Source organism: Macaca thibetana, chromosome 14 (assembly GCF_024542745.1).
Source record: "Macaca thibetana thibetana isolate TM-01 chromosome 14, ASM2454274v1, whole genome shotgun sequence".
Classification (NCBI taxonomy): Eukaryota; Metazoa; Chordata; class Mammalia; order Primates; family Cercopithecidae; genus Macaca; species Macaca thibetana.
This window is the reverse complement of record NC_065591.1, coordinates 120699471-121852903: the sequence shown is the minus strand read 5'-3', so window position 1 is coordinate 121852903 and position 1153433 is coordinate 120699471. Positions and strand designations below refer to the sequence as shown.

Sequence of the window (1153433 nt, the reverse complement as noted above, 5' to 3'; positions counted from 1 at the left end):
GCATTCGGCCTATATGCCTGAGCTGCCAACGGAGCAATAGGAGTCTCAAAGCATTAGCTCATTCCCCTCCTGAGAAGCCAGGGGCCATGCTTTGCCGTCTCAGAAGGACCTGCCAAAATATCTGTGCTCTGGGGACCTGGGGCACTTGAGGCCCCTCCTGCTGGAAAAGCCTCATCCCCTGCAGCTCCAGGGGTCCCTGGAGACACCACACCCCACCTCGGGCCCCTCTGGGCCTTCCCCTCCCTGACAGCAACAGGCTGTGAAAATGGCCAAGGAAAGGAAGTGCAGCCTCATACCCTGGATGGCACTCAGCCTGTCAGCCTTAGGAAAAACTGAGGTTGCCTGCACGCACTGTGCCTCAGGGGCCTCGGCCAGCACTTCCCTCCACAGAGCAAACACCAAACCCAGGTGCTAAGGATGGGGGGATTGGAAGGGCAGAAACACAGGGCAGGTATTTTCCTGAAATTCCTGGAAAGCAGAGGCAGCTGGACAGGGGAAGCTCATCTGCTTTTCTCCCCATTCTGGCTCCAGGTCTTGATGCTGCGCCTTGTGGCCCCTGGTGTGATAGAGGTGGGTGCTAGGAGGTGGGGTAGTTGAGGGAATCCCAGCCCTGCTTCCTCTGTATTCAGCTCACTCACCCTCTTCATCTACCCACAAGTGCATGCTCAATATTTTGCTGAAAGGCCAGTTGCTGAGGGAAATTTGTCATCCAAACTGGCAAACTCTGAGAGTGCAAGGAGGCATTGTTAATAATTATGCTGTGATGACAGATGTAAATTGAAACTGGGGCAAACTGGGGCAATCTAGGGCATTTGATCCTCCTGGTTATAGGGCTCAGGGCAAAGCCTTTGAAGGGCAAGTCATGAAGACTTTGCCTTTTAAGGAAAAATCATTCAATTTGGTTTAAAGTAGAGAAGTTCTACTTCCAGAGATATATATATATATATATATATATATATATATATATATATATATATATATATATATATAAAATTTCCTCTCTTTCTCCTCTCTAGTGTAAGACTTTGAACCCAGTGAAACTAAGTAGGAGGGAATTAAAGACACAGTCTACTGACCTCGAAAATCAAAAATATACTGTGGCAATTGTTCTATCGACAGCTTGGCTGCAAGCTATTTCTGTTTCCCAGAACCCCCCTCCCTGCATGGTTCCAGAGTAGAGTTGGCCAGAAGTGGGATTTGCAGTGGCTTTGGAGGAGAAATGGGGCAGAGACCATTGCTCCATCTGTTGAGGTTGGATGCAGTGACAGGCAATTGTGTCAAGTTGATAGCTTGGCCAAGTTGATAGCTTTTGTCCAGCCTTAGGCAATTGTGGAGGTACAGTCTTACTCTCCTCCACTCTCTGTCCAGCTCCTCTCTAACCCTGACCCCGCCTTCCCACGGGGGCTCCAGGCCATCATCAGATACTCAGCTTCCTGTCAACTCTCCACCAGCTCCCCCTGCCTGGAGCCACTTCAGCAAGTCAGCTTTCCAAACTGGCCACTCCCTGCACTGGCCCAGCTCATCCCACACTGTGTGAGGACTTGTTCCTAGAAGAAATCTCTGGCAGGGTGTGGGAGCTCACACCTGTAATACCAGCACTTTGGGAGGCTGAGGCAGGACGATCACTTGAGCCCAAGAGTTTAAGGCTGCAGTGAGCTATGACAGTGCCACTGCACTCAGTCTGGGTGAGAGACGAGACCCTGTTGAAAGAAAGAAAAAAGGAAGGAAGGAAAGAAGGAAGGAAGCGAGGGAGGGAGGGAGGGAGGGAGGGAGGGAGGGAGGAAGGAAGGAAGGAAGGAAGGAAGGAAGGAAGGAAGGAAGGAAGGAAGGAAGGAAGGAAACCTCTTATCCCATAACTTCTAGTGGCTCTGCTTCCCTGATTACACCTGGACGAGCACATTTGTAGACTTAACATCCTCACAGGTATAACTTGCATGCAAAGGCAAAATAGCCCTCCTGCTATCCCAGTGTGGAATGGAGACTCTAAAGACAGCCCAGATGAGGTAGAACAAATGGAATCCAGGCTCCAGAGCCATGGGTTTCTGGAATAAAATCCCAGTTCTGCCTACTCATAGCTACCTTGGCCAAGTTGATAGCTTTTGTCCAGCCTTCATTTTCTCCTCTGTTATTTCTCTTGCTCTGCAACACCCAGCTATACCACAAAGCAAACACAGAACGAACTTTGACTGCTCCCCTTCTCCCCACTCTCACCTTCATGAATCTCCACATTGGCCACAAACTTCACATCCAAGGGGTGGCAGCTGGAGAAGGGAGAATTACCAAAGCGTAACCAACAAGGGAGGAGCAAGGAAGGAGGGCAGAGGGAGCTTCTGCAGGAAGAGGCTGTCCTCACATGGCCTCCCCAGGCTGCCTGGCCAGGAAGCTTTCAAGGATGGATTTCAGAGCAGGGTGTCACTTTTCAAGATGTCCATCTCTGTGCTGGTCCACAGCCCAAGCCCGACCTGCCCTGCTCCTTCAGCTCTGCTGAAAGATGAGTAGCCATGTTGGCTCAGATGTCACGTCCTCCCCCTAGCCCAAGCCTGTGCTTCAAATCACTGCATCACTTTTTTCAGCCTCAGCGTGAACTGCTCCCAGCACTATGCTAAACAGGGACAGAGGCCACATCTGCCTCCTAAGATTTCGTGATGGAAATGAGACCCACGGGTAGCTGACTCAGCCACCTTGTCAAGCCATTGGGCCCCCTGTTCAGGAGCTGGCAGATTGGATTCAGAGCAGATGCTTTGAACCTGGTCCTTCACTGCAGGTGGTGATGAGGATGCAGCACCTCCATTCATTCTGAGGAGTGGGGGTGGCAGGTGGAGATGAGGAGAAGGTGTCCAAAGGCAGAAAGCCCCCCTGGAGTAGAGTTGGGGAGCCAATATTGGAGTCCCTTGGTCTGTCTAGTAGACAGTCCTTCTATCTGATGACCCAACATCTGCAATGTGGACTCTCCCCATGGGTTCACTGGGCAGGTCATATGCACTCACAGAACCCAGATTGCAAGAGCATACGACCATCTGCCCACAAACCAGGCTTTGTGAGCTCTCTGCCCAGATTCTGTTATTTGGGTTCTGAGACTGATCTGGAGCCGACTCTCACGTAAATCAATATGTGCAATTTTCTTCCAGCCCACTCTGAATCCTAAGAGATCTATACTCCAGAACAACTTGGTATCTGGCAATCTGAGTCTTTGAATCTCTGCTTAGAACTCAGCATCTCAGAGCTTTCTCACCCATATCTATCTTTCATCTGCCTAGCCTGGAGCCAATCAGCCCTCCACTTCAGCCCTGGTGGCCTTCCCAGAGAGGTTCCCAGTTCCAGGCTTGGTCAAGATCAGTGGTTCCCAAAGTGTGACTCCCAGACCTATTAATGGCATCAGCATCACCTGGGAATTTGTTAGAAATGCAAAATATTGGGCCAGGCACAGTGGCTCATGTCTGTAATTCCAGCACTTTGGGAGGCCGAGGCGGGTGGATCATAAGGTCAAGAGATGGAGACCATCCTGGCCAACATGGTGAAACCCGTCTCTATTAAAAATACAAAAATTAGCTGGGCATGGTGGTGCACGCCTGTAGTCCCAGCTACTTGGGAGACCGAGGGAGGAGAATCACTTGAACCTGGGAGGCAGAAGTTGCAGTGAGATGAGATCGTGCCACTGCACTCCAGCCTGGCGACAGAGCAAGACTCCATCTCAAAAAAAGAAATGCAAAATATTGGCCTCTAGACCCGAGACCTACTGCATCAGAAATTCTTAAGATAGGGCCCAACACTCTGTGTTTTCCCAAGCTCCCCAGGTTTAAGAACCACAGATCTGGACTCCCTCCCTCCCTCCATGAGAACTGGAATAGGATGGCAGGTGCTGGGGGTGAGAGGGCCAAGCACAGAGAGCCCCAGGAACCTGCACACAGTAGGGCAATGGCTGAAGGGAAGGAGAAGGTCTGCTTGCCCTCTGCTGAGTTACTAGGGAGCCTGGCTTTCCCCAGGCAGCAAAAGTCCAGGTATCTGTCCCTTTATGAGCCTAATCTGTCCCCAGAAGAGCCTGACCATATGTCCCTGCAAACAACATAGCTTGCTCTACCGCAGAGCAGATGTTCCTGAGAGCTGAGCCCTTTTAATAGTCAATGGGCAGCCATAAATCATCAGCTGGAGCCATGCAGAGGCTGCAGGGGAAGTGAGGCCACTTGGCCTGAGCCCCGGCATGAGAACTAGGTGTGAGCTCTGTTTGAGCCAGCACACAGGCATCAACCCAGATGGGGAAGGATGGGCAGGGCTCCTCCCAAGGCCAGCTCAGAGCTCAGACTGCAGCCAACTTTCAAGACCAGACATCCTGAGCTGGGGGCCATGGGAACCAGACAGGATCCCATTCACCTGCTTCTGTGGGCAGTCTGGAAAAAGAGCTCCATGCCCAACTCCTTCCTACCCACCTGCCCTCTTCTCCCCTCACAGCCCACACTGAGGTTCTTCCCCAGGCACAAGGTGGGGACAGAAAATTCGCCCAAAAACTCCAGGTCACTTGGGGAAGCCCAGGAAGCCAGCTGTCTGGAGAAGAACCTTCTCCAATGTCACCCCCTCTGATCTCCCAAGTGCAGCCTTCCCCATTTCCGACCTGGACCAGACACCGGATATCTAGCCATCCTCTGTGTGGAGGTTCTGGCGACGTCCTCTCTAAACTGAGTGTCCACCTGTGACACCCCCTGCTGAGTCTGGAGTTCAGCACAGAGAACTCCACAAACCCCAGAATCCTTTGGGGCCAGTTCTCCGAAGTTTTAGGAAACAAGGTAAGCGTCAGAGAGGGGCTATGGGGTAACCACACCCTGGCCATTTGTCAGAAGGGCAAAGAGGGAAGAAATCAACGAGGACTTGACAGGGAGGGGGAATGTAACTAAAATTTTAAGAGAATTTAAATGCTGGGCCTATTAAATGTATAAAAAGATACCAAAATAAAAGTTTCAGCAGAAGAGCCTACAAAATAAAAGTTGGGACCACTGTGAGCATGAGACCAGTCCCAATGTGCGGACCTCAAACAGGAGTGTTCCAGAATAAACTGCACCACCCCGGAACCTTTGGGCAGATTAGTAACACAGGAAGGTAAGAGTGTTGTGGGGAAGGGTTCAGGACTTCTGTGGAGAGAGCTGTAGATGAGCTGTGATCTCACCACTCTCCCATGTGGGGTTACCTACTTACCCCAAGTCTGGTGAGAAGGGGCTGCCGGGCATTTCTCAGAAGACTGCGCTGTGGCTCTTGCCTGAAGCCAATTGGGAAGACAGGAACCCAGTGCATAAGTCACTCTCAAGAAAATAGAGATGCACGTGGCCTGGTGGAGGTGGCTGCATGGAAATCAGGCAAGGGGCGCATCGTGTCTCCCAGGGACCAAGATATTAGCCCTGGAGAGAGAGGCACAGTGGGGATGACTTGCAAATGCTGTCCAAGGAGTTTGCCTAAGGAGCTGAGAGGGCCCACCCACAAGAGGACAGGGGTGATACAGGACCACCAAGGACTGTGCAAGGAGCTGCAAGCAGCCACGTACAGGGCCTGAGTCTGTGGACACAGGCAGAGATATGACAGATATTGCCTTGCCATCCACAACATGCTCAGTGGCACTGCATGGTAATTTCCACGTGCTGCCCCTCATGTGCAGTGCACAGGCCAGGGTGCCACGCAAAATGTCAGTGAGGGTGCTTTGTTAACACAGTGTTCCCATTTCCGTTCATCCCCTGATGCTGATGCTTTGCCTTGGATTATTCGTGCTTTTGATTTTAACTGAAGAAACCAGCACTTTGACCATACCCAGAACAAAGTACTCAGAAGGATTAGATGATTTTTTAAAAAAGGAATTAAGATGGCCTGGGCCGGCCGGGCACAGTGGCTCACGCCTGTAATCCCAGCACTTTGGGAGGCCAAGGCAGGTAGATCATGAGGCCAGGAGATCCTGGCTAACACGGTGAAACCCCGTCTCTACTAAAAATACAAAAAATGAGCCGGGTGCGGTGGCGGGCACCTGTAGTCCCAGTTACTCGGGAGACTGAGGCAGAAGAATGGCGTGAACCCGGGAGGCAGAGCTTGCAATGCGCCGAGATCATGCCACTGCACTCTAGCCTGGGCGACAAGGCGAAACTCTGTCTCAAAAAAAAAAAAAAAAAGATTGCCTGGGCCTAGGTTTCCTTTCCATGGTCCCTGTGCACTAAAAACAGCCTCTGGGTCAAGGGATCTGCAGAAGGGAGCATGCTGGGAATCTCTGAAGAACTCACAGTGCCTGAGAGAAGAGAGTGCCCTGCACACCCAGAGGGCAGAAAGTCACTTGGGACCTTTCCCAATTCCTCTTCTCCTCCCTTCTTCTCATCCCTCCCCCCGCCTCCCTCCCACTGCCAGCTCAGGGCCATCTCACCTAAGGCTCACCTGAACCAAGGGAGGAGAGGAGACTGAACATTAAACCTAGTTCCAAATGTTTATTAATACCTTGCACTGGACATTGCCATTTCTGAACTGAGATGAGGGACTTAAAGTGTTGGCAGGATGTACCTCATGTTTCCTTCTAGGGTGGGCAGGCAATAGTGCACCCACTGAATAATTTTAAAGGGACAATGAGACACAAGAGGTATAAAATTGCATTTTGATCATGCCATGAGTTGTATGCACTCAAAGTTATCTAGTATAGAGGCTGTGGTGATTAATGTTATGTGTCACCATGACTGGGCTAAGGAATACCCAGATAGCTGGTGAAACATTATTTCTGGATGCGTCTGTGAGGGTGTTTCTGAAAGAAATTAGCAGTTGAAGCAGTAGACTGGGTAAATAGGATACGCCCTCACCAATGTGGGCAGGTGGCATTCCACTGTAGAACCAAAAAGAACAAAAAGGCCTGAGGAAGGCCAACTTTTCTCTCTCTGTTCTTGAGTTCGGTTATCCCACTTCTCCTGTCTTTGAGCATAATCTCCCCTGGTTCTCAGGCCTTCCAATTCAGACAGAATTACACACCTGCATCTCTGGGTCTCCAGCTTGCATATATAGACACAAATATAGAAATCGATATCTATAGATATAGCTATAGATAGATAGATGGATAGATAGATAGATAGGATATCTATTTATCTATAGATATAACTATGGCTAGATAGATCTGTAATATATTATGGCTATAGCTGTCTATCTATCTATAGATATAGCTGTCTTAGCTATTGTAGCTATATTTGCAGACAGATAGCAATAGATAGATAGATAGACAGATAGATATTTTTCATGGATAGATAGATATATAGGATAGGTATATATATACATAGGATATAGATCTATAGATAGATATATAGGATATGGATAGATAGATATCTCCTATATTTATCTATAGATAGATATCCTATATATATACATCTATTCATGAATAGCTGTATCTGTAGATATCTATGAATAGCAATCTCCTGTGGGTTCTGTTTTTCTGGAGAACCCTGACTAACACAGAGGCTGCGTACTGAGCACTCATTATGTACCAAGCGTTTCCACTGAGGTCAATTATTGTTATCCTCACTTCACAGCTGAGGAAGCTGAAAAGGTTAAAGAACCCTCCAGGTGACCCAAAATTACAACTGGAGAGGCTGAGGTTGAACTAGCACGTCTCTAATCCAAAGTCCTTGTTCTTCATCTCCTCAAGTTCAACACAATTCTTTCTGCCCGTAGGTTCATCCCAGAATTCTAGAACACGGGGGTGGGAATCAGGGAGCACTCCCGTATTTGTTCACAAACAGCTAAATTTCCTAGGGACTTATAAAATCTACATGTCATGTCTGCAGCACTAGTACAAGCCCCAGGTGTGGCCCAAGGAGAACAATCGGGCCCTGGACTCCCCCCAGCCCAAGCCGCTTGCCCAGCAGGAGTAGACTTCACAGAGGCAACAGCATGCAAGGGGGCATCAGCCCCAGCAGCCACAGAGATGTGAAGTAGGAAGGGTTCTCCTTTTCCGTCTTTACCGCATGCTTTGCAGTCACGACTGCACTTTAAAGTCAGTATCAGACTGGTGGAGCTGGTCAAGGTCCAAGACAAATGTGTGATGTTTGTTTTTAAACCAGGCCTCCTGAGCTGAAAACCTTGCAAGGGAAACACCTCCTTTTAGAGGCATTCAAGGGCACAGCCAGAGAGCTCCACTACATGAAGGAAGATTTTTCTTTTCTAGAAACTTTTCAGAGACTCAGGGATACAAACTAAGTCAAGTACAAGTTTGAGTGGCCTGGTCAAAACAAGTCTAATTTCCTGTGAGGCAGGCAAATAGGACAGACCTCATCCACAGCAAATGACTCGCATTGGTTTGGAGACCGGAAACAGGGTACAGATGGCCCTCAGATCCTGGGCACAACCTGATGCCCTAAGAATCGTGTCCAAGTATCTTCCTGGGACAGTGGCATCCTGACAGGTGCCAAAGATCACAGCAAGGAAGATTCTGGCCAAACCGTGTAACTACTTCAATCAACAACCCATCAGTGAGCCAGCGGCCAGCCAGGCCTCCCCCACAGAAAACACAGGGATGAGAATCTTGGACTTTGAATCAGGTGCAGGTTCAGCGCCCAGCCCTGTCCTCACCAATCATGGGACCCTTGGTAACCCTCTTTCCAAGACTCAGTTTCCTGATGTGTAAATTCAGGGAAACAGCAATGCCCAAGAGGCTGATTGTGAGGATGCAATAAGACGACATTGGTAAAGCAGCCTGCACAGTTCCTGGCTATTAAATCTGAATATTAAGTGTTAAATACATGTGTACTTAATAAAGTATAAAAATCATTATGCTGTTTTATGATAGTCTTGGGGAAAAAATTAAATTAAAAATATTATAAAGCTTCCCTTCCCCCAGGATTCCAAGCCCTAATTTAGATCATTGTGATAACTTTTGTGAAGATTCAAAAGCAGTGCTGAATTTCCACTTTATGGAAGATATAGTAGTCATACTTTTTCCTATGCCTCCCACTAAGTACAACTAAAAGCCCTGTATACTCTACATAAAACAAACATAAGAGAACTCTGAAAGCTGGAGAGAAAAAAGCAGATCAGCTAGGAAATCTTGGGACTCGAGGACAACAGTGGTGAGCAACCTGGGCTTTCTTTTGCCCTCAACTATACCACAGTTGGACCTGAAGAATACAGCCAACAGAAAAGAGGACAGGCAAGCCCCCCACAAAGGCCTGCTCTCTGTAGCCCAAGGAAAGGAGCAGCCTACCAAGACCAAACTCTTCTAGAAAATAACTCCTCTACTCCAGCCAAACATCACAGAAAAAAAACTGTGACCCCACTCACACCCACACCAGCAAAGGCCAGAGGGGAGCTACTCTTCACCATCCTCACCAGGCTGAACTCAGGCACCACCAAGACTCCCCAGAGGGTGCAGTCACAGAAAGCCAAGAAAGAATCTGGGACTTTTATTCTCATTGGATGGTTAGAAGACAACCTCCCTCAGAGTGTAGGTGGAGACCAAAAAGGGACCTAGAATTCGCATGCATGTAGCAATAATGAGACACCCCTCCCCTAGTGTGCAGATTTTATGTCACAGCAGGCAACATGGAAAGCAGCAACAAGGCATTCCTACCCCTCCCAGATAAAAGGTATCAGTGGAGGCCTAGTGAGGAGCTGGAAATCCCACCCCTTCTCAGCCATAATGAGGATCCCTCTGGATTAGTCCATTCTCACACTGCTATGAGGAAATATCTGAGACTGGATAATTGATAAAGGAGAGAGGTTTAATTCACTCACAGTTCCGCATTGCTGGGGAGGTCCCAGGAAACTTCCAATCATGGCAGAAGGCAAAGCAGCAGGCACCTTCTTCACAGGGTGGCAGGACAGAGGGTGTGCAAGCAGGGGAAATTCCAGGTGCTTATAAAACCATCAGATCTCATGAGAATCACTCACTATCATAAGAAAAGCTTGGGGGAACCTGCCTCCATGATCCATTTACCTCCATTTGGTTCTGCCTGTGACACGTGAGGATTATGAGGATTACAATTCAAGATGAGATTTTTGGGTGGGGACACAGCCAAACCGTATCTCCCTTTCTCAGGTGTCCTGAGAGGTCAAGTGGGCAGCCGAGGCTTCTGCTTCCACATGGCAATAACTAAGTGCCCTTCTTCTGCTGGAATGGTGTTTAAGAAGTGTATTAGCGGAATAGGAACAGCTCCAGGCTACAGCTTCCAGCGTGAGTGACACAGAAGACGGGTGATTTCTGCATTTCCAACTGAGGTACTGGGTTCATCTCACTGGGGCGTGTCAGACAGTGGGTGCAGCCCACCGAGCGAGAGCCGAAGCAGGGCGAGGCATCACCTCACCTGGGAAGTGCAAGGGGTAAGGGAATTCCCTTTCCTAGCCAAGGGAAACTGTGACACACAGCACCTGGAAAATCGGGTCATTCCCAACCTAATACTGCGCTTTTCCAAGGGTCTTAGCAAATGGCACTCCAGGAGATTATAACGATTATATCCCATGCCTGGCTCGGATGGTCCCACACCCATGGGGCCTCCCTCATTCCTAGCACAGCAGTCTGAGATCTAACTGCAAGGTGGCAGCAAGGCTGGGGGAGGGGTACCCACCATTGCTGAGGCTTGAGTAGGTAAACAAAGCAGCCGGGAAGCTCGAATTTGGTGGAGCCCACCTTAGCTCAAGGAGGCCTGCCTGCCTCTGTAGACTCCACTTCTGGGGACAGGGCATAGCCAAACAAAAGGCAGAAACCTCTGCAGATTCGGTATTGATGGAATGTATCTCAAAATCATAAGAGCTATTTATGACAAACCCACAGCCAATATCATACTGAATGGGCAAAAACTGGAAGCATTCCCTTTGAAAACTGGCACAAGACAGGGATGCCCTCTCTCACCACTCCTATTCAACATAGTGTTGGAAGTTCTGGCCAGGGTTATCAGTCAGAAGAAGGAAATAAAGGGTATTCAACTAGGAAAACAGGAAGTCAAATTGTCCCTGTTTGCAGATGACATGATTGTATATTTAGAAAACCCTATCGTCTCAGCCCAAAATCTCCTTAAGCTGGTAATCAACTTCAGTAAAGTCTCAGGATACAAAATCAATGTGCAAAAATCACAAGCATTCTTACACACCAATAACAGACAAACAGAGAGCCAAAACCATGAGTGAACTCCCATTCACAATTGCTTCAAATAGAATAAAATACCTAGGAATCCAACTTACAAGGGATGTGAAGGACCTCTTCAAGGAGAACTACAAACTACTGCTCAACAAAATAGAAGAGGACACAAACAAATGGAAGAACACTCCATGCTCATGGACAGGAAGAATCAATATCGTGAAAATGGCCATACTGCCCAAGGTAATTTATAGATTCAATGCCATCCCCATCAAGCTACCAATGACTTTCTTCACAGAATTGGAAAAAACTACTTTAAAGTTCATATGCAACCAAAAAAGATCCCACATTGCCTAGACAATCCTAAGCAAAAAGAACAAAACTGGAGGCATCACGCTACCCGACTTCAAACTGTACTACAAGGCTACAGTAACCAAAACAGCATGGTACTGGTACCAAAACAGAGATATAGACCAATGGAACAGAACAGAGCCCTCAGAAATAATACCACACATCTACAACCATCTGATCTTTGACAAACCTGACAAAAACAAGAAATGGGGAAAGGATTCCCTATTTAATAAATGGTTTTGGGAAAACTGGCTAGCCATATGTAGAAAGCTGAAATTGGATCCCTTCCTTACACCTTATACAAAAATTAATTCAAGATGGATTAGAGACTTAAATTTTAGACCTAAAACCATAAAAACCCTAGAAGAAAATCTAGGCAATACCATTCAGGACACAGGCATGGTCAATGACTTCATGTCTAAAACACCAAAAGCAATGGCAATAAAAGCCAAAACTGACAAATGGGATCTAATTAAACTAAAGAGCTTCTGCACAGCAAAAGAAACTACCATCAGAGTGAACAGGCAACCTACAGAATGGGAGAAAATTTTTGCAATCTACTCATCTGACAAAGGGCTAATATCCAGAACCTATGAAGAACTCAAACAAATTTACAAGAAAAAAGCAAACAACTCCATCAAAAAGTGGGCAAAGGATATGAACAGACACTTCTCAAGAGAAGACATTTATGTAGCCAACAGACACATGAAAAAATGCTCATCATCACTGGCCATCAGAGAAATGCAAATCAAAACCACAATGAGATACCATCTCACACCCGTTAGAATGGCAATCATTAAAAAGTCAAGAAACAACAGGTTCTGGAGAGGATGTGGAGAAATAGGAACACTGTTACACTGTTCGTGGGACTGAAACTAGTTCAACTATTGTGGAAGACAGTGTGGCAATTCCTCAAGGATCTAGAACTGGAAATACCATTTGATCCAGCCATCCCATTACTGGGTATATACCCAAAGGATTATAAATCATGCTGCTATAAAGTCACATGCACACGTATGTTTATTGCAGCACTATTCACAATAGCAAAGACTTGGAATCAACCCAAATGTCTATCAGTGACAGACTGGATTAAGAAAATGTGGCACATATATACCATGCAATACTATGCAGCCATAAAAAAGGATGAGTTCATGTCCTTTGTAGGGACATGGATGCAGCTGGAAACCATCTTTCTCAGGAAACTATCACAAGAACAGAAAACCAAACACTGCACGTTCTCACTCATAGGTGGGAATTGAACAGTGAGAACAGTTGGACACAGGAAGGGGAACATCACACACCGGGGCCTGTCGTGGAATGGGAGGAGGGAGGAGGAATAGAATTAGGAGATATACCTAATGTAAATGATGAGCTAATGGGTGCAGCACACCAACATGGCACAGGTATACATATGTAACAAACCTGCACATTGTGCACATGTACCCTAGAACTTAGAGTATAATAATTTTAAAAATTAATAAATAAATAAATTTAATACTATTATTTTTTTTAAAAAAAGAAGTGTATTAGTTCTCACACTGCTATAGAGAACTACCTGAGACTAGGTAATTTATGAAGAGGTTTCATTGACTCACATTTCCACAGGCTGTACAGTAGGCATAGCTGGATAGGCCTTGGGAAACTTGTGATCATGGCAGAAGGGCAAAGGGGAAGCAAGCATGTCTTCTCATGGTGGCATGAGAAACAATGAAAATGGAAGTGCTACACACTTTCAAACAACCAGATCACATGAGAACTCACTCACTATCATGAGAACAGCAAGGGGGAAACAGCCCTCATGAACCAATCACCTCCTCCTCCCCGGCCCCTCCCCCAACATTGAGGATTACAGTTCAACATGAAATTTGGGTGGGGACACACAGCCAAATCATATCATTCCACCCCAGCCCCTCCCAAATCTCACATCCTTCTCACATTTCAAAACACAATCATGCCTTCCCAATAATCCCCCAAGTCTTAGCTCATTTCAGCATTAACTCAAAAGTCCAAGTCCAAAGTCTTATCTGAGACAAGGCAAGTCCCTTCCACCTATGAGCCTGTAAAATCAAAAACAAATTAGCTAGTTCCAAGATACAAAGGGTGTACAGGCATTGGGTAAATGCTCCCATTCCAAAAGGGAGAAATTGGCCAAAACAAAGGGGCTACAGGCTCCATGCAAGTCCAAAACCCAGTGGGGCAGTCAATAAATCTTTTTTTTTTTTCCAGTCATTAAATCTTGAATCTTGAAGCTCCAAAATAATCTCCTTTGACTCCATGTCTCACATCCAGGCCACACTGACACAAGGGGTGGGCTCCCAAGGACTTGGGCAGCTCTGCACCTCTGGTTCTGTAGGGTACAGCTCCCATGGCTGTTTTCATGGGCTGGCATTGAGTGCCTGAAGCTTTTCCAGGCGCACAGTGCAAGCTGTCAGTGGATCTACCATTCTAGGGTCTGGAAGACAGTGGCCCTTTTCTCACAGCTCCACTATGCAGTGCCCCAGTGGGTACTCTGTGTGGGGGCTCCAACCCTACATTTCCCCTCTGCACTGCCCTAGTAAAGGTTCTTCATGAGGGCTCCAATCCTGCAGCAGACTTCTGCCTAGACATCCAGGCATTTCCATACATCCTCTGAAATCTAGCAGAGGCTCCCAAACCTCAACTCTTGCCTTCTGTGCACCTGCAGGCCCAACACCACATGGAAGCTGCTAAGGCATAGGGCTTGCACCCTCTGAAGCAATGGCCTGAACTGTTCCTTGGCCCCTATTAGCCACAGCTAGAGCTGGAGCAGCTGGGACACAGGATGTCATGACCTGAGGCAGCACAGAGCAGTGGAGCCCTGGGCCTGGCCCACAAAACCATGTTTCCCTCTTAGGCCTTCAGGCCTGTGATGAGAGGGGCTGCTGTGGAGGCCTCTGAAATGCCCTGGAGGCATTTTCCTCATTGTCTTGGCTGTTAATATTCAGCTCTTCTTTACTTATACAAATTTCTGTAACCTTGAATTCCTCCCAGAAAAAAATGGGTTTTTCTTTTCCACTACATGGTCAGGCTGCAAATTTTCCAAACTTTTATGCTCTTTTTCCCTTTGAAATGTAAGTTCTCTTTGCTTATGCAAATTAGCATAGGCTTTTAGAAGAATCCAGGCCACATCACGAATGCTTTGCTGCTTAGAAATTTCTACTACCAGATACCCTAATTCATTTCTCTCAAGTTCAAAGTTCCACATATCTCTAGAGCAGGGGCAGAATGCCACCAGTCTCTTTGCTAAAGCATAGAAAGAGTGACTGTTGCTCCAGTTCCCAGTAAGTTCCTCATCTCCACCGAAGACCACCTCAGCCTGGCCTTCATTGTCCATACCACTATCAGCATTTTGGTCAAAACCATTCAACAAGTCTCTAGGAAGTTCCAAACTTTCCCTCATATTCCTGTCTTCTTCTGAGCCCTCCAAACTATTCCAGCTTCTGCCTGTTACCCAGTTCCAAAGTCACCTCCACATTTTCAAGTATCTTTATAGCAATGGCCTACTTCTCTGGTACCAATTTTCTGTATTAGTCCATTCTCACACTGTTATAAAGAACTACCTGAGACTGGATAATTTATGAAGAAAAGAGGTTTAATTGACTCACAGTTCCACAGGCTATACAAGAGGCATAGCAGGAGAGGCCTCAAGAAACTTACAATTATGGCAGAAGGGTGAAAGGGAAGCAAGCATGTCTTCACATAGTGGCAGAATAGAAAGAAAGTGAAGGTGGAAGTGCTACCCACTTTCAAACAACCAGGTCTCATGAGAACTCACTCACTATTAGAACAGCAAAGGGGAAACAGCCTCCATGAACCAATCGCCTCACATCAGGCCCCTCCCCCAACACTGAGGATTACAATTCTACATGAGATTTGGGTGGGGACACACAGCCAAACCATATCAAGGGAGAAAAGCTGAAATAGAAGATTTAAATAACATTCAGAGTCTCCAAATATAATATTCAAAATGTACAAGTTTCAATTAAAAATCACTCATCCTGCAAGAAATTGGAAAACAAGTTGAATGAAAATGACAATCTGTAGACCAATACCAACATAATAAAGACGTTAGAATTGTCTGACAAAGGTTTTAAAACAGCCATCATAAAAGTACTTTAATGAACAATTCATGAGCAGGCTTCAGACAAATGAAAAAAAAAAGGAAAGTGTAAGTAAAGAAATAGAAAGTTAAAGGAAAGAAATGGAATACATTTCTATATATTTCTAGAAGATATAGAGCCAAATGGAAGTTTCTAGAAGATAAAGAGCCAAATGGAAATTTTAGAACAGAAAAATACAATAACTCACTTGATGGATTCAACAGCGTAATAGAGGGGACAGAGAAAAGAATCAGTGAACCTTAAGATAGAACAATATAAAATATTCAATATTAACAACAGAGAGAAAATAGACTGAAAAAAATGGACAGGGGCTTAAGGACATGTAGATTTGTAACATACACCAAAAAAAGTCTAACATTCATATCATCAGAGTCCTGAACGGAGAAGAGAAAGAGGGCAGGACTGAAAAAAAACTTGAAGAAATAGTGGCTAAAAACGTTCAAATTTAGCAAAAGACAGCAACATGCAGACTCAAGAACCTGAGGAAACTCAAAAAGGATAAACACAAAGCAATCTACACCAAACACATTAGAAAAATACTTCAGAAAACTAAAACAAAGAAAATAACCCATGAGAGAAAAATTACACTTTTCGTAGAGAAGAAAAACAATTTGAATGATGGTGTATTTCTCACCAGATACCAAGGAGGCCATGAGGAAATGGCATAACATTTTTCAAGTGCTGAAAGAAAAGAATTGTCAAACAAAAATCTATATCCAACAAAAATATCCTTCTGAAATGAGGGGGAAAAGAATACATCTCAGATGAAAACTAACATGCCTTGTCACCAACAGGCCTACTATAAAAGAGTGGCTAAAGGAAGTTCTCCAGGCAGAAAGGAAATGACAAAAGAAGGAATCTTGTAACATCAACATGGAAAAACAATGAAAAGAATAAAAATAGGGGTAAATACAATATATTTCTCCATATATAAATAATGTTTGACAGATGAAGCAAAAATTCTAACACTGTCTGATATGATTCTAAATGTATGTAGACAAAATATTTAATACAAATATAATATAAATGAGGAGCTAACAAATATAAAAGGAGATTTCTACATGCCACTTAGACTGATAAAATGATGACATCATCAGACTCTTATAAGTTATTTATATATTATTATATATTATATTATATTATATTATACTGTGTGTATATGCACACAATATAATACCCCGAGTGACCACTAAGAATGCTATATAAAGAATCATATTCAAAATACTGTAGATATATCAAAATGGAATTCTAGACAAAAATGTTCGGGTAACCCACAAGAAGGCAGACAAAAGAAAACAGAGAGACTAAAAACTGAGGGAACAAAACAAAAAATAAAATGGCTGAGTTAAGCCTGAATATATCAATAATTACATTAAATGTAAATGGCCTAAATATACCAATTAAAAGACACATTGGGAGAATGGATTTAAAACATGACTCAACTATATGTTGTTTACAACGTACTTCAAGTATAACAATATAGGCAGATTTAAAGTAGAAAAATGAAAAACATGTATCATGCAAACAATAATCAAAGAAAGCATAGCTGGCTATATTGATATCAAATAAAGTCAACTTCAGAGCAAAGAAAATTACCTGAGACAGAGAGGGACATTATATAATAATAAAAGAGTTAATTACCTAATAGACATAGTAGTTCTAAATGTGTATGCAGGCCAGGTGTGGTGGCTCACACCTGTAATCCCAACACTATAGGAGTCTGAGGCTGGAAGACGGCTCAAACTCAGGAATTCAAGACCAGCCTGGGCAACATACCAAGATCTTGTCTCTATGGAAAGTTTAAGAATTAGCTGAGCATGGTGGCACACACCTGTAGTCCCAGCCACCCAAGAGGCTGAGGTGGGAAGACCGCTTGAGCCCAGGAGTTCAAGGCTGCAGTGAGCTATGATTGCACCACTGTACTCCAGGGTGGGCAAAAGAGTGAGACCAGAGTGTCTCTAGAAATAAATAAATGAATAAATGTGCATGCACCAAACAACAGAGCTGCAAAATATATGAAGAAAAAGCTGATAGAACTGAAGGAAGAAATAAACAAATTCACAATTACAGTTGGGGACTTTAACACCCTCTCTCAACAACTAACAGAAAAACTAGACAGAAAGTCAGCAAAAATATAGAAGAATTCAACACCACCATAACAAATGGTACCTAATTGTCATTTATTTATAAGACGCTCCACCCAACAAAAGCAGAATGTACATTATTTTCAAGTGCTTACAGAATATACTTCAAGATAAATCATATCCTGGGAAAACAAATCTTGATAAATTGTTTTTAATTTAAATCATACAGACTCTATTCTCCACCTACAGTAAAAATCAAACTAGAAACCAATACCAGAAAAATAATAGGAGAATAAACAACTCATTTCTAAATAATCTAGAGGTCAAAAAGGAAGTCTCAGGAAATAGTTTAAAAGACATTGAACTGAATGAGAATGCAACATATCAAAATTTGGGGGACACAAAGCAGTGCTTTAAGGAAAATTTATAGAACTAAATGATACACTAGAAAAAAAAAAGTATTGAATCAATAATCTAAGCTCCCACCTCAAAAAAAGCCTAGTGAAAAAAAGAGCAAAAAAAACCCAAAGCAAGTGGAAGGAAGGAAATAATAAAGGGAAGAGCAGAAATTAATGAAAAAAAAGCAAAAAAAGATTAAGAATTAATAAAACCAAAAAAGAGCTTATTTGAAAAGATCAATGAAATTGACAAATCTTTAAGAACACTGAAAAAGAAAAAGGAAAGAAAATACAAATTAATAATACAAGGAATGAAACACAGGACATCATTAACGGCTCACAGATATCAAGAGAATAATGCAGGAATACTACAATCAACTCTCCTTACATAATTTTTTTTCTTTTTTTTTGAGATGTAGTCTCGCTCTGTTGCCCAGGCTGGAGTACAATGGCATGATCTTGGCTTACTGCAATCTGTGGCTCCCAGTTTCAAGAGATTCTCCTGCCCCAGTCTCCCAAGTAGCTGGGATTACAGGTGCTCGCCACCATGCCTGGCTAATTTTTGTATTTTTAGTAGAGACAGGGTTTTACCAGGTTGGTCAGGCTGGTCTCAAACTCCCAACCTCGTGATCTGCCCGCATCAGCCTCCCAAAGTGCTGGGATTACCGGCATGAGCCCTGCACCCAGCCATAAATTTAACTTAGAAGAAATAAATCAATTTTTTGAAAGACACGAACTTATAACTCACCCAGTATGAAATACGTAATTTGAATAGTCCTACAACTATTAACAAAATTAAATTTGAAACTTTAAAATTCCAAAAAAGAAATCTCCAGGCCCAGATGGTTTCACTAGAGCATTCTACTGAACATGTAAAGAAAAATTAACACCAATTCTATACTATCTCTTACAAACAACATAAAAGTAGAAAACACTTCCCAATTCATTTAAAGAAGTTAGAATTACACTGATACCAAAACCCGGTAAAGATGGTACAGAAAAAAAGAAAACTACACACCAATATTCTTCATGAATATAAATGCCAATATCCTTAACCAAATATAATCAAACAGAATTCAGCCATACATAAAAGAACTAAACACATGACCAAGTAGGGTTTATTCCAGATATGCAAGGCTGATTCAATTCACAGTCAATGTCATCCACCATATTAACAGGCCAAAGAAAAAAGTATTCATAATCATAATATTAGCCAACAAGGAAAAAGCATTTGACAAAATTCAACACTAGAAATATAGGTAATCTTCCTCAATCTGTTAACAAGTATCTACAAAAAGCCTACAGCTAACATTATACTTAATGGTGAAGAATTAATGCTATCTACCCTCCCCTCGTCAAGTTCAGGAACAAGATAAGAATTGCCTACTCTCACTGAGCACTCGATACAGTCCTGAAGGTTCTAGCCAGTGTGAAGGAAAGGAAAAGAAATAAAAGGCATATAGATCCAAATGAAACTGTCTCTATTTGTAGATGACATTACATATGTTGAAAATTCCAACTAACCTATTTTTTCAAAAAAAAAAAAATTCTAGAATTAATGAATGAGTTCAGCAAGCTTGTGGAACAGAAGACTTTTTTTTTTTTTTTTTTTTTGAGACAGGGTCTCACTCTGTCACCCAGGTTGAAGCACAGTGGTGTAATCATGGCTGACTGCAGCCTCAAATTCCCGAGCTCAAGTGATGCTCACACCTCAGCCTCCCAAGCATCTGGGAATACAGGTGCAGACCACCATACCCAGCCAATTTTTAAATTTTTTTTGTAGAAACAGAGCCTCATCATCTTGCTCAGGTTGGTCTCTCTCCAACTCCTGGGTTCAAGTAATCCTCCCACCTTGTCCTCCCAAAGTGCTGGGATTACAGGCATTAGCCACTACACCCAGCCAAGACAAATATTTTAAGAGTTAATTATATTTCTATATATGAGCAATGAACATATAGACACTAAAAATAAAAATATAATATTGCTTACAATAGCTAAAAAAGAATTAAATACTTGGGTATAAATTTAACACGTATAGAGCTTCTATGCTAAAATTTACAAAATGCTGATCTAAGAAAACAAATATCTAGATAAATGGCAATAAATACCTTGCTATGGATTAGAAGATTCTCCTCAAATTTATATACAGATTTAACACATTCTTATTAAAATGCTATCAAGGATTTTTGTAGATATAGAGAAAATCATTTTAAAATTTATATGAAAAGCCAAAGGACTAAAATAGCTAAAGAAATTTTTTAACAGAAGAATAATTAAGACGAAATCATCTACCCAATTTTAAGACTTATTATGTAGCTTATTATAAGTTAATTATGTAGCATTAACTTATTATGTTAATAAGTACTGTGTGGTATTGGCAGAGGGAAAAATACACAAATCGATGAAACATAACAGAAAATCCCGAAACGAACCTACATAAATATGCCAAACTGATTATTAATAAAAGAGTAAAAGCAATTTATGAAGGATAGATAGCCTTTTCAACAAATGGCACTGGAACTGTTGGATACTCAGAGGTAATAAAATGGACCTCAATCCAAATCTCACATCTTATAAAAAGAAAAAATTCACTCAAAAGGGATCATGGATGTAAACATAAAGCGTAAAACTATAAAACTTTTTTTAAACGAGAAAATCTTTATGATCCAGAACTAGGCAAAGAGTTCCTGGATGATACCAAAATCACAGTCCCAAAAGGGACAAATGGTAAGTGGGACTTCTTCAAAATCAAAAACTTCTGCTCTGCAGAAAACTCTATCAAGAGGTCTACAGACTAGGAGAAAGTATTTGCACATTTCCAACAAAGGACTAGCCTCTAGAATCTATAAAGAATGCTCAAAACAAAAATAAGTCGGCCGGGCGCGGTGGCTCAAGCCTGTAATCCCAGCACTTTGGGAGGCCGAGACGGGCGGATCACGAGGTCAGGAGATCGAAACCATCCTGGCTAACACGGTGAAACCCCGTCTCTATTAAGAAATACAAAAAAAAAACTAGCCGGGCGAGGTGGCGGGCGCCTGTAGTCCCACCTACTCGGGAGGCTGAGGCCGGAGAATGGCGTGAACCCGGGAGGCGGAGCTTGCAGTGAGCTGAGATCCGGCCACTGCACTCCAGCCTGGGAGACAGAGCGAGACTCCGTCTCAAAAAAAATAAAAATAAAAATAAAAATAAGTCAACAACCCAATTAGAGAGTGGGCAAACGGCATGGAGACATTTTATCCAAGAAGATATAAAATAAAAAATAAGCACATGGAAAGATGTTCACATCATTAACCATTAGAGAAATGCAAAGTAAAACCACAAGATATCCCTATGCACGTATCAATACGGCTAAAATGTAAAATAACAACAATACTAACTGCTGGCAAGAATGTGGAGAAACAAGGTCACTCATTGTTGGTAAGAATATAAAATGGTATAACCACTCTGGAGAAGTTCAGCAGTATCTTATAAAACTTAACATGCAACTCCTAAACATTTTTATACAAAAACCTATAAATGAATATTTATTTCACCTTTTTTTTAAATTAAAGCCAAAAACGTGAAACATCCTTCAGTGGGTGAATGGTTTAAAAAATGTGGCACATCTATACTATAGAATACTACTCAGAAATGGAAAGAAACAAACTATTGATACACACAACAATCTAGATGAATCACCAGAGAATTGCGCTGATGGCAAAAGCCAAGCCAACTTCTAATTTCCAGTCCAGCATGTAAGGAGCTTAGAAATCACTATTCTGTCTAACAAGTTTTAAAAGCTGAACAAAAAAACAAAAACAACAACAAAAAACAACAACAACAAAAAAACCCTGAAAATTCACAACTCTTCTTAGATCCATCAGAGAAGTAAGGTCACAGGGCAAACTACCATCCCCAAAAAGGCAGGTTAACACAGAGAATCACAACTTACCAGAGCAGAAACCCACAATCAGAAACCTTTGTGGAAGGTATTGGAGTAGGAAAACCTAAACTGTAATTAACAAATTGCCAGAGGCTCAGTGTGGGCATGTCTCAGGGTTAAAAACTTCAGGGGCACCCAGTCGTGGGGGGAACCATGCACACACACTTTTGTGAGTTTTGCCTCCACGTTCTCACAGTGAATATTAATTTAAAAGTGTGGGCCAGGAGCAGTGGCTCATGCCTGTAATCCCAGCACTTTGACAGGACAAGGGAGGAGAACTGCTTGAGCCCACAGGTTCAAGTCTAGTCTGGGCAACATAGCAAGACCAAATCTCTAAAAAAAATAAATAAATAAAATTAGATGGGCATGGTAGCATGCACCTGTGGTCCCAACTACTTAGGAGGCTGAGGGGAGGATTGCTTAAGCCCAGGAGTTTGAGATCAGCCTAGGCAACATAGTGAGACCCTGTCTGTACTGTGCACCTGCAGTCCCAGTCACTCAGGAGGCTGAGGTGGGAAGATTTCTTGAACCTGGGAAATCAAGGCTGCAGTGAGCCATGATCGTGCCATTGCACTCCAACCTGTGTGACACAGTAAGACCCTGTTTCAAAAAACAAATCAAAAAAATCCCCTTCTGCTTCCAGGAGAGGAAGGGAGAAACTAAACATTTTGAAATTTGTAGCTAAAGCAGGTGGGTAGATATAATACCCAATGGTGGGCAGAGGTCCCAGCCTTGATTAAGGTCACTAGGGGAGCTCTCTGTTCTCCTCAGCAAGGCCTTCCTTCAAAAGCAAACTATTTTATCAGAATCTAAATTATGAATGTTTTTCCTTAGTCTAACTGACCTGGGCAAAGCAAGTACCCAGTTCCAGACACTCCTACCCATCATGTACAACCTAAGGGGGTTGGAAAAAAAAGACTGAGAAGCATTGGTGAAGTTCGTGGTCCAATGTTAATAGACTGAGACCTAATCACAGCACTATAGGACACTCCCCTTGTCCCTCCCACAACTTACCACCACATTACTACAGGCCTCTTTACTGCACTTTCTTTCACCCAGTACCTCATGTCTGACTATCCAGAAAAAATTACAAGGCATACCAAAAGACAATAAAAATAGTTTGAAGAGACAGAGGAAGCATCAGAATAGATTTAGATTATGGCAAGGATGATGGAATTATCAGACCAGGAATATGAAGGGGCTTCCAAAAGCTCATTAAGGCTGGGCATGGTGGATTATGCCTGTAATCCCAGGACTTTGAGAGGCTGAGGTGGGTGGATCACTTGAGCCAGGAGTTTGAGACCAGCCTAGGCAACATGGTGAAACCCTATCTCTACAAAAAACAAATACAAGAAAATTAGCTGGGCGTGGTGGCATGCACCTGCAGTCCCAGCTACTCAGGGGTGGAGAGCTGAGGTGGGAGAATCAATTGAGCCCAGGGGGCAGAGGTTGCAGTAAGCCAAGATCGTGCCACTGAACTCCAACCTGGGCAACAGAGTGAGACCTCGTTAAAAAAAAAAAAAAAAAAAAATTCATGAAAAATACACATTAAGAAAAAATCATGAATTAATTTCAAATTTGTCTGCACCAAAATAAATCTGTACTAACTTGTAATAACAAGTCTGAACAGGACCTAGTTTGAGGCACTAAAAAGGATAAGACGTTAGTTTGAAAACAGCCCCTATCACAGCAACACGAATTCTACTAAAATTGAAGCAAGGACAAACATCACATTACAGTGGAGTTTAGGTGAAAACATGATGAAATCATTGAGCCTTTATAAAAAGTTTGTAGGGACAACTCCTCAAATAAATCGGCAGTTTACAAATGGATAACCTGATGAAGAATGAGATTATGTTGAAGATGAAGCCCACAGCAGCAGAGCATTTGCATCATTGGTGAGGAAAAAAATGTATCTTGTTTGTGCCCTAACTGAAGAGGACTGACAATTCAGTACAAATAATAGCCAACACCACAGGCATCTCAATTGATTTAGCCTACACAATTCTGACTGAAAAATTAAGGTTGAGCAAGCGTTCTACTCAACAGGTGACAAAACCATTGCACCCAGATCAGCTGCAGACAAGAGCAGAACTTTCAATGGAATTTTTAAACAAATGGGATTAAGATCCCAGGGCCAGGCATGGTGGCTCATACCTGTAATCCCAACACTTTGAGAGGCCAAGAAGGGTGGATCACCTGAAGTCAGGAGTTCAAGACCAGCTGGCCAACATGGTGAAACCCCATCGCTACTAAAAATATACAATTAGCTGGGTGTGGTGATGCATGCCTGTAATCCCATCTACTCGGGAGGCTGAGGCAGGAGAATTGCTTGAACCGGGGAGGTGGAGGTGGTAATGAGCCAAGATGGCACCACTGCATTCCAGTCTAGGCAACAAGAGTGAAACTCTGTCTCAAAAACAAACAAACAAAAAGATCCCAAAACATTTCTTCAAACAATTGTAACAGGATGTGTAGCATGGCTTTACCAGTATGATCCTGAAGACAAAACACAATCAAACCAATGGCTACCAAGAGGTGGAAATGCTCCAGTCAAAGCAAAAGCAGACCAGTTAAGGGCAAAAGTCATGGCAACCATTTTTGGGGATGCTGAAGGCATTTTTCTTGTTGACTTTCTTTTTGGCCAAAGAACAATAAGATCTGCTTATGATGAGAGTATTTTGAGTTAGGCAAAGCTTTAAGCTGAAAAAGGCGCAGGAAAGCTTCAGCAGAGAGTCATTCTCCACCACAGCAAAGCTCCTGCTCATTCCTCTCATCAGACAAGGAAAACTTTGTGAGAGTTTCAGTGGAAAATTATTAGGTACCCATCTTACTGTTCTGAACTTGGTTCCTTCTGACTTCTTTTTGTTTTCTAAACTTAAAAAGTCTTTAGGCCAGGTGCGGTGGCTCATGCCTGTAATCCCAGCACTTTCGGAGGCCGAGGCGGGCGGATCACGAGGTCAGGAGATCGAGACCATCCTGGCTAACACAGTGAAACCCCGTGTCTACTAAAAATACAAAAAAATTAGCCAGACATAGTGACGGACACCTGTAGTCTCGAGAAGCTACTCGAGAAGCTGAGGCAGGAGAATGGCATGAACCTGGGAGGCGGCACTTGTAGTGAGCCAAGATCTTGCCACTGCACTCCAGTCCGGGCGACAGACCAAGACTCCATCTCAACAAAAAACATAAAACAAACAAAAAAAAGCCTTTAAAAGGCACCCATTTTTCTTCAGTTAATGTAAAAAAGACTGCATTGATCTGGTTAAATACTCAAGATGCTCAGTTCTTTAGGGATGGACTAAATGGCTAGTATCATTAGTTACAAAAGTGTCTTGAACTTGATCAATATTGAGAAATAAAGTCTATATTTTTATTTTTGTCTTTTAATTCCATTTTCCACAAACTTTTAAAAGTCTCCTCATACACTAAAGACTCTCATGGATAAAGTAAATAGTATGTCAGAACAGATGGGTAGTACAAGCAGAGAGACAGAAATTCTAAGAAAGAATCAAAAATGCTAAAAATCAAAAATGCCATAACAGAAGGGAAGAATACCTTTGATGAGCTCATTAGTCGACTAGACACAGTGAAGAAAGAATCTCTGAGCTTGAGGATATCTCAATACAAATTTCCAAAACAGAAAAACAAACAGAAAAAAGACTGAAAAGCAAAACACTACAGAATATCCAAGAAGTGTGGGACTACAAAAGGCATAGCATATGTGGGGTAGAACGCCAGAAGGAGAATGAAGAAAGGAAAGAATAGATGAAATATTTGAAGTGATAATGACTTAGAATTACCCCCAAGTTAATGACACCAAAACCCAGGTCTAGGAAGCTCAGAGAATACCATCAGGATAAATGACAAAAACTACGCCTAGCATATCATATCCAAACTGCAGAAAATCAAAGATAAGGACAAAATCTTGAAAGAAACCAGAGAGAAAAACACCTTACCTATGTAGAGAAGCAAAGGTAACTCCTCAGAATAGAATGTACTGAAATATTTAAAGTGTTGAGAGAAAAAAAAACAAACACCAACCTAGAATTCTGTACTCTGTGAAATTATCCTTCAATAGTGAAGGAAAAATATAGACTTTCTCAAACAAACAAAAATTGAAAGAATTTGTTGTCAGTAGACCTCCCCTGCAAAAAAAAAAAAATGTTTTAAAATTTTTTTCAGAAAGAAGGAAAATTATATAGGTCAGAAACTCAGATTTACATAAAGAAAGGAAAATCATCACAGGACAAATAGGTGAAGGTAAAGTAAAAACTTTCATTTTTCTTATTCTTATTGGTCTTACAGATAACAGTTTGTTCCAAATGATAATAGCAATAATATATTTGATTATGTATGCTTACGTGTGTACATTTTAATATATATTATATGTTACATTTATAATACATGTTTATTTATAAGTGAAATGAATGACAGGAATGATACAACAAATAAGAGGAAAGAATTTTTCTTATTACAAGGTACTTGTCCTACCTGTGAAGTAGTATAGTGTTATTTTAAAGTGAACTTGGATTCGTTGTAGATGTATATTACAAACTCTAGGGTCATCACTAAAAAAACATTTAAGCGTAACCTTATGCTAAGAATTGAGAGTAGGTGGAATTATATGAAATGCTCAATTAAAACCACATAAGACAGAGTGGAAGGCAAAAATAGGATCAAAGTACAAGGGCAATAAATAGAAAATAGTTGCAAATAGGGCAGGTATTAACCCAAGTACATCAATAATTACTTAAAACATAAATGGCCTAAATGTACCAATTAAAAGGCAGAGATTGGAGATTGTCAAAGTGGATGAAGAAACAAAACATAACTATATTTTTTGTTGTCTATATAAAGTTGTCTACAAGAGACCTGCTTTAAATATAAAGACATATACATTAAAAGTAAAAGGATTGAGAAAGATGTATCATATTAACACTAATCAAAATAAAGCAAGAGTGGCTATATTAATTTCAAGCAGAGCAGACTTCAGAGTAAGGAAATTCATGGGGGCTAGAGGCACACTACATGATAAAGGGATCAATTCTCCAAGAAGACATAACAATCTTTAATGTGTGTGTATGTAACAACAGAGTATCAAAATACATGAAGCAAAATCTGAGAGACCACAAGAAGAAACAGACAAATCCACCATTATAGTTGGAGACCTCAACACCCTTGTATCAGAAATGGACACATCCAGGAGACAAAATCAGTAAGTCTAAGGCTATAGTTGAACTCAACAGTACCATCAATCAACTGGACATCTATGACATTTATTGACGTCTATGGACTACTTCATTACACAACAGCAAAATACACACTCTTCTCAAACTAAGAAGAGCATTCACCAAGATAGATCAAATTCTGGGCTGTAAACAAAGTTTAACAAATTTAAAAATGAAATCAGACACTGCATGCTTTCAGTCTGCAATGAAATTAAACTAAAAATCAGTAACAAAATGATAGCTGAAAAATCCCAAAATACTTGGAGGTTAAACAACACATTTCTTTGTTGTTGTTGTTGTTGCCCAGGCTGGAGTGCAATGGTACCATCTCAGCTCACTGCAACCTCCACCTCCCAGGTTCAAGTGATTCTCCTGCCTCAGCCTCCCTAGTAGTTGGGATTACAGGTGTGTGCCACCATGTCCAGCTAATTTTTGTATTTATAGTAGAGATGGGGCTTCACCATGTTGGCCAGGCTGGTCTTGAACTCCTGACCTCAGGTGATCCATCCACCTCAGTCTCCCAAAATGCTGGGATTACAGGCTTGAGCCACCGCGCCTAGCCTACAACACACTTCTTATCAAAATTTGTGGAATGCAGTGAAAATAGTGCTTAGATGAAAGTTTATGGCATTGAATGCGTATATTTAAAAAGAAAAAATATAAAAATAAATTATCTAAGATATCACCTTAGGAAACTGGGAAAGGAAGACCAAATTAAATCCAAAGTAAGCAGAAGAAAATAAATAATAAAACATTAGAGTAGAAATATATGGAATTGAAAGCATAAAATCAATTTTTAAAAATCAACAAAACCAAAACCTGGTTTTTTGAAAAGATCAATAAAATAAATAAGCCACTAGTCAGAAAAGAAAAGAGAGAGGACACAAGTTACTAATATAAAAAATGAGAAAGGGAATAGCACTACAGATAACATGGACATTAAAAGGATAATAAAGAAATGCTATGAACAACTTTATGCCCACAAGTTTGCTAACCTAGATGAAATGGACCAATATCTTTAAAAACTGCAATCTGCCAAAACCTTCACCAGAAGAAATAAACATTTTGAATAGACATATTTATTAAAGGAATTGAATTAATAATAAATATCCTTGCAAAACAGAAAGAACCAGGTCCACCTGGGTTTGCTGTTGAATTCGCCTAAACGTTTAAGGAAAAAAAAATATCAGTTCTCTGCAATTTCTTCCAGAAGATAGAAGCAGAGGGAATAATTCATTCCTAATTCATTCTATGAGGCCATCACTACACTAACACACAAAAAAAGAAAAAGGTATTAAAAGAAAAGAAAACTACAGCCCAACATCTCTTATAAACACAAATACAAAAATTCTCAACAAAATACTAGCAAATCAAATCCAACAATGCATAAAAAGAAATATACACCAGGTGGGATTCATCCCAAGTAGGCAAGGGTGTTTCAATATCTGAAACTCAATTAACATAATCTGTCACATTGACAAGATAAAAATGAAAAATCATGTAATCACATCAATAGATGCAGAAAACGGATTTTACAAAATCCAACACTGATTTGTGATAAAGACTCTCAGCAAACTAGAAATAGAGGGGAACTTCCTCAGCTTGATTTTTTTTAAAATGCCAGTGAAAAAACTACAGATAACAACATACTTAATGAGGAGAAACTCGAAACTTTTCCACTAAGATCAGGAACAAGGCAAGCATGTCCCTTCTCCCCACTCCTTTTCAACATTGTACTGGAAGACGGAGCTAATCCAATGAGACAAAAAAAGGAAACAAAATGTACACTGATTAGGAAGGAAGAAATAAAACTTTGTTCGCAGGTAACATGATTGTCTATGTAGAAAATCCAAAAGAGTTGACCAGAAAAACCCACCTAAGTGATTAAGCAAGATTGTAGGATATGAGGTTAATATACAAAAGTCAATCACTTTTCTATATACTAGCAATGAAAAAGAGGAATTTGAAATTTAAAACACAATGCCATTTACATTGGCACCCAAAATAATGAAATACTTAGGTATAAACCTAACAAAATATGTGCAAGAGCCATGTGAAAATAAAGACCTACAAAGCTCTAATGAGGGAAGTCAAAGAAGAACTAAACAGATACAGAGATATTCCACATTCATGGATAGGAAGATCCAATATTGTCAAGACATCAATTCTTCCTAACTTGATCTATAGATCCAGTGCAATCCCAATCAAAACCCCAGCATGTTATTTTGTGAATATCAACAGGCTGATTCTAAAGTTTATATGGAGAAGCAAGAGACCAGCATAGTCAACACAACATTGAAAGAGAATAAAGTCAGAGGACTGACACTACCCAATTCCGAAGCTTGCTACAAAGCTTCAGTAATCAGAATACTGTGATATTGATGGCAAACAGACAAATAAATTAATGAAATGGGACACAGAGCCCAGAAATGGAGCTTCATAAAAATGGTCAACTGATCTTTGACAAAGGAGGACAGGCAGTAGAATGGAGCCAACACATTCCTTTTAACAAATAAAGTTGGAACAACTGGACATCCACATGAAAAGAAAAAGGAATCTAGATACAGACTTTAAACTCTTCACAAAAATTCACTCAAAATGGATCTTAGACTTAAATGTAAAATGCAAAATCACAAATTTCCTAGAATTATATAAAAGAAAATCTAAATGACCTTGGGTATGGTAGCGCCTTTTTAGATATTATATCAAGGGCATGATCCATGAAAGAAATAATTGATAAGCTAGACTTCATTAAAATTCAAAACTGCTCCACAAAATACACCCTTGAGAGAAAGAGAAGAGAAGCCACGGATGGGGAAAAATATCTGCAGAAGATACATCTGATAAAGGACTATCATGTAAAATATGTGAAGAACTCTTAAAACTCAACAATTTAAAAAATGAACAACTCAATTAAAAATGGGTCAAAGACCTGAAAGAACATCTCAGCACCAAAATTATACAGATAGAAAATGAGATATGAAATTATACATCTAGAAAATGACATATGCCTCACGTCATATGTCATCAGAGAAATGTAAATTAAAACAACAATGAGATACCACTACACACCTACTAGAAAGACCAAAATTCAGAACGCTGATAACACCAAATGCTGGCAAGCCTCAGTTGGCTCTTCAACCCTGCCTTAAATTATCTGAGGTACTTCAGAGGCCTCCATGAATTTCCTCCATTTTACCCTAAGTTAGCTCAAGACAATTATTGTCCCTTGCAAGTAAAAAAGTACTGCCCCAAATACCAAGACGTGGACTCTGTCAGTTTAGATACCATTAAGTACAGTCATGAGTTGCTTAATGACAAAGATACATTCTGAGAAGTACGTTATTATTCATCATTGTGCAAACATCCTAGAGTGTACTTACACAAACCTACACGCCTAGACTATAGGGTAAAGCCTATTGCTTCTAGGCTATAAACCTGTACAGCATGGTGCTGTGCTGAGTACTGTAGGCAACTGTAACATACCGGTAAGTATTTACATATCTAAACATATCTAAACATGGAAAAAGTACAGTAAAAATACAGTATAAAAGATGTTTTTAATGGTATACCTGCATAGTACACTTCATGGTACACTTACCATGAATGAAGCTTGCAGGACTGGAAGTTACTCTGGGTGAGTCAGTGAGTGAGTAAATGTGAAAGCCGAGAATATTGCTGTATATACTGTAGGCTTTATAAACACTGTACACTTGGACTACACTGGATTTACTTTTAAATTTTTCTTTCTTCAACAAAAAATTTAACTTGGCTTATTATAATGTTTTTACTTTATAAACTTTTTTATTTTTATTAACTTTCCCGTTCTGTTGTAATAACACTTAGCTTAAAACACAAAAACATTGTTCAGCTGTACCAAAATGTTTTTCCTTTATATCCTTATTCTATAAGCTATTTGTATTAATTACTTTTTTACTTTTTAAATTTTTTTGTTAAAAATTAAGACAAGAACACACAATAGCCTAGGCCTATACAGGGTCGGGATCATCATTATCACTGTCTTCCACTCCTACAGCTCATCCTGCAGCACGTCTTCAGGGACAGTAACAGGCATGGAGCTGTCGTCTCCTATGACAGCAATGTCTTCTTCTGGATACCTCCTGAAGGACCTGCTTGCCTGACACTGATTTACAGTAAACTCTTTTTTATAAGTAGAAGGAGTACACTCTAACGATAAAAAGTATAGTATAGTAAATTTGTAAGCCAGCAACATAGTCGTTTCTCATGATTACTAATCACTGTTTACTGTACTGTATTGTATGTGCTAGATTTTTACACCACTGGCAGTGCAGTAGATTTGTTTACACAAACATCATCACAAACACGAGTAGTGCTTTGCGCTGCAACGTTCAGAGGGCTACGTTACAAGACAATAGGAATTTGTCAGCTCCTTTACAATCTTATGGGACCACCATTGAACATGTGGACTGTCATTCACTGAAAACTTGTTATGCGGTGCAGGACTATAGTTGTCACCTAAAAACAAATATACTCCAGCCTTCGTTTGTCCTAAAGCCTTTGATGGTGGGGGGAGGCAGAAGGGATGATTAAAACAGTAAAAATGTCCAACTGGGTAAATAGAGAAAGTCTTCCTCACTCTGTCTTGATTTCATCCTCTGTAAAGCGGAGACAATAGTAAGAATAAAAGATCTCTATGTCTATTATTCCCTCTCCTAGAATCAGTGTAAATGTCAACCATCTTCACAATCTGTCCTCGTTCCTTATCTTCAAATAACTCCTTCCTCTCCTCAACTTCAATAAATTTTATCTAAGACATTCCCATACTTTTTATCTTGTGTTTTAATTAGATGAGCACTCTGATATTCCCTGTTAAACTGTAAATTCCATAAAGGCAAAAGTGTGTGTTTTATCTTTATTGGTCCGTAGTGCCTAGTATATTACAAATAAAGTAAGAAGTGAGTATTTGTTGAAAGAATAAATCAAGAATAAATTAAGATGAGATATGAGGAAGCCCTTTTAAAAGCATGGATTATAAAGCGTCCACGCACTGCATATATGTAAGGTTTGATTCTCATCACTGATGGTGTGATCTTGGAGTACTTTAACCCCTTTGGGTTTCTCATGAACAAGGCTCTACGGACACGGATGACAGGGAAGGTGCAGTTGCAGTCTATTTGCTTTTGCTTTTAATTTCCCACTCTTAAGCTTAAAGAAATGAAAGTGAAGGGTGGGTACAATAAAACCTCCATGCCCATAAAGATAACAGGGAGAAATTAGAAATTATAAAGGAAATGGGGGAGATAAGTTAACCGAAATCACAGGTGAAACAGTCACTTAGTTGAGCCCTAAATTCAGCACTAAGCTTCCTGGTAGCCAAGGCAAAAAGCAAAACACAATCGTGTTCATAGTTCTTATTGTTAGAAAAAGAGATTATACCAGTTATCAAAAAACACACATCCTACCCCGGAGCTGCCTTCCAGAAGGCATTATGGTGTCATTCCTGCAGAAAAGCCAGTGAATGTCCCTTTGGGCAACATCCCCTGCTGCACCATCGCAGAATCAGCGAGGCTTGAAGAGTTTCTCCTTTAGGGGAGCCCTGCTTCTGGCAGAGGGTCCGAGAGGACTTGCAGTAAAGAGCCAGGCCCCAGCCAACACCTGGCACAGAGCAGCTGCAGAAACTGGCCAGTCACATCATTATTTAATGTTGGCTGATTAGATGTAGGAACATGCCTGCCTAAAACAACGACTTTCAATCTGGCATGAAGTGGGGCTGTTCTGCGAAGACTTTGCCATTGGACTGAGGTCTTTCCTAAAACAGATCACGACTCCTGAGGGCAAAGCATAGGCCATGATAAAACGTAACAGCCTAGGTTTACTGTTTACTGTGGCAGAGGGGCATGTGACACATTCACCTAAAAGGTCATCGACTGTCTGCAAGTTAAAAAAGGAGAGCATTACGCAGGGAAGGGGGCATGATGTTGAGGAAACAGCAACAGCAACAGCAGTAAGTGGGATGATGAGTGTCTGGGCCTTGGTTGTTCAGTTCTCTCCGTTTTGCATCTTTGAGTGTCATCGTAAAAATGTTTTAAAACATTTCTCCTGCAGGCTTCTGAGGAAAGTGATTTCGGTCCTGTGAAGCATGAGCCAGGGGTTACTGACTGCTCATGGCTGCCAGTGAGACTCCATGAGGCCCCACATGGCTTTCCTGAGTTCACACATAGGCCTTGTCCTCCAGTCCTGGCTGAGGGCACCCGTCGTTCCCATTCCAGTGGCCGGGCTTAGCTCCCTCCATGCCTGCAACAAGAAACCTTGACCCTCAGTGGAGGTGGGAGTTAGAGGGAGGTCAGGGGCTCTGGCCCTCCCTGGAGTTGGGGAGGGAGAATGGGGTGCTGGCCCTAGGGACTGGTGGGTCTGGAATGGGAAGAAGGAAAGAGAAGGAGCAGGAACAGGAGGAAAGGAGGAAACCAGAGGCCTAGGGAAGCCAAGGCCTCTCGCCTGCAGAAGGCAAGTCAGCTTTGCAGAGGGAGCTGTGGACTCTGTGGCATGAAGAGGAAGCCCAGCCAGAAGGAGCCTGAGCTGGAGAGTCTGGGGTGGAGAAGGGGTTTCAGCGTGCTGGAGATGAAGGGTTGTGACCTGGGAGTGAGGGAGTCATGGGGCGGGCCGGGGGTGAACTCTCCCCCAAGATGCTGCCGGCTGCAGAGCCCTGAACTTGAGTATGCTTAATTCCATAGAGACTGGCCCAAGAAAGGGGTACGCCGGGATCAGAGGCTAAAGAGAGAGCGCAGACCTGACCCTGAGCTAGGCAGCCCCTGCCCCGGGGCAGCAGCCGGCTTTGCTCTTTCCTGCCTTGGAAGAAAGCAGAAAGAGAACATGCTTTGATTGTCCTCAAACAAACACTGTGTTGAGTAAAGAGATAAGCCCAGCGTGGGTTGGCTCAGGCGTCCCCAGGCAAGGGAAGTCACACTTCATATTTCCAACATGAAAGTCCCAGATGGGCCGGGCCTCCAACCTGGCAGAAGCTGAGAGGCTGGGGCCTGTGCCCTGCAGGGAGAGGCCCAGCACGCGAGGGGTGATCTGCTGTGACCCGTGACAGCTGCAACTGAGGCCCTTTTCTCTGCCAGCTGGGCCTGCAGGTCCAGAGCATATAAGATCCAACCCAGAAAGAGCCAGGTACCCTCCGAAGGGACATTGGTGGCTGATGCTCAAGGAGGTGCCACCTCCCTAGCCAGGGGCATTGGAAAAGTGACCTTGCTGGAAGGAACATTGTCCTCTAAGAAGCTGCCTGAGTAACACAAGACATGAGAGGCAGGAAGGGAGAAGGCTTGGGAAGCACAGGAGGACCTCCTTTCCCATGCCCACACGCCCTGTCTGCTGCTGCCCTCACCTGCACTGCACGCCTGGGTGACAAGGACACCGGGAACTTGGTGCTCTGCACATCCTCCGCAAGCCTGCCAGCCAGGTACTGCTATTACCTCCCTTTGCAGATAAGGAGGCCAAAGCACCAGCAGGAGTGACTGTCAGTGGAGGTCACGCATAGTTCACAGAGCCTGGAACTGGGGTTTGGACCCGGATCCTTGAGCTGATTCTCTGCACCTCAAACTCTCTTCCCAGATGCCCACCACCCCCCGACCACACACCCCTGCAAGTGGGACGCTGCCCTCGAGGCTCTCCCTGCGCTTGTTTCCCCCAGTGGTGGGGTCCACCCCAGACCCGGGAGCCCCTCTCTCAGTCCCTACTCCTCGTGGCCCTTCTTGTAACCCTTTCCCCAGACTCCTCCCACCTCCCCACCTCTGGCACAAAGCCTGCAAGTATATATTCCTCTCTCCTCATCTCTCTCACTGAGAAAGTCAATCCCACAAGATATCCCCCAAAGGAAAGAATGAAAAGAAGAAATAAAATAGTCCCTCACGTCTAGCCCAAATATTCTTTTTAATTTTTTGTCAAGTTGGGCTTGCCAAGTCAGTTTCTTTCGATGAAGCAGAGGACTCGGGTGCAGCCACGGCCCACACAGGCTCTGAGGTGCAAGCCGCAAGCAGATGCCATCAGGGTGGACATGCACCATGGACACACAGACAGGGACCTGGCCCAGGCATGAGACCAAGAGTACAGAGCCCAGAACAGGCCAGCACTGTCACTACTCATGTAGTGGCCACAGTGTCACTGACCAAGTGTCAACGTGGGTTACCAGGGACCCACAAAGAAAACTGTATTGCAAGACCCAGGGAAAAGGGACAAGAATCTACAGGTGCCTTTCAAAAATAATCCATGCCACAGGGAAGCAAGTGCCAAAAAGAAGCCAATCTCTTGGGTGGGGACAATAACCTAAGAAGCTGTCACTTGTCTCTGTGGCGAAGCTATAAAGAAGCTCTTGGTCACCAAAAGGGAATAGTGAGGACGAAACCTGTCAGATTCCCACCTGGTGTTGCAGACAACACCCAGCCATGACAGGCATTCCTGCCTGCTTCTAGAGACGTCTAGAATGAGCCAGTCTCTGCATGACTTGATGACACTTCCGTTAAGTAATTCTTCCTATATCTGTAGTTCCTGAGCTGCCTTCCAAATTTAATTTTCCAGGTAGGTTCTATTACAAAAGAGAGGCGAATATAACAACAAAACATTGCTGTGTGTTGAATTCTTACCAATATCTGCTTTACAGACATTTCTTCAATAAGCAGTCGCAACAGCCCTCTGAGTTAGGGTTATTTTATAGACGAAGCTGTATCTGCCTATTGTTAAGTTATTTACAAGTAAATGTTGGTCTAACTACTTTTATTCCTCATTCCTCTCTGCACGTTTCAGTGCAGTGCCTTGCATAAACGGTAGACTCTCAATTATTCGTTCAATTAAATTGATCAAGATCTAACAATACACTCTAGGATTAAGAACACCATACTTCTTAACATAAATTGCATATAAGAGCTTTTTTCCTTTTCTATTACCTTTCCATGGTAATAAAAATAGCTAATATTCATCGGTCTTACTAGGTGCCAAGCACTGTGCCAGTGAATGCATTCCATTCATTTTCTGATCTATCATAAAAATCTTATTATTTTCTCCATTATGAATGCAGAAACAGAGATCTAGAGAAGCTGTTACAAAGCAGCAAAGTCAGGATCTGAGCCTGTGCTCAAATTTAGAGTCAAACAATCTGACTCTAGGTGTGTGCTCTTCATCACTAAGCTAATACCAAAAACAAAGCATAAAACAAAAGAAATTCATACAATAAAGAAATGGAGGGAAATCACCAGAGTTCATTCCCATACCGCCACATCCCTATCACCAGCATGGCCCCCACTTTCTCAAAATTTTCCCTGTTAAACATTCAGCATACAGCTTTCCACATGTTTTTTGGTATACCTATATACATATAGGTTACATATATACTCTTTGTTTTCAAAATGGTATCATACTTATTATACTGATCTGCAATTTATTTATCTCTAAAAATTCTAGGCATCTTTCCACATGAGTATATTTAGCTTGTTATGAGCTTAATTGTGATCTCCCCAAAATTCATATGTTGAAGTTCTAACCCCCAACACCTTAGAATGTAACTGTATTGAGAGACAGGCTTTAAAGAGTTAATTAAGTTAAAATGAGATCATTACGGCGGACCCTAATCCAATATGACTGGTGTCCTTATAAGAAAAAGTGACTAAGACACAGACACACACAGAGGGAAGACCATGTGAAAACACAGGGGAATACAGCCATCTACAAGCTAAGGAGAGGCCTCAAGAGAAACCAACCCTGACGACACCTTGATCTTAGACTTCCAGCCTGCGGAATTGAGAAAATCCATTTCTGCTATGTGAGACCTCCAGTCTGTGACACTTGTTATGGCAGTCCTGGCCAACTAGTACATAGCTCTGCCACGTTTCTTTTTAACTGCCGCAGAGAATTCTATTTTATAAATGTACTATAACTGATTTAAATAGCTCTCCTTTTGGTAGCTTCCTAAATCCTTTCTCTCGTTCCTTCTCTCTTCCTTTCTTTCTACCTTCCTCTTTTCCTTCCTCCCTTTAGTTTTTCTTTCTTCTCTCATCCTTTTCCATTAGAAACCATGCTGGGCTGAACATTCCTATAGGTTTAATCTTGCATATTTATGAATGAGTGTTTTCAGAGGTTAGATTCATCATAGAGCTCTCATGTCAAATATGAAGCGTATCTTCTAAGTCAGTGTAAGTCATGTTGCCTGGGAGCTTTGAGTTTTCCAAGCTACAGTTTGTTAAATAATTCATCATGGTTCTTTCCCTGTACTAAACTGGCTTCCTGCTCTCCCTTCTATGTTTCCTGTTTTGTTTTTTTTTTTTTTATTATTGAAGTTGACCTTTTTCATAGCAAAAAAAAAGAAGAAGAAGAAGAAAGAGTCATTCACATAGTTGACTCTAGAAAATGACATAACTCTCAACTCCAGAGAAGTCAAGGATCGTGTTTTGTCTCTACTTTCAGTTTAGGACTCATTATCTCTTGAGTTCCCTGATTCCTTAAACTTGTAGAGACCAACCTAGGAAGTCACATGGCTGTCGTTGCTCCATATGTCATTGTTGTCATTGCTAAATCCCTCTAAGAATATTTCTGGGTGGAGACGGGCAGTGGCATGGCAGTGTTGCAGAGTTCACCATAGTTAGCTTCAAAGAGCTCAACCCATTAATGCAGAGACGTGTTTCTGGCACTCGCGTATAAATCTATATTCCTCTCTCCTCTCCTCATTTCTCTTACCTAAAAAACTCAATACCACAGAATTTCAGAATACTATTCCCTTGTTTAGAAACCAAACTCTCCATTGCCAAGGCTTAACATGAAGCCCCAACTTTCTGGGCAGAACTCAAGCTCCCTCACCAGTCTGGTTCCACACCCTCTCCCCCACCACACCTCTCAGGCACAGTGCCGCTGCTCCAAGCCGGCTTCTTCCTCCCCTGCAGAGAGGCTTCAGTTGTCCCTGCCAAGTGCCTTTGTTCAGATCAGCCGTACCATGTCAACATGAGACTGTGACCTCTCAGAGTGCACATCCTTTGTCTCGTATTCCATTATTTCTGGAATATACTGAGAAAATAATAATAAAATATCAAAAAGAAAGAAGGAAGAGAAAAAGAACAGGGAAAGACAGCCTTGCATCAAGGGGAGGCCTCCCCTGAGTTTCTCTGTACCATCTCATGGCTCTCTTCTCCAGCCTCCAACTCTGACCTGTGCTTTCCTTGCCTGTGTCAACTCCTCATCTTTCATAACTCCTCCTCTTTTTGGACTACTCCATACTCTTTATTTACCTCCCAAGTGCATGCACAGTCCCCTGACCTGGACTATAGGCCCTTCGAGGATATGGCCAATGCTTTGGGTTTCTTTCTTAGTACTCCAAGCACACACTGCAATCAGTAATTATTGGACCAAACTGAAAATACCATCCACCACCCAACCCGCTCTTCTCTGACAGTTGAGATAGAAACTTGGCTATTGAGAATCTCTGTGAGATCAGAGGCCCAGGAGTAACCATTCTTACCGTTTCTAGCACTAAACCTATCAAGCCACTTGTCAAGTACCAACTTCTATAAACATCAGTTTTCTAATCTGCAAAATAGGGATAATAATAGAACGTACTTCATCAAGTTCCTTTGAGGACACATAACTTATGTAAACACTTACAACCTATAAACACATATGACATACACAACATACCATCCCTTAAGAGTGCCTGACTATTGAGAACTCTCCCTTGGCAACAGCCAGCCTTCTTTTTATCCCACCTTCCACTAGGAACTAAGGTCTCTTTCCCTAAGACCGAGTACAAAGAAAATGCAGTGAATAGAGCTACCCACTGGGCAGCAGTGCAGAGTTCAAAACGGATTTTATTTGCTAGGTATGGGCATGACAAGTACAGGGAAGAAATAGAAATATTTAAGTATAAGTGTCCTGGTCGCTGACATCTAAAACTACTTTAAAAGTCAAGAGGAGCTAAGGAAACTTCAGAAGCTAATCTATATACTGAGATTTTGCAAACGTTTATTCCCGTTTGGAGGGCTCCCTACCAAGGGAAGAGCAGGTAGACACGCCCTGGGTGAGCAACTTCCAAATATGAGGGGAGAAGCATGGAAATGTTTGAAGTATACAGCCAAAAGATACCTCTCCTTTTGCTTCACATGAAGTGGCAGACAAATTTTTTTTAATCCCCTTGGAGCTGAGGTTTTCAATTTATGGAATCGATGTGTCTTATAGCTTGAAAGGGAATGTGTAATTTACAATCAAGTTCAATGCCTCATCTAACAAACAGGGAAATGAACACCCAGAGGATGACCTTGTGCAAATGGCCCAGTGCTAGCAGAGTCTAGACAGATGCTTGGTTCTCCTGTCTCCCCGGGCTGTGGTTGTCCAGGGCACCAGGGCCATGTCTCAATAGGTGACTTTTCAAGAAATAAGACTAAAGTGAACTTACCAAGACATAGTGCCCTGGACTTAATGGGAACTAGGAAAAACTTTCCCATCCAGCAGTTAGGTATTTATCTAATCATCTCAAAGGCAATCTATATGTGCAAACTTGCCTAGGATGTTAGGGAAAAAAATAGCAGTGGCCTAAACCATTCCAATCTCCATTTCTGATAGAGATTAGGCAACAAGGAGATTTAGCCAGATTGCTTCAGGAAGGTTTTTTTGCCCAGATATAATACGTAAAATAAACCTCTCATTCAGAAGATCTTCAATTTTTGTCAACCTAAGTCCAATCCACTTGCCAATCCAGTCCACAGTGTGTTACACGTTAAAGCCACAGGCTTCCTTATGGGTAACATATGTTGCTGAGACATGTGGAGCCATAATATCTCGTAACCCAGTGATACTGTCCCTAGAGTTAATATAACTCCACTAACATATGTTTCTGCTATTCCCATCCTGAGATACCAGTATTGAAATATATTATGCACAATGTACAGTTAATTGAAAGATACAGGGGGTATATTAAAAAATAAATCTGTTTCTACGACCTCTGCTAAAGTACATTTGAAATACCATATCGTTACTTTCACACTAGTGTATGTGAACTATCTCTGTTGTTTCTTCTGGTCTCTATTTTTTCCTTTCACTCGCCCATGTCTTCTTGGTGCCATGCTAACCACACAACACTAAGGCCAGAGGTTGGGGGATGTGATGCCAGGAACTAAGGCAGTGAGTAAGGAGGCGTGGTTGGAAGTGAGAGCAACAGGAGAACTCATCTGTCATCTCATCCCTCTGAATCCTGGCAGTACCATATTTTAGAAATTTAATTCCAAGAGGAAGTCAAGTATATCCGTCTTTCCCCTGCCCTTGTTGCATAGTCATATCCATGTGTCAAGGAATGGCCTAATTGTATACTCCTTTTGTAAAGCAGTAAGTCGTTGAGATGAAAAACATTAATCTGCATTTCCTCTGACACTTCTTTTATTGTCATACCCTGCACACAGTTAGCGCTTAAGACCAGCTCATACTTCTCCTAGATATTTCTAGAATTTATGTCATCCTCTCCAATCCACTTACACTGCTAGGCTTTCATGGTCTTAAATCTGGATTATTGCAGGAGCCTCTTACTTGGTCTTCCTGCCAACAGTCTTTTCCTATCCCAGTCCATACTTACTACCAGCTCACTGGAGTGGTGAGCTAATTACAGTCTGATTTAAAATATTTCCATGGCTCTCTGCTGCCTGTCAAACAAAGCAAAAACTCCCTAATGCAACATAGAAGGCCCTCCACGATCAGACCCCAGCCCAGTCCAGGCTTCAACTCACCACTCTCTCCCATGCATTCTACAGTCCAGCCATACCAAGTTGTTTTCATTCCTGACCTCCGTGCCATTGTACGTGCTGGCCACACTTCCAAGAATCTCCTTATCTGCCCAACAAATTCTCTTCATTCCTCAAAACCCAGCTCAAGAGCATCATTTCCTCTGACTCCTTCCCAGGTCCACTCAAAGTGATTCCTGCAATTGCTTCTTGTATAATTCCCATAGATGTATAAGCATACTTCTGTCAGAGCACTTCTCATGCTCCATCATAATCATTTTCTCACGTCCATCTCCCCCCAAAAACATGTGTCTCGAGGAGTAGACTAAGTGGTTCATTCTGCAACTTATTCAGTAAATACAGGGCTCAGAATCCTGATGCCGCCATTTACAAGTTGGAGGAAACATCTAAAGGTCCCTAACATCTTTGATCCTCAGCTTCCTGATACACAAGGAGGGTCAGTGATAGAATATAATTCATAATGTTGTTATGAACAATAAATACAGTAAGAGAAGTAAAGCCCTTAACATAATGCTCATATATATGCTGGGTGATGGCTATTATCATTATATGATTACTGTGTGCCAAGCACTTAGTGCAAAGACAATTAAAGTCCGCCTTTGAGGTCTTTAGGGTATAGGTAAAGAGACAGACAAGCAATAAGCTCAATGTCAGAAGATGCAGAGGGTGCCATGAGAGCTCAAGATGGGGCACCTGTTGTCGCTAAATGTCACACCTGCTGGAAAGATTGAAAGCAGAAGAATCTGAAACAAAGGAAAACAGGTGCAGACTATGGACACACTCCAGTGAGACATGATGCTGGCCTGCACTACAGCAGCAGCAGTGGGCAGGAAGAAAGGAACCGAGTTTGAAGATATCCTGGAGGCGGATCCAGTCATGTGACTGGATGAATAATGAGACATTTGGGGTGGTCCGTGTGGGGTGGGTGGGGAGTCTGGGTGAACACAGGTGGGTGGGAGGGTTATGTATGCAGACACAGGATCCATTGATGTGTTGGTTTTAACCGAGCAGTGAGAGAGCATGTGATCCCCAAGGAAAGCGTATGAAATGCACGAGCCGAGCAGAGGGCTGCAAGGTGCAGCAGCACTCGGGAGGTGGTGAGGATCCAACAGGACCGTGTACACAGACAGACGGTGCCCGCACTGAGAAGTGTCCCCATAGTTCCACCAAAGACAGGGTCCTTCATCCCTCTTGGTTTGGTGCATGTTCCCAAGGAAGCCTCTGCGTCACAAATACTCATTGACCACTGACCGTGTCGTCCCAAGCCCTGGGCTCTAGGTGCTGTGTGTAACTGCAGCTACGGAACCAGGTTCCCACGCACTGCAGACTCAGCCCAGGGAGGGTTCTTAGAGAGGTCATGTCATCCTCCTAAACACATTTCCAGAGCACTCGCAAAGGCTCTTTTCTCAAAATCCTCAACGACAACGAAACCACGTCAGGAGTATCTGTTCAATTCCCCAGGGCAGAGGCCGGGGGTGCTCCCTGCTGAGGCCAGAATCCCAGTCCCCTGAGGTCATCTGAACTGCTGGTCAGAAGTCTGGGACAGCAGTGGCTTAAGCCCCCGGACACTGTCTGGGACTGTGGCCAGGTACAGGAACAGGGAATGATATGAAGGCGATTGCTTCTAACAGCCTAGGGGTGCAGCTAAAATCTCATCAAATTCCAGCCATTCCCCACGACAATATTTTCACCCTTTTCCCAAATCCAGTTTTTCAAGAGGAGATTTCCTCCTCTCTCCATCTCCCTCTATCCTACCCTTTCTGCCAAAATTGTTCTCCTTTGGAAACAAACAGTTCTGTTTCTTCTTTGGAATGCCTCGGGAGGTCGGGAACTCTTATCTCCTCCTTCACAACATTCTGGTCACTGCTTGGAATGTGACTTACGTTACTGACCACAGCTCAGGAGAGCAAAACAAAGGCAGGGCTGCCCAGCTGAGCACGAACGGGTAGGCCTGGAGGGAGGGGAAGGTGAGGGCTGAGTTTCTGGCTGCCCAGTTTCCTGCTTTGGAGCAGCAAACATTTCATTGTAGCCTTCTCACAGCGGCCAGGGGCTGAGGGTGACACCGTGGCGGTGATGTCTGAAGAGCCTGAAGGGGGATGTTCTGCTTCTCTGGGATTTGTTGCTGGGATTGCAGGCTTCAGCGCTGACTCACCCACGAGGGCTGGACACAAGCCAAGGAGCAAAGGAACGACGCTTGGGTCACACGCGCTGCCCTTGGCCACGCCAGCTCAGCCTGCTGGGGGCTGGCCAGGGTTCACTGGGCAGGCTGAGCACGACCCAGGGGTCGACACCTTTTTGCAATTATCAAGGTTTATTTCTCACTGGGGCAAGAACACATTCCTCTGCAGAGGATGGATTACAAAGCAAATCGTTCCTGCCTCTCTTCAAGGGCCAGCATAGGAAACTGCTCCTTCCTTCTCCAGAAACTTTAAAATGCAGGCAGCTTTGTTGCCCTCCACACACCCCATTGCCTTACCTGGAGCTCTCCTGAACCTCCAGACCCCGCTGTAGTTGGGACCCAGCCTCCTCTGCTTCCTCTTTCATTGGCTGATCCCCAAAGCAGCCCAGAGGACCTTTTCCTTAGAAAGGTTTTACTGGCAATTGCTTCAATGGAAAACAAAAAGGATTACAAAAATAACCCCAGGAATATGACATTTTGAGCAATTTTAGAAAGGTCTTACAATTGCTGACTTCCAGCTGAGACATTAACCCAGACCCCTGCGGGTCCCTTCTGGGCTTTCTGCTAGCTCCTAGACTGATGCAGGACCTTCTGGCTAGTTCTTCCTTCTTCCAGAAACTTCTATCAAGTGCTGAAACTTTGTCCAACCTCCCCACAACCCTCACCCACATGCCTGAAGGGGCAGCTCTCCCAGTTCATGAGGAAGTCATTCCCTATGGCCTTGCCCTGCTGGAAAGTCAACAGGAGAAACTCCTTCATCTCTGAACCCCAAACTGAACACAAACCATCAGCTAGCAAAATCTGAACCATAACCGGCCTATACGCCCAGACTGCTAAAGCTGGAAGTGCCCTCACAGAACACTGGATCTACCCTTCTCACTTTGCAGGTAGGAAATGAGGATTCCAAGAGAGGATCTCAGACCTGCGACCAACACGAGCTTCTAGATGTTCTTTACGGTGCGTCACACCTCTCCCATGCCTGCGTATTTGCCAGCATTTCCAGACCAAAACAAAAGTAGGAAGAGAGACACATTCTCCAAAGAGAAAGAACCTTTCCCTCAGGACACTCGGGGTTTCCTCCTGAGGCAGGAGACTGGAAGCCCACAGGACGGGGCCCCTCTGGCCTCTCCCGTGCCTTGCGCCTCACCCACGCGCAGCCCCAGAGCTTCTCTCAAGCCCTCCTCACACCCTGCCCCAGCGGCCCCCAGAACTGGGCCTTCTGCTTGTCTGCTACAAGGCCCCTGTCCCCTTTTAACAGGGCTGCTGTCTCATCCTTCAATCTTGTTTCATTGTCCCTTCCTCTTAGGGGCTTTCCCTGATCACTCTCCCACACCCACGCTCTTTTTTCTTCCTTTCTTGATTTGGCTTCTTCTCTCTGAAAAAAGGTCAAATCCAATTAAACACCCACACCCAAGCTCCCACTCTCAGCATCAGTTGGTGTCTCCTTCACTTGTAGGATGATCTGTCACAACTCTGTGCTTGCTGACTTGAGCTCTGCCTCCTCAGCGAACCTGGGAGCTGCGCAGGACCAGGACTATGCCTGTCAAGGTTACTGCTGTCTCCATAGCTCCTAGCACCGTGGCTGGGCGTTCCATGGATGTGAGGAATGCACACATGAACGAGAAGCAATCACAGAGGCAGGACACAGGTTTTAAATACTTACAGCTTTATTAGGAGAAGGCTGTGGTCACCTCAGCAGCCAGCTCCCCTGTATACACAGTATACACAGCCCAGCCAGCACCCAGGTCCTTCCATCCTTCTGCAGTACATGGAATGCAAAAGAACCAAACAGAATGGCGGGGAGGGAGGGTCTACCAGTGAGTGTCAGTGTCTAGTGCTTCCGGGAGGCAACTGCCAGGCCAGGGACACTCAAGTCCCTCAAACTGTCATCAGCTCCTGCCAGACCCCACTCCAGCATGACGAGGTCCATATGAGAGTGTTTGGGCCAGACTCCTCCAATCAGTGCATGCAATGGGCAGAGGAGGCTAGGGAATCCTGGGCCCAAAGCCATACTGGTCCACCCCCCTGAAGAAGTTGTTGGAGCTTTCAGAACGTTCCTCTTCTTGTGTAGACATGAGATGCCGCTGTAACTTTACTCCATCACCAGAAACCTGTGCCTTGAGTCTAGTCTCCGCTCAGCCCTCGAGGGCATGGTTGGATTAAGGAAATAGTCAAAGGCAAGCAAGACAAACTCCCTAGGTTGTCTTGGTCATGCGTCTTTTAAAAGGAGAAAGAAGAAAAAAGAAAAAAACACCACAACAGATAAAAGCACTGAGGCCTGGCTTGTGTCAGGAGCCAGAGTGGTTGTCCTTCCTTGAAATGGTTTGTAAAGTACTGATGACAAAAGCTGCTCTGCCCTACCAGAGGCCAGCCTCCTACCGATGGCACCTCTCTTCCCACCCACCCACTCCCCCTGCCATCCCGCACAGCCCCCATGCCACCCTCTCCTCCTCAAGGAGGGAGTGCACCAAGCACAGGGCGCAGTGCTGTCGTCAGCTAGCGAGGATCTGCTTCTGCCTGGTACCTTGGTCCCTTTTGTCCCTGTAGCCCACAGTGGCCACTGGCACAGAGGGGTTCCTCTTCACTTAGTCCTTCAGTCCCTGTAGCCCACAGTGGCCACTGGCACAGAGGGGTTCCTCTTCACTTAGTCCTTCAGGGGTGACTGCAGCCCTGCCTCAGAGACTGGCACCCCCTCTGCCCCTGCATGAACTCCGTCCAAGGGCTCCAGTCCAGCGCTAGACCTGGCTGAGAACATCATCGCAGAGGCTTGGCTGGGAGTTGGCTTGTGGATTCTGACTATTAGGGAAACCCACAGAAAAGAACTGAACTCTTCCAGGAAGACACATGCTTTGATCTTAGCTCAATACAATATTCCACCGAGGCCCTGGATTCATCACCTACACTCAGAAGCAGAACATCCCGTGTGCACAGGCGCATCCGAACCTTCAAGAGACACCCTGCTTAGCCAAAGAAGCTCTAACCCCAAAATAGCTCCCCACTTGGAGCCATAGAAAATGCCTGTTTCTATTTTCCTGACCTGTCTAGAAGACAGACAGGTCTCCAGCAGTTCATACTAGTGGCTGCCAGGCCCCCTGGGTCCGTCATCAATTCTTGGTGCCTCCTGAAACCTACTCCCAAGGAGTCTGAAGAAGAGGTCTTTGGCTTTGGAGCCCAGCAGGGGGCTGGGCTGTGGGGAGCAGGAAGCCACACACCACACCCTCATTTCTGTGGCTGGAAGCTCAGTCTCCAAAGACTGAGCGTGGTGGAAGGACCAGGTCACCACTGTCCTGGGGGGGGGATACGGCTGGGTTCCTAGAGGGCATAATCTGAGGTAGCAAACAGTGGAGAAGCTTAGGCCTGGGATACAACGTGACGTACCCAGGGCAGACAGCAGTAGCTGTTGGAATGAAGACGAGTTTATAGGCACACAGATGTTCAGCACCTAGCCCTCACAGGCACGCCCCACCCCCTCACAATGGGTGCAGGCCTGTGGCCACTGTCAGGGCTGTCTGAGGTGACACAGACCCTCCGACGTCAGCCTGCATATATGTGCCTCTCTGGAGGAGGAAGCCATCAGAACTGCAGCCTCCTCCTCCCTATCCCAGGGTGACATCCCCCAAAGCCAGGCCCAGAGCTCAGCACCAACCCCAGTCCAGTGACAGCAGAACCCTCCAGAACTTTCCGAAAACTCCCTGCATCAGCCACAGACTCCATCGCCCCTCGCTAATGTCAACGTCTTTCTGAAATGGCCGGCTCCATCTTGAAGAAGACAGCAGGCTCCCTACTGACTTCCCCCTCCCTGCAGAGCCTCGGAGAACGCTCCGGTGGCAGCCCCCCCACCAGCCCTACACCCTGCACACCAGAGGAAGGAGAGGCCTGCTTCTTTAAGGGAGGGCCCAGAGTGCAGGACGAGAAACCTCAGGACTCCCTGTTTACATCCACGTTTACATTCCACGGTGAAGTGCCAGACTCCAGGGACCCTAATCTCATTCTCCCCGTGGCTTCTGCCCAGCCCCAGCCAGCTTTTATTGCTTAGTCCATGTCAGTTCAAAAAAGAAGGTGGGCTAAAAGCACCGTGAAAACCCTGCCCCATTCAGACACGGCTCAGAGCCCATGGGGCCACCTGAGGGTGCCAAGCTGCTGAGACATGGCTCTTCCAGCAGCCTGTGGCCTCCCTTCCGGGGGCCGGGGTCCCTGAAGTTCTGCCTGGAAGGTGCCCATCCTCCAGGTCCCTTGGAAACTGGGCCTCAGCACCTTCTGCCCTGCACCTCAAAGCCTCTTCCCGCAACCGGCCCGAGGAGCGGGGCCTGAGGTAGACTGTGCGGGAGTTTCTGGGCTTCCCTCTGCCCAGTCCAGGGAGGAGGAGGGAACCTCTCGCCCCAGCCCATGGTCCTTGTCCCTGGATGTGGGTGACATCGTGGCGTGAGCCCCTGGCCACCATCCTCTGCCCACTACTCCAGCTGGCAGAATGCTGGCACATCAGTGGGGTGGAGAGTGAGGGGGAGAAAGGGATGACCCCACTCAGCACGGCCTCAAGACACAGAAGTCCAGCTCCTGGGGCTTGCGGCGCAGGTTGCACTGGTCCCGGGCCAGCAGCCGGCCTCCGTGGCCCACGCACTTGAGCGGGCGCCTCTTAAATCCCCGGCCGCAGCTCTTGGAGCAGGGTGACCAGGCGCTGAGCTCCCAGGTGGGGCAGGGCTCCCCACAGGCTTGTGTCTCCACGGGCCGATGGGCTGCATCACAGGCAGGGACCGTGCGCTGCCCCGGGGAGCCCCGGCAGTCCACCGCCCGCTTCTGCAGGCCGCTGCCGCAGCTCACAGAGCACGGCCCCCAGCTGCCTGCCACCCAGCGTGCAGGGGGCCTGTCGTCTGGCTGCTCCACCTGGTTGGAGAGGCTGAGGACGCTGTTGTGCAGGACAGAAGGGCCCCGGGGGTCCTTGGGATGGGAGGACTTGTCCTCCCGAGGCTCTTTGGGCAGATAGAAGGAGTAGCGGACCCGGGGCGGTGTCATCTTCCCCACGGAGAGGACCTCCACGGTCAGCGGCTCCAGGATGGGCCGGGAGGCCTGCAGGCTCTCCACCGCTGTGCCAGTGCCGCTGTACCGCAACAGGCTGCCCTTCACCACCAGGTCCCGCTCCACTGCGGACACCACGAAGTGCCCGTTGAGCAGGTACTTGCCTTGGCTGTTCTTCAGAGCCAGGTAGTTGTCATCCCCAATCAGCCCCTTGTAGCCGCGCTGGCGGATGTCGATGCTTGAGGCGCCTGCGGGGATGGCCACCACGAAATTGTAGCCATGCCTGGGGTGGGAAAGGGGGGTTGTGCATTAGACAGAAGCCTGGGCCTGAGGACCTCACCGCTCCAGGATCTGTTTCCTCAGTAAACCTAGCTTTTGGTGAATTCTGGCATGGGAGGGAAAGCACAGGTTTGGGAGTCAGAGAGGTCCCTGCCCCTTGGCGATTGGTGCTGGGTAAGGTGCTGAGCTTCTCCAAGCCTCCATGTCCTCACCTGTAAAGTGGAGCTCAGAATTCCACACACCTCATTTAACTGCAGGGAGGACTGAGTCCACCAAAGCACATAAAGCATGTAGCATGGTGCCTGGCACACAGCAAGCATGTGTAGACATCTGCCGTGAGGACGAGGACGAGGAGGATTACCAGGGGTGAGGCGGAGGGATAAGTCCACCATCCTGGAGCCTGAGGCTAGGAGCTCAACGCGGTGAGAGGACACTGGCCCTGGAGGCAGGGACGCAGATCCAGCCTGGCTCACATGCCAACTCCTGGCAATTTTAAGCAAGCCAGTGTCTCTGGGTTCTGGTGTTCTCATCTGCATAATGAGTGGGTTAAGCTAAATGATTTCTAAGGCTCCTTCCAGCTCCAACAGGCTGTGAAAAGAACATCTGCCATTTAACCAGTGAGGCGAGCCTGGGGTATGTACCTCCTACTCCCCATGTGGCCTCCCCACCACAGGTCCCTGCGAAGCACAGCCTGGAATGCCATCTGTCCCTGGTGCTGAGCTCCCAGAGACGGGGTTGGGCATCCTCCCTGCGCATCACCACCCAAGGGCTCAGGAGAGGGTGTTGTGTCCAGGAGCACAGTCAAGGCTCCAGGACAGCCATCTAGGCCTTTCCATCACCAGCACCTGGACTCCCAAATTTTCCGGGCCAACCATAGCCCCCACTCCCAGCTGGGACCTCAGGTGCCCTGCCACCCCCTCTTCCTCCAGCACGTGGATCAGGGCTTTCCAAGGAGCATGTGTTTGACCTCAGGAAGCTCAAGCTGGAGGCCCAGACTCTGCAGCTAGGACTAGATGCCCAGGGATTGTCCAAGACATGAGGCCTCCTTCAGTCCCAGCCACTCACTCGCTGTCTCTTGGCAGTTTATTGCCATTCTCACCTCAGTCTGATCCCCAAGGTCAGGGCCTCAAGTCCAGGGAGAGCCTGGCAGCTGTCACGTTCAGCCTCATCAAGGTGAAGGAGTATTGGGCATTTATTATGTACCAGGTATGATGCTAACTATGTTACTTGGAATAACTCCCTTATTCCTCACACATGAAATATATTAGTATTATACCCACTTTACAAGTAGGGACATCTAGAGACCTGGAGATTAAGTTCCTTTGCCCAGGTCATCCAGAAAATGGGTAACTGTGATCTGAATCAGGTCGGTCTTACTCTAGAACATTATACAGACCCTAACAACTCTGCCCACCTTCCTGAAGTGGGTCTTCCCCTTTTAAGTGGGTCTTCCCCAGCATTCGTCTTTGTTTGTTGAAAGAATGAACGAATGAGTGAGTGAAGGACGAGCAGCCCTAGATGGGGGGCCTCTGCAGCAAGGGTACTGGCTGGATCTGACATTTACCCCAATCTAACCCAAGCTTCCAATGCCCTGGGAAATTCCACCTCCCTCCCTTTGCTCCCTGGCAGCACCTTCCAGGACCCCAACTCACATGGGCTTGGTGAAGAGTCCTGTCACCTTCTTGCAGCTCTTATTGTCTCCCCCACACACCCCACACTTGTCGAACCTCTTCTTGGAGCCCAGGTTCCCATCACAGCCAGCCTTGATGCACTTGCCTTGGACACAGACGGAGGTGGAGTCGGGAGAGCACAGCGTGCCGTCCACCACCTGCAGTGCCCCAGAAGGGGAAAAAGAAGGAAGAGCAGCGCAGCTCAGCCAATGCTCCTCCAAAGACCTGGTCCCTGCTTTGTTCTCAGGCCCCAGGTTCACTCACCTTGGGTGCCAGCACATAGAAGTAGCCAGTGCCATTGGCTCGGCAGATGAGCTTGCACTTGTCCCGAGGAGACACGCCTGAGTACTTGGGCACCCATGCCACGGCCAGAGTGAGCCGGTTGGTGCTGTGGTTGTAGCCATTGAAAGCCTCACACTGCTCCTCCCGGAAGCTCTTTCCAGAGGCTAGGGAGGGAGAAGCATAAGAAAGAAGTTGAAGGGAAGGGCTGAGGCCAGTGCAAAGGACAAGCCTCTCGCCCAGCCTGTCATGGCTCTCTTAGCCCTTCCCACCCTTGTCACCAAAGCTGCAACCTCCTCTACATCTCACAGCACTAAAGCAAGCTGGGCCCAAAAGGACCCAGGATGCAGATGAAAACACATCCCCTGAGCTATGCACCACCTTCTCCAGTAACCCAGCCTCAAACTCCCTCTAGGTTGCAAACTATTTTCAGAGTAACGTAACTCAGTGCATAAAGTAAATTACACAGATTAACGACAACACCAGTTACATCTGCTACACAACTATCAATATATTTTGAAACAAGTCTGTGATATATGTGCTTTTTTGTTAATGCATTAAATATGATTCAGGGCCGAGCACAGTGGCTCATGCCTGTAATCCCAGCACTTTGGGAGGCCGAGGCGGGCAGATCTCCAGAGGTCAGGGGTTCAAGACCAGCCTCACGAACATGGTGGAACCCCATCTGTACTAAAAATACAAAAATTAGCCAAGCATGTTGGCAGGCGCCTGCAATCCCAGCTGCTCAAGAGGCTGAGGTGGGAGAATTGCTTGAACCTGGGAGGTGGAGGTTGCAGTGAGCCGAGATCACGCCACTGCACTCCAGCCTGGGCAACAGAGTGAGTGAGACTCTGTCTCAAAAAAGTAAATATACATATATATGATTCAGTAATGAACCTGATAACTACTATAATTTTGAAGTAAGGATGAGCTTAAACAGCATTTTGAAAATTCTGCAACAACCAAAATGTCATGTCATCAAATATCCATGATTCCTATTGATGACAAAGTCACAGGTACTTCTACTACTATTGTAGTTTTGTTGTCTAACTGAAAGAAAGACTAAATTTCAGATAGAAAGGTAGTTTAAAAAAATACTAATTTCTCTCTGAAAGAAATACTAAATGTTAGATTGAGACATTAATAAAAATATAGATGTAATTTTTTTCCCCACCAAGTTATTGGGCTCTGGACTCCTGCTTACAAAGATGGGCTGGGCAGGCCTCAGCTAAGAGGACTTCTAGTGTCTCATTCCCATGATCCATTTAGTCTCCCAGGCTAAGCATCCAGAAGGAAACACCCTTGCCAAAGGTGAGTGGAAAGAGGAATGATCCCAAGAAGAATCTGCACCTCTCCACTTCCAGGCTTTGTCCTGAAGGTTAGAATCTTGACTGCAGTCCCTTCGTCATCAATAGGAATCCATGATAGAAATACCAGCCTACCTGAATTACCTGTATACCCAATTACCTGGAGGCCTTGCATTACATGGAGTAGGGGTGGGGTAGGGGCGACCTCCAGCCTTGCCTCCCCTGGGCCCAGGCCACCGCTGCTCTCCCTGCCTCACCTGAGCTGGGGCAGGGTTCCAGGTTGCAGGATCGGTATTTCACCCTCACTCCCTCGCAGTACTTGCCCCCGTTGGCAGGAGTGGGGTTGGTGCACTGCCTCCTGGCCAGCTGCACGCCCCCGCCACATGTGCGCGAGCAGGGGCCATAGGGCTCCCATTTGGCCCAGGAACCGTCCACCTGTGAGGAAGAGCCTGTTATACTCCTTGGCGGACCCAAGTGCCACACCCAGACCCTTAGCCCACAGAAAAGCTGCACTGTACAGCCTTCAAGTTCTCATCCCACCTTCCCGGAATAAAATTCATGTTGTATAATGAAGAAAAAAACAATAAGCAAATGGCCAGTGTACACCGAGCCCACCCAACGTTCCAACCAACTAACTAGCAAACAGCAACTGCTCCCAGATGCAAAGGAGGCCGTGCAAAAGAGAGGCCTCACTGGGCGGTGGAGTGATACAGACGTGTTTCTTTTTTTTTTTTTTTTTTTTTTTTTTTGAGGTGGAGTCTCCCTCTTTTGCCGAGGCTGGAGTGCAATGGTGCAATATTGGCTCACTGCAACCTCCACCTCCCAGGTTCAAGTGATTCTCCAGCCTCAGCCTCCCAAGTAGCTGGGATTACAGCTGCCTGCTACCATGCCCGGCTAATTATTCTGTATTTTTAATAGAGACGGGGTTTCCCCATGTTGGCCAGGCTGGTCTCAAACTCCTGACCTCAAGTGATTCGCCCATCTCAGCCTCCCAAAGTGCTGGGATGACAGGCGTGAGCTACCGCGCCCAGCCAGACGTGTTTTCAATGGACTCCGCCCATACCACACCACCCTAGTGGGCTTGAGCAATGGCAAATCCTCCTTAGCCTTCCAGGGCTTCACTTGCAAAAATGGGGTGGATAATACTAATAATACTCGGGCCTGATATCAGGTGGATGATAGAAGTGGCCTAACGGTCATGAAAATTCCCAGTACCCCGCTGGCCCCAGCAGAAGTTCAGAGATTCCTCGAATCCCACAGCTTGCCGGGAATAAAAGAAAACACAAAAGACGTTCCCTTTATTTGTTGTCAGTGCATTCACAGGCATCTCTAAGGCATGGCCAGCCCCCAGCCTTGCGGATAAAAAATGTCACCATAGATATGTGAATGTTTTTATTCCTTAGTGTTCGATAATTCAGACTCGACGCCAGACCAAACTGATCTTAACCTCGATCGGGGGCTGTATTTGAGAAAGTTTCACCATGAACCATTCTAATGTTTCTTTTAAGAAGAGATAAAGATAAGACACTATTAAGCAATCCTAAAACTCTATTTGGCTTCGGGGTGAATTGTGCAGTGTTTTGGAGGGCTTTTTTTTTTTTCTAGTTTTTTTTTTAACAGGGTAGAAAGAGAATAAAATTTACGGTATCACTGATGTTTTCCTTAGAATGACAGTGAAACGAGTGTGGATCCTCTGAACACACATCAATTGAGCAACAGAGGAAGCAGCCCAGCTGCTGTACTCGCCTGGAATTACAACTCTGCCACCGACCGTCCACACAGTGCCTAACTCACATGGAACTAAGCAGGAACTGGCTGCATGTCATAGAAACACTTTAACCTGTGTACATATCCAGCATATTTATTCAATCTACCCTTTTGTCAGATAGTTCTTGTTTCGTTGCGTCAACATCTGTTTGATCCTATAAAAAACAACCACCAGCACCCTCCTTCAACCCTGCTTTGGCCTCAAACTACTCAAACTAGTGCCTCACCTCATTCCATCCTTTCACTCCCTGAGAGCGTCACCCACATTGGCTCTTTCCTCATACTCACTCCCCAGAGCCTGGCACTGTGGGTTTTGTCCCCATCACACCCTGGAAGCTGCCCTCTCAAAAGCCACAACGGCCATGTGAAGACTAAAAGAGTGTGCCTAGGCCTCGTGATCTCCAATTCTTCTTCAGCGTGTAGCACTGTTCCTGCAGCTTCTGAGACAAGGCTACCTGGTTTTTATTTGGTATCACTGCTTACCATTCGTACAAAAAACATTCACTCTGCTCCCGCCCTATGCCATTCACTCATTCCTTCACCAAACAGTGCAAGTCCCTGCCCTCAGGGCAATTACTCCCTAGTGGGGAGACAGACAATAAAAATGAATCTGTGAGCACAGAGTGGAGGCTGGGCTTCCAAGCAGGGGGGAGGGAGGAGTTGGGAAGGGCTGCTCTGGATTACGGGGAACTCTCTTGTGCCTGAAGGATGTACAGGTGGCATAAGCCATGCAGACATCAGAGAAAGGGCATTCCAAGCAGAGGGAGCAAGTGCACCGGCCCTGAGGGGCGGGGGATGAGCCTGAAGTGCGCCACTGTCACTAGGGCCAACAAGGCAGCGAGAAATGGGATCGCTCATTCTGAGCCATGGCAAAGCCCCTAAAGGGTGCGGAGCAGAGAAGCGGCATAACCTAAGGTGCATTTCAACAGAGCTGCCACGGCGGGAATCATCTGTAAGGAGTAAGAGCAGAAGCAGGGAGACCAGTTAGAGGTAACTGCATTAAGCCAGGGGACGGGGGGTGGTGGCTGGGGCCAGGGTGAGAGCAGATGAAGTGCTGAGAAATGATCCTGGATCTGCCTTGAAGATAGCCCCACAGGGACGTGGAGATACAGGCTGTGAAGCATATGAGAGAAACAGAGTTTCAGCTTGAGCAACCGGAACGTGGAGTTGCCAGCGCAGCTTCAGGGGGGATGACCAGGAGCTCAGTCTCACCGACACATGCATAAGATACTAAGCAGGTGTCCAATGGACACGTCCAGATTCCCTTACAGATGCAAGTCTGCAGGTCAGGAGCGAGGCCTGGGCTGAAGATGCAAATTTGGGAGTCTTCAAGCTCTAGATGGTATTGAAAGCCATGGTCTAGATGAATCAGCGAAGAGACTGAGTGTGGATGGTGAAGAGGGAAAGGACTGAGTGCCGAAGCACTCCACACTTTAGAAAATGAGAGTACAGGCCGGGCGCGGTGGCTCACGCCTGTAATCTGAACATTTGGGGAGGCTGAGGCGGGCAGGTCACCTGAGGTCAGGAGTTCGAGACCAGCCTGACCAACATGGTGAAACTCCGTCTCTACTAAAAATACAAAAATTAGCCTGGCATGGTGGCAGCCACCTGTAATCCTACCTACTCAGGCGGCTGAGGCAGGAGAATCGCTTGAACCCGGTAAGTAGAGGTTGCAGTAAGCCGAGATCAAGCCACCGTACTCCAGCCTAGGCAACAAGAGCGGAACTCCATCTCAAAAAAAGAAAAGAAAAGAAAATGAGAGCATAAGGAAGAAGCAGTAAAGGTAATGAGAAGGGGAGGAGGGCAACCGAGAAGCAGTAGAGACCCCGTTCCAGGGGCCAGAGCTCTGGCTTGCCACAAATGCTGCTGGCCTGCTGGGCGATGGGAGGAAAGGGAACAGTCACTGACCTTCGTGGTGTGCAGGCCATTTGGTAGCCTTAATAAGAGTTGTTTTGGAGAAATGGTGGTAGTCCAAGCCTATCTGGAATGGGCAGCAGAGAAAAGTGGGGAGATGGAATTGGAGACAGCAAGCTTGTACAACTCCTTCCAGGAACTTGCTGTGAAGGGAGTCAGAGAAACAGACCACCAAGGAAGTGGGATCGTAAGAAGTTTTGCTTCAGATGGGAGAAATGACAACAGATTTGTATTCTAAAAGGCATGATTCAGCTCAAGATTGGGAAATACTGGCACAGCAGGAGACAGAGAATTGATCAGCAATGTCCTTAACAAGCGAGAGGGGATGGGGTTCCTGTGCAAAGCACACAGCGCGGCCTCAGATCAGAGCAGGGACAATTCAGCCACGGTAAAGGGGACAGTGGAGAACACGCGCAGAAGCAGGTCGGGGGTGGGTGGAAGTTCCCTTCTGATTACTTGATTTTTTTTTTCCCTTTGGGAAATGAGAAGAAAGGTCATCGGTGAAAGTTGAAAAGGAGGAAGAAAGAGTTGGTAATGGGAGGAAAGAGGTGATGGTGGGTGTGAACTAATGGTTCAGGAGGTTGGGAGAGTAACCAACTGGGGAAATGAAATAATGTGACTCCTGGACAGCATTATGGGCCCACCTAAACTTCCGGGTCATCAATTTATTTTACTTTTTTCTTACTTTTTCTCTTTCTTTTTTCTTTTTTCTTTTTTTTTCCTTGAGATGGGATCTCACTCTGTCACCCAGGTTGGAGTGCAGTGGCATGATCATGGCTCAGTGCAACCTCTGCCTCCCATGTTCATGTGATCCTTCTGCCTCAGCCTCCTGAGTAGCTGCAAGGACAAGCATCTGCCACTACGTCCCACTAATTTTTGTATTTTTTGTAGAGAGGGGGTTTTGCCATGTTGCCCAGGCTAGTCTCAAATTCCAGGGCTCAAGGGATCCTCCTGCCTCAGCCTCCCAAAGTGCTGAGATTACAAGTGTGAGCCACTGTGCCCAGCTCAGATCACAAATTTAAACTGAGACCAGTGAGCACAATTGCATGTTTTTCTCGAACCATAGTCACCTGTGTAAGCACAATTGAATGGGTGAGTGAGTTGGAGTCACCCCAGATGGTGGCTTATCCAAGTGAGTTCGATGCAAACAGACAGGGGCAAGGGAGTCAAGAGTGTATGCGAGGCAGTGATTTCAAAAAAGGACTGTGGAATTTCAGCTCACGAAGGAGGAGGTGAGGGCACAAGAAGGGTGAGGCATGATGGAAAGGTTGTAGCAATAGATTGTAGGCCCAGATGGGACTGAGGAATTGTTGGAATCCAAATCCCAGAGGGAGTAATCTGGGAAGACAGGGCCTTGGTGGTCAGAATGGGATTCCTGAAACAGATCTGCGTGAGCTGCAGTGATTTGTAAGACATACTTTACGATCTGACCTCGACCAATGAGGGCAGTGACTTCCATGAAGGTTTCCTGGAAAGTTTCAGTTAAAACAGGGTGACCAAGGGATTTTAAGAGGTGGAGGAGGTAGATCTTGCCTAATCATAGACTGAGAATTCCAGGAAGTGTGGAAAGATGGTACTTCTCAGACCGCATTTTCTCTATCCAATATTATCTCAACTTGTCTCTGCATCCTCCAGCCTCATCTTCCCAGGAGGAGGTACTGACCACATACTGCCTGTCCTCAGGACCTTCTAGCGCCTGGCAATCAAGATGGCTGCCGTCTGGCCCCAAACAACCTTCCCGAAGGCAGTTCCCACAGAGCCTTCATCTACGCAGCCCTGCAGCTCACTCCGACTCGCCCAGGACCTCCCTGCCTTGCTCTGTTTCTGCCTACAGATATCCTACTTATCCCTCAGGCTCTCTTCAAATCTAACCTCCTCCTCCAAGTTTTCTCAGTCCCCTCTCATCATCATTAATCTCTTGACCCCTGTTCTCCTGTGACATATTTTCATTCTTCTGTCCTTCTGCATAACACGTGCCTCTCTGCATCTTGTATCACAGCCACATTTCGAGCTTCCCCACTTGACTATGAGCTCTCTGAGGCATGGCCTGTGTTTTATTTCTTTTTCTGACCACCACAGTATCTTACCTAGTTCCCTGAACACAGTGGGTTGTTGCCTAGCAAACGGTTAAGGTTTAATTAGATATGTATCCCCAGAACACAGAAAAATATTTTAAATAATTCTGTGCCATACTCAACTCAGGGCAATTGATAATGTGCTTGGTGGATGCTTTTTTGTGACGTTGACTCTGTGCCCAGAGGCAAGTCCTCCCCAAGCTGAGAACAGGGATGGGAAGGGACAGTCAGCTCCAGGATCCAGGAGAACAACAGACCTCTTCTTCCTGCCCAGAAAAGTACAAATTCCTCTCCTACCCCCAAAACGAGACCTGAAGAAGATAGAGTTATTACATTCAGAGAATATTTGGGATTCTGGACGTGTTCGTGTTTGGCTGCTATTTCTGTTTATCAGGAGGGAAAACAAGTATTGTTCAACTATGTTTCTGCTACAGAAAAACAGCAATTGCAACAGAAATGGACGCTTGGTTCAGAATGCAGCCAGTTCCTGAAGCTCGCCCAGGGCTTTGCTTCCCTGCAGTTCTAAGGCCTGTTCCTGCGCATGGTCCCCAGCTCCCTGGGTGTGCAACACGCTGGGAAAGAGTGGATGTGGGAAGGAAGGGAGGAGCCAGCGAGTGAGCCGCTTCTAACACTAGGTGTTCAGCTTTGAGCCCAGAGCTCCTCCCCAGGTAGGACGAGGCCTGGAGCTCAGGGCTGAGACCCCACCTCCCGTTGAAGGCTTTTCTCCATGTGTCTGTGGCCTCTCCAAGTCCTCTGACCTGCCACAGCTTCTCTCTCCAGTCTTAGAGTCAAGAAGGGGACAGGACCATATAGAGGGCAGTGAAGGCACAGCTCAGCAATGCAACAGTGATGGTCCCGTGGCCAATCTGTGCTAGGCAGCTTCCTGGTGAAGACCAAGGGCAGGGGAGGCCCCCAGGTCTCCGTCCCTCCTCCCAGCAGTCCCGAGCACAGCTCCAGAATTCACTCACCCTGTGCTTGTTGAGGTTGTGTCTCTCCACGCAGGCCCCTTTGAGGCAGAACTTGCCCTCGCCACAGCTGGTGCCATCGGCCCAGGGGAAGTGGCGGGTCTGGCACACCATCTGTCCCTTGGCCTTCCCAGTGCACCACAGCTTGGTGCAGTACTGCATGTAAGGACAGGGCTTGGAGCCCACGCCAAAGGCCAGCTCGCACTGCTGGCTCAGGGTGTAGCTGGCACCGGGCAGATCCTCGGGCAGGGAGATGGGCTTGCTGGGTTGGTCCAGGAGGCAGTCACCTGCAGAGAGCCGAGGGCGTTCGTTAGGATGAGCTGGGAAGATGAGGTTTGGCTAGCCCAGGGCAACAGGAATGCACTCATGTCAGAGCCCAGCTCCGAGGGGGCACACACACCTAAGGTACAGAGGACGGAGAAGTGGGCACCTCCACCAGGGGCAGCAGCAAAGCCTCCTCCGAGGCGGCCTCACTGCCCTCCCGCCGTCCCGGCTTACCGTGCCCACTGTCCAGGAAGTCAGTGATGATGGCAGCACTGCAGGCTGACCAGGGGTTGGCGCGGTCGATCTGGATGAGGGTCGGGGACATCATGTGGTTGGCTCGGAGCTTCCCAAACACCTCCTCACAGACTTTCACATTGTCATGGGGCATGTTGAACACGTGGCCTGTCGGGTGAGGCAAGAGGACTGAGAGGGCAGGAGGAAGGACATGGGGGTTGGAGGGAGGAATGGGGCAGGGGAACTAGAAAGCATATGTCAGCGGTTTTCAGGCTGGTCATTGCCACCTATCAATAGACTGCTTTCAAATGTCCTCAAGATCATGTTCTTGTGTTTTCTGTCCCCTGCATCAGGCTGTGGGCTCCCTGACAACAGAATGTACCTCCGTGTCGTTAATATGGTGTCCCCACAATGCCTAAGTGCTGAGACACTCTACTGAGGGGCTCAAACCACATCACCGGCCAGTGGGGCTGCAGCAATTGGAAAAAGTACAACAAAGCTGCTGCTAAGGCTCACTGTGCCCTGAGAAGGGGTCCTGAGGCTTCAGAACACGAGGGGCAAAGACACGTGTCTCCCACCCTCCAGGGCGTCCCAGGCAAACCCAGAAGACCCCAAGAGGAGCTTATCCAGCCTTACCCAGCTCGTGGGCAGTGGTGAAGGCGGATGGAAGCCCATCGTCCTCAATGACAGAGCAGCTTCTCTTGGGGTCACACATGGTGCCCACATCGGCCATGCCCAGGGTGTCACAGGTGGTGGCTCCACACAGGTCCTGCCGGGTGGGGGAGAAGCAGAAGCCAGCCCAAAGTTAGAGACAATGACAGAAAGGACCTGAAGGGAAGAAAGGGCATCCTATGGGACATTCCAGCTCGTCTCATTCCAACCTCACCAGGCCCAGCACCTTCCAGCCGGGCCCTTCTTCCTAGGAGGTTGTGGGGCTGTTCACAGAACGAACCCAGGCTGAGGGAGGAAACTTAGGAAGGGCTCTGTGGCTCACCAAAAGACTTTGCCTAAACCCTATGCAGGGAGGTCCTCTGGGAGGAAGTTGGGAGGCACCAAATCAAACGACAAGGGCCACTGCTTTAGGGAGAGACAGCCTCCAGACCAGAAAAGCAGTGACTGCCATAGCCAGGGGAGGCTCGCTGAGGCAACAGGGAGGAAGCCAGTCCCATTCCCACCCACAGGCAGCTTCGAGCAGCCTCGGTCTTTGCTGGGCTGCCTTTTGGCCAACCATGAATTAAGTCCAGATTCTCAGCCAGAGGGCTGCCGGCCAAGGACCCACCCATGCCAACAATTTGGCTGCCGTAGACTGGGAGGAAGCAGTGAGGTGAACCCAAGTCCCCATCCAGACACAGTTTCATTGGCTACAGAAGCACAAGGGGACACAGGCTCAGTGGCTGCTAGGAAGAAAGATACATGAAATAGAGGGATGGCCACCTAAGCAGGAAGGTCCCTCGTTTTGTACTGAAGCTTAACTTGGCTGCAGAACCTAGGGCCTCCAGCAGCAAACCCTGACAGGACGTATTCCCAGGGGACACAGAAAGGCAGGATAGGGCTTCCGGGGTGGATATCTCAAAGAACTTACTGAGTGTCGTTGGCCAGAAACACTGCCAGGTACCTTAAAAGCCCAAGAGTTGGAAATAGGATGAGACCCTTGTGTACATTCTGCTCCTCTTAAGAAGACGTGTGTTGGGTCAGGCACAGTGGCCCACACCTGTAACCCCAGCACTTTGGGAGGCCGAGGCAGGTGAATCACCTGAAGTCAGGAGTTCGAGACCAGCCTGGCCAACATGGCGAAACCCTGTCTCTACTAAAAATACAAAAATTAGCCAAGCATGGTGACGGGTGCCTGTAATACCAGCTACTAGGGAGTCTGGGGCAGGAGAATCGCTTGAACCTGGAAGGCAGAGGTTGCAGTGTGCCAAGATCGCACCATTGCACTCCAGCCTGGGCGACAAGAGCAAAACTCCAACTCAAATAAAAAAAAGAAGACGACGACGACGTGTGTTGAATCAGTGATGCTGGTTCTCTCTTCATTACATCGCTGCCTTCAATGCATAAGGCATTCTGCATTTCACAGGAAGCTACTACCTGCGTCACCCCATTTAATCCTCACAATAGGCTTATGATGCAGATATATTATTATATCTATTTGTCAGAGGTGGGAACTAGGTGCATGCCCATAGTTCATCATGGCCATGATGTATTAAATGCTGACACTGTGCATGCACTTTGCACAAATGGCCCTATTTAATCCTCACAACATCCCACTGAAATAACGACTATTACTACCACCTTCCACAGGCAAAGAAGCACATGTCCGCATGCATGGGCACGTATATGTGAGGCCGCATGTACATCTGTGTACATGCTGGCAAGGGGCGAAGGTGGGCAGCAGCACAGCACAGGGAGCCAGGAGCCATGGGGCATGGGAGGAAAAGCGGTCAGAGTACAGAAAATCAGCAAAATTTAATCCAAAGCACTCAGAGGTTTACCATCTGAGCAGTCAAACTTGGCTTCCCACGGTCAGGTGATAGTCACACCTCCTAATGAGTGAACAGTTATTTCGAGGGTGACCAGCCTGAACCCGGGTGCACCAGAGGCAATGACGTGTGCCCTGCACACCCAGCCAGGTCTGCCGCCTGTGCTTGCTGGAAGCATTTCTTCCACTTCTAGGAGCCTCATGGAGGACTTCAAATGCCCTTCTCTTCCCATATTCTTTCATCTTCAAAGACTCACTCTCCCAGAAAGTTTTCCTTCCCAAGAGCTCTGAAACCTAGAAAACAACCACTGTCAAAACTTGGGAGGGGCCTGGGCACAGTGGCTCACGCCTGTAATCCCAGCACTTTGGGAGGCCAAGGAGGCAGATCGCTTGAGTCCAGGAGTTCAAGCCCAGCCTGGGAAACATAGTGAGACTCCATCTCTACAAAATACAAACAAAATTAGCCAGGCATGATGGTGCATACCTGTAATCCCAGCTACTCAGGAGGCTGACGTGGGAGGATCACTTGAGCCTGGGAGGGTAATGCTACAGTGACCCGTGATCACGCCACTGCATTCCAATCTGGGTGACAGAGCAAGACTCTGTCTCAAAAAACAAAGAACAAAACAAAATAAAACTTGGGAAGGGACCTTCACCTGACCAGCAGTTTAGAGAATGTGACAGCTGAGGAACATGGATCAGCGTGTAAACTATGGGGAAAGGAGCCAAGATGAGGGCAGGGATGAAGGCTCTTGCAAGGGCATAGTGAAGGATGTAGGTGTAGGATTGGTGTAGTGTAAGACCCAGCAAGGCTGGGGCTCTGGACATTCTAGCCCAGCAGTTGCAGCCTGTGGGGGTGCCTCTGGGCTGCCCTGCACGCTCACTGCTCCCTGTGTAAGAGGGAGAGGGTGCGGAAATAAGAATCAGGAAGTCTAGATTCTGGTCCTGGCCCCATCACTAAGTACATGTGTGACTTTATCCAAGTCCTCTCTCTCTTTGGGGCCTTGGTTTCCTGCTCCGGGGAAGGGCCAACTTTCAACTAGGGCCTGAATCAATCAGTGCTTTCAGCCTCTGCTCCTTCCCCGGTCCCAGAGCATGCAGCCCCTTCTGGCCCTGTAGGTTATGAAAGGAACCCACAGAATGACATGTTTTCAGAACCCCAAGGAACATCTTGTCTACTGACCCAAGTCATGTAGTTGACAGCACTCACTCTCAGAAGAGTGGAAGTCACCCACGCAGAGATTCAGAGTCCTGTTCCCCAGCCCCGCTCTTCACAAATGCCTAGACCGGGCAGGACACAGTGGCTCGGGCCTGTAATCCTAGCACTTTGGGAGGCCAAGGCGGGAGGATGACTTGAGGCCAGGAGGTCAAGACCAGCCTGGGCAGCATAACAAGACCCCATCTCTACAAAAATTAAAACGTTAACAAGAAATAAAGAAACTGCTAGACCAGATTGAATGCTCAGACTGGGATCTAGAGGGCGTCTGGAACTCAGCCACCCTGCAGCCGCCTCTGTGGCTGGGAAGTCCTTACGGCCAAAAGCCTCCTTCCTCCTAGGGAGGGTGGATTTTCTCTGGAGCAAAGACATGCAGCTGCAGCCCCTGCTTGGCCAGGAGCAACCTGTTCTTTCCATCAAGAAGTCCCGGTTTCCCTGGATCAAACAAGAGGAACAAGGAAAGAGCCGGCAAATTTCCTGAGGGTGAGAGTGGCTCTGGAAGCAGCCGTCTTGCAGTAACCAGCGTCTTCACTGTGGGAAGACACAGCTGTGTGGGGTCAGAAGCTCTGCCTGTCCTCCTGCCACCCCTGCAGGGACTCAGTGAGGAACCGCTGGGCCTTTGCACTTTGAACGCCTACAAGTGCTTATACAGGGGCCCAGCAGTGCCTCATCTGTGGCATCAAAAATCTCCACCCTTCTGGAATGAACTCAGAGGCATTAAAACTGCCTTAACCTCTTCAGCTCAAGTGCTTGCCTCCAAAAAACAGAAGCTGTTCTACCTTCTTCCTCCTAGAAGGTGTAAGTATTCCTAACCCAGACCCTACCTGACTTACGATTCCCAGCAATTGGCCATTTCTCTTTGTAGCTGCAGCTGCTTTTCCAGATGATCCTGGAATCATCTTGGCCAGGAACCTAATCCTCCTGGACTGTTATTTTCTAACTGTCCCTTCTTATAAAATAATTTAGGATTGGAGCCACAACTTAAAAAAATAAACAAGGATAACACCTGGCAGTGGCTTGTTTACCAATGTCACTCCATACACGCCTCCAGCACGATTCCCACCAGCTGCCCTCCCTGAGAACCTCCTTCCTACCTCCTCTCATTTCCCAGGCATGTACCAAGATGCTCAATGTTTTCCAGCAATACAAAGAGAGAGGGATACACAAAAATCAAGCACATTAACATTTTTTTTTGAGACTGGGTCTCGCTCTATTGCCCAGGCTGGAGTACAGTCGTGTGATCTCGACTCACTGCAACCTCCGCCTCCTGGGTTCAAGCATCTCGTGCCTCAGCCTCCCAAGCAGCTGGGATTACAGGCATGCACCACCACACCTGGCTAATTTTTGCATTTTTAGTAGAGACTGGGTTTCACCATGTTGGCCAGGCTGGTCTCGAACTCCTGGTCTCAAGTGATCCACCTGCCCCAGCCTCCCAAAGTGCTGGGATTACAGGTGTGAGCTACTGCACCTGGCCGCACATTAACATTTTTAATGTGGCAGAAGACTTATGCATTCTCATGTAGCCAACTTCCTACTTCCATTGAAGTTCTAGGCAGGAGAGCCAGAGCTCATCTTCATGGCTGCATCACAGCATCCAAGTATTACACTCACAGGACTTTAGGGCTGTCCTCTCATGTTGCAGATGAGGAAGCTGAGGCTCAGTGACTTGAGATTACGCACCCCAGTCCCTGTGGCTATTGAGCGAAGAATGAGATCCCAAATCCAAAGCTAAGTTCTTTGGTCTAAATCATGCGGCACTGCTTAGGAGACCATAATTACTGGTGAAAAGCACCCTGCGCTAGTATTACTACTGTGCCTTTAACTTGTTTCCCATCTGAATCTCTGCCATGCGTCACTGTATTTCCTTGTCCAGCCCAAAATCCATGTCTGTTTGTAATCCCCAAGGATGGGAGGGCCTTGCTTTGCTAGAAGAAATAAAATCTAGCAATTCAGTGCCTTGGCAATGTGATGAAGAATGTTAGTTACTTCTACTGGCAGATTCTATTTCACTGGCATATAAATCCCTCCAGATGTACAAAATGGTGTTATTGCAAGAGAGTGAGGTAACCAAAACAACAATAATTACCTCAATGAAGAAGAGGAACCCCAAGCTTGCAAGAAGACTAAATCTTCTATTTAAAAAAAAATCACCCCTGCAAGAGAGGGTGCCCACAAATACAGTGATAATAGCTAACATTTACTGATTGGCTGCTGTGTGCCAGACTGTCGCGAGAGCTTTACCTGCCTTCATTCATTCAATCCTCACAGCTTTAGGAAGAAGACGCCATTTTCAGCCTCCATCGCACAGAAGAGAACCAGAGAAGGTAAGTACCTAGCCCAGGGTCACACAGTAAGCCCGAGGTTAGACAGAGAGGAAGGCGGCAGAGTGAGGATTGAAGTCCAGGCAGTGCAGCAGCAGGGTTGAGCTCTCACCATGACTTCCTGCTGCCTCTGGTGCATATCACCCCAAGAATGGAAGGCCCCACCCTGTATCTCAAGCAAGTGCTGATTGACACTGAGTGGGAAGAGTTGTGGGGAGAGGGAGAGGCAGGATTAAGTGCTAAGAGTTCTCTGAGAGCACTGTCTGCACCACCTCGCTGGCTGAGCAAGCCCCTGGCTCCTTGCCCCACACCTGCATTGACACACTGACCCCATCCCTGCCCTGTCATGCACCCTGTCTGCTGACTCCAAGGTGGATTAAACACACACCTCGCTGGAGCCCCTCCTTTCTTCAGGGCAAAACCTCATGGCAAAGAGCCAAGGTGAAATGCCAGAAGAATCGAAGACTCCCTCTCCCAACCCTGCAGCCTGACAGCCTCAAAAGCTGGATGAATGACCCCAGGAAGGGAGGTGAGCGACCTACGCACCCAGAACTACAGGCAGCCCCTGCACTTCCGTCTGCACCTTCCTTCCAAAATCACCTACTGAACAGCCGACTTGCAGGGATCCAGGGATCCACGCAGGGGCCTATAAAGACTAAAGAGGTTCCTGCCTAAAAGGAGTTTACAGATCAGTGAGATTAGCAGATGCTGATGTCCGTAGCTTCCATACAAAAACAGGAACAAGTGTTAAGCATACTCGCAAGGGCAATGGGGCAGAATGCTTTAAATCAGGGCTATCCCAAACTTGAGTCTGGCAAGGGATCCACAGCTAGTTATTCAACAAGGAGCATGTACTAAGTGACTACTAAGGTAGTGATGATAATAACTACCATAACTGGGGGCCTATTCTGGACCACTCAGTAACACTCATCTTTGCAACAGCCCCGTAAGTGAGGTATCATGTCATCATCATTATCCTCATTCTAAGAATGAGGAAAGCAAAGTGCACATAGCTGACTCATGCAATGTCCATTGCTAGAGAGTTCAAGCCCCCTGATTCATACTCAGCTCTGCCTGACTCCAAACCTGTATTCTTTCCATCATGCCACGTGATCAAGTCAAGGTGTCAAGGAAAGGTTGGGGGGAAATTCCAGGGGTAAGAGGGGACGCAAACAACTACAGAGAAGTTCAAAGACAGAAGGAGAGTGAGACCTAAAGAAAGAGAAAAACTCACTTGCCTTTCTGACTAGACCAGCAGTTAAAAATAAAAGAAAAAGATTCCCTCCAACCTTCCTCCCCCATCTGCTGACATTAATATCAGGCGAACTCATTTGATGTAACTAAAGAGAGAGAGCACTCATCCTGCAAGACAGGGAACCAACATATTCCACTCCTCCCTCTCTCTTCCCACTCCTTCCCTCCTCCCTCCCAGAAGGCATGGTGTTGCGTTTCCAGTTAGTGGCCAAGAATAACAAATTATTAAATACTAAATCTACCAATGACCTCTGTCTCCTAGTATCTTCCAAAGTCCAACTTCAAGAAAGATCCTAATGAAATCATGATCCTTTTCTATTGTATAGGGAGATATGTGTAACATACGTATTATCACTTCATTATTAACTATTTTTATCTGAACAGTAAATATCACTGCCCTATGACAAGTGCTTTATCACCAAAAGAACTGGCGTCTGTTTCACATGAGGTTCTAGAATGCTGTTCCGCTCTGCGCAGTGTAGGGTATCCCCAGTGAAACACAGTACTGCTCAAGGTCAAAACAAGAAGATAGCACCAAGCTCGGGGTTGTGAGCGGGGAAAAGTCAGAGTACAAATGAAGAGAATAAGGGGGAAGAGAAAGACTGTAAAGATCCTGCCTGGATAGTCCCAAAAGAGGAAGGTAAGAGCATGGAAGAAGAGCCAGAGGAGAGGGAACAGAGGTGGCGTCAAATGATACGAAGAAGCAACAGGAAAAAAACAAACAAAATAGACCAGGCGCAGTGGCTCAGGCCTGTAATCTCAGCACTTTGGGAGGCCAAGGCGAGCAAATTGCTTGAGCCCAGGAGTTTGAGACCAGCCCGGGCAACATAGCAAGACCTCGTCTCCAAAAAAGACGTTTTTTTAATTTAGTCAGGCATAGTGGCACATGCCTGTAGTCCCAGCTACAGGCTGGGTGAGACTGAGAGACTGAGGTGGGAAACATAGTAGACAATATTATAAGCAACTCTTTGTCAATGAATTCACAACTCAAATGATATGGAAAAATTTCTTGAAAAATATAAATGACCAAAGTTCACTCAAGAAAAACAACTTGAATATATATGTTTTAAAAATGAAATTTGGCCGGGCGCGGTGGCTCAAGCCTGTAATCCCAGCACTTTGGGAGGCCGAGAGGGGCGGATCACGAGGTCAGGAGATCGAGACCATCCTGGCTAACACAATGAAACCCCGTCTCCACTAAAAATACAAAAAAATTAGCCGGGCGTGGTGGCGGCGCCTGTAGTCCCAGCTACTCGGGAGGCTGAGGCAGGAGAATGGCGGGAACCCGGGAGGCGGAGCCTGCAGTGAGCCGAGATCGCGCCACTGCACTCCAGCCTGGGCAACAGAGCGAGACTCTGCCTCAAAAAAAAATAAAAATAAAAATAAAAATAAAAATAAAAATAAAAATGAAATTTGTAGTTAAAAGTCTTCTCACAAAGAATATTACAGAGCCCAGACATGATGGCTCACACCTGTAATCCTAAAACATTGGGAGGCTGAGGCAAGAGGATCTCTTGAGGCCAGGAGTTCAGGATCAGCCTGGTTAACATAGTGAGACCCTGTCTCTACAAAAATAAATTAGCTGGTCACGGCAGTGCAGGCCCGTAGTCCAGCTACTCAGGAAGCTGAGGTGGGAGGATTGCTTGAGCCCAGGAGTTAAAGGCTGCAGTGAGTTGACGGCACCACTGCACCCCAGCCTGGGTGACATGAGACCCTGTCTCTAAAAAATAAAGAAGTAAATGAAGAAGCAGACAGAATAACCATAAAATACAAGTCCTAAAAAAAAGAGAAATAAATGAAGAAGCAGACAGAATAACCATAAAATACAAGTCCTTAAAAAAAAAGAAAGAAATCAAGAAACAGACAGTAAAACCATAAACTACAAGTCCTTAAAAAAAAAAAAAAAAATCAGTCCAGAAGAGAAAAGGTCACAGATAGCAAAGCAGGCAGTGGAATGGAGGAGAGGGCATCTGATGACACAGAAAACAAGCTCCCCTACCCAGCCCCCACTCCGCAGCCAGTACCCTTTCTGCTCCCATCCCTTGGAGCGCTTCCTTAGCTCCAGCATTCAGGAGAACGCCCCTCCTCCCCAGCGGGGCTGGTCTGGCACTTAGCACATCCTGTTGAAATTAGCTCTTGTCTTGTAAGCTCCTCATCACATTGTGAATTCCTGGGGACCTGAGACCACTTTTTTTTTTTTTTTTTTTTGGCACAGAGCGTCACTCTGTCGCCAGGCTGGAGTGCAGTGGCACAATCTCGGCTCACTGCAACCTCTGCCTCCCGGGTTCAAGTGATTCTCCTGCCTCAGCCTCCTGAGTAGCTGGGACTATAGGCGCCCGCCACCACGCCCGGCTAATTTTTGTATATTTAGTAGAGGTGGGGTTTCACCATGTTTGCCAGGATGGTCTCGATCTCTTGACCTCATGATCCGCCCGTCTTGGCCTCCCAAGAGGTGAGCCACCGCGCCCGGCCAAGACCACATTTTATTACTATTTGTAGCTCCACAGCCCAGGGTAATACCTAGAAATAATAATAAATAATGCTCAACAAGTATTAAAAGAGTGTATGAATAAATGAATGAAAGCCATTCTACCACAAAGGGTTACCCAAACGGCAGCGTTATTGGACCTAAAGACAGAGAAGTCTCAGGGAATAAGGGCCTACAAAGTCTCAGCATTAAATACCTGGCTCCTGCCGCCCAGTGCAACAGGAAGCCAAAGAAACTTCTCTCCTCACAGAAATAAATGAGCAACACTCTGGCTCTGGTTCTTCGCAGATCCTGGTTCCAGTCCTGTGCTGACCTCACCCTGCTGTTATGAGCCTGGAGACCGATCACTTTGCAAAATCAAATGTGCACTTTTCTCCATGAACTGACTCTGAATCTTTAAGTAAACTCCTCAAATTGTCAAAATACTTGTTGTACAACCACTATATTCTCGTTTCCGGGCGATGAAGGTTCCTGGAGACCGCGTCTGCCTTAATCTTAGAAAGGGCAGCTACTCGCTCCTGTTCTCACTGAAGACTGTACCTTCCCCCGGAGAGATCAGCAGTGAGAAGATCCTGAGACTCTCAGAATGCAGAAGGCCCTGAAGTCCGAGCTGGTGAGGAGGTGGGGGAGAGGTGCTTACTCTGAAGCATAAATGTACATACCTTGATGGCAGCCCTGACAACACAGAAGCCCGACTCCCTGGCTTTGCTCTCTAGGCACCTAAGGGGAAGGCAGCTTCTAAAAGTCACATCCTGCACGTCACTGCTTCTGAGCCAGTGGTCATGCATCTTGTACCCATTATGCATGGACAACACAGCCCCCGGGGGGTTGAACACACACTACTGAGAAATGGAAGCTGTCATGCTGTTTGATTGCTTCTTCTTCAAAAGGCGGCCTCCTTCTGACGACAGGGTCCTATGCCCAGCAGGAGTTCTCTTCCTAGGGCTGACTCCAGAAGCCAGCCTTCACCACCAGGCTGCAGAGGCTGAGGGCTTTTATTTTGGAGCCAGTGAGTGACCTTCAATGGGGCAGCCCAGGTAGTAAATGGGGCAACAGCTGCTTTGCCCATTAAGATATCCTGTTCTTGGCCTTTGCTTTTTTTCAAGCCCCAGCAATCTAACTGCCAAGCTGGTCTGTGTGCAGAGGTCAAAGCCACCTCCTTTACAGCTTCCCCATGACTCAGGCAGTGCTTGCAGAGGCTGGGCAGTGGCAGCTCAACAGACCTCAGTTGGAAGAATGAGCACAAGGAAACAGACTCAGGCCAAAGACCTCCCTAGAGAAACCAGGTGGTGGGAGGAGAAGAAGGCTGGAAAGGAGGAAGTTCGACTCTAGGAAGGGACTAGCTGTGCCAAATGGGTTACTGTGGAAGACTCCAGCTCCAGCCTGGTGTGCTCCAGTCCAACTTTGAGTGACCATTTGGAAACAGTGGAGAGTTAGAGCCCCAGAGGTAACCAAGGATTCCATGCCCTCCCCAGAATGCTGTAGTTATGATAATAACAAAAATAGAGCATGGCACAGATTCAAGTCACCGTCCCCCAAATCGGAAGCAGGAGCTCACTTGGATGGCTCTTTTCCTCCCAGCCTCCTGTATCTGAGAAATTTCAAGAATCCAAATACTCCACAGTGCCCAATCACTCCAACACCTGTGAATCTAAATGTTCACAGATTCATAGCTTCTTTGACATAGAATATCAGGTAAGGCCTTGCAAAAGGCAGGGCTGCCTCCTGGGCTGGGTCCATCTTTCTAATCCCAATACTCAGTTTCCTTCTAACTCTACGGCTGGAATCTCCAAATACTCTTGACTAAGCTCACACCACTTCAACCCCAGCAAGGGCAGAAGCTAGAGCCCTGAAGTCAAGTGTAGTCATAGGAATTATAGTGACTTGGGAGCAGGAGCAAGCGTGCCAGCTCTGCTCTGTAGTATACATCTGGGCAAACGGGTCACCCTCTGACAGCAAGGATACAGGAAAATTGGAAAAGATTTTCCCAACTCAGCTCCAAGTGAAACTCCACTTGACACTCCAAGTGAAACAGTCTCAGCTCCAAACAGGTGCCCTAACTACACTGCCTGCTCAGAATGGTCTAGAAGCCCCTTGGACCATGCCCAGCAGAGGCTGTAGGAGAAGCGGCGGTGAAGGAGGGATGCTCGCAGTACTTGAGTCTGGCCTGTCACTGCAAACTCACAAAATCTCTCAATGGTTCCCTCCACCCAAATCCAGGCTTTCCAGGCCCAGTACAGAGAGGGGACAACATGTTACCCGAGAGAAATGTAGCAGGCGCTGACCTTGGATCACCTTCAGTTCTACAACCCTCGAAAGGAGACCTCAGGAGGTGTCCGAGAAGTCTCAGCCGCCCATACAATAGGGGCGGGCCGTTCCCGCCCAATCCAACACCATCCTCATAGCGTCTCCTATCGGTCTTGGACACAAACTGCGGCTCCGGGGCGGCAACTTCCTGGGTTCCGGCCCCTCGGCGCCCGATCCAGGAGGCGCTGATTGGCCGCGCCAGGCCAACACCTTCGGAAAGCGCAGGCTCTCCTCCAATGGCCCAGATGCACGTGAGCCGCCGCTCCTCCGAGCCTAGGAGAGCGCTCTCCGGCAAACTACAGTTGGAGTCGGAAGAAGTTAACGAAGTTTAAACTCGGAGGCATTGCACGATACAAAGGGGATTTGGAGCGCTAGGGGAGGTGACCCTAAAGAACGGGGCTCTATGGGTGCAAAATGACAGCAGATCAACTCACCTGCCTGGTGAAGAGGATGGCGGTGTCCCAGTACTCGGGGTGCTTGTCACTCACTTTGTTCAGCTTCTTCTGCCAGGCACAGAAGTTGCGCAGGGTCAGGGCCGCGTTGCCGGTGACCTTGGGCCCGGAGTCACGATCTCTAAGAAGCAGCACCTTGACCACAACGATGTTGATGGGGTTGAGGATGCTGGGATGGCGGTAGAGTCGCGCCGCCGTTGCCAGCAACGTCAGCAGATAATGCTCCAGGTCCGCGCCGTGGAACTTGACCATTGACTCGTCCGCGACCACCAGCGTCTCCACGTACCGCGGGATAGACACGAAACGCTTGGCGCGCCCAGACCTGCGCCGGCTGCGACTCTCCCCCAAGCCCGCCCGCCGCGGCCTGTAAGGGTCCAGGGCCCGCAGGATGGCGGGGTTCCAGCCCGAGGCCACCCCGCAGCGAGAGGTGGGGTCTCCGGAAGGCCCGCCCGGCACACCCCGGCGCTGGAGAAGGTGTGCGCCCTGGCTGTTGCGCTGCGCGGCCGGCGCGCTGGCGTTGGGCAACGGGCTAATGACGTACTCGGCGCCTCGATAGCCAAAGGCTCCGCGGAGCCCCCCGCACAAGCTCACAGCCGCGAACGAGTCCGGCTCGGCGTTCACGTCCCCAGAGTAGAAGCAGCGTCGCAGGTCTGAAGAGCTGCCGGTGAACCCCTGGAGGGGGACGCCCAGATGCTCAGTGGCGAAGGCGGGCGCCAAGAACTGAGCATCCGGCGTCAGGTGTAGGTAAAAGTCTTCCTGAAATGCTGTGATCTGAAAAATGAGTCCCTGATCCCCGGAGTCCTCGGGACCCCGCCAGTAGTAGCGGCGGCCGTTGATGTCCGGGTCCAGTCGGATGGGAACGACCACCTCCCGCTCTGGCTCAGAGCCTCCAGCGGTTCGCCCGGCGAAAGCCAGGGTTAAGATGCCCAGCAGAAGCATGGCGCCCGGCAGGCACCGCCGCGCTCTGGGAAGGCGCTGGGCCGGGCTCTCCGGCCGCGGACGCGGTCTCCGTGCAGCCCGCACTCTGGTACCGCCAACGCTCCGGGACAGCCGGCAGCTCCCAGAAAGGAGAGCCAAGGGAGGGAGACTCCTCCCAGAGCAGCGAGCGTGCACCCGGCAGCCGGCGCTTCCTACCTGTGCCTTTCCAAGCAAAGCGCGCCCTGGGAGCTTAAGTACAATCGCTGTCAAGTGCGAGGACGAAGATTTGCAGCCGAGAACTAGCGGAAGGTGCCGGGCGGCTTCTCGCAACCGCAGCCACTCGCAGCGCAGCAAGCCGGGCGCTGGGCGAGCCTATTAAAGGCCCCCTCCTCTTTGGACTGCCCAGTCAGCGCCCCTCCCCTCACTCCGCTCCCAGCCTCCCAGAGCTCGCAGCCCGAGCCTCCAGGGGCCACCGGAGAACTCGGTCCCGCCTCCAGAGCAGAGAGCCACTTGGCGGGGAGGGAGTGGCGTTGGGCTGAGGCGGGAGGCGTGGGCTGGCCCGAGAAACCGGCGCTGAAGTCTCGGTTCACGTTTTGCTCTCGGTTATGCCCCACTGTCCCGACGCCTCAGTCGCTTCTGCCCCTGTGGACATCGTCCAGTCTCTGGGTCTTAGCCTTTATCTCAAGGCAGACCAGGTCAGCAGCTGGGAATGAAGGCCCTTCACTGACCCCTCCTCAGGCCCACCTCATCCCTGCTGTTGCAACATCTCTGCTGTTTCTTAATCACAGAGTCCCCTAAAAGACCCAGAATCAAGATCTCCCCCCTGTAAATGTCCTGTTGCCAGAAGAGCAGTAGGACAGCGGCATGGGAGCCCTCTGGAGCCCAGGACCGCCTAGCCCCAAGGTCTGCCCTGGGCCCATGGTGTGCTGGATGGGCTGGGGCAAAACTCTTCAGTACTCAGGAATCTTGCCAGCCAGCTGTTAATCACAGACATTATTAAAAATTAAACTAAACACACTTGCAATTAAACAAATTGTGTGTATATATATATTTTTTTTTCCTTTTTTTTTTGAAACGGAGTTTTGCTCTTGTTGTCCAGGCTGGAGTGCAATGGCGCAATCTCGGCTCACTGCAACCTCCGCCTTCCAGGTTCAAGCCATTCTCCTGCCTCAGCCTCCCAAGTGCTGGAATTACAGGCATGCACCACCACGCCTGGCTAATTTTGTATTTTTAGTAAAGACAGGGTTTCTCCATGTTGGTCAGGCTGGTCTCGAACTGCCGACCTCAGGTGATCCTCCTACCTGGGTCTCCTACCTCCAACCTTAGTCCCCTGAGAAACTGCGACCACAGACACATGACACCACGCCAGGACAATTTTGTGTGTGTGTGTGTGTGTATTTTTGGTAGAGACTGGCTTGCGCCATGTTGCCCAGGCTGGTCTTGAACTCCTGAGCTCAAGCAATCTACCCACCTCACCCTCCCTGTGCTGGGACTACAGGCGTGAGCCACCATGCCTAGCCACAAAGTACATTTTTAAAAGGTAATAAATACTCAAAACCCATCGCTTCCTAAGTATTTGATAATTACCTATGGTCTTGAGCCACCAGAACCACCAACCCTCTGAGACAGCCAGCAATTCCCAGAAAAGAGAGCAGAGTGGGGTGGAAATGTGAGGGAAATATTAAATGGCATGCTGCCCTGCGTCTCCCCAGTCAGGGGAAATCACAATGGCTCAAAATAGGTCCTGGGTCCTGGTAGAAGTATTTACATCACCTGAATAAGCAAATCAGAGCTGGGGTTGGGGGCAGGGAGATGAGCCCTTGTTACACAGCTACCTGCCTGGCGCGGATGTGGAGATCAGGTGCTGGGGCTGCAGGTACAAGAGGAAGAGGCTGTACTTCCAGCAGACAGTAGAAAACTTGGGCCAGGCTTCCTCCATGAAATTATCTCATTTGACCCTTGACCAAACCCTGGACCGGGGACAGGCATAGGAGGCCGAGTCAGTATCAGGTGGAGAAGATACAATCACACCTTATGTTACCATCTAGTTTGGAGAACAGCCCCAGGAGCCTTTCAGGCTCTAGACCTCAAGATCCTTCTTACCTCTCCGCAGAATCGACTTCTTTCTCTGACAAGGAAGAAAGGCAAGGGGGAGGAGGGAGGCTTTGCTAGTCTCTCCTGATACCTAGAAAATCTTTCTGGAGCCAAAGGGCTCTGAGTTGAGTTTGCAAGAGGGGAGGACAAAGAAGGGAGTGTGTGATGATTTCAAGCATAAAGGGGATGATGTGGGAGAATTTTGGAATTTTTTTAGGGAAGTGGCTGTTCAAGTAAACAACTCTATTGTCCAAGGAGAGAAAAGGCCGGGACTAGTCCATGAGTGAAGAGCACTTTTTGCCCATTATCTTCTGCCCATAAAGGATCCGCTCTTGGAAGCGCCCCCTGGGGCCTTGGAACATGAAGATGGCTCAGATGCCCATAATTCTAGTGAGGCCTCTCCTTGATTGGGATGCAAGGAGCTGAAATTCATTATGTGAATGAGTGAGAGATGGGTGTTTATACTCTGTAAATGAAAGGGAGTGTATGTGTATGGGAGAAATGTGTGTGAGAGAGGGAGTTCAAGTTTACAAAGGCCCTGTGTGTTTGAGCGTTCAAAGAGAGCCTATAATTAAAGAGAAACGCAGACAACCAACAGCAAGGATAAGTCATTTATTTGGGGCAAGCAATTGTTTTACTACACCCAGCAGTTTTAATGGTGGATTGCAAGGTTTCCAACGACATTTTACTTTCATTCTGACCCATGGATTTTGGCAAGGGCTGCAGCATGTCAGTCAAGATGGCAGGCCTGGAGAGAGGAAGCCCCTCCCCACCTATTGCTCCCCCTGTCCCAATCATAGCCCGGCTGTTTTCACCCCTGAGCACAGAAACTGGCCATGTGGATTTGTTCAAAGGGATGAGCATGTATTGCAGGCTTAGTATGTGCTAAACATTGCATCAAGAGTTATATGTGCATTCTCGTATTTAATGCTTGACTGTCCCCTCTTGGAAGTCTGTGGTTCCATCCAGTCACTTTTGCCAGGGAATTGAGGATCTAGGGATATGTTGAGCACTTGAGTAGAGGTGAGACTCAGGATTGGCACTCCACTTCTACCACTGATCTGATTCTCTGACTCGTCTGTCAAAAGAGAAGGGGTTATCCTAGCTCAGAGGTCTTCAGCCAGAGGACTGCATCCGAAATCTGTGGTCTAGATAATACCTAAGATAACAACCCGGTCAAATATTACATGACTGATTGAGGCCTGTGGAAGGGAACATAGCACAGTGATTAAGAGCCCATGGTCAGAGGGCCTTGTGTGCGTGCCTCCACCAGATCTTAGCTGTGCAATCTTGGGTAAATTGCTGTACCTCCCTAAGCCTCACTTTTCTCATTATTAAAATGGGGATATGAATTCTACCCACCTCCTGGACCAAATGAGTTAATATTATACTTCCAAAGTGTTTGGCAATGCTTGGTATATTTTAAAAGTGCCTTAAATATTATCTAATAGTACTGCTAATATTCTTATGTGCTATTATTATTACTACTCCTAGCGCTACCAGTCTCTACTAGGCCCTCCAAGCTGATTGCTGTCATCATCTTCTGAAGTTTTCTGGGGCATGTCCTCTCCCGGTTCTGCTCGGGAATTTCCACATTGGCTCCAAGTCCCACTTCCATAGTAGGACTCCACAACTGCCATGGAGTTCTCACTTCTCCTGCCCTCCGTGATCTTAAGATCCTCGGGAAATAAAAAAGCAACTGCCTGTCAAGGTATGAAAACGAAAAGAAAAAAAAAAAAGCAGCTCTTCCCCCAGAGAACGACTGGGGGCCTGGCCCGTCTGTCAGATCTAAGACCCCCAACTTGGCCTTTCTGTCCGTCACCAACTAGGCTGGCCTCTTCACAGCCTCCAGATCTCAGCCCAAGTACAGCCCCCTTCTTCATCTGAAAGCCTTCATCTGAAAGCCTGGCCCTAGCTAAATTCATTAGCTTGAGTGCTCCTGATCAGAAGCTGTTCTTCCAGCATGCATATTTATGTGAGCCTTTCCTCCCTACAGAATGCCCTCTCAGCCTTATCCATGCCTGTCTATATAACCCTCACCTCCAATAGGAAGCCCCTTGATTTAACTCACACAGCTCTGGTTGCTCTTTTGTTGTTAGTTCCTCTGGCATATATGCATTCCATTTCCAGCACAGGCAGAGTCCATTGCTTGCCCTTTGCTAATCGTGTGTTCATCCCTTTTCCCGAGACTGGGCTGCAGCCACACTTGCCTGGAAACTCATCAAAAGCAGGGCTTCCTTTCCTATTATACCAGTCTCCACGACAGTCCCCAGAGGAGGTGTTAACTTCCTGGTCGAGCCAGCTGGATGCAGCAGGTTCCAGGCAGAAGATCAGCCCAAAAAGGTAACTCACTGAGGCCAGAAGGAGGCAGCTACAAGGATTAGGTTTGGATTTCACTTCTTTTTTTTTTTTTTTTTTTTTTGAGATGGAGTCTTGCTCTGTCACCCAGGCTAGAGTGCAGTGGCATGATCTCGGCTCACTGCAACCTCCGCCTCCCAGGTTCAAGCGATTCTTCTGCCTCAGCCTCTCACGTAGCTGGGATTACAGGTGCCCATCACCACGCCCAGCTAATTTTTGTATTTTTAGTAGAGACGGGGTTTTACCATCTTGGCCAGGCAGGTCTCGAACTCCTAACCTTGTGATCCACCCACCTTGGCCTCCCAAAGTGCTGGGATTACAGGCGTGAGCCATCACGCCCAGCGGATTTCACTTCTTCCAGATCCTGATTATCCACCATCATCTGGACCAAGGATCACTTCTGCCTACCTGTGAAATTGGGCATCCTGGAGGATCTCTTCAAAACAGGTGAAAATTAAGGAGAAAAACGGGGTGGAGGGACAAGCACTATGATCTGGGCAAGATTTTACTGGGCAGGGAAATGACTTAGCAGAGTCTCCCAATTCCCCAGATTAGCTATGCTAAATCATTGGCCTGCCATGTTAGGACCTAAATCGGGTTTTACACAGCAGCATGAAAACAGATGTACAAATTTATCATGTTTTGAGCTTTAGGACTTAATCATTCTTTACTAAAGATCCCTAAAAATCCCAGATGTGTTTAATCTGCTCCTCTTGGAATCTGTGCCACAGAGGTGGGCAAAGCAGCAAAGTATAGAAAGGCACAGGCTTCAAGAAGCCCCCTGGAAGGCCCAGTGAGTGTTAAATGACTGAGTTGCCATCATCCACTGGCTTCCACAACTGCTGGAGCTCTTGGCTGGTCTTATCCCAGATGCAGAGACAGCTGAAGCAGCTGGAGATTCATCTAAGGCCCCATGAATTATAGCCCTGGCCTGGGTTCATTCTTCATTACTCAGAGGAAATATTTAACTCTGTTCTTTCCCTCTCAGCCACCCACTCTGTTTTTGACTCTGGGGCTAAGCGTTTAAGTAGAAGTCTCTCCGGTGCTAACTCCTGTATTTGTTCTCTTGGATGCCAGGAAATTAGAGCAAAGGGTCTTGATTTGGCTTGGACAAACTCAACAAACAATAGTTCCAGGCTGCCTCCTTTCACCCTGAATCCCCCTTAGGCAGTCTTAAGTAACAGCCACCGCCCCCGCTCAAATCTCAGGCTCCCTGATTCAATCATTTATTGTATCGATTTACACACACGCCCCAGTGCAAATTACTCGGGAACTCTTGGCTATTCTGTGCATAGCTGTACCTTTAGCCTTTAGGCTGGTTGAAGGAGAATGCCTAAAATGGAGATGAGATGGATGCTAAATCCTCAACTCCTGTCTAGGGATTTAGAAAGCAATTCGTTTTTCCTGCCAAAAAACTTCTATCTCCTCTACTCTTCCTAGTGTGCCCCTTTTCCCACCACCATCAACAAAGAGTAGCTTCAAGATTGAGCCTGACCTTGAGCCTCAGGCCCCCGCCCCATCTCTAGCAAAGGACCACTCCAGGCTCCTGCATGCCAGATGAGGTCCCAATACGAAATTCATTGCTCTCCCAGGTAGCATGGTTTCTTCCATTAGCTCATCCTCGCTCCTAATAAAAATACTTGACATATACAAAATACCATATGATTGGTAAATAAGTTGATATATATTATTCCATCCTTACAAAAATACTTGGGGAGGGGAGCGATGGGACAGGAGTTCTTAACATCTCCTTTTTGAGTAAGAAGAACTAAGACTCAGAGTTTGAGTGACTCGACAAAGATCGCCTCATCACTGGGCAGCAGATGTGTGACTGAGACACTCCTCCCCTGTTCAATTCCAGCCCTGGTGACTCCTCTGACCTCAGCCGCCTTTCTTCTGGTAAGACCATCCTTTTTCCATTTTCATTTTCCCATTCTGACTCATACCATGGGTGCACCCCAGTATCATACACTTCCAGCCACACTCAGCTCTTCCCCATTTTCCTCCCATACACATACTCCTCACACTCCTCGAACACATGCTCACAAGCTAGTTGAAATAGAATTCATGAGAATCCAATGAGTTGCCTTTAAGCTGAGCCTACTCTGGGTCAACAATTAGCTTAATGACCCTAAAGTGGCTTGGCCCACTGTCTTTGGCGCATCAACAAGAAGCCACAGAAAACACCAATGGAGCATTTTTCCCACTGCATTCATTTTTGCTTTGCTGCCTGTGCACCACGGCATGGATATGGTTTGGATCTGTGTCCCCACCCAAATCTCACATCAAATTGTAATTCCCAATGTTACAGGAGGGGCCTAGCAGGAGGTGATTGAACCATGCGGGCGGATTTCCCACGTGATGCTGATCTTGTGATAGTGAGTGAGTTCCTGTGAGATCTGGTTGTTTAAAAGTGCCTGGCACCTCCCTCTTCTCTCTCTCTTGCTCCTGCTCTGGCCACATGATGTATGTGCTTCCCTTTCACATTCCACCATGAGTGTAAGTTTTCTGAGGCCTCCCCAGAAGTGAAGCAGATGCCAGCATCATACTTCCTGTATGTTCTGTGGAGCCATGAGCCAATTAAACTTCTTTTTCTTTATAAATTACCCAGTCTCAGGTATTTCTTTATAGCAATGAGAGAACAGACTAATACAGACACTAAAGGAACTCAACTCACTGGATATCAACATAGATCACATGGGCTCTAATGCAGCAATCCTTAACCATCTGGGTCCTTGGAGAATGCCATAAACATTGTGAAACCTCATCCCTGAAAAACACCTAGGCACATGTACATATGAAATTCTGCCCACAATTTTGGGAGATTTGCAGCCTCTCAGAATTTTGTTCTTTAACTCCTAGAGGCTTAGAAAGACCTGCCCATCAACAAAAGCCAAAGTTGACAAATGGGATCTAATTAAACTAAAGAGCTTCTGCACAGCAAAAGAAACTACCATCAGAGTGAACAGGCAACCTACAGAATGGGAGAAAATTTTTGCAATCTACTCATATGACAAAGGGCTAATATCCAGAACCTACAAAGAACTCAAACAAATTTACGAGAAAAAAACAAACAACCCCGTCAAAAAGTGGGCAAAGGATATGAACAGACATTTCTCAAAAGAAGACATGCATACATGAAAAACAGACACATGAAAAAATGCTCATCATCACTGGCCATCAGAGAAATGCAAATCAAAACCACAATGAGATACCATCTCACACCAGTTAGAATGGCAATCATTAAAAAGTCAGGAAACAACAGGTGCTGGAGAGGATGTGGAGAAACAGGAACACTTTTACACTGTTGGTGGGATTGTAAACTGGTTCAACCGTTGTGGAAAACAGTATGGCGATTCCTCAAGGATCTAGAACTAGAAATACCATATGACCCAGCCATCCCATTACTGGGTATATACCCAAAGAATTATAAATCATGCTGCTATAAAGACACATGCACACGTATGTTTATTGCAGCACTATTCACAATAGCAAAGACTTGGAATCAACCCAAATGTCCATCAGTGACAGGCTGGATTAAGAAAATGTGGCACATATACACCATGGAATACTATGCAGCCATAAAAAAGGATGAGTTCGTGTCCTTTGTAGGGACATGGATGAAGCTGGAAACCATCATTCTCAGCAAACTATCGCAAGAACAGAAAACCAAACACCACATGTTCTCACTCATAGGTGGGAACTGAACAATGAGATCACGTGGACTCTGGAAGGGGAACATCACACACCGGGTCCTATTATGGGGGGGGGGGAGGGATGGCATTGGGAGTTATACCTGATGTAAATGACAAGTCGATGGGTGCTGACGAGTTGATGGGTGCAGCACACCAACATGGCACAAGTATACGTATGTAACAAATCTGCACGTTGTGCACATGTACCCTACAACTTAAAGTATGATATAAAAAAAAAAAAGAAAGACATGCCCATGCCCAAAGAGGAGGAAAAGTTTCTTCTCCCACTAGAAGTAAGTTGTGAAAATACCTGAAAATCAAAAAGACCATGCCAGGACCTGAGCGTAACACACCAGCCCTTATATGACAGAGAGGTCAAGAGCAAGGATCAGTCTAACTCACTGCCAGAATTGCAGGTCAGCAAGCCAAGGCCCAGTCCCAGCCCTATTTGAGGTTGCTTTATTTTGGGGTGCTAGTTAAATGCTTCCTGGAGTTTTGAATCCCCTACTTACAGAAGAGAAAGAATAGTCTCATTATCATTAGTAATGACACATCGAGCCCACAGAGTGAATAACATTATTTAGGACTCTTGTAATCAGAAAGTATGATACAGTTCCCATTGCAGGAGCCTGCAATTTATTTGATTTGTTCTGCCAAGAAAAACTGAGGGGAGCTGCAGGCTCTTACTTTCTTCATCTAGGTGATTTAGGGGGTAGGCAAGTAGCCCATGGAAACCCAGAGGTAGCAGCCCCTTGTGGTTTACACCCTACTGTCAATTCTCTCCCCCAGCACGCCCCTCTCCCCTGTACCCTCTCCAGTCCCTGTCTGGCCTCCCTGATGCCATGCTTTCTGATGCGCTCTCTAATTCTTCTCACGCATCCTCACTCCCGTCTCTCAAAATTTGCTACCAGTGTCTTCATTTATCCTAAGGTGAAAAAAGCTGATAAAAAGTGCATGCCCAGCAACGGATTTCATGCACTCACCCTGCTCTCATCCACCAGTCTTCTTTCTGAGACCAACAGAGCCAGCATGGGAGGACTTCCATTTAGCAAGTTCTCAACCTCAAATTTTTCATCTGGCATCTCATTTAGAAATGTTGTGTGGGGCCGGGCGCGGTGGCTCACGCCTGTAATCCCAATACTTTGGGAGGCTGAGGCAGCCGGATCACAAGGTCAGGAGATCGAGACCACCCTGGCTAACACGGTGAAACCCCATGTCTACTAAAAATACAAAAAACTAGCCGGGCGAGGTGGCGGGCACCTGTAGTCCCAGCTACTCAGGAGGCTGAGGCAGGAAAATGGCGTGAACCCGGGAGGCGGAGCTTGCAGTGAGCTGAGATCCGGCCACTGCATTCCAGCCTGGGCGACAGAGGGAGACTCCGTCTCAAAAAAAAAAAAAAAAAAAAAAAAAAAACGTCGTGTGGAATGCTTAGCTCATCCGGCCCTCTCTTTTGCTAATGGTCAATGCACATCATCTCACTTCAGATGGAATGTGTTTCACTCTAGAAGTGGGAGGTGAGCAGGCAATGGGAATGAGCATCGTGGACAGTCAATGAGACAGCATGGGCCCAAGAGGCAGGTACGATTTACAGCTGAGCCTCCAGGAACCTGATATGCACGAGGCTTATAGATGTGAGTTTTCTCTGATCCTCAAGGACCTTGGAAATTAAAGGGCAGACAACTCTGGTATTTAACTAAAGAAGAACATAAAACTAGTGTTTGAGCCTGGCCAGTCATAGAAGAAAAGCTGCTTCCGGCTGCCCTGGCTCAGGCCCACCTCCCACCTGCACACAGTTCCCAGAGCAGAGCCTGAGGCGCCCAGCAGACCCTACTGTTCTCCCACCATGGGTTCCCCAATGCTCTACTGAGGAAACAGAAGTCGTCTCCTCCATAAAGGCCTTCCACGTCATGCTTCCCCTCACTCTGTCCTCTCTGCACCTCTGTGCAGCCTCTCTTGTCATCGTTGGGAGCCAAGAGGTGATAGGATCCAGTAATGTCACTTCTTAGCCAAGCTGGCAAGAGCGGCCCAGCAACTTGCCCAATGCTTTCAAGCTGTGGTTGGTGAGACTCCAAAAGTCAAGTCACTCCAAGTGAAGATTCCACCCTCCCTCTCCTTTTCCTCCCTGAACCAGCCAGGAACCTCCTCCTTCACATCGGTACCTCCCACCGTGACATTTTGAATCAGCCAACAGGCCAACTGGAAGACACTTGACCACGGAACCCAACTGGGTAAAAGTCACTGCAATCAGCAAAGGAAAACCAGGAGTGCTTCCTGCTTCTGGGAAGGCCCCAGCTGTGGAGGGAGAGGAGACAGCAAGAAGGGTAACTGACAGGCAGATGTCACCTGTGCTCTAGGAAATGCGGAAAAGAAGAGAAATGGAGGAATGGGGAAAACTTCTGTTTCAGGCTAGGTAAGGACCCTCTGGATATCAAGGTGGCAATGAATGCGTGTGATGAAGCTCAGGCAGTGATGGGGGCCGGAAAGGCAGATTTGGGAGTCAAGTGTGGACATGTGCAGTTGAAGTGGAAGTGAAAGCACATTGCTCGGCCGGATGTGGTGACTCACCCCTATATCCCAGCACTTTGGGAGGCCAAGGCAGGTGGATCACTTGAGGTCAGGGGTCCAAGACCAGCCTGGCCAACATGCTGAAACCCTGTAGCTACTAAAAATACAAAATTTTGCCGGGCGTGGTGGCACAGGCCTGTAGTCCCAGTTACTCAGGAAGCTGAGGCAGGAGAATCGCTTGAACCCGGGAGGCAGAGGTTGCGGTGAGTCAAGATCATGCCACTGCACTTCAGCCTGGCGACGCAGCGAGACTCTGTCAAAAAAAAAAAAGAAAGAAAAGGAAGGAAGGGAGGGAGGGAGGGAGGAAGGGAAGGGAGGGAGGGAGGGAAGGAAGGAAGGAAGGAAGGAAGGAAGGAAGGAAGGGAAGGAAGGAAGGAAGGAAGGAAGGAAGGAAGGAAGGAAGGAAGGAAGGAAGGAAGGAAGGAAGGAAGGAAAGAAAGGGGAAGGGAAGGGAGGAAAGAAAGAGGGGAAGGGAAGGGAGGAAGAAAAGAAGGGAAAGAAAGAAAGAGAGAAAGAGAGAGAGAGGAAGGAAGGAAGGAAGGAAGGAAGGAAGGAAGGAAAGAGAAGAAAGAAAGAAAAGAAAGAAAGAAAAAGAAGAAAGAAAGAAGGAAGGAAAGAAAGAAAGAAAAAGAAAGAAAGAAAGAAAGAAAGAAAGAAAGAAAGAAAGAAAGAAAGAAAGAAAGAAAGAAAGAAAGAAAGAAAGAAAGAAAGAAAGAAAGAAAGAAAGAGAGAGAAAGGAAGAAAGAAAGGCGGGCACATAGCTGTATGAATATTTGTGAAATTTGGGGTTGTCTTTGTTTTCCTCTTTCAAAATTGTACCCAGACTTCTTCCTCCCCCACGCACACACCCAAAGCAATGCACATGTCCACCTACACCTCTTCCCTGCTGTTTTCCCAACTAGGCCAATGGCATCTCTCTTCACCTCAGGCCTCCACTAGGCAGCCTCATCTCTCTCTCCGTGGCCCCCGCGATCCTCCCTGCTGCCACTTCTTAACTCAGGCTCCCGCCACTCCTGAAGTCATGTCCTGACAGGTCTCCATTATCCAATCTCTCCACTAATGCAATCCTGATTCTACATAATTGCTAGAGCTGTCTTTCCAAAGACAAATACGGTCATGTCACTCCCCTGAGTACGAGGCTTCAATGAATCTGCATTGCCCTCTGGGAGAAAGCCCAAGGTCCCCAAGGTGATGAATACACCGCTTCACACACCGGCCCTGCTGACTGTTCCAGCTCCAAGTCCTGCCATGCCTCAGCGGCCCCTTACACCGCAGACTCAGGGAGCTCCTCACTTTCTCAAACATGGCAGACTCTTTAATGTCTTCGTGTGTGTGTGTGTGTGTCTGTGTGTGGGTGTGTCTGTGTGTGTGTGTGTGTGGATTTTCTCCCTCCAATGCCTGGTGAACTCCTACTCATTCATTAAAGTCCAACAAAAATGTCACTCAAATGGAATCCTTCCCAACCTGCTGCCTGCCCCTCAAAACACAACTATCACTACTTTCTCTGGGTTTTCATAATGTATTACTTCCAACAATAGATGTCTACTGAACTACTACTTGTGTACCACGTTTTGTGGCTATAGCTTTATTCTTGTGCTTGCAGCATTACATTATATTTATTTGGCTATTTAACTTTTTCTTTCGCCAGACAGGGAGCTGTCTTGATGAAAGAGGTGATCAGAACACGGGAACTACCTTTTGCATTTCTTTGCCTCTGGTGTGTAGCACCATTTGTGGCATAGAGTAGGTTAATGGAATTACTTACTGAAAGTGAAGATACAGGGAATGGGGAGCTGAGGAAGAAAAGGAGGAAAGAAGAAAATCTGGTAAAGTTCAAGGAGAAGAGAGAAGAGTAGGGTGGGAGCCCAGAGATGGGAGCAAAAGAGGAAAAATGAGAAAGAGGAGAAACAGAAAGGTGTACCACTTCTCCCAGCACCACCAAAATACGTGTGTGTGCACGTGTGTGTAGGTGGGTGGGCAGGTTTGGATGTGAGTTGGTGTCCATACATACACACAAGGCAAGCTGTGAAAAAAAAGCTTTCAACATTTGAAGCTTCAATGCTAATTAAAATGCTTTCCATGTAAGTGCACAAGGCAACATCTATCCCCACCCTCTCCCTCTTTCTCTCCCACCACGTGGCTGCTCTAAACCTCACTCTCTTCCTAAGCCCTCAGGCCTTCTTACTTTCAGCATCATCTTTTGAGGGAATCAGAGGACACCTTCACATGCTTAAAGAGTTTTACACAGGGTAAAACACTCCTTTGTAAGTCACTAAATATGGCTAAATTATAGACATTTTGAATTCCTCCATAATAGAAGGCTGTTTTCGTGAAGAAAAAAAACAAACATCCCAAAAGAAAGCAGTCTGAATGAAGATAACATGGTCCACTGGGTTAGGGAGGATGCTGAACTGTATCAGCACGTCCCACCCCACTCCATGGACCCAGACTGAACTGTCAGCCCTGCCTCCAGACAACCCCGGGACTTGGTCATGTCATGCCCAGATCCTGCTCTTCAGGAGACAGTGGCATTCGATGTGACATAAAGAGAACAGTGGATGAGAACCTACATTCTGGCCCTGAATCTCCTGCCAACCAGCTGTGTGACTTTGGTCAAATGACATTTGACCAAATAGGTCTCAGTTTCCCCATCAGAAAAGCAAGAGGTTAGAGACAGGGATCTCCTAGGTTCCATTCCCCTCTACTGTCTATGTCTCTCTTTAAAGTTCTCTAATGCCAATGAGCATGAGGAGACTCCAGACAGAGCGGCCTGCCAGAGAGAATGTTCTGACAAAAAGAAAGAAATCCTATAACCTCAGGAAGCGGGATCAACAGACAGCTGCACAATTTGCACTGGGAGTAGATATCTAAAAGTCAAAACAAAAACAAAACTCTGTGTTTCTTATCCAGAATCCAAATAATCCTCCATTGCTCAAGACTATTTGAAAATTAGGCCCAGCAAGGTGGCATGTGCCTGCAGTCCCAGCTACTCCCCGTGTCTGTAGGCCGAGGCAGGAGGATCACTTGAGCCCAGGAAGTCAAGACCAGCCAGAGCAACACAGCAAGACCTTTTCTTTAAATCAAGAAAAAATTTTAATATTTTTTTAAATTTTAAAGAATATTTTTAAATTAGAAGGGATGGGTCCTTCAAGGTCCTCTAATCTCCTGCCCAGTCCAGGAATTCTCTTTTATCACCCTGCAGGTGCTCGTGTCGTTGCTTAAACACTTCCAGGAATGGGAACTACCTCTGTGTGCAAAGTTCTGCAGCGATGCGAGCAGGGACGGGTAGCATAGTTACTTAGGGGCCCCAGCATGTGTCACTGGCCCCCAGATTGCTCCCTCATGCTAGAGCCACAGTGTCTGAAATTCTACTATTAGTCGTTTATTTATTTTGTTTCCCTTTCCTCAGGTCTCTTAAAATTCAAACTTTTCTAGTAGTATTTGCTATCAAAACAAAGTGTTCATGACTTATTGGCTTCCCCCCTGTTCATGAGAACAGAAGGTCAGAGGAGAGCCCTAGGTGATTTTAAAAGGAGAGACCCTGAGGATGAGGGGAAAGGTGACAAGATACATTTTAAATATTTTACCACTATTCCACCAGACCAGATGGGAATATATATGATAAGGATAGGATGATGATGACAGAAAAAAAATAAACATGCCTACTGCCTGCCAAGTAGGCTTCTCAGCACTTCAGCTCTGACGCATTGTAAGCACATTTATAAGAACTGGGTAGTTTTTACAAGTCCCTCGTAAAAGGGACTTGTTACAATGGGACTTATATTGGGACTTGTTACAATGACTTACAATAAGCAGCTTATCTGCTCGGAGAAATCACCCCAGATCCTGAAGATCCTGGCTCCTTTCCTGCATTTCTCTTTTCTTTCCTTCTGAAACAAAGATAAATGGGTGTAGTTTTGCAAGTTTGCATAATACATTTACACATATTACATATATATATATACACATACATACACTAAGTAGCTAGTGAGATCCATTGTTCAGGGAGTTTTCAGACCCTCTTCTTATAGGACCTATAAAAGGTAAATATGCCAAGACTCCCACCTGGTGGTTAGAATCAATAGTGAAGATTTGGGAGAAATGTACGTTTGCATTAATTAACTGGGGTGTACAGAAACCAAGCAGTCCTTATAATTAAGGTGGTCCCCGGCCCTGGAGACATCTCAGCTTTGTCAGCTCTCCCAGCCTGTGAAATAATTAGAGACACTGGTGTCATGAAGAGCAGAAATCAAAGTGAAGAAAGAAGAATAGGAAGGAAAGACGCATGACTCACGGTAAACAAAGGAACAGGACAGCGTCTCCTTCAACTGGCTCCGGTGATTGGCTATAAGGAATTGCTGTGTGCTTAGATTTTTTGAACAATGTTGAAGGACTGTTGTTTTAGACTGGCATGACACGGTAGTGATGCCTAATTTTTTAGAAAATTGCGAGACAGAGAGCCAGCGAGCGAGCAAGAGACAGCAAGTTCCAACAGTGCCACCTTCTGGTGGCACATTATGATGTGGTGAGACAGGCATGACCTATGTGTCGGTTCTCACGGTGGCAATTGTTACTGCATATAATACTAAAATGTGCAAGTAACTCTTACTGGCCGGGTACTATAGTAACCACAGATTGTAATCATGGACGCATCACACATGGAATTTGGGCAACCTTTTACAAGTGTCTTGCTAGACTCCTCCACAAGACTGTATCTTGGAGAACAGGGACCGTCTCTTCTGCAACTTTGGGAAACCAGTACTTGGCAGTTAGTCACTAAAAATACAAATGGCAGGAACAGAAAGGGTTGTTTCTGAATTTGTTTCTCGGTGTATTAAAATCAATTAAAATCTTATTAGCAAGCAAGACAATGTCGATATTGCAGTAGAGTTTCTGCTAGATCTGGTTTTCCCTGATATAGATCACAGAATCCGGAGCATGTCCATTGAGGCTGTGAACACCAGATGATGGCAGGAAAAATAATCAGAGTAGCTAGCACTTTACAGGAGATTGAACTTAAAGTGGCCTCAGGGATATGATTTAATGATTTCCAGCCAGGCATGGTGGCTGACTCACATCTGTAATTCTAGCACTTTGGGAGGCCGAGGGCAGGAGTTCAAGACCAGCCTGGTCAACATGGTGAAACCCCATCTCAACCAAAATTACAAAAATTAGCCAGGCATAGTGGTGGGCGCCTATAATCCCAGCTACTCAGGAGGCTGAGGCAGGAGAATTGCTTGAACCTGGGAGGCGGAGATTGCAGTGAGCCAAGACCATGCCACTGCACTCCAGCCTTGGTGACAGAGTAAGACTCTGTCTCAAAAAAAAAAATATATATATATATATATATAAATACTGAAAAACTTTAAAGTTTCCAAAAAGAGAGACTATCTAGGACTAAGAAAGAATTAAGCGCACAGAAATGCTTCCATACATGCAGGTGGCAATCACAGAAACCTGAATGCCAAAGGGAATACAAGGCAACTGTCAGCACAAAAGTGATGCCAAAAATCAGACATTGCCTGCCTGGGATGTGTGCTCAGTGATATGATAGATGAGGACAAGAAAATCCTTTATTACAGGCAATGTGGAGTCACAGCCATTGCACAATAGCCAAACTTACAGAAAATTGACATGAATTGTAGCAAAAATGGTATTACTTTATTTAGAAAGAAAGAACTCTGTTTTTATTTAAGTGCTAGCACAGGCTTTTGAGAGAGGCTGTTTATTCCCTTCTTTGAGATTTTTAAAGCAGTGCCATTCTCCCAAGATCTCCAACAACAGGCCCAGTGAACACCTGGAGTCTCTTCCAGCTTTGTAATGCAATGATTCAATCCTTGGTTCTACTCAAAGGAACACTAATTCAGTGTACCGCAATCTCATCAGAAAACTGTTATATTGAATTCCCAGTTTATGAATTCCACGTTGGTTAAGAATCCTGTCTCTGCTGCTTCTTAGCATAAGCAAGTTCTCTAACCTCTCAAACCTATTTCTTTACCTGTCTGTAAGATGTCTTTTTCAGAGGATTGGCATGATGATTAAATGAGCTGCTCAGCACAGTGCCTAGTGCACGGCAAGCACTCAAAAGATGGAAGCTATTATTACTGAGGATTGAACGAAAAGTAAATTAAATTAAAATAAGTGCGGCCAGGTGCGGTGGCTCACGCCTGTAACCCCAGCACTTTGGGAGGCCGAGGTGGGCAGATCACAAGGTCAAGAGATCGAGACCATCCTGGCCAATATGGTGAAACCCCGTCTTTACTAAAAATACAAAAATTAGCTGGCCGTGGTGATGCATGCCTGTAGTCCCAGCTACTCGGGAGGCTGAGGCAGGAGAATCACTTGAACCCGGGAGGAGGCAGAGGTGGCAGTGAACCAAGATCGCACCATTGCACTCCAGCCTGGCAACAGAGGGAGACTCCGTCTCAAAAAAAAAAAAAAAAAAAAAAAAAAAAAATCCTCAGAACAATGCCCAGGCCCATAGTAAACACTAAACTTTAATGAAAATGTACAAATTGCAAATGAAGTTCTAAAGCAAAACAATTTTTTTTACCTTCATGTAGGAGATACGAGAGTAATTTGGAAAAAGCAATTCATCACTAGCTATGTTATTTTGGGTAAGTCACTGACACTTCTGAATTTCTGTTTCTTCTCTGCAAAATGTGAGTGGCAGTGGATTAGATGATCACCAATGTTTCTTCCCATTTTAAGCAGTCTGAAATTCTAAAGAATACTGGAACTTACATACACTAAAAATGTATCATATATACCATATAAAACTCTAGTTATAAACTAAGAAATAACCAGTCACTAATAATGTGAGTTGATTAAAAACGTAAAAATCACAATAGGCCTGCAGTATAAGACTCCGTGAACATAAAAGTATTTTAATTATTTAAGGATGAATTAAATAACAAGTAACTACTAGATACAGAATTAAAAACAAAACAAAGATGCTTTCATTTTTTATATAATTTCCTTTTCACATCCAGAGCAAGAAATTATTTTGAGCTTCTTATTCCGTAAGAATGGTATATAGTGAGCTTAAGTAATCCCAGATTCCAAATTCGAGGAATCCAAATTGATGCTATTTTACATTCAGGAGTCAGCAAACTTTTCTGCAAAGAGCCAGATAGTAAATATTTTAGGCTTACTCAACCCTTCCCTCACAGCTCAAGAGCAAAGAATGCGTACATGAATGGCTGTGGCTGCATTCCAATAAACTTTATGGACACAAATTTGAATCTCATACCATTTTCAAGTGTTAAGAAATTTTAATATTCTTTCTAATTTTTTAAATTTACCACTTAAAAATATAAAAACTATTCTTAGCTTGTAGAGTGGAAAAAAAACAAGCAGTGTGCAGCAATTAGCCCACGGGCCGTAGTTTGGCAACCCTGCTGTAATTATATATTTTGGGAAATAAAGTAGTAATGTAAGAAATCCGGAATTGGCAGAATGCCGTTGTGGGATTTTCACGGGTTGATTTGTGGATGTTTGTTTTGCTGTCCTGTTTTCATCTGCCATTCCTCTAAGAGCTTCCACTACCAACTACCCACCCTTTCTCTCTCCCTGCGGCAAGGGGCCTGGGTTTAACATAGCCAAGGTAAGCCTGACACCTTGTGGTTGCATTGCGAACGGCAGGAGCTACCTGGGAAGTTAGCAGCACTGCACATCTGGGGAAGGGGAAATTCAGGAGGGAGAGGGGGCTGCCCAGCCAGTCAAGCAGCCAGTCAGCAGGTGGTGGTGGTGGCGGTGGCGGCGCCGGCGGCGGCGGTGGGTGGTGGTGGTGGTGGTGATGTCGTTGTTGTTAAAATGAGGAAGGATAAAGTCCAGAACTCACTGATTTCTCTCTCCAAAGAGAACTTCCAAAATGCTACCCATGGGGGCACTTCATCCTATTTAAAAAAATGAAGCAGCAGTGGCTGGGCTCGGTGGCTGACGCCTGTAATCCCAGTACTTTGGGAGGCCGAGGCGGGCAAATCACTTGAGGTCAGGAGTTCAAGACCAGCCTGGCCAACATGGTGAAACCCCGTCTCTACCAAAAAAAAACAAACATTAGCAAGGCATGGTGGTGGGAGCCTGTAATCCCAGCTACTTGGGAGGCTGAGGCAAGAGAATCACTTGAACCCGGGAGGCGGAGGTTCCAGTGAGCCAAGATCTCGCCATGGCACTCCAGCCTGGGCAACAAGAGTGAAACGCCATCTCAAAAAAATTTAAAAATAAAATAAAAATTAAGCAGCAACTTCCAGAGCCTTCACAACTGAAGGCTCCATGGACACTCAGGACTTCCCTTGGTCCAGTTAAATCTCCCACTTCTGGCCCTTAGCATCCAGGCAGGAGAAAGGGAAACGGGGCATGCTCCTCAATCTCACTCCTCCCAGATGCTTACACTCGAGAAAGAAGGAAAACCTACAGGACCTAACTGCTACTGAAAATCAGGAGTTAGCTGGCACAGCAGCTCACACCTATAATCCCAGCACTTTGGGAGGCTGAGGCGGGCAGATCACCTGAGGTCAGGAGTTGGAGACCAGCCTGTCCAAAATGGCGAAACCCCGTCTCTACTGATAATACAAAAGTTAGCCAGGTGTGGTGGTGCCCGCCTGTAGTCTCAGCTACTTGGGAGGCTGAGGCAGGATAATCTCTTGAACCTGAGAGGCAGAAGTTGCTGTGAGCCAAGATCGCGCCATTGCACTCCAGCCTGGGCAACAAAGTGAGAGTCAAAAAAAAGAAAATCAGGAGTTGTACTCTGGGAAACAGCAAATAAGGGGCTTCAAGGAGGTAAAAACCAGTCATTGAACTGTTACAACAGCCCTGAGGCAACACAGAATTGTATTCATTGCTTGCCCAGGTCAGACTGTCCCAAGCACTGTACAGGATGTCCCGAGCACTGTACACTGTGCTGGGATGAAGTGTTTTGCTTGTTTTGAGAAAAGGGTTGAAGAGACCATTGTTTCCATTCTCCTGTCCCTAGAAGTGTTTCCCCAAAACATTCTAGACTCAAGTTCCTCCTATCCTATACATCATGCAGGAAAGGAGCTTCTGCACATGTTAGGGTGGGAAGTTCATCCTTTCATCTAATTCACAGCTGTCCCTCTGTGTTTCTGAGAAAGCAAAGAGAGGGGGGATACTTAGAGGGAATTTGGCAGCACTTTCCCCTGGGCAAGAGCCTTCTCTTTGGAGGTAACAAGCCCTGAGAGTCTCGGGTGCATGCTGAACCCCCACAGCTGCGGAAAGGGGTCAGATGGACTGAACACAACCAGCAATGACCTCGACTGTGTCAACATCCCCAGCATAAGCACAGAGCTGGGCACCTGGGGGCAGGTGAATTGGCAAAGGATTTAAAGACCCTGATCCCAGCGGTTCCTAATGCATCACCCACATTGACAACTCAGACAGTTGGTGGGTGAGTCTAGAGTTTATGGGTAGAGAACAGGACCCTCCACCCAATCCAGACCTGTGTCATTGAGACTGGGGTGGGATGGAGTTTTGTGGTCTTGAGACCAGGTCATCCCTCTCTTCCTGAGTACTACCCCCTTCCCCAGGGGGCAGCGGTGACATGGGACAGAATGAATTCACCTCTTACACATTTGCACCTGGGGCTGTGGGCAATGCAGTGAAAGGATCTTACATGAAGTCCCGGGCAACTAGCAGTATCCAGTAGAGAAGACCCTTCTCAGGGACTGGAGGTCTGTTTCCCTCCTGGGGAAATGCTGACTTCCCAGCCTCACTGCTGGTAACTTACCACTGTGCTGGCCTCTGCCCCACTTGCCCTCTAACATGGCAGTGAGAGTCCCTCTTAGGGTTAACCAGGTGGGTTGTTTTTGCTTTGTGTTTGTTTTCCCGATCTTCAGTTTGGAGTAAAAGTTAGGCAGGCTGTGCAGTAGTGATGAGAGGAGGGCATGATTTCAGCATGACCTTTTTCCCTCTCTCTGTTGTGCTTTACAATGAAAAGCTCTGGAACCTTCTCCCCACACAGTCGGATCTCCGGAGGGACTTCAGGGATCCGAACAGTGTGGGGCTCTGCAGTCGGACTCTGCAGGGATCCGAACAGGGTCGCTGAGACCAGTGCACGAGCCTCTTCCGAGGATGCATCCTGGACTCTTGGCCGCAGAGGAGGAAGCGGCTGGGGTCTCCCATGGACTCTTTCTAAAGGGTCAGTCCAGCATGGTAGGGGTTAACGTGGGTCCGCGCGTAAAGGGAAGGAACGAAGTTGGAGTTGACAGTTCGGGGGGGAGGGTGGCGGACGGGTCTCGCTGCCTGATTGGTTTTGCATTTCATCCCAATTTTTTTTTCTCCGCTCTCTCCCTCTTTTCAGTTTCTCTCTCTGATCCCAGGGGAGGGGAAACGGGAATAGTGAGAGATCAAAAATAAACCTCTTATGTCAAGCCGGGAAGGAAGTATAAATAAGAAGGGCTCGGCAGCCCACTCGGTGCTTCCCGGGGCGGGGAGGAGGCAGGAGGCGGCTGCGCGGGGCTGGCGCGGGCAGGGGCGGAGGACGGGCGCACGCGGGCCGGGGCCAGCTGCTCGCGCTCGGCTCGGGGGCGGCGGCTCGGGAGGAGCGGGCTGCGCCAGCCAGAGGGGCCGCCGGGGGAGCGCTCCCGCCGCCGGGCCCTGCGGGCCGAGTCGGCCTTGCATCCGATTGATTCCGCTTTTCCTGGAGAGAGCGGCCGGGCCGCGCTCGGCCAGCCAGCACCTGCCCGCGCCGGGCGGGCTTCTTCCCTCTCCCGCGCGCAGTCACCGCCGCAGCCCCCATGCTCCCCGCCCCCGCCGCCCTCCGGTGGCCTCCGCTCCTGCTGCTGCTGCTGCTGCTGCTGCCGCTGGCCCGCGGCGCCCCGGCCCGGCCCGCAGCTGGGGGGCAGGCCTCGGAGCTGGTGGTGCCCACGCGGTTGCCCGGCAGCGCGGGCGAGCTCGCGCTCCACCTGTCCGCCTTCGGCAAGGGCTTCGTGCTGCGCCTGGCGCCCGACGACAGCTTCCTGGCGCCCGAGTTCAAGATCGAGCGCCTCGGGGGCTCGGGCCGCTCTACCGGGGGCGAGCGGGGGCTGCGCGGCTGCTTCTTCTCCGGCACCGTGAATGGGGAGCCCGAGTCGCTGGCGGCGGTCAGCCTGTGCCGCGGGCTGAGCGGCTCCTTCCTGCTGGACGGCGAGGAGTTCACCATCCAGCCGCAGGGCGCGGGGCGCTCCCTGGGTCAGCCGCACCGCCTGCAGCGCTGGGGGCCCGCCGGAGCCCGCCCCCTCCCGCGAGGACCCGAGTGGGAGGTGGAGACGGGAGAGGGTCAGAGGCAGGAGAGAGGAGACAACGAGGAGGACAGCGAGGAGGAGAGCCAAGAAGAGGAGGCAGAAGGCGCTAGCGAGCTGCCACCGCCCCTGGGGGCCACGAGTAGGACCAAGCGGTTTGTGTCTGAGGCGCGCTTCGTGGAGACGCTGCTGGTGGCCGATGCGTCCATGGCTGCCTTCTACGGGGCCGACCTGCAGGTAGGACTGAGAGCCTCCTCCAGCCACAGTGCCCGGAGGCCCCCCAGATGCCTCCCAGCGTCTCTAAAATCTCCCCTTCCAATCCCTCTGAGAAAAAAAAAAAAAACCCTTCCCGCTCATCTTTTCCAGCCTGACCCCAAACGAGATTCTCTCCTTTCTGAGAAAGAGCAATAACTCTTTTCTGAACTTCTGCCACCCTAGCTCCCTGCGCCCCCACCCCCAGGTCCTTTCCAGTTTCGAGTGGGCTGCAGACGCCCATCCCTCTCACCCGAATCTCCCGCGGCACGTGGCACACTGCCCCGAAAGTGGGTATCAACGCACTCCCCTGCACCTGCCTCTCCCAGCAGAGACAAAAATTGAGCATTTAGGAATAGCTCCCACTCCCACCCCTCAGCCCTCTACTGCCTCAGATCTGAGAGGCTCCCAGGGAAAGGCAGATGGGATGGAAAGAGATGGCTGTCCGGATTCCCTTGGGTATGGAGGTCGCCATAAGCAAAAGACATTGTTTGAAAGGAGCTGAACCTGGAGAGGGGCTGCCCAACTTCTGTGCAGCCAGCTGGTTGTGATCAATGGGGCATGAACTACCTTGCCAACCTGGCACTCAGCCTCGGCAGAACTTGGCAGTGCCAGCAGCCAGCACAAGAGGGAGGGGCAGAGAACTCCTGCCCAGGGGCTCAGCCCAGGAACTGAAGCTTTGGTGGAAACGCGAGGGTAGCAGGGGCTGGGAGGAGCTCGTTGGGTGAGTGTCTCTGGTAAAGCCAGACCCACACCCAGCTGCCCTTAGCCCAGACACAGCTCTTACCTAAACGGGAGAAAAACAGAGTCCAGGGAACGGATACCTAACCAGACCGTTTCTAACTAGATGAAAGATGGTGCTGACTCAGCAGGAGGCGTCTGTGTTGCCCTAAACCCCAATTTCTCCCCTAAAGACCAAGTGAAGGCTTTTCCAGGAGGAAAGGAGGGTAAGGTTTCCAGGAGAGGGTGCTCTTTGCCCCCAGGGAGCACAAAACCAGAGATGTGCCAGGGAAGGAAGAACTGACCTGCCTCGGTCATAGTTCCCTGAAACAGGGATCCTGGCAATGCGGCAGCTAAGCTGACACTTTGTGGTGATGACTTTCTTGGCCCGGACCCCATACTAAGCTCAGCCTGTGCCCGACTGCTGGGGGCCCCAAGGGCATAGGCATCGCCTGTGCAGAATACTCCAGACAAGGAGGCCTTCTGTTTCTCACCCCCATCTTTCCCACCCTCTATCACTGGGAAAGGCAGGGTAGGAAAGACGCAGGGAGAAACAGATGCATAGGATGGGAAGGGCTGTGGGTGAGAGTCCACATGGCTGCTCCTCTGGCTACTGCAGGTGCTGATTACACCCCAGGCAGGCACCCATGCAAGCCCGTGTGGTGTTTGCTTCCCCCAAAGCACGGCAGAGTAGCTCCGGCCCGCCACAGCAGCCTGCCTCATGAGCTTTGGGTCACACTGATCTAATATCTGTTTCCCTGCCTGCCCTGAGAGCAGGGAGCACCAGCCCTCTCCTCTGACTCCTTTCTTTAAGCAAGTACTAGAGAGTGTGGCAGGAGAGGGGTGAGAAGAGGGCTTCTTCCATCTCTTTAGGACCCCCACACCTGACTCCTAGGGGGCTCCACCAGAAAGAAGCTAAGATGCACCCATTGCAAACCCAGAGCAGGGTGCTGTGCCCCTCTATTTCCACACACGGAACAGATTCTGACATTTGCCTGAGAACCAAAACATAGGAAAGCCAACAAGAACTCTGCCAGCAGAGAAAGTCCGTTTTTCAGCCTTCAGGGCCAGACTGTCTCACTCTCTCAGCTGATCACCTGGATGCTGGAGATAACTGAGTATTTGCCTCAGGGACATACTCGCATCTCCAGACATTCTAGCTATCTAGAGGCAGACACGGTCTGAGGCCCGGCCCCAGGATGCCCCGGCTGCTGAAGCAGGAGACTCTGCTGGGGTTTGCACCCGGTTTTGTTCCCTTCATCTAAAGTCCAGGTTTGCTGCCCCAGACAACTCGGCTTCCTGTGTCGGAGACACCCAGGCATTGCCATCCTCATGAGACTCCTGAGCGGGCGATCTGGCTCCTGCTCGACCCGCTCCCCATCCCCCACAAACATGCATTTCTGGACCTTTCCCAGCTGCACATTGACACCTGCACACCCAGCCAGCCCACCTGGACCAGGACAGCATAGCAAAACAGGCATCGGGCACCTCTGAAGACCGAATTCCTCTCCGTAGAGGGTTGGCTTCTGAGTCTCACCTGGAAGGAAAGTCTTCCCTCAGGGAGACCAGCCCCGCCACCTCCACCTTGGGTCTCATGTCCGAGCCCACCTGCACTCCTGCTGCCCCCGTGGCGGGTTGGGGAGGGACTGAGGTACAGCTGTGTCCAGGACCACCTTCGGGCCCCTCTGCTGTGATGAGCTGACCAGCCTCGGAGATGCTGCAGGACAGGCGTGCCTGTCTCAGCTCAGTCCCCTGGGCTTCCGAAAACAGGTCCATGAGCCCAGCTGAGAGAAAGAATGAAAATCAAGTTCCCGTGCCTCAGGACCTTGCCTGCCCACACCCACCTACTGCAAATGGAAGCCAGTCCTTTACGTAGAGACCTCATTTACACAGAGGGAAGGCACTCTGGGGTGTCTTGGTAATCAGGGGTGTGTGAGGATGAGAAGAGCCTTTACCCCTCTAGGACTTAGCGTTCCTCATCTGTGAAGCAAGACACCTGGACGAGGTGGCCACTCCCGGTCTCAGCACCTATGTGGCTGCTTCATGTGAGCCGGTCTTCTGGAAGGTTTAGCCACTCTCTGAGCATGTTCAATTCACAGCGTGATTGCACACACGTCACCTCCATGAAAATACCTGTGACCGGGGCAGAGGGAGACTGCACAGCCCACAGGGGACACGTGGCTTCCTCAGGATCAGACAGCACTGATCAGGATCAGGAGGTGGCAGGGCTGGGCCTGCAGCCCAAGTCTCCCAAAGCTGATTCCTGAGCACTGTTATCCCACCAGGCAGCCTCTTTCTCAGGATGAGGGTCTGTGGCTCTGTCGACCTTCCGATACTTGCTTATGTTGTGGGAGTGGGTCCTTAAATCCAGCAGTTCATAGCCGTCCAGGCCCACTGTGAGGCCCTGTCCCGCGGAGAAACCACCGTGGATGCTGAGAGAAAGAACGCGCCATTGCCGAGGCTGCTCTCACTGTTAAGCGACAATGACGTTTTCCAGAACTCTGTCAATTGAGTTCACTTAATCCCATGACAGAAGGGGCCCCGGCCTCCCACCTTCTTATCTGGTTTCAGAGTCAAGGAGCTCAGACGGAGGGGCCTTTCTGAAAGGAGGGACCACCTGGGAAGACTCCATTAGCTCAGTCTACATCCGGCTGCTGCTCACTGCCCCCTGTGTGAACCCGGGGTGGGATGGAGTGAGGGGCAGCGTGGCAGTACCCACTCTCTCCAGCCTGGAACGACCGTCCCGCCAGTGCTTCTGCCGTGAGCAGAGTTTCTGAGCCCTCTTCTTAGCAGAGAGGCTCTGAAAAGTGGCGCTCATCTTCCCAAAGGCCCAGCAGAACACTCGCAGGTCAGATTCTGGGAACTGACTTCAGGGTCCCCAGAATGTCACAGCCATCTCCATGCCCCCTTATCTGCGTGCTCTGGGGAAAATGTCTTCCACAAGACACTAGATACTAAAGTGGGCACGGAGTCTAGGTTGTCCAGCAGCGTCCCGGTTTCTACCTGTTCTGGCATAATTATTAATACTACCGTCTTTCGCTCTCAAGGGTATCCTGCTTTGGATGACAACAGAAACAGATTCATGTGCCCACACCCTCCGCTCTGTAGCTACCAGGGAGAAAGACAAGCGTTATATGTGCGTGAATGATGTGTTTCCCCTTGGCAAAAAAATGCATCTTTTCCATCCCTTATGTCTGCTGTAGTCAGAATGATCAAAGATATGGAGTATTTCCCAAAGAAAATGTTTCAGTGTTCAAAGATCGCCCCTTCCCCATCCCCCAAGAGGTGGGGTGTGCATAGGCAATGACAGGCGGACTTGCTGCTTGCAAGCCTTGGGTTTGCTTTGGCTAGGCTGTAGTTTTCCTTACAGCAGCAAAGATGGGTGGCAGTCAGTGCAGAGACTAAGAACATAGACTTTGGAACGGAATAGAAATAACGTAGAGTCCTTGAGCAAGTCACCTATTTCTCTGTACCTCGATTATTTCAGGTAGGAGCAGTTATACCAACATCCTAGCCTTGTCTTGGGGATGAAACAAAATATGGAATGCACCTGACCTGGTGCCTGGTTTAGAGGAGATACTCAGCAAGGTGTGGCTATGGCTAGAGTTGCCTTCAGTGATGGAAACCGTTTGTTAAAGTGGGGAGGATGGGCTAGCCCATGACATCAGAGTGCCGGCCACCACTGTTTCAGCTTTGCTGTTCCACACGGCAGAGGAATCTTCTCTTTCAGTTTGCCCAGGCTCAGCGGTGAAGGCTGACTTGTAGTTCAGCATGTGTGCTTTGAAGAGGCGACATTGCCCTTTGCTGTTTGGAGAACAAGAGGAGATGAAGGATATGGTGCAGGTCATTCTTTTCTCCTCTCACTTCTTTCCTCTCCCTCTGCTTCTCCATCTCCACACCCCCAGCTCAGTCTCAGGCCCTAGAGATGTCAGGAAGGAAGAGGCATTGCACCAGATGCTGAAGCAAGGGCTCCCCAGGGCCACTTTTCCTCTCCTGGCCTCCCACTAGGTGTGCCACAAGGGAAAGCAGTGGAGCTGCAGGTGAAGCGCAAACCGGCTTGGTGTAATGACGACATCGGGGCGGGAGGAGGCCGGCCCATCCCCATCACCCACCGCAGCTGGCTTCCACTACCATGGGAGCTCTGAGGAAGGAATCTCCTTGTTCGTATCTCAAATAACCAAAAGGTGCTCCGGCCCACCCAACAGGCCAGGGTGTTATTACTATTAATTTTTTTTAATCCATTATTATTTTTTTTAACAGAGACAGGATCTCACTATGTTTCCCAGGCTGGTCTCAAGTGATTCTCCCACCTTGGCCTTCCAAAGTAGTGGGGTTACAGACATGAGCCACCCTGACTGGCCTGATGTTCATCTCTATTCCAGGCCCTGGGGTCACTCATGCAGGAGCAGACTCTCTAAAAAATGCCGCCTCTCCCTAACAAAAGTTAAGAGTATGGGATCCCCAAGTCATTTAAGAGCAGATCATTTGACACCCCAGCCGGGCTGACTATGGGCTCCCACCTACCTGTCATGGCTTTGGGGCATTGTATGATGTGCTGAAGCCTCTCCTCCTCAGGGGGGCCAGGACCCTGTTCACAGTTTTCACACGCAGCCTGCACTGGTGCAGGGAGCAGGGAGGTGTAAAGCGGCACCAGGAGGTGGAGCAAGCCATCTGACTTCCTCCTTGACCAGCCGCAGGCCTGATCCCCATGGGACTCTAAGTCAGGCCTGTCCTTTGAGCCTAAGGGATTGGGGCAGAACCAAAGGCTCACAGCCCTGAGGTCACCCACCTCACCCAGGCTCAGTGGTCCTTCTCCCTAGCGAACTGTGAGATGCACCGCATACGTGAGGCATTCCTGTGGTCATTTGTCAGAAGAGCGGACTGGGAGGGGAAAATCAAAAACTCGGTAGAACAAGAGACAAGGAGAGGTCAGTGGGATCGGGAGCTGGGATTTGGAAGGGAACCCTGGGTCACGGAATCCTCCTAGCCTTCTTGAAAATGAAAAGTATCTTCTGAGACAACGGCCAGAAGGACCTTCAGATGTCCTCAAGTCCAGCCCACCCCTTGAAGCTAAATGGCTCTGAAGCCGGCCCTGCCTGACAGCTACGCACTGTCTGGAGAAGACAATGATATGAGCAACCTGAGCTGCAGAGAAGGAGCTCTCTGGGAACCTGAGGGCCAGGAAGCTCCTTGTGCTGTCTTGCCCTGATCTTCAAGCAGTGGTTTATCCTGCAGGAAGATCAGGGGTTAACCCTCGACTTCCTCCGGTCTTCACTGAGGACATGAGCACTGCCTCGTCTCTCACTCAGCCTCCCTCCAATCTGCTCAACGTGGGCACACAGACTTGCCCCAACCTCCTGTCTTTGGCTCCTGGTACTGAGCTGTCTCAGCCCCAAAGCTTAGCAGCTGGTGTTCCTTAGCTTCACACCTTCGTTGTACGACCTCATCTCCCCCAATTTGAGATTGTGAAACTGGACTCAATGGGAAGAAATCTTGTGATGACGGTCGCAGTTTGCCTCAGAAGAAATTCCAGGGGTTGGTCCCTGGCCCATCAGACCCTGGTCCTTCTTAGAGAGATCAGGATACTGTTGGCCTCCTGGAAGCAGCAAAGACCCAGCCAGGGTTTGTCTCGGCAAGCCACCACTCCTCAGTGCTCACCCCCAGTTGCATAATGATGTGATTGCTTTGTTTCCCTCCAGAATCCAACTCCAGGGGCAAGTGCCAAGCTTCAGCCCTGTTGATAAGATGTTTCCATCAGCCGAAACACTGCCGGAGTGCTTGACACGCCAAGTAACCTGCCAACCCCTGCTTGTAGGGCTAACAAAATACCTGGCTCATTGCCTGCGAGGTGAAGGGACAGATCCCATTCACAAATAATGGGATTCATCTGGAACGCCCACACATGGCCTCACCCAATGGAATGTCCCTCTCTACCCTTTCCTTTCTCCTCCTTCCACTCCCACCGTCCAGACCACAGGAGAAGCAGAAGAGGGGCTCCCGAGAGGTGGTGATCTAGGGATCGGAGAGGCAGGGCAAGCAGGTGCTGCCCAGCTGACCACACTCCAGGCTCAAGGAGCACCCACGTCTGCCCCTGTGTCTCCCCTTCCACAAAATGCTCAAAGAGGGCCACTTCAAGGGGTCGCCGAGGCAGGAGAGCGAGTTCCCATCTGGCCTCCTCTCCAAGCCTTGGAATCCAGTGGGGGAGCAGCTGGCAGCCCAGGGACAAGACAGAGGCCAAGCAGTGACGTACGTTCTGTTGGCCAGCCTGGGTGGAAGGGAGAGCAGGTGAGATCCTAAGCACGTGGGTCCGCTTAGGCCCACGGGAGCCTCTCAAGCCCCAGTCAGGAGGGAATGAACCCTTCAGGGCTGTCCAGGCAGACACCAGGAAGCCAAGCCCTGGAGAACCTAATGAGAGCACGGCGGACCTCAGAGACAGGCACACCCGGGCTGGCCTCCTGGTTTCAATAGCTGTGCGACCTTCGACGAGCTCATTTGCATGACCTTCCTCATTCAGGAAATGGAATTGCAGCACCTTCTTCATAAAGTTACTGTGAGAATTCTTTGAGGTAATGTGGCAGAGTAACTGTTGTTAGGAGTGATTATCACAGCAAAGTTTTCAGCGTTAACAATTCCCACCCTGAAGAGTAGAGTTACCCCAACAGGCAGCAGGAAAATGCTCAGCTGGATTCTAAGAGGGAACTCTACTAAGCTTGAGCGCTCAGAACTTTGTTTCTGGGCCGAGGCCAGGGATGAGTGGGGGTGGTTGGCAGGGAGACAGTGTCAGAATGAAGGCAGAATAAGCCATGCCGTCCAGTAGAACTTTCTATCTGTACATTCCAGTACAGTAGCCACGAGCCATATATGACTATTGACGCACTTGAAATGCACTATAAATTTAGGGTGTTGGGTTTTAATGAATTTGGATGTAGGTCATCCCATGAAGCTGGTCTGAATGTTAGACGCACAGGTTCGGAGCAAGGCAGGTCTGGTTTCAAAGGCCGCTGTTCATGCATCAGCTTTGTGACCCTCGGCAGGTTCTTGAGCCTGTTTTCTCACATGCAAAATGAAGGGAGTAACACGGAGGCCTTGGGGGTATCGTGAGGCTTTGGTAAGAATCCGATGCTCAGCCCCATAAAAAGAGGTGATGGCAGCGGACAGGCCAGGCAAACGGCCCCGAGACTTAACCCTTCACTCTGCCTCTTGTCTCCTCCTTCCTGACAGAACCACATCCTCACATTAATGTCTGTGGCAGCCCGAATCTACAAGCACCCCAGCATCAAGAATTCCATCAACCTGATGGTGGTAAAAGTGCTGATTGTAGAAGATGAAAAATGGGGCCCAGAGGTGTCCGACAACGGGGGGCTTACACTGCGCAACTTCTGCAACTGGCAGCGGCGTTTCAACCAGCCCAGCGACCGCCACCCGGAACACTACGACACGGCCATCCTGCTCACCAGACAGGTCCGTGCCTGGCTCCGGAAGCCCTGGGGAGGAAGGGAGACGGGATGGGCAGATCAAAGGGAGGACCACGAGGCCTGCCCAAACATGGGAAACGTCTCCCTGCTGGCCCCAGCTGGACGCCAGAGCCTCATGCCCGGAATGACGAGGAGGAGGTCATGAGGACAAGTGTGAGGTATTTGCAAGGGAAGGAGAAGAATCTTGTAAGGGCTGTCTTCCAAAAGTTTGTGACCAGCTGTCTCCTGAGGTCACACATAACAAGAAGAAATGGGCTCGAGCTGCCGAGTGAGAGATCTGGGCTTGGAATGAAGAGAGTAGTTCTAGCTGCAGTGGTTGTAAAACATGGGGCAGGTAGCCAGGGGGTCCCCTCAAGATTTGCCCACAGTGGGAGGGTTGCCCACCTACACGGCGTGATTTAAACAGACAGCTTCCTGAAAGCAAGAGAGTGATCATGTGTGCCAGGCCCTGTCTGCTCCTTCAGTCTCATAACGGCCCCAGCGGGCAGGTCCTGGTGTTATCCCCATTTTGTAACAGAGGAAACTGAGGCGCAGAGTGGCCGCACAGCTCTCTTGCCACATAGTGGCAGTGCCCATAGACCAGCCAAGACAGTGCTGCTGTAGGGTCATGTTCTGAACAACCATGCTGTCCTGTCCCCCACAAAAAGCCTCTGAAGTCCCAGCCAGCCTCAGGATGCAGCCAGCCTGGAACATAGAACAGGCTCCCTCACATGAGTGGCTGATGTGAAGACAGACGGAGATTTCCTGATCTTGTCACTCAGAAATCCATCTTGATAGCCTATGTATTTTATATTCTTTTTTGTTTTTAATTTTGTTTTGTTTTGTTTGAGACAAGGTCTCGCTCTGTCACCCAGGCTGGAGTGCAGTGGCACAATCACAGCTCACTGCAGCCTCTGCCTGCTAGGTCCAAATGATCCTTCCACCTCAGCCTCCTGAGTAGCTGGGACCACAAGCACAAGCCACCTCACCGGCTAATTTTTTTTTTTTTTACTTTTTGTAGAGACAGGTTCTCATTATATTGCCCAGGCTTGTCTCCAACTCCTGGACTCAAGCAATCCACCTGCCTTGGCCTCTCAAAATGCAAAGATTATAAGCTTTAACAAAACAAAATTTCACAGGTTACTCTCCAATTTAGAAAGATGGGGGGTGGTTGGGTGAACTGTCTTGACCATAAACACAAAAAGAACCAATAAAGCAAGGCCACTAGGTGGGATATCCAGACACGTTGAACCTGCTGTTGCTTCCCCCTCCTTAAAAAAGTTCAGCCGGGCACATGGCAAGCACCTGTAGTCCCAGCTACTTGGGAGGCTGAGGTGAGAGAATCGCTGGTGCCCAGGAGTTTGAGGCTAAGTGAGCTACAATCACTCCTGTGAATAGCCACTGCATTCCAGCCTGGACAACATAGCCAGACCTCGTCTCTAAAATTTAATTTAGGCTGGGCGTGGTGGCTCACGCCTGTAATCCCCGCACTTTGGGAGGCCAAAGAGGCCAGATGGCCTGAGGTCAGGAATTTGAGACCAGCCTGGACAACATGGTAAAACCCCATCACTACTAAAAATACAAACATTAGCCAGGTGTGATGGTGCACACTTGTAGTCCCAGCTACTCGGGAGGCTAAGGTAAGAGAATAGCCTCAACCCTGGAAGCAGAGGTTGCAGTGAGCTGAGATCATGCCACTGCACTTCAGCCTAGGCAACAGAGCAAGACTGCATCTCAAAAAATAATAATAATAATTTCATTTAATTTAAAAGCTCAATAAACACAGGTGATGCATAGGCCAGCAAGCACGTTATGGGATGCTCCGTGGTCCACTCCCACGTGCACACTGGCCACCCCTGGCCCCGGAGGCCTGCAGCACAGCACACACACACACACACACACACACACACTGATGCACTCTCTTGCTCTCTCCCCACCAAGCAGAACTTCTGTGGGCAGGAGGGGCTGTGTGACACCCTGGGTGTGGCAGACATTGGGACCATTTGTGACCCCAACAAAAGCTGCTCCGTGATCGAGGATGAGGGGCTCCAGGCGGCCCACACCCTGGCCCATGAACTAGGTAAGATTTGCCTTGCCAAAGCCCACTTCACCACATCAGCAGGAACTGCTCTTCCGGATCCAAGGTTGCGTAGATCCTAAGGAACATGCAGCTATGCCTCGCTTAGGAATAGCTCCTCATGGTTTTGACAGGGTGGCTGTATACAAACAGATACCGCGCTTGACGGAGCTGAACACAACTCCACTCCCACCCCGAGCACAAGGCCAAATACCTGATGATCACAGGTCACCCGATGAATGCCAGGACACCAGACGGGTGCTGGGGTGGAGGGTGGCGCTGTGCACAAGCTAAGCCGTAGGATCTGGGGGAAGAACATTGGTCCAGGGACTGTCATGTAAGAGAGCAAATAATAGAGCTAGATCCAAATTTAGGACGGGCTGAGGCAGAAAATAAAGGGGTATCCGTGTTTCTCAGTCATCTGAGAACACGTCCGGGAAGAGCAAAGCGCAGGGGAAAGCCCAAGGCAGAAATCTTGCGAGGGTGAGGGGTGGCTGCTCCCCTGAGGAGCTCCATCTCTGGCCCTAGCTGGGCCGGGTGGGGCGCCCTCGGGCAGGACAGGGCAGAGTGGACCAGGCCTCTCTTCCCAGGGCACGTCCTCAGCATGCCGCACGACGACTCCAAGCCCTGCACGCGGCTCTTCGGGCCCATGGGCAAGCACCACATGATGGCGCCGCTGTTCGTCCACCTGAACCAGACGCTGCCCTGGTCCCCCTGCAGCGCCATGTACCTCACGGAGCTCCTGGACGGCGGGCACGGTAGGCACCGGCGACCCCGCCCTGCTTGTCCCCGTGGGCCTCCTTCCACTGCTGCTGACACAGGGACCCCCTCCAGCAGTGCCTCCTCACAGGGCCCTTGGAGCTGAGTCCCGGCCAGCCTCCCATGCTGGGGCATTCACACCACCCCCGAAGTCTGCTCTTCCCGGCCCCAGCTTCCAGCAGCAGTTCTGGGCTAATTTAGATGAGTCACAAAGCAGGGGGAAATCATCTGAGAAGGTTGTCTGAAGGAGGAGGGTTGGAGCAGCGCTTGAAGGAATAGAAGCACACAGCAGAGGAGAGACGAACCTACAACAGCTCAGGCATGGCAGAGGCAGTGACTGCGTCCTGTGAGAGCAAGAGGGCGGGGGACTGGTTCAAAGGACTGGAGCCAGGCGTGGGGCGTGCGCTTGTGGTCCCAGATACTCGGGAGGCTGAGGCAGGAGGATCACTTGAGCCTAGGAGATCAAGGCTGCCAGTAAGCCGTGATCACGCCACTGACCCCAGCCTGGGTGACCGAAAGAGACACCATCTCTTGAATGAAAGAAAGAAAGAGAGAGAGAGAGAGAGAGAAGGAGAGAAGGAAGGAAGGAAGGAAGGAAGGAAGGAAGGAAGGAAGGAAGGAAGGAAGGAAGGAAGGAAGGAAGGAAGGAAGGAAGGAAAGGAGGGAAGGAGGGAAGAAGGGAAGGAAAGGAGGGAGGGAGGGGAAAGAAAGAAGGAAGGAAGGAGGGAGGGAGGGAGGGAAGGAAGGAAGGAAGGAAGGAAGGAAGGAAGGAAGGAAGGAAGGAAGGAAGGAAGGAAGGAAGGAGGCCGGGTGCAGTGGCTCACGCCTGTAATCCCAGCACTTTGGGAGGCTGAGGCAGGTGGATCACAAGGTCAGGAGTTCAAGACCAGCCTGCCCAACATGGTGAAACCCCGTCTCTACCAAAAATACAAAAAATTAGCCAGGCATGGTGGCACACGCCTGTAGTCTCAGCTACTCAGAAGGCTGAGGCAGAAGACTCGCTTGAACCCAGGAGGTGGAGGTTGCAGTGAGCCAAGATCGAGCCACTGCACTCCAGCCTGGGCAACAGAGCTAGACTTCGTCTCCAAAAAAAAAAATTGCTTCTCAGAAGAGAGGATTAAAGATAAAACAATTTTAACTGGTTGGAGTTGTTGGTAAAGCAATGAAATATTCTAAATTCTTCTCACTGAGGGAGACAGGGACACGTATGATGCAAAAATAAGATTATCCAGACAGCATTAGTTGGTCTTCATTTGCATATTGTGACTTTGAGGAGCACAGTTAGATTGTGATGTGGATGAATATTGCGTTAGCTGGCATTCACTGGTTGTACACTGACTGTCAGGGGCAATGCTTCCTACATGTTCAGGACAGCAAAGGAAAGTCGGTCCTGAAAAGCCTTTGCAATCGATAGTCAAAAATTAGGCATGCTCTCACGAGATCATCGAGTGGTGACAGCTTTTAGTTGCAGGTCAAGAAGTCGTGACGCCTAGACCTTCAGTGCCATCCATCGCAGGCCATCAAGAGCTGAGAGGGTGGCACCCCTGCGCGCGTTCTTACACCCCTGCTTCCTCTTTTCCCAGGAGACTGTCTCCTGGACGCCCCTGCCGCGGCCCTGCCCCTCCCCACAGGCCTCCCGGGCCGCATGGCCCTGTACCAGCTGGACCAGCAGTGCAGGCAGATCTTTGGGCCGGATTTCCACCACTGCCCCAACACTTCTGCTCAGGACGTCTGCGCCCAGCTTTGGTGCCACACTGATGGGGCCGAGCCCCTGTGCCACACGAAGAATGGCAGCCTGCCCTGGGCTGACGGCACGCCGTGCGGGCCTGGGCATCTCTGCTCAGAAGGCAGCTGTCTACCTGAGGAGGAAGTGGAGAGGCCCAAGGTGAGGGACAGCCCCTGAGGATAGTGGGAAGGAGAAAAGAGAAACAAAAGGAAATGGGGAGGACTGAGGGCTGTTCTCAAGGGGGCACCACACCTGAGAGTCACAAACCGAGAGACAGCCAGGCAGAGCGGCTCACACCAGAATCCCAGCACTTTGGGAAGTTGAGGCAGAAGGATCACTTGAACCGAGACCAGCCTGGGCAACATAGTGAGATCCTGTCTCTACAAAAAAATAAAAAATAAGCCGGGCTTGGTGACTCACACTTGTAGTCCCAGCTACTCAGGAGGCTGAGGCAGGTGATCACTTGATCTCAGGAGTTTGAGGCTGCAGTGAGCCATGATCATGCCACTGCACTCTAGCCTGGGTGGCAGAGGGAGACCCTGTCTCCAAAAAAAAAAAAAAGAAAGAAAACAAACTTTGGGCCAGGCTGCAACACAGGACTTCTAGGTAAAATCACTCATCTTTTAACAAACAAACCAAAGTATATTTATCCTCACAGTGGGGAGCCCGTGGCGGCTCACCCTCACTCAGTGGGTTGGCGCTGCCATGGCTCCAGACATTAGGGAGCTGCTTTGGGACTGACTCAGGGCTGGTGCAGATGCAGTTTGGTGAGAGGTGTGGAGACAGGCAGGTGAGCACACAACAGACTGGAGCCACTGTCAATTCCATCATGAACACAGAGAGACACATGGAATAAATTCCATCAAGAATTGAGTGAAAAGTATTCATAGCCTGCCCGTGCTTGAACTGAATGCATAATTAGAGGTTGGGAGAACGAGAGCAGTTGTGGGAATTCCGTACTCAAAGAGGAGGAGAGGAGAGAGAATCAGAGCTGCCTCTGGCCAGGCAGAAAAAAAACTTGGCCCAGGAGAGAGTAAACTCACAAGAAAAACCAAGGCAGTGCCAGTGAGGGTTTTTAAATGATTCACTTCTTTGCCCTGCTCTTAATACATCCAAACCGTGAGGCTGATCACATTTCTCTTACGGTGAGTCATGGAGCCATCACTATGAAACAGCATCCACTGGGTTTCACAGCCCGGTCCCCGCCAGCACTGAATTGCCAGGGTAGCCTAAGCACTCCTCAGTACATGTCTTTTCCACTGAGCCTTCTGAGCCTTCTGAGCCTGCCTGCACCAGGTAAGCTCCATACTCTTGTCCTAAGCCTCAGCTGGCACAGGATTCATGGATTGATCCTCAGCCACGTCCCATTCACCCTGTTCATTCTCATCACATGTTATTGAGGAGAGGGATCTGCCACTGATCCCCAGAGGCAGAGCCGAACTAAGTACAGGGAGAGGTTGATGTGAAATGATCATGGAATGATGTGTGGCCTCTTTTTAAGAACAGTCAGATCAGAAAATAGATGTTTATAGAATCAGGCCGGGCACAGTGGCTCATGCCTGTAATCCCAGCACTTTGGGAGGCTGAGATGGGTCAATCACCTGAGGTCAGGAGTTCGAGACCAGCCTCACCAACATGGTGAAACCCTGTCTCTACTGAAAGTACAAAAATTAGCCAGGTGTGGTGGCGGGCGCCTGTAATCCCAGCTACTCAGAAGGCTGAGGCAGGAGAATCACTTGAACCCGGGAGACAGCAGTTGCAGTGAGCCAAGATCACACCACTGTACTCTGGCCTAGGCGACAGAGCAAGACTGTCAAGAAAGAAAGAAAGTGAGAAAGAAAGAGAGAAAGAAAGAATATTTATAGAATCATATCTTTTGTAAAATAAAAGCATCGCATCTTTATGAGGATATATTCAGAGCAAAAGTATGAAAAATATTGGTGAAAATCATGTTAATGATTTAATCTGGGTAGTGGTGTTTTAAAGAAGTGTTGATTTCTTTTTTACAATTTTCTGCATTTTTTTATTTGTCATATGAGCAACTATTACTTTTGTAATTTTTAAAAAATTATTTTCATTCTGAATGCACTATGAACCTTTGGGCATACAGCATTCAAAAGGGCAAAGCTTTGTTCTCATAGGTCAGTTATAAAATGGGAAGCAGGGCCGGGCATGGTGGCTCACACCTGTAATCCCAGTACTTTGGGAGGCGGAGGCGGGTGGATCACTTGAAGTCAGGAGTTCCAGACCAGCATGGCCAACATGGTGAAACCCCGTCTCTACTAAAAATACAAAAATTACCCAGGCATGGTGGTGTGTGCCTGTAATCCCAGCTATTCAAGAGGCCGAGGCACAAGAATCGCTTGAACCCAGGAGGCAGAGGTTGCACTGAGCCGAATTCACGCCATTGCACTCCAGCCTGGGCGACAGAGCAAAACTCTGTCTCAAAAAACCAAACGAAAAAAAGCAATTCTGTTTCTTTCCCAGGCATTATCTTATCACTGGAACCAGTGGCTGGTAGACTATGGCAACACTCCCAGGGCTGCTTCCTTTAGACCAGAGTTCCTCTACCTTGGCACTAGGGACACTTGGGTCAGGATAATTGTTACTGTGGGGCCTGTGCTTTGCTGGATGTTGAGCAGCATCCCTGGCCTCTACCCACTAAATACGGTAACATACACCTTCCCCAGCTGTAGCCACCGGAATATCTCCAGACATTGCCAAATGTCCTCTGGAGGGCAAAATTCTCCCCCGTAGAGAACCACTGCATTAAATGCAACCTTATTCCCATAAAAGAGTGTCATTCATTCATTCAGCAGACAGTCTACTGAGCACCTTACTGAGCATAAGACACTGTTTTAGACACTGGCGAGTCAGCAGTGAATGAGTCCAGCCTGGTCTCTGTGCTCACAAAGCCATGAAGGCCACACAGTCCTTAAACAAATGATTGAGGCAGTTTACGGTGCTCCATACACCAACATGAGAATGACTAGATGAGGAAGCCAGGGCTTTGGCCACCCGGTGGCACAGACACTGAAGCCTCCTGGCCTTTGCTCCTCATTCAGTGTGCCATTGTGTGTTGCAGCCCGTGGTAGATGGAGGCTGGGCACCGTGGGGACCCTGGGGAGAATGTTCTCGGACCTGTGGAGGAGGAGTACAGTTTTCACACCGTGAGTGCAAGGACCCCGAGCCTCAGAATGGAGGAAGATACTGCCTGGGTCGGAGAGCCAAGTACCAGTCATGCCACACGGAGGAATGCCCCCCTGACGGTAATTGCCACTCAGGGCCGCCCCTGCCAGAGCAGCTACTATCATCGCTGTGACACATCCCCAGAGGATGTGTAAAGTGGGAGTAAAGTGGGTGTCCTGGGATATAGAGTTTTGCCTGTGATCTGCACCTAAATGGGCTCTGCAAGGCTCCAAGCCCAGGGGCAGCTCTCAGGGACCCGGGACAGCTCTCATAGTGTTTAGAGAGCCTGGCAAAGTCAACGAGAGAAATTACCCTCATCTTCCAAGATGTGGAGAGGAGGACATCACTCCCAACCAAACTTATTGGGGAGGAGCCTCTGGAGAGGGGCCGGTGTCTAGGAAACTAATCCTCCTGGAGGCATCAGAACGCTCATCTGTGTGCAGAATGGAAGCATTTTCCAAAGCAAGTGTCAGAGCCAAACCTCCAAGGTCTTTCTAGCCAAAATTCAGCCCAGGGAAGAGGGAGGATTTCTGAATCTGATTCCTGCTCACATTCCATCTTCCCTTGGGGCCATAGCAACTGTTTGACAGAATCTCCCCAGGAAGCAATACTACCTCTCCCTCCCCTTGGCATATTCCTATCCCCAGTACCTGCTGGAAACCTCACACATTAACTTAGAGGCAGTAAAGGGGCAGCAGCAAACTCATGAGAGGGAAATCATGACAAGGTTTTTCCCCACCATCCCATCCAACTGCCCAGTGTGCAGCTCCAGGAAGGATTGGCAGGCATGAAAAATCAGGCAGAGCCTTAGGAGAGATTCAACCACGGGAAAAGACGCTGGCACTGGCTTGATGTTTCAGAGGAGAATCTGTAGGCTTCGCAGTTTCACAAGACAAGAAGGATCCACAATGGTTTGAGGCTCTAGAAACTTTGTGCTGGAATTGTGTGAGAGTTTGCCTGGCATACGGGTGAGACGTTGCCGGGAAAGGGGGAGGACAGGAATGAATATAGGGTGCAAGGTAGGCATGGACGAAAAAGGACGTCATGATTTCAGACCCACCAAAGTCTGCCATTACTGTCGAGTATTTTTTAGTACTTTTTGTGTGTCTAGGACTATAAAAATGTATGAAAATGTAAAAGGCATGGTCTCTGTCCTTAAGGAGCTTGCAATCCAATTAGAGACCCAAATCCCTTTAACACAGCCATTAAGTTTCAATGGATGAGTCACAGACCCTAGATTGGTGAGAGGCTCAGAGAAAGGAAAGGCTGGGTGAGCAGAAGCTTTGAAGGGAGTTAGGACTGAGCAGAGTCTGGAGGACTGAGACGGGGTGAGGTGTGAGGGGACCTGCCAGGATGGGGAAAGGTGTGAGAAGGGCCCTCATTCGCTTAGATGGAATCAAGCAAAGCACACCACTATGTCAAGGCCAGACCACAGAGGTCCTTGAAGGCTGATACAGTATCTGGGGGTTATCTGTGCCACCTGTCCCATCAAGTCACCTGGAAGCTCCTGCAGACACAGCCCAGACCCCCTCAGCTGTACTGACTCAGAGTCTCAGGCGTGGAGTGTGGCATCTGCCTTGGCAAAGTCTCCCCAGGCATTCAGATGCACAGTTTGGGCGGGGAACCTTGGCAGGAAAAACAGCTTTAATTTTAGGATTTGGGGGTGGAAAGCAACCCACGTCTAACTTCAGATGGATTGGTCTGGCAGCGGCACACGGCAGGACGGAGAGGAGGCAGGCACAGGTCCCCATGAAGCCAGCAGCCCTGGGCTTGCAGTCGTGAGGGTGGGATGCCATCGTCTGAAATCACAGACTGTCCTGAATATAGTGTAGGTCTCTGTGACCGTTTGGAAATAGCAAATAGAGATGCTCACATGTTCGGGAGATACCGGGATGCCAGTCTCAGACTTGAGCGTGGTAAGACCAGCAACTCAAATGTTCGGGAGATACCAGGATGCCAGTCTCAGACTTGAGCGTGGTGAGACCAGCAAATGAAAGTCAAACAGTTCGTGGAAGGACCCTCGGGAGCTTGGCCATGCTGAGTTGGAGGTAATCATAGTATATACAAACGGAGCTCCCCAGAGATACCCAGCATTACTGAATGTGGGTATAGGGGCAAGATCGGAGCTAAACGTGTAGATTTAGTAGTCTTTGGAGTCGTGTCCAGTGTCACTGAGGAAATCGACACTGCACAATTAGCAGTGTCCTGAGAATAAAGCTCCACGTGCCATTCTCTGCCTTCCAGGCTTACTGACTTGTTCCCTGTTGCTCCCTGAGTTCATTCATCTGTAAAGTACAATGAATCTCTTTCCCTAATGGAAAGAGCATTTATCCTAGAAAGCCCAGCATGAGGCTGGAGGGCTCCTTTCCTTGCCCTTTTGAGAAAGGGTCACACATGGGTCTACGAATGTTGTGCCCAGAAGACACTGGCCCTGCCTGGGTCCCTGGGTTGAGTCCAAAACCAAAAGAAGAAAATGCTGTAAATTCGGGATTTCTCCACCGGGACCTCCTGCTTGCGCATGGGTGTCACCTCCATGCCGTTTCTTCCTCTTTCTAGGGAAAAGCTTCAGGGAACAGCAGTGTGAGAAGTATAATGCCTACAATTACACTGATATGGATGGGAATCTCCTGCAGTGGGTCCCCAAGTACGCCGGGGTGTCCCCCCGGGACCGCTGCAAGTTGTTCTGCCGAGCCCGGGGGAGGAGTGAGTTCAAAGTGTTCGAGGCCAAGGTGAGAATCACCCTGGGACTCAGATCCAGAGATGGGGAGGAAGGTCGCCTGTCCCCACCCCTCCCACAGGCTGCTTCTGTGCTCAACACGCCCTCCCTCCCGCACCTTCCCTTTCCCTGTTGCAGGTGATTGATGGCACCCTGTGTGGGCCGGAGACGCTGGCCATCTGTGTCCGTGGCCAGTGTGTCAAGGCCGGCTGTGACCATGTGGTGGACTCGCCTCGGAAGCTGGACAAATGCGGGGTGTGTGGGGGCAAAGGCAACTCCTGCAGGAAGGTCTCCGGGTCCCTCACCCCCACCAGGTGAGTCTCCCCAGGAGTTCTGTACCTTGCTTGCTAGAAGAGCATGATGGGCTTTGCGCTCTGATAGGCCCAAATTTGAATTGTGGCTGCTACTTAATAGCTATGAGGGTTGGGCAAGTTATTCAAACTCTCCGAGCTTCAGTTTCTTTATAAAATGTCAGCAGTATCTCTAGCTCAGAGTCATCGTAAGGATTTCCTGAGATGGGATGTGCACTTGGCAGTGTCAAGCTCATAGAAAAGACAGAACACAGGACAGCCGTGACTTTTACGAGGGCTGGAGGCCATGTGGATAGGGAGCTGTCATCTCTGAGTCAGTCGAGCCACACTGAGTAACCTGGACCTCTGCCAGAAAGCGGCTCTCCCAGGCCTGTTTTGGGAAGGACGTCTCACCCTAAGCCTGGCAAGCCCTGCCCTTTCTGCAGATGGATCTCCAGAGAAGGGGGTTACCAAAAAGGGGCCCTGGCAGCCCCAGGGCTTTCATGAATCTGAGAACTCCAGACACTTTGTTCATATCCTAATGTCCCACATGCATAAAACTCCAAGGATTTTCCAAAGCGCTTTCATTTCTATGGTCTCGTTTGATTTGTAAAATAAGTCCATGAGGTGAGCAAGGCCAATACTATTCTTCATTTTGCGGAGGAAGAAATTAAGACACAAAAAGATTAAATGACTTTTTAAGGTCACATTGATAGTTAATGACAGCCAGAAGAGAACGTAGTTTTCCTAAGTCCTGGATGACTTTTGTCTCCCATTCCATGTACTTCCTGGAGAGTAAGGGCAAGGTCAGGTGTTTTATATGGGCCACACTCTGCCTCTCTGCCTCCAGTACATCAATGTATCCTTCTAGGGGATACCTGAGCATCCATCTGTCCAACCACTTGCCCCACTCACGGTCTCAGAGTTTTTGAGACGTGTTCACTGTATTGTATTCTGCTTAGTGAAGCTCGCAAACCCTGTCCCATTATGTGTGTGTGTGTGTATCTATCGCTATATCTCTCATCTCATCAGTCTGAGAGAACAGAATCAGCCTATAGCAGGCAACTTGGGACTGTTTTCATTTTTTTAAATTTATTTTTATTTTTTTGAGACAGAGTCTCACTCTGTTGCCCAGGCTGGAGTGCAGTGGCACGATCTTGGCTCACCTGCAACCTCTGCTTCCCAGGTTCAAGCAATTCTCCTGCCTCAGCTTCCCAAGTATCTGGAATTACAGGCGTGCACCACCACACCCAGCTAATTTTTGTATTTTTAGTAGAGACAGGCTTTCATCATGTTGGCCAGGCTGGTCTTGAAATCCTGGCCTCAAGTGATCCGCCCGCCTTGGCCTCCCAAAGTGCTGTGATTATGGGTATGAGCCACTGCGCCCTGCCCTGGAACTCTTTTTACATTTAAGCTCAAAGGACGTAGGAAAAAAGCAGCAGACGCTATTCAGATACTGGGGCCCTTGGCCACTTTCCCTCAGGCTTTAGACAGATGGGCCTGTGGATACTCTCAGAGTCTGAGACTAAGCAGCTAGCCCCACTGGACATATGGCAAGGAGAGCAAAGAGCCCGCCTGACCATTTGCCTCACTTTCTCCCCAGCCTGTGGAACCCAGATTTCCAGAAAAGAACAAACAACTAATCTTTCTTCATCCTACCTAAAGCCCTAAGCCTATAACGGACTGGAAACAGTTTCCCAAAACAGCATTCTGTCATTCCAGAAGCACAGAGCTCATGGTGCCTGGGCACTCCCAGAAGGTGGCTTCAAAGAAGCAGGCTTGAACCCCCAACTCCCAACCCCACCCTGATCCCACCCTAGGGCCATATTCATCAAATACTAGGAGCCGACTGACTCAAAGAGGTGGCGTGAAATGTCCTCCTGTTCACGTTCTGGAAGGGGTGTGCAGAACAGTTTTTTCCATGTGGGTTTCAGCTCTGAGTATGGAGGTGGCCAAGCAAAGTTGTATACCAGTGCAAGGAACTAGAGGTATTCGAGATCTCATCTGACAGGTGCCAGGTTTGGCTACACCAGTGCAGCTTTCCAAATCCTTCTGGGTTCTCCTCCTCTCTATGCTGTTCTCAAGACCCACATACCTCAACTCCCCAACCACGCATTTGAAATAGAGTTGCCAGATGAAGCAAAAACCCTTGAAAACTCCCAATGTACAAGACATTTCTGTCTGCCTAGACAGCTAATTTATTGAGAACGTTAGGGCAACTTGCTTCATTACTTGCTTTGGTTTTTCTTGTCTGCCACCTGGGGTGCCCACTTCAGTCTCCAAGGCATCATCGCGACCCAGGGCTGGGCAGCCACTGGTCTGAGGGTGTCTTTCTGTTTCTATCATAGTTATGGCTACAATGACATTGTCACCATCCCAGCTGGTGCCACTAATATTGACGTGAAGCAGCGGAGCCACCCAGGTGTGCAGAACGATGGGAACTACCTGGCGCTGAAGACAGCTGACGGGCAGTACCTGCTCAACGGCAACCTGGCCATCTCTGCCATAGAGCAGGACATCTTGGTGAAGGGGACCATCCTGAAGTACAGCGGCTCCATCGCCACCCTGGAGCGCCTGCAGAGCTTCCGGCCCTTGCCAGAGCCTCTGACGGTGCAGCTCCTGACAGTCCCTGGCGAGGTCTTCCCCCCGAAAGTCAAATACACCTTCTTTGTTCCTAATGACGTGGACTTCGGCATGCAGAGCAGCAGAGAGAGAGCAACCACCAACATCATCCAGCCACTGCTCCACGCACAGTGGGTGCTGGGGGACTGGTCTGAGTGCTCCAGCACCTGCGGGCCCGGCTGGCAGCGGCGAACTGTAGAGTGCAGGGACCCCTCCGGCCAGGCCTCTGCCACCTGCAACAAGGCTCTGAAACCCGAGGATGCCAAGCCCTGTGAAAGCCAGCTGTGCCCCCTGTGATTCAGGGGGAAGGGGTCAGTCTCATGCTCCTGGACGTGGGGTACTGAGGTGCAGACAAGGGTCTCCACTGTGATGACTCTATATATCAAGGCAGCATGGCCCACCCAGGCCTCCCATTGCCGCAACCCCTCCAGTACTGCACGAATTCCTAAGGGGGAAGAGGAGAGGGGATGGGGCGACAGATCCTATCATCAACTGTCCAGTGGACTGGACCTTGCTCGGGTTCAAGTAGAGGGCATAGGTTAAAAGGTAAAAGTGCACTTATTGACTCAGACAGGACACTCAGCGTCAGTCTGTTTGCAAAGGACTAGCAAAGTTAAATGAAAAAAAAATTCTATCTGGTTTCCCCGATAAATAATCTACCTCAGAGGGGAAAACATTAGTACAAGAGAGGCGTGGGGCAGGGAGTCAATGGTGAATGTCAAAGCAGGCTCCAAAGCTGCACCCCAAGCTGTCGTCAAGAATGACCACGACTGTCTTCAGTGTTAAAATCCATCACCTAAAGGGCCGCAGCGTCACAGGGTTGTGGAGAGCCACATGTTCTCAGGCTGCCACCTGCAGGGGTGGATCCATTTCAAGTATTTATGCAAATGTGTCTCTGAACTAAAGTGTGATCTTATGCCAAAGCAGTGGTCTGGTCTGGTTCATTGTTTCTTTGGAAAGGGCAGGGACCTAGAACCCAGGGATGGAGGCTGAAACCAGGTCAGCTTATCTTGAACTCGTGCTGGGCAGCTGGCTCCCTGCCTGCTCTGGGTCCTCACAGGCCTGCAGAATCCAACTCATTCAGGCAACTTTCATTTGCACGATCTAGACCAGTGGTTCTCAAGCTTTCATTAGGATCATCTAGGGGGCTGGTAAAAACAGATTGTGAGGCCGGGCACAGTGGCTCACATCTGTCATCCCAGCACTTTGGGAGGCCAAGGCAGTAGGATTGCTTGAGCCCAGGAGTTCAAGACCAGCCGCGACAACATGGCAAGACCCTGTTTCTACAAAAAATTTAAAAATAGAATCAGTCGGACATGGTAGTGCAGGCCTGTAGTCCCAGCTACTCAGGAGGCTGAGGTGGGAGGGTCACTTGAGCCCAGGAGGTTGAGGCTGCAGTGGGCCATTTTTGTGCCACTGCACTCCAGCCTGGATGACAGAGTGAGACCCGGTCAAAAAAAAGAAAGAGAGAGAGAGAAAGAAAGAAAGAAAAAGAAAGGAAAGAAAAGAAAGGAAGAAAGGAAGGAAGGCAGGAAGGCAGGAAGGAAGGAAGGAAGGAAGGAAAGAAGGAAGGAAGAGAGAGAGAGAAAGAAAGAAAGACAAGACAGATTGTGGGGCCCCATCCCTAGAGTTTCTGATCTCATGGTTGGGATGGCCTGAGAATCTGCATTTCTAACAAGTTCCCAGTGACTGACATGGAGGCTGCTGGCTTGGGAACCGCACTGTGGACACCTGTGCTAGAGGAAACTTCCAGCTGGGAGATCACAATTGTTATGCAATGCCTTTGGGCTTGTCATTCTTGAGAAAGAATATCCCCTTCCTCTCTGAGCTACCCCATCATCCTCTTACACGCTGCCTGCCCCCTTTTAGTTTAGCTGGGGCACCGGATTCTCTTAGGTTCACAAGAATTCTAAACCTGCATCTAAGTACCATCGTCCCAATGACCTCAGCACCTGTCTCCACCCCCACCCACACCAAATCTCATCCGCATCTCACAATTCCTTTGGCCGGAACAACTTGCAACTGTCCCGGTGAACCCTTTTATCCACAGTATCATTCCCGCCAAGCATCTGAAATCACCTGAGAGCTGCCAAAAGCCCCTACTCCACTCCATAGCCCATCATCTCTCCCGTGGCTCAGAGGAACTCTGGCTCGGTCTTCCACCTGGTCTGGTGCAGAGGGAACTTAGTCCCTGATCACGAATGGGTGACAAGAAATGGACATCAAGAAATGACATTCTAGCAAAAGAAGGAAAATACCCAAATGTGCATCTTGGTTTTTTTCACCACCTGTGCCCCCTTTGTCCTCCCATTCAGATATCTGGCACCATGGGCAGAGAGGATGCTGTAGTGGCACTAGGCGAGGCCATGGGATTCCAGCCCCCCTGTTCTCCTTAGCTGCTCTCTACATGATGACGGCTGACACAGAGTTGGTCACTCCTTCCTGTCTGCCTACTCTTTTCAGCGAGTGGGAGGCTGGGCTTACCTAAGCATAAACAGGCACACACACAGGCATGTTGTTGACGACTAGCAAAACCAGATTGTTTCCCTGCTGTGCACCAGTTTTGTGGAGGCTGATGTATGTTTCCACATCTCTTCATGGCCTTCCATTTCTCGCTCTCCCCCAAATAAGGCCAAGTGTGTCCCCCTAATGGCCTAGGCCAGGCCAGCTGTGCCATCCCTGCTGCCTGCATCATTACCAGGCACAGCTTTTGCCCTGGAGTTCAGCTGGCAGCAGAGCTGCTGATGTACAAAGCAGAATGGAATCCAGCTTGGCTCTCCCGGCTGTGTGGGCTCGGCGAGGCTCTCAGAATGCATACTTGTTTGTGTCTGGAAATTCAACAGCTGCAGCCCAGGGACTCAGAAAACAGATCCGCAGAGGAAGACCACACCATTATCTGCCCCAGCCAACCACGACCACTCCGTTAACCCAGAGAAGGAAAGAAGACCGTATGTCCTCTGCTGAAAGACTGTATTCTCCGGCTAGTGCTCCTAATGGAAACTGGTACTCCCTTCTAATGGGAGGCCCTGACTCGGCAGGTAATTTGGTGATTAATCTGAATCCTCCAGGCACCTGCCAGAAATACTTCGAAGGTGGTACAGTAGCATAAAGTTAATTTCCAACCTTTCATTTTTAAGATAAGTGAATCTTTGTCTGGGGTTTATTCTCTGCCCTTTATTCCTCTGTTGCTGACCAGAGGGTTTTGTGAATTTACAAAAGTATACAATGTTGCCATTCCCAGCCCACTGTAGCGGACCAGCCCCTCTGCCAGGAACATATTCCAGGGGTGGTGGGACCCATCTCGCTAGATCTGCATCTTGTTCTCTGATTATATCCACCTGGTTCTATATCCTCTGTGCTTGAACTTTTTAACCAAGTGACCCTCTTCATGAGGACCCTTCCTCTTTTCAGGTGTCCACACATGTCACCCCTCCTGCTTTCCTCTGGAGTGCACTTCGGAGCTGTTTCAAACCACCATCCCTCCCCACACCCCCAAAAACACAAAACGACACATGACAAGAACAATTGGAAAGTTCTTAAGGGATATTGGCTTTTGCTTTGTCTTCATCTTTTCCACTTGTGGTCCAGGGCAGATAAAGAGGGAGGCCTTGTCAGCCCTGCACTGTGGAGTCTGCAGTGGTGAGCAGCTGCGTGTACTGGGCTTTCCCGCATGGTGCAGACTCCCCTGCCCAGGTGCCCCTGGTCCCGGGAGGGGAGGCCCGTGAACCCCGCAGCAATCTCGACTCCGTGTGCTCTGCCCCGGATCACCAGGTCCCTCCAGGAACCTGCAGCATTTCCTTTGCTGTTTGGGAATTCAAAATGGTTTCTCGAAAAGTGTGAACAGGAAGGCAGAATTTACCAAAGAGGACTAGATGTAGCATGACCCTTGGATTCCCAGATTTCTGCTGCCACAGACTCATCACTTCTTTTTGCCCCTGTGATGAGTTGAAAATACATTTCGGAATACATGGCCCCAAAAAACAGGAGACAGGGTGAACGTCATGAGGACAGTGATGACGTCTTCTGTAAGCCTAGGTTACTGGCCCTGAGACATGTCCTCTGCCCTCCTCCACTCCCACTCTGCCCTGTGCAACATGGGAGGGAATTCCCCGGGGGAAGACAGGCTCGTCCCTGCCCAGAATTTCCCATCCGTAGCTGCACTGTGGGTTAGATACCCAGCTTCCCCAGGCCCCACGTGTGCACCATCAGTAGGTACTGGAGCAGGAAGCAGAGGAAGGGAAGGATGCAGCCGCATTCAGTCCTGGAGAACAGCAGGCCCGGGTTGCTCCTCTTTGGTGGCCGGGGCTGAAGGACGGTCTGTCTTATGGGGAAACTCTCCTCCCGCATAGCATGTTTCTCTGGGGGCCTCCGCTGAGCTCACCGTCTTGGGAGAGCTGCATGTGGAATGTGGGAAAGAAGTCACCCATCTAAGCCGACGTCTTCATTGGCTCAATGTCGGTGATCACTAATGCAACAATACTGTGGTTGTATTGACTGTATGTATGACAACGTTCTCAACAATACAGGATAACACAACGAGCAACAGTAAAAGCTGGAGTGTCCCGCGAACGGAGTGGGTGGGCTGTGACTCCCACACTTTCCCTGCCCCTCGCCAGCCCCTCCTAAGCCCCTGTGTGCTCTCCAGGGCAACACGTCAGAATGACCTGGCCAGACGTAGCCAATAGGTGTGGTCCTAAACAGCCGGTACCACACCTCCCTGGCTCGTTCTTCTTCAGGTAGGGAGCTTCTCTGACCTTCCACTTTGGAAAGAGCAGGCCTTGCTTAAAACTGAGTGCCGGCCAGCCCACATCCCCTGAAATAGATCAAGGGACTCGTCACAGCCACTGCTCAAGTATTGGGAAGAGACATGACACCAGTGCACAAGTGCATTCTGAACCATAATGACAAGCAGGGAGCAACAAAGCCACCTGTCTCTTTAGAACATACTTTCCCTCAGGCCTAGGGCTCAGTGGAAAGAGACAGGAAGGTTCCGGCTATCCTTCCAGCCCCTAGAGCTGCCCAGCCCAGCCTGGCAGATGCGAATCGCCCCAGGAAAGGAGAGAGGAAAGAAGCTTTCCCCAGACCTCACCGTTCCTCATTCCAAACATCTTGTAAGTCCCAGGGGCCTTGAAATAGTTTGTCTGTAGCCAAACACAACTTCCTGTTTCTAAGAAAGGGAAGAAAAAAAAAAATAGTTGAAAGCGTTTTTGGACACTGGAGATTTCAAGTTTCTGTAAACGAGAATGAATCAGACACATGTGGAATGAATTTCTCCGGAAGTAAGAAAAGATGCTGTGAGTTCCTCTTGCTGGACCAGAAAATAGGAAAAGGGTAGCTAGGAGGGGAGGTGCCTCAGAGGCTGCCAGGAGAGAGGCCGTGTGGACACGGGATGGAAGAGAGGGTCCCACTGGTGACAAGGCTCAACGAGGTTGCCCTGAGGCCACATCCTGAAGCTGCTCATTACTCAGAACTGCTCCACCTCTGAAGTCCTACATCAAATCTCCTCTTCCCCAACCACAACCTCCCATCTGCCCAGATCTTTCCCATAAGTGCATCCTTCCCCATGCCCTGACCACCCCCACACATGTCCTTCCCCCATCTGTCTTTCCTGCTCCTCTGTCTCCAGCTCTTTCCCTGAGCTGCTTGGACTCCACGTTCAGCACCTCCACCTCAATCTTGCCAGTGTTCTCAGTGCCCTTGCCCCACTGACTCTCTGTGCTGCTCAGCAGGCAGAGCCTCACATGGCACCCATTCCCCTCTCCACACCTCTCATGTCATCCTGCTAGCAAGCAGATCCACACCCCAGGGGAATCCCAGCCCTGAGCACACTGGTGCCACCATAAAGTTACAGCGCTTGATGGAAACTGTCCAGCAACCCAAGCAGACTCCCCTCTCAGCTTTACCACTGGTCATCCACAGAACTATTCTGTGCTTCCCATGCTCCTCCAGGTCATCGCCCTGCTACGCTTCACTGTGAGTAAACAAATTCACCTCCACTGCTAAGTGGCGCCCAGTACCGTATCTCTTATCATGGAAGGGAGAGGGGACGCCAGCTCACCGTTAACAGGCCACGTATAGACACGAATCTAGAGGAATATTATAACTCTCCCTTATTTTGGATTCAACAGGCATGTTCCAATCTCTGCCAAATCCATAGGGGAATGAAGACTCAGAAGATAACTCCTCCCCCTGATTAAATTAATCCTCCAGCTCTCTGAAGGGCACAGCACATCATCAGGTTTAAACACCTAGGTCTAAAAAAAAAAAAAAATGCCAGGCGCAGTGACTCATGCCTGGAATCTCAGCATTTGGGGAGGCTGAGGCTGGACAACATGGTGAGACCTCGTTTCTACAAAAAATATAAAAAACTTAGCCAGAGCTGTTCCAGCTACCCAGGAGGCTGAGGTGGGAGGATCACCTGAGGCTGGGGAGGCCGAGGCTGCAGTGAGCCGTGATCCTACCACTGCACTTCAGCCTGGGCTACAGAGCCAGACCCCTTCTCAAAAGTAAATAAATAAATAAATACGCGCCCAGGCTCCCTCGTGGCCTGGCTTCTCTACCTCATCCTCCTTGTTGGTTCCTCAGTTTCCACCACTGCTCAGAGTCCTGCGCATGGCCCTGACATGGTCTGTCACTCCCTCAGTTCTTTCTAGCTCCACTGTTAGATGGAGATGGCTCTTCAGATCCCAAAGGTGGGTGAGGGGAAGGGGGAAAGCCCTCACAAGGACAGGACCAAGGACAGCATACCTAAGAGAGTAGGCTTTGCGCAGTGCTAACTGTGGCCTCCTGCTAGCCTGTCTCTGGTGTGTAAGGATGTGAAAGCATGTCTCCCTCTTCTCCATCTGGAGCTACATTACCAAAAGCCTAGCCTACAAATGTGCCAGATCTCAGGAAGCAGGACAGGGTGAGGAAAAAAAAAAAAACCACAAGAAAATGAAATCATCATTTAAAAAACCCTGTTCATTTCTTATCACCAATCCTGAAGTCTTGCTTGTAGCTACAGATGCGCCTTAATTTGTGCGGAGTTACATCCCTGATAAACCCATCGTATGTCGAAAATATCATAAGACTAAAATGCATTTAATATCCCAATAATCCATTGTAAAGTCAAAAATGTGTAAGTTGAACCGTCCTAAGCCCAGACGCTCCTCCACTTACAATCAGGTTACACTGGGATAAACCCATCAAACAGTCAAACAATTGATTGTAAGCTGAACCATCATAAATTGAGAACCATCTGTATATCCATCCTTTTTAAAATCTATCCTTTCTCCTTCTGTTTCTGTTACATGATGAGGTATTTTCCCACTGTCAAAACTAATCCCTTCTCAATACTGCAGCCCTCCACCCTCTCAAGGCACTCAGCCCCTCCACAATCCCTCCCTTCCCAAAGACTCAGCCCCGCCCTGTCTGCTGGCAGCTCCCCGTCAGTGTTCACAGGTGCTGCGTCTTCTCACTCCCGCATTTCACAGTCATGTCTCTCCGCTCTCCCCTCGCTCCCTGAGCTCCTGCTGCTCTTCCAAAGCACACAGCTTCTCTCTGCAAACATCACATATACTCTTTCCTCTTCCGGAAATGTCCCTTTTCCTCTTTCTTCTCTCCCCACTTTAACACACTCCTACTTATTCTTCAGGTCACAGATTAAAGGTCATGCCCTCAAAGAAACCCCCAGGTTAGGTTAGGCACCCTCATGTTGCTGTGCACTTAGCTTTTTTTTTTTTTTTTTTTTTTGACAGAGTCTGGTTTTGTTGCCCAGGCTGAAGTGCAGTGGCACGATCTCAGCTCACTGCAACCTCCGCCTCCTGGGTTGAAGTGATCCTCCTGCCTCAGCCTCCTGAGTAGCTGGGATTACAAGCTCCTACCACCATACCCGGCTAATTTTTGTATTTTTAGTAGAGATGAGGTTTTACCATGTTGGCCAGGCTGGTCTCGAACTCCTGACCTCAAGTGATCCTCCCGCCTCGGCCTCCCAAAGTCCTGGGATTATAGGCATGAGCCAGCATGCCCTGCCTGCACTTCACTTTTCAAATACTCAGCACCCTGGGCTCCTTCTGTCTTTGCTGCTGGACCATACACTGTGAGTCCCAGGCCACATCTCGTCTTCATTTGCACCACACGTGTCTAGCTGAGAGCCTGCCATAAGGCATGAAGAGAAAAAAAATGATCATGTTCCCTTTCCCCTTTAAAAAATGTTTCCAGGCCGGGCGCGGTGGCTCAAGCCTGTAATCCCAGCACTTTGGGAGGCCGAGACTGGCGGATCACGAGGTCAGGAGATCGAGACCATCCTGGCTAACACGGTGAAACCCCGTCTCTACTAAAAAATACAAAAAACTAGCCGGGCGAGGTGGCAGGCGCCTGTAGTCCCAGCTACTCGGGAGGCTGAGGCAGGAGAATGGCGTGAACCCGGGAGGCGGAGCTTGCAGTGAGCTGAGATCTGGCCACTGCACTCCAGCCTGGGCGACAGAGCGACACTCTGTCTCAAAAAAAAAAAAAAAAAAAAAAAAAAAAGTTTCCACTTCCCCATATTTCTCTCTGATACCTCTGTGCACCTTCCACAGTCATACTTGAGAGAACCGCTCCCTTCTTCATGCCCTAACAAGTCAGCTCCCCACACCACCGCCTACGGGACTGTGTTGCCAAGGTCATCGATGACCTTGTGCTAAGTCCGACAGACCTGCCTCAATCCTGTGCCTGCATCCCGGCCTCCTCTGCATGCCCTCTCCCTCTGCTTATCCCTAAGTTGTTGAGTTCCTCTGGGTTCTGTTCACTCTTCCTGGCTGATCCCATCCACCCCCATGGTTTCCATTTTTTCCTATCTGCTGATTACTCCCAAATTTAAATCCGGAGGCTGTGTGTCAGGGGCCCCCATGCCCACCTCATGTTTGGAGGTTCTCTGGAAGGGCTCCTGGGACTCAGCACACAGCTGGGCTCATGGTGAGGCTTTATCCTTTTGTTGTGGTGAGGACACACGGCTGGATCATAAGGGGTCAAGGCACAGGGAGGGTCTAGAGGAACCCATGCGAGACTTCCTCATGCTCTTTCCGTCCCACCAGGGTCCCACAGAGCCCACTGTCCCTCCACAAAAATGCAGCAACACACGTGTGACATTTCTGTGCGGGGAAGCCCGGTAGAGACTTAGTGCCCAAAGGTCTTAACTGGGGGCTGGTCACATTGACACTCTCTTCTAGCAAAATTCTAGACTCTCAGATGGAAAGTAGGTGTTTGGCATAAATTGTGTTGTCTGCACAGACAGTCTAGCCATGGGGAATCACCTTATCAGTTAACGGTTAACTAGGGATGCTCTGAGAGCCAAGTTCCCAGACACCAGCCAAGGGCCAACCTTGCAGACAGGTGTTTCTATGAACAGCAGTGTCAGGCCTGCTGTGATAACTCCTTTCTGCACAGGCTCAGTATGTTTCCAACTGCCCACCTGACTCAATTTGCTCAAAGTCAAACTCACTCTCTTCCTCCCAGCTGTTACACCTATAACCTATCTTTTTTTTTTTTTTTTTTTTTTTTAGAGACAGAGTCTTTGCTCTGTCACCTAGGCCGAAGTGTGGTGGTGCAATCATACCTCACTGCAACTCCTAGGCTCAAGTGATGCTCCTGCCTCAGCCTTCCAAAGTGCTAGGATTTCAGGCATGAGCCACTGTGCCTGGCCAGGACCTATCTTCTGTTTCCCCCTCTTCTCCACCCCTCCTATCCACTGGCACTCAAATGCAAACTCCTCTCTCCATCTCCATTGCTGCTGTTTTCATGGGGGCTCTCCATCCCCTCACCCAGCATGGCTTCAACGGCCCTCTCCCATTTCACTTCACATTCCCTCTAATCCCATCCTCACATTACTCAGTGATCTTTTAAACATGAAATTCCTTGGGACCAGGCGTGGTGGCTCACACATGTAATCCCAGCACTTTGGGAGGCCGAGGCAGGCAGATTACCTGAGGTCGGGAGTTTGAGACCAGACTGGCCAACATGGTAAAACCCCCTCTCTACTAAAAATACAAAAATTAGCCAGGAATGGTGGCGCATGCCTATAATCACAGCTACTTGGGAGGCTGAGGCAGGAGAATTGCGTGAGCCAGGGAGGCGGAGGTTGCAGTGAGCTGGGATCATGCCGCTGCACTCCAGCCTGGCTGACAGAGTGAGACTCTGTCTCAAAAAAAAAAAGAAAAGAAAAGAAAATTGGATCATTTCACTTCTCCATTGAAAACGCTTTGAAACCCTTTAATGGTTTCCAAATGCACTAAGAATTTTTTTTAAAAATCCAAACCTCTTAACAAGTCCTACAAGTTCCTCTGTGGACTGCCACCTACTAGCTCCCAGTCATTTTACGCCACTCTGTCCCTCTGGTGACACTTTCTTTTGTCACTTGCTCACCAAGCCCTTTCTCACTTAGCAGATTCCCACATGCCAGTCCCAAGCCTACGATGCTCTCTCCCCAGCTTCCCCCGGCTTTCCCAACTCGTCCTTAGGGTCTCAAGTTGACGGTCTCAGCCTAAGAAAGTCCTCTCCTATCTCCTCCAGTCTAAATGAGGTCCCTTTAACTCTCATAATTAACAATTCTGTGTATCTCATGTCAACTGTTCTGTTTGTTTGTTTTGAGATAGAGTTTTGTTCTTGTTGCCCAGGCTAGAGTGCAATGATGCAGCCTTGGGTCACTGCAACCTGTGTCTCCCAGGTTCAAGTGATTCCTCCTGCCTCAGCCTCTCATGTAGCTGGGATTACAGGCACGTGCCAGCACCCCTGGCTAATTTTTGTATTTTTAGTAGGGACAGGGTTTCACCATGTTGGCCAAGCTGGTCTCAAACTCCTGACCTCAGGTGATGCACCCGCCTCATCCTCCCAGAGTGTTGGGATTACTACTGTTCATTTAATGCTTCCCCCTGCACCCCACTAGACTGCTAGCTCCATGAGGGCAAAGACTCTTTGTTCACTGCTGGATATTTGGAGCCAACCTAGTGTTGGCCATGTGGTAATGCATTGTCTCTGTTAGCTTGGGCTGCTGTAACAAAATGCCACCGACTGCATGGCCTAAACAACAGAAATGTATTTTCACAGTTCTGGGGGCTGAAAGTTTGAGCTTAGGGAGTCTGTATGGCTGAGTTGTGGTGAGCGCTCTCTTCCTGGACTGCAGATGGCCACCTTCTCACTGTGTGCTCACACGGCCTTTCCTCCATGCATGTGTGTGGACAAGAGATAGGGAGCTCTCTGTAGTTTCTTCTTAGAAGGGCACTAATCCCATCCCAAGGGCCCCACCCTCAGGACCTCATTAAACCTAATTATCTCCCAAAGGCCCCAGCTGCAAATACTGTCACATTGGGAGTCAGGGCTTCAACATATGAATTTTGGGGAGACACAAATCAGTCCATAGCTAATGATCTCAGTGTTCCAAGAAAAAATGAGTGAATCACTGACAGAGAAGTGTTTCTAAAATGTATGTCTAATCTTGTCACTTCTTTCCTCAAGGGTTTTCAATAATTCCCTTGCCTATAGAAGAAGTTCTAAAGTCCTCAGCTCAGCATCTGGGCCTGTGATAACCCAGCCCCGGGATACCCTGGGGTTACTCAGCAATGCCCCCGGAAAGTATGGTTTTCTCTTTCAGGAGCATGCCCAGAGTTCACGCCTGTTCAATAGCCCCTGCCTCCCAGGGGTCTGCTCTGCTGTCTGCAGCACTGGCACCGCTGAACCTCGTCCACAGCTCCCTCGAAGCATGCTCTCTGCAGCCTGAGTAGTACATCCAAGCATCAGAGTGAACAGATGCAGAAAACTGCCAGAAACATGTGCTCCCAGAGCTGAGAAGCTGCTGAAAAGAAACCTCGTTCTGACAAAGGGCAGAGCCACACACACACGGAGCTGGACCTGAGCCTCTGGAGAGAAGAGGCTGCTCTGAGATGAGCCCAGAACCTATCTCTCAGCACTGGGCATCACCACTTATGAAGCCCCTTGCCCACCCTTGAGAATGTCCCCCATCTGCTGGGCAGAGCAGCACAAGACCTGGTGTGAACCGGCACAGCCTTGGCCTATCTCTGTGAGTGTCCTTCCCAAGTTCTGGGAGTGATTAATGGGTCAGCACGGCCCATAGTGGACTCTGTAAATGTGCATTCCTTTCCCCTCTCCCTGTTGCCCGGCTTGTAAACCTATGCCTTGGCCTCCACATCAAGCATGTGCTTTTGGGTCAGAGGCTTCCAGTCCTGGCCCTCCTCTCCAGCACACTTTCTCCTGCTCCCTGGACAACTGGCATTGCCCTGATTAGGTTGTGCACTATCCCAGTGGCTCACTATGGATATATTGGTCCATAATTCCCAAGAGCCTCACTCTGTCTGGTGATGAAAATAAAATCTGGAGGGGAATTTGCTAGAACTTCAGCCTCCCACCATATTGCAAATTGAGAGCTGACTTTGATGCCATATGTGTGCTAAAGGGTCAGCACATATTAGAAGAGCAGCAGGCAGAGAGTTAGATGGACTAATTTTGAGTTTTGTCTTTGCCATTCACCAATTTGGTGACCTTGGGCAAATCAGTTCCTCTGAGCCTCAGTTTCTTCATCTAGAAGATGTCCTACCAACCTCAAAAATGTGTGCAAAAATCAAGTGAAAAAATGCTATGTGATGGTGGTTTGCAAATTACAACACACTACATGAATGTAGGAAATTCAATACCTTATATCCTTAGGAGATTAGGGGCATCACTTGCTGGAATATCATTTTGCTTACCACCAGATCCCCGGGTTGGAAGAGAGTCTAGGCAGAGAAAGATAAAGAAAAGCATAAAATTACCTAATTTAGTGAACACCAAAATTGGTAGCATAAATTCTGTGTATGCTGGCAAGTTGGAGGGAATTAAGGGGAACAAAAAAGCAGACCTGGATGTGTTTGGCTCAGTGGTGTGGAACTTCAAATCCAGTGCCAGGCTTGGCAGAGATGTGAAGTGTAGACCACACTCTTCTCTCCTCTGAGTCCTGAGCCTTTGGGAAATAAACACAAGATGTGCGGATCAAAATGTCAGCTTTATTTTTTATAATAGCAAAAGATTGGAAACAACCTGATGCCCATCTGTACGGGACTAGTTAGATAAATTAGGGAAATTCACTCAACAAAAAAAATACTATGCAGCCATGGCCGGGCGCAGTGGCTCACGCCTGTAATCCCAGCACTTTGGGAGGCCAAGGTGAGTGGATCATCTGAGGTCAGGAGTTCAAGACCAGCCAGGCCAACATGGTGAAACCCCAACTCTACTAAAACTACAAAAAAAATTAGCTGGGCATGGTGGCATGCACCTGTAATCCCAGCTACTGGGAAGGCTGAGGCAGGAGAATCTCTTGATTTTCCTGAACCCGGAGGCGGAGGTTGCAGTGAGCCAAGATTGTGCCATTGCACTTCAACCTGGGCAACAAGAGCAAAACTCCATCTCAAAAAAAGAAAAAAAATACTATGCAGCCATTTTTAAAAGTGCAAAACAGCAAGGTGTTGAACCATAGCTATGGTATGCTACCGATTGTGGAAGAAATATGTGAGTGTAAGTACATATTTGTGTGAATGTGTATAAAACACGCCCAGAAGAAGAGATGCTTAAACACAGGTGACTCTGCTGAGGAGAACTAGGAAGCTAGGGAAAAACAAAGGGGAGACCATTCACTCTCTGCCTCTTTGCACCTTTTGAATTTTGAACTGTGTGACCATAAGACTGTGTTGCTGTGTGCATGCATGTGCCTGTGCATGTGTGCGTGAATCCACTTTACTGAACTCCATAAACATCTTGGACTTAAAACCAGTGGGCTCCCTGCTTCCTGATACTCAGGTATCCACTGGAAGCTCAGACTGTGTGACCTGCTCGTGGGGAAGTTAAATCCAGACAGCAAGATGAAGGGCCAGAGTAACAGAACGCGTGCTGCCAGCCCCTGCAAAAGAGAACCAAGGGGCCGTGACAGCAGCATCCTTCTCCCACTCCTTACAGTGGAAGAGAGGAACTGGCAGTTTCTCTAACTGGACCTCCTTGCCCTGCTGCGGCAGTGTAAAGAGAGGGAGGATGGGGACCCTCCAGAACAGTACAGGAAATGTTAGCATCAAGTGGACAAGGGAAAGATGGGGCAGGCGTGGAACAGTGCGGCTGGGGAGGGGGATGCGGAGAAGGAAACTGACAAGAGACTGCGAGGAGGCGCTGATGGATAATGAGAAGGAAGAGAGGTGTCAGGGCCTCGAGGATCATACACTTTCATGACCAGGAAATGGGTGCAACCCAAATATTGTGTTCATTAGTGAGACTGGAGAGTGAAAGGATGCAACCTTTGATCTTGCACAATGAGTGAGGATGCGGACATGATGGGGCCGTGACAGACTTTCACCAGGGCATAATTCAGCCCGATTCTAAGGAGGTCCCTCCCTTTCCTGATCCCTCACTGTCCTCTGCCCATTCCCAGCCCCCACATTTAGCAAAACCACTCCGCTTGGCGTTCCAATGTTCTGTTTTACATTTGGCTTTGTTCAGCAGCAGCCTCTGTTTAGCCAGTTTCTGCTTGGGAGCCAAAGCGCCAAGAAACTACACAAGAAGAGCAGAGCCTGGACAGGATCAGAAAATGCCAGAGATTTTGCCACCAAGCCTGCTCCACCGAGACTGCCAGGAGAGTTTTGCAAATGGAATCAATCTGAACGTAACTGATGAGAAACATCTGAATGGAGGAAGCCAGAAATCACTGTTTCCCACTGCAGTGGGCTGGAGTGGCTTCCCCAAGGCTTCTACTTGTGTGCATTTACCTTTCTATCACAAAGAGGACTCATGCTGCTTCTTGGAAACCTATCCAGTTCACAATGACGGACCCTGACCTCACGAACTCCGCTTTCCCTCCAGTCCCCAAGCCCTTCCACGCCCCAGTCTGCAGGTGGTTCTTTGGCTTTGTTGCTGTGGTTGATACATTTTGATAGCAGACGGGTCAGAGGTAGATTCTGGTCACAGTATGGTGGCTCCTTCTCCCCGGAATTTAAACACGTCAGGAAACCTCACCCACCGCCCAGGTGTCTCCTTACCACCCCCAATTAAAAGCCCAAGATACCTCCCAAATGTAGTCAAGGAATTTGGGGTGTGCTCCTGCAGTTTCCTCAGGGACACATCCCCGAGGCCAAGCAAGTGGTGGCATCATTCATTGTAACATGTCTCAGATGATGTTATAATAATGGAGTGTGCTTGGCTGCCTAGAGCTGAGAGGGAAAAGAGTTCAATCCTAAAACCGGGACAGTGGTTATCTAGCACATTTCGAGGGAAAGAACACTCCAATTCTGACTTACACATGCTTTTGGATCCTAGACCACTTTGTCTTCAGAGTGGAAAATCAGAATACTCTCACGAGATACTAACTTTAGGCCAGGTGCAGTGGCTCATGCACTTTGGGAGGCCGAGGTGGGAGGATGGCTTGAGCCCAGGAATTCGAGACCAGCCTGGGCAACATGGCAAAACCACATCTCCACAAAAATTCAAAAACTTAGCTAGATGTGGTGGCGTGCACCTGTAGGCCCAGCTACTCGAGAGGCTGAGGCAAGAGGATTGCTTGAGCCCAGGAGATGGAGGCTGCAGTGGCACAATCCTGGGTGAAAGAGTAAGACCCTGTCTCAAAAATTATAAAAAAGAGAGATATCAACCAATAGATAAATACTGATTCAGCAGTGTCCAGCTTCCTTCCCCTGTCTGCATATCCACCACACAGCCTTCTCAATGTTAACACAGAGCAGCTGGCCAGCTGCAATCACCTGAGCAGACAGTGGCATTCAACACATGGACATGGTGCTTTATCAGCCAGACACTCGACGTTTAGCTGGCACAAATCTGGATAAATGCCAAACCAAGATCTGGCATCTGCAAAGCTTTGGCCCAGGCCTGGGACTGAAGGTGACTGATGGTTCTGTGATTGGATAGTTAGGAACCCCTGAGTTTAGGAACACGAGTGACGCGTCCAGAAACAATTAAACCATTGGTCAGGGAGTTGCCCTGCTTCTTGCGTTCTTTGAAGAATAACTTAGCTATGTGTAACTCTAAGCATAAACATTATGCTGACCTTGATCCAGGAATTTAAACAGTGTCATGTAGTGTAAACACTACAAATACCTTCTTGCTGAAATGGTCTGTTTTCAGGATGGGTTAGGGTTTCTTCCCTACAAAAGTACTTTGGGGCATTGGATTTTAAATTCACAGTCAGATCCGCATTTTTCTCGCGTTTACATTGCGTGGCCTTCAAGCATTCTCACCAGCTTCTAAGGTTGAGGGAGCCCTCTACTGATGGCATGGCTGTAATTTCATAGTGCATAGCAAGGAAAACTGGGTGAAGTCTAAAGAACTCCTGGATCTGAGAACTGTAACCGGTCTCGAAACCTAGAGCCGACAGAGCTCTGTTTCTAGAGCCTATGAAAAACCAGGCGCTAGAAACATCCTTGATTTCCTCAAACTATCCACATTATTTCAGGTTTTATACTTTCAGGCAATAGAAGAAAAAAAGATCTGAAAGGAAAGTCGTGTTCTATGCATTGAAAGCTTACATATTTTTGTGTGCGCATGCACACGCATGCCCTTGTACACATGCGCACGCACACGCACACATACACGTATGCATGTACTTCTGTTTTTACAAATATACATACACCTACACCTACACATACATATACATACTTTGCAATTGCAGCATCATGGCCCACTACAGGAAGGCTTTGCTCTGTGTGTGCGTGTCCTGGAGGAAAGGCGTGGGAGGTACATAGTATACATAGAATTCCAGAATCGTGGGACTGGATGGAACATTCACCCTTTGTGGCATGTTCAGAGGACAACTCTGACGAGGCCACAGCTTGAGAAAGGAATTCTCCCCAGCGACTGTGGCCTTGATGCTGGAGGTTAACAGCTTAACACCAGGATGTGGTGCCCAATTCTGAACTCAGGAAATTAATGACGATAAGGGTGGGCTGCCTGCCAAGGCCCGTGGTGTGAATCCCAAGAGACCTCCTCCGACCACGGTGAGCTGTCCTCTGCTCCGATGCACATCCCACCTCTCTGTCTATGTGCTGCTTTCTTCAACTCTGTTATTCCTAAACTTTCCTGGGTTTCCAACCCATGGACAGTGAGAGTAACTTATTCCCTCGCCCATTGATTCATCAAAAAGAATAATCATGTGGTATTAGGAATCAAATACCTGACACAGATGTCAATAGGAAGATATCAATGGCGTAACTCTTCCCTTGCCAAGAACATCAAAGGGAAGAGAGGGGAAATGGCAAACAGACGATCAAACTACGACTGGACAAAAGGGGATAAAAGCACAATAAGGTTCTTTTCCTTGAGAGGGCTCCCCTGGAAAGGAAAAATAAAAGCACGGTCTTGCACCACATAATATGGCCGACGCTGCCAAATGACCACACACACCAAAGGGGCCACCCCTGGAAAATCAAAAGACCAAAAGACGCCACTCCTCTGCTCAAAAAAACCTTCAGTGACTACCATTGCCCATAGAAAATCTACAGTCTTAAGAGGGCATTCAAGGTTCTTTGCTTCTCCTGCCACAGTTCCTACCCACCCCAACACGTGTAGCTCACTCTCAGGCTAGGCCGTAGACCGCTGTCACCTCATGGCTTTCCTGCCTTTCTTCTCTGTTTGTCTGGGGCCTACTCCCCATCCTTCAAGAGTTAGCTCAGATGTTACATTCTGTATGAAGTATTCTCCAGCTCTTCCAGACAGAATTTATTTCTCTCTCTCCTGTGTATCCAGAGGATTTTGTTTATGCCTTCCTCCCCCACCATTATAACACTTATGGACAGCCTGCATAGTTGGGTCTCCTCCACAGTTTATACATTGAGGTCAAGCCCACATCTTACTCATGTTTGCATCTCTCTTGAGCTCCCACCACCACCATGTCACTCCATGCCTACCCCGGATCCTTCTCATTCCCCATCCTCATTCCTCCTGCCAGGGGCCTACCATAGCAACTCCCATACAATCGATTCTTAATACTGTACGTTGCTTGTTCCGTGAAACTAAATTAACATCTAAGATTAGGGGAAAATATAGTTCACTCTAAAGGCAGAAAGAAGGCAAGTGAGATATTGTGTCAGATCCTAAGTAATACAAAGTCTCCAGCCTGGGCAACATAGGGAGATCCCATCTCTACAAAATAAAAACATTTTTTTAAAACCTAGCCAGGTGTGATAGTGAGCACCTGTGGTTCCAGCTACTCAGGAGGCTGAGGTAGGAGGATTGCTTTAGCCCCAGGAGATTGAGGTTGCAGTGAGCTGTGATGGTGCCACTGTGCTCTAGCCTAGGTAACAGTGGGAGACCCTGTCTTAAAAACAAAAAAACAGAAAAGACCGAGTGAGGTGGCTCACGCCTGTAACCCCAGCACTTTGGGAGGCCAAGGCAGGTGGATCACGAGGTCAGGAGTTCGAGACCAGCCTGGCCAACATAGTGAAACCCCGTCTCTACTAAAAATACAAAGAAATTAGCCAGGCATGGTGGCAGGCGCCTGTAATCCCAGCTACTTGGGAGGCTGAGGCAGGAGAATCACGTGAACACGGGAGGCAGAGGTTGCAGTGAGCGGAGATCGCACAGCTGCGCTCCAGCCCAAGCAACAGAGAGAGACTCCATCTCAAGAGAAGAAAAAGAAAAAAGAACTCTCATTTGTCAGTTCCTTGGCTCACATGGCTCATCTAAAAGCTTCTCAAGGCTGGGTAAGGTAGCTCATGCCTCTAATCCCAGCACTTTGGGAAGCTGGGGTGGATGGATCACCTGAGGTCAGAAGTTCATGACCAGCCTGACCAACATGGTGAAACCCCGTCTCTACTAAAAATACTAAAATTAGCCAGGCGTGGTGGCGCACCTGTAGTCCCAGCTACTGGGGAGGCTGAGGCAGGAGAATCACTTGAACCCAGGAGGCAAAATTTGCAGTGAGCCGAGATCGTGCCACTCCACTCCAGCCTGGGCCACAGAGCGAGACTCCATCTCAGAAAAATAAATAAATAAAATAAAAGCTCCTCAAGGTTTTGAATCCCTCCAGTTTCAGGGCTCTGCCTTCTACATGTGACCATGGCACACTGAGACCAACCTTCAACTTTTGAGCAACTGTGAATTAAAGACTTCCCCGTCCTCAAGACACTTTACAGTCATCTGCTAGAAATTTGTCATAAAAACTATCCAAATATGCTATGAGCAGGAGATGAGTGACACCTCCTGGGGTCGTACAATGAACAGCCCTAACTGGCCTTAACGATAGTAAGTTGAACACAACCAGTTGGTGTTTGTCTTTCAAGATGGGCGTCACAGTGGTGCATGGACCTTGGAGTGTGAGAAATCTGAGTTCACATCTTGGATAACCATCCTAACCATTAGCTTCCAGGCCTCTAAAATGTAGCTCGTCAAAAAACCTCTTCACAGAGTTACTTTTAGGATTACATGAGATTTTAAATATCGAGTGCTTAAAGACTCACAACAAATGTTCAGTCAGTGAAAGCCACTATTATTACAGTAACGCTTCTAAAATTCAATACATTTCTGAAAGCTATCTTTTGAAATTACCATCAAACCCTTTTATAAGCCACATGCAAAAATCATGAGTTTTGTGTGTGTACATGAGTTTCTTGCTTTTTTTTAAGACAGAGTGTCACTCTGTCACCTAGGCTGGAGTACAGTGGCACCATCTCGGCTCACTGCAAAATCAGCCTCCCAGGTTCCAGAGATTCTCCCATCTCAGCCTTCAGAGTGGCTGGGATTACAGGCACGCGCCACCACATCTGGCTAATTTTGTATTTTTAGTAGAGATGGGGTTTCACCATGTTGATCAGGCTGGTCTCGAACTCCTGACCTCAAGTGATCTGCCCGCCTCACCCTCCCAAAGTGCTGGGGTTACAGGCGTGAGCCGCTGCACCTGGCCTGTTTCTTGCTTTTGCTAAAATGATATTATTGTATCTGAATCTCAATTTTATTAATCAGATATAGCTAAAATGATATTTAGATGTCTATAAAAGTCAAATTTGTTGTTGCTTTTTTTTTAAAAAAAAAAGGTTTGCAGCCACTGACTATATGTTCCAGTTACTTAGAGAATTCCAAAGGCATTGTTCAAAACCAAAATTTTGTATAAAAAGCATTTACATCTTATACAAATATCCCAGGTATGCCAGGCATGGTGGCTCATACCTGTAATCCCAACACTTTGGGTGGCCAAATGGGGTGGATTGCTTGAGCCCAGGAGTTCAAGACCAGCCTGGGCAACACAGCAAAACCTGGTCTCTGCAAAAAACACAAAAAAATAGCCAGGCGTGGTGGCAAATGCCTGTAGTCCCAGCTACATGGCAGGCTTAGGTGGGAGGATCTCTTGAGCATGGGAGGTCAAGGCTGCAGTGAGCTGAGATCACACCACTATACTCCAGCCTGGGTGACAGAGTAAGACTCTGTTTAAAAGAAAATTTAAAAATCCCAGGCATTCTCCACAATATCTAGCAGAAAGTTGGACACAGTTGTTCCTTCCTTAATACAAATTATCAACTACTTATTGAGGGATTATAATTGTAAAAATCAGGTTTTCTAAGTCCGTAGCATAGAATCCCAAGAAACCTAAAGTTTTGAAAGTAACCCAACCTGTAAGATCAGTTAAACTGACATTTTGGATGGCTCCAGGGGATGTCAGGAGATTAATATTCTCTGGATTCCCTTCTAGACCTGAGAAGTTTAATTACTACTTCACAGTCAGTTTTCCAGTGCTTAGTCAGAGAATGTCCTTGAAAGGGCACTTGTTTCACTAATAAATACTGCCAACTCTGCTTTTTCAAGAGTGGATTATGATTAGTTCAATCAGCAAGCACTTTCCAACCCCTCTCATGTGTAGAACATAACACTTGACACTATAGGAGTTACCAAGCGCATAGCACATGCATGACCCCTGATTTCATGGGGTTTCCAATCTAGAGAAGACTAGAATCTAGAATTCCGATCTAAAATCTTTCAGTTGTAGTCAGCATACACAACAATAAAGTATGGATTATGATACAATTACTTGTTGACTGAGTAGTAGAAATAATGCGTGCTATAGAAAGACACCTGTGGATGAGGGTCGTTATGGAGGCCCTAGAATCAAACTCAGCCCTAATAGACAGAAAGGCTTTCACTAGGCAAAGAGAATGGGAGCGAGTCTAGAGGAAGAGACCATTACAATAATGACAAATAGTACAAGGGGCATTGGAAAACGGAAAGTAGGCCAATCCACTTACATAGAAGTTGAAGTAGGGGTATAGTGGTTATAAGATCGAAAAGACAGTCTGGAGGCTGGGCGTGGTGGCTCTCGTCTGTCACTCCAACACTTTGGGAGGTCAAGGTGGGTGGATGCCTTGAGCCTAAGAGTTTGAGAACACCCTGGGCAACATGGTGAAACCCCATCTCTACAAAAAAATACAAAAGTAGCTGGGTGTGATGGCGTGCACCTGTAGTCCCAGCTACTTGAAAGGCTGAGGTGGGAGGATCACCTGAGCCTGGGGAGGTGGAGGCTGCCTTAAGCCATGATTGCACCATTGCACTCCAGCCTGAGCAACAGAGCAAGACCCTGTCTCAAAAAAAAAAGAAAAAGAAAGGTAGTTTGGGATTACAGTGTGACAAATCTGAATAGCAGAAGCAGGAATTCATACTTTATCTTATATAGACTAGGAAGTGACACTCTCACATGGCACATTGTAGGAAGCTGGGCAAAGATACAGAAATGCTGAACAACTGATTGTTTTTTGTTTGTTTGTTTGTCTGTTTTTAATCGAGTCTTGCTCTGTTGCCCTGGCTGGAGTGCAGTGGTCTGATCATAGCTCACTGCAGCTTCAACTAACCAGGCTCAAGTGATCCTAAGGCCTCAGCCTCCAGTGTAGCTGGGACTGCAGGTGCATGCCACCACGCCCAGCTAATTTTTGTACTTTTTGTAGAGGTGGAGTTTTACCATGTTGTACAGGATGGTCTCAAAGTCCTGGGCTCAAGCAATCCGCCTGCCTTGGCCTCCCAAAATGCTGGGAGTACAGACATGAGCCACCGAGCCTGGCTGAAATGCTGAACTTTTAATGGCCCTTCTTGGTTCATGGCCAAAAACACAAAAAAAAAAAAAAAAAAAAAAAAAAAGAAAAAAAAAATCAACCAGCTCTTCTGACATCAGCTCTGTAGTCAAAAGTATTCACAGGGGAATGAATCTAAATCTTCTGGCTTTAAAAAAAAAAAAAAGACTACAACTTGGGGATTAGCTGTCCACTTCAGTCTTCCATGTTCACTCTGGCCTGTCTGACCCAGAGTCATCAGCAATGAGCAGCTGAAGCAGGAAAAGCAGCAGAAACTCAGAGCTGCTGGTGGCTGGAAAGAAATTGTTCCTGGCAATGAAATCTGCTCCATCTATGCCTGGGATCAAGCAGTGGGATTAGGTGGTTTGCTGGGCCCCACAGCATGGTCTCTGGTGCTGTCAGCAGCCTTTAATCAAAACATGACTGTGTAGCACGCAGTGGTGGCTGGTTTATGTTCTAGATATTAAATGCAGGCTTACGCATCCCTCTATTTATACACGCACCCAAACCTGCTGGATAACTGCCATTCCATTCAAGGGAGGTGAAATAAAACCCTCCTGTGTAGCACACTGAGACGCACACCACACATTCCTGGAAGCAGCAGCCAAGAAAGGGTTTGACCTCCAACCACGAAAAGGAATCCCATAGGGGAAACCGCACAGTGGCCTAACAGACCACAGAGAGAAATCTATTCCAGAGTGTGGAAAGCTGGTCTTGATGAAGTAGTAGGAGGGATTTTGAACAAGTCACACCAAGTTAGAAGCACAGGAAGGCAACACAAAGGGCACAGGGGGCACCACCTGTCTGCCTTTGCATCAACTTCATTGTCAAACTTCAGTCTTGTCAAAATCCTGCCCTTGGGAGACCACCTAGGTCTAACTTCATTCCCTGACTCATCGAGCTCATCTGCCAACAGTCCTTCCCCAGAAACTGATGGTTTCTACCCAAGTAGAAAAGCAGACTGCAGAGGCCAACAAGGTGGGTTGTGTGGGAACTTGCTAAACTGAGTTTGGCAGCCCCTACCAAGACAACTGGCTGGCAGCTTATGCTGACAAAATTCACTGCTACTGAGACCTTTAGTTCCAAACCACCCACCTCCTGTTGCTTTCTGGTTCCCTACCTGTAAGCATCTATAGATAGACCATATTTTATTTTCTTGGTCACCTCTTTCCTAATGCTTTCCCAGATTACTGGAACTGAATGTTTTCTTTTTTTTTTTTTAATTTTTTTTTTTTTTTTTTTTTTTTTGAGATGGAGTCTCGCTCTGTCGCCCAGGCTGGAGTGCAGTGGCCGGATCTCAGCTCACTGCAAGCTCCGCCTCCTGGGTTCACGCCATTCTCCGGCCTCAGCCTCCCGAGTAGCTGGGACTACAGGCGCCTGCCACCTCGCCCGGCTAGTTTTTTGTATTTCTTAATAGAGACGGGGTTTCACCGTGTTAGCCAGGATGGTTTCGATCTCCTGACCTCGTGATCCGCCCGTCTCGGCCTCCCAAAGTGCTGGGATTACAGGCTTGAGCCACCGCGCCCGGCCTGGAACTGAATGTTTTCTTTCTTTCTTTCTTTTTTTTTTTTGAGGCAGGGTCTCACTCTATTTCTCAAGCTGGAGTGCAGCAGCGCCATCTTGGCTCACTGCAACCTTGACCTCCCATGCTCAAGGAATCCTCCCACCTCAGCCTCCTGAACAGCAGAGACTACAGGTGTGTGACACCATGGCCAGCTAATTTTTGTATTTTTTGTGCCAATCAGAAAATCTTTGAATCCACCTATGATCTGTAAGCCCCACCCCACTTCAAGTTGTCCTGCTTTTCCAGACCAAACCAATATATACCTCACATGTATTGATTGATGTCTCATGTCTCCCTAAAATGTATAAAACCAAGCTGTGCCCAACCACCTTGGGCACATGTTCTCAGGACCTCTTGAAACTGTGTCTCAGGGCCCAGTCACTTATAGTTGGCTCAGAATAAATCTCTTCAAATATTTTACAGAGTTGGGCTCTTTTCACAGAAAATGCAATATGCCCTCAATGAAAACTTGTTGAGTGAACGAATGTACAAATCAATGAGTACATAAAGCAATAGTGAAGGAGTGAATGGATGGTTAGAGTGTCAGTATTGCCCAGATTTAAAGAAAAGGAAAGTCACTCCAGATGTTGATCAGGTTGAACCTCTTGCCTTTACTTCGGTTAGTCATTATTTAGTCTTATTTTACAGAGGAGCCAACCAAGGCCAATGTGGACAAACACCTTGAAAAGGCCACAGTGCTCATCTCCTAATGTAGAGCTCTTTATTCTATACCATTCTGCACGATGCTGATATCTGGTTTCGTTGGTTTCAGTATCTGGTACACATATCATGGGATTACCTTCAAGAATACCAGGAAAAATACCCTACTTTGTTTTATCCTCTTCTTATTAACCCCTTCTTAATTTCTTGTCTTTATAGAGAGTAGAGATGAACGTATACTTATAATAGGAAGATGCCGTACTCTGTTGTTGTTTGTTGTTGTTGTTGTTGCTGTTGCTGTTGCTGTTGCTGTTGAGGTGGAGTCTCACTCTGTCGCCCAGGCTAGAGTGCCATGAGTGGCTGGATCCCGGTTCACTGCAACCTTTGCTTCCTGGGTTCAAGCAATTCTCCTGCCTCAGCCTCCCAAGTAGCTGGGATTACAGGCGCCCACCACCAGCCTGGCTAATTTTCATATTTTTAGTAGAGACAGGGTTTCATCATGTTGGCCAGGCTGGTCTCAAACTCCTGACCTCACGTGATCCGTCCACCTCGGCCTCCCACAGTGCTGGGAGTTTGGCACGTGAGCCACTGCGCCAAACCAGAAGATGCCCCACTCTCTAAACAAGGCAGACGTGGTCTAGACAAGTCCAAAATGCAAAAGTCTTTCAACATCAAACATAATTCCCAGATTTGAGTCCATGCACATGGCGAGGAGGAAACTTTTATCAAAAGAAATTGCCAAATCGTGGGAATGTGAGAAACGAATCCATCACAGGTGCTTCGTCAGTTCAGCTGGCAGGGCCAGGACAGTAGCTGCCTGCAAGTATACCTGCCTCCTCTGGCCAAACCACCACCAGAATTTCCATGGCAAGTAGCTCCCTGGCCTTGATTCAGAGCCTACAAACGGAAATTCTCAGGGCAAGCCTAGCCTTCTTGCCGCTGGCAAAGTGCCACAGAAACGTTGCCACCCCCTCCTCTCCTGGGCTCCATCGGGGACATGGGCATCAAATGGAAACAGCGGAGCTTCTAAGGACAGAATGGACTCAGGCTTGGTAGTGGCCACAGGCCTCAAGCAATGCAATCGCCACCACTAAACATGCCCGTTCTGATGCTGCAGGAAGAGTGAAGCCTGGGCTCCAGGGAAATTCCTGGCAAATGTTCTCACAGTTTGATTTGTGAGAACAGCAGTTCCTGATAAACGCTTCAGAAAGAAGATAGTAGCTATTAACACCTCTTGGACCGAACCCTGCAAGTCCTTTGACAGTTTTTCAGCATGTTAGACAAAGGTGTGTAGAAAGTCAGAAATATTTACTGGATGGTGGGGGTGAGAGAGCAGCCTGGAGGCAGGAGATAGTTCTCGCCCATCTTTTGGAAGAGGTCAAAAGCTAAATGGTTTTCTGCCTTTATTTCCCTAACTGTAAAATAGGGGTGATGCAGGGTTTGGATTGTTGTGCTTGTATGTAAAATGCCTAATCTACACTCTGTGAGTGTAGGCCAGATGTCCTCAAGCCCCATCAGCCTGGGGTGGTGACCCTGACAGAAGAGTCCCAGGGCTCAGCCCCCATCAGTAGAAGCCTTCCTCATACCCTGCCTTTCTGGTTCCAGGAGCCCCTGGCCACCCCACGGGCGCTCTGGAAGGTTGCTGGAGCCTGTCTCCAAGGGTCCCCAGGACACTGCCCTTCGCACGGCTGCACCCATTGGTGCCCTCCTCTAAGCCCTACAAACACTGGGGTTTTCCAGTGCGCTGCCCCAGTGCTCTGCCCCAGTGCTCCGCCCCAGTGCGTTGCCCCAGTGCTCCGCCCCAGTGTGCTGCCCCAGTGCGCTGCTCCAGTGCGCTGCCCCAGTGCGCTGCCCCAGTGCTCCGCCCCAGTGTGCTGCCCCAGTGCGCTGCCCCAGTGCTCCGCCCCAGTGCGCTGCCCCAGTGCGCTGCCCAGTGCTCCGCCCCAGTGCGCTGCTCCAGTGCGCTGCCCCAGTGTGCTGCCCCAGTGCTCCGCCCCAGTGCGCTGCCCCAGTGTGCTGCCCCAGTGCTCCGCCCCAGTGCGCTGCCCCAGTGCACTGCCCCAGTGCGCTGCCCCAGTGCGCTGCCCCAGTGCTCCGCCCCAGTGCTCCGCCCCAGTGCGCTGCCCCAGTGCGCTGCCCCAGTGCTCCGCCCCAGTGCTCCGCCCCAGTGCGCTGCCCCAGTGCGCTGCCCAGTGCTCCGCCCCAGTGCGCTGCCCCAGTGCGCTGCCCCAGTGCTCCGCCCCAGTGCTCCGCCCCAGTGCGCTGCTCCAGTGCGCTGCCCCAGTGCTCCGCCCCAGTGCGCTGCCCCAGTGCGCTGCCCAGTGCTCCGCCCCAGTGCACTGCTCCAGTGGGCTGCCCCAGTGCGCCGCCCCAGTGCTCCGCCCCAGTGCGCCGCCCCAGTGCGCTGCCCCAGTGCTCCGCCCCAGTGCGCTGCTCCAGTGCGCTGCCCCAGTGTGCTGCCCCAGTGCTCCGCCCCAGTGCGCTGCCCCAGTGTGCTGCCCCAGTGCTCCGCCCCAGTGCTCTGCCCCAGTGCACTGCCCCGTTGCTCCGCCCCAGTGCGCTGCTCCAGTGCTCCGCCCCAGTGCTCCGCCCCAGTGCGCTGCTCCAGTGCGCTGCCCCAGTGCTCCGCCCCAGTGCTCCACCCCAGTGCGCTGCCCCAGTGCGCTGCCCCAGTGCCCATCTCACTGAAAGTAGGGAATCTGCTCCTCCTAGTTTGTATTACATTCTTAGGCTGTGGCGCCCAGTAGGACCAACTGAGATGCTCATATTATAGATCCTTGAGTGAAGCATCTGGCCAGTTTATGTAGTTCATGAAAACTGAAGAATGGTAAGGTTCATAAACTTGGGGAAGGAGAGCTTCATTTCTCATAAAAGGTTGTGCTCTGCAGGGTGACCATTCGAACAGGCCGGGAAGCACAGCCTCCATCCAGAAGCCAGAAACAGGCACTGTGCTGGGCATGGTGGCTCACACCTGTAATCCCAGCACTTTGGGAGGCCAAGGTGGGCGAATCACTTGAGGTCAAGAGTTTGAGATCAGCCTGGCCAACATGATGAAACCCAGTTTCTACTAAAAATACAAAACATTGGCTGGGCATGGTGGTGGGCACCTGTAATCCCTGCTACTTGGGAGGCTGAAGTGGAAGAATCGCTGGAACCTGGGAGACAGAGGTTGCAGTGAGCCGAGACAGTGCCGCTGCACTGCAGCCTGGGAGACAGAGCAAGACTCCGTCTCAAAAAAGAAACAGGAACTTCAAGGGTCAGAAATACAAAATACGGATTTATACTGAACGGGGTGGCCACATATACATATTCAATAAGCTATAGGAATATTCATGAAAGGAGAAATATGCACATGCACAATTGAGCTTCATGCCTCTCCACAGGACCCATGTTCAAAAAATGGTGGCATTACCATGATCCACTGATGGAGTATTCAGCCTTCTGATCAAAAGGTGAAGCAGAGGACACGAAGACCCTCACTGTACATCCTCCACAGACCAGCCAGAACCGCTCTGTGGTTGCTGGTCTCTGACAGTAAGGAAGGTCGGGCAGTTGTTGTATTGAAACTGCAAAAGGGAGGGTCAGAAGTTAGTGGTTGGTGGAAATCAGCAGTGTTCTTCTGAAAGGGCGGGTTTCTGTTTAGCCCTTAGGGAAGAAAGCCTAATGGTGGTTAGCGAGGGATGGGATACAATGAGGCATTTCTGAGCTTCCATCCTATCATGGTCAGGAACTTAGCTTCCAAGGTCTCTCTGGGGTCCCTTTGGCCAAGAGGGGGTCCGTTCAGTCAGTTGGGGAGCTTATATTTTCATTTTCACTTCTCATTCTTTAAGGATCCCTGAAGGGTTGGGGTAAAAGACCATTTGAAAGGCATTTCGCCATGCATGTTGCAGATACCCCTGACAGCATTAACTTCACTGAAGCATGACTTGTGAATGACTCTGTGGTCTAAGAAGAATGTGTGTTCAGAGTGCCAAGCTAAGGAATCCAGGAGTAGCCAACCAAGAGATCCATTCCTAATCTACGAAGGACATCTGAACCTTTGGCCCATCACTTGGAACACAGGTAATACAGGGGATCAAGTCCCTTTTGGGGAATTAAATGGAGGTTGGTAGGTGAAGGTTGCTAGGTGGAGTATGCTATGTGAAAATGCTATATAAACTGCATGCTTTTTTACCAATAGTAGCGGTTCTCCTGTCCCGCCCACTGCAACTAAGCCATCCCTGTATGTAAGTTCCCCCAAATAAACCCTGTGTCTCATTCGCTGTTGCTAGGTCTTTTCTTTGGTCTCTTGAACATGGTGCCATCTCTGTTGGAGTCAATAGGGGTCTAGTATGACATTAGGTTACTGCAGTGAAGTTCAAACTTTCCCATGATGGTTCAAGTTTAAGTCTGTTGAAATGAATTGATAATACACAGACTGGCCAGGTGCAGTGGCTCATGCCTGTAATACCAGCACTTTGGGAAGCCAAGGCAAGTGGATCACCTGAGGTCGGGAGTTCAAGACCAGCCTGACTGATATGGCAAAGCCCCACCTCTACAAAAAATAAAAAATTACCCGGGCTTGGTGGCGGGTGCCTGTAATCCCAGCTACTCAGGAGGCTGAGGTGGGAGAATTGCTTGATCCCGGGAGGCAGAGGTTACAATGAGAGCAGAGATCGCGCTATTGCACTCCAACCTGGGTGACAGAGCGAGACTCCATCTAAAAATAAATAAATAAATACACAGATTAACAGAGGAAAAAAAGGCATATAATTTTTTTTGTTATTTTGATTTGCTTCTGTAAGGCATACAATTTTATTAACATGCATAAACACTGGGGGATTGCAGGAGAATGGTTACACAATAACCCAGTGAGGTACAGACGCTTCTGCACCCTTCTTCATAGGTGGAGGGAGATGCAGAATTCAGGCCATGCATCTGAGGGGTAGTAAACAATGGTTAGGGAGAACGAATGGACCCCAGAGACAGAGATTAACTTGTAAATGATTCTTTTTGGAATTCAAATGAGCCACAGAGGCAGACATTATCTTGTGAAAAAGTCAACCAGGTGTGGTTGCATTCCTCAGTCTTCTTTTCTGCCATAGATGAGATTTCAATGAGGGGATGAGAGGCAATTGTGCTTTCTTTGGATGGTCAAGTCCTTTTTCTTTTTCCACTTTTTAATATATGTAGAAATGCGGTCTTACTATGTTGCCTAGGTTAGTGTCAAACACCTGACCTCAGTGATCCTCCCACCTCAGCCTCCCAAAGGGCTGGGATTTCAGGCGTGAGCCACTGAACCTGGCCAAGGGTCCAATCTTAAAGTAGATAAGAGAATATCAGAGCATAACATCTTTCAGTATCTGCTTACTTTCAAGGACCTCTAATTTAAAATAATCAGCATGCAAGAGTGCCATGTTTGGAGGCAAAATTTCCTAGGCTCTTCATTACACTCTAATGTATCCTTATATAGATGATAAGGACATTTTTTAAATGTAATCACTATACTTTCATCATACTTAACAAAAATAATAATTCCTTAATGTTTTCTAATACCAATCCATACACAGATTTCCTTGATTTTCTCAAATTGTCTTTTTATTGTTGATTTTTTCAAACTGGGATGCAAAAAAGGGTGTCATGTTGCATTCGTTATCTCTTCTCAGTCTATTTGATCCCAAAAATCCACCGTCCCTTTTTTTCTAATGCCATCTTGGTTGGAGAATAATGCATAATTACTGGAGAAAAACTGGGTCATCTTTCCAGTGGAATGTCCCACCTTTTTGATTTAGCTAACTGTATTCTTGTCATTTAAGTCATTCTTCTGTCCCTAATATTTCCTGCAAAGTAGTAGCAAATTCTAAAGATGGTACAATCAGGTTCAATTGTTTAGGCAAGAAAGTATAAATGATGCTTCCTGTTGCATTACACCATGAGGCACATAGTGTTTGAGCTGCCGTACTCGTAGGGAGGCTAAAATTGATCCTAGATTGATCATAGGGTGTAGGTGAAGTCAGCCTGGCCCTTCCATTATAATGTTCCCCACCAATACTCCAGCCAATAGTTTTAGCCTCATTAATGAATGTTGCCTTGTTGCCTAGATCAAGTCTTTCTTTTTTTTGAGATAGGTCTGACTCTGTTGCCCAGGCTGAAGTGCAATGGCAAAATCTTGGTCCACTGCAACCTCCACCTCTCAGGCTCAAACCATCCTCCCATCTCAGCCTCCCTACTAAGGACTTCAGGCATGTGCAACCATACCCCACTAATGTTCATATTTTGCATAGAGACGAGGTTTTGCCATGTTGCTCAGGCTGGTCTTAAACTCCTGACCTCAAGCGATCCTCCCTTCTCGGCCTCCCAAAGTGCTAGGATTACAGGCATGAGCTACTGCATCCAGCCCTAGATCAATTATTTCATTGGAGGTAATTTTTTAAAAATCTATAATTTCTCCTGCATTGATAAGTTGGAATTATACATAGGCAGGAACTACTTTTATCAACTACTTAGTTATCCTAAAATATAGTTGGCATAGGAAAGGTAAAATAAATGCTTTCTCATTATGTATTCATTTTTCAGAATAATAAACTATTACCCTAACCTCCAAAGACAAGCCATCGGGTTGCTTGAGTTTATTATCATTTTTAGGCATCATTGTGAACTCATAATTTTTATGTATTTGATAGGTTTTAATCCATTGTATTACTACTATCCTTTTTGATGCACACATTGCCCCACTTCAGCCAGTGGGAACCCGTTCAAAGTGGTTCCTCTGCTGTTTTGACACTATCCCAAGTAGTCTTGGAGTGCTTCTTCACTTCCTGGCGAAACACATTCTCCAATGCTCATCATGTGCATATCTTGCCCCAAACCTGGAACCAGCCATTTCACCGAGGGAAATGGTATTTAGAGATCTAGCTCAGGATTTTTGTTTTTCTAATTAAGCATTGCAAACATAATTGAGACTTCCTGTGCAGACATCTCCCAGATTTTACTGCCCTCCCTTTTTCTTTTTATTTCTTTTATTTTTTGAGATGGAGTCTCAGTCCTTTACCCAGGCTAGAGTGCAATGGTGCCATCTCAGCTCACTACAACCTCCACCTCCTGGGTTCAAGCGATTCTCCTGCCTCAGCCTCCCGAGTAGCTGGGATTACAGGTGCCCATCACCATGCCTGGCAAATTCTTTTGTATTTTTAGTAGAGATGCGGTTTTACCATCTTGGCCAGGCTGGTCTTGAACTCCTGACCTCGTGTTCCACCAGCCTCAGCCTTCCAAAGTGCTGGGATTACAAGCATGAGCCACCATGCCTGGCCAATTTTTAATTCTATCTTTATTATATAGTGAGTCCAGATATGTGTGAGGATGTTCTGGGCTCCTATCCTATTCCACTGACTTATTTTCCAATTCTTGCACCATCCCACTATGTTCTTATTTCTATAGTTTAAAAAAGTCTTATGACATCATAGAACAAGTCCCACCATCTTCTTTTTAAAAATGAAATTTAGTCTTCTCGGCCTCTTGCTCTTCCTCAGAGTCTCCCAGAGCATGAAGGACAGAGAAAACAGCATCTAACATCTGAGAACTCTAAAGGATGGGGGACTGGCTGGTGGTCGCTCTGAGGGCAGAGCAAAGAGAGGCACTGGGGAAATTCCACATTCCCAGAGTTTATCTGAGCAAAGTATGAAGACATCTTCCATGGGCCAGTTGTGAGCCATAAGAGAGTGTTTGCCATTGTAAAGTTTCCTTGATTCAGTTAAGAGGACCAGCTTCTAGAAAACTAGAGCTATGCTGAGGCAGGAGGATCGCTTGAGGCCAGGAGTTTGAGATCAGCCTGGGCAACATGGCGAAACCTCGTCTCTACCCCAAATACAAAAATTAGTCAGGTATGGTGGCATGTGCCTGAAGGCCCTACTAGGGAGGCTGAGATAGGAGGATAGTTTAAGCCTAGGAGGTGGAGGTTGCAGTAAACCAAGATTGTGCCATTGCACTTCAGCCTGGGCAAGACAGCCAGACCCTATCTCAAAAAAAAAAAAAAAAAAAAAAATATATATATATATATATACACACTGGAACTAGAACCAGAGCTAAACACTGAGCTGCTAAGGGAAGACTTAAAAAGAATACATTCTCCTGCAAGAATGAAATGACAGGTGACAGATTCCCAAAAAGGGAGGGGCCAGGTGGTGGGTGGAGGAACACGATCTCGAAAAAAGTTCACAAAGTGCTCCATGCTACAAAAAGTTAACTTTAAACTTCTATCCACCTCAGGGAGTTCTAATGCTAGCTCATGTCAGTGCTGTGCAAGTAGGACCTTCCCTGTTGCCCCCTTTCCCTTCCCTCCTTCCGTTTCTTTTCTTTCTTTCTTTCTTTTTTTTTAGACAGAATCTCCCTCTGTCGCCCAAGCTGGAGTGCAGTGGCATGATTTCAGCTCCCTGAAACCTCCGCCTCCTGGTTAAAGCGATTCTCCTGCCTCAGCCTCCCAAGTAGCTGGGACTACAGGCACGTGCCACCACGCCCGGCTAATTTTTTGTATTTTTAGTAGAGACAGGGTTTCACCGTGTTAGCCAGGATGGTCTCGATCTCCTGACCTCGTGATCCACCCGCCTCAGCCTCCCAAAGTGCTGGGATTACTGGCGTGACCCTGTTTCAACCTACAGGAGTCAGAGGCCACCTAAAGAGTCCATGGGTAGGAGGAGAAAACACCACTGAGGAAGACAGATGAGACACGTACCACACCCTCCATTCCCACTGCGGGCTCTCCACCCACTGCAGGCTCAGGTGGGGGCCAAGATAACTTATGCTTTGTGGTGTTGGAAGTTTTGACTACTACCTGGGACATACATCTTTTTTTTTTTTTTTGAGATGAAATCTTGCTCTGTCGCCCAGGTTAGAGTGCAATGGCGCCATCTCAGCTCACTGCAACCTCCGCCTCCCAGGTTCAATCGATTCTCCTGCCTCAGCCTCCCAAGTAGCTGGGATTACAGGTGTGCACCACCACGCCCAGCTAATTTTTGTATTTTTAGTAGAGACAGGGTTTCACCATGTTGGCCAGGCTGGTCTTAAACTCCTGACCTCAAGTAATCCACCCACCTCAGCCTCCCAAAGTGCTGGGATTACAGGCGTGAGCCACTGTGCCTGGCCTAGATATCTTAATCCATGAACTGAGACTGGTTTTCATGGTTAAGGGACTTTTTATTTGGAGTGGCCAGAAAAATCAGTGACACCTGGCAGAGATTTCATTCAGAGACAAGAAAGAACTCGCCCACATTCAGTTTACAAGTACAGCAGGCATGGTGGTTCACGCCTGTAATTCCAGCACTTTGGGAGGCTGAGGTGGGCAGATTGCCTGAGGTCAGGAGTTTGAGACCAGCCTGGCCAACCTGGTGAAACCCCATTTCTACTAAAAATACAAAAATTAGTCGTGGCCTGTAGTCCCAGCAACTCAGGAGGCTGAGGCATGACAATTGCTTGAACCTGGGAAGCAGAGGTTGTAGCAAGCCGAGACGGCGCCACTGCACTCCAGGCTGAGCGACAGAGCAAGACTCTATCTGAAAACAAAAAACAAAAAAACCCCAAGTGCAATCACAGGAGAAAAATAATACTATCTCATGATTATACCCCATAAATCCTATTTATTTATGTAAAGTACTGGCTACCCACTAAGGGAGGAGACCACCCCTCATATTGTCTTATGCCCAATTTCTGCCTCCAAAGAAAGAAGAAGTAAAAACTAAAAGGCAAAAATGAAAACCACAGGCAGACAGCCCAGTGCCACACTCTGGGCCCTGTAGTTAAAGATCGACCCCTGACCTAATCGGTCGTGCTATCTACAGATTACAGACATTGTATGGAAAAGCACTGTGAAAATCCTTGTCCCGTTCTGTTCCATTCTAATTACCGGTGCCTGCAGCCCCCAGTCACGTACCTCCTGCTTGCTCAATCGATCACGACCCTCTCACGTGCACCCCCTTAGAGTTGTGAGCCCTTAAGAGGGACAGGAATTGCTCACTCGGGGAGCTCGGTTTTTGAGATGTGAGTATTGCCGGTGCTTCCAGCCGAATAAAGCCCTTCCTTCTTTAACTCCGTGTCTGAGGGGTTTTGTCTGCTGCTGGTCCTGCTACACCACTGTTTTTAATACACTGCTTAATTAAATTTGCTAATATTTTATTTAGGATTTTTGCAGCTACATTCTTAAGTGTGATTAATAGATTATTTTCTTGTTCTTGTCAGCTTTAGAATCAGTTACACTAATTTCGTAAAAAGATCTGGGTAGGTTTTCCCCTTTTCTATGCTCTGAAACAGTTTGTATAATATAAGGACTGTATGTTTGCTGATGATTTTGTGAAACGTGTCTCTGAAACCATACTTGTCTCTATGACTGGCAACTTCAGGGGACAGGAGAGTGGATAAATAATCTGTAATTTCATTTCAATACAGATAAATTATCAATTGCTTGGAAGCTAGCAAATAAGTAGGAGCACCATTATCCCCTGTATTGTGGGATTCTCTTCTCTTAGGACACCTCAGGCACCATATATAGCCCTGGGCTCATGGTTGAGTAAGAACACTAGTGTTGGCCGGGGCGGTGACTCACACCAGTAATCCTAGCACTTTGGGAGGCCGAGGCGAGTGGATCATGAAGTCAAGAGATCGAGACCATCCTGGCTAAAAAAATTAGCCGCGCATGGTGGTGCGCACCTGTAGTCCCAGCTACTCGGGAGGCTGAGACAAGAGAATTGTTTGAACCCAGGAGGCGGAGGTTGCAGTGAGCCAAGATTGCACAACTGCACTCCAGCCTGAGTGAGAAAGCAAGACTCCATCTCAAAAAAAAAGAATACTAGTGTTAGTTTGGATATTAAAATTTTTGTAAAAGTAAAAGCTGAATTTTTCTTTCTTTTAGGGTAAAAATTAAATAGAAATTGACAAAAAAGAAACATTGCCTCCCATACACTGGTTGGACCTCTTATGCACCCCATCTTTGCAGAGCACTGCTCTAGAGAGTGGAGTGAACATGATGGGCAGCTGTAGCAATGCCAGCAATCCTCTCAGGCCTTTGTGGGGAAAGGAAGAGCAGAGAAAGGGGGATAGGTTTGTGCAATGGCCGTGTCAGGTATTTTTTAACCTGTGGGAGGCAGCATATTATGCATTTTCAACCTTGTCTAATTATAAGGATTACTGAGCACACCTGTTAAAAGAGATTCCCAGACTTCTGACCAGACTTTCTGAATCAGAATCTCCCAGGAGGAGTGTCTGAGACCCTGCGTTTTTCACAAACACCCCCGAGAGAGTCTTGTGAATAGGCAAGTTTGGGAAATACACAAAAGGAGAATAAACACGGGCTTTGCAGTCAGACCAGGGTTAAATAACGACTCAGGCTTTAGCAGTTGTGTGGCTTCAAGCATGCCATTTAATCTCCTTATGCCTCCTTCCCTTATTTAGAAAAGGGAGCCCATCATAGGGCAGGGCAGGTGTAAGGATTAAATGAAAGGATGTACCACACTGGGCACAGGGCCCGGCACTCAGTAGATGGTGCTCTTTATTCTGGACAGGGTTCTGGGAGAAGACATTAACTTACATTACCAACGTACAACTTCAGTCCTGATGCTGAGATGAAGGGACAGCACCTCTGTTTTTCTTGCTTATTCAGCATCTGTTACCCATTTTTCTGGTAACAGCCCATGGATTTTCCTGGAGAACCACCACCACCTCTCTTTTCAGTTTTCATGGCTTGGGTGGATGGATTTAACCCCTTCCACGTCTAGGGGCAGGAGTGACTTAGGTCTGGCCAATTTTCAGGCTCCATTCCCCGTGGGCAATGTGATTGGTTCAGAATGAGAACCATGACCCAAACTAGTCCAATGAGACTCAATCTTGGGACTTTTACTAGAGCTCAGAGCCTGCTGCTGACCTGCCGGCCACAATCTTGCCACAAGATGGGCAAGAAGGAGAATAAAGCTCCCCTGACCAGAGGTTTATGCAGCAACAGAAGAACAAACATGTGGCAAGGATGGGACCAAGTCTTGAAGATATTTTCAAGCCCTGAATCTAGATAGACTGAAGCAGTACTATCCCGGGTCTTTTCAGTTATATGAGTGAATAAAAATTTTCACCTAAGACAATTTGCTTTAGATTTTTCTGTTACTTGCATTGAATCGGGTCTCGACAACGATTTTTAAGGCATTTCTTCTATTTTAGTCTCCAGCTTACTGTGAGGTCATGGGAGCCCTTTTCTTGTATGATACATTTCCTAACTTTACCAGAAGAAGCAATCCCATAGCTAGCATTTAGACTTGATGGGTACTGGAAATCGCTGAAGCATTGTCAGTCTCTGGGAATGAGAAAACCCAAATCTTTTCCATCTAAATGGATTCTTTTTTTTTCTCAGAGTGGGAAGGAGCTGATATTTAGGTAGGACTCTGTTTTTGCTCTCCAAACTCCGAGAAAGGTTGTCATGAAAGGGCAACACAACAATTAAAAGCTGTTGGGTATGAGAATGACAAGTTTGGCTGGCATGCAACACAGTGCAGCTGAGATGAGTATTCTCGATTAATGGGCAAACATGACACAATTGTCTCTTTCAAGCCCAGAGTGCTAATATATAATACACAATCAGAGGGCATTGTACATTGGAACAGAACTCATTAGCCAGTGCCAGTTCTTTGCCCCCAAGAAATAAAGTAGTATGTTGTCTATAAAAGCCATAATTTGAGTCTTTTCAATTTGCAGCTACAGACCAGGTGAGGGATTTCAATTTGGGAAGAATCCAAATGGAACCAGGAATGGGAATTCCTGTTGGAATTCATCAAGGCAAAACCAGTGGTTGGTAGAATGAGGAATTGGTGGGGGGCGGGGGGGAAGCGAATAGGATGGGAAAGTGGAACGAGTTTGACCTCCCATGCCTCCCACCAGGAGTCCCAGTCAAAGAACTTAGGCAAATCTGGCTGAGGCAGTATCTGGCCTTTGTGAGGGACATCCTAGAATGGACATGTCCCTGTGTGACTGCCCAGTGAATACCAAATGCGTTGGGTCATTTTATTCAAACCTGGAGGACTTGGCTGCCCAAGCACATGCTCTGTGGATGAACTCACTTTTGCTTTAGTCCATATGGCTGCTGAAGTCTGAGCAGCTCAGACAGCAAGGGACAGGAGAGAGGAGAACACAGGGCGGGTGATCAGAGAAATCCAAGGAAAGGATTGAATTACTGTCAGATGAGAGGGTGTGGGAGCTTCTGGGACAGATTGATGGGACAGTCTAACTGGCTGGCAGGGAGCTGTGAACTGTCACAGTCCACTGTGGTGAGCCAGCTGCCTTGTGTATGGCATGCATGCAGAGTGCAGGCTAAGTAGGCAGGAGGAATCTTCACATTTACCAAAAACACCCAGCAGTACACCAGCCCACCCAACCGGAAAACAAAGCTTGCCCTTTAGACTCCAATTCCCCCAAACCAAAGAAATATTTACAATGTTATCCAGTTTCTTGTTTCATAGGGTATTTCTCTATCAGTCTTTCACAAACACTTATTAAGAGCCCTCTCAACGTCAGGCACTGTGTGGGGTACCGGAGACATGGAGGAAATATGTACAGTACTTCCCTCTAAGGAGTTCACCATCTAGTAAGCAATTACAAAAAAGGAAAAAATACAGTAAGAACTGGCATGAAAGAGAGTACAAGAGTGGACAAAACAGACAAAAATTCAGGCAAGTTACTTTCTAGTGGTGGTCAGGGAAAGGCTTTCTGAGAAGATGGTATATGAGCGCAGACATGAAAGATGTGAGCAAATGTGCTTTGTCAATTTCTGGGATTATGCTTGTAGGTTTCATCATTGTTTCTGCTGCCCTCAAGGAGATTGCAAAACATTACACATGCACACACAAGTGCACCCACACAGACACATATTTACTTTTATTTATGAATATAATACCTCTGCCAAACTGTCTAAAAGTTGTGTTCCACTGATGACATTCCTGGTAATGATAATAGGTTTGAAGGGAGCAAACCATCTATGATCTCCTGCTCTGACCTCCAGTGATCAAGGACATGCCGACATCTGCTAAGCCTCTGGCTCAGATTGATGGGTAAATCTCTGGTCATGGGAGCTTTACTCTCATTCCAAATGAAGCTAAATGGTCCATAAAATTAAAGTCCTGACCTTTTCATATCATATTCTACCAACCAGATGGAACAACATGCTCAAAAAAAGAAAGACAATCAAGATGTAAAAATATACACACAAAATGTACGCAGAAAAGACAAACATTAAGTTATTACTAGATCTGAATGGCCATGGGGGATATTGTTACCATGGTGAGGTCATGGATAAGAGACTGGATGGGATGGGAGGAAACTATTGGATGGGCATAATGGAATCTGTGGCATTCAAAGGGTGGTTTCTGTGATTAAAGACACAAACTCTTGAGCTGCATGTAGATCACAACTTGCATAATCTGGTGCCTATCTTCTGGGCACAGTTCCTGGAACAGCGCCTGCCACATGGTAGATGCTCAATAACTGTGTAGTGAGTGACTAGTGAACTGAACAATCAAATGGTCGCTAATGAAGTTTCTTTTATTTCAATTAATTTTATAAAAAGATAATATGTTGACACAGCTCAACATTTGAGTCCAAAAGGATGTTGCCAAGTCTTGATCTTATCTCATTACCTACACATCCAGTTCCCACATCGTACACATCAGACTCCTCCCTTAACCATTGTCATTAGTAGTTTCTTGTTTATCCTTCCAGATTTTGTTATGCAAATCAAATACAAATATATTTTTATTTTGTTATGCAAAAGATAACACAACACTTTGATATCAACCTTGCTTTTTCACTTAATAATGTCACTTAGAAATTTTTCCACCCTCAACTTGGAGAGTGCCTTCCATTATTTTATTTTATTTTATTTTATTTATTTATTTATTTTGAGATGGAGTTTCGCTCTTGTTGCCCAGGCTGGAATGCAATGGAGCGATCTCAGCTCACTGCAACCTCCGCCTCCAAGGTACAAGTTATTTTCCTGCCTCAGCCTCCTGAGTAGCTGGGCTTACAGGCATGCGCCACCATGCCCAGATAATTTTGTATTTTTAGTAGAGATGGGGTTTCTCCATGTGGGTCAGGCTGGTCTCGAACTCCTGACCTCAGGTGATCTGCCCACCCTGGCCTCCCAAAGTGCTGGGATTACAGGTGTAGGCCACCGCGCCCAGCTGTCTGGCATTATTTTTACAGTTCTCATTATTTCCATTTGCATGGGCATTCCAAAATTTATTAAACCAGCCAATATGGATGGACATCTGTGCTGTTTCCAATTCTATCAAAAAAACAAAGGTCTAGGCTGGCCACAGTAGCTCACGCCTGTAACCCCAGAAATTTGGGAGTCCGAGGTGGGTGGATCACTTGAGGTCAGGAGTTCAAGACCAGCCTGACCAACACGGTGAAACACCGTCTCTACTAAAAATACAAAAATTAGCCGGGCATGGTGGCAGGCACCTGTAATCCCAGCTACTAGGGAGGCTGAGGCAGGAGAATCGCTTGAATCCAGGAGGCAGAGGTTGCAGTGAAGCCAAGATCATGCCACTGCACTCCAGCCTGGGCAACAGAGTAAGACTACGTCTCAAATAGAAAAAAAAAAGAAAAAAATAGATAGCATAAGTTCTCAAAAACAGAATTGCTGGGTCAAAGAGTCCACGGACTGGTAATTTTGGTTTATTATTATTATTATTATTATGAGAGACTGGGTCTCACGCTGTCACCCAGGCTGGAGAGCAGTGTTATGATCATAGCTCATTGTAACTTCAAATTCCTGGGCTCAAGTGATCCTTCTGCCTCAGCCTCCCAAGTAGTTGGGACTACAGGCACATGCCACCACCTGGCTAATTTTTTATGTTTTTTCTAGAGACACCCAGGCTGGTCTCGAGGTCCTGGCCTCATGCGCTCCCCCTGCCTCAGGCTCCCAAAGCACTGGGATTATAGGCATGAGTCACTGTGCCTGCAGGTAATTTTACTTACATATACAAACATATAACCAAATTGCTTCTAAAGGGGTTTAACTAATCTATACACTCAGCAGCAAGGTAAAAGAATCCCTGTTTCCCCACAGCCTCGCCAATAGTTTTATCAAACTTAAATTTTTGCCAATCATAGGTTAAAAATCAAATCTCAGTAGGGTTCTGCTTTGTGTTTCTCTTGCTGTGAGGCAGAACACCTTTTTATTTCTAGGAAGGGACTATTCATACCTTTCTTATGTTTATATTATGTTAGCAGTCTTTTGATACTTGGCTTATAGGAGCACATTGTATATACAGAGATTAGCCTTTTCTTTGTCGTGCATGTTGCAAGCACTTTTTTCCGGTGGTGTGTTGGTAAATAACAATGGCTCTCTGGTAAAAATGAACTCAGGTTTATAGCATTTGCCAGTTTCCATGGTGTAAATAGCCCCATGATGGACAATTTCAAGCTACCAACGTTATGTCACTAAATGTGGAGTTCAGAAGAAATGTGCAGCAGCACACAATTATATACACAATACAATACAAACACACATCTGCATTCGTACAACACAAACATAACAATAGATGTGACGAGGCACGGTGGTTTACAACTATAATCCCAGCACCATCGGAGGCCGAGGCAGGTAGATTACATGAGGTCAGGAGTTCGAGGCCAGCCTGGCCAACACGGTAAAACCCTGTCTACTAAATACACAAAAATTAGCCAGGTGTGGGGCACACACCTGTAATCCAGCTACTTGGGAGGCTGACGCAGGAGAATCGCTTGAACCCAGGAGGCAGAAAACGCATTGAGCCGAGGTCACCCCACTGTACACCAGCCTGGGCGACAGAGTGAGACTCCATCTCAAAAAAAAAAAAAAAAAGAAAAGAAAAACCCCCAAAACAATAAACCTCAAGCATTAATGATAGCAAAATGTAGTTAAATAATTAGGAAGTGATGAGTTTTTCAGTATTTATTACTTTTGATTCTAACATACTTTATTTAATTATGTTTCTATAATTTAATTTTTAATAATAACTGTGTTTGACAACCAGCTTGCAAAATTCCTGAAAACATAACAATCAGTTCATATGAGCCAGTGCAGGCCAACTCCAAAGCACCTTTTTTTCCCAGTTTGTTGATTGTCTTTTGACTTTCTTTCTTGTTTGTTTGGTTTTTTAACTTTCTTTCTAAAGACGTTTTTCACCATACAAAAGCTTTAATTTTGATGCAGTTGCATTTATCAATCATATATTTTATGGACTCAAAATTTTGTCTGTTTTTGTTTTTGTTTTTCAGGCAGGATCTCATTCTCTTGCCCAGGTTGGAGTTCCGTGGCTCAATTATGGCACACTGCACCCTTGATCTCCTGGGTTCAAGCAGTCCTCCCACCTCAGTCTCCTGAGTAGCTGGGACCACAGGCACTCGCTACCATGCCCAGCTAATTTTTTAATTTTGTTGTAGAGATGGAGTTCCACTATGTTCTCCAGGCATGGGCAATCTAAAAACAAATAAACAAAAACAAAAAATAAAATGAGACAGGGACGGGAAGCTCTTTATAAACTACAAGAATAATTCTAATGTATCTCTCCAATAATGATAAATACTTTGGCCATTAATTTTTTTTAAGCTGCATCATTTAAAGATGGCTTTACAAATCAGTGGGAAAAGGTGGACTGTTCAACAAATGTTGTAAGGAAACTGGATAGGCCTCTGGAAAAAATGAAAGTAGGAGCCCCAACTCCCACCATACACAAGGATACGATCCAACTGGAAAAAAGATCTAAATGTAAAAATGAAACCATGAAAGTATTAGAAGAAAACATGGGAGGATTCTTATAATCTTGGAATGGGGAAGGTCTTCCTAATCATTATTCAAAATTCTGAAAGGCTAGGTGTGGTGGCTCATGCCTGTAATCCCAACACTTTGGGAGGCCGAGGTGGGAGGACTACTTGAGGCTAGGAGTTCGAGACCAGCCTGGGCAATAGAGCAAGACTACATCTCTATTAAAGAAAAAGGGTTCTAACTGTCTTCAGTAGATAGTGTTGTTCCCACACTACAGATGAAGGAACAGAGGCTGGGAAAAGTTAAATCAATCATGGTGATATGTATTTCCCACTCTTAGCTCTTATTGCTCTTATTTTCTGGTACCCATTCTTCTAGCATTGGCACCTCCCCACTTGGTACACTGTTTCCCAAAGAAGATTTTCTGATAATGAGTAGGAAGAAAGACCATATAAACATATGGAGGCTGCTTATTATCCTCTAAATAGCCAAGATCCTAAATTAGATCCGTTCTACTCCTGCTCATCAGCCTTTCTTTTTCTGTAGCAAGGTGAGAATCCCCCTGGCCTAACTTCTCAATATGGCAAGGTCTTGGTTTTATCCCTGGTGTCTTTGGCCAGAAAGGTGTAAAAGGTCATTATCCAACGATGTCACAGCTCAAATCAGCCCCAGATCTTCTTTTCCTATTGGGAGGAAAATGTTGGTTTTCTAAAGTTCTTTTTTGATTTAGAATTTCCTCATCTTGACCTTTTGGATTAGATTGTACCCGGAAAACAGAAAAAATATTCTGAGTTGGGACCAGGTCCTCTAAAAAGTCTCTTTCCTATGAAACAGCTAACACATGGAGTTTCATAATTAGAATTTTTTGTTCTTTTTTCTTGAAATGTAAGCTTCTGTTAAAATGCAAGTAGCCCCTGGGAAAGTTTATACTCAAGTTTTATTGACTATGTCCACCTTAGTGTGAATTCATTTATGAGATTATTTGTTGTTGTTGTTGTTGTTGTTTTTTTTTTTTTTTTTGAGACGGAGTCTCGCTCTGTCTCCCAGGCTGGAGTGCAGTGGCGTGATCTCGGCTCACTGCAAGCTCCGCCTCCCGGGTTCACGCCATTCTCCCGCCTCAGCCTCCCAAGTAGCTGAGACTACAGGCGCCGCCACCTCGCCCGGCTAGTTTTTTGTATTTTTAGTAGAGACGGGGTTTCACCGTGTTAGCCAGGATAGTCTCGATCTCCTGACCTCGTGATCCACCCGCCTCGGCCTCCCAAAGTGCTGGGATTACAGGCTTGAGCCACCGCGCCCGGCGAGATTATTTATTTGGAGTATATTTCCTCAGAGGAAGTAGGAGGCAAAGGAGGATAAGTAGTAGAAGGAGAAAACTAAGAGGAGAAGCAGGGGATACTACTGATGGGGAAAAGAGTGCAGTAATGGAGAAATGGAGACAATTACCAGAGGTTTACCTCCCCCAGTCACTTCTGAGATACGACTGGGAAGCACAGGCAGGGTGAAACAAGCTGATATGAAAGGTGCCATAAGGGATGAAGTAAATTAGACAGGTTCTCTGAACCCTGAGGGGAGGCTCTAGTTTAACACCAGAACCAGTCATCTCATTCTTTTCACATATTCTTCTACTTGGTCACTTTTGGCACTGCTCAGGACCCTTCATAAGCTAGAATTAATTTGTGACCAGAAATCAGACCCAACCATTCATAGCATGTAATTGCAGCTGTCCCCTACTGTCAGCAAGCACAAGCTCCCCGAGCAATTTACTACCTGGACAAAACTGCATTTTATAAGCTTCTCTGCTCTCAACTGTCATTCAATATCCTCCTAGATTCCTCGTCTATAAAATCCTAAATCTCCAAGTTAGGATTCCAAGTTTCTTTACAGTGGCCAAGAGTGTCTCTGTTCCCACCATTATATTGTTATTGCACACACCTTCATTTAGGTTACATGCCGAGTCCTCTGCTGCCCTTTGGTGAAAGTCCAAGTAAAGGCAAAACTATGTTGAAAAGGATATCAGCAAAATGGCAGGCTAGGAAGGGTGAAGCTTTTATTTCCCCACAGACACATATGAGGGGAAAACAAGCAGAAACTGTTTGAACCAACTTTATCAGAACTCTGGAAAACAAAGTTGACAGCCACTAAGCAAATGTCCAATCAAGAAAAAGCCATCTTCAAAATGGTAGGAAAGTTTTGTGACATTATTTATTACTCACTCTTACCCCACCCTTCTCCATTATGTGGTTTTGGTCTTGAACTGGCAACAGCCTAATTCCCAGTACCCTTTCTTGAACCAGAAGGAGCATAACAGACCTTGTTCACAAATTATTATGTATGTCTGTTGTGGCAGATACTTGAAAAACTGAAACAAAGAGATAGTCTCTGTTTTGCCTAACTTAGAACTCAGTTGAAGAAAGTGGTAGGCACTACTCATAAAACCAGCAAGGCGACTGCAGATCCACAGACTCCTGGGACAAAAAATTACGGGTGAAGATACATAACAGACCATCTAAACCCCAGAGGAGAAGTTGTAGTACGACTAAGTAATTCAGATGCTCAAAAGCAGCCATATATATGAGAGAATTTAGGAAGCCATGTGCATGTCCATGCAAGATGCATGCTCAGAAAAGACCTGAGAAGACCTTAAGCTTCCACCTTGAGCTGATCCCTAGGCACAAAACAAGCTCGGCTAAGTGTTAAAAGAATGCCCTAGGACCAGCCGGGCATGGTGGCTCACGCCTGTAATCCCAGCACTTTGGGAAGCTGAGGTGGGCAGATCACAAGTTCAGGAGATCAAGAACATCCTGGCTAACATGGTGAAACCCTGTCTCTACTAAAAATACAAAAAATTAGTCGGGCATGGTAGTATGTGCCTGTGATCCCAGCTACTTGGGAGGCTGAGGCAGAAGAATTGCTTGAACCTGGGAGGCGGAGGTTGCAGTGAACCAAGGTGGCACCACTGCACTCCAGCCTGGGCAACAGAGTGAGACTCTGTCTCAAATTAAAAAAAAAAAAAAAAAAAAAAAAAAGAATGCCCTTGGATAAGGCCAATCTACAAACACTGACAAAATTGCTGGCATTTAAACAACATCGTTGTTTAATCTTTGTTAAAGCATTAACTAAACATGAGCTAATGGAACAGAGATTTCAGTGATCCAACACAATAGCCTCTGCAAAAATAGTTAAGAAAACTCTCAAAACTAACAGACTATTACAGCCTTCAACCACCAAAAAACAAAAAGAAAAAGAAAACAGTAAACCCTGGACAAAGGGAAGAATGCCCTTTCCAGTCACCATATTATAATGATTGGACATTTGCCCAATTTAAAAAATCACGAAGTATACAAAGAAACAGGAAAATACAACTCATTCAAAACAACAAAATAAATTGACAGGAGCCATTCCTGAGGAAGCCCAGGCTTCAGACTTAGACAAAACTCTATATGATTTTTTTTTTTTTTTTTTTTTTTTTTTTTGAGACGGAGTCTCGCTCTGTCACCCAGGCTGGAGTGCAGTGGCCGGATCTCAGCTCACTGCAAGCTCCGCCTCCCGGGTTCACGCCATTCTCCAGCCTCAGCCTCCCGAGTAGCTGGGACTACAGGCGCCCGCCGCCTCGCCCGGCTAGTTTTTTGTATTTCTTAATAGAGACGGGGTTTCACCGTGTTAGCCAGGATGGTCTCGATCTCCTGACCTCGTGATCCGCCCGTCTCGGCCTCCCAAAGTGCTGGGATTACAGGCTTGAGCCACCGCGCCCGGCCCAAAACTCTATATGATTTAAAAAAAACCTAAAGGAAAAAGAAGTAAAGGAAATCAGGAAAAGAATGCTTTGGTTTGAATATTTGTGTCTACCCAAAATTCATATGTTGAAATCCTAACCTCCAAGATCTTAGGAAGGGAGGCCTTTGGGCGGTAATTCGGTAATTATGACAAATTTCCTCATAAAAGTGGCCTCTTGGCCAGGTGTGGTGGCTCATGCCTGTAACCCCAGCACTTTGGGAGGCCGAGGTGGGCAGATCACCTGAGGTCAGGAATTTGAGACTAGCCTAACCAACATGGAGACACCCCATTTCTACTAAAAATACAAAATCAGCTGGGCATGGTGGTACATGCCTGTAATCCTAGCTACTTGGGAGGCTGAGGCAGGAGAATTGTTTGAACCTGGGAGGCAGAGGTTGTGGTGAGCCAAGATTGCACCATTACACTCCAGCCTGGGCAACAAGAGCGAAACTCCATCTCAAAAAAAAAAAAGGGCCTCTTAGCCATGCTGTCCTATGAAAACACAGTAAAAAGATGGCTGTGAATGAACCAGGAAACAGGTCCTCACCAGGCAGCAAATCTCCTGCCTCCTTGATCTTGAACTTCCCAGAACTATGAAAAACAAATCTGTTGTTGTTGTTTATAAGCTACGCAGCTCATGGTATTTTGTTAAACTAGCCCAAACAGACTAAGACAAATGACATATAAACAAAATAAGAATATCAACAAAAAGAAGAAATTATAAAAAGAAACCAAAAGATAAGAAATTATAAAAAGAAACCAAACAGAAATTCTGGACAGGGACAGTGACTCATGGCTGTAATCCCAACAATTTGGAAGGCCAAGGTGGGCAGATCACTTGAGGTCAGGAGTTCAAGACCAGCCTGGCCAACATGGTGAAATCCCATCTCTACTAAAAATAAAAAAATTAGCTGTGCATGGTGGTACACACCTGTAGTCCCAGCTACTTGGGAGGCTGAGGCAGGAGAATTGCTTGAACCCAGGAGGCAGAGGTTGCAGTGAGCCAAGATTGTGCTACTGCACTCCAGCCTGGGTAACAGAGCAAGACTCCATCTCAAAAAAAAAAAAAAAAAAAAAAAAAAAAAAAAAAAAAAGAAAGAAATTCTATAGTTGAAAACTATGATAATTGAAATAAATATTTACCAAAGATTCAACAGCTAATTTGAACAAGCAGAAGAAAGAATTAGCGAACTTGAGACAAGGACAATTAGAATTATAAAGTCTGAAGAACAGAAAGAAAAAAGAATGAAGGAAAATGAATAGAGTCTGAGGGAACTATGCGTTACCATGAAGCAGCCTAATATATGTATTATAGAGATCTCAGAAAGAGAAGAGAGAGAAAAAGGGGAAGAAAGGTATTAAAGAAACCTTGGCCAAAACACCTCAAATTTCGTAAAAGACACACATCAACAACTCCAAAAAGCCAAATAAACTTCAAGTATGATAAGCTCAAAAAGATCCACACCAAGACACATTATAATCAATCCATCAAAAGACAAAGAAAGACTCTTGAAAACAGCAAGAGAGATGCAACTCAGTCAGGAATCTTCAATGAAAACACCACAATTTTAAGATTTTTACTAGCACAAAAAAAAAAAAAAAAAAGAGAATATCACCGAATTTTTCATCAGAAACGCTGGAGATAGGAAGGATGTGGGATGACATTTAAAATGGTGAAAGACAACTGTCAACCAAGAATTATATATCTGGCAAAACTTTCCTTCAAAATGAGGAAGAAGTTAAGACATTTCCAGATAAAGAAAAGCCAATGGAATTTATTACCTAAAGGACACCAGTGATATTGGATTAGGGGCCACCCTACTTTATTATTACCTCATCTTAACTAATTGTATCTGCAATGGCTTTATTTCCAAATAAGGTCACATTCTGAGGTACTGAGAGTTAGGACTTCAATACATGAATTTTGAAGGAACATAAATCAACTCACAGCATTGTTTAATGATACGGCTTTATAATAATTTTAAGTGTATTTTTCTTTTAAATCCTTTAGGAGAACTCTTTATTTCTTCATAAAGTTTTGAGTTACATCTAACATTCTTTAATTTTGACCCAAAAGGACTTCCCTTTTCATTTCTTGTGGGGCAGGTCTAAATGGTAATAAATTCAGGAGATCGAGACCATCCTGGCTAACATGGTGAAACCCCATCTCTATTAAAAATACAAAAAATTAGCTGGGCATGGTGGTGAGCGCCTGTAGTCCCAACTTCTCGGGAGGCTGAGGCAGGAGAATGGTGTGAACTCGGGGGCGGAGCTTGCAGTGAACCAAGATTGCACCACTGCACTCCAGCCTGGGTGACAGAGCAAGACTCCATCTCAAAAAAAAAAAAAAAAAAAAAAGAAGAATAGCTATTATTTAAAACAAAAGGGAAATAACAAGTGTTGGCAAGAAGGTGGAGAAACTGGAACCCTTGTGCACTGACTGGTAGAAATGTAAAACGGTGCAGCCAGTATGGAAAACAGTATGGTGATTCCTCAAAAAGGGAACCTTAGCGTTATCACGACTCAGCAATTTCATTTCTGGGTATATACACAAAAGAACTAAATGAGGAAACTCAAACAGGTAACTTGTACATCAGTGTTCATAGCAGCATTCTTTGCAATAGCCAAGAGGTAGAAAAAATACCTGTGTCCATCAACAAATGAATAGATAAATAGAATGTAATATATATACACAATGGAATATTACTCATCCTTAAACAGGAATGAAATTCTGGTATATGCTACAACCTGGATGAACCATGAAAATACTATGCTAAGTGAAGTAAACCAGACCCAGAAAAAACCACATAACCAGACCCAATCCAAATATTGTATGATTACACGTGTATATTACTAAGAATAGGCAAATTCATAGAAACAGAAAATAGAATAGAGATTACTAGGAGCTGAAGTAAGGGTGCACTGGAGAGTCATCGTTTAATGGATATGAGTTTCTGTTTGGGATTGTGAAGTTCTGGAAAGGATTAGTGGTAATGGTTGGACAACAATTTGAATGTATTTGGTGCCACTAAACTTACACTTAAAAATGGTTAATGAGGTAAATTTTATGTTATGCATATTTTTCCAAAAAATGTTTAAATTATGTTGAAGACAAAATGTGTTCTTTTCTTTTTCTTTTTTTGCGGGAAGGGAATTCAGGGTGTTAAACACTTTTTTAAGAGATGGGCTCTCACTCTGTTGCCAAGACTGGCCTCTAACTCCTAGGCTCAAGGGATCCTCCCACTTCAGCCTACCAAGTAGCTGAGACTAGAGGCACGCACCACCTTGTCAGGCTTAAAATGTGTTTTCATAACCCTCTCAGACTATCCACTAAGTGTCATTTAACTTTTTTTTCTTAACCAAATTTTATTGAACACTAACCAAATGTCAGCTCTCTGGTGGGTCCCCAGCTTTCAAAGATACATAAAGGATTCTTCATAAAGGACTTTATAATCTACTTAGAAAGGCATGGAGGTAAATTAGCAGACAATACCATATGGATAAGCACCATGATATTGGTAAGGATAGGGACCTTGGGAAGCACATTGCTGGGAACATTTAGCTTAGGTGAGAAATGTCTGGGAACACTTTTGAAAGAATGGAAGTGACTGAGCTGAGTCTCAAAGAACGTGTATTAGTTGACCAGGTGAAATGGGGAAAGGGCTTCTCAAACAAGAGTAACTTATAATAAGATAGAGTAAGGAGAATATGAGGAGATTAAAAAAAACATGGAAACTTATGAAGTCAGTAGAAATGGGGTGGGAAGAAGATGAATATTGGAGAGCTGGATGAGGCTCAGAAAATTAATACCTTATATGATATGGGAGTGTACACTTTATCCTACAGGCAATGAGTAGCCATTCTATAAGAGTTCAGAAAGAGGAGTCAGCTGTATCTTTAAAAGAGACTTCCTGGCTACATTGTGGAAAAGGGACAGAGGAGAGGTTCAACTCCTCATTTAAAGTGAGGACTGATGAAGGACCTGAAGCAAGATGGTGGCAACAGTCACAGAGGCCAACAAGAGTCAAGAAACGTTCACGATAAAGACACAGAAGGCCAGGCATGGCAAGACACGCCTGTAATCCCAGCTACTCAGGAGGCTGAGGCAGGAGGGTCACTTGAGCCTAGAAGGTCGAGGCTGCAGTGAGCTGTGATCACACCACTGCACTTCAGCCTGGACAACAGAGTGAGACCCAGTCAGTACAACAACAACAACAACAAAAGTTTAATTAGCCAGGCATGGTGGCCTGTAGTCTTTTTTTTTTGAGATGGAGTCTCACTCTGTCACCAGGCTGGAGTGCAGTGGCACGATCTTGGCTCACTGCAACCTCTGCCTCTCGGGTTCAAGCGATTCTTCTGCCTCAGCTTCCCGAGTAGCTGGGAATACAGGTGCCTGCCACCATGCCCGGCTAATTTTTGTATTTTTAGTAGAGATGGGGTTTCACCATGTTGGCCAGGATGGTGTGGTCTTAACTACTCAAAAGGCTGAGGTGGGAGGATCGTTTGAGCCTAAGAGGTCTAGGCTGCAGTGAGCTATGATCATACCACTGCACTCCAGCCTGGACAATGGAGTTGGTCCCTGTCTCTAAAGAAAAAAGAAAATTACTCCAAAGGCCAGTGGCCAGCTGGATGTGGGTGATAGGAAGACTCTCACTCAGGTTTCTAGCTTGGGAAACTTGGTGAGTGGTAGTACAATTCATAAAATGTAGAAACCTAGAAGAAGAAATAGTTTTGATACAAGGGAGATAATAAGTTCTGGGTTTTTGTGTTTGTTTGTTTGTTTTGTTGTTTATTTTTGTTTTGTGTTGTTTTGTTTTTGAGATGGAGTCTTGCTCTTTCACCCAGGCTAGAGTGCAGTGGCACAGTCTCAGCTCACTGAAGCCTCCACCTCTGGGGTTCAAGCGATTCTCCTGCCTCAGCCTCCCGAGAAGCTGGGATTACAGGCACGTGCCACCACGCCTAGCTAATTTGTGTATTTTTAGTAGAGATGGAGTTTCGCCACGTTGGCCAGGCTGGTCTCGAACTCCTGACCTCAAGTGATCTGCCTGCCTCAGCCTCCCAAAGTGCTGGGATTATAGGTGTGATGCAGCACGCCTGGCCTTTAGGTTCTGTTTGGAAATGTTGTATTAGAGGTGATTGTAGGGCAGGAACAGATGGCTATTTAGGTGTGGAGTTAGGAAAAAAGCCTGACATATAGATATAGGTTGGAGGGTGCACTGGACAGAAAGGAGGATCTGCCTTCAGTGAAAGGAATTAATGTCTAAATGTAGAATCCCATTACTAGAAGTAAGTCTACCCCTTCCACAAGAGGGGAGATTAAGGAATGGAGCAGCTCCCCTATATGACGTCGAAATCAAATCACATGGGCAGATGCCCACTCAACGTTGTGTGTAATAAAGCTTATTAGAATAAACCGAGCACGGGGAAGCCTGGAAGTTTTCCGGACTGGGTTTCATTTTGAAGCAAGAGGGACTTCTAATACATATCTTGTCTGTGGCAAAGCAAAATGCTAAATGCCTTCTTATATTTTAGATAAATTCTTTGAGAATCTTGTTGGCAACCAGAAAAGCATAGCTAACCAAAAAAATGAAACAAAATAAAATAAAAATAAAACAAGTGTTGGTGTGTTCTATTCTTTTTTAAATGGGCATTCATTATCAATTTCCCCACATCTGTTGTTTCCTTCTACTGCGGACAGAAATTCTTCTTCATAAAAGGTGGATTCTACATGCAGAATTTCTAAGGAACTGGATCACATCATATATGGAAGAAGACTGGGCTTTGGAGTAAGAAAATCCTAGCTGAATCCTGTTCCAACCATGTACACGGTCATTGTCAAATTCACTTATTCACTCACCCATTCATTTATTCATTCATGCAAACAAGCATGTGAAGAGCACATTTTATATGTCTTATCCTATATACATATAATACTGAGTAAAAAGTCACAGTTCTTGCTCACAGACCAGTGAGAAGGAAGACATACAAACACAATTACAGCATAGTGTCTGTGCTGGAAGAGTGAGGAAGATGGTGCACCTGACTGCTTTAATGAGACTGGAGAGAAGGAAGAAAAGGTAGGGAAGGAGGTAAGAAGTATGAGAGAGTAAAGGGCCCTGGGGACATAGGAAACACAGAAAGAGAGATTGACAGGGAATTCCTAGTAGAAGGAACTACAAGATCAAAGTTAAGGAGACGTAAGATAGTATGGAGTTGGGTTCCAGGAGCAGCAAGGCATTTTTGATAGTTGGACAATAGGGTAGGTCATGAGTGACAGGGATGGGTGACAAGGCTCGATGCACGGTCAGGGGCAAGATCATGTGCATTCTGCCTATTTTGTCGCCCGAAGGTACCATTGAGGCGTGTTCTTCATGCTCCTCTTATACTCTATAAATCCTACTCTCTTCAGTAAATAGCTCTTTTTCATTCTATTCCTGTCTCCTACTCTCCGCCTAAGAAACTCCCACTCATTATTTGGGGACCTTGACACTGTGTGCATAGGTTTCTCACTAAATTTTGTGGCATCCTGTGTTAATCAGGGTTCTCCAGGGAAACAGAACCCATAGGATATATATGTACAGAGAGAGATATTTATGTTAAGGAATTGGCTCACACAACTGTGGAGACTGTCAAGTCTGAAATCTGTAGGCCAGCAGGCAGGAAACTCAGGCAGGGTTTTTATACTGCAGTCTTTTTTTCTATCCTTCTTTATATAGAGACAGGGTCTCACTCTGTCACCCAGGGCTGGAATGCAGTCATATAATCATAGTTCTCTACAGCCTTGAACTCCTGGGCTCAATTGATCTTCCCAACATTCCTGAGTAGCTGGGACTACAAGCGTGCACCACCACACCTGGCTAATTTAAAAAATGTTTTTGTAGAGTTGGAGTCTTTCTATGTTGCCCAGGCTGGTCTTGAATTCTTGGCCTCAAGTGATCCTCCCACCCTGGACTTATGGGTATTAGCAGGGACTTAGCTGGGATTACGGGTATATCGCAGTCTTCAGGCAGAATTTCTTCTTCTTTGAGCAACCACAGTCTTTGGTCTTCATGCTTTCAACTAGATGGATAAGGCCCTCCCACATTATTGGGGGTAAGCTAGTTTAATCAAAGCCAGAAAAAAAAAAGATCATAGGCCAATGGCTCACACCTGTAATCCCAGCAATTTGGGAGGCTGAGATGGGAGGATCACCTGAGCCCCGGAGTTTAAGCTTATGGTGAGCCATGATTGTGCTACTGTACTCCAGTCTGGACAATAGAATGAGATATTGTCTCAAAAAAAAAAAAAAAATCACATCTTTAAAAAAAACTTTACAGCGACATCTAGACTAGTGTTTGACCAAAAAAAATGGGCACCATAACCTAGCCAAATTGACATACAAAATTAACCATCACACATTCCCTTGAGATTTCAAACTCTCTAGATATATCAGGGAGGGGCATAGCAGGAAACAGAATTCACTGAAATGAATTTTATGGAAGAACTATTTTTGAAGGTATCATCAGATTTTTTTTTGAGACAGGGTCTTACTCAGATTTAAAGGAACAAACAAGAGGTGCCAAGTTACCTGTCAAGAACTGTAAAGAATCTGAGATTGTACCTTATTTGAAAGCTAACAAGATAGCCTATTAGTTTCACAGGCGCTGGTAGAAGACATGACACTCCTGGGTCAACATGAAGGACAGTTTATTGCTCATAATAACAGCAGTAGACAAAGCATCAGCATTTTTTTTTTTTTTTAGACAGATTCTCACTTTGTCACCCAGGCTGGAGTGCAGTGGTGTGATCTCCACTCACTGCAACCTCCACCTCCCAGGTTCAAGCACTTCTTCTGCCTCAGATTCCTGAGTAGCTGGGATTACAGGCATGCACCACCACGCCTGGCTAATTTTTGTATTTTTAGTAGAGACGAAGTTTCACCATGTTGGCCAGGCTGGTCTTGAACTCCTGACCTCAGGTAGGTGGTCCACCTGCCTCGGCCTCCCAAAGTGCTGGGATTACAGATGAGAGCCACTGCTCCCCGCCGGCATCAGTACTTTTATTCTAGTTTCCCAGGCCCTAATTTCCATGAAGAGAGTGACATGAAAAGAACCAGATAACAACTGTACATGCAGTGGGGTAGGTTGAGTTACAGGAGAGGGAATTCTGAGCTTAGGAAACCCAATCTTTTGTAACGGGCTCCAAATAGGTCTGGCCCTTTCTCTAGAGGAAGACAGTATCTTTCTTACACTGGATAGTAAATATGACTGCCTTTTGCTCCAGAGACTCTATCTTTATTTTCCAAGGCTGCTTAGTATACAAACCTCCTTGAAAAGGCATTAGTATCTTGCATGTAAGATGTGCAGAAACACGAGAGACCCATGGAGAATTATCTCTCAAAAGTACCTAGAAACCAGTGGTGGTAAAAATCTGTTACCGTTCATAGGGCCAAAATCCAAGAAAAAATACAGTTATCTAAGCCCAGTAAGAGCTGGAGGCATGGAAAAGAGGCCACTCATTAGGAACTTCAGTCATAGAGAGACACAGGCACCAGAGAAGCAATGCTTAAGCAGGGAAGTAATAGGAAAGAAACATTCCAATCTCTATCTTCCATTTTGATTTTTGACCAGTGACACCAATTGGTCAAATCCAACATGAAGCCAGCTAGCAAGAAAGCCTCAATAATACAGTTCAGAGGGGTCAGTATGCTAGTGTTCAAAGCAGCACTGGGAGAAAACTGGAGAATGTATCTGGGATAATGGAGGAGAATGGTACAATTGATGATCCCTTTAACATCTCAGCTTGAAAGTTTCTTGATTTTCTGGGATTAAATCAGCCTCACTCCACTCATTCTATTTAAATCACCCTCTCTCAAGGTTAAATGGAATTTATCAACATACAGGACTCTTCCACCTCCAAAATATTAAGCCTTAATCTGTCAGTCTCTGACCACAACTAAACTACCAGCTGGCTGACTCTGTTTTTCTCAGTAGACCTGCTTTGTTTTGAACACCACTGTTTCTTACATTCCATTTGTTTTTTTCTGATTCCAACTTCCTTCTTGTTGAATTACTCCATTTGTTAATGATTTCAGAAAGAGTCTCTGCATGATGAACACTCAGTCTTTTGACTGTCTGAAAAGGTTTCTATCCTAGCTGCCATCTTATATGATAGCTTAGCTAGGTATATAATGTTAGTATCCTGCGTATTTCCTCATTTAAAGATATTTTTTTGTTTAATTTAAAGATTTTTTTAATTTAAAGATATTATTCCAGTTTTTTGTGGGGTTTTTTGGCTTCTGTTCTTGAGTTTTTTCTATATTTGTAACCCTTACCTTTGATGTCCTTGAGTTTTTCTGTAATGTGTTTAAATAAGGATTGCTAGAATTTATTCCCTCGTAACTCAGCTTTCTTCAGTTTGACCAATCCAGTTGTTTTGTTTTGTTTTTTTTTTGAGACGTCGTTTCACTCTTGTTGAACAGGCTACAGTGTAATGGCGCAATCTCAGCTGACTGCAACTTCTGCGTCCTGGGTTCAAGCGATTCTCCTGCCTCAGCCTCCTGAGTAGCTGGGATTATAGGTGCCTGCCACCATGCCCAGCTAATTTTTGTATTTTTAGTAGAGATGGGGTTTCACTATGTTGGTCAGGCTGGTCTCGAACTCCTGACCTCAGGTGATCCACTCCCCTCAGCCTCCCAAAGTGCTGGGATTATAGGCATGAGCCGCCGTGCCCAGCCCGAGCAATCAAGTTTTTCATAATCCTTGGAAATTTGTCTTTTTAAATATTTTTTCCTCCATTTTTTTCTACTTTCTGCTTCTGGAGACTCCTATTAGATGCGTGTTGAATACTAACTCCATGATTCAGCTTTTCTTTTATATTCTTTATCTCTTTGTGCAATCCTTTGGATAGTTACCTTATAGCTGTGTTCCAGTTCACTAATCAATCATTAAGCTATATTTTTCTACAATTTAACCCACCTATTCAGTTTTAATTTCAATACAAAAGTTTTTCATTTCTCTAAGTTATATTTGATTCCTTTTCAATCTACCTGGTCTGTCTTTACAGAGTCTTGCTCTTTCCATATGATTCCTGTATCTTATCTTCTTTCATCCTTTTAATCATTTTTCAAAACTATTTACTTTATAATCTTTTAAAGATCACTCTATAAAAATCAAAGTTTTAGAAATGCAATTATACTGTGCCTGATAAATCTTTGCATAGTGGATTATTTCTTTATGTGGTTTGAAATTTAACTACGAGCTCATCTTCAATAGGGATTCTTTTCCCTTGTGAGTTTACTGATTTATGGAAGTGTGTTACATAGTGGCTTTATATCTGCATCTGCCAGGCACAAGAAGGATTTCATTGTCCTGGCTCAGCTTTTATACTAATATCTCCTCTTCAAATTAATACAATAAGTATAGGATAAATTCAGATTAAAAAGTCTGAACATGGAGGAGACATACATTCCCTTACAACTTCCCTGAGGATTTTTTAGTTTCCCCTTTCACTGAGGAGTAGCTCCACCAGAGCCCTGGCTTGATTTAAGTATCTCAGTTCAGTTTCCTGACTAACCCTACCTCAAGGCCATATCTTCTTTTTTTTTTGAAACAGAGTTTCACTCTTGTTGCCCAGGCTGGAGTGCAATGGTGCAATCTCAGCTCACTGCAATGTCCACCTCCCAGGTTCAAGCAATTCTTCTGCCTCAGCCTCCCAAGTAGCTGGGATTACAGGCACCTACCACCATGCCTGGCTAATTTTTAGTAGAGACGGGGTTTCATCATGTTGGCCAGACTGGTCTCGAACTCCTGACCTCAGGTGATCCACCCGCCTCGGCCTCCCAAAGTGCTGGGATTACAGGTGTGAGCCACCACGCATGGCCATATCTTCTATTCTTACACAGGTGTTAAAAGCCAGGAAACTAGCTATAGAGTATATATCCTGCTTTGATATTTCCTTGGCTAAGGCAGCAGGTTTACAGATCCAGACTTTAGTTCCTCGTTCACTTTTGGCACCCAAGAACACCATTTCTATGTCTTTGCAGTAGAAAAGGAGTGGCAGAGATCTTCACTGGTTCATTCTGCCATGATGCTAAATTTGTCAGTCGCCCTGCATTACTGCTTCATTCATGTGTCTAATTCCTTCATTTCTCCATTTGCTTCCAGGAACCTTACTCCATTCATGGCTATGGTGCCATCTCTGTCCAGCCTAGAATCACAGTACACCATTCAACCACTCTACTTCCTATGAACTAACATTGTAGACCTCTTTTATTCTGCCTCATCCACTTTGAAATCATTCCAGATTGGATCTATCCAAACATCCTCTTTCTTACACCACACCCACGAGAAGCACGGCACATGGTGCAAGCATAATGGACTTTGGAGTAAAACAGAGCTGATTGTGAATCTCACCTCTGCCATTTTCTTCTTTTTTTTTTTTTCTTCTTCTTCTTCTTTTTTTTTTTTTTTTTTTTTTTTTTTTTTGAGACAGCCTGTCGCCCAGGCTGGAGTGCAGTGGCACGATCTCGGCTCACTGCAAGCTCTGCCTCCCGGGTTCATGCCATTCTCCTGCCTCAGCCTGACTACAGGCGCCCGCCGCCACCAAGCCCGGCTAAGTTTTTGTATTTTTATAGAAATGGGGTTTCACCATGTTAGCCAGGATGGTGTCCATCTCCTGACCTCATGATCCTCTAGGCCTCGGCCTCCCAAAGTGCTGAGATTACAGGCATGAGCCACCATGCCCAGCCAGCTCTGCCATTTTCTAGTTGGGTAACCATGGACAAGTTATTCAACTGATCTAAGCCTCCATTTTCCCTCCAGTAAAATGTAAATGATAATATTTATCTCAGTGTTATTGTGAGAATAAAATAAAATAGTGAAGGTAATGCATTTACTATGCTCCTGATACAGTTAATACATGGTAGCTATGATAAGATTTTGTAGAATATCTCCACACTGATCCTTCACAAATAGATTTTTTTAACCTCAGCAAGACCCTCTGTGAGGTTTGGGAACCTTTCATGTGCTGCCTTTACCATTCCCCACAACTGCTCTTGCAAATAGCAACATTTTCTTCAAGCCATGGCCAACCAGCAGCTAACTTTGCTTCCTGTTTCAATACTGAGAGTATCAGGTGGCTTCGCCATCAATTTACTGCTCCCATGTGTGACTTGACTAGAACTTGGTCTTTTATCTCACACAAAAATGTTTGAGTATATGCCATGTGCCAGGCAGTGTACTAGGCCCTGGGGCTACATCAGTGAACGAAAGAAACACATTTCTGCCCTAGACAGAAACTAGGAAGAGAAACACAACAAAAAGCATAACTGAGTAAATTGTATTTTACAAAGTAGTAAGTGCAATAAAGAAAAGTAAAGTGCTGCCAGGCATGGTGGCTCATGCCTATAATCTCAGCACATTAGGAGGCCAAGGTGGGTGGATCACCTGAGGTCAGGAGTTCAAGACCAGCCTGACCAACATGGCAAAACCCCATCTCTACTAAAAATACAAAAAATTAGCCAGGCCTGGTGGTAGGCGCCTGTAATCCCAGCTACTTAGGAGGCTGTGGCAGGAAGAATTACTTGAACCCGGGAGGTGGAGGTTGCAGTGAGCCGAGATTGCACCACTGCACTCCAGCCTGGATGACAGAGTGAGACTCCATCTCAAAAAAAAAAAAAAAAAAAAAAAAAAAAAAAAGAAAGAAAAGAAAAGAAGAAAAGTAAAGTTCTGGCAGGATTATAATTTTAATAGGGTCATCAGGAAAGATCTCAGTGAAAAGGTGGCCTCTGAATAAAGAGGGTGAGGGAGTAAGGAAACAGTAATTGCATGGCCCTTGTGAGAAAGTGCTTGGAATGTTTGATAAAAGCAACGAGGCCAGAATGGCTGAGAAAATATGAGTGAGGTAGAGAGCTACAAGAGGTAAGGTCAGAGAACCAATGAAGGACCTGATTGTATAGGGCCTTGCAGTCCATTTCCAGGATGTTGACTTTCACTATGAGTGAGATGGAGAGCCTTTGGAGGGTTTTCAGTAGAGGAATATGAAATGTGATATGCCAAATAGCATTACTCTGGTTCACAGCTCTAAAATGGAGCAGGGAAGCCATTCCAAGGATGACCTGCATGACCCGCAACCTTGAAAAACAAAAAACAGGGCCTTGCCTTGAACCTTTCAACTAGGCCAAACCTCTATGACCACAACATCCTGGAAAGCAGCTGAAGTTTTCTAGCACTATGACTCCTACACAACCACAACCAATGACTATAGACTCAGGTACTAAGCCAGCCACCTCCACCCATGATAATTCTTTCAAAGACAACTAGTGTAACCACCGTCAGCATCCTTTTTAAAATCCTTACTCTCCTTCCTCTCTTCAGAACATAATTTGGCCTTTAGCTGAATCTGTGTCTCATGAATTACAATTCCTACAACCCCAATAAATGCCTTGTTTCCTTGCTTTGCAGTAAGGTCTTTCACCTCTTCTTGGTTGACATTAAATGGTGTCGTAAGTGGGATACAAGTGACTCTCTTCCTCTGTGTCCCAGTGCTCCTGTGGATTCAAGCATGGTGCTTGCAGGAACCCCTTGCGTCCCATTGCCTTCCTGACAGCCTCAAACCCTACTGGGGAGTCCTCTCATTTTCCTGAACCTCCCACCTTGGTTGAGGTTGAAGCCTTTATTGGGTAGCCTTTGTTGCCAGCTGTCAACAAAGAAAATTTTCCCTTTTTGGTGAGTATTCACGAGCCCTTTTGCTTCTAATGGTATAAGTGCTAAGTTACCCTTCTTCTTAAACACCTGTTTGTTTTTTAGACAAACATTATGGTCATTCATGTTGTAAATTTCATTCACAGTGGACGAATATCACTGAAAGTGATTTGGAATTACAATTGCCAACCTGAGGCTTTTTTAATCTCCAAAACTTGTTTTCCTTCTTTATTACAGGGCTAAAATGAAAGAATAAACAGCCTGAGTGGGACACCTACTTTAGTTGGTTTCTTGAGGCATCTAAAAGACTCCAGAGATCTAAACTCTAGTGTCCCTAAAAGATAGCAATGCAAAAATAGCTTTAAAAAATCTCTAAAATTAAAAAAAAACCCTCAAGTTTCTAGAATTTCTCACCTTCAGTGACCAACAGATGCATCCTTCAAATTAGAAAGACTATATTTGAAAGGATTTTAGAGGTCTCTCTTTCTAAACGATTGCATTATTTGTATTTATGGGAAGATCAAATTAAAAAAAAAAGACACATGATCATGTTATGGCTAGCCTTAGAAATTGTCTTGAGAAAATTAAAGAGCAAAAATTCTGACCTAAAACTAAGTTAAAATCCTTGTATGCTTTCAGAACAGGGTTATCTGAAGAAAAAAATCCTTGTATGCTCAAACTGCCTGCTTTGTTAGCTAGGTGTGATGGCACATGCCTGTAGTCCCAGCTACTCAGGAGGCTGAGGTGGGAGGATCAACTGAACCCAGGAGGGTGAGGCTGCAATGAGCTGAGATCACACCACTGCACTCCAGGCAGGGCGTGAGATCCTGTTTCTAAAGTTTAAAAACAAAAACAAACAAACAAAAAACACTGTCTGCTTTGGATTTCCTGCAGGATTTATTTACAAAAAAAAAAAAAAAAAGTCTGGGCATGGTGGCTCACGCCTGTAATCCCAACACTTTGGGAGGCTGAGGCTGAGGCGGGTGGATCACTTGAGGTCAGGAGTTTGAGACCAGCCTGGCCAACATGGTGAAACCCCATCTCTACTAAAACTACAAAAATTATCTAAGCGTAGTGGTGCATGCCTGTAATCCCAGCTACTCAGGAGGCTGAGGCAGGAGAATCGCTTGAAACTGGGAGGTGGAGGTTGCAGTGAGCCAAGATCGTGCCACTGTACTCCAGCCTGGTGACACAGCAAGACTGTCTCAAAACAAAAAGGGCCGGGCGTGGTGGCTCAAGCCTGTAATTCCAGCACTTTGGGAGGCCGAGACGGGCAGATCACGAGGTCAGGAGATTGAGACCAGCCTGGCTAACACGGTGAAACCCCGTCTCTACTAAAAAAATACAAAAAACTAGCCGGGCGAGGTGGCGGCGCCTGTAGTCCCAGCTACTCAGGAGGCTGAGGCAGGAGAATGGCGTAGACCCGGGAGGCGGAGCTTGCAGTGAGCTGAGATCTGGCCACTGCACTCCAGCCTGGGCGACAGAGCAAGACTCCGTCTCAAAAAAAAAAAAAATAAAATAAAAGGTGCCCACTATGGTTAGGATTTGGTGCTTTCACTGCCATGGCCCAGTTATGGTTTAATATTCATGTGACTCATGACTTTTTGGGATACTCATTTGTTATTGACGCTTTTCCCTTTCATAGATAGCTTTTGATTTCCTGTCTTACTGACTCTTTTAATCGTTCATCTGAGATGCACATAGACAAACTTTCCTTTTTTTAAGCTGTCTTTGAAGGGTAGTTCTGGGTCTTATAATGACTGCTTTGTAGCTCTTTGGAAATACCTCATGCATCCTTGTTTAAGTTATAACCTTGGCTAAGGTTTTTGCTTTTGGTAAGTCACTTGGGAGGGACCTTTGTTAAAAACAACAACAGCAAAAACAATTGGCTGCATACAGTGGCTCATTCCTGTAATCTCAGCACTTTGGGAGGTCAAGGCAGGAGGACTGCTTAAGCCCGGGAGTTTGAGACCAGCCTGGGCAACATGACAAACCCTGTATCTATAAATTAAAAAGATAAAAAATTAAAAACAAAATTAGCCAGGCATAGCGGTGCACACCTATGTCCCAGCTACTCAGGAGGCTGAGGCAGGGGGATTGCTTGAGCCCAAAAGGTCGAGGCTGCGGTGAGCTATGTTTGTGCCACTGCACTGCAGTCTGGGCAAACAGAGTTCGACTCTGTCTCCAAAAAAAAAAAAAAAAAAGAAAGGAAGGAAGGAAGGAAGGAAGGGAAAGAAGGAAGGAAGGAAGGAAGGGAAAGAAAGAAAGAAAAAACAGGTCAACAGCCAGGGCCAGGAATACTGGCTACTTATCCTGGCTGAAATCTGAAAACAAGAGATATGAAAAGATTTTTTTTTTAAAAGAACTCTACAGTCAGAAATCAACCTAATTAAAAGCTGATATTCAGGCTGTAAGTTTTTGTGTTTTTTTTTTCAAGGCCTTCCTGTTTTTCTCTTTTGGATTCTGTTTCTGGGAATTTTTTTCAGCAACTGAAATCCCTTTTTAATTGTGTTTGGTCCCTCTGTTGGCTTCCTTTCTTGTTGGCATGATTTGTGCTTTAAAAAAAAAAAAAAAAAAGTAAAATTTCACTGGCCTTTCTGGAAAGCTTTAAATCTCCAAATTGGCTCCTCTAAGATTTGTTCTTCCATTTCCTTCCACTTCTGGTCCTTCTTTTTTGCTATTTCTGATTCCACATGAAGAGATCTTAGGAGGAACTTCTAGTGTCCCTGAAACCCCTTGAGTCACACAGAAAAAGGCACCACACCTCCCTTTTGGGATTCTCAGTTTTCCTTATGGAGCCCCAGAGTTGTGGCAAGACCCTCTCAGGGCTAAAGCTCTGCTCTCTTTTGCATTGACCTCTCTAATCCCTCTGGCTTTTGAGGGTACCAGGAATTCCTTTGTACTGTGAGAGAAAGCCTGATCTTTGTGCAAGGTTCAAGCAATTCTCCTGCCTCAGCCTCCTGAGTAGCTGGGATTACAGGCATCTGCCACCACACCTGGCTAAGTTTTGTATTTTTAGTAGAGATGGAGTTTCGCCATGTTGGCCAGGCTGGTCTCGAACTCCTGATCTCAGGTGATCCACCTGCATCGGCCTCCCAAAGTGCTGGGATTACAGGCATGAGCCACCGCATCCAGCCCCAGATGCTTTTCAAATTCACATGACTTTAGTAATCTTTGGTAAATAAAGCTGGTTTTAAAATTAGGTTTCGAGCCTTTAGATTCTGGGGTCTAGACAATGCCTACGGTGAGGTCTGGAGACATATGTATCTACAGCACCTGGACCACCAGCTTCAGGGCAGAGCCAAGGTCAATACATCCTCGCTGGCCCAGCTGTGCCTCCTGGCCATGCTAGGAGAGGTTAGCTCCTACAGGCATTGTCTCCACAGCCCCGTCCTCAGGCCTGGGCTCTGCATCTGGTACATAATAATTAAAACTACTTACTTCCTAGGTTGTTCACTAGAATTTAGGATCACTAAAAATTGTAGTTAGTATGTATAATTTAAACTACTAGATATAAGAGAAATAATTATGTGTACAGATTGGACAAGGACAGTAGAATGTATTTTTTGTTAGAAGGTTATTTTTAAAAACGTAAATATGTGGGTTTTGTTAAATGAAAAGTAATTTTGTCTAGTTTAGAGGTGAATTCAAGGTTGTTTAAATGGAATGAATAAAAAAGAATGATATTGAATAGACATTTCTCAAAAGAAGACATACGAATGGCAAACAGGTATATGAAAAGGTGTTCAACATCACTGATCATCAGATAAATGAAAATCAAAACTACAACGAATGCTGGGTGTAGTGGCTCATGGCTATAATCCCAGCACTCTGGAAGGCCAAGGAGGGAGGATCTCTTGAGCCCAGGAGTTTGAGACCAACCTGGGCAACACAGGGAAACCCCATCTCTACAAAAAAAATTTTTTTAAATAGCCGGGCGTGGTGGTGCCACGCTTGTAGTCCCAGGTACTCAGGAGGCTGAGGCAGGAGGATCACTTGAACCTGGGAAGTCAAGACTGCAGTGAGCCATGATTGCACCACTGCACTCCAGCCTGGGTAACAGAGTGGCACCCTGATTTTAAAAAATAAATAAACGAAAAAAAAAAAAAACCAGAAAAAACACTACAGTGAGATATCATCTCACCCTAGTTAAAATGGCTTTTATTCAAAAGACAGGCAATAACAATGAACACTGGTGAGGATATAGAGAAAGGGGAAACCTCATATACTGTCAGTGGAAGTGTCAATTAGTACAGCTACTATGAGGAATAGCACGGAGGTTCCTCAAAAACTAAAAATAAAACTAGCATATGATCTAGTAATCCCACTGTTAGGTAGATACCCCAGGAAAAGGAAATCAGTATGTTGACAAGATATCAGCACCCCCATGTTGACTGCAGCCTTATGCACAGCAGCCAAGATCTGGAATCAACCTAAGTGTCTATCAACAGGTAAATGGATCAAGAAAATATGGTACATATACACAATACAGTACTAGCAAGCCATAAAATAGAATGAGATACTGTCATTTGCAACAACATAGGTAGAACTGAGGGACATTATGTTAAGTGGAATAAACCAGGCACAGAAAGGCAAACTTCTCATGTTAGCATTCATTCGTGGGAGCTAGTAATTAAAACAATTGAACATATGAAGACAGAGATAGAATGACGGTTACCGGAGGACAGGTAGGGTAGTGGGGGTATAGAATAGGTATGGTTAATGGATACAAAAATATAGTTAGATACAATTAGTAAGATATAGTATTTGATAGCACAACAGGGTGACTACATTCAGCAATAATTTGTTGTACATTTAGAATAATTGAGAGAATATAATTGGAATGTTCATAATACAAAGAAATGATGAACGCTTGAGGTGATGGATACTCTATTTACCCTGATGTGATTATTAAACATTGTACACCTGCATCAAAATACACCCCATAAACATATATATCTCTAAGTACCCATACAAATTAAACATTTAAAAGTTTTTAAAAAGAATAATAGATAAAACTGAATGGGGCTGGGTGCAGTGGTTCATGCCTGTAATCCCAGCACTTTGGGAGTCCGAGACCAGCCTAACCAACACGGTGAAACCCTGTCTCTACTAAAAATACAAAAATTAGCTGGGCCTGATGGTGGACACCTGTAATCCCAGCCACTCGGGAGGCTGAGGCAGGAGAATCAATCACTTGAACCCAGGAGGCGGAGGTTGCAGTGAGCTGAGATGCCACCATTGTGCTCCAGCCTGGGCGACAGAGTGAAACTCTGTCTCAAACAAACAAACAAAAAAAAATTGAATGGATGTAGAGAGATGTGGGGGGAAAGAGAATGGAAAAATATCTGTAAGAAGTTATAAAAGGGTTGTGCAACTATTATCTTGTGTGGTCAAGGCTGACTGAGATTGGATAGATCTGTATAAGATTTTATTAAAATTAGCTTTAAATCAAGTGTTTTAAACCATTGACATCTGACAAACTACCCAAAAGCAGATTTTGAATTCTAAATTATTTTTGACTTCAAACTAACTTTTGGACATTCCAAAAAGAGCCCCTGGAACTCCAAGAGAGACATATTGGGCTTATCTGGTATGTTAAAATCATATAGAAAGCATTGTCAAATTTAGAAATGGTGTTTAATTTTCTTTGAGTTATATTTGTATAAATGTGTTAATATATGTTCCAAAATTGTATGAAAGTCCTAAAACTCTGATATGTCTTGGTAAATTGCTTCATTCTGATGCTTTCGTTCTAAGAGCTCTTTGCAAATCTTAAGGTGGTGTATTTTCAAGGAGGTTCATGAAAAAGCCTCTGAAAGGTACTTTTAAATACAGACCTCTGCTTATAACCTCAAGATTGTTCAATTGGACTGGGTTAAAAAAAAAAAAAACTCCAATGAAAAAAATTGGACCCATAAAATTGCCAATCTGACATCATGCAGAACAATAGTTAAGCAGATGGGACTAACCTGATAAAGGACTGAAATGATGTTTATGACTTTTTTGCTTGAAACATTCTTTTATTTATTTATTTATTTATTTATTTATTTTGAGACAGGGCCACGCCACGTTGTCCAAACTGGCTACAAACTCCGGAGTTCAAGCAATCCTCCCGCCTCAGCCTCCTAAGTAGCTGGGATTATAGGCGTGCTGCTGATTGTTTTGTTTTGTTTTTCAGAGTTAAAAAAAAAATCTATTTTTCCTCTTAAGCTATTTATAGCTTACAGTAATTGAGAAAGTATCCTTTTGTAAGTAAAATGGAAACATTTACTTTTCTCCCTAACTGATATCTTCAAAATTTGGAAACTATGAACGAATATTTTTATTTTATGGCAATATAGGTATTTGAATAAACTCAGTAAGAATCTGTTTTCTTCTGTGATAGGGCACAATTAGAGACACTGGTTATTTTACCAAGGCTTCGACTGGAATGTCATATTTTCATATGTGATCACGCTGCTTTAAGGAATTGAGACTGCCTTTAAAGCCAATAGATTTGGAAAAAGACTGTCCTGGTTCCTTGCCTACACAGTTTGTTTAAAGGATTTTTGATCCTATGGTAAGTAAAGAATGTCACTTTCTAACAGGCCCAGGAACCTCAAGATATTTTGGGGACCTTTAGAAGACAAGAATTCATCCAATTTATATAGTTATTACAGGTATAATCTGATGGAAAATCCTTGGCTTGGCTTCCTACCCTTGAGAGGCTTTTTTTTTTTTTTGAGACAGAGTTTCGCTCTTGTTGCCCAGGCTAGAGTGCAATGGCGCAATCTCGGCTCACTGCAACCTCCACCTCCTAGTTCAAGCAGTTCTCCTGCCTCGGCCTCCAGACTAGCTGGGATTACAAGTATGTGCCACCACGCTCGGCTAATTTTGTGTTTTTAGTAGAGACGGGTTTCTCCATGTTAGCCAGGCTGGTCTCAAATTCCTGACCTCAGGTGATCTGCCCGCCTTGGCCTCCCAAAGTGCTGGGATTACAGGCATGAGCCACCATGCCCGGCCGGCTTTTAAAAATATAATCTGAGATTCTTACGAAAAAGCCCCTGCAAAGCCAATTTATAAAGAGCCTATATAGCCAATCGCTATTACTGCTTTACTTTATGCAAATAATCAAGCCATGTATAATAAGACTAAAATTATTCAGCAATAAATTGGTTCTGTTATGATTTATCTTTGGTAGAAATGGGGGACTAGAGATTGAAAAATTATGTTTCAGAAAAGAACTATAGTACACCTGTTACTAGATTCTACCACTGGCCATTGTTTCTATGATTTGCCTACAATTCAGACTGAATTTTGAATTCTTTCCTGGTTACAAGTCTCCAAACTAATGTTTCCAAAACTTTATTCCATTTTTCTGACTTGGACTCACTGAAATTGCTAATACCTTTTTCCGGAGGGCCTGCAAGCTGAAACTCATGAATAAACAACCTTGTGATATGCAAATTACAGACCAGAAAAGCTGTCAGATTGCTACTGCCTATTTCTACTTTAGAAATAGAATGCTTTGAGTTTAACATCAAGACACCTCAACTGACTGCCCTCCAAACTCTAAAGAAATTGGTTTATACTGTTCCAAACATTAACCTCTGTGTTTCTTCTGTGTGAGAGCCTGTCTGCAACACCATCTCCTGAAATCAGATACAGCTGTTTAATGGGGTTGGCCTATTTCCAGAAATGGGAGACTGGGTTAATGGGATTCTTTGCCACTCAGCTGTTGACTCAAATATTCTCTCCACAGCCACCAACTCAGCTTTCAGTGTGTGAAACACGTAGGGAAGTTTCATGTGGAAATGTTGTCTGCGGAGAATGTTTCCCCAAAAATATGGTACTTTGGCATGTTATGGGCTTTTGAAAATGGAAAGGCCTCAGAAATAAGCCTCAGAATCAAGGTCCCTCTAATTTTGTCTTTTTCCTCTCTCTCCAAGGGCACAGAGAATCTCCCTCTGGAATTCCTTTATATGACCAAGAAAGCTTCTCACCAAAAGAAACACAATCACCTTATATCTCCTTCCTGAAATCTCATCATCTATTTCAGGAAAGAAGGCTGAAGAATGACCTTTACACATGGTTAATCAAATGTATGCCTTTCCTGATGTACAGCTAATTGCCATAGACTAATGCAGGCCTCCTTATGAAAATGGCTCCCCTGTTACTCAAACTTGGCCAATTTCTGCTTGTTATCTTTTGACAACTCACCTCTGTGGCACAAGCCACTCTAAAAACAGACATTTCTAGCTCCAAAGAAAATATATAACAAATCTATGGCCAACCAATAATAATTGATCAGCAATGCTGCCTCCTGTCAAGATCTTGATCAAAACAGGGGAATGTTGAAATGTGATATACAAAATGGCATCACTCTGGTTCAGAGCTCTAAAATTAAATCAGGGCTGGGTGCATTGGCTCACACCTGTAATCTCAGCACTTTGGGAGGCCAAGGCAGGAGGACTGCTTGAGCTCAGGCGTTCAAGGGCAACATAGTGAGACCTCGTCTCAACTAAAAGCAACAAAAATCAATTTTGTGTGATGGCGTGTGACTGTAGCTCCAGTTATTCAGGAGGTTGAAGGGGGAGGATCACTTGAGCTTGGTAGGTCGACATTTCTAGGAGCTGCAATCATACCACTATACTCTAGCCTGGGTGACAGAGTGAGACCCTGCCTCAAAAATACATGAATAATTAAATCAAATTAAATTGAGAAGCCATTCTAAGAAGTACTAATTCTACAAAACCTGCAACCTTGGAAATAAAAAACCCCAGAAACTTGCCTTAAACCTTTGAACTGGGCCAAATCCCCATGACCAAAACATCTTGGAAAATAGATAAATTTTGCCAGCACTATAACTTCTAAACAGCTACAACCAGTGAACTATGGATTCATGTACTAAACCAGCCTCCTCTACCAACAATAATTCTTTCAAAACAACTAGTGTAATCACCCTCGGCATCTTTTTAAAAATTACTACTCCCCTTTCTTTTTCAGAAAACAATTTGGCCTTTGACCACATCTGTTTCTCCTGAATCACAATTCCTAAGACCCCAATAAGTGTCTCACTGCTTTGCAGTCGGCCTTTCACCGCTTCTTGAATCACAACAACAACATGAGAAACTTACATTTTAATGGCAAGATTTTGCTGATGTATTGAGTATTAACTGGAGAGAGGTGAAAGAAGACTCAGGGAGACTAGTTAGGAGATTATGGAAAAAATCCAGGCAAGAGATGTTGATGATTTGCATCAAGGCAGTAGTGGTAAAGACAGAGAAAAATGATCAAAGTGTGTGTGTGTGTGTGTGTGTGTGTGTATTCAAGATGGAGTCTTGCTATGTTGTCCAGGCTGGACTCAAACTCCTGGACTCAAGCAACTCTCCCACCTCTGCTTCCTGAGTAGATGGAAGCTGGGACTACAGGTGTGTACCACCCCACATGGCAGATTCTGTAAATATTTTAAAGAAGGTGCCAACAGCATTTGTTAATAGACTGAACATGAGATGGGAGAGAAATTGAGGAATAAAAGATGATTCCAGGACTTGTGCCTAAGCATCTAGAGGGATCCCATTGGATTAGTTCAGAAAGACTGAAAGTATATTTTGATGGGGAGGATACGGATGATCAGGAATTTAGTCTGGGACATGTTAAATGTAAGATGCTCACTTGCTATCCAATGGACATGCCAGGTAAATAGTCGGCGTCACCTTAAGATTGGAAGATATTACTAAGGGAGAAAGTGCAGACAGAAAAGAGAATAGTTCCAAAGACTGTAGAGGGGGCAGTAAGCATGATTAATAAAGAAGGCTAAGGAATAGTGGCGAGTGAGGTGGAAAGGTAATTCGGAGTGTGTGGTGGTGTCCTGGAGGTCAACTGAAGAAAAGACTTCAAGGAGGAGGCAATGACCAATGCAAATGGCACTGCTACATAAGATGAGAATGAAGAATTGATAATTGGCTGCAGCAACTCAGAGGTCACTGATGACCTTGACAAGAACAATTTGTGTTGACCAGTGAGAGTGAAAGCGTGACTGTAGTGAACTTAAGAGAAATGACTTAACAGATACTTGTATGCATATGTTCATGGCAGCAGTATTCACAATAGTCCCAAAATGGAAACAACCCAAGTGTCCATCAACAAGAAAATGGGGCCAGGCGCGGTGGCTCACACCTGTAATCCCAGCACTTTGGGAGGCTGAGGCAGGCGGATCACAAGGTTGAGATCGAGACCATCCTGGCCAGCATGGTGAAACCCCGTCTCTACAAAAATACAAAAATTAGTCCCAGCTACTTGGGAGGCTGAGGCAAGAGAATCACTTGAACCCAGGAGGTGGAGGTTGCAGTGAGCCGAGATTGTGCCACCGTACTCTGGCCTGGCGACAGAGCAAGACTTTGTCTCAGAAAAAAAAAAAAAAAAAAAAAAAAAAAAAGGAAAATGGATAAATACAAAGTACTATATGCATACAATGGAATATTATTCGGCCATGAAAAGGAATGAAATTCTGCCTCATACCACCAAATAGACAAACCTTTAAAACAGTATGCTGTAGGCCGGGCGCGGTGGCTCAAGCCTGTAATCCCAGCACTTTGGGAGGCCGAGGCGGGCGGATCACAAGGTCAGAAGATCGAGACCACAGTGAAACCCCGTCTCTACTAAAAATACAAAAAATTAGCCGGGCGCGGTGGCGGGCGCCTGTAGTCCCAGCTACTCAGGAGGCTGAGGCAGGAGAATGGCGGGAACCCGGGAGGCGGAGCTTGCAGTGAGCCGAGATCGCGCCACTGCACTCCAGCCTGGGCAACAGCGTGAGACTCCGTCTCAAAAAAAAAAAAACAGTATGCTATGTGAAAGAAGCTAGACACAAAAGAATAAATATTGCATGATTCCACTTGCAGAGGCACCCCGCATAGTCGAATTCAGAGACCGAAAGTAGAATGGTGCTACTAGGGGCTGGGGGGCAGGGGAGAATGGAAGCTATTGGTTAAGGGGTATGCAGTTTCTGTTTGGAATGATGAAAAATTCTAGAAGTGGACAGTGTTGATGGTTGAACAACATTGTGAAAGCAATTCGTGCCCCTGAATTGTATACTTGAAAACAGTTAAAACGGTAAATTATATTATATATACTTAACCACAATAAATTGGCTGGGCATGGTAGCTCACTCCTGTAATTCCAGCACTTTGCAAGGCCAGGGCAGAAGGATTGCTTGAGCCCAAGAGTTCGAGACCACAATGGGCAGCATAGTGAGACCCCCCGCCCCCGCGGCAAAAAAAAAAAAAAAAAAAAAAACAGAATTGAAAAAGAAAAAAAAATTTTGTTAGTGACTCTCTAACCAAAAAAAACCACAATTGAAAAGAAAAATTGAAAACAACATAGACAAATCTTTCATGAAGTTTTGTTGTAAAGAGTTGGGGGAACAAAGAAATGAGGCACTAGTAGACGAGGGAAATGGGTCAAAAAAGGATTTTGTTTTCAGAAGGGTGAAATTACAAGTTGTTTTATGCCGATTGAAATGATCCAAGAGAGAAGTAAGAAATGATAATGCAGGAGAGGGGAGGGTAGCTCCAACAGTGCCACTGAGGAAGCGAGAGGAGAAGGGGTCCGAGGCGGAGTGGCAGCGTGGCCTCTGCTAGCAGGACAGAAAGGGGAAGTCTGTGGTAACAAACGCTGGGATATGAGGTTCTGCACCATCGTGATGGGCGGAAGGCAGAGTCCGCGGCTCCACATGCTGGGGAACAGGGGAAAGGCCGTGGAGATAGAGTTTTCAAAATTCTTCTCTGACTGCTTTTATTTTCTCTCTGAAATAGGAAGGATATTCATTGCGGTAGACTGAGTAATGGCCCCCCAGTGATGTCCATGTCCTAAACCCCGGTATCTGTGACTGTGTTACCTTACACGGCCAAAGGGACTTGGCAGATGTGATGAAGGGTAAGGACCGCGGGCCGGGCGCGGTGGCTCACACCTGTAATCCCAGCACTTTGGGAGGCTAAGGCGGGTGGATCTTGAGGTCAGGAGTTCGAGATCAGCGTGACCAACATAGTGAAACCTCATCTCTACTAAAAATACAAAAATTAGCCGGGTGTGGTGGTGCACACCTGTAATCCCAGCTACTCAGAAGGCTGTGGCAGGAGAATCACTTGAACCTGGGAGGCAGAGGTTTCAGTGAGATGAGATCACGCCACTGTACTCCAACCTGGGCACCAGAGCGAGACTCCGTTTCAAAAAGAAAAACAAACCAAAAAACAGTAAGGACCATGAGATGGGCAGCTTTTGCTGGATTACTGGGTTGGCCCAATCTAATTACATGAGTCCCTAAAAGTGGAGGAGGAGAATGAAGTACTGAGATATGCTACAGCATGGATGAACCTTGAAAGCATGCCAAGTGAAAAAAGCCAGTGACAAAAGAGCATATGCTGTGTGATTCCATTTATAGGAAAAGGCCAGAAGAGGAAAATTCATAAAGGCAGAAAGCAGATTAGTGATTACCAAGGGTTAGGAATGAGTGACGGGCAAGAATAAAAGATAACTGCTAAAGGGCACAGGGTTTCTTGGGGATAATGAAAAAGTTCCAAACTTGGTTCTGGTAATGGATGGATGTACAACTCCATGAATATACTAACAACTATCAAATTGTACACTTTAAATGCATGAATTACATGGTATGCGAATTATATCTTCACTATGGCTATTACTAAAAACAGTGGAAGGAGGCCAGGTGCGGTGGCTCATGCCTGTAATCCCAACACTTTGGGAAGCCAACGTTGGGAGTTCAAGACCAGCCTGGCCAGCATGGTGAAAACCCGTCTCTACAAAAAGTACAAAAAATTAGGTGGGCATTGTGGTGCATGCCTGTAATCCCAGCTACTTGGGAGGCTGAGGCAGGAGAATTGCTTGAACCTGGCAGACGGAGGTTGCAGTGAGCTGAGATTGCACCACTGCACTCTAGACTGGGCAACAAAGTGAGACTCCATCTCAAAAAAAAAATAAAATAAAATAACAGTGGAAGAAAGAAGGAGGCAGAAGAACATGGTTGAGAAACATGTGACGATGGGGAAAGGGGCAGAAGAGTTGCCGGCTTTCAAGATAGAATAAGGAGACCAAGAGCCAAGGAATATAAGTGGCCTCTAGAAAGGAGAAAAGGCAAAAAGGACTTCTCTGTATGGCTTTCAGAAACAGGCATAGTCCTGCCTATACCTTGATTTTAACCCAGGGAGACTTCTGTCCAACTTCTGACTTCTAGATTGTGAGATAAAAAACGTGTGTTGTTTTAAGCCACCACATTTGTAGGAGTTTTTGTTTCTGTTTTTGTTTTTTTGAGAGTCTCACCCTGTCACCCAGGCTGGAGTGCAATTGTGCAATCTCAGCTCACTGCAATCTCCGCCTCCCAAGTTCAAGCAATTCTCCTGCCTCAGCCTCCCAAGTAGCTGGGACTACAGGTGCCTACCACCATGCCCAGTTAAGTTTTTGTATTTTTAGTAGAGAATGGGTTTCGCTATGTTGGCCAGGCTGGTCTCAAACTCCTGACCTCAGGTGATCCACCCACCTCACCCTCCCAAAGTGATGGAATTATAGGTGTGAGCCATTGCACCCGGCCTGTAGTAGTTTTTTTTATGATGGGTATCAACTGAGAGAGAGTGGTAAGGGAGGTAACTGAGAGAGTGGTAAGGGAGGTAACTGAGAGAGTGGTAAGGGAGGTAACTGAGAGAGTGGTAAGGGAGGTGACTGAGAGAGTGGTAAGGGAGGTGACTGAGAGAGAGTGGTAAGGGAGGTAACTGAGAGAGAGTGGTAAGGGAGGTGACTGAGAGAGAGTGGTAAGGGAGGTAACTGAGAGAGTGGTAAGGGAGGTAACTGAGAGAGAGTGGTAAGGGAGGTAACTGAGAGAGTGGTAAGGGAGGTAACTGAGAGAGTGGTAAGGGAGGTGACGGAGAGAGAGAGTGGTATTGGAGGACTGACAGAGAGTGGTAAGGGAGGTAACTGAGAGAGAGTGGTAAGGGAGGTAACTGAGAGAGAGTGGTAAGGGAGGTAAGTGAGAGAGAGTGGTAAGGGAGGTAAGTGAGAGAGAGTGGTAAGGGAGGTAACTGAGAGAGTGGTAAGGGAGGTAACTGAGAGGGTGGTATTGGAGGTAACTGAGAGAGAGTGGTATTGGAGGTGACTGAGAGAGTGGTAAGGGAGGTGACTGAGAGAGTGGTAAGGGAGGTAACTGAGAGAGTGGTAAGGGAGGTAACTGAGAGAGTGGTAAGGGAGGTGACGGAGAGAGAGAGTGGTATTGGAGGACTGACAGAAGAGAGGACAGAAAATAGTCATCTAAGTGCAAAAGAATGAATGAGCCAGAAAAATGTAATATAACTGCCAAACAGAATTAAAAACACATAACAGAAATGAGAACACCTTCTCCCCCATCTAGATGGCTACTATGAGAGTTCCACTTTTTTATTAGAAAATATTAATTATCCCACTGTTGTGCAATTTTTTTGTGACTGAGTGAAGATCATCTGTTATAAGTTTGGTGAATGATTAGATCATAATCCTAACCACAAATGATTTCTGCATTGGGTTATTAGCAAACACTGTCCTCAAAAATGAATGCAATGGGCTGTTTCAGTCTTAAGCCATGCAAAATAAAATAAAATAAAATAAAACTCAATTCTTGCAAAATCACCTGTGATTATTACTCAACCTGTAAGATAAGACCCAGCTCAAATGTATTCACCAACATAGAGTATACTGCTAAAACAATAGAGTCCCCTTCAGAGGAATCCTCCCCAAGCTCTTTCTTAGTGGATTAGCCAGGGTTCTTCAGAGCAGCAGAACCAATAAGAGATTAGATATATATTTATTTAATAGGAGACATACTGTGGGCATTGTTTCATGTGATTACGGAGGCCAAGAAGTCCCACGATCTGCCATCATGAAGCTGGATCCAGGAGAGCCCATGGTGAGTCAGAAGTCAGAAGGCCTGCGAGCCAGGGGAGCTGATGGAAATCCTGGTCTGGGTCCTGAGGCCTCAGAATCAGGAGCACAGCTGTCTGAGGGTAGAAGAAGATGGATGTCCCACCTCAAGCAGAGAGAACAAATTCACCCTTCCTTCACCTTTTTGTTCTATCCAGGTCCTCAATGGATTGAATGACACTCACCCATGTTGGTGAGGGTGATCTCTACCCAATCTACTGATTCAAATGCTAATCTCTTCCAGGAACATCCTCACATCTGGGTGTACCACAGACACACCCAAAAATAATGTGTTACCAGTTATTTGAGTATCCCTTAGCCCAGTCAAGTTGACACATAATATTAATCGTTATACTCAAGGATGGCCCTGTTGGATACAAATAAGGAAAACTCTCCTAGCAGAATCCTGGGGCAGCCATACTGAACTTAATCCACGCTTAAGGAAGTAGTTAACAAACCCGGTGCACATTAAGTTTGCTGGCCCTATGATCTACTTTATTGTCTTCCTCCAGCAAGATGTGCTAGAAGATCTGGGCAAGTGACCTCTGTAGGTTGCTCTTTTTTTTTTTCTTCTTTTTAAAGAGTTTTTTTTTTTTTTTTTAATTGTGGATATTCTAGTTGTCTTTCATCATTTAATACTTTTTGTACCCTAGAAATAGAACATACACATATTTAATTCATACGAACTGAAGTGGGCTTGAGAGAGGAAAGTATAAGCATCATTTGACTAAGCAAATTAATGCCCAGAGTAAGCAGAAGACAGAAGACACAAACGTGTCATTCTCTCAGTTGGTCTGTTCCCAGGTGCCTCTTATGGTGTGGGCATCTAGCAGTCTGAGTCCAAGCCTAGAGGTCCTACATGCAAGCCAATGACTTTCTCTGGGGGTCAATAGAAGGATGAGCCATCTGTTCCAATGCTGCAACGTAAATTCTCTAGGTTGGACTTACTGAGAGACAGAACATCAGCCTCCAAGGTGGCTCATAAATGCAATATATTGTGCCTTATGGGCAATATAAGAGATCTTCAACGGTAATCTTGACTATACATGATCTTTGATTTGTAATGCACATTTTAAATTTTTAGAGAATTTTCAATTTTACTAATAGAGCAGAAAACAAAAAATAAAAAGGCTAAATGAAACCAAGTATGGAAGCAAATGGCATGTAAAAAGTAAAGTCGAGGTTCCTCTTCAAAGAGACTTTCCTCCCTGTCTAATTAGGAATAAATAGTAACTTCTCTTAGAAGCAAAATTTATTCAAAGACATGTGCTAACATTCTCAGACATCTGCTAGCCATAATAAAGAAATCAAGGTACTTTGTGTTCTTAGCTCCCACAACGTAGCCTAAATATTTGCCCTGGCATGCTTATACAGGTCCAAGCAAGCATTAGGTCATAGCCTGTTCCTCTTCCTTATTTGGAGGTATTTTTACCTTTCTCAGCATCCCACAATTTACTGCCTCCTTCCTTTATTATCCTCTGCCTTTGCCTCTTTTAGAAAGTTCTAAGCTGCTAGCCAATCGGGACAAATAGAGAATGTGGGGTCCCATTCCAGGCAATGGAAACTGTACACAGCAGTAGGGTAGATGTGTCAGGTTATAAATAACCCTGTCTCCTTTGTTCGGTGTACTCTCGTGGCAAAACTGCTGGTGAGTGTGCCCTTTCTGCAGAAAGTAAAAATGGCCTTGCTGAGAAAATTAAATTTATGTTCAAGTGGTATTTATTTGTGGCACTGGAGAACAAGCATTTCTAACAGGCATGTGAGACATGTTAGAACATACATGTTCTAAAGTTGATAGAAAGGGAAGGAAGGACCAAGGCATCGCAAATATTCATGATTCACTAAATATACATGAGAGACATTAAGCCCTTGACATTGTTGAAGCCTTACATCAGCCACTCATAGTTGATATCATTCTAACCCCGCTTGTCCTTTGCCCCCAAAATGCAAATGAAATTGAGACCTACTCATCAGGCTGATTGATGAGATACAGCTACTGTCATGCATACATGTCCCTGTGTCTTTCCAACAGGCAAGTCCCTGTGTACACTGGTTCCATACACCTTTCATCTGTTGGATCCCTTGCTCAAACATCACCTCTGATCCTCATAACCACACTATCAGAAAGAAAAACTGGCACAGCAAGGGGAAAGACAGGAATATGAACATTGTGTAATCCAGATTCAGGTAGTATGGTCCTTCTACCCTGCTTGCACCTTATCCAAAGGGTGTTAATCTACCTCACTCTTTCCTCTTACTTCTCAGTGAGTGTTTTAAATTTTTTAATAAATTGTGGGATTCTAAATACTTACTTTGGCCCGTGGGTCTTTCCCTGAGATAGCTTTGCCTAAGGCCTAGGCGGCTACCATTGCCCCAAGGTAATTTCTCATACAACAGGAGCTGACCTTAGAACCTTTGCAAAAGATATGATTGTTTTGTTTTGAGGGCTGTTACATTTGTCATTTAGCCCATAGATTGCAAAATTATATGCAACTACATCCAGACCTGATCAATTGAGATTCTCAAAATGAAAGATAGATGTAGTAGCTGGTCATGTCTTTTACTTGTTTCTCATTGAGTAGGCAAGGTGTCTACGTGGGAAAACTGCACTATGCTAGACAAGAGAATTTATGAAATTAGACTATGGAAAGAAATATGCATGTGCTCTACTATGAGATTGTCCGCCTGGTATATCTCCTTCTCCTGGAAACTGCCCCATAGCATCCACATATCTGGCATGAAAGCTGCATTTTCTTATAATAGTCCCATTGCCTTGATTTTAGTTGATTGGTTTAGGGATGAGTACTCAAACTAAGCTAAACCAGTAAGTCTCTTTCTTGGGATTTACAAATTTAGAACCCCCCAAAATTGAGGTTAATTCCTCTTCAATATATAGACTTGTATGGTGTATTCCTACAGATTGGAGTATATAGGCATACTTTGTTTCATTGTGCCTCACCTTATTGCACTCTGCAGCTTCTGCATTTTACACAAATTGAAGATATGTGTGACAACCCTGCATCAAACAAGTCTATTGGAGCCATTTTCCCAACAGCATGCGCTTACTTTATGTCTCTATCACATTTTGATAATTCTCACAGTATTTCAAACTTTTTCATTAATTATTACAACTGTTATGGTGATCTGTGATCTGTGAACTTTGATCACTATTGTAATTGTTTAGGGGCACCACAAACCACACCCATATAAGATGGTAAACTTAATAAACATGTGTGTTCCTACTGATCCACTGACCAGTTGTTTCTAGTCTCTCTGACTCTCCTCAGACCTCTCTATTTCCTGAGACACAACAATATTGGAAATTAGGCCAATTAATAACCCTAGAATGGCCTCCAAGTGATCAAGTGAAAGGAAATGTCACACGTCTCTCACTTTAAAACAAACCTAAAATTGATTAAGCTTAGTGAGGAAGACATATCAAAAGCTGAGATAAGCTGAAAGCTATGCTTCTTGTGACAAAACAGCCTTAGATTGGAAGGAGATACATTTAGGACTTTCATAGCTAGAGAGAAGAAGGCAGTGGCTAGTGTCAAAAGACAAGCTGACTCTCTTGTTAGGGGCTAAAGCAGCTGGTGACTTTAAAGTGGAAGCCAATGTTCATTTACCATTCTGAAAATCCTAGAGCCCTTAACAATTATGCTCAATCTATTCTGCCTGTGCTCTATAAATGAAACATCACAGCCTGAAGGAGAAAGCACATCTGTTTACAGCATAGTTTACTGAATATTCTAAGTGCACTGTTGAGACCCACTGCTCAGAAAAAATTCCTTTCAAAGTATTACTGCTCTCCAGCAGTGCAACTGGTCACCCAAGAGCTCTGATGAAGATGTACAAGATTAATGTTGTTTCCATGCCTGCTAACACATTGTCTATTCCGCTGTCCATGGATTACAGAGTTATTTCTACTTTCTTTTTTTTTTTTTTTTTTTTTTTTTTTTTTTTTGAGACGGAGTCTCGCTCTGTAGCCCAGGCTGGAGTGCAGTGGCCAGATCTCAGCTCACAGCAAGCTCCGCCTCCCGGGTTCACGCCATTCTCCGGCCTCAGCCTCCCGAGTAGCTGGGACTACAGGCGCTGCCACCTCGCCCGGCTATTTTTTGTATTTCTTAGTAGAGACGGGGTTTCACCGTGTTAGCCAGGATGGTCTCGATCTCCTGACCTCGTGATCCGCCCATCTCGGCCTCCCAAAGTGCTGGGATTACAGGCTTGAGCCACCGCGCCCGGCCTCTACTTTCAGGTTTTATTTAAGAAATACATTTCAAAAGGCCTTAGCTACCATGTATAGTGAGTCCTCTGATGGATCTGGGCAAAGTGAAAACTTTCTGGAAAGGATTCACCATTCTAGATGTCATTAAAAACATCCATGATTTGTGGGAGGAGGTCACTATATCAACATTAACAGGACTTTGGAAGAAGCTGATTCCACCCTTCATGACTTTGAAGGGTTCAAGACTCCAGCAGGGGAAGTAACTATAGATGTGCCAGAAATAGCAAGAGAACTAGAATTTGAAGTGGAGAACTAGAATTTGAAGATATGATTGAATTGTTGCAATCTCATAATGAAACTTGAACAATAAGGAGTTGCTTCTGATGGATGGGCAAAGGAAGTGTTTTGTTTTTTGAAACGGGGTCTTGCTCTGTCACCTAGGCTGGAGTGCAGTGGCGCAATCATAGCTCACTGTAACCTCAAACTCCTCGGCTCAAACAATCTTCCTACCTCAGCCTCCCAATTAGCTAGGAGTACAGGTGCATGCCACCACATCTGGCTAACTAAAAAAAAATTTTTTTCGTGGAGATAGCATCTCACTATGTTGCCTAGGCTGGTCTTGAACTCCTGGTCTTAAGTGAGTCCCTTACCTTGACTTCTCAAAATACTGGGATTATAGGCATATACCACACCCAGCCAAAAATAGTTTCTTGAGATGGAATCTACTCAAGATAAACATAAAGGTGAAGATGCTGGGAACTTTGTTGAAATGACAACAAAGAACTCAGAATATGACATAAAGTTAATTGATAAAGCAGCAGCAGGCTTTGAAAGGAATGACTCCAATTTTGAAAGACATTCTACTGTGGGTAAAATGCTATCAAACAGCATTGTATGCTACAGAGAAATCTTTTGTGAAATAAAGAGTCAATTGATGCATCAAACTTCATTGTTGTCTCATTTTTTAAGAAATTGCTGTAGCCACCCCAACCTTCAGCAACCATTTTGCTCAGTCAGCAGCCATCAACATTGAGGCAAGGCCCTCCACCAGCAAAAAGACTATGACTCGCTGAAGGTTCAGATGATCATTAGCACTTTTTAGCAATACAGTATTTTTAATTTTAATTTTTATTTATTTATTTATTTTTTTTTTTTTTGAGACGGAGTCTGGCTCTGTCACCCACGCTGGAGTGCAGTGGCCGGATCTCAGCTCACTGCAAGCTCCGCCCCCCGGGTTTACGCCATTCTCCTGCCTCAGCCTCCCGAGTAGCTGGGACTACAGGCGCCCGCCGCCTCGCCCGGCTAGTTTTTTGTATTTTTTAGTAGAGACGGGGTTTCACCGTGTTCGCCAGGATGGTCTCGATCTCCTGACCTAGTGATCTGCCCGTCTCGGCCTCCCAAAGTGCTGGGATTACAGGCTTGAGCCACCGCGCCCGGCCTAATTTTTATTTTTTTTAGATATAACGCTCTTGTACACTTAACTGACTATAGCAGGGATGTCCAATCTTCTGGCTTCTCTGGGCCACACTGGAAGAAGAAGAATTGTCTTGGGCCACACATAAGATACACTAACACTAGCAATAGCTGATGTGCTAAAAAAAAATTACAAAAACATCTCATAATGCTTTAGGAAAGTTTACAAATTTGTGTTTGGCCACATTCAAAGCTGTTCTGGGTTGCGTGTAGCTTGCGGGCCATGGATTGGACAATCTTGGACCACAGTATAGTGTAAACTTAACTTTTATATGTACTGAGAAACCATAAAATGTGTGTGACCCACTTCATTGTGATGGTCTGGAACTGATCCCACAATATACCCACATACTCTGAGGTATGCCTATATTGGGATTTCAACCTGATCCCTTAGGTTCTGGAGCCAGATTACTTAGATTTGAGTATCAGAAGAACTCAGTAAATCTTAGCTATCTTTACTCTTTACAAGTTGGGATACAGTTTTTTTTTTTTTTTGAGATGGAGTCTTGCTCCATCACCCAGGCTGGAGTGCAGTGGCGTGATCTTGGCTCACTGCAACCTCCGCCTCCCGGGTTCAAGCAATTCTCCTGTCACAGCCTCCTGGATAGCTGGGACTACAGGTGCCTGCCACCACACCCAGCTAATTTTTGCATTTTTAGTAGAGATGGGGTTTCACCCTATTGGTCAGGCTGGTCTCACACTCCTGACCTCAGGTGATCCACCCACCTCTGCCTCCCAAAATGCTGGGATTCCAGGCATGAGCAACTGTACCCGGCTAAGATAAAGTATTTTATTTTTCCCAAATATGACTTCAACATTTATTTTTTGAGCATATACTATATTCCAATCATTAAGTTAATCTTAGAAGAAAAATAGTAGATATGATTGCTGCCTTCATGGAACTTATGGTTTAGCAAGGAGGCAGACATTATATAAATTATCAGATATATGCTTATCACAAATAAGCATAAATATGAGCTGCAGACAGTCCCCAACTTGAGATTTTTTTACTTTACAACAGTGTAAAGTGATAAATATACAAAAGAAACTGTACTTTACCTATCTATACAACCATTCTATTTTCCACTTTCACAATAAATTACATGAGATATTCAATACTTTACTGTAAAATAGGTTTTGTGTTGGATGATCTTGCCCAACTGTAGGCAAATGTAAAGGTTCTGAGCACATTTAAGGTAGGTCAGTGTGATGTTTGGTAGGTTAGATGTACTAAATGTTTTTTTGGCTGGGTGTGGTGGTGGTTCATGCCTTTAATCCCAGCACTTTAGGAAGCCGAGGAGGGCAGTTAACTTGCAGTCAGAAGTTTCAGACAAGTCTGGGCAATGTGGTGAAACACCATCTCTACTAAAAATACAAAAATCAGGTGGGCATGGTGGTGCACGCCTGTAATTCCAGCTACTAGGGAGGCTGAGGCAGGAGAATCGCTTGAACCCAGGAGACGGAGGTTACAGTGAGCTGAGATTGTGCCACTGCACTCCAGCCTGGGAGACAGAGTGAGACTCCATCTCAAATAAATAAATAAATGCATTTTTGACTTATGATATTTTCAACTTATGATGGGTTTATGGCAATATTACTCCATCATAAGTTGAGGAGCATCTGTATAAGAAGTGCCATGAAGGTCAAACAGAAGGTGGTATGAGAGGATATAATCAGAAGACCAACCTAGTCTTCCTTAAGAAAGCAATGATTGAAAGATAAGAGTTAGGGGAAGTTGGAGAAAGCTTTTCAGGTGAGGGGATATGTGCAAAGGCCCCGAAATGGGAAAAACTCTGGTGACTTAGGAAATGAAAATAGGTCAGTTGGCTTGGACATAGTGAGAGGAGGGAAGTGGCCTGAAAGGAGGCTGTAGAGATGGGGACCAAATCATGTAGGACCTTACAAAAGGAGTAGGATCCCAAAGACTCAAGGTCTTGGGGGTCAGGTTAAGGACTTTGGATCAGGGTGGTAGTGGTTGAGAAAGGAGAAAAGTGGCAACAATTAAGATATTATTTGGTAAAAGGGAAAGAATCAAGCATTTATCCTGCTTTCCTATATAAACAATATCACTAGGTAATCAAATAACCAAAAAGGGGCAATTTCCCTTGGTAGAAACATTGTACAATAGCTCGTAAATGAAGAATGATAGCATTATATCACCACTTAAAAACTCCTAATGAATGAATTGATCTAGGCTTTTCTCATCAATGGCTGCCAACATCACAAAAAGGAGGACACGCATACACCGTGTGTCTCTCAGTGGAAAAGTACACTGCCACCTATAAAGTAACATTGCCAAAAATTAAACTTGAATTTGATAAAACATTTAGACCCTACTGCCAAATTACACAAAATGCAGATAAGGGAACATAAATACACCACAGAGATGCAGCTGACAAAATCCAGATTGTGGCAAACACTATAGGGCAAACAACCTAGTCCCTTTTTAGAAATGCTGGGAAAAAAAGAGAGAGGGAAAACAATGCAGAGGACTTAACCGCTATACCAGCCAAACATGGCACAGCTCCTCATTGAAACTGCAAAAAAGAAATATATGGCAGATCCGTACACACAGAAAGTAGCTAAGTTAGTGGTTCCTAGGGCCGAGGAGTTGGGGGAAAATGGGAGTGACTGCTAACAGGTATGTGTTTCTTTCTGGGTAGTGAGAACGTTATAAAATTGATTATGGTAATGGTTGCACGGCTCTGTGAATATGCCAAAGCCATTTAATCGCATACCTTAAATGGGTGAATTACATGGTATGTGAATTATATCTCAAGGAAGCTGACATATGTATATGCATGTGTCTATATATGTGCATCTAAATGTAAAAGAAGAGACCTGAGGATTGAAAGGATATCAGCTAAGGAATGGAGTACAGTATTTCTACACAGAAGAAATAATATACATAGTGGAGAAAGAGCATAGCATTTTAGAAGATGTTAAAAAAAAAAAAAAAACTGCTGGTAGCGGTGGCTCATGCCTGTAATCCCAGCACTTTGAGAGGCCGAGGCGGGCAGATCACAAGGTCAGGAGTTTGAGACCAGCCTGGTCTCAAATGTGCTGAAACCCCGTCTTTACTAAAAATACAAAAATTAGCTGGGTGTGGTGGTGTGTGCCTGTAGTCCCAGCTACTCAGGAGGCTGAGGCAGGAGAATCGCTTGAACCTGGGAGGCAGAGGTTGCAGTGAGCCGAGATCCCACCACTGCATTCCAGCCTGGCGACAGAGTGAGACTCTGTCTCAAAAAAAAAAAAAAAAAAAAAAAAACAAAGAAAAGAAAAAACAAAACCGCCTCTGCAACTGGCATGTTTCCTGAAAAAGCATAGTCAAGAGATGAAGCTCAAGACACTGAAAGGTCCCAGATTGCGTAGTGGTGTGAAAGCCATGCTAAGGGTTTGGGACTTTATCCTGGGAGCAATAGGAAGCCATTGTTGGCTGACATGACTGCTATGCATTACAACTCTGGCGACCACGTAGAGAATGAGGAAAAGGGAGAACACATTTGGGAAACCACATGAGTGGTATTATAATTCTCCAGGCATAAGCTAGTATCATTTTATTTTAGGACGGCGGCAGTGGAGCGGGACAGATTCAACAGGACTTGTTGATGGATTGGAATTGAGATACAATAATGAAGTAGCAAAGTCAATCTGCTCCACTGGGTAAATGGTAAAATGTGAACACCAGAAGACGTATAAATTTTAGGGTAAGAGAGTGAATTTAATTTTTTATATATGTAGTTGTATAATCCTATAAGGAAGCAAGGGCAGGTAGAAAGCATTCATGCCTTAATGCTAATGCTTTTGGACTAAATAACTAAGTTTCCATTCAGTTCTAATGGTCTTCCACAAGGAAGTGCCATCTTTTGCAGAATTTAGTCCCCCAGACAGCTCGTGGCTGAAATATAACTCCTGGAATTTGCCTGGAATTTGAATTCCTCAGAATCATCCACACCGGGTTAATAATTAAAGGTTCCTCACACTGTCTACATTTGTTTGTTTCACCTGTGTACAGGATTCTGATTTCACAAAATCCTCCCAGCAGTATTATTTAACCTAATGTCAAAGAAAGGTGTGTATATTCCAGCAACCCAGAGGCAAGTCTCTACCAGCTCAAGAAGGAAAAAGGTGGGAGGCTGCAGAAGCCACAGAAACTGACCCTGCCCAGAGCCAAAACAGACAAGAGGGCTCCTGCAAAGTTAATCTTCTTTGAATTTTTTCTCACACCCTCTCCAAGCATCTAGCATTGAACTCTTAAGGGCCTCACAGTCACCTGTTAGTTAATAAATTCTTCAGATCTGAGGTGGGGGTGGAGTGGAAGGATGATAAAATATTTAAATGTTAAATGAGAACGAAAAGCAGGAAAAGGCTCAGCCTGTAATCCCAGCACTTCGGGAGGATCGCTTGAGCCCGAGTTCACACAGCAAGACCCATCTCTACAAAAAAGTTTTAAAATTAGCCAGGCATGGTGGCACGCTTGTAGTCCTAGCTATTTGGAAAGCTGAGGCCAGAGGATGCTTGTGCCCAGGAGTTTGAGGCTGTATTCAGCTATGATTGCACCACTGCACTCCTGGATGGCACAATGAGAGCCTGTCTCCCAAAAAAAATTTTTTAAGTGGGAAAAGCAGAGGAGACAAGGGAATAATCTAAGGGAAAAAAAGTTTTTAAATGATAAAAGCCATGTATGACAAACCCGCAGCTAATATCACACTAGACAGGAAAACATTGAAAGCCTTTCCACTAAGATCTGGAGCAAGACAAAGATACACATTTTCACCACTAAGATCTGGAACAAGACAAAGATACACATTTTCACCACTCCTATCCAACATAGTTCTGGAAGGCTTCACCAGAGCAGTTAGGCAAGAGAAAGAAATAAAGGGCAACTGAATTGGAAAGGAAGAAGTCAAATTATCCTTGCTTGCAGATGACTTGTTCTTATATTTAGAAAAACCTAAAGACTCCATCTCTCAGAACTTTGATGAACGAATTCAGTTAAGTTGCAGGATACAAAAATCAATTTCTTTTCTTTTCTTTTCTTTTTTTTTTGGAGACGGAGTCTTGCTCTGTCACCAGGCTGGAGCGGCACCATCTCGGCTCACTGAAACCTCTGCCTCCTGGGTTCAAGCGATTTCTCACCTCAGCCTCCTGAGTAGCTGGGACTACAGGCGCATGCCACCATACCCAGCTAATTTTTTTGTATTTTTAGTAGAGACGGGGTTTCACTATGTTGGCCAGGCCAGTCTTGAACTCCTGACCTCGTGATCCGCCTGCCTCGGCCTCCCAAAGTGTTGGGATTACAGGCGTGAGCCACCGTGCCCAGCCTAGTTGATTTTCTATATACTAACAGCCATCAATCTGAAAAAGAAATCAAGAAAACAATCTCATTTACAATAGCTACAAAAAAGCAAAATAAAATACCTAGAATAAATATAAGCAAAGAAGTGAAAAATCTCTACCCGGAAAAGTATAAATATTGATGAAAGAAGATGAAGAGAACCAAAAAAAAAAAAAGAAATCTCATTGAAAGAATTAATATTGTTAAAATATCCATACTACCCAAAGCCACCTACAGGTACAGTGCAATCCCTACCAAAATATCAATGACACTCATCACAGAATTAGAAAAAACAATCCTAACGTTTGTATGGAACCACAAAAGACCCTGAAAAGCTAGGGCAATTCTGAGCAAAAATAACAAAGCTAGACGCATTCCTCTACCTGACTTCAAGTTGTACTACAAAAGAAAGCAAATTTTTGTGTCAGTGTAGTAGTTGAAGAGCTGCCACCGCAGCCCCTGGAGAAACACTTAGAAAAGACTTGCCTCATGGTCTTTATTGACTGACTATCCTGTTAAAGGCACTAGAAGAGGTAGATAGGATTTGACTACTTCATTTCCACCCTGATTCTCGTCCAGTTGCTTACCACCTACATAGATTCTCACATATTCTTTACCAGGGCCCCAGCTCCTGCCCTTTCCTGAGCCCTGCTCTGTGGCCGCCAGTCCTCTCCCAGGTAAGCATTCCGCCTTCTATCTCTTCCCCTCTTCAAATCTTAGTGCAAAAGTTTCTGGGCCTAATTCGCATCTTTCTGATTTTTCTCATCTCTGAAATGGGAATAATAGAAATGATAGTGGGAATAATAATAGAAACTTGTGATAAAACCTGTGCATTACAGTTGCTGTGAGGATTAGATAATATTATACATACTTGAAAACTTGTTGGAAACTGCGAAGGACTATAAAAACAGAAGTTGTTTTTATTGCCTTTATTCCTAAAGAAGATTTCAAGAGTCAGGGTGTTCAGGTGCTTGGCTGCTTGTCTCTCAAAGAGTGAATTAATGTGAGATGCTGCCAAGTGTTTCAAAAGGAAAATCCACTCTACTTCAGCGGGACGTCCACCCACCTCGCACAGAACCCTCTGGAAAGAAGTCTTTCGGTTTGCAAGCTGGAGGTGTGGGAAAACACAAAGCGCCCAAGGTGCACCTGCCTGCACCCCGCCCGCCTCCAGGCACCTGGGGCGCTGCCGCCTGCAGGCCCGGGCGCCCGTATGACCTCCGGGGGCGGTGCGGAGAGCGCTTGCCCGCCCGGCCAGGGGAAACCAAGACTCAGGGCCGTAGGAGTTTTAACTCCGAGGTTGATTGATTTTGCAGTTGACCAAGAACTTCAAAACCCCCGGGCGGTACCGGTTACTTCGCGATGGCCCGCACACTTCCTCCGGGAAGGCCAGGGAAGTAAGTGATGGTGTAGTAAAAATGACAGATGCACGGTCGTGGAAGAAGTTATGTATACTTTTGGAGCAGCTCTAGGTGTCCCTGTGTTGGAGGAACGAGAGGGACCTGGGAGTCCATTTCTCCACTCATCTCAAGAGCCGCACGTCCTGCCAGGTCACCGAGGCAAGTGCTAGAATGGCAGACAGCAAGCACTGCGAGGAGGCCCGAGGAGCCACGCACTCCAGACACCCGCCGCAGGTCGCAGTCCGCCCACGACGGGGGCGCGGGCTCACCTGTCTGCGGGGCGGCCCTTGGCAGGCCTGTTTCCATGGGTGAACAATGGGCACCCTACCAACTAACCTCTCTCGCCGAGGAGGGGCTGAAGTGTTTCGATTTCGACCTTGCTACAAAACTACCCGAGAAAATAGGAGTTATGTTTTTAGTTCGAAGAAAAAAAACATGCTGTAAGCGTGACTCCTGCGGAGAAATGCTTCTCAGGTGTGATTGGGGAATTGGGTAAGAGGACGGCTTAGAGGAAGGACAAATGGGACAGGGCTTACGGGGCATATGAACGTAAATCTGCACCTGTGAACACATATGCAAAAATACAGTGTCAAAACTCACGGCCTCTCTGGGTCACGCAGGCTCTACCGTCTAAGGAGACGGAGTCACCCACAGTGCAAGTCCCGACGGTCAGGAGGGCCCATTTTCTGCGCTTGCGCAATCATCACGTTTCCCCTCCCCGCCCTGAGCCCCGCCCCCGAGCTCGCTCCGCCCCGCCCCCTTCTCCTCCCCTTCCCCAGTCAGGCCGCCCGCGCAGAGCATTGTGGGACACAAACAAAGTGCCCCCAAACAGGCTGGAGTGAGCGGAGCGGCAACGGCGGCGGCGCCGGCCCGCAAGCGCGCGGCGGCGGCTCCCTCCCAACCTCCCCCTCCCCTCCCCTCAGTCCCCTTCCCCTTCCCCACCCCGCCCCGCTGGGAACACGCGAGCCGTCGCCGCGCTCCCCAAACAGCCGCCTGCCCTCGGCCAACCGTCCCCAACGGCCGCCCGCGCGCGGCTCCCGGGCCCCCTGGCTCCTCCCCTCTGGCCCCTCCGAGCGCTGGGGTGCTTCCCTCCCCGCCTCCTCGCACTCCCACCTCGCGGGCACGCCGGTGGGCTGTGCCGCCATGCCCCAACCACAGGCTGCTCACGGGCCTAGGCGCGGCGGCCCGAGATAGGGGCCCCTGAGCCTCCCGGGGGAGGAGAGAGGCAGCGAGCCGCGCGCTCCGCCCCCTCCCCCCGGGCCGCCGCCGCCGCCGCCGCCTCGCCGCCCCAGCCTGGCGGGAGAAGGAGGAGGAGCAGCAGGCCTCCGGGCCCGGCGCCGCCGCCCGCAGGTAACGGGGAGGGGAGGGCGGGCTCCGGTCGCGCGGGGGGCGGCCCCTGCACGCTGCCCGGGTTTGACACCGCGTGGCCCCCACCTGGCGCCGGAGGGAGTGGAGAGCGGGTCTGTCACCCTGGTCCGCGCCGGGAGACACCCCACGGGATCCCCTCGGTGGCATTTAATCCTTCTGGGAGGAGACCGGCCTTGGGCCCCACGGTCCCGGAGCAGTTACCCCGACCTTCCGGGGAGCTGCCCGTCCTTTGCACGCCCATTTGCCCAACACCCTAACCCGGAGCGGCCGGAGGTGTTGCCACCTCTCACCTGGTCGAACCCGGGAGGTTCAGACCTGTTTTTTTTTTTCTCCTCCTTTCCCCTTTTGCTTTTTCTCTGGTACAGGAAAGAAAAAGATGGCACTTCTTTAAAAATATATATATATATATATATGTGTGTATGTGTATATACACACACACACACACACACACAAACACCTTTTTTTCTTTCCTTCCTGAGGATCACTCTGCATCTAGTCGTTTTATTGCTGGCCTAATCAGAAAAAGGGGTTACCTCGAGAAATGACAGGTACGTTAGAACTGATTAAAGGAAATTGCGTCCATGTGAGTTCTATGAATCCAAGCAGAATTTAGAATAAAACCCTGTAATTGTGTGCTTTTTTTGGAACTTACAGAAATGAAGACAAAAACTTAATTTCTTTTTTAGCGTGTAAGTAGATAATGTCTTGAAGTCAGGAAGAAATTCTCTGTAACTTCCACTTATTTTCTTAGTGTTTTATTTGGAGATCGGCTAATACCGGAAGCAAGCTGCACAATTTTGATTTCCTTTTCTCTAGGTGTTCAGTTGGAATTCTTGGGTTTAAAAAATACTGTATAAATCTTCATTTCCCCCATTACTTCACTGGGACTGTCAGTGGATTAATAATAATTTTACCTAATGTAGTTTCTCCTTCTCATAGAATGTGAATATAATGAACGTTGTACTGTAGTTTTGTATTTTGGGATTATTAGTAATATATTGATTATGAAAACCAGATTATTTTGTGCAGTACTGCTTGGCATTTTTGCATTTGTACTTAATTCTCAGAACAACCTAGTGATGCAGATATTATTACTTGAATTTTATAGAAGTGACAAACTCAGTGATACGAAGAATTATAACTTGCCTTAAGGACACACGAGTAGTAAGTTTAGATTTCAACCCAAATATAATTCCGGTGTAGGTGTACTTTCGTGTACTTTCTACTGTACTTCTCAATAGAAGTACAATTTTATTAACTTTGTTATGAAAAATTTTAGTCTTGCAGAGGTTGGTTCTATACAGTTGTGATCGGTTATTCATGCAAGGAATAAAAATGCTAATCAATGCAATGAATAACCAATTCAGTGGTTCGCATTTTTGCCATATTGTTTCCCATCTTTCTCTGTATGTGTGTAATTATTTGAAAGTAAGCTGCAAACACCTTAATCCTCAAATGTTTCAACACTTGTTTCCTCAAAATAGGGACATTCTCCTACTAACCCCAGTATCATTATTAATGCCTATTAAAATTAACAACTCCATCTTCAAAATTCCTCAGTTGTTCCAAAGTGTCTTTGAGGGTTCCGCCCCCAGCTGTAGTCAGTCAAGATTCATGCATTGATTGCATTTGGTGATTAAGTCTTTAGTGTTTTTTGTAAAATGAAGAGTATCCATCCCCTCTCCTTTTTGCAGGGGAAATTGAATAGGATGAATGTTCCCTCCCTCCTTTTTTCCTGACACCTAATTGACCAAACCAGTTGTCTTGTAAAATATACCCACATTCTGGATTTGTGCCCTTCTAATGTCATTTCATTTATTCCTCTTTCTCCCCGAATTTCCTATTAACTGGAAGTTAGGTGTAAAGGAAGGCTTAATTAGCTTAAAGTAAAACTTCCTTTGGCAAAAATATTTAATAGGTGATGCTATGTACCTCCTATTGCATAACATAGGAGGCACATAATGTCAGATTCCCACACTATTAATGATGCTAAATGTGACCATTTGATGAAAGTCCTGACTGCTGATCTGTTGTAAAGGTGTGGTTTGCCAGCTTGTGATTAACATGTAATCTTGGGGTAATACTGGGACACTAAGCAAATACCCAGGTTCTGACAACCTTTTGCTTAGCACCCATGATGACTTTTGCTTAAATCAGTTGTTTTATTGGAGATTCTCTCTAAGGAAGAGATTTCCTTCATTAAATGCAGGTAAATAAACTATTGTTCTTCCCCAAAATGCAAATTAAATGTTAAATTTAATCTCTTTACTTTTCAATATTCAGAGTAAAGAGCTGGAGAAATAGCCACCCACATTGATGACATACAAGATGTTTTTTGGGGGAGGGGTGAATGATACCACTTCGGACTCTGATGGATTTTAATTTATTCCTTGTTTTATAACCAGTTGCAGTCGTTTTTCTTTTTAATGACCAAATTGTCCCAGATTTGGTCAGTAGGATCCATTTCAGGCAGACTTCTGTGTGTTTGACACCCCTGCGCCCCATTAACCTTGGAGTGCTTTCTGACACAAGTTACTCCAGGGTCTATCTTATCCTTTCTTTGCTCACCTCTGGAAAGGGCTGTTTATCCAAGGAGTCTTGGTTCTTTTTAGTGAGAAATCATATATAGAAACCAAGTTCTGGATGTTTTTCATATTCATTGCTGCTGCAGTATCTTTGCTTCTAGGTGCTTTGAGAGGAGAGAACTAAGAAAAAGTTTTTTGCTTGTTTAATCATGAGTTCAGAGTGATATTCCAGTTCCTATTTAGCAAGCAGACTTTTTCTTCCTTGACTCTATGTTTTTCTTGTCTTAAATGAAAATCTTGGTATTTAATTCAATTAATAAGCTGGCCAAGCACGGTGGCTCATCCCTGTAATCCCAGGACTTTGAAAGGCCGAGGCAGAAGGATTGCTTGAGCCCAGGAGTTCAAGGCCAGTCTGGGCAACATGATGAGACCCCATCTCCATAAAAAATAAAAAAATGAACCAGGCATGGTGGTGTGTGCCTTTGTTCCCAGTTGTTCAGGAGGCTGAAGCAGGTGGATTGCTGGAGCCCAGGAGGTTAAGGCTGCAGTGAGCCATGTTCATGCCCCACTGCACTTCAGCCTGGATGACGAGTGAGACCCTGTCTCAAAAAAAAAAAAAATTAATAAACCTATTTACTTTCTCCCACTGTATACATAAAATCATTTTAAAATTGTAGTGCTGGTATTACTAATATCAATAAGCTTCATAAAGTTTAAGATTTCTTTGCATTTTCATATTTAGACTGTATTGTGTGAAGAATGTATAATGAGTACTGCGTCACTTGAAATACTTTTCTTTGGTTATGCTACCAATTTTTTATGGTTCATAGGTTTCAGTTTTTACTTAGGATTTTTGAATATGTAAAGTATGTAAATAGTGTAGACGTCAAAATAATGTTTTAAAACTATATTTGGATTAGGCCGGGCGCGGTGGCTCACGCCTGTAATCCCAGCACTTTGGGAGGCCGAGGCGGGCGGATCACGAGGTCAAGAGATCGAAACCATCCTGGCTAACACGGTGAAACCCTGTCTCTACTAAAATTAGCCGGGTGTGGTGCTGGGCACCTGAAGTCCCAGCTACTCGGGAGGCTGAGGCAGGAGAATGGTGTGAACCCGGGAGGCAGAGCTGGCAGTGAGCCGAGACCACACCACTGCACTCCAGCCTGAGCGACAGAGCAAGACTCCATCTCAAAAACAACAACAAAAACGGTAGTTGGATTAGCCGGACATGGTGGCACATGCCAGTAGTCTCAGCTACTTGGGAGACTGAGGCAGGAGAATTGCTTGAACTGGGGAGGCAGAGGTTGCAGTGAGCCGAAATTGCGCCACTGCACTCCAGCCTGGGTGACAAAGCAGGACTCCGTCTCAAAAGCAAAACAAAACAAAACAAAAAACAGCGATACTTGGATAAACCTCATTAAAATTACTTTTTAAAGATGAAGTAGTGTTTATCTTTACCATCCTTTTAATATCTACTACATTCTCATATCAAGCTCAGAAGAATTAGCAGTAAGACAAATATGTTATGTGAAGCCACATAGAAGTACTTTTAAATTTTAAAATTAGATCCTGCTTCCTCTGGCAAAGAGAAAGAACTAAGACTAATTTTTAGAAGTTAGCAGAGAAGTGGATTCCATGCTTACTTTTTTTTTTTTTTTTTTTTTAAGAGACAGGGGTCTCACTGTGTTGCCCAAGCTGGAGTGCAGTGGCTATTCACAGACTCAGTGCTGCTACTGATAATCATGGGAGTTTTGACCTGCTCTGTTTCTGACCTGGCCCAGTTCTCTCCTCACTAGGCAACCTGGTGGTCCCTCACTTCCAGGAGGCCACCATGTTGATTCCTAATTTAGTGCAGACACCCAATTGGCATAGGATACTACAGCCCAGAACTTCTGGGCTCAAGCGATCTTTCTGCCTCAGCCTCTTGAGTAGGTGGGACTACAGACACACACCACTGTGTCCGGCTCTTTTTGTTTTTTAAATAGAGATGATTTCTCACTATGTTGTCCAGGCTGATCTCTCAAACTACTGAGCTCAAGTGATCCTGCTGCCTTGGCCTCCCAAAGTGCTAAGATTACACACATAAGCCTATAGCCATAGGCCTAGATACCACATTTTTTTTTTTTTTTTTTTTTTTTTTTGAGACGGAGTTTCGCTCTGTCACCCAGGCTGGAGTGCAGTGGCCGGATCTCAGCTCACTGCAAGCTCCGCCTCCCGGGTTCACGCCATTCTCCGGCCTCAGCCTCCCGAGTAGCTGGGACTACAGGCGCCTGCCACCTCGCCCGGCTAAGTTTTTTTGTATTTTTAGTAGAGACGGGGTTTCACTGTGTTAGCCAGGATGGTCTCGATCTCCTGACCTCGTGATCCGCCCGTCTCGGCCTCCCAAAGTGCTGGGATTACAGGCTTGAGCCACCGCGCCCGGCCGATACCACATTTTTAAATAAAAATTTCATAAAAGTAGAACTGTAGCTTTTACTTAAATCATGTCTTTAAAGAGGCATGTAGTTGGTAGAGGTTTTATGACTCCATCTACTTTTTGAACGTTTTTTTTTTTGTTTGTTTTTGAGATGCAGTCTCCCTCTGTTGCCCAGGCTGGAATGCAGTGGCTTGATCTCGGCTCACTGCAGTGCACCGCTGTCCCCTAGGTTCAAGCGATTCTCCTGCCTCAGCCTCCCTAATAGCTGGGATTACAGGCGTGTACCACCATGCCCAGCTAATTTTTGTATTAGTAGAGATGGGGTTTCACCATGTTGCCCAGGTTGGTCTCGAGCTCCTGACCTCAAGTGATTCACCTGCCTTGGCCTCCTAAAGTGCTGGGATTACAGACGTGAGCCACCGCATCCAGCTGACTCCATCTACGACAAAACTGGAATAAATATGCTTTGTACAGATAAAAAGGCATTTGGATGTGTGATCAGTGGAGATAACACATTTTGTTTGGGTTGGACCGAATTTGATAGAAATTCATAATTACGTGATCTCAAATGAAGTTTTAAGAGGGAGCAGTGTTCTGCTTACTTTAGATGTAAAGTAAGCAGAGCACAATTAGGCAATTTATCAGCCTCCTGTCAACCAAGTGCTGAAAAGCAAAACTGTGCGTGTAGTGTGTTTTCCTGTGTTCATCCTCACTGTCAGGTCACACTAGCTGGGACTGGTGTTACAGGCGGTAAAGGAATTTACCAAGGCAATTGTAGGTAAAGAAGGGCAGATTTATTAAAGAAAGTATGAAAGTGGGTTGGTTGCAAGGGTGCAACGGGCAGATCAGCAAGAGAGAAGCTGACTGCCAGGAGACAGTGGCTTGCTGGGGATTTTATAGGATGATGCGTCTGCTATGTGCTGCAGAGAGGGCTATGTGCAGTACTGATAAGGCCAAGGTTGCAGTGAGCTAGCTTGCATTTTTCTGTCAGCCAAGAGTCTGGTGATAAGTTGAGTGCAGAAAACTTGTGAGTTATTTGTGCAGGAGGGCTGTGTGTCTTGGACCATGAAGAAAGGCAGACTTATACCTTATCTGCTTTTTCTTTTTGCTGTGCCCTTTTCCCACCAGCCTGACTCCTTTTCCCTTATTAGGACTCCACAATCACTGCTTTCAATAATAGAGTGAATATCTAGTTCCATTAGGGAGTGGAGTGGGAAGATGGAGAATGCTTGCACTTGGACCCATTCACCCTCATTCTGTCTTTAATCTCAGTAAAATACATATACTACCCAAGGTTCTTAGAACACATAAGGTGATGAAAAAGAATACTACAAACAGTTGCATGGGTATGTGTAGCCATGTAGCAGCTAGAACCTGTTGTGTAAGCTGAATGAACTAATACAGTGTTGATAATGATGCTAACATTTGTTATGCCCTTTCTGTATGCCAGCTGTGCTGAACATTTTATACGTTATCTTATTTAAATCTCACATTAACCCTTTGACATTGCTACTAGTATCTTATTTTGCAGTAAGGAAACTGATACCTAGAAGCATTAAATGACTTGCCTAGAGTGTCACAGTAAGTGGCCAGCCCAGGTTTCAAACTCAAGGCTGTTTAGAGTTAGCACTTAGCTGCTTTGCTCCACCTCACAACTAAATGTAACCAGTCATAAAAATTGAATATATTTTCCGTCACCATGAATAGGGAACTACAGGACAGATGCTGTAACAACCTCAAAGATTACAATGGAGATATGTTATGAAAAATGTGTCATTAGGCGATTGTGTCGTTGTATAAACTTCATGAAGTGTACTTAGACAAAACTTGATGGTATGGCCTACTCTACATCTAGATTATATGGTATAGCCTATTGCTCCTAGGCCACATATCTGGACAGCATGTTACTGTACTGAATGCTGTAGGCTTTTGTAACACAGTTGAAAGTGTACGTATATCTAAGCATATCTAAACCTAGAAAAGGTGCGGTAAAAAAATGGTATTAACAGGGTTGGGTGTGGTGGCTCATGCCTCTAATCCCAGCACTTGGGGAGGCTGAGGCGGGTGGATCACCTAAGGTCAGGAGCTCGAGACCAGCCTGACCAGTATAGTGAAACCCCGTCTCTACTAAAAATACGAAAATTAGCCAAGTGTGGTGGCATGCACCTGTAGTCCCAGCTACTCGGGAGGCCAAGACAGGAGAATTGCTTGAACCTGGGAGGCGGAGGTTGCAGTGAGCCGAGATCACACCACTGCATTCCAACCTGGGTGACAGAATGAGACTCTGTCTCAAAAAAAAAATAATAATATGGTATTATAATATGGGACTCTTGTGGTATTTGTGGTCTATCATTGAGGGACACATGCCACGCATGATTGTATATCATTTTCCTTTCTAATAGATGTGGGAGTTTCTGATCCCTTGCTTCAGAAACTGCATTTAGATACCGCTTTAAAAGGCATTTTAAAAGTAGAGTATCAGAAATCAAGATGGATTGATGGATGGATAGGTATGTGATGAAACAATTACAGTAGAATGTTAATGGTAGGATCTACGTATGGCTATTCAGGTATTCAACTATAATTTTTCTCTTTTTTTTGCTTGTTCTTTGATTTTTTTTTTTTTTAATTTTGATAGTTTTGGGGGAACAGGTGGTTTTTGGCTATATGGATAAGTTCTTTAGTGGTGATTTCTGAGATTTTGGTGCACCCGTCACCTGAGCAGTGTACACTGTATCCAATGTGTAGTCTTTAATCCCTCACCCCACTTCCACCCTTCCCTCCAAGTCCCCAGAGTCCATATGCTTTTGCATCCTTGTAGCTTAGCTCCCACTTATAAGTGAGAACATACAACATTTGGTTTTCCATTCATGCGTTACTTCACTTAGAATAATGGCCTACAACTCTATCCAAATTGCTGCAAAGGCCACTATTTCATTCCGTTTTCATGGTGTAAACCACATTTTCTTTATCTGCTCATTGGTTGATGGGCCATATTTTTGCAATTGTGAATTGTGCTGCTATAAACCTGTGTACATGTGTCTTTTTCATATGACTTCTTTTCTTTTGGGTAGATACCCAGTAGTGGGATTGCTGGATCAAATGGTGGTTCTACTTTCAGTTCTTTTTTTTTTTTTTTTTTTTTTTTTTTTTGAGGTGGAGTTTCGTTCTTGTTGCCTAGGCTGAAGTGCAGTGGCGCAATCTCGGCTCACTGCAACCTCTGCCTCCTGGGTTCAAGCAGTTCTCCACCTCAGCCTCCCAAGTAGCTGGGATTACAGGCATGCGCCACTACGCCGGCTAATTTTGTATTTTTAGGAGAGATGGGGTTTTCCATGTTGGTCAGGCTGGTCTCGAACTCCCGACCTCACGTAATCCTCCCGCCTCAGCCTCCCAAAGTGCTGGGATTACAAGCGTCAGCCATTGCACCCAGCGTACTTTAGTTCTTAAAGGAATCTCCATACTGTTTTTCATAGTGGCTGTACTAGTTCACATTTCCACCAGCAGTGTGTAAGTGTTCCCTTTTCACTACAGTCATGCTAATATTTATTATTTTTTAATTTTTAAATTATAGCCATTCTTATAGGAGTAAGGTAGTATCTATCTCATTGTGGTTTTAATTTGCATTTTCCTGATAATTAGAGATGTTAAACATTTTTTCATGTGTTTGTTGGCTGTTTTTATATCATTTGAGTATTGTCTATTCATGGTTTTTTTTACCCACTTTTTGATGAGATTGGTGGGGTTTTTTGTTTTTGTTGTTGTTGTTGTTGTTTTGCTGGTTTGTTTGTATTCCTTGTAGATTCTGGATATTAGTCCTTTGTTGGATGCATCGTTTGCAAAAATTTTATACCACTTTGGGTTGTCTGTTTACTCTGCTGATTATTTCTTTTGCTGTTGAGAAACTTTTTAGTTTTAATTAGGTCCCATTTATTTTCTTTTGTTGCATTCACTTTTGGTTTCTTGGTCCTGAATTCTTTGCCTAAGCTAATGTCTAGAAGAGTTTTTCTGATGTTATCTTTAAGAATTTTTAGGATTTCAGGCCTTAGATCCACTTGGGTTGATTTTTATATAAGCTGAGAGATGAAGATCTTGTTTCATTCTTCTACATGTGGCTTGCCAGTTATCCCAGCACTGTTTGTTGAATAGGGTGTCCTTTCTCTACTTTATGTTTTTGTTTGCTTTGTCAAAGACCGGTTGGCTGTAAGCATTGGGCTTTATTTTTGGGTTCTCTATTCTGTTCCATCAGTCTACATGCCAGTTTTTACACCAGTACTGTGCTGTTTTGGTAACTATAGCCTTGTAGTGTAGTTTGAAGTCAGGTAATGTCATTCCTCCAGATTTGTTCTTTTTGCTTAGTCTTGCTTTGACTATGTAGGCTCTTTTTTGGTTCCATATGAATTTTAGAATTTTTTTTCTAGTTCTGTAAAATGATGATAGTATTTTGATGTGAATTGCTTTGAATCTGTAGATTGCGTTTAGCAGTAAGGTCATTGTCACCATATTGATTCTACTCGTCCATGAGTTTCCATTTGTTTGCGTCATTGATGATTTGTTTCAACAGTGTTTTGTAGTCTTCCTTGTAGAGATCTTTCACCTCCTTGGTTAGATATATTCCTAAGTATTTTAATTTTTCTTTGGCAGCTGTTGTAAAAGGGATTGTGTTCTTGATTTGATTCTCAGCTTGGTCATCATTGGTGTATAGCAGTGCTGCTGATTTGTGTACATTAATTTTGTATCCTGAAACTTCACTGAATTCATTTATCAGATCTAGGAGCCTTTCGAATGAGTCTTTAGGGTTTTCTAGGTATATGTTCATATCATTAGCAAACAGCAACAGTTTTGACTTCCTCCTTTGCAGCTTGGTATAAAATTCTTTAAATTTTTCTGTATCTGAAAGTTTTCATAATAAAATGTTACTGATTAAAAATATGTTCTTAGGACTATACATTCAGGGATCATTTCTGTAGTTTGTTACTAGAGAAGTTTCTCTGAATGTGTAGAGCACTGGAAAAATCAATCTTTTTTTTAAAAAAAGAAAAATATATATATATTCTTATTATAAAGCAGTATTGGCAGCTGTATAAAAACCAGTAGCATGCTGTATCCTCCATGTCTGTGTACAACAATCCTCTGAAAAATTTATTAATTCTTCCTAGTCTTTTATCACTGAAAATGGTCAAGCATTAAAGACTGTTGTAAAGAGGATTCCCTCATTACTTAGGAGGCTTCTAATTAAGCTCCTTCCAATATGATTTTTTAATACTCTTATAAATATTTCATATATCAAATTTCCGCCTGTGGTTTCCTGACATTTTGTAACTCCTGTTGAATATCCTCTTTATATAGGCGTTATGGGGTGTTTTTGCTTTTTAAGTGCTACCACATTCACAACTGTAACAGATAGTCCTTGGTACTTCAGAATAATTGTTTAAAATTTATCTCCTGTTAAGCTTAAAGTTACATTAGTTTTTCTTTGTTCTTTATATTAGAAATACTTCACCCCATTTTAAGCAATGAGCTAGAAATATTCCAAGCTATAGGATTTAAAATAGTGATTGTATGTGTACCTTTAAAAATGAAAAAAATACATTGGATTTGTATTATACTTCTGCTTAAAGGCCACGTTGAGTGTTAATGTTTTCACTAATATTATTAGTTACAACGTTGATATTGGCTGTCACATTTTTACATAACTTACCCTAGAGTAAATCACTGACTTGTATTATCATGTTATTTCATGTTGATTACTCTGTCTTGCAAGAGTGAAATGGGTGGGTGAAGCTTATTAATGTCTCACTCTTAGAGAATAACATCCTTCGTGTCTCCACATTGAACATTCTTCCCTTTTAATACTTTTCTTATATAGCTTTAAAAAAAAAATTACAGATGTTTGATACCTGGCCTTTTTACAATTTTGGTATTCTGTTACTTCAGGATATTGCTACCCTTCTACAGGTATTAAATGATATGTTTTGTTTTGTTTTGTTTTGTTTTGTTTTGAGACGGAGTATTGCTCTTGTTGCCCAGGCTGGAGTGCAGTGGCACCTTCTTGGCTCACCACAACCTCCGCCTGCCGGCTTCAAGCGATTCTCCTGCCTCAGCCTCCTGAGTAGCTGGGATTATAGGCATGTACCACCACGCCTGGCTAATTTTGTATTTTTAATAGAGACGGGGTTTCTCCATGTTAGACTGGTCTCGAACTCCCAACCTCAGGTGATCCTCCCGCCTCGGCTTCCCAAAGTGCTGGGATTACATGCGTGAGCCACTGTGCCCAGCCTTGGTGTGTATTTTTTAATGCTGAAGTGATTGGCTGTTGATTTGGTTTTGATAGTTTTTCACGCACTCAGCATAACTACAAACATCTTGGCAACATGTAACTAAGACTGTGAGTCTCTGGAATCTAGTTTTTGTGGAACTACTACCCTCTAGCTTCTGAAACAACTTTAGATGATTCCTTTTAAAAATTATTTTCTTTTATTCAGGTCTTAACCTGTTGGGTATCTGATCCTTGCCTATTCTTGGCAGGCAAGCATATCCAGTAGTGTATTTTATTAAATAATCGTGCTTGTTGATAAGAAAATAAAGAATAAGTTTTTCAGGGACTTAGATTTACTTATTTTGCTTTAATTTCACTTTTGTGTGTGTGTGTGGCTGTGTGTGATGGAATTTCACTCTGGTCGCCCAGGCTGGAGTGCAACAGTGCAATCTTGGCTCCCTGCAACCTGCACTGTCCTGGTTCAAGAGATTCTCCTGCCTCGGCCTCCCGAGTAGCTGGGATTACAGGCGTGCACCACCACGCCCAGCAAATTTTTGTATTTTTTAAGTAGAGATGGGGTTTCACCATTTTAGGCAGGCTGATCTCGAACTTCTGACCTCAGGTGATCTACCCACCTTGACCTCCCAAAGTGTTGGGATTATAGGCGTGAGCCATCACCCCGACCCTCGTTTCACTTTTTTACTGGTGGTGGTTACTGATGTGTGTATGTGTTTCTTCTACTTACAGCTTTTTCTCCTTCTTCCATTTTTTGTGGGTTTTACTTTTTCTTTGGCTCTTTGCTTTTCTTACTTTCTGCTTTGGACCTTCCCACTGCTCATTTCCTTTTTGTGGCTTTCCATTACTGAATCAGGACGGTTTCTTTTATCTTTGGTGCACTTCACATGCTGTATAAAAACTAAGCCATTCTTCAAGAGAATTATTTTTATTTACAGGAATCACTGCTTCTCTTTGTCTTTGGGTCCACTTGGTATTGTTTTTTCCTTCTTTCTACTTTCCGCCACTAGTTTTACCTAGCTTTACTTTGAGAGGCAGTATAGCGTAGTGTAAGGAGCACCAATTAGCATGCTAGCTGGGTTCAAATCTTAACTCTGTTACCTGTTGTGTGGCTAATTCCTTAACTTGTCTATGCTGCCTTTTCTTCATTGGTAAAATGGAGATACCTGGTGATAGCTATCACAAAAGGTTATGTGAAAATTAAGTTACATAATATGTAAAAGGTACTTAGAACAAGACTTGGCACGTACTGGGTACTATGTAAGTATTAACTATAAGCTAATGATTATTGTTACTTTTTTTTTTTTTTTGAGACGGGGTCTCCCTCTGTCACCTAAGCTGCAGTGCAGTGGTGTGATCGTGGCTCATTATGGCCTCCATCTCCTGGGCTCACCGGGTTCAAGAGATCCTCCCAACTTAGCCTCCTGAGTAGCTGAGACTACAGGTGCACTCCACCACTCCTATCTAATTTTTGTACTAGAGATGGGGTTTTGCCGTGTTGCCTTGGCTGGTCTCAAACTCCTGGGCTCAAGCAGCCTGCCCAACTCAGTGCTGAAATCACAGGCATGAGCCACCGCACCTTGCCTATTGTTATTACTTTTAATATAAAATGGTTCAAAGCAGTTGGATCTTCAGTGCCTCTTATCAGACATCCTTCTGGTTTATTTTTTTCTCCACATTTATTTATTTATTTAATTTATTTATTTGAGACAGAATCTGGCTCCATTGCCCAGGCTGGAGTGCAGTGGCACAATCTCTGCTCCCTGCAGCCTCTGCCTCCTGGGCTCAAGCCACCTTCCCACCTCAGCCTCCCAAGTAGCTGGGACCACAGATGCACACCACCACACGCAGCAGATTATTATATTTTTTGTAGATACGGGGTCTCACCATGTTGCCCAGGCTGGTCTTGAACTCCCAAGCTCACGTGATCTGCTTGCCTTGGCCTCCCAAAGTGGTGGGATTAAAGGCTTGAGCCAGGATACCTGGCCTCCACATGTTATTTTTTATGTTTCATTGTCTTGACAATTCTGCTTCATCATCTCTTCTCTCAGGAGTCTACCTCTTCTTATAACTTGAAAGAGGAGTAAAGCCAAAGCCAGACAAGAACTCTAGCTACTTCTCACCACCCCACCAATAAACTTAACTATAGCTGTACTCTTTCTTTCCTCTCCCCATGTCCCCAGCCTGGTCTTCCTCCTGTTTAAGGCCAATCCTTTCACTCATCCTCTGAATCCCATTTCCTTCTACCTATCTAGGGACCTCATACCATCTGTTATCACCCGTTTCCTGTGTCTTTAACCTTTCCCTCTTTTCTGTGTCTTTTCCGACAAAAATCAAAACATTCTCTTTATATTTTACTTTAATAAAAAAAAAATCTTAGAGAAAAACAAAGGAAAAAAACATGTTCTAGCTTGTCCATTCTGTAAAAAATCAGTATACTCTCTTGACCCCTTATTTCTGTCTAGCTAACCCCCTTGCTGTATTTTTAGAACCTAGCTACTTTATGATGAATTGTCTTTACTCACGGTTTTCACTTCCTCATGTCTGTATATTCTTTCCTTTTCTATGGCAATTTTCTAACTCTTCTACTTTTTTCTTATGTGCTATTATAAGGTCATCAGTGACTCATTTGTGGTTAAATCAAATAGACTTTGGTTTCTATCTTATTTGACCAGTCAGCTGCATTTGACACTGTCAGTCACTACTCCTTGAAATACCTTGTACCCTTGGTTTCTGAAGTAACTCCTGCCGTGCTGGTTATTCTGTATATCTGTCTCTTTCACAGGTTTCCCTTCTGCTACCCCACCTTCACTTTTTTCCTCTTCATTTTTTTCTTAATTGGTCTAGCTAAAGATTTATCAATTTTGCTTATTTTTTTCAGAGAACCAAGTTTTGGCTTTAATTTTTCCTATGGCTTGTCTGTTTAATTTATGTCTGTGCTTTGTTTTGTCTATTTATTTTGGGTTTTCTTTGCTCTTTTTCTAGCTAAGGTAGACGTATAGACCACTGATATGTGTGTGTGTGGGGGGGTGAAATACACGTAACATAAAATTTGCCATCATAACCATTTTTAAGGGTACAGTTCAGTGGCATTAAGTACATTCACATTATTACACAACCATCACCCCCACCCGTCTTTCAGAACTCTCTTCATCTTTCAGCAGTGTGACTCCGTATTCATTAAACAGTAACTCCCCATCCCTCTCTACCCACATGCCCAGGCAACCACCCTTCTACTTTTCTGTCTCTGAATTTGAGTGTCCTGTAACTACATCATGCAATTGGAATCATATGGTATTTGTTCCTTAATTATTGGTTTATTTCACTTGCATAATGTCTTCAGAGTTCATTTGTGTTGCAGCATATATCTGAATTTCCTTCCTTTTTAAGGCTGAATAATATTCCATTGTGTATTTATGCCACATTTCATTAGTTCATTCATCTCTTGTGGACATTTGGGTTGCTTCTACCTTTTGGCTATTGTGAATAATGCTGCTTTGAATATTAATGTACAAATACTGGTGTGTGCTTGCTTTCACTTCTTTTGAGTATCTGCCCAGAAGTGAAATTGCTGGATCATATGATAATTTCTAATTTTTATTTTTTGAGGAACCACTATATTGTTTTCTACAGTGGCTACACCATTTTACATTCCCACCAGCTGTGCACAAGGATTTTAATTTCTCCACATCCTTGCCAAGACTTGTTATTTTGTTTTTGTTTTTTTTAACTATTAGACATTCAAATGGTTATGAGGTGGTAAGTCATGATATTTAGAGACCATCATTTCTTTTTTTTTTTTTTTTTTTTTTTCCCCCAAGACAAAGTCTAGCTCTGTCATCCAGGCTGGAGTACAATGGCACCATCTTGGCTCACTGCAACCTCTGCCTCCTGGGTTCAAGTGATTCTCCTGCCTCAACCTCCCAAGTAGTTGGGATTACAGGTGCGCGCCACCATGACCTTCTAAATTTTGTATTTTTAGTAGAGACGGGGTTTCGCCATGTTGGTCAGGCTGGTCTGGAACTCCTGACCTTGTGATCCGCCCACCTTGGCCTCCCAAAGTGCTGGGATTACAGGCGTGAGCCACCGCGCCTGGCCTGGAGACCGTCATCTCTAACATATCCTTTGAAGCTACAGATTTTCCTCTAAGTGCTGCTTTTGCATCCCACAAATTTTGATGTTGTCATATTTTCAATATCAGTTAAAAATATCCAGTTTCCTTTGTTGATTCCTTATTTGACCAGCCCATGGGTTATTATTTAGAAGTGTGTTGTTTAATTTCCAGATATTTAGGGCTTTCTTGATATTTTATTACTTTTTCTGTTTCGGTGAGAGAACATGCTCTGTGCATTCATTCCTTTAAAATTTATTAAGATTTGTCTTATGGCCCAGCATATGATCTTTCTTGGTGAACATACCACTTTGCACTTGAAAAGACTGTATATTCTGTGCTGTAAATGTCAATTTGGTTAAGATGATTTCCCTTTACATCTTTTTTTTATTTTTTGAGACAGGGAGTGCAGTGGATTGATCTCGGCTCACTGTAACCTCCACCCCTCAGGGTCAAGAAATCCTCTCACCGCAGCCTCCCAAGTAGCTGGCACTACAGGTGCATGCCACTATGTCTGGCTAATTTTTGTATTTTTTGTGGAGACGGGTTTCACCATATTTCCCAAGCTGCAGATTTTTTATATCTTTACTGATGGTTTGTGTGTGTGTGTGTGTGGTTCAGTTCTATAATTGCAGAGAGGGGTTATTAATCTTCAACTATTGCTGGGCATGGTGGCTCACACCTGTAATCCCAGCACTTTGGGAGACTGAAGCAAGCGGATAACCTGAGGTCAGGAGTTCAAGACCAGCCTTGCCAACATGGTGAAACTCCGTCTCTACTAAAAATACAAAAAGTAGCCAGGCGTGGTGGTGCATACCTGTAGTCCCAGCCACTTGGGAGGCTGAGGCAGGAGAATTGCTTGAACCCGGGAGGTGAAGGTTGCAGTGAGCCAAGATCGTGCCATTGAGCCGAGATCGTGCCATTACATTCCAGCCTGGGTGACAAAGCGGGACTTTGTCTCGGGAAGAAAAAAAAAAAAAGAAATGATGGTCTCTAAATATCAATGATTTACCACTTCATACCCATTCGAATGTCTAATGTAATAGTAAATTACATTAGAGATCATGCCACTGCACTCCAGCCTGTGCGACAGAGTGAGACTCAGTGTTTAAAAAAAAAAAAAAAACTTCAACTTTTGGCCAGGCATGGTGGCTCACACCTGTAATCTCAGCACTTTGGAAAACTAAGGTGGGTGGATCCATTGAGCCCCAGGAGTTTGAGACCAGCCTGGGCAACATAATGAAACCCTGTCGCCACAAAAAAATACAAAAATCAGCTAGGTGAGGTGGTGCACGCCTGTAGTCCCAGCTATTCAGGAGGCTAAGGTGGGAGGATTGCTTGAGTCCTGGAGGTCCAGGCTGTGTGTGTTGTGATTGTGCCTCCTCTCTCTAATCTAGACAACAGAGTAAGACCCTGTCTCAAAAAAAAAATCGTCAGTTATTATTGTGGAATTAACTTTCCCTTTAATTTTGTCAGTGTTTTATTTCGAAGCAGACTCTTTTTTTTTTTTTTTTTTTTTTTTTTTTTTTTTTGAGACAGAGTCTCACTCTGTCGCCCAGGCTAGAGTGCAGTGGTGTGATCTCGGCTCACTGCAACCTCTGACTCCCGGGTTCAAGCGATTCTTGTGCCTCAGCCTCTTGAATAGCTGGGGTTACAGGTGAGCGCCACTACGCCTGGCTAATTTTTTTTTGTATTTTTTTAGTAGAGACGGGGTTTCACCATGTTGGCCAGGCGGGTCTTGAACGCCTGACCTTGTGATCCGCCCGCCTCAGCCTCCCAAAGTGCTGGGATTACAGGCTTGAGCCATTGCGCCCGGCCAGCATACTCATTTTTTATTACTCACTTCTATCTTTGATAATACTTTGTCTTTAGTCTGCTTTGTCTGGTGTTAAAGTAAGCCAACTCCAGCTTTCTTGTACATACTGTTTGCATGATATATATTCTTCCATATATTTATCTGTCTTTTTATTTAAAGTGGGTTTCTTATTTAAAAAAACATATTTGAGAATGCTTTTATCTCTTCTGACAATCTGTGCCTTTTAGTCAAAACATTTAGTTTATTAAAATGTTTTTAATTTTTACATTACTTTGAAAAGCAACATGTATTAGTTTGCTAGGGTACCATAACAAACTATGACAAAGTAGGTGGCTGTTACAGAAATTTTTGTCTCATAGTTGTGGAGGCTAGAAGTTCGAAATCAGGCATAGGTGGGGTTGGTTCCTCCTGAGGACCATGAGGAAAGCATCTCTTATTCCACGTCTCTCTTTTAGCTTCTGGTAGTGCCTTGGCTTGTGGCAGCACAACTCCAGTCTTCATGGGGCATCCTCCCTATGTGCGTGTCTGTCTACAAATGTCCCCTTTATACGAGGACACCTTAATGATCTCCCTTGAACTTGATTACCTCTAAAGACTCCATTTCCCTGATTAGGTCCCATTCTGAGGCACTGGGGTTCAGGATCTCAACGTATCTTTTTAGGGAACCCAATTCAACCCATACCAAGACATATATAAAGTTAACTGCTTGTGCAGAGGTAAGTTGGAGAAAGCCACTGTGCTTGTGTACATATTTTTTAAAAAGGTACAAAAATTTAATTATATTAAAACAGTAACATACATTTGTGTGTATGAGGGAGGGATATTTAAAATTAAAATATTATATAATCACAAGAAAGACCAGATATTCTTGCTCTGCCCTTGGGCAACTAAGAAAATTAAGACCTGTTTTATATCCCAAAAATACAGTACTCAGTGCTTGCAACCCAAGTCAATTTATACTCTTGTTAGATAAGTTTAAATTCTAAAGGCTACAAAAATCTTGTTAAATCAAGGGGAAAAAAAATTCATTTTAGAACAGTTATTCAAGATAAAAGAAAGGCATGTGTTCAGTGAGGGAACTGCCTGCTGTCAGATGATTTTTTGCTAATGTGTTTAAAGATTTTGGACTTCTCAACTTTCTTGGTTTTCTGGTAGCCAAATCCACCACCACCTCCTTGCTTTTTCTGCTTGCCTTCATTGTAGTTGACGTTCAGGTCAACAAAGGGAGGCACCTTGAAACCAAATGACAGAGTAACTTGAAGCAAATTTAAGTTATTTACATTAAAGATCTGTTTCAGAGAATGGGAATCATAGGCTCGTATGTATGACTTAAATGCTTCCTGGGCTGACTTATGAAGAAAGTAATTCTTTTCAATCAATTTTTCAAGCTGAGACTGAATGTCAGAAATTTTAGACCAGGAAAAGTCAAATTCACTTTAATGGAACCTTGGATTCTTTCAAGTAGCGAAGAAAACCGAATTCTTCTGGGCCCAAAATGGTCAAGGCATGCGTTCTTCCATTTAGGCCTCTGGCTGTTCTACCCACATGATGAATATATTCCTTAGTGTCATCCAGATGGTCATAGTGAACAATCCATTCGACTTCAGGAATGTCCAGTCCTCTTGGTGCCACATCCGTACACAATAGTGTTCGCAAATCTGCATTGCAGAACTGGAAGAATGTGGTTGTACATTTATTTTGCTTTTGGTTTCCATGAATGGCCAAGACGGGCAAATCAATGTAGTTCAGCAACTCTTAGTGGTATTTCACGGACATACAAGATGAAAAGAAGACCATGAGCTGCTTCTTTCAGTTCTTCTTAAGGAATGTAAAGAGCAGAAGGAATCTCTTTCCGGAAGGACAAACAACGTATCCCTGCTCCAGACCATCCACTGTTGCATTAGCTTTATCATCATCAACACTAACATAAAATGGTCCTTTTTCAGAGAAATCCTTGCCAGGCCTTCAACTTTTCAAGTTTGGGTGGCAGAAAAGAGCATAGTGTGTCTACGTGTTGGCAAAAGTTTAAATATTTGCTTTAATTCCTCTTCAGACCCAACATCCAAGATACGATCGGCTTCATCAATAACCAGACACCGCAGATTTTATACATAAACCCTGGAATATTCTGCATATGGTACAGCAGGCGACATGGTGTGGCCACAATGATGTTAATCTCATTAGCAAGTTTCTGTGCTTCAGCACATCTGTTACTGCCACCCATTATCAACCCATAGGTATGCACGTGGTGAGTCATTAGCTCCTTAAGAACACCAAAAGTTTACGTGGCTAGTTCTCTAGTAGGTGAGAGAACAAGGACCCCCGATGCATTCCTGGGCATGAATTTTAACAATGGGTTCAACTGCAGGGATGAGAAAAGCCAGGGTTTTACCACTGCCTGTTTTTGCAGCTGCTAGAAGATCCCTGCCTTCCAGAAGTGGTCTGATACTTTTATGCTGAATTTCAGTCATGTTTGTAAAACCCTTTTTTTTTTTAAACTTCAGAGTGTTTTCATTGACGAGATTACATAGAGAGGCAAATGAAGTATCCTCAGACGTTCCTGTCAGTCCCAGGGGTAGGCTGGGCACCTCACTGTCGTCATCATTATCTGGCTTCTCCACGTTATTTTCTGTTTCTTTAGGAGTCTCAGCACTTTCTTCTTCAGATTCTTCTGTTTTAAGTTTTTGCTTTTTTTGTATCAGTCCTAGCATCATTCACTGTTTTTCTCTTTTGATTCTGAATTGGGAGACTGCATTGCTGCTTCTCCATTGGTTAATATGGTGGATTTCTGGGGAGATTTTTTAGCTTTTATATTTTCCACTGCTTCTTGAGACACGTCTCCATTTTGAGCTTCTGATAAGCCCACATTCATAGAGTGTTTTGATTTTTTAACCTTTCTACCTCTCATTTTTTCTTCAGACACATCTCCATTTTGAGTTTCTGACGATTAGATTTGAGGCCCCTGCAACTTTAGGTTCTGGTGCCGCAATTTGAGTTTCTGCTTCTTGATCTTCTTGCGCAGGAGTGTTTCATCGGCAGGTGAGACATTGCTGTCCAAGAAGTGCCTAGACCACAACGCCACACAGTACAGCTACTCAGTTCTCGAGGCTGATGTTACTTCCACTTGTGTACATATTTTAAAGCATATATGCAGTTGAACTCTTGAGTGCTTGGTGTGGACACTTAAAAACTCTTTAGGGAAAACAAGGAGCTCTTTAAATGCTAGTTGACTAAAACTGACTTGAGGCCGGGCGCGGTGGCTCACGCCTGTAATCCCAGCACTTTGGGAGGCCGAGGCGGGCGGATCACAACGTCAGGAGATCGAGACCACGGTGAAACCCCGTCTCTACTAAAAATACAAAAAATTAGCCGGGCGCGGTTGTGGGCGCCTGTAGTCCCAGCTACTCGGGAGGCTGAGGCAGGAGAATGGCGTGAACCCGGGAGGCGGAGCTTGCAGTGAGCCGAGATCGCGCCACTGCACTCCAGCCTGGGCGACAGAGCGAGACTCCGTCTCAAAAAAAAAAAAAAAAAAAAAAAAAAAAAACTGACTTGAATTTTACTTGCTCGTGTAAGGAGCCACATGGATGAATAAGATAGATAGGCCTTCTATTCAGTCATTCTTTCTAGATACAATAATATGATGTGAATAGCAGATATCTCTTAAGTACTGTGATTAACCCATTTATGCCTACCGTTACATTATTGGAACCCTAAGCATGTGGGAGTTATTTCTATCCTGCTGAAGGTCACCGCTAAGGTCTGATTGCAAAAATTCAAATAATTGCAACCTCTGGCATAAATGGGTTAAATTATTATAAATGACAGCCTAAGGAGGTGGGAAAAATAACTGGGAAATGAAGATTTTTTGGGGGGGGTGCGTCATATAGACCTTTGTGTAAATCCTGGTTTTGTTACTTAGCTAAAGGGCTGTGGACAATTTAATCTGATTTTCTGTCTCCTCCTTTAAAACTGGATTTATTTTTATTTTTATTTTTTTAAGACAGAGTCTCTCTCTGTTGCCCAGGCTGGAGTGCAGTGGTGTGATCTCAGCTCACTGCAACTTCTGCCCCCCAGGTTCAAGCAATTCTTGTGCCTCAGCCTCCCGAGTAGTAGCTGGGGTTACAGGCGTGCACCACCACACCCAGCTAATTTTTGTATTTTTAGTAGAGATGGGGTCTCAAACTCCTGGCCTCAAGAGATCCACCCATCGGCCCCACAAAGTGCTGGGATTACAGGCGTGAGTTACCATGCCTGGCCTATAACTGGATTTAAAATATCCTTTTAGGCCGGGCGCGGTGGCTCAAGCCTGTAATCCCAGCACTTTGGGAGGCCGAGGCGGGTGGATCACGAGGTCAGGAGATCGAGACTATCCTGGCTAACATGGTGAAACCCCGTCTCTACTAAAAAAAAAAAATACAAAAAACTAGCCGGGCGTGGTGGCGGGCGCCTGTAGTCTCAGCTACTTGGGAGGCTGAGGCGGGAGAATGGCGTGAACCCGGGAGGCGGAGCTTGCAGTGAGCCGAGATCACGCCACTGCACTCCAGCCTGGGAGACACAGCGAGACTCCGTCTCAAAAAAAATAAAATAAAATAAAATAAAATATCCTTTTACCAGGTTTGTGAATTTGTGAGTCCAGAGTGAGATAATGACACTTGGTGGGAGTTACTCAATATATATTAATTTATCTTCCCTTGATGTGGAAAGTAACAATCAGCATGACTTGGTGACTACCAGCAAGGAGAGGAAATTCTAATCGTTTAATGTTTCTGAATTAATTGATTTATTGATAACTCCCCATTACTTTTTCAAATCTCTGAAATAGAAAGGGCTTATTCATAGAGTAAAATGATTAGAATCTTTGTTTCATTGAAAAACAACTAGTTATAAAATGTTTGTTTGTTTTTTATTTTTTTTATTTTTTGAGTTGGAATTTCGCTCTTGTTGCCTAGGCTGGAGTGCAATGATGCAGTCTAGGCCCACTGCAACCTCTGCCTCCCATGTTCAGCCGATTCTCCTGCCTCTGCCTCCCAAGTAGCTGATATTACAGGTGTGCACCACCATCCCCAGCTAATTATTTTAGTAGTAGTAGTAGTAGTAGTAGTAGTAGTAGTAGTAGTAGAAGAAGAAGAAGAAGAAGAAGAAGAAGAAGAGATGGAGTTTCATCATGTTGGCCAGGCTGGTCTCAAACTCCTGACCTCAGGTGATCCACCTGCCTTGGCCTTCCAAAGTGCTGAGATTACAGGCGTGAGCCACCATGCCCGGCCAAATGGTCTTTTTTTTGATACAAGATCTTGCTGTCATCCAGGCTGGAGTGCAGTGGTGAAATCACAGCTCACTGTAGTCTTGACCTTCCAGGCTCAAGTGATCCTCCTGCCTCACTCAGCCTCCTGTCTAGCCGGTACTACAGGCGCACGGCATCACACTTAGCTAATTTTTTTAAAAAAAAATTTTATTAGAGACAAGGTCTCTCTGTGTTGCCTCAGCTGGTCTTGAACTCCTAGGCTCAAAGGAGCTTCCTCCCTTGACCTCCCAACGTGTTGGGATTATAGGCATGAGCCACTGTTCCAGGCCTAAGATTATCTTTTTAAACTCAGATAAGGTAGTCCATTTGCAATTCTCCCTGAAAACGTAAAAAACACTTAAGGGAAGTAAACTAACGTGAAATAAAGATCACAAAACATTTTCATTACTGTTCAGAAAAAGAAAAAGCATGTTCCCAAATATGAGTTCTCATGTGAATCCAATCTAAAAACTTGGTTCGTATCATGGGAAAAAATAGACATTTACTTAGATTGATAAGAGTGACAAGTTTAGAGCAAAATATAAAATATGAGGTACTGCTATATTTGTAAAGAAAAAAAGACTCAATAGTGAGAAACATTTTAATAACTTGGTGGGGTGGTTGAGTTGTAATTTTCACTAGTTCGAGTACACATGATTACATTTTCCATGTAAGTTTAACATGAAGTTCCTGTGTTGTGCTGTGATTCTTCCATTCTTAAATCAATTGTTTTAACAGGTTTCCTACAAAACATTTGTATGTTGTGTATGTTGCACTCTTAAAATACTAATTTATATATTTTGTTTGCCATTTGCAATTAAGCTTTTAATCATAATGTGACTGAACCTAAAAGAACAATATGCTTCTCACAAACATAAGCACCATAAATCAAGAACATTTACTCAGTGATTTTTCAGTGCACACTTTTATTTCTATTTTTTTAATTTTTAATTTTTTTCTTATGATCTTGTTGCATACCAGTGTATGCACTCTTTTAGGTGGTTATAGAATATAGACAGGACTCAGCCTTGTCTGTCAAGTCGCATTAGGCCCATGACTGAGCAAAATCTGTAAACTACTTGCTGATCACTTGTATGTAAAATATACTAGTGAATAGAGTAGTGACTTTTTTTATGGAATCACTGCAATATAAGAAGCACTATTAAGAGTATAACACATAAATGTTATAGAAAGAAATAAGAACATCTGCTGCTGATTTGTCCACACAAATCTTGTACACAAATGTGCACAGCAGCTTTATTTGTAATAGCCCAACTTCAAACAACTTAAGTCCATCAGCAATTAAATGATAAAACAGATTGTGTTACATCCATGCAATGGAATAGTGTTCAACAATAAAAAGAGCAAAAATCCTTACGCTCAACAGCATGGATGAATCTCAGAATAATTATGTCCATGAAAGAAGCCTGAAAAAAAGAGTACGTGCTGTATAATCCCATTTATATAAAATTCTAGAAAATGGAACTACTAAAGTGAAAAGCACATTGATAATTCCTGGCAAGGACAGGAAGGCGAGATTGCAAAGAAACTTACAGAAATTGTGGCAATATTCCTTATCTTGATGGTGGTGGTGATATATATGTCATAACTCATCAAATTGTACACTATGCAGTTTATTATACATGAATTATATCAGGAAAGCACTCATAAAGTGATTTTTAAAGAACCTGTGCTGGGAGTACAGATGTGATTGATTCCATAAATATATTGGAATAATCCTTGGAGAGACAGAGCAAATACCCTGGTAAACCTAAATTGATATGATATCAAACACAGGATCTGTGGGTCTAAATAGAACTACCACCAGAGTTCAGTATAGAGAAAGACAGCTTGGTTTAATAATAAAATGAGAATAGGATTTAATTAAAGTCAGAGGCTTTGAATTTGAGTCCCTGTTAGCCCATATTTTCTCTAATCTTTATTTTTCTCATCTTTAGTTTCATTAAGATTTTAAGATCCAAAGAATATATTTGAAAGTACATCTGAAAGTGGCATCAAAATGGAAGGCTGGCTGGGCACAGTGCCTCACACCTGTAATCCCAGCACTTTGGGAGGCTGAGGTGGGCAGATCATGAGGTCAGGAGTTGGAGACCAGCCTGGCCAACATGGTGAAACCCTGTCTGTACTAAAAATACAAAAATTAGCCGGGCATGGTGGCGCACACCTATAATCCCAGCTACTCAGGAAGCTGAGGCACGAGAATCACTTGAACCCGGCAGGCGGAGGTTGCAGTGAGCCGAGTTTGTGCCACTGCACTCCAGCCTGGGCGACAAAATGAGACTCTGTCTCAAAAAAAAAAAAAAAAAAAAGGCTTTGCTGACATTTAGGTTAGAAGGGAAAACAAAATAAAACAGAATTTGACCTGTGGAGATCAGTGAGGAGGGAATTCCGAAAAGGGACCAGAGCTGGGGAAGTGGGATTATGTATGATGTATATGGAAAATGAAGAGTCAAAACCAGTTGAGGGCAGAGAGTTCATTTTGCAGAGCAGGGAGGGAGAGACACCAACCTAAAGTATCTAAAAGCATAATAGATTGTGAAATAGCGAGAAAGTTTACCATCAGGATATAAGTTGCTGTTACTAGCCCTGTAACCTTAGCCAAGTCATTTAATTCTCTGAACCTCAATTTCCCCATCAATATAATGGGAGATAATAATGGTTCTGCCAGATCTCAAGGATTTTATATATTTAAATCAGTCCATATCAGATGTGATAGGGTGTAGGATAGTGCTGAAAAGTACCAAGTACTGTTGATAGCTCAGCGTGATTATCAAGCTGTGAGCTAATAAGTGTCTGGACTCAGATAATTGTATTTTAGAGACAGTTTAAATAGTGGTAAAGATTAATATAAGGCCAGTGAGACTGAAGGCAAGGAGATCAATCAGGATGCTGTTTCAGTAGTCCAAGGCAGCGACAGTGGAGAAAGGAAGGGATGGATTTGTGAAATAGGTCTTGGTGACCAGGTCTGTGTTAGGAGGAAAAGGGGAAGAGAAATTGTATTAGTTTTCTGTGGCTGTTGTAATTAATTATGACAAATTAGAGAGCTTAAAACAACACATTAATTTTCTCACAGAAGCTTGAAATTATCATAACTGGGTTGAGATCAAGATGTTGGCAAGTACTCCTTCCCTCCAAAGGATCTAGGGGAGAAACCACTCCTTTCCTCTTCCAGCTTATGTGGGCTGCAGGCATTCATCTTGTGACCATATCATTCATCACTGCAGTCTTTTCATTGCCACGCCACCTTCTCTTCCCCACCTTTCACCTTCTCCTGTGTGTGCCAAGTCTCCATCTGCCTTCCTTCTATAAGGAGACTTGTGACTATATTTAGGGCCCACCTGGGTAATCTGGGATCATCTCCCCATTCCAAGATATTTCATCACATCTGCAAAGCCATAAAGTTACCTTTCACAAATTCAAGGGATTAGAACATGGACATTTGGGGGTTTTAGCTTTTTGGAGTTGTACTGTCATTAGTACTTGAAAAAGAAGAATACATTTTTGAGACATGGTAATGAATTCACTTGGGACCTGCTGAAATACCTATGGGACATGTGTGTGAGGGTATTCAATTTATGTTATCGGAAAACCTTGAATCAGGTGACTGAAACAATACAGACATTTATTTAAAACAAAAAATAGCCTCAAAGTTGGTTAAATTAGCAATTCAGTGATATCCTTGAGGACCTAAGTTCTTGCTTTGCCATCCGTAGGCTGGCTCTCCTGTGGTAACAAAATGAGCTCCATAATTCTAGGCCTTCATTCCAGACATGAAAACTTAATTGGCTTGTTTTGTATGCCCCCTCCCTCTGCCCCACTTTTTTTTTTTTTTTTTTTTTTTTTTTTTTTTGGCTGCAAGGAAACCTAACTTCTGAAGCTACCCAGCAGGTTCTATTTTTCTTGGCCAGATAAACATTCTCTTGACCATCATCTTTTACCTAAAAGAATTTTTTTTTTTTTTTTTTTTTTTTTGTCGAGCTGGAGTCTTGCTCTGTCGCGCTGGAGCTGGAGTGTAGTGGCATGATCTCGGCTCACTGCAACCTCCGCCTCCGAATTCAAGCAGTTCTCCTGCCTCAGCCTCCTGAGTGGCTGGGATTACAGGCACACGTCACTGTGCCTAATTTTTGTATTTTTAGTAGAGACAGGGTTTCACCATGTTGGCCAGGCTAGTCTTGAACTCCTGACCTCAGGTGACACACCTGCCTCGGCCTCCCAGAGTGCTGGGATTACAGGCATGAACCACCATGCCCAGCCACCTAAATTTTTTATATCTACATTGCAGATTTGTTCAGGTAGGGACCCCTGCCTTAAATACACAAATATTAAACTCATCCACCTTCAGTGACAAATGGCAAAACAGACCTCTTGAGCATTTCCTACATCACATTGTTTTACTACTTTTTGGTTTGCAGATTTGGTAGAATCTTGCAGATGTGGAGCTATCTTTCTGTGGTTTATTTAAATAGCAGTCCATTCACCTTGCTTAGTCTTAAATTCTTGTCTACAAATTCCTAACCATGTCCTTTTTTTTTTTTTTTTTTTGAGACGGAGTCTTACTCTGTCGCCCAGGCTGAAGTGCAGTGGTGTGATCTCAGTTCTCTGCAACCTCCGCCTCCTGGGTTCAAGCAATTCTCGTGCCTCAGCCTCCCGAGTAGCTGGGATTACAGGTGTGTGTCACCATGCCCAGCTAATTTTTGTATTTTTAGTAGAGACAGGGTTTTGCCATGTTGAGCGGGCTGATCTCGAACACCTGACCTCAGGTGATCTGCCCGCCTCAGTCTCCCAAAGTCCTGGGATTACAGGCATGAGCCACCGCACACAGGCCCAGTCCTGATTTTTAACATTAAACTTGAAAGCAGTGGTTAATGTAGTCTGGGCACTCTCCTTGGGGATTCCCAGAATCTTTTAGAGAGTACATGAGATTAAAACAATCTTCTAGCAATGTTTTAAGACGTTACTTGCCATTTTTCATTCTTATTCTTAGATATACAACGGAGTTTTCCAGAGGCTACCTACTTGAAATGTGATTTTTTTTTTTTTTTTTAAATTTTGTTTGAGACAGAGTCTTGCTCTGTCGCCCAGGCTGGAGTACAGTGGCATGATGTCGGCTCACTGCAACCTCTACCTCCCAGGTTCTAGTGATTCTCCTGCCTCAGCCTCCCAAGTAGCTGGTACTACGAGTGTGCGCCACCACACCAGGCTAATATTTGTGTTTTTGGTAGAGACGAGGGTTTTACCATGTTGGCCAGGCTGGTCTCGAACTCCTGACCTCAGGTGATCTGCCTGCCTCGGCCTCCCAGAGTGCTGGGATTACAGGCGTGAGCCACTGCGCTCAGCTGAAATGCGATACTGTAACAGACTTAACACATATGAGAATTCAGTTGATTTCCAGTAAACCACACTCAGTGCTACTCTTGCCTTTTTGTTTTTTTTTTTTTTTTTTTTGTCTGAGAAAATTTAGTTTTTTGAAAACTATGTTGTCTTAAAATGTAACAGACTTACTGTTATTTTTAGATGAATAATTTTTTAAATTTCTAAGTTTTAATTTATAATATGGTAAATATTTTTAGATATAGTTCATATAAATATAAAGCAAAAGCTCTTTTGGGTTCTCAATAACTTTTAAGAGTGTAAAGAGGCCTGAGATTCAAGTTTAAAATCCGCTGTTTAGTGTTAATGCCACTCTAACCACATACTCCAAAGTTTTTCCATTTCTCCGATCATTTTTTCCCGTCTTTTATTATCAGTTATCATGTAGGTATATCATCTTCATATGTTGCAGAATTTGTTGTAAGTACTTCAGAGTCATTCATTCTGTTTAATATTGATCCCATTTATGGGAGCAGCAGCCTTCTTATTATTTATTAATATATCTCTGCATTTTATTTCCAACACCTCTCTTTGTTAATACTTTCACCATTCTTACTGTTTTTGTGCTTATCGAACATGCTGGATTTAATAATATTCATACTTCAAAACTAAGCACAGAGAAAAAACTAATGAAGACTAGAGAGCTAAGACTTACATGACCACACAAGACCATTATCATCATCTCTTGGTAATGAGCATAATTAACACTCTTGCTCTGGGAAATGACTTTGATTTATGATAAATATTTATCAGTGGGGAGTATCTGTAATTTTTATAAACTTGGCTGTGAAGGGAGAGTGCCTGAGAGATCATACCCAGTTTTGATGGGAGGTGAGGGATGGGGCGTGGAGAATCAAAAATTAGTACTAGATTTTAAGCTATGGGTGCCTGAGCAATTGAAGGTATCCATGATTAACAGATTAAGAAATTCTTTAGTGGTATGTTAGTTGGGAAATAATTTGAATTTGTTTTCAGACATTGAATTTGCAAAATGGCGAACACATTCAGATGGAATTGTCTGGCACTCTTGCTGGACAGTAGAAGCCCAGAATTGACATTCAGAAGGATATTACTGAGATTTTAGTCGAAGGTGATAGAGTCAGAGATCTGTCAATAATGATAGCTTATCTGTTAATCACCATATTCTTATGTAAACAGTCTGTGCTAGGCACTGGGCACTTTACACAGACTCGTCTCATTTAATCTGTATCACAGTCCTCAGAAAGCTCCCTTGTTTAAGGTCATCCAGCCACTACAGTTGTATAACCATGATTAACGTGCAGGTCTGTCTGAACTAAAAAGCTGTTGCTCTACCTAGTGTACATGCTGTCTCCAGGCAATATTAATATATTCATTGATAATTGAATTGAATGTGAAATACTTGAATAAAGCCTAATTATGCATGAGGTGAAGAAATCTGTTACTGAGTTTTGGGTAATTTGAAAAGACTGTAATTCTTTTAATTAATGCTTAGTAATGTGTCAAAAGATTCAAATGTATTTATCCTTGTGGCGATCTTCTGTAGGGACAGGGATACCGAGAGTGTCTGTGGCAGATCTAGAATTAGAAACCTTAATAGGAATTGAGTAGTTATGGTGTGAGGTATACTTTATTGGGAAATTTTCAGGTAGTAAGTTTCAGAGAATATTCAAATTAATAGATTTTTTAAAGTTTATTGTAATTTTAAAAATACATTTACAGGTCGACAAGTGTGTATTTTTCTGGGATATTCAGATAATCAGAATAGGCTAATGTCTGTCAAGGCAGCAAATAACTAAAGCTAAGGACTCAGCTTTTAATATTCTGGCCCATTGGTAATTTTTTCATTGTTTTAAAGATCATTTTGTTACAGAATTTACCTGATTTCCTCTCAGTCTGATAATTTAGAAAGGAATTTACTGTAATGAGTCATAACATTTTTCCACATCAATCTTTTTAGTTGTGTAGTTTGTCACTTTTGGGATAGTTGATTTACTGGTTTGAACAGATCGAATATGAGTTTTAGAAGTAGTAAGATTTTCATTCTAATAAGAACAGTTCTTTTATAGAAACAATTATTCTTACACTATTATCAAATCACTAAAAAGAATACACTTACAGGGGGGCTGGATCAGTGGCTGGAGCATTACCCCCTGCTGCAGACTGGCTGCTAGCAATGCTGAGAGCAGGGTGGACAGCATGGGTTGCTCTCAGGATTTGTTCTGTGCCTTGTGGAGATCACTGTCAAAAGAAGTGAAGGAGCATGTGGGCATGAACTGGTTTGGGAACAAATACTAGTCTATCCCAGAGTACAAGAACTGGAGAGGTGAGGACAAACTATTCAAGAGAAAAGAACTGTAGAAGCAACAAATAAAAAAGACTGTGAAGTAGGGGATAGTCCAACAAAATGGGAAGCTTGGATCAGAAGAACAAGAAACAGGCTGGGTGTAGTAGCTCATGCCTGTAATCCTAGCACTTTGAGAGGCCGAAGCAGGCAGATCACCTGAGGTCAGGAGTTCGAGACCAACCTGGCCAACATGGTGAAACCCTGTCTCTACTAAAGATAGAAAAATTAGCCAGTCATGGTGGTACATGCTTGTAGTCGCAGCTACTCAGGAGACTGAGGCAGGAGAATCACTTGAACCTGGGAAGCGGAGGTTGCAGTGAGCTGAGATTGCACCACAGCACTCCAGCCTGGCTAACAAGAGTGAAACTCCGTCTCACCAAAAAAAAAAAAAAAAAAAGCAAGAATGACTCCACCTACTGTGGAGGAAATACTAAAGAATGAAAAATACAGAGAAGAAATTAAAAAGCAAAGATTTTTGTGAAAACCAAAAACTGCTTAGTAAAGAGACTAGTGAGGAACTCTTGGCTCCACCAGTTCAAACTCAAAGGACATGGCTTTGCTCCATACTTCGGAAAGGAAGAACCCTCATTGGCTCCCACTGGCACTTGTTGAGCTAAACTACATTTCCTGAGCCATAAAATTATTTGCCCTTTAAGCTCTAAAATTCAAATTTTTTCATTCTGTTTGAGTGTTTTAAAATATTGCTTCTTTTTCAATGTGTTCATTCATCCTTTATTTTTTTTAGTCTCTAACATAACAGTTAAGCCATTAGTAGTAATAGTTGTAGTATGAGATAATACCAGTCCCAGAGTCACACTCCATAGTCTGGCTTGTGGTTCCCCTAGAGACACTTAATGTAATATTGACTATATCACAGCAGAAATTTTCTATAACTCTCTGTATTTCCAAAAACTGGTAATTTATAGAGCTGCTATCTGAAGCCTTATTCTTATTATTTCATTATTATTATTATTATTTTGAGACAGGGTCTCACTGTTTGACCTAGGCTGGAATGCAGTGGCTCAGTCTGGGCTCACTGCAGCCTCGACCTCCCAGGCTCAAGCAATCCTTCTGCCTCAGTCCCCCAAGTAGCTGGGACTACAAGCACACACTACCATACCTGGCTAATTTTTGTATTTCTTTGTAGAGATAGATTTTTACCATATTGCCCAGGCTGGTCTTAAATTCCTGAGCTCAAGCCATCTGCCCGCCTTAGCTTCCCAAGCATAAGCCACTGCACTCGGGCTAAAGCCCTGTTCTTGACCGGCTTCATTCAGGGTCCTTAAAAGAGATCTTAGCAGAGGTTTGGCAATTACTATCACTTGATCAGTTGTGAAGTAAAGTAAGAGCTTTAGGAATTGGACTTCTATAGCTTAATTGCCACATACTTTTGTAAAGTACCACACCTGGCCCCCAAGCATTTTGGATAAGGGATATGCAACCTGTTTATAGAAAATCATAAGGAATTCGTTTAAAAAGTATAGGACTGCCGGGCTCGGTGGCTCACGCTTGTAATCCCAGCACTTGGGGAGGCTGAGGTGGGCGGATTGTGAGGTCAGAAGATAGAGATCATCCTGGCTAACACGGTGAAACCCCATCTCTACTAAAAACACAAAAAAATTAGCTGGGTGTGGTGGCGGGCGCCTGTTGTCCCAGCTACAAGGGAGGCTGAGGCAGGAGAATGGCGGGAACCTGGGAGGCGGAGCTTGCAGTGAGCCGAGATCCGGCCACTGCACTCCAGCCTAGGCAACAGAATGAGATTCCGTCTCCAAAAAAAAAAAAAAAAGAGTATAGGACTAATAAACAAGTTGAACAAGGTTGCAGAATATAAAACCAATATACAAACATCAGTTGTCTTATTATGCATTTGCAGTGAAGCATTAAATTAAGAAAACAGGCTGGATTCAGTGGCTCATGCCTGTAATCCTAGCAGTTTGGGAGGTCAAGGTGGGTGGATTGCTTGAGCCCAGGAGTTTGAGACCAGCCTGGGCAATGTGTCAAAACCCCATCTCTACAGAAAATACAAAAATTAGCCAGGCTTGTTGGTGGCCCATGCCCGTAGTCCCAGCTACTCAGGAGACTGAGGGGCAGAGATCAGTTGAGCCCAGCAGATCAAGGCTTCAGTGAGCCATGATCATACCAGTGCACTCCAGCCTGGGCAGCAGAGTGAGACTCTTGGCTGAAAAAAAGAAAAAATTAAGAAAATGATTTTTTTCATGGTGATGTCAAAAGAATAAATTAACAAAGAAAAACTCATACTCTGAAAACTTAAAACATTGCTGAAAGAAATTATAGACTAAATAAGTGGAAAAATACCCCATGTTCACGGATCAGAAGATTCAACATTGTAAAGATAGCAGTATTCTCCAAACTAATCTATAAATTCAATGCAGTTCCTATCAGAATCCTAGCTGACTTTGTAAAGATTGACAGTCTGATTCTGAAATTAATATGGAGTTGCAGGGGACCCAGAATAGCCAAAATAGTACTGAAAAAGGACAAAATAGGAGTACTCAGCTTCTTGACTTCAAAATTTACTGCAAAACAACAGTAATTAAAGCATTGTGGTACTGGCACAAGGACATATAAATCAGTGGAATAGAGAGTCCAGATATAAACCCATTTGTGTTCAACTGATTTCCAACAAGGATGCCAAGATCTTTCAGTGGTAAAAGAATACACTTTTTAATAGATGGTGCTGGGACAACTGGATAGCTACATGCAAAAGAACGAGGTGGGACCATATACAAAAAATAACTCAAAATGGATTAAAGACCTGAAACTTTAAAACTCCTTGAAAAAAAAAACATATTAGTAAATCTTCATGACTTTGTATTTGGCAAGGAATTTGTAGATGTGATACCAAAAGCATGAACAGCAAAAGAAAAACACTGAAGTTCATAAAAATTAAAACCTTCTGTGCTTCAAAGGACACCATCATAAAAGACAACCCACAGAATGAGAGAAAACATTTGCAAACCATTTCTTTAATAAGCAACTCACATCTAGTATATATAAAGAACCCTGACAACTCAGTAACAAAAAGACAACCCAATGGGCAGAGCTCCAGGTGGACCCCAAGGAAGATATACGAATGTCCAGTAAGCACATGAAGATGCTCAATATTGTTAGTTATCAGGGAAGTGTAAATTAAAACTACAGTGACATACCACTTCACATCCACTAGGATGGCTAGAATCAAAGTTGGATAATAACAAGTGTTGGTGAGGATGTGGAGAAATCAGAATCTTCATACACTTTTTTTTTTTTTTTTTTTTGAGACGGAGTCTCACTCTGACACTAGGCTGGAGTACAGTAGTGTGATCTTGGCTCACCGCAATCTCCGCCTCACAGGTTCAAGCTATTCTCCTGCCTCAGCCTCCTGAGTAGCTGGGATTACAAGCACCCACCCCTACACCCAGCTAATTTTTTTTGTATTTTTAGTAGAGTTGGGGTTTCACCGTGTTGGCCAGGCTGGTCTCGAACTCCTGACCTCAGGTGATCCACCGGCTTTGGCCTCCCAAAGTGCTGGGATTACAGGCATGAGCCACTGTGCCTGGCGAGATTTTTTTTAAAGAGACTTATCTAACTTATAAAAACTTCAGGTTATATGTTGTGGTTTCTGAACTGTCTAGTATGATATATGACTTTTTCTTTTTTATTCTCTCTTTTTTAAAATTTGAGGCCGGGAGTGGTGGCTCACCCCTGTAATCCCAGCGCTTTGGGAGGCTAAGTGAGGTGGATCACTTGAGGTCAGGAGTTCGAGACCAGCCTGGCCAACATGGTGAAACCGCATCTCTACTAAAAGTATAAAATATTAGCCAGGCGTAGGGTCTGGTGCCTGTATTCCCAACTACTCGGGAGGCTGAAGCAGGAGAATTGCTTAAACCCAGGAGGCAGAGGTTGCAGTGAGCCAAGACTGTGCCACCATACTCCAGCCTGGGTGACAGAGTGAGACTGTCTCAAAATAAAATAAAATTTGAGACAGGGTCTTGCTGTGTTGCCCAGGTTGGAGTCAAGGGATCTTCCCACCTTAACCTCCTGAGTAGCTGGGATTACAGCTGCATGCCACTATACTTGACAAATTTTTCAAATATTTAAAAAATACTTCATTGCTGAAAAATTCTAGCAATTATCTGAGCTTTCAGCAAGTCATAATCTTTTTGTTGGTGGAAGGTCTTGCCTTGATGTTGATGGCTGCCACTGATTTGGATGGTGGTCACTGAAGATTGGAGATGTGGCAGTTGTTTAATAAGACAGTGATGAAGTTTGACACATGGGTTGAATCTTTCTTCCCCTACCCTGCTCTACCCCCTGGTTTTTTGTTTTTGTTTTTGTTTTAATTAGAGGTGGGTCTCACTCCATTGCATTGAGCTCCTGGGGCTCAAATAGTCTTCCTGCCTCAGCCTCCCAAAGTGCTGGGATTAGTCATGAACCCCTGCATCCAACCTCCTGGATCTTTCTTTCATGAGGATTCCTTTTTTTTTTTTAAGACAGAGTCTCACTCTGTCACCCAGACTGGAGTGCATGGCATGATCTTGGCCCACTGCAACCTCCACCTCCCAGGTTCAAGCAATTCTGCCTCAGCCTCCTGAGTAACTGGGATTATAGGTGCCTGCCACCACACCCGGCTAATTTTTTGTATTTTTGGTAGAAATGGGGTTTCACCATGTTGTCCAGGTTGGTCTCGAACTCCTGACCTCAGGCAGTCCCCCTTCCTGGGCCTCCCAAAGTGCCAAAGTGCTGGGATTACAGGCGTGAGCCACTGTGCCCAGCCTTCACGAGGATTTCTCTACAGCGTGTGATGCTGTTTGATAGCATGTTACTTTCAGAAGAACTTCTTTCAAAATTAGTTGATTGCTGGGTGTAGTAGTTCAAACCTGTAATCTCAGCACTTTGGGATGCTGAGGCCAGGAGTTCGAGACCAGCCTGGGCAACATAGGGACACTCCCATCTCTACCCAAAAAAAAAAAAAGTAAAAATTATCCAGGCGTGGTGGTACACCCCGTAGTCCTAGATACTTGAGTGGCTAAGACAAGAGGATTGCTTGACCCTAGGAGTTCAAGGCTACACAGTGAGCCATGATCATGCCACTGTACACCAGCCTGGGTGACAGAGTGAGACCCTGCCTCTAAAAAAAATTGTGATCTTACCTAGCTCTTCTGGATAACTTGCAGCTTTGACATTAGCACTTGCAGCTTTACCTTGCACTTTTATGTTATGAAGATGGCTTTTTTCCTTCAACCTCATGAACCAACCAACCTCTGCCAGCTTTTCTGAATTTGTTTTAGAGGCAGGGTCTCACTCTGTCACCCAGGCTGGTGTACAGTGGCTTGATATCAGCTCACTGTAACCTCTGCTTCCCAAGCTCATGAAATCCTCCAGCCTCAGCCTCCCGAGTAGCTGGAACTACAGGCATGTGACACCACGCCAAGCTAATTTTTGTATTTTTTGTATAGATGGTGTTTCACCCTGTCGCCAGGCTGGTCTTGAACTCTTGAGCTCAAGCCATCCACCCACCTCAGCCTCCTAAAGTACTGGGATTATAGGGTGAGGCACTGTGCCCAGCTAAAAAAAAGGTTTTAATTAAAAATTTTTTAATTGGAGTTGATCCTCTCAAACCCTGCCACTGCTTTATCAACAAGGTTTATGTAGTTTTTTAAATCCTTTATTGTCATTTCAACAGTGTTCCTAGTTTATTCACCAGGAGTAGACTCCATCTCAAGAAACCACCGTCTTTGCTTATCCACTCCTTATCTGTTCAAGTTTTATCATGAGATTGCAGCAATTCAGGCTCCTCCATTTTGAATTCTAGTTCTCTTGCAGTTTCCAACACATCTGTAGTTACTTCCTCCAAGAAAGTCTTGAAGTCATCATGAAGGCTGGAATCAGTTTCGTCCAAGCTCCTGTTAATGTTGATATTTTGACCTCCTCCCATGAATCTCAGTCTTAATGGCATCTAGAATGATGAATCTTTTCCAGAAAGTTTTCACTTTGCTTTGTGCAGATCCATCAGCAGAATCTGTGGCAGCTCTAGCCTTTTGAAATGTATTTCTTAAATAATAAGACTTGAAAATCAAAATGACTCCCTGATCTATAGGCTGCAGAATGGATGTTATATTAGCAGCCGTGAAAGCAACATCAATCATGTACCTCCTTATCAGAGCTCCTCAATGACGAGATGCACTGTTGGAAAGCAGTAATATACTGAACGCAATCTTGTAAGCAGTAGGTCTCAACAGTGGGCTTTTAAAACATGCAGTAATCCATGCTGTAAATAGATGTGCTGCCATCAGGCTGTGTTGTTTCACGTATAGAGCACGGCAGAATAGATTGAGCCTAATCATTAAGGGGTCTAGGATTTTCAGAATAGTAAATGAATATTGGCTTCCAGTTAAGTTACCAGCTGCATTAGCCACTTACAAGAGAGGCATCCTGTCCTTTGAAGCTTTGAAGCCAGGCATTGACTTCTCTCTAGCTGTGAAAGTCTCTTTCCAGTGTAAGGCTGTGTTGTCTACATTGAAAACCTGTTGTTTAGTGTAGCCATCTTCATCAGTGATCTTAGCTAGCTCTTCTGGATAACTTGTTGCAGCTTCACCCTCAGCACTTGCGGCTTCACCTTGCACTGTTATGTTATGGAGATGGCTTCTTTCCTTCAACCTCATGAATCAACCTCTGCTAGCTTCCAACTTTTCTTCTGCAGCTTCCTCATCCCTGTCAGCCTTCACAGAATTGAAGAGAGTTAATGGCCTTGCCCTGGATTAGGCTTTGATTTAAAGGAGTATTGTGGTTGGTATCGTCTTCTGTCCACACCAGGCAAACTTTCTCCATGTCAGCAATAAAACTGTTTTACTTTCTCATCATTTGTGTGTGCACTGGAGTAGCACTTTTAATTTCCTTTAAGAATATGTACTTTGCTATCACAGCTTGGCTAGCTGTTTGATATAAAAGGTCTAGCTTTCAGGCGCTCTCTGAGCTCTCAACATGCCTTCCTCACTAAACTTAATAATTTCTAGCATTTCATTTAAAGTGAAAAACGTGAGATAGGTGGATCACTTGAGGTCAGGAGTTCGAGACCAGGCTGGCCAACATGGTGAAACCCCCTCTCTACTAAAACTACAAAAATTAACTGGGGTTTGTGGTGCACACCTGTAATTCAAGCTACTCTGTAAGCTGAAAGGAGAATTGCTTGAATCTGGGACGTGGAGGTTGCAGTGAGCCAAGATTGTGTCACTGCACTCTAGCCTGGGTGACAGAGCAAAATTCTGTCCCAAAACATAAAAAAAACAAAGTGAGAAATGTGCAACTCTTACTTTCACATAGTCATTTAGAGGCCATTGTAGGGTTATTAATTGGTCTAATTTCAGTATCCTTGTTTTTCATGGAACAGGGATACCTGAGGAGGAGGAGAGAGATGGAGGACTGACTAGTGGGTAAATCAGTCATAACGCACACAACATTAAGTTCACTGTCTTACATGGGTGCAGTTTGTGGTACCCCAAAACAATTACAGTAGTAACATCAAAGATTACTGATCACAGATCACCATAACAGATATAATTATAATGAAAAAGTTTGAAATGCTGCAAGAATTACCAAAACGTGACACAAACGTGAAGTGAGCACAAGCTGGTGGAAACTGGCACCGGTAGACTTGCTGACGCAGGGTTGCCACAAATTTCCAATTTGTAAAAAAGACAGTCTGCAAAGTTTAATAAAGCAAAGTGCAAGAAGATGAAGTATGTCTGTGTATCCAAAATATATTTGTCCGTATAAGTTTGTGTTGGGGAGCATATCTTGGGCCTGAGTTTCCGCAGACATATTGGGAAATGCATGTGATAAATACATGGTATGGAATGTATTTCCTCATCATCACCTTCTTCTCACCCTGTACTTCTAAGTAGATCAGAATTTGTACCGTATATGTGAACAGGCATGACTTATAGGAGGTATTCTTGAGCCATTTTATTTGTTCTGTGGAGTTAGTTCTCCCTCCAGCTTCCTGGGGAGTAAGTCTTAATAACTGTTCTGATCACTTTCAGGAAATACCAACAATCTTTTCAAGAACTAATAAACTTAGAGTGAAAGCTTTCCCTCCTTTCCCACCTCAGGCCTACTATAGGCCTGCAGTTGAAGAGTTGGGTGTGATTTGCCTCCTCTTTCTTTCTCTCCTCCCCAGCGTTCTTCTTTCACTCTTCTTCATTTGCTGGCTGTGGTTTCTGGCCCGTCCAGGAAGAAAAGGTCTTTGATAGTAATGTTAGTAGCAGCAGCAACTAATGTTTCTGTAGCATTGATTATGTTGCTAGTTACTATTCTAAACGCTTAACGTGTTAGATCATTTAATTCTCAGAACTCTATGAGGTGTGTTGTGTTATATTTATTATACCGCTGAATATGTTAAGATACAGAGGGTTTGTTTAATGACTTGTCTAAGGTCACACAGGTAAAAATAGCACCAGCATGCAAAGCCAGCATTGTGGTTCTGGAGTCTGTGCTTTCAGCCACTCCACTGTGTTGCCTTTATATACTGTTGGGAGATAGTAGGCGTACTTCTTGGCCTTGGCTGTTGTTTAAATCAGACTTACGTGCCCTTCAGAGTCTTTTCAGTTGTAGTATTTTCCATAGACCTGAGATAAAGGATCAGCATGCCTTGAAGCCCCTTTCCCTGCAGGGAAGTAAGTAGAGAAGTAGAATGGGGTTTACAGCTCACAACAAACTGGTGACTCTCAGCAAAAATCCTTTTCATATCTACTCTTTGAACATGGAAGATGATTGAAGGTGGATGTAACTCAAGGTTGAAAATAGTTTTCCACTACCCCCTTGTGTAAGGTGCCCTTGTGCCTCATTTGAGAATGTAGTACATTATCTATTGTTTGGGGCCTATTCAAGATTGAAATGGTTTCATTTTAATACTCTGATGCACATGTCTTCCAAATATGCTGTTTAATTTCTTGCCTTCACACCTTTGTTCATGCAGATGGTCCCTGGATTATAACTAATTCACTTGCTCTGAAAGCATGTTTCTTCCCTCAACCACATGATCCCAAAGTAAGCACTCTTGAAGGCCATGCTTTAAAAGCTGGTTTCTTGGGATGCAATAAATGAACAAAACACTTCATATATAGCCCTCCCATTTTCTTCCTCTTCATCTCATTTTTGTGAGACCTAAATCAGCAAATATGTTAAATGATGATTTGTGTACACCAGTCCCTGGCTGTCTAGTGCCTCATTGTGGTCACTTGACTTCAGGAAGGGTATGTGGAGCACTCAGTTTACATTTGAACTTCTGTCACTAATTATGGTCAAGATAATTATTTCAGTAGCTTTACCTGACTGCTTTGGATCAGAGAAGTCTGACATGGAACAGTCCCAAATTGATCATTGTGTCTTCTCAAGTTATAATAGTCTGTGACTTTTATTTTTTTAGACAGAATCTTGCTCTGTCACCAAGGCTGGAGTGCAGTGGTGCAATCTCAGCTCACTGCAACCTCCACCTCCCAGCCTCAAATGATCCTTCCACATCAGCGTCCTGAATAGCTGGGACTACAGGCCCATGCCACGACACCCCGCTAATTTTAATGTGCTTTTAGTAGAGACGGGGCTTTGCTATTTTGGCCAGGCTGGTCTCAGACTCCTGAGCTCAAGCAATCCGCCTGCCTTGGCCTCCCTAAGTGCTGGGATTACAGGTGTGAGCCACACACCTGGCAACCTTTAAAATTCATCCTGAAATCTTTTGGGTTTTTTTTTTCTTTCCTTTTCCTTTTTCCCATCTTTCTTTTCCTCTATACATTTACCTGCATAAAACATGAACAGGGATGCTTATGTAATGGATTGTTTAGTGTTTACACTGGCATTGCCTGCTGCGTGCTCACATTTAGAAACAGGAATGATAATATGCCTACTGACAGAGATACGATGATGATCAATTAATTATTAAATGTGAAACATTTCAAATACTGTCTGGTACATAGAAGACACTCTGCAATTGTCACTGTTCACAAACTGTTGCAGCCTGCAGCTCATTAAAACATTGGTTCACAGGTCGGACGTGGTGGCTCACGCCTGTAATCCCAGCATTTTGAGAGGCCGAGGCGGGCCTATCACCTGAGGTCAAGAGTTCAAGACCAGCCTGGCCAACATGGTGAAACCCCATCTCTACAAAAATACAAAAATTAGCCAGGCATGATGGCGAGTGCCTGTAATCCCAGCTACTCGGGAGGCTGAGGCAGGAGAATTGCTTGAACCCGGAAGGCGGAGGTTGCAGTGATCCAAGACCGTTCCTCTGCACTCCATCCTGGGTGTCAGAGCAAGACTCTGTCTCAAAGCAAAACAAAACAAAACAAAAAAAACATTGGTTCACAGACTTCATTGGTTGGACAGTTTGGAAGGCAGATAAGGAGAATATATTTCTTTACAGTTCCTACCTTGAAGTTTCTCTCTCACTACCATCTTTCAGCTTTTTAATTTAGTGCAGTGGCCACATGAAAATGATCTAAATCACATTTTATTTAAACTACTAAAATATCAATTAATGCTTTATTTTATGTATTTTTTAGGACATTTCTGATTCATTTGCATCCTTGAAGAGCATCTGTAGAAGAGGAAGTAAAAGATGGGTGTGAAAACGTTTACTCATAGCTCCTCTTCCCACAGCCAGGAAATGCTTGGAAAGCTAAATATGCTGCGAAATGATGGACATTTTTGTGATATCACTATTCGTGTCCAGGACAAAATCTTCCGGGCACATAAGGTGGTACTAGCAGCTTGCAGTGATTTCTTTCGCACCAAACTTGTAGGCCAAGCCGAGGATGAGAACAAGAATGTGTTGGATCTGCATCATGTTACAGTGACTGGCTTTATACCTCTTTTAGAATATGCTTACACAGCCACTCTATCAATTAACACAGAAAATATTATTGATGTTCTAGCAGCAGCCAGCTATATGCAAATGTTCAGTGTTGCCAGCACTTGCTCAGAGTTCATGAAATCAAGCATTTTATGGAATACACCTAACAGCCAACCCGAAAAGGGTCTAGATGCTGGACAAGAAAATAATTCTAACTGCAATTTTACTTCTCGAGATGGGAGCATTTCTCCCGTGTCCTCAGAGTGCAGTGTGGTAGAAAGAACGATTCCTGTCTGCCGAGAATCCCGGAGAAAGCGCAAAAGCTACATTGTTATGTCTCCTGAAAGTCCTGTAAAGTGTAGCACACAAACAAGTTCACCCCAGGTATTGAATTCTTCAGCTTCCTACGCAGAAAATAGAAACCAACCAGTTGACTCTTCCTTAGCTTTTCCCTGGACTTTTCCTTTTGGAATTGATCGAAGGATTCAGCCTGAGAAAGTTAAGCAAGCAGAAAATACCCGGACTTTAGAATTACCTGGCCCATCTGAGACCGGTAGAAGAATGGCTGATTATGTGACTTGTGAGAGCACAAAAACTACCTTGCCTTTAGGTACCGAAGAAGATGTCCGGGTCAAAGTAGAAAGGTTAAGTGACGAGGAGGTCCATGAGGAAGTGTCCCAGCCTGTCAGTGCATCTCAGAGTTCCCTGAGTGATCAGCAAACAGTTCCAGGAAGTGAGCAAGTCCAAGAGGACCTTCTGATTAGTCCACAGTCTTCCTCTATAGGTATAATGGCTTCTGTGTTTTTCTTGGTGCTATAAAGTCAATTCAAACGTTTTTAAGTTCCTGTTAGATAAAAAAGTTGTGTGCTCGGTCATACAGGAGATATAAAGAAGAGTAAAACATGATAACTGGATTTGCTTGAGATGCTATTAGTACTATCATTTATTTTTTACAAGTTGCACATTAGGGAAAATAAAAATAATTGAATAATATCTGGTGGGACAAAGGCAGATACACACCAAAAAAACAGTTAAATCCAGTTTGTGTTTTATTCTTTATTAAAATATGTATTGAAAACTTACCATGTGCCAAGCAAACATTGGTGATACATAAAGAACAACACATAGTCCCTGCAATGAAGAGGTTAATCATCTAATTGGGGAAGCAGATATGTAAGTAAATTATTACAGTGAACTATTAAAAGTGCTCATCTGGAGGTGTGAACAAAGTAGTATGGTTGTAACAAAGGAAAGAGCAAGTTAACACTATATATTTGAGTTGGGTCTTATGCAATAAGTAAGAGTTTACCCAAGCATGGGAACGTCATTTCTGTGAAAACATATAAAAACAGCAGCGCATATATGTAAACACAGGTATGGAAGAGCATTGTGTGTTTGGTAAACAGTGAATTCAGTGCAAAATGATGTAAATAAGCACAGATGCCTGAAAGTGTAGACAATAGCAGGAGATAAGATAAAAAGGAGTGGTTGAGTGCAGGCTGTGAAGAGCCTTGAATCCTGGTTTCAGTAGGGGTTGCATTTAAGTGCAGGTAAAGGAATCCCTTCTGCAGTAACTTAACTGTAGCAGAGTTTTATTTATTTTTTCTTTATTATTTATCTTTTTAGATTGAAAATAAAATGATTTATAGTTGTTTTCTCTGGCAGTATTTTTTTCTTTTTCTTTTTTTTAATTCAAGTTCTGGGGTACGCGTGCAGAATGTTCAGTTTTGTTACATAGGTATACATGGCATGGTGGTTTGCTGCACCCATCAACCCTTCGTCTGTATTAGGTATTTACCCTAATGCTATCTCTCCCCTAGCCCCCCACCCCCTCAACAGGCCCCGTTGTGTGATATTCCCCTCCCCGTGTCCATGGATTCTCATTGTTCAACTCCCACTTATGAGTGAGAACATGTGGTGTTTGGTTTTCCGTTCTTGTGTTAGTTTGCTGAGAATGATGGTTTCCAGCTTCATCCGTGTCCCTGCAAAGGGACTCATTTTTTATGGTTGCATAGTATTTCATGGTGCATATGTGCCACATTTTCTTTTTCCAGTCTATCATTAAAGGACATTTGGGTTGGTTCAAAGTCTTTGCTATTGTGAATCGTGTCACAGTAAACATACATGCACATGTGTCTTTATAGTAGAATGATTTATAATCCTTTGGGTGTATGCCCAGTATTTGGATTACTGGGTCAAATGATATTTCTAGTTCCAGATCCTTGAGGAATCGCCACACTGTCTTCCACAATGGTTGAACTAATTTACACTCCCAACAGTGTAAAAGTGTTCCTGTTTCTCCACATCCTCCAGCATCTGTTGTTTCCAGACTTTTTAATGATCGCCATTCTAACTGGTGTGAGATGGTATCTCATTGTGGTTTTGATTTGCATTTCTCCGATGACCAGTGATGATGAGCTTTTTTTCGTATGTTTGTTGGCTGCATAAATGTCTTCTTTTGAGAAGTGTCTGTTCATATCCTTCGCCCACTTTTTGATGGGATTGTTTATTTTTTTCTTGTAAATTTGTTTAAGTTCTTTGTAGATTCTGGATATTAGACCTTTGTCAGATGGATAGATTGCAAAAATTTTCTCCCATTCTGTAGATTGCCTGGTCACTCTGATGATAGTTTCTTTTGCTGTGCAGAAGCTCTTTTGTTTAATTGGGTTCCATTTGTCAGTTTTGGCTTTTGTTGCAATTGCTTTTGGTGCTTTAGTCATAAAGTCTTTGCCCATGCCTGTGTCCTGAATGGTATTGCCTATGTTTTCTTCTAGGGTTTTTATAGTTTTAGGTCTTACGTTTAAGTATTTAATCCATCGAGTTAATTTTTGTATAAGGTGTAAGGAAGGGGTCCAGTTTCAGTTTTCTGCGTATGGCTAGCCAGTTTTCCCAGCACCATTTATTAAGTAGGGAATCCTTTCCCCATTGATTGTTTTTGTCAGGTTCGTCGAAGATCAGATGGTTGTAGATGTGTGGTGTTATTTCTGAGGGCTCTGTTCTGTTCCATTGGTCTATATCTCTGTTTTGGTACCAGTACCATGCTGTTTTGGTTACTGTAGACTTGTAGTATAAAGTCAGGTAGCATGATGCCTCCAGCTTTGTTCTTTTTTCTTAGGGTTGTCTTGGCTATGTGGGCTTTTTTTTGTTTCCATATGAAATTTAAAGTAGTGTTTTTTGGTTCTGTGTAGAAAGTCAGTGGTAGCTTGATGGGAATAGCATTGGATCTATAAATTACTTTGGGCAGTATGACCATTTTCACAATACTGATTCTTCCTATCCATGAGCATGGAATTTTTTTCCATTTGTTTGTGTCCTCTCTTATTTCCTCGAGCAGTGATTTGTAGTTCTCCTTGAAGAGATGCTTCACGTCCCTTGTAAGTTGTGGTTTTGGGTATTTTGTTTTCTTTGTAGCAATTGTGAATGGGAGTTCACTCATAATTTGGCTCTCTGCTTGTCTATTATTGGTGTATAGGAATACTTGTGATTTTTGCACATTGATTTTGTATCCTGAGATTTTGCTGAAATTGTTTATCAGCTTTAAGGAGTTTTGGGGCTGAGACAGTGGGGTTTTCTAAATATACAATCATGTCATCTGCAAACAGAGACAATTTGACTTTCTCTCTTCTTATTTGAATACCCTTGACTTCCTCTCTTCCTATTTGAATACTCTTTCTTTCTCTTGGCTGATTGCTCTGGCCAGAACTTCAGTACTATGTTGAATAGGGGTGGTGAGAGAGGGCATCCTTGTCTTGTGCCAGTTTTCAAAGGGAACGCTTTCTGCTTTTACTCATTCAGTATGATACTGGCTATGGGTTTGTCATAAATAGCTCTTATTATTTTGAGATATGTTCCATCAATACCTAGTTTATTGAGAGTTTTTAGCATGAAGAGGTGTTGAATTTTTTAAATTTATTTTTAATTTATTTTTATTTTTTATTTAATTTAATTTTTTTTTTTTTTTGAGACAGAGTCTCATTCTGTCACCAGGCTGGAGTGCAGTGGCACGCACTGCAACGTCCCGCTCCTGGGTTCAAGCAGTTCCCCTACCTCAGCCTCCCGAGTAGCTGGGACTACAGAGGCGTGCCACCACACCCAGCTAATTTTTGTTTTTTTAGTAGAGATGGGATTTCACCATGTTGGCCAGGATTGTCTTGATGTCTTGACCTCATGATCCTCCCGCCTCAGCTCCCCAGAGTGCTGGGGTTACAGGTGTGAGCCACTGCACCCGGCCAGGGGTGTTGAATTTTATTGGAGACCTTTTCTGTGTCTATTGAGATAATTGTGGTTTTTGTCATTGGTTCTGTCTTATGTGATGGATTACGTTTATTGATTTGCATATGTTGAACCAGCCTTGCGTTCCAGGCATGAAGCCAACTCGATCCTGGTGGATAAGCTTTTTGATGTTCTGCTGGATTCAGTTTGCCAGTATTTTATTGAGGATTTTCACATCGATGTTCATCAGGGACATCGCCCTGAAATTTTCTTTTTTGTTGTTGTCCCTCTGCCAGGTTTTGGCATCAGGATGTTGCTGGCCTCATAAAATGAGTTAGGGAGGAGTCCCTCTTTTTCTGTTGTTGGGAATGGTTTCAGAAGGAATGATACCAGGTTCTCTTCGTACCTCTGGTAGAATTCGGCTGTGAGTCTGTCTGGTCCTAGGCTTTTTTTGGTTGGTAGGCTATTTCAGGAGAGTTTTTAACATGAAGGAGTGTTGAAATTTTTTTTTTTTTTTTTTTTTTGAGGTTCTGCTTCAATTTCAGAACTTGTTATTAGTCTATTCAGGGATTCGACTTCTTCCTAGTTTAGTCTTGGGAGGGTGTATGGTCCAGGAATGTATCCATTTCTTCTTGATTTTCTAGTTTATTTGCATACAGGTGTTTACAGTATTCTCTGATGATAGTCTGTATTTCTGTGGGATCAGTGATGATATCCCTTTTATCATTTTTTATTGTGTCTATTTGATTATTCTCTCTCTTTTTATTAATCTGGCTAGCAGTCTATTTTGTTAATCTTTTCAAAACAGTTCCTGTATTCATTAATTTTTTGAAGGGTTTTTCATGTGTCTATCTCTTTTGGTTCTGCTCTGTTCTTAGTTATTTATTGTCTTCTGCTAGCTTTTGAATTTGTTTGCTCTTGCTTCTCTAGTTCTTTTAATTGTGATGTTAGGGTGTGGATTTTACATCTTTCCCACTGTCTGATGTGAGCATTTAGTGCTGTAAATTTTCCTCTCAACACTGCTTTTAGCATATCCCAGAGATTCTGGTACGTTGTCTCTTTGTTCTCATTGGTTTCAGAGAACTTTGTTATTTCTGCCTTAATTTCGTTATTTACCTAGTGGTCATTCAGGAGCAGGTTGTTTAGTTCCCTGTAGTTGTGCAGTTTTGAGTGAGTTTCCTAATCCTGAGTTGTAATTTGATTGCACTGTGGTCTGAGAGGCTGTTATGATTTCCGTTCTTTTGCATTTGCTTCCAATTATGTGGTCTGTTTTAGAGTAAGTGCTGTGTGGTACTGAGAAGAATATATATTCTGTTGATTTGTGGTGGAGAGTTCTGTAGCTGTCTATTAGGTCTGCTTGGTCCAGAGCTAAGTTCAAGTCCTGAATATCCTTGTTAATTTTCTGTCTCGTTGATCTGTCTAATATTGACAGTGGGGGGTTCAAGTCTCCCACTGTTATTGTGTGGGAATCTGAGTCTCTTTGTAGGTCTCTAAGAACTTGTTTTATGAATCTGGGTGCTCCTGTATTGGGTACGTATATATTTAGGATAGTTAGCTCTTCTTGTTGCGTTGATCCCTTTGCCATTATGTAATGCCCTTCTTTGTCTTTTTTGATCTTTGTTGGTTTAAAGACTGTTTTATCAGAGACTATGATTGCAACCCCCACTTTTTTTTTCCTTTTCATTTGCTTGGTAAATATTCCTCCATCCCTTTATTTTGAGTCTGTGTGTGTCTTTGACCCATGTGAGATGAGTCTCCTGAACACAGCACACCAATGGGTCTTGACTCTTTATCCAATTTGTCAGTCTGTGTCTTTTAATTGGGGCATTTAGCCCATTTACATTTAAGGTTAATATTGTTATATGCAAATTTGATCCTGTCATCATGATGCTAGCTGTTTATTTTGTACATTAGTTGATGCAGTTTCTTTATGGTGTCATTGGTCTTTGTATTTTGGTGTGTTTTTGCAGTGGCTGGTACTAGTTTTTTCTTTCCATATTTAGTGCTTCCTTCAGGAGCTCTTGTAAGGCAAGCCTGGTGGTTACAAAATCCCTCAGCATTTGCTTGTCTGTAAAGGATTTTATTTCTCCTTCACTTATGAAACTTTGTCTGGATATGAAATTCTGGGTGGAAAATTCTTTAAGAATTTGAATATTGGCCCCCACTCTCTGCAGAGCGATCCACTGTTAGTCTGATGGCTTCCCTTTGTAGGTAACCTGACCTTTCTCTCTGACTGCCCTTAACATTTTTCCTTCATTTCAACCTTGGAGAATCTGACGATTATGTCTCCTGGGATTGCTCTTCTTGAGGAGTATCTTAGTGGTGTTCTCTGTATTTCCTAAATTTGAATGTTGGCCTGTCTTGCTAGATTGGGGAAGTTGTCCTGGATAATATCCTGAATTTGTTTCCAATTTAGTTCATTTCTCCCTGTCACTTTCAGGGACCCTAATCAATCGTAGGTTTGGTCTTTTCACGTAGTCCCATATTGCTTGGAGGTTTTGTTTGTTCCTCTTCAATCTTTTTTTCTCTAATCCTGTCTTCATGCCTCATTTCAGTAAGTCTGTCTTCATTCTCTGATACTTTTTTTCCACTTGATCCATTCAGCTGTTGATAATTGTGTATGCTTTGTGAAGTGCTCATGCTGTGTTTTTCAGCTCTATCAGGTCATTTATGTTCTTCTGTAAACTGGTTATTCTAGTTAGCAATTCCTATAACCTTTTGTCAAGGTTCTTAGCTTCCTTGCATTGGGTTAGATAGAACATGCTCCGTTAGCGCAGAGGAGTTTGTTATTACCCACCTTCTGAAACCTACTTCTGTCGATTTATAAGATTCATTCTCTGTCCAGTTTTGTGCCCTTGCTGGAGAGGAGTTGCAATCATTGGAGAAGAGGCATTCTGGTTTTTGGAATTTTCAGCATTTTTGCGCTGGTTTTTCCTCATCTTGGTGGATTTATCTACCTTTGATCTTTGAGGCTGATGACCTTGGGATGGGTTTGGATGGGGTTTCTGTGTGGAGGTTTTATTTGTTGATGTTGATGTCATTGCTTTCTGTTTGTTAGTTTTTCTTCCAACAGGCCCCTCTTTTGAAGGTCTGCTGCAGTTTCCTGGAGGTCCACACCAGACCCTATTTGCCTGGGTATCACCAGCAGAGGCTGCAGAACAGCAAAGATTGCTGCCTGCTCCTTCCTCTGGAAGCTTCATCCCAGAGGGGCACCAGCCTGATGCCAGCTGGAGCTCTCCTGTATGAAGTGACTGTCACCCCTGTTGGGAGGTCTCTCCCAGTCAGGAGGCACGGGGGTCAGGGACCCACTTGAGGAGGCAGTCGGACCCTTAGCAGAGGTTGAGTGCTGTGCTGGTAGAACCCCCCTTGTCAGTATCCACTGCTCTCTTCAGAACCTGCAGGCAGGGACGTTTAAGTCCACTGAAGCTGCGCCCACAACCGCCCCTTCCCCCAGGTGCTCTGTCCCAGTGAGATGGGATTTTTATCTGTAAGCCCCTGACTGGGGCTGCTGTCTTTCTTTCAGAGATACCCTGCCCAGTGAAGAGGAATCTAAAGAGGCAGTCTGGCCACAGCCACCGTGCCGCACCGTGTTGAGTTCTGCCTAGTCGGAACTTCCAGGCCTTTTTAGCAGTGTCAGGAGAAGACCACCTACTCAAGCCTCAGTAATGGCGGCTGCCCCTCCCCCGACCAAGCTTGATCGTCCCAGGTCAACTTCAGACTGCTGTGCTGGCAGTGAGAATATCAAGCCAGTGGTTCTTAGCTTGCTGGGCTCTGTGGGAGTGGGACCTGCTGAGTAAGACCACTTGGCTCCCTAGCTTCAGCCCCCTTTGCAGGGGAGTGAATGGTTCTGTCTCGCTGGGGTTCCAGGTACCACTGGCATACAAAAAAAGAAGAGCTAGCTTGGTGTCTGCCCAAACTAACCACCTGGTTTTGTGCTTGAAACCCAGGGCCCTGGTGATGTAGCACACGAGGGAATCTCCTGGTCTGCGAATTGCAAAAACTTCCTGGGTGAGGCAATGCCCCACCCTGCTTCTGCTCGCCCTCTGTGGGCTGCACCCACTGCCTAACTAGTCCCAGTGAGATGAACAGGGTGCCTCATTGGAAATGCAGACACCCGCCTTCTGTGTCGGTCTCACTGAGAGCTACAGACTGGAGCTGTTCCTATTCAGTCATCTTGCCAGCAGCCAAAACGTAGTGTCTTTTTGGGAGAAATAATTTCATCCACAGCAACCACTGAAGTTCATATTCCTGAATTGGGGTCAAAATAGTTTTGCAGAATTTACATGAACACACATCCAACAAAAGATTTAATTTGAAGAAATCATAGCTATTTGTTGATACAGCCAAGTTTTTAGTAAACTACCAGAGTAAGTAATTGAAAACACCTTGGTACCTTCTGAATAACAAACTGCCTACTGAATAATTATAATTTTAATCATTTAAGGAAGTAGAAACCCAAATATTTATCTAAACATCTAAGATATTTAGTTAGGCATGTGAAATAGTCATTCTTTACCACTCCCAAGTACATATAATCAGTTCAGGTTTTGCCTTTATGATAGTTTTGTTTTTGTTTGAGACTGAGTCTCGCTGTGTCACCCAGGCTGGAATGCAGTAGCATGATCACAGCTCACTATAACCTCCGCCTCCCAGGTTCAAGCAATTCTCCTGCCTCAGCCTCCCAAGTAGCTGGGACTACAGGCACACGCCACCACACCTGGCTAATATTTGTATTTTTAGTAGAGACGGAGTTCCACCATGTGGGCCAAGTTGGTCTCAAACTCCTTACCTCAAGTGAGCCACTCACCTCAGCCTCCCAAAGTGCTGGGATTACAGGCCTGAACCACTGCGCCCAGCCCTTTATGATGTTATTAACAAGAGTTAATGAGTAGAACAAACCTTTCAGTTATGTAAGTAGAATCTGTTACCTATATATTATTATAAAAGGATTCTATAAAGCGGACATGGGAACCACTCTGATGTGAATATCATATAATCAGATAATCCCAGTGTGGTTTGTTTCTTGTGTTTTTTTGTTTTTGTTTTTTGTGGTTTTTTGAGCCAGGATCTTGCCCTGTTGCTCAGGCTGGAGTGCTGTGGTGTGATTTTAGCTCACTGCAGCCTCTGCCTCCTGAGTTCAAGTGATTCTCCTGCCTCAGCCTCCCGAATAGCTGGGATTACAGGTACCTGCCAACACGCCTGGCTAATTTTTGTGTTTTTAGTAGAGACGGAGTTTCACCATGTGGGCCAGGCTGGTCTCAAACTCCTGACCTCAAGTGATCTGCCTGCCTCAGCCTCCCAAAGTGCTGAGATTACAGGCGTGAGCCACCATGCCCGACTCCAATGTGATTCTTTTTCCTTGCCATCATGGCACATGTACTAATCACTCTCAACAAACTTATCTTAACTCCAAACTTGCATACTAAAACAAAACCGTACAGAAAAAAAAGTAAATTTCTTGGGGGATTGAAGGCAGTCAGTAAATTTGAGAGGGAGAAAAGCAAGATGCGCATGGTACTTTTTCCACTGTAAGTTCCATAAGAGGACTTAATTTTACTTACTAATTTGTTAAAGAACATCTCTGAGAGGTGTCTTGTCTTTCTAGTAATGGGGAGAATATAATGTTTGTATATTATTTTCAAATTTTCAAAATAATAATTTGATTATCCGTGAAATTAGTTCAGATAGGATTTTACCTGCTGTTTTAGGTTCCCTTTGTTGCCCCTTGCCCATGGAAAGGGTGTAAAATTCAGTATCCTTAACTTGCAGCAAATAAAAGCAATAAATACAACACATTTAAAGGAGAAAAAAGACTGCTGGTTTTAGGTTGTGCCTTGGTACTTAAAAACATGACTCCCTAGTCCTTCCTAACCCCATCCCCACTCCTAGGCAAACCACTGTTAATATTAATAATTGCGTATTCTGGATATTTTATATCAGTGGTATTATGATATAATACAATTATGAAATACGTGGGGTTTTTTTGTTTTTTGTTTTTTATTTTCCCTCACTGGCTTCTGTCATTACCATAACGTTTTCACAGTTCCTCTGTGTTATACCTTGTAAAGTTTTGAAATGGTTTTGCCAGTCAAAGATCTGAACTTGGCCTCCAGGGCCAGTTCAGATGAACTAATCCAACCTATGTTCATCCCCTCGTTATAGTTTATTTCTCTTGTAGACTCTAAACACAGTAGGCAGGCAGGCAGATGATCTTCAGAGCGGGTGTTAGTCTAGAAAACAATTTCACCAAAGAGCAACACAATCTGAATAACCAAAATATTTTCGAAAAACTTTCTAGGAAAACAAAGCAAACCTGACAGTGAAGGGCTTCATTGAACTATTTGAGCTTAATTCAGCATGAACTTACATCCCAGCAAGGGCAGGTGGCACCTCAAAAGGGATTTTATATCTGCCTTCTCATCAAGGATCCCAGGACGAAGCAACAAGGGCTTTTAGTTGAATCTCAGTGGATCTTCATTTCTGCCAGGGCCCTATAGCCGAAGACCACCTGTGATTGAACAAGTTGAGTTTGTTGCTCATTTGCAGCAAGGGTGATTATCCACCATGGGTTTTTTAGGGCTGGTTCTCAGTAAGAAGGTGTTAAAAAGGCCTTAGCACAGGATTTGGCCTTGTATTGGGTGATTTCAGGGATGCCTACTCTCTGTCAGGGAGGGTTCAAGGAAGTGAGTTTTGCTCAGGACTGGTGATGTCAGAAAGAGAGATTTCTATTACTGAATATCTTTATAAATATTACCTAGGAATGCAGACTAAAGTGAATCTATAGCAGTAGTGACTGTTTAGCTGGAGATAGATGGGGATGACTGGCATGTTTGTGATTGCACAAATAAAAGTATTTTTTAGTCTCACTGTAATAGGGATCACAGTGACTTGATCTTCTGTTGTTTCCTGAGACTGTTTATGTTCCCCAGGAGAATACTATGGCTGTAAGGACCAGACCCCACCCCTAAGTGAGTGCCAAGCCTGTTTCTGAATGTTAGAAGATGCTTCTCTTTTTCAAGTATGAAGTGAGATCTTATATTGAAAACCTTTTAGAACAATGCCTGGCACATGGAAAATACTCAATAGGAGATGACCACTGTAATTACTTTTCCAAAGGGATCTTTGTAAGTGTCTTGAAGACCTAAACAGTAGCAGCAGCAACTTGAGTTTGATGCAACAGAAGCTGTCATACAGCACTTGTAATTGGGGAGAGAGTGGACTCAGTCTTGATAAGCTAGCCCTTAACTGTACAAAGCTGATTGTCTCTATGAATCAGTTTTACTGTTTCACAAGGTGAAAACCATCTGACCAGAATCCTTAGCCTCTCACTACCACTGAGAACAGACTCTCTATAGGGTAGAAAAGAAACTTCATTTTAAGAATTTAAGAAACATCACTGTCACCTCAGGAAAGTAATATTGTGCACATATATGTGTATATATATGTGTGTGTGTATATATACGTGTGTGTGTTTATTCTGCTGTTAAATCAGTTTAACTGAAATTCCAATTCATATGATTACTTGCGTTGTTTGCAAAAACCATCATTTCAAGAAAAAGAGTTACACAAAATTTATTTTTTGCTGATAGTTGCGTAAGTGATATAACACTATGTGTTTACCTCCACAGTATACATAGAATTCTAAGAGTCTGTTTTAACTCATTTAGCTTGGAATGGTTTTCATTTTTAGCTGTTGGTGCATTCAGTAGCCATGAGTGAGGGAAAGTAGTTTTGCTTTGCTTTGCGTGCTCACTATCCATTGAATTAGGGGATCTAGACATTTTAGAATGTAGAGATGGATTTGTTTTAAGAAGGACCATGTAGTTAGATGTATCTTGTACTGCATTTTAGTTCTTTTAGACCAGCTTTTTAAACAAACCTTTGAAGGTACTAGAATCAGTCCCAGACAGTGTGGTTTTTATTCTCACCTCACCAAGAGTCCACTCCCTCCTAGAAAGAGTATGGCCTGCCTGATAGTGAGAAGCCAATGTCAGTTAGATCAATCTTCTTCGCCTAACCTTATCATAACTCCAGGCATTTTTTTTGCCAAGGCTTTGCCTATAAGCTTTAATATTGTCTGTGCTCTGAATAAGTTCAGAATACTGTAAAATAGATCTTTATGTCCATGGGACCAAGTCTAATTACTGGCGTTTTTCCAGTTTTTTATCCCAGGACAGATTGAAATGTTAATGTTTATTTCTCTTTTCTTTAAGGGAAAAACTGAGAATGGGAAGATACTGACAAGTAAACAGTTCTTTCTTAAAATGCAGCATTATCAGGTTCTCTGTCCTACATGTGGATTAAAAACGAGTCAGAAGAACCCGGGAATAAGTTGCATAAGTAGACATAGGGGAAAAGCGGAAATGCCGTTTGATAGTAAGGGAAAGAAAAGACACACACAGAAATGCTACACACACACCAGAAGGGATGGAATGGGGAGACCAGAAAGAATGGGGGTGCAATTGCGGATGAATGTAAACACACATAGTCCTGCGTATTTTCAAAAGCCTTAGAGTATATGCACGTATTAGAACACAGTATAATAATGAGCGTTAGGATTGTGGTGAGTCATCAAGAAACAAAAAATAATTCATATTTGGTAGCCTTCATTTAGGAAGTCAAGGCAAAACGTAACCCTGTCACAAATTTTCCAGTACAAGTGATTAAATAAAGTAAGTTTGGATGCCTTAAAATTTAGTTTTTTAAAAAATTGTATACTTAAGTGGATAATTTACCTGTTTCCTAATGACAGCAATTCAAGTGTTCCAAAGAGGGAAACTTAAGTATTAGATTCCAAATTTTCATCAGAAGGAAATTTCATCCCATATGTTCATTAGCAGATGATATTTATTAAATGTTCGCATGTATATGGTGGTGTACAAACTGTTACAGTTAGTACATTTTCATTTTCATTAAAATATTATAACCAAAAGCTTGTTTGGTGTTAAAAGACCGAAATTCTCAGAGGCTCAGATTTGTTCATTTGGTGCAACACAGCTAATTTGTGTTCAGTAAAGAAATTGGCAGAGTTCATTACCTAATGAGAATAAGCTAGGTGGTTTGAGTCTGCTGTCCCACCACAAACAACAAATTTTAAGTTTTTAAAAATTCACCTTTAAACTGTTTGAAAAGCTGAAAAGATGGCTAAGGAACTGCAAGGTTAAATTAGGAGAGAAAGCCTGGCCCAAGGAGGCAAGTAGATCATCAGAGCACTAAAATCAGTTTTGCCTTTAAGATATTTGCCAAAACACAAATGGGCTTTGGTTGATCAACTCAAAGAGCAGGAGAAATGAAACAAAGCTCAGAGCGTGTAAAGTTGTAAAGTCTTGAAAAGTTGCCCCACACATTAAGCAGGGAGTAGGTTTACATTAGAACTAAACCTGCTCCCTGCTTAATGTGTGTATTGTAGCACATACCTGATTAGTAATAATTTAAAAATCCAGTAATACCAAGAGTTGGTAAGGATATGGAGCAACACAACTCTGATATACTGCTAGCAGTGATGCAAATTTAGTACCATCATTTTGGAAAAGAATTTAGTGTTTTCTAATAAGGTTGAAGATAAATGTATTCAGTGACCTGGCAGCTCCATTCCTGCATATACACCACTTCCATTCCTGAGTATATACCATGGAGAAAGCATGCTCGTTTGCATTGTCCTTTGGGATAGCACTATCAGAACTAAACCTGCTCCCTGTCCTCCAAACTCCAGGGGACTGTAGAAAAACCTGCCTGGGCAGTGAGCAGACTAGAAAAGGAAAAAGGAAAACACATCCCTGAGAAGTTACTGCTGGCCCACTTACAGATTGGTACAACACAGACTTTGAGTGGGTAGGCCAAGGAATCTCAAACAGTGAATCTCATATAGATAATGCTGCCCAGGAACCTAGCAGAAGCAAACGTAAAACTTCTCTGGAAAAGGGCATATGTATCCTTACCTCAGCAACTCACTTTCCTACAAATAATTTTCAAGGGCAATAACCAGTTGAAAAATTACCAGAGCACTCAAGAAAACAAGGCAGAGAGAGAACTAACCGGAAAAAAAAAATGTGTTTTTTAAATGCAGCAGAAATACATGAACATAGCCAATTGGCATACTTTTCAAGCACAGATATAAAATAAATAAGCTTACTGTATTTAACAAAATAAACACAAACAATGATTGCAGAGAACAGTAAACTGTAAAAAGTGGCATAGCAGATTTAAGGAGTACCAAATGGGACTTTTAGAAAAGAAAAATGATAACCAAAATTAAAATCTCCGTGAACATTTTGGCAGCACATTGCACTCAACAGAAGAGAGAATTAGGAAATTAAAAGATAAACTAGAAGAAATTACTTCACTGCTACACAGAGAGAGAGACAGTGGTGGAAACTGCAGTAGCAAAGTGGAGAAGGGTGTGGAAAACAACAAATGTAGGTTTGATGGAAGCTCTAAAGAGAGAGGAGAGAATGGCTGAGAATTTTCCAGATTTGGTGAAAGACATCAGTCCCAAACAGGAGTAGTGAAAAGAAACACAGACCTAGACACATTGTAGAGAAAATTCAGGGGGAAAAAAAAATTTTAAAGACATTACCTTCAAAAGAATATGACTTTTTAATACCACCAGAAGCCAGTGGGATGATATCCTCAGTATACTGAAAGAAAATAACTCCCAGTCTAGATTTCTTTTTTTTTTTTTTTTTTGAGACGGAGTCTAGCTCTGTCACTCAGGCTAGAGTGCAGTGGCACAATCTCGGCTCACTGCCAGCTCCGCCTCCCGGGTTCACGCCATTCTCCTGCCTCAGCCTCCCGAGTAGCTGGGACCACAGGCGCCTGCCACCACGCCTGGCTAATTTTTTTTATTTTTAGTAGAGACGGGGTTTCACCATGTTAGCCAGGATGGTCTCCATCTCCTGACTTCGTGATGCGCCCACCTTGGCCTCCCAAAGTGCTGGGATTACAGGCGTGAGCTGCCATGCCCAGCTCCCAGTCTAGATTTCTACACAGAGTAAAAATATATTTCAAGAATGAATTATATTTGAAAAATATATAAATGAAATATAATTATCTTTGAAAATATATAAATGAAATATATCTTCAAACAAAAAGAATTGATCATCAGCAAGTCATTGCCAAAAAAGTTCTAAAGAATAGACTTTTGGCAGAAGTAAAGTGAGCATGGATGGGAGGATTCATTTGCAAGAATGAACAGCAAAGGAAGAGGTAAATATGAGAACATGTATATATGATCATGTCTACGGGGCTTAAATCAGAACAAAGAAATAAAATATCAGACAATTTGTAAATGGCAGGACAGAAGTGGTGGAAAATGGAGTTAAAGCTTCTAGGATCTTTGTATTATCCAGAAGGAAGTAAAGTAAACTTTAGACTTTGAAAAACGAAGTATATCTCTAATTTCTAAGGCAACCAGTAAAAATAAATAGGAAAATATGTGCAACTTCTAAACGAATAGAAGGGGAGAAATGGAAGATTTATTTCCACTTATATTCAACAAGCTGATTCGCAAATATATATAGGAATGCAGAAGGCAAAAAAATAGCCAGAATGTTCAGAAAGCAAATGAACAAGGTCGGAGGACTTTCTCTACTTGATAGCAAGATCTATTATAAAGCTACGGTAACTAAAGATTGGCATTAATACAAGGGACAGATAAGCAGATGGAACTAGTATAAAACCCAAAAACAGACCTATATATTTATGTATACATGACATACGACAGAGGTGGCACTGCAGAGCAGAGGGCAGACCTTTCGTGACACGTTCAGTCACAAAGTCAACTTAGATGGGTTAAAGAAAAAGCATAAGGCAAAACATGAATTTTTTTCGTAAGATAATTTCACATAGGGAAATGTTTTTTTAAAAACAAGACCAAAGGCTGGGCACCATGGCTCACACCTGTAATCCCAGCACTTTGGAAGGCTGAATTGGGTGGATCACGAGGTCAGGAGATGGAGACCATCCTGGCTAACACGGTGAAACCCCATCTCTACTAAAAATACAAAAAATTAGCTGGGCGAGGTGGCGGGCACCTGTAGTCCCAGCTACTCGGGAGGCTGAGGCAGGAGAATGGCGTGAACCTGGGAGGCAGAGCTTGCAGTGAGCCAACGTCGCGCCACTGCACTCCAGCCTGGGCAACAGAGTGAGACTCCGTCTCAAAAAAAAAGAACCAAAAAGCCATAACAATGAGAAAAAAATTAAATTAAAATGTTAAACTTTTGGTCATCAGAAGCAGCCTTTAGAAAGGGTAAGAAAAAAAAAAAAAAGCCATGGGACGGGGAAAGATTTGTAGTATGTATCACTGACCAAGGGCTTATATACAAATTGTGAAAAGAACTCTTTTTAAAAAGGCAGACAACTCCGACATTTCACAAAAGAGGGAGGAAGGGAGATTCAATAAATATGTGAAACTAGATTCACCTCGGTAGTAATAAGGGAAATGGAAATGCAATTCAAACCACAATGAAATATTGTAACACACCAGATTGGTAAAAACCAGTGGTAATAACTTAAAAATCCAGCAATATTAAGTGTTGGTAAGGATGTAGAACAACATAACTTTGATATACTAGCAGTGATGTGAATTTAGTACAGTTACTCTGGAAAGAGTTTAGTATTTTCTATTTTCTTTTCTTTTTTTTTTTTTGAGACAGAGTCTCGCTCTGTCGCCCAGGCTAGAGTGCAGTGGCGCTATCTCAGCTCACTGCAAGCTCCGCCTCCCAGGTTCACACCATTCTCCTGCCTCAGCCTCCCCAGCAACTGGGACTACAGGCACCCGCCACCACGCCCAGCTAATTTTTTTGTATTTTTAGTAGAGACGGGGTTTCACCGGGTTAGCCAGGATGGTCTCGATCTCCTGACCTTGTGATCCGCCTGCCTTGGCCTCCCAAAGTGCTGGGATTACAGGCGTGAGCCACCGCGCCCGGCTTTGAGTTTAGTATTTTCTAATAAGGTTGAAGATAAATGTATTCAGTGACCTGGCAATTCCATTCCTACATATATACCACTTCCTTTCCTAAGTCTGTACCGTGGAGAAAAGCATGCTTATGTGCATTAAGGATATTCATAGCAGCATTGTTCTTAATAGCCAAAAATCTGTCCATGAAGAGTAAAATGGAAAATGGTGAATATTATAAACAATGAAAATAAACTTTGGTTACATGTAACAACGATGAGTCCACAACGTTGGAGGAAAGAAGCAAGACAAAAGAATATATATGGTGTGACCCAGTTTATATAAAACAGGCAACACTAAAAAGTATTGGTTATGGCAAGCCTCGGCAAACTTTCCTTTAAAGGCAAGATGATAACTATTTTAGACTTAACTGCCACGTAGTCTCTGTCACAACCAAAAGCTACTAAACTCTGCCACTGTAGGGCAGAAGCAGCCCTAGTCCAACCAAAGCTGTGTTCAGCAAGAACGAACACCTACTTTATGGATACTTGTATTCAAGATAAAATTACTTTTAAAAGTGAGGGAACGGGAGGAGGAAAATGGTAACCATAAGAAGCTTTTGGAGAAGGGAGGGATTTATGATCAGGGAAGGATGAATGTGGACTTCCAGGATGCTGGCAGTGCTTGCGTGTGGCTTGCGTGTGGAGGTTGCCCAGGTGTTCACTGTATCTTAAATTCTGTAAAAGTTGCACCACAAGTTGTATGTCTTAAGTTTTAAAAAATAAAAATTTCAGTGTTTCCTTAAATGGTTAATTATTCAGTTTTATGTGGATTTTTGTTTGCTTTTGAATTGCCCTGCTTACTTGCTGAAATGTGTCAAAGAAGTATTTCTAAAAGAACTTAAATAATATAAGACTATTATCTTCCATGTGATTTTTTAAAATCACAAACATTTAAAAACATAGAACACTACTTTGGATTAATAATTCAGGATATGACCACTAGATAATATATGTCAGAGGCTTAGATATAATATAGCTTTCAGTGACAGTCTTGGCTTGTTCACACCGAAGGATTACAGCTGTCGTCTTTCTCTTATTCCCAGGCTCAGTAGATGAAGGCGTTTCGGAGGGGTTGCCTACACTTCAAAGCTCGTCTAGCACTGCCGCTCCTCCAGATGATGACGACCGGTCAGTACTGACAGCATTTCGTTACCTCGTAGGGGTTGTGTTTACAACTCCAAATTCAAACATTTCATCTCAGAGTTGTAGAAGTGTATTACAACTTCACTTCAGTATACTTTTCAGAGTAATGAAGTAGCATCATCACATTATAAATTAGAGCACCTGTACAAGGCTTTTTTTTTTTTCCCAACGTTTCCAAAACTACCTAGTCCCGTTGCTTTAAATCATATCTGTATCAAGTGTTCGCAAACTATGAACCGCAGGCCAATTCCAGCCCACCACCTTTATTTGTAAATCAAGTATTATTGGAACACAACCACGCTCATTTGTTGACATGTTGTTTGTGGATGGCGGAGTTGAGTGGTTGAAACAGACTGTATGGTGTGCAAAGTCAGAATGTGTGCTGTATGGACTGCTGCGAAAAACGTCTGCCAAAGTCTGATCTGTATACCCATAACTCCCTCCCTGCTTGATATTTCCACATAAACGTACAAAGGGCATTTCACATTTAATAAGGCCAAGACAGAACTCTTGATTTCTGACTCTGTGTCTGAATCCTGCTTCTCCAGCCTTTCTCCCATTTCAGTGAGCATCATCATTATCCCCTAATTTCTCAAGCAAAATCTCTGAGGATTATTCTTAATCTTTTTTTCTTACCACTCTTCATCTCCCTCCTTGCTTAGTTAATCCTTAAATGAGTCCTGTTAACTCTGCCTATAAAACATATCCTTGTCTATTTTTCCAATCTGTACGGTAGCCACCCTACTCTTAAGTCACCCACCATCTTTTGCCTTGACTACTGCAATAGCCTTCCAACTAGCCTCTGATTGCATTCTTCCCCAGTTCGAATCCATTTTCCACGTAGCAGCCAAAATCATCTTTTCTTTTTTAATTAGTCAGATTATATCACTGTTTTAAGCTATAGATTCTTAACATTCTTTATTCATACCTAAAATCTATAGGCCTTGCTATGCCTTCTAAAGCCCTACATGATATGACTTCTGCCTAACTCCTTTCAGACTAGTCTCCCTCTTACACTACATTCTAGCCTCATAGACCTTTCACAGTTCCTGGAGTACTCCATATTTGTTCCTGCCTTTGGGCCATTCTGTCACTTTAGGACCTTTGCCTGAAAAGCTTGCTCTCTCAGTTTTCGCAGTGTTGGCTCCAGATTCTTGACCTTCAGATCACTGTCTTGGTATCAGTTCTCAAGGAGGCTTTTCCTGACCACCAGTCTCAAGCAGCACCCAATCACTATTAGATCCTTCTAATTTAATTCTCTGCTCTGATAATTTCCTTGATTATTTATTATCTGTGTCTCACCCACTGAATGTAGACTCCACTGAATGATTGCATTCTTCCTCAGAGAAGGTCCAGGACAATCTTAAAAACTGTATTTGTTGAAAACTTGAAAGATTCAAGGGACTCAAATTAGGTTTATTTTTCTCGAATAGCTAAACCTGGTAGGGGAGGTTATCAACCGGAATCATTTGTGGATTATTGAAAGCATAAACAAACAGCAGTGTGCCTAGACTCCTTAATTTCAAGTATTAATCAGGTTGTTTGTTCTGTGTTAGATACTGTTCTGCATGGTAGTAATATAGAGATAAGATATGCAGCCCCTTGCCTCAAGGAGCTCAGTCAATTTTGGAGGAAGTATAAGGATTGAAGATAGACAAACAGATTACCATAAGTGATCTGCAGAGCTCTGTTGCCCTGCATAGGAGGATGCCTACCGCAACCACTGAAAAATCAAAGACGGCTTCCCTGAGGAGCATGTGGCTTCCTAGCTACATTTCGTAAAATGAGTAGGCATTTGGTATAGGATATGTTTGGGGAGTATGACAACAAATGAGGCTAGAAAGGTACAGAGAGCTCAGATCATGAGGAATCGTGTATGCCTTGCAAAGGGGTTTGATTTTATTCTGAAGATAACAGCCATTGCAGAATTTTAGACAGGGGACTGATTTGATCAGATCGCTATGATACAGTGAGAGGGATGGATTAGAGGAGTGTGGAGCTAAATGGAGAGAGTTATTAACTCAGGCTTGTATTAATGAAGGCCTAAATTTAAGAAGTGGTTAGAAGGAAAGAATTGGCGAGATTAAGGACATCAAAGGTAAAATAGTTGATGATATGTTCTGTGGTTGTATGTCATTCTGGGCTGGGTGCGGTGGCTCATGCCCGTGATCCCAGCACTTTGGGAGGCCAAGGCAGGCAGATCACCTGAGGTCAGGAGTTCGAGACCAGCCTGGTCAATATGGTGAGACCCCATCTCTACTAAAATACAAAAATTAGTCGGGCGTGGTGGCAGGTGCCTGTCATCCCAGCTACTTGGGAAACTGAGGCTGGAGAATCACTTGAACCCGGGAGGCGGAGGTTTCAGTGAGCCGAGATCACGCCACTGTACTCCAATCCAGCCTGGGTGGCAGAGCGAGACTCCATCTCAAAAAAAAGACAAAAGGCATTCTGGACAGTAACATTGTTTTTCATATTGTTAGTGAAACTTGAAATCTAACAGTTAAACTGTTTGAAAAAGTCTTTAAGTGTTTTATCTTTTTTCATTTAAAATTGACCTGTAGCAGTGTTTATTCAGTTTAAAAATCAGAGCCTGGTTGCCTTCTTTGGTCTGTTTTTTTTAGATTGGAAAATGTTCAGTATCCCTACCAACTCTACATTGCTCCTTCTACCAGCAGTACAGAACGACCAAGTCCAAATGGTCCCGACAGACCTTTTCAGTGTCCAACCTGCGGGGTGCGTTTCACCCGTATTCAGAACCTAAAGCAGCACATGCTCATCCACTCAGGTAATGTCACCTTCCCTGTTGTTGCATAAGTGAACACTCTAAAAATAAACATTTTATTTTGGAATCCCAGTTAAAATAGAAAACAGGGGTTTCTGAGTTTAAAAAAAACTCTGAGAAGTCAAATGAAAACAGATTAGCTAAGGTTTATTGCCAAAATGGTGCAGTGTCAGAAAGCTGTTTGCCATCAGTGTTAAGTATTCTGATTAAAAGAACATAAGGTGATATGGATTTAGTACTTTGTAAATAAAGAGACATATTAGGTGTGCACATAGAGGTGAGATAGATAAGCACAACCACAGATGGTAAAGCAAATAGGGTTAAAAGGGTCTGTATGGGTGTTCTTTGTGCTGTTCTTCTTATAACGTCTCTGTAAGTTTGAAATTATTCCCGAATAAAAGTGTGTTTAAAAATGTAATATTTTCTTGCAATTTACTTTCAGTTCTACAGTCCTAAATCTCTGTGTGCCCTGATGAGTCAGCTTTGTAGTTTGTATTTTTTTAAAACATAAGAGATATTTTGGATAAATGTATAGAAGGGATTTGAAACTTTAGTTCAGTAATCACATGAAGGCAACAGGATTCTTGTGGGTAAAACACTGACCTCTGATGAGTAAGAGATCTCTGCTGCTGTTTCAGCTGCGAGAGTTACTAGCTCACTTTCCCCTTCTGTAGATAGGTCTTACAGTCCCTGTCCTAGCACCAGCTCTCTGTGACTTGGTTCAGTCAGCACATTGTGTTGTGAAAGGTTTTAAAATTTTTTCCCCAAAACACTGTGATAATGCATTTGAGGAGACTATTAGTGCACTTTATAACTCATTTATTTCTATCAGTATTACCCAAAAAACCCCATTTTATCAAATGATGGTTCTGTCATGCTCATTACATTCAGAGATGTTAAAATTGTTCTTTCTTCTTCTCATTTCTCTGTGAGATAGGGAACAGAGAGTAGGTACTGATGATTTTCACATCTTTTCAATATAAGCCTTTCTAATGAAATGAAATAATACATGGTGTTACATGGGGATTTGGGTTCTGTCTACATACTGTAGTTAAATTGTGTTTTGAAGTTAGTAAAATAGATGATTTAGAAAAGTATTCAAAAATCAACTTCAGTAGACATTACCTAGTTGGCCTCCCCTACTGCCTTTTTCTTTTCCTTTTTAAGCACTTGTGACTTTTCACATATTCTTTTTTTTTTTTTTTTTTTTTTTTTTTTTTTTTTTTTTTGAGACGGAGTCTCGCTCTGTCGCCCAGGCTGGAGTGCAGTGGCCGGATCTCAGCTCACTGCAAGCTCCGCCTCCCGGGTTCACGCCATTCTCCTGCCTCAGCCTCCCGAGTAGCTGGGACTACAGGCGCCCGCCACCTCGCCCCGCTAGTTTTTTGTATTTTTTTTAGTAGAGACGAGATTTCACCGTGTTAGCCAGGATGGTCTGGATCTCCTGACCTCATGATCCGCCCGTCTCGGCCTCTCAAAGTGCTGGGATTACAGGCTTGAGCCACCGCGCCCGGCCATGACTTTTCACATATTCTGCACATGTTCTGAGATACTGAATTAGAGTATGTTTTTACTGGTAATTTTTGTCTTTTCAGATGATCTATTGCTACAGAAATATAGTTCAGAAATTTGTAGGGTTTATGACTTTTCAGTTTATTTTTGTTTTTAGATATTTTGTTTTGCTTTATTTATAGGAATTAAACCATTTCAGTGTGACCGCTGTGGGAAAAAGTTCACCAGGGCTTACTCGCTAAAGATGCATCGCCTAAAGCATGAAGGTAAACGCTGTTTCCGGTGCCAGATATGTAGTGCCACTTTCACTTCCTTCGGGGAATATAAACACCACATGAGGGTTTCCCGGCACATTATCCGCAAGCCTCGGATTTACGAGTGCAAAACATGTGGCGCCATGTTCACCAACTCTGGAAATTTAATCGTGCACCTGAGGAGTCTGAACCATGAAGCATCAGAGCTAGCAAACTACTTCCAGAGCAGGTGAGGTGCACAACAAAAACCCAACCAGGAAAACTGCTTTCTAAACTCTCTTTTCCTGCTTTTAGGGCAGCCTTCTGTGTTTTTACATTAGGTTGCCAGCTAGTCAGTCCCTGATCTGATAAAATTTTGATGAGTCCTAAGCATATAAAATTATAAACATTTTATAGTTGGTATTAAAAATATCTTCCTGCACAAGTGGACTACTTGTCCTCTTGAGATATTTTTTAAATAATAGAAGGTTTAAGTAATTCCGTATGGACCTTAAATAGATCTTATCGGAAATTTTTTTTTTTTTTTGGAGGTGGGGTTTGGCTCTGTCTCCCAGGCTGGAGTACAGTGGCGCGATCTCAGCTCACTGCAAGCTCCGCCTCCCAGGTTCATGCCATTCTGCTGCCTCAGCCTCCCAAGTAGCTGGGACTACAGGCGCCCGCCACCATGCCTGGCTAATTTTTTGTATTTTTAGTGGAGACGGGGTTTCACCGTGTTAGCCGGGATAGTCTCGATCTCCTGACCTTGTGATTCGCCTGCCTTGACCTCCCAGAGTGCTGGGATTACAGGCGTGAGCCACTGTGCGTGGCCTTATTGGAAATTTTACCATGTCAGATGATACTTAGTGGTAGTGGATTACTTCAGACTCTGGATGTTAATAAAATTCTTGACCACTTCTCTCTATTTAAAAAAATTCTATATAAAGGAATATCCATTGGCCAGTAAGAAAAATTTTCAGTAGCAGCTATAATGGGTGTGATGGTTTAGATCATGAAGTCATTCCTATTTTCATTCAGTTTAGAGCTCTATTATTTTAATATTAATATATAATAGAATTACCTTTCTGATTTGTAGGGCATCCAAGGAAATCAGGTTCTAGTTCTAGCTCTGCCACTAACTGCTGTTGATTAAACGTGTCACTTTACAGATGAAAAAGCTTGAAACTTAGAGAAAGATAAAATGTAAGCTTTAAATGATGGTTTCTAAGGCCTCCTCTAGATATAAAACTGTTGTTTTAAATTGTTTATAAGAATTGTACTTCTGCAGGAATCCTTAGTTTCTAATTAAATGAAATTTTTACAAATCTTTTTTTTTTTTTTTTGGAGACAGAGTCTTACTCTGTCACCCAGGCTGGAATGCAGTAGCACAATTTTGACTTACTGCAACCTCAGCCTCCTGAGTAGGTGGGATTACAGGTGTCCACCATTACACTCAGCTAATATTTGTAGTTTTAGTAGAGATGGGGTTTCATCATGTTGGCCAGTCTGATCTTGAACCCCTGACCTGAAGTGATCCGCCTGCCTTGGCCTCCCAAAGTGCTGTGGGATTACAGGCGTGAGCCACCATGCCCAGCCCAAATCTTTACATTTTAAGTCACCTTTATTTTTAAAACCTTTTTATTTTTTAATTGAATAGATGGGGTCTTGCAGTGTTGCCCAGGCTGAAGTGCAGTGGCTATTCATAGACACAATCGTAGCGCACTACAGTCTCAAACTCCTGGGGTCAAGCAATTTTCCTGCTGGGACTACAAGTGTGGGCCACCATGCCTGACTTAAAACCTTATTTTTAAACAAATTCCAAATTATTCCTGCATAGATTTTATTTTTCCCCTCAACCAGACATTCATTTTGTTTAATGCAGTCATCTCTAATTCTGAATGTGTGGTTGCCATATCACTAAACCTTAGATTATACATATCATATTAAACACAGTTTGTTCAGGACTAAAATAGTGTTCCTGTTAACTACTCATGTTATCTTTATCTTCCCTGTGCAGAGCCCTGCATTCTCCACTCTTCTTCTCTAACACCTGAAGACTTTTTAGAAAACACAACATAGGGCATTCTAAATTGCTTTGCAGATGAGCAGATTTTAATTTTTTATTAATACTGAACAGTAAAATTATAACTTTATCAAGTCTAATTACATATATTATTGACAATTCTGGTATAATGAAATTTTTAGTTCAGTAATAAAGATCTAAATAAAGCCTCTAAGATAAGACTTATTTCACATACTTAGTTTCAATTACCAAAAAATGCTTATAAGTTGAAAATTTAGGAAATACAGAAAAGTATAAAGAAATTTAAAATGTTTTCTGATCTCAACACTTAAGGAAATTAGCCACTGTTTTAGTATATTTTACAGTCCGTGTTTCCTGTGGGGACCAATAATTACTTTTTGAAGATTAACAACCAATCTCGGCCGGGCGCGGTGGCTCAAGCCTGTAATCCCAGCACTTTGGGAGGCCGAGGCGGGCGGATCACGAGGTCAGGAGATCGAGACCATCCTGGCTAACACGGTGAAACCCCGTCTCTACTAAAAATACAAAAAAAAACTAGCCGGGCGCCGTGGCGGGCGCCTGTAGTCCCAGCTACTCGGGAGGCTGAGGCAGGAGAATGGCGTAAACCCGGGAGGCGGAGCTTGCAGTGAGCTGAGATCCGGCCACTGCACTCCAGCCTGGGTGACAGAGCAAGACTCCGTCTCAAAAAAAAAAAACAACCAATCTCAAGGCATTCATTTCCACATTCTGATTCAAAGATAATTTATTAGTATTTTCATATACCAAATGTAATAGCAGGATACACATAAATTACTTTGTACATTTCCCAACTTTATAGTAGATTTTGTATTAGGTCATTTATGCATAAGGACTTAGTTTCTTAACTAACCCATGTCAAGTTTAGTAATACAAAGCTAGGTTTATATATCTCTTACTCAATGTATAATCAAGAAAAGTTAAGCATTACTCAGATGATCTTTGTTTAAGTGAGCATGCTACATTTGTTTTGTATATAGAAACTCCTCTGCATAGAACAAGAAAGGCTGTTAAGGTGTCCAAAGTTATAATGAAAGTGATAACCTGATGCATTGGTGGTAGGGAAGATTGATACATTTTGGTTTTAATGGATGTTTTGGTTCATGTTTAGCAAAGTTTGTAAGTGGAAAGTTCCTGAGTTTTAATCTTCACCGAACAATTAGTGAAATGAAAAGTCCCAATTTTGTTGTATAAATCAGAGCTTTTTATTGTTGCTTATCTATTACTGGCTTGAAAATTAATTCCATATTTCGTCCTTTGCCTCTTATCTAGTGATTTCCTAGTACCGGACTACTTAAACCAGGAACAAGAAGAGACCCTTGTTCAATATGATCTTGGAGAACACGGTTTTGAAAGCAACTCCTCTGTTCAAATGCCTGTAATTTCACAGGTCTCCTCAACCCAGAATTGTGAAAGCACTTTTCCCTTGGGGTCTCTTGGTGGGCTGGCAGAAAAAGAGGAAGAAGTGCCAGAGCAGCCAAAGACCAGTGCTTGTGCTGAGGCAACCAGAGATGACCCCCCAAAATCAGAGCTGTCTTCTATAACTATTGAGTAATTTTGTGATTTGGCTTCAGTTTTGTTTTTTGGAAAGTGCCTGTGCTTGGTCTTGTACATTTAAATTTAATTTAATTTTTTAAACAAAAAAAGCCGGGTGGGAGGGAGGGAGAGATTGGGAAAGCATTTCCCTTTTCACTTGCTGAGCCCTGAAACTGATTTTATTTTTCATAACTGAGAGATTGCTTCTGTAAGTACACAATAACATGATGTTGAAACAGAAACTATGAGACTTAAGGAGATCTGGTTGACTTAAAACTTATACCAGTTTCTTCTTCCATTGTTAAAAGTAGGCTAACAACAGACCATTAGCTAGAGAGGAAATCTGATGATTATTGACCTTCCTGAGTTGAGAGGGTACATGAGAAACTAATTACTAAACAGCTTGTCAAATGGCCTGAGTAGATATTTAATGGCTGTACACAGGACATTGTATAATATTTTGTAAAGCCTGTTGTTTTTGGAAGTATTTATGGTAAGCTTTCTTAAAAATTATTAGGGTAAATACTTCTGAAATCCGGCACACTTTTTTTATTTTAAGCTTTGTCATTTCTGTTGTGATTTTTCATGGTGAAAGTTTGGTACTGAGATGGGCATTCTCTGTACCTTTATAGTACCACTCCAAAGGCAAAGAACCATGATTGACAACAGTCAAGCTGTGGATGAAATGACCAGGAACGGAGAATGAAGTATGTAAATCTCAGCTTCGTAGGAATTCTTATATTGCTTTTGTGATTAAAATTGCTGTTTACCTGGTCTCTGAATGTTAATGCCTGACCATGTCATTGCCCGAATCAGTTTTCCCCTTGCACGGTCAATATGGTCTCTTGCATATATTGGCGTGCTGCCATATAAAGTAAAAATATTGGAGATATTCTATATTTTATGTATAGGTTTATGTATTGTTGGGGATGTTTTCATTGTGCTCTTTTGGACATAATGAAGAATTCTCGGTTGAGGCTACATCTTTTTTTTTTTTTTTTTTTTTTTTTTTTTTTTAGAGGATGGCATCTGTTGCCCAGGCCGCAGTATAGTGGCTAAGTCATAGCTCACTGCAGCTTCGAACTCCTGGGCTCAGGCCATTCTGTCTCAGCTTCTTGAGTATCTAGGATTATAGGCATGCTCCACCACACCTGGCTGACTTCGTTTTTATTTTTTGTGGAGACGAGGTTTCACTATGGTGCCCAGGCTGGTCTTGAACTCCTCGGCCAAGTGATTCTCCTCCTCTGGCCTCCCAAACTGCCGGGATCACTGCACCAGCCAAGGCTACATTCTTAACCCAACTAGATCGTTTACTAAATCCCATACGACAGCGATACGTTGTCCCTACATATTTTTAGACATTGCAAAGTTATTAAAAACAGTTACTGTCATTTTTACACAATGTAGACAACAATGTAAAAGATGAATATAGACTGTAAGATTTTCATCTATGACTCATAAATCTGGGAGAAAAAAGAAAATTGTTAAGACTAATGAGAAACTGAAAACCTTAAACTAATGAATATTACCATTTCTGCTGCTGAAAGTGTGAAACTTTTCTGGTCTGGAGTTGAAATTTATATGATCCTCTAGACGGGTATACTTTTCATCTGGTGCCATTAAAGCGTCTCTAATACTGATCCTAAATATCTGTAAGTCCATGAACAGTGAACTTTGGAATGAGTTTCTGTGTAGATACCCAAAGTTTAATAATTATGAGAGCACCTGATTTGATTAGAAAAGAGACAGAATATACAGTTCTTTAGTCAAAACACAAGATCTGAATTTTGTTCAGGTGCTAGACCATACTAAATGTATATATTTTTAATTATAGTGATTTGTTTCAATTTTTTAGATTGGCTAATTCTGTAATTTTTTCCCCAAAAACATGTGAAGAAAGGAAAAGTAAATTAAATTCCTTAGCACTGTTTTAGGTTAGGATTCTCTGTCTCTGCCTATATTCTGCAGTCCTTAACTTGTTTTCAGTTCTTTACCTCACTCATGAACTTGTTTTTACCCATGTGCTCCCAAACAGAGGTGTGTTCTCTTCAGGAGAACCAGCATACACAGGTTATGATAGGCTGCCACTGCTTATGCTGCTTCACTGATAGGGTTGAATTACTTTCTGCAGCAGACTAGAATACTTCATATAGTAATGCTGTGTCTCCACTGGAGAGGTCAGGAATTTTAATGTCACGTTGTGGTCTTTAAAAACTGTTAGGCCTACCAATAGATAAATCTCAAAATTAATTCTAAAATCTGTATTGACAAGAATAGGTAAAATTATCACCAGGAATCATTGTTACCGTTAGTTCCAAGAGGTTTTTTTTTTTTTTGGTTTTTGAAAGAGCAAGAGGAAAGAAATAAGAATAAAGAAATGTATAAGAATGGTTTGCAGATTTATTGGTTAAAAGTGTTTTTTAGTACATCCCTGACCCTGAAAACTTCACATTCAGAGATCCAAGCACAGTTTTGGTAGCTCTAAGATATTCTGTGTTCTCAGAATGAAGGATTACCCATCACTGGGTATTCCTTCCCAAGTAGAAACTTTAGATTTTCACTGGTAATTACAAATTGCCAAGTTTTATGGGAAATCTGAATATACTGTGAAAATTCATGTCTGGTTAGTTATCTGCTGCCCAGATCTTATCAATACCAGTAACTAACCAGAATTTACCATAAAATGATACAAACAAAGGCCTTTTTCTATTTCAGTGAGGGTACATTTTTCTTGATACATGTGCTTCAAGGATATTGGATCTGTTTATGGATCTGTTTTAGGAAACAGATTTGCAAGGGATAATTGTATATATAGTAGTATTTAGATTTATTTCAAATTCATCTTAGGGATGCCTAGATGCATAATTTTTACCAGGACATATTGAAAATATTGCAAAGAGATAGCCAGTTATATTATCCCATTCATATAGAAGTTACCAGTATAACTAAACATAAATATTCCAGTTTAGAGTACTTAAACGTAGCTATCTTTCTTAAAGCCAGGAGGGTAACTTTGTGGTATCTAAAGGGCTTAAATTTCAGAATGCAGAATAAATTGCCTTTTTAAAACCAAACATTTTATACAAGAAAAGCTTTTATTTTCAGTTTTTTAACTACCAAATAGGTGTGATGTACTTTAGAAGTAAACAAAAAGATGTTCACCCATGATAATGGATGTTAAATCTCCTGCAGTTGTTCTTCTCATGTTTAAAGGGTATATTCTCATAGTGGAAGCATCTAGCATGTCAGTGATTTCATCTAATTCAGAAACAAAGGGATTAATATTGGTCTTTATTTTTTGGTATTTTAAGTTTTATATAAATGGATGCAGATGGAGATTATCACCCACAAATATATTTAAGTGGATTTTTCTCAATTTGAATTTCAAGTAATTTTTTTATTTCAAGTAATTATGCATTTAGTTACATTGCCGGTTTTTTTAAGTTCTCAATTTCAGTAAGACAAAATATACTAAAATATTTAAATAGCTTCATTCAATCTTACATTTTGACATTTCAGCAACCATTCTGGCTTACAGTAATTAGGCCCCTTGTTATGAGACATGCCCTTTGTTATTAATAACTAGCAAAAAGAAAAACCTTTCATCTTGTTAAAATACTTTACCAAATGAAATAGACTGGTTAACACATCTAAAGTCCATAATTATTGGTAACTCAGTTACCTTCTAACTAAGGCTAGTTCAGGAGACTCTCCCAGTTTATAAATGGTTCCCTTGGGAGCCTTTGGAAGCTATATTAAATATTTCTTTATTTCTTGTTTTATTCTCTTAATCTAAATAGAGGCCAGTTATCTATTTTATCCATTTTTATCTTGAAGATTCTCAGATTATGTTTTAGTCCCTTTTAGCTTTAATAGTCCTTGAAAAATACATTACTGTATAATGTAGTGGCAATTCTGTAACACACAGAGAATTATTCTTATTACTTGAATGAATCCTAAAATTTTAATATTTTAGCTGAAAGAAGTTTGAGATTTGTGGAATTGATGAACAAAAGAATTAGAAACTTTCATATGGTACTTTGTTTCACTCATCTGCAAAGTATGAAGTTGTAATTCTGAAATATACATCCAAGTGAATGAGAATTAAAAATTTTCTGAATATTAATACTAACTGGGAAAAACAGAAAACTAGTGTGAAGTTTACAGTTAGAAGAAACAGACCCAAAGTTGCCAAAAGGTAATAAATAAATGTAGTTTTCACTGTAAGTTATTGATGTAAGATGCTTTATTTGTAATATATTTAGATTTTGAAAGTTATTGAGAGATGAATGTATAAAAGCTAAATTTTCTTTTCTGAAGCAGCGAAACAAAATTGGGGTAACAAGGAAGCTCTATGGTGGCAAACATGTCTGTGAGGAATATTAAGCACACTCCCACAGGCTTTAAACTCAAATCATGAACATTTAAATTAAGTCGTTCCTTATTTTGCCTATACCCATTTTTACCTTTCAGTGTCGTTTTTGCTTGACAGAGTATGGTGACAGAGTGTTTTTATTTGGAAAGTCCTCAGCAAGATGAATTAGCCAAAAGCAATAATGGTTCAGATTAAACAATGAAGTGGAATTGATTCAGTCCCAGCCCAACTAAGGAACAGTTGCTCTCTGGGTGTCTCATTTTAGATGATCGATAAGTTGAGATGTTGTAATATTTATGGGGGGTTAAGCCTATGTCAATTGTGGGATGAAGACTGGTAGTACCACTACCATCAGTAGTCATACTTTTTTTTTTTACTTTTTACTAAACTAATACTAGACATTTCCACTCTGTCATGATTATATTTTTATGACAGGAAAATAAAAACAGTTCCATGTTTTTATAAATAGTCTCTGCAAAGATTTCAGATGTTATTGGTATCTCGGTTTGGCAGTATCTGAAAAATTGAGATTGCCTTTAAAGTGTTCATGCTACTTTTACTTAAGTAAACCTCCACTGTATAAGACCCAGGCCGGTTCCAACTAATACCAAGGTTTCTATGCGCATAATAGTTTACACAGAACTTAAAGACTATGGATTAAAAACAAAAATTTTTTTAACTTTAAAATTTTTAATTTTTGTTCAAAGTAGCTGGTTTATAAAGTCAAATTCTTTTATTATTTCCTTTCTCTTTTAAGTTGACTGATTTTGCTGATTAAGCGTAAAGTCCCAGGCACAGTTGTGATGACGTACTGATAAAATGGGTGCCTAGTGGGTTGAGGAGCTCCAGTGTCAAGACTTTTATTAAATTGCCCTTGTTTTCCCAAATGCCAATCTAGCCGTATTTAGATTTCATTATTCAATAAAACAGATTAAAAATCATCCCATAAATGAATGTTGAGGTTACCAAAGTACATCACCTGCTGAGGAAGGAGAAATCTTCCTGCTTTAAGGGAGCCCTGTCGTCTCTCCTTGACACGTTGTTTCCCTTGGTATTAGTGGAAGCTCTGTTCAAGATGGGAAGCCTTTCCTGCAGTTCTTAGAAACACCTGCTTTCTAAAGAGAGCCTTTTCTAGGATTAGGTTATGTGTGTTTTCTCTAGGAGATTTTTTATTTCAGTTACCAATTTAATTTTCAAGTTGACAGATGCTATGTGAAGTCTCTCATACTGAGAGTAGTCCATTAAAGTTTTGAAAGTTGCACTGCTTTTCATCTTTCAGGTACCTGAAATGAATGACATCAGGTGTTTGGAAGGAGTAAGATCATAAACTTTATTCATTTTCTTCCTTGTACAAAGTGATGACTTCTAATGCTTATATCTCAAGGTATTTTTTAAAAAAGCAACAGTCCCTAATAGAGTAAAATTTGGTTTTGGTCCAAGTTCCCAATAATATATTTAATGTTTCTGTTGTTACTGGTGCCTCCTGTTGCATCAGATAGAGATTGCCTGCCTCTTTGTAGGGCACCCTTGTGGCACCTTATGTCCAACTTGGAGGATAGTATATGGCTTCTTTGTGCCTCTACTATCTTTTCAAAAGCCATTTTATAAAAATCCTAGGTAGCCTATTTTAATATTTAAATATATATATTTGTGAAAGAACTTTTACAACAGACTTTTTTTTTACTTTAAAATTCCTGTATTTCCATTTTTAAGAGTAAATTTAATCTCCAGGATATAGAAGTGTCTTTTTTCCAGAGAAGCATAATGAGAAAGTCAGATTGAGGTAATAGACCAGAATTAAGTGATAGAAGAAGCTGTTGTTTGGTTAAAGGACACAGGTTTGAAGGAAAAAAATTTTGATGTAACAAATTTTTAAATAAAATTTTGTTTTTGTTCTGTAATTTCATATTTGCTGCTACAGTAGCTCAATATTTTACAGGGCTAACATAAATCTGGCTCCATTTAAAAACTGGAGTACTTCCTAGTGCAGCCAGCCTAGGCAGAAACTGTACACATGGTCTTCCAGCTGGGTGACTGATGGTTTTGTGTAGCTGATGCATGCTTTAATATTTGCCTATAGCCCTGCAGCAAGGAAGTCGAGGTGGGGGTACTTTTTTACCCTGCCAGTTATAGCATTATGATTCTTTCTGGGCACTGGCATTTTGTGAAACTCTCAAGGGAAGGTGATGCAGGGGAGAAAATGTGAATTAAATTACATAGATGGGTGTTTTTATGTCTTCTACCCCTTTCCTAGAATTAGTACAACTCTTAACTGTGCCAGTCCCCAGTTCACCAGCTTTGTATCCAGTCGTCATCTCATTCAAGTATGGCTTTACTTGGTGACACTGGCCATAGCTAAATTACTTGGCATGTTTGACTTTTGACAATAACAGAAATTGTTTTGGATTTTGTTTTATTTCCAAAAAATGTATACAATGTCAGAACTTCACATTTTATATACTAGTATCTGGCTATTAGTATTTTACAGGAACCATAGTTCTTGGTGACTACATATATATATATATATATATATATTTTTGTGACCTTTTTTGTAAACTAAGTGCCGTTTCAACGTTACAATCATTTTTAGAGTTATTGTAATCAATGTGAATATCATGTTTTTTCAAATCTGTTCTGAGCCTATAGTGTTTGCTTTGTGAACATAAGTGTATTGTATATATTCTGTATAGTTATATTGTACTGAAATTAGCTTGTTTGATATAAGGAAAATATGTATTGAGTACCTTTTTGCTAGCCTGATTGTTTAATCTTTTTAAAAAAGGTTTAAACTTTTTTTAAAAAAAAAAAAATTCTTTAAACTGGCCTTTATTACATGGTCACACATAAAGTTGCAGTTAGGAAAGGGATGGGCAGGGAAAAACTAGTTTTGAGTGTCTTTAGATAGAAACATGAGACTAAGGTTTGGTTTTGTTTTCGTTTTCTCATTAAAATATCTTATGCTTTATGGAATAAAACTTCCTGCTGTTGTTATTTATTGTTTGCTGGGCGGTGGTGTTGGCTGAGGTCATGTGAGTGAGAAAAGGCATCAGAGTAATTCATTACTTAAATAATTATCTACTTAGAGTACACAGAGTAGAGAGGGTTACATTAGACAGCACATGTCAATTTTTGGTGAAGTAGAGCTTAAGTGCAAAGAACTCAAAAACACCATACCCCAACTTGGAAGGAGAGTATAAAGGCAGCTAGTTAGACGAAGTCATCCAATCCTAGAGCTATTGAATCAGGTTCTTGTATAAAGCTGGGTACTAATGGGTGGGTTGCATCTTTCAGAGTTGCTCTGATTCTTTCTGAAGTCGTATTTTATTGACTAGAGACCAATTGGTGCCATTTCGATGATATCTTAAACTAGGGAGTGAAAAGCAGGTACCTAACAGGGGAAACAGCTCATTGCATAGGTAATGAGTCCATGAGATCCTGAGGAAGGAAAAGTTTTCTAACTTTAGATTCATTGATGTGGATTTTGACAATACTGGTCTTTAGAATGACAGTAACAGGCAAAGAAAATTATTTTATTGACCTCAAGCTACCTGGATCATTTTAGAATTAAGTTCAGAGAGGAAGAGGGTAAATTTTAAGAAGCATACTCTTTCATTCCAGTGTGTTGAGCATTTTTAACAATTTGCCAAATCATTCAAGGTTAGAAAATGTTGAGTTCTTCAGTAGCCTTGACTACAGATGATGTATATAAGTGCAGAATGAAGAATTCAAAACAGATACATCCTTGCCAGCCATGGTGGCCCACATCTGTAATCCCAGCACTTTGGAAGGCTGAGGGAGGAGAATCACTTGAGCGCAGGAGTTCAAGACCAGCCTGGACAACATAGGGAGACGTTGTCTCTACAAAAAAAAAAAAAGAAAAAGCTGGGCCTGTGGCATGCACCTGTAGTCCCAGCTACTCAGGAGGCTAAGGCGGGAGAATTGCTTGAACCTGGAAGGTCAAGACTGCAGTGAGCTGAGACTGCACCACTGCACTCAAGCCCAGGTGACAGAGTGAGAACCTGTCAGTTGACTTTGCATACTTGCCTATAAATTGTGTACCAGAAAGATTCCTTTCAGAGAATGATACTAAAAGTAATGACCAAAGATGTGTATCTCCTCAACTGATAGAGCAGAAATTAATAGTTTGGGCTTTTTCTCTTTTGAACGGGAATTTTGGTTCTGAGAACTAAACTTCAGAAAATTAACAAAATCTACAGACATACCAAAGGTTTAAAGGGGGAGAACTTGCTTGTAACATCAAACCCCAAAATTTAATGTAATTCTTTTTTGGGAGAGTAAACTTCTATAGAGATAGAAAAACTAACACAGGGCATATTCAGTCTTAGAAAGTCAGTCCTCTTGAGCAAATAGATTTGTAACCAGGGTTTGAACACTTTTAGGGACAAAGGGAAAGCTGTTTTGTTGTTGTTTTCTTAAATTCTAATTCATTTACTTGGATTTTTCTGCAAAATTAAAAATTTTATACCTATCTATTTTGTAGATAAGAGAGTGGAGCTGGCATTAGCATCATTTTGCAAGGCTTCCTCACTTAATCTAACCATGCCCTTTCTTCCACACCTGCCTAATTTTTTCCATGACTAACATTTCTGGCTGCCTTTGGCTGGAAGTCATTTAGTAAGTGAGTGTCTCATTTACCAGAGATCCTTAAAATTAGGCTCAATATCCCACACACACCCCTAGTAAAGGGCCAGCTCAAATGACTTGGCCTTTGACCATTCTTGACATCTAGAGACCCTCTGTTGAGAAAGTTGCCTTAGGACATAGCAAGAAAATATTACACCAAATAAATGTTCTGTAGCCTGTTTTAAATGGGGGCTCAGACAGAAATGCTCACTTTGACAGTTCAACAGCAGTACACATAGTAGGACCTGTGTACATAACTTTCATCCAGGAACAGAATTCTTTGTTGAGTGCAAATGACTCACAAAATTAGTAAACAATCCTTTTCTTTCTTTTTTTTTGAGACAGTCTCGCTGTCGCCGAAGCTGGAGCGCAGTGTTGTGATCTCAGCTCACTGCAACCTCTGCCTCCTGGGTTCAAGAGATTCTCCTGCCTCAGCCTCCCGGGTAGCTGGGACTACAGGCACGTGCAACCACACCTGACTAAGTTTTTGTATTTTTAGTGGAGATAGTGTTTCACCGTGTTAGCCAGGATGGTCTCTGTCTCCTGACCTCGTGATCCACTCACCTCGGCCTCCCAAAGTGCTGGGACTACAGGCGTGAGCCACCACACCCAGCCTAACAATCCTTTTCATTTTGTTTTACAGTTTATAAAATGCTAGCACTTTTTAGCTATGTGATCTTCAGATACCCAGTAAGATAAACAGGAAAAGTACTAACAGATGTGTGGTCCACGTAAATGGTGCCCTTCCTGCCCATTACAGGGGAAAGATCCACTGAGGAATCAGGCCGTGAACAGGGCTGGAGTCTCTGTGGACTCCGCTCTCTCCCAGACTCTGTTCTCCCTGTTTCTGGAAGAACAGGAATTGGGGTTCTTTTGTGCATTGGCACTTTGTGAAATCTTTGAGGGAGGGTAATGCTGCAGGGACATGGGAATTCTCCAGGTGGCTGTTTGTATCTCAGTTATCTTAAAGGAGAGCCATTGTAACTTTTTGTTACGGTGTGAGAATTGCTTATGACCATTTTCTAAAGATGTGCACTGGTTGATGTTTTCTCATGTGGTCTTATCTATTTAATACCTCCACAAGGGTTATCCTTCCCACCCCTGTTGATAACATTTTCCATTATTCATCCCTGCTGCTACTAGCTGAATTCGAGCCTGTGTTGTTTCTGGCCTAATAGCAGCACCAGCCGCCTTGCTGCCATTCCCTCCCTTCAGCTGGGCTTCCTTCCAGTCCATCCTTGGCGTTGCTACTGGAGTCATCTTTCTACTCAGGCCACTGCCCTGCCTAAAGCCTCCCAGCCCCTGCTTCCGCGGAACCCGCCCCTCAGTCCTCACACTCCCCTTCTACCTACCTCCAGTTTGAGGTTGACTCACTCCTGTAGATTCCCATAGCAGATTTTGTTTGGCTTTACCAAACCACTTCTCAGCCACACAGCCTTGCAAAATCTACCTCAGAGTAGTTGTGAGAATCAAGTGAGTTATATGTAAAATGCTTAAAACCATGCCTAGTATATTGTGACTACTTCAGAAACCTTGTCTGTTATTACAAGACGGGCATCACAGTCGTGTGTCTCCCTCACCTGATGACATCCTTGATGTCAGGGAATATGCCTTCTATGTGTATGTCCTCTATAGTACCTGGTACAGAGAACTCAAAAACTATCAAATGAATGATTAGATGTTGCCAAGAAGTGGTCATAATCCCCATGTACGACAGTGCTTAGAGGTATTTACCCGGGAACTTTAGGACAGAATACCTAGAATTGTTTTCATTAGGCCGCCAGATGATTATACTCAACTCTCACTTCAGCAAATGTCTCAGAGTCTCACTCGTTTTTAAATGAGGGTCTGAAATAGAAGGCTGTATGAGTTATGAATTAATACTAACTTTAATCCTTCAGAACAACGGCTATCAGCCTGGCTAGAATTTCCCCAAACTGTTCTTTAGGACACTGGCATCTGCCGTTTTTCTCCCCTTCACCTGGTTTCCTCATCCATTAAGTTCATGTTAAGGATCACTTCTTAAGGAACCTTTCCCAGAGACTTTGTATTATGTTCACATAACGTCCTGCGCTTCTGTTACTATGGTTACTGACTAACAACAGCTGGACTAACCCCCATTACGTTAAGTTCCACTAGGACAGTGACCCTGTCTGTTTCTTGTACCAGGGGGTCCCCGGGCCCAAGGTTGTTTGAATGAATGACATCTCTGCCCTTAAGGAGCTTAAGGAGTAAAGAATTACAGAAATACAACTGATAGAAATAACTTTGCCGTGAGAGAAACACCGAAACGTATACTTTGGAAATTTGAAGAAGAGGGAGACCTGGCTGCAGGGGTGAGGGAAGGTAGCATGGCAGAGGCACCACTTGAGCTGGGTCTTCCTTGGGAAGAGATGTGGGATTTGTACAGACAAGTGACGGAGAAGGAGATGACTCCAGGAAGGAATATGCAGCCTCAGAGGTTGAGGGAACAGGAGTGTAGCTTGCTGAGCCCTGCAGGATCCCTGAAGGGGAAGAGTGGAAGAAAAACCTTATCAACCAGACTAGCTGGCACCAGGTCAGAGGAGGTCTTCAGAGCTCCAGCTATATTTGGTAGGAAATCAAGAATCATCTCACATTTTCGAGCACAGAAGCATCAGAGCCGTCTCTAGAAAGATGAAAAGCAGATTAAAGGGATGCATATGGACTTAACTGAGACCCCTGAGTTACAACAGAACTGCGGGTAAGAACCCAGAAGAAGGGGATGGGAGCGGGGCTGGGAGCGGGGCTGGAGAGGAAGGCGTGTTGTGTTCGTGACATCGGGGCCGAAAGAGACACGGTAGTTGGGGAGAGTGGAGAGAGGTGGGCCTGATCTCCAGTCCAGGTGTCACCTCTGCACAGTAGAGAATAGCTGCTGTATTCTAAGCTGTAGCAACACCAAGTATGTGGCCTCCTTAAATGCTTAGGCAAACGCCCTTTTTTGTTGTTGGTTTTTTGACAGGGAACTGCCCAAGAAAATGGAGCAAGAATTAGGCCAAGTTCAAGAGTTGGGCTTCAGAATTAGGCTAAAGGAGAGATTTCCCCCTCCCCATGCTGCCCCCTGCCCACCCCCCCCCCCCGCGGCACCTGCCCCGCTAATCCCAGCACTTTGGGAGGCTGAGGTGTGTAGATCACCTGAGGTCAGGAGTTTGAGACCAGCCTGGCCAACATGGTGAAACCCCAACTCTACTAAAAGTACAAAAAATAGGCGTGGTGGCGGGCACCTGTAATCCCACCTAGTGGGGAGGCTGAGGCAGGAGAATCGCATGAACCCGGGAGACGGAGGTTCCAGTGATCTGAGATCTCGCCACTGCACTCCAGCCTGGGCAACAAGAGCGAAACTCTGGCTCAAAAAAAGATGGCTTTTCCTGGACAAAGTCAAAGGAAGCCTGTTTCCCCAACACAAGCCAAGGACCCTGTGGCTCTGAGCTAGAAGCAGGTGTTTGCATCGCTTGTAAATTTTAATTTTTAAAAGAGCTCATTCTCCATATCCAAATTGTTGGTATCTGTGGGAATTTAAAATGCCACTTAAAAGACCTCTACCTGTCAGATCCCCAGACACATCTTTCCCAGAGAGGGTCTGGCTGACTACACAGCTACCGCTGCATGTAGGATGCAGAATGCCTACGCGTGCAGATGCACTTCACAGGTATGCGCTATGTTCTTTCAATAGATACGAAATGGCTTTCATAAGAATGTTTAACTGCCCTGGAGAAGGCCTGGGAAGGGGATGAGATCTAAACGGGCATTGTGCAGTTCAGGGCACTGATTCATCCACTGGTACCCAATATATGCCAGTGCAACCTGCCCCCCACCCCGGCCGCTTACCTGTGAGCATTCCAGGCCACTACATAGATACAGGCTGTCAGACATGGCAGGGATTTCCTTGCGGTCTCAAGAGAAAGACTGGCACAGATGAGCTTTGGAGGAAGAGTTAGTTGTGACTTTACGTTGTGCTTTATAAGTACATGCACATATATCTACACAGACGCATAGACATGTATATAACTTATCTCAATGGAGAGCAGGGAAAACTGAAGGAGAGGCCTCCCTGGTTTAGTAAGAGAGAACCTTTGGACCCCTAGTCCTTCCCCATGTCATCGGAATGCTCTGTAACCACCAGTCATGCCCGCCCAAGTGCCAACTCCCAGAACTTCTCCCAGACCCTGATGGGGTTGGACGATAGGACCTTGTGCCTCCACCCGTGAGGCACATAGGAACAAGAGCCCTTCTACACAGAGAAATGGCTGTGCTCCGCGTGGAGCCTGCCGTGGCAGCCAGCCCCTGACTGGCCTCTGTTGACAGGCATCAGGTGTGGAAGGAATTTCCCCAATTTGCTGATTGTCTCTCCGCCTGGACCCTTCCAGGCACAGTCATTGGTTTGCCCCAGCTGTCCTGTGCATCAGTGGACTTTGCAGTTCCTCTTCCAGCGGAAAGCGTAGGCAGGGAGTGGGGCAGAGGGATGAGCAGAGCCAAGAGCAGGGAAACCACCGAGCAGCTCGGCTCTGCCCAGCAGCCCCCAGTCTCCAGGAGAACCAGCTGCCACCCACACAGCATGCAGTGCCCAAGCTCCAGAACCTTGGAGTGTGGGCCTTGTCCCTGGTTCTCCCCACATGGCATCTCAAGAGGCCACCTGTAGGTGCGGGAAGTGAGCAACTCTGTAACCTGTGCTCAGTGAGACACTAAGGCTCAATGCTTGCTTTCCAGAAGTTGTCCACAGTACCGTTCCAAGAATAGCCAGTGTCCATAACAGAGGAGGCTCGCTCATCTTAAGAAGGATGAAAAGCATCTGGGTGGCCATGGCAGGTCCCAGGTCATGTGGATCCAGAGTGACAGGAACGTGTGGTAAGAAACGTGCTTACCTTTCCAGAGCCAAAAACTCTTCCTTCAGTGGCTGAGTGCTGATAAAATGTTTACAAACCATTCAGCCATACCCTCTGCCTCTGGAAGGTTCCCTCCTTCCCCCTGTGGTAGACGTGCAGGCAGGAGGGCTCTCGGTGCGTGGGGATGCAAAGCAGGAGCCTGGCATGCGCGTCGCTTCCCCTCCCTGTGCCTCGCTGCCCTCCAGGCGTTATTTGAAGGATCCCAGCTGTACTCCTGGCTCCTAGAACAAGGCCTGGCAAACAGACACCAGTGAGTACCCTTTAGATGAGCACATGGGGAGACAGCAGTGTGAAGCTACTGGCCGGGTGCGGTGGCTCACGCCTGTAATCCCAGCACTTTGGGAGGCCAAGGCGGGTGGATCACGAGGTCAGGAGATCGAGACCATCCTGGCTAACATGGTGAAACCCCGTATCTACTAAAAACACAAAAAATTAGCTGGGCCTGGGGGCAGGCGCCTGTGGTCCCAGCTACTCAGGAGGCTGAGGCAGGAGAATGGCGTGAACCTGGGAGGCGGAGCTTGCAGTGAGCCGTGATTGCGCCACTGCACTCCAGCCTGGGCAACAGAGTGAGGCTCCGTCTCAAAAAAAAGTGTGAAGCTACTGGAAATGGGTCCACAGGAACGCAGGTCTGGTAATCAGGTTACAGTTAAACACCCCAAGTACGATATGAGCCTCCATATACTTCCTCCCTCGGGCATTTTCAGGAATGAAGGAGCACCGATTATGAGCAGTGCACAGAGAAGTCCAGCCCTTCACTGCTGGGGGTGCCCCTTGGTGCCCTGGTACCGGGAGTGGTGCGTGCCAGCTCTGCAGGACTTTAGCAACCCCCACCCCACGTCTTCCTCTGCTTCCCTAGGCCTTCATGTGAACATAGCTGGTTAGCATTGAACCGTGGAGAAGAGCGTTAGAGATGTGACGGCTTCCAGGTACATTAAGAAGAAATCCAAGCTCTAGCAGAGGTGATCTGAGGAGCATCTCTATACCCATGAGAAGACAGCAAAGACAGGACTTGGTTCCCCATAGTAGTGACCATGTTCCCAAACTCCCTTGGCCTCCCATCAACCTGCTCCGGCCTGGGAATGTGCCAGGGACCCCTGTGTGATCCAGCCCTTACCACTCTCCAGGTCACGGAAGTGGGGCCTGCTCCGTGTGTGCAGAGATGGACTGTTCTGGTCAAGTGCTCAGGAAACGCTTGTGGGACTTTGTCTACCAGCCTCTCCAAGACACAGTGAGTTCCCCACTGTATGCCCAGAACACCCGGGGTGAGGGTCAGGGCACAGGAAGGCAACCCGGCCAGCCCCTGGAACGCCACCTTCACAGCGGTGTCCAAATCAGGCCTCCAGGCCCGATGTTTCTACTCATAGGAGCACAGGTGTTCCACGTCTGTGCTTCACCAAGACACACCATAAACCGTGCGGGCAGGGGCCTGTGGAGGGAGGTCTCCATCCTGCCCTGCTGGCCCGCTGGAACACAGTGTGCGTGCCCTGCTGCCCTCACCGCAGTGAGTCCCAGGGCAGACACTCAACCAGGCCCAAATCATCTTTCTTTACTCAACCCAAACTTACAAAATATTCTTTTAAAAACTAAATCGGGCTGGGCTCGGTGGCTCACCCCTGTAATCCCAGCACTTTGGGAGGCCAAGGCGGGTGGATCACCTGAGGTCAGGAGTTTGAGACCAGCCTGGCCAACATGGCGAAAACCCATCTCTAATAAAAATACAAAAATTAGCCAGGCATGGTGACAGGCGCCTGTAATCCAAGCTACTCGAGAGGCTGAGGTGAGAGAATCACTTGAACTGGGGAGGCAGGGCTTGCAGTGAGCCAAGATCACTTCATTGCACTCCAGCCTGGGCAACAGAGCAAGACTCCATCTCAAAAAAGAAAAAAAAATTAAATGCCTTTTGTTTAAAATACCCAACAAAATAGTTCAAGCTGTTAACCACTCATTCGTTTTTCAGAAGTCTTTGAATTAGAGCAAAATGGAATTATATTTTCAGTCTGGGTCTTGCTACATGTCCTCAGGTCCCAGTGAAAATCCTTGTTACTGATGATGTAGAAGTATTTATGTCCCCCCACACAGGTTCAGTCTGTAGGTCTTCTTTGGGACTGGAAAATCCGGGCACAGGGGCCGGCCCTGCAGAGTCTCTGTCCAGCCCTTCCCCCTCGAGGCTCCTGTCCAAAGCCGCCCATCACCCCTGGCGGCTGTTCCCTTTGCTTAAGCTTCCCTCAAGGCCAAACAGCCTTCAGCAGAGCTGAACTGCTCAGGGAGGAAGACGAGGGTCACACGCTGATCCTCCTGAATCAGAGGACAGAACATGTCGTTCTAGTGCCCACAGCCAAGACCTCAAGGAAACATGTTCTCCCTCCAGTCCACACTGCCCCAGGCGAAGGAGTAAGAGGAAGCTGATGGTTTGACCCCTTAAGAGAGGGAAATGCCCAGGGCTGCTGGGGGTGGCCAAGGAAAGAAAGGGCCTGGGGAAGATTTTGAAGTGCTGATGGAGCCAGTTTGGAGTCCTGCTAGCGAAATTTCCACGTGTGCCTAAGCCCGTGAGCTTATGACCTGGCGAGAGAGGTCCTGGCTCCAGCGCCTAAAGCCCCAGGTGGAGCATGCACTGGCTGTGCAGCGGCCCCAGTGCACCCTTCTCTTCCCTACTGAGGAACCCTGAGCAGGAGGCTGTCCAGCCGCACGGCCACAGCGTCCTCTCCTGTAACTGGGAATGACGGAACCCACTCCTGAGGACTGTGATGACGGTGAAGTGAGAGGACGCATCCACACCACCAGAGTCCCTGACACTTCTTTGGCACACAGATTGGAGCAGTCACTGTTCCAGGGCCCGGCACAGGGGACAGGAGGAGGTTGCTTAGCATCCCACTTGGCAAGGTCAGGGGCACAAAGACAGGGTGGAGGCACAGTGAGGTCCCAGGCTGGACAGGATTAAAATGCCTCGTGGGCATTTGGCGTAGGTCACCTTGAATTTCAGGTTCTTTCCAACCCTGAGGTTCCAGTTCTGAAAGGATATCCCTTAGGCAGCTGCTTTCCCGGGAAGCAAGAACTCCACTGAGCCTTGAAGGGTCACAGAGGTCCTCACACACACCCCAGAAGGCCCCAGGCAGAGGCAACTTTCCTGTAGGCGGCACAGGCTGCTCAGCCAGACCCCATGACCTGACCCTGCCAGGAATGTGACCTGTCTCCCCACCCAGACATGCCCAGGACCTTGTTTCCCAAGTGTCTGCCTCACCTGGGGGCCTGATGCCCCCCAGCCTACACCGGGTGCCCTTTCCCCAGTCACAGATGGCTGATTTGTTGAATTAATGAGTGGCTTCTTCTCTTATCCTTTCCCTTGGCTCATTCAAATAAGCTGGTTTTGCACCATTCTTTTGCACCAGAGTCACATGTTTCAAACCGATTTCATTTTTTTCCTAGTTTATACCTATACGTTTCTTGTGTCCTATTTGTCTTCATTGAGATTTGGATGGGAATCAGATTATGAGCTGCAAAGAGGTGTCAGATACTCGGTGTATTCTGGGAGCTATTCTCCGAATGTCCTTCTGGTGGAGACCGAGATCTCCACCCTTCCTGGGTGGGCCTGGTTCCTCGACCCCCTCCCTCACACTGTGTCCTCAGAGCTCTGTGGAAAAAGCACACGGGCTGAGGATGGAAGAATTTCCCTGTTGAGCTCTTTCCCTATTGAGTTAAACGAGACCATATGAAGTTCCAGAGGGTCTGGCGCAGAGGCCGGGTTATTCTTGATCCAGGGGTGTGGGCAGGGGAAACAGTGATAACCTCCAAGGTAAAAGCAGCGTGTGGGGGAGGGAGCCCGCAGCCAAGCCAAGGGCAAGGGAGAGCTAAGTTCCCATCCCCGGAAAACACACACATCCCTCCCGCTGGAAGGTGCTGAGACTATGGAATAAACAGACAGTGGAGCCGAGTCCCACCCATGCCCGCAACCAGCTCTGGACAGTGTCTTTTTAGGAAACAATGGGAGTGAGTGGAAAGGGTAGAATGAACACATGGTCTCCAAGTTGTAGGCGCAGGACGGTGGAACTTGGGAGGAGACATTCCTCTGGAGGAGAAAAGGAGAAAAATAGAAAGAGGATAGTCAAACCCACTGAAATCCTAAGAGGATCTCTTTATCAAAATACAGTGTCCTCGCTGCAGGCATATCAGGTCACAGAAGCAATTAGTGTCATATACGCATCAGCTTGCGGGGCAGGGAACGGCCTCCATGGGAAGGCTTCTCCTTGTGGCCAGCCAAGCCCTGGAGTAGACCAGCTAGCCCCTGTGCTGGCACCTCCTGGCTGTGGGTTGCACCTGTGCCCCCACACCCCTAAAGGGATGCCCACCCTGACGTCTTCCCCCATTGTCAACGCTGTGCTGGTCATCTCATGGGACAGCAGCTTGAACCGTCTTCCAGGCAGTCCCAAGATATGAAGCCAGGGGAAAAATACTCCCATTCCTTCTTTGGGGTTTGGTCTCATCATTCTTAGTGGCGTTTGGGGCCTTTCCAAGCTCCCTTCCTGATTGTCACCCTGAGGAACAGCCCGGTGGCCTGGCCTGAGATAGCTGTTGTCCTCACTTCCTTCAACCAACACTCTGCTCCCTTTCGCGTCCCCATCAGCCATCCTCACTGAGAAAACTGAGGTGGCATCGTGGCCCATGAAAATCGTCTTCCGTCCGGCTGAGTGGACGCCAGGAACCCAAGAAGCCATGCCGTCGAGGATGTCAGTGCAGATGGAAGACAAGTGCATGCCCGGCCTAGAGCAAACCCCTGGCCCGGGCAGTGCGCCTTCTGGCAGGAACATCTCACAGCCTGGAGGGCTCTGGAAGGTTTGTCAGAGTCCCCAAAAGAAAGAGGACTCATTGGAGGACCATTCCCAAATGCTGATCCACACATATTTGCTGCTGAGACAGTTTTGAGTGTTTGCACAAAAATTAAAGCATTTAAAATACTTTTTCTTCTTTTTTGAGACAAGGTCTCACTGTTTGCCCAGGCTGGAGTGCAGCAGTGGCACAATCTCAGCTCCCTGCAGCCTCAACCTCCTGGGCTCTGGTGATTCTCCCAGGTGACTGGGATCACAGGCGCCCGCCACCGTGCCTGGCTCATTTTGTGCATTTTTACCAGACAGGTAAAAATGTCTATGTTGCCCAGGCCTGGTCTCAACGTCTGGACTCAAACAGTCCAAACCCGCCTCGGCCTCCCAGAGTGCTGGTATTACAGGCATGAGCCACCACGCCTGGCAATACAAGACTGTCTTTTATACCAAGAGTATGAGCTACCTGCAGTTAGCATGTTAAAATCTCCTTTCTTTATGAAATGCTGGTGACAATATGTGACTGATACATAGTGCACGGTGTGGATGTGTGTGATGGAGCACAGTGCTGGCAGGCATATGGTGGATAGATGTATGTATGTATGATATATGTGGACATGAGAGAGCACAGTGCTGCAGGCATCTGGTGGATAGATGTATGTATGTATGATATATATGGACATGAGAGAGCACAGTGCTGGCAGGCATCTGGTGGATAGATGTATATGTATGATATATATGGACATGAGAGAGCACAGTGCTGCAGGCATCTGGTGGAGAGATGTATGTATGTATGATATATGTGGACATGAGAGAGCACAGTGCAGACAGGCATCTGGTAGATAGATGTATATGTATGATATATATGGACATGAGAGAGCACAGTGCTGCAGGCATCTGGTGGAGAGATGTATGTATGTATGATATATGTGGACATGAGAGAGCACAGTGCTGCAGGCATCTGGTGGATAGATGTATGTATGTATGATATATATGGACATGAGAGAGCACAGTGCTGCAGGCATCTGGTGGAGAGATGTATGTATGTATGATATATGTGGACATGAGAGAGCACAGTGCAGACAGGCATCTGGTAGATAGATGTATATGTATGATATATATGGACATGAGAGAGCACAGTGCTGCAGGCATCTGGTGGAGAGATGCATGTATGTATGATATATGTGGACATGAGAGAGCACAGTGCTGGCTCTGGAGACAGATCACTGATATCCAATACCATAGTTCTGAGTGTGGGGCCTTTGGGCAGGTTGTTCAGATTTTTGGTGCTTTGGTGTTCTATCTATGAAGTGGGAAAGACCACGGGGCTGCTGTGAGGTTGAAATGAAATAGGACTCAGAAAGCCCTTAGACTCAGAAAGCCCTTAGAGCACTGGGGACCGTGTTTCTCCTTTCAGCTCACTGCTCCAAGAAATGCAAGTATTTGAGAATCACTGGCTGAAGATCCAATTTTCCTCACCTGTGGTTGCAGGTGGGCAACACAAATACACACATGCACGCACACACACCACACACATGCACATTATGCACACACACACCCCCAACGTGCAGTTGCAGGTGGGCAATACATGCACACACACAGCACACACCACACATACAAGCACGCACATATATGCATGCACATGCACACCACACACACACAAGCACGCACATAATGCACGCACACACATACAAGCACACACATATATGCATGCACACACACACCATATACACACAAGCACGCACATATATGCATGCACACGCACACCACACATACAAGCACGCACATATATGCATGCACACGTGCACCCACACCCACATACACACATACATGCACACACATACGCCTCAAACCTGGAAAACTGATGAAAAGTGAAAAGCAATGTTTGGTCACAGGCACCTGACTTGGGGTCTGTAGGCCCCTCAGGTGCTCCTGGGGAGGGAGAGGGCGTCTGGTGTTACAGCCAGGTCATGTTCTTGTGGCACATTCTGTCTATTCCAGGACTGCACAATCCCCAACACACACACGCACGCACACACCCCTCTGCCCCCAGAATACCTGTGTACATGTGTATGGACAGACATGCCCACATGTGTGGTTTTTAAATGGCCCTGCACAGTTGTCTCTGGGGCCGGCCGGTTGTGTCTCATGGGATAAAGTTCCACTTAGAGATGGCACCCATCTCGGCCCACAGGTCACCACTCTGTCCTCCTCAGTCTCCAAAGCCATTTTCAGAGCCTGCCCTGAGGATTTGTCCTCCTCCAGTCCCCAGTGCCAGAGCCAGCAGGTCCTGGCTATAGACTGGAGGTGGGGACACTAAAGGGTCTGAAGGGCTGGCCAGGAAAGGCTTCAGGCTGGGGACCTCTTCGATGCTCACCCTGAGCCAGGCACCGATTTCACTACCTGAAAGGTGACTGGGAAGCGGCAGAAGGCAGCCGCAAGAACACAACAGACGGCCCCAGCCACCCCGCCCCACCCGTGAGCGCCCACGCCCTGGAACAGCGCAACATCGCCACCGTGCGGCCGCCGGCCTGAACAACAGCCTCTCAGCCCCTGGGGTCTGTAGCTCTAGGTCTCTGGAGACCTCCAAACTGGGTCCAGGATTTTAAACCTTACCTTTTCCATAAAGTCCTTCCTAATCCAGATTTCACTGTGATTCCTGCAGACTCTAGGTCTGAGTGGGACTCGCCATGGCTGCAATAAGCAGGACTCGGGTTAAACTTTCATTAAATTTACATGGTTATGATTCGTAGCTAAAACAATGGCGATACAAGGTAGTTTAGGGGGATCAGAGAGTTGGATCATCTTGAGATCTCAGCAACGAAAACAGCTGGTCAGGAGGGCAACGCCTCTGCGGGGCTGCATTGAGCTTGTGGAGGCACAGCAGCAGCAGCCCTGCGCTCTTCCCCTGTGAGGCCAGCCTGCTGTGCAGGGGACCTGTGCACGGGGGGCCCTTGGCCTGGCCCTCCCACCTCCTCCTCTAACACTTCAGACCTCAGCTGTGGCCTTCGCCTGGGTGAAGGAAAGGCTGGTCAGCACAGACCTGTGCAGGCCTCTGGCCTCTCCCAGCCTCTGCAGGGCTGGACTGCCATCCTCAGCAAGGAGTAACTACAGCCTGCTGGCATTCCCACCCCGTCAGCTCAGGCTCTTGGACCAGAGACTTCTGTCTTCGTGAGAGCTGTCAGCACAGGGCCTGAGTGATGTGTCTGGCCTCTGGAGAGTCAGGGAGTCTCAGCCTGATCTTCTGATCTCCAGCCAGAAGTAACACAGGATTTGGTCCCATAATCTTTTTAAAGGCATTGACACTTGATTGATTTTCCAGGGATCAAATGCTTCTCTACATTCAGGCAGGCTTCCAGCATCCCCCGAGGACCAAGGACGTCCTTTAAACCGCGGCTCTGGGCATCTGCTGGAGCACTTGGTGATGCTGCTGCTCCGTGGCACTTGGAATGGCATGACCTGCTGCTAAAACGGTGCTCTCCAACCTCACGGGAACGCTTCTTAGCACACAGGCCACTGGCCCCATCCAGTGGGCCCCCCAGTTTCTGTTCAGGAGGTCTGGATGAAGCATGAGACTCTGCACCTATGAGTCCCAGGAAACGAAACGACATGCCTTGTCCCACTCAGACCTCCCGCACAGAGTCCTGGAAAGGGTGGGATGGCCCTGAAGGCTGGCCATCCGTGTTCACCCTGCTCCCCGGTTGGGACTCTGACCTGGGGGAGAGAGCAGTCCAGGAGACTGTGAAGCCACAGTGGAGCCGAGGGTGGTGGCATGGCACGGGCTGGGCTCGCCTCCCTGAATCCCACTGCATGGGTGACCACGTCTACACCTGGGCCAAGCCCCAGCTGCCGAGGCTCATGCACACTTAGGAACCAGACCACCCACAGGCCCTGTGGAACCTCTACATTTAACACAGACCATTCCCTCAGCGCCTGCACTGGGCACTTCTGTCCAACGTTATCAGGAGGGAATGAGCACGTCAGAGCAGAAAAGGAATGACATTTACAGCACACACAGGAGTCCTTCAGTGTCGTCTTCACTCTACTTCCCATGCCTTGGTGAGAACAGATGTTCCTTCCCTCCCTGGGGAGGAAAATGCGACAGATATTCTCGAACAGGTTCCAGGCAACACTCCCTCCCTCAAAAGGGTAAAACAGGCTAAAATGAAAGAGGCACTGCAGGCCGGGCGCAGTGGCTCACGCCTGTAATCCCAGCACTTTGGGAGGGGAACACGGGCGGATCACCTGAGGTCAGGAGTTCAAGACCAGCCTGACCAAAATGGAGAAACCCCGTCTCTACTAAAAATACAAAATTAGCTGGGCATGGTGGTGCATGCCTGTAACCCCAGCTACTCGGGAGGCTGAGACACGAGAACAGTTTGAACCCAGAAGGCGGAGGTTGCGGTGAGCCAAGATTGAGCCATTGCACTCCAGCCTGGGCAACAAGAGCGAAACTCCACCTCCAAAAAAAAAAAAAAAAAAAAAAAAAAAGGGAGAAAGAGGCACTGCAAACCCCACCTCCCCCGAGAAGCCTTGCAGCATTGCTCCAATCAGACTATATTTCCTCCCTTTTGTTTCCATAACTCATGGCAGGCAAAAAAAAAAAAAAAAAAAAAAATCATTGAACACACACACATCAGCAATGTTCTAGGACAGGCCTGAGCTGGGGACATAGTGGTGAGCCAAGGCTACCCTCTGCCCTCCGGACACTGGCCATGTCATTTCTCTCCCCGGGTCCTCTTCCCTGCCCAAAGCTCCTGTGGTCCATCATCATACCAGAAGCCGTCAAATGTTCCCCCAAAAGCTCCCTAACCCTGCCCCAGATTTAGACATTGTCCCTTCAGGCCACCAAGCAAGGAGAGAGAGAATATTTTAAATTAATAAGTAAAAATCGAGGGAGGCTGGGGGTGGTGGCTCAGCACGTGCCCAACGCAGGAAGATGATGAGCCCAGGAGTTCGAGACCAGCCTGGGAAACATAGTGAGACCCTGTCTCTACAAAAAGAATACAAAACTTAGCTAGATGTGGTGGTGGGCACCTCTAGTCTCAGCTACTCGGGAGGTTGAGGCAGGAGGAGAGCTTGAGCCCAGGAGACTGAGGCTGCAATGAACTGTGATCGTGTCGCTGCATTCCAGCCTGAGTGACAAAGCAAGACCCTGACTCAAAAAAAAAAAAAAAAAAAAATCAAGGGGGATGGCATAGGAGGTGTGGGTGCCCTTGAGCCAGGCAGTACCCTTCCTCCAAGGCCTTGGGACCCATCTGCTTAGCCTTCACTGGACAGCCAGCCAGGTGTTCATGCACTGCCTCACATCTGTCCCTGTGTGTGCGCTCACATGACCACCTCTCCACCAAACACGAAGCCACACTTCCGCCCATCCTCCTCTGACAAAGCTCCTCCCTCTCCTAGGTTGGACAGGGGCCTGGGCACCAGTGTACCCCCTCTCCACCATCCCCACACATTCGTCTCCCCACCTCACCAACTCGCGTGTCCCTCCTACCAGGGCACCAGGCCCCTGGTCTCGGAAGCCACAGGTCAGAGCAAAACCAGCCCTTTGCTGGCCTGGAGAAAGCACCTGCACTGTGGTCCCCACCCAGCCTGACTCCGGTCTGTGCTGAGGGGAATGGACGTCCCGTTTCTTGCAACTCCAGTAGGAAGAAGAAAGGAGGGCGCAACTCCAGTAGGAAAAGAAACTTAAAAAGAAATAAAATGTTTTACTCATTTACACAAATACACACACTGAAGTCCACCCTGGGAGCTGGTAAAACAATTCCAATCTCAGACCCGTCAGTTTTCCAGGGTCCTCTGAGCCTGGGCTTCCTGAAGAGCACGGCCCAAGGGCCCCACAGCCCAGATCCGGCAGCCCCCCACCTTCACTGAGGAGGCCCGGAGGCTCTGTTCCCACTGCTCCTTAGAGACAGGGGAGCCAGCTGTGCAGAAACGGGCCTCGGCCCAGCTTGGGGCTGCTGGGGGAAGCTGTGTCTTCAAACTTTTGCCCCCAGTAGAACCACCACTGTCCTCCCCTTCCACCTCCCAGCTCCACTTCGGAGGCTGAGGAAGCGGAGAGCTTTTCTAGGCAGATCTGGAGCCCTGGAGATGGAGTTCACAGTCTATGTTCTGGGGCGCTGGTGCAGTCAGCAGTCCAGTCTCCAGCCTGCAGGCGCGCACACTGGGGTGGACGGTGGGGGACCCCGCAGGCGTACACATTTGGGTGGCCCCTACCCCTATACCCCAGTTTTCTCTTTGATCCAGTCCCGAAACAGAGGGAGCCTCGTGTACACGCCCGGCTTGTTCCTCTGAGCGCAGCCGTCTCCCCAGCTCACCACACCGGCCTGGAAGATTCGCCCATCTGCCTCCACGCTGGACAGGGGTCCCCCAGAGTCACCCTGGATGGAGACAAGCCCTGCCGTGAGTCCCCAGTCCCGCCTCTCCCGGGGCCTACCTGCCACCCTCCTGCCCCGGGGCGCACCTGGCAGGAGTCCACGCCGCCGCTGAGGAAGCCCACGCACATCATGCGTGGCGTGATCTGCTGCGGCAGGAGGCTCTCGCAGGTGGTCTGGTTGATGACACGGATCTCACCCTTCTGCAGGATCAGCGCGCCGGTGCCTGGGGAGAGGGCAGGACAGGGCTGGGAGCCGGGCTGCTTCGGGGGCAGCGTCATTCGAGGCGCTCCCCACGGGTCATTTGACTCGCAAAACTCTGGAACAGCCCAGATGCCCCGGGCTGACAAACGGGTAATCCGCGTCTACTCAGTGGGCTCTGGCATTAGCAGCCACCTAGAGAAAGCAGGGGCATGCTGAGATCTGCCAGGCGAATTGAGAGGGAACAGACGCCGCCACAAGCAGGGGTGAGGAAACAAGCAGCAGAGAGGGAAGGTGCGGCAAATGCCCCCGGGGTTCTGTGAGGGCACTGGAGCTGTATGTCCTGTTCGTTTTCTTTCCAAAGTCTACAAATGTTCAGCATATGCTATAGAGTGGATTTTTTCAATCTAGCCTTTGCCAACTAATGGCCTGCTTCCCTTCATACCCACCCCTCACGTGCCTTAAGCACCACTGGGCTTAAGGTGTTGCTATCTTCATTATGCGGATGAAGAAACAGGGTCAGAGTTTAAGCAACTCGCTCAGGGTTGCTCAGGTAGTTAGGGGCAAAGCCAGCCTTCAGTCCTGAGCCCGGGCTGCAAATCCCATGCCCCTTTTACTAAAGGCCTCCATTCCGCCCTGGACAGCCTCATGCTGCCAGGCAGAGGGAGACTGGGCGGCCCCTCGCCCCACGGCTGGACACGCAGAGGAAACACAGCCTTGGAGGAAGGCCCCAGGCCCTCTGTGGAGCCCTGGGTCAGCCCGAAGCTCACCTCCATACTGGGTGTGTCCCCAGCCTGTGACCCAGATGGCCTTGCCGGCAGGGAAGACATGCGACGCATCCGGCAGGCAGATGGGCCGCACCACGGAGCTGTACTCCACCGGTTTCTCCAGCTCCAGCAGCGCGATGTCGTAGTCGAAGGTGAAGTCGTTGAAAGAGGGGTGGGAGATGATGCGCTTCAGCCGGCGCTCCTGCACCTCGGGGGCGCTGCGCTGGCTCTGGTCGTGCAAGCCCAGGAAGGCCGTCCACTGCGTGGGGTCCGAGTACCTGGAAGGGGGAGCCGCTGTGAGACCGCGCGGTCACTCGGGTCTGTGCACAGGGCCCCGCAGCCCCGCGCGTTCCCAGAGGACTCCGCATGGACGAGGCACAGCAGCTGCTGAGAGAAGATGACGGTGCCAGCTCTTACTTGGTCTTGACCCTAAGCTAGAAGCTACTAAGTGCCTCCCGCTGCAGTAAGAAACTGCTCTTAAACTCTCTACCCCCCTCCTTGAATACATTTTTAATCTGATGACCAAAAATTAGGTATCTTATGAACCTGATCTTTCACAGGAGGAATAACAGAAAAATCAACCCAAATGATTTTTCTTTTCTTTTTTCTTGTTGTTGTTGTTGTTGTTGTTGTTGTTGAGACAGTCTTGCTCAGTCACCCAGGCTGGAGTGCAGTGGCGCAGTCTCAGCTCACTGCAACCTCTGCCTCCCAGATTCAAGTGACTCTCCTGCCTCAGCCTCCTGAGTATCTGGGATTACAGGTGCCCGCCACGTCTGGCTAATTTTTAGATTTTTAGTAGAGACGGGGTTTCACCATGTTGGTCAGGCTGGTCTCGAACTCCTGACCTCGTGATCTGCCCCCCCCCCCTTGGCCTCCCAAAGTGCTGGGATTACAGGTGTGAGCCACCATGCCCCGCCCAAATAAATTTTTAATGTAATGGTATATAACCTAAGACCAAAATGAATTGAAAAATATGTTGTGTTGTATCTACTAAGTTTCTTGTTGGCTATGGAATAGGTTTAGCGATTCTGAAGCTGTTCCATGTGCACTGCAGAGCGGGCGCCCACCCTAGTGTGGGGAAAGGGAGGCACAGATGTGGAATGGGATCAGAGGTATCAGGAAAGGCTCATTATTTTTACGTTATTTTATTATTATTTTGTGAGATGGAGTCTCACTCTGTCACCCAGGCTGGAGTGCAGAGGCGTGATCTCAGTTCACTGTAACCTGCACCTCCCAGGTTCAAACGATTTTCTGGCCTCAGCCTCCCGAGTAGCTGGGACTACAGGATGCGCAGCCACGCCTGGCTAATTTTTGTATTTTTAATGGAAACAGGGTTTCGCCATGTTGGCCAAGCTGGTCTCGTACTCCTGACCTCAAACAACCAGCCCGCCTCAGCCTCCCAAAGTACTGGAATTACAGGCATAAGCCACCATGCCCACTGGCTCACAATTCTTAAAAACTGGTCTAAAACCAGTGCTGTCTCTAGCAGCACCCAGAACTTAGTGTCTAAATATCCTTCTCTATTGAAAGGAACAAGGGCTCCTTGGAAAAATGGCTGATTTCAGATCTGGGTCTTAATGGAAAGCATAAAGCAAACCTAGAACATTTTGTTTCTGCAGGAAGCAATCAAGCACTCAAACACCAATGTGGTCCGTCTGACAAAGCTGGTTAAAATGAGGACAATAAGAACCCTGAAATAAATGGTGACAGGGTGACACTACTACACAGGCGGAATAATAAAAATGGGTGGGATAATCCATCGGTCCACCCTGAGTCTAAAAAGTAATTTCAAAAGAGTTTATAAAGGGACAAAGGAAAGCTATTATTTACAGAGAAAAAGCAGCCTCTGGCCAGGTGTGGTGGCTTACTCCTGTAATCCCAGCACTTTGGGAGGCCGAAGCGGGTGGATTACCTGAGATCAGGAGTTCAAGACCAGCCTGGCCAGCATGGTGAAACCCCGCCTCTACTAAAAACACAAAAATTAGCTGGGCATGATGGTGGCCGCCTGTAATCCCAGCTACTCAGGAGGCTGAGGCAGGAGAATCGTTTGAACCCAGGAGGTGGAGGTTGCAGTGAGCCGAGACGGCACCACTGAACTCTAGCCTGGGCAGCAAAGTGAGACTCCACCTCAAAAAAGAAAAGAAAAAGGAAAGAAGGGAGGAAGGGAGGAAGGGAGGAAGGGAGGAAGGAAGGAAGGAAGGGAGGGAGGGAGGGAAGGAGGGAGGGAGGGAGAGAGAGAGGGAGGGAGGGAGGGAGGGAGGGAGAGAGAGAAAGAGAGAAAGAGAGAGAGAGAGAAAGAAAAAGTGATCAGCTCCTAAATGCTGAAGAAACAGTACAATAAGGAACCACATTCTCACCTACCACAGTAATAATCAACAAATGTGAGAATTACCAACGGACACTGAGACGCTAGGTAAAATACGGCTGGAGAACGAGACACTCACGCTGATTCAAAGAATCACCTGTGATGGTGTATTCACAGCCAAGGTGGAAGGCCCTTTATGATGGCAAAATCTGCTGGGCTCCCCGAGCCAGGTGCTCAGGCTCCTCTCCCAATCAGCCGCTGTCACTGGGGATCATGCTCTCCCCGAGAAGTGTACAGCACCACCCATGCACTGCTTCCTAACCCAGCCACGAAAACAGAGTCGGGAAAACCCAAATTGCGAGGCATCCTGTAAGATAACTGGCCCGAACTTTTCAACAATGTCAATGCCATAAAAAAACAAAAAATAAAAGGCATAGAGAAACTGTTATTGATTAAAATGAGATTAAAGAAACCTAATGACTAAATACAAGGCATGACCCTTGACTGCATCCTAGAACTTTTTTAAAAAAGCTCCGAAGAAGGCCGGGCGCGGTGGCTCACGCCTGTAATCCCAGCACTTTGGGAGCTCCAAGTGAGAGGAGCACAAGGCCAGGAGTTCGAGACCAGCCTGGCCAACATGGTGAAACCCCATCTCTACTAAAAATACAAAAATTAGCCGGGCGTGGTGGCAGGTGCCTGTAATCCCAGTTACTCAGGAGGCTGAGGCAGGAGAATCACCTGAACCCGGGAGGCGGCGGTTGCAGTGAGCTTGCATTGCACCACTGCACTCCAGACTGGGCGATAGAGTATGTCTCAAACAAACAAACAAAAAAAACTTCTAAAGAAGAACACGATGGGCATGATTGGAGGACATTTACGATGCGTACATCAGCTCCCAGCACAAAGCAATGCCGCCATTTCTCAGTGTGGGACAGCGTCCTCGTTCTTGGAGACACAGGCCGAGGCACCTGGTGGGAAGCCTCACAATGGCTGCCCCCAACTGGGAAATGGCTCAGAAAAATACACTCGGGTGCAAACAGAGAGAAAGCAAATGTGATTAACTCAATCACTGAATGTAGATCAGAGATATAAGAGTGTTGCCTGTATGGCCAGGTGCGGTGGCTCACGCCTGTAATCCCAGCACTTTGGGAGGCCGAGGCAGGGGAATCATGAGGTCAGAAGTTCGAGACCAGCGTGGCCAGCATGGTGAAACCCTGTCTCCACCAAAAATACAAACAATTAGCCAGGTGTGGTGGCACACACCTATAGTCCCGGCTACTCCGGAGACTGAGGCAGGAAAATTGCTTGAACCCAGGAGATGGAGGTTGCAGTGAGCTAGGATCACCCCACTGCACTCCAGCCTGGGGATAGAGCGAGACTCTGTCTCAAAAAAAAAAAAAAAAAGTGTTTACTGTACTAGTCCTTTTTTTCATTCATTGTATTTACAACATTTTTGTAGGTTTGAAAAATTTCAAAATAAAGCATTGGAAAAATACATATCTAAAATAGAAAATGTATGTGACAAGAGAAAGGCATGAACACCCGCTTCATTTTCCCTCACCTCTCAGGAAAGTCAAAAGGTTACTGAACCACCCAGCCAGGGCACCTCCCCGACCCTGGAGCACTAAACCGAGCCTCTGCCTCCACATCTCTCCCCATGCCTGCCTGAGCCCTGGTCCACTCTCGCTGCCCCGGCGTCCATCCCCTTCTGGCCTTCCTTTCTTTTTTTTTGAGATGGAGTCTTACTCTGTTGTCCAGGCTGGAGTGTAGTGGCATGATCTTGGCTCACTGCAACCTCCACCTCCCAGGCTCAAGTGATTCTCCCGCCTCAACTGCCCCCAAGTAGGTGGGACTACAGGCACCTGCCACCATGCCTGGCTAATTTTTGTATTTTGAGTAGAAATGGGGTTTCACCATGTTGGTCAGGCTAGTCTCGAACTCCTGACCTCAGGTGATCTGCCCGCCTTGGCTTCCCAAAGTGCTGGGATTATAGGCGTGAGCCACTGTGCCCGGCCCCATTCTGGCCTTTTTTTTTTTTTTTTTTTTTTTTTTTTTTGAGACGGAGTCTCGCTCTGTCACCCGGGCTGGAGTGCAGTGGCCGGATCTCAGCTCACTGCAAGCTCCGCCTCCCGGGTTCACGCCATTCTCCTGCCTCAGCCTCCCGAGTAGCTGGGACTACAGGCGCCCGCCACCTCACCCGGCTAGCTTTTTGTATTTTTTTAGTAGAGACGGGGTTTCACCGTGTTAGCCAGGATGGTCTCGATCTCCTGACCTTGTGATCCGCCCGTCTCAGCCTCCCAAAGTGCTGGGATTACAGGCTTGAGCCACCGCGCCCGGCTCCATTCTGGCCTTTTTTACAGCCAACTCCCTACAGAATCGCAGGCCTAGGCCGAAGCTCAGTTTTCCGACCTGGGCTATACCCGATCTTGCTTCACTGTAATCTGTTGCCACCAGAAAATGACTTCCCAAAAGCTGCTTTTGTGAGATCCTTTTTGTCCCATTCCACAGCCTCAAAGGATTCCCAAGAGCTGCCAGGTGAGGCCTTGGGACCCACCCAGGCCTTCTGCGTTCACCGTTAATTGACCTGACCTTTCTGATGGCTTCCCAGCCTGCTCACATCCAGCCACATACTCACCCCTGCATCAACTCATTCACTCAACAATCCCTGGGCATCTGGGATGTAATCTATGACCCAGTCTTCAGGTTCACCATGTACATAGGGAGAGAGATGAAAACCACCGATTATAACATGACACGAAGGGTTCCACAGAGGACTGGGTAGAAAGCTGTGGAAGAGGATGGGCTGGGAGTCTGGAAATGAAGTGAGTTATGAACCAAGCCATCACATAGGCCTGGCCAGCTACGGCCTGAAGCAGTGGAGAATGCCACAAGTTTAAGGAGAACAAAGGTAGCCGGGCACAGTGGCTCACACCTGTAATCCCAGTACTTTGGGAGGCCAAGGCAGGCAGATCACCTGCGGTCAGGATTTCAAGACTAGCTTGGCTAACATGGTGAAACCCCGTTTCTACTAAAAGTACAAAAAATTAGCCAAGCGTGGTGGTGCACGCCTGTAATCCCAGCTACTCAGGAGGGTGAGGCAGGAGAATCGCTTGAACCAGGGAGGCAGAGGTTGCAGTGAGAGGAGATCGCACCATTGCACTCCAGCTTGCGCAACAAAAGTGAAATTCACTCTCAAAAAAAAAAAAAAGAGAGCAAAGCATGTTCAGGAAGCCCTCACACTGAGCATGGGGAAGGCGTGAGGACCGCACTGGAGACTGAGGATGGACGGGCAGGGGCCAGATAACATGGCCATGTCGGTCATGAAGGAGTTACTGCTTTTGCACTGCAAGCCGTGGCGGGCGTTGCGCAACAGACTGGGGTGACCAGATTTTGGGAAGATCACTCCGGGCTGGAGTGGTGCAGACAGTCCTGAGAGGAAAGGAAGTGGATGGGGAGAGGTGCTGCAGCTGCCCAGGCTACAGTGAGCTGGGAGGAGCAAGATGGTGGCAGTGCAAATAGAAGAGAGTAGAAATGTTTCAGGAATGCCCAGGAGACAAGGATGTAGCTGAAAGGTTATCATGGGATTGGGGAGAGGGGAGAGCCATCCTCGTCCCTCTGGCTCAATTCCTCATGATCCCAATACCCAGCATGGACACCCCCATCCAGCTCTTTGCCCTGTGCCTGCAGGTTTCCACCTCCCTCCCCCAAGCCCTCCCTGTTCACCCGGCAACCTCAGCTCAAGACCCCGCTTTCATGAAGCCCTCTCTGCAAACTCAGCCAATTGGTAAGTCTGACAGTATTTGATTATATCAGCAGACTCAGCCTCTAATGTTTAAGGCATGCACATCTACCAGTAGCTGAGAGACTGGTTGTGAAGATGCAGCCACTGCTATCCCCCATGGTGACCCCAGGGGCTGGAGTGCAGTTGGGAATCGCGAGTGCTCAGGTAGAACTTCTGATGTCCCAAACACTCTTCTCGATGTTGACACAGTAAGTTGTTTTATCCCTGAAACAGCCCTGCAAGGTAGGGTCACCCTTTTTAAGATGAGGACTCACACAGAGAGGGCAACTTGCCAAAGATCATACAGCTAATACGTTGTAGACCACAGCTGGAACCTAGGCAGCCTGTGCAGTTAACCGCAACGTGATGCCGCCTCCCGGCAGTGCCCGATGAATGCATGACGACTTAGCCCTGTGCTCAGGGTCCCTTGATACCAGGCCTCTGCACACCTCACACCTCCCTGCCTCTGCATACGACATTCCCTTTGTCTGGAAGGTCTGAGCCACCTGGTCCAGCTGACAAACACCCTCACCTTCAACCTCAGTTCAGACACCCATGTTGAGTGTTCCCAACAGTCGCCCTCCCCAGTCCCTCAGGCATATAGGTTTAAAATTCTAAACTCCACATGCTGGGCCCAAGGGAGCCTGGACACAGCCCTGGCACAGCACTTACTGCACGAGTGTGTCATGTCCTACCCTCACAAGTCTGTGGCACACAATCTGCAGGGACCAAGTCCTATTCACGTTGGTCTCTCTAGTGTCAGTAATAACCACGGGTGTGGAATATTAATTGCACTACACATTGGCAGAAGCATGACTGATGATCAACACAGGATGAAGGAGAAGGAAATGAGAAAGGAAGCAATGAAGCAAAGGAAAGGAGAAAGCAGTACAGGACAGCAGCGGTGTTCTTAGTATGCACCCAGCCATTTCCTAGCTCCACCTGGACATGACACCGTGATGACAATGAACACACTAAGCAACTGGAACTTGGTCTCTAAATACCATCCCCAGTAAAGGCCTCCTTGGAGAAATGGCTGGTCCTAGGGCTGGGCTGGGGAAACACAAGATGAGCCTATTGTACCTCGTAGTGCCAGAAAGCAAGGACGTGGCTCAAAAAAGGAAAGAATGGGGCATGTCAAAGAGGCACAGAAGCCAACCTCAAAAAGCAGTGGTTGACCCAGGCACGGTGGCTCACATCTGTAATGCCAGCACTTTGGGAGGCCAAGATAGGAGGATCACTTCAGCCTAGGAGCTGGAGGCCAGGCTTAGCACTTAGCAAGGCTCTGTCTCTACAAAAATTTTAAACTAGCTGGGCATGGTGGCATATGCCTGTAGTCCCAGCTACTTGGGAGGCTGAGGCAGGAGGATTGCTCAAGCCCAGGGGTTCAAGACTGCAGCGAGCTATGATTTGCACCACTGAACTTCAGCCTGGGTGACACAGTGAGACTCTGACTCACATACACACATAGACACACACACAAAATTCTTAAGCTCACATTACTCCAAAGAAAAAAAAAAAATCATCCCTGCTCTGGGTGAGGTTGGGTATGACAGAATGAGACAAGGGACAGTCTCAGGTTGGACAAAGCCACATGTCAAGCACCCAGTGAAGCTGGGGACCATGGAGCTGGGTCCACTCCCCACAGGCTCTTGCTGTCTGTCTCCATCACCCAAGCCCTGTGCACGTGTCTGAGCGCGCTCCATCTGTGCTGCAGGCCTCCCTCCTGCTGTGGGCCCATCTCTCCTCCCTGCAAAGGGCAGCTGAGGGTTTGGGTCACCTGCTCCTGGAGCTGTCTACCACGGAAAATCATGCAGCCAGCAGAAAGCGCATCCGCTTCTCCCGAGGGTGGACTCTCCTGGAAGGCCCACCCCTGCGCCTGCCTCTTCAGAGCAAGCCAGGCCCTAAAACTCCTCCCTTCAGCCGATGGCCAGATGCCCAGAGAGGCTGGGAGCTAAGACACAAATAGCGCAGCCTGGGATGCCCACATGACCCTTCCAGGCCTCTCACCTGCCTGTGTGTCTGAGGCCATGACATGCTGAGCACCTACTATGTGCCAGGCACAGCGCAAAGTGACTCAGGTACAGCATCGTACTTAATTCTCACAACTCTAAGGGTGGGAACTGATACTGTCACCATCATCAGTGAAGATCCCAAGGCCTAGGAAGTTTGAATAACCTGCCCAGGGTCACCGGCAAGCCAGAGCTGGAGCATGAATCCAAAGCTCATGTTGGCCAATCCGAGGAGTCGTGCAGTGCAGACTCACCGGAGACCACACCCGTGCTCCAGTCTGGCTCTGCCACTTAACAGCTGTGCCGCTTCGAGCAAACATCTCTACTTCTCTGAACCTTACTTTCTGTACAATGGCGATACAATCGACCTGCCTAACTTGCTGGGCGTCTTAGGAGAGGCGCAGGGACAGCACTTGGCTGCCAGTGGGCACCGAATACAGTGAGTTTTTATTGTTACTGTTACTAAGCCCCGTCCTGGGATATCTGTTCATTTGGTTTGGACGCTTGTCCCCTCCAAATCTCATGTGGAAATGGGATCCCCAGTGTTGGAGGTGGGCCTGATGGGAGGTGTTTTGGTCACAGATCCCTCCTGAATGTTTTGGTGCCCTCCCGATGGTGATGGGTGAGTTCTGAGTTCACACGAGGCTGGCTGCTTAAGAGTCTGGGACCTCCTCCTGCTCTCTCTTGCTCCCGCTTTCGCCATGTGACGTGCCTGCTCCCCCTTCACCTTCTGCCACGGATGGAAGCTCCCTGTGACCCTCACCAGAAGCAGAGGCTGGTACCACGCTTCCTCTACAGCCTGCAGAACCATGAGCCAAATAAACCTCTTTTCTTTTTTTTTTTTTTTTTTTTGAGACGGAGTCTCGCTTTGTCGCCCAGGCTGGAGTGCAGTGGCCGGATCTCAGCTCACTGCAAGCTCCGCCTCCCGGGTTCACGCCATTCTCCGGCCTCAGCCTCCCGAGTAGCTGGGACTACAGGCGCCTGCCACCTCGCCTGGCTAGTTTTTTGTATTTCTTAGTAGAGACGGGGTTTCACTGTGTTATCCAGGATGGTCTCGATCTCCTGACCTCGTGATCCACCCGTCTCGGCCTCCCAAAGTGCTGGGATTACAGGCTTGAGCCACCGCGCCCGGCCCCTCTTTTCTTTATAAATGACCCAGTCTCAGGTATTTCTTTAGAGCAGCTCAAGAGTGGACTAACACATGTGCTCACCCCTCCAATGCCCTTCCTTGGTGCCAACCCACCCTGGCATGACTCCCAGATGCAAGGGACCAGTAAGGAGGCTCCCTGCTGCCCACCCAGAGACCCACCTGAACCCTCTGTCGTCGATGTAGCAGTGCGCGGCGGAGACCAGCCAGTTGGGAGAGATGAGGGAAGCTCCACAGACATGGCCCTGGCCCAGCGCGTGAAGGCTCACCTGCCAGGGCCACTCGCCCTCATCCGCATCTGTGCCCCCAACAACACGAGCCTGTCTCGTGAATGACCGCAGCCCACAGTCTGCAGAGGGGGGCAGAGAACCAGAGGACAGCAAGTCAAGGTGGGGACATCAAACCCCAAGGGGACATGCAGTGGGTGCCAGGAGACCCTGTGTGGGGAAGCCAGCTTTTGGCGTGCACAGCACTGCTGTAGTGGCCAGGGCATGAGGGACCCCCAAAACTATCTTTGAGCTTCACAGACTCCCTTCCACCATGCTCCTCCTTCTCCCCACTCCCAAATTCAAACTCGCATCTTCCCACCTCCCCCTCCCTCACAAATGCAGCGAGGGCTTCGGAGGCCGGCTGCTCAGCTTCACTTTGATTTGGGTGTCATCTGCCTGATTGGACGTCATTTGGGGCGTCACACGAGAGGGGGTGGTGTGGAGCAGGGAGAAGCATCTTTGAATGCTGAGGGACACAGCTCTCAGAGGGACGAATGAACCACTGATGTGAGGTCACAGAATAGCTGCAGCTGTGCTCAAATCTAACCCGTGGCCAGCCAACGCTTCCGAAACACAGAGACTGCAAATTAAAGTATGGGCGGGCGAGGGTGAGACCCTGCCTTGGGCTTGGGTGAGCTGGGCTGCTCTTCTCCAGGCTACTCCCCTACAGCTGTGTCTACACAGCAAGGGCCAGCAATGCACTGCAGCCACGACCTCGCCGTGCTACGGAAGCCCTGAGATACTGGCTGTATGGGCCTTTCTCCAAGACCAGAGCCAGCCCGTGGGGTGGTGCCTTCATGACAACTGGCAGAGCTATCCTTTCCAGGAGACGCAAGCACAGAGCTGCTAAGCGAGGGGCTGGCGGGATTGCGCCTCCAGGTGCGCCCTCAGGTGGGCACCTCACACAGTGAACGACCTGCACAACCGTACTCAGACGCCTCGCTCACCGCAGTCCTTCTCATCGGAGCCGTCGCTACAGTCCTTCTTCCCGTCACACTCAGGGTTGCCCTTGCTCAAGCAGAGCCCGTTGAGGCAGCGGTAGGTGTGTTTGGTACAAGTGACGACGTTCACTGTTCAAGGAGGAGGACACAGGGAGGGGATCAATTCCTCTGCAGCATCTGACCACAAGCCAGAAACCACCCATGGCGCCTCATGGCCCCTGCACCTTACCCCCTCCCCCAGGCCTGCCCCACCCACGTCCACTGGCCTCTCAGCCCTGCTACAGGTTCTCCACCTTCCGGAAAATTCTCCCCCCTCCAGAGCCCTTGCTCATCACACTTCACCCACAGGTGGTCTGTGTTCATTAAACTCGGGGCATCCTGTGCGTGGGTGTGCTCAGGGCTGCCTCCTCCAGGGGCGAGGCCCCCAGCAGGAAGGTGGGCGGGGCGGGCCTCACCTTTGGTGCAGGAGGCCTCGTCGGACCCGTCCCCACAGTCGTCCTTCCCATCGCACTGCTGGCTCTTGGAGAGGCACTTCCCATTGGAACACCTGAAGGTCTGGGCGGGACAACCTGGAGAGGCACCGGGACTCAGCCACCAGGAGCCACCGGGAGCTGCCCCGCCCGCCTGCCCGCCCAGGCCGCCCCTCCCCAGCACTCACTGCACCCCTGCTCGTCGCTGTAGTCTCCGCAGTCGTTCACACTGTCGCAGACCCAGAAGAGGGGCTTGCAGAACTTGTTCTTGCATGTGAACTGGTGGGTGGCGTCGCAACCTGGAGTGGGGTAAGGGGAGGGTCGGCTGTGAGGCCCTCATCACTCACTGCTTCCCCAGGACGCTCAGGTGATCAGAGCTACCTGGGGACCACTTTCCGATCTGCAGAGAGACCCAAGTGGCCCTGCTCCACCAGCTACCAAGCTGACCTCAGCACTTCCGAGACACCCCACCACCTGCCCCACAGAGGCCAAGATCTCCATATGGCAGGGTGGGGAGGGAGGCCAGAGGTCTCTACACAGGGCCGAGAGCAAAAACTCCCACCACCTCCAGCCTTTCTGCCTCGGCAGTCAGCCAGCAGGGCCATGGGACGCAGGCAGGGCGGGGAAGGAGGGTGGGGAGACCGGGGCTCCCAGCTGGACTCACTGCAGTTGAGCTCATCGCTGTAGTCGGTGCAGTCGGCCCAGCCATCACAGCGCATCTCCTTCCGGATACACCGCCCCGTGCGGCACGTGAACTGCCCCGGGCACGCTGTGGGCACAGGCAGGCCTGAGGCCCCCAGCACCCACCCACCTCCCTCCACTGGCTCCCGGCTCCCTCCCTCGGGTCAACCTCCCAGCTACAAACACAGAGGAGCAGGGCGGGTGCTGTGGCCCAGGGCAGGGGTTGCCCAGGCCCACCAAGGTGTGACAAAGGGGTTCCTGCACCTGCAGCTAGTGTGGGAAGGGGGCTGGCCACAGACCCCAACCTGAGCTGGCAGGGTCCCTCCCCACCACTGAGGATCGAAGCCCAGGAAGCCCCGGGTGCCCTGCAGAGAGGCCAGCTGGTCGCAGGCCCTGCCCTGCCCTGTGTGCTGGGCCGCCTGGGGACCCCGAGGGCCAGGCCCTGCCTGTGACACTCAGCAGGTCCCCGATGCATGCGATGTGTCCTGTCCAAATGCAGTGCGGCATCGCGCTTCCTTCACTCTAAACATTTTCCATATTTCAATGTTTCTGAAATCAGGAGGCATCTGACCGCTTTGCAGATGACAAAGTTGTAAGGAGGCCATTGTCACCACCTCGGCACAGGTACAATTCAGTCACAGGTACGTGTTTAGATCAAAGGTATTGGTTTATCTGAGTGTACTTTTGGCGATGAGCTAGGCCCTTGAATTTTACCTTAAATTTGGATTCCTAAGCATAGTTAAATGTCTTCCCAAGGTTATTCTATGATGCAGGGTTGAAATAAAAACACATTGTATATGTGGAAGAACCACTGCTCACACAGCCAACGGTACTTCCTAATGTGTCTCAAAATTACCCTATGAATCCTAACGGTGCTAACAGGCCACAGAGGCAAGCACAGATGATCAAAGTCACAGGAAGGTGGGCCTGAGGGACAGATGGCGGGGGAGCTCCGATGAGGGGCGTCTCCAGCCGCAGGTACCTCATGCTGGGACTGTGACCCAGAAGGAAAGGGCACAGTGTGTACCAGCGCTCACAGCCAGCCTGCTTTAATTAATGCATCAAAGGTAGCGTGTTTTCCTCGCAAAGGTACGGGAGGGGTGACATGCTCTTACATTCTCCAGCATCTTAGAATCAGCAAAGCATGATGCTAACGAGATGCAGGGTAGACAGAACATGCGGGGCAGGCTGCCCTCCTCCCCACAACGTTCACTCACGGTCACTGGAGTCGTAGGAGAGGTATTCAGCTAAGAACCCGGTGTCGGTGTAGGACTGATCCGAGTGGAAGCGAACTGTGATCTTGTTGCTGTTGCTGGTGACGACAAACTGGGACCTCTCTCCGCAGTACCTGGAGCGGAGGCGGGGCACAAGATGAGGAGGGACAGCTGGGAGCCGGGGGGCTGGTGGGACCCCTCCCCCTGCAGCATGGGCCAGGCAGCCCCCATACCCCCCGGGACTCACTTCTCCCCGTTGATCTCCACGTAGTCCTTGGGGCAGGTGCCCGTAGGCACGCCAGGCTCCAGCAGGTAGAAGAATTTGAAGCGCACCTTCACATGCTGGTTGTTGGGTACCTGAGGGAAGAGAGGCTGCTGGGAATCTGCGGCTTCCCTCCCTCCTCCCTGAACCTGAGGATATCAAAGGGAGGCGGCTGCATGGACCAGGGAGAGATGGTATGCCTTCCATCAAGACAGGCTGGAAAGTTCTCCCAGCACTTTTTGTTTGTTTTCGCTTTTGTTTTGTTTTTGTTTTTTTTGAGATGGAGTCTCACTCTGTTGCCAGGCTGGCAACACTGCACTGCAACTTCCGCCTCCCGGGTTCAAGCAATTCTCCTGCCTCATCCTCCTGAGCCTCTGCGATTACAGGTACATGCCACAACGCCCAGATAACTTTTTTGTATTTTTAGTAGAGATGGGGTTTCACCATGTTGGTCAGGCTGGTCTCGAACTCCTGACCTCAGGTGATCTGCCTGCCTTGGCCTCCCAAAGTGCTGGGATTACAGGCGCCAGCCACTACACCCGGCCTCTTTTTTTTTTTTTTTTTTTTTTTTTCTGAGACGAAGTCTCGCTCTGTCGCCCAGGCTGGAGTGCAGTGGCAAGATCTCGGCTCACCACAACCTCTGGCTCCCAGGTTAAAGCGATTTTCCTGCCTCAGCCTCCCGAGCAGCTGGGATTACAGGCACAGGCCACCACACCCGGCTAATTGTTGTATTTTTAGTAGAGACAGGGTTTCACCATGTTGCCCAGGCTGGTCTCGATCTCCTAACTTCGTGATCCACTTGCCTGGCCTCCCAAAGTGCTGGGATTACAGGCGTGAGCCACGGCGCCCGGCCCTCCTGACATTTTTAAAGAAAGGAAAGGAGGCAGCTCTGGCTGGGATGCCGTGAGCGGCGCAGACAGGTGACTCTCTTCTCTCACACACCTTCTTTCATTTCTTCCTGATGGCACCTTTGAGACCCAGGCACTGTCACCCTCACTTCACCTAGGGACAAGCTGAGGCCCAGGGAGCTTCAGCAACTGCCCAGGTCGTTCTGTCACCTGACAAGGAGCTAGGATGAGTCTGGGTCTGCCTGACACTGCAGGGGAAGACCTGACCCCCAGACACATGGTCTCTTTGGGATTTGTTTATTTGTTTTTGCTGTTTTTGAGACAGGGTCTCACTGTTGCCCAGGCTGGAGTGCAATGGCACTGTCATAGCTCACGGTAGCCTTTAACTCCTGGCTTTAAATGATCCACCCACCTCGGCCTCCTGAGTAGCTGGGACCACAGGCATGCACCACCATGCCTGGCTAATTTTTGTATTTTTTCTTTTAAAGATGAGGTCTCACTGTGTTGTCCAGGCTCATCTTAAATTCCTAGCCTCAAGTGATCCTCCCGTCTTGGTCTCCCAAAGTGCTGGGATTACAGGTGAGAGTCACCACATTTGGCTGCCTCTTTGGGGTTAAAAAAGGATCTCCCTTCCCTTTCTTCTGTCTTCCTCATTTGCCATCCACCTCTCTCTCACACACACACACGCACACACATGTACACATATGCAAACACACGCACACACATGTACACATATGCAAACACATGCACACACATGTACACATATGCAAACACATGCACACACATGTACGCACACACACACACAGGGAGACACACACATGTGCATATACATGCTCATGCGCACACACACACGTTCACATACCCCATAGTTCCTACCTCAATGTTCCATGTGCAGTCAACGTTGGGTGGGTAGTGGCCCGGGTAGTAGGGGCTGTTGAATGTCCCCTGGGCTTTACGTAAGTGGCCTCCACACCCTGAGAGGAAAGGTGGGAGAAAGCAAGAGGATCAGGAACCTGCCCGGCCAAGCAGGCAGGCAAGGACTCTGCAGCCTGAGGCCTGGAGCTGCCTCGTGGACGCCCGGATGCTGCACAGCAAGTGCACAGCCAGGAAGGCCGGGTGTCGGGTGCTGAAGCTTCAGGAGGGCTCCTGACCCAGGCGGTCGGCCAGATGCCTTTGGCTCAAGCTTCAGCCTCTGCTGCTGACCTAGGCCAGCTCCCCAGCCACAGGGTCCAGCCTGTGGCCTCCTAAGCTCGGTCACCCCCACTAAGGCCTTCCCCTTCTCCGCGGCCCGCGGGCAGTTCCGCCCTGCCCTGCCCTTCCTTACTGCTCATCTTAGGCAGCTGGAAGAAGGTGGCCTCAAAGCCAGGATGCCGCCGCTCAGTGTTGGTTATCAGCGTGATGAGCAGGACGTTCTGGGAGGAGAGGAAGGTCAGGTTGTAGGAGGGAGGGTAGGTACCACACAACCTGTGGGGGCAGAGGGTGGGCATTAGGAAGAGCCGGCAGAACCAAGCTTCTCACACACCCAAACCAGGCTCCCAGGCAGAGGTGCCCGAGGACCCCATCCCTAACTCTGGTCCCATCCACAGAGGGCTAAGAATGGAGTCAAAAAGACCTTCATTCAGGTAAGTCCCTCCCCCACACAATCACTGATGGAAGGAGTTAGTGATAACTCCTTCACCTTTGTGAACTTCACCTTTGTGAATTTCACCTTTGTGAACTTCACCTTTGTTTAAAAGAGCAACACCCAGCCGGGCGCAGTGGCCCACGCCTGGAGGCCGAGGTGGGTGGATCACCTAGGGTCAGGAGATCAAGACCATCCTGGCCAACATGGTGAAACCCCGTCTCTACTAAAAATACAAAAATTAGCCAGGTGTCGTGGTGCACGCCTGTAATCCCAGCTCCTCGGGAGACTGAGGCAGAAGAATCGCCGGAACCCAGGAGGCGGAGGTTGCAATGAGCCAAGACAGCACCACTGCACTCCAGCCTGGGTGACAGAGCGAGACTCCATCTCGGGAAAAAAAAAAAAAAAAAAAAAAAAAAGCAACACCCTAGACATGATACATGCCCACAACAGAGGATTTACTACATAAGCTGTGGGTTCAATCAGAACAATAGCAGTGGTAACAACCAACATTTATCAAGAACATGCCAAGGTCGGGCCTATAATCCCAGAATATTGGGAGGCCGCGAGGCAGGAGAATTCCTTGAGGCCAGGAGTTTCACACCAGCCTGGGTAACAGAGTGACACCTCATCTCCATCATCAAAAAAACTAGCTGGGCATGGTGGCATTTGCTGTAGTCCCAGCTACTCAGGGGCGAGGCCAGAGCCTCAGGAGTTCAAGGTTACAGTGAGCTATGATTGTGCCACTGCACTCCAGCCTGGGCAACCAGGAGACTCAAAAAAAAAAAAAAAAAAAAAAAAAAGAGGAACATGCCTGGCATGGTTCTCGGTGCTCTTAAATCTGTTAACTCACAATCTTCATAACAGCTCTATGGAGTAGATACTGTTATCCCTATCTCAGAGGTGAGGAAACTGAGACACAGAGATTTTCAGTAACTTGCCCAACATCCCATGGTTAATAAGTGGCAGGCTTAGAATTTAAACTCAGGCATTGAAGCTCCAGAGTCCACACTGCTCACAACCATACCATCCTGATTGTGTCCCCTCCTTCTAAACAATGCAACTTTATAAAAACCCTGAGAGACAGGGTGACTGATTTGGAAAGATCATCATAATATACTTCATTTGTTAAAGCAGGTAATGAAACTGCATGCATGGGATAATCCTATTTCTTAACACACACAGAGCAAAAAAGGCTGGGAGAATAGACATCAAAAATTTGGCCAGGTGCTGTGGCTCATGCCTGTAATCCCAGCACTTTGGGAGGCCAAGGCAGGCAGATCACCTGAGGTCAGGGGTTCGAGACCAGCCTGACCAACATGGTGAAACCCCATCTCTACTAAAAATACAAAAAAAAATTAGCTGAGAGTGGTGGTGCATGCCTGTAATCCCAGCTACTCGGGAGGATGAGGCAGGAGAATTGCTTGAACCCGGGAGGCGGAGGTTGCGGTGAGCGGAGATCTTGCCACTGCACTCCAGCCTGGGCGACAGAGCGAGACCCCGTCTCAAAGAAAAAGAATTAACAGTGGTTATTTCTAGGCAGTAAGATGACGAGTGACTTTAGTCTTCCTTTGGCTTGTCAATTTCTTTTTCCCACCAGGACCATGTACTTCTTTGTTGTGCGATTAATACATTAGAGAGATGGACAAGAAGTCCTGGTTGCGAAGCTGTGGCAGCAGATGGTTCTAGATTATTCTTGGCCTGGATTTTAGCCCATTATTAATCATTAAACGTCCGCCCAGCTCATTTCCATAGTCAGCCACAGAAGGCTCTGGCCCAGCGAGTGCAGGAGAGGCGGCTTACCCACCATGCACAGCACCTCTGCGCAGTACGCTCCACCCTGACGTGGGGTACCCCACAGGTGCATTAACCATGCCTTTCCGTTTTCTGTAATGCGGGTGCTTTGACATCTGGGGCCCTGCTGACTGTGGAGGGCTGGCCAATGCTTAGAGATAGGAAAAGTCTCACCTGCAAGCAAACCTTCCCTATACAAACCCACCCATGGAGGGCCCAGCCCCACCTCCTCCAAAAAGATCTCACACTCAGGGCCACTATTCTTTGCCCTAACCACCCCAGACCCAAGTATCAGAGAACTAGGGACAGCTCCTATGCCCCAGAGCCTACTAAAATTATTCAAACAAGTCAATTCTAAACCTCTCACCCTGGTTTGTCTTGCCTTTTCAGTGTAAACCATATAAAGGCTCTTTTTGTTGTTGTTGTTTTGAGACAGAGTCTTGCTCTGTTGCCCAGGCTGGAGTGCAGTGGTGCAATCTTGGCTTACTGCAACCTCTGCCTCCCAGGTTCAAGTGATTCTCCTGCCTTGGCCTCCTGAGTAGCTGGGATTACAGGTGCCCACCACCACACCCAGCTGATTTTTGTATTTTTAGTAGAGACCACACCCAGCTGATTTTTGTATTTTTAGTAGAGATGGGGTTTCATCAGCTTGGCCAGGATGGTCTCAAACTCCTGATCTCAAGTGATCCAGCCGCCTTGGCCTCCCAAAGTGCTGGGCTTACAGGCATGAGCCACCACGCCCGGTCCATAATAAAGGCTCTTGCTTACATTTTCCCCTCATTCCTGTTACCCCTTGACCAACCTAGTGCTTCCTCGTGTAGCCTGAGACAGGGTCTTGCTCTGTTGCCCGGGCTGGAGTGCAGTGGTGCAATCACAGCTCACTGCAGCCTTGACCTCCTGAGTTGGAGATCCTCCTGCATCAGCCTCCTGAGTAGGCATGCACCACCACACCCAGCTAAGCTTTTTATTTTTTATAGAGGCAGAGTCTTGTTGCCCACGCTAGTCTCAAACTCCTGGCCTCAAGAGATCCTCCTGCCTCAGCCTCCCAAGGCGCTGAGATTATAGGCATGAGCTACCATGCCCACCAACAAAATTGTCTTTCCAAGGGCAGTCATCTCCTGATCTGTTGGCCTTCATATAGCTGAATAACAAAGCCTACATTTTAAAACTGTGGGCAGAGCCTTCTCTGGCAGTTCAGGGGGACACGCCCTGCACAGGCTGGATTTGGTGTCTGGGGACCAGAGAGCCTTCCTCTGCCTTGCCAAGGCTGAGAAAAATCGCCTCCCAGACTCGACTGGAGCTCCATCTGAGGATCACACCACACGTGCCCCTTGCTGCCTGGACGTTTGGCAGTGGCCTGTGGCCAAGAGTCGTAAACTGCATCCCAGGCCTGTGCTGCAATCGGTTGAAGAAGCTGGCCCCCTATGGTGCAGCTGCCAAGCTCCCACAGCCCCCCCCGCCCCCGGGGTACTCACTGCACCAGGGCGTGGGGCTCCATGGGGCTCAGGGTGTTGTACACCGTCACCAGGTCGCTGCCGCGCTCATCACAGGACGCAAGGTCAAAGCTGCGGAAGGTGAGGCTCAGCACTGAGTCGGCATCCCCCCGCAGGGCCCACTGGCAGCGGGCATGAGCGGGGTAGGGGCTGTCAGGGAATCCGGGCGTGGTGAAGCGCATCACCTCCACACCGCGGGCGTGCAGGGCAAAGCTGCAGCTGTCTGCGCAGGAGACAAGAAGAAGGGCATGTGTGGGGGCAGGACTGGGCAGAGCTGGGGGAGGAACCTGAGACCCCGTGGGCCTGGCCCCTTTGAGATGCCCCAGGCTGCCCTGGGCCTCGGGAGATCAGGAAAGGGGCTTCTCAGAAGGGCCTGGAAGAGGAAGGGCCTGGAAAGATCATCGTAGTGTACTTCATTCAGAGGGACATGCACTGGGGACCCCACTGGCTCAAGGGCATCTGGCCATATCTCCCCTCTTCCCCACCCAGAGGAGGAGGTGGGCACGGTACTTACTGTCCTGGGTCCTCTGTACCGTTTTGGGGTCAGTGGCTGAAGAATAAGAAGGAGAATAAAGAATTTCCTGATACAATCCATTTCCTTATTCCTGCTTCCTTATTATCTAAAGGGAGGTGCCCGGCCAGCATGTAATCTTCTCTCTGGTGCACTGGGCCCTGGGAGTGCCGGTCCCCTGCAATGGTCCAGGGCCCAGCCCCACTCCAGGGAAGGCTGGCCAGTCCCATGCCCACCCCGACCCTCGGACTCACGGAAAGCCACCACTGAGGTGACCACAAAGGACTTCAGGGAGCGCGCCCGCGGGGGCAGCATGACTACGCGTTCCTCGGCCATGACGCGCTCGGCCTCCTCCACCAGGTGCTGTGGGATACTGAACTCAGACCAGTAGTAGGCGATGACGCTGCCCTCACTGGGGAGAGAGCCGGTGGGGGGGGGCCTGAGGCAGAGCTCTGGGCCCCATTTCCCCCACGTGCGCCTAGAGCGACTCCAGGGCACGTGGGCCACTCAGGCCACCCGCGGGGGCCCACCTGGGCCCTCCATCTGCAGAGGCCCTGCCCCAGCTCCTCTTTTGTGTCACCCCTCTTCCCACCCCGAAGCAAGAGGACTTGTCCCTTTGCCCGCTGCTCTCAGTCTCACCCCCACCAGACCAATTCTGGAGGCTGCTCAGGGGTAGGAATGAGGCGGGGGGAACCCACTGGAATTTTCCCACAAGCGAGGACACCCCGAGTGTCGCCTTCCTGAGCCTGTTTTCTGACCTGAGAAAGGAACTGGGAATGCCACCTGCCACACAGCATTCCCCAGGGTTCAAACGAACTAGCAAAATAAAAAGCAGTTTGAGAAGAAAGTCTATTTTTTTACAAAAGTATGCGTGAAAAACTGTACAAGCACAGAAAATATGGGGACTCATTGAAGCCTGCCTGAGCACCCCGACTCCCCCAAACCCAAATGTGGAAAAACAACAAAGAATCACAGCCATTCCTGGCATCATGCCAAGCACTTCACAGGCCTTTGGGCAGCTCATCACAGCAACAGCTGCAGTCACCTTTGCCATGGGGGCAGAAGAGTCAGGCTGCCAAGTAACGCACAGGAGGACGCAACGAGGACCCTCCTTGGCTCTCCAGGCCTGGACCTCCAGCACCATCTCCCGCTTTCTGCCCTACACACTGCACCCCGATCACACTCCCAGCCAGTCTGGGATGCATCCCACTGAGCCTTCTGTCTGCACCCACCTGAAGGCGGTCACGGCCGACTCCTTGTGGTAGGGGCCCAGGAACGGGACTCCGCTGTACAGCAGCTTCAGCTGAGGAAGGGCAGAGACTCAAGGCGGGCCCCACACAGCGATGACGCTGCCCTAAGCCCGGGCTGCGCCCTCCCCTCTGGGGCCCGGGCCCGTCCCACATCACCCCCATCCCAGGGCCCTGGGAGCACAGGCGAGGTACGTCCCTGCTGCCCAGCAGGTGGGACACCAGGGCACACAGCCAGGCAGGGCTCTGGGCAGGCTGCACTCACCGCGTCCTTCACCTTGCTGGCCAGGCTTACAAACTCAGTGGAGTTGGAGTTCTCGTAGGCATCCAGAAAATTCTCATTTGTGATCCTCAGGTAGCCATTGAAGATCTTCTGGACACGCACGTCCCGGTCTGTGTGAGACCAGAAGGCGCTCGGTCAGGGGAGGTGGTACCACCCCCGCCTGTCCCTCGCCATCCACAACGGGGAATGAATGGCGGGAGGGAGCAATGGGCCAGCCCTGACTGCTTCCCATCACCCCCATCAGGGTTCCAGAGAGGCCAAGAGACCCTCGTGTCCTCAGTAGGTGGCCCTGGGTCTCTCCACTGAGGGAGGAGGGACAGCCACCCCTCCTCGTCCTCCCTGGAGCCAGCCCCCACTTTACTCACACTGCAAATGCCACACCAGGAAGCCGATCCCCAGTGAGACCAAGAGGAGGCCAATCAGCACGGCTGCCAGCACCACCCAGCGCCCCGGGCCACGCTTTTCCACCTTCTTGACGTTGTTGACCGGCAGGAACTCCACGCCTTCCTCCAAGCCATTCACTTTCTGCTGGCAGAGAGGTGCCACCACTCAGACCCTCTCACCCCTCTCCCCCTGCACCCCGCTGGGGAAGATGTTCACATTTTGTGAGGTCCGGTTTGGAGAAGAAAGCAGGGGCTTGGGTGAGAAGAAGGGGGCTTCCCCCAGAGGCATGGGGACCACTGCCCAGAGCGCAGACTCTGAGACATGAACCCTGGGCATGCTCTGGGAGGAACATGAGGTCGGCCTTCCCGACCACGCATCTCAGGGTCTGGACAGCACCAGGCAATCATTGCTTACGAATTGTTCATTTAAATTAAAACGCAATGAAGGGCTGTCGAAACCCAGTCTTCGAGGTCTTCCCTTCAGTGAATCATCTTTGACATAGGTGGGTGCCCTGGAGAGGGGCCCCAGGCCAGGACCATGACTGGCAACTATGGTGCCCCTGTGCAGACTTCTACGAGCAGGCCCTGCTCCCTGGGACACAGCCCCTACCAGATTCAGTCCCCCTATCACCTGGCCCAGGAGCCTGTGGCCAGCACTCAACTGCACACCCTACCCAGTGGCCTTAACCAGCCAAAAGTAAAAAGGTGGTGCCGTCGTGGAAAAAAACTGCTCTGTGTTTAACCTTGGGAACCCCAGTCCAGGACCGGAAAGCACAGTGAGAGGCCCACTGTGGGAATCCACACCCATGCACAGCCCCAAGAGAAGGAAAAGCAAACAAACCAAATGCCCAACAAATAGGATGGCGACTTCCCTGGGTTCCTCCCTGCCAAGGGTATCCATGAGGAGGGGCCAGAATACGAAGGGGCAGGTGGGGTGTCTGCTGCCCACAGTGACGGACTGGCAAAGGTTTCTGCCCATAGCACATGCCATCTACCCGCCCTGAATCCTGGGGACGCACCATGGCCTGGCGCTGTGGCACTTTCGGTTTAACTACCTCATACCCACTCAATACGGCTCACATCAAAAGCAACAGCCCATCCCAAACCCACATGTGTTGGCCCTTTTAACGGTTTCCTGATGTCGTTCTTCTGGTGGTGATCTCATAAATCGACAGTGTAAATTTAAGCTGACATGTCTTGGTTTGTGACATTTACCCACTATCAACTCACTGCATGAAAGATTCTCCTCACTCCTGCCTTACTGGGATACTTAAAACTCCAATTTTGGTTTCCTAATTGGCTATATTTGTGACTGGATCTAATATCACACACAGAAACACATCCCAGACGGCCACTTAAAATGTCTTCAAGCTGCTTGTTCTGGAGTCGTCTCTATATTTCTAAATAATATGGCAACACCATAATCTCTTGACTCATCCATCTAGAAATCGGTTGACTTTCTATTATGACAATGTGGATTTTAGTGTCCTTCCGCCCTTTCTCTCCCAATCCTCCCAATAGTTAAAAGCCCAAAGTTGAAAAAAAATCATATCCATACTCTAGGTTTTCATTATTAGCCTGTGAAAATATTGTTCACTATTATGTTTCCTTTCTTTGTACAATTTCTTTGTTTTTCCTGCTGTGAATTTTCACTTGCTGGCGTTACTTTTTAATTTGTACCCAAATCTTTACATACAGTCTAAGAGCTCTGCAGTACTTCTCAATCTTCTACATATAAAATCTGTTAAATAACTTATTTCATATTCTTCCTGAGGGCCACACTTCTGGAGCCCCCTGTCCTTTCTCATAGCAGTTGTCCAGAACTTCCTTCACCATCACCCTGGGATTTTTCTTAATCTTCTTCTGCATTAAAATCCTTATTTCCTGGATTCCATGTCTTCATCTTTCTTGGTTTACACTTCATTTGGGTGGAACACATACTTTTTAAAAATTTTTTTCTAACTATAAAGACCCAGAAGAGACGAACATTTACTTTCTGAGAAGAATAGTTTTTGATACTTTGCATGTTTCTGAAAATACCTTAATTCTACACTCACATTTATGGAAGTTTGGCTGGGTATAGAACTACAGGTTTAAAATAATTTTCACTTAGAATTTTGAGGGCTCAGGCTGGACGCAGTGGCTCACGCCTGTAATCCCAGCACTTTGGGAGGCCGAGGCACGTGGATCATCTGAGGTCGGGAGTTCGAGACCAGCCTGGCCAACGTGGTGAAACCCCGTCTCTGCTAACAACACAAAAATTAGCTGGGTGTGGTGGCACGTGCATGTAATCCCAGCTACTTAGGAGGCTGAGGCAGGAGAATCACTTGAACCCAGGAGGCAGAGGTTGCAGTGAGCTGAGATTGCACCACTGTACTCCAGCCTGGGTGGCAGACTGAAACTGTCTCAAAAAAAAAAAAAAAAAAAAAAAGAAAAGAAAAGAATTCTGATGGCTCTATTGTTTTTTAGCTTCTAATTTGCTTTTGAGAAATATGATAATATTATAAACTCATTATCTTTTACTTATGACTTCGCTGTCTTCCTTTGAAAGCCTTGAGGATGTGCTTTGAATTGGGTCTTTTTGTTTCCTTGAGACAGGGTCTTGCTGTGTTGCCTAGGTTGGAATGCAGTGGTCTAATCATAGCTCACTGTAACCTTGAACTCCGGAGCTCAGGCAATCCTCCCACCTCAGCCTCCTGAGTAGGTAGGACTATAGCTGTACACCACCGTGTCCAGTTAATTTTTTAATAATTTTTTGTAGAGGCAAGGTCTTGCTATGTTGCCCAGGCTGGTCTCGAACTCCTGGCCTCAAGCTATCCTTTCATCTCAGCCTCCCAAAGTGATTTTCCTGTCTTATTTTTTAGATTATGTCTCCTTTTCATCTTCCCTGGTCTACCTTTCTTTAATCCTTATTATATTTATCCTCTATTTACCCTTTCTCTGTATTATCCATCTCATTATTTTTAACCTTTCAATTGAGTTTTTCATTCTTGGTATCAAAATTTTAATTTCTAAGAGCTTTCTTGTTCTTTGAATTTTCCTCTTTTATGGCATCTTGTATTTGCTTCATGAATGCAAAACCTTCTCATCTTTATATTTCCATTGAGTATCTTTTCCCTGTTTTTGACTTTCTCTTCCATGTTGAAGGCTTTCTTCAAATGCTGGGGGATCCTGGGTGGTTATTTTTATTTAGAAACAAGCTCCTGAAGGCTGTTTGGAAGCTCTGTGTGCATGCCATGCCACAACTGGCTTCACTGGGGGGGACACAAGTAAGTGGCGAAACAGATTTTTTTCTGGGCACTCCCAACTGTGAGACTATATACATATTCCTGTGGCTGGTTCCATTGCTCCAGAGAATAATTTTCTCATCTCCTGGCTGGAGTGATTCAAACCCAGCCACTAGCATTCAGGAACATGTAGAAGAGACTCTTTCCCCTTCTTTTCACCTCTCGCGACAGCTTTCCTCTGTACCTGGGGTCCTCAAGCCCAGACATTCTTTGAGTCGATCTCTCCAGACTATTTTTCCCATCCACTGTGGGAGTCTGCTGGGGTCTTTGTCTTTTGGCTTGGGGCTGAGGTGGAGATTTGGGAATCAAATGTCCTTTCTTGTCTCACCTCTGTCTTCTAGAATACTTGAGCCCAATCTTTTCTGAGTCTGGCAGAGAAGAGACCATTACCAAAGAAATACTGGAAGGATATTTCCAAGAGCTGAAGAGAGTCCTAAATCTTCCAATTCAAAGGGCTCAGTGAATGGTGAGAAAGACAAATGAAGCAGCACATATAGCCAAACAGACTGTACTGTGATGACATTTTGGAACATCACGGATAAGAATGGATCCTCTACGCCTCTAGCTGTCATCTTTTCTCTCCTGTATTTTGCGTTTCTTCAGCGTTTGGTTCTATTTTGGGAATTTCTTTGACTTGCTCTTGCAAACCTTCCATTAAATTTAAAAAATAGCTTCATTGAGGTATTATTGCATAAAACAAAGTGTATATATTTAAGTGTACAATTTTGGGCATCCATATGCACCCATGAAACCATCCACAGCTAAGATGATGCCCATGTCCATGGCCTTCAAAGTCTCCTCCTGGCCCCTCCCACATGTTCCTCCCTGAATCCATTTCCTGTCCCCAAGAAACCACGCATCTGCTTCAGGCTGCTTTTCCCAGAGCTTTATGTAAATAGAATTCTGCAGTATGCACTCTTCCATCTGGCTACTTTCACTCCGCACGATTCCTCTGAGACTCACCCAGGTTCCTGTGTGCACAGCAGTGCATGCCTTTCGGTTGTTGCTGCATTTATCCCATCGTTTGGGTACACAAGCATGTGTTTACCTGTTCACCTATTGATGGACATTTGGGGTGTCTCCAATCTGAGGTCATTACAAATAGAGCTGCCAGAAACACTCCCGTAGCTGTCTTTGTACTGGCGTATCAGCAATGAACAACTGGAAACTAAAACTAAAAGACACCTTTTACAATAGCTTCAAAAATATGAAATACTTAGAGGTAAATCTGACCAAAAATGCACAAAACCTGTACTCTGAAAGATGCAAAATACTGCTGGGAGAAATTCTAAAAGACCTAAATTAGTTGAGCAATATATGCTGTTCATGGATTAGAAGACTCAATATTAAGATGTCTATTCTCAAATTTAGCTATAGATGCAATGCAATCTTTTTTTTAAGATACAGGGTCTTGCTATGTTACCCAGGCTGGTCTTGAACTCCTGGCTTTAGCAATCCTCCTGCCTCAGCCTCCTGAGTAGCTGGGACTACAGGGTGCACCACTGTACCCAGCTGCAACTAGATATTTTTATATTATCTTTGGAACTTCCCCTTTGACTTTCTTTCAGGCTAGGTTTTCTTTAGACATCTGGTGGCTTCTGGTAGTCTAATCATACTTAAGAATGAGAAAACAGAGATTTCAGCTAGACTCTGAACAGACTGTGTATGTGTATATAAGTATAAGAAATGTAGCTGGGAACAGTGGCTCCCGCCTGTAATCCCAGCACTTTGGGAGGCTGAGGCAGGCGGATCATTTGAGGTCAGGAGTTTGAGACCAGCCCGACCAACATGGTGAAACCCCTGTCTCTACTAAAAATACGAAACAATTAGGCAGGCGTGGTGGTGCACGCCTGTAGTCCCAGTCACTCAGGAGGCTGAGGCAGGAGAATGGCTTGAACCCAGGAGGCGGAGGTTGCAGTGAGCTGAGATCATGCCACTGCCCTACAGCCTGGGCAAGAGAGTGAGACTCTGTCTCGAAAAAAAAAAAAAAAAAAAAATGTAGGCCGGGCGTGGTGGCTCACGCCTCTAATCCCAGCACTTTGGGAGGACGAGGCAGGTAGATCACCTGAGGTCAGGAGTTTGAGACCAGCCTGGCCAACATGGTGAAACCTCATCTCTACTAAAAATACAAAAAAATTAGCCAAGCGTGGTGGTGGACGCCTGTAATCCCACTACTCAGGGGGCTGAGGCATGACAATCGCTTGAATCCGGGAGGCAGAGGTTGCAGTGAGCCAAAATCGTGCCATTACACTCCAGCCTGGGCAACAAGAGCGAAACTCCATCTCAAAAAAAGAAAAAAAAAAAAAGTAACAAAAGTGGCCGGGCGCGGTGGCTCATGCCTGCAATCCCAGCACTTTTGGAGGCCAAGGCAAGGGGATCACCTGAGGTCAGGAGTTTGAGACCAGCCTGGTCAATATGGGGAAACCCCATCTCTACTAAAAATACAAAAAAATTAGCTGGGTGTGGTGGCAGACGCCTGTTATCCCAGCTACTCAGGAGGGTGAAGTACAAGAGTCTCTTGAACCCGGGAGGCGGAGATTGCAGTGAGCCGAGATCACACCACTGCACTCCAGCCTGGGCAACCGAGTGAGACTTGGTCTCAAAAAAAAAAAAAAGAAAGAAAAAAAAAAGAAATTTAACAAAAGGGCCAGGCATGGTGGCTCACATCTGCACTGTGAAAGGCCAAAGTGGGCAGATCACTTGAGCCCAGGAGTTCGAGACCAGCGTGGCCAAAATGGCTAAACCCCATCTCCTCAAAAACACACAAAAAACTAGCCAGGCATGGCAGCATGCACCTGTAGTCCTGGCTACTCAGGAGGCTGAGGCAGGAGGATGATCTGAGCCCAGGGAGGCTGAGGCTACAGTGAGCCATACCTTCCAGCCTGGGCGAGACATCAAGACCAAGGAAAGAAGGAAAGAAAGAAGACAGACAGACAGACAGACAGAAAGAAAGAAAGAAGGAAGGAAGGAAGGAAGGAAGGAAGGAAGGAAGGAAGGAAAGAAGGAAGGAAGGAAGGAAGGAAGGAAGGAAAAGAAAAGAAATAAAAGAAAGAAAGAAAGAACGAAAGAAAGAAAGAACGAAAGAAAAAAAGAACGAAAGAAAGAAAGAAGGAAAGAAGGAACGGAGGAAAGAAGGAAAGGAGGAAAGAAGGAAAGGAAGAAGGAAAGAAAGAAGGAAAGGAAGAAGGAAAGGAAGAAGGAAAGGAAGAAGGAAAGAAAGAAAGAAAGAAAGAACGAAAGAACGAAAGAAAGAAAGAACGAAGGAAAGAAGGAAAGAAGGAAAGGAAGAAGGAAAGGAAGAAGGAAAGGAAGGAAGAAAGGAAGGAAGGAAGGAAGGAAGGAAGGAAGGAAGGAAGAAAGAAAGAAAGAAAGAAAGAAAGAAAGAAAGAAAGAAAGAAAGAAAGAAAGAAAGAAAGAAAGAAAGGAGGGAAGGAGGGAGGGAGGGAGGGAGGGAGGGAAGGAAGGAAGGAAGGAAGGAAGGAAGGAAGGAAGGAAGGAAGGAAGGAAGGAAGGAAGGAAGGAAGGAAGGAAGGAAGGGTGGGTAACAAAATAATAATTTATTATGTTTAGATGTATATCCAATTCACAGGGTAATTTCACAACCATTTTCGTACTGGACCTTCACAACAATCCTGTGACTCATTCCAGACTGGTTGGTGCTATCACCCCTGTTATACAGAGAAGGTAGGGAAGAATGCTAATTTTGCAAGGTCACCCAGCACTTGGTGGCAGATCCAGAATCTGGTCCTGGTTTACTGCCTCCCAGTGTGGTTAGGTTCCAGAATTCAGGGAACAAGGATTCAGGGAACCATGAGAAGGGGGAAGGTGGCTGAGGGCATTGACTCAGGGGTCTCCCCAGGCTCTGCCATGGAGCGAGGCTGCCAGCAGTGGCGCTAGCTCAATGGTGGGTCCTCCGTCCTCCCTGCAGTGTGAGCTCTGTGGCGCCACTCAGCCCAAAAGTGCTGTCTAATCAGTAACTGGGCTGCTTCCTTTTATAACCTTAGCTCTTGGCTCCATTTTCAGGTGTAACAGAGATACCGTTGCATAATCCCATCGTTTTATTGATAAGAACACTGAGGCTGAAAGAGAGGGAGTGGCCTGTTCCTCCAAGGTCACAAAGCTAATAAAGTTGGTGAAGCAGCAAAGCTCTTTTAACTCCTGGGTGCTGGAGGAGGAAGGAGGAGGTCTCAGGGAGCTCCCATCCACTTAGACACTTAGACAACTGTAGATATAACACCTCCCTATGGGGCCACAGCCAACGGGCGAGATCCTGTGCCTGTGCCTGCTTTCACTTCTCTTGTCTCTCTTTCTTAAAAGCAAACATATTTGCAGGTGCACACAAAAAACAGTGCTATGAAGCCAGGTGTCTGCTTACCATAAACGCAGATAGAGGCCACGTAACTATCACAGCCTCTTCCTGCTGGCCCACTTTAGTTAGATCCTGGCCAGACGGCCCAGAAACACAGCAGCTCAGCTCCAGGCCACTCAGACAAGGGAGCGAGGAATGACTCCCTGGCGGGAGGTTGGGGATAAGGGCTCGGGACAAGCAGGGTACAGACCCTAAAGGGTCAGGATCTAACAGGGACCACCACCATCCCACCCACAGGGGTGAGATCAGACCACTAACCCACCCAGCAGACGGGAGATCAGACCACCATCCCACCCAGCAGACACGAGATCAGACCACCATCCCACCCAGCAGACAGGAGATCAGACCACCATCCCACCCAGCAGACACGAGATCAGACCACCATCCCACCCAGCAGACACGAGATCAGACCACCATCCCACCCAGCAGACACGAGATCAGACCACCAACCCACCCAGCAGACAGGAGATCAGACCACCATCCCACCCAGCAGACACGAGATCAGACCACCATCCCACCCAGCAGACACGAGATCAGACCACCATCCCACCCAGCAGACACGAGATCAGACCACCATCCCACCCAGCAGACACGAGATCAGACCACCATCCCACCCAGCAGACACGAGATCAGACCACCAACCCACCCAGCAGACACGAGATCAGACCACCATCCCACCCAGCAGACACGAGATCAGACCACCATCCCACCCAGCAGACACGACGAGATCAGACCACCATCCCACCCAGCAGACACGAGATCAGACCACCATCCCACCCAGCAGACACGAGATCAGACCACCATCCCACCCAGCAGACACGAGATCAGACCACCATCCCACCCAGCAGACACGAGATCAGACCACCATCCCACCCAGCAGGGACGGATCAGACCACCATCCCACCCAGCAGACACGAGATCAGACCACCATCCCACCCAGCAGGGACGGATCAGACCACCATCCCACCCAGCAGAGGCGGATCAGACCACCATCTCACCCAGCAGAGGCGGATCAGACCACCATCCCACCCAGCAGACAGGAGATCAGACCACCATCCCATCCAGCAGGCACAAGATCCAACCATAGCCATCCCACCCAACTTTCCTCAGGGAGAGAGGGGTCAGATCCAGAAACCCAGGAAGGGGGAGTGGAGGAGTCCTGGAGCACACCCTATTTCATCTTATCTCGTCGTCTGAAGCACACTAGAGCAACTGATGCATATCCTCCCCAAGGCCAGGCTCTCCAAAATGAAAAGAAAAAAAGACTGATTTCTAGAGGGCCAAAAAAAGAGACCTATTTTATTTGATAATATAGGAAAGATTCTTGCGGCCAGCCTACTCTCATTAAGTCAGAGAAACTCACCAGGGCTGAAAGCTAAATGCTGAGCTAACAAAACTGTGTGAGTCAACCCGAGAATCCTCCCTCTGAGAGGAACGCTCTCCTGGTTCCTCAAACACACTCAGACCTGTCGCTGAGTGCAAACTCTCCAGGGCCCACGACCCCACTGGCTCTGGGGACCAACAAGTCCAAAGCCAGAATTTGCCATGGGTAGCTCAGAGCATGGTTCTCCTTAGAGAGAAGCGATAGGGAAGGGCCCCTACACTTATCAACAAAAATACTACCAACTGCCCACAAAGCCACACGAGATTCCAACCAAAGCAAATAGGGAAAAATGAAGCTTCGGGCCAGACCCTTTCTAAAGATCGTTCCTCACGTGGCTAAGGTTGGGTGTGATCTGCTGGGAAGGAAGGGGCTGAACCTGGAAACCTGAAGAGGTCCCTTGGAATCCTGGGGAGGGACCGTGAAGGGCAATCGCATGACAATGGTAACCTGTTTCTGAGGCTGAAGATCAAGGTCAAGGGGCAGGGGCGATGCCACTGGCTAGGGACACAGCTGTGCTGCTCAGACCTGAGGCAAGGACAGGGGTGGCTGGATTTGTGTGCTGCTGCCAAGTGCCACTGACTTGTGGCCAAGGCTCTTGACTGACACACTCAGTGACTCAGTGTACCCACCCACCAGGCGGGACAGATTTCAATCCCATGACGTCATCACCCCCACCAGGGTCATGAGAACCATAAACTATCCCTGTAATTGTTCAAGCGAGAAAGGAGAGCAGAGCCCGAGCACCTGCAGGGGCTCCCCGGGGAAGAAAGCATTCTGTGGCAGGTCGAAGCTGCCTTCCTTTGCAAGGGAAAGATGGAGCCAGCACAACCTCATGGGCGCTCCCTGCTGGACTGGCTACAAGGTTGTGCTGGATCCTAGCCAGATTCCCTGGATACCCAGCACGACTCAAGCCCACCTCAGAGGACAGCAGGGAACGACTGCCAAGAACGAACTCTGTGTTTGTCACCTGGGCAATGCTGAGCTGAGACAGACACCAGAGGGATGCTGCAGGAAGGCCTATTCATCAGGCTGCTGATTATAAAAGGGACCCGTCTCCAGCTAGGAGGGACCCCACATACACAGGCCCTCCCTAGTTAAATCAGCAGCCACCAGGAAGCTCCGGGAGCTGTGCACAGAGCAGGCAGTCAGCAGGCTCCTGAGGGCGGGACTTCACCCCACCTGCCACCATGGCAGTCCAGGGCCCAGCACAGGACCTCATAAGAGAGGACACTTGAGTGCTTATCTGGGGATGACCCAGGGGCAAATGAGAAAGGAAAAGAAACCCCACACTGGAATCCTCCCACCCACTCCCCAACTAGGGACAATCGATCTCTCTAGAAGCCAATTTTCATGAAACCTGCAAAAGCCTACGGTGCCCACTGATTGCAACCCCCAGCATTTCCTGGACTTGTCTGGTCGTGAAAAAGAACAATAAAATCAACTGAAACAAATGCAGTGTTTGTTCCACGTCCAGATTCCCAAACCCCTCTCCCTGGAGATGCTGATGTCAGGCGTCAGGAGCAGGGCCTGGGATTTGGAAGTTTTTATCAAGTGCCCCAGGTCATTCTTGGGAACCTGAAAGTTGGAGAAACTCCACCCACCATTTCCTGGAGGCTCACCCCTTCCCGTCACCAGCAGGAGGAGCTGACTTAGTCTCAGCTGGTCTATTTTGGGCAACCACCCGGGATGCAGGGAAGCTGCTGTGCCAGGTTGAACTTTGCTTCCACACCCTGGGGACCCTCCCACAATTGGTTATAAGCAGAGTCCCAGAAGTCCCTGAGGCTATCACTTTTCCCAGAAATACACACTCCAGCTCCTCCTGGGAGAGCACAGGGCCAGCTGCAGGCCCAGCCAGCTGGTAGTAGACACCCCAAAACCCCAGCCCGCCCACCTTTCCCTTTGGCCCGTCACCGCCCTCAGCTGCCTCACTAGAAGGAGCTGCTGGAAAACAGGTGGGGCTGCAGGGCCCCAAGGAAGATCCAGAAATATCTGTAGATCTGTAACCCCAGCCCATCGGGGAACACAAAGCTGACCCACAGCCAAGAACTCCCACTGAAGGAAGTAAACCGAGTCTCCACACCTGGTTACAGCCTGAAGGAAAGTCCCCCAGGGCCTGACTCACCCGGCTGTGAGGACATTGTCAACACAAAAACCCAGGTTCTCTGCCAGCGAGCAGCCAACTCCTACAGGTGTCAGGTCCCATCTCCACTCCCAGCACTGCCCAGGGCCCTCCCCATGCAGCCAAGGGACCAGGAGCCTTGTCCAGAGCACCCTTGACATAAGTAACGCCATCTTAGAAAAAGACTTCATCTTACATTTCACAGGGCACTTCGCCAATAGGAACAAGACGTTTGCTTAATAAATAAAGACTACATCCAACCAGACAAGGGAATACACAAGCACACTCCTTCACTGTCGTTCCAGAGGACCCTGTGGCCATAAAAAGAGCAGGACTTTGGCAGCTCAAGATGCCATCTTCACTGACACCGTTTTGCTGTCACTCGTGATAAGCACCCAGAATCTGCCAATGAAGCCTCTGCCAACATCAGAAACTCTTCCCTGCAAGATCAACAAATGACCCGGCTCACACCAGGAGATTCTTTTATCTTCGTGGCTCTCCCTGGACTGGTTTGTTAACCCTTTTTCCTATCCCCTTTCTCTTGATGTTAAATGTTCCTTTGATGTGGAATGTTTAATCTGTACTTCTATATATTGGTTAAGAATATTATTATGTATAGTTTGCAATGTTGACTGGAGTGGTTTGAGCCTGTGTGCCTGAGGCTCTGACTGCGGAGTGAATGGGAAGTACTAAGGAGAACTGTCTCTTTGGGAACTCCATGCGGCCGTGGCTTGTGTGATTGAAGTCGCATCAATAAGTCTGACCTTGTGGAAGGACACAAAGGTGCACGGACCTGGTTGTCTGTGACCTCGTACCACTCATGAGAATTGGCACAGTCAGCTTACTGGGCATAGATGGCATAGTTGATTCTAAGGCCAAAACCTCCACTAAAACTGAAATTAGAAATCAAGCCATTTGAAAAAAACAAACTGCCACCCTCTTGAAAAAGAGACATCGGCCGGGCGCGGTGGCTCAAGCCTGTAATCCCAGCACTTTGGGAGGCCGAGACGGGCAGATCACAAGGTCAGGAGATCAAGACCATCCTGGCTAACATGGTGAAACCCCGTCTCTACTAAAAATACAAAAAACTAGCCGGGCGAGGTGGCGGGCGCCTGTAGTCCCAGCTACTCTGGAGGCTGAGGCAGGAGAATGGCGTGAACCCGGGAGGCAGAGCTTGCAGTGAGCTGAGACCCGGCCACTGCACTCCAGCCTGGGCGACAGAGCGAGACTCCGTCTCAAAAAAAAAAAAAAAAAAAAAAAAAAAAAAAAGAGACATCATCTCACTTCACCGTGAAAGTCTGGCTCCCTGAGGAAAACCTCAGGTGATGGGGTTCTTTACCCAGGTCCTGCAGCTCCAAGAGCTGACAAGGTCTCGGCTGTTGCCAGGCGAGGAAGCTGGTGGAGCCAGAAAGGCTCATAGCAAGTGTGGTCTCAACTTAGGAGATGGCGATTGACAAAACAAATTTTTTTTTTATTTTTATATTTTTTGAGACAGAGTTTCACTCTTGTCGCCCAGGGTGGAGTGCAGTGGTGCCATCCCGGCTCACTGCAACCTCCACCTCCCGGATTCAAGCGATTCTCCTGCCTCAGCCTCCCGAGTAGCTGGGATTACAGGTGCCTGCCACCACGCCCGGCTAATTTTTGTATTTTTAGTAGAGACAGGGTTTCACCACGTTTGCCAGGGTGGTCTCGATCTCTTGTCCTGGTGATCTGCCCGCCTCAGCCTCCCAAAGTGCTGGGATTACAGGCGTGAGCTACTGCGCTCGGCCTAAAAACAAATTTTAACTCGGCTAAAAGAAGAGGAAGCCAGTTGTTGCATAACCCCCACTCATACAGTTGGCTAAGGTAGGAAATGGAACCATTGCCCAAATAGAGTTGGAAGTCAGAAAGACTCCCTGTATGACCCCCTGAGGATGTACAGTCAGACTTGAGGACCCTAAAAATGTTAAGCCCGGCCAGGTACGGTGGCTCATGCCTGTAATCCCAGCACTCTGGGAGGCCGAGGCAGGCGGATCACGAGGTCAGGAGATCAAGACCATCTTGGCTAACACAGTGAAATCCCATCCCTACTAAAAATACAAAAAAATTAGCCAGGCGTGGTGGGACGGGCCTGTAGTCCCAGCTACTTGGGAGGCTGAAGTAGGAGAATCACTAGAACCCAGGAGGCAGAGGTTGCAGTGAACCGAGATCATGCCACTGCACTCCAGCCTGGGTGACAGAGTAAGACTCCATCTCAAAAAAAAAAAAAAAAAAAAAAAAAGTTAAGCCCCAAAAGAAAAACTCCCTACACTTTTAATGCAAAGTATCTGACAGATTGCTAGACAGGCAAAGAGCCAGCTCAAAGAATTTTAAGGGAAAGTAAATCCCCGTCAGAGGTAACTTTTAGGGAGGAACCCCTGGGACCAAAGGAGCCCCCTGCAGAGAACTTAGGAGATTACAATGAGCTTTGGGGTGGGTATATACAGCAAGATGTATAATAAACAGAAAAATAGTTACCAAAGATACTACAAGAATCACAGTCCTCAGGACACCAGTGAGAACAGAGAATACACCACAGCAGAGTTACCAAAACTAAGAATAGATTTTTGCCAAAGACAGAGCACAGATGCAGATTGGCCCCTCCACCTGTGGGAGAATGGAGCAGACACCATGGCACTATGGAGCACAGAAACGCATCACATCCCTACACAAGCAGGAAACTGTCATGAGCTATTACAAAACTACCAAACCATAAACCATTAGAACCATCAACAAATCAGCCAAGGCTGGGTGTGGCGGCTCATGCCTGTAATTTCAGTACTTTGGGAGACTGAGGCAGGTGGAGTGAGGAGTTTGAAACCAGCCTGGCCAACATGGTGAAACCCCATCTCTACTAAAAATACAAAATTAGCTGGATGTGGTGGCACACGCCTGTAGTCCCAGCTACTCAGGAGGCTGAGACAGGAGAATCGCTTGAACCCAGGGGGTGGAAGTTGCAGTGAGCCGAGATCGCGCCACTGCAATCGAGCCTGGGCAAGAAAGAGTGACTCCAGGCCAGGCGTGGTGGCTCATGCTTGTAATCCCACCAGCACTTTAGGAGGCTGAGGCGGGCAGATCACCTGAGGTCAGGAGTTTGAGACCAGTCTGACCAACATGGAGAAATCCCGTCTTTACTAAAAATACAAAAAATTAGCCAGGCGTGGTGGCACATGCCTGTAATCCCAGTTACTCAGGAGGCTGAGGTAGGAGAATCACTTGAACCCAGGAGGCGGAGGTTGCGATGAGCCGAGATTGCACCATTGCACTCCAATCTGGGCAACAAGAACAAAACTCCATCTCAAAAACAAACAAAAAATAAATAAAGAGAGAGAGAGAAAGAAAAGAAAAGAAAGAGTGAGATTCCGTATCAAAAAAAAAAAAAAAAAATCAGCCAAGATGTGTTCTAGCCCTCTGGGACTGGATCACACCAGCCTGGAGATCTGTCCACCCATACTCAGACCCAACAAAATCTGGAGACAGACGTGAAAAAAATCTAACACAGGGACAAAGGAATCCAAGAAAATCAGCGATCTTAGGGACGGTATGTGATAGATATAATGAATTTGCCATTCCGCTTGAAATTCCAGCCGTAAATGAAATGCAGAGAACACTTCTGTTAGGAGCACCACCTAATCTGCAGTCCTCCTACATGAATGCTCTCTCGGCATGCAGAGTCATGCAAGATACACTAGACCCGTAATTATCAGGAACCCATAAGGTAACATTTATGGCAAACTTGAAAAACATATCAAGAGAAAGGGGATAGGAAAAAGGGTTAATGAACCAGTCCGGGGAGAGCCACAAAGACAAAAAGAAATCTGGGCTTGGCTAGGTTAGCTGTTTCATCAGTCTCTCAGGGAAGAGTCTGTAATGTGGGCAGAGCCTTTGGCAGTGGACGTTGGGTCCTTATCACCAGTGACAGCAGAGGGTGAACTGCCAAAGTCCTGCTCTTTTTATGACCACAGAGTCCTCTGGTGAGGACTGAGAGTGGAAGAGTATGCTTGTCTGTTTGGATGCAGTCTTTAAATTTATCAAGCAAAACACCTTGTCCTTGTTGGCAAAGTGCCCTATGAAATGTAAGATGGAGTCTTTTTCTAAGATGGAGTTATTTGTGTCAAGGGTGTGGGCTGCCACCCACACCCCCACCCCACACCCACACACCCCACCTCCAGGAGAAGCAGAAGAGGGCCCAGGAGAGCAACACTGGATTTGGAGTCAGATAGATTTGGGTTCAAAATTCAGCTCTGCCACACTTTCAGCTCTCTGGGTTTTTGAAAAATTATCCTCCTTTAACCCTTTTTTCATCTGAAAATGAAGCCGAGCTGCTGTAAGAATTAGACGTGATATTGAAAACACCTACGTGGCACAAAGACGTCCAAAAATAATGAGTGTATTTGCTATGGCCACTACCTCCTTCTCCAGGCCGTGGGCCCCAGGGAGGAGGGATGGGACAATCCCTTGGGAGCCCTCAGAGGCGGAAGAGCAGCTCCTGGGGCTGCAGCCGTGGGCAGACTCCCTCCGCCTGCCGCTGTGGGTCTGTCCGTGGTTTTGGATCCCTAACTTGTCCTAAGGAATGATCCAGAGGCCCTTTGTGTCCTGCTCCTGCTTCAAGCTAACTGTTTCATTATTTTCAGGCTGTGCAAAAAAAGTATTTGAAACAAGGTTTTCATTGTTTTAAAAAAAGTTTTTGGAAACTACCAGAAGCTTGATGTGTAAGCTGAGGCCCAGAGCATGCTGCGAGCTGGCCAGCACTCTCTGGCCTTGTGGGGTAAACCACCCATGGGTGCAAGTGGATAGGGACACCCTGGCTGGCCTTCTTCTCTCTCCCAGAGAGAGTGGACAGAAGGGCTGCAAGGAAGCGGATGGCAGTGGAGCTCTGCTGGAACCATGGCTCAGGGCAGAGTGACAAGGGCGGGTAGATGTGGACCAGCCAAGGATGGGCTCCTGGGCTCCTGGAAAGGCCTGCCAGGTTGCTCCCCACTAAGGCCCAGTAGACTTGCGCTGTTAAGGTCTTTCATTCTTTTGTTGGGGGGGTGTCTGTTTGTTTTTTGTTTTGTTTTTTGTTTGTTATGTTTTTTGTTTGTTTTTGTTTTGTTTGTTTTGAGACAGAGTTTTGCTCTGTTGCCCAGTCTGGAGTGCAGTGGCACCATCTTAGCTCACCTCCGCCTCCCAGGTTCAAGCAATTCTCCTGCCTCAGCCTCCCGAGTAGCTGGGATTACAGATGCCTGCCACCACGCCTGGCTAATTTTTGTATTTTTGTATTTTTAGTAGAGACAGGATTTCACCATTTGGCCAAGCTGGTCTTGAACTCCTGACCTCAGGTGATCTGCTCACCTCGACCTCCCAAAGTGCCGGGATTACAGGCGTGAGCCACCGCACCCAGCCTTTCATTTTGTTTTGAAGTTTGAATGGGAACTCCAGCTGTTCCACCAGACCAGAGGGAGGAATGGCACTGCCTGGCTTTTGGCTGATGGGTGAACAGTGGGTGGAGAAATTAAAATTAAAGGGAGACAGTAGGTAGGCCTCAGTCATTAGCAGGAACTAGCTAATTATGTTCTATTTGGAAGGCCATAAGTGGTTATTAACCCACTTTTAAGAGGGGAAAACTGAGGCACAGAGAAAAGTATTTGCCTCAACGGCTCAGGGCTCTCAGTCCTGACCACTCACCGGGTTACACCAACCCTCCCCTGCACCAGCTCCCAGAAAGGAAAGGAGAGACTCGGGTCAGGCAGTCCTCACTGAAGCTGGTTCTTTGCCCTCCTACAGGGTCCCACTGCAGATGCGTGAGGCTTGTACAGAGCACCCTTGACATAAGTAACTCCATCTTAGAAAAAGACGTCATCTTATGTTTCACTTTGTCAACAGGGACAAGATGTTTTGCAAATAAATAAACACAGCATCCAACCAGACAAGGACATACACAAGCTTGCTCCTCCACTGTCCGTCCTCAGTAGAAGACTCTGTGGCCATAAAAAGAGGACAGCTGCGGCCGTGCGTGGTGGCTCACGCCTGTAATCCCAGCACTTTGGGAGGCCGAGGCAGGTGGATCACGAGGTCAGGAGATCAAGACTATCCTGGCTAACACGGTGAAACCTGATCTCTACTAAATATACAAAAAATTAGCCGGGTGTGGTGGTGGGCGCCTGGAGTCCCAGCTACTCGGGAGGCTGAGGCAGCAGAATGGTGTGGACCCGGGAGGTGAAGCTTGCAGTGAGCGGAGATCACCCCACTGCACTCCAGCCTGGGCGACAGAGCGAGACTCCGTCTCAAAAAGAAAAAAAAAGAGGAGAGCCAGGCGCAGTGGCTCATCCCTGGAATCCCAGCACTTTGGGAGGCTGAGGTGGGAGGATTGCTTGAGCCCAGGAGTTTGAGACAAGCCTGGGCAATGCAGTGAGACCCCATCTCTACAAAAAATTTTTTAAAAATTCGCTTAGCTGGCCGGGCGCGGTGGCTCAAGCCTGTAATCCCAGCACTTTGGGAGGCCGAGACGGGCGGATCATGAGGTCAGGAGATTGAGACCATCCTGGCTAATACGGTGAAACCCCGTCTCTACTAAAAAATACAAAAAACTAGCCGGGCGAAGTGGCGGGTGCCTGTAGTCCCAGCTACTCGGGAGGCTGAGGCAGGAGAATGGCGTGAACCCGAGAGGAGGAGCTTGCAGTGAGCTGAGATCCGGCCACTGCACTCCAGCCTGGGTGACAGAGCAAGACTCCGTCTCAAAAAAAAAAAAAAAAAAATTCGCTTAGCATGGTGGCATAGCTACTCAGCAGGCTGAGGCGGGAGGATCACTTCAGCCTGGGATGTCAAGGCTGCAATGAGCTGTGATCACGCCACTGCACTCCAGCTTGGGCAACAGAGCAAGATCCTGTCTCAAAAAAAAAAAGGCAAACAAAAGAAACAAAAAACAAAACAAGAGAAAAGAGCAGGACGTCAGCAGCTTGAAATGGCTCTTAATTGACACCATCTTGCTGTCACTCGTGATAAGCACCTAGCGTCTGCCAGCGAAGGCTCTGCTGACATCAGAAACTCTTCCCCATGAAACCGACGGACTGCCCAGGTCAGAGCAGGAGGGTCTTTTTGTCTTCATAGCTCTCCCTGGACTGGTTCATTAACCCTTTTTCCTAACCCTTTCTTTTGATGATAAATGTTACTTTGATGTGGGATGTTTAATCTAGACATTTATATATTGATTATATGATTAAGTATGGCCTGCAATGTTGACTGACTTGTGGAGTGTCTTGAGCCTGTGTGCCCGAGGCTCTGACTCCTGAGCGAACAGGAAGTACTAAGGAGAATTGTGTCTTTGGGAACTCCATGTGGCTAGTGGTTTTTATGACTGAAATTGCATCAATAAAAGTCTGAACTTGTGGAAAGACACAAACGTGCAGGGACCTGATTATCCGTGACCTTGCACCACCCACGAGACCCCCCTAATATTGCAGAAAAGCGAACTGAAGCCCAGAGAGATCATGCTCTGCAGATCCAGCAAGCCCGCGTCTGAGTATTTATCCAAAGGAAGGAATTGAAACCAGGATCTGAAGAGACAGCTGCATCTGATGCTCACTGCAGCACCGTTCACAGAGGCCAAGATGTGGGAACAACCTAAGCGTTCCTTAGCCAATGAATGGATACACAAAAGGTGGTCCATACATTCAATAAGAGATCTTGTAATAAGTGTTCTTATCACAAAATAATAATAACCATTATAAATAAGTAGAATAATAGATAAAGGGGGCAGGAGGAAACTTTGAAAGGTGATGGATATTTTGCAGCCTAACTTATGGTGATGTTGTCACTGGTGTTTCTGCACGTCCACACTCATCAGGTTGTACACATTAAATAGAAACAAAAGAAATAAAAAACAAAACGAGAAAAGAGCAGGACGTCAGTAGCTTGAAACAGCTCTTAATTGACACTATCTTGCTGTCATTCGTGATAAGCACAACAGTGGTATCATCTGCGGATCTTATTCAGACTTCCCGTTTCACTGCTACTTATGTGAATATTAAATTCCATTCTATGTCATTGCTAGCACAGGCCGCTGTCTCTAACATCACAAAGAGGTACAGCTTTTTGTATATCAATCATACCTCAATAAAGTAGTCTAAATCAATAAATACAGTGTTGATTTTTAAAAAAAAAAGGAACACTGCAAATGGGCCCAAGAGATGGTCCCCTGCTGTGCCCATCCCTGTATATGGGTTGTCACTCCTTCCACATTGGTCCAAGGGCACTGGCTCCCCCAACTCTCACCTTGGCTCTAGCCAGGAGGGTCCCCAAGCCTGTTAGGAACCAAGAGGTTCCTAGGCAGACGCATCTGCCTGCTCAGAATGGCTGGGCTCCCCTACCGCCTACCGAACCCTGCCTGCCCTCGAGCACACAGGCCAAAGCTGAGTCTCACCAAGAATCCTCCCGGGACCACAACAAGCCATGGTACTTTCTCCCTGGAGCCTCACCTCTTCCCCAGCCTGCACCATGCTGGGTGGACCAGGAAGTCCTGGCTGGTCACAGTGCCCCGGTTTCCTTTTCCTACTGCCTCGCTCCCTCCCCTTCCACCCTCGACCTTGCCCAGAGTTAGCACTTGATTGATTAACCGATGGATTGATGGAAGGTCTTCTCTTCCCACAGCCAGACTTAGGCAGCCTCCCCAGGGCAGGCTGGAATAACCCACCAGTTGCCATGTGCCCTCCACCAAGAAGGGGAGAAAATACTCAGTCCACATCTCAGGGCTCTGCTGACAGTCCCCCAGGCTCTCTGGGCTCAGACCTGGCCTGGCCACCCACTGTCCTCAGGCCCCATTTAAGGTTGGACTTTGCTGGATCTCTCCTGGTCCTCAGTTCAGTGTGTCGCCCTCAAAATACACACACCAGGACATAACCTCTTTTGCCAATTCTAGCCAGAGAATTCCATCTCTGCCTCTCCAATTCCACCAAGTTTGCACCAGCCCTCTCCTTATGTGCCAAAGACCTACTTCCCGGCCCAGCTGCCCCACCTTCCTCCTGCCCCAAGTCACCGGACTCACAGCAGAAGCATCTGCCTGCAGCGGGACAACCATGCAGATCCCCCAAAACCCAACAAGAGAAACAAGAGGTGCAGCCAGCGCCTCATAACTTTTTTTCATTCATTTTCTTGACTTTTTATTAAATCCACATTCTGATTTCATGAGCGAGTGTGCCTTCTATTACTGACATTTTTACAGAGATACTTGTAGATTTCCATCCAGTTGTAGGAAATCATACTGAGATATTTGTGCAACTTGCCCAGTTTCTCCCAACAGTCACACCTCATAAACCTCTATCATAATACCACAACAGCAGGACCATCCGCGGATCTTATTCAGACCTCCCGTTTCACTGCTCCTCACATGAGTATTAAGTTCCATCTATGTCATCGCTAGCGTAGTCCCGTCTCTAGCATCACAGTCAACATTTTGAACAGCTCCAACACGAGGATGCTCATGGGCTTCTGTAACCACAGCCACCTCCCTCCTGTCCCCGACCCCTTCAGCTCCACAATCGCTAATCCATCCTCTACTACTAACATGCTGTCATTTCAAAAATTATGTTATATAGGCCGGGTGCAGTGGCTCACGCTTGTAATCCCAGCACTTTGGAAGGCCAAGGCGGGCGGATCACCTGAGGTCAGGATATCGAGACCAGCCTGGCCAACATGGCAAAACCCTGTCTCTACTAAAAATACAAAAATTAGCCGGGTGTGGTGGCGGGCGCCTGTAATCCCAGCTACTCGGGAGGCTGAGGCAGGAGAATCGCTTGAACCCAGAAGGTGGAGGTTGCAGTGAGCCGAGATTACACCACTGTACTCCAGCCTGGGACAGAGCAAGACTCCGTCTCTCAAAAAAAAAAAAAAAAAAAAAAAAAAAATTATGTTATATAAATAAATAATATGGTATGTATGGGATTTTTTTTAACTGCACAAAATTCCCTGGAGGTCCTTCAAGTCGTTGCATCTATCAGCTTGTTCCTTTTCATTGCTGAGTCATATTTCATGGCATGGAGGTGCCAGGTCTGTTTCTGCCTTGGTGGACCCAGGGATCTGCAGAAGCTAGCGGGAAAGACCCAAGCCCGCCTGCAGCCTCTAGAACTGGTTAGGTTCTAAAACACTCCTCCACGGCTACAAATCTGAGCACCTGTTTTGGGGAAAGGACCAACTGTGCAAATAGGGGGGCCCCGCCCCCAGGGGAGGGCACCAGGAGGTCTGTGTCCTCTCTTAGAACCAGACTCTGTCCTGGTGGAATAGGATACAAGCGAGGGGAGAACTGCTGGATCTACCCTTAAAACTGGATTCTCAGAGCTGGAACAGATTCTACAGGGCATGTCACCCACTTCTCATCCTCGCGGGACCATCCTTTTGGAAGAAACAGTGTTTTCCTTAGTACCAGCATTAGGAAGCTCTTCCTTCCACCAAGTGTGATCAGCACCGCCATCACCTCTGCACTAATTAGCACTGTAACAGAACCAGCCTAGTTCCCAGCTCAGGAGACGCTCCAGTGGAAGCTGTACCTCGGTGCTCGTGTGCTCGCTCAGTCTGCACCTCCTCTGGCTAAACATGCTCAACTCCTCTGATCATTCAAACAAAATGTTTTCTAAACCCTGGCCATCTGACTCAATCTCACCCTTAGTCATCTTCCCTTGAAGACACCATTTCCAGAATTCACCAGCATAACCCACAAGAGGTCTGACCAGCGTGGCCTCCGCAGAGGCTGCCTGCCAATTACCTCCCTCATTCTGTTTGCTCTTTTTCCATTAATTGTCCAATAATGCGTTCAAGTAACACACCCAAACAATAAAACGATTAAAATAAGAAGAAGGAAAGAATGATATGTTCCCATGATGAAAGCTTATAAGGCAATCAAAAATAGTTTTTCGAAAAGTAGAGGCCGGGCGCGGTGGCTCACACTTGTAATCCCAGCACTTTGGGAGGCTGAGGTGGGTGGATCACGAGGTCAGGAGATCGAGACCATCCTGGCTAACACAGTGAAACCCCGTCTCTACTAAAACTACAAAAAAATTAGCCGGGTGTGGTGGCGGGTGCCTGTAGTCCCAGCTACTTGGGAGGCTGAGGCAGAAGAATGGCGTGAATCCGGGAAACGGAGCTTGCAGTGAGCTGAGATTGTGCCACTATACTCCAGCCTGGGCACTCCATCGCAAAAAAAAAAAAAAAAAAAAAGTAGATAATGACATGGAAAAGCTATCTACGATAGAATGTTAAATGAAAAAAATAGGCTGGGCACAGTGGCTCATGCTTGCAATCCCAGCACTTTGGGAGCCCAAGGCAGGCAGATCACTTGAGGCCAGGAGTTCAAGACCAGCCTGGCCCATATGGTGAAACCCCCATCTCTAATAAAAATACAAAAATTAGCTGGGCGCGGTGGCACACACCTGTAATTTCAGCTACTTGGAAGGTTGAGGCAGGAGAATTGCTCGAACCCAGGATGCAGAGGTTGCAGTGAGCCAAGATCGCTGTACTCCAGCCTGGGCGACAGAGCAAGACCCTATCTCAGAAAAAAAAAAATAGTCACTCCTGCCCTTCAAAACTCAGCTCAGGCATCTCCTTGGAGTAATTCTTGGAGATCCCTCCCCAACACCTCCCTCCCAGACTCATGTCTTTACTGCAGAGTGGAATTAATGATGACTCCATTTGGGGGAGAATAGGTGTGCACACAAACAGCAGAACACGCACACAAGGCTTGTGGGAGAATATAAACCAAACTATTTATAGAGGTTCTAAAATCTGGGAGAGGGAATTTCAGAGGAGTTTCACATTTTACACTGTACATTTCTATACTGTGTGACTTCAAAAAAGAAAAGCTTCCTAAATGTTGTAATGAGGAAAAAAATTTTTTTAGAAAACATGCAGAGGCAATACCAAATTGTTAAAATGTCTCTGTAGGGGCATTTGTGTCATTTTTATTTAAAAAAAAATTTTTTTTTTTTTGAGACAGTGTCACTCTGTCATGCAGGCAGGAATGCAATGGCATGATCTCAGATCACTGCAACCTCTACCTCCCCGGTTCAAGTGATTCTCCTCTCTCAGCCTCCCGAGTAGCTGGGATTACAGGTGCCCACCATCATGCCTGGCTAATTTTTGAATTTTTAATGGAGATGGGGTTTCATCATGTTGGCCAGGCTAGTCTTGAACTCCTGACCTCAAGTGATCCACCTGCCTTGGCTGGTGGGATTACAGTGCTGATTACAGTGCTGAGATTACAAGTGCTGGGATTACAGGCGTGAACCACCATGCCCAGCCTCATTTTTAAGTTCTTACTACTTATCTGAGTTGGCCAAGTTTTCTTTGAATATGTATCTATTAGCCTTTTAATAATAATTTTTAAAGGTATAACCAAATAAAAACATGGGGGGAAGAAAACACACTTCAACTTTGGGCAGTGACACTTGCATGCCCGGTCTCTCCTGGGCTCGCTGTCAGCTCAGAACTCTGGGTCTCGTGCTTTCTGCTCCATGGTTGAGGGAGGTGGTTCGGTGAGCGAAGCGCTGACTCCTGACCCAGACAGAGGCGTTCTGCTCAGTGCAGCCTATCAGACAGGCTGTCCAGCTGCTCTGACTCATGATCAAGTCATACAAGGTACTGGCCTTTCCCTCCCAGCTGGTGTCATCTATGGAGCTGATAGGCAAAAGCCCCAAGTCCTCATGTGAGCTGTTACTGAATGAGAAATGACACAGAACCCAGGAAGAGGTGAGAAGCAGCCTGAGGTCACCACCCAAAGTGACGTGGATTCAAGAACAGACCCCCCCTTAGTCACAGCCTTTCAATCAGACACAAGCCTACCAGACCTTCGATCCTCCAGCACCCAGTGCTCCATGCCCAGCAGACAGGAGGCCAATAAAACCCCCTGTCCAGGATACAAGTGGTGTGTGCACAATGACCAACTAGATACATTGAACCACAGACAGTAAGGAGGGGAGAGAGGCGTGAAAAATGATTTGTTGGCATAGGTGGGTGAATTGGTTTTCATTTTAAAACTTCCACCATAATTTTTAATCAGATGTATAATACATAAAGCCACATCTAAGTAAAGCCTGTTGAAATCACGTCTCCAGCTGTGCTCCTGGTCCACCAGCTAAGGAACCTCATCAAAAGGGGAAACCAGACAAGTTGGTGTAGGATGTTGGTAGCGCACCAGCACTGGTACCAGGTGATCGCCACTTCCTTGTTATGTGCCCACAGCTCTCTGGTGAATAACGTGTTCTAGCAGTTTGCTGGGGATACGCAGCGTCACCATCATCTCAGGAACACAATTGTAACATGGCATCGTGGTGAGCTCCCAGGCTTTGAAGCTGTGCAGATCTAAGTTTGAATTCTTGCTCTACTTCTTACTGCCTTTACACAAACCCTTTCAGCCTCAGCATGCTCATCTGTGAACTGGGCATTTTTTTCCCACGTAGCTGTTGTGAGGATAAAGTGAGGTCATGAATTGAAGTGCAGATATTTAGTGAAAGGTAGAAATAACTGTCATCACATTCTTCTCCACCCTTTCACCATCGCCACCACCATCATCATCCCCACCACTACGTCAGCATCACCAGCGTGGGCCAAAAAGAGTCAAAGGATCCAAGATTTTGATCAGTTAGCCAACTATCACAGGATTCAGGGGAAAACCCCAAAATATTGCTAAGCCCAGGCAGAATAGGAAAATTCTGAAAATATGAGCATCTGAGACAGAATATTTAGCAGGGAGCTGTTTCTGGAAATATTCTTAACAAAGCAAAAAGGGCAACGACTGTCCACGAGCACTGAGCAAACCCCAAACGCACTCCTCACACTGCCAAGCAGGCCAGGCTAAGCACTCTGAGAATTCCGGAAGTTTCTATTCCCATGCTACCAAACGGTTTCTGTAATTTAGTCCCAGGCATCTCAGAAATATCCGGAGAAGAGAAATCCAGTTTCTTACCGAAATCTGATGAACTCCCAACCTTTAGTATTCCACCCCCTCCTGAGCCCGGTGGGATGACAGCCCTGTTCCCATGTCACAGCCCATATAGGATACAGCAGGGCCAGACTACCTGGGCTCCAATCCAGATTCCACCACTATTTTGCTCTGCGACCTCAGGCAAGTTACTTAGCCTCCCTGTGCTCCATTTTCCTCACCAATAAAAAGGTAATAACAATAAGGCTGGGCGGGGCGTGGTGGCTCACACCTGTAATCTCAGCACTTTGGGAGGCTGAGGCAGGCGGATCACCTGAGGTCAGGAGTTTGAGATCAGCCTGACCAACATGGAGAAACCCCATCTCTACTAAAAATACAAATTAGTTGGGCATGGTGGCACATGCCTGTAATCCCAGCGGCTCGGTAGGCTGAGGCAGGAGAATCGCTTAAACCCAGGAGGCAGAGGTTTTGGTGAGCCAAGATCACACCACTGCGCTCCAGCCTGGGCAACAAGAGCGAAACTCCATCTCAAAACAATAATAATAATAATAATAATAATAATAATAATAATAATAAGGCTGGGTGTGGTGGCTCACACCTGTAGTTCCAGCACTTTGGGAGGCTGAGGTGGGCAGATTACTTGAGCCCAGGAGTTCAAGACCAACTTGGGCAATATAGCAAGACCCTGCCTCTATAAAAAATACAAAAATTAGTCAGGCGTGCTGATGCCCACCTGTAGTCCCAGCTACTGAGGAAGCTTGAGCCCGGGAGGTCAAGGTGGCTGTGAGCCATGATTGCACGACTGCACTCCAGCCTGGGTGACAAAGGAAGACCCTGTCTAAAAAAAGGTAATAATAATAACACTTATCTCTGAGAGGGGTAATACTTGGTCTCAAAGACCAGTGAGACCACATCTTACTTCCCTTCAGCCATGCCTGACTCAGGACTAGGTACAAAGTTAGTTCAATGGAGCTTGGCAGGAAAAAAGACAAAGAGCAAGCCATGCTCAATAAATGCTAATGATTATTAGTATTCATGATGATTAGTATTCTAGACACTCTAGTAATCATTGCACAATATCAAAAGCAACATCATCTTCAGCACCTGGGCTCCCAGGGGGCTCTGTCACATTTCCCTTCCTCTTCCAAAGACAACTTCTCTTTCAAGAGAGACATGAGCCACCAACCTGGGCAGAACCACAGACCAGAGAAGGAACAGACATCAGGGAAGTTGAGGACCACAGTGTTCTGAGGGACAGAGGCCACTGGCCACAGCAGTAGGCAGTCTGGTAGTCTGGTTCCCAGGGAGCAGAGCGAGGGCCAGGTGGGGGGAGGGAGCTGTAACTGATTCTCCTTCCGCAGCCCGTGACAATGTGGTATCAGGCCAGCAAGCCGGCTCTGAGCAGATCCACCCTCTGACCATTTCCACTGGGAGCAGGTGAAGGCAGCCATCACGCTAGGCACATCTTCTCCTCTTTCTCAGTTATCCCAACTCCTAAACGAGGAATTTCTAGGTGTTCCCAGGACCAAGGCAGAGGGAAAGGTCCAGAAAGCCCCCCGGGAGAAGGCAGACTTCCGGTCCACTCCAGCAGCTGAAGCCCCACCTACGGGACAATCTTAACTTCCTGCTGCTTTCTGCCTTCCCAACCCTCTCCCTCACCCACTACACACACCTGCCCAGTTCATGCTCTAGAGAACAAAAGAGGCAGTTCTCTAAAGTTTTATGTGGGCACAGTGGCTCACGCCTGTAACCCCAACTACTTAGAAGTCTGCGACAAGGAGGATCAATCGCCTGAGCCCAAGAGTTTAAGTCCAGCCTGGGCAACATAGCAAGACTCCCATCTCTAAAAAACAAAACAAAATAAAAGTTTAATTTTCTATGGTGGGAGGGGCAGGGGATGAGAGGGAGAAAGGGATATGCAGCTGGCACACATTTTCTTTTCATAGAAAGATCTTTCTCCTAGAAGCTGGGTAAAGTAGGGGAATGAAAACCAGAAGGTCGGCCGGGCATGGTGGCTCACGCCTGTAATCCCAGCATTTTGGGAGGCTGAGGCAGGCAGATCACCTGAGGTCAGGAGTTCGAGACCAGCCTCAACATGGAGAAACCCCATCTCTACTAAAAATACAAAATTAGCCGGGCGCGATGGTGCATGCCTGTAATCCCAGCTACTCAGGAGGCTGAGGCAGGATAATTGCTTGAACCTCGGAGGCAGAGGTTGCAGTGAGCTGAGATTGCGCCATTGCACTCCAGCCTGGGCAACAAGAGTGAAACTCCGTCTCAAAAAAAAAAAAAAAAAAAAAAGAAAACCAGAAGGTCTTAGGAAGAAGTCTCTATTGCTGGCGAGTAGTTCCTTGAACCTTTGGGGCATCTCCCTGTGTTTGGCAGGGCAGGATGGCTCCTCTGTGAGGTCAAGGCCCCACTGACAACCTGGGTTCTCAGCCTCTCGACAGGCGTCCTACTGATACTATATAATTTTCTTATTTGTCTCAAGTCTCTTTCAACTAGAAAACTCAAGCTGCATCATTTGAACACCACACTGCAACTTACAAAGGGCTTTCATGTAAAGTACCCCACTTAATCCTTTCAACAAACCTGGAATATATATGTCATTCCCATTTTATAGCCACAGAAACCAAGCCTTAGAGATATTGGGTAACATCTCTGAGATCACGTGGCTAGACAAGGTGGCCCCGGGTCTTGGCTGCCTGTTACCTCCTGCCACCACATCACAGATGCCTGCAGTCCCAATTTGCTGACCTGGCCCTTCCAGCTTGTGTTAGAGAGATGCTATGTGCTCACCGAGGGCATATCGAGAAGCTAGTACTCAGGAGTCAGAATTTAGTCCCTGTATCCCACACTACCTTGGGTGGTCCCAAGGATGGGGGCTATGAGTCTAGGGTCTTCCTCACTGCTATTTCCCAGCACCTGGCACAGATTCAGTCAGTGGGTTACCTAGCAGATATTGTTATGTGAATGAATGCCTGAATGATTGACCAGTTAACAAGCAGATGACTCTGAATAGCCAGAGTTGTACACCCTGGCCCCTAGACATCTGATTTTGACCACACAACATCCGATCTTCCAACCCTGGTCTCTGATGCTTAAGGGATGCTGAGTCTTACCTAGGGCAATTGTGATCTGAGAAGGAACCAGTGGATGTTAAGTAGTCACCATCAAATACTCAACAGGAATCAAGATCCTCAGGGAGGCAGGCTTCCTGGTTCTCGTTAATGGCCATAAGAAGTGGCATCTGTGCCTCTGCTTGCTCCCAGGCAGGGCTCACACTATCTCCAGATGCAGTAATGTGCATCAGGGCTCTGAAGGTCATGCAGAACACTTGATGGGGACAGCAGGAGTGGGGTAGAGGCCACGCCATCAGCCTTGGGAAGGAGACAGCCAGATACAAATACCACCGAACAAGGGTGCAGGGATGGATGCAGCTGAGGACAAGGAACTCCGAAATAACAGCACCCTGTGCGCCAGGCTCTGCTGACCCAGATAGCAAACCCAGGGGCAGCAGCCACACCTCCCAGCCAGGGATGGAGATCCTAGCTGCAAACACATACTACAAGGTGATCCCAGGGACTGGGATTTCTGGTGAGGCCAGGGGTGGGAGGAATCTGTAAGACGGAAATGAGCTTCAGCCAATTTCCTCTGGACACTCTGCCTCGCAGCTAATTTTGGCATTCATCTCTTAGCTTCGCTCTCAAGACTGGATGTTCTTTAAAGGAAACAACCACATCTTACTGGTCTCTGAGAGCCGTCCCTTCACCCGTGCCTGGCCCAGGACTAGGTACCAAGTTAGTGCAATAAAGCTCGGCAGGAGAAAAGACAAAGAGCAAGCCACAAGAAGGAAAATGGCAGAGAGGGGAGGAACAGCCCAAGGGTGCAGAGAGCAAATGAGCTTCGCAGAGGAGGAAATGAGCAGGGATGGGGGAAACTAAAGCCAGGGCTTGCAAGTGACAAGAGAAATCCACTGAATGTGGGATCCTGGGGGTGAGTGGAAGGTGAGCCCCAGCCTGGCCACTTGTCCGGGTGGTGAGATGGCTCAGAGAGAAGGCTGGGCCACACGACCAGGAAGACCCTGCTTTCCCCATGTGGGCAGGAGAGTCCTAGAAAGGGAAGGGTGTTGGCACAGGACTGCCCTGAAATAACAAATTCCAAGCAGCAAGCTCTCTGCTGAGGAGGCAGGGAGCCTAGAGCCCTAAGCAGGCAATTAGCAAGGAATCACAAACATAGCAATTACAGCAAGGAAGAGAAGGTGAATCTGCCTCACAGCAGGGCACAGGCACAGCCAGGGGAAGGGCCCAAGTCTTCTGGTCCACTGGAAGCTTTCTTCGTTGTTGAGGGTGAAAAGTGGAGAAAATAGCAGAGCCCAGCCCCGGGTCCTATCTGTGGTGCAGGCAGCGTCCAAAGCCCCAGCGTCTGATTTTCTGCAAGCTCCCTGGGTCGAGATGCTGCTCGGACAAAAGGAATTGATCTGAGACAGCACCAAAATCAGGCTCAGGGAGCAACGGCGGAGGTGTGGAGGCCAGGGGCACCCGGAAGGAGGGGAGAAGGTGAGGGTTAGCAGGGCAGGGAGGCCATCATTTCCAGAGGAGCAAATCCCCTCTGCCAAACAGCCCCTGCCTCTCAGCGCCGCCCTGACCTGGTATGCCCTGGCCTTCCAGAAAACCTGCGGATCTGCGTTGGACAGAGAGGGTAGAGACCTGGCTGCTGTTCCCGCCCGGGCACGACCACCTAGGTGGGTCCATCAGTGAAGTGACTAGCAACCCATCCCAACTCCACACAGGAACATGTAATCTTTCTGAGATCTTTCAATAGGTCTTTCATTGTTCTTTCTGCCAAAGAAGAGCTTCCTGTTTCCGTACCTTGCAAAAAGCTCAAGACACGTTTGTGTTCCCACATCCCTTCCCATACAGCCGCCTTCCCAAAGGGCTCCATCCCCTCTCGCGAAGCCCAGGCAAGCCCGACTGTGGAGTTCCTAGCTCCAGCCCCTGAGTTAGCCAAAGCCCTGCCTCCCAGTTGTCTTCTGCGAGGTGCCAAAGTGCCTTTTGACGGGGAAGGAGAGAAACAAAACAAATTTTCTGCAGAGGCCAAGGATGGCTGAGACTCCAGACTCCCCTGAAACTTCACTTCCGCCCAAATAACCCCACTCCGAGCCCCTGGTTTCTTCCAGATGTTCACTAACAGCGCGAGAGTCATGGAGGGGCCGAGACGCGGCCCCTTTTTTCACCTCAGGGAAAGGACCGAGGGCGCAGGAAGGCCCGGGGGCTTCCCGCCTCCCCCGGCGGGGCGCAGCCGGTCCGGTACCGAAGGTCCAGCCAGCCCCGCCCGCCCGCCCGCCCGCGGCCCGGCACCCGCTGAACAGGAAATTCCACCTGTGAGCCCAGCGCTTGGCCACCGACCCACACGCCAGAGGAGCCGGCCGAGCCCAGCGCCGCTGCAGGGTCGGGCGGGCGGAGCTTCCCCGCGCCCCGCGTCCCCGGCCGGCGCTCACCTCGTGCCGCGAGCTGTACTTGAGTCCCGCGCCGAAGTCCTTCGGGCCCCCTCCGCCCTTGCGGGCCTGATGGCTCCCCATGGTCCCCGAGGCCGGTGGCGGGTCTCAGAGGCGTCGTCCCTGCCGGCGGCCGGCTCCCATGGCCCGCGGGGCGCGGGGCGCGGGGCGCGGGGCGCGGGGCGCGGGGCGGCGGAGTTCCGGGCAGGCCCAGCGCGCCCGGCCGGCGGCGGTGCTCTCGCTCTGACGCGCTCTCTCTTCCTCTTCCTCTCGCTCCGGCTGCAGCTCCGCTCTCACTCTCCGGCCCGGCCGGCGCAGGTAGTTTCAGGGTGTGGCCTCGGCCCGCCCAGCCCGCCGCGCTCGCCTGCGCACCTGCCCGGCTCACCTGCCCGCCCTCGCTGGCCCTGGGGGAGGCTCCTCCCCTCGGCTCTGGTCCTGAAGGTGAGGGAGCCTCCCTCGGTGGTGGTCGCTAAGGCCCTCACCATCACCACGACAGCGTTCACCCACCCCTCCGGCCCTCGCAGGGGCCCTGCCCCGGGAGGGCAGCCCTTTATCCACCTCCTTGATGCCAACCATGTTTTCCCTCCTCCCTCATGCGCCTCCGGTCTCTCCCCTTCACCTTGCTCGCTTTGCTAGAGGACTAAATCTCATTTATGAACCCCCCAAAACCAAACAGAAACCAGAACCGCCCCTGGCCCAGCCTCCCCGTCAGCCACGCAGCCTCCTGTTCTCCAGGCGGGAGGCGCTTGCTGGCGCCTGGGGAGGCCCAGTGACATGAGCTGCTCCACCAGATGCCCTCTGAGCCGTCCCAATGCCCCTCGCCACTTGCAGCATCTGATGCTTCCTCAAATGCCCCCTTTCCCTGGATTCCCGTCCTACTTTCTAGTCCTAAATGTCATGATTCCCAAAGTTCTTCCTTCAGTTTCATCCCTTTCTTCTCTAGGCTTTTTCTCTTGGCAGCACGTCTCGTCTTATGGCTTCAGATAGGAAAACCTCCCTCCCAGCACAGACCCCACCAAGGAGTGCCAGTTCTGCCTTAGCGGTCGCCTGGGGACGTCTCCATTAATGTTCTACTGTATTCCATAGCCAGTGAACATTACCAAGCACATACTATGCACTAAGCACTGTCCTGGGTACAGGGAAATAGGAGTGAACAAAATAAAAATCCCTGCTTTGAGATCAACAAGCCCCATCTTCCTTCCCTGACTTGCCCATTTTCCGCTGTTTTCTCTAATTCTAATGGCAGCATTCTCCCAGGCTCAAATCCTGGAATCATCTTTGATTCTCCACCTTGCTTACACCTCATATCCTATTAGTTCTAAATCTCGTCAGGACTCTGCTGATAAGTATAGCTCTTTCTTTCCTGCACATTTAGAAGACCCCTATGCAAGCCCTCAGAGCCCTTTGCCTGGGTTTGTGTAAGAAAGATCTCCTGCCTCTGGGCTGCCACCCTCTAATCTCTCCTACACATAGCAATCAGGTAAATCTGAAACCACAGCTCCTTTGTGACTTTCCGTGCTCCCGGATCAAATCCAATCTCCTTAGCCTCGCTTCACACTCTGCCCTGTCCTCCCTTAACACCATGCCTCCCAGCATTCCTGTTTGGAGCCCCTCTCTCCAGTCAGGCTTTCTGACCTTGGCACCTTTCCTAAAGCTTTTCGTCCCCTGGAAGCTCTTCTCCTTCACACTCACCTCCGCATATTGGGTCGAAGTCACTGATGGGGTTTTTTAGTGTTGTTCATTGAGTGTTTTTAGCTCTCTGCCTTCTGGGCACAGGCCAGGGTGTTACTCTCTCTTCTCTGAAGTTAGGTTTGGCAGTATGGCTAGCGGTAACCAAGAAAATGTCCAGGGAGGGGACACACCACTTGTATATAGCAGCGTAAGGAGGCACTGGACAATTCCCTGCTCTCTTCTGAGATTAAACCTCTGTGACCTGTGACCCTAAGTGACCACAATGACATGCACTGGATATGCAGCATGAATGAGGCGTCAGTCAGCTTTGGGGATGTTAAGCCACCGAGAGTTGAGGGTTGTTTGTTATTGCTGCAAACCTCACGCATCCTGACTGATGTGCTACCTCCTCCCCAGGAGTTTCCTTCCCTCTCAACCAAAACTACCTCTGTTTGTACCTCTCTCGTGGAACTCACCACCATTTCATTTCATTTCATTCTGTCTGTGTCTTAGCTGTCTTTGCACCCTCAAAGCCTAGCACAATGACTAACACAATATATTGGGTCAACTTAATTGAAAGAAGAATTAATCTGCTGCCTTCCATCACATAAAGCGTTCCAAAGCTAAACAGAAAATATTTATAAAAGGCTGGGCACGGTGGCTCACACCTGTAATCCCAGCACTTTGGGAGGCCGAGGTGGGTGGATCACCTGAGGTCAGGAGTTTGAGATCAGCCTAGCCAACATATAGTGAAACCCCATCTCTACTAAAAAACACAAAAATTAGCTGGGCATGGTGGTGCATGCCTGTAGTCCCATGTACTTGGGAAGCTGAGGTAGGAGAATTGCTTGAACCTGGGAAGTGGAAGTTGCAGCGAGCTGGGATCATGCCACTACACTCCAGCCTGGAGCGAGACTCCATCTCTCAAAAAAAAAAGAGAGAAAGAGAAAGAAAATATATAAAAATAATTTTTCCTTTGGATTACCAATGGCACAGCATTCTTCAGCTAGTGTGAGTGATGGAAAGTAAGCCAAATCCAGTGTGACATAAATGAGACGGTACGCCTGACACACAAACCTGCTGTGCTGCTGCACACGCAGTGACTCACGTCATCTCCCCACTTCCTAGGGCCTCATCTTTTATCTCGTAGAGCTGGGCACTCAGCGTGATTTAGATGCCGTATGAATGCAATGCATAGACTGCAAGTGCAGACGAAGAGAAAGTGATACAGGACAAGACCCTTCGCCTCGGATGGCTGCGTGGGGATGCCTTGCTGAATGCACCGTATGCGCATTCCTGGGAGGGACGAGGCAGTGTAACCATGTGTTACTCCGTTCATCCCATTTGGTTTAATCTTCAAAAAATTATGAAAAGTCAGTGCTTTTGTTCCTAAATGGTAAGTGAAGGAACCCAAGAGCAGACAGCCTCAAGAATAGGACCAGATTCTCACACTCAAGAGGAGCAAATCCAACTGAAGGCCAGATTTCGGCCTGAGGCCCATGTCATTTCTCTGCTGTAGAAAGAGTGACTCATGACCAAATTACCCAGCCTTCACCACCCACTGTGCCTTCTCCACCACCCCCTCACTGGCCCTTCCTGGCCCCAGCACTGCAAAGCTGTCATCTGTCCTCTCTAGGGAGCATCCTCTTCCTGGTTCCAGGACTGCCTGCTGGAAAAGTCACATCTGTGTCCCTGGGACCCCCTCAAGGGCATGTCCAACAAGCCCCTATGTCCTTGGGGCCGGGACCACTTAGAAGGTGTGCAAATGTGGACCTGCCCACAGGCTAAAAGGCACTAGCTGAAGCTGGTGACAACGTGGGAGCCAGTGGGGCCATGTCAGGTAAACCCAGCCCAAGTGTAAAACAGCCAGTGCTCTGCTGCCATCCAAGGTGGGGACACCAAGGCCAAACCCAGCCAGAGCAGCTTGTGCCAGGCCTGCAGGCGACTCGCGCTCCTTCAGTAAAGAAGAAAAGTGCAAACAGCAAAGAGGTGTGGTGGAGGTTGAGAATGAACAGAATAAAGCCAAATGAACCGGTTATGGAGCTGGCGTCCATGAATGTACTTAAACCTTCTGAAACAACAAGGTTTATATGGATTCGACACCTAGAACCACTTCTGCTTTTGTGTTGGCACAGCCCTCATGCTTCCCTGTCAAACACGCTTCGTGGGGAAAATGCACTTTCTAAATGCCAGGTGTTTAGTATCCTCAAGGTAATGCTGCCTTCTCCTGCACGGTCCTTCCCACCCCATCCCCGATGACTTGCCCCCTTCCCCTTAGTGAGATCCAAATTCAGCTAAAATATCAAAGTGAACATGATTAACTTTCCCCAGAAGTTAATAATTAATCTCTTCCATCAATTAGGGCTTATGGTATAGTGTATTTTGATCTTCCTGATACACATAAGAGCACTGAAAATGCTGTTTGGAGACAGAGTGAGCGAGGACAGTCTGTGGAGCTGATCAGTGTCCATGAAGTAAGCTGTCTGCTACTGAGACTCTTCACTGAGTTTAGAAATGAAAGCATACCGTAATTTATTTATTTATTTATTTATTTATTTATTTATTTTTTGAGATGGAGTTTTGCTCTTGTCACCCAGGGCTGGAGTGTAATGGCACAATCTTGAATCTCGGCTCACTGCAACCTCCACCTCCCAGGTTCAAGTGATTCTCCTGCCTCAGCCTTCTGAGTAGCTGGGATTACAGGCATGTGCCACCACACCGGGCTAATTTTGTATTTTTAGTAGAGACGGGGTTTCTCCATGTTGGTCAGGCTGGTCTCGAACTCCCGACCTCAGGTGATCCACCCACTTCGGCCTCCTGAAGTGCTGGGATTACAGGCGTGAGTCACCGCACCTGGACTGTTGTCACAAATTTTTTTATTGTTAAATGTGGTGGAAATATAGAAATCAGCATAAAACAAATATAAAGCTTACTGAATTATTATAAGGCAACTCCGTAGAGGACCAGATGTGAGTCTGGGCGCAGTGGTTCACGCCTGTAATCCCAGCACTTTGGGAGGCCGAGGTGGGTGGATCACGAGGTCAGGAGTTCAAGACCAGCCTGGCCAAGGTGGTGAAACCCTGTGTCTACTAAAAACACAAAAAATTACCGGATGTGGTGGCACGTGCCTATAATCCCAGCTACTTGGGGGACTGAGGCAGATAATTGCTTGAACCCAGGAGGCGGAGGTTGCAGTGAGCTGAGATCGCACCACTGCACTCCAGCCTGGGCGACAGAGCGAGACTCCTTCTCGAACAAACAAACAAAAACAGAAGACCAGATGTGAGAGGAGGTAGAACCTTGCCAACCCTCACACCAAGCCCTCCATGGGCCTGTCCCCAAAACAATCCCTCCTCTCCCCAGTAAGAGTCTGACATGGATGGTGGTTACCTCCTTGGTTTTTTGTTTTGTTTTGTTTGTTCATTGAGATGGTCTCTCTCTGTTGCCCAGGAGTGCAGTGGCACAATCACGGGCTCAATGCAACCTCGACCTCTCAGGCTTAAGCAGTGCTCCCACCTCAGCCTCCAGAGTTACTGGGACCACGGGCGTGCGCCACAACGCCCAGCTAATTTTGGAGGGTTTATTTTGGCCATCTTGTGTGGAAAGATTTTTTTCCCCCTGTGGTAAGGGGTCTGGCCATGTGGCCCAGCCTGGTCTTGAACTCCTGGGTTCAAACAATCCTCCTGCCTCTGCCTCTCAGAGTGCTGGGATTATAGGTGTAAGCCACCATGCCTATCCCCTTGTTTTTCTTTATATGGTTTTACAGTCCAGGCTTGACTCTCTTTGCACCATAGTTTACTTTCTGTCTGCTTTTCTTTTGCCTGCTTTGTTTTCCATGTCTTTTAGGTCACTTTAATTTAATTAATTAATTAATTTGTTTATTTATTTTTTATTTTTATTTATTTATTTATTTTGCGATGGAGTCTCGCTCTGTCACCCAGGCTGGAGTATAGTGGTGTGTTCTTAGCTCACTGCAACCTCCGCCTCCTGGGTTCAAGCGATTATCCTGCCTCAGCCTCCCAAGTAGCTGGGCTTACACGTGCGCACCACCATGCCTGGCTAATTCTTTGTGTTTTTAGTAGAGACGGGATTTCACCATGCTGGCCAGGCTGGTCTCAAACTTCTGACCTCGTGATTCACCTGCCTCAGCCTCCCAAAGTGCTGGGATTACAGGCGTAAGCCACCGTGACTGGCCAATTTAAATTTAAATTTTATTTTATTTTATTTTGAGATGGAGTTTGGCTCTGTCACCCAAGCTGGAGTGCAATGGCACAATCTCAGCTCACTGCAACCTCTGCCCCCTGGGTTCAAGCAATTCTCCTGCCTCAGCCTCTTGAGTAGCTGGTATTACAGGCGCACGCCACCACACCTGGCTAATTTTTGTATTTTTAGTAGAGACGGGTTTCATCATGTTGGCCAGGCTGGTCTTGATCTCCTGACCTCAAGTGATCCACCTGCTTCAGCCTCCCAAAGTGCTGGGATTACAAGCGTGAGCCACCGTGCCCAGCTGGTCACTTTTAATCTTTAGATTCCCACTTCATCTTTATCACCCCCCTTTATAGTTTATTTACTGAAGAAACCAGATCATTCGTTCTGGAGACTTTCCTGCAGTCAGGATTTTGCTGATTGTGTTCTCATAGTGTAGTCTATCTCATGAGTTCCTTGTCCTTTGTATTCCCCACAAACTGTCATATCCAGAGGCGCAAGCAGATAAAGTTTTGCTTTTTCGGGAGGGAAGATGACTTCACAGGGGCTGGTGTGTTCTTCAACACATGACGTGTCTGATTGTCTCATATTGTGAGCTCTGTGCTTGAATTCTAAAGTTGTGAGGAAATGGTAACAGCAAGATTTCAATGTTTCATTCCTTGCTTATTTACTTTCTGGAATACTTCTAGAAAGTGAAATTTCCCATCATCTATTTGGTTACCCTGTGGTAAGGTTTGTATAGGAAAGGAAGGATAAATGTCCAAGTCTCCATTTCTTTCTTTCTTTATTTATTTTCAGACGGAGTCTTGCTCTGTCGCCCAGGTTGGAGTGCAATGGCACAAACTCTGCTCACTGCAACCTCCACTTCCTGGGTTTAAGGGATTCTCCTGCCTTAGCCTCCTGAGTAGCTGGGATTACAGGCCTGTGCCACCACACCCAGTTAATTTTTTTGTATTTTTTAGTAGAGATGAGGTTTCACCATGTTAGCCAGGCTGGTCTTGAACTCCTGACCTCAGGTGATCTGCCTACCCTCTCCCCTTATTTAGCTGGTGCAAAATAGTTGATTCCTTAACATCTTCCAAAGGCACCAATTGGTGTTTGTTTGCTTGTTTTTGTATTATTATGAACTCTTGGGATTAAACATATTTGATATGTCTGGGTCCGTTGCTCTTTTTATTCTTATTGATGTTCAAAGTGTCCCCTCTTTGGCCATTGGGACCTTCTTTAAGTCAGCTCTGGGTCCTTTTGACCCAATTCTTGTCATCTTTGATTTTTTGTTTACTTTCTGGTATGAGGTTGCAGATTCAACTTGCACTTTTCCTGCCCATACATGCAATCAGCCATTTCTTTAAGACATCCTAATAGCTTTTTGTGAAAAGTGATCCTCCAGGGGGATGTTCATTTCTACCTGGTTGTTGTTTCTGGGGCTTTTGGTACGACAAAGCCAGGACTTTTTGAAAGAGAGAAAACACCCAGCGTGTTCATATTGATACTCCCAATTCTAATGTAGGACCACAGAGTCCTGACTTATTTGAGCTGGGATCTGTATTTTCTTTTTCACACTGAGAATTGTTCTCACATCACTTTTTTTTTTTTTTTTAACTCTGTCTCCTTAATCAAATGAAGGTAACAGGTATAACTTTCCCATTAGAGTTCAGTGAATTGGCCCTTAATGGAATTTTTGTCAACTTGCAGCTCACAAGCAACAGAATAGCTAATTTGAGGGAGAAAAAAGGAAATTATTTTAAAATTGTTAGGAGGTTCACAGAATGCCTGGGAGGGCCAGAGAGCTGAGAGAGAAGGAAGCAGAGCCAGAAACAGCCCCAGTCACACCACAAGGCTGCAGGACACCCCCACTACTCCCACCCAAGCAGATACCGTCAGAGCTCATCCCCTGAACCCAGACGCACTCACCATTGCCACGGCCGCTGCTGCCCCAGGAGCAGGACGCTTCTACCTCCATCCCAACTGAAAGTGGGCTCACTGCAGTGCCTGCGTCCTTTGTTGCCTCTTGAGTAAGTCTCTTGTGAGTGCATCTCATTAGATCCTAAGTTACATGTCTGTGCCCTACCTACAAGGGAGATGAAAAGGAGAGTTCTGGCTTCTGCCTGAGGTATGCAGGACTCAAAACATGGAAAGTCTCCAAATCTAAGAGGGCTGTTCAAAAGAAACTGGAGTGTCCCTAAACTGAGTGTCCCTAAATGCAGATGCACGGAAATGTGAGTCGAGTCTGGGAGTGCGTCCTCAGAGCTTTTCTGAACACGCATTTCACCGTGGGTCACTTGTTTGATGCTCTGTTTCTCTGACTTCCTCTGCCCTGTCCACATCATCAGCACATCCGAGTTCATCCCTCCTTCCATCTAATATGTGTAGTTCTGCCCTGGCCTGCTCCCTGGCCCAGGGTGCCGCGTATACACAGGTTTTCATTAACATCAAAGTCCACTGAGTCACTTGTTTACATTGTGAGTTCAGTCATCAGCTGAAAACATTTACCACCTAAGAAGTCATTCCCCAAAAAGTTTCAATTACTAAGACCATGGATTTACACTTACTATTAATAGTGATATTCTTCACTCTAAATGTATGTTGGGTCTTGAGGTATTAACTAACATTATGAGGCCAATGTGATTAATGAGACTTAAAATTTATTTATTTATTTATTTATTTATTTTATTTTATTTTATTTTTTTTGTTGAGACAGAGTCTCGCTTTGTCGCCCAGACTGGAGTGCAGTGGCCGGATCTCAGCTCACTGCAAGCTCCGCCTCCCGGGTTCACGCCATTCTCCTACCTCAGCCTCCCGAGTAGCTGGGACTACAGATGCCCACCACCTCGCCCGGCTAGGTTTTTGTATTTTTTAGTAGAGACAGGGTTTCACCGTGTTAGCCAGGATGGTCTCGATCTCCTGACCTTGTGATCCGCCCGTCTCGGCCTCCCAAAGTGCTGGGATTATAGGCTTGAGCCACCGCGCCCGGCCCGAGACTTAAAATTTAAATGCCCAGTCCATGAAGACAAGCTACTACAATTTCTTCAGTGCTTAAAGTCATGCAATACTCGATTTAGTAATTTACAAAGTTTCATTAAGAAATGATAAATGCACAGCTTGAGATTTCTTCATTAAATGCTAAAGGCAAAAAGCTATAAACCATGGTGGGATCACTTTTTCTTGCCACAGTAACAGTGGCTGAAATAATACACAGAAGGCCAGGCATAGTGGCTCACGCCTGTAATCTCAGCACTTTGGGAGGCCGAGGTGGGCAGATCACGAGGTCAGGAGTTCGAGACCAGCCTGGCCAATATGGTGAAACCCCGTCTCCACTAAAAATACAAAAATTAGCCGGGCGTGATGGCGGGTGCCTGCAGTCCCAGCTACATGGGAGGCTGAGGCAGAATTGCTTGAACCGGGAAGGCAGGCGTTGCAGTGAGCCAAGATCGCACCACTGTACTCCAGCCTGGGTGACAGAGTGAGACTCCATCTCAAAACAAACAAACAAACAAAAAACACAGAAAAGGATATGGTAACACTATAATCCATTCTTCTGTCAGTAAATACTGTTAGAAGATACACAGATTTGAAGAAACAGGTAGAAAACAACCTTTAGAGTATGGGAGGTTTGGATGAAAGCACAGATGTTTCTAATGTAGCTCCGCTTATAGTGTAATATATGCAGATTTTTCTGGTCACGACATACAGATATTTTTTTCTTGCCGGGCGCAATGGTTTACGCCTCTAGTCCCAGCACTTTAATACGCTGAGGCAAGTGGATCACTTGAGGTCAGAAGTTTGAGACCAGCCTGGCCAACATGACGAAACCCTGTCTCTACCAAAAATACAAAAATTAGCCAGGTGTGATGGTGCGCGCCTGTAGTCTCAGCCACGTGGGAAGCTGAGGCAGGAGAATCTCTCGAACCCAGGAGGTGGAGGCTGCGGTGAGCCAACATTGTGCCACTGCACTCCAGCCTGGGCGACAGATCAAACTCCGTCTCACACACACACACACACACACACACACCAAAAAACAAAACTAAAAGCAGCTTGATTGAGGTATAATTGCACGTATTGAAAGAGTCCAATCTGGTAAGTTTTGACACATATCTACACCTGTGAAATTATCACCACCATCAAGAGCTCTTTCAGTTTTGATAGCCATTAAATAGAGTATTGTAACAAACTGACCTTCGAACCAGATTTTCTAATTGCTTTATTTCAAAGTACTAAAACACGATTACAAAAATAAGATACGGGAGAGCATAACTCCCATCCCTTAAGTTCAGGTTGCAAATGGTGCAGTGTGACAGTGCGGGGAGGCGAAGATTAACTTTAGACAACCTGACAAGCACCACCTCAGCCAGGGGTCAAGGTCAACATCAACAGCAGTAAGTCATGTTGACGGTGTGTACCGTTGATGGAACAGGAGGACAGCTCACCTCTGTGGTCTTCCTCCTAATTACACATAACCCACGCATTACCATGAGAAAAACCGACAAAACCCCATAGTGGGACATCCTACAAAACACCTGACCAACAGCTCCTCAAAACTGTCAAGATCATCAAAACAAGGAAAGTCTGAGAAACCTTCACTGTCCAGAGGAGCCTAAATACAATGTCATTTCTTGGGAGAAGATAGAAGACAGCGTCGGGCACAGTGGTTCACACCTGTAATCCCAGCACTTTGGGAGGCTGAGGCGGGCGGATCACCTGAGGTCGGGAGTTCGAGACCAGCCTGACCAACTTGGAGAAACCCCATCTCTACTAAAAACACAAAATTAGCCAGGCATGGTGGTGCATGCCTATAATCCCAGCTACTCAGGAGGCTGAGGCAGGAGAATCGCTTGAACCCGGGAGGCAGAGGTTGTGGTGAGCCAAGATCGCACCATTGCACTCCAGCCTGGGCAACAAGAGCTAAACTCCGTCTCAAGAAAAAAAAAGAAGACAGTAGGTAAACACTAAGAAAATCTGAATCAACAATATGGACTTCCGTTAGGAGAGAGGAAGGAGAGAATGAAAGCAATTACTTTGCACTAAAACTAGCAATATTTGACTGGACCCAAAAGGCTTTGTACTGTTATTAAATAAAATTTGGAAAAAGTATTTCATCTTTTTTATGCCTTCCAAGTTTCTATTTATAATACATGCAGATAATTTTTAGAATAACTATACATAGTTTAAAATGACTGTATATATAGCACACACTAAATGTTTTATTGATGGAGGGTACTGCACTAATCAGAAAGAGGCAGTGACTTCAAAATTTTAAGTTCAGCCAATCTGGGCATGGTGGCTCACGCCTTAATCCCAGCACTTTGGAAAGCTGAGGTGGGTGGATCACTTGAGGTCAGCAGTTCCAGACCAGCCCGGCCAACATGGTGAAACCTTGTCTCTATTAAAAAATACAAAATTGGCCGGGTGTGCTGGTGCACGCCTATAATCCCAGCTACTCTGGAGGCTGAGGCACGAGAATCACTTGAACCTGGGAGACTGAGGTTGCGGTGAGCCGTCACTGCACTCCAGCTTGGGCGACAGAGCAAGATTCCATCACGGAAAAAAAAAAAAAAAAAAAAAAAAAAAAAAAAAAATTCAGTCAGATCTGAGTTATCTTGTACCTTGACCACAGATCTCTGACAGATTCCTCAAGAATGTCATGCCCCTGGCTGGGTGCCGTGGCTCACACCTGTAATCCCAGTACTTTGGGACACCGAGGCGGGCAGATCACAAGGTCAGGAGATCGAGACCATCCTGGCTAACGCGGTTAAACTCCATCTCTACTAAAAATACAAAAAATTAGCTGGGCGTCGTGGCATGTGCTTGTAGTCCCAGCTACTCAGGAGGCTGAGGCAGGAGAATCGCTTGAACCTGGGAGGTGGAGGTTGCAGTGAGCCTAGACTGTGCCACTGCACTCCAGCCTGGGCGAAAGAGTGAGACTCCGTCTCAAAAAAAAAAAAAAAAAAAAAAAAAAAAAAGGCATGCCCCATCCACTTCAAGATTCTGCGGGTTGTGGGGGCGGGGGAGGAGGCAAACTCATGTCTCCTGTCACATTCTCTGGGTATCTGGGCTGCTCCACAGTGGAAACGCACTAACCAAGTCCGTGGTTGTTACTGCCTGTCAAAAGTGTGTACCCACAGGGACAGAACAGACACGACTTCCCCGTATTTCACAGGCGGTAACAGGCAAGATACCAGCTGACACTTGTCTCCTTGTCTTATAAGGACCACTTTACCCTTTGCCTTAGAGTCCGTTGTACATAACCGTGGCCTTTGGCTCTGTCCCTAACAGCATGTGAACTTGTGGCCATGTTTCAGCTGTGAAATAATCAGGAGTCATAAGGTCCCTTCCAGTTCCCTGTATCCATTCTATGTCCATGACTTCAAAGTACCACAAGACAGCATGTTCCTTTTTTAAATACTTTCTCGCCTGCTCCTATGAGAGTGGACCCTTGGGCCTCTCCAAAACATTACATCCTCATCTGTACCTCCTAATGAGCTTTGTCAGTTGTCACAGCAACAGAAACCAGAGATCGGGGCATCTGATGTCCTGGCTCAAACCTCAGCTGCCGGGCTCTGATTTGCAACTGAAAGCAGACAGGTAGGTAGAAGGACCTTCGCACCTGTCGCTGTCAGCACCTGAGGCTGGCCGCAAGGTGGGCAGGGCCACATTCCCCAGAGGTCAAAGCTGAGTCACCAAGGCAGAAACCAGATGAGCTTCTCTCAGTTCCCGGGAGGTGGGTGAGCCACCAGGGAGCAGAGTGGAGCCAGCCTAGGGTGAGGCTGCCTGGCAGCCCTGCCTCTCATTCATTTCCACGTCATCTCTCAGGCCTCCCCAGTTCTCAGCTAACCCTGTCTCTGCAATGACCCCATTTGGGTAATGAACGTGCAAATAGAAACCACTGCAGTTTCACCAGCCCCAAACTCCTCTCTATCCCATCAGCAACAGGAAAGTGGGTAACAGGTAAGAGAGCTGAGCAGCTGGATGGGTACCGCCCCCGCCTCCCCCAGGACTGAAGTACATTGAATAAAGGAGAACTCCCACCGAGCCAGGTTTGCATCTCTGCTCCACCCCTTACTGCTCCGTGGAAGACCTCAGCATCTTTTCTGGAAGAGGGGAATGCATCAAAAGGTTAAGACTAAATGGAGCTGGACGGGGTGGCTCACGCCTGTAATCCCAGCACTTTAGGAGGCCAAGGCGAGTGGATCAGGAGGTCACAAATTCGAGACCAGCCTGGCCAACATGGTGAAACCCTGTCTCTCCTAAAAATACAAAAAAATTAGCCGGGCGCGGTGGTGCACACCTGTAGTCCCAGCTACTCTGGAGGCTGAGACAGAACTGCTTGAACCTGGTAGGCAGAGGTTGCAGTGAGCTGAGATCGTGCCCCTGCACTCCAGCCTGGGCAACAGACTGTCTCAAAAAAAAAAAAAAAAAAAAAGACAAAAACGCGGCCCTGACTTGGAGGCAGCTAGCACATGGCAGGTACTAAGCTCAATGAAGCTGGTCTGTTAGCTTTGAAATCAGAATGACCCTGAGATCAGTTTCCAGCTGATACTGCAGAGGGTCGGGTGATAACGCTCTTCAGAGCACTCCAGCAGAAACTGGTTTTGAAAAACAAAAAAGTTCCCTCTTCTTCAGGGCTTTCCTGGCAGCAACTTCAGTGACCAATGCAGGCAGAAGGGAGAGGCTGATGGGGAAGTGGCAACCACTATAAAGACCCAGCCTATTCACCTGGCTCACAAGATGCTTCCTGGCTCATAAAACACTCCCTACTGTAATCCCAGCACTTTGGGAGGCCGAGGCGGGTGGATCACGAGGTCAGGAGATCGAGACTATCCTGGCTAACATGGTGAAACCCCGTCTCTACTAAAAATACAAAAAACTAGCCGGGCGTGGTGGCGGGTGCCTGTAGTCTCAGCTACTTGGGAGGCTGAGGCGGGAGAATGGCGGGAACCCGGGAGGCGGAGCTTGCAGTGAGCCGAGATCACGCCACTGCACTCCAGCCTGGGAGACACAGCGAGACTCCGTCTCAAAAAAAAAAAAAACAAAAAAACACTCCCTAGTCCGGTATCCCAGGGAAGATTCGTCATGTATGTACACACATGTACATCTACACACAAGTATATATGACATTACCTTGATAATTACTCCATATATTTAAACTGGCATTAAACTAGGGTAGGGACTGAGATTTACCCCTGAATTGACCCTCTTTCCTGTAGCTGGGCATTAAAAAAATCTTAGCTCAGTAGATAAAACTGGCCCCAGGCAGACAGCCCTCTAAGCAGTTGTCAAGGCAACAAACCGAACACCCCCATCAATGAGGGGATAGGGCCTCCCCGTGTCAGGTTATTTAAGCAAATGGAAGCTACAAGCATTTCTCTGAAAATTCAGCCACAGGCCCTACTCGTTTCCAGTAGCATTAAGAAGTCTCATATTAACAAGTATCAGTAGCCTGAACTTTGCCAGACAAATGCTCTATGCAGACATTCCCTCTACTTTGTTTTCTAAATGCAAAATGGCATTGGAACCCGAGTCAAGGCTTGACAGACATATTTCTGTCTGCGAGGCACAGCTGGGGTCCTTCGTGGAAGGCAGGTCTCACCCTCCCGGAGGCAGGGGGCAGAAGCATCACACAGATCAATGCCGTGGTCAATGAAACAAGCAGTCTCGGTGGAAGTTAAAGGATTTATTGATGTGTTTAAACTGTGTACATTCTCCACAGATCATATTAAGGAGTTTGCAGGTGAAGTTTAATCTGTGCATAGTGGGTAGAGACATGAATAGGGTCAAAGAGGAGGAAAAAGGAAAAGTCACAGAAAAATAAAAATACACCACAGGTTACCAGAACCTTCAGATTTAAAAGAAAAAGCAAAAGCAGAAGCTGTGGGCATCAACACCAACTGTACAAGCATTACAGAGACTCGTGAAGAAAACACAATTGTTCAAAGCGCTCCACAGTGTCCACAGACTCAGTTTCAGGGACAGCCTGGACTACTTTCCTTTCACACAAACAAACCTCCCTGTGTTCTCTCCTGGGCCAGAGGCCGCCTCCTTGGTGTGGTCTTCTCTGAGTGAACGTCACAGGGTCGGTGACAGGAGGGGTGGAGGTGAGGGGACAAAGTGGAGGCCGAGGGTCAGTGCCTTTGGAGAAAGTCCAGAGAGGAAGGGCCTGCACATCTGGACAGTTGGAAGGGGAAGTGAACAGTAAAAAGCTACGGTAGGTAAACAACAGACAGCGAAGAATGTCAAATACAAGCTACAGGCTAATCTCTGTGGAAGCACTGGATTCTGAAGGAAAGCAGCAGTGGACACCCTCATCTGTACACACCAAGCTCTCTAGAAGATGCTGGAATGAAATATCTTTAATGTCCTTGGTGACGGGACTTTGGACACAAAGGTATCCAGCCGTGGAAACACTGGACTTCAAGAAACTGGTCCTTTCACATCATTTTGCAAGGGTATCCTCACGTGCTTCAGTGGCCATTACAGTTCCCTATTCCACCCCATTTCTCAGCAACTTCCTGAAAGCTCATTTAAAAAGGGAATACTGCCTTTTTTTTTCTTTAAATAAAAGCCAGGAGAGTGAATGAGCCTGAAGAGTTGACTTACACAACGTAACTGGAACGACAGCCTGCATATAAGTCTATTATTGAAAATCGACATTTCCCGTTTATTATACATTGACAGCATGTGTCAGACAATACAATCGAAGTGGGGTTTCTGATTAATTTAAAAAAGAAAACTACATCAAATATCTGCAATAGATCATTTTTTTCTTTTAAGGTTTATATATCATATATTGTTATATTAACATTTTCACCCATTTAAAAGAATGGAAATTGCAGTTCTACAGTAGTACTTTATATAGTCCTACAGTCCAGGAGGTCAGGATGTCAGACGCAGCCCCTGGCAGCAGCCGCTGGTCGGCAGTCGATCGGAATCGTGGGATCTTCTGGCCTGCCTGCACCCCTCCGCCAGGGCTGCCGTGCTCCCTGCCACCTAAATCTGCATCTGCTCCAGGTATTTGTAGGTAGGGTTCTCATAGCCATGGTTCTGCATCTTGTTCAGGTGACGCTCTTCTGGGGTGAGCATTGGATCAACCTGGAAGAACAAAACCTGAGGGTCATTGTGGTGTCTGGGAAGAGACCTGCACAGGGCGTTGGGAGACCTGAGCCATTTGCTGCACGATCCCCTGAGGACCAAATGCAGCCAGCAGCCCGTTCCCACAGGACAGGCCACATGAGAACTGGTGGTAAAACACAGGAGAAAGAAAATAAGGGGATCAAAGAGGCAATGCTTTAGAAACGAGAGCCCTGAAAGCTTAGCCCTCACAGAAGATGCCAGTCAACTGGATGTCCTAGCACCATGGTAACAAGCAAGGCTCCGCGCCACTGCTTACTACCTGGGCCAGCCAAGGCAAGCCACTCAGCAGTAGGCTAGCACGCAGACAGTGGGACCAGGGGATCTCTGGTCTTTTTCAACTCTGAAATTCTACAGCTAGGCCAGTCTCCAGCAAGAGATAAAACCAAATAACTGGCCAGGTACAGTAGCTCATGCTTGTAATCCCAGCAGTTTGGGAGGCTGAGGCAGGTGGATCACTTGAAGTCAGGAGTCTGAGACCACCCTGGTCAATATGGGGAAATCCTATCTCTACTAAAAATACAAAAACTAGCTGGGCATGGTGGTGTGCACCTGTAGTCTCAGCTAGGCAGAAGGCTGAGGCACAAGAATCACTTGAACCCGGGAGACAGAGGCTGCAGTGCGCTGAGATCATACCAGTGCACTCCAGCCTGGGCAACAGAGCAAGACTCTTTGTCTCCAAAAAACCAAAACCAAAAACAAACAAAAAACCACAAATAACTAAGACCAGAATCTGCACTAATTTCCCAGGGCTCACTAAGGCCCTTACTGTATTTATATTTAAGGATCAAGGGACTCTGGACATTCCCACTCTTCACTAAGGAATGAGCGGCAGGAGAAGTTCAGTAACCAGCAGAGGACAGAACGGAAACAGCCGGCTTCAGCACTTTGTAAATTTCCTGTTGCTCCCTCCTCCCATTTAAAAAAACACATACCTGGAAAAAGGAACACTAAGGAAATAATCTGAGAAAAGAGCTTTCACCCTCTGTAGCATAAAATGTTCACACGACTTTCTGACATTCATAGCCAAAGCCCAAACTAATGTTGAAATTTGGCAACAGTCCCTTGTGGCAGGGGCTGATTTCCAAACACATGAGCGAGGAATCCAGTGAGTAACTGAACTGATGACAGCAGCATGTCCAGTACTCGAGGAGTAAAGATGCTTATTAATTCCACAGGTTCCCACCCCCACCCAGCCCACAGTGCAGAGCAGGCCCTCAGCAGCCCAGCTCCTCACCTCCACGATCCCGTGGCTTATGGTGCCATACTGCCTCTTCCTCAGCATCACCAGGCTGATGACGATGACTGTGGCAATGGCCACTGCGATGACCAGCAGGCCAATGAGGGCACTACTACTCAGACTGAAGTCCTCCCGCAGTGGGCCCACGGATTCCTACGTAACAAAGCAGATGTGGAACAAAGTCTCAGTGACCATCTGGAAGCCGTGAGGCAAGTAACACACTGAGGGCCATGCTCCTGGAAGGGTGAGTCCCTAAAACCCAAAGTAGCACCAAGATCCTGCTTTGCAGGGAACCACCCATATGTGGAGAACGCCCACTCTTCCCAATCTCCATGGAGATTTTAATTTTAGCTTTCTTATCCAAAAGTATGGGAAGCTGGGGATGAGGGACCCTTATTAGCTCAGGCATCTCTCCTGCTTTCTACTTGAACTGAGAAGGTCCAGAGGAGAAACACCTAAGACTGACAGGAAACCTTAGGTTTTGGAGCTAAGCACGTACCCGCTCTTCCTCAAGGCCTCCAACTCTCTCGGCATTGAAAATCATTTCCTTAACATCCAGAGTCTCGTCAATGACCTGAAACAGTCATGAGAATGTCGGCAGTGAGCAACTGGGTGAACGGGGAGTTTGGTATTTGCTACCTCCTTCCTCTGCTACCTGCTGCTTGATGGAAGGAAGCAGGTACCTGTGGGACCCCCATTAACCAACCAGTTCTGTCACAGCCTTCCAAATCCACTCCCCAAACCCCTAATGAAGGGGCAGGTATGGAGGGAAGACTATATTATGGCAGCTGGTCCTATATGCGTTTTCCTTCAAGTAACCGTGTGGAGATGTATTTCAGAACAGATTGCCAAAAAGCCACAATTAGGCTGGGCGTGGTGGCTCACGCCTGTAACCCCAGCACTTTGGGAGGCTGAGGCGGGCGGATCACGAGGTCAGGAGATCGAAACCATCCTGGCTAACATGGTGAAACCCTGTCTCTACTAAAAAATACAAAAAATTAGCCGGGTGTGGTGGCGGGCGCCTGTAGTTCCAGCTACTTGGGAGGCTGAGGCAGGAGAACGGCGTGGACCCAGAAGGCAGAGCTGCAATGAGCCGAGATCGCGCCACTGCACTCCAGCCTGGGTGACAGAGCAAGACTCCCATCTCAAAAAAAAAAAAAAAAAAAAAATGCCACATTTAACTATCAAACTCAGTTGAGGATAATCCAGAACTATAAATGATAGAAAATACTAGGTGAATAAAAGGGGGTATAAACCTAAGGCAGTGTAAGAACAAAACCCAACACTAATCCAAGTATTAACTCTACTCACTTGAAAATGGCCTCTAACAGGTTATTTTTATCTTTAGTTGTAAATATATTTTCCTACTCTATACAAGAGATGAGCTACTGCTGAAAAGGGCTCTTTAATCCTTTTCATACCCAGATGCTAAACACCACAGCCAGTCTGTGGGAGTCGCTGAAGCCCTCCAACCTTCTACTGTGTGGAAAATGAACACGGACGTGCGCCTGGAAGCATCTGACATCAGGTCACTCACTCTAATGAGTCTCAAAAGTAAAGCATGTTGGGCAGAAGAAAGAACAGGCTCACCATGTTTTCATCCACTTTATTCTTACTGTTAATCACCTTCTCTTCGGCACCGATCAGTCCCCCATCCTGCTCTCCCACTCCAGATCCTGTGTGGAGAGAGATCACGGCTGAGTTCCCAAGGACGGCCCATCTCACACCCATTGCACAGAAGCAGCAAACTCCCTCCTGAGGGCCAGTGAGCCCCTCCCACGCACCTCCCCCCACAACTCATCTGCCACCGCGTTCACATGTCTGAGGGTGCCCTGTGCTCTCTAAAGATGAATGAGACAGGCATTTGCAGAGACTGATGGGTTTAATGGAGGAGGACGGAGTGCTTACTTGTCTCCAACTTGGGAAAATGGAATGCAAGCCTTCAGAGAAAATGTTTATTATAAGATACATGGAAGTGGAGCCCAGAGGCATCCTAGCATGGGAAACACACACCACCATTATAGGAGAAATTACTGAGTACCTACTACCCACACCCGGCTGCCACAGCACCCATCCTCACAATAACCTGCACGTTCGCCTTGGACAACTTAGTAGGTGAACCCACAGGGAATTCATTCTGCCTCAAATACCCTCCCCAACCTAAACTCTTATTTTTCCTTAGAGTTTCAGTTGGTCCTGGGGAGGTTCCCAGGTGATGGCATTTATAATCACAGTTTGTCATTATGGATTTCTTCTTGCATCTCCCATCACGCTGAATCCCTCTCAGGGCCGGGATCCTAGATGCTCATATCCTAAGTGGCTATTAGAAGATAAACAGGAAGGAAGCATTCCATCTATAGGGAGAATTCTAGTATCAGCATGGAAGGCCCCTTTCTCTAAACGGAGCCGCAAGAATAGCAACTCTCTTCTTGCCAAGGTCAGACACTGCCTGAGCAACATCACTCATGTGTGGCGCTCCGAAGGACAGTATCCAAATACACAGCACGACGATGCAGCACAGACCCAGGGAGGGAACGTGAGAGGCAGTCCTCTATTTTTAGTTCCAAAGCATGTGATTTCTAGCTATCGTAAGAATAACATACAGTTCAACATAAATGTCTGTGATATGAGCCTTTTATAACTAGATCAACCTGACAGCATACCTGGCATTCGAAGGTAACTACCTGCAAGTGAGATTTCAACATGAGGACACGCAAAGCACTGCTGTCCCTGGGCTCGTCAAAGGCAGGTAACGGCCCAAGGCACAGCCACAGCAGAGCTTCTGCCTCACAACTAGACTCATTCTTAACACATAGCAATTTGTAACAGCTTCCCCAGTCGCTGAACTTGGAGGCTAGCTAACGCAATGCAGTAAAAAACAATGCAATTTGTCTAAAGCTTCAACTTTAAAGACGTCCACGACTTGATTCTAGTTAAATCAGAGCCAGCTTTTGTCTCAAAATGCCCATGAAATAGCAATACTGCACTATAACTATTTGAGAAAGAGGGATCTGGGAGGATATTGCCTCAGCAAGGATGCTCATGACCAAGCCCAATCAATTGTAATTCTGAGCTCCTTCCATGTTTCTCTCTCGCAGAATTTTAAAGGTCACACGGCAGGATTTTATTCAAAAAGCAATGTGGCACTAAGCCAACTAAAGGCCTACTGTCGCTGGACACAGTGGCTCATGCCTGTAATCCCAGCATTTTGGGAGGCCAAGGTGGGAGGATCACTTGAGTCCAGGAGTTGGAGACCAACCTGGGCAACATGGCAAAACCCCATCTCTACTAAAAATACAAAAATAAACAAACAAAACAACTAGCTGAGGGTGGTGGCATGCACCTGTCACCCCACCTACTTGGGAGGCTGAGGTAGGAAGACTGCTTGAGCCCCAGAGGAGGAGGCTGCAGTGAGCCAAGACTGCACCACTGCACTCCAGCCTGGGCGAGAGGAAGACCCCATCTCAAAAAAAAATTTAAAAAAAAAACCTACCGCCAGTCCAGACTGTTATAATACATTTTTGGTGGTATAGCCCCCATGTTTCTTTAAAAAAACACATAAACAAGTGACTTCAAGACACCAAAGTTAATGTTTAAATTGTCCCAACTCATAACAGTTAAGTATAAAGGCAAAAGCCCGTTAAACTTCTAGAAAACTCATCTTTGTCAGCACAGTCATCCCCAAGAATAGGGATATCCAAGTAGAATAAAATAAAGCATCTATGCGTAAGTCATTTTCAGAAGATTCAACTCACACTTTTGTGTTCTGAGAACAACCTGTGGCATGAAGCAGAACACCAGCTTCTTAGCCAGACAACACCATTTGGCCCATCCATAAGAAGTCTGCCAAAGCCAAGGGTGGGCTCATATGACACATTATGAACAAGAAATGTTGAAATGATTCACAGTGACTGGGCCGCCACCCACCTGGGGGATCCCGTGACACCAACAGCTTAGGTAATAAAATCACATGGGCTTGGAGGACAGAGAACTGGGTTCAAATCCTGGTTCCTCCACTTCTTAGAGCAAGTCATGTCATCTCAGAAACTTCAATTATGTAATATAGAAAATAGAGCTAAAACCACTACCCATCCTACAGGGACGTTCAGTGGACTCAGATCAAGTATGCAAAGCATTCCCCATAGTGCTTTATGGAGCGTGAACGGTTTTTGAAAACTGGAGACTCAGTACAGTGAGCTGGGCTGTCTCCACGTGTTTGATCCATCAGCCTCTGATGTTCTGAGGAAGGCTACAACTCAGGGGACATGAGACAGCTGGCACAGACAAAAGGCAAGGAGAGCCAAAAAGAAAAGACGTAAATGGGAATTGCAGAGAAAAAGAGGGAAAAGAGAAAGACTCTCCACCTTACTATAAATAAGGCATATGTACACAGATACAGCGGTTCACAACCAACCTAAGTGGGAAATACTTCTAAAAATCTACCCAGATTAAAAGGGTCATGAAATCTATTTTGGCTGCTGTGCATTCTCTGACATCCCAGAGGGAAAGCTTGGCATGACCACGCGGTAACCAACGCCACGGAAACTGGCCTCAGAGTGCTGGAGTCAGGTCAGCTTGTTAGCAACATGGAGGCGGCGCTGCTCTGACTCCACTCACAGCCGCGCCGGAAGAAATGAGGTGGGGAAAGCCAGGTGATGGCATGAAACAGAACATGAAGCTTCAGACACACTGGGGAGTGGAGAGGAATGAAGGTCTTAAAGGGAACATCTTGGACAAACCAACCTTTTTTCATTGGGTGGTACAACTCCGGCTGAGTGTCTAGCAGAAAGGAAAACAATAAAAAACAAAATAAAACAGCACAAAAGGAGATTAAGAAAGAAAATGGCTTCTTTTAAAATTTCTATCTTAGAATTTCTCTATGAAGTGAACAAAAAGTATTCCTCCTTAAAAACACTATGCCTGAACTACCCCATAAACAAACCAGCAGTAGAAGCCACAGCAAATCACTGGAGAGTATCCTTGATAAGAGAGAAAAAAGTAGGTCTGTCTTGGGCCTTTTTAGGGAAACTTTGGGAGATGCCTGCACTATTTAGCTTAGCCCACATAAATATTTTTCTTAGAAAAAAGCAAAAATTGAAGTCAGTGTTGGTTGTGGTTTGCTGACAGGGAGGTAAGGTTCTAGTTCAGGTATATCCAAGCTGCCCCGACCCCCAATAAGCACATAAGAAGTTTTCTAAGCATGGCCACCCAACAAACCCACGGAGATCTGGGAATGGCACGGTGCTCTTCATCTATCTGCCACTTCCTCAGATCCCGTTTTATTTCTGAAGAGTCAACTGCTCTGCGATAACCAGAAGGCATTTCTGTTAAGGTCTGAAGGCTAACATGGATGTACCTCCATCCCCCCACTCCCAATTTGATGCCTTCCTGAGGCCTCTGTTCCAGTGCTATATCCCGTCAGGTCTGTGACTGCAGGACCAGACTGGCTTGGGTTCAACTCCTGACTCTCCCCTTACAAACTTAACCTCTTTACACCTCAGAGTCCCCACTTGGGGACACTCGACTACCCACCTGCGAGGGTTACTGTGAGGATGGAGAGCATCCGCTGAGATGCTTAGCTAACGCAGGCATGTAACAAGGAGTATGGCATAGCTGTGGGCCATTCTTAACATGACCCTATCAGCAGCAACAGCAACAAACAGAACTGACGAGGGGGACTACTCTCAGGGCACTGGGCTCAGCAACTTGTTTATTTCTGAAGCAGGCTCACAGCTTTTAGAGATCCTCTTAGACACTGAGAACCAGCAGGGGAATAGAGGGAAGAACGTCTGCTTAGGAGCCAGAGGAACAGCTTCTTACCCCACCGCATGTCAGAGATATGAGCCTGCACCAGCCCTGTCACCTCCTCAGCCTCTCCGGCACCCACCTCCCAAGACAGCTGCGCAAAGGTAACAGCCTAACAGGAAGGTGCTGTTTCAACTGCCGAGTGCCTCCCACACGTAAGAAGTGCACAAGTTGGAAGAAGTGGGGGTTTGAAGCCACCCATCTTGAAATAGGAGAATTAGTCTTAACTTCATGGTGACATTGACACCAATGATTTGAAAGCATCTAGCAGGGTCCTTGCACACAGTAGGTGTTCAATGAATCCGGTCTCCCTTCCCCTGACTCTCACAGGAACACCATCTCCCAACTCAATTTGGTTTTCAAAACATTGACTTTAATTCTCTCATTTTGTCCTCCCCCTGCTGCCCAGAAGTGGCACCGTCGCCCATACACACCTTCGTTCTCAGGTAAGGCTGGGAAGGGGTGGAAGGGGTGGAACGGAGGGATCTCCTCACTCTCCTCAGAGCTCACCCGGACGTCCACAGGGGTCTCTGAGATGGAGGCAGTGAACTGGTCCACGTCTGCACGCTGCTCCTGAAGGAGCTCATCTGATGAAGACAGGGCAGGGGACAGAGAGCAGGCTTCAGAAGGGCCTGGTGTCCAGGCACAGGATGCTCTAGAGCTCCAAGACCCACTGTGGCTCCCAGCTCCTGCCTGAAACACCTTCCCTGATGCTGTGGCACCACAGAGCCCCAGCACCAGGGACCCCAGGGCGTCATCCCACGCACCCCTGCCTCCACCTCCACACTCCAGTTAAGTGGTATCCACAACACCACAGATTTTGGGGGTTTTAAAAACGGTACATATTTAAGGTATACGATATAATGATTTGATATACATATACACCGTGAAATGATTTCCGCAGTCAAGCAAACACACGCATCACCTTCCAGAGTTACTTTTTTTAAAAATAAGAATACCCCAAATCTACTCTCGACAAATTTTTAGTATATAGTACAGTATTATATATAACTACAGTCCTCACGCTGTCCATCCCATCTCTAGACGTATCCACCCCACGTAACTACAACTACCGCTTCACACCCTCTGACCTACTTCTCCCTGATGCCAGTTTTAAATACTGACCACATACCATGACTCCCAGGCCTGAATCCTGGACCTACTGACTGACCTCTGCCTCACCTAAATCCTACTTAGATCTCCACGTAACACCCAACAGAAATTTCTATCTTAACATGTATCAAGAGAGCTCCAGATTTCCTTCTCTACCTCAGTTGGCCATGGTACCACCATCCCCGAGCTGCCCACAGTGGAACCCTGAGTGCAATTCTTGATGCCGCTCCCCCAACCGCACACGCAGCCCTGGGCAAAGCCCCACACACTCCCCCCAGAACACATCCTAGAGACCGTCCCCAGCTGTCCCTGGGGCACTCCTTCTCCTACCCCATCACCCCTTCAGTGCATACTCCCAACAGTGCTCTCCTGGATTTCTATAATCGCTTCCTGGCTGGTTTCTAATTTTAATCGACTCTACACAAAGCAGCCAAGTGAGCTTTTAAAAATTCATAATCCAGATCTAGTCTTTCCCTAGCTGAAAATCCTCTAACGGCTTCCCATTATCCTAAAATAAAAACCAAACTCCTTGATTTTGCTGAAATTTCTTCCCGATCTGGTCCCTGCATACTTTGGCCGCATCCCCTTTGCTATGTTGTAGCCACACTGATCTACTTAAATGTGATGCTTGACTTCCACCTGGGGGCTTTGTAGCTGCCGCTCACTCTGCTACCAATGTGCTCTCCCACTGTGATCTTACCATTTGGATCTCAGGCCACCATCCCTAGAGCCAGCCGCCCCAACCGGCCGCTCTCTACCACTGTGCCCGAGTTTTAACTCTGCACAGCACTTATCACCACCTGACATTTATTTTCTTGTTTTACTGTCTGTTTTTCTCCTATTGTCACATGAACTCCAGCAGGTACTATCTGCTTGTGGACCATTTTACTCTGTGACACACAGCAGACACAATAAAACTTGTTGAATAAATGAAGAAGATAAAGACTGGGAGAGGAAGAGGAGGTGAGAATTATATAAAATCAGGTGCCTGGAATAATCAGAATTAAGGAGGAAAATGGTAACAGGAAATCTCCTAGTCTCTTGCAATTTCATACCCCAGATATTCTTCCGCTAACGGAGTGAAGGTCAGTGAAACCCAAGGCTCCGTGGCTCACAGCCAGTGCATCTGTCCTTGGTTCCTCCTTCACCTTGCCATGTAAGCTCCAGTGGATTCTAGGCTTCTGAAGCCAGGGTGTGCTAATGCCCCACTTCACACGCACACGCCTTGCTTGCTCCTATCTCTCTACTCTTGCCTAGCTTTCACTCCTGAGCCTCTGCAAGAAGTCCCACATGACCTTGACACAAACAGCTGGTACCCACCAATTTCCTCTTGAATTTCTTGGGCTACATAAGGTACTTTGTAGAGCAGAGAGAGGCTTTGGTTCCTTCTTTCTTCAATCACGTGGAGATGTGTCATCACCTGGAAGCAGAGTTAGGGTGGAGAGGTGTTGTGATTGAAAACAACTAGGCCAGGAGGGAACTTGCAGCTGGAACATCGACACAACTTCTGGAAAAACCACTTTACAAAGTACATTCTCTACAGAGTCTAGAGCAAAGCAACTGGTCAGGGGAAATGTATTACTCCTCACGCCGTATTTACTGACTGCTAAAGTATAAGAACATGCTCAGCCTGGGCGTGGTGGCTCACACCTGTAATTCTAGCACTTTGGGAGGGTGAGACAGGAGGATCACTTGAGCCAAGGAGTTTGAGACCAGCCTGGCCAACATGATGAAACCCTGCCTCTAACAAAAAATACAAAAATTAGCCAGGCATAGTACTGTGTGCCTGTAGTCACAGCTACTTGGGAGGCTAAGGCTGGAGGATCACTGGAGCCCAGGAGGTTTAGGCTACAGTGAGCTATGACTGTGCTACTGCACTCCAACCTAGGCAACAGAGCAAGATCCTGTCTCCAAAAAAAAAAAAAAAAAAGTGTTCAAACTGTATAATTCCCCCAGCTGATGTGAGAATTTATCTAAAGAGAGTGCTCCAAGTTGAGACAATTTATTAAAAAATGGCCACTAGCTACTGGATTTTCATTCGAGGCACTTAATACTAATCATATTGAGTTAAAAAAAAAAAAAGAGCCCTGATTTGTACAATGCTGAACGTTCAGTAAGGTTTTGCTGAGTGAAAGAAAAGAGTCAGTCGATTTCTACCACTGGTCAGATTAGATGGGATTAAAAAAGACTGAAATTACTGGCTGAAAAGTAGACTTGGTGACACAGGGAACCATTATGGATTTTGCTTAGTGAAGCAATTGCTTAAATGATTATTGTGGTAAAGAATTAGTTTATTCCTATTTAACTAAATTGTTATTTTTTTTAAAACTCATGCTGAGGAATAAATAAACCTGATTTTAAGGGAGTGATACAGGAAGACTCATCCACCACAGCTCACTGCCTTTTCCGAATGCAAAAGTTCTAAGGTTATTCATTTAAAAAAAAAAAAAAAAAGCCATTAGAAGTGGTCACTATTTTTACAGCTTTTCAGGATGGAAGTGAAAGGTGACTCGGGCTAGCATCCACCCCAATGACATGGCAGGTGTGTTGCTGTAGCTCCCATAAGCTTAAAAAGCAAAGTCATCCCTGCCTGGTTAGACCTGCAATTACCAAGCTTTTCCTAAAGAGGGCACTGGAAACCAATGGATTAATCACATGGGCTTGAAGCCATTAACATGAAGGGTCAACATGAGAAAAAAAGCTAAATGGAAAGATGCTTTTATTGTAGACTGACATCTCTCTGACCTTTTAAAGCAAGGATGAAAGCAATTTAATTTTGTATGTGCCATTCTGTCAATCAAGGAAAGCACAGGAGTGCCTTGAAGAAAAAATGCAAATGGAGCCAAAATGCAACACCCACAGGCTCAGCAAGCGTTGTCCTGCTACACCTCCCCAGAGGAACAGGGAGCCATGTGAGAGCAGATGGTTCATACACTCACAGAGGACAAGAACCACAGGGTGGGAGACTGGAAATTAGTGTCTCTACAGCAAACCACTGGCTATAGTATAGGGGTAAAAGCACCATCTCACTCATATCCAGACAAGTAGATATGGCACAAGTTACAACAGGCTGAACATCTGCAAATTTTTCTAATGTTTAGATAACAGAATAGGGAACAAGGCAGAAGGTAAGCTTTGCCAGAATTACAGCTAAGAGCAGACAGTAAGTAGCAGACAGGAGAGCTGGGTTTTCTCCCCAAAGGTGTTTTAAGATGGGAGGGCTCTACTTCCCACATTACTTGGTGTGGAAGTTTGATCTCACTTGCAAGAATTCTCTATTTACTACACTGATCAAAATCTCTCCTTCCCTTCTACTCTCACACAAAACTGGCTAAAATACAACACAATAATTTAATTTTAAAACAGGAAGTCTGGAAAGTGATTAAGTCTTTTCAAAAATCAAGTAGACCCCAAAAGTCTAAGCCCTGTCAAGATGCATGCATTTTCCATCCAGGCCTCTTAGACTTTCTCTTCTTCTGCTGCATCCAGCGTGAAGCAAAGCCTTGAGCTCCAGGCCCACACCAGATGCCTCTTAGGGTCTCCAGCCCAGCCCCTTTCCACTTTCTTCCCACTCTTTAAAAGCCTGAGCTCTTTTATTCCCCAAAACAACCAGCTTCTGAAGTGAACTCTATATATCTAAGAACACCTGCTCTGGGCTTGCGGGGAGTGGCTCACGCCTGTAATCCTAGAACTTTGGGAGGCTGAGGTGGGCAGATTACCTGAGGCCAGGAGTTCAACACCAGCCTGGCCAATATGGTGAAACCCTGTCTCTACTGAAACCACAAAAATTAACCAGGCGTTACAGCGGGCGCCTGTAATCCCAGCTACTCGGGAGGCTGAAGCAAGAGAATTGTTTGAACCCGGGAGGCGGAGGTTGCAGTGAGCTGAGATGGCGCCACTGCAGTCCAGCCTGAGTGATAGAGTGGGACTCCGTCTCAAAAAACAAACAAAAAAACCCACAAAACACCTGCTCTTCCCTCTCTCTACGCCAGCGTGTGAGCTGCTCAAGGGCACTCAGGGGAGCCAGCCCAGCAGCACTGAATGCCAGTGTGGAATCTGGCACTCAGACAGACCCCAGCTCCACAAACAGAGCAGCTCAGCTCCAACACCCCAAAGGCCTCTAGGCACGTTATCATCTTCGCACACGCAGCAACTGTGGGGAAGGAGGGTTTCTGGACTGACAGGCCAGCACCCGTGCAGTGAGTGAGCCCACGTACCCTGGCACTCACAATCGGCACAGCACTGTATTTACAATATGAGAGGAAATGAAATAAGATCAGCGTTGTTACCATAAGGCCCTCTAGGAAAACTAACAGGATGGGCTACGAGACTTCCTGTTTACACGGAAGCTAGCAGTCTGGTAGGCAAGTTCATTTTTATGAATACAAGAAAGTAAAACTCAAGTTAACATATGAACAACACCAATATTAGAAACAGGAACCAGAAACAAACCTCTATAGAAGAAAGTAAAGCCGGACAAAACCTAGGAATGTAAAAGTGTCTGTCTAAACAAAAATTATACTGCACAAAACAAGAGACTTAATTTTTAAGATCTGCTTGATAAATATACCTAGAAAAGGATCTTGAATATTGGTTCTGGCAATACTTAAATCAGAAATAAATGATATAAAAAAATCGGAAATTGTTTAAGTACAAAGTAGTTAATATAAAAAAGTATTAAAAAAGATGTTTTAAAAATAGTACCCTTGCAAAACCCAGCTCATGTACCCAATGTCTTTGGAAATCAAAAATCATTTTCTAAGGACTAATAACAAGTACAACTAGCAGTCCTGTTCAACCAGTAGTGCTGTTCAACCATTAGTCAAGGCATTATGTTCCCCACTGGAAATGCCCTCACGGCAACAATTTCTACTACATCTACTGTACCTGGGATTTCATCTGGGCCGCCTTTTCTGGGTCAACAGCCAACACATGCTGATAATGGCGGATGGTATGCAGGCGATCTTTGTTCTCAGCACGGACATAACGCCGTAAGGCCTGGAGAATGCGATGAGGCTGCAAGAGAGAACAGTTGTTTTAATATCCAGAGACTAGAGAATTGAAAATAGGCAGGAAAACAAAAGCTTAAAAATTCACTTAAGAATGTAAAGCTCAGCTAGGCACAAGAATGAAAGCTGTAACTCTGAAAGCTTTTTTAGCTTACCAAGTAACTAAAAAACTGTCTAGGTAAAATAGCAAAACTAAGTTCTGAAGTTATATCGGCTCCTTAACATACAGTATTTTCCAGAATCTCCAGCCCACTATTCTCTTCAGATCTGTCCTTTTTCCTGGCTCAGCCTCTGATGTCTGAATTACAAGCTAGGTAGTCTCCTGTGTCTCCCAAAGACAGAAGACTTTAACTGGCTTACTTAAGGATACAAATATCCTCCTAATTCTCTCCATCCCCCAAAGCAAGGCAGGTTAGTGTTAAAGGACAAAATCATTTGAGGCCACTCACACAAGAGTTTCAGAAGAAATTACTTTACCCCTTTCTTCATAATCTTATTTACAATGTAACTTCTTCAAAAGTCTTCATGAAAAGCATGTTTCCATTCTTTGAAAGGAAGTTTAATAACTGGGTAGTTACCAATGAATTTCCCGAGGTCATACTTTTCTAGCGCAAAACACTTTCACATCACAGGTGGTATACACAGGCATAAAGTCATGTCATGCTTAGCTTATATACGCAGATACTAGAATGTAATACCTTTTCCTCCCTAATCGTCCTTTCTTAGCTTCAGCTTTGCCAGAACTTGTCATACAAATGTCACTTTTACTGACCTGAGTGTCATACACTGGTCCCCTACATACACCACCTCAGGACAGGCAGCACTAGGCATAGGACGACTCATCAATGATTTGGTTCTGTCTGTGACTCACCCGTGGTGGGTCAGACTGCAAGGCAGCCAGGTAGTTCTCCAGAGCCATCCGACGGCGGTCGTTCAGCATAGCCTCCACTCGGGCCAGGTGGGTCTCCACCAGCTGCTGCTTCTCACTGGCTGCTTCCTTCTCTAAAGCTTTAACCATGGCTTGGAAGTGCTAAACCAAGAGAGCAGGAACCACATATGATTTGTGGCACCCGGAGGAAGCATAGGCAAGCAACCTTAGACCCCAGTGCTTCTCCTGTCAGTGCCCATGCAAGACAGTAACAGGTTCGGAGAGTGCAGCAAGGGTAGGATCCACAGTCTACTTCATTCTACCTTCATTCTACTTCCATCAGGAGAATTACTTCCTTCTTTAAAGACAGCAAGTTAAATCTCAGTGTCAGAGGGCTTCTTTAATATATGTATAACTGAAAGTGCTAGTGCGTGCAAGCCCACGGCCTCAATATGCACTATAAAAAAAGGAACACTGTCTTTCCCACATTGCAGCAAGGCACCAACTTCCAAACCCTGAGACCACTGACCAATGGGAGTTATGTGGTAAGTTCTGTTGAAGCATTCCTGTCATTAGGTTGGTGCAAAAGTAATTGTGGTTTTTGCCATTACTGTCAATAAAATCATGAAGGGCACGTTATCTGTGAGGTATCCGGCCAGGTTTACAGGTACAGTTTAAGCCTGCTGAACTAAATTTCCCTGAACAAAATGCATTGGCTTCTGTAGGAATTAAAATTGTTAGATATTCTAAGTGATCAATAACAAAGGTTGTTAAAATTACTTTTAACACTTTATTAAAGTGTTGACATTTGGAGGAAAGACATTTCAGCTAAACATAAAATGATTTAAAATTTACACAATCAGTTTTGTAAAAACCAAATCAGTCCTGGAAATTGCTATCCCTATTCCTAGCAACACTCTTCTACTGAAGGGGAATGCAGTTTGCTGCTATGATTTTAGTTATAGCCGACAAAGTTAGAGATGAATTGTATCAGAGATCTTTATTTTCTATCCTTTGACTTTCAATTAGTCTTAAAAAAAATTCAGTACTGCTGAAAAACAAGTCACAGTCTAAGACTGAAAATGGCAGAGGACTTTCGCCAGGAAAGCAGAACTAACAAGAGGCAGCTGAGCTAAGGTTACCTTCTGGCATGAATTAGGTGTGCTCTGGTGGGGGTTTGGTTTTCTTCTACCATAGGTGAGCAATACGTGAGGTGAAAAAGAAAAATAGGCCAGCTGCAACTTCCTTGTAAGCCCTCACCTAAAAGGAGGCGGTGTCCAATTCTAACTTCATTGGGAATGGGGATCTGACCGTATTTTCCAATGGTGAGGCTGAAAGCTATGTCCCTGGAGAAAGCATCTTACCTGAATCAGAGTCTGCCTCTCTGCTTTGGGGAGGTTCTTCGCTTGAAGCTCTGCCTCTTCCCATTCTTTCTTTACCTAGAACAAAGGTCAAAAACACTGTCAGCAGTGATTAGTACCCTGAAACAACTCCTCCATTTTCTAAAAATATCGTCAGATGCTAAATCTAATAGGAAACTACAAAAGGAAACCAATCACACGATCCCTTATGAGCTTAGCATTGTTACTGCCTCAGAAGGTTCTAGGCCTCAACTATCCCCAGATGGAGCCTCAATTCCATGACCTCTTTGTTACATAACCTTGGGTAAGTTATTTAAAAGTCTCTGTGTCTTAGTCTCCTCACCAAAAAAATTGAGGTTAATACCTACTTTTCAGAGCTGATGTGGATAAAACAATGAGCATTTCTCAAACTGTAAGCCCAACATGGGACTGTGTGGGATTGGGGTGGAGCTTAGGCCTAGCAAGATATTCCCTTTTCAATTCTCTTTCAATCCTGAGTAAATCCAAAAGAAAAGATGCACTTTGGTGTTCCTGCTGCTCTCTTATAACCCTTTTAAAGGAAAAGAAACATCCCTGAGACTCAGAACCTTCCACGACAGCAGTATCTAGCTAGCATGTATTTGGACATGTTTGCTTTCATCTAATATATTTGTATGGTTGGTCACTTTCTTCTCATGGCAAATAGTACTAGCTTTTTATTGATAACAGTGATACAAAGTTTCCTTCTTTAAAATAAAATAAATTTTAAAGCAAGATAAAATAAATTTTATCTGCCCCAAAAAAAAGGGGCAGATAACGGTATAGGAAGTACTCAGCAGAGTGTCTGGGACATGCTAAGTGCTCAGGGGGTAATTATACTATGATCTAGACGCAGGTGGGGAAGAAGTTCACCCAGAAGGCAGCTCCACTGGTAACTCTCTCCTGCCTCACCAGTCCTTACACATCAGCACGACAATCTAGGAGAAGCTATTACTCTTCTTCATCTATGAGAACCATGCTACCCAGAGCCAAGTGCCATGAAGATGAAGGAATTGTCGAGGTTTACCCTGTCCATTCGGTTGCGGTGCCGAATCTCCAGCTGCTCCTTAGCCTTCTGGAAGCGAGCATGCTCATTGTCATCTGCGGAGGTCTCGAAATACACATCAACATCATTGGTTGGCAGAGGAGTTGGAGGAACTGAAACAAAATTACAGAGGGAGTTCTCTTTGGGATCAGGTGCACTGTGCTCTAGGAAGAAAACCCAGCTCAGGACCTGCAGAACGGACTCAAATTGTTTTGTGGCATTCTCTAAGTGCAGGGCGCTGCTATCTGCCAAGACTTCACTTGGTTAGATTACAGTGGGCAATCTTCCTTACACAACATCCATCAACCATGTCAGACCATGCTAATACAGCAATTTATTGGCAGCTACAGCACCAATGAGGCATCTACTTAAGACCTCAGGGCCGAAAAAGAGGTGGTTTCTTCTATACCTTCCCTTCAGTGCTCGAACCCTGGAAACCTAAACAATAGCTACTTTATTCATCATAACTGAGCATCTGAACAGAGACAAGCGCAGAAATCAGACCCTGTAGAGGCACTTTTATGCAATTCCCTATTTTTGAAGAAATTTATTACTCAGGGACCTCCGCTCTTCTGGCTATCTTTGAGTCTTAATTTACAATGGAAAACAGGCTCAACTGAATGTTCTTTGCATACACGCTGGGTAGAGAAAGTCCCAATCACGCCAGCTGTAGTTTTGAGTTTTCAGTATCACTGAAGGACTCTCAGCGCCACCAAAGTGACAGAACCAACAAAGGTAAAACTAAGTTGCTCTATTTGACAAGGACACCTTTCACCGATATGAAGATAGGGCTTTTTGATCCATGACACTGACCAATAGGGCTTCCCAAGTGTTCCCCAGAGCACAGGTCTATTGGAGCACCCCTGCCTGCTGGATGGGCATAATCTCTTATAGGGCCCAAGCAAGTGAGTGCCTGCACGATGGAATTTAGCCTGATAAGGGAAACGACTAAGATGGCAAGTTTACTCAGCTAGCCTCTCAAGACATACCTAAGGTAACCCTTACTAGCCTAATTCATACAAGATTTCCCAAGCTGGGGTGGACTTGCTTGGTAGATTATGACACAATTTCAGAGCTAAGTGGAGAGTGAATGCCAAGATTCAACCGATTTTTAATTCAGAAGCAAATTCACCTAATTTCTAGAATTGCATCATTTTAATACATTAAAACAACTGTATAATTGATGAATAGAGCTAAAAATTAGCCAGCCAGTTCAACTTTTTCTGTCGGAAGCATCTTTTATTTGCCCCTTTGTTTAATAGAACTAAAAATGACAACTAAAGTCATGAAGAATATGAGCCCTATGTAAGTTTTAAAAGGATGTCAATATCCCACTTTCAGATTAACTAAATGAGAATCTATAACTTAGTAAACGCCATTCCCCAAGGCACTCGGAGGCTCAGTGAAGGAGAATTTCAAGCGCTGCAGTCCATCGTGCGGATCAGCGACACGTGCCTGTGCTGTAAAGGCCTGAGCGCTGGAGACGGAGCCTTTGGTTCATACAGCTGGACTGGATAAAGATAACAGCAAACACAGGCTGCTTCCACCCTCCCTGGGACCAGAGTGGAGAGGACAGTGGGCTGAAAGGCTTTTTTCTGAAGACACCCTGGGTCCCTGTGGAATCACACACGTGATCACGAAGCCGGCACATCCGCCAGCCTCAGCCCCTTCAAAGAAGAACAAAAACGTTCCCACTGGAAGGAAACCTGATGCTTCTCAACCTGCAAAGCCCTCCAGGCAGAGGCCCCACAGAGCATGAACACTGCTTCTCCGAGGCAAATCTTATCCAAGCCACAGCAAACAGTTTTACAGACCTGCCACTCCATCATGTCTCACAGCACTTCCTAGCTGACCCTTGAGGTAGAGATCACCACCTCCACACTCACTGGGATTCCTCAGGCTTCAACCCAAGTTTTACAAAGTAGTAAGTCTCACAATAATTTCTATTTCTGAATCTTTCCTGAAAACGCAAGGTTTATTCACCAAGGTTCCCTAAGGACTCTTTTTATTTCACCTTTCAACTGTTACAGAATAAATCAGCTTTCCTGGAGTTGGAAGGGAAGCACTCAAAGCATTGCCGTATTACATTAAGATGTGAAAGATCTTTTGGTAGAAGGAAGGAAGAGGGAACATGAAGAGATTTGAATGAAAATCCATCAGAGCTATAGCCAAATCCTTCATAGCAAATTATTATTCCAACAAATTTCAGAGTAGGAACCAAGAAAAACGGTCTGGCCTGAGGATCTTCCTAATGTGTAGGTTAGTGCTGCAAGGTGAGAGACTGAAGCTCTTAACGAGAAAAAGGAGTAGCCATGGAGAAAAGGGAAACTCTTGGTAGAAACTCTTCCTACCAACGTCCAGCATAAACCCAACTCAACTGAACCACTGACCTTCCCGTCACACCAAAGCACACACCAACTGAAATCCTCTCACTTCCTAAAGCTGTGTGACCCGGTTGCACAATATTGAAGCAACACGGTGAGTCACTACCACTTGGCTGCTAGCTCTCTTCTAGAGTGCATTATGCAAGATATTTCAATATTCTAGACTGCCCAAAGTACTTCATTGTCACTCCTTTCAAGAGCAGGCATCCCGTGAGCTGGCATGCATCACAGGGGTCAGAGACAGGGCAGTTCAAAGACAGGAACGTTCAGTGCCTCTGAGCTAGAGCCAGCCCAAGGCACAGCTGCCTTCCCCCACCAACACTACAGTGGCCCGGGGCCTGCAGACTCCAAAGCCGGACGAGAAAGGACAAGCCCCTGGCCGTGCCGCCCGCTATACCAAGGCGGGTGCGCACCACCACCACCGAGCACCACCAGACACACGGTGAGCACAGGACGTGAGAACTGAGCTTACCACTGCCAGAAGGAGAGCAAAGCCTAGACCTAGAAAGCACAAAGATGAGGGGAAGACGACTGACAGCAAACACCCGAGTGGGCAGGGACACCACACAGATGCAGCCACGAGGACGGCGGGGAGACGGACGCCGGACAGGACGGTGCTGCCGCACAGGACCCCCGCAAGGCGGGACTTACTCATCGCTTTACACACAGCCATACAATAATCCTCAGACTCAAAATTGTTCCTGTTGCCGCCGCAGCCGCCATATATAAAGCGCACACACTTTCCCTTGGAGAGGTCGAAGTACCAACGAGGCATCACGGCCCGGCAGGGCCCCGTCATCGCCTCCTGGGAGCAGACAGCTGTGTGAAAACGGTCAGAGTGTCAGCAGGACAGAGGCAGTGATGTCAAATGTTTCAAAATGCTACAGGCCAGCAAGCCGGGGAATGGGCTGGGGGAGGCCTGAGACAGGACAGAGCCCAGAGGCCCTGGCTGGCAGAATGCTCCAGCTCAGGCCAGCCTTGCTGAGGACAAGTTGCTTCCCCATGGAGTAGAGACATTTAGGAACTGGGATTTTTTTTGGCACCCTCTGGAGTCTAGATCTAAGTTTAGATTGACGTAGAGCAATCCCTTTGTCTCACAGCTGTGAGAGCCTCGCATTTCTCATCTGTTCAGTGGAGTTATCTGCCTCGTTTGTCTATTCAGGAGACAATGTGAGTGGAAAGGCTGTTTTAAGTGGTGATACCGGAGTAAAGACTAAAGCACCTAGAACAGACAATTGTTTCCCTTTTTTTTTTTTTTTTTTTTTGAGAGACAGTCTCCCTCTGTCGCCCAGGCTGGAGTGCAGTGGCCGGATCTCAGCTCACTGCAAGCTCCACCTCCTGGGTTTATGCCATTCTCCTGCCTCAGCCTCCCGAGTAGCTGGGACTACAGGCACCGGCAACCTCACCCAGCTAGTTTTTTGTATTTTTTAGTAGAGACGGGGTTTCACCGTGTTAGCCTGGATGGTCTCAATCTCCTGACCTTGTGATCCGCCCGTCTCGGCCTCCCAAAGTGCTGGGATTACAGGCTTGAGCCACCGCGCCCGGCCTTGTTTCCCATTTTTACGTTCTCTAAGGCAAATCATAAACTTCTCAACTGGTTAAGTAATTTCCCCCAACTTGGGTCCTAAATAATTCTTTAGCTCTTAATTGCTTTCAAATATACAATCAGCAGGAGGCTGCATGTTACTGGCTCTGGAACTACTGCAACCTTTTCTTGTTTTAATTGGCAAGATGAAAAAAAACTGCAGGCCCTAATTTGTTACCAGCAGGTCAATAAATTTCACCCTCCCAACTAAAACATCTGGACAAATAGGGCAGCCTACAGATTAGAACAAACGCAGGAAAAGAAAAACCAGGCAAGCCAGTTCTATTCTAGGAGGCCAGGACTTGAGTGGTATCAAAGAGGGGAGCTTCCCTTGGGGAGGGAATATTTTAGGCTGAACGTGGAAGAATCCTGCTGAAGGGCGGACTATGCTGTCTGTCTTACTCTCTAGTCCTTGTTCTCTAATTCAATCCTACACCTCTCCCTGGATGTGCCTGCCTGCCCACTTCGTTAAGACGGCACCATCACTGCACTGAAGAGCTGAACACACCTTCAGTGCAGGGATACCACCTTTCCTTCTATGACTGACTTACCTGTAACAGACGCAATGCAAAAGTCTAAGTGAATAATTGCCATGTGGATTCCAAAGCCATGGCTCTACATGCGGTTACCTTTGACATCGTGACTAATTTCCTTGTCTGACATGGGGCCATCGCTGTTGGGTTCAGTGGGGTTCTCCTCATTGTAGTCATCTCCTTTAAAGGTGTCGTAGTAGTAATCTCGGTCTTCCACCACTTCCTCCCCTTCTTCCTCATCCTCATCATCCTCATCCACAGCTGCTTCTGTGAAATCTTCCAGATCTGCTTCAGTAGGAAATTCACTGAAGGCCAAAATAGAAAAAAGGAAGGTTAATAACTCCTATGTGCAAAGCACAACAATGAGTCCCGTCTCTATTCTGAAACACAAAAACAGAGGCAGGAAATAAGCTCAACGCACATTTCACTGTGCCACTAAGACCCTGAGCCCAGCTACATCAGCAAACGGGGAGCATTTGAATCTAATCATGATAAAACAGTAAGACAAATCCAAATTCAGGAATATTATGTTAAACAAATGGCGTGGACTCTTAAAAAATATCATAGTAACCTGCAGAAAATAACACAGCCCAGAATGATGTAAACACAAAAGTCACAGGTATTCCTGTGACTGGTGACGGCTAGAATGAAATGTAAGCTTAATCAACTCTAGCAGAACACAAAGGAATGCCCAGCTTATCCAGAAGTGAGGGACTAGCAGCCAGCAGCCATCTTTACAGAAGGGCTAACAAAAAGGCAAAATGACTTCACAGCTCAAAGTAGAAGTTACCTTTTATAAATATCATAGTCTTCCTCTTCATCTTCTTCTTCTTCCTCTTCCTCCTCCTCTTCTTCCTCTTCTTTTGACACAGACCCAATAATCTTTGTCTGAGGGCAGCACACATATTCAGTGCCATGGAACTGGTCTACCCCACATGGGAGCAGCATGCCGTAGCTATATAAGGTCATTCCCTGAGTCAGACATGCCTAAAATAAACCCACAGACCATATCAGAACATATTCCAGAGTAAATATAGTCAAATATACTCTGATCTCTACCCTCATCAAAAATAAACCCGTATCAAACCACTTCGCAATGCTGTCTCTTACGAACATGTAAATTTTCTGTCAAAAAATTGTAATATTATTGTAAGATTTATACATGTTAATTTACAACCGGGAAACATGATCTGGTCCAAAAATACTGAAATCCCAAACGTGGAAACAAGTCAGGAAAAGAGACTTTTTCTTCTAATAATGACCAAAACCAGATAAGGTGGTCAATGTTAATTTATATTCATCACTGGTGCAAGCACTACTTCAGTATTTGATCAAAGGAAGATTACTGACAAAAGAGCAGAGCCAACCATGTTACAGAAGACAAGAAAGGGTATTTCTCACCACCAGAAAAGTGAGATGGCATGCAATCCTGCCTGTGCATATGTCCAGACCCACATTTTCTATAACTGGCGATTTCCATGCAGGCCTTAGGGTTAGGATGGTTTCCTGGGAGCCTCACCAGCAGCACACAATATTCTCGCTCAGCCACCTCCTTAACATCCTCAACTTCAGGAGCTGGACTGTCAATGCTGAACTCTCCTATACAAATACGTACTTCTCTCCCAAAAATTTCTAACTTACAAGACAGAAGTTAATTATAAATCTTAAGGAGATAAGGGGGAAACAAAAGTAACTGAAAAGCATGGTGAGATTTGGAGAAAACTGCTACCTTCTCTCCTAATAGATACAACAACAGCTGACTCCCCCGCTCAGTTCTCTTACCTCTTTGACTACTGTGTGCCAGTGCTGGTGATTCTCGCACACCTCCATCCGCTCTTTGTGGAAAAACTGGCACTTTTCTGGAACTAGCAGAACATCACTTACAAATTCACCCACTGGAAAAGAGAACCTTTGTCAAAGTAGATCTGACCACGATTTCAAGGTGAAAATGCCTCTCACTGAAGTTTGTGATGATAGTTTACACAGCCAGGAGCAGTCTAATGTATACGAGCAGGTGCACATCTCATACCTTCAAAGGCTGACTGGACAGTACAGTTCTAGCCAAGCAGCCACAAGAACTCACCAATCTGTCAAGAGCCATGATGCCAGGGACCTCTGAAAAGCCCCCCGACTGCAGCCCCGCTGCAGGGCTACAGCAACACGTGACGGGGAATATAACAGGATCGCCACCATGCCCACCTCAAACACACACAGCTACTCTCTCTCCATGGCTCTCACTTCCGTATTTCTGCCCACACCTCTTCTAATCAAACGCCGAAGAAACTAAAACTGGCTGTTCTACTGAAGTACAGATGAATCTTACTTCAGACAAAACACAATGTAATAAATGAATCCAGTAAGAATAATCAATGATTAATTACAAAGGGGCAAAGGTACCTTTACAGTGGGAAGCCTTGGAAAACTACCTTAGCCAGATAACATAACCAATTTAACATACTGATAATGAGCAAACTGGTATGTGTGACGTCCTACAAAAGACTATATCACCTACACGGCGTTTCTGCCAAAATATATGTCATTTGAATCTAATCATGCTGAAACAATAAGACAAATCCAAATTCAGGGATGTTATGTTAAACAAATGGCATGAACTCTTAAAAAATATCATTGTAATGAAAGTTTTTGTTTTTAAAGACAGACTAGGGAACGATTCTAGATGAAATGTAGTATGTGATCCTTTTAAAAAGGAAGATATAAAAAACACTAGTTGGACACTCACGAAAATTTCCCAAACATGACAACTGAATTGTCATTATATATAGGAGAATGTCCCTGGCTCTTAGGAGAAACCAGCTGAAATACTTAGAAATGAACTGTCATGGTAGCTCAACTTATTTTCAAATGGTTTAGCAACACAAAAATATATATGAGATGCAGACAGAGAAAAACATCAGGCAAAATTGGATAATCTAGGTAAAGGGTATAAAGGTATTCACTATCACATTTTCTAAAACTTGTCCCAAAAAGTTGGGAGAAAGATACACATAGCTGTTTATTTACAGGGAACAAAAGTGGTATCTGATTTGTTTCCAAATAATTAGGGTTGTGAGGGAGTGGGCCTATAGAAGGAGGAAGAGTGGCTCATGAACTGATGACGGTTACACAGCTGGGCAACCAGTACGTGAGGGTGAACAGTACCATTGTCTCGTTTGGCCATGTTTGTAACTTGCCACAAGAAAAGGTTAGAAACATATAATATACACATCACTGGATGGTCACCCCAAGGCTCTGATTCAGCAGTGTAAGGTGAGGCTCAGTAATCTGCACTGCGCGTACATCTGCCATGTGCTCCACACAGTGTAGAGGAAGAGAAAGAGAGGGAGAGAAGTGTGCTTAGCCCAGGGAGAGATGCAGGAAGCAGAGGCAGGAAGATGCAGCAGGCAGGGTAACCTCTGAGGTTAAGAGGGGAAAACCCTGAAAATATCATGAGAAAGTAATGTGGTCTAAGAAAGGGCTTAGGCTCAGCTAGTGGGAAGTCTATACAGACCCACCCCAGCCTCGCCATCATGGATGGGTCTCTCAGGATCCTCTGCCTTGGGCCTCAGGCTCAAGCACTGAAGTCAGTCTTTCTATTGCCCCAGTGGTAAGAGGAAGGGAGTTGCTGATGTGGTAAGTATGGGAAGACGGGCTCCTGACATAACAAGCTGTAGCAGTGTAGCAGTCCCCCCACATGAAAACAGCGTTACAAATGGCAGTGGCGTTTCTCAGCACTGCTAGCACAGGGATTTGGGGATCAAACAGCTCAATGTGACACTGAAGCAGGAATGCGAAAGTGAGCTTGACACACTGCTACCCTTGAGGACCCCAAAGGCTCTAGGGGAGGCAGTACCTGCATACAGGCTTTAGCAATCAACTAGACTTATAATCACTGCCTAAAAATAGCAAAAACACCAATAGTAAGCTAGAATCTGCCTCTACGGGGACGAACAACCCTAATACTCAAGCTAAGTAGAAATCACTTCAATTCTGACATCCAACCACCAACTCACATGGTTTAGTGTGATTATTCTGAATTAACTAGGCCATTTTTATATTTGTTCATTTATGACAAAAAGCAACAGAAGTGTATACTTAAGGAAAAGTATATGTAGGGTTGAATGCCAGGGTTCAATCTCAGCACTGTCATTTACTAAGAAAGTAATCTTAGCCAAGTTACTTAACCTTTCTCTCCCTCAATTTCTTTATCTTGTGGGGACTAAATGACATAATCTATACAACAAGAAAAGCTTAGAACAGAAACTGCTGTTCCACGATTGAGTTTGTTGTTTAAAATAAAAACAGAAACTGATACCTGGTAGGCATTACTGATGTTAATGTTACTGTCAAGTCTTGGGTAATTAGTTTTATACGAACTATACAACCACACTCATAAAGCAATTTATTTTTAAGCAACACTTAATGCACTTTAATTTGTAAAACCTCACTTTTAAATGTACAATTGCAACATCAAAAAAAATTTAAAGCAGCAATTTCACTACTAATCTATATTCTATATAAACACTACAACTTTTTTTGTTTGTTTTTGTTTTTGAGATGGAGTATCTGTTGTCGCTCTGTTGTCCAGGCTGGAGTACAGTGGTGTAATCTCAGCTCACTACAACCTCTGCCTCCCGGGTTCAAGCAATTCTCCTGTCTCAGCCTCCCAAGTAGCTGGGACTACAGGTGCGTGCCACCACACCTGGCTAATTTTTTGTGTTTTTAGTAGAGAGACGGGTTTTCACCATGTTAGCCAGGATGGTCTCGATCTACTGACCTTGTGATCCACCTGCCTTGGCCTCCCTAAGTGCTGGGATTACAGGCATGAGCCACCGTGCCCGATCAGAAATACTACAACCTTTAACTAAATCTACACAACACCTTGGATAAACTAAAAAATGATGCAAAGTAAAAGCAAGTTGTGAAAGGTCAGGTACAGTATGATGCCATTAATGTAAATTTTAAAACACAAACACATTGTTTATAGATGCATGTAAATGTTGCAAAAGAACTGAGTTTGAGACCAGCCTGGCCAGCATGGTGAAACCCCGTCTCTACTAAAAATACAAAAATTAGCCAGGCATGGTGGCATGCTCCTGTAATTCCAGCTACTCAGGAGGCTGAGGTTGCAGTGAGCCAAGATCATGCCACTGCACTCCAGCCTGGGCAACAGAGACTCTGTCTCAAAAAAAAAAAGATGGAGATGAAGCAAACATGACAGAACATTGAAGAACTGCAATCAGGAGGATGAGCATATGAGCAACCATCACATTATGTTTTATCTCTTCAGGATGCTTGGTATAATATTTCAGAATTAAAGTTTAAAATCAAAACCTTTTTGGAAATGCCAAAAATTTAATAAAATAATTCCATGCTAAACCATAAAATTAAATGCCACTAATCTCCAGCTATTCCATGACTGAGTCAATCTGTCTGATCTCTAAAAATCAAAAAAGAACACCACTGAATTTGAAAACCAACTAAATTCTAAAATTTAACTTTTTTTTTTTAAATGGAGTCTCATACCATCACCCAGGCTGGAGTACAGTGGCGCAGTCTCGGCTCACTGCATCCTCTGCCTCCCAGGTTCAAGCAATTCTTCTGCTTCAGCCTCCTGAGTAGCTGACATTACAGGCGTTCACCACCATGCCCAGCTAATTTTTACTATTTTTAGTGGAGTCGGGGTTTCACCATGTTGGTCAGGCTGGTCTTGAACTCCTGATCTCAAATGATCCTCCTGTACCAGCCTCCCAAAGTGCTGTGATTATAGGCATGAGCCACCACGCCTGGCCTAAATATATATATATATACACACACACATATATATATACACACACACATACACACACACATTTTATTTTTAACAGTACTCTTTGATTCAACAATTCCAGTTCTAAAAATATACCCTAAGGATGTCTGGAGGCAGTGGCTCACACCTGTAATCCCAGCACTTTATGAGGCTGAGGCAGGCGGATCACTTGAGGTCGGGAGTTCAAGACCAGCCTGGCCAACATGGGGAAACGCTGTCTCTACTAAAAATAGTAAAAATTAGCCAGGCGTGGTGGCGAATGCCTGTAATCTCAGCTGCAGGGTGGAGGCGGGGGACACACACGGGACAAAGCCTGCAGTGAGCCAAGATCGCACCACTGCACTCCAGACTGGGTGACAGAGACCCTGTCTCAAAAAAAAATAAATAAATACACACACACACCCTAGGGAAATAACTAGGCAAATGAATTAAAATATTCATTAGTGTTATTAATATCAAAAAACTAGAACAAACCTAAAGGTCCATCAAGAGGGAATTAATTAAATGATAATACATATATATAACAGAATACTAAGGGGTTACAAGAAACATAGCTTATGTGCATATTTAACATGGACATTTTTCCATGGCAGTTTAATAATTTTTAAAATCATTGAACAAACAAAAGCAAACCCACTGCGTATCTCTAACCCCTTCTTCAGGTTAGTTACTTAAGGCCAACTTTATCTTTTTTTCTTTCCAACCTTATCTTTTATTCAAAGATGTACGTACCCCTAAAAGTAGCACATGATAATAAAAGCTCAAAAAATGTCAAATAAAAATAAACAGAACTTCAAAAATAAACAGAGGAGCATATGTAGTATAATCACATTTAGGGAAAAAACATTTAAAAGCATATACATTTCCATGTGTATCCAAGGAAAAATTTTCATCTATACCCCAAAATGTTAATCACAGTTAACTTAGTACAGAAACTGAAAATAATTGCTTTTGTCCCCTTCCCCCAATGCAAACGTCTTTTATTGAAAAATAAACCCCTTTTAAAAAAGTAGACTGAAAGAGGAAACACATTTCAATCCCAGCATCCGCTCTATCATTTCATTGCTACTCTGTGCCTTTGCTACAATTTTTTATCAGAAGCTCCTAGGGAAAAAAATTAACCTAGGCAGATCAGTATTACTCTGTTTTACAGAACATTGAAAATGGTTTGCTCTCACTTTAATAGTTTATATCCAATCTGGTAACATCCTCAATTTAATCAGTGAAGTATAATACAATTGCCACAATTTCCTAAGTCACGGGACAAACATAAAGCTCTATTGTTTTTGCTGATCAATGAATATGGCAACATAGCAAAACCTAACCTATACAATATTCATTTAAGCTGCAGTTAGGATTTGTCTCCAATTTCTAATCATCCCTGTGATTCAGCTTTTCTTTCCTACTACTTCTTTCCAGCAGTGCTGTGGCAGCGATCCAGGTTTTAGAGCTTTTTCAGAATTGCTGAAATTCCTTTCAGAATAAATAACAAAGGCTGTTTACCTACTTGAGGAAACCTCCAACACCAACACCCATGCGTATAAGTACATCTACTACATACCCTGACATGACTATTACACACTATATGCCTGTATCAAAATACCTCATGTACTCCATAAATAGACACCTACTGTGTACCCAAAATAATTAAAAATTACAAAAATTAAATAATAAATTTACTACAAAAGCACATGCCAGGTGCAAACAGGAAAACCATGTAATTTAGGGAGCTGGTAAAACCTGTACCCAGGTGGGAGAAAACAGCCTATGTAACGAGGCCAGGTGGTCACTCAAGGTATGTTTCAGGGAAAACAGGGTTCAGAGAAGTGAAGGATCCATGCTACCTCACACGAGTGGAACATTCTCCTTGCACAAGGGTCCACACCAGGAACAGGGTGAACTGTCGATGGCTGTCATGAACTCAAGGGCTAGAAGATTTGTAAAAGGACCACATGCAATGGACAAGTGAACTACGCCAACAGACCGAGGTACAAACGCAGAAGGAAGCACCTCAAAGCTGCTGAGACCAGTTTTGTTTTCAAAGTAGATATTACATCAGAACTTTCGTAGTTTTTATATCACAATAACACTACCTGTCCAAATCTGTGTCCAAAAATTACCAAAAACAAAAAACAAATCATCTAAGGCCCAGATCTGGATTTCAAAATAGCGTTCCCCACTAAAAGAAACCACGGTGTCTTAAAGCAAACTCCAGGAGTGGAGTAGGGAAAATACAGAACGGACTTGGAGAATCTTTTGTATCAGAAAGTAAAGTTCTCAAAGAATGATAGGGACATGTTAAAAGGACACAGGAACCAGCATAAAGGGGCCCCCACTGGCCAAATGCAGACAATGAGTATAAAATAAAGCAAATGAATGTGGACACCATCTTAGCCAGGTGATGAAACAAACTGGTATCGCACAACTCCTACTACGATGCAGTGAGAACACTTCTGTGATACTCCCCTCAAAAATGAACACATCAAAAGGATCACAGAAAAACACAAATTGCAAGGCATTCTATAAAGGAACTGAGCTTTGTGCAGTGGCAGTATTGTAGCCAATGAGGTTTATCCAAGGCGTGAATATTGCTAATTGAAAACTTTTCTATAAAGGAACTGGCCTGTAGTTTAAAAAAAAAAAAAATCAATGTCACAAAGGAAAGGAAATATGCAACACGGAATCTTAGATTAGGTCCTGGATGTTATTAGAACAACAGGTGAAACCTGAGTAGGGTCTGTAGATTAGATATTGGATCAACTAGATATTGTCTATAAGATCTTGATTTTTGATGACTATACCATGGTTACGTAGGATAATTTCCTTGTTTTTAAAAAATACACACTGTGGTATTAAGGCATAAATATATCATGTTTGCCTTATTGCCAAATGATTCAAAAAACAACAAATCTCAAGTATGTGTGTGAGGGGTGGTGGGAAGGGAGGATAAGATTTTTTACCACATTAATCAAATGTTAACAGTTGGAAAATCTGAAATCTGGGTGAAGGGTACACAGAGGAACTCTGTGCCATTTTTGTAACCATTCTGTAAATTTGAAATTATTTTTAAACTATTATTTTTTAATTTAAAAAAGTAATAGCAACTCTAGAAGACTATCATCAAAAGGCTTTCTAAGGAGTCTATGGGGGAAAAAGGTGGTGGCCATTATTAACCAAATGATATCAGTTCTGCCTGGGTGCTCAAAGGGGAGGTGACAGTGGAAGGGACAGGGAGACATCAAAATCTAACTGACAATGGAGAACTGCAATATGTCTTTCCCACTCCCTCCCTTAAACTCCAGTCATGTCATCCCTCATTAGTTTAGGCTCAGGCAACTGTGCTTATGTAAAAATACCAACGGATGTCTCTACCTATTGGTTAAGAAGTTGTCCAAATGGATGCTGGGGTAAACATGAATAACTGTCTGAAGTAACACCAAAGATTGTATAACGCTTTATTCAGTGACCACAATGCAAAGAAGGTACCAAATGGATTATGGTTAAACTGTCTTTTATGCATTTCATTAACAGCATTATTGTCTGGTTCTGTAACATGCTAACAAATTTAAATTATATCGTTTGGGAAACAAAGCAATAAAATAAAATTTTGGTTGTGTACCAACTATAGTAGCATTCTTGTGTTATAATTATCGTAAACAGTATATCCTATATTCTAGGCACTACCATGGTGCTGAGGGGACAAAAAAGACTAAAACAGGGTCGCTGCTGGCAAGGTGTTCACAGCATAGTTGGAGAAAGGTCTATGAACAATCATGGTACAGTGTGATAAGTGCAATGGCAACAGCACGGAGTATTACAGAAACCTGGATGAATGGATAGAAAATAAGACCAGGAAAGCCTCCCTTTAAAGCAGGCAACTGCTGAGGTAAGCTGTGCAGGAAGAGCTTCCCAAGCAAAGTCAGCAGAGGAAAGCCATTCCAAATGCTGAGAGCTGGATGGTGCGTGACCAGCACCCTGGGGTGGTCAATGCTGATAAAGTCTAAAGCATGAGATCACAGAGACCAGGGGAGAGTTGAGCAAGGGCCAGATCCTGGAGTTTTGAAGCCATGCTAACGAGTTTCAACATTCAAGAATTTGTGCATAAGAGACATGATTCGGTCTTTATTTTCAATCGGCAGGCAACAGATTGGACGACCAGCACTGAGAAACAGCATGGAGGCTGCTCTTGGCCCAGACAAGAACTGACCACAGGCTGAGCTAGGGCAGTGGGAATCTGATGCAGGAAGAGGACACAAGCCAGAGATGACCACATTTTTTTACTCATAGCACCCTGAGTGTCTTAGGAATTTTTTCACAGGACTCCTGGGCAAAAAAATACCTAAAAGTTAAGTAGTTAGAGCCAACAACTTAATACATACTACGTCCTATCACCTTAGTGCCCACTGGGCCCTGCACACCTCCCCCAACTGCAATCAGACCGAACATCATCACCCTCATTTTTTTTTTCAGTGATTTTCAAAAGATACTTGCTTTTTATCACAGGAATAACTAAAAACACAGCTTCACAGAGATATGAAATCATCAAAATAAATGATCTCACGTTGAAACTGTAAATTACTTCCAGCTAGTAGTTTGCAAAATGCCTGACAGATGTCACTACATTTCCCTTGAAAAATCAAAAATATCCCGGAATGCCCTGTGAGTTTTGCTGCAATGCCCCAAGGAGCCTTGGCGCACAGTCTGAAAATCATGACTATAAGTCTATTTAAGAGGTAAGTAACAGGCTGGCTCAGAAACTGACCGGATACAGGGAGATAAAGGATAACAGAAGAATAAAAGAGTCTCCCAGGTCCCACTCAGATGTCTGGGTGGGGAGTGAAGCTGGAAGGTGACAAGGACAAACAAGAGGAGATAATCATGCTGCAAAGTCTTTAGGGGGAGCAATCAGAAGGAATGATTTCAAGCACTTTCTATCCACTGTCTACAAATATTCCAGGATAATCTCATTTCACTTTTAGTTTGAGAATGTTTTTAATGAATGAATGAAACCTCATACCTAGAGATTTCTCAGAGCCAAACAGAATAGAAAGCATCCTTAAACCACATCACACCAAGTTTTTAACAAGTCTCCAATCTTGAGATGCCCAGTTTTAAAGTAAACAGTGGTAAGCACACATGATGTCCCTCTTTCTCCTTACGAATACTTTTAAAACAAACTTAATTGCCACACACTTTAAACACTGTTGTTCGGGGTGCTGCCTCTTCCTGTTGCTTGGCTATTGCCCCTTGCTACATGTGAGAATGAGAAAAAGTATCACATTCCACTTTGCTGCCATCAGCAGTTGAAGGAAAGGTTTTAAAGAAGGAAGGGAGGAAGGAGAAAAAGTTAATAGTTCCAATTACATATAGCTACAGAATCACTCAGGATGTCTATATTAATGCTGTATCTACTTTAAGCCCATCAGGGCTAATCTAAAATTGACTGCTTTTGCCCTTTGAAGTTTCTGTGACCAAATCTGTTCCTGAATCACCCAGACCACAGATAGGTGAGTGTAATTCCAATGTATCAGGCATAAATGGTTAAAATGAATATATTCCCTGAGCATTTGAAGCAACAACTCTGTTTCTGCACAGCAAACTGTTACCATTTTACTCAAATTGGCTCTGAATGTTGACACCAGCAACACAGTCATGAATACCCTTACCAGCCCCAAACCCCTCAGAATGGCAGGTCCTATAAGCACTGGCCCTGGTACCCTTGACTGTCCACAGGCTGCTGCTATAAGTCACTTTTCTTTCTCCTGAAAAATACCAGCAGTTTGGTCAAATGGTGCAAACGTGTGTGGGATGAAGTAAGGGAAACAGAAGACTCTTCTCCTGGGGCTGCTTTCTTTAATACTACTCCCCACTATCACCGTAAACCACTGATATCTAACAATGTGAGCGCATAAGTGCGACTGCTCTGTGGGTAGCACCCTTATGCAGTGCCAAGGAAGAATGTCTACAATGGGAAGGCAGTTAGTCATCACTGAGAGGAGGTCAACCACCGACACTCGAAGCCAGTAAACACCCCTAAGAGAAATTCTCCCCAATAAATTCATGCCGCACTCAGCTTCTTAACAGGTGTAAATATTTCACTGTGAGCCAAGAGAAAATTAAATTTAAAATGGGAGGGGGCTGGCACTTCCTGAAAAGTAACCAAGAACACTCACCAAGACACTTGAAAGGTGTAACAGTGTGACTCTTGCATTGCTTTTTGTCCCTCCGGCACCAATTGTCAATAGTGACCCGCTGGTTTGCCTCCATCACATTTGTGATCTGTAGCTCTGGATACATCTGTTAAGAAAACAAAAACACACACAATAAATCAATCTGCAGACAGACACGCACATGCAAGTAAGGATGGAGTATCTAAGTTTACTCAGCTTCCACCCTTATCCTATAATACATCTAAAGTTCCACTCTATTACCCCGGCTCCAACTGAAGTCATCAAATAAAAAGATACTGTATTCGTTTTCTTTTGACAGTTCAGACCTCTGAAAACTTCCATGCCTTCTCTTTTCAAAAAGAATATATATTTAAGGACAAACAAAAGCAGCAAGGTTTTAGCCCAAAACAAATTCATGAGATGTCAAGTTTGCTTGTAGAGCAGGTGTTGAGTTGATGAGTCCATGAGGCGAGTCTATGGAAACGTCTGTCAATGAAATTACAGAACTTCACCCTGGCCCTGTGTGCTCATCTTGGTAAGAAGCGGTGGCTCATGCTATAATCCCAGCACTTTGGGAGGCCAGGGAGGACTGCTTGAGGCCAGGAGTTTGAGAGTACCCTGGTCAATGTAGCAAGACCCTGTCTCTATCAGAAAAAATAAATAAAAGTTGTGACATCTCATATCATTTTCTCTTTAACCCAAAGTTGAATCAGACCTGAGATGATCATTTAGAATACTGGTGGCTTTCTATCGGTAAGTAGAAAAGACAAGCATACACCTGACATGTTTTGTTTTCCATCTTCCAAGACAAGTGGGAGGACGAGAACCACGCTGCACTTCCATGGTACTTGCCAGGCTTCCGCAGCATCCCTTCCTTCAACAACTGAGAGCTCACAGAACAGGCAGGCAAAGCCTTCGAGAGGTCTGGGTCATATCACACATTTAGAAACAAAAGGCTTGGGGCTCCAGTCATTAGCATCTTGGTCTTAGGTCAAAAGAGAATGACAATATCTATTTCTAAGGTAAACAGATTCAACCCTGCCCCAGAAAAATGGTTTTAACTTGCCAGCAACACCCTTACCTCCTGACAGTACTGAAGAACTTCTTCTTTTGTTTCGAAGCAGCTCTTGGTGCCTGTTGGATCAGGTTCCCACTTCCCAGTCTGAATGTTCACATGCATATTTAACTGCCCACAAAACATTGCGATTTGAGGTTCAGCAACAGCAAATCCTGTTCCAGCATTGGCTGCAAGAGCCTACCAAAGGAAAAAAAATTGCAGGTTTACTCCAAAAAGGCTAGCACAGAGGCAACAGTCATTCAGGTTTGTGACAGAATTCATCTTTTAAAAACCTTAATTATTTACTATTTGTATCTTTATAAACAAATCCTTTTCCCAGGAATTGGAACAGAATAAAAAGTGACTTTTGGATGTATATGATCAAAGTTAAAGGCAAAGGAAAAATCTTATTTATTATACTTTAAGTTCTAGGGTACATGTGCACAATGTGCAGGTTTGTTACACAGGTAGACATGTGCCATGTGGTGTGCTGCACCCATTAACTCATCATTTACATTAGGTATATGTCCTAATGCCATCCCTCCCCGCCTCCCCACCCCACAACAGGCCCCGGTGTGTGATGTTCCCCACCCTGTGTCCAAGTGTTCTCATTATTCAATTCCCACCTATGAGTGAGAACATGCAGTGTTCGGTTTTCTGTCCTTGCAATAGTTTGCTCAGAATGATGATTTCCAGCTTCACATCCATGTCCCTACAAAGGACACTAACTCATCCTTTTTTATGGCTGCATAGTATTCCATTGTGTGTATGTGCCACATTTTCTTAATCCAGTCTATCATTGATGGACATTTTGGTTGGTTCCAAGTCTTTGCTATTGTGAACAGTGCCACAATAAACATACGTGTGGCATGTGTCTTCATAGCAGCATGATTTATAATCCTTTGGGTATATACCCAGTAATGGGATGGCTGGGTCAAATGGTACTTCTAGTTCTAGATCCTTGAGGAATCGCCACACTGTCTTCCACAATGGTTGCACTAGTTTACATTCCCACCAACAGTGTAAAAGTGTTCCTATTTCTCCACAGCCTCTCCAGCACCTGTTGTTTCCTGACTTTTTAATGATCACCATTCTAACTGGTGTGAGATGGTACCTCATTGTAGTTTTGATTTGCATTTCTCTGACGGCCAGTGATGATGAGCATTTTTTCATATGTCTGTTGGCTGCATAAATGTCTTCTTTTGAGAAGTGTCTGTTCATATCCTTTGCCCACTTTTTGATGGGGTTGATTTCTTCTTGTAAATTTGTTTAAGTTCTTTGTAGATTCTGGATATTAGCCCTTTTGTCAGATGGGTAGACTGTAAAAATTTTCTCCCATTCTGTAGGTTGCCTGTTCACTCTGATGGTAGTTTCTTTTGCTGTGCAGAAGCTCTTTAGTTTAATTAGATTCCATTTGTCAATTTTGGCTTTTGTTGCCTTTGCTTTTGGTGTTTTGGTCATGAAGTCCTTGCCCACGCCTATGTCCTGAATGGCACTGCCTAGGTTTTCTTCTAGGGTTTTCATGGTTTTAGGTCTAACATTTAAGTCTCTAATCCATCTTGAATTAATTTTTGTATAAGGTATAAGGAAGGGATCCTGTTTCAGCTTTCTACATATGGCTAGCCAGTTTTCCCAGCACGATTTATTAAATAGGGAATCCTTTCTCCATTTCTTATTTTTGTCAGGTTTGTCAAAGATGAGACAGTTGTAGATGTGTGGTATTATTTCTGAGGGCTCTGTTCTGTTTCAATGGTCTCTATCTCTGTTTTGGTACCACTACCATGTTGTTTTGCTTACTGTAGACTTGTAGTATAGTTTGAATGAACAAGTTTATCTCATGTTGGGTAAAAATAATTAACTATTCCATAAGATCTGTCTTTGGCCTGTAATCCTTTTATGTGCAGTCTAACCATTAACAGTTCAGAAACTATAGGTGAGAAGTAACATTACGACAGCAAGGCTCCTGCAGACACGCACGAGAAAAGCACAGGCATCAGCCGGGCATGGGGGCTCACACCTGTAAATCCCAGCACTTTGGGAGGCCAAGGCAGGCGGATCACATGAGGTTGGGAGTTTGAGACCAGCCTGACCAACATGGACAAACCCCATCTCTACTAAAAATACAAAATTAGCCGGGTGTGGTGGCACATGTCTGTAGTCCCAGCTACTCAGGAGGCTGAGGCAGGAGAACTGCTTGAACCTGGGAGGCAGAGGTTGCGGTGAGCAGAGATCACGCCATTGCATTCCAGCCTGGGCAACAAGAATGAAACTCCGTCTCAAAAAAAAAAAAAAAGAGACAGGAAGACAGAAAGACAGAAAGACAGACAGGAAGGGAGGAAGGGAGGAAGGGAAGAAGGAGGGAGGGAGGGACAGAGGGAAGAAGGAGGGAGGGAGGGAGGGAGGGAGGGAGGGAAGGAGGGAAGGAGGGAGGGAGGAGCACAGGCATCTCTCTAGAAATACGCCATTACTCATGGTTATAGCCATAAGAGTTAAGTGTCCCCAGATGCAAAACTTTCTTCAAAATTAAAAACAATAAATAACAGTTCTTAAGTTAAAACTTGTGGAGGAGGAGGGTTAGATTATATGGTCTACTATGTTGTTCTTTTTAAAAACAGCATATACATAACATGGTTTTCCTATTAACAAGAAAGGGTAGCTTTGATGCCCCCACCTTTTTTTTTTTTTTTTTTTTTTTTTTTTTTTAAAGACAGGGTCTTGCTCTGTCACCCAAGTGGAGTGCAGTGGGGCAATCTCGGCTCATTACAGTCTCGACCTCCTGGGCTTAAGCCATCCTCCAGCCTTAACCTCCTGAGTAGCAGGGACCACAGGCATGTGCCATCACACCCAGTATATACATATTTATCTTTTGGTAGAGATGGGGTCTCATTATGTTGCCCAGGCTGGTCTCAAACTTTTGGGCTCAACTGATCCTTCTGCCTTGACCTCCCAAACGACTGGGATCATAAGCGTGAGACACCACGCCTAGCTGACTTTTAAAATATATGGAAAACGTACAATTTTCTAGGAAACATTTATTTATGCTGATGAACTACACAGACACGAACAATCCTTCTAATCAGGAACTTAAATTTGATTGTGAAATATATTACGGTCTTTTTCCTGGACCAATTTACCATCTGACATATGTTTTGCTTCGAAGCTTATTAAAATAAACCTGCTTTCTACTAGTATAAGAGAAGGAAGCACCAAACCTAGTTGGACAGCTGAGAGAAAGCTAATTTGGAATTAAAATGTTGCCAATATCTATCAGGGCTGAAAAACACCTCAATTAAACCCAACAAACAATTAGCACCTTTATTAACTAGAATTGACTTTACTCTGCTGGGATGAATACTCATTTATTAAAGTGGAAGGCCCTATGCCTTCAGTATGAATGCATGTGAAGCTACAGACTAATGTGAGCTCCTGCTTCCCCCAAAGAAGGAAAAAACACCTAAAGATATGTGTACAAAGGAACACACACCTATTCATAGGTAATACTCTAGTGGTGCTCAATTCAAACAAATCAAAAGGTATAAAGGATGCACAAGACAGACGTGCTTTATTTTCACACTTAGTTCAAGATGTGTACCAAGCCGGGCATGGTGGCTCACACCTGTAATCCCAGCACTTTGGTAGGCTGAGGCAGGTGGATACCTGAGGTCAGGAGCTCGAGACCAGCCTGGCCAACATGATGAAACCCTGTCTCTACTAAAAATATAAAAATTATCCGGGCGTAGTAGCGCACCTATGGACCCAGCTACTTGGGAAGCTGAGGCACTAGAATCACTTGAACCCTGGAGGCAGAGGTTGCAGTGAAGCCGAGATTGCGCCACTGCACTCCAGACTGGGCAACAGAGACAGAGAATCTGTTTCAAAAAAAAGAAAAGATGTGTACTAAAAAGCCTGTTCTTTTATAATCTAAGGATTATGACTAGAAACTTGGATTGTGTGTGGAGAAAAATGGGGATATCTAAAGATAAAGGTAAGGAAACCCCAGGGATATTTTTGTGTACTGAAACCAGTGCTCTCACCCGAATCCTTTGCTTCCCACTTCAAAAGCTCAGATAGAACTAAGTGAAGAAAATCAAGAAGACATGATAAATAAGTATATGAAAAGCCAAATCTACAGGACGGAAGGAATGTGCTTCCTAAACCTGCTATGAAAGAACTCCTATAGTTAAATCTGAAAGCTTCTGAGCAGTGTTTCCTAGATTCTCTCTGGCCTTCTATATTTTTACATTAAAGGCAGCTAGTAAACAAATCAGATTTCAGGTGGTATTTAATCTTTCAGCAGTACAGCCTGCAGAAGGAGAAACCATTTACCCCTTAAATTCCAAAAATGAATATAGCTAAGAAACAGTAATTAGTTACATGAGGTCACCCAAGCCGCAGCGTGGAATGGTCAATTTCATCATAAAAAGCCATTTATCAGCACCAAAGATTATGTTCCACATGTTACTCATTACAGTTGTTGGCTGAAAGACCACAAGAGTTCCAACTGTATAAATGTTCAGTTTATGGGTCAACCACTAAGGTCAACACATCAGTGGTAAATGCATTTCGGCTCTGTGCTGAGATGGTCAGTACTCTCTTCCCTAAAGAGAATCTTAAAATACCAGAGGTTAAAGCAACAGGAAGAGGCAGCTAAACACCAAACGGATCCTCACATCAGTTACCACCAAGAAAAAGCAGAGAAACTGGAATCAATCCAGACAGCTAATATGCTGTAGTGATTCACTTTTGAGTTCAGAAAGATTAATCCTTGTGGTCATGAGAGACTCTCAAGAAGGTATCATCTGAAATATAAAAAGCCTCTGTGGACCATGTTTTAGGAGTCAACTAATCAAACATACCCCAACCCTACCTAGAGTATAGGAGGCTAATTTTTTCTGTAATGTTTGTACTTCTACCTTGAAAATGCCCTTATTTAATGTGCTCTCCATTTCCTTAAGCACAGACTGTGCCTTGATCCATTACATCAACATATAAATCAATCTGTTTCCTAATCTAACATGTTACAAATGGGATTTTGCTGCCAAGTCAGCACTTCTGATATCCTGTAAACCTGGAGTCCTCTACAAAAAAAAATTAATGCCCCATGCGTTGGCACTTAAGCCAGTCCTTGTGATCTATGCACATTGCGGCACTTTTAAGGCTTGGAAAACAAATTGCATCAACTGCTTCCCTAGCCCAGCACTTCCATTTTGCTTAATAATTCATTCTTAATAAGAAATTCCATTTTATTAATCTGGCTTGGGGAACAGTTTAGCAATCCAAGGACAGAAATTCAACTTGGTAAAAAGTGCTTCTAGTAACCTGGTCGAAAACCTGAAATGGCTTAAAGAAATAAATACGTAAATCTAAATAAATCTAAGTCTCAACCTACTTTAAATCAAGGCCTTTAATCACCTCAAGTGATGCAACTCCTGGGCCCATCTAAGCCTACCTTCCTTCACAAAGCCCTCAGGACCAGGCAGTCCTCTCACTCCAAAGCAAATGTGCACACCCAGTTATCTGTGCCCTCATTGAAGCTACTACTCCAGGATCAAATCTGCCTCCAGGGCTTGTGAAGGTGCCTGCCATAGACGGAGCCTCTTCCCATGGACACGGTTTGATCCTACTACTGGGAGAATCAGGTCTCTTTGAATGGGAATCCGGCTTTATGAGCCACACGAGTATTCAGGTCTCACCCTGCGAAGGTAAGGTAACACCGTTCTAGTTCTAATAAACGCGGAAAGAAGCAGGCCTTTGAGGCATCTAGTTACCACTCGCAAGCTACTGATAGCGAAAGGTATGACGCTCTTGCTCAAAAACCTTTTTTAAGGAAAAGTCGGTAAAAGGACCATCTATTAAAAGATATGAAGATCCTATATATTATTTTCATTCATATTTGTTCAAATGCTGAGGTACTTCAAGATTCACAAATTAAAGCAACTTCAATTTATGCCCATGATGAACCTTCACCAAAGATTTACTAAACTGAATGAAGTGGAAAAAAAAAAATCCTGTTCTTAGTATCCATTCAAGGTATCTCACCCAAGATATTAGCTACAAAAGGGAAAACAATTACTTGAGAGCAGAGACACCCACCAGACACCTACATTAATCTCATCCACAATGAGACATTTGAGGGTGCTCATCAGGGAAGACCGGTGACTGCAACAGATCTGAGAAGACTAAGCAGAAATGACAAGTAAATGCAATGCAGGCGCCTGGACAGGATCCCGGAACAGGAAAAGGACATTAGTGGAAAAAACTGCAGCAATTATTTGAATAAGGTCTGTAAGTCAGTTAATAGTGCTGTGCCAGTAGCAAACCTCCTGGTTTTGATCACTGCATTACAAGTTATGTAAGATGTCAACATTAATGGAAACAGGGTTACAGTATAGGGGAACTCTTGTAGTATTTTTGTGACTTTTTTTTAAGTCTAAAATTTGTTCAAAATACAGTGTTTTTGTTTTAAATTCTGCTTATTATATGCCTAGAATTCAATCTGGAATGCATTGTTTCAATATTAAGAGTCTAATCTGTCAAAAAGAGAAGACACAATTTGAGGCGGAGGAACTAGTAAGTAAAATTGGAACAGGTTCAATACCTGAAAAGTGTATTGTTCTAAACACACGGGCACGCATCCTAATACAGTAAAGCCCCAAGTGTACACATATTAAATTATATTTTTCTGCAACTGGAAGACTATTATGATTCTGACCCAGAGCCTCATGTGTAAGAAATACCACCTTTTTTTACTGTCCAAACAGTGACCACAATTTGAAATCTTAAGAGTATCTTTTTCAGCAGAGAAGTAAAGCTTCAAACCACTATCTAATAAAATAGCAAGATTCTTGTTAAGCATTTTCTGGTTTTATAGCAGTAAAATGAGAAAACCTATTCTTGAGAGTTTGCATTACATGAATGGAAAATTCTTGGTCTTTTTATTTTTTAACATTTAAACTTAATTCTAATTAGAAACTGGTGAACTGGGTGTAGGGGGAAAACTCTAAGTGTAAAAGGTCATTATTCTTACAGTGACATATGCCAGCGGTTAGGTATCATTTTCAAAGGCAGTAATTTATACAAATAACCCCAGCTTTTATTAGAGCTTTAAACATTAAAGTATAAATGAGGTATCATTTCCAAGATTGAAAATGGTTTAGGCTGTCTCCAACGCTTTTTATGGAAACGTGGTAATTTGTCCATCTGGATTATAGTGGTAAGGAGCCAAGCATCATGATTTAATAGAGGTCTGTCTTTCAGTATGTGTCTGAGATCAGAACTAAGGGAAGTTTTTGAAAATATGAAAATATACAAATACATAAAATACTTTCATTAAAAAAAACAAAAACATGCAGAATGGTGTTCACACACCTGAAATTCTCAAATGAACAGGTTCTTCATCGGTCCCTGTGTTTTTTTCTGATTGCCATTATAAAATAGGAAGTCCAAGAAACTTATTTCCAGGGGGTATGGAGACACTAGAGACTGGCCTTGGCCAACCATTACTCTTCTACTCACTGCACTACTGACGTGGGAGAAAGACTAAGAGTGTGGCTTTAAGGCACAGACACACAGTGACTGAGCCCCATCTCCATCACTGACTGGCTGTGCCAACTCTGGCAGGTCACCTAGCCTCTCTGGGCCTCAGTTTCGTCATTATAAGGTAATGACAATAACAGTTAACTACACATCAGTGCTGCTTTGACGTTTAAATGAGTTAATACATGTTAAGTGTTTGAAAAGTGCTTGTCACACAGAAGCGCTCTTCAAGCATTGGCAGCTTTTATTAGTACCAGGTTTTAATTTTTTAATCTACAAAACAGGGTTACTAACGTACCGACGGCTCAGGGCTGTTGTGGGGATTAGATTAAGATAACACGCAGAAGCACGGAGCTCAATGCCTGCCACAGAGCAAGCACTCAGACGTTAGCATCACTATCATCAGGCTGGCTCTTTCCACTCTCTGGCTGCAATTACGCAGAACTGGGGCTTGAACCCAAGGCACACAAGGGAAGAGGCCACGAAGTCCCCACATGACTGGCCATCCTTCCCAAATCCAGGATGGCATGAAATGGGTTTAAAACAGTGCACATTCCTTCTTTTTTTTTTTGTTTTTTTTTTTTTTGAGACGGAGTCTTGCTGTGTCACCCAGGCTGGAGTGCAATGGCCAGATCTCGGCTCACTGCAAGCTCCGCCTCCCGGGTTCACGCCATTCTCCTGCCTCAGCCTCCCGAGTAGCTGGGACTACAGACGCCCGCCACCTCGCCCGGCTAGTTTTTTTTGTATTTTTTAGTAGAGATGGGGTTTCACCGTGTTAGCCAGGATGGTCTCGATCTCCTGACCTCGTGATCCGCCCGTCTCGGCCTCCCAAAGTGCTGGGATTACAGGCTTGAGCCACCGCGCCCGGCCGCACATTCCTTCTTTACCCATTAACTATGGACATGAGGAAAGCAGGTTACATCAATGCTTCGTATTTTGTGGGAATTCAGTCACTAAATGTTTAGATGAATGATTTAATACAGTCCTACCATTTAAAAGAAAATTGCCAAGAGTTGCTGACTTCCTGTCTGGCCCAGTTTCCGGGACTTGGAAGTGAGGCCAAGATGAATCTGCAGTTACTATCAAGACACTTCTGTGATCAAAAGAGCACTATGTAAATTATTTCTCTAACCTGGTTTTCCTGATGGACGTTCTGTCTGCTTCCTAGCCATGTAATCTCATGGAAGTTATTTAATGTCTCTTGACCTTAGTTTTCACTTTGTGCAACATAAATCGGGTGCTACTCAAAGTTTAGTTATTAAATGAGACACCTACAATATTAACTTTGTTTCACACTATAACAGATGGAACTCTATTTTCCTAAAACTCCCCCTGCTTGAGAAACATGGCTTAGAAACAAAGATGGCTTCCTCACTAAGTCAGGATTCACTGTGACTCCAAAGCAAAGTAGGCATTTGTCATACTTTGCAAGGCAAGCCAACTGCAGAGGTCAGGAAGGCAGGAGGCCTCAGAATTAATATAAGATGATCTAAACGGTGTGAACTTGGGCTTCACATTTGAACTCGCTGGCCGGCATTACTTGGGCGGTTATTAAGAGTGTGCTGACCAGCACGTGCAGAGCGGGGCTGGGGGCATGGAGACGGATGTGTTTCCTGAACCTTAAAGAGTGAAATGATTTCAAGTAACAAACACTCAGAAGTACTACTGATTAAATATTAATAATAAAATATGTTTATTCTAAATCATTCTTATTGATTCAGATGACAGAAATAATACAAATGATGAAGGGTTTTCTGTACAATATCTGAGCACAAACCTGGCAATACTCTCAGAAATTATAAGCTTCCTCTGGCTGACCTGGTACTCCATGATAGATACCTTGTTTTTATATGCATTAAGTCAGTCATTAAAAATCAGGTTAAGCATAGTTTGAGTATTTCATATACTCGTAAAAAATTACACTTCTTTTTAAAACATTCCATTTTTCTGACCAACTATTTCACTAAATAAACACTCGAATTAGACCTCACTAGATCTCTTTTCCTTTCATGTATCTGGGGAAAAAGTAAGAAAACAAATTCATGCAACTGAAAACCTTTTTTTTTTTTTTGAGACGGAGTCTCCCTCTGTCACCAAGCTGGAACGCAGTGGCGTGAACTCAGCTCACTGCAACCTCCGACTCCCAGGTTCTAGCCATTCTCCTGCCTCAGCCTCCCAAGTAGCTGGGACTACAGGCACGCGCCACCACACCTGGCTAATTTTTATATTTTTAGTAGAGATAGGGTTTCACCATGTTGGCCAGGATGGTCTCAATCTCCTGACCTCATGATCCACCTGCCTCAGCCTCCCAAAGTGCTGGGATTACAGGCGTGAGCCACTGTGCCCGGCCAAACATCCATGTCTTAATATATATGATTATTTTTGCCAGTGTTTTAAAGCAGGGGGTCCCCAACATCCACTAGGAGGACTAACAGGGTCTACAAAAGGTTTCCAGTGGCCTCCCTGAAAAATGAGAAACCTAAGAAAGATCTAGTGTGCATGTGTTATGCACACATCGACATATAAGGGTACAGAACTGCTAATGGTCCTCGCTTAAGAATAACTGTCCTGAATTCTAATGTCATCTTCTACCTTTTGTTATTAAAATGGTTTCATAAAATGATGGCAACAATAAACAGGTGCTATTTTTTAAAAATTATTCTTCTGTAATATTAACCAAGAACAACCTTATCTATTTAAAACAGTTTTCTTAGTTCTATTATTTCATAAAAACAAAACATTGGAAATCACAGGCTTATGTTTTTCTTGTGGAGGTTTTGTTGTTGTTGTTTTTGAGCCAGAGTCTCACTATGACGCCCAGGCTGGAGCTCACTGCAGCCTCAACCTCCCAGGATCAAGCAATCCTTCCACCTCAGCCCCACAAGTAGCAGGGACTACAGTCACAAACCACTACACCCAGCTAATTAAACAAAATTTATTTTTGCAGAGACGGGGTCCCACTATATTGCCCAGGCTGGTCTTGTCCTCCCAGCCTCAAACAATTCTCCCTCCTTGGCCTCCCAAAGTGTTAGAATTACAGGCGTGAGTCGCCATACCTGGCTCTTTTATTTCTAAGGTTCTGTTATGCTGAAAGGCATGAAATTCTTGGGTGAATAACCCGTATCTTTGCTTATAACAAGAAAATATGACAATCTGCCAAAATGATTTTCACAGGGCAGGGAGAGAGAAACTTTACATTCTAAATACAAATTTCTATACAGTCATTCTGCTAAACATTTTATTAGGTGCACACAACACTCAGATATCGATCTGGATATAACATATCAATTTAACTTCTAATGCCCATTAAAACTGTGAAAATAACAAAAATACGAAACTGCTCTACCCTTTCCAAATTCAAAGCAAGTTAAAAGACATCTTTCCTATGATTTATGTGGCATTTAAATTTAAAAGTAAATCAGACTGTATTACCAGCTTACAGCAGATCTGCTTGCAGACAATAATTCTTCCTGTCTTGGACCCATGCCCATGTGCATTATTGTAATTATCAACAATTTGAAAAAATAAAGTAATAAAGCAAGTATGAGCCACCAGTCAGTATGTTACTGCTTGCTGCACTGGCTATTAGTTAACCTTCTAGGGTTCAAACCACCTAACTACTAAATAAATGCATAAACGACCGCAGGAAAAGCTACCCCCAAGTAAAAAGAATGAATAAAAGGAATGTAAACGTGTATGCGCACACATGAACCCGCATGGTGTAAAATCCAACAGCACCTTTTTTGGTGTTTTTCAGAGACAGGGTCTTGCTCTGTCACCCAGGCTGGAGTGCAGTGGTGCAATCACAGCTGATCATAACCTTCAACTTCTGGGCTCAAGTGATCCTCCTGCCTTGGCCTTCCGAGGAGCTGGGACCACAGATGTGCACTACCACACCTGACTAATTTTTAAATGTTTTGTAGAGATGAGGTCTCGCTATATTGCCCAGGCTGGTCTCAAACTCCAAGCCTCATGCAATTCTAGTCTCAGCCTCCCAAGGTGTTGGGATTACAGGCATAAGCCACAGGGCCCAGCCCCAACAGCACTTTTGAACTACTTGTCGGGTGGGCACTGGGAGCCCTCCAGTATCCAGTCTCCACCCAGCACTCGGAATCACCTCGAGGCAGAACACACTGCTCTTCTGTTCCAGAGAATTCAGAGTGGCTAGTGTGGCGTGCAGGGCCCACCATGATGCAGCCCCTGCCACACTCCAGCATCCCTCCAGTCCAGCACCACCCTTGACGTCACAAGCCAGGGTCTGTCTCACCTCAAGGCCCACTGTCCTCTCTTGTTGAGGATGACTGTCCTGAATTCTAATGAACTCCCAGAACTCCCTTCCCCTGCTGTTCCCTAATCAAGTGCAGTGGTCTCACCCTCAGGACTCTGTCAAAGGGGCATTCCATGGAAGGCTTTCTTCTCCTCCAACCCATTCCAGGTTTTCTCTCTCTCAGGCAATCTGAAACGACCTTGCTCACTGATCTGCAGTGTCCATCTCCCATCACTGGAATGTGAGTTCGTCAAGGGGAGAGACCACATGTATTTTCCTAACCACTGTATCTGGGAACAGCACCTAGCATGCAGTAGCTCATTTACACCCAAGTAAACAACTGACTGACTCTAAAGGCTATGCTCTTGGTTTCTTCAAGATATTGTGCTAAGCTAGTATCAATCTGCAGGTAATTCTACATCAACAGTGTACTAGTCTTCATACAAGGAGACCTACTAAAAATTGACAAATTAAATGACAAAAAAAAATGTATGCAAGATGGCAAGTTTCCATTTTTTTAATTTTAATTTTTGTCAAGTGAATCCAAGTACAGTTTGAGAAGCCACATAGTACAAGGCTAGAACTCATACTAGGAGGACAGCCTCCACCCAAGTGGAGCATGCTCTGCAGAGGCTGTGCTTCCACAGCTATCAGGCCTTCCACCTGCTGTTTATCTCCACATTTCTACATAACATGTTTTATTTCTGTATCTTTTCAGTACAGACATTATCCTCAAGTGTTTTTAATTCTTAAACTGCCAAACCCTACACCCATCCACCAACTTGTCCCATGGTCAAATCAATACTTCTTTATTTTCATTGTAATTATTACTTTTAGAGAAAGATCTCTCTCTGTTGCCCCAACTGGAGTGCAGTGGTGCAATCATAGCTCACTGCAGTCTCAAACTCCTGCGTTCAAGCAATCTTCCGACCTCAGCCTCCCGAGTAGCTGTAACTACAGACATGTCACACCACACCCAGCTAATTTTCATTACTTTTGTGTAGAGACAGAATCTTACTGGTCTCAGGCAATCCTTCCGCCTCAGCCTCCCAAAGAGCTGGGACGGCAGGTGTGAGCCACGCATCTGGTCTGTTTCTATTATAACATAAAAGCATACTGTGATTACAATTCCTTTCTAGGCATCTATTTCCCCATTAGAGTAAGCAACTGCAACTTCTTTTACTTGCTTGGTTTCACACACATTTGCCACCAATTCTCCCTGAAATTGTCTGAAAAGATCAGTAAAACTCCCTTCAGTGTCAGACACACGAGCTAACCCACTGGTTTCAGTCCCTCCTTTCTAGAACGCATCCCTCCTCCGGCCCTCCATTTCCCTGCTTCATCTGGACCAATTACTCTCTCTGCCTCGACACAGCTCTCATGAGTCCTGAAAATTCCTTCCCCTTTCTTTGGTTTCGACTCAATACTTCCTTCTTTTTCGACTTCCTGTTTCAGTGGCTCACAGTGCTCCATAGCTTCCTGAGAAAGGGTGTGTGAATGGAAAATTTCAAACATGACAGATCCCAAAATGGTTTTTATTTTATGTGCACGTCTTGTCAATAATTTGGATGAGCACTAAATTATAGGCTGGAAATAATTTCCCTCAGAATTTGAGGTCTTCTAGCTTTCAGCACTGCTATTGATAAATCTAAAGTCATTCTTCCTAATCCTTTGTGCAGGTGTGGGTTTTTTAATATAGAGAAGTAAATTCTGGCCAGGTGCAGTGGCTCACGCCTGTAATCCCAGCACTTTGGGAGGCTGAGGCAAGTGGATCATTTGAGGTCAAGAGTTCAAGACCAGCCTGGCCAACATGGTAAAACCCCATCTCTACTAAAAATACAAAAATTAGGCCGGGCACTGTGGCTCATGCCTGTAATCCAAGCACTTTGGGAGGCCGAGGCAGACAGATCACCCAAGGTTGGGAGTTCGAGAACAGCCTGACCAACATGGAGAAACCCCGTCTGTACTAAAACTGCGAAATTAACTGGGCGTGGTGGCGCATGCCTGTAACCCCAGTTACGTGGGAGGCTGAGGCAGGAGAATCGCTTAAACCCTGGAGGCAGAGGTTGTGGTGAGCCAAGATCACTCCATTGCACTCCAGCCTGGGAAACAAGAGCGAAACAGTCTCAAAAAAAAAAAAAAAAAAAAAAAATACAGCCGGGCGTGGTGGCTCATGTCTATAATCCCGGCACTTTGGGAGGCAGAGGCAGGTGGATCATTAAGTCAGGAGATCAAGACCATCCTGGCTAACATAGTGAAACCCTGTCTCTACTAAAAATACAAAACAATTAGCCAGGCGTGGTGGCAGGCACCTGTAGTCCCAGTTACTCGGGAGGCTAAGGCAGGAGAATGGTGTGAACCCGGGAGGCACAGGTTGCAGTGAGCAGAGATTACTGCCACTGCACTCCAGCCTGGGCGACAGAGCGAGACTCCGTCTCAAAAAAAAAAAAAAAAAAACAACAAAAATTAGCCAGGTGTGGTGGCACATGCCTGTTAATTCCAGCTACTTGGGAGGCTGAGGCAGGAGAATAGCTTGAATCAGGGAGGCGGAGGTTGTGGTGATGCAAGATCACGCCACTGCACTCCAGCCTGAGCAACAAAGTGAGACCCTGTCTCAAAAAAAAAAAAAGGTTCCAAGATTTTCCCAATCTCTGGTATTCTGAACTTTCAACCTAACATGTCTTGGTGTGATCTTTTCATCACTCACCAGCCTGAGCTCTTGGTGGCCCTGTTGGCCTGGACACACACAGTCCTGTGTTTCTGCTATTCTCTTTCTGAAATTCTCATTAGTTATATCTTAGACCTCCTAGATTGACCTCCTATTTATCTTTTCTAGTTTCTTTTTGTTTTCTCCTTCCGGAAGATTTCTATTGGGGTCTTAAAGTTCTGCTTCCACATTTCTAATTTCCAAGAACCCTTTGTCATCTGAACGTCTTTAAATTTCAAACAATTATTTCATAGATGTAATGCCCCCTCTTCTCTCCTTTGAGGTAATAACTTGTCTTTATTTGTTTATTCCCTGCATTGCCTTCATGTTGCTTTTTCTTTCTGTTTTGTTCTCGTTCATGTTCAAGGTGTTCCTGAAGTCTTTGGTGATCCTAAGACATTTAATTCGCATTTAAGAAGGGAACACTAAGAAGATGGTTGGACCAGGTGCGGTGGCTCACGCCTGTAATCCCAGCATTTTGGGAGGCCGAGGCGGGCAGATTACGAGGTCAGGAGATCGAGACCACGGTGAAACCCTGTCTTTACTAAAAATACAAAAAAAAAAAAAAAAAAAGCCAGGCGTGGTGGCAGGTGTAGTCCCAGCTACTTGGGAGGCTGAGGCAGGAGAATGGCGTGAACCTGGGAGGCGGAGCTTGCAGTGAGCCAAGAGGGCACCACTGTACTCCAGCCTGGGCAACAGAGCAAAACCCTGTCTCAAAAAAAAAAAAGAAGATGGTTGGAAGTTCCCTGCACATGCGCAAGGTCAAGAGTAGCCTTTGCCTCTCCAGGGAGATATCCTTCAGTCAGTTCTCTGCCCCGGGCCTGGTTAGGGAGACTTTCACTACTCAGTTCCTCACAGTCTGCTGGGCCCGCTGTCCCCAAGTAAACCTCAAGTCTTTTCCTAGACTGCCAGGTGAGGAGGGGTATTCAGGGGGCTAAATGCTCACATTTAGTTTCGTCTATGTCCCCTGGGGCCTCAGCATGTCTTCAGAGGCCCTGGTGCTTTCCATCTCTCAGATATGAGTTTGCTCTGCAAATGAGGGTGCTTTTAGTTGGCTCCTCCTGGCTAAGATTAGGTCTCAGCCTTTTCTGATTTGCTGGCTCCATCTGTTTTCCATCTTCAAGATTTCATAGGTATCTCTCCCTTCCTGTTCTTTGTTAGTTTATTCATACGTTAACTGTATTGAAAACTAAGTGGCATTCTATCATCAAGACAGTTAGAACAACTAGAATACTCCACCAGCATCTTTTGAGGTGCAACAATTCAATAGCTAATATGAATATACTGGAAAACTAAAGATGGGAAAGTATTCCCAAGATCATAAGCTTTTATTTGTCATAAACATAACTGTGAAGAAAATAAAATTCTGACCCTTTATTCAAAGATCATTTCACTTGATTACTTTACAGTTATGTCAGTCAACACACTAGCCACTGGGTCTTATGGGTTGAATATGGTCTCAAATTTCATTTACTGAAATCCAAGCCCCAAATACCTCTGAATGTGACCTTATTTGGAAATATAGTCACTGCTGATGTAATTGGGAGGAGGTCATACTGGAGTTGGGTGGGTCTTTAATCCAATATGACTGGTGTCCTTCTGAGACCGGGAAATGTGAACAGACAGACATGCATGCACACAGAGGGAGCGCCACGTGAAGACTGAAGTTACGCTGCCAAAAGCCAAGAGCAAGGCCTGGAACAGACCCTTCGTTAGTGCCTTCAGAAGGAGCCCAGTCCTGCTAACACCTTGACCTGGGACTTCTAGCCTCCAGAGAAGTGAGACAATAAATTCTGTTGCTTAAGTCACTCCATTTGTGTCATCTTTGTTACGGCAGCTCTAGTAAACAAACATACTGGGTAAACAAGACTCAGTATGTGTATTTAGGGAGGATATATACTCTGAGACAGCATCCAATGTAGAGAAACAGGATTACAATGTAAGGTGCACACTGTGAATGTGAGGTGAGGACATGGCGACAGTGAGCATGCTGCAACTGAGAAGAGCTGTAACAGAGGCATGCACGGACTTGGAACAGGAGAGCAACAGCTATGGGGGAAGAGGGGCTGGGCCTTCAGAACTCTTCGCCAAGGAAACTGTGCTTGGGCTCCCTTCCAGTGTGTGCACGACTGTGCCATGCATACTTTAGAGGGTAGAAGGGTGTGATCAGGAAAGATTAAGTGTAGACAGGAGGCCAGTTAGGAAGCCACTGCATTCATCCAGGCGAAAGATGATGAACAAAGGCAGGAGCAGTGTGAATACGAAAGGGACAAACGAGAAATACTTGGACAGGGGACATGAAGGAAGGGTCGGAATGAGTCCAGCTTTCTAATTCTGACAGCTGGGAGAATGGCAAGGCTAACAGTCAAAGAAATCGAAGAGGGGTTGTAGGGAGGGGACTGAGGATTGGAGACTGATAAACTTCAGTTTTGAGTGCATCACACTGGAAGGACTCACAGCTTACCAAGTGCTGCATTTTCTGTCCACCAGACAAAAAAGAGAATGGACGCTCCAGAGGGTAATGTGAGCTGCAATTATGGATTTTCTATTCATCACCAGGCTGGAAGAATTTTAAGCCCAGAGATTAGGCAGAACCGCCTAGGGAGATTGTGCAATGTGAAAAAAGAAGGTAGTCCCTATTTTCTACAGGTATATTATTAATATTATAAGTTGGGAGTCTTTCTGAACAAATATCAAAAGAAAAAAAAAGGACACAAATTATGACCGAGATACTTAAGTTTTTAACATCATTTTATTTTACTTTTTGTTTTATTTTAAATGTTGTTAAAAACTAAAGTATCTCGGTCATTCTGGAGCGTTTTCTTCATGGACTAGACTGCCTGAGGTCTCAAAATTTAAAGTTAGTGAAGCAGAGAAGATGACATTTGCTTTTCCTGGAAAACTTCTGGAGCAAGCCTGAGTATCTGGTGTTGCTTGCTCTAAGAGCCTTCTTATTTCCTTCTAGTTTATATGCCTAGATGATTCTCATTGCTAATTCACTGTACATGAAGTCCTCAATCACGTCAAGAACGAAGTCAGAGATTTTCCCAAAGCTAGACTCTTCAGAGGTCTCTTACTCCCAATTTCAGCTAACTTCTTGGAAAACTCTATGTTTCCTTACCAGTGCTTGCAGCCTTCCCTGAACAAAGATTTTCTTAAAATTGCATGGTTTTTTCCCCCCGGAAAAATCAAACCATCTTTTCCTTGTCCTAAAAATTCCTTCCTTTGATGACTTACAGATATCACCCAGACCAAGTTTAACCAATTATGCTGAGTGAATGGGGTAATTTTGGGGCCATCTGAATTCAAGTTACAATAATATGCCTCACGCATCCACATTTTGTGACAAGTTCAGCGTCTTCACTGACTACACATACACACAGAAAACTACACATAAAAACTGCTTGGCTGGGAGCTTATCAGGCTTCAGTCTGTGCTCTGTATTTAATCTTTTAAAAGCAATACTTAAAATATTTTAATCTGATTTTAATCTGTCCTGAATACTATTCCTATTGTTTAAAAACAACACTAACCAACATGAGTTTCAATGACTGTTATCAATTCGCAAGATTAATCTTTCAAAACGTTAGCCCAGCAGGATATTTTTTTAATGTAGATCCTGAGGAAGCTAATCAAGCCACAAATAATTCTTCTAATAGGGGTGGGGAGAAGTGGCTAGAGGGAAAAGCATTCTATAGTATTAAAAAGAAAGCCTCTTCAGAAGAGGATAAGGGGCAGGGTGGAGTCCAACCAATCACAGGGCGATCCTGCTATGAAATGTGGTTTCTGGTTCACTTGAAATCTGCCATGGTGTTAAATATTTACTACAAAAGATCACTTCAAAGCAACGTTCTCTTTTCCTCGTTTCCAACAAAGGCTGAAAACTCAACTGCCTCTACATCATAGACAGGGAACAGGGAGCTGGAGGGTAAGACAAAAATGGAGACCCACACTCAGCCCCCTCGGGGAGACCACAGGCTCTCTTCACCAACTGAAGTGGGGCTGCCGCTACTTAGCCCCTGCTGCCAGATGTTCTAATTTCTTTAAAACCGGAGCGGAATTTTTATATTAAAACCCATGATCTTTGGAAATGGATATATTTACTTTGAATTTAAGATACAAGGAAGGTCAAACGGTAACAGCCAAATAAAATACAAAGACAGGTCACATTCTGCCTGCAGGCTGCAGGTCTTCAATCTCAACTTTACGTACTAGGTATCACAGTGAGGACGCTGATGACAGTTACTCTAAAATAATAAAATGCAAACACCTTACACTTAAAAGCCATAGTGTAAACTTAAATTAATTGTATTCTGTTCATTACAAACTTACAGTAATTAACTTTAAAGCTCTATGGCATTTGAGGGTTAGAAGACAATATTGTTAAGATGACAAGACTACCTAAAACGATCTACAGATTCAATGCAACACTTCATGTCCCAACAGCATTGTTTTGTTTTTTTTACAGAAACAAAAAAATCCATCTTAAATCTCACAGTCTTGAGAAATAACAAAGACACTTCCTGATTTCAAAACTTACTACGAAGCTACACTAATCAAGCAGTGTGATACTGACATAAAGACAGACATTTGGACTAGAGAGCCCCGAAATAAACCCTTACCTACATGGTCAATTGGTCTGCCAGGACAATTCAATGGGGATGCAACAAATGTTGTGACTGGATAGCAACTTGCAGAAGAGTGAAGCTGGACCCTTACCTTAAACCATATACAAAACTGAACTCCATGTACCCTAGAACTTACAGTATTAAAAAAAAAATTTTTTTTGAACTCAAAATGGATAGAAGACCTAAGCTTAAGAGCTAAAACTATAAAACTCTTAGAAGACGACTTAGGAGAAAAGCTTCATAACATTACATTTCACAATGATTTCTTAAAAATGACACCAAAACTACAAGCAACAAAAAATAAACTGGAATTCATCAAAGTTAAACTTTTGTGCATCAAAGGACACCACTGAGAGTGAAAACACAAACTGCAGAATGAGAGAAAATATCTACAAATCACATATCTAATTAACATCCAAAATATATAAAGAACTCTGACAACTCAACAATAGCAACAAAACCATCTAATTTGAAAATGGGGAGAGGACTTGAATAGACATTTTTCCGAAGAAGATACACAAATGGTCAACATGAAAAGATACTCAACATCACTAGTTATTAGAGAAATGCAAAAATACTGCTCCACACCCATTAGGATGGCTATTACTTGAAAAAGGAAAATAACTGTTGGCAAGGATGTAGAGAAATTGGAACTCTTGTCCACTGTCAGTGGGACTGTAGAACAGTACAGTCACTGTGGAAAACAGTGTGGCAATTTCTCAAAAATTTAAACACAGAATTACTATATGATCCAGCAGTTTCACTTCTTAGTAAATATCCGAAAGAACTGAAAGCAGGGACTCCCACATCTACATCTACACCAATTTTCATAGCAGCATTGTTTGCAGTAGCCAAAAGGTAGAAACATCCCCAAGTGTCCATTAACAGATGAATGAACAAAATATGGTATATATGCACAATGGAATATTACTCAGTCTCGAAAAGGAATGAAATTCTGATGCATGAGCTTTGAAAATATTATACTAAAGAAAATACACCAAACTCAAAAGGACATATTTTATGATTTCACTTACTTGAGCCCTAGAATAGGCAAATTCATAGAGAGATTACCAGGAGCTGGGGGATCGAGGGGAATAGAAAGTTAGTGTCTAATGGGTACAGGGTTTCTGTTTGGAGGAAAAAGTACTAGAAATGGACAGCGGAGATGGTTGCACAACACGGTGGATGTCCTTAATGCCACCGAATTGTACACTTAAAAATAGTTAAAATGAAAGTGTTCCCGCTTCAATATTTTGGAAGACTATGAGAAGGAATGGTGTTAATTCTTCTTTAATGTTTAGAATTCTCCTGTGAAGTCTTCTGATCCTGAGCTTTCCTTAGTTGGAAGTTTTTTTTTCTTTTTTTGGTTTTTTTTTTGAGATGGAGTCTTGCTCTGTTGCCCAGACTGGAGTTCAGTGGCACCATCTCAGCTCACTGCAACCTCTGCTTCCCAGGTTCAAGCGATTCTCCTGCCTCAGCCTCCCAAGTAGCTGGGATTACATGCACGTACCACCACGCCTGGCTAATTTTTTTGTATTTTTAGTAGAGACGGGGTTTCACCACGTTGGCCAGGCTGGTCTCAAACTCCTGACCTCAGGTGATCAACCCACCTCGGCGTCCCAAAGAGCTGGGATTACAGGCATAAGCCACTGCACTCAGCCTGTTGTGAGGTTTTTGATTACTGACTCAATCTTCTTATTTGTTATTGGTCTGCTCAAGTTTTCTATTTCTTCATGATTCAGTCTTGGTAGTTTGTACGTTTTTAGAAATTTATCAATTTCTTCTAGGTTATCCAATTTTTTGGCATACAACTGTTCATAGTACTCTCATGATACTTTTTACGTGGTATCAGTTGTAATGTCTCCTCTTTCATATCTGATTTTGTGTCTTCTGTTATTTCTTAGTCTGGCCAAGGGTTTGTCAATTTTACTTATCTTTTCAAAAACCCAACTTTTACTTTGATTTTTTCTATTTTTTTTCCTACTCTGCTTTCATTTATTCTGCTGCAAATTATTTTCTTCCTTCTGCTCACTTTGGGATTAGCTTATTCTTTTTCTAGTTTGAGGGGTACAGTTAGGCTGTTTGAGATCTTTCTTATTTTTTAACGTAGGCATTTACTGCTATTAACTTCCCTCTCAGTGCTGCTTTTGCTGCATCCCAGGGGTTTTGGTATATTGTGTTTTCATTTGTTCAAAACATTTTCTAATTTCCCATTTGATTTCTTCTTTGGCTCAACGGTTAAGAATGTTGTTTAACAAGGGTGTGTTTAATTTCCACTCATCTTATGAAGCCAGCATTACCCTAATACCCTAATAACAAAATAGGACTAAGACACTACAAAAAAAAGAAAACTATAGATCAATATCCTCGATGATCACAGATGCAACGGTTCTCAATAAAATAGGAGCAAATGGAATCAGACAACACATTAATAAGATCATACACCTGATCAAGTGGGATTTATCCCTGAGATGCAAGAACGGTTCAACATATACATGCCAAAAAATGTGGCATATCACACATTAACAGAATGAAGGACAAAAATCATATGATCCCCTCAAAAGATGCAGAAAAAACATTTTTAAAACTTCAATCTTGTTTCATAATAAAATTTTCAACAAATGGCCAGGCACGGTGGCTCACGTCTGTACTCCCAGCATTGTGGGAGGCCGAGGCAGAGGTATCGCTTGAGCCCAGGAGTTCAAAACCAGTTTGGGAAACATGGCAAAACCAGTATCTATACACACATACCAAAAAAATTAATTAGCCAGACATGGTGGCACACACCTGTGGTCCCAGCTACTCTGGAGGCTGAGGTGAGAGGACTGCTTGAGCCTTGGAGGTCAAGGTTGCAGTGAGCCATGATTATGCCACTGCACTCCAACCTGGGTGACAGAGTGAGACTCCATCTCAAAAATAAATAAATAAAATAAAAAATAAAATGGTAATAAAAAAAGTAAAATTAGACAAATGGGACTACGTCAAACTAAAAAGCTTATACAAAACTTTGGCAAAAGAAACAATAAAGTAAAAAGGCAACCTACAGAATGGGAGAATATATTTGCAAACCCTCTATCTGATAAAGAATTAATATGCAAAATATATAAGGAACTCAGAAAACTCAAAGGCAAAAAAAACCCAAAAGCCTGATTTAGAAAACAAGCAAAGGGCTTGAATAAACATTTCTCCAAGAAGACATATAAATGACCAAGAGGTACACGAAAAGATGCTCAATACCACCAATTACCCAAGAAATGCAAATTAAAACATCCCCTCACACCTGTTAAAATGGCTATGTATTTATAAAAATAAGTATTTGGAAGGATGTGGAGAAATCGGAACTCTTATATGCTGCTAGTGAAAAAATGGTGCAGCAGCTATGGAAAACAGTATGAAGGTTCTTAAGAAATTAAAAGTAGAATTACCATATGATCCATCTATCTCACATCTGGGTATACTGCCAAAAAAATTAAAATCATTATCCCAGACAGACAGATGCATTCCCAAGTTCACTGCAGAATTACTGACAATAGCCAAGACACGGAAACAACCTAAATGTCCACTGAGAGATGAATGGATAAGGAAAATGTGATATACACATAAAATGGAATATTGTTCAGCCTTAAAAAACAAAATTAAATCCTGCCACATTCAACAACATGGATGAGCCTGGAGGACATTATGCTAAGTAAAATAAACAAGTCACAAAAAGACAAGTACTGCATGATTCCACTTATATGGGATATCTAAAATAATCAAATTCACAGAACTGTCACTAACACGGGCTGAAGGGAGGAAAAAACAGTTGCTGTCCAACAGGTATAAAGTTTCCATTTTGCAAGATGCATAAGTTCTAGAGATTTGCTGTATAACGTTTTATCTACAGTTAACAATACTGCATTGTGCACTTAAAAATTTAAGAGCAGATCTCATGTTAAGTGTTCTTACCACAAAAAATGTTTTAAGGCAGGGCTTGGTGGCCCACACCTGTAATCACAGCACTTGGGGAGGCCAAGGCAGGACTGCTTGAGGCCAGGAGTTCAGGTCCAGCTTGGGCAACAGAGCAAGTCCCCATCTCCACAAAAAAAATGTGGTCCCAACTACTTGGGAGGCTGAGGCGGGAGTCATTTGAGCCAAGGAGGTCGAAGCTCTAGCGAGCTATGACTGCGCCACTGCACTCTGGCCTGGGCAACAGAGTGAGACCATGTCTCAAAAAGAAAAGTTTTAATGGTTAATACATTTTATGTGTATTTTACCAGACACACAAAAAGATTTGTGGACTTTAGGGTATTCAATTTAGAAAATGCTTACGTTTTGTGGCTGACAAGTGTAAAACATCTGGAAGGAAACACTATAAATCAGTAAGAAAACAGATAAGCTAGATTTTAAAAATCTGTATATGAAAAGCTTCCACCACCTCTTTCTGGGGATGCTGTCTATAGGCAATGAGTCCGACACACTGTCACAGGCTTTCCTACGATACAGCCTCTAACAAAACTAGGTGTCCCGAATGCACCAACACCTGCAGTGGCGTGTGCCCAGGCTGACTTAGAGGGCTTCATGCTGGGAGACCGGGAGTTCCTATGAGGTTATCCAAAACAAAACACGTGGCATCGGGGCCTACGGTGGTTCCATTTGTTTTGTGTTTGTTTGTGACCAGATCAAGCGTGCTTTCCTTATTGAGAACCAGAAAATCAGTGTTAAAGTATTAGAAGCACAAGCACAGAGTCAGAAAATTAAATAAAAAACTGAGGCCAGATGAGGTGGCTCATGCCTGTAATCCCAGCACTTTGGGAGGCTGAGGCGGGTGGATCACCTGAGGTCAAGAGTTCAAGATCAGACTGGCCAACAAGGTGAAACCCCGTCTCTACTAAAAATACAAAAATCAGCTTGGCATGATGGCTGGCACCTGTAAGCCCAGCTGCTCAGGAGGCTGAGGCAGGAGAATCACTTGAACCTGAGAGGCAGAGGTTGCAGTGAGCCAAAATCGTGCCACTGCACTCCAGCCTGGTCGACAAGAGCAAAACTCTGTCTCAAAAACAAACAAAAAAATGAGGTTTTGAGTAATAAATATTAAAAGGCTAAATTAATAAAATCTGTATGAGAAGACGGAAAAAGTGCTGACTACCATTTCTCCAACAGAAAAAGTTTCTTCTAGTTATTATATCATCTTAGGAACCATATAGTGCCTTCAGCTATGGTGTTATTTGTTCTGTCACAATGCCCTGCATATAGCAATTTCATAAATGTTTGCTAATAATGATGACTATGAAGAGCCTCAAATGAACCAATGACCACAGTCTTCCACTTTCGATCAAGTCCTTTCTAGAGGTTCTTTTAAATGCCAATGAGATATAGCTACAATGATTTTTTTAAAAAGATATCCACAGCATGCTGTTTACATTAGAGAAAAATGAGAAACTTACATGTTCAGTTATAAAAGAATCAAATAAATTACAAAATAGGCAGTCCTCTACTTTCACATAAGGTATATTTCTGTAAACATGAACAAGTTCCAAACATATGCATGTTATTTGGGGATTCTGCTACCAGCAAGCTAGTAATTTATCAGATTCCAATTACTTCCAGTGTTTTAGGGGGAAAAACGCCCTTGAAAATTTATTTCCAGCATTTTATAGGCATTCCTTAATTTCTTTCACATAATTGAGCCCACTGAGTATTTACGTAAGTTCAAAGAAACTACCTAGAAAAACACCAAAAAAGCACCAATTACCACCATGTGCTTATCAATAAAATAAATATTTTTCCCTCCTTTTTATCACTCTTATAAAATGAGGGCAAAATGCAGTAAAATATTCAAGTAACAGTTCAATACTATTGCAAATATCCAACCACTGGCTAGTAGGCAACATCCCTATGCAATAACTCAAAATATTCATATAATAGTTTACTCGAATCCAAATTCACAGTATGAACAGCTATTTAGAGGGATGAATGCTGTACATTTCAAACTGCAGGGTGTTCGAAAGCCCCAAACCATGAAGGGTGATGCCCAAAAAAGCTATACACGTCATAAAATATGTAATGGCCCGGAAATTGTTCAGTATGTTAAACAAAGAAAAAAATGGGTTATACACACATAAGGGGAAATCTACTCAGAGAAGTGAAGATGCACAGAAAACAAAACCAGAAAAACAAAAGTTTTTTATCTGAAGGGTAAACTGCAGTTTTGTTTTTTGGGGGTTTGTTTTTTGTTTTGGCCAAAACTGTATTTTCTAAATTTTTCGTAATAACTTGGAGAACTTAAAGGTTTGGAGTTTGTAGCTCAAAGCGTATGAATCTAGAAAGATAAATCAGAAACTGACAGGACTCTATAGAGTTCAGTTTATGGTCGTCACAGTCCAGGAACTTACAGTAAGATCCTGGATTGCTAGTGTCCTCAGGCTCCAGGTAGAATGAAAACTTTTCTCTGGAACACACATTAGCCTAGACCTCAAATTAATCAATCTGTAAGCACCTGTATAAATAAGATGTCTGGTCAGGCATAGTGGCTCATGCCTGTAATCCTAGCACTTTGGGAGGCCGAGGTGGGTGGATCACTTGAGGTCAGGAGTTTAAGACCAGCCTGGCCAACATGGTGAAACCCCATCTCAACTAAAAATACAAAAATTAGCCAGACATGGTGGCTGGCACCTGTAATCCCAGCTACTCAGGAGGCTGAGGCAGGAGGCACCTGAACCCAGGAGGCAAAGGTTGAGCCAAGACCACACCACTGCACTCCAGCCTGGGCAACAGGGTAAGATTCTGTCTCAAAAAATAATAATAGTAATAAAGGCAATGCTACCTCCCCCCAAAACTTACGAGGCTATTAACTTTGAAATCAGAACTTGACAAGTATATTACAAAAACAGAAAAATTACAGGTCAAACTCACTTATTAGTAAGGAAGCAAAACTCCCAAACAAAATTTTTGCAAACCAAATCCAGAAAATAAACCAAGTCTGGTTCATTTCAGGAATGCAAAGTTTCTTACACACTGCACTATCAGAATTAAATTCATATGATCATCGTATACTTGTCAAAAAAAGATGTTTGAAAAAAACTCAACATTCATTCATGACAAGAATCTTTGGCAAACTTAGAATATAAACTCTTCCTTATCTGATAAAGGGTCTGGTATCTATAAAAAAACTACAAGTATCATATAAATTGTAAAAACAGTTTCCCTCTGAGAGAAGTCAGACTAAGATACTAGCTACTATCATTTCCATCTGAACATTTTAAATGGGGCAGCAAAGCAAGAAAAAGAAATAAAAGTTATAAGGATTGAATGGAAAGAAATAGAACTGTTACAATTCACAGAATATACTCAGAAAAATTCAAAGTTACAGATAAACTATTATAATTAGTATACAAGTTTAGCAAGGTTACTGGATACAAGGTCAATCTGAAAAATATCAATTGCATTTTCCACAACCACACAAACCAACAACAAAAAATCTTAAAGATGCCATTTATAATAGCATAAAAAAGATCAAACACCTGTGAATAAATCTAACAAAAGATATACAAGATCTCTATGCAGAAAGCTACCAAACATTGAATGGAGAATTATAGAGGGCCTAAATAAAATACATGTCATGGGCCGGCACAGCGGCTCACGCCTGTAATCCCAGCACTTTGGGAGGCCAAGGCAGGAGGATCATTTGAGGTCAGGAGTTTGAGACCAGCCTGACCAACATGGTGAAATGCCCTCTCTACTATAAATACAAAAATTAGCCAGGCATGGTGGTAGGTACCTGTAATCCCAGCTACTCAGAAGGCTGAGGCAGAAGAATCACTTGAACCCGGGAGACAAAAGGTTGCAGTGAGCAAAGACTATACCACCGTACTCCAGCCTGGGCGACAGAGCAAGACCCTGTCTCAAAAATAAATAAATAAATAAATAAATAAATAAAATACATGCCATGTTCCTGGATTGGAAAACTCGGTACTTGAAAAATGTCAGTTTTCCCCCAACTAAACTATAGACCCAAAGCAAAACCAAAATCCTAACAAGAAGCTGTTTTGGTAAAATGTGGCAAATTTATGTGAAAAGAAAAGGGTTAAGGGAAGAGCTAAGATGCTATTCAAGACAAGCAAGGTAGAAGAGCTTGATCTAGTAAATATAAAATGTTATTATACAATAATTAAAACAATGTGGAGTTGGTGCAAGGACAAACAAAGAGATCAATGGAATAGAAGGGAGAACCCAGGAACAGATTCACACATAGGGAGATACTTGATTACAAGGGTGAAAGAGCCAAGCAGAAGGGAAAGGATGACTTGACAATAAATGGTGCAGGCCAGTATCCATAAACAGAAATGAAATGGTCCCTAACTTCACATCTACACAAAAATCCAGGTGAATTATTGCTCCAAATGTGAAAGGCAAATCAATAAAGTTCCTCATTGACGATATAGGAGACTATCGTTATATCCTCAGGGTAGGAAAAGACTTCTCAAATGGGATATACAAAAAGCACCTACCATAATAAACAAAAAAAAAGAAAGAAAGAAGAAACTAAAAGATTAGACATTAAAATTAAGAACTTCTTCAAAAGACATCATTAAGAGAGTGAAAAAGCAAACCACAGAGAGAACAGCATTATCTTAATAATCTCAAACTGGAAACGACTCAAACATTGCATCAACAGCAGAACAAACCGAGGTTTATTCATATAACGGAGTACCATGCAGCAACGGAAATGAGTGAGCCACAGCTACACTCAATACACGTGGCTGTCAAAAATGTGTATAGTGAAAGAGACCAAATGCATAAAAATATATACTGAATGATTCCACTTATATGAAGCTAAAAAAAAGAAGAAAAGGAAAACTGAACTACAGTGTTTACAGATGAATGCATGGGAGGTAATACTATAAGGAAATACAAAAAGTGATTACCATAAAGTCAGAGGAGCAGTTAACTGCTAAGCGAGGAAGCAAAGGAGATACTGGCAGTGTTTTATTTCTTGACCTCAGTGGTAGTTACACAAGTGTTTCATTTACAAAACAAACTGAGATTTTTTTTTTTCTTTTGTGTACTTTTAAATTTTGAAAAGCTCAAAAATACTCAAGGGCTTTCAATACTGGGTAGAAGCAGCAAGGGTGGCTGGCACTTTCCTGAGTAAGGGGCTATCTTTACTTTCAGTTCAAATAGCTTGACATCCTTACCTTCTAAAATCATCACAGTATGCACAAATAATTAACACTATGTGTTGATAAATGTGTGTTACAACTCTAACAACAGCCTAAGCAAATGTAATGAAAACATGAATGGAAATGTAAACTCCTACCTCAAGAGTTACTTCTTGAAAGTTCAAATGAGGCTTTTATTGGTAATGTTATATTTCTGTATCCAGTGGGTTTTTTTTTTTAAGGCTAAAACATACACGAGAAATGTTAAGATTCAACAAAACTGGGGCCTGGACATAGGGTCTTTTTTACATGTTTAACTAACCTATGTGGGGAATGCTCGTAACTAAAGGGAGTAAAATAAAAGCTCTAATAGCTCACCCCTCCGGGTAAAAATCCTGCTTCAGCCTAAGCAAGTTACATGTTTAGCCTTCCAGAGACAAGCATAAAATATGTGAATATACTAACGATCTTTACTACCACCACTAATCTCACATTTTCTTATCTAGGCGAAATACCTCCCTCACAGTCCATTCACGTTTTACGTCAAATTTTTCACATTCTTCACCATTCTAGTCATTCTTTTTTTTTTTTTTTTTTTTTTTTTTTTTTTTGAGACGGAGTCTCGCTCTGTCGCCCAGACTGGAGTACAGTGGCCGGATCTCAGCTCACTGCAAGCTCCGCCTCCTGGGTTTACACCATTCTCCTGCCTCAGCCTCCCGAGTAGCTGGGACTACAGGCGCCCGCCACCTCGCCCAGCTAGTTTTTTGTATTTTTTTAGTAGAGACGGGGTTTCACCGTGTTAGCCAGGATGGTCTCGATCTCCTGACCTCGTGATCCGCCCATCTCGGCCTCCCAAAGTGCTGGGATTACAGGCTTGAGCCACCGCGCCCGGCCCATTCTAGTCAATCTGTCCTGGATAGCATTATCCCTTTAAAATGATAGCATTATCCCAGATCTAACAAATGCACTGTGATGTCTCAGACGTCTCCATTTTGCCAGCTAACTTAACCCACAGGTTATTTCTTCAGAAGACATTACTTCCTTCTCTTCCAGCCACCCCAGCTACATAACTTCCCAGACAGGGAATGCCCCTATAGCAGACACTGGATTCTCACCAACATCCACATCTTTCTTTTCTAACCAAGCCCAACTTTTTGTTGTTGTTGTTGTTAAGAGGTATCACCATCTGATAAGCCCAACCTGATTGGAGGCTGCACCCTCCTCCTCCTGGCCACACGCTTCAGAAAGCAGACCCTGAGAAGTCTAAGCTTGTGGAGGCAATACCATTCCCCTTGCCAAGGCCTACTTTGGCTAGAAGCATCTGATACACTTCCGTCCAGTGACACCTGAGGGGTCCTATGCTGGTGGGCTTTGAGAAAGGTTTATTCACTCTTAAAAGGAGACACATACAGGAAGAGACGATCTCTTCCTCCTCTGGACATTATCGTATCAGAGCATGTCCCTGGTGTTGCAGCAGCAATTCCACAACCACTAGGGGAGTGCACCCAAGGAAGGCAGGGTAGAAAGGGGGTGGGGACAGCTCAATTAAGCAACCTGTAAGTGCCCCAACTCCACACACTAAGTAATATTTTTCTGGACCACAATCTTACCCCCATCACACTGGTCACTGGCCACTGAGTATCTGGTGCTGGCAGCCTTCTCTCTTCCAAATAATCCCACACCTTGATTTTGATAAAAATCTCTACAGGGAGTCATAATTTCTTTTCTTAAAATTGTAGGTCAGAATACAAAAATGACGCAGTTTACTACTAAAAAAAGAGAACTTGAACATAATATAAAAAGACACAAAAGAGCTGGGCCTGCAGTGGCTCATGCCTGTAATCCCAGCACTTTGGGAGGCTGAGGCAGCTGCATCACTTGAGGTCAGGAGTTCGAGACGAGCCTGGCCAACATGGTGAAACCCTGTCTCTACTAAAAATATAAAAATTAGCCGGGCATGGGGGCACACACCTGTAATCCCAGCTTCTCAGGAGGCTGAGGCACGAGAATCGCTTGAACCCAGGAGGCGGAAGTTGCAGTGAGCCAAGATGGCACCAGTGCACTCCAGCCTGGATGACAGAGTGAGACTGTCTCAAAACAAACAAACAAAAAGGACCAAAAAGTTTTTAAAAATCAGTGAATATCATTTGAATGATGCAAAAGAAAGAAAAATCAATGGAAAATGTAAAACAGCAAAGTCCCCTGTAATTACATACTTCAAAGGGTCACTGTTAACCATATGGTTTACACTGATTCATAACATATCAGAACTTGTATGAAATTAGTTTCTTTTAAGGGAAACACTCATGCCAGGTTTTGGTTATGCAAAAGACAGGTAGACATGAGTAAAAAGAAATCCACACCCAAAAGGCAAACGTGAACCATGCTGACAGGACAGAGCAATAGGCTTAAATAGGAAGGGCAGACTCCTTCCCCTAGTCAAGCTGTGTGATGTTCAACCCTTGGCCTCTACCGACTCCCTTTTTAGGTAGGGATAAGAATACCGAATTCACTAGACTGTCAGGGACTTATGTAGATAATTTACCCAAAGAGTTTGTTTTGTTTTTCTCTCCTTGTACATTAGAATCATCCAGGGAGCTTTTGAAACTGAGCATCCCAAAGGTACTCAATGACAATCTCTGGGGTTAGGGCCTAGAAATCATACACAAGTGCATTTTGCAAAGGAAAAAGCACTATCCACATTTGTTTTTACTACTGCACTGTTTAGCACCTAGCACAGAACCATGTAAAAGGGGTTTAATAAATACTAGTAGGATGAATTACAAATGAAAAGTCAGCTGATTTTCTAATCTTCATCTTTAAACAAATAGATTACAGTTATGTTTCAAAAGACGGCATTTTGAAAAAAATATCTTAGCCAAGTGTAGTGGTATGCACTGTACTCCTAGTTACTCGGGAGGCTGAGGCAGGAGGATCACTCGAGCCCAGGAGTTTGAGGCCGCAGTGAGCCATGGCTGTGCCACTGCACTCCAGCCTCAGTTAACAGTGAGACCATCTCAAAAAATAAAAAATAAAAGTAAAGACTTCACGATGCTTACGTAAGAAAAATTCCCTCAGCAAAAGCAATTATTACTTGTACTTGACACAAAGGACTGAAACTCACTTCTACTTGAATGTGCCTACATAGTCCACCTTCCATCTTAGGCCATAAATCAACGTACAATACACTAAATTTAATTAAGTTTCAAGATAATCTAGTTTATCTCTCTAAAAACCAACCCATGAAAATTGAATTATAGGCAATTTAGAATCCTCTCTCAACTAGCCCCTCCATGGAAACTACAATTACTGTACAAAGATTTACCCTTACTTTCTGTCACACAGAAAACATTATTTTCTTTGAGTAGTTCATGTTAGCATAATTCGAAATAGTAATTGTTAGGTGCTGGCTTCAATATGCAGTGGCCATTTTTATAAAATTTATGTACACGATATATCTATTAATAGAAGGGTATACAACATTACAGTAAGGTTTCCCTGGGTAATATGATTTTAGGTCATTTTTCATTTCTTATTCTTCATCTGTACTTTTAAATTTCTTACAATGAATATGTACCACCTATAGAATTCTTCTGTTATTTTAGAAAGAAAATCCAAAAGCCTGAGAATTTAGTAAGGGTAAATAGAATTCATTAATTAAACAATCTTGAAAGGGGCCAGGTGCGGAGGCTCACACCTGTAATCCCAGCACTTTGGAAGGCCAAGACAGGCGAATCACAAAGTCAGAAGTTTGGGACCAGCCTGGTCAACATGGTGAAAACCCGTCTCTACTAAAAATACAAAAATGAGCCGGGCATGGTGGTGGGCTCCTGTAGTCCCAGCTACTCGGGAGGCTGAGGCAGGAGAGTCATTCGAACCCAAAAAGCAGAGATCACAGTGAACTGAGACCGCGCCAGTGCACTCCAGCCTCAAAAAAGAAAAACAAAACAACAACAACAAAAAACATGTTTTCAAATTCTATAAAGAACATGATTGGGTCAACAAACTAGAAAACCGACAACAAATAATATCCAAGTATTGTATCAATGTTAAATTTCATTAGGTTGATGACTGTACTAAGACTTATGTCTTTGGCTCTTAGAAAATATATACTGAAGTTCTCCGGGGTAAAGGGGATGATGTATGCACCTTACTCTCAAATAATTTGGCCAAAAATGCAATAATAGATAAAGCAAATGCTGACTAGAAAAAATGTTAACAATTCGTGAATCTGAGTAAAGAGTATGAAAATTGTACAATTTTTGCATTTTTTAATAAGATTTGAGACAGTCTTGCTCTGTCACCCAGGTTGGAGTGCAGTGGCGCGATCTTGGCTCACTGTAATCTCCACCTCCAGGGTTAAAGCGATTCTCCTGCCTCAGCCTCCTGAGTGGCTGGGATTACAGGCACGCGCCACCACACCCAGGCGGGAGTGCAGTGGCGTGATCTCACCTGACCGCAAGCTCCGCCTCCTGAGTTCACACCATTCTCCTCCCGAGTAGCTGGCACTACAGGCACCCGCCACCACGCCCGGCTAATGTTTGTATTTTTAGTAGAGACAGGGTTTCACCGTGTTAGCCAGGATGGTCTTGATCTCCTGACCTTGTGATCCACCCGCCTTGGCCTCCCAAAAGTGTTGTGATTACAGGCGTGGGCCACCGTGCCTGGTGATTAAAGTTATTTCTAAGTAAAACATTTTTAATTGAAAAAGTTTAAAAATCAACACATTCAAAATTGTTCTAACAAAAATACTTAAGATCATGTTGGGCCAACTTCTAGCAAGACTTTATTTGGAAAAATATATTTTAAAAATTGTGCTAATAAAAACATATGCAGGACCAACTTTAAGCAAAATTTTAAATCAGCACCATCTAACGGAAATACAATGTGAGCCACATACATAGTATTAAATTTTCTAGGAACCATATTAGCGTTAAAAGAAACAGGTGAAATTAATTTTAATGTTTTGTTTAGCCCATGTCTAAAGTATTGTTTCAATTTAATCAATACAAAAATTGAGATTTTAATTTTTCTACTAAATCTTCGAAATCTGGTGTGTATTTTATACTTCCAGTACATCTCAATTAAGAAGCTAAATTTTCATCTTGATCTACATTTAGATTTCATAAAATGTACAGTTTAAAAGTAGATTCGCATAACAAAATTATTTCAGTTAAAAGTTTTCCAACCACTGAATCAGTTTTTAAATGTAAACTTAAATTAATTAAAATTAAATAAAATGAAAAATTCACTCCTCAGTCACACTAGTCACCCTACAGGCTCAATAACCACATGTGGCTTGTGGCTACACCCTAGGAAAGTTCGGCTTTAGATAGTAAAACAAATTCCCTCTACAAAAGGAGGAATTAACTGATAAAATTTAAGTTTATAGTATTTATCAAAAGATTTTTAAAACGTAGTTATGATAAAAATAATGGGCAGGGTGCCGTAGCTCACGCCTGTAATCCCAGCAATTTGGGAGGCCGAGGCAGGCACATCACCTGAGATCAGGTGTTCCAGACCAGCCTGGCCAACATGGTGAAAGCCTGTCTCTACCAAAAATACAAAAATTAGCTGGGCGTGGTGGCGGGCGCCTGTAATCCCAGCTACCTGGGAGGCTGAGGCAGGAGAATCGCTTGAATCCGGAAGGCGGAAGTTGCTGGGAGCCGAGATCCCACCATTGCACTCCAGCCTGGGACAGAGCGAGACTCCGTCTCAAAAAAAAAAAAAAAAAACCAAAAAGACGATATTCCTATCAGAAGCACACCAAGGTTTCTCTCCAAGGTGCAATTAGACATCTCCCATACCACCTGTCAGAAATACCAACACAAAGCCTTCTCTACTCTGCCTCAGTTGTCATCCTTTAATCTGGATTTAAGTTTCCTGAAAATTGGCAATCAAATGGCCTTCTTTCTTTCAAATGTGGCAGAACACACTCAAGTTCCGGCTCTCAAGAGCCTAGTCATCTACTGCATAGTATGCGGGGTCTCAGCACAACACTGTCTCAGTCAGAAATGGGAGCATGCACGCGCGAGAACTTGTGTCGGATTTAAGAGAGGAAGTGACCCTGAGTCCAGAGGTGTTTTTTTTTTAAACAGGTGTAAGAGATTAATTCAGTGAACACCAAGCAACACTAAAGATTTGCCAATCAATAATTCTGTGCCAAGCAACTTGATCAGGGATTTGGCCAGAATCCCTTTGGCTAATCTCAATCAGGGCCTTCCCAAAGACATCCTGATTTAGGCCATTCTCATCTAAATTAAGCTTCAACAGTCCCTTGCCTGACAGCAAATAAACAAAATCAAATTATATTCATGTGAATAAAATTCTGATAGCTTGACAAAAGGCCCCTTGAAAGATCATTTAGTAAGTGTGAGCAAAAATACAGCTCCAAAGAACAGGAGGTACCATAAAACCATTTTTCAGAAATGTTTAATTCCTTTCTTCAGTCATACTTTTCAAGTGAACAACGCTGTGACTAACAATCAAATTTAATACACAACGAATTCTGTTATTATTTTTTCTCGCTGCACAAGTATTAACGAATTCTTTAAAACTGCGGAGTCCTTTACTGTGAATTCACTAATGCCTGAAATTACTCATACCAATGGGAAGCGGGGTGCGAGTGTGAACGATGGTTTCTGACATCCGACTCACTAGTGAAGTCCCATCTTCCATACAAAACCCTTTATTTCTTCTCCCCATCTCACTCACCTAGCTGTTTTCATGCGACATCATATCAAGGATCACAGATAAACTCTGACCACTGTGTGGACACTGAAACAATCGCAATCCAAAATCCTCTGCAGATAAACGTTAACTATTTCTCCTTAAAGCTGAACTCCTTTCTTACGCTCACAGTCACAAAGCTTTAAACAGGATGAATACAAAGGTTTTAAGCCGTTCCATCAGAGAGGCTTTTTACTAGATTTATTTTTACCCGTGGAAATACTTGAACATTCTGTAGAAGTAAACATATTCTAAACCTGACGTCTTTAAAAGAAAGCTCCCAATTAATGCCTAATCAAATCCAGTCTTCAGGTCTCTCTGAAATTAGCTAAGTAGGCAGAAACCAATTGTAATTTTTAAAAGAGCGAAGAGGGAGAAGAAATAAACGACACCAGAACTACACATTCCAGTCCAGCAGTTCAAGCACTACTTCGAGAAGGGAAGTAAAAGATCAAGCCCGCCGTCTCCCTCGGCCACAGCAGGGCTCCTCCAAGGCTGCCCGCTCCGGCCCGCGCCGTGGCCGCCCCCGGCCCAGCCGCTTCGCCTTTCTCGCAGCGGGGATGCTCAGGGGGCGACCTCGAAGCACACCACCGCTGGAATTCTGACACCGACAGAGGACGGTTTTTCCAAGACTTTACACGCATTCGCGGGCACCTTCCCTACTCACTGAAACCCTCACGAAAGCGGTCAACGCACACAGAGCGGGTTTCCTCGGTCTACGGACGCAGGCAAACAGCGCCACTTAAAAATGCGCGTCCGCGCCCCGGCCCCGGGCGGCGGAGGGAGCAGCGGCCGGCCTGGCGCGGGAGCTCCCCCGGGGCTCGCAGCATCCCCGCCGCGCGCGAAGGCCGGGGCCGCGTCCACCTGGCAACAAAGGCGAAGCCCGCAGGTGGGAGGCCCGGAGCCGAGGTCCCGGCACCGCGTGAGGGAGCTTAACGGGGTGCGCGGGGTCGCCCCCGGAGAGAGACGAGCTGCGGACTCCGGCGGGAGAGAAGCGCCCTGGTCGATGCTCGCATTGTCCCGCGGGAGGGCGGGGCGGGCGCCCGGGGGCGCGGGGTCCCCGGAGGAGGTGGCGGCGCCGGGGGTGGGTTGAGGGCTGGGGAGGCCGAGGCGGCCCGCCGCCCCCAGTATCCCCGACGCCTTTCATTTGGCCTCTGCGGCGGCTGAGGCAGCCCGACCTCCAACGCTAAGCACTGCGCCAAGCAGGGACGGGCGGGGGAGGGCGCGCCAGACCCGCCGCAGCGCCGGATCCCCCGCGCCGCACCCCCGGCCCGCCCTGCAGCGGACCCCGCTGCTCGCCCGCAGGCCGCGCTCCTCCGGCGTTCGCCCGGTCCCCACCTCGATGTAGCCGGCCAGCGCCGAGGCGGGCGCCGTGAGCCCCACCAGCAGCAGAAGCAGGAGCCTGCCCGTGGCTGCGGCGGCCGCTGTCCCGGTGGCCGCCATCCCTCGCCGGGTAGCTCTAGTGCGCGGCTCTCAAGCTCACACACACCGACTGCGCGCCCAGCACACCGCGACCCAGAAGCATCTGAAGCCAGTTCGCCGCCGCCCAGGGGGTTTTACACCGACCGGAACTGACTTCACATTACCACGCCCTCCTTCTGCGGCTCCCAATGCCGGCCCGCAGAACCTCTCAAGACCCCGCCCCGCCGTGCGGTCCAGACCCAATCAGGGGATGGAAGAGCCTGCTCCTCCCGCCCGGTCCAACCGCGCGCCCCCGCCCGGCCCCGCCTCCGGCCGCGGACAGCCCCGCCCCCGCTCCGGACCCTGTGGCCGCCAGGCGCGGGGGCGTGCGCGCGGCGGGTCGGGGGCCGCAGCTCTGCGGCGCGGGGCTGGCTGTGTCCTCCGCCACCCCCGGCGCGGTTATCTGTCCCTGCTACGCTGGTCCGTCAGCCTTCAGCCTCCCGATACGGGCACGGCCCGCTACCCTGCCCCTGCTGGGCATTCTTCAGACTCCATTGGGTACGCCCTCTTTTTGATTCTGGAAATGGTTTTATTAAAAACAGGATGAATTAGGAGTCCGGGACGGTTTGCCAAGGACCGTCCCCCGAGGCAGGGGGAGGACCACAGGAGGCAGCCACCCTCCTCCCCCGAGCCGTACTCAGGGCGCGCCTCTCCCGCGCTGCTCCGCCCAGGCCTCTCCGCCGGGTCCTCGCCTCACCCCGGCCGCGCTCCGCATGCTCGGCCTCTGATCCTTAGGCCTCTTCCCGACCCTTCCTTCCCAGCGGCCGCCCAGGCAGGGATAGAGACCAGGGGTGCAAGAACCACGCCGGCCTCACAGCCCAGGCCCCCTTCCTCGTGTGTTTTAGGAGAGATCACGCTGCTTCTTCGGTTGAGGCGCACTAGCGGGAGACCTGCTTTTCTGCCTTCTTGCTCCGCGGCATTTCCACTTCACTAGAGAAAAATGTCCTGCTGGCCCATTTAGCAATTGGCACAGCCTCGCCACCGCCAGGGCTCCGCTGGCCTTGTTTCCTTTCAGTAGCCAGTGAGTTAGGTACTGCCTTCTGAGAGGCCTGGACTAGTCCCTCCTGGTTCAACTAAATACATAACGCAACCCCTACCCCCAGGACGCTGACAATAGAAAGGAGGAGACTGTCCGCGGAGTAGACGAGTGCGGCTGTAAGAAGAACCCGGGATTTTCCAGCCTTACTTTGCACCACTCCCCTACATGCACAGTTCCCTGTGGGTCAACTGGCTCTGCCCGATTCCTCCAAGAAGACACCTTTCCATTTCACAGCCCTTCTTAACACTGTTCCTGCGCCTGCAATGTCCTCTCCCCAACATCTACCTGTTGGAAGCATTTTCACTGTTCCTCGGCTCAGTCGGCTGTAATATCATCGCTTCTGATTGCTCAGAGGGATGTTTCCCACTGTGGCACTTGCTCCCTGGTTATTTCCATACCTCTCTCAGGCCACTGACAAGACTCGGGTGTGTCATGCTGCAGTGCCCCTCACAGTGCAGGCCTCGATAAATGTTTGCCCGGTGTTATTGAACCCAATTATCTTGGGTGCTGATACTAATTCTGGAACTGGCATGAATTTGGCTCTTGCTATGGACCGAATTTTGTCCCCACCCCTAAAGTGTGTGCCGAAGCGCTGAACCCTAGTGTGATGGCTATTTGTAAATGGGGCCTCTGGGAGGTAATCAGGTTTGGATGAGGTCATGGAGGTAGTAGGTCATGATGGGATTAGTGCCTTTATTAGAAGAGACACCAGAGAGCTTGCTTTTCTCTCACACTCTCTGTCCCCTACCCCCAACCTCAGCCCCCACCTCCCTCCTCCATGTGCGAACACAGCAAGAAGGCCACCATCTGCAAACCAGGAAGAGGTCCATCACTGAGGGGCCAAAGTGGCATCTTGAGCTTGGACTTCCCAGGCTTCAAGAACTCTGAAAAATAAATTCCTGTTGTTGAAGCCCCACAGCCTATGTTATTTTGTTGCAGCAGCCGGAGCTGACTGACACAGCCGCATAATCACGGGCAAGTTCCTCCATCACTTGGGATTCTCTTTTCTCCTCTGTCAAATGCGAATATTAAAACCTGTCTCACTTCACCACTTTGTGTGATTGAACTTAAAATGAATGTACAATAGTTGAAAGCATGAAGTGACTTACATGTAAGGGGTAGGAGGGTAAAGCGATGTATTACCAAGTGCAGGTTCATCTACAAGTATGTGGGAAAAGTATGAAGTGACTACCTAAATCCTCATTCTGTTGTTTACCCTGTAGGACATGTAGCCCTTCTGGGGCCTATTACCTCACCTACAAAATCAGGGCCTTGAACTCAGGGAAAAGCAAGTGAGATATCTGAGTTCAGAGCAGTGGCCTGGATATTCATGCTTTGGAGACTATATCTTCAAGACTGAGCTCTAATATCGTGGGATAGTACAAGGATATACAGGAACATGATTTAGAGGGTCTTCAATCTAAACTTAGGTCTTGAAAGAAGTTTATTTCTCAAGCCTGTAATCCCAGCACTTTGGGAGGCCGAGACGGGCGGATCACGAGGTCAGGAGATCGAGAGACGATCCCGGCTAACACGGTGAAACCCCGTCTCTACTAAAAAATACAAAAAAATAGCCGGGCGAGGTGGCGGGCGCCTGTAGTCCCAGCTACTCGGGAGGCTGAGGCAGGAGAATGGCGTAAACCCGGGAGGCGGAACTTGCAGTGAGCTGAGATCCGGCCACTGCACTCCAGCCTGGGTGACAGAGCAAGACTCCGTCTCCAAAAAAAAAAAAAAAAAAAAAAAAAAAAGAAAGAAGTTTATTTGCATTTTCAAGTTATGGAAGGATCGTTACTAAGAGCTGATAGCCCCATTCATCAACATTCTGTACTTTAAAATGTTACTGTCTTCTTACTAAATGACACGGACAGGAGCATACCTGGTCTTGCAATTCTCAATAATTTTTCATCCCAGATACGCACATGTCAGTAACCAAGGCTTATGAGTAGTATGTTTTCATTTTATTATCTTTTGGGCATAAAAGCAAAAGACCCTAAAATAACCTCCTGGCTGGGTGCGGTGGCTCATGCCTGTAATCCTAGCACTTTGGGAGGCCAAGGTGGGTGGAGCACCTGAAGTCAGGAGTTCCAGACCAGCCTGGCCAGCATGGTGAAACCCCGTCTCTACTAAAAATACAAAATTAAAATTAAAAAAAAAAAAAAGCTGGGCATGGTGGCAGGCACCTGTAGTCCCAGCTACTTGGGAGGCTGAGGCAGGAGAATCGCTTGAGCCCGGGAGGCGTAAGTTGCAGTGAGCCGAGATTGTGCCACTGCACTCCAGCCTGGGTAGCAGAGCAAGACTCCATCTCAAAAAAATAAAAATAAAGTAAAATAAAATAACCTCATGTTTCTTCTACTTTCTTAAGAATCAGACTTTCTCCTAACTCTCTTCTATGCACACTTAAGATGTGCGCATTTCCTTGTTGGAAAAAAACAAAGCTGATTTTCCTAAATGTATACTTAACCTGAGCAGAGACCTCTCATTAATTTGATACTTGTTTATCCAATACCTATTCAGGCTAGGTACACTTGGCTAGGATAATTGCTCCCAAATCAGGATGCTTTTCAAAATCAACTAAGAAGTGTATTTTTATTTTATTTTATTTTTGAAACAGTCTCACCCTGTCGCCCAAGCTGGAGTGCAGCGGCATAATCACAGCTCACTGAAGCTTTGACCTCCTGGGATCAAGCAATTCTCCAGCCACAGGCACCACCACACCCAGCTATTTTTTTTTTTTAACACTGTGTTGCCCAAGCTGATGTCAAACTTCTGAGCTCAAGTGATCCTCTTGCCTTGGCCTCCCAAAAGTATTGGGATTAGAGGCATGAGCCACCGTGCCCAGCCAGGAGTTTATTTTTAAAAGGCACATTTTAAAACCCAATGTCAGAAATTCTAAATCTCTTAATGCTAGAGTGACCTAAAGAAATTGGTATACATTTTTCCACCAGGCCCAGTGGCTTATGCCTGTAATGCCAGCACTTTGGGAGGCCGAGGCGGGTGGATTACCTGAGGTCAGGTGTTCAAGACCAGTCTGGCCAACAGCTACTACTAAAAATAGGAAAATTAGCCAGGCGTGGCGGTGGGCGCCTGTATCCCAAGCTACTCAGGAAGTTGAGGCAGGAGAATTGCTTGAACCTGGGAGGCGGAGGTTACAGTGAGCTGAGATCGTGCCATTGCACTCCACCCTGGGTGACAGAGCAAAACTCTGTCTCAAAAAAAGAAAGAAAGAAAGAAATCGGTATACATTTTTAAAGCTCTCTAGATCATTCTAACCCACTAATATTCATGAGAACTGCTGCTCTGGCAGAGTGGTTACTTAATTCTCGAATATCGTGGACTGGGAAAAACACTTTTTAAGTGGAATAACTAATTTTAAGTTACCAGTTGTTATGTTTTGTTTTGTTTTCCAAATAAATGCATTAAATTAAAATGCAACTGTATTATCACCACCATATCACTAAAGAAACAACGTTTAACAACAAAGTCAGGATAGTCATCTTTTGAAATTTAAAAATTGAGGTGGGGGCGGTGGTTCACACCTGTTATTCCAGCACTTTGGGAGGCCAAGGCAGGCGGATCACAAGGTCAGGAGATCCAGACCATCCTGGCTAACACAGTGAAACCCGTCTCTACTAAAAAAAAAAAAATACAAAAAAATTAGCCCGGTGTGGTGGCAGGTGCCTGTAGTACCAGTTACTCGGGAGGCTGAGGCAGGAGAATGGCGTGAACCCGGGAGGTGGGGCCTGCAATGAGCCAAGATCCCACCACTGCACTCCAGCCTGGGCAGCAGAGCTAAACTCCATCTCAAAAAAAAAAAAAAAATTTAAAATTGGATAACATAACTTTTTGGCCAAGTTAATACATTGCCTTGTTGTTGTTTTCATTGCAAATCAGAATGGTGAATACTTTATAATGGAATGGCCCTGATTTAATATGTGTTAGAACCCTTGTTGTATGGGAAATAAGTATGAATCAATTCTATGCCTTGGCTTATAGCTGATCGCCTTTAAATATCTCCTTCCTTCTACCCAGATTGCCTTTCCCCCTCATCCACAGCCGACTCAGTATTTAAGACTTGGTTCAAGTGTCACCTGTTCATGGAGGTTTTCTGCTCCTCCCTTTCTTCTTCGAAGCTGAGTTTGGTGCACCTTCTTTTTGCTCCCCCTGACATTCTGTATGTACACACCTCTGTCATACTATGTGTAAACTAAGCATTAGTTGTTTATTTTCCTTTCAGTTTCCTTAATTATAACACGAGTCCCTTGAGGGGAAGAACCATGTCTGTTCGTGTCTGTACCTCCACAATCTAGCATAGTGGTTGTGCTTAATAGGCGTTCAAAAAATATTTGCTGACTGAACACAGAACTAAGTGAGCTTTACAATCTGTCAGAGAAGCGAAAACCTGGGTGTGCATAAGCATAGCGGTAGGTGGAAAGTCATAAATGGCTTAAGAGAAGTGAAGTGTTTTAGGAAGAGCAGAGGAAGTTGGTTACAGCTGTGTGAGGACACCAGGAAAGGATCATAGAGGAGAGGATATCTGAGGTTTCCTGGGAATATGTACAGGATGTGCTCATGCAGTCTCAGGAGAGGACAAGAAGCATGGAAGGAACAATGCAAGCAAAGGCATAGCACTGGAAAAACATGATGGAGGAGAATATGCCAGTCATATTTCACTTAACTGGAACCTAGGGTTTGTAATACATAATTAAGGCAGGATGGTTGGTGGGTTTACAGAAAAGATACTGAGGAGCCATAGAAACCTTTGGGCAAGAAATAATTAGAGTTGGCTTTTAGGCAAAAAACGAGTGTGAGAGCTACATGAGGGATGCGGCAGAGCCTGGAGTCCAGGAGGCAGCTAGGAGCCCACTGTGATCTTGCGGAAAGAGAAAATGTGGGCAGAACTAAGGGAGATGGGGTGGAATTAGAAAGGAGATGGTTGTAAAAGGTAAAGTCTATGGTCTTGGCCAGTCACTGAATAGGAGAGTCAGTGGAATAGAGTCAAGGAGAAGGAAGGAGGGATAAAGAGAACTTTAACCTCTGAACATGGACCTGGGAGAATATGGTGATGATGATGCCATTGGCAGAAATAGGGAAAACAAGAAGATTATGGGGATGAGAGGAAGGTGGAGATGTGAAATGTCAGAATTAGAATTTTGGGAGTTACCTTCCAAAAGGCTGTTAGTTAAATGTATGAGCTAGCCAACAGGCAATGCAACAAGAGAAGTAGAAATAACCCAGAGGGATATATTACTGTTCTATTCAACCACTATTTGTCACCACAGCATAGTCGAAAACTAGAAAAGGCCAAATAGGATGAGGACTAAGAAAGAACCACTGAACTTGGAGATCATTGAACTTTGTCATTGGTCATTTCTTTGAAAGAGTAAAAGCTATTTGCAGGATGTAAAGGTTTAAGTGGCTTGGAGGAAGGAGAGCTAACAAGTACAGTCTTGTCTCTTCTCAGATGTTCCCTGTTGAAAGAGCAAAAACTAGGAGAGTAGCTGTTGTAGGATACGGGTGGAGAACTTTGTTGCTGTTCCTGTTTGTCAGTGATGAGGAGGCACCGGTGGAAGGGAAAAGATTGAAAATGAAAGAGACACAGGTAAGATTTGTAAAATGTGTATTAACCCCATTTTACAGGTGAGGAAACTGAGTCTCAAAGAGGTTAAATAACTTGTCAATAGCCAAAACCAGTACTAGCAGAGAAGGAAACTGAATCTTGGTTTTACTGACTTAGAAGTATATGGTCTCCTGATCACATCATGCTAACCAGCTCCCCACTAAATATCAGAAAATACTAGTCTGATACAGCCCTCAATGGACACATGAAAATGTATCCATGGCTTGCCATTCTTTTTGCTTACATTTTCAGGCTGTGTGATAATTTGTAAAGTCACATGCTTAATAATAAACAGAGGAGTTCCTATAAAAATGTGACTCAAGAGGAGTCAAAAATTTATTTAGCTGTTGCATCTTTCTCTCCTACTTAGAAACTTAAAAAAAGATCAGCCTTAGGTTGAATTATTGTTTTTTTTTTTTTATTTTTTTTTTTTGAGATGGAGTCTTGCTCTGTTGCCCAGGCTGGAGTGCAGTGGCACGATCTCGGCTCACTGCAAGCTCCACCTCCTGGGTTCACACCGTTCTCCTGCCTCAGCCTCCTGAGTAGCTGGGACTACAGGTGCTCACCACTGCGCCCAGCTAATTTTTTGTATTTTTAGTAGAGATGGGGTTTCACCGTGTTAGCCAGGATGGTCTTGATCTCCTGACCTCGAGATCCACCCGCCTCAGCCTCCCAAAGTGCTGGGGTTACAGGCATGAGCCACTGCACCCGGCCTTATTTTTTATTTTATTTATTTATTTATTTATTTGAGATGGAGTCTCGCTTTGTCACCCAGGCTGGAGTGCAGTGGTGCGATCTCAGCTCATTGCAAGCTCCACCTCCTGGGTTCAGGCCATTCTCCTGTCTCAACCTCCCTGAGTAGCTGGAACTACAGGTGCCTGCCACCATGTCCGGCTAATTTTTGTGTTTTTAGTAAAGACAGGGTTTCACTGTGTTAGCCAGGATGGTCTCGATCTCCTGACCTTGTGATCTGCCCACCTCAGCCTCCCAAAGTGCTAGGATTACAGGTGTGAGCCACCGCACCCAGCCAGGTTGAATTATTTTTTATGTTTTTTTTTTCTTCCCTGTTTGTGTTTGTTTTGTTTGGTTTGGTTTTTGAGACAGGGTCTCACTCTGTTACCCAGGCTGGAGTGCAGTGGCACAATCATGGCTCACTGCAGCCTCTCTTTTAGCAGGCTAATGTGATCTTCCCACCTCAGTCTCCCGGATAGCTGGGACTACAGGCATGTGCCACCACACTCTGCTAATTTTTATATTTTTTGTAGAAAAAGGATTTTGCCAGGTTGCCCAGGCTGGTCTCAAACTCCTGGGCTCAAGTGATCTACTGGCCTCGGCCTCCCAAAGTGCTGGGATTACAGGTGTGAGCCACCACACCCAGGCCTTTTTTTTTTTTTTTTAAACTTATTAGAGATGAGGTCTCACTGTGTCACCCAGGCTGGAGTGCTGTGGCTATTCATTCACTGGCACGATCATGACACAATACAGCCACAAAGTCCTTGGCCTTCAGGGATCCTCCCGCTTCAGGCTCCTGAGTAGCTGGGATTACAGGTGCGTACCATCACACCCAGCTCTTTAGGGGTGCTTCTGTGTTCTGTTTGCCACTAATGCTGAGCAGGTGGAATCACTTCTCAGAGGGAAGCAATGCAGTTGCTTGAAGCAGAACAGGTTTAACCATATATAATACACATGTTTACCACATTAATATGTAATTAAGATTTAAATAGTTCATACAGTCTTTCTTCTACATACTGCTGATCTAGACTAACACGAGGATCTGCTTTTATCAAATAAGTCAAGTGGACAAAAATATCTAGTACTTAAGATCAATACAGGGTCCCCAAATTCGATGCCAAAGCAGGGCCTAGATATGGAAAAGAATCTGGTCCTAGAGTATGTTTTGTTTTCAAAGATAATATTAATTTAACTGATTACAATCTGGGTGTGTGGGCATGTCTAAAATTAAATGCTAGAAAAAAATCTTTAAACACCTTATGCATATACTAAGTTTTATTTTGCTGGTAAACTGGTTTACAGGCTTGAAAACAGGTTTTGCAAGTCCTAAAACTTACACAAGTCAGGTGCTCTCTTAAAGACAAACAATGTGAGATTGCTAGGGTCTCCACCACAGCCTTAGAAGAAACTGGGGCAATGGAGTGGCCTGGAAGCTTGCTCTGCGTTAGCGCTGCAGAAAAGCCGCCTCTGGCTGCAAATCCCTCTTGGAGGAACTGTCCTCGTATGTAGCCCTGCCTAGTTAGCTTCCTTCTTTTATTATTGTTTCTAAGTCTTACTTGTTTTTTGTTTTTTGAGACAGAGTTTTTCTTTGTTGCCCAGTCCGGAGTGGGGTGGTGTGAACTTGGCTCGCTGCACCTCTCCCTCCCGGGTTCAAGCAATTCTCCTTCCCCAGCCTCCTGAGTAGCTGAGATTACAGGCGCCTGCCATCACGCCCGGCTGATTTTTTTGTATTTTAGTAGAGACGGGGTTTCTTCATGTTACCCAAGCTGGTCTCAAACTCCCGAGCTCAGGCAATCTGCCCGTCTCAGCCTCCCAAAGTGCTGGGATTACAGGCGTGAGCCACCGCGCCGCGCAGCCCTTTACCCTTATTTGAAAGAAACCATCTCATTCCCTGTACTTCAGTCAGTTTGTTCTGCCTCCATGTTGTGCCTCTTTTCTCATCTACATGTAGCAACGCTACATTGTTTGGTATCCTTGTTTGGTCTTTCTTTGAATGATTTCTTCTGCTTTCAGTGCAGAAAATACAAAATAATGGTGAAAAAACCTCAGCGCTGGGAGCTGCCTCTACTAAAAGTTCTTATCGTTGGTGATTTTTACATGGTACTTGCTTTTCAGAAAAGCTGGTGTAAAACTCCTTGCTTGACATGTCCCACATCAAAGAGTTCGAAGGTATCCACGTCATCTTTCTGTTTGGTGTGGAAGTCATTTACTACAATAGAAGGACAGAGAAGTTCACAGCTCCATTGGCTAGACATTTTGTCTTTTTATTGAACTAATCTTCATCACATAATTAAAGGTGGCTGTCATACCACATTCTGCATCCCCCCACTACCACCCGCAAAGTTTTTTCCTTCCTTCCTTCCGTCCTTCCTTCCTTCCTTCTTTCTTTCTCTTTCTTTCTCTCTACTTTCCCCCTGCTATCACCTGCAAAGTTATTTCTTTCTTTCCTTCCTTCCTTCCTTCTTTCCTTCTTTCTTTCTTTCTTTCTCTCTTTTTTTTTCTGTCTTTCTTTTTGACAGAGTCTTGCTCTGTTGCCCAGGCTAGAGAGCAGTGGCATGATCTCGGCTCACTACAACCTCTGCCTCCCGGGTTCAAGTAATTCTTGTGCCGCGGCCTCCTGAGTAGCTGAGATTATGGCCACACACCACCACACCTGGCTAATTTTTGTATTTTTAGTAGAGATGGGGTTTCGCCATGTTGGATGGGTTGGGCTTGAACTCCTGACCTCAAGTGATCCGCCCGCCTCGACCTCCCAAAGTGCTGAGATTATAGGCATGAGCCACCAAGGCGGCCATACAAAGTCTTTTCTTTAATAAACAGATTCACTTCTTTAACCATTTTACTTGTAATACTGTTTCCATTCTTGCCATCCTTATATCTCTGTATACATTCCAATTTACCAGTCAGCCTCTAAAAGTATAGACTCCAAAACTGAACACAATATTTCACATACTAAACATGAACTACCCAGAAAATTCATTCTTTTTCTTAGTATTTTATTAATAATGTAACCAACATTTCCTGATGAGATAGCTACACCAAAGTCATGTAATAATAATTCATTGAAGAGCCAGATGTGGTGGCACTCCTATAGCCTCAGCTGCACAGGAGGCTGGACTGAGAGGATCACGTGAGCTTAGGAATTTGAGGATTTGAGGCCAGCCTGGGCAACACAGCAGACCCTGTCTCTTAAAAAAATAATAATAATAATTCAATATTTATTTGGCACCTACAATGTTCAATATACTTTGCTTGTGCTTCCTAATCTCAATTTAATAAAGGCTCTGAGTTCAGCATTTAAAAGTGTTATGATAACAGGGAAAACTTCTCAAAGGAAAATATGCTTTAACTGAGTCTGGAAAGGTGGGAGCCACCTGGACAAAGAAGGTGGCTATGGCTAACAGGTGCTCAGCCAGGCAAAGTCATCTGTATGGGTATTAACAATGGAAGTAGCATGATGCCATATAAGAATGATGAGAGAGAAGAGGATTCCTAAGGAATCCTCTTTATTTTGACAGCTATGGGATGTCATCAGCTTGTTAGCAGGCATCTTAGAAAGACTAAGTGGAATAATGGATAAAGTACTTACATGTTTAGCTCAGCACACAGCACGTAATAAGGGCTTGGTACAGGACAGTAGGTAGTTCTGGTGGGTTATTTATGGTTGTCGTGCACGTTTAGGGAAAGAGAAGCTCATATTTGTATAATGCTTTTGAATTTTCAAATTTGTTTTGTATCCATCATTTCATTTCATGTTTAAAAGAACCATGTGAGACTCACTTATCTCATTTCTAGGACTCCATCCTAGGAAAATAATCCAAATAAGAATAAATTATGGAAAAATGCTTATAAGATGTGTTAAAATTTTAAAAGTCATAGTAGAAATTGCATATGTAGAACAATTTCTGTTATGCATTTAAAGTCGACTGAAAGAAAATGAACCAACATATTTTTTTCTGGATAATAGGATTATAAGTGATTGTTTTATTCTTTAAAAAATATTTCTATAATGGATATGTGTTATGTTTATAATGGAGGGAGTAATGTTTTACTTTTCATTTGTCTTTCTTGATCTTATCAACAATAACTTAGCCTGGGCAACAAAGCAAGACCCATCTCTACCAAAAATAAAAATAACAGCCAGGCACAGTGGTGCACGCTCATAGTCCCAGCTATTTGGGAGGCTGAGGTGGGAGGATCCCCTGAGTCTAGGAGTTCAAGGCTGCAGTGGCACTATGATGCCTGGGTGACAGACAAGACTCTGTCACAAAAATAAATAAATAAATAAATAAATAAATAAATAAATAAAACCTTGTTGCCGGGCACAGTGGCTCACGCCTGTAATCTTAGCATTTTGAGAGGCCGAGGCGGGTGGATTGCCTGAGGTCAGAAGTTCGAGACTAGTCTGGCCAACATAGTGAAACCCTGTCTCTACTAAAAATACAAAAAAAATTAGCCAGGTGGGGTGGTGCGCACCTGTAATCCCAGCTACTTGGGAAGCTGAGGCAGGAGAATTGCTTTAACCAGGGAGGTGGAGGTTACAGTGAGCTGAGATCACGCCACTGCACTCCAGCCTGGATGACAGAGCGAGACTCCGTCTCAGAAAAAAAAAAGAAAGAAAGAAAAAAACCAGGGCACTCATTATTGTCTTCATTTTGTAACACTAACGCTTTTATCGATAACAATAACTATAACTCTTATTAGCACTTACTACATGCCAGGCATTGTCCTAAGCGCCTTAGTAGATATTAACTCATTTAGAATGAATTAATGAGAATTATAGGGAGCACTTGTCTCATCAGGATGTTTTTGGCTGTAAATAATAGAAATGTCTACTCAACCTGATCAAAAGAAAAATAGTGTTTATTGAACCACAGAACTGGAAAAGCCTAAAGGGGTAGGGATCAGGCATGGTTTTCATCAGGACCTCAGCTCATGGCTCTGTGATGCTCTAGCTCCTCCTGGAAAAGCTTCACCTGCAGGCTGATGGCAGATCATTCGCAATAGTTGCAGGTCTCATCCTACATCTGCACAGGAAATTATCCAGAAGAAAAAACAGCTTCTTGCCCAGCCTTCCCAACAAGAGTCCTGACATTCTCTGGTTGAACAAGGTCACATACTCACCCCTGAGTCAGTAACTAGGGAATGGAGGTGGGAAGAGGGGGTGCAAACAAAACGCGCTGCATGCCTTCAGCCAAATGGGACCTCCCAAGGAATTGAGGCTGGGAGCAGTGTGGGAGGGGTGGATAACAAAATCAAATAGGAAGGGGGAGTTGGGGAAAGAGTGTCAAGCGGGCGGTAGACAGTGTTAATTACTTCCCAACACTCAGTTTAGTTTAGATCTTACTGCCAGGCTATCCAAAAGTTACTCTTTCCCCCTCCTTCCTAAATGTCCTTCCTAGCATCCTTATTTTTTGCTTCTCTATGTATTATTCTGTGCATTATTGAATATATGCTTATTAAGTAGTGTTTATGAAACCCCTCAGATTTAAGTTACCTTGAAATTTGAAACTAAGTTTGAAAATCTTTGTGTTTAAGGTAAGATGCAGATCAAATTAACATATCCTCTTGTTTTTTCATTTTTATTGATGGTGTTTGTTTAATTAAGAAATATAAGAAGGGTCAGATGTGAGATGTGGTGGCTCACACCTGTAATCCCAACACTTTGGGAGGCTGAGGCTAAAGGATCACTTGAGCCCAGGAGTTAGAGACCAGCCTGGGTAACATAGTAAGACCCTGATTCTACAAAAAATAAAAAAAATAAAAAAATAAAAATAAATCAGCCAGGCATAGTGGCGTGCACCTGTGGTTCTAACTACTTGGGAGACTGAGACGTTGATCCTAGGAGGCGGAGGCTGCAGTGAGCCCAGATCGCACCACTGCACTCCAGTCTTGGTGACAGAGTAAGGCCCCATCTTAAAAAAAAAAAACAAAAAAAAAGGAAAAGAAATGCCAGAAAGTGAGCCCAGCTTACTTCTCAGGCAGAGCTTCATAAGGTAAAAGGGGTATGGGGAGACCCCAAGGTCTATTCCTAGTTTGTTGGTTTTTGTTTTGTTTTGTTTTTCATACAACACCTTTATTATCATGTGCTATATTTTATTGACACATACATACCATATGATTCACCCATTTAAGGTGTACAATTCAATGGTTTTTAGTATATTCACAGAGTTATGCAGCCATCACAATAAATTTGAGAACATTTTCTTCACACCAAAAGAAGTGTTGTGCCCATTAGGAACCACTCGCCGTTTCCCTCCAACCCTCCCTCCCCGAGCCTTAGGCAACCACAGATCTTACTCTCTGTATCTACAGATTTGCGTTTTCTAGACATTTCATATAAATGGAATCGTGAAGTATGTGGCCTTTGTGACTGGCTTCTTTCACTAAGCATAATGTTTTCAAGGTTTAACCATGTTGTACAATGTATCACTATTTTATTCCTCTTTTTCCATAAATATTAATAGTATGCCTTTTGTTAGCATATGGCTAGACCACATTTCTCTCTTCTTCTCTAAGATGAGGTCTTGCTCTATCACCTAGGCTGGAGTGCAGCGGTGCCATCATAGCTCATTGCAACCTCTAACTCCTGGGCTCAAATGACCCTCCTGCCTCCTGCTACCAAGTAGTTGGGACTATAGGCATGCGCCACTAAACCCAGCTATGCTGCCCAGGCTGGTCTCAAATTCTTGGCCTCAAACAATCCTCCCACTTCAGCCTCCCAAAATGCTAGGATTACTGGTATGAGCCATTGTGCCCAGCCTATACCACATTTAATTTATCTGTTCAGCAGCTGATGGATATTTGTTGTTTCCACTTTTTGGCTATTAAGAATAATGCTTCTGGCTGGGCATTATGGAATAATGCTCCAGCCTGGGCGACAAAGTGAGACTTTGTCTCAAAAAAAAAAAAAAAAGAGATAGGTTTTTGCCATGTTAGCCAGGCTGGTCTCAAACTCCTGGCCTCCCCGAGGCTTAATAAGACTAAGTAATTTGTTTCACATTACGTAGCAAATAGGTGGAAATAACAGCATTTGAATCTTCCTCCTTTCAGAACTGGCTCTCTTAAGTACCAGACTAGACACATACTGCTTAAACATTACCACATATTTTACTGTGCATTTGTTAGAAATGACTGGTTTCCTCCATTTTCACTACTACTTCTGCAGATGATTACTTGAAAAAAGTATATGCTAGGCCAGCCATGGTGGCTCACATCTGTAATCCCAGCACTTTCGGAAGCCGAGGCTGGAGAACTGTTTGAACCCAGGAGTTTGAGACCAGCCTGAGCCACATCTCTGCAAAACATTTAAAAAAGAATTAGCTGGGTGTAATGGTGCAAGCCTGTGGTCCCAGCTACATGGGAGGCTGAGACGGGAGGATTGCTTGAGTCCGGGAGGTCAAGGCTGTAGTGAGCTATGATTGCACTACTGCACTTCAGCCTGGGCAACACGGCAAGACCCTGTCTCAAAATAATTAAAACAAAATAAAAATAAAAAATTTTAAAAAGTATATGTTAATTCTCAGTAGCTTTACTCTCAAACAGTGACTTGGTATCCAAATTCTGGAGGCCCTTTCATGTGGCTCATTCTATCCTGACTTCTTCTGAGATGTTGTTCATGATCACATTTCTGGCACACCTCCTTCAAAGCACAGTCAGCAGCATTCAAAGTGGCTCCTGGATGCCTGCCCTACAGGGACTTTTGATGATGTCTGTACTATTTTGAGATAAAAAGAGTTCTGCATCCAGCAGTCCAGAAACATTCATCCCAACATCAGCTTTTAAGTCCCTTGTTACATTTACATGACGGAGGCTGCTGAAGACTTGAGTTGTTTCCAGACCTAGTGTAGCAAGTGGCGTTTCACTCCTTTTTGAGATGAGTTGCAGATGAGGCAAGGCTCTGATCACTACGTGGTGACTAACACCACCATCACGCCTTCAGATACTGCTAATTTTGGAATGGCCAGATTTGCTTCAGATCTTTTCAGAAAACCAGAGTCATTGTCACCTGTACTTGCTGGTATTCTCACACTAAATTACATGGTCATGGTAAAATATTATGGAATTTACACTCCTCTTGAGAATCATCTAACAATGATGTTAAATGTAATGATATGATAAAATATTCTTTTTTTGCCTTTGAGATGCATACTAAAAAGCATTTAGGGATGAAACTAAAGAGTAAGAGGTTGCTCCTAAAACAGACTATGAGAGGCAGACATAATTGAATATTTAATACAAGCAATTAAAAAAATGCATGCCCATTCCTCGAATCACTGAGATTTCACCCTGTGTGCAACCTTTCAGATCTAACAGAAATTATTTACACTGAAGTGCACAGAGAACAGCAAAGATAAACTATACAGCACATGTGTCAAGAAGTGACATATTAGGTGAGGATAAGTGATACTTGAATATCACAAGATCAAGCTAACATCACCAAATAAAAAGATTGTAACAGTTTCAAGTCATAAAGACTGATGTATGGAGCAATAACCCATCCTTGCAAGGAGAAGTTATTCTTGCAGCGGTTGTTTTTAATCTTTGCTCTTGGCTGCTGCCCTAGATAAATTAAGGTTGAAGCTTTCAGGATGTATGAGGTTGAATTTACAGCGACAAAATGTGCAGGGCGTTCAGACCCAACGATTGCTTCCCTCAAGAACAGGTAAAGGATGGGTCGCCATCTGATTCTTTATCTGTATGACAATTTGCTTAGTTCTTTATAAATTTTGGTTGGGGGAGTTCAATTGTGAGTTCTGTTGTTTTCTATACTCAGCTGCGTTGTGTGTCAATTCTAATTTAAATTCAGTGTCTGATGAAAACCAAAAAAAATTTAAAAAATCAACTCTCCACCATTCATCTATTATGTGTTATCCAAGACCTCTGCCTTGGTTTCTCAAACTGCTAACCCACCTTTTTTGCCATTTCCTTGAGGAACTACAAGGACATATTTTATTTATTTATTTATTTATTTATTTATTTATTTATTTATTTATTTTTTGAGATGGAGTCTCACTCTGTTGCCTAGGCTGGAGTGCAGTGGTGTCATCTCAGTTCACTGCAACCTCTGCCTCCTGGGTTCAAGTGATTTTCCTGCCTCAGCCTCCTGAGTAGCTGGGAATACAGGCGCGCACCACCATGTCTAGCTAATTTTTGTATTTTTAGTAGAGACCGGGTTTCACTATGTTGGTCAGGCTGGTCTTGAACTCCTGACCTTGTGATCCACCCACCTTGGCCTCCCAAAGTGCTGGGATTACAGGCGTGAGCCACCACGCCCGGCCCCAAGGACATATTTTTTTAAAGTCCCTTTTACCCCTGCTTGAGCAATTCCAACAAAAGGAGTTTGGAAGTGAAGAAAGAAAAGAAAGGACAGTTAAGACCTAGAAAAAATCATGGTAGTTAAAATGAACTTTGGAAGCTGTTTGCGGCTTTTTATTATTTATGCTTCATCTCTTATCAAAAACAAACCCAGTGTAATTGGCTTGTGTATGCTCAGTAGATACCTCAAAATCCTACAGTTGGTAGTAATTTCTTTCTGCCACTAAGTCACTCTCAATCATTGAACATTAATCAACAGTAAGGGATACTGGGAATTCTCAAGCGATTGAGAATTGCTGACCCTTAAATGCTGACAGGCCACAGTTACCAAATTCCAGGGCCAAACATATTCTGTATTTGTATGGTGATTGTATTTTCTAAAGCTAAAATTGAGACATATGATCTGATAATGAGATGAGATATTTTAACTCACAACGTTTTGCTGCCATACACACTTGACAGTTAAAAGAATATTTTGGCCAGACATGGTGGCTCACACCTGTAATCCCAGCACTTTGGGAGGCTGAGGCAGGCAGATCACTTGAGGCCAGGAGTTACAGACCAGCCTGGCCAACATGGCAAAACCCTGTTTCTAATAAAAATATGAAAAAATTAGCTGGGTGTGGTGGTGCACACCGGTAACCCCAGCTACTCAGGAGGCTGAGGCACAAGAATCACTTGAACCCAGGAGACAGAAGCTGTGATCACACCACTGCACTCCGCCTGGTCTACACTCCGTCTTGGGGAAAAAATATATATATTTTGCCATTCTACTCCCTATTCATAATTGCTTTCATTGTTGTACATTGGGCAGCCCTGGTCTTAATCAAACCCTTCTGATACGGTTTGAATGTCCCCTCTAAAACATTACAAGTATACCAGTATTAGAAGGTGGGGCCTTTAAGAGGTGATTTGGCCAGGCCCTTATGAATGGATTAATGCTGTTTTGGGGAAGTCAGTTAGAATCTTAGGAGTTCTCTCCTGACAAAGGACGAGCTCAGCCCCCTTTTTCTCTGTGTCTCACACGCCTGCTTGCTCTCTTGCATTCTGTCATGGAAAGCCCCTTACCCAATGCTGGCATCATGCTCTAGGACTTCCCAGCCTCCAGAACCAGAAGCCAAATAAGCTTATTTTTTTTAAAAAATGAAGTACCCAATCTGTAGTATTCTATTACAGCTACAGAAAACGGACTAAGATGCATTGCGTTCATTAAGATGGGAACCAAACCAAAGAACACACATATTAAAGAGAAAAAAGTCTAAAATGAAATAGCAGTAAAGCAACTGGAAATCATGGTGCTCAGATGTTTAATATTCAGCAATGTTAGATCATTATTTTTAATAAACTTATTTTTTGCAACTGCCATTAGGCCATATTTAAAAAGGGTTTACAATTCTGGCAGATCTGATGTGTAAGAACAAAAAGAGAGAAAAGCAATCCTGCTGTATTTAGCACTGGGCAGATTATTCTGTATTTAGCACTGGGCAGAGTATTGTGTACAAATTTGGTTTCTCTAATTAAAGAAAGATGTGCACAACTTGGGAACTGTCCCGAAAATTCAACCAAAACATTCAGAGGCTAGAAAATAACCCATATGGAATTTATCATACAGATATACTCACACAAACGGAAAATAATGAATGTTCATGTTTACTCACTACATTATTTGTAATAGCAAAATATTGGACTCCATCTAGAAGTTCATGAATATGAGACTGGCTAAATGAATAATGGCACATCTATAAAGTGAAATTTACTATAGCTGTAAAAAGATTGAGAAAACTATGTTCTGTTGTGGAAAGATCTCTAAGATTCATTGTTAAGTGAAACAAGAAAGGTGCACAACTATGTATGTAATACATGCTACTATCATGTTAAAGTAAAAAGAGGAGTGATATATATTTATATCTGCTTGTGTGTAAATAAAAATAATCTCTAGAAGTAGACACATGAAATCAATAACAGTGATTGCTTATAAAGGGTAGGCAGGAACTTGATGAACAGGTGATGGAAGGATAGAGAGGCTTTTTATTGTATAGCTTTGTATACTTTTGATTTTTGATTTTTTCAAATGTATTACTTATTTGAAAACCCAAATAGATAACTTTAAACGAGCAACAAAAAGGAAAAGAAAGAATATGAAGAAGAATTGTTAGAGGGATGAGGACTTAAACTGTGTCTAAACTTATGAAGAGCCCTAAGTAACACATCTTATCTAAGTGTCTCCACAGTGTTAATTACCACATTGTTAACTCAATTGCAAAGACAAAGAATAAATGAATGGATTGTGCCACAATATAGTTCACTCATGATTCAAAGACATGGCTGTAATTCGCAAAAGAGAAGACCGAATTAGTAGCCGATTTTTCCAAAATGACAAAGAATTAGTCGATGAAAGAGTAACACAATTCACTATTCCCTAGACTTGATGATGGTTGAAAAGCACTTCATAGTTTGCAGACTGCTTTCACATATATTATCTCATTTGATCTATCTTTTTTTTTTTTAAGAGACAGAGTCTCACTCTGTCACCCAAGCTGGAATGCAGTAGCACGATCACAATTTACTACAGGCTTGAACTCCTGGGCTCAAGTGATCCTCCCACCTCAGCCTCCTGAGTAACTAGGACTACAGGTGCACACCACCATACCTGGCTAATTAAAAAAAAATTTTTTTGTAGGAGTGGGGTCTCACTGTGCTGCCCAGGCTAGTCTTGAACTCCTGGCCTCAAGCAATTCTCCTATCTCAGCCTCCCAAAGTGCTGGTATTAAAAATGTGAGCCACCATGCCTGGCCTGATCCATTTTTATAAAAAGTTATGTGATATATAGGACAGAAACTTCTATTTTTATTTTACAAATGAGAAATGGAAATAAAGAGAAGATGAATACTTGCTGATGATCTCAACCACTAGAACATGATGTGAAATTGGGACTAGCTTGAGAAATGGGAGGCATGTGGGCTCTCAGTCATTGGACCTGCCCAGTCATTGGACTCCTTAGAAGTACTTACAGTGTTTGAATTCTTCTGCTTCTGCTTTTCAGCCTGACTTTATTGCTCAATTGTTAATTTTTCTCTACTCTAGCCGAGGGGTTTAGCTGAATTTCTGATTCATCTTGTTTCTTCATAGCAAAAGGCATAGAAAAAATTTCTTTTTTCTCTTCCATCCATTCCATCTTAAATGTTAATGTATATAAGAATCACAAGGAAAGCTTATTAAAATACAGATTCCTGGCACCTCTTTCCAAAGATCCTAGATCCTGACTCACTGGGTCATCAATGGAGCCCAGGAATATATTTTTTCATAAGCATATGACTATGATACAGGCAGTCTGACCCTAAATAATATGTTCAACAACTGAGACTATTGTAACTAGTAACTCTGCATGGCTAACTTAAATCAAAGAGGCTTCCCAGATCCCCTTGCAAGCTCATTATTGCTACTGCAAAGAGGCAAAGAAAAGGAGCTGGGAATGATGATTAGCCCCTAGTGAGTCAAGAGAAACCCATGGGGACAGCACGCCATGCTAATATTTGCCTGGCATTCAGGAGACGACATAAAATTAAATAAAAATGAAAGAGATTTATATCCTTTACCTCTGAAATTCTGAAAGTATAAGATTAAAGTTGTCTTAGGGGGCCTAAATAAGCTGCCTCTTTGCTTCTAAGGAGAATTTCAAGTATTGACCATGTCTAGCAAAGACTTAAGTGGTTTGAGATTTGGTTACCCTAGTGACTGCCTGCTCCCTCTGCAGTCCTTTGGGATCTGGCAGGGCACATCTCCTTAGAGTTCCCCAGTTCCACCGATGGAAGAGGGAAGAGAAACAGCAGAGGCCTCTTCAGGGAACTCTTGTTGATATAACTTTCTCCTCACTCCAGTTCTGGGGAAGCCCCTAGTGTGGCTTCTTTGAGAGTTTTGGCCAACATCTATCATTCTTCAGCTGCCCTCTCCCTAAGAGATTATTTTGTGAAAGCTGCTTTAAAATTATGTAAAATGGCTTAATGCCTAAAGCACACATTTGTCATCTGCTAAAGGCTTTTATAGTTTTACATAACTTACTCAGTGTTTTTAACTTTGTACTTATGACCCAAGGCAATTATTCCAAAGGACACACTTTTATTAATTGAAATAATACATACTTTATAGATGTTCTAAAAATGTGGTGATTTAAAGTTTAAATGGTGTACTGAGTCATTCTAGAATACTCACAAAGCCCACCTCGGTAAAAGCCAAGTGGAAAAATCTAGAGGGAGAACGAAACTAATGAAAAATTCGATAATGGTACACTAGGTGAGATCACAGAAACAATGGGGAGAATTGTGAGAGAAGTCTCATGGGTTTTAGAAAGACATATCACCAGAAATTTCATTTGCTAATTGCTTTTCCTTGATTCAAAGATTAGCAAGTGTCAACATAGCTCCTTGCCGTGTCTTTCAGTAGAGCATGTCCTCTACAAAAGTAGGCGTCGTTCTGAACTGGACCACTCACTGGTCTTAGGTAGTCTCGAAATGCCTATTGGCTAATTTCCCGCTCTCTATATTTCTATTACTTGACCATTAATCTTCTTTCCAAGAAGGAAACACACAGATCCAGTAACTAGAAGTTTGTTTAAGTATGAAACTGCATTCTCTGTGACATTTGCCTCAAACCTCTAAACTCTTTCACAAATAAACAAAGCAAGGAGGCTTAGATGAGTGGATCTACTTCTGTCTCTTGGTGAGATCTTTATCTGAAGATTTTACAACATTCTCATTTAGGCGGGTCATGGAAAAATAAGCAAAAGATTTTATAACAGCTCAAAGGTGTAGGCCAGGACAGCTTGAGTGGCTGACCAGAAAGAACAGTCTCCAGGGAAAAGTAGAGAGGCCTCTGGAAAGTTCTGTCTTCATCATTCATGTATTACCCCGTTTCCTCATCCAGAGTTGTGCCACTAAGGGTTTTTTCTTTTCTTGTCTTGTCTTTTCTTCTTCTTCTTCCCTTTTTTTTTTTTTTTTTTGAGACAGTTTTGCTCTTATGGCCCAGGCTGGAGTGCAATGGCGCAATCCTAGCTCACTGCAACCTCTGCCTCCCAGGGTTCAAGCGATTCTCCTGCCTCAGCCTCCCAAGTAGCTTGGATTACAGGCATGTGCTACCATGTCCAGCTAATTTTGTAGTTTTAGTAGAGACGGGGTTTCACCATATTAGCCAGGCTGGTGTCGAACTCCTGACCTCAGGTGATCTGCCCACCTCAGCCTCCCAAAGTGCTAGGATTACAGGCGTGAGCCACTATGGCCGGCCAAGAGTTTTTCAAAACTAGGAGACAGGTGGGAAGTTTGGAAAGCTATAACTGTAGCTGCTGCCACCTAATTACAGACCAGAACTACCAATCGTGATTTCCAAGGTAGAGACATATTCTATATCTGTGCACCAAAATAGTAGCCAGTAGTCACACGGGACTACTGAGCACTTGCTTGTGCCTTGTGTGACTGAGAAAGTAAATTTTTTAAAAAAAATTTTTGTAGGGGCAGGGTCTCAACATGTTACCCAGACGGGTCTCCAACTCCTGAGCTCAAGCAGTCCTCCCACTTTGACCTCACAAAGTGCTGGGATTACAGCATGAGCCACTGTGCCTGACCAAGGAAGTGAATTTTAAATTTTATTTAATTGTGATCAATTTTAACTAAAATAGCTACATGCAACTAGTGGATACTGTATTGGACAGTGCAGTTCTAGACTTTCAGGTGACTTTTCTAGATATTAGACGCCAAGTCCAAATTTCTTTACTAGTGGAGTACTGCAACCTTCACCTTAACCAACTCCTGAGCTTGAACCCAGAGTAAAAGAAGTAGGTGGCTGAAAAGTGAAAGGGTGGAGAGAAAAAAAATACCCTAATCTATTATTAAGGTGGAAGGAAGACATGTATACAATTCTAAACCAAGTAGATAAAAAAGAAAAATGTAGTTGATCATCTCAACATTTGGTGTCTATACTAGACCAACAAACTATTTTGCTTTTTTTTTTTTTCCCTTAACTGAATGGAGCGAATTGGCAGATGAATTTGACATTCTGTAGTACAGTGAAATATAAAAGAAAAACAAACACCAGGCAGGCCTAAGTGGATGTGGATTAAATTAAATATTTACACCCTACACAGCAGATCTTTTATAAAGAGCAAGTTTATAAACTAGGAGCTTCAATAATAAAAGGGGGCATGAATGGATTTATTTATATCAACCTGCTGTTTGACACCTAGGCCACTGGCAATATATCCCAGCTGCCAGCAGGTGATTTAAGTATCACAAAATAGAGTTATCCAGTTGTGTGTGTGTGTGTGTGTATGTGTGTGTGTGTGTATGTGTGTGTGTTTGATGGAGTCTTGCTCTGTTGCCTGGGATGGAGTGCAGTGGCATGATCTAGGCTCACTGCAACCTCTGCCTCCTGGGTTGAAGCGATTCTCCTGCCTCAGCCGCCTGAGTAGCTGGGACTACAGACATGCGCCACAAAACCTGACAATTTTTTTGTATTTTTAGTAGAGACGGGGTTTCACCCTGTTGGTCACGCTAGTCTCGAACTCCTGACCTCAAAAGATTTACCAGTCTCGGCCTCCCAAAGTGTTGGAATTACAGGCGTGAGCCACTGCACCGAGCCTTCAATTGTTTTAAAACTGCATTTGTATGTATAAATAAACACAAAAGATGAGAGTTACGTACACCAAAAATGTCTATAGTTGTTATTTCTATTATTTTAGTTAGGTTATTGTTACTATTGCCTTTATCATTTTGTTTTCTTCAGATTTTCGGTGTTGAGCTGAAACTTTTTTTTTTTTTTGAGACAGGGTCTTGCTCTGTTACCCAAGCTGGAGTGCAGTGGCTTGATCATAGCTCACTGTAAAGTTGAACTCCTGGGCTCAAGTGACACTCCTGCCTCAGTTTCCTGAACAGCTAGGATGTCTGGTTAATTTTTTTTTTTTTTTTGTAGAGAAAAGGATCTCACTATGTTGCCCAGACTAGACTTGAACTCCTGGCCTCAAGTAATCCTCCCACCTTGGCCTCCCAAAGCCCTGGGATTATGGGCCAAGGCAAATGGCCCTAAAATATTTCTTAAGAACACATTTTTTCAATAGAGAAAAGCATAGAAAATAATATAGTAAACATTCACGTACCTACCATCAAGATTGAACAGTTAGTTGTTCATAGTTCGTTATATTTGTTTTACACATTTCTTTTTTTGAAGAAAGAAAACACTATAGCTATAGCTGAAGCCCCTTGTGTACCCTTCCCCAATGCCATTGCACTTTCTCCCCAGGAGCAACCTTTAATGTGAATTTAGAATGTTTTCCTATCTTTTTTCCTATCCATTGCAGGTGGGAGACTTTGTACCCCGATGTCCTGCCTCTCACAGTGTCTTAGGTAGCCTGGGTCTTAGGTTTTCACTCTGCCCCAAGAGCTGCCATTCTAAGTACTTTTCCTACGCACGCGCACGTGTGTGTGTGTGTTTATGTTTATATATATATGCATTTATTGTGCATTTTAAAACACACAAAGCATGTATATATGTTATATATGCATATATATGTAATATACACATATATATTACAAAAGCATATATATAAGTAATATAGATAAAAAGAAACATATGCTTTGTGTGTTTATTTTATTTTATTTATTTATTTTTAATAGAGTTTCACTCTTGTTGCCCAGGCTGGGATGCAATGGCATGATCTCAGCTCACTGCAACCTCCGCCTCTGAGGTTCAAGCGATTCTCCAGTCTCAACCTCCCGAGTATCTGGGATTACAGGCACCCGCCACCATGACCAGCTAATTTTTTTTGTGTTTTCAGTAGCAAGGGGGTTTTGCCATGTTGGCCAGGATGGTCTCAAATTCCTGGCCTTAGATAATCCACCTGCCTTGGCCTCCCAAAGTGCTGGGACTACAGTCGTGAGCCATCATGCCCGGCCTGCGTGTTTAAATATATGTGTGTGTGTGTGTGTGTGTGTGTATGTATGCATACACAAACATCATGTAGTCCTGCTTTGTGTGTTTAAAAATGCACAATAAATTATATTGCATGTGTTTCTGCAATTACTCTTTTCATTCAATTTTATGTTTCTGAAAGATGTTAAAACATATACACATATCTTTTTTTTTTTTTTTTTGAGACGGAGTCTCGCGCTGTCACCCAGGCTGGAGTGCAGTGGCCGGATCTCAGCTCACTGCAAGCTCCGCCTCCCGGGTTCACGCCATTCTCCTGCCTCCGCCTCCCGAGTAGCTGGGACTACAGGCGTCCGCCACCTCGGCCGGCTAGTTTTTTGTATTTTTTTTTTTAAGTAGAGACGGGGTTTCACCGTGTTAACCAGGATGGTCTCGATCTCCTGACCTCGTGATCCGCCCGTCTCGGCCTCCCAAAGTGCTGGGATTACAGGCTTGAGCCACTGCGCCCGGCCTACACATATCTTAAATAGAAAAATTATTTTTTGAAAAGGCCAGGAGCGGTGGCTCATACCTGTAATCCCAGCACTTTGGGAGGCTGAGGCAGATGGCTCATGAGGTCAGGAGTTCAAGACCAGCCTGGGCAAGATGGTGACACCCCGTCTCTACTAAAAATACAAAAATTAACTGGGTGTGGTGGCACATGCCTGTAGTACCAGCTACTTGGGAGGCTGAGGCAGGAGAATCGCTTGAACCCAGGAGGCGGATGTTGCAGTGAGCCAAGATTGTGCCATTGCACTCCAGCCTGGGCGACAAGAGCGAAACTCTGTCTTAAAAAAAAAAAAAAAAGAAAGAAAAATTATTTTTTGGCCGGGCACAGTGGCTCACACCTGTAATCTCAACACTTTGGGCGGCCGAGGTGGGCGGATCACCTGAATTCAGGAGTTTGAGACCAGCCTGGCCAACATGGTAAAACCCTGCTTCTACTAAAAATACAAAATTTAGCCAGGTGTGGTGGCAGGCGCCTGTAATCCCAGCTACTCGGGAGACTGAGGCAGGAGAATCACTTGAGCCCGGGATGGGGAGGTTGCAGTGAACTGAGGTCTTGCCATTGCACTCCAGCCTGGGCAACAGAGTGAGAAAAGAAAAAGAAAAATTATTTTTTAAAAGGTGTTCCATCAAAAACCACCAGCATGGCCGGGCGTGGTGGTTCATGCCTATAATCCTAGCACTTTGTGGGGCCAAGGCAGGCGGATTGCCTAAGCTCAGGAGTTGGAGACCAGCCTGGGCAACACGGTGAAACCCCATCTCTACTAAAACACAAAAAATTAGCCAGGCATGGTGGCTTGTGTCTGTAGTCCCAGCTAATCGGAAGGCTGAGGCAGGAGAATCGCTTGAGCCCCGGAGACAGAGGTTGCAGTGAGTTGAGATCGCACCACTGCACTCCTGCCTCCTGGGCGACAGAGTGAGACCCCGTCTCCAGAAAAAAAAAAATTAAAAAATAATAATAATAAATAAAATAATAATAATAAAAGGAAACTTTTTTCTAGAACCCTATGGTGTGTATTTTCACGTCGCCTCATTTGAGCTTCCTAAGAAGTCTAGGAAGCAGGTATTATTAGTAATCCCACCTAACAGATGGAGAAACATCATTCAAGAAGTTGAGACTTGGCCAGGCGCGGTGGTTCAAGCCTGTAATCCCAGCACTTTGGGAGGCCGAGACGGGCAGATCACGAGGTCAGGAGCTCGAGACCATCCTGGCTAACACGGTGAAACCCCGTCTCTACTGAAAAAATACAAAAAACTAGCCGGGCGAGGGGGCGGGCGCCTGTAGTCCCAGCAACTCGGGAGGCGGAGGCAGGAGAATGGCGTGAACCCGGGAGGCAAAACTTGCAGTGAGCCGAGATCGCCACTGCACTCCAGCCTGGGCAACAAAGCCAGACTCCGTCTCAACAACAACAACAACAACAACAAAAAAAAAAAAAAAAAAAAAAAAAAAAAAGAAGTTGAGACTTGCCCAAGGCTAAATAGTTAACAAGAGGCTGAACCTGAAATCACACCCTGGTTTCACTCCCTGGCTTTGCAGGTGGGAGATTCTGCACGCCGCCGAGGCACTGCCTCTCACAGCGCCTTGGGTAGCTCCGGCCTGGAGATTCTGCACCCCGCCAATGCACTGCCTCTCACAGCGCCTTGGGTAGCTCCGGCCTGGAGATTCTGCACCCCGCCAATGCACTGCCTCTCATAGCGCCTTGGGTAGCTCCGGCCTGGGGTTTTTTCATTTTGCCGTAAGAACGGTCAGAGGAGAGCAAAATGTGCAAACTTCTCCGTTGCTGACCAACGAGAGGCAAGAGTCAAGAAATCAGGAAGAGGGAAGAGAAACAGAGCAAATGAGGAAAACAGAAAGAGGAAATAACAAGCTGGAACATTGGTGGCTCTGTGGTGAAAAGAGAGGAAAATATACATGGAGAGAAAATGGTCATTTTGGTCAAGTACAAAAGACAGACCCAGATTGCTGAAGATTGAGAAGAGAAACAGGTTAGACACGATTCTACCCCGCAGCTTTCAGTCCCTCCGCTGGGAACCCCAGGGTTGGAGGGTGGGGCGGGGAGTAACTCTTCACTTCCCCTAGAGCAGAGTTTCCCAAAATATAGCAGATACCAAAGATAATTTTAGATATTACAATAACAGGCATTAGTTGAATGGCAGGGTACAAAAATGAAATCTTTTGAAATTGTTTTAATCCTTCTCTCCCCAATTGACTGAACAGTCTGAATCAAGTGGAGTAGCAAAAGAAATATTTTGTTTTCTTTAACTACCACCTTCCACCGCACTCAATCTCTCGCTCCTTATAAGAAAGAAAGATTATTCCCTCTTTCCAAATATTTCCCATATTCTTGGTAAGCCCTTAACTTGAAGAAAGGTAAGTTTCCGTTAACTACCTCTTGGGCAGAGCCCATGCATGTCTGATCAGTTTTAGTTACCAGAAAAACCAGTGTAGTTTAAATTTTTAATTTCGTATCCAAATTAGTGTTTGCCTGGTGCCCTCCTGCATCCTTCCAGGTTCCTTTCTTCTCCGCGGGAGGGAACATACACCTCGCCTCCACAAGAGATGCCCTGTGGTCCTCTCTGGGCCGCACGGCCCCTCCCTGGCTACTGACGCCCGGTGTCCAGGAATCCGAGTTCTGACTCTCACAGCAAAGTGAGGGTGAGTTCTTCGGTGAGCTGCGCAGTTCGCTGACATGGGAGGGTCACCAGGGCTTGACCGCTTCAACTGTCCCTCAGTTCCCATTCCTAGGGGTCACGATTAGGGTCGCACACATCCAAACTCCACGGGGTGCACACTGGGCTCCCCAGGTCCCCTCACACTCCACAGGCTGCGAGCCGCTTAGTTCCGACTCTCCCAGTCTCAGCAACTCTCCCAGGCCCCTCACTGAACCTCCAAGTCATGCTGCCTCCCACCCCACCCCAACCTCTATCCCCAGCGTCTCCAGCTCCACTTCCACGGACTCTGGTTGATGATGAAGCTGAAGGAGCAGCCGTGGGGTAGTGATGAGCCCTGAGGAGGTGTCTGACCTCAGTCTTTCAGCGCTGCAGAATAGCGGGGAATGCAAAAGCCCTTCTCTGTTCTCAACCTTGGACCCCAGTCTCCGGTGTGATTACACCTAGCATGGCTAAGCCGCCTCTCTCACGCTTAGCCTCCTTTCTGTGCCTACTCAGAGACTGAGCAAGCCTTCTTGAGGCAACAGCATCTATTCACAAACTAAGACCATTTGGCCTTCCTCGTGCTTATTTTCACTGTACACTGTACAGTCATGCATTGCTAAACAACAGGATATGTCTGGGAAATGCATCATCAGGTGATTTCATCATTGTTCAAACATCCTAGAGTGCACTTTCACAAACCCAGATGGCACAGCCTACTACACATCCAGGCTGTATGATATAGCCTATGGTTCCCAGGCTACAATCCTGCATGATCGTGGCTCACTGCAACCTCGATCTCCCGGGCTCAAGCAGTCCTCCCACCTCAGCCTCCCAAGTAGCTGGGACCACAGGCATGCACCACCATCCGTGGCAAAGTTTTGCATTTTTTGCAGAGATGGGGGGTCTCACCATATTGCAGAGGCTGGTGTTGAGCTCCTGAGCTCAAGTGATCCACTTGCCTTGGCCTTCCAAAGTGCTAGGATTACAGGTGTGAACCACCAGCACCTGGCCTCATTTATACATTTTTTAAAAACAAGTGGATTTAAATAAAAATGTTAGGTTAACAATCGATTGTACAGGTGGTAAGTAGCCATTATGGAAAAAATAGTGAAAGTGGCATTTGAAAGACTAAAGTTTCTGAAACACTGCTCTGGGTCGGTGGCTCACACCAGTAATCCTAGCACTTTGGGAGGCTGAGGTGGGTGGATCACGAGGTCAAGAGTTCAAGACCAGCCAGGCCAACATGGTGAAACCCCATCTCTACTAAAAATACAAAAATTAGTTGGGCATGGTGGTGCGTGCCTGTAATCCCAGCTACTGGGGAGGCTGAGGCAGGAGAATGGCTTGAACCCAGGAGGCGGATGTTGCAGTGAACCAAGATCATGTAACTGCACTCCAGCCTGGGTGACAAGCAAGACTCCGTCTCAAAAAAAAGAAAGAAAGAAAATAAATGAGTTAAACTGAGCAAAGTCACGTGTGGCATGCTTAAAGTAGTGCTTGCTTACCAATAAACATGTACTAAATGTCAGCTATTTGCTACAGTATTGAGAGCCTCCTATGTGCTGGTGGGTTTTTAAAAACAGCTTTATTGAGGTATAATTTCTTTCTTCTTTTTCTTTTCTTTCTTTCTTTCTTTTTTTTTTTTTTTTTTTGAGACGGAGTCTCACTCTGTTGCTCAGGCTGGAGTGCAGTGGTGCCATCTCGGCTCACTGCAACCTCAAGTGATTCTCCTGCCTCAGCCTCCTGAGTAGCTGGGACTACAGCGCCTGCCACTATGCCCAGCTAATTTTTGTATTTTTAGTAGAGCTGGGGTTTCACCGTATTGGTAGGGATGGTCTCAAACTCCTGAGCTCGGGTGATCCGCCCGCCTCGGCCTTCCAAAGTGCAGGGATTACAGGTGTGAGCCACCATGCCCAGCGAGGTATAATTTCTACACCAAATAATGTCACAATTTAAAGTGTACTATTCAATAACTTTTAGTCGATCTATGGTTGTGCACCCCTCACCACAATCCAATTTTAGAACATTTTCATCACCCCAAAAAGATCTCTCATGCCCATTTGTTCTTCCTCTCCTGTTTCCCAGCCCCAGGAAAACCTAAGCTACTTTAAGTCTCCCTAGTTTTGCCTTTCCTCATGTAAATGGACTCATACAATATGTCATCTTTTTTGTCTGGCTTCTTTCACTTAGCATAATGTTTTTGCAGTTCAGTTATGAATAATGCTGCTATGAACATTCACACCAAGTCTTTGTGTGGACATATGTTTTCATTCCTCTTGGGTAGATGCCCAGGCATAGAATTGCTGGGTTGTATGGTAAATTTATGTTTAACTTTTTAAGAAACTGCCAAACTGTTTTCGAAAGTGGCTGCACCATTTTACATTTCTACCAGCAAAGCATGAGGGTGCCAGGTGCTGTACATCTATTATTTTGAATACATGTGTATGGGCATTTCATAACCACTGTTTTAGAGGTGAGAAACCTGTGGTTGCAAGAGGTTAACTAACTTGCAGGAGGTCATTCAGCCTGACAAAGCCAGTATTCAACCCTATCTAGTTCCAAATCCCATCCCTTTCTACTGTGGACTGGCTCTGTGCAGGGTGTTTGTGCTGGTTAATAGGGCTGGGGGAGGGCGCTGCAGTAACTCTGCTTCTAGCTTACTCTGTGGATCCACCCAAGTGATCAGGTGCATAATGGAGCCTGTAGCCAGGGAAAACAGAAGGAGGGCTAGTCTTTTTGGACCAGATACCAAGCCCCAACAATGATTTATATAACTCATTTGTCTCTCTTTTTTTTTTTTTAATACAGAATTTCACTCTTGTTGCTCAGGCTGGAGTAAATGGTGCAATATTGGCTCACCGCAGCCTCTGCCTCCTGGGTTCAAGCAATTCTCCTGTCTCAGCCTTCGGAGTAGCTGGGATTACAGGCATGCACCACCATGCTCAGCTAACTTTTTTTCTGAGATGGAATCTCGCTCTGTCACCCAGGCTGGAGTGCAGTGGTGCGATCTCGGTTCACTCCAACCTCCACCTCCCGGATTCAAGCAATTCTCTGCCTCAGCCTCCTGAGTAGCTGGGATTACAGGCAACCACCACCACACTCGGCTAATTTATGTATTTTTTAGTAGAGTCGGGGTTTTTCCATGTTGGTCAGACAGGTCTTGAACTCCCGACCTCAGGTGATCCGCCCACCTCAGCCTCCCAAAGTGCTGGGATTACAGGCATGAGCCACCGCACCCGACCATCTCTTTATGTTTGGAATGAAACTTCAGTCCAGGCCAACCAGTGACACAGCAAAGGAATAAGCTGAGCACTATAAAGAGTCCCCATCACTGTGGACTTTGACAGCCTCATAATCACTTGACTGGCCACAGAACAGGGAGAGGAGATTTTTGCTTTCCACTGTTTCTGAGTCAGCAAGTAGTTAGTTACTGAAATCACATCCGCTAACAAGTCCAGGCAACTGCTGACTGCATTGTTCCCGTTGCCTTGTTTTGTATGGCTGGCCAAAACACAAACAGCAGGGTGTATAAATTGATTATATAAAAACATGGGAAATGACACAGTCAAATTGAAAACATCAAGCAAAACTTATTGCTTTCTATAATCTTTATCTTCAGCAGGATTTTAATATAAGCCTATCTTCTCTTATCCATATCTTTCTATATCACTGTCTCTAGGGGGACTATGTTAGGGTAAACAAGCATGGAGTTGGCATTTTCACTCATCCGTCCTTGACGGCATGGGCTGTGTCTTGTTCAGCTTCGTATTCCCCGCAGTGCATAGCATGACGTTGTGTAACATCGACCTTCTTCCTATATCTTGTCTGGACTATTGTCATCTGTCTCCCAGCAGCCATCCTCCATCCATAGCTCCTCTATCCAGGCCATTTTCTACACTTCCTTTTGAATTGTCTTTCTGATATGCATCTTTTATTCAAGAATAAATGAACACATTTTATTATTTTATTTTTATTTTTAGAGACAGGGTCTTGCTGTGTTGCCCAGGCTGGAGGGCAGTGGCGTGATCATAGTGCACTGCAGCCTACACCACCTGGGCAAGAGCGATCCACCTGCCTCACCCCAACTCCCATCCCCTAAAGCTGGGACTACAGGTGTACTCCACCACACTCAGCTAATTTTTCAAAATTTTTTTCCTTTTTTTTTTTTTTTTGCAGAGACAGGGTCCCACTATGTTGCCTAGGGTGGTCTTAAAGTCCTGGCTCAAGTGTTCTTCCTGCCTCAGCCACCCAAAGCCCTGGGATTACAGGCATGAGCCACTGCACCTGGCCAATGACATTTTATTATTTGATTAGATTCATGGTGCTGCAAATATAACAAAGGTGATACCAAACATGTCTGCGTATTTTAAAGATGCCTATTGATCTATGGGATGGCCAAAATAAAAGAAAAAATATTTTAAGGCTGTCAATTGCTGTGAAACAAAGTCCATATTCTTTACCAGATCATGAAAGATCATTATATAACCTGGTTTGCCGACCTACAGCTTTGTTTTTCACCATTATCTTCCCCTTTCTGCTCTTTCTGGAAGGACCACTATTCATTCTTCCTGTATTTTTCAGCATTTGCCTCACGCCTGGATATAGAACAAGTGTTCAGTAAATATTTCTTGTTAGATTGAGAGTTGCTTTGACCTGCTAAGAGCTATATTAATTCCATAAGCCTTCAAAGGAGACTTCTAAGTCCTAGGACATTCTTCATAGCAGAGGAGGTGTGAGAATGGGGAATAAATGACTACCTATTTTTACTCTTCTTCTCAGAGTAGAATCACTGATTCATTCAACCTATGTCTTGAATGTTTTTAAAGGTCAAATCTTTGTTTTGAAATTGTACAAATGGGTTGGGCACAGTGGCTCACGCCTGTAATCCCAGCACTTTGGGGGGCCGAGGGAGGTGGATCACCTGAAGTCAGGAGTTCGACACCAGCCTGACCAACATGGAGAAACCCCGTCTCTACTGAAAATACAAAATTAGCTGGGTGTGGTGGCACACGCCTGTAATCCCAGCTACTTGGGTGTCTGAGGCAGGAGAATCGCTTGAACCTGGGAGGCAGAGGTTGCAGTGAGCTGAGATCGCACCATTGCACTCCAGCCTGGGCAACAAGAGTGAAACTCCGTATCGGAAAAAAAAAAAAAAGAAATTGTACAAATGGCTGCTTCTCAAATTAGAAGAAATTCATAAAGAAATAGCAACTGAGTGTTAATTTTCTTAACATTAGACTATTTAGTGAAATGTAATTTGAAAGGCTTTAATGGTCATTTAAATTTGAACTGCTAATTATTTTCTTAGGAGAGCATAAAAATAAATGAAGGAAAGAAAACATAAATGAGGCCGGGCGCGGTGGCTCAAGCCTGTAATCCCAGCACTTTGGGAGGCCGAGACGGGCGGATCACGAGGTCAGGAGCTCGAGACCATCCTGGCTAACACGGTGAAACCCCGTCTCTACTAAAAAAATACAAAAAACTAGCCGGGCGAGGTGGCGGGAGCCTGTAGTCCCAGCTGCTCGGGAGGCTGAGGCAGGAGAATGGCGTAAACCCAGGAGGCGGAGCTTGCAGTGAGCTGAGATCCGGCCACTGCACTCCAGCCTGGGCGACAGAGCCAGACTCCGTCTCAAAAAAAAAAAAAGAAAAAAAAAAAAAAAAGAAAACATAAATGAAAGATCTCCATGGACTATTAAAGGCTGCCTATTCTTTACAAATATCATGGAGGTCAATATTAAGCAGTTTCGCAATGCTATTCTGGGAATTGGATGAGTCAAAACTATTAAGAGAATCAAAAAATTTAGCCAGTTTCAAATTAGCATATGCATTTGTAAATTTAATGATACATTAATGAGCTTACAATCATACTGTTCTGTGCTATTATATGTATGACAGCCATATAAGCAAGTTGACATAACAGAATTTTTATCAGACCCTTTAATTATATACATATAGACAGTATTTAAAAATTAAACTAGGTACAAAAAAAAACTAGGAAAAATATTTGTAGCTAACTTGACAAGAGTTAGTACATATAGTGTTATACAAAAAAGCTATTAAGATAAAACACTGTCTCCAACAGTGCTGATGGGCAAAAGGCAAGAAAAGACAAAAGGGTTAATATGATTAACAGATAACATGGAAAAGTTATTCAATTTCAACTTCACCAGAAATCAGTATACCAGTTTTTGCTAAGCAAATTAGCCAAAGTTAAAGAAAGAACTAGTGACATCATCCAAAGCTTCTAAGTATGTGATAAAACAAGGAACTGATATATGTTTGGTGGCAGTATAAAATTTGTACAATCCCACAGTGTGGCAGTAAGTATATGCAAGGATCTTAAAAATGTTCATGCTTTTTGGTAATTTAACTTCTGGAATCTATACTTAAGGAATGATCCTAAATGAGAAAATATATATACATTATGCAGAAAGACATTTGTCAAAATATTATTTATGGTTGCAAACCACCTGAATATTGAACAGTAGGAGAACACAAGATAAATTATTGTATATTTATTTGAGAATATATTTATATAAATAGATATGATATGTTTATCAAATATTTGAGCAAATATGAATCAACATGGACAACTTCCATAATCAAAATGTTGAAAAGGAAATGAAAGCAAGTTGTAGAATACTTTATACATTTCATGGTACTAATTATATAAAGTTTAAAACATGCAAATAATATTACATATTACTTAGCAATACATACATATGTGGTAAAAGTATAAAGAGTAGGCTGGGCCTGGTGACTCGCACCTGTAATCCTAGCACTTTGGGAGGTGAGGCGGGCAGATTGCCTGAGCTCAGGAGTTCGAGACCAGCCTGGGCAACACGGTGAAACCCCGTCTCTACTAAAATACAAAATAAATTAGCTGGGCGTGGTGGCGTGCACCTATGGTCCCAGCTGCTTGGGAGGCTTAGGCAGGAGAATTGCTTGAACCTGGGAGGCAGAAGTTGCAATGAACCGGGATCGCGCCACTGCACTCCAACCTGGGCGACAGAGCGAGACTCCGTCTTTAAAAAAAAAAAAAAAAAAGTATAAAGAAATGCATGGGCTGAATAATCACCAAATTTCAGAAAGTGGTTACATATGTTAGAGATGGAGGAAGCTGCAAATGAGGATGATTACACAGAGGGTATCAGCTGCACTGACAATGTTTTATTTCTTAAGCTCTGTGGGATACATGGATGTTCATTCCATTATTCTTTTTATCTTTTGTATATCGTAAATCTTTCATGGTAAATTTACAACATTATGTAGCTATAAAACAGTTCCACAGAAAGGCAATATAATAACGTGCCTTCGCTGGGGGAGGCGGGGCATGCCGGGCCGCGCGCGGGCTGCTGGGAACGGGGCGGAGCGCGGCCGCGCCGGCGCATTGAGGGAAGCGGCAACCGCCGCGATGGACGTGTTCCTCACGATTCGGCGCCACAAGACCGCCATCTTCACTGATGCCGAGGAGTCCAGCACGGTGTTCGAGCTGAAGCGCCTCGTGGAGGGACTCCTCAAGCGGCCTCCCGACGAGCAGCGGCTATACAAGGACGACCAGCTCTTGGATGATGGCAAGACACTTGGCGAGTGTGGCTTCACCAGCCAAACAGCACGGCCACTGGCTCCAGCCTCAGTGGGGCTGGCCTTCCGGGCAGACGACACCTTTGAGGCCCTGTGCATTGAGCCGTTCTCCAGCCCGCCCGAGCTGCTCGACGTGATGAAGCCCCAGGACTCGGGAAACAGTGCCGGTGAACCAGCTGTGCAGTGAGGACCCCCGAGAGGCCTATTCCCCCCGATGAAAGAGATTTGGGAGTCTGAAAAAGAAAAAACATGGAAAAAGTTTGTACTATGACATTAAGTTAAACAAATTACATATTCAAAATGATTACAGCTACTTGAAAGCCATCCAAAAATCTTGCAAAGAAATATCCCCCAAAGTTACTGTTTTTCACATTGGATGGTGATGTTACCTCCTTATTCCTTTAAAACATTTCCTCTATTTTCTCTTATTATTGACATTACAAATATAATTGAAAAACGGTAAACCTATTTTTAAAATAAGCGTGATATATTCATTAGTTACTAAGCCATTTGTACTATTATGTCACATTTGATTTGTAAATTAATGTTCTGCTTAGCTTTGAGTCTAGCATCATGTGGAAGGATGGAGAAGACCAGAGAGAGAGGAGGTTGGCAGGGACCTGAGTTTGTTGACAAAGGATGAAAGCAGGATGGGCTGGACGCAGTGGCTCATGCCTGCCATCCTAGCACTTTGGGAAGCTGAGGAGGGAGGATCACTTGAGCCCAGTAGTTTGAGACCAGCTTGGGCAATGTAACGGGACCCTGTCTCTACAAAATAAATTAGTCTGGTATGGTGTTGTGTGCCTATAGGCCTAGCTACTCAGGAGGCTGAGACAAGACAATTGTTTGGGTACAGGAGTTTGATGCGGTGGTGAGGTATGATTGCATCACTGGACTCCAGCCTGGACAACACAGTGAGACCCTATCTTAAAAAGAAAAAAAGAAAGCAAGGTGGGCCAAGGCTTGCTGTTATAGATTCCTGAAGTATTTGAGGAAGATTATTCTGATTGTTACGGGTGATCTAGGTTGGCTTCCAATGAGACTTGAAGTAGCAGCAAGGTTCCTTATATGAAAGTATGGAACATAAATTCACTTTGTTGAAAGAAAGAATAAATGAATGGAAGAATAAGTCAGAGCTAATATTAATTTGAGGCTCTTAATTCAAGCTTAGATACTGTTATTTCAGTGATTTCCCATGGATCTTAGTATTTTAGAACTGACCTGGGTCTTGGAGAGCATTTGTTTTAACTTCTTTATGTTATGGCCAAACAAACGAAATTCCAGAGAAGCTGAATAACACCACCAAGTAAATAAAAGAGGGTATTTGGACTTTCCTTTCATCATATTATTAACTTTTTTAAAAGAAAGCAGGTGGGCCAGGTGCAGTGGCTCACACCTGTAATCTCAGCACTTTGGGAGGCCGGGGCAAGCAGATCCTTTGAGGTCAGCAGTTCGAGACCAGCCTGCCCAACATGGTGAAACTCCATCTCTACTAAAATTACGCAAATCAGCCAGGCATGGTGGCAGGTGCCTTTAGTCCCATCTACTCAGGAGGCTGACCTGTAGTCCCAGCTACTTGGGAGGCTGAGGCAGGAGAATCACTTGAACCTGGGAGGCAGAGGTTGCAGTGAGCTGAGATTGTACCACTGCACTCCAGCCTGGGCGACAGGGTAAGACTTCACCTCAAAAAACAAAAAACAAAAGGCAAGTGGGAGCCTAATCTTTTTATAAGAAAATGTACTACAAATTCCTCGGCCTGCCCTTTGCCACTTATAGAAAACCCCTGACAATCTGGCTCCAACCTATCTTTCCACCTTATCTCCCACTAATCCTCCAGAAAACCATGGAATTTCTGTTATCCTCACCAATAAGGCCCTCCACCCTTCTCTCTGCCTATCTAAAACAATTCATCTTTCCAGGTACAACTAGAATACCAAGAGTATAATCTAGAGGTAATGTCATGAGTGCCTGAATGTGATTGAAATGTGTGGAAATGAAGTAGAATGGAAAAAGCTTGTGCTTAAGAAAGGGGAGAACAAAGAAGCCCCGGGGAATAATAATAACAGTACTACTAATAATGGCAGTGTTAACTACTAACATTAAATGCATGCTTATGATATGCTAAGCCCTGTGTTAACCATTTTTTGTTCATTATTACACTTAATAATGTTCTCAGTAACTCTGAAATCATATATCAGGATTGTGTTACGTGTAACAGAAAACCTTATTATAAGAAGTCAGGTTTTTTTTTCTTCCATTCAATAAGGAGGCCAGTCCAGTTTTGTGTGACCATGAGAGGTCACCAAGAACCCAGGCTCATTCTGTCTTCTTTCTCCACTATTCTTAGCGTATGTCTTTCATTTTCAAGGTCATAATATAACTTTTCAAGACATTATATCTGCCTTCCAGGGAGAAATGCAGTAGGTATCTCTTTACAAGGACTTCTGTCAACATCTCTTTGATAAGAACTATGTTACCTGGCTACTGCTAGTTGCAAGGAAGGCTGGGAGACCACCAAATAAAATTCCCTTAATAAAGAGGAGGGAGGGATGGATATTTAGGTAGGGAGCCTGCAGTGTTATCCTCAGTTTATAGATAAGGAAAATGAGGTATAAGAATACTAAGAGCCGGGCGTGGTGGCTCCTGCCTATAATCCCAGCACTTTGGGAGGTGGAGGTGGGTGGATCATCTGAGATCAGGAGTTCCAGACCAGCCTGACCAATATGGTGAAACTCTGTCTCTACTAAAAATACAAAAATTATCCAGGTATGATGGCGTGTGACTGTAGTCCCAGCTACTAGGGAGGCTGAGACAGGAGTATTGCTTGAACCCAGAAGGCAGAGGTTGCAGTGAGCGAAGATTGCACCACTGCACTCCAGCCTGGGTGACAGAGTGAGACCCCGTCTCAAAAAAAAAAGAATGCTAAGAAACAGGCAAGGCATGGTGGCTCATGCCTTATAATCCCAGCACTTTGGGAGGCCAAGGCAGATGAATCACTTGAGGCCAGGAGTTCGAGACTAGCCTGGCCAAAACCCCGTCTCTACTAAAAATACAAAAATTGGCTGGGTGTTGTGGCACACGCCTGTAATTCCAGATACTCTGGAGACTGAGGCAGGAGAATCGCTTGAACCTGGGAGGTGAAGGTTGCAGTGAGCTGATATCGTGCCATTGCACGGCTGATATCCAGCCTGGGTGACAGAGTGAGACTGGGTCTCAAAAAAAAAATGCTAAGAAACAATGGGACAAGTAGATCTGACAGCATGGCCCATGTCCCTAACAGTTTGCATTATATGGCACATTTTTTTTTTTTGAGACGGAGGCTCACTCTGTCACCTAGACCAGAGTGCAGTGACGCGATCTCGGCTCACTGCAACCTCCACCTCCCGGGTTCAAGTGATTCTCCTATATATGGCACAATTTTTTAAATGGCTTAGTCCTACTCTCTACTTAAGGTGTGGTATAAACAATATCAGAACACATTTTATACTACTGTTTCCCTTCTTTGGTAGCTTCTCTTCCTCTTCCCTGCTGTCTTTTTCTTTCAGATCTCAAAGGGGAGGCTGTGGGTTTTGGTTAGAGCTGAAAGGAAAGAAAACTAGTGTCAGTCTTTTGTTTCCCATTTGAAATAGTGGCTAACTCTAGGAAACAATAGACATATTGATGGTTTCATAAGACTTGGTGAATGATTAAGTGTGGAGCTTGATGTAGAGTCAAACAAAATCTTAAGGTTTTGACCACAAAGTTGTTATATGGACAATGGAAGATACATATTAGTAAGAAAGGAGAATTGTTGGTTTACTTTTCTGTGTTAAGTTTCAGATGTTGGCAAAAATTCCTGATGGGTATCAATAAATCTCGTGTAAGTCAGTCATAATGAGCAAGTGAGAAGAAAAATAAGGCAAACATTTTTGTAAAAACGATGATCCTGTCCCTACTGGAATAATAAAATGTATTTGTTTTACCTATGTCGATACCTGTTTATAATACAGCTTTGCATGCCTAAAGATGAAAGAAAAGGCAGTATTTCACAGTTTTGAAGATAAGGCAACAATGACATTTAAAAATAAAAAGACCAGGCTGGGCACCGTGGCTCATGCCTGTAATCCCAGCACTTTGGGAGGCTGAGGTGGGCGGATCAAGAGGTCAGGAGATCAAGACAATCCTGGCTAACATGGTGAAACCCCATCTCTACTAAAAATACAAAAAAATTAGCTAGGCGTGGTGGCATGCGCTTGTAGTCCCAGCTACTTGGGAGACTGAGGCAGGAAAATGGCGTGAACCTGGGAGGGTGGAGCTTGCAGTGAGCCAAGATCGCGCCACTGCACTCTAGCCTGGGCGACAGAGCAAGACTCTGTCTCAAAAAAAAAAACCAGAAGCATCACCAGCTTCTATCTATGTCTGTACTTGGGGACAGATGGCATTTTATTAAATTCCTACAAACCAATCTATAAATTGGGTGGATGGAATAAACACAAAAATTTGGGAATTCAGAGAGCCTCCGTGATGTATGACATTGGCAAAAATCAACTTCAGATCTCTAAATAGTGGTGAGTGCTGTAACTTTTCATCTCATGGAAACAGTTTATTTGAAGTGTGACAGGCTGGGCGTGGTGGCTCAAGCCTATAATCCCAGCACTTTGGGAGGCTGAGGCAGGCGGATGACGAGGTCAGGAGTTCGAGACCAGCCTGGGCAACATGGTGAAACCTCATCTCTACTAAAAATACAAAAATTAGCCACACGTGGTGGTGGGCACCAGTAGTCCCAGCTACTCAGGAGGCTGAGGCAGGATAATCACTTGAGCCCGGGACGCGGAGGTTGCAGTGAGCTGAGATTGCACCACTGAACTCCAGCCTAGGCGACAGCGAGACTCCATCTCGACAACAACAAAAAAAAGAATGTCACTGTCTTTTTAGTCTTCTCATAGGCTTTATTGCCATATGTGCTGGAAAAATCCATCCAAATTTTTTCATCTGATTTGCATGAGCAATATCTATGTCTGAGGATTATTCATGGATTACCCATAAATATTCAGAACAATGTTCCTGTAGATCTTAATCTTTGCTATATTTGGCTTAGGGTTTTGTTTTCTAAAAAATTTTCCATTTCCTTTCTCCCATTCACCATAAGATTCTCCCTAGTTTACCATTTGGTCAGCCACGATATTTGCAATCTCACTTGGATCAAATGGGACTATGTATATGAAAGGCTCTGTGTGTTGTAGAACACTATACAAAAAGACGGGTTTTACTCAAGATAAAAATATTTTGTCCTGTATTGAGTTTTTAAAATTAAGCTTTAAGTAAACAAAAAAGATGTCTGAATGTCTCATCAGTGAAAATTCTTAGAAAGTATTTTCAATGCTGGCCGGGCACGGTGGCTCAAGCCTGTAATCCCAGCACTTTGGGAGGCCGAGGCAGGGGGATCAAAAGGTCATGAGATCAAGACCATCCTGGCTAACACGGTGAAACCCCATCTCTACTAAAAATACAAAAAAAAAATTAGTCGGGCGTGGTGGTGGCCGCCTGTAGTCCCAGCTACCCGGGAGACTGAGGCAGGAGAATGGTGTGAACCTGGGAGGTGGAGCTTGCAGTAAGCCGAGATCGTGCCACTGCACTCCAGCCTGGGCAACAGAGCAAGACTACGTCTCAAAAAAAAAAAAAAAAGTATTTTCTATAATGTTTTCTGGGAGCTGTCATTTAAAACACGAATCATTCATCTCTTCTTAGCCTACTCTACTAAAGGTTTTGTGCTTGTTTTTGTTTTTCTCTTTACATTTTCCTTCCCAGTACTACTTCTCCGCTCTTCTTTGTAAGGAAAGCAAGCAAACCACTGGCCCAAAGTCTACAACTGTTTTTCTCTTCCATCCCTATTATGTTCTTTTGTCATTTCCCCTATTATTGTTCAGCTAGCCATCAAGCCAAATTATAAACAGGGGGGAAGAAGATGGCAAAAGGCCACCGTTTCTTTAAAACAGGCTGGAAAGCAACCTTCTCCAACAAACAGGTAGCAATCCAGCACAAGTGAACGCACACAAAGGGGCCACTGGGCTGCGACCCGTTAACTCCCTTGGGACCAACTGGTGCGATCAGAGGAAAGAGAATCACAGATTGCTCAGTTGTATTTCCTGCTGTCAGTGAGGAGTAGAGAGAATCAAAACTAGGCTTGGCAAGTGAACAGATAGATCATAGGCAAAGTGGTGGAACCAGTCAAGCGTGTCTGGGGCAGAAACCTTGACCTCAGGCATTCCAGAAATCATTTCTAACAATCGAATCATCTCACACATCTAATTTTTTGAAGGATCAAGTTAAGTGCATAGTAGGCTCATGAACTTGTATTTTTCTTTGGCATTTCCTGTAATTATTGTTACTATTTAGGGAAAACTATTAATTTGTATTTGTTTTGTGTCTAGTCACCAAACTCTCTTGTAGACTTAATTGTATACTCTGTATGTAACGATAATTTTGTTTTCTCTTTTCTAATAATTATCTCTTATTTTTGTTGTGTTTTACTGCATTGGTTTGAACTTCCAAGGCAGTGCTGTTTGTTTGTTTGCTTGTGGAGACAGGGTTTCACTCTGTTGTCCAGGCTGAATGCAGTGGTATAACCATACCTCACTGCAGTCTCACACTCATGGGCTGAAGCAATCCCAGCCTCAGCCTCCAGAGTAGCTACTACTACAGGTATGTGCTACCATGCCTGGCTAATTTTTCAATGTTTTGTAGAGAGTGGGGTATAGCTATGTTGCCCAGGCTGGTCTCGAATCCTTGGGTCTCAATCAATCTTCCTACCTTAGCCTCCCAAAGTGTTGGGATTACAGTCATGAGCCATTGTGTTCAGCCTCAAGGCAGTGTTAAATAATTGCAACATATGGCATTGTTGTCACCTCCTTTTTTTTTTTTTGAGACGGAGTCTTGCTCTGTTGCCCAGGCTGGAGGGCAATGGCACGATCTCGGCTCACTGCAAGCTCTGCCTCCCAGGTTCATGCTGTTCTCCTGCCTCAGCCTCCCGAGTAGCTGGGACTACAGGCACCCACCACCATGCCCGGCTAATTTTTTTATATTTTTAATAGAGACGGGGTTTCACCGTGTTAGCCAGGATGGTCTTGATCTCCTGACCTCGTGATCCGCCCATCTCGGCCTCCCAAAGTGCTGGGATTACAGGTGTGAGCCACCGCGCCCGGCTGTCACCTCCTTAAAACAAAACAAAAAACAAAACAAAACAAAAACAAATAGAGACGAGGTATCACTATGTTGCCCAGGTTGGTCTCGAACTCCTGCACTCAAGTGATCCTCCTGCCTCAGCCTACCACAGTGCTGAGATTACAGATGTGAGCCACCATGCTTGTCTCTATTTTTCTTTTTATCATCTCTTTTTTATAGGAATGCTTCAGTTGATTATCATAAGTAGGATATTGTAGGGGGTTGAATTTTATCCCCCTAAAAAGATACTCAAGGTCTAATCCCTCTCCCGCTCCTCATACCTGTCAATGCAACCTTCTTCAGGAATAGGGCTTTTGTAGATGTACTAAGTTAAGATGAGTTTATACTTGATAAGGGTGGACCCTAAATACAATGATTATTGTCCTTGTAGGGAGAGGGAGATCTGGAAATGAACACAGTTCAGGGAAGACGGGCAGGTGAAGGCAGAAGCAGAAAGTGAAGTGATGAAACTGCAAGCCAGGAAATTCCAAGGATTGCTGGCGAACACAGGAATTTAGGAAGAGGCAAGAAAGAATTCTTTCCCAGAGACTTCTGAGGGAATACAGCCTTGCCAATAGCTTATTTCAGCCTTCTAGATTTCAGAGCTGGGAGAGAATGAATGTCTATTGTTTCAATCTTCCAGTTTATGGTAGTTTGTTCCTAGGAAACTAATACATATGTTTTTTATATTTGAAAATAGGTATTTGGCCGGGCGCGGTGGCTCACGCCTGTAATCCCAGCACTTTGGGAGGCCGAGGCAGGCGGATCACAACGTCAGGAGATCGAGACCACGGTGAAACCCCGTCTCTACTAAAAATACAAAAAATTAGCCGGGCGCGGTTGTGGGCGCCTGTAGTCCCAGCTACTCGGGAGGCTGAGGCAGGAGAATGGCGTGAACCTGGGAGGCGGAGCTTGCAGTGAGCTGAGATCGCGCCACTGCACTCCAGCCTGGGCGACAGAGCGAGACTCCGTCTCAAAAAAAAAAAAAAAAAAAAAAAAGAAAATAGGTATTTAAGAACATTTCTACTTCTCTTTGACTAGGATATTTTGTAAAATTAATAAGGAATAAACACTCTTTAATCAAATGAGTTTTTAGCATCTTGCTTGCTAAAATGTATGCATTTTTTAAAAAGTATGTATTTTAGTTTTAAAATTATATGTGTATATGCACATAAATTTAATATTTGTTATAAATCCATAAATGCAATCATGTTATATATCTTGGATTTTACGTTTTTCATATTGTGGTCTTTTTCTTCTTGTTTTCCTTCTTGTTTTGCTTTGCGTTCTCCTCTTCTCCTGCCTACTTCACCCTAACCCACATACCCAGGTAACTGTATATTCACAGATGTTTATATATTTGCATACACACACACACACACAGATTTTTTTTTTCAATATTTGTTTTACAGAATGAAATATCACACATGGGATGGTCAATTTTATGTGTCAACTTGGTTATTCCCTCAGTTACTAATCTAGCTGTTGTGATTAAAGTCCATAATCAATGACTTTAGTAAAGGAGAATATCTTAGATAATCTGGTTGGGCCTCATCCGTTCAGTTGAAAGGCCTTAAGAGTAGAACCGAGGTTTCTGGGAAGAAGAAATTCCACCTGTGGGTAGCAGCCTCAGCCCATGCCAGAGAGTGCCACCTGCCCTTCCTTATGGCCTGCTCTATGGATTCAGACTTGCCTAGCTAGACCTGATGATTAATCGATCAATTGTGTAATTGAATTTCCTTCAACAAATCCCTTATGATGTCTCCTGCTGTTTCTGTTTTCCTAATTGAGCCCTGACTGATAGAATAGACTTTTTCTCATTTTGCCTTTTTCGTTCAGCAATATATCTTGGAAATTATTCTAAGTCCACTGACATAGCTATTGTTCATCCACTTTAATTGCTGCATACTATTTTATGGTATAGATGTGCCATTATTTTTTGACTGTTTCCAGTTTCATGCCATTATGGAAAACGCTGACTTAAATGCCTTATATTGGTTCTTTTCTTTCCTCAAGATAGAATCCCAGAATGGAGAATTTTTGAGTTAAAACAATTATACAAATATTTCCTATAATATGTAGAGTCATAGTCATCCCTTGGTATCCTTGGGGATGGGTTCCAGGACACCTGTGGGTACCAAAATCCACATATGCTCAAGTCCCTTATATAAAATGGCATAGTATTTGCATATAACCTAGACACATCCTGCCATATACTTTAAATCCTTTCTAGATTATATATTATAATACCACATAAAAGTGATGGTCAATTTTATGTGTCAACTGGTTGGTTATTCCATCGACTACTAATCTAGGTGTTGCTGTGATGAAAATCTATAATCAATGACTTTTAGTAAAGGAGTATATCTTAGATAATCTGGGTGGGCCTCATCCAATTAGTTGAAAGAAGGGAAGGGAAGAACTGAGATTTCTGGGAAGAAGAAATTCCACTTGTGGATAGTAGCCTCAGACCATCAGCCTCAACAACAATACAATGTAAATGCTAGGTAAATGGTTGTTATACTGTATTGATTCTTTTTTTTTTTTTTTGAGACAGAGTCTTGCTCTGTCACCCAGACTGAAGTGCAGTGAAACGATCTCCCCTCATTGCAACCTCTGCCTCCTGGGTTCAAGCAATTCTCTTGCCTCAACCTCCCGAGTCGTTGGGATTATAGGCGTGCACCACTAGGCCTAGCTAATTTTTGTATTTTTAGTAGAGATGGGGCTTCACCATGTTGGCCAGGCTGCTCTCAAACTCCTGAACTCAGGTGATCTGCCAGCCTCGGCCTCCCAAAGGGCTGGGATTATAGATATGAGCCACTACACCTGGCCTTGGGTGGGGACACAACCAAACCATATCACCACTATGTACTTGATTCTTATTTGTATTATTTTTTATTGTAGTATTATTATTTTTAATTGCTTTTTTCCAAATATTTTCAAATCTTTGCTTGGTGGAATCCATGGATGGGGAACCTACAGATACAGAGGGTGGACTGTATACCTTTATACATATTTAATTTTAATTGATGTTACTACCTCCTTTCCTAAAAAGCTGGAACAATTCATAGCACCACTAATGTTGTATGAAAATACAAAGTCATAGGTGCTACAGTTCTTTTTACCTTTTTTCTGTCTGATGAACATAAAGTGATATTTATAATAATAATTACTTTAATTTCCATATTCCTGATATGTAGTTTGAGCACTTTTAATACAGCTTCTGGCATTTGGATTTGTTTTCCCTAAAATTTTCTTGATATTCTGTGTCTATTATTAGGTTGTTTGCCTTTTCTTATAAATTTGTAAGAAATTCCTCTTTGTTCTCTGGCCTTGCTCGGTGGCTCATGCCTGTGATCTCAGTATTTTGGGAGGCCAAGACTGGTGTATTGCTTGAGCCCAGGAGTTCAAGACCAGCCTGGGCAACAGAGCAAAACCCTCTCTCTACAAAAAATAGGCCTGGCTCAGTGGCTCATGCCTGTAATCTCAGCAATGGGGAGGCCATGACAGGTGGATCATTTGAGCCCGGGAGTTTGAGAACAGCCTGGGCAATATGGCAAAACCCTACAAAATAAAAAATAATAAAATTAGCCAAGCATGGTAGCATGCACCTGTAGTCCCAGTTACTTGGGAGGCTGAGGTGGGAGGATTGCTTGAGCTTGGGGAGTCAAGGCTACAGTGAGCTGTGACTGTGTTACTGCACTCCAGGCTGAACAGCAGAATAAGACCTTGTCTCAATTAAAAAATAAATAAAAAGAAATTATTCTTTGTTTTATCACAAAAATTTTAATGTACTGTTTATTGAATTTATTTATGGTGTATATAGCTGAAGTTTTTGTTTAGCTGTTTGTAAATATGCGTATGTCTTCATTATAGTTTTTGTTTGTTCGTTTTTACAATTATAGCTTCTCAGTTTCAAAACTTGGGTAAAGGTCACCGTTGTCCCTAGAAGAGATGATACAGGTAAGTATCTTAGATTGTCTTGCAAGATGTTTATTACTTTATTGTTGTATTTGTCTTTAGTCTTTTTTTAATGATATATTCACCTAAAAAAACCCAAGAGATCATAATAAATCTTAATCATATTTTAAACAAAGGGAGAAGTAAATTCTCCTTTTAAAATTCTTAGCCAATTTAAAAATGTTCTTTGATCAATATAATTTTCAGAAATTCCAAAGCAATTTTAATAGCATTGTTGAGCTATAATTGACATATAATTTCAAAATATTTCCTTTGGAACTTTTGCAATCCTTCCCCTGCCAACCTTTCTTTACTCCCCAGGCAATCCCTGATCTGCTTCCTATCACTACAGATTAGTTTGCATTTTCTAGGATTTAATATAAATGGAATCATGCAGTAAATACTCTTTTGGGGAGTCTGGTTTATTTTACTTAGGATAATTATTTTGATATCATGTTGCACATATAACTGGCTCATTTCTTTTTATTGCTGAATAGTACTAGATTGTATGGATATACGACTTGTATTGGTCCCTTTTCATGCTGCTGATAAAGACATACCCAAGACTGGGCAATTTACAAAAGAAAGAAGTTTAATTGGACTTAACAGTTCCATGTGGCTGGGGAAGCCTCACAATCATGGTGGAAGGGAAGGAGGAGCAAGTCACATCTTACACGGATGGCAGCATGCAAAGAGAGAGAGAGAGAGCTTGTGCAGGGAAGCTCCCCCTTATAACACCATCAGATCTTGTGAGACCCACCCACCATTGCAAGAACACCATGGGAAATACCTGCCTCCATGATCCAGTTGCCTCCCACCGGGTCCCTCCCACAACATGTGGGAATTCAAGATGAGATTTGTGGGATACAACCAAACCATATCACCACTATATACTTGCCCATTCAAATGCTAATGAACAATCTAGTTTTTGGCTATTACCAAATATAAACATTCATATACAAGGCTTTTTTTCTGTGTGTGAGATAGGGTCTTGTTCTGTCATCTAGGCTGGAGTGCAGTGGTGCAATCATGACTCATTGCAGCCTCAACCTTCTGGGCTCAAGCAATCCTCCCAACTCAGCCTCCTGAGTAGCTGGGACTACATATGCATACCACTATGTCCAACTAATTTTGTATTTCTTTGTAGAGATGAGGTTTTACCATGTTGACTAGACTGGTCTTGAACCTCTGGGCTCAAGGAATCCACCTGCCTCAGCCTCCAAAATTGGGATAGCAAGCATGAGCCTCATATACAAATTTTTATATGGACATATGCTTTCATTTTCTCTTTGGTAAATACCTAGGAGTAGAAGGACCAAGGCATATGATAGGTATATGTTTAATGTTTTAAGAAACTGCCAAGCTTTTCCCAAATTGCTCATACAATTTATATTCCCACTAACAGTTATGACAGTTCCAATTGCTCCACATTTTGTCAATTCTTGATGTGGTCAGTCTTTTTAATATTTTGGACATTCTATTAATAATACGTACACACCTATTAGTGGTATTGCATGTGGTTTTTTTTGAGACAGAGTCTCATTCTGTCACCCAGGCTGGAGTGCAGTGGCACAATCTCAGCTCACTGCAACCTCCGCCTCCCGGGTTCAAGCGATTCTCTTGCCTCAGCCTCCCGAGTAGCTGGGATTACAAGTGTCCTCCACCATGCCCGGCTAATTTTGTATTTTTAATAGAGACAGGGTTTTGCCATGTTGGCCAGGCTGGTCTCTACTCCTGACCTCGTGATCCACCCGCCTTGGCCTCCCAAAGTGCTGGGATTACAGGCATGAGCCATTGTGCCCAGACTGCATGTGGTTTTAATTTGCATTTCCCTAATGACTGATGATGTACAGCATCTTTTCATGTGATTATTCACCATGCATGTATCTCCTTTGGTGAGGGGTCTGTTTATTTTTTTTCCAGTGAGAAGCCTGCTGTGGTTCTTACTTTTGTTCCCCTATATGTAGTTTGATCACTACTCTGCTGAAGATTCAAGGGGGCCTTCTGTACATCTCCAGAGCTCTCTATCTCTGTGTAGCCCTCTTCTGACACTCTGCCCTGCAAACTCGAGTCTCCCTGGAAGCCCAGTCGTGTCTCCTCAATTGAAAGAAATTGCCAAGCTCCTCCAGGGTTTTTCACTCTTCACTGCAGTGTGTCATTTTCTGCAGGAAGTTTACTAGAGTTTCTACAGCTTACTGCAGAGAGCGAAGCATACTGCAGCTCTAGATAGCTGGAGGAATTGTGGTGCAGGTCTCCTCTCTTTGGTTTCTATCCTTTGTTCCCTTATGTTCACTTTCTTAAACGTTGTATTTTTAAATACTTTGTCTGATTTTTTTTTTTTTTTAGTTGTTTTAGGTGAGGGAATAAATACAGTCCCATTTTTCCCTCTTGGCTGAAAGCAGAAGTTCTTTACCAAAATGTTTCTGAATTTATATAAAAATAGTACAAAACAGTGTATATGTTTTCTCATGAATTAAAAACTTTTTTATCTTTCTGTAGTGGCCTGATTTATCTCTGGCAGCACTTTCTGTCTTAAGATCTATTTTGTCTGACAGTAATTCTAGTTTTCCTTCAGTTAGTGTTTGCCTGATGTCTTTTTCTACATTTTGAATTTCAGCACTTGCTGTGTCTTTTTTTTTCCCTTTATTTTTATTTTTTAAAGTTTTTTCTACCCATGACACCTGCCTAGGAGGTCCTGAAAACATGTGTCCCTGTGTCTTTATTTTTCAGATGTCTTTTTAAAAACAGCTTGTGTGTGTGTATTTGTATATACATTATTTGTGACTATCTTTTTCTTTTTGTTGTATTGTTTAGTTGCTTTACATTTATTATGATGTAGATTTATTATTATTATTATTATTATTATTATTATTATTTTTGAGACAGACTCTCACTCTGTGGCCCAGGCTGGAGTGCAGTGGCGCCATCTCGGCTCATGCAACCTCCGCCTCCTGGGTTTAAGTGATTCTCCTGTCTCAGCCTCCTGAGTAGCTGGGATTACAGGCACCTGCCACCACGCCTAGGTAATTTTTGTATTTTTAGTAGAGACAGGGTTTCACCCTGTTGGCCAGGCTGATCTCAAATTCCTGACCTCAGGTGATCCTCCCACCTTGGCCTCCCAAAGTGCTGGGATTACAGGTGTGAGCCATTGTTCCTGGCCAAAGTTTTTTTTAATGATCATAGATTTGTAATATATGTTAGCAGATCATATTCTCAGAAACCTACAAGTTTGTTTCTTTTTTCCTAATCCCTGTGCTCTTTTTCTTTGTCTTATTTGCATTGGTTAATCTTTCAGGACCATGTTAATTAGAAGTAGGGTAACAGCATCCATCACTTGTTCCTGACATTCAGTTGGAATGCTTTTAAAAGTTTAGCATTAATTATATTTGTTGTGATGGCTTTTTGGAACCAGTTTCTTTTCCTCTTCCTCTTCCTCTTCCTCCTCCTCCTCCTTCTCCTCCTTCTCCTCCTCTTCTTCTTCTTCCTCTTCCTCTTCTTTTTCTTTTTCTTTTTTTTGAGGCAGGATCTTGCTCTGTTGCCCAGACTGGAGTGTAGCGGTGCAATCTCTGCTCACTGCAACCTCCACCTCCCAGGCTCAAGTGATTCTTGTGCCTCAGCCTCCTGAGTAGCTGGTATTACAGGTGTGTGCCACCAGGCCCGGCTAATATTTGTATTTTAAGTAGAGACAGGGTTTCCCCATGTTGGCCAGGCTGGTCTTGAACTCCTGACCTGAAGTGATCTGCCTGCCTCGGCCTCCCAAATTGCTGGGATTACAGACATGATCCACCATGCCTGGCCTTTGGATCCAATTTCTATTATACTGATGAAATATCTCCTTATTAAAAATCTCTAATATCATAACATTTGGGTTTCTGCTTAAGGCTTTCTCATATTAACTGAATTTTACTCTAAAATATAATTATCTGATGTGCTATGAAATACGAATTCCTGCTAAAGCCTTTCCTAAATCCAAGGTATTCATAAGGTTTGAATGAGTATGAATTCATTGATGTCAGATGTGGCACGACTTCTGTTTGAGAGATTTCATTAGTTTTTTTCACTGGCATTGGTTCTCTTATGTAGAGCACTGGTTAAACATGGAGTGAAGGCTTTACCACACGTTTTACATTCATACTGTTTATTACCCGTGTGGGTTCTTACACGTACAGTAAGCAGTATGACACAGAGAAAGCTTTTCCACCCTTAGTGGATTCATAGGGTGTTTCCCCCGTCATGAATACTGTAATATTTAATGATGAATAGCTTGTGCCCTAAAATTATTGTGCTTTCATTATCTTCACAGGGCAGCCCTCAGATCTGAATTTTCTTTTCTTCCCTTTTTATTTTTTGAGACAGGGTGTCACTCTGTCACCCAGGCTGGAGTGCAGTGGTGGGATTATGGCTCACTGCAGTCTCCGCTTCCCCAGGCTCAGGTGATCCTCCCACCTCTGTTTTTGCATTTTATTTTTAGTAGAGACAGGATTTCATCATGTTGCCCAGGCTGGTCTTGAACTCCTGTGCTCAAGCGATCCACCCATCTTGGCCTCCCAAAGTGCAGGGATTACAGGTGTTAGCCACCATGCCCGGCCTCAAATCTGAATTTTCTCATGCCCAGTGGAATTTGATTTGCCACTAAGTGCTTTCTCACCTTCCCTACTTGCGTAGGGTTTATCTCCAGTATGACCTCTCTGGTATGAAGTTTGACTTCTGAATAAAAGCTTTTTCATACCTACTACATTCATAAGATTTCTTTTTTACATGGATTATGTGATGAATAATGAAGTTTTCCTTTTGGCTGAAGATTTTCCACATTTCTTACATTCATAGAGTTCTCAGTCTTTACAGTGTGAATGTTCTGATCTTTAATGAAGTATTTCTTCTAGCTAAGACACTTCCACATCGATTCCATTCAGGGCTTTCTTTTCTGGATGAATTTTTCTCATGCTCCGTGAGATTTGATTTGCGATTGAAGGCTTTCCCACCTTCCTTATGTGCATAGGAAGGACAATCTCTCCAGCATGTCTTCTTTGGTGTCTAATGAGCCTTGACATTTTAATAGCAGTTTTTCCTCCCTGTTATATGATTTCCTCCCTGTATAGTTTTCTTTTTCTCTCTCTTTCTCTCTCTCTCTCTCTCCTTCCTTCCTTCCTTCTTTGTCTTTTTCTTTCTCTCTCTCTCTCTCTCTCTCTCTCTCCCCCCCTTTCTTCTCCTTCTTCTTCTTTTTTTTTTTTTTTTGGAAATGAGGTCTCACCCTGTTACCCAGGCTGAAGTGCAGTGGCACAATCATGGCTCACTGCAATCTCAAATCTTCTGGGCTCAGGTGATCCTCCCACCTCAGCCTCCCAAGCATCTAGTACCACAGGCATGCGCCAGCACGCCAGGCTACTTTTTTCTTTTTCTTTCTTTCTTACTTTTTTTTTTTTTTTTTTTTTTTTTTAAATAGAAACAGGGTTTCGCCATGTTGCCCAGACTGGTCTCAAACTCCTGGGCTCAAGTGATCCACTTTGGCCTCCCAAAGTGCTGGGATTAACAGGTGTGAGTCACTGTGCCACCTGGCCCCAGCTAGTTTTTCATTCAAATCTTAAAACCAAAAACACCTCAAACCATTGCTATCTTATAAATACTCATCATCCCAGCTATCCACATTCAGATAATTCCTCACTCTCTCCTCTTCTCCCCCACAGCCCCAAACAATCTTGTTTAATAATGTTAAATTAGTTTCCCATGGCTCTTGTAACCAAGTATCACAAACGGAGTAATCAAGAAACAGGTAGCTTAAAACCTTAGAGACGTATTCTCTCTTGGCTCTGGAGGCTAGAGGTCTGAAATCAAGGTGCCAGCCCTGTTCCCTCTGAAGCCTCTAGGGAAGAACCCTTCCCATCTCCTTCCTGTTTCTGGAGGTTGCTGGCAACCCTCAGCATTCCTTGGCTGGTGGACGCATCACTCTCTGTCGCTGTTTTCAGCCTTCCTATTCCCTCCTCTGTGGATATATGTCTTTATTTTCTTGTCTTGAAAGAACACCAGTTACAGGTCTTTAGGGCCTACTTTATCCAGTATAACCTCATCTTAATTTATTATATCTGGAAAGGCCTTATTTTCTTTTTTTGGAGAGGGAGTCTCGCTCTGTTGCCAAGGCTGGAGTGCAGTGGCACGATCTCGGCTCACTGCAACCTCTGCTTCCCGGGTTCAAGTGATTCTCCTGCCTTGTCCTCCCAAGTAGCTGGGATTACAGGTGCGCACCACCACACCCGGCTATTTTTTTGTATTTTTTAGTAGAAACAGGGCTTCACTGTCTTGGCCAGGCTGGTCTTGAACTCGTGACCTCAGGTGATCCATCTGCCTCAGCCTCCCAAAGTGCTGGAATTACAGGCATGAGCCACCATGCATGGCCCCTATTTTCAAATAAGGTCACATTTATAGGTTCTAGATATGAATGCTGGGGACACTATTCAACCCAGAACAGATGTCAAACACCCAGTTACGCTCTTGGTCAGCCACACCCAGACCCGTATCTTAAGCTGTTTTGTGCTGCTATCACAGAATATCTGAGACTGGATAATTTATAATAAACAGAAATTTGCAGTTCATGGAGGCTGAGAAGTCCAAGATCATGAGGCTGGCATCTGGTGAGGGCCTTCCTGCTGCATTATCCAATGGCAGAAGGGCAAAGAGAGCACAAGAGAGAGCAAGAGACTGAACTTGAAACCTCAAGCCCTTTTCTAATTGCCATTAATCCATGAGGAGCCCTCCTGACCTAAACGCCTCTCATTAGGCCCCACCCCACAATGCGGCTGCATTGGGGATTAAGTTTCCAGTGTATGGTTTTTGGGGCACACATGCAAACCACAGCAACCTTCTTTGGCTTCTTCTCGAACCACCTGTACTGAGGCTTCAAGCTCTGAATCACTCTGACTGGGTCACAAACTCCCTGATTCTTTGTCTGCAGCCTACCGAGTTCTCATATCAGACCTTCACTTCTGTCATCTTTCTTCATGGTGTAGACACCTGAAGACAAACGGCTGACCTTTTTTTGGTTTTGTTTTGACTACTATCTTGTTTTATTATTTTGACCTTACAGAAAAGTTGCAAAAGTTAATACAAAAATTCCCATATACCTATCACAGAGGTTTCCCATATGTTAACATTTTAACAATGTTTGGTTTTTCATTTTCTGTCTTTGCATGTGTGTATATATATTTTTTCTTTTTTTGAACTGTTTGAGTGTAAATTGCAGATCTATTTCCCCTTTACTCAGTGTGTTTTTCCTAAAAGCAAGGACATATTTCTATAAATTCATAATACAATGACCATAATCAGGAAATTAACATTTATACGTTATCACAAGTATCATCTAATCCACAGACCTTACTCCAATGTGACCAGTTAGTTGATATACTAACATCCTTTATATCTATAATAAATGCTTTTTACTGATCTAGGATCCAATCCAGGGCATATGTTTCATTTAGATTTAGGACTTTTTTTTATTTTTGAGACAGGGTCTTGCTCTGTCACCCAGGCTGGAGTGAAGTGGTGTAAACATGGCTCACTGCAGCCTCCAACTCCCAGACACAAGTGATCCTCCCACCTCAGCCTCCCAAGTAGCTAGGACTACAGGTACATGCCACCAAACCTGGCTAATTTTAAATTTTTTTGAAGAGACATGGTCTCACCATGTTGCCCAGGCTGGTCTCCAACTCCTGGTCTCAAGCTATCCTCCTGCCTCAGCCTCCCAAAGTGTTGGGATTATAGGCATGAGCCACCATGCCTAGCCTAGTTCTGTCTTTTTATTCTCCTTTAATCTGGAACAGTTTTTCAGGCTTTCTTTGCCTTTCATGACATACTTTTTTTTTTCTTTTTGAGACGAGGTCTCGCTGTGTCATCTGGGCCGCAGTGCAGCGGTGTGATCATAGCTTACTGCAGCATCTTAGTCGTTTTCGTTGGCCTATCTTATCTGCTATACTATTGGCAACAGATGGGACTCTTCACCTCCCATGCTTTCTTCAGGCGACTCCTAATAAGCTTCCTAGCTCTCCCTTGAAGCTACTATTGTCAAAGTTACCAGCAATTTCCACGTCCGTCTTTCCAGATCCACAGGTTAACTGTCGTTATCAGCTCTCAGCAACATTTGCTGCAGCTGGCCACTACATCCTTCTTGAAAGACTGTCTTCTGTCTTCCCTTGGCTTCTCAGACACCATCCTCTCCAGGTTCTCCTCCTGTGTTATTTCCTTCTCAGCCTTTTGGATGGTTGCCTTCCTATTATCCACCTCTAAATTCAGCAGCTCTCAAGAGCTTAGTCCTGGATACGCTTGTCTTCTCTGTAAACACTCTCTCGTCTAATCCTAATTAGATGACCACACCTAATTCTATGTATTTAGATACAATGTATAATCTGATGAACTGTGTTTCTCTAATTATATTTCCAGCCCTGATCTCTCTTTTGGATTCCAACTGCCTAAATGGTGTGTCTAGTTGGATTTTCCAAAGGATATTTCCAATTTAACATGGCTACAATACAACTCTTGATTTTCTAACTGTTTATCTCCCAGTGTTCCCAATCTCAGTTAAGGCACCAACATTTATTGGCCACTCAATTTTCAACCTTATAAGTCATTCTCGATTACTGCCTTGTCACCACGAGCAACTTACACTCTGTCCCGTCCCATATCTTATTCATTTGCAAGTTCTGTGACTTCACCTCCAAAATATATCTGGTGTCCATACACTTCTCCCCATTTAAGCTACTTCTAGTTTAGTCAAGATGGGCCATCATTTCTTATTTAGAGCATATTGGCACAGACTCCTTGTCTCTTGCCCTCTCCCCAAACAAAATAAGCACCCTAGAGCAGCCAGAGTTATTCTGAAAGAAAAAACTGTTACTCCCTTAAAACCTCCAACTAGTGTAAGTTGCACTTCTTTTTTTTTTTAATTCCCACACTGAGTCAATGATCCTATTAAGTCGCACTTTCAATAATAATTCCAATACCATAGCCTTCAAAGCCTTATGTGGTCTGTCCCAGACCTCTTTCCCCAAGTTTTCTTGTATCACTGTATCCTTGTCTCACTCCACGCTTTCTTGTATCACTCTGTCCTGTGTTCCAACAACTATGGCCTTCTTACTGTTTCTCAGTGTGTTAGACTGAAAGCTCAGTCAAGGCATGGATTTTTGTATTGTGTTTTTCCTTTTGTCTACAGTGTTAATTGACAAATCCCAGAGCATGGAAGACAGTGCCTGGCATTTGGGAGGCATTCAATGAATAATCTATTCAATTGAAGAATGAATATGTGCATGCCATACTAATTTTTTTTGTTTTTCACCTCATGGTCTTTACTTTTGCCATTCTCTTAGACTGGAATGTTCTCCAAGATCTTAACATGGCTGGCTTTTTTTTCCCCCATAACTCAAGGCTCAGCTCAAACGTTGGTATCTTAGAGAAAACTTCTTTGGCACCCTATTTAAACTGCCAGCATTCTCTGCGTTTTCCTGGTTTACTTTCTTTATAGCACTTATCACCTGGAGTTAATTTTCTTCTTGTTACCTACACTAGAATAAAGCTGCATGACAGCAGGGCCTTTTTGGGTTGCTGTTGTTCCCTATTCTATCTTTATTGTTTAGAACAGTGAGTGGCACACAGTATGTATTCAATAAATACTTCTTGTACACCCCAATGAGTGAATTTTACAGTGTAAATTTTAAAAGTCATTTAAAAATCCACATAAAAAGCAAATTCCTGATGTTCACTACAGATCCTCTGTATAAAAACTCTGTGGGGAGGAATCTCCTTGCACATATTTATGTACTTAGAAGTTTTAGAACATTTCTCTAAAGCCATGAGAGTAAGTCAGGCTCTCCAGTTTGAATAGCCCCATTCCTCATGGTGCGTTCTCTTTTGAGTTCTGTGGTGTTGTTTCTGGTCAGTGGACCTCAGCTGGGACCATCTCAGTTCATCAGCAAGGATGTAATGATGTTAAATCTAAAAGGGAGCAGTTCTCACCCAGGCCAGGGGTATGTGGAGTAGCAGCTTTTGCAAGGCCACAGAAGGACCTGTCCGACCTGTGGCATTGTTCATCTACTCACAACACTAAAAGGCAGCATTCAAGTGACTCTCTCAACCATTATGATCTTTCGGTAGGCAACTGACTTCCATGTCTATAAACCCGGAGAAGAGCTACTAGCGTCTCTCACTAGCTATGTTAAGGTTGGCCTCATCTAAGTCCAGTGCTACCTGTACAGTAGTTTAAGGAAGAAAAAGACACGGCCTAGTCTTTTTTGCTTGCAAAAAAGTGAAGTCGTGAAGTTGCTTACAAGGTAGTTAACTGTCTGAAGTTTCTTGTTGTTGTTTTGTTTTTTAAAGACAGATTTGCTTTGTCACCCAGGTTGTAGTGCAGTGGCACGATCACAGCTCACTGCAGCCTTGACTTCCTGGGCTCAAGCAACCCTCTTGCACAGCCTGCAGGTAACTGGAACCACAGGTGTGTACCGCCATGCCTGGCTAATTTTTTTTTTTTTTTTTTTTGTACAGACAGAGTCTCAGTATGTTGCCTAGGCTGGTCTTGAACTCCTGTGCTCAAGCGATCCACCCGCCTCGGCCTCCCAAAGTTCTGAGATTACAGGCGTGAGCCACCGCACCCTGTCACGAAGTTTAAAAAAAAAAAAAAAAAAGCTCTTTTCTTTCCCCGTTGTTTCCAGCTATTTAAATAAACAAAATGGTAGACTAGGCGCGGTGGCTTACATCTGTAATCCCAGCACTCTGGGAGGGCAAGGCAGGAGGATCACTTGAGGTTAGAGTTCAAGACCAGCCTGGCCAACATGGCGAAACCCTATCTGTACTAAAAACACAAAAATTAGCCGGGCGTGGTGGTGCATGCCTGTAATCCCAGCTACTAGGGAGGCTGAGGCAGGAGAATCGCTTGAACTTGGGAGGCGGAGGTTGCAGTGAACCCAGATCTCACCACTGCACTCCAGCCTGGGCGACAGAGCAAGACTCCGTATTAAAAAACAAACAAAACAAAACAGTAAAGAGAATACTATTGAGTTAATTTTAGTTTTTCCCGCTGTGGGTGTTTTCTATTCTCGTCTTTTGCTTAGCTGTCCTGCCTCCCTCTTTTTCTCAGTTAGGCAATAGTTTAGGATTTTTGTAGGTTATATTGTCAGTACTTCTCATTTAAGTTCCAGACAGTGTGCTAAGCAAAGCACTTTACTCGGTAAAGTAAGAGCTCACTTAATCTTCAAAATAACGTAGCAAGGTAGATATCAAGGAAGGGAAAATCGCTCCCTGAAGGTCCGAAGGTCCAAGGTCTCTCTGCCATCTAGCTGCCATGCGTATTGCCTGCCAGTGGGTAGCTGGAGCTGGGTATCTCTCCAAAGTTGGGCTCTTGGCTGCCCTTTGAGAAGGCAATTTTAAGGGACAGCAGGATGTGGAAGCCTGCGGTTAAGGAGTGAGCTGAGTCACTGGGTAACCAGTGTTGAATAATGCTTCTCAATGTTTGAAATGACAATCACTTCCTTTCCAGATTGGCAGAGGGGAAAAAAAGAGGCGCAGTGACAGCGCTGGCAAGGTGCGGTGGGTCAGGGTGATTGGCGGCGCTCGGCCGCTCCCTAGGGGTCCTGAGGGCGAGACCCCGGCAGGCGTTACCCGGCCGCACCGAGCCCAGGAGCCGGGCGGGAGTTCGGTTTTCGCCGGCGCTCCGCGGCCAGGCCGCTTCGGAGGCAACCTGCGGCGGGGCGGGCGGACGCGAGGGTCACCTCACCCCCGCGCGCCTCCCGGGACCCTGGGCCGTCGGCGTCCGAGAGACCCAGGCACCGCTGGACGCTTCCTCCCCGTCGGCAGGCGGGCCGCAGCGGGGGCTTGACCCCGAAGCGAAGAGTCGGGTTTTCTGATTGGCTGAGAGTAGAAACGCAGGCGAGCGCCGCCTGAGACCCGCTCTGCGATTGGGTTTTACATGAACAGCAGAGCACGAAATAAAGAGGCCTTCAGTCATTGGGCCATTGTGTGAATCTCCTTTTGGCTTCTCTGCAGACTGAATAAGCGTCTCGGGATCTTCGTCATGACTCCTAAATCTGGGCCTGTCAGTTCGCCCCAGCATTTCTCGTCTCTAGGCACGGCATGGGGCTTACAGAGTTTAACCAATCATATAACGTCGAGATCAGGTTGCCAGGCAGATTATGCTAATAAGACCCCGCCTTTTATGCTGCTCCCACTCTGCGGCGGGAAGAACCACCTGGAGGTGGCGGGGGGGTTTGATTTCTATCACCCCTAGGGAGAGAGGATCGGGGACCCGCTGATCTTCCAGCTCCCCTCACCCAACGTCGTGTAAGTACCTAAAGGATTAAGGGAACCAGATAAGCCAGGGTCCAGGGTACCCCATAGACTGGGAGGGTGTTTCGTCTTTGCTTAGTCCCACCCAAAATGGCGCCCAGCTCTTTCCGCGTCTCAGAGCCCGGCCGGGGCCAACCGACCGCGGACCCGGGTGGGGGGGGAATTGATGGTGGTGGTGGGGGGGAGAAATCCCGGCGGCACCGCCCGATGGTACAGTCCAGCCGGGGCTGGGACGAGGCACCTCACTCGGGGTGGGGGGTCAAACCATCTGCACCTTCCAAGGGGAAAGGGGCAAAGCCCCCTCCAGCAGGCCCTCCTGGCGCCGCGTTCAGCGCCGGCCTCGGCGCCTCCTCGCCCCTGCCCTCGCCGCGCGCAGCCTCCCCCTGCGACCCCCGAGTGGCTCGCACGCTCCGCCGGCCGCGCGCACCTCTCCTCCCCTGCCCGCGTTGGTTGGGCCGGGACGGCGGTTGGGCGGCCTGCGCGCTCCGGCGGCGGCGGTTGCGCGGGCGCTTCGGGCGCGGCGGGCAGGTCTCAGCCGGCCGGGAGCAGAGCACCGGCGGCCGGGGGCCGGGGGCCAGGGGCTGGGCACCGGGCTGGGGGTGGCTGGTTGCGGGCGCGTGGGGCGGAAGGTCCTGTCCGATGGGGCGCCCAGGTTTATCTGCGGAGGCCGCGCCGCCCACCTGCCATCGATGGCTGGGCCCCCGGCCTGCGGTCCCAAGCTGGCGTCCGGGACCCGGGCGGGGGGCCGGCCCGCAGGGGTGTGGGGCGGCCCCTGCGGGTCTGTCCCGTGGCACGGTGTCGGGGCCGGCCGGGCGGAGGCCGGGGCCGGGGTCGCGGCCCTGCCCCAGTCCGTCCGCATCCGGGGTGCAGCGCGGAGGCAGGGCGAGGCCGGTCGGCGCTCGGGAGAGGGCTCACGGTGTGCAGCTCTCCAGCCTCTCGCCAGCTGTTTTTAAGCAGGTTTAGCCGTGCAGCTAGGTGTTGGTACTCTGCTAAGTAAAGTGGAATATTCACGGTCTGCCCTCCAGCCACGCGAACGCAGCGCTGTTGAATTTGTGTGCGCTCCTTTAGCCTTGCTTGGTGGATGAGTTGGATTTCAGTGCATTTTCAATCAATGTGCGTGTACACTTAAGCACAAGGAGGGGTGGCTTTGTGCTGTCATCGAGGATTAGAAGTGTGATGAGACGCACCCAGCTCTGCCCTGTGCCCTAAATCTGCTCCTTTGCCGGTTAAAATCTTGCCTGGCTCGTCACCCCAAATTCTCTAAAGTCAACAGTACTTAATCTTTATTAAAAACAGCAGAATCACTCATGACTGTTTTGTGGCCTCTTTTTCTGACCTGTTCTTTGTTTCTCCACCATTGCTGTTAGGCAAGAAGGTGTATTATTACATTGTATTTTTTTGTATCTTCCTACCCATTTCAGCGCCACAATAGCTTCCACTTTGATGAGCATTACTTATTTGTTGCTCTAGAATAGAGAAAACAAGATTTTTTTTTTTTTTTTTTAATTAGGATTGGTTGGGGGCAAAGCAGCGTTTAAACAGTGTTTATTCAATATGGGGTTTTTAGAAAGTAACTTTGCTAGGTTTATTTATTTAGGAGACAGGTTTTCTGGTTGCCCAGGCTGGAGTGCAGTGGCGCGATCTTGGCTCACTGCAGACACGACCTCCTGGGCTCAAGGTCCTGCTTCAGCCTCCCTAGTAACTGGGACTACAGGCAGGCACCACCACGCCTGGCTGATTTTTCTACTTTTTGTAGAAACGGGGTTTCATCATGTTGCCCAAGATGGTTTCGAACTCCTGAACTCAAGCAATCCTACCGCCGCAGCATCCCTGAGTGCTGGGATTGCAGGCGTGAGCCCCCGTGCTCGGTCTTTAGGTTTCCTTTTATAATAAATTGAGGTGAAATTGACAGAGAATGAACCATTTAAAAGTGAACACGGGCGCTTAGTGGAAGGTTTACATTTTTTGTTTGTTTTGGATCAAGACAAATGTCTTGTGCCTTCTCCTGCCCCGTAAGCTCCCACTGTTTGCTGTGCTGTTACTTGTTTTTCAAGGCAAGATTGTTCTGCTTTTTCAAATAAGCCATTTTTAGTTTTTCTAATGTTTTGCAGCATGCTCCACCACATATTAATGTGTGCATCATATATTGTATATCTGAATGTAATTGAGTATATATTTTAGAAAAGGCAAGGTTCCTGTCTTCAAGGGGCGCTCCGAATGGTTTTTACTTAGAGGTTATGGACGTATAGAGGGTAGCACAATTCAAAATAATCCCAGCTTGATTGGCACTACCTCAGTTTCTACTTGCCTGTTTTGTTTTTCCTTCTAGTTTAAAGAATAATGCGTGATCATTGCAGAAAACATAAAATTTAAGCCGGGTGCAGTGGCTCATGCCTGTAATCCCAGCACTTTGGGAGGCCGAGGCGGGGAGATCACCTGAGGTCCAGGAGTTCGAGACTAGCCTGGCCAACATGGTGAAAGCCCGTCTCTACTAAAAATACAAAAATTAGACGGACATGGTGGCAGGCGCCTGTAATCCCAGCTAGCTACTGGGGAGGCTGAGGCGGGAGAATCACTTGAACCAGGGAGGCGGAGTTTGCAGTGAGCCGAGATCAGGCCATTGCACTCCAGCCTGGGCAACAAGAGTGAAACTGTCTCGGGAAAAAAAAAAAAAAAAAAAAAAAAATTCAGAAGCAGAGTGAAAAAAAAAAAAACCCATAATTACCCAGAGATAATCCTTCCTCATACTTTGGTGTATTTCAAGTTAGTTTTCTGTGTGTGTGTGTATAAAATGTTTGTACAAACGACATAATCTTGCTTTAGTATCTAGTTTTTAAAACAAAACGTAAATAGGTGTCTAAAGACTTTGCTGATGATTTGGCACTTTCATTACTTCCATTATTTGAAGGGGGTATCATGAAGTCCGCTGAACTAAAAGAATTATAATATTTTGATTTCTTGTAACTTTTTAAAAGCATAATCTAATTGATAGGGATAGGTTTCTGGGTAACAAACATAATTCATCAAAGGGCTGAGAACTACTGAGCTGTAATTTTGGTTTCCTCAATTTTTCATTTTAAGCACTGGTAAACACCTGGTAACCGCGTAATTATATCTGGTAAAAAGAAACTGTTAAACATCCTGTTGTTGCGGTGTTTGAGTTGTTCAGTTTGTTTTAAACTTGAACGCTGATGTACTTTGACCTATTGCCACTAAAATACATAGTCTTCTCCCATCACACCCCACCCCAGATAGTGTAGCCACACCCAGTCCAGCAATTTGTTTTTCACAAGCAGAATTTATTGTCTACTATTTTAACTTATCATAGGTACTTTAATAGATCAACGAAGCAGAATTTGGTCTGGTGTCTAGAAAGAGCCAGTCGGTTAAAAAGAAACATTTGCTACAACCAATTCTTTGGAGAATGATCTCACTCAAATTCTCCTGGTGGATGGGGTAGAGGCAGGAGGGTGAGAGGGGAGCTTTTTGTGACTTATTTTGGCCCACATTGGTGACACATCTCTTCCCTGTTCTAGCATTAAACTGTTTGCATGGTTTAGTTGAATCACTGCTTAAGAATATCTGGCCTCTTTTCTATTAATGTTATAACACAGTCGGGTGTGGTGGCTCACACCTGTAATCCCAGTACTCTGGGAGGCCAAGGCAGGCAGATTGCTTGAGTCCAGGAGTTCGAGAACAGTCTGGCCAACAGAGCAAAACTCTACCTCTACTAAAAACAAAAAAGTTAGCCAAGGTGTGGTGGCCCACAGCTATAGTCTCAGCTACTCAGGAGGATGAGGTGGGAGAATCACCTGAGCCCAGGAAGTCGTGGCTGCAGTGAGCCGAGATCGTGCCACTGCACTCCAGCCTGGGCAACCAGAGTGAGACCCTGTCTCAAAAAAAAAAAAAAAAAGTCATTACCCATTTCAAGACTTGTGTGGAGCACTCTGGACATTTCTGTCCACCTTCCAAAATTTTTCTGTGCCTTTCCATTGACCATCCTTATGTAGATTTTAAATTTCTGTTGTAGAAAGCACCTGAAGGTAGGCTCTTCTGTAACTTGAAACAGTTTAGGGAATGGGGAGGGGGTGAGGAAGTGGAGTGGAAAGAGGGAAGGTTTGGGTAACCCTCAGTACAGTTAAGCAAGACTAGTTAAAATGTGGTGAAAACAATTATAAAATCAATAGTGCACAATACTTTTAGAACCTTAGATTGCTAAAAGGTTACTGTCTGGTAATATAGTCTGTTATTGTTTGCTCTTCATTTTTTAAACTCTCCTTTATTGCAAACATGAGAATATTGGAGACAAATGCTCCTCCCCCTCCCCTTTTTTTTTTAAACCCACGTCCTTCACTTTCACTGATGGTAAAGTTGTACTCCACAGCTTCTTTCCTGCTGTGATTTCTAGAAATCAGATCCCTTAGACCTGTGTTGTCCTGTCCAGTAGCCATCTGTGGCTTTGAGCACTTGAAATATGGCTAGTGCTGTGACGTGTGAAATATGTACACTCAGATTTTGAGATTTAGTAGAAAAGAATAAAATCTTTCGATTTATAAAATATTGATTAAATGTTGAAATGACAATATGTTGGATAGACTGGGTAAAATACAATATACTATTATAATTAATTTCACCTGTTTCTACTTTTAAACCATGTATATACTAGAACATTTTAAATTATGTATGTGGCTTGCATATTTCTTTGAACAGTGCAGCCTTGGTCAGCTGGGGGGAGGGTGTTCCCAGATGGCATTAAGATGGTATTGTTTTTTGGTTTCTATAATTTGAATGAATAGATACTGCTAATATGTAGATGTCTGTTTTTTTAGTGCTTATGATAGCTCTCACAAAAGCATGATTATTATTTTGAAGAATATCTTAATCTCAAAACCACTTCCAGATAATTGAGTTAACTGTTACTGAATTAATGTGTTCAATGGATCATTTGAACTTAAAATAATAAAATGACATCAGTAAGCACATAATCCATTAAAAAAAAGTTGAACTAAGCATAATCAGCTAAATTTTCCCAAACTTGGTGTGTTACTTATACATTGATTTTTATAATTTACCATTTTTCAGATGTTTAAGAGAAATCTGAAATTGGAAACATTGAGTATATATTTTTTTCTCCTGTGATTTAGGAAAAAACCACAATACTTTGATTCTAAAGGTGGAAGAAACCGTTTGGACCAGCTCCTGAAAGAACTGTCTTTTTTTTTTTTTCTTTTCTTTTCTTTTTTGAGACAGGCCCTCATTCGGTCACCCATGCTGGAGTGCGGTGGCACCATCATAGCTCACTGCAGCCTTGACCTCCCAGGCTTAAGTGATCCTCCCACCTTGGCCTCCTGAGTAGCTGGGAGTACAGGTGTGCACCGCCATGCCTGGCTAATTTTTGTGTTTTTTGTAGAGACAGACTCTTGCCACGTTGCCCAGGCTGGTCTGGAACTCCTGTGGCTCAAGCGATCCACCCATCTCTGCCTCCCAAAGTGCAGGGATTACCGGTGTGAGCCACTGCACCCAGCCGGGAGAATTGTCCTTTTAAATACAGTTGGAGAAACATAACCTACACATAAAATCCCTATTTTTTTACTTCCATGTTTGCAAACGTTGACAGTTTTGCCCTAACCTGCCTTTGTGGATCCCTCTCCCTGTACTACGCTGTACGGAGGTTTGCTGGGGCGTAGTACTCACAGCGTGGCCTCGGGCAAAGAGGTTCACTGCTGTGCTCGGCTTGCTGGCTGTGATCTTGGGCAAGTTACTTCTGTAAGCCTTGGTTTGCTTATCAAATCTTTCAACTAGTTTCTTAATTATTACTAGGGATAATAACAGTCATCAACCTCATAGACTCTGAGTAAGGATGCCTGTTGATCACTCACCACAGTTGTACAAATGGCTCAATAACAAAGCACACAGTTCTAAATGGTTCAAAAATTGTTTATCTCTTTTGGAACCCCTACTTCAGCCAAACTGGTCCTCCCACTGTTCCTTAAATATTCGGGATTTTCTCTCTGTGCTGTCATGCCTTCGTTTCCCAAGTGGAATGTTTCTTCCTCTCTGCTCTCCTTCCTCTCCTCTCCTAGTTCTGCCCGCCAGAATCCTGTCCATCCTTCTCGAGCAGTGACTGCAAAACTGTTTTTAAAGGACCGGGTAGTAAATGTTTTTGGCTTTGTGGGCCATATGGTCTCTGTCGAAACAGTTCCCCTCTGCTGTGGCATCTGAAAGCATGGCTGTGTTCCAAGAAACTATTTTGGACCTTAAATTTCAATTAATATAACTTTCCTGTGTCAGGAAATATTATTCTTTTGAAACTTTTCAAATATTTTAAAATGTAACAACCATTCTTAGCTCACAGGCTGCACAAAAACATGTCTGCTGCCTGCGGGCTGTGGCTCGCCATCCCCTGTACCAGAGCAAGCTGAACCCACACCGCCCTTGTTGAAGTGTCGAGACCATCTCTTTTGAAAGTAATCCTTTTTGTCTCTGAAGGTCCTGCAGGATTTTGTACTGCTTTATAGTAACAGTAACATTTATTCAGTGCTTACGTTGTATTGTACTCCAATTATTTGTGCTTATTTCTTGCTTCCCAGATTTTAAATTTCTGGAAGCTACAGGTGATTTTTAGCCCCCTCATATAGAATGCAGTATAAAGGAGTGCCTTTTACTTACTGGATTCTAAAATGTTTTGAGGGATAACTGAGTGAATTAAAATACTTGAAGTTGTTTGTAAAGTTTTCCTCCCTTTTTTTTTTGGCTTTTTTTCTTTTTCTTTTTTTTGTTTTTGAGACAGAGGCCCGCTATGTTACCCAGGCTGGAGTGCAGTGGCGTGATCTCGGCTCACGGCAACTTCTGCCTCCTGGATTCCAGCGATTCTCCTGCCTCAGCCTCCCAAGTAGCTGGGATTACAGGAGCCTACCACCACACCTGGCTAATTTTTGTATTTTTAGTAGTGACGGGGTTTCACCATGTTGGCCAGGCTGATCTTGAACTCCTGACCTCAGCTGATCTGCCTGCCTCAGCCTCCCAAAGTGCTGGAGTTACAGGCATGCACTACCGCCCCCGCCCCCTCCCCCCCTTTTTTGTCAAGATTCTTATTTTTGTATGCAAATTCTACTATTTTCTTAGAATTGCTTGAAGATTTTGAGGTAAATTTATTGGGGGTTATTTTCAGTCTTTCCACAAACCATGATTACAGGCAGTCTTAATAGAATGTCCTTCTAATAGGGACTAGCTGTCACTCCTGTAACTAATTATTGCTCTTTATTTGACTTTTTAACTGTCCTCTCCAAGACACTTGTTAACATTTAGTCCTTAACACAGACTATTGACAGAACCGTGTCCACTTTTGCAAAGGAGAGAAAGTAGGTAGAGGGTCAGGGAGTTAAGCAAGTATGAGAGAGGGGTCAGAGCGCATGGGAGTAAAGGGTCTGGATCCTCAGCCCCAGGCAGGGGCATGTATATTAATAAGGTTTCAGTCTCTTCCATCATGTATTCATTTTCTCCTTCATTCTTTTTCTCTTGAAGTTGATGAATTGAAAATTATGCAGGACTGTGTAAGTACTTCATCACTTGGTAAATATAAGGACCCATGCATGGTAATGTTTGGACACCACTTTATGTGACATGCAAGTTCTCTCAAGTACTGTGGAAGTGAGATACTACATTACTACAAAACAGTAATTCTAGAATTAAAATGAAATTGTGTCATAGTAATTGGACTTTGATGAACTTTGTTTCATTTAAACATTTTAAGAAAATTTATGTTGGCTGGACGCAGTGGCTTACGCCTGTAATTCCAGCACTTTGGGAGGCCGAGGCAGGCGGATCACGAGGTCAGGAGATCGAGACCATCCTGGCTAACGCGGTGAAACCCCTCTCTACTGAAAATACAAAAAAAAAAAAAAAAAAAATTTAGCCGGGTGTGGTGGAGGGCGCCTGTGGTCCTAGCTATTCGAGAGGCTGAGGCAGGAGAATGGCGTGAACCCGGGAGGTGGAGATTGCAGTGAGCTGAGATTGCGCCACTGCACTCCAGCCTGGGCATCAGAGTGAGACTCTGTCTCAAAAAAAGAGAAAGTTTAAGTTAACTTTTTAATATTTTTAAATTTTTTTTAGAGATAGTGTCTCACTGTGTTGCCCAGGCTAGTCTCCAACTCCTGGGTTCAAGCCACCCTCCCGTCTCAGCCAACCAAGTAGCTGGGGTTACAGGTGCAAACCACCCTCACCAGTTTATATTCTTTTTTTTCTCTTTCTTTTTTTTTTTTTTTGAGGCAGAGTTGTGCTTTGTCACCCAGGCTTGAGTGCAGTGGTGCGATCTTGGCTTACTGCAACCTCTGCCTTCTGGTTTCAAGCAATTCTCCCTGCCCCAGCCTCCTGAGTAGCTGGGATTATAGGCGCCCACCACCACGCCCAGCTAATTTTTGTATTTTTTTAGTAGAGACGGGGTTTTACTATGTTGGCCAGGCTGGTCTTGAACTCCTGACCTCAGGTCTCGAGACCAGGCTGGTCTCGAATTCCTGACCACCCACCTTGGCCTCCCAAAGTGCTGGGATTACAGGTGTGAGCCACTGCACCCAGCCCCAGTTTATTTTGATACTTACATATACTTATCCCAAGCTCTAGGTATCTCACCAAAAAATTATGTCATACGTCATTTAAAAAATATTTTTCAGATTCATGATTTTAAATAGTTATAAACTATGACAGATATAGAAAATTCTAAAACTTTATTGAGTGGCTTTAAATAAAACCTAAATAAATAAAGAGCACAATGGCTCAAGGAGTGGAAGATTCAATATTGTAAATGTGTCAATTTTCGGGAAACTGATTTATAGATCTAATGTAATCCCACATTTAAAAAAGTTAAGACAAGCTGATTCTAAAACATTTGCTAAGGCCCAAGAAAAGGCAAAACACTTTTGAAAAAGAAAAGTTAGGAAAACTTCTCTATCTCAAGAAGAGATATAATAATTAAGATAGTGTTGGGCCAGGCGCGGTGGCTCATGCCTGTAATCCTAGCACTTTGGGAGGCCGAGGCGGGCCAATCACAAGGTCAGGAGATCAAGACCATCCTGGCTAACACAGTGAAACCCCATCTCTACTAAAAATACAAAAAATTAGCCGGGCGTGGTGGGGGGGCGCCTGTAGTCCTAGCTATTCGGGAGGCTGAGGCAGGAGAATGGCCTGAACCCGCGAGGCAGAGCTTGCAGTAAGCCGAGATTGCACTGCTGCACTCCAGCCTGGGCGACAGAGCGAGATTCCGTCTCAAAAACAAAAACAAAAACAAAAGATAGTGTAATATTGGCATTGGATAGGCTAATAATGATAGACCAATAGAACAGCATATGGAGTCCAGACACAGTATCCTGCATAGCCAGACACTTGATTTGTGACCTGGAGGCATGGCAGAAAGGCAGGCAAAACAATAACACTTTTAGAATTAACACAGGAGAAGATACTCATGACCTCAGTATAGAGGAGCATTTCTTTTTTTTTTTTTTTTTTTTTTTTTTGAGACGGAGTCTCGCTTTGTCACCCAGGCTGGAGTGCAGTGGCCGGATCTCAGCTCACTGCAAGCTCCGCCTCCCGGGTTTACGCCATTCTCCTGCCTCAGCCTCCCGAGTAGCTGGGACTACAGGCGCCCACCACCTCGCCCGGCTAGTTTTTTGTATTTTTAGTAGAGACGGGGTTTCACCATATTAGCCAGGATGGTCTCGATCTCCTGACCTCGTGATCCGCCCGTCTCGGCCTCCCAAAGTGCTGGGATTACAGGCTTGAGCCACCGCGCCCGGCCCTAGAGGAGCATTTCTTAAACAAGATGCTACAGGCACTAATAGATAGAATAATGGGCAAAAGTCTTGAACAGGCACTTCAGAAAAGGAAAAATCCAAATGTCTAATAAACATGAAAAGGTGTTCAACCATGTTGATAATCAAGGAAATGCAAATTTCAGCCACAGTGCCAGAATACTGTACACCTCAATTAAAGTGGGATGTTGAACAGTAGGGACTTTCATAGATGACTGGTACAGATATAAATTCGTATGACTAGTTTGGAAACAGTATTATCAAGAAAGTTCAAAACATGCATACTCTAATGCCCATCAGTTCCAGTATTAGAGAAACGCATATGCCTGAGAGAACTAGAAAAAGTATTTGGAGTAATTTATTTTCATGATACTGATTCAGTTAATATTTCAGGACTGCTGTGTCGTGTTCTGAACACACAGGTAGCTTTGTTTCTGGAACAATGGTGAATAAATGTTATTTATGTTTTCCTTCTCTGCTGAATGTTTAAATATTCCATCCAATGTCTTCTTCAATTCCTAAAACAATGCTGGAAACAGAATAGGCATTTAATAAGTATTCTTGTGTTTTAAAAAATTATTTGAATTTTTACAATGGGAGCCCTTCATCATGGCTTTGTAGTTACCTCAACTCTGGCCGCTGAGTAGTTCACTCGATTAAATTTGTTTGTGGGTGTAGTGAATTACAACGTTCTTTGGTTCCCTTGAGATCAAGTCTAACCTGGTGATTGCGTCATCTGGTGGGAGAGTAAGGCTACAACAGCAGGTGGAAACCATGCTCGGGTCCTGACCACTTTGCCCAGGTTGAAAGCTGTTGTGGCAAAGAGGAGAAAGAGCTTCAAGCTTTGTAGTAAAAGAAACCTGGGCTTAAATTCTACTTGTCAGCACTGTGACCTTGGAGAAGTAATCATTCTTGGTTGTGGTGAGGGTTAATTGAGATCAGGTATTTAAAGGATGTCTGACAGTGCCTGGTACGGGATAGGTGCTCCGTAAATGCCTGTAGCTGTAATTATTACTGTTCCACTAGCTGTTTACTTAAGTAACATTGAATTTCCACAGAATGCATTTCGAATCAGGTGGACTATGATTAGACTGATTTTTAAAATAAAGAGCTGCATCTGTTAAAGGATTCTAATTTTGTGGTCTGTGATTCCTTCAGGGAATTTGCAAATGAAGCTAACATGTTGTAGGAACACCTGAGTGAAATGGTCTGGTTAAGTGTTTACAAAGAATAGTTATGGCTAAGATTTCTAAACAGGAATGCTTCTATTTTGTGTCTCTTGTGGAAGAAAATGCTAATCACATAGTTTTTATTTTTGTATTTTTATTTTTTTTTGAGACAGAGTCTTACTCTGTCACCCAGGCTGGAGTGCAATGGCGTGATCTTGACTCACCGCAACCTCTGCCTCCTGGGTTCAAGCGATTCTCTGATTCTCCTGTCTCAGCTCCCCGAGTAGCTGGGATTACAGGTGCGTGCGCCACCAGGCTGGTTACTTTTTTTTTTTGAGATGGAGTCTTGCTCTGTCACTAGGCTGGAGTGCAGTGGTGCGATATCGGATCACTGCAACCTCCACCTCCCAGGTTCAAGCAATTCTCCTGCCTCAGCTTCCCGAGTAGCCGGATTACAGGCACGGGCCACCACACGCAGCTGATTTTTGTATTTTTAGCAGAGATGGGGTTTCACTATATTGGCCAGGCTGGTCTCAAACTCCGACCTCAGGTGATCTGCCTGCCTAGGTCTCCCAAAGTGTTGGGATTACAGGTGGGAGATACTGCGCCCAGCTGCTAATCACATAGTTTTAAAATTTTATCAGTTTTAAGTTGAACTTTACATATGTTGTGGTGAAATACATCAGTTAAGAGAGAATCCAAGCCTGCAGTTAAGAATGATCTATTCCCGAAACAATTGTTTAATAATGAAAATGTATTAAAATGTCTTTTAATTGAGAATAAGTCTTTTCTGGATGAGACACCTTCATGATCTAAAACAGCCTGTGGTCCTCACAATTTAAATAATTATTAACATTTGCATTACACTCTATACTATTGAGCTATATTGTAAAAGACATTATCCCACTTTATGTTAGCAGTGAGCCTGTGATTTGCTTGCCTTCAAATCCTTTTTCCACTTCAAGAAATGCCTCAGCTAGCGGAAGGCGACTTTGAATCCTAGACCAGCGAACATAGTCCTACGGTGGTGGTTTGATTAAGATGGAGGAGGTTGAAATTTGGTAGCTTGTAGGTCTTAATTGTATGCCAGTGAGACAGAGTTTTTATGAAGGCAGTAAAATGTCAATATGTTGTCTATCTGAGCTCACTGTCTTTAATAAAATACTTATTTTTCTACCATCTGTGTTTCATATTTAAAGGTATGAGAATTTGAAAATGAAAAAAAGTGGGGACCCGGGCATAGTGGCTCATGCCTGTAAATCCCAGCACTTTGGGAGGCTGAAGTGGGAGGATCACTTTGAGGCCAGGAGTTAGAGACCAGCCTAGGCAACATAGCTAGACCCCCGTCTCTACAAAATAATAATAATAAAAACAGGTGAGGACGCCATTAACATGTTTACAGGGGTGTGAATTGGATGTAAAGGGAATTACTTCAAACCAGTACGGTATCAATTTGCTTTTTTTTTTTTTTTTTTTCTGGAGACAAAGTCTCACTTTGCCGCCCAGGCTGGAGTGCAGTGGCGCCATCTCTGCTCACTGCGACTTCTACCTCCCAGGTTCGAGTGATTCTTGTGCCTCACCCTCCCGAATAGCTGGTATTACAGGCGTGCACCACCACGGCTGGCTAATTTTTGGTATTTTTAATACAGATGGGGTTTCACCATATTGCTGAGGCTGGTCTCGAACTCCTGATGTCAGGTGATCTACCTGCCTCAGCCTTCCGAGATGCTGGGAATACAGGCATGAGCCACCGTGCCTGGCCTGAGTTTTCTTCTTAATCTTGTGTCTGAGTCATGGTTCAGTCTATTTGAACTAAAGACTGTATGTTTCAGGAGTTGTAGAGTGAACGAGTAGTTACACTGTTTTATATTACATATTGTAGTGTTAAATTATGAAAATTACTCTCTAGGATGATTTTCCTCTAAGCAATTTTCATACGTTAAAAAGTTTTCCCTAGTTAAAACATGTTAAAGCACACGGGTTTATTGAGGAAACAGCCTACTACTTAAGATTGTGCCTCTATACATTAACCAGGAGTTTATCCTAACAACTTGGGTTTGTGATTTGTTGAGTCATAGGTACCAACCAGAACCATCTGTAAGGAAAGCTTTTCAGGCCGCGTAAGACCCACCTGAAAGTCTCCTACTTAATTACTGCACTGGCTAATTCAACAAAAGAGCTTGAGATATGGGGGCCAAATAGTGTTGGGTGCGTGGGTGAAACAGGGTCTTACATTGTATCTGTACCCCCCACCAGCTGTCTTGTGACTGAATACTGCTGTTCAGAAGGGAGCTGGAGGATGTGTGCTTGAAGCTTTCTAAATTCATTATTCATAGCTGAGAAACATGCATGCTCAATGTTTTTTTTTTACCTCCCAGAGACAGGGTCTTGCTATTGCCCAGGTTGGAGTGCAGTGGCATGATCACGGCTCACTGTAACCTGGAACTCCTGGGCTTAAAGCGATCATCCTGCCTCAGCCTCCCAAAGTGCTGGGATTACAGATGTGAGCCACTGTGCGGGCCTGGAATTTGTCTTTCACCTAGCTTTCTATGTTATTCTGGTACAACCAGTTCATGAAGTGTGGGAACTGTAGACCAATTGAATAAAGTTTAAATTATCCTACTTCCTCTGTGGTCTTGTATAACCCCATCCTTACTACTTTTTGAGGCTTGTCTGTCCCATAGTTACTGGTACCTAAGCATCCCCTCAATTTCTCTTGCCTCTGGAACTTTCTAGAAAGTTTGCATTGACTTAACCACTCATCTTTTTTTTTTTTTTTTCTAAGAACAGCTTTATTGAAATACAATTTACATACTGTGCAATTCACTTACTTAAAGTGTACATGGTTCAGCCAAGTGCAGTGGTTCACGGCTGTAATCCCAGCACTTTGGGAGGCCGAGGCAGGTGAATCGCTTGAACCCAGGAGTTTGAGACCAGCCTGGGTAACATGGCGAAACCCCATCTCTACCCAGAATACAAAAATTGCCAGTCTCATAACCTGGTCTCAAATAAATAAATAGATAAAAATTTAAAAATACAGTGTACAATTCAATGGCTTTAATACATGCAAAGAGTTGTGCAGCTGTCACTCACCACAATCAATTTTAGAACACTTTTATAACCTCCAAAAGAAACCCTGAACCATTTAGCTGTCACCATTAATTCTCTATCTCCTCCTAAGCCCTAGGCAACCACTGTTTATTTTTTGTGTCTGTTAATTTGCTTGTTCTGCAAATTAATATTTCATATAATATTTTACATAAATGGAATTGTTCAATGTGTATTTTTTTGTGACTAGCTTCTTTCACTTAGCATAATGTTTTCAGGGTTCATCCATGTTGTAGCATGTTCCAGTTCTTCATTCCTTTTTATGGTCAAATAATATTCCATTAAATGGATATACCACATTTTGTTTATTTGTCAGTTGATGGGTATTTGGATCATTTCCATTTTTTAGCTATTACGAATAATGCAATGGTGAGCATTCATGTACAAGTCTTTTAGGGACATACACTTTTATTTCTCTTGGGTTTATTACACCTTGATGAGGAATTGCTGAGTCATTTGGTGTGTCTATGTTTAGCCTTCTGTGGAATTGCTGGGCTGTTTTCCATATTGGCAGCAGTGTTTTACATTCTCACCAGTAGTGTATGAGGGTTCCAGTTTCTCCTCATCCTTACCCACACTGGTTATTACCTGTTGCCCTATCAGAATTTTGAATGAAATTGAAAAGATGAAAATGCACTACAAAAATAAGCATAATAGAATATAGAGTATCATTAATAAAGGCAGTTTTGTGTGGTTTGTTGACATGGCATGAAGACTGTTGTCTTTATTGTTTGGAGCTCGCTAAACAATAAAGGATATAGATTAATGTTTTGCTGAAATTGAGGCCATAAAAGTATTACTCTGAAGCTACAGTATGCTTCAGAATTTTTCTTAGTTGGGCAAACCTTTCCTGTTAGTGGAGAGTTTATGATCTGTGTGATTTGAATTTCAGGTACATTTTGCCTACACAATAGCAGACAAGAATCTGAGGTGCTTATTTTCATTTGGCTCTTCTCATTCCTTTTAACCCTGGGAATGAACATGAATGGATGGGAGAATTAGTAAGTATATGTTAATAAATACAAAAACGACAACAATGAGCATTTTTGAGTGTTCCTGTGGGCCAGGTGTGGGTTTTCATTTGCAGTGTATTTCATTTATTTCATAGTTCTACCTTAGGGAACTGGAACCATTGGTCCTGCTGTAACCATGCTATAGATGAAGTCATGATGGCTTGAGAAGTAACTTCACTCACCCGGGTCATGGAGCTGTAGCTGGCAGCCGAGGAGCCTCAATCCAGGCCCCTGACCCTAGAGATCTGTGGTCCTCCACTCAAAGTCACGCAGCAGGCTTGGCGCGGTGCCTCACACGGTTTGGGAGACCTAGGCAGGTGGATCGCTTGAGCCCAGGAGTTCGAGACCAGCCCGGCCAACATGGCAAAATCCCGTTTCTACTAAAAATACAAAAAAATTAGCCAGGCATGGTGTTGCATGCCTGTGGTCCCAGCTACTCGTGTTTCTGAGGTTCGGTTGCTTGAACCTGGGAGGCAGAGGTTGAAAGTGAACCAAGATTGTGTCACTGCACTCCAGCCTGGGTGACAGAGTGAAACCCTGTCTCAAAAAAAAAACCCAAAGCAAACCAAATTCACGCAGCAGCGCTAGAAGTGGGGAGGAAGAAGTTTGGTCAGTAGCAGGCTGCTAGAAGATCACGTTAAGGCACCAGCTATGACATAAGGACTTGCCACAGCCCACTACACAAGGGAGCACTACATGTGATTTCCAACCATTCTTGTTGCCATCCTAAGCCTCTGTCCCCTCTATTAACTAATATGGGTTGGAGGCACAGGGTGAGGAGATCTACCTTCTTGTCCTAGAACCACACACCCCAGACTCTGCCATGCCACCATGAGCCTGCTATTAGCCACCGTGAACCCAGCACCTCTGTGTACACTAAGAACGGAAGCATTGGGACTAATCTTGCAGCATTGGTGTGGGAGGGCCACAGCTCATGAATATGAAAATATTCAGAGACTATATATGAACCTCAAGATCTGTACCTTGGGTTTTAAGAATTGGACTTATTAAATAATTTCTTTTATTACTATATATATATATATATTTTTTTTTTTTTTTTAAAGACAGGGTTTGGCTCTGTCCCCCAGGCTGGAGTGCAGTGGCACAATCTCGGCTCACTGCAAACTGCCTCCCAGGCTCAAGTGATCCTCTCACCTCAGCCTCCTGAGTAGCTGGAACTACAGATGCATGCCACCACACATGGCTAATTTTTTGTAGAGACAAGGTTTTGCCCCATTGACCAGGCTGGTCTCAAACTCCTGAGCTCAAGCAGTCCTCCCGCTTTGGCCTCCCAAAGTGCTGGGGTTACAGGCATGAGCCACCGAGCCCTGTCCAATACCATATTTGGCTTATAGCGTATTCTTTGCATTCACAAAGACTGGTTTTGATTTTGTGTGGCTTGGGAGCAGTCGATCTCCATATGCCTTGCCAGTTGTATTGTACTAGATCATGTCATCTGTCAATTGCATTTCCCCCCGTAGTGTTGTTTTTTCTTTTCAGCTCATTAAAATCCAGTTATAAACATTGAGATATATATACATATCTATATATATGTATGTATACATACACACACCTGCTATCTTAGCTGTGGAAGCAGTTAAATACCATTATTTTTAATGGCAGTACTCTTTTGTTTATGAGAGTTCATCCTAAGAGGGTTTTGGGAAGTAACAAATTACCTTCTAAGCAGAAGACTGCACTATATTCCTTCCAGATGGCCTCCTGGGCCAGTCATGGCTCCAGGTGCTGGGGACACTCCCTCATCAGCTCCAGCGAGGTGATGCTCCTGCAGCAGCCTTCCAGTGGAGGACAGGTGGTGCACACACACTGAACTTGCCTAACTGATGGTAAATGCTTTGCAGAGTATTACAGCAGAATCCCATGAGAAAGGATGATCAGAAAAGCCTACTGAGGAGGTAGCATTGACCCTGAGAGCTGGATAATGAGGAGGAGGTAGGTGGTGGACAGTGGCGGAGAAAGCATTCCCACAGAGGAGACGGCTGTTGCCACTTTAAAGGCTGGGCAAGCAGAAGGAGAGTATGAAGCCAAAAACAAGAAGGAGGACCCAAGAGAGAACCCAGCAGCGCGACCTGTGGAGGTCAAGCCACCAGAAGAGGTTGCGGAGGCGTTGCCCGGGAGATGGGAGGAAAATCGGGAAGGCGTAGTATCGGGAATGAAGGGAAGAGATTTGCAGACGGTGTGAGTGCCATGTGAGGACAGGGAGGATGAGAGCTGTGGGGAGTGCTGGATTTTGCAGTAGACGCTCTAGAATGTGCCATCTCAGGGAGTCGTGGGGATGGAAGCCCAAGTGGGGTGGGCCGAGGCCGAGGCAGGGAGGGGACAGTGAGGCCGTGGGGCTGGACTGCAGGCCACGCTGCAGAGTCTCAGTGTGTGTGGGGAAGAGCAGAGAGATGGCGGGTAGGTGAGCAGGAACACGGGCTCAAGGGAAGGTTTTGTGTAATACAAAGATTTTGTTGAAATATAAGTCTAGATAAGTGCCCACTTTTTTATTCTAATAAAGATAGATTCTAGCACTTGCTAGCTGGTGCGCAGAGAAGGCCCGGAGGGCCCCAGAAGGCCTGGTGCCAGCCACCCAGGGGAAAGGCCGCCTCCACTGGGCCAGTGTGGTGAGGACAGGGTGCTGACGTGGGAGCTGAGGGAATACCTGCCTGAGGGCTCTCTTTTCCCAGGGGAGTGTGAGGCATCAGCTGGAGTCGGGATGGTGGTGGGGAAGCCTAAGGGGAAAGAGGCGGGAAAGGAGTAGTTCTTTTTGGAGACAACAATCCAAAGTTAATTCCAAGGCAGAATAGGGTGGGAGCCAATGTTGAGTGCTCCTTTGAGATCAGTGGCCCTGAATTTAAAGGGAGACCTGGCAGCATCCACGTAGGGTTCCCTCCAGTGTGGGTATGGCACAGAGTCAGTGAGAGGAAAGTGGTCACGGGAGGGTCACATAACGGCGGACTTCGGAATCTGTTTCAATAACAATGTTTATGTTGCTTTCCTCTAGGCTACCTTAAGGAGTATGTTCTTCCTATAGTTTAGTCTAGTGCCATACTCAGGAAGTGGGAACGAAGGTCTCTTCAGTTTCACTTATTTCAGTTAGTCTATTCCATCCTAAACCTTCTCCTCTCCTGTATACACTAAGCTAACTGGAAAAATTAGCTCACTAGGAATGAACAATTACAGTGTAATATTTTGTCAAAATAAAAATAAATTTTTAGATCAGGCGTGGGGGCTCATGCTTGTAATCCCAGCCCTTTGGGAGGCAGAGGCAGGTGGATCACCAGAGGTCAGGAGTTTGAGACCAGTCTGGCCAATAAGGCGAAACCTCTTCCCTACTAAAAATACAAAAACTTAGCCAGGTGAGGTGGTGGGCACCTGTAATCCCAGCTGCTCAGGAGGCTGAGGCAGGAGAATCACTTGAGCCCAGGAGGCGGAGTGCAGTGAGCTGAGATTGGACCACTGCACTCCAGTCTGTGTGTACACACACACACATGTACACACACACATTTTTTTGAGACAAGGTCTTGCTCTGTTGCTCAGGGTGAGTGCAGTGGCACCATCACAGCTCACTGCAACCTTGACCTCTCAGGCTTAAGCAATCCTCCTACCTCAGCCTCCGGAGTAGCTGGGATCACAGGCACCTGTCACCACACCCAGCTAAATTTTTGTATTTTTTGTAGAGACGGGGTTTCGTTATCTTGCCCAGTCTGGTTTCGAACTCTTAAGCTCAAGTGATCCACCAGCCTCGGCCTCTAAAAGTGTTGGAATTATAACTGTAAGCCACTGCGCCTGGCCATATTTTATAATTTTTTTATGAGGATAAAAAAGAAAATTTCCATCAGGGGAATATTTATTTATTAATTATACTTTTTTTGAGATGGAGTTTAGCTTTTGTTGCCTAGGCTAGAGTGCAATGGTGCAATCTCGGCTCACTGCAACCTTTGCCTCCCAGGTTCAAGCAATTCTCTTGGCTCGGCCTTCTGAGTAGCTGGGATTACAGGCACCCGCCGCCATGCCTGGCTAATTTTCTTTTTTTTTTTTTTTTTGAGACGGAGTCTCGCTCTGTCGCCCAGGCTGGAGTGCAGTGGCCGGATCTCAGCTCACTGCAAGCTCCGCCTCCCGGGTTTACGCCATTCTCCTGCCTCAGCCTCCCGAGTAGCTGGGACTACAGGCGCCCGCCACCTCGCCCGGCTAGTTTTTTGTATTTTTTTTTAGTAGAGATGGGGTTTCACCGTGTTAGCCAGGATGGTCTCGATCTCCTGACCTCGTGATCCACCCGTCTCGGCCTCCCAAAGTGCTGGGATTACAGGCTTGAGCCACCGCGCCCGGCCGCCTGGCTAATTTTTGTATTTTTAGTAGAGATGGAGTTTTGCCATGTTGACCAGACTGATCTTGAACTCCTGACCTCAAGTGATCCACCCACCTCGGCCTCCCAAAGTGCTGGGATTGCAGTCGTGAGCCACTGCGCCTGGCCCATCAGGGGAATATTTAAATAAATGATTGGCATATCTATCACGTTGAAAGCAATAAGATTACTGCAGATACTTTCAGTATCTGAAAAGGTGTCACAGCTTACTGTTAAGTTAAAGTATATTTCTATATATAAGATAACGGAAAAAAAAGTATGGTTACATTTCTCCATGAGTACATTTGTGTATAAAGACAGCTAGTTTATGTGTGTTGTGTTTATACATGATAGGTCAGTGGAAAGACAGACACTAAAACGTCAGCCATGGCAATATCTAGGGAATGGGTTGGGGTGGGAGAGAGGGTAACTTTTACTGTTTATTTCAAATAATTCTGTACCGTCAGAATTTTTCCCCGATTCACTGTTTGTTTGTTTGTTTGTTTGTTTTTAGCATACTTACAGGTATGTACAACCATCATCACAAACAATTTTGATACATTTTCATCACCTGAAAAAGAAACAGCATAGCCCGGCCACGGTGGCTCACGCCTGTAATTCTAGCACTTTGGGAGGCCCAGGCAGGCGGATCACCTGAGGTCAGGAGTTCGAGACCAGCCTGACCAACATGGTGAAACCCTGTCTGCACTGAAAATACAAAATTAGCTGGGTGTGGTGGTGCATGCCTGTAATCCCAGCTACTCAGGAGGCTGAGGCAGGACAATCACTCGAACCTGGGTGGCGGAGGTTGCAGTGAGCCAAGATTGCGCTACTGCACTTCAGCCTGGGCAACAAGAGTGAAACTCTGTCTCAAAAAAAAGAAAAAGAAAAATAAATGTCATACCCTTTAGCTGTCTCTCCATCTTCCCATCCTCTCCTGACCCTAAGAAATCACTAATCTACTTCCTGTCTTTATAGATTTCCCTGGTTTGGACTTTAAAAATATAGTATGTGGTCTTTTATGACTGGCTTCTTTCACTTAGCATAATGTTTCAAAGTTCAGTTATGTTGTAGCATGGATCAATACTTTGTTCCTTTGTTGTGGTCGAATAATAAATATTCCATTGCATGGATATACCACATTTTGTTTATGCATTTGTCCACTAATGCAGCAGTCCCCAACCAGGGACTTGTTTTGTGGGAGACAATTTTTCCATGGACAAGGGGTTGGGGGTGGTTTTGGGATGAAGCTGAGAATCTAATGCCTCAGATCATCAGGCATTAGTTAGATTCTCAAAAGGAGTGAGCACCTTGATCCCTCACGTGCACAGTTCACAACAGGGTTCCTGCTTCTGTGAGAGTCCAATACTGCCGTTGTCCTAACAGGCCACAGGACTGGTACCTGTGTGCGGCCTGGGGGTCTAAGACCCCTGCATTAATGCACACTTGGGCTGTTTCCACCTTTTGGCGATGATGAGTAACACTACTGTAAACTTTGTGTCTAAGTCTTCGTGTGCATCCATGTTTTCCTTTCTCTAGGGTCTGTGCCTAGCAGTGGAATTGCTTGGTCATATGGTAACTATGATGTTTAATTGTTCCAGGAACTGCCAGCTTGTTTTCCAAAGTGGTTGCACCCTTTACATTCCTGCCAACAGCCTACGAGGGCTGTGATCTCAGCACATCCTGTCCACACTTACCTTTTTGATTCAAACCACCCTAGTGAGTGTAAAGTGGCATCTCATTATGGCTTTCATTTACATTTTCCTGGCAACTAGATTCCACTAGGAAGTAAAATCAACACAGTTTTAGTTAGGGGACATACGCCTAAGGAACTGAAGGTGGGAAGGGGCTGCTGAGAGGCAGAGAAGCCTGCAGAGCTCCAGGGGATCCTCCTGGTAGGGCGGAGGAGGTAAAGGATGGGGCCTGAAGGGCTGTGAAGGCAGTTAGAACAGGAGGGGCAGAATCCGAGGCCAGGAAGGGATGGGGACGTGAGCCTCAAGTCCAGCACTGGTTTCTCCTTGAGGGCTTTGCTTACCAGGCTGTGCTGGTCAAAAAAAGAAGTCAAAACACAGTGGGATAGAAGAGGGGATTTTCAGTAGTTTCAAGTTGCTGGGGAGACAGAAACTGGAGTAGAAGACCTGCCAGGGAGGGGAGCCCTAGGATGCACCTCACAGTCTCCCCTGCAACCCTGGAAGGTCACACCCTGGAGCCGACTGAGTCTTACAGTCAGAAACCAGCCTCAGGTGAGCTCCGGACTGCGCTGCTCTGCCCTCTGCAGCCCACCAGAGGCTGGGTGGATCCTGGGGAGAGGGTGCAGGAGCTTCTGGGTGCTAGTGGAGTTCTGCTCCTCGAGCCAGAGGCGTTTCCTCTGAGAGCGGCCCTCAGGTCAGACGCTTAGGATTTGTGCCATTTTTCTGCAGGCGCGTGATGCACTCTGGCGCTGTGAGGTTCCCACCTGCTATCTTGTGAGGATAGAACACAGGACCCCTGACAGATTTCTTTGTGAAATTGCCTTCACATTTTACCAGCCAACCAGCTGCTACTCTTTATAAAAAGAAAAAGGCAAACATCAAGGTTTATCATTCTTTAGAACTCACACTGAATGTTGGTTCCTTTTAAACTCTGAAGGATTTTCACGTAGGATTGTCGGGCTGGGACCCCCAACAAGTGTCTCAGCCTCATGTTTCTTCTGTCTGAGTGAGTGGCAGGAGCCCCTTTGAAGCACCTGATGGGGCCCTCATGCATCACTAACAAACTCTCAAATGGAATGGGAGGATCGGTCTTTGTTTTTTTGGTACATGAAAGGTCTTAATCGAATTAGGGAAAAGTCCACATTTCTTGGGTGAACATGAAGAAGGATTTGCTTGCGTGCCTCCTTTGCGGCCTGAAGAAAGGGGTGCCACACCCTGATGGGAAACCTGAGCTGACCGTCTCTGCAGCCCTTTGTGCACAAGGAAAGTAGGAAGCATTATTGCCTGGTGTGAAGATTTCTACATGGGAAGTGGCAGGTCAAAGGGACACCACATGGAGAGGGAGAAGCAGGCGGAGGTCACCGTCTCAGACCTGCCCGAGGCTTCGCTGCTGGGCTTGTTTCTGTCATCCTGTGTTTTCTCACCTGGTTGGTTTGTTTTGAAGCCTCCAAACCTTAGTTCAGTTCTCTTCTGGATACAGTATCTTCCTTGATGAAACCAGAGACAGGTCAGGAAAGTTTCTTTAGGACATGCTACACACTAGGTTTTAGATTGTAACAGATAGCTCAGTCTCATATCAGAAGCACGACTTTCTCTGAAATGTATCTGCCATTGCTCACCCAGTTTCTGAAGGCTTTTCTGGAGTTTTTTTCCAAATGGCTTAAACTCACATCATCTGGAGGAGTCCTCCTGTGCCTTGGAGCTTCCAGAGCTCCATCGTGTGCCTCACGGCCCACACTTGAAACAACTGGTCCATGTGAGTGGCCCCTAGACATGCCTGGAGTGCCCCGGCATTATCACAGCCTCATTTCTTTTATCTTTACCTTCAGGCCTCTCTGTTTATGTAGAAATATGCCACATCCATAATGCCTTAACCAAAAAGCAAAACAATTTTGTTTGGAACCTAATCAGAGACTTAACAGCTTTTCTTTAAAAAAAAAAAAAATTGTTGAAATCCTTTATGAAAGCCTGGTTTCCCTGCTTTCTTTCTTTTTTCTTTCTTTCTTTTTTTTTTTAAAGACAGGATCTCTCGCTCTGTCGCCCAGGCTGGAGTGCAGTGCTGCGATCTCACCGCACTCACTGCAACCTCAACCTTCCAGGCTCAAACGATCCTCCCACTTCAGCCTCCCGGCTTAGCTGGGACAACAGGTGCACACCACCATGCCTGCCTAATTTTTTGCATTTTTTGTAGAAGTGGGTTTTCCCCATGTTGTCCAGGCTGGCTTTGAGCTCCTGGGCTCAAGTCATTCACCCTCTTCATGTTCCCAAAGTGCTGGGATTATGGGCATGAGCCATCACGCCCAGCCTCCCTGCTTCTTTACTTCGGTTCCTCAGGCATATTTCCCCTAACTATAGGTGTGTTTAGTTTACTTCCTAGTGGAATAAAATAAAAATATTTTAGGCTGGGTGCGGTGGCTCACGCCTGTAATCCCAGCACTTTGGGAGGCCAAGGCGCGCACATCATGAGGTCAGGAGTTCGAGACCATCCTGGCCAACATGGTGAAACCCCATCTCTACTAAAAATACAAAAATTAGCTGGGCGTGGTGGTGGCGCCTGGAATCCCAGCTACTGCAGAGACTGAGGCAGGAGAATTGTTGAACCAGGGAGTCAGAGATTGCAGTGAGCCAAGATTGAGCCACTGCACTCCAGCCTGGCAACAGAGGGAGACTCCATTTCAAAATATGTGTGTGTGTGTGTGTGTGTGTGTGTGTGTGTGTGTGTGTGTGTATTTTAGTCATGTTACTCTGCTCCAATTTCTAGGTTTTAGTCGCTCTTTAGCTGGGGTCATAGTGATACGATAAGAGGGGCACCGTGCTCTGTCTGCTCCAGGGACTCAGGCTGGCCAGACCCTGGACAGTGGAATGAGCAAGTGACATTGCTGTCTTCTTCCTCTGTAAGATGTAGAGAAGAAGCCCACCTTGGCTCCGTCACGCGGTGGGGGTGGGGGGCACGTGAAACAGCCTCTGGGAGGGCTCTTGGAACGAACCTTGCTAGGCAAGGTGAAGGGAGTTGTGTTTTTCATAACTAGTCATTTTTATTTCTTCTCAGGACTGCTAATGGTTGGTTGTTAATCTTTTAAAATTTGAGAAACGTGATGAAGGATTTGGGCTTCCCCATCTCATATGGGGAATTTGTGCTGGAATTTGTATTATTTTGTTATTTGTTCATCACTAATTCTGCTGCCAGTTTCTATTCACCATTTAGAACTAAGTCCATTATTTTTTCTTTACTTCTGAGTTCTAAAATTATTTGTTCCAGAAATCAGTTAAATGGAAACTCCAAATGAATGAACATAATAGAAGCTCTTTATTTTCATTCTTCTTGGTCTGATTTTGTAGCTCCATGATTTAATGTGACACCTCTCAGTCATGTGGTCATCAGCAGCTGCTCGAAGTAGAGCACTAGTTTATGGTTCTGTACTACCACTTCTTTTCTGAACATAAGTTTTAAACAATTCATTGAGTTGTCATGGGCATTCAGTGGACTGAACTGATGAATGTTGGCTGCTTAGACCAGGGCCTAGCACGCGGTAAGCACTCAGTTCATGCTGGCTGTCCTCACATCCCGTCTCTCGGATGGTCCTGTACCCACTCTCTTCCCCTTGGCCATGCTTGGGAGCACAGGGCAACAGCCTTTGCTTGATGGTGGGTTCTAGTTGGCCAATGGGGTACGGAGTTTCACAAATCTTGTATAAAAAGCATGGAGCGACACCCAAGGTGAATCAGGGGCCAGAGATCCAAGAAGTAAACCTAGAATTGGAGCCTCAGAGTTTATGGCTTAGGAAACCAGGGGGTGGGGAAAAAGAGGAGCAGCTGGAATAGGTCCACAGGATGGTCTGTGCTGATCAGGCCTTGAACAGGAAGGGACCCATGTGTGAACTGGACAGGACCTTCCAGGTAACCCTCTAGTTGCTCTGCTTCCCTTCACCCTGAGAAACCTTAGATGTACCATGCGTGGATGAGGCACTGTAGGAGACCGAATATCACTGCCTTTTCCCATGACCCCACCTCTAGTACAACTAAATACACCAGCTTAGGAAGTGGGATAGTGAGACTGGGGTTTGAGAGCACATTGGCGACAACAGCAGTCACTGCTATTGATTGTTCACCTCCTATGCGCCAGGCACCTTGGAAGGCACTTGGTGTAGCCACCCTGTTCCAGGAGCAGTGACTGGCTCCCAGCAGTTCCAGAGGGTGTGGGTTGGAGACCAGCTTCGCTGACCTGAGCTGGGAGAGATTGCAGTGGTGGCAGGAAGGGAATGGTGTCAGTGTGGCTGGGCAGAGGAAGGGCCAGTGGGAGGCAGGGTTTGCCTTGAATGTGGGCAGTAGTGGCCCTGGGGTGGCAAGGGTTTATTCATTGTCATGATGGGAAAGGTGAAGTGAAGTCCCGTTCCCACCATGGGGCAGTGGGATGGTGATTACTACCAGGGCCCATCTCCAGCAGTTTTTATTTATATTTTTTATAGCAGTAAAATGTATAAAGTGAAATTTACCATTTAACCACTTTTAGGTGTAAAATTTGTTTTGTTTTTTGTGTTTTGAGCTGGAGATTCGCTCCTGTTACCCAGGCTGGAGTGCAATGGCGCGATCCTAGCTCACTGCAACCTCCGCCTCCCCAGGTTTAAGCGATTCTCCTGCCTCAGCCTCGCGAGTAGTTGGGACTACAGGTGCCCGCCACCACGCCTGGCTAACTTTTGTATTTTTAGTAGAGATAAGGTTTCACTGTGTTGGTCAGGCTGGTCTCAAACTCCTGACCTCAGGTGATTCACCCACCTCGGCCTCCCAAAGTGCTGGGATTACAGGCCTACGTGTAAAATTTAGTGGCATTAAGTACATTCACATTGTTGTGCAACCATCACCATCATCCGTTTTCCAAAGTCTTTCACCCCAAGGAAACTCCATCCCCATTGAACAATAACTCCCTGTTCCCTGCCCAGGCCCCTGGTAACCACTCTTCTACGTTGTGCCTCTGGAGTTGCCTATTCCAGGTACCTCATATAAGTGGAGCCATACAATGCTTGCCCTTTTGTGTCTGGCTTATTTCACTTTGCATAATGTCCTCAAGGTTCCTCCCTGTTGAAGCATATGCCAGAATTCCCTGCCTTCTTAAGGCTGAATAATATTCCACTGTATGTACAGACCACATTTTGTTGACCCATTCCTCAATGGATGGGCGCTATTGGCATTAAGAGCAGCATACTGGGCACTTTATTGAGGTGCTGTTCGTGTCTTCAGGCATCTGAGAATGGTGCGCGCCCAGCAAGTGTCCCCATATCCTTGTCCTCAGATCTAACTGTGGAGTGGATTTCAACCCAGGAGATCTTTCTCATGGGAGTGATCTTTTAGACTGTTCCACTCTCACTTCTAATTCCTATCTAGTTAGCACAGAACAATCTGATTCATGTTTTCTCTTTTCTTTAGTTTTTCTGTTTCCCTCCCCCTCACCTTCTACTTATTCTGTTTACTGTTTATCCAGTTCTTTCTTTCTTAGACTCCTCCCCACTCCCACTCCATTTATTCCTCTTGTCCTCTCATGTCATTTCCTCTAAATGCTCTCTTCTGGAATATACTCTCTTTTCCTTCTGTTTTTCCATTACTTTTTTCTCTTTTCTTCTCTTGCCTTTTGTATTCCTTTCTTTCCCCTAGTTAGTTTCTTCTTGCTCTGCCATTTAAAATTTGTGTCTCAGAAATGACCCTGGTCATTATTTCTTTCATGTAACATGTATAAGTGCTTACCATAGTGTAGCCTCTGTTCTCAGCACTTTGCAAATATTATATCATTGAGTCCTGTTTACACCTGTATGAGGGTGATACGTTCTTGTCTCCATATTACAGGTGATAGAGTTGAGTCACAGAGAGGCTGGGCAATTCGTACCAGCTCAGCTGCTGGTGAGCTGGAGGCGGGGCTGGAAGCCGGGCTGGGTGGCTCCAGTGGGTGCCTGGCCCCTCCACTCTGCACTGCTGAGCGTGCTGGGAATGCAGGATGCCGGAATGCCTTGTGCTGTGCTCAAGGCGGAGGAATGTTGTAGTTCAAAGTCAAATCAAACATAGTGAGTTCTTGTCCCACCTAGCTCCAAAATGTTTAGAATTTTGGATGCAAGTCTTCTGGATACAAGTCTCATCTTTACCTACGTAAGAGTCTTATCGGTGTTTTATCTTACACTGTTTAGTCTTCTGTTTCTTCAAGTACCATGATTTTTTAAAAAATCATTTCATCTCAATTATAGAGCTGAAAAGATACTTTGATGAGCTTATTTCACAAAGAGGTAACTGGTTTGTCTAAATGCATTTAGTTTTGTTTCCTTGCTTTTTTTAATCACCGACATTGTAACAGATGATTGCTTAAATTTTTATTTTATTTCAGCTTAATTTATTTCAATTTAATTATAAGTTAATATGCTTTTCTATTATTCTGGGAATCAAAAGATGGTGTGTAACATAGTTTTAAAGGGAGTGTACATTCAAAATGCCATCAAATAAATTACAATGTGCATTTGGAATTTAACCTATATCGAAGTTGTCTTTTGTCTTGTGCCCGTTCTTGCTGGGAAGGTTCTAGCTTGGTGCCTCTTACCTCATTGGTTTTCTTACCTCATTCATTGCCACCTAGCTTAATTCACTGTTTTCGGTTCACAGACCTTGAACATTTGCATAGAACAGACATTACTTAATTTTTGCCACTTTTTACCCTAGCAGGTTGCTAATTTGGGCCTTCCTGTGACACTGCTTTTCTCCTTCGTTACTCTACATCAAGCTTTTCTTTGATGGATGGTTGTTATGCAGAGCTTTTATAATCTCATAGGATTATTCTAAAATTTTCAAAGTGGGTATTTTGTAATGAGCTAATTTGTATCCTAGAACTTTTATCTTAGACAAAAAGAAAGAAAGAGAAAATAGAAATAAAGGAAGAAAGAGAAAGGCACTAAAAAAGTGAAAAACATTTTTGTAACAAGGAGGGAGGGCTCGTCTCTTGCCAGGAGACCACCCTTCAGAGACCTGGCATGAGTTTTCTGTCCAGATCACTGCCCTCTCGAATCTCACTAACTCTTAAGCAGAGGTTGCTGACTTTGCTGGACTATTGTGATAGCTGGTAAAACACTTTTCCTTGACTTGGGCTACAGAGCGCAATACTGTTTCTCTAAGCGGGCAGTCAAGGGCCACAGTCTTAAAGAAACAAAGACAAAGCTAAGATAAACAGTGTCCTGCAGAATCAGGAATCTCTCGTTGAAGACTCCTCTAAATCCTTTCCATGGTCAGTCCTGTGGCCACAGTGTGACCTAGGGCTAAGAGTGTTGGAAGTCTCAGCCTCTGATTCTGGTGTTGCCATTGACTTGCTCTGGACTTGACATGATTCTATAAAATAGAAGTTGTTCTAGATGATCTGTCCTCAAACTATTCTCCCTAAAACATTAGTGTTCTAGAGCTAGACAGAGGTGTCTTTCATTTAATAGAAATCAAGGACAGTATTTGTTTAATTTTGATTTTTCAGTCTCACAAAATGTTGTTAACTCTTTGTTGCTGTTGTTGCCAGTCATTTTAGCCAGCATTAGGATGTGACAAGCGAACAAGTGGCAAAAAAGTTGGTGGAAAACTTGGGAATACCTAATCTTCCTTCATTTAACACTTCAAAAAATGATAATAATAAAGTTGGCTGGGTGCAGTGATTCATGCCTGTAATCCCAGCACTTTGGGAGGCCAAGGCGGGTGGATCACCTGAGGTCAGGAGTTCGAGACCAGCCTGGCCAACATGGTGAAACCCTGTCTCTACTAAAAATGCAAAAAATTAGCCAGGCGTGGTGGTGGACACCTGTAATCCCAGCTACACAGGAGGCTGAGGCAGGAGAGTCACTTGAACCCAAAAGGCAGAGGTTGCAGTGAGCTGAGATTGCGCTACTGCACTCTAGCCTGGGTAATAAGAGCGAAACTCCATCTCAAAAAAAAAAAAGAAAAAAAAGTGAAGTGAGGCTGGATATGATTGTTACATGGCTCATTAGTGGAGTCATTTATACTGGAATCATCATGCAGGTCCAGTGTTCTTAGTTTGTGGGATGAGAAGCAGTGTAGAATTGTGGCTGAGCATGTGGGCTAGGCAGCCTCATGCCCAGGTTGCATCGTAGCTCCACTGCTTCCTAGCTCTGTTACCCTGGACAAGTCACTTCGCCTCTCTCTGTCTCCATCCATCACCTGTAAAGTAGAGATATAATGTACCTACTTCATAAGTTATTGTGAGGATTAAATGAACCAATATGTGTGGTTAGTGTAATGTCGTCAAGATTCCTCCCTGTTGAAGCATATGCCAGAATTCCCTTCCTTTTTAGGGAACGTGCCTGGTTCATAACAAATGCTGTACATGTCAGCTATTAATATTTCATGGTGCTATGTCTTCAGGGTCCCTGTCATCTGAACATATTTCAGAACTGTGGGCCTAGAATTTCTCTTCTAATTCTGAAATTAGTTCTGTTATTCTACGCCATAGAATTTGATTTCCTATTATCTTTCTTCCCCCTTTTTATAACTCAATATCTTAAAGAAGATGTGTTTTCTCTATACACAGGGTGAAATCACTTATTTTTTTAGTTACCAAGTGGAATCTGATCTTAAGTATGAGTTTAGAAGGGTGTGTTTTCTGTTTCTTGACATACAGGTGTTTTGTGTTACGCACAATTTACCATTGTTTTCTATTTGTGTTTTGTTTTTGTTTTTTGAGACAGGGTCTCACTCTGTCACCCAGGCTGAAGTGTGGTGGCACAATCTCAGCTCACCTCAACCTCTGCCTTCCAGGTTCAAGTGATTCTTGTGTCTCAGCCTGCTGAGTAGCTGGGATTACAGGCACGCACCACTACGCCTGGCTAATTTTTTTTTTTTTTTTTTGTATTTTTAGTAGAGATAGGGTTTCACCATGTTGGCCAGGCTGGTCTCAAACTCCTGACCTCAAGTGATCTGCCCACCTTGACCTCCAAAAGTGCTGGGATTATAGGCATGAGTCACTGTGCCAGGCCTTCCTATTCGTTAAATATCTAATATTCTTAGTTCTTTATCCTTATATATGAAGAAGGTGGAGCTCAGAGAAATTAAGCAAATTGCCAAAAGCTACAAGTGGCAAATCCAAGCTTTGAAGCTAGCCTGTCTGATTCCAAAGACGACTCTAACACAAATATGTACAAATCCAGCCCAAGGCCTGTAGTATTTATGGTAACTCACTTAAACAAAGCCCAAGTATCATTTCTTTAAATGGAGACTAATTGCTATATAAATATTCTGAAGAATGCTCTTTTTATGCTTGGGTCAGCAAAAATCACCATATAGCTAGTGCATATTCGTTGAAAGAAAAGTGAAATGTTAAATTTTTTTAAATGAGCAATTGCTTGTTTATCAGGCCAGAGTCTCTGGGTCATCCACTCCTTTTCCCCTAGAGGAACCGTCCTGTCTGAACATGTTTTTGCTAGCTCTGCAGCGGGGGAGTGTGTGGCAGCAGAGTGCCCAGTACCTTGCCATCCTCCTGGCACCTGCTATTTGCACCCTACCCAGCCTTTTTTGCTGCCTTGAGGTTTTCCCACTGCCATGCAGCACAGAGCTGGCTGCTGTGTTAATTTTTTTCTGTTACGATTTGATTCTTTGCACTCATCCTTTGCTGTGTTTCTATATTGCAGTGTTGATGACTGCATCAGCAGATATTGCTTAATTTTTGCCACATTTTCCCCCAGCAGGTTGCTAATTTGGGCTCCTGAGTCCTACATCCTGGGGGGTTCTGGATGTTGGCTTTAGCTGAGAAGGGCTTAGTAATGTTAGGAATGAGGCTGGTGGATAGTGAGGGGGTAGGATTGCGGGTTGGGCGGCAGGAGCTCAGGGTAATATCAGAGAGAAAACAACAGAAAAATTCTGCCTCCACCCCCTAATCTCTTCTGTGGAACCTGGGCCCTGTCTATCTGGGCTGTTTCCTGGGCCCATCCACAACTCCCTCCCCAGACTGGCACTCACCCTCCTCCATTTTTGTCCTCACAGTTTTTATGTTCATCTTGCAGGCTCATCAATCTCCCCATAACTTCTTTCCGTGGCGTGTGTAGAGTTGGATTTCAGGGAGAAAGCCCACAGTTTGTGCTCGTTAGTTCATAATGAGTCAGAAAATCAATCTCCCCATAACTTCTTTCCGTGGCATGTGTAGAGTTGGATTTCAGGGAGACAGCCCACAGTTTGTGCTCGTTAGTTCATAACGAGCCAGAAAAGTGTATTTGTAAGCGCGTTGTCTGGAATGTGGTACGCTGCTTTCCTTGTCAATAACGACGTGTCTGGCATTTTAGGTGCAAGGCCAGTACAGAAACCTTTGTTGCTTCTCAATGTGTCTGAGGTTAATAATGTACCAACAGTGCTGTGGAACTTAACCACTGTGTGTCACAACATTTTAAGTGAAATTGTATTTGTAGTTCAGCCTGGGATTCCAGATACTCATCTACCTTTGAAGGTGAATCTGGGCCTCTTCCTCCACCTGTGTGTGCAGGTGATGAAGACAGGAGCTCCTGCATCCTAAGTCCCTGCGAGTTCCGGATGTCGGCTCTAGCTGAGAAGGGCTCAGTGATGTTGGGGGCGGGGGAGGCTGGTGGATGGTGAGCGGGTAGGGCTGTGGGGTGAACGGCACGATGGGAACTCAGGGCTCCTAGGCGGGCAGGTGATGGTGGAGGCTGGCACACTAGGATACTCCATTGTCTGGTGCCTGCCCAGCCTTATCGCTGAACTAGTTGGAAACGTAGAGGTTTATCCTTCCTTCCTACTTCCCCTCACTCTTCATCACTGTCACTCTCACCCTGCAAGTGTAGCCATGGGGTGAGCTGCAAAGTGGGATGTCATCTCTCCAACTAGATTGTGAGTTCTCTGGGAGCAGAGTTTTCTGCTCACCTTTTTCTCCCCGTGCTTGCCATGTACTAAAAAATGTGTGTGACGTTCACCAAGCATGAAAAAAATTGCTACCCTTTCTTCAATGTTCATCATTGTTATGTGATCACAAATATTGCCATATTTTATTGAGTCTAAGATGTTGATGGTAAGATACACAGTGATTTTACACATTAGTAAGAAAAAAATCTTGCCAACTGTACTTCTGACACAAGTGGCTTTTTTTGTTTTTTTTGTTTGTTTGTTTTTTGAGATGGAGTCTCACTCTGTCACCCAGGCTGGAGTGCAGTGGCGTGACCTTGACTCACCGCAACCTCCGCCTCCCCGGTTCAAGCAGTTCTGCCTCAGCCTCCCAAGTAGCTGGGATTACAGGCTCACGCCACCATGCCGGCTAATTTTTGTATTTTTTAAGTAGAGACAGGGTTTTACCATGTTGGCCATGCTGGTCTCGAACTCCTGACCTCGTGATCCACCCGCCTCGACCTCCCAAAGTGCTGGGATTACAGGCATGAGCCACCGTGCCTGGCTTCACCAGTGCTTTCTGTCATTTAGTATTTTAATTATATACTTATTGAAAGAGCTCTTCTAGATTTGTTTAGACATTGATTTTTATCATCTCACTCTTTGGCATACGAAAGAGTGAAAATATAAAGAGAAATAGATTGACTAAGATATTCCTAAAATTTCTCCAAGAGTCTGATTCTTCAGAATCTTTGTTGACTCAGAGTACTTGATGTGGGTGGTTTTCCACACAGTATCATTCTCTGTGCCACCAAGAGCGTTGGTGTGTGGCGTTTCTTAAAAGAGGGCACACCACTGTCTCCGGGAATCTCCTCTAAGCATCTATTACCTGTTCTGCAAGTTTTAAACCTGCTGTTTTCTCACTCAACCTCAGGCCATTTTTTTTTTCCTGTGAATCTCAGTAATAACAACACATCATGCAGCTTCATCCACATGGGCTGTCTTTTATAGCCAGGTTCTGTAAGGGCCTCGGTGGTTAAGGTCATTTTTCCAGTGGTGGATATTTGCTTCTCTAATAAAATTTGTGCCCTGCTACTGTTTCCATGTCTTTTGGTTTGAATACCGAGTTATCGTGTAATCTTTTTGAAGACATTTAAAGTGGCGGTTAGGCTAAGTATGTCAGCAGTGCACATGACTCAGTCGAAATGAGATCACACATGAGTGGGCAGTGACCCTATGTCCCAACTGCCACCTGGATGACGGTAACTGCAAGATGCCACTGATTGTAAAATAGATACCTATTCCAGAAATGTTAAAATATGGGGGGAAAGTGCTTTATAGACTCGATGAAATATATAACATGTAGTTAATTTTTACAGTAACCATGCAGGGCAGGTAATTTGGATTAATTAATTAATTAATTTATTTATTTATTTCTAGACAGAGTCTCCCTCTTGTTGTCTAGGCTGGAGTGCAGTGGCTCAATCTCAGCTCACTGCAACACCCGCCTCTCAGGTTCAGGTGATTCTCCTGCCTCAGCCTCCTGAGCAGCTGGGATTACAGGCGCACGCCACCGTGCCCAGCTAATTTTTGTATTTTTAGTAGAGATGGGGTTTCACCATGTTGGCCAGGCTGGTCTCGAACTCCTGTCCTCAAGTGATCTGCCTGCCTCGGCCTCTCAAAGTGCTGGGATTACAGGTGTGAGCCGCCGCGCCCAGCTGGTAGTTTGGACTTTTAAGTGCGGATACTGAGGATCAGAGCGTTTGGCTTACTAATGCCCCAACTAAGTACATGGAAGATTTGGGAGCTCAGAACCCAGATTTGTCTGATTGTAAAGTTCACACTTTAGACCCTGTACAGCACTGTTCAGGAAAGAAACAACTAGACTAGAAGCTGCAAGAAGCCAGGGATTTTTTTTTTTTTTTTTGATAAACTTGTTTCTTAAGGACCTAGAACAGTGCCTGGCACATACCAAGTACTAATAAATACTTGTTGAATAAAGTCAATCATTAGAGAGAAAATAGAAATGCAACCATATCATTCTCTTCCTGGAAATGAAATCTCTAACTCTTTTGGGACAAGGGGAAAAGGACAGAAAATGGCTGCTGTTTTCTAGACAAGGTATAGTTGTGGTGGTCCGTTCCCTCAGGTCTGTAGGAGAGGCAAAAAGGTGAGGGGCGAAAGTCTATCCCTGGTTACCAGAGCCTGTCAGCACCTGCCGGCCAGACAGCGGTAGCATGGCTCCTGCTCCTGGGATTCTTCTACTGTCTCCCGTAAATCAAAATCAACAGGGCTGCAATCATTGTGGAGTTAAAAAGAAAATTAATAAAGGAAAATCAATATGACAAGCCTTACTATCAAAGATATTCAGGTACAAGGAATGTATTGTTAGATTTCTTTTCTTTCTCCTTTTTTTTTTCTTTGAGACAGAGTCTTGCTCTGTCACCCAGGCTGGAGTGCAGTGGCATGATCTGGGCTCTCTGCAACCTCTTCCTTTTGGGTTCAAGCAATTCTCCTGTCTCAGCCTCCTGACTTGCTGGGACTACAGGTGCACGCCACCAAGCCTGGCTAATTTTTGTATTTTTAGTAGAGATGGGGTTTCACCATGTTGCCCAGGCTGGTCTTAAACTCCTGACCTCAAATGATCTGCCCACCTTGGCCTCCCAAAATGCTGGGATTACAGGTGTGAGCCACCTTGCCCAGCCAAATTGTTAGATTTTTAAAGAGTATAAAATGTTTTGAAAATTCTGAAGCTCTGTATGACTCATTTGTGAAATATGAAAATTGATTTATTTGATCACCTACTATGTACTAGACCTTGTGCCTAGAGTTGTTACATACATCATTTAACCCTCACAATAAAATCATCTCCATTTTACATATGATAATCACTTTAACTTCACTAGTATCTTCCCTCAGAGATTCCAAAACGTGGGGTACTAACACATAAAATGCAAGATACACTGTAAAGCAGTGTATGTCCAAAGTTCTCATCATAGTGTCCAAAGTTCTCATCATAGTGTCACATGTAATGGCAAAATATTAGAAATAACCTAAGCGTTTATGAATGCAAGATTAAAAATATGCAGCTGTAATGAAGAATGAGGAATGTCTGTATATATATGGAATAATATGAAAGGTATGATATTACATGGGACAAACGAGATATAGAAGAAATGCTACCTTGATGGAATCAGTAGTATGCATCTATTTGTGGTTGGAGAGGGAGAGAGAATATATATGCTTGTGTGTATGTACACAAAATAATTTTTGGAAGAAAATACAATAAATTGATAATATAGGTTGCTTCTGAGGAATGGCTAGAGCATTCCAGGTAGGGCGATTGTCCACTGTATACGTTTTTGTGCCTTTTGAATTTTGAGCCAGCTGCATTTACTACCTATTAAAAGAGATACAAATATAATTTAAAAAGAAGAAATAAAGTATACCTTTCTAGACATGAAAACAAAGACAAAAAGATGCTCCGGGCTGTGTGGGTTTTGTGAGGGCATGGACTGTACCTGCCGATCCCCGTGGCACCCCAGTGCCTAGCATAGTACACACCTGAGCATTTGTGCAATCAGTGAGCCAAGCTGAAGGAAACAAAACAACTCAAATTCCTCTATAGGAAGGACACCACATCTCTTCTGTGGTGTCTCTGCTAAAAATACATATCCTGAATCTAACCATGAAGAAACATCAGACAAACTTAAATTGAGGAGCATTCTGAAAAATAAATGACCTGTGCATTTCATAAATGTCAAGGTCACGGCGGACCAAGAAAGAGCAGGGAACTGTTTGGGATTGAAGGAGACTGAAGGGCAGGAGAGCTGAGTGTGCTGTGTGCAATACCGGATTGCATCCCAGGCCAGGAGAAAAAATGTTGTATTCTTTTTAAAGGACGTTCATTAGAGTTGACAAAATTTGAATAAGGTCTGTGAATTAGGTAATAGTACTGTTTCCATGTTAACATCCTCATTTCGATAATAGTACTATGGTTATAAGAAAATCTTGTTTTTAAGAATTAGGCACTTAGGGCCTGGTGCTGTGGTTCACGCCTGTAATCCCAGCACTTTGGGAGGCCAAGGCGGGCAGATCACGAGGTCAGGAGATCGAGACCATCCTGGCTAACGTGGTGAAACTCCGTCTATACTAAAAATACAAAAAAAATTAGCCGGGCGTGGTGGCGGGCGCCTGTAGTCCCAGCTACTCTGGAGGCTGAGGCAGGAGAATGGCGTGAACCTGGGAGGTGGAGCTTGCAGTGAGTGGAGATCGCGCCACTGCACTCCAGCCTGGGGACAGAGCGAGACTACCTCTCGGGGAAAAAAAGAAAAATAGAATTAGGCACTTAGAAATTTAGGGGAAAAGGGGCATTGTGTTGGCAACTTACTCTGAAATGGTTCAGGTGAAAAAAGGGAGAGAAAGAAAGAGAAAGGGGAAATAATAAAGTAAACATGGTAAAATGTTAACATCCAGGGAATTGGAGTGAAGAAATACAGGAATTCTTTGTACTATTTTGACAACTTTTATGTCTGAAGTTATTTCAGAATAAACAACTTAAAAAAAAAGCTTCCTACATGGAACATGTTATGGCTTCCTTCCTTCCTTCCTTCCTTCTTTCCTTCCTTCCTTCCTTCCTTCCTTCCTTCCTTCCTTCCTTCCTTCCTTCCTTCCCTCCCTCCCTCCCTCCCCTCCCCTCCCTCCCTCCCTCCCTCCCTCCCCTCCTTCCTTCCTTCCCTTCCTTCCTTCCTTCCTTCCTTCCTTCCTTCCTTCCTTCCTTCCTTCCTTCCTTCCTTCCTTCCTTTTTTAAAGCAAAGTCTCTCTGTGTTGCCCTTGCTGGCCTTGAACTGGGCTCAAGGGATCCTCCACCTCAGCCTCTTGAGTAGCTGGGACCACAGGCATGCCCTACCATGCCTGGCTCTGATTTTGTAATTACTGAGCCTTTTATGTCCTTTTGTACAATTTTGTCATTTTCTTCTTATAGATCTTTAGATGATTGGTGACATTTATTCCTTTCTTTCTTAATTTCTTTTTTTTTGAGACAGAATCTCACTCTGCCACCCGTGCAGTACAGTGGCGTGATCTGGGCTCACTGTAACCTCCGCCTCCCGTGCTCAAGTAATCCTTCCACCTCAGACTCCCGAGAAGCTGGGACCACAGGTGCACATCATCACACCTGGATAATTTTTGTATTTTTTGTAGAGATGGGGTTTCACCGTGTTGCCCAGGCTGGTCTTGCCCTCCTAGCCTCAAGCAATCGGTCGGCCTTGGCCTCCAAAAGTGCTGGGATTACAGGTGTGAACCACTGCACCCAGCCTATTCCTTTCTTAATACTTTTTGTTTCTTTAAATAATGGCTTTGTTGAGATATAATTTATATACATATGAAACTCACCCTGAATATCTTTGTATATATTTTTAAATAGTACTGCTGTATGAGGAAGGTATGCTTTAAAAAAATCAACTTTATTAGGGTATAATTTAAATGTAATAAAATTCACATATCTCTACTTAATAGGTTGATGGCTTTTGACACACATATTCCTTATGTAACCACCACTGCAATTCAGGTACAAGATGCAGGATATTCCCATTTCTCCATGAAGTTCCCTTGTGTTCCTTTCTTCTTACATTCACCTGTTGGTGGATGTGTCAGTCTTTCCAGTCCCCCCCAAATGGGGATTGGAAGAGTAGGGTGCATGCAGGGTGAGTAAGTGTGGTGGGGGGCGCTGCATGGTGGGGATGAGAATGATCATGTTGAGGCGAAGCAGGAACAGGCCCCTGGATGGCTCAGAAGATGGACATGGCATCCCCTGTTTTCCAGAGTTGGGCACAGACTTTGGAAGTTCGCCTACCTCCTCTTTTTTTCTTCTTTGGTCTTTATTCTGGTGTTGTGGCTGCTGCCCTGTTAACACAGCAAATGTCAAGTGGACTTCTAAAATACCAACATTTTATCATCATCAAAAGGGAAGACTGACTACCTTAAAAAGCCTGTTTTGGGAAGGAATAAGACTTTGAGATGCAGCTATTGTGCGTGTTGAAACTTAGTAAGGCTTTTTATTTGGCCGCTAATCACTCCAGCACTGACCATGTGAGAAAAAAAGTTTGTATTTGCATTCACCAAATTTTTTACACAGAAAATTGCCACTTTCCCTTCATCTTGAGACTTCTTATTCTGCTGTTCATTTTGAAGTAAAGGTGGAATGGGAAATTAGTGTCTACAAGGAAAGAGCCTGCTTTTGGCATCTGAGAAACTCATTCTCCTCACGAGAACTAAGATTACCTTCAGTATTTTTAATGAGGATTGCATTATACAAACATGTACACATGTATGTATACACAAATATATATGCAAAATATATAATTTTATAAGATATTATACACACAAACCCCCAATGAGTGTTTAGAACATAGCAAGCATGCAATACATTATATTATTATATTTTTAAATTTCTTTTTATTAAATAGAGATGGGGTCTCGCCATGTTGACCAGGCTGGTCTCAAACTCCCTGCCTCAAGCGATCCTCCTATCTTGGCCTCTCAAAGAGCTGGGATTGGCCGAGAGTGGTGGCTCATGCAGGTAATACCAGCACTTTGGGAGACCAAGGCAGGTGGATCACTTGAGCTCAGGAGTTTGAGACCAGCCTGGCCAACATGGTGAAAACAGATCTCCACTAAAAATACAAAAAATTAGCTAGGCATGGTTGCTCATGCCCATAGTCCAAGCTACTCAGGAGGCTGAGGCAGGAGAATCACTTAAACCTGGGAGGCGGAGGTTGCAGTGAACCTAGATCGTGCCACTGCACTCCAGCCTGGGCAGCAGATTGAGACTCCATCTCAAAAACAAAACAACTCCCCCCACACCCCCCCAAAAAAAACCCAAAGAGCTGCAATTACAGGTGTGAGTCACTGTACCTGGCCTATATTATTATCACAAATAATATCTTCATTTTTACGTTTTTTGCCCAGGTGTGTTGCTTTATGACAAATCTTTGTTTTACTCTTTGTGGTTGAAATGGTAATCTATTGAAATGTATTTATCTACTGAAAGTCTTGGTTCCTTTCTGTGTTTTCGCAGGCTCACTGCAGACAGACCTTTCTGTCCTTCATGAACACACGTGTGGTAGACAGATGACTGTCCTGCACCCCGTGCTGCTCTAGGTGTGCCAGACGTGGAGCTGTCCAGTTGGGAGAAGATGGATTCCAAAGATGAAAGCTCGCACGTGTGGCCGACGTCTGCAGAGCACGAACAGAATGCTGCACAGGTGAAGACTGGTCTTTTCCAGCTTGGTATTGAGATGTTTTCAGCTGGACACAGTTTGCTGACTATCTAGTAGTGATTGGTTGGGAGGAGCCAACATGAAGAACTCGTACCCAGGGAATAGGGACTGTTTTGGCACCTTGAATGCTCCATCGACGTGGCTCACTGTGAGTTAGGAGAGCTAGACCACCACCTATAGGCTTCTCTGCATTGTCTGCAATTTACTGTCATAGTGTGTTTTACTACCCTGTTTTATTTCTGTTATTGGTGCTGAAAACCTCAAACTATAGTTTGTTTCTTTTATGTTATCCATAGGAGTTTGGTCCTTTGTGTGTAATGAGTACAAGTATGTATTTAAAGTGAGTGGCCTTTTCTTTTCTTTTTAAATTCAGAATATAAACCTCTAAGTGAAAGTTGTTCCATTATGAGTCAGCCACTTTAGAGGTTAGTCACTTGATCAAATGCTGCTGTCATCCTTTCAGATTGCTGCTAGAACCAACCACGTTATTCTGACTGTTCTTAGTGACGGCAAATCTCTGCATTTTTGGTGTGGAATTGAATTTTGGGATGATTAGCAGTCATATGGAGCCATGTTTTATATGTGACCAAAGCATAAAACTTAATTTTTAAACATTATAGTAAACATACAAATTTAATGTTTCATTAAATTGCATAACCATAGTACCATATCAAAATCAAGAAGTTACACTGAAACATTTAAGTATGCCGATTCTATTTAATTTAAGCAATATAATAAATATACAATCAATAAAATTGGTCATCTGGTATGATTAAAAAGTCTCGATATGGGCCAAAGATGGTGGTTCATGCCTTTCCCAGCAGTTTGGGAGGCCAAGGCAGCAGGATCAATTCAGGCCAGGAGTTCAAGACCAGCCTGGGCAACAAAGTGAGGCCCTGACTCTACAAAAAAAAAAAAAAAAAATTTGCTGGACAGGTGCATGCCTGTAGTGGTGCAGTCATGTCTCCAGGAGGTGGAGGCTGCAGTGAACCATGACTGCACCACTACGCTCTAGCCTGGGTGACAGAATGAGACCCTGTCTCTAAAAATAAAAATAAATGAAGTCTTAGTCTGATTACTTAAAAAAGTTCCACCGATGTTTTCAGCAGAGTATATGAGAATTCTGTTTTATTTCTCCTGGAAATCATTTTGAGGTCACTTCCATGCAGCTATGTATTTTGGTATATTTTATTTATAAACAAAACTGTAGTTCATTAAAAAGCAAAACAAAAGAAAATCTAGTTGTGACACTGCATGACCAGGGCCCTGCCTGTGGGTAACCAGATAGTAGATAGCCAAGGTCAGGGTCCCTGTGGCACTCCTTGCTCCCAATTGGTTCTTCCGCCAGCTGGGAATTCTGATGTAATGAGTGCTGAAGACCAAGCGGAAAAGCTTGGATAACTTGTCTGGAGGAAACATGTTTTCCCTTCTTAAGCACTGAAACTAGTTCAAGGCTTTGATGTTAATGAACAAATCTAAAGTCACAAAATTGTCTTATAGCAATTAAGCCTGCTCAAATATGAGCCTAATTTTTCCAATAGACAAACTTTATCTTCCCAGACAAATCAAATTTATGTAGAAGCCAGACTAATCGTTTAGTGTAGAGGTAGAAGTTTGTTGTATTTCTGTGGTGTTTGATTACATTTTGTCTCTTAGGTTTCCTTCTAGGGATTAAATTAGTTTATATTATCTTTGGGATCTACAATCCTTCACTAGAGAAAACTGACATAAAAAAGTTAGGCCCAAAGCCAAGGCAGTATAAGAGCAAGGATTCCACCCTAAGAGTCCTGACTTCGATAGCAACACATAAATTATTTCTCTCCCAAATGTGTGCTTTGGCCATCTGCTTCCAGACCTTCAATATCAGGCATCAGGCCATGTGCCAAGCTCAGGCCTTCAAGAATTCAATCCTCCAAAGCTGACCACTCAGAAAATATTTTACAAAACTTGATTTCTGCTTTAGTTCTTTAGGTCTTGGGAGAAAATTATTTACCCTGGTGACAGCTGAAATAGTTGTCCAGAACGCCTTAAAAGTACTTTATTAGAATTTTCTGTGTCTTCATCTACCTGGCAAGGAAGAGTTCTATTCCATTCAATGATTCAGCAAGCATTTACCGATACACCTCCAGTATGTGCTTTGTGTATGAAACAACTTGCAGGAAAGAAAGTGACTTTAGTTTAGTTTAGTTTAGTTTGGTTTGGTTTGGTTTGGTTTGGTTTGGTTTGTTTTGGTTTGGTTCAGTTTGGTTTGGTTTAGTTTAGTTTAGTTTTGAGACGGAGTTTCACTCTTCTCACCCAGTCTGGAGTGCAGTGGCGTGATCTCGGCTCACTACATCCTCTGCCTCCTGGATTCAAGCAATTCTCCTGTCTCAGCCTCCCGAGTAGCTGGGATTACAGGTGCCCCCCACCATGCCCAGCTAATTTTTGTATTTTTTTTAGTAGAGATAGGGTTTCACCATGTTGGCCAGGCTGGTCCTGAACTCCTGACCTCAGGTAATCCACACACCTCAGCTTCCCAAAGTGCTGGGATTACAGGTGTGAGCCACCACATCTGGCCGAAAGTGACCTTATTTTAATGTGTCTGCTGAAAGACACTATTAGTTATAAAATAGAATTCTTATGATGTGTTGAGAGCAATTGGCTTTTGAGTCTTGACATATTTTTTCACACCACAGAGTAATTTGTGTGTTTTATTCTGGTAGTGTTGTCAAGCAGGAATCTGCAGTGTTGTTTCCAGGATCAATTAACCACATCCTTATTACTCCCCAAAAGAGTTATCTGCATTGGACATTTGAGGCAAAGGGGAATTTAAGTCGGTTGCCTAACAGTTAGCAGTAAATCAATGACAGGGTCCTCGGATCCTTCCCTAGTCATCAGCTCAGTGTAGATGAAGGTGTATCCATCCCCATTCTCCTTTCATTGGGGATATTTTAGAATCCCAGGTGTGCTTGTTGATCTCTTACCTTCGTGAGACTGATTTTGTTCTTCGTCCTTGCCTCCTTTTTATGCCAGGTGCACTTTGTTCCGGACACTGGAACGGTGGCTCAGATCGTCTATGCCGATGACCAGGTTCGCCCACCCCAGCAGGTGGTGTACACGGCAGATGGTGCCTCCTACACATCAGTGGATGGTCCAGAGCACACGCTGGTATACATCCACCCAGTGGAAGCCGCGCAGGCATGTGAAGGATTATTTGTTTATAATTTGTTGATTAACTAATTAACCGATTACTTGTGTTTACCTTCTGTCAGTCATTGTGCTAGCTACTGGTGATGCAGAACGTATTCAGATAAGATTTGTGCTCTCAGCTGGGCGCGGTGGCTCATGCCTGTAATCCCAGCACTTTGGGAGGCTGAGGTGGGTGAATCACAAGGTCAGGAGTTCAAGACCAGCCTGGGCAAGATAGTGAAACCCTGTCTCTCCTAAAAATACAAAAAAGTAGCCAGGCATGGTGGTGGGCACCTATAATCCCAGCTACTCGGGAGGCTGAGGCAGAGAATTGCTTGAACCTGGGAGGCAGAGGTTGCAGTGAGCCGAGATCATGCCACCGCACTCTGGCCTAAGTGACAGAGCGAGACTCTGTCTCAAAAAAAGAGAAAAGATCTATGTTCTCAAGGAGCTTGTAACCAGCTTGGCAGAGGAAGATGTGATTTACTTCTCGACACTAAATGCAGTAAGAAGAGCATGGGTTCGTATATAGCTCTTCTCTCTAGTTGACTAGGTTATGAATTTGTTATTATTCCTAAGTATCAAGAACCAGGCTCTGTGAAAACATACAGATTATTTCAGCTAAATGTGTAAGAAAGGGTCCTGCTAAGCTTATTAGCTACCACTTCTTAATAACTTACTGATTTGCAAGGCTGTACTAGAAGCAAAGATGTTTACTAGTAAAAGCTGTACAATTATAGCTGCTTTTATTTTATTTGTTGCCAGTGACTTGCAGTGTAGCTTCCAAATGAGTGACACCAATATTCCCCAACATATAAATGTTAATTTACATTGTTAGCACTTTACAATGTATAAAGTACTTTGAGATGTGTATCTTTAACATCTAAATTCCATGCTTTTATAGTAGCATCTTGGTAATAAAAATTTGTCCTCATTTGATATTAATAAAGAGGCTCAGATCACTCCCAAAAAGAAATGAGGCCGGCCTAATCAGTGCCTTTCAAATCTACGTAAGTATGAAATCACTGAAGACTTAGTGGTACTTTTGGAATACCCCTGCCTATATTAAAATAAGATTAGTTTATGTAAGAATGTCCTGTGACCAACTTTTAGTTTATTACAATGTTACTAAATGTCTGAATTTGGATAATTTTTATTTTATTTACTTATTTTTTATTTTTTCGAGACAGAGTCTTGCTCTGTTTCCTAGGCTGGAGTGCAGTGGCACAATCTCAGCTCATTGCAACCTCCACCTCCCTGGTTCAAGTGATTCTCCTGTCTCAGCCTCCCAAGCAACTGGGATTACAGGCACCCACCACCATAACCAGCTAATTTTTGTATTTTTAGTAGAGATGGGTTTTCGCCGTTTTGGCCAGGCTGGTCTTGAACTCCTGACCTCAGACGATCTGCCTGCCTCAGCCTCCCAAAGTGCTGGGATTACAGGCGTGAGTCACCACGCCCAGCTAGATTTTTAGAAACTTTAGAAGAAAGGACATTTTGACATTTTTCTGGATTAGAGATAGTAACCATGGTGCCCTGGCTACAATAGTTTCAAAGAATTTTCTCTACTTAGCTTTGCTGCATCATGACTCAACTTAGTTTATGATGATGATTTTTTAAAAAATTATGACTTTATTGACTATCCAAAAAAGAACTCATGGAACATTAAGTTCAATTTACTTTCCTTCTACTTCTCTTCTGATAATAAACATGCACTTACGTTTGAAAGAGCTGTAATCCTTGGGAATGTAATCCTCTTCTGGATGCCTGTCTATCCCCATCCATTTTCATTTAATCACAAGGCTACACTGTGAGCAATGTTATGTGTGAACCTATGAACCCTTGTTCACATCATGTCTCTTTTGTTTTCACGAGATGCCTTTTTAATTAACTGTGACATTCAGCCCCAAGAGAGGCTTTGCTTAGGAGTAAAATTGTGAAGTATGTTAGCCATTGGGATGGTTAGCTTCTACAATCTCTTTGGAGCCATCTGAATGAAAGGCTTTAGCTAAATTTAAGATTACTATCTTTATTTTCTGTATGAATGAAAGATTATTACTAGCTAAAATGGGAGTTAGCTTTTCTAAAAATTGGTGCTTAGCAGTGGGATAATTTTTCTGTGTAGGCAGGCTATCCAAAGAGCTACTGCTAATTGTTTGTTTGTTTGTTTGTTTAGACTCTGTTTACAGACCCAGGCCAGGTAGCTTATGTCCAACAGGATGCTACAGCTCAGCAGGTAATGAATTGTCTTTTTCTTGTTTGGGGATAACACTGTGAATGCCACTGTGCCTGGAATGCCCCCATCCCTTCACACTGCACCATCTCTGGATGTTTGTTTCTTATGTACTAAGAATGTTCTCCAGCTCCTTTAATGAAAACAAAGCAAAATGTAACATAATATTAACATATTTCAATAAGTATATACTGGAATGATCTGGTAATAGAAAGTGATTTGTCAGAGAAATTTTTAAAAATAAGCATATAAACAGGGTATTGGTTCAAGAACCAAGGAATAATCATGAGGTTTAAAAGTATCTCCCTTTTTGGAAATTGATATAGCTTTTGTGCTTGCTCTATTTTTAAACACTGAAAAAAAAATTCTTGCTTAAATTACATATAAATGTGGTTCCAATTTTCCTTGTGCCAGCTTCTAAAAAGTTGAGTTCTTCTTGGTTTTCTTTTAAAACATTTCTTTCCCATTACCTTCATTCTTCATATATCCTACTTGGCTTTGATGACTTCCTCCTTATTTTTTGCAAGAATGTGAAAGTGATAAAGAAGGTGTGGGAGCAGCTGGGCACAGAGGCTCCTGCCTGTAATCCCAGCACTTTCGGAGGCTGAGGTGGGAGAATCATTTGAGACCAGACTGGGCAATAGAGAGAGACCCCATCTCTGCACAATTTTAAAAATTAGCCAGATGTGGTGGTGTACACCTGTGGTTCCAGCTACTTGGGAGGCTAAGGTGGGAGGATCCCTTAAACCCAGAAGTCTGAGGCTGCAGTGAGCTTTGATTACACTACTGCACTCCAGCCTGGGTGGCAGAGTAAGACCCTGTCTCAAAAAATAAACAAGCAAAAACCAAATAGGTTTACTTTCATGTCAGGTAGTGTGACTGTAATTTGTCTGTATTACTGAGTGCCATGACTGATTAATAATTAAATTATTCTCATTAAGAAGCACTTTCTGGCCAGGTGTGGTGGCTCACATGTGTAATCCCAGCACTTTTGGAGACTGAGGCAGGTGGATCACTTGAGGTCAGGAGTTCAAGACCAGCTTGGCCAACATGGTGAAACCCCGTCTCTAGTAAAAATACAAAAAACTTAGCCGGGCATGGTGGCAGGCGCCTGTAATCCCAGTTAATTTGGGAGGCTGAGGCACAAGAATCACTTCAACCTGGGAGGTGGAGGTTGCAGTGAGCCAAGATTATGCCACTGCACTCCAGCCTGGGCGATAGAGCAAGACTCCATCTCAAAAAAAAAGAAAAAAATTAATTAATTAATTAATTAATTAAAATTTAAAAGAAGAAGCACTTTCTGCTTTTTTATTTCTTGGTAGAAGATTTGTATGCTTCTGTTTTAAAATTTAGAAAATGAACACTAGTTGTATTAATATCGTCTGAAATATAGAGAGGACTGTTAGGAGCCTTTGTTATATAAGTTGGGGTTAAATTCATTCGTGACTGGCAGTGAATGGCAATGTAGTGGGGGTCTTCGAACTTAAATGAGAACTGTTATTTATTTTAATAATTTTTTGTAATAATTAGGTATATTCTTGACCCAAACCTCATTTCTGTAGTTATTGATTCCAACAGGATGCTACATTGATTCCATCAAGCAAGCAATTGAATATATACACACACACACACACACACACACACACACACATATATATATGGATATACTATTAGATATATTCTTCATTTATTATTTTACATGTAGATTATTTCCTTTTTTTTCTTATTTTGCTACTATAAAGAACGCTGTCATGGATATCATATCAGATTATTTCCTTAGGATAAATGCCCCAAAGCAAAATGGTAGAGACAGAAGATATTTGTATTTTAAGTTAAGAACCAAGCTTTTTGTAAAAGTGGAAAAAGATACAAATATAAAAACCAAACCAATGAAATAAAAACCCAGAATTCTAAATTTGAATTGGAATATGAATATGGACTTGTAATATGTTTTCTCTTAAAAAACATGTTTTCTGACCAGGCACCTGTAATCCCAGCACTTTGGGAGGCTGAGGCAGGCAGATCACTTGAGGCCAGGAGTTCGAGACCAGCCTGGGCAACATGGCAAAACCCTGTCTCTACAAGAAATACAGAAATTACGTGGGTGTAGTTGCTCATGCCTGTAATCCCAGCTACTCTGGAGGTTGAGTCGGGAGAATCACTTGAACCTGGGAGGCAGAGGTTGCATTGAGCTGAGATTGCACCACTGTACTCCAGCCTGGGTGACCGAGCAAGACTCTGTCTCAAAAAAAAACCCAAAAAACAGGCTGGGCGTGGTGGCTTACGCCCATAATCCCAGCACTTTGGGAAGCCGAGGCAGGTGGATCACCAGAGGTCAGGAGTTCGAGACCACCCTGGCCGATATGGCAAAACCCCGTCTCTACTAAAAATGCAAAAATTAGCTGGGCATGGTGCCTCATGCCTGTAGTCCCAGCTACTTGGGAGGCTGAGGCAGGAGAATTGCTTGAACCCAGGAGGTAGAGGTTGCAGTAAGCTGACGTCATACCACTGTACTTCAGCCTGGGTGACAGAGTGAGACTCTGTCTGAAAACAAAAGAAAACAAAAAACAAAAAAAGCAAAAATCCTGTTTTTCTAGTTCTGGCCATTGAAGTAGTTTAGATACGATGATCAACCCACTAGCAGTGAGTATCCCTAATGATGCCATGTGTTCTCTTAAATACAATTCACCAGCAAAAGAAATTAGGGCTTTTTGGAGAAATGGCAGATTCTAGCTCTGAGGCAGGGAATGCACCGATGAACTTGGAGCATCTTGTCTTCTCAGAATGCAGGGTTGCTATTAAAAACTTCTGGTTTCCTATGGCAAGAACTTGAAGGGGCCAAAATGGGTCAAATTGACCTGTAAAAAAGGATAACATCTACAATAGATTGAAGTACCTAAATATACGTAAGGTCCACAAGTTTATAGTGATACTAAAAGGAGTTATTGGATTGGTCACTTTTTGAGGATGCTAGAATTTACCATATTATTCTAAAAACTGGCAAATGGAGAAAAAGAATCCTGCCTTTCTCCTTGAAGGTACCCGGGTAACCAATTACTTGAGGAGGGAAATTTCTTTACAGAAGCATTCCTACTAATAAATAAAGATGGGATGATTGACTTAGAATATCACCATTTTGCAGCCCCTAATGACATACGGACCTAGGCAATGATTGTCAATGGTAGCCTGAAACCATCAGGAAAAAGCTGATGAGGAATGGTACAATGGATAGATCCAAGTGATAATATCACCAACAGAGAGACAGCCATTCATGATATGCCTCCTGGTATTGTGTACTTCCTATTGTATTATATCACATATGAAGCATTCTTCCCAAAAAATCAAACTGGAATCTGATTAAATATCTAGATTCAAGCGTGGTAGACAAAATGGAACAAATGAAAAGATACACACAAATGCAGTCAGCAGAACCCAGTCTGTGGGAGATTCTCTAGGACAAATGGTTTAGCTTCTTTTCCAAATAAATTGCAAGGGAAAAGAGGAAGGGGGAGCTTATGTATTAAAGGAGACTTCAGAGGCATATCAGTCAGATGCAATATATGGACCTTGTTTGGATCCTGATTTGAACAAGCCAACTATAAAAAAATATATGGGGCAATTGGGGAAATCGTAACACTAAGTCAATATTTGATAGTACTAAGAAATGACAGCTGGGGCTGGGCGCAGTGGCTCACGCCTGTAATCTCAGCACTTTGGGAGGCCTAGGTGGGTGGATCACGAGGTCAGGAGATCGAGACCATCTTGGCCAACATAGTGAAACCCTCTCTCTACTAAAAATATGTAAATTAGCTGGACATGGTAGCACGTGCCTGTAATTCCAGCTACTTGGGAGGCTGAGGCAGGAGAATCGCTTGAACCAGGGAGCTGGAGGTTGCAGTGAGCCGAGATCACACCACTATACTGCAACCTGGCGACAGAGCAAGACTCCGTCAAAAAAAAAAAACAAAAACACACACATGCAGAAATGATGGCTGGGTACAGTGGATCATGCCTGTAATCCCAGTACTTTGGGAAGCCGAGGCAGGTGGATCACCTGAGGTCAGGAGTTTGAGACCAGCCTGGCCAACATGGTGAAACCCCATCTTAACTAAAAATACAATAATTAGTTGGGTGTGGTGGTGGGTACCTGTAATCCTAGCTACTTGGGAGGCTGAGGCAGGAGAATCGCTTGAACCTGGGAGGCGGAGGTTGCAGTGACAGTGAGCCGAGATTGTGCCATTGCACTCCAGCCTGAGCGATAAGAGTGAGACTCCGTCTCAAAAAAAAAAAAAAAAAAAGACTAATTTTTTTAGGTATGATAAGATATGCAATCTAAAAGTCATTTTATTGTACTCAACTATTTACAGATGAAAACGTATAATGTCTTGGTTTTGCTTCTAAGTAATCCAATGAGGGAGAAAGTAGGTAGATTAACTGAAATAAGATTGGCCGTGAATTGGCGGCCAGGGACGGTGAATCACATCTATAATACTGGCACTTTGGGATCCCTGAGACAGGAGGACCACTTGAGCCCAGGAGTTAAAGACCAGCCTAGGCAACATAGTGAAGACCCTTGTCTCTACAAAAACTAAAAAAAAATTAGCCAGGCATGGTGGCATGTATGTGTAATCCCAGCTACTCGGGAGGCTGAGGTGGGAAGAGCACTTGAGCCTTGGAGGTTGAGGCTGCAGTGAGCGGTGATTAAGCCACTCGGCACTCCAGACAGACGTATTTTATCTCAAAAAAAAAAAAAAAAAAAAGTTGATTGGCCATGAATTGATAATTGTTGAGCTGAGTTATGGATACATGAGGTTTATTATACTATTCTATTTGAATTGATAAATTATTTTGATAATTGAGCTGAGTTGGCTCTGTCATGGATGCACATGAGCAAGTTTATTATACTATTCTATTTGATATTTTCACCGTGTTAGAGGAATCTCCTGACCTTGATTTTGCTGGGATAACAGGCTTGATTTGATTTTCTAAATTGCTTTTCAGACACTGAAAATGTTTGTATTCCCACCAACAAAATACTGTCCAAGAGTGCCCCATTTCCACACACTCTTGCCACACTGAGTATCTGCATTCTTTTCAAATTTTGCCCATCTGATAGGCAGATTTGTGTTGTTTTATTATTGAGGGATAGTTTTAATGAAAGGCTTCGTTGCCATTTGCACTTCAAAGGGCTCTTCATCTTTCCCCATCTCCAGAAACAATCTGCCTGTTTCATGTTGTGCTCAGAAGGAAAGTTGTGCTCAGCTCCACAAACCCTGACATTACAAGACAGTGGAACTATTGGCTTGGCATCTCTCTCCATTGCAGTTTCCTTTCAACCAGCACAGTTGTTATTTCTGGTTATAACACCTCAGCGGTTGTCGGTGTATCTGGTGACCTGGATAAATTCTGGATAGAAAGTTAGATTGAGAGTTTAACACAGATGATGGTTTTTTTTTTTTTTTTGGTTTTTGTTTTCTTCTTAGGTAAAAGGTTCCTGTTATATTTTCAGTTGTTTTTAGTGAGGGCAAAACGTGCTTGAAGCATTTTTCATGTACGCATTCCCTTGTCCTTAAGAAAGGCATCAGTGGTCTCGAGGCATAGTCTCCCCATTGTTTTTGAAAATGAACATGTGTGACTCCCCACACACTGAGAGGAAAATATGCTGCCCTGATAATTGGTCTCAGTAGGAATCAAGAAGCATTCTGTTGTGTGTGCTGCTGTCCAGCGTAGTCGTTTCATGTTTCACTTCTCAGATAAATTGCATCCTGAAATGCATTATGTCCTTTCAGAAATAATTACAGAGAGTGGTATTAAGTGGGAAGGAGAAAGTATACCATAAGTTTATAGATTCTTTTTCCTTTTACTGTATTTTATTGTACATGACAAAATGCACAAGATTAAAATGGTTTTGCTTCGTACTCTCTTCCTCTAAGTGAAACACACACACACTGCTTGCCAACCTACTGCCTGGCGGTGACCTCAGGAGCATGTGTGGTTACCTTGTTGCCCAGGTATTCAAAGCGTGGGTGATGTTTACCTCTTCTGCTACCCTCCTTGAATGGACTGAATTCCCTAGGACCATTGTCATGTACTGGAAAAAGCAGTGCAGAGTCAGAATTTAAACTTCATCTCTGCCACTTAGGAGGGTTGTAACATCACCTGACCTCAAAGGAATTCAAATACGTGCCCAGCATCAGTAAACACCAGCTGAATTTGAATTTGTGATTCATTAAATTTGTAATGCATGCCTGTTGTATGTTAAGGTCTGTGTTGTCTAGAAGTATACAGTTCTTACCTAGAAATGATAGTCACTAGCTCTTTCCATTCCTTTTCAACAGTAGTTTGCATGTTTCTGGTAAATATCCAAACTCTGCTTTTAACGTTAGCCCTCTAAGATGATGCTGGAGTGTTTAAACATTTCCTTTTGCCACAGTCTGTTAGGAGAGAGGTCCAGCATGGGGAAGAGAAGGTTGGTTTTATCTTGATGTCAGCTTTCTCAGCAGTGGCAAGAAGCCAGTCACCTTGCCAAACCAGAGTCCTTCTGACAGCATCTGTTGGGGCAAAATACATTGCGGTTTCACTAGAATAACTGAATTGCTGAATTCATTCTTTCAGGTTGGGTCTGCAGAGCGGATTTATGAGGAGTAGAGGTGCATATATGCTTTGGTTTGTTCAATGTATGGTAACATTTATCACTAACCCTGGCATAATGCTTAAGCACTTAGGACAAGGGGCAATATTGTAAGCTGTGCTCTGAGACAGGGAGCAGGAATACAGTCACTTCCTCGAAGGTTCTATGGAGGAGGTCGAGGGGGAGGTGGCTACAGCAGCTGCACCGCTAGAAGTTCCCTGTGGAGTCCTCAGCCTCACAGGGCATTTTATGTTGTTTTTACTGAAGCTGAGGCAGATGCGTCTTCCAGAATTTTGGCCTCCCATGTAAAACTTTCTAAAAGACCCTGAGTCGCAGAAGTGGAATGTCATGCAAAAGTTAAATGAGCATGTGTTAAGCGTGCGGATGCAGTTTGAGATAGCCGATTTGATCTGCTTTCTGGAGCCCGAGCGTTTCAAATGTTGGGCAATGCTCTTACACTGCCACTGCAGGTCAGGCCCTCAATAAACACACTCAGTACCGTTTCTTTAGAGTTCTTTTTATTATTGAGACGGGGCCTTGCTCTGTCACCCAGGCTGGAGTGCACTGGCACCATCACAGATCACTGCAGCCTCGACCTACTGGGCTCAAACGATTCTCCCACGTCAGTCTCCTGAGTCGCTGGGATCACAGGCACATGCCACCACTGCCCAGCTAAATTTTGTATTTTTTGTAGAGACAGGGTTTCACCATGTTGCCTAGGCTGGTCTCGAACTCCTGGGCTCAAGCAATCCTCCTGCCTCAGCCTCCCAGAGTGCTGGGATTACAGGCATGAGCCATCACGCCTGGCCTCTTTTTTTTTTTTTTTTTTTTTTGAGATGGAGTTTTGCTCTTGTCGCCCAGGCTGGAGTGCAATGGCGTGATCTCGGCTCACTGCAACTTCCGCCTCCTGGGTTCAAGTGATTCTCCTGCCTCAGCCTCCCGAGTAGCTGGGATTACAGGTGCCCGCTACCATGCCCAGCTAATTTTTTTTTGTATTTTTAGTAGAGATGGGGTTTCACCATGTTGACCAGGCTGGTCTCGAAACCCTGACCTCAGGTGATCTGCCCACCTTGGCCTCCCAAAGTGCTGGGATTACAGGCATGAGCCACCATGCCCAGCCACGCCCTGCCTCTTTTTAGAGTTTGATAAGTTCTTCGATTCAGATGCACTGCAGGAAAAGGATGTTTCTGTGAATAGCCACAAAGACTTCCTCTAGATGCCTGAAGGGATTGATGTCATTTCCCAAAAGGCCAAATATATTTCAACAAATTAATCTTCATTGAATACCTACTTTATGCTCAGCAATCTTTTAAATTTGAGGAGAAAGTATATGATACCATCATGGTCCTTAAAGAACTTAGGATAACAATGATTGATACTAAGCACTTACTAAATGCTATATACTCTGCTACTGACCTTATATACATATTGTTTCACTTAGTACTTACAGAACCTGAGGCATGTATTACTGTGTCCATTTTACAGACAAAGAAACTGAGGTTCAGAGAACTATAGTAACTTGCTAAGTGGCGGGGCAAGGATTTTACTCTAAATGCCTGACTCCAAAGCCCATAGTAGTCTACTTCCCTGAGGTGCAGTTGGAGAGGCAAGATGGACTCATGTGAAAACGCATACTTATCACCAAAATAGATGGTGTCTGGCAATGGATGCAAAGCTGTAGGGATAGTTAATGTGTGAGATGTCTGGATCTAGAGTCTAAAGATCTTGGCAGACGGGAAGAACAGATAAAAGTAGTGAAATGAAATTTACTGGAGATAAATGCAAAATCCCCCATTTAAGTAAAAATCAGCTCTTGAAGTCCTGAGGGAGGGGAAAAATGGTTTAATAGCATTCTATGTAGGGAAAAAAGGACTTAGGAATTTTAGTTACCTGCAGGTTCAAGATGGGTCTGCAGTAGAACAATGTGGCCAGCGTAAACACTAATGCACCCTGATGTTGTATTAATAAAAATACGGAATCCACTGCAAAATAAATGAAGACAACAAGATGATCAGGGAGCTGGGAGTTTGGTCATTTGAGAAATGACTGAATGAATTAGGGGTTTTTGGCCTTCAGATATTTGATTCTTGTGGCAGAAGGGTTACACTTATTCTACCGACCTCCAGAGGAAAGTCCTGGGCCCCGACCAAAGCGTGGAAGATCTGGGCTCCACAGAAAATGTCATAGAACTATTCCAGAATGATTCAGGCTGCCTGGTGAGGTCATGAAGTGTGGAAGCAGACGCTGAGTGCTGTTGTAAGAGGGATTCTATGGCTCCAAGGGCTGCAGGAGTTCAGAGCAGAGGAGACTCAGGGAGGGCTGGAGGCATCAGAGGCGGTTCACTGGGAAACTGGAATGTGGTAGGATTTAGAAGGTTGCTGAGGAAAGAGTATTCTAGGTGAGGAAAACAACATATGAGATGAAGGGAGTGGCATCTTTAAAAGCTTCCTTTATTTATTGACTAGGACATGGCTTGAGTATGACCTTGTGCTAATTGGTCAGGAGGAGCAAGACTGAATAAAGGGATTCTAGGCCAGTGTATAATCCCATAACACTTAGATTGGAGGCAGGAGAACTTTTTCAGGTACCATTTTCTGCCAGGATATTTGATACGAGAGCATTAACCTAATACATGACCCAAGCTGTGTCTTATTTGCAGGAGACTGACTTCAGCATGATGAAACAAACAGGCATCTCATCTCTTTTATTCTTACTTAAAAACCTCAGTCTGCCCGAGCTGTCGAAAAGGAGAGCTGTGAGCTATTGAACTTTGTTAACCATGTGTTGCACGACGTGTTGAGTTTTAAAAGACAAGTGGTTGAGGTTAGGTCAACTCATGTCCCCCCTCCACTGTGGTGGGACCACTCTGGAAAGGCAAGAGGGACCCCCCACCCCAGGTTTAGTTCAGATGTGGAAACCGATGGTGCCTCACATGTGCACACACCGAAACGGTCTGTTGCTTACCTATCTGAAGTCTCTGGGAGACAGGGCAGGCCCCTCAAGCAGAGTGAAACGGCCTGAATGAGCCGGCGGAGACCAGGTTTTCCTGAGTTTAAGGGGTGGGGTCAGTGCGCAGGTGGCCAGGGCCTTGCCAGTTTTGAATCTCCCCCGCTGCCAAAGGAGGGAGCACCTGAGCCTTCTTAGCAGCCTGCCCAGGTGTGGGACCGAAGGGGCAGAGGGAGGGCGGGGGTTAAAGGCTGTGAGCAGTCAGATCAAAAAGGAAGCCAGCGCTTCCTCACAGCCTGTGGAGGGAAGTCATTTTTCCAGGGCCTGGAAGGAGCAGGTACGAAGACTAGATTCCACCCAGCGCTTGCGCCCTGTTTCTGCCAGCGGGCACCAGCGAACCGAAAGCAGGTGTCCATGTCTGCTTACTCTGTGCCTTCACCTTTTGCCCAGGCCTCATTGCCAGTGCATAACCAGGTGCTGCCTTCCATCGAGAGTGTGGATGGCTCCGACCCTTTGGCAACTCTGCAGACCCCTCTAGGCAGACTGGAGGCCAAAGAGGAAGAGGATGAGGATGAGGATGAGGACACTGAGGAAGATGAGGAAGAAGACGGAGAGGACACAGATCTGGATGACTGGGAGCCAGACCCGCCCCGGCCCTTCGACCCGCACGACTTATGTAAGTGTGGGCACTGGACTCCCCTAGGGAAGCTGTGTCTGTCGTGTGTGTGTGTGTGTGTGTGTGTGTGTGTCTGTGTTTGCCTGTGTGTGTGTGTGTGTGTGTGTGTTTGCCTGTGTGTGTGTGTGTGTGTCTGTGTCTGTGTTTGCCTGTGTGTGTGTGTGTGTGTCTGTGTTTGCCTGTGTGTGTGTGTGTGTGTCTGTGTTTGCCTGTGTGTGTGTGTGTGTGTCTGTGTTTGCCTGTGTGTGTGTGTGTCTGTGTTTGCCTGTGTGTGTGTGTGTGTCTGTGTTTGCCTGTGTGTGTGTGTGTGTGTGTCTGTGTTTGCCTGTGTGTGTGTATTTGCCTGTGTGTGTGTGTGTGTTTGCCTGTGTGTGTGTGTGTGTGTGTTTGCCTGTGTGTGTGTGTGTGTGTGTGTCTGTGTTTGCCTGTGTGTGTGTGTGTGTGTGTGTGTGTGTGAACATAGCTCCCGTGAACCAGGTCCTTCCGTGTGCAGCCACTGTGCCACATTCTCTGCTTGCATCATCCCACCTGGCCTTCACTGCAGCCCTTTGAAGGGCTTTGAAGCCCTTTGAAGCCCTTCGTTTTCTGATTTTACTGATGAGTGAACTGAAGCTCAGAAGATTGGGAAACTCGCTCAGGGTCACATAGGGACGAAGGGGCATCAGGCAGCCGAGCCGAGGTCTCTCACACCAGAGCTTCAGCTACCAAACCACCATGGTAGATGTGCCCGATCCCGCGCTCTTCAGCCACTGCAGCTTTAGTACGTTTGCCTCGCTGCTTTGCCTCTTCCATGCTAGCCTTTTAAGAATGCCGTTCTATCCCAGGCGTGGGTGCCCTGCGTCTACTGCCTCCTTCCTGCCCTCCATGGCCCTACCATGAGGTGGGTAACTTTCCCAGGGCTGTGCCAACACTTTGAGGGTCAGGACTCCAGCTCAGGCAGTCTAGCCCCTCGGCAGCGGAAGTTTTATTGAGATTATTGGCATACGATAAAATTCACCTCTTTTGTCTCATCAGATAGTGCAACATTTAGCCTGATAAGCTCTTTTTACTCTTGTTGTAATTGATTTGTAAATGTGATTTGTAAATGTAGTGGCCACTATTCAAAGGCCTCTCCAGCAGAGAAGTCAGTCGTGGCCTGCTGGTTGTTTGTGGCAGGCATAAGCAAATTCTGTCTGTTAGAGGAGAATTACAGGATTTTTCCTGTAATCTCCGCACACTGCAACCTCTGCCACCCCGATTCAAGCGATTCTCCTGCCTCAGCCTCCCGAGTAGCTGGGACTACAGGTGTAGCTGGGACTACTGGTCTACCAGAGAGAGTGAATTACCATTGAACGGGTAGCACCATTAGGAGTTCATTGCATTTTGGCTTGAAAACGCAGATGGGAATTTTTCAGGTCAGAATTTTTTACCTCACGTCAAGTTATACCGAGGAATTGGACTTTTCTTCAAGACTCTCTCTTTTGCAGGGTGTGAAGAGTGCAATAACGCGCATTCTTCAGTGTGCCCAAAGCATGGCCCCTTGCACCCGATCCCCAACCGGCCGGTGCTCACCCGTGCGAGGGCGAGCCTCCCCCTGGTGCTCTACATAGACAGGTTTCTGGGCGGCGTGTTCTCCAAGCGGCGCATCCCCAAGCGCACCCAGTTCGGCCCCGTGGAGGGGCCTCTCGTCAGGGGCTCGGAGCTGAAAGACTGTTATATTCACCTCAAGGTAATTTATGCTTTATCACACCTCACTCCTGTTCTTCAGCCGTGTTTCAAGGAGCACTGCGTTGTCTGCTGAGTCTCTTATTCCTGTTCCTTAGCGGTTGTTCGCTAGTATTCTTCTTTCTATCTTAATTTGGTTAAATGGAAACTCACTAATGAGATGGAGATTACAATTTTAGTCCCTGAAACCATTAGATGAGTTATTCTGAGGGGCTACAGTAGTTTTCTAGGGTTGCCATAGTAAAATACCACAGACTGGGAGGCTCAAACGTCAGACATTTATTTTCTCACTGTTCTGGAAGCTGGAAGTTTGAGGTTAGTTTCCTCTGAGGCCTCCTTGGCTTGCAGAAAGCCACCTTGTCACTATGTCCTCACAGAGTCTTTCCTCGGTGCTTGTATGTGTATCCATGTCCTAATTGCCCCTTCTAATTTATTTATAATGTTTGTATTTTATTTTATTTATTTTTTGAGATGGAGTCTCACTCTGTCACCAGGCTGAAGTGCAGTGGCACGATCTTGGCTCACTGCAACTTCTGCCACCTGGATTCAAGTGATTCTCCTGCCTCAGCCTCCCAAGTAGCTGGGACTACAGGTGCCTGCCACCAAGCCTAGCTAATTGTGGTACTTTTAGTAGAGACGGGGTTTCACCATGTTGGCCAGGATGGTCTCGATCTCTCGACCTCATGATCCACCCACCTCAGCCTCCCAAAGTGCTGGGATTACAGGCATGAGCCACCGCGCCCGGCTAATTTTTGTATTTTTTATGGAGACAGGTTGGTCTTGAACTCCTGAGCTCAAGTGATCCTCCTGCCTTGGGCTCTCAAAGTGCTAGGATTACAGGCCTGAGCCACCTCTCCTGGCCCATCTTCCCTTCTTATAAGGACCAGTCCTGTTTGGATTAAGGCCCACCCTAATGACCTCATTTTAACTTAAGTACCCTTTTAAAAGTCCTGTCCCCAAATGCAGTCACAGCCTGAGGTACTGGGTGTTAGGGCTTCAACGTGGATTTTGAGGAAGACACAGTTCAGCCCATAACAGGGGCTTGCTTGCTGTATTTAAAATAATTTTGACTGGAATGCAAAGAGAATTATGTAGGCTTAATGTAATCTGTTGTGTGCCCGTAATGTTTGCAAGAAACCCACTTTCCAGCTTTGAAACAGGTCTGACCTGTAGACTCTGGTTAAAGAATAGCTCCCTGTATGGTGAAGTATGTTTATAGTCATCTCTTTGCAGCTGACCCTTGTGTTTCTGTCCAGCCCTCTCTGCTCCTTGCTTCGTGTAACCGCTCCAGAGAACGAGGAAAGGGCAGTGGGAAGGGGTGAATATTTGGGATGCGTTTTTTGACAAGTCATCTGCTGTCGCCGGGAGGTTTTCTTTGTGTTCTCAAAACCTCCAAGCAAGAATATTACTTTGTAAAGAGAAATGCCTGTCCCTGGGCTGCCTATTATAAATGAATGCAATGAAACCCCAAAAGGAGGCAAATTGTAATGAACTAGAGAGTATTTTGCTTGCATTTTCTGGCATATTTATAGCATTTTTGGTCATGTTTTGTGAAATATTAGCTAAAGCTATGCAATTAGATTAACTTTTAGATTTTGCCAGGTAATTTTCCTACAGTTGAGGCTTCAGAAAGTATCTTTTCCCTTTAACATTTGGCCAGTCATAGGTCTAGGATTTTTGCAGATACAAAGGGAAGAGCCAGGATGTATGGTTACTTTCAGGAGCAATACTTTGAGTATTGTGACATTATAAAATGTGTCTCATATTGAAGGTTTTGTTTTGTTTTTTGTGTGGCTTTTTTTCGTACAGGTTTCTCTTGATAAAGGGGACAGAAAAGACAGGGATTTACATGAGGACCTATGGTTTGAGTTGTCGGATGAGACGCTTTGTAACTGGATGATGTTTGTGCGGCCAGCCCAGAATCACCTGGAGCAGAACCTGGTGGCTTACCAGTATGGCCACCATGTGTATTATACAACCATAAAAAATGTGGAGCCCAAGCAGGAACTGAAGGTACAGCGCTGCCAGACCCGTGCTGCTATTTGCTAGCAAGAGTGATTGTTTAGGGCTTTTTGCAAGTTTATTTCCCTAAAGTGGGTTTTTTTTTTTTAAAAAAAAGTCATTTCCTGCTTATTCACATACTTATTGAGTAGCTACCATGTAGTATACACTGTCATAATCCTGCAAATAGGATGAAAAGTATAGACTTTTATGCTTATCAAAGGGCCTATGTGAGGCCGGGCATGGTGGCTCACGCCTGTAATCCCAGCACTTTGGGAGGCTGAGGCAGTTGGATCACTTCAGGTCTGGAGTTCAAGACTAGCCTGGTCAACATGGCAAAACCCCGTCTCTACTAAAAATACAAAAATTAGCCGAGCGTGGTGGCGGGTGCCTGTAATCCCAGCTACTTGTGAGGCTGAGGCAGGAGAATCGCTTGAACCAGGAGATTGTGCAGAGCCAATATGAAAGCATGAGGTCCGGGGTAAAGAGGTAGTTGTTTTGGGGAGTAGACCGGTACAGATGCTCCTCTACCGATGATGAAGTTAGATCCCAATAAGCCCCATTGTGATTGAAAATATTGTAAACTGAAAATGTACTTAATACACTCAACCTACGAATATCATACCTCAGCCTGGACTGCCTGAAATGTAATCAGAACACTTGCATTAACCTACAGTTGGGCAAAATGATCTAACACAGTGCCTCTTTGATAATAAAGTGTTTACTATCTCATATAATGTATTGAACACTGAAAGTGAAAAGCAGAAGGGCTGTACGGGCACTCGGGCAATTTCTACTGAGCGCGTCTCACTTTTGCAACATCGTAATGTCAAAAAATTGTAAGTCAAACCATTGACAGGAACGCGTCTGTATCTGTGACGAAGTGATTAAAGATGTGGGTTAACTTCATTTACACACTCCATAGTTGGGAAACAGATTTTTAGATGTATGGGCAAGATGTTTAGATGTATGAGCAAGATTTTTTTCTGTGTATGAATGTTTCACTCAAAGAATCCTGTGTGCTGACTTCTGATTTCAGAAATATATTTTTGAGTAATAACTATTGAAATTTATCTAAATAATAATTCTTGATGACATAACAAAATTTTGCTATGATTCTAAATGAAAATTCCTTTTTTAAAATAAAACTTATATTAAGAACATGCCAAGAGGGGATCAAAATACTCTTTAGCTTCCTGATATAAATGAAAAATGAAATGATCATGTAAGTCCACAAACACTGAATTGCACAGTGCCTGCATATGGTACAAATTAGAAATGGATACGTCTTTTGAGGGAGAAAGAATCCTGGATTTTGTTAAAAAGGTATGCAGAGCCTCTGTTTTTGAAACCATCAGCTAGAGAATCCATTAACCCTGAAGAAAACATGTAAAAGGAGATTTGTATCTCATACCATGTATCCCAATAAATTCCTGATTAGAAAAGAAACTGAGGTGAATATTTTTTAACTGTGAAGGGGAGATTTCCTCCTTGAAACCAGTAGATAGAACTATAAAGTTGGAGAGAAACAAATAAGAATATAATAGTTCAGTCTAATGAACAACCATAAAACAAATAAAAAGGAAACAACAGAATGGGGGAAATATTTGTAATACACATTAAAAAGTTCAACTTTGAAAACTGACAGACCTCACTACCCCCAGAGGGACAAATGAACAAATGTCAGGAGTTGACTATCTGGAGGAGGAAACAAATAGTAAAAAAAAAAGTTTTAAAACAGAAAAAATAGCGAATGCATTCTGGGCTTAATACCTACATATGGGTTGATAGGTCCAGCAGATCACCATGGCACATGTTTACCTGTGTAACAAACCTGCACATCCTGCACATATACCCTGGAACTTTAAAAAGTCAAAAAAAATTTTCAACGTTAATAATTTAAAAAACCCTCAAAATAACTATGAGCTACTATTTATGTTTAAATTAGCAAAAATAAATGGATACAGTACAATGAATGTGAATGTTTAAAAATAGGAATGTTAATTGTAGAATTGCATTTCATAAAACATTTCTGGAAGTATATAGCAAAAGTGTTCTTGGCTGGGTAAATCTAATCATTGAACATTAATCCGAGGAAATAGTTATAAAAAGAAGACAGTACTAGACTCTACTGTATTTTACTGACTCTAAGATACCAGTGACTTTAGGATACACTATTATTTTATGCATCATTAAGAAAAAAAATGCTACCTATTATAGTGCTTTTTAAAAATAAAAAATGGTTAGAAGGAGCTATTTTAGACTTATTTTGACATATTTTTAAAATTATATCATACTTGTGCATTCATAAAAAGACACACTGAAGCAAAATAAATTGGTTGAGGTATAAACTGCTTTGTGTGCAGAGTCTGCATTCTTTTTCCTGCATCACTGTTTGACTTCATTGTGGATGTTGGAGCCTTTCTGTATGCTCTCATCTTCTGTGCCATCGAGAGTGTTGATGCAGCTGCAATATTTTAAAAATAAGTGCTCTGCTGTTGCCCCTGGGATGTTGCCTCAAGCCACTGATCACCTTCCTGCAAGTTTTGATACTGTGCTTTCCCATTTGACTGAACTCATCTGTGCCTTTTTCCTCAATTGAATCACATATCCTTGGAAGTGGAGAGGTTTCGGATCAAGTCTGTAGGAAGTTTCTGACAGCTGATGCCTTACTGAGAAGCCCTGCAGGACGCACGCCAGCCTTGCATGGCTTTCAGATTTCTTGTGTTTGTTCTCAGGGAAATGACAGAGCTTTTTGGCCTTCGTTTGCATTGCTTGGCAAGTGTCCACTCATGAGGTGTCAGTGGGCTTATAACAGAATGAGGTGAGAACAGTACAAAGAGCTTGACCAGCTTTGTGCAGGAGCAGTGGGCAGGTAGCAAGCGCTCCATCGTGGCCATGACTGTAGAAGGCCCTAGAGTGTGAAACACATCCTGACTTCTGACCTGTGAAAATATTTAAAAATACACCTTGGAATTGATAGATTAGGGTAGGATTTATAATAGTAAAATGATAATCCATCTAAAAGTACAACTACAGGGGCATAGTTAGTTAAATTATAGAATACAGACTATGTAGTCTATTCCACAGTAAAAAACAAAGTGTCTTTATAAATATTTCCATATATATAAAATAATCCATAAAATTATATATGATTAATTCACTTGATAATTGATATATTGAACTCTTACTGTGTTTGAGACCCTAGAAAACAGACTGGCTCCCTGTGTTCAGGGAACTTTTATTCTAGAGCAGAAATGCACAGAAAGATGTAAACAAGCAAATCATAACTCATGGGGTAAGTTCCATGATGTGGAACAGATGGTGCAGAAAGAGCAGGTAACAAGAAGGGACCGATTTTGATGTGATGGTTAGGGAAGGCCTTGCTGACGAGGCACTGCTGAGGCTGAGAACTATGGAATGGGGCCAGCACTACGGAGGGTTATGGCAGGGGTGAGGGTGAAACAGCAGGGCTGAATGCTTGGGGTGGTGAAGGACTTGGGCATGTTTGAGCAGCTGAAAGCAGGCCCTGTTGACTGAAGTGTGGGTCAGGGGGACTGACAAGGGCTGAGGTTGCTTTTCCAGGTTGGGGAGATTGTGGAGCCCTTTGGAGATTATCAAGTATTTCAGGTTTACTATGAGATGAGAAGCCATTGCCTGCATGACAAGATCTGATTGTGTGTTCTTTTTATTGATACATATTAGTTGTACATATTTTTGGGATACATGTGCTATTTTGATGCCTGTATATGATGTGTAATGATCCAACTGGGGTAACTGGGATTTGAGACCACTCTGGCTACTGTGTAGATTGCAGAGAAAAGGAGAGGCCAGTCAGAAGGCCAAGTGATCATCCAGGCAAGAAATGGTCTTGACATGCATCAGGGTGGCAAAAGTAGGGATGGAGAACACCTGAGGGAGCGGCAGTCCTTGCTAAAGGCATATGGAAGCAAGCAGAGAAATCAAAGGCACCTTTGGTTTCAAGTCTGAGCAGCTGGGTGGAAGGTATTCATCAAGATGGGGAAGATGGGTGGGGGCGTGAGTTGGAAAGCATTGAGAATTCCATTCTGGACATGCTAAGTTTCATCTGTTTGTGAGACATCCAAAACATCCAGTCAGACACACTCAGAACAGAGAAAGAGGGTCTGGGATGGAGATATTAATCTGGGAGTCATTAGCATAGAGTTGGTTGGAAATGAAAGTGGCCACCTGAAGTCAAAATAAGAAGGCCGTACACTCTAACTAAGCTTTGAGCCACACCAATATGTAGAAGTTAGGGAGAAAAAAAAGAGGCAAACAGAGTGATCAGAAGTAGCCAGTGGGTGGGCGGGAGAAGGTGGTTGCCTTTGAAGTTGTCATTGGTGACTCCAGTAAGGGGTGTTTGGTGGCAACCACTGTAACTACAACCCTGTAAAAACCGGTGTTTAAATATAGATAAGAAATCAGAGGAGGCTGTTTTATTTAGTTGAAGAGACTATGATTATAATTCCTGTGAAGTTATTCTAGTAACAGTAACTATTTTCTGAAAAAGAAAAAGAAAAAACAGGCAGTATGTCTTGGCAAATGAACTTCCTGACTGATCTGCTGGAAAGGTATTGCAAGGGGAGCTCACAGCGTGATCTTTTTTTCCTTTGTTAATGGGCTGTGGAAAAGCCTGAATTGTTTCCTGGAAGCAGGAGAAATAATGTAAGCATGCGAGGAACATCTGGTGATGTCCCCAGTTCTTGATGATATACTTGCTTCTTGCAGGTGTGGTATGCCGCGTCCTATGCTGAGTTCGTGAACCAGAAAATTCATGACATTTCTGAGGAAGAAAGGAAAGGTGGTTAGACGTTTATGTTTTACATTTTCTATATGAATTCTAAATTGTATATATCACATCTTTATGAAACCTCTAATTTTTTGTCTCGGTATATTTCAGAAACTATTCCAGTAGGTTTTTTGGAGACACACATCTCCATCTAATTCAGTGTCAAATTACAATGACGTTTACATTTCTTTCATGTGTGCTGGAAAATAATATTTAATATAATGAAAACTTCCAAATGCCAAATTAGAACCTAGATCAGAGGACGATTCCTATCCAGATTTTATCATCTCTGAGGATATACCAAGGCAGGCATTGGCTTTGTTTTTAATGCAAACGTCACTGAAGTATAATCTATATACAGAAAGCTGCACACATTGTAAGTATACAGCTTAAATTTTCACAAAGTGAACACACCCATGTAACCTGCCCCCAGATCAAGAAACAGAGCATTACTGTGCCCCAGAAGTTTCTTTGTGCTGCCTTCTAATTCCTACTCACTCCTAAGTACTCTTTCCTGACTTCTAGTACCGCACAATAAGATATGCTTGTTATCGAACTGTGCGTAATAGAATTACGTGATATGTACCCTTTTGGTGCCTGGGCATCTTTTGCTCAACATGGTATTTGTGAGATTCATCCATGTTGGTGTATATAATTATAATTTATTTATTCTCGTTGTTATTTGGTATTCTGGTGTATGAATATAAAACAATTGATTTTTCCATTTTACTGTAGATTTGGTTGTGAAATGCAATTCTGACACTATCCAGAGTTAGGTCAAGTTTCACAGGCTCAGGGCAGTCAAGACTTCAGACACCAGCTGCAGGCTCTGGAGGTCCCAAGCCCCAGACCAACTAGCTACGGGTTAGGAGGTTCCCGGTACCTCCTCAGGTTTGATAATTCACAAGAATGACTCACAGAACTCGGAAAAGAGCTGTTCTTAACGATGGCCATTTTGTTACAATCCTTTATATTTATTATAATGTAAAGATCTATATATCTAATATATTAAAATGTATGATTTTTATATATTAGGGCCAGTCAAATGAAGAGATGCATATGGTGAGGTCTGGGAAGCCCCAAAATGTCCTCAGGACATGCCACCCTCCTGGTACATTGATATATGATTCCCAACCGTAGAAGCTCACCCGAGCTTCAGTGTCCAGCATTTTTATTGAGACATCATGACACAGGCATAACTGATTCAATCATTGTCCGGGTGATCAAGCTTGACTGCCAGCTCCCCCTTCTCCTCCTCCTTCCATGAGGTCAGGCCGATAACCCCTGGCTCAAAGCCCCACATCTCCAATTACATGGTTGAGCTTTCCTGCATGGCCTGTCCCTGCTCTGAAGCATCTCATTAGAATACATTTGGGTATGTTTGTGGGGTGGGACACCATGAATAACAAAGACACTCCTATTACTCAGGAAATTCCAGTGACTTAAAGGTTACCAACTAGGGAAAAAGACCAGGCAGATTCTTTATTAAACAATAAGATTGTTTCTTGATTTTGGCTATTTTGAAGAGTGCTGCTGCGAGCATTCTGACATGTCTTTTAGTGAACCTATGTGCACATTTCTGTTGGGTATGTGTCTAGGCGTGGAGTTGCTGGGTCATGGAGTATGCCTATATTCAACTTAGGGGGTGCTTCTGAGCATTTTGCTGAAGTGATTATACTGGGCATTGAGTTTTAAGTTATTTGTTCTAAAACATACCCTCAGATTATGAAACCTGGGTCTGAATACTAGGCTATCTGAATACAGATCTTTGTAACATCTCATGTGTTTTTGGTGCGGTGAAGTCGTGTGCGTGTTTTGAGGCTGCGAGAGGGTGATGTGAGGGTATTTGTTCCTTTGATGCCTTGCATGGATGCATTAGAAAGTAAGATCCTAAAAAGCAACTCTCTGCCAAGTTTTAGCTTTTGATTTGATAACAAAACAGTCATGCAAATAGCAGATACTGTATAGCTATGAATGCTTTGGGCTGCAGCAAGATAAGAATGGTGGGGATCGCAGGCATTTGAGTTGTATTGGTGTCTGTTGATCATCAGCCTTCATGATTTCTCTTCTGTGACTGTAGTTCTTCGGGAGCAAGAGAAGAACTGGCCCTGCTATGAATGTAACCGCCGATTTATAAGCTCGGAGCAGTTGCAACAGCATCTCAATTCTCATGATGAGAAACTAGATGTGTTTAGCAGGTAGGTATGAGGGAGAAAGGCCCACAGACGGAGCTTATAAAGGTTCAGAATCATTTCTGTATTGTCCACTAGCTAATGAGTGTCTCCAAGTGTCATGTGTAGACAGGTAACCAGGTGGGCTACTGAGGGAACGGTGTTACCTGTCATCTCCTTTTCCCTCTGCTCCTCATTTACTGTTATCCATCTTTTCCAGCATAACCAGTACCCAGCAATGGGAGATCCTTTCATCTTAGGTAAAGCTCCCTTAACTGGAGATTCTGAAATAGGAATTTTTGAGATAGCACCTACTTTTAAAATAATCCGGATCTCTGATTTTCAGACTTTTTTCAGCAGTACGATTACTTAAACCAAGTCATATGTTTAATTCCACTGTATAAAAAAGACAGCTGAGGGGAGAATTGTATAGGATGAAGGGGGCAGGGGCCAGATCAGGTAGGGCCTTATGGGAAATGGTAAGAAATTTAGATTTTATTCCAAGTGTGATGAGAAGTCTTTAGAGGGTTTTGGTCAGGGAGTATTGTGATGTTGATTGTATTTTTTTGAAAACCATTTTGGATAAAAATAACACCTGGAAAAAAATAACCACCAGCTTATATTGGAGTAAGAGTGAAGACAAGGAGTCCTGTTAGCATCTATCACAACAGTTTGGGATCGGAATGAGGGTGGTTTGAAGTAGGGTCGTGCCAGGGGGACAGATGTAGGGTTGCCAGCTTTTCCAGGGTTTGGAAAGAGAGGAGACGTGTGAGATGGTAGTTAGGTAAGTGGGAAAGTGAATGTTCTAGGGAAGTACCATACAATTGCCCACTACATTAAATGCCCACTTGGGGTTCATGGTTATGAAATGGAAGTGAACCCACTCGCATGACTGTGCGTTTTTCTCCAGCTTCATTCAGCTGCAAGGATGCTGGTGCAGAGCGGGCAGGAATTGGATTACACAGGGTTGTGGCTTTGCCAAGTGCTCATAACACACATTGAGAAAACAGAGCAGCTGTGGATGGGAACTGAGAGTACGCACAAGGGAGTGGTTCCCATGGATGACCTTGGAGTGTGTGCTGTGGAAAAAGGGGAGAGAACATCAAGGCAGTGGTGCAGAGCTGCACAGGAGCACCAGAAGGATTGGACTGGAGATGCTTGCGTGGCCGAAGGGTTGCTGAGTGCTTGTACCAGAGGGAGTAAACTACAGAGCCAGGGTAGTGCCCGAGTGGGCAGTGCATGGGATTGGCGTGAAGAGGCTTATAAGGGTGACAGGGTCTAGAATGTGACCACAGGGGTAAATGTCTAAGGGGGGGTGGACACAGTGAGATTTGAGTCACTCACTCCTGGGTATCTCCAAAACTCTGTTGGTGGCTCTATTGTAGCACTTTTTATTTTATATTGTGATTTTTGGTTTATATGCCACCTCCCTCTTCTAGAGCCCTGAGGGTAAAATCTGTTGTGTGTAATCTGATGTCCTTAGTGCCTAGCTTCATTCAGCTGCAAGGATGCTGGTGCAGAGCGGGCAGGAATTGGATTACACAGGATTGTGGCTTTGCCAAGTGCTCATAACACACATTGAGAAACAGTATGTGATACACAGTAGGTAATACGTTTGTTAGCCAACTGTTAAGAGAAACTTGGGATAACTAGGAAGGTTTAAACTTTGACTGGATATAATAATACTCAGCAACTATCAGGTATTTCTTAGGTGTGATAATGGTATTGTGCTCATATATATATAAAGAGTCCTTATGATTCAGACAGACATGCCAAAATATCTAGAGATGAAAAGATACCTGGGATTTGCTTCCAGATCATCTACTGGGTATGTATGTGGGCAAGTGGTGGGGATATAGATGGAAAAGGTTGACCATGGGTTGAAAAATGTTGGAATTGGGTTATGGGTACATTGGGCTTATCATGCTATTCTCTATGTTTACCTAGGTTCAGAATATTCCAACATGAAGAGTCTTTTAAAAGTTCCTGGAAAAAATATATAGTATTTGTTAAATTATTAAGTAAATGAGTGGAAGGATAAAATTTGATCTCATTGACATTGTACGCTTTCCACATACATATCTTCTAAAAGCAGCTCTCATAACCTACTTTTTAAAGCCTCTTTTATTAAGGAATTTGTGTTTGCCGGCAATTCATACCAGGCATGGTGGCTCGTACCTGTAATCCCAGCACTTTGGGAGGCCCAAGAAGGAGGATTGCTTGAGTTCTAGACCAGCCCAGGCAACATGGTGAAACCCTGTCTCTACAAAAAATTAAAATTAGCTGGGCGTGGTGGTACATGCCTGTAGTCCCAGCTACTTGGGACACTGAGGTTAGAGGATCGCTTGAGCCCAGGTGGTTGAGGCCGCAGTAAGCCATGATTACATCACTGCACTCCAGCCTGGGTAGCAGAGTAAGACCTAGTCTCAAAAAAATAATTAATTAATTAAAAAAAATCCATTAAAGGGGATGTAAAATTTAATTGATGTTTACTAGGCATGTTATGAAACAATTGAATTAGAAATTTGTTCCGACCTCCCAGAGGCTTGTAGTAAAACGAGAAAGTTGTTTGAATTTGGCCACGTTTCTTAGAAGGAATATGACGCGAGGCCAGGGGAGTAAGAGAAATAATGGGAATCTTGTCTCAGATGACATCTCCTGGGAACACACTCGAAGGCTTAGCATGTTCTGTCCTGTCTGCCTTTCTCACATCATTTCAGAAGCAAAATATTGTCAGTGATTTGAATGTTTATAGCTCTTTTCTTCAGAATAATTGAAGACATATCTTTGAGCTGTAATAGAGGGGAAGGATGAGACATTCAGAAAGTGTATATTAGTAAAACAGTTGTTTCCATTGGAGAAAATCTGGGAAAGTAATAAGGTGAGAGGAATCATACTCTGGGGTTAGTAAGAATCATTTAGGTCACTACTTGTTATGGAATATTATGTAACCACGACGACCCGTAACCCAATCTCTTGTCCCTAGAACAAGAGGCAGAGGAAGGGGACGAGGCAAGAGGCGATTTGGTCCAGGTCGACGGCCAGGGCGTCCTCCAAAATTTATCCGCCTGGAAATCACCAGCGAAAATGGGGAAAAGAGTGACGATGGGACACAGGTACAGGGGGATGGGAAGGAGCCCTCCTTAGATGCTTGTGTGGAGGACTCGCCAGATCCCTGACAAGATCTAAGTACAAAGACCTTCCCAATGTTTGTAGACCTTTCCTATCAGAGCTTGCTGCCTGTTAATTAAAGCATGATTGGAGAATGCCAGAAAAGAATGTATTTTCAAGTGTTACCTACAACAAAAACCCAACTTTGCCGCTCTATAAAATTGACCAGAGTTAGTAGAGGTGGACTTTGTTTAATTAAACAATTAAAATTATTGATATTCCAGAAAAGTCAGATCACAGTCTTTTCCTTGTTAAGTGGTCTGGAACCTATCCTGCTTTTGCCTTCTGTGCATAGTTACCTAATTAACTTTCCCAGAGGGAGAATATTTTTTCTGAGTATTATGAATCTAGTCATTCCTAAATAAGCAGCAATTCTAAATCTGAGCCGACAGTCCCTCTGGCACTGATCTCTATTCCTGGTTATTTCAAATTTCAGGACTTGCTACATTTTCCCACAAAGGAGCAATTTGATGAGGCTGAACCAGCCACTCTGAATGGGCTGGATCAATCAGAACAGACCACTATCCCAATCCCTCAGCTGCCACAAGAAACCCAGTCTTCCCTGGAACATGAACCAGAAACTCACACCCTGCATTTGCAGCCGCAGCATGAAGAGAGCGTGGTGCCCACCCAGAGCACGCTGACAGCCGACGACATGCGCAGAGCCAAGCGCATCCGAGTAAGTGGGGAAAGCCGGCGGCTCCTTGCACCTGCCGGTGATCTTCCTCCCACTAGCAGCTCTCTGGTGGTTTTCCAACCTATTCACCGTCCACTCTGAAATCTTGCATCTAGCCCGTCACGTGCTCGATCCCATTATTTCGAAAGATCCCATTATTTCTCAATGTCTCAGTGCCCCATGGCAGGCTGGCATGGCTGGTCCTAGATTCAACCAATTTAGTAATGACACAGAGGCCTAGAGGTTGGCAGCTCCTGGACTAGCTCTCTGCATCCCTCAATTCACAGATTGGAAGTGGAGAAATAAGTACATTTAGTTATAATAATCATTTATATTTTAAACCAGGCTAATTTGTGCCTAATCATAGCTCTCAAGTTAATTTTGGGTAACTAAATGTGCTTATCTACACCTTCCCAGGGGAGAATGGCAAATGTCATTACTCATCAATGTAAAGTGATCTGTGTCCAAGTTGATATGGCAGGTACAGTTCACACACCTGGGGATAGCTTGAGCCAAAGCTGTCAGTCGGAGAGAGGCAGTGCCTGAGCCACGTGACGTGTCTGAGCCACGTGACTTGCGTCTTGGCCTCAGGCCATGTGGCTGCAGGGCTTTCCTGACTTGCAGTTCAGATGCGTTTTCTCTGATCTCACAAATAGCATTTGAGTCTGAGTTAGGAACTGCAGGGGATTCGGTGGAAAACAATATGGCTTTGTGGGATGATAAGTGTCTGTGCTGATAAAAACCAATGACTTAAAACCCATGTTTGTGGCAGCTGAGTGCATAAAGACTTACTGGTACTTTCCAGTAGATGAAAGAGACATTTTGTGTAACTTCCTAGGCTGTATAATTTCTACATGCATGATTGTTTCAGTGTATGTTTCTTTTGGTCTTCTTATTTGCCTATAGGCTAGAAGGGACCTTGAAAAATAGTCTAGTCCGTGCCTTCATGTAAAAACACATTTAAACATTTGTAGTCAATGTAAAAACACATTTAAACATTTGATAGCTTTGAAGGGCTCTAAGAACTCTGAGGCTAAACAGCCTTTATGAGGGCCCTGTAATCAAAACATATAAAACTCTCAGCTCACTGTATATTATTTCACAAGAGTATATCAACATACAGAAATATAGGACAGCAAGGAAAAAAAGCTATGAATTAATGTCATCCCATCCGTCATTCCCCTTTAGTTCCTGATCTGCACTTCTTTCTCTTGCTCAGTTACTATATTTTCTGCTCTGCCATTCTGATTTTTTTTACTAAGTCCAGAGAAATGCTTGCTAGATTTCTTTTTTGTTTTTTGGAAGGAAAAAAACCCGAAGCCCACACATGCAGTGAAGTTGTAGATGCACAAACACAGTCCAGCCGTAGTTGTACTTGCATTTTTGAATGAGCAGGGTTACTGGTTTTGGTACAAGGTTCCTTGTGGCAAAGCAAAAGCCATATGTATTTGGTTTTTGGAGGTCAGTCTTAGTTGAGCTATTTTGTTTTTTTTTTTTCTCTCACACATTCTAAAAAGCAGGGCTATGTATTTTTTCATCTTTTCTATCCAGATTGGTAATGACCAACTGAAGGGAAGTCTTCCAATCCAATTGGTAATGTAACTATTTTTCTCTCCTCTAATGCTGCCTGCTCAGTTGGAGCTGCAGGTAGGTTTGTTTCCTGTGTTTCACATAACAGAATGTTACTTAAGTGTTTGCCTGACCTGCTGTTCTTTGCAACCTGTACTTACTAAATCCTGGTGGAAACCACAATTTGGTTGCTACAGTAAATGCAAATTAATGAAATAATGATAATTTAATTGTAAATAGATCAATGAATAAATTGTGGGCTGCAGGTTCCTCATATACAAAATGAAGGGTAGGACTAAGTGATCTCCAAGGTCCCTTCCAGCGCTAAAACCATTGGAATAACTTCTGTTGAGTTCTAACTGTCTATTTGGCACTGTGCTGGGTACACAATAGAATTTTCACTTGAGCTTGCAGTCTAAGTAGGAAATCAGTACTAATGTAGGGGAGTTTACGGTTAGGTGTTAAATGTGAAAGTATAACTTGGAAGAGTGAAAAGTCGAAGTAAAATAGAGGAGTCGGGATAATTCCTGGCTGAGGTGAGACTTAGACCAGCCCTTGAAAGAGAGAGAGGAGGAAGGTAGACTGTTTCAAAGAATGATAGCTTTAGGATCACAGGCCCAGACACAGGAGGTTCTTGCTGTGGTTCGGACAGTGCAGACATGAGCCTGGCCCTAGCAAGGGTGCACTGGAAGGACAGTGCAGAGTGAGCTGAGTTGGGCAGGGATGGCCAACCAAAGGCTTTGAAAGTGGGCAGACAATTGTCCAAAGGAAAGTTGTTTAAAAGACCCCAAAACTGCCAGGCATGGTGGCTCACGCCTATAATCTCAGCACTTTGGGAAGCTGAGGCAGGTGGATTGCTTGAGCCCAGGAGTTTGAGACCAACCTGGGCAATGTGGTGAAACCCTGTCTCTACTAAAAAAAAAAAATACAAAAAATAGCTGGACACGGTGGCACGCACCTGTAGTCTCAGCTACTCGGGAGGCTGAGATGAGAGAATCCTCTGAGCCTGGGAAGTTGAGGCTGCAGGGAGCTGTGATCGTGCCACTGCACTCCAGCCTGAGTGATGGAGTGAGACCCTGTCTCAAAAAAAAAAAGCCCCCCAAACCCCAAATCGACAAATATGATTGTTTGATTTCCTTTTTGTGTCAGGATTAAATTAGTATGAAAATTGATTAATAATTTAGGTTCTTTTAGCTATTAATATCAAACTTTAGAAGCATTTTAGTCAGGCATGGTGGCATATACTTATAAGTCTCAGCTACCCTGGAGGCTGAGGTGGGAGGAGTGCTTGAGTCCAGGAGGTCAAGGCTGCGGTTAGCTATGATCATGCCACAGCACTCCAGACTGGGTGATGTAGCAAGACTCCATCTCTAAAAAACAAACCAAAAAACCCCCTAAACTTTAGAAACATTTTATAATCTTTGTCTACAAATAATCCGTTGTCTCAGAATTCACTGCAATGTGAGTTGAATCCCAAATCACAGAGTTTAGCAACAATATGATTTTGGTATCCCTAGAGTAGCTGATATATATTTATAGTGTGGTGGATTGCCTGATGAACTCAGGAAGCAGAAGAACTAGAGTGGATCTATGTGCTCTTTCCAACATTTTTCATGATTTCTTCTAGAAATGTGTACGGGCTGTGGCTCTGAGCTACAGAAGACACCTTAGAACAGAAATGGCCTGCAAATGGGTCAAGGGATGGGAACAGTTTCAGCATTTTTACGACCTTGTAACGATTCTATTAGTATCATTAGATCAGAGAAATATAATCTACTTGAGTATAGACAATGTTCAGGGCTCCATGGAAATTGAAAAGATGATAAGGTTTGTCAATAGAGCCAAGAAAGTGGAGCCAGGTGGTGGCTCAGTTTAAATCAAGTGTCTGAAGGTACTCGCGCTAATCAGAAATGACAGAAGACCGATTAGCATAATGGATCAAAACAAAACTGAGTTCTGGATTTGGCACCTGAGGAGAAATGGCATCCTCAGCGGGACCACAATCAATGTGCATTGTGTCTGTTCTTGGACACTTCAGTGAACGTAGATAAAGGAAAAGATTCCTACATGGCAAAAGTGCTCTAAATCTTGTACCTTTGAACCTCAGAATAGTATTGGTTCATCTGCAGTATTTCTGTAAAGTTTTGAAAGTAGACAAAATAGTAAAGCTTTTATGTAAAATTAGGATCCAGATGGAGTAAAAAGATGAGGTGGCTGCTGAACTGTGCACAGATGTGAAAGCAAGCCCTGTGGCTGATTTGAGAACAAAACTATGCTTTTTTTTTTTTTGAGACAGAGTCCACTGCAACCTCCACCTCCCAGGTTCAAGTGATTCTCCTGCTTCAGCCTCCCAAGCAGCTGGGTTTACAGCCCTGGGGTTACAGGTGACTGCTAACACGCCTGGCTAATTTTTGAATTTTTGGTAGAGACAGGGTTTTACCACGTTGGCCAAGCTGGTCTCAAGCTCCTGACCTCAGGTGATCTGTCCGCCTCGGCCTCCTGAAATGCTGGGATTACAGGTGTGGGCCACCGTGCCCAGCCAAGAAAGACCTATTCTTAAAAATCTCTGCAGATGCTATAGAAAAATCCTTGAAATCATTTTTTTTAGTTTCATATGAAATATATTTCACTGATTCTCAAACTACTTTTGAAGACTTCCTATAAGCTAAGCAGCTTATTAAGGAATCTGGATATAAAGGAGAATAAAGTATGACACATCCCCTGAGGCAGCCCCATGAGCTGAAGAAGACAACAGAATTGCTGTTTATCTACTCAACATAAGTGATTAGGTAGCAGCTTAAAAATCTTTCTCCTAGCCCTGTTAGGGAAGCCCTGAGAAGGAAATTTCGTGTTACATAGTAATTATGTCTAGAAATTTCACTGAATCAAAAGTATTTTGTTTTCCTCACATGATGATTTCACATTAAATTTAGTTTAAAAGTTGATGCTTACAAGTAATTTGAAGTTAAGAGTGTAAGCATTGTTCACTGCACTTTCTTCATTACACAAATCGCACTAAGATCTCCATTAATCCTTCAATTACTGTTCGTTTATAGCTACATAGGCTCAGCCATTCACAGACATACTTGAAAGATTCCCCCACCCCCCACCCCTGCCTTGTAGCAATCTAGAGCGTTCCCTCAGTGTTTTGAGGAACTCATGAATGAATCTTCATTATAAGCGTAACTGAAAGATTGATTGATTCTGCATTCTCCGTGTGAGAGATGATTTTGTCGATCTGCTCTCAGCAGAGCATGAGTAGTTTTCCCAGTAGTGGTGATGGGTTTGCACCGAGTACCCATGCTCTCCCACTTGGGTTCCCTATAACAACTGCATGAATTTACAAGATGGCTAATCAGCATTACAAGTGCAATCTGTGCCTGAAAACAAACAGCAGAATTGCCTGGTCTAGGCAGGGAACAGTGTGATGAGCTTAACTTTGTTAGCATGGCATTCTAACCAGTAGAACTAACTAGCTATGCTGGGACCTTATCTTCTGTTTTCTAAGTAGAAAGTGATGAAATGCTTATATTCCATTTATGACGTGTGCTCATGTCTCATTCACATAAATCTGAATCCTTTTCAGTTCTTTTTCTTGAATTGAGATCTATAATTCTCATGGCATAAAATTTACCCTTTAAAGTGGTTTTTAGAATATTCTGAAGTTGTGCAATCTTCACCACTCTCTAATTCCAGAACACTTTCATCACCCCCAAAAGAAACCTGGTATCTATCACCCCCAAAAGATGCCTGGTATCCATTTCCTTCTCCACCCTGCCACTGGCAAGGACTACCCTTCAATTCTTTTTATTGTCTTTTTTTTCCCCTAAACGTTTTAATCAAGCTTCAAATTCTTTTTCTCATGGATTTCAACAAGTAACATTTGGCTGACTTGCTCCAGCCTGATTCCTGCATGTGTGACTTACCCTAAGTCTTTTCCTCCAAATCTTCCATTTTTATCCTGTTCCAGTGTGGGATTTGTTTTATTATACAAGTCTTCTATTGGGAACACTTTTTTTGTGTTACTTAAACCCTTTCAAAAGAAAACCCACATACATAGATGTAAAACAAAACACAAAAACGTTTCGTCTTTTCAAGATGAACTTCTTTGAGGATGGCTTCATTTTCAGTGTCTTCACCAGAAAAATCTTTCAACTGTGTGTGTCCTAGAGTTGAACTTCTATGGGAAGTCTGTGATTGCAGAGATCGTCCTCTCTTTCTCTGTAAAAGTGTGATCCAGTTGCACTCTTAATTTCATCACTAAATGATCACATTTGTGTGTGTCTTTCAGAATGCAGCTCTTCAGCATCTGTTTATTCGGAAGTCCTTCCGGCCTTTTAAATGCTTGCAGTGTGGGAAGGCCTTCCGGGAAAAGGACAAACTGGACCAGCACTTGCGCTTCCATGGGCGGGAGGGGAACTGCCCACTGACCTGTGACCTCTGTAACAAGGGCTTCATCAGCAGCGCGTCCTTGGAGAGCCACATGAAGCTCCACTCAGACCAGAAGACTTACTCTTGCATTTTTTGCCCAGAATCCTTTGACCGCCTTGATTTGTTGAAAGATCATGTGGCCATTCATATCAATGATGGCTACTTCACCTGCCCAACTTGTAAGAAACGGTTCCCAGATTTTATCCAGGTGAGTGTCTACTACTGAGATTCCTGTCTGCTTCCTTCTTTTGGTAAAAGAAACTTCGATTTTTGGAAAACCGAGACTGCCCAGCACCTGCATTTTCATCCCTTCTTTGAAACAACTTTACAATTGAGAACAATATTTCTTCAATCAAACTACTTTTATAAACAAAAGATCATTATGACCCTTAATTGTCCAGATCAGACATTGACATTAAAGTGTTTCAGTTATATTACAAGTAATAAACACCCAGATCTGTTATAATTTTTAAAAAATCTTTCATAATCCATGTAAATATCTATTGCTTATAAAATATACAGAGCCTGTAGAAGACATACTCCCATTTCTGAGGGGCTGGGAACATCCCTACTACTACTGTGGTTTCCTGCTTGCTTTAACCAAGGCCATGCGTTTTGGAAGGAAACAAAGAGAAAGTTGGTCTATAATATACTTTTGTATCAAGAACCCACCGCCTCCTCCCCTGTAGTGTATTCTTTGTTGGAGCAAAATGGGTGAAGATAAATTTCAGAATACTCATGATTTCATTTGGACTTTACATGATAAGATTTTCCTATGCCTGTCAGTGAATAATGAAACATTTTCTAAAAATACACCTTTTCAATTACCAAAGGAAAAGAAGACGAGGATTTACTTTTAGTTCTGCTAGTGTTGAGAGTCTTGGAGATTTTCTCACTTCACACAAACTAGTAGAAAGGTTGCTTTAAGGCATAATTTAATGGCAAAAGAAACTCCAAAAATAATGAAGCAAACTGTCTTATAGGAATAGTTTGATAGGACTCACTACTTAGCTTCCTTCGTCAGCTCTTCTTCGTTGGATATATGTGGCTAAGAGAGTTCAGAAGCCCTATTCCTTTATTTGTCTAAAAGTAAGGGAAGTAAGTCCCAGTTGAGAAATGGCGCCAGCGTCATGTTGCTCTCATAAACCGGTAATGTCTTCTGTATCCACTCATTCATGTCTTTAATTCTTCAGAACTTGATTTTATAAGAAGATGTAAAAGCATCAAAAGGGGCTAAATTGCTTTTATGCAGATTAAAGCTGGAGAAAAGTAAGGAAGAACTGGTTTTTGTCTTCCTGTAGATCCTTTTTAGCAAGATTCATTTAAACCCAAGGAACTTTTACTTTTTATCTTTAAAAAATGGGCTCCAAGCAAGCACTCTCCCTCCTCTCTCTCTCTCATGTTTCAAGTTGTTGGGGAGGTTAGGATTTCTGAGGCTTTCTGGATACTTGTTTTGTTTCTTTGTGACAGGGACAGTATGTGTTATTGAGGCCAATTATCACATCTGATTGGATTCCTCGGCGGGGGTTGATGAAAACCCATGGTAATGCATTTGGCTCCCTCTAGCGTTCACAAGCTGCCTTTGGTCATTTCCTTTGGTGCCTGTGTCCCCTGAGTTTTCCCATGGTTTTTACTGCCAGGTGAAAAAACACGTGCGCAGCTTCCACTCAGAAAAGATCTACCAGTGCACAGAGTGTGACAAGGCCTTCTGTCGCCCCGATAAACTGCGACTCCACATGCTCCGGCATTCGGACCGCAAAGACTTCCTGTGTTCCACCTGTGGGAAGCAATTTAAGGTATGACACCAAGACACAGCCCAAGGTGGTTCTCGTGGCCACTGGAATTATAGCAAGCTGAGGGTAAATGCCTGTTCAGTTCATCAGTTTTTCACCCACTTCTGATGAACTGGACCTGAGATGCACTTTGGGCCTTGTGTTTGACTTAGTTATAAAATTAAGGGGGAAAACTTACTGTCTCAAAATAGTTAATTCAAATCCCCAAACAAGTAGAGTGAAAATGCATCTCCTAAAAGAATCCAAATGTATAATGACAAGTATAACTAAATTGCTATTGAGATTTCCTGACAGACCAATACCTTTACTTAACGTTCAGGTCAAGAGGTTTTTGTTGAGCACTGATTAAGTACAAGAGCCAGTAATTGAGCCTCGCAGGCAGCAGGACTCTCATCTAACACAGGTGGGAAATCCGAAGAGTGCTGAGAAGGCTTAGACTGCTTTGGAGAATGTTAATGACCTCAAAGATTAAAGTAGAACATTATAAGTGTCGGTAACCTACCTGGAACTTAGAAGAAGCCAAGCAAAACCCTGCAGGGGACCCAGAAATAAAAGTTAAATAAATAAATGTAAAAACAATGAAAGATGCTTCATTGGGAAATCAGGTGATTCTGCAAAACTGTCATCGGAAGATATTCTACTGAATATGATTGTAGGCCACACTCTCATAGAAACTGGAAAAGAATCAGAAATGGATTCAGGAGAGGAAAGCTAAGGGTATATTTGTAACAGATGCAAAGAAATTAAAGAGAAATAGAATTTTCAAAGCTTGTTTTATGGTAGTGTGTTATAAAATATAATCTAATGCCTTTTAATATATAGTAGCACAATTTAGAATTGTGTAGCGAACTCCAATGTGAAAAGTATAAATAGGTCTGGGATTTTTCTGTTTTTTTAAAAAAAATCATATCTAAAAGGATTCCTGTTTTGTGATACTGTTTGGCCATCCATCCATCCCATCCAGCCAATGTTTTTTGATTTTTCATTTTGTGCCAGATACCATATTTTAACACCTTGGAATATTTCTTTAAAATTTCTTTTCTTGCTTTCATTTTCTCTTTTACTTTGACCCAGCATATTCAACACAGTTCAATCAGGGAAGCAAAGCCGCTGTGAGTGTCACAGAAGATTTTCTTATAGGACTGAGAACTGAATTATAGGAGAAGATGGAGAAGTAGGGAAGCTGGGAGGTCGGAAGTCAGCAGTATGCCCACAGAAGCACTGGTCTGGGTGGTCCAATGGGAACTTACCTGGGAATCTAGGAACCAGGCCCTTCCACCTGCGGTGGGGGCCGGGAAGGAGAGCTGGTACGGTCTGTGGAAGACTGTGTCGCTGCATCTGGTGGCGGATATGGAGCTGGCCAGCAGGGCTGCCAGTCAGGAAGACATCTGTGGCTGGGTGGGAAAGAGAGGATAAGTAGGGACCCACAGGTACCTCTGTGTGACACTGTCTAGAGCAGCATGGAGCTGCTTCCTTTCCACCTTCCAGGCTGGTATGAGTTTCTGTTTGGCTAACCCAACTCGGAACCATGCTGGGAAGGAGACTCCCTTCAAATGTAGTTCCCCTTAGCCAAGTTGACCCAGCACAAAACCACTACCACCTACCTTCCTGGCATATTTTCAAACTAGAATCAGAGTAATTTTTCTGGAGAACAGCTCTGATGTCATGTCCTTTCTGAAAAACTCTTTAATAGCTCTTCATGCAGATAAATCCCGAAGTTCTTGTTACTTCTGAGATGCTACAAGATCTGGCTCCTGCCAGCCTCTCTGGTTCCCGCCTCCCTGTGCACTCAGGGTGACCTGAACTCCATAGCTTTACCCAAGTGTGGCGTACTCTCTCTTCTTGGGCCTTTGTTTGCACTTGCTCTCACTCCTCGTCCTGACTTGAAACGCACTTTCAAACTATCATATTCCTTTACCTGGCTAATGTCACTTCATATGGGGCATTTTCTGATCCCTGGATTAAGTGCTGCTTCTCCCATGAATTCCCACAGGGCCTTTTGCTGGTGACCCTGTCATAGCATTTGTGTATTGCATTTGCCTGTCCTGCTAAGTGTAAGCTCCATGAGGGCAGCATTGAAGTCAAGGTGGGACCTTCTGACTTTAGGGAGTTCACACTAGAATAGAGAAAAGAATAAAGTGGCTAGGCGCGGTGGCTCACCCCTATAATCCCAGCACTTTGGGAGGCTGAGGCAGGCAGATCACCTGAGGTCAGGAGTTTGAGACCAGCCTGACCAACATGGAGAAACCCCATCTCTACTAAAAATATAAAAGTAGCCGGTCGCGGTGGCACATGACTGTTATCCCAGCTACTCAGGAGGCTGAGGCAGGAGAAAAACTTGAACCTGGGAGGCGGAGGCTGCGGTGAGTTGAGATCGCGCGATTGTACCCCAGCCTGGGCAACAGAGTGAGACTCCATCTCAACAATGCCGTGAGAGGGATTCACTGATTTGGGGTATAGGGGAGACCTCATGGATACGGTGACACTTTTGAATCCACTCATGGGTAGGAAAGACTTTGCCAGCTAGGGAAGGGGAGAGGTGAGGAGTGACGGAGGGATATCGGCATCTCAAGCAGAGGGAGCAGCAGGGAGTAACAATGCCACGTTCAGGAGATGGGGAGAAGGGGAGTGATGGAGGGTGTGGCAAGAGGAAGCCAGGGAAGCAGGTTAAACTAGCGCGCTGTGCTAAGTCATCAGACTTACCAGGAAGTGAGCCCTAAGTGTTTCAGAGCTGGGCTAATTCAGGTGGAGGCAGTGGGTGTGGAGAAGACGGGCTGTGTTCAAGACAGGCGTCATGGGAAGCTGACCAGACCTTGCACTTGGATGAAAGGCGGAAGGGTAGACAACGAGGAATGGAGATTTGCAGCTCGAGAGGCTAGATGTTTAGCAGCACCACTGATACGAAAAAGCACGACTTAGGCAGAAGGAGTGGGGGCAGATAGCGGATTTGGTTTGGGGGATGTTAGGATGGAAAGGCCTCATGGAGATTTGGCATCCAACAAATGTGTGCCTGTCACGATGTGCATAGCATGGTGTGGTATTTGTGTTAGGCTTTGAAATTTACGTGATGATTCGGTTAAGGTAAATTGGTTGTTTAAAGGGAATAGACAGGGGAACTAGTAAACATTGATGCTTAGGAAAAAGTGGGAATGCGAGAGGAGTTGGAGGAAGAGGAAAAGAAAAAATAGCGGCAGTGCAGCAGTGCTTTGTCATCGTATTACACTAAAGAAAAATACCGTCATTTAGGGCAGTGTCCTTAATTCAAATCCTACTGCAGCCTACAAAGCTCTGAACATTCCCTCCTGGGCTTTCCAGAAATGAAGGTGGGTGGGATAGGAAGAAAGAGCAGTTGGGTCATATGCATTGTAGCAGAAGAGGCAGGTGGGTGAGGGAGGTCCGGCAGTGGAGCTGGGCCCTTAGCCTGCTCCCCGATACTTGGTAGGCACTCAAGGAATATTTGTTGAGTAAGTGTGCTGGAAAATGAAGTCCTTAAAAAAGTCCCTGTACCAAAAGGTGGGAAGAACTGGTTTGTAGAAAGGCTCAGAGTCTCTACAGGACTAATAACAATTCATTCATGTGTCCCAGAGCAGAGAGCCTCACTGGATCAGGGAGCTGGCACTTTGTTTGTATTCAGGATGGGCTCTGCCTAATTCTCTCCATGGACTCACATCAGCATGTGTCACTAAATAGTGAAACCGGGAGCTGAGCCCTGGGCCCCATGCTCCATCATAATGAACAATGGATTTGTTTACTTGAACTTCTAATTCTGTAAGGTGAGAAGTTCTAAATCCATAAGATAGAGATTCTCACTTAAATTCTTTTGGGATTTAGAAAAATATAATGTTTGCTGAAATGTGTGGGAATTGAGTATACGCTGGTTTTTTTTTTGAGAGAGTCTTGCTCTGTTGCCCAGGCTAGAGTGCAGTGGCGCAGTCTCAGCTCAGTGCAACCTCCGCCTCCTGGGTTCAAGTGATTCTCCTGCCTCAGCTTCCTGAGTAGCTGGGAGTACGTGCGCCACCACACCCAGCTAATTTTGTATTTTTTGTAGAGACAGGATTTCACCGTGTTGGCCAGGCTGGTCTCAAACTCCTGACATGAGGCGATCCGCCCGCATCAGCCTCCCAAAGTGCTAGGATTACAGGCATGAGCCACTGCACCCGGCCTACGCATGGCTTCTAAAATCTAGTATTACCTATTATCAATTTGTCTTCTTTTATACCAGGCTTATTCCATGTTCTCTTTAATTCTTTAATGCACGGTCTTTATTCTCAAAAGTCGGTATGTATCTTTCCTATTTAATGGTCATTTTAAACCAAGGTTCATTGGAATGCACATATTTGCTAGTGAACAGAGTAACTCCCAGGCACTTTTAACACGTCTTTCAATGTCCTAGTGTTCCAGCAACTCAAATGTCTCTTGGAGGCTTGTGGCTACTGCTAATTTGTATTGATTTTTACAATTATCCCTTCAATTAAAAATGTTCTACCACCATGTCTACCCTGTTTTCAAAAATTCTCTCCAAATAGCGAAAAGACAAACTACGGGAACACATGCAGAGGATGCATAACCCTGAGAGGGAGGCCAAGAAAGCTGACCGCATCAGCCGCTCCAAGACATTCAAGCCCCGCATCACGTCCACAGACTACGACAGCTTCACGTTCAAGTGCCGCCTGTGCATGATGGGCTTCCGCCGGCGCGGCATGCTGGTCAGTGCCAAGTGGCCGCGGGTTCCTCTGTCTTCCCAGCACACCTCATTTCTGTCGATGATGGTGACTTTTGTGTTGTATTCTGTCCTAAGTCATATTGATCAATGGTTTTGTCAATGTCCGGGGAAGAAACAGAGGCAAACAATTCCCAGTTTGGAGTTCTGTCTTTTCTAGCCTCTCTTTGCCCTCTTGCTGCTTTTTGGGTCAATTCTTGCAAGAGGCTTTTTTTTTTTTTTTTTTTTAAATCACTTTTCCTTACTAGTTTTGTTTTTCTTTACCCATCTCAATCTCTGCTGTCACCTTATTTTATTTCCCTCTTTTGTGTCCCTGAATGTATTTTCTTGTGGGGTGTTTGCCTTCTCCCCAGCTGTTCCCTTTTATTTTATTTTATCTTATTTATTTATTTTTGAGATGGAGTTTCACTGTTGTTGCCCTGGCTGGAGTGAAATGGCGTGATCTCGGCTCACTGCAACCTCCCCCTCACAGGTTCAAGTGATTCTCCTGCTTCAGCCTCCTGAGTAGCTGGGATTACAAGTGCCCACCACCATGCCTGGCTAATTTTTGTATTTCATGGTGAAACAGGGTTTCACCATGTTGGACAGGCTGGTCTCAAACTCCTGACCTCAGGTGATCCACCCTCCTCAGCCTCCCAGAATGCTGGGATTACAGGCGTCAGCCACTGCGCCCAGCCCCCAGCTGTTTCCTTTTAATGTCGCTCCTTTCCAGATATCAAACAGCAGTAGAAGGAAGCTTTCCATCAAAGCAGGGTATGTGCATCTAGATTAGCTGAAGTATCAGGACAGCCAGTGCTCTGCTCTCAACTCATTTTGACCTTGTTACAGGTGCAGAATATATTTCTGCCAGGAGCTGGAAAGTCATAGAGCAATATTTAAAAATCAGAACCTTGGTCTGTATCTCATTCCATGTTCTTAGTAAGGCTAGGGCATTAAATAATGAAAGACATGTTTGCATGAGGAGAACTCACCAAAGAAATTCATATCAGTGTAATTTTCCTTTTTCCAATAGTAGTTCTTTCAGCCAAAGACTGTTGATGGCTGAATTCACCACAGAGAGTTCACCTTCAGTTGTCTGGTGAATTATTAACTCCTGTTAACCCCGACTGTGAGTGCTTTGGTGTCAGATGGGGTCTGGTGATGCTGGTCCTGGCCAAATGCCTTATTGTTTTGGGGCATTGCTTCAGAGAATTTCAGCTTCTGGCGGTCATTATCAGAGGCATTTGTGTAGCTTCCGTTTGGTTAATGGGATCTCTTTTTCTCATTTGTTCTTTGTTTTCACTTTAGGTAAATCACTTGTCAAAGAGACACCCAGACATGAAGATAGAAGAGGTGCCAGAGTTAACTCTACCCATCATAAAACCCAATCGTGACTACTTTTGTCAGTATTGCGATAAGGTAAAAGGGAAATATTCGTGCTGGTGTGCCACTGGGGCTCCTGCTTAGAGCTGACTCGTCCGCATTTATAAATATATGCTATGATTTGTTTGTTGCTCTGACCAGATGGTTCCCTGTCTCTCTGTAGTCTCCATTCAGACAAGAAAGGACTACAAATGCAGCCTAATTTTAAGCCAATTTTTTTTTCTTAAGAAGTAGTTGACTTCATTTTTCTTACTGTCCCTTCTCTCTGTGATTTTTGTTACACAAGAAGAGGCTTATTACTGAGTGCCTAGTGTATGAATTAATTTCAAATTCCTAGGTTCTAAAATGAGAGCATTTATCATATGACCTATAACATATATGGTACATTGGGGGTTTCTATAAGGTGGGGAGGGGTTGGGAAAGCTTCGTGGTGGAGTACTCTACTTGTACTCCATTATTTTTGTGTAGTTTCAGAAAAGACACAGAATATATATTTGTTGTTCCACCATAATATCCTTTCTTTCTTTTTGAGATGGAGTCTTGCTCTGTCACCCAGGCTGGAGTGCAGTGGCATGATCTCGGCTCACTGTAACCTCTGCCTCCTGGGTTCAAGCGATTCTCCTGCCTCAGCCTCCAGAGTAGCTGGGATTACAGGCGCCCGCCACCACACTCAGCTAATTTTTGTATTTTTAGTAGAGATGGGGTTTCACCATGTTGGCCAGGAAGATCCGCCCTCAGGTGATCCGCCCACCTCGGCCTCCCAAAGTGCTGGGATTATAGGAATGAGCCACCACGCCTGGCCATCCTTTCCTTATATAATGTAGCTATATCAGCTTAAAAGTGAGAAACATTTTTTAACATAGATTCCCACTATAGATAGCAGTTGCTATTGACGTTGCCGTTTGGAAGATTCTCTGACTCCTGGTCTTCAGCTGCATACGTAGTATGAGAGCTTTCACAGGCAGCTCTCATATGAGGTGGATGGGCCTTGAAAACAATTACCTTCCTGTGTCTGTGTGTCATATCCAAATTTTAAACTTTAGGATAAAGGGTACTTTCACAGTTATTATCTTAGATTTATGGATTAAAGAAACCTGGCATATCTACATTATGTTCTTATTTTATTCTAATTTATGGTATATGCTTGTTGTCCTTCCATAGATCTGTTAATATACGTATTCATATATTTTATTTGGGTCTACTTCAATACTTTTCCTCAATGTCTTATAATGAAATTGTTAGTTTGCTTTAAGCAAGAAAGTGGAACCGTATACTGCTTTCATGGCAGGCACTTACATTCGCAGGTTTATAAAAGCGCCAGCAAGCGCAAAGCCCACATTCTGAAGAACCACCCAGGAGCAGAGCTCCCACCAAGCATCCGGAAGCTCCGGCCCGCTGGTCCCGGAGAGCCAGACCCCATGCTGAGCACACACACCCAGCTGACGGGCACCATTGCCACCCCTCCCGTCTGCTGTCCCCACTGCTCCAAGCAGTACAGCAGCAAGGTAGGGACGGTCTCTGACTAAAGCCGAGGTCAAAACAGCCACGTAGGGAATCTCTTAAGGGAAGACGTCCTCTCATCCACATGGTCTGGGCGGCTCCTTCTGAGTTGACGGGGACTGAAAGAGCTGTTGTCCTAGTCACCGTAAACAGGGACCACAGCAGAGAATGGAAGGAGAATACTGTGGACCTCCCCCAGAATTAGTGCCATACCGCAGCCCAAGCAGCTGGCTGTTTGCCTTTTCCCTTGGCCTGCGGAGGGCCTCACGTTTGAATGTTCTGTGCTTGTGGTTGGTGAGTTCAGGCTTATGGAAGCACCGCATAGAGGGTTAAGCGGTGGCTTTACAAAGGAGGTGGTTTTGGCTGGGGGGATTGTGACTGTTGCTGCAGGTACTAGTTGGGGGGATTGTTGAGACCTTGCTGGTGGTGTGAGACCAGGTGAGGCTTTACTTCATTCCCACCCTCTTTCCTGCTTTCATAGCATTATGTTACCCCAGGAAGTACAGGCATAGAGTCGGTGTTGCTCTGACCTTTCTTTTTGTAAGACATAAGATAAAAGACTTTAGGAATCTTTGGAGGATTTACATATGAGAAAAATGGAAAATCACAAATTCTAATAATAATTCTTGTTTTTTGCCTTGCTTTTTCAGACCAAGATGGTCCAGCACATTCGAAAGAAGCATCCGGAGTTCGCCCAACTCTCCAACACCATACACACACCACTGACGACAGCTGTGATCAGTGCCACCCCAGCGGTTTTAACTACAGACAGCGCCACCGGAGAGACTGTGGTGACGACGGACCTGCTCACCCAAGCAATGACAGAACTGTCCCAGACCTTGACGACAGACTACCGAACGCCACAAGGGGATTACCAGAGAATTCAGTACATCCCTGTGTCGCAGTCGGCGTCTGGCCTCCAGCAGCCTCAGCACATACAGCTTCAAGTGGTGCAAGTGGCCCCGGTACTGCGTGCCTCGGGTTTCCCTTTGCCTTATGAATGCCGTGTTGCCACTAGCACCTCATTCTCCGATCTGGGGCTGGGATCTATGTAATGTCCTTCTGCGTGGAAGTTCTGAGCCTTGGGCTTCCCCTTTCAGGCTGATGAGGCCTCTGGCCTTAGCAGTGTAAGAGATTTCTGTCTGTGGTAGTCAGGAAATTTTAGGCTCCAGCATATACAAGCCTCCTGTGCTATGGCAGGACAGTAGCCACAGCACCTGTTTCTGATCCTCCTCTGAATCCTTATCTTTTACCATCCTGGTTGGCTGCTTTGTAATGAGCCAGTTTGATGAATCATGACCTGCATATCAAATGTCTTATATCAAAGAGAGGTTGTAAAGAATAATATTGATGGCTGGGTACAGTGGCTCACACCTGTAACCCGAGCACTTTGGGAGGCCAAGGTGGGCAGATCACTTGAGGTCAGGAGTTCAAGACCAGGCTGGCCAACATGGCAAAACCCCGTCTCTACTAAAAATACGAAAATTAGCCTGGTATGGTGGTGGATGCCTGTAATCCCAGCTACTCAGGAGGCTGGGGCAGGAGAAGTGCTTGAACCTGGGAGGCGGAGGTTGCAGTGAGCCGAGATCACACCATTGCACTCCAGCCTGGGCGACAGAGTGAGACTCCATCTCAAAAAAAAAAAAAAAGGAATAATGTTGATTCAATCTCTGCGTATCAGTCAGTGCCTTTGTAGTATAGAGGTATAACTGTGTTCCTTCTACCAGATAATGAATAACTCATTCTTATTGACTAAGGAACTAAATGAAAGTGATTCTCCCAGAACTATTGTTTCATTTAATTACACTGAGGAGAAGTGTCCCCAAGGCACAAATGAACAAACTTGTTGCTTTGAAATCATTTGGTCTCTGAAAATTTAAAACTAACATGGGAACAGGAGATTGGAAGTTGCCACTGTCATTGACTATTCTTTGTCTTGTTTTTCTTATGGAGGGTTTTTAACTTCAGACTTTGGAGAAACCTATATGAGTCCCTGAAGTTGCCTGTAAATTATGATGTATAGGTATACTTTTCTAGAAAAAGGGCCTGTACTTTAGCTACTTTTTCAAAGATGTTTATGATACATAAAAGGTTAAGAACCACGGTTGTAGTAGGTTAATGGTGACAAACTAAAAGCACATTTTCTTCTTTGATCTCTTTTAATTGATAAAGGGTAGATCATTAAATGTAACTGAAAGTTTTGATTCCTGACAACTTCTTTTTCAGCTTATTGTCAGGAACTATCTTTCCTCTCTCTCCTTCTCTTCCAGAATCTAATAACATTAGTGGCTTATGTGTTAGAAGCACATTTCTTTTAAACGATCTTTTTCTATCCTGTTTTCTGGCTTGGTCTAGGTGTGGGCTATCTGCGAGTGCAGCATTGGAGCTGAAATCCCTTCCATTCTTCTATTTCTGTTGGCATATATTGGGATATTGTTTTTGCTTTTTTTTTTGAGACAGGGTCTCACTCTGTCACCCAGCCTGGAGTGCAGTGGCACAATCATGGCTCACTGCAGCCTCTGCCTCCCAGGCTCAGATATTCCTCCCACCTCAGCCTTATCAGTAGCTGGGATTACAGGCATGCCACCATGCCTGGCTAATTTTTTTTTTTTTTTTTTGAGATGGAGTCTTGCTCTGTTGCCCAGGCTAGGGTCTAGTGGCACGATTTCAGCTCACTGCAACCTCTGCCTCCCAGGTTTAAGTGATTCTCCTGCCTTAGCCTCCTGAGTAGCTGGGATTATAGGTGCTCACCACCACACCCAACTAATTTTTGTATTTTTAGTGGAGACAGGGTTTCACTCTATTGGTCAGGTTTGGCTTGAACTCCTGACCTCAAGTGATCCCCCCGCCTCAGCCTCCCAAAGTGCTGGGATTACAGGGGTGAGCTACTATACCTGGCCGCCTGACTAATTTTTATATTTTTTTTGTAGAGACAGGGTTTTGCCATGTTGCCCAGGCTGGTCTCGAACTCCTGGGCTCAAGTGATCCACCCGCTTTGGCCTCCCAAAGTGCTGGGATTATAGGCATGAGCCACTGCACCCGGCCAGGATATTGTTTTTAACTAAACCTTTTCTCTGGAAGGATTTCCCTTAATCTCAATCAATATATATCTGGTTTCTGGGCCTGTTTTCTCTCCTTCCAGGCCACTTCCCCTCACCAGTCACAGCAGTCCACTGTGGATGTTGGCCAGCTCCATGATCCTCAGCCCTACCCCCAGCACGCCATCCAGGTGCAGCACATCCAGGTCAGCGAGCCTACCGCCTCGGCCCCGTCCTCTGCCCAGGTACCCTGCTCCACAGACTATTTGGCGGTGTTAGCATGGCCTCAGGGACTATCAGAGTTAATGAGAGGGAGGACATTCCCTTCAGACCTAGTCTCCTCAGCTACTGAGATACTGTTATTTTTGGATTTTTATTGAAGGATTTACCTTTGCCTCCAAGTTTTATATTGGTATTGTGGACACACATTAAGCTATTAGCTGTTTCTGCCCTCATAGAGTCCTGTGCTATGACATCCTAGAAACAACAGTGGTCTTTGCTTTCCATTCTAAATGCAATGGCTAAGTGGCTTCTCTGGTTTGGAACAGTGGCTTTGTGGAGTATTATGGTATATTGTATGATACTGTGTTTGTGTACTTGAGTCTGGAATTGAGATACATAGATACGTTCTCGGAGTTCAGAGAGGGAGAGATTAGGTTTAGGAGGGAGTCCAGGGCATTTTTGTAGAAGTGGTCTTTGAGGTCTTGGAGGAGGGGTACGGTTCTGAAACAGGGTTATTCTGTTTGGATTACTAACAGGAAATGATGTTTGGAAAGGAAGCCGGGTGGGTAGTTTGGAGCAGAATTGCAGGTGGCAGGCTGGAGACCTCTGGCCTCATTCTGTTGTCAGGAGTGGGCCTCTCCACTCACCTGTGCTGAACTCCACCAGCCAGGTGGGATTAATCAGTGCTGGTGAATGGAAATGATGAACTTTGAGTTCCATTTCATGTTGTGTTCCAGATTAGTTTTGTGACACAGGGAAGTTACTTCACCTCCCATTATTTTTAACCTTGTATAATGTAGGTAATTATATTTTCTTTCATTTATCTTTCTAACAGTTGATTGAAATTAATTTTTTTGCATACTCTGGTAGAGAATCCTTTGAAAACAAATTAGAATTTCATAGTTATGCTTGCTTTTCATTGATTTTATTCTTTTAAAATATTACTTTTAATAATAGCAACGATAGGCTGGGCGCGGTGCCTCATGCCTGTAATCCCAGCACTTTGGGAGGCTGAGGGGGGCCGATCACCTGAGGTCGGGAGTTTGAGACCAGCCTAACCAACATGGAGAAACCCCGTCTCTACTAAAAATACAAAATTAGCCGGGCGTGGTGGTGCATGCCTATAATCCCAGCTACTCAGGAGGCTGAGGCAGGAGAATAGCTTGAACTCGGGGACCAGAGGTTGCAGTGAGCCGAGATCGTGCCGTTGCACTCCAGCCTGGGCAATAAGAGCAAAACTCCATCTCAAAAAAAAAAAAAAAAAAAAAAAAAAAAGCAATGATAGTTTCAGCATTATAATTCATATTAGTCTGATTTACCGCCTTCAGTTATTTGTGAGTCTTCACTATATTAGAAGTTCATAATTCCCTACCATTGCTTTCTCTTTCTCCCCAGGTATCTGGGCAGCCGTTGAGTCCCTCAGCCCAGCAGGCTCAGCAGGGGCTCAGCCCCTCCCACATCCAGGGCAGCTCTTCCACACAGGGGCAGGCCCTGCAGCAGCAGCAGCAGCAGAGTTCCTCTGTGCAGCACACGTACCTGCCCAGTGCTTGGAATTCCTTCCGTGGCTATTGTAAGTAAGAAGGGACGATGCCGTGTCGGTCAGGGGTGGGAGATCTCCAGCCATGTGTCATACTTTCTTCAGCTTATGATAGATTTTTAAAGTATCTATTGACCGTTTTGTACACTCTCTAGTTCATGTACTTCAATGAGTTTCATGACAAAACTCAAGGTGTAGCATTCTGATTTCACGGAGATACCCTGTTAGGACATTTTTGAAACGCCAGGTGTATCGCTGGAGGAAGCATAGCTATGTAATTAAATGGTAAGATAGATGGATATAGGCTATGTTGAGTCACCCCTTCCACCAATATTTTTAGAATGCCTGTGTATCAATCACTGTACTAGACCCTGGCCATACCAAGAATAATATTCTCATTAGTATCAGTAACACCACACAATAATAATGTTAACCAACTTTCATTAAGCTCTTACTGTATGGCCAGGAATGATTCCGTACCATATATATCACAGTTAGTATTCACAACAACCTATAAGTACAATTGTTATTTGCATTTTACAGACAAGGCAATTTCCACACACTCACTTTTCCAAGAGCTAGTAAACAGAGGATTGGAGCCCAGGCAGTTTGGCTTCAGAGTGTACACTCTACACCACCCCACTGTGCTGCTGACCGTCATCTAGTAAAGGAGAGAGATATATGAGTGGTTGATTCCAAAACCCTGAGATTCGTGCTATGGAAACAGTAACAGGCTGGCTGACAGGTCGGAGTAGGTGAACCCCTTGGTGGGGAAACAGCTTTGGGTTGCAGGCCAGGAAGTATGAGACCTTTGTCATGGAAGGTGTGGAAGGAGTAGCAGACGTAACAGACCTCAGCAGTAGAAACTAGGAGGAATAGGTGCTGAGAAGGGAAAGGGTCAGTATTGATCTTTCTTCTACTGTTGATTTATTTTGGGGGGGGCCCATCTTTGTCATGATTGATCCTTGGCTATGTTACATAGATTTGCTGTGGAGTCAGGCTCAAACTCTACCATCTAGTTTATTTTTACAGTCAATATTCTTTTTTTTTTTTTTGAGATGGGGTCTCGCTCTGTTGCCCAGGCTGGAGTGCAGTGGCACAATCTTGGCTCACTGCAAGCTCCGCCTCCTGGGTTCAAGCATTTCTCCTGCCTCAGCCTCCCGAGGAGCTGGGATTACAGGCACGGGCCACCAAGCCCAGCTAATTTTTGTATTTTTAGTAGAGACGGGGTTTCACAATGTTGGCCAGGCTGGTCTCGAACTCCTGACCTCAGGTGATCCGCCCACCTTAGCCTTCCAAAGTGCTGGGATTACAGGCATGAGCCACTGCGCCCGGCCACAATCTGTACTCTTAAACACTGGACGTCACAACAAGGGCTGGGTCTAGTTTCCACTCAGGGAAGGATTCTCTTACCACTAGAATCTGGTGAATAGACTGACCTCTGTACTCAGTATAATTTCTGTGAAAGAAAGTGAAGTGGGCTGGGTGTTGTGGATCGTGCCTGCAATCCCAGCACTTTGGAGACCAAGGTGGGCGGATCACTTGAGGTCAGGAGTTTGAGACCAGCCTGGCCAACATGGTGAAACCCCATCTCTACTAAAAATACAAAAAACTTTAGCCAGATGTGGTGGTGGGTGGCTGTAATCTCAGCTACTCAGGAGGCTGAGGCAGAAAGATCGTGCCACTGCCCTCCAGCCTGGGTGACAGAGCTAGACTCCATCTCAAAAAAGAAAAAAAAAAGTGGAGTGATGAAGATACTCATGGTAAAAATAGGATGAGCTAGCATTCTAACCTGTAAAAAAGATTCTGGGACTGAAATTTATTAGGGAAAAATATAAAAATATACAAAAGTAGAGAGAGTGTAACAAACCATCCTGTACCCATTGTCCAGCCTCCGCAGTTGCCAACTTACACCCAACCTTGTCTCATATATGCGCCAATCATTATCTCCCATCCTCCAACTGGATAATGATCCATCATATCACCTCATCCATAAATATTTTGGTATATCTCTAAAAGAAAAAGACTATTTGAGATAGGGTTTTGCTCTGTATTCCAGGCTGGAGAATGCAGTGGCGTGATCATGGCTCACTGCAGCCTTGACCTGGACTCAAGTGATCCACCCACTTTGGCCTCCCCAAGTGCTGGGTTTACAGATGTGAGCCACCATGTGTAGTCTAATTTTAAAACAATTTTTTAGAGCGAAGATCTCACTACATTGCTAAGTTGATCTCAAACTCCTGGGCTCAAGTGATCCTCCCGCCTTGGGCTCCCAAAGTGCTAGTATTACAGGCATAAGCCATCATGCTCAGCTGAAAAAAACTATTTTTTAAAAGCACAACTCCATACAACATTGTCACACCTAAAAAGAGATGACAGTAATTTTTCTTTCTTTATTTTTTAAGAGAGGGGGTCTTGTCTATCACCCAGTCTGGAATACAGTGATGTCATTATAGCTCACTGCAGCCTCCAACTCCTTGGCTCAAGCCATTCTCCTGCCCTAGCCTCCCAGTAGCTAGGACTACAGGCACATACCACCATGCTTTGCCAATTTTTTTTCCTTTAAATTTTTCAGTAGAGATGAGATCTCGCTGTGTTGCCCAGGCTGGTTTTGAAACTTCTGGGCTCAAGTGATCTTCCTATCTTGGCCTCCCAAAGTGCTAGGATGATAGGCGTGAGCCCCTGTGCCCAGCCAACAGTAATTCTTTAATACCCACAAATACATTTAAAATGCCCAGTCAGGGTTTTTATATTTCTATGATTGTCTCAGAAATTTTTAAAAAAATAGTCTGTTTACTCAGCCAGGCTCAGTGGCTTACGCCTGTAATCCCAGCACTTTGGGAGGCCGAGGCAGGCAGATCACGAGGTCAGGAGTTCAAGACCAGCCTCTCCAACATAGTGAAACCTCGCCTGTACTAAAAATACAAAAATTAGCTGGGCATGGTAGTGCTCACCTGTAGTCCCAGTTACTCAGGAGGCTGAGGCAGGAGAATCACTTGAACCCAGGAGGTGAAGGTTGTGGTGCGCCGAGATCACGCCACTGCACTCCAGCCCAGGCATCAGAGCGAGACTCCATCTCAAACAAAAAAAGTTGGTTTACTCATATTGGGTTCCAAATAAGGGCCATACATTGCAATTGATGATGACTTTTGAGTTTCTTTTAATGTATGTGTTCACTATTTTAAGTTATAATTTCTGTGTTGAGGAAACCGGGTCGTTTGTGCTGTTTTCCACATTCTGGATTTTGCTGGTGGGATTCCCATGTTACCGTGCAGTGAATATGTGCTCTTCTGTTCCTTTCATTTCCTGTAGACTGGCAATTCGAGCTACAGGCTTGCTCAGGTGCAGTTTGTTTTTTGCCTCCTGATACTTCATAGCTGGTGTGTGTACTTCTATCAAGAGCACATAATGTTCAGGTGTCTCTCTTTTTGTGATGTTAGCAGCCATCAGTGTTTATTCCTTAGCTCCATTATTTCATTAGGGCTTGCAAAGTTGTGATATTCTTTTTTTTTTGAGATAGAGTCTTGCTTTGTCACTCAGGCCTAGAGTGCAGTGGTGCGATCTTGGTTCACTGCAACCTGCCTCCCAGGTTCAAGTGATTTTCCTGCCTCAGCCTCCCAAGTAGCTGGGACTACAGGCACCTGCCACCTTGCCTGGCTAATTTTTGTATTTTTAGTGGGGATGGGATTTCACCATGTTGGCCAGGCTGGTCTCGAACTCCTGACCTCAAGTGATCTGCCTGCCTCGGCCTCCCAAAGTGCTGGGATTACAGGCGTGAGTCCCTGTGCCTGGCCATGATTCTAGCACCTTATTCATTAATTAGCTAGAAAACTTTTATAAAGAAAAAAATTTTAACTACCAAGTTTCTCTCAGGTACAATTTGTACAAGAAAGGCAGGATAAATGCTTTAAATACCTGATTCATTTCCTTTGTTTACCAGTTTTCACAAAATGAATTGATTTCTTATGCTATCCAAGGTGATAGGGGTGTGTGTGCACGTCTTAGTGTGGTTTTGTACCCGTGGATTTCAACACCTGGTGTGTTTCAGCCCATTGCAGCTGTGATCCTTACCGATGCTCAAGTGATCCCCTCTCTGGCTTGTAGGAGCCTCTTCTAACTGGCTCCTGCATTACTCCCACATGACCCGATAGCCTTTCGTCACATCTTGTGTGCTGGGAAGACACAGTGCCCCACAATTGTCTCACAAGCTTTCTGCCCAGGTCTGGAATCAGCCATTTTCCCAAGAAAGTCTCATTCTTTTAGTAGAAAATATTATTTATCAACAAGATGCTAGGGTTGGCTTTATTTTTAATGTGCTCTAATAACACTGGTGGTGAAATAAAATTCAAGTTGGGTTAAATTATGAGAGCCAAGTGTGGATACATTTGTGTCACAAATTCAAATCTGAATATAAAAGATGAAAATATTGATTTAAAAGGTAACTCTTTTTGACTTATTTCAAGGTTTTAAAAATTGTTGAGTATTTGTCTTTGTGGATACTGAGAAGCCACATTTGAAGGGGAATGCACTGATTGTCTCTGACACTGGGTTGCTGCGTACCAGTCTCTTCTCAATTTGTAGCAGAGAAATCATATCATTGTAAGACTCTTGTGGCAAGCACATCAGTGGGGACTGTGGCTACTGGTTATGTTTTTATTTCTAAGATTTGTGTTAAATCTGAGACCACTGAACTATGAATATTTCCTGTTTTTTAGCATCTGAGATTCAAATGATGACCCTTCCCCCAGGTCAGTTTGTGATTACAGACAGTGGTGTGGCAACTCCAGTTACTACTGGCCAGGTGAAGGCGGTTACTCCGGTAAGCTGTGCTACTCGGTCGGGTTTTTCCTTTCCAACCTGTGGTGCTGTATAACTCTTATCACCACTTATCTTTTAATGATTGGCTTACTCTGTTTTCTCACAGTAGTTGATGAATTCTTTGAAAGCTGGGTCTTGGGTCTTATCGCTTTATCCTCAGTGCCCTATCCAGGAGACTAGGATATAGCAAATGCTCAATAAATATCTGTTTAATTAATAACTGTAATGGTCCTAGCTCCATCACTATGAGCCCATTTTTTTTTTTTTTTTTTTTTTTTTTTTTGAGACAGAGTCTCGCTGTGTGGCCAGGCTGGAGTGCAGTGGTGCAGTCTTGGCTCACCTGCAACCTCCACCTCCTGGGTTCAAGCGATTCTCCTGCCTCAGCCTCCAGGGTGGCTGGGATTACAAGCATGCGCCACCACACCCAGCTAATTTTTGTATTTTTAGTAGAGACAGGGTTTTACCATGTTGGCCAGGATGGTCTCAATCTCCTGACCTCATGATCCGCCCACCTCGGCCTCCCAAAGTGCTGGGATTGTAGGCGTGAGCCACCGTGCCCGGCCCTTATGAGCGTTTTTATATGCTTCTTGGAAAGATTAAGTCCTCAAGACAATTGGCCCTCAACTGGGTTGGGAGAGAATAATATAATGAATCAATTATGGAGCTGTATTAAACATTTCACCCACCTGAAGGTGAAAAACATTGCCTTAAATTATCTAAGTTGGGCAGGTACAATGTTGATTGTGTCTCCTTCTTCTGTTTTTATCTTCACTGGTTTGTTCTGGCCTGCCTCTTAAGTTATTAGAAGACAGAGTACATACATGTGAATTTAGAAAAATACTCTTGGCTGGGCTCAGTGGCTTATGCCTATAATCCCAACACTTTGGGAGGCCAAGGCAGGCAGATCACTTGAGGTCAGGAGTTCAAGACCAACTTGGCCAACATGGTAAAACCCTGCCTCTACTAAAAATACAAGAATTAGGTGGGTGTGGGGGTGCATCCCTATAATCCCAGCTACTTGGGAGGCTGAAGCATGAGAATTGCTTGAACCTGGGAGGCGGAGGTTGCAGTGAGCTGAGATCATGCCACTGCACTCCAGCCTGGGCAACAGAGTGAGACTCTGTCTCAGAAAAGAAAAAAAAGAAAAATACTCCTGGGTGGATACGTTCTGGAGATCTTGTGTACAGCATGCTGGCTGTGTTCATAATGTATCGTATACTTGAAAACTGTTAGTATAGATAATGTTTTTTTGCCACAAAATAAAATGGTAAGTGCATGAGTTGATGGATATGTTAATCAGGCTGTTTGGTTTAATTATATCTTAATAAAGCTAGAAGAAAAAAAAAGAAAAATGCTCTTCAATGGCTAGCAATATTGAGATATTACCAAGGGAAGATTTTCTTAAGAGGTTTCAGAGGATAGCTAGCTAGTCTTGTGGTCTCAAAACCCTGATTTTTTTTTCTTTCTTTTTTTTTTTAGTATACGGAGAGCTCGCCTGTTTCTCAGCACACACAGTCACTTTAACTAGACTTAGGAGAGAGATGCAAATCCAGAGTAACACTATTCATTGTCAGGGAAAACAGTAACGAATGTGAAATGGGATCATCACGCTGGCATGACCAGGACATTTTTTGTTCCCTGTACGACCCATTGACTCTGATCTTTTTCTGGCCTGGAACTCATTTGAGAATGGTTTCAGCCAAGCTTGTTTCTCTCCCCCGCCACAGTGTACATGCACACTCATTTGATGTACAGTTTTGGGGGTTCATGCATTTTTTGCAGCTGACCTATGGACCCCTCTAGGAGTCAATGGACCCTAGGTTGAGAAACAGCCCCCTCCCCACATGGAAAAAACAATCACGATCAGAACGTTGCCTGGTGGGGGTGAATTCAGAACATCTGGCCCTAGTGGAATCAAGTGGGTATTTGGCGATGGCTCTTTTCTGGGCAGTGCAGACAGGCTAGTGCCTGAGAGTCTCTCTGTGACCTCTCTTTTCCTCTGTTCTGTAGCTGACCAACCCTCCTTCTGACTGACAGACACATTTCTTTAAAAATGTTAATGTAACAAAATAGCCAGCTACAGGTCTCTGAAGACGTTTTCATGATGAGGGGAAAAATAAGAAAACAAAGACAATGTGTAAGTTTTCATAAAGCTACATTTATTCAGTGTAAGGGATTTCATTCTGAGATCCTGTCGTTCCTGTGCCCTTGAGTGTTAAAATCTCTATTTGATGGTAGCGTGTTTTAAATGACCTTACTTAACAAAATACAATTTGGGAACCATTTATTATTATTATTATTATTATTATTATTCTGAGACAGAGGTTTGCTCTTGTTGCCCAGGCTAGAGTGCAATGGCACGATCTTGGCTCACTGCAACCTCTGCCTCCCGGGTTCAAGCAATTCTCCTGTCTCAGCCTCCCAAGTAGCTGGGATTACAGGCATGCACCACCACGCCCAGCTAATTTTTTTTTTGTAATTTTAGTAGAGACGGGGTTTCTTTATATTGGTCAGGCTGGTCTCGAACTCCTGACCTCAGGTGATCCGCCCACCTTGGCCTCCCAAAGTGCTGGGGTTACAGGCGTGAGCCACCACGCCCAGCCTCCATTTATTATTTTTTAAAATTTTGCTGGTCTTTTGAAATTCTGAACTCTGAGAACATTGATCTTGACTACCTGTCTTCAGGGTCATTCTGCCTCTTCAAGGAGACTTTAAATATCTCTTCTTGGATCCATTCTGTATTAATCTTAAGATCGAATGGACAGTCAACTGTCTTTTCTGAATGTGTAAATTCTTAGGAGCATTGCAACAGCACGTTTTCTTTGCCACGTCGAATGTTACCACCATGATGCAAATTACTGTACCTGAAGTTGTTCACTCTAGCATTTGGTGAAACTGCTAAGGTGCTCCTTTAAGGAGCTTACCTTTGTAGTCAATTATTGTGACTGATCCGCCCTCACTAAAGGACCTAGGTAAAGTATCTCTCATAGATGCCTATTTTGGGTCCCTTGTGACATTTCTTCGCATCTCTCTCCTTCCCTAGTAGCTTCATCCTCCCTTTAAGGCCCCAGGTTTTTAAACATCCTTTTCTTCTTCCTTAAGGGTCATTATGTGTTATCAGAAAGTCAAACAGAATTGGAGGAAAAGCAAACTTCCGCCCTCTCTGGTGGAGTCCAGGTCCAGCCACCTGCACACAGTGACTCCTTGGATCCCCAGACCACCAGCCAACAGCAGACCACACAGTACATCATCACCACCACCACCAATGGGAACGGAAGCAGTGAAGTGCACATCACCAAACCATGACTTCCGCCCTGGAGCTCGAATCCAGCACCCACCTCATGTCTGTTCTCATAAGTCTGAAAGCTCTGACACTTAGAGCTCTTTTGTAAGATTTATTATTCACTCAAGAGTCTGGAAACGACAGTTTTGTCTCTCATCCATCCACTGGGGTTTATTTTGCCAAGGTCATCTTTATCAAATTGACTCTTCAAACCCTTCGTTTTTTGCCACGGAACGGAGATCTTTCAGGGGAAAGTAGATTTCGAGATGGAGAGAATTTGCCTTGCTCTTGAGTTGGTCTTTTAACACACTGACAAGCCTTACTTTTCCTTTGTGGAAATATTAAGTGGCGTATTGTGTTCATACCAAAGGTGGAGACAGGATGTGCCAAGTCCATAGTTACTGGACTTCTTATTCCAAGCCGTGGCACCGAAGGAGAAGGGGCATTTTGTGGGTGTGTATTAGGTCTGAACTGCTTTGTCTTGTTTTAGTTTTCAGTAATTTAACAAAGGGAGCTTGTTGAATAAGAAAATGAAAATGATGAAACAAAAGCTTTGACAGTGACGTTCTGAAGCAAAAACTGTCATCTAAATTTTTCTTGCTGATTTTTTTTTTAACTTCCCTATTTTAGAAAACTGTTGTTAGGCTGTTGGTAGTGCTTTCCACAGATGCTGGTCCTCAGTGGATTAGGTCAGAAGCTCATGTTCTGATAGTTCTTCATTATTTCACAGAGGTGGACTCCCTGAAAGACAAAAGTCTGCTTGATGTCAGCAAAATCTAAACCCCTGCATTAAAACTTTGCCTCCCATTCTCTGGTTGTGGTGGTGGTAAGAAGGAGATATTGGTATCAAGAAAAATTACCAAAACTAGATAGATAGAGAGAGAGAGAGAGAGAGAGAAGAGACAGAATTGAAATTTTGTTCTGCCTTGCAGGATCCATTTATCATTCATTGGTAAAAGATATATTCCTTGACCAAGTGTACATTTAACTCTTGCTGACAGTGTTCAGTGTATTTTAGTACTTTTAATGCTGTCTTAAAATGAACATTCTTTAAAGTTGGATGGAAAGCTGGCATTTCTTATTTCTTAACACTTTTAACTTTAAACATATTGTAACTCATCTGGACCTTTTAATAAGATGATCAACTTCACACTTAGGGAAAAAATTAAAATGTGAGGAAAAGTTATAATAAAGTAGTTATAAGGGATCTGGAAGAAATCCAGTCTTTATGAATATACTATTAGTTGGGCATTAAAAAATCAGTATACATTTTATCAACTTTTTGTGACATGCTAACACGTTTTTAGAATAATTTTGCATAGTAGAATTTATTACTCCAGGATAGAAAGACCTTACTTCATTTCAAATGAAGTTAATTAATTTACATTTCTGGGTAAAAACTGGTTCTATAAATTAAGTAGAGTAGCTTCTTCATGATAAAGACAGTTTCTGAAAAGTGAACAGTTCTGTTAAAAGAACTTTACTGATGGGTAGATTTCGCACTTTATTTCTGAGACCGCGTTCGTATAGCTATTCCCCAATGTTTGAGTACGAAGAGAACTTGAGAAAGTTACTTCATAAATACACGGAAACTGAAAATGGTCTCTCTGTCTTTGGGAGAAAGCTATTCAACAGAAAATATTGACCCTGCATTACAAAATACAGACTCGGGTTCCCTAAGTCCCACAGTGTAATGATTACAAATATCCTAGTGTCCTGTCCAGAAAGCCTTTCTAGGGGAAGAATAGTAGAATTTTCCAAAGGTCCAGTTTTAGCTTTTATAACTGAAATCTGGCCCTGTTACGTTCTTTTTAATTTGAACCATAAGGTATCTTCCCTCCCCTCAGGAATAACTTATTGGAAAACTGAAAAGAATCACTGAATGGAATGTTCATTTTATGGCAGTTATTTTAAGTTTTAAAATACACAGAGGAAAACATTGTGGAAGGACCTCTTTGTTGCTTTCCCTTCTAAGTTTTCTTCTTCTTCTTTGGTCCTTATGTGAAATAAAGACTCTCAAACTAATTTGTATATTATCAGCCGGAGATGCGGATGGCAGTCGAGCCAAGTCACGTGGCTTTCAGATCAGGTATTCTCCACGTTCATTCCAAGGTCATAGATTTGTAAAAGGACCTGGATTGATGGTAAATGATGAGCCATCAGAAAACTAAATTTGGAAAACATGTATGTAGCCAGTGTGGATATTGTGGCCTCTCTCAAGACACATTGACACTGTAGACTTCATTCAGTGCAGTGTGAGTATTTTGGAGTAGGTTGGATGTAGATTTTGTTTTTATTGTTGATTTGTACCGACAGAAATAGACATTTCATCATGTAAAATTCCTGTTTTTCTGGAAAAACCTATTGTTTTGATCTTCTTGTTTTCTGACTCGGAAGTATCCTTTCAAAAAACTCTTAAGATATCTAGGTCTAAAAAGCACTTCGTGAGATGCTGAAGCTGACCCACTGGTTGAAAATGTTGACCCTATCCTGTTATTTAAATGTGAACATTTATTGTACATTCAGTGAGTTATAGTGTTAATAGTCTTGTGCTATGCAGCAGGTGTAAAAAATTAATAAATATATTTTTTAATAAGCCTGTTTGTATGCGTGAAGCTACAAGAGCTGTTTTTTTTTTCTTTTAAGAATTACAACTTCTGGTTTCCAGCGTGGCATGCAGGAAGCACGGAAGTTGTTTCTCCATCCTAGCAGTAAGTAAGAAGCTGAGCAAGTGGAAAGATCAGCATCTCTCCTTAGATCCGTCAGAAAGTTGAGCTCACAGGACAAACTGCTGTCCCCAAAATTGGAAAGACAAACAGGCAAATACAGAGAATCGTAGCTTATAGAACAGAAACCCGTGAGAAAAAGATCCATGAGCAGTAACCTCTGTGAGAACCAGTGCCAGGTTAGGAAAACGTGAACTCTATTTGACAAATTGCTGCAGGCTTAGCGTGGAGAGCTCTGAGAAGTTAAAAACTCCAGGGAACTCAGTCACTGGAGGGGGGTCAAGGGAGACCCACACTTTTATCAGTTTTATCCCCAGGAGCTTGACTAGGTCCTCACAGTGAAATTCGGAGAAAAATCCCCACATGTTTCCAGCAGAGGAAGGGGAGAAGGAACCATTTTGAAATACTCCAGAGTAGGCCGGGCGCAGTGGCTCACGCCTGTAATCCCAGCACTTTGGGAGGCCAAGGCAGGCGGATCACGAGGTCAGGAGATCCAGATCATCCTGGCTAACACGGTGAAACCCCGTCTCTACTAAAAAATACAAAAAACCTAGCCGGGCGAGGTGGCGGGCGCCTGTAGTCCCAGCTACTCGGGAGGCTGAGGCAGGAGAATGGCGTAAACCTGGGAGGCGGAGCTTGCAGTGAGCTGAGATCCGGCCACTGCACTCCAGCCCGGGCTACAGAGCGAGACTCCGTCTCAAAAAAAAAAAAAAAAAAAAAAAAAAAAAAAAAAAAAAAAAAAAAATACAAAAATTTAGCCGGGCCTGGTGGCCGGCGCCTGTAGTCCCAGCTACTCGGGAGGCTGAGGCAGGAGAATGGTGTGAACCCGGGAGGCGGAGCTTGCAGTGAGCCGAGATCGCGCCATTGCACTCCATCCTGAGCAATAGAGCAAGACTCTGTCTCAAAAAAAAAAAAAGAAATACTCCAGAGCTTTCTGATCTTTCTATTGTAACAAGCACCTAACCTGCTGAAGTTATAGCAGAACCTCAGTCACCTGGAGGAAGGGAAATACCCAAACCCAGCTCATTCTAGCCATCGTCCCTCATCTAAGAGGGGATAACCGCATAGCACTCATGAAGGACACAGCCCAGAGGCACAGGGTCACCAGAACACTGAGGCCTTTAGGTATACAGAATGCTTCCCCGACCCCAACACCTTACCACCACATTGCTCAAGGCCTGCTTACAGAAATTCTCTCTATCTGGCACATCATAACCAGCTATCAAGAAAAACATTACAAGGCATATTAAGAGGCAAAAGACACAAGTTTGAAGAAAGAGAGCAAACATCAGACCCAGATTTAGATATGGCCCAGATGTTGGAATTTGCAGACTGGGAATTTAAAACAACTGTGATCAATATGAAAAGGGCTCTACTAGAGAAAGTAGACAACAAGCAATAACAAACAAACAATGTAAGGAGACATGGAAATCCTAAGAATGAGCTAAAATGCTAGAGATAAAAAATGAAGAATAGGCTGGGCATGCAAGCTCACACCTGTAAACCCAGCACTTTGGGAGGCTGAAGTGGGTGGATCATTTGAGGTCAGCCGTTCAAGACCAGCCTGGCCAACATGATGAAACCCTGCTTCTACTAAAAGTACAAAAATTAGCCAGGCGTGGTGGTGGGCCCCTGTAATCCCAGCTACTCGGGAGGCTGAAGTGGAAGAATCGCTTCAACCTGGGAGGTGGAGGTTGCAGTGAGCCGAGATTGCGCCTCTGCACTCCAGCCTGGCCACAGAGCAAGACTCCACCTCAAAAAAAAAAAAAAAAAAAAAAAAAAAAAAAAAAAAAAATCCTAAGAAAGAATCGCTGAGCTTGAGGATATCTCAATAGAAACCTCTATAACTGAAAGACAATATCCAAAAACTGAGATGATGTAAAAAAGGTATAACTATGCCTCATGGGAATACTAGAAGAAGACAGAGAAAGGAACAGAAGAAATATTTGAAGCAATAATGATTGATAATTCCCCAAATCAATATGGAACATGAAACCACAGAGGCTCAGAGGACATACAGGGTAAATGCAAAAAATCCTTCAAAACACAAATGAACAAAAAATAACTTTTCTTCTGAAACTGTGCACACAAGGAGAGAGTGGAATGAAATGTTTAAGGTGTTGAGAGAAAAAAGCAGACTAACCTAGAATGCTGTACCCCATGAAATTATCCTCCAAAAGTAAAGGGGATTTGTTGCCAGTAGATCTGCCTTGAAGAGAATGTTAAAAGAAGAGAAGTTTTTCAGAGAGAAGAAAAATGATAAAAGTCAGAACCTCAGATCTACTTAAAGAAAGAGCATCATTATTACCTTTAATAACTAAAGGTAAAAGAAAAATCTTGCTTTTTCTCATTCTTCATTGATTTATTTTTCTTTTTACTTTTTTGAGACAGGGTTTCACTGTCGCCCAGGCTGGAGTGCAGTGGTGCAATCACAGCCCACAGCAGCCTTGATCTCCCTGGCTCAAGCGATTCTCCCACCTGAGTCTCCTGAGTAGCTGGGACTACAGGCACGTGCCACCACACCTGGCTAATTTTTTGTATTTATTTTAGTAGAAATGGGGTTTTGCCATATTGCCCAGGCTGGTCTCGAATTCCTGGGCTCAAGCGATCCACCCATTTCAGCCTCTCAAAGTGCTGGGATTACAGGCATGAGCCGTTGTGCCTGGCCTGTTCATTGATCTAACACATGACAGTTTGTTCAAAATAATAGCAATGATGTATACTAATATATCTGTATATATGTTCATATGTAAGTGAAATGAATGATGGCAATGATATAAGGGATGGGGGGGTGGGAGGGAAGAATTAGGATTATTTCATTATAAGATGTGCACGCTATGGCCGGGTGCAGTGGTTCACACCTGTAATCCTAGCGCTTTGGGAGGCCAAGGCAGGCAGATCACCTGAGGTCAGGAGTTTGAGACCAGCCTGACCAAAATACAGAATCATCTGGCTGTATTCAGAATGCAGATGTAATGCCAGCTATTCAGAAGGCTGAGGCAGGAGAATCTCTTGAACCCAGGAGGCGGAGGTTGTGGTGAGCCGAGATCATGCCATTGCACTGCAGCCTGGGCAACAAGAGCAAAACTCCATCTCAAAGAAAGAAAGAAAAAAAAGATATGCACACTATCAATGAAGTGGGATAGTGTTATGTGAAAATGTACTTGAATTAATTGCAAACTCTAGAGCAACCACTAAAAAGTAAAAAAAAAAAAAAAAAAAAAAATATTGCTGATATTCTAAGAAAGTTAGGAAAATAGGAAAATAGAATCATATAAAATGTTCAGTTAGAACCACAAAAGAGTTTAGGTGTGGTGCCTCACACCTGTAATCCTAGCACTTTGGAAGGTTGAGGTGGGAGGATCATTTAAAGCCAGGAGTTCAAGACTAGCTCAGGCAACATAGTGAGACTGTCTTTAAAGAAAATAAAAATATATATTAGCAGGGTGTGGTGACATGTGCCTATAATCCTAGCTACTTAGGAGGGTGAGGCAAGAAGATCACTTGAGTCCCAGAGTTTGAGGCTGCAGTGAGCTATATTGTGCCACTGCATTCCAGCCTGGGTGGCAGAGTGAGACCCTATCTCAAAAACAAGAGGCAGAAAAGGAGTGGAAGACAATATAGGAGCAAAGAACAAGGGAACACATAGAAAACGGGAACAAATATAGTCAGTATTAATCCAAATATAGTCAATGTTAACCCAAATATATCAATAATCACTTTGAACATCAGTGTTCAAATACACCGGTTAAAAGAGATTATCAGGCTGGATCAAGAAACAAGACCCAACTATACTTTGTCTATGAGAAAACCACTTTAAATATAATGACATGTAGGTTAAAAACAAATGGATGGAGAAAGATACACCATGCTAACACTAATCAAAGAAGGTGGGAGTAGCTATATTAATTTCAGACAGCAGACTTCAGACAAAGTTATCAGGGATAAAGTGGAGGCATTATATAATGATAAAGGGGTCAGTTCTCCAAGAGAACATAAGAACCCTTAATGGGTAAGTGCTTAGCAATAGAGCATCAAAACATGTAAAGCAAAAACAGAAGTACAAGGAAAAACAGAGGGTCATTGGTCTCCAACTATAATGGTGGAATCATCTCTCAGAAATGTACAGATCGAGCAGGCAGAAAATCAGTAAGGACATAGTTATGCTCAACACAAAGATCAATGGGAAATAAGATCTATAGACTGCTTCTTCTAATAATAGAGTGCATATTGTTATCAAGCATATGGAACACTAACCAGCATAGGACACATTCTGGGGCATAAAATACACTTAACAAACTTAAAAGAACACATATCATACAATGTCTGCTCTTATACCACAATGGTATTCAACTAGAAATAAAAAAGACAGCTGTAAATTTTCAAAAGACTTGCTGATTAAACACACTTCTTCATAACACATGAACCAAAAAAGACATCTCACATTAAAAAATATTGTGGGCCAGGCACAGTGGCTCATACTTCTTATCCCAGCACTCTGGGTGGCTGAGGCAAGACGATCATTTGAGACCAGCATGGGCAACATAGTGAGACCCCATTTCTACAAAAAATAATTTTTAAAAATTAGCTGAGCACAGTGGTCCCAGCTACTTGAGAAGCTGGGGTGGGAAGACTGCTTGAGCCTGGGAGGTCAAGGTTGCAGTGAGCTGTGATTGTGCCACTGTGCTCCAGGCTGGGTGACAGAGTGAGACTTTGCCTCCAGAATTTTTGTTTTAAACTAAATAAGAATAAAACATAAAAATGTTTGGGATGTTGTACTGAGAGGGAAATTTTATTATTGAACGCATATGGTAGAAAATAATGATCTAGGCCGGGCGCGGTGGCTCCCGCCTGTAATCCCAGCACTTTGGGAGGCCAAGGTGGGCCGATCACGAGGTCAGGCGATCGAGACCATCCTGGTCAACACGGTGAAAACCCGTCTCTACTAAAATTACAAAAAATTACCCAGGCGAGGTGGCGGGCGCCTGTAGTCCCAGCTACTCGGGAGGCTGAGGCAGGAGAATGGCGTGAAACCGGGAGGCGGAGCTTGCAGTGAGCGGAGATCTCGCCACTGCACTCCAGCTTGGGCAACAGAGCGAGACTCCATCTCAAAAAGAAAGAAAGAAAGAAAGAGAGAGAGAGAGAGAGAGAAAGAAAGAAAGAAAATAATGATCTAAAATCAATCATCTGAAGTTCCACCTTAGGAAACTAGAAAAAGAACAAATCCAAAATAAATATAAGAAAATAAATAAAAATTAGAGCAGAAATCAATGAAATTGAAAACAAGAAATCAATAAAGAAAATAAATGAAACAAAAATCTGCTTCTTTGAGAAGATCAATAAAATTGATGTATCCAGCCATGCTAAGAAAAAAGACTGAAATTACTAATATCAGAAATATATAGGCCGGGCACGGTGGCTCACCCCTATAATCCTAGCACTTTGGGAGGCTGAGGCAGGTGGATCACCTGAGGTCAGGAGTTTGAGACCAGACTAGCCAACGTAGTGAAACCCCGTCTCTACTAAAAATGCAAAACTTAGCCGGATGTGGTGGCAGGTTCCTGTAATCCCAGCTACTCGGGAGGGTGAGGCAGGAGAATCGCTTGAACCCGAGAGGCAGAGGTTGTAGTCAGCTGAGATTTTGCCACTGCACTCCAGCCTGGGGCAGAGTGAGACTTCGTCTCAAAAAAGAAAAAAATATATATATTAGGGGACTTCACTACAGATCACATGGACATGCAAAGGCTAATAAAGGAATACTATTCGAACTGTATGCGTGCAAATTTGACAACCTAGATGAAATAGACCAATTTCTTTTTTTTTTTTTGAGACGGAGTCTCGCTCTGTCGCCCAGGCTGGAGTGCAGTGGCGCGATCTCGGCTCACTGCAAGCTCCGCCTCCCGGGTTCACGCCATTCTCCTGCCTCAGCCTCCCGAGTAGCTGGGACTACAGGCGCCCACAACCGCGCCCGGCTAATTTTTTTTGTATTTTTAGTAGAGACGGGGTTTCACCGTGGTCTCGATCTCCTGACCTTGTGATCCGCCCGCCTCGGCCTCCCAAAGCGCTGGGATTACAGGCGTGAGCCACCGCGCCCGGCCCAATTTCTTAAAAGATATAGTCTGCCAAAACTCATAGAAGAGAAATAAACAATTGAACAGGCATATATATTTCATATATATACACATATATACATATACACACACATATACATATGTACATATATACACACATATATACATATACACATATATACACATACATATACACACATACACATATATACATATATATTTCATATATATATGAAATAAATTGAATCAATAATTAATCTTTCAAAACACAAAGTACCAGGCCAGACGTGTTCACTGGTGAATTCTACCAAACACTTAAGAAATTATACCAATTATCTCCAATCTTTTTCATAAGATAGAAGCAGAGAGAATACATCTTTTTAAAAAGTTTTTAGTTTATTCATCTTGTGAAAAATCCCCAGTGGCTGCAGATGGCATCACCTTTACTCCTTCAGCTTTTTGCCAGCACCAACATCGGCCTTTGCAATTCCCCTAACTTCCTTCACTCTGTTCTTGTGTTCCTTTCAATGCTTTCTCGAGGTCTTTTCCTTCTCATACAGGCCATGTCTTGCAAGTCTATGTTTGAGTTTATTTTTCTTTGCATAATCCAAGGAATCATAAAGCATGCCAAAGCCAGTTGTCTTGCCACCACCAAAATGAGTTCTGAATCCAAATACAGAGATGACAGCTGGTGTGGTCTTGCACATTTTGGCTAGTTTCTCCTGAATTTCTGTCTTAGGCCTATTGCCTTCCTGGGGTGAAGGACATCAATGAGCATTTGTTTCCTCTGAAGTAGTCGGTTGGTCATGGACTTTCTAGTTTGAGCAGCTACTGTATCGTTCATGATGGCGGTCTATCCTGAGACAGCCAGGGAGGAAAAGAGGATCTTAACTCATTCTGTGAGGGCAGCATCAAAGACATTACAAGAAAAAATACAGACCTATATAGCTCAAGAACATTGATGCCAAAGCCCTCAACAATGTATAAAAACAATTATATACCACAACCATGTGGGATTCATCCCAGGTATGCAAGGCTGGTTCAACATTTGAAAACAATTTAATGTAAAACACCATACCAACAGGCTAAGAAGAAATATCTCATGATCATATCAATGGACACAGAAAAGCATTTGACAAAACTCTGAAACCCACGTATGATAAAAATCTCAAACTAGTAATAGAAGGGCACTTTTTCTGCTTGATAAAGAAGATCCACAAAAACCCTACAACAAACATCACACTTAATGGTGAGAAATTCAAAGCTTTCCTGCTAATATCAGGAACCAGACAAAGATGTTCCTTCTCACCACTGCTTTTTACCATTGTACCAGTAGTCCTAGCTAATGCAATGAGACAGGAAAAAAAAAAAAAAAATATATATATACACACACACACACACACACACACACAGGCATACAGATTGGCAAGAAAAAAAACTGTTCACAGGTGACAAAAATCCAAAATATTAAAAAAAAAACTGAACTAATAAGCAATTATAGCAAGGTTGCAGGGTGTAAGGTTAATTTAATTTTTTGAGACACAGTCTTGTTCTGTTGCCCAGGCTGGAATGCAATAGTGTGATCTTGGCTCACAGAAAGCTCTGCCTCCTGGATTCAAGTAATTCTCCTGCCTCAGCCTCCCAAGTAACTGGGATTACAGGCACCCGCCACCATGCCTGACTAATTTTTGTATTTTTAGTAAAGACAGGGTTTCACCATGTTAGCCAAGCTGGTCTTGAACTCCTGACCTCCAGTGATCCACCCACCTTGGCCTCCCAAAGTGCTGGGATTACAGGTGTGAGCCACCCTGCCTGGCCAAGAATAAAAAAAAAATATCCTGGAACTAATAAGCAATTATAGCAAGGTTGCAGGGTATAAAGTTAATTTTAAAAAGTCAATCATATTCCTATATACCAGCAATGGACAAGTGGAAATTGAAAGGCAAAACACGATACCATTCACATTAGCACACCCAAAAATGAAATACTTAGGTATACATCTGAAAAAATATGCACAATATCTATATGGTGAAAACTACAAATCTGACGAAAGAAATCAATGAAGAACTAAATAAATGAAAGTATTCATGGATAAGAGGACTTAATAGTGTCTGGATGTCAGGTTTTCCCAATTTAATCTATAGATTCAATGTAATCCCAATCAAAATCCCGGCAAGTTACTTAGTGGATATCAACAGACTGACTTTAGAGTTTACATGGAGAAGCAAAAGACCCTCAATAGCCAACACATTATTCAAGGAGAACAACAAAGTTGAAAGACTGCAGTACCGGACTTCAAGACTTAATATAAAGCTACAGTAATCAAGACAATGTGATACTGGTGAAAGACAAGAACAGTGCAACAGTATAGAGAGCCCAGTAGCGGACCCAGATGAATACAGTCAAGTGATTTTTGACAAAGCAGGAAAGGCAATGTAGAAACGATAGTCTTTTCAAGAAGAAGAAATGGTGCTGGAGGCCAGGCGTAGTGGCTCATGCCTGTGATCCCAGCACTTTGGGAGGTCAAGGTGAGTAGATTACTTGAGTCCAGGAGTTTGCAATCAGCTTGGGCAATGTGGCAAAACCCCATCTCTACAAAACAAACAAAAAACACCGCAAAATTAGCTGTGCATGGTGGCACATGCCTATAGTCCCAGCTACCTGGAAGGTAGAGACAGGAGGATTGCTTCAGCCTGGGAGGCAGAGGGTGCAGTGAGCTGAGCTGAGATCACACCAGTGCACTGCAGCCCTGGTGACAGAGTAAGACACTGTCTCAAAAACAAACAAACAAAAAAAATTGGTGCTGGAACATATGGGGATCCACATGCAAAAAAAAAAAAAATGAATCTAGACATGGACCTTACACTCTTCACAAAAAGTAACTCAAAATGGATTATAGGCCTAAATGTAAAACGCAAAACTATAAAACTAGAAGATAACATGGGAGACAACCTAGATGACTTTGGGTCTTGTGATAACTTATTAGATATAACACCAAAGGCACGAAGAAATAATTGGTAGCCTGGAATTCATTAAAATTTAAAATTTCTGTCCTGAGAGAGAGACTGGAGAATGAAAAGATAAGCCACAGAATGGGAGAAAATATTTGTAAAAGACATACCTGATAAAGGACTGTTATCTAAAATATACAAAGAACAACGAAAACTCAACAATAGGAAAACTAAAAAATGGGCCAAAGTCCTTAAGAGACACCTCAGTAAAAAATATATAAAGATGGTAAAGAAGTATGTGAAAGAGGCTCTACGTCAGGGAAATGCAAATTAAAACAACATGAGGCCAGGTGCAGTGGCTCATGCCTGTAATCCCAGCACTTTGGGAGGGTGGAGTGGGTGGATTGCTTGAGCCCAGGAATTAGGGACCAGCTTGGGCAACATGGCGAAACCCCGTCTCTACAAAAAATAAAAATTAAAAACAAAAAAGAATACGAGACACCACTATGGAGCTATTGGAATGGGCAAAATTCAGAATACTGACAATACCAAGTGCTAGTGAGAATGAGAAGCAACAGGAACTCTCATTCATTGCTGGTGTGAATGCAAAATGGTATAGCTGCTTTGGAAGGTAATTTGGCAATTGGCTTGATTCATAATTGCCAAAACCTGGAAACAATGAAGACGTCCTTCAGAAAGCGAATAGATAAAACTGTGGCGTATCTATTGGAATACCACAATGGAATGGGATATTATTCAGCACTAAAAAGAAACAGGAGCTATCAAGTCATGAAAAGACATGGAGGAAACTTCAATGCCTGTTACTATGAGAAAGAAGCCAATCCGAAACGGCTACATACTATGTAATTCCAACTAGACATTCTGGAAAAAGGCAAAACTATGGAGACAAAAAGATCAGCGGTTGCCAGGGATAGAGGAGAGGGAGAGATGAATATGCAGAGCACAGATGATTTTTAAGACAGTGAAATTACTCTGCATTATACTGTGATGGTGGGTAATGATGTATCAATGTAGGTTCATCAGTTCTTTTGTTTGTTTGAGACGGAGTCTCACTCTGTCGCCCAGGCTGGAGTGCAATGGCGTAATCTCGGCTCACTGCAACCTCTGCCTCCCGGGTTAAAGCAATTCTCCTGCCTCAGCCTCCTGAGTAGCTAGGACTAACAGGTGCCCGCCACCACACCCAGCTAATTTTTGTATTTTTAGTAGAGACGGGGTTTCACCATGTTGGCCAGGATGGTCTCGATCTCCTGACCTCGGGATCCGCCCGCCTCGGCCTCCCAAAGTGTTGGGATTATAGGCGTGAGCCACCAGGCCGGGCAGTGTTCATCAGTTCTAAGAAATGTACCACTCTGGTAGGGGATGTTGATTAAAGGGGAGGCGATGCATGTGGGGAGGTGGGGCGGGGAGTATTTGGAAAATCTCTGATCTTTCTGCTCAATTTTGTTAACTTTAAACTGCTGTAAAAAACAAAGTCAATCAAAAATTATAGTTTACATTGTTTTTACTCTTTTTCTCTTTCTGGTCTTGTCACAATCGCAACGTAAGGGAAATATCGGTGACAACTATGGAGTGATAGTCCACTGCCATTTATACGTGATCGTTTCTAATTCAAGAGCCTCTCAACAGTGTAACAGGAACTTAGGGCATTTGTGGAGCCAGCAGAGGAGCACAGATTGGGTGGTTTGGAAACCACTCTTTTCCAGGAAAGGAAGAACATTAGCTCGGCCGGTCGGCTTCTCTGGTTCCATCCACACAGAGAACTGAGGATGGTCTCTGCGCCACTGCTGGGAGTACCTGGAATAATAAGTAGTGTGAAGCCGTACTAAGCAAAACCCAGTGAATAAGAGGAAAGGGTCCTTGACATCTAACAAGAGGAACACGATGGAGTTTAACTTAAAATGTGATCCTTCGATGTGTTTACTTTCTTTCTGGACATCGAGGGCCCGGGGACGGGAAGGAGGAATGAAGGAACTCAGAGGCACAGGCTGAGGTCGCGTTCTACTCATGTCCTCAACTGTAAAATAGGCACTAATAGTGCATAGCTCACAGGGCTGCAGCACAAAGACGGTGGGTAGAAAGTGCTTAGCATAGGGCCTGGGGCAGGGTATGCTCTCTGCAAACCTCAGCTAATAGACGTGCCTTCGCTGACGAGCTATGGAACTTTGATTCGCGGTCAGGCAAACACAGGCACTATCTGGGGCCTCTGGAAGCTCCTACATCAGGTGAGACGCGCAAGCGGTCTGGAACCTGCATTCCCAGGCCCAGACGCGCGCAGGCACCTTTGCCGACCGTCGTGCCAGTCGCCCCGCTCCGGGCCCCGCCCGCTGTGGCCCCGCCCCGGCACCCTCCAGGCCCCGCCCCGCGCTGCCCCGCCCCTTCCGCCGCTCAGGCCCAGAGCGTGCGCGCACCCAGACTCCTTGCGGGAGCGAGCGCGTCCGGGACCCCGCGGCCGAGAAGGGCTGCGGGTTAGGGGACCGGCGCCCGCGGTTCAGGTGAGGGCGGGCAAGGGGCGGCGAAAGGGTTAAAGTGTCTGGGGGGAGTGGTGGGAGCGGGAGCAGGCGGCTGGGTCCGCGAGGTCGCTGCCCCTGTGGGCGTGGGGAGCGGGAGCGGGGCGTGGGGAGCGGTGCGACGCGTGAGGCTGGGGGTTAGGGTTAGGCACGCGTGGGGGAGGGGCGGGGCCGAGCCGTGCAGTGCTGAGGATGGGTCCCCGGCTTGGGCCAGCCCGGCGCGGGATTTGCTGCAGAGTTGACGGGTTTGGAGCCGGCTGTTGCTCCGGAAGGACCCGAGGGTTTAGCTTCTGCACTGGGGAGGGTCCAGCGGGGAAAGTTAGACCAGGTGCTGAGGAAAAGCCAGTGATGAGAGGCCGACAGGCCTTCCTGGTCTAGTGAAGAGGTTCAGAACGCACCAAGACCTGGAAATCCTGGGCTTCCGGGGTCCAGCTCCCTGGCAGCTGCCTGGTTTTGGTGTTTTGAGATTCTGTTCGCAATAGTGGCAGTGCAAAGGTTGTCACCGGACTGGATAAAATTTAGCTAGACATGCACCGTCTTTGAAGAAACTTGTGAGCAAGTTGTATAGAGATAGACCTCCCAAGAGGCAGGTAGGACACTGACTTTGCAGCTGATAGTCTGTTCTATGCCAGTTCTGTTAAGAAGGTTTTATTCTGAGCATCAGGTTGCTTCTGCAATTTTTTTTGCTATTTTGAAATTTCGTTAAACTCATATACTGTGTGCTGTCTCACCCGCTTCACTTATTTAGGCACAGGCATGGTCAGGATGTCATTTCACCATGTGCTGAAGGGCGATGATGGGGCAGAGTTGCTTGGGGACCACCCACCTGCCTTGACCCAACACTGAAGTTTTTGCTGTATCTTTACATGGATCTGAAATCTCTTCAAGGGAACTTGAAATAATTTAGTGGAACATGCTTCACTTTACGTGTAGTTATTCTAGATCTGTTATCATTTGAGAATTTTGCGAAAGAAAAGTACCTGTATTACGTAATTCACACTGTCACTCATCTGGAGATTATTCATTGCAGGATTTCAGCATTGGAAATAACGGGAGGGAGGACCTGGTCCCGCTTCCCTTCATCAAATAAGGAAATTGACACCTGGCTTGGTAAGATCTGTGGAATGTTACTGGCAGACCTTAGCTGGAATTCTGGTGTTTTGACTGTTAACATCCTTTTTTCTTTTCATTTTAGTGTGTTTTTTAGCCCACTTCGTGGAAGTAGGAGCTGGAAAGGATGGATTGAGTAAATGTTAGCAGAGTGATTGAGTTGAAGCTCCCTGTGGTCTTGTTAGCATTGTGCAGTCCTGTGCTGTCAACTTGACACCTAATCCCAGCCATCAGTCCGAAATGTTGTAATATGTAGTTTTCTAAAGGTGTTCAGCAGTGTTCAGTTATTACAGGAAGGAGAAAAGTAGCATTAATTTACGTGATTATACGGATCAGATGGACCACCTAAAGGCAGATTGGCCATCGACTTTACTGGTTGTTATGGTCAGGTGTGTGGAACCTCAGGAATTTATGTGGACTAATAAAGTCATATCAGTAAGCTTCCTTTTCATTATTTAAATGTTGCGAGGTTATACAAGAGGTATTATGTGTAGCATTAAGCACATGGGTTTGCAGGCAGGCAGACCTGAATTTCAGTACTGCCTCTGGGGTTGGGCAAGTTACTGACCTACTCTGATTTTCAGTTTTAATTCTGTTGTAAAAACCCATGACCCTACTTTGCACAGTTGTAGGAGTTAAATGAGATACGTGAAAGGCCTGGTGTTTGATAGGCCCTCATAAAGTGACCGTTAGCATTTGCATTTTACTAGTGTAGGTTGATTTTCAGCAAATTTTCTTTTGTGAAAGAGCAACAAAGAATATTCTTTCTCTTTTTCTTTTTTTTTCTTTTTGAGACAGGGTCTCTGTTGCCCAGGCTGGAGTGTGATCACGGCTCATTGCACCCTCTCCCTCTCGTGTTCAAGCAATCTTCCCACCTCAGCCTCCCGAGTAGCTGGGACTACAGGCGTGTGCCACCACGCCTGGCTGATTTATTTTTATTTTTTGTAGAGAAGGGGTTTTGCCATGTTCCCTAGGCTGGTCTCAAACTCCTGGATGAAAGGGGACAGCCCGTCTCAACCTCCCAAAGTACTGGGACTGTAGGTGTGAGTTACTGCACCCAGCCAACAACAAAGAATTAATTGCTAAAAAACAGTTGTTAAAGAATTACATTGTGGGAGAGTGATTATTGGTCTGGGAAGTGTAAATTATAGATTGTGATCTGTTTATCATTTAATCTCAGGCTCATTTTACTCATCTGTAAAGTGAAGGCATATGAAATTTATGAATTTAGGAGTTACTGTAGGAGCATTCTGAGAAAAGAACTCTTCCAGATAACACTTGAAAATTCCAGTGGGAATGCTGTGGTGAAAGGGAGGGAGAAGAGCTGTTTAGCTGTAATTAGGGTGCAAGGATAAGGTGTAAGAACTGGCTGGAGGCTGAATGTTTTTCTGGAGGAGTGTTAGCATCAGCTAGATCCCTGGAATTTCTGCCTTTCTGTCTCAAGATGCATGTCTTTGTCCAGAGTACCTGTGGAGAAGAAACAATGGATTCCTTAGACCATATGCTGACAGATCCTCTGGAACTTGGTCCATGTGGAGATGGCCATGGCACGCGCATCATGGAGGATTGCCTCCTGGGAGGCACCAGAGTTAGTCTGCCTGAGGACCTTCTGGAGGATGTGAGTAGTAATATGGTTGCGACCTTTTCCTCTCTGTCAGCTTCCTTGTAACAGTTACGGGAAACCTTTTCCACTCTACATTTCCAGTCTTTTGTGCTCCCTTTTGTTCATTTTCTACATTGCAGGCAGCCTGATCTCTTACCTTTTTTTAAAGTTTAGAGTCTATTTAGTATCTGATTAAGGAAGAAAACAAGCTGCATTCTGCATGTTTAATAACATGTCAAAATAACTTGATAACGTGATATAAGCCCTATTTTTAACAAGATAATTTTCATCCATTAAAAAAGGTTGTATATTTTAACCGTGGAATACTACTCAGCCATAAAAAGGAATGAAATAATGGCATTTGCAGCAAACTGGATGGAAATGGAGGTCATTATTCTAAGTGAAGTAACTTGGGAATGGAAAACCAAACATCGTTCTCACTTATAAGTGACAGCTAAGCTTTGAGGACGTAAAGGCGTAAGAATGATAATGGACTCTGGGGACTTGCGGGGAAGGATGGGAGTGCTGTGAGGGGTAAAAGACTACACATTGGGTGCAGTGTACACTGCTTGGGTGATGGGCACACCAAAATCTCAGAAATAACCACTAAAGAATTTACCCATGTAACCAGACACTCCCTGTTCCCCCAATACTATTGAAATAATAATTAAAAATAGAAAAAAAAAGTAGAAATTATGGAAAACAAATATGAAAAAATACATCAGTGGGTGTCTTTTCTACTAAAACCAGAAGATTGTTCTGAGTACTTAATCTTCACTGTGAAATATTTGGCAATTAATTCCTCTCTGACGCAGTGTCTTACTGTGTTAGTAAATCTATTAGTTAACAGTTGCAGTATTTCTTTTAAATGTTTTTGTTGTAAACTTAGAGGCAGTCTCCTTTATTCATTTGGTTCTTTTTCAACTATTTGAGACACTTTCATTCCCTGATATTTATGAAGTACATGTTTATCACTAAATGGAGTAGTTTGGTTTACATTAATAATTTGATGTGTGATCTAAAAACGTAGTCACTAAGAGGGTGTGCACTGTGGTTACAGATTGATTGGCAGTGGAGTACCATGGAGGCCGCTGCAGTGGTGCTGATGGTGCTAAGGCTGGCAGTGGAATTTCTGTGTAGGGCCTTAAGCCCCTGAGGGTCCTGGTGACTCAGGGAATCCATCACAGCCTGGGGTCATTCACCCCAGTTCACTCCTTTTGTCTGGCCTGGATTGCCCCATGCTTGCCCTCATTCCAACAACTGAGTAGGGACCCAGCAATCTGAATGAGCTGATCGTTGTTTATGTTCAGATGAGAAATGTCTGGACCACTTAAACTATAGCTGCTTTTCTGGCAGTCTTATCTGCAGGGCCCAAACTTAATAAACCATAGGAAATAGACTGTCATTCTTAGTTTGCTGCCCGGACTTATTTTAGATTCAGAGCATATTGGTACATGGGAGAGGTAGTGTCGTTTGCTCTGATTTTCAACCTGTGGGCTCTCTGGCATCTTTTGTGCTCCTGGCTTTTTTCAGTCATGGCATGATTGTATCTCTTAGCGTTTCTTTTGCCCAGCAGGATAATATTGAGTCCCATTGCAAGCACGGACAAGGCCTCTGGTTCTGGTCACCACTACCTTTTCAACCGTAGAACATCACTGGAAATGCTTAATGCCTGGATCTATATTCTACTGGAAACAATTCCATTGGGAAGCCTTTCAGTGGGAAACGAATAAATGTTATACATGGTTATGTTCAGTGATGTCAATAAGACCACTTACTAATAGAAAATAAACATTTTTAAAAGGTATATTTTAAAAGCAGAATTATATATGCGTTTAAAATGGTTACCATGTCGTGGAACATTAAGCAAAATCTACACGTATTTTCTGTATCCGTAAGGTAACCCGCTACTCAATAATAGTATATGCCCTGGGATGGGATGCCAGCTTGTTTTTGTCCGCTTTCACAGGCAAGATGCGTCATCATCATCATTAAGGTGGCTACTGTTTATTAAGTGCTTATTATTTGCAAGCCACTATGTACGTGAAAACATTCATTTAATTACATATTTCTTTTGTTTTCCATATTTTGAACATACAGGTGTGGAGCATGATATAGCAAACAGTCATCTGTGCATCACCCAGTTTTAAGAGATAATTTAGTTTTTTGTTTTACATTCTTCTTTGGTAGTATGTCAAGTGTTACGGATAAAATGAAAGCCACCAGTGTGCTGTTGTCTGATCCTCTCTCCCAGCTACTAACAACTGTACTGCAGTTGGTGTACATGCTTCCCATCCATGTTTTCTTGGCATACTCTTTCAGGACAATCCCTTTATGTTACTCATGTAGTCAGCAAACACTTGTTCCATTAGGCACCTCTATGCCAGACACTGAGTTAGATGCTGGGAATAAAATGGTAGGCAAAAATAGGCTTGCAGGGGAAAATCCTGGGCATTGGGACTGAGGAGTTTTTGATACATTCATGCAAAGATGCCTGGAGTAGGTGGTTGTGATTTCTGGGTTGTTTCCTGCTGAAACCCCTTTGGTGGGTCTCTATTGTCCTTAAGGATAAAGTCACAACTACCTGAAATGCTTGCCGTCGTTTGCATCTTTCTGCTGTCTGCTGCCTCCACCTCTCTCCCTGTTCTTGCTCTAGCCAAATATTGCCTGAAGTATTTAAAAAAAAAAAAAAAGGCCGGGCGCGGTGGCTCAAGCCTGTAATCCCAGCACTTTGGGAGGCCGAGACGGGCGGATCACTAGGTCAGGAGATCGAGACCATCCTGGCGAACACGGTGAAACCCCGTCTCTACTAAAAAGTACAAAAAAAAAAAACTAGCTGGGCAAGGCGGCGGGCGCCTGTAGTCCCAGCTACTTGGGAGGCTGAGGCAGGAGAATGGCGTAAACCCGGGGGGCGGAGCTTGCAGTGAGCTGAGATCCGGCCACTGCACTCCCAGCCCGGGCGACAGAGCCAGACTCCGTCTCAAAAAAAAAAAAAAAAAAAAAAAAAAAAAAGTGAAATGTATCACACACAAGAGTCTATAAAATGCATATATATACACACAGGTAAAACAATAATAAAACATGGGTATAGCCTTCAGTTAGGGTAGGAGCACTACCAAGACCACTGAAGCCCGCCACCACGCACCCTGTCTTATCCCTCTCCATTCCCCCACAGGCAACTGCTATCCTTTCTTTTGTGTTAATTTTTTTTTGTTTGTTTTTGTGGTGCTGCTCTGTGGATTTCTAACCCTGTCCCCGACCATCTTTTTTCTCTTTCCTTGTCCCTCTCCTGTCTTAAACAACGTTTTTTTGGTGAGCGTTCTCTGCATTGTAAATGTGGGATGTTTGCTTCCATACACATCAGCACTTCTTTAACTACATTGTAACTGAATGTTTAATTGTTCCCCACCTCAGACGGCATATATGCCAGGCCAAATTAGCATTTTGCTCATGGAAGGTATCCAGTATGTAACCCGTGAGTTGAAAATGAACTCTGTCCTGTTTCTTCTCACTCTTAGCTAGTGACTTCAATTCCTCAAGTTCATTCCTTTCGTGTTAACCTTTTCCTGCCACTCAGTTGAAGCTGAATTCAGATGTCCACCCTCATACCCTCGTTGGCAGAGGCGGCTTCCAAGTGGGATTCTCTACTAAAATCATTTTCCTCTGGATTATTATTTACTGTTTGATAAAAGACTGTGGCTCAGATCATTGGAATTTTAGTTTATTTTAAAAAATGTAGGCCAGGCACTGTGGCTCATGCCTGTAATCCCAGCACTTTGGGAGGCCGAGGCAGGCAGATCACCTTAGGTCAGGAGTTCGGGACCAGCCTGGTCAACGTGGTGAAACCTCATCTCTACTAAAAATACAAAAAATAGCCAGGCGTGGTGATGCACACTTGTAATCCCAGCTACTCGGGAGGGTGAGGTAGGAGAATCGCCTGAGCCTGGGAGGCAGAGGTTGCAGTGAGCCAAGATTGTGCCGTTGCACTCCAGCTTGGGCAACAAGAGCAAAATTCAGTCTCAAAAAAAAAAAAAAACAAAACATGAAAAGTTGGTAGTGATAGTTGCACGGCAAATGTGAATGCAACACCACTGAAGTCTACATTTAAAAATGGTTAAATTGGTAAATCTTATGTATATTATGTAATGTTTTGTGTGCACACACATACAAAAAACTTAAAAATTTATGTTACTTTTGGGCCGGGCGCGGTGGCTCAAGCCTGTAATCCCAGCACTTTGGGAGGCCGAGACGGGTGGATCACGAGGTCAGGAGATCGAGACCATCCTGGCTAACATGGTGAAACCCCGTCTCTACTAAAAAATACAAAAAACTAGCCGGGCGAGGTGGCGGCGCCTGTAGTCCCAGCTACTCGGGAGGCTGAGGCAGGAGAATGGCGTGAACCCGGGAGGCGGAGCTTGCAGTGAGCTGAGATCGGGCCACTGCACTCCAGCCTGGGCGACAGAGTGAGACTCCGTCTCAAAAAAAAAAAAAAAAAAAAAATTTATGTTACTTTTGTTTACCTTTCCTATTTCTTCTAGCCTGAGATCTTCTTTGATGTTGTCAGCCTCTCAACATGGCAGGAAGTGTTAAGTGATTCTCAGCGTGAACACCTCCAGCAGTTTCTGCCTCAGTTTCCTGAAGACAGTGCTGAGCAGCAGAACGAACTCATCTTAGCCCTGTTCAGTGGGGAGAACTTCCGCTTTGGAAATCCTCTGCACATTGCCCAGAAGCTTTTCCGAGGTTTGTAGCTCAGTATTCTTTCTTTGAGGGGAGTGGTAGATGGGCACACATTCACTTATGTGGGTATTCCTTTCTTCCTTTTCTTCTCTTTATCTTCATGTACAGATACTGAGCTGGCAGAGAGCGGTTTTGTGTTACACTTTGCTGTCTAGGCTGTGTTTCAAAAAATAAAATTTATTGACTTATATAGAGAGTACATAATATGATCTCAGCTGTGTAACCAGCATCTACATAAAGAAAAAAAACATTTCCAGCATACTAGAGGTGCCTTCATGCCTAGTCTTTAAAAATTTTTTAAAAGAGCTTGCCATTTGCTTTGTTGCACATATCAAGGTGTGTGTGTGTGTGTGTGTGTTTAGGTACACACATACTTTTTGCTGCAGAAGATGTGACAGTTCACTGCCAAGCACTTGAGCGTGTCCATGTCTCTTTTTTTTTGATAAACAGACATGTTTAATGATAGCTTGCTCTTCACAGAGATGCCTACAGAGACTTAATCTAGAATCCAGGAGAATATAACCATGCAACACAGACCAATTAGCCAAATGCAAAATAAACTAGATTCTTACCACAGCTACCCTGTAAACACTGCAACTGTTCTTTCCAAAGGACCCTAATCTTATGTGAAAACACCTACTGTGGGGGAACCAGAAACCTAGCTATGTGGCCAAAAGGAAAAAATAGCAATTCAGTCGTTAATTGGTGAAAGCAGGAAATTTGTGCCCTTTACTGTGCTGCTGTTGCTGCTGTTGCTGCTGTTGCTGCTGGTGTTGCTGGTGTTGCTCTTGTTGCTGCTGTTGCTGCTGCGGCAGGTGCTGCTGCTGCTGCTACTGCCGCTGCTGCCGCCACTCCTGCTGCTTTGGTCTTCTTAGTTTTGTTCTTTTTGTCTCTCTTCTTCAGCCCATCCATGTTAGCTCTCAGTAGGTTTGAATGAGCCATCTGAAGCTTACTCACTTCCTTGGAGCTCACCACAGTGCTGATCTTCTTTTTCCCATCGGTAGCTCTTAACAGACACTTGTTGTCTGCGGGCTCAAAGCCCTCCACAGTACCTTTCTTTGGAATGGGTTTGGTTCGACCGTCATACTTCTTCAAGGTGATATAGACGCTGCCCGACGTCCGGCACTTCTGGAAAAGTCTGGTCAGCTCCGTCAGAAACTGCTCGCTCTCCAACAATACCATCGCGGCGACGCTTGGCTTGACTCCGCATGTCCATGTCTCTTAACAGACACTCTCCCATATCATGACAGCCCTGTTACCACACACAAGGAATTTTACATTGAGCAGATAATATCATAGGCTATTTCATGTTCAAGTTTTCTTCTTTTTTTTTTTTGGGGGGGACAGTCTCGCTCTGTCACCTGGCGCAATCTCAGCTCACTGCAAGCTCCACCTCCTGGGTTCACGCCATTCTCCTGCCTCAGCCTTCTGAGTAGCTGGGACTACAGGGGCCCGCCACCAGGCCTGGCTAATTTTTTGTGTTTTTAGTAGAGACAGGGTTTCACCGTGTTAGCCACGATGGTCTCGATCTCCTGACCTCATGATCCGCCAGCCTTGGCCTCCCAAAGTGCTGGGATTACAGGCATGAGCCACTGCGCCCGGCCTTCGTGTTCTAATTTTCTTAATTGTTCCTGCAGTGTCCTTTAGAGTGGCTGTGTAAATCCAGGATCTGTTCAGGGTTCATGCATTGTGCGTGGGCCTTATGTCTCTAGCTTTTTGAATCTAGGGCCCTTTGCCCCTTTTGTTTTTGTCTTTCAGTACGCTGACATTTTTGAAGAGCCAGGACACTTCAATTATAAAATGTCCTGCTTCCTGGGAGTCTGTCATTGTGTTTTCTCTTCTTTAGATTGGGTTAAAGGCTTTCGGCAAGAATACGATATAGGAAATGTGGTCTTTCCCATTGTGTCACCTCAGGAGGCACGTGGTGTCAGTTTTTCCATTTTGGTAAAGCCACATGTGATCACTTGGTTAAGTGGTGTCTGCCATACCTCTTGCTTGTAAGCAAGCAAGATACTTGTAAGCAAGCAAGATAAAGGTACTTTCTTTCCTTTATCATAAAGAAGCACTGTGGGATGATACTTTAGGATCATGGGTCATGTGATAGTCTCATTTTCCAAAAGCCTTTGTTTTACCCAGTGGTTTTTGCTTCCATGGGTGATTCTCAACCGCATCAGTTATTATATTGGGAGTTGCAGGATGGTTTGGACCACTCTTTAAGTTACAGTTGCTTTCTGTACCATGGAGAGGAGCCAAGGAAGCCTCTTCCCCTTCCTTTCCAGGGTGACTTTGTTCTGACACAAGGCCCTGAATGAGCAGCACATCTTGAATTCTGTTAAACTCGGCAACTTGACAGCTGCTAATGACCAGAGAGAGCAGGCTTATAATCTGAAATCTCATTATTTTAAGGCTTTAAAATGAACATTGCCACCTTTGGTGGGTTACTAGTGTGAAAAGGAATGCCCCTCTATGGTTGTCGGAGATCTGTTTCACTACAGCTGAGGGTGCACTGTCTCCTCTGGTAGAGCAGAAGTCAGGGAGACCCACTTGGCTTTAGAGGGGCTCTGTAAGTGACCTTCCATAATGGTAGCACTGTCTCTTGTGCTGGCATGTTTCCCCCAGAACAGTATGGCAGTCTGGTAAGGATACAAGTGAGGAATGTCAAGGCAGGACTTCCTGCATATTCCACTCTGACCCATGCCACGTATGAGTTCTAGTGTTGCTGAAGACAGTTGCATTACTGTGGCTATGATGGTCATCAGCCTTAAATGAGCTGTCATTGCCTCTCAGCACACTTACTTTTGGTTCTGTTTCCTGATTCTCTTAGATGTTCACTTTTCCCTTAAGTTTTGTGGTACAGAGTTTACCATGTTAAGCACTCATTCAATATATTTGTTGACTGATGATGTATATTTGTTGACTGATGTATATATATACCTTTATTTTTTTAAGATGGACACTTTAACCCCGAGGTGGTCAAGTACCGGCAGCTATGCTTCAAGTCACAGTACAAGCGCTACCTCAACTCCCAGCAGCAGTATTTCCATCGGCTGCTGAAGCAAATTCTTGCTTCTCGGAGTGTAAGTAGTGCTGGGAACTGGATATAGAATGTGGCTGGTCACAGGTATCATGACTTCAAGAAGCATTTCAGGTGCAAAACGCAAAAGTTGCCACTAAGAAAAAATGCTACCGATTAATCTGTAACACAGTTAAGCTATGCCATCCTTTCTTATGATAAACTTCAAATGTGTCCCGATTTCAGAGATGTTAAAACATAAAAAAAAGTGCTTCTTAAAATTGACGAAATTACAGTAGCTTCAGTGTTTACCAAGATAAACAGATGGATTTGGGATCCATCATGGGTTATTAAGGGAAGCCAGGATTCCTTGGAATGGATATGAAGGTGTGCACGGGCCTCCGAACGCTGTGATGGATGGTAGCATAATAGGCCCAATGGCCGCTGGAAATTCTTAGAGGCAAAGTTGTTTGGGTTTTAAGTCATCCTTTAAGCTTTGGTATAGAAATACTTGGGTGTCTAGTATAAAAAAGTATTCATTCCTAGTAGAGCACTTCACTCAGATTTGGGATTTTTCTTCATGTAATCAATACAGGTTTTTTTTATTTGGATGTGTTGATATATATGTGTATCTTTCTTTGTGATCTGGAGGAAGGGAGTTGGGCTTCACACTGAAGAAAACGTAGACTTGTAGAGTGTTCATTGTTCCAGAACAGGTCTTGGATGATGACGTGTACCCCCACCTGATCTCTTCCTAGGATCTGCTGGAGATGGCCCGGCGGAGCGGCCCCGCCCTTCCCTTCCGGCAGAAACGGCCTTCACCATCCCGCACTCCTGAGGAGCGGGAGTGGCGGACCCAGCAGCGCTACTTGAAGGTCTTGAGGGAAGTGAAAGAGGAGTGTGGTGACACAGCCCTGTCATCTGATGAAGAGGGTGAGTGTCCTCGGGCACTTGGGGTAGCTGGGGTATTGGATTGATACCGGCCGCTTGTCCGGTTGGAGCCAGTGGTAGCCATTTATCTCCCCGGCAGAGAAACCCTCTTGAGTTGTCTTGGTCTGGGGTGGATAGCGGGGCTCGGAAGGCCTTGGTCTTTGGGTTGCTAAGGCATTGCCGTCAGATGGGGAGTGACTACATGGCCTTTTTCACCCTCATGGCCTTGTGGCGCTTGAGCTTAGATGAGAGTCCGCCAGGCGACTGCCTGCATGACAGGGTTCTCCGCAGTGGGCCTGACTGGTCCCATTTGCCACTTGAGAGAACTGTTTTCCCCTTACAGGAGAGTAGTAGTGGCTGTCGGCCTGCTGCAGTGCGACCCCAGCACTCTGTTGAAGTCTCTCTTCCTGGAAGAGCCGTTAGATGGCCTAAGTGTGCTCCAGCTCCTCTGGGGAAGGGTCAGAAAGGAGTGTGGAACCCTGGCCTCCATGTTGTTGGCTTAGCCTTGTTGAACCCAAATGGCCACTTACCCAATCTCCCCTATTGGAGTCCACAGCCACGTTGGATTTACAAGAACAATTTTCTTTTGAAGATCTCAGCTCATGGCTTCCGAGCTCTCCAGCACGTTCTCCTAGTCCTGCGGTGCCCCTGAGGGTGGTGCCCACACTTTCAACCACGGATATGAAAACTGCAGGTGAGAACCGAGTTGCCGCCGTCACCATTCTGGGACATTGCAGTGGAGACCTGAAAACTCCTTTAGAGGGAGGTGGGTGGGGGCAGATTCCTAACTGCCAGGAAAACAAAGCTCCCTGGAACTAGGCGATTTGTTTGGTAAAGTTTTTGTACCATTTTACTATATTTTTTACATCTGGACATAGGCCTGCCTTTTTTCCTTTGTTTTAAAATTTCTTCTCAGAAGCTGATATTTTGGGCTAAAGAAAGCAAAATCTTGAAACAGCAGTACGAAGGGACAGTTCAGTAAGAGGACAAAGGAATAACCAGAGCCAAGCCATTCTCCAGAGTGGCTGTGAGTTTGGAGAAGAGTTTTTATTTGGAATAGGAAGCAAAGAAGAATGTTAAGAACCTTAAGTGTGTTTTAGGACCAGCAGAGTCACTGAAATCATTTATTACCAATGTATGGAGAAGTGGAAGTGTTGATCCTGTGACTTTAAAGATTTTTGGTACTTGTAGTTCACAGGTGTCAGAAGGGAAACTCAGAAATATCTTTCTTTGGACAAGTGACCAGAAAGATGTAAATTGGAGAATCATGGTAGTGAATGTGGTTTGGTTTGTTTTCTCAGATAAAATAGAACTGGGGGACAGTGACCTGAAGATTATGTTAAAGAAGCACCATGAGAAGCGGAAACATCAGCCAGTAAGATGGGCAGGGCTTGCGGCCGTGTGGTTTTCAGCCTGATGTTTCAGGATTGGCTGTCCTGAGGAAGACACGGGGCATCACTGCCTTGTTTGTATGTCCTCCCTACCATGTGGGCACAGGACCAGCCGATGAGGCTGGCTGGCATCAACGATGTGAGGCGTGGGGGCTTTGACTTCACAGGGCCTGCTGAATGTGTTGTCTGCGTTAATTGTTACAGTGACACTGTCGAGTATAGGAATGGTCGTTTCCACCTCAACAGTGCTCGAGAGGTTAGGGAGCTTGTCATTGGTCCTATAGCCAGTAAGCAGCAGAGCCAGGAGTCGGGCCCTGGGTTTGTCCCACTTTTTACTGTTTCCATTATTCCATGCTACCAAGTTGAGGTAGCTAGCTAGCACCTCAGAGAGTTTAGTGGAGAAAAGATGATGCCTTTTTGAGAAGAAAAGACAGTCCTTCTAAGGCTAGGAGGTGAGAGGGGAAGAACCCCACATGGGAAGTCAGTACTCTCTCTTTTCTAGTTACTGTGATACCTCTCTAAACCCTATTTCCACATTTTGTAAAACATATTAATACTTCACAAGACTGTTTGCAGAGCACATGAGACAAGGAATGCAGAAGAGCTTTATAACTAAATGCTGAATGATAGGAAGGTTGGGACTGGGTTCTATGCGCCAGTATCAAGTTTGTTTTTTTAAATTAAATGGGGATATGATAGGGAAAAATTGAATAGTTTTATCTCTCTATATTTTTTATTCAATGTGATTTCCCCAAGTGTACCTAACATCTAATTGTTACATAAATTTGCAAAATCACCTTAGTTTTTGCTCCTTTTTGGGCCTCCATGACCAAATTTTGGATATCACATCTAGGATCACCCGGACCTTTTGACAGGGGACCTGACCCTCAATGACATCATGACTCGAGTAAATGCCGGCAGGAAGGGCTCTCTCGCAGGTAAATGACTGGGCGCCCTCTAGGAGCCTTCATCTGACTATGGTGTTTAGTTGCATGAGCCCATAGCATGTGGCACAAATAAATGAAACCATGGCCTCCTTCATGCTGGTAACCTTTATTATTACCTCTTATGGGCTTACAGGTGGGAAATGAATGTAAAATCAGCACAACAGAGCATTAGCTTTTTTGTTGTTTGTGTTTTGTTTTTTTAGACAGAGTCTTGCTCTGTCGCCCGGGCTGGAGTGCAGTGGTGCGATCTGGGCTCACTGCAAGCTCCGCCTTCCGGGTGCACACCCTTCTCCTGCCTCAGCCTCCCAAGTAGCTGGGACTACAGGCGACCGCCACCATGCCTGGCTAATTTTTTGTATTTTTAGTAGAGATGGGGTTTCACTGTGTTAGCCAGGATGGTCTCAATCTCCTGACCCCGTGATCCACCCACCTCGGCCTCCCAAAGTGCTGGGATTACAGGCGTGAGCCACTGTGCCAGGCCTATCAGCTCTTTATAATAAATATTAAAATTAAGCCGTATACTTGAGAGGCTGAGGTGGGAGGATCGCTTCAGCCAGGGAGGTTGAGGCTGTAGTGAGCTACGATTGCACCACTGCACACCAGCTTGGGCAACAGAGTGAGATCCTGTCTCAAAAAAAAAAAAACAACGGTAAATCACTCACTGCATTTGGTTTCATTGAGTGTTTTATTACTGAGACTTCTATCTTTGGTGGGCCTTGGGAAAAGAATATGCAGATAAGACCCCTCACTTCCCTGTGTAGGAGATACATTTCTGTGACTGGTGTTACTTTTCCTTCCCAGCCTTATATGACTTGGCTGTCCTTAAAAAAAAGGTTAAGGAAAAAGAGGAAAAGAAGAAGAAGAAAATAAAAACGATCAAATCAGAGGTAGAGGACCTGGCTGAGCCTCTAAGCAGTACTGAAGGGGTTGCATCTCTCTCACAGGCCCCCTCTCCGCTGGCAATTCCTGCTATCAAGGAGGAGTAAGTGAGCAACAGAGATTCTGTAATTCTCAGGGTGAATGGGTGTGCCCTGGCCCCCAGGGCTTGTCGTAGCTGTAAGTGTGTTGGACTTGTAGACCTGGAGTCCCAGGGATACTGCTGGGAAAATGTGTTGTTTGCTCCTTTCTTGAACTCTTTTGTGACTGCTAGGAGGCTTGGGGGCCTGAATCAATCTAGGGATGTGTTCTTGGTCTTTTTGATTCTTTTATTTTTCTTCCCTCATTAGGCCCCTTGAAGACCTCAAGCCTTGCCTTGGAATCAATGAAATATCTTCCAGCTTTTTCTCTCTTCTATTAGAGATCTTGCTGCTGGAGAGTCAGGCTAGCCTTCCTATGGTAAGCATTTTGGAAAAGTTGGAGGTACATTAGAGTATTCAAAGAGTTCAAATCCTGAATAGTCTATAGCTTGAGAAGTGGAAGTCTGGGTTCCTCTCAAAGCTCTCTAGTTAACTTGCTTTGTGATTTGGACAAACTCCGGATGCATATGCCCCAGCTTGTGGTGGCACTTGTGTGGAATTGCTGGTATAGAAGAGAAGTCTAACTGGCTTCTGCCTTTGCTTTCCCTCAGCTAGAGGAGCGAGTTTTGGATTGGCAGTCATCACCAGCCAGCTCCCTCAACAGCTGGTTCTCTGCGGCCCCCAACTGGGCTGAGTTGGTACTACCAGCCCTGCAGTATCTTGCTGGAGAAAGTCGAGGTAAGGTGCTTTTTTTTGTAGGGTCAGTATTTTTTTCCCCCTTTCGTCGAATTAATTGTCAGAATAAACTGCAGCTTTACTCCTGTAATCCATTATGCCTTTGCATAATGCTATGCCTTGAAGGTTCCTGCTTTTCTAATACACTGTGGAACACTCAAAAGCTGTTTCAGAGTTCAGGGATGCACCTGTATGGCTTATTTATGTGGTCCATTTCTTGCAGCTGTTCCTTCCAGTTTCTCTCCATTTGTTGAATTCAAAGAGAAAACCCAACAGTGGAAGTTGCTTGGTGAGTAATCCGTGTTACCTACCCCTACAGGTTTTCATCCTCCCGTTTCTTCCCCTAAGTTTCTTTGCCTTCCAATCAATATGGTCCTGCAGATTGGTTTAAAAAAGCAGTATTAGATCTTATTTTGCTCTGGGAAGGAGTCCTTCAAGACCCTTTTGTACTCTCAAGGTGGGTTAACTGACTCCTCTGGTTGGACCAGTGCTGAGATGGAAGGAATACCCTTTCTGTATGATGTAGTCTGGTGATGGCTAAATTTAAATCTGCAAGGGTATTTTGCAAGAGCGTCAACATTTATATTAATCATACCAATGACTTTGGATTAATTTGTAATTATAAATATTTTTCTTTCCTAAAAGTGGGCTTTGCTATTGAGGAGAATGTGCAGCAGCCCCGAGTAAATTGTTTCTAAAGAACAGAGTCCTGATTTTTAAGTTTATAAAGCCCACTTAGTGTGTAAGTTGTCATAACATGCATCTGAAGTCACTTGGAGGCTGTTGCCTGGTGATGGTGAAAAGAGAGAAATCCGTGTTGGTTTCCTGTTGAAATTCACAGGCACTTCTCTGTGCTGAGTGGTCTGTGGAGAAGTGTATGGAGAGCAGGTTATGAAAACCGTAGACTCATCCATTCGTTATTTATTACATTTATTCAGCTTCTAGGTGTCAGGCACTGTTGTTAGGTGCTGGGGGGATACAATGGCTTCTGAGACAGTGCGCTCCTCTCATAGGGCCTAAGGTCTGTTTGGGGAACAAATACTTATTTAGATTTAATGACAAACTGATCCTTTCTGTAAAGGAAAAGTATAATAGGAATTGATGTAGTTGCAGAGTTGGGAGGACCTTGCTGAGGAAGCAGCGTCTGAGCAGAGGTATGTGATGAATAGGACCGAGCCAGGCAGGCAGAGGGGAGGCAGCAGCATTCGAGGTGGAGGAGTTAGAACCTTTCCATGGGGAAGATGTGATCTAAAATAGTCACGCAACCCACAGGCTATGAGAGCTGATGGTAATTTAGACACGGGAGAGGATGGATACGTTGGAGAACGATTTAGGTGGGCTTGGTTGTGGCTTGGCTGTGGGGAGTGAAGGAGAATGGTGTGAGGCACGGCTCCTGCTAGATTTGCAGCTGGTGGAGGAAGGTGTTTTTTGTGCAGGTAGCAGCTGTGGAGGTCTGGATTTGGAGGGTGGAGATCCCGAGTTTAGTTTTTAAAATTTATTTATTTATTCATTTATTTTTTGAGACCGAGTCTTGCTCTGTGCCTCAGGCTGGAGTGCAGTGGCACGATCTTGGCTCACTGCAACCTCTGCCTCCCGGGCTCAAGCGATTCTCCTGCCTCCTCCTCCTCCTCCTCCTGAGTAGCTGGGACCACAGGCGTGCGTTACCATACCTGGCTGTTTTTTATATTTTTAGTAGAGACGAGGTTTCCCTATGTTGCCCAGGCTGATCTTGAACTCCTGAGCCTAGGTGATCCACCGACCTCAGCCTCCCAAAGTGCTGGGATTACAGGTGTGAGCCACTGCACCCAGCCTGACTTTAGTTTTAGAGCTGCGTTTGAGGTATTCCAGTGGAGTTGTTGAGTGGACAGTAGGATGTGTGGGTTTAGAATTCAGACCAGAGAGTTTAAGAGGGAGAGTGTTAGCATGTGTCTGGTGCAGGGCACCGATGATGCTGTTACCTGGGGAGGAAGCACAGAGTGAGGAGAGAGGGTGGAGAAGGGCTCTTCACGGCAGAGGGTCTGAGTGAGGGCATGAGAGTGTGGGCGGGGGGTGGGACTGTGGAGGTGGGGAAAGCCTGGAACAGGGTTTTCCAGAGTCTTGGAAGCCAGGAGATAGGAGCGCCTGAGAAGTGGGGAGTGGTCATTTTCCTCCATAGTTCCTAAAAGATTCAGTAAGACAAAGACTAAAGATTTGTGAACATGGAGGAAGTTGTGAATTTTTCAGTGAGCATGAGTCCCTAGTGGAACAGTGGAGGTGAAACCACCGTGAGCTGAAGGTGATGATGGTAGCTGACTGCAAGCACTCCCCCCGTCAGTCAGGCTGCAGTAGCCATGGAGGGAACACATATACCTGGGCCTGGCAGACTGTTTCATGCAGGGCCAGATGATAAGCATTTGAAGCTTGTCGGCCAGGTGCTTTAGTTGAAGCTACTCTGCCATTGTTGAGAGCTTTCTGCAAATAGTGATATTGTGTATTGACTATGAAAACAAAGATAAACAGCCCCTTTGAGAAGGGCAGCTGTATTCATCACATAAGCAAACCTGGCTGATGATTATCCTGTGGCTTCTAACCTGGGCAGGAGACACAGGTGCCATCAGGGTCTCAGACAGCCTGAACAGAGTGACCTCAGAGGAGGGCACAGGAGACAGGGCTTATCTCTTTCTAGGCGGGTCATGGGAAGTCAAGCTTTTTCCTGCCCCAGGATCTTAACTGCTATGCTAGTGAATAGAATTTCTCTGTGCCCCAATAGCCAGAAACCGTTCTTACCTACAAAAATAGAATAATTACCTTGGTATAAGCTATCATTACATCTTTTGTGATGCCTACCACCTTTTGAATTGATTTTGAAACGTGTGCTCTTTCCTCACTTGACCGTAAACTCCTGTGAGGGTGGAGACTGAATTCACTGAGTAACCTTAGCTTCACATGCAATGCGTGGCACAGTGGGTACTCAGCAGATGCCTACAGAGTGAATGATTTGATTAGATGGCATCCAAGAGCGGTGGTCCAGGCTGATTTCCACCAGCTGGAAGGCAGTGGCTGTGTGAAGGATTGTTGTTACAGCTCCTGATAGAATCTCCCTGTGGTGTAGATAAAGCTAGTAAAGAGAAAGCAGGATTCTCAGTAATACCTTAGACCTTATTTTTTATCTCTATTCCTCTAATAGGCCAATCCCAAGATAATGAAAAGGAATTAGCTGCCCTCTTCCAGCTATGGCTAGAGACCAAAGATCAGGCCTTCTGTAAGGTATGGTTTTTTAAGAAATACCAGATCCTTCTCACTAGGTTTCCAGAGCTCTTAAGTTTGCCCGAATTCTTTAGTCCAGTTACCTGTCAACGTTTTCTTTTTCTCCAGCAAGAAAATGAAGACAGCTCAGATGCCACGACACCTGTCCCTCGGGTGTGAGTACAATACTCTAGTGGTGGGTGGTGTCCCGGGAAACTGTAGTTCAGATACTGCCTTGGTTTTGTTGATACTTCTTGGTATGCTAGAGCTGTAATGGGCTTCAGAGCTCTGAGGAGTCCCCTGGTTCTTCCTGACTTGGCATACTGAGGCAGGCCACACCCCCTGAGTGAGCGGGACTCCTTGTGGAATGGGGTCTGATGGAGAGAGGGGCTGGCAGGAGAGCCTCTAAGGGGCATATAATCTCCTTTGTAGGTGGACATACTTTTTTAATGTGTACTCCTCCCTGGGCTCCTACTTGAGAATTATTCATCTAGGCCACCTTAGTCCAATAAATGGAAGCATGAAGTTAAGTGACTTGCTGAAGGTTAGCAGTAGGACTAACCTTCTAGAACTTAGATCTCCTGACTCTTAGTCCTAGGCTCTTTATATCACATTGTCCCACGTTTCTGTTTCTGTCCTGGCATAGTTCCGTAGTTTTCTGACACCAGACAGAGGCTCAGTCTTAAGTGCGGCAGAACTTTTTCTTCATGTAATAGAGGTGTAGATCTCAAGCCCCTGGGTACTTTCCTTGGAGGTAGAAAAATAACCCTTATCTAACGCACCTGAAGCCCTTTGTTCCTCTAAGGCCGAATTGTTTGTTGCCATTAGAATGGACCTACTTAGCAGCAATATTGAAAACAATAGGTAAAGATGTCAGCCTCTTGCCCATCTATCCACCCAGTACCTTTCTGGATTTCTAACAATCAAGTGATTTTGTAAATACCAACAGGATTTCCTTCATAGGAGCTGGAAAGTGGGCTCTTCTCCTTTGTAAGAGTTGAGTGCTTCTTGAGGGACATCTTTCCATGTCATAGTGGGAATGGTTCTGAAGCAGGGGCAGTGGGTCTGACACACATGCCAGCTCTCAGGGTTGATACAGAATTTTTTATATTCCAGAAGAACTGACTATGTGGTGCGGCCCAGCACAGGGGAGGAGAAGCGGGTTTTTCAGGAGCAGGTAAGAAGTACCTAAAAGCCAGTGGGAGTCTCTGCCTCTGTGAGCCGTGCAGGGAGAAGCTCAGCCTGACTCTCCTGCATCTGCCTTCTTGCAAGAAACTCATACCCTTCCCCTTAGACCTTCTGTTGGCTGGGATTACTTGTTGGGGGTGGAAACTGTGGGGAAGGGGAGTAAGAAATACTTGCATGATCTCATCTTCCAGGTAGCAAAGTGCCTTTATATTACCTCCTTGTCCATCTGCTCAGTGACTGGCTCTGAGAGCCGTCCTGTTTCCACTGTGGTTGGCTGAGCATTCCTACTAGAATCACTTGTTCCTTCCTGTTTTAATTGTTCCATGTGGATCTGCTTATATTGTAAGAAAGCCCGAGAGAGAACCCCACTAATTCTGACCAGGAGCCTTGTCCCTTGTCTCTTGGTAGGAGCGTTACCGGTATAGCCAACCCCATAAGGCGTTCACCTTTCGCATGCACGGCTTTGAGTCTGTGGTGGGGCCAGTGAAGGGCGTGTTTGACAAGGAGACCTCGCTCAACAAGGCTCGGGAGCACTCCCTGCTGCGCTCCGACCGGCCTGCCTACGTTACCATTCTGTCTCTCGGTAGGTGGCACATGCTGCTTATCAGAGATCCCTTTCTTCACCGTGCAGCTTTTCTCTTATCAACTCTGAACTCTGTCCTCTCCACACCCCTCCAGCCAGGGTAGACTTTGAGAACAAGGCATAGTTTTTTGAAGTGTTGGAGTTTGGGAGCTGAAGGGGACATCTTCAGCTCCCAGTCTTCTCCTCAAGTCTGGGCTTACGTTTACGTTCAGTTAGGAGTTGCTCCCAGACCAGCTAATAGGTTAAATATAGGAATTTGCTTCCTCCAGGCTGTGCTTCATTTAACAGTGAGGATTCTTACCTTTTTGAATGCCAGGAATCTCTTTGGCAATCTGGTGGAACTTGTGGACCCCTTCTCAGAATTATGCTTTTAAATGCATAAAATAAAATACAGTTACAAAAGAGACCATTTGTTTTGAAATAGTTATCAAAATGTTAAAACAAGTTTATGGTGCCAAAATATGTGTTGTTACTATGATGTTATATGACAAGATCTAGCATGAGGTCTGACATTTCTTGAAATTTCCAAGTAGTGATGAGTATAAATGATATTCTTAGCTATCTGCAGTAGCTGTAATATATGAAAATGTTTGATTTCCATTACACCATCACAGCACTGCCAGTATATCGTTTGTTCCCTTTGTTCATAATTGAAGGAAGTGTTTAATTTCAGTTAAAAATGTAATTTTGCTTCCCACCTGAGTTCACAGGCCCTCTGAATTCTTAAGGTGTTACCTAAAAGTAACTCTTAAAATGTATAGGGGCTGGATGTGGTGGCTCATGTGTGTAATCCCAGCACTTTGGGAGGCCAAGGCATGCGGATCACCTGAGTTCAGGAGTTCAAGACCAGCCTGGTCAATGTGGTGAAACCCTGTCTCTACTGAAAATACAAAAATTAGCTGGACATGGTGGTGCACGGCTGTAATCCCAGCTACTCGAGAGGCTGAGGCAGGAGAATTGCCTGAACCTGGGAGGTGGAGGTTGCAGTGATGTATCATGCCCTTGCACCTCAGCCTGGGCAACAAGAGCGAAACTGTGTCTCAAAAAAAAAAAAAAAAGACAAGTGTGTAGGGAACGCCAGTGGTTGAGCTGCCTGCTGCTGGAGGGCAGAGTGCACCTAATCTGGCGTCAGGGAAGGTAGAGGAGCAGGAGCCCCAGGGAGCGTTGCCCACCACGGCAGGTAGGGGAGCTTGTACCTCTGTAGGAATCCTGCCTGACTTGTGGACTGTGCTTTCTCATGTCATCAGTTCGGGACGCTGCGGCTCGACTGCCTAATGGAGAAGGCACACGGGCAGAAATCTGTGAACTGCTTAAGGACTCCCAGTTCCTTGCACCAGATGTCACCAGCACTCAGGTAGGATGGAGAAGAGATTACTTCTGCTTTGTTCCAGAATGGATTTAAGAAAACTTACTAAGAAATATAAAATATAACAAATTTTTAAAAAACTGAGCGAAGTGAAAAACGTGTCTTGAAAAATGCGTAGTGATCAAAACCCTTACTGTTAGTGAAACACAAATTTGGCTCTAGGCTTTCTTTTAGTTTATGGTAAAGGACAGGCTGGTCACTTACTTCACAGTATCCTTACAGTAAAAATAGATCAATATCTCAGTAGTCTTACAGCATTTATTGTCTCGCCAAACGATTTGGTGAACTATTGGAAATATGCAGCTAGGCTGAGATAGAATCTGTATCAGCTGTGATTTAGATACAATGACATGTTTTTTTTCCCTGGAGTCCAAATAACTTCTGTTATCTGAACTTGACTTGTTTCTTATTTCCCTTTGTCTGATTTGTAGGTAAATACAGTAGTGAGTGGTGCACTGGATCGGCTACATTATGAGAAAGATCCTTGTGTGAAATACGACATTGGACGAAAGCTGTGGATCTACCTGCATCGTGACCGGAGTGAAGAAGAGTTTGGTGCGTGAGGCCTCTGGGCATGGTGTCCAGCCCGACTGGGGATACTTTCTGACTTTCTGCCCCAATTCCATTATTCTTTTCATTGGTGTATAGGTGGGGCAAGATGGTAGAGGCAGGATTCAGTCCATCAGCAAGGTGTTGGTTTTTAACAAAGCCCGTCTTTAGTTCGCTAAGGTTAAACTCTGGCTGAAGCTTGCCCCTCTTGTTCACAGAGCGGATTCACCAAGCACAAGCAGCTGCAGCTAAAGCCAGAAAAGCCCTTCAGCAAAAACCCAAGCCCCCATCCAAGGTGGTAAGTGACCTCAGGAGAGTGTCTGCCTTACGGATTCTGGGATGGAGGCAACTAAGAGTAGCTGCTTGGCTTTTACTTAGTGTGGGGCATCAGGAGCTGTAGGGGCATCCCTGCCTTTAGGGGGATCTTCACGACACCTGCAGGTGAGTTTTCTTTGTCTTCTGTTCTAGAAGTCCAGTAGCAAGGAGAGCTCCATAAAGGTCCTTAGCAGTGGCCCTTCTGAGCAGAGCCAGATGAGCCTCAGTGACTCCAGTATGCCACCCACTCCAGTCACACCTGTAACCCCCACCACACCAGCATTGCCTGCCATTCCCATCTCCCCTCCACCTGTATCGGCGGTGAACAAAAGCGGCCCTACCACAGTCTCAGAACCAGCTAAGTCTAGCTCAGGGTAAGTTCTTCCTTTTCTTCAGCTTTTTCGTTCTGGAGGCCTTTTGTATGCATGTCCCAAGTTTTTGTTTTTTGTCTTTCCCTGATGTTCTTCATAGTGTTCTTCTGGTGTCTTCACCAACAATGCCACATCTGGGAACAATGCTTTCCCCAGCTTCCAGCCAGACTACACCCAGTTCTCAGGCTGCTGCCCGGGTCGTGAGCCACTCTGGCTCTGCCGGACTGTCCCAGGTGCGAGTGGTGGCCCAGCCTAGCCTTCCTGCTATTCCCCAGCAGTCGGCAGGGCCAGCACAGACGCTGCCACAGATGCCAGCAGGACCGCAGATCCGGGTTCCAGCCACTGCCACACAGACCAAAGTAGTGCCTCAGGTAAAGAGGGAAGCTGTGGTCACTGGGAAGCAGGGATGCAGACCCAGAGGTGGGCTGATGAGTCAGATGGGCAGAGTCTGGGTGAGGACCTGGGGGAGCCATAGATTATTGCTACTGGTGATGACATTCATCAGAATAAGCCACTTAATGTTCAAAGCTGTGTAAGCATTGTTAGATAGTGTGTTTATGTGTTGAGAATCAGATCTTCAGAGGAGTCTGGTGGTTTTCCCAGAACCCTAACATCAGGATCTTGGTAGAGGCGGATTGTAAATTCGGACCTTGTGAGTCTACATCTCAGGCTCCTTCTGCGGTGCCTCTAGTCTTAGCTATGCCATGAACTAGTTGTGTGAGTTTAGAGAAGATTTATATCCTCTTTGTCTCAGTTTCCTTTGCTCTAAAAGGGGTAAAATAGTATTTGTCCTCTGTGTAGGAATAAAATGAGATGTTAAATGTAAAATTCTGAAAATTAAGATGTACACAAATAAGACATTTACAGTGTCCATTTTAGAGAGTGATGTGCCTTAAGCACTGTGGGGTTAGAAGCTCTTTGAGAGGAGTGCTTCCTGGATGCGGTGAGGGAGACTCTTGCTTAGAATGCTGGTCTGCATCTTAGAGTCTAATTAAGCTCTCGGCCTCATGCCCTGAACTAGACAGTAATGGCCACTGTGCCAGTCAAAGCGCAGACTACGGCAGCCACTGTGCAGCGGCCTGGACCTGGACAGACAGGGCTCACGGTGACAAGTCTCCCTGCCACAGCCAGCCCTGTGAGTAAGCCAGCCACGAGTTCTCCTGGGACCTCTGCTCCCAGTGCATCTACGGCAGCTGTCATTCAAAACGTCACGGGACAGAACATCATCAAGCAGGTAGGTGGGGCTCTTTCAGGGGGATCTCAATCCTTCATCCTGGAGCAGGGACCACTGGAGCTGGAGGTTCTTGGCCAGACTGCATGCACATGGGAAGAAGATTTGTCAGCTTTGACTCTTAGCTTATAGATACTTAGGTGTGAGTTCCCACCAAAGGCAGTGCAGCCTTTATAGATGCTGAAGAGGTTTCTTCTGTTTCATTCCATTTAATTCAGCATTTAATAGTGGAGTTTCTGGATTTAGAGTCGACTCTCCATGAATTCATTTAGTTAAATTCCCATGGCCATATTTTATTGGCTTCTCAGTTTACCACTTGTAAAAGTAGAATTTGCTTCTGCTTTCTTGGTTGTGAATATAAAAGAATAATCATCGAACTTCAAAGAATCGTTAAGCAGTATAGCAACTAATACTGATAGGAGTGCCTCCCGTGTGCCTGCACTGCATTAAGCATTTTTTGCTTGTTAAATAGTCTAATCTTCTTAGCTCTATGGGGTAGGCACTCTTATTATTTACAGATGAGGAAATGGAACCACATAATAATAAAGTAATTTTTTTTTTGTTCAACAAACATTAAGTCAGACACTGTCCTAAGTATTGGGGATTTAATAGTACATTAAACAGACTAAGTCCCTGCCCTCGCGGAACTCGTGTTCTGATAGAGCTAAGAGACAAGTACCTCAGTGTGAGATAGTAATAAATGCTATGCAGGTCGGTAGACAGGTTCAGGTGGAGAGCAGTAGCGTGTTATTTTAGCTGGAGTGATTGGAGAAGGCCTCTCTGGGAAGATGACATTTGAAAGAGGTGAAACAAAGAGCGTGCCATGAAGCGATGATTGGGAGATAAAACATTCTAGGCCCAGGAATGGCGAGTGCAGATGTTTTGTGTCAGGAATATGATTGAGGAACGAGAGGAAAATCATTGTGGCTGGAGCATAGGGAGCAAGTGTGAGGGTGTTAGAAGATAAGGATGGGAGAGGTTGCCAGCGGTTAGATTATGTGGGACTTTAAAATTAATTTGAATGTGAGGGGAAACCACTGGAAGATGGTGAGCAAGGGTGACTTGATCTGGTTTGCATTTAATGAAACATCCAGCTGCTGGGTAGAAGGAACAGTGGGGGACAAGAATGGAAATGGGGAACCCCTGTAGGAGGCAGTAGCAGTCGTCCAGGTGAGAAGCAAGGCTGCTGTAGATAGGAGTGACTGTTCATCAGAGGTGGAGGGGAGTAGTGGGGTCTGGATGTGGTTGAAGGGAGAGCCAGTGCAGTTTGCTGGTGGCTTGAGTAGGGGTCTGAGAGGAGGAAGGTGAGAATTACCCCATCCATGGCTTTGGCTTGGGTGCTTGGATCGATGGTGGCATCATTTATTGAAGCAGGAGAAAATTGAGTTGTGGAGACGGCAAGAGAGAGAAAAGTGTAGTTGGGAAGGTGTGAGATGTAGTGGCAGCGTGAGATGAGACTCGGTGGATCAGGATAATGCATGGGCTTCACTGGTCCAGTGGATTGGTGGCTTTGGGGAATGGGTTCAAAAGAGAAGGTAAGGCGAGGAAGTGGAGACAGTATGATCGGCCTCTGTACCTGTGGGTTCCACATCCTCAGATTCAGCTAACCATGGATTATTTGGAAAAAACTCCAATAAAAAATAATAATACAGTAAAAAATAATACAGATTAAAAAACCAATACAGTATACAACCTATTTACACAGGATTTACAATGTATTAGATATTATAGGTAATCTAGAGATGAATTTACCTACACGGGAGGATGTTTGTTGGTTTTATGGAGATAGTGCATTTTGTGTAAGGGACTTGAGCTTCCGTGGATGTTAGTATCTGCCTGGGGGCATCCTGGAACCAGTCTCTCGCACATACCGAGGGGTGACTATAGGTAGTTTTTAGAGGAGTTTTGCTTCTGAAGAGAGCAGAGTACTGGAGTTGAGTGTGGAGTGGAGTAGGTGGAGGGAGGTGTAGAGTTAGCCAGGATTGGTTGTTTTTTAGGATGGGAGGTATTACAGCATGTTTGCATTCTGATGGCCATGGTCCAGTAGAAGGGAGAAGATCGATCACGCCACAGAGAGAGGAAGTCCCTGAGTAAGGCTAAAAGGCTTGCATCTGTTACACATGAGGGACTTGGCCTTAGGAGGTGGGAAGCCAGGCTCTGGTACACCTGTAGTCCCAGCTACTCAGGAGACTGAGGCAGGAGGAACATTTAAGCCCAGGAGTTCGAGGCTGCAGTAAGCTCTGATTGTACCACTGCATTCCAACCTAGTGACATAGCAAGACCCCATCTCAAAAAGTCCTTTTCTAGGTTATAGATGTGTACAGAGATACTGATCAGTAAAATAATAGATCTTGGATTTACCTTTATATATTCTAATTCCTCCCTCCCCCACCACAGTGGGGAGGGATAGCTAAAACAAAGTATTAATTTTTGAAGCTGGGTGAAAGGTTATAAGGGTTTGTTATACTGTTCTCTACTTCTGTGAATGTTTGCAAAATAAAAAGTTTAAAAAAATACAAAACATCTACCCATGAAACGGAAGTTTGTCTAGTTGTGTTTTGTAACCAGTTTACTAGTGTGAATCCCTTGTAAGTGCTGCTTCTCCCCTTCCAGGTGGCAATCACTGGGCAGCTTGGTGTGAAGCCCCAAACAGGCAACAGCATTCCACTCACAGCCACTAACTTCCGCATCCAGGGTAAGGATGTACTGCGTCTGCCACCCTCTTCCATCACCACAGATGCCAAGGGCCAGACGGTTCTGCGAATCACTCCGGACATGATGGCCACGCTGGCCAAGTCCCAGGTTACCACAGTCAAATTGACCCAGGACCTCTTCGGGACAGGAGGCAACACTACAGGCAAAGGCATCTCTGCCACCTTACACGTCACTTCCAATCCAGTCCATGCCGCTGATAGCCCTGCCAAGGCCAGTTCAGCCAGTGCCCCTTCGTCCACTCCAACAGGTACCACTGTGGTCAAAGTGACTCCTGACCTCAAGCCAACAGAAGCCTCAAGTTCAGCTTTTCGTTTGATGCCAGCTCTTGGCGTGAGTGTGGCTGACCAGAAGGGAAAAAGCACAGTGGCCTCTTCAGAAGCAAAACCAGCTGCCACGATCCGCATCGTGCAGGGACTGGGAGTGATGCCTCCCAAAGCAGGCCAGACCATCACCGTTGCAACCCACGCCAAGCAGGGGGCCTCGGTGGCCGGTGGGTCTGGAACTGTCCATACTTCAGCTGTGTCCTTGCCCAGTATGAATGCTGCCGTGTCCAAGACTGTGGCTGTGGCTTCTGGGACTGCAAGCACCCCCATCAGCATTGGCACAGGAGCCCCCACCGTGCGCCAGGTCCCCGTCAGCACCGCGGTTGTGTCCACGCCCCAGGCTGTGAGTAACTAGGGTGAAGCTTAGGCCTTTTTAGAAAACTACTTAAGGTTCAACTGCCCGTTGTGCGAGAGACTCCCTAAAAACTAGGAAACTTCTTTTTAGGAGTGGAAATTAGAGGCCCTAAATATCACCTCATTTACCCCAGAGAGATTTGTTTACTGATAGACTTTTGTTTTCCTTTGAAACACAATTTATCAAAGTGTGGTACATGCATACATTCTTTTCAAATAGTAAAGAACAGTGCAGATGAAATAAAACCTGACCATGTTCCAGTTCTCCCTTCATGAAGATTAATTGCTGTTGGTAGTTCGGCATTTATCCTTCTAGTGCTTTTCCTGAGCATTTTCATATATGTACACGTAGTTTAAAAAACACCCATGAGAGACTTTATATATTCTGTGATTGGCTTTATTTATTTATTTTATTTATTTATTTATTTATTTATTTTTGAGACGGAGTTTCACTGTTATTGCCCAGCCTGGAGTGCATTGGTGCGATCTCAGCTCATTGCAGCCTCTGCCTCCCGGGTTCAAGCGATTGTCCTGCCTCAGCCTCCCGAGTAGCTGGGATTACAGGCATGTGCCACCACACCCGGCTTATTTTGGAATTTTAGTAGAGACAGGGTTTCTCCATGCTGGTTGCGAACATCCCGACCTCAGATGATCCGCCCACCTTGGCCTCCCAAAGTGCTGGGGATTACAGGCGTGAGTCACTGCCCCTGCCTGCCTTCTTTATTTTTTGTAAATGTCTTGATGATCATTCTAGGCCGTACGCAGATATTGACTGGGGTCTTTTTAATGGTATAGCAACCAGTAGAAGGGGCTCTGCTAAAGGATGTGTTTCCACTATTAACCAGGCAGTGGCGAATGTTTCTGGGCTTATGTGTGAACGTTTCTGAAGCGGAGAGTGCTAGCGCCAGCCTTGGGGGTGCACACGTGGAGAGTTGAGATACTCCAGCGGCACTGCCTGAAAAGCCACATCCACGTGTGCCCCATCAGCAAGCCTCCTGTTTCCCCTAGGCCTTACCTTAACCAGTGCTGATACCACGTCTTTTTAACCTCATGGAAAAGGGGGTTCTTTTTTGATTTCATATCCCTGATGTGAGTGAAGTTGAGTATCCATTCATTTGGAGGTTGGCATGTGCTCCCTGGGGAGTAAATCTTTGCCACTTTTCTTTTGCGGTATTTGGCATTTTCATATTGTTTGAGGTGGCTTTTTATAACATCCTGAAGATACGGAATCTGTGGATGTGAATTCTTCATATGCATAGAAAATATCTTTTCCAGCCTGTCATCTTTTAACCTTATAGATGGAGTCTGTAGCTCTACGGAGCTTTGTAATTGTATCTAATTAGATTTGTCAGCATTTCCTTTAATGGCTGGTAGGTTTTGTGTCTGTGTCTTCCTTACCCCAGGGTTATAAAATGTTAACCTTTATTTTCATAAAATACTTTGAGTTTTAAAAAAAAAAAGTAGAATTGTTAATGCATTTGAAATATATTTTTGTGAATAGGATGAAGTTGAAATCTCATTTCCCAGTTTTCAAATTTGCCAAACTAATCAGCTGTTGCTTCCCCCACTAGCTTGAAAGGCTACAGTTATCATAAACCAAATCCTCATATCCACACAGGTGTCTGTGGATGCATGTGTGTTTACTCTTTAGCCTCTAGGTAAGGAGCATTGTTCAGAAGAGAGGTGTGTGTGGACAGTATAAAATACAGTTTCACTTTACTGAGCAAGCTATGTAGGGAAACCGTCATTAATTGGGATAAAAGCCAGAGCAATGAAGAAGGATGTAAACATAAGTCAAATGAACACCCAAAACAGAAAACCCTAACATAGTGTGGTTAAAAAAGAAATAGTTGGTCAGGCGCAGTGTCTCACACCTGTCATTCCAGCACTTTGGGAGGCCGAGGCAGGCAGATCACCTGAGGTCAGGAGTTCGAGACCAGCCTGGCCAACGTGGTGAAACCCCGTCTCTACCAGAAATGCAAAAATTAACCGGGTGTAGTGATGGGTGCCAGTAATCCCAGCTACTCAGGAGGCTGAGGCAGGAGAATTGTTTGAACCCGGGAGGTGGAAGTTGCAGTGAGCCAAGATCGCACCATTGCACTCCAGCCTGGGTGGCAGAGCGAGACTCCCTCTCTCTCTCTCTCTCTCTCTCTCTCACACACACACACACACACACACACACACACACACACACACACAAAAGTAGTTACTTAGGTTTCCACATCGTAAAAGTTGAAATAAGGAAGCGGGGAAACTGCACTCACTTGATCTACTTTTGTTTCTGTCGAATCCCTCTAACATAGAAAGGTTGTATCAAGTGTCATCTGTCCTGTTACAATCAACCTGGGTAGGTGCAACTGGAGAGCATTTGGTGGGGCGGGAAGTACTGATGGTGCTTTTTCCCACTGTCTAGTCAGCTTTTTAGGTAGTTCCTGAAGGGATCATTCTAGGTGATGTACTGGTCTGAGATGTTTTAAGCAACAAAGGCATTTTGAGGAAGAAAATAAAACCATAAGTAAATGTATCTGGAGGTACCATCTCAAGGAATTCTGTTGCCTGTTGCCCTCTGCATGCTTTTTTAACAGGCTCCAGGCTGTGGGTGAACCCCATGGAGATAGGTGCAGGGACCTGCGGTGCAGTTTTGCAGCTGAGTGCCCGTCTCCTTAGAGTTAGCCTGCCTCTGTGGAATGCTGATGCCCTCTCCCAGCATCCTGTCAGGCAGCCCTCTTCAATTTTTTAAAACTCAGATTTAATTTACATAAGATTTTATTGCATATAAATTTTATTACCAGTCAAGCATTAAAACCAAGGCACTCTGAAAACAGGTGACGCAGTGACCTGTCTTAACCATCTAAGTCCCAAAGACTCTAGGCCTTCTCAGTTTCTAAAAAAAAATTCTTTTTCGGCTTTATTAGCTTGGGAGTTGGACTTTTCACTTGATTGAGTTTATTATTAGTGTCCCCTAGCTAATCTCTCTTATCTCCGGGAGAAATGGCAAGCACCAGAGAGCATGGCCTCTCCCTAATCTAGCACTCCCTGCTGTTTGTTCGTCACCAGTGGCCCTGCACTCCAGTGAGTAGCTGTGTGCTTTAGGTATTAACTCTTGAGGTCCTCTGTCCTTTCTCGAATTTATTTCACCAAATAGTGATTGTGTGCCCAGCACTGTGCCATGTCCTCCAAGGAACTCAGAATCTTGGACTGTGCTAAAGCGAGGACACACCTGCCTTTGTGATTCAGATACAGGTTTTATCCCGTTGAAAGCAGATAGATAGGGTTGCTGCTGCTTTTGGTAGCATGAAAGAGGATGATAAAAGATCAGATTTCACCTGACTATGGTATAAGTAGTTTCGGTAGGGTTTCCTGGGCCCAAACCTTAGGAGCCTTGAGACCCTGCTGGGTTCTGGGGACTCACAGCATCTGTAGTGCTTGCTCCTCAGTTCCTGATGCCCTGGAGGTGACACTTGCTGGTTTTCCTTACCTCCTGTCTTAAAAACCTGACTGCCTTTTCTTTCTAGGGGAAGTTGCCTACACGGATCACAGTTCCCCTGTCTGTGATCAGCCAGCCAATGAAGGGCAAGAGTGTGGTCACAGCCCCCATCATCAAAGGCAACCTTGGAGCCAAGTAAGTACTATGTCATTGTGAAGGAACCAGTTTCGGGGTGGAGGTGGCAGGCAGGGCTTACCAGTCCTTGTCACCGAATGGCAAAGTGGCTGCTCTTTCTGGGTCCCTCCTTTGACACCTCTCCTTTATTGTGCTCATCGACGGTATTTATTGAGCACCTAGTATTGTTTTAGGTGCCGTGATTAAAACAGATGAAAATCCTTGCTGTTCTCCAAGCATACAGAGAAGTAATAATAAAGCAGCATGCGTGGTGATACATGCTGGAGAGAAAAGGGTGTGGGGAGTGCTAGGATGGGGCTCAGCTAGATGTGAGGACCACCTGTGGCCCTCGCTTTGACATTTGAGCTCTGAACCGAAGCAGTTCAGGGAATGAGGGCCACCTGTGGCCTTGATTTAAACAGGGATAAAGGGCACATTGAAATCAGTCCGGCAGTCTCAGGGCAGCTTATGAGATGTGGCTATTGGGGGAGGGTTTCTTGCGGACATGCATACCTCTCTGGGGCCCTGTCCACTATTCCTGCTGGTCAGGGCCAGGAGCCAAGGGCCATTTTATCCAGAGCACTAGGGGCTTCTGGGATTACTGTCTTCTCCTGCTATGGGAAGTGGAAAAGCTAGAAGAAAGGTGGTCTCAGCAATTGGGTTCCATTTCAATCTGAAATGCTGGGATTTTCATTGGCACAGACCTCCCTGTTGTCCTTCAATGCATGGCCTAAATCTGGGCCAGAGAATACCCGCCGATATTGTTATACCTCACCCCTGCTTTCCCTCCACAGCCTCAGTGGGTTGGGCCGCAACATCATCCTCACAACTATGCCAGCGGGCACTAAGCTTATTGCTGGCAATAAGCCTGTTAGTTTCCTCACTGCTCAGCAGTTGCAGCAGCTTCAGCAGCAAGGTCAGGCCACACAGGTAAGGCCCAGGGCAAATTCTTCGCCATTATCGGGCTCCTCTCTGACTCCACTGCTGTTCTTAACTGGTGAGCCCACTTGCAGTCCATTGACCTGACCTTCTCTCTTTGCAAACAGGTGCGCATCCAGACTGTCCCTGCATCCCATCTCCAACAGGGAACAGCTTCTGGCTCCTCCAAAGCAGTCTCCACTGTTGTTGTGACTACAGCTCCATCTCCTAAACAGGCACCTGAGCAACAATGATTATGAGAGAGGATGGCTTCCATGAAACACCATGCCTGGTCTGTCCTGGCTGAGAAGGGAGCAGGGAGGTTGCATCATTCTTTTAAGCTTGCCTGTTCAAGGCAGCCAAGCTGGGGGTGATGGCAACAGTGGCCTGGATTCTGCTGCCACGTGCCATAGTGGAGCACCCTGAGAAAGGGTCACTCCGGGGTTCCAGGGTCTGCTGTCTACCAACCTAGGATAATATTCTGTTGGAATTGCAGGAGGTACCAGTCATGTCCTACAAGCCAGAGTTCTGAGAGTAAGACCCCCAGGGAAGGATTACCAGTCGCAGAGTGCACAGACAGTGAATAAGCTGGTTCTCCATGAGGATTGTATTTTTTGGCTTCTGGTCTTCTCCATGACTAGTGGTCTGGATAGGAGTTTGTGTCCAGAAAATTTTATGTAATTTATTTTTTTAAAGAACCTGTTGTACATCTTTATCAAATACAAACTTGGGCTTTAGCTGCCCTCTCCACCAAACTGACTTATTCTTTTGACTAGAATAAGAAAATGGCAAGAATCTTAGTAAGGTGGTAGCCAACTTGGTAACTGCATAGTAATCAAGAGGCTTTAAGATGGGAAGACACCGTAGGCAGCGGGGTAGAGTGGGTCCCCTGAAATGGGATTCTCTTGGCACTGCCTGTTAAAGATAGGGGTGTTGGGATCTTGATTGTGGCCCCCTCAGCTTCACCTGCCCGCTTCATCCTTCTTGGCAAGCCTGTTCACATGGACGTACAGAGCCAGTGGACAGAGAGGAGGGGAATGACAGCAGAGGTGCTGCTTTTGCAGCACAAACTTTGTTGTAGTTCAGATAGTACACATTCTGCTCTGCTCCAGAGCAAGAGTTGCAAACCAGGTTCTTGGGGCCGGCCATTGTTTTTGTAAATAAAGTTTTATTGGAACACAGCCCAGACCCATTTGTGTTTGTATTATCTGTGGCTGCTTTCAGATTCGAAGGCAAAATTGAGTAGTTGACATAGAGACTGTGTGGCCCTGAAGCCTAAACTATTTCCTATATGGCCTTTTAAGAAATTTTTTTTTTTTTTTATGGCTGGGCTCGATGGCTCACACCTGTAATCCCAGCAGTTTGGGAGGTCGAGGCGGGCAGATCACAATGTCAGGAGATCGAGACCATCCTGACCAGCATGGTGAAACCCTGTCTCTACTAAATTACAAAAAATTAGCCGGTCGTGGTGGTGTGCGCATGCAGTTCTAGCTACTCAGGAGGCTGAGGCAGGGGAATTGCTTGACCCCAGGAGGCGGAGGTTGCAGTGTGCCGAGATCATGCCACTGCACTCCAGCCTGTGAGACTCTGTCTCAAAAAAAAAAAAAAAAAAAAAAAAAAAAGTTTTTTGAGCCTTGCTCCAGAGTAGAGACGGTGGAGGACAGTGGGGGTGCAAGGAACAGGGATCTGCCTGCCTGGCACTGCCAGCCCCAAAAGAAGCCAGTCTAGATTTGCAGGTCATTTAATCCTGGCTGTTTCATGCTTCTCAGCCTCTGTCAGCTACAGGGAGAGCTCAGGACGATACTTTAAAATGTAATTAATGCAAGCATTGGTTGTCAACAATATATGTGTCTCTTGTTTTGGGGCAGCAGTGAGTGGTAAAGGCTTTCTGAGGTGATAGGGCTTCCCTGACTCTTGAAAGTGCCCAAATTATTAAAAACATATCTTTAATTTTTGGAGTGTATTGAAGCTCTTTTGTGGGTTCTGGGTGAAGAGGTGGAGCTGGAGGATGTGGGATGGAAGGAGGCTGGCTTAGCTGTTGGGTGGTTAGGTGGTTGCCGAGAAGCGGAGGAGGATCTGGGAGGCTGGCTGGCTCCACAGCTCTTTCACAGACATTTCGTTTAGAGCAATTCTGTAAAACCAGTGTCATCATTCCTCTTTTAACCGTTGGAAGACATGAGTCTGAGTTGAAGTTAAAGAGAAGCTTCTGATTCTAAGTCCAGTCTCTTTCTGTTGCCTTCCTCCGGGCAGGAGGGCTGTGATGTATCCTGGCGAGCCTGGGGGCGATCCAGTCTTAGGAGGTGGGAAGCCTGCATTGCAGAGAGCAGAGGTGAATGGGCCTCCCAGGTTGAGCTTGTGATGAGCAAGTAGACTGGCACGGGACAAGGTTGGCAGTGGGGAGAGGTAGGATGTAGTGCGGGGAAATGGGTCTTTGCACCTGAGAAAGGCGAGTGTGTCTGCGTTTGATAATCCTTTGATATTTGCGTATCTTTGTTATTTTCAAGAATCACATTTCACCTAGAAAGCCATGTGGCAGTTTTTAAACAAGAAAAAAAAAAAGGTAGAAATTCCAGAGATCCTGTCTTAGGTATTTACTGCCAGCTACAAACAAACCCCTTCTGAATTTATTAACAAGGAATTTCATAAAAGTAGCTCTGGCATTCAGCCACAGCCCTGCCCGCATTCCTGTTTGCTGAGGTCAACCGACTCTGCTTGTCATTTTTTGCACATGCAGACGTGTGCATTCTGGAGAGCAGGGAGTGAGTGTAAAGTTCAGGTTGCTTCAGGATGCTGACTCGTCAGGACGTGTACCTTCGGCACTATCCAGCCTGTGGGTGGAATAACAATAGCGTAGAGTGGAAATTCCCTACTGGAGCTGTTTACGGGGACAGCCCAGGATTTGTGCCACACTAGCTTCCTTCATATGCTGGTTTCAGGTTTCTGACAGATGAATGGCGCAGCTATGGTGAGTGTTTTGTTTTTGTTTTTGAGATGGAGTCTCACTCTGTAGCCCAGGCTGGAGTGCAGCACCGAAATCTCAGCTCACTGCAACCTCTGGCTCCTGGGCTCAAGCGATTCTCCTGCCTCAGCCTCCTGAGTAGTTGGGATCAATCACAGGCATGCGCCACCAAGCCCTGCTAATTTTTGTATTTTTGGTAGAGATGGGGTTTCACCATGTTGACGAGGCTGGTCTCCAACTCCTCACCTTAGGTGATCTGCCTGCCCCAGCCTCCCAAAGTGCTGGGATTACAGGCGTGAGCCACTGTATTCGGCCATGGTGGGTGTTTTGTAGGGAATGATTCCAGAAGGAATCTGGTGGTAACGATTGAGCCTCTGGTTGACAGAGATTGGTAAAATTATTCAGAGAACACATCTGAGACAGGATGTGGAGAATAGTATTGTCATCAGTGTATACTTTAATACCACATCTAATAATGTTTATGATAGGGTTGATTACTTCCATGGAGGCATCACAAGCCTTGCTGTGTGAAGGGCATCTAAATACATTTTAATATAGCTGTTCTTCACACCTTAGCCCCTCACTCTGGAGAAAATAGTACATTTTCTTAAAATATGGTACACTCAAAAATAACTCATGTGGATCTTTTCTTTGAAAGTAAAACTGAATAGGTCCTTCTGCCCACCTCCAATCCCCAGGGAAAGAAGACATTTTATGTTGATTGCCAATAATAGGTCCTTCAGTACTTGTTGAATGAAGAATGCTTGTGTTTCTCCACTGGCCAACCACGGTGGCTCCTGAAAGTGGAACCCGGGGTTCTCTAGTAACTAAATTAGTGCTTTTAGTAGCTCATTTTGAATCCCTAAGCAGTGACTTCAACTCTGAAAGGCTGGCTGACCCTGGGAGGTTACCTTCACTTAGTGAAGTACAGCATTTCTTCCAAAGCGCATGCAGTGCTGGATTAAATTCTCTCTCCTGGGTTTGTGTGACGTAGCAGGGTGGAATGGTGAGAGAGAGGCCTGGTTTGGAGTCATACTGAAGACTGGCTTTGCCACCTGGCATCTGTGTGGTCTTAGGCCAGCCAACTTTTCTTTCCTTTTTTTTTTTTTTTTTGAGGTGGAGTCTTGCTCTGTCGCCAGACTGGAGTGGAGTGGTGCAATCTCGGCTCCCTGCAACCTCTGCCTCGCGGGTTCAAGTGATTCTCCTGCCTCAGCCTCCCAAGTAGCTGGGACTACAGGCACCCGCCACCACACCCAACTAATTTTTGTATTTTTAGTAGAGACAGGGTTTCACCATGTTGGCCAGGATGGTCTCAATCTCTTGACCTCGTGATCCGCCCGCCTCAGCCTCCCAAAGTGCTGGATTACGAGCCACTGTGCCCAGCTAGGACTGCCAGCTTTTGTGAAAGACCCCCATGCTCTTACACATTACAAGCGGTTGTGAGAACCAAATGAGATCGGGCGCATCTCAGAATCTGAAAAATACTATGCACATGGAAAGTATTATTTGGTCTCTAAGGCCCATCAACTTGGTCCTAACCCACTTTTATCAGTTTGTAGAACTTAATCTTTTTCAGTTCTCCATATTTTTTATGCTTTCATTTTTTAATGTGCTACTTTCTCAGCCTGGGATGGGTTTTTTGTACAGGGCAAGTTCTGTATTTCCCCTCCTCTCCTTTTTCTCATCGTGGCTTGTACCTGTCTCCCATAGCACCCATCACACTCGGTGTAACTACTGGCATGTCTCTCCTGTTTGACTATAAACTCCTTGCTGGACACCTGTCTCAGGAGTCCTTACAGCCATTTCAGTGCTGTTGCAAAGTAGATATTTAATAAATAGTTGTTGAAGGAAGTCTTTTTTTTTTTTTTTTTTGAGACAGAGTCTTGCTCTGTCACCTGGGCTGGGCAGGTGTCACCTGGGCTGGGCGCAGTGGCGTGATCTCGGATCACTGCAAGCTCCCCTCCCAGGTTCACGCCATTCTCTTGCCTCAGCCTCCTGAGTAGCTGAGACTACAGGCACCTGCCACCACGCCCGGCTAATTTTTTGTATTTTCGGTAGAGACGGGGTTTCACCATGTTAGCCAGAATGGTCTTGATCTCCTGACCCTGTGATCCGCCTGCCTCGGCCTCCCAAAGTGCTGGGATTACAGGTGCAGTGAAGGAAGCTTTTTAAAAAGACCAGATCCAGGAGCAAGATGAGGGTTTCAGTACTTTACATTACTAATTCTGAATTCGTTATCCTTTGCTTTCAGCTATATTAAAATTGAAAGTCTTCCATACCTGGTATTTTTCTCTCTACCTCATTATACAGCTTTCCTATCAGATCTTCTGTTAGGGTGACTTTGAGGAGTCAGAACATCAGGGCCCCGACTTTCAGTAGAGCCAGTAACCAGCTTCCTGATTTAAAACAAAATCACCTTTGGCCTAATTTTGTCACTTATAAACAGTGGTTTAGTACCCTGGTATGATTAGTTATGATATGTTTAACAGTAGTTTAAAATACCAAAGCTTGTGAATTATTTTACTTCTTAAAAATATGTAAGTTAGAGTTGTAACTCTAAAGGCACTGTCATTTGCTTACACATTCTAACATATTTCTAATAAAAAAGTACCTGCTTTCTTAAGAGAAAAAGGGATAAGTTACCAAAAGCAGCAAGTTCTCCTGCTGGACTCATATCCTGGATTCATCCATGAGGCCACTTCCATTGTAAAGCTTTTAGCATCTCTTGATTTCTCTTTACACTGAGGCACAAAGGCCTGCTGCTTGGAGGCCTTACTTAATTTTTCCTTATGAGGGGTACTATACCAACACAGACTTTAAATTATGTTAAAAATCCCAACTGCAAGATACACAGGATGCTGTAGGCCTGATTTCCTGTTCTAGAACCTCCAGCCTTGTGTTGAATGAGGAGGTGCAAATATATAGACCCTTAAGATCAGACCACGGCAGGCATTCAGGTGGGGGGATGAACTCCATTCATTCCAGCTGTTCGGTGGGACGTCTACGCCCTCCACATCTCGGCTCATTCCTCATCTGAGCCACTCAAGAGGGCAGTCTGGTAAGTGTCACCTGAATTCAGTTTCTGAATTCCAATGATTTCTCCCCTTCCGTGTCTCTTCATCCGAGTCAAAAGGCTTTAATAGAGAAACAATAAGAGCCAATTAGCCAGAGATTCCCTTAATCCATTACCCAAGGATGTGAAGGCATCTACTGGTTCTTAAACTATTTTCTTTATATTTCTATCAAATACTGTGATTACATGTCTATAAACTAGACTTCTTAGGAAATACCAGTAGATAAAGGGGCATTGGTGGAAACTACTGAATGTCAGAATTAAGGCCAAGTCTCCTGCCTATCTTGGTTTACTGTTTCAGTGGCTGGGCAGCAGAACTAGAAGAAACTGACTTGAGCTCCCTTCTCTTTGGTCCATATGGAACTCTTTCTGGATGAAATAATGGCAAAAATCACAGTTACTTTTGCACCAACCTAATATTCTACTTGGCATCTAGAGAAATGACCTAGAAAGAAAGGTAGGGGCAGCCAAACAGCAAATAGAACTGGTAATACCATTTGCTAAAAGTCACCCTTGCACTGAGAGGCTCTGCCATTTATTAGTGGGGTGACCTTGGTCAAGTTACTCAGCTTTTGGAAGCCTTAACAGCGCATACTTCATAGAGCAATGAAGATTAAATGGGATAATAGAGTGTAGCTGCTTTCCACTGGGCCTGGGGCACAGCAAGTGCATAGGAGTCCATAGCTGTTATCTATCTACCTCTAATGAGTACTTCAGTGAGGGGTGGAGTGCAGTTTGTCTTAACATTCTGCTCTGGTTTATTTTTTGATTGTCACATCGTCTCTGGGAAGCAGGGAGGGCAGGTCTGGAAGTAAGATGATGGGTCCAGAATGAACCCGTTACAGCGGGGACTACCATCCGGTACTGATTCCCATTTCAGTTTTCCCCACCACACCACAGGCTTAAAATCTGTGAGACCTGCATTTGAAACCTGGGCCCCTCGGGTTACTATGACCCAGACAGGTCATTTAATTTTGAAAAGCTTCATTCCCCTTGTTTGCAAATAAGGGTAGTGACACCTTCCCTGCATGAGAGTACCTTGCACAGAACTTGATATGTAGTCGGCACTCAGATGGCGCGAATTAATCACATCAGTCCTGCTTAGAGCTAGGAGGAAAAGCTTCACTAAAGTCTCAGACATACCAGTAAACAAGAGAATAGTTGATGGCCACGATGCTGAGGGCAGCCAGGTAGTGCCAGCAGAAGCACATGGTGATGAACATGAGGTTGGCCTCATCCTTCTGGTCCCATTCGGGTGTTCCAAAAGGTGGGAACAGCACAAACCCAATCTAGGGGATTACACAGAGAAGTTAGTCTTATGGTTGGTTGTCCTGAGAAGCAACCTAGCCATCCTCCTGTGGCCACCGAAGTGGCCCATATGTTACCACCACCTCGTAGTTCCCACACTTCGTTAGCATAGAAAGAGCTTTTCACATAGAAAAATGGCTGTAGCCAGGTGCGGTGGCTTACGCCTGTAATACCAGCACTTTGGGAGGCTGAGGCAGGCGGATCACGAGGTTAGGAGTTTCGAGACCAGCCTGGCCAACATAGTGAAACCCTGTCTCTACTAAAAATACAAAAAATGAGCTGGGTGTGGTGGTGGGTGCCTGTAATCCTAGCTAATTGGGAGGCTGAGACAGGAGAACTGCTTGAGCCTTGGAGGTGGAGGTTGCAGTGAGCTGAGATCATGACACTGCACACCAGCCTGGGCCACAGTGCAAGACTCCGTCTCAAAAAATAAAAAGGCCGGATGCGGTGGCTCATGCCTGTAATCCCAGCACTTTGGGAGGCTGAGGTGGGCAGATCACGAGGTCAGGAGATTGAGACCATCCTGGCTAACACGATGAAACCTCGTCTCTACTAAAAATACAAAAAATAGCCGGGCGTGGTGGCGGGCGCCTGTAGTGCCAGCTACTTGGGAGGCTGAGGCAGGAGAATGGCGTGAACCTGGGAGGTGGAGCTTGCAGTGAGCCAAGATGCCACTGCACTCCAGCCTGGGTGACAGATCAAGACTCCATCTCAAAACAAAAAAACAAAAATGACTTCAGGTTAATTTTAAGGCTTACTTAAAAACAACAGGGCCAGGTGCAGTGGCTCATGCCTATAATCCCAGCTCTTTGGGAGGCCGAGGCAGGCGGATCACGAGGTCAGGAGTTCGAAACCAACCTGGCCAACCTGGTGAAACCCTGTCTCTACTAAAAATACAAAAAAAATGAGCCAGATGTGGTGGCAGGCACCTGTAACCTGAGCTACTCGGGACGGTGAGGCACGAGAATTGCTTGGACCTGGGAGATGGAAGTTGCAGTGAGCCAAGATTGCGCTATTGCACTCTAGCCTGGGTGACAGGGCGATTCTCTCTTGAAAGAAACAAAACAGAACTTCAGGGCCCACATTTCCTGTGGAGAGTTTAGCAGGCAGAGCCTGTGAAAGGCATCAGCCCCTCCTCGGGGAGGGCAGCTGAACCTCACTGTGCACGCTCTAAATTTTGGATTGCTAACGCATCCTCTGGATGTTAATGGATAAAACTAGAAGTCAAAGGGTAGGCACATCTAAACCCTTTGCATGGCATGTTAGTGCTGCATTTGCAAACCCCATATAATCAGGGCTACACTCGGTGGGGCTGCTCCATCCATACCAGCGAGGGGCCTGGGTGTGGAAAATCACCTGCCAGAACCAGGTTCCCTGAAGAATGACGAGACTGGTTCGGAAAAGCTCCAGCACGATGTGGTCCCGCAAGATCACCTCTAGGGAGATACTAACACACGCCACGAACAGAGCATACAGCAGGAGCGAGTGGATGTGTTGGTCCAGCGGAGGCCGGTTGTGGACGTGGTAGTAGAAGAGGAAACCTGCCACAAACCAGATGGCAGCTGTCAGTGCCACGCTTGGCCTTCACCATCACCGATGTTTCCTCCTACACCTGTCTCAGCTAGACTCTTCAGCGTTTAGGAAGTTAGTTTACATAACATTACAGGCAGCAAACCGATGCGAGTAAGTGTATTTCGTGAGTATGTTAGGAGTATAAAGCAGCCGGGGATTGTATCTTAAAATCTCTCTGGAACCCATGGTGGGTCAGTATAGGATGGGTCGGCTGAAGCATGTTGCTGACTTGTAACAGACTATGTGTATACTTGAAATTCAGTTTTGCCCTCAACCTTTTTCGACTTGCCGAGGTACAGAAGTGAGGTTGTTAGATGACAAAATGTATTTTCATACCCCAGTCAGTGTGAGTCATACTGGGAGCGTGCCCCTAGCAGCGGGGTGGGTCTCCTGAGACTTATGATGGGGGCAAGACGGTACCTCCCTGGGTGAAGGGTACAGTGTGGTTTCGCTTAACCAAGGGGATGTATCCCCTGCATGGTGGCATTCAACCAGCTGGGGTATTGTGTGTACACGCATGTGTATGTGCACACATCCATCCACACTGAGGAGTATGCACGTGCGTGAGCAGGGACTGCTGGCGGCAGTGGGATGGCAAGGAGGACTCCTGCAGTGTTAACCAGGGGCCTTGGGAGCTGCCTGCAAGCCTCAAAGCCTTCACGGGCTGCTTTCAGGAATATGCCGCCTGCCCATCCAGAGCAGAGCACTAGGTCCTGTTCAGGTTTTGGCAGCCCAGAGATGTGGATTTTCTGGGGAAGGTTATTATATTTGCAACATTTCTGGTCTTTTGTACTCTGATCCTTCATAAATATGGCTTGTCAGGCTATCCTTCCTCTCCATCCGTTCCACAGAATTACCTTCCATGAATACTGCCACAGCCATAACCAGTCTGTCCACCCCCAAGGGAACGTGGCTGACCAGATAGGTGAGCATGTCAGCAATTCCTGAGACTGCAAAGAATAGGTACATGGTGCTGTGCTGCCAATTCATTAACTTTATCCAGTGGTTCTCATGGTAGAGGTGCAGGTGGGGCCCATCCGGAACGAACTGCTCTGCCAGGATCCCTGCAGGGAAATGAGAATGGATGTTTTAGAGGGAAGAATGACTCCAAGACACATAGCAGCAAGAAACAGCCCAAAGGCGTGAATGAAGCCGAGATGAGGTGAGGTGAGGGTGGCCTGCGGGTCAGCAGACCTACTTTGCTGCCTCAGGTGCAGCTGCTGCAGTATAAAATAGGGTGTGTGCTGAGTAACCTGTGTAGACATCTTGCCATTGTTGTTCCTTTTAGGGGTTTGGGGTTGAGGGTAGAAGAATCAACGAACGCAACCAGATCCACAGGAGGTTTGTCCAGGAGTGGAGATGAGCAAGACATCATCACTTAAGTCGGAGTGTGGCTGATGGAATAATCCCTGGGCTTCCCTGCCTAGTGAGCAGTGAAAGAAATCCCCGACAGAAACAGGTTGAAAGCAGAATCCAAGCAGAGACACTGGTAATGAAGATACCTGTACGTGCCAAGGGAGGCAGGCGGCTCCCAGGTGCGTGTTTGCAGGGCTGACTTTGAGTGCGTGTCCTTCCTGGGCACAGAGCCAGCTCTGCAAGCCCTGTACCCCTCCCAGCTCTGTGTTTTAAAACACTGGGTAAACAAGGCAGAGGCCCCATGGTGTGGGCCAGAAAATGACGAAACTGCGCCACAGGATAGCTCTTCGTTCTTATCCCTTCTACTTTTATACCTAATTTGCAAGGCAAAAGATTTGTTTTTATGCCTGGTACCCAAAATGTTCTTGGGGAAGCCTAGAAGAAATCCTCCATGATGACATTTTGGACTCTGTTCCCCAGACATTTGTTTCTCAAGCCAGATCCTTTTTGAATTCCCACACAAAGAGTCGAGGAGTTGTGGAAATGACCCAGGAAAAGTCCCAGTGACACTAAAATGGAAGCCCTGTGACAGCAGAGACTGTGTGGTTCCCCAGTGTATCTCCTGTGCCTGGAACAGTGACTTCCTGGCATGTGGTAGGAGTGCCAGAGAGCTGTTGAATGAGTACCATTTTCACCCAGTCAAGGGACCAAATGCTGTAATTGTCCTAGCTTTATTTAGGCAAGGCTGACGCTGTCCTGACCCTTTAAGCCGCAGGTCCCTGTCACTTCTCACGGGAAGCCTCTGATGCGTGAATGGTGAGTGGGGAAGTTCGGCAGGATGAGGCCAACAAAGCTCCATAAAGCCTTGCTTCCTCCAAGAGAAGCCAGCGATGTTGCTTCACTCTCTTCAAGAAACCACAGGCCACTGATAAGTGGTGATTGTTAGTTGCAGATTAAGACCCCTCATTCCCCCCAGGTGGGGCTGGTCCTGAGGAAGAATACTTATTACTATCATCACTGCTTGTTCTTGGAGGGCCCCAGTGGAGCCGAGTGGATGCAAAGGAAACTGGGAGTGGGTGGATCTTGTTGGAATGGGGCAGAGTGAAGGAAATTCCCTCTCCAACAGCCCTCTGCTGCTGTTTCTCTCCTACTGGCTAATTTATTAATCTGCATGAACTCTCTCTCTCTACACGCTTGAGACTTGAGGATGAGGAAGAGCCAATGGGTTTAGTGTCAACTACTGTAAGGATCTGGAGGGAGAGACAATTGAGGAAAAAGGTGATTTTTCTACTTTGTCACAGCTCAGGTACACGAGCGTAATCTATTTGGTTTTTTTCTCTTTGTATTTGTGTCAGATCTTTTTCATACAGTGGGTGTTTTGCTCCTACAACTTTCCATACCTGTGTCCTTGTTGATTTGATAGTTTTTCACAGTGTCCCATGATGTGAGAGCCGTCAACCGTTAGTATTATAAAGCTCTGTACGCAATGGATGTTACAATAAAATAGTCTAGTGGCCATCTGGAAATTGTTGCCCTATTATCTCTGCCAGTGGAAACATCTATTTCACAGAGCTCAAAACATGAATTAAAGGTTCTGGGTATGAGGAGGAGATTCCCTGGACCAAATGACCCCTGCTCTTACCGATGACAGAAAACAAAGTCCTGACTGCGGCTTCGATGATCTCAAGACGCCGATAGTAATGCAGTGGGCTGTTCTTCCGTGTGTGGCTGAAGTACTTCAGTGGGTACTTCACTGACCAACACAGTCCAATGATCAGGAAGAAACTCCCTGGGAGCGCATGGCCCTGGAAATTTGCCATCAGGACACCTAAAAAATTAGGAGAAGGCTGTTAGGTGGCTAATGAAGAAGGCAAACAAATGTATATTTTGGGAGGAAATACAATATGTGCCTGAGATTGCAAATCATAAGCCACGTTAAGAAGGATCAACACATTCTCATAAAACAAGCCTTTATGTTATGTCACTGAAGTCTCATCTGTAAGGTGAGTTACATGACCAACTGGACTCCACTGTCTGTAATGCTTTAAACATGTGGGCAAAATAAAAGGATGAGGGTGGGGAAAGAGGAGGATAGGTAAATATTTATTGATCTCAGGTAGAGAAGCCTTCCAAGGCATAAACATAAAGGGGGGGAACTAGAAAAGAAAAATGTTCAGCTATATAAGCATCTTTTAATATCAGGGACATCAAAAGGTAAACGACAAATCAGAAACATGTTTGTAGCAGCTGTATAAGAAACAGCTATTACATTAGAGTCTACAAATTAATAAGAAAAAGACCGTAGGAGAATAGGCAGAAGACATGAACGGATGATTCACAAAATAATACAATTATAAATCTCCCAGAAATTAGAGATGTACATATGAAAGCACAACATCGTGTGTCACCTAATTGGAAAATAATTTTAAAAAGTTTTGGTGTGGTGGTCTAGTACAAATGAACATGGTCAATATGATTCACATTTTGTAAAAATCAGCATAATGGCATAAACATCACTTTATTCCAAAAATTTTCGGGCATGGTTTGCTTTTATCCCATTTACAGTAGCATGAGACTATAGCTAGGATTTATTCAGAAGTAGATTGATTATTTTCCTCACTGGCCTGGGTGGTTACCTAAAGAATATGTAGGGTGGGAGAAAAATGCCAGTTGTTGGTGATTGCTATGGTTTGAATGTGTCCCCTCCAAAATCCAGGTGTTGCATTAAGAGAAGGGGACTTTTTTTTTGAGACAGAGTTTCGCTCTGTTGCCCAGGCTGGAGTGCAATGGCGCGATCTCGGCTCACTACAACCTCCGCCTCCTCAGTTCAAGCGATTCTCCTGCCTCAGCCTCCCGAGTAGCTGGCATTACAGCCACCTGCCACCACACCTGGCTAATTTTCGTATTTTTAGTAGAGACGGGGTTTCACCTGTTGGCCAGGCTCTTCTTGAACTCCTGACCTCAGGTGATCCACCCGCCTCGGCCTCCCAAAGTGCTGGGATTACAGGTGTGAGCCACCACACCCTGCTGAGAAGAGGACTTTTAAGAAGGGACTAGGCCATGAGGGCCCCTCCCTCCTGAACTAGGAGTAGATGCCCTCATACAGGGGCTGGCTGGAGGGAGCTGGCACCCTATTTGTCCTCCTGCATGTGAGGATGCAGCCCTCTGCAGACACCAGATGCTGGTGCCTTGATCTTGGACTTCCCAGCTTTCAGAACAGTGAGAAATAAATTTTTGTTCTTTATAAATTGCCCAGTCTGTCTTATTCTGTGATATCAGCACAACAGGGACTAAGAAACTGGTACCAGAGAAGTTTATAACATTTATAACCAGGTGTTATAACAAATATGTAAAAATGTGGGGGTGGCTTTGGAACTGGATAATGAATAGAAGCTGGAACAGCTTTAAAGTGAGTGCTGAAAAAAGCCTGGATTGCCATGAATGGAGTGTTAAGGATGATTCTGGTGAGGGCTCAGAAGAAGAGGAGAGCTGTAGGTGTGGGATATGAGCTGTGGGGAAAGCCTCGTTCTTCTTAGAGATTGCCTAAGTGGTCCTGAACAGAATGTTGATAGAGATACGGATGGTGAGGGGACTTCTGATGAGGTCTCAGACAGAAATAAAGAACAAGGTATTGGAAACTGGAAGAAAGGTTATCCTTGTTATAAAGTGGCAAAGAACTTAGCTGAATTATGTCGTGTTCTAGGACTTTATGGAGGGCAGAACTTAAGGATGATGACCTAGGATATTTGGCAGAAGAGATAGAAAGCAGCAAAGTGTTCAAGATGCTGTGTGGCTTCTCTTAACTGCTTATAGAAAAACGTGGGAGGCTGGGCGTGGTGACTCACACCTGTAAATCCCAGCACTTTGGGAGGGCAAGGCAGGCAGATCACCTGAGGTCAGGAGTTTGAGATAAGCCTGAAAAACACGGTGAAACCCCGTCTCTACCAAAAATACAAAAATTAGCCGGGTGTGGTAGCGAGAGCCTGTAATCCCAGCTACTCAGGAGGCTGAGGCAGGAGAATCGCTTGAACCCGGGAAGGGGAGGTTGCAGTGAGCCGAGATCGCGCCATTGCACTCCAGCCTGGGTGACAAGAGCAAAACTCCATCTCAAAAAAAAAAAAAAAAAAAAAAGAGAAAAACTTGAGAAAAGAGAAATGATTTGAAGGCAGAATTTATCATCAAAAGGAAAGCTGAACGTCAATATTTGAAAAATTATCAGCCTAGCCATATACAAGATAAAAACGTATGTGTAGGAGAGAGAACCACGGGCATGGCCACATGACTGATAAGGAGATTAGTATGTGTAGAAGGAAGCCAGGTGCTAGTTAACAAGACAATGAGAAAATGACCGCAAAGGCATTTTGAAAAATGACCCCAAAGGCGTTTGGGGCTGCCTTGGTCTTTGGAGGCCCAGAGGGTTAGGGCCTTGGGGCAGAACAGTTTCAGGGGAAGGGCCCAGGTGCCTATGGGGTCTCAGAGATCACTGCCCAGGGCCACCTTGGGTCTCTGCTTCCCACATTCCGGCAGAGCATTCCTCAGTCACCCTAGCTGTGGCTCAAGCAGGACCAGGTGCAGGCTGGGCATAAGTTACAAACCTTGGTGGCATCCTTGTGGTGCTGACTCGGTAGGTATGCATACTGTATGAGCTGTGGGAGCATGGCTGCCTCCACCTAGATCGAAAGGATTTCTTTGACCTCAGGGCCCAAGCAGAGATTTGTCACCGGGTGGAGCCACTGCAGAGAGCCCCCCAGTAGGCCAATACTTAGGGAAGCCTTGGAGGTGGTATCACCTGGAGCCTTGGGGGCCCAACACCCACCCCAGTGTGTCCAGAAGGTGAGATGTGGAGTCAAATAACATTATTCTCAAGCCTAAGATCCAATGTTGAGTTTTGGACTCACTGGAGACCTGTTGTTACTCTTTCTTCCTTCCTGTTTCTCCCTTTTGAACTAGAAACATCTGTCCTGTGCCTGTCACGCCATTGTATTTGAATCAAAGTATGCAAGTCATTTGAATTCGCAGGCTCACAGCTAGAGAGAAATTTGCCTCAGGATGAAATTTATCTCAAAGTGAATGAGTCTCTCTCATACCTGATTTAGATAAGATTTGGACTTAGATTTTAAAGTCCCTGTTTGAATGATTTAAGTCTTTTGGGGGCAATTGTGATGGAATGAATGTATTTTGTATGTGAGAAGTACGTGAATTTTGGGGGGCCAGGATTGGAATGCTATGGTTTGAAAGGGTCCCCTCCAAAATTCAGGTGTTGCCAATGTGATAGTATTAGATGTGGGGCCTTTAAGAGATGATTAAGACATAAAGATTCCTCCCTTGTGGATGGGATGAAGCACCCTTATAAAGGGCTGGATGGAGGGAGTTGGTTCCCTTTTTTGCCCTTTCTGCCATGTGAGGCTACAGACTTCAACAGATACCACAGGCCAGTGCCTTGATCTTGGACCTCCAAATCTTTAGAACTGCAAGAAATAAATTTGTTCCTTATAAATTCCTTATAAATTACCCGGTCTGTGGTTTTGTTATAGCAGCACAAGCAGACTAAGACAGTGATCTAGAAAAGACCACCCTGGAATGTAAAGCATCTCTGGTCTACACAGCATATTCCAACCTTGGACCCAGACCCATCTCTCTAGCACCAGCTACATTGTCAGGGCTGTTTCACATCTTACACATTGACAGATGAGGGTCCCACCCATCATCCAGAACTTTCACAAGCTTTAAAAAAAAAGTTTGCAGTTTTCAAAAACTCAAATCGTATTAAAGGCTTATAGTGAAAAGCAACAGCCTCATGTTCTATTCCTCCTCACCCCCAGCAAAGCCACTTTCAACCCTTTCAGCTGCTTCCTCCAGTATTTACCTCTACCATTGTAGTTGTTGGGTTGGTGCAAACATAATGGCAAAAACCACAATTACTTTTGCACCAACCTAATACTTTGTGCATGCGGCCATTTGTTAATTCATCATTGTCAGGCATTACCTGCCAACTTCCTGGAGCTCTCTCACAGCCTCTCCCTCCTCCCCACCCTACTATTTTCATAGCAGTTGCATTATACTCACTTATTGAAATCATCAGTTTCATTATCATGGCTCTGTAAATCCAAAGTCCTTACCAGGGCCAATAAGGCCGTATATGATCCTGGGCCATCTCTTTGATTTCTCCCAGCACTCATCCCTTGCCACAGTGGATCCCTTCCATTCCCTTAAACGGCTCAGAACACTCCATTCCTGCTTCAGGACATTGCACTGTCTGTGGCTTCTAGAACAGTGTTCCCACAGGGAGCCAACAGTTGTCTCCTTCACTTTACTCAGGTCTCTGTTCAAATGCCACTTTATTCCATGACTACTGCATGTAAAATACAGGCCTGCCCCACTTTTCAATCTATGTCGACTTGTAACTTTTCTGTAAAGTATGAATCACCATGTGATATTGCAGACTGATTTTCTTTTAAGCATCTGTCTTCATCCACTAAAATGTGGGCCTCTGGAAAGCAGAGATTTGATCTATTTGCTTATTGTGGTTAGTCCACAGCTTACTGCAGGGCCAGATACAGAGTGAGCACTCAGTAAATACTTGTGGAATGAATGAATGCGATCCAAGTATTGTATTATGGGTTATGTTTTCTCTAACACTTTTTTTTTTTTTTTTTGAGACAGAGTCTTGCTCTGTCACCCAGGCTGGAGTGCAATGGCATGATCTTGGCTTACTGCAACCTCCACCTCCTGGGTTCAAGTGATTCTCCTGCTTCAGCCTCCTGAGTAGCTGGGATTAAGGACGGTGCCACCACACTTAGCTAATTTTTGTGTTTTTAGTAGAGATGAGGTTTCACCATGTTGGCCAGGCAGGTCTCGAACTCTTGACTTAAGGTGATCCACCTGCCTCGACCTCCCAACATGCTGGGATTACAGGCATGAGCCACCATGCCTGGCCTAACACTTTTGTTTTATTCTGGGGTTAATCATTGCCTTTTTTTTTTTTTTTCACATGTTTATCTTCCCGAATATCGATCACTATCTTTTTCCTCAAAGGAGCTAAAAGGTCTGTCAAATGTTGACCAAATTAAATTCTAGACATTTTAACCTCAGATAACTTATTTCTGTTTTATTCCTAGAGACCTGTTTTGAGAATCTTCTCTTCGAAATTGAACTGGTTGTCTGTCCTCCCGAAGCATTCTGCACCATCTTACAAATTCCCTTTGCCTTTTGCTTGTTTTCTGCCCACCCTGCCTTTTGCTGCAGCTTCCAAAAAAGCCTTTTCCTTGTTTTGGATCCCCTGTTTCTTGGATGCCATTTATTTTTCTTTCTTGGCTTACTTCCATTAATACAAGTCTAGCATTCCCAAAACTATGCATAGAAGGGAGATTCCTTGAGAATCTGCATGGTTGACAATCTCTGCCTTTTTATTGGAATGGTTTATTTAGTCCATTCATATCAATGTAATTATTGGTGTGGTTATATTTACAGTTGTCATTTTGCTATTTGTTTTCTGTCACTCATTCATTTTTTGTTCCTCTGTGCCTCATTTCCTGCTGTCATTTATGTCTAACAAGTAATTTTAGTATACCATTTTAATTACTTTTTTTCATATTTTAAGCTATATATATTTTTTCCTACTGCATGCTCTAGTCTAGGGATTATAGTATGTATATTTAAGTTACTGTGGTCTACTTTAATAGTATTTTAATTCTGATAAAATATAGTGACTTTGTTCCAATATATAATAGCTCTAATTCCTACCCCTTCCTTCATGCATATATTATATATACATACACTAAATGAGCCATTAATATGAATATATATGGACTAAATAAGCCACTCCAACAAAAAGGCAGAGATGTGTGTGTGTGTGTGTGTGTGAGTGTATACATATATATGTACATATCATATTTATGTTTGGGCTTGTTATAAAGTTTTTAAGTTTAAGATTTAAGAATATATAAAGTCTAGGTTATAAACTAACTGTGGCAATTATTTCTTGAAGCAATTTTACATTTTTCAAAGAATGAATATATATATTCTTTGACATTTAATCACATATTTACCATTTCCAGTGTTCATTTATTTCTGTCATTTTAATAACTCTAAAATCTCATTTTCTTTCAATATGAAGAATGGCCTTTAATATTTTTTCAGCTTTATTGAGGTATAATTGACAAATAAAAATTGTATATACTCAGGGTATATAGCATGACAATTTGATATATGTATACATTGTGAAATGACTGCTATGATCAAGCTACTTAACCTAGTTATCACCTTACCTGGTTACCTTTTCCTTTCCTTTGTAATGAGAATCCTTAAGATCTACTCTCAGCAAATTTCAAGTATACAGTTTATTATCATTACTATTATTTTTAGGGACAGGGTCTCGCCCTGTCACCCAGGGTGGAGTGCAATGGCATAATCATAGTTCACTGCAGCCCTGAACTTCTTGGGCTCAAGTGATCCTCCGCCTCAGCCTCCTGAGTAGTTAGGACAACAGGTGTGGGCCACCACACCTGGCCAATTTAAAAAATTTTTTTGTAGAGACAACGTCTCACTATGTTGTCCAGGCTGGTCTTGAATTTTTGGGCTCAGGCTATTCTCTCGCCTCAACCTCCCAAAGTGCTGCGATTACAGACCTAAGACATTGTGCCTGGCCAGTATATTATTATTAATGATAGTCACCCTCCTGTCCATTAGGTCTCCAAAATTTACTCATAACTGCAAGTTTGTACCCTTTGACCAACATCTCCCCATTTCCCCCGCTGCTCCAGCCCCTGGTAACAGGCATTCTACTCTGTTTATGTCCAGTTTGTTATTTTAGATTCCACATATCAGTGAGATCACACAGTATTTGTCTTTCTGTGTCTGGCTTATTTTACTTAGTTTAAGGTCTTCAAGGTTTATCCATGTTGTTGCAAACAGCAGGATTTCCTTCTTTTTTAAGGCTAAATAATATCTCATTGTATATATACACTACATTTTTTTTTTTTGTCCATTCAACAATCAATGAACACTTAGATTGTTTCCATATCTTGGCTGTTGTGAACAAAGCTGCAGTGACCATGGGAGGGCAGATATCTCTTCAAGACAGGGAGTTTATTTCCTTTTGATATATACACAGACGTGAAATTGCTGAATCATAGGGTAGTTCTATTTTTAATTTTTTGAGAAACCTCCACACTGTTTTCTATAATAGATGTACCAATTCACATTCCCACCAACAGTATGTGAAGCCTCCCTTTTTCCACATCCACACCAATCTTGTTTTGTTTTTTGTTTTGACTTTTTGGCAATAGCCATCCCGACAGGTGTAAGGTAATATCTTATTGTGACTTTGATTTGCATTTCCCTGATGATTAGTGATGTTGAGCATCTTTTCATAAACCAGTTGGCCATTGTATGTCTTCTTTAGAGCAATGTCTATTCAGGTCCTTTGCCCACTTTTTTTTTTTTTTTTCTCAAAGCAGAAATTTATTGCCCACATTCTTTGACTACAATGCTATAACAACAGAAATATTTTCTTTTACAAAAATCTCAATCAGCTTAAAAATTTTTAAAGTCACTAAATAACTTTGGGTCAAAGAAGAAATCAAAACTGCAAATAAATAAAAGCAAATATTGGCAGTGTATACAGTAGAACATATGAAATAGATTACAGTAAAAAATTCTTAAAACACAAAGAATCCAGGACGTGGAAAGCTGGGATGAGTATTACACCCTAACAGCAACGATAGCAGATAAACTACAAAATCATAACTTTTCCTAAACTCATTAGAGAACTGAGATCATAGGGCAATCAACAAGTCTAAAATGGGCTGGGCACCATGGCTCATGCCTGTAATGCCAGCACTTTGGAAGGCCAAGGCAGGTGGATTACCTGAGGTCAGGAGTTCAAGACCAGCCTGGCCAACATGGCAAAACCCTGTCTACTAAAAATACAAAAAATTAGCCAGGTGTGGGTGGTGCATGCCTGTAGTCCCAGTCACTCGGGAGGCTGAGGCAGAAGAATCACTTGAACCTGAGAGGTAGAGGTTACAGTGAGCTGAGATTGCACCACTGCACTCAGCCTGTTGCCTACTTTTTAATAGGGTTATTTGTTTTTACTATTGAGTAGTAAGAGTTTCTTGTATAGTTTGGACATGAGCTCCTTATCACATATAGGGTTTGCAAATATTTTCTCCCATTCTATGGGTATCTTTACTCTGTTGATGGTTTTCTTTGCTATGCAAAAGGTTTTTAGTTTGATGCAACCGTACTCCTTTATTTTTGCTTTTGTTGTCGTATCAAAAAAGAAATCAATGCTAGCACCAATGTCATGTACCTTTCCCTGCATGTTTTCTTCTAGGAGTTTTACCATTTTAGGTCTTACATTTAAATCTTTCATCCACTTTTCGTTGATTTTTGCATATGATGGAAGATAAAGATCTAATTTCTTTTTTATTTTTTTGCATGTGGATATCCAGTTTTTCCAGCACCATTTATTGAAGATACTATTCTTTCCTCATTCTTGTTCTTGACACCTCTGTAGAAGATTAGTTAACCTTATATGAGTGGGTTTATTTCTGTGCTTTCAATTCTGTTCCATTGCTCTAAGTGTGTTTTTATGCCAGTACTGTACTGTTTTGATTGCTATAGCTTTATAATATAATTTGAACATAGGAAGTGTGATGTTTCTGGCTTTGTCCTTCCTGTGTGGTTCTCTTTGTGTTTTTTAAAAGTCAGTGTTGGTTGAGTTTTTTTTTTTTTTTAATCTGCAATTCAATATTTTTCATCAAACCTGGGAAGCTTTCAGCCATTACTTCCTTATTTTTTTCTCTCTCCCTTTTTGGGGTTCCCATTACATGTATGTGGGAACATTTAACATCATCCTATGTGTGTCTGAAGGTCTGTTCGTTTGTCTTCATTTTTTTCTCTCTGTTTTTCAAATTGGATCATTTCTGTTGGTCTATTTCATGTTCACTAGTTCTTCCACTATCTCACAATCTGCTATTGAGCCCATCTAGTGAATTCTTAATTTTGGTAATTGTACCTTCCAACTTCAGAATTTCCATTTAATTCTTTTTATAGTTTGTATTTCTCTATTTAGATTCCCTATTTGTTGAGTCATTTAAATCATATTTTCTTTTAATTCCTTGAACAGTTTTCTTTATTTCTCTGAGGCCAGGCACAGTGGCTCATGCCTGTAATCCCAGCACTTTGGGAGGTTGAGGTGGGCAGATCACTTGAGGTCAGGAGTTCAAGACTAGCCTGGCAAACATGGTGAAACCCTGTTTCTACTAAAAATACAAATAATTAGCCGGGCATGGTAGTGGGTGCCTGTAATCTCAGCAACTTGGGAGGCTGAGGCAGGAGAATCACTTGAACCCGGGAGGCGGAAGTTGCAGTGAGCTGAGATTGCTCCACTGCACTCCAGCCTGGGTGACAGAGGGAGACTCTGTTTCCAAAAAAAAAAAAAAATTAAAGCCCATTACACTTCCAGCCCCTGTCAGTCGATCTGTGTGGGGGTTGGAGAAGGCCGGTTTTCAGGTCTCCCTTGTCTTTCACTTTTTGCTGGACTCTCTCAGGTCTTCTCCATAGATGCATAGTTTTTTTCAGTCAGCCAGGGATGCGTGAAGAGCTCGCTTCAATACTTCTGTGATTCTCATTTCCAGAATCTCCCTGTTAAATTCCTGGTTGGCCTGCTGCTTGCCCCAAGTGGGGCTGCAACCTCAAGCTAGCAAAGCTGTGCATTTTCCCTGCCCATTTCCAGGTGTTCATTCCGATGTGAAGCCAGCAAAGCCAAGGATTTTCAGCCCCCCAGCCACTGTTCTGAATTGAATGTTCGTGTGGCAGCAAAGCTACTAGTTTTCATGGCCAGTCCCATCTTACTTAAAAGTCATTGGCTGAGCTTGGGGGTGACGGGAGCAGCCACAGGCAAAGAAAGGCCACAATCTCCTACTTGCCTGAAGATCTACAGTGTTTCAAGAATAAATGCTGCTCAATTTTTTGCCTGCATTTTGTCAATTTCCAGTTCTCTCTTGGTTTTGATGAACAATTTTGACTAGTTTTATATATTTTTGTTATTTGTTGCTTTTTTTTTTTTTAACAGAATGGAATTGCCTGTCTCTGTGCTGCCATAACTGGAAGGCCTTCTCCTCGTTACTACTATTTTTTGAGATGGAGTTTCGCTCTTGTTGCCCAGGTTGGAGTGCAATGGTGCAATCTCGGCTCACTGCAACCTCTGCCTCCCAGATTCAAGCGATTCTCCTGCCTCAGCCTCCCAAGTAGCTGGGATTACAGGCATGTGCCACCATGCCCAGCTAATTTTTTTGTATTTTTAGTAGAGACAGGGTTTCACCATATTGGTCAGGTTGATCTCAAACTCCTGACCTCAAATGATCCACCTGCCTCGGCCTCCCAAAGTGCTAGGATTACAGGCATGAGCCACTGTGCCTGGCCCGCTTCCTTTTTAAACCCTCCTTTGAACATAAAAAATTTACATTTTTGTTTAATGTTTAACACAGGTCCCTTTCAATATCAAGTTTGTTATACTTCATTTTCCTAGGCAAAGGTGCAGAAAAACCAGCTTTGCAAATGTATGTCAAAACTGCCCACTGACTAACCGGCTTCCCTCCTTCCTGCCCTTCCTCACTTTTCTCAAAAGCAGTAACTGAAATAAGGCAGAGTCCTTGTCTGCCTCTATGTACTTGATACCGGCTTGTCAAGACCCACCCTTCCCTTTTACCTCATCTAAACTTCACACTAGTGGACAGCAGGGCCTGCAGCATGTCTGTAGAAATGTCTTTAAACTTATGTATGATTCATAGAAGACTGAGTACTTTGATTTGATGGGGACGGGCTATATTTCTTCCATTAACAAATTAATGGATTCGTTCATTAGATTAGCTACATTGTGGAACACGTGGAGGAGATGGAGGATGAGTCAGTTTTAGTTACAGGAGGAATAAGGTAAACTAACTTCAAGTAGAACAATAAAAATTTTGACTTCTATATAATTTGGATAACCCATTATCTAAATATAGGCTAAGCCCCTGCTGTGGTTTAGCATTAAAAAAATTTAAATAAAGTAAATATTAAATAAAAAAATTTTAAGGAATGTGTTTTCTAATATACACAACTGGTGTGGGCAATATACAACAAAACCTTTCAATCTAAGGACTCACTTACAAATAGGAAAACAAATATCAGATAGTGCTTTTAGGCCAGGTGCAGTGGCTCACACCTGTAATCCCAGCACTTTGGAAGGCTGAAGTGGGAAGACTGCTTGAGCCCAGGAGTTCATGAGCCACTGTGCCTGGGCAACATAGTGAGACCCCTGTCTCTACTAAAAATAAATTAGCTGGGCATGGAGGGGCATGCCTGTAGTCCCAACTACTTGGGAGGTGGAGGTGGGAGGATTGCTTGAGCCTGTGAGGTTGAGGCTGCAGTGAGCCATGACCGCACCGCTGTACTCCAGCCTGGGTGACAGAGTGAGACCCTGTCTCCAAAGGAAAAAAATAAGTGCTTTCACAAAGGCAAATTCCCCAACTTTCTTATTTCAATATATTTCCTCTTTTTTTTTTTTTAATTTCACATGAGATATGATGGGAGTGTGAGGGGAGGACTGAATGTTTTGGACAGGGAGTAACTTTGCCTTTCACTTTCTGCTGGGCTGTCTCAGGTCTTCCCCATAGATGCACAGCTTGTTCAGTCGGCCAGGGATGTGTGAAGACCTCATCTCAACACTTCCATGGCTCTATTTCCAGACTCTCCCTATTAAATCCCTGGCTGATCTGCTGCTATGGCCTAGCATCAAAAACAGCAACCAAGCTGGCAGCCAAGAAGACTGGAGGCTTGAGAAACTGTTCCTTTGTATTTCATATCTAGTGGGATCATTGGAAAAATAACACAATTTAAGTAAGAGATTTGACCTTATTTTCCTTGTACTTCTTGTTTTTAGATGATTTTCCCCTATCTACATTCTATCCCCCTTTCTTCCCTCCCTCCCTCTTTCCTTCCTGGCAACAAGAGCGAACCTCTATCATAATACCACAACAGCAGGACCATCCGCGGGTCTTATCAGACCTCCCGTTTCACTGCTCCTCACATGAGTATTAAGTTCCATCTATGTCATCGCTAGCGTAGTCCCGTCTCTAGCATCACAATCAACATTTTGAACAGCTCCAACACGAGGATGCCCAGGGCCTTCTGTAACCACAGCCACCTCCCTCCTGTCCCCCACCCCTTCAGCTCCACAATTGCTAATCCATCCTCTACTACTAACATGGTGTCATTTCAAAAATTATGTTATATAGGCCAAGTGTGGTGGCTCATGCCTGTAATCCCAGCACTTTTGAGGCTGAGGTGGACGGATCACCTGAGGTCAGGAGTTCAAGACCAGCCTGGCCAACATGGTGAAACCCTGTCTCTACTAAAAATACAAAAATTAGCTGGTTGTGGTAGCGCACGCCTGTAATCTCAGCTACTCAGGAGGCTGAGGCAGGAGAATCGCTTGAACCTGGGAGGTGGAGGTTGCAGTGAGAGGAGATTGCGCTACTGTACTCCAGCCTGGGTGACAAGAGTGAAACTCTGTCTCAAAAAAAAAAAAAAAATTAAAATTAAATTAGTGTAATTAAAATTCTTTGTATAATTAAAATTCAGGTAACTCGGGCTCTGTCACAGTACAAGGTTAAGCCTTTAGGTCATTCTCGAGTCCAGTGGTTCACAACGGGGACTGGTGGTGGCGCTCTGGCTTCTCTGGGTCGAGACCAGGGACACTGCTGAACATCCTCCAAAGCACAGGACGGCCCCATAGCCAAGACCCTTGTGGCCCAGAGTATCAGCAATGTCGAGGCTGTGAGATCCTGCTCTCGCCCAGGCCTGCTTCCCAAAGCCCTTTAAGTCCTGAAGGGAGAAGACAGCAGGCTGCCTTCTTTCTGTTATTTAAATCCCACTTCACTCCTTCTTAGAGCCTGTTCTTCTCCCTTTAAGACTAGCCTGGGGGCTGCGCGCGGTGGTTTATGCCTGTAATCCCAGCACTTTGGGAGGCTGAGCTGGGTAGATCACCCGAGGTCAGGAATTCAAGACCAGGCTGGCCAACATGGTAAAACCCCATCTCTACTAAAAATGCAAAAATTAGCTGGGCGTAGTGGCAGGCACCTGTAGTCCCAGCTAATGGGGAAGCTGAGGCATGAGAATAGCTTGAACCCAGGAGGCAGAGATTACAGTGAGCTGAGATTGAGCCACTGCACTCTGGCCTAGGTGATAAAGCAAGACTTTGTCTCAAAAACAACAACAAAAAACCCACAAAAAACTAGCCTGGGTAACATGGTGAAACTCCATTTCTACCAAAAAAAAAAAGAAAAAGAAAAAGGAAAAAAGATTAGCTGGGTGTGGTGGTGCGTGCCTATAGTCCCAGCTACTCGGGAGGTTGAGGCTGCAGTGAGCCATGATTATCTCACTGCACTCCAGCCTGAGCAACAGAGGAGACCCTGTCTAAAAAAAAAAAAACAGCACAGTGGCTCATGCCTGTAATCCCAGCACTTTGGGACGCCAAGGTGGGCAGATTGCCTGAGGTCAGGAGTTCAAGACCAACCTGGCCAACATAGTGAAACCTTCTTACTAAAAATACAAAAATTAGCCGAGCATCGTGGTGGGCACCTGTAATCCCAGCTACTCAGGAGGCTGAGGCAGGAGAATCTCTTGAACCCAGGAGGCAGAGGTTGCAGTGAGCTGAGATTGCGCCACTGCACTCCAACCTAGGAGACAGAGCAAGACTCCGTCTCAAAAAAAAAAAAAAAAAAAAAAAAGGAAGAAGAAAGAAACCCTTTACTCTCACCAATCTTCTCCTTCCCCAGCCCTAAAGGAAGGGAGAAGAGCATGCTCTACGAGGGAGTAAGTGGGATTTCAATAACAAAGAAGGAATGCAGCCTGTTCTCTTCTCCCTTCAGGACTAAAGGGCTTTGGGAAGCAGGCCTGGGCAAGAGCGGGATCTCACAGCCGCAGCATTGCTGATACTCGGGGCCACAGGGGTCTTGGTTGTGGGGCTGTCCTGTGCATTGCAGGGTGTCCAGCAGGCAGTCACCAGTCAATTTTATATTTCTACAGGTTTGCCTTTCAATTCACAAATTGAATTATATAATATGTGGCCTTTTGTGACTGGCCTTTTCTGTTGGCACGATGTTTCCCAGGTTCTTCCATGTTGCAGCATGGATCACCGCTGACTCCTTTTGATGGCTGAATGGTATTTCATTGTGTGGGTAGACCACATATACTGGTTGCCAGGGCTGGTAACACAGTACCACAGACTGGGCAGATTAAACAACCATTTAAATCTCAGTTTTGGAGGCTTATCTCCTTGGCTTGGAGATGGCTATCTTCTGTCAGTGTCCTTACATGGTCATCCTCTTTTGTGTGTCTGTGTTCTTATAAGGACATTACTCATATTGTATTTGGGCCCCACCCTAATGATCTCATTTTAATTTAATTACTTCTTTAAAGATCTTATCTTGAAAGAGTCACATCCTGAGGTACTGGGAGATAAGACTTCAACATTTGAATTTGGAGAGAGCACGGTTCAGTCCATAGCACCCTGCCCTCTGCTCCCTGAAAATCCATGTCCTTCTCATATGCAAAATACACTCCCCCTCATCCCTACAGTGCCAAAAGTCTGAACCCAGACCAGCATCAACTGTAAGTCCAAAATCTCATGTAAGTTTCATCTAAACCAGGTGTGGGTGCGATTTGAGGGATGGTTTATCATGAGGCAAAATTCGTCTCCAGCTGTGAACCTTTACGACCAGACAAGAAAGTATATGCTTCCCAAACAGGACAGGCAGAGCATAGACATTTCTAGTTTAAAAGGGAGACATTGGAAAGAAGAAAGTGGTCATGGATCTCCTGTCCTGGAACCTGGTAGGGCAAATTCCATTCAATTTTTTTTTTTTTTTTTGAGATGGAGTTTCACCCTCGTCGCCCAGGCTGGAGTGCAATGGTGCCATCTTGGCTCACTCCAACCTCTGCCTCCTGGGTTCAAGTGATTCTCCTGCCTCAGCCTCCCAAGTAGCTGGAATTATAGGCATGTGCCACCATGCACGGCTAATTTTTGTATTTTTAGTAGAGACAGGATTTCACCATGTTGCCCAGGCTGGTCTCCAACTCCTGATCTCAGGTGGTTCACCTGCCTCAGCCTCCCAAAGTGCTGGGATTACAGGCGTGAGCTGCCGCGCCCAGCCCAATTCCAAGTCTTGAGAATAATCCTCTTTGGCTCAATGTTCTGTTGTCTGGGTCCACAGGGTGGCCCTGCCTTCCAGGGCCATCACCCTGATTCCTCTACCTTAAATGGTGGCCCCACCCGTTGGTCCTTGGCTGGGGCATCCTGGCCTGCTGAAACCAAGGAAATGACACCAGTCCTGACCCTGAATCTGTGTGCCCTGGGCCCAAGGTGGCAGTAGCAGCCTGGCAGATCTTTGAACTGCCTTCAGGGTCATTCTTCCCTTTCCTTTAAGGGTAACTCATGATCACAGTCATATCGCTGTACTGGCTGGTCCTACAGAATTCCAAAAGTCTGACAATCTTCCTTCATTTCTTCCTATTTCTGTCTCATTTGGTCCAAACTGGCAATGTCTGCTGGTATAAATTCTCAAAAACCTTGCTGGCCTCCTATGCAATCCACAGGGGGCAAGGCCACTTGACAAGAGGGCCCTCCACAGATGTTCATGGGCAAACCACATCTCTGTTCCCGACTTGCTGAGTTGGTTGACTGTATCCATGTATCACACTGGCCATCTTTTCAGAGGGGGGTTCAGCCACACCCTTGGTCTTTTCTCCAGAAAGGGCGTTCTCATTTTTTGTAGAATGGATAGACTAAGAATTTTCCAAATCTTCAAGTTTTGGTTCCTTTTTTTCTTAAAAATTCCTTTTTTAGTTTATCTCTAATATTTTACTATGAGCAGCAAGAAGAAACCAGGCCACCTTCAGTACTTTGCTTAGGAATCTCCTCAGCCAACTATCCAAGTTCATCATTTATAAGTTCTGCTTTCCATGAAACATGAGAATCCAATTCAACAAATTTCTTTGCCACTTTTTAACAAGGTCCATCTTTCTTCTAGTTTCTAATACCATGTTCCTCATGTCTGTCCAAGATCTCACCAGAAGTACCTTTAACATTCATATTTTAACCAACATGCTGTTACTGATGATATATGTATTCTCTAAGATGATAGATGCTTTCTCTCCCTTCCTTCCTTCCTTCCTTCCTTCCTTCCTTCCTTCCTTCCTCCCTCCTTCCTTCCCTTTCTTCCTTCCCTCCCTCCCTCCCTTCCTTCCTTCCTTCCTTCCTTCCTTCTTTCTTTCCTTTTGTCCTGGAGATGGAGTCCTTCCTTCTTGGCTCCTGCAACCTCTCCTTCCGGGCTCAAGCAATTCCCTCCTCAGTTCCCCGAGTCCCTCCCTCCACCCATCCCTCCAGGCTCTTGAACTCCTGACCTTGATCCCTTCCTTCGTCTTTCCTTCTTTTCTTTCTGTCTTTCTTTCTGTCTTTTGTTTTGTGGAGATGGAGTCTCTTTGTGTCACCCAGGCTGGAGTGCAGAGGCATGATCTTGGCTCACTGCAACCTCTGCCTTCCGGGCTCAAGCAATTATCCTGCCTCAGTTCCCCGAGTAGCCAGGACTACAGATGCGTGCCACCACATCTGTATTTTAGTAGAGATGGGGTTTCACCATGTTGGCCAGGCTGGTCTGGAACTCCTGACCTCAGGTGATCCACCTGCCTCAGCCTCCCAAAGTGCTGGGATTATGGGTGTTGGTCATCGCACCCCAGCCTTAAAGTTCCTCTTATAAGGATACCAGTCATATTGGATTACTGTCCTAATGACCTCATTTTAGCTTGATTACTTCTTTAAAGACCCCGGCTCCAAACACAGGCATATTCTGAGGCACTGGAGGTGAGGACTTCAACATACACTTGGAGGTTGGGGGGGCCACAATTCTGCCCATAACACCATATGTTATTTATCCATTCATCAATTCACACTTACATTTCCTTTTATTTTTTATTTTTCTGTTAATTTTTGAGACAGAGTCTCCCTCTGTCTCCCAGGCTGGGGTGCAGTGGCGCAACCTCAACTCACCAGTCTCCACTTCTTGGGTTCAAGCAACTCTTCTGCCTCAGCCTCCCAAGAAGCTGGGACTAAAGGTGCGCCACCACACCCGGGTCATTTTTGTATGTTTAGTAGAGATGGGGTTTCACCATGTTGGCCAGGTTGATCTGGAACTCCTGACCTCAGGTGATCCACCTGCCCCAGCCTCCCAAAGTGCTGGGATTATGGGTGTGAGCCACCACACCCGGCCAATTAATACTTACATTTCCTTTTATAGATTTAATTACTAAATCACTATGAAAAATAACTCTCAGGTGTATAACAAAGAAGCTACAAAGATTTCAACAACCTTACTAAGTTTTTTAACTTTTTATTTCTGTGACAGTTTTTCCTGATGGCTCTGAAAGTCACCCTAAGATGGTTCTCTGTACTTTCTTGCCATTACTCTTAAAAAAAACCCCACTCTTATTGACATGTAATTTACATACCATAAAATTCACCCTTTTAAGGTGTTCAATTTCATATTTTTTGGTTTACTAACAGTTATGCAACCACTATTGCTATCTAGTTTTAGATAAAATTACAACTATTCAATTTTAAAATGCTTTTACCAACCCCCAAAGAATTCCCATACACATTGGTAGTCATTCCCATTTCCCGCCAGTCCCCAAGCCCCTGGCAGTCACTAATATGCTCTCCGTCTCTGTGGATTTGCCTAATTTAGACAGTTTATATAAATTAAATCATACAAGATGCAGCCTCTTTCCCTCAGCATAATGTTTTCAAGATTCATCCATGATATAGCATGTACCAGCACTTCATTCATTTATTTATTTATTTATTTGAGACAGAGTCTTGCTCTGTCGCCCAGGCTGGGCTGGAGTGCAGTGGCGCGATCTCTGCTCACTGCAAGCTCCGCCTCCCAGGTTCAGGCCATTCTCCTGCCTCAGCCTCCCGAGTAGCTGGGACTACAGGTGCCTGCCACCACGCCTGGCTAATTTTTTGTATTTTTAGTAGAGATGGGGTTTCAGTGTTAGCCAGGATGGTCTTGATCTCCTGACCTCATGATCTGCCCACCTCGGCCTCCCAAAGTGCTAGGTGTGAGCCACCGCGCCTGGCTCCTTTTTTTCTTTTTCTTTTTTTTGAGACGGAATCTCGCTCTGTCGCCCAGGCTGGAGTGCAATGGCATGGTCTTGGCTCACTGCAACCTCCACCTCCTGGGTTCAAACGATTCTCCTACCTCAGCCTCTGGAGTAGCTGGGATTACAGGTGCCCACCACTATGCCTTGCTAATTTTTGTATTTTTAGTAGAGATGGGGTTTCACCATATCGGCCAGGCTGATCTCGAACTGGTGACCTCATGATCTGCCAGCCTCAGCCTCCCAAAGTGCTGGGATTACAGGCATGAGCCACCACGCCTGGCCACTTCATTCCTTTTTATGGCCAAATAATATTCCATTGTATGGATGTGTCACATTTTATTTATTCACTTGTTAGTAGATGGATGTTTGAATTGTTATGAATAATGATGCTGTGAACAATCGCATGTTTCTGTGTGTATAGATGTTTTCATTTCTCTTGGATATGCACTAGTCTCCCCTTATCCATGGATCTGCTTTCTGCAGTCTCGGTTACCTGCAGTCAATTATGGTCCAAAACCATTAAATCGAAACTTCAAGAAACAAATAATTTAGAAATTTTAAATTGCAGACCATTCTGAGTAGCATAAGGAAATTTCATGCCTTCCCACCCTGGATGTGAATCGTCGCTTTCTCCAGCATAACCACACTGTACACACAGTCTGCCCATTAGTCACTTAGTAAGCTGTCTGGATTATCAGGTTGACTGTCATGATATCGTAATGCTTGTGTTCACGTAACCCTTATTTTACCTAATGGCTCCAAAATGTAAAAGGAGTGATGCTGGCAGTTCGAATATGCCAAAGAGAAGTTGTCAAGTGTTTTGTTTAAGTGGAAACATGAAAGTTCTTAATAAGGAAAGAAAAAAATAGTATGCTGAGGTTGCTAAGATCTACAGTAAAAATAAATCTTCATCCATGAAATTGTAAGCAGTATATTGTAATTGTTCTAGTACACATATAGTTCTAATATAGTCCTACTATTATTGTTAATCTCTTACTATACCTAATTTATATAAGCTTTATCATAAGTATATACATCTAGGAAAACAAAATAGTGTATAAAAAGTTTGGAACTAACTATCCATGGTTTTAGCATCCACTGGGGGTCTTGGAACATATCCCCTGCAGATAAAGGGTGATGACTGTATACCTAGGAGTGGAATACTTGGTCAGATGGTAACTCTATGTTTAACATTTTGAGAAACTGTCAGACATTTCAAAAGTGACTAGACCCTTGCACAATCTCACCAGCAATTTCTTCACATCTTTGCCAACACTTGTTATGTCTTTTTTCATTTAGCCATTCTAGTGGGTATGAAGTGGTATTTTGTTGTTTTGTTTCCTTAATGATTAGTCATGTTGAGCATCTTTTCATGTGCTTATTGGGCATTTGTAAATCTATGGAGAAATGCCTACTCAAATACATTGCCCATTTTAATTGGATTATTTGTCTATTATTGAGTTGTAATAGTTCTTTATTCTAGATACAGGTTTCTTATCAGATATATTATTTGCAAATATTTTCTCCCATTTTGTGAGTTGTCTTTTCTTGATGCTGTCCTTGAAGCATAGAAGCTTGTAATTTTGATGAAGTCCAATTTATCTTTTTTTTTCTTTTGTTTGTGCTTTTGATGTCATATCCAAGAAACCACTACTTAACCAAAGGTCAGAAAACTCACTTCTACGTTTTCTTCTAAGAATTGTATAGTTGTAGCTCTGTATTTATGTGTCTGATCTATTTATTTATTTTTTGAGACTGAATTTTGCTCTTGTCTCCCAGGCTGGAGTGCAATGGCGTGATCTTGGTTCACTGCAACCTTCGCCTCCCAGGTTCAAGTGATTCTCCTGCCTCAGCCTCCTGAGTAGCTGGGATTACAGTCATATGCCACCACACCTGGCTAATTTTGTATTCTTAATAGAGACAGGGTTTCACCATGTTGGTCAGGCTGGTCTAGAACTGCTGACCTCAGATGATCCAGCCTTGGCCTCCCAAAGTGCTGGGATTACAGGTGTGAATCACTGCACCTGACCTCTGATCTATTTTGACTTAATTTTTGTATATGGTGTGAGGTAGGGATCCAACTTTATTCTTTCACATGTGAATATCCAAGTGTCCCAGCCATTTGTTAGTAAGACTATTCTTTTCCCCTATTGAATTGTCTTGGCATTTTGTCTATCCTTCTACTCTTAAAAGTAAATTTCATCAACTCTTTACAGAAGGACCTTGCCTATAACCAGCTCAAACTGTGAATCAGAAAACTGATTAATTGAACTATTATGATTAATATAAAAATACTTTACTAGAGTATACAGAGAACAGTCATAACAATGAAAACAAAGGGAGGATTGCTATTCAGCCTGGAGGAGATAGGAGAAAGATTATAGAGGGTAGTGTCATGAAAGCTTCCTGGAAAAACACACAGGCATTAGTCAGGTAGTGTGGGTGGAGTTCTAGTCAGAGCAAATAACACATGCAGGGGCTGAGAGGCAGTTGCAGCCAATCGTCTATATGGTGGGAGTGAACTAGATAATGTCACTTACTCTCTTTACCCTGTATCATTTCCACCTTCTTTAACAAGCAAAACCACATGTAATTATCTTGCATGGATAGAATGCATTAAATCTTAAAATTTTGTTAGATTGGGACTGACCAAAAGAATATACTTAAAAGTAAAATCAAGCAGACATTATGGTCCTATGTTCCCAAGAGTCTCAGGGAAAGGATAGAAACTGACTCACACATGGGCCTGAGGGAGGCTGAGTTAGAAAAGACTTAAGTCACCTGTTATCTTAGTTTCAGTACATTCTATTTCTTACATCTTCCTAAAGGAAACTGAATTCCTAAATTTTCCTTTAAGGAGGAATATAGTCACATAATAGAATATGAACTATGTAGTGTCAGACCTAAGTTCAATCCTGGTTTTGCCACTTTTACTGGTAAGACCTTGGACAAGTTCCCTAATGTCTCTGAGTCTCAGTACTCCTCCTTCTAAAACAGGGACATTAATACCACCTTGGAGGGATCCTGTGAGGCTTACCAGAAAATGTCTAGCAGCTGACTAGAATACATGTTTAATAAGTGCTAGCTTCCTCTCTAGTCTGGTGCTTGTACACTATCCCGCAATAATGGGGGAGGGACTTGGGCTTCTCTCCTAGGAGAATGTACTTTTGACCTAAAGTTGCTGTTCTTTGCTTTTGAGTAGCTGACCCTAAATGGCAAAAGTACTGTCTAACATCACATAATCCTAGAGAGGGTAGTGGCTGAGCATAACTTTTTAATGGGAATGAGACGTGTGTTTGGTCAGTAAGGAAGTAGGTTATAGGGTGATCATAGAATATTATTTTCATCGTTTTTATACATTCTGAATCTGTCTTTGCCGGCAGGAACTCTCAGGTGGCTTCTGGTCTGGGTTTGCTTTGGAATACAGCCAAACCTACCTGACTCAGCTTTTTGTAACTCTGCAAATAACAAGGTTAATACCTCTTAGCATTCTATGAGCTGCTTAGTAACAGAATGCAGGGGAAGCAGAGGGTTCCGTGTTGAAAGTCCTCCATTGCTCACAGGTGGACGTGACTGTGGCCGTAGTCCTGAACTTCAGTTAAGTCACGTCCCTGCTCTGCAGTGGCCTCAGGGGTCTGAGGAAGTCCACAGTCTATCCCCCTCTTTAGAATTTGACAGCTACTGCCATCATTGTTATATCCTGTATGGGACGTTCTTTGGAACAGCACGGTCAGAAGGAGTAAGACCAGAAAGAGTCTGAAGCTTGTTCTGGCACGATTTCACCACGATATGGAAAACAATTACTACGAAAAAGAACTCTGTTATCTCCCAGCTCGTTTTGGTTCCTGAGCAGAAGATAGTCTCAGCCCTGCTGTCTCTCTCTTTCTAAAATTTTCCATATGAGCCAATTAAATATAGGATTCTTCTGGGTGCTCAGGAAATAATATAATGGATAATGATAAAATGAGTAGTTTTATCTGCAAGGAGTTTATAAGCTAGTAGACAGCTGTATACAGTCAGGTGCCGCATAATGACATTTTGGTCAATGACAGATAGCATATATGATGGTGGCCCCATAAGATTATAATACCTTTTTTTTTTTTTTTTTTGAGACAAGGTCTCACTCTGTAGCCCAGGTTGGGGTGCAGTGTCACGATCTCAACTCACTGCAGCCTCCGCCCCAGGGTTCAAGTGATCCTCCTACCTCAGCTTCCTGAATAGCTGGGAGCAGCACCACCACGCTCAGCTAATTATTTTTATTTTATTTTATTTTTGAGGTGGAGTTTTGCTCTTGTTGCCCAGGCTAGAGTGCAATGGCACGATCTTGGCTCATGGCAACCTCTGCCTCCTGGGTTCAAGCTATTCTCCTGTCTCAGCCTCCCGAGTAGCTGGGATTACAGGCTTGCACCATCACGCCTGGCTAACTTTGTATTTTTAGTAGAGGCGGGATTTCTCCATGTTGGTCAGGATGGTCTCGAACTTCCCAACCTCAGGTGATCTGCCTGCCTCCACCTCCCAAACTGCTGGGATTACAGGTGTGAGCCACTGAGCCTGGCCATAATACCGTATTTTGAATGCATGTTTTCCATGTTTAGATACACACATACTTACCACTGTGCTGTAACTGCCTACAGTGTGTGGTACAGTAACGTGCTGTACAGGTTTGAAGTCAATTCTTGGAAAAAGTGCTCACGCCTACAGGCTCCCTTCAGCATCTGCTAACAGGGCGTATGCTCAGTACTGACATTATACACCGCATAGCCTAGATGTGTAGTAGGCTGTGCCATCTGGGTTTGTGTAAGTACACTCTAGGATGTCCGCACAACAAAATCTCCTAACGACACATTTCTCAGAACATGTCCCTGTCGTTAAGAGCTACATGACAATACTTGTGAAAGACTAATTGTCCTGGGACGTACTGGTAGCAGTCCTAGCATATAGCACACAAAGTGGGTAACTCTCACCTGAGAAACCGGGCAGGCCTCACAGAGGAGGTGACATTTGATCTGGGCCTTTCTTCAAACTGTCATGAAAATTAGGCAGTTTTGCTGGATCCTGAATTCGAGATTGAAAAACAAATTGGACTAAATTCTATTTTCTCACTATCTAACAAGAACACTGGCCACTGAGTCAGAATACCTGGGTCCTAGCCTGAATGCTGCTAGGAATTCACTCTGTGACCTTGAACGAGAGACACAAAGCCTCTGAGGGTCCTAATTTCTTTATTTGTTAAATAGGGAGTTTGGAAGAGGGACTCTCCATGGCTCTTCGGAATTCTGAAATCCCTTCACGTCTTTGCTCCTTATTATTATATCACAAAAACGAAATGTAGAAGTTGGAGCAAGTTTTAGTCATGGAGAAGAGAGGATGAAACTAAGGCTATGGATATTACCTACAAAGAAGCAGTTACCAGTTGTCACCTCAGCATACATTAGAGTGAAAGGACATCTCTGGACTTCAAAGGTGGGCTTAGTTTTGAAACAACCAAAAAAACAAAACAAAAAAACCCCTTACATATATTTCAGTAATTAACACTATTCTTAACTCAGCCATGTGAAAGAATACATTTAGCTCATAATTTTCTTTCTGGGTGCTAAAGGAAAATAATGATGGAAAGATCTCTCCAAAGTCATGGAGTCACATTTCCGAGATGCCAGGCCACTAAGGAACATTTCTTCAAGGCTTGAGCTCTCCGCCTTCTCCACCTCTTAGAAAAAGTGCTCAAGTTTACAGACAGTCTCCTTTCTTCCTTCCCTCAGCGTCCACTGCTAGTGAGCGGCTTCAGCACTGACATTAGTGAATAGGCAGAGGCTGGGATCTTCCACTTTACTCAACAGTCCTCCTTGCATAAGCCCTTACTTCCATTTCCTCTTCCCCTTGCAAGAACTCTCACACACACCCATGGATTAATCACCACTTGCACACTGGTGACTCCCACAACTTCATCTCCAGCTCTGACCTTGTCTCTAAGTCTCAGACTCCCAGATCCAACAACCTGCTGAATAGACAGACATGCACATAAACATATAGATGTTTCTTAGACACCTCAAATCAGTATGTCCAACACTGAATTCACCATCTTCTTTCCCCACCGAATCGGCTTCTCTTCTCATATCCCAAACTTGGGCAATGGCTTAAGGTCCAGTCACCCAGAAAGCCAGAATCCTGGCAGTCATTCCGGACTCTCTTCTCCCCTCACCGTTGCCACCAAAATTCTGCTAAATTCACTTCCCCAAGTATCTTGATATTCTCTTTCCCTTCTGTGCCTGCAGCAACGATCTCATTTGGGCTCTCATTGTCTTTTTCCTAAATGACTGCGAGGCCTCTAGTCCTGCTGTCCATGAATCCTTCCACCCCGCAGCCAGTCATCCACCTTCCGTGTACATGTGACTACACTACTAGAGAATGGATAATGTTCCATTGGCTAACCAGCAGCCCGTGGAGGGGTCTACGTCCCCTTGCATTAGGTATACCTGGATGTGGCTCCTCTCCAGCATCACCTTCCAATTCTCCCTGCCGTGAACCTGACAGTGTCCCCTTTGCTCAAGTTGTCTCTCTACATTGCACATCCTTTTCATTCCTCTTACTTGGTTTCTGTATTTAGGCCTTACCTCCTCCAGGAAGCCTCTGTGAATCTCCAGGCTGGGCTAAGTGCCCCACCTCTGTGTTTTCAAAGGACCTTATACATACCATGATTTTTATCACTTATCATGTTATATTAAAATTATATAGTGACATATGTTTTGCCCATTAGTCTACAGAATCTTCAAGAGCAGAGACCTTATTATCTCCATCATAAACTAGCACAAGCTTGATATTATATAATAATAGTTCTTGAATTGAACTGAACTGAACTGATGCAGCTTAGCCTTCATGTTGAATCAAGAGAACACTGTCTCCTAAATCTAGCCGTTGGTAAAGTTGTTGGTACCATCACTATTTTCATACAATTCTTAGCGCTAGGTAAGTCCTTTGGTTTCTACTGCTGTGTCTCACAGACTGGCATATATGTGAATCCTCTCCCCCCAGATGATATCTGAAATCACAAGATGAACATAATACTTGAGTATCAATTTCATCTAAAGATTCTGGAAAAATGATTTTCATTTTCAAACAGATACAGACATATTTTGGGGTAGCATACATTTTTTAGTATTAAGAGAGACTGCACTTATGCCAGGCTGTTCTCAACCAAGTCTCCAGGTCCTTGGGAGTTTAGATTCTATTGTTAGTGCTGATGATTGAGAAACACTAATCTACAGACCACTGTGTTGCACTGTAGTTTAGTTACTGTTCTAGAACCTCCCATAGAGAAATAAACAGCCCCAGTGAGACCAAAGCAGGAGCTATCTCAGTAATGGCCAGAAGAGAGAGACTTTCATCGTGGGTCTGAGTTAGGTTTGAAAGATGTCTGTCTGATTGACAGGTAGGTATTCTGAAACCGGTGCAAAAATGTGCTTTGTATAATGTATAAAATATGCCAGATGGTAGATTGATGTAGGGGAGGAGGCAGAAAAATGACCATTAGAACAGATCAAAGAGAAGCTCTGGATCAAAGTGGAGGCCGATCAAGGACACTGGAAGGAAGGGAAGGGCACTACAGTCAAGGGATGGAACATGAGGAAAAAATAATCCAAACTGAACTGTGGCTCAGGAGGGACTCAATGCAGGATGGTTGGTGATAACCTGAGAAATAATTAGATATTTAATAAGGTGATATGGGGAGTTTTCAATCCTGGAAATTCTGCTTAGAGTCCTAGTAATTAGAGATCTTCTAAGTTTGTTTTCTTATAGCTATTCCATACCATCAGATTTGAGAATGAGGTAGCATCATCCAAGAGGTGGTGACATAAAAAGATGTAAGAGAAACAGAGGAAGTAGCAAGGGGACAGGTAGGAAGGGCTAGTTTAAAACAGATAATAGGGTCAATTTAAGTCAACTAACATTTATCAAGTGCCTGTTACGCATAAGGCACTGTTCTGGGCGATGGAGTTGCAGAGGTGACCAGCCTGGGCCCCTGCTGTCAGGAAGTTTGCAGTCTTTTTTGAAGGCCTCTAAGAAGGGAAAGCTAACAGCAAAAACTCCAGGGTCTAATGGGCAGGCTTTCCAAGAGAGAGGCCTTAGGAAGCTAAAGCAGGAACTATTCCTATCATACATAGTATCTGTTCCCTTCACCTGATCTAAACCTTTCCCAGAAAAAAAATAAATAAATAAAGATGAATCTGCTCCAAGTTTTGATGATCACTGTTGGGCTGCACAAGGGGAAAACTGCATGGATTTGGAGGGTCATCTTCAAGGGCAGAAATTCTGTCCCAAATTCTAGAGGTATTAGAAAAGTGTTTTCCCAATGTAATCCATCAAAGAAAAACACTGTGCCAATTATACTTTTCCATCTTAGCTAAGCCCTCCACCTACACAACTTGTAAAGAAAAACACTGGCAAGACAGGGAGCATCTCCAGAGGCCCTAATTTATACTGGATTAGTGACTGTTTCCTTGTAGGTGGGTAATGAATATTTTGCAAATAGTTATCAAAAAGTAATTAGTTGTACATGTATTCAAAGAGTTTTCATTCCCTAATATCTCGGAGTTTTTTATTTTTATGTTTCAATAGAAAAGAAAACGTGGAGAACATCAGGAACTTCAAAGTGGAGGCAGAGTCAAGGACACATTTCCCATTTTGAATCCTAGACTTCCACGCATCCACCTTACAACAAGAACCTCTGCTATTAAGCAGATGACATAATAAATACATCTAAGTTTTTATTTGACTTTTCTCAAACAGGAATAAATGCCTAGAAATGAGATCTTTCTACAGAGAAACCCATTATATGTACTAGAAAGCACTAGAGACAGACAATGATAAGCCATCAAAAAGGCCTTCTCTGTCTAACCACCCTACAATGAAGCCCGCCAAACTACAAGCCACGCTCACAGACGCCGCGCACCATCCCTAAACACGTACACGCGAATAAAGCTTCCAATGTGAGAGGCAGGCCAAAAGCTACATTAAAAGTCACTTTGAAAATAGACACAGACATTGTAGGTAGCTGAAGAAAACTTTTAAAATGTAGAAAAAGTACTGAATGAATATTCTCAGAGAAATAATAGAAGATACTGCATTCATGAAATGAGAACAGGATACTGTAAAAACCATTTAGAAGACCACACCGCTTGCCAATAAAAGCTTCTGAGAATTAAAAATACAATGGTAGAATGTAAACATTTAATAGCAGTGTTGGAAGATTTATTAGAACTAAAAAACATGGGATTTTTTTTTTATTTTAATAAAAAAGGTGAAATTACGGGACAGATCCAAGAGATCCCATTTTCAGATTCAGTCTAAGTAATTTAAGCTTCAGAAAGAAAGAACGAGAAAATTATATAACAGAAGAATACTACTCAGAACTGAAGAATGTAATTTTTGGATTGAAAAGGCCTATAAAATACCTAAGACAGTGACCAATACCTCCCTGTTTCCCCTCCGCCAAAAACCCCACCCCAACATTAAAGAACAACATCATGAAATATCAGAATATAAGCAATAAAGAAAACCCTACAAATGCCCAGATATTAAAACGAAATACAAGGGATCAGGAATTAGAATGGCATCAGCTTCTCAACAGCACCATAAGAAAGTAGAGTGATGTTTTCAAAATTGGGACAGGAAATGATTTCTAATTAATGTCCCATACGCAGCCAAACCAGCAATCAAGTGTGAAGGAAGAAAAGTGACCTCTTAAATGGGCACAAGCTCAAAAAGCAACTGCATCTTATGGGGCCTGAATCTCAGACACTTTTGGGAGCCTTCTTCAAGAAAAAGGCATAAAATTACAAAAACTGTACATAATTGGGTATGAAAGTACATATGTATTCCACAAGAGATGGCCTAGATAGAAAAAAAAAAAGTGCATATGTATTTAGAATGAGAAAATAAATCACGACAGACAGGGACCGTGGAGGTTCTAGACTCTTGCTTTTCAGATGTGCTTAAAAAATTTACCCCAAATGCTTCTTGATGGCGGCCTGCTTTTTCTTCCCCACTCAACAGCTCCATGCAATTAGCAGCACTCAGAGGGCCCCCATGAGTTTCCTTGGCTCCAGAAAATGTCTCCTTGGTGATGACTTCTCAAACAACTAAACAACTAAAGAAAACGTAGCAATTCCTACACCCCGTTCCAGGGGGAGGGGGAAAAGACTGGTCAAGAAGGGAAATGTAAAGATCATGGTGTATCACATGCCTTAGTTGGGAATAATATATACATGGTCATGATAATGTAAACGCCAAACATTGACATATCAGAAATTTAGGATATAACCATATTGGGAACTTAAAAGAAAGGGATGTAAAGGTGAGAGGGAGGGTGGGGGTGTAAAGGAGCTAAACCCTCATCCTTCCAGGCAGGATGTCAATCGATGTCATCCAGAACTGGAAAAGAGAAGAAGAAATGGCCAGTATTTGCATACTATTTAGGATATGTTAATATCAGAAAAACACAACCCAAAGCATTGAAGTAATTGCCGCTAGGGTTATGTATTCAGTATAAACTCAGTAAAAACCTTCTACAACGAATGACTTCTAAGATTCTACATTGATTTATGTTGACCAAAGTAGAAAATTAAAAAATAAAGTAATACTCCTCAAGAGGAGTGAGGCAAAAAGCTAACAGAAATAAAATGAAGGCGCTTCTGCTAAACTACCCGACATTCGGTGTTTCTCAAAATGTATTCCCGCAACCACCTGCCCTCAGATGACCTGACGTGCCAGTCCGTAATGGAGATATATAGACCCAGCCCAGACCTACATAATTAGCAGTTCTCAGAGTGGTCCTTGCACTCTACCATTTAAAAAAGTTCCCCTAGACCCACTGTAAAACAAACTGTAGTAAAACAAACAAAAAACCAAAACAAATAATCTATTTAGAGACGGGATCTATGACTCATCAAACACACTATGGCAGACACTGCTGGCTGCCTACCCAATGTTCATTCTCTCCCCTGCCTTATTAACAAAATTCCTATTTTGTTATTATTATTATTTTTTGAGACGGAGTTTTGCTCTTGTTGCCCAGGCTGGAGTGCAAGTGGCATGATCTCGGCTCACTGCAACCTCTGCCTCCTGGGTTCAAGCGATTCTCCTGCCTCAGCCTCCTGAGTAGCTGGGACTATAGGCGCCTGCCAGCACGCCCGGCTGATTTTTTGTATTTTTAGTAGAGATGGGGTTTCACCAGGTTGGCCAGGCTGGTCTTGAACTCCTGACCTCAGGTGATCTACCTGCCTTGACCTCCCAAAGTGCTGGATTTACAGGTGTGAGCCACTGTGCCCGGCCCAAAATTCTTATTTTGATGTATTGGCAACGTGTCCATCTAAAACACTAGATTCTCTCAATTTCCCTTACCGTTAATAGTGTGTATGTGACATGGTTCTAACCAATGACATGTAAGAAGTCTTTTGGGGTGGGCTACCAGAAAAGCTGTTATTATTATTATTTATTATAAAGAAGGACAGGCCAGGCGCGGTGGCTCACACCTGTAATCCCAGCACTTTGGCAGGCTGAGGGGGCAGATCACGAGGTCAAGAGTTCAAGACCAGCCTGATCAACATGGTGAAACCCCATCTTTACTAAAAATACAAAACTTAGCGGGGCATGGTGGCACACGTCTGTAATCCCAGCTACTCGGAGGTTGAGGCAGAAGAATCACTTGAACCTGGGAAGCGGAGGTTTTAGTGAGCCGAGATCGTGCCATTGAGTGAGACTCCGTCTTGAAAGAAAGAAAGAGAAAGAGACAGAGACAGAGAGAGAGAGAGAGAGAAAGAGAGAGAGAAAGAAAAGAAAAGAAAACAGACAAGACAAGACAAGACCCTACTGGCACACGCCTCTGCCCGTCTTTGTGCTGCAACTTGGGGAAGTGGGGATGAAAGCACCATGCTAAGGAGGGTGGTGCGGGAAGACAGAAGGAACCTGTCTCAGATGACGTTCACATCGGAACCCCTTTCCCAGCCCCAGCCTTCTCACCTCCAGACTTCTCGTTCTCTGAGAAAAACAAACTCCTTACTTGTTTAAGCTGCTGTAGCAGGGTTTTCTGTTCTTGTAGCTGAATGAACTTCTAATGACATCTCACACTTTTTCAGATGTTTATCTGACATATTTATCTGACCACGTTTTATGTATGCCTGCTAAGGGCACTGTGCTAGGAATAAGACAAGTAAAGCTCTGTGTCTTTAGCCACTATAATAACGGCTACAGTTAGAAGGTCCATAGGCATTTGAGGGAGGTTATGTTTGCTGTCACAGACCTCAAACCAAAAAAGTACATCGAAGTCAGTCACTGGATTTATACATTTGGCAAATTCTCAAGGGACCACATGACAGAAGGAGCAATAATCTGAACATTGTTTGTAGCTCCAATTCTTCAATGAAGTAGATTTGGGGAAGCAACATGAGGTACTTGCTTTATTTTTCTTAAATCCAATTTTCTTCTTGAAAAACCACAAGATTGGACTTGACAATCTTTAAGATTATACCCAGCTCTAAGATATTTTTGTAATTATATGGAACAAAGCTGGGCATGAGATATACCAAACAAGAGAGTTTCTAAGTTTAGATTCTAACAATTCAAGTCAGAAAACATATTAAGTGTTCAAGAAAAACAAATCACAATCTTCCATCACAAAATTCAACAAGAACAACGAAAACCACTCCAGAGGCAGCTGTGGCATTCTGGAAGGAATGCTGGTTTAAGTTCTGGCTCTGCCATTGAATTACTGACGAACCCTGGACCACATACACAATATCTGTTTCCATCTTCTTGTTTTTGAAATGCGGATTCTTATCTTCCCTGAACAGTGCTGTTTACAGACATCACCTTGTGCTCTGTAAAGCCTCATTATGATTTCAACAACCAGCTTAGGATATCTAAGTCCTGGCAAGGAGAACGCGGGTGTGTACCTTGCTATATTCAGTTGAACTCTGCATCACATACAGGAGGCTGATACCCCTTTTGACTTTCCTTTTTCCTCCAGTGGTGTAGCTTGTGGCCATTTAATTTTTACACAAGAGAACAGAAAAGAGAGACAAAATTCGCTAAAATTCGAATAGTCTCTTTGTGTTTGTTTCTAGCCTCAGTGAAGGTTTCGAGGAGAGGGCTGGCTGGTTAAAAGGGTAGAAGCTTAAGAGTTCAAAGAAAGTGTGAGGAGGACAGCACTTACCTGTGGCCTCTAATTGTTCATATTCAGTGTGGTCTCATACTGGGAATAATCTAGTGTTTGTCTTATGACCTGTCTATAGAAACAAATATGGAATGTGTCTATAATATATAATAGCCATTAGTTGATGACACACTAGTGACTTCAATTCTATTACAATAAAAAGTTTTGTAATAGCAAGGACTTTGACTAGGGGAGTGACTCTATGTGTGGTGAAACTGTCCTCACCCATTTTACATTTGAGGAAAAGAGATAATCTTTTGATTACACCCAACACAGGTAACATCTGTACTTTGAACAGTTAAGTATGGCAGCTGATGTTTAACTGAAGGTACGGGGGAGATGAGAAACAGGAATAACTGGTGCCAAATGTGAGATTCAATAGCTTTGCCTCGGCCATCACAACCAACACCGACCAGAAGGGTGTGGGAGGAACTCATGGAATAAATGGGAACAGGTGTGGCCTGAGGATAAGTAAGTTGGGACACTGTTTCCATCTTCATGAAGATGTGAGAGGAAATCAAAGCTCTCTAAAAAGAAGGAAATGGAATGCTTGGCTCCTGTAATATCATAACAAATAATGCACAGCCAGAGGTCATGCCTCACCTTCTGCTTATCTCAGGCACCTCCACTTGTAAAATCAGTGGGCCATATGCAATAAAACCTTCGTATCAGTTCCATATCTTTTCCCAGAAACCCCAGGAACAGAGGGAGCCAATATCCTTATTAAATCAAGAAGCTCACAGTCACGAAGAGCTAAGTGTGACGCTACTGGGCCCCTACCTAACCATGTGTCCCGATTCTTTCCATAATTTCCCACTGCACAACATCCAGGTTACACTGAAGATATTACACATCCGGTTAAAAACAGTACACGTTTCTCATGAAAAATAAGCCATCCTTCCTATTACAATGAGTGTAAAATTGCAGGTAAAATGCTGTAGGCAGGTCTGTTCGGAAGGCTATGCGACCCTAGGAGACAAAAAGGCGCGGGAGGAGAAAGCGGCAGAGAACGTGAAAGAAGTGGCCATTTCTGCAACTTTTAGGAGAGCTACCTGCCCTCAAATTTTGAAAGGGTTTCTATTTCTTAAAGTGCTAGGTTTCCCTGGCTGAAACTCATATCTTTCTTCCCTCTAGGACTGGATCAAAGTTTCAGAGGTTGTTTCTCTGGCCCTAGACAGAGCCACCCCCGCAAATTTCTCCCCCACTGCACCTGACATCCGCTTCTATCCATGGTTCCATTAGCGGAAGCTAAGCGCTGGCTCGAGGGACTTTATCCACCGCCGCGTTATTAGATTCCAGGCTTCCTGGCCTCAGGAAAGGATCTGGCTCGTGTATTTGTGTATCGCAGCTAACAAGGAAAGGCAGTTGGGGTACCAGTGCCCAGAGCTATGTGAGCTGTGACTGGACACAGCCCAGGGGCCAGATGGCATCCCCAGGGGCGCGCGTCCCCGGACTCACGGGGCAGACGGAGGTCGGGGGCTTCACACCTTCCCCTCACCCGGCAACGCGGCAGACCTGACTCGCGGGGGACCGAGGAATATTCATTCCAGGGCCGCGGCCAGCCGGACAGAGGCACTTGGGGGCGGTGGGAGTAGTGTGCGCACCAGTTCTGAAGCCCGGAGGGGGCCCCAGGTGGGCTTCCGCGACACCAGGGCCCTCCATCCCCTCCCGTCCTCCCCTAGCGGAGCCTCCAACCCTGTCCCAGAACCCCTCCCAGTCCGTAGCCCCTCCCTGTCCGCGTCCCCTCCCCCGCAGGTCCCCTGCGAGTCGGAACCCCCTCTCCATCACAGCCCCGCTCCTTGGCGGGGCCCTCTCTCCCTTCGAGCCCTCCTCCAGGTTCCAGCCCCCTGCGGGTACGGACGTCTGACCTGTGCCCAGCGCCTCGCAGCCGTCTGCAGCCCGCGCCGCACGCCAAGTGCGTCCGCCCAGAAGCAGGTGCAGCTCCAGGCCCGCCCCGCCGCGCCCCGCTGCGCCCCGCCCCGCTCCACTCCTCCAGGCCTGGCAGCAGCCAGCCGCTTTCCACCCTTGACCGCCCTTCCCGGTCCCGGCCAGCGTGCGGGGCCTCTGTCGTCAGGTCCGCACTTCCTCCAGGCCCTTGACTTTCCCCTGGAGATGTCTCTGGCCCCAGGAACTCCCTAAGCTGTGTGCTTCAGGAGGGGCTGGTTCCTGAGTCACCCAGGAGGACTGCAACCAACCGTGACCTCCTGGGATGCAAAGAGATCGCAGGGCCTGGGAGGCAGCGAGGATCCCGAGCAGAGGCTGTGGCTCTGAAGAGTGTTTGTTACCAAGCCAGGCAACTACTACGAACACACCCAGAGAAACAGCCACAGATCACCGTCCAGCAAAGGAAGAAGGCGCCAACCGTCCATCAGGGTCCACAACCCAGTTTTCCTAGTTTAAGTTTGGTGGCTAACTTTGAGTGTCACTTCATTCATTCATTCATTCTTTCATTCGTTCAGCAAATCTGCCATGTTCCCATCTGATAGCAGATCTGACAGGTGGGCACAATTCTAGGTGCCGATTAAGAAGGAGACAAAGTTCCTGTCCCGGAGAACGGGGCTTCCTGCTGAGGAGGCATGACTTTCTTTGTGGTATTGTGCTGTCGCAGCAGCATCCTCTTGTATAAGCAAGCTACTGAGAGGTGAAGCTGGCTGGGCTTCTGGGTAGGATGGGGACTTGGAGAACTTTTCTGTTTAGCTAAAGGATTGTAAACACACCAATCAGCACTCTGTGTCTAGCTAAAGGTTTGTAAACACACCAGTCAGCACTCTGTAAAAATGCACTAATCAGTGCTCTGTGTCTAGCTAATCCAGTGGGGACCTGGAGAACTTTTCTGTCTTGCTAAAGGATTGTAAATGCACCAATGAGCGCTCTGTGTCTAGCTGGAGGTTTGTAAACACACCAATCAACACTGTAAAAATGGACCAATCAGCACTCTGTAAAATGGACCAACCAGCACTCTGTAAAATAGACCAATCAGCGCTCTGTAAAATAGACCACCAGGATGTGGGCGGGGCCAAATAAGGGAATAAAAGCTGGCCGCGTGCGCCAACAGTGGCAAGCTGGCGGGTCTTGTTACATGTTTTGAAGGCTTTGTTCCTTGCTCTTCGCAATAAATCTTACTGCTGCTAACTTTTGGGTTTGCGTTACGTTTATAAGCTGTAAAACTCACCGGGAAGGTCTGCAGCTTCACTCTTGAAGCCAGCGCCAGCGAAACCACGAACCCGCAGGCAAGAGCAAATCTGGAAGCGCCACCTTTAAGAGCCCTAACACTCACTGCGAAGGTCTGCGGCTTCACTCCTGAAGTCAGCGAAACGATGAACCCCCGGGGAGGAGCAAACAACTTCAGACACACCATCTTTAAGAGCTCTAAGACTCACTGCAAAGGTCTGTGACTTCAGCCCTGCAGTCGGCAAGGCCGTGAACCCACTGGGAGGAACGAACAACTCCGGATGCCACGTTTAAGAGCTGTAACACTGGCTGCGAAGGTTTGCGGCTTCACTCCTGAAGTCATGCAAGACCATGAACCCACCAGAAGGAAGAAACTCCGGACACATCTGAACATCTGAACGAACAAACTCCGGACACACCATTGTTAAGAACTGTAACACTCATCGCGAGGGTCCGCAGCGTCGTTCTTGAAAGCCAGACCAAGAACTCCCCGGAAGGAACCAATTCTGGACACACTAGGAGGTTGGTCTCGTGGAATGGTTCTGCACCCTGTGTGTGTGTTGCCCATCAACCCTGTGCACAATATTAAAAGAACGCAAGCGGTAAGTCCCCCTCTCAGACCTACTGTTAAGAATCCAGGGCTGATGCACCTATTAAAAACTGCTCAGGAGGCCTGGTGAAGTCGGGATTGAGAACCACGGGTCTAGATCTCTAAGATGCCTGACAGCTTATTCCACTGTTGAGGGCACTGGCAATCAGGAACGGCTTCGTGGCAGAGGTGTTTGTATTTGGGTTTTAAAGCAGGGCCACAGATACACATTAGCAGTGCAGAAGGACACAGGATCCAACGGGCAAGCCTCTTGACCAAATGGCTCTCCCTTCCTGTAAAGTCAAAGAAAATCACTGTGAAGGATAAGGCATTAACTGGAGCAGGTCTTTCCCTGGTAAAAAGTGAATGGGATCTCTTGGGAGGTGGTAATGGCCAAGAGGTAGTGCCGTCAGTTAAAAGGATAATGGAGTCATGCACCTTGGAGGATGTGCGGCACGCAGGCAGGAGCTGGGAGGGCATCTTTTAAATTTGCCATCAGCTCAGGAAGTTAATCACACGTATCCTAGCACTTGTTCACACCCATTGTTTTAGAAATCGTTGATAGAGTGGAGTCCTGGATGCCTGTTACCCTGGGAGAGGCTGTCCTCTGTCACCAGGTCCCTTTTATGGACAGGTATATTCTTTAGTAATATTTACCTTGCTTATGATGATGAAACAAAGGTGTGACCTCTTAATTGTATAGTTACTGGTGGGTAGAGATGCTTTTTTCTTTCCTTTTCTTTTTCTTTTTTTTTTTTTGAGACGGAGTTTTGCCTTTGTTGCCCAGGCTGGAGTGCAATGGTGCAATCTCGGCTCACCACAACCTCGGCCTCCTGGGTTCAAGCAATTCTTCTGCCTCAGCCTCCTGAGTAGCTGGCATGACAGGCATGCGCCACCACGCCCTGCTAATTTTGTATTTTTAGTAGACTCGGGGTTTCTCTGTTTGTCAGACTGGTCTTGAACTCCTGACCTCAGGTGATCTGCCCACCTCGGCCTCCTAAAGTGCTGGGATTACAGGTGTGAGCCACCTCGCCCGGCTGAGATGCTGCTTAATATTAAAAAATCTAAACAAAGAAAATTATTTCTGCCTCAAATTATAATAACCAGGTGCCAGGACAAAACCAGTTTTTAATTTTGTGTGTGTGTGTGTGTGTTTGAGACAGGGTCTCACTTTGTTGCCCAGGATGAAGTTCAGTGGTGCAATCATAGGTCACTGCAGCCTTGACTTCCCAAGCTCAATAGATACTCCTGCCACAGCTTCCTAAGTAGCTGGGACTATAGGTGTGCATCAACATGCGTGGCTAATGTTTACATTTTTAAAAATTTCAATAGTTTTTGGGGAACAGGTCATTTCTTGTTATATGGGTAAGTTTTTCAGTGGTGATTTCTGAGATTTTTGTGTACTCATCACCTGAGCAGTGTACACTGTACCCAATGTGTAGTTTTTTATCCCTCACTCTCCTCCCTCTTTCCCCTGAGTCCCCAAAGTCCATTTTATCTTTTTCTTTCTTTCTTTTTTTCTTTCTTTTTTTTTTTTTTTTTTTTTTGAGACAGAGTCTTGCTCTGTTGCCCTGGCTGGAGTTCAGTGGTGCAATCTCGGCTTACTGCAACTTCCGTCTCCCAGGTTCAAGCCATTCTCCTGCCTCAGGCTCCCGAGTAACTGGGACTACAGGCGCGTGCCACAACGGCTAATTTTTTGTATTTTTAGTAGAAATGGGGTTTCATTGTGTTAACCAGGATGGTCTCAATCTTCTGACTTCGTGATCTGCCTGCCTCAGCCTCCCAAAGTGCTGGGATTACAGGTTGGGGCCACCATTCCTGGCCCATTATATCATTCTTATGCCTTTGCATCCTCATAGCTTAGCTCCCCCTATAAGTGAGAACATACGATGTTTGGTTTTCCATTCCTGAGTTACTTCACTTGGAATAATGGTCTCCAATTCCATACAAATTGCTGCAAATGCCGTTACTTCATTCCTTTTTATGGCTGAGTAATATTCCATGGTGTAAATATATCACATTTTCTTTATCCACTTGTTGGTCAAGGGGCATTTAGGCTGGTTCCGTCTTTTTGCAATTGTGAATTCTGCTCCTATAAACATGCAGATGCAAGTGGCTCATATAATGACTTCTTTTCCTCTGGGTAGATACTCAATAGTGGGACTACTGGATCAAATGGTAGTTTTACTTTTAGTTCTTTAAGGAGTCTCCATAAAGTTTTCCACAGTGGATGTAGTAGTTTATATTCCCACCATCAGTGTAAAAGTGCCCTTTTCATCACAATCTTGCAAACATCTACTATTTTTTGACTTTTTAAATTATGGCCAGTCTTGCAGAAGTAAGGTGGTATTTCATTGTGGTTTTAATTTGCATTTCCCTGATAATTAGTGATGTTGAGCATTTTTTTTCCCACGTGTTTGTTAGTCATTTGTATATCTTCTTTTGAGAACTGTCTATTCATGTTCTTTGCCCACTTTTTGATGGGATTATTTCTTTTTTTCTTGCTGATTTGAGTTCCTTGTAGATTCTGGATATTAGTCCTTTGTAGGATGCATAGTTTGCGAATATTTTCTCCCATTCGGTGAGGTGTCTGTTTACACTGCTGAGTATTTCTTTTGCTGTGCCGAAGTGTTTAATTAGGTCATATCTATTTTTGCTTTTGTTAGTTTTGCTTTTGGGTTTTTGGTCTTGAAATCTTTGCCTAAGTCAATGTCTAGAAGAGTTTTTTCCAGTGTTATCTTGTAAAGTTTTTATGGTTTCAGGTCTTATGTGTAAGTCTTTGATCCATCTTGAGTTGATGTTTGTATGAGGTGAGAGATGAGGATCCAGTTTCATTCTTCTGTATGTGGCTTGCCAGTTATCCCACCACTATTTGTTGAATAGGGTGCCCCTTCCCCACTTTGTATTTTTGCTTTCTTTGTAGAAGATCAGTTGGTTGTAAGTATTTGGCTTTATTTCTGGGTTCTCTATTCTCTTCCATTGGTCTATGCGCATATTTTTATATTGGTAACATGCTGTTTTGGTACTGGTTTAAATCTTGCAGGATAGTTTGAAGTCAGTTAATGTGATGTCTCCAGATTTTTTTTTTTTTGTTTGTTTTGCTTAGTCTTGCTTTGGCTATGTGGGGTCCTTTTTGTTTCCATATGAATTTTAGAATTTTTTTTTCTAGTTCTGTGAAGAATGATGGTACTTTGATAGGAATTGCACTGAATATGTAGATTGCTTTTGACAGTATGGTCATTTTCACAATATTGATTCTACCCATCCATGAGCATGGGATGTGTTTCCATTTGTTTGTCATCAGGGATTTCTTTCAGCAGTGTTTCGTAGTTTTCCTTGTAGAGGTCTTTCACCTCCTTGGTTTTTTATATATATATGTCTTAGATAGTTTTTATTACCTTGAGGTATGTCCCTTCCATGCCAATTTTTCTGAGGGTTTTAATCATAAAGCAATGCTTTATGATTTTATATATATATATATATGCACACACACACAACAGTTCTCTCTCTATATATTGCAGCTGTTGTAAAAGGGATTGCGTTCTTGATTTGTTTCTTAGCTTGGTCATTGTTGGTATTTAGTGGTGTTACTGACTTGTGAACATTTATTTTGTATTCTGAAACTTTACCGAATTCACTTATCCAATCTAGAAGCCTTTTGGATGAGTCTTGAGAGTTTTCTAGGTATACAATCTTATCAGTGAACTGCAAGTTTGACTTCCTCTTTACTGATTTGGATGCCCTTTCTTTCTTTCTCTCTCATGTCTGCTTGCTTTGGCTAGGACTTCCAGTATTATGTTGAATGAAGTGGTGAAAGTGAGCATCCTTGGCTTGTTCCAGTTCTCAGGGGGAATGCTTTCAACTTTTCCCTGTTCAGTATAATGTTGGCTGTCGGTTTGTCATAGATAGCATTATCTTGAGGTATGTCCCTTCCATGTCAATTTTTCTGAGGGTTTTAATCATAAAGCGATGCTACATTTTGTCAAATGCTTTTTCAGCATTGATCGGGATAATAATGTGATTTTTGTTTTTAATTTTGTTTACTGGATATATTACTTTTATTGACTTATATATCCCTGCATCCCTGGTATGAAACCCACTTGGCTACTGCTGTATTATCTTTAAAATTTTTTTTTCTTAAGTTATTGGGGTACTGGTGGTATTTGGTTACATGAGTAAGTTGTTTAGTGGTGATTTGTGAGATTTTGGTGCAGTCATCACCCGAGCAGTATACACTGCACCATATTTGTAGTCTTTTATCCCTTGACCCCCTCTTACTTTTCTCCCCAAGACCCCACAGTCCATTGTGTATCATTCTTTGCCTTTACATCCTCATAGCTAACTTCCACATATCAGTGAGAACATAAGATGTTTGGTTTTCCATTCCTTAGTTACTTCACTTAGAATATTAATCTCCAGTTTCATCCAGGTCACTGCAAATGCTGTTAATTCATTCCTTTTCATGGCTGTGTAGTATTCCATACATATTTATGTATCACAGTTTTTTTTAATCCACTCATTGATTGATCAGCATTTGGGTTGGTTCCACAATTTTGCAATTGTAAATTGTGCTGCTGTAAACATGCATGTGCAAGTATATTTTTCAAATAATGACTTCTTTTCCTCTGGGTAGATACCTACTAGTGGGATTGCCAGATCAAATGATAATTCCCCTTTCAGTTCTTTAAGGAATCTCCACACTTGTTTCCATAATGGTTGTAGTAGTATACATTCCCACCAGCAGTGTGGAAGTGTTCCTGGTTCACTGCTTCCACGCCAACGTCTACTGCTGTTTTTTTGATTATGGCCATTCTTGCAGGAGTGAGGTGGTATCTCATTGTGGTTTTGATTTGCATTTCCCTCACCATTAGTGGTGTTGAGCATTTTTTAATATGTTTGTTGGACATTTGTATATCTTCTTTTGAGATTTGTCTATTCATGTCCTTAGCCCACTTTTTGATGGGATTGTTTGTTTGTTTGTTTTTTGAGACAGAGTCTTGTTCTTGCTGCCCAGGCTGGAGTGCAATGGTGAGATCTTGGCTTACTGCAACCTCCGCCTCCCAGGTTTAAGTGATTCTCCTGCCTCAGCCTCCCAAGTAGCTGGGATTACAGGCACCTGCCACCACGCCTGGCTCATTTTGTATTTTTTTTTTTTGAGATGGAGCCTCGCTCTGTCACCCAGGCTGGAGTGCAGCGGCTCACTGCAAGCTCTGCCTGCCGGGCTCACGCCATTCTCCTGCATCAGTTTCTCGAGTAGCTGGGACTACAGGTGCCCGCCACCACGCCCAGCTAATTAAAAAAATATATATTTTTAGTAGATACGGGGTTTCACCATGTTAGCTAGGATGATCTCGATCTCCTGACCTCGTGATCCACCTGACTCGGCCTCTCAAAGTGCTGGGATTACAGGTGTGAGCCACTGTGCATGGCTGTTTTTTTCTTACTGATTTGTTTGAGTTTGTTGTAGATTCTGGATATTAGCCCTTTGTCAGATGTGTAGATTGTGAAGGTTTTCTAGCACTCTGTAGGTTGTTTGTTTACTCTGCTGACTCTTCCTTTTGTGGTGCAAAAGCTCTTTAGTTTAATTAGGTCCCAGCTATTTATCTTTGTTTTTACTGCATTTGCTTTTGGGTTCTTGGTCATGAAATCCTTGCCTAAGCCAATGTCTAGGAGGGTTTTTCCAGTGTTATCTTCTATAATTTTTATAGTTTCAAGTCTTAAAGTCCATGATCCATCTTGAGTTGATTTTTGTATAAGGTGAGAGATGAGGATCCAGTTTAATTCTCCTACATGTGGCTTGCCAATTATCCCAGCATCATTTGTTGAATAGGGTGTCCTTTCCCCACTTTGTGTTGTTGCATGCTTTGTCAAAGATCAGTTGGCCCTAAGTATTTGGGTTTATTCCTGGGTTTTCTATTATGTTCAGTTGGTCTGTGTGCCTATTTTTATGCCAGTACCATGCTGTTTTGGTGACTATGGCCTTATAGTATAGTTTGAAATCAGGTAGTGTGATGCCTCCAGGTTTGTTCTTTTTGTTTAGTTTTGTTTTGGTTATGTGGGCTTTTTTTTGGTTCCATATGAATTTTAGAATTTTTTTTCTAGTTCTGTGAAGAATGATAGTGGTATTTTGATGGGGATTACACTGAATTTGTAATTACTTTTGGTAGTATGGTCATTTTCACAATATTGATCCTACCTGTTCATGAGCGTGGGATGTGTTTCCATTTGTTGGTGTCATCTATGATTTCTTTCAGCAGTGTTTTTTTGTTTTCCTTGTAGAGGCCTTTTGATTCCTTTGTTAGGTATATTCCTAAAGTGTTTTTTTTTTTTTTTTTGCAGCTGTTGTAAAAGGGGTCGAGTTCTTGATTTGATTCTCCGCTTGGTCACTGTTGGTGTATAGAAGAGCTATGATTTATGTACATTAATCTTGTGTCCAAAAACTTTGCTGAATTCTTTTATCAGTTCTAGGAGCTTTCTGGAGGAGTCTTTAGGGTTTTCAAGGCAAACAATCATAACGTCAGCAAACAGTGACTGTTTGACTTCCTCTTTACTAATTTGGATGCCCTTTATATCATTCTCTTGTCTGATTGCTCTGGCTAGGACTTCCAGTACTGTGTTGAAGAGGAGTGGTGAGAGTGGGCGTCCTTGTCTTGTTCCCGTTCTCAGAGAGAATGCTTTCAACTTCTCCCCATTCAGTATTATATTGGCTGTGGGTTTGTCATAGATGGCTTTTATTACATTGAGGTATGTCCCTTGTATGCTGATATTGCTGAGCGTTGTAATCATAAAGTGATGCTGGATTTTGTTGAATCCTTTTTTTTTTCTGCATCTATCGAGAGGATTGTATGATTTTTGTTGTTAATTTTGTTTATGTGGAGTATGACATTTATTGACCTGTATATGGTTAAATGGTCCTTGCATCCTTGGTATGAAACCCACTTGATCCTGGTGGATTATCTTTTTGATATGTTGTTGGATTCAGTTAGCTAGTATTTTGTTAAGGATTTTAGCATCTGTGTTCATCAAGGATATTGATCTGTAGTTTTCTTTGTTGATTGTGTCCTTTCCTGGTTTTGGCATTAGGGTAATGCTGGCTTCACAGAATGAATTATGGAGGGTTCCTTTTTCCTTTATCTTGTGGAATTGTGTCAAAAGGATTGGTACCACTTCTTTGAATATCTGGTAGAATTCTCCTATGAATCCGTCTGGTCCTGGACTTTTTTTTGTTGATAATTTTAAAATTACCATTTCAATCTCACTGCTTGTATTGGTGTGTTCAGGGTATCTAATTCTTTCTGATATAAGTTAGGAGAGTTGTATTTTTCCAGGAATTTATCCCTTTCTCCTAGGTTTTCTAGCTTATGTGTGTAAAGGTGTTGATAGTAGCCTTGAATGATCTTTTGTATTTCAGTGGTGTCAGTTGTAGTATATCCTGTTTTGTTTCTTAGTGAGGTTATTTGGATTTTCTTCTTTTCTTGGTTAATTTTGCTTAATGGTCTATCAATTTTATTTTATCTTTTCAACAAACCAGTTTCTTGTTTCATTTATCTTTTTATTTTTGTTGTTGTTGCAATTTCATTTAGTTCTGCTCTGATCTTCGTTATTTCCTTTTTTCTGCTGGGTTTCAGTTTGATTTGTTCCTGTTTCTCTAGTTCCTTGAGGTGTGACCTTAGATTGTCTATTTGTGCTCTTTCAGACTTTTTGATGTAGGTGTTTAGGGCTATGAACTTTCCTCTTAGCACCACCTTAGCTGTATCCTAAAGTTTCAATAGGTTGTGTCATTATTGTCATTCAGTTCAAAGAATTTTTAAATTTCCATCTTGATTTTGTTTTTGACCCAGTTCTCATTCAGGAGCAGGTTATTTAATTTCCATGTATTTGCTTGGTTTTGAATGTTCCTTTTGGAGTTGATTTCTAGTTTTATTCCACTGTGGTCTGAGAGAGTGATTGATGTAATTTCAACTTTCTTAAATTTATTGAGGCTTGTGTTATGGCCTATCACATGGTTTATCTTGGAGAAAGTTCCATGTGTTGTTGAACAGAATGTGTATTCTGCGGTTGTTGGATGCAATGTTCTATATATATCTGTTAAGTGAATTTGTCCCAAGGTATAGTTTAAATCCATTGTTTCTTTGTTGACTTTCTGTCTTGATGACCTGTTTAGTGCTGTCAGTGGAGTACTGAAGTCCCCCACTATTATTGTGTTGCTATCTATCTCATTTCTTAGGTCTAGTAGTAATTGTTTTATAAATTTGGGAACTCCAGTGTTAGGTGCATATATGTTTAGGATTGTGATATTTTTCTGTTGGACAAGACCTTTTATCATTATATAATGTTCTTCTTAACTGCTGTTGCTTTAAAGTTTTTTTGCCTGCTTGCTTTCGGTGTCCATTTGCTTTGCAAGAAATGCCTTTTCCCACCCCTTTACTTTAAGTTTATGTGAGTCTTTATGTGTTAGGTGAGTCTCCTGAATGCAGCAGATAGTTGGTTGGTGAGTTCTTACCCATTCTGTGGTTCTGTATTTTTTAAGTGTAGCATATATAGGCCATTTACATTCAATGTCAGTATTGAAATGTGAGGTACCATTGCATTCATCATGCTCTTTGTTGCCTCAGTACTTTTTTTGTTTTTGCTTTTTAACTTGTATTTTTGTTTTATAGGTCCTGCATGATTTATGCTTTAAAGAGGTTCTGTTTGGATGTGTTTCCAGGATTTGTTTAAAGATTTAGAGCTTCTTTTAGCAGTTCATGTAGTGGTGGTTTGGTAATGGTGAATTCTCTCAACATTTGTTTGTCTGAAAATGACTGTATCTTTTCTTCATATATGATGATTAGTTTTGCTGGCTACAAAATTCTTGGCAATCATTTTGTTTGAGGAGGCTGAAGATAGGGTCCCGATCCCTTCTAGCTTGTAGGGTTTCTTCTGAGAAATCTGCTGTTAATCTGATAGGTTTTCCTTAATAGGCAACCTGGTGCTTCCATCTCACAGCTCTTAAGATTCTTTCCTTTGTCTCAACTTTGGATAACCTGATGACAATATGCCTAGATAAAGATGTTTTTGCGATGAATTTCCCTGGTGTTTTTTGTGCTTCTTGTATTTGCACGTCTAGGTCTTTAGCAAGGCTAGGGAAGTTTTCCTCAACTATTTCCCCAAATAAGTTTTCCAAGCTTTTAGAATTGTCTTCTTCCTCAGGAGCACTGATTATTCTTAGGTTTGGTCATTTAACATAATCTCAGACTTCTTGGAGGCTTTGTTTATATTTTCTTACTCTCTTTTTTTTGACTTTGATGGATTGGGTTAATTCAAAGATCTTGTCTTTGAGCTCTGAATTTTTTTCTTCTACTTGTTCAATTCTGTTGCTGAGATTTTCCAGAGCATTTCACATTTCTAAAAGTGTGTCCAAAATTTCCTGAATTTTTGACTGCTTTTTCTTTAAGTTACCTATTTCCTTGAATATTTCTCCCTTCACTTCTTGTATCATTTTTTGGATTTCCTTGCACTGGGATTTGCCTTTCTCTCATCCCTCTCTGATTAGCTTAATAACAAACCTCCTGCGTTCTTTTTCAGGTAAATCAGGGATTTCTTCTTGATTTGGATCCATTACTGGTGAACTAGTGATTTTTGGGGGGTGTCAAAGCACCTTGTTTTGTCATATTACCGGGGTTGGTTTTCTGGTTCCTTCTTATTTGGGTAGGCTCTATCAGAGGGAAGGTCTAGGGCTGAAGGCTGTTGTTCAGACTTTTTTCTCCCATGGGGTGTTCCCTTGATGTAGTGCTCGCCCCGTTTTCCTGTGGATGTGGCTTTCTGTGAGCCAAACTGCAGTAATTATTGTCTCTCTTCTGGGTCTAGCCACCCAGCGAGTCTACCCGGTTCCAGACTGGTACTGGGTGTTGTCTGCACACAGTCCTGTGATGTGAACCGTCTATGGGTCTCTCAGCTGTGGATACCAGCACCTGTTCCAGTGGAGGTGGTGGAGGATGCAGTGGACTCCGTTAAGGTCCTTAGCTCTGATGGTTTAATGCTCTATTTTTGTGCTGGTTGGCCTCCTGCCAGGAGGTGGCATTTTCCGGAAAGCATCAGCTGTAGTAGTGTGGGGAGGGACTGTGGTGGGCGGGACCCTGGAACTCCCAAGATTAAATTCCGTTTGTCTTCTGCTACTAGGGTGGATTGGGAAGGACCATCAGGTGTAGGCGAGGCTTGGCGTGATGAGCTGAGACTCTCCTTGGGCGGGTCTTGCTGTGGCTGCTGTGGGGGATGGGAGTGAGATTCCCAGGTCATTGGAGCTGTGTACCTAGGAGGATTGTGGCTCCCTCTGCTGAGTCATGCTGGTTGTCCAGGGAATAGGGGGAAGCCAGCAGTCACAGGCCTCATCCAGCTCCCATGTAAACCGAAGGGCCACTCTCATTCCCACTGTGCCTCCCACAACAGCCCTGAGTCTGTTTCCAGGCAGAGGGTGAGATGGACTTGAAAACTTATTGGAGGCTTTCTGCCTCCTAACTGTGAAAGAAAAGGGCTTTAGTTCTTCCCCCTGCCTGTGAAGTCTATGCGCCAGATTCATGCCCTCCCCCAAGTTCTGGCCAAGAGGCTTCTCGCCCCTTTCTTTTTTTTTTTTTTTTTTTTTTTTGACAGAGTCTCGCTCTGCCGCCCAGGCTGGAGTGCAGTGGCGTGATCTTGGCTCACTGCAAGCTCCGCCTCCCGGGTTCACGCCATTCTCCTGCCTCAGCCTCCCGAGTAGCTGGGACTACAGGCGCCCGCCACCTCGCCTGGCTAGTTTTTTTGTATTTTTTAGTAGAGACGGGGTTTCACTGTGTCAGCCAGGATGGTCTCGCTCTCCTGACCTCGTGATCCACCCGTCTCGGCCTCCCAAAGTGCTGGGATTACAGGCTTGAGCCACCGCGCCCGGCCCTCGCCCCTTTCAAATTGTTAACAGAGTTCCGCTAGAGAATTCCTTCTCCCTGTGGAGTTTTACCCCCTGCTCCTCTGGCCATCCTCCTGATGGATCCCTGTGGTGTCAGGCAGGAATGGACTGCTTGGGGACCCACGGAGCTCCCAGCGCCTTTCTGGTGCTTCCTGTACGCCTGTATTTCGCTCAACTCTCTAACTTGACTCAGCTCCAGGTAAAGTTAAACTTCTCCCACAAACAGACCTTCAGCTTCTCTAGTGGGGGTGTGTTTGGGAAAGGAGAGAGTCTCCCTTCCAACTTCTGCAGTTGGGGCACTCACAGTATTTAGGGTGTCTCCTCGGTCCTGCAGGAGCAGTCTGATTCATTCCGAGGGTCTTTGGATCCTCTCAGGATTGCTGGTTTTTTCTTCCAGTCAATCTGGGCGAAAAAATCACAGTGCAAACCTCTGCATGCTGCCTTGTTTGTAGCTGCAATCTAGTCCTGCCTCCCATCTGCCATGATCCCAAAATCCACCTGTATTATCCCTTTGATATGCTGTTGGATTCGGTTAGCTAGCATTTTGTTGATGATTTTTGCATCTATGTTCATCAGGGATATTGGTCTGTAGTTTTCTTTTCTTTCTTTTTTTTGGTTATGTCCTTAACTGGTTTTGGAATTAGGGTGATATTGACTTCATAGAATGATTTAGTGGCATTCCCTTTTTCTTTATCTTTTGGAATATTTTCAGTAAGATTGATACCAATTCTGCTTTGAATGTCTGATAGCATTCAGCTGTGAATCCGTCTGATGCTGGACTTTTTTCGTTGGCAATTTTTTTTTTTTTTTTTCCCCTGAGAGGGAGTCTTGCTCTGTTACCCAGGCTGGAGTGCTGTTGAGAGGTGAAACCAGCTGGGCTTCTCGGTCTGGTGGGGTGTTGGGGAAATTTTCTGTCTAGTTAAAGGTTTGTAAATGCACCAATCAGCGCTCTGTGTCTAGCTAAAGGTTTGTAAACACACCAATCAGTGCTCTATAAAAACAGACCAATCAATGCTCTGTAAAATGGACCAATCAGCAGGATGTGGGCAGGACCAAATAAGGAAATAAAAGCTGGTCACCCCAGCCAGCAGCAGCAACCCACTGCAGTCCCCTTCCAGGCTGTGGAAGCTTTGTTGTTTTGCTCTTCACAATAAATCTTGCTGCTGCTCATTCTTTGGGTCTGTACTACCTTTACGAGCTGTAACACTCACTGTGAAGGTCTGCGGCTCCACTCCTGAAGTCAGCAAGACCACGAACCCACACTGGGAGGAACAAATAACTCCGACACACCATCTTTAAGAGCTGTAACACTCACTGCCAAGGTCTGCAGCTTCACTCCTGAAGTTGGCAAGACCATGAACCCATCGGAAAGAAGAAACTCCAGACACATCTGAACATCTGGAGGAACAAACTCCGGACACACCACCTTTAAGAAATGTAACACTCACCGTGAGGGTCTGTGGCTTCGTTCTGACACCAAGAACCCACTGGAAGGAACCAATTCTGGACACACTGTGGCACGATATTTGCTCACTGTGACCTCTGCTTCCTGGGTTTAAGCAATTCTCCTGCCTCGGCCTCCCAAGTAGTTGGGATTATAGGTGTGTGCCACCGCACCCAGCTAATTTTTTTGTATTTTTAGTAGAGAAGGTGTTTCACCATGTTGGCTAGGCTGGTCTCGAACTCATGACCTAGTGATCTGCTCACCTCGGCCTCCCAAAGTGTTGGGATTACTGTAAGCCACCACACTCGACTTTGTTGGCAATTTTTTTTTTTTGAGACGGAGTTTCACTCTTGTTGTCTAGGCTGGAGTGCAATGGCATGATCTTGGCTCACTGTAATGTCTGCCTCCTGAGTTCAAGGGATTCTCCTGCCACAGCCTACTGAGTAACTGGGATTACAGGTGCTTGCCACTATATCAAGCTAATTTTTTGTATTTTTAGTAGAGATGGGGTTTCACCATTTTGGTCAGGCTGATCTTGAACTCCTGACCTCAGGTGATCCACCTGCCTAGGCCTCCCAAAGTGCTGAGAGTTGTGAGCCAACATGCCTGCCTGGCAATTTTAAAATTACTGTTTCAATCTTGCTACTTGTAATTGGCCTGTTCACAGTTTCTGTTTCTTCCTGATTTAACCTAGGAGGGTGGTATATTTCCAGGAATTTATCTGTCTCCACTAGATTTTCTAGTTTATGTGTGTAAAGATGTTCATAGTAGCCTTGAATGATCTTTCATATTTCTGTGATATCAGTTGTAATGTCTCCCATTTCATTTCTAATTGAGCTTGTTTGGATCTTCTCTCTTCTTGGTTAATCTTGCTAATGTTCTAGTAGTTTTGTTTCTTTCCAAAGAACCAGCTTTTTGTTTTTTATATATATATATATATATGTGTGTGTGTGTGTGTGTGTGTGTATATATATATATATATATATGTTTAAATTTCATTTAGTTCTGCTGTGATCTTTGTTATTTCTTTCCTTCTGCTGGTTTTTTTTTTTTTTTTTTGGTTTGTTCTTGTTTCTCTAGTTCCTTGAAGTGTGACCTGAGATTGTCTGTTTGCATTCTTTCATACTTTTTGATGTAGGTGTTCAACGCTCTGAATTTCCTCTTAGCACCACTTTTGCTGTATCCCAGAGGTTTTGAAAAGTTGTGTCACTATTATCATTCAGTTCAAATAATTTTAAAATTTCCGTCTTGATTTTACTGTTGACCCAAAGATAATTCAAGAGCAGATTATTTAATTTTCATGTATTTTTTATACTTTTGAGGGTTCTTTTTGGAGTTAAATTTCTAGTTTTATTCCATTGTGGTCTGAGAGGATACTTGATATAATTTTGATTTTTTAAAATTTACCAAAACTTGTTTTGTGACCTATCACATGGTCTATCTTGGAGAATGTTCCATGTGCTGAAGAAAAGAATGTATATTCTGCAGTTGTTGGGCAGAATGTTCTGGAAATATCTGGTAGGTCCATTTGTATAGTTTAAGTCCATTGTTTCTTTGTTGATTTTCTGTCTTGATGACTTGTCTAGTGTTGTCAGTGGAATACTGAAGTCCTCCACTATTATTGTGTTGCTGTTTATCTTGTTTTTTAGGTCTAGTAGTAATTGTTTTATAAATTTGGGAGCTCCAGTGTTAGGTGCATATATAGTTAGGATTGTGATATTTTCTTGCTGAACAAGGTCTTTTATCATTATATAATGTTCTTCTTTGTCTTTTTAAACTATTGTTACTTTAAAGTCTGTTTTGTTTGATACAAGAATAGCTACTCCTGCTCCCTTTTGGGTTCCATTGATGTAAAACGTCTTTTCCCACCCCTTTACCTTAAGTTTATGTGAGTTCTTAAGTGTTTGGTGAGTCTCTTGAAGGCGGCAGATAGTTGATTGGTGTATTTTTATCCATTCTGCTGTTCTCTATCTTTTAAGTGGAGCATTTGGCCCATTTACATTCAGTGTTAACATTGAGATGTGAGGTAGTGATGTTCTATTCATCATATTAGTTGTTGCCTTAATACCTTGTTTTTTTCCCCACTGTGTTACTGTTTTATAGGCCCTGTGAGATTTATGATTAAAGAGGTTCTATTAATATTTTGGTGTATTTTGAGGTTTTGTTTCAAGATTTAGAATTCATTTAAGCATTTCTTGTAGTGCTGGTTTAGTAGTGGCAAATTCTGTCAGCATTTGTTTGTCTGAAAAAAGACTTTATCTCTCCTTCATTTATTAAACTTGCTTTTGCTGAATACAAAATTCTTGGCTGATAATTGTTTTGTTTTAGGAGGCTAAAGATGGGTTCCCAATACCTTCTGGCTTACAAGGTTTCTGCTGAGAAGTCTGATAAGTTTTCCTTTATAAGTTACCTAATACTTTGCCTTACAGCTCTTAAGATTCTTTCCTTAAGATTCTTGACTTTAGGCCAGGCGCGGTGGCTCACGCCTGTAATCCTAGCACTTAGGGAGGCCGAGACGGGCGGATCACGAGGTCAGGAGATCGAGACCAGCCTGACTAACACGGTGAAACCCCGTCTCTACCAAAAAAAATACAAAAAACTAGCCGGGCGAGGTGGCGGGCGCCTGTAGTCCCAGTTACTCGGGAGGCTGAGGCAGGAGAATGGCGTGAACCCGGGAGGCAGAGCTTGCAGTGAGCTGAGATCCGGCCACTGTACTCCAGCCTGGGTGACAGAGTGAGACTCTGTCTCAAAAAAAAAAAAAAAAAAAAAAAAAAGATTCTTGACTTTAGGCAACCTGATGACTATGTGCTTAGGTAATGATCTTTTTGTGATGAATTTCCCAGGTGTTCTTTGAGCTTCTTGTATTTAGATGCCTAGATCTCTAGCAAGACCAGGGAAGTTTTCCTCTATTATTCCCTCAAATAAGCTTTCCAAATTTTTAGATTTCTCTTCTTCCTCAAGAACATCAGTTATTCTTAGGTTTGGCTGTTTGGAGGGTTTGTTCATTTTTACATTCTTTTTTTCTTTGTCTGATTGGGTTAATTCAGAAGCCTTGTCTTTTGAGGTCTGAAGTTCTTCTGTTTGTGTCTAGTCTATTGTTGACCTTTCTAATCCATTTCGTATATCTCTAAGTGTGTCTTTCATTTCCAGAAGTGATTTTTTTTCATTATGATATCATTTCTCTGGAGAATTTTTCATCCATATCCTGTATTGCTTCTTGAATGTATTTAAGTTGGTTTTCGCCTTTCTCTGGTATTTCCTTGAGTAGCTTAATAATCATCCTTCTGAGTTCTTTGGCAATTCAGAGATTTCTTCTTGGCTTGTATCCATTGCTGAGGAGCTCGTGTGATCATTGGGGCTATTATAGAACCCCGTTTTGTCATATTACCAGAATTGCTTTTCTTTCTTTCTTTCTTTCTTTTTTTTTTTTTTTTTTTTTTCTCATTTGGGTAGACTATTTCAGTGAAGAAGTCTGAAACTCAAGGCCTGCTGTTCAGATTCTCTCATCCCATGGGGTGATCCCTAGATGTGGTGCTCTTCCTTTTCCCCTAGCGCTGGGGCTTCCTAAGAGCTGGACTGTAGTGATTCTTACGTTCTTCTGGGCCTAGCCACCCAGTGGAGCTACCAGGCTATGGGCTGGTGCCCGGGGAATGTCTGCAAAGAGTTCTGTGATGTGATATTTCTTCAGGTCTCCCAGTCTTGGATACCAAGCACCTTTTCTGGTGGAGGTGGCAGGGGAGTGAGGTAGACTCTGTGGGAGTCCTTGGTTGTAGATATGTTTAGTGTGCTGGCTTTCTCTAATGCTGGTTATACAAGCAGTAAAGTCGTCACATGAACACACTCAGGACCTTTGGTTAGCCAGGATGTTGCAGGAAGTGGATTTAGGTGTTGTCTTTTCCTTCCTGGGATCAGGGTTATTCTGTCATGGGTTACTGTAGTGGCCTGAGTTGGTTGGCCTCTAGCGAGAAGATGGTGCTTTCAAGAGAGCACCAGTTGCAGTAGTTGTAGGGGGCTCTAAGCTTGCCCTAAGATGGTCAGGGTAAGTATTTTGGATACTCAAGTGATCGGCAGGGTCATGAAGCTCCCAAAAATTTCTGAGTTTCTCATTATCTAATCTCTCCTTGGCCATCATGGTGCTAGCCATCCAGAATAAGTATTATTATTTTCTCCAGCTAATATAGTTTGGCTCTGTGTCCACAGCCAAATCTCGTGTTGAACTGTAATCCTCAGTGTTGGGGGAGGGACCTGGTGGGAGGTGATTGGATCATGAGGCAGATTTCCCACTGCTGTTCTTGTGATCATGAGTGCATTCTCACGAAATCTGAGTTTTGTGTTTGGCTACCAGGGCAGGTAGGAAAATACCATCAGCTTGGGGCAGAGTTAGGAGGGTCTAGGCTCAGATTTTCCTTGGGTGGGGCTTGCTGCAGCCACTGTGAGGGATGGGGGTAGTTCTCAGGCCAATTGGGTTATGTTCCAGAGGGGATTTTGCCTGCCTCCGCTGTATTACATAGTTTGCCAGGGTAGTAGGAGATAGCTGCTAGCAAGAGGCCTGACTCAGCTCCTACACTGTTGGTCGGGCCAGCCTCTCTGCAGTGGACCATTCAGACCTTGCCCCAGGCTGTGAGCTACCCCACTGAGAAAGCAAGCATGACTTTCAGACCTCACCCCTCCCCATCTGCCTATTTCATTGGCAGCAGCAGCTTGTATCCACAGCAGCTCCTACTCATCCCTCAGACTCCGCTTAAGAAAATTTGTGCCCAGTTGAAACAACTACCAATTTCAGTTGGGAGGTTTCTTCACCCTGTGACCCTTACCCAATTCCACTGGCTGCCTTCTGTGAGGGCCTCTGTAAGATATACTGAGGGATGGCTTCCCTGGGCTTGAGCTGGAGACTGGGAGTACATCCAAGGCACTCGCCTATGCTACTTCTGCTTTTATACTTTGTGTGAATCCCTAAATCCATTTAATCTCTAGGTAAGGTTAAATCCTTGTCCTATGATCTGAATTTTCAGATTCCCCAGTGGGAATGTGTATTCAGAGGTAAGTTTTCCCCTTCTAACACTTTGGGAACTCACAGGTTTTTTTCCTGTTTCGTGAAATTTGCATTGGTGTGCTGCTTCTTTCAAAGGCTCTGTGAATTCTTTTGTTTTCCTGGTATGTTCCTGCCGTGGTTCTTAGAGCAAAAGATTATGGTGTGAGTCTCCACATACTGTTCTGTCCATTCATGTGGGAGCTGCACATTAGCTCTGTCTCCTGTCTGCTATTTTCCCTCATTTTAATTTTTTTTTTTTAATAGAAATGAGGTCTCCTTATGATGATCTCAAACCCCTGAACTGAATTGATCCTCCTGCCTGGGCCTCCCTAAGTGCTGGCATTATAGGTGTGAGCCACTGCACCTGGATGAAAAACCAGTTTTTAAAAAGTAAGTCTGACTGTTTAACTTGACCTGTAAAACAAACGTAATCAAACAACTTCAATCAAGCAGTTAACAAAAGATAAATTACTAATAAATCAATTATAGAATAATACAATAATACCAGTTAATAATTATTACCAAGCTGTTTTAATATAATAGTGGGACAAATTAGTGGCTTTCTTGGTAAAATCCTTTTATTCATTTACACTGAGGGAATATAGCACCTTTCATCCAAAGAACCGAAGGTGCTTTACAAACATGAGCATTTAAAAAACGATTATATTTTAACAACCTGGAGTCTTGCTGTTAAATCTCTTTGATTCCAGATAGACAATTTTCTGGAAGTGATTATATTAGGGACAATGAAAGAGGCTCAGAAAGAATTCTGATTTCCTTTCACAATACAGTCATTTCCCAAAACCTAGTGCTAGACTTGCAAAGCAAAACCACACAAATCTTACAAAGCAAAAACACACAAATTTTCCTTGCAATGACCAATATTGCAAGAAAGATTAGTGTTCTGAAATGAATCCAATTGTATGTGGAACTTAGTAAAAGGCAAGGATGACATTTTAATTCAATGGGAAGTGGTTTGTGTGTTGCTAGTATAATTGACTATTCTTTTGGAAGATCCTATTATAGAGTTTCTCATTATCTAATCTCTCCTTGGCCATCATGGTGTTAGCCATCCAGAATAAGTATTATTTTCTCCAGCTAATATAGTTTAGCTCTGTGTCCACAGCCAAATCTCGTGTTGAACTGTAATCCTCAGTGTTGGGGGAGGGACCTGGTGGGAGGTGATTGGATCATGAGGCAGATTTCCCAATGCTGTTCTCATGATCATGAGTGCATTCCCACGAAATCTGGTTGTTTAAAAGTGTGCAGCACTTCCCCCTTTGCTCTCTCTCTCCTGCCACCATGTGAAGACATGCTCCTTTACCCTGCAACCTTCTGCCATGATTGGAAGCTTCCTGAGGCCTCCCCAACGATGCCTCCTGTATAGCCTGTGGAACTGTGAGTCTATTTAAACTCTTTTCTTTATAAATTACCTAGTCTGAGGTAGTTCTTTATAGTAGTGTGAGAACTGACTAACACAGAAAACTCATACCAGGAGAAGTGGGGCATTGTTACAAAGATACTTGAAAATGTGGAAGCAACTTTGAAACTGGTAACAGACAGAGGTTGGGACACTTCGGAGGGCTCAGAAGAAGACAGGAAGATGAGGGAAAGTTTGGAACTTCTTAGAGATTTGTTGATTGGTTTTGACCAAAATGCTGATAGTTATATGGACAATAAAGTCCAGGCTGAGGTGGTCTCAGATGGAGATGAGGGAGTTACTGGAAAATGAAGCACAGGTCACTGTTGCTATGCTTCAGAAAGAGTGACAGCATTGTGCTCTTGCTCTAAGGATCTGTGGAACTGTGAACTTGAGATGATTTAGGGTATCTGGTGGAAGAAATTTTAAGCATCAAAGCATTCAAGAGGTCGTCTGACTGTTTCTAAAAGCCTATGTTCATTTGCATAAGCAAAGGGAACTTATATTTAAAAGAGAAGCAGAGCATAAAAGTTTGGAAAATTTTCAGCCTGACCATGTTTTAGGAAAGAAAAACCCATTTTCTTGGGAGAAATTCAAGCCTGCTGCAGAAATGTGTGTAAGTAAAGAGGAGCCAAATGTTAATAGCCAAGACAACGGGGAAAGTGCCTCCAGGGCACTTCAGAGAACTTCATGGCAGCCCCTCCCATCACAGGCCTGGAAGCCTAGGAGGAAAAATGGTTTTGTGCACCAGGCCCAGGACCCCACTGCTCTGTGCAACCTTGGGACATGACGCCGTGTGTCCCAGCCACTCCAGCTCCAGCTTTGGCTAAAGGGGCCAAAGTATAGCTTGGGCCATTGCTGCAGAGGGTGCAAGCCCCAAGCCTTGGTGGCTTCCAAGTGGTATTGGGCTTGCAGGTGCACAGAAGGCAAGAGTTGAGGTTTGAGAACCTCTGTCTAGATTTCAGAGGATGTATAGAAATGCGTGAATGTCCAGGCAGAAGTCTGCTGCAGGGGCAGAGGCTTCATGGAGAACCTCTACTAGGGCAGTGCAGAGGGAGAATGTGGGGTTGGAGCCCCCACACAGAGTCCCCACTGTGGCACTGCTTAGTGGAGCTGTGAGAAGACAGTCACCATTCTCCAGATCCCAGAATGGTAGATCCACCAACAGCTTGCACTGCGTGCCTGGAAAAGCCGCAGGCCTACTCAATGCCAGCTCTTGAGAGCAGCTATGGGAGCTGAGCCCTGCAGAGTTACATGAGCATGTTGAGATCAGCTTGGTTGGGGAGACCCTAACCCAGCAGTGCTAGAGGAATTAAAGACACACACAGAAATATAGAGGTGTAGAGTGGGAAATCAGGGGTCTTACAGCCTTCAGAGCTGACAGTCCCGAACAGAGATTTACCCACATATTTATTAACAGCAAGCCAGTCATTAGCATTGTTTCTATAGATATCAGACTAACTTAAAGTATCCCTTATGGGAAACGGGATTAACTAAAAGTATCCCTTATGGGAAACGAAGGAATGGGCTGAAATAAAGGGATGAGTTTGGCTAGTTATCTGCAGCAGGAGCATGTCCTTAAGACACAGATTCCTCATCCTATAGTTTGTGGCTTAAAAATGCCTTTAAACAGTTTTCTGCCCTGGGTGGGCCAGGTGTTCCTTGCCCTCATTCCAGTAAACCCACAACCATCCAGCGTGGGTGTTATGGCCATCATGAACATGTCACAGTGCTGCAGAGAGTTTGTTTATGGCCAGGTTTTGGGGGGCCTGTTCCCAACATGAGCATAGCTGCCTAAGGCCTTGGGAGCCCACCCCTTCCATTAGTGTGCCCTAGAAGTGAGACGTGGAGTCAAAGGAGGTTATTTTGGAGCTCTAGGATTTAATGATGTCTCTGTTTGGTTTTGGGCTTGCATGGGGCCTGTAGCTCCTTTCTTTTGGCCAATTTGTATCTTTTGGAGCAGGAGCACTTACCCAATACCTGTATCCCCGTTGTATCTTGGAAGTAACTAACTCATTTTTGATTTTACAGGCTCATAGGTGGAAGGGACTTGCCTTGTTTCAGATAAGACTTTGGACTTGCGGGGACTGATGTGAAGGCATGATTGATTTTGAAATGTGACAAGGACATGAGATTTGGGAGGGGTTGGGGTGAAATAATACGGTTTGGCTCTGTGTCCCCACCCAAATCTCATGTTGAATTGTAATCTCCAGTATTGCAGGAGGGGCTTGGTGGGGGGTGATTGGATCATGGTGGCAAATTTCCTCCTTGCTGTTCTTGTGATAGTGAGTGAGCTCTCACGAGGCCTGGTTGTTTAAAAGTGTGTAGCACTTCCCCCTTTGCTCTGTCTCTCCTGCCATCATGTGAAGATGTATTTGCTTCCCTCTTGCCCTTCCTCCATTATTGTAAGTTTCCTGAGGCCTCCCCAGTCATGCCTCTCATATAGCCTGTGGAACTGAGAGTTGATTAAACCTTTTCTTTATAAATTACCCAGTCTCAGGTAGTTCTTTATAGCAGTTTGAGAATGGACTAACACACCAGCCTTCCTTTTAGCTAGGTGGAATTATATGACTAAGTTCAGGCCAATGGGCTGTGAGTGGAAGTGATACAGGCAACTTCCGGGTGGTGTCCTGCAAAGAAGAGAGTGTGCCCATCTTCTCCTTTTCCCCTCTCCTGCTGCCTGGAAGATGGTAATGCGTCATCTTAGACCAATGTTAGGGCAAAAGGAAGCTAGATCCTTGGATAGTTTCACACAGTGGTCTCTTACTAGTGTAGACTACTAAACTCTAGTGTCCACTAGTGCCCACCTGGAATGACCACCTCCAGATTGTTAGGTGAAAGATAAATAAAATTATGTCTATGTAAGTCACAGTTACTTGAGGTTTTTGTTATATGTAGCTAATTCCATATCCTAACCAAATCAGAACATCTCCCCTTCTACTTTACATGATAAACGAAAGTTAAAGATGGGTTAAAGAAAAATCTCAATATACCATTCAATTTGCCCAATAATCAGTTTAGGAACTCCACTGTACAGAATTAGTAGATAAGAATAATCTTGAAGATCCTTATTGCAGCATTGTGCAAGATAGCAAATGTCTGTCAACATGGGAGTAGTTAAATATAGCATGCATTTTATTATATTTCTGCAATGTGTTACATTGAAAAATGATGAATTAGATTTATATTTATTGACCAGGAAAATAGTTATGATGCATTGGTAAAGTTAAAAAGTTGCAACTGGCTGGCCTTGCTACCTTTGTGCTTGCATTGCCCACAGACCTGTAGTTAGAAGAACCCGCCTGGGAGGGATCACGACTGGGAGATCCGAGCATGGGAGGGCCTGGAGCACTGCAGAAGCTTGATGGTATTTGGGCCCATCTGAATAAATGGTAACTAAATCATTTATGGGGCCTCCCTGACTTCTCTTTCAGAGCCTCCTCCCTACCTGTTCTGAGACTCCTACCCTTCACTGGATCCCTTCCTACCTTCATTCCCTCCACTCTTTCCTAAATGCAAGTCTCCTCCCTAAGCCCATATCCTCCTTGACTTTGTCTCTGCTCTTTTCACTGGATCCTGTTCACACTCATCAAACTTTGAGTCTGAGCCATCTCTACCTCTCTCCTTCCATTCTCACCTTTCCTGTTCCACCAGATTACTTTTCTTCCAGGCTGTCCCTTGTGTCAGTCTTTGTGTGGTAAATCTTTCTTGCTGATCTAGAACAGTTCCTCCCTTCTTTCTATTCCATAACAGTCCTCCAAAACTCTAAGTCTCTTGGGAAAGCCCATCTTCTCTAAGTCCATTCTTACTAGAGGCAGAAGATCTATCATCACATTCTGAGTCCCAATTTCCAAGAGAGCGGGCCCTTCGCCCAATCTTTATGAAATGATGGGAAAGTGCTAGCCTTGTCCTGTGAGGATGGCACTTTAAGCCCAATCTCTCTCTCTATGTGGTTTCAGAGCCAGTGCCTCCAGCAGCAGGAACTTGGCAGGTTGGTACAAAGGGATTGCTGTGATGAAGTTCTGATGGTTGCATCAGGATTTGGGGGTGCACACTGGGTCCTGGCGGGTGCAGGTGTTTGAACCTGTTTCTGTTTGATTATGTGACCTGGGGCGAAGTCAGTTAATCTCTTTTGAGTCTCAGCTTCTAGGGTCTCAGCAGTACATGGCAGTTGTCATTGTGGGCTGGTGGTTTATTCTTCATCAGAACCTGAGACTATTCAGAAATGACTGAAAATTGAAGATACAGGGGCAAGCAGGTAGGAGGTGAAAATTCAAGATGCAGCCCATACAGTGAGTCACACCTGTAATCCTAGCATTTTGGGAGGTCAAGGTGGGAGGATTGCTTGAGGCCAGGAGTTTGAGACCAGCCTGCACAACACGGCAAGACCCCATCTCTATAAAAATTTTAAAAATTAGCGAGGCATTGTGGCACACACTTGTAATCCTAACTACTTGAGAGGCTGAGGCAGGAGGATCTTTTGAGCCCAGGAGTTTGAGGCTGCAGTGGTCTATGATGGTGCTACTGCACTCCAGTCTAGGAGACAGAGTGAGACCCTGTCTTAAAAAAATAAATAAATAAATAAAAGAAAATTCAAGATACAGAGCCAGGCAGGTAACAAGGACAAGTGAGGGTGGCTGAGGGTCCACACTGAACTATAGAATGCCTTTCTTTCTTTCTAAAATGTGTTAAACATTTTTAATTGCACAGTTCAGTGACATTAAGTATATTTACACAGGTTGTGCAACTGTCATCACTATCCATCTCCAGAACTTTTTCATCACCTCACACTGAAACTCTGTACCCATTAAACATTAACTCCACATTCCTCCCTCCCCCTAGCCTCTGGTAACCACTGTTCTTTCTGTCTCTATGAATTTGACTACTATAGGTACCTCATATAAGTGGAATCATGCAATATTTGTCTTTTTGTGTTTGACTTATTTTACTTATCATAATGCCTTCAAGTTCATCCATGTTGTGTTACGTATCAGAATTTGATTCCTTTTGAAGGCAGAATAATATTCCATTGTGTGTGTGTACATATATATTTTGTTTATCTATTCATCACTTGATGGACATTCAGATTGTTTTCGTATTTTGGCTATTGTGAATTATCTTTTTGATGTGCTGTTGGATTTGGCTTGCCATGACTCAGTTTTAATGGGTTTTGTGGGTTCTATGAATTATCTTCATTATTGTCTTAGTCTGTTTGTGCTGCTATAACAAAATATCTAATACGGACTAATTTATAAGGATCAGAAATTTATTTCTCACAGTTCTGGAGGCTGGGGAGTTCACAATGAAGGTGCCAGCAGGATCTGGTGATAGGCCAGCTGCTTCTTCCAAGATATGAAACTTTGTTGCTGCATCCTCTGGAGAAGAGGAACTCTGTGTCCTTACATGGTGGAAGGCATGGAAGGGGAAAAGGGGTGGACTCCCTCAGTTAAACCCCTTGGGCACCTAATTCCGTTCATGAGGGCTCTGCTTCCCAAGAGTCACACCTCTTAATACTGTTGCATTTGGATTAAATTTCAGCATGAATTTTAGAGGGAGCAGAAACATTCAAACTATACCAGTTATCCAATTTGTTGGAGTCCAACTGTCCATAATACTCTCTTAAAATCTTTTTTATTTATATAGAATTAGTAATATTTCTCATTTTCATTTCTGGTTTAAGTAATTTGAGACTTCTCTCTTTTTCTTAGTCAATCTAGCTACAGGTTTGTCAATTTCATTAATGTTTTTCAAAGAACCAATTTTGAGTTTTGTTAATTTCCTCTGTTGTTTTTCTGCTCTTTATTTTATGTATTTCTGCTCTAATCATTATTACTCCCTTCCCTTGGCTAGATTTTGGTTTAGTTTGTTCTCATTTTTTTAGTTCCTTGAGTTGTAAAGTTAGGTTGTTGATTTGAGATCATCACTCTTTTCAAAATACAAGCATTTTCAGCTATAATTGTCTCCCCCAGCACTGCTTTTGTTGTATTCCACAAGTTTTGGTATGTTGTGTTCTCGTTTTGTTCATCTCCAAGTATTTTCTAATTTCCTTTGTGATTTCTTCTTTGACCTATTGTTTTCTTAAGAATGTGTTGTTTGATATCCACAAATTTGTAATTTTTCAAGTTTTCCTTCTGTTACTGGTTTCTAACTTCATGTTTCTGTGGTTAGAGAAGATACTTTGTATGATTTTTATCTCTTAACATCTACTGAGATTTGATTTGTGGCTTAACATATGGTCTTCCTGAAGAATGTTCCACGTGCACTTGAGAAGCCTGTGTGTCCTGCTGCTGTTGCGTAGAGTGTTCAGGATATGTATGTTCGATCGAGTTGGTAATTTTTTTTTTTTGTTCATTTGATTCACATTAATGAGATTATATTACACACACACACATTGTTGTTTAAAAAATGTTTACATGTGTGTTACATGTATGAGCATAACAGGAAGATATGGAAAGTTATCTTCATTACTTATTTTATTATTTTTTTAAGACAGAGTCTCACTTTGTCACCCAGGCTGGAGTGCAGTATTCTATAAATAAAAACTCTCGGCCGGGTGCGGTGGCTCACACCTGTAATCCCAGCACTTTGGGAGGCCGAAGCAGGCAGATCGCAAGGTCAAGAGATCGAGATCATCCTGGCTAACATGATGAAACCCCGTCTCTACTAAAAATACAAAAAATTAGCTGGGCATGGTGGCGGGCACCTGTAGTCCCAGCTACTCGGGAGGCTGAGGCAGGAGAATGGCGTGAACCTGGGAGGCGGAGCTTGCAGTGAGCCGAGATCACACCACTGCACTCCAGCCTGGGCGACAGAGCGAGACTCCGTCTCAAAAAAACCACAACTCATTCTCTAAGACTATTTAATTTTCCTGATACACAGTTCATACCAAAAAGGTAAGATACCAATAAAAATTATGTAATAATTAAAAATTATGTAAGCACTAAACATTAACTCCAAAACATGACACCAAATACCTGAAAAAACGTTACTGTAGTTACCCCAAGCACTGCCATGAATGAAGCAACTTTCTCAGGACCCTGAAAATTAACTTATTTCCCATCATAACAAACCAATTCCCTAATTTTACAAATGAAAATAATGTTCAACGAGCAAGACCAGTGACTAACACTACTTCTGATATAATACCAAATTATGACTTCACATCCACTGAATATACAGGATTAATGCAAGTGGTAGTGACTGCTATAAGACAATATTTGAAATTTTTGGAAGTGGGTATTATTCAAAATTTAGATATGGCAAAAAAGCTTGGATGATTCATTTTCACACCACCATTATCTTGAATGGGCTATCCAAATACTCTAACGGAAGAAAAAAATTACTCACTTTTTTTAGGTCTTTAGTGATTATTACTAGGCTCAGTAGAAACCAGAAGACAATTATTCTCTTAAATATTGAAAAGAGGCAATAATATAGATAAAGCACATTATTTTCTGAGACTATCTGATGATAGAAAAAAAGTTGGCTGAATTCCTTAGGTATTGGAATAAAACACACTAGAATAAACAAAAACTTGATCATTGAGACCTCATGGCAGATCACTTTAAATGAGGTCAAAGAGCATTATTATAAAAAGACAACATATTTCTAATGTTTTGTTTACACACACCACAAAACAGTAAGTTAAATACAAAATAACGTACACTCATTTTCATTATCTTCTATTAGTTTTCACATGGCTTTAACAGTAAAATAATTTCTTTTTTTTTTTTTTTTTTTTTTTTTGAGACGGAGTCTCGCTCTGTCACCCAGGCTGGAGTGCAGTGGCCGGATCTCAGCTCACTGCAAGCTCCGCCTCCCGGGTTCACGCCATTCTCCTGCCTCAGCCTCCTGAGTAGCTGGGACTACAGGCGCCTGCCACCTCGCCCGGCTAAGTTTTTGTGTATTTAGTAGAGACGGGGTTTCACTGTGTTAGCCAGGATGGTCTCGATCTCCTGACCTCGTGATCCGCCCGTCTCGGCCTCCCAAAGTGCTGGGATTACAGGCTTGAGCCACCGCGCCCGGCCAACAGTAAAATAATTTCTAAACTACATTCTCAAATGCAATAGACTAAAAAGCATGAAGTGCTAAACAGGAAAAGATACAACAAAATATGAAACAATTTTGCTTATAATATACAGAGTGGTTATAAAGAACATTTGGAAATTACTACCCAGTTAAGCTTTCCATCCAAGAACACAACCGTAAAAATCAAGGCAAGATGTAATGGACTTCTCTTTGAAGACAAGATACTGCTGGAATAAGAGGGAAACCTTTTCATTTTCTGCTGCATCATTCTGCTTTCAGAAACAGTCTTTCAGGAATTTGCATTTACAATCTAGCAATCACATGTATACTCAAAGGCAAAAAAAAAAAAAAAAAAAAAACCCCTTAAGAGATTAACTTCTTTTCAGAAGTATGCTGCAGGCTGAAGTGAGGATGAAGGTGGTATGTGATGATTATCCCAATCATGGCGTTGGACCTGCTGAGCAGTGGGAACTGTAATTTGTTCCACTTATCCACTTACATGGAATTCTTGCAGAAATTGTGGCTGATCACTGTTGAAGGAGGTTCTGTGATAGACTAGACTTAGGAGATGCATGAATAGCTCAGAGTGAACAGCACCAGACACCTCTTGTGCAACATTCAAAGTCCTCCCAGCCTCACCTCTTATTTCGGGCGTAGCTGTGGTCAGTTGTTTATGCAAGCTTTGACAGGTTTTGTACAGGGATAAACAGATAATGTTTCCTGTCTGGTTGTGCTACTGATCACTTGTTTTCCACCCTAGAGTGTATCTGACTCTTTCCTAGGTATAGAAACTTGGTAGGAACCCACCTAGTGGTCATGCAAGTGCAACTGGGAATTTGGGTGGAGTAACCCAGGAGGTTACTCTTGATCAGTGAGGAGTAGCAGCCAGTGTATAAATGCTTCACCTCTTTGCCATTAGGTGGAGAATTCTGAGACATGTTTTAAAATGCTCCTCAAAAAGTACAAGTCAGAAAAAAAGAAAAAGGCTCCCAGTGGCCACCATGTCCCCCCTTCCTAGCATTCCCCATGGCATGCACTCCTGCTCCGTGGAATCACCTTCCCAAATGCGCTACCTACACAGAAGCCTTTCCTTTGGCTCTGACTTGGGGAAACCTCGGTTAAAAGAAAAAGGAGTTTGTCCAGAGAAAACAGGAGCTTGCTTGAAGGGATGTTCTGTCTAACGATGGGATAATTTGAAAACCCAACATAATGCCAACAACTTACAACATATTGAATATATATAAAAACATTGAATTCATAAAAATCATTAATTTTAGTTCAAAAGAGAAAGATAAAACTAATTAGACAGTTTTGGAGATTGCTAAGGCACCAAATTATTTGTTAAAAAATTAGTAATTAAAAGGAAAGAAGCATTTATCTTTTTGGTATGAACTGTGTATCAGGAAAATTAAATAGTCTTAGAGTGAGGTTTTTTTTTTTTTTTTTTTTTTTTTTTTTTTTTTTTTTTTGAGAGTGGAGTCTCACTCTGTCGTCCAGGCTGGAGTGCTGTGGCACGATCTCGGATCACTGCAAGCTTTGCCTCCCGGGTTCACGCCATTCTCCTGCCTCAGCCTCCCAAGTAGCTGGGACTACAGGTGCCCGCCACCACGCCCAGCTAATTTTTTGTATTTTTAGTAGTGACAGGTTTTTACCATGTTAGTCAGGCTGGTCTCAAGCTCCTGACCTCAGGAGATCCGCCCGCCTCGGCTTCCCAAAGTGCTGGGATTATAGTCCTGAGCCATCGCGCCCTGCCCGTCCATTAGTTCTTGCATGCTATTTACTAGAGCCCTTCACATATGTATCATGGGTGTTTTAAATTACTGGTCTGATAATTCCAACGTCCCTGACATGTCTAAGTCTCGTTCTGATGTTTGCTCCATTTTTTCAAGTTGTGTTTTTTGCCTTTTGGTACGTCTTTTCTATTTTTTTGTTTGTGGGGGACGGAGTTTCACTCTTGTTGCCCAGGCTGGAGTGCAATGGTGCAATCTCAGTTCACTGCAACCTCTGCCTCTGGGTTCAAGCGATTCTCCTGCCTCAGCCTTCAGAGTAGTTGGGATTACAGGCACACACCACCACGCCTGGCTAATTTTGTATTTTTAGTAGAGACGGGGTTTCTCCATGTTGGTCAGCTGGTCTCAACCTCCCGACCTCAGGTGATCTGCCTGCCTCGGCCTCTCAAAGTGCTGGGATTACAAGTGTGAGCCACTGTGCCCCACCAAAAGATACTTTTACTGAGTATTGTAGGTTGAATCATGTCCCCGCAAATTCTTATATTTAAGTCCTAATCCTGGGTATCTCAGAATCTGAGCTAATTTGGAAATAAGGTGATTGCAAATGTAATTAGTTACGTTAAGATGAGTTCATTCTGGAATAGAATGGGGCCCTAATCCAGTATATCTGGTGTCCTTATCAAAAGGAGCAATTTGGACAGAGACACACTGAAGAGCGAGAATGCCAGGTGAAAATGAAGGCGGAAGTTGGTGTTGAAGCAGCAGAAGCTAAGGAATTCCAAAACTTGCCAGCAAACCGCCAGAAGCCACCAAAGGGGCATGGAACCTAGTATTCCTCACAGCCCTCAGAAGGAACCAACCCTGTGGACACCTTGATCTCAAACTTCTAGCCTCTAGAACAGTAAGACAATACATTTCCGTTGTTTAAGGCACCCAGTGTGTGGTACTTTGTTAAGGTAGCTCCAGCCAACCATTACACTGGGTATAGAAATTTAGACTGGCAGTTTCTTTCAGTATTTTAAAGTGGCCTCACTATTGTTTCTTGGCTTACATTCACCCTAGGAAGTTTGCTGTCATTGCAGTGTGCCTCTGACTACTTTAAAGGTTTTTTATCACTGCTTTCCAGCAGTGTGTTTATGGTGTGCCTTGGTGTTTCAAATAAATGTTTATCTTACTTGAGGATAGTTTATATTTTTGAATATTTATTTATTTTTATTTTTATTTTTTTTTGAGACAGGGTATCACTCTTGTCTCCCAGGCTGGAGTATGGTGGTGCGATATTGGCTCACTGCAACCTCTGCCTCCCAGGGTCAAGCCACTCTCCTGCCTCAGTCTCCTGAGTAGCTGGGATTTCAGGCACCCACTACCATGCCTGGCTAATTTTTGTATTTTTAGTAGAGACAGGGTTTCATTATGTTAGCCAGTCTGGTCTTGAACTCCCGACCTCAGGTAATCTGCCCGACTTGGCCTCCCAAAGTGCTGGGATTACAGGCATGAGCCACCATGCACAGCCTGTTTTCGAATATTTAGATTAATTTCATTAAATTTGGAAAAAATGGCCGCTTTTTTCAAGTTTTTTTTTTTTCCTCCTTTTTTCTGGGAACTTCAATTATACGGTTGTTAGGCTACTTGATGTTGTTTTAATCTTAGTGATCCTTTTTTTAAACTTTTTTTTTCCTCCAGCATTTTAAATGCTGATTAGACCTGGTGAGTAAGAAATAACAGCTACTGTAGACTTATTGGTAAGACGTTTATGTGACTTGCCTAAAATTCAGGCAAATTTTGCTTATATGTCAGCAAAATGTCTATTCGTCAAGTGGCGTGGAGCATGGCTAGACAACCCTTTTAAAGTGAAGGGTATATTGTTGCATCTGGCCCCTCCTACAACCAAGAAAGCGGGCCTCTTAAGATTTTAGAGTCAATATTCCTCATTTGCGAGTGTTACTCTGGCCCATTTACCCAGTAACCCAAAAAGTTGCTGGATTTGAGTGGGGCCCACAACAAGAGAAGGCTCTGCAACAGGACCAGGCTGCTGTGCAAGCTGCTCTCCTGCTTGAGTCATATGATCCAATGGACCCATGGTGCTTGAGGTGTCAACGGCAGATAGGGATGAATGGAAGAATCACAGTGCAAGCATATAGAATTTTGGAAAAAAGCCCTGCCGTACTCCAAAGATGACTACTTTTCTTTTGGGAGACAATTCTTGGTCTGCTGCTGGGCCTTAGTAGAGACTGAATGTTTGACCATGGGCTGCCAAGTTACCATGCAACCCGAGCTGCCTATTCATGAACTGGGTGTTATCCGATCCACCAAGTCATAAAATTTGGCATACACAGCACTCCATCATCAAATGGAAGTAGTACATACATGATCCTGTTGGAATAGGCCCTGAAGGCACACGTAAGTTCCATGAAGAAGTGGCCCAAATGCTCATGGTATCTACTCTTGCAGCACTGCCTTCTCTCCCACTGCCTGCACCTATGGTGTTACCGGGAGTTCCCTATGATCAATCGACAGGAGAAGACTCAGGCCTGGTTTGCAGATGGTTCTGCACAATATGCAGACACCACCCAAAAGTGGACAGCTGCAGTACTAGAACCTCTTACTGGGATATCCCTGAAAGACAGGGATATCTTACTAGTCAGAGCTTTGAGCAGTGCATCTGATTGTGCACTTCTCTTGGAAGGAGAAATGGCCAGACCTGTGATTATATATCACTTCAGGCTGTGGCCAGTGGTTTGGCTGGATGTTCAGGGAATTGAGAGGAACACGATTGGAAAATTGGTGACAAACTTAAGGAAGAGATATATGGACAGACTTCTCTGAGTGTGCAAAACACATGGTGATATTTGTGTCTCATGTGAATATTCACCAAAGGGAATTTTAATAATCAAGTGGAGAAGATGACCCATTCTGCGGATACTGCTTGCCCTTTTTTCTCAGCTACCTCTGTCATTGCCTAATGGTCTCATGAACAAAGTGACCGTGATGGCAGTGATGGAGGTTATGCTTGGTAAAGTAACGTGGACTTCACTCAACAAGGCCAACCTGGCTTACAGTCACTGCTGAAGGTCCAATCTGCCAACAGCAGAGAGCGACATTGAGTCCCTGATATGGTCAACATTGAGCAGAGACCAACATTGAGTCCCTAGGGTGATCACACAGCCACCTCGTGGTAGGTTGATTATGTGGGGACGTTTCATCATAGAAGGGACAGTGTTTGTTCTTAATGTGATAGACACTCACTCTGGATATCGTTTTGTCTTCCCTGCACACAGTGCTTCTGCCAAAACTACCATCCATGGGCTTGTAGAATGCTTTATTCATCGTTGCAGTATTTCACATTGCGTTGTTTCTTTTTTTTTTTTTTTTTTTTTTGAGACAGAGTCTTGCTCTGTCGCCCAGGCTGGGGTGCAGTGGCCGGATCTCAGCTCACTGCAAGCTCCGCCTCCCGGGTTTAGACCATTCTCCTGCCTCAGCCTCCCGAGTAGCTGGGACTACAGGCGCCCGCCACCTCGCCCGGCTAGTTTTTTGTATTTTTTAGTAGAGACGGGGTTTCATGTTAGCAGGATGGTTGTAGTATTTCGGCCTCCCAAAGTGCATTACAGGCTTGAGCGTTGCATTTTTCTGATCAAGGAACTCACTTTACAGCAAAAGAAACACAGCAATGGACCCATGCCCGTGGAATTTGCTGGTCTGATTATGTTCCCCATCATCCTGAAGCAACTGGCTTGATAAAACAGTGGAATAGCATTTTGAAGTCTCAGTTACGACACCAGCTAGGTGGCAATTTCTTGCGGGGGTGGAGTGAAGTTCCCCAGAAGGCAGTATATGCTATGAATCAGAGTCCAATATAAGATCTTGTTTCTCCTGTAGCTAGTAGCACTCACAGGTCAGGAAATCAAAGGACAAAAGTGGGAATGGCACCACTCACTATTACCCCGAGTGACACACTAGCAAAATTTTTGCTTCCTGTTCCTGACTTTATGCTTTGCTGACCTAGAGGTCTTAGTTCTAGAGGAAGGGATATTTCCATAAGGCAGGGATATTTCCACCAGGAGACACAACAATGATCCCAAGAACTGGAAGTTAAGACTTCTGCCTGGCCACTTTGGGGTCCTCATATTTCTCAATTAATAGGTAAAGAAGGGAGTTATAGTATTGGCTGGGATGATTGGTCCTGACTACCAAGGGGGAAATTGGACTACTATTCCACAATGGAGTTAAGGAAAAGTATATCCAGAATACAGGAGATTCCTTAGGGTATCTTTTAGTATTACCATGCCCTGTGTTTTATGTCAATAGAAAACTACAACCCAACCAGGCAGGGCTACAAATGGCTCAGACCCTTCAGGAATAAAAGTTGAGGTTGCCCTACTGAATAAAGCTGAGGTGCTTGCTGAAGGCAACGGGAATACAGAATGGGTGGTGGGAAAAGGTAGTTGTAAATACTGGCCATGACCATGTGGCCAATTACAGAAACAAAGATGGTAAATTGCCATGTCTATTTTCTCCTTTATTTTGCGTAAACACATTTGTGTGTGTATCTTTGTTATCCTTCCACGTTTATGCCCTTATGTAACATAAGGTGTATTTATACTATTTTATATCATACTATTTAAGTATTATAAATTTAATTAATATTTTTTGAGACAGGGTCTGGCTCTGTCACCCAAGCTGTAGTGCAGTGGCATAATCTTGGCTTACTGCAACCTCTGCCTTCTGGGCTCAAGTCATCCTCCCACCTCAGCCTTCCAAGTAGCTGGGACTACAGGCACATACCACCATGCCTGGCTAATTTTTGTATTTTTTTGTAGAGTTGGTGTTTCAGCGTGTTGCCTAGGCTGGTCTTGAACTCCTGAGCTCAAGCGATCTGCCTGCCTTGGCCTCCCAAAGTGCTGGGATTGCAGGTGTGAGCCACTGCACCCAGCCAAGTGTTACAGGATATCAAAGAGTAAACTTCTTTCAAGGATTTTACCTCCTCATCTGGGAAAGAAGTTAACTGTGTTTTTTATTGTATCCAGGGTAGTATTAAGATAGGCAGAATTACGACCTATTATTTTTATTTGGAAAATAAGTTTGGTTTGAGGAGACGTGTATGGGTGCCAAGTTGACAAAGGGTAGACTTGTGATAATAAATTTTATGTGTCAACTTGACTGGGCCATGGGCCGTGCAGGTTGAACATAATTTTTGGTGTGCCCATGAGAGTGCTTCTGGATGGACTCAACCACTGGCTGAATTATAGCACTGGCCTTCCTGGGTCTCTGACTAGAAGATGGCAGATCATGGCACTTCTTGGCCTTCATAACTGCGTGAGCCAATTCTTCATATAATCTCTCTCCCTCTAATATGTTCATATATGTAAATATAGTTATATGTTACCAATATATTTATATTAGTAAAAATACCACATATTTACATATATAAATAATACATATACTGGGTATGGTGGCTCACACCTGTAATGTATTTTATATATATAAGCTATGTACAGTATAATACTAATATTAATACTATATATATATATATATATATCCTATTCCTTCTGTTTCTTTGTAGAGCCCTGACTAATACATGTGGGTTAATTATTTTCATTAAATTTGGGAAAAAATGGCCATTTTTTTCAAGTATTATTTTCCTCCCCTCTTCTGGATACTCCAGTTATGTATATGTTGGGCTACTTTATATTGTCCCACAACTTATTGATGCTTTGTTTAGTTTTTTTTCTGGCTTATATTTTCTCTCAGTGTTTAATTTGGATAGTTCCTGTTGCCATATCTTCAGATTCACAAATCTTTCCTCTTGTAGCATTTAATCTGCTGTTAATCCTGCCAATGTATTTTTCAGTTTAGTTATGGTATTTTTCATTTCTAGAAGTTTAGTTAGGCGTTTCATTTTTCTCCTGACTATACTTACACGTTCTTGTACTTCTTGAACATATGGAGTGAATTTATAATTCTTGTTTTGATGTCCTTGCCTGCAAATTCTAATATCTGAGTCATATATAGGTCTATGTCTATAGAATGATTTTTTTTTTTTCTGGTACTGGGTCATATGTTGCTGCTTATTTGCATACCAGGTAATCTTTTATTGAATGCCAGACATTGTACACTTTATGTTATTGGGTGCTGGATTTCTAAACATTCCTTTAGATACTTTACTTTTACACTGAGGGTTAATTTGGCCCCACTGAAGCAATAAGCTTTTGAGAACTGTACCCAATGCCCCACCGTATTAGGAGATCTTCCCAAACTGGCTAGGGAAGACACTATTTCTGGTCCTGTGTAAACTCCTGAAATTGTTCTGCTTACTCTTCTCTGCTGTTCTTTCCCCAGCCTCAGTAGTCTCCTTACACAAGCGCATAGCAGTACTCAGCCGAAGTCTTGAGGGACTGCTCTGCAGATCTCTGGAACCCTCACTCTCTGCTGTTCTTTTTCTTTGTACTTTGCCTCACAATTTTTTCTCATTTTGCCCTGCTGGAACTCTAAACTTTGTCTCCTTAATCAGTGAGACTGTTGGACTCTGTTTTGGTATCTTTTTCCTGTGGTCAGCCTGGAAATTCTCCAGGAAGTGAGCTGGGAGTATTTGCAGGGCTCATCTCACTTGTCTTTCTCTCAGGGATCACAGTCTTGCACTACCTGTTGTCCAATGTCTGAAAACTTTCGCTTCACATATTTTGTCTAGCTTTTAGTTACGTGAGGAGGGAAGGTACATCTAGTCTCTATTATTCCATCATGATTAAAAATAGAATTCTGTTTTGGTAAACAGTTTTCATCTTGTTTAGATAGCTTCTCTCTATTCCTATGTTAATGTTTTTATTAGAATGCTGTTAAATATTAGAGAAATGCCTTTTTATATTAATTCATGAAATCATGTGAGTTTTCCTCTTAATTTATAAATGTAATGATTGATGTAGACAGGATTCCTATTGTTGAATAACTTTTGCATTGCTGGAAGGAACCCTCATTGGTCAAGTATTTTACATGATTAAAGATAGTAACAAAATGACTGATGTGGTGGTAAGTCCTGGGATGACTGTTGTGTCACCTTAAGAGCTGCCTGTCTGGATTGGCAACATCCCAAGGGATTCGTCACAAAGATTGGCCTGCTGGAACTTAAGCAGCAAAATGAAAATTTCTTTTTCTAATAGAGCTATTAAAAATTCTGATGGGCTCTTTGAAAATTTAAAGGATTCTTTTTTAGATCTGGAAGCATCTTTTCATTTTTCAGACTGATTGAAGTTGTCCCACAATGCCCTGATGCTCTTCTCGTTTCTTTTCAGTTGTTTTTTTCTCCTTGTATTTCAATTTGAATGCTTTTTATTGCTGTCTTCAAGTTCACATATCTTTTCTTCTTAGTGTCTAATCTGCTGTTAATCTCATCCAATGTATTTTCATGTTAGACATTGTAGTTTTAATTTCAGAAAAAGGTATTTTAAAAAATGTATCTGCCAACACGTTCAGTCTTCTAAATTTCTGAGCACATAGGATACAATTACAATAACTATTTCCACTAATTCCATAGTCTGTGTCTTTTCTGGGTTGTTTTTCATGTTTGTTTTCTCTATATTAAGGGTCATATTTTTCTGTTTTTTTGCATGCCTGGTAATTTTTGATTAGACGCAAGACATTGTGATTTTGACCTTGTTGGATGCTGCACCTAAAGGTGGATGGAAGAGGAAGTCTTGGGGGCTACCACTCTGACTGGAGAAGCTGGCACGAGGCTCCCTCTTGTGGATGCAGCAAGGTAAGAAAGTAAAGTGCACATTTTCTTCTGGAGCAAGTGGCCTCCAGCTCTGCCTCTGGACTGAAACACACACTTGCATGCTGTGGCTTAGCTGAGGGCTTGTGACTCAGGACAGAAGCAGTGGTGGTGAGGAGCAGGGGAGTGATACGGGAGAGGTACAGTCCCAGCCCCAGGACACAGTAGATCTCAATATTGGGAAGGGAGGAGTTCAGTATCAGTAAAGTGAGCCATAAGAGAGAAAGGAAAGCAGCCTTAGCAGACAGAGGTGGAACCAATTGAAAGAAGGAGGGGAGCATCTTGCAAGAACGTTGCTGGTACTGGCTAGAGGCTGTGGGGATCATTCTCAGGCCATCCAAGAACTCTGAGAAGATTGGGGGGATGCTGGAATTTCACTGTCGTCGCCAGGATGAGCTCAAGCCAGAGGCTATTTTTATTTAAATGCCATTAATTTTGTTTTTATTTTTTGATATTAACCCTGTCAGGTGAGTTTAGAGAATACCTGCTATCAATGATACATAATTCTGAAATGTTAATGTGTGGGAAGGAGCAAGTAAGGCTCAATAAATATAACCTGGACATGTAATGATGCTAGAGAACTTATGATCTTCGCCTGAAAATTTTGGATGCATAAAAGTCCCTTATTGTCATTTTATTTATTTACTTAGTTCTTACTGAGATTGAGATAGTTTTACTGTATAATACCTAAAGATCTCGTGTAAGAGTGATACTAGCTTTTGTTCCCTATTAGTTTCTTTTTCTTTTCTTTTTGACACAGAATCTCGCTCTGTTGGCCAGGCTGGAGTGCAGTGGCATGATCTTGGCTCATTGCAACCTCTGTCCCCCGGGCTCAAGCAATTCTCCTGCCTCAGCCTCCCGAGTAGTTGGGATTACAGGTGTGTGCCACCACGCCCGGTTAATTTTTGTACTTTTAGTAGAGACAGGGTTTCACCATGTCAGCCAGGCCAGTCTCAAACTCCTGACCTCAGGTAATCCACCGCCTCGGCCTCCCGAAGTGCTGGGATTACAGACGTGAGCCACCACGTGCAGCCTAGTTTCGTTTTTTTAAAAAAATTATTTTATTTCCATAGGTTATTGGGGACCAGGTAGTGTTTGGTCACATGAGTAAGATCTTTAGTGGTGATTTGTGAGATTTTGGTGCACCCATCACCCGAGCAGTAGACACTGCACCCAAATTGTAGTAGTCTTTTATCCGTCCCTCCCTTCCCACCCTTTCTCCCTGAGTCCCCAAAGTCCACTGTGTCATTCTTTTTTTTTTTTTTTTGACGCGGAGTCTTGCTCTGTGCCCCAGGCTGGAGTGCAGTGGCGCGATCTCGGCTCACTGCAAGCTCCGCTCCCCCGGGTTCACGCCATTCTCCTGCCTCAGCCTCCCGAGTAGCTGGGACTACAGGCGCCCGCCACCTCGCCCGGCTAATTTTTCTTGTATTTTTAGTAGAGACGGGGTTTCACCGTGTTAGCCAGGATGGTCTCGATCTCCTGACCTCATGATCCGCCCGTCTCGGCCTCCCAAAGTGCTGGGATTACAGGCTTGAGCCACCGCGCCCGGCCCACTGTGTCATTCTTATATCTCTGTATCTTCATAGCTTAGCTCCCACATATGAGTGAGAATGTGCAATGTTTGGTTTTCCATTCCTGAGTTACTTCACTTAGAATAATAGTCTCCAGTCTCATCCAGGTTGCTGTGAATGCCATTAATTCATTCCTGTTTATGGCTGAGTAGTATTTCATTGTATATGTATATGGCAGTTTCTTTATTCACTCATTGATTGATGGACATATGGGTTGGTTCCACATTTTTACAACTGAGAATTGTGCTGCTATAAACGTGTGTGCAAGTATCCTTTTTGTATAATGACTTCTTTTCCTCGGGGTAGATACCCAGTAGTGGATAACCAAATATGTTTTCCAAACTTGTAGATTTCTCTTCTTCTCGGGAATGCTGATTATTCTTTGGTTTGGTCGTTTAACATAATCCCAGACTTCTTGGAGGCTTTGTTCATATTTTTTTACTCTTTTTTCTTTGTCTTTGTTGGATTCTTTTGAAAACCTTGTCTTGGAACTCTAAGGTTCTTTCTCTTGCTCATTCGCTTCTATTGCTGAGACTTGCCAGAGCATTTTGAATTTCTGTAAGTGCATCCATTGGTTCCTGAAGTTTTGATTGCTTTTTATTATATGATACCTTTCTCCCCTTATTTTTTGTATTTTTTTATTTCCTAAATTGGGCTTTGCTTTTTTCTGGCACCCCTTTGATTAGCTTAATAACTGACCTTATAAATTCTTTTTCAGGTAAATCAGGGTTTTTTTTTTTGGTTGGATCCATTGCTGGTGAGCTAGTGTGATTTTTTGGAGGGTATTAAAGAGTCTTGTTTTGTCATATTACCAGAGTTGGTTTTCTAGTTCTTTCTCATTTGGGTAGGCTCTGTTGGAGGGAAGGTCTAGGGGCTCAAGGCTGTTGTTCAGATTCTTTTGTTCCACCGGGTGTTCCCGTGATGTAGTACTCCCGCTTTTCCTAGGGACGTGACTTCCTGAGATCTGAGCTGTAGGGATTATTATCTCTCTTCTGAATTTAGTCACCCAACAGGTCTACCAGGTTCTGGGCTGGCACTGGGAGTTGTCTGTACAGAGTCTTGTGATATGAACCATCTGTGGGTCTCTCAGCTGTGGATACCAACACCTGTTCTGGTGGAGGTGGTGGGGGGTGAGATGGACTCTGTGAGGGTCCTTAGTTTTGGTGGTTTAATGCACTATTTTTGTGCTGGTTGGCCTCTTGCTGGGAGGTGGCACTTTCAGGAGAGCATCAGCTGTGGTAGTATGGGAGAGACCAGGTAGTGGGTGGGGCCCTAGAACTCCCGAGAGTATATGCCGTTCATCTTCAGCTATCAGGGTGGGTAGAAAGGACCATTAAGTGGGGGGAGTGCTAGGCATGTCTGAGTTCAGACTCTCCTTGAGCGGGTCTTGCTGTGGCTGCTGTGGGGGCTGGAGGCGTGCTTCGCAGGTCAATGGAGTTATGTTTCTAGGAGGATTATGCTGCTTCTGCTGTGTCATGCAGGTTGTCAGGGAAGTGAGGGAAAGCTGGCAGTCACAGGCCTCACCCAGCTCCCACACAACCCAAAGGACCAGTCTCACTCTCACCATTCCCCGCTCAACACACTGAGTCTGTGTCCAGGCAGTGGGCAAGCAGGGCTGAGAGCTTGCCCCAGGCTACCAGTCTCCTAGCTGTGAAAGCTGTGAACCCTTCGTGCTTCCCTGCCTGTGGTCTGCACACCGGATTCATGCCCTCCCTGTAGTTTTGGCCAGTAGACTTCTTGTTCAGTTGGAATTGTTACAAAGTTCAGCTGGAGGCTTTCTTCTCCATGTGGCCTTTTCCCAGTGCCTCTGGTAGCCCTCCCCAATGGCCCCTGGGAGGCAAGGCAGAAATGGCTTGCCGGGGGACCCAGAGAGCCCACAGGGATTTTCCCACTGCTTCCTCTACCCCTGCATTTCACACGGCTCTCTGAATTGACTCAGCTCCAGGTAATGTCAGAATTTTCTCCTGTGATCTAGATCTTGAGGTTTCCAGCGAGGTTGTGTTTGGGGGTGAACAACACCCCTTTCCCACTTCCACAGTTTGGGCACTCACAGTGTCTCCCAGGTCCTGCAGGAACAATTCACTTCCTTCAGAAGGTCTGTGGGTTCTCTTGGCTTTCCTGATTTATTCCTGCAGTCATTCTGGAGAAAAAGTTCATGATGCAATACTCCACACGCTGCTCTGTCCATCTGAGTGGGAGCTGCAATCTAGTCTGCCTCCTGTCTGCCATGATCCTCCCAGAGAGATACTAGCTTTGATACTCGTCTATGTGGATGAAAAAGTCACAGGACACTTTAATTTCTATTTTAGTATTCCTCACATACTTTCTGCATTCATTTATATGTCTGCCTCCCCAGCAACTTCTTATGGCACCATGCTCTGTAATTACCATGTGCTGAGTGGCTACTAAGTGACAGATATTTATATGCTTTATGTGGCTTAACTTACATACTCTTCTGAGAAGCTGTATAAATTTCATTCTCTTATTTTTGTTTCCAGGTCTAGGAAATGGAGGCACAGAGAGATAAAATAAGTTGCCCAAAGCCATGTGGTGATTAAGACTTGAACTCTAAAAGGATTTTATTTTAAATTTTATTTAATTAATTTATTTTTTGAGACAGAGTCTTGCTCTGTTGCCCAGGCTGGTGTGCAATGGCGCAATCACAACTCACTACAGCCTCAACCTCCTGAGCTCAAGGGATCCTCCCACCTCAGCCTTCCAAGTAGCTGGGACCACAGGAAGGTGCCACCATGTCAGGCTAATTTTTTATTTTTAGTTGAGATGGGGGTCTCACTATGTTGCCAAGGTTGGTCTTGAACTCCTGGGCTCGAGCAGTTCTTCCACCTCAGCCTCCCAAAGTGTTGGGATTACAGGCTTGAGCCACTGTGCCCGGCCTGTTTTATTAATCTCTAAGTCTCTGCCCCTGCCCTAAGGAGTGTGGCATAGTCCTTGATATTGGATGACTGAGTAACGCAGGTAGTTTGTGTGAGAGGTGCAGTAACCACATGGCGAATGGAAGATGATGCTGTAGACTTGCCCATAGTTCACAGCTGGGACACTGTGGTTACCAGGACACAACTTCCAGAGTGGCTAAAACTAGAAAATGCGGACTCCACTGGGTCTTCGTGTTTCCATTTTTTAAATGGGAAAATTAATTCTGTGATTGACCTTCAAAGAGTTACTGGGAGTGACATAACATTGTTGATAAAAATCTTTGGAAGTCTCAGTGAGGGGATCTGCTAGCATTGATGAAATTATTTCATTCATGAACAGTCTAGGGGCCAAGGAAAGAGAAGAATGACGTGGAATCTCCTTTCCTTGAGATCTTAGAATCACGCCTGCCTCCTTACCTCCATCCAGGACTGTTAAACTCCCAAAGCAGGGACTTTTAGGCCCACATGCACTTAGCCTCGTCTTCCCACCTCCTGTTCATCTCCGTTTCCAATGTTCCACTGCCATAACTGCCAGGAGGTTCTGCAGAGAAGAATGAAGAAGAACCATATGATCCTAAACATGCTCTCTGAAGATATTATCAGCCTACCATCGGCCTTATATTTATTGGGATGTTTTTATAACCTTTATTTGACACCTCTTCCCATCATTTAAAATAAACCTGGTGCTTCCCTGAATAATCTCTTGAGATCTGTACGTGCCTCCCAGCATCACATTTGTGCTTTTAACAAGCACGCTCCTTCCACTGCTCATGGCCAACTCAGGTTCACTACAAGCAGGGAATCTGTGTCTTGGAACGATCAAGTCTATATGAAACTCGAATTTATTTTCTTTTGTTTCTGAGAACTAATTCCACTCCAAGGCCTATACTGTACCCAACAGAGCTGCATGCATGTTTAATGAAAACACGTCCTAGAATATTCATAATACTTCTACTATTTATGCCTTCAAACTGGAAACTACCCAAATGCCGGAGAGTAGAAAGGATGAATGAAATGTAGTAATATTTATTGAATACAATACAGTACAATACAATAATGATAATGAATTAACTGGAACTATATCCAAGAAGGATGAATCTCACAGACATTATGTTGACTGAAATGAGCCAATCACAGAAGTGTACATATTCTGTAACTGCTACAGAAAGTTCAAAGAACAGGCAAAACCAATGCACAATGTTAGAAGCTGGGATTGCATTTATCCTGGGGTGGGGGATGGAGTATTGGCTGGAGGCAGGGGTGAGGAGGCCTGCTGCTGTTTTTGTTGTATTCTCTTTATCTGGGTGCTGGTCTTGAGGGTGTATTCATTTTGTGAAAATTCGTTGAGCTGTAAACTTACGACTTATGTACGTTTCTGTATGTATGTTTTTATAAAACTTACAGAAAACAAAGAAGAAATATATTGCCATGTACTGATTGGACTCTATTCTGGGCTATCTTGGAAACTGCAGCTTGAAGACAGCTAGGCCTCAGCATACGCCCTGACATCCTGCAATCTAAGCTCTGGATCCTGGTCAACTTTGGGAGAATAATCAAGCCAATTTTCAGAGAAGCAGTTTCTATGTCTTTCAGGTCCTTGTGTCCTAAGGGATTAGGAGCATTAGGGACCTGGTCTCAGTGTGATCCTGAGTGCTCATCCATTCTCTGGTCATCCTTCAAAGAAATACCAGGCTCCTGAATTCATCTGCACAGAGCTGGCCAGGCTACCTGCTGCCCGCCATCCCATTGTCTTTCTTGCATTGTTCTGGGACTCTGGCCACACTCACCTTCCAAAATAACTGTGCAGTTGTCATCGTTGTTCAGGAGACTATTTTGGAACACTGGCTTAGCTTGGTGATGTGTAGAGATCCAGGAAGGGCCCCAGCTGTCGGGAGGGAGGCCCAGGGCCATCAGGGAGCTGGGGGTGGTAAGAAGTGACAGGGCTTCAGGAGGCGTGGAGGGGCCCAGGGGGAGCACCGTTTCTGACAAGTGTTCAGTCGTGGTGTGCAGAATTGGAAAGGAGGAGGAGAAAGGATGGAGGGGATCGGGTGCAGGTTGGAGGGAAGCTGGGAGGGCAGAAAAGAGTGAAGGAACATTAGGTTGATTAGTGCTGGTGGAAGAAGTAAGGAGAGACGTTCACAGAGGAGGGGCTGGAAAGTGAGGGTGTGAGTTGAAGGACACTAATGGTACGCTGACATACTGTTTCAAGAGTGGTTTCTATAGCCTGGAGGACTTAAGGACAGCTGTTGGGAACCTTCTACAGGGTGATAGAAAAGTAAGTGGGAGCAAGGGGGTGTGATGATTGACGGGCAGCCTAATGTCGAGTCAGGTGACATCCTGCCATATTTAGCAATGTAATAGGTAGTCAGATGACCTCACAGTCTTCAGGGCTGGGAGATGGCAGAACCATCTCAGGAGCTGTGACAGAGGAGTTGGGTAGATGTGTTTTCAGTGGGCAAAGGTGGAATTCCCTTCTCTTTTCTGTTTTCTCTTGATGTCACAGGCCTGCAGAAACAGCATACCATGAGTTAAAACCCCTCAACTGCACGGGTTTTCACCTCCTTGATTTCACAGGGTCTCTAGCTCTTTCAAAGGCTGCAGCAAGACAGAGGAAACATCTGGGCTCCTGTGGGGGTGTTTCATGTGCTTGTGTACAAATTAGTCCCCGCAGGACTCTGCAGCTCCACGTCGCTCTGCCGGGCACTGGGGCCATGTGCTCTGTTCGTCTGCGGGAACCTCTATCTCCCTAGAGTTACAGTTTAAGAGAGGAGTTTCCAAAAAAGGATGCTAATGTCCCAGGATTTTATGGACTTTAAGTAAAACTTTTTTTTTCTGTTATACTCAGAATGCTCTGAAGCTTTGTTCCTAGGTAACCTCACAGTGCCTGAATTCTTTCCTTTCTTTTCTTAGACATGGGGTCTTGCGCTCTCGCCCAGGCTGGAGCGTAGCAGCTATTCACAGGTGTGATCACAGCACACCGCGGCCTCCTGGGCTCCAGCAATCCCCCTGCTTCAGCCTCCTGAGTAGCTGGGACCGTAAGCAGGAGCTCATGCCCAGTTTCAATTCTTCTTTTCCTACAATAAGTTCTGGCCCAGAAAATTTTGCAACTCACCCCCACCCTTCACTCCACAAAAAGACTTCCACTGGGATTCCTGTCCATATGCCAGACTCATTTGAATCCTTGGGGATGGATCTAGCTTCAGTTTAAGTGCAGATTCCTGCTTCATCTCAGAGCCTGGCCGTTTTGAGGAGCAGGCGGTTTTACCCATCTGCCCACTGGCCCCTTGCTTCATTGTCTAGGCCTGTCCTTTCTCACCTAGTGTCCTAATCCCCTCCTCACCACCTCACAACGGAGAAAGTTCTGTGTTGCTTTCTCTCAGGATTTTCATGCTTTTCAAGAGCCAGGGCACTGTGTGCTTTCATGCAGGACCTAAGCAAATAAGGACATCACAAGGAGATGCCCAACTCTTAACCTGGTGCCCCTCCCACCCTGGAGAGGACTGTTCTTGTTCATAGTGTACACGATTGTCTATGTCAAAGACCCAAGGAGTTTGCAAAAACCTCTTAGAACTAATAAGTGAGTTTAACAAGGTTGCAGGATATAAGGTTAACACACACACAAAAACAAATCAATTGTATTTCTATATGTCAGCATATTAGGGTTCTCTAGGGAAACAGAACCAGTAGGATACACACACACACATACATATATACACACATATATATGTGAAAGACACACGTGTGTGTGTTTAAAAAGAGGGAGAGCGAGACAGAGAGAGATTGGTTAATTTTAAGGAATTTGCTTGTGCGATTGGAGGGGCTGACAAATTTGAATTCTACAGAGCAGGCTGTCAGGCTGGAGACCCAGGGAAGAGGTGATGTTGCAGCTCGTGTCTGGAGGCCATCTGCTGGTAGAATTCCCTCTTTTCCAAGGAACCTCAGTCTCTTTTCTCAAGGTCTACAACTGATTGGATGAGGCCCAGCTACATTATGGAGGGTCATCTGCTTTACTCAAAGTTGATTGATTTAAGGGTCAATCACATTTAAAACGTTTCTTCACAGTGACAGCTAGACTGGTGTTTGAGCCCAAAGTGTCTACCATGACATGACTTGGCCAAGTTGACACATAAAATTAACCATCAAGTCTGGGTACAGTGGCTCATGCCTGTAATCCCAGCACTTTGGGAGGCTGAGGCAGGTGGATCACGAGGTCAGGAGATCAAGACCATCCTGGCTAACATGGTGAAACCCTGTCTCTACTACAAATAAAAAAAAATTAGCCAGGCGTGGTGGTGGGCGCCTGTAGTCCCAGCTACCCAGGAGGCTGAGGCAGGAGAATGGCATGAACCCTGGAGGCGGAGCTTGCAGTGAGCCGAGATCGCGCCACTGCACTCCAGCCTGGGCAACAGAGCGAGACTCCGTCTCCAAAAAAAAAAAAAAAAAAAAAAAAAAAAAAGCCATCACACCCAGAAATGTGTGATTGGATAGGAAAATTGAAAACCAAGTACCACATAGAAAGTACCAGAAAATGAAATAGATAAACATCTTACTGAAAGCTACAAAATACCAGTGAAAAAACTCAAAGAAGATATAAACAAATAACAAGAAACACCATATTTGAAGATCGGAAGACTTAACTTTAAAAAGTTGCCAATTCTGCCAAAACTGATACAGAGATTTAAAACAATTCCAGTCAAAAATCTCGCCAGGACATTTTGTTGTTACAGACAAGCTGATTCTAATGTTTACATGGAAAGGCCAAGGACTAGAATAGCTAAAACAATTTTGAAAAACAAGAATAATGGTGTAGGAATGATGCTACTCACTTTTAAGTCATACTGCAAAGTTACAGTAATCAGGACAGTATGGTACTGCCTAGGAACACAGAGATCAATGGAACAGAATCGAGTCCAGAAAGATAGCTGCTTAAATATAGCCATGTGATTTTTGACAAGGGTGCAAAGGTAATTCAATAAAGAAAGGATCATATTTTCAACAAATGATGTTAGAACAACTGAACATTCATGTAAACAAAACAGACAAAACACTGAAGCTTTACAGCTCATACACAAATGAAATCAATATGGATAATAGATGTAAAAGTGAAGCTCTAAAAATTTTAGAAAAGAACATAGTAGAAAATCTCTTCCTGGGATTAGGAAAAGAATTCTTAGTCATCGTACCATAAGCCTGATCCATAAAAGAAAAAGTTGATAAATTGGTCTTTACTGAAATTAAAAGACTTAAGATGCTATTAAGAGAATGAAAACACTATAGCCCGGGAGAAAAAACTTGCAAGTCACATCTGTCACAGGATTTTGCAGAATATATAAATGGCAAATAAAACACAAAAAGATGTTCAATATCATTAAGTATTAGGGACTTGTAAACTAAAACCAAACACACCTATTAGAATTGCTGAAAAAAGGAAAACCTTTGGTAATACCAAGAGCTATTGAGAGCAATTGCAATTTTTTTTTAAATTATATTTTAAGTTCTGGGGTACATGTGCAGAACGTGCAGTTTTGTTACATAGGGATACCTGTGCCATGGTGGTTTACTGCACCCATCAACCTGTCACCTACATTAGGTATTTCTCTTAATGTTATCCTTCCCTTAGTCCCCCATCCCCCAAAAGGTCCTGGTGTGTTATGTTCCCCTCCCTATGTCCATGTGTTCTCGTTGTTCAACTCCCAGTTATGAGTGAGAACATGCGGTGTTTGGTTTTCTGTCCTTGAGATAGTTTGCTGAGAATGATGGTTTCCAGCTTCATCCATGTCCCTGCAAAGGACGTGAACTCATACTTTTTTATGGCTGCATAGTATTCCATGGTATATATATGCCACATTTTCTTTATTCAGTCTATTATTGATGGACATTTGAGTTGGTTCCAAGTCTTTGGTCTTGTGAATAGTGCCACAACAAACATAGGTGTACATGTGTCTTTATAGTGGAATGACTTTTAATCCTTTGGGTATATGCCCAGTAATGGGATTGCTGGGTCAAATGGCATTTCTAGTTCTAGATCCTTGAGGAATGTCCACACTGTCTTCCACAATGGTTGAACTAATTTACACTCCCACCAACAGTGTAAAAGTGTTCTTGTTTCTCCACATCCTCTCCAGCATGTGGTGTTTCTTGACTTTTTAATGATTGCCATTCTAACTGGTGTGAGATGGTATCTCATTGTGGTTTTGATTTGCATCTCTTTAATGATTAGTGATGATGAGCATTTTTTCATATGTCTGTTGGCTGCATACATGTCATCTTTTGAGAAGTGTCTGTTCATATCCTTTGCCCACTTTTTGATGGGGTTGTTTGTTTTTTCCTTGTAAATTTGTTTAAGTTCTTTGTAGGTTCTGGACATTACCTTTGTCAGATGGATAGACTGCAAAAATTTTCTCCCATTCTGTAGGTTGCATGTTCACTCTGATGATAGTTTCTTTTGCTGTGCAGAAGCTCTTTAGTTTAATCAGATACCATTTGTCAACTGTAGCTTTTGTTGCCATTGCTTTTGGTGTTTTAGTCATGAACTCTTTGCCCATGCCTATGTCCTGAATGGTATTGCCTGGATTTTCTTCTAGGATTTTTATGGTCCTGGGTCTTATGTTTAAGTCTTTGATCCATCTTGAGTTGTTTTTTATATAAGGTGTAAGGAAGGGATCCAGTTTCAGTATTCTGCATATGGCTAGCCAGTTTTCCCAACACCATTTATTAAATAGGGAATCTTTTCCCCATTGCTTGTTTATGTCAGGTTTGTCAAAGATCGGATGGTTGTAGATGTGTGGTGTTATATCTGAGGCCTCTGTTCTGTTCCGTTGGTCTATATATCTATTTTGGTACCAGTACCATGCTGTTTTGGTTACTATAGGCTTGTAGTATAGTTTGAAGGCAGGTAGAGTGATGCCTCCAGCTTTGTTCTTGCTCAGGATTGTCTTGGCTATGTGGGCTCTCTTTTGGTTCCATATGAAGTTTAAAGTAGTTTTTTCCAATTCTGTGAAGAAAGTCGGTGGTAGCTTGATGGGGATAACATTGAATCTATAAATTACCTTGGGCAGTATGGCCATTTTCACGATATTCATTCTTCCTATCTATGAGCATGGAATGTTTTTCCATTTGTTTGTGTCCTCTATTTCCTTGAGCAGTGGTTTGTAGTTCTCCTTGAAGAGGTCCTCCACATCCCTTGTAAGTTGGATTCCTAGGTATTTTATTCTCTTCGTAGCAATTGTGAATGGGAGTTCACTCATATTTGGCTGTCTATTATTGGTGTATAGGAGTGCTTGTGATTTTTGCATATTGATTTTGTATCCTGATACTTTGCTGAGGTTGCTTATCAGCTTAAGGAGATTTTGACTGAGATGATGTGGTTTTCTAAATATACAATCATGTCATCTGCAGATAGAGACAATTTGACTTCCTCTGTTCCTATTTGAATACCCTTTATTTCTTTCTCTTGCCTGATTGCCCTGGCCAGAATTTCCAACACTATGTTGAATAGGAGTGGTGAGAGAGGGCATCTGTTTCTTGTGCTGATTTTCAAAGGGAATGCTTCCAGTTTTTGCCAATTCAGTATAATATTGGCTGTGGGTTTGTCATAAATAGCTCTTATTATTTTGAGATACGTTCCATCTATACCTAGTTTATTGAGAGCTTTTAGCATGAAGTGGTGTTGAATTTTGTTGAAGGCCTTTTCTGCATCTATTGAGATAATCATGTGGTTTTTGTCTTTGGTTCTGTTTATATGCTGGATTATGTTTATTGATTTGTGTATGTTGAACCAGCCTCACATCCCAGGGATGAAGCTGACTTGATCGTGGTGATAAGGTTTTTGATGTGCTGCTGGATTCGGTTTGCCAGTATTTTATTAGCAATTTTTGCATGGATGTTCATCAGGGATATTGGCCTGAAATTTTCTTTTTTTGTTGTGTCTCTGCCAGGTTTTGGCATCGGGATGATGCTGGCCTCATAAAATGAGTTAGGGAGGATTCCATCTTTTTCTATTGTTTGCAATAGTTTCAGAATGAATGGTACCAGCTCCTCTTTGTACTTCTGGTAGAATTCGGCTGTGAATCTGTCTGGTCCTGGACTTTTTTTGGTTGGTAGGCTATTAATTACTGCCTCAATTTCAGAGTTTGTTACTGGTTTATTCAGGGATTCGACTTCTTCCTGGTTTAGTCTTGGGAGGGTGTATGTGTCCAGGAATTTATCCAATTCTTCTAGATTTTTTAGTTTATTTGCATAGAGGTGTTTGTAGTGTTCTCTGATGGTAGTTTGTGTTCCCATGGGATCAGTGGTGATACTCCCTATATCATTTTTTGTTGCATCTATTTCATTCTTCTCTCTATTGCAATTCTTATACATTCTGGGTGGGAATAAAAAATGGTATAGCCAGTCTGGAAAAGTGTGGCAGTTTCTTGTGAAGTTAACATGTATTTGTTGTGTAACCCAGAAACCCCACTGCTTAGAGAAATGAAAGCTTGTGCTTACATAAAAACCTGTATATAAACATTCTATTGATAATTCTATGATTATGCAATATTCTATTCATAATCACTCTAAGCAAATGTCCTTCAACAGGTGAATGAACAGGTATAAATGGATAAAGAAGTTGTGGTATATCCATACGATGAAATACTACTCAGCAGTAGAAAAGAATGAACTATTTACACATGCAGCAACTGAGCACTTTCCAAGGCGTGATGCTGGGGAGTGGGGGAAGGAAGTAGTCTCAGAAGTTTACATACTGTGTTTCTCGTTTTTGAGCAGATAAAATACTGATGGAGGATAGATTTATGGTTGCCAGGAGTTGCGAATGGGAGAGACTGTGATTATAAAGGGAAAACATGAGGGAGTTTTTGGGGGTGTGATGGCACTATTTTGAATCCTGATTGTGGCAGTGCTTATATGAATCTATACATGTGTTAAAATTATAGAAGTTTACACCAAAAAAAAAATTATATATATATATTTTAGATAGGGTCTCATTCTTTGTCCAAGCTGGAGTACAGTGGCACAATCATGGCTCCCTGCAACCTTGAGCTCCTGGGCTCAGGTGGTTCTCCCACCTCAGCCTCCTGAGTAACTGGGACTACAGGCATGTGCCGCCACGCCTGGCTCATTTTTCGTATTTTGTAGAGATGGGGTTTCGCCATGTTGCCTAAGCTGGTCTCAAACTCCTGGGCTCAAGCGATTCACCTGTCTCAGCCTCCAGAGTGCATGAGGCACTGTGCCTGGTTTGTATGGTGATTTAAATAATAAAATTAATAAAATTATAGAGGGTGAACACTGGATTCTGATATGGGCCTCCAGTTCCTCCGTGCTAAGGCGAGGCTGATGATCTGTAATCTGTGCAGCCATTACCAAATGCTGACCCAGCCTTGCGCTTCTGTTCTGAGGCTTACGTATTTTGATCTGCTTTTTTGCTTTAGATCCATTCTGACTGAAAAATACTTCTTAAATTTTGCTTTTCCATCCCACAAATGACTGATTCCAACCTTTCTCCCCAGCTGCTCAGCATGGGCCTCCAGCTGTGCTCTGCACATTGTGATAGCAGAGAGCTTTATTCACCCCCTGTTTTTGAAATGTAATTTCCGTACAGTATAATGCATGGATCTGAAATACATAGTTCAATGAGCTTTGGCAAATGTATACAGTGGTGTGTTCATACATGTTTTACAACTGGCTCTCTGGTGGGATAAAAAAGCCCTGCTTTGTAGTGTTTGCCAATTTCTGGAGTATAAATATTTCCACCATGGTGGATTCCAAGCTATCAATGTGATGTTGACTGGCTTGCAAACATCCTGAAAAATGAACAGTCCACTCTCTTGATGGTGCCAGCAGGCTTCAGCACCCAGATCAACATTCAGTACATGCCCATCACCCCACAAGTTCCCTAGTGCCCCTCTGCAGTCAGTCCCCACCCCTATCCTGTGCGGATAGTGATTCTGATTTCGACCACCATGAATTAGATTTTCACATTCTAGAACTTCATGCAAATACAGTATATATTTGGCCTGACTTTTTATTTTTGCCTCAGATTTGAGAGTCCCTCCTATGGTGTTTATCTGGTTGGTTGTCTTTTTCATTGCCCAGTAATATTTCATTGTATGGATGTACTGTCTTTGATTCTCCTGTTAATTGGCATTTGGGTTGTTCAAAGTTTTGGGCTTTTCTGAGTAATCTTGAAAGTACTTGAGAGGCTGTACAAAAGAGGTTCTAATATTCCTGGCAAAACTTTCTGCTGGGAAGAGGGACTAGATTCTGAAGCTTCAGATTTTACTGGCGATAATGAAAGAGCATCTTTGAAAGTGTCTAGCATGTGGCAGACATTCAATAAATGTTAGTGGAGTCTCACTTTGGCAGAATTCTGTTTCTAGGATCTGTGCCCAGAAATAGATCGTCTTTTACAGAAAGGTCAGAATCAACCATTCTAGAAAAAATTTAAAAATACCTCAGAGAGATTCCATCTTCTCATTTGATAAATCCATTTCAGGAATATTTCACAATTCTAACAATTAGAAAAAAATGTCTTTGATATTTTTATGTTATACTTTAAAGCCTACCTATTATACATATTATCTGATTTACGTCATACACATTTAATTTTCATTTTATGCACATTATTTTATTTAACTTTTGCTACAATGCTGCAAGGTAAATATACCTCTACTTTACAGATGAGGACAGATGAGACTCAGAAATGCTAAGTAACCTTCCTAGTTCACAAAGCTAGTGAGAATTTAATCGCAGTTGCCTGACTCCAAAATGCATGCGTTTTCCTCTGCAATGTGCGGCCCCACCATGTTCACTCCTCACTACAGGCAGGAAGCACATATTATTCGGATAATCGCTACCCATTTTCCTTTCATCCTCGTTTTTCCAGCGAGCAAAACATCTTGTACTGTCACTTTCTTTTTTCATTTAAGAAGTACATTTTGAATAGGCTCAGGACGGCCTGATTTAAGCAAGCAGAAGGAAAAATCCTTACAGAAAAGTCTGCGTTGGCCAATCAGCAATGTGAGAGAGCGTTCGGCAGATGGCGCTGTTTCCACAGGAGTGTAACGGCGGCCACAAGCGTTCTGCCGCCAGGGGGCGCCGCGTTCCGCCGGAGAAGCTTGGCAACGGGGAGCGCGGCTGCCGGGCCCACGCCTCCGTCGCGGTGCGTGCTTTCCCTCCAGGTGGGACGCTGCAGGCCCAGCCGCTCCCGGTGCCTCCAAACAGCCAGAGCGCTCACGTGGATAAGCTGCTAGACCAAGCTCAGTCCAGGAGGCCGGCTTCGGCAGCTGCTGCTCAGCTATCCCGGACAGCACGGGACTGTGCAGAGCCTCCCCTAAACCTCGTTCTTTTCAAGGGCAGTGGGAAGCACAGCAGCGTTTGCCTGTTCTTGCCAAGTTAGCACCGAGGGAGTTTCATCAGGGAGAGGCAGGGGCCTCAGAACAGGGAGGCTGCAGGGCGGCCTCCGCAGAAGGTGAGTGCTGGCAGCCCGTGGCCTGAGACGTTAAGCACGTTGGGGAGAAATGGAGAAAGAAGCTCCTTGAACTTCTTTCACACTCCGGTGTGTGAAGCCGCTGGGCCGAGAGATGAGAGCAGCCTGGTCTTCCCTCCTCCGTGAGGCTTGGGCGCTTGTCTCCCTTGCTGCTTCCTGAGTCATAGCCCCTTCCAGTCCTCCAAGGGCCCGCGTTCCACCATGGCCAGACATCCCCTTTGAGAGTCTGCAAAGCCTGTTTTCTCTCCTGGAGAATTCTAGGCAATTCAGGTCAAAGAAAGGATTTTGAATCAAGTCCTTGGCTATGTCAGATAGAAGTGCTTACAAGAGCTGAATTAATGGAACCATTCTTTAATTCCATGATCTGACTCCTGTCTACGTCCTCAATATTTTATTTTATTTTATTTTATTTTTTTTAGAGTCAGAGTCTCTCTCTGTCGCCCAGGCTGGAGTGCAGTGGCACAGTCACTGCTCACTGCAGCCTTGACCTCCTGTGCTCAAGCAATCCTGCCACCTCAGCCTCCTGAGTGGCTGGGACCACAGGTGTGCCGCCACATCCAGCTTACATCTCCAGTATTCATTCTCACTATTTGCCCCATCACCTGCTTTTGCTTTTTTTATACTACTTGCAGTTCCTTGCAATTTATGCTTAGTTAATATCTGCCTACCCTTCAAGATTTGCCGAAGCACTGCCTCCTCTGTGATGGCCTTTGGGTTGGTCTAACTCTTCCCTCCTTGACTCCTTCATGGTTTATCCCCTTTATAGAATCAATAGCACCTATTCCAGAAATCCAAAATTTTCACTGCACTTGATTATTATCCATCTCTGTCTTTTGAGCTGTCATCTCATTGAGTTCATATTCACCTTTGAATCTCCAGCACGCAGCCTGAGGACTGGAGCTTGCACTTCGTAGGTGTTCATTGAGTGAATCAAGGAAGGAATAAAAACACTCTTCACTTTGCATTTAGTTAAAAATCAGATAATACAGAGATTTCCATCAGAACCAAACCAAGCCAATGTCTCTTGGAACCACACTCACAGTTTATGCCTTGGACAACTGGTGTGATGGTTTCTTCATTGTTGCTATGTATGTCTGTGAACGTGTTTGTCTTTTAAAATTACTTACTGGAGAAGAAGTTCACTTTTACTTCATAAGGTAAATCCTTCAAACAGTCCCTACTTTTAAAATAAGGACTTCCCCTGTCCTCCTTGAAAGGTTCTTCTCAGGCTGCGTGTTGCAAGGTCCTTCCTTGTAAGGCAGTCGATGCTGTCTTATCCCCTCCCCGGCAGCAGAACTTGGGTAGCTTTGGATGTGGCCATCCAGGATTGGGGTTGTAGAGGTGAGACTCAGAGACATCAAATAATCTTTCTGTTTCTCAGCATTGGAAGATTTCAAAGAAAGTGTGTGCAGGGGGCAGAAGGTGGGGTGCAGGATTGTTTAAATTTGTGGGGTTGCTTTTCTAGGGCAGTGAGAATTCTCTTGCTGGGTGGAGTTTGGTTCGTGCAGCTCGGCTGGGGGTTGTTCCCAGCAGGCAGCTCCTAAGTGCCAGCCCAGGCTCTCTGGCCTGGGGCTACTCTCCATTGGCAAATGCCACCCTCTGTCTCCCATCACCTCTCCCCTCCTTCATGGAGAGGCAGGAAGGAACTCTGGGAGGTGGGAGAGAGCAGAGGCCACAGTCAATGTCCTCTGGACATGTCGGTAACTAGAAGCAGAGCTGAGGCCCTGGGGACAGACACCTTGTCGTTATGCTGAAGAGACCCTTCTTTAACGGTCATTGCAAGTTGAGCTGGGGTAAGGATTCTAGGTCTGGTTTGTTTTTTTCTGGAAAGTATATACTTCCTTTGTTTCTCTGGCCTGATTACTGCCCACATGTCCACAGGGGATAGCTGTTCTTCTGCTGTAGTGGGAGACGTGGAAGAGCGTGGACTCTGGAGCTGGACTCCCTGGGCTCAGATCCTGGCTTTGCCTCTTAGTAGCTGTGTGACTTTGGGCCATTCAGGTAACATCTCTGTACCTAAATCATCTGTTCTTTAAGGTGGGTTCATCTCATAAGGCAACTGTGAAAATTAAGCAGATTAGCACGTGTTAAATGCTGACAACAGCACCAGCACATAACCAGTATGCAGAGTACATCACCTCTTCCTGTGCCTGCCTTCGCCTTTCCCCAGCCCTCTCCCTTCAAGGTGGTCGCTGTTCATCTCAACAGGTACTCATTGGTGCCCCTGTACCCAACACCATTACAGGCACTGAGGGGGATACAAGGAAGCTTAGATGTGGTTTCCATTCTCAAGAGGCTTATGATATGGGGACATGAAGACAAAAGCAAAGTAATGAAAATAAAAAAACAGGAGTGAGTGGGGAAAGGACTGAAAAACTTCTTATTAGGTACTATGTTCCCTACTTGGGCGAAAGGATCCTTGGAAGCCCAAACCTCAGTATCATGAATATACTCATGGCACAAACCCACACATGTACCTCTTGAACCTAAAATAAAAATAGAGACTGGGTGCAGTGGCTCCCACCTCTAATCCTAGCACTTTGGGAAGCAGAGGTTGGTGGATCACTTTAGGCCAGTAGTTTGAGACCAGCCTGGCCAACATGGTGAAACCCCGTCTCTACTAAAAATACGAAACTTAGGTGTGGTGGCGGGCGCCTGTAATCTCAGCAGCTCAGGAGGCTGAGGCACAAGAATCACTTGAACCAGGGAGGGGCAGGTCGCAGTCAGCCAAGATCACACCATTGCACTCCAGCCTGGGTGACAGAGCAAGACTCTGTCTCAAAAATAATAAAAAATATAAAAAAAAGATGAAGAAAGAGCAACTTTGTTAAAATATATGCCACTAATATATAAGTGTCATAGGAGTTAAAAAGAAGGAGAGAGTGGGATGTGAGTGGCTTCATGTAAGAAGTCAAACTTGATTTGGGCCCGAAAGGGGGCAGAATATGGAGAACGGATTTTATGACTTTCATCTACAACTCTCTGAATTGTTCTGGCTTCTAAATCAAGATGGCAAAAACAATTGTCACCGCTCAGCTCAGGGAAATTCTCATGATGCCAGTTTACCTGGCAGGTTATACATAGGGTTAGGCCACTGCTGCCTTTGAAACTGTAGGAAAAATGCAAAACATTCAAGGGCTGTCCCATTCCTCTGAATAAATATCCCTAAAGCAAATGGCCTGACTCCGGGGTTGAGCTTTCCCCAGGCTTCGATGTTTTTGCCTGCACTGTGGCTGTAGAGGACTGACTTCCAGCCCAGTACATTCCACTCCTCTGAGCTGCTCCTGTTTCCCTCCAGAAGTCTGCAAAGCATTAAGCACTATATTTACCTCCAGCCTAAAACAAAAATGCCTGCCTCTGAGCATCCAGACCGGAGAAAGAGGATTGTCACCTCCGAGGACACAGCGTCATTGTTCACCTTGAAGCCATGGACACACAGGCCTGGAATGTTCATCCCCTCCTGGCTCTATCTTTAGCTTTTGGGTGGGCTCAAGAAAGTGAAGGCAATTTTGATGACACTCAGTAGGTTAAGACCCCATGCATGAGAAGCTGGCTGGCTGAGCGGGGCTTTGTGGAGAGCCTTGTGTAGTTAACCATTAAGGACTCGTGAGCATCATCCGAGGAGCCTGTGGAAGTTGCAGATGGTGGGATCCGTGCTCAGTGGTTCTGAGTCTGTCGGTCTGGGATGATGCCCAGGGATCTGCGTCTTTAACACGCAAGCCAGGGGATTCTGGCGACGGTGATCTTGGACCACATGTGGTGGAGAACAGTTAGCTGGAGCTATTGGCAACTTGGTCAAAGGAGGCAAAGGAAGGAAAAAAGGTGGAAGCTGAAGCAGGGGGAGTGATTTTGAATGGTTTATGAACTGAATGATGAGGACACAAATTAAGGCAAATCATTACATCATAGACTCAAGAAAGCCCGGAGCAGGGATTTACAGCCCCATTCGAAGAAGAACTCAGCCTTGGAGCCATCAACACAGGGAGACTGAGGCTGGAGACCATGAGGGGTGATGACCTGGGACCAACCCTGCTTCACCCAGAACACCTTCACTTTGATCTCGTTTTATATACATGGGTTCCATGTAGGATGTCATTTGAAAACTGGCCACTGCTAAAAGAAGTTAAAAAGAAATCATTAACCTCGAGACAATGTGTCAGTCATTGGAAATACCTTAATCTCCTTGGGTGACTGGTGGAGCGGTGTTCTATTAGGTCTAGATCGTTTTATCTGCAAGAGCAGGATGACTTTGGACAGAATGCTTGTGCATAGGCCCTTTTACTCCTTCTGTTCTTTTCTCCCTTTTAGCCAGTTCCCCTCTAATTTTTCTGTGATCTAGATCCATTTGAGAATCATATGAAAGCTTTGGACCTTTCCTGAAGAAAATGCATCTAGACACACACCTGTACACATTGGCATTCAGTTTTGGTGGGGGTTATGGGCTCTGTGAAACCCATCTGTACCCTTGGTGATCACACCCTCCTCTAAACTGTTATCTATTTATTTTATAGCAGTACCACGGTTATTCTTTGCTTCAAGTCTTTCAATTAAACCGCAAGTCTCTTGAGTGTAGAAACTGTGTCCTCTACAATGGCAGTCTAAAATGGGAAGGACAAGATGATCCGTTGCAGCATAAGAAGGGAAGTTTTAGAACTTCTGCTTATTTTATAATCTTATCCCTTTTCAGTTTCTATTTTTCTATGTTTCTATAATGCTCCTTGTATTAGAATAGTCCTTCTCCTCCTCCTCCTTATTATTATTATTTTGAGATGGAGTCTGACTCTGTTGCCAGGCTGGAGTGCCGTGGCACCATCTCGGCTCACTGCAACCTCTGCCTCCCGGGTTCAAGCGATTCTTATGCCTCAGCCTCCCGAGTAGCTGGGATTACAGGCCTGTGCCACCATGCCCAGCTAATTTTTGTATTTTTAGTAGAGACAGGGTTTCACCATGTTGGCCAGGTTGGTCTCGATCTCATGACCACATGATCCGCTTGCCTTGGCCTCCCAAAGTGCTGGGATTACAGGCGTGAGCCACTGCACCTGGCTGAATAGTTCATATTATTTAAATAAACATACTTATTTTGAAGGTGCCATGTTAAAAACTTACCGATAAGGATAACATGATTCAGAAAGCTTGGAGTATTCTGCGTTACAGAATTTTTTTTGATACTCATGCTGAACGTTTTGCTAGGTATTGGAGATATAAAAAAATGATGTAGCTTCTACTCTCAGGGAACTTACAGTTTAGTTTTGCACATAGTAGGTGTTTGGTTTGGAATGGAGGAGCTGAGATTTGAGTCTGGCTTATTTGACTCCAAGTCGGTAACTAGATGATGAGTTAATTCTTTCAAGATGGGTCATTTATTGCACGTTCAGGAAGCCACTGCCTCTGGGAAAACCACCCCATAGAACATGCTCCCACTTGGTATGAAATGTGAAGACAGGGTCTCTGACCTTATTATCATCCTTAGGTAGAGAGGCTAGTAGCAGTATTTCTGGAATTCTTACACAGAAGCTGCTCAGGAGTGGCACTCATTAGAAGGAAAAATCTTGAGACCGAGGTCGAATACACTCCTGCACAGCAACCTGCGGCAGTTACTTAGATTTTGTTGATTTGCTGTGGTCTTTGGGACATGATGAAGACTATGGGGTAGAGATGGGGTACAGTTATCTCTAGCCGTTTCTTTTTTTTTTTTTTAATGGAGTCTCCCTCTGTTGCCCTGGCTGAGAGAAATGGCCCGATCTCGGCTCACTGCAACTTCCGCCTCCTGGGTTCAAGCGATTCTCCTGCCTCAGCCTCCTGAGTAGCTGGGATTACAGGCGTGCGCCACAACGGTTGGCTAGTTTTTGTATTATTAGTAGAGACAGGGTTTCACCATGTTGGCCAGGCTGGTCTTGACCTCAGGTGATCTGCCCACCCCGGCCTCCCAAAGTGCTGGGATTACAGGCATGAGCCACCCACTGCGCCTGGCCTCAAGCCACTTCTTAGAGTTGCCTCAGGATCTCATGAGAAACTGAAGGAAAATTTTGGGGAAAAGGCAACCAGCGGAAGTGGCTGGGGCAGAGGAGCTGGGATGAGAATGCAGCTGAAGGGAGAATATCGCGAGGCTGCTCAGGGCTTCCCGGCAGCCCAGGGCATCCAACCCCTAATAGCATATTTCTCAGAGCAACTGGTAGCCTGGACCCATCTCTCAACAGCTGTCGACCATTTATTAGTAAGACTCCACTGAAGCCAAGGGAATGGGGAAGGAGAGCAGACAAATGGGGAAGATAGAATTGTGTTAATGACCAGTCCATTTCCATGAAGCGAAGGTGACCAGTCTGTCATCTCCTCGCCGTGGCTGGTGTTTTGTTGGCGCTGACATTTGCAGAGAGTGCCCCCAGCTGGGCGTCTGTTGCCCCATTGCCATGGAGACAGCAGCTGCAGAGACGTCTCCTTTGAGACCGCGCCGCCCGAGATTTCAGGAACCATTTTGGAAGCATTTGTCCCGACAGTGCCTGCTAATCTCCCTTTCATTTGTAATTATTTTATCGCCTTGGTTCTCTGCCTTGGCATCGTTCCCGCAGCTAACTCTGCTCCCCGACACGGGGTCCGTGGGGAGGTGTCGGCCGCCGCAGCCCCGTCTGGGTGGAGATGAAAAGCGAGTGGAAAGGCAAGACTTGCTAGGGCGCTGCTGTCTTCAAACAGGCCCCGTCTCCTGGAGGCAGCCCTGGGAGGGCCTTGGCTGATTGAAGTAGCCCGAATTACGAAGCCTGAAGCCTTTGAGGCCAGCCGCCCCATCCAGGCCAAGAATAATTGAACAAATAGTTTATCTGGCTAACCAACAGCTGTAGAGCCCAGGCGATTTGGAGAGGATTAGGGGAGAGTAGTGAAAGAATACTCCCACAGGGTCCTCCAAATCCTCATCCTGAATCCTACCAACGAAGAACACATGTTGGAGCCCTGGAATTGCTTTTTAAGTTCGTTTCTCTCCCTTTCCAAGCGACTCGGTGCAGGGCTGGCAAGAATTTTAAGTGGCTGAAGCAACCGTCTTTCGGGTCCCTGCCATTGGGTTCCTTTCAGTTGCCTCCTTCAATTCCTCCAAACCTTGCTTCATCCAGACGGCTCAGATTCATGCAGAGATTCTGATCACCCTGGGAGGTGCCTGAGGGTTGCTGTCTTTTCCTCAAGTCTACATTGCTGGCAGCTGTTGTAATGTCTAAGTGAAGGGCCAGGACCAAGTTCAGGTTAGGATAAAAGGGGAGGTGAGAGAGTGGCTGGATAAAGAGAGAGGACACGAGGAATTCCCTTCCCTGTGTGAGAAAAAGTTGAAAAAAGAAAAAAGCTCCAAGTGAATGAAAGGATTAATATTAAAAAGAAAAAATCTGTGTGACTACTAGATGAAAACTTAGGAGAATTTCCACGTTAAAACCTTTACAACCTCAGGATGGGTGATGTGTTTTTCACTATGATTCAAAATTCAGAAATTACAAAAGCTGGAGAAGACTGGTAAATTAAACAATATTCTCCATGGCAAAAACACTATTTGCAAATATCATAAACTGGGTAGAGTGCAACTCTTATAGAAAATGGCTAAATTCTAGCTGGGTGCAGTGGCTCACACCTGTAATCCCAGCACTTTGGGAGGTCGAGGCGGGTGGATCATGAGGTCAGGAGTTCGAGACCAGCCTGGTCAATATGGTGAAACCCCAACTCTACTAAAAATAAAAAAAAAAAAAGAAAAAGAAAGCTGGGCGTAGTGGCTCATGCCTGTAGTCCCAGCTATTTGAGAGGCTGAGGCAGAAGAATCACTTGAACCCGGGAGGCAGAGGTTGCGGTGAGCTGAGATTGCACCACTACATTCCATTCTGGGTGACAGAGCAACACTTCAAATCAAATATGAAAAAAAGAAAAGAAAAAGAAAATGGCTAAATTCTTTATAAGGAACTCAGAGATGCCAATCAACGAAAGACCAAAACCTACAATAAGAATGGATAAAGGATATAAACAGACAGCTTATAGAATAGAAAACAGAAATGTCCACTAAGGCAGATCACTTGAGGTCAGGAGTTTGAAACCAGCCTGGCCAAGATGGTGAAACCCGGTCTCTACTAAAATATACAAAAATTAGCCGGGCATGGTGGCAGATAACTTAATCCTAGCTACTTGGGAGGCAGAGGCAGGAGAACCGTTTGAACCCAGGAGGCAGATGTTGCAGTGAGCAGGGATGGAGCCACTGTGCTCAAACCTGGGGGATAAGAGCGAGACTTCTCTCAAAAAAAAAAAAAAAAAAAAAAAGAAAGAAGAAAAAAAGAAATGTCCGCTAAATATGTAAAAGTGACGTTCAACGTCACTTATAATAAGAGCAATGAAAATTAAAGCTACTCCAAGATACTGTTTTTCACCTGTCAGATTGGAAAAAATCCTAGTTTGACAGCACACTGTGTTGGTGTATCTGTGAGGAAATGGAACTTTCTGATGTTTTTGGCAGGTAAAATGGAGAGCAATTTGGCATTATCTGTCAAAATTACAAAGGCATGTGACCTTTGACTCAGCAATAACACCTTTGGAGATTTACCTTATAGAATATTGCATAGCTGAATAATGACATGTGCACAATTTATTAGTTACCACTGCTTTTTTAATGGCAAAAGATTGGAATCCCACTCACTTATTCATCAGGTGGGAAATGATTTCATAAATTATGGTACTTTCCTATGGTGGAATACTATATGACTATAAAAAAGGATGAGGAAAGTTTCTAGGAACTGATTTCCAAGGTATATTATATGAAAAAAAGTCAAGGTTCAGTAGAGTGTATACAATATGCTATCCTTCCTGTGATGAGAAAAAATAAGAAAATATGTTTGTTAGCAGTATCTTAAAGAAACTCTGGGAAAGGGTATCCTAGATACTAGTAAAATGAATTAGCTGTGCACATATGTGGAGGAGATCGTAACTGGGATGGAAGTAAGACTTCACTGTATACTTTTCTGTGTGAATTGATTTTTGAGCCAATGTAATGCCTATTCTAAAACAAAATAAAGCCAGTTCATATAAAGGGCAAAATCAAAACATAATGGAAAAACTACCAAAGCCCAGTGAGGAAGTCATTGTTCCAGTGCCCAGGTGTGGGTGGAGTGAAGCAGAGAACATTCCCCACCGCTTCGCAGGTGTGGAGGAATATGGCTGCACAGAATTAGCAGAAGAGCGTGGCTCCCGTGGGCTCCTTCCTTCCAGGGCCTGTCATCCCGGTCCGCCTGGGAGGGGGCCTGAACCAGTGAACCAGAGCCTTTCGGATGTCAGCCTGAGTAATTTTTTGCCTCTAAGTATTCTTGTGTGGCTTCTTCTGAGCAGGTTCACGGATTTTCCTTTTCTTCACAGGCATCTCACAAATCCTTAAGGAGGAGCAGTGTCCCCAGAGTCCTGTAGTTGGGACATTTGAGAATTTGGGACCCAGTTGGAAGTGGTTGTGTATTTCCATTGCGTGGGAATGTGTAAAAGGACTTTATCTGCGGGTAGCTCCAGAGACAGGAGCATGACCATGGCTGAGCTTTCAGCTCCCATTCTGTCCTGGCTCCCACGGAGGCCATTCTTTCAGACCAAGAACCTAAACCTGAAAAAAATAGCCCAGGGTCAGAGCAGCCTGCTTGGAGTGGGCTATGGGGCTGATTGATCTATTTAGAAAACATTTATATGGCGCTTAGAATATGGAAGTACTGGTTTAGTGCTTTGCAAATATCAACTCATTTACTCCTCCTCCTAACAATGTGTGAGGAAACTAATTTCGATATCATAAATTTAAAATGGGAAACTGAGGCACAGAGAGGTTAAGCAACTTGCCCAGTGTCACACAGCTGGCGTATGGCAGGTCAGGATTCAAAACTACGCAGTCAATATTTCACCAAAACACTACGCTGGCTTTTTAAAAAATTGAGGTAATATTCACATAACATGAAATTGTTTGTTTTAAAATGTACAATTCAGTAGCATTTAGTGCATTCAAATGTTGTGCAACCATTACTTCTATCAAGTTCCAAAACATTTTCATCGTCACCAAGGGAAATCCTATACCCATTAGCAGTCATTCCCCATTCTGCCTTCTCCCAGTCCCTGTCCCTGGCAATGTCTGCTGTACTCACTGATGGTATAGATTGGCCTCTTCTGGAAATTTCATACAAATGGAATCACACAAGATGTGACCTTTTGGGTCTGGCTTCTTTCACCCCGCACGACGTTTTTGAGGTTCATCCATGTTGTAGTATGAATCAATACCTCAGTTTTTTTTTTTTTAATAGCTGGATTATATTCCATTATGTGGATTTGCTACATTTTGTGTCTCTACTCATCCTGCTGCACACTTGGGTTTTGTCCACCTTTCGACAAGATAGTGCTGCTGTGAACATTCGTGCCCAGGCGCTCCTTGAACACCTGTCTTCAATTCTTTTGGGCGTTATGCTTACTGCTTAACAGAAGCAAGGAGCAGGTGCTCTCACCTTCTCAAGTATTTGCTCTTGAAGTTGTCACCTCCCCACCACTCCTTATTCATTTTTCCTAGAAAAAAAGCCAAGAAGGATGGAAAAGTTGTCAGATCACTGAGTAAGGAAAGTCTGCTTTGGGGAAGAAAAACAAGAAGGAAAAAATAATAGTGGAGACTATACTCACCGCCAAAAGCCTAGTCATTTTCAGCTGCCATTCAATCTCCAGTTGCCATAGGGTGATGGGGCTGGGATGACCTTCTTAGCCAGCTTTGTGCAACGGAACGGCGAGGCTAGCCTGCTGAGGCTGAATTCCATCCCAGGGGCCTCCCTGCCTTCTAAGCAGTACCAGTGTGCGTGTGTTGTTGCCAAAAGATGCCTGGCCTCCCCTTGCCCTGAAGAGTCAGCTTTCTAAAGGTCTGGACAAGGCCCCCTCCTGCTCCTCACCATCCACAAAGTCTTGGGAATCAAGGTGTCTCCTTCCATGTTCTACAATATTCCATGGCTTTTCTTTCTATATTCCACCTTTGGGAATTCATCATTAAATTACTGTTCAGCTTTTTTCTCCCCTGCCCTTTAGGACTGACCAATTCAAGTTCCTATGAGTCCACATAAGCCTCATTTTCTAGCTTCAAGTTCTTCATGTCTCTTTTTCACCATGCAGCCTGGAAAAGACCTAGTTGGGCTTGATCAGATTGGAATTAAGTCAGGGACAGTGCGTGGCTCCTGAGCCCAGGGCAGCTCTGCACTCCTGAAATTTCAAACCTTTGCTGAAATCTTAATTTCTTCTTTTTAAAACATGTTGTTCTTCCACTACTGCCCATAGTTTTTGTACTTCTTCTTTGTTCTCTAAATGTCTAGAACAAAAGTCACAAACTGGTGACCGTCAGGTTGAGTGTGACCTGCAGACATATTTTTAAAGCCAGTGCTTTTAAAGAATGAACTAATTGGGAATTTTGCATACAAATCTGGTTATCTAGCTTCTCTTGAAAAATAGTCAGGTCTAGCCACACAGCTGGCATTCTATCATAGAACAATCAGTTGATCCTGAGGGGTAGCCGTCTCTGAGGGGTCTCCAACTCAGTAGAGACCCCTGACTCGTACAAGGTATGTCCCTGGCCTGATCCTTGTGCAGATTTTCTCGTTTATGTGACTTTCCTGACTCTTTGTCTACAGCTATACGTAGAACAGAAGCAAATTACTGTAAAGGTTTTAGGTAAAGAATTGCAATCTGTTTTGGACAAATGCCTTTAGTTTTTGGTGACTTCCTAAATCCCAGCCTCAGTATCAATTAATGATCACAGACTTCAGCCATTTATTGTGGGGGCCTCTCCTATACAAGGATGGCAGAAACAGAAAATGCAGGTTGGCACTTCAGTTATTTTTACTTTAATTTTCCAACTTTCATTAAGTTCGAAAGGTATTCAGTGATGGGTTGCACTGGTATGTAAAATGCTTTATAGAATCAGGTCAATTATTATGGTTCTTGGAGGGAAGGCATCTTTTTGTGGACACGAGATTGCTTCACTGGTGTGCTGACAGAAGAGGAGTGAAAAATTGCCTGAGAGCCTGAGAGTTCGTTCGGTCATGAACCTGACACCTGGAATAGCTAAGGGATTTTTAAAAATGCTTAATTAAAAAATGTTTTTTAAACTCGTAAATCTGGAAGGAGCAGGAAGAAGGGATGACAGTTTTCAAAAAAAAGGAAGAGGGAAGAATTTTTAAAAGGAAACCATGAACGTGCATGTGTGCATGTGTGTTTCTGTGTGAATGTGCATAGATGTGGAATGGAGGGCATGTGAGTTTGTGCATGGTAAAGGGAGATTGCATGCTCATGTCATGGGAGATTTCCCTTGAGTTCCCCTTTAAGACGTTTGTTTACAGAAGGCAGAACAATTTATGAAGCGCTTCCATCACCGTTACCAATTGACTTTTGATCATTACCTGAAGTGTCAGTCTGAACTCCTTTCACTCAATTTTTCATTCTTCCTCCCTTTCCACGGTCTCTGCTAGCACAGGAAAGAGTCATTCAAAAGTATTTACTGAGATCCTATTACTTGCCTTCAGTCATTCTGCACACTGGGAATAGCAGGCAATGCAAAGGCTGGGAATAAGAGCAGGCTGGGTGTGCTCAGGCATAGACAGCCATGGGCTGCCCTGGACTTTGCTGGGAGCACAGGACGGTGCAGAGGGGCAGTGGCCATGGTTAGTGCCCTGGTGGCGGCAGAAAATGATTGAGATTTTATTCCAATTACAATGGGAATTCACTGAAAAATTTTTAAGCAGGAGAGCAATATAGTTTGATTTATATTATCATGGCTGCAGAGAAAGAAGTATACGTTCATTTATATATTAAAAATTAGAGAGAAATTTAAGAAATTGTTAATTAAAAATAACATTGATAAACCCATTATATGTTAACATAAATAACATGATTTTTATGAAAAATATTTTCCAAAGCAAATAAATTTTAGTGAGAAAAGTAGCATCACTTTACCTTTTGGCAACTCTTGCTAATATTTGGCTTAAAAGAAGATAGTTGAATTCTCGTGTTTGCTTCTGAATAAAATGTGATGTGTTTTTTTTTAGCTAAAATATATGAAGAAAATTTGGCTTCATACAGAGATGTAGTTGTAAAGGGGAGAGGTGCTTAGTACATAAATGTGGATATTTTTCTACATGAGAAATTGACAAGTAGTAGTTTCTTAAAGGTGAATTTCAATATGGATTCTGAAACCACATCAATGCACTCCATACTTACATTAAAATCCATTGACCAATCTTATATTTGAATGGATCTTTTACTCATGTATGATCTTATGACATCATGCATTGGTCATTTGGAAAATAATGAACTGCTAAATTATGCAGATCCTCCAAATGCTGACAAATATCATTATATAAGAAAAAACAATCACATTTGTTAGTAACAGCCCTGATCTCAGTGGAAAGTCTTTAAGGGTTGGGGAGCTGTCAAGGTTTCAGTGGTGGAAACAAGTTTTCCAAGATTATAATTTTTGCTTGAAACATCAAATTTTATCATTGGTGACAAATATCGCCAATTGTTTTCGTTGAAGTGGCAGGCTCATTTTATTTGTTTTTGTGAAAATGTCTCTGAATATCCATATCTAAGTAAACATAGTTTTACTTAGTAAAACTGTTATCATAAATGCTTGTCAGTCCCTCAAGTAATAATAGCATTCCATGAAAAAGTGACTAGTTTAGCTGGCAATCCAAATAATAACACAATCATTTTATCCCCTAGACAGCTGTTGTACTTCAGTAGGCAGCAAAGTGTTTTGCATGCAGTGTGTAACATCTTTAAAAAGTATGCACTCAAAGACTGAGATTTAATAGAATATTTTTTACTGTTTCATGGAGGACATTCTTAAGTGAAACTGATACTTTTGTATTTTAGTTACGAGTGCATGTAAAGGAAGAATACAATGACTACTAGTAAAATGTGTTAGGCCGTTCTTGCATTGCTATAAAGAAATATCTGAGACTGGATAATTTATAGGAAAAGAGGTTTAATTGGTTCTGCAGGCCGTATGGGAAACTTAGTGCCATCATCTGCTTCTGGGGAGGCCTCAGGAAGCTTATATTCATGAAGTGGGAGCAGGCATGTCTCATGGCAGAAGCAGGAGCAAGTGAGAGAGAGTGTGGGGGGAGGTGCCACACACTTTTAAACAACCAGATCTTGCAAAAACTCACTATCATGAAGACAGCACCAAACCATGAGAGATCTGTTTCCATGATCAAAACACTTCCCACCAGTCCCCACCTCCAGCAATATAATTCAACATGAGATTTGAGTGCGACAAGTATCCAAACTATCATCAGGTTTGGTGCTACAACCTTGATTTGTGTTAAGGCACCAGCAGTTTTACTCATAATTCCTTTTGCCTCATCAGTGCAAACATGAACACAGTGAAAAAGACAAATCATGTTTTAGCGTTATTTTGAAAATAGAGTTGACCTTGCAGATCCCTAAAAGAATTTTAGAGATTCCTTAGTGGTCTGTGGATCACACTTTGAGAAACACTGACTTAGATTACTGAGTGCTTAAAATCCATAAATATTAAGTCTTGGCTAAACAGTTGTATTGTTTTAGAAAAAACAATCTTACAAATTTCGAATGTGGGAAAGTCTCTTGCCCATGAATAATCATCTCCACACTTTGCATGGTATGAATAACCATTTTGCTACACATTTATATATATTAAATTCACAGTTGCCCTTTATCGTTCTCAAGCTCTAATATTTCTCCAGGTTACTGATGATTAAATAGGTTCATCTCATCTCAGACTCAGCAGAAGTGGGGTAGAGCTGCATTTGATTTCGGAAAAATACTCAAAATATCACCCATTTTATTATGTACAGTGCCACAAAAATGTCTATAACTACATTTCATATGATTACTAAATGCAAACAGCATGTACTGGGTATTTTATTATATAGGTGATCGATGCCTGGTAAAACAAATTTTTCAACACTACTTCATCTTGCATAATTTTGCGAAAGAGATTCAGGAATAGAGTTCCTGAGTGTTGCCAGAAAACATAGATCACCTCAGCCTCTGTTTGCTTGGCCGTAAAGCAAACTCACTGATGACAATCACAATTCTTCACCTCTGTTAGAGAAGAAAGACAGCAGATGCGGTTCCACCCACCAGGGGTATGACCTGGCCAACCCTCTTTGAATTTATGGTGGAGGTGATTTAGAGCATCAGGGGTGGCTGGGAAGGACAGGGCACAACAGCAGACTAGTATTCCCACCACCTCTTCTCTTCAAGATCTTATGGACATTGGAGGGCCCTAGACCTGTTCTCACTATGGGTCCCCCATCAGAAAGCATGAGGGAGATGGTGGTATTTTATGGAAAGCCCATGGGATTTTGAAAGGCCATTCATGTTTCCCAGCAGAACTAGAGTGGAACTGAGTTCAGACTTGCTCCATGCAACCATTGTCAAGTCACATGACACCTTTGGGTTTCAGTTTTTCATCTGTAAATGCAGGCCGCTGGCCTTGGGGACACCTAACACTTCTTCCAGATGCACTGGCACTGAATTCCAGGAAGTCTGGTGATTGAGGGCTGGCACCAGGAAGAGGCCCAGATGATTTTATGAAGGTATTAAATGCCACCTTTAGGGGGTGTGCCAGGCCTCCCCACAGTCCTGAAAAGTTACCTAGTCAATTCTTCAGCATTTCCAATGTTTCTGGGGATCTGAGTTCCTAGGCAGAAAGGAATTTTCTGTCTAGGGAACCAATCTGAGGTGGAGCTAATGCAGAGATTAGGAAAAGTGGCCACAGCAGGCATTCCACAGGGGAAAGAGTAGAACAGCTGAACTAGTCTGGTGAGATTGAACAAAAAGAGGGTGCCAGGTATGGCCCTTAGTTCTAGGCTCATGTAGTCTTTAGTTCGAAGGCTAATCTTGAGGAAGAGTTTTGGGGAGATGGTGGAAAGGTGGAGATTCATAGCTGTCCCCAAAATGAGTTTATGTTTTTGTTCAGCAAACATTTATTGATCTAGGAATGCGTTGGGTGTTAGTGAAACAAGCAAGACAGACCGGAGTGGGTCCTCAGCCACACGGGAAGCGAGCCATGGCCAAGGACGTTGCCATAGGGTAGGATGAGGGGCATGACCAGCTACTTTCAGACAGATGAGCATATGTAGTCTAGGGGCCAGAGAAGCCCTCTGAAGGCTGCTTCCTAGAAGGGTGTGTAGAGGTTAGTGAAAAGAGTTGAAGGCAGTGGGGAGGGAAGCAGGAGGAGGCATGAGTGGGGTGTCACTGTGCTGGGAGACCTGGAGGGGATGGAGGCGTGGCATCTTGGGAGATGGGGAGAAGTCGAGTCTGGCTCTTTCGTTGAGTGAGAGATGGAGGATTGGGTAAGAAACAAGGCTAAAGTGGTTGGATGGGGGGAGGGTTGGATCATCTTAAGGAGATGAAACTCATGGAAGTTCAGTCTCCATGGAAATCCCTGAAAGGCTTTAGGGGAGGGACCTGGAGGAGCTCTTAACAGCTAGAGTGGTGAACGGATTGCAAGGGAACGTGACTGTAGGCTGGGACAGCTGTTAGGGGTGGTCTGATCTTCCAGGTGCAAGATGATGTGGACTGAAGTGGACTGAAATGGTGTGGAGACAGTCGGAGGGAACTGAGAGATGCTTGGGAGGCAGTCAGACTGGGTTTGCAAACCTATGACTTCACTGAGAAATGAGCAAAACGAATAATGTGTTCCCCTCAAGCCATACAGATAACATGGAGATATACCTGTTTCCACTGGAACTTCCTCCTCCACCAAATCCGACTGCTGTACCTGTGTGGACAGGTAACCTACAGACCAACCGCTCCACCTCAGGGGTCCTGTGTGCGTCACGACTAAAATTCTCCGGCACTTTCAGCCTCATTGAAGAAAGATGAAATTCAGTTGGCTGTAACCAGGGACCTGGAGTAATGTGATGGTGTCTATTACCAGGGAATGGTGGTGAAAGTCTCTAACTCCATTTAAGATACACTTTCTTCTGTGATCTGTTGACGTTTTTGCAGCCCAGCTGTTTCCACTCAAAATTGTGGCAGAGCAAGTTTGCCACTCAGAGCCTTGAATGGGGAGGAGGTGCGTGTTCCTCTCCCAGCAGCAGAACTGGTTTTGTTGCTTCCGGCCTCAGAGGTGACCTGGAGGCACTCAGAGAACTGGAGACCAGGAGGGGTGTTGTGTCAGGGCCAGTGACCAGGATTCTAACAAACGGTTTTCCGCCAGGTGCTGGACATGCTGCTTACTGCATTCCTGGAGTGCAAGATTAGCTGGTCTATGCTCAGAGTGCCTGGGGCCTGAGTTTGCTGGAGATGTGGTCTTAGGACTCCCTGGGGAGGTGCGAGTTCATGTCCTGTAACTCTAGAACTGCCCAGAGCTTGGTGCGGTCATACACTCAGATCTGACCGACTGTCTATTCTTATCTTCTCCCAGGCTCTGGCAAGTTCACGAGGACACCGAGCAATCTCCCAGACTTAGACTGTACACTGGCTGCTCTAGTACTATTGCTGGAGGCTTCTCCCTCTCCTCCCCTTCCCAACAGTTCCCACTGCAGTGGGTGTGGCAGTGATACAGACAGGAAATAGAAGTGCTGTTGATGTTGGTGCTTCACCCTTAAAATTCTGTAGAACTTATAGGGTGTACTCCAGAAAAATGATTGCCATAACCTTCTTATTCGTTGACTTATTTGACAAAATATGTACTGGGTGTCTACTAGGTGCCAGGCACTATAATAGGTTCATGGAATAAATCTGTTAATAAAATAAAGAGCCCTTCTCTTGGGGAGGTTTTATTATAGTGAGAGGTGACAAGCAATAAATGTAATATTTTGACTCATTTGGAGGACTTCACCCCCAAATTTAGCCCAATCCATTTGGGAGGATGTGTCCCTCTCTCTTGATGCCAGGTGCGGCCAGGGAGCCAGTGCTTGTCAAGAAACCTAACTTCCTGCTGTTGCAGGGGGTTCTGTTTTCCTTATGACCTGGGTAGAGAGAGAGCAGAGCCAATGAATACATACAGTGATGTATGTAATATGTGAGAAGGTGAGAGATACAGTAAAAGGGGAAAAACAGAGCAGATTAAGTACACGTTAGACATAGTTCCTGTGTCCAATCATCTGTCAACAGGGCATTTCATTCAAGGCCGTTCGAATCTGGTCCAGTCACTGGTGGATCTACATCTGAGAACGAGGGCAGTCGCTCAGGGCTAGGACACGCTGCTTGGAAAGGTGGGGAGGCCTCAGCTGAAGTGATGTGTGGCTTCTCTAAGATTAATGCCCCTTTATGTTCACTTCTGTCAAAAATGTAGGGAGAAGCTTGTGGTTATTCCTCTGGGGGATTGGAATTGTAAATGACTGAGGGACAGAGGTGCTGGCCATTTTTTATGCAGGTGAAATGATCAGGCAAAGGGCTAAGCCTGGGCTGTGGCCTCGCCTGCTTCTCTCTCGCAGTTGGCTGGGTGGGCTCTACTCTGCATTTCCTCCTGACCTTTAGATGCATGGGATTTCAGGGCTTAGTTCATTGCCAATGAAGCAGGAGTCGGGGCGCTTACTGAGCCTCTCCCTGTGTTTGCAAATAATTATCATTCAGTTCACAGTGGGTGCTGCAATGGTCTCACTTCCTTTAATTAATTTGTTCTGCATTAATTATTGGGATATTTTGTTTTATGAAGGTGAAGACTCACCCAGCCCGGCAGGTTCAGAACTGCCCTGTTGGCATTTGACTGACATGGGCTTGGTCTCCCAATTCAGCCCAAACCATTCAGAAGGATGCATCATTCTCTCTCGACATCAGGCGTGGCCAGGGAGCTGGTGCTTGCCAGGGAACCTGACCTCCTGGAGCAGAGGTGTTGTCAGAGCTGCTGAGTCAGGGAGGTCAGTTCTGTTCATGACCTATGTGGAGAGCGAACGGAGTCAGCCAATAGAGAAAACCCCGGTGGGCTTGGGGTCGCACAGGAGAGTGGCTTCCGAGGCAATGTGTTAAGCGACCTTGAGACTGGAGGTCCTTCTGCCACAAGCCTCTGGAACTCAGGTACCTGGAGGGTCCTGAAGTGTCCTTGGGGAATACAGCGCGGAGTTCTTCATGGGACGTGAGGGATTTTTCTGCTCAGCTTTTTCTTGGCGTTTTTTTCCTTGAGTGCCTTCCTAAAGCTGCATTTTATCCTTCCAAGTCATTCTCTCTGGTAGTCACTGCATGTTTCTTTCCTGGAGCTTCTGTACTCTTGTTGCAAGTTTATTCTCACTTTCTAGTGGAAATCCTCTGAAGCTGAAGGGTTGACCCACAGACCAGTGTGCCGGGCAGTGAAACTGTGGGAGGCATTGCTGGGTCTCCATGCAGAAGAGATTCATTCCGACATGCCGACCTGTCACCCTCGTTATTGCCCTCGCCCCCTCATTGCCATCCCCCAGCCGCTGCACAGCTTGGCTCCTCTCCAGTCCATCCTCCAGGGTGGTTTTTCCAGATCTCAATCTGACTGTGTCACTTGTCTCCTTAAAGCTCTTCAGTCTTACATTACATTACCCTTACATGACACACCTGGAACCTTGACTTGGCACACAGGTTCTCCCCTATCTTGTTCCTGTGCCTCTCTGCTCCAGGTCAGCTCCCACCACTCTCCTGTGGTTACTCAGTAACAGGGCTTTTTGGGGAATGGTTGGAATACAGGAGACGTTTCAGTCTCCACACTTTTGCACATTTTGTTAGCTCTCTGGATTATCAGTTTCTAAACTCACCTTCTTCTTGAGGTCCTCGTGAACTTGCTCAAAACCTTCTGCCTCTGGGAAGCCTTTCTATCTCACACCAGGCCCAGTTCCTGCATCCTCGTCCCACAGCACCTTGCATCCCAGAGCCAGCCCCTCGTGGTAACTGTCAGTTGCTGTCCTGCTGGCCACCACTGTTCAATTATGCCCTTCCTGGAGCTGGGGTCTGGACCTTATTTATCCTTAGAATTCCAGGCCTCTCAGAGAGCTCTGCTTGAAGTAGGAAACGAGTGAATACTTCCTGAAAAATATGAACAAATGAAGGAACGAATAAAGTAAGAATCTCAATCAATCCTTTGTTCCAATGGAGATGTATATTATCCAAGAACAAAGTTTCTCAATTTTTAAAAGCCCACATCTTTTTCAGAAGCATAAAATCTTTTTCTTTAATGCAACTGAAATTTCAAAATAAATAAAATATTGTTGTTAAACCAAATCAATGCAATGAGGTTTGAATATGCTAATTCAATCTACAGACGCTGTACTTGGTAGGGACTGCAGTCTCCCATCCTGCATCATAGGCCCCTGCTGTGTGAGCCCGTGTTTAGTCAATTTGCTAAAAGTCAGATGGGTTTTGGCCATTTGGCAATCGGCTTTCTGCAAGGTCGCCCATGGCCCCATCACAGAGTGAGAGTGCCTGGTGTGGTGAAGGTACTGAGTCCATCTTCTAAGTCAGGTGCTGCTCTGTTTTCCCAGACCTGAAAACCCAGTCCCATAGTCACACGGAAAAGGCGGCTTCAAACTTCTGTAAGCCTAGACTGTGCAGCTCTACCAGCTGGAAGTTATTTCTCGTAATGAACTCAATTCTTTCATGCCATGCTTTAAGTCATTTCCCTCCTGTTCTGCCTGAGAAGATGGAAGAAAACCTGCCTCATCTGGTGCCCAGTAGGTTGTTTCTTCAGTGAATGAAATCTGCAGACTGAATTTGCTTTTATGGTTGGCCACATCACAACTAAGTGTGTGTGTGTTCAGGCTGGGATCTAGGATGGGGTTCGGTCTGCCTGGGGGTCATTTTAAGTGGTCCAGGTTTAGGAGGGAGGGTTTGGAAGGAAGGAAGGGAGAGCTCTGATGTCAAAGTTAATTAAGGGAGTTAAGAGCATGTGATTTGAAATTTACATGATTGGACGAAGTACAGACTGGGAGAAGGAGATGGGAGGTGGTGTAGCTGAGTGTGGGATTCATGAGTTCCTCAGAGGTGGGCTGTACCCTCCCAGAGGAGGCCACAGAGAGTCTCACTTGTCAGAAGGCAGCTCAGAAGGCTGTGTCTGAAGCAGAGCCCCAGGTTCTGGGAATTGGGGGAGGAGCTAGGGACCAGTGGATATGAGTGGATGTGTCTTCCCACCTGGCAGGAGGTCCTCATTCGGCCAGGGAAGTTCCACATTAGGCTGGGTTTGGAGGTATAATTCGGGTTCTTCCAGAGTGTGTCTTAAATACCATGCTCTTCATTTTCTAGAAAATTCTGTAGCCCAGGTTAGACATTTTATGTCTGGCCCTACCACGATCTTCCCTCCATCCCCACCAGTGTCCTCCGAGGAGTCCTGGTCTCCAGAGGATCTTCTACCCCCCTCTCTCACCTTCTCCATTTGCTTGACTTTCTCTAGCTTGCTGCCCTCGGAGGACTGATTAGGGATCAGAACAAAGGAGGAGGAGCCAGAAGTCCTGGGTCCGGCTGCTGGCTTGGCTGGGCCTTGCTTTCTTCCTTCTGCAATGTGGGCAGCTTGCTGTTTCACCTCCCTTGAGCTGCCCAGTTAATGATCATTGAGTTCCCAGGGAGTGCAATGCCCTGCAGCTCTCCAGGATGCAAATTGGTAATTTTTACTTTTTGCCAAGCCTCTCACATCAGCTCCAGTTTCATAACCCCGGTCACCCTTCCCCTTTCCTCCCTTGCTGCACGTACTGACCCCTCCCCTCCAGCCCAGATGCACACCTGCAGGAAAAATTGGCACGGACTCCTTCCCATCTGTCACCACGTCGAATAGCTTGAGTGTGCTGATGACAGATAAAGTAATTGCAGAGCATACGAATGACTTAATATTTGATGTGTTAAAATAATTTTTTAATGCCATGCATTTGTATAATTTATAGCTGGAATCCATGGTTTTCGTCTTGCTTTCCCTTCCCACCTGGCTGCTTCTCCATGAGAATGGTGGGGCATTCGCCCTCTGGCCCCGTGGGTTTACAGGGAGAAATGGGCAACGTTCTGCAGTGTTCACAATGACTGTTGATTCCTGAATCTCCAGGGCCTGTTGCATTGTGAGCATGTTAATGTGCTTAAAAATATTTGATGAATGAATTATTGAGGAGCAATTTGGGATTCATCCATCAAGCATTTTCGGAGGGCTAGTGTGTGCCAAACTCCATCCTAGGTAGTAGAACACAGCAATGAGCGAGACAGACCAGGCCTGTGCCCTCAAGGGGAGTAGGGTTTGGTGGGAAAAGCTAGCATTGAGTGAGCTGAAATGAGAAGGGTGGAAAGATTTGAATCAGGAGAGTGACATAATTTGATTTTTCTATGAAAAGATTCTAGTAGATTGCTAAGACCATCACTAGAGGTGGTCTACCATCTACTAGAGGGACCCTGGTGGCCGCTGTGTAAGGTGGTTTGGGAATAGAGCCACTCATTGGGAGAGGAGGTCTCTGTCAGGTCAGCTCTTAGAGCTTAGCTGGGCTCAGATTTTGGCTTGGGGTGGGGGACAAGAAAGACAACAGAAGAAATCGGGCCAGTCTCTGCAAAGCGCTTTCAAACAACAGAGAATGTTTGCAACGAGCAATCTTTGCCCCTCCCTCCTTACTTGTGTTACTTACATGCCTTGTCACCTTGGACATACAGTGAAGAAAGACAGAGAAGATGAATGTAACCCCAAAAGGGTTATAGGCGGTGTTAGTTCCCCCTCTGTGTGGTGTCCCGTCCCACCCCCTTTCCTAGTCTGAGGTCCCCACTTTGTAGGATTTCCAAAGCTGCTGAGGGATATTATTTATACCACGGAAGTCAAGGAATTGCTGTTGTAACTCATGCTTTCATTTTTCCTGGAGAGCTGGTTGTTGAGCCTTTTCCAGCACACCACTGCCTGCCACTTGTTTGTGAAGTTAGCAGGTTAGCAGCCTAAAGCCCGGATAGTGAGGGACTTCCGTTTTAGCCTTAGTGCTGAGGTGGCGAATTCCTTTCTAACCAAGGCCTGTAATTTCTCCCCGTCTCAGCATGGCTGGTTTTGAACTTGTCTCTTTTGAACTTTTTTGCTTTTGAACTTCAGTTTGAGTTGGTTGTTCTTTTCCTACTCCCTCAGCTTTCTAGGGTGTTACTGATGGCAAAGGGAACACACACAAAAGTGCTGGACTATGGGGGGGAAGTGCATCCCTCTGTTCTCCATCCCCGCGTGAGCCGGCATTCCCCTCTTCCACTAGTGGAAACCCTCCTGCGCAGGCCACTTCCCATCCTTCCTCCAGTTCCTTCTTCATTGCCCACTTGGGATGCTTTCCCCACCTCTCTGCGGAAAGTAAAATTGGTTAGTTTTGGTCCTTACTTAAACTCTGGAATATGCGCAATAGATTATGTCATCAGCTTGGTGTAATGCAAGCGTTCTGGACATGCAAGTAGGGGACCTGGGCTGGAGTCCACACTTTACCACTTACCAGCCATGTGATCTAATGTCTTTGAAGTTCAGTCTTTCTTATTGGTCAGGGGATGGTGATGATACCTCACACACGAGGTTATTCTAAGGATGGTGCATGGGAACTCATAAGCTATGCATGTCAAATGTGTTTCCTTAGATATTTTCTTGATCTAAAGGGACGTTTTAATGCATGAAGTTCACATGTTTACTCTGAAGAGGTGATGGAAAGTCAGTCACGAGGACACACAATCCTGAAGTTGCTCACACGGACCCAGAAATAATGCCAAGGTCACTATCTGAGCATCTGCCTTGGCCATGGCCCCAGGAGAGTTGGCCATTCAAAGCAAGAGCCCATCTTATGGCCTCTGAAAAGGTTTTGAGGAGGAAGATGATGCAGGGCTGGATGGAAGTTTTCAAAATGCTGCCAGATGAGGTTGGCATGGTCGAACCGTGGGTTTCTCTTTTCTTCTGTCTGTATACTCAGTGATAGCATAATAATATAACCTACATAGCAGGAGCTCACTCTTTACCAGCTTACCAGCTTCTGATGAGGAGCAGTGAGGAGGAAGTGGAAAGAGCCTTGTAGCTCACAAGCTAAAGGAGCTGTAATCGTCATCATCATCACCATCATCACCATTGCCATCATCACCATCATCGTCGTCATCATCACCATCATCATCACCATCGTCATCATCACCATCACCATCATCACTATCATCATCACCATCACCATCATCATCATCACCGTCATCACCACCATCACCATCATCATCATCACTGTCATCATCACCATCGTCATCACCATCATCTCACCATCACCATCACCATCATCACCGTCACCATCATCAGTATCATCATCACCGTCATCACCATCACCATCATCATCATCACCGTCATCACCATCACCATCATCACCGTCATCATCACCATCGTCATCACCATCATCTCACCATCACCATCACCATTGTCATCACCGTCACCATCATCAGTATCATCATCACCATCATCATCACCGTCACCATCATCATCATTGTCATCATCATCATCGTCGTCATCATGTCTGCCACAGGGGAAGGGCTGATACTTGCTCAGGTGGGGTATTACCTCTTTGTCCCCAAAACCACTATACTTGTCTTCCCCAGATCAAGCACATCATTTAATAAGGGTCCCGGGAGCGTTGAAAAGCAACACATCATCAGAGAACCAGGACAGGTGATGCTATTTAGCTCATGCGTCACCTTTTGCCACCCAGTGGTGGGTAGAGGAAGAAGGGATGGGACAAGACCTTAGCATTCAGGGTTTTGCAAAGTGTCCCATGAAAAAATCTCTTCACTGCTCTAATTCCTGGAATCTCTCCAGTCCCTTGTCATGTGGCTCCACAGTCCCTTCCTAAGACCATCATTTTTCACTTGGGACACCAATCCCCATGTGATAAGGTGCCTCCTTGAGCCTTCTAGAGCCTGTCACCTCCATCGTCAGTTGGATGGCAGTGGAGTCCTCTTCTCCCTAAGCACTCTGTAAGGCTTGGAGGGGAGTGAAGGGTGGACAGGAGGATGGTGGGTATTGCAACCTCTGGATGGTAGTTTTACAAGAGAGATGTGCTTTCACCATAGCCAACTAGAGCCAAACTAGTCATGAGAAATGTAGATTCTGCTATGGGCTAATTCAATGGAAGTTTCAAGTTAGTGGTGGGTGAGATAAAGGGATTATAGAAGTGGAAAGCTGGATAATTCAGCCCCTTACCTCCTTAAAAGCTCCCTACCTCCTCCTTAATCTCACTTCCAACATGCAGGCATCAGGGTATTGAGCCAAGAAATTCATAGAGGAAACACAAAGGGCCAACAAGAGATGAAAATACACCTAACCTCACTTATAACAAAAATGCAAATTCAAATGAGACAAGAAGAATCCCAGGAAACTAACCTGTGTCAAAAAAGAACAAAAAGATGTATACGTGAGGACATTTATTGCAGTGTTGTTTGTAGTAGGGAATAACTGGCAACAAATGTACCTGAATAAGTGAATGATTAAGTGTATCATGGGGCCGGGAGCAGTGGCTCATGCCTGTAATCCCAGCACTTTGGGAAGCCGAGGCAGGCAGATTGTTTGAAGCCAGGAGTTTGAGACCAGCCTGGGCAGCATAGCAAAACCCTGACTCTACAAAAAATGTGAAAGTAAGCCGGGCATGGTGGTGCACACCTGCAGTCCCAGCTGCTCAGGAGGCTGAGGTGGGAGGGGTGCTTGAGTCCAGGAGGTGGAGGTTGCTGTGAGCTGTGGCCATGCCACTGCATTCCAGCCTGGGCAACACAGCAGTGTCTGTCTCAAGACAATGTATTATGGGTCATCTATGTAATGAATACTCTAGTAGGCATTAAAGCAATGGGTAGGCTTTAAACTTCCCAAGGTAAAAATTGTCCTTGTGAAATTAAAAAACAAGGTGCAGAACAATTTGTATGTTTCCATTGTGCCAAAGGATTCTCTGTGGAGTGTGTGTGTAAAAAAGAGTGGATGGATACATACCTAACTTAAGATAGGATGCATCTCAGAAGTGAGATTAAGGAGGAGGACATAGGGAAGCTATTAATTTTTACTTTGTACATGGCTTATTATTTGAATTTTTGTAATAAAAAATCCTGAAAGAGGTATTTACCAAACAGAATATGTAACTAACTCTATCTCGCTCCTGTTCTCTAAGAGCTTGCAAATGCAGACTTTCACACACATCTCAGAACGTGGTCAGGCACGGATAGGTTGGTGTGATGCTGGCTGACATCTGGACCTGGTTCTTCTCCCTGGAGTGGGGAAAAATCGTGTGAAGACAGTACATATTGTGCAGGTCCTGGGGGAAACTCCTGTCTCTCAAGAAAGAGCCTGATATCAGGTGGGCAAACGTCTATGGCAGCCACACTGGGGTGATCCAATGTGGGATTCAGGGGATCAGTCTATCAGCAGGGTCCATGTTATTCCAAGACCTGGGAAAGCAGGCAGGCAGCAACTGGAAGCTTGTCCAGATGTCGTGGAGCCATCTGAAAGCTTGTCAAGATGTCACAGTGACAAAGTTGATACCTGTACCGGTGTTTATACATGTTTACAGAAGGAACAAGAGAGGAGTCCGGAAAGAAAGAGCAAGACAAGATGCCAGTGCACGAGAAATCAGGATTCCCTGGAGGCATCCACAGCTTGTTGAGGTATGGAGAAATATACAGAGCCAGTCACCAGAAGCACAAGCACGCAGCGGGTGGTGGGACCCCGGCAGGCTGATCTCGACAGTGATTGGTATCGAGGGTAACGGTGTTTGTGGCCAGTGTGTACGGGTGCACTCCAGGGGTGTCTAGGCGCCTAGGAGGGACAGCCAGATGGCCCCAGCTGCGGAGAAGCAAGGCTGGAGATTCGGGACAGGAGGCTGCAGCCTGGAATGGAAACTGGCTCCCGGCGCCTTCCTCTTTAAGCCTGCAAGAGCCCTAGTCTGGATGGACCCCTTCCGAGCTGTGTGTGCGTGAGGTCTGGCCCCTTGCTGTGTGCAGACAAGCTGCTGGGCAAAGCCTGGCCATTGAAGCGTTGCCTGCCGGCTTCAGGAGGTGGACATCACATGCGTCCGTGTGGCGGGGCAGCCTGGCCTCCGTGGGCTGCCAAGGCTGCTGCTCTGCTGCCCTCTGTTCATGGCGCCTAAGCACAAGCCTGCAGGAGGCAACTGAGTGGAAAGTCAGTATAACAATCTGGTGTTCTCCTCCTGGCATCCTGACAGCCTCTGCACTGTGGGAACTCTTGTCATGGGACGGGGTGGAGATGAGACAGGGGCGAGCTCCAGAGACTCTTTTTGGAGCAGGCCTCCTCACGGGTGCTCCCCGACCAGGCCAGCCCAGGCTGGCAGCTGCTCTACGGTGTCCTGCCTGGCAAGTGCTAGCAGCTCCCTGGGTGGGGAGGGAGGTGTTGGGTCTGTGGGGACAGTAGCTTCTCTGGGTGAGTCCCCTCCACGCTTCACCTCTCTGCGACAGCTGGTCTCCTTTCCCACCACAGCACCGCAGAAGCTGGGAGAGGGCGCTGGTGAGGGAGCTGCGTCCTGGCCTGGCCTTTGCCACCCGTGTGGCCCTGGGCAGGTCATGAACCTCTCTAAGCCTCACACTGCACACTTGTAAGATGCTGGCTATCAGCCTGTCTCTGCCTTGCAGAAGGGCCGCAGTGAGATGGGAGCGGCGCCGGGGATTGGATTGAGTGCCTCTGAGGTGCCAAGCACTGGCGCCCCACATACCTGTTCGGTTTTGTTCATGTTTTTCATCACTACGTAACATACAACCCAGCATGCTTATTATCTCCATTATCCATCTCCCGCTCTAGAAAGAAAGTTTCATGAAGAGAAAGCTTTTGGCATCATTTGTTCGCCACATTTAGAGCAGTGCCTCGCACATCGGAGAGGCTCAAAATCACGGGTGGAGTAATGAATGAATGGGTGTGTCACTGAGTCCTTGCTGAGATGATCCACAGTAGAGACGGGAGCGTGGGATGTAGGATCATGGTTATGAATTCACAGAGGAGCATGCAGTGGTCCTGGCATTGAAACTAGCTGCAACGCTAAAGTCTGCACTATTCAGTGTGCTAAACAAAATGGGATCCATGAAAGTGCTGCTAGGCTGTAAAGCGCTGTATGCCCATAAGCTGTTATAAGAATTGCACCTTCCCTTGCCTGATGATCTGAACATAAAATTCCTGTTTGTGCAGTGTCTTGCAGCGTCCGCCCTCAGCCTTCACACTTGCCTGGTTTTAGTTAGCACGGACAATTCTCAGCTTTTTGCTGGTCCTCAGATTTTATATTATCCATAGCCAATCTGTAATCCAAGGCTGATTTTCCTGGACCACGCTGCACGTTCACTGCCATCTCTCTCCTGTCTGCTGGTGGAGAGTGCTCCTGAGGTTAGCACAACTTTTTGTGACCAGCTCAAGCCAAACTGTTGCAGAGTGGAGGTCCTGTAAGAGACACGCCGAATTCCTCGTCAGGGTGTGCCGCTATCTGCTGCTGAGGCGGACTCCCGCTCCTCCCCTCCTTAGCCTTGGTGCCTGAGACTCCCGCTCCTCCCCTCCTTAGCCTTGGTGCCTGAGAATCAGGTGGAAACTCTGGACATCTTTTTTTTTTTTTTAAATTAATTATTTATTTTTTTATTTTTTGAGACAGAGTTTCACTCTTGTTGCACAGGCTGGAGTGCAGTGGTGCAATCTTAGCTCACTGCAACCTCCACCTCCCGGGTTCAAGCGATTGTCCTCTCTCAGCCTCCTGAGTAGCTGGGGTTACAGGGGTGCACCACCACGGCCACCTAATTTTTTGTATTTTTAGTAAAGACAGGGTTTCACCATGTTGGCCAGGCTGGTCTCAAACTCCTGACCTCAGGTGATCCACCCGCCTCGGCCTCCCAAAGTACTGGGGTTACAGGCATGAACCACCGTGCCCGATCGACAGCAGTTTTACATCGAATATGCACTCACAGGTTCTCTACTTCCATCCTGTTATGAATGTCCCCTTTGATCTGGCCCTGCACTGCATCTCTACGTCCTCACTCGGACTTCACTCCACGCCTTTCTCTCTGCTGTCCCTCTTCTGTCTCTCGCTCTCTTTCTGTCGCACACATAGGCCAGGACTTAGATATGATGCTTGTGCTCAGGGACCAGCGGGGTAGTGTGGGGAGGGAGAAAAGCCAGACGGCACGTGTCTCCCTCTCACCCTCCTGTCTGGAACTCCACGCTCAGCTGCCTGTCTCCCTCCGATCTTGAGAAAGGCCTCTGGAAGACTGCTCCTTCTTGTGGTCGGAGAACAAGGCTTTCCCTCCACAGCTGAAGAATCCGAGCAGCGGGGGAGGGTGGTGCAGAAGAGTTTTCTCCCCTCGTGATGGGGAGAGGGTGGCTTTCTGATGTCTTCCAGGGAGCAGGTGTTCGTCCAGGCAGTCCCCAGGGGTTCCTGAGCAGTGGAAACAAACGGGCAGGTGGGAGAAGGAAAGGCGTGAGCTTTGGAGTCAGATCGGCTCTGAACTCTGACTCCACCCTTTCCTGGGTGTTCACTGTTGGTCTCTGAGCTTCAGCATCTCCCTCGGTGGAATCTCAGCTCTCAGGGTTGCTGTGAGGATCGGATGAGATGGCTTCTGAAGTACCCTATAAACAAAGTGTGTTCATATTAGTCATTCCAACTGTAACAAAGTGGAGAAAAGTTTATGTACCAGCATTTCCCTTAGAGAAAGCTGATTTGTTGGGGAAATACCTTGATCTGTGCTTTGGAACAGAAGCTGAAAGTTCAGGAGGACCTGGTTGTGGGCGGAATGCCTGGCATGGCAAGGGGAGGGCTTGTGCTTGATTCTGTGGGTTTCAGGGAGAGGAAAAATGAGAGGGAAAGGCTGTGAGGTGCATGAAGCGACCCCAGCCCATGGCCACCTGCCCACATTCAGTTTTTCTGAATTTACAAGGTGCTTGCATGTGACTTTTTCACAGCGATTGGGGTTTGGGGTGACATTTGGATCGACGTGGGGCAGCACGGAGGTAGATGAACAGATGAACTGCCTGGAGGTGGGAGAGTCATAAGTGGGTAAGCAGCAGATTCACAGACATTGTGAGGAGGTCTTTGCATGCTCATGGGGCAAGAAATTGGGGCTCAGATCAGGTTTAACTGGGGCGTTTGTGGACTAGGAAGTTACAATGGACATCTTGTAACCTCCTAGGCTATCATCGCCATTGTCATCACCATCATCATCTTCCTCATCCCTGTTTAGTAGGGAGAGAGAAACAGGATCGAGTGCAGTGCTTTGCTCAGTCAAGGTCACATGGCACCAGTGGTGACAAGACTAGTTTTAAATTCCCCATTGCCTGTCTCCAGGCTATGACTGTTCTCTCTGAGCCAGACCACCTGTCTATCATGAAGGACATGTGGTCTCAGGTAACAGGTGAGGAAACTAATCTCTTAGGAATTGCACAATCTGCCCAAGGCTAGACCTGGGCTTAATGCAGGGTGCTGAGTACAGGCAGGGGATACCTGCAGGAGGAGGCCACTGGCTGGGCCTGCAGGGCTGAGAGGAGCTGTTTTCCTTTTGGACAAATTGCTTCACTTATGGGGATGACCACCCCTCCTAATCCTGCCTGCTAATTGTACTAAAGCTTCCCCTCTTTGCCAGGGGATTGAGGGCTGTGGTGACAGGACTGGGCACAGGACCCGGGAGTGTGCCTACACCCTCTGCTTTGATGCCCTGGCTGCACCTGCTTCATTCTTGTGGAGCCTGGTTTCATTTGGTCACACTTCAAAGCATAATCTCACATGAAAAGGCCAAATTTAGCTTTAATCAAACAACTACTGAACATGAAATCTTCGAAGGATCATTACCAACTCTGATTATTGATGACTAGGAAGGAAGGTCTAGGAAGAGAGTGATCGGTTACATCATGGAATGCTCATGGAGGGTTTAAAAGCCAATCCTGTGTGTGTACATCTTATTTTTTAATTTCAGAAAGCTTAACACCTGTGTCAGATGTCCTCTTGGAAGCCGTGGAAACCCTGTTGGCTATGCAAAGAGACTGGCCCCAGGACGGTTGTAGGACAGCAGGGCTGGGATCTTTCCATACCTTGTAGATCAGTATTTCTCTATCTCAGTTACACTGTCAAATGGTCGCCAGCTCAATTCTTCACCTAAGGCAGGAGAAATGAGGAAAGGTGAGGAAGAAAAGGGAACTAGGAGATTCCCCCAAACAGCTCTCTTTAAAAGGAGGCGAACAACAGAGGGGGAAAGGATAGGTTGGCAGGGTTTTGCTGACGTACCATTGGAGATCTATTGTAGCACCAGTGCATCGATGGTAATGACTCAGTGATTGCCAAATACCCACCTGCCACCGTTGGCATGCTTGTCATTAAGATAGAAATTAGCCCAGTTCAACCTGGGTTCTGTGTGGGAAGCTGCTTACATGGTTTCCCTACTCTGGGTCCCGGGACATCCACCCTTCATCAAATACTGGTCATCCTGTCTAAAGATACCTAGAAAAGTTCTTCAATTCACAACATTAAGAAGATGCCAGGAGGGTTTGTGGAGGATGACAGCCCGCTGTCTGTGTTGAGCGTTTGCGTAGGCAGTGGTGAGCTGGGGCGGCTCACACCCACTCATGAGAGCCAGCTGGGAGCATCTCTTCCCAACTCTGCATCAGTGGCATCACTGTGGTTGCTTGAAATTGGCCATGGTGGGAGTTTTAAAAATTTATGTATATTTTTCCAGCTATATATCTAATTGACAAATATATACAAATAAAAATTGTATATATTTAAGGTGTATAATGATTTGATGTAAGTATACATTGTAAAATGATTATCACAATCAAGCTAATTAACCCATCCATCACCATATATAGCAGCTATTTTTCTTTGTAATGGAAATACAATACTTAAGATCTACTCTCTTAGTGAATTTCAAGTATACAATACATTATTATTGACTATAGGATAGTCACCATGCTGTCAGGATGGTGACTCCAGAACTTATTCATCTTATAACTGTAAGTTTGTACACTTTGACCAACATCTTCCCAGTTTCCCCAAGCCCCAGCCCTTGGTAACCACTATTCTATTGTCTGTTTCTATGAGTTTGGCTTTTTAAAGATTCCATTTGTAAGTGAGTTCATTCACTATGTGTCTTTTTTTTGTGTGTGTGTCTGGTTTATTTCACTTAGCATAACGTCCTCCAGGGTCATTCATGTTTTTTGTTTTTTGTTTTTTTTGTTTTTTCCCCAGTGGGAGGATTTCCTTCTTTTTAAAGACTGAACAATATTCCATTGTGTATAGATACGACATTTTCTTTATCCGTTCATCCATCAGAGGACACTTAGGCTGTTTTCACACCTTGGCTATTGTAAAATGTGCTGCAATGAACGTGGGAATGCAGATATCTCTTTGAGACAGTGATTTGATTTCCTTTGGATATATACTGTGAAGTGAAATCGCTGGATCATATGGTAGTTCTATTTTTAACATTTTGAGGAACCTCCACACTGTTTTGCATAATTGCTGTATCAATTTACATTCACATGGTGGAGGTATTTACACCATGAAAATTGGCAGACAAATCAGGGCTTTTCCTTTGCTGGAGAGTCGGATTAAAGCATATATCAGCAAAACAACAATGAGATACCACTGCACATTCATGAGAATGGCTAAAATTCAACACAGGCAACACCAAATGTTGGCAAGGATGTGGAGTAACAGAAACTCTCACTTATTGCTGGTGGAAATGCAAAATGGTACAGCCACTTTGGAAGGCAGTTTGGAGGTTTCTTACACGACTAAACACACTCTTACCATATGCTCCAGCAATTGTGCTCTTTGGTATTTACTCAAAGGATTGAAAACATGTCCATACAAAAACCTGCATGCGAATGTTTGTGGAAGCTTTATTCGTAATTGCCAAAAATTGGAAGCAACTAAAATGTCTTTCAATAGGTGAATGGATAAACAACTGGTGGTATAGCCATACAGCGGAATATTATTCAGTGACAGGAAGAAATGGGCCATCAGGCCACAAAAAGACGTGGAGGAACCTGAAAGACACATTGCTAAGTGAAAGGAGCCAGCCTGAAAAAGCTACATATTGTATGATACCGAATATAAGACACTCTGAAAAAACCCTAAGTCCTGGGAACGTATCAGTGGTTTCCAGGGCCTGGTGGGTAATAGTGAATTGTATGGATAGGTAAAACACAGGGATTTTTAGGGTGGTGAAATAATTCTGTAAGATACTGTAATGGTGGATGCATGACACTATGCATTTTCAAAACCCAAAGAGCTGTACAACAGAAAGAGTGAACCCTAAGTCAACTATGGATTTTAGTCAATAATAATGTATCAATATAGGCTCATTAGTATCACAATGCAAGATGTTAATAATAGGGAAAACTGTGGGGCTGGGAAGAGAAGGGAGTATATGGGAATTGTCTGTATTTTCTGCTCAGTTTTTTCTGTAAACTTTAAATTGGTCCAAAATTAAAGCTTATAAATTTTAAAAGTGTACCAGCACGTCTCTGTACATGTCATGCCTTATTGAACCAGTGGTGCCTCTTGGGTGGAAGCAGAAAGTAATTTTATCCTTTCATTCTGTGTCTTGTCAGGGTCTCTCTTCTCCTTATTGATACCCTTGGTAGATCCTGTAACTTTCCTCGTCCCTCTCAGGCATTAAAGAAATCTTGCCTGGAGGTGTTAAAAGTCAATCAAGTTCATTTAATGATTTAAGCCTCCATCTCTGACCTGATTCAGTGCTTTCCCCCTCCCTCAGCCTCGGCCTGCCTCTGGTAGGGAGGCCAGCAATAAGGAAGGAGGGAAAGGGGAGGATTCCCCTCTATGTCACTTCCTGCCCTTCCCCTCTTCCTTCCCTACTCAGGATTCTGCTTTTGGCTCCTTTGGAATTGGAGGAGGGGAAGTGGGAGAGGCAAGGTACAGGTGCAGCCTGGCTTTGGTGGCCTCTGGGAGGGCAGCTGTCCCATTTCTGGCTCTCTGGAAGGCAGAGCTTTTCTGGGTTCCTGGGTCCAGGTTGGCCTCTCTATGTTTAACCACTTTGACCACCACGGCCCAGGGCTCCCTGTGGTCCGAGCACAGCACAGGATGTCTTGAAGTTGGAACTCCCTTGCTCAGGGTGCACTTAGGGCAAGTCCAGCCTCTCCTTCCCTCCCTTAGCTGCAGCCAGGGAGCTGGCCAGCCTCTTGCCTGGATGTGTTCACGGTCTGTGGCTAACGTGAAGGCACCTCCTGGGTCCATGAACAGTATAGCACAATGCTGTGACAATTTGCGCTCTGAAGAAATCCACTTGCCGGTCTGTGCATCGCTCTTCAAGCCTGTCCTTCCAGATCCTCCAGTGGATGATGGGCTCAGGGTCACCGGGTTGGCAGTTGGGTCCTGCTCACCAAGTTCTGCATGGATGTGCTGTCACTCCTCATTAGAGCACAGGGCTGCTGACACCCTTTCCCCCGTAGCTCTGGGCCACAGCTGACAGAGAGGAGGTCAGAAAAAGGCAGCCCCAACATTCAGAAGCTGGCCTGGCACCCACAGCTGGGTCTTGCCATTCTCATAGGGGTTTGAACAGCCAGGCAGAATATCAGCCTCAGAATACTCCGAGAGCATGAAAACAAGACCAAGCGAAACCACTTCGTAATTGTCTCAACACAGACAAAAACAAGGTCGCTCTGCCGCACAGCTGACTTGGCTGAGAAATGACTCTGTGACTTCTTTACCAATTAGGGCTGTGTCCTGGCTCTGGTGTCTCCTCCCTGCAGTTAGGACTTAGTGAGATGCCAACACGGAATTGCCTCTACTTTCTGATAGCACCCAATCTAGAGGGAAGCCCCACTTCCTTAGACTCCCCGTGTCACAAATAAAAGCCTAATTCTTGACATAAGTGCTTCTAACACCTCCTTAGTGAGACACATGGTTCCTTCATGGTCCTGCAGCAAGTAAGAAGCCCAGCTTGTGTGTTCCTGGTGGGCTTTGGCTGGAGAACACTGACAGAAACAAAAGCAAAAGATACATTCTAACCGCTTATTACATGTAGTTTCCCCTCTCTGCACCATTTTTATTCTGCCAAGATAATAACTATTTCCTTCTTTCCTTCCTTCCTTCTTCCCCTCCCTTCCTTCTCATTTCCCCCTGATCACAGAATATTATTTGGCCAGGTGTGGTGGCTCACACCTGTAATCCAGCACTTTGGGAGGCCAAGGTGGGAGGATTGCTTGAGGCCAGGAGTTTGAGACCAGCCTGGGCAACATAGTGAGACCCCTATCTCTAAATAATAAATAATAAATGAATAAATAATAAAATTAGCTGGGCAAGGTGGCGGGCACCTGGGGTCCCAGCTACTCAGGAGCTATGGCAGAAGGATCGCTTGAGTCTGGGAGGTTGAGGCTGCAGTGAGCTCTGATCGCCCCACTGTCCTTCAGCCTGCTTGACAGAGTGAGACTCTGTCTCAACAAAACAACCTAAAATATTATCCACAATTCCTTACTTGAAACCATAGAAGATAGATGCTTTGGAATCCAGAAGATTTTTGATACTAGAATGGCACACAGACTGAATATTGTATAACCTGCAGGAATTCTGGGGCAGAGCCCATCCGCAGTGGAATAGAAGTGTGTCCACAAGACATGGGACAATTATAGACGATAGAAAGATTCATAATTATACCCTATATAAAGGCTCATGCCGGTTCAGATCAAGTTTTTGTTGCAAAATGAGTTTTTACTAACTTCATGGAAAATGTCCATTTTGAAAGCTTTTTTTGGATTTCTGAATTATAGATAAGGAATATAGGCCTGTACAGATACATATACATACATAAAATTGGATGAAAGTTGGAAAATACAGAAAACCACCAAGAAAAATATTCGTAATCCTACCATTCAGAAGTAACCACAAACATTTTGGTATATGTACCATTTTGTTTGCATCTTTTACATATATCAAAGATCTTTTACATATTTATATATGTAAAATATACAAACACATGTATATATTTTTACTTATTCCCCCTCCAGAGAAACAGAATTCACATTTTCACTTAAATATATAAAGTGAACATTTATCTATGTCATTAAATATTCTACTATAGCCTAATGTCTGTTTTGAGTTTTATTGTATTGTTATTCCTTAATTTATCAAACATTTAGGTTGATTACAATTTTTCATATTATAAATAACAACGTAATGAGCATAGTTATCCATATAACTTTTGGTGTGTCCTAATTTTTTTCCTAGGATAAATTACTAGATGTAGAATTACTGGGTCAAGGGGTATAAAAGATTTTTAAGAAAGGTTTTCAAAAAGTTTACAAAAGAAACTTAAAAACGTTTTCATCAAAAAGTTTACAAAAAAGTTGGTAAATGATTTTTATACATGAAAATGAGTGCTTGTTATTGATTTCACTCATAACCGTTTATTTAGAATAAACATCTCTATTCAGAACACGGTCACATCTATTTTTTTTTTTTTTGAGAGAGTCTCACTCTGTTGGCCAGGCTAGAGTGCAGTGGTGCAATCTCAGTTCACTGCAACCTCTGCCTCCTGGGTTCAAGTGATCATTCTGCTTCAGCATCCCCAGTAGCTGAGACTACAGGGGCATGTCACCATGGCAGGCTAATTTTTGTATTTTTAGTAGAGACAGGGTTTCACCACATTGGCCAGGCTAGTCTTGAACTCCTGACCTCGTGATCCACCCGCCTTCGCCTCCCAAAGTGCTGGGATTACAGGCGTGAGCCACCGCGCCCGGCCACGTTTGCATCTATTGAGCATACCTTATAAATGGGTGCCCAGGGGAGAGAATTCAGTCATGGGTTCTTAGTTTCTATTTCCGGGTAGGCCAGTAAAGCCCCTTCCTCATCCCTCTTTTCCGCTTATCGCTAGAGACAGAAACTAAAAACCACGATTTCAGGCTACTAAAAGCCTAAAACAAAACAGAGCAGAATAAAACAAAACAGAAAACAACAACAGAATAAGGTGGATTGGACAAGCTTGTAATGTTTGAAAGAAACCCAGAACCTATACTCTGTATCTTAATTTAATAAAAATGTTTAGAGAGTTTTAAAAATCTTTCCTCCTTAAATTTATTGAACCTAAGAGGAATTTCTTGATCTTAAAATTCTACTATTACGTTTCTTTAACCAATATTTCAGAAGCCAGGGTGTTAGACAGTCATAGAATATTGCTTTCCTTGCATAATGATGATTCCAGGGATGTCAAAAATTTTAACAGTTTTGTTGAGGTATAATTTACATAAGATGAACTGCGTATATTTAAAATGTATATTTTGACTGGATGCGGTGGCTCAGCCATCCAGCCATTTTGTATTTGTACTAAAAATACAAAAATTAGCTTGCATGGTGGTGCATGCCTATAATACCAGCTACTCGGGAGGCTGAGGCAGGAGAATCACTTGAACCTGGGAGGCGGAAGTTTCAGTGAACTGAGATCCTGCCACTGCACTGCAGTGTGGGCAACAGAGTGAGACTCTGTCTCAAAAAAAAAAAAAAAAAAAGGTGTATTTTGATAAATCTTGATATATGCATATCTTCATCTCCCCAAAAGTTTCGTTGTAGCCCTTGCCTTTGTAATTCCTGTCTCCCACCCCTGCTTATCACCCCTATCCCCAGGCAACCACTGATCTGCTTTCTGTCACTGTAGATTAAGTGTATGTGTGTGTGTGTGCATGCATACACGCATTTGTGTGTCCTCTCCATGGAGAGGACCTGGGAGCAGGGACACTCAATAGCAATGTGCAGACTTAGTACTTATAGCCAGGACTCTTTGGAGGAACAGCTGATTCCATGGGTGTGGCAGGGAAGGTACAAGTGCCGGGAACATTTTGTCGTATGGAAAGTCAGGAAGTGCTCCAAGAGTGATGAAGACATGTCAGCAAGACACAGGAACTGGCTTGAAGGGGCTCCCGGTTGTCAAATCTGATATAATGTAGACATAAAAATGAATAAGGTTGGTAATGAATTCTATCCCACTGAATACATTAGAATCCATGAGTCTGTACTGATATAAATGTATAAGTGAATAAATAAATGGAAAGAAAAGAAAGCGTTTCCTTACAGCAGAATGCCAACTAATATACAGAAGAGGAACGATGAAATTAGAAAAATCACCATTCGGCAGCCGTCATGATACCAAGAAACATCAAGGACTGTTAAGTCTAGTGGGGGAAGTTCGAGGAGGACTGGTGTGTTTTCTTAGTCTCAAACAGTCTCATACCTGCAAAGAGAAAAGGAGCGACTTTCGAGTGGAGAGACTTGGCAGATACCACCTTAGTCAAGTGATCCAAGTTCACATCAGCTGACATTAGGCAAACAGGAATCACGTACTATCAAACAGAACACCACAAGAGCACTACACTAGTTCTGTGGCGTTCCTGCCAAAAACTTACCATCTGAATCCAATTGCAGGGAAACACCCGGCAAACCCAAATGGAGGAACAGCCTGCAAAAGAACTCTCACAAACCTTCAAAGGTGCCACACTCACCATCAAGGTCAAGGACAGATGGAGGAAATGTTCCAGATTAAAGGAGACAAATGAGACATGACAGCTAAATGCAATAGGTGTTATCAGGACAATTAGTGAACTGGAATGGCGTAGGGATTAGATGCTAGTAATATATATGGGTTAATTCGCAGATTTTTATATTGTGTCATTATTATGTCCGAGAATGTCCTTGTTTGTAGAAATTTTACTTTAAAAGATTAGCGCTATTTTAACATTTGACTCAGTTCCCTCCTGGTTCGGGTCCTGCAGGATCTCTGGCTCCCTTCAGGAGGCCCAGTCCTTCCTTTCTGTGTGGAAAGGCCTCTGAGGGCCCCTGGGAGGAAGCCTGGGTTCTCCAGGTGGCGATGCCAAGGAATATTGGAAGAACAATGTGAGAGTGGGAGGAAGCAGTTGAACTTCGCTTTGTGCCTGGGACTTTCCCTATCCTCACTGGAATGTTGAAATCAGGAAACTTGTTAACGATATCTGTATCATATCAACATAGGCATTAATATCACTATCTTATGAGGAGGCTGGATTGAGTTAATCGTGGGAATTCCCCACAGCCACAGACATCCCAGAAGGATTTCGCCATGGGTTAGAAGATTATTAAGGCTGTGGTCTGCACAGGCAAGTACTCATCAGCCAGATCCTTGCCTCTCAAAGGTGTGCACCATCAAGCGATATCTATTTCGTATTTATAAAATCCTTCACAATATTGAAAAACGAACCGAGCATCAGATACAATACACTGGCATTTGCTGAAACCTGACGATCTTCACTTTAGTGAGGCAGTCAAAGGAGGCTTCTCTGCCAGCTTTTCAAAGATATTTTTTCAGGAATGTTGGTTTGTACCTAGGCTGGCCTTGACCCCCACAGACCTCTCAGAGCTCATCCCCGCCACTGAGCCTCCCTGCCACAGGTGAGTGGGTGGTGGCCTCATTCTTCAGATTCTGCCCCTTTCCTGAGTTTCTGATTAGTTAGCTCCAGACCATTTAAATTGGCCCCTAAACTGGATGGCCAGTCCCTGGGCTGGCTGTCTCCCAAATCATCTGCAGAAAATGGCCACCTCCCATCCTCTGCACCTGCTTGTCCCTGCACCCACACCTGCCCCTCCCCCATGCTGCCCTCCAGTCACATTCCTTCCCACTCCTCTGTGGCGGGCGCCTGTAGTCCCAGCTACTCGGGAGGCTGAGGCAGGAGAATGGCGTAAACCCGGGAGGCGGAGCTTGCAGTGAGCTGCGATCCGGTCACTGCACTGCAGCCTGGGCGACAGAGCGAGACTCCGTCTCAAAAAAAAAAACAAAAAAAAACACACAAAAGAGTAATGAAATTCTAGCTCCTCAATGATGTTGCATGTTCCACCATGCCTAAAGTGCACTCTGTTCGGCTTGGTTAGACTGGCAGCAGCACAGCGCCGTCCTTCCAGAGACTCACTGGATTTTTTTTTTTTTTTTTATGGGATGAGACTTGGGAGATCATTTTGGTGCTTCAAGTAGATCCTGTAAGTGGCCTGTTATTTCATGATGGAGCTGGGACTAGAACTCGCAGAGCCGCGTTCATCCCACTACGACACAGTCTTCCTCCCCAGTGGAATTACCCCATCATGGGGAACTCTGACCTTTTTTTTTTTTTTAATCCTAAACACAGATAAAATTATTTTCATTCCCAGCATCTTGGGGACCTCTTACCTATTGTTTATCTTAAACACAGATAAAATTATTTTCATTCCCAGCATCTTGGGGACCTCTTACCTATTGTTTATCCTAAACACAGATAAAATTATTTTCATTCCCAGCTTTAGAGGGCAGACTCCAGGTGGGGCTTTGTGAAATATGAGAAATGCCAACTTAGCAAGTACATGTCAAAAATCTCTCCTAATAAATAAAATGGGATGATGGCAAGGGGGCAGATGAGAGGAGAGCACAGAGCCTCGGGCTGGGGAATCACCCCTCATTCATGTGAGGTGAGCGGCAGCGGTGGCCAGAAGAGATGAATCGGGGGATTGTGCATCTCCCTGGCTCTAAACCCTTTTCTCGCCTCCTCCGCAGCCCCGTATCGTCGTAAAAAGTTATTTGGGATAATTGCTGGAAAATAGCCTGTGTACTTGGGGAAGAAACTTTTTATGACATAATGATTTTGGATACAATCCCGCTAAGCCAGTGCCCTGTGGCTGTTTTTTCCATTAAGGTATTTCACAATCCATGATCTCCGCTTTGGGAGAAAGAGAGAAACTCGGTCATGGGGCTTGAGATGGGAGATGGATGAGAACCGACTTTCTGTTCTCACTCAGCAACAAGGTATTGATTCTCCTTTAATCTCCTCGTCTTTGGCTTAGCCCAGTTGTTCTTAGCAGTCCTGAGCTCTGGGCAAGTCAGTTCTGGCTGGAGTACAAGAAAACTGTCTTTTGGAAAACAGAACCTTGAGAGGCTGGATAAACAATAGTTCGGCAGTGGCCACGGCACCTACCACTCATAAACAAGTGGCAAGAAATGAAATTCCCTGAGCAGGACTTTATTCCTATTGCAGTTTGCTTGGCTCTGTGGTTTTAAGCAAGAGGAAAATATGTAAAAATATGACCAAGGTGTTTCCCCTGTCATGTGCGCTGATCCAAGGGCTGTGGGAGTCCAGTATTCTGGGACGGGGCCCCAGGTAAGTCTTAGATGCCTCACTGTGGTCGACTCGGACAGACAGGGTAGTGAGCAGACACTGCAGAGGAGAGAGACCCTCAGAGTGTCCCATGGAAAGAAGGGCATGTGGTCAGCTGCAAAGGGCAGGAGGCAGAAATAGAGGACATCTACACCTACCTGGAACAATAACAACAGTTCCTGATGTTTCATCAATGCTTTTATAGTTGACAAAGCACTTTGTACATTGCCTCATCCACAGGAGCCCTGTGAGGTAAGCGGGGGAGATGCTATGATCTTGATTCACACATGAGGAACTCAAGGTTCGCAGGAGGTGAGTGGTCTGTCTAAAGCTACACAGCAAACAAGTGGCAGAGCCAGGGCTGGAACACAGCTGCCTTGACCCTGTGTTCGGTGAGATTGCCAAATGCATGGAGGATGTGCCAGCGCAGGTGGAGGGGTGTTAGTCTACTACCTCGTGCCTTCACTGCCCTGACGTGGAGCCCAGTACTCCCACCATGGCCTCGATCTTTTAGGTTAAGGCATGTCTTCAGCAAAGCTCCAATTAAAGCAACGTGGAAGTGGAAGAGAGATCATGAATTTCATGAGTCTTTGGCCCGTGGCAGCCTTGAAGAATGTCTCCATGACACTCATGCCATGCTGGGCGGCAGCCTCTCCCAGGGGTACGGTTGTGTCTCTAGCCCTCAGTGTCTTCATTCCCCCCACTCTATTCTCTCTCAGAGATGCCTAGCAAAGTCCTGTGTGTTGCCCTGTTCTTTGGCCAACGTCGACTACTTATTTGCTGTCTCACGGACTCAGCTTCTCGTTCCAACTCCATGCTTCTGTTTGAGCACTGCACTTTGCCTTCCTGCAGTCCCCCTCCTCTTCATCTTGAGCGTAATGACAGTGATCTGCAAGCCAGAAGGGGACATCTAAAAATCCCATAATATCCTGAAACTCTTAATGCACTTCTCTACAAATGGTGGACGGCCAGCAGGTAGCTGTGGGTGCAGGTTTGGGTGGGGTTTGTTGGAAAAGGTTCTGTCCACTTTGATTGTAGCCTTAGGATGCTGGGGACTTTGTTAGGGATGGGCACAGGTTTTAGGTGGCAGAGCTGGCTTCTGCCGATGGTGTGGAATGGCGGTGTGAGGCCTGCAAAGGCCACGTGGGATTTTCTGTTGTTCACGTTACTTTCCCTACATCTGAAACACAGGACTCTGTGCTGTAGCCGGGAGCCATCCTGCCATTTAGGGGATGCCCAACCCATAGGTTGGCATCCAGAGGTTGACAGGGAATTCAGACAGCATATTATCAGTGGTGTTTAAAGGGAGATGCCATAATTATGTCAAGTTGCTGTTTTCTTCTCCTCCTTTTCCTCTTCCTTTTCTCTTAATTGAGAATGAAGCCTTTTTCTTTAGCATCGCAATTGCTGTGAAGTATCTACACCATTATCTAAATGAGTGACTCCCAGTCCTGATCCACAACTGATGGGCTGACTGGACAAGAATTAGCTGGGAGGTTGTTATGCATCCAGATTCCCAAGCCCCACCCTGGAGATTCTGATTTGGTGGCTCTGGGGAGGCACCCAGGACAGGTGATTCAAATGCTCACCCAGGCTCGGGAACCACAGGCCTATGGCTTAGACGGCAGGCAGCTCTCAGGAACTAGCACACAGCTGCACCCATGAAGGGGTGCTGGTGACCTTTGGAGGACAGTGCTGAGCTGAGAGAAGGTGTTAGCGTTGCTGCCTCTTGTCTGCTCTGCACCTTCTCTGATGAGCAGGAAGGAGCCACGGGACCCATTCATCTAGCATCTTTTAGGATACTTAGGTCAAATTTTCCCTGCACCTAGACTTCTGATACCCCTGCAACAAAAGAGATTCCCCAAAGGAAGCAGTATCCCACACAGCCACAGTCTGCTAAGCGAGACTGCATACTGGCATCTCCAATTCCAGCCCAATACCCCAAGGTTTACTGTATTTTTCTCCCTTTTCACTTTTTTTTTTTTTTGCGACAGTCTTGCTCTATCGCCAGGCTGGAGTACAGTGGTGCAATCTGGGCTCACTGCAACCTCCACCTCCCAGATTCAAGTGATTCTCCTGCCTCAGCCTCCCAAGTAGTTGGGACATGTGCTATCAAGCCCAGCTAATTTTTGTATTTTTAGTAGAGATGGAGTTTCTCTATGTTGGCCAGTCTGGTCTCAAACTCCTGACCTCAATTGATACACCCGCCTTGGCCTCCTAAAGTGTTGGGATTACAGGTGAGAGCCACTGCGTCCAGCCTCATATTTACCTTTTAGATATGAGGATCTATCAATGTTAAGTACAATTAATTATTTGATCTGAGGATTTATCAATCCTCATATTTACCTCATACCCCCCAGCTTGCAATCACTGGTTGATTTTCAAATTTTTAACTTCTTTTACTGAGAGAGAAAGACTCCCATGCTCTTTACTATATTTGCCGATTTGATCAGTCTTCCGCATTAACCTATCTCCTAGCATTGCCACCCCCTCCCACATACATATGCCCTCCACATCCCACTGCACCCCGCTCAGTCTCTGATATCCTGTTCTGGTTTGTTCCTCCATGCCAGATCCCTTCTCTCTCTGTCTGGGGTTCAAGATCCTCTGCTGGTCTGCCCCTGGGTGATGCTCTCTCTAGTCAGCTTGGGCTCTGACGTCTCATCTGGGCTGTTCCCTGGGGATGCCCTCCATCCAGACAGCCCCCTGCACAGGTGCTCACACCTTGCTGGAGCTCTGACAACCCATTCTGGGCCATTGCACCCGTGCCCTCCTGCACGTAAGCCCAGCTTGCTCAGTCCCACTCATGGATTTAGAACTGACTTGTTCAGGAAGAAGAAAGGAAAAGAAGGGAAAGGAAGGAGAGGAGGAGACGCACCATAAAATGTTGAAGGCAAGGATTCCACTTTACTCTTCAGTGAATCTCGTGACTAGGAGGGTATTTTGCACTTAATTCTTTTCCTGGAGAGTCAGTCTATGAGAGGAACAGTGCAGCAAGGTTCTAGCCCTTGCACAGAAAAAGCAGGCTCTGCAGTTCAACTTCCTTCCCAGGTCTGCAGTTCTGACCTCCAAAAGAGGGAGACTTAGACAACCACGAGTCTCAGCTGAGCCTGGGCAGCCAGCAAGCCCTGGGCACGTGGACTCAAAGCAGCAGCAGGGAGGAACATGGGGGTTCCTCTTTTGAGCAAGGATAAACCTGCTAGTCAGTCTGTCCTAGGATAAGTTGTGAAGAATTCGTTTATTCATTCATGCACTCACTCATTCATCATTCATTCACTCATTCACGCACTCATTCATGCACTCATTCATGCACCCACTCATTCATGCACTCACACACAGTGAGTGTAGTATGTTAAGCACACAGGCTCTGGAATGACTTAGAATCTGGCTTTGACAATTTTAGTTGTGTGGCCTTCTCAGTGCTTCAGTTATGTTGTCTAAACAATGAGGATGACCACTGTATTGATCCCACAGAGTTGTGTGAGGATTAAATTAGGTAACCCATGTAAGGTGCTCAGCAGAGAACCTGGCTCAAGGAAGTACTCAATCAAAACGCTATTACTAAGGAGCGCCCTTGTGGGCAGTCAGGCGTCGTGGGGTTGGGACGGAGCTGCCCAATGCAGTTGTGCAAGCCTACGTCAGTTGCATTGGTCTTTGGACCTGTTTTTCTACCTGCAAAATGACCATTAAGGATCTGTCCTAGCTCTGACATTGTAGAATGCTATCCTCAGACTACCTTAAGAGGCCAGAGGGAGAGGTGCGAGTCAGGGAATTGGAATTCAGGCTGTTTCCAAGGTAGGCACAGGATGGTGCCTCTGAAGATGGTTGCAGAGCAAGAGGACCATGCAGCGGGGAGACAATCAGTCCTCATATCTACCTCGTGCTCCCCAGTTTGCAATCTTTGTCTACATTCACCATCTCATGTAATCCCTACAACAACCTTATGAGGGAGACATTTTTTCAGATGAGATCCTGAGGCTGGAAGAGATTAAGTGATACACTCAAAAGTGGCAGAAGGAGCAGGGTGGGACTGCTGACATGAACCCCTGATGGTGCTTGTCCTCTGAACCTACCGGCTAGCTGCACAGCTCTCCCAGGAGGGACAATTCCAAGTGTGAACTGGTGCAGACCCTTGCATATTCTCACTAAGCGTCTCCTGGGTTGCTTCTGCTGACAGCCCCCTCTCCTCCCTTCTGTAAGACTTTTTGCAGCCACACAAGTTCTTGGAATATTTACTAAAGTGCAAACATGATTACCACCCTACCACGGCTTAAATTTTAATATGAGAAAACAATAGTAAGCAAACTAGTCATCCACTGAACTTTGTCATTAGAATAATCTCTAAAGAGCACTGAATAGGGAGGGCAAGTCAGGCACTGGGGCGGGGATAACCAGGCTAGTTTAATCTAGGAGAGCTTCCTGGAGGAGGTGGTATGATTGAGTTGTGATTTCAAAGAGGGAGCATGTCATAGTTGAGGCTGCAGGAACCATGACAGCTGGAAATCTTCCCTCCCCCGCCAACCCTCCCTGTTTTGCTTCCTGTGGATCTGATAGTCCTGCTTAGGCAAACTGAGGCACAAGTTCGGTGGCAAAAGCCAGAAAGAGATCCCAGGGTATTTGATGTCCCTAGTCAGAGGCCTGGAGAGAGATGGTGCTGCTTCTCCGCCCCATCATTAATCTTGTTCAACCTCTTTTGCAAAATAGGAGTCTCAGCAAATAGGGAGGAGGTGTTGTGAGAATGAGCATTTGCAAACTCCTCAAGCGTGCTGGAAGAAAGAGGCAGTGCTTGTGTGAAGCTCCCTGGAGGTGTCTGCCACACGGCTGTGCACTCCCGTTCATGTGCTGAACCTGGAGGCTGGGCATGACTGCCGGGTGTCACTGACATATGCCAGTGAGCAGCAGGAGGGGCATGTTTCAGCAGGGTGGTGGACTCAGGCCAAATACCTCCATGTTACAATGCAATAGATGATTGAAGACCAATTAATTTTTTACAACAGGAGAAATAGCTAAAAGATTAGCAAGCATTAATTATTTATTGAATTGCTGCCTGTGGGAAAAAAACAAAAAACAAAAAACAAAAAACACAAACAAAAGCAGGGTTGGGGGCGGGGGTGGGGAAGTGCCCTGTATGGGGAAATTAATCTTTCCACTAATTTCAGCTCTTGTTTGCTATCTGCCTTTGCTTGGAGGTCATGCAAATCATCTCCAGGCAGTGGGTGAGATCATTTAGGAAGGAGGCATAACTTTGACAGTCTCTTTCAGGGTAATCAACCAACTGGTGAGAAATCCAGAGGTTTCCATCTTTGCATCTTTCATTCTTTCTAGCCTTTGCACAGAAAAAGCAGGCTCTGCAGTTCAACCTCCTTCCCAGGTCTGCAGTTCTGACCTCCAAAAGAGGGAGACTTAGACAACCACGAGTCTCAGCTGAGCCTGGGCAGCCAGCAAGCCCTGGGCACGTGGACTCAAAGCAGCAGCAGGGAGGAACCTGGGGGTTCCTCTTTTGAGCAAGGATAAACCTGCTAGTCAGTCTGTCCTAGGGTAAGTTGTGAAGAATTCATTTGTTCATTCATGCACTCACTCATTCATGCACTCACTCATCATTCACTGCTAAATCATTCATTATTATTATTTTTTTTTTTTTTTGAGATGGAGTTTCGCTCTTGTCTTCCAGGCTGGAGTACAGTGGCACAATCTGGGCTCACTGCAACCTCCGCCTCCCAGGTTCAAGTGATTCTCCTGCCTCAGCCTCCCAAGTAGCCGGGATTACAAGCATGTGCCACCATGCCTGGCTAATTTTTTTGTATTTTTAGTAAGGTCGAGGTTTCACCATGTTGGCCAGGCCAGTCTCAATCTCCTGGCTTCAAGTGATCTGCTCACCTCAGCCTCCCAGTGTGCTGGGATTACAGGCATGAACCATTGCACCTGGTCTCATTCAGTATTTATCCAAGTGCCTCTATGTGCCATCTACAATATTGTTACAAATAAGACTACCCAGCTCAGGTCAGGGTTTCTAAAACATGCTCTTCCATGAGAAGAATAGCTGAGACATGTGTAGGCTGACAGTGAGCTGGGTCTTTGTCCTTGGCTGGTCCATGCCGGGGGAGTGAGGACTGCAGAAGAGGAAGAGGCAGCAGAAGCTGATGCTTGACTTCTGTTCCCCTTTACCTCATTTCTCCTTCACCCCCTTTTCTCCCCACTTCTCCTTTGTACCCCAAGTTATTTCTCCTAAATACCTCTGAAATCCATCTTCCCACTCCGGCCCCCCACCACATCCTGCTCGGGGCCTGCCTTGTGTCTTGCTTGGACCAAGGCAGCAGCATCCCACAGAGCCTCCTAACTGAGGCTCTTCCCCTCCTGTCCTCTCCCTATAATGCCGTCAGAGAATCCTGTTGGAAAAAAACCCCTGGGGAGTCACACGTTCTGCTTACAATCCTTTCACCACCCCACAACGTATCCCTTGCTTGATATTCCAACCCCCTTGGGAACCTTTCTTCTATCCCTTCTGGCACCCCAGGCCAGCTCCTGCACTGGCTCCAACTGTGTGGATTCCACCCTTAGGTCCCCACAGTAAGCTCTGCACGTTTCCACTCTGGCTTTTTGTACCTCTTCATATGAGGTGCCCCTGCCTGGCACCCCTGTTCATCCCTGCCTGGCACCCCTGTTCATCCCTGCCTGGAAATTTTACTTTCCTCTAAGACTGTTCCAAGTCACCTCCTCCAAGGAGCCTTCCCTGACCAGCTAAAACATAGTCATGGATATTTTGTCTGTGCCCTAATAAAGCTTCCTTAAACATGACTTTCACTGTACACATGAATTTCACTGTATTGGGATTATTACTTTGTGTCCCCCAATTTGACTTTGAACCCTACATGGGCAGAGATAGAATTTTATTCATCTCTGTGTCCTCAGCCCCTAAATAGGGCCCGACATTCATTCATCCACTCTCTCCTTCATTCTTGTTGACTTGATTCTCTGCCTGGACTGTGCTAATCGCCAGGGGATGCAGTGACAGGGTGCACCCACAACCTCATGGACGTGACAGAGGACCAAATGGGGGATTTGAGAGTGACGTGACGACAACTAGGATCGCAGGGAGCCTGGGGAGACCTGGGCCATTCTGGTGCGGCAGGAGGCTGAGCTCCTCCTGGGGCACCAGGCCCTCCGTGCCACACACCTGCAGAGCTCTGGGCAGGCACTTGGCTGAAAGCATTATGCTTCCTTTCAGAGGGAAGTTCCATTAGGGCAAGGCCTGTATTGCTGATCTCTGCTGTTTACAGAGATCTCAGTCTCTCCTGGGGCCGAGGGGCATTGGTGCAGTGGAGCGGGGACCTGAGCTGGCTCCTGGCTCTTAGGTAGAGTCCTGAGACTTCCACTCGTTCTTTCCACAAAGTGGGTCTCACGCACCAACCTTATCTTGGAGGGTCACGGCTCTTTTCACGGAGATGGACATTGAGAGATAAGCACCCCAGGGACTACACAATTACAGTTGGGAGAAATATGGTGAAGAAAAACACCGGGGCCAGGATATTTTGTGTGACAGGAAGGCCTCCCAAGAGAGTGACATCGATGTGACGATGTGTCCTTTAAGCCTGGGTCCAACTCCCACGTGGGGAGTGGCTGCCTTGGTTCCCAAGCCCATCATCCTGCAGGCAACCCCTCTGACCACAAGGGGGCCTGCTGGAGCCTGGCCTGGCCCGCCCTTCCCGCCCAGAAACACCTCCCAGTCTGGTTCTGCTGTTGGTGACCCAAGCAGCCAACACCTGTCTCCAGAGGTCAAGGCCACTTTGAGGGTATGGGGTGCCCGGGCACTCCACACACGGGGCGAGGAGGGAGTCTCCCGGCCAGGCCAGCCCCGGCTTCCTCTCGGTGGAGCCTCTGCTACATGGGAGCCCTAGTGGGCTGACTGGACCGACCCAGCCCCTGCCCCTGGCTTCTGCTTCTACCCCACTTTGCTGCTTTCCCCCAGGGTTGCCGGAGAGCCGCTGCCAGTTTCCCCAGCACATTGCTCACAGGAAATGAGGGTCTGAAGGCACAAGGTGAGAGAGAAAAGCCATACCTGGAATAACTGAAACTATTGGGGGCTGCATTTCCCGTTCCACTCACCCTGTGCAATAGCAGTGAGACCACACCTTCCTCGCAGGCTCCTGAGACCACCCTGTCTAGTGCCGAGGGTGCAGGTCCACCATGGGCCACGAGGGGCTGCTTGCGCGGAGCTCCTGGAGGGCGCTCCCAGGGCCTGGCTCAGCTGGGAGAGGACAGAACACAGCAGCTTCCATCCGAAGCTTTACCTGTTGGCAGAGTGGGTGGTGTGTGCTTTGAGAAACATGGAGCAGGTTCCACAGAACCAAAGTCTCTTCCTCTCCAAGATTCAGTCACACCTAAAGCTCCGCTGCTGGAAACTCATGAGCCAGGCTGTGTCCTCTCTGCAAGGCGCTCTTTACAAACCGCTAGAGCTATGGAGGCTGCGTTTCTTTGCTGCTTTGCAGCATAGGACGTGCTTCTGCTACACACCTCGTGATCTCCCCGTGGCACTTCTGGAGGGTAGGCACTCGCGAGATAATTTTCGTTTGGCTGATGAGGGACTCGAGGACTGGCACCCAATTCCAGGTTGCCCACTTCTCTGTTTGATGGCCACTCCATTACCTGGTGGCCAGTACCACTCAGGCACCTAGATGTGAATGAATCTGCCTGATGACTGGACTCCACGGCAGCAAGGCAGGCAGCCCAGCAGTGTTGGGAAGTGGCGAGTAATCCCTCGGGAAGAGAGAACCAAGGCTCTGAAGATGGGAAGCCCACAGAGGAAGGAACCCCAGGCACGAGGGCAGAGTTCCCGCACGCCAGGCAGAGCCTGCATTCTTGGGTGTGTGTGTGAGTTTTCCCTCCTGTTAGTTCTTGGAGTTGACAACCAGCAATCACAGTCTGAATGGCCTCCTGGCCATGGATGGTGAACGGTGGGGTGTGTGTTCAGCGCTTCGTGCTGTTGCTGTTGTGGGAGCGACGGCCAGTGCTCCACCGGGCCAGGGTGCCCGACTCTGTCTCTCTCAGCTACGGAGAGCAGGGGCTGTTTTCTGCTCGCTTGGCACCTCTCTGAGCTGTGACGCCAGCTTCTGGCAGGGACTGGCTCCCCGGCTGGGTTGTAGGGTGTTTCTACGACGTCTTATGCAGGATTGGGAGTAGATGCTGCTCTCAGTTCCTGCCGTGGAGGTCAGCGTGACCAGGCTCCGGGCCAGGCACTGCAGCCTTGCTGTGGTAGCTCAGCAGAGATGCTCCACTGCGTGGGCAGCTGTGCTGGGTGCTGTAAAATCTCCCTCGTGATCCCTGCCCTGCCCTCCAGGAGTTTCCAATGTCAAGCGTTTTAATTAGATTATTGTTCCTCCCTGGGCCTCTCTCCCTCTGACTACGGTTGCTATTTGTTATCACAATAAGGTTGTGTGATTCTCTTTATTCGGGGTGGGGGTAAGAATACTGAGCCAGAGTGGGGGTCATAGACTTAAATGGAGCCCCAGACCTGCCACTGATTGGCTATGTGTTCTTGGGCAAGTTACGTGGCCTGAGTCTCAGCTTTCTCATCTGTGAAATGCGGAAGATAACACCACTCCTAAAGATTGTTCTGAGGCTGTAGTGAGAAAATGCACGTGAAAGCATTTTGAGAGCCACAAAAAGGTGGGAGCAAGGAGAGATGCTACCATTCTTAGTGAGGAGGCAAGCAGAATGGCCCAGGGGGCCGATCAGCTATCCCCGTGTCTTTCCTCTCCTTTTCTCCACTGCCCCTTTCCAGCACCCCCTCCCAGGGCTCTCGACATGTGCCCATTCTGTGTCCCAAGTGGGCCTGCTCTCCACGCTGTGAACTTTTTATTTTTGGAGACAGAGTCTCACTCTATTGCCCAGGCTGGAGTGCAGTGGTGCGATCTCAGCTCACTGCCAGCTCCGCCTCCCGGGTTCACGCCAATTCTCCTGCCTCAGCCTCCTGAGTAGCTGGGACTACAGGCACCCGCCACCACACCCGGCTAATTTTTTATATTTTTAGTAGAGACGAGCTGTCACCGTGTTAGCCAGGATGGTCTTGATCTCCTGATCTCATGATCTACCTGCCTTGGCCTCCCAAAGTGCTGGGATTACAGGCGTGAACCACTGCACCCAGACTCACACTGTGAACTTAACCTTCCCTCCCCTCTCCTCCCCTCCCCTTCCTTCTTTCTCTCCTTCCTTCCTTCCTTCCTTCCTTCCTTCCTTCCTTCCTTCCTTCCTTCCTTCCTTCCTTCCTTCCTTCCTCCCTTCCTTCCTTCCTCCTTCCTTCCCTTCCCTCCCTCCCTCCCTCCCTTCCTCTTTCTTTTTCTCTTTCTTTCAACAGTCTCGCTCTGTTGCCAGGCTGTAGTGCAGTGGCGTGATTTCGGCTCACTGCAACCTTCACCTCCTGGGTTCAAGCAATTCTCCTGCCTCAGCCTCCTGAGTAGCTGGGACTACAGGCATGCACCCCCATGCCCACCTAATTTTTTTTTTTGTATTTTTAGTAGACGGGGTTTCACCGTGTTGGCCAGCATGGTCTCAATCTCCTGACCTCATGATCTACCCGCCTCGGCCTCCCAAAGTGCTGGGATTACAGGTGTGAGCCACCGCACCGCCTGCCCCCCGCCCCGCCAATAAACTCTCTTTTATCCCTCTTCTCCCTTAAAAGATACCCATTCTCTGCTTCAGTCCTTGTGTTGAATCATTCATTCTTGTAATAAATGCTTATTAAGAGCCTGGTGTATTGGAAAGAGCATGGACTTGAATCTTTGGCCTTATCCCCTCTAGCCGTGTGACTCTGGCAAGTCCCTTGCATTATCTGTGTGTCAGTTTTCTAAAATTTAAAATGGGTGTGACATCTTCACTGCAGGACTGTTGGGAGGATGGTGAGGGGTAATGTACATAAAAACCAAGGTGCAGTGCTCAATAATTGTAGCTCTCTCCCCCAGCCAGCTTGCTGCCAATCAGAGAAACTTACCAGACTTGCTATATTGTCCATACAAAGACCAAAACAACAACAGCAACAACAGGAATTTTTAACTGGATCCTGGGATACATCACAAATCCTGGCCTGACAATGGTTGCTTGAATATGCAACTGAGCCACCCATGCCATCTCCAAAAGGAGTGAGTGAGGAGGTACTACATGTTCTGTGGCAGGGCCACTGGGCCTCACCAGCACATGGCACCAGGATACCTTAATTCTCTAAAAAGGCATTACTCCCATTCCCACAATGCCAACGCTGTGAAGTCTTGGCCCTTTAATGAATGCAGTGCTTCGTCATTCACCCGAGGTCCTGGATGGGGACTTCAAGGCATGAGGAGGGGCTTAGATGTTAGGCTTTCCTTTTTTGTGGGGGTACATTTAAAAAGCAGGTATATCATTTGGTATATTTGATATTAAGCCTCTGGGGGCGATCTGGAAAGGCAAGTAAACACATAGCACAGGTGCTCTTTAATGAAGCTCATCTCATCATTCATTGGGTGAATATTGGTTGAGTTAGGGCCACCTCTTAATACGGGGGTTACAGCAGTGAATAAAACAAATGGGGTCTCTGCCCTTTGTGTAGCTGACATTCTTGTGGTAGAGGCAGACCATCGGCAGGAGGCATAATAAATACAGAGATAAAGGGCGTGTTAGGAGGTGGGAGTCCCGAGAGAGAAGAAAAGTGGAGCTGGAGCGGAGATCGGCCTGCCGAAGAGTCAGGGCAGGCTGCAGAGGTAGTAATAGGATGGTCAGAGACTCCACCTTGGAGAGGTGAGGCTTGGCCAAGACCTGTAGCAGGTGAGGGGACTAGTGATGCCGATGTCAGGGCCAACGCGTAGCATGGCTGGGGGGCTCAGGGACCAGCTGTGTGCTGGGGTGCAGACAGTGAGGGGAGAAAAAGGAGAGATCAGATAGGTTCTGGGGGTGGGGAGGCAGATCACGTGGGGCTTTGGAGGTCGCCATAAGTACTCTTCAGCTTTGGGTCTCGGGGTGGGGAAGGGGAATGACCAGTGGGTTTTGAGAGCACTGGGTCTCAGGAGAACCTGTTCCAGTGCTGGTTCTGCTCAGACTGGCGTTGACATTTGGGACAATCAGGTAGCCTCTTAGGGCTGCGCTTGCCTTGGAGGTTAGACCAGCTGGCTGGCTTGGCTAGTTCAAAGGCCCGTTCTCAACCCTGGGCATCACATGCAGTGCAAGGCACGCAAACTCATCAGTTTCTCCATTTACCCCCGAAAGTCTCTGGCTCCCTGGATATTTTTCATTTCCTTTGCTGTCAATTTTCCAGTTCGCCCCAGAGGCAAACCCAGGTCTCCAGGTGCATCTGGAAGTGGCTGTGGGGGAGATGGTGGCATTCCCTGCCACTCCCACAGGGAGTTGAGCACACTCTTCCCAAGGCAATTTTTTCCTGGCTGGGATCGGCAGTGGAGCACTTTCCCATGGCAAGGCGAGTCCTGGCCTCTCCCCTGCTGGGCTGGTGGGACTGGGGTAAGGAGAGGGGAGCAAGCGACAGGTGCCTCTGGGAGGAGAGCTGGATGTGGCAGGCGTGTCCTTTGCTGGGCAGCAGGCAGGATTCGGGTGCAGTGTCCGTGGCAGCCCTGAGCAGAGGCTGGGGGAGGGCCTGCCTGTTACCACAGCTGCACCCGCTTTACTCCAGGGTCATGGGAGACAAGCTTGCAGCCGGAGGGCCAGCGATTCCCATGCCTGATGCTGCAGCAGCTGCCAAATTCTCTCTCAATGCAGCCTTGTCAGAAAGGAGGATCTAGTGCACTGCACGGAGACCATAGTGGATAATAATGTACTATATATTTCAAAATTGCTAGAAGAATAGATCTTTAACGTCCTCACCACAAACAAATGATACGTTGATGAGGTGATGAATATGTTAATTAGCTTGATGGGCTCTTTCTACAATATCATAAATCAAAACATCACATTGTACCCCATATATACATAATTATTGTCATTGAAAAATAAATTAACTTCAAAAATGAAAAAAGGAGACAGGAGGACTTCCTTTTTCTTGGCAGGGGTAGAGGAGTATGAAAGGGAGAATGGGGGGTGCTCTCCATTTCCCACCCGGCCCCCTGCCCAGCTCTGCCTCACAGCTCAGGCGGGCCATCTGTGCCTTGGGTTTGGTGCACCTCTACCCTCCAAGGAACCATCCCACCACTCCTCCTCCATCTCCTCCTGCCGGCTTGCAGGTCCCTACTAGCCAGGTTTCCAGAGCTGGAAATGACCCAGCGCTAGGGATTGTTGGAAATGTAACCAACGGCAGCCAGCCACGGCTTTCCAACTCACAGCTCTCCCCGGTCATGGCTGCTGAGGCTGCAGAGGAGAGCATCAAGTTGCAGAAACAGGTTAACCGCTGAGACTGAACTGTGCTCTGGGTTTGTGCATTTCCAGCAACATACACCAACATTTCTGCAAGGAGCATTTTATAAACATGAGGTTCATTTATGTATAACTTACATGGAGTAAAATTCATCTTTTGTAGGTGTTCAGCTCAATGAGTTTTGACAAATGTAAATGGTCATGTAGCCATTGCACAGACAAAATTTAGAACATCACTAGCACCAGCTGGGCACGGTGGTTCATGCCTGTAATCCCAGCACTTTGGGAGGCTGAGGTGGGCGGATAACAAGGTCAGGAGTTTGAGATCAGCCTGACCAACATGGTGAAACCCTGTCTCTACTAAAAAGACAAAATGAGCTGGGTGTGGTGGCATGCACCTGTAATCCCAGCTCCTCAGGAGGCTGAGGCAGGAGAATCACTTGCACTGGGGAGGCAGAGGTTGCAGTGAGCTGAGATTGCACCACTCCAGCCTGGGTGACAGAGCAAGACTCCGTCTCAAAAAAAAAAAAAAAAAAAAAAAAAAAACATTGCAAGCTGCACCCCAATGGTTTCCTTGTGCTCCTTGGCATTTAATTCTCTCTCAGCCCCCAGGGCCTGGTAAGAGTCCTTTTCCTGGATCATTTTCCCCCTTTTCTCTAAATGTCCTCTATCTGTCTTCTTTCAGTTAATATTATGTTTTCGAGATTCACCTGAATCATTATGTGTATCAGTAATTCCCTTTTCATTGCTGTGGATGTCCATCACTTTACTTATTTTATTTTAAATATTTTATTGTGGCAAAATATAGCCAGCCCTACATATTGATGGATTCTGTATGCATTGATTCAACCAACCACGAATCAAAAATCTCTAGAAAACATTCTGTCTGTACTGAACATGTACAGACTCTTTTCCCTTGTCATTATTCCCTAAACAATACAGTACAACAACTATTTACATAGCATTTATATTGCGTTAGGTATTATGAGTAATCTAGAGATGATTTAAAGTATATGGGAGGATGTGCATAGGTTATATGCAAGTACTACCGCATTTTATAGAAGGGCTGTGAGCACAGTGGATTTTGGTATCCACTGGAGGTCCTGGAACCAATTCCCCATGGCTATAGAGGGAGTATACATAAAACATTAAATTTGTCCTTTTAACAATTTTTTTTTTTTTTTTTTTTTTTTTTTTTTTTTTTTTGAGACAGAGTCTCGCTCTGCCGCCCAGGCTGGAGTGCAGTGGCCGGATCTCAGCTCATTTGCAAGCTCTGCCTCCCAGGTTTACGCCATTCTCCTGCCTCAGCCTCCTGCATAGCTGGGACTACAGCCTGGCTAGTTTTTTTTTTTGTATTTTTTTAGTAGAGATGGGGTTTCACCATGTTAGCCAGGATGGTCTCGATCTCCTGGCCTCGTGATCCACCCGTCTCGGCCTCCCAAAGTGCTGGGATTACAGGCTTGAGCCACCGCACCCAGCCCCTTTTAACAATTTTTAAGTGTACAATTCAGTGACACTAATTACAATCACAATGTTGTACAACCATCACCACTACCTGCTTCCACAATTTTTCATCACCCCAAACAGATGTACTTATAAGCATTAAGCTCCCCACCTTCTCACAGGGCGCACCAAGCCCAAGGGAATAATCTTCCCGCACTCCCTGGTCTCCTCGAATCTGCTTTCTGTCTCTATGAATTTCCCTATTCTAGATACTTCATGTCAGTGAAATCTGCAATATTCGTCCTGCTGTGTCTGGCTTCTTTCACTTAGCGTAATGTGTCCAGTGTTCATCCAGGTTGTAGCATGTACCAGAGCTCCCTTCTTTTTTGTGTCTGAATGATACTCTGTAGTTCGTATACAACATTTTTTGTTTATCTAGTCATCTGTTGGTGGACAGTTACATTGTTTTCAACTTTTGGCTATTGTGAATAATGCTGCTGTGAACATTGCATACAAATATCTGTTTGAGCCCCCGTTTTTTAATTATTTTGAGTATGCTTCTAAAAATGGAATGGCCAGGTCATATGGTAATCCTATGTTTAACTTTTTAGGGAACTGCCATAGTGTTTTCCATAGCAGCGGCATCATTATTCCTAACAGCAGTGCACAAGAATTTCAATTCCTACCCATCCTTGGGCAGTAACGCTTGTTACTTTCCTTTTTAAAATAATTATAGCACTCCTAGTAGGTGTGCAGTGGTAACTCATTATGGTTTTAATTGCATCGTAAACCATCCTATTGACTAATGATGTTGAACATCTTTTGTTCTCATGTGCTTTTTTTTTTTTTTGCCATTTATATACTTTCTTTAGAGAATTGTCTATTTCAGTTCTTTGCCCAGTTTTGAAAGCTATTTTGTGGTTTTTTTGTTATTGAGTTATAGAAGTTTTTTATGTATTCTGGATATTAAGCCCTTATCACAGATATGATTTGCAAATGTTTTCTGTGGGTTGTCCTTTCACTCTCTTAATAGTGTCCTTTGATGCACAAGAGTTTTTGATTTTGATGAAGTCTCTTTTGCTATTTTTTCTTCTGTTGTCTGTGCTTTTGGTGTTATAACCAAGAAATTATTGCAAAATTATATGTCACAGTTTTTTTTTCTATGTTTTCTTCTAAGAGTTTTATAGTTTTAGCTCTTATATTTCAGATATTTGATCTATTTTGAGTTAATATTTTTGTATATGGTGTTAGACAAAGATCCAACTTGATTCTTTTCATCATGGATACTCAGTTTTCCCAGCACTAGTTTGTTTGTTTGTTTGTTTTGGATGGGGGAGGTGCTCAATAAATGTTTATTGCATAAATGAATGTTCCAGTGAATACATAAATAAGTATACATTCATGCAGGACTTTGTATACCAGACATGCCTGCCATTCACCATTCAGTACCAGCACTGGGAGGAGGGACCATACCTCACCTACGGTCATGGCTGATAGGGTCACCTACGGGCATAGCTGATAGGAGCATTGCCATCCAGCAACTCTGTAACGTAGCTTGGTTTGAAAGATGAAATGAACCAATGAAGTTCTTTTGAAAGTTTGGGATATGGCATTAAGATACTTAATCAATAACTCAGAGGTGCTAGTACCAAAAGGTCTCGTAAATCTGGAGCCAGAACCATTAAGGGGAGAGGCGGGGCAGATCTCTCAATGGAGACTTTCCCATTGAGAATTTCAGTACTCCTTCTTGTAGCCTAATGGCCTTGTCACATTGTTATATTCATGTCCAAGGTAAAGCTGAGATAAGCTGGCCAGGAGATACAGCACAACAGAAAACAAAGCAACCAGCACGCTCGTTCTGCACACCCACCGCATTTTCCTCTCTGAATATCCACATACCCTCGTGGTTGCTGAGCACACATCGTTTGAATTTGCCTACAGTTTTACTTGTTGTGGTCCTGACCAAACTCTCGGTGACCCTCATCCAAATGCCACCCATCATTTGTCCAAAATTTCTGCATTTTTGATGAGAGATTTTTTCGGAGCTCTCCCTGGTCCAGCTTAGTTACTTAAGGACCAGGCTATGTGTCTGGCATCAACCTCTGATCTAATCAGCTATGGACAGGGAGATGAGGTCACATATTCCCTAGGGCTACTCTTTATAAGGGCTGGGTGGTCAGGAGAAGTTAGGTAAGAAGTGACAGTTTGGTCCCAGGCAAAATACCTGGAATGGTCACCACAGGTTCCCTCTATTGTTTTTGAGACAGATTCTCCCTCTGCTGCCCAGGCTGGAGTGCAGTGGTACAATCTTGGCTCACTGCAACCTCCGCCTCCCAGGTTCAAGGTATTCTCCTGCCTCAGCTTCCCCAGTAACTGGGATCACAGACTTGTGCCACTGCGCCCGGCTAATTTTTTGTATTTTAAGTAGTGACGGAGTTTCACCATGTTGACCAGACTGGCCTTGAACTCCTGACTTCAAGTGATCTGCCTGCTTCTGTCTCCCAAAGTTCCTAGCACTAGTTTTTGAAAAGACGGTCTTTTCCCCATTGAATGGTCTTGCTGCTCTTGTTAAAAATCCTTTGACTATATAGGTGAAGATCATTTCTGAGCTCTCTGTTCTATTCCATTGGTCTGTGTGTCTGTCTTATACTCTTCTGATTGCTGTAGCTTTGTATTGAGCTTTGAAATCAGGAAGTGTGAGATCTCCAAATTTGTTTTTACTTCTCAAGATTTGTTTTGGCTACTTGAGGCCTCTTGAGATTACATGTTAATTTTAGATGGAGTTTTCTATTTCTGCAAAAAAAATCACTGGAATTTTGACAGAGATTGGATTGAATCTATAGATTGGTTTGGGTACTATTGACATTGTAACAATATTAAGTCTTCTAATCCATGAACATGGGATGTCTTCCATTTATTTATGTCTCCTTTAATCGTTCAGTAATCTTTTGTAGTTTTGTGTACAAGTCTTTCATCTCCTTGGTTAAGTTTATTCCTGAGTATTTTATTCTTTTTTATGCTATTGTAACTGGAATTGTTTTCCTAATCTCATTTATAGATTGTTTATAGTATATAAAAATAAAACATTTTTATAAGCTGATTTTTTATATGGCAACTTTGCTAAATTCACTTATTAGCTGTAACAGTTTTGTCCTTTTTTAAAAATAGTTAGAATTTTGTACATATGTGATCATGTCTTTTGTGAGAAGGGATATTTTGACTTCTTCATTTCAAACTTAGATGTCTTTTATTTCTTTTTCTTGACTGATTGTTCTGCCTAGAACTTCCAGTACTATGGTGAATAGAAATGGTGACAGCAGGCATCCTTGTCTTGTTCCAGCTATTAGAAAAAAAGTTTTCAGTGTTTCTCTATTGAGTATTATGTTAACTATGGGGTTTTCATATATGGCCTTTGTTATATTGAGATAGTTTTCTTCTATTCCTAGTTTGTTGAGTGTTTTTCATTATGACACGATGTTGGGTTTTGTCAAATACTTTTTTTGCATCACTCAAGAAAATCATGTGATTCTTTCCTTCATTCAGTTACTGTAGTGTATCATATTAATTGAATTTCATATGTTGAACCATCCTTTAGTTCTGGGAATAGATTCCCCTTGGTCATGGTGTGTAATCATTTTAATACGCTGCTGAATTTTGTTTGCTAGTATTTTGTTGAGGTTTTCCACATCAATATTTATAAAGGATATTGGTCTGTAGTTTTCTCTTCTTTTAGTGTCTTTGGCTTAGGTATCAGGGCAACACACTGGCCTCATAAAATGAGATAGGAAGTATTTCCTTCTCTTCAACTTTTTGGAATAGTCTGAGAAGAATTGGTACTAGCTCTTCGTTAATGTTTGGTAGAATTCACCAGTGAAGTCACTAGGTGTTGGTATGTTGTGTTTTTGTTTTCATTTGTCTTAAGCTATTTTATACCCTGCAATTTCTTCTTTGAACCTTTGTTCCTTCTAATATTGGTTTCTAATTTCTTCCACTGTGATTAGAAAAAATATTTTGAATAATTTCAATCTTTTAAAATTCATCAGTACTTCTTTTGTGGCTAAATGTGATCTATCTTGGAGAATGTTCCATGTGTACTTGAGAAAAATCTGTATCTTTCTGTTGTTGGATGGAGTGTGTTGTCTAAGTCTGTTAGATCTAATTAGTTTGTGGTTTTGCTTTAAGTCCTCACTTTCTGTATTGATCTGTCTGGTTGTCCTATTCATTATTGAAAGTGGGGCATGGGGCATTAAAATTTCCAACTATTTTTGTAGAGCTGTATGTTTCCCCTTTCAATTCTCTCAGTGTTTGTTCAGTGAATACATGTTTATAATTGTTAAATTTTCTTGGTAAATTAACTCCTTTATCAGTATATATTGTCTTTGTCTCTTGTCACAGTTTTTGATGTAAAGTTCATTTTGTCTGGGTTTAGTGTAGCCATCTCAGATCTCTTTTGGTTACTATTTGCACGAGACATGTTTTTTCATCCTCTCATTTTCAACCTATTTCTATCCTTAGATCTAAAATGAGTCTCTCATAGACAGCAAATAGTTGGACTATTTTTAAATATTCATTCTGCTAATCTGTATCTTTAATTCTTTGACATTTAAAGTAATTACTGATAAGGAAGAACTTACTTCAGACATTTAGCTATTTGTTTGCCATATATCTTGTTTGCTTTTTGTTCCTCAAATCCTACATTATTGCCATTTTTGTATTTAGTTGATTTTTTTGGTAGTGTATCATTTTAAGTCTTTTTTTTTGGTATATGTTTTAGTTATTTTCTTAGTGATTATCATAGGGATTGTAATTAACTTCTTACACTTATCAGACCCTAGTGAATAATAGCAACGGTATGAAAACATTCTGCTCTTATGCATCTCGATTCCTCCTCCTCTGTATTGTTATTGTCACAGGTTATATCTTTGTACATGTGTGCCCATTAACATAGATTTATAATTACTGTTTTGTGACCCTAACTTTTAAATCATATAGAAATAAAAGGGAGTTACAAAAGTACGATAGTACTGGCTTTTATAATTACTCATGTGGTTACCTTTCCAGCATTCTGTTTTTCTATGTATGGTTTTGAGTTATTGACTAATGTCCTTTAATTTCAGCCTAAGGTATGTCCTTTAGTAGGTCTACTAGTAGCAAATTACCTCAGCTTTTGTTTATCTGGAAATGTCTTAGTTTCTCCTTCATTCTTGAAAGATCGTTTTGGCAGATATGGAGTTCGTGGTTGATAGCTTTTGTTTTCCAGTCCTTTAAATATATCATCTCACTGCCTTCTGGCCTCCATGGTTTCTGATAAGAAATCAGCTGTTAATTCCATAGAGAATCACTTGTAGGTGATAAGCCACTTTTCTCTCACTGATTTCAATATTCTCTCTTTGTCTTTGTCTTTCAAAAATTTGAGTCTCATGTGTCTTGGTGTAGATCTCCTTGAGTTCATCCTGCTTGAAGTTCATTGAACTTTTTGAACATGTATATTTTCATTTCTTTTTATCATACGGGGAATTCCGGGCCATTAGTTCACAAATAATGTCTCTGCCCCTTTCCCTGTCCTTCTGGAGTGCTCATGATATATCCATATTTATATCTAACTTATATCTCTGTATGTCTATGTGTGTATGTATGTGTGTATGTGTGTGTTTGATGGTGTACCACAGATCCCTCAGGTTCTGTTTATTTTCTTTATTGTTTTTCTTTCGCCTCCTCAAACTGGATAATTTCAGTTGTCTTAATTTCAAGTTTGACAATTCTTTTCCTGTCTGCTCAAAACCCGCCACTGAATCACTCTAGTAAATTTTTAAATTTCAGTCATTATACTATTCAGCTCCAGAATTTCTGTGAGGTTTCTTTTGATAATTTACATCTCTTTGACATTCCCTATTTGTTCATACATTGTTTTCCTGATTTTATTTACTTAGTTTTTGTCTATGGTTTCCTTTCACTAACTTGAGAATATTTAAGAGAGTTGATTTTAACATCTTTGACTAGTAATTCTAATGTCTGGGCTTTCTTAGGAATAGTTTCTGTCAAATTCTTTTTTTTTCCAGTGAATGAGGCATATTAAAAATTTTTTTAACATATATTTTTTGAGACAGAATCTTACTCTATCGCCCAGCAGGCTGGAGTGCAGTGGTGCAACCTAGGCTCACTGCGACCTCCAGCTCCTGGGTTCAAGCAGTTCTCCTACCTCAGCCTCCCGGGTAGCTGGGATTACAGGCATGTGCCACCACGCCTGCCTAATTTTTGTATTTTTAGTAGAGATGGGGTTTTACCATTTTGGCCAGGCTGGTCTCGAACTGGTGACCTCAAGTGATCCGCCTGCCTCAGCCTCCCAAAGTACTGGGATTGCAGATGTGAGCCACCACGCCGGCCCATATTTTTCTTTCTTTTTTTTTTTTTTTTTTGTATGCTTTGTAACGTTTTTTGTTCAGACTGAATGTTCTGAGCATTATAATGTGATAACTCTGGAAATGAGATTCCTTCTCCTCTAGGATTGCTTTTGAGGCTACAGTCATCCATTTGTACAGTGACTTCTCCAAACCATTTTTGCAAGGTATCTTTCACTTGTCATGTGTAGTCACTGAAGTTTTTGTTCTGTTATATCTGCAGTTAGCCGGCATCCTGATAGAGATTTCCTTAAATGTCAAAGTTCAGCATCCTCTCTCCTCACCAATCCCTGATTGCAGGAGCCATGCCATGATGGCATGGACGTTGCCATGACTATTTCCATAGGTCACACTCATACAAGAGGAACTGATAAGTCAAGAATGTAATCACAAGTCAAGGGTATTAAATATTGCCAAATTACCCTCTAAAATATTTTTACCAATTTAGTCTTCCACCAATAGATTATGAATACTCATTTTCATCCGCTTACCAACACCAAGCATTCTTTAAATCTTTGCCAGTTTGAGAAATGAGTGATGTTTTATTGTTGCTTTAATTTTGTTATTTTTTTACTAGTGAATTTGATGTATTCTTTAGTCTTTGGGATTTCTCTGTTGTTGTTGTTAATTCGTATCTTTGTCCAGCTTGGGGCATCCCTTTCTCTCTTTCCTTAGTAATTTATGAGTAAAAACTGTTTTCTAAAAACTCCATAGTCTCTTTGAAAAAACAAACATTTAAAACATTATAATGGCCGGGCATGGTGGCTCATGCTGTAATCCCAGCACTTTGGGATGCCGTGGTGGGCGGATCACAAGATAAGGAGATCGAGACCATCCTGGCTAACACGGTGAAACCCCGTTTCTACTAAAAATACAAAAAATTAGCTGGGTGTGGTGGCGGGCGCCTATAGTCCCAGCTACTTGGGAGGCTGAAGCAGGAGAATTGCTTGAACCCGGGAGGCGGAGGTTGCAGTGAGCAGAGATCGCGCCATTGCATTCCAGCCTGGGTGACAGAATGAGACTCCATCTCAAAAAAATACAAAAAGCAAACAAACAAAAAATTATAACATGTCAGTTGGGTAATGGTATTGGGAAAATTGGCTTTCTATATGGCAAAAGATTAATTTGAATCTTACTTTACATCATATAGGAAAATCAAGAGTCTATATGGGATAAATAGCTCAAACTCCAAAGAGGATGAGAGGAAATTGAGTGGAAGAATATCTTTTTGACATTGTGGCTAGGGAAGGACCATCAAAACAATATATAAAGGGGGAAATTGATTTATGTGAACATATTAAAATGAAATATCTCTGTTCAAGAAAGAACTCCACGAGACATGAACAGAAGGCTGATAAACAAAAATATATTTACAATGACTCTTAGTAATGACGATTAATCTGGGAAAAAGATATGTGTAGGCAATGCACAAAAAAGAAATCAAGACTAGTTAATAGATCCATGGAAAGATGCTTACTTTTACCAATAACCAGAAAAATGGAAACTTAAAAAAATAAGATGATATTTTACACTCATCTGATTGGAAAAAATTAGGAAGTCACATAATATTAAGTGCTGGCAAGGATGGGAAAAAGTGGGAGCCCCCTTGCACTGCTGGTAGAAGTGTACAGTGGTATAGCCATTTTGGACACCTAGCTTTCTTGTGTTTAAAGTGTGCACACACCCCACGACCAGGCAACTCTATAGTAGAAAACTACCACATGAGTGCAGAGGGAGAAGTCACGAGTACTATTTTTTTTTTGAGACAGAGTTTCGCTCTTGTTGCCCAGGCTGGAGTGTAATAGCACGATCTCAGCTCACCGCAACCTCCGCCTTCTGGGTTCAAGCAATTCTTCAGCCTCAGCCTCCTGAGTAGTGGGATTACAGGCATGTGCCACCATGCCCGGCTAATTTTGTATTTTTTAGTAGAGATGGGGGTTTCTCCGTGTTGGTCAGGCTGGTCTCGAACTCCTGAACTCAGGTGATCTGCCCGCCTCGGCCTCCCAAAGTGCTGGGATTACAGGCCTGAGCATTCTTATCACAGCACTCGCTGTAGCAGCAAAGAGACGGAAGTGTCTTAGGGGTCCACCTAGGGAAACCTACTAATAGTAAAGTACAATGTGTTACATGTATATGTATGTATGTGATGTCTATATCATATATGCATATAATGGAATATTGTCTGTCATTTGGAAGGAGAACATTTGAGATACATAAACTTGAGAATAATGTGGACAGGTCTAAAAAATACAATGTTTAGTGAAAAAAAGGTACAGAATAAGACAAAATGGGATTTTGCATGGCCAAAAAATGATAGCAGTTAATGAAAGGAAGAAACCATCTACTTAAAAGAGTGCACTTGAGGTAAAAATAGACATACATATGTAAGTACATGCATGTGTGTGTGTGAGCAGGAGAGTTGAAAAGTCCCGTGTGTGCGTATGTGTAGAGATGGGTGTTTATAACAGCCTGACATAAGATTTAGGGGAACACAGAGGAAGGTTTTATATTCTAGAAGTGTAAATAATTTCAAATGGCATCCTCATATTCAAATGATCATTATGGTGACTAGCCATTAGAGAATTTCATCCAAATAAATTTTCATCTGAAAAGCTCTTGTATCCTCTTACCCACTGTTAGTGAGTTGAATCATATGCTACCCCTGCTGAAAGATATGTGTACATCTAACCCCTGCTGAACCTGTGAATATGACCTTATTTGGAGAAAGGACCTTTGGGTCCTAATTTAGTGAGAAGTGTTTTTATAAGAGACACACAGAGAAGAGACACATAAGGAGAAGCAGGAGAGGCCTCATGAATACCAGCATACTGGAGTGAGGCAGCCGCAAGCCAAGGAATGCCTGGAGCCACCAGAAGCAGGAAGAGGCAGGGGAAGGTTCTCCCTCAGAGCCTTTGGAGGGAGCACACCCTACTGAAACCCAGAGTTTGGATTTCTGGCCTCCAGAACTGTGAGAGAATCAATTTCTGTCATTTAAAGTCACCAGGTTTGTGCTAATTTGCTGCAGCAAGCCTAGGAAACAGATACACCCCTTCTCCTTTTCCCTGTCTGGCTTCCCATCTTTCCCTTAGGAGGAGCTAACCTGTCCCATGCAGGATGGTTTTCTGTTTTCTGTGTTCATAGGGCCGTTTCCTCTATTTGTGTTTTCCCCGTCATAGTCCATTTGGGCTGCTGTAAAAACTACCATAGACGGGATGGCTCAGCTCTGGAGGCTGGCAGGCCAAGATGAAAGCACTGGCAGATTCGGTGTCTGGTGAGGGCTGCTTCCTGGCTCACAGACGGCATCCTCTCCTGCGTCCTCACGTGGCAGGTGGGTGAGGGAGCCCTCCAAAATCCCTTTTATGAGGGCATGACTCCCACTTGTGAGGGCTCCACTCTTGTTCCCTAATCACCTCCCAAACTCCCTACATCCTAACACCATCACATTAGCGGTGACGGTTTTAACAGATGAATTTGAAGGAGGGAAAAGAAACACAAAAATTCCAATCTTAGCACCCAAAGTGAGATTTAAGGTGATGCAAGAACACAGCTTTAAATTTCATTGAATCGCACAATACACTCTATTTAGTAGTAAGATGAATTAGTCAAAGACAGTCTGTTTGGTGAGAATAAGCACATAACATCTAACACTTACCAAACTCTCTTTTTATGAAAGAGAAAACAAGCTTCAGCTTTGGCTGTCTTAAAACTGGCAACGATATCTGGTTATATGAATAACATTGTTTTGGTTTCATCGAATTTATTTTTGTGCTTGGCTACCTTTTATTTACCATAAGTAATGCCAGTTTTTCTTTTAGGCTTATGATTGCAAGATTCCTTTGTAAACATATGAATCTAAATTAAAAAGTGAGTGAGTTTAAAGAAACATATTAACTAAATAACAGTAGGAATAATACACAGATATGGAAAAGTCTGAAGGTGTGAAACTCTGTACTACCCCCAGAAGCTTATCAAAGCTGCTTTTTTCTAAGGCAGATTTCCTCTGTGAGAAGAATTCCGATGCCAACACCAATCCATTTCGGAAATCGACTTCGATTCATCTCTTGGGTCGGTGTGTTTCATTTTCATGTACAAGAAGGGCTCACGCGTTTTGTGTTCTCTCAGTGTTTGTATGTTTGACTACTGCCTCTGGTTTAACAAGAACTTGTGTGGTAGGAAATTGTGTTCCACTTTCTTTTCCTCAGAACTTTGTGGACACTGTTTTACCATTTTCTTGCATCAAATGCGGCCTCATTTTCGGGGTCCTCTCCCAGCCCTACCGCCCTGTTGTAAGTGAATTGCTTTTTGTTCTTGGATACATGAGACCCTTTTCTTTTACTTTGAAGTGTAGTAAATTCATCAAGTATGTCTCAGAGTTGAACCAGCACTATCACTTCTTCCCAGAATCCAGGGAGCCCTTTCAATTTCCTAGCCAGCTCTTTGTTTCTTTTCTTTTGTATTGGTATATATTTTTTTGTATTTCATGCCTTGTAGTCTTTGTTTTGGGGAAACGAGGACCTATATGTAGATCATTATCTATCCCTCATAGCTTAATCTTCATCCTAAACATTTCGACTTTATTGTCTTCCCTACACACCTTCAATGACAATCTCAAGCTTTTATGAAAGTGATGAATATTTGACTATGTTAATTTTGTTACTTGCTCTTTCAAATTTACTTATTAACTCTGTAATTGCTGTTTTGATCTGCAATTTTTCCTTAGCTCTGTAACTACCATTTTTCCATCTTATTTTATTGTCTCATCTAAGTATTTATTTATTTTTGTTTCAATGAATTTATGTTTTCCTTGTTTTTTTCTAGATACAAAATACTTGTCTTAGATTTTTTCTAGATAAAAATACTTGTCTTAGATTGCAGGATGGATTTTTCACTTTCCCATTTATACTATATTTCCTCTTCTTTTTTTGTGTTAACCTTTCTGCATAGTTGCCATGAGTTTTCTTTTATTCCTGCAGAATTATTAATAAAAGGAGCTCTATCAGCACATCCCATTTGCCTGTATATGGTGTAAATCAATTTTACTTGGTACTCATCTCATTGTGTCTGAGTCCTGTTGTCTTCCCTTCAGTAGTGTTTGCTTCTATTCTTACAATCTTTCTTACCCTTAGCAAGTTACTTATGCTTTCTGTGCCTCAATTTTGTCAACCTACGTCCTATATACAGGTTCAGCACGAAATGAGCCATATGTGTAAAATGCTTATAACAGTGCCTGGCATACACAAAGGCTGTTATCCTCAGGAAGGGAGGCTCTCCTCTCTCCAACTTCTTTTTTTCCGCCCAACTTCTATTTTAGGTTCAGGGGGTACATGTTCAGGTTTATTATATGAGTAGATTGTTTGTCATGGGGGTTTGGTGTACAGATTATTTAATCACCCATGTAATAAACATAGTATCCGACAGGTAGCTTTTCAGTTCTCACCCTCCTCCCACTCTCCACCCTCAAGTAGGCCCTGGTGCCTATTGTTTCCTTCTTTATGTCCACGTGTACTCAATGTTTAGCTCCCGCTTGTAAGTGAGGAAAATCCAGAATTTGGTTTTCTGTTCCTGTGTTAATTCAGTTAGGATAATGGCCTCTAGCTCCATTCATGTTGCTGCAAAGGACATGATCTTGTTCTATTTTATGGCTGCATAGAATTCCATGGTGTATTTGTACCATATTTTCTTTATCCAGTCCACTCTTGATGGGAATTTAGGATGATTCTAAACATACAAGTGCATATGTCTTTATGGTGGAACAATTTATATCCCTTTAGGTATATGCCCAGCAGTGGGATTGGTGGGTTGAATGGTAATTCTGTTTTAAATTCTTTGAGAAATTGCCAAACTGTGTTTCACCATGGCTGGACTAATTTACACAGCCACCAGCAGTGGATGAGTGTTCTCTTTTCTCTGCAACCTTGACAGCATCTGTTATTTTTTAACCTTTAAGTAATCGCCATTTTGACTGGTGTAAGATGGTATCTCATTGCAGCTTTAATTTTCATTTGTATGATGTTTAGTGATGTTGAGCATTTTTTTCATATGCTTGTTGGTCATATGTATGTCATTCTTTGAGAAGTGTGTTCATGTTCTTTTGTACGTTTTTTAATGAGATGTTTGTTTTTCACTTGTTTAAGTTCCTTATAGATGCTGAATATTAGACCTTTGTCAGATACACAGTTTGTAAATATTTTCTCCCATCCTGTAGGTTGTCTATTTACTCTGTTGATAGTTTCTTTCGCTGGGCAGAGGCTCTTTAGTTTAATTGGGTCCCATATGTCAAGTTTTGTTTTTGTTGTGGTTACTTTTGGTGTCTTCGTCATGAAATCTTTGCTGGGGCCAATGTCCATATGACATTTCCTAGGGTTTCTTCTAGAGTTTTTATAGTTTGAGATATGACATTGAAGTCCTTAATCCATCTTGAGTTGATTTTTGTATGTGGTGAAAGGAAGGAATCCAGTTTCAACCTTCTGCATATGGCTAGCCAGGTGTCCCAGCACCGTTTATTGAATAGAGAGTACTTTGCCCATTGCTTGTTTTTGTCAACTTTGTGGAAAATCAGATGGTTGTAGGTGTGCAGCTGTATTTCTGGGTTGGCTAACCTGTTCTTTTGGTCTAGGCGTGTTTTTGTACCAGTACCATGCTGTTTTGGTTACTGTAGCCTTGTAGTATAATGTGAAGTTGAGTAGTGTGGTACCTCTGCTTTTGTTCTTTTCACTTAGGATTGCTTTGGCTGCTTGAGCTCTTTTTTGGTTTCATGTGAATTTTAGAATTTTTTTCCCCTAATTCTGTGAAAAATGTCATTGGTGATTTGATAGGAGTGGCATTGAATCTGTACATTGCTTTGGATGGTATGGCCATTTTAACAATACTGATTCTTCCTGTCCATGAGCATGAAATGTTTTTCCATTTGTTTGTGTTCTCTCTCATTTCTTTCTGCAGTGTTTTGTAATTCTTATTGTTGAGATCTTTCACCTCTCTGGTTAGCTGTATTCCTAGGCATTTTATTATTTTTTATGGCTATTGAGAAAGGGATTGCATTCTTGATTTGGCTGTCAGCTTGCATGTTACTGGTGTATAGAAATGCTACTAATTTCTGTACATCGATTTTGATCCTAAAGCTTTGCTAAAGTTCTTTATCAGATCTCAGAGCTTTTGGGCAAAAACTAAGGAGCCTCCTAGGTATAAAATCATACCATCTGTGAAGAGAGATAGTTTGACTTCCTCTCTTACTATTTGAATGCCTTTTACTTCTTTCTCTTTCTTAATTCCTCTGGCTAGGACTTCCAGTACTATGTTGAATAGGAGTGATGAGAGTGAGTATCCTTGTCTTGTTCCAGTTCAAAGATAATGCTTCCAGCTTTTGCCCATTCAGTATGATGTTGGCTGTGGGTTTGTCATAGATGGTTTTTATTATTTTGAGGTATGTTTCTTCAATACCTAATTTGGGGAGGGTTTTTAACATGAAGGAATATTGATTTTTTTGTTTTGTTTTTGTTATTTTATTTATTTATTTATATTTTTGAGATGTAGTCTCACTCTGTTGCCTAGGCTGGAGTGCCGTGGTGTGATTTCGGCTCACTGCAGCCTCTGCCTCACAGGTTCAAGTAATTCTTCTGCCTCAGCCTCCCAAGTAGCTGGGATCACAGGCACCTGCCACCACACCCAGCTAATTTTTGTATTTTAGTAGAGATAAGGTTTCACCATGTTGGCCAGGCTGGTCTTGGACTCTTGACCTCAAGTAATCTGCCCACCTCGGCCTCCCGAAGTGCTGGGATTACAGATGTGAGCCACCATGCCTAGCCTGTGTTGAATTTTATTGAAAGCCTTCTCTGTGTCTATTGATATGATCATGTGGTTTTTGTTTTTAGTTCTGTTTCTGTGATAAATCACATTTATTGATTTACATATGTTCAACCAACCTGCCATCCCAGGGATAAAGCTTACTTGATCATAGTGGATTAGCTTTTTGATGTTCTGCTGTATTCAATTTGATAGCATTTTCTTGAGGATTTTTGTATCTGTGTTTGTCAGGGATATTGGCCTGAAGTTTCCTTTTTTTGTTGTGTCTCTGCCAGGTTTTGGTATCAGAATGATGCTGTCCTCAGAGAATGGGTTAGGTAAGACTCCTTCTTCCTCAATGTGTTGGAATGGTTTACATAGGATTGATACCAGCTCTTCTTTATATACCTTGCAGAATTTGTCTGTGAATCTGTCTGCACCAGAGTTTTCTCTTTTTTTTTTTTTTGAAACGGAGTCTTGCTTTGTTGCCCAGGCTGGAGTGCAGTGGCACAGTCTTGGCTCACTGCAAGCTCTGCCTCCCGGGTTCACGCCATTCTCCTGCCTCAGCCTCCCAAGTAGCTGGGACTACAGGTGCCCACCACCATGCCTGGCTAACTTTTTATATTTTTAGTAGAGATGGGGTTTCACCATGTTAGCCGGGATGGTCTTGATCTCCTGACCTTGTGATCAACCTGCCTTGGCCTCCCAAAGTGCTGGGATTATAGGCGTGAGCCACCACATCTGGCTGGATCAGAGCTTTTTCTGTTTGTTAGGCTTTTTATTACTGATTTGATTTCGGAACTTGTTATTGGTCTGCTCATGGTTTTAGTTGCTTCCTCAGTCAATCTTGGGAGGTTGTATATGTCCAGGAATTTATCCCATTTCTTCTAGGTTTCCCAGCTCGGGTGCAGAGAGGTGTTCGTAATAGTCTCTGAGGGTTTCTGTGTATCTGTAGGGTCAGTGGTAATGTCCCCTTTGTCGTTTCTAATTTTGTTTATTTGGATAGTCTGGGTTTTTTTCTTTACTAGTCTAGCTACCGGCCTATCAATCTTATTTATTCTTCCAAAGAACCATCTTTTGGTTTTATTGATCTTTTGTATGGTGTTTTGTGTCCCAATTTCATTCCGTTCAGCTCTGATTTTAGTTATTTATTTTCTTCTGGTAGCTTTGGGGTTGTTTTCTGTTATTTTTCTAGTTACTCTAAGTGTGATGTTAGATTGTTGAGATCTTTCTAACTTTTTGATATTTGATTTTAGCACTCTAAACTTTCCTTTTTACACTGCTTTAGTTGTGTCCCTGAGATTCAGGTATGTCACATCTTTATTTTCATTAGTTTCAGATAATTTCTTGATTTTGGCCTTAATTTCATTGTTTGCCCCAAAGTCATTTAGGATCAGGTTGTTTAATTTCCATGTAATTATATGATTTTTGAGACACCTTAGTATTGATTTCTGTTTATTGCACTGTGGTCCCAGAGTATGGTTGGTATGATTTTTTTTTTTGAATTTGTTGAGAATTGTTTTTTTTTTTTTTTTTTTTTTTTTTTTTTTAATTTATTTATTATTATTATACTTTAAGTTGTAGGGTACATGTGCATAATGTGCAGGTTTGTTACATATGTATACTTGTGCCTTGTTGCTGTGCTGCACCCATCAACTCGTCATTTACATCAGGTATAACTCCCAATGCAATCCCTCCCCCCCCCCCCTCCCCCCTCCCCCCCCCCCCTCCCCCCCCCCCCCCCCCCCCCCCCCCTCCCCCCCCCTGATGATAGGCCCCGGTGTGTGATGTTCCCCTTCCTGAGTCCGAGTGATCTCATTGTTCAGTTCCCTCCTATGAGTGAGAACATGCGGTGTTTGGTTTTCTGTTCTTGTGATAGTTTGCTAAGAATGATGGTTTCCAGCTGCATCCATGTCCCTACAAAGGACACAAACTCATCCTTTTTGATGGCTGCATAGTATTCCATGGTGTATATGTGCCACATTTTCTTAATCCAATCTGTCACTGATGGACCTTTGGGTTGATTCCAAGTCTTTGCTATTGTGAATAGTGCCGCAATAAACATACGTGTGCATGTGTCTTTATAGCAGCATAATTTATAATCCTTTGGGTATATACCCAGTAATGGGATGGCTGGGTCATATGGTACATCTAGTTCTAGATCCTTGAGGAATCGCCATACTGTTTTCCATAATGGTTGAACTAGTTTACAATCCCACCAACAGTGTAAAAGTGTTCCTATTTCTCCACATCCTCTCCAGCACCTGTTGTTTCCTGACTTTTTAATGATCGCCATTCTAACTGGTGTGAGATGGTATCTCATTGTGGTTTTGATTTGCATTTCTCTGATGGCCAGTGATGATGAGCATTTTTTCATGTGTCTGTTGGCTGTATGAATGTCTTCTTTTGAGAAATGTCTGTTCATATCCTTTGCCCACTTTTTGATGGGGTTGTTTGTTTTTTTCTTGTAAATTTGTTTGAGTTCTTTGTAGGTTCTGGATATTAGCCCTTTGTCAGATGAGTAGATTGCAAAAATTTTCTCCCATTCTGTAGGTTGCCTGTTCACTCTGATGGTAGTTTCTTTTGCTGTGCAGAAGCTCTTTAGTTTAATGAGATCCCATTTGTCAATTTTGGCTTTTGCTGCCGTTGCTTTTGGTGTTTTAGACATGAAGTCTTTGCCCATGCCTATGTCCTGAATGGTACTACCTAGGTTTTCCTCTAGGATTTTTATGGTATTAGGTCTAACATTTAAGTCTCTAATCCATCTTGAATTAATTTTCGTATAAGGAGTAAGGAAAGGATCCAGTTTCAGCTTTCTACTTACGGCTAGCCAATTTTCCCAGCACCATTTATTAAATAGGGAATCCTTTCCCCATTTCTTGTTTCTCTCAGGTTTGTCAAAGATCAGATGGCTGTAGATGTGTGGTATTATTTCTGAGGACTCTGTTCTGTTCCATTGGTCTATATCTCTGTTTTGGTACCAGTACCATGCTGTTTTGGTTACTGTAGCTTTGTAGTATAGTTTGAAGTCAGGTAGCGTGATGCCTCCAGCTTTGTTCTTTTGACTTAGGATTGTCTTGGAGATGCAGGCTCTTTTTTGGTTCCATATGAACTTTAAAGCAGTTTTTTCCAATTCCGTGAAGAAACTCGTTGGTAGCTTGATGGGGATGGCATTGAATCTATAAATAACCTTGGGCAGTATGGCCATTTTCACGATATTGATTCTTCCTATCCATGAGCATGGTATGTTCTTCCATTTGTTTGTGTCCTCTTTGATTTCACTGAGCAGTGGTTTGTAGTTCTCCTTGAAGAGGTCCTTTACATCCCTTGTAAGTTGGATTCCTAGGTATTTGATTCTCTTTGAAGCAATTGTGAATGGAAGTTCATTCCTGATTTGGCTCTCTGTTTGTCTGTTACTGGTGTATAAGAATGCTTGAGATTTTTGCACATTAATTTTGTATCCTGAGACTTTGCTGAAATTGCTTATCAGCTTAAGGAGATTTTGGGCTGAGACAATGGGGTTTTCTAAATATACAATCATGTCATCTGCAAAGAGGGACATATGGCTAATTATGTGATCAATTTTTAGAGTGTGTGACATGTGCAGATGAGAAGAATGTATATTCTGCTGTTGTTGGGTGGAGTGTTCTGTATATGTCTGTTAGGTGCATTTGGTCAAGAGCTGGGTTTAGGTCTTGAATTTCTTTCTTTCTCTTCCTTCCTTCCTTCTTCCTTCTTCCTTCTTCCTTCTTCCTTCTTCCTTTCCTTTCCTTTCCTTTCTTCCCTCTCTTTCTTCTTCCCTTTCTTTTTACGAGGTCTTTCTTTGTCACCTAGGCTGGAGTCCAGTGGTGTGATCTCAGCTCACTGCAGCCTCCATCTCCCAAGTTCAAGTGATCCTTCCACCTTAGCTCCCCAAGTAGCTGAGACTACAGGCATGAGCCACCTCAACCAGCTAATTTTTGTATTTTTTGGAAAGACATGGTTTCTCCATGTTGCTCAGGCTGGTCCTGAACTCCTGAGCTCAAGCGATCTGCCTACCTCAGCCTCCCAAAGTGCTAGGGTCACAGGCGTGAGCCACCGTGCCCAGCCTGGTCTTGAATATTTTTGTCAGCTTTCTGCCTTGATGATCTGTCTAGTGCAGATCATGATAGTGAAGTATTGAAGTCTCCCACTATTATTGTGTGGTTATCTAAATCTCTTTGTAGGTCTCTAAGGACTTATTTTATCAATCTTGGTGTTCTGGCATTGGGTGCATATATATTTAGGATAGTTAAGTCTTCCTTCTGAATTGAACTCTTTATTATTATGTAATGACCTTCTTTGTCTTTTTGGATGATTCCTAATTTAAAGTCTGTTTTATCTGAAGTTAGAATAGCAACCCTGCCCTTTTTTTGTTTTCTGTTTGCTTTGTAGATTTTTCTCTGTCCCTTTACTTTGAGCCTATGGGTGTCATTGCACTCTAAACTTCCCTTTGTGAGGTGGGTCTCTTAAAGACAGCGTACAGTTGTATCTTGCTTCTTTATTCAGCTTGCTACTCTGTGCCTTTTAAGTGGGGCACTTAGCCTGTTTATTTTCAAGGTTAATATGTGCTGATTTGATCCTGTCAGTATGTTGTTAGCTTCCTCCCCAACTTGTAAGTGTTGGGTGCCCACAGACTCCATCCTCAGACTTCTCTTCTAGCCACACTACCTCCTGTGGGATCTCATTCCCTATTGTCATGTTAGCATCATGCACATATAATGACTTGTATTTCCAACTGCCTACTCAATATTGCTGCTTGAGTGTCTAATAGACATCCACAATATAAAGGAAAAAAACTTTTTTCTACTTTCATACTTAACACAACACAGAACACTGCCATGACCAAAATGTGTGGGTATTTTCCCAAGCAATTTGCCAGTCATACCAACTGGGTGCCCTACAATTCAGCTCAATTCTGACACTAACTAGTGTTAGTGCAGATCCCACAGGTTAGGGCAAAATCCCACAAGACTGTTCCTCTGCTTTAGATACCAATCACAAGTCCCAGGTTGTCACCTATATTTCTGACCAACTAGCTATAAAATTGGGTTTCCCAGGATTCCCTCTTCAGGTTCGATAATTTGCTAGATGGCTCATGGAACTCAAGGAGATCCTTACTTATATTTACTGGTTTATTATTTAATAAAGATTATGCTAAAATACAGATAGCCCCATGAAGAGGTATGTGGGGGAGATAAAGAAGAGTCCTGAGCTCAGGAGATTCAAGGGTTTTAGGAGCTCCATGCCAGGAACCAGGGAGAAAGACCAAAATATTTATATGTAACTGTCTAATAGACATCTCAGACTTAATCTGTTCAATATCAATCTCCAGTACCTCTCCTCCCCTGAACCTGCTCCTCTTGTAGCCTTCACCATCAGAGTTAATGGTAATACCATCCTTTCATTTGCTGAGGACAAAAACATTGGAAAAATATTTGACTTGTTTTTCTTATAGGCATCACATTCAACTCAATTCTTCAAAATTGAAAACATATAATCCCGAATCCTACCACTTCTTGTCATTTCCAGTGTGACTCCTTGTCCAAGCCACTACCATCTGTTAAATGGCATGCATCACTGCAGTTGCCTCCCAAATGAAGTGTCTGCTCCTGTCCTTGACCTTTCAAGTCTATTCTCAATACATCAAAAAGTGCAATCTGGTTAACATCTAAATCAAATCAATGTCACTCCTCTCCTCATATCCCTCCAATGTCATTCATGTCACTAAGAGAAAAAAAGGCAGAGTCTTGGCCGGGCGCGGTGGCTCAAGCCTGTAATCCCAGCACTTTGGGAGGCCAAGACGGGCGGATCACGAGGTCAGGAGATCGAGACCATCCTGGCTAACACGGTGAAACCCCGTCTCTACTAAAAAATACAAAAAACTAGCCGGGTGAGGTGGCGGGCGCCTGTAGTCCCAGCTACTCCGGAGGCTGAGGCAGGAGAATGGCGTAAACCCGGGAGGTGGAGCTTGCAGTGAGCTGAGATCCCACCACTGCATTCCAGCCTGGGTGACAGAGCCAGACTCTGTCTCAAAAAAAAAAAAAAAAAAAGCAGAGTCTTTACAAGATTCTGTATGATATGGCCCCCTGCAATCTCTCTGCTTTTATCTCCTTCTATTGTCTCCTCATTTGTTCCACATTCCATCAACACACAAGATAGACTCATACCCATGAGGAATAGATGTCAGATTTCATAATTTTTTTCTGTATATATTAATTGTATTGTTGTTTTTTAAAAAACTACTTGTCAATACAGTAAATTACATTGACTGATGTTTGAATGTTAACCTAATTTTGCATTCCTGGGTTAAACTCAACATAACCATATCCATTTTACATGTTGTTAGATTTTATTTATTAAATTTTTGTTAAGAATTTTTGCATCTCTGGTTATGGAGGATATTGCCTTTTAGTTTTCTATCCCTGTGTAATATCTTTGGTTTTGGCATCAGGGTTATCTTCATCACAAAGAAGTTGTGATGTACTCTTTCCTCCATTGAATTTGCAGTTTTCTTTGAGATAAAGTTTTGTATTAAAAATTTAATTTCTCGGCATGATGTGATGGCTCATGCCTGTAAGCCCAATGCTTTGGGAGGCTAAGGCAGGAGGATCACTTGAGGCCAGGAGTTTGAGACCAGCTTGGGCAACATAGCAAGACCCTCTCTACAAAAAAAAAGTAATTTCTTATTTATATACAGATACTTATTTTTTCATTTCTTCTTGAGTTTTAGTAATTTGTTTCAAAAAATTTGCTTAATTAATTAAAATTATAAATCGATTGGCAAAAAGTTATTCTTAACATTCCCTTATTATATTTTTGAAATCTAAAAAATCTGTGGTGAAGGTACCTCTCCTATTCCTGATATTGGTAATTTGTGATGAGTTTTTTCCCCTAACCAGTCTAGCTTGAGGTTTGTCAATCTTTTTATCTTTTATTTTATTTATTTTTTAAATTATACTTTAAGTTCTAGGGTACATGTGCCCAACGTGCAGGTTTGTTACATATGTATACATGTGCCATGTTGGTGCGCTGCACCCATTAACTCATCATTTACATTAATGCTATCCCTCCCCGCCACCACAATAGGCCCCAGTGTGTGATGTTCCCCTTCCTGTGTCCAAGTGATCTCATTGTTCAATTCCCACCTATGAGTGAGAACATGCGGTGTTTGGTTTTCTGTTCTTGTGGTAGTTTGCTGAGAATGATGGTTTCCAGCTGCATCCATGTCCCTACAAAGGACACAAACTCATCCTTTTTTATGGCTGCATAGTATTCCATGGTGTATATGTGCCACATTTTCTTAATTCAGTCTGTCACTGATAGACATTTGGGTTGATTCCAAGTCTTTGCTATTGTGAATAGTGCCACAATAAACATACGTGTGCATGTGTCTTTATAGCAGCATGATTTATAATCCTTTGGGTCTGTACCCAGTAATGGGATGGCTGGGTCATATGGTATTTCTAGTTCTAGATCCTTGAGGAATCGCCATACTGTTTTCCACAATGGTTGAACTAGTTGATATTTTCAGTGGGTTTTCATGTCTCAATCTCCTTCAGCTCTGATTTCAGTTATTTGTTGTCCTCTGCTTTGGGGTTGGTTTTCTCTTGGTTCTTTAGTTCTTTTAGTTGTGATGTTAGGTTGTTAACTTGGGCTCTGTCTAGCTTTTTGATGTGAGCATTTAGTGCTATAGTTTCCCTCTTAACATTGCCTTAGGTGTTTCCCAGAGGTTCTGGTATGTGTATCTTTGTTTTCATTCATTTTAAAGAAATACTTGATTTCTGCCTTAATTTCATGATTTACCCAAAAGTCAGTCAGGAACAGGTTATTCAATTTCCATGTAATTGTATGGTTTTGAGTGATTTTCTTAGTCTTGATTTCTAATTTGATTGTGCTGTGGTCTGAGACATTGGTTGTTATTATTTCAGTTTTTTTTTTTTTTTTTTTTTTTTTTTTTTTGCATTTGCTGAGGAGTGTTTTATGTGTGATCATGTGATGGATTTTAGATTATGTGCCATGTGGTGATGAGAAGAACATATATTCTGTTGTTTTGGGGTGAAGAGTTCTGTAGATGTCTATCAGGTTCATTTGATCCGGTGCTGAGTTTAGGTCCTGAATATCTTTGTTAATTTTCTGCCTTGATGATCTGTGTAATACCGTCAGTGGGGTGCTAAAGTCTTATTGTGTGTGAAGTTTAAAGTTAAAGTATTATTGTGTGGAGGTCTAAGTCTCTTCAAAGGTCTCTAAGAACTTACTTTATGAATCTGTGTGCTACTGTGTTGGGTGCATATATAATTTGCATAGTTAGCTCTTTTTGAATTGAACCCTTTACCATTATGTAATGCTCATCTTTGTCTTTTTTTTTTTTTAATCTTTGTTGGTTTAAAATCTGTTTTTCTGAAATTAGGATTGCAACTTTTGCTTTTTTCTGTTTTCCATTTGCTTGGTAGATTTTCCTCCATCTCTATTTTGAACCTATGGGTGTCATTGCATGTGAGATGGGTCTCTTGAAGACAGCATACCAATGGGTCTTGGTTCTTTATCTGGCTTGACACTCTGTACCTTTTAATTGGGTCACTTAGCCCATTTACATTCAAAGTTGGTATTGATATGTGTGGATTTGATCCTCTCATCATGATGTTAGCTGGTTATTATGTTGGCTTGTTTATGTGGTTGCTTTATAGTGTCACTGCTCTGTGTAAAGTGTGTTTTTCTAGTGGCTGGTAATGGTCTTTCCTTTCCATATTTAGTGTTTTCTTCAGAACGTATTGTAAGGCAGGTCTAGTGAAAATAAATTCGTTTAGCATTTCCTTGTCTGAAATGGATTTCTTCTTCACTTATGAAGCCTAGTTTGGCTGGATACAAAATTCTGGGTTCAAATTTTTTTTCTTTAAGAATGTTGAATATTGGCTCCTAATTTCTTCTGGCTTGTAGGCTTTCTTCTGGGAAGTCTTCTGGGGCATTCTGATGGTGTCATTTGTGGAGTCACACTGGTAGTGGTATTGGCATAGAAGCAGGGCACTGGCAGGTGCAAGTCTTTGTGCATTATATGTGCCTCACATGCAGAGGTGGTCACTCAGGGCAAGGGAGGGGCTGCTGTTCTCCATGCCTACTTTATTTCCCTTGGCAGTGTTGGCCCAAGGATAGTGCACTGATGGGGGCAGGGTTGGCTGGCTCTGTGCCTGTCAAAGCTCCCAGACTGCAATGGTGGTTGGCAGGGTTGGGGGACAGACTACACCCCTACAGCAGCAGTGGCAGCGCAGGATGCATGCTCACATGTGTGCTGGTAGGGAAAGGAAAGCAAAAGTTGCCCATGCACACACATGCCTGCAAGGCAGTGTGTGGGGTTGCAGTGAGCCAGGGGGAAGCTGCAGTGTGGAGAGGGAGCAGGTGGGCTGATGTATGGCCATGGGGGCCACTGCACTGGAGCTCTCCACTAGTTAGGCATGGTCCATCAGCACAGAAACTATGATGAATTCCCCAGGGAACCCAAGGCTGACCTACAAGCAGGTGCTGCCAGTCTGGGCCCTGGGAAAGGCCAGCAGACCAAGGGGTGATCAGGTTGGACTGGCCCCATCTGATGGGCAAGACTGCCCTGCAGAGTTCACGTTCAACAGTTTCCCTAGGGCTAAAGTGTCCTATGGGAGCAAGTTGAGCCTAAGGGGATAGCCATCCCTGGCCATGCTCCACTGTAGATGCTCCTGCACCAAACCCTCTGGGCTGCCCCTGCCACTTCTCTAAGCAGCTCTCCCTGCCAACTCAAGTGTTTGTGGTGATTGAGGGGTCTCCTCCTGTCAGGATTTCAGACACCCATGGCCAGAGTGGGTTGCTCCTTGTCAGTTCAACTCACTTGTTCCCCTGAAGTTGTTGGGGGCCAGGAATGAGTCCTGGTGCATGGTAGCCCCATGGAGTGTTCCCAGCTTCCTCCCCCTTCAGCCCAGCCTCTGTGTCTTCCCTCTGTTCCCTCTCAGTGCCTTTCTTCTGAAAATCTGTTGGGAGTGTGCCAGTCATCTCAGCCCCTCGGTGGCAGCTGTTCCACCTGGCTGCATCTCATTGGTCATCTTGCCTGATCCTTATTTCTATTCTTATAGTCTTTTTTCATGAATCAATTCTTTCTTCAATTCTGAAAACTTCTCAGCCATAATCTCCTCAAATATTTCTTTCTCTCTGTTTTGTGTTCTGGTATGCCTCTCCAGAACGTTAGGTAGACCCTAGTTCAGTGTTGCTCCTGTTCATTCTGTTCTCCATATATCAACTGCTTTTTTGTATTCCCATCCTTTTATTTCTCTCTTTATCTCTATTTAATCTCTTTATCTCTGTATGTGAAATTTCAAATTCAATTATCCTGTAATTCACTGGTAGCATCTTTAGCTGTGTCTGATCGACTACAGATATTTTAAAATCTCAGGTATGCAGAATTAGACTGAAGTTAATCTTTGGTTCATTATATACTTTTGCCATTTGTTCATACATGACCCTCTTTTATGTGTTCATGTATGTATCTCTTCACTAATAGCATAGACAAATTAGGGACTAGAGTGCTAACAATAACTTAGATCTACCCATGTGTGTCCTCCTGACCTTGTTCAGATGCTTCCTCTCATCCAAGGTAACCACTCCCTGAACCTTGTGCTTATTATTCCTGCAAAAAAAAAATATAAAAAAACCCTTTATCTTACATTTTAAGAATGTATGTATTACTAAATAGCACATTTTATAGTTCTGGTTTTTTTAATTAAAAATTTGTAACCTTTTAAAAGTGGCGAAAATTGTCTTTTTTTTTAAATTCACAATAATGTTATCACGGTTCATCCCACTTGCTACATGTAGCTGTAATTCGTTTGTTTAGACTGTATTAGAATGTTTCATTGTGCAGTTGCATGACTGTGTCACAGTTAATTTATCCACTCTTCTGTCAGTGAGCATTTGAGTGGTTTCCAGGTTTCTGCTATTGTGAACAGCACTACTACAAACATTATTATTCATGTTTCTTGGGTTTATCTTGGTTATGTTCCAAGAAATGGAGTTGCTGAGACATAGAATATGTGAATGCTCAACTTTTCAAAATAGTAATGCATTCTTTTTCTAGGTGGTTGGATCTGCTGTTTAACCTGTTGAGGTTTAAATTTTCAATGACAATGCTTTTCACTTGTAAAAGTATTATGTAGTTTTTTTTTTTTTTTTGATGGAGTCTTGCTCTGTTGACCAGGCTGGAGTGTAATGGTGTGGTTAGGCTCACTACAACCTCCGCTTCCTGGGTTCAAGCGATTCTTCTGCCTCAGCCTCTCAAGTAGCTGGGACTACAAGTGCACGCCACCATGCCCTGCTAATTTTTTATTTTTTAAAAATTTTTAGTAGAGATGGAGTTTTGGCACATTGGCCAAGCTGGCCTTGAACTCCTGACCTCAGACAATCCGCCCTTCTCGGCTTCCCAAAGTGCTGGGATTACAGGCATAAGCCACCATGCCCGACCTATGTAGTTTTTAAAATCAAATTTGCTTTTGACTTTTCCAAACTTTCTTCTATTGATAGTGTGTCTTCTATTCTTCCATTTATCTGTTTAATCAGCTTATGTGTCCATAACTCTTCTCAAATTGTGTAATTATCTTCAGTGCTTGAGGTGCCAAGTCTGTTTGTTATATCTTCTTAACACCCATATATACTCCTTCACCCCATGGTTATTTGTGTCTTTATGTGGTTTATAGTTTTGGTTGTGAGCTTGTTTTAAGCCTGATTTTTTTCCCCTGGGGAAATTCTGTGTATTCTGACTTAAGTGCCTCTACAAAGTAACTTTTCAGTTTCTTCTATTGGAGCACAGAATTTCAATGGTTTTAGGATGTATGTTTAAGCAGCTGCCTTGATTTGAGATTCCTGTATCTATGTACAGCGTTCTTCTAGACTCTACACCTTCACATGGTACAGGCCTGGAGTTTCAACTTCTCATAAATGATTTTTTTGGGTTTGTTTTGTTTCAACTCCATCAGCTTCCTTGCTACTTCCACAGGTCGTCACCCAGGCTAGAGTGCAGTGGCGCAATCTTGGCTCACACTGTTCTCCTGCCTCAGCCTCCTGAGTAGCTGGGACTACAGGTGCCTGCCACTACGCCCAGCTAATTTTTTTTTGTATTTTTAGTAGAGACAGGGTTTCACCATTAGCCAGGATGATCTTGATCTCCTGACTTCATGATCCACCCACCTCAGCCTCCCAAAGTGCTGGTGGGATTACAGGCATGAGCCACTGCGCCCAGCCTAATGGATGGAGTTTTCAAAGTTCCCTTTCCAGGAACTGGGAAGAAGCTCATTGATTGTGTCTCTGAGATTTATAAAGAGGATTCAATTAGTTTTCAAACTTATGTATGCCCAAGACCAGTTATCCTATGCCAGTGTGAACATAAAAAAATAGTCCACAGTCCCTGGGGCTTATTTACCAGCTGCAAAAACTCTTGGGCCATTGCATTACCTACCATTTTCCACCCTCTCTCAATTTGAGTTTTTTCTTTGTTCTTTTGTTTAGTTAGGATTTCTGTGTGTAGATGAAATAAGAGGAAAAGCCCAAGTCAGCATAGGCAGCCATGTTGCTAGAAATTCTCTCCATATTTTTAGGCATCATGCTACCTGACTTCAAACTATACTACCAGGCTACAGTAACCAAAACAGCATGGTACTGGTACCAAAACAGAGATATAGACCAATGAAACAGAACAGAGCCCTCAGAAATAATACTACACATCTACAACCATCTTATCTTTGACAAACCTCACAAAAACAGGAAATGGGGAAAGGATTCCCTATTTAATAAATGGTGCTGGGAAAACTGGCTAGCCATATGTAGAAAGTGGAAACTGGATCCCTTCCTTACACCTTATACGAAAATTAATTCAAGATGGATTAAAGACTTAAATGTTAGACCTAAAACCATAAAAACCCTAGAAGAAAACATAGGCAGTACCATTCAGGACATAGGCATGGGCAAGGATTTCATGACTAAAACACCAAAAGCAATGGCAACAAAAGCCAAAATTGACAAGTGGGATCTAATTAAACTAAAGGGCTTCTGCACCGCAAAAGAAACTACCATCAGAGTGAACAGTCAACCTACAGAATGGGAGAAAAGTTTTAAAATCTACCCATCTGACAAAGGGCTAATATCCAGAATCTACAAAGAACTCAAACAAATTTACAAGAAAAAAATCAACCCCATCAAAAAGTGGGCAAAGGATATGAACAGACACTTCTCAAAAGAAGACATTTATGCAGCCAACAGACACATGAAAAAATGCTCATCATCATTGGCCATCAGAGAAATGCAAAGTAAAACCACAATGAGATACTATCTGATGTCAGTTAGAATGGCGATCATTAAAAAGTCAGGAAACAACAGGTGCTGGAGAGGCTGTGAAGAAATAGGAACACTTTTACACTGTTGGTGTGACTGTAAACTAGTTCAACCATTGTGGAAGACAGTGTAGTGATTCCTCAAGGATCTAGAACTAGAAATACCATTTGATCCAGCCATCCCATTACTGGGTACATACCCAAAGGATTATAAATCATGTTGCTATAAAAAGACACAGGCACATGTATGTTTATTGTGGCACTATTCACAATAGCAAAGACTTGGAACCAACCCAAATGTCCATCAATGATAGACTGGATTAAGAAAGTGTGGCCCATATACACCATGGAATACTATGCAGCCATAAAAAAGGGATGAGTTCATGTCCTTTGCAGGGACATGGATGAAACTGGAAACCATCATTCTGAGCAAACTATCACAAAGACAGAAAACCAAACACCGCATGTTTTCACTCATAGGTGGGAATTGAACAATGAGAACACTTGGACACAGGGTGGGGAACATCACACACCAGGGCCTGTTGTGGGGTGGGGAGCGGGGGAGGGATAGCATTAGGAGATATACTTAATGTAAATGTCTAGTTAATGGGTGCAGCACACCAACATGGCACATGTATACCTGTGTAACAAACCTACACATTGTGCACCTGTACCCTAGAACTTAAAGTATAATAAAAAAATAAATAAAAAAAAGAAATTCTCTCCATATTTTTAAGTGTCATTATTTTGGTTTTTTAAAGAGCAGTTTTAGATTAACAGCAAAATTGAGAGGAAGTCCCAGAGATGTCCTGTATACCCACTGTCCCCACACATACCCAGCCTCCTCTGTTACTAACATCCCCTACCAAAGTGGCACATTTCTTTTGATGAACGTACACTGACACATCATTATCACCCAAAGTCCATGGTTTATGTTAGGGTACACTCTTGATGTAGCACATTCTGAATTTGGACTATTGTATTATGCCATACATCCACTATTATAATATCATACAGAATATTTTCTCTTCCCTAAAAATTATCTGTGCTCCACCCACTTGTCACTCCCTCCCACCCTAATCCTTGGCAACCACTGATCTTTTTACTGTCTCCATAGTTTTGCCTTTTCCAGAATGTCATACTTGGGATCATACATTATGTAGGTTTTCTAGGCTGGCTGGCTTCTTTCACTTAGTAGCATACATTATGTTTCCTTCACGTCTTTTCGTGGCTTGATAGCTCACTTCTTTTTAGTGCTGAATAACATTCATTGTTTTCCACAGTTTTATCCATTCACCTACTGAAGGACGTCTTGGTTGCTTCCAAGTTTTGAGAACTGGGAATAAAACTACTGTGACATATTTTCAAGTCCTTTGGGTAAATACCAAGGAGTGTGACTGCTGAGTTGTATAGTAAGAGTATGTTTAGTTTCTTAAGAAACCTCCAAACTGTCTTCCAAAGTGACTATACCATTTTACATTCCCACCAGCAATGAATAATGAGAGTTCTTGTTGTTCCATGTCCTCACCAGCATTTGGTGTTGTCAGTATTCTGGATTTTGGCCATTCTGATGGGTGTGTAGTAGTATCTCATTGTTGTTTTAATTTGCATTTTCCTGATAACATGTGGAGCACCTTTTCATATGCTTATTTGCCATCTGTATATTTTATTTTATGAGGTGTCTGCTAAGGTCTCTAGCCCATTTTAAAATCGGATTGCTTGTTTTCTTATTGTTGAGTTTTAAGAGTTCTTTGTATATTTTGGATAAAAGTCCTTTATCAGATATGTCTTTTGTAAGTATTTTTTTCCAGTCTACAGCTTACTTTTCATTCTCTTGACAGAGTCTCAAGTTTCTCACCAGTATGTACATTAGCAATAGGTATTTTGTGGCTTATTCTTTGTTAAGTTGAGAGATTCCTCTCTATTTCTGGTTTACTGAGAGTTTTTTTAAATCATGAATTGGCATTAAATTTTGTCAAATATATTTTCTGTGTCTATTGTTATGATCTTGCGATTTTTTTCTGCAGTGAATTGCTTTGATGAATTACATAAATAGATTTTTAAATGTTGAACCAGTCTTGCATACCTGGGATAAATCCCATTTTGTCATGGTGTATACTTTTTATACGTCTTGAATTCAGTTTGTAATTGTTTTTGAGGAATTTTGCATCTATATTCATGTTCCTGGCCTGTAGTTTTCTTTTCTTATAATGTTTTTGTCTGGTTTTGTATTAGCATGATGCTGGCCTCATAAAGTAAGTCATAAATAAGTCTGCTTCTGTCCTCTGAAAGAGATTGCAGAAAATTGGGATAATTTCTTAAATGTTTGGTGGAATTGACAGGTGAACCATCTGGTTTTTTGCTTTCCGTTTTGAAAGGGTATTAATTAATCCCAGCACTTTGGGAGGCCGAGGCGGTCGGATCATCAGGTCAGGAGATCGAGACCATCCTGGCTAACACAGTGAAACTCCGTCTCTACTAAAAATACAAAAAATTAGCCGGGCATGGTGGCGGACGCCTGTAGTCCCAGCTACTCGGGAGGCTGAGGCAAAAGAATGGCGTGAACCTGGGAGGCAGAGTGTGCAGTGAGCCGAGATCGCGCCACTGAACTCCAGCCCAACCTGGGCAACAGAGTGAGACTCCGTCCAAAAAAAAAAAAAAAGGATATTAATTATTGATTCAATTTTTTAAATAGAGAAGGCCTATTCAGATTGTCTGTTTCTTCTCATGTTTGTTTTGTCTGATGGTGCCTTTCGAGGAATCGGTCTGTTTTACCTAGGTTATTAAGTCCACGGTCATAGTTATTTGTAATAGTCCTATATTCTGCTCTCTTTCATTTCTACTATTAGTAATTTATGTCCTCTTTTTCCTCAGTTAGCTTGGTTAAGGGCTTATCAATTTTATGATCTTTGAAAAAACATAAACTTTTGGTTTCATTGATTTTCTCTATTGGTTTCCTGTTTTCAGTTTCATTGATTTCTGCTCTAATTTATTGTCTTGTCTTCTGCTTACTTTGGATTTAATTTGCTCTTATTTTTCTAGTTTATGAAGATAGATAAATTTCTCACTAAGAATTGCTTTCACTGAATTTCATGAATTTTGATAAGTTGTGTTTTCATTTTCATTGAAACACAAATTGAAAATATATTTAAATTTCTCACGATATTTCTTCTTTGACCTACGTGTTATTTAGAAGTTTGTTATTTAATCCTTATATATTTGGGGATTTTCCAAGTGTCTGTTATCAATTTCTTATTTAATTCCACTGTGATCTGAGAGCACACAGTTGATAATTTCTATGCTTTTAAATTTGTTAAGGTCTGTTTTATGGCCCAGAAGGTGATCTATCTTGATGAATGTTCCAGAAAAGCTTCAGAAAAATTTGTCTTCTGCTGTTGTTCAGTGAAGCAGTCTATAGATTTCCGTTGTATCCAGTTGATGGATGGTGTCACTGAGTTCAACTCTGTCCTTACTGATTTCATGCCTACATGATCTGTCCATTTCTAATAGAGGGGTGTTGAATTCTTCAACTATAACAGTGGATTTACCTATTTCTTCTTGTAGTTCTATCAATTTTCGCCTCACATATTTTGATGCTCTCTTGTTTTGGTGCTCTACAAGTTAAGGATTGTAATGTCTTCTTGCAGAATTGACCCCTTTATAATTGTGTAATGCTCCTCTTGTCTCTGATAATTTTGCTTGCTTTGAAGTCTGTTCTGTCTGAAATTAACATAACTACTCCTAATTCCTTTTGATTAGGATTAGCATGGTACATCTTTTGGCATCCATTTACTTTTACTCTATATGTGTCTTTTTATTTAAAGTGGGGTTCTTATAGACAACATATAGTTGGGTCTTGTTTCTACTCTAACAATCTGTTTTTTAATGGATAATATACCTTATAATAACAAAATCATAATTCTAATTTCTCTCCCCTGTTTCTTGCATCATTGCTGTCATTCATTTCACTTATATATAAGTGTACATAAGCACACGTGCACGTGTGCACACACACACACACACAAATATGCATAGTCAAATACTTTGTTGCTATTGTGGTTTTGAACAAATGTATCTGTTTAGTCAATTGAGGAAGAAAAATAAAAGGGTTTATTTTACCTTCATTTATTCCTTCTTTGATGCTCTTTCTTTATGTAGATCTGAATTTCTGATCTACATAATTTTCTTTCTCTCTAAAGAACTTCTTAACGTTTCTCGTAAGGCAGGTCTACTGGCAACAAATTCTCTCACATTTGTCTGAGAAAGTCTTTATTTCTCCTTCACAGAATTCTAGATTGGTGGGGCTTCTCTCTCTCTCTCTCTGTCTCTCTCTCCACTTTAAGTAACTTTCACTCCACTCTCTTCCTACTTGCATTATTTCTGAGGAGAAGTCGAATATAATTCTTACCTCTGTTACTCCATAGATAAGTTGATTTTCCCCTCTGGCTTCTTTCAGGAGTTTTCTCTTTTCTTTGATTTTTCTTTTTTCTTTTCTTTTTTTTTTTTGTAGTTTGAACATGGTATGCTTAGGCATAGTTTTTATTTTTTTATTTATTTTATTTATTTTTATTTTTTTATTTATTCTTGGTGTTTCATGAACTTCACGGATCTGTGGTTTGGTATCTGATATCAATTTTGGGAAAATTATCAGTAACTATTGCTCAAATATTTATCTTGTTCCTTTTCTCCCCTTCCTTCCTTCCTTCCTTCCTTCCTCCCTCCCTCCCTCCCTCCCTCTCCTCCTCCCTCTCCTCCTCCTCTGCCACCTCCTCCTCCTCCTCCTCCTCCTCCTCCTCCTCCTCCTCCTCCTCCTCCTCCTCTCCTCCTCCTCCTCCTCCTCCTCCTTCTTCTTCTTCTTCTTCTTCTTCTTCTTCTTCTTCTTCTTCTTCTTCTTCTTCTTCTTCTTCTTCTTCTTCTTCTTTCCTCCTCCTCCTCCTCCTCCTCCTCCTTCTTCTTCTTCTTCTCCTCTTTTCTCTTCTCTTTTCTTCTTCTCCCCCCCTTCCTTTTTTCCTTCCTTCTTTCCTTCCTTCTCCTCCTCTTTCTTCTTCTCCTCCTCTTTCTTCTTCTTCTTCTTCTTCTTCTTCTTCTTCTTCTTCTTCTTCTTCTTCTTCTTCTTCTTCTTCTTTCTCCTTCTCCTTCTCCTTCTCCTTCTCCTTCCTCTTCTCTCTTCTCTCTTCTCTCTTCTCTCTTCTCCTTCTTCTTTTCTTCTCTCTTCTTCTTCCTCATTTTCTTTCTTATCTTCTTTCTGACAGAGGGCCTCACTCTGTCATCCAGGCTGGAGTGCAGTGGTGTGTCAGAACATGGCTGACTGCACCCTTGACCTCCTGGGCTCAAGCAATCCTCCTGCCTCAGTTGGGCATGGTGATACATGCCTGTAGTGCCAGCTACTCAGGGAGCTGAGGCAGGAGCTCTGTGTCTTCAAACTGTGTCTTTTGCCTTGTAATTTTTTATTGATAGCTGGACATGATGTACTGGGTTAAAGAAACTGCTGTAAATAATTCTTTAGTAATGTTATGGTAAGGTACATAGGTAGAGGAAACATTCTATAGTCTATGATTAGGTCTTAGTCTTTTAGGGAACCTATGCCTTTGGACTGTGAACTTCACAAATATTTCTCAGTCTCCTCTGGACTCCCCTTAGGTGGGAAGGAATGACTGGGGTGTGCTTGAGTTGGGTATTTTTCTTCTCCGACGGGGAAGGCTAGAGCTAGCTGTAGTTGGGTGTTTTCCTTCCCCTAGGTCAGTAAGACTCTGATAAAAAAACCCCTGCAGTTTAGGTTCTGGTTAATAGTTTCTCCTGAGGGCATATCTTGTTAAAAAGAACAGAGTGCTCTGGTGTATTTCAAAATGATTCCTCTCTTTCCTTCTGCCAGGAGCACAAGGAGGTTTTTTCCCCCAATATTCACTGTGAGAAACTGGTGAAGCGCTTGGAGGTAAAACTCATAAAAATGTGCCCCCAACCGCGAGCCCTGTTACTGGCTTTCCCTGGTGTTTTTAACTCCTGAACTTATCCATACTCAGCCCCCAGCGAGTCACAGGTTCCTGTCCAGGCGCTGGATCTCACAGAGGCTTGCTCGTGGGTTTCTGCTCCGCTAAACTGTGACTCTGTATCTGCCTGCCTAGCTCTCCAATTTTGAGAGGAACAGTTTGCCCTGTGACCTCATTTCTCTTACAGATCTAAGAAGAGTTGTTGGTTTTTTAGTGTGTTCAAATTTTTACTTGTTGCTGCAGAATGGCAACTTTTAAGCTTCTCATATACCGAACCAAAAGCTGGAACCCTGATATGTTTCTATTAGAGCACTCGGGTCATTCCTTTCTGAATTTTTGTTAATTGATGAACTCAAGTTTCTGACACTGAGGGTAACTTTTTGAGGTCAGGCACATTTTATTCATCTTTACCTCCTACACATACGTGACTTTTGCACAAATGTATTGACACACAACAGACATCCAAATATAATCGTGAAGAACAGACATCATGAATGCATAAATTAGTGAATAAATGCCACTTGTCATCATCACTTTAATACTCTCCAACTTCACTTTCCAATAAAACCTCACTTCTATTCAAACATTTTATTCTATTCAAATAATTGCCAGGTATAGAAAGGCATAGTCTTGTTCAGAGTTACAGAAGGTCAGCCAAGGTCAGATCTCTGGAGAGCTGACAACCGCATCTTCTCTGTTCTCCAGAGTGTGAGACACAGGACACCTCCCATAAGGAGGCAGTGTGTTATGTGTTTTACAGGCTTTTGTATACTCACTTTTTTTGTTTCAGACGGAGTGAGCTAGTGCTTGTGAAATGTTGAGAGTGGGAGCACCTTCGAGAAAGTGGTAGAACACAGGAGGCCCTTGTGCAGACTCTCAATTCTCAGTGCTGGTAGAGCTTCTCTTGCTCCACCTGAAATATTCCTGTAACTCCAATCATGAGTGGAGACATATAACAATACTGAGCTTATGTTCTAGCGTATGTGTATGTGTGTTACCACCTGTGTCCTTGGGAAAAGAAAAATAGCACTCTATGCATAAGTCGGCCTTAACATCTACTGATCGTATGGCAACTGTTTAGGTGTTTAGGTGTCTGCCTCCCCTTCTAAACTGTGGGTTGCTTGAAGGTTGGTGTTGTGTCTTCATCATTTGCACCCTAAGAGCCAACAGAGTTAATGTCTGCTGAATCAGGTGATGAAAGATGAAGCATGGAACACGATGCCCACGAACAGTCCAGCTGCTTTTCGGGGCCAGGATCTGTGTTTGTCGTAAGCTCAAGTCTCTAAAGATGCAGTGGCCTCTTGCTCCTCTTCCCAACAGGAAGGGCAGATACCAAACCTACTACCTATCTCTTTGCTTGGCTTAATTCTCTGTTCTTTGTTCATAGATCTTAAGTAGGTCTCTATTCCCACTTCTGAGAGCTAGAACCAGTTTGAGGTGTCTTCATGAAGTGTGTGGCAATGGTGTCCCTAAATAGCTTTGGGTGATGAAAGAAATTAGCTTGGGAGAGGCGTCTCCCTGTTTGTCTTCTCAGTCTTGGGAGTGGGCCCCAGTAGGGCTTTGCCCCAGCCCTGGCCTCTCTCTGCTCAGGGCTACGAGGTGCTCAGAGTGGTGCATTCTGAGTGTGTGAAAAGAGGAAAGGGAATATGAGTCAGAGGAGTAATTCCTAGGGCCAACCTCACCCTAGAGTTGTTTCATCAAAATGGAGAGGTTGAACACCGGGGAACAAGCCCTTTGCCAAAGTCTCCACACTGTTCCGACTTGCCTTTGACTTGAGGACTCAGCAAACATTGACAGAGGGCTGATGAACCGAGAAGGGCTTGATTTACAGAGCACTCCTCTGTCCCAGGAAGAAACCAAACACTATAAATCACTTGGAGATGACCGAGGTTCTAAAGTGCCTATAAACAATATGAGCTGGTCTTACTCCTCACACTGCCTGGAGTCAGTTTCCAGTGGGCAGCATGCCCTCCTCAGAGGCAGGACAAAGAGGAACAGCTTCTGTACATACACCATTAGATGACTCAGATGAAGAGCCACATCAGTCACTGTCTTCTTCCAGGAAGACGTCTTGACATCACTGGGGGGAGTTTCATAATAACTCCTGCTCTCTGTCACCCAGCTTTAGGGGGCTTCTGTCAATACTAGGTGTGGTGATGTTTAATGGTATGAAGGAGGAGAGTCTAATTTTTATAGCTTAGCCCCAACAGCACAAGCACCTCAGTTACTACGATGTTTTCTCAGACAGTCTGCCCAGTGATTGCAACCATAGCCCACTTCCCTAGGATATTGGAGTGCCACATGTATTCTTTATAGTGGTGACTCAAAACATCTATAGAAGAGGATCTATCTATCTGTCTATCTATCTATCTATCTATCTATCTATCTATCTATCTATCTATCAACACATGCACACACATATACTTTGTTTACATCAATGAGATACTCATCTGGGTTTTATGGATATGAAATCTGGGATTCTTTTATCTTTCTTATAGTCAGTCAGTTATTCCAGTTGTATTTTATAGCATTTGTTTTGGCTTAGTTTCTTCCTTCTAGATTATTTAATGACCTCATCAGCCTGGGAATTTAAAATATATACCTTGTGATTATCTGTTTAGCTGAAATGTACTTATGTGTTTATTTGCTTACTTAATTTCTTGGGACTTTGGATGTGAGACTGGTACTGATGGCTGTGGGGTAGGTAATAGTGGCCCTACAGTTCCTTGGCTCTCTAGGATTCTGGAAGGAAAGTTGTTTAAGAATTAACCTAACTGTATTTCTAGCAGAAGCACAAAACATCACATGGAATTCAAACATTGAGATTCCCAGTAGCATAAGACAGCATGTCACTGCTTGTCTCTGGATTCCAGTTTCCTATAAAATGAAGGGGTTGGCCTAAATGACAAAGGTCTCCTGCTAGCTCCATCTATCTACTTGCCCATCCATCCCCAGCAGGTTAGGTGATGGGGCTTCGTATTTTTAACTCTCCTGTCTTGTTACCGTAATTCCAGAGTGAGTCCTTGTGTATCTCCCAGGGCTCCTGTTCTCCAATTGCAGAATAGGGACCCTCTCCCATTGGCCTCTTTTCTACCTGCAAGGGAGTTGGTTTCAACCTCAGCTTCTCAGACAGGAGAGGTGATTGGGTTCATCCCTTTTTGAAGAATCTCCAAAGCACCGCCAAAGCTGGAAAGGAAGACCCATACCAGTACAGGCGGACGCCTTATTTCTTGTGAGGAAAACCATGAAGAATAGCTCCAACAGAGGAGCCTGGACCACTGCCCTGGGCAGGCAGCTCCACCCACCCATCCACAGGTGACCTTGGTGCTCCTCACACTGACAGAGTATGACAGCAGGAACGGCTGTGGAGATCATCTGTCTACTGTAATTTTGGAATATGATATGAACTGGGATCAACATTTATTAAGCCTGAGGCCATCTTTTCCCTCGAGAGTTAATCCAAAGATTACCTGCTAAATGCAGAAATTCAGAGCCAAATCAGACGAAATACACAAAATGTGGTCCCTTCCCTCTAAGAGCATATAATCTAAATCAAACAGCATACATTGATCATGGGAAATCCTGGGCAGCTTTCAAGAGAATTGAATCAAATATTGAGATTACATCTTGGCCTTAGGCTTTTAGTGTACTTGGGGTGGGGCAAGGGTTGTGGGTTTAGATCCTGACTATGCTCTCAGCAGGAAAAATCACTGTCTGTAGCCAGTTGGTTAGGAGAGAATCCCAGGAGGTCAAAAGGGAGTAGCACGGCATTTGGGAGGGGGCAGGTGGTGCAGGGCGGAGTCAAAGGCAGATGGGAAGAGCTCACATAACGAGGACCAGCATTTTCCAGAACCGTGCAATACTTGGCCACTTGAACTGCCAAGTTCACTCTCTTTCTCTCATTATTCAGATGTCTCTGGAAATTTCCACTTCCTAGGATGCATCCAATTACACCCAATCTCTTCACCTTTGCATATGGTATTAGAATTTAAATAAACATGTTAAATTTGCTCTATCTAAATTTGCACCGGCCTCTGGCAACTATTTCCATTTTAGTGGTTTAGTAAGTTATATCTACTGTATTCTTTGAGCAAGCAAGCAATACGCACCATACAGCCGGACAATGTCAGAGAAGAAGGTTAACTCCTCCCACTCACTCATTTCACAGGTGGGAACACGGATGTTCCCAGAGACTTGGTCGAACTTGCCTGGTCCGTGACTTTGGGAACACAGACATCCTCTGAGAGCGATGCTTTTTATACGTGGCCTGGAGTTTGCTTCCTGATTATGTGCTCCTTCCTGCCCAGGTAGCCTCGGTTGGGCTCCACCATCCCTGCTGCGGTACCCACTCCTAGTACTTAAGAATGCCTCCTGTCTGGCTCCAGCATGAAGGTAACAGAGAAGAAAGAGCGGAGTTTTGGAAGATTACGTGGAGGAGAGAAGAGAGAGACTGAGGAAGTAAAAAAAGGCCATAGACAAATGAAAACTGTCTTGTGAACGTAAAGTGATTAACATGGATCACCTGGATTATGATGATTTAAAAGGCAGTTCACAAACAGAAATCCCAGAAAGGTTTAGAGCAAAATAATGACTTTCGGAGACTATGAATTTGGATCTCAACGTTCCAGTACCCTTATGCGGGAAAAGAAACTACTTTTAACTTAACAAGTATTCTAACTAGTCACTCTCAGAGTCTTTTTTTTTTTTTTAATGGAAAGTAACATTTTTCCATTAGAGGATTCAATTCTACTACAGCTGCAAAAGGGTTACTTCTGGACTCAGAATCAAATCAACTTGTATAATCAATCTAATCAGCCAGACCCACTGATATATATTAGTGGACCTGGCTTCTGTTCTAGGCCAGGAACTGAGAGCTCCCGACACTTTGTAACAGTGTAATAGGGGATAAAATGTCAGAAATTTCAGTGAAAATGGGGGTTAAGTTGTGCATTTAAAAAGCAACTTTTAGGTATAAGGTAGTAAGTAGATAGTACTTACGTGCCAGTAGTTCAGAAAGCAAAACACAGAATTCAAATGCCCAATGGCCAATTATTTGTTGTTTTGTACATTTGGGGACTATAAACAGACAGACGCTAAGAAGCACACGTCCCTGGATTTATTTCTCAAAACATATCACACATTCCTAAGTTTCCTCACAGATCTTTTTAAAGATTACTCTCAGAATGTGCCCAAAGAGTCCCTGAACAAATGCTATTCATTGTGGTAAATATAACAAAAATCATTAAAAGATATCAGCATTTTAAATAGCGATTATAAGCCAGTGGTTGCCTTCTGTATTGCCCTGTTCGGTGTCTCTATGTTTTGTAAAGGCTTACATTGACTTGTGTACAGATACACCATTTGCATTTAGCTAATTGTGACATCGTGGTCATTTTCTATAAAGAGGTTGGTCTTTAAGCTGTTGGTAATGAATGTGGCTTAGTTTCTACTGGAAAATCTGATTCAGCTTACATCATTTTGACTTGTAGCACCTTTGCCAGGAATGAAATCTAAGAGTGCAAGACTGCCCTGTTTTTTCCCAGGTCTGCAGAGGCCTGTTGCTTTTAATGGGTTGTGTGTAGGACACAAGGATGTGACTCATCTATCCACTTAAGAATCATTAAACAGTAATGCAAACAGCTCAGCATCAGTCATAACGTTCATTGTATGTACCACACTGAATGTGCGTTACCATTTAGTTTTTGTTATTTTACAGGAAAGTGGCCATTGGTACCCAGTGAACAAGCAAAATATTTATTAAGCTTATTGTCATCAATGTCATTAACATAACTGTTGTCAGTGAGCATAGAACAAGTGTGCGGAGCTATTTGTTGTCAACTGAACCTCCTTGCCACCCCTTCTAATGCCTCCTGCTTCGTGGAAAAGAAATCAGGACTGTAGTTGTAATTTGCAGAATTCTCTTCTCTGTGAGGTTCCAGGAGAGACCATCCAGGAAGAGGTACTCATATGAGGAAGGAGGAAGGCAAGGCCAGTGTTCTCCACTGGCAGTTGTAAGCACACGCATGGAGAGATGTAAGGTTCAAAGCAGCTTTCAGATGAACTTTTGGAGAGTTGTCTTTTGTGCTACGAGAGGAAATAGATGTCTAGAGCGTCTCTAGGCTCGTAAGTTTTGCAGTTTTCCAGGCAAGCTCTTGGGAATCACGTGCTTCAGTGCTCCAAGCAGAGGGTTAACAATGGCCTCCTTGACCTTCACTTCCCCAGCAGCTGCAGAAGCTTCACTTCCTTGTCTTTAAACTATTAATATTTAGAAGACACAGAGTGGCTTCTATTTTCCTGATAAAAATGTGGCTGATACAAGAAGTAATTATTAAAAAATTAATAAAAAATTTAAAAAGGCAGAATGCATAAATCATAGATTAAAATAAACTGCCAGTGGGCTGTTGTTACTATAAAAATAAGATGGTTAAAGGCTGATCAAATGGAATAATGAAGAAATAAAAGTCATTCAAATAATCAAATTAATTATAGAACAATCAATTAAATATATTAAATATTTATTTTATGTTTAATTATAATTTATTATTATGTAGATATTATATTTAATCTGTAAATATATGTGATATATATATATACAACTAGGAATCTAGATTGGTATCACATGATCAGTACCCAGCATGAAGTGAGCACAGCAAGCAGGAAGTAAGGCCAGGATGAAAGAACACACCTCAGCTAGAAACAGGAAATTAGAAGTTTGATTCACTTATCTATTTATGCAACAAATATTTTTGAACACTTACTCTACCCCAAGTACTGTGCTAATGGTGGAGGATGCAACAAGAACAAGATAAACGTGTAACTGCTGTTAAGGTGCTTATGGTCTACTTGGGAATATGGACGAGTGCATAGCCAACTGTCGTTGAGTGTGATGCATGTCATGATGAGAGAAGTACATTAGGTTGTAGAAACACCCAGAGGCAAGAAGTGGGTGGGGGTGGGGAGGAAAAAAGACTTCCTGAGAAAGTGGCTTCTAAACTGAGACTTGAAGGATGAAAGGAAGTTAATGGTCAAAGTGCATGGGGTAGAGGAGATGGAGGTTGAAGAGGGAGCTCAGAGGCTGTTTTGGTAGGCACCCCTTGTCAGGTAGTAGTGGTGGTAAACTCCGAAGGCAATGGGGAGATATCGTAGGGTTTTAAGTAGCTGAATGATAAGATCAGTTTATGATTTCAAATGATGCCTCTGGCTGTAGGATCAAGAATGGATTTCAAGAGGGCAACATGGATGTGGGGAGAACAACTAGAGCCTGTTGTAACAGTCCACATACGAGATGTCCATAAGTTGGGCATGGCAGTGGGGATGGAGAGAAGTTAGCAGATACAAGAAATGTTTAGTCGATGACTGGTGGAGAGGTTAGAGAATGGGAGAAGTCAAGGATGACTCATTTCACATATGTGGAAACTGAAGCTTAGAGAGTTTGCATAGCTCACCTAAGGTCACATAGCCCGGAACAGTGGAGTTGGGATTCAAACCTCAATTCCGTTCACTCTAGAGCCTTCGCCTTTACCTCTAAGCTCTGTAGTGTATGAACCAGAACAGGCCACGAAGGCTCAAGTTTTAAAAAATCGTTAGGATGAGGTCCTTGTGTCACACAAGTTGACTCTTTTGTATTATTGTGACACAGTGGTTCTGCTGGGCTCTCTTTATCTCTTGTCATACCTGTACTGTATTTTTTCTACTTGATTTAACTTATTTTCATAATTTTTCCCTCTGTGTGTAACTGTTGTTGTAACTAAAGGAAAAGGGAGTGGGGAAAGAAGATGATTTCCCTCTCAGTAAAATTTTGGTTTCAATCTAAAGTAAATCTGGAAGGCATTTCTCCTTTACTTTTTACAGTATATATATCTGTAACTGTGGAAGTTCTAGAGGGTAAAAGCCACAACCAGCTGTCACGTTTTGTTTGCCAAAATGACTAAGATAATGGGTAAGGCTGAGAAAGCTGTAAAATAATTATCCCATATTGCTCCTAAACACCCACCTCTTCTGTTATACTTGAGATCTGTTAAACAAGTCTGAAATAGTTGGAAACAAATACTGACATGCCCGTGATTGTAACTCCTATCATTTGTGGATGAATGTCAAGCCTCCCACTGCTGAACAAACCCCTGCGCTGAGCTCCAAACACCCGAGGACATCCCTGGCCACGTAACCCGGGTTCCTTAAACTTTATGTGCTGTGTCAATCTCAGCTGAGCTAAGGCCCCTCACTACCACCCCTCTGGCTGTAGGATCAAGAATGGATTTCAAAAGAGCAACATTACTACTACTACTACTATTACTACCACCCCCTGCCTTTTTTCCTGAAACCTGTACCAACCAAGTCAACAAAACCAGATGCTTAGAAGCTAGTCTAGATTCCTCTTTCTCTCCTATTCCTCACATCTCATCAGCCACTAAATCTTGGCGATCCTACCTCTTAAATACCTCTTTAGTTTTTTCTTCCTCTTCATTTCCACTGTAGTTGTCTTAGTACTGGTCACTGCTTCCATATTCCTGACGGATATTAATTTTTGTGACACGGAAACGAGAAAATGGAATGCCCAGTAATTTGCATACTCATAAGTTATTCTATATTTAGTGCAACATATTACTTATGTGTTTTTAAAATAATAAAAATTGGTCATAATCATAAATAATGAAGGGTTTTTTCTATGACAGGGTTATATTAAAATTTTGAGAGGCTTTCTGTAAAGAAAGAAAAAGATAATAATAAATGCTTTGCTACTATTACTATGAACCGAAACATTGTGACACAATTATATATTTCAATAACATGTAAAAGTGGCCTGTCACTAATATACACATTTCATAATAGAAAACATTAGAAGAGAAAATAAACACAAAATCAATGCCAAGTAAAGATTATCAGCACATTGAGTGATAATACAACAAATATTAAAATTTTTAAAATTATCCTTAAAATAAAATTATAAGACACATAGGCATGAATTTCACCATCAAATAGTTTTGGACAATATTAGGACAAATATTCCAAATGTAGAAAAATAGCTTTCATCTTGTGTTACATTTATTGAATTGATTGGTTAGAGATGTGTTCAAAAGCATCTTCAAATTGGAAGTCAGGGAACATGTTGCTTCAAATAAGTTCATTTCCTTTTTTAGCAATGAAAATATTTTACCTGCTTGTTCTGGTTTTCATTTGCCATTGAAAAATATACTATTTTTGTTAATTCAGATTTTAGATCAGTTTCTGATTTCTTACTAGAACATTATATAACAACATTAATTTATTCTCTTCGTAGTTTTGTTGGGGGGGTCAACATACTTGAAAAGAACTTCAGTGAATAGCAGATATTTAAACACTAGAAAACACCAACAATTCAGGCAACACTCAGATAACATGACATTCATATCCTCTAACAAGGTTACCATCACCCCCATGGATTTGCATGACAAAATTGTCCATTTAGGGATTTATTTTGCTTCCAAAACTTGTATTTCTTGACACACTACTTATAGGACTTACATAACATTTACTGTATGTATAATCTTATTAATATTTACTTTATTTGCAAGAGTGACTGATTAGCAGCAGACAGGGCTACCATCACACACACTGACTTCATGACCACAGCCCTAAACAAGACTATTAGGCTGTGGCTGCTTCTCTCTTACATGCCTCTGCCTGGTTTCCAGATATGTCAACCTTAATACTTCTCTCTGTGGCTCAGGGTTCCTATTTTTACTTCTGGCTTGATGTCATTGGGTTCCTTTGAGCCAATAATGTCTCTTTGTTAACTGTTAAGCTCTAATTCTCACAGGAGAATTATAATACTTTCATTTTTCTGATTTCTTGACTGATTTTTCTAAAATTGGGACTTAGAAAAACATATAAATTTCTCGAGAAACGTCAGGAAAGAATTCCCACATGGAAACACTATTACAGACCCTGTAATGTCTCAGTCAAATAATCACTATATAATACAGGTCTCTGGCCTCTTGCCATGTTTCCTTTCAGTCTGTCCCTCCCACTGCTTATTCTGTAAAATGGACATGAACTTACCAAATTGTGTTATAATTTTAAAATATGCTTGCCTTTTCCATGAGACTGCACATTTCTCAAAAGCAGGAACGGAGTCTTAGCTCTTGATCTCCAATGTCTAGCAATGAATTGACGCATTTTAGGATCTTGATATATGCATGATAAATTGAGATGAATTAAATTGAATTTATTTGAAATAGAAAGATAGTGAGGACTTCTGGTTTTGGAAACCTGGTAGGTTGAGGCAATACACCTCTCCCATGACAATTGCCTAGGAATTCTAGATAACATACAGTAAAAACGTTAAAAACAGAGTTGAGTTTAGAAGAAAAAAACAAAGAAGGCTTTAGATAGTACAAATAAGCAAAGACCCTGACAGCTAGAGCCATAAACACTGAAGTTGAAGTGCAGCTTGTGGGTGGGCCAGGGCAGGGCTTGTGGGGAGGGAGTCTGCAGGGATGATGCAGTTTCAGATCAGGAATTAAGCTGAGGCTTCTATAACCATCCTGGAAAATGTGTCATTTTGCTCTTCAGGTCAGTATTAAAAAATGCTAATGGAGGAACAGATATTTCATGCACAAACAGGGCCCCCCTTCTCACTCTTCCCATAGGTCTTTTGAACCTGTTCTCCCTCCCAGTGATGCTGTATTGAGGGCAGAGGTGCGCTCAACATTGAATGAGACCACATTCAGGCTGCAGTGATCGTGCCCTAAAGAGTTTAAGACATGATTGAAAGAAGCCCTGTTCTATGTTTACATTATTAAATTCTGAATGGTAAGCTTAACATGACCAGAAAACAAGTTATCATTCACATCTTGCAAACACTGGATGAGCTTGCATTTTTGGTCATCACAAATGATACACAACTGCAATTTTTTTTTTTTGAGACCGAGTCTTTCTCTGTTGCCCAGGCTGGAGTGCAGTGGCGTGATCTTGGCTCACTGCAAGCTCTGCCTCCCGGGTTCACGCCATTCTCCTCCCTCAGCCTCCCGAGTAGCTGGGACTACAGGCGTCCGCCACCATGCCTGGCTAATTTTTTGTATTTTTTGTATTTTTTTTTAGTTGAGACGGGGTTTCACCATGTTAGCCAGGATAATCTCCGTCTCCTGACCTCATGATCCACCCGCCTTGGCCTCCCAAAGTGCTGGGATTACAGGCGTGAGCCGCTGTGCCCGGCCCATAATTGCAACTTTGAGAGTCATTGGAAGCCAGTATTCATGGGCAGCATGATGAATGATGCAATGCCATGAGTAATGGTGCAACCCGCGTTAACTGATAAATGGTTTTAGGGAACTGCAGAGGCAGGGAAATCTATGTTGTTTCAATAGAAACAGGTTCCAAAGAGTTATGCATATATTAGAAATTATTTCAACTCACATGTGTCCATGAATTTCACAATATATTTTTAAACGGAATTGTTTATGTAGACAAAATATGTTTGCCCAGCACCTTGCATACCCTATGGGTGACTCGGGCCCTAGCTTTCTCCCAACCAGGTCATATTTTAATGTGTTTGTTTCCCTTTAGGAAGAATGTATGGGAGTAAATTCTGAAGGATTGGGACCCAGGATGATGAAATTAAAGATTAGATCAGGCAGAATTAATTAATATTGGAGTAGTCACCTGGGACTCTTGGTTTAATGTATTGACTCAGACAACTATGAAGTGATACTTAACTGGAGCCTGGATTCAACAATGATCTACAGCAGAGTTTCTCAAAATTTAACATGCCGAAGAATCACCTGATGATCTTGTTCAAATGCAGATTCTGATTCTGTAGGACTAGGTGAGCCTGGGGTTATGTATTTCAAACAAGGTCTAATTCATGGATCCTATTCAAGTAGCAAAACCCTAAAATCAATAATGTAGAGAAAGGAGTCTAAAGGCTCAGGAGACAGGACTGTTGGAATGGACTTAACATGAGCAGCTTTCTCAGCCACTGCTTTTATTATTATTATTATTTTGTTATGCTTTAAGTTCTAGGGTACATGTGCACAACGTGCAGGTTTGTTACACAGGTAGACATGTGCTGTGTTGTGTGCTGCACCCATTAACTTGTCATTTATGTTAGGTATATCTCCTAATGCTATCCCTTCCCCCTCCCCCCACCCCCCACCCCACGACAGGCCGCGGTGTGTGATGTTCCCCTTCCTGCGACCAAGTGTTCTTGTTGTTCAATTCCCACCTATGAGTGAGAACATGCAGTGTTTGGTTTTTTGTCTTTGCGATAGTTTGCTGAGAATGATGGTTTCCAGCTTCATCCATGTCCCTACAAAGGACATGAACTCATCCTTTTTTATGGCTGCATAGTATTCCATGGTGTATATGGGCCACATTTTCTTAATCCAGTCTATCAGTGATGGACATTTGGGTTGGTTCCAAGTCTTTGCTATTGTGAATAGTGCCACAGTAAACATACGTGTGCATGTGTCTTTATAGCAGCATGATTTATGATCCTTTGGGTATATACCCAGTAATGGTATGGCTGGGTCATATGGTACATCTAGTTCTAGATCCTTGAGGAATCGCCATACTGTTTTCCATAATGGTTGAACTAGTTTACAATCCCACCAACAGTGTAAAAGTGTTCCTATTTCTCCACATCCTCTCCAGCACCTGTTGTTTCCTGACTTTTTAATGATTGCCATTCTAACTGGTGTGAGATGGTATCTCATTGTGGTTTTGATTTGCATTTCTCTGATGACCAATGGTGATGAGCATTTTTTCATGTGTCTGTTGGCTGCATAAATGTCTTCTTTTGAGAAGTGTCTGTTCATATCCTTTGCCCACTTTTTGATGGGGTTGTTTGTTTTTTCTTGTAAATTTGTTTGAGTTCTTTGTAGATCTCTGGATATTAGCCCTTTGTCAGATGGGTAGATTGCAGAAATTTCCTCCCATTCTATAGGTTGCCTGTTCACTCTGATGGTAGTTTCTTTTGCTGTGTAGAAGCTCTTTAGTTTAATTAGATGCCATTTGTCAATTTTGGCTTTTGTTGCCATTGCTTTTGGTATTTTAGACATGAAGTCCTTGCCCATGCCTATGTCCTGAATGGTATTGCCTAGGTTTTCTTCTAGGGTTTTTATGGTTTTAGGTCTAACATTTAAGTCTTTAATCCATCTTGAATTAATTTTTGTATAAGGTGTAAGGAAGGAATCCATTTTCAGCTTTCTGCATATGGCTAGCCAGTTTTCCCAGCACTATTTATTAAATAGTGAACCCTTTCCCCATTTCTTGTTTTTGTCAGGTTTGTCAAAGATCAGATGGCTGTAGATGTGTGGTATTATTTCTGAGGGCTGTGTTCTGTTCCATTGGCCTATATCTCTGTTTTGGTACCAGTATCATGCTGGTTACTGTAGCCTTGTAGTATAGTTTGAAGTCAGGTAGTGTGATGCCTCCAGCTTTGTTCTTTTGGCTTAGGATTGACTTGGCAAAGCGGGCTCTTTTTTGGTTCCATATGAACTTTAAAGTAGTTTTTTTCCAATTCGGTGAAGAAAGTCATTGGTAGCTTAATGGGGATGGCATTGAATCTATAAATTACCTTGGGCAGTATGGCCATTTTCATGATATTGATTCTTCCTATTCATGAGCATGGAATGTTCTTCCCTTTGTTTGTGTCCTCTTTTATTTCATTGAGCAGTGGTTTGTAGTTCTTGAAGAGGTCCTTCATATCCCTTGTAAGTTGGATTCCTAGCTATTTTATTCTATTTGAAGCAATTGTGAATGGGAGTTCACTCAAGATTTGGCTCTCTGTCTGTTATTGGTGTATATGAGTGCCTGTCATTTTTGCACATTGATCTTGTATCCTGAAACTTTGCTCAAGTTGCTTATCAGCTTAAGGAGATTTTGGGCTGAGACGATGGGGCTTTCTAAATATACAATCATGTCACCTGCAAACAGGGACAATTTGACTTCCTCTTTTCCTAATTGAATACCCTTTATTTCTTTCTCCTGCCTGATTGCCCTGGCCAGAACTTCCAACACTATGTTGAATAGGAGTGGTGAGAGAGGGCATCCCTGTCTTGTGCCGGTTTTCAAAGGGAATGTTTCCAGTTTTTGCCCATTCAGTATGATATTGGCTGTGGGTTTGTCATAAATAGCTCTTATTATTTTGAGATACGTCCCATTAATACCGAATTTATTGAGAGTTTTTAGCATGAAGCGCTGTTGAATTTTGTCAAAGGCCTTTTCTGCATCTATTGAGATAATCATGTGGTTTTTGTCTTTGGTTCTGTTTATATGCTGGATTATGTTTATTAATTTGCGTATATTGAACCAGCCTTGCATCCCAGGGATGAAGCCCACTTGATCATGGTGGATAAGCTTTTTGATGTGCTGCTGGATTTTGTTTGCCAGTATTTTATTGAGAATTTTTGCATTGATGTTCATCAGGGATATTGGTCTACAATTCTCTTTTTTTGTTGTGTCTCTGCCAGGCTTTGGTATCAGGATGATGCTGGCCTTATAAAATGAGTTACGGAGGATTCCTTTTTTTTCTATTGATTGGAATAGTTTCAGAAGGAATGGTACCAGCTCCTCCTTGTACCTCTGGTAGAATTCGGCTGTGAATCCGTCTGGTCCTGGACTTTTTTTGGTTGGTAGGCTATTAATTATTGCCTAAATTTCAGAGCCTGTTATTGGTCTACTCAGGGATTCAACTTCTTCCTGGTTTAGTCTTGGGAAGGTGTATGTGTCCAGGAATTTATCCATTTCTTCTAGATTTTCTAGTTTATTTGTGTAGAGGTGTTTACAGTATTCTCTGATGGTAGTTTGTATTTCTGTGGGATCAGTGGTGATATCCCCTTTATCATTTTTTATTGTGTCCATTTGATTCTTCTCTCTTTTCTTGTTTATTAGTCTTGCTAGCTGTCTATCAATTTTTGTTGATCTTTTCAAAAAACCAGCTCCTGGATTCATTGATTTTTTTGAAGGGTTTTTTGTGTCTCTATCTCCTTCAGTTCTGGTCTGATCTTAGTTATTTCTTGCCTTCTGCTAGCTTTTGAATGTGTTCGTTCTTGCTTCTCTAGTTCTTATAATTGTGATGTTAGGGTGTCAATTTTAGATCTTTCCTGCTTTCTCTTGTGGGCATTTAGTGCTAAAAATTTCCCTCTACACACTGCTTTTAATGTGTCCCAGAGATTCTGGTATGTTGTGTCTTTGTTCTCATTGGTTTCAAAGAACATCTTTATTTCTGCCTTCATTTTGTTATGTATCCAATAGTCTTTCAGGAGCAGGTTGTTCAGTTTCTATGTAGTTGAGCGGTTTTGATTGAGTTTCTTAGTCCTGAGTTCTAGTTTGATTGCACTGTGGTCTGAGAGACAGTTTGTTATAATTTCTGTTCTTTCACATTTGCTGAGGAGTGCTTTACTTCCAACTATGGGTCAATTTTGGAATAAGTGCGATATGGTTCAGCCACTGCTTAACCATTTCCCCAGGAAGTCCTAGAGGTTATCCCCTTCGTTAAGATATAAAACTGCATTGTTCAGGAGAGCATCAGAATTACTAAAAGTGTTGTGGCTATCTGCCATAAGTCAGAGATCATGATGGGCAGATGTTGCAATGAAGTTGAGTTCCCTGATTTCAGTGGAAATAATGGGTGGTGGTATGGTAGAGCTCTGGTGCTGATGCTTAGCTATCAAAAACATGTTTGTACAAAAGTATCATTATATGCTGCTGGAATAAAGGGTGCCATGGTCTGAATGTTTGTGTCTCCCCAAAATGTAAATGTTAAAATCCTAGCCCCCAAGGTAATGGTACTAGGAATAGGGTCTTTGGAAGGTGATTAGGTAATGAGGGAGGAGTTCTCATGGATGGGATTGTGCCCTTATAAAACAGGCCTGAGAGAGGCCCTCTTGCCTCTTCTGCCATGTAAGGACACAGCAAGAAGGAGCTGTTTATGAAGCCTGGCCCACACCAGACATTGAATCTCCTGGCACCTTGGCCTTGGGCTTCCCAGCCTCTAAAACTATGAAAAATAAATTTCTGTTGTTTATAAGACACCAAGTCTATATTATTTTGTTACAGCAGCTTAAATGGACTAAGACAGGGGCGATCTATATTTTTACTCACATGGATCTAAATGATGGCAAATTGATCAAGGACACAAAGGAATAGAATGGCTAGACAGTCTGCCAAAGTGCTACTTGAAATGTAAAAGTGGAAGTATTCTAAGTCTAGTGCGCAAAAATAGAAATCAAGACATTGTAATAGAGTTTCATAGTCTCTTACCCAATTATCAGACATAAGTCAGTTCAAAAAGACTTGGAGTCTCCTGACTGAGGAGAAAGTTAAGCTACCCGTTTGGGAAAGGGCCCTTGAGTATTATCACATGTATATACTGTAAATATTTCTTCATGTCTTTCCCCAAGAAACTAGCATACATTTACCAGAGTGACTGCACTGATGACAGAGAAATAAGCAGAACATTTGGGTATTCTTAGACACTGACTTTGAGCTGATACTAATCTCTAGAGTTCCATAAATGCCTTGGAGTTCACTGGCAAGAGCAAGGACTTACGAATGTTAGGTGACAGATGGACTCCTGACTCAAACTCATCTCAATAAAATAAGGAACCTATAACCTACTGTTGTCCCTACCCCAGACTGTATAGCGCAATTTAGAAATGCTTAGTAACCAGCAGAATCTCCATATTGGTTCTCTGATCTGTGGAGTGAGAGCTATTAGGTTAAGATGGACTAAGAAGGGGTCATTGAAACTGACTTTCTCTAAGGGAATTTCAGATCTATTTCCTCCACTAAGAACATTTAAAAGGCAGTGGGTGGTGATTCCTATGGCATCACCCTTTAGTAAACATGTTTTGCTTTGCTGGTAAAAAAGCTATGTGGGCCTTTGAGGATGACTGTGGATTATTTCAAACTTAATCAGGTGATAACTCCAATTCGAGCTGCAGTTCTGAGTGTGGAATATTTACTGGTGAAAGTCAACAGATCTTCTGGCACCTGGTATGCAATTATTGATCTAGCAGACATTTTCTATTCTTTTTTTTTTAAACATAAAATTTACCATTGTAATGATTTTCAAATGCACAATTTACATTCACATTGTTGTTTTAGAGTTTTTTTTTTTTTTTTTTGTATATACATCAATAAAGATAATCAGAAGCAAATCAGACGGTTTGCTTTCAGTTGGAAGGGTCAGCAGTGCACTTTCACGGTCTTTCTGAGTCATGTCAATCTCCTGCTCTCTGTCATAATATAATATTGCGGGATCTTGAGCATCTTGATTTTCTACAGAACATTATTCTGGTCATTATGCTAATTAGATCTGGTGGACAGGAAGTATCACATACCTTAAATGTCTTAATAAGACATATGCATGCCAGAAGATGAGAGATAAACCCCATGAAACTTCAGAAGACAGAAAAATCAGTAAAAAAGGCCATGGGCCTAGATTATGTCAGGATATCCTCCTATAAGTGAGAGACAAGACACTGTATCTTGAACTGGCCGTCATGAAGAAAGAAGCATAGTACTTGATGGGTTGCTTTAGATTTTGCAGCCAAATATCTACCACATTAACATATTTACCAGATAATTCATAAAGCTGTCAGTTTTGAGTAAGTCCTGGAGCAAGAAACTATAAAACAGACCCAGACCACTGTGGAAGCTACCCTGACACTTGTGCCTTGTGCCCTATCAGTTTCAATGGTGACTACAATGTTTCTGACAGACAGAGATGCTATATAGAGCCTCAACTAAGACCCAGTGAGAGAATTACAGCACAGACCGCTAGGGATTCCGAGTAAGCCTGTCCATCTTTGCTAATAACTGTGAAAATCAGTTCTTGGATTGCTAACATGCCCTGCAGAAACTGAATGCCTGACCAAAAGACACCCAGTAACTGTGATCTGAAACACCCATCATGAACTGGATATTCTCTGATCCACTAAATAATAAAATTTGACATGGGCAGTAGGTTAAATGGATATGGCAGATCTAGAATGCACAAATAAATTCCATGAGCAGGTGGCTTAGACTCCCATGGTATCAGTTACTACTCCTTTGCCACCACATCCTCAACCCATAGCTACAACCTTATGGAACTTTTTTTTTTTTTCTGAGATGTAGTCTCACTCTGTCGCCCAGGCTGGAGTGCAGTGGTGTGATTTCGGCTCACTGCAACCTCTGTCTCCCAGGTTCAAGTGATTTGCTGCCTCAGCCTCCCGAGTAGCTGGGACTACAGGAGCGTGCCACCATGCCTGGCTAATTTTTTGTGTTTTTAGTAGAGACGGGGATTTTGCCATGTTGGCCAGGCTGTTCTCGAACTCCTGACCTCAGGTGAGCTGCCCGTCTTGGCCTCCCAAAGTGCTGGGATTACAGGTGTGAGCCACCGTGCCCGGCCCCTTATGGCACAGAGAAGGAATAATCACCAGCCCAGTGTTAAAATGCATGTGCATAGTATACTGGTGCTGGCTGGAAGTGGATGGGCTACCTGCATGGCAATGCAATTCTACCCAGCAATGCCCTTAAGAACTGTGATAAAGGGAAGTCACTCCAGTGGGCAGAACATCTGGAATACATCTGGTTTCCCTTTGTGTGGAAGGAAAGATGGCTTGAGGTATGAATCTATACAGGCCTACCTTGTGCTATTGTGCTTCACTTAACTGTGCTTCCCAAGCATTGTGTTTTTAACAAATTGAAGTCTATTGGCACCATTTTTCCAACAGCATGTTCTCACTTTATATTTCTGCATTATATTTTGATAATTCTCGCAATATTTCAAATTTTTCATTATTATTATTCCTGTAATGATGATCAGTGAGCAATGATCTTTGATGTTACCATGGTGGTAATTGTTTTTGGGAGGCACAAACTACACCACGTAAGAACTTAATCAATAAATGTGTGTGTTCTGACTGCCCCACTAACCAGCCATTCCCCCATCTCTCTTCCTCTGCTCAGGTCTCTCTACTCCCTGAGACACAGCAATATTGAAATTAGCCTAGTTAATAACCCTACAATGGTTTCTAAATGTTCAAATGAAAAGAAAAGTCACATGTCTCTCTCTTTAAAGCAAAAGCTAGAAATGATTAGGCTTAGTGAGGAAGGCATGTTGGAAGCCAAGACAGGCCAAAAGCTGGGTATCTTGCACCAGTTAGCTAAGTTTTGAATGCAAAGGAAAAATTCTTGAAGGAAATTAAAAATGTTACTCTCGTGAACACATGAATGATAATAAAGTGAAACAGCCTAATTGCTGATGTGGAGAAAGTTTGAGTGGTCTGGATAGAAGATCAAGCTGACCGCAGCATTCCCTTAAGGCAAAGCCTAATCCAGAGCAAGGCTGTAACTCTCTTCAATTCTATGGAAACAGAGAGGTGAGGAAGCTGCAGAAGAAAAGTCAGAAGCTAGCAAGGTTGTTTCATGAGGTTTAAAGAAAGAAGCCATTTCCACAATATAAAAGTGCAAAGTGAAGCAGCAAGTGCTGATGTAGAAGCTGCAGCAAATTATCCAGAAAATCTAGCTAAGAAAATTGATGGTGGCTACACTAAACAACAGATCCTCAATGCAGATGAAGCAACCTGCTATTAGAAGAAGGTGCCATCTAGAACTTTCACAGATACAGAGGATAAGTCAATGTCTGGCTTCAAAGTTTCAAAGCATAGACTGACTCTTTAGTCAGGGTCAAATGCAGCTGGTATCTTGAAGTTGAAGACAATGCTCATTGACCATTCTGAAGATCCTAGGGCCCTTATAAAATTATGCTAAATCAATTCCATCTGTGCGATATACATGGAAAAACAAAGCCTGGATGACAGTGCATCTGTTTACAGCATGGCTTGATGAATATTTTAAGCCCACTGTTGAGACCTACTTCTCAGAAAAAAAGATCCCTTTCAAAATATTACTGCTCATTGAAAATGCACCGGATCATCCAAGAGCTCTGATGGAGATGTACAAGGGGATTAATGTTTTCATGCCTGCTAACATAGCATTGATTTTGCACCCCATGAATCAAGGAGTAATTTGAATTTTAAATATTGTTATTTAAGAAATACATTTTGTAAGGCTACAGCTGCCATAAATAGTGATTCCTCTGATGGATCTGGGAAAAGTAAAGTGAAAACTTTCTGGACAGGATTCACCATTCTAGATGCCATTAAGAACATCTGTGATTCATGAGAGAAGGTAAAAATATCCACATTCACAGGAATTTGGAAGAAGTTGATTTCAAGCCTCCCTGATGACTTTGAGGGCTTCAGGAGTTCAGCGGAGGAAATAGCTGCAGATATGGTGGAAACAGTAAGAACTAGGATTGGAAGTGGAGGCTGAAGATGTGGCTAAATTACTGCAATCTCATGAAAAAACTAACAGGTGAGCAGTTGCTTCTTATGGATGAGCAAAGAAAGTGGTTTCTTGAGATGGAATCTACTCCTGGTGAAGATGCTGTGAACATTGTTGAAATGACAACAAGGGATTCAGAATATCCCATAAACTTAGTTGATAAAGCAGTGGCAGAATTTCAGAGGATTGACTCCAGTTTTGAAAGAAGTTCTATTGTGGGTAAAATGCTATCAAACAGCACTGCGTGCTACAGAGAAATCTTTCATGTAAGGAGGAATCAATCAAAGTGGCAAACTTCATTGTCTTATTTTAAGAAATTGCCGCAGCCAACCCAACCTTCAGCAGCCACCACTCTGATCAGTCAACAATGTCAACACTGAGACAAGACCTCCACTAGCAACAAGGTTGTGACTCTCTGAAGGCTCAGATGATGATTAGCATTCTTTTAGCAATATATTATTTTAAAATTAAGGTGTGTACATTATTTTTTAGACTAATGCTGTTGCACACTTAATAAACAACAGTATCATGTAAACATAATTTTACATGTGCTGGGAAACCAAAAAATTCATGTGACCCACTTTATTGTGATATTCATTTGATTGTGGTGGTCTGGAACTAAACCTGCAATAATTCTGGGGTATGCTTGTGTTGATTTAAGGACAGTTACTTATATGGTGAATACCAGAGAGCATTGACCGTGGAAGAGGTTTTCAATAATCGAGTTTAAAGTAAAGGTGATATTTTAAGCTCTATCTTTACTTTTTGTTTTATTTCTCAATTTGTTCAGACCCAGGCAGGGAAGAGGGTGTTATCTGTGGGAGACTTCCTCAGAAAGCCAGTAGTATGCAATCACCTAGCCTTAAATATGTATATATAGAGAGACCAAAAATGTATAGCACTATGAGGAGAAATCCATAATCCTATGGGAAAAGACAGAATAGTATAGGTAATAAGATTTGTCTAATTGAAAGAATACAGAGCTTGGCTCCAACTATTAGAGAACATACATTCTTTCAAGCATTCTGGAATACTTATAAAATTTTACCATGTACTAACCACAAAGCAAGTTTCAAAAAATATCCAAAAATCCCAGTTCATGTAATTAGACCAGATTGTCAAGCACAATACATAATTAATTTCATAGGCATGAAATTAATAATAAAAAAAGACAAAGCATTCTACCCTTTTACATTTGGACAATACAAGCACTCTTCTATAAAATCCTAGTTCAAAAAAGAAATCATAATGGGTGTTAGAAAGCATTTATAATAGTAACAGTGAAAATAGTAGCAATCAAACCTGTGACACATCGGTAAGACGAGAGCTAAAGGATTTGAGTCCAAATCCACTAAGTGAATATTTATACAATTTGATTATATATGTGGGAAAATATAAAAGTAGATTTCTTTTTACCTTACCAAAAAATGAATTCAGGAATAAAGACCCGAATGGAAAAAGTAAAACTCTCAATGTTTTACACAAAAATATATGCAATAGCTTATGAACTTGGGATGGGAAAGAATCCATTAGATGATACATAAAAAGTTTAAATTGTGAAGGAAAAGATTGCTAAATTTGGTTGTATTAAAATGTAAAACTTCTATACAATAGAAAACTCCATAGGCCAAGTTCAAAGACCAGCCACACACACAGAGGAGAAATCTGCGGTGTAGAGGGCAGGGAAAAAATTATTATCCAGAATACTTAAAGGATTACAAGTCGGTAAGAAAAGGACAACCCAAAAGAAAAACAAACAAAGGATATTTCTGAACAATTCACAGAACAGGAAACCCAAGTGGATTATAGAATGATTTTCTCTGTGTTAGTAATTAGCTAAAAGATAATTGAAATTTTATAGCTATCAGTTTAGGAAAAAAAATAGTCTGATTTCATTAAGTATTGGCAAGAACATGGAGAAATCAGGTTTGATTTCTTGCTGATGGTAGTATATATCAGTACAATCAATTTGGAGACAGCTTAGCAACGCTTGGTAAAGGTGAAGCTGCACAAACCTTTGACCCAGTAATTCCCTTCCAGGAATCTCCTTGAGAAGCTCTTGCACAAATGCCCGGAAAGACATGTACAAGAGCATGTCTAAGGAGGCTTTGTTAGTAACAGTAAAACATTACAAATAACCCTCACCTATCTTAGGGAAATGTCCACAATTTTACCCATGGCAAGCCTGTAGGTCAAACAGGAGAACCAGCACTGACATGCTGCAGGTGCTTGAAGAGAATTGTCGAGGGCACACAAGGAGGGAGTGTGTTTTTGAAAAACGAATGGGCGTTTGAATGACAGTAAAAAAACACAGAAAAAACAAATATGGAATGTCAGCCTAGGCAGACGGTGAGCAAAGGTGTAAAGCCTGGAGCCAGCCTGGCATCTGGGGGCTGGCATCTGAGACAGAAGTGGGAGGCGTCGTGATGCTATAGGGGTGATGGGGCAAGACAGAGGACTGGGGCGGGAAAGGTGGCAGAGGCCAAAGAATGAATGTTGTGCAGAGAAGTTGAGACCTCAATCCTGCAGGCCAGTAATTTCCTAACTTTTGGGCTTTATGATGCCTTTATGCTTTTAAAAATTATTGGGGACCCAAAGGATTTTGTGTTCAGGTGTGTTATATAGAGAATTTATTACATTCAAAATTAAAACCAGGAATATTAAGTATTTTGTTACTTATTTAAAAGTAACAGTAATAAGGCCATGACATGTTAATATAGATAACATATTTGTATTGTCCAAGATAAAAAAAAAATTGTAAGAGACATCTGGTTTACTGGAAGATAGCTGGATTTCAAGTTTTTTACAATATGTTGTTTTGGTTGAAGTGTATGAAGAAAAGCTTGTCTCGTATAGATAGCTGGAAAGGGAGAAGCCTTTTTGATCATTCTGAATGTTCTTTGATACCATACGAAAACTGGGTAACGGGTAGTTTCTCAAAAGTTAGTTGCAATGTGGAACCTGAAGCCATATTAACAAATGTTTCAAACTCGGTTACATTAAAATCCATTGGTCCATCGTGCACCTGAATAGACTTTTTTAAAATGTGTGCATGATTTTGTAATATACACCATTAGTTATATGGAAAATACTGGCTGAGTTATGTAAATCTTCCCAATGTTAATGCATTTCATTATACAAGACCCAAAACAAACTCCACATGTTTCTTAATATCACCACCAATCTCATCAGAAAAGTCATTAAGTGTTGAGAAGCTGTCATGCTTATCGTGACAGATGCATGTTTACCGAAATTCTAATTTTTGCTTGAAAGATCACATTTTATCATTGGCAACAAACACTGCTGGTTGTTTTCCTTGAAGTGACAAGCTCACTTTATTAATTTTTGAGATTATAACTGCCAGATACCTAAGTCTAAATAACCACAGTCTGTCTGTCAGTCATGCTTTTCAAGTAAAAATGATGTTAGGCAGAAGAAAAGAAAGGCAGTTTAGCTTGCAACTCAAATGATCGCACAAATGCTTTTCCCTGAGACAACCACCGTACTTTGGTATGTAGCAGAATTGTTTACGAGTACTTTGTATTTTGACATGCAGTATATTTAAAAAATGCTCATTAAAGGGCTGAGATTTTAAAAAGAATATTTTTGCTGCTTCATAGTGGCATTTTTAAGTGAAACTAGCTTTTTTATCTTCTGCAAATGCATGAGGTAAAATACAAACACTAGGTTAGAGTATAGTTTTATTCTATGCCTTAATTTGTGCTGAGGCACCTACTGATTTGCCCACTATTGTTTTTTCACCATCATGCAACTATCAACACAGTGAAAAGGCTAAATAATCTCCTATTCTTATTATGAAAATAGTTTTGACCTGACCTCATGTACCCTCTGAAAGTGTCTTGGAGTTCCACATTATACTTTGAGAACTGTTGTTAGATAAGATGGAGACTATCAGGGAAGGACATGGCCAAATTTGCAATTTAGGAAGATCATTCTGCCAACAGCACGGCTGATGAGTTGGATGGGATCAGTCTGTGGGCAGGAGACTATGGCAGTGTTCCAGGAGAAGTGATGAGAGCCCTGAACTAGGACAAAGGCTGTGGGCATAGGGAGCATGGAGACAGGAAAAACGACGAGTCCAGGATGTCTCCTACCTTCCCTGACTGCGGAGAGGATTCACAGAGATGGGAAACTCAGGAGAAGAAGCAGATGGGGGCTCAGCTTTGGTTTGGTTGATATTGAGGTGCCATTCATGGAGATATGTCCAAGGCAGCTGTTTATATGGATCCTGAGATACATGTTTGAGAACTAAAATCAAAGAAACGTCAAGGAAAGATGAAATATTGGAGGGTTAGTCTTGAGCCTACAACTCACTTACTACCAAGCTTTAATGAATAGGTAGAAGAAGAGGAATCTGCAAAGGAGACTGAGAAGGAACAATAAGAAAGACAGAAGGACAACCACAGGACATTTTTTCATGGGATATGAGAGTATTTCCAGAAGGTGAAGCCCAACCATGGCAAATGCTATAGATACCTAAGAACTAAAAGGAGTTCCTGAAAACATAAGCCCCGTGAAGCCTTTAACCAGTGCATCCCCATGCCTGGAACACTGCCTGGTTCAGAGTAGATGCATGTAATTCCTGCTGAATGAACAAATGAGCCAGCCCATTGGAACTTGCCATTGAGGGCACTGGTGACTGCTGTCATAGTGACTTTGTGGAGTGTAGACACAAGCCTGGCACTGTCCATGAAAAAAATGCAGGAAAGAAGAGGTGAGTGTACATTTTTTAAAAGGAACTTTGTTATCAAAGGAAGGGAAGAGAGAAAGAGAGATCTTGCAAGCAAAACAAGGTGAAGGATGGCTGATATTTAGTTAGGCTGATTTTTCTTTTTAAAGAATGAGAGACTTCTAAGTATGTTTTATACGCACTGGGGAAGGAGCAAGTAGAAAGAGAAAGGTTGACAATTAATGGTAAATTATAATCCTTTTATTCACAGCTTCCTGTCTCCTCAAGCTCCTTAGTCCCCAAAGCTTGAAGAGAGATGGCTTGAAGACAGATTCTCCTTGACACAAAGTGTACTCCGGGCAAACTTTTGCCTGTGCTGATCATCCACAAGGAAAGCACTACTGAGAAATTATGCCTCCTCCTGTCCCCTTCTGTCCTAGCACCAGACTGTCATTTATCTCAGCCTTTCGTGACCTGGCATTTTTAAGTGAACCCAGCTTTATTTTCTTCTGGTAAATGCATGAGGACTTCAAGGCATCACACCCCAGATGTAGCTCCAGAAGCTCCAGAGTCTGCCATGCTGAGTCCAGCCATGTGCACGACTTTGAGTTCTTCAGAAGTGCCACCTCTTTCTCACCTCCCAGCTTCCTTGCCCAGCGCAGTCTTCCTCTGCATGTCTAGCTGGCTAACTGCTCCTCACCCTTGAGCTCCCTCCCCTGAGCTTCCTCTCTCATAGCACACATCCCACTAGACTGCAAATTCCTCTTCACAAGCTTTCTTCTCCTGCTAGTCTAGAAGCTGTGTGAAGGGAGGTACCAAGTCTTGCTCTCTGTGTGTCCCCAGGACCCAGCACATAGTAAGGCTCGCTAAATGTATGTATTCCAAATCTCCTTTCATCCTAATTCTCTTCATGGACAAAGACCTAGGCAGGGCAACAGGCTCAGAAATGGAATCCAAAGCATCGCTTTAGGTTACATAGTTTCTCTGTAGAGTCTAATTTTCTCTGGCTGCTGACTGAGGCTGCACACAGCCTGCAGACTTGGAGGCAGTGAGGACTACATCATAATAACCATCTATTAAACTTCAAAGGGAGAAAAATTAAAAACATGAATGGAACTAATTGCTGGCTGCCACAAATTGGTTTCTGGGCATTATAAATGGTTTAATAGTTGGTCTAGATACCACTGCGATAGGTCGCTGCCATTTACAACTACAAACACAGAGAGATGCGAAGATAACCGATGCAGGCTGTGGCCTCCGCAGTCACAGCTCCACAGCCGCAAGGGAAGAACTGTACCTGTTTTCAGTGTTTGACATATTTATCTGTCACAAAGTAGCCAAAAATGACTCCTGTCTAACAATTACATAACCTAAAGACATGGCGCCCAGGTGAAACAAACCAAACTTCACAGACTAGCCTGGCGAGGAGTCAGGATGCCTGGAGGTTGGATCAGGCTCTGAAGTAACCAGCCCTGTGCTCACAGGCCAGTTGCCTATTTTGGCTACTCAGTGAGGCCTGATAGAATATAGCTCTCTGTGGGGTCCACACCCACGAATTCAACCCACCTCAGATGGAAAATATTCAAAAAATGGCATCTGTACTGAACATGTACAGACTCTTTTTTCTTGTCATTTTCCCTTCAACAATAAGGTCTAATGATTTATATAGTAGATTACACTGTACTGGGTATTATAAGTAACCTAGAGATGATGTAAAGTATATGGAGGAAGTGCATAGGTTATATGCAAATACTGTGCCATTTTATATCAAGGGACTTGGGCTTCTGTGGATTTTGGTATCCTGGGAAGGTGCTAAAATGAATCCTCTAGGGATACCAAAGGATGACTGTACTTGGGCAGATGCATTCACTTATTCATTTAATCAGTCCAGATTTATTAAGTACCTACCACATTCCTGGCACAACACTAGGTACTCGGGCTACCTTGAGATTCCAGTCCACCATAAGGCTTATGCCAAAGAACACGATGTGGTGATGCTGTTGAGGTATGCACGGGTGCCATCGGGGAGGTACGGAAGGAGTAACAAAAACTCAGCAGAGAGAAAACACATGAAGTCTCAAGAGGGAGCGATCTTTGAATTGGGCTTTAAATGATAAATACGAGTTTGTCAGGCAGGGAAGAAGGAAATGCCATTCAAAATAACAGGAACAGGGCATCAAAGATAAACATGAAAAAGAAATGTTTAGAGAACAGTGAGTGTTAGGTGGGTGTGGTTAGAGGAGAGGAACCTGTTAGGTTCAGTTAGGGAGGTCTGGGAGGTGTCTGGGCACTCTCTTGTAGGCAATAGGCAGTGGTACTTACACTTCAGCGTGTACCAGCATTACCAGGAGGGCTTGTTAAAACACAGATTGCTGGGCCCCTCTCCCATAGTTTCTGATTTAGCAGTGCTGGGGGAGGGCCTGAGGATTGGCATCTCTATTAAGCTCCCAGGTGACACTGCTTCTGCCAGTCCTGGGACCACGTTCAGGGAGCCACTGCGCTAGGGAGTCCTCCCTTCTGAAGCTTGTATGTCCAATCTGTTGAAGCAAGTAGTTGGCACCGCATAGAGCAGATTGGAAGGGGACAGGCTGAAGGCAGAGTGGCATCCAGGAGGCTTGTAGAGGCTCCTAGAAACAAAACTCCTGCCAACTTTTGCAACTCAAGAGTCCCCAACTCATCTTAAGCCTTAATGTTTGTTTCCTTTATTTAGCCTGTTACTGGTACCTGAAATTTTTACTAGCAGCTTTTCTCATTTGGATTATGAATTGCAAATACTTCTGGAAGGGGCCGCACATGAAACTGCAATCAGGGCTTTACTAGAGAGTGGTAATTTAATTATGGGAGTCTTTTCATGCAGAGCTGGATGAGACAATGGTCATTTCTAATGCACTGGGGGGGGGGGGGGGCAGATTCACTCCTGGCTATACCGTACTCTGATGGCACACTGTTACCCAAGTCACTTCACCTCCCTGAGTCTCAGTCTCAGTCTACTCTTTGGAAAAATTGTGGATGATTATAATAACACCTGCCACAGTGAGAAAATGTGTGTAAGAGCTTCTGGAATATATCAAGTGCTAAAAAGAAATGCTAACATATATGCACATACACACATATATTCTTTTAGTGCGTCTTTTAGCATATTGAAAACTTCAGAAGACTGTTCATGGGTCTAAGGTTTGTCAAGCCTGTTGGGTTATTGCCTGTGTGTGTATGAGAGAGACACAGACACAGACACAGACACAGACAGACAAAGTAAGACAGAGAGAGCAGGAGAGGTAGGAAAGGAGTGACATAGAATACGTCAGAGTGAAAATTTTACCATTGGCCTTTTGGTCTGTATTTACAATAACTTTTACAAGACTCCTAAGTTAAAACAGGTCAAGATTTAGAAATCTTATAGGCAGGGATTTCTCCTTGTTATCAAATAGAAAAAAAAAATCCTTCCTTGGGTCTTTAGGGACTTCCTAGTTTCTGTCTGGATGTTTGCACTGTTTTCTACGAATCCCCAAACAGGCAGTATTGATCAGGCCCAGACTGAATGCACCTAATCCCTTTAAACAAATACATGTCTAGCCAGTTCTGGGAAACCTTTTCTTAACCTTGGTGTGATTCTCCACCTCCAGGATATTGACAGGCCAGGTTTAAAGGGCTCCTTTAACTAAATGTGAGTGAAGTTCTCCTTTCATCAGGAAGGGGTGCACAGAGGATGTAACATTTATTCTGGAGTACCTTGGCAGGCGCACCCTGGAACGGCAAGCTATCAGCTTACCCACAAGTGAACCGTTCCCGGGTGGCGTGGTTAATCGCAGCAGCTTCACCATGGTAAAAGATAAACAATGTCCTTTCTGTCTCATCCCAAGGAAAAGAAAGACGACATCTACCAGTTTGTAAGGGGATAATTTCCTAATTATCCCATGAAGTTTGTTATTTCTGGTGGGTCTCTAAATCAGGCTGAGAAGAGTGAAATCAGATCCTTCCTTTCCAGATGAAAAGGGTTATTGACAGCGTTAGGTTTTCGCAGTGTCTCCCTCTACAGCTGAAGGAAGAATCTGCTCGTCTCCATGGCGGTAGTCCTGGAGGCAGCAGCAGCAGCAGCATGTGCAGGAGAAGGTCCCGAATGGAAAGGCTGGGGCTGGTGGACTTCAGTTTGGTCACAATGTCGTTGTTTAATTACTTGGAAAAGCTCCCTCCAGAGTGAGCGGAGGCCCAGACAATACATGACTCACAGCATATTGACTCCTGAACGCTTTAGAAATGAAGCTTGACTTAATTTTCGGCAGCCATTAAATTCTCCTCACGGCATTTTGTGAAAAAAGGAGGGGCATTCTGGTCGTGATTATCAAACCATAACCACGCTCAGCCACACCTGGGCACTCCCAGACTGTCGGATGCTAGTCAGGAAATGAAACGAACATTTCTGTAGGACCCATCATGTGCTCCAGAACTTTCCAGCCTCCTGCCTGACGTCTTGCAACAATCCCGCGAGGCAAGTGGAATAGCTGCTATTTCAAAGTCAGGAAACTGAAGCTCAAGGTCCAAATTCCCAAAGGGAGGAGCTGAAGAAGAGCGCCAGTCTCACCCCATCATTCTGTGACCTTCCAGAAGGAAGAGGCCAGCCTGGTAGCTCTCTGTTTCCAGAGCTCTGCTTCTTTCACCTTCTGTCTCCCACTCTGACTGCGGGGCGCTTACACACAGGGGCCAGCAGGAAACAGAGACAAAGGGGTGAAGGTGGAAGAACAGGAGCAGGGAGGAAAACTCGGCACCACCTGGAGGTGAGAAGGATTGGCGTTGCCAGGGACGCCAGGGCTGGTACCAAGAAGAACAGAGAAGGTGGTAAAATGTGGCCTTGTCCTTTCTCCAGTTCCAGAAGGGCCGGCATGCCTCCATTCCTAGAGTCCATTGATTAACTCAACAGCTGTTTATTAAGCATCTACTGTGTCCCCAGTACTTTAATGGGCGCTGGGAATACAGCAGCCATCAAACAAAACTCCTTCCCCCAGGGAGCTTACATTCTAGGGGAGTTTCTATCCAGCAGCTTCAGGCAGTCCTCTGGCGGCTTAGAATGAGGGTGCCTCCTCTGGTTCCCATGGACACGCACACGCGCAGACACACATGCGCTCACATATGTATATGTGTGCACTCATATGCAGTCACTCGCGCGCGCACACGCACTGCCCTGTCTTGCCACCCTTTCTCTAGCCAAGCATCTGAAGCAGAGGCACAGCGCGGTGGCTCCCGGATGGCCGTGCGCGAGGAGCAGGCCAAGCCCGCGGCAGCCACCAGCATCTCAAGGCCCGCGCAGTCGGCAGGGCGCAGCTGTGCGGTGTCCCTGGGAGGGAAGGAGGCTGCGCGGAGCCCCCGAGCCCTAGCCCCAGCCCCGCGTGGTTACACCTGCCCGCGCTCGCTCTCAGGGCATAGCAGGGCTCTTCCTCCAGGGACTTGCCATGGAGCAGGCGGTATCAACCCCTCCAGGCTCCCGCTGGCCCACATTCGCCACCTGCCTTTGCCTCTTAGCCCCACAGACCCACCCGGGCTTCTGCCAGGCACAGCCAGGCTGGACTTATTCCTCCTTCCTCTAATGATTTCTGGGACCCAGCCTGGAGGGAGGAAAGAGGGAAGGTGTCCGCCTGGGCCAGCCTTGGTGTTTGGGTGAGACACAGGTGGAAAACAATTACAGGGCTCTTTGGAAACAGCCTCAGCCCAGGAACTGTGGCAGAAACTTGGACTCGGTGGCCTGAAACCAGGCTGAGGAGCACGGTCAGGCAGTGCGGACACGTCCCTCGGGGCTGATTGAGTAGACACTCCTTCCTTCCGAAACATTTTCGTCGGCTGTTTGTTTGTTTCCAAACCTAGCAACCACCTATCACCACTTCCCCTCACAAATGCTTCCCCTAACGCGAGGCTGCGTGCAGGACGGCCTGCACTATGACGGCCTCCTCTCACTCAGCTTCTCCCGTGCTCTCTGAGTCTCTGGTAGGCAACTCCCTACCAGGCCACATTTGTTTCCCTGGGCCAGTTAGCACCTTCGAGAGGTTCTCCTGTGGCCATGCCCACCTGCCTGTCCTCTCAGGAGAAAGAGAGTGGCAGGGCCGGAGGAGGGTCCCCGCCTCCACAGGACAGCTGGCTTAGCTCTGCAGAGCCCCTGTGGCTGGGAGGGTGTTTGTTAGGACCCCACGGGGTCAGCGCACAGGCAGGCTTTCCGGGCGGGTGGGCCTGCCTCAGTCCCATCCTGCACCCACTGGATCAATGTCAACAGCAAGAGACCCACACAGGGTCTGGTTCTCTCTCCTTGGCAGGTTCAAGAGAACTCTGCATTTGTCTTTTGCCCACAACTTCGCTAAAGAAGTACAGAGGCCAAGCAACTCCAAGGCTGTTTGGAAGGAGAGCTGGGCTCTGCCTCCTGGGAGAGTTGGAGGACGTTTATTCTCTGCGGAGTGTTAAGGGAGGACTGCCCTATTCCTTGTCTGCTGGTACTTGCCCTGGGAGCCGGTGCATCTTATCCCTTTTAATTCTCACTGGCTCTGCTAGACACGTATGACCATCCCATTTTACGAGCAAGGAGACTGAGTTTCAGAGAGTTGTTCCTGTATAGCTGTAAATGTGGGAGGCTGAATAGGACGGGTTACATCACCTTAAACTAGTTTTATGGCCAATAGGAATTCATTTTCCTGGTTCTTTCAAAGCAGTGGATAAGGCTGGGAATTAGGATGCCCTCCTTCTACTCTGGTCATGCCAGTTTGGCCTCTACTCTATAAACAGCCCTTGTTCTTTTCTGTCTCCTCGATTCTCTCACGTAGCTTCCCCAACTTGGAATGCCACTCTCCCTCCCACCAGTTCAACTCCTGCACACTTGAAAGGCCCTGCTAACAAACCTCTTCCCACAGGAACCTTTCCCTGCCCACTCTAGCTTTTGGCCATCTCTCCCTACTCTAACAATTGCATTCTGTCATGAAATCAAACTCTTCATGACAGTACTGCCTTTTATGATTTGCTCATTGTTTCCATTTCATTGGTCTCATTCCATCAGCCAGACTGATCTCTGTAAGGGCAGGGACCAAGCACGGACACTTCCCCTAGATGCCCCGCTGTTTCCAGCCGAGTGCTGCTATGAAGTTGCACTCAGTGACTCTTACTTGGCTAACATTCTAAACACGAGCCAAGGAGTCTTTGCTACAAGACAGTGAGGGGTGGTACTATTGGGCTTTCAGCCATTAATTGGCTAGCAGCAACTCACTGGGTGGCCAGCCTTCCTGGTTCCTCCAGACTGTCAAGAAGGATTGCACCTGAGTTCGCTGAGAAAGGGAGACAGAGCTTAATTGTGTCCTCCATTCACACTAAAGCACCCAAGGACTAAGACCAGAAGTGCGGACAGGCGTAACTACGCGGGGCTGGGGCTCCGGGGCCTCTGCGCAGCCTCCTTCCCTCCCAGGTGTGTGATGACTGAGGATAAGTAAGTGAAATGCAAACAGTTATATACATAACAAACAATCTGGCCTAAAGTTGAAAACCACAAGGTAAACTATTGGAGTATTTCTTTCTGGGGCCCAGCATGGAAGGAGAAGAGAGGGAAGGTGTCCACCTGCGCCAGCCATGGTGTTTGGGTGAGGCACAGGTTGAAAGCAATTACAGGGCTCTCTGGAAACAGCCTCGGCCCTGGAACTGTGGCAGAAGCTTGGACTCGGTGGCCTGCTTTCAAATTATTGGAGTACTCTTTGGGGTATTTCTGTGCTTCCTGTTGAAAGTTTGAGGCTGTTCAATGACATCATCTAAGGCCAAGTCCTTTTCCTGTTACCTTCCCAGCATGCATGAGTGGTCATTTCTTACCTCTACAGCTTATAACACGTTTTCACATCTGTCATCCCATTTATTTCTTGCAAGACTTTGAAAGGGAATAACGTAACAATAACAATGTTAATAAAAATGTTGATATTTATTAAATACTTACATGTTCTAGGCATCAAGGGCACTAAGGGCTTTATGTATATTAATTGGTTTGTTCCTTACCATTTTACAGATGCAGAAACTGAGGCACTGAGAATAATGATTTCAGACCATACAGCCTTCCAAGTGGCAAAAGCTGGGCTTGAACCAGGTCTCCTGAGCTACAGCCTAGCAGAGAGAGAGACAACCACCATGTCCTCTTGCCTGTGGCCGCATCCAGTGCCAGTTTAACTCAGCTCTTCCAGGAAGCCCCTTTCTCCCCCGGCCCCAGGCTTGTTCTTGGGGAAGATTCAGGGACTGGGTTGGTATCCTGAACTCAAGGGAGGGAGACAGGAGACCTGGGCTTAGCTTGGTCATTCCCTTAACCTCTCCAAGCCAAACTTTTGTCACCTGCAAATTAGGAATGATGGTCCTAAAATATCTGATAGGCCTGTTGGAAGCATCTAATGAGACAGTGTAAATATAAAGCACTTGTAATCAAATTCCCCTCCTCTTCCCTTTCCCCACTGTTCTAGGGAGCATTGCTTGTATAGACACAGGGTTTATTGTTGAATTGACGTTTATTTGCTGGGCCACACTCCTTAATATAATAAGGCAAGAACCGCTGAAAGGAACTCTGACTCCTGATATCCCCTGGGAAGAAGGCCTGTCTTCAGTATGGAAGTAAGAACTCAGAAAGTAGGTCGTGGGTGGGAGAGAGACATCTGGCTCCTTGGTCTCTTTCTCTCCAGCCTGGACCTTGTGGACTCTAGACAGGCTGGAGGATATCCTTTGCAGACAAGTGAGGCTGGGCAGAGAGCCTCTCTGTGTGGGCCACAGGGTGCAGCAGTCACCTTCAGAGTTACTTGTATGTTACTCCCCACTTGAGTTACGTCTTGTTTAAAAGCTCCAGCCTGGTCTCAGCCATGCCACTGAGGACAACAGGATATTCAAGTCTGGGCTTTTGGGGTAAGTAAGAGCAGTGCGTGCTGGTCAGCAGGGTGTGGTACCAGCAGCCTGTGTTGGTGGGAATGTCCCCAAGGCAGAGGGGGACCAAGAGCAGAGGTAGGAGATACGGCCACCCAAGTGGGGATCCTCCCTCCCTGCCAGCACTCCTTTGGTCGACACCTGCATTCCAGGTCTTACTGAAGGGGCTCTTGAGTGCTGAGAGCTCCACAAGAGGAAGAAGATGCCTGGGCACTGAGTAAGGAAACTGACATGAAACACCTACCTTCCACCAGACAGGGCTGCTGGGAACACCGTGGGCATTTTCTCACTTCATTTTCACAATGACCCTACAAGGTAGATGCTGTGACTTTCTCCCATGTTTGGGGAAACTTGGCCTTGGAGAGGTCAGCTGGTGCACCCCAGGGGCCAGGCCGTGGGTGACCAGGCTGGGATCCAAAGCCAGGTCTGCGGGACTCACCTGCTGGTGCCATCTCCAGATACCCTGCAGTGTGCCTGGGGTGGCTCGGTCTGCTGTGGCTCTTTGTTTCTCTCTGAGAGAAGGGAGGGAATGGTTATTTCACTGGCTGGGATGGTGAGATCGTTATCACCCTCAAAAAGCATGTATTAAATCCCTAATTGTTCATGGCGCTGAGCACAGGACTGAGTTATTTTGTATACAAAAATAATTAACAAAAGTGCACAGATAGGGTCTCTGCCTTCTGGGAACACAGGATCCCCAGCATGTGAAGGTGAACTCAAGTGCCATGCCTGTAAAGCCAAGGCTGTGGTGCCATTCTCAGGAAGCCTGATGACCTGTGTGACTTTGGGCAGTTCCTCACTGTCTCCAGGTTTTCTCCAGGCTTGCCACATGGTGAGATAATATATGGAAAGCACTTAGCAAGTGCGCAACATACTGTACATTCTCAATCATCAACAACTATTATTACAGCCATTGGGTAGATGGCTTATACCCAAAATGGATTTAGGGATGAGGGAAAGGTTTATGGTTAAACATTTTTTTTGAGGGTGGGGGGACAGAGTCTCATTCTGTTGCCCAGGCTGGAATACAGTGGAGAGAACATGGCTTACCTGCAGCCTCTACCTCATGGGCTCAAGCAATCCTCCCACCTCAGCCTCCTGAGTAGCTGGGACCACAGGTGCATGCTACCATCCCTGAGTAATTTTTTAATTTTTCTGTAGAGTCGGGACCTCACCATGTTGCCCAGGCTGGTCTCGAACTCCTGGGGTCAAGTGATCCTCCTGCCTTGGTTTCCCACAGCGTTGGGATTACAGGTATGAGCAAGCATGCCTGACCAGAAAGAAGACTCTTGATTGCACAGTGGGGGCACCCTTTCACTACTCCAGTGCTCTGTGGCTGTGGAAAGGCTACAGGGCTCTTGTTTTCCTTACAAGAAAATGTTCTTACTCTTCTAAGATAAGGAGGGCTCGGCCTTTATGGAGCAATCCTTCAAGTGTCTGTCTCATAGTCACTGATCTTTAGTTCTTTATTCTGGAGAGATGTGCGGCTTTCTTGAGGCAAAATTGTTGAAGGAACTGTGCAATGCAGCAGGCTAGAGCCATTAGTGACCTGCATACATGAAGCACTCAGTAAGTGCTGACTGACTGGGATACCGGGGTGCGGGGTGGTGCCCAGTGTCCCCAGACCTACAAAGGAGCCTACTGTCCTTTCAGTATTTGCCTGAGAGACAAAATGACAGAGCCATGAACCCATCAGGTAAGACATCTGCAGCTGCCAGGGCTGCAGACGCAGACGGAGGGCTCCCACAGGAGCTTTCACCCTGCGAGGGTCCTGCAGTGCGCACCCTTTGCCACGCACAGCTGGACAGGGAGTGACCGAGGAGCCCTAGTAACGCAAGGGCACGTCCTTTGGAAAATGTCTTTTGTTTCTTCCTGGCAGAGGCTGGGTAAGACACAAGCTTTGTGCTTAATGGCCTGTCAGGAGGAAAAGAAATCCATAGCAGTAGAGAGAAAAAGATTAAACTAATAATAAAACCAAACCCAAATATCACCGCCCTCCTGCCCCTCCGCCCCAGCCCACACCTGACACTGAGCTGTCTTCCAGCCAGTTCCCCTCCCAGGCAAATACTATTTATTCCATGAGGCCCTGACACACCAGTCCTCAACAAGACAATGCTTGATTGTTTCTTCCTTCCCCCCTGCAGCAAACCATGGGCTGCAGCAGAAGACGTGAAAACGGGAAAGGAGCGAGGTTGCTGCTCTTCTCATGGGACCAGCTCCGGGTGCTGTCAAAACAAGCCTGAGATAAGGGCGGGCGAGGGATGGCGGGCTCGGAGATTAGCGCTGCTACTGCCCTACCTGCTCAGAAAGTTTCATTCTTTTAGCAACGTTTCTGGCAGCTGTGACCACTTAAACGGCTTTTGCTTCCATTAAACAGGAGAGTCATTAAGTCACGGAGCTTAAAGCAGCTCTAAAGGGCCCAGTAGTCATTCCTCAGTGAAAAGTGCCAATTCATTGCTTGGTAGATTAAAACAAACCTGGAGGTTCGCAGTCAGAGGTGAGTTTCTGTAGCATTGGGGTTGATGGTTGACCTCAATGTGACCCTGTGCTAAAAAACGGTCTTGTGTGAATCAAAGAGGCCTGCACTGGTGATGCAGTGAGAAGAGGGACGGTTCAGATCACAGAGGGGAATTGGATTGTCCGTTTCCCCAGGTTCTCAGCAGCTGTCCTGTCTGTTCAGACCTGAAAGGTCCAGACAGATGTCTTATCGATGTTAGGGTTTATCAATAGGTTTATCAATGGGATGTATGTTGCAGGCCAAGACAGTTTGTGTTTTCCCAGTCCAAGTTTACTTCCTCGTGGATCAGCCACAGCCATCAGGGGCAGGCGTAGTCCCTCCTTGTAACTAGGGATGGTGTCCCTTTCTTCTTTGAGCAGTGACTGTTGACAATTTACAGAAAGGAGGGGAACAAATGATAACCCCAGGGGCTGACCTACATTGTCCTCCCTCAGGGGAGCCCACCCCTCACTCAGCAATGGGCCAAGGTGGCTAAACCAGCCAGTAGGCAGGAACACCGTGACTGCTCACGAGGGCAAAGTGGGCCAGGTGCGGTGGCTCACACCTGATTCTAGCACTTTGGGAGGCTGAGGTGGGCAGATTGCCTGAGCTAAGGGAGTTCAAGACCAGCCAGCCCGGGCACATGGTGAAACCCCGTCTCTACTAAAATACAAAAAATTAGCTGGGCATGGTGGTGTGTGCCTGTAGTCCCAGCTCCTCGGGAGGCTGAGGTGTGAGAATTGCTTGAACCCGGAAGCGGAGGTTGCAGTCAGCCTGGGTGACAGAGTGAGACTCTGTCTCCAAAACAAACAACAATAACAAACACACACAAAAGAGACAAAAACAGTAACAACAACAAAACAAGGAACAAAGGCAAAGTGAAAACTTATTTCTGGGGAGTACTCACTGGCTTTCCAAGCTTTCCTTTATTCTAACTCATAATTAGGTGGGGTGAGCAGGGAAGGTATTACTATCCCCATTTTATAACTGAAGAAACCGAGGTTCAAGAAAGTTAAGTGACACCTAAGCAAGCATCTCAAACCCCAGGACTTTTGATTCCTAGGCTGGTGCTCTTACTACGTTAGCACTATGAGCTTTATCCTGCGTGGCTGTGGAACTCCAGGACTCAACTTCCAGCCTGGTCTCTGTCCACCTTGCCAGCATCCCCTTTTCACCTGTCAGGATCCAGCCAGACTACCCCGTTCACTAGAGGCCTGGCATTGGAAGCCAATCAGCACAAAGATGAAAACGACTCAAGAGTTTGTGTCCCTGCCCATTTCACTGAGGTCAGAAAGCAGCTGGGAGAAGAATGAAGAGGTTTGGGGTGGATGTCTTTCCCTGCAAGAGAGTGCCCCTTCCTTAAGTTGTCACTCTTTCCTGGGGCTGACTGGGAGGAATTGACTGCATCTGCACAGAACCATGAACATAGATTGTGGGAACTGAGGTAGGACATTTGCCAAAGGGAACTCCAGGAATACTTGGCTCCCTGCAACTCCAGTGTGAGGGACATGTAGCCTCACGCCTACCCAGTGGATGACCAGCGTTCTGGAAATACCACTCCGTACAAGAATTCTGATGGGCTCTGTGATCCAGGACAAAAGAGGCTGGATCCTGGCTGGAAAACCTGGGGTCACTGGCAGTCTGGCTTCTCCCATGTGGGATTACTCAGCCTGTAAAAAGTTCTATTTATTTGTTAAGGGAGGGCAGATCCATATTCCATCTGTTGACACCTGGACGGCAGAGGAGCAAGCACTGCACCGCCTTGCCCATCAGCACCCTGGCAGTGGCACTCCCTGCCAAGCTGCTGTGGTGGCTGGGAGGAACACCTGGTGGGTGAGTGAGTGATGGGAGAGCCTCCCGCTGGCAGCTGCCGCCCTGCCGAGAGCCACGATCGTCACTCAGTGGAATGGAAGGCCCAGGCAAGTAGCCTGAGAACACGGCTCCAAACACGTTTCCCTCACATGCCCCAGAGTGGGCCTGACCTTGTCAGTGAAACCAGGCTCACCGACTCCCAGAAGCTGCCTCTCCAAGAGTGTCTCGGAGGTTTCCCAGCATTTCTTTTCATGGCTGTGTTAGTTTTGGCTCCAAGACCAAATGAGTAGAAGATTCAAGGGGTTTTAAGTGTTCAGTTACAATGCCGAGCAGTGCACACCCACCCTTTAACTGTGATGTCTTTCTGTGGTTTCAGTTCAGAGGTCAGAAGAGCAGAGAGGAGGAGCTACCTAAAGTTTTAGAGGGGGAGACTGACCTGGTTTCAAAGTGACGTCAAAAACCAGAATTATTGTGAGAACGACTGGCATTTGCAGAGAGCACAGGATCCGTGCTGAAGATACAAGCCTTCCAGTGCTGGTGTCAGCATAAACCCACTGTGCGACCTTGAGCAACTGAAACAGACCTTCTGGATCTCCATTTCCTCACCAAGAAACAAAAGAAATTGGATTGATGCTCTCCCAGGGCCCCTTCCAGGTCAACCTTTTATGATTATACAACTACTAATCTCAGCACTGATGTCCTTTATTTACAAAGAAAATACCACTGACACACCTCAGGTAGGACATATGCTTTGAATTGTTCTTTCTGCTGTGCTGAGAGGTTCTCAGTGCTTCACCCCCACACCTGCCCATCCCCTTTGCCCACCAGTTTCCATGCAAGAAGACTTGCCCCGTGGTCTCTGCTGTCCTCTAGAGTCCCACAGAGGATGCCATCCAATGGCCACAACAGGGCTGGCAGGTCTAGGTCTCAGTTCTGACCTCAGGAACTGACTTGGGTGGTTGCAGGCAGAATTTAGCTTATCTGGGCCTCATCTACTGAATGGGATAAATCATCCATCCTGGGAAAACACTCTGAGACGCTTTGGCGAGAAAAGCAAGAGGCACGTGAAGCGGCCCTGCTGTGGAGGCCGAGGATCTCAATCCCAGAGTCTTTGAGAACCAGTGGCCCTGTACTAATGGGCTGCACACCCCACAGAACGTTGTTGATTTCCCAGTTTACATGGAACTAAAGCCTGCTGGCAGATGCTGGGTGACTTATTCACATGCATCGTGAACTTGGATCAAGACTCCCTCTTTTGGGATTAGTTCTGAGCCTGGTTTTAAAGCATCTTGCTGGAACAGTGAATGGTTTTGCAATGCATTTCAGCGAGCCCTTTACAAACTCACTCATCAGGCCTTGGGGAACGAGGCTTACTTCTACCAGCTCAGCTTGGACGCCACGCTAGAGGCTGCTGAGTCACACAGGCAGAGCCCGTTACCTGCCAAACATGGCTTTTCTGGATCCACCTTTCCGGTGTGATGAACTCACAGGATTAATCACAAGAGAAGCTTGTCCCTTCTCTTCTGTCTTCACTCCCTCCTTTCCCGTGACCCTCACCTGCAGCTGTTGCTCCTCAGGTGAGAGCACCTGAGCTGGGAAGGGGGTGCAATGAGTCTCAGGCTCCAATAGCTTCTCCCTAAAACAAGCCAGGAAATGGCTTAATCGCCCTAGGGATGAAGGGGCCCCACTGTGCAAGAGACCCCCTAAATGGAGATGGGAATTAATGGACAGCATCCTTCAGAACCATTCAGAACTACTTGGATGTTACTGAATCTGCCAAGTTCTCTCAGGCCTCTGTGGCTTTGAGGTTCTATTTCTTCTGGCCAGAATTCTCTTCCATCCTCACCTGCCTGGTTAGTTCTTACCTATTCTTTATGATTCACCTCCTCTAGGAAGTGAACAATTTATTCAATAAGTATTTATGAAACACCTACTATGCACTAGGCACTATTACAGAAGTTGGGATACAATAGTGAACAAAATAGCCCCAAATTCCAGCCTTGCATCCAAGGACAGTGTGATTGACTGTCAAATGTGGCTGAAAGGTCAAGGGTTGGAGAACCGACCACAGAATCTGGCAGCACAGAGGTCACTGGTGGCCTTGTCAAGGGCAGTTTGAAAGGTTCTAGAGAGAACTGGAGAAGAGAAATGAGAGATAGTCCATATCAACAACTCTTTTGAGGAATTTTGTTGGAAAGGTGATCAGAGAGATAGAGGAAAATGTGCAAGTCAGTTGTTTAAAAATTGACTTGACTTGTTAATTGGTTACTTAAGAAACTATGGAGGCCATTGCCACATGTTTTGAGAGCTTAGTCCAAGGCCAGGAGAGGAGATTGAGAAAAGGTGGTTTTCATTTTCTTTCCATTAGCCCTTGTCCATGAGCCCCCATCCCATTCTGCCTTCTGTCCTTTACTCAATGGTAACAGATGTGGTTATTTATACTTCAATATCTTCTGCAGACTTCTAGTCTCTCTGGAATTTAGCAGACCAAGGAGACTCCTAACCATATCATACTAGATGCCTATCTACAGTGCCATGTCAGCTCTTTTTTAGAAGTCTGGCATTTGGCTACATAAATCATTGAGAATGCCTGATTTGTGTGTTATAATGTAATCTTGTGATTTTTGTGGTGAGTGACATCACTTCTATGGTAGGCACAATATGGTTCACAATTGTTTACAATGCTTAACCAATAAGCATGTTGCATCAAGGAACTATTTAAATAGTCTTTAAGTGTCTGGAGATTAGTGCCAGGTTCTTCATATTTCTAGGAATATTCAAACGATGGCTAATGTTTTTCTAAGTATAATAGAGCCTGCATCTCTTAAAAGACATGGCTTTCATTCTTGGGGAAGATGAGGTATCTATGCCTCAAACTATAAATAAATCAGTGAGAACCCATCCAAATGTATTACAAACTTTAGTTGAATTCTGATAGGACACAATAGTAACCAATAATGCCAATCCTCTAAGTAATAACATTAAGATGGAAATGGTTGACTTGTGTTGGAGTTGACTGGTGATGGCTTTTCCTCATAGGAGGCACATTGTGTCCTTTTAGAACCTCTGCATTATAACACACAAGTAGATATCACCCATCCCTTTACATCCTGATAATCTATAGTGAGTTTTGAAGTCAGTCAAGTCTATATTAAAATTCCTACTTGGCTGTTTAACTGTGAGACAATGAGCAAGTTACTTAACCTCTGTGAACTTCAGTTTCCTTATCTATAAAATGAGAATGCTAACACTTACCTCATAGTGTTATTGTGAAGTTTAGCTTAAATATGAGTGTCAATCACCTGGCATAGAATAATTAGTATTATTAGCAATACTGCTAGGGAATGAAAGGGGTTGGTGCTGGTGTGATGGGCATAGCAACACTCCTGGGGGTAGGGTGAGAGGGGCTGACCTCTCTTCTCCTCCCCTCGCTAGAAATTCTAGCCGCAGATGCAGACAGGCTTGTCAGTGACCCACATCATCCATCCATTTTGGCTTTCACACATTCATGTAATAATTTATTGAAAGCCTTGGAAGTTCCAAGCAGCAGAAACCCCTGGTCTCATGGAGCTTATGTTCTAGTGAGTTTCGGGAAGAATCTGGGTCATCCCGGATTTAGCATAGCTCTTTCATGTCCCTCATCTTTATGACTTCAAGTTACCATCCAATCACCAGCCCATCCTGTGCTGAGTAAGAATAAGCTGAGGCAATTTAGACCTTCCACAGACATAGATACCAGCCACTATTGATTTTCTCTTATTGTCAGGGACTAGCCAACTTATAAAGATTTTTCTCCCCTGCTAAGGTGATTTCATTTTTTCTCAGAGTGGAAGGAGTATTTCCCTGATTAAGTAAGAATTCAGGCCCCTCTTCCCTGTAAGTGGCTTCTGGGGCAGACTGAGACTCACTGTACCACTTTGGGATGAAGTTACCACAAAACTCTGCCTGATTTTGCCTTTTTGCATTGGAGGGGTGGGGGCAGGGAGGAGAGGAAGGAATCCTAGGTGCTCAGAGTAGAGGAAAAATCTGGAACCCCACTGTTAGATGGTGGGAAGGAGGCCAGGAGACAAGGGCAGAGAGGTATGCCCTTAGAGCCTGGGCTCCATTGGAAGTTCCTGCTCTCCTGGAAATAGATCATGCAGTTATTTAATTTAAAAAAAATGATATAGTTGCAGGTATTCATAGCCAGGTGTTTCTCTTTTGGGTCTTAAGCATGAATACTTGTGTCCTGGCTGTCAGTGTGAGTGTAGTGCAAACAGCAGTCTTGTCAAGTGTAGACAGTGATGAGATGGGGCAAACTGGTTTAACACCAATGTGAACCCTTCACCTAAAACTCAACTCAACCCCAGGGATTTCTGAGCTGTCCAAGAAAGTTTGATGACTTTCCTTGCTTAATCAGGTCCTCTTAAGCTCCCTTGAGGCTAAATAGGGAAGAAGGGGCCATGAATTTTATGTCTTTCTGTGGGAATGTATACGTTCCAAAAGCAACAACCCTTTTTCCAGATAAACGTATAATCAACAAAACAGAGTTCTCTGCTTTGTAAAACTAGCATAAAATTACCCTCCTGAGTGCCCTCTTCCAAGAAAAACACTGACCCCTCCTTTAATAGAAATTCTGAAATCTCCATGTGTTAAACTAAATCGAATTAGGTTTAACTGTTTCCCCAACCTCATGTCTTTGTTATCTGTCATTTATTTCCCATATGCAGTGACCACTGCTAGACACTCAGAGAAAGTCTGTCCCAATGCCCATAAAATAACAGCTCCTGTTACTCTGACCTTATACCCACAGGAACCTCAGAACAGGCAGGTACATCCTTAACTGAACACCAATAATTAAGGACTTAGGGAGCTCTTTATGTTTTACTAACCCTTAAGTCAACAATCTGCTACTCATTCATTGGCACATTTCTCTTGAGTGATAATTGCTACTCTTCCCACAGGTACGTTTTTCTAGGAAAAAAAAAGATTAAATATTGGATAATTTTAGCCAGGCAAAGAATAACTCAAGCCATTAACCCTACTTGATTGCAATGAAAACTGCAAATTAACTTTGACGGAAACAACAACGAAAAATCATATAAAAATTAAGCTAATTACCACCCTCCTCCACATACACACAAAAATAGGAATAGCTTTTCATTGTATGTAGAGACATTGTCAGGTAGTGATTAAGATCCTGGATTCTCAATCCAGACATACCTGGGTATAAACCCCTGTTTTGAACCCATAACTACCCATGTGACCTTGACCAGGTTGTCTGGCTTCTCTATGCCTGCTTGATAGTGCGTCATTAGACTTGTGTAAAAAAAAAAACAATAAGACAATGTATTGCAGTGTCTAGATGATAGACAGTGCTTAATCATTTACAAAATGACTTTGATGGTTACAACTACAGCCAACATTTATATGGGCAGCTAAGCTGCAGATATTTGTAGGCCAGTAGAGATTCACATCACCATACTCTGTCCTAGGAAAAGATAATAAAAATATTAGCTCCCACCACAAAAGACCACATATTCTATGATTCCATTTATATGAAGTGTACAGAGTAAGCAAATCTATGAAGACATAGATTGTGGTTGGGGGATGGGTGAGTATAGGAAATGAGTCCTGATGGGTACAGGGTTTCTTTGTGGGGTGATGAAAATGTTCTGAAATTGATTGTGGTAATGGTTGCACAACTCCATAAAAAACCACTGAAATATATACACTTTAAATGGGTGAATTGTATGGGATATGAATTAAATCCCAATAAAGCTGATATAAAACAGCTCCCATTTATCTGTCAGTTAATCCTTATAATAGTCCATGGTTTTTATTTCCCCATGGTCAAGAAAATTTCATAAAATTAGCGTGTGATGGATCCGGGATTTCTTATTTATTGACTGGGCTCTTTTGTTCACAGAATTAGATTAATCACAATTAATCATTCATGGCACATCATCGCCACTGATCCATTGAAAGCCATCTTTTCTTTTACTTTATGTATATACACTAAATAATATGATAAACACTTAGAACCCACTTCCCAAACCAAGAACAGAATATTCAATAACTTATAGCTCCCTGTGTGTTTTCTGCTTTCCAACCCCTAGCTTCTCCCCAGAGATAAATATTTCTTGAATATTATGCTTAGCATTTCCTTGCCTCTATTAAAAGGCTTTTTAAAAACAGGAATGTGTGTACCTAAGTTGTATATTATTTGGTTTTGCTTAGTTTTGTTTTAATTTTGCTTAGTTTTCAAATTTTATAAAAAGTGTATCATGTTGTATATGAATTCTTCTGAGATCTGCTGCTTTTCATTCAACATGATACTGCTTTGATTCACCCATGTGAAAGAGTCCAGCTGTATCTCTTTTGTCTTTATGCTGTGGAATGTTCCATTTTATGACTATACTATTATTTATTTATGCATTCTCCTTTCAAAAGGTAGTTAGGTTGGTTTCAGGTTTTTGCTATTTTGGCAAGTTCAACTATGATTATTCTTTGTATATGTGTCTCCTGGCATACATCTACTAAATTTTCTCTTGGGTATATACTTAGAGAAATAGGGAATACATCAAAAAGATTTGCTGGGTATGCCAGCATTCAACTTTAATAGATAATGTCAAATTGTTTTCCAGTTTCCCCCCAGCAATGTGTTTGAGACCCTGTTGATATCCAACATTTGGTATTGTCATACCTCTTGGGTTTGTTAATCACATGGGTGTAAACTGGCATTTTGTGGTGATGAAATGCCTCTTCATGATTATTGGTGAGGTGAGCATCTAATTATAGGTTTATTAGTTATATGTGTTTCTTGTTCTATGAAATGCTTCTTTGTGGCTTTTGCCCATTTTTTCTATAGAGTTTTTTCTTATTTTAGAAGTGCTTTATATATTTTTAAAACTAATCTTTTGTTAGCTATATGTGTTTCAAATATTTTCTCCAAATTTGTAGCTTACAGTTTTACTTTTGTGCAGAAATTCTTAGTTTTTTATTTTTTATTTTACTTTAAGTTCCAGGATACATGTGCAGAATGTGCAGGTTTGTTACATAGGTATAGGTGTGCCATGGTGGTTTGCTATCAACCCATCATCTAGGTTTTAAGCCCCGCATACATTAGCTATTTGTCCCGATGCTGTTGTTCCCCTCACCCCCCACCCCCCGACAGGCCCTGGTATGTTTTGTTCCCCTCCCTGTGTCCATGTGTTCTCATTGCTCAACATCCACTTATGAGTGAGAACATATGGTGTTTGGTTTTCTGTTCCTGGGTTAGTTTGCTGAGGATGATGGCTTCCAGCTTTATCCATGTCCTTGCAAAGGATATGATCTCATTCCTTTTTATGGCTGTATAGTATTCCGTGGTGTATATGTACCACATATTCTTTATCCAGTCTGTCATTGATGGGCATTTGGGTTGAGTTCCATGTCTTTGCTATCATAAATAGTGTTGCCATAAACATACATGTGCGTGTGTCTTTATAGTAGAATGATTTATATTCCTTTGAGCATATACCCAGTAATGAGATTGCTGGGTCAAATGGTATTTCTGGTTCTAGATTCTTGAGAGATTGCCACACTGTCCTCCACAGTGGTTGAACTAATTTACAGTCCCACCAACAGTGTAAAAGCATTCCTATTTCTCCACAGCATCTGTTGTTTCTTGACATGTTAATAATTGCCATTCAGACCAGCGTGAGATGGTATTTCATGGTTTTGATTTGCATTTTTCTAATGACCAGTGATGCTGAGCTTTTTTTTCATATGTTTGTTGGTCACATAAATGTCTTCTTTTGAGAAATGCCAGTTCATATCCTTCACCCACTTTTTGATGGGGTTGTTATTTTCTTGTAAATTTGCTTAAGTTTCTTATAGATGCTGAATATTAGACCTTTGTTGGATGCCTGGTTCACAAAATTTTTCTCCCATTCTGTAGGTTGCCTGTTCACTCTGATGATAGTTTCTTTTGTTGTACAGAAGCGCTTTAGCTTAATTAGATCCCATTTGTCAATTTTAGCTTTTGTTGCAATTGCTTTTGGTGTTTTCATCAAGAAATTTTTGCCTATGCTTATGTCCTGAATGGTATTGCCTAGGTTTTCTTCTATGATTTTTACAGTTTTGGGTTTTACATTTAGGTCTTTAATCCATCTTGAGTTAATTTTTGTATAAGGTGTAAAGAAGGGGCCCAGTTTCAGTTTTCTGCATATGGCTAGCCGGTTTTCCCAGCACCATTTATGAAATAGTGAATTCGTTCCCCATTGCTTGTTTTTGTCACGTTTGTCGAAGATCAGATGGTTGTAGATGTGTGGCATTATTTCTGAGGTGACTGTTCTGTTCCATTGGTCTGCATGTCTGTTTTGATACCAGTACCATGCTGTTTTGATTACTGTAGCCTTGTAGTAGAGTTTGAATTGAAATAAGGTAGTGTGATGCCTGCAGCTATGGTCAGTATGATATTGGCTGTGGGTTTGTCATAAATAGCTCTTATTATTTTGAAATATGTTTCATCAATATCTAGTTTATTGAGAGTTTTTGGCCTATTCAGGGGTTCAATTTCTTCTTGGTTTAATCTTGGCAGGGTGTATGTGTCCAGGAATTTATCCATTTCTTCTAGATTTTCTAGTTTATTTGCATAAAGGTGTTTATAGTATTCTCGGATAGTAGTTTCTGTTTCTATGGGGTCAGTGATGATATCCCCTTTATCATTTTTTTGTGTCTATTTGATTCTTCTCTCTTCTTTATTAGTCTAGCTAGCAGTCTATCTATTTTGTTAATTTTTTTCAAAAAAAAAAAAACCAGCTCCTGGATTCATTGATTTTTTAAAAGAGTTTTTCATGTCTCTGTCTCCTTCAGGTCTGCTCTGATCTTAGTTATTTCTTGTCTTCTGCTAGCTTTTGGATTTGTTTGTTCTTGCTTCTCTAGTTCTTTTAATTGTGTTGTTACGGTGTCGATTTGAGATCTTTCTAGCTTTCTGATGTGGGCATTTAGTGCTATAAATTTCCCTCTTAACACTGCTTTAGCTGTGTCCTAGAGATTCTGGTGTGTTGTCTCTTTATTCTCATTGCTTTCAAAGAACTTTTTTATTTCTGCTTTAATTTCATTATTTACCCAGGAATCATTCAGAAGCAAGTTGTTCAATTTTCATGTAGTTGTGTGGTTTTGAGTGAGTTTCTTAATCTTAAGTTCTAATTTGATTGCACTGTGGTCTGAGAGACTGTTCGTTATGATTTGAGTTATTTTGCATTTGCTGAGGAGTGTTTTACTTCCAATAACATGGTCAATTTTAGAATAAGTGCCATGTGGCACTGAGAAGAATGTACATTTTGTTGATTTGGGGTGGAGATTTCTGTAGATATCTGTTGGGTGCACTTGATCCAGAGCTGAGTTCAAGTCCTGGATTTGTAATTTTCTGTCTCATTGATCTGTCTAATATTGACAGTGGGGTATCAAAGTGTGTGAGTCTAAGCCTCTTTGTAGGTCTCTAAAAACTTGTTTTATGAATCTGGGTTCTTCTGTATTGGGTGCATATGTATTTAGGATAGTTAGCACTTCTTGTTGAATTGATCCCTTTACCATTATGTAATGCCCTTGTTTGTTTTTTTTATCTTTGTTGAAACCCCTGCTTTTTTTTTTTTTTCTTTCCATTTGCTTGGTAAATTTTCCTCCATTCCTTTATTTTAGCCTCTGTGTGTGTTTACACATGAGATGGGTCTCCTGAATACAGCACACTGATGGGTCTTGACTCTTTATCCAATTTGCCAGTCTGTGTCTTTTAATTGGGGCATTTAGCCTGTTTACATTTAAGGTGAATATTGTTATGTGTGAATTTGACCCTGTCATCATGATGCTAGCTCATTATTTTGCACACTAGTTGATGCAGTTTCTTCACAGTATCTTTGGTCTTTATATTTTGGTGTATTTTTGCAGTAGCTGGTAGTAGTTTTTGTCCAAGGTGGACATTACACCATAGGCAAGTGGCAGAGCCGATACTGTAACCCAGAACCAGGACTTCTGGTGTCAAGGTCATAGCTCTTTGCATTCTTTGTTTTCAAGCATAAATGTAGACCTTGACTAATTGAAGCAAAAAAGAATATATTGAAAGGGGACTGGATACTGAGTAGCTCATAGAATTGAAGAAAGACAATTGAAAAACCAACCTTGGGAAGCTGAAGGACCAAGATGGTCCCAAACATCTAAGTAACAAGAGGTCACAGACCTTACCACTGGACACCATCATTGTCCCTCTGCGACCTTACTGCAAATGAGAATCCTCAGTAGAAAAAAGGCTTAATTCACTCATTGACACTTCTTCTGGGGGTTGGGGTAGAGGGATTTGATTGCCAGCCCTCTAGGACTTCTGCCTTGTGGAAGGGTGGCTCACCCAGAGAGCTCACAAAACTGGCATATGTCTAACACAGCCTCCTAGGACATTATCTCATCTTGTCATCTCCCCTCTGTGAGGTTTGAGAATCTTGTCACTTCAGCTGGCCTGGGAGCTCCTACCCCAGTTTATTCCAGGAATTCCATACACAGTGCTGGTACACAGCCAAGACTTCATAAATGATCTTGGAAGGCTGCGTTAGGGAAATAGTCCCTGTTCTCAGGGTCTTAGACTTAAGACAAGCCTTTTGGCTTTGTTTGAATTTGCTTTCTCAGTAAAAACAAAAAGAAAAACAAAAATCCAGACATCAAAACAGAGAGAAGAGAAAGGCCTTTCCCCACATGCATTCCCAGATGCCCAGAGTTGGTGGTTTTGAGAAGCTTGAGTGAGACAGGCAATCTCCCACTCAGTCCCTAATTAATTGATCACCTCCATCTGGTCAAAATGTTTACTGCTTCTGCCTACCCCTCAGCAGGGAGGAGTCCCTAGTTCAGCAAAGCAGCAAGTGTGAGAGGGAAAAACAACAGCCCCCACATAGCACATGTAGCACCACGTCTAACCCACACTACAGATGTGGCTCTATCTATATCCTCATCATCAATCAGCAGGTGATGAGGTGTAGGAGCCGTGCTGGGTCCCGTCACTGCCTGGGGCACTTTGCAGTGTCACCGCGTGCATTCTTCATCCAAGCTAAATAGAGTGCTGGGTGGGGTGCTGTTTCTTGCACTATTTACAAGCCCCTGGGATTTTTCCTTATCCCAAAGGACTGTGAAGGGAACGTGTGGACCTCAGCAATTTCTGCAGTGAAGTCATAGGGCGCTAGGAGGGCCAGCTGAGCCTGGGAGATCAAAGCCAAGGCCACTGAGCTTTAAAGATAGGGATGAGGTTAGGGCAGAAAAGAGGCACGAAGAGGAAATTTGATTCTTCTAAATCTTACCTCATTTAAACATTCGTTTGGTAAAATTCCAATTATGCTTCTTGACAGAGCAGATTTTTACAGTGTTCCAAATGTAAAAGTTGGAAAGAGGCTACAAATGAAAACAATTCGGTAACTCCTCAAGCCAAAAATAAGCCAGAATCTCAGGCTAAGTGGAGTTCAAATGATCTGTAATCTAGAATCTAGATCAACCTTCCTCTCACACAGAAAACTCTAGGATGTGACACTGGGAAAATGATCTATCATTTCAGAGTGACCACCTCCTGATTCTGTGGTCCTGGCATGTCAGCACCTGATTGTGGTCATCTGAAAAATGGGGATAGAAAGGCCTGCCCCGGCTCCTCAGACAGCTTCTCTAGAGATGCAAGACGCTCTGATGTGAAGCAGAGCTCTTCAGAAGTGGGACAATGCTGGACGTGGATGTTGCGGGGTGTTTGGTGGCTTCTCAGTACTCATTGACCATGTCCACTCCCCTTCTCTTCGTGCCCTATTTTCACTTCTCTTTCAAATGTCCTGCTCTTCACTTCTCACCACATACTTCTTCGAGGTTCCTTTTCCCCAGTTCTAGGCCTCGGTTAAGATTTCCCAAAGGTATTTTCATGGATCTCTAGTCCCCAAAATGGCTCACAACTAAAGGAGGTTCTAAGAACAAATTGATTGGTTTGAGAAACAACAAGCACCATGACCGCCTTTCAGAAAGTACAGCTCTCCTTAGGCTCTGGGAAGTCTTGCAGGAAGGAAGCTTGTCTACCTGTGCTCTTTAATTAGTTAGTACTTTCATAATTAATTCGACCACAGAAGCCATTGTTCAAATATTGCCTATTAATACCTCCCCCAAAATACAGCTTGGGAAATGTCCTAGATGATAATGACAATGATATGATGATGATGACGATGAGGCCCATTGATCAAATGCTTACTACATCAGAAATAAACACTTAATAACACTTAACTCTCAGGCATCCCAGTGAGATGAGTGGCATTACCCATAGCTAGAAAGTGAGACTGATTGACACCCAGGTCTGGCTATTTCTGTTTTACAAATAAGGAAAATGAGATTCAAGGAAGGTAAGTATTTTGCCCAGTCTTATAGCTAGTGAGTAGTGGAGTTGGGCCATGAACCTGAGTCTTGTACCCAGGTCTGTCTAACTTTAAATGTCCCACTCCAGGCTCACACATGAGCCTGTGGCTTGGAAGCTGAGTTCACACCTGGCTTCACACTGGAGGGGCTTCTCAGGCATGGCTGCCCCTCGGGAGTCTATATGATGGAGGGTGGAATTGGATCGATGGGCAGCCAACCTAGTGTATGGCCCTCAGCAACCCATAAAACGGGACGGTCACACCCTCTGGAATCCATTGCAATGGGACAGTCACACCCTGTTGCTGGAAAAAATAGGAAACCCAGATTCAAGAGCCGGAGTGGTTTTGACCAGCGTGGTTTAACCAGGCAGCAGCCATGAAGACTGAAGTGCTCCAGAATCTGTCCTTTCAACAAATCTACCCCACCCTCCCAGGCCCAGAGCTTTGCTCCCGCATCCACAGTGCTCCAAGCTGCTTAGGTTGCCTGGCTGCTTTTCGCTAATTGAAACCTGTTGTGGTGCCTGTTGCTATAAACACTTGGCCAATTTGCATAAGTATGTGACATTATAAAAGTTCCTGAAAGATCTTATCCACATGGCTGGCACAGGGCCCAAATGAAAAGCCAGGTAGAAAGACAATGTGTGTGTTATTAAAAAAAAATAATAATCTTGTTTTTGTTCCTTGTGCAGGTGAACAGGGCAAGAAATGGAAAGCGCATCCAATCCAGGGGCAGTGAGTATAGCCTGCTGTGTTTTGTTTTGAAATTATTTGAGTTATTTTTCTTGTACCTCCCAAGCTGCCTGTCACATGTGAAAAGCCGGATTGAGGCTGTTAAGATCATACAAATGGGTCTGTGTTTTGCAGCGGAAGGTTCCGAGTGCTGGAGACTCACAGAGCGGGAGGAAGTTTGGAGATCACCACGTTCAGTGGTGTCGTTTTACAGATGTGGGAAACTGAGGGCCTGAAACTTGCATGAGGCAGTCCAAGACTCCTGACTTCTACGCCGGGGCGCTCTCACTTTCCAAAAACACTCCAGAATCAACCAATATACTCACCCTCATTTTCAACAGAGTAAAATGCATTTAGATGTAACAAGACAAAATCACAGCCTTCCCAAGCTCTGAGGTTGGTGAGCCCACGGCCTCCTGAAGCCCTTTGACCTGCCCAGCTCTCAGTCACGGTCGACCGTTTAGGACCAGCAGCCCTGAGCCAGGTGCTGGTGTGTTCTTTCACAGGCAATTTCTTTCAACCTTCTGAGCCCCTCTAGGAGGTGAGTGCTTTTCAGCTGTGGAAGTTAAGGCTGAGAGAAGTTAAATAATGCTCCTCAGTTACACAACGGGAAAGCGGGGCCGTGATTGAAACACAGGACTGGCTCACTGCAAACACTGGTTTCATCACTTCGTAGGGTTGTTGGAACGATTGAGCAGGACAGCACCTATGAAGCGCTGGTACGGTGCCCTGCACACACTGGGTACTTTAAAAATGTCAGGTCTCACCCCTCATGTCTGTCCCGAGTCATCCACCACCAGCATTAACTCCAACAGAAATAATCTACAATTATTTCTTATTATTAACTCATGGTTCACCCAAAGCGGCCTTTTCTACAGAGAGACTTGAAAACCTGGCGAATTCAGTTCAGCAGCCCCCAAACACTAATTTCACACATGTGCTCAAGCTTGCTGACACTTGAGGGGTTGGCTGGTGGTTTGCAACCAAGCAGACCCCCATTCAAGAAGCCAAGAAGCTGTTATATCTTCGTCACAATTAAAATTGACAAGGAGGGATGTTCATCCTGTCCCACCTCTTAGCCCATCATGAAAATTCTGTGTCCGTCTCCATCGCAGACAGCCAAGTTTGAGCAATGTTCTTGTCATTGTGGCTGGTCCCTACCAACTGTCTCCATGCGTGTTTCTGGAGGCCTCGAATTGAACAGTTAAGCAGCACGACAACTCGCTGTGTTGGAGAGTTTTAGTAAAGAGGGTGGAAAGGGAACAAGGAACTCAAGAAACCAGGGAGCCAGAGGTCATTCCATGACAACGGTCCACTTGTGTCTTTCCGCTGGTTCACCGTGGGGCTTTGCACACCTCACTCCAAACAGGGCAGCAGATCTGTTCTCCCTCCCATGCCGGTAACATCATGAGGGCCAAATAAGCTATGAGAAAAACCAGATTCTTCCTCCTCCCATCCTCACCCCTCCACCATGCAGTTACCTTCAAGGCAGGACACCTCAGCCTGAAGTCCAGTGTCCAGGGACATAGGAGGCCTGCATCTGTGGGACAGGGGTGGGGAGTTGCAGCTGCAGGACCGCAGAGGTGGTGTCAAGGCTGATGGAAGGAAAGGGATGGTGGGAAGGGGAGGGGATGGGCGTGATGTTTACTGAGCACATATTACGGGCCAAGAACTTGACACTTCTAAGCTTTCTTAATCCCCACAGAAATCCTGTGGGGTAGGAATTATTATCTCCTTTGTACCAATGAGGAAACAGAGGGTCAGTAGGGTTAGGTAACTCACCTGAGGTCGTATGACTCTGGAGGTGGAGCCAGCATTTGAATGCATGTCTTTTGATTTCAAATCTTACCTTCTTTCCAGGAATACAGTCACCATGTGAGAGCAATTCCAAAGTGCTGACTCTGTTGCTTGTCCACATTACCTTGTGACCCTCAGCCAGCTGCTTGCCTTCTCAGCTTTCTTACCTGCAAAATGGGGTTATATCTAGTGCCTAGGGTTGTTGTAAGAATTAGATGAGATATGCACATAAGGTGCTTAGTGCAATGCCCAACATGTTGGAAGAGTCCTGCAGATGTCTGCCATTGATTTTATCTTTGCGGCGGCTGCTCCTGCTGCCCTGGGAAGTCACTCTCCCTGTGCCTCAGTTTTCTCATCTGTAAAAGGGGTGGATTGGACTGGAGATGCCTTATCTTTCCAGCAATAAAATTATATTACTCTGCTTGGCATTCAGTTCAAGTTAATCTTCCCAACCAGCCTCCCCCTCAGGGCTCCCCTGCTGAGTTCCTCAGTTCTTACAGCATAGTTCTAACCCTGGTGCCCTGCTTGTTTTTGCCACTGTGTAATTCCTTCAAGCCTTCACTCCCACTCCTTACCTTCCTTGATTTATCTTTGCTTTCTTCTGCCAATTTGAATTCTATACTTCTTTCAAGGCCTAGATGAAAACTCAACTCTTCCATGAAACCGCCTCTGGCGAACCCGCCCTGAGATGATTTCCCTTCCATTTAAATTCCCTCGGCTATTATGCCCATGGTTGACTCACACTGCTTCCAAAAGGTTTGTATTGTCTCACTGACTTCTGGTTGATTTAAACAAATTGCCTAAAAGTAAACTCCCCAAGGGCAAGGACCTTGTTGTCTACTTTGGTGTTGCCTTCGTGATGCCAGCATAGTCCTGGGCATATGCGTGGTGAGTTGAGGTGACGCTGCGTGGGTCACCCCATCCTCCCTGGGTGACTGAGCACCTCTGGGGAGGGGGTTTCTTCAGGTTGCCTGGGTCTGTAAGGGTAATTAAGACATCACCTCTGGCCTCATGGAGTTTGCGGAGGGAAAGAAAGAGACTTGTAAATATAACCAATTGCAACGTAATATGATGAATTCTATTCCCATGGCATGGGGGAGGGTGGTCCCCTTTGTGCAGAGGAGACGAAGGCTTCTGCCAGCTCAAGGAGGAGCAAGAGTTCCCAGGGGGATGCAGGAGTGAACCCTGCGCAGCGTGCACAGCGTGAGAAGACGCAGTACATCCTGGTGTACTGAGGCGGGCTAAAGGGTGTCTTTTAGGGGAGGGAAGCAGGTCAGGGACAGTGGTAGGAAATGGAGTCAGAAACATAGCTTCTCCTTATCCAATAGCAGGTCCTTATCCCCTGGGCCCACAGCAAAAGACCATATCAAAATCAGAAAAGGAAGAGCTGTGTAAAGAGCTTCATTTATTTATTTAGTATGAAAATGCCCCCTTAAAAAATCATGGTGATAATAGCAGTTGCTTGATGTTTATTTGTTTTCTCATTTCATGTTTTCTTTTAACATCGTCACTTGACAAAATACAGATTTGGCAATTCTGTGTCAGAGGAAATAGTCCAGGTCCATATTCTTGGAACTACTGCTCTGGGAGCTATTGAAATACATGGAAATAACAAGCAAGTGCAACATCGATGTAACTCAGGGGGACAGGTGAGGAGCTTCTAAATAATTTCTGCTTTTTGCTGATGAGGATAGCAGATGTGGCCAATGCTTGCAACGGGTGCTTTTAAAATGCAAAGCAGAGAGGTAGTCTGATGGATTTCGGTGGCTTTAATCCCTGTCCTCTCTTGTGAGAGACTCACTCTGTGGCTCCTTCTTCTTTGTGCTTCTCTCCTCTCCTAGCTATTTCCATCCGCTGCTCCTCCCTCCCTGGGAGGGAATGGAATGTGTCCTTGTTCCTACAGAGCCTCTTGGGGGCAACTCTGACTTTATCACCAATCTTCCTGTCTTTCAAAGCAAGGGCTGACAACTGTGATTTCTCATCTCCAGGTGTGAAGGAAATTGCCCCTTGTAAGTGTCTGCACATCTCAGGCCCTTTCCCCCCCAGGGTGGCTCAGTGCCTGTCAGCTGAATTTGCACTAATGAGATTAAAGTCAGTGTGTTGGAACTTTCCAACATTTTTGCCCAGATCAGTCCAAAATTCCTAAGGTAAGAACTGCCTGAATCAATATAGTAGTGATTTCAAATCTTAAACTGTCCCTTTCAGGGCATTTCCGTCATTTTATGGGAACAAGAGAGCAGTTGAGGGGGGCCCTGGAAACAAAAGTGTACAAAGAGAGGTGCAGGGTGGGGGCTGAGGCTGGCTTCCCAGGTGGCAAAGGTATTTCAAGCCCTATATGGTAAGGTTCACTTTGCTTATTCCTTTCTCCTTTTAGTTGGGGTTTCACTCCACAGAGGCTTGTCCAAGCCTCACAGCAGTTTTGCTGAAAAAGTAAGCAATGAGAACGAAATGCAGGGGTGTCCTGAAGGGCAAGGGAGGAGGCACACCCTGGACCTTCATGAAGACAGTGAGACTCCTAGGGGTTGGTGACACAGGAAGAGAGTGAGACTCCTAGGGGTTGGTGACACAGGAAGAGAGTGAGACTCCTAGGGGTTGGTGACACAGGAAGAGAGTGAGACTCCTAGGGGTTGGTGACACAGGAAGAGAGTGAGACTCCTAGGGGTTGGTGACACAGGAAGAGAGTGAGACTCCTAGGGGTTGGTGACACAGGAAGAGAGTGAGACTCCTAGGGGTTGGTGACACAGGAAGACAGACTCCTAGGGGTTGGTGACACAGGAAGAGAGTGAGACTCCTAGGGGTTGGTGACACAGGGGACACAGGGGATGATTTTGAAATGGGTTCTCTAACCATCAGCCCCTGGAGAAGGGGATATTGAAGGCCTGGAGAGTGGGAAGATGGGGAGGAGAATTCACAGTTGTTGAAGTGATCATGGACTTAGAAAGAGTCTTGGAGAAACAGCAGATACCTGAATTCTTGTCTTAGCTCCATTGTGTGACTTTGGGCGAGTTATAGCATCCTTCTGGGCCTCAGTTTCCTTAGATCGAAATGAGGGCACAGCACCACCGACCTTCCTTCCATTCTCTTCTGAGACGCTAAGTGAAAGAGTCACGTTCCCTACTTTTGCTCCCTCCTGAGATGTGAGCTCCCTGAAGTCTGAGGCTGTAGCTGTGTCCTGAGCTGTGCTTTAGTTTGCTGGGGTCAGCAATGGCCCTGCTGCAAACACATTGACAACAGCCCGTGGGAAGGCTAAGAACAGCCTGTGGTGATGGAGCACATTCTGCAAGCCAGGGCTCTAGAGCAAATGGTGCTACCAGAGGCAGCCCTATGGACTCGACTACAAGCTAAGCTTGCTTCAGGAGGCTGAAACACACACACACACACACACATACACACACACAGAGTCCTCAGCCTCCTGTCCACCTCTAGGTCTTTGGTCCCACCCTCTGCTTATGGACTCCACTCCTCAACATTTTTCCAATTCCATCGATAGCCAAAGACCTTTCTCCATGATGATTCCTTTTCTTGTGTTGATTGCTGTTGTTGATGCATGCCTCCGTATGTCCGCTCCCCACAATGTAAGATGCCCTTGACTACGTAAATGACTTCATTGTCTGCTAGAGTGGCAAGATGTTGGGTAGAAATCAGAAAGAAATTCTGGCACATGCTTCAACATGGAGGAACCTTGAGGACCTTATGCTAATTGAAGTAAGCTAGACAAAAAAGGACAAATATCACACAATTCCACTTACAGGAGGTACCTAGAGTAGTCCAGTTCATAAAGAAAGCAGAATAATGGTTTCTACTTTCATTGAATGGGGCCAGGAGAAAGGGGGTTGGGGAAGTCATCTTTTATTGGCTACAGTTTCCTTTTGAGAAGATGAAGAGGTTTTGGAGATGGTGGTGGTGATGATTGCCCAACAATGTGAATGTACTTAATGCTACAGAACTAATACATTTTTAAATGGTTAAAATGGTAAGTTTTATGTTATATTTAAATACTGAAATTTATATTTCACCATAAAAACTATGGAGGACTAAATTCCTGCACCAAAGAAATTGGTTTCGTCTTCTGGGCTTCTTCAGCCAGGTTGTCAAGTTCTGGAAGCCGACTAATCCTTTGTTTATTGTACTTTTTCATCAGGTCTGGTGACTTCCCATTTGCACAGTTAATAGGTAGAGTCTAGAGATACTGACACTGGGCTTGGTTTTGAATTTTCAATACTTTTTTGTACGTTAGTTATCCATGGTTCTTGACATCCATTGCCACACAGAAAAGTGCTTTGCTCAACAGCACAAGAAGGAGGCAGTGATTCGGTGATACAGGACTCAGGTGAAGAGGAGGAGAATTTGCAGGGTGAAGAAGAGGACAGAAATAATGGGGGTTGGTAGGAGTGTGGAGCCATGCTCTAGTGGCTCAAAGGGAAAGAGGACAGTGGACATAGAGACAGTAAGCGGGAGCTAAGGTTCCTGTGTAAGTGGGGGGCACACCCTCTTGGAGGCTGCCAGTTCCAAATGTGAATGACTCATAGGAGCCATCCACAGCATTGTAATTCCATCAATATCTAGGTTCATTGATATCTCAGGAAAATAATGTCATCTTATCTCCTTACTCTCCGTCTCTCTGGTTCCTATCAATCTATGTCACTTCCCATCACTGCTTTCCATTTGCGCCAAGGCTTGAGTGCCAGGGGGCACCCTGCTAATTAATTACCTTGACCTGTGAGCACAGGTGTGCTCTTGTCAAGATCGCCATGCCTGGGGAAACATCAGCCTTTGGCTCCAACAGCATCTCTATTGGTCCAGGTTCTGAAAGCCTCTCACCTGGGACTCTTCTGGGACATTGGCTGTCCTCATTATCTCAATTAGCATTTCTTCTACACCTGCTTTAGAGCAAGAAGTGACCTTGGAAATCATCTAACTCAGCGCTCCTCAAACATCAGTGTGCATATGGGTCACTGGGGGGATCTTTCTGGAGTGCAGGTTCTGATTCAGCAAGTCTTTGGCAGGTAAGGAGGGAGCTGAGATTCCGTAGATCCAACATATTCCCAGGTAGTGTCCATGCTGCTGATCCCTGAACCATACTTTAAGCAGCAAGAATCTAGTCTTGTGATTCTCAGCACTGACCACATGTTACAATCACCTGGGGAGCTTTAGCAAAACACAGTGGCCTGAGCTTTGCTCCTAAGAGATTATTTAGTTGGTCTAGGTACAGCTGGTCGTTATTTGTTTAAAAAGCTCACCATATGATTCTAGTGAGCACACTGTGTTGAAAGCTGGAGCTCTGATCAAATAGCTTGATTTTCCATCTTTCTCATTGAAATTACCAAAAAAAATCCACCTTCACCATCCCACTTTGCCTCTCCTTGGCCTGGGATTTGATTTTCCGTTGTGAGAAAATTACTTATTATGAAGTCTGTAACAATAAGAAGTAACATTTATTGAGCATTTGCTATATGATAGGCATCATTCTAAATCCTTTACAATCTCACAATACCCATGAGTTAGATGCTACTATTACCATACTCATCTTTTTTATAGATGTGACAACTTAGCCACAGAGAAGTAAAGTAACTGGCCAGGCGCTGTGGCTCACACCTGTAATCCCAGCACTTTGGGAGGCCGAGGCAGGCTAATCACGAGGTCAGGAGTTTGAGACCAGCCTGGCCAACATGGTGAAACCTTGTCTCTACTAAAAAAAAAAAAAAAAAAAAATTGCTAGGCATAGTGGCAGGCGCCTGTAATCCTAGCTACTCGGGAGGCTGAGGCAGGAGAATCGCTTGAACCTGGGAGGCGGAGGTTGCAGTGAGCTAAGATCGTGCCACTGCACTCCAGCCTGGGCGACAGAGTGAGACTCAATTTAAAAAACAAAGAAGTAAAGTAACTTGCTATTGGTCACATAGCTAGTAAGTGACAGAGCCATGATTGGTGCTCAGGAAGTCTGACCCCAGAGCCAACTCTCTTAACTATTGCGTGATTCGGCCTCCCTGTGCCATGCCAAAGATGTAGCGATGCTGGTTAATGAGGGAGGAAATGTATCCTTTTCAATCAAAACTTGCTTTTTATGTTGATGTGCTATTTTTTTTTAACACATCAGGTTTTTTGGTTATTTTTATAGATCAAGTTTATTTCCATTTCAAAAATCACCAATGATGCAAAGTTGTGTGTGTACATTGCTTTTCTATTTTCTATTCTACCCATCCATGCAGCAGGCCTTTGCATTGGAAGGCTGTGCAACTGGAATACTGCTGTTCACTAAGGCATCCTGACCCACGTCCCAGATAACATCTGGGAAGGAGATGCTTGTGGGCCTTGGATTTCAAGCTTCACCTTCCCCTCCGATAGGGTTTGAAGAATTTCACAGGTTCCAATCTGGCAAGATTTATTTGTAGGGTGGCCTCTCACGTAATCTGCCTCATCTTTTTCAGTGGTCCCTTGGCATACATCCTTCCCTAACAGAGACATTCCCCTTAGCTCATATTTCAGCCCCCTACAGATTCATCTCAGATTCTAAGCCACATGGTTTAGTTGCCAGAAACACCAGAGGGTCTTGCCAATAGCGAGTTGTCTGTCTCTTGTAGTACCGTACACAACACAGATCCAACAGAGTAAGAAACATTTCTAAACCATCAGTTTAAATAAAGCATCATGAAATGCTCCCAAACCAAACATACTACAAGATCAGTGTGTTTGGCAAATTGCTAGTATAGTAGTTTGGATTTTATGCATTTATGACTCTCCTCTAGTGCAGACGATTAAGAATTGACTGGAGTATTCTCATATTAAAAAGACGTAACTGGCCAGGGAATAATTTCATATGGTTCAATCTGAAAGAGAATTTCAAAGCTGGAGGTTTTTTGAGAATCCATCAGACCCTCCTTCAAACATCTGAATGCCTTTTATATCATCCCCTATAAACAATTATCCACACTCTGCATGAACACCTCTAGTGTCAGGGAACTCATCACCTTACAAAGCAGTCACTTCTGTTTTCTGATTATTCCTACCATTAACGTTCTTAGAATGAATTCAAACTAAGTCAATGAAATGTCTATGAGTCAACCCTAAGTCTGCTTTCTAACGTCACATACACCCGAAATCTGGTTCCTCTTCCATTTAACAGCTTGCTTTAAGCAATTTCCAACAGTTCTTAAAGCTTCCTGTGTTTTCTTTTTCTCCAAATGAGGTATCATTTTGAAGATCTCTGGCATAACAAGTCTTCTACTCCCCTGGTCTCTCCCCACATAGCTGAGCTCCGGTTAGAAGCCAGTCCCCTCCAGTGTGGAGTCAGGTGGGGCTGCTCCCTCTGCTTGCACACCCACTTTCTGTCACCAATATGTGCACAAAAGGATACAAATCAAGAGCACTGAGCTTCTGGTCAACCCTGGCAACTCAAGCCAACAGCTTCCCTATGAGCTCATGACATCCTCACACAGAGAAAACAGCAGCTAGACCTTCACTCCTTTCACGACTGGTTTTGGTCAGGATGCAGCACTGCCAGATGATACCCAGGCGGTTTCATGACGGGCACATTCTCTGTGTAGCCACAGTGTGAGGCTCTGAGAGGACAGCTGGGCCTCTCAATGAGCAGAGACCCCCAGAAGCCCCAGCAAACACCCAGGCTCCTGGACGCCTCCTTGCTGGGGTCTCCCTGATGCTTGGGAGGCAGCATCAGTTCTGGGAATCTTCCCTCTCCTTTTCAGACAAAGTGCAGATCAGACAGGCTGACTGCTCCTGCCAGGATCTGCCAGGATGCTACTCTTTCTGTCACTTGATTGTCTGCATTGAGGTTTCAAGGATCCAGAATGAGGGGTCTGTGTATTACCTGTCTTAGACTAAAAGAAATAGGCAGATTCCTTTGGCATCAGCTGAACAAACAGCTAGGCTCAGAATGAACCATCTCCTATTTCAAAACCCTCCTACCTGCCATGCTGGGACTGCTTGCTGCCCGCAGCAGGGAGCTTCTCTGGGCAGGGCGTGCCTCCTGTGCTCAGGGCATCCACCCGTACAAGAGGGGTGGGGGCATTGCTCACTGTGCCCATGCCTCAAGCCAGGGGTGGCCGGCCAGCCAGCCCAGATTGTCCGCTGTGCTTCCTTACGAAAGCCCATGAAGTAAGTAAAGGTGACAGCCAATAAGCACATCAAGAGATGCTCAACGTCATTAGCCATCAGGAAGATGCAAACCAAGACCACCATGAGACACCACTTCACACTCCCTAGGATGACGAAAATAAAAAAGACAGACAATAACAACTGTTGGTGAGGATATGGAGAAACGGGGACCCATAGATACTGCTGGTGGGAATGTAAAGGGGTGCAGCTGCTTTGGAAGCAGCCTGATTCCTCAAACAGTTCCTCAGAATGTTCAATATACAGTTACCATACAGCCCTGCAGTCCCACCCCCAGATATATACCCAAGATAAATGAAAACATCTGTCCACATAAAAACTTGTACGTGAATATGGCCAGGTGCGGTGGCTCATGCCTGTAATCCCACCACTTTGAGAGGTTGAGGGGGGTGGATCACCTGAGGTCAGGAGTTCGAGACCAGCCTGGCCAACATGGTGAAACCCCATCTCTGCTAAAAATACAAAAATTAGCTGGGCATGGTGGTGCACACCTTTAATCCCAGCTACTTGGGAGTTTGAGGCATGAGAATCACTTGAACCTGGGAGGCAGAGGTTGCAGTGAGCCGAGATTGCACCATTGCACTCTGACCTGGGTGACAGAGTGAGACTGTCTCAAAAACAAAGACTTGTACATGAATATTTATAGCAGCATTATTGGTAAGAGCCGAAAGGTGATGAACGGATCAACAAGAGGAATTTAGTATCATTGTACAGTGGATTACTGTTCAGCCCTTAAAGGGAATGAAGCACCGACCATGCTCCAACATGGATAAACGTTGAGAACATCACGCTAAGTGAAAGAAGCCAGTCACAAAAGACAAGAGGTGGCAGGATCCCGCGAGTAGAAAGCATTCCGACTCAGGAGGTCTGTAGAGCGGGAGGGCAGATTCGTGGTTGCTTAGGGCTGGGGCGTACGGGGGATAGGAAGGTGACAGCTGAAGGATGCAGGGTCTCTTTTTGAGGTGATTTTTGCACATATCTGTGAATATACCAAAAGCCACTGAATTGTAACTTTAAATGGGTGAATTGTAGGTATGTGACTTATGTATCAATGAAATTGTTAAAAATAAAAAGTAGTAAATTATCATAAGAACTTAAAATCAGTGTATTGTCATTAATGTAACAATTGTAGGCCCTCCTGAGGAGGGTGATGTCACGGGCTGGGTGCCTTCTGCTCTCCACCTCGGTCTCCTCACTTCTGCAATGGGGGTCTCCTCACCTCTGCAATGGGAGGTGCCTATCTAACGTGCAGTGCCCTTTTTGCCTCTGCCCTGCATATTGGCCCCCATGCCACCCCCGTAGGGCTGTATCATCCTCCTAGTTCCTCAGGCGCTTTACGCAGAGTTCAAGCCAGGCTCTTCACCTTTCTCCAAACCTGTGGGCTGCTTCCCTGCCTCCGTGCACTTGTTCACACAGGCCGCTGTGGCTGTCCAGATCTGCATGCCCTTCGCAGCGCTGCTCAGTCTGTGGGGCGGAAAGAGCCACGTGCCAGCCCAGCTCTGACTGGTCTCTCTGAGATCTCAGGCCCTTTCCAGCCTTGCTCTTCTGTCCTGGTAAAATGATGGGATTGGAGTATCAGCCTGTTGGACTATCAGCCTATTGGACTATCACCGCAGGGGTTTTCAAAAGAGCATAGCATGGTTAAATAAATGTTGGAAGCACTGGATTAAACAGGCTTACCTGTCACAGGACTTCTTTTTCTTTTTCTTTTTTTTTTTTTTTAAAGATAGAGTCTCGCTGTGTCACCAGGCAGGAGCACAGTAGTTCAGTCTCAGCTCACTGCAATCTCCGCCTCCCGGGTTCAAGCAATTCCCTGCCTCAGCCTCCTGAGTAGCTGAGACTACAGGCACATGCCACCACACCCGGCTAATTTTTGTATTTTCAGTAGAGATGGGGTTTCACCATATTGGCCAGGATGATCTCAATGTCTTGACCTCGTGATCTGCCCCCCTCGGCCTCCCAAGGTGCTGGGATTACAGGCATGAATCACAGGACTTCTCAGAGCCTTCAGTATGGCAACTGTGAGCCACCAAGAGGGGGATATGATTTGCAACCTTTCCTAGCTTTTAAAACCATGCACACACACACCACACACACACAGCACCCCCCACACACATACATACACACATACACATTTTAACAGAATATCTTGTCCCACAGAATAACACCTAGGAGCCAGGGTTTTCTAATGACTTCTCATGGACTCACACTTAGGAAGAACATTAGGGCTAAATGAGGTGTGGCTCTTGGACTTGAAGTAAATGCAGTTTGTAGAGAAGACAAGATTTACATTCACGAAATGACTAAGGAGTAAGAAAAATTGTAATGTGGCAGACTTTCCTTGACCTCTTGATTTAGAATTTCCTTTGTTCTCTGCGCCCAAGGAATCTTTACTCTCCCTGTCTTAACACTCATCGATCACACTCCAGTTCTGTGTTTAATCTGCCTTCCCTGCTCGATCGCAAACTCCGGGAGTCAGGGACTGAGTTTTACTTCCCGTCCTATCATCAACACCTAGCGTAACACTGACTGGGCACTTCCTAATACGGTATAAAGTGAAGAGTTGAATGGAATCTAGATTGTGAAGTTCAATCTTTGTTGGACTCTGTGTCAGAGGTCAATTGCTAGAGAATTCAGAGATGGGAGAGTTTCACCCAGGGGATCAGACTTGAGAGGGACCTGCACCATTCGGGAAAGAGTAGAGGAAGGGAGAAGGCATTCCAGGGAGAGCACAGCAAGGGCAAATGCAGAGGCCAGACCGAGTGCCACCTGTGCCCAGAAGAGTGACTGCCCAGCACAGGGCCGTGGGCTCAGAGCACGCTTGAGCTCAGTTCCCGGAGGCGTTTCCACTGCTGGCATTGGGAGGAGGAAAAAGGGAGGAGTGGAGAAACCAAGGAGGGGAGGTCGCTTCATTCAGTCTCCTCTCTATGTCACACTCCAGTCATCCACCTCAAGGCCAGGCTGAGGTCCCACACCGGGACCCAGTGCTGGGGGGTCCAGCTCCGTGTGTGGCTCTTGCTAATGGGACTTCAAGCTGTCAAGATGCCTGGAGCATCCAGCAATGCACAGTAGACCAGCTGGCAGGCTTGGCAGGTTCATCGTGTTGGCAAATGGAGGGTTGAGACAGTAATTAGTCTCATCACAGGGAACCCCATGGCAAGAAAATAAGAAAGGCCATCAGCTTTGCCAGTGGAAATTATGCCCCACAGAGAAAGCTCTCCTGTCCTCAGGCTTCCTCCGTGTGTGACTCAGCACCGCTGCCTACAACTAAGAAGCCTGCTCACCTGCCCTTCGTCCGAAACGGCCGTTGCCGCGCTACTTCGTGGTGCAGCAGCCGGCCAAATGCAGCCACCCTGAGCAAAGGCACCCGTTCTCAGCTCCACCTCTGGCCAGCTGTGTAACCTTGGAGAAATGACAGTCTTTAGTCCTGGGCCTGGAGCAGAGTAGGCACTCAATAGATGTGGCTATTAACAACAATACTATCATTATACTCATTGGTGCACACAACTTGTAAAACAGACAATAGTGGTTTAGGGCAGATCATTTTTTAGGTGTTTATATCTGTGTTTATTTGTCTATCCTGATACAAGATCTCTGGATCAGAGAAGAGAAGTGCATGTTAGTAATGCCTGTTCCCTGTACCCCAATTCCTCAGGAGACCATGACTGAGGGCCAGATGTTTACCTCCCTGTGCAGTGAAGCTTATGCCACAGGAGAGGATGCCCAACATTAGGAGACTTAGAGCTTATATGAGGGTCTTTATAAGTGGGAGCATGAGGCAGGGGAATCACAGTCACAAAGAGAGTTAAAGATGCTCAGCTGCTGGCTGGGCGCGGTGGCTCATGCCTGTAATTCCAGCACTTTGGAAGGCCGAGGTGGGTGGATCACGAGGTCAAGAGATCGAGACTCATCCTGGCCAACATGGTGAAACCATGTCTCTACCAAAAATACAAAAATTAGCTGGGAATGGTGGTGCGTGCCTGTAATTCCAGCTACTCAGGAGGCTGAGGCAGGAGAATCACTTGAACCTGGGAGGCGGAGATTGCAATGAGCTGAGATTGCACCACTGCACTCCAGTTTGGCGACAGAGTGAGACTCTGTCTCAAAAAAAAAAAAAGAGGATGTTCAGCTGCTGTTTTTCAAGCTGGAGGAACGGCCATGGGCAGGGAATGGGGAAGCTGGAAAAGAGAAGAAATGTCCCGGAGAGGCTCCAGAAAGGATGCAGCTCTGTGGACACCTTGATTTTAGACCAGTGAGAGCCATGTTAGACTTCTGACCTCCAGAACTGGAGAATGATTATGTGTGCTGTTGTGCATCCCTACATTGTGCTAATTTGTTACGGCAATCACAGGAAACTCATACAGTGGTGGAACAAGAAACAGGCTCTTCCTTTCTCTGGCATCACGTGAGTCCTCATGATTTCCGTGCACTGCAGGTCGAGTGCCGGAACCTCCCTGCCGACCTCTGACTCTGCATCATATCGCTGTGAGTTGACAATTATTAAGAGCTTTCTCATGCCAGGTGTAATATGATGTTTAACATACTCTTCTGACCTGGTGTTGAGTCCCTGGCTGGAGGCTGGTCGGCTCCCCTTCCACACCTCAACACTTCCCTTATTGGGCTCTCACAGCCCCGGCCATTATGCGCCCACCTTAACTGCCCCAGAGCCAGGCCCTTGACAACCAGGGACAGCCCAATCCTACACCCACGTGCCCCTCCCACCTCACCTTAACCATTCCCTCCTGTGGCCACAGTCGAGGTGCTTGATTGCCCCTGATCCTGGTGACTGACCCCGTGCTTCCCCGAGTGGCCCTACATGGTGTCCTCTGTTTGCCCCCAGGGACCTGTGAGTATTAAAAAACTGTAAAACTCGTTCCAGTTTCTCTCTTGATCTGCATCTGGCCTCACCCTACCTCACCCGAGTTAATGAGGCTGAAACCCCAGGCCATGCTCTAAGCCCTCGTGTCTCCTCGTGGGATCCTTAGCACAGCCCAAGGAGAGACCTTGTTGTTATCCCCACTCACTGTGAGGAAGCCAAAGTAAGGGGAGGTGACACGACTTGCCCAAAGCCACACAGCTGCCATGGGGCAGGGCTGGAGCCCAAAACCAAGTGGCCAAGCATGAGAGTGAACTCCTCACTGCACACTCTGCTGCCCACAGTTACGGGGACAGCACCGCCACCAACCTAACAGGATGGACCCTCCAAATTGGGTTGATTTTGACTTAAGGAAATAAGGTAATAGGACATGTCTAGCACACGCACTTCTGAATTAAATTTCCACCCTCCACAAGCATCATCAGGTGGAGGCTAGGATGAGCTGCAGCTGGGGAAGCTCATCAAGCCCAGGCCTCCCCAAGAGAGTAAGGCAATTGAAAACATCTTATCTACATTTAATTAAATTAGACATTCCTGGTGCAGCTTCGTGCCCCCACACAGCTGACTGGTTTAAAATAACGTCTAAGATTGGCCTCCTTTGACTGTTCTGGCCAAAGTGCTCAGGGGTGGGGGCTGAAGGTGTCAGTTTGCCCGGAGGTCCCTCCTGAGACAGATGGATTCATCAACAGTGCTTGGCTTTGAGAGGAGGGGGCTGGAGAAGACTCCGAGGACACCCCTGTTTCCTCAGTGCTGCGGTGAGGTGAGTGTAGCTCTGCCACAGTCAGAGCCAGCCTACTGGCCCCTCCCAAGCTGCTGCCATGATCTCTGGGTGACCAGAGCTCATCCCATCTTAGCCTGGGCACCTCCAAACAGAGCCTGAGACCAAAGCTTGCTTGCAAGTGGTTAGGAATGAGATTCCAGCAAGCAGGAGAGACGGGGAGTAAAACAGGGGAGAAGTGAACCCTGATGGAAGAGTGTCTTAGGGGTTGGCCGCTTCTCAAAGTGACTGGAGTGCACTCCTCTGTGGCCTTCAGAGGAGCCTCATGAAATGTCTACAAAGAGTCCACCGGGGGGCAAAATGCAAAGCGTTTCTCTGTCGGCCCCTGTCTGCCACTGGTTAAGACCTTGACCGATGCTCCGTGCTCCAGGAGCTCCGTGCTCCAGGTTGCCTGCGTGTGAGTGTAGGGTAGGTAGTGGATGTTCCAGGTGCAGACCTAAGGTGAGGCCCCATCAGATTGGACCGGGGCAAACCTCGTCTAAATCTGTCTAGAACTATTGCCACGGCCATGACTGGTTAAGATGTGGAACCAAACACACACCATGAAATACTATGCATAAAAAGGGTGAGTTCATGTCCTTTGAAGGGACATTGATGAAGCTGAAAACCATCATTCTCAGCAAACTATTATAAGGACAAAAAACCAAACACCACGTGTTCTCACTCATAGGTGGGAATTGAACAATGAGAACACTTGGACACAGGGCGGGGAACATCACGCACTGGGGCTTGTCGGGGAGTGTGGGCTGGGGGAGGGATAGCATTAGGAGAAATACCTAATGTAAATGATGAGTTGATGGGTGCAGCAAACCAACATGGCACATGTATACCTATGTAACCTGCATGTTGTGCACATGTACCCTAGAACTTAAAGTATACTGATTAAAAAAAAAAGTCTCTGGAAGCATACGCAAGAAAATATAATACTGGTTAACTCCTGGGAGGAGAGATGGATGACTATGGAAGATATACCTTTCATTGAATAATATGAACCATATTAAGGTATTATTCATTCAAATATAATTGAAATTAAAACTGAACAAATATATTTAAGACACAAAGTAGTTTTTGTGAATCTAAAAAAAAAAAAAAAAAAAAAAGACGTGGAGCCAAAATTATTTCTGAAGTTGTGCCCAAGAGGATTCCAGTGCCTGTGTGGACTGTGAAGACCTCAGTGACTAAAGGGCATTGCAGCCTCTGCATGTCCAGCAGGGATAGGGGGCTGTTACCAGAAGCACAGCCCATTTCACCCTGACCCAAGCCCAGTGCTGACTAGCAAACTGGGTATCCAGGATATGTAGGGGCAGGAAACTTCCACTCCTTCCCTCCCCACACACCTAGAGTTCCTGGCCCCAAAATACCTTTGGAAGGTAACCCTGGCTGGGGAAGCGTTCATGGTTCCTGCATGTGCTCTGCCTATTGTTGAAAGACAGGGTGCACTGCGAGATTCTTCCCAGCTAGACCCCAAAGTTTACATAACTTAGAACAGAAGGCCACCACCAAAAAGCATTTACATGTTGTTGTATGAAGTATCTTTACGTCTTTTTTCATCTTCACACCAAATCCCATGAAGAAGGAATTATAGACTTTATCTTACAGACAAGCTGACTGGGCCTCGGGGCAGTTCACTGATCTCTTCAAGATCCCAGAGCCATTGAGTATAGTAATGCTGGAAAAGCAATTTGGTTCATGTGGTTTCAAGTCTGGATGCTTCTAGAGCATATGTCGAGTCTAACTCAACACCTATTTTATCCTACTGGTAGACTATAAGCTCCTTGAGAGCAGGGATGTTTATTTGGCTCACAGAGCAGATATTCAACCAGCACTAGTTGAATGCATGTTGCAAATGAGTTTCTGCTCAGACCATGAGCTCTTTAAACCAGTAATGTATCTTTGCATCCCTGGTACCCAGCATATAACAGGTGCTCCACACTGCACTGAATACATGTAGAGATAAATGAAGCACCCTGGTGATGCTCTCTTTTGAAACAATTTCCCACACTCACAGAAAGTTTCATGTACGATACAAAGAGCTTCTCCCCTGAACCATCTGAGGCCCATCACCCCAAGTTCCTCAGTGTTTCCTCCCAAGCAAGGATATTCCCCCACACAGCCAGAACACAATCAACACCAGGACATTAGCATTGCTGCATTATAACAGGTGTTGTCTACTCCTTATACACCAATTGAGTTTCAATCATTGTTCCAATAATGTCCTTTAAGAAAGAATCCAGTCTAGGATCCCACCTTGCATTTAGTTGTCACTATCTCTTTCCTCTTCTTCACTCTGAAACAATTCCTTAGTTTTTTCCTTGACTTTCATTACCTTAACACTTTTGAAGATTACAAGCCAATTTTTCTGTTGAATGCACTCCAGTTTGGGTTTGCCCGATGGATCCTCTCGGTGGGGTTCATGTTATGCATCTTTGACAGGAATGTGAAGGTAGGATGCTGGGTCCTTCCTATTAAACCTTGTCAGAGTGACAAAAATGTAAATATGTCTCATTTCTGATAATGTTTCTTTTGATTATTTAAGGTTGTATCTGCCAGCCTTCTCCATGTGAACTAATTCTTTTCCCTGTTGTAGGTAATAATGGGGAGAAGGGATTTGAGACTATCAATATCCCATTCCTCATCAAACTTTACTTTTATTCCTTTATCTATTTATATCCATTTGGTTGCAAGGTTTCATATTTTCTCCCCTAGGTTAAAATCATTACTATTGTAGGGGTAGAAAGGGCAAGATTCCTTTCCTTCCCATTATAAGGATCACTGCTGACACCCCTATAACAGATAGCAAAAGAAAAGCATAACAAATATATTTGGCCATAGTTTTATGTGACAAAGGACACTTAAAAATGAAGGTGCAAAGATACAAGGGAAGCTATGTGATTTTATGCTTAGCTTCGATGAAGCAAGGACAGCTGTGTAGAAATATGATCAGATAGGAAGGGTATGAGCTGATGGTCACAGACAGTGGGGAAACCCAGCAGGGCCTGTCTGGATTCTTGTTGGCCTCTTTGTTGTAGCATTTCTTCCTCCTGGATATGGGGTAGGACTTTTCTGGAATGAGGCTCTTCATTTCTTTATGGACAGCTGTTGCATAGAAAGGTAGGAAAGGTTAGAGTAATATTTTCAGGCTTTATGGCTGGCTTTAGGGAAAAGGGGTTCTGGCTTCTATAACCCACCTTGAGGAAGAGGAATTCTGATTTCCATGGCTTCCTTCATGGGAGGATGAGGGGCGAGAGACAGATGGGCAGGAGAACGTCAAAGAGAAACTTTCCTTCTGAGGCTGAGTCTCAGGACTTCACTTTGGGATATTGTTTTCTGAGCCCAACCACTATTACTATTTATTTTATGCTCAAATTGTCCCAGATTTGGCTAGTGGGAACCTTTTCAATATGGTTCCTGTGTCCTTTAGACAAATCCTCATTCTTCACTGGGTACCTCCTGACTTTCTGGCACAAGATGCTCCAGGTTCTTCCTGTACTTTCCTGGCCCCAGGAATCATGCCTTTCTCCAGTAAGCCCTGGTTTCTTTTACTGATGAGTGGTATTTAGTCACCAAGATCTGGGTGCTAAGTGTGCTCATTGCCTTTGAGTGTCACTGCCCTCAGGCCTTCTCAGCAGACAGAGTGAGGAGAGGACATGCATATATGTGCATGTGCACACATACACCCACACTTATATCTGTATTTCTACATCTGTCTATGTATTGGCAACCATGAATTAACTCCAATACCGCTATCTTCAGTCCAACACCATAGAGTTCATTCTCATTTTCTCCTTTCCATATTCATAGCCGCCTTCTCCAACAGTGAAAACACCATCTCCCACTATCCTTAATGTACTGTTTTATTTGATCAGTCCCTCTGTATGCAACCAATCTCCAGTTGTGGCTCCTTCTCCTTCCCCATGCAAATGCTCTTCCACCCCACTCAGACTCTGCTGTCCTGTGCTTGGTCACCCCTCCCCATGTGGGTGCCCTTTTTACCCTTCTCAGGCTCCAACTCTGCTCTGAGCCACTGCAGCTCACTACCCGCTGTCCCTACCCCTACATTGCATGGATACCTACCTCCTACAGCCGTCCTAATGCTTTTAGTATTAAATTGTTCAGGAAAGGAAAAAGAGAAGGAAGAGCCCTACAGGTGCCTTATGAGTGAGAGGGTGGACTGCTTCCACACCCTCCACTCTAGGTTTTACAAGGACAGAAAGCAGGCTGGTGGGAAGAGTAAAGACAGATACCTGCCAACAAGCAAAGCTGATTGAGGGTGGTAGACATCAGGATACCTTTGGAGTGGGAGGAAGATGTGAAAAGGATACAACATGGGATTCTAGGGTGTTAATAATTTCCTAGAATGTAAATGCCATTGGCAAGTGAAGTTACAAATAATGACACATGATGTATGGGCATGGATTATGGCAGGAGAGACCAAAGCTTTCCTACTTAACACACACAAGTTTGTGATAAAATCATGTTTCAAATCTGGAACCTGCACAGCCAGCCATTTTACAGATAAGGAAACTGAGGCCAGAGAGAGTTGATGATGGTTCAACAGATGAGAGCTCAGGTTTCCTGACTCTTAAACAGGACTCTTTCCACTACAGTTTCAAAACTAATACATTTTTCTCATACATTTTTCTTAAATTTTCTACCATCAAACTCTTGTCTCAAGTCTTCTTTACTCCAGTCCATCTAGCCTTGTTGTAAGATTAACTTTTTGTGTATACATTACATAGGTAGAGAAAAGTACACAAATCCTAATTGTTCAGCTCAATGCATTTTCACACACATCCATGTAACCACCACCCAGATCAAAGAACAGAACAGTTCTAGAATCCAGAAGCTCCCCACGCTCAACTCCCAGTTATTACCCACCTCTTCCGAAACATAATACTGTCTTTTATCATTATTATTTGGTTTTACCTGTGTTTGGAATTTGTATAAATTAAATAATGGTATATGTATTTTTGCATGTGTGTTTGGTTTCTTGCACTCAACATCAGGTGTAAGATTCACATTATGCAAATAGCAATAGTTCACTCATTTTCATTGTTGTAGAGTTTTCCATGGTATGACTATGCCACAATTTATTTGTCGACTCAATTTCTGATAGATCTTTGGAGTGTTTCTAGTTTTGGCTGATTACAAATAGCACTGCTGTGAACTTTCTTCATGGTTTTTTTTTTTTTTTTTTTTTTTTTTTTCTGTATCCAGCAACCTGGCTGAACTACACAATAATTCCAACATATGTAGCATTTCTGTTGGGTATAAAAAGTCAGGAGTAGAATTGCTGGGTTATATGGTATGATCATGGTCGGTTTTAGTAAATACTGTCAGTTCTCCAAAGTTGTTGCATCAATTAGACCAGCAGTGTGTGAGTTCCACTTTCTCCATATCTGTGCCACTGCTTGTTATTTTCAGTCTTAAATTTTAGCCACTCTGGTGGGTATGTTGTAGGACTTCATTGTGATTTTAATTTGTATTTTCCTGGTGATTAATGGGATTGTGTCTCTTTCTATTTTTTTTTTTTTTTTGAGACGGAGTCTCGCTCTGTCGCCCAGGCTGGAGTGCAGTGGCCGGATCTCAGCTCACTGCAAGCTCCGCCTCCCGGGTTTATGCCATTCTCCTGCCTCAGCCTCCCGAGCAGCTGGGACTACAGGCGCCCGCCACCTCGCCCGGCTAGTTTTTTGTATTTTTTAGTAGAGACGGGGTTTCACCGTGTTAGCCAGGATGGTCTCGATCTCCTGACCTCGTGATCCGCCTGTCTCGGCCTCCCAAAGTGCTGGGATTATAGGCTTGAGCCACCGCGCCCGGCCCCATATATTCTTTATACCTATCCTATGTATTGTCAATATCTTCTTCTCCTCTATTACTTGTTCAATGGTGTCTTCTAATAAATCAGCATTCTTAACATTATGTTGTCCACAGATTCTTAACAGGGCTATATTTTCTTCATGGGGTATAAATTAGTTTTGGGAGACATAAAAAAGTCTTAGTTGTTGGAATTAGTTTGTGACCCTTCAAAGGCATACAATAGGTAAACATATACAGCATATCTATGGTATTAAAATTTTATGAGTCAGGAAGTATGGTGATTAGGAGAAAAATTTTAAAAGGCTTCTTAGGGGTGATAATTTTTGTTTAAGAGAAATTGTAGTCTTTTAATAAAAGAAAGAGATTTCCTAAATAGAAAGCATTTTCCGTGGATCTTCACATAATTATGTCTATTTTCAGTTATTCCTAAAATAATTGCTTGTATGATTTTGACTTATTAAAAAGTTCAGTTTTAATTTTTGGTGATACACAGTGTTGTGGCTGTTTAAACTAAAAGTGTTCCTAACAAATCATCTGCATCTGCAATAGTTCTAACAGAAATTGATGTCCTAATTTTTCCAATAGGCAACTGAATATCAAAGCAGTTAAAGGGCTGTCCATGGTCACTTAATAAATTGATTTGAGGAAATGTGGAATTTTGGCTGCCTGATGTGATATTCTTTCTGTTACTCAGACTGTCTCTTAGAATGAATAATTTATTCCCATTGATGGGCAAGAGTAGATGGTATAAAAGTTGAGACTAGAGACTGAAGGGTCCAATAACATTCTTAATTCAAATATTTAAGGTACATATATTGGATAGGAGCACAATATTTTGATCGAGTAGTAATTCTGATTGAGGAAGGAAGCTACTCATAATGGTTGAAGAAGAGTGCAACTACAAATAGGAAATTATTTTTGGCAACTGAATATATAGTCTCAGAACATATGGTCATATAAAGAAACAGGCAATAGCCCAGATAAATCAACCCTAGAGAATATAGATGCAGATTTACATAGATATAACTAAGAACGTCTTTTTAAAATTGAGGCATAATTGACATACATTATAGTGTTCATGTTTAAATTATGCAATTTAATGTTTTGACATATAATTTTTTTTTTTTTTTTTTTTTTTTTTTTTTTTGAGACGGAGTCTTGCTCTGTCGCCCAGGCTGGAGTGCAGTGGCCGGATCTCAGCTCACTGCAAGCTCCGCCTCCCAGGTTCACGCCATTCTCCCGCCTCAGCCTCCCGAGTAGCTGGGACTACAGGCACCCGCCACTTTGCCCGGCTAGTTTTTTGTATTTTTTAGTGGAGACGGGGTTTCACCGTGTTAGCCAGGATGGTCTCGATCTCCTGACCTCGTGATCCACCCGTCTCGGCCTCCCAAAGTGCTGGGATTACAGGCTTGAGCCACCGCGCCCGGCCTAGACATATAATTTTAAGAGGTTGGAAAACACTGACATAGTCCTATGTATCTATATTTGCCTTTTTGAGTCCTGATAATCTTTGCACACTCCAAAGTCTTGAAGATAAAATGGCTAATTTTTTTTTCCTTTGGTGACAGGGTCTCTCTCTGCCAGAGTGCAGTGGCACGGTCACTATTCACTGCACCCTTGACCCTCCGGGCTTAAGTGATCCTCCCACCTCAGCCTCCTGAGTAGCTGGGACCACATGCCTGGCTAATTTGATGATGATGTCATGATGATGATGATGATGATTTTTTTTTTTTTTTGTAGAGATGGGGTTTCCCTATGTTGCCCAGGCTGATCTTGAACTCCTGGGTTCAAGTGATAATCCTCCCAACACTTTGGGAGGCCAAGGTGGGATTACAGGAGTGAAGCACTGTGACTGGCCTTTAGTATCATTTAAACAGTTTTTAAAAGTGTTGTAGCATCGATAAATCATAATATGTCCCCTTTTCATTGTTCATGTAGATCATTTGTGGATTTGTTCTTGATCAGTCTTAACAATTGTATTCATCTTAACAAAGAAATCATTTTTGGTTTTGTTGACTTTTCTTAATTGTACATTTATTTCTGTTACACTGGTTTCTGTTCTTAATTTTATTGTTTCCTGTCTTATTTATTTGGATTTTGTTCATTTTTATGTCTTTAGATGGTTGATTTTCACCTTTTTCCCCTTCCCACTGTTTGTTCTTACAGCCAAAATTATTCTGTGAGCATTACTAGCTTCATGCTATAAGTTTTGATATGTTCTATTTTTGCCATTCATTAAAAAATCTTTTCTAATTTCCATTATAATTTCTCCCTTGAGCTATAAATTATTTACAAATGCTTTGCTTAGTTTCTAAACATTTTCAGATTTTCCAATTATCGTTCTGTTGTAGCTTTTTAACTCAGTTCTACTGTGGTCAGAGGATATTCACTGAATGATTTCAATCCTTTTAAATTTATTGGCATCTCTTTACGGCCCAGCTTATGATCTGTTTGGTAAATGTTCCCTTAAAAAATGTATATCATTAGATTATTGGGTATAGAGTTTTATATATCTCAATTAGGTCAAGTTTATTCATCATGTAGTTTAAATCTCCATTCTTACTGATTTTTTTGTCTGCTTGTTCTATCAATTACTGATAGAAGTATGTTAGTCTCCCACTTTAAAATCTGTGTCCTTACATTTAAGACGTGTTTCTTGTAAAGAGCATATAATTGCTTTTTGTTTTTCTAGTTCAGCCTCAAAATCTTTACCTTCTCTTTCAGTATGTAGATCATTACATTTAATATAATTATCATTTCAATTTACTGTCTTACTACTTATTTCCTATTTGCCCCACCTACACTATATTCATTTTCCTCTGTTCATGCCTCGTTTACATTATTCAGTTCCTGTTTTCCTATTTTAACCCTCTAATATCTTGTTACTATTTATTCTTTAGTGTTTATCCTTGAGATTATAACATGCATGTGGGACATATTAGAACCTAATATAAATTAGGATTTTCACTTCTTCCCAGATGATGTTAGGATCTTAGAATACTTTAACTCCACTTACCCTCCTTTTACCTTTTCTGTTGTTAATTATTATTACAGACTTTGACATTTAAAAAAAATTGATGATATTATTCTTATTGCTTTAAAGTTGATATTCGTTTGAATTTACACACATATTTACTATTTACATTGTTCTTCATTTCTCTTTTTCCATATGGGATCTTTTTCCTTTAATTTCTCCTAGCGAAGGCTTTCTGGGAACAGTTTCTCTCCCTGTTTGCTTGCTTGTAAGTATCTTTATTTTGATATAGAAGCTACATCTTTCTATGTTATGAAAGATGTCAAAGACTTCATGTTTGAGGACTATTTTTAACTGTGAAAAAATTGCCGGTTGACAAGTTTTTTTCTTTTGGCACTTTAAAGAAGTCTTCTAGATTTTTTTTTTCTCCTTCAGCGCTTTATAGGTGTCTGCAGTACTTGCATTTTGGGGGGACTGTTACTGTGTGGATTGAGAAGTAAGCCATCAGTCTGTGTTGCTCTTTTGAAGATAACTTGTCTTTTTTTCTGCTAGATGCATTTGTTTTTCTTGTTGTTGCTGCTTTTCAGTGATTTTACTTTGATGTTTAAGTGTGGTTTTCTTTGTGTATATCTTCTTCCTTCAACTTTTATTTTAGACTCAAGGAGTACACATGCAGGTTTGTGACAAGGGTAGATCGCGCGATGCTGAAGTTTGGGTGCGATTGAACCCATCACCCTGATAGTGAGCATACTACCCAATAGGGAATTTTTAACCCCTGCCCTCTCCTCCTGGGAGGAGTCCCGGTGTCTGTTGTTTCCATCTTTATGTTCATGTGTATCCAATGTTTAGCTCCCACTTGTGAGAATACGCTGTATTTGGTTTTCTGTTTCTGCCTTAGTTCTTTTTGGATAATGGCCTCCAGCTGCATTTATGTTGCTACAGAGGACATGATCTCATTTTTTATGGCTGTATAGTATTCTATGGTGTATATGTACCATCTTTCTTTATCTGAGCCACTGTTGATGAGTACCTAGGTTGATTCCATGTCTTTGCTATTGTGAACAATGGTGCAATGAACACACAGTTGCCTGTGTCTTTTTGGCAGAATGATTTACTTTCCTTTGGGCATTGTGATGGTTAATACTGAGTCTCAACTTGCTTGCATTGAAGGATACAAAGTATTGATCTTGGATGTGTCTGTGAGGATGTTGCCAAAGGAGATTAATATTTGAGTCAGTGGGCTGGGAAAGACAGACCCACCCTTAATCTGGGTGGGCACCACCTAATCAGCTGCCAACAGGGCTAGAATACAAGCAGGTAGAAGAAGGTGAAAAGAGAGACTGGCCTAGACTCCCAGCCTACATCTTTCTCCCGTGCTGAATGCTTCCTGCTCTTGAACATGTGACTCTAAGTTCTTCAGTTTTGGAACTGGGACTGGCTCTCCTTGCGCCTCAGCCTGCAGATGGCCTATTGTGGGACCTTGTGATTGTGTGAGTTAATACTTAATAAACTCCCATATATATATGTGTGTGCATGTGTGTGTGTGTGTGTGTATGTATATGTGTGTGTATATATATATTCCATTTGTTCTGTCCATCTAGAGAACTCTAATACAGGTTTATACCAAGTAATGGGATTGCTGGATCAAATGGTAGTTCTACTTCTATTAATAGTTCTTTGAGAAATCTCTAAACTGCTTCCCAAAGTGGCTGAACTAATTTACATTCCCACTAACAATGTATAAGCATTCCCCTTTCTCCACAGCCCCACCAGCATGTCTTATTTTTTTTACTTTTTAATAATAGCCATTCTGACTGGTATGAGATGGTGTCTCATTATGGTTTTGATTTGTGTTTCTCTGGTGATTAGTGATAATGCGCATTTTTCCATATGTTTGTTGGATGTTGGTATGACTTCTTTTGAGAAGTGTCTTGTTAATGTCCTTTGCCCACTTTTAAATGTTTTACTTTTTTTTGTTTGTTGATTTATTCTAGTTCCTTATAGAGTCTGGATATTAGACCTTTCTTGGATTCATAGTTTGCAAAAATTTTCTCCTATTCTGTAGGTTGTCCATTTACTCTTCTGACATATTCTTTTGCTGTGCAGAAACTCTTTAGTTTAATTAGGTGCCACCTGTCAATATTTGTTTTTTGTTGCAACTGCTTTTGAGAACTTAGCCATAAATTCTTTGCCAATGCTGATGTTGAGAAGAATATTACCTAGGTTTTCTTCTAAGATTTTTATAATTGGAGGTACATTTAATCTATTTTGAGTTAATTTTTGTATATGATGAGAGGTAAGGGTCCAATGTCATTCTTTTGCATATGGCTAGCCAGTTACCCAGCACCATTTATTGAATAGGGATCCCTTTCGCCATTGTTTATTTTTGTCAGCTTTGTCTAAGATAAGGTGAGTGTAGGTGTGTGGCTTTATTTAGTTCTCTACTCTGTTCCATTCATCTATGTATCTGTTTTTGTAGCAGTACTATGCTGTTTTGGCTACTGTATCCTTATAGCTTGAAGTCCAGTAATGTAATGCCTCCAACTTTGTCCTTTTTGCTTAGGGCTGCTTTGGCTATGTGGGCTCATTTTTGGTTCCATACGAATTTTAGAATAGTTTATTCTAACTCTGTGAAAAATGACATTGGTAGTTTGAGAAGAATGGCATTGAATATGTAGATTGCTACAGGCAGTATGGCCATTTAAACGATATTGATTCTTCCAATCCATGAGCATGGAATGTTTTTCCATTTGTTCGTGCCATCTGTGATACCTTTGAGCAGCGTTTTGTAGTTTTCCTTATAGAGATCTTTCATCTCCTTGGTTAGACGTACTCCTAGGTATTTTGTTTCTGTGTGTGTCTAAATGGGATTGTAAATGGAATTGCATTCTTGATCTGGCTCTCAGCTTGAATGTTATTGGTGTATAGAAACACTACTGATTTTTGTACATTGGTTTTTGTATGCTGAAACTTTACTGACATTGCTTATCAGTTCCAGGAGCTTGTTGGCAGAATCTTTAGGATTTTCTAGGTATATAGTCATACAGTCAGTGAAATAAGATAGTTTGACTTCTTCTTTTCCTATTTGAATGCTTTTTATTTCTTTCTCTTGTGTGATTGCTCTGGCTAGGACTTCCAGTACTATATTGACTAGGAGTGGTGAGAGTGGGTATCCTTGTCTTCTTCCAGTTCTCAAGGGTGATGCTTCCAGCTTTCGCCCATTCAGCATGGTGTTGGCTGTGGGTTTGTCATAGATGGCTCTTATTATTTGAGATGTTCCTTTGATGCCTAGTTTGTTGAGAGTTTTTATCATGAAGTGATGTTGGATTTTATTGAAAGCTTTTCCTGTATCTATTGAGATCACATCATATGTAAATTCTATTTATACGGAGAATCACATGTAAAGATTTGTGTATGTTTATCCAACCCTGCATCCCAGGAATAATCCCTACTTGACCATGGTGAATTAACTTTTTAATGTGCTGCTGGATTTGGTTTGCTAGTATTTTGTTGAGGAGTTTTACATTTATGTTCATCAGGGATATTGGCCTGTAGTTTTCTTTCTTCATTGTATCTTTGCCAGATTTTGCTATCAGGACGATGCTGCCTTTGTAGAATGAGTTAGGTAGGAGTTCGTCCTTGATTGTTTGGAATAGTTTCAGTAGGACTGGTACCAGCTCTTCTTTGTACATCTGATAGAATTTGGCTGTGATTCCATCTGGTGTGGGGCTTTCATTGGTTGGTAGGTTTTTATTCCTAATTCAGTTTTGGAACTCATTATTAGTCTGTTCAGGATTTCAGTTTTGTCCTTGGTCAACCTTGGGAGGTTGTGTGTTTCCAGCAGCTTATCCATTTCCTCTAGATTTTCTAGTTTGTGTGCATAGTGGTATTCATAATAGTTTCTGAGGATCTTTTATATTTCTGTGGCATTGGTTGCAGTGTCACCTTTGTAATTTCTGAATGTGCTTATTTTGATCTTCTCTCTTTTTTCTTTGTTATTCTAGCCAGCACTCTATCAGTCTTATTTATCATTTCAAAGAACCAGCCTTTGATCATTTGTATGAATATTTGGGTCTCAATTTCATTCTCTTCTGCTCCAATTTTGGTTATTTCTTTTCTTTTGCTAGCTTCAGGGGTTCTTATTTTTCTAGTTCTTCTCAGTATGATTTTTAGGCATTTAGTGCTATACACTTGCTTCTTAATACTGTTTTTGCTGTTTACCAGAGATTTTGGTATGTTTTGTCTCTGTTTACATTAATTTCAAAGAAATTTTTGATTTCTGCCTTAATTTCATTGTAAACTTTTGGGTAAACCCAAAAGTCATTGAGGAGCACATTGTTTAACTTCTGTGTGATTTTATGGTTTTGAGGAATCTTCTTGCTATTAATTTTTATTTCACTGTGATCTGAGAATATATTTGGTATGATTCCGGGGTTTTGAACACACTTGCATTATGGCCAAGCAGATGATCAGTCTTGGAGCATGTTCTATGTGCAGATGAGAAGGACATATATTCTGTTGTTGTTGTGTGAAGTATCTATTAGGTCTAATCGGTTGAATGTCGAGTTTAAATCCAGAACGTCTTTGTTACTTTTCTGCCTCAGTGATCTAATGCTGCCAGTGGGATGCTGAAGTCTCCCATTATTCTTAAGTAGCTAAGTCTTTTTGTAGGTCGAGAAGTACTTGTTTTATGAATCTTGGTGCACCAATGTTAGGTGCATATGTACTTGGGAGAGTTAAGTCTTCTTGTTGAATTGAACCTTTATCATTGTATAATGCCTCTCTTTGTCCCTTTTTAATGTTGTTGGTTTAACATTTCTCTGATACAAAGATAGTGACCCCTCTTTGCTTTCTGCTTGTGTGATAGATCTTTCTCTATCTTTTTACTTTCAGCCTATGAGTGTCATTACATGTGAGATGGGTCTCTTAAAGACAGGAGGCAGTTGGGTCTTAGTCTTTAATCCAACTTATCATTCTGTGCCTTTTAAGTGGGGTGTTTAGACCACTTACATTTCCAGATTAACATAGATAATGTGAGATTTTGATACTTTTGTGATGCAGTTACCTGACTGCTTTGTAGTCTCAATTGTATAGTTGCTTTATAGGCTCTGTGGGCTATGTACTTAAGTGTGTTTTTGTGGGAGCAGGTATTCTTTCATTTCCATGTTTAGAGTTCACTTAAGGATATACTGTAAGGCTGGTCTAGTGGTAATGAATTCCCTTAAAATTTGCTTATCTCAAACAAAATTTATTTCTGCTTTATTCCTATAGGTAAGACCACTCATATTAGAATCATAAGACTTTTTGTTTAAGAATTGCTTAAGATGGTCTTCATATCCTGAATTCTAGTGGAAAGGCTGATGCCAACCAGTTTAAAGACCCCCACCCTCCCCACAAAGGAGCCAAATGAGTGTAAGAATGTAGTTTCTTCATTTTGCCATTCCATGACTTCACTCTGCACTCTGATCAATCAATGATCCTCACACTTCAGCCTACTCTAACCCCTTTAAAATCCCTAGACTCAAATTCCTTGGGAGGGTGGGTTAGAGATACTCCCATCTCCTCATTTGGCTGCCCTACAATTATTAAACCCTTTCTCTGCCACAATCTCCAGTGTCTCCTTATATTGAATGGTTGTGCATTGGGAAAATGACCTATTACAGTTCCATCTCTTAATACGATTACAATGGCAATTAAATTTCAACATGAGTTTTAGAGGGGATAAATATTCAAACCATAGCTGGTCTCAAATACTAGTGCTGACTACTAGGCTCATTTCTCTTTGGGATTTTAGCCCTCAAATCTTGGGTGCCTTGGAAATGCTTCCATTTTTGTCTTTCTGCCTCATGAAGTTCTTCTGATTCTTAGCAGATTCCTCTGCCCAGCTTCTTGGCCTCCCGCCATGTACTGATAATCAACAAATGCCAATAGGTAAAAGCAGTATATAGAGAGTTGGGTTCACCTCAGTAAATGTTCTCTCTATACAGGATCTGGTCCTTCAAATCCTAGCTGTTTGACAGATCTCCAGTGCTTTCATGCAGAAATTTGTTCTGTCTGGGTTTTCTACTTGTTCTCAGCAGGTGTGTTGGCCTACGACAACACCCCTATTCCATCAAGGCTGGAAATGAAAGTCTCCCCACAACCTGCTGGCTCTTGAAATTCCTGAAACATTACTTTACTGAGTTGGTCTTCTGCTTTGTGACTGTCAGTGTCTATTTCTCAACATGCTGAGTTTAAACACACTATTCTCCCATTCCAGGCCCTTCCTCCCCTGGAACCATTTTAATGACTCAAACTCATTTTCCACAAATATCCAACATGAGTCTTTCATACCTGTTGATGTGTTAGCCTGTTCTCGCATTTCTGTAAAGAAATATCTGAGACTGGGTGACTTATTTAAAAAACATTTTTAAATTGGCTCATAGTTCTCCAGGCTGTACAGGAAGCATATTGCTGGCATCTGCTTTGGGTGAGGGCCTCAGGAAATTTCCAATCATGGCAGAAGGCAAAGGGAGAGCTGGTGTATCCCATGGTGAGAACAGGAAAGAGAACAAGAGAGGGAAAGTTCCAGACTCTTTTAAAAACAACCAGATCTCACATGAAATGACTGAGCAAAAACTCACTCATTACCAAGGGTATGGTGCTAAGCCATTTATGAAAGATCTGCTCCCAAAATCTAATACCTCCCACTAGGCCCCATCTCCAACATTGAGGATCACATTTCACATGAAATTTGGAAGGGACAAACATCCAAACTATATCATTTCACTTGTGGCTCCCCAAATCTCATGTCTTTCTCACATTGCAAAATAGAATCATCCCATTCCAATAGTCCCCAAAATCTTAACTCATCAAAGTCCAAAGTCTCATCTGAGACTCAAGGCACATTGCTTCTACCTATGAACCTGTAAAATCAAAACAAGTTGTTTACACCCAAGAGATAATGGTGGTACATGCATTGAGTAGACATTTCCACTCCCAAAGTGAGAAACTGGCTAAAAGAAAGGGATAACAGGCTCCACACAAGTCTGAAACACAGCAGGGCAGACATTAAATCTTAAAGCTCCAAAATAATCTCCTTTGGCTCCCTGTCCCACATCCTGGGCAGACTGGATGGGCCAGATTTAATGATTTAATGGGCCAAAGATTTAATGGGCCAAACTTGCTCTTTCCAATGGCATCAATACCAAGGCTTTGGGAAGCTCTGCCCCTGTGACTTTTCCATGCCGAGGCTGCAGACTACTAGTGGCTCTACCACTCTTGTGTAGAATGGCAACAGCCCCCTTCCTACAGCTCCACTAGGCAGTGCACTGGTGGGGACTCTATGGGGGATCCAATCCCACGTTTCCCCTTTGTACTGGCCTAGTAGGGGCTCTCAGTGAGGGATCCGCTCCTGTTGCAGGCTTCTTCCTGGGCATTCAGGCTTTCTGATACATCTCTGAAATCTAAGGGGAAGCTGACAAGTCTCCTTCACTTTTGCACTCTGCATATCTGTAGACTTAACACTGAATGGAAGCTGCCAAGGTTTATGGCTTGTGCCCTCCAGAGTGGTGGCCTAAGCTGTACCTTATCCCCTTTGAGCCAAGGCTGGAGCCAGAATAGCCAGGATATGGGGAGCAGTGCCTTGAGTCTGGGCAGGGCAGTAGGGCCCTGGACCTGGCCCCTGAATCCATTCTTTCCTCCTAGTGATGCAGGATTTTGGCTGTAGCTTAGCTAGGTCTGGGTTCTTGTTTCATGACCAGGAAGAATTAGGCACATAGACACTGGAAGAGTGAGTCAGGTGGGAAGTTTTACTGAGTGATGAAACACCTTTTTATGGGGAAGGGATGCAAGAGTGATCCTCCTATCCAAAGGCAGGAGAGTTCCCAATGTGGCTGAGCCCAGGGCTTTTTATGGGCTCAGAATAGGGAGCTCATGATGATTGGTTTGTGAGTATGCAAAAAAGGTTAAGGTGAAGACACCACTCAAAGGTGGGCACAATAGTGTAGAAAACAAATTAGGAAAGGATAGGTAGTTGTAAAATAGGTGAAGGATGGGGATCAATCAGAGGAAAGCACACCAAATGGGAAGGTGGGTTTTCAATCTGGTCCTGGGATTTACCAGGGACAGTTTCCAACTTGAAGGTGGGATTTCGCCAGGTACCTGTCCCTATCTACCTAGACATTTGTCTGCCTCCTGCCTCTATCATTGCCTGCTCAGAAGAGGTACATCTTACTGCCATTGGAATAGGGATGAAGACTGATCTTAACTGCTTCCTTCTGACAAGGGGCACTGTGTTGGGAAGATGGCAGTCAGAGCTCCCTCAGAGGACTATCTAAGGGTCTCTGGTAAAAGGGAGCCATCATCTGAGGCTCTGGTTGCATGACCGTTTGGAGTTTGATGGCCTGAAGGCAAGAAGAGACAAACTGGGTTATTAGAAGGTACATATCAAAACAAAACAAAGTCAGTGAGGACAGCTAAAAAATCCTGAGGTTGCCAGCACAGCCAGATAACTGTGTGGCTATACTTATGCCTGCTAAGATTTGGGTGCTTGGTGCTTGGCTTTGGTTAGCTCCCTTGGTTTTATTTTTGCAAACAAACTTCGTTATGGGGACCCTGTTTACTCCTATCACCTGGCAGGATTTGTGGGATAATTACCCTGAACTAGAATATTGATCTAGATATTTTACATTACCCCTCCCTTTTGTCTCTTCTGAGCTGCAGCTGGAAGTCACTGATTGGTTGAGAGGGATAAGCAGGCTTAGGCAAAAAAAAAAAAAAAAAAAAAGTAGGCAAAAACTTAAGAACAATTAACGAAATTAGAATTTAATGACAAATGTATGATAAGTTTCAAAACATAACTTTTCTTCAGTCCTCATTTTTGTCAAAAGCAAATCATGATAAGACTGAGTTGTTTGCAAAATAGACTTTAGTCTTATACTAGGCCTGATTATTTGCATAAAGTGCAGCAAGAATAATTATTTTTCACATAGGATTTTAAATTGGTTTTGATGGAACTCTGTTCCACAATAAATCTCATATAAGACCTTCCTTTTAAAGCTGAGCCCAGCCATGGGTTTATACCCTCAAATACTTATGAATTGGTTAAATTACTCTCTTCTTGAAGTTCCAAGAACATGAGGCTCCTGGGCCTGTTAGAAAGTGACATTCTTTACTCACCACAGGTTGGGAACCCTGTACAGGGTCTGTGTAGATGAGATGTGAGGCAAGTTTTCCCAAGGAGCTCTTATTGGCTTTGCAAGTCAATCTAGATTCCTTAAAGGGAAAGACATCCTTCCAGCTACTTGGGAGGTTGAGGCAGGAGAATAGCATGAACCCGGGAGGCAGAGCTTGCAGTGAGCCAAGATCGTGCCACTGCACTCCAGCCTGGGTGACGAGTGAGACTCCGTCTCCAAAAAAAAAAAAAAAAAAAAAAAAAAGTTTTCTCTAATTGTGTCCTGTTGCAAAAGAAAATGGATTCTTACTGCACTGATGCTAATAACTATATTGCATAGGTTAAGAATACTCACAGATAGTTTCCAAATTCTGGAGAAGCCAGGCAGAGAGAAACAAATATGCTCCAAATTTTGTTCTCAGGAGTATACCTTACTCAATTATCAAAGACTGTAAATAGCTCAAAATAAAAGTTACCTTGATTCTGAAAAACAAAACAAGAATCAGCAATGTTTTAAGCAAAAAGATTAAAAAGATTACTTCAGTTTTCCATTAGTTCAGTCCATTCTGTTAACTCTTGTTCTGCTTGATATTCATGAACATTTCAGCTCTTCATGAGTCCTGTACATTTTTCCTTTATTCCAGTGTCACAATCTCCAAAGTTATCAGAAACCTGCATTTGAGAGCATTTGTCAAAGTCCTATAGCTGATTATAAACCATCTTTTGAAAAGGATCAAAGCAAGACAACAACTGTCTGTGAATGACAAAATATCCAGGGTATACAGTCAATACACAGGGTAGTTACAGTCAAACATGATTGACTTCTTTGTGGTTATTTCTGTGGTTTACAATAACTTAACATAATAACCTTAATTATGATTGATAGCATATACTCAGATTTTAGATTTTAGAAATCCCATACAATTTTGGAACATATATTAATATTAGTCACTAAAATATAACCTAAAGAAGATTAAAGATCACTTTGGCAATCTCATGTAACTAAACATGTCAAATAATCCTATTTACCTCTCTTTTGGATGTCAGTGGGGTAGGTGAAAGCTGAGTATTTTCTTTTAAAACTCACATCATCATTATTGTAAAAATGTTTAGTTCTAAGAAATGCCTTCTGGAAAAGATGAACAAATCCTTTCTAAATTTGGGGGAAGGGCCACAAATTCTAGTCATATAATATGGAGATTAAAAAAACAGATGAATCTGTGTTCACATCTGGCTTTGCCATGTGCCTAGTCATTTAACCATCTAAGTCTCAGTCTTCTCAAATATGTAAAATGGGGATAATAATAATGATTCTTTCATAATTGTGAGGATTAATTGACATAAAGCATGTACTATGGTCTGTGGCAGCTAGTAAGTGCTTAGCAAACGTTGCTGATTTTTATTGTTTTTGCTAGCTCTGCCAATGAGCTGAGCCAGATGTTCTGGTTTTGGAGTGTCTTCACAGCAATTACAGCTTGGTGCAGTGGAATGAGGAAGGACATACCATGCAGCTCTGTCTCTGATGAAGTTGTATAAACTAATATACATTAGTAACTTTTCTGTTACTAATGAAATGTAGACTCCATGTCTACATTTTTTTTTCTAAAGAAAAGAGCACCTACCTTTTAGAGTCACAATTTTAAAGTCTGCTTTACAAGATCTGGCCCATCTTGTCTCTTCACCCTCATCTCATCTCTCTTTCCTGTGTTCTCAAACCCCAAGCTGACTCTTCCTATCCATTCTTTAGATTTGTTTCCTCATTTTCTGCCATCTGTTGAATTGAAGCAGTTTTCTTTATTCTCTTCCTATAACTCTACTGATTTATAAATTATATACTCTAATGATATCAATGTTTGATATGAATATAATACTTTAGCTGCCATCAGCACCTTCTCATAGTACATAAGTCACTGTTGCCCAATACTTCAGTTTCACTGTTTTTATATCCTGCCCAACTAACCATTAAATATTTCTTGTTTTATGTAGTCAATGTAAAACATATTTACCTACAATGGCATGTAGACTGACTTACAACATTAACTATTGGCAAGGGAGTTCCATCTTCAAAGTGACAAGGGAAAATCATCACAAACCTAGAATCCTACATGCCATTCCCCTGAAGGTATCCTATTTTTCTCTGATTGTTTAAAAATATTTTTAAACTTGCGTGTTCTGTAGTTTTAGTATACTCTCTCTGGGTGTGCATTTTATTTTATTTTTTAAAATCAGGCTAAGTACTCATAGTGTTCCTTGTATCTGAGATTTCATGCCTTTATTCATTCTAGAAAACCATATTTGAACATTGCTTCTTCCCCATTTTATCTGTTCTTTCATTCTAAAACCCAAAGCAGATATAACTTGGCATTCTTAGTCTAGTCTCCAGGTCTATTAGCGTCACTTTCCTATTTTCCATTTTTTTTTAATCGTTCTGAAACTCATTCCCTTCAGTTTACTTGGCTCTGTCTTCCAGTTTATTAATTCTCTCTTCATCAACCTCTACTCTACTTAGGTGATTTTATTCTCAGTGACTGTATTTTTTTCATTTCTAAACATTCTACTTACCTCTTTTTTAGGAAAACAATCTTTTTGGTCTCATGTTTTTTGGTCCTCATTTTGTGTCTTTATCATTTAAAATATAGTTATTTTATAGGCTTTTTCAGCACATACTATTACTGAAGGTTTTAAGGGTCCAATTATGTTGCTGGTTAGGTATAATTTTCTTTTTTTTCTGTTTTTTGGGGATGTGTATGTATGTGTATGTGTTGCTCCTGATAACTTGCTTCTTTGTTTTTCAATTTTGGATTGTAAGCTCATCTTCAATAGTGATTTTATTGTGACTTTATTTGTGGAAATTTGTGGAAGACAGGATTAGGTCTATATTTATGTAAATGTGAAAGGAAGATCCTGTGACCTACATTATTTATGCTTTTGCTTTTCCCAAGGATATCAGCCTGGGCCCACTTTTTTGCTAATTTTCCCCAAGGAAGAAGATTATGAGTATTTACTTAAACCCTGAATCCTCATAAGATCTACAGTTATGAATTTTTGGGGGGACTTACTACCCTCCACCAGAACCACACCTAATGCAAATAAGTGTTTCCAGAACCCATGCTAAGATAAATAAATGCCCTTGTCATTTCCCTTTACCTGCCAGCAGATATTTTAAAGCTGACTCTTTCACTGATAATGTAGCCCTATGAGAGTCCCGGGTTACATGAAGGTCTCAGTTCTAACTCCTTACCTTTGAAAAAATGTCTGAGATTCTGTTTCCTGACCAGCATGGGCATTTCAGTCTAAGCTATGGTTACCAACATGGCAAGCTATGTTCTTTCAACCTCTGTACCCTACTCCCACCTCATGCCCCAGGTGGTGGGTTTATGCTTTACAATCTTGTTTTTCACTTTCTTCCTTGCCACAAGAACCTGAAGATTTCTCTACTTCTTTTGTGCAAGCTCAGGTATGCATTTAAAAGAATGTTCGCTATATTTTGTTAAGTATTTCTCCTTAATAGCCTCTTATTGCGTTTAGTTAATTCATTCCATAATTTTTATTTGGTGTTTATGTTACCTGCCGGTCGGAAGCTCTGTAAGAGCAAGGATTATGTCTGTTTTGCTTAACAGTAAACCCCCAGGGCCCAGCGTAGTACTTGATACATTGTAGATCACAAATAAATGTTTGTGGAATAAGTGGGGGTTGTGAGATTTCAGTTAGAAATTGTGTGAAATTAGTATATTATAGGTATACAACTACTAGAAGACATTTGTTCATAGTGTATTTTACTTTTTTGATTTATGTGGATTCTCACTTGCAGAAAAAATTAAAAACTCAAATGGTAACACCTCATTATCTTATAATGAGCCAGCATAATGCACACTACAAACTCTGCACCATTCCCACAAGGCAATTTGATTTAGATCAGCTCCAGACGTGGAGGTTAAAGGCTATTCCTCACACTTGGGTCCTCTTATGTTTTTTCCAGTGCATTAGGCGAGGAGATGTGGATGGAGAGTAGAGAGCGGCATTTGGTCCTGCTGGGCTGGCTCCTTTGACCTAGATCCCAATATCTTTCCTTTAGTCTTTTTCCTTTCTCCCAGTTCACTGCTTTCTCCAACACTCATGTGGGTTGTTTGTTTGACCAGCACAGAACTAAGAGTAAAAAGACCCATGTTCTAGTTCAAGTTCTGCCTGGAACAAACCATGTGATCTCAGGCAGTTCACTTAACATTTCTTGTCTTTAGTTTCTAATAGGGAAAATTAGAAATGTGGGCTCTACTGTGTTTAAAATATTCCCTAATACAAATAGTGTCTGACTTACTCTAAATTGTTTGTCCTGGCAGATTATCTCCACCCTTCCATCACTAGCAAAACAGCATTTTTTTTCTCCAGTTTAGTTTTCTTCCTTCTGCCCCTCCCTGTACCAGTTACCTCTCTCCTTCCCAACCCCACCTTCACCTCTGGCTGATTTCCTATCATAACAGGTAAGCTACTCGAGGGTGGAGTAATATCTGCATCAGATTAATAAATGATTATCATTATTATAAAAGTAATTATACCTTTATTTTCACCCTAATCCCTTTAGCTCAAATTAATCCTGCCCTACCCTCCTAAATTGACAAGTAAATAATTGCTTGGATTTCCCTAATAGAGGGATTTGTGTTTTCTGACTGTATCACACTCCCTGTGACACCTTGTCTATATTCTCCCTAATTTACCAAGAAGTTGATAGGGGCACAGGTAAGAGAGGAGACTGTTCCAGAAACTTACAGAGATTCAGTGACTTCCCTCTTTTCTTCTGATTATGGTAGGAAGAAACGAGTGTCCTGGATGGAATATTGGAATGGGTTTTGGTGGTTCTAGACTTGGTTTACTGGAAGTATCTTGATGTCCTTGGGCAACTCACTTTATCTCTCAAAGCCTCATTGTCCTCATCTGTTGTAAGAAGGGATTAAACCAAGCATAGACTTTAGAATAACATAGATCTCAATTCAAATCTGGGCTCTGCTATGTTTGCAGCTGCTTCGCTGAGGGGTCATTAGTTACTCTGAGGCTCAATTTCCTTCTTTTCCTACTTTCCAGTTGAGGCCAGCTCTTAGGCTAAATATTTCAATCTTCACTCACTCTTCTATTCTAGCTACCTCAATTCCCTCCCATCCTTACTCACTGTTACTCCTCTCTGCCTTCCTCTCCCTCCCAAGGCAGCTCTCATTCTTCACATTTACTTACCCCCATCTACCTACATACTCCTTTGAATCACACAAACTCAGGGTTGGACAGGCTTAAAGTTCACCAGTGCAGCCATCCCTCTTCACATGCCTGAGGTCAGTGCCACAGAAGCCTACATCTAGCTAGTGGTTCCCCTGGTCCTCTCCACCCAGCCCTTCCTTATGGACCCTAGTGGCCGGAAGCACACACCTCTTGATCAGCTTTTCCCATTCAAGTCCCCTCTTGTCTATTCCTTTCAGCCAAATGGGTCTTGCCATGTCCTGGAAGATATGGCCCTTTAGTTTTGCCGCTTACAGCTTCCACCCACAAGAGTGGAAATGGCTTCAATCATCTGAATATCAAATTTAATAATCTTAGAGAATAAGATATTTGTTGGCCCATTTGGGTCAGGTGAGAACATGACAGCTCTTGTAATAGCCATGCAGTTGGACTGAGGATGCTGTCACCAGGAGAAAGGGGGAAAACTTGGCTGATAAAGTGGAGTTGTATTTTACAGGGTTACTTATTCTAAAGTCATAGAAAAAGAATAAATATAGCATATATTACCCTTAGCAATCCCCCAAAGGATGCACTAAATTGAAGAATAAAACCCAGTGTGTCTATAAGTCTGAAGCTGCTTGTGTCTCATCCAGTGTTGAAACATATTGTTACTTCCTCATCTACTGCTTCCACAGCAGGTGATGCCCATGGATCTGTCTAGTGGTCATATGATACAAACCAAAACAAAGGCAAACAAACAAAACCATAAAGCACAGTCTCATGTTCATCTCACCAAAATACTATGTGGGGTCACTTGTGGACTAATGAATGGCAAGTTGAATGTTACACAGAATTGCTTGTATCACAGAGATTGCAATTTCTCTCTCTTCTTCTCTAATTCTCTCTTTTTAATATGTTCATACAATTAAATTTATGCAAATTAAAAACAAGAAGAAGGTCTTTCCACTCTACTGCCACAAGCCCCTTCAAAGAGCTTATAGACTCATCCAGAAGACAGATTGCTAGTGGGCAATAGGGATGGTTGTCACAATCCAGGCAAGAACAAAGGTCATAGGAGCCCATTGAAGAGGTAGCTGACTGAATGTAGGAGGGCTCTTCATCTGTTAGAACAAGAGACAAACTACCGGAGACCTGAAGAATGGGTAAGAGTTGTCCAGAGTGGGAAAAGAATGATCCAAGAAGAATGTGCCATGTCTAGGAGGCAAGTTAGAACATTTCCTACCAGTTCAGTATAGGCTTTGAGAGCTGGGGGAGAGGCAGGGGCCTTCCCATGGAGAGCTGTAAATGCTGTGCTTAGGAGTTTGGAATTTATTCTGAAAGCAATAACAAGCCAATGAAGCAGGAGAGAAACATAATTAGGTTGTGCATTAGAAAGGAAATTCTGGTGGTGATTTGAATTGAAGAGCAACAATATATCACAGCAGGAGATCAGTTAAGAACATTCCAATATCCTAGAAAGAGATCATGATGGCCTAGATCATGGGCTGTAAATATAGATGAGTTGAGGGAGAGAGATTGGTGATGTCCTCCCAAGTGCTTGACTTGAGCAACTGCTGGTAGTGCTGTAACTTGGGTAGAGAATAAAGAAAGTAACTTCCAATAACTCCCCAATTTCTAATTGGTTTCAAATTGCTCTTATATTTTTTCCCTGTCATCCCCTTTCTTCTCCCTTTCCCCAACTTCCAGAGGATGGAGACCAGGAGAGCAAAGCCTGTGCTGTATTTATTGTGCAAGGGCATAGACAAAAAGACTCTTCAAAAAGGATCTTTTAGTTTCAAGGTTCTTGATTTCTCTGTTCCTAAAATAGTGACTAGATGGAGGTAGAGAGAAGGGTGGGGGGTGAGGGAGTGTGTAGAGAAAAATCAGAAGTTATTTGGAATAAGAAGTTATTTGGACAGCAGTTGGGAAACAATTGCAGCCCCAGCCTCCTTTCCCCTTGGTAACTCAAACCCTGACCTGCAGCGTCCCTGCAGTTCCCAGTCTCTCCATGTCAAAACCCTCCTGGTGATGGCTGACCTTGGCCATGGTTGCTGCAGCTTGGCTGGAAGGCCTATCTCACTTCACAGGAGATTGCCACACAAAGAACCATTGAGAAGAGGAAATCTAAAGGTGAGACCATGAACCTGGATTCTTCCTGATCGTTTCCTTTGTGGTTATAGACCAAAGGGCACACATGAATCCCAGTGCTTAGGATTAAGAGATTACCTTTTTAAAAAGAAAGAAAAATAGATAGTGTTAATTAATTTTTATCTGAAGCCTCCACCCTCGTCCTGCTCTCTATTCCTCTTTTGTGTAGTCCCTGGGAAATCCTGTGGGAGGGGCCCAGCCCATCATCAGAGCTGGCTTCTCCGCAGCTAGAGGGGAATGGTGGCCACTGCAAGCCGCCCTGGCCCGCCTCTCCTCTTTCCCCCTCCAGCTCTTGCACAATAGCCAAACAGGCAGATCAAGCGTTCAACCTGTGCTTTTCCTTCTGAGCTCCTGGGCTTCTCAAAGGATCCCTTTGTTAGTGAATGTCAACCTCTCTCCAAAGCCTTGTAGTGGGAGCCAAGGAGGCTGAGTCCAGATGGGATAGTGGCCTCTGTGAGGGGTGCCAGATGGATGGGGACTTGCTGGTGGCCTCTGGGGTAACCCTGGCCTCTGTGTGTTTCCCAGGGGAGAGTGGACTAGCACTTTCAGTCATTTATAAGACTACACCATACAGGAAGCTTTCCTGATTATTTCCACTCCTGCTCCGATTATATCTTCACTGGGCATTCTCTAGAGCTGACATGCATGTAATTCTTCTCTTCCTGGGGCATTTCATAGATCACTGACTGCACAAAAGAAGGTGCATGCTTGGGTGAGAGACAAATTCCAAGCCAGGACTCATTCAAACTCCTGTCCTCTTTCTACTACATCAAGCTCTCTCTGGTCCACACAGTACTCTAGAATTACTTACTGTAGTTTCAAGTCCCCAGTGGAGAGTTCAAGTTCATTCTCAGGCCTTGTACTGCTTCCTTGCAATGCTCAGTGTTCATGCATGGCCTGAGTGCCAGTGCTCAAGCCCAGTGGCCTCTGTCTTTCTGGAAGCCTGGGGTATTTTAGAACATTTAAACAGAGGCGCTCACTGTCCAGCTCACATCGCTCCCCTTTTCCAGGAAGGCATGGTTGAGACCTTCTGACATGGTGACGTTCAGACTGGTGTATGGATGGAACCAGCCGTGAGAAAGGCTCTGGATAGGGAGCTTACCCAGCTTGTATTATATTCTCCATCATGTGTGAGTTCTCAGTGTCAGGTGGAACAGAAAGAGGCAGCCAGTGTATGAAAGGCAGCATAGAGGAGTGTTTCAGAGCATGAACTTTAAAATCAGGTGGTTCAAGTGGGTTCAAATCTGGGTACTGTCATTTATTCATTGGTTGGTGCTATGATCTCAATGTTTGTGTCCTCTTAAAATTTCTGTTTTGGAATCCTAACTCCCAATGCAATGGTATTAGGAGGTGGAACCTTGGGAGGTGATTAGGTCATGAAGGTAGAGGCGTCATGAATGGGATTAGTGCCCGAGAGAGGTCCCTGGCCCCTTCCACCATGGGAACACTCTAGAAACCAGAAAGCAGGTCCTCATCAGACTCTGAACCTGCTGGACCCTTGACCTTGGACTCTTCAGCCTTCAGAACTGTGAGAAATAAATGGTGGTTGTTTATAAGCCACCAGTCTATGGTATTCTCTTATAGCAGCCCAAATGGACTAAGACAGATGGTTTTTGGGAAGTTCAATTACCTCTCTCTAAACTGTATTTCTCCATCTATAAAATAGGATTTCTAATAATGACTTAAAGGGATCGTTGTGATGATCCAGTGAAGTAATACAGTTATAAAGTAAAGTATTTAGCAGTTGGTATTTCTTCTTTAGTAAGTGGTAGCTGGTATAATTAAAGAGTTCTGTACTGTCTAGGCCCGGGTCAAGTCTGAAGTCCTTCTCTTATTGGCTCTAAGACCCATGGCAAGTTGCTCCTCTTTGGGACTCGGATTCCTCATCTTTAGTGAGGGAGTTGGACTGATGACCTCTAAATTGCCTCCAACTATAATATTCTTTAGGTCTGTGTCAACCTGTCTTGTCTCCATAACCGACTCCCAACTCATTGGTAAGCTTCTCCAGGGTAGAAACCATTGCTCTTATAGCTCTAGAGCCAAGGACAAAACCAAGGCTTGGTGTATGTTTGGGTTAGCAGGAGAAATCCTAGTGGTAGGAAGCTAAGATAGTTGTTTTTGGTGTCCTAGGTACCTGCAGTGTAAGCTTGTATCAGCTGAGGGGGCTTTGCCAGCTGCCCTGACCTTACACAGCACAGACACATCCAAGTGAGGTCAGATCATGAACATGCCGAAAAAAGGCTGGTGAGGGCTGGTGACTTGCTGCCGGGTAAATGCAATCTCATGTAACTGAGCTTGAGTCCAACCAGAAGAAAATAACATGAACCCATGCCATGCCAGGCGTGAAGCTCTCATCCCTCCTTCCCTTACACTCCAGAGAGGGCTAAGCATGACAGGTGTTTGAACCAACTTACTTTACCATCCAGGTGGCATGAAATAGCCAAATGTTCATCCTGTGCCCTCTCGTCATTTTTTTTTTTTTTAAATAAAAAACAGAAACTGTAGTAGTCCCCTGCTTATACGTGGTTTTGCTTTGTGGTTTCAGTTACCTGTGGTTACCTGCAGTCAGCAAATATTGAAAGGAAAATTCCATAAATAAACAATTCATAAGTTTTAAATTGCATGCTGTTCTGACGAGCATGATGAAATCTCATGCCATCACACTGCATCCCACCCAGGATGTGAATCTTCCCTTTGTCCGGTGTCTCCTGCCATAGATGCTGCCTGCTCACCAGGCACTTAGTATCCATCTTGGTGATCAGATCTACTGCCGTGGGATCTCAGTGTTGTGTTTGAGTAACCCTTATTTGATTTCATAATGGCCTCAAAGCATGAGAGTAGTGATGCTGGCAATTTGGATCCATCAAAGAGAAACTGTAAAGTGCTTCCTTTAAGTGAAAAGGTAAACATTCTCAGCCTAATAAGGAAAGGAAAAAAAACAATACACTGAAGCTGCTGAGATCTATGGTAAGGGTGAATCTTCCATCTGTAAAATTGTAGAGAAGGGAAAAGCAGTTCAGGCTAGTTTTGCTGTCACACCTCAAACCATAAAACTTACGGCCACAGTGTGTGACAAACGCCTAGTTAAGATGGAAAAGCAGTTAAATTTGTGGCAGACATAAACAGAAATATATTGCGATAGACAGCAATTGAGCTCAGTACTATCTGCAGTTTCAGATGTCCACTGGGGGTCTTGGATCTGATTCCCTGAGGATAAGGAGGAAGTACTGTATTTCTTTTTTTTTTTCTTCTTTTTTTTTTGGACGGAGTCTCGCTCTGTCACCCAGGCTGGAGTGCAGTGGCGTGATCTCGGCACACTGCAAGCTCCACCTCCCGGGTTCACGCCATTCTCCTGCCTCAACCTCTCGAGTAGCTGGGACTAACAGGCGCCCGCCACCACACTCAGCTAATTTTTGTTTGCCCTGAGGGTGCTGAGTCCTATGCAGAACTGGGGAGAATGTCCCTCTTCCCACTGTGCCGTACTCGGTCACAGCTTGTGCCTGGAGTTTAACAAAGGTCCTCATGGAAATGCCTCCTTTACCTTTTACCTCTGCTACTTTCTCCGCAGAGCCCCCAAACTAGTCCACAGACAGCTGTCAGGCCATTCAACCATTCTCAATGTTCTCTCTTCTTTCCCCAAACCTGCTGCTTTTCCTGGAGGATTTTTCTGTAAAGGGAGAGTCCTATGCATATTGGCACACACAGTTGAGAACTCTTAAGATGGGTGGGTAAGGCCTAACTTCATTTCTCAGAAGCATCCACATCCACTCTGGCCACGTAAAAACATCCCGTCAGAGTAGTGTAAACCAGGATTCTCTTCTGTATACATTCTCCATTACAGTAATTCCCTGGCTTTCTCCCTGTTATCACTCCCCTTTGCTTCTGATACACCCTCCACACAGCTTCCATATGGTCTGCTTGAAATCCACCAGTGGCTACCCATTGTCTCCAGGATAAAGACTGTGCTTTTCAAGGACCTCCCCAATCCAATCCCAACAGGTGCTACTGGCTGTATCTGCCAACATGACCTTCTTTGCATCCTAGGATCCAGCTACTGTGTCCTTGTTTCCAGTTCCCTAAACACACCACATGTTGTGTCTCAATCTTTTGTTGACATTGCTCTTTTCTTGGAGTGCCTCGCAAGCTGACTACCTACTTACTCTCAAATGGACTAAACCTTACTGAAATATCAAAGCCCAGCTTACAGAGCATTTGTGTGTGAAGGACCTCCAGCCTCCTCTTTCCCCTCCTGCTGTAACAATTCATGGAAAGGGTTGGGGATTAGTATAAGAGAATCCCGTGTTCAAATCTCGCTACTTCTAGCTACTAGCTATGTGAAATATTTAGCAAGTTACTTAACCTCCATTAGCTTTCCTTTCTAATCTTCAAAATGAGCAGAGTAATTCTGTTCTTATGGGATTATAAGAATTAAATGTAATAATGCATGTGAAGTGCCTGACATGCATTCTTAGGACTATTATTTAGTTATTTATCTTTTCTGAGCCTCGATATTTAGTTGCACTTCATCCATAAAAGTGCAACTAAAATACTTAATATGAGCATTTTTTAAAAAGTTATTTATTATAAAGTACTAAGTGTATATTCTCCACTTTCAGTATTTCTGCCATATTTAACATATGGAAAAGACCAGATATGAAATGGCACTCATTATTACTTCACCCCATCCCCACACTTTTCTTTTCTCCTCCTCAGAGTTCTCCAAGCATTCTCCATGTACATTTCTATATAAAAGATATTTAACTGCATTAAAAAGTAATTTACTTACACTTTTATCTCTCCGTGTAGAATATAAACTCTGAAGAAAATTACATTCCTTTTTCATCTTCTTACTACAGGAAATTTCAAACATAAATGCAAGCAGATCACATAATGAACTCCCATATCTTCATCACCGGGCTTCAACAATAATCAACCTGTGAGCAATTTTGCTTCATCTGTTACCCACTCCCTTTCCAGTGGATTATTTTGGAGAAAACCCAAACTATCATAACATTTCATCTACAGTGTCACACCAAAAAGTTCAAAATAATTCCTTAATTATCATCAAATGTTCTATCAGTGTCCACGTTATAATTTGTTGTTGTTTTTTGTTTATTGGTTGGTTTGCTTTTTCAGTTGGTTTGCTTGAATCTAGACCTGAATATGGTTTATATGCTCTCTAAGTCTCTCTTAACTCCTTTCTTTTTTATGTTGCAATTTGTTGTTGTTGTGTGAAAGAATGAAGTTATATGGTATTATTTACCATGTTTCTCTTTCCCCTGAAATTCTTGTAAATTGTTATATCTTAGAGTCTTGATCAAATTTAGGTTTGATTTTTTTTTGTCAGACTATTTTGTAGAAAATGTAGTCTTCCTTCATGAGATATAAAATGTCTATTTTTGTGATGTTTTGTGATTACTGTGTAAGTACACTAATTCTATAAGAGTTCCATTCTAATTCTATTTTCTCTCCTCATTTATTAGTCCTCATAATTCTACAAAGAGAATTTTCCTCTAGTTGACTCTTTTTGAGGCACAATTCTGAAAGGCAAGATAAATGTGTAATACTTTACCTTTATTTACTGCTTTTTCAAATAACTGTTTGGAAATAAAAGTTGTTTGTTTCATTATGAACTCATGGATTGAAACGTATGATATGTTTTAATCCATTACAGTCAAATCGTATCACTTATGATTAATGGGCACTCCATGGTGGCTCTAGAGTCCTTTTGACACAATTAGTAGTTGGCAGCATTCTGGCTTTCTGGTGTGACAAAACATCCCAGGCTCATCTTGTATATATAATGCTGCAGACTTGGACAAGACCTTTTTTTTTTTTTTTTTTTTTTTTTTTCAATGATCCCTGGTTCCTTTTAGTTGGAAATAGTATTTAGAAATTACAACCTGGAATTAAGTGCCTATTAATACTGAGTTGGTCATTGTTTCCAGGTCCTTTTGGTGAAGAGTGCTAGGAAATAACTTCTAAGATAAAATATATCGCATTTCAAATTCATACTTCTAATCCAAATTCAGACTACCCTTCTTTGTTAAGCTATGATGAAGTATCTTATATCAGAGCAACTGTTTCATGAAAACCAGCTGTGAAAGTTAACTATAAAATGAAGAAAACTGCTTTATGGCATTGGAGAAAAGCAAAGTCAAACATAATTCAAGGGGCCAGCATTTCTGAGAGAAGGCAATACATTAGTGTGAATCAGACTTTCTCCAACTATATTTTTCCTTGAGACATTTGCTGGGAAGAGAACAGAAACCTGAAGCTTGTGTTTTTCTCACAGAGCACTAGTCTTGTGTCAATGTTTCTCCAGTTACTTGGTTGTCTAAAGCTCATTCTCTAGTAAATTCCTCAGGAGGGTCACATAGGATTAATATTTTCCTGAGTTCTTACATATTCATAAAAGTTTGTAGCCCTAATACTTGGAAGTCTGCTTGGCTGGATATAAAATCTTTGGCTCACATTTTCTTTCCTTGAGTATCTTAAATATGTTACTCCATTTTTTTCTTGCATAAAGTGCTGCTTTCAAAAAGTCTAATGACAATCTATTCCTCTTACTCTTGTAAATAAGTTACCTAGTTGTTCAAAACTTTTTTTAAAATTTAAAGTCCAGTAGCCTCGGCCGGGCCCGGTGGCTCAAGCCTGTAATCCCAGCACTTTGGGAGGCCGAGACGGGCGGATCACGAGGTCGGGAGATCGAGACCATCCTGGCTAACACAATGAAACCCCGTCTCTACTAAAAAATACAAAAAAATTAGCCGGGCGAGGTGGCAGGCGCCTGTAGTCCCAGCTACTCGGGAGGCTGAGGCAGGAGAATGGCGTAAACCCGGGAGGCGGAGCTTGCAGTGAGCCGAGATAGCGCCACTGCACTCCAGCCTGGGCGACAGAGGGAGACTCCGTCTCAAAAAAAAAAAAAAAAAATTAAAAAATAAATAAATAAATAAAGTCCAGTAGCCTCAGTGGTGACTGTTCTGGGTCAATTTTCATAAGTATATAATGTGCTTTTTCAGTATATAGTTTCAAATCTTTTAATTTCAGGAAAGCTTTCTCAGATTATGATCTTAGTATTTGTTCTGTTTCATTGTTTTGGTTTTCTTTTTCAGAGACTTCTATTATCTGTATGTTGGCTCTTCTTTACTTGTCTTCTATATTTGTAACTTCCTCTTAAAACCTTTTAATCTCATTTATGAATTGTTTGTTGAGTTTATTTGCTCTTATTCCTTGTAGTTTAGCCTGTATTTTTGAAATGATTTTATGTTGTCAAATTCTTCTTTTTCAATGTCTTTTTATATCTCCCTTTCTCCAATCATTTCACTTCTAACATTTTCTAATTAGGTCTAAATTGACCATTTTGATATATTTAAACTATGGGGCCACCACGGCCACCTTCCCCAAATCCTCTGCCTTTCTTGAATTTATATCCTTTTGTATGTATTTGTAACCTCAATTCCTGGCATATAACAAGTGCTCAATAGATGCTTGCTAAATCATATTCACCATCACTGACATGATCTTTACAAATGCAAGGCAAAGTGATCTCTTTTATGGAATGAATATATGTTGAACATAGGATGTATGATAAATCTTTGTAAACCTAAGTTATTAAGGGATTAGACAAAAGAACATGTAGTAATCAAGTTATTAGAATACACAAATAAATTTACAACTTGATTGTGTGGATTTCTGCTAAAGATAAGCCAAAACAAATGTTTCCATTTATGGTTGATGTTGCTTTTGAAATATACAGAACTACCTGGCTCAAGAAGAAGACTCAGGTTGAGATTGGGGAAGAGATATAGAAAGAGTTCAGGGTGTCAGGGAAGGTAGAAGGGTGGAAACACATTCAACATTCTTAAAGAAAAGAATTTTCAATGCAGAATTTCATATCCAGCCAAACTAAGCTCCTTAAGTGAAGGAGAAATAAAATCCTTTACAGACAAGCAAATGCTGAGGGACTTTGTTATCACCATGCCTGCCTTATTAGAGCTCCTGAAGGAAGCACTAAATAAGGAAAGGAAAACCTGGTACCAGCTACTGCAAAAACACACCAAAATATAAAGACCAATAACACTATAAAGAAACTGCATCAACTGATTTGCAAAATAACCAGCTAGCATCATGATGACAGGATCAAATTCACACATAACAATATTAACAAATGTAAACAGGCCAAATGCCGCAATTAAACAGGAAGAGAGGAAGTCAAATTGTCTGTTTGCAGATGACATTATTGTATATTTAGAAAACCCCATCATTTCAGCCCAAAAAAATCCTTACGCTGATAAGCAACTTCAGTAAAGTCTCAGGATACAAAATCAATGTGCAGAAATCACAAGCGTTTCTATACACCAACAACAGACAAGCAAAGAGCCAAATCATGAATTAATTCCCATTCATGATTGCCACACAGAGAATAAAATACCCAGGAATACAGCTAACAAGGGACACAAAGGACCTCTTCAAGGAGAACTACAAACCACTGCTCAAGGAAATAAGAGAGGACACAAACAAATGGAAAAACATTCCATGCTCATGGATAGGAGGAATCTATATTGTGAAAATGGCCATACTGCCCAAAGTCATTTATAGATTCAATGCTATTCCCATCAAGCTGCCACTGTCTTTCTTCACAGAATTAGAAAAAACTACTTTAAATTTCATATGGAACCAGAAAAGAGCCTGTATAGCCAAGGCAATCCTAAGCAAAAAAGAACAAAGCTGGAGGCATCATACTACTACCTGACTTCAAACAATACTACAAGGCTACAGTAACCAAATAACCATCGTACTGATATCAAAACAGATATATAGAACAATGCAACAGAAGAGAGGCCTCAGAAATAACACCGCACATCTACAACCATCTGATCTTCGACAAACCTGATGAAAATAAACAATAGGGAAAGGATTCCCTATTTAATAAGTGGTGTTGGGAAAACTGGCTAGCCATACGTGGGAAAAAAAAAACCAAACTGGACCCCTTCCTTACATCTTATACAGAAATTAAGTCAAGATGGATTAAAGACTTAAATGTAAAACCTAAAACCATAAAAACCCTAGAAGAAAACCTAGGCAATACCATTCAGGACATAAGCATGGGTGAAGACTTCATGACTAAAACACCAAAAGCAATTGCAACAAAAGCCAAAATTGGCAAATGGGATCTAATTAAACTAAAGAGCTTCTGCTCAGCAGAAGAAACTATCATCAGCGTGAATAGCAACCTATAGAATGGGAGAAAATGTTTGCAATCTATCCATCTGACAAAGGTCTAATATCCAGAATCTACAAGAAACTTAAATTTACAAGAAAAAACCAACACCTCCATCAAAAAGTAGGCCAAGGATATGAACAGACACTTCTCAAAAGAAGACATTTATGTGGCCAAGAAACACATGAAAAAAAACTCATCATCACTGGTCATTAGAGAAATGCAAATCAAAACCACAATGAGATACCATCTCATGCCAGTTAGAATGGCGATCATTAAAAAGTCTGGAAACTACAGATGCTGGCGAGGATGTGGAGAAATAGGAACACTTTTACATGGTTGGTGGGAGTGTAAATTAGTTCAACCATAGTGGAAGACAGTGTGGCAATTCCTCAAGGATCTAGAACCAGAAATCCCATTTGATCCAGTAATCCCATGTATTACTGGGTGTATCCCCAGAGGATTATAAATCATTCTGCTATAAAGATACATGCGGATGTTTATTGCAGCACTATTTACAATAGCAAAGACTTGGAACCAATCCAGATGCCCATCATTGATAGACTGGATAAAGAAAACTTGGCACATATACACCATGGAATATTGGCACATATACACCATGGAATACTATGCAGCCATAAAAAAGAGTGAGTTTGTGTCCTTTACAGGGACATGGATAAAGCTGAAAACCATCATCCTCAGCAGACTAACACAGGAAGAGAAAATCAAACACCACATGTTCTCACCCATAAGTGGTAGCTGAACTGTGAGAATACATGGACACAGGGAGGGGAACATCACGTGCTGGGGCCTGTCAAGGGGTGATGGGAAAGGGGAAGGGAGAGCATTAGGACAAACACCTAATGCATGCAGGGCTTAAAACCTAGATAACGGTTTGATAGGTGCAGCAAACCACCATGGCACATGTATAGCCATGTAACAAACCTGCATGTTCAGCACATGTATCCCAGAACATAAAGTTAAAAAAAAAAAAAAAAAATGAGATCTCTATGCCAGAAAAAAGAAAAGGAAAATGTAAAGTTATACCCCAGCATATCAATAAATACATTAAATGTAAAAGTTTTAAATACACCAATTTAAAGACAAAGACTGGCAGACTAGATTAAAACTATGATCCAATTATATACTGTCTACAAGAAACTCACTTCAAATATAATGATACAGGTAAGTTGAAAGAAAAAGGATGGAATATATATCATGCAAACATTAACTGCAAGTAGGCAGGAGTGAGTATATTAATATCAGATAAAGTAGGTTTCAGGGCCAAAAAAATTACTACAGACAGAGAGGGAAATTATATAATGATAAAAAGATCAATCCAGGAAGACATAGCAATTTTAGCACCAAACTAAAGAGCTGCAAAATGTGTTAAAGAAGTGATAGAACTGAAAGTAGAAATGGACACACCCACAATTTCAGGTGGAGACATTGACATCCATCTTTTAACTATTGGTAGAACAACTAGACAAAATCAACAAGGATGTTGAAGAATTCAAGACCACCATCAATCGACAGAATCTAATCAACAATTGTATAACATCCCACCAAACTGACAGCAGCATATGTGCCAAAATAGACCATATCCTGAGCCATAAGACAAACATCACAAAAGTAAAAGAAAATCCTACAAAGTGTATTCTCTGACTACATTGGAATCCAAGTGGAAGTCAATAATAGAAAGATAACAGAGAAGTCTCCAAATACTTGGAAACTAAACAACCCATTTTGAAATAATCTACAGGTCAAAAAGAAAGTTTCAAGGGAAATAAAAAACATGTGTAATAAATTGCATGAAAATGAAAATATATTTTCTACATAGACATATCAGAATTTATGGGACATAGCTAAAGCAGTACTGAGAGGAAATTTTATAGCACTAAATGCATATATGAGAAAAGAGGAAACCTCTCAAATTGACATTGTAAGATCTCACCTCAAGGACCTAGAAGATGAAGAGCAAAATAAATTCAGAACAGGAAGAAGGAAGGAAATAATAAAGAACAGAAATTAATTAAATTGAAAACAGGAAAACAACACAGATAAATAAAACATGGTTCTTTTAAAAGATTAAGAAAATTGACAAACCACCAGTAAGACTAACAAAAATAAAGGAAGAAAAGATACAAACGACCAATGTCAAGAATGCTATCCAGCCCTGCAGATATCAAAAAGTGAATAAAGGAATACTACAAATAACTCTACACACATAAATTTTACAACTTAGATGAAATGGACCAGTTCCATAAAACACATAAACTACCAAAATTCACCCAACATGGAAAAGACCATATGAATATCACTATAAATAATAAGGATACTGAATTTTTAATTAAAATACTCCCTCCAATAAAAAGCCTTCAGGCCCAAATGGTTTCACTGGAGAAGTATACCACATGTTCAAAGAAGAAGTAATACTAATTCTACCATTTTTTTTTCAAGAAACTTGAAGAAGAGGGAACACTTTCCAATCCAGTTTATGAAGCTAGTATTACCTGGATACAGAAACCAGAAAAAACAGCACAAAAGAAGAAAACCAAAGACTAATTCCTTATGAACATAGACACAAAAAATCCTCAATGAGATATTAGCAGACTGGGCATGGTGGCTCATGCCTGTAATCCTAGCACTTTGTAAGGCCAAGGCAGGAGGATCTCTTGAGCTCAGGAGTTCAAGACCAGCCTCGGCAACATAGCAGGATCCTATCTCTAGAAAAAATATAAATTAGCTGGCTCTGGTTGTGTACACCTGTAGTCCCAGCTACTTGGGAGGCTGAGGCAGGAGGATCACTTGGGCCCGGGGAGTTGAGGCTCCAGTGAGCCTTGATTATCCCACTATACACCAGCCTGGGTGACAGAGTGGGATACTCTCAAATAAATAAAGAAAATATTAGCAAATAGAACTCAACAAAACATTAAAAAATTATACATCATAACAAAGTGGGATTTACCCCAGGGGTACAAGGCTAGTTCAATACTAGAAAATTAATCAATATTATCTACCATATTAATAAAGAAGAAAAAATACATGATTATATGCAGAAAAATATTTGACCATTTGTAAGAAAACATCTCAGAAAAACACAAATAGGAACTTCCTCAACCTGATAAAGAGCATCTACGAAAACCCTACAACTAACATTTTAGTTAGTGAAAGAAAACTAAAGACTTTCTAAGATTGAAAACAAGGCAAGGATATTTGCCCTTATCACTGCTATTCAACATAGTGCTGAATATTCTAGCCAGGCAATAAGGCAAAAAAAAAAAAAATTAAAAAGGAATAAATATCAGAAAGGAAGAAATAAAACTGTCCCTATTTGCAGATTACACAATTTTCTACATAGACAATCACAAGGCATCCACAAAAACATTCCTAGAAGTATTATGTGTTCAGTAAGGCCAGATAATACAAGATAAGCATATAAAAATCAATTGTATTTCTTTCTTTTCTTTTTTTTTATTTTTTCTTCTTTTTTTTTTTTTTTTCTTTGAGACAGGGCAGGCTGGAGTGCAGTAGCGAGATCTCGGCTCACTGCAGCCTTTACCTCCTGGCTCAAGCAATCCTCCCACCTCTGCCCTCTGAGTAGCTGAGACTACAGGCCTGCACCACTGTGCCCAGCTAATTTTATTGTATTTTTAGTAGAGATGGGGTTCTGCTGTGCTGCCCAGGCTGGTCTAGAACTCCTGGACTCAGGCTATCTACCCACCTGGACCTCCCAAAGTGCTGGGATTACAGGCATGAGTCACCACACCTGGCCTGATAAATCAGTTGTATTTCTATATACTAGTGATGACACTAAAAATGGACACCAAAATTAAAACTACAATAACATTTTAATCACCCCAAGAAATGAAATATTTAGATGTCAGTCTAATAAAACATATGCTCAACATTAAACACTGATGAAAGAAATAAAAGAAAATCTGAAGAAATGGAGAGACATATCATGTTCATGTATTGGAAGATTCAACAGAGTAAAGATGTAAATTGTTCCTAAACTGATAGGCAGGTTTAACACAATTGCTGTCAAAAATCCCAGCAAGCTTTTGGTTTTCTTGGTAGATATTTATTAATACAAGATTATCCAAAATTTCTACGGAAAGGAAAGGAAGTAGAATAACTAAAACAACTTGGAAAAAGAACAAAGTGGAAGGAACCAGCCTACAGATGGACCCCAACTTACAATGGTTCATGATTTTTCAACTTTACAATGGTGCTTTCAGCTGGGTAGGTTAATGGTGACTACCATACACCATTCTGTTTTTCACTTTCAGTATGGTATTCAATAAATTACATGAGTTATTATTATGAAATAGGCTTTATAAAATCAGCTTTATGTTAGATGATTTTGTTATAAAATAGGCTTTATTATTATTTGTTATTATAAAATAGGCTTTATGTTAGATCATTTTGCCCAACTGCAGGCTAGTATAAGCATCCTGAGCACATTTAAAGTAGGCTACATTAAGTAATGATGTTTCATTATTATTATTATTATAAAATTACATTATTATATTATTATTATAAAAACACATTGAGTACATTTAATGTACTTATATACATTAAATACATCAGTACGTTAAATGTGCTCAATGTGCTTTTGACTTACAATATTTTCTACTTACGATGAGTCTGTCGTGATATAGTCCCATCATAAGTTGAGGAGCATCTGTACTCAATTTTAAGATTTACTATATAGCTACACAACTCAAGACTGTGGTACTGGCAGAAGGAAAGGCACTTAGTTCAATGGGAAAGAGGAGAGAACCCAGAAATAAACCCATGCAAATATGCTAGTTAATTTTTGCAAAAGCAATTCAAAACAAGCAACAAATGGTTCTGGAGCAACTGGAAATCCATAGGCCAAAATATGAACCTCAACCTAGGTCTTACACCTTATCCAGGGAACTAAAAATGGATCACAAATTTAAATGTAAAACATACAGTATAAAACCTTTAGGAAAAAAATAAGAAAAAAATCTTGGGATAAAGAACTAGGCAAAGAGTTTGACTTGAGACCAAAAACATGTTCCATAAAAGGAATAAAATAGATTGGGCTTCATCAAATTTGAAAACTTTTTCTCTACAAAAGATCCTGTTAAAAATATGGAAAGGCACAGTGTGAAAAAATATTGCAAACCACATATCTGACAAAGGACTAGTATCTAGATACTCGGTAGTAAAAAAGCCAACAATCCAGTTAGAACATAGCTAAGAGATAATTCACTGAAGTAGTTATTTAGATGACAAACAAGCACACGAAAGGATGTTTAACATAATTAACCTTAGGGAAATAAGATCACAATGTGATATTACCACACACCTACCAGGACTGCTAAAATAAAAAATAATGACAACACCAAATATGAGTAAGAATGTGGAGAAACCGGATCATTCATACATTGCTATTGAGAATGTAAAATAGAACAGTCACTCTGAAAAACAGTTTGCCAGTTTCTTAAAAGACTAAACATGCACCAATCACATGACCCAGTAATTGCACTCCTGAGCATTTATTCCAAAGAAATGTTTACTTATATTTACACAAAAACCACAAACAAATGTTTATAGCAGCTTTATTTGTAATAGCCTCAAATTACAAAATCTAGATGTCCTTCAACAGGTAAATGGATAAGCAAACCTTAGTGCACTCATATCATGTAATAATCATGCAATAAAAGAAACAAATTATTGATCCATGCAACATGCTGGATGAATCTCCAGAGAAACATGCTTAAGGAAAACACCAACAGCAAAAGTTTATATATTGTATGATTCCATTTATACAGCATCCTTAAAATGGCAAAATCATAGAAATGAAAAGAATAAGTAAGTGATTGCCAGGGGTTAAGGATCATATCACGTAATAATCATGCAATAAAAGGAATAAATTATTGATCCATGCAACATGCTGGATGAATCTCCAGAGAAATATGCTTAAGGAAAACACCAACAGCAAAAGTTTATATACTGTATGATTCCATTTATACAGCACCCTTAAAATGGCAAAATCATAGAAATGAAAAGAGTAAGTAAGTGATTGCCAGGGGTTAAGGATGGTGGTGGTGGCTGAGGGGAAGTGGGTGGGACCATAAAAGAAGAATACCTGAAGGATATATGAAGGATACTTGTAGTGATGGGAATTTTTTGTATCCTGACTATCAGTGTCAATATCCTGGTTGTGATATTGTGATTTTGCAAAATGTTACCATTAGGGAAAACTGGGTAAAGACTACACGGGATTTCTTTGTATTATTTCTTACAACTGCATGTAAATCTACAACTCTCTCAAAATTAAAAATGTTTGTTTATTAAAAAGGTTTTTTAAATAAGTGCATGTTAAATATTAAGGGGCAGGCAAAAGGAACTTAACCTGTGCTTAGACAACAAGCAACTATGAAATAGCTTCAGTAATGATAGCACCTCTTTATTGAACACTTACTCTATGCCTGGCATTGTTCAAGTTCTTTGTATGCACTCTCTAATTTAATCCTTTTTAAAACCTTAAGCAATTGAGAGAGCTTATGTAACCTTGTACAAGTTCACTCAGCAAGTGGAAGAACCAGAAATTTGAACTTGGATCTATTTGATGAGAAAGCATGTGTTCTTAACCACTGTACTTTACATCCTCCCTGTTGCTGGAGCAACGGAATCTGCTGAAAAGTCATGGGTTCAGTAGTATAACCTATTGATCCTAAAAGAAGCCACATGTCCTTTCTGCATTTGCAGCTTCAGAAATACGCCTGTAAAGTTAAATTATCATGTGTTCATTCAGTCTTTCAATTCAATGCCAGGTATTGTATAAGGTTCTAGGCATCCAAAGATGCAGAAAAATGTATCACCTGCCTGCCTGCGTGAGGAGCTTGGACACTCCAGGTGGGTGATGGACAGTGATCCCTACATACGTGCCCATTCCTGTGGCCACACAAAGAGAGCTAAATCCAGTGTCAGGGTCAGGAGCGCTCCCTGAAAGTCATTTTTGTCTCCTGGTCTCAGGTCCCCCCAACAAACTTTGCAAAAGGCCCTTCTTGGAGGTGGAGGTTGTTGGGGAGGTGTGGCACCTCTGAACTTTTTCTTTCAACACTTCACACAAAAATATGTACTAGTCAAGCTAAAAAACAAAAACAGAAAATTTAACTCAGGTTTACATTTAGTTCCAGGCTTGAAGTGTTCTTTAGAAATTTTCCTGACTCCAGAATCTTTTTGCATCTCTTCGTCTTCATCTTGGTGGGGAAGGGGAAGAGAGAAAGTGTAATATAGTGGAAAAACCACAGACTTTTTGGCTAGCCGTATCTGAATTCAGATCTTGACTGCCCAATATGGCTAATGTGGCGGACAGTGGTGGATTGCTGATCTTAGCAAGCTATTTAACTTAACCGAGAATGTTTCCTCATCTGTAAAATGGGAATATTAGTATTCCTCCTAGCGTTGCTGTAGCCATTCAGTGTCATGTAGATAAAACATCTGGCATATGATTGGTGCTTACTAAATGGTACCTATTATTATTTTCTTCCAACATGAAATTTCTTTAAGAGAAAACAGAAAGAATATCTTTGTAACCAAAAGGTGGTAGTTAGGTAAAGATTTCATCAACAAGACTCAGAAAGCAATAACTGTAAAAGAAATATTTGATAAATTACACTTCATCAAAATTAAAACTTCTACCCAATAAAGATACCATTTAGAAAAGCTACAGACTAGATTGCTACAGACTGTAGCAGACTACAGATGAGAAGAAAATGTTTCTAGGATGCATATATCTGACAAAAGAATTATACCCCATACCTCTCTGATGGTAGAGGATCTTACAGAGTTTCAGTGGCATTACACTGAATGATTTCACTGTAAGCCCAATTTATGTAGGTGGCCTGAAAATTTACATTAAGTATCTACTGAACCCAAAACATACTCTGAAAACTCCTTATTACCTGACTCCTACTGTGCATTTGTTTTCTGAGGATCTGTCTCTTCGTTTGTTTTTTCTTTATATTGTGAAAGAAACTAGACTTCCACTAAGGAACTTGCTTAAAATGCATACCTGAGGATTTGTTGTATCAGTTAGGGTTTGTGTTTGCAAACAGGATCCACCCTGACTAGTTTATTAAAAAAAGGAATGTTACGAATTTGTTAAAGGATGGTAGATAGTGCACAGAATTTCCAGAAAATCCAGAGAGACATATTCTGAAGCTGAGTAGCAACCACACTCAAGAGCTTCTCCACCAAAAATATTTCTACAAATGCTGTTTGGCACCTGTAATGCCTGGAGCCAGATTCCAGAGATACTGCCAGCACCACCTCTGATGAAACAGCCACCTTCCACTGAAATGCCTACCAGTTACTTGTTCCTCCATATCTGGCCACCTCCTCACATAGCTCACTTCTTAATTCAAGTCCTAACAGCAAGAATCTGATTGATAGAACCTAGATCACATGACTGCAAACTTAGTTGACTTCTACCTTGGAAGAGTAGTCTTAAAATGTAGGAGATCTGAAAAAATACAGGAAGGATATTTTAAAATGCTGGCTGCCAAGATAAGAAATGGCTATCCATTATCCCTTCTTCTTGTACAACAGAGTCTAGAAAACTAAAAACATGTCTCGGATACCTTTGCAGTTATGACTCAGGATGTAATTTAGGATTCACCAATCTCATGCTCCTACGTAAGATTTGGAAGGCAGAATTGAGGTGGAGGCCATGCTTTTGTTAGTTATCTCAGTTAATTCTCCTAGCTGGTCTTGGTTGTGTTGAAGTTTGGGGTATGTATATGTGTAAGTGCTTTGTTTTTCTTGTTTTGGTTTTGTTTTTTTGTTCTTTGGTCAGAGTTAGCAGGATTCCTACTATCCAATCCTTAGCTTTATTGTTAAAAGGCAGAATTAGGGGAGCATATATGTTTTGCTATTTGGATTTAGGAAGCATCATTTGATTATGGAATTAGCTATTGCATAATGGTGGCTTTCTGTGCTGTGGATGGTGGATAAAATGGTGTATTTCTAGAGCCATGATTTATAGTGGATTCCTGGTTCCCAATTTTCCTGCTTCTTGAAAAGGTAAGCAGGAAGCTTCCTTCTCTGACTGGCAAGTTTAGTAGTGTTGTCCTAAAATTCATTTCTTCAGCCCTTCCAAGGATTTTCATAAGCACTAGCTCCCTGTATTTAATATCTTTCTGCTTACAATAGATGATTTCTGTTATTTATCATTTAATATTTTCTAACATAGGCATTAGTGCTATAAATTTCCCTTTATCTATTGCTTTAGCTGCATCTCACAAAATTTGATGTGTTGTATTTTCATTTTTATTTAGTTTAAAATATTTTCTAGTTTCCTCTAGTCTCTTTTTTCACTCATGAGTTATTTACTTGTAGGTTATTTAGTTTGCAAATATTTAGAAATTCTCCTAGGTCTTTTGGCTATTGATACCTAATTTAATTCTATTGTGGAAAGACAACATACTTGGATTTGAATTAAATGTATTGTGACTTCTTTTATGGCCTAGAATATGCCTTATCTTGGTAAATGTTCTGTACATCCTTAAAAATAATGTATAATGTGCTGAGGGCTCTATAAATGCCAATATGTCAGGATGCTAGTGTTGTTAAAGTTTTCTGTATTCTCAGTGATTTTCTGTCTATATGCTCTATCAGTTATTGAAATAGGAATGTTAAAACCACTAACTGTAATTGTGTATTTGTCTATTTTTCTATCAGTTTTTGTTTCATATATGTCAATGCTATGTTATATTAAATGCATGAACATTGGGGATTGTCATGTCCTCTAATGAATGCCCTGTTTTATAATTATGAGCAAACCCTCTTTTATCCCTGGTAATATTCTTGCTTGAAATCTACTTAGTCTATTAATAATATATTATTTTGGTTTTCCTTTAACTAGTGTTAGCATGGTATGTCTTTTTCTGTTCTTTTTATTTTGAACTTAGCTGTGTCTTTGAATTTGAAGTGAGTTTCTCGTAGGCAGCATGTAGTTGGATCTTGCTATTTGTTTTTCAATCCAATATTAAAATCTCTGCCTTTTAATTGGGGTGCTGGAGACCATTTACATTTAATAGTTAGACTCGAATATTTCATCCAGCTATTTGTTTTCTATTTGTTCCACTTGTGTTTATTTTTTCCTCCTGTGACGCTCCTTTTAGATTATTTTTATAGTTCCATATGAAGTTCATCTTATAATGATAAAGTGGCCAGTTCAACAGAGGATATAAAAATTCTACGTGTTCATGAGCCTAATAAAATAGCTGATATACACCCACACATATATTATAGTTAGATGTATATAATATAATTTTTATATATACAGGTTAAGTATTCCTAATTTAAAAATCCAAAATCCAAAATACTCCAAAATCTACAACTAAGTGTCAATATGACACTCAAAAAAAATGCTTATAGGAGAATTTTGGACTTCAGATTTTTGGATTATGGATGTTCAGCCTGTATCATGTATATGATATGTTAATATATGTATTATTAACTATTTTAGAGATTACTTTAAGGTTTATAGCATATATCTTTAACTTATCAAGGTTTATCTTCAAATAATATTATAGTACTTCACATAAACCTTACTACATAAAACTTACTGCAATATACTTCCATTCCTCTCCTCTTCGCCTTTGAGTTATTATTGTCATACATTTTTCCTCTACATGTGTTGGAAATTCTACAATGTATTATTATTATTTTTTTGCTTAAATACTTTTTAAAATGTTTGTAAAATAAGAAAAATCTTTTATATTTATCCACATAGTTACCATTTCCAGTCTCCTTAATCATTTGTGTAGATTCAAACTTTCATCTGGTATCCATACCTTTTATATACACATGCTATAAACACCCCTATTATTGTTGTTGTTGTTGTTTTGGAGATGGGGTTTCACTCTGTTACCCAGGCTGGAGTGCAATGGCAATCATAGGTCACTGCAGACTCGAACTCCTGAACTCAAGCAATCCTCCCACCTCAACAATCTGAGTAGCTGAGACTACAAGCATGCACCACACCCAGGTAACATTTTTATTTTTTGTAGAGATGGGGTCTCACCATGTTGTCTAGGCTGGTCTTGAACTCCTGGGCTCAAGTGATCCTCCTGCCTTAGCCTCCCAAAGTGCTGGGATTACAGGTGTAAGCCACTGTGTCTGGTCTTGTATTTCTTTGGTTACCAATGCAATTCTTAATGCTTTGATGAAAAGAGTGGCTTACAAGCATGATATTATTATTTTTATATGCATTATCAATTATCTTTTAAAGATACACAAATAAAAAATATTTTGTATTGATCCATGTAGTTACCATTTCCAGTGCTTTTCATTCTCTTGTGTAGAACCTGAGTTCTGTCATTTTTCTCATTTTTCTTCTGCCTGAAGAATAAATAGGTCTGCTGGTGATAAATTATTTCTGCTGTTGAATGTCTGAAAAAGTCAATTTCACTTCATTTTTGAAAGTTAGGTTTGAGGGGTGTAAAATTTTAAGTTGAAAGGATTTTCTTTTCCTTTTGATATTTCAAACATGTTGCTCCACTGTCTTCTGGCTTGCAATGTTTCCAGTAAGAAATTGGCAGTAATTATCTTTGTTCTTCTGTACAGTAATGTATCTTTTTTCCTGGCTACTTTTAAGATTTTCTCCTTATCAGGTGTTTTAATTAATTTCTCTATGATGTAAATTGTACTGTAGTGTAGTTTTCTTCATGTTTCTTAGGTTTGGGATTTGCTGAACTTGTTGAATCTGTAGACTTACATTTTCATTAAATTTAGAAAATTTTCAGCCACTATTTTTCCTTTTTTGAGACAAAGTCTTACTCTGTCACACAGGCTGGAGTGCAGTGGCCCAATCTAGGCTAACTGCAACCTGAAACCTCTGCCTCCATGGTTCAAGCAATTCTCATGCCTCAGCCTCCCGAGTAGCTGGGACTACAGGTGTACGTCACCACACCCAGCTATTTTTTGTATTTTTAGTAGAGATGGGGCTTTGCCATGTTGGTGGGGCTGGTCTTGAACTCCTGACCTCAAGTGATCTGCCCACCTAGGCCTCCCAAAGTGCTGGGATTACAGGCATGAGCCACCACACCTGGCCATTATTTCTTAATTTTTTTTTTTTTTTTCTGTTACCCACCCACTCCTTTCTTCCTTCAGGAGCTCTGATTACATATATATTGCACTGTTGGACATTTTTCCACAGCTCCCTTATGCTCTGTTTTTCTGTTTTTCAGTCTTCTCTTATGTTTCTTCTTAGATAGCTTCTAGTGCCGTGTCTAAATCTTTTCTTCTGCAATGTTTAATTTGCTGTTAATCTGATTTAGTGAATTTCTCATCTCAGACATTATGACTGTTATACCTGTTTTAATAACCTTGTCTGCTAATTCCATCATTTGTGTCATTTCTGAGTTTATTTCATTTAATTGATTTTTTATTATACTTTAAGTTCTAGGGTACACATGCACAATGTGCAGGTTTATTACATAGGTATACATGTGCCATGTTGGTTTGCTGCACCCATCAACTCGTCATTTACATTAGGTATTTCTGCTAATGCTATCTCTCCCCCAGCCCCCAACCCCACAACAGGCCTGGGTATGTGATGTTCCCTGCCCTGTGTCCATGTGTTCTTGTTGTTCAACTCCCACCTATGAGTGAGAACATGTGGTGTTTGGTTTTCTGTCCTTGTGATAGTTTACTGAGAACGATGGTTTCCACCTTCATCTACGTCCCTGTAAAGGACATGAATTCATCCTTTTTTATGGCTACATAGTATTCCACGGTGTATATGTGCCACATTTTCTTAATCCAGTCTATCATTGATGAACATTTGGGTTGGTTCCAAATCTTTGCTATTGTGAATAATGCCACAATAAACATACGTGTGCATGTGTCTTTATAGTAGAATGATTTAAAATCCTTTGGGTATATACCCAGTAATGGGATCGCTGGATCAAATGGTATTTCTAGTTCTAGATCCTTGAGGAATCACCACACTGTCTTCCACAATGGTTGAACTAATTTACACTCCAACCAACAGTGTAAAAGCGTTCCCATTTCTTCACATCCTCTCCAGCGTCTGTTGTTTCCTGACTTTTTAATGATCACCATTCTAACTGGCATGAGATGGTATCTCATTGTGGTTTTGATTTGCACTTCTCTGATGACCAGTGATGATGAGCATTTTTTCATGTCTGTTGGCTGCATAAATGTCTTCTTTTGAGAAGTGTCTGTTCATATATTTCACCTACTTTTTGATGGTTTTTTTTTGCTTTTTTCTTGTAAATTTGTTTAAGTTCCTTGTAGATTCTGGATATTAGCCCTTTATCAGATGGGTAGATTGCAAAGATTTTCTCCCATTCTGTAGGTTGCCTATTCACTCTGATGATAGTTTCTTTTGTGGTGCAGAAGCTCTTTAGTTTAATTAGGGCAACAGGGGGCAAGCTGAAGCAGGGGGTGGTGTCACCTCACCTGGGAAGCATATATACATTGGGTGCATATATATTTAGGATAGTTAGCTCTTCTTGGCAAATTGATCCCTTTACCATTATGTAGTGGTCTTCTTTGTCTCTTTTCATCTTTGTTGGCTTAAAGTCTGTTTTATCAGAGACTAGGATCGCAACTGCTGCTTTTTTTTTGCTTTCCATTTGCTTGGTAGATCTTCCGCCTTTTGAGCCTATGTGCGTCTTTGCACATGAGATGGGTCTTCTGAATACAACACACCAATGGATCCTGATTCTTCATCCAATTTGCCAGTCTGTGTCTTTCAATTTGTGCATTTAGCCCATTTACATTTAAGGTTACTATTGTTATGTTTGAATTTGATCTTGTCATTATGATGTTAGCTGGTTATTTTGCCCATTAATTGATGCAGTTTCTTCATAGCATGGATGATCTTTACAATTTTGCATGTTTTTGCAGTGGCTGGTACCAGTTGTTCCTTTCCATGATTAGTGCTCACTTCAGGAGCTCTTGTAAGGCAGGCCTGGTGGTGACAAAATCTCTCAGCATTTGCTTGTCTGTAAAGGATTTTATGTCTCCTTCACTTATGAAGCTTAGTTTGGCTGGATATGAGATTCTGGCTTGAAAATTCTTTTCCTTAAGAATGTTGAATGTTGGTCCCCACTCTTTTCTGGCTTGTAGGGTTTCTGCTGAGAGATCCATTGTTAGTCTGATGGGCTTCCCTTTGTGGGTAACCTGACCTTTCTCTCTGGGTGCCCTTAACATTTTTTCCTTCATTTCAACCTTGGTGTATCTGATAATTTTCTGTCTTGAGGTTGCTCTTCTCGAGGAGTATCTTTGTGGTGGTCTCTGTATTTCCTGAATTTGAATGTTGGCCTGCCTTGCTAGGTTAGGAAAGTTCTCCTGGATAATATCTTGAAGAGCGTTTTCTAACTTGGTTCCATTCTCCTTGTCACTTTCCAGTATACCAGTCAAACGTTGATTTGGTCTTTTCACATAGTCTCACATTTCTTGGAGGCTTTGTTAGTTTCTTTTCACTTTTTTTTCTCTAATTTTGTCTTCTTGCTTTATTTCATTAATTTGATCTTCAAACACTGATTGAAGATCTTCCGCTTCATTGAATCAGCTATTGAAGCTTGTGCATGCGTCACGAAGTTATCGTGCCATGGTTTTCAGCTCCATCAGGTCATTTAAAGTCTTCTCTACACTGTTTATTCTAGTTAGCCATTCGTCTAACCTTTTCTCAAGGTTTTTAGCTTCCTTGCGATGGGTTAGAACATGCTCCTTTAGCTCGGAGAAGTTTGTTATTACCAGCCTTCTGAAGCCTACTTCTGTCAACTTATCAAATTCATTCTTCATCCAGTTTTGTTCCCTTGCTGGCAAGAAGCTGAGATCCTTTGGAGGAGAAGAGGTGCTCTGGTTTTTGAAGTTTTCCACTTTTCTGTTCTGGTTTCTCCCCATCTTTGTGGTTTTTATCTACCTTTGGTCTTTGATGTTGGTGACCTACAGATGGGGTTTTGGTGTGGATGATCTTTTTGTTGATGTTGATGCTATTGCTTTCTGTTTGTTAGTTTTCCTTCTAACAGTCAGGACCCTCAGCTGCAGGTCTGTTGGAGTTTGCTGGAGGTCCACTCCAGACCCTGTTTGCCTGGGTATCACCAGCAGAGGCTGCAGAACAGCAAATACTGCTGCCTGATCCTTCCTCTGGAAGCTTCGTCCCAGAGGAGCGCCCGCCTGTTTGTGGTGTCTGTCGGCCCCTACTGGGAGGTGTTTCTAAGTCAGGCTACACGGGGGTCAGGGACCCACTTGAGGAGGCAGTCTGTCCGTTCTCAGAGCTCAAATGCCATGCTGAGAGAACCAGTGCTCTCTTCAGAGCTGTCAGACAGGGATGTTTAAGTCTTCGGAAGCTGTCTGCTGCCTTTTGTTCTACTATGCCCTGCCCCGAGAGGAGGAATCTGTAGAGGCAGTAGGCCTTGCTGAGTTGCAGTGGGCTCCGCCTAGTGTGTGCTTCCCGGCCCCTTTGTTTACACTGTGAGCTACTCAAGCCTGAGCTATTCAAGCCTCAGCAATGGTGGACGCCCCTCTCCCCCGCCAGGCTCAGCCTCACAGGTTGATCTCTGACTGCTGCGCTAGCAGTGAGCAAGGCTCTGTGAGTGTGGGACCCACCAAGCTAGGCACGGGAGGGTATCTCCTGTTCTGCCCATTGCTAAGACTATGGGAAAAGTGCAGCATTTGGTCAGGAGTGTATTGTTTCTCCAGGTACAGTCTGTCATGGCTTCCTGTGTCTAGGAAAGGGAAATACCCTGACCCCTTGTGCTTCCCAGGTGAGGTGACACCACCCCCCTGCTTCAGCTTGCCCTCTGTGGGCTGCACCCACTGTCCAATCAGTGCCAATGAGATGAACCAGGTACCTCAGTTGGAAATGCAGAAATCACCCGTCTTCTGCATTGATCTTGCGGGGAGCTGCAGACTGGAGCTGTTCCTATTCTGCCATCTTGGAAGCCCTCCCATTTAATCGATTTTTTTTTTTCATATCACAAGTCATATTTTACTGCTCATGTGTATGTTGGGTAAGTTTTGACTGTATGTTAGAAGTTGTATATTTTACTTTATTTGGTGCTGAACATTTTTATAGTCCAATAAATATTCTGGGTTTGTTCTGGAATTCAGTTAAATTGCTTGTAAACATTCTTATTCTTTCAAGTCTTGCCTTTAAATTTAGTTTGATGACATCAGAGCAGCATTCAATCTAAGACTGAATTTTCTCCACTGTTGAAGCAAAGCCCTAAAGCCCTTCTGAATATTCTGTCCAATGTTTCATGAATGATGAAATTTTATACTCTGGAAGATGAGAATAGGAGCTATTGTCAGCCTTGTGTGAGCTCCAAACATTGTTCACTCTAATCCTTTAATGTGATTCTTTCCCTGTCCTTGGGTAGCTTCCTCACATGCATTTACTAATCTTTTCTCTAGTGAGGACTCAAGAGGGATCCTTTGTAGATTTGCAGAGCTCTTTCACTCTATGCAGCTCTTTCTTCTTGGTCCTTTGCTCTACAAACTTGAATTTTCATGTTCTCTCTACACCTCTATCCTTGTCTCCTCAACTTAGGGATGTCACCAAACACTGCCTGGGATCCCCCTCCCTGAACCAAGTGAGAGTTCCCCAGAAACTCTCTCTAGATTGTAAGTCGGTACAATCATAGGAGCCCCTCATTTGTTTCTCGTCTCTTGGAGAATACATCTCTTTATTACCAGATTCTCATTTTTAAAACCATTGTTTCTTATATTGTTTTATTTTGTTGATATTTTCGGTGAGAGGATAAATCTAGTCCTTGCTATTCCATCTTGACCAGACATCAATGTCCTTGTTATCTGCCAATGATCCTTGACTAATACATATGCCAACCTTGCTTCTGTTGGATAATTTCTGCTACTTGACCTCTGCTACCATAATGCCTTCATCATCCTTATTCAATCAGAGAGATGATTTCAATGGTAACATCTTCCACATGCATCCCCAGTCCACAGAAAATAGCTGCTACAATACAACACCAATCCATTGTGCTCCCTTCACTAACGTTATATCTTCGGGCTGTATAAAATGAAGTATATTTTGGGCTGTCTCAAGGACATCTTTATTGGTTGTGTGAATGGATCACATATTAAATTCACTCCAACATTCTTCTTCTTTCTAAAGTCTTGGGATTTCTTCATCTCTACATTTTCTCTAACACTGTCTAGCGTCTCAGCTTCCATTTGGTATAGATCTTTGCTGAGACTAAGTTTTAGCCAACCAAACAAGAAATCATTAGAATTACCCCCAACTGTTTGAGCTAGCACACTAGTGGAGATCCAAAATCTTCACTAAGTGAACTCATAATAATGAATTTGACCCAATCTAAAATTGTTTAGATCCACCTTCATGTAGCCTATCATTTACTAAAATGCATATTTCCAAGTTTCTGACTATATAAATTAGCAAAATCTTGTTATTTTTGCTTCACTTTGCCAGAATGACATTGTAATTGCCTCTTTGGTCATATCTGGCAATCTGACTTTAGTTACAGGTATGAAGCAATGAGAAGTGGGTAACAGTATATGAGGAAAATATTAATTTCTACTACTAAGATAACATCCTTTAGCAAGGTAATTTCAGATATTAATCAGGGCAGGAAAAGTCTTAAAGAAGGAAGAAAGGGTTTCTCCTGCTGAGACTTTGGAAATTGACATGCTCTTAAATGTCCCCATACTGGCCAGGCGTCGGTGGCTCACGCCTGTAATCCCAGCACTTTGGGAGACTGAGGCGGGCAGATCATGAGGTCAAGAGATCGAGACCATCCTGGCCAACATTGTGAAACCTCGTCTCTACTAAAAATACAAAAATTAGCCAGGTGTGGTGGCAGGTGCCTGTAATCCTAGCTACTCGGGAGGCTGAGGCAAGAGAATTGCTTGAACCCGGGAGGCAGAGGTTTCAGTGAGCCGAGATCGCACCACTGCATTCCAGCCTGGATGACAGTGCAAGACTGTCTCAAAAAAAAAAAAAGTCCCCATACTGATTCTCCATGTTTCACTCTTTCTCAGTCAGTACCCTAACTTCCACATAAGAATCCTCTTAAGGCTATGAATTCAACCTATTTCATAATTCAGCATCCTGCTGTGAGTTTGACTTTCAGCTACATCCGCCCTGTGGCTACAAAAGATAGCATAGAAACTATCTGTTTGTAGGACAGTCTAATACACTTAAAAATTTTAACTTCTGATTTATCATTTTCTTTCTTTAAAGCCCCCAACTGAGTTAAAAGCAGCAAGTTCAGTCAGTACTACTTGCATTCCTCAGCCCCTTCTGTGTCATGGAGGCCACCAAAGCCTTGAGTAGGTAGATCAGGTGATAATGAAAGTAATTATTTCATCACTTTGTCATGGGCTGCCAGAATCCCATCCTTTAATACTAACTAACTAAACGTGACCTTGCCTTCAAACCTGACCATGTCAGATAACCAGCCACCAAATCCCCATTTTATTGGGGATCTGTTGCTAGTAACCATTCTAAGTACAAATCAGTACATCTGTCAGCGTCTTTAGATGCACTCAGCAGAATCTATTCTTACAATTTAAGCAAAAAAAAAAAAAAAAAGGTTTAAGAATATTAAGTAACTCCTAGAATCTCCTGGAGGCCAGAAGAGCCAAACCCTGAAGGTAAACAGCCAGAAACAATGTCCTACTACGTGGTCTCATAACAGTTTACTGGGTACGAGAAACTCCACCTCTGCCACTCCCAAAGATCTGGAGACCTCTGCCACCACACCTGCTTGAAGACTTGAGATCACTCACATGAAGCTATTTCATTATATTGCTTGTTTCCAAATCCAAGTCTCACGAGGGTGTGTCTGATTGCCAGAATTTGGATCACTTGATTGTACCTAGCTCCATGAGGTCTGCAGTGGTGCATTTTCTGGTTTCTACCTTGGGAAGACAGATTTCATAATATGGGAAATTACCAAAATGTAAGAAGTTTAAATGTGGAATTTTTAGCCACTGTTACCCATAGTGCACATTTATAATTTAATCCACTCGTATGTATACACAGAAATGCACAATTTTAGTTGCCCCAAATCTCTGAACTCTGAAGATCAGTAAAACCTCCATTCAGATTTACTTTTCTCTGCTTAAATGGAAATGTGAGGGATACGAAAAGAAGCCAAAGTAGCCCGCAAAGCAGTCTTGCCTGAGACAGGAAGGCTAGATGTGGTGCCAGGAGTGCCCCTCCCTCCTGGAAATTCCATCACTCTGTCACCATGCAATATACCTGAATGACCCTTGCTGCAATATTGCATACTCGTTCCTCTATTTATAAAGCAGAATTTCTGGGTAGGAGAGCCCTGGCGAATGTCAGGCTGCCTCTGTGCCAAGATAGGATTAGGGTTCTCTGCATCTTGGTCACACCAATTGCTCCCAGAAAAGACAGAGGCCGGCTGTGGCTAAAATTACAGTAACCAGCCCCACCTGACCCCCAGTAGCCAGCCCATCATGCCCACTTTTGGAATAGCTGATGTTCTCTGCTCCTTCTGGGGATCGGGTGGCTGAGGACTGCAGCCAGGGCTCATCTGTGTGGTGATGTGGACTCCAGGGTGTGCAGCGGAAGCAATATCACCTGGGATTAAAGGATTGCTGCCTCTTTAAATCTGATCTCTCTCAGAGTTATTAGTAGGCTGTCCTTTGCCAATTTTTCTGCCATCATTCATTCAGGACTATAATTTTGTCCAGAGAAAAAGATCTCCGCATTCAGAAGTCTTTTCAAGCCAGTAGAGGTATGTGGAAAGATCATTATTAGCAAGACACATCCATCAAATCCCTTCTTACCACTTGCTCCACCAGGACTCTGGGAAAAAGAAGCAGGAGGCACAGCCCCTGCATCTGGGGCATATAACTCAACCCAGACATGGGGGCTTGGACAGGTCTTTAAAGGGCAGACATGTGACGAAGGAGAGCAGGGAGCAACTGACTCATAGGCAGACCACAAAATACGATGCTGATACCAAACCCGCTGCTTTTCACCTCCACCCAGGTCCTCATTACCTCATTCTGGAGCTATTTGAACAGGCTCATCTCTGGTGTCTCCACCTTCCACAGCGCCCTTCCTCGGTCCACCCCGAGGACCCCTTATGCTCCTGCTCAGGGACTCCCTCTGCTTCCAAGAGTGTTTCTCAACCTTTTGGTTAAAAGCATTCGGAGCCTCCCACGTCAGAGAAATTGAACTCTTATGATCATGATAGAAATTGTACTTTTGGTTGTGAAAATAACCAAAAGCTACTTATAACTCAGGACATCTTTTGTGTTACGTCATATCTTACTAATCCAAGCAGCATCTACATCATTCTAAATAATACCTATTGAAGTGGGACAGTATTTGTTCTGCCCAAAGACAATAATTGTTGCATATTAGGATTTAAGTAATTCTCTTTCTTTTGTCCCATCTTCTGCTGGCAGGTCTACTATTCTCAGCATAAGGTTGAAATTTGTCACAATTTAGCCACCATCTACCTTCCTGACTGGAACCCCCTTGACTCCCTTTTATGAGTTGCTTATCCCATTAGGTTCACCCACCATTCCTAAAGCTTGTTTCTCCATTTCCATTTCTCCATTTTGTTCACAATGTTGATGCTCACAGAGCCTCTTTTTGCCACTAGCTCCCCGCAGTTTTTATCTACCCCAAATGCTCCTGATAATTTAAATGCAGTCCACCATCAGAATAATCAGCAGGCATTTGTTAAAAACATAGATTCTCTGGGTTCTTGGGATCTCCCACTTCCTTAGTTGGAAGGATATGGCCCATGAATCTGTATTTTGATTTGTTATATATTATAATTATTTATATAAAAATATATCTTTATATATTAATTACATATACATATTATATAAATGATACTTTATATTTTAAAATATACACACTATAAATTATGTAACACATACAAATGATATATATAATATAATTTATATAAAATATATAGTGTAAAACACTATACAAATTGTAATAACTATTTCCATTTCTGTTTTCAGTATTTTCTTGCACTCTTTATGGCTGGCTGAGTCTTTAATAGCCAACTTTTTTTCCATGCAAAAGGAAGTTCACTAAAGAGAAGTAAGGGTGAAGACCGTAATGATAAAATCTTCCCTTAAATAAAAGAAGCCCTTTGGATCTTTAGGTGGTGAAAGATGATCTTTTGATTTGTGAGACCCCTGACATTTTGTAATTACAGGTTAATATAAAGACTGCTATATTTAGGTAGGTTCCACTCATAAAGATAATAGTAATATAACGGCTAAAGATTCAGCAAAGGCTGGCAATTAGCAAATATATTCACTGTGCTTTAGTTTATACTTTCATTCCCAAAGGCAATTAATCACTTAAGTAAATATTTTAGCCTAATTATAGATAATAATAAACAAAAGTGTACTCACATTTTCTCAAGTTTGTCTGCATTCGAAGAGCTCACCAAACATTTGTTGTTGCCTCTAATCACAGTGAGAGCCTAACTTAGGTAACTAATTGACCTTATGAATAGAAGATCTTAAGAATAAAACAAACAAATTTAATAAAGTTGCAGGATACAAAATTAATGCAAAGAAGCCAGTAGAGTTTCCATACACTAACAATAAACTATCTGACAAAGAAATCAAGAAAACAATTCCATTTACAATAGCATCCAAAAAAAACCCAAATTACTTGGGAATAAGTTTATGGACGTGAAAGATATGTACACTGAAAATATAAAACATTAATTTAAAAAAATGGAAGAAGACAAAAATACTCGGAAAGATGTCCCATGATCATGGATTAGAAGAATATTATAAAAATATCCATACTACCCAAAGCTATCTACAGATTCATGCAATCCCTATCAAAATTCCAATGACATTTTATGTAGAAATTTTAAAATCCTAAAATTCATATGGAATGACAAAATACCTCAAATAGCCAAAATAATCTTGAGCAAAAAGAACAAAGCTGGAAGCATCATACAGTGTGATTTCACAATATACTACAGAAATACAATAATCAAAACAGTATGGTACTGACATAAAAAGAGGCATCTACACTAATGGAATAGATCAGAGAGCTTATAAATAAATCCACATGTTTATGGTCAATTGATCTTTGACAAAGTCACCAAAGAACACACAATGGGAAAAAGACAATTTCCTCAATAAGTTGTGTAGGAAAACTGCATATCCACGTGCAGAAAAAGGATATTGAACCCTTTCTCACAGCACATAAAAAATAAGATGGATTAAAGCCTTAAATATAAGACCTGAAACTGCAAAACTACTAGAAGAAAACATAGGGGAAAAGCTCCTTGACATTGGTTTGAGCTATGATTTTTTTGGATATAACCCCAAAAGCACAGACAACAAAAGCAAAAATAGATAAATGGGACTGTATGAAACTTAAAACTTGTACACAGCAAAGGAAACAACAGAGTGAGCAGACAACTTATAGAATGGTAAAAAAAATTGGCAAACCATACAGCTGATAAGAGGTTAATACCCAAAATATATAAGGAACTCAAACAACCCAATACCAACAAAATAAATAATACAATTAAGTAATGGGCAAAGGAACTGAAAAGACATTTTTCTAAAGAAGACATACAAATGGCCAACAGGCATATGAAAAAATCACAATCATCAGGGAAAGGCAGATTAAACCACAATAAAATACCTGTTAAAATGTCTATTATCAAAAAGATGAAAGATAAGTATTGGTGAGGATGGGGCAAAAAGGGAACCCTTGCACACTGTTGGTGGGAATGCAAATTAATACAGCAATTATGGAACATAGCATGGTGGTGCCTCAAAAACTTAAAAATAGAATTGCCATATGACCCAGTAATCCCACTTTTGGGTATAGATATCCAAAGGAAATGCAATCAGTATGTCAAAGAGATATCTGAACTCCCGTGTTCATTGAAGCATTGTTCACAACAGCCAAGATATGGAATCAACCTAAGTGTCTACTGAAGGATAAATGGCTAAACAATATGTGGTATGTATGTATACAATGAAATACAATTCAGCTTTTAAAAAGAAATTCTGTAATTTACAAAATGAATGAACTTGGAGGCTATTTTTGCTACATGAAATAAGCCAGGCACAGAGACACATGTAATGCACTTTCTCATTTATATGTGGGATCTAAAAAGTTGAACACACAGAAGTAGAGGGCAGAATGGTGTTTGCTAAGGGCGGGGAGGTGGGAGCAGGGAGATGAAGAGATGTTGGTCAAAGGTACAAAGTGTCAGACAGGATGAATATGTTCTGGAGATCTATTGTACAATATGCTGACTATGATTAATAATAATTGAAATACTTGAAAATTGCTAACAGAGTAGATCTTAAATGTTCTCACCACAAAAAATGCTAAAGTATGTGAGGTGTGTGAGGTGATGGATATGTTAATTAGCTTGACTTAATTATTTCACGATGTATGTATAAATATATATATCTTAAACATCAAGTTCTTCACCTAAATAAATACAATTTTTACTTATCAATTATACCTTAATAAAGCTGAGGGAAAATAAAGTAAAACCATAGTGCAGTAAAAGCTCCATTAAAAAAAGAAGATGCTGGGTGCGGTGGCTCATGCGTGTAATCCAAGCACTCTGAGAGGCCGAGGTGGGAGGGTTGCTTGAGCCCAGAGGTTCCACATGGCGAGACCCTGAGCAACGTGGTAAGACCCTGGTTTCTGCAAAGCATAAACAAAATTAGTCAGGCATGGAGGTGTACTCCTATAGTCCCAGCTACTCAGGAGGCTGAGGTGGGAGGACAGATTCAGCCAAGGAGGTCAAGGCTGCAGTGAGCCATTTCTTGCCACTGCACTCCAACTTGGGCAGCAGACCAACACCCTGCATTAAAAAAAAAAAAAAAAAGTAAACAGGATCAATATCTATGAACATGTTAATTATCTTTTCTCCATGTGGCTATTACTTGACTTTCAGTCTTCTCTGATAATGAAGCCAGAAGGGACCTCAAAGATAATTTAATCTAACTTTCTACCCAATCCAAGATGGATACCAAATGGACAGTTGTTGGGTCCTGAGAAGTTTCAGTGACAGCGTGCTCTCATTTTCAGATAGCTATAATTGTTAAGAAAGCATCCTTGATGTGGCAGAGACTGGCTAACTGCTCAGCAAGCCTATTTCCCCTTCCTGCGAACACAGCTAGATGACATTTCCCATGTTTCCATCAATTAGATGTGGCATGTGAGTAAGTTCTAGAATGTATCGCACTTGTAGGCATGGACACTAAGCTCCCATGGACACATTTCTTCCACTGCATCCTCTGCTCTTACCTGCGAGCTGTATGCAGAGCATTCAGAGAGGATTAGAATGGCAGAGCTTGGAAGAAAACCACATAGAAGAACTGCCTGACTAGGAATATGCAGAATGGACTGTTACAGGAGCGAGATATAGATTTCACTGTGTTAAGGGACAGGAATTTGAAGGTTGTCTCTTGGAGCAGTCAGTGTGCTTTGATGTGCACAAAACTTGGTGCCTTGAAATAAGAGTACCACCATCTCAAAAACAACAAAAAAGGACTAAAATATGTGACATTGGCTTAGCAGTAAGATGATGGGCAGAAAACCTATTGCTGGGAAAGGTATTTGCAATGGCAAAATATTTGGTAAAAATATTGCCTACAATAATGTGGGAGGCAGGCCCCATGGACACTGAGTGTGTAACTTTAGGGCAAGGGTTAGAAATAATTCTAGTATTCTAGTGTCAGTGTGTATTGGCTACTATTGGCTGCACTGGGTACATATACAAGAAGGAGATGAGCTCAGAAAAAAAAAAAAGGCCTTTCAGTAAAGATGAGATTAGGAGTGTGTCCTTCCCACCCAAACCTATTAGGTTGGCTAGCTTCAAAGGAACAATAAGCTTGGTGAGGAAGCAAAGAAACATATCAAGTTTGAGAATTATGCCTGGGAAAGAAATTAAGGTATAGTTACTTGTACATGGAACTAACTGGAAGCAAACAGATCAGAATCCCAGTAAAATTTTAAGACTGTTGTATCACCAAAAAAAAACCCCAAAACCCCATACTAAAACATATATTTTTATTTATTTATTTATTTATTTATTTATTTATTTATTTATTTTTGAGATGGAGTCTCGCTCTGTGGCCCAGGCTGGAGTGCAGTGGTGCGATCTCAGCTCACTGCAAGTTCTGCCTCCAGGGTTTCACACCATTCTCCTGCCTCAGCCTGCCGAGTAGCTGGGACTACAGGCACCCGCCACCATACCTGGCTAATTTTTTCTATTTGTAGTAGAGGCAGGGTTTCACCGTGTTAGCCAGGATGGTCTCAACCTTCTGACTTCATGATCTGCCTGCCTCGGCCTCCCAAAGTGCTGGGATTACAGGTGTGAGCCACCACACCTGGCCCCAAAACATTTTTAACTGTTCAAACATCAAAATAATCCTTGGGCCCCAAAACTTACATAAGCATGGATTAGCTACTAAGGTTGTTTTGGCCCCCAAAGAGGCGTACTCCAAAATGCTCACTTCAGATACAGTCAAATGGAGATGGAAGAACTTTACAGTGAGTGGGATTCAAGGACTATAGAGAACAATGGACAAGAGGGTCTCTCCCAAAGTAGAATCAAGGTCTAATCAAAGAACTTTTATCTCACCCTCTTCCCCTGCCTGAATAGGGGGATTTCGTAATGCCTGCCCAATATGCTTTTGCAAATATTACAGACCAATGATTGCTATGTGTCCCCTGTTCTTCTCTTTGTAAATAGGATGACCTACTGAGGTTATCCAGCCACTGCTCCATCACAGTCTGTTAGGTGTGTGTGTGTGCATGTTGGGGTGTTGCGAGTGGGCAGACAGCTTGTCTTTTTAGTTCATAGGTTTTCACACCCCGAGAGGCATCAACCAAATCTGACAGAGAGGTCTATGCAATACTCAGAAACACTGCATTTGAGCTAGACATGATCTAGTAAGTCTGGGTTAGACTTGTGGCTATTTTCCTTGAAAAAAGGGAAGTGTATTCTATGTGTGGGAAGAAGAATAAAACAGTATTTGGTGTCTGTAAGGACAGTTCATGGTAGAGATTGGGTAGAAACAGAATGAATAGATTTCCTCTCATTCCTTGGCACACAGCTAAACTACATTTTGCAATCTCCCTTGCAACTGGAGTTGGCTTCACAATTGTGTTCTAGCCCATAGAATGTGGTTAGAACTGATATACATCACTTCCAAGCCTCGTCCATTAAACTTGTTATTCTCCACAGTTACACTTCTTCCTGGAGGACTCTGGAGCCCTTGGGGATACAGCCTACTAAAGGGAAGGAGTCTGGGTCCCTGCAACTCCACGGGAGGAGAGTTGCAGTAGCAGCCTAGCCAGGAATACCCCACTGAACTATTGCCATAACAAGAAATAAAACATATATTTATCATCAGGATACTGAAATTAAAAGGTTTATTATGCAAATTGACCTACCCTAATTCACTTCTTCACAACAAATTCACTAATTCACGAGCATCCATTTCCCTTTCACATATCAAGCCTAGATTTGCTCTCTAGAAATACACAGAAAACGTTCAGATTTTTTTTTAACCTGACAGCTGTTCAGACATTGGAAGACAACTGTCATGCTCCCACCCACTGTCTTTCCTTTTTCAAGCTAAATATCCTAAATTTCCTCATCATATATTTCATTCCTCATATTTTAAAACTGCCATCTTTCTATGAATATGGATGGGGAGGGGACAGGTTCCTTGGGACTGGCTAGAATTTTTCAAAATGGAAATTGTGGTTAGGTAAAATGTCTTGACAGATCACTTTCTGATTTGACGTCCTCCATTTCCATTTGGAAAAAGACCCATGGGTTGATTGACACCCTCACAGCAAAATCAAAGCAAAAATGGATTCACTGGGCAAAACAGTATACAGGTTTTGGACAAATAGAATTATGTTAATTCTCTAAGATGTTCTGCAGAAGCTTGAGTCAATTCGTTGGCAACTATGTCAGGTCAACCAGCCAGCCAATACACACAGTTCCTAGGTTATTCAATGCTCTGTATAATCAAGAAACTGTAGTATGTAAATGCGAAGAGCAAAGTCTTTGATGTCAGGAAGACGAGAGTGATTAGTTTTCTTTCAAAATTCCTTCTACACTTCTTTCATATCAATAGAGTTTTTGAGTGTGTAACCTTTCAATGACCACCCTTCCCAACCTCCCTTGCAGCTAGTTATGGCAATATGACTAAGCTCACACCAGTCAAATGTAAGTGGAAGTAATGTGCACAACTTCTTTGACACTTAGAAGAAATTTACCTTCCATTGACTTTCTTTCCTTTCCCTGGTCTCAGGCCTTTATAAAATTTCAGTACTGTATTTCTGCATTGTGATGGTCCAGAGCAGAGGCCCTAGGAATGAGAGGCAGAACAGACAAGACTGAAAACAGTCCAACTATCCACTAGCAAGAGAATGGATAGAAGATAATAGTATATTCACATGTAGCAGTGAAAATAATTAAATTACAGTTAAGCACTACTAAATGTTTACATCTTAGAAAAAATATGTTGAATGAAAAGGCAAGTCCCTTTTCATTTGGCCTATAAACAGTATGATATAATTTTAATAAAGCTCAAATAAAGCAAAATTTAATTATATGCTTAGGAATATACATTTATGTATTTTTTGAAGAAAAGGAATGATAAGACTCAGGATAGTAATCTCTGGAAGAGGGAAGGGAGGAAGAAGAGAAATTGGAATGGGGAGGAACACATAGTGGACACAATCTACTTAGGCTACGTGGTGAATTCATTGAAGTTTATTATATTTTATAGTTTACATGTTACATTTTATATTATTTTATGCACATAACTTGGTTAGTAATAATACTTGGTTAAGAACACACTATCATCATTGGTCCACACAATTCACTATTTAAGAAAGAAAAGCGGCCGGGCGCGGTGGCTCAAGCCTGTAATCCCAGCACTTTGGGAGGCCGAGACGGGCGGATCACGAGGTCAGGAGATCGAGACCATCCTGGTTAACATGGTGAAACCCCGTCTCTACTAAAAAAAAAATACAAAAAACTAGCCGGGCGAGGTGGCGGACGCCTGTAGTCCCAGCTACTCGGGAGGCTGAGGCAGGAGAATGGCGTGAACCCGGGAGGTGGAGCTTGCAGTGAGCTGAGATCCGGCCACTGCACTCCAGCCTGGGTGACAGCGCGAGACTCCGTCTCAAAAAAAAAAAAAAAAAAAAAAAGAAAAGGAGGTCTTGTGTCAAGGTACACATCGCAGTGAAAGAGAGACTCTAGGGCCCAGACGTGGATAAAATTAGATCAATTTAACAGAGCTCAGATAAAGGGAAGAGGGAAAGAAGCAAATGCATAAAAAATATGACAAAAATGTGAGAAATACCTTGAAATATATTTGTAATCATAATAAATGTAAAAGGGTTAAATTTGTATTAATGGACAAATTTCCTATTTGCCTATTATTTGCCTAAATTTCCATATATGCCTATTATGCCTGTATATATATATATATATATACTTTTTAACAAACCCACCTGAACCGTAAGGCCAGAGGAAGACTAAATTTAAAGCTGGCTGAAAAATATATGCTCATTTAAATGTAGATTTATGTCAGTTTGGATTTTAACAATTATACATATAAATATATAAGAATATATAATTTCAAAAATCCAAATATGTATTTTTATGTACTTACATATTATATGCATTTATATTCTTGTATATATATTATATATATATGAACACATCAGAATCATAAAGATACAAACATTAAAATTAACATTTGGCTGAAAATATTAGGTAAATACTAAAATAGGCTTGTATAAATATGTCACTATAGTAATATATATTTACAAATATGTATTGCAAAAAATGGACTTTCCATAAAAAAAATAAGGGATGAAAGAGGTAAGGCCTTAAGAATGAAAAAGCAACTGTTCAGAAATAAAGGCTAACAATTCTGAGCTACTACGAGTTTAACAACATATGTATATTAGTTTTCTAGGGCTTCCATAACAAAATGTTACAGACTGGGAGGCTTAAACAACAGGAACTTATTTTCTCACAGTTCTTGAAGTTAGAAGTCTGAGATGAAGGTACCAGCAGGTTTGGTTTCCTTTGAGACCTCTCCCCTTGGCTTGTAGATGGCTGTTTTCCCTGTGTATTCACATGGTCTTCCCTCTACGTGTGCGTCTGCATCCCAATTTCCTCTTCTTAAGAAAACAACAGTCATATTAAGACTCACCCTAATGATCTTATTTTATTTACCTAGTATCTATTTTTCAGCCAAATGTAATTAACCTTATTTTAAGTTAATTGCCTCTTTAAAGGCCCTATTTCCAATACAGTCACATTCTGAGGTACTGGGGATTAGGATTTCAACTTATGAATTTGGGGAGAACACAATTTGGCTCATCACAATGTGTTTCAAAGGGTTAATAGAGATATTCCCAGACACAGTGGGAGATTTTAACATAGCTGTACTCAGATCAAGTAGAAAAAGATTTTTACAACTTGAGAAGTTTAGGATAACACAATTAACAAGTTAGACATGTAAGAGATAGCATCTAATAATTAGACAAATACCTTCTTATTAATTACGCATAAAATATTTCTAAAAATTGACCACCCTTATACTATAGAGCAAATATCAACAAATATCCAAAGAATTGATGTCATGAAAATCTTAATCTGATCAGTATTTCTAAAAGTTTAACATAACTGGAAGTATTTGTTTAATATTTAAAACATACTTCTGAATCATTCATGTCAAAGGTGAAAGATTGAAACTATGAAATATTTAAAACTATATAATAAAAACTAGCATATTTTAAAACTTATAGGATGCTGATAAAGCAGTGCTTAGAAGAAAATTCATAGCCTAACATGTATATATTTAAGTGAAAGATATTCTAGACACTAAAAAGCTAAATAGACAAAAAGTTAGAAATGGTGCAAAGGATGCTGCACACACATAGGCATATACAGGAGAGAAAAAAATTAAAGGTCAGAGGAGAAATTGATACTATAAAAATTTAAATATATAAGCAATATCAGTATTTAAATGTAAAAAAACTACAAATAAAATAAACATTTAAAAAATGTTAGGAATACGTTGTGGAAACTTTAAACCAACAAATTAAAAAGAAAATCTTAGCCAAATTGGAAAATTCCCTAGGGAAATAGGATGATAAAAACTATCTCAAGAAAAGACAGAATTGTAAACTACAGGGATTGTAAACTAGTTCAACCATTATGGAAAACAGTATGGCGATTCCTCAAAGATCTAGAACTAGATGTACCATATGACCCATATATACCCAAAGGATTATAAATCATGCTGCTATAAAGACACATGCACACGTATGTTTATTGCGGCACTATTCACAATAGCAAAGACTTGGAATCAACCCAAATGTCCATCAGTGACAGACTGGATTAAGAAAATGTGGCACATATACACCATGGAATACTATGCAGCCATAAAAAAAGGATGAGTTTGTGTCCTTTGTAGGGACATGGATACAGCTGGAAACCATCATTCTCAGCAAACTATCACAAGAACAGAAAACCAAACACCGCATGTTCTCACTCATAGGTGGGAACTGAACAATGAGATCACTTGGACTTGGGAAGGGGAACATCACATACCGGGGCCTATCATGGGGAGAGGGTAGGGGTGAGAGGGGAGGGATTGCATTGGGAGTTATACCTGATGTAAATGACGAGTTGATGGGTGCTGACGAGTTGATGGGTGCAGCACACCAACATGGCACAAGTATACATATGTAACAAACCTGCACGTTATGCACATGTACCCTAGAACTTAAAGTATAATAATAATAAATTTAAAAAAGATTAAAAAAAAAAGAGAATATGAATCAACCTATGGTTGTCAAAATTAATTCAGTGATTAGATTTTATGCACAAAAGTTTTCCAAATATGCAAGAAATCTCTATCTTACATAAAAATTTCTGGAGAGGAGAAAAAGTGGGAAGGAGATATAACTGTTTTTTGAAGTTAATATAACCTTGATTCCGAAAGACAGCAATAATTCAAAAAGATACGTAAGCTCGGCTGGGTGCTGTGGCTCAGGCCTGAAATCCCAACACTTTGGGAGCCTGAGGCAGGCAGACCACTTGAGGCCAGGAGTTAGAGACCAGCATGGCCAACATGATAAAACCCCATTCCCACTAAAAATACAAAACATTAGCTGGGTGTAGCAGTGCACACCTGTAATCCCAGCTATTCGGGAAGCTGAGGCAGGGAAATCACTTGAACCAGGTCAGGTGGTGACCAGCCTGGGTGAGAGAGTAAGACTCTGTCTCAAAAAAAAAAAAAAAAGATATGTAAGCTCATGTTACTCATAACGTGTCACTCATAAATACAGAATTCTAAATAAAATGTTATCAAATCAAATCCATCAATGTATGTGAAAATAAATCATATCGAGTAGGTTAATTTCTGTAATGCAATAATGGTTTAATATTAGAAAATCTTAACAGATGAAAGGAGAAAAGTCATAAAGTCATATGATCACACTCAGAAGTATTTGATAAAATACAGCATCCATGCATGGTTCCAAAAAACGATAAATTCTTAACAAATAAGAATAGAACACAACCTTTCAATCTGCTAAAGCACATATGCCAAAAACCTACAAACACCAGCTTACTTAATGCTAAATAGTTAGAACTATTCTCTTTAAAGTCAGGAATAAAGCAATAATTCCTGATATCATGACTTTAATACCACATTCCACTGAGATCTTATCCTTTTCACTAACACAAAAGAAGGAAAGAAAGGAGGGAGGGAGGAAATTGGAAAGCATAAAACAAAATTGTCATTGTTCACAGAGGATATAATTGTTCACCCAAACTGCCTGAGAGTATCTGCAATTCTGATAAGACAACTTAACAAAGTTGTATATAAAGTCAATACACAAAACTCATCAGTGTTCTAATAGGCCAACAACTTTAAAATGGAAAATATAATTTTAAAAAGAAGTTTTAAAAAATATCAACAATAACTATAAGGTACTTAGGTAGGAATAATTCTAAGTGATATGCAAGGCATTTGGGGAGAAAATATTTTTGAGTTATTAAAAGAAACTTAAAGAATTTAAAGAACTTAAAAAGAAGCCTATATTCCCCCAAATTAATATACAAATTTAATGTAATTTCAGTCAAATTACCAACAGGGTTTTTTTCCCCACATAACTTGTTCAGCTAATCTAAATTTCATATTTAAAAATATCTAAAACAATTATGTAGATGAAGAGGCATGAAGAAGAATTAATCTCACCAGACAGACTCACTAGAAAAGCAGATAATAAAATAAGCATGGTATTTATTCACCAGAATAGGCGAAAGACAAATGAAGTGAACAGAGAGCCCACCCACAGCCCTAAATATATATAGAAGCTTGGTATGTGACAGAGGTGTCATTCCAAATCTGTAGAAAATGGATTGGGTATTTAACGAATGATACCTATCCACATGGCAGAGAAAATGTATCCCTACCTCACACGATACACAAAAGTACACACGATACAAAAAGTACACACGATACAAAAAGTACACACGATACAAAAATTCAGAGAGACTAATTTTTTCAAAGGAAACAATTAAAATTTATAGAAGATATAGAGAACTTTAAAAACTCAAAGTGAAAAAGGAAGGCCACACACTGGAAAAAAGATTTTTGCAACATATTGTAACTAAAATAAAGTATTCATTCAACATTTCCAGGCCCCAAGATAGGCTCTTGGAAAACAAAGATGAATGTTAAAAATCACTCCTACTCGTTTGAGACTAGCCTGGCCAGCATGGTGGAACCCCATCTCTCCTAAAAACACAAAAAATTAGCCGGGTATGGTGGTGTGTGCCTGTAGTCCCAGCTACTAGGGAGGCTGAGGCAGGAGAATGAACAATGAATAAATAAATGGGACATTCATTCTAAGTCCAGTCATGGTAGGGCAGAAAGAAGCCTGGGGCAGAGTGACAGTCACAACACACACCAGAATGTTGGTCCTGCTTTCACCAATCACCTGCCTACAATTGTGCCTGATATGTTCTGAACTATTTTGGGGCCTCAGATTCCTCTTTTGTAAACTGAGGGGGTTGGGCCCACTAATCTCTTAGCTCCCTTCCAGCTATAACAGTTTGTTTTTCTGTAACTAGGAATCAGAATGACATGGATGGAATAAATGAGGCTCAGATATGAACCTTCTAGAAAGGTGAAGAAATTAGAAGCGGGAGGAAGAAGAGGCATAACATGTACATATGTTGATAAATGTTTGATTCAGTTCCTACAGAAAGTGAGGGAATGCTGAGGCAAGAGAAAGACATGGTATGAGCCAAAGGGAGATGGCTTTCAAAGTAGACCTATACAGGAATTTGAGATTTTGCAAAAAGGAGGTGATAGCAGTCACGTAGAAGATAGAGAAAGAGTTAAAATGAGGAGACTATATGGAAGAAAAGCCAGGTGTTTTTGGAAGCCTGCTTGGTGAGAGAGAGTGAGTGAGGCAGCAGCAAAGACAGAATTCCCTGATGGTGTTTGTTGTGGAAACAGCAAAGCTTGAAAAGAGGAACCAAAAGGTTCCTCCCTTCACTCCGCGACTGACTGTGTATGTACCGTAAGTGAATAGCAGGCCGCAAGCGTCGTGTGTCCTGCACCTGCACTGGCTGCCCTCCTTGGGGTTGTCCTTTCCGACTAACGGCTAGAAGAGCACTACAGATGTTACAGAGGTAACCAGGTACAGCCAGGTTCCTATGACCCTGGGGTCACTGTAAGTGTCGTTACTGCTTATGGGTTATACACTAATAGAAAAGAATAAGATAACCCTAACACTCTAAAGTCAAGAGAAAAATAATACTTAGAAGAAGGTGACTGCGCACAGCTCTTGAGGAAACATATCCAGTAAAGTAAGGCACTCTTTATCTCTCTGGCCTCAGTTTCCACGTCCGTCAAAATGAAGAAGTCCAATGAAACGATCTTCTGCAGTTTCTTTCTGTCCTAATGTTGGGTGAGAACTGGAGGTCACTATAACTACAATACACAGTAAAAAGGGGCAGTTGGTCACTTTCAAAGTTGGCCTCTAGAGACCCAAGTCTCGGGGTGGACTCGGTACAGGAAGGACTTCAGAAACTGAACCAGGTACTGTCATCGGCTTAGAGAGCACCTTCATGAGGCCCTCATAAAGTTTCGTGGTGTGTCTTTTCACCTGGTTTGTTCAGAACTGAAAGAAAAGGGATAGAATTATAAGGACTATTGAAGAGCCATAGAAATGAACACAGTTGCAGAGGAGAAATGAGGCCATTTCAATGTTGAAGTTTACATTTCTTAGGAGTTTACTGAGAGCCATTTCACTATTTCCTTCCTCCCGCCCCCCTGTAGAATTCTTTTCAAATTATACCACGATAGTCTCAGGCTTAAGGCAGATTTGAAATGGAGATCAAATGAAACAGCAAAGCAGAAAGGAAAAATCAGAACCCTATGTATTAAAATAAAAAATTCAAATTACAACCCCAAACCAATGGGAGACTAGTAGAGAGCTGGAAGGGTTCACGTGTAGAGAACTGGAAAATTGAGATTCCATTAGCCTGGAGATGATCCTTACACCTTAGGATTGCAACTGGCTTGGCCTAAGCCTCCCTCCCTGATTATTCTGGAGGGATTTTCTGCAGCTCCAGGTTGAGGAGGCTTTTCAGTTTTCTATGAACTTAAAGCACTGATTAGTCTGTCACCCTGTCCAGGATGAAAGCTCTGCAGGGCAGGGATCATGTCTGCCTCACTCACTCTTGTGTGTTCTAAACAGCAGCTCAATAATATATATCAAATGATTGAAGGCAGGAAGAAATGACTGTCCTCAACTTCAGACAGGCTCCAAAATAACTGAGGAGCATGGTAAAAGCAGGTGTAACAGCCAGTTACCCCCGCTGTCCAGATTAAAATTGTTGGAGGAGGAGGCTTAGATGTCTGTGTTTTGTTTTTATTTTTATTTTTTATTATACTTTAAGTTCTGGGATACATATACAGAACATGCAGGTTTGTTATATAGGTATACACATGCCATGGCAGTTTGCTGCACCCATGGACCTGTCATCTACATTAGGTATTTCTCCTAATGCTATCCCTCCCCTAGGCCCCCACCCCCCGACCAGCCCCAGTGTGTGATGTTCCCCACCCTGTGTCCGTGTGTTCTCATTGTTCAGCCCCCACTTATGAATGAGAATGTGTAGTGTTTGGTTTTCTGTTCCTGTGCTAGTTTGCTGAGAATGATGGTTTCCAGCTTCATCCATGTCCCTGCAAAGGACATGAACTCATTCTTTTTTATGGCTGTATAGTATTCCATGGTGTATATGTGCCACATTTTCTTTATCCAGTCTAACATTGATGGGCTTTTGGGTTGGTAACAAGTCTTTGCTATTGTGAATAGTGCTGCAATAAACATACGTGTGCATGTGTCTTTACAGAATGATGTATAATTCTTTAGGTATATACCCAGTAAAGGGATTGCTGCGTCAAATGTTAGTTCTGGTTCTAGATGATTGAGGAATTGCCACACTGTCTTCCACAATGGTTGGACTAATTTACACTCCCACAACAGTGTAAAATGTTTCTCCACATCCTCGCCAGCATCTGTTGTTTCCAGACTTTTTAATGATCGCCATTCTAACTGAGATGGTATCTCATTGTGATTTTCATTTGCATTTCTCTAATGATGAGTGATGATGAGCTGTTTTTCATATGTTTGTTGGCTGCATAAATGTGTTCTTTTGAAAAGTTTCTGTTCATATCCTTTGCCCACTATTTTTTTTTTCTTTTTTTTTTTTTGAGATGGAGTCTTGCACTGTCACTTGGGCTGGTGTGCAGTGGTGCCATCTAGGCTCGCTGCAACCTCCTCCTCCCAGGTTCAGACGATTCTCCTGCCTCAGCCTCCCGAGTAGCTAGGATTACAGGTGCCTGCCCCCATGTCCAGCTAGTTTTCTTGTACTTTTAGTAGAGACAGGGTTTCACTATGTTGGCCACGCTGGTGTTGAACTCCTGAACTAGTGATCCCCCCATCTCGGCCTCCCAAAGCGCTGGGATTACAGGCATGAGCCACTGTCCCCAGGCTCCTTCACCCACTTTTTGATGGGGTTGTTTTTTTTCTTGTAAATTTGTTTAAGTTCCTTGTAGATTGTGGATATTAGCTCTTTGCTAGATGGATAGATCGCAAAAATTTTCTCTCAATCTGTAGGTTGCTTGCTCACTCTGATAATAGTTTCTTTTGATGTGCAGAAGCTCTTTAGTTTAATTAGATCCCATTTGCCAATTTTGGCTTTTGTTGGCATTGCTTTTGGTGTTTCGGTCATGAAGTCTTTGCCCATGCCTATGTCCTGAATGGTATTGCCTAGGTGTCCTTCTAGGCTTTTTGTGGTTTTAGGTCTTACTTTTAAATATTTAATCCATCTTGAGTTAATTTTTGTATAAGGTGTAAGGAAGGGGTCCAGTTTCAGTTTTCTGCATATGGCTAGCCAGTTTTCCCAACACCATTCATTAAATAGGGAAACCTTTCCCTGTTGCTTCTTTTTGTCAGGTTTGTCAAAGATCAGATGGTTGTAGATGTGTGGTGTTATTTCTGAGGCCTCTGTTCCGTTCCGTTGGTCTATATATCTGTTTTGGTACCACTATCATGCTGTTTTGGTTACTGTAGCCTTGTAGTATAGTTTGAAGTCAGATAGTGTGATGCCTCCAGCTTTGTTTTTTTGCTTAGGATTTTCTTGGCTATCTGGGCTCTTTTTTGGTTTCATGTGAAATTTAGAGTAGTATTTTCTAATTCTGTGAAGAAAGTCAGTGGTAGCTTGATGGGAATAGCATTGAATGTATAAATTACATTGGGCAGTTAGGCCATTTTCATGATATTGATTCTTCCTATCCATGAGCATGAAATTTCTTTTCCATTTGTTTGTGTCCTCTCTTATTTCCTTGAATAGTGGTTTGTAGTTCTCCTTGAAGAGGTCCTTCACATCTCTTCTAAGATGGATTTCTAGGTATTTTATTCTCTTTGTAGCAATTGTGAATGGGAGTTCACTCATTATTTGGCTCTCTGTTTGTCTATTATTGGTGTATAGGAAAGCTTGTGATTTTTGCACATTGATTTTGTATTCTGAGACTTTGCTGAAGCTGCTTATCAGCTTAAGGAGTTTTTGGGCTAAGACGATGGAGTTTTCTAAATGTACAATCATGTCATCTGCAAACAGACAATTTGACTTTCTCTCTTCCTGTTTGAATACCCTTTATTTCTTTCTCTTGCCTGATTGCCCTGGCCAGAACTTCCAATATTATGTTGAATAGGAGTGGTGAGAGAGGGCATCCATGTCTCGTGCTGGTTTTCAAAGGGAATGCTTCCAGCTTTTGCCCATTCAATATGATATTGGGTATGGGTTTGTCATAAATAGCTCTTATTATTTTGAGATATGTTCCATCAATACCTAATTAATTGTTTTTAGCATGAAGGGGTGTTGAATTTTATTGAAGGTTTTTCCTGCATCTATTGAGATAATCATGTGTTTTTTGTCATTAGTTCTGTTTATGTGATGGATTATGTTTATTGATTTGCCTATGTTGAACTATTTGCCTATGCCTTGCATCCCAGGGATGAAGCCGACTTGATCATGGTGGATAAACTTTTAATGTGCTACTGGATTCAGTTTGCCAGTATTTTATTGAGGGTTTTTGCATTGATGTTCATCAGGGATATTGGCCTGAAATTTTCTTTTTTTTGTTGTGTCTCTGCCAGGTTTTGGTATCAGGATGATGCTGGCCTCATAAAATGAGTTAGGGAGGAGTCCCTCTTTTTCTTTTCCTTTCTTTTTTTTTGTAAGATGTAGGACTAGATTTGTTTATTTATTATTATTTTTTATTATACATTAAATTTAGGGTACACATGCACAACATGCAGGTTTGTTACATAGGTATACATGTGCCATGTTGGTTTGCTGCACCCATTAACTCGTCATTTACATTAGGTATATCTCCTAATGCTACCCCTCCCTGTTCCCCCCACCCCACGACAGGCCCCAGTGTGTGATGTTCCCCTTCCTGTGTCCAAGTGTTCTCATTGTTCAGTTCCCACCTATGAGTGAGAACATGCAGTGTTTGGTTTTCTATTCCTGTGCTAGTTTGCTGAGAATGATGGTTTCCAGCTGCATCCATGTCCCTACAGAGGACACGAACCCATCCTTTTTTATGGCTTCATAGTATTCCATGGTGTATATGTGCCACATTTTCTTAATCCAGTATGTCGTTGATGGACATTTGGGTTGGTTCCAAGTCTTTGCTATTGTGAATAGTGCCACAGTAAACATACGTGCACATGTGTCTTTATAGCAGCATTATTTACAATCCTTTGGGTATATACCCAGTAATGGGATGGCTGGGTCAAATGATATTTCTAGTTCTAGATCCTTGAGGAATCGCCACACTCTCTTCCACAATGATTGAACTAGTTTACAGTCCCACCAACAGTGTAAAAGTGTTCCTGTTTCTCCACAGCCTCTCCAGCACCTGTTGTTTCCTGACTTTTTAATGATCACCATTGTAACGGGTGTGAGATGGTATCTCATTGTGGTTTTGATTTGCATTTCTCTGAGGGCCAGTGATGAGCATTTTTTCATGTGTCTGTTGGCTGCATAAATGTCGTCTTTTGAGAAGTGTCTGTTCATATCCTTTGCCCACTTTTTGATGGGGTTGTTTGTTTTTTTCTTGTAAATTTGTTTGAGTTCTTTGTAGGTTCTGGATATTAGTCCTTTGTCAGATGAGTAGATTGCCAAAATTTTCTCCCATTCTGTAGGTTGCCTGTTCACTCTGATGGTAGTTTCTTTTGCTGTGCAGAAGCTTTTTAGTTTAATTAGATCCCATTTGTCAATTTTCAGTTTTGTTGCCATTGCATTTGGTGTTTTAGACATGAAGTCCTTGCCCATGCCTATGTCCTGAATGGTATTGCCTAGGTTTTCTTCTAGGGTTTTTATGGTGTTAGGTCTAACATTTAAGTCTCTAATCCATCTTGATTTAATTTTCATATAAGGTGTAAGAAAGGGATCCAGTTTCAGCTTTCTACATATGGCTAGCCAGTTTTCCCAGCACTATTTATTAAATAGTGAACCCTTTCCCCATTTCTTATTTTTGTCAGGTTTGTCAAAGATCAGATGGCTGTAGATGTGTGGTATTATTTCTGAGGGCTCTGTTCTGTTCCATTGGCCTATATCTCTGTTTTGGTACCAGTACCATGGTGTTTTGGTTACTGTAGCCTTGTAGTATAGTTTGAAGTCAGGTAGCGTGATGCCTCCAGCTTTGTTCTTTTGGCTTAGGGTTGTCTTGGCAATGCGGGTTCTTTTTTGGTTCCATATGAGCTTTAAAGTAGTTTTTTTCCAATTCTGTGAAGAAAGTCATTGGTAGCTTATGGAGATGACATTGAATCTATCAATTACCTTGGGCAGTATGGCCATTTTCACGATATTGATTCTTCCTATCCATGAGCATGGAATGTTCTTCCGTTTGTTTGTGTCCTCTTTTATTTCATTGAGCAGCGGTTTGTAGTTCTCCTTGAAGAGGTCCTTCACATGCCTTGTAAGTTGGATTCCTAGGTATTTTATTCTATTTAAAGCAAGTGTGAATGGGAGTTCACTCATGATTTGGCTCTCTGTTTGTCTGTTATTGGTGTATAAGAATGCTTGTGATTTTTGCACATTGATTTTGTATCCTGAGACTTTGCTGAAGTTGCTTATCAGCTTAAGGAGATTTTGGGCTGAGACAATGGGGTTTTCTAAATATACAATCATGTCATCTGCAAACAGGGACAATTTGACTTCCTCTTTTCCTAATTGAATACCCTTTATTTCTTTCTCCTGCCTGATTGCCCTGGCCAGAACTTCCAACACTATGTTGAATAGGAGTAGTGAGAGAGGGCATCCATGTCTTGTGCCAGTTTTCAAAGGGAATGCTTCCAGTTTTTGCCCATTCAGTATGATACTGGCTGAGTGTTTGTCATAAATAGCTCTATTATTTTGAGATACGTTCCATCAATACCAAATTTATTGAGAGTTTTTAGCATGAAGGGCTGCTGAATTTTGTTAAAGGCCTTTTCTGCATCTATTGAGATAATCATGTGGTTTTTGTCTTTGGATCTGTTTATATGCTGTATTATGTTTATTGATTTGCATATGTTGAACCAGCCTTGCATCCCAGGGATGAAGCCCACTTGATCATGGTGGATAAGCTTTTTGATGTGCTCTGGGATTCGGTTTGCCAGTATTGTATTGAGGATTTTTGCATCGATGTTCATCAGGGATATTGGTCTAAAATTCTCTCTTTTTGTTGTGTCTCTGCCAGGCTTTGGTATCAGGATGATGTTGGCCTCATAAAATGAGTTAAGGAGGATTCCCTCTTTTTCTACTGATTGGAATAGTTTCAGAAGGAATGGTACCAGCTCTTCTTTGTACCTCTGGTAGAATTCGGCTGTGAATCTGTCTGGTCCTGGACTTTTTTTGGTTGGTAGGCTGTTAATTATTGCCTCAATTTCAGAGCCTATTTTTGGTCTATTCAGGGTTTCAACTTCTTCCTGGTTTAGTCTTGGGAGGGTGTATGTGTCCAGGAATTCATCCATTTCTTCTAGGTTTTCTAGTTTATTTGTGTAGAGGTGTTTATACTATTCTCTGATGGTAGTTTGTATTTCTGTGGGGTTGGTGGTGATATCCCCTTTATCATTTTTTATTGCGTCTGTTTGATTCTGCTCTCTTTTCTTCTTTATTAGTCTTGCTAGTGGTCTATCAATTTTGTTGAGCTTTTCAAAAAACCAGCTTCTGGATTCATTGATTTTTTGAAGGTTTTTTGGTGTCTCTATCTCCTTCAGTTCTGCTCTGATCTTAGTTATTTCTTGCCTTCTGCTAGCTTTTGAATGTGTTTGCTCTTGCTTCTCTAGTTCTTTTCATTGTGATGTTAGGGTGTCCATTTTAGATCTTTCCTGCTTTCTCTGGTGGGCATTTAGTGCTACAAATTTCCCTCTACACACTGCTTTAAATGTGTCCCAGAGATTCTGGTATGTTGTATCTTTGTTCTCATTGGTTTCAAAGAACATCTTTATTTCTGCCTTCATTTCATTATGTACCCAGTAGTCATTCAGGAGCTGGTTGTTCAGTTTCCATGTAGTTGAGCGGTTTTGAGTGAGTTTCTTAATCCTGAGTTCTAGTTTGATTGCACTGTGGTCTGAGAGACAGTTTGTTATAATTTCTGTTCTTTTACATTTGCTGAGGAGTGCTTTACTTCCAACTATGTGGTCAATTTTGGAATAAGTGCAATGTGGTGCTGGGAAGAATGTATATTCTGTTGATTTGGGGTGGAGAGTTCTGCAGATGTCTTTTAGGTCCGCTTGGTGCAGAGTTGAGTTCAATTCTTGGATATCCTTGTTAAGTTTCTGTCTCATTGATCTGTCTAATGTTGACAGTGGGGTGTTAAAGTCTCCCATTATTATTGTATGGGAGTCTAAGTCTCTTTGTAAGTCTCTAAGGACTTGCTTTATGAATCTCGGTGCTCCTGTATTGTTTGCATATATATTTAGGATAGTTAGCTCTTCTTGTTGAATTGATCCCTTTACCATTATATAATGGCCTTCTTTGTTCTTTTGATCTTTGTTGGTTTAAAGTCTGTTTTACCAGAGACTAGGATTGCAACCCCTGCCTTTTTTCATTTTCCATTTGGTTGGCAAATCTTCCTCCATCCCTTTATTTTGAGCCTATATGTATCTCTGCATGTGAGATGGGTCTCCTGAATACAGCACACTGACGGGTCTTGACTCTTTATCTAATTTGCCAGTCTGTGTCTTTTAATTGGAGCATTTAGCCCATTTACATTTAAGGTTAATACTGTTATGTGTGAATTTGATCCTGTCATTATGATGTTAGCTGGTTCTTTTGCTCGTTAGTTGATGCAGTTTCTTCCTAGCATTGATGGTCTTTACATTTTGGCATGTTTTTGCAGTGGCTGGTACTGGTTGTTCCTTTCCATGTTTAGTGCTTCCTTCAGGAGCTCTTGTAGGGCAGGCCTGGTGGTGACAAAATCTCTCAGCATTTGCTTGTCTGAAAAGGGTTTTATTTCTCCTTCACTCACGAAACTTAGTTTGGCTGGATATGAAATTCTGGGTTGAAAATTCCTTTCTTTAAGAATGTTGAATATTGGCCCCCACTTTCTTCTGGCTTGTAGAGTTTCTGCTGAGAGATCTGCTGTTAGTCTGATGGGCTTCCCTTTGTGGGTAACCCGACCTTTCTCTCTGGCTGCCCTTAACATTTTTCCTTCATTTCAATTTTGATGAATCTGACAATTGTATGTCTTGGAGTTGCTCTTCTCAAGGAGTATCTTTGTGGCATTCTCTGTATTTCCTGAATTTGAATGTTGGCCTGCCTTGCTAGGTTGGGGAAGTTCTCCTGGATAATATCCTGCACAGTGTTTTCCAACTTGGTTCCATTCTCCCTGTCACTTCAGGTACACCAATCAGATGTAGATTTGGTCTTTTCACATAGTCCCATATTTCTTGGAGGCTTTGTTCGTTTCTTTTTAGTCTTTTTTTTCTAAACTTCTCTTCTCACTTCGTTTCATTCATTTGATCTTCAATCACTGATACCCTTTCTTCCAGTTGATCGAATCAGTTACTGAAGCTTGTGCATTTGTCACGTAGTTCTCCAGCTGTATCAGGTCATTTAAGGACTTCTCTACATTGGTTATTCTAGTTAGCCATTCATCTAATCTTTTTTCAAGTTTTTAGCTTCTTTGTGATGGGTTCGACTTCCTCCTTTAGCTCGGAGAAGTTTGATTGTCTGAAGCCTTCTTCTCTCAACTCATCAAAGTCATTCTCTCTCCAGCTTTGTTCCATTGCTGGCGAGGAGCTGTGTTCCTTTGGAGGGAGAGAGGCGGTCTAATTTTTAGAATTTTCAGCTTTCCTGCTGTTTTTTTCCCATCTTTGTGGTTTTATCTACCTTTGGTCTTTGATGATGGTGACGTACAGATAGGGTTTTGGTGTGGCTGTCCTGTCTGTTAGTTAGTTTTCCTTCTAACAGTCAGGACCCTCAGCTGCAGGTCTGTTGGAGTTTGCTCAAGGTCCACTCCAGACCCTGTTTGCCTGGGTATCAGCAGCAGAGGCTGCAGAAGAGTGAATATTGCTGAACAGCAATTGCTGCTGCCTGATCATTCGTCTGGAAGCTTCGTCTCAGAGGGTTACCCGGCTGTGTTAGGTATCAGTCTGCCCCTACCGGGGGGTGCCTTCTGGTTAGGCTACTTGGAGGTCAGGGACCCAATTGAGGAGGCAGTCCGTCCATTCTCAGATCTCAAACTCCATGCTGGGAGAAGCACTACTCTCTTCAAAACGGTCACACAGGGACATTTAAATCTGCAGAGGTTTCTGCTGCCTTTTGTTTGGCTATGCCCCGTCCCCAGAGGTGGAGTCTACAGAGGGAGGGAGGCCTCCTTGAGCTACGGTGGGCTCCACCCAGTTCAAGCTTCCCAGCTGCTTTGTTTACCTACTCAAGCCTTAGCAATGGCAAGCACCCCTCCCCGAGCCTCACTGCCGCCTTGCAGTTAGATCTCAGACTGCTGTGCTAGCAATGAGGGAAGCCCTGTGGGCATGGGACCCTCCGAGCCAGGCACGGGATATAATCTCCTGGTGTGCTGTTTGCTAAGACCCTTGGAAAAGTGCAGTATTAGGGTGAGAGTGACCCAATTTTCCAGGTGCTGTGTGTCACAGTTTCTCTTGGCTAGGAAAGGGAATTCCCTTACCCCTTGCATATCCCGGGTGAGGCGATGCCTCACCCTGCTTCAGCTCTCACTTGGTGGGCTGCACCCACTGTCCTGCACCCACTGTCCAACATGCCCCAATGAGATGAACCTGGTACCTCAGCTGGAAATGCAGAAATTACCTGTCTTCTGTGTTGCTCACACTGGGAGCTGTAGCCTGGAGCTGTTCCTATTCGGCCATCTTGGAACCACCCCCCTGGTAGGACTAGCGAGTCCCTCTTTTTCTGTTGTTTGGAATGGTTTCAGAAGGAATGGTACCAGCTCCTCTTTGTACCTCTGGTAGAATTCGGCCATGAATCCATCTGGTCCTGGGTCTTTTTTGGTTGGTAGGCTATTAATTACTGCCTCAATTTCAGAACTTGTTATTAGTCTATTCAGGGATTCAACTTCTTCCTAGTTTAGTCTTGGGAGGGTGTATGTGTCCAGGAATTTATCCATTTCTTCTAGATTTCCAGTTTATTTGCATAGAGATGTTTATAGTATTCTCTGATGGTAGTTCGTATTTCTGTGGAATCCATGGTGATCGCCTCTTCATCATTTTTTATTGTGTCTATTTGATTCTTCTCTCTCTTATTCTTTATTAGTCTGGCTAATTGTCTATCTATTTTATTAATCTTTTCAAAAAACCAGCTCCCGGATTCACTGATTTTTTTGAAGGGTTTTTCGTGTCTCTATCTCCTTCAGTTTTGCTCTGATCTTAGCTATTTCTTGTCTTCTGCTACCTTTGAAATTGTTTGCTCTTGCTTCTCTAGTTCTTTTAATTGTGATGTTAGGGTGTCGATTTTAGATCTTTCCTGCTTTCTCCTGTGGGCATTTAGTGCTATAAATTTCCCTCTATACAGTGCTTTAGCTGTGTCCCAGAGATCCTGGTACATTGTGTCTTTGTTCTCGTTGGTTTCAAAGAACTTATTTGTTTTTGCCTTAATTTTGTTATTTACCCAGTAGTCATTCAGGAGCAGGTTGTTCAGTTACCATGTAATTGTGCAATTTTGAGTGAGTTTTTAAATCCTGAGTTATAATGTGGTTGCACTGTGGTCTGAGAGACTGTTTGTTATGATTTCCATTCTTTTGCGTTTGCGGAGAAGTGTTTTCCTTCCAATTATGTTGGCAATTATGGGATAAGTGCTATGTGGTGCTGAGAAGAATGTATATTCTGTTGAATTGGGGTGGAGAGTTCTGTAGATGTCTGTTAGGTCTGCTTGGTCCAGATCTGAGTTCAAGTTTTGAATATCCTTGTTAATTTTCTGTCTCATTGATCTATCTAATATTGACAATGGGGTGTTAAAGTCTCTCACTATTATTGTGTGGGAGTCTAAGTCTCTTTGTATGTCTCTAAGAACTTGCTTTATGAATCTGGGTGCTCCTGTATTTGGTGCATATATATTTAGGATAGTTAGCTTTTCTTGTTGCATTGATCCCTTTACCATTACATAATGCCCTTGTTTGTCTTTTTTGATCTTTGTTGGTTTAAAGCCTGTTTTATCAGAGACTAGGATTGCAACCCCTGCTTTTTTTTTTTTTTTTTTTTTTGCTTTCCATTTAGTTGGCAAATCTTCCTCCATCCCTTCTTTTTAAGCCTATGTGTGTCTTTGCATATGAGATGAGTCTCCTGAATACAGCACACCGATGGGTCTTGACTCTTTATCCAGTTTGTAAGTCTTTGGCTTTTAATTGGGTCATTTAGCCCATTTACATTTAAGGTTAATATTGTTATGTGTGAAACTGATCCTGTCATTATGATGCTAACTGGTTATTTTGCCCATTAGTTGATGCAGTTTCTTCATAGTGTCAATGGCCTTTATCTTTTGGTTTGTTTTTGCAGTGGCTGGTATCAGTTTTTCCTTTCCATATGTAGTGCTTCCTTCAGGAGCTCTTGTAAGGCAGGCTTGTTGGTGACAAAATCCCTCAGCATTTGCTTATCTCCTTTACTTATAAAGCTTAGTTTAGCTAGATATGAAATTGTGGGTTGAAAATTCTTTTCTTTAAGAATGTTGAATATTGGCCCCCACTCTCTTCTGGCTTATGGGGTTTCTGCTGAGAAATCCACTGTTAGTCTGATGGGCTTCCCTTTGTGGGTAACCTGACCTTTCTCTCTGGCTGTCCTTAACATTTTGTTTCTTCATTTCAACCTTGGTGTATCTGATGATTTTGTGTCTTGGGGTATCAGGGAAAACCCCACCCTGAGTATTCAACGTGGGTTCTTTTCTATTTCCCTAAGTGTTGGCTGGTCTGAGAAATAAAGGGAAAGAGTACAAGAGAGAGAAATTTTAAAGCTGGGTGTCCAGGGGAGACATCACATGTCGGCAGGTTCCATGATGCTCCTGAGCTGTAAAACCAGCAAGTTTTTAATAGCAATTTTCAAAAGGGGAGGAGGAGTGTATGAATAGGGTATGGGTCACAGAGATCACATGCTTCACCAAGGTAATAAAATATCACAAAGCAAATGGAGGCAGGGCGAGATCACAGGACCATGGGATGGGGTGAAATTAAAATTGCTAATAAAGTTTTGGGCACGCATTGTCATTGATAACATCTTATCAGGAGACAGGGTTAGAGAGCAGATAACCTGTCTGACCAAAATGTATTAGGCAGGAATTTCCTCATCCTAATAAGCCTGGGAGCACTACAGGAGACCGGGGCTTGTTTCATCCATTCAGCTTCAACCGTAAAAGACAGCTGTGCCCAAGGGGGCCATTTAGAGGCCTATCCTTAGGTGTGCATTCTCTTTCTCAGGGGTGTTCCTTGCTGAGAAAAAGAATTCAGCGATATTTCTCCTATTTGCTTTTGAAAGAAGAGAAATACGGCCCTGTTCCATCTGACTCACTGGTAGTCAGAGTTTAAGGTTATCTCCCTTGTTCCCTGAACATTGTTGATATCCTATTCTTTTTTCAAGGTGTCCATATTTCATATTGTTCAAACACACATGCTCTACAAACAATTTGTGCAGTTAATGCAATCATCACAGGATCCTGAGGTGACATACATCCTCCTCAGCTTACGAAGATGACAGGATTAAGAGATTAAAGACAGGCATAAGAAATCACAAAGGTATTGACTGGGGAAGTGATAAGTGTCCATGAAATCTTCACAATTTATGTTCAGAGACTGCAGTAAAGACAGGCGTAAGAAATTATAAAAGTATTAATTTGGGGAACTAATAAATGTCCATGAAATCTTCACAATTTATGTTCTTCTGCCGCAGCTTCAGCTGGTCCCTCCGTTCCAGGTCCCTGACTTCCCGCAACATTGGGGTTGCTCTTTTTGAGGAGTATCTTTGTAGTGTTGTCTGTATTTCTTAAATTTGAATGTTGGCCTTTCTTGTTAAGTTGGGGAAGTTCTCCTGGATAATATTCTGAAGTGTGTTTTCCAACTTGGTTCTGTTCTCCCTGTCACTTTCAGATACACCAATCAAACGTAGGTTTGGTCTTTTCACATAGTCCCTTATTTCTTGGAGGCTTTGTTTGTTCCTTTTTATTCTTTTTTCTCTAATCTTGTCTTCACACTTTATTTCATTAAGTTGATCTTCAATCTCTGATGTTTTTTCTTCTGCTTGATCCATTTGGCTATTGATACTTGTGTATGCTTCACGAAGTTCTTGTGTGTTATTCAGCTCCATCAGGTCATTTATGTTCTTCTCTGAAATGGTTATTCTAATTAGCAATTCCTCTACCCTTTTATTAAGGTTCTTATTTTCCTTGCATCAGGTTACAACATGCTCCTTTAGCTTGAAGGAGTTTGTTATTACCCACCTTCTGAAGCCTACTTACGTCAGTTTGTCAAACTTATTCTCCATTCAGTTTTGTTCTTTTGCTGGCAAGGAGTTGTGATCCTTTGGATGAGAAGAGGCATTCTGGTTTTTGGAATTTTCAACCTTTTTGTGCTAGTTTTTCCTCACGTTCGTGGATTTATCTACCTTTGGTCTTTGCTATTGGTGACCTTCTGATGGAGTTTTTGCATGGTCATCCTTTTTGTTGATGTTGATGCTATTGCTTTCTGTTTGTTAGTTTTCCTTCTGACAGGCCTCTCTTCTGCAGGTCTGCTGGAGTTTTCTGGGGGTCCACTCCAGACCCTGTTTGCATGGGTATCACCAGCAGAGGCTGCAGAACAGCAGAGATTGCTGCCTGCCCCTTTCTCTGGAAGCTTTGTCCCAAAGGGGTACCTGCCAGATGCCAGCTGGAGCTCTCCTGTATAAGGTGTCTGTTGACCCCTGCTGGGAGGTCAGGAGGCACGGGGGTCAGGGACCCACTTGAGGAGGCAGTCTGTCCCTTAGCAAAGCTCTAGCACTGTCCTGAGAGATCTGCTGCTCTCTTCAGAGCTAGCAGGCCAGAATATTTAAGTCTGTTGAAGCTGGGCTCACAGCTGCCCCTTCCCCCAGGTGCTCTGTCTCAGGAAGATGGGAGTTTTATGTATAAGCCGATGATTGGGCTGCTGTCTTTCTTTCAGAGAGGCCGTATCCAGAGAGAAGGAATCTAGAGAGGCAGTCTGACCACAGTGGCTTTACCACACTGTGTTGGGTTCCTCTCAGTCTGAACTTCGTGGGGCTTTGTTTACACTGTGAGGGGAAAACTGCCTACTCAAGCCTCAGTAATGGCAGATGCCCCTTCCCCTACCAAGCTCGAGAGTCCCAGGTCAACTTCAGACTGCCGTGCTGGCAGCGAGAATTTCAAGTCAGTGAGTCTTAGCTTTGTGGGCTCCATGGGGGTGGGATCCACTGAGCAAGACCACTTGGCTCCCTGGCTTCAGCCCCCTTTCCAGGGGAGCGAATGGTTCTGTCTTGCTAGTGTTCCAGGTGCCACTGGGATACCAAAAAACCCTGCTACAGCTAGCTTAGTGTCTGCCCAAATGGCCGCCCAGTTTTGTGCTTGAAACCCAGGGCCCTGGTGGTATAGGCACCCAAGGGAATCTCCTGGTTTGTGGGTTGTGAATACCATGGGAAAAGCGTAGTATCTGGGCCAGATAGCACCGTCCCTCACAGCAGGGTCCCTCATGGTTTCTCTTGGTTAGGGGAGGGAGTTCCCTGACCCCTTGCACTTCTCAGGTTAGACAACGCCCCACCCTGCTTCTGCTCACCCTCTGTGGGCTGTACCCACTGTCTAACCAGTCCCAGTGAGATGAATCAGGTACCTCTGTTGGAAATGCAGAAATCACCTGCCTTCTCCATTGGTCTCGCTGGGAGCTGCAGACCAGAGCTGTTCCTATTAGGCCATCTTGCCTGGGAAACCCCCAGGTTTGATGGTTTTTGTTTGTTTGTTTGTTTTTGTACAAGATTCCTTTGTGGTTAGTGGTGTGTACTTTTATTGGGATGTACATAATGTCTGAAGATGCTGACATCACCTAGACTCATTAATTCAATAAGGTTCCTAATGGTAACATTCTAAATTAGTCGTTTCTTGTTCACTTATTATATTCTATAAAGAGAAACTTCCCCTCATCAATTATTTAGTTACCTGCAGGCACAGGTTATATAGAATATATGCTTGATGCTTTCCCTTTGTCAACCTAAATTAATGACAGAGAGGCAGGCTCTCCAAAAACGTACTAGTTTATTTGGGAGTGACGAGGATTACAGTTTGGATGCACAAGTCATAATGGATCATAGGCATATCTGGAGAGGCTGGGTAGAGCAGACTTTTAAAGGCAAAGTGAGGAGGGTTATGTACATTGTTTTGAAACAATTTTCCTTAGCTACAATGATTAATAACAAGGGTAGCATCTGTCCAAGGTTGAACAGGCAGTTGCTGGGCTGGTATCTGGTATCTTTTTCTAAGTGGCCTTCAGCAAGAGGATTGCCATTCAGCAAAGTCTCCTGGGATAGTTTCTATTATCAGGCAATTGTGTGTGAGCCCTCCCCCTTCTTCATGGCCTCTTGGCTTCATTGTGTTATGGTTTGATGTAAGTGACTCTGTTTTGCTTCTGACAACTTTCCCACCTTTATTTACTAGTTTTCAAAACCGTGAGTTGGTTTCCTAGCTTCCCTCTGAAGATAAGAATTTAGTTTTATTTTTAAAATTCTGAACACATGGATTTTTACATATTTGATGTGCTACAACCCATTACAATTATTATTCTTACTGATACTTGCATTGTTCCACTTTAAGTTGATGGAAGCCTCCTCAAGTTAGTTCCTCTGTCCCCTACATCCTTTTGACATGACCTAGTGTAGCGTTTGATAGCTTCACTGCTTTCTGGCGTGATAAGATATTCCAAGTGAAACTTACGCAAGGCCTGCCCCAGATCTGGATGATCCATTCCTGTAAGAAGTCTTGGTTCTTTTTAGTGGGAAGTAGAATTTAGAGACTATCATCTAGGTGCTAGGAGTTTTCCTTGCCACTGAGTGAACCATGCTAGAAAACACTTTTTAAAAATATAAAATACATCATGAGTTCATTCTGATATCAATGACTTTAAATTTCATGGGAACGATGTATTCAATTTCCCAAAAAAGTTCAAGGTGGGGGAAAGAGATGGAAGAGAAACCTGTGGATAAAAAGAGACTTAAGGGAAATAGCAGCTCTTAAGTCCTTGGCCCCGGCCAAACGCTATCATGCTTCACTAACCCATCTTCTAAAATTGGGAAGGTTACTTCTCGAAGTCCAGAATGGCAATAAAAGAAATCAAGACTCAAAATGTTCTTACCAGATCTATTAACTTTTAGTCCTTAATTTTAAAAAATTTTACCTTTTTACAATTTTTAAAAAATTATTACATAGTATTTGTATATATTTCTGGAGTACATGATATGTAATGATCAAGTCAGGGTATTTAGTATACCTATCACCTTGTGTATTTATCATTTCTATGTGTTGAGAACACTTTAAGTCCTCTCTTCTAGCTATTTTGAAATATAAAATACATTCTTGTTAACTATAGTCATCCTACGTTGCTACAGGGCATTAGAAAGTATTCCTTCTAAGTATATGCTAGTCCTGATTACCCAACCTCTCTCATCCATCCTGCCCACACACACCTATCCCCACCTCTGGTAACAATCATTCTACTTTCTATGTTTATGAGATCAGTTCTTTTAGTTCCCACAAATGAGTGAGAACATGCAATGTTTGTCCTTTTGTTCCTGGTTTATTTCACTTAACATAAGGACCTCCAGTTCCATCCATGTTGCTGCAATTGACAGGATTTTATTCCTTTTTATAGCCAAATAGTATTCCATTGCATATATGTACCACATTTTCTTTATCTATTCATCCATCCATGGGCACTTAGGTTGATTCCACATCTTTGCTATTGTGTATACTGCTGCAATAAACATGGGAGTGCTGGCTTCACTTTGAAATACTGATTTCTTTTCTTTTTGATAGATACCTGGTAGTGGAATTGCTGGATCATATGGTAGTTCTACTTTTTTGTTTTTTGAGAAATCTCTGTACTATTTTCTGTAAGAGCTATACTCATGTTCATTCCCACCAATAGTGTAAAAGAGTTCCCTTTTCTTGCATCTTTGTCAACATCTGTTCGTTTTTGTCTTTTTGATAATAATTATTCTAACTGGCTTAAAATGATATCTTATTGTGGTTCTGATTTGCATTTCCCTAATGATTAGTGATGTTGAGCATTTTTTTCATGTACTATTAGCCATTTGTTTCTTTTGAGAAATATCTATTTAGCTACTCTGCCCACTTTTAAATGGGATTATTTGGTTTTGGCTCTTGAGTTTCTTGAGTTCCTTGTATATTCTGGATATTAGTCCCTTGTTGGATGAATAGTTTGCAAACATTTTTTCCCTATTCAATAGGTTGCCTCTTCAATCTATTGATTGTTTCCTTTGCCGTGTAGAAGATTTTAGTTTAATATAGTCGAATTTGTCTATTTTTATTTTTGTTGCCTATGCTTTTAGATCTTAGTCATAAAATCTTTGCCTAGACCAATGTTTCTCCTGTGCTTTCTTCTAGTAGTGTTATAGTTTCGGATCTTAAATTTAAGTCTTTAATCCATTTTGAATTGCTTTTTGTATATTATGAGAGATAGGGGTCTAGTTTCATTCTTCTGTGAATGGATATCTAGTTTTCCCAGCGCCATTTATTTATTGAAGAGGATGTCCTTTCCCCAGTGCATGTTCTTGGTGCCCTTATAAAAAATCAGTTGGCGGTAAATGTGTGGATTTATTTATGAGTTCTGTATTCTGTTCCATTGGTTTATGTGTCTGTTATTATACTAATACCATGCTATGTAGTTACTATAGTCTGGTAACATATTTTGAAGTTAGGTAGTGTGATGTGTTCAGCTGTATTCTTTTTGCTTAGGATTGCTTTTTGAAAAGATAAACAAAATCAACAAACCACTAGGTAGGTTAATCAAGAGAGAAGACTCAAATAAACAAAATTAGAAATGAAAAAGGAGACATTACAACTGATACTACAGAAATACAAAAGATCATCAGAGACTATTATGAACAACTACACACTAACAAACTGGAAAACCTAGAAGAAATGAATAAATTCCTGGACATATACAACCTACCAAGATTGAATCAGAAAGAAATAGAAAACCTAAACAAATGAGTAATGATTGAATCAATAATAAAAAAGTCTCCCTCTAAAGAAAAGCCCAGGACCAGAAGAATTTAATGCCAAATTACCAAACATATAAAGAACACCAGTTCTCTTCAAACTATTCCAAAAAGTAAAGAGCAGGAAATTCTCCCCAATTCATCCTACAAGGCCAGTGTTACCCTGATACCAAAACCAGATGAGACACAAGAAAAAAACAAAACAAAACAAAACAAAAGAAAAACTACGGGTCAGTATCCCTGTTGAAAACAGATACAAAAATTCTCAACAAAGTACTAGCAAACCAAATCCAACAGCACATCCAAAGATAATACACCATGATGAAGTGTGATTTATACCAGGTATGCTTGGATGGTTCAACATATATAAATCAATAAATGTTATACATCACACCAATAGAATGAAGGGCAAAAACTCTGTGATCACCTCAATATATGCAGAAAAACACTGGATAAAATTAAACATCCCTTTATGAGAAAAACTCAATGAACTAAGCATAGAAGGAATATACCTTAACATAATAAAGGCCATATATGACAAACCCATAGCAAACAACATACTGAATGGGAAAAGCTGAAAGCCTTTCCTCTCAGAACTGGTACAAGACAGGGATGCCTACTTTCACCACTACTATTTAACAGAGTACTTGAAATCTTAGCCAGAGCAATCAAATGAAAGAAATAAAAGGCAACTGTCCGTCTTTGCAGATGACATGATCTTACATTTAGAAAAACCTAAAGACTTCAGCAAAAACCTCTTATAACTGATAAACAGATTCAGTAAAGTTGCAGGATATAAAATTCACTTATAAAAGTCTGTAGTATTTCTATACACTGATAGTGAGCTAGCTGAAAAAGAAATCAGGAAGGCAATCCCACTTACAATAGTTATAATAGCTTTCAAAAAATAAAATATCTTGGAATAAATTTAACTAAGGAGGCAAAAAAAAAAAAAAAAAAACAAAAACCTCTATAAGGAAAACTACAAGACATTGATGAAAGAAAGTGAAGAGGACACAAACAAATGGAAAGACATCCCATGCTCATGGATGAGAAGAATTAATGTCGTTAAAATGACCACAGTACCCAAAGCAATATATAGATTCTCCCTCAAAATACTGATGAAGTTTTTCACAGAAATGGAAAAAATAATCCTAATAGTTGTTTGCTACTGAAAAAGAGTCTGAGTAGCCAAAGGAATCCTGAGCAAAAAGAACAAAGATGGAGGTGTCACACTTTTTAATTTTATTGACATAAATATGATTAAGAAAATATTGAGAATCCCAAATGTGATTGGTTTGAAGAATATCAAAGGAATTTAATTGGATGGTGGATGCCAACGATAAATCAGGAAAATGGAATTTTTCACACAAGACTGAAAGGAGATGTAAATGTATTAAATATGGCTCAGGAAATTGGGACATCTAAATGCTCTGCCTTGGGAATAAAAATAAGAAGTCTTGCTTTGATCTAGAGTAAAAGAATAGGATGTAGAATGGAGATTCAGTTTTCACTTTGGCTTATGAAATTTATAAGGCTTTATAAAAGTCTTAGATAATATGAAAAGTTTCCATGTTTCATATTGTTTCAGCGACGCTAATTTAGTACTTATGTACTCTAAAGTTTTCCATTGCTAAGCCTTTACTGTTCTCTTGGGAACTAAATTGTCTTTTCTAGTGTTTTGCATTTAATTTGCTATAAGTAATTGACATGTGCCAGGGCAATGATGGATTGGAAGCTACTCAAAGTCTAAGGCTAGTTATTAAATCTTGCTTATATGTTAAAAAGGTCAAAAGTTAGATATTTCCTTTCACACATCCCCATTCACCAAAAGAGAGCTGGATTCTTTTAACTACAGGGATATGACCCCAAATAACTTTAAATTAGTGCTTTTTATTTCAACATATGTAAAATATATGTAAAATTGTGGCAGATTAATTTAATTTTCAAAAAGTCAAAAATAAAGTAAATTGAACATTGGAAACTCACCTCACAAAAATTCTGGTATGCTACGTCTATAAATACTTTTTTTCACCTTTATGGATAAAGTTAGCTGTCTTTGGAGCACTCCGTATCAGCTGGTGCTTTAAATAGTCAGATCCTGCCACTAAGTCTAGAATTGGCTCAATTCTGGAAAGTTTTTTACAGCTGCTTCCGAGGGCAGAAGCCTTTAGAAATATGCACCCATTGAAATCTCTGATTCCCATGACCACACACTGGTATTCCAGGGCCCAGCAAGCATAGTAACTTTGATAACAAAAGCAAATATTTGCCATCCTTAGAAAGCAGTACAAAACAACCAGCTCCAACACATCCCAAGCTTTTGTATGGGTGAATGAACACCCCTTCTTGCTTCATATTTGCATGTGGAACATCTGTTTTGATTGTTCATTGTGTGTGTGTAATTATATTCTGTTCATAGTAACTTTTTCATATTATGGACTTTATTTGCATTGAAAACACACTGCAAATAAAAAGAAATGCCAAAAGAGAAACCAGAGAAGAAAAGGAGATGGGGGAGCAGCAAAAGGAAGAGTAGCTCCGGGCCTTTAAGGAGCAGAAGCCAAGTGATCCTGGGGCCAGAGCCAGGGCCCCAAGGCTGCTGAGACCTCAGAAGTCACTGCGAGAATGGCTGAGAAGGGGCAGCATCTGCATCTGCAGCTTGGAGAGAGGACTCAGCATTCCAGGAGCATCAACCGAGGTTCACACTTCCACTTGTGCCCCTCCTGCTCTGATGTGGGAGGCCATGTCCCCTAACGAGGCTTACTGCTCCAGTGAGGACGCTGTCCTGTTACTGTGCTTCAAATAGGAGCTCGCCCTCCAAGTTCCTCCAGAGGCTAGCACCCCTCCCAAGGTCAGTGCACATGCCAACACACTTCAATGCCCTCAAACGTTCCTGAGCCCCTGATACACAACCAAAGAGGTGGCGGGGGACCCGGACTTATTGCTAGTACAGGTGAGTGGGTGGAGGGCTTGATCATTCACACTCGAGGGGAGGACTGCACCCTACCCCGTGAGAGTAGGCTGTGAGAGATGACCCCATTATAGCTGTGTAGGGGCAGGGGCGCCCACCCATGCTGGGGGGTACAGGGTCAGCCTGCCTCGATCCTCTGCTCTGAGATCAGGCTTGGCCAACTCAGACTCCTTAGAAGTAAGCACAGGCCCAATTTGGGGATAAGAGACCTCCCAGCAATGTTGATAGCTCTGCAAGTTACCTAGCCACATTAAGCCTCAGTCTCCCCACCTCTGAAATGGAGACAGTAATAGGACCTACTGCATAGGGCTGCTGAGGTGATGAAATGTGATGATGTAAAGAACATCCTTGTTCTGGTGCCTGATGTATAGGCTGCATGCATTAAAAAGACACTGGACCAGGCTCTTGCTACCTTTTGTGTGTGTGTGTGGCAAGGCTGCACTGTTGCCCAGGTTGGAGGGCAGTGACATGATCACAGCTCACTGCAGTCTCAACCTCCTGGGCTCAAGCAATCCTCCCGCCTCAGCCTCCTAAAGTGTTGGCATTACAGGAGTGAGCCACCACACTTAGGACTCTTGCTACCTTCAGCCGAGCAATCGGTGTGTTTAAGGAGCCAGGTGCTTGGGAAGAGATACCGCCAGAAGGAGGGAAGCCCTGGGGAAACCAAGAGAGTTCGGATTGAGGAAATTGACTGAGGATCCCAAAGGGGCACAGATTCGGCCTGACATGCCCCGAGGTTCTTGGGAACCATTTTGAGCAGGTGCACAGCAGCGACTGAGCCCACCCCACACCGTCTGCTCTCTGGCAGCCCAAAGAAGAACTCTAGACCTCAGAATCCTACAGGAGAGATGACACACGTCTTGACAAACAGGGTAAATTCAGGGCAACTGTGAGAGCCCTTGTTACATTCTTGAGCTACAGGAGAGGCCGCTGCTTGGGTTTCGGTTGTTCTTGGCCTCCTCACTAACCTGGGGCACGATTTCCTCCTCCTCTCCTGTCCCCCGTGCCTCCCCAACCCTCTTTAAAAACATGTTTAAAGGCTTTTGTCAGTGAATGATCTTATTCATGAAGCAGGCATGATGACAGTTTGCAGAGCTAAATGGGCACTTAACTGTGTGTCTAATAAATCCGCAACAAAAATAAACAGAAAGGAAGAGGGGTTAGGAAAGAAAGGAGGCCAGGCCGGCAGGCATGAAAGGAGCCTGTCACGGTGATTTACACAGCCCCCCTCAGCAGGCGGTTTCCACCCCGGCCCCTCCTGGCCATGGCTGACCTGCAGATGCCAGAGGCTGACAGCACAGAGCAGCAGGTGGAGGCCAGCGCCAGAGCACACCTGGGTGGAGTGCAAGCAGTGAGTGGGAAAGGAAGCAGGAAGGGTGTCCCATCCACTGCCCATTGGTAAGGCAAAGGCAAAGTACAAGGCAGGGAAACCAGGCTGGTGGCAGCCACTTTCCTCAGGATCCGTGCCCAGATTACAGACAGTATTATCTGGATCTGTCTGCTTGTCCCAAACCATTCTCCACCCAGGATTTGGTTGACAATCTGGGATTAGAGGCATATTCAGGTGAATTTAGCAAACACCTGTTATTCCAGTGTTAATCACCCTTCCAGGGGCACCAGAGGCCTACCTAAGGCATGAACCCTCTCTCAGTGTCTTAGCCTGGTGAGGACGTGCTTAGGAATGCATCTTCCATGTATCACCTTTCTTGCCCAGAAAGAACGCCATCGTGCAGCATAAGGGGAGGCGTAGATATTACAAAACCTTGGCTGGAATCCCTGGCCCCACCCCCAAACTCACTAGATTATAAGTTTCTCCAACAAGATTTTAGCGTATTTGAGGGCAGGGACAGGTTACTTTGCCCCCTTCTCCCCCTCCCACCCACCTTCCTCCCATAGTATTAGCACAGGGCTAGGCACAAAATAAATGTTGAAGAAATACTTGCTGGCATGGATGGTGGCTAATGTGCTTCTGGTAGTAGGAAGTCCCAGGCACTGCTTTCTAAGGGCAGGGCTGCACTGGCTCCAGCCCTGGTTGGCCTTGAGGCCGTCTCTCAAGTCATTGCCATCTCTTCCGGTTTACCCCTCTGCAAAATGGAAAGGACGTCTCTGGCTGCTGCTCATTCTGAGATTTTGGCTCCAATCCTGAAAGCTGAGTCCCTGGAGAAGCCTCCAAGACAAGTCAGCTGGAGACCATGAGAATCCAGATCCTTTAAGTCCTGTCTTTGGGCTTTGGAGACTTCAGCACAGCAAAAGGAACTCAGAACAAACAAACTGAAAAAAATGCCTCGAGGAATTTATACTCTAGTAGGGAAACAAAACTAGTCCATGTCCCCTGGAAATATGTCAGGACCACAGTGATAACTACAAAGCGTGCATTAAGAGGAAGAGATGAGGCAGGAGTTAACAGAATAGACTGGAGAAAAGGTCAGGTCAATTAAGAACACTTGCAGGAAAAGGTGATTTCAAACCACTATGCTGAGAAGCCTAAGAAAGAGGAAAGCCAGGTGGCCAGAAGAAAGGACCCTTGGCCACAAGGCACACTAGGGCAGAACCTCTCTCAGCCGCACTGGAAGAGTCAAAAGAGGAGGATAGATACTGCTGTGCCTGGAAGGGACGCAGCACTAACGAGGTCTACCACGTGGAGAGCGGTAGGGGCTGGAAGAGGAGACATTTACACGAAGAGCAGCAGTAGCCACTCAGGGCTTTAGGCAAACACAGGCAATTAAGTGAGTAAAAATCCTGAGAAACAAGATTTTGTGCAAAGCGCATTTTAGCTCTTTAACCCCAACACTACCTGCCCCTCAAAGGTTCCTTTGAAATATAATGTGGGGGAAGATTTAGGTAGCACCTAGGAAAACTGCCCGAGGATCCAACTACCAGCTAGTGTTGATCCAGGTGGGAGAGAGAATGGGGGGGAAGCCCTTGGGACGGTCTTTAATGCAGACTATCAGTCAGGTGACTGCTAAGTCCCTGCTCACTTTCTGCTGAGCAGACGACACTAGAACAGGCTAACAAAACAGTATTTCTGAGGAGGACAGAGCTTCATAGCCTCCAGTCCAGTTCTAAGCCAGACCCAGCCCAGGGGCATGGGGCAAGGCTGAGGTGGAATAAAGTTCAAGGGTCGTGAGAAGGGCAGCTGAACTCTAAGCACTCTGTGGATGGGAGAAGAGGTTCACAGTGCCCTCATACCCCCACTTCAAGACAGTTCTAGAACGGGCCAGACTCAGAGAAACCTTAAACCAGCCTCAGTAAGGCTGGTTTCGGATAGATCTGTTCAGACGAGTTTGAGGGCTCATGGCTCATAGCATGAAACCCATGTGGTTACTGGCTGTCAAGGTAGGGCTGCTGGGGTTGGGCGCAGTGGCTCACGCCTGTAATCTCAGCACTTTGGGAGGCTGAGGCGGGCAGATCACTTGAGGTCATGAGTTAAAGACCAGCCTGGCCAACATGGTGAAACCCCATCTCTACTAAAAATACAAAAATGAGCCGAGTGTGGTGGCGCGCACCTGTGAAGTCCAGCTACTCAGGAGGCAGAGGCAGGAGGATCACTTGAACCCAGGAGGCAGAGGTTGCAGCGAGCCAAGATCATGCCACTGCATTCTAGCCTGGGCAACAGTGAGACTGTCTCAAAAAAAAAAAAAAAAAAAAAAATAGGGCCGCTGTTGTGTCTTAGCAAACCTTTGCCGACCCTGTGTAAGCAAACTGAGGGCACAGTGATCCAGAACAGGAACTCACACGCGCAGACCTGGAGTCTGGGACCTGCTCCAGAAATGCTTCGCTCTTTAGCAGTTAAGACGCACACCGCGGAGGCAGAGGCAGAAGACGCACACCGCGGAGGCAGAGGCAGGAGACCCCCACCTCCAAATCCCTGCACTGGGAAGAAATCTGAGTGCAAGGAGCTTTTCCGCTGCAGCGTTTCCAGGAGGAGGGAAGGCATGCTAATGGCAAAAACCCACTGCAGGGAGTCTGGCCTGGGACCTTGGTTCCCAGCAAGGGAACCATAAGGTTCCTGAGTAACCATAAGACCCCAGGAAAGACATTCAGTTCTCTGTGATTAATGGGTTTGTACAAAACTGGAGGAAACAGCCCATTTCAAAGCCCAGGGGGGCAGCAGAAGGGCAGTGTGCCTGCGAAAGTACACTCCAAGCCTCCTAGAGGAAAGGCACTTCTCGAGGAGAGAGCTAAAGTCCCTCAGAGGTCAGCTTCTCCAAGTCAGATTCCTGAGGACTTGTCATGGCTCTCTCCTTTTTCCAGAAAACTTCAAAACAGCAACAGATTATCGGACCCTTGCGTAACACCCTGAACTTGCGGAGGCCACCATCCTGGATGCCAGAGAAGGGAGAGGATGCTTTTGTTTGGCAAGGCCTGGAAAGGTAAATGGCCGTGGGAAAGCAAAAATTGAGACACCCAGAGAAAGAAGCTGAGAGAGGAAAGTATGCTCCATGCTGGAGATCACTGCGTAGCCCTGCTCCAGACCCACACAGGACTGCCTCCGACTCTACACTTCAGAGCAAACCTGTGAAGCTGGTTTCTGGATGCCAGTCACAAGCCTTGGGAACTGGGGAAAAAAGGGGAAGGATGAAGCTGGAGAAGCGGGGCTTGGCTCTTAAGCAGGGCACAGACAGCAGGGTCCCTATTCACATTCAAAGGCCAGCCCTTTCCTCAAAAAATTAAAAGTGGAACTACCACATGACCCAGCAATCCCACTCCTGGGTGTCCACCAAGGGAAATTAAATCAACGTGTTAGAGATACTTGCACCCCATGTTTGCTGCAGCCACATTCACAATAGCCAAGCTATGGAAACAGCCTAAGTGTCCATCACAAGATGAATGGAGAGAAAAAATGTGGTCTATATACGCAATGGAATACTACTCAGCCTTTAAAGAGAAGGGAATCCTGTCATTTGTGGCGACATGATGACCTGGAGGACATTATGTTAAGGAAAATAAGCCAGATACAGGAAGACAAAGATCACATATTGTCACTTTCTTTTTTTAAGTTCCGGGTATAAGCGTGGGTTTGTTACATAGGTAAAACTGCGTCATGGGGGTTTGTTGTACAGATGATTTCATCACCCAGGTATTAAGCCTAGTGCCCATTAGTTGTTTTTCCTGATCTTCTCCCTCCTCCCACCCTCCACCCTGTGAAAGGCCCCAGTGTGTGGTGTTCTCCGCCATATGTCCATGTGTTCTCATCATTCGGCTCCCACTTGTAAGTGAGAACATGTGGTAATTGGTTTTCTGTTCCTGTGTCAGTTTGCTGAGGATAATGGCCTCCAGCTCCATCCATGTCCCTGCAAAGGACATGATCTTGTTCTTTTTTATGACTGCATAGTATTCTATGGTGTGTATGTAACACATTTTCTTCATCCAGTCTATCATTGATGGGCATTTAGGTCACTTTCATGTGGAATCTAAAAAAGTTGAACTCATAGAAGCAAAGAGTAAAATAGTGATTGCCAGCGGTGGGAGTAGGGAGAGGTTGGAGAGATGTTGGTCAAAGCTACAAAATTTCAGTTAGGAGAAATAAGTTCAAGAGGCATATTGTACAATATGGTGACTATTGTTAATTATGTATTGTATACATGAAAATCGCTGAGAGAGTAGATTTTAAGTGCTCTCACCATAGATAAATATGTGAGGTCATGCATATGTTAATTAGCTTGATTTAGGCATTCCACAATGCATGCATGTTTCAAAACATCATGTTATACACCATAAATATACACAATTTTTATTTGTCAATTAAGAAAAATAACATTTTAAAAGGCCTGGCCTGGCCTCTTTGGGTCACCAGGCAATGCCATGCATAACTGAGGCTGGAAGACAAACCAAGGGCTTGAGCTTGGATCCTCCAAAATACAAGGAAAGATCATCAGAGGTCTTACATTCACCAATGAATTCAACCCGTATGGGCAAGACACAAAAAGCACAGGCCACATGCCAAGGAGTGAGAGTCGGAGGTCAGAAATAGTACCCAGAGCCCAGCGCTCAGGAATATCACTGCGTATGGACACATATATTGTGCGGTGACAGTCACTATCAGGCACCTCAGAAGAGGACATCATGAAAACACATGGACACATAGAGGGGGGAAAATACACTGGGGACTATCAGAGGGAGAAGGGTGGGAGGAGGGAGAGGATCAGGAAAAATAACTAATGGGTACTAGGCTGGAATACCTGGGTGATGAAATCATCTGTACAACGAACCCCCATGACACAAACTTACCAATGGAACAAACCTGCAGATGTACCCCTGAACTTAAAAAAAAAGAAAAGGACATCATGGGAGCCCAGGACAAGAGATGGAACACCATCCTGGGAAGCTAGCATCCAGACAGGAGGCCTCTCTGGGGTAGTGTGAATGGGACAGAACTAGCACTGACCCACCGGCTTACTCTGGCCATTGTGCACATTCTTGGCTCATTGTGACACCACCTGGTAGGCAGATCATAAAACTGTACCGTGGAGCGGGCCGGACGTGGAGGAGACGGCGTTCTGCCCGCGTGGTACAAGCAACCTCGCACAGGCAGCTAGGTGTGGTCTGCTCAGACTGGTTCTCAGAAGCCAAATCCTCCCCTCCTTTGTCTATTCACAAGAGTTAAGAAAAAGACTGCTTTCTCTGTTGATCTCAATAACAAAGGGGATGAGGCACTGCTTTGGCAAAGTCAAAATTGCAGTCACTTTCTGACTGTTAATGGAGAAAAGCAGGCGGCCTGCCAGGTGATGGAAAACACGCGGATCTTTCCTGTTTAACTTTGAAATGAATTATGTGATTGTTTTACAGAACGAGTAACAGGTTTGGCTTCCTTGTTGAGGCCACTGTTGAAAGTCAGTTGGTATTCTCCAAGCCTGCAACTGGGCAGAGTTACTGTGTAATTAATAACTGAGAGTCCACTAAACGGGCACTCGGCCCTGGAAGGCATCACAGGTGAGCATGCCGGAGCGGTGATCATAAAGGTGACCTCTTGAGATCAGGCTCTGGGCCAGAATGCATGAGAATCAGAAAAACGGAGGCAGAGTCCTGCTAGGAAGTCTAGAGCCTCCTTCTTTTTCATCTTAAATTAACGTGGAACACCATTTTTAAATTTAAAATCACCCAGCACATCTAGTCAAGTAGTTCTCAGGTCTTCTTTTGTTAACAGTTGCAGAGCCCATCATCCAAATGAATACTTAGTCAAGAAGCCCTGGAAAGATGAACAAGAAACCAATAAAAATAATTACGTACAAGGGATTCAGGGGAGAAGAGGGCAGGGTGGAAACAAGATTTTTTTTTTTTTTTAGTTGGAGTTCCGCTCTTGTTGCCCAGGCTAGAGTGCAGTGGCACGATCTTGGCTCACTGCAACCTCCGCCTCCCAGGTTCAAGCGATTCTCCTGCCTCAGCCTCCCGAGTAGCTGGGATTACAGGCATGTACCACCATACCCGGCTAATTTTGTATTTTTAGTAGAGACAGGGTTTCTCCATGTTGGTCAGGCTGGTCTCGAGCTGCTGACCTCAGGTGATCCGCCTGCCTGGGCCTCCCAAAGTGCTGGGATTACAGGCGTAAGCCACTGCACCCAGCCCAAGTCTTCTTTTTTGGTTTTGACTTTTGAAGCATATACATTTCTTACCTCTTTAAAAAAGTAAGACCATTGGACACCCCAAATGTGAAGTGGCTGAGAAGGGAGCTGCTCTGGCAGAAGGCAGTGGGAGAGGTGGAGGGGACAGCCCAGGTTCTCTGCCCTGTCCTCATCCCGGAGGCTCTGTTCCACTCCCACAGCTCTCAGCACTTGGAAACCAATGGCCTGGCCCAATCCTTTGCTTTATAGATGGGGAAAAGGTGGTCCCCCAAGTCTGGTTCACTCTCTGGGTCTCCCTTCCCATAGGACACATTCGGGAAGGGTTAGATACACTCCTTAGAAGACACAAAACACTCAGTCCTTTTGAAAGATTTATTTTTAATTAAAAAATAAAAGTTATCTGAACATATCTGCATTGCAGCTTCAGGGATGGCACCTTAACCCATTTATGCTGAAGGTCACAAATGTTTTTTATGAAAAATCAGACCTTGGCGATGACCTTGAGCAGTAGGATAGAAATAACTCCCACAAGCTTAGCGTTCCAATAATGGAACACTAGGCATAAATGGGTAAATAAAGCAAAAAAAACAACAACAACAAAGCTTCTCAGTTCTTGGGTCTCATGACCATCTTATAATGGGTACAAAGGCACACGTGTCTTCAAACAAACTTGATTCAGAAACATTTCTAACAACTCAGAACTCCCACGTTTTTGCCCACCCTCACCCCCACAAAAAAATACAACCGAAAACAAATTCTTTTTAAAAACTACATAAGTAAGTGCTGAGTCAGCAAGGAACCTGGGCATGCTGCCCACATGCCGCCACGTCTCTCTGCTTTGATGACTGGCTGCCCAGAGGTCGGGAGGGAGAGAGCTAAGCACTCTCCACTGCATGCTGGGAGAGGGCTTGCAACACAGACCCAGCCCCAGCCCCACGGCCGTCACCCCAGCTGGGGCAGGCAACTCCTAGGTGCTCTCTCCCTTAATCAAGGGCATCCACGGCTAAAGCAGCCTTTCAGGAAGAGAAAGGCTCAAGACAAGCAAGTCTTTGTCAAATGCTTGCAATGACAAGGCCACTGGGAACTGTGGGAGGGAGGGAGATGGCTAGATCTCTTCTCCCCCAGTTTACTGGGCTGCTGGAAAGTTTTCTCTGCCTACTCTCCCTGCCTTCCCTCCCTGCCTTCCCTCTTTTCCCTTCTCCCCAGTCTCCCTCTACTCTCAAAAGGGTTTTACTTTAGCTTAATGGTGGGGGTTCCAAAGAGGGTATTGGCAACTCCTGGGGCGGGTCTGGTGGCTCTGCCATCTCTAAGGGGACATCATGTGTTTTCGGTTCCTGTTCTTCACAGAGCTGCTCCTGCCCCTGGGAGGGCTCCAGTCGCTCCTGACCCTGGGCCTGGCTGTTCATCTTCTCTTCCGCTTCAATCTCTTCTGATGTGGGGATGGAGTTCTTCTTGGGGCGACCTTTGGGTTTTGTGGGTGCTTCCTGTCCACCTTTAAGAACCTACGTGAGTAAAAAATTGTTATTAAATCTAAGAAATAACTCCTGCCCCTCCGCCTTTCCACTCCCAGTATAACCTCACATTGCATCTAAACCATCTGTTCTGGCAGTAAAATTGCAGGATTTGGCAAAATATATTCTCAATCCCTCACCTCTGGTCTACAAAGACACCTCCATTCTTTAAATGTTCAATGCATTTTGGTCAATATTATATATTTTGGCATTTAATACAATAATCATAAGCAGCTTCAGAATTCAACTTCAACAATAAGGCAAGAAATGAAAATTAAAATGTTAATGCAATAACTATCAGGTTGACAAGCTAAAAAGACAACAATATTTGTAGCAAGCAGGAAAAAAACACACTATGTGAAAGTGTGATTGTTACAACCTTTTCAACACAACCTAAGAGTTCAAATCAAAAGCCTTAAAATATGCAGAGCTTTTTGACACAGAAATTCCTTAGGCTAAATTCTAAAAAATTATCTAAGACTGAGACAAAGATTGATCTGCAAAAATACTCATCACAATATTGGTGATAACAGCAAAAGTTGGAGCGGGGTGATATCCTAAAGGTTTGGCCATGTAAATTGGGTAGAATTATAGTAAATCCCAAAGACAGAATACTTGACAACCATTACAATTACTATATAGGAGAATGTTTAATAACATGGAAAATATTAACATAGTTTTGTAACAAGCAGATTCTTAGCATAATCCAGTTTGGAGGCTAGACAGCCTATACACCACCTTGTTTGCAGGATCACGGATCGTTTTTAATCTTTATGTTTTTTCTATATTTTCTAAACTTTCAACAATGATCAAACATAAGTATTTCTGTAATCAGAAAAAATATAAAGCATGTAGTCTTGTAGAAGTTGTACAGCAGAGTTTAAAAAGCATTTTGGCTTTGATAGTAGAAAAACTGGGTTAAATTCCAACTCTGCCACTTATCATCTTTGTCTTTGTAAAGTCCTTTAAAGGCCCCAAGTGTCCGTTTTCTAATCTGTAAAATGGGAGTAATAATACCTTGTATTACAGGGTGACAGTGAGAGTGACCAACAGATAATGTGTATGAAAGGACCAGAACGGCACCTTCTGAATGGTAGGTTTCCTTTGTCCAGAATATATACACCATCCACCCTCCTTCTCCTGGCTAACTTCTCCTGGAAGCCTTCCTGATCCCCCAGGTCTAGGTTAAAGGCCCTCTGCCATGTGCCCTCGGAGCAGCTTCTACTGTCCCGACCAGAGCACTTTTCAGAAACTATGGTCACTGCATGTTTACCTGCTGCCCCTCTCACTCAGTCCCTGCATGTAGCAGGTGTTTGACAACTGTTACCAAATTAACTAGGCCTTCTCAACAAACCTTTCCCTGGAGTCGAGGAAAGATATAAAGCAAGCCAAATAACTGGACCCTAAATGGCCTTGGCTGACTTCAAAGGCCTGGCACCCTTATTACCCCAATTTGTGACCCACACAAGAGTCCCAGGAGGTAGACAGGGATAAGTTTAAAAATATTTATATTTTACTTTGGAATGTAATAGACACTCCTTCCTCCATTGGCTTGGCATAGTCCTTGATTTTCTGGGCAGCTAGTGAGAAGGGCTTCAAGAGGACCTGGATTAGCACAGATGATTAGGGGTGGGAGATATTTTTGCTATTTATAAACCTAGCTTAATCTTATCTTCTATATTTGTATATAAGCTCCTGGAAGACAAACCCTGCTTCTCTCCATTACTCCAAGAATCAAACTTCCAGCTAACTTCTATGCAGTCCCTAAATATTTATTGACTGCTCCTCTTTCCTTCAAGAGCAGCAGAGGACCTCCAGGTGCTGAATTTTAAGGATGAAACCATAACTTTTTTTTATACAGCTTTGAGATATAATTCACATACCAAATCCATTTAAAGAGCACTATTCAGTGATTTTTAGGATGGTCACAGAATTGTGCAACTATCACCACAATGCAATTTTCAAACACTTCTATCACCCCAAAAAGAAACCCCATAGCATTAGCGGTCAGTCCCTATTTTCCCCCAACCCCTAACCGATCTGCCCACAGCCCTAGGCAACTGCTAGTCTGCTTTCTGTCTCTACAGATGTGCCTATTTTTGGACATTTTATATAAACAGAATCATATAATATGTGCACTTTATGACTGGCTTCTTTCATTTAGCATAATGTTCTCAATGTTCATCCATGTTGTAGCATTTGTCACTAAATAATATTCCATTTTATGGATATACTATATTTTGTTCATTCACTCATCAATTGATGGACATGTGGGTTGCTTGCTACTGTGAATGAAGCTGCTATGAACATGGGAAAGAAGTGAAATTGAATTGTGGGATCTTTCGGCAACTCTATGCTTCACATTTTAAGGACTGTTTTCCAAAGCAGTTGCACTATTTTACATTCCAGCCAGCTGCATATGAGGGTTCCAGTCCTCCACATCCTCACCAACACTTGTTGATGTCTGTTTGACCACGGTCGTCCCAGAGGGTGGGAAGTGGTATCTCACTGTGGTTCTGCTTTGCATTTCCCTGATGACTACTGAAGTTTAGCATCTTTCATAGTGCTTATTGGCTAGCTGTATATCTTCATTGAAGAAATGTCTATTCAGATATTTTGCCCATTTCTAAATTTGGTTGTCTTTTTATTATTGAGTTGTAAGAGTTCTTTAAATATTCTGGATACATGTCTCTTATCAGATGTAAGCTTCTCCCATTCTGTGGGCTGTCTTCTCATTTTTCTAATGATGTCCTTCACAGCACAAAATTTTTAAATTTCAATGAAGCCCAGTTTATGTTTGCTTCTGTTGCTTGTGCTTTTGCTGTCATAACGAAGAACACTTTGTCTAATCCAAGGTCATGAATACTTACTCATATTCTAAGTTTCATAGTTTTCACTCTTACCATTTAGATGATGATTCATTTTGCGTTAATTTTTGTGTATAAAGTGAGAAAACCAAGAAGTTCTCAGTAAACACCTCCTTTTAGCTAAAAGTCTGCTCAACCACTGTCCTTTCCACATGAACAGCTAACACACAGATATTAAGGGGATCTTTAACAAGGTAGAGATGCTGACGGAAACCACCCCTGGGGAGAAGATGTTCCTTGTATTTCTTTTCACGTAAGTTCATTATCTGATTTTGATTTCAGTCTGAGTGTAGGCTTTTGAAAGCACCCAATTGTGCCAAGATGGAATTTACATGTTGAAAGCAGATCCACTCAGTATGAAAGAGGTTATACAAAAGTAAGTTGCCCCATGTAGTAATCAAACTAGAAAAGGGCAGGTCTATGGAAGCCACCTAATTGGCAAAAGAAAGTCCAGCCCAGCAATTAGAGAACACCACCCACACGGTTTGGACGGACCCCACCTGGCTGTTTTCCTACTGCAGGAAAAAAAAAATCCCCAAAACAATTAGACCATTTTCTAAATGGAATAAAACATTCCAGCACAAGCAATAATTAGAAGATAACTACCCTCTTGGCTGCTCTCTGCACTCAACCTCTGGCCCCTTGCCTTCCAGCGCACCTGAGACATGCAATTATCTCAGAACCACCCTCCATCAGGAGCTACCCGTTCACATGCACCCTGTGGCCCTCCTCCCAGGAGCCCTCTCCCCATTTATTCTTAGAGCCAGTTTAGTCCCATTGGTCCAGAGAAGCCAGAGAGTTCCTTGTCCAAGAGGCCGCAGGCCTCCTTCTGCCTCTCAGAAGAACACCTAGCACACCATCCACTTTTATTAGCCGTGCCTGGTGACAGCCCTCCAAACTCTGAAACGAGGTATTCAGATGTTCTGTTGCTGAGGGTGTTAAGACCGGGCCTTTTGCTTCCCTCCAAGCAGCCTGAGTAGGGGGCAGGGAATGTCAGTGCAGGAAGGAACTCTCTCCTTCCCTCTACTTTTCAGATAGGAAACTGAGCTGACAGAGTTTGTCAGTATCAAAGAGCAAGCCAAGGGCAGAGCTGGGATTTGAACACAAACCTCCTGACCATTTGAATCTAACAGCCTTAGCAGTATTGCATTCAGCATAATGTGCAAGGGATATGTAAAATGGGCCACTGTTCTATGTCTGGTATTTATTTGCAATTACCCAACCTCCCAGCAGACTCCAGGCAGTAGACTTACTAGTGGGGGGCGAACTTTCCTCCTCATTCTCTGTCTGTCTCTGCAGCTTCATAGGGCAGCGAGGGCCACATAACTGATGACTGTTTCCATGAAGCTGAGAAACAAGTTTGGATTCCCCAGCATGAATCTCCTCCCAGACACTGCTGCTCACCTTAGCTAACTTTCTCAACCTGAAGATGTGCTGTTCCACTGGACCTCAAGCAGGGCCCCCAGTGCCAAGGCGCTGACTTGGAGATGACTGGGAAGTGGGGACTGAGAAAGGACAAACACTCAGGGCTGCGTGGAGACCCTGAGATTCACAGAATTCACTTTTGGCTTGTGTTTCCTGGCCTCCAAATATTTGGATTCTCTGAAGACATGGATTTCGTGAAGAGGTAATAAAAATACGAATAATGATAATAATAATGGCAAAAACATCTTTTAGCTGTATCCTATATGGCAGGTCCTATTTACGTGTTTCACAGAGATTAGCTCATTAATAATACAACCCTACGAGGTACGTGTTAGGCCTTTTATGGCAGAGGAAACAGGCACACAGAGGTTAAGTAACCTGCCCAAGATTACACAGAGAGCTACTGGTAACAATTCATGGAGTTGTTAACTACCTGGGGACTATTCACGAGAAAGATAGTGACCACGCATAGTGTGGGGCCCACCCAATTCTGTGACTAGGAGAGAAAGGAGGTATCTGTTTGGATGCTCTTATGGAACAGAATTGCATTTTAGAGCTCAAAGAGACCACCGAATAATGAGGCTCTTTCAGCCTATTGCAAAACACTGTAGGTCCTGCTGGAACTAAAGCCAACAGACACGGAATAGAGGGTACACATCCCATCTTAATGTGCAAGATTAAATTGACCCAACCCGCTATAGGTTACCAGTGCTGACTGGTCAGAACTCGTCAGAGATGCTATCTTGGTTCTGGCAAGGTTACCCTTGGCAGCCATGTGAATAAGTCTGAGAATCAACTGCTAATCTTTTTCCAGTTCCAATTAGGTTACTAGCCTTGAGACATCTTTATTACCCAATTATCTTTTTCTTTTCCTCCCCAGTACCTAAAGAGATAGCCTTGAAAGAGTTTTACTGGGAAACTAGATGAAGTAATCAGGATCACACCACAGCCTTGCTATTCCACTCTCTGCGCTGATCCTGTACACCTCCCTGCCGCTGCACTGACTGCTCCGTGTAATAATAATGCCAGTTTGCAGGTCTGTCTCCCGCACTTGACTTGAGTACCTTTTGACAATTTTATTTTCTAGTGGACAGGCTCATGTCTTACCTTTGCATCTCCAGGGCCTGATAAATGTTAAATGCTCAATGAATTAACTCAAAAGTGAACTGACAGTTTGGGCCTCTTGGCTCCTAAAGGGACCTGAAGGTGAATGGCTTGCAGAATGTTCTCTGAGGTTAAATCTGCTAAGTTACTTCCATTTTGGTTTACATGACATTGATACCCATCAATAACTGGCCTAAAATCATGCCAGCAACACTGTTGCTGGTGAAAAACAAGTGACGTCACAGGCGAAGGCACACACATTGTCCCACGGGCACTGGGCGGTGCTGGCAGAGGCGGCTGCCTGTCAATTCCTTAATCATCTGACTCATGAAAAGATTGCTGATAACCAATTTAAACAATGCCTCTGCTACTCAGGAGACATTGATTTCAAGGCTGATGATTGACGAGGAAGAAGGTGGGTGGTGGATCTTGCACAGAAAGCAGTGAAGGGACTTGCCCAAAATCAACCAGGGAAGGGCAAGCATGGGAACACGGCCTGGTGCTTCTCACTCCCAAGTCTAGTTCTTTAGAAACCAGTCCCCTAAAAGGTGTCCATGTGTACTTAGCACTGTAGAGTGTTTGCAAGACTATCTATTTAACCAAATCCATTCTTCCTTCAATTTCTTGTTTTTATTTTATTTTTATGACTTATTTATTTATTTATTTATTTATTTATTTTTGAGATGGAGTCTTGCTCGGTCACCCAGACTGGAGTGCAATGGTGTGATCTCGACTCACTGCAACCTCTACCTCCTGGATTCAAGTGATTCTCTGGCCTCAGCCTTCCGAGTAGCTGGGATTACAGGCGCCCGCCACCACGCCCAGCTAATTTTGTATTTTTAGTAGAGGCAGGATTTCACCATGTTTGCCAGGCTGGTTTCAAACTCCTGTCCTCATGTGATCCACCCAACTCAGCCTCTCAAAGTGATGGGATTACAGGCGTGAGCCACCGTGCCCGGCCGCTTCCTTCAATTTCAACTTCTCCCGGCAACCTTCTCCACTACCTCTCTTCTGAACTCCAACAGGTTTATAAATCCGCAACAACCAGCACTTAATTATAACATGCTCAGCAGCTACCTCCTGGGCCTTGTTTCTCTGACTGGATCATAAATTCCATGAAGGCAAGGGTGATATTTTATTTTATTATTTCTTATAGTGCCTAGGACAAGGAATGGCTCACAAGAGACACAAAATACATGTGCTGACTCATGCAATATCCGTGTGTTTGAACACATAACTGGCATCTCTGCCTTAATTCGTGAGCACTTCATGAGCCAAGTTGCCTCCATTGGAAAACTCTTTCATTTCAGGGTCAGGTCCCCCAGAGGAAATTACAAGATTTGCCCAGGAAATTCTTTTTTGGGAATATAATAATTGCTGCTTGTTGACTTTTTTCCTAATTTTTCCCATTGATATTCATTTGCAATTTACTTGTTTTGGGGTTTTTTCCCCCTCATTGTTAGCAGAAAATAGCAAGGAATAGCAAGGACTAAAAGTTTAAGAAAGAACAATATGGGACAAAACCACAGCACAGAGAAAACATCTGTCCGCTGACCTTTCCCCCCCCCCCCCCAAAAACTGGGGTTGGGAGAACACCTTAGTTATTTGATTGTTGTGAAAACATCATATTTCAGCCCTGAAACACCAAGAAGTAGGGCTTGTGACCAGATGGGTTAGCAAATGTCATCATGAAGGCATGGAATGGACGAGAGGAGAAAGAGCCACTAAGATTTGGTGAGGGGGTAAGAAGCCCACGGCAGGTGACATGGTAGCACCTGGGCTCCAGAGAAGAGCAGCGCTTCTTCCCTTATCGCCACCCCTCCTCTTTTTCTTTTGCTCTGGGCTTTGACCTTGTCTCAATGGTTTACAAAGCTGAGAAAGGCAACACTTGACTACTTTGGAAAATTTTGATTTAATAGTGCTTTTCTTAAATGAAAAGAATAAATGATAATGAAATTGAGTTCCTGAAAATGTAGGGATGTATATATTCTAACTTAAAAATCAAAGATGGAAATATTCATTAGCTAGGCACTAGAGCAGGATGATGGAAACTGTGGTCATCATACCAGGCACTTCAGAATAACGAGGGGGCTTGTTAACATGCACATTCCCAGCCCTGGCCCAGACCTCTGGGGCCAGAATCCTGGGAGGGGGCCTAGAGTTCTGCATTTAACTTGCTACCCAGGGGACTCTGATGCCCACCAAAGTTTGAGGATCACTGCGTTAGAGGATGCACAGCCAAAAGAACAGATGCATCCTCTACGTCAATATAAACAAAGAATACTGACTTCTATTTTTAGCTCTTGGTGGGAGGAAGAAGGAAGTTGTTTGAAAAGGCTAGCAGGTAGGGTTAAAACTAGCAAGTTAGGAGAAATACCTAACATAGATGATGGGTTGATGGGTGCAGCAAACCACCATGGCATATGTATACCTATGTAACAAAACTGCACGTTCTGCATATGTACCCTAGAACTTAAAGTACAATAAACAAAAAACAAAAAACAAAAACTAGCAAGTTAAAAGCCTGTAAGCTTTTTTTCCTTTGATTTTTAACGAAACAGAAAAAGAATATCCCTCTGTTTAGGAAATCCAGGTCAAGAGGAATAGCTCGACCTACAGATCCAACAGCTTCCCCACAAGCCAGCAGCACAGAAGGCCTTCCAATCTCCACAGCCCAAACTGCCACATGGTCCGGCCTCCCTCCCCACAGCCCTGGAGGAAAAGTCCTCTTCCATCAGGATGGGATCATGGTTAGTCACTCCTTTCTTACCATTTTCTTCCATTTCATCCTGCGATTCTGATACCAGGTCTTCACCTGCAGCTGAGTGAGTCCCAGAGACTGGGCCAAGTCCAACCTAGAAGGCACAAGATACAAAGGAAGGGTGAGCAGGCTGGGGAGGAGCGGGAGAGATGGGATCCTGCTGACAGGCTCCAGACAGGCTCCAGCACTGGCTATCAAGGCTCTGACCTCCCTCATTGAACGAGGTCTTCCCCAAAGCGCTTTTCTTTCCTTCCAAGAATCCAACAGAGGACACTGGGAAGCTGAGAAACTAAGAAATAGATGACCATGGCTGAGGATACCTGGGCCAGTCCCCATTCTGAAACATTCATGGTCTGCAAGGGACCTGAGAAGGATGCCTGGGCCTTCATCACACGGTCCTTTTCCTGGCTTGACAAGATTATTTATTCTGACCCTCTGGCCCGACATCCAAACTGGAAACAAAAGGCAAAGCCGATGTTGCTGATGGGAATCCACTCATCACTCCAGACCCAGCTGTGGTCCCAGCTCCGGCAGGTGAGTCTCCTGGCTCCCACAGCTCATCTCCTCTGCACCCTCCCACAGGCCAGCAGTCACCCAGATGGTGCCACCTTTCCCACTGTTCTCTAATCACTCCCACCGTGTTATTTCTGCCTCCCTAACTCAGCAGTCAGAGCAGCTTATGTCTTCCACTTCTTTTCTACCCATGAAAGTGCCCATCACACTGCTAAATCCAGAACCGGTGCTCAAAAAATACTTCCTGATGGATTGATTCAATCGCTGTAGCTGCCCTAAATTGTTATAACAATTAAAATGTTATAAATATTATAAAGATTCCAAAACAAACATTAAGTCCACAGCCCTTCCTGCTTTCCATTCTACTGCTAATCGTGACTGTGTACTTCTCTGTAGTCTTCTGTAAAGTCCTAAAAGCCAAATCCATTTCTGGGGTTAAATCTAACAACACAGCCACCATTTCCTGAGCACCACGGCATCCCAGGCTGCATGCTAAGCCCCTGACTTGCTGTCTTATCTATCCCATTCACAACACAATGAAGTAGGTATAATTATTCCCATTTTACAGATAAGAGATTTGAGGCCTGGAGAGATTAGACTCTCTCAGCAACTGTGGCCAAACCCTGTCTGCTACCTGGTTGTGTAAATAAAGTTTTATTGTAACAGACCAGGCACAGTGGCTCATGCCTGTAATCCCAGCACTTTGGGAGGCCGAGGCAGGCGGATCACCCGAGTTCAGGAGTTGGAGACCAGCCTGGCCAACATGGTGAGACCCCATCTCTAGTAAAAATACAAAAATTAGCTGGGTGTGGTGGCAGGCACCTGTAATCCTAGCTACTCAGGAGGCTGAGGCAGGAGAAATGCTTGAACCTGGGAGGCGGAGGTTGCAGTGAGCCGAGATTGCGTGCCACTGCACTGCAACCTAGGCAATGGAGTGAGACTCTGTAAAAAATTAATAAATAAAAAATAAACTACTTCTGTGCTACAATATCAGAATTGGGTAGTGGTCATAGGCCATATGGCACACAAAGTGTAAAGTATTTACTGTCTGGCTCTGCCCAGAAAACCTTTACCAACCTCTGGCAGATGATCACAGAGTTAGGAAGTGGGGCAGGATTCAAACCCATGATGTCTGACCTGTACACCAGCTCCTGCGCTGGGCCTCACCCCCACCCACACTGTATCTGCACAAGTTGAGCCTGTCAAAGGGAATCACAGGGATGCTTCATCCCAAGAAGCAGCGAGCAACCAGGTGGGACAAGTGGAATGAGAAAGGGAAGTCTGTAGCCAGGCTTCCAACGTCAGTCCTTGAGACAACCACCATTGACCTGACAGGATAAGAACCCCAGGTCTACCTCAGCACCAACTGGACAGCCGCCTCCTTAAGCCAACATAAGCTGCCTCACTGCCACGCCAGCCCTGCTCAGCAAAGCAGCGTGGACTTTGAATGCAGCAACTTGGGACAACTGCCCTTGACAGGGCTTGGGCAGCGACCCCCCCTTTTTGAAAGGCCCTGGGTTTCTGCGGTTACCGTCTGCGAATCTCGGGCCCACAGGCAGTCTCATTTGCCTGCTTCATGGGGAGCCTCAGGTGTGGGTTCTCAGCTGCAGCTCTCCACCTGGGGCCCTCTAACCATCAGGGAGGCCCGCAGGGACCGGCCCTGACAGTCTCAGGTGCAGCTGCCCGGTCGCCCTGCTCTGACCAGGCTGCATAATTTAAAGCCCCAATAATACAGAGTCTTCCTTCAGGGCACCCTGGAACTGGTCTTAAATCAGCACGCACATCCATCTGGTTATCCCTGTAGAAGGACTGCTAGAAGCTGGCAGTTTTATTGAAAGTGATTAACAAGCTAAAGCCAATAAATTCCCAGTGCCAACAGCACTTGGCTGTCCCCACAAACGCAGCACTGCTGCCCAAGCAGCCACTCATTGAGAACCAAGAACCCAGGGGGCCACCCCACAGACTTCTGGTCTCCCAGGCCTCCCTGGAGAAGGGTCCTCCACGGTTCTGGCGGCGCCTTCCGGAGCCCAGTTCACCTGAGGCCATCAGGTGCATTAGTCAATGGAAGGCTCAGTTCACAGCTCTGCCACTGCATTAGCAAACAGTGTTAGCTCACTTGGGAAAAATGCAGCCCTGACTCACTCTGGCTACAGAAACATGCTTCACTGTCATCAGCTTTCTCTCATTACCTGCCACCGTTACAAATTCTCACTTCCCTGCATATTTGCTTAAATGGGGTCACCTAGGAAACTGGAGAAACAAACACAGAGGAGGAGGGCGAGAGCTGCGGGAGGAGGGAGTGCTCATGGCCCTGGTCACGTAGGGAGGCGAGGAACATCTGGGAGGGCGGGTGAAGATGGCAGCTTCCATGCCAGCCGATGGTGTCCTCCCAGACAAGTGAATCAAGCCTGTGTAGGTGACCTGAGGTGCATGGGCAAGTACCAGGGAGCCCCAGGAGATTTATGAAGAACTAATATTTCTGTGAAAAAAAAAATTATCTGACTTCTGAAAAATCAGCCCAAAATGTTAGCCATGCGTGCTGAAGCCGATTTGACACGCCACCATGCTACCATAGACAGTGGTGCCCACTCCCCTGGGTGCACACGTTCATGCACCCAGGGGATATGCTAGGGAAGTGAAAACAGCCATGTCATACCTGGAGATGCCATCTGTTAACCTCTGGTTCACAGACCCGTCTCCATCATCTGCCAAAGACACCCCAAATGCACAGGTCTAGAACAAACTCAACCTTTCGCCACCTAAGTCTACTCTGTCCTCTGTCTTCCAACTTCAGGTCACGGTGTCCCCATCCCCCTGCTAGCCCAGTCCAGAAACCACAGAATTCTCAACTCCCTTCTTGCTTCTTCCCACAATGTTGATTCTGCCAATTCTCTCCTCAAAATTGTCCTCCTCTCACACATGGACAGAGGGAGGGGAACCTCACACACAGGGCCTGTCGGGGGGTGGGGGGATAGGGGAGGGATAGCATTAGGAGAAATACCTACTGTAGGTGATGGGTTGATGGGTGCAGCAAACCACCATGGCACGTGTATACCTATGTAACAAACCTGCACGTTCTGCACATGTATCCCAGAACTTGAAGTATAATAATAGTAAAAAATTGTCCTCCTCTCTATTCTTGCCTCTGCATTCCCACTGCCACCCTTTAATTCAAGTCTTCAGTGATGATCACTGGATTCTCTCCTAACTGGTCCCTGCTCCACCTTTGGCCTCTCTCATCCATCATTTATGGTGCCACCACAGAGACAGTTCTGAAACAGAAGTCAGGTCATGCACTTCCAGCTCATAAAGGCAGTGCCAACTGCTTAAACAACCAAGTTCACATTTCAGCCAGGCATACGAGGTCCTTCCCACCCTTCATTCACCTCTACCATTTCCCTGTTCACACCTTAAGCTGGAGATGTCCTGGCTACTTGCAGTTTCCTCCACATACCCGACGAGACACGCTTCTTTGCCTTGTGTGTGCCAACCCCTTAGTGCAGGACGCCCTGTCCCGCCTGGAATCAAAGCTCTTCTTAAATGTTACCTCCTCTGAGAAGCCTTCCCTAACCCCGTCTCCCATGCTCAGCAATACCCTGTGTTCCTACTGCACTCAGCACCTCACAGGTACCAGCGCCTGGCTTGCTGCGTCTTTGTTCCTGTAGTCGTTCCTTCCCCATGATCCCTTTCTGTCACAACAGGACTCTCTCGACTGTTTCTGGACCCATAATCCCTGCCACAGTGCCCCAGTGGCACCCAGAAGACCCGTACCAAACAGCTGATGGTGCCTCGTTAACGGAATCAGAAGCTAAATCCCCTTTTAGTCGGTGATATGCAGACTCCTCTGTCACTTAAATTTGTATCAAAGAGCTACTACATAGCCTAAGAGATTCATTTGAGGTTCCTTCCTTTACTTTTTGATAGGACTAGTGTCCAACCTGATATGGCCAAGGCAGTAGGCAAAAGAAGAGGAAAAAGGACCTGAAAAATCTCCCCAATAAATAGGATCACACATTATTAGCTCGGCCATCTCCAGAGTCAGTTTGAAAGAACAAGATGAGACACTGAGATACACAATTTGTTTTTTGAGACCGAGTCTCGCTCTGTTGCCCAGGCTGGAGTGCAGTGGCATGATTTTGGCTCACTGCAACCTCCGCCTCCTGGTTCAAGCAATTCTCTGTCTCAGCCTCCCAACTAGCTGGGATTACAGGTGCCTGCCATCATGCCCGGCTAATTTTTGTATTTTTAGCAGAGATGGGGTTTCACCATCTTGGCCAGGCTCGTCCTGAACTCCTGACCTCATGATCCACCTGCCTCAGCCTCCCAAAGTGCTGGGATTACAGGCATGAGCCACCACACCTGGCTATTGTTTTTTTTTTTGTTTGTTTCTGTTTTTTGGAGACAGGGTCTCACCTAGAGTGCAGTGATGTAATCTGATGCAATCATATCTCACTGCAGTCTCAAACTCCTGGGTTCAAGTGATCCTCCCATCTTAGCCTCTTGAGTGGCTGGGACTACAGGTGCATGCCATCACACCTGGCTCATATTTTAATTTTTGTAGAGACGGGGTCTCACAACGTTGCCCAGGCTGGTCTCAAACTCCTAGCCTCAAACAATCCTATTGCCTCAGCCTCCCAAACTGCTGAGATTACAGGTGTGGGCCACAATACCCGGCCCAGACACACACTCTGGCATATGTTCCTGTTAAAATACTAAATTAAAGAAAAGGAGGTGAGGCATTGAGGCCTCCAAGAAAGCAAGGGTCACAGCCTCCCCAACATGGATCTCAGAGGAGTTCAAAGAAGGGGCTCTCATCCAGGTCCTCCTGGGTCTCAGTCAAATGGTTCTGACTTGACATCCATCAAATTCACCAACATGTCTGACCTCCTCAACTGGATCACTCCAGCCCTTCCCAAGCAATAGCCAGGCCAGCAAGCTGAGTCAGTGGGGAATCAGCTGGAGGCTGTGGAGAAGATTGAGAGGATCATTAATCCTAATTCCAGATCTAGTCCTGCTGCCTCCAATCCTAAGAGTGAGTGGCTTAAAAACCAAGCCTGTTTCCCAGCTGACCACCTGAGCAACAATTTGCTAAACTTGACCTTGTTTATGATACTGAAATAGTTAAGTTCAAATATGGAGATAGAGTGACGAGTTTAAGTTCAGCCACAGGCAGGCTCCAGGGACTGTGTGGTGGATTCACATAGGCTGGGTTCTGTTAACCAAGGTTAAGATGCCTTGAGCCAAGGAGTGGATTCCTGCCACAGTGTCCTGCCTCACTGCAACAGTGCTCTGGCTCCATGGCCCACAACGGGAGCAAGTCTCCCATCCTCAAGGGCCTTCACTGCTTGGAGAGCTGCGGAGAGTCCCTTCCCTGCGTCCTCACCTGTCCGGGGTAGACAAGTACTTCTGCTTCTGGAATTTCTTCTCCAGGCCCATGAGCTGCAGCTCGGTGAAGATGGTGCGACTCCGGCGGGGCTTCTTCTGTCGGGGCGTGGGCTGTTCCGTCTCTGACTCGCTGCTGGCTAGGGCCTCGCCCCCTGGGGCCTCAGCAGAGACCGCCTCGGTGACTGGGTGGCAGGACAGTGCCTGGGCGATTCCCGGGGTGGCGGGGACCAGCTGGGAGATGACGGTGGGCTGGCGGGTGATCACCGAGAGGAGCGGATATGCCCGCAGAGAAGGGGAGCCTGGAAAACAAGCAGGGAGGCAGGTCACCACAGGGAACGGTGTGGGGAAGCAGGCCAGGACCTGTGGAGGGCCACTGGCTGAGGTCTGACAGGGAGGACCCTGTTCCTAAGGAGGCACAGATGGAGGAAGGGGAAGGAGAAGTAACTCAAGACCTACAGCTGCAGGGCAGGCACAGAGATCTGCTCAGCTCGGTGGGGGAGGATGAAACCCACCGCCAAGAAGAGGTTCCTGCAAGTCCTCTGATTTTAAGCGGATCCTTCCCCTCTCTCTCCCTTCGGAATCCCTAAATTCTTGGTCCACGGGACCAGGCAAATGAAAAGAAGTCGTCAGGAAAAGCTAGAAACACATATTTCAGAAACCCGAAATAGATATGTAATATGCAAACTTCCTGAGAACCACCTGTGGTCTTTATAAAAAGACATGCTTGTAGCTATGAATTCCTCCTGAGAAGTCTGTGTACCTTGAATCATAGCATTTTTCAGAGCTTGACAGGATGCTTTAGGATTATTTAATTCAACTTTCTCATCTCAGAGGGAGTGAATTGCCCCAGAAAGGTTAAGTGAGTTGCCTAAGATAATGTAACGAGGAAGCAGCAGATGGAGGAGTCAAACCAAGTTCTTCTGGCTTGAAGTCCCATGCTATCAGCACATCATGAATCACGTGGCTACATCATTTAGAAGAGGGAGGCAAACAGATTTTAAATAACATGAAAGGTCAGATCGGTATGACTGGAGCCTCCAGCACTATGTTAAGGAGGATTCTCAGGCTGGCCAGAGCTCGGCTGAGGAAAAGATGCTGGGGTCGATTAACAATGTCTGCTATGGGCATGTGGCCGGGACAGGGTATGGTGGCATACATAGCAGTTACATGCCACTCCTGCATTAGGAATTTCAAGGCAAAAGTCCTTTTCTGTCCAACAATCTGTTAAATCTGTAAAGTTCAAGTGAACAACTTTTTCCTTTGATTATTCAACATAGAGCTTAAAATGTCTGGATCATTATCTGTGTAAATCATTTTATCTCTCGGTTTCATCATCTATAAGGTGAGTAAGAAAAGTAGCTGATTCCAAAGAATCCTTCAAACTCTAATATACTGATGCTACAAAAGGACCTCTCATCCTTCCCATTTGATATCTGATGAAAATGGAGAAGACCCAGGGGCTGCCCTTTGCGACTCAGTCCAGCCCTGAAAAGTGACTTCAAGGCCACGGCCAGCATCTGAGCCAACCAACATTCACACTAGCTCTGAGTTGAAACCGACTAACATCACAGAAGCACCCAGGCACTACCTGTGTTCCAGCTCTTTTCTCTGGGTTGGCATTTCTCTTCTTATTCCTTCCCATGCCTTTGTTCGGACCCCAGTCACAGTTATTAAAACAAATAACCTCTCTTGTTCTTTGAGTACACTTCTAGCAAGGCCCAACAGAAACCACAAAGTGGTTAAATAACAATAAATCACCACTTGCTACAACTTCCATTAACTCTCCAGCCAACTCCAACACTTGATGTTTTGTGCTGTGGATTCTTTTTAAGAAAAAAAAAATCACTTGGGAATGATATTTTATAGCAAGAAAATGAGGATATGTGGGCTTGTGGTTTGGATCTCACAGCACACATCCTGAAATGATACTTCTTGAAAAAGAAGTTGGAAGTTTCTTAAAAAGGCATAAGATGTTTCTCATCTCAAATCACCTTACTCCTTTAAGTCTGTCACTTCTTTCAAAAGAGAATATCTTTCTTTAGCAGGCTAATGTGTAATCTAGAAACTAAGAAGCTTATCATTATAGGATATGACTAACAATCCACCTGTAAGTAAGGCTTTGTATCACCTTCCTCTTTTGTAAGAGTTAAACATTTTTTTGCCCAACACGGAATAATATTTTGAAAGTGTGGTAATATCTAGCATTGGCAACCATATGGGGAAACAGGCATTCATATATTGTTGGTGGGAGTGTAAAATACTATAATCTTTGAGGAAATATAAAGCAGTATCTACCAAGTCACTGACAGGAATTTTGCAATTTGAGGTCTACGTGTACAACGATTTATGTACAAGCATATTCACTGCAGTCTTGCTTATAATCATGAATGGGGGAAATAACCTATATATTAGTATCTCTCAACAGAAAAATAATTAAATAAATTGTGGTGCATCCATAGTATGAACTACAATGTAACCATTAAAAAGGACTATCTAGGTCAGGTGTGGTGGCTCATGCCTATAATCCCAGCACTTTGGCAGGCTGAGGCTGGAGGACTGCTTGAAGCCAGCAGTTCAAGATCAGCCTGAGCAACAGAGTGAGACCCTGTCTCTATTTTCTTTTTTTTTTTTTTTCCTTACTTTTTTTCTTTTCTTTTTTTTTTTAAAGTAGAGACAGGGTCTCTGTTGCCCAGGCTGGTTCTGAACTCTTGGCCTCAAGCAATCCTCCCATTTCAGCCTCCCAAAATATTGGGATTGTAGGTGTGAGTCACCATGCCAAGCCAGAGATTGTCTCTTAAAAAGAAAAAAACAAGATACAAACTGATGAGAAAGAGAGATGAATAGATGGATACTCTCTATATAAACTAATATGAGAAAATACCTAATGTATTATTGAGAAAAACACGATGTAAAATCATTTGGATGTAATCCCAGCACTTTGGGAGGCTGAAGCAGACGGATCACGAGGTCAGGAGATCGAGACCATCCTGGCTAACATGGTGAAACCCCGTCTCTACTAAAAATACAAAAAATTAGCTGGGCGTGGTGGCGGGCACCTGTAGTCCCAGCTACTCAGGAGGCGGAGAACCCAGGAGGAAAATGGCATGAACCCAGGAGGCAGAGCTTGCAGTGAGCTGAGATTGCGCCACTGCACTCCAGCCTGGGCAACAGAGCAAGTCTCCATCTAAAAAAAAAAAAAAAAATTGTATTATTCTTTAAAACTATGATTTTCTTTGTCTGCATTTATAAATGCATTTTTAAAAGTCTAGAAAGCTACTTATCAAACTATTGACAGTGATAACCTCTGAGGAAAGGCTTGGAATAAAACAGGGTGAAAAGGAATCTACACATCTGCATCTAATCCTGCATTCAATCCAGCCATGAATATTTGCTGAGCATCTGCTATGGGGAACACTCTGCTCTGGAAGCTGAGGAGATAGCAATGAATACTATAAAGTCCCACCTTCATGGAGCTTACATTCGTTTGGGGAGGCAGACAGCAAACAAATCAACAAGTCAATATGTAAATAATGCCAGGTAGTGATAAACTATAATGAAAAATACAGCAAAGTATGAAGATGGGGCAGGTGGGGCAGAGGGCAGGTATTGGGGATGAGGAGTCAGGGAAGGCCATGGTGGGAAGATGACCCTTCTGCAGGTGAGCACCCCCACGCAGAGGACAGCCTGGAGAAGGCATGGGACAAGCACCCCAGCCCCAGAACCAGCAAAGACAAAGCCCTAAAGGCAGAATGAGCATGGGTTGAAAGAACAGCAGAAAGGCAGAGTAAGCAAGGGCAGAAGTCACAGGAGAGAAAAATGGGAAGAGATCTGTCGGAGCCAGATTACGCAGGGCCTTGTAGGTCAGGGCAAATCACTTGGATTTTATTCAAAATGTGATTTTTAAAAAAGCCATTGGCAAGATGTGAGCTGAGGGAGGAGGATCTGAGTGATGTCTTTAATGATCCCTAAGGAGGTTGGACTGCAGGGGCCAGGGTGGGAGCAGAGAAACCAGTGAGGAGACCAGGCTGTGTTCCTCTAAACCAGAGGCAGCAGCTACAGCAGTGAGAGGAGGTGTATTTTACAGTTAATGTTGAGAGGACTTGTTGAAGGACTGAATGTCAGGTATGAGAGAGACAGACGCCAGGAGAGGCCTGATGTTTTGGTCTTAGCAACTGGAGGAAGGATGGTGCCCTTTACCAAGATGGGAAAGACTGGGCAAAGAGCAGGACTGAATGAGAAAACCATGATTTCTGTGTTAGACAAGTTGCTATTAGACATCTTGCATGTGTTGAGGAGTCAGTCAGATACAGGCTGGGTTAGAGACACAGCTCCTGGGAGTCTATGTGGCATTTTGGGCCATGGAATTGCACGAGATCACCAAGGGAGTGAGTAGAATAAAAAAATGAAGAAATACAAGGGCTGAACTCTGGGGCACGTCAGCATCTGAGGTTATAGAGAGGAAGAAGAGCCGGCCAAAGACACTGAGGAGGGGACAGAGAAGCAGTAGGAAACCCATGTCCCTCGGCATCCCCAAATCTAGATGATACTTCTGCATTGTTCACATTTTGCACAGGTGTGTATCTTTTTAAAAATTTTTTTAAAAGGAAAGTTACATTAAATGAGTTGTAAGTTTCATTCTCATTCTAAAGTTTTGTTTTATGTTCAGTTTGTCAAAAAGAATAATCATTTGTTGACCCTTGATCCCAAGGAGTGGTTAAAACTTCTTCTAAAAGCTAGGCAAAGAAAATCAGTCTAGAAATCCCAGAAATTGAGTATAAAATATGTTTAGTTTTATGACACTTCTAGTAAAACAAACATTGCGGGTGTTCTCCTGGGAAAGGGGGGCTCTTTAGCCCATTCAGAATCCAAAGGTCTAGAGAATTTTCTCCTTTTATGTCAATTTTCTCCCTTTATGTCAAAAGATGTTTCGGTTCTTGAACCATATTCATTCTTTTAAAAGAAACATCATTTGATGTGGAGAAATAAAAGTCTTTTCAACAAATGAAGCTAGGTGTGGTGGCTCATACCTGTAATCCCAGCACTTTGGGAGGCCGAGGTGGGCAGATCACTTGAGGTCAGAAGTTCAAGACCAGCCTGGCCAATATGATGAAATCCTGTCTCTACTAGAAATACAAAAATTAGCTGGGTGTGGTGGCACGCGCCTGTAATCCCAACTACTTGGGAGGCTGAGGCATAAGAATCCCTTGAACCTGGGAGGCAGAGGTTGCAGTGAGCCAAGATCATGCCACTGCACTCATAAGACTCCATTTCCAAAATAAATAAATTAATTAATTAAATTAAATTTAAAAAATTGCTTTAAAAAATGGTGCTAGAACAATTGGACATCCAGATAAAACAATAATAATAATAATAATAATAATAAAAGCCTTGACCTCATAAATTATTTTAAAAATTCACTCAAAATGGATCATAGACCTTCAGTAGAAACACAAACGTATAAAATTTTTAGAAAGAAACATTAGAGAAAAATCTCTGTGACATTGGGTTAGGCAGAGAACTCTAAGCCATGACACCAAAAGCATGATGCATAAAATAAAAAGGCAAAAAACTGGTCTTCATCAAAATTAACAATTTTGGCTCTGTAAAAGATACTGTAAAGAAAATGAAAAAAGCTGCACACTGCGAAACCTGACAAATCTCACACCTGACAAATGAGTTTTTACCCAGAATACATAAAGAACTCTCACAGTTTGACAATTAAAAAATAACCCCATAACAATGTGCAAAAGCTTTGAAAAGACACTTCACCAAAGAGGTTCTATATATGGCAAATTAGCACATGAAAAGATGCTTAAGATGATTAGTCATGAGGGAAATGCCAATTAAAAACCACAGAGAGATACTGTTACACATCTGCTAGAATGGTTGACGTTTTTAATGAACTGACAATATCAAGTGCTGGTGAGGATGTGGAGCAACCGGAACTCTCCTTCATTGCTGGTGAGAATGCAAAATGTTACAGCCTCTTTGGAAAGAGAATTAGTGGTTTCTTATAAAGTTAAACAAACAGTTACCATGTGACCTAGCAAAACCCCCACTAGCTATTAACCCAAGTGAAAAGAAAACACAAAACCCTGTATACAGATGTTTATAGCAGAATTATTATTAATTACCAAAAACTGGAAACAATCCAAATGTTCCTCATTTGGGGATGGATAAACAAAAATGGGTACAGACACACAATGAAATACTACTCAGAAATATAAAAGGATAAAACTATTGGCTCACACTGGGAGGCTGAGGCAGGTAGATCTCTTGAGGCCAGGAGTTTGAGACCAGACTGGCCAACATGGGGAAACCCTGTCTCTATTAAAATACAGAAGTTAGCCGAGCGTGGTGGTGCATGCATGTAATACCAGCTATTCAGGAGGCTGAAGCATGAGAATCGCTGGAACCCAGGAGGTGAAGGTCGCAGTGAGCCGAGATCATGCCACTGCACTCTAGCCTGGGTGACAGAGTGAGACTCTGTCTCAAAAAACAAAACAAAACAAAAAACTATTGATGAATAGTGGATGAATCTCAAATGACTATGCTTAAGTGAAAGAAAGAGGCCAGACTCAAAAGGCTATATGATTCTATTATAGGACATTAAGGGAAAGGCATAACTAGGAATAGAGAATAGACTGCCAGAGGTTAGGGGTCGGGGAAGAGCTTATAACCACAAAGGGGAAGCACAGGAGGACTGGCTGGGGCTGGAGGAGATGCGAGGGGAGGTGCTAAGATTGTTTTGGATCTTAACCAGAGTTGGTTATATCATTTTTTGCATTTGTCGAAACTTGTTCTTCTACCAAAATAGTGAATTTTTACTAAATATAAATTAAAAGGAAATTTTAAAAGAAATTAAAATGTTACACATATTTGCTACAAAATAAATTTAAAACAATTCAAAACTACATAAAGTAGAAGACTCCCCTCACTGCTTTCAACCCCACATTTAGAGATAAACTTACAGAATTGTTCCTATGTACATATATATATGACCTAAATCCAGTCATATGTATGTTAATCTATTGAAATATATGCTTACAAAATGCTTATTTTACAAAATATAAATGTGTCACATTATTTCTTCTGAATGGATAGCCAAAAACCCTAACACCATATATTGACTAGTTCAGTGACTTAAAATGGCAGGGTTAAGATACAGTAAATTCCCAAAGAAATGAAGTTGGGAATTTTTGCTCATCAGAATTCTGAGAGTCTGCTGGGGAATTTCCATCCACAGAATTCTGAGAATCTCCTGCTCTCCAGAAAAGCAGCCAAACTGGGGAAAAAACTACCCTTCCCAAGGGCTGCCCTCTGTGGAGGGGGTCACAAACTGGGAACACAATGTATGGGGGGCAGGGAATGGGTGGGGGAAGAGAAAGTTAGAAAACCACAAGGACCAGAGAGATGGGGACACATTTATAGAGACTGCTGTGAGTTTGCACCTTGCGGGAGAGTGAAGGCTATTTAGAGAAGATTTCTGGAAAATATTTTAGGGAGTATACTTTGTGAAATCCATGAATATACTCCTTTAAGAACAAGTAAAAGAAAGATCTTCATGTTCAAGGCTTCCATAGTCAGATTTCTGTTTTACATCCACTAGGCCATATGGGGCCCTAGAAATAGTTAGGTTATATGATGTATACATGGGTCTATTCCCAGATTCTGTTCTGTTCTACTGAACTAATATATGGTCCTATTATAGGATCACTCCACTTTAATGATTGTGGGTTTTTAGGGAGTTTTCTTATCTGGTAGAATGAGTCCCCCTCTTTAGTCTTCTTACAGAATTTTCTTGGCTATTGTCATTAATTTATTTTTCCAGTTGAACTTTTGTTTTTTTTCCTTAGAGACAGGATCTCCCTCTGCCACCCAGGCTGGTGTATAGTGGTGCAATCATAGGTCACTATAACTTTGAACTCCTAGGTTCAAACAATCCTCCTGCCTCAGCCTCCCAAGTAGCTGGGACTACAGGCACATGCTACCACACTCCATTTTTTTTAGAGGCGGGCTCTCACTGTGTGGTTCAGGCTTGTCTCAAACTCTTGATCTCAAGTGATCCTTCCACCTCAGCCTCCCAAAGTGCTGGGATTACAAGTGTGAGCCACCGTGCCCGGCCTCCAGTTGAACTTTAGAAATCAATGTGTTAGAATCTAAAGAAAACAAGTCCCATTAAAAACTTGATTAGAGTTACACTAACCTTACAGATTAATTTATAGAAATGACTCTACTGGTGATCCTGTCCTTTAGCAGGCTGAAAAGCAATTGCTGGTTATTTAAAAATGACTTCTAGAGATTTGGGCAATTTGGTTCCATAAAGCTTAAACCTAATGAAAAATCTTCATGGGGGAAAAAAAAAACAACTTCTGATAACTAATAGTTACTTAAAGCAACATCCTTATCACCCATTGTTTCAGCAATCTTGACCCAATGTTCTGATGCAAATTCTGCTCTAAGAGTGTACTCTCCCCTACTGGCTGAGGGCACCCTCCTGAAGTTGGAGGTGCACACACAAAGCTGCTGTGATGCTGAGAAACATTTCAGGATCTTAAAAGGACCACCATTGTCAGTAAATGGAATCGCAATGAGGCACTGTCTTGAGCTCTTGGTATTTGATATGTGTCTCTAAAGTTCAGAAGAACAGGCACGGCTGGAATGGGAGTTGGTGGGTAATGTGTATGCTACAAACCACTGGATCTCCTGAAAAGCAAACCCATGGGGAGCAGAAAAGTGAGACAAAATATACTTGAGCCAGCTGCTTGCTGTCTTTTCTAATTTTAATATATGACTTGATTTCCAACAAAGTAGCATTGACCCAGAGCTTTAATTTCACAAAGTGCTTGCATTCCAACATTTCCTACTCTTGCAAAAAAGTACTGTGAAATGAGTTCCACCATAAATCTGTATTTTGACTAAAAATCAAACCCAGGTTTTAAAAACAGTGCAAAATTATAAATTAACGCATACATTAGGAGACACTTTGGTTACTGAGAAGACAGATAACGTACAACTCTAAGTATGTCTTTCTCTTTCCTGAGAATTACCACAATGTGAAAACGTTGACTGGGGACAGCTGCCCTGCTACCCTAGATCGTTTACATACACTTGTGAAATTCAAGCACATTATCTGCTACTGAGAGTGTGATGACTGTAATAAACCAAAGACATTGTTTAAACATACACAGTTTTAGTTGACAAAAGGGGCGTCAACATGACCCCATGGAACACATTTTCTAATAGTTGTTTTTCTTCAACCAATCCCCTTAACCAATGTTTTCCTCTAGGATGGAGATCACATAACTGTGTGTATCATTTACCTAGAAATACTTCCCTGCCAAATGTTCGGCCTTTTTGAGAATCTGTTTTTGGATTCTGGAAAACCTGAGTACACGAGTGGCTGGCGAATGCCGGGGACATCCAGGGAGCTTGGGGAGATGTGGAACATTTGGTAGGCTAAACAGTCTTTTCAGTCGTGCTGGTTCTGAAAGCTGTCAGTGAACTCGTGCATGTAAACATGCTTGGGCCAGGCATGTACCCACTCCAGGGTTGCTGGTTCCTGGCACAGCTCCTCCATCTAAGTCCTCCTTCATGGCAGAAGCCAGATGCCCGCAGCTACAGCCATAATTGAACCTCAGAGCAAAATCCCCCAAGTACAGTTTCTGCCTTCACACACCTCCAGTGGGCTTCTCTTCCATTCTCCAACATTCTAGTCCCCAGATTGACTCTCCACACCCACATTTCCGGTTTACACAAGCAAGGGCCAAAGGTCTGAATGGATAAGAATTTCTAAGCTGCCTGCTTGACTGATTTACATTGCAGGAATGTGTGACCTATATACACACAGAAAGCTTCAGAGAGACATAAACACACACACACAAAGACACAGGTTCTGAAGTATGCAGAAAACCTGGAAGACGGGTGCCATGGACAACTGGGCAGCTATAGCTGAGTTTTCTAGAAAAAAAACATAAAATCACCCACACCGAAGTAGTCCCCTAAGCTCCCATTCCTACCAACTGGCTGGTAATTTGGGGTAGTGGAAAAAATAGGGCCTCTATTCCTGACTCACGCAGTGACCCTGATGAGCAGGTTACCAAAACTTTCTTAGTTTCAATGTCCCATAAAGTCAGGCCAATAACAGTTCTCCCTCCTAGATTATTGTAAGGATGAAAGGTATTAATGTATCTGAAGTACCCAGGGGGCACTTGGTTCCCTTTCTTTCCCTCCCTTCACTTAGTTTCATGATGCTTGGTGATTGAGCCAAATTAGATTAATTTTCTTATCAAGAAAGCACACCTACTTGTGAAGCATGCATACATATCTTCTTATCCTCTGTGCATTCACATGCAAAGCGAGATTCAGCAATAGCAGAGTCAGCCAGTTTCTCTCTGCTCAGTGGAAGGCTTCCAATGCCCTTGCAGCCATGTACCAAGCCTGACAGCAACCAGGGAGCTCGGAGAAGTCAGCAGAAAAGCTCACCTGGCGGACATCTTCCTAAAACCACCAACACTCCCAAATAGTTACTTTGGTTTAGTAGATCTGTTTAAAAAAAAAAAAAAAATCCACAGAAAAGTTTGAAAGTCCCAAGGCACAGCCCTTCTCAAGGCTGGTAACAGGCAAGGAAGGATGGAGTTGGGGTCACAAGACAGAACCAAAGTCAATTTTTAAAAACTGCAGGGAGGGGCCAGGTGTGGTGGCTCATGCCTATAATCCCAGCACTTTGGGAGGCCAAGGCAGGTGGATCGCCTGAGGTCAGGAGTTCAAGACCAGCCTGGCCAACCAACATAGCGAAACACCATCTCTACTAAAAATACAAAAATTAGCCAAGCGTGGTGGTGCATGCCTGTAATCCCAGCAACTTGTGAGGCTGAGGCAGGTGAATCGCTTCAACCCGGGAGACGGAGGTTGCAGTGAGCTGAGATCGTGCCACTGCACTCCAGCCTAGGAAACAGAGTGAGACTCTGTCTCAAACAAACAAACAAACAAACATACAAAACCTGCAGGGAAAACAGATAGAGTGGTTAAAGTAAGTTACTTTGCCCTGTCTTATGCTGAGAGCGAGCTGCGTTAAGGCAGAGCTGAGTGTTGGTGGTCACCAGACATGAAAGTTCCATGACCGTGTCCCCATACACATAATCTGTAAGCCTAGGAGAAAGGAGGACAGAGGGAGGGATGAAATACAAAGAGATTCTGAGTAGCCTTTTAACTGTGATTCACCAAGTTTCTAGTCCAGCAAGAGTGAATGAAACAGATGCACTCTCTACAGATTCCAGCTTTGTGTGACTGAAGAAAACAGAAAATGTTTTAAGAGGCCAACACAAAGGCTGACAAAATGTCTTAGCCATTAACTACCTCTTTAAAAAAAAAAAAGAAAGAAAGAAAAAAGAGGAGGGAAGGGTATTTTGTGAATTAAATGTAAATGAATTAGAAACACGGAATAAATGTATTCTAAAATCCACATTAGACTACCATGATAGAGACTCTGGAATAACCCTCTAGTTAAATAAAAACTTAAGAAGGTTACAAAGGTTTAAAAATAAAGGGCAGAGAGGTGGAGTGGGGAGAAAAGATTAGGGAGATTCAGAAAAATGAAGAAAGTTTGGAAAATAAGCAAAGGACATCAGAGGGACCTTGGAAGGTGATGGCTTTACACCTTCTTTTCAGATTCTTCATTTTGCAGAGACAAGCCAAGCCTTATCACCTTATCCCTGCACTATCACTAGCACTGTAGACACCCACAAAACCACTCAGCAATGCTGGGAGCTAGGGGAGATTAATTAACTAACCCAACAGGTAGGTTTCTAGACTTTTCCATGCTGCCTACAATGTCACATCACCTAATTCGGTCATCACCCAGCCTGCAGCCTCCACCACCCTTCACCTCCATTGGTCAATGAGCACATGGACATGGCGTGGTCGTTCTCCTCCCGGCCATGCTGTTTTCCATATACACCCACACCTGCTTTCATCCATGCTTCACAAGCACTCCCTGACGGAAAGCTGCCGAGAACAGCTGCTGTTTAGTACAAAGACAGAATTAATCACTCCTACCTTCATGCACCCACACATTTTGTTTGTGTCCTTATTCACTCTTACTTAATTAAAACCTTGAATTAGGATTTAAGTTGTTTACCCATCTGTTTCTCACGAGATTGAAAGCTTCTTTAGGAAAAAAACAAATTTGAAACTCCATCTTCCTGGTGCTTAACTCCATGCTCTGTTGCATTGATTTTACGTGGAATCAGGATATCAGGGCTGGAGATGTGGTTCTGACACTTTTGGGCTCTACGACCTTGGTCATATTTCGAAGCTTCTGTTTTCTCTTCTATAAAGTGGCAATACTAACACTTCTCTACAAGCTTGTTCGAGGATAACATTGGAAATGAGTATGAAAGACAATGAAGAACTATTCCAAAAAAGGCACTGATTTTTTTCAAACACCCAACTTAGCAGACCCAATGAATGTTCCATATTGTAAAGATGTCTCTATTCACTAAGAAGTCACAACACTGCTTTGTTGTGCTAACCTCATCCATCCCTCTGCCTCACACCTTGTGCTCAATCATTTCTAGCTGACATCCTGGCGTTCACGGAGGCAAAGTCTACACATAAAATTTCCTGGGAGGAATCCTCTGGTTCACTGTCATCATCATTAGGGAACTCTGTTGAACAGCTACTCTGCTCTGTGCCGACTGGTAGAGACAGGAAGAGAAGCAATTTCTGATCTCTGCCCTCAAAAAGCTAATCATTTAAAGGTAAAGAGGGAAATTAAGAAACATGTGGCAAAGACTGAGTGGTGTAGGAACTGTAGGAACTCAGGGCAGACTGCTGGGTTCTAGAGTACAGTGCCTGGCGATGGAGTGAGCTGTGAAAAGAGCAGGAGCTGGGTTACAGGAGGGGAAGGAAGGCACTGTCAAGGAAAACCCAACAGTATCTGGAAACCACCTGCAGGGTGGGGAGAAGACAGGCAGACACACAGGAAGAGGAAGACTCAAGACCCTCGCGGTGACTGCTGGATTTGGGGCCATTGAGAGAAATCTGATGTCTGCAATGTGGGAATGTTTTGGGAGAAAACATGAGGCTTACAGTTTGAAGTGACAATCACACACCCAAGTATCAAAGACAGTCAGACAGTCACAAGCTGATGCTCCCCAGAAGGGCTCTGAGATGAATGCATAAATTCACAGAAAGCCAAAGTTGAAGGGTTGAAAGCAGAATTCATCTCCCAAGAAGAAAGATTTAAGAAACAGAGGATGGGCCGGGCACGGTGGCTCATGCCTGTAATCCCAACACTTTGGGAGGCCAAGGTGGGAGGATCACAAGGTCAGGAGTTTGAGACCAGCCTCGCCAATATGGTGAAACCCCATCTCTACTAAAAATACAAAAATTAGCTGGGCATAGTGGTGGGTGCCTGTAGTCCCAGCTACTCGGGAGGCTGAGGGAGGAGAATGGCGTGAACCCGGGGGGTGGAGGTTGCAGTGAGCCAACTGCACTCTAGCCTGGGCAACAGAGCGAAACTCCATCTCAACAGCAACCAAAAAAAAAAAAAAAAAAAAAAAGAGAGAGAGAGGAAGAAACAGAGGATGAAAGACTAGACCTTGGAGTACGTCTTCATCAACAGGGCTGGAAAAGGAAATGATCAATAGAAGAGACAGACATTATATAGCCTAAGAGGCAGTAGCAGAAGCCAGAGAGTACAGGACCAATGAAAATGGCCAAAGAGAATTTCAAGAATGATAAACATTCAACAAGGTTACTCATTAACCTTTTCACATACGTTTTGAAACTTTCCCCCCTCTCTGTGGACCTGGAAGTGGACTCCAGTCCTGGTTTAGGAATCTCCACCAGGCATGCTGAGGAGATGTGCTAATGGCAGGGCACTGGACCCAGTTACCAGAAAAAGCCACTGGAGATTACCTTTCTGCACATGGCCCCCTGGGTCCACAGGCAAGTTCCTGATTACCCAGAAGGAAAATTCATCTGCCAAACTCAGAATATTTTATACAAAAAAAAAAAAATGTAATTTTAAAAATCCAGTCCGGGCTGGGTACTGTAGCTCACACCTGTAATCCCAGCACTTTGGGAGGCCGAGGTGGGTGGCTCACAAGGTCAAGAGTTCAAGACCAGCTTGGCCAACATGGTGAAATCCCGTCTCTACTAAAAATACAAAAATTAGCCCGGCATGGTGGCAGGTGCCTGTAATCCCAGCTACTTGGGAGGCTGAAGAAGGAGAACTGCTTGAATCTGGGAGGTGGAGGTTGCAGTGAGCCGAGATCACGCCTGGCAACAGAGCAAGATTTCGTCTTGAAAAAGGAAAAAAAAAATCCAATCTGATTTCATTCTTTTCCCTACACATTCTAATCCTGACTTAAATCTCTTTATGGCTTGCCTTAGTTGCAAAGAATTAAAAACAAAGGGAGATAAGAGAATAAAATCTGGCCGGGCGCGGTGGCTCATGCCTGTAATCCCAGCACTTTGGGAGGCCAAGGCATGTGGATCACTTGAGGTGAGGAGTTCGAGACCAGCCTGGCCAACATGGTGAAACCCCACCTCTATTAAAAATACAAAATTAGCTAGGCGTGGTGTTGGGCACCTGTAATCCCAGCGACTTGCGAGGCTGAGGCAGGAGAATCACTTGAACATCGGAGGTAGCGGTTGCAGGTGCCAGGCAGGGGCCGGCCCTGGACAGGACACCCCCCATCGCAGGGCGCACTCACATGTACACCCACGCTCACTCACACTGGAACCGTGTAGGCACGCCTGTTCACCTCATGCAGAGATGATGCCATTGCACTCCAGTCTGGGCAAAAAGAACGAAACTCCATCTCAAAAAAAAAAAAAGAATAAAATCTAATTCAACTAAATAAATTGTGGAATCCCTAGTGTAGATACAAGAGATCTATACACTAACTGGAGATAAAACAATACACGAGAAGACCATGTCCTGGCTGGGCACGATGGCTCACGCAGGTAATCCCAGCACTTTGGGAGGCTGAGACAGGAGGATCGTCTGAAGCCAGGAGTTCGAGACCAACCTAGGCAACATAGTGAGAGCATATCTCAATGAAAATTTTAAAAATTAGCCAGGTGTGGTAGTGTGTGCCTGTAGTCCTAGCTACTTGGGGGGCTGAGGCAGGAGGATCACTTGAACCCAGGAGCTGGAGGTGGCAATGAGCTATGACTACACCATTGCACTCCAGCCTGGGTGTCAAGAGTGACTCTATCTCTAAAAAAAAAGAAAAAGAAGAAAATTTAACTAAATAAATGCATAAAAGACAGACCAGGTCCTTGCCCACCTTAGGGTCTAGCCAGGATGGCAGATGATTTAAAAAGTAGTAGTGCAGGTGCTATAAAGAGTATTTAGGGGCTGGGCACAGTGGCTCATGCCTGTAATGTTAGCACTCGGGAAAGATGAGGCTGGAGATCATTTGAGGCCAGGCATTTGAGACCAGCCTGGCCAACATAGCAAGACCCCATCTCTATGGGGAAGAAAAAGAGTATTCAGGAAGATCTAACCACGTATAGGCTGTCAGGCTTCTCCTGAAAGAGTGGCATTTAACTGACATTCTAGGAATGAGGTTAGCTGAGATTCCAATCTGAGACAAACTGAATGATAAAAAGCAACAGGTAAAAGTTTAAGATATGCCAGTATAAAAGTAGACAAATTTGCCGAATTATAACTGTCCAAAAAAAAAAGTAAAACCAAAAACCTCAGGAGTAGAGAAAACAGCGGAAAAGGCATTTGTGCTTCATTTCACCTTCTGATGTTGGAATTGGTTCCGCAGAGTAAGGACAAGCAGGAAGAGCTCTCTGCTGGAACATGAAGGCAAGTCGTTAAACTGGAGCACCTGCAAACAGACCAGTGTCTGGCAAGGCCCCCAAAATATAGTCAGTGATCGGAAGATTTCCCATGGCTGTGATGACTGGCATCATACAGGCATTTCCATCAGGACATTTCCATGTCACACAGTCAGTTGTATGACTTCTATGGAATCCCGTTGATTTTCTCTTTTTCGTGTTCTATTAATTTCTAATAGATGTGTATCCTTAGTGGTTATGCAGCTAATGCACACAGGGGCCATAAACCTATGTTGCAAAAAGGATTCCAACTTTGAAGGCATCTACCTGGTGAAGTAAGGAGGAAAGAGAAGCTCTGTGTTTGATGGAAGGATCTTGTTGGATAGAATGAGAGCTCCTCTCCCTTTCTCTTTTATTTATGCTGTTAAGAACAAATGGCAGCCAGTGTATCCCCAAACAGTTGAGGGAAAATTTTTACACGAGACATCAATATTTACTCATGTTTGAGTCTTCCTCTTGAAGACACTACTATAATAAGGGGTAACCATAAGAATAACAGCAATAAGATTTTGCAACACAATGCACATCAGTTCGCAGACCATGGTATCCACCTGGCTACCAGGACCAAAGACAGTTGCTCCCCACAGCAAGAAGGCTCTTTCCCTGCACGGAGCCAAATTCTGTCTGTGAAGGTTGAACTCTGGCCTTGACAACCCCATTACACTTGCTCAGCCTCTGGGCCACAGTGAGGCCTTTCTTGCTCTGAATATTCCTCATCTGTAAATGAGGGAATGAGATGATTTTGAAGGTCGCTTTTTGATACCAAGGTACAATGATTTTATGAATAATATCACACTAGAAAACAATGTGTCTCTCTAATATTTCTCAACTGCATTTAAAGTCTTTGCCTTTTACTTCTGTCTCCCACAGGGTTCTTCCTGTACTTCGTACAGGATATCAACTGAACAAATATTAGCTGAATACGTGTGCAAAGAACAAAATATTAATGCATGCATATAAACTTCTCCAGCTCTGCTCAATTATCTCAGTTCACAAGGAAGTGAGGTAATAAACTATAAACTATTTACTTACCTGATATTCCCATGGGTGTACCATACATAATTAAGACTTTGAGATTAGGTGATTTATACCTAATAACACACTAAATAACAGAACACAGATTATTTTTTCTAATCCAGTCTTTGATGGATGAGGCAGAGGGCATTAAACAAAGTCACACAGAAGAGAGCTGAGGTCTGAAATAGAAACAGAGCTCAGGCCTCCAGAGGAGAGAACGAGTGTTCTGTTCACATCGCTGTATCGCCTTTCTGGGCAAGAGCCACCAAATACTGAGTGCTTGCACGGCCTTGGGTTCTCATTTTCCTCCTTCATGTGGTCTATTTTGGAGAGAGCTTGAGTGTATCCGAGTTTCACAGCTAATGGTCTGATGTATTAACACCCAATCCAAAAAGCTTCTGCTTGGAAAATTTCCCCAAATTTGGCTAATATGTGTTTAGGAGGAGCGGGGGAAAGGAACAGTAGCCCTTGGATTGCATTACAACCCAAAGGCCCACAACACTGACACTGATTTGTTCACTAAAAAATAATACTGATAGGCCGGGCACAGTGGCTTATGCCTGTAATCCCAGCACTTTGGGAGGCCGAGGTGGGTGGATCACCTGAGGTCAGAAGTTATAGAGACCAACCTGGCCAACATGGCGAGACCTCATTTCTACTAAAAATGCAAAAATTAGCCAGGCATGATGGCTCATGCATATAATCCCAGCTACTTGGGAGGCCGAGGCATGAGAATCGCTTGAACCCAGGAGGTGGAGGCTGCAGTGAGCCGAGATCCTGCCACTGCACTCCAGCCTGCACGATAGAGTGAGACTCCGTCTCAAAAACAGCAACAATAATAATATTGCTAGTAATGCTGCAGCTGTGGTGACGGCCTCAGAAGGGTCAACCGCTCACAAGCTGAGAGGCTTGACAAGCCGCTAAATCAGCCTGTTGTCTCTTAGATTCCCCCACAAGTCTCAAGGCCAAGGACAGAGGGACAAAAGGAAGGAAAGTTCACCGGGCACCACTACGGGCTGGACTTTGCACATACATCTTTCACTCCACACAAAAATTATCCAATGATGAGGTCACATATCTGGGATTTGAACAGAAGTCTGTTTGATTCATGGCCATCCTCCTTTAAGTATATATCATGCTACCTCCCCAAATTCTAAAATAAAGTCAGTCCTCACTTAATATTATAGAAAGGTTCTTGGAAACTTCGGCTTTAAGTGAAACGACATATAAGAAACCAATTTTCCCACAGGCTCATTGACATAAACAAGAGTGAAGTTCCTACAGTACATTTCTAGTGACAAAAAATATCAAACTTCTAAACAGAGACAAAGACATTTCTAATATTAAACACTGAAATAAATATGAACTGTAGAAACATTGAAGAATGATTAACAAAATCAAGTAGGGTAAGTATTTACCCAGTTATTCCAGTTCAGGGGTGCAAGTGGCTAGAGGCTGTCTCAGCAGCTCAGGGTGCCAGGCGGGGGCCGGCCCTGGACAGGACACCCCCCATCGCAGGGCGCACTCACATGTACACCCACGCTCACTCACACTGGAACCATGTAGGCACGCCTGTTCACCTCATGTGCGCAGCTTGGGAATGTGGGAGGAAACTGAAGGACCCAGAGAAAACCCACGCAGACACGGAGAGAACATGCAAACTCCACACAGACAGCGGCCAGGCCAAGATTAATTTTTTTCATCAACATTATAATGAAACAACATTGAATGAAACGATGTTGTTTGAAGACTTTCTATACAACTTACTAGAGGCTTTCCTTTCTGACATTCTGTCTTCCAGGCAGCTGATGTGACTTCCAACATAGTGAAAACCTTGTAAGGTGTGTTAATGAGCTATGCCAGGCGTTGGTTACACCACATGAGAATAGGCCCCCATAATTCTCGTGACAGGGTGTCCAATTCCCAAAAGAAAAAGGCAGTATAAAGGATATGTTTTCATTTCTGTGATAGAGATCACATCAACTTTTTCTCAATAGGAAACAATATGTTTCAATGTAGAAATTTTCAAACTGTAGAAATGTATACACCAAAGAAAGCTACGTATGTTCCCACATACAGAAAAACTAAGCGACTTGTACAAGATAAAGGAGGCCCTATTTGGAGAGGTGTCTCCCTGCCTGGAAGAAAGAAGGCGCTCTAGTTTCAGTGCCCGGAAGAAGAGGGCAAATCGTTGTGTTTCCTGGGGAACCGTTTGGGCTGAAATAACATGACATTCTGAAATCCATCGAACACAGAAATAATGACCCCATTACCAAGTCCAAAGAACTGAGCCAAGCCACACCCATGGGCAGAGAACTCAGATTGGCAGCCAGCTGTTCAGGTATTTTCTCATTTTCCATGAGCCATTTCCTTATTGACCACATGAGAAGTAGGCCTTTTTATAGAACTTGCAACCATTACGCCTAGAGATAGACATCAATAGTGCTTTGGGTTTCCCCTAATTAGTCAATTTACTTCCTCAGCTGGTAACAAGCTACCAAATGTGGTACAAAACAAAATGCAAAAACAAATAAATGCTTCCTTTTCTCCCTAGATTCTAAGCTCAGGGTTACAGGGTCAAAAATCATCATTCTCTCTACAGAAAGACAAATAAGGTCAATAAACTGCAGTGTCGAATTTTACCAAGATTATTTCGAAGCACAGAGTTTTAAAGTATCTTAATTTTAAAATGTAGGATCTCTTCTGCCTACTTAATAAGATGGATATGAGGACAAAGTTTTGAAATTGTATCAGAAAATAGTAACTTATGAAAATGGCATGTAATATTTGACATATTTTATTTTATAGGCACTATTGTAAACTGCGAAGGCCATACAAATGGAGGCTACTGTTATTATATGACAGAGGAACTCTGGACTAGCACAATCCTTTGCCAAACATCTCCTCTCTTGCAGTCAACATCGGAGAACCCAGTTCCCACACCAAGTAACCAACACAGACTCTGATTCTGCAGCAGACCTATACCCCCCAACAGCTGCAGCGTGCTTTCATCTCTGCTATTCAGGTTTGGCACAGAAAAGAGGATTTTTGACAAAAGCAACTTTTAGGCCCTGAAAGAGAAGCGTTTAAAGTGCAGTTTGCCCTGCAGGCACGCGTTCTTTTCATTGGGCCCCAGCTCTCTTCTAGTGACCCAAGCCCACCACTCTCTGTCCAGCTGCCACCTGATCCTTTCAGGAAAGATCTGCCTTCCCTCCTCACCACGCAGCTGAGAGCAGGAGATAAGAAATATTCAGGGGATATAGCCTCCCTGTCCTGGGGAATGGAGTTTAGTCAGGGCAAAGCAGTGACCCTTCCCATCTAGCTGTGTCCATTTGCTTATCCCACAACTTAGCAAAGCACTGGCAGAAGACAGGAGCGCTGTAATGTCTTTTAAAATAAAAATAAAGACACTGGATAGATGTACTCCTACGACACTCCAAAAGCTTCCAAAAATAGCCTCAAGCAGCCGCCGAATGACACCAAGCCAAAATCTCAGTGGAAACCATCCATCCAGGTGGTTACATTTGTGGGTCCATAATGAAGCTATCAGAGTCAGGTTCAAGTTTTCACATCTCTAAGGTAGTATTTAAATATCAACTAAAGGTGACAACTCATTAGCCCATTCATTACTCATTAGAACTTCTAGCAGGTCAGAGTTCAAGGAGGAAATGACCAGCCCCTAACAGATCAACAAACTCCAAGCATTTTTAACGGACTCTACTATTTCTTAATATTCTGAACTAGTAAAAGCTAAAAATCCTTAGTGTCAAGATTCTTTGGGCATCATAGACAAAGATAATCCACTGGAAACAACTCCTTCCTCCTGAGAAATTTCTGGGAAAGTGTCTGTAGGAAGAGGTTGTCATGCCAAACTTTTCCATGCCCAAGCACTGTTCCTCTTACTTCTCAACACACTAACATTCTGGTAGTCTTTCTCAACCAACATTCCCGCCTCCGCCCCCTAACCACACCCTACTCACTCCTCAACAACCACTGAGTGTCAAGGCTAGGTAAACAATCTATGACACAATTCCCAAACACTACAAGATGAAATGGCAAAACTCAAGTCACAGTGCTAAGATTTAAAAAGCACATCCATACTTCCTCCGTGTACCAGCCCCTGGCCCTGAACACACCTGAAGGCCAAGTTCGAAGGCCTTGCCTTTCAAGTGCCCACACAGAGAACAGCCAGCCCATCCAATCCAGTCCTTCCTGTAAGAGTCAAAGATGAAACAGGGGTCTTCAAAAGGAATCCATATCTCTGAAATTGGCTGAGTCATTCTCTGCATGGACTCTGAGGAGCCTGAGAAGGGGGCTAAAAGCCCCAGTCACATCAAATCCTATCAGAAGCCTCAGGAAACAGTGTCATTTGGAAGACAGGAAAATTAGTGGGAATGAAGTCACTAATTTGCTTCTAAAACACTTAGGATCATCTATGACTTCAGCTTAGACTTAAAGTGGAATGTTGGCACCTTTTCTTCAGGAGGAGGGATACAAAGGAAAGTTGGAGCAAGGGAAGAAAAGTTTATTAAATTAAGTCTTGATAAATATTTAAATTATTTTGTGTAACACAGGATACATTCATTCCTTGGCCTACAACTCTTTGAGCAATCTAGTCTCAAGAAGGGGCCCAAGAAAGCTTCCAGGGCCCAGTGCTCTGTGATTTGGAAAATGGTTTGCAAGCATCTGATGTTTCCTGGGGAGAAGGGAGACATACCAAAAGTAATGGGAGATGCATTTAATAGACAAGTTATGACCAGTGGGCCCAGCAGAACAGTCTTCATTGCTTATCCAAAATCTCTGAACCACTGTATGAAGAAAGCTTGCTGCCTGGAATAGTCCTGTAAGAGTATCCCCCATGGCATCCTGCAGGCTTTGCTGAAAAAATAAGGTGAAAGGCTTTTCTGATGGCTTCTGGGGCTTAAAGGGGGAAAGGACCAAGAGGAGAACTGGCCAGGCTGACCCCGTACAATGGAGTCATAGAAAACACCAAAGAATCTGTATTATTAGGCAACAAAAACACACCTGAAACTCATCACTATCATCAATAACACCATCAAAACAAGAGCCTGATTATAGGATCTATCATTGGGAGTGAACTGAGAAAGTTCCAAAGCACCAAAAGCAATCGTGCTTGTAAAGTTTATAATGGGGGGGGGGGGGGGGAAAGGAGAGGATCATTCCAATTTTTATACTAAAATAGAAGATTTAAGATTAAATAAAAAGTGAAATAAATTAAAATTAAATTAACAGTACTAAAAAATATAAATGAGCAATATTGCACTACTTATCACAACTTTTAAAATGAGATGCTTAATGCCTAGAGCCAAAAAGAACAATGAGATCATCCATCCATTAATTACTATCTCATTATTTAAGAGTTTTATTGGCAGCACTGTTGTTCCCTTTAATTATTTTTGGCCTAAACTCTTTAGCCCTTATGAAAATCATTAGTAATAATGTATTTGGGCTTCTCATACCTAGCTGAGGTAGTATCTTCACATACCTTTGATGCCAGTCACAATGAAGGCACAGTATCTTTCTTAAGGAAACCCATGGCTACAATCACAACAGAGCCATCAACAGGCTCTGATTCACTCCCCGCTTCTCCCCACTGTCGTCATTTGCATGTCATGCTAATATGGGATTTGAGGACATGGGTTAGGTGTAACCATAGTGTTATGGAAGCCTAGGGAAAGGATTTATGGAAGTTTCTCATCTAAGACTTGGAGAGAATCTCACCCAGTAGAGAAAGGCCTTGAGATCTACACCCAACCTAGTAGCTATCATTAATACTAAAGAAAAGAAGGCAGGGGAACGGGGAAAAAGGTTTATTGGCATTCTGAGAAGTATTACCAGAGTCCAACATTAGAATGAAAGACTGTACTTATGTAATTCCTTTATCTCAGTAGCTCTTAGATAAGCCATATAAAACAGCTTAGTCACAGGGCCTAAATTAAATTATATCCAGAATTGAATTGAATCAAAGCTCATACAATAGTTACAAGCCTAGAACTAATGTAGATAGAACTTAAACCAAATCAGAAAAAAATCACAATTTGCCTTTTCCTTAAAAGTCTCTGAAGAATGTATTAATACATTCTCAAACCTCCCTTCCTCACTGTAACATAAGGAAGTTCAAACCGATATCAAACCTAAATAACCCCTGAGCTATTACTGTCCTTTCTCATATCCCTGCTGTCTTAGAAACATTCTTCACGGTGCCGACGACACCTTTCCCACCATTTTCCGTGCCACCCACCTCTCTCAGGTCCCTAAGCTTCATGCCTTGACCACTGAGATATCTTTTTACCTGGTTCCCCTGTCTCCGGTCTTTACGGTTTCCTAGAAGATGCTTTCCAACATTGTATTCCCTGCCTCAAAAACCTCTGGACTCTCCAGTGTCCAGAAAACAAAGTTAAATTCCGTGAAATGGTAGTCGAAACCCCTGACAAATTGAACTGGGCCTCAATTCACCTTTCTAAGCAAATATCTACTCAGCATAACCTGCCACTTACTCAATATTCAAGAAATACGTTTGCCACGCTCTGGCCTCTCTCTGCTGCCGACTCTGGTCCTACAGATAGTGGTTACAAGCCCAGCTCAAGAGCCATACGGCCCTGCTTTTGAGTTTGGCTCCACCACTTAACAACTTGCGTGGCTTTTGACAAATTTCTTTAAGTTTGATAAGCCTTGGTTTTTCTACCTGTAGAACAGAGAAAATAATAATGCATAGCTCAAAAATATATTGTGAGAATATGATAATCCATGTAAATGCTTAGCACGGTGCCTGGGAAGTAGCATGTACTCATTATTCACTTTTTAAATTACGAAATTAAATGAATTCTTTGCAGCTTTTTAAGGCAAAACTCAAATTCTACCTACAACTAGAAACTTTTTCCAAACATATCTAAGAATTTATCTTCAAACTCCTACTGCACTTAAGTTTCCAAACATAATTTAGCATCAAATAGCTCTCTGGTTCTTTTTAAGCTTTATATTTTGGTTTTCCTCTACCTAAAATAGAAGTTTCTTGAGAACATATACTCTGTATTATTCTCCTCTGAACCTCTTCAGAACTTATTTTAGGGCCAGACACATAATTAATAGTCCCTAACTGAGGTAAGAGGTGGGACTCGGACACCGGACCAAAGTGACAACAGGGCTGCAAGAGGGCCGAGACAGAAGCAGTTTTCCATAAGACACACCCACCAGTGTGTGGCACGTCAGTTTTCCATTGCTATGGCAACACCTAGAAGTTACCAACCCTTTCCACAGCAATGACCAGATGACCCGGAAGTTACCACCCTTTTCCTAGAAATTTCTGCATAAATTGCCCCTTAATTTGCATATAATTAAAAGTGGGTATCAATGTGAGTGCAGACTGCCTTTGAGCTGCTGCTCTGGGCACACTGCCTGCTCTGCAAGGAGCAGGACCTCTGTTGCCGCTGTACACTGATGTTTCAATAATCATTGCTGTTTAATACCACTGGCTTGCCCTTGAATTCTTTCCTAAGCAAAGCGGAGAACCCTTCCAGGCTAAGTCCCAATTTGGGGTCTTGCCTGTCCTGAATCATAAACATTCCAAGTACCAAAGTAACTCCCTATCCAAAATCATCTACCTATATTTTATAAACTACTTCTTTTTTTCTTTCCCCTTTTTTTTTTTTTTTTTCTTTTTGAGATGGAGTCTTGCCCTGTAGCCCAGGCTGGGGTGCAGTGACATGATCTTGGCTCACTGCAAGCTCTGCCTCCCCAGTTTACACCATTCTCCCGCCTCAGCCTCCCGAGAAGCTGGGACTACAGGCACCTGCCACCACGCCCAGCTAATTTTTTGTGTTTTTAGTGAGACGGCGTTTCAGCCAGGATGGTCTCAATCTCCTGACCTCATGATCCGCCTGCCTCAGCCTCCCAAAGTGCTGGGATTACAGGTGTGAGCCACCCCGCCCGGCCATAAACTACTTCTTTGGCACTTATAAACACTTTATATGTTGCTTAAATTTTGTGTGTTAAATTTCAAGCTCCAACCGAGTCCCGCAAAAGGACAGGAGTCCTATCTTATATCTGATGCTCTTCCGGAGAGGCGCCATTCCTATGAGTCTCAATCCCAGCTGCAATCAAAAGACCTTGTGAGCTTTTAAAAAATATTAATGCTGAGGCTCCACCCCCAGAGATTTTAATTTAATTTGCCTGTGGCAGGGCCTGGTGATTCTATTGTGTAGCCAGAGCTGAGAAGTAACTCAGCACCCAGCACATATCAAAAGTCAACAAATTCTTGTTGACTTGCTAATTGGCAAGTTGCAAACTATAATGAAGTCTCTCAGTGCTTCTGTCTTTGGGTATGTGAACGCTTTTTCTCCAAGCTTTCCTTTACATGGGCTTCATCCCGATTCTTACTATTTTCTTCCTGATATCATCCAGCCCATGAGCCCGCAATTCACTTACAGAATTGCCATGTAAGCAAAGCTCCCCTGAAAGTGCTACTTGCTGAGCAAAACTTCTTCATGTCCATGTTATTCTCAGTAATACCCACTCTGCTATTCTGTTAATTTTTTTTTTTTTTTTTTTTTTTTGAGACGGAGTCTCGCTCTGTCATCCAGGGTGGAGTCCGGTGGCGCCATCTCGGATCACTGCAAGCTCCGCCTCCCGGGTTCACGCCATTCTCCTGCCTCAGCCTCCCGAGCAGCTGGGACTACAGGTGCCCGCCACCATGCCCTGCTCATTTTTTGTATTTTTAGTAGAGACAGGGTTTCACCGTGTTAGCCAGGATGGTCTCAATCTCCTGACCTTGTGATCTGCCCACCTCGGCCTCCCAAAGTGCTGGGATTACAGGTGTTACCCACCACGCCTGGCCCACTCTGCTATTCTTTAGACACTCCGCTCCACATAGAGTGTCACCATAGCACCAACAGAGAGACTGGGACATCTGTGTATTACAGACCTATTTCCAGCCTGTCTAAGAATGTACTTGGAAAGAATCTCGTTATAATTCGGGCTTGGCTATACCGTGGCTGCACAGTGTATATTGTGAGGAGAACATGATTTCAATAGTTCAGGATCTGAAGAGGCTCTGGACCAGGCAGAGTCAGGCACAGCAGAGGGCGGAGAGTTTAATGGATGGCTGTGTGCAGAACTTTGGGGTGAACCCTGCTGTGACTCAGCCCTCTGAATCCCAGAAGCAGACATGTATCTTCACCCCACCTGCTGGCAGAAAACTGGGGAATTCCTCAGTGAAACCAAATGGCCACCACAAATGACCTCTTGGCCCTGGTGTTCACAGGTCCCCAACTAACAGCTTGCTCCCTGCCTGGACCCTACAGGGAGGCCTGCTGGTCCACAGGGTGTGCACATCTTCATTCATGCACACACACAGCCCCACACACCCCTCCCATTCAGTGTCTCAGAGCTTCATTCCTGCAGATAAAGAGACAGCCCAAGTCACTAAATATCTGAGGAAAGCTTCAAACATGAAAGATAGAAATCAAACAAACAGGTAGAAAAAAGGAAGCTGGCATAATCAGAGGTAATTCAGGGAGTAGAAGAAAATCTTATAAAGAAAGCTATCATTAACATCCTCAGAGAGGTGAGAAAAAAATACTGTATTCAGGAAATAGTATGTGATTTCAAAAAGGAAACAATTCAAGAACAAGAAAGAACTTTTGGAAAATAAAAATATGATAGCTGAATTTTCAAAGCAGAAGACAGCTGAAAGATCAAATTGAGGAAAAAATAAAAAATAGATTAAAACACATGGATATCGAATATAATATTAACAATAGTACAGCAAAGACAAATCTGTAGAAAGTAATATTAACAACAATACTAGGTACTGTTCCATAAACATTTTCTATTCATTTGTAAATGTACATTGACATTTGATTTTTGTAAAAAGGTACTGTCGATAATTCCATTTTACAGATGAAGCTATTAAGGCCCATGTAAGTTAAGTCAAGGTTCTAAGATAGGACACAGAGCCAGAATACAAAGTAGAGAAATGGGAAGAGAAAGATAAGAAAATTAGTGGGTCAACCTAGGATTTGCAATATCCAATTGGTAGAAATTCCAAGAAAAAATATTGAAGGAAATTATAAATGAAAGACTATAATAGAATATTTCTTAAATGAAGGTGAATAAGATGAATCGGCCATCTTAACAATGAATGAAAAAAGACTCACCAAAATGCAGATCATTTTAAAGTTTCAGAAAACAGGGTGGAAATCAAGTCCTAAAAGTTTCCAAAGAGGGGAAAAAAATCAAACCAGACCACGTGCACTTTTGATATCATAATGAAAGCACAATAAAAGAACAGTTACTGGTAAACGTTTCTCTAAGGCAGAACTTAACCTTTACCAGCTCTTCCAAAGTTACCAATCCTAAAAATGGTGAATGGACAGCAATTATCCCATCAAATATATTCACTTTTCACCATGTCATCTAAAAGATGTTCCTGTTTCATAAAAGAGAAACGAGTCTATGGTTCAGTCAGTTTGGTTACCAAACCCCTGGAGCGTGGGGGGAATGTGTATGTGGTGGGGGATGGTAGAGATCCTAGAACAGACCATTTAAAAACTGTGCTTGAGCCCTTAAAAAAAACAGACTGAAAAATTCACTAAAAGCAAGTACTTAGTTGCTTTACTTTTTAGTAGCATCCTAGTAGATAGACTATCTCTCACATCCTAAAACACAAGGCAGAGAATGGTGGGTGGGATGGAAAACATGAATCTCTCCCCTGAGAGAACATGAAATTTCAGAGAATGCTGACATTTGAGAGGTGGGGAAGTTATTCCATTATATTTCAGTTTTGAAAAGTAAATTAGCAAAGGGAGAGACAGATTGCTCAAAACTTCCATGATTTCTCTGACAGCTCTTGTATTATCATATGGGTATCTCCTGGCCCACGAGGTCTAAGTTATTCCAGATTCTGGATGGTGAATCCCACTCCCCTTTGATTAGTTTGAGGGCAGCAAAGATCACAGCCCATCTCTTAGGGTTCAGGTTCAATCATATTCAATGGGTGTTTGCATGGAAACTTTCTCATGTAATAAATGGTGAAAAATATTTATTGAGCACCTGTGGTAGACAAAATAAACATGGTCTGCTCAAGGAACCCGCAGTCTAGAGAGAGAAAAACAAACAAATAATCCAATAAAGAAGTACATAAACAGATATTTAATCATAACTTGGAGTAAATACCCTACCATGAAAGAAATAAACAGGGTTCAGTGATGGAGCATGTCTGGGTGAGGTTGAAGGTGGGGAAGCCGAGATAGTCTCCAAAGAGGAGACATTTCAGAAGAAATCAAAAGGCTGAAAAGCACCAGCCAGAGAAGGACTGTTCCAGATAGTGGAACAACATAGGTTAAGAACCAGAAACACGGAAAAGCTTAGTATGTTCTAGGAACAGCAAGGAGGATGTGGATGAAGCACAGCGAAGAGACAGGCAGGGCCAGGTCATGCAGGAACAAAACTGACACACCATGAGCTAAACATCCCTGTGCGGGTTGATTAATGGCCATCTTCCAGGACCTGTGAGGGGCTGTGGTCCTTGTTTTATTATTCCTTTTTCAATATTTTTACTAAAATGTGTCTAGAAACAAAAGGTATTCTATCAAATCTCATGTCACAAAACAAATAATGTATTGCATGACATAACCAGGATTTTTAAAGCTTAAAATGGACTAACATCAACAGAACCAAATATATCTTCCAGTGGTTTTCGGGAATCCAATCTCTTTAGCTTCTTCTCTTATCCCTGAATGTATTGTTCTAGTCCTTCTGTCAGTCCCCCAAATGCCCCAGACCTTTTCATGCCACACTCCTGCAAAGGTTGTTCTGTTTACCCGCTTCTCCTTCTTCACTTGGTTAGCTTTCATTTGTGCTCCAACCTTTTTTCTTTTTTTTGAGACAGAGTCTCACTCTGTCACCCAGGCTGGAGTACAGTGGTGCGATCTCAGCTCACTGAAAGCTCTACCTCCCGGGTTCAAGCCATTCTCCTGCCTCAGCCTCCTGAGTAGCTGGGTCTACGGGTGCCTGCCACCACGCCCAGCTATTTTTTTGTATTTTTTGTAGAGACGGGGTTTCACCATGTTAGCCAGGTTGGTCTCAATCTCCTGACCTGGTGATTGCCCCGTCTTGGTCTTCCAAAGTGCTGGGATTACAGGCGTGAGCCACCGCACCCAGCCTGTGCTCCAACCTTTAACACAGGTACCAAATTCTCCAGGGCGCTTCTCTGACCCCCGCCACACCCTCCTCCACTGCAAGTGAGGGGTAAGAGCCTTTCCTCCGTGTTTGACGAGCATCTTGCATGCATTTTTATCACATCCCTACCACACTGTATGGATGATTTCTGTTTATGCATGTCTTTCCTACTGGACTGAACTTAAGCCCAAAAACTGCATCTTAGTCCAGAAACATATTTTCGAAACAACATTTAGTAGAGTGCTGAATATTTAGTAGGTACTCAAAGTTTACTGAACTTTATTATCCACTAATAAGTATAATATGAAAAACATCTGATTTCACAGCTGTCTGTGAAGTGGGGATGAGTAAAACATGGGATTTGGGCTGATCCTAGCTCAAGTCCCAATGGAAGTGCAAAACATAGACTGTGCATAACGTGTTGTGCCCAATTTTGAAGTCAGGTTTTGAATGACATGTAACTCTGCAGAAGAGGGTATTGAGAACAGGGATGGGTTTGGAAACAATGTCATCTAAGGAACTGCTAATAGAACTAAATGAGCCCCTAGTGGGGGAAAACTGTGTCTTCTTCAACTTGTATCCCTAGTAAATGGCATCACACACAAAATAGGTGCTCAACTTGGGTTTCTCAAACGTGTTACATGAAGATGTAGCAGTTTGGTCTGATGTGACTGAGCAGGGTTATAGGAAGCTGTCCTCTCCACCAGCCGTATTCAAGCAGAGCCTGAGACCAACATGAGGCTCTGTAGGCTCTGTGGGTGAAGACTCTGCAGCATGCCGGAGGTTAAACAAGTGACTTCTGAGGTCCCATCCAGCAAGCTGTAGGACTTGAGTCTATACTGGAATATACGCAAGAGCAGAGGTGTTTGCCCAACAAATCCTAGAACATCCTTCCTGCAGACCAGTGTCAGCTTTGTTAATCAGCTGCCCACTGAGTGCTTCCAACTCCATGGGTTGGATACTTGAAAACAAAAGAAAGTCACAGTTGCATTTTTTAACCTGATTTTTAAAATCTTCCTATAAAACCGGTTCTTTAATTACTCCCATGGTCCCTTTGCTTCCATTCTCTCATCATCATCATCATCATCATCATCATCATCATCAACAACTGTTTTATGTGAATCCAAAAACTGAGGGTCGATGTCCTAGTTTGTCATGAATGCAGGCTCAACTGAACTAAAGAGGCAGTTATGGACTCAATCACTGTTGAGGCTGGTTAGCCCAGGACTGGGGTTCCACCTCTTTCAGGGTCCCTTCTCAGATAGCAGAGTCTTAGGAGGTGCCTGCAGTGTCCTCCCTCCCCACCTCCCCAAACACTGTCACAGCAGCCACCTCTCCTACGCTAGTTATGTTACTGCAATGCAACTGTTGCTTGCACATCTGTCTCCCCACTAGCTGGAGGCTCCTTAGAAGCTGGAACTGTGCCTTATTCACCTTGTATCTCTACATAGGTCACCCAAGGACCAATACAGCCTGGGAATGAGTGTGCACTCTGGTGTCAGACAGACCTGAATTTGCGTTTAGACTCTGCCACTACCAAGTTGGGTAGCCCCGAAGGAATTAGTCTTTCTGAGCCGTTTTTCTAAACTGTGAAATGAAGACAAAAGTAATAACCTTGACGTAGGATTGCTGTAAGAATTAAATGAGATTTGTGTGACTTTTGTGAATGAAGAGCTCCTTAAACGTTTGTTTAAAATAATGGGCACAAGGAATTTCAGATGAATGTACATTTATCATGATTTAGTACCATCCATTTATTATTTTTTAAATATTGATTTAGAGCTACCATAGGCAAGGCACTGTGCTATGCTCGGGCAGGTAACAAATACGTTTAAGAAAATAACCTCTTTGTCCAGGAATTCATCATCTAGTAACGAGATAGATAAGTAACATACATAGGTACCTATAAAGCGAGACAATCACTTAAATGTGGACTAAAGAATACAAGAGTCCTAGAAATTAGCAGTGAGAGCAAATACTTCTGCCTGGAGTGGTCAGGGAAGGAGACGGTACATGATCTGGACTCTGAGTAACAGAGAGAACTCTGATTGGTCGAAGGAAGAATTGCAAGCATTCTAGGCAGAGGGGACACCACAATAGAGGCACAAATACAAAACCATGTATGACGTGGAGACTAGGGTCAGAATGCAAAATAGAATTTCTAAACTTTAAACCATTTTTGCCTATTGAAAGCCATCATTTCTTCTATGTTCTCCCGAGAGCCTAAAGGATATGTCGGCATTCTCTGTTTTGTCATCTGTATTCCCCAAACAATCACATTTTATCTATCATCTTAAAGTGCAAAGTTATATTATCAGTTATGGAATTGCCACAATACTAGTGCTGGTAAAAATGGCCTGAACTAAGAGTGTCAATGAAGAAATAGACAAAAAAGAACTATACAGTTTATAAAGACTAATCAGAGGTAAGGAGCGAAGGAGATAAATAAAGGGTACTTGGAGCCCCATGCCTCCTATGTGAGGGGACAAATGGGGATGGCATTAAATAAATAGGGATGGATGTCAAAAGAAAGGGTTCCCCAGGAGACAGCGGTAGCAGAAAGTTGATGAGTTTGATTTCAGACTTGCTAACTCTATCATCGCCTACCCTCAAGAAAATTAACCCAAGTCGCCTACCCTCAAGAGTGAGCAGTCTACTCCTGGCACATTAAGGAGAGTTATTTTATTGTACTGTAGTTGGGATATCCCAGAATTGAGCCACATCCAGAGGAAAGAAATGCTTCTGCCCAAATGCTCTGAGGCCTTAAATCCCTCGGAGCATTAAAAGGGACTGGATTTCATTGCATCAGATGGAAATGTCTCTCAGATCAAGTGGTGGTCACAAGGATACAAAAGTCGGATCAAGAGGCTATATGTATGGATGTATATATAACCCACATATTTTTTGCATACTTCCAAATTGCATTGTTTATGCAGCTGTTCACAAACTCAGCGTCTCTGTTTATTTTTGTCCTCAGAGGAAAAAGAGAAGAGAGTTCTGCCTATTAGGCACACCAAGATCAAAGAGCCCCCTAACCAGGCTGAGAGAGTGCTCCATTCAAGCCTTGCGTCTGAGCAAAGATCAAAACAAGACTGATGCCCTCGGAATGGCTCCTCCACCAGGAAGCTTGCGAGGGCACCTGTCGGAATCCTCCATTCACTGCTCACACCAAATGGACAGGCTTTGTGTCTTCCTGGGAATGAAACATGAAATAACAGCAAGGCCCTCAGAAGAGAAAAGCATTTCCCACCAGGCTTATTGAAACAACCTTACTCTTACCGAACAGGTAACATCATTGATGTTTTATGAACCAAGTGGGAGGCAGGGAAAAGCCCGGAAAGGTCAACTGACAAACTAAAGGTTATCCAGCAATTTGAAAGCGGACTTAGGAAGTGGGCAGATGGCAGACACTTGCTTTCTCTCTTGGGCAAATGGGAAAAAACTGACGCCCCTGTGTTTTCTTTCTCAATCTCTGCTGTGTGTCACCCTCTTAATTGGTTCTAATCACCCGAAGCAAGGTGAAAAGTGTCACATGGAGTGACACTGATTCCCACCATCATTTTGGTTGGCGCATGAGGCAGGCATGTCCTTGTAACCTGTGAATGGTGCACTGTTCACCCCATCAGCCTGCGGCCTCCCTCGCTGCCCTCTCCAAGCTGACTGGGGTTTACTTCAGGACGTGGCAACGTCATTCAGAACCATGACCAAAATGGCTGCACAGCAACGTGTGTACGTATGGATCTCCACAGTGCTCCTTGTTGAAAATTTCAGGGCAACATAGATACTGGATTATTTTTCATGGAATCTTCGATAGAATCATTCATTAGAGTGGGTTTCCAGTGCAGGACTCCAAACCCTTGTTCTGGTGGTGTCTTTATACCTATGGACCTTTCTGTGCCTTTCAGAAAAGTACTAGTTAGTCTGGGCAACATAGCAAGACCCTGTCTCTGAGATAAATTTTAAAAAATAGCTAGGCATGGCAGCACACATCTATAGTCCTATCTATTCAGGAGGCTAAGGCAGGAGGATCACTTGAGCCCAGGAGTTCAAGACTGCAGTAAGCTATGATCATACCACTGTACTCCAGCCTGGGCAACAGAATGAGATCCTGTCTCTAAAAAGTATTTTTTAAATGTAATTTGCCATGTGATCCAAACTCCAACTGTAATGAAAGCAACCAACAATTATCTCAGCTGGAAGCAGGGTGAGGGCTAAGTTACTGTTTTCCCATCCAGGCACTAGCAATTCCACACAAAATCTATAGTAGGAAATGCCAGCCAGTGGTATGGCAAACATGAAATGGACAGTCATGTGGGGAAGCAGGGCACCACCACCTCTAGCTGGGGAAACATTCCCAGAATGCCGAGTGGGGACTGTGGCCCACAGCATGTTGGGAAGTGGTGGTTCAAGAGTAAAGGCTGCCTCTCCTGAAGGCTGAGAAACCAGTAGCAGCCTCCTGGAGGAACCAGGAATAACATCCAGAGACATCTGGATTTCACACAAGCCTTTAAATGTGATCCAGTGCAAGGCCATCTCACTCCCATGATAAAAATGAAGTTTGCAACACCGCCCTAATATATCCACTTCAATGTCTCCCACCACCTATTTTGTAAGCAAGAAGGAGTGGAATAGATTCTAAGTAAATGACTGACAGTGACCACCTGACTGGGAAACACAAAGAGGCCGGAAAAACCCATTTGAGCTGGGAGCTCTGTAAAGCAGCAAAGCTGCAGGTGAGGCCATCACAACACAAGGACAGCTGCGCCTTCTTTCAAAGACACCATTAGCATTCCACCTGGTCTTATTACATGCCTACTTCTCCAAATATGCATTTGCATATAGAGTTGATTTGCAAATACCAATCTCCTCCTCTGAATACTTTCTTCACTGTGTGCTGTTTGGCTCCTCACTTGGCCTGAATCACTTCCTTCCTGGGCTGTCTTACGTTCTGATAGACTTTAAGCTCCTTGAGGACAAGGACTCTTGGGGTTTTTGTCGTTGTCTGTTTGGTTTGGATCTCCCTCTGTGTCTGCAATGGCACCTTCCATAGTTTAAGCATTCAATTAGCAGTCGTTGACTGAGTGATTAATTCACTGATTCCTCCTTTAGAGGATCTGCTGGGAACCTGAGACAAAGGGAGTTAACCAACCAGTTAATCCTCTGACCACTGAAGTCTCCCCAGTATTTACAAAATAGTGAATTGATTGCTTTAATTTCTGAAACATTAAATTTCATTAACAGTGTTTTCATGAATAGCTCATTTTTCTCTTTATAAAATCCTATAAATGAAAGGGCACCATTATTAGCCCATTATTAGCCCTCTGACCACTTTTCAGTCTTTATCCCATCGGATCCTTCAGCTGCCTTTAACACAGCTGATCACTTGTTCCTCTGGAAATTCTCTTCTTGACTCTCTTTCCTAATATGTCTTTATCTCTCTGGGTAGGCTTTTGCTTAGACACCTAATTCTCTCCTGCCCATTACATGCTGGGAGTCCCTCTGCTCCATCCTTGACCCACTCCTGCCACCCCCCTGGGTCATCTCTAGACTGGATGATGGCAGGAGCCTCCCAACAGGCTCTCCTGCCTTCAGTCTTATCCCTGTCCAAGTCATCCTCCACAATGATTCTCCCCAAACCCAAATCCAATTATGTTATTCTCTTGCTTAAACCCATTCAGTGATTCCCCAGAGCCTACAGAATAAAATCTCCATGGCACAAGCCTTCTTGAGTATAGAATGTACGTTTCATTCTATTAATATTGGCCTACCCTTAGTTCCCAGACACATACTATCTGTTTCCAACCACTTTATCTTTGGTCACATTTTCCCCTCTTCTCAGAATGTCCAAAGCCTCACTCCAGAAGTCTCTTCCCCTGGTTAACTCTCACTCATCCTTAAGATTCAGCTTAGGTCTTCTCATCCAGAAGATCTTTCCCAGCCTCCCCCACAGACTGGGCTAAATCCCACTTTCTTCGTGCTCCCATGGTGCCTCCTTGCTTACGACCTTTTTCACAGCACTGCCCAGGGTATCTAAATTGACTCTAGTATGTTTGTATCCCTTTACTACTCAGTAACTCTTTGAGAGGATAATGCATCATTATAGCTGCTCCCTCAACCTAGCAAAAAGTAGGCACTCGATGAATGTTTTCAGAGTTGACTTAAACTTCTACTTCTCCTCTCCCAAATGAAGGTGCTCACTAGATGAGCAGTCATAAGTACCCTTTGGCTCTAAAGGTCTATGGTTCTAATCAAAGACCAAGTCTCAGCTGGACATGGTGATGCAAACCTGGAATCCTGAGGCAGGAGGTGGGACTTCAGGCCAGAGGCAGGGCTCAGACACCACAGGTGGAAGTTGGACACCAGACCAAATTGAGGACTAGCTAAAACAGGTCTGGGGTGGGAGGCACCTTCCCAGAAGACATGCCCACTAGTGTGCTGGTCAGTTTACCATTGCCATGGCAGCACCCAGAAGTTACCACCCCTTTCCATGGCAATGACCCAACGACCTATAAGTTACCACCCTTTTCCTAGAAATTTCTGCATAAATGACCCTAAATTGGCATATAATTAAAAGGGGGTATAAGTGACTGTAGAACTGCCTCTGAGCTGCTATTCTGGGCACACTGCTTGTGGGGTAGCCTTGCTCTGAAAGGAGCAGTACCTCTGCTGCTGCTGTACCCCGCCACTTCAATAAAAGGTGCTGTCTACCACCACCAGCTCACCCTTGAATTCTTTTCTGGGCAAAGCCAAGAACCCACCCACACTAAGCCCCAGTTCTGGGACTCACCTGTCCTGCATCAATCCTGGCTGCTGGAGAGGCTGAGACAGGAGGACTGCTTGGGCCACAGAGGTCAAGACCAGCCTGGACAACATAGTGAGACCTCATCTTGTTTAAAAAAAGAGAGAGACAGACAGAGAGGTAGAGAGAGAGAGAAGGTCTCTAGATTCAAGAGAAGCAGAAAGCAGCAGCCAATCTAAAGTGAAACTTGCTCTGCTGACACTCTGGACGACTTGTCACCCCACTTTGCCTCTCTGGTCAATATGAAGGTCTTCCCATAAGAACAGCAATCCAAATAGGAAGCTGTCTAATTAACTGCACTCCCAGAGAACCTACAATACTGAAGCTCTATATATTATGAATTGAATATTCCACTGACAGGCTAATCCATTGGGCTGATCTGAGCTGACCCAGGGGACCATCATATAGGTAGTCTGTCATGATGTTCCTTGAACATTGAGAAAAGTGTTTATGCTTTTTCCTTTGCTGAAAATATCCCTAGGTTGAACTGCAATTCCAGAATGGTGCTCACAGAGGTAAAGAGTACAGCATGACTTTCTCTGAGCAACTGTATTATAAAGGAACAAAACACAGTTATCCCCAGGCTTCTGAGGTCAAGCAAACTCACAACCACACAGATCTCTTCTCTCATTGCCCTGCTTAGCTAGTTGGTTCTCCTAAGGTTCTATTAAGCCAACTATTGGAACTAAATCAAACTCAGCTTTTACTAGCAATGCTGAACTGTGTTCTACACAGAGTGAGCTAACACATTTCCTGACCTCCCATGCAGAATGTTGATAAACCTAGCTAACAAAATGATGGATGAACCCGAATCAAAAATACCCAAACATGGGGTTCTAAATTTCCAATGGGAACAGCAATAAGATTATTTTTAGTTCACCTGTTGCAACTATTCCAATGCATTGCCATGAACTGTGAATGTTTAAACTCTCAGTTAGAATTACTTCAGCAAATATTTATTGAGTATGTGCTTGGAATAGGCAAATGTTCATACATAATCATATCTGGTGTTTTCCTAAGTGTCTTATTTGATATTTAAGAATCTTCAGGCACTTCACCAGTGAGCATAATATCTCTGTCCAAAAAGAGAAACAGAGTTCAAAAGAAGCGAAACAACTCATCCATGCCACTCCAGGGGCACATTACAAAACTAGAAGTAAACCCAGCCTAATTGAGTGAGCCTCTTTTCCTGGTAAAACGCAAAGCCCTACCTAATTTCATCAAGAGACATGGGTCATACTCTGACCCTCCAAGGCAGCAATGATGAAGAGAAGAAAACAAAACAGCTATAAATGTATGGAGCAACAGTAAGTCCAAAACCACGTAACTACAAAAACACCCAAGTCACCATCACAGTCTGCATCATGCTTCCATTATACAAGTATTAGGTTGAGTTTACACAGGTTCATTTTAAAAACACAACTTCTAAAGATGTAGTTGAGATCATGTTATCGTTAATAGCCGCCTACTACATCTTATACAATGACATTCACAGCACTAGATATCTAAAGATTGGTGATAAAAACAATTACCCTGAAGGTCATGAGATCCTCAACCATCAGAAAATGTTCAGCTGTATTCAACATAGTGTTCAGGAAAAGAACTCATTTTAGAAATGTGCTGTCTCTGCTAGATCACCCTCTCGGCCTTCCTTTCATCCTGCAGGTCTCAACTTAGAGCCTGCCCTCCCCTCGCCAACTGCTTGGCCAAGTCTCAGTCTCAGGTGTCCCTCAGCACACCCAACTTCCCCATCATGGAATTGGTCATATGATTCTGGTAACTGCGTATTTACTCATCTGTATCTTCTACAAGAACGAGGGCAGGGGCTCTGACACTCACATCACCATTATCTGTGCAGTCCTCGCATAGCGCCTGGTAGGTAAATGCTCCACAAAATTTTTTTAATGAACTCTAGTTGAAATGGTAAGTGCTGTTAGCTTTCCTTTGTTTTAATCAGAAAGTTCAATGTGGATCACTGCATCATTTAAGGGTTAAATTTAATTCATGAAAGCTTTTAAGGTAGATACTAAGTATTTGATAAACTTCTTTAGAATCCAATTTTTTATAAAAATAATCATAGCCACCTATACAATTTCCTGTGCACAAAAAGAGGCAAGTGAGTTCATGAATAATTTTATTTCAAATGAGTCAGCACTGTTAAATGATACTCTAAACATTCTTAGGGCATTTTCCAATATCTACTAGCACAAGCCAGGTTCTTTCATGAAAAGATGCTTAATACTAGTCATATGCATTAGATAACTTAATTACTTCAGTTTCTTAGCACTTTTCATCCCTGAATTTTTTTTTTTCTTTTTTGAGACAGGGTCTCTGTCACCCAAGCTGAGTGCAACGGCATGAACACAGCTCACTGCAGCCTGGAACTCCCAGACTCAAGAGCTCCTCCCCACTTAGCCTCCCAAGGAGCTGGGACTACAGGCACATACCACCACACCTGGCTAACTTTTGATTTTTTGTAGAGATGATGTCTTACTATGTTGCCCAGGCTGGTCTTGAATTCCCAGGCTCAAGCAATCCTCCGGCTTCAGCCTCCCAAAGTGTTGGGATTACAGGTATGAGCCACCGTGCCCAGCCTTGTAAGTTTCTAATGGTTTTCTAATTATTATCATCAGCTTTATGGGACACTAAGGTGACAAGAACTACTCTGCCTGTACTTTACGGGAGTTCATTTGTGTGTGAGAATAGATAGGATGTAAAATCCATGAGCTGGTAACTCCACCAGTCTTTCTTCTGGGGCATCTTGGGGCAAAGAGTTCGGGGGTTCTAGGAGACACAGTCATTGTCTACAGCTGCAAGTTCAAATCCCACGTCCTGTAGCTCTCAGTGTCCTCATCAAATTCCAGCATATTCTATTACTCCAATTCCTTTTTCATGTTTAAATTGTTGTGAAGAGTTGCTATGCACTGTTTAACAGCTGCCACCTCACCCCATCCCCCCACCCACCACATGGGTTACACTTTAGTCGTGTAGATTAACTTGAAATGAACCATTATCCTTCATGATGAAGTACAGACAATATGAACTTAGAGAATTTTTTTAAAAAGTAGACTGTTTAGTACCTACAAATAAATCCTTTAAGAATTCCCAAGCTGGAAGAGATCACTGCAGAAAATATCATCTACCAGCTACGTGTGACAAACTGCATATTATAAATACTTAGACAAAAACGAAAAGGTGAGTAGGGGAGGAGTGGCAATATCTGAAAACCACAGGTGTGGGGCCAGGGCGATCCCTAAATAGGAGAAAGTTCAACTGTGAGGAGAAAGCAGGGAGACGTCAAGTAAGAGAAAACATATTACCTACAGGAAGAAAGTGCTGTAAAGAAACACGAGGCAGTTTAGTAAGGTTCAAAACCATACTATTTTGACCACCTACTAAATGCAAAAATATATGCTGGTGTGAGGGGCCCCAAGATGAAGGAACAATCTTTGGTGGAAGGAAGCTCAGAGCCCCATGAGAGAGACAGTCAATCTCATGCCTTAAATAAGCCAGTGCTACCGGAGCACACAGACAGAGGGCGGCTGAGGGATGAATCTGGTGGTTTTTATTACACCCCTAGCTTCTTGCAGATTGTGTTTCCTGGCTTTCCGCTGTAGAAACACACAGAAACATCTAGGATTCTATATTATTCTATATTATTCAATTATTTCAGAGGTGAAATCTTTTGTCCATACGAGATTCAGGAGACTGAGCTCATTCAATCTCTATAGCAAACCCTGAGCACGGGTGTTATCGTACCCATTTCACCATCAGCAGCCTGCCCAGGTCACCCAATGAGAGGCAGAACTGGAAGCTGAATCCACACTGTCAGGCTCCAAGTCCTGCTGCCTTCCTAGTACTTTCCTGAAACACATTTCACGCGTGCAGAGATTCTCTTCAAGGAGAATCAGTCAAAACCCACCCCTAGGCAAATGCAGAGCTGACTAGCACTGAGGGATTAGAGGAGTGAATTTCTTCCATGCTGAACCATGGCTATTTCAGGATGGGTGCATAGAGAGAGGGCTGAATGTGGCACTGGAGGGGTGTGACCGGGAGGGCCGGAGGAGATTCCAAGAACATGAAAAGCCTCACACCCAACCCTAAATGCATGGAACTCACTGCCCACTAACCCAATCTAATCCAAACGACCTCGTTAAAATCACTCTTGCAAAGCTGCCGCTTCCTTCAGACGGAAAGCCTCAGGACAGTCTGTGGACAAGCTGTCAGAGGGGCCTGTGACATTATTTGTTGACACAACAGCAGGATCCTTCAAGGGTAGTGCTGGTCCTTGAACATCACTGGCGACAGCCCAGTTGTAAGACAATGGAAATATTGTCAATCCCAGAAACCAGCCTATGGGAACTAAATAGACTCTCTAGACTCGGCACAGTCAACAGGGTGGAGAAAAGCATTTTAAAAATCAAATCCCAAACTGTTGTTACGGATTTGATTAGTGACTTTGCTTTTTAAATTATAAAAAATGAATTAAGATGCATAGAAGCAAAAAATACACTATTATAAAAAGCAACTTGTGGCTTCTAATTTAGAAATGGCACTACAGATTCATACAGCTATTTTAGAGTCATTATATTTCAAAGGCATTGCAAGCCTTGGAGTGATCTTGGTTGAGCAATTTAATTACTCTGGGCTTTGGTTTTCTTTCCAGTCAAAAAACAAACAAAAAAAATGCTGAGTGGACTATAGCTTCCTGCCTGTCCTAAACCTCAGTGCCTTTGCACAGCTCTGTGGATTATTTCAAAAGGTTTCTAAGGTCTTTTGAAGCTAAAAAATGTTAGAAATAAACATTTCTTCTCCAGTCTGCAAATAAATGTGAGTAGGGCAGAGGCCATTTTACCTATATAATGCAATTCTTTTGTTGTTATGGATGAAAAAGCTTTTTTAATGTTTAATTTAGAGAAGTACTTCACATTCTAACTAAAATTATTTAATATTTTAAAATTCATTTTATTAAAATATTTATAAAACATATACTGTTAAATTGGGAAGACTTATTTTCTAGCGGTTTTACAATAAATGCCTTGATTTGGTTTAGAAATTAAAATAAATCGTTGTTCAACTCTGGGGAAAAAAATTGACAACAACAAAAAGGCCACTAAAAATAAACCCACTTAATAGGTAGGTAGCATGTGTCCCAAAATAAAAACTACATCTGTTTGTTCAAGGCACAGATATTACAATTTTCATTAAACTGTAGAACTACTTTTCTCATAGAAAAACTATTTCACTTAAATGAGTCCTCCTGATCATTAGTTTTCTAAAAAGGAATTTAACAGGCATGTTCAAAGCAGCAAAAACCACCATAACGCCCATCAACAGAACAGATAAACAGTGTGGTTTATGCACACGCTGGACACTCTATCAACGAAAATGAGTGAACTGTAGCTATACACACCAGCAGATTGGAATCTGGGAAATGCAATGCTGTGTGAAAAAGCAAATCACAAAAAGTACAGTGTGAGCCCATCTATGCAGAGTTTAAGAATGAGCAAAGCTCAATAATATATGATTTAGGGATGATACATGGCAAAACTACAGAGAAAAGCTGAGAACTGAGATACTGGTGACCTCTAATGGGGGAGAGATGTGGACAGCATCGGGGAGGGGAACCCAGACAACCCAGAAGAAATGGTCTTTTTCTTTTGTTTAAATTTATTTCTTAAATTTTTATAGAGATGAGGTCTAACTATGTTGCCCAGGCTGGTCTCAATCCTGGCTGCAAGCAATCGTTCTGCCTTAGCCTCCCAAAGTATTGAAATTATAGGCACGAGCCACCCTGCCTGGCTGAAATCTTACTCTTAAACTGGGTGGTGGGTAGACACAAATGTTCATTGTATTACTATTCTTTTTATTATACACATATTTTATAAACATTTTCCTTACTTAATATTTAATTTTAAAAAATATTAACAGTAAGATAAAATTAATTTAAATCATAGCCATTCTGGAATAGTTTAAGGCTGTGGATAAAATATTGAACTGTGTCCCTGTCATTAACTTACTTTGCAAATTTGGACACTAATACATTCCCTAGAACTTCAGCTATGTAAAAACGTTACTGCTCCAGGGGAAAAAAAAAAAAAAAGGATGTTCTAATCATTCTAGGGATAGTTTTAACGGCCTACGAAGAAAGAACTAGGTAAGGAAAATCAAATCAATAATAATGGAAAGAAAATCAGAAAATATTTAAATTAAATATCAAATATTTAATATTTTTAGAAAGCATTACTGAGGCTCTATCTACTCTGTACCCAGCACCACACTTTTCAAAATAAGAAATTATTGATTCTAAGCCACATTAGACAACAGAGTTCCCGAAGTGTGGTCAGGACTGGATTGGTCTTCTGTTCCTCCACTCTTTTTGTTGTTGTTGTTTGTAGATACAGAGTTTTCCTCTGTTGCCCAGGCTGGAATGCAGTGATGCAATCATAGCTCACTGCAGCCTTCAACTCCTGGGCTCAAGCAATCCTCTGGTCTCAGCTATTTTTTTTTTTTTAATTTTTATTTTCAGTAGAGACAAGAGCTCTCCATGTTGCCCAGGCTGGTCTCAAATTCCTGGGTTCAAATGATCCTCCTGTCTTGGCCTCTCAAAGTCCTAGGAATACATGCATGAACCACCATATCTAGCCTTCTGTTTCTTTACCTGTCAAATGAGAAGAATAATAGTATCTCCTCATATGATTGTGGTATAATTAAATAAGTTATCTGGGTGTAGTGACTCACACCTGTAATCTCAGCACTTTGGGAGGCTGAGGCAAGTGGATTGCTTGAGGCCAGGAGTTCAAGACCAGCCTGGGCAACAGGACAAGACCCTGTCTCTACTAAAATACAAAAAATTAGCTGGACATGGTGGCACGTGTCTGTAATCCCAGCTACTCAGGAGGCTGAGGCACAAGAATTGCTTGAACCCGGGAAGCACAGGCTGCAGTGGGCCAAGATCATGCCACTGCATTCCAGACTGGGCAATACAGCGAGACTCTGTCTCAAAAAATAAGAAGCAACAAAAAAAAATGTTAATTCATATAAGGCATTTAGAGCAGTTCCTGGCATATAGTATTATACCAGTGTTTCCTGTTATGTGTGCGTATTGTTGTTGTTATTGGTTTTTCAACATCATTTGTGATTTGGAGTAAGAAAATCAGGTGTTACCTGTACCACACATACTCTTCTTGGAGGTGGAATTTTACCTACCAACATCAGTCATCTCCTCTGACATTAGTCGACCCTGCACTTGTGCACACTCCTCTCCATTTTATGGTAAGGGCCAGATCTCAAGGGTTCTTCAGCCTACTGGCTGGTAAGCCTGACAGTGCACAGGAAGTTGCAGCAAATCAGGTTAATTTCACATCTCTCACTCCCCAGTGGGTTTCATTAGCTCAAAGGCCCTGACCCAAGGGCCTCCATGTAAATAAAATAGCAACTAGAGTCGGGCTTCGTCCTTCCTGAGAGGTCTGGCAGCTCCTGGCCCTGAAGAGTTGAAAATTCCAAAGGCACATAGTCTCGTGCACTTCCCCAGCAGAGTGGACCACGCTGATTAAGTGCTCCATCCAGCTATGCAAGCCCTTCAGAACAGAGCTGTGGCGATGTGATTGTGTAACTTCTATTACCATTACTATTACTTCTAGGGATGGGCAACAAGTTAAAGTCAATTAAGAAGCGCATAAACTGTCACCCAAATCTCAAACTGAAAAATGCCAGTGATGCTGACACGCCCAGCCTCTCCTCAGGGGCCATCCTCGTATTCCCCCTGGGAAAACCGGTCGGGGCTGCAGCAGCAAAGAGAAAGTCCCAAAAACACTTTATTGAATTCTACCACTTTACTATAAATATTTTTGACCCGTCTCTCAGTGCAGAAAATCCTGTGTTACTTCCAGAAAGGTCTGGAAATTTATCCTTAGAGCCCAGAGCCTGATCTCACTTTAAGAGAGTCCTTGCAAAATTCCCCACTAAACTCCCACTGTCGGGTCTTTCTCATGTCACAGGATGACAACAGAACCCTGGATCAAAGAAGGTATTTTTGTGCCCTGGAATGACATCATAGTTTGTGGATCAGTAAAAACCTTATTTCATAACTGAGGAGCTTTGCTTCCAACAGTCTAGTTGAAGGGTTGGCAAACCTTTCTTGTAAAGGGTCGACGAGTCAATATTTTAGGCTTTATGGGCCATGTCTGTCACAACCTCTCCCCCTCTGCTGTGACAGCATGAAAGTTGTCACAGACAACACGCAGACTGGTGCATGTGCTGTGTTCCAATAACATTTTTATGTACGGACACCGATCTCTGAATTTCACTTAATTTTCACAGGTCACAAAATGTTTTGCTTTTGATTTCTTTTCCTCCGTTTACAAATGTGAAAACCATCCTTAGCTTGTGGCAGTGGAACAATTTGTAGTGGGCCAGATTTGGCCAATCCCTGGCCTAGCTTTCTCTGGGAACACCGTAATACATGTAATTCCCTGGAGAATTCAGGGAATTCCTCTCAAAAAGCAGCAAATTAATACTCCTTCATCAATCACTGCTCCTCAACATACTGGGGAGGTAGGATGTGTTTTACCAACAGCAGAAACTGAGGTATTGAAATATCACAGAATGAGGCAGTGGAGGGCTCTGGAAGAAAGGTGTTCCACAGGAGTTCTACTGTAAACCCTGCTTCCACGCTGCCTGTACGTCAAGTACACACAATTTCCTGTGTGCCATTGCATGAATACCATTATTGTATGATAATACAATCGTCATGATCTTTTGTGACCCAGGATGATGAAATTTTTGAATGCACCATTAATACATATGATGATTGGGCTACCTGTGTGGCTGGGCAGGCCATTGCCCAATCAGAAGTCATTGACTGCTGTCAGTTACGAGGAACGCCTCTCAAAACAAGCACGTACTCACAGGGCCATTTCCAAATGAAATCTTCCATTCTCATTTTTCAATTTGTTTTTCTCCTGGAGACAACAAATGCTGAGCAAGCATTTGGATCCCTGTTTCAGTGAACTAACTTGTTTCCCTACCCCTCACTCTCCCTTCCCCATTGGCCAACATTCCTTTTCCACTCCCACCCCATTCCTGCCTACTCCCCTCCTACTGGAACACAAACACATGCATTTTGTTTTTCTGAATCCATAGGCTGAACAGAACATTCTCAACAAGATGCCAACGATCCATGTCTCTGACTGAGTCCTATTTCAGCAATTCAGAAAACTCAGACTCTACGGTTCTGAGGACCCTAGGGGACAAAGTCAGCCTTCTCACTCTTCATAAATACATGCCACTCGGTCTCAGTGGTGATGACACATCCACCTGTCTTATCCCACCTGGCCCCCACCCATCACAGAACCTGGATGAGGCCACTAAAGATTGCCTGTCGGAATCATCATTATAAATGGCTGGACAGAGGCACCACCCTGTTCATTGGCGATGCCTTTGCACCACAGAAGGTGAGAACTCCTCATCAAGAGAGTTCTTCTCATACTGTGGGGGGGATTCATCAATTAAAGTATTTCATCAGCAGATACTAAACTTCATAAAACATCAGTGATCAGCTGAGAAACACAATTCTAAAAAAAATCCATGTGGAACTCTTCCTCAGGCAGTTCCTCCACATGACAGCCATCCATCACCACCACTTAGAAAACATTCAGAAGCTAGCCCTACCAGGAATTTAAAAGCTGTCACACAGGCACTTCATTTGGAACTCACTCTGAATCACAGACCCAATAATATACTAGGAAAGTGATTCGTTGTCAAACTGCCACCTTTTTCCATGCTACCTAATTGGAAAAGAACATCTCAATGGAGTTATTTTCCTCTTTCAGTGCTCAGAAATAAGAAAAAAAGAATAGTTTCATTTTCTTCCAAAAGAAAAGTTATCCCTAACTCTACTCTTGAAAGAAGAAAAGAAATCAAACCTGTTGAGAAATTCTGCCTCTATTCTAGGACAGTTCTCAAGAATCTTACAGCTGCGTGATGAAACATTTCCTAGGGGCAATTAATCCTAGGCAACTCTTGTAAAAAAAATAAAGTAACAAAGGACATCTTGTGATGTTGTAGTGTTTACCTGTTTGTGCCACTCATTCATGAATTTATAAAATTCTGAATTCATATTACAAAACAGAAAAGTGGGAGGAATGAAACATACCTAATTCACGAAGACTTGAACTCAAACAACTCACAGACCACCCAGGTTGCAAGGGGCCTTAGAAGCAGCTAGAGTCGCTGTAACTCTGAAAACATGCCCTGGAGTAAAGTGGAGTTTTTTTAAGATTTTAGTTTTTCTTAAGTTTAATTTACCAATAATGGTAATCTTTCCCTAAAGGGTTGTGCTTCAGTGATGAGGTTATTATTGTAAGATAATTATTTTTAATAGAAGCTATCAATTACTAAGCACTTTGTTGCCACAAACTAGGAGTTTTATATACATTATCTCATTTACTAGGAGTTTTATATATATTATCTCATTTAACCTTCACAACTAACCCTATCATGTGATTATTATTGTCTTCATTTTACAGATGAGGAAATTAAGCGTCATAGAAGTAACTTACCTAAGGTCACACGGCCAATAAAATACTAAGAGCTTTATACACATTATCTCATTAACCTCCACAACTAACACCATTACGTGATTATTATTATCTTCATTTTACAGATGAGGAAACCGAGTGTCATAGAAGTTAAGTAATTTACCTAAGGTCACACAGGCAATAAAACCCAGGACCGTCTGACTCAAAACCCCAACAGTAGGATCACTCCACTAAATGGTTTCATACATTTGAGTCATGGGGTGCAAATTATGTCAATCCCATCTTTAAGCTGTTAGCTACATTATAGTGATTACCAAAGTTGACTTTTCATTGTAATCATACAGAAAGCTTTTTAAAAATAGAGATTCCCAGAATCCACCCTAGCTCAGCCAGATACAATGTGAAAAAATAATCTCATTCTTTTAAGTGATGCCAGTCAACAGCCAGACATGTTTTCTCACTGAACCTAATGAGTATTCCATGAAAAATATCCCAAGTGTTAACTCTGAAGGCATTTGGTTGGCTTTAATTGTTCAGCACTTTCTCTCTAGTTGATAATGAATGAATGAGAAGGAAGTCCACCCTTGATTCCCCTAGGAAAGCTTTATTCAAAGAATGACAGCTGATGGAAGCACCGTGACCCAGAGTGGTAGTGAATGCTACACAGATACGGACGCAGACCTCAGGGCAGTAAGGTGAGCGGAGAGTCACACAGCCAGACGGCAACAGGTCTGCAATCTTCCAGTCACTTCGCTTCCTCCCAAAACCCCACTGCCTCTTGGAATCCCTCTGGAATCATTCAGAAACCCCAATCACCACAGGAAATGAAAGATGAACTGGCACACATTAAATTAGTATAAATATGTGTAAAAGAGTTGACAGGTTCAAAATAAGTTCCAACAGAGCTGACACATTAATTAGGCCTTGCCATATATATTTTTAGTATCTGTACAAACACACACACACACGCACACACACATACATATATAGTATGTTGCCTATATGTAAAGAGACAGACATGTTCTAATTTACACATTCTCATATAAACATATCCAGTATTGGACTCTATATTGAAAGAGACAGTTGCAAGTTCCAATCTCAGCCCTGCCACTTATTCATGTGACCCCGTTCCCATTTCTTAACCTCCCTGAGATTCACTTTCCCTGCCTGAAAAGCAGTGGTAATAGTAACTATTTCGCTAGAACACATTTATGTACACAAGCACCTAGCGCAGTGCTGGGCGCCATTTATTAATGTTGTTATTCCTATTTAGCAGCTCCCTAAGAAATGAAACATGCTGTTCAGCAGCTGATTGTTCTAACCAGCAAAGGCCCAATCTCCTAGTAGAAAAAAAGGCAAAAAGGCAAGCACTCCAATAGGATGTTCCTTCATGCCTTGCTCTAAACTGATGATTGAAAACATGCTTCCAATAGCCACAGCTGTCTAACGTGCTGAGAGCATTAATAAGTTACCATGATATCCAGGGATAACAAAATTAACAACACCTTCCCGAAATAACTCCTCTGGGGTGACTTACCAACTATTTCAGTAAAATTTTTAGTCATGGAAAAGAAAGGTCTTAGATTGGAACCATATTAAAACACCTTCCTCTCTCTCTTTCAGGGAAACACGTTTAAAATTTACCCTAAATATCCTAAATCCTTGCTTGTCTTTTCCCAAGTAGTCCCAGACAGAGGATTCAAAAGTGGATCTGTCAGATTTGTTGCCAGTGAACAGACTCTCCTGGGTTGCAGGAGGAAGTCCTCCACATTTTTTCTGACTTATGTAGCCCCACGGCAGCTCTTTGGAATATCTTCCTTGATCATGTTTCCTACATTCACAGCCCCAAGCCTGGCTAGTTCATTTTACGAGGAATACGGTTTCACTGGAGAGTTCCAGGAGGTCGAAAGAGTGAGGCACAAGCAAAGTGTCAGTCTAATTGATCCCAGCCAGACTGTGCGACTACCTGGGTAATATAAAATGCAGAAGGACTTTGTCCTGTAACCCACGAAAGTCTGAACCCTGATAACGAATCTGATAGAGCCACCATCCTTTCCATCACATCCAGCTTGGGCACAGCCCTCGTTCTTAGCACCAAAGAAAGTACAGCAACACTGGCCACAGACCGTGTGGGTGGGATAAGCCCCCTCTGGAGCTTTAATTTGTTTCTTTGTCTACGTATTTATTTAGGCAGACAGGAGCACTTGCAGGAGGGGAAATGCTTTGGCAAATTCTTCATTGTACAAACTGTTTCCCCCACACTAATACTTTCTCTTTGGAAGGACACAGAAAGATAGAGCTCCCAAAAGGCCACATTTTTGCCAAAATGTCTAAAAGCAACATTTCTAAATTGGGACTGTTTTGCAGAGAACAGAAAAATGTCTTTGGTGTTGGGATGAATAAAGCTTCTGCCACTACGGTTGTCGTTAGAGAGTGAAATGTGGTCCAGGTTAACTCCTCCAAACAACAGGACGACCACTGATTACTGGTAACAGACATCTCTGTGAGATCACCATGGTAACATTCATCCCTTCTGACAGTCCCCAATACCACATATTGAACAAAGTTTTAAAATCAAATCATGATTATGGACTATAAAGAGAACTTGGACAGATAATATGCCAATATCAACTTTATTCTTTCCTGCTAAGAAGCTACATGTTAACATTTTTAGATGATTTGGTTCAATCACAGCTGTCCTTAGATAATTTCTGTAAATGAAACTGTCAATAACAGAGGACCACTGGTGAAATGCTAAGGTGAAATTTGTTGATATTGCCATATCAACAAATACTCATAAAAGCAAGGTGCAGTCAGAGGCAGTTTATAATGATTTTAAACATCATTAAGAAGAAGCAGAAAAACCCTGACAACTCTCTCTTGCACAATTGGGGGACCAAATACTCTATTAGTCATCCTTCAAGAGCATGTACCCAACTCAGAGACTATTTATTCTATGCCAGAGCATTACCAGGGAAACAGCAGTTATCTTGGTGATAAATAATACCCTCAACCAGCCAGGCAAGGTTAGTAAGATCCAAAAGCCACTTTCAGAAGCCACAGTGGTTGCTTCAGTGTGAGTTGTGCATATGCTTAGTTATAAAGTGTTCTCAGTTTCCCACTGTGAGACTATGTACAACAAGCTCTGTATTTAAAAGCTACTGTTTCAGGATAGAAAAGCTGTTAAGAAAAAGATCAAAAGTTCCACAAGATTAAGAGTTCTGTGGACATGTGTGGTCTCTTGTGCTACCACTTTTCAATGTTTGTTATGAAAAATTTCAGATGTATAGAAAAGTACAAAGAATAATGTCAGTAACTTCTATGTAGCCATAACCCAAGTTTCATCACATCGTAATACTTAGCCATATTTGCACTAGGCCTTTTTGTCTTAATAAATAAATAAATTACGTAGGAAAATAAAAACCTGTGGTTAGCACTCCCCACTCCCATGCCCCTGCCTCTCTAAACAATATGTAGCATTAGTTTGTGCCTTTTCAACCATTTATATAAATGGTATCAGACAGTATGTATCAATCTACAACTTTTTTTTTCTCAACGTTGTATTCCTAAAATGTATCCATATTAATACAAGTGTATCTAGTTCATTTATTTTAGTTGCTGCATAGAATTTCATTGCATGGATATAGCATATATTATTTTGACTTTTTCCTTCTGAAAGGACAGCTAAATTGTTTTCTATTTTTTACTAACATAACACACAGATGAACATTTTTACAGGTGTCCTTTTGCACTCACACACTGGTTTCTCCAGGCACATACCCAGAAGTGGAACTGCTGAGCTCTAGGGTATGTGCGTCTGCAGCTTTGCCACGTGTTGCCAAACTGCCCTCCAAAGTAATTGTACCACACAACACTCCGCCGAAGTGGGAAGGATGTCTGTTGCTCCATCTCCTTGTCATCAACCGATATTGTCCTTTCATTTTGGCCTACCCGGTGAGGGTGAAATGGTATCTCATATTAATTCGGGTGTTCCCACTCATCAGCGAGGTTGAGCATCCTTCTACATTTACTGGGCATTGAGATCGTCCTTTCTATGAATTGCCTGATTGTAGCCTTTGCCCATTTTTCTTGTTGCTTCATAAGAGCTCTCTTTATATCTTGTGACTTTAGCTTCTAGGGTTCTACCATTACCAAAGGAGATGATAAACCTATTTCATAGGGATATTTCGAAGCTGATCAAAAAGCACTGAGTCTAGTGCCTATTATATGTTAAGTAATTTCTAAAAAGTCACTATTACTATTATTGCCATGCCTATGAATATGGTTTAGGGTATAAAGTATTTCTAGCATTTCTCTCAAGTTTATGGCTCCCTTTGGATAAGTACTATAAGACTCAGAAAAAGGAGTCTCAGCAACTCTTCTTGCCCATGATATTTCCTCAAGATAAGAAGATACAATACCAGCATTCCATTGTCTATAACTTACCATTAAGGAAATGTGCAAAGTCAGCTCCCCTAGATATTGGTTAAACTAAGCATGGAAGTTACACTTCCTTCAATCCACACGAGACTGAGACCTCTTTTGAGAAAAGCCCCTCATCCTGAGTTTCAGGGATGGTTAATTCACCAGATGAAAAGGACTCTGGGAAAGAAAGAGGTGGGCAGTGGAGGCTGGCAGGTTATCAATATCAGGTACTTGCCAGTACCAGGTATTTCCCAGGACAGAAATACAGCCACCATTTCATGAAATTTCATCAGGCCCAAGACTACTCCATTTCTCCACATGGTAAGTAATCCTCGAATAAGAAAAACCAAGGCTAATCATCATATCACTTACCAAATGCATATGTTGGGTCTTTTTAAAAAAATGATCAGAAGTGCACTGACATCACCTAGGCAGTAGCCAATCCTATTCAATGCACATTGTGAAAATACTCATCTGGCAGGGCGTGGTGGCTCACACCTGTAATCCCAGCACTTTGGGAGGCCAAGGCGGGTGGATCACAAGGTTGGGAATTTGAGACCAACCTGGCCAACATGGTGAAACTCCATCTCTACTAAAAACACCAAAATTAGCCGGGTGTGGTGGCGGACGTCTGTAATCCCAGCTACTCGGTAGGCTGAGGCAGGAGAATCACTTGAACCCGGGAGGCGGAGCTTGCAGTGAGCCGAGATTGTGCCACTGCATTCCAGCCTGGGTGACAGAGCAAGACTCTGTCTCAAAGTAAAAAAAAAAAAAAAAAAAAAAAAAAAAAACCAGAAAATACTCATCTTTCCTCAATATCCAGAAGAATATGTTCCTAAGGATATGTTGGTAAGCTGGAAAGATGCGAAAAAAGATGCGATAAAAGGAGGCGGGCGGATCACAAGGTCAGCGAACCACAGTGAAACCCCGCGCCGGGTCTGCTTGTACAGGAGGCTGAAGTAGTTAATTTGGTGCTGAGATCCTCCCAGCCTGGCTTCTCTTCAGTCATCTTTTGACCTGTGCATGGAGGAAGGCTGTGTCATCTGTGTGCACTCTGCCACGAGGAGGCCTACAGAGCTGCCCTCCAGACCTCTCAAGTAGTCCTGAAATCAGCTTCAACTGGTGACTGGCAGGGGCCCTGTTCAGATGTACTTGAACATCATCTAATATTCAGAATTCTCTCCCTCTGTATTCAATTTCAACTGGCGCTCTCCTTAGTGACTAGGAACAGAGGCCCTCTCTCTTCTTCAGAGCAGTCATATGTAAGATTCAACTCGAGCCCAAATATAATTAGACCATCTTCTGATATCTATCTAGGTGCATGGCTTTCTTCCTTAAATGTGTGCCAAGTTTCCACTTTCAAGAAGTTAAATTGCCATATAAAAATGCCCTGGTGATGATGAGTAATTAGACACGGTAATGGAAAATTAACTGTGTTTTTATTTAGAGCATTTATTTTAACAAGACTTTTCTTCTTCTAACTGTTATTAAGCTGTAATAAAAATAAATTAAATCCTGAGGGTTTGCAAAGGTTTTCTGGTTAAAAAACAAACAAACCAAACACCTCTTTTCCTGGAGAGTATTTGTTAATGCCACCAAGTTTGTACAAAGTCTGAATCCCGTTACTAATAAATCCTAATGCGAATTCTGATTTTGTCGTCTGTGCTGTGGACAGAAAACTACCATTCAGTCCTCTCAGGCAGGTAAAATGGAGGCAGGCACCGACAGGCAGGCCCAGTGTGCTTCTCCACGTGTGCAGTTTTTATGCGAATGCCCTCAATCCTTCTCTTCTTCTTCTTGTCATGCTGCTTCCAAGAGAACGTGCCGCCTGCAGCACAGTGGTCTTTTGCCCGTCCTTTGAGCACCTGTGGGCTTTAGCAAGTTCTCGGGTAAAAGGTGGCTAACCCAGTTGTGAGTGCATCCCTAGAGCCACACTAGAAACACCAGTTCCACAAGACTAGAGTGTAAAACTGAACTGCATCCCCAACAGAAGATGCAAAATGAGGCTTCAATCTCTGCATCCCATCTGAGTCCTTGCAGTCCTCTAACCACACTCCACCTAAGAGCTTGTCAATGGGCTTAGCCATAGACCCACCAACTCTAGTCCACTAACAACAGTCGTGGGCAGGACATGTGGCAAGGAGGACCCTCAGGCTCCACGGCATGCACATTCACAAGCTCAGAACAAATGAAGAGGCCTCGGCTGGGAGCAGTGGCTCACGCCTGTAATTCCAGCACTTCAGGAGGCCACGGCAGGCAGATCACCTGAGGTCAGGAGTTCGAGACCAGTCTGTCCAACACGGTGAAACCCCATCTCTACTAAAAATATAAAAATTAGCCAGGCATGGTGGCACGCACCTGTAGTCCCAGCTACTAGGGAGGCTGAGGTGGGAGGATCGCTTGAACCTGGGAGGCAGAGGTTGCAGTGAGCCAACATCGCCCCACTGCACTCCAGCCTGGGCAACAGACCAAGATCCTGTCTCACAAAAAAATGAAACAAAAACAAAAACAAATGAAGAGGCCTCAGCCCATGTGACGTACCTACCTTTGCATCTCTGTTGCTCCTCCTACCTGACCTCAAAACAAAGTGCAAATAACACCGAAAACTGCTTCTGGTTTAACATTTACTCAGCCTTCCAGAGTGAAGGCTAAATGCTGCGCAGAGCTTAGGCTCTGGATCTCAACCCTGAAGAGGCCCCAGCACACGTCTAAGTAGAATCGACGTTAGCCATTTAGTATCCATGGAGTGACAGAATTTCACAGGCCACCTTTGTGTTGCCTGTAGAGCCCTTCGGAGGAACACTGTGCTATGACCCTGAATCTGCGCAGCCTCAAGAATTTCAAAGAAACCCACTCTTGCTTTCCTTCTTCCCTTCTTTTTCTCCTTTTAATCTCTCTTTATAATTGAAACAATCCTTTGCAATCCTTACTCCTTTTCATAGAGATTTTTGGGCTATGTTACATTTAATCTTTTCACTCTGATTTCTAGAGTATGCTAAAACTAACAACTTTATACTATCCACGTTTCTATCACAAATTCAGTCTTGGATACAGAAATACAACCAGCAAACACCAAACATATCTGTAGGAAATCAGCCTAATAATAGAGTTCCATTTGAGTTGTATTTAGCAAAGTTGATTTGACAATTTTACTGGTGATAACACCCTGTAGGTAGAGTTCAAAGAGAAAATTCCACATAGTAAGCAAAAGTATTAAATGTTCCCATATCCCAATTCCATATTCCAAATGTTCCCATATCCCAACTGCCTCTCACATACACTAGGAAAAAAACAACAACAAACAAAACAAACAAAAACAAAACAAATAAAAAACAAAGAAGGGTTAAGCAATGGTTCTACAAGTAGTTGAGAGGAATTTTTTTAAACACCCTAACTGCTAGTCAACAGTTAGATTAAGTTTCAAAACAATGTACTCAATGACAATGCTATCACCAAGCAAATACAACTATTTGTTGAATGAAATTATTGAATTAAATGATAGTGAAGAGTGGACATTTGGAGGGGCATTTCAACCCGTGAACAAAATTTCTAATCATTTTCTCCTTTGCTACGAGAAAAATCAGAGCCAGAGAAGACACTGCTAATGAACTATTCATGAGTTAAAACTGACTTCACAGCCGGGCGCGATGGCTCACGCCTATAATCCCAGCACTTTGGGAGGCTGAGGCGGGTGGATCACCAGGTTAGGAGTACGAGACCATCCTGGTCAACATGGTGAAACCTCGTCTCTACTAAAAACACAGCCTGTAATCCCAGCTACTCGGGAGGCTTAGGCAGGAGAATCATTTGAATCCAGGAGGCAGAGGTTGCAGTGAGCCGAGATCGCGCTATTGAAAGAAAAAAAAAAAAAAAAAAAAAAAAGCAACAACTGACTCCTAAGGAATCCCTTGGCATCTCTAACAAAAGAGTTATAAAACTTAAAGAGTGGTGAGATAACAGCTAAGGATCCCAAAAGAGCTCGGCTCCAAATATATTGTGACCGTCGATGAGTCCCGGACCCAGTGCATCCCTCTATTTATTCACCCTTCCAATGGGAACAGGATAATCAGTTATGAGTAATTGCTAATAAAAGCCTATGTGCCTCTGGCAGAAATACAAATGCTTGTTGATAATGATCATTTTTCCCAGACCCTGGTTTATGTTTCTCCATTAACATTCCAGTGTCCAACTCTCAGGTTCCCAAGATCCTACGGGTTTGGGTCTGTGAGTAAAAAAGACCAAGCTGAGATTGGGAGAGTCACCAGAGCCAAAGCACTAGCCAGATCCCGAACTCCCAAATGAGACATTACACATGCCTGTACTGTATTTAATTTTTTGCTGGGATGACACCCAATGTTTGTGATAAAAATGCACCCAAGGACACTACCCCAAAGAACTTGCTTCTCTTGGATCCACCAAAGGATAAAATGTTCTCAATGCCACCTCCTAAAAGATAAACACCCTTCCCCAAATGTCCCTTCTAATTGGCTGATTGACTGTCCCCTGGGTGTGACTGCACAGGTTAGTCCTGGGTGTGTAACCAAGTTGGAAAAGTCTTCCTGATTTCTGAGTACTATGACAAGGAGGAGAGTGGCATACAGTGGACTGAAATGATACCGAAGCACTGACGTGACCCTGGCACTTTGCAAAAACTACCTTCTGCTTGGGGATGTTGATCTGTGATTTTATGAGCCCCTCCAGCTCTGTAGGTCTAACCACCAAAGATCAGAGAGAGGTGAGAGATTCAACAGAATCATTCTGCCAGAGAAGGGGAAAGGAGTTCGATTATAGTTAGTGGAATAATTAAAAGTCTCATCCTGTTCTCAGGTTGTAAAATGTCCAAGTATCTACACTCACCTCCCCACAAATGTGCATGTGCAAATGTAAGGTAATTCTAGGTTCTAAGTACATAAATTGTAATAAAAGTAATTAGTACCATAGGTTCATTTATCAGTATCTTCATGTGAAAACCCTTAGGCTAAAGTGTAACAATCCTTATTTTTATGAAGCAAGTTATCCATTTTTTCTCAACACGCCTCACATTTAGACACTGCCTGATTCTAAAGATCAGACAGAAAGCAGAGCCTTCGAACATGACCACGCCGATGCTTCCGCAAACCATTCGGCCCTAAGAAACCAGCTTTCTTCAAGTGGGCTTTTCCACCAAGAAACATTAATCACAACCAGAAAAAGAAAATAAAGCATCCTAAAGTTAAGCATATTTATGACATCCTGAAACGCACCTCTTTTTTGGCCTTTGTAATGACGGTCAGTGCTCTGAAGTCTGGGAACTCATTGCTGATTTCTAAATGGCAATACACTTCCCTCTGAACAGGGATTTCTGCTTACAGATTTAAAAATAAAACCAACTTGTTACATACTAACTTAATTCTAAACATATTCCACCCCCACCAATGGCCTGCATGACAACTGTTGTCAAATGGAGGCATTCTTTTGGGCTTAGCTGTTTACATTTTAGTTTAAATGTAACGATAAACCTCTGTGCGGCACGGCTTACAGGGCAAGGATTCCCTTTTGCAGTATCTATTAGGGTGATTTACGAGACATACTAGGAAACCGAAAGAAATTTAGAGACAGCTTTCTAGGACTAAAATTACTGTGTTTATAATAAGAAAGGGCCTGTCAAACAATAACTTTTGGAAGGTGAAGATTCCATCAAGGCTAAAGTGTCTAACAACAAAATCCTGTCAGGTGATTATCTGCCTGAGATGAAAACTATTTCCATGTCTCGGTTTGCTTGAATACATGCCATTCCGCCTGATATTTGGTATCATAAATTGACCTTTAGGTTGCTAAATCTACACAGCATGAACTGTTTCCTTATGCACTGTTTTTTTTTTTCCAATGCTGTAGTTTTCTTTCCATCCCAATTTTATGTACTTTTTGTACATGCTGGTAAGTTTTTAATTTTGAGGACTTTTTTCTCTTAGTTTTCATTATTTTACCTGACATAGTTCACTTCTGTTACACTTACTTAAATCTTAAACCACCAAATGAAAGGCTGAGAAAGTTCAATAACATTAATTCCAATGTATGCCTTTCACTAGAACTTCTTACGCATTTTGCTTCCACCACAAGTGCTAAACATTTTGTTCTATCTAGCAAAAAAGAAAAAAGAAAAAAAAAAGGAAAAGAAAAGAAAAAAATTACAGTTTCCATCGGGATGCCAGCAACTTATTGTTGTTTTTTTCAATTAATAAGAAAAAAGGTTACATTCATCTAATCAAAGATTTTTATCCTGACCTTAACTGAAGAAAAAAGAAAAATGCTTTGAAAGTATGGTATTTGCAAAAGCCCTGAGAAGTCACTAATGGGATTCCCATGATCTAATACATGTAAGGCTTTAACTGTAACTGTAAACCCAATGAAGGCTTATGATTTGAAAGTATGAACTATTGTAGCCAGTTTTTATGGGTTTAATTCCACCAGCAAATCCCAGTTTCTATATTTTAATTCTCAACTAGAGCAAAATCACGACACATTTTCAACTAACAACCTGAAAGAAGAAAGCACTGGAATAATGGGGCCAGAAAACCATTGCCAACAACCACCCTCTGCCATGAACCATCAGTGAACTTCGAAAAGCACAAGACTGAGCAATACTTAAGTCTGTGACATATGCGCATTTCACTTACAACACTCACAAAACTACATATGAATCATTTTATTTTCCTCTGATTTAATTCCCACACAAGGTTCAATAAAACACAGCACTTACTCAGCCACCTCTGACTGAATGACTATTCTCTGCAGCTATTTATTACTCCTCTTCTGCCATGTTTTCTTCTATGATCCAATTCTGTGACTCCTATAAGCCAGGAAAAGCTGCCTTCAAGTCAACGCAGAGCACAAAGTCACTGAAAATTCTGTCGGCACTAGGCTCTACCTAGGTGCTTAGAAGTTGTTCTGTTTTGTCCTGGGAATGTCCCATAAGCAATGTTAATGACTGAAACAGATCCTCTTTTTTTCCTCAAAGGGAATTGAATTATTATAGCAAAGGATGATTTGTGCTCAAAACAATATTCAACCTATCACCCCTATTCAGTATACATGTGTCCAAGGGTCCACAACCACCTACACACAAATGTAAAAATATCAATTCTCAGGAGATCTATCTTGTTTTTAAAATTTCTTATTTGTTCCTTGTTTCATATATTTCTTGGTTTTAAAAATTCAGTATTACAAGGCTTGTTATGGGATATCAGGGCTAATTCCACCTTCCAGAAAAATAACTTTAAAAAGGCATAACTGAATACAGTATACATTTTACAACCAAATACATGTAGGAACAATTTGGTTTTAAAAGAACTACACTGAATGTATTTATCATATGTTTACTGATTGTCATATAGGGACTATCAATGGAACCAAGAGAAAACACAGGATTCCACGCATTGAGCATTAACAACTGAACGTTCCAAAAAATATCTTCCCAAACTGCTGGCCCTTCATTTTTTCATTGTAAGTGTAATTTAATTTATCTCATGCCTCTCATGCAACTAACATAAACCTCAAAGGTTCTTTTGGTTTGGAAGTACTTTATGTTCACGTTTAATGAAAAGCACACTTAATAACTTTTTTCTGATAAACAGTGCTCCTACTTCTTTTTCGTTTTATTATACCCACGTTCCATAACCTAAATCCTAACAATGCCAAGATGCTTTGAAACTTGGAGCTTCTCTTAATGCATTCAAAGTTTTAGAAATACATTGGCTTTATTTTCGATAGAAACTCTACTACGTTTTCAATATATGTGTTAAGTTCTCTTTATCCTTTCTATTGGTCTTAGCTCCTGTGAAGAGAGAAAAACAGTTCTGAGCAATGTTTTCACTGTTATCATTGTTGGTTTTGGTCACTTAAGACAAACGAGGGTGACCTTTTCGGCTTGTGCCACAAAGGCAACGTACTCCAGAACTACTTTCCCAGAGGGCGATCATTTTAAGCAAAGCTCAGTGAATTCGGGATTTTGTTGAGAACCTCAGGATATTGATTTACTTGTAAAATTCACAGAGGAGACTGTAAGAGGTTGGACAAGTTAACTCAAGGTGAGATGCAAGGCTGCCAAGCTCAAGTTTGAAATTCACACCACCACTTCCTGAAACAATGATTTAGGCGCTGAACCTGGTCTAGTGTTTTAACTTTCAGCATGGAACGAGGAAGCGTTCTCCTCCGAGCAGGACAATCAGGCGTTGCGCGAGCAGCCCTCTCCCTCTCCTAAGGCCCCGGCGCCTTTATTTTATTTCCACTCGTGCGATCCACACGTTGCGTGGCCCTTCCCGGCCGCGTTGCAGATGCCTTTGCAATGCCCACTGTTTACTGAGGTGCAGGAAAAGAATCCCTTAACTTAACCCTTGCTCTCGACCTCGGGTTGCAAAGCACAGGCGACCCACACGGACGTGAAAGCTACCGAACCCACTTACCCCCTAGCGGAGCGTCTTACCCGTACAGGAATGCAGGGGCTTGGGTCGCACGACCAGCGACGGGCACACGGAGTAGAGGGAAAGTTTCTCAAAGTAGTCGCAGGTCTCCTTGGAGAGGATCTCGTCGATCATGAAAGTCTTGTAGCGCCGCCTGGCTGCTTTGAGCTGGCCGGGCGAGCTCAGCCTCAGCTCGGCGTGGCAGTGCATGGTGAGCCGGGGCGAGCGTCCGCCGGCCCGAGCGCGGCTGCGAGTGCCCGGCCGGCCGGGGCCGCTGGGCTGGCGCGACGGCGGGGCCTCGGCCCCGCTCCCGGCAGCCGGGGAGGCGGCGGGGCTCGGGTGGCGCGCGGAGGAGAGCGGGTAGCGGGCGCGTCTGCAGCGCGTTTAGACCCACCCGCAGATCAGCATCTTCGCTAAGCCTTTTTGGGACAACGCAGCTGTCAATCAGCGCGAGCTTCCTGCAGGGCCGGGTGCGGAGTGTGTGCCGAGGGGCGTCCGCGCCCACCCCGCCCCCGCCCGCCCGTGCCACTCCGGCGCCGACCCGCGCGCCTAGTGCCCGGCGGCTCTCACTCGCTGCCTCCAGCTCTGGTGTCTCGCGCTCCTCTGCCTGCCTCTCTATTTTAAGACGCTCGCTTTGGCTCTCCTCCCCCTCCCCGCCGGGACGCGCTCCAGGTGTGTGTGCAGGAGTGTGTGCGCGGTGCGGGGAGCGCGCACCGCGGCCAAGGCCCGGGCCGGTAGCTCCCCGGTGCAGTGTCCCCCGTGCTCACCTTAGTGCCTGTCCTGCCACCCGCCGGCCTGGCTCCCAATGCCCGCAACCCAGCGGGAGGGCACGTTCAGTTCTCTTACTAGAAAGAAGTCTAGTCGTCACTAGGCTCCCGGGACTTCGGGCCACAGCTCCAGTGCCCCCGAAGACCCACCGTGCTTTTCTCCTTCCCTGTGTGGATGGTTTCCCGAAGACCGCGGCTTCCCAAGCCCTCCACTCGCAGCCTCGCAGCTAGCGCTGAGCCTGCGCGCTCGAAGCGTAGGACTTCTGCGCTGAAGTTGCAAACTTGACTGACCCAAGATCCCAAACCAATGACCCTGGTCCCGTCCGTTACCCTAATAAGAAACTGAGAAGGAAAAAAATAAAAGATAAGAAAAGAAAAATTAATAAAAGTGTGAGTTATCGCCGGGCGCGGTGGCTCACGCCTGTAATCCCAACATTTGGGAGGCTGAGGTGAGACGATAGCTTGAGGCCAGAGGTTCGAGACCAGCCTGGTCAATATAGGGAGACCCTGTCTCTACAAAAGAAAAATTAAAAACAATCAGGCATGGGGGTGCATGCCTGTAGTCCCAGCTACTGGAGAGGTTGAAGCAAGAGGAAACCTGTAGTCCCAGCTACTGGAGTGGTTTAGGCAGGAGAAAATCTTGAGCCCAGGAGTTCGCGGCTGCAGTGAGCCAGGATCGCGTCACTGAACTCCAGCCTGGGCGACAAGAGCGAGATTCTGACTTTTTTAAAGTGTGCGTTTAAAAACAAACAAACAAACAAACAAAAAAACACTGTTTATAAAAACATTTTTTCCTCGTTGGAAAGGGCCAGAGCTGCACGATTCTAGGGAGCAGGCGGGCACTGGGGTAGTCTGTCCCATTCGGGCTTCTCCCAGCGCCCCAGCCTTCCGGCAAAGCGGCTTTCAATCTCCGGATCCCTCGCGATACGACCGGGTTAGAGGGTCGCGAAGACAGGTGTTTATTGGGTGATTTGCCTTTTTCTTTCCAGTCTCCTAGTCTTAGGGTCTGCTCCAATCAAGGTCTGTACGGACTTTAGTTGTTCATTGGAATTACTGCGTAAAGGGGATCCCACCGAGCCTCCGCGCCCGGGAAGCCTCCGGCAGCCTGAGTCGCGCCCGGTGTTAGGCGGGAACAGCCCAGGGCACACCCGTTTCCACGACTTTATGTTGGAATGAGTGGGTGCGGGGTTGGAAGGAAAACGCACGACAGGGACACTGAGAAGTATAGACGCGGATGGCCTTCCCTAGGGCCGAGTTTGGGGCCGGTGACATTTCCTCCCCGCTCCCAGTCTAGAAGCGTCAGCGAGTGCCGGCGGGCTCTCCGCGGAGCTGCTTGCCCAGGGGGCCCTGGTGGCCGCGGAAGCAAGTCAGTGCCGGCGCCTGGGACGGTGGTTAAACTCGGAGGGAGGGACACGCCCAGAGGACTAATCATTAGGCAGTTAGAGAAAATAGGGTTTTTTTTTTGTTTTGTTTTGAGACTGAGTCTCACTCTGTCGCCCAGGCTGGAGTGCAGTGGCTTGATCTAGCCTCATTGCAACCTCTGCTCCCCAGGTTCAAGTGATTCTCCTGCCTCAGTCTCCTGAGTAGCTGAGATTACAGGCGCCTGCCACCGTGCCCGACTAACTTTTGTATTTTTTAGTACAGACCAGGTTTCACCATCTTGGCCAGGCTGGTCTTGAACTCCTGACCTCGTGATTCACCCGCCTCGGCCTCCGAAAGTGCTGGGATTGCAGGCGTGAGAAAATAGATGTTAACAGGCCAAGTCACAACCTAGCATTAGACAAGGCCCGCAACGCATCTTTGAGGAACTTCATTCCCGAAGTATTTGCAAACTGGCCTCCCCTCCCCTCCTCTCCATCTATAATTATTTTCCTTCATTCTCTTTCTCCATGCAGAGGCGGCTGAAGGGCAGGCAAGAACTGCTGCCAGGTTTCCGGGTGGCGCCGGGGGTCCTGCGCCGGACTCTGGGGTCGCCAGGCTGGTCCCAGGCTCGCCCCCTGCTTCCGCGGCGGGACCCTGAGGCTGGTCCGCGGTCAAGGCGCGGAACCCAGGACAGCTCACCGCTCAGCCTGAGCGTCGCCGTCCGACGCCACGACGGAGAGTGTTCTCCGCGGCGCAAGCCGAGAGGGAAACCGCTGCGCTGAGTCGGGGCTGGGGTCCAGGGGCTCAGCGTTCGCTCCCAGGGCAATGCCGGGCGAGGAGCTCTAGGCGCCCCCAGGAAAGTGAGCCGCTGGTAGGCAGCTGCCAGTAAACTGAGTGCTTGCGGGCGATCTCACCCGCAGCGCCGGCTACGAGGCGGGCTTGGAGCTGGGGACCAGCACCTGAGCGACAGCACCAGGACCCCACGCCCGGCAAGGGGCCGACCGCGTCGCGTTTATACTTTCTATCTGCCCGGCGTGTGCCGACGGAATGCGCGCACTCGGGGCACCACTCCGGGCCCGGACTTTGCGCTGCTCTGCTTTCCTCAATCTCTTTTCTCTCTGGTTCTTCCCCTTCCTTCCACCACCACTAACTCCTCTCCTCTTCTTCCCTCCCACTTCTCCCTTCCGCGCATTGCTCCCCGCACTTTGGGCCTCTCCTCCTCTGTCGAATTTCCCGCTTCTGTTTTCTCTCTTCCGCCCTCCCTTCTTCTCCCCATCGTTCATCCTTGTTTTCTCTCTCCCTCTCTCTTTTTTAACCTCCCTTCTCCGCCTCTCCTCCTTCCCTCTGTCCAAACCCGGGTCTGGACTCGCGTTCGCGTGTCCAGGAGGTCGCGGCGCTGCCCCGCAGATGGCTGCAGGTGGCTCACTCGCACGGACAGAGCCCAAGACCAGGGGCCAGGAGGGACCGGCCTCGCCTTGGCTGACCGCGTCTCCCAGTGCTCTCACTCCTCTCCGCTTCCACTCGGCCACAGGCACAAAATTCACAAAATCCAGACACTCCCTCAGACGAGTTCTTTGATTGGAAATCTGCAGTGTTTTAATAGGTGAAGAGGTAAAAATTCCAATTCACCTCCTTGGATTTTCCATCTTTTCTATTTTGCGCTACAGAAGCAAGAAACCTCAGAAGGGGTCTGGGGGCACAAGTCCCCTGTGCAGTGGAGAGAGAGAGATACCCGATCTTGGAGTCTAGAGCCTTGCGCTCTCTGTCACTTACTCCCTAAGCTGAGCCTCAGTTTTTTCATTTGTAAATGGTGACCACAAAACCTGCTTCACAAGGATGGGCTTTCATAATCTATGCCTTTGCACAAGTTTGTTTCCTTTCATTGGAATGCCCTCTACATCCTATCCCCTCTTTCTCTGCCCCAAAACCTAGAGACTCATCTCAAATGTCACCTCCTTTGTGAAGTGTCTCCCCACTCCCCAAGGCTGCCGATTCCTACCTTTATGGTGGCATATCCTTTACTGTATTGTCCTTTGCATGTTTATTTCACCCACTGGACAATGATCAGGTGGGCCTACTCCCTATGTTATATCATTCATTTGTATCACCAATACCCGTATAGCACACAGTCGGTTCTCAGTAAATATGTCATGGATAAATGAATGAGTGGGAAAATAATACGTTAGATGGGACATCAAATCTTAACTAGTCGTTTTCAGTTTGTCTTTCTCTTTAAACGAGCCTCTCTCATTTTGGGTTTTTAGCAATGGCGTCTAGCCCAATTCCCTTTTCGCCCTCATCTCCCTTTTCTTTTTCCCACTCCCTCTTTCCTGCTCTCAGACTGTAAAGGGCTTCTGTGGGAGGAAGCACACCCCAGCTGTCAATCATGAAGTGGGGCTTTGGTCAGAATAGTAAGGGGTTTTGTTTCCAACGTTAATGAAGTGGCTGGAACAGCAAACATCTGCCAACGGGACTCAAACCTTTTCCAGCTGCTGGAGACCCACAGACACTTCCCAGCCTCCTGTGACTGTACCCAGGCAGTGTCTGACCCTGCACCCTGGGGTGGAGGAGTGGGGACACATCACACACGGAGGAACAGGTGGGTGTGCCCTGAGCCACACATAGGCAGACATGGAAAGAATAAAAATTCGCACCCTCCACGGAGCTTCAGGGGATCATCCCATTCCCAAACCCCAGCCCCTCACGCTCCCACCCCACGGAGCTTCAGGGGATCACCCCGTTCCCAAACCCCAGCCCCTCACGCTCCCACCCCATGGAGCTTCAGGGGATCACCCCGTTCCCAAACCCCAGCCCCTCACGCTCCCACCCCACTCTAGCAGCTGATTCCTAGGGACACAGCCCAACCAGAGAGAAAGGGACAAGGACATCTTTGCAAAGTTAGGACTGGAAACTCTAGATTTGTCTCCTTTGGTTTCTGTCAACTGGAAACCAAAGAATTCCTCTTTATCATGTCAACTCACACAAGGCATCTCCACTCTGTTAGAACTCATGAAGTTTAATAAAACAAATGGTTTTTAAAAATCCTAGGGTGACACTTAAGTTGCTTATAGGATCTAACTGTAGATGATCTTGGCTTGACTTTTAATTTAACTCTCCTGTTGTAATTTTGGGCTATGTGTCGATATAGATATTCCGAAGCAGTCAGGACATGTCTTATGAGTGCACTAATTCGCTCCCCAACCATCTTTTCTCCAAAGAGTAGAGAGGAGGTAAAAACACTTCTTAGATTCTAGTAAAGTGTACTTAACAACTTGTATTTCAGTCGCTACGTTTTGAAATAGTTTCAGACAAGTAAAAGCAAAATAGGGAAAGCCTTGTAAGTTAATATTCCCCTGGGCCCCAGGTCCATGCCAAAACTGCTGTCTGTGGAGCTCAGCATGGCAGCCTCAAATAACAACTTAAAGGAGGTGTATGCAGAGGCCAGCTTGTTTTTAATGATCATATTAATTTACAAAATCTGTTCTCATACACTATAAACCATCTTTTTAAGAGAAAGCACAAATGCGATTCACTTGACAAATGGACTTGAAAAGAATTGAATAGATCTTTCTTTCTTTCTTTCTCTCTTTTCTTTTCCTTTCTTTCTTTCTCTCTTTCTTTCTCTCTTTGCTTCCTTTCTTTGCTTCCTTTCTTTGCTTGCTTGCTTGCTTTCTCTGACCCAGTCTCACTCTGTTGCCCAGCTGGAGTGCAGTGGCACAATCTCGGCTCACTGCAACCTCCAGCTCCTGGGTTCAAGCGATTCTCCTCCCTCAGTCTCCTGAGTAGCTGGGATTACAGGTGCGTGCTACCACGCCTAGCTCATTTTTGTATTTTCAGTAGAGATGGGGTTTCACCATGTTGGACAGGCTGGTCTCAAACTCCTGACCTCATGATCAGCCCGCCTCAGCCTCCCAAAGTGCTAGGATTACAGGCGTGAGCCACCGTGCCCGGCAAAGAAAGGAATAAATACATCTTTCTATCCTTTCTCAAAACATCTTTCTGGATGAAAAGTCTAAGTTGAGGGGGAAAAAAAAGGCAATGGCTATTTCTACAGAGCACTAAACATCTACACAAAGAACAAATATGCAATAAATCATTCAGATGTTTCCCAATTATTCGAAGCTTGGTATACAGATTAAAATTTGCTGAGTATCTCCCTTTTAAATTTGTGCTATCCTGACATCAAACAGCCATATTTCTGCCAATACTCCATGCCCTTATACTATTCCAACAGATATAGCCAGGAAAATAAAATTTAATCTTTCCTAAGTTTCTCATAATATTGTGAAAATAAATATGAATGTTTGGGACATCATAGGTTTTGACTTTTTTTTTTCTACCTGATATCCTTTCACTAATGAGAAAGCTGCCACAAGAGAGAAACAGCACTTTTATAAAAATGCAATGGAACAGCGTACTGGCTGCCTGGGGTAAGAGGAAAGAACTTTTGAGTCAGGCAAACCTGGGTTCTATTCCTAGCACATTTACTTGGTAACTTCCTTGACCTGTAGTCCTCAACCATGTCATGTGGATAATGACAGCCAGCTCAGGGTTTGCTGGAGGATTTCACAGGAGATTGTGTACAGGACACTAACTAATGAAATGCCAATCTCCCCACCACCTTTACTTTTTCAATAAAATAAGCAATTTGCTATCAGAAACCATGACAAAATAAAACCGCATTTTTAAAAGCACCAAAGCCAGCTTCTGCTGATACATAAGTGTGTGAGGTTGGCTTTTGTTCCACATTCAAAACCCAGGATCAACCAAGAAATAGTGAGGGGCAGGAGTAGGGTAGGAGGGTAGGACTATCATTAACTGAAGGAAATGGCCCTGGCCATAAGAGTCCCTAAGTGCTATTTAACATCTGGCCCCACAGCCACAGACTCAGCACATCTGCAGGTGTCAGTTAGTCTAACCAGCACTTCACAGGGGACTGGGTCATTTGTAGTTCTGATGGTTTCTGTCTGCCAAAAAATGCCATGATCCTGCACCCACTGGGTGACAGCACATTAAATCATCTCATAAAACATTTTCATTCTGTCCTTGGCCTCAAGCAGTCCTTGGTTAGGTTTTGTTTCTCTGTAGTCTTCCCTCATCCAGCGAGGCAGGATTTCAAAGTGAACAAGCGGTCAGTCAGTCATTAGCATTGCCTGTTATCAAGGACAAGAAGGCTCCCGTGTTGGGCAGCACAGGGAAAGACTTGCAGAGCCAGTCTGCCTTCTGAACACATGAAGGAAAAACAAGACTCAAAGAGAGCTTTGGATGATTAATGCAATCTGCTGGCATAATTGTTACTATGCTGATACAAAACAATATTTACCAAGAACACTGGGTGCAATATGCCAATCAGAGAATTGTAATGGTCTCTGCACTCCAAGTCCTTAAGAAAGAGGAAGTTTGTACAAACTCCTGGACACAGGTGCTAATCATCTACTTAGGTCGAAGTGTAGACGTGCATGTGTATATGAGTGTGTGTGTGTGTCTCTCTATGTGCCTGCACATATACTCCCTGTGCACACTTTGTAACTTTTCTTTTTTTTTGAAGAATGAAGAGAAGGCAAAAGGAAGTGATAAAAAGGGAAAAGAAAACACTTGAAAATCGTGTTTATTAAACAAATTAAAGAGGAATCCTCAGTCTCATAGGTGGAAAAAGAGAAAAGAGAGCTGAGGGAGCCGTCCAGCCCGAGGTTTCACATTTGTAGCGTCTTTCTGTCCTGTGCTCAGCCATGGCTAACAGGCTTTCATGTGTGCAAAGAAATGTAGACTGTTTCCCTTTCTAAGAAATATTCCACAATTTGAAATATTTCTTACAATTGTAGGCTTTTAAGAGAAAATTGACCTCTGTGAGCTGTTTATAAAGAATGTTTTTATATCAGCAGAAATTGAAATAACACAGCAAATATGCTAGAAGCAAAATAGAGAAACAAAAAATGATACGGAAAATTCTGGTATTGAATATTCTTAGGTAAAACACTCAAAAGCTTAAGAAAATGCAAAATGTCATCAAGAAAATGATAATCTGAGTCAAGTGAATATTTGCTTAAGTTTTTCCATTTGGGGATTTTTATGCAGAGAAATATTTTACCTCACTTTGAGCACACAGCCACGAGGACAGTTTTTATAGATCTCTAATGCCGTGGCATTTCCTTCATTACTTTCCAAAGTTGCAAGGATGCTCGGATCTAAAGGGGCTATAAATTACTAAAGTAAATGAATGATATGGTGCCAATTTCTCTGCGTTTCAATTACGCAAGCAGCTTGCCTTTTTAAATGGAATTTGAAGTCATCACAGAAGAGAATCCCCAATTCTATTGCCAGTCCACATCCTGATACGTTTACTTAAGTCAATTATCGAGTTGCTTAGATTATGTCTACAGAAGCTGCCAAAACATCTGGTCATTTCAATCAGTTCAATAAAAGATTCTGCCAAGTCAGGGGGGAAAATTAGTCAAATTACTCATTTGTATAGGCAGAACAATGGGTTGTTTTCTCCGGGTAGACAGTACATGGATATAGCTTAAAAGGTTTTGGTTTTCTCTTCTGAAACCAGAATACAGTTTATAGTTCCTGAAGGAGGTTGTGATTTTTATCAGTGTTTGGGAGGTGCTCTGACAGATCTATGGTCCAAAATGTAATGGATATGAAAAGGACTTAACCACGTCTCTGAGACAATTCTGTCCTCATTTGAATCCTGTGTTCTCAAGGTTGGGACCAAGTCAGAATTAAGCCAATGGGTTTTTGCTAAATTTTGAAAAATAAAAGTAGCAGTACTAGAAATCACAGAATAGTGCCTTTTCCCCTAAAACCCACCGGCATTCCTATGGATGTATGTCCTCACTTTAACAAAATCTGACACATGATTTGAATTACAAAATACAGATAAATATACAGCATTTCACTGGCACCTCTGTGAAATAAAATGCTGCTCTATAAAATCAAACTAATGCAGTCCTATTATTTCTTCAGTCTTTTATATGGTATCTTCAATGGATATTTGAAATTTCAAATGATTATCTTTACTGACTACATAGTGACAGACAACCCCAAAGAGAAATAAATGCTCAGAGACAGGGAGGAAGAGATTCAGGAGCCCGGCCCAGGCTCCTGTTCCTATTACCCTGTTTTTCCTTTCACATTTACATATTCATTCAATGTTTCAGACCAGAGGATTTTTGATGAAACATTCTGAAAAACTATTTAGTTCAGAAATCTGTATTAGAGTACAAGCTCTCACTTGACTAAACATATTGGAAGAAGAAAACAGTTTCATTATTCATTTTGGGCAACATTAAGTACAAATAACCTACCCATGTCTAATTTTATATGACTTTGTTCTCTGTACATAGATTTGAAGTTTTTTGAAACCTGAGATAATTAGGAACAATTATTGTCTTAACTGAATAATATAAACTTTGTATTAAGGTCTGAGGTGACTCACCCTCCTACTCAATATTCCAGAGTACATGATCTGTTAGGCTGATGTCTGTGTGTAACTTGTTAAATGTCTATAGCTTAATTGTTAAGAGTTGCTTGTTAATGAATTAGCAAGAAAGTCTTTCTGTTTCCTTTAAGAGAGAAAATAGTTCTTTGTTTCAAGAACAAAGAAATTTTTAAAACTCAGTTTTCTAGGTAGGAGGAAGGTAATTTTTTTAAAAGAGAAAAAGGTTTATTTAGAATCTCAGTAGGAGTAGACTCTTGTTTATGAAAAAAAAGAAAACAGAAATTTTACTATAGCTCAACTGAACTGAAGAGTAAGATCTCGGATCCAATAAAGAATAACATTCAGGTAGCCGAAAGAGGATTTTAGTTTTGACGCAGATAGATTGGAAGTTAGTAGGATCAAGACTTTTTGGAGAATTAGCAGAAGGACCCTGCACTAAGAATAGGATAAAACCAAGGTGGTCAAGCCGGGGTTAGGGAGGGTAGATCTTTGTTAACTTCTTGTGGACAGAATAGAATTTGTTTTCCCTCTGTAAGAACTAATGATGCAGAGTTTATGCTTTTATTTATCCAGTATAGTTTTGGAAAAGTAAGTTTGACCGCCCTGAAGATGATGACTTGGAGAATAGAAATGGAGCAGGGTATGAAGAGAAGAGAGGGTATGACATCACACAAAATATGCAGATTCGGTAGTTCCAAAGAACCTCAAAATTATTAACACAAATGAAAAAAAGTGCCCAGTCTTGAATTCAGCTTTGGAATATACACACCCCACATACTTGTAGGCTAACAAGTAGTTTACTGTCCTGATGACAAACTAAGAAGTCATTTACAAGGTAATATTTTGGAGTGCAAAGACCCACATAAAAGGGACTGAATTAGTCACAAGCTGTTTGTGGGAATGTACACTGGTATGATATTTCTGGAGGGCAGTTTGGCATTATATCTCAAACACAAAATCGATCCAGCAGTCCCAACCTAGGAATTGAAACCAAAGCTGTGGTTCTCAAATATGATTGTACACATAATTTCCTAGGAGTGCTTGTTTAAAAACTGCCCATTCCTAGATTTCCTCCCCCCAGAAATGTGTAGGTGTGAGAACTGACATTTTAAAACAGGCAGTCCTATTGATTTAGCTGCTGTTTGACAAACAGGTTGCCAAAGAGATAAAAATGATAAAAGTGGGACAGGTTGTAAGAAGAAAAAAATGTTAGTTGTAAGAATGTTAGTTGTAAGAATTCTTACAACTATTCTTATAATTTAAGGAAAGTAGGAAATCTGTCATTTTACCTCTCTGAGCCTCAGTTTCCGTGTCTTTGAGAAAAAAGTCATACCCAATAGTGCTATTGTAACACTAAAGATACATATAAATGGCTTAGACAATGACTGACATGTAAAAATTTATTTTAAAAATTTATTATTATTATTATTAGAGATAGGTGTCTTTCTATGTTGACCAGGCTGGTCTTGAACTCTTGGCCTCAAGGAATTCTCCTGCCTTGGCCTCTCAAAGTGCTGGGATTACAGGTGTGAGCCACTGCACTCAGCCCATAATATTCTATGTAGTTTTATGATTTATTCTATGTAGTTTTATTTATTCTATGTAGTGATAATTTATTCTATGTAGTTTTATAATTTATTCTACGTAGTTTTATTTATTCTATGTACTGATAATTTATTCTTTGTAGTTTTGAATATTGTTTACATTGTTTTACAATTGACATTTATCTTTTTTCCCTAAGAATTATATTTAAGTTCAAAATTATTATAATACTTTACGTTCAAAAATAAAAAGTGAACTTCAATATCTTACATTTGCATAACATTTCCATTTACAGAAAATCTTCAAATGCAGTACTTCATGTGAACTTCATACAGCCCTATATATGAAAGAAGACAAGTCTTATTATTCCTATTTTACGAAAAAGGAAACTGAGGAAAAGTGGTTTACTTGAGGTTACCCCACACAGCCACATCTACACTTGCAGAGCCAAGTCTCAAACCCGAGTCTTTTGAGTCCAAGTTCACCATACCCTCTGTGGGACAGTGTTTTTTCACTGATCTCAGTCATATTTGTCAAAAGAAATGAAATTCCAGTTTGATGAGTTTCTAGTTTTCACTTATCCACCCCCTCATAAAAAATGCTAAGCATTTGATAAAACTGAGGTAAACTGAATATTAAGAGGGCTGATATAAAAACAGATTAAAGTCAGGAAATATCACAGTTAGGTCTGGTAGGAAAACTTAACCATCTCATGTGTCAGGAGCTTTGGTTACTAGGTAATCCTCTAAATATAGACGTCCCAATCACTTGTTAAAAATTAACAGAAATTTCATGAGCAGGGAAAATGGATCGATGATTATGTATAACGTGGACTGTCCATTGGATTGCTCGGAGTTCTCGAAAGTTGTTCACCTCCTAGCAATCCAGCCCCGGCGTCTCGCGGAGCCTCCCAGCCAAGCCTGTTTGGCTCCGGACCACGCCTGCAATCAGAAAGGATCCCAAGGCACCCGCCACTTCTCAGGGTTGCAGTGTGGCCGCTACTGCCCTCTACCGGACAGCAGGGACGCATGGCGTGTGTGCTGTGGAATCCGGTCTCCCTCTATCGGCACCGAGCAGGTACATTACCAGAGACAGGCTCTCCAGAGGTGCTGCGTCGGCACTGATGACTGTCCCAGAACATTGTCTTGGGAAGGCCACTTGGGGGGCTCCTTGACCTCAGCACTGTCAGAAGTGTCACCTGTTGCTATTCTTCCCTAAAACAGATCAAGGGACTCTCTAGACTGGACAGGGAAGGCTCTTTGCCGGCCCTACACTCTAGGGTTAGTCCTGATCGTTCTCACCATCAAGGACTTGAATTCTCCACCGAAAATCATTGTAAATGACTTAGCTCTATTTCTGTATTAATAAGGGTATTGAACAAGGAGGATTTGAAAGCCGCACATAATACCAGTAGAAAGTCTGTAGCATACGACTCTAAGATCTAGGACTGTGCCCTGGTATCACCATTTAAGAGCAAAGGCAGCTCCAGTACAACCAAGCTTTGTGGACCTCAACCGTAAGCAAAAGCTCTGCTTCCCTAAGTTAGTCTCAGGGATCTAATTAGTTTACGGTGGTAAATCTTGAATATGATCAACAATATGTTCATATATTACATTTACATTAACTCCAGTATACATTTGTCTGCTCTAGATCATGCTTAAATATTTCTGGCTTTTGTGGATTAGGTACACTTACAGTTCCCTGAATTTATAGATGACACCTGGTCTCTTTTAACTTAGGTTGTAAACCCTCTTGAATACAGGGAGTGGAGGGTCTGGCTAAAAAAGGAAAATGTAAAAGGTAAAATCTTAATAAGAGGATGAATATAAAAGAAGAGAAATAGAAAGAATTCAATTTTTCCTGCCATTAATTTTTCTGCCCTGACTCTCTGAATTACAAATACAAAGTCATTGGTAGTGACTTTGCTATTTTCCTATAAAAATATATTTCCTTATTTCCCCCCTGCCTGCAATAGAACACACAGAGCCAATCAGTCTTGCCAGGTATGGAAAACAAGTTTATACATAACTACAAACCATTCTTCCCCCTAAAAAATAAAAACAAAACTCCACTTCTTGGGACAGGCTAAAAATACCACAAAACTATGGAGAATGGTGAAGTTGGCTGAGGTGCTTCCTAATGACTGTTTAGTCAATCAGATAGCTGAGTCTTATAACAGGATATTGTTATATTTCTGGATGTTTAAATAACACCTTCTTGAATAGCAACATTTTGTTCTTTGTATTACATTGAATTGTTTTCCTTGTAGCAGTGTGTTGTAAATCTGTAGTGGAGATAAGTGTATACATATTGGATATAGAGATAATTCATCTAACATATATTTATTGAGCATCTACTTTGTCCCAGGAACTGTATTGGTCCAAAGAAATGTGGTGGTGAACAGTACACACTCCCTTTCCTCACAGTAACAGACCTGTAGTGGAGATAGATGAGTCAACAGGTGCCTACACCCATGGTTATGAACTGGGAGGTTTCAGAGCACAAAGAAGGGGCACTTAGCCCAGTCTGAAAAGAAATAAGGGAAGGATTTCAGAAAGAATTGTCATATAAGGTAAGATTTGAAGGAAGAATATGAGTTAGGAAGGGGTAAAGGAATTCAAGGCAGACGAGAAAAACATCCAAAGCCTAGAAGCAAGTGAAAGTGTCTCGTGTCCTAGGAACTGCAATATTGGAGTGCGACAGAAGTGCGGGTTTGAAGAGCAAAGTGTCCCAAGAAAATGAGAAAGAAGGGCCAGATCATAAAGCATCTTTTATGCTATGTTACTGATTTAGATTTTATTCTGAAAACAACAAGAAGCACTAAATGATTTATGGCAGGAGAGTGACATAATCAGATGTGCTTCTGAAAGTCCTGGCCACAATGTTATAGAGTGTGGATTCAAGAAGAGCTACATAGAGAGGAAGGAAACCAGTTAAGAAGTTACTGTAGGCCAGGCGCTGTGGTTCACACCTGTAATCCCAGCACTTTAGGAGGCCCAGGTGGGTGGATCACCTGAGACCAGGAGTTCGTGACCAGACTGGCCAACATGGTGAAACTCCACGTCTACTAAAAATACAAAAATTAGCTGGGCTTGGTGGGAGGTGCCTGTAATCCCAGCTATTTGGGAGACTGAGGCAGGAGAATCACTTGAACCCGGGAGGCAGAGGTTGCAGTGAGCTGAGACCATGCCACTGCACTCCAGCCTGGGCAACAAGAGCGAAACTCCATCTCAAAAAAAAAAAAAAAAAAATTATTGTATTTCAGTGTTAATCCAAGGGAGGGGTAATTGACTTCCAAAGCCATAGGATGAAGAAAAAGGAGAGACTGAAATGGTTTCAAGGAGATAGAATCCATGAAACCCAATAATTATTTTGATGTAAGAAAATAAAGAAGTCAAAGTTAAGAATAACCCTATTTAATATCCAGAACATTAAAGCTCCTACAACTTAATAAAAACAAAAAATAACTCAATTAAAAAAATGGGCAAAGGACTTGAATAGAAATTTCTCCAAAAAAATATATATATATGTAAATGGCTATAAGCACATGAAGAGATGCTCAACAACATTAGTCATTAGGGGAACGCAAATCAAAGCCAGGATGAGACATCACTTCACCCCTACTAGGATAGCTGCAATTAAAGGAGACAGAAAATAGCAAGCATTGGCATGGATGTGGAGAAATTGGAACCCTTCTATATTGCTAGCAGAAAAGCAAAATAGTACAGGTGCTGTGGGAAACAGTTTGGCACTTCCTTAAAAAGCTAGGCATAGACTTAGCATATTACCCAGCAATTCGACTCCTAGGTATATGCCCCAAATAATTCAAAAACAGAAACAAACATATTTTCAGGCAAATGCTTATTGCACCATTACTTACAACAGCTAAACATAGAAACAATCCAAGTGTTTACCAAGAGAAAATTGGATAAATAAGACGTAGTATATACATACAATGGAATAATGTTTAGCCATAAAGGGAATAAAGTTCTGATACATGCTACAACATTAATGAATCTGGTAAACACTATGCTGACTGAAATAAGACAGACACAGAAGGACAAGTGTTATATGATTAAACTTATACATAGTGCCTGGAATAGGTAAATTCGTAGACACAGAAAGCAGAGTTGTGCTTACCAGGAGCCAGAGAGAGGGAAAAGTGGCAAGTTATTGTTGAATGATTATAGAATTTTTGTTTGAGGTGATCAAAAGTTTTGGAAGTAGATAGTAGTGATGGTTGTACAACACTGTGAATGTAGTTAATGGCATTAAATTATACCCTTTAAAATTGCATAAATGGCAAATTTTATACTGTGTATATTTTACCACAGTTTTTAAGAATCAATAATGTAATAGACCAAAAAAAGCTCACATTGAATTGTACATCTTCAATCTGTGAATGGTATTGTATGTAAATTATCAATAGTCATTACATTATCAATGATTAATGAAGTCATTAGAAGACAAACAAATAACAACAAAAAGCAATAGAAGTCAGATTTCTGACTTGGCAAATAAGTTGATGGGGCTACTATTCACTAATATAAGGGGAGAAAGTAAGCAGTTTGAGGAGGAAGCAGTAAAGTCATTTTGGGTATGTTAAATTTGAGATGTCCATCAGACATACAAATGGGGATGCACTGTGTACAGTTGAGTATGTGTGTCTGAAATTTGGAAGAGAAATCTAAATTAGAGGTACAATTCAGAGGCCATCAGTATGCATATAGTAATCAAAGCCTTGAGAGTAAATGGAATTATTTGGGGAATATGAAAATGAGAAGATACAAGAACCAAGAAGAGAATCTCAAGCTTTATTAACATTTAAGGGGTGGGCAGGCAGAGACATCCACAAAGAAGTCTGAGGGGTAATATAGGAAGAAAAGTCATTTAAAGAAAAAACACACTATGGGGAAAAGGGACATTTTTTCTATATCTTTTACTACTGTAAATAATAATTTCCTTTATATTTAATGAAAGAAAACTAATGTCAGAAAAGGTTTAAATAAGAAGAGAAATCTTTCTTATCTCTTTTTGTCCTTGTACCTAAAGTCCAAGTTGTTTCAAATTAGAAAGTTTGGATTACAAACCTTCAGAAAAACTTTGCAATGTGTACCAAACAAACCTAATCAGTTTGCTTATTCAAAGAGAGACAGACAGAATCAGTGGGAGAAAAAAGCAGGCATCTCACTATTAGTTTCAACTTAAAGAAAAAGAAGGAAAAAAATGTCCTTTAATCTAAAAATCTCTTCCTTTTCTGCTCCTTGATGTTTGAAACTCCTAGAACAGAGGGTAAAATATTTTAAAGTTAGAAATAAGGTCTTACAACCAAATACTCAAATCAGGAGACATATTACATGAAGAAATGCTGACCAAGAATGGATGAAAGACATGACACCACAGATTTGAGAAGTTCAGTGAACTAACTCAAAGGAAGATAAATACGAAGAACCACAACTAAGCATGTCATTATAACATCCTAAATACTAAAGATAAAGAGAAATGTTTTAAAAAGTCAAATAAAAAAGACACATTACTTTCAAAGGAACCATTATAAAAGAGAAGGCTAACTGGCAAATAATAAGAGACAAGCCTAACTTTTCAATAGAAACCCTGAGGAGATTCACTTGAACCCAGGAGGCAGAGGTTGCAGTGAGCCGAGATTGTGCCACTGCACTCCAGCCTGGGTGACAGAGTGAGACTCCATCTCAAAAAATAATAATAATTTTAAAATGTTCTTTTTAAAAGAACATTTGAAATGAAAGCAATATGAAAGACATTATCTATAAAACAAAGCCAACAGGCTTCATTGTGTGTGTGTGTGTGTGTGTGTGTGTGTATACTTTTTTTTTTTTGAGATGGAGTCTCACTCTGTCACCCAGGCTGGAGTACAGTGGCGGGATCTCGGCTCACTGCAAACTCTATCTCCTGGGTTCACGCCATTCTCCTGCCTCAGCCTACTGAGTAGCTGGGACTACAGGAACCCACCACCATTATAGACTGCTTATAGCAATAATAATATGTTGCCGTTGGTTAAAAATACATGCAGAAGTAAAAACATAGGACAATAAGAGCACATAAGGAAGAAAGGGGAAAATGGAATTAAAAATCGTAAGATTCTAGTAATGATTGAGAAAAATATGTGACAGAAACTATCTGTGCCCTGTCAGGCATAAAATAATTACTATGTGGTCTTTTAGAGAAAAATTTAGTCAATCTCTATTCTATATGATAAATTAGGTCAAGATTTATCTTCTGATTCTACCACTAAGAGAAATGAATCAAAATATTTAAATCTAATTATAAAACTCAATAATAGATGAATAACCCTATTTTCTAAATGGACAGATTTGAGTAAACCTTTTTTCCAAGAAAATATGCAAATGGCTAATAAGCACATAGAAACATGCTCAACATTGTTAGTCATTAGGGAAATGTCAGTTGAAACAGCAATGAGGTACCACTTCATACCCGCTATGATGGCTATAATATTAAAAGAAAACAAATCACAGAAAATAACAAGTGTCAAGAGGATTTGAAGAAATTGGAACTCCATACATTGCTAGTGGGAATGTAACATGGCATAGCCACTGTGGAGAACAGCATAGCAATTCCTCAAAAAGTTAAACCTAAGAGTTACTAGAGTTACCATATGATCCAGCAGTTCCACTGTTATGTATATACCACCTCAAAATTAAAAATCCATGGGGATACAAGTCTTATTTATAGCAGCATCATTCTTTTTCTTTATTATTTTTTATTTTATTTTGAGACAGAGTCTCGCTCTGTTGCCCAGGCTGGGAGTGCAGTGGTGCGATCTTGGCTCACTGCAACCTCCGCCTCCCAGGTTCAAGTGATCCTCCTGCCTCAGCCTCCCGAGTAGCTGGGCGCGTGCCACAGCACCTAGCTAATTTTTGTATTTTTAGTAGAGACTGAGTTTCGCCATGTTGGCAAGGATGGTCTCAATCTCTTGACCTCGTGATCCTCCTGCCTCGGCCTCCCAAAGTGCTGAGATTACAGGCGTGAGCCACCGGGTCCGGCCAGCATCATTCTTAATAGAAAAAAATTGAAATACCCCAAATGTTTGTCAACCAGAGAATGGATATGTAAACTGCATTACATTCATACAATGGAGCACTACCCAACAAGGAGAAATAATTAACAATGGTCAGGTAAAACAACACGTATGAATTCCACAGACAGAATTCTGAGTGATAGAAGCTGAACGCAACTGATTTACAAAGTATAATTCCATTTCTATTATGTTTAAGAAGAGGCTGCTGGGGGCAGTGGCTCATGCCTGTAATCCCAGCACTTTGGGAGGCTGAGGCAGGTGGATTACATAAGGTCAGGAGTTCGAGACCAGCCTAGCCAACATGGTGAAACCCCGTCTCTACTAAAAGTACAAAATATTAGCTGGGCGTGGTGGCGGACGCCTGTAATCCCAGCTACTCAGGAGGCTGAGGCAGGAGAATCGCTTAAACCTGGGAGGTGGAGGTTGCATTGAGCCGAGATCATGCCTTTGCATTCCAGTCTGGCAACAAGAGTGAAACTCTGTCTCAAAAAAAAAAAAAGAAAAGAAAAGAAAAGAAAAGAAAAGAAAAGAAAGAAGAGGCTAAACTAATCTATAGTGCAATAAGGTAGAATAATGTTTATCTTTGGCAGATGGTATTGCCAGGCAGTGCATAAAGGAGCCTTCTGAGATGCTGGAAATGTTCAATACCCTGACTTGGATGGAAATTAAATGAATTTATACTTTTATAAAAATTCAAGGAGCTATATGCCTGAGATTTGTGCACTTTGTGTGTCTTATAATTTAGTTTTTTTAAAAAATGTTTTTAAATGTCCTTACAAGTTAATGACTGGCTTATTGAAGCAAATTATAGAATGAGCAAAATATCCTAAAAAGGAGAGCCAATTTCAATTTTGTCTGCTGCTGACCTTGCTGATGATCTCTGTGTTAGGTTCTCAATTTAGAGAAGTCTAAAAACAGCATGGGCAAAAATAAAAGAACCAACTGACTCATATTATATAAATTCAAGAATACTTACTAGATGACACGAAAAAAGTAAAATATTCCTTGGCAGGTGTGGTAGACAGGCTTCTAAGATGTCCCCCAAGGTTCCTGACCCCGGGTATACACACTCTGTAGTATACTGGCACCGCACTTATGATGGGCTATTACTCCTGTGATTATATGGCAAACGCAATTTCGCAGGTATAATTAAATTCCCAATCTGCTGACCTTAAAATAAGGAGGTAGCCTGGGTAGTCCTGGGCAAATCACATGAGACTTTAAATTGGGGCCTGGGGTCAGAGACAGGGATTTGAAGCGTGAGAAAAAAATTGATGCATTTTGCTAGCTTCAAGATTGAGAAGGCCATGTGGCAAGAAATGCAGGCCGCCTCTATAGGCTGAGAGTGGCCCCTGTCTGACAATCAGCAAGCAGACTGAGACCTCAGTCCTACAACTGCAAGGAACTGAGTTCTGGCAACAAGGATTGAGGTTGCAAGCAAATTCTTCACTAGACCCTCCAGACAATAACTTAGCTGCCACCTTGACTTCAGCCCTGTGATACCTACAAAATGCATTTTGTAGAAATATTGTTCCTCGTTGTCTTGTATCTGTCCATTTACTTGCGGCGGGGTGGGTAATAGCTACCACCTGTTTAGCACCTTTATTGTATTTGGTGTTTCACATATATAATCTTTAAACTTATGACCCTCTTGCCGCATTAGTTTTCTTTTGATGTGTAGAAAATTGATACAAACTTAACTGCCTAAAACAGTATCTGCATATTAGTTTATAGTTCCATAAGAGTACTGACTTCTGACCTACAGAACTGTAAATGAATAAATGGATGCTGCTTGGGGCAGTTTAGTTTGTGGCAATTTGCTACACATCAAAACAAAATGAATACAGCAAGATGGTCACAGGTTTAGAGATTATATAGGTAAAACACCAAGTATAATAAAGGTGCTCAAGGAGTGGTAGCTATTCTCACCATGTAAACCGACAGTTACAAGACAAGGAGATAACAATGTTTCTACAAAATGCATTAAGTGAAGGGAATCCTATGTCCTTCTGGGGAATTCATGAAAAGCTCCCCTGAGAAAGCAGAGTTGGTGTGGAGATGGATGAACAAGTGAAGGTTTGTCAGTTACCTCAGCCTGCTTTGGCACTAAGACTCAGAGAAGGAGCAGTCCCATATGCATAGAGCATGGAATGAAAAGTGTTGCTAAGGAACAGAAAGTAGGAGATAAATATAGTCAGGTTTTCAGGGTCCAGATCGTCCCTGCTTCAATCCTTCCTGTAGAATAATATCCAGACTCCGTAGGCACTACATGCTCTGGTTTGTGCTTTCATGTCCCACCTCACATTCTTCCACTGTATTTTTCAGGTGCTGTTGTAGGTTGCATTATTAGCCACCATTATTCACCACTTCTTGTATTCCTACCATTTGTCATGTAATTTTTCAGTACTGTTCCATTCAGCAACGTAACTTGTTTGGCCAATAAAATGAGGCAGAAGTCATGCCGTGACTATTCTGTCTGTCTGGACTCAAGAGACCTGTCCCGTTTCTACTGGTACCTTTCACCTCTGATATTGCCATGAGAAAAACATGGCTAAGCCACTGCTCCCAGAAGGAGGAGAAGGGGCACACAGAGAAGAACCAAATCACTCCACCAAGTTCAGCCAAAACTGGTCAACCCTCAGCCAACCTGCCAGCCTGTATGCCTACATGGTTCTTGTTTTAAGCTACTAAGTTTTGGGAAGCTAAGTGTGGAAACAGCTGATGCTAAAAGAATTGTGGAAATCTGAGCCACCTGCTCATATAATTTAACTGTGGTGGCCACAAATTCTTTGCTGTTTCTTCTGTCAAGAAGTGGAATTTATTTCCTTTTTCTCATGAGTCTGAGTTGACCTCTTAACTCACTTTGACCAGTAGAATGCTGTAGAAATGACACCGTCACAGCTCTGGGCTGAGCACTTAAGATAACTGGCAGGTCCACTTTTTTTCTCTTGGAAGCCAGCCACCATGTAGAAGTCCAACTGCCTTCAGAGACCACTATGTTGGGAGGAGACCCAGACCAGCGATGTGGCAAGAGAGGGGCCATGTGGTGGAGCACCAGGCATGTGAATGGAACCCTTTTGGACTATCCAGCCTCAACAAGGTAGTAACCTCATGACATAGAGGCACAACAAGGAGCAGATGAACCTCCCAGCCGAGCCTGGCTGAATTCCAGACCCACGGAATCCTGAGGGAAAAGAAGTCATTAATATTTTAAACCACTAGTTTCTGGGGTAGTTTGTCACCCAGCAATGGAAAACGAAAACACTCGTGCCTTCTGGACCTGTTCAGGTTTGGCCTCACAGATACTATTTCCATCCTACAGTGGCATGCTATTCTGCAGGTCCAGTGTTATAATTTAGTCAAGCAGTTAAGAGTTAGTTCAAGGTGGGTCATTCAGGTTGTATAATCACTTCACGTCTCATAGTCAGACATTCAGTCTCTGCCAGGGCCCAGTAGCAAGTCAAATACTGTTTTCAGATAGAGGAAATATTGCCCCAAGGAGAGGGCACGGTCTTTTCCTGTGGACTCCTATTAGAACTCACCAGTTGATGCATACAGCATCTCTGTCTCCTACAGATGCTTAACATAATTTTAGATGTGCTGGATTTTATAAGGAAATTGGTGGGGCAGTTTGAAACAGTGCCTGGACCTCCACCAAGACATTTCTTGTACTGAGTGCCATTCAAGATTGGCAACTGTATGGATAATCCAGGGTTCCAGTCAGAGCAGCATAGCCCAATGTCATATGGGACACTCCAGAATCCAAAGAGGCCCACAGACTGTGTGCTTTTTTCTTGTGGTGAGTAGTGCAAGGTGCAGCAACCTATGTCTCACCTAAAAAGATATCCCAATATGCCCCAGACCATTCGACTCCTAGTAATTTCATTGAGGCAGTGAGCACTTTTGAGCTCTCACTCTCTGACATGCACGCGTCTTACTAAGGCACTCACCATGCTTGCTAATTCCTTTTTCCAGATGCAACTCAAAAAACTGTCATCGATGTCAAGGGCCAGCATGATGTTCTGTGGGATAATATGAAGATCAAGTTTTTCCAGATTATTTTATGCCACAGAGCAGAAGACTTGACATAGCTCTAAGGTGGTAAAAGTAATGCTATTATTACCTCCATGAGAAGGCAAATTGCTTTTAATTATCTTTTCTGAAAAGAGTGGAAAGGGGAAATGTGTGCAGTCAATAGTTACCTGCCAGGGGCCAAAGACTATGTTGACTTGCTCCAGCAAAGATGCCTGAGCCAGAAACACAGCTGTGATTGACATCACTACCTGATTAAGTTTGCCCTAACCCGTAATCATTCTCAACTACTCTTCTGACTCTTGCATGAACCAAACAGGAAAGCCTGAAAAGGATAGGGAAATCTGGAAAAGATTACAAGTAGTGACAGCATTGTTTTTTATTCTTTCTGAGTCTCTACATAAAAATGGAAAGAGGCCAGGCACAGTGGCTCATGTTTGTAATCCCAGCACTTTGGGAGGCCGAGGTGGGCAGATGATGAAGTCAAGAGATGGAGACCATCCTGGCTAACATGGTGAAACCCAGCCTCTACTAAAAATACAAAAATTAGCCAGGCGTGGTGGCTAACGCCTGTAATCCCAGCTACTCAGGAGGCTGAGGCAGGAGAATCACTTGAACCTGGGGGGCGGAGGTTGCAGTGAGCCATGATTGCACCTCTGCACTCCAGCCTGGGCAACAGAGTGACACTCTGTCTCAAAAAACAAAAACAAAAACAAACAAAAAAACACATAAAGAGAACTAATAGAAAAGCCAAAAACCCATGGGCAGCACTTGCAGGGAAACTAAGTGACAAGGTATCCCCGTGAACTACAAAATGCAATTGACGAGGGCAACCCAACAGCACAAGGGCGCATGGTATGGGCACATGTGTGAGAGAATGCAGATGGAAGCAATATGGTATTTGACAAGCCGAGAACAGGTGAACCCCAAAATAGCAACTGGTATTCCCCCAGAAAGCGTGGTGAGCTAACTTGAGCACAGCAGCTGAAACTGAGCGGTTCTGCCTAACCCAGTGGTAGGTGAGCAAGAAGCGCAAGGTAAAGGCCAAAAGTTCTGCAGCAGCCTAACATCTGTCACTGTCAAAACTGGCTCTCCAAGACCCCCTCCCAGAACCAGGCCCACACTGAGGAGAAAGTCCTAAGAGTAAAATCAACATTCCACAGGAAGGGATAATACAGACAAAGGGAGAAAAATCCCAGACACAGTGGAGGGAAAGAAAGAGAGAAAGGAAATTTTCCAAAGCAAGCCACCATATATATATATATATTTCACACTATTGTGAAGTTAGAAGGGCCACTCTGAACTATGCCTCCTTCCAAAATTTCAGGAAAACTAATTTCACATAAACATTAGCAATAGAGAAAGCATTGAGTTGAATCCTTGGAAATTCTTACGAAGAAATAAAAAGAATAAGGAGCAGCAGAAACCCTCCCACAGACAATAAAACATGCCTACATCTTATCCATAAAAGAGGTCCAGACTTGTAAACTTCTATTTCAGAAGACGTTAAAAGACGTTTTTAAGATAATACAAACTTCCCTCCTTCTTAAATAATTGAGTCTGGGAACCGTTCCTCAGGCCCAAGCAAAGGAGATGGAGCAGAGAGGTTACTTGGCAGGGACTGGGAAGAGTGAGGAAGGTGGCCAAGTCATACCAGTGAGGTCCAAAGATTGGTAACACAGGGCAATTGAGCAGGTAACCTCAGTGAGAACCAGGTTTCAGATGATTAGAGAAAGGAGTTATAAATGTGCAATGAGGGAAAGCTAGAAGGAATACTCTGTTGTTGAACTGGAATTGGAGGTATTGGTGTGAACTTTTGGTTCTCCATATATAGAGAATAGGCAAACACAGGGGTGTGTGTGTGTGTGTGTGTGTGTGTGAATATAATTCCTATCTCTGTCCACTAGGACTGCATGAGAGCAGCAACACACAAATTTGCAATGAGCGCACATATCATACCCAGACATTGGGTTACAAATGCCATTCTCCACTAAAAGGAGAAGAGGCTAAGTCTAGGACAGTGGCAGAGAAAGTACAGGATGAGCCTAGAGCATCCTACTGTGATACAAAGTAAGAGAATTAAAAGAATGATGGGACATATCAAAAGGGCACAGAAACCAGCACAAAGGGGCTTCCACTGGCCAAATTTGAGGCAAATTGAGAATCAAAATAAATAATGATAGTAACAAATAATATATCCCACTGCATATTACAGAGATACCTTAGCCAACACTGACATAAATATATACATTAATAAATAAATAAGGAGAAGAGAAAGCCTTCCTGTGGTAAGTACTAAGTAGTAAATGTAGAAGGAATGATGGAATAAGAAAATCACTATTTGGGAATCATCATGGTAATAATTAATTCAGATAAGAAGCACCAATACATCCTAAGCTAGTGGATTAACATTGAACGAGGAAGGGGACATTTACATAGGTTCGAAATATCTCATCACAAAATAATGACTAAGTACAGAGGGGAAAAGTATAACTTTGCAGAGGAGAAACTTGATAGATATCACTTCAATCAAGGGGTCAAAGTAACATCACCAGAGGTGGAGCAAGTCAATACCATGTGCTACCTGATGGAACGCAGAGAGAAGAGTGCAGCATCACTGCCGTGATGTTCCTAACACTTACTTCCAAGAACACAGGGAGGATCGCTCTCATGAGCCCTGCTTGAAGGCCCTGCAAGAAAACCAATTTCAGGCAACCATGATGACTAGAGACATTGATAGAAGCACTGGTGGTGAACATTAAACATATGCTTACTTGCAGAGTGAACGCTAAATGAAGATTCAATGGAAGAGGATAGTATGTAATGGTTATATACTATATTAGTCAGAGTTTTCCAGAGAAAAAGAACCCGTAAGATATATACAGAGAGAGAAACAGATAGATCTAAATCTACATCTAGATCTAGACAAGAGGGGTTTTTATCATGAGAATTGACCCACTTGATGATGGAAGGTGAAAACTCCCATGATATATTTTCCACAAGCTAGAGAACCAGGAAAGCCAGTGGTGCAATTTAAACTAAGTTTGAAGACGGGAGAACCAGAGGAGCCAGTGGTCTGACTCTCAGTCTGAGGCCAAAGGCCTGAGGACCTAGAGCTGTAATGTCCAAGGGCAGAGGAAGATAGACGGTGAATGGCTCAGCTCCAGAAAAGAAAGCAAATTTGTCCTTCCTCTGCCTTTTTTTCCATCCCAGACCTCATGTGGATTGGACGATGGTCACTCACATTGTTGAGGGCAGATCTTCTTCACGAAGTGTGCTAATTCAAATGAGAATCTCTTCTGGAGCGTCCTCACAGACACACCCAGAAATGATGTTTTACCAGCTCTCTGGATACTCCATAATCCGGTCAAGTTGGCACCTAACACTAACCATCACATATGGATGAAAATATAGTACAGCTATATGAAGACATTTTCAACTTGTTTTCAGTAATTATATATGTGGTGATCACTTTAGTGTTGTTATTCCATGACTGTAAAGTAGGTAATGTGGAATAAAACTTACTTAGCCCTATTAAAGAAGCCTAGAAACAGTCACCAAACCAGTAGCAATGAGCATTAGACCTCAATTTAAAACATCATTTCCCACTAAAAGAAACTAGGGCTTCTTGGAGAAATCGCTGAATTTCAGATCTAGGGAAGGAAATGTACAAGACGGGCCTAAAACAGCTTGTCTTTCTACAAAGCAAGGAAGCTGTCAAGTACTGCTAGGATCCTGCCAAGAAAGAATCAGGAATCAAACTGAAGAAGCTTTTATTGGCCAAAGAAGGTACATTCAGAGCTTCAAAAAGGAAAATACATACTTGCAAGTGTCTGGAATTCCTCAACTATGTTCAACCCTATAAGTTCAAAGTGGTATTTTAGAAAACTAAAGGGTTACCTCTGGAGCACGTTAAAGAACAAATCCATTATCCTGAAAACTGGTCAATAAAAGAAAAGAATCAAAAATTTGCTCTGCCTTTCATATATCAACTGTGTCACTGGATAACAGATAGTAGACGAGGGGAACTACCTCTTTATAAAAGAAGTCTAATAAGCAAAAAAATAAATGATAGAATATCACCATTGGCTGGGCACAGTGCCTCACACCTGTAATCCCAGCACTTTGGGAGGCCGAGGTGGGAGGATTGCTTGAGCTGAGGAGCTCAAAACCAGCCTGAGCAACATGGTGAAACCCCATCTCTACAAACAATACAAAAATTAGCCAGGCAAGGTGGTGTGCATCTGTAGTCCCAGCTACTGGGGAGGCTAAGGCGGGAGGATTGCGGGAGCCCATGAGGCTGGAAGCTGCAGTGAGCCAAGATCCCACCACTTCATTCTGGCCCGAGCAATAGAGTGCGACTCCATCTCAAAAAATAAAATAAGACTTAAAAAAAGAATATCAGCATTTAGCCACACTCAGTGAATTAATAGATCTGACCTTTGAACATCAACAACTGCTAACATTATAAAACGGGACACTACCAGACCCTGTGGACTTCATCATGAAGACCACAACACTTCCTGTACTCTTGCCAAAGGGATCAAACCTGAATGAGATCAAGCTCTGTACCCAGCTGTAAATGTTTAGGAAAACAGGGGAATATTTTGAACTATGCCTGAGTATTCAGCCAACAAAATTTGGATTGAGAGAAACTCTATAGGAATCTATGGGTCAGGGAACCCATGTGGGAATTCTGCCAGTTACCAAGTATACTTGTTCCCTATGCTATACATACAGTCATTCACGGCTTAACTATGGGGATATGTTCTGAGAAATGTGTCATCACGTAATTCCACTGTTGTGTGATCATCACTGTGTGTACTTACACCAGTCAGATGAAGTAGCCTACTACACATCTGTGCTATGTGGTAGAGCATACAGGCTACAAACCTAATACTGCATGTTACTGTACTGAACACTGTAGGCAATTGTAACACAGTGGTAACTATTTGTGTATCTAAACTTACCTAAACATAGAAAAGGTATGGTAAATAAAAAAAGGGGGGGTATAAAATATTTTTAATGGTACATCTGTATAGGGCAGCTTCACTATAATCTTATTGGACTATAGTCGTATATATGGTCTACTGTTGATCAACATCATTATGCAGAAATGACTGCACTTGGACTGAGAAAATAAGCACAGAATAGGACTGCAATCCCATTGGACTCACAGTGAGACAGACTAGGGCAAGACACCGTCATTTATCTGTCCTGAGTAAGTTCCCCTTCAGACCAGTGGACCATAGTAGCATTTCAAACCTTGGTATTAGCATCAGTTCAGAGACCATATTGGCCGGGCGCGGTGGCTCATGCCTGTAATCCCAGCACTTTGGGAGGCCAAGACGGGCGGATCACGAGGTCAGGAGATCGAGACCATCCTGGCTAACACGGTGAAACCCTGTCTCTACTAAAAATACAAAAAAAACTAGCCGGGTGTGGTGGCGGGCGCCTGTAGTCCTAGCTACTCGGGAGGCTGAGGCAGGAGAATGGCGTGAACCCGGGAGGCAGAGCTTGCAGTGAGCCACGATTGTGCCACTGAACTCCAGCCTGGGCAACAGAGCGAGACTCTGTCTCATTAAAAAAAAAAAAAAACCAATCCGCTGAGCCCTGTGCAAATCAGACACCACCTCCTCCAGCCTCCTCATATAACTGGCTGATTTCCACTGCACTCAGGGTTTCGTCTCTTGGCTTTGGAGCCCCCCTCCCTCTGGCTCTGTATGGGGGCCCTTCTTCCCTCTTTCTTGTCTATTAAACTCTCAGCTTCTTAAAACCACTCCACATGTGTTGGTGTCGTTTTATCAAAATTGGTGTAAGACTAAGAACCCTGGTATTCCTCCAGTCATCGGAGCCATATCATCACCATTAGTGATATAATCTGTCAGTGAAATGTGTAAATTACTTTACATTCATGTAACCAAAAGCTATGCAGTAATTAAACATTATCGGCCTGGGGAAATGGACAGTTGCAGGCATTAAAAGCAAAAACGGAGGTTTCCAGGAGAAGACACAATTCTGCCTCAAGACTACAGCATCAATTCCTGCTCCAATCTTCCAGCCTACTGGCCTTCTCTATAAATTTTGAATTTGCCAGTTGTCCCTCACCACTCACAATTGTGTGAACCAATTCCTTTTTTAAAAATGATAAAGAGATCTATAGATCTCTCTCTTATTAGTCCCATTTCTTTGGAGAACTCTGATAAATACAGATTTTGGGAACTCAGTATGATTCTAGAAAACCAGAGTCTTAAAAACTCTCCCTGAATTGGTTTCCTAATACAATTTGATTTAAAGGCACTAGTGATTTCATTCCCACTGAGCTCATGGCATGATGTGGCAATAGAGATACAAAAAAATATTACTATTGGATGCTCCTGATAAAGTACTTGTAAGAGGCAAAGTTCTGGGAGACCATGTATTTGACACCTTAGAATATTTTTGTCAAACTAATGAATATAATATAATTGCCTAACTAGTTGTGCAAAACTGCACTGGAGAATGTGAGGAAAGAAAATGATGAGCTCAGGGATTCTAATTTCTACCTCATGCTTCACAAAACTGATATGAAAGATTCTATATCTGCCCTGGAGAAACCATCATCTCCCATAGCTGCAGAGCTGAAATTGCTGAAAAGCAAAATCAGCCTCATCCTGTGAGTGGCTGAATTATGACATGAATTGAATTCTCAGCTTCACAGGATATCTGTGTTAAAGCAAAGGCATTGATTAGAAAAAAAAAAAAATTGAGATCCCGAAAATTGGAATGTGGACATATGGGCAGATCCTGGTGAAGCTGGGGCCATCAAACTCCTAAATTCTGTTGAGTTTTGTTTTTGCTTTTGTTTTTGTTTTTTAGCCAATAGAAGCAGTCCTCCCACCTCTCTATAAAGAAGTTAACCCTACTTTGTCTGAAGAACCTGTAATGGCCACCAAAGGACACTGCTGATTCTCCTGCCCTCACCACCCATCTTCGCCTCTAGACCTATAACTAGATTCAACTTCCAGCAGACCCTGACAGATGTAGAAAGTGTAACACATGAGGAGGTGTGCTATACTCAATAGAACCACATGATTTTTTCAATGCATACAACACAGATATCTAGAAAATAGTAAGGGATTGGATATTAAGCTTCAAGACTCTTGTAATCTTTTGTGTGATGAGAATGATGACTGGTGGCTAAAGCACCTGATAGCTTCAGGGTGGAGCTAGTTGCCAGAGGAAACAACCATGTGATTCCAGTGTTGAAACTTTTAGTTCCACTCCCTGACCTCTGGAGAGAAGTGAGGGGCTGAGGATTGAGTTAACTACCAATGGCCAATGATGTAATCAATCATGTCTACTTACTGAAGCCTCCGTAAAAACCCTGAATTGGCCTGGTGTGGTGGCTCACGCCTGTAATCTCAGCACTTTGAGAGGCTGAGGCAGGCAGATCACCTGAGGTCAGGAGTTCGAGACCAGCCTGTCCAATATCGTGAAACCTCATCTCTACTAAAAATACAAAAATTACCTGGGCGTGCTGGCACATGCCTGTAAACCCAGCTACTCAGGAGGCTGAGGCAGGAGAATCACTTGAACCCAGGAGGTGGAGGTTGCAGTGAGCCGAGATTGTGCCATTGCACTCTAGCCTGGGCAACAAGAGCAAAACTCCATCTCAAGACAAAACAAATCTCTGAATGATAATATTCAGAGACCTTCTGGATTAGTGAATGCATCCATGTGCTGCCGGGAGGGTGGCACACTCCATCTCCATGGGGACAGGAGCCCCTGTGCTCAGGACCTTTCTGGACCTCGCTCTATGTACCTCTTTATCTGGCTGTTCATTTGTATCCTTTAAAATATCCTTTATAATAAGCCAGTTATAGTAAGTAAATGTTTTCCTGAGTTCTATGAGCCATTCTAGCAAATTAACATACCTGAGGAGCGGATTGTGTAAACTCCTGATTTATAGCAGGTTGATCAGAAATACAGTCAGTCCTTTGTATCCTCTGGTTTTGCATCCTGGAAACAATCAACCAAGGTTAACCATTCAAGGTTTAAAAAAATCAGTCTTAGCCCTTAAGTTTGCAAAAAGAAAAAAAAGAAAACAGAAACAATAAAAATAACAATACAACAATTTTAAAAACATAAATAAAAATACAGTATAGCAGCTATTTATGCAGCATTTCATTGTATCAGGTATTATAAGTTATTTATTTATTTATTTATTTATTTATTTATTTATTTGGGACAGTCTCGCTCTGTCACCCAGGCTGGAGTGCAGTGGCATGTTCTTGGCTCACTGCAACCTCTGCCTCCCAGCTTCAAGCGATTCTCCTGACTCAGCCTCCTGAGTAGCTGGAACTACAGGCACGCGCTACCACACCTGGCTAATTTTTGTATTTTTAGTAGAAACGGAGTTTCCCCTTGTTGGGCAGGCTGGTCTCGAACTCCCGACCTCAAGTATTCCACTCGCCTCAACCTCCCAAAGTGCTAAGATTACAGGTGTGAGCCACAGCACCCGGCCAGTATTACAAGTAATTTAGAGATGACTTAATGTATATGGGAGGATGTGCATAGGTTATTTGCAAATACTACATCATTTCATATAAGAGACAAATGTCCAGTGGATTTGGGTATCCATACGAGGTCCTGGAACCAATCCCCTGTGGAGAATGATTATACAGAAGGCCCAGGCTTTGATTGGTATCTGAAGTAGTATCTATAAGTACTCAGTCTTGTAGACCTAAGTACTTAACCTGTGGAGTCTGCACTAATTCCAGACAGTTAGCTTCAGGATTGAATTGTAAGTTACCTAGTTGGTGTTGACAGAGAACTGGAGAATTTCTTGTTGTAGAAAATCCACAGAATTGGTGTCAGAAATGTTGTGTGAGGGTAGAGTGGAAATAGTTTTCCTTTTAGTAATTATGGGTTTATAAGAGAGTTTAAATACATAGTTTTTCTACTTTCTTCTATTAACTGATTTAAAAATTAATTGGATAAAATAATATATATATAATGTATTGTTGGGCCTACAACATATAAAATCTATTGGTTGGTGCAACAGTAATTGTGGTTTTTGCCATTGCCTTTAATAGCAAAAACCATAATTACTTTTGTGCCAACCTAACCTGTGAAATATATTTGTCAACTATAGCACAAAGGTGATGGAGGAAGCAAATCTGTATGAGACTAAGAAAATGACCACAGATGGTAAAGTAATAATTAATTATAACACTGTATTGCTACATTTATAACATTGATAGACTAAGCATATCAATAACAACACAAAAAAGAGGGAATGGGCGGAGCAAGATGGCCGAATAGGAACAGCTCCAGTCTCCAACTCCCAGCGCGAGCGACACAGAAGACCGGTGATTTCTGCATTTTCAACTGAGGTACTGGGTTCATCTCACTAGGGAGTGCCGGACAATCGGTGCTGGTCAGCTGCTACAGCCTGACCAGCCAGAGCTGAAGCAGGGGGAGGCATCGCCTCACCTGGGAAGCACAAGGGGGAAGGGAATCCCTTTTCCTAGCCAGGGGAACTGAGACACACAACACCTGGAAAATCGGGTAACTCCCACCCCAATACTGCGCAAGCGGGCACACCAGGAGATTATATCCTACACCTGGCCGGGAGGGTCCCACGCCCACGGAGCCTCCCTCATTGCTAGCACAGCAGTCTGCGATCTACCGGCAAGGCAGCAGCGAGGCTGGGGGAGGGGCGCCCGCCATTGCTGAGGCTTAAGTAGGTAAACAAAGCCGCTGGGAAGCTCTAACTAGGTGGAGCTCACAGCAGCTCAAGGAAACCTGCCTGTCTCTGTAGACTCCACCTCTGAGGACAGGGCACAGTAAACAACAACAAAAGCAGCAGAAACCTCTGCAGACGCAAATGACTCTGTCTGACAGCTTTGAAGAGAGCAGTGGATCTCCCAGCACGGAGGTTGAGATCTGAGAACGGACAGACTGCCTACTCAAGTGGGTCCCTGACCCCTGAGTAGCCTAACTGGGAGACATCCCCCACTAGGGGCAGACCAACACCCCACACCTCACACGGTGGAGTATGCCCCTGAGAGGAAGCTTCCAAAGCAAGAATCAGACAGGTACACTCGCTGTTCAGCAATATTCTATCTTCTGCAGCCTCTGCTGCTGATACCCAGGCAAACAGGGTCTGGAGTGGACCTCAAGCAATCTCCAACAGACCTACAGCTGAGGGTCCTGACTGTTAGAAGGAAAACTATCAAACAGGAAGGACACCTACACCAAAACCCCATCAGTACGTCACCATCATCAAAGACCAGAGGCAGATAAAACCACAAAGATGGGGAAAAAGCAGGGCAGAAAAGCTGGAAATTCAAAAAATAAGAACGCATCTCCCCCAGCAAAGGAGCACAGCTCATCACCAGCAATGGATCAAAGCTGGACGGAGAATGAGTTTGCCGAGATGAGAGAAGAAGGCTTCAGTCCATCAAACTTCTCAGAGCTAAAGGAGGAATTACGTACCCAGCGCAAAGAAACTAAAAATCTTGAAAAAAAAAGTGGAAGAATTGATAGCTAGAATAATTAATGCAGAGAAGGTCATAAACGAAATGAAAGAGATGAAAACCATGACACGAGAAATAAGTGACAAATGCACAAGCTTCAGTAACCGATTCGATCAACTGGAAGAAAGAGTATCAGCGATTGAGGATCAAATGAATGAAATGAAGCGAGAAGAGAAACCAAAAGAACAAAGCCTGCAAGAAGTATGGGATTATAGGCCGGGCGCGGTGGCTCAAGCCTGTAATCCCAAACTTTGGGAGGCCGAGAATCAAAGGTCAGGAGATCGAGACCATCCTGGCTAAACAGTGAAACCCCGTCTCTACTAAAAAATACAAAAAACTAGCCGGGCGAGCTGGCAGGCGCCTGTGGTCCCAGCTACTCAGGAGGCTGAGGCAGGAGAATGGCGTGAACCCGGGAGGCTGAGCTTGCAGTGAGCTGAGATCAGGCCACTAAAGAGCGAGACCCGTCTCAAAAAAAAAAAAAAAAAAAAAAAGAAGTATGGGATTATGTAAAAAGACCAAATCTACGTCTGATTGGGGTGCCTGAAAGTGAGGGGGAAAATGGAACCAAATTGGAAAACACTCTGCAGGATATCATCCAGGAGAACTTCCCCAACCTAGTAGAGCAGGCCAACATTCAAATCCAGGAAATACAGAGAACGCCACAAAGATACTCCTCGAGAAGAGCAGCTCCAAGACACATAATTGCCAGATTCACCAAAGTTGAAATGAATGAAAAAATCTTAAGGGCAGCCAGAGAGAAAGGTCGGGTTACCCACAAAGGGAAGCCCATCAGACTAACAGCAGATCTCTCGGCAGAAGCTCTACAAGCCAGAAGAGAGTGGGGGCCAATCATTCTTAAAGAAAAGAATTTTACAATCCCAGCACTTTGGGAGGCCGAGCGGGCGGATCACAAGGTCAGGAGATCGAGACCACAGAAACCCCGTCTCTACTAAAAATACAAAAAATTAGCCGGGGGGCCAATATACTCAAGGCTGAGGCAGGAGAATGGCGGGAACCCGGGAGGCGGATTCACTTGGGCAAAGAAAAAAAAAAAAAAAAAAAAAAAAAAAAAAAAAAAAAAAAAAAAAAGAATTTTAAACCCAGAATTTTTTTTTTTTTTTTTTTTTTTTTTGAGACAGAGTCTTGCTCTGTCACCCAGGCTAGAGTGCAGTGGCCGGATCTCAGCTCACTGCAAGCTCCGCCTCCCGGGTTCAGGCCATTCTCCTGCCTCAGCCTACCGAGTAGCTGGGACTACAGGAGCCCGCCACCTCGCCCGGCTAGTTTTTTTGTATTTTTTTAGTAGAGACGGGGTTTCACCATGTTAGCCAGGATGGTCTTGATCTCCTGACCTTGTGATCCACCCATCTCGGCCTCCCAAAATGCTGGGATTACAGGCTTGAGCCACCGCACCCGGCCTAAACCCAGAATTTCATATCCAGCCAAACTAAGTTTCATAAGTGAAGGAGAAATAAAATCCTTTACAGATAAGCAAATGCTTGGAGATTTTGTCACCACCAGGCCTGCCTTACAAGAGACCCTGAAGGAAGCACTAAACATGGAAAGGAAAACCGGTACCAGCCATTGCAAAAACATGCCAAAATGTAAAGACCATTGAGGCTAGGAAGAAACTGCATCAACTAACGAGCAAGATAACCAGTTAATATCATAATGGCAGGATCAAGTTCACACATAACAATATTAACCTTAAATGTAAATGGACTAAATGCTCCAATTAAAAGACACAGACTGGCAAACTGGATAAAGAGTCAAGACCCATCAGTCTGCTGTATTCAGGAGACCCATCTCACACACAGAGACATACATAGGCTCAAAATAAAGGGATGGAGGAAGATCTACCAAGCAAATGGAGAACAAAAAAAAGCAGGGGTTGCAATACTAGTCTCTGATAAAACAGACTTTAAACCATCAAAGTTCAAAAGAGACAAAGAAGGCCATTACATAATGGTAAAAGGATCAATTCAACAGGAAGAGCTAACTATCCTAAATATATATGCATCCAATACAGGAGCACCCAGATTCATAAAGCAAGTCCTTAGAGACTTACAAAGAGACTTAGACTCCCATACAATAATAATGGGAGACTTCAACACTCCACTGTCAACATTAGACAGATCAACGAGACAGAAAGTTAACAAGGATATCCAGGAATTGAACTCATCTCTGCAGCAAGCAGACCTAATAGACATCTATAGAACTCTCCACCCCAAATCAACAGAATATACATTCTTCTCAGCACCACATCGCACTTATTCCAAAATTGACCACATAATTGGAAGTAAAGCACTCCTCAGCAAATGTACAAGAACAGAAATTATAACAAACTGTCTCTCAGACCACAGTGCAATCAAACTAGAACTCAGGACTAAGAAACTCAATCAAAACTGCTCAGCTACATGGAAACTGAACAACCTGCTCCTGAATGACTACTGGGTACATAATGAAATGAAGGCAGAAATAAAGATGTTCTTTGAAACCAATGAGAACAAAGATACAACATACCAGAATCTCTGGGACACATTTAAAGCAGTGTGTAGAGGGAAATTTATAGCACTAAATGCCCACAAAAGAAAGCAGGAAAGATCTAAAATTGACACTCTAACATCACAATTAAAAGAACTAGAGAAGCAAGAGCAAACACATTCAAAAGCTAGCAGAAGGCAAGAAATAACTAAGATCAGAGCAGAACTGAAGGAGATAGACACACAAAAAACCCTCCAAAAAATAAATGAATCCAGGAGTTGGTTTTCTGAAAGGATCAACAAAATTGACAGACCGCTAGCAAGACTAATAAAGAAGAAAAGAGAGAAGAATCAAATAGACACAATAAAAAATGATAAAGGGGATATCACCACCGACCCCACAGTAATACAAACTACCATCAGAGAATACTATAAACACCTCTACGCAAATAAACTAGAAAATCTAGAAGAAATGGATAATTTCCTGGACACTTACGCTCTTCCAAGACTAAACCAGGAAGAAGTTGAATCCCTGAATAGACCAATAGGAGGCTGTGAAATTGAGGCAATAATTAATAGCCTACCAACGAAAAAAAGTCCAGGACCAGATGGATTCACAGCTGAATTCTACCAGAGGTACAAGGAGGAGCTGGTACCATTCCTTCTGAAACTATTCCAATCAATAGAAAAAGAGGGAGTCCTCCCTAACTCATTTTATGAGGCCAACATCATCCTGATACCAAAGCCTGGCAGAGACACAACAAAAAAAGAGAATTTTAGACCAATATCCCTGATGAACATCGATGCAAAAATCCTCAATAAAATACTGGCAAACCAGATTCAGCAGCACATCAAAAAGCTTATCCACCATGATCAAGTGGGCTTCATCCCTGGGATGCAAGGCTGGTTCAACATACGCAAATCAATAAACATAACCCAGCATATAAACAGAACCAAAGACAAGAACCACATGATTATCTCAATAGATGCAGAAAAGGCTTTTGACAAAATTCAACAGCCCTTCATGCTAAAAACGCTCAATAAATTCGGTATTGATGGAACGTACCTCAAAATCATAAGAGCTATTTATGACAAACCCACAGCCAATATCATACTGAATGGGCAAAAACTGGAAAAATTCCCTTTGAAAACTGGCACAAGACAGGGATGCCCTGTCTCACCACTCCTATTCAACATAGTGTTGGAAGTTCTGGCTAGGGCAATCAGGCAAGAGAAAGAAATCAAGGGTATTCAGTTAGGAAAAGAAGAAGTCAAATTGTCCATCTTTGCAGATGACATGATTGTATATTTAGAAAATCCCATTGTCTCAGCCCAAAATCTCCTTAAGCTGATAAGCAACTTCAGCAAAGTCTCAGGATACAAAATTAATGTGCAAAAATCACAAGCATTCTTATACACCAGTAACAGACAAACAGAGAGCCAAATCATGAATGAATTTCCATTCACAATTGCTTCAAAGAGAATAAAATACCTAGGAATCCAACTTACAAGGGATGTAAAGGACCTCTTCAAGGAGAACTACAAACCACTGCTCAGTGAAATAAAAGAGGACACAAACAAATGGAAGAACATACCATGCTCATGGATAGGAAGAATCAATATCGTGAAAATGGCCATACTGCCCAAGGTTATTTATAGATTCAATGCCATCCCCATCAAGCTACCAATGAGTTTCTTCACAGAATTGGAAAAAACTGCTTTAAAGTTCATATGGAACCAAAAAAGAGCCCGCATCTCCAAGACAATCCTAAGTCAAAAGAACAAAGCTGGAGGCATCACACTACCTGACTTCAAACTATACTACAAGGCTACAGTAACCAAAATAGCATGGTACTGGTACCAAAACAGAGATATAGACCAATGGAACAGAACAGAGTCCTCAGAAATAATACCACACATCTACAGCCATCTGATCTTTGACAAACCTGAGAGAAACAAGAAATGGGGAAAGAATTCCCTATTTAATAAATGGTGCTGGGAAAACTGGCTAGCCATAAGTAGAAAGCAGAAACTGGATCCTTTCCTTACTCCTTATACAAAATTAATTCAAGATGGATTAGAGACTTAAATGTTAGACCTAATACCATAAAAACCCTAGAGGAAAACCTAGGTAGTACCATTCAGGACATAGGCATGGGCAAAGACTTCATGTCTAAAACACCAAAAGCAACGGCAGCAAAAGCCAAAATTGACAAATGGGATCTAATTAAACTAAAGAGCTTCTGCACAGCAAAAGAAACTACCATCAGAGTGAACAGGCAACCTACAGAATGGGAGAAAATTTTTGCAATCTACTCATCTGACAAAGGGCTAATATCCAGAACCTACAAAGAACTCAAACAAATTTACAAGAAAAAAAAAACAAACAACCCCATCAAAAAGTGAGCAAAGGATATGAACAGACATTTCTCAAAAGAAGACATTTATGCAGCCAACAGACACATGAAAAAATGCTCATCATCACTGGCCATCAGAGAAATGCAAATCAAAACCACAATGAGATACCATCTCACACCAGTTAGAATGGCAATCATTAAAAAGTCAGGAAACAACAGGTGCTGGAGAGGATGTGGAGAAATAGGAACACTTTTACACTGTTGGTGAGACTGTAAACTAGTTCAACCATTATGGAAAACAGTATGGCGATTCCTCAAGGATCTAGAACTAGATGTACCATATGACCCAGCCATCCCATTACTGGGGATATACCCAAAGGATTATAAATCATGCTGCTATAAAGACACATGCACACGTATGTTTATTGCGGCACTGTTCACAATAGCAAAGACTTGGAATCAACCCAAATGTCCATCAGTGACAGACTGGATTAAGAAAATGTGGCACATATACACCATGGAATACTATGCAGCCATAAAAAAGGATGAGTTTGTGTCCTTTGTAGGGACATGGATGCAGCTGGAAACCATCATTCTTAGCAAACTATCACAAGAACAGAAAACCAAACACCGCATGTTCTCACTCATAGGTGGGAACTGAACAAGGAGATCACTTGGACTCGGGAAGGGGAACATCACACACCGGGGCCTATCATGGGGAGGGGGTAGAGGGGAGGGATTGCATTGGGAGTTATACCTGATGTAAATGACGAGTTGATGGGTGCTGACGAGTTGATGGGTGCAGCACAGCAACATGGCACAAGTATACATATGTAACAAACCTGCACGTTATGCACATGTACCCTAGAACTTAAAGTATTATAATAATAATAATAATAATAATAAAGAGGGAATGGACAGATATATAGGAGTCACATTTCTATATATCACTGGAATTCTATATATCACTGCATAAGTTAAGATGCATATGCTAAACCCTAGAGCAACCACTAAAAAATAGAGTAGTTCCCCCTTATCCACAGGGCATATGTTCTTTTTTTTTTTTTTTTTTTTTTTTTTTTTTTTTGAGACTTGCTCTGTCACCCAGGCGGGAGTGCAATGGTGCAATCTCTGCTCACTGCACCCTCCGCCTCCCAGGTTCAAGCGATTCTTCTGCCTCAGTCTTCCAAGTAGCTGGGACTACAGGCGCCTACCACCATACCCAGTTATCTTTTTTATTTTTAGTAGAGACAGGGTTTCACCATATTGGCCAGGCTGGTGTTGATCTGACCTGTGATCCACCCACCTCAACCTCCCAAAGTGCTGGGATTACAAGCATGAGGCACCGCGCCCAGCCACCATATATTGGGCATATGTTCCAAGACCCCCAGTGAATGCCTGATACTATAATACTACTGAACCCTATATATACTGAGTTTTTTTTACTATACACTAATGGGCTGATAGCATATACTAGGTGGATACACTGGAAAAAGGGATGATTCCACATTCCAGGCAGGACAGAGCAGGGTGGTATGAGTTTTCACCATGCTACTCAGAACCAAACACAATTTAAAACTTATGAATGATTTCTAGAATTTTCCATTTAATATTTTCAGACCATTGTTGATTGCAGGTAACTGAAACCATGGAAAGTGAAATTGCAGATAAAGGAGAACTACTATACCCTAAAATGAAGTGAAAAATTACTAAATAAATTATTAGGGAATACATTAGAAAATATTCACTTAATGTAAAAAGAAAAAGAACAAAGAAAATAAGAATGAAGGACAAAGAAGGCATGAGATATACAGAAAACAAGTAAATGGCAAATATAAATCCAATTATATTAATCATAACATTAAATATCAATAGATTAAATAATTCAATCAAAAGATAGAGATTTTTACCAATAAACATATGAAAAAAAGCTTATCATCAAGGGTCTTTAGAAAAATGCAAATCAAAACCACAATGAGATACCAATCACGCCAGTTAGAATGGTGATCATTAAAATGCCAGGAAACAGCAGGTGCTGGAGAGGATGTGGAGAAATAGGAATGCTTTTACACTGTTGGTGGGAGTGTAAATTAGTTTAACCATTGTGGAAGACAGTGTGGTGATTCCTCCAGGATCTAGAACCAGAAATACCATTTGATCCAGCAATGCCTTTATACAACATGGAATAGTATGCAGCCATAAAAAAGAATGAGTTCATATCCTTTGCAGGGACATGGATGAAGCTAGAAACCATCATCTCCAGCAAACTAACACAGGAACAGAGAACCAAATACTGCATGTTCTCACTCATATGTGGGAGCTGAACAATAAGAACACATGGACATAGGGAGGGCAACATCACACACTGGGGCCTGTCCAGGGGTGGTGGACAGGGGAGGGAGAGCATTAGGACAAGTACCTAATGCATGCAGGGCTTAAAACTTAGATGACAGGTTGATGGGTGCAGCAAACCACCACGGCATATGTATACCTATGTAAAAACCTGCATGTTCTGCACATGTATCCCAGAATTTAAAATAAAATAAAAATAAATAAATAAATACAAATCAATAAAAAGACAGAGATTTTCAGACTGGATAGATGAATATGATTCAACTATATGCTGTCTACAGGAGCCACGCCTTAATTCCAAAGAAATGAAAGATTAAAAGTAAAAGAAAAGAAAAAAAGATGTATCATGCAAACAACAACCATAAGAAAGCTGAAGTGCCTGTACTAGACCCGTCTCAAAAAAAAAAAAAAAAGCCCACCTGTCTACACTGTGGCATTGGGGATTAAGTTTCCACACATGAACTTTGGGGGACACATTCAAGCCATAACACCTTGGCTTTGGCAAAAGATTCTTAGCTATGAGACTATGAGCATGGGCAGTAAAAGAAAAAACAAAATGAACTTCATCAAAATTAAAAGATTTTACCCAAAGAATGAAAGAAAATATTTACAAATAATGTAAAAGAACTTGTATCCAGAATATACAAAGAACTCTTACCACTCAATAATAAAAAAGATAATTAGACTAAAAAGTAGGCAAAGGTTCTAAGTAGACATTTCTTCAAAGAGGTTACAGAAATGAGAGGTAACCACATGAAAAGATGCTCGACATCATTAGTCATTTGGGAATTAAAACCACAGTGAGATGCCACTTTGCACCACCAGGATGACAGCCCTGCCGACAAGGACCCCACTATGGGAAGTGCCTCTGAGAGTTCAGACAGGGTCTCTCAAGTACTTACAAATACGTCCACTTTAACGCTCTTCATTGAACTGGGCAGGCAACAAATTCAAGTGACAGGCATCCTGTACATTACTTGTCCCATTAGGAGGGTGAGTAGGGCTTTCTTATAGGGTGAAGCTTGTGGCTGTTTTCTTTTCTTGCCTCTTTTTTTTTTTTTTTTTTTTGAGATGGGATCTCGCTCTGTCACCCAGGCTGGAGTCCTGGGGCACAATCTCGGCTCACTGCAACCTCCACTTCCTGGATTCAAGTGATTCTGGTGCCTCAGCCTCCCGAGTAGCTGGGACTACATGAGTGCACCACCATGCCTGGCTAATTTTTGTATTTTTAGTATAGATGGGGTTTCACAATATTGGCCAGGCTGATCTCAAACTCCTGGCCTCAAGTGATTCACCCACCTTGGCCTCCCAAAGTACTGGGATTACAGGTATAAGCCACCACACCTGGCCTGTTTTCTTCTTCCTTAGGGTAATTTCTCTCCCAGGAAACTCCTTATAACGCCCTTCATACTATCCCTGGAGGAATGAATCTCTGACAGGTCTTACAGCCATTTACCAGATATTCCCAGCACCTCTGAACCCCAGGACTGGCCATAGCTCCTGTTCCCTTCCAGGAGTTTCCTAAGCTCCAACACAATTACTTTCTGCTTTGTTCTAGATCTATAAAATATGTATAATATATATATTTGTAGAGATGGGATTTTTGCTAAATTGCCCAAGCTGGCCTTGAACTTCTGGACTGAAGCGATCTGCCTGCCTCAGCCTCCCAAGTAGCTGGGACTACAGGCCCACGTCACAACACCCAGCTAAATATTCAGACATATACATATATTTAAATATATATATAACATATATTTATATGTAAAATTATATATATATAAATATGTATATATATAGAGAGAGAGAGAGACGGGGTTTCACCAAGTTGCCCAGGCTGGTCTTGAGCTCCTGAATCCAAGCGATCTGCCTGCCTCAGCCTCCCAAAGTGCTGGGATTACAGGCTTGAGCCACCATGCCCGGCCAGCAGCTTTTATATGTGTGATTATCTAATTTTATTCCTGCCTTTTTCAAGACTGCATTATGATTTTTGTGGGTCCTGGACAATTTTGCCTTCATGGACTTCTTCATCCATAAAAATACTAAATGTTATAATTTTAAAATACTAAAATTGTGTTAAAAATTTGCATTAGCATAAAGATATTCATTTTTCTTCCACATAAACTTTCATGTTTTCTTCTATTTTAAAAGAAATTAAAACATTTTCATGGGTTCTAAAAATACTGTGGCCTCCAGGTACTGGGCCTTCTGTAACCATGAATTAAGTTGGCCCTGGTCTTTCTGTCTTTGTAACCCTAGTTCTCAGTCTGAGTACAATCAATATTCAATAAATTTGTGTTGAAGGAAGTTAATATTCTAGTCCAGCACACTCAAAAAGTTGTTTGAGAATCAAATGGGAGAGGAGTTTCAGAAGCAATGTATAAACTGTGAGGTCTATGCAAATCAAAGAAATTTGGGGCAGGGAAAGAGAGGTTAATTTGTGCAATAGAATTCAAGATTTCATCCAGAAGAGGAAGCACACCAGGCTGTGAGTATCACTGGTAGGGAAAGCAGCAGAACACCGAAGCAAATGTTTGCCTCCTTCAGTATTTTGCCAAGGCCTGGGCCTGTGTGGTGCTCGCCCCTGGATTTGGACAGCTGTCAGGAAAATCAGCAGGAACCGGGAACAAACATATGTCAAGACACAGGCAACATCAGACTGTGAAAGCTGATCCCCCGGCCCAGCTCCACCAGATGGCAGTATGTCAACGGGGAGTCTGACGGAGCGTCTCCAAGGGGCCCCAATTAAATGACCTTGTGCTCATAACAAGACTAGGGGAGCTGCTTGTTAGGATAATTGCTGATAATTTTTCTTCTCATCGAACGAGGATTTTTTTTTAATTAACAGCAAAGAATACAAAATTGAGTATGTTATTGTACTCCTTGTCCACAATGAGGCTAAAACCAAGGTAGGGAGTTAAGACATGCAAAAAAAAAAAAAATCAAAAAAACAAACAAACAAAAAGTAACAGGTATTGATAGTCATTGTACACAAATTCATTCATCGTCATCATCATCATCAATTACAAAATGCTACTGATGTTGAGTTTTCATTCAGCCGACCTCAGTGAATTTCTTCTGAGTCTTATAAATGAAAGTTAATTCATTGGGGAACGTAAATTGTAAGGACATGGTCTATGATAATACTCACTCCAAGAGTCATCCAGGACAAGTGCTTCTATGTCATAACACGCTGCACCAAGCACAGAGTCATCCAGGGCTGGAAAAGTGCTTCCATGGCAGAGGCACACGCTGCAGCCAAGCACAGGGCCCAGCCTTCCCTCAGCAGCTGAGGACTTGCAGACAATGCGTTCCTGCATCACAGCTGCATCTTACTCACCCAGGAGGTTGCCAAGTAGCTACGAGAGCATGGACCTTTCCTTTAGGACACCTGTATTAATTTCCTCAGGCTGCCATAACAACCTACCACAGGTGGGGTGACAAACAACAGAACTTTATTTTCTCACAATTCTGGAGGCTGGAAGCCTGAGATCAAGGTGCCAGCAAGATTGGCTTCTTCTGAGACCCCTCTGCGTGGCATAGAGAGAGCCTCCATTCTGTGTCTTCATGTTGTCTTCCTTCTGTGCTTCTCTGTAACCAATCTCTCCCTAGAAGGACATCAGTCAGGTTAGATGGGGGCCCACCCTAATGACTTTATTTTAACTTCATTATTTTTATAAAACCCTATTTCCAATTACAGTCACATTCTGAGGTACTGAGGCTCAGGACTTCAACACTAAATTTTGAAGGGACATAACTCAGTCCATAGGAGCACCCAAATTCTTGTCTTTGTTCCCCCACTTACTAGGTGGGTGATATACTAACGTTAGGCAAGTCACTCACTGGGCCTCAGGCTTATTGGTTATAAAAACAAGGTTATTGGATTATGTCATCTCAGTGCTCTAAAAATCTATGATCACTACAATCAATACAAGTCTGAATTTTGCAAGACCAAGAGCAGGATGATTTCCAAACCAGTCACAAAGGACAACTGTCTCCTTGCCTGGGTATCAGCATGTATATGCACATGTGTGTTTGTATATACTCTTTTATCTGTAAAAACAGCTTTCATCAACTTATGAAGACCACTTTCCACATATACTCATGCACTTAGTGCTTAAGGATAATATCAAAACAAAGCATAATAAAAATGTATGTTCTCCAAGTAAGTTGGTAATTTTTCTTTTATTCCATCTTTGAAAGAAAGCTACAAGCAGAGTCTACTCCATTCTCTTTTTTGAGTCCTTGTCTATATGGCTATTCTCTGCATGGATTACCCACTTCTGCACTCACCCCTGCCCTATTTCTGCAGAACAGGCAGCTATACCAAGGCTCAACGCAAATGTCACCACCTCCATAAAACCTTCCCAATATCCCAGAAAGAACTGTCTGCTCTTTTCACTACCTCCATAGCATATGGTATGCTTTTCTGTAATGATAAATAGAACCAGACGGCAATGCTACCCAGCCAGGCCTATGTAATTATTCTTCCTAAGCCCAATTTATTCACTTAGCAGTACTCCCGCAGCCACCATCCTAAGCTTCACTGTTTAGGCTAACATGATGTATCCAACCCAGACCTGGCCTCAGCAAGGAAGAGCCATCGGTGATCACTCAGAGCTGTCTGCTTTTTTGTCAGAGGCTAGCAGCGTATTATTTCTGAACATGCCAAGGAGATTACTTTAAAGGTAGGACAATATTGCCAAAGGCCCCTTCTCCCGAGAGCACTGACGAGTAATGGGACCAGCACTACATTCACTACCAGTCATCCAAGGAACAAAATGAAAAACACAGGGGTCTTATTCCACCCTCTTCCTGCCCTCTCCTGTCACGCTGTGCACAGCAGATAGAGGCACCAAGAGAATAGCCAGAGACATAAAGCACACCCAGACGCAAACCAGGCTACTCAATACTCATCTCGGCTTTTTCTCTTTAGCGTCCTCCTCACCAATGCTCCCTTCCAGTTGGAAACAGGCCCTAGGAGTGGCTCACACCTGTAATCCCAGCACTGTGGGAGGCCAAGGCGAGCGGATGACTTGAGGTGAGGAATTCAAGACCAGCCTGGCTAATATGGTGAAACCCCATCTCTACTAAAAACACAAAAATTAGCTGGGCATGGTGGCTCACCCCTATAGTCCCAGCTACTTGAGGGGCTGAGGCAGGAGAACCTGGGAGGCGGAGGTTGCAGGGAGCCAAGATCGCACCACTGCACTCCAGCCTGGGCTACAGAGTGAGACCCCGTTTCAAAAAAAAAAAAAAAAAAAAAGAAAAGAACAAGAAATAGGTCCTACCTCTGGGCTCCTTGTGGCCTTCACATTTCTCATAGAAGAGGCAGAGCCATGATTCAGCCAAGGTGTGTACATCTGTGAAAATTAGAGAAGGCCGGCCGGGCACGGTGGCTCACACCTATAATCCCAGCACTGTGAGAGGCCGAGGCGGGTGGATCACCAGGCCAAGAATTCGAGGCCATCCTGGCCAACATGGTGAAACCCTGTCTCTACTAAAAATACAAAAAATTAGCCGGGTGTGGTGGTGGGCACCTGTAGTCTCAGCTACTCGGGAGGCTGAGGCAGGAGAATCACTTGAACCTGGGAGGCAGAGCTTGCAGTGAGCCAAGATTGCGCCACTGCACTCCAGCCTGGGGACAGAGCGAGACTCTGACTCAAAAAAAAAAAAAAGAAAAAGAAAAGAAAATTCGAAAAGGCCACGCTGGAGCTCTGGAGGAGAGATGGAGGATTGTCTTCCAGCACGGAAGACAAATTACCTGAACTTAAACACCAGAAGTCCAAGAATTGGGAGTAGAACATTCTCTAAGGGACTAACACTTGGCTAGCAACTAACTGTGTGACTGCAGGTGAAGCAAATCAGCAGCTTCTCTGGCTCTTTCATCTGCGTCAAATAAGGGTTGAACTCCATGATCTGCAAGATATCTCCTCCAGCCGTGGCAGCCTGACTCTACTAATCCATCCCAGGCAGGTTTTTCTGAAGAGAAATGTTCAAGAGAAAGGAGAGGGAAAGAGCGTTAGGGAATTACAGCCCAACAGCTTTCTCTCGATGAAAAGGGACCAGATTCACAGCAAATTTTCCTACCAACTGACTTGGAAAAGAAACATAGATGTGAAAACACATATTTATTTATATTTCAGCTTTTTGCTAGTGAAAATTCTTGTCTGTTTCAATTAAATTGAAAACCGAATTTGCTTAACCAGTGAATTTGCTTAATAGGCTGACCTGAGAGAATAAAAGATTAACAGATATCTCTAGAATATATCACTTTTATTCTGAATTTAATCATACATTTTGCATAAGTGCAAATGTAAAACATTTTAAGATGAGATTCTTAGAACGGAAGCATATTAAAATAAAATTAAAATGGAATCATTTTTCTTTGACAGCTAAATTCAGAAACTTAAGTATTAGATTTAGTTCAGAAGTTGCCATTTCAAATAATTTTTAAGCATTGGTCAGTCGAGGTAAAATTGTGAGTTAGAAAGGTGATGTTTGCAGCCTTCCTTCTTCTTGGCACCCGTGCCGTTTCTCTCAGTAACCTCGCTCTAAGCCCCCCTCCAAGAACCCATGCCTCATTTTGCCCTTCATCTATGAAAGTTCTACTCCTTTTCCCCATTTCTTCACCTGTTGTCATTCCCAGCCTAGCTCTGCTTTCCCCAAAACATCCAGCACCCAGCGATTTCTTCATCCTGCTTTCATCAAAAGTAAGTTGCCCTGTCCTCCATTTCTGGAAGGCTACGTTCCTAAGAATCAGTGGTCAGCTGTGGTGGCCTCCTGGAAACCTAAGTGCCCTTACAGTAAACCAGGAGAGGCAGAAAGCACACAGCAAAGAGGGCATATGTCCTGGGGCAGGCCATCCTGAAGCATGCAGGGCAACTCTTAGAGCTCACCTTAAAAGGCTTACAATATGGTGTGGCTCTGTGTCCCCACCTAAATCTCATCTCAAATTGTGGAGGAAGGGGCCTGTAATCCCCAGGTGTCGAGGGAGGGAGGTAATTGGATCATGGGGGCTGTCTCCCCCATGCTGTTCTCGTGATAGTGAGTTCTCACGAGAGCTGACGGTTTTATAGGTGCCTGGCATTTCCCCTGCTTGCACTTCTCCCTCCTGCCACCATATGAAGAAGGTCCTTGCTTCCCCTTTGCCTTCCGATTCCTTATGAGAATCGGAATTCCTTATGAGCCAATCGTGTTCCTTATGAGAATCTAATGCCTGATGATCTGTCACTGTCTCCCATCATCCCCAGATGGGACCATCTAGTTGCTGGAAAACAACTTCAGTGTCCCCCCTGATTCTACACCATGCTGGGTATGTAATAGTAGTAGAAATGAAGTGCACAATAAATGCAATGGGCTTGAATCATCCTGAAACCATCCCCCCCGCCCCCTGGTCTGTGGAAAAATTGTCTTCCATGAAACTGGTCCCTAGTGACCAGTTTGTCAAAAAGGTTAGAACCATTGCTCTATAAGAAAAATCTCCCAAAATGTTAAAAGTGTCTATTAATGGAATAGGCTAGTCAATGGAATGGGTAGATCAAACGCCTGCCCTTGGCCAGGTACAGTGGCTCACGTCTGTAATCCCAGCACTTTGGGAGGCTGAGGCAGGCAGATCACAAGGTCAAGAGATCAAGACCATCCTGGCTAACATAGTGAAACCCTGTCTCTACTAAAAATACAAAAAATTAGCCAGGTGTGGTGGTGGGTGCCTGTAGTCCCAGCTACTCAGGAGGCTGAGGCAGGAGAATGGCATGAACCCGGGTGGCGGAGCTTGCAGTGAGCCAAGATCACACTACTGCACTCCAGCCTGGGCAACAGAGCAAGACACCGTTAAAAAAAAAAAAAAAAAAAAAGCCTGCCCTTTGCTAAAGATGATCAAGTAAAGGCTAACTAGTTACCAGGAGGAATTATTTTTGAAGAGGAAAATAATCCAATCACCATTGAGCACTTTCTATGGTCAAACACAGGACTAGGTGCTGGAGACATAAAGCTGAACAGATTGCAGTCTAAGATAGGAAAAAGATATCAGCAGTTTACAACAGTACGTGTAACTCATATGTCACTGGCCTCACCAGCCTATAACAACAAAATAAGACTAAACTTACTTTTTATATACTAAAATTATTTTAGCACCAACCCCTACCTGCTCTGCCCCCTCAACCCCCACCTACATTCTAGAAATTAGCCTCCTATAAAGGATCTGCAATTATTCATCTGTCTCCTGGGGTAAAGCCTTCTTATCTGGCCATCAGGGGAAAGAAGGAGCATAAGGACAGAAAGCAATGGCAATCATGACAGAGCAAGCTATAGGATTATAATCAAGGCTCGGGGGAAGCCTGGTTTGGAATTTGGTGCAGGGTTGGAGGGAGGCTACTTCATGGGTGAAGTCGATCAGGAGAGTCTGAGGGTGGCAAAACACATTCAGAATTTAGTGGCTGAATGCATCGTTTTGACCTGGAAATGGGCATGGTACCTGAATATTAACCCTAAAGGACTTGATTTCCCCTAGAGAAGTGGGCCAAGAATGTTGGCATTGTGCAGGAGAAGTATGGAAGTGAGAAAGGCACCTGTGTGTGTTAAGCTACGTATTAGACTGTTTTCAAGTTGCAGAGTGATTGATCTCTCTCTCTCCATAACCCCAAGTCTCTCCCTCTTCCCTTATTTATTTATTTATTTATTTATTTATTTATTTATTTTAGACAGAGTCTTTCTCTGTTGCCCAGGCTAGAGTGCAATGGCATAATCCTGGCTCACTGCAACCTCTGCCTCCCACGTTCAAGCGATTCTCCTGCCTCAGCCTCCTGAGTAGCTGGGACTACAGGCACGTGCCACCATACCCAGATAATTTTGTATTTTTAGTAAAGATTTCACCACGTTAGCCAGGCTGGTCTCGAACTCTCGACCTCAGGTGACCCGCCCGCCTCAGCCTCCCAAAGTGCTAGGATTACAGGTGTGAGCCACCGCACCCGGCCCCTCCCTCTTTTGTCTACTTGTTAGCAGCTAAATGAGCAGAAATGCACCAATGACTCCATCCTGCTAAGGAAGGTTATGGGAGGAGGTGAAGAGAACAGGCCTCATTGGAAGGTGCAAGACTGGTGAGGGCCAAATGCTGACAGCAGAAGAACTGGCCAGAGACCTCATCTGAAAGGCTGCTGCCATTTGAGGTTGCTTTGGTTCAATCACAGGGGGCAAGATAATTGATTTTCAGAGGAAACCTCTGGAGGCTTTTCTTTATGCATGAGCCCCAGAGCGGTGGGTCCAGCCTGTGCTATCCTTTCCAAGTTCATGACACTCTCTGGTGAACAGCATGTACCTCTGACCCTGTCTGCAACGTTCTTGCTGGTGTTTACTCAGAGTCACGACTCAAACATGATCCAAAAAGGTCAACGTCGAGAGTGCGAGTGAATTTCGCTGCCAGTCCCAGCCCTGTCCCCAGGGCCAGGATCTGATCCAGGACAGATAGGAGTCCTTCAGCAGAAGTGACCCCCAGGCTCAGCTAGTGATCCTGAGGGGGATTTTATTTTACTGTTTGCAGCACAAACAGGATGCCACATACTTCAAGCACAACAGAATAACAAACCTCACGGAAATGCCAAGAAGTCCTTGCTGGGGGGAAAACGGCCTTGATTCCGGAGAAAAGGAAAAATTGTAATAATGTTATTACCCCAAAGAAACCACTTAGAGAAGTCAGATGATTTTCTAACCCAGAGAGATGAAAGTAAAACACCATGAACTAGACCGAATGCCAGAAGGAGGTCCCTTGCAATAGTCAATATTGCAACACGACTCTCCAGATGGCTCTCTCTGGGGCAGGCGGACCTATTGGAGAAGGAAGTGGGTAGGAGGGAGAGGGAGAGAGGCCACATTCACACCAGGCAAGGAAAGGGAAATGAGCATTTAATTTTAAACCATCCTCATGGGCTCCCCACTGCTCGAGCCCACCAGAGAACAGAGAGAAGGAAAATAGTCACATTGTGCACTGTGTATGTGTGTGTTCTTCTCTCTCCAGCTCTGTTTATACAATTCGCACGTGTTACTTCAAGGCAGTTTATTCCAGAGGGGGTCCTACCGATCGCTGCTTCTTCGAGATGTTAATCTGTGTTATCAAAAGTGGAGGAGGGGCAGGGATGTCCTGTGATCAAACTAGTTCTGAAATACTGCATTTATCAAATATTTAAATGTTTTTCTACTGTAGCACCTCTAGGTTCCTTTAGCCTTCTCCTGTACGGTGTGACTTTCCAAAAGGGGAAATGTGTGGTATTTCCCAAATTCATTTATTTGTTTTATTATTATTTTTTTAATAGAGACGAGATCTCACTATGTTGTCCAGGCTGGCCTCGAACTCCTGGGCTCAAGCAATCCTCCTGCATAGGCTGGGACCACAGGCCCTCACAACCACAACTGGCTTAGACATTTCCCAAATTTAGATGAAAGGATACTTCTCTCATGGACTGTTTTCTGGACCTAGTGTTCCAGCAAATCTATCTTTTATGGAACCTGTCATTCGGCCTTAAGATCATTCTCACATTTGTCTTTTCCTTCTAATGTCGCCCTCGCTACCCTAGTCCCAGCAGCTGCCTCCTGCCTAGGCTGGCCAGCTCAGGATCTTCAACCTGAATTCTATTCTGTATGCTACTGACATATTACCCAGTCGCTCTCCTCTCTCTGCCTTGAGCTAACACAAACTCTGCACCCATATACCTCTGCTCTTGCCCCAAAATAAGAAAGACCACTCCTTGAGCTATTTTAAGCACTTTACTTTTATTACCTCATTCCGTGTTTCCCGCAGCCTCATGTGGTAAGTGCATCCCTTTAAAATTATACAAATAAGAAATCAGAGCTATAGAGATGGACGTTCAGTAACTTGCCCAAGGTCACACGGCTAATCAGCAGCAGAGTCATGGTATGAACCTGGGCGTTCTGGCTGCAGAACTAAGACTCACTTGTAGCTCCCACCTGCGTGCCTCTGCAGATCAACCCTTGCAATCCACCTGCCTCATATCTACTTCCCAGGCCTTGCTCATGAAGCATCCTCAGCCTGGAATGCCATCTCTCTGGTGCCTCATTCTACTGCAAATGCAGGGTTAACCTGGGCAAGGCTGGAAGGCTTAGCTAGTCCTGTTGAGTTTGGACTCTGTCCTGAGGACAACTGGGAGCCTTTAGTAGATTTAGAAAGATGTGTGACAGGATAAACCTATGAGAGGCCAGGCATGGTGCTCATGCCTGTAATCCCAGTGCTTTGGGAGGCCGAGGTGGGAGGATTACTTGAGGTCAGGGGTTTGAGTTTGAGACCAGCCTGGGCAACATGGCGAGACCCCATCTCTACAAAAAAAGAAAAAAACCTATAAGGTCTATACACTGCTCCGGTCATCCCCATTTTCCAAATGAGGAAACTAAGGAGCAGAGAAGTTAAGAGCTCATCCAAAGTCAACCTGGCTAGAAAGCAATTTGAGCTGAAGCCATCTGCTTCTAAGGTGATCCTCTCTTAATATTTCCAAAGTGAGCATTACTGCTTCTCCTGAGTGTTTTTTCGCTATTCTCTGAACTTTTATCTGTGCTCAGAATATTCCGTAATTGTTTCAAAATGGACTGGCAGGGGACAGATTAGATGCAGCGAAGCTGTGAGGCGGCTTTTGCAGGGGAGCCCTCATGGTGTCCTGAATGTGGGCAGAGGCCGGGAAGACGCAGACAAGTGGACAGATTTGAGAAGGGTCCAGAAGGAGACCCCATAGGGATTGGTGCTGAATAAGTTGTGAGGAGTAAGGAAGAAAGACAACCCCAAAATCAGTCCAGTGTTCAGTTTGGAAAACTGGGTGCTACTCCAGGCTTCCATTGCTTTATGTGGGATTAGCACAGCAGCCTGTTAGATGGGCCACCTGGCTCTCAGTACTTCAACCTCAATTGCATTCTGCAGACTGCTAACACCTTTATCTTTACCAAAAGGGCAGAAACTGTCATGGGAGCAGTTTAAGGAGAAAGTACTTGCTTCAAGCAAATGAAGAGTCAACTAGGAATATTTACAAACATCTCATTATTATTATTTTTTAAACAGAAACCTAATAACCAGGAGGCATATGTTATATGTCAGGCACAGAGCTAGGAATTAGACGTAATAGATAAAGGTACATCAAAATATATTGCTCAAAAAAATGTATTCCACTGATAGCCTGGAAGATCGGTGAAAGACATTGCTGCCTACTTATGGTTGGAAAGGGAAAGGAGTCCTCGCTGCCTCCAGATATCCCCCTGTGGATATTTGCAATCCAGCATTTGAGATTCCACAGAACCTCGAAACAGGAGATCTTGGAGCTGACATGTTCAAACATTCTAGTATTTCTTTCGAGAAACTGGGCTGTGAGAGGCTAAGTGATTTGTCCAGCATTATCCAGGTTGCTACTGGTCCCCAGTCTAGGGACCCCGAATTCCCCCTGATATTCCCTCTTTTGAATCTTTTCTGATAACTGAAACATGGGAGGGAAGGCGAGGCAATACTTTGGCATCCCTAAGGCCTTGGAGTGACAGTCCTACGACCTCCTAAGAGGCTTTCCTCTGTTACCAAAAAGAATTGCACAGGAAGCTTTGCTGAAGAGGCCACTGACATTTCACTGGAGGAATTTCTCTCTTCACCGCAGGCAGCCGGGATAGAGATTCCTGGTTTTTCTCCAGGTTGCAAAGAGACATTGTCCTCAGGGACACTTTTGTTGCCTCTCCTCACCCATTTAAATATCCGGGGGCCAGCTACTGCCTTTACCCAGAGCAGACGAGCCCCAAGTTACTGAATCACAAAACTTTAGCCAGAGCAATCTCTATCTAGTCCCGCTCCCTGCCTTGAGATAAGATTTTGTTATCCCAAATTTTGCACAGAAGGGCCTGAATCCCAGAGAGTTTAACCGACTTGCCCAAGGTCAAAGAGCTAGTAATTAGAACAGTCACTTCAGGCTATTACCTACTTAGAATCCTAGAGGCTGAAAGTGATCTGAGAAATACAGTGACCATATTTTCAGAACCCAAAACTAGGACATTTAGCCTGAAAAACCCAAGTACATTTACAGGGACAGTGAACAGATTATCTGAATTGGTACTGTCCCAGAAAAGGGGATTTAGGGCTGTGGCTGTTAGAGATCATCCAGTCCAATCCCCGCATTTCATAGTTGAGGCAACTGAAGCCCAAGGAGCCTAAGTGACTTGCCGGAGGTCGTAGGCAGAAATGTTTTCTGTTTTCTCAACTCTGAAGGTTGAGTCAACAGGGCGTGGGTGGGAGAGGACAAAAAGGGGCCATTGATCCAGGGCGCTTTCCCTCACATGGACTGACCTAACCCCCACAGTGCCTGCTTTAATCCAGCATGAGTGCGGCTGTCCCCTAAACACCAGAGAAATAACATATGAAACCAGATAGAGCTCAGGGTCTTCAGCTCTTGCAGGCCTGGGCAGCTAAGGAAAAGGAATTTGGAGACCTAAAGTACGTTTTCTTCAGGAGCATAGCACTCTGTGGAAAGTAGCTGTAGTTTTCTAAGGTTTTCTTTTTTCCCCCAGAAATAGGATGCTAAAATGACAAGATATAAGCTAATAACCCCCCTGGCTTTCTAAATTCTAGTGTAAATCAAGGCAAAATGTCAAACAGGCAAGTATTTTAAAAGGATCCGCATAAGCCCTGTAATGAACTCAGCACCATAAATATTTATTATTAAGCCTTCAATTTGCTCCTGAGCCCTACTTCATGCACTGTTTGACCTCATTTTCTATTTAGTAAGAGAAAAGAAGGCAGCGTAAAGGATCAGCTCAAGGGCTCAGGGCAAGTCCATTTCCAGCCAGTTTCTTTGGCCTTGAGGCCCCCAATCTCTACATCAATACTCCTTCCCAATATTAAAAAGTTCTCTTCATGGTGTCCTTTTAACACTGCAGCTATCCAAATTAGGACTCCAAGGAGCAGATGGAATCCTTCCAACTGCCAGCCTAACCTCTCCTGTATGCCAGTGCAGAACTACTCTGCTGATAGAGAAATTGCTTCCCGGAAAACCAATTTCCTCCTTATCGTCCTGCAGGCTGCTGTGAGACACCCTGCTGGGTGGGGTGGGCTCTTGGCCTGTTTATTCCACCGAGAGAGTGAAATTGCAAAGAACATGTTGCTGGGACCGATATTTAGAAGACATGTTTGAATGGGAGTTGTGTTCCCAAGCTCGCGGTTTAGACATTTTTTTCCTGATGCTTATTTTCCATTGATCTAGTTGCTTTGCACCCTCTGAGGGCCTGGAGCTAGTGTTCTCAAAGCCTCTCTGCCCAGGATACACCCACTATTATCAAGGTCCAACAATTATTTCATTCATTGCTTTGTTCATTCATTTCCTCTACATTTGTTTCTAAAGAACCGTAACCTGCCATTCAAGCTCACTATTCCACTGGCAACGAGTCCAGATAGGCAGTGAATGGCCAGCCTCTACAAAGTGCTCCCAACACACTGTCCCAATTGGAGCACTTTTCTATGTCCCCCCTCGACTCAACCTTCAATCCGGCCTTGGAGGAGAGCAAGTGACAGTGAACTTGAGAAGAGCTAATAAAAACCTGATCTCCCTGATAGCATCTTCTTTAATTATTTAAAGAAAGGGACAGCTTGTTTAAAAACACTTCCTGTTCCAGTTCTTTTGTTGAAACTCTCTTAGAGTCAGTGACAGGTTGTAGAGCTGAGAGTAGGAAGGGCTGGCATTGTTGAGAGAGTACAGCAGAAAAGATGCTTTTAGATAGAAAAGGAAGGACGATGCAAAACACCCTTTGAAGGAAGTTATGCACACATTTTCTTTTCCAACCAAAAATACCAGAAAAGACACCTTGCATATTAAAGAGCCGATTTCAGAAGGCCAAGAGAAGGGTCAAATTTAACTTGCTGTTACCTGTGAATACAGCAGAATGAGCAAAGGATTTCAAGTCTGATCTGAAACCTGGGTCTACCACTCAGTAATTGTGTGACCAAGGATAAGCTATTTAACTGGCCTCGCCTTCAGTTTCCTCATCTGTAAGACAGACATAATCACAGCTACCTTATCAAGGTAATTTGAGGATGAAATAGGGGTTACGCGGAGGCATGCAAGAGCTTAGCAAAGACCTAGTACTTAGTGAATACACAACACCTGTGATCTTAAAACGACTAGGGCACTGAATGAATTGAGAGGAAAGAAAGGCAATGGGAGTAACTACCTGGACTGCTCCAACATGGTTTCTGGTGGATTTATTTCCCTGCTGGACTTTATTCCCTGGAATATACATTTCAATTCTTCACACACATTTAATGAATAGGTACTTAATTAGGATTAGACACTGCACTCATTGGAAACCACTGGGTCTTTGTGTCTTGTTTGCTTGTTTGTTTTTTGAGACGGGGTCTCACTCTGCTGCCTAGGCTGGAGCACAGTGGCTAATCACAGGCGTGATCATGGCACACTGGGCTCAAGGGATCCTGCTGCCTCAGGCTCCTGAGTAGCTGGGATTACAGGTGTGCACCACCATGCCCAGCTCTCTGGGTCTTTCAATCACAGATCACAGAAGAAAGTTCAGACAGAAGCTGGACACTAGGAGAGAGACACAAAAGGTGTAGGTAGAGCTATGGTGTCTGCTCAGGCTCTGTCTTAGTAAATGTGGGGCCTTTGGGAATCAGTTTCTGTTCCTTTTTTGGAAGAGGCATTATGGAGCAGAGAGAATAGAGAGCCAATGGAGATGGATCTGTCTTAGTTCATTTATGCTACTGTAACAAAATACCTGAGACTGGGTAGTTTATAAACAACAGAAACTTATTTCTCACAGTATGGAAGGCTGGGTGGTGAAATATCAAGGTGCCAGCAGGCCCAGTGTCTTGGTCTCTGCTGGTCCTCAGACAGTGGAAAGGCAGGACAAAAAGGGCGAGTTCCCTCCAGTCCTTTAATAAGGAATGAATCCAGTCCGTGAGGTCAGAGCTGTCATGACCGAGTCACCTCTTAAAGGCCCCACCTCTTAACACTGTTGCACTAGGGATTGTGTGTTCATGTGAATTTTGGAGGGAACACAACTTTCATACCATAGCAGGGTCCAAACTGAGAAATCGGTAATAGGAAAATGAACAAGGAGAAGGGAGAAACAGAAGTATGCTACTCGGCTTAACCACCAGCCTCCTCTCATGAGTATCCACCCTTGTCTGTTTCCTGGCCCTAGTGTATGCATTGGACTAATCTCAGCAATATTTACAAAGCACTTATCTGGGCAAGGCAACGTCTAGGTATTGTGGAAAAGAACAGGATGACTCATTTTCTTTAATGACACTTGTACAGAGCTTACTGTGTGCTAGGCACCTTTCTAAGGACCTTATAAATACATTAACTAGGTTAATATTCAAAACAACTCAATGAGATGGGTATTTTATTATCCCTAATTTACCAACTAGAAAACTGAAGTATGATCATAATAGCTACTTTTTAGTAAGTATCTAAAATGTGGGCAGGGCTTCAATGTTTCTTTTCTTTTCTTTTCTTTTCTTTTTTTTTTTTTTGAGATGGAGTCTCATTCTGCTGCCCAGGCTGGAGTGCAGTGGTGTTATCTAGGCTCATTGCAAGCTCTACCTTATGGGTTCACGCCATTCTCCTGCCTCAGCCCCCCGAGTAGCTGGGGCTACAGGCGACCGCTACCACGCTTGGCTAATTTTTTTGTATTTTTAGTAGAAACGGTGTTTCACCATGTTAGCCAGGATGGTCTCGATCTCCTGACCTCGTGATCTGCCTGCCTCGGCCTCCCAAAGTGCTGGGATTACAGGCGTGAGCCACCGCGCTCAGCCTCAATGTTTCTTAAATGTAGTCCTCAGAGCCCTATAAAATCAGGTTAGTATTGCTTGTATTTTACAAAGGAAGAAACTGAAGCTCGTTGAGCTTAGGTGACTGGTTGACAGCCATGCAGGCACTAAGCGGTGGAACTCCACTGCATGACACCAGCTCCTGGATCTCCAAGTCACAGTCACTATCCTCAGGAAGCTGAGATGAGACGTGGGATAAGCACGCCTTATAGACAGATGCAAGTGTGCAGCAAGAAGTTCCTAAGTCCTATCCTTCCTCCCCACTCCCATCGCCACAAGCATCTGGGATTGAAGCTCCCCATCTTGCTGTGGGTGGAACAGAATAATCAGACTTACAGAAAAATTTACAGAAAAACTGAAGTGAGACCCCCACCCTCCAAAGGCAGCCTCAGGCCTGAAGGTTTAAAGACAGACTCAGGTTTTATTGTGTTACTGCCACCTTCTTAACCCCTGCCCTCAGTTCCTCATGCCCCAGCCTTTCTCTGCCCTTACTCTTCCTTTATCTCCAAGCCTATGTGATTGAAAAATAATCAGCCCTGGAAAGGGAAGGAAGGGGTCTCAATGAAACAAGAGAGTGAGGAGGTGAAGGGTGGCTGAGGAAGTGGGGAGGTGGGGGCCCCAGGGTGGAGCTCAGAGGCCTCATTCCCCAGGAAGCTCACCCTAGGCAGAGGAGGGCCATGGCTCAGGCTGCGCAGGGCAAACAAGTAGTGTGGCTTCCAGAGCCCCTGCTGAGGATTCGCACTGGCAGGTGCCTTCTCCAGGGTCAGGAAACTCTGTAGCTCCAGGGCGAAGGGGATGAAAGCTGGGGAGAGCCTCTGAGATGAATGCTGGTCCAACCTCTCCCCACTCTCTTCCCCTCTACACAGCAGCCAGAAGCCCAGTGTTGTGGCCCATATTGCTTTGAAGTCCTGCCCTTTGTCCTCTTCTTCCTGAACAGATCCGTCTTCCTGGGGCAGGACAAGCATTCCTCACACCATACTTTTTGAAGCAGATGAGGTAAACCTGGCCAAGCCGGTTAGTGCTGGGGCGGAGCCCAGCCCACGGCCCTGATCCAGAGCCTCTGTTACCTGGGGCAGCAGAAGGGAATGAGAAGACAGCTGTAAATCATGTCCGGCCTGCTGATGACATTCTCCTCTCTTAGCTAAAGGACTGAGGATGGTACAGCCCCTTGAGTGACTCTGGGCAGGGCGGCGAGAGGGAGCCCCTTAGCCAGTGTTTGGGGAGGAGGAATTCAGATCCTGGGAAAAACAGCAAGCAGCAGCAGGTGTGGAGTAAGCAGGGAGTGACCCGTCTGGGACAATTGCCTAGAATAAACACTATTGTCTGCCACAGGCTTTTCTGTACCAGCCTGGGCCTGCTGAGCTGACCGTGTTTGAAGGGCCAGTTGTGGGCTAAGCTAGGCAAGCTGAGATCAGTCCTGCAGGAACCTGAGGTCATCACAGGATGTGAAGACAGAAGTCAGGAGCTTGTGGGACCAGGAATGAGCGAGGAGATCGAAAGTAAGTGGCAAGGGAGTGAAGACCCAGGAGGAAGGCTGGAACCAGGCTGGGTGGCATTCGTTCTTACCAAAGGCTCACTTCCTGGTATCATCTTGGATGGTCCAGTTTAAAAGAACAAGACCTGACCAGAAACTGCAGAGCCTCTCTCCAGACTTCCGGCGCTGGCTTCAGTTACACCCACTGTCTTCCCAATGTCTTCTCAGCCCCTGGGATGCACACGCTCATGTGTCCACCCCTGCTCCGTCTGTCCTTGTGACCCTCTGATTTTCACTCACCTCCCAGTGCTATTCTTCTTTATCCCAGGAAACTTGCATCCTCCTCTTATTATCTTCACTGCTCAGAAACCAACAAAGATTTAACCACATGAAAGTGCACATTTTACCCTCTTTCTACTCAAAGTGATGTAATTCACCTTGTCCTTCGCGGGGGGTGGGGGACTTAAAACCTCATTCTCTCCTCTCCCTTTAGACACTGAGCATTAGGAAACTGTTACCTGGAGGAAAGGCCCATTGAGGAAGGTACCGTGGTGACCCAAAAACAGCCCTGGAGGAAACGTGCCATCCAGAGCTGGCTAGGACCTACTGATGGGTGTCCTGGGAAAATGGCCCCGCTCCACTCCCCACCCCGGGACCTCTGTGAGGTATTTTACTTCAGGAATGATAAGCACAGATCTCTAGCAAAGCTCTTTCTTGACCACAGCCAGGTAGGTGAGAATATAGCCATAGGGAAGAAGGCAGCAGCAGGCAGAGTCTCTGACAGCCACCAAATTGGAGCTCTTACTTCCTCTCCTCCAATCATCTCTCGTGGAACCTAGGCCATCTATTTTCATTTTGGAAGAAAGAAAGCAAAGGAAAGGAGGGGGAAGGGGAGGGGAAGGAGAAGGGGAAAAGAGAGGAAGGGGAAGGGGTGGGGGAGGAAGAAGGGAAAGAGGAAGGGGGAAGGAGAGGGGGAGGGGAAGGGAAGGGAGGTGGGGAGGGGAGGGGAAGGGGAGGGAAAAGAAAGGAAGGAAATTAGGGAAGAATAAAGAGGGGCAAGACAGTGTTCATGGAGCGCCCCCTGATTATAACGTGTCTGCATTTTCTCAAGTTGCAGCTTTCACCTGAGAGTCAGACAGTTCTAGATGAATGAGGAACAGGGACTAAATAAAGGAAGTGGAAGGGAGAATCATGGCTGAAGCAGTGGGGTATATTTCCTTTTACTTATTTCCCAGGCAAAGGCCAACTGGTAGAAGTCTCCGTGATTGCCTTTTGTTCATGTATTAGGAAATGTGTATTACTTGCTCTGCTGTCCTAGTGTTTCAGGTTTTTATTTGTATTTCTTCATACAATGTCAACAACACATAGGCAAGAAAGCCTGAATGCATGTTTGTGACTTCCTTGAAGGCAAGGGCCCACCTGCCTAGCCTTACACATTGCACACAAGCAATTAATAAACATTTCCAACTTGAAGACTTTTCATTGCTCCCTGGGCTCCTGTAATTTGGTTCCACAGTAGCCTCTGTTATGACATTCCTTGGCTGCTGCTCAAAATCACCATTGCTGTGTGTAATCAGAAGGCCAGTGACAGAAGGAGTAATAGTTTCCTCATTAAGCCATGTCGTGCCTCCTCACCTCCCAAGGCAGGGTACTTCCAGCAGAGGGGTGGGTCCTCTGGTATTCAGGAAAAAGCAACCTCAGAGTTGTTGACAGAAGCTCCAATACAAGCAGCCTCCTAAAGGCCCCGCATGCTCATTATTGTACTAAAGTATTGCACTAAAAGGGGAAAACTAAATATGGTGTCTGGTGCCCAAAAAGGCTCTTGGAAAAGTTTTTGCTGCCAGAAATGGGTCTTTCCTTGAGGATAGTCTCAGCCAATCAGAGTTTTTTCTGATGATGTAATGCTTTGCAAACAAATTGTATTGGTAGGAAAGCGCTTAGGTATTGTGAGGGTGTAGAGTTTCCACTGTAGCTCAGGAAAAAATTGTCTGTGGCTTCGTTTAAGTTTCGACTGAATTCCATTGTGCTTATATTTCCAACCAAGCTGAACTTGTGTTTGGCACTTGTTAAAAAATTGGGAATCAAGAAACTTTCTTTTCCTCGGATGTCAAAAGCTGCTGATTCCTTGTCTAAGATGTGTCCATTAAAAAAAACCAAACCAAACCAAACCAAAGCTAGCTGCTGATTAATCAACGTCTGCCATGTGCCGTGGTCATCATCCCACAGCTGTACTTATCGTCAGCAGAGGCCCTAGGAAGCTGACCAGCAGAGCATCAGCACACAACAGCGGGCAGGAAATGATGTCCCCACAGGTTAGGCTGTGGAAAAAGAGAATCTTTGGGGTGGAAAAGAAGTGAGAGCGCAGGCTACACATGCCTGTGTTTCCATCTGATGAATTCGCAGGCACGCGCTTGCCATAAGTCCGCTATGCACAGCGATGCAGCACTAAATATAGCTCAGAGCTTATTTCCCTCCTTCTGAATGTGTCGTCCCCAGCTCTAGAGCTTTTCCTCCCCCAGACAGAGCCCCTGCTGTCTGCCAGTCTGGGCTGGAATTAGCACACCGGTGCTGCGTAACTGGGTGTCCCTGCTGCTGGAGGCTGAGGCTGGTGCAGGCAGCTATACCCGCAGTTGTGTTCCTTGGTTACCTGCGTCCAGGAGCCTAGGCCACCCACCCTTCACCACATATGCAAAGGATGTCATCGCCTGATTCACTGTCTCTGTGATTTCAGACAGCAGGCTGTTCCTCTCCCCACCACCTCTCCACCACACCACAGCCTTTCTCTGTGGATCATCTGCCACGCCCTCTCCTCATCCGGGAAACCTCAGGCCAGCTCCACCTTGCTTCAAGTCCTCCCGTCTCTCCAGTCAATTCTTTTCTCTCAGCTTTTATCTTCGCCACTCTCTTCCCAAATATGGGACAGCTAATTATGGCTGACTCAAACTGTGTCAGTGACTCACAAATATGTTTATGTATTTCATTCTATGTACCACCTATATTTCTTCCCCCCGCCCCCGACCACAGCCTAGAAGAAAGAGCACTGGGCTTGAATCCAAATGCAATGTCCTGGGAATCAAAATTGGGATAGTAAAACTTCTACTGCAGGGATTTTGTGAGATAAAATAAGATAATATATACCTGGCACATAGTAGGAGCTTCATAAAGATTGGCTGAATCTGCCCTGGAATATAAACTCTTTACACATTCTTCTTCCCTTATGTACATACTTTTCCATTTCCCCAGCACCCAGTCCCTCTGAGAATAGGGACATGTAATCAGTGCCAATTGACATACCTTGATTTTTACTATACCTGTTTGGATCAGGAATCCTTAGCAATGGGTAATTTTAGGCATCAAGAATTATAATGGCAATGAAATAATCTCATAGGTTGCGAGGGGAAGTGGGAGCTACTTTCAGTGGGATATTCAAGGCCGACACAGGCAAAATTGCACGGGACACATTGCAATGCCATTACCTGTCACTATAAAGAAACTTTCTTCACCTATTTCCTCTTACTCTTCTGGTCTTACTTTCAGCTGGCATTCAACCAATTAATTCCTACAGAGGTGTTAACGGATAAGGCAGTTCTGATAGGGTGTCAGCCGATAACGGCCCTAAGGGCCCAGCCTGACTTGTTTTGCCAGGCCTCCTATCACATCAGAAAAGCAGCTTCCAGAAGATGGAAACCCTTTGCAGGCCCACAGGAAATGTTTTCCTTGGGATCAGAAAGGAGTGGGAGGCAGGCAGTGCTGTTCACCCCTAAGGCCAGTGATGGCATGGCTTGAACGCAGAGAAGGGTTTCTTGGGCTGGAGAGAGGGATTTCTTGGGCTGGAGAGGTAGGCAAGACCTCGACTCCTAACCCCCACCTTTGCCATCCTCAATGGCATTTTTTTTTTTTTTTTTTTTTTTTTTGAGACAGAGTTTCGCTCTTGTTGCCCAGGCTGGAGTGCAATGGCGCGATCTCAGCTCACTGCAACCTCCACCTCCCTGGTTGAAGCAATTCTCCTGTCTCAGCCTCCTGAGCAGCTGGGATTACAGGCACCTGCCACTACACTCGGCTAATTTTTGGCAGTTTTTAGTAGAGACAAGGTTTCGCCACGTTGGCCAGGCTGGTCTCAAACTCCTGACCCCTGGTGATCCGCCTGCCATGGCTTCCCAAAGTGCTGGTGTGTCCAGAATTTATTTCTTCCGGTGGGTTCTTGATCTTACTGACTTCAAGAATGAAGCCACGGACCCTCGCAGTGAGTGTTACAGTTCTTAAAGATGGTGTGTCCAGAGTTTGTTTTTTCTGATATTCAGATGTGTCCGGAGTTTATTCCTTCTGGTGGGTTTGTGGTCTCACTGACTTCAGGAGTGATGCCACAAACCTTCTCAGTGAGTGTTACAGCTCATAAAGGTAGTGTGGACCCCAAGAGTGAGCAGCAGCAAGATTTACTGTGAAGAGCAAAAGAACAAAGATTCCACAGCGTGGAAGAGAACCTTAGTGGGTTGCTGCTGCTGGCTTGGGTGGCCAGCCTTTATTCCCTTATTTGGCCCCACCCACATCCTGCTGGTTGGTCCATTTTACAGAGTGCTGATTGGTCCATTTTACAGAGCGCTGATTGGTCCATTTTACAGAGTGCTGACTGGTGCGTTTACAATCCTTTAGCTAGACACAGAGTGCTGATTGGTACGTTTTTACAGAGTGATGATTGGTGCATTTACAATCCTTTAGCTAGACAGTAAAGTTCTCCAAGTCCCCAACTGACCCAGAAGTCCAGCTAGCTTCACCTCTCACTGGGATTACAGGCATGAGCCACTGCACTCCGCTGGCATCTCTTAATCTGCTGCCAGGGGGCCAAATGACAGGGACACAGGTGATGGGCTATTCACAGCCTCCAAACGACCTCAGTTCTTAGCAGCTTCTGGAAGGGAAACTTTTTGAACTCTGACTTTTCCAGACAACCCCCATGTGCCACCCTTCCTCCCTGAGTATCAGACAAGGGCACCTTTTGTGAAAGACACACTGGTCTTGCTGGGCACAGCTCTCATTTTGCTGGCTGAGTACTTGCATAATCCTGAGAGTCAGCAACCCCTAAATCTTACACCCTAGACACCTCATTTGTCTCACCCCAATCCCAGCTCTGCAAAGTTGCTAGATGGGTAGATATACATGCAATCTTATTTTTCATTGCTTCGGGATATTTAAGGCACATTCCAAATCACTTTATTTGAGCTACAGTGAAGCCATATTAGAATTTGGAATCGTTGACGCCTATTCTAGAGTTTTCCCTCCATACTAACGCTCCCAGGAGCACTGAAACCCAGCATGCATACACAAAGGATGCATTTAGCTACAACGGTAAAAAGTTCACACTTTTCTCTAAAAGTTCTCCATGTTTTAAAATACATTTCAAGGAGAAAAAAAAAAATGGGATTTTGAGTTTTCACCCAAGGTGCCTAATACCTTGGTGATATAGTCTGGATGTTTGTTCCCTCCAAATATCATGTTGAAATGTGATCCCCACTGTTGGAGGTGGGGCCTGGTGGGAGGTGTTTGGATCACGAAGGCAGATCCTCATGAATGGCTTGGTGACATCCTCCTGGCAATGAGTTAATTCTTGCTCTATGAGTACACGTGAGCTCTGGTTGTTTAAAAGAGCCTGGAACTTCCTACCTCTCTCTCTTGCTCTCCCTTTTGCCATGTGACACACAGACTCCCCTTCACCTTCCAACATAATTGGAAGCTTCCTGAGGCCTCACCAGAAGTAGATGGTGACATGAAGCTTTGTGTACAGCCAGGAGAACCATGAGCCAAATAAGTCTCTTTTCTTTATAAATTACTCACTCTCAGGTATTCAGTGGAATAGCTGATATTTATAGCAATGGAAACAGACTAACACACTTGGCTAATCTAGGTGTTTCCCCCATCCTATTGCTCTGCGTCACTAACTAACTTTACCTGTGCACCTGAACACTGCTTTTCCCAGTAGAAAAGGGCAGGTGGGTGAGCCATGTACCTGTTTATGAGGCTGTCTTAGGAAAGCCTTTCTCAAATGATGTGCAAGTTCTGCTGGCAGATCTGCATCCAGCCTCACCAAACCTGCTTTGCTTCAGGCACTGATGCCTTCAATCCATAGACTCAACACTACATTCTCAAGCTAATGCAGACCAAGTTAGGCAGGATAAAAATTGTAGGTCTTTCTGTCCTAGTCTTTGCATTCCCTTTCTCAGAGGTGAGGCCCTAGGCAACCACATATCCCCAAAGCTATAGTCTCCTTCCCTCCTTCGTACTTGCTTAAAATGAGTATTTTCCTCATTTTCATACCAGTTCTACTTCTGGAGTGGCACCTGTTGTGAAGTCCTGCCCCTTAGTGGGGCCCCGATCACAGTATCTCTTGCTAGATCCATATCTCTTGCTAGATCCTTCTTTTGAGGGGCTGGACTTTGCTCTCACCACCCCTAGCCCCTTGCTGGGATTCTGATTCATCCATGCCCATCATCTGGAATACCTGCTGCCTCCCTGATGTCAGCCATCTTCAGCATGTCTCCACTGCCTGTCCCCCGTTTATGTATGGATTTCTGCCCAGTTGAGCCTGGGAGTTTCCATGCAACCCGGCTCCCTAGTCTAGACCGTGGGCTCTTTCTGTGGGCCGTGGTACTGCTGGGGTGCTTTCTGTTGGCTGTGTTACCCCATGATTATTTAAATCAAACTGTCTACACATTACAGCCTGCTGTTTCTTGAGAAAAAAATTGCTCGAATCCCACTTCCATCTGCACCCTACATTTTTGGCTATCTATCCTGACTGTAATTCCTGCCTTTGGCACTGCCCAAATCTGGCAGTCTTCCTTTTTCCATCCTCTTTGGACCTTGGCTGTCCTCCCCACTTTCTGGCTGGTTCACCATTCTTCCTGGCATTCTCACTGTCTCAGGGGAGGGGTCTGTATCATGCTTCCTGACCCCTCAGAAATCTTCATTTCTTCTTCTGGTCAGCACTTGTCATGTCTCAGTCCTCGGACTTCCATCTTCTCACTCCCACTATGGTTTGAAGCCTACCTTTATGCATTAACAACAGTACGATGCATGGGTATGTCGCCTAACTTAAAGAGTCAGGAGGGAGAACAGGACAACCTTTAGTTTTGGCCTCATCTCAGCCCAATTTCCTCCTCCTTCCTCACAGACTAGTCTATTTTTGACTGTTTAAAAACCTGTAGTGGCCAGGCGCAGTGGCTCACGCCTGTAATTGCAGCACTTTGGGAGACTGAGGCAGGTGGATCACCTGAGGTCAGGAGTTCGACACCAGCCTGGCCAATATGGCAAAACCCTGTCTTCACTAAAAATACAAAATTAGCCAGGCATGGTGGTGCACACCTGTAATCCCAGCTACTCGGGAGGCTGAGATAAGAGAATTACTCGAACCCAGGAGGCGGAGGTTGCAGTGAGCCGAGGTCATGCCATTGCACTCCAACCTGGGCAAAAAGAGTGAAATGCCATCTTAAAATACATACATACATACATAAATAAAAACATGTAGCAAATATGCAACCATATATTCAGTTGTGTGCACATTTTAAAAAATCAGCCTTAAATCCAACTATTTGCTTATCTGCCTGTAAATTTAATTTTTGGTTGAGAAAACATAATCACTGAAGGTGTATGTGGCAGAGACAGTGCACACTCAAATCCTGTATGCTTCCTCTGATGTCCCAGCAGCCTCCCTTGCAGTCAGGTGATGTAAACTATGACTGTAAGTATCTTCTTCCTCCCTCTCTCCCCCTGCAGTGACCTTGATAGCTACAAGTGGAGATGGGTCTTTGAGCTATCAGATGGAAGGCTGTCTCGCAGACCCATGCTGGATTTTACATAAATAAGAAATGTAAGTGTAACTTTGTTGTGCTAAGTCACTGAGATTTTTGGGTTTGTTTGTTATTACAGCATAGCTTAACACTGCTCTGACTAATGCCATATACAAAGCTTAAACACGTGTGAGGGTTCATTTCTTCATCTGCCGGCACCCAAGAAGAATTGCTTTCCTAAAAACTTAAAATGTATATAAATTATATGTACTTATTATGGAAAATTATGAAATACAAATAAACAAAAAAGAAAGTAAAAATCATCTATAATCCTCTTGGTCAAAGTTATCTACTGCTAACATTTTGGTGTCCAGACATCATGTTTTTTCTATGTATATAGAAATATAAATTTATGTATATATGCACATAAACTTATATTTATGTTTACATATTATTTTAGAACCTACCTTTTTTTGAGAGAGGAAGAGAGCCCTCTGTCACCCAGGCTGGAGTGCAATAGTGTGAGCACGGCTCACTGAAGCTTTGACTGTCTGGGCTCAAGCAATCCTCCCACCTCAGCCTCTCGAGTAGCTGAGATAGCTGAGACTACAGGCATGCACCACCACACCCGGCTAATTTTTTAACTTTTTGTAGAGATAGGGTCTTGCCATGTTACTGAGGCTGGTCTCAAACTTCTGGGCTCAAGCCATCCACCTGCCTTGGCCTCCCAGAGCACTGGGATTACTGGTGTGAGCCACTGTGCCTGGACACAACCTACTTTTTTATTTCTGTTAATTTTCCCAAAATGATAAATACTATTCTAGAACACGATTTTTTTTTTTTTTTTTTTTTTTTTTTTTTCTGAGATGAAATCTCACTCTGTCGGCCAGGCTAGAGTGCAGTGGTGCAATTTCACTGTAACGTCCACCTCCCGGGTTCAAGCAATTCTCCTGCCTCAGGCTCCTGAGTAGCTGGGATTATAGGCTCATGCCACCATGCCAAGCTAGTTTTTGTATTTTTAGTAGAGACAGAGTTTCACCATGTTGACCAGGCTGGTCTCAAACTCCTGACCTTGTGATCTGCCTGCCTCAGCCTCCCAACATGCTGAGATTACAGGCGTGAGCTACCACACCCAGCCTAGAACATAATTGTTAATCATTGCATAGCACTGCGTTATGATAGCACCATGATTTATATACTGTTATCTACTATCTTCTTCAACTGAAATTGCTGCAGTAACGTTTCTACTTCTTTTCTACATATTTTATCACTTACTTCCTCTCCTACTCACAGACCAACTCTTAATCATCGACATTCATAGAATGCAAATGAGGTAATCCAAAAATAATAAAAATGGTCATGAAATTCACAATGTGATCATTTGGATGGGGAAGGAAGAAGCAAAGTTTTTGCAGTGCATTCATCCTCATAATGATGATTATTATTCGTATTTGCTTGACAAATTTTGGGTTTTATTCTGAGTAGTAATAACTGACTTGGTGGTTGCAAAGGAGATGGTAGGGTAGGTAACAATAGAAAGCTGCTTTAATTAGCATTCCATGTGGTTGCAAGAAACAAAAACAACAATGAACTCAAACTTATAGTAGCTTAAACAAAGACAGAATTGTATCACTCTCAGATAAAATTCTGGAGGTAGACATCCCCATATTGCACTCCCTGGAGTATCAGAGACTCAGGTTTCTTCTACTTATTCCCTGTGGATTTTTGCCATTCCCAAGGTCACTGAGCAAGATCTGAAATGGTTGCTTTAACTTAAACCATCACATCTATATTCCACCCAGAGGAGAGGATGTAAAGAAAGATGAAGAGAACGTCTCTTCTAAAATGCATTTTTTTGAAGGTTGAACATATCAAGTTTGGTTAGACACTTGGCCATATGTGGGTCCAAGGGAGGCTGGGAAATGTTGTCTTTATTCTGAGTGTCTCTGTGCCCAGATAAAAATTGGGGATGCTGGGCCGGGCATGGTGGCTCACACCTGTAATGCCAGTACTTTGGGAGACTGAGGTGGATGGATCACTTGAGCTCAGGAGTTTGAGACCAGACTGACCAAGATGGTGAAAGCCCTTCTCTACTAAAAATACAAAATTAGCTGGGCATGGTGGTGCACACCTGTAATCTCAGCTACTTGGGAGGCTGAGGCAGGAGAATTGCTTGAACCCAGGAGGTAGAGGTTGCAGTGAGCCAAGATCGCATTATTGCACTCCAGCCTGGGTGACAGAGTGAGACTCCATCTCAAAAAAAAAAAAAAAAAAAAAAAAAAGAAATTGGGGATGCTATTGCAATAGAAGAAGGGAAGAATGGGTGTTGGGGGACAACCAGATATTGCTGACATAAGAACCACTAGGTGATTTATAATGCCCACAAGTAAATAATTCAATCCAGCCCCTGATGGAGGAGGATCCAACAAAAGGAAAATATCTATTACATCAACAATAAAATGTAATCAAGCTCTCACAATGAACAGATGGACTAAAAAAATACACATTCAGTACTTTAATTCCTGTTGGATTTCTGAAATCAGCCAGCTCCTTCGAATGAACATGTGCTAAAGAGAAGAACAACTGATAACCTCTTGAGCATCTTAATTAGCACTGGATTTCCTCAGAATGGTGCTGTGTAATACATCAGAAACTGAGCACAGCAGATTCCAGGCACACCTAGGTCTAATTCCCAAGTCCCTCAAATAAAGGAAGTGAGAAGAGCAGGTCATGTATATAGGGGGAGAAAGCTAGTCACCTTCACACTTCCCAGCTTTTGCTCTCGTGGCTTCAGCTCCCTAGAATCCCTCGTCTCTTCTCTATGTGAAGAAGTGCTGCTCTTCCTTCTCACTCTTTTTTTTTTGAGACAGAGTCTCCCTCTGTTACCCAGGCTAGAGTGCAGTGGCGCAATCTTGGCTCACTGCAACATCTGCCTCCCGAGTTCATGCCATTCTCCTGCCTCAGCCTCCCGAGTATCTGGGACTACAGGCGCCCGCCACCACACCCAGCTAATTTTTTGTATTTTTAGTGGAGACGGGGTTTTACTGTGTTAGCCAGGATGGTCTCGATCTCCTGACCTCGTGATCCGCCTGCCCCAGCCTCAAAGCGTTGGGATTACAGGCGTGAGCCACCGCGCCCGGCCTCTTCCTTCTCATTCTTGAAGAAACTAGTCAAGTATTTCTTAGGGCGCCTGTTCTTTGACCCTTTAGTTTTGTGTCATTCATTCATTCAGGCATTCATTCATGATAGAGTCTACCATGTACCAGGCAATCTACTAGGCATTGTGGGGTGGAGTGGGGGGACTCAAGGACAAACTAGATAAGACTGTGGCCTCAGGCTGCATATAACACTAATTAGATTAGATTTGTTTAGTCAGACAGCCCAGCACATTGGGGCAAGGGCTAGTAGCCCCGATATGCTGTGCCGTCCGGCTAAACAAAGAATAGATAGCTCCAAGAGGGCAGAAACCTGGTACTTTAATTAGCACATATTTATAGAGCTCTCACTATGTGCTAAGCATATAGCGTATATATATTTCTATTCTATGTGCTTAGAGTATATTACTCTTCTAAATCTTATGACAATCCCATGAGTATGTACTTATTATCATCACCCTATTTTGCAGATGATGAAACCGAAACATAGAAAGGTTAAGTAATTTGCCCAAGAACACGCAGCTAGTAAGCAGTGAATGTAAAATTGAATACAAGGAGACTGGCCCTAGCGTGCATGCCCAACTCATATTCTTCACTTCATTACTATTCACACTATTCTGTATTCCCAGTATTGAACAGGATGCCTGGAATCTCGCAGTTATTCAGTAAACATATGTTGACTGGAAATGAGCTGGCTGCTCAACACTGGCCAAGTTATCCTCTCAGCCATAATTCCTACAAAGATAAAAAGAAGTTAGACTGGAAGACCTCTACGATCCCTGGAAATTCTGAACTATGGAATTGTAATTATTTTTCTTATTCACAGCCTAAATCATCTTTTAGCTGAGGTCTGGAAGAGATCTTGTGGGATCATGTGTGGAATTCTGGATTTTAGCCAGACATCCTCCATAGTAACTAGGCGAGAATTCTTTTAGTTTATCAAATCCTTTAAGATGTGTCACCTTTTTGAAGCTAAGTAGTAGGCGATTCACAGATTTTATGAATAATGTATGACAGACAAGATATCCAAAAAGTTTCTTCATAAGATGGATAGGTAAACTGCTTTCCTCTTGCATATACACCAGTTTGGTAGCAAAGAATATTTTGGTAACATTTCATTTCAATTTTAATAAGATAGTGTCCTTAAGCCACCAAGAGGTATCTAAGAGTGGACACTGTAATATTTCTCAGGCCTCTATTCTTTGTAAATTTAGCTGCTAACAATGCATTACCTCCAATTAACTGCTCTAAATTACTCTTTCAGATTATACTATTGCATGACATTGTTTCCCAAAGACCTGAGCATACAGTGCCAGGCGTTTGACCAAAGGGCCAGAAAATCCCCATGATCTGACCAAATGCCAGTTGAGGTCATTATGCTTTGGCCAGTTCTCTCCTCCCTACGGTGTCAGTTGGCTACTTTAGCCTTCACCACCCAGCGCATGCTGCTTGGTAATCACTGAGTTGGCTGGACTGTCTTCTCTCGTGAGTACTGTTCAGAAAGAGGCTTTGAGTTGGGCTAACACTGACTGTAGGGAAGAATATTGGTGGTAATAAGCTTCTCTAAGCTGAAATCAACAGAGGTATTATTTTCTCTGTAGGGCTGAAGTCAACAGGGAGCAGGACTGTATACTCTTGCATTTGAGGATTTAACCTACAGCATGTGGTTTTGACTATTTGTTTGACTTTGAAAGTCCCTGATGTAATGATTTATCATTTTGCTGAGGCAGGATTGAACACAAACACTGTGAGAGTGGTAGAAAGTTCATAGTGAGTCACCTCACCAGCTAGGGAGCCTAGTCAACCACCTCACATCTGGGTATGTCTCCACTTGGGTATCTAATATATGATTTCTTTTAATTTTCTTGACAGCTTTGTAAGAGTCTTATTATTATCCCCATTTTATGCATGAGAGAATTATATGTTCTAGTGCCGCTCACACATTTAAAAATATTTGGAGATCTAAGAACGAGTTTTTTCCCTCAAAGATTTATTTTGTGGGAGGAGGGCTGGAGGCAAACTTAGATAGAGAGACGTGAATTCATAGCACATGCATCATAATCAATGTATGGGGGTTCCTCTCTTGATTGATGGATTGATTTCTTCCTTCATCCCCAATCTCCACTCTTATTCTCTTCCCTCATGAATTCTTGCAAGTGAACCTTATAAATACAGAATTCAGTATGTATGTGTTTTTAATTTACATAAATGACATTGTGTTTACATCTCATTCTCTTTCTTGCTTCTGAAACTCAAAACTAGGATTTTAATGCTCATCCAGGTCACTAAATGTGTATCTAGTTCAATGCTTTGAATTGCAGAGTATTATTCCATAGTAGGCATTCCTGATATTTTATTTAAATATTTCCCTTGTTGTGGACATCAGGATAATTATATGTGTATATATATATATTTACTCTACATAATATATATTATATATCTCCTATCTATATATGTGGGATTGATGTCATAGCACATATGTACATTCACTTCACTAAGAACTGCCAGATGGCTTTCCAAGTGGTTGTACCTGTTTACACTCCCACCAACAATCCATGTCACATTCTTGATATTATTTATCAAAGTTTTATTTGAGTCGATTTACCAATTTTCTTAAGTCTTTGTATAGTGGAACAATTAACTGGAAATCTTAACAAAAGAAAGGTAGGAAGGAGTTAGGCAAGCTGTCACTTTCCTGGCCCCTTCCTCAATAATTTCTGTCTCCCATTCTCCTCTCCTGTCCTGTGTTCCTTATTCCCTTCAGATTGTTCCAGAACCTGCTACAAGAAATTACTCTGAACTTTCTCCCTGAACCACTTCCTTCCTTTTCATCAGTTATTTTTTCCTTCCTTCCTTCCTTCCTTCCCTCCTTCCTTCCTTCTTCCTTTCCTTTCTTTCCCTTCTTTCTTTTCTTTCTTTTTTTCTTTGACAGAGCCTTGCTCTGTCAGCCAGGTTGGAGTGCAGTGGCGCTATCTTGGCTCACTGTGACCTCCACCTCCTGGGTTCAAGCAATTCTCCTGCCTCAACCTCCCGAGTAGCTTGCACTACAGGCATGCACAGCCATGCCCAGCTAATTTTTTTTTTATTTTCAGTAGAGATGGGGTTTTGCCATGTTGGCCAGGGTGGTCTCAAACCCCTGACCTCAAGTGATCCACCTGCCTCAGCCTCCCAAAGTTCTGGGGTTACAAGCATAAGCCAATGCACCTGGCCTCATCAGAGTTTTCTATGCACCTCAATAGAATGTTCTCCATCTCCTTTCTAGGTCTCCAAATTCCTCCTATTTTGTGAGGTACAAGTTAAGAACCAATTCCTCCATTGGAGGAATTCCTCCAATTCCTCTCTAATTACTCTAGCCTACACTTGTCTCTCCTAATTTTGACTACATATATCATGTTTGGGGGTCTTATTTTTATTCAGTTTAACTCTATTATGTTCCATGTTGTTTCCAAAAAGAGAAATTGGGCAAATAAGATGTATAGCGTTTGGTTAGCTTCATTCTTCCAGGAGGTCACTAGTTGTGGACCACAGACTACATCTGACTTACACTCACCAAGTTCTTGTGGGAAAATCAGATACATGCACCAGGCAATATTACCTACCACCTTGAGTCAATCTTCTATAGGATTATAGAAAGATTTTGTCAATAGTAGAAATACATAACAAGCATTACATCTGCAAAATATATAACCAGGCAGTCTTACAAAATCTCTCTCTCACTGGTTATATATATATATTTATATATATCGAAAAACTTCGAGTTTGTGGAGGTAAAAAGTATGAGGTGGATCCCAGGAGCTTCTGTGGCACTCTCCGCAGAGCTGTAGCCTGTTCCCAGCAGGTGCTGACCTCATTGATCTTTCCCTTCTGCTCATTACCTGAACAACAAGGTTCCTAGAAGACACTGATCTTCTTTTTTCATCTCTTTCCCATAATTGAGCCACCAAAATTAAATAATTCAGAGAAATACTCTTACCCACCACTGTTACACTATACTATTTTGCATTCTCTGTTTTCTGCATACAAACTCTACATTGCAAAGGGAACCACTAATTGCTTAACCAAAATTTACTTTCTTCTTTCTTACAGTCAAAACTTTGACGTTATCCAAGATGGCATGGGTCTAGCTATAAAACTACCTTTCCCAGTCTGTTTGGCAGGTGGAAGTCTATGTGACAGTTGTTGCTATTAAAATAAAAGCCACAGATATGGTGTAAGACTTTCTAGAATGCTCTTTTTCTTTCTTTTTGAGACAGGGTCTCGCTCTGTCACCTAGGCTGGAGTACACGATCATGGCTCACTGTAGTCTGGAATTCCTGGCCTCAAACGCTCCTCCCACTCAGCCTCCCAGGTAGCTGGAATACAGGCATGTACACCATGCCTAGCTAGGTATTTTTTTTTTTTTTTAAGAGATAAAGTCCCACTACGTTGTCCAGTCTGGTCAAGAATGTTCTCTAAAAGGAAACAACTCAGTTGGCACCCACCGATGCCCTCATCCTTTCTTTTTCTTTCTGCTTAGAATGTGGTCATGATGGCTGAGGATAGAGGTGGAGCAGGTGCCATGCTGCTCTCATGAGATGGAGACCACATACTCTAAGAAAGCTGAACAGAAAAATAAAAGGTGTCTGAGTCCCTGATGACATAATGGAGCTACCATAACCACCATGGATATCATCTAGGTGCTTTGTAATATAAAAAGAATAAACCCTCTAATTGGTTCAACCATTGTGTTTGCATGTTATTTATTGCATGCAGTCAAACTCAAATCCCGATTGTTATTTGTTTGCTTTTGACAAACCTGTACTCCCAAAGAATCTTGCAGTGGTTCAAAGGCAGCCTGATAGGGAAACCATCTGTTCATCCTTAAGGAGAGCCCAGTGGTTCTCCAGGTCAGACCTGTGGTGTTCACTTATCAAGCTTGTGAGCTCTGCTTCTCTTGCATCTTACCAACTTTCTGCGGCTGATACGGGACATCACCCCTGGTTTAGAGGTTTGTAACAGACTTTCTTCCTTACTAGTGGAGACTTCCTTTAATCGGAAAGACATCAAGTGCCACATGCTTACTTTCCTAGTTTCCTTTGCGGTGACAGTATAGACAAGTGACCTAATCTGGTCCAAAGAGACCAGAAGGGAAAGCAACTGGAACACGTGGAAACAAATGTCCTTTCTTCTTCACTGGAAATGATGCCTAGAAATGTTGAGTCATCTGTGGTCAGTGGCATGGAGAGGATGGTAAGATATCGATGGGAAGCACTTGGATGCCTGGCACACCTCTCTGTCATATCCCCAGCCCTGGATGCCAACTGCCTTTGAACATCTGCCTATTGTTTACACCACTTCTAAGGATATTCTGCTCTTGGCACTTAAAAGGACTCCAATGATACAGGGGTGTCAGAATAGGGCTGGTCGCCTGCTTCAGCATTTCTTTTCTTTTTTTTTTGAGATGGAGTTTCGCTCTTGTTGACCAGGCTGGAGTGCAGTGGGGAGTGCAATGGTGCGATCTCGGCTCACTGTAACCTCTGCCTCCCGGGTTGAAGCAATTCTCCTGCCTCAGCATCCCAAGTAGCCGAGATTACAGGCATGAGCCACCACATCCAGCTAATTTTTTTGTATTTTTATTAGACAAGGTTTCACCATGTTGGCCAGGCTGGTCTTGAACTCCTACCCTCAGGTGATCCACCCGCCTCAGCCTCCCAAAGTGCTGGGATTACAGGCATGAGCCACTGCGCCCGGCCCTGCTTCACCATTTCTAAGTCTCTTTCTTTAGAGTAAGCTCCTCAATGCCTTAGCCAGTTAGACCTCTGGGTACCTGCTTGGCTGGTCATTCAAACGTGCCCAGACAGGTCTGAATCTGCAAGGAGTATAGTGTAAATGTCATGCTGGGACTCTTCCTTTGCATGTTTAATGTAACCCCCATTTAATATTGCACATTTTCATACAATGACCACTGTGTGGCATGCTGTTATTTTTTAAAATAGTAAAACAATTTTTATGCTTGATGAAAAATATTTATACGGAAAACTAATTGTTAAAAAGCAATCAATAGTTTATTAAAAAATCCACAAACATGAATTAAAATATGTGCAATCAAACATAGCCCCAAATTTTTATCACTTAATTAAAATATTTGAAAATAATTTTCACTTTTCTTAGGAACAATCCATAGCATTCAAAGAGGATGCCAGAGGATACATACTTTATTTGCTACAAATAAGTATTGTATTACTATGGCCACACTCTAATATTTCTTCAGATGTGATATTTGCTCCTAGTCAATCTGGTGGTATTAATTTGCTTTCTAAATCAGGCAGGGACTGCAGGACAGATAGGCTGAATATTTAATATTTCTGTTCAAAACTTCAAGATACATGTACCTTTCAAGTTGCTCTTCAGCCTCTTTCTTGCCACAGCAGGAGTGATGCTTAGATGGTCAATTCTAAATGGAAGAACTCCAGCCCTCTCTAACTCACACAAAGTGCTTAGTTGAAAAGAGAACCTGGCCGGGCGTAGTGGCTCACGCCTGTAATCCCAGTTACTCAGGAGACTGAGGCACAAGAATCACTTGAACCCAGGAGACAGAGATTGCAGTGAGCTGAGATCACACCACTGCACTCCAGCCTGGGCAGAAGAGCAAGACTGTCTCACAAAAAAAAAAAAAAAAGAAAAGTGAAAATTTCAGCCAATCATCTGAATGTGTCAGCCTCATAGCAAAGCATTGGAATGATTAATTTTTTTTTTACTTTTCACAGAGATTTGGGCAAGGTAGAGATACAGTTTTTGTTTCTGTTTTTTTTCCTGAAGAAGATACCAAATGACCAAGAGGAAATCTCTGATTTGAAATTACTAGAGAAAATTAGCCAATACCTTTGTGTATTATAACTACACATCGTTATCAAGAATGTTAAGACTCCTGAATGATGAAGTGGTATTCCAAGAAGAAAGACTGCTAAATAGAAATGTGGGGATTCTCTTTTAGAAGAGACTAATTTGGTAAGGAAATAGTTAGACTTGGATTCTGGGTCAATCAGAAACCAACCCTGGTCCAAATAAGAATGAGATAAATTCTTTGTGTAGCTATCACTAGAGAGCTTTGACCCCCATTCGGGTTGCATTTTGATTTTTATTCTATTTGCAAGAACCCTAGGGAGGGGGAGGGTCGCTGGCATCCCTAACCTAGTTCCCAACAGGGACACTGCCCATATTAAACAAGTGCAGGAGGGATGGGAGAAAAAAGAGCTTTTGAGAACATCATGTGCCTTCCTTAGCAGTGCTCGGGGCATCGGTGGACACGTGACTGGAGAACAGTACTCACAGAACCAGGGCAGAAAGGAATCCGAAAAGACAAATCATCCTAATTTACACAAATGAGACCAGGGTTTCCTCATTATTGGCAGGTTCTGGGTGAAATCTCAGATCTCCTGATTCTTTCAGTTCAGTATTCTTCCAGGACATCATTTGGTCAAAAGCTATTAAGAAAGTAAAGGGGAAAAAAAGAAGATGTTGCAACTTTGTGTATCAATCATGGGTATGAGTTTGCTCCTAGAAGCAAGGGATAGGTATTTGCTACGGGTCTCTAAATTGAAGAAAAGACTTCACCAAAAATGCCAACATATTCCTCAAAATAACAGTCTAATTTGGATGAGAAGGACTGCTACAAACATGATGACTCTGAGAAATGTCACTCACTCCTCCCCACCTCCAGCACTCTGGCCAATGGATAAAGACAAAGAACTGGGTTAAACGGGAGCCAAAGCGTAAGCATTATTAGGGCCTCAGTGGGCTTTCCTTGTGTCTGTGCCACATGGGGTCAGTGGATGCCATGAAATGGGCTGGGGGTCTGGTCTCTCTTCTCCCAGTTCCAAAGGAGAGTGTGAGGTGGGGATGCCAGCCATGCTCTAGACCACTCTGCCTAGGAGCCAGCGACCTTTGAGGAAGCACTTGTGTACCTCACCAGATTGAACGGGCCAGCAGGGACCCCGTGCAGCGGGCCCTGTACAGAGAGGGGATGCTGGAGCATTATGCGGGGTGGCATCCCTGACTTTTTCATTCAGCTAACCTGTTCTGGTCTCCTAGCCAGAGAAAGGGGAATTCCCATGGAACCCCTATCTCTGAGAATCTCTGGACAAACCAGAGGTGTCTGTCCAGGGAGTGAAACCATAAATGAGAAGGAAGGACTCATTCCAAAGGAGCGTAGGTCCAAAGAAACAGAGTGCCTCTGGGAAAGTGACACTGCGAGGCCTGCCAGGGAATATTCCCCAGCACCTAGATTTTGGGAGCAGCCTAGAGCAGCCCTAACATCACTGGATGGTCAAGATAGAGTCAAAGAGGGGAGATTTCACAGATGGGTCCACCAGGCTTCAGGAGGCCTGTGCTGATGAGAGAGGGGGAAAGTGTGAGAAATTAGGAAAAAATGTTAGCGTCAGCACACAACTCTACAAATCAGACAACTCCTACCGGTCAGATAGCTTACGAATGTGGAAAATGTGACAGGTATTTCCGCCGAATGGCAGACTTCCACTGACATCAGAGAAGTCACGGTGATGAAAAGTTTTGAATGCAAAGAATGTGGATGATTTCAGATGTAGCACGTTATTTGTTTGGCATCAGATAATGCACACTGGAAAGAAACCATTTAAATGTAAAGAATGCGGAAAAGGTTTAAATTCAGATGCAGTCTTGATTCAGCTTCAGAGAATCCACACTGGAGAATCTCCCTCTGAATGTAGGGAGGGTGGCAAGGCCTTCGGCAACAGCTCAGTCTTCCTTCAGCACCAGAGGTTCCACACTGGGGAGAAACTCTGTGAGTGTAACAAAGTTGGAAAACTTCTAGTTGTAGCTCAGGCTTCATTGTCCATCAGCAGTGCACACTTGGAAGAAACCCTGTGAATGTAAAGAGTCTGGGAATCTATTAAGCACAGCCTTGACTCAGGATCAGTGAATTCACACAGGAGAGAAGCACTTTACATGTAAGGATTGTAAGAAGGCATTCAATCAGAAAATAACCCTGATTCAGCACGAGGGAGTTCACACTGGTGAGAAACCTTACGAGTGTAAAAGGTATGGGAGCCCCTCAGCTGGTGTGGAAACTTCATTACGCATCAGAAGCCACACGCTCAAAAGGCACCTATTTAAGCATAGGGTTAGCCACCGCCAGGCTCACTACACCCCTCTTTGTTTCTCTCTCTTTCATGATCTTTAACAGTGTCCCCATTGTCTCTCGTGGACTGTGTTGATTCTTAGCCATATGCCTCTGTCCCCACAGCTCTGCATATCTGGAATGCCCGCTTCTCCACCTGTCCAGTCATATATTTAATTCAGACTCTTGGCTTCCATCATGAAGCGTTCCTCAAATTCTCTGAGCCCTTGCCTCCCCAACGTGAACTCTCTTTACAGTTAGAAAATAAATAAAAAACAAACTCCAGACTTTCAAACATAAGACGAATATGAGTTTCCAGATTCAAGAATACGCCAAATGCCCAGCAGGATGGATTGGGGGGAACCCACATTAAAGAACACTACTGTGATTTATGAAAACACCAAGCTTAAAGAAGAAATCCTAAAAAGTTTCTAGAGAGAGGAAACAAAAGATCAGAAATGAGCATGGCATTAGATTTCTCAACAGCAACCTTGAAAATTAGGTGACAATGGTGTATGTCTTCAAAGTTCTAAGGAAAATGATTTCCACCCAGAATTCTATACCCTCAAGGGTAAGTATAGAATAAAGGCATTTCAGATGCATTAGATGTGCTCATGCATCCTTTCTCAGAGTGCAACACTAAGTAAGGGATAAACCAGGAAATAAAAAGACAGATATGTGGACACCCTATTTCAGTCTGTATATCGGAAGTCTCCTAAGTGCAAAAACAGAGGGGTTCTGTCCATGTGGAGCTCTATGCATCTTGGAGGATGTCCTTAGTAGGGTGAAACTTTCAGAGATCTACCTGGGGCACGGTGTCCACCCACTCTTCTTACTCTGTGCTACTCAATTGCAGTCTGTGCCTTCGCAAAATTCAGGGTGTACATATCCTTTGAGTTAGATGCAAGGCCCTATTTGAGTTAATTTTTTTTTTTGAGACACGGTGTCACTCTGTTGCCCAGGCTGGAGTGCCGTGGTGCAATCACGGCTCACTGCAACCTCCACCTCCCAGGCTCAAGAGATCCTCCCACCTCAGCCTCTCGAGCAACTGGGACCACAGGCACATGCCACCATGCCCTGCTAATTTTTGTATTTTTTGTAGAGATGGGGTTTCACCATGTTGCCAAGGCTGGTCTCAAACTCCTGGATTCAAGCAATCACCGCTTCAGTCCCCCAAAGTGCTGCTGGGATTACAGGCGTGAGCCACCACGCCCGGCCTGTCTTAAATTTATCTCACTGCTCTTCCAAGTGACCTCAAGGCAGGAAACATTTTCTTGTAACTTCATCTAGTTATTTTTTATGAACAGGGAAGAATATGCCATTATTTTCTGTTACTTGTGGAAAAGAGGGAAGATGTAAACGTGCTCTGTTTTAGCATCCACTTATGCAGGCAGGTTGATTTTGCCCATTGCAGGAAGCAGAGGGTAGTGGTTAGTATAACAATACCACAGCAAGGATGACTTTGGTTTGAACCCAGGTGCATGACCTTGCTTAAGTTATAGCAACTCTGTGTTCTAATTTCCTTATCTGTGAAATGGGGATGACAATTAATCTACCTCATAGGTTTGTGTTGAGTATTACATGTATTGATGCATGTAGAAGTGCTTTGAACAGAGACTATGCATAATAAAACAAAGTGTTACCTATTAGGGCTTTAGTGATAGCTAGACTGGAAATGGTGGGACTGGGTATAGAGGAAAGGGTAGAGAGGAGAGCCAGCTTTCTTGATGGTAGCAGTTCTGAGTAACAGAGAGAGAGAGAGAGAGAGAGAGAGAAAATGAGAGCCTGCCACGCACGGTCAAACATCCATTGCCCAAGTTTCAAAGCAGGGACAGCTGTGAAAATGGATACCAGACTTTCAACAATCTCAAGAAGGTAAGACTGTCCTCCTCTTCCTGTTTATTACCAGCTTTGTTTTAATAAATAAAGCAAATTGTTCTTCCTTTGTGTTTGCTGTGGTTTCTCAAAAGACACCGAGTTACTCTCAAGTTGATTTTTTTTCAATGAACTTTAGAATTTTTAGAAAAATTCAAATTCAGAAATAAGACAAGAGTGAGCAGCAGATCCTTTTAATGTCATATGGGAACAAAGGCCACCTTAGGATTTCAGGGAAATGTACTTAGTTCATTGTTCACTATTGACTGAAGGTCCCAAACTAATTACTTGCTAAGTGAAGTACTTGCTAAATTGGAGTGAAGTTACCTGCTAAGTTGTAGATTTCTGTCTGGTAGAGATGCAAATAACTTCTGTCATTTGAAACAGATCACCTCAAAGATTTACAGTCTATTGGGCAATAACCGGTTTGTTTGTTTGTTTAAATCAAATCTGGCAATCTTATCCTAACATTTCTCTGTTAGGTTGCTTATAAGAAATGAATGGTCCAAACTCTCAGAATCAGTCTTAACATCTTACTGGTTTCCTCATTAATTAATGAGTTAAATAAAACCTTTGACATGAGCTTCATATTTGCTGGGTAGTCAGGATGTTACCTTTCTGAAATTTATCTGTTAACAGATTATGTTTTTCCTAAAAATATCTTACTGGGATTTTTATTGGAATTCATTCCATTTGTAGCTTTACTGGGGAGAATTGACATCTTTACAATACTGACATTAACTATTCAGCACCTTGTCTATTTTTCCCTTTCCTTAGAGTTCTATAGTTTCCTTCATTTAAATAATACACATTCTTGGGTAACTTATATGTTGGTTGTTGTTAATGAGAGTTGTTTCAGTTTTTATTTTCCAACTGGTTATTTTTTGGAATATAAGAAAATTTTTTGGTGTGTATAACCTACCTTCTTACTGTATTGTCAGGTTATTTTCAATAGATTTTTTAAAGCATTTCCATATTTGATTATAATAATGTTATAATCAAATAATGATAATTTTGCTGCTCCTTCACCAATATTTGTACCTCCTTTATCTTCTCATGAAGCACCTTCAGAACAGTGTTGAGTAATGGAATGGTGGGCACTGTTGAATAACATTATCAGGCTTATTGTGAGATAAAATGTTTAAAAGGCACTAGAGGAAAAGCATATTTTTAGCAACTTAGACACAAAAGAAAGGTATCTTTACATACCTCGATCTCTATTTTCACCTAGTTCCTTTCTCCTGCCAATACCTCCAACCTTGAGTTCTCTGTGTATTGGAGACAGGAAGGAAGTTTCATTAGTTATTATTGCATTAATCATCTCCATATATAGCAACCGTAATCTGCTCTGAATTTACCTGGCATCTCAAAAAAAAAAAAAAATGCTGCTTTGATTGAGAGATAAAAGGAGGTGATTTTTAAAGTTGGAAGTGCATTTGGAGGAAGTGAGTTGGAATAGGATATACAATTCCTACAGGACGGGGCACCCTGTCCAGGTGAAGAGAAGGGGCCAAACAGCATTCCTATTCCTGCCAAATGGCCCTGGTCACTGCTTTGGCCTTGCCAAGGGCAGGGCCCCCACTATAGACTCTGTGGAGCTGCAAGCTGAATACAGAGCACTTTCCTGTGCCTCTTGCCTGTGGAGCAGGCTTGTCTGTCCCAGATCACACTTGAATAGATGAAAAGAATCCGTTTTTGCCTTGGCCCGAGGCCTGCAGTGGAGGCCACAAAGGCGCTTACAGACAAACTGGAGTGGAAGTGCAGCAAAGAAAGGGGAGAGAAGACTTAGGAAAGTTTAAGAAGAAATCAACAAGAGCATGTCTAGCTAATATAGATTGTGAGTTATTCAAATGGCCCCTTTGCTCTCATTTGGAGAAATAAACATTGCAAAGAAACTAGTTATGGCCAGCTCCTGTAGTTTTACTGGAATCCTATCTCTCAACCTCTTTAAGAAAATCTAGGTAGAAAGAAAGTTATTCACTCCAAAGGTGGGACCCTGGGAGATGGGAAAACATATCTTGAGCAAGACTGATTTCTCTCCCTCAAGCTTGATACAGGAATTCCACAGTTTAACCAAAGGAAGAGAAATGCTGGGTTAATGCATGATAATGACACTCAGTTGGGAAACCTAGTAGTGATTTTTATCAAGGCGCTTTGTTTGGTGGGTAATTGTGAGAACTGGTCCCTTTGTTTAAAAGTTGTTTTTGGGAATAGCTGGAAAGACGAGTCCTTCCTCTCGTTCTACTCTGGTTAGAGCCAGTGCAATGGGACTGTCACATCTGAGAAATGATGGCTTCTCGTATTCCTGCCCTGAGTGCTTTGTAAAGTGCAGTCAGATGTTTCGGAGACATCTGTCTATAGCCCTAACCCAGCATTCAACAAGGAGTAGGATCCACAGGACCTAAGCTGCCAAGGAAACCTGATTTTTCTGGGTACCAGATGAATTAACTTTTGGAAACGTGTTTTGAGAAAAAAAATAAGTAGACTATCAGGACTACCATAGAGTATCAGGTCAATGATTTTAATGGTGAAAACTCAGCGACATTTTTTCCTACAATTTTATTTCTGTCTTTGTTTCCTAGCTGGCTGTTTCTGGCCTTTGGTGGAGGATGGTGTTTTGGAATGTCTGGCTTAGGGCACCTATGTTGACACCACCAGGGATGCGTGTTACAGTGCAGACCCCCGGGCTCCACACTGGAACTACTCAATCAGAATATCTGGGAAAGAGGAGGAACGTGTGTGCCTAATTCTCTCAAGTCTGAGGAGAACTGGGGTTCTGAAGGCACAAAGACCTGAGTTTAAAACACAGTGTTACTGGTTACTGTGTAATGTTAGGCAAATTGTTTAGCCCTTGTCTTCAGTTCTCTGGGCTGCAAAGCAGGGATAATTCTATCTACTCTGCTGCAAATATTGTCATATTTACAATTAACATGAAACTTTAGTAGGAGCAGAAAGTGTTTGATACATGTTATTGATTATATTTGCTATCTTATAGCAAATATTTACTCTGCTTCATCCCTAGCTGTTAACATTGATGCTATTCTCCAGGCCTAGCTGCCAGAGACTCCTGAGTGGCTGCAAATCAGCATGGTTTACATCTTACCCGTCCTTCCTTAGCGCTCGGTAATGAGTCTTCCTGTACACCCTGCCTTAAAAGCAAAGGAGAGCCAGCCGATGTGTCCCAGGGTTGCCCAGGACACACAACAGGGACAGGCTTCCCTATTGCTCTTGACCCCACAGTTTCCTGCCTTGGTTTTCTGGTCTCTGCCCACTGGCTCTGTTTCAATCCACAGCTGTGCTCAACTTTTTGGTCCCTTCAGGCTCCTTTTGCTGGCCTATGGCCCTTGCTGCTCTTTAAACTGCAAGCTGTCGTGATTTTCTTCTTACTCCCAATTCTCCCATCCAAGTAATAACCAGGCCTGACCCTGCTTAGCTTCTGAGATCAGGTGCATTCAGGGTGGTATGGCTGTAGACATATTCACAATTCTCTATTAAAGACTCTCCCTTGTTCACTCCCTTTCCTGTGGAACTCCCAGTGGTGCAACAAGGTCCTGCATGTCAGAGGAAGGGGATCCAGATAACTCCCACTCAAATTCCCCATGAACACATTCAGAATGCAGAGCACAACTGGACTATTTGCTGGGAAATACTGGTCTTCAGGAGTTAGAGACTTTCATCCTGACTCCATTTTATGAAAGGCTTTATCTTTGCTTAAGTCTACTCTTTTGTCTTTCAAGGCTGAAACTTGCGTCTGTGAGAGCCTTTTCTGGAAGGAAGGTGTGTTCAGTGGGGTGTGTGGGAACAGTTCAAACAGCACTGTGAGCATGACAGCTTCCAACTCAAGGAGTTGGTTATTAATTGCTCAAAGCTTGAAATGCCAAATATATGTGAGTGGGCGGTTATGATTTCTCATTCTCTGTCTCTCTCTTGCTCACGTTTTTCATACGTTAAGTTTCAGCAGTTGGATACTCTCCCCAAGAGAGCAGTGTAGAAAAGAAACATCCTTGGCATAGTTGTCCCTCCTTAATGGCTCAGTGCACAAAAGTTATACATATACAAAAGGTAGCATGAAGTAGCATAGTGCTCCCACAGAATCTCAAAACACCAACTGTAAGCTAATTCATTCTTCTGCCATTGTAAGGGAAGGAGTTGGGCAATATTACCATCTCCGGTATTCAGGTGTGAGATTGGAGGCGTGGAAGCATTCAATCATTTCCCCAGGGTTGCTCTGTGAGTCCTGGTGGAAACTGAACTGCAGCAACAGTGCAATTAGCACTTCATAAGCACCTGGTAGACCTTGCCGTTGCTGATCCTGGGTACCTGGACAGGTACAGCTGTTCTCCAGATAAATTCTCTCTCTCTCTGTCCCTCTCTCCCCCATCTCTCTTTCTCTCTCTCTGTGTCTCTCTCTCGCTGTCTCTCTCTTCTCTTTGTCACACCCACCCACCCACCCACACACACACACACGTGCACATACCTATGGTTGCATAGAAACAGGAACCTTTACTTTTCCTGGGCTCTACTTTTCACAGGGTAACCAGGTATGTTATATTGTGATAACACACCTCACAGACATGTTTGTGGGGTTAAAGAAAATCCTGGATTTGTAGACAGAAAAGAACACTACCATCTCTATGGGGATTACAGTACCAGTCCTGAATTCTGGGGTATGACTGATCACAGTTATATTGCTTAGAACTGAAACGAAAAATTGAGGTCTGAATAAGTTTAATTCAATGACCATGCAGTAATAAAGATAGGCTACAAGGTAAACAGATTTCTATTTACAGAAAACCATGCAAATATAAAGTATTTGGGAGTAAAAATTAATGAATATTTGGACCAGGTCCTGAGGGAATATGCTAAGAACTGAACCTTTTCCTATAATAAACTGAATTTCAGCAATAATTAGTACCAGCCAGCATTAATTGTGTTCCCAACTGCTCAAGGAGTTCAGTCAATTATAAAATTGTAACAGTTCTACCAGAACATGAGTGAACTTGGGGACTTTTCTGGTTTCATCAGCCAAGGCCCAGGGCCAAGACCTCAGCATAAAACCAGTCTTGGCGACTCTCCTTGGGACTTCCCAAGGAAAAATTGGAAATAAGTGTCAGATAGTGTTTAAAGAAGCAGCTCTCCTGGGACTCACTTTTTAACTAAACAAAGTCCTTAAGGCAAAGGACTGAGGCACTAGGCATGGAATTCTAGGCATCAGCTGGTGAGTGTGAGAAGAATTCTGACTCTCAGAAGTCTGTGATGTACACACACCCTTAGTGATAAGATTGATCCACCAGCCATTACAAGTTAGAGCAAAAAAAAAAAAATAATAATTAAAAAATCATGACACTAGAAATGTCCAACAACAGGGGACTAAAAAGTATGGCATAGACATATGATTATATATAAATAATGTTGTAGATAAACATTTATTGAAAAGAAAAGTTTTAAAAGTATTAAGGGGAAAAAAGCAGATTGCATTCATTACTTTCAGTATGACCTTGTTTCTGTTAAAAGTTTTTATATAGATCCACGTACACAAAGATATGTAGAAGATATGTACCAAAATATTAATAATGATTACCTCTGAATTATAGTTATGAATTTTTCCATTTCACTGCCATTTCTAACTTTTTTAAACCAGGGGCTTGTGCTCTCTCTTTTTAAATCTTTTTGTTTTTCTCAAATATAGAACACTATACAGGCTGTGCTGAATAAAAAATTGTATTTTAAATAAACATAAACACAAAAGGCTACCCTCCCTTTTATCTCCTAAGGTAAGGAGAGATTCATGAGCCGCTTAGCAATTCATCAATCATTCATATGTATCCTATGTTCCAGGTGTAGAGTATGGGAATCTAGGCTAAACAAAGCCACGCTGCATCCCGGGTTCCTCCACAGAGAAGACTGAGGAAATTT

The 1153433-nt window shown here is 43.9% G+C and overlaps 11 protein-coding genes, 5 long non-coding RNA genes and 6 pseudogenes across 41 annotated transcripts; 11 read left to right on the top strand and 11 right to left on the bottom strand.

Moving 5' to 3' along the window:
* Positions 1–45532: 45532 nt before the first annotated feature.
* ADAMTS15 (ADAM metallopeptidase with thrombospondin type 1 motif 15) lies at positions 45533–72526 on the bottom strand. The gene is made up of 8 exons (XM_050755945.1): positions 71381–72526; positions 59518–59650; positions 58882–59049; positions 58387–58670; positions 51920–52097; positions 50341–50522; positions 50059–50234; positions 45533–48410 (listed from the first exon to the last, which is right to left on the bottom strand). Exons 1-8 carry the CDS (start codon positions 72335–72337, stop codon positions 47636–47638), a joined length of 2853 nt encoding a protein of 950 aa, XP_050611902.1. The 5' UTR covers positions 72338–72526; the 3' UTR covers positions 45533–47635.
* Positions 72527–75006: 2480 nt separating this feature from the next.
* On the bottom strand, positions 75007–87963 carry LOC126934998 (uncharacterized). The gene is made up of 3 exons (XR_007719182.1): positions 87323–87963; positions 86836–86918; positions 75007–75488 (listed from the first exon to the last, which is right to left on the bottom strand). It is a non-coding gene; the product is annotated as an uncharacterized LOC126934998 (long non-coding RNA).
* A 5120-nt stretch (positions 87964–93083) lies between these two features.
* ADAMTS8 (ADAM metallopeptidase with thrombospondin type 1 motif 8) lies at positions 93084–116993 on the top strand. Its single transcript, XM_050755947.1, has 9 exons — positions 93084–94502; positions 102459–102698; positions 104636–104771; positions 105359–105526; positions 107111–107412; positions 110339–110522; positions 112999–113171; positions 113297–113472; positions 115797–116993. Exons 1-9 carry the CDS (start codon positions 93783–93785, stop codon positions 116365–116367), a joined length of 2670 nt encoding a protein of 889 aa, XP_050611904.1. The 5' UTR covers positions 93084–93782; the 3' UTR covers positions 116368–116993.
* A 1478-nt stretch (positions 116994–118471) lies between these two features.
* Positions 118472–154352, bottom strand: LOC126936553 (uncharacterized; annotated as a pseudogene).
* A 1008-nt stretch (positions 154353–155360) lies between these two features.
* On the bottom strand, positions 155361–203601 carry LOC126934992 (uncharacterized). Of its 2 annotated transcripts, none has more exons than XR_007719175.1 (3): positions 203513–203601; positions 190384–190556; positions 155361–157801 (listed from the first exon to the last, which is right to left on the bottom strand). It is a non-coding gene; the product is annotated as an uncharacterized LOC126934992 (long non-coding RNA). The 2 variants fall into 2 exon arrangements; XR_007719176.1 differs by lacking the exon at positions 155361–157801 and adding an exon at positions 186877–187328.
* Positions 189153–189842, top strand: LOC126935001 (uncharacterized). Of its 4 annotated transcripts, none has more exons than XR_007719187.1 (3): positions 189153–189224; positions 189375–189448; positions 189751–189842. It is a non-coding gene; the product is annotated as an uncharacterized LOC126935001 (long non-coding RNA). The 4 variants fall into 4 exon arrangements; XR_007719185.1 differs by having other exon boundaries at positions 189165–189248; positions 189351–189448; XR_007719184.1 differs by having other exon boundaries at positions 189165–189248; positions 189351–189448; positions 189727–189842.
* Positions 203602–203711: 110 nt separating the features above from the next.
* Positions 203712–279041, top strand: ZBTB44 (zinc finger and BTB domain containing 44). 9 transcript variants are annotated; one of them, XR_007719167.1, is made up of 7 exons: positions 203923–204262; positions 244974–246047; positions 263476–263560; positions 266197–266360; positions 268049–268349; positions 271428–272398; positions 277346–279041. XR_007719167.1 is itself a non-coding variant. In XM_050755969.1 (6 exons), exons 2-6 carry the CDS (start codon positions 245030–245032, stop codon positions 271436–271438), a joined length of 1308 nt encoding a protein of 435 aa, XP_050611926.1. In that variant the 5' UTR covers positions 203712–204262; positions 244974–245029; the 3' UTR covers positions 271439–279041. The 9 variants fall into 9 exon arrangements, 8 of the variants coding, with proteins under 8 accessions (XP_050611926.1, XP_050611923.1, XP_050611924.1 ...); XM_050755969.1 differs by having other exon boundaries at positions 203712–204262; positions 266251–266360; positions 268049–268132; positions 271428–279041; XM_050755966.1 differs by having other exon boundaries at positions 203712–204262; positions 266251–266360; positions 271428–279041.
* On the top strand, positions 214158–214235 carry LOC126936767 (uncharacterized; annotated as a pseudogene).
* On the bottom strand, positions 222419–224467 carry LOC126934960 (ATP-dependent RNA helicase DDX18-like; annotated as a pseudogene).
* Positions 279042–296113: 17072 nt separating the features above from the next.
* ST14 (ST14 transmembrane serine protease matriptase) lies at positions 296114–349999 on the bottom strand. The gene is made up of 19 exons (XM_050755948.1): positions 349613–349999; positions 319012–319171; positions 318629–318756; positions 318349–318419; positions 317371–317528; positions 317120–317155; positions 316588–316828; positions 313022–313161; positions 312574–312671; positions 310835–310944; positions 310591–310721; positions 309357–309461; positions 308881–308991; positions 308678–308791; positions 308229–308351; positions 307175–307361; positions 297771–298045; positions 296889–297025; positions 296114–296805 (listed from the first exon to the last, which is right to left on the bottom strand). The coding sequence occupies exons 1-19, from the start codon at positions 349691–349693 to the stop codon at positions 296644–296646; spliced, it is 2568 nt and encodes an 855-aa protein (XP_050611905.1). The 5' UTR covers positions 349694–349999; the 3' UTR covers positions 296114–296643.
* Positions 350000–364142: 14143 nt separating this feature from the next.
* Positions 364143–1090391, bottom strand: APLP2 (amyloid beta precursor like protein 2). 4 transcript variants are annotated; one of them, XM_050755954.1, is made up of 19 exons: positions 1090382–1090391; positions 435951–436139; positions 399630–399803; positions 398552–398675; positions 388355–388467; positions 387363–387559; positions 386669–386877; positions 385106–385273; positions 382053–382183; positions 381011–381085; positions 379650–379808; positions 378657–378785; positions 375090–375189; positions 373091–373243; positions 371595–371630; positions 368442–368527; positions 367351–367425; positions 366849–367004; positions 364143–365572 (listed from the first exon to the last, which is right to left on the bottom strand). In XM_050755954.1, exons 2-19 carry the CDS (start codon positions 436053–436055, stop codon positions 365471–365473), a joined length of 2292 nt encoding a protein of 763 aa, XP_050611911.1. In that variant the 5' UTR covers positions 436056–436139; positions 1090382–1090391; the 3' UTR covers positions 364143–365470. The 4 variants fall into 4 exon arrangements, with proteins under 4 accessions (XP_050611911.1, XP_050611913.1, XP_050611914.1 ...); XM_050755956.1 differs by lacking the exons at positions 371595–371630; positions 1090382–1090391 and having other exon boundaries at positions 435951–436180; XM_050755957.1 differs by lacking the exons at positions 385106–385273; positions 1090382–1090391 and having other exon boundaries at positions 435951–436180.
* Positions 394913–394994, top strand: LOC126936771 (uncharacterized; annotated as a pseudogene).
* Positions 471231–475646, top strand: LOC126934987 (elongin-B-like). Its single transcript, XM_050756017.1, has one exon. The coding sequence runs from the start codon at positions 471306–471308 to the stop codon at positions 471660–471662; it is 357 nt and encodes a 118-aa protein (XP_050611974.1). The 5' UTR covers positions 471231–471305; the 3' UTR covers positions 471663–475646.
* On the top strand, positions 494562–595272 carry PRDM10 (PR/SET domain 10). Of its 4 annotated transcripts, XR_007719161.1 has the most exons (22): positions 494562–494950; positions 534015–534201; positions 537229–537393; positions 539561–539620; positions 549645–549870; positions 551337–551578; positions 553384–553587; positions 558325–558397; positions 560466–560583; positions 563543–563672; positions 564164–564406; positions 570264–570611; positions 572044–572199; positions 576723–576902; positions 578204–578314; positions 579583–579783; positions 580429–580743; positions 582921–583061; positions 584434–584608; positions 589291–589394; positions 590873–591530; positions 592496–592590. XR_007719161.1 is itself a non-coding variant. In XM_050755940.1 (21 exons), the coding sequence occupies exons 2-21, from the start codon at positions 534133–534135 to the stop codon at positions 590915–590917; spliced, it is 3306 nt and encodes a 1101-aa protein (XP_050611897.1). In that variant the 5' UTR covers positions 494562–494950; positions 534015–534132; the 3' UTR covers positions 590918–592588. The 4 variants fall into 4 exon arrangements, 3 of the variants coding, with proteins under 3 accessions (XP_050611897.1, XP_050611895.1, XP_050611894.1); XM_050755940.1 differs by having other exon boundaries at positions 590873–592588; XM_050755938.1 differs by lacking the exon at positions 590873–591530 and having other exon boundaries at positions 494566–494950; positions 582921–583022; positions 592496–595272.
* LOC126934986 (40S ribosomal protein S24-like) lies at positions 601917–602327 on the bottom strand (annotated as a pseudogene).
* Positions 606839–640294, top strand: NFRKB (nuclear factor related to kappaB binding protein). 3 transcript variants are annotated; one of them, XM_050755936.1, is made up of 27 exons: positions 606839–606937; positions 607983–608062; positions 609525–609680; positions 614204–614405; positions 617352–617479; positions 618174–618348; positions 618938–619039; positions 619647–619720; positions 620590–620674; positions 621485–621665; positions 621910–622018; positions 622251–622377; positions 622598–622663; positions 625541–625620; positions 625729–625775; positions 626716–626776; positions 627196–627370; positions 628618–628724; positions 629168–629291; positions 629504–629583; positions 629754–629974; positions 630072–630342; positions 630993–631205; positions 633816–634583; positions 638110–638216; positions 638990–639125; positions 639242–640294. In XM_050755936.1, the coding sequence occupies exons 3-27, from the start codon at positions 609546–609548 to the stop codon at positions 639365–639367; spliced, it is 3900 nt and encodes a 1299-aa protein (XP_050611893.1). In that variant the 5' UTR covers positions 606839–606937; positions 607983–608062; positions 609525–609545; the 3' UTR covers positions 639368–640294. The 3 variants fall into 3 exon arrangements, with proteins under 3 accessions (XP_050611893.1, XP_050611892.1, XP_050611891.1); XM_050755935.1 differs by having other exon boundaries at positions 618902–619039; XM_050755934.1 differs by lacking the exons at positions 606839–606937; positions 607983–608062 and having other exon boundaries at positions 608069–609680; positions 618902–619039.
* Positions 614979–615613, bottom strand: LOC126934983 (signal recognition particle 14 kDa protein-like). Its single transcript, XM_050756015.1, has one exon. It carries the CDS (start codon positions 615582–615584, stop codon positions 615132–615134), a length of 453 nt encoding a protein of 150 aa, XP_050611972.1. The 5' UTR covers positions 615585–615613; the 3' UTR covers positions 614979–615131.
* TMEM45B (transmembrane protein 45B) lies at positions 642507–684738 on the bottom strand. Of its 2 annotated transcripts, XM_050756001.1 has the most exons (7): positions 684665–684702; positions 684007–684144; positions 651024–651209; positions 648883–649089; positions 647810–647994; positions 646289–646434; positions 642507–645206 (listed from the first exon to the last, which is right to left on the bottom strand). In XM_050756001.1, exons 2-7 carry the CDS (start codon positions 684011–684013, stop codon positions 645095–645097), a joined length of 843 nt encoding a protein of 280 aa, XP_050611958.1. In that variant the 5' UTR covers positions 684014–684144; positions 684665–684702; the 3' UTR covers positions 642507–645094. The 2 variants fall into 2 exon arrangements, with proteins under 2 accessions (XP_050611958.1, XP_050611959.1); XM_050756002.1 differs by lacking the exon at positions 684007–684144 and having other exon boundaries at positions 684665–684738.
* LOC126934991 (uncharacterized) lies at positions 705133–883560 on the top strand. 5 transcript variants are annotated; one of them, XR_007719173.1, is made up of 7 exons: positions 705133–705348; positions 715815–716029; positions 722749–722875; positions 723651–723768; positions 740761–740880; positions 779435–785431; positions 790405–791717. It is a non-coding gene; the product is annotated as an uncharacterized LOC126934991 (long non-coding RNA). The 5 variants fall into 5 exon arrangements; XR_007719172.1 differs by lacking the exons at positions 779435–785431; positions 790405–791717 and adding exons at positions 708651–708762; positions 879473–883560 and having other exon boundaries at positions 705148–705348; XR_007719171.1 differs by lacking the exons at positions 779435–785431; positions 790405–791717 and adding exons at positions 879473–879515; positions 881373–883560 and having other exon boundaries at positions 705149–705348.
* BARX2 (BARX homeobox 2) lies at positions 992872–1067759 on the bottom strand. The gene is made up of 4 exons (XM_050756003.1): positions 1067385–1067759; positions 1008078–1008378; positions 1002191–1002275; positions 992872–994015 (listed from the first exon to the last, which is right to left on the bottom strand). Exons 1-4 carry the CDS (start codon positions 1067569–1067571, stop codon positions 993749–993751), a joined length of 840 nt encoding a protein of 279 aa, XP_050611960.1. The 5' UTR covers positions 1067572–1067759; the 3' UTR covers positions 992872–993748.
* Positions 993944–1001510, top strand: LOC126934996 (uncharacterized). The gene is made up of 4 exons (XR_007719180.1): positions 993944–994019; positions 995054–995117; positions 998191–998518; positions 1000104–1001510. It is a non-coding gene; the product is annotated as an uncharacterized LOC126934996 (long non-coding RNA).
* A 54275-nt stretch (positions 1090392–1144666) lies between the features above and the next one.
* On the top strand, positions 1144667–1145638 carry LOC126936552 (zinc finger protein 620-like; annotated as a pseudogene).
* Positions 1145639–1153433: the final 7795 nt, after the last annotated feature.

Bases quoted from the DNA above. Each gene is read 5' to 3' on its own strand.
- ADAMTS15 (XM_050755945.1), bottom strand. From the start codon at position 72,337: ATGCTTCTGCTGGGCATCTTAACCCTGGCTTTCGCCGGGCGAACCGCT. The intron at 59,050-59,517 runs GTAAGGCTGGAT...CTCACCCGACAG, and splicing joins CACCACTGCCCACGAGCTGG to GCCACGTGTTCAACATGCCC. The intron at 50,523-51,919 runs GTGAGGCAGGGA...CTCCCTCCCTAG, and splicing joins GGAACCCTGCCCCAGCTCAG to CCTCTGGAAAGAGCTTCCGG.
- ADAMTS8 (XM_050755947.1), top strand. From the start codon at position 93,783: ATGCTCCCCGCCCCCGCCGCCCTCCGGTGGCCTCCGCTCCTGCTGCTG. The intron at 102,699-104,635 runs GTCCGTGCCTGG...CCCACCAAGCAG, and splicing joins CCATCCTGCTCACCAGACAG to AACTTCTGTGGGCAGGAGGG. The intron at 113,473-115,796 runs GTGAGTCTCCCC...TTTCTATCATAG, and splicing joins GGGTCCCTCACCCCCACCAG to TTATGGCTACAATGACATTG.
- ZBTB44 (XM_050755962.1), top strand. From the start codon at position 245,030: ATGGGTGTGAAAACGTTTACTCATAGCTCCTCTTCCCACAGCCAGGAA. The intron at 266,361-268,048 runs GTAATGTCACCT...CTTTATTTATAG, and splicing joins GCACATGCTCATCCACTCAG to GAATTAAACCATTTCAGTGT. The intron at 268,350-271,427 runs GTGAGGTGCACA...CCTCTTATCTAG, and splicing joins GCAAACTACTTCCAGAGCAG to TGATTTCCTAGTACCGGACT.
- ST14 (XM_050755948.1), bottom strand. From the start codon at position 349,693: ATGGGGAGCCATCAGGCCCGCAAGGGCGGAGGGGGCCCGAAGGACTTC. The intron at 309,462-310,590 runs GTGAGTGAACGT...CTGTGCCCACAG, and splicing joins CTCCTACGACTCCAGTGACC to CGTGCCCGGGGCAGTTCACG. The intron at 297,026-297,770 runs GTGAGCTTCGGG...CCCTCTCCCCAG, and splicing joins GGGACACACCCAGTATGGAG to GCACCGGCGCGCTGATCCTG.
- APLP2 (XM_050755954.1), bottom strand. From the start codon at position 436,055: ATGGCGGCCACCGGGACAGCGGCCGCCGCAGCCACGGGCAGGCTCCTG. The intron at 388,468-398,551 runs GTGAGTGTTCTT...TCTCTTTTCCAG, and splicing joins TACACCTTTCAAGTGTCTTG to TGGGTGAATTTGTAAGTGAT. The intron at 367,005-367,350 runs GTACGTGCTTAG...TTTGTTACGTAG, and splicing joins GAGGCCTTGAGGAAGAGCGG to GAATCCGTGGGCCCACTGCG.
- LOC126934987 (XM_050756017.1), top strand. From the start codon at position 471,306: ATGGACGTGTTCCTCACGATTCGGCGCCACAAGACCGCCATCTTCACT.
- PRDM10 (XM_050755937.1), top strand. From the start codon at position 534,133: ATGGATTCCAAAGATGAAAGCTCGCACGTGTGGCCGACGTCTGCAGAG. The intron at 534,202-537,228 runs GTGAAGACTGGT...TTTTTATGCCAG, and splicing joins ACGAACAGAATGCTGCACAG to GTGCACTTTGTTCCGGACAC. The intron at 589,395-592,495 runs GTAAGCTGTGCT...TTCTTCCTTAAG, and splicing joins AGGTGAAGGCGGTTACTCCG to GGTCATTATGTGTTATCAGA.
- NFRKB (XM_050755934.1), top strand. From the start codon at position 609,507: ATGCATGTCTTTGTCCAGAGTACCTGTGGAGAAGAAACAATGGATTCC. The intron at 629,292-629,503 runs GTGCGTGAGGCC...TCTTGTTCACAG, and splicing joins CCGGAGTGAAGAAGAGTTTG to AGCGGATTCACCAAGCACAA. The intron at 629,975-630,071 runs GTAAGTTCTTCC...TGTTCTTCATAG, and splicing joins CCAGCTAAGTCTAGCTCAGG to TGTTCTTCTGGTGTCTTCAC.
- LOC126934983 (XM_050756015.1), bottom strand. From the start codon at position 615,584: ATGGTATTGTTGGAGAGCGAGCAGTTTCTGACGGAGCTGACCAGACTT.
- TMEM45B (XM_050756001.1), bottom strand. The intron at 649,090-651,023 runs GTAAGAGCAGGG...ATTTCCCTGCAG, and splicing joins GACTTTGTTTTCTGTCATCG to GGATCCTGGCAGAGCAGTTC. The intron at 645,207-646,288 runs GTATGTCTGAGA...TCTCTATTAAAG, and splicing joins AACTATTCTCTTGTTTACTG to CCTTTTGACTCGGATGAAGA.
- BARX2 (XM_050756003.1), bottom strand. From the start codon at position 1,067,571: ATGCACTGCCACGCCGAGCTGAGGCTGAGCTCGCCCGGCCAGCTCAAA. The intron at 1,008,379-1,067,384 runs GTAAGACGCTCC...CTTGTTTTCCAG, and splicing joins GCCCCTGCATTCCTGTACGG to GCTCCCCTTCTCTGCGGGCA. The intron at 994,016-1,002,190 runs GTAAGAAAGGAG...TTACTCACGTAG, and splicing joins GGATGAAATGGAAGAAAATG to GTTCTTAAAGGTGGACAGGA.